General features: G+C 37.7%; 4 protein-coding genes and 2 non-coding genes across 7 annotated transcripts; 2 read left to right on the top strand and 4 right to left on the bottom strand.

The window, feature by feature from the left end:
- Positions 1 to 103,795: 103,795 nt before the first annotated feature.
- Positions 103,796 to 829,509, top strand: GPC6 (glypican 6). Its single transcript, XM_058018930.1, has 10 exons — positions 103,796 to 104,189; positions 326,772 to 326,930; positions 499,421 to 499,812; positions 628,815 to 628,980; positions 758,213 to 758,343; positions 766,310 to 766,453; positions 770,712 to 770,741; positions 815,317 to 815,453; positions 824,318 to 824,493; positions 824,927 to 829,509. The coding sequence occupies exons 1-10, from the start codon at positions 103,796 to 103,798 to the stop codon at positions 825,127 to 825,129; spliced, it is 1,932 nt and encodes a 643-aa protein (XP_057874913.1). The 3' UTR covers positions 825,130 to 829,509.
- Positions 616,693 to 616,881, bottom strand: LOC131080784 (U2 spliceosomal RNA). The gene has a single exon (XR_009114216.1). It is a non-coding gene; the product is annotated as a U2 spliceosomal RNA (small nuclear RNA).
- Positions 829,510 to 849,520: 20,011 nt separating the features above from the next.
- Positions 849,521 to 867,247, bottom strand: DCT (dopachrome tautomerase). Its single transcript, XM_058018315.1, has 8 exons — positions 866,947 to 867,247; positions 858,732 to 859,031; positions 857,241 to 857,341; positions 856,007 to 856,173; positions 854,183 to 854,362; positions 853,943 to 854,078; positions 852,286 to 852,487; positions 849,521 to 849,702 (listed from the first exon to the last, which is right to left on the bottom strand). The coding sequence occupies exons 1-8, from the start codon at positions 867,245 to 867,247 to the stop codon at positions 849,521 to 849,523; spliced, it is 1,569 nt and encodes a 522-aa protein (XP_057874298.1).
- A 10,886-nt stretch (positions 867,248 to 878,133) lies between these two features.
- Positions 878,134 to 878,206, bottom strand: TRNAF-GAA (transfer RNA phenylalanine (anticodon GAA)). Its single transcript has one exon. It is a non-coding gene; the product is annotated as a tRNA-Phe (tRNA).
- Positions 878,207 to 883,663: 5,457 nt separating this feature from the next.
- On the bottom strand, positions 883,664 to 896,422 carry TGDS (TDP-glucose 4,6-dehydratase). Of its 2 annotated transcripts, XM_058045453.1 has the most exons (12): positions 896,155 to 896,419; positions 894,690 to 894,756; positions 894,223 to 894,291; positions 892,552 to 892,642; positions 891,469 to 891,611; positions 889,877 to 889,975; positions 888,970 to 889,029; positions 887,342 to 887,385; positions 886,905 to 887,070; positions 886,288 to 886,346; positions 884,236 to 884,333; positions 883,664 to 883,865 (listed from the first exon to the last, which is right to left on the bottom strand). In XM_058045453.1, exons 1-12 carry the CDS (start codon positions 896,229 to 896,231, stop codon positions 883,765 to 883,767), a joined length of 1,074 nt encoding a protein of 357 aa, XP_057901436.1. In that variant the 5' UTR covers positions 896,232 to 896,419; the 3' UTR covers positions 883,664 to 883,764. The 2 variants fall into 2 exon arrangements, with proteins under 2 accessions (XP_057901436.1, XP_057901437.1); XM_058045454.1 differs by lacking the exons at positions 883,664 to 883,865; positions 884,236 to 884,333 and adding an exon at positions 884,343 to 885,490 and having other exon boundaries at positions 896,155 to 896,422.
- Positions 896,423 to 896,725: 303 nt separating this feature from the next.
- Positions 896,726 to 920,145, top strand: GPR180 (G protein-coupled receptor 180). Its single transcript, XM_058018674.1, has 9 exons — positions 896,726 to 896,873; positions 899,298 to 899,456; positions 902,431 to 902,625; positions 906,007 to 906,187; positions 906,397 to 906,446; positions 909,990 to 910,147; positions 916,372 to 916,563; positions 916,908 to 916,985; positions 918,643 to 920,145. The coding sequence occupies exons 1-9, from the start codon at positions 896,726 to 896,728 to the stop codon at positions 918,799 to 918,801; spliced, it is 1,320 nt and encodes a 439-aa protein (XP_057874657.1). The 3' UTR covers positions 918,802 to 920,145.
- Positions 920,146 to 936,263: the final 16,118 nt, after the last annotated feature.

Raw genomic sequence — 936,263 nt, 5'->3', positions numbered from 1 at the left:
TTTGGAAGAGAATCTTTCTGTTTTAGAAACAAAAGGCAACTTACAACTGATTGAACACTTAGGAAATAAAGGTGATAAAAAAATTTAACTATGCATTTTCATCTCAAAAGCAATAGCATACTTCATTGCTATTTGAGTCAAGAGCCCATGTACCAATCTTTAACAAAAAAGCATTGCTTATCAGTGCATGAAAACATCTGGTTTCAAAGGCCATCATTTGTCTCTGAAAAAGATCCAATGTTGTCAATATCCATTGCTCTTATTTTTCCCAGTAAAACTTAAACAACAGTGGGCAAAAGTAGTAATTAACATGCAAAACAATGTTACCCTAAATGTTTTTTAAATCCCTGCACAAATATGAACTCTATCTGTTCTCTGGAAAAACAGATGAAAGCACAGATGTATAACCACTAACTGGGATGTGTATAGTTCATGCCCACAACTGCATAAGCATTTTGTTTTCTCTCTCGCATTATACCCTATTGCTCTTTTTGCATGCTAATTTTATCTACTATTTTGTATAATTGTCAATTTTAGCACTTTTTTCTAATTCGACCACAGAATTGCAGAGATGTCCCTTTTTTGTAGGTTTGTTCGTGGCCGATTGAAAGGGTATCCCTATGTTATTAGGCTTGGAGAGTCTACTTCAAAAATGATTGCTTAGAAAATTACTATGATGAGTAAAAAATTACTGTCATGACATCAGGTATGGGATGCTATTGCTGGCATGCAAAAGTCGGCCTTTGCTTCCATACTGATACTTTATTTAACATCAATTTCTAATTTTAATTGACTTCAGGTGAGAAATTAATAGAATCATCTAAATTCAGAGAACTGAATTTATTCATCAGGTCTCCTGATGAGGCAAATGGGAAAAACATTAAAACCCCAAACCTAAACATCTTGTTTTTTATATAGACCTGGATATGCTTAGGGAAGTGATTATATTATTTGGATTGCCTCAGCTAGTGGGGAGCTACATGTCACGGATCAGAGGAACTGCTCAGTCACAAGAGTTCACAGCTGCTTTCCAGCTCCATGATCCAGCACCCAACTTACAATTTCTGATTCTCCAACAATGACTGTCAGAGGATATTTATTGCTCAAAACTGTCCAGAAAACCCATTGTTAAATAAGTATCAAACCCTTGAGGATAAGCCAAGTAATGTTGGGGAATTTCAAGTAGCTCAGACACAATTCAGTCTCAGAAGGAAAATAACACCTTTTCATCCATTGCTAAGTGGCTATGTAGGTTACACTCTCCATATGACCATCATACATATTTCTGCAGGCATTATTTTTTGGCATTTCTGTTTCTATAGACTATCTTCTTCATCACAGTGATCTTTTCCACTTTCACTCTACTTTCATTTATTAAGATGATACCAAAATCTTATCAGAGACCCTAGACTCTATCTTTTCAGAGACCCTAGAAAAGAAGGACAAATTTATTTCTGGCATAATAATATGCCAGCCTTTTTAACGGGATGTTGTCACAGGAGCCGAGGAACTGATAAGGTGATTAAGAGCTATTTCAGGTTTAGTACATTTAAACAAACAAGGAGCACCACCATTTGCTGTATTTGATAGTTTTTTGCTCGACCACATTGAAGATTTAGGCACTCTGTGACTAGTACACTATCTGATTAGCAGTTTCAGCAATGAGGCTGAGGTTTGAACAAGCAGCAGCTGAACTACACCAAAGTCACTCACTGATTCTGTCAGAATGGAGCTGAAGAAAAGTCTTTGACAGGGCAATGTCAGGAAGCCTGCAGTGCTGCTGTGGATTTTTGTTCAGTGTCTAGATAAAAGCTGTTGGATTCCTGCACTGCTGTTATGATCCAAATAGAAGAGACGCCCCTGCACAAACTAAAGGTGCAAACAAGAATATATGCCAAAGTCACCTGTACAAATTTTATTTAACAGTAAATGTGAGATAGAGACATAGAAAGAAATAGGAAGGGGGTGGGAGAGAGGTTAAGTAAATATATCACCACAACAAGTGGCATTCTGCTGATCCGTGAGTCATTCTTCTGTAAGTACTCTGTTTATCCAGTCCAGGTCCTGGATGTCCATGGGGTGAAAATGCCATTCCCATAACTACAGATGGCATGTGCATAAGCACTTTCTTCCTTTCCCAACAGCTTGCGACAGTGGGAAATTTTTATCTGGATGCTAACCAAACCTTTAACTCCATTAGGCCTGCCTTTAACACCATTAGGCCTGGAATTAACTCTTTCCTGCTGTGCATTATGCTCTTATTTCAAGTTCCATTGTGGTGGCTTCTACTATGGGAACAGCATTTTCAGACATGCAATTGCATTCTTTAAGTCCTCACAACTGTCAGTCTGACAGATTTCAGAAAAAATGGTTTGTTGAAAAGACCCATAAAGCTGTCAAATGCTAAGGCAAAATTAAATTTTCATTTCAGGAAGGTTAGTAATTATCATTTCTCAAACATTGCTACATGGTTTAAACAAAATGCTCTTGAGGATTTTTGATCTATGGCACATTGTATTGAAATGGCTTTGCAGCAAAGCCCAACACTGGCTTTTCACCAAATTATATCTTTGCTATATGATATATGTGCATGAAGACTCGCTCAGATTGTGAGGTTAAAAACAAACTTAGCTCTGCCCTTTATTTCTCTTCCCTTCAGGCTGTATCTCATTTTTTCAAAAAAGCTTCAAAACAGTGAGTCTCTGAATGGAATTGAATTTGTCAAATTCAAATATCCTTTTTAACGTTGCCCTACCCTTTATGACACAGTAAGTACATTGTGAGATCTTATATACCCTTTTTCATTAAAAAACTCAACTTGAAAAAGAAATTCCATAGTGCAGTGTAAGCAATAGCTAGTTTCTTGTGCTGACAACCTCGAGTAGATAAAAATTCCTACAAATTCCTCTTTTCACCTCTAAGAGAAGAAGCTATCTTCACTCCTTGATGCCATGCAGGCACATGGCCCAAGTTTAAATGATGAAAAGAGTCATGTATGAATTTACTCCAATCCAGCATCCAGGAGGCCACAAAGAATGTTGTAGCAATTTTTTTTCCATAGATTGAAAATTATTGTACCCATAACTTGCAATGTGTTCTATGAAGTCCTATTAATTTCAAGATGTGTGAAGTTACTAAAGTGTTATGTGTGGGGTCTGGGATTTTACTGAACTGATTAAGTCTTTACACACAAGTATGTAGCACTTGGCGGTTCCTCCCATGAAAAAACTGAAGTTATTTCTTGCTTGTCTGTGGTGGAGATTATATTTAATCCTTAACACTGTGTATTTAGTCAAACTCAGGATTTGTACAATACCTCCTGATCTGTTTTATATTTCATGTTTTAATTAAAACTTTGAAAACATGCTAAGGTTTCTCTCTACCTCTGAATGTCAATTTACATTTATGTTGGGGCATTGTGAATGAGTGAACGTTTTAGAATATCAGAATACTCCCCAACTTCCAACTACAACTAAAGGGTTTTTGAGAAATAAAAGTAAGTTTTAAGAAGCTTTATCCTCTACTTCTTTGAAAAAAACTTAGAATAACAGGATCAGTGTGAAAGGTTTCTGGCTCCCAAGCCTAGAAACCACTAGATCAAACACACTAAGTCTTTCTAGATACCATTAAACTGGATTTCCTCCAAGGCAAAAGGCTCAGCCAAACTCACACAGCCAGTCTGCTCTAAAACCAGGGAGTAATAGCTTAGCTAATAATGAAGTTAAAAAGACTTAATTTTGAGTCATTCAATGAATAAAAATTTGAGTTCTTGAACAAAGACTTTGAGAAATCAATTCTAAACGGAAAATTCATATTTCTTTTCCACCAAAGATCAAAATTACAGTGATTTGGACTGGTTTTTGTCTTGCTTAAAGGAAGCATACTATTCGCAGAAAACTACCTTAATAAAACTTGTATTTTTAAATCTTTGAATGAACACATTGTTGGGAATGTAAAATAAATTGAACTAGTTGGAGGAGATATAGGAGTCATCTCGCCTAAGTTCATTCTTCCAAAAATAAACTATTTTGTCCAAGCTTGTCCAAACATTCTCTTAGTCATCTGTGAAATATTTGTAGCACATTTTAATACCACCTTATATGACAGGAAAAATGAACTATCCCCTGGAGATTCGCATCTCCTTCAACTCTCTCTAGAAAGAATTTAGATGACTAAATTACATAAGTTACTGAAGCTTTTGGATAGTAAATAACAAGACTCATCCCTACCTCCAGTGTCCAGCAAGAATGAGATAAATGACACTGCCTTAATGACCACAAGGAATTCCAAATATAATTATAATTATTAAAATTGTTTTAGAAAGGTGGTTATTATTATTATTATTATTATGCAATGAAATTAAATTAATGATAAATGCAAAGGTTAAAAATGTTGCTGCCTTTCCAAAGAGCAAATAAAAATCATCAACCTAACTGCATCTATGAACACGGTTTTCTTCCAATCTGTTGATTACAGCCAGCCAACTCTGCAGCTATATCAACCCCACAGCAGTAATGACCTGGGAATAGGACTTTGGATTAGTTATATTCATGAGGCCATGATTGGAACAGGAAAATAAAAAAAAAAAATTCAGAAACCTGGCCTTCTAGCTTCCAACAATTAGCTTTGCTACAAACCCAATTTGACAGGAGCACACAAATTCTGTTTTCTGCTACTAACTGTAAACTTCAAAAAAACCCAAAGACATTTCCAAGGGATATTAATGGATATAGTCTGGATCTAAAAGGAAAGGTTCGTGCATTTTAGGTCTTTGCTAATGAAATTAATGAACAAAGACATAATGTGTAATGGATTAAATATTACATTAGCAGTCCATTTCCAAAGGATTGATGAGGTTCTTGCTTGTTTCAGACACTATTTACTGCTGACAAGTAAGACTGGCTAAGAATCTGAAGATCTGAACGTGTCTCATTTTGTTTTCCAAAATGTAATATAAAAAGCACCAAATCCACCACAACAAACACAAACAAAGCAGAAATATGAAAGGTTTTAGCTCGTAAACTTCTGCTTGAAGCAAGACTACAAAGTAAGGCTGCCCCAGGATATGATTCAGTTTCAGAGATGCTTTATACAAAGGCTAATGAGCCTGTACTGAAAACACTATTTGCCAGTGGCAAAACTAACAGTAATTCTATATTACTGCTAATTTACTGGCTATTTTTCTTCATTCAGTAGCTGATAAATTCCAACAGGAATTTCTAGGGAAATATCAATTGCTATGAAAATGGCATGTAAAAGTGTCATAACTCAGTGCTTTTATGACAGGATTATTAATATTTGCAATTCATATTTATCATTGAAGATAGGAAAGTTTAACTTTTCCAAAATATTGAGTCAAGGAAATCTGTTTGCTTGGACATGGAAATTAAGAATAAAGAAGACTACATGGCAATCCAAAACTGTTTTAATATTTTGAAGTGATTTTTAGTTTAATTCCTTGAGAGAAGGAAGAAGGCTAGTGCCTTGCCCACTTCAAGCACAAAAATGTTCCTGAATGTTCCACTGTTACAAATATCTTCTCAAAGGGTAAATAAAACTTTTGTTTCTGTAAGATGTATTTTTTTAACTATTGCTACCCTTACTGAAGGAAAATTCCCTTTAAAAGAATATTAAAGTTAGTGGCAGGAAGTGGTTTTTTATATTGAGTAACTGTTTTACTAGGACAGAGTAGAAAGGAGCAAAGAGAGTTGTTTGCATTACCCTGTGTTGTATCTCCCAAAAGCTCTCTCTGTTAAACAGTCAAGATCAGCTTGTATAACAAACATAATGTGACTTTAATGATACCTACTAAGCAATAGATTTTTTTATTGGAACAGCTTGTTTTAAGTCTAAATTTAGAGACCTGCCTCTGCCAAAAAGTACAGTGACAATATATTTTCTTCCTTCCCATAAAAGTTACCATATCTCCAGGGAAAATTTTTTTGTGACACGTATTAAGAGCTGTTGACAAATGAGAGAGGTGCAGGAGCAGGAAGGAGAGGGGTGGAAAGGAGAGGATAGAAGGGAGGGAGAGAAGGGGAGAGAGGAAAATTGAGAGGATGGATGGGACAGAGAACAAAGGAGGGAAAGGCAGAGATGGGTGAAAGCAAGGGAGGAGGAGAGGAGAGGAGAGGAGAGGAGAGGAGAGGAGAGGAGAGGAGAGGAGAGGAGAGGAGAGGAGAGGAGAGGAGAGGAGAGGAGAGGAGAGGAGAGGAGAGGAGAGGAGAGGAGAGGAGAGGAGAGGAGAGGAGAGGAGAGGAGAGGAGAGGAGAGGAGAGGAGAGGAGAGGAGAGGAGAGGAGAGGAGAGGAGAGGAGAGGAGAGGAGAGGAGAGGAGAGGAGAGGAGAGGAGAGGAGAGGAGAGGAGAGGAGAGGAGAGGAGAGGAGAGGAGAGGAGAGGAGATGTCTCTTGACCCTCTATGTCAGAATATTTTTCATAATTTCTCTTGACCATGTATATCAGAATATTTTTCATATAAACATCCCACTCTGGATTTTATTAAGATTTTGGCTCTGTGGTAATTTGAACAATTGGTGCTGTATTCGTTGATAGTGCATTTCTAAGAACTGCAGACTCATCAAGTTTAGAAGAGACCTTCTAAAGGTCATCTAGTCCAACCATCAACACCAGTATTCACCTCTAAACCCTATGCCCAAGTGACACATCCAGACACCTCTTGAACACTTCCAGAAAAAATGACTGGGTCATGTCCCCAGGCAATTTTTTACAATGCCTAACACTCTTTCAGTGATTTTTTTTCTAATATCTAATCTGAACCTCCCTTAGTGCTACATATGGCATTTTCTCTTGTCTTTTTACTTGAGACATGGTAGAGTAGATCAATCCCCACTTGATGAAAATAATAATTTCCTTGATTTTAAAGCTAATGACATTTTATAAGCAACAATAACATTTATTTTCTCTACACATTTACACTGTCAGAGAAGGGAGGCAACCTCCACTTTCCTTTTTCTGCCACCTTCAGAGGCAGGATAAGCCTATCAATAAGAATTCACTGACACCTTTTACGTTTTTCCCTTTAGGATCTACAGTGCATGGCTAATGTTGCAAGATATCAAGTAACAGGGGACTAAAAGAACCTATTGCATTAAAAGAGGCACTTAAATAATACAAAATAAGGTCTAACAGTTTTATAGAGCAGGTAAGACTATATTTAATACTTTGAGGATGAATTTAGCATGTGCGTTATAATTCATAATCCAAACTCCTTTAAAAAGCAACCACAAAATCCTATAGCTCCCTCATGAAAGGGAAACACAGAAAATGCTGCAACAAAAACATTTATCCTTGGATAATAGGTTAAAAGCCCCCTATATTATATTTTTCTCAAAATAAAATAAAGTAAAATAAAAATTTATGTTGAGTTGCCTAAAATATTAAGCAGTGCGTGTTTTGCCTATTTTCTGTTGACTTAATTAAAGGCTCTCAAAATGTTTGTGAATCCTTTTGTTTGTATTTCCTGCATAGAATGCATTTTTTTTAGTAGAAAATAAATTTTATCATTACAATATACAAAATTAATGTAATATGATTTTATTCTTTAATAGAAGACACAAATCAAGGAAAGTCCATCAAATAAAATTGATTTTCAATTTATAGTAAGACACAAGGGAATCAGGTAGTAACAGCTCATGGATCTGGTACAAATACTGGTATATCTTCATATTCGTGAATTCACCTACACTGTTTCTGAATGCCTCTGTTACATTGCAAAAGGAAATCTCTATTCTCTGCCTTTCCTTTTATTCACTTATCAGAATATAGCAAGATATGTATTACTGCAGATATGTCTTGATTCCTGATGTACAAACATAAAGAAAACAGATTTATTTTTTCCTTTTGTTCCTTTTTCTCTGCAAGGCTCCCTTACAGAAAGATTTCAAGTTGTGTCACATTATCTTTTGTGCTTGCCTACATTTGCAGCCATAACAGTTGCTCCTGGTAACTATCCACCTGTCATGAACGTGCTCCCTTATGTAGTTACTCTTCAATAAAGCATAACACAATTTTTTTTCTAAATACATTGTTCAAATACACCAACTTCTGGCATTTGCTTTGCTGTTTTGTTTCAGTTGTACTATTTACCACATTTGCTCTTTTTTCCCTTCTGTACTTGCTCAGTGTGATAAAGTGTGATCTGCTCTCCTCCTGTCCCCACTGGCAGCGCAGCTCCCTGAGTGGCTCAAGCCCATGTGGGACAGTGTCCTGCTGAAAGTGCCAACCTCCTCCATGTCTGCAACATCACATTCCCTCTGCTCCTGCATTTTGGCTAGGCAAGCAGTGAGGCACGTCAGTTTGTTGATTCCCTGGAAATTCAACCAGCTAAAGTCAACACTTGGTTTTGGTCTCAGTGCCACTTTCTCTGGCAGCAACTGCCTGCAGGAGCAGCGCTCAAGACCTAGAAATGCACAATATCCCCATCTTAGAATGGGGTGCGTTGTAGCTTGAGAAATTAGGTTAATGAGGGCACTCACAGATCCTAAAGGACATGAAATTGGACCCTCATGGTTTGTAGATGTAGGAGTCCTTCAGAGATCAGTCGTTCTACCTGCTTCATTGTCAAGTAAGAGTGAACACATCAGCTGTTATCACAGGCTCTTTAGTCGACGGGTACCCATGGCTCACTTACCATCACTGGCTCTTGAAGAGATAAAAATACACAGACAGAAACATGTACAGCCCTACAGGACACCTGGATTTCTGATATATCTCTGTCTTCACCCAAAAGGCAGTTTCTTGCACAATGTGTGGAATTTGAGGTCTTCATTTATATTACACAGGGAAATCAGCTACTCAATAAAATCTGCAGTCTTAAATATGCGGCATTATAGAAAATGTTTAAATCCCTATTTGAATATTTTCCTCCAAGAATCAAGAACTTGGTGTTATCTATAGCTTGTTTCATTTCTCATTCATCGTATCAGTTCCTTAGTAGAATGTAGTACAATTTTCTTTTAGAACTCCTTCAAAACCAGAGGGAGGAAAATTCATCCCACCTAAAGCTCTAAATGGTGTACCTATTTTCTGTCTTTAGAACTATGATCTTTCCATCAGCATCCATCTTTGGAAGTCTGGCATGTGACAGTAAAATGATCTTGTGTTTTGTCATTCATAACCTTTTTTTATCTTTCTGCAATATGGTCTCTGACTACCCTAATTTAATTTCCCATTCACCCTTTTTGAAGCACTCTGTATAACTCCACCTTCTCTGCCACCTCTGACTTTTATTTCTTTCTGTTAAAATCAGAGAATCTTTGTCCTGACACAATCCACCATTCATGTTCTATTCAATAACATTCTGTGTTGCTAGAGCAAGCTGATAATAATCTGCTACGTGACCTTCTCCTTTGTCAAATTGCTCCCCAACCCCTCTTACACTGTGAGAACTGTTCTCCCTGTTAAGTGCATTGTTATGCGCTTCCATTGTCCATTGCTTGCATTCATTGCAATGAATGTACCTTAATGTTCTATACAGCACTGTTGTAATTGATACATTTTTTTGCATGTCTTGGCTTTTTCCATGGTCACTGAAATCAGTAGTTTTTTAATTTTTTTTTCCTTTCCAGGGATTTCAATGTTTCAGTGAGTTTTGAATTACGATTTTATGTTTACTTTCCATGAGCATCAACTTTGTCTTTTGGACATGACATTTGCACTCAATGTACTGTTAGACACTGGGCACCATGGGGTAGGGTAGGCCATCTCAGCAGAGGAGAAGGAAAAAGAAGGGAACAATTCTCTCCATATTTTGAGTGAAACCCTGTTAAAGAAATGGATGTGCTTACAGGACATTTATAAATGTCTTAAAGAATATAAAAAAGGGCTGAATGCTTAGCAAACATGGCCACTGGAACTTTACCACAGTACTTTAGAACACTTTAGGAGAAAATCATTCTGCAAAAGGTGAGCATCTTATTGATATACCTGTCTGGTACCATTGGGTCTCTTCAGCTCTTCATTAAGTAATGCTGTTATTTAAAGTTCTGGTACTGGTAGTGTTGCTCTAAGTGCTCTTATTTATAATGTTTCCCCATAATAAAGAGAGGTTTATCATCAAGAAAAAGCTGAAAGGAAAAAGAAACAGGAAGGAGAAAGAATAGTTAATAAAAATTTTAATAAATAATAACTAAATATTACTTAAATGAGTAATTTAATCATCATCATGATTTTAGCTGAAACAATTCCCACTTACATCATCTAGACTTGTCAAAAAAGCATGCAGTTGTGCCATATCAATCCCTAACATATAATATTAATTTTTAATATTTATAAATGTTTTAAAGTGTATTTTGGGGAAAGGTAAATTTTATATTATGAGTTTGCTTGTTTTTCATACACATATTTTAACAAGGCTTGAGCTGGCATTTGGTAAACTTTGCCTCCTTGAAACATTTCTAACTAGAATACGTGATTTTGTTTGTGTTTTGTCAGAATACAATTTAAAGTAAGCCCCAAAGTGAACTCTATTTAAATTCAGAGCAATTTAAGATCAGGCTTATGCATTAGGTCAATATCATAGAACAGTTTCTTCCTCCTCTACGACAGCTATCATTTTTTTAAATTGTGTGTAAAGCAAAATTTATTACATCCTGTGTGCCTATAAGCAATCTCTAGTGAATATGATTGTTTATTCAAATAACTGTGTTTTCCATGTCCATTTTATTTTGCACTCTTTTGGAACATTATAGTGGAAAAATTTTCCTGGAGAGAGACCTAGTTAATGTTTTATGAGACAGACAACTTCCAGAATTCCTTTTGAGCTTTGCAACGGGAGAATAAAGTTGTCAGGTGTCAGAGCAGTGGAGCATTTTTTCCAGTCTGGTTTGGAGGATGAAGCCACATGGTGCTGTTCTGGGAAAACTGATTTTTGTCACTGTAAAGTGCATCATTATTATTCAGTGTGATTGATCAAGGTAAGTATATTCACTTCATTTACATCAAATAAAGTCACCACCAAATTATTCTGTACACAGTCAGGTGCATGCCATCTATCTAATCTAAAACATTTTTCTATTTTGTTACAAAAAAAGGCAGACTGGTTGCCACAACGCAGATGTAGTAAGTGAATGATAAATAACTCAATGACTTTCAGGCTGTATGAGAAGAAAAAATTAAATAATAGGAGAATAAAAAATAGACAAGTCTTAAATCTTGCAAATCACATGTAAGAAAGGAAACATTTCATATTTTATTTGAAATATTGTTAGTATTGGTAAATTAGATGTACCTTCTGCCAAACTGTTCACCAAGTTTTGAAAGCCGATGGAATATTTTGATATTATCAGAATGACTACGTGAGAAATAGTAAAATTGAGCTATTTGGAAACAACCCTAATTCATTCCATTATTTTATTAGACAACTTTCAAAGAGACTTGACACCTCACATGATTTGGCTTTGAATATGAAGAGAAAATTTCTGGGCTCCTGAAGCGCTGGATTGAAAGACAAGCCTGGCAGAGTCCAAGAAGTGTTTGGACAGTGGTCTGAGGCACATGGTGTGGTTCTTTGGGATGGTGCTGTGCAGGGCAAGAGTCGGACTCGGTGATCCCAGAGGGTCCCTTCCAACTCAGCACATTCTTTGTGATAATTTGATTCTGTGATTACAGCTATAACAGTTAAGAGGAAGTGCCAAGCATGGTGAAACTGCTGTAGTTGTTTATCCACAGTGATGAAATTGCTAACATAATAACATTATTTCATGCACTTATGTACACCTGTGGGAGTAAGCTTACGTTTTCTTATGGATATCTAGGGCAAGGAGGGCTTATTTATACTTCCTGGCTTGATCTGGTGTATTCAAGAAATAGTTCTGCTGTTTCCACTGTGAGGAAGATGGTGTGAGTTTGACAGGGCAGGGATGAAAAGGGGACAGGACCCAAACTTATAAATGATAGAAGGTGTGGCCGGTACACTTTTTAAAGAAAGTTAACCAGTTCAGAATAGTACCACCTCATTTATTCTTACCCAAAACATGAGAAAACAAAAAAGAACAGTCCTTGATACTTTATACCAGGTAAAAATACTTTATAAACACTTTATAAAGGTAAAAATTTAAAAATAAAAATCTTACTTGAACAACTATTTTATGATTAGTCTAGCTAAGTCAAGAATAACTGGATGACTGATTTTATTTAGCTGTGTGTCCTGGTGTCCGTATGGATACAGTTCATTTTCCTCCCAGTAATTTGTACAGTGCTGTGTTTATTAGGATGAGAACAATAACACACTGATATTTGAGTTATTACTAAGTAGTGCTTACTCTAAGACAAGGGCTCTTAAGCTTCTTATATTTCCCTGCCAGTGAGGAGGCTGCTGGGCACTAGTTGGGAGGACCCATAGCCAGAAAAACTGGCCCTAATGGGCAAAAGGAAATGACAGCATTTAAACCAGGGGAAAGTTGGCCAGAAGCTGCTGCTCAGGATAAGGATGGGCATTGTTCAGCAGGTGGTGAGAAATTCTGTTGCTCATCACTTCTTTTGTATAATTCTTTTGTTATTGTTCATTGTTAGTTGGAGCAGTAGTAGTAGTAGTCGTTATTTTCTGTTCTATTAAACTGTCGATCCCAACCCACAAATCTCACTTTTTTTTTTTCTGATTCTCTAGCTATCCCACTTTGAGGCCAGGATCCTAGAAAATTAATGTGTGGTATTTAGCTGCCTGCCAAGTTCATCATGACATAAGGATACAGATGTTTCCTTCCCCCAATATGATCATCTTGTTGTGATCTTTACACATAATTAATTTTGTAATCTATGGATGTCCTTCAGTATATCTCAGCCCTCATGCCATGCCACTTACCTTAAAATAGAAAAAAAATATTAAAAAACAATCAATCACAACCAAAAAAAGTCCCTCTCAAAAAATTTAGAGAAGCAAGTTTGTATAGCCTATGCGAAAATACGCAAAACAAGTAGCTTGCAAAAGCTGATCAATGATACACATGGCTTATGACAGATACTGTTTAAAGATTGACAGTATTTCTATATTTCGTATTTCACATAATCAAAATGAATACATAAATGATTTTTAATTATTTAATTATTTTTTATTTGGCATGACATGAATTGTTAGATGTAGAGCTCCTATTAAAGGACTTTTTCATCAGGTTTATCATTCTGAACTTGCTGCAGCAACCGCTAGCACTACCAGTGAACAGCAAAATTGAGGAGGATACAGCTGATAGGTTTTGCCCTTTATCAGCCTCATGCTAATTTAATGCAACACAGAATATTATTTGCATTACTTCAAAAGTAAAAAAGATGCTCCCCATGGGATTACATCACTATTAGACATTTCTTACTCTATTATGCATGAGTCAACACAGCATTAAAACAGGGATTGTACAAACTTCATTTGTGATAATGAACTTAATGAGCAGCACTAAGAAATGTCTCAAGAACTGAATTATGATGACATAGTATTTGCAAAATAGAGCTTTGTATTTTTTTGTATGTTGTTTCACTAAAGACACACCAGCTTTTTTGGCATGAAATGGAAAATAAGAATTCCAATGTGCATTTTAAACATCTGTCATGGTAGGCAATCACTGGAAGGGAAACATTCTCTAAAAACATGTAAGATGCAAAATTAGAACTCTCAAACTTGTTTCTTTTGAAATAAGATGGTTATAGTTTTGTAATATTTTCTGTTGCAATCAGTAAAATTCCTCAGTTTTACTGTGCATCAATAACAGGGAAAGGAAAAAGTAAAACAAATGCAGATTTATTTCATTAGGACATGTAATTATGATAGCCCGGTTAATCTAGTACCAGACAGAATGGCTGAAAACGCTGGTACACCAACCAAAGTGAATGATACCTAACTTGGTCATTATAGAAATAACCCCAGCAAAAGCCAAAGAAAAAGTCTTATAAGGCTTTATATGTACAGGCTGGATTTTGCCTGGTAACCCAAAATCCTTATGGATCCAGCCCTGACAGGGATCCTCTCACACTGAAACTACCTAAAGTTGAAAAGTTTAAAACAGTTTTGGTTTTATTTTTCAAAACTGTAACATATTTTAAAAAATAGATTAATGTTTTGCTTACAGCATGCTTTTTTTTTTTTTGTTTATAGTGTCTGACAGTCTTCCCTCAGTCATTTCATTTTCTATTTCGATATTTATAACCACGCTCTCACTGTCCTCATCCTTTTATTCCCATTTCTGTCAATCTGCTCTCTACACACATAAGCGCATCATCACCTATTTACACTGAGTGAAATAACCAGCATGGTGGGCCTTGGGCCTGTCAATAATTCATATTGCACAGCAAAAAGGATTTGATAAATACTTGTGATCTCTGTAAATCACCTTGAAAACTGATTATATCTAGGATGATAGAGACCAGAATGACCTGTGAAACTGCATTTGGGGACAGAAAGGGGGAAAGAGTTTTCCTAGTGTGAAGGACAAACCCATATTTTTAAAATTTCCTTTGTAGAAATGTTTGTGCAACTTCACCTGGTATGGCTTTTTTCCAATCACTTCCACTAACTAATATTTTATTACTTCTAAGTTATCTAGTAAAAAAAAATCCCAAAAACGAAAAAAAATCCAAACCAGCAAACAAACAAGCAAAACCCAACAATGCTATAATACAGAGAATAATTTCAGATGGTTTTGTTCACCTGTGATTTTGTTGCTGTATATGTTCATCCTAATTTTTTCTAGTTGTATTTGCTTTATTTCACAGAACTTTGACAAGGCTGTATGTAATGAATCCGTGTCTCCTGTTCAATACCGAATGCTTCTGAAAATTGCTTATTTGTTTTCCTTAATTTGTTGAATCCATTAGCTAATTTTCCTAACAGAAATTGATCAGTGTCATGTAGAATGTGCTGAAGACAAAGAATTCTTGAGTGGAATACATACAAGGTATTCCTTTTCCACTGAAGCATCAGAAGGTTGTAGCAGACATTCAATGGGGAAAACTCTAAAGAAGCAGAATTAATGGAGGTGTGATCTTTGTGATCTATTATGATTTTCTAAAAACCCAAAAAATTATGTGTTATAAAGTAACAAATGCAGTCAACACTATTGATGGTAATCACAAAAGTAAAGCTAAAAGCTAAACTGTGTGATGGGACATTTTTTAAAATTTGCTTCTCTGATTCAAGGTTGAGATAATTTGGCACATGACCCTTGTTATTCGTATCTTAATTACCTCTGCCCATGCTATAGTTATACAAGCTTTGTTCTACAAAATTTTCATTCAGTTCATCCCCAAATTCCATCTCTTTCAAGCTAACAGTAGCCACATCTACACTACTACAAAAGACATCTTTTCTCTGGTTCCTGAGTCTTGGTCAATGCCCAAGCCATACCCCAGACACACATTAGGACAAGTTATTAGAGTGTAAAACCCTTCTCCTGTACTCCCAGTTACACAAAAGTGGACCTTTGGAGCACAGGAGGCATCATCTGTTGAAAGAGTACAGTCCTTGTCTGGACACAAAGCTTGGGAATGCAACAACAGCAAGGCTGGTGACAGCCACAGAAAGCTAATGACAATGACCATCACTGAAAAAAGCCAAAGGTTTCTTTTTATCTCTGCGTACAAACTTTGAGTCTACTGTAAGAGAAAGTGAGAGCAGGAGCACTTCAGAACTCCAGATTTCATTACCTTTACTCTGAAAACAAGTAATGGATATAGGGTAGCAAAGAGCAGAAGTCAATCTGTGCTACAATGCAGTCAAGAATGGTAGTCCAAGGGCTGTCTTGGACAAATAATTTAGACTGCTTCAAAAATTTCTGTGGTGTTTCTGCAGTACAGATTTCCCTTGGGAAAGTCTTCCATATGCATAAAAGTGGAAAATATTCAGGTGCTTTTCATCAAGTAAGAAAACATTTAAAAGAGGACATGTTGTATCAATGTCATAACTATAGCCCTAACTTTGCTGTAATGAGATTAGTTGAAAAATAATTGTGTCCAGGCCTAAATTTGTCCTATTCAATGAAGCACAGCTATCATAAATTTTTTTCCTAATGTTTATCTGCTGTTTAACAAGACGCCAAAACTCTTCTGTTACTTTTTTGTTCTAATACTCTTTTGATTTAATGACATGGCATCCAAGGGTATGGATTATCCCTCAGGTCAGTTGGGGTCAGCTGTCCCAGCCGTTTTCCCATCCATTTTCTTGTGAGCCCCCAGCCTTCTCGCTGGCATGGCTGCATGGGAAGCAGAAAGGGCCATGACTGTATAAGCACTGCTCAGCAACAGCTGGAGCAGAACTGGCTTATCAACACTTTTTTCAACATAAATCCAAAGCAAAGCCCCACACAAGCTACTGTGAAGAAAACTGCCTCTTGCCAAACTAGAGCTTCGGAGCCAGCACCAGCACACCACTGCACCGCAGGGACAAATATAATGCTGCATTAGCAGAATACAATTTTTGAGTGTACACCACGCTTAGGGACGGTTGTCATAATCTACCATTAGCTAAGTATTTCAGATTTATTAACTTTGTTAATCTTCAAACCTGGTTAGGGAAACCTAACAAGAGCATCCTTTTTATCTGTTATAACTGATAATCTTGGAGAGTTTTTTATATGTCATTAACATATGTAGATATGTTAGAAAATCCTGACATGAATTTTACAGCAAAAACAATGAAACTAATTGTTTCATTCTTGCTTTTTTTTAAATAATAAAATTATAGCTGAGAATATTAATTCCCCAATTCATAAACTTTTGCTTTCCAACACACCAACCCATATTTTGGAACATGTAAGTATATAAAAACTGAGCTACACTGTCTCGGTATAATGCAATTCTGGGAAGTCATCCAGATTTGGGAATACTGTTTTACTACTAGCACATAAAAAATGGACAGATAACTCATCTCATAGTCAACTAAGAAAAGAATATAACCAAGTAGTTTGAAGATGAGATTTTGTGTTTTATATAAACATTGCAAGAGACTTTCCTATTTCCTTACTAATAGCACCAAAGTTTGTATTCTCTGAAAGACCCTTTTCCATTTACAGTTGATTTATTAATGGGCAATACAGTTCAAACAGCCTTTTATACAGCCAAGATTTCTTCTACACAGATATTAAAATTTGTGGACAGAAGAAGCACAAGACAGAGTGGTGCTGTCTACAGTTTCAGATTTGCCATAGCAAAGCTGCAATTAAACAATGTCTCATTACTTGCAAAATCTTTCCAGTCTAACAGTCTTTCTGCTTCGGTAGTTTACTGATTTCCTCTTCCAGGAATCCAAAGATTATTTGAAAAGAAGCAGACAGACAATTTGTCTTTGCAGGAGGAGTAGATTAGGGAAACAGTTTAGAAAGGATGAACTCTGGAAGTGGCCGATTTGAGCGTCTAAAATAATATTGAAAATTGCCTTCCAGTGATGTTTATGTTCTCTGGCTTCAAGAACATGCAGGGCAAGATGATGAGTGTCAGCAAATAAACATGACAACTCCAAGAGGGAGTCATGAAATGGCAGTAAAAACACCTGGCAACAGTAACCAGAAATCCCAGAACTTCCAAATCATAGATTTGTAACAACTGAGGAAGTAGCAAGATAACGAATGTGCAGCCATTGTTTCACACATCTGTAGCAGGTTACTTGGCATGGGAAATAAGCTGCAAGTGAGGTTATCTTGTTATTGGGCATTTTGCCTTTCAAATATTTGTGTTTGTATGATAGTCAGAACACAGACCTACTTTTCAGGTTGCGTTACCATTCATAGAGCTTTTATCAATTAATCACCTTAAATAATATTCTTAGCTTAAATACAATATACAGTGAATGAAAATGGTGCCCTTAAAATCTTCTGTTCAGCCCTTAAGCTATTTCTTGCAACTGAAAGGGTAATTTCAAGAGTAAGGTTCATTATTATACAGGAAGAAAATAACTTAATCTTCTCGAGTGCAATTTGCTCTGTGGAGATCACCCCTGTCAGGAGACGAAATGCACCATATGGTTTTTATTATTTTTGCTAGCAATTGAATGATAAAATCCAGACTTTAATCCAGAGAATAAAGTCCTCCAAACCCATTAAGGGACAAAAGTCACAAGCGGTCTATACCTAGGCATTTTGGAACAATATGCTGAACATAATACACACGTGCACACACAAAATTCAAAACTCAGTAACCTCCAATAAAGACAAAATCTAAAGTGTTTTTTGGAGAGTTTAATAGAATAGAAAAGAAAAAAAAGTTGGATGAACTTGATTCAAAACATCATTCATTTCTTGTCACGGAGTTTAAATTAAATTCAAATCAATTTCTGATCTCATCTTCCCATCACATTCTGTGAGGGCATTTTTAACCTGAGGCTAAAATTGATGGAACCAACAATTTGTAGAACAACTTGCGTTACCTTTAAGAAGGTTCATGCATATCAAATCAATCAAAAGATAAAGGTCTGGGGACAGACACACACAGGAGAAAATGGTAATAAGGCTGTGTATTGTCTATTCTTCAGTAATGTAGTTTTTATGAAACATTTCATCTCCCAGAAATAAATGTCATTTAAAATATTGAAATGAGGGACAAGTAATGAGGAACTGTGCCCTGGGAATATGACTAAAGCAAGAGGTGAGATGGGGCAAGACAAAGAGAGGAAGAAAAGAGAAGAGAGGGAGAGGGGAAAGGAAGCATGGGAAGGGAGGAGAGGAGAAGGAAGAAGGAGAAGAGTAAGAAAGGGAAGGATTCTTTCTAGTTCTGCTTTCTAATTCAGTTTCTAATTCTGCACACTACAGTGTGCATCTAATAATGTTGTTCCATGTATTGTTTGAGACTACAGAAGACACCGACCTCATTAGAGAGGAAAATCAGGAATAAGACATCTGTATGGTGCATTTCAAGGTTAAGAAATCTGCAGCAGATGCTATACAGGATAACATGGATGGAATATCATTTTAGCAATATAATTCAAACTGCAGGTATCATAGTCAAATGGGAAGTTAAGAATGCCTGTTACAATTTGAAAGGGACAGATAAAAGCTAAATCCAAAGACTTTATTTCCACATTAATTCCTGAGGAGTTATCTATATACTGCAGCAGCTGTGTATGAATACAGGATCCTGAATCCTGTGTTATGAATCATTGAATGTTCTGATAGGCAAGGTAGAGGGGTGACTAATTATATACAAATGCCTTTTTTTTATTACAAACTTAGAAAATGCATTTCTTAGTGAAAATAGATGTTGTCATGTGGAAGATATTTACATCACTAAAGACAATTTATAGTGAAAGCTACAGTACAGAAGGAAAGCATGACAAGGTATGTGTATCTCAGAAATGCACTGCAGAATGAAATAAAGAAGGTAGTAACTGAACTGAATTTGTTAGTGGTAAAGAATATAAGTGACATCCCAGGTGCTATTTTACATCAGGACTCTTCTTTCCTTCTCTCCTCTAAACTTTTCTTTAAAAACATTCATATTTCCATTTCAAGATGCCAAAAAAAGAGTTCCAAACTTTTCTTCTCAAAAGGACTTCAAGATGAAATTACAATAGTCAAGATTTTGAATTTGTGTAGACTAATCAATGCTTCTGAAATAAAGTGTTTGTGTACTGTGTACTTTCCTCTTCTTCAGGAATGTTGTTTTTGTTAAATAAAATGTTTTTATGTTAAATTTATCTTCCAGAAATGCCATTTACAGTAATAAAATGGTAAATGGGCAGAGAGAAACTGTTCTCTTTAAATGGGCAATATGGCAAATGCAAAAGGGAAAAGATCTCTTTTGAAAATTTGGTTGATTTACAGTGCTTGAGTATCTGACCCAATATAGAAATTTTTGTTTCTTTGATTTTGCATTTACTTTTGCCATGAATAAGAAAACATATGGGAAAAAAATTGGAAGTCACCCAGACTCTTGTTCTCTCCAGATGTTTCTCAGGAATGCAGAAGGAAAAGAGAAAGAAATGGTTTGCTAGAAATAAGGAAATAATTTACAAACAAAAGAGCCAAAACCACCATTCCCATGAAACCCTCCTGCAGAAGTTTGGCCTGGACACAAACTTCTGGGTAATTTGAGATTTAACAATAACTTCAGTAACACAGAAGTAAACATCAAAGTATACTTGAGGCTATAGTGTTAATCATGCTACCAATCTCATTTATATTTTTCTCTTGAAAAAGCTTTAATGGGAATGAAGTTGTTACATACTAAGAGACATTTTAGGCAAAAAGATTAAATTCAAAATCAGGTGAGCTTACTCAAAATCAGAAAAAATGCTTTTCTCTTTTCTGAAAGAAGATGGATTCAATGCATGTACTCTTCCCAAGTTTTGCAAAGTTTTGCAATAACCAGTGGTAGAGGACAGAAGACAATGTGGCTATGAGCAGAAAGGTCTTACACAGAAAAAACCCACAGTAGAAGCACTGTCCTGGCACAACCTGTAAAACCAAAATCTAAATCAAGTAGAGAGAACTATATTTTGAAAGTACTTAAAATGACCTAATAACTATGAAAAATATGAAAATGTATCTCATTCAGATTTTCAGATTTTACACAGGATTTACCTGAGCTAAATTTGGGGTTCAGCCTCAAAATCAAGACTTAAAGATATGATTTGCAACTGAGTTGCATATTTACTCTTTTCTGTCCAGTAGAACCAGTAGATTTCTTTTCAGGCCATTGGTAAAAATGCTCCTTATTGAATCATTCTTTTTCTGCTTATAAGAATGGGCCAAGGTGATGAAAACTTTATGCAGTCCATTTTATGTTCCTAAATTAGGTACTACCATATTCGAAGAGCAGTTGTTAATGTGAGCCATGGCTATTCTGATAATCTAACTCATCTGCCTAGGTTTTTCATCAAGTCAATATGGAGAAAAAGTAGCTTGGATGTTTGAATTTTTTGAGTAATCTAAATTAGATTGCTTAAATGTATCATCTGGGCAAACACCTCTAAGACATTAAAATTAAGAAATCCCAGAAGTTTTTAAATTGCAGACTGAAATAACTTTTTTTGGGGAAAAATGTTTGCTTCTTTATGATTGTAAAAGAGATTCTTTCATATTACTTAGGAGTTAAACCATCAGTGAGGGACAAGCTACTCCTTCATCAAGATCTGCATCACGGTTTCTTCTTGATACTGCAAGTCCTTTGTTGTGGGAAAGATAGTTATGCTGCTTCAGTGCATGGCATGTAAAGGATACTCCATTAATTCCATTGGTCTACAGACTGCTAGTTATGTCATCACCTAAAAAAAATCTATGCGTGAGTTTACTTGAGCACTTATAATGCCTGCAGCAATGCGAGAATTTTAAAGCAGACCAGGCTATGTCTCAGGGTAGACAGTCAGTGTTGTTACTTAGGGCAGAACCTTCAACCTTCGACTTCAACCTCTGACCTCAGTGCAGTCAGAACCATTTTGCCTGGATGTAGCCTACTGGAATTAATCCATTTGTTAGCAAAGCAACTGACAGTTCAGAATTCTTCTGCTAACCTGGAGTTGCTCTGAAACTTTTTTAAGATTTTCAGCAATTTGCATGAAATCTGATTTGTCTTATTTGCCTTTTGAGAGACTAGAGGCATAAGCCAAAGAGGAGTCAATGTCTCGTTTTGGCCTTATGCTTCCGCAGCTCTTTTCCTTACGTGCTGCAACATGAAAGGGAATAAAATTAAAATCTCCCATGTTTCTCAAAGATTCTTTTTACATGGAAGATGAAATCACACTCACAGAGGTCAGAAAAGATCTCCAGACATCATGTAGTCCAACCAGTTTCTCAGAGCGTATCCAGAAGGCCATGTCCAGTTGATTTTTAAATATATCTGAAGATGCAGGTTCCACAGTCTCTCTAGGAAGACTGGTACAGTGCTTTACCACCTTTATGGTGTTTTTTCTTACATAGAAAGATTTTATTTCATTTTCTTATCCTATTTTCCAGCTTGTGTATGTTTTCTCTTGCTTTCCATACGCACAGCTGAAAAGTTTGACTCTTGTCTTCTTTAGTTTCCTGCTGAGGCGCTTGTAGGTCTGCCCTGCCTTGTAGGTCTTCCCTAGTTTGTAGGTCTGCCTTCTCCAGGATCAACAATCCCCATTTTTTCTGCATTTCCCCTCATGGTGTATGGATCAACCTACTCAATAATCTTGGTATCTCCCTGACGATGTTACTCCAAAATGTCTTCACTTTATGTCTTGGTCTCTTCTGTGTATGTTCTTAATTCAAACAAAAAAATATTCAGTCTTTTAATCTAAGTCTTGGATTGTTTGCCAGGAAGACATTCTGCTCACCACTCCTTCTAACAGAAAATGGGTTAAGCATGCTTGATTATTATACAATGAGCACATGTCACAGAAACTCTTGAAGAAATTGTCCCACAAAGTATTTTGAAAAATTATGCTGAATTAGTAACTACTTGGAATATTGTATACTTTTATTCTTCTGGTTGTTACATAGATAGAGCAGAATTAATTATTCACTACAAACATACATATATAAACAACTTTAATTTGAATTTTCCTTTAATTTCATTTCAAGTAAGCTAGAATAGCCCAGACTCCTTGGAGCCAAAGTTTAATGAAGTGCTATAGCTTAAGCTAGTTTCATTATTTCTATATTTAGTTTCAGTATTAAACACTGAAGTAATGGTTTTTTTTAATAGCATCATATCTTAACTATTACTAAATAAATTATTTGTACTAGTCTATACAGAATGCAAAACAGAAAACAATTTTTAAAAGTTCCCTTTTACAAATCAGAATTTGTTTTAAGTGCCACATTTCTTAAAATCAAGAGTTCTCCCATTCTGTAAGATTTCTGGATTGTGGATGTTTGGTGTATTTAAGAAGGTATAAGACTTCATAAATTTTAGAATGGAATCATATAATCATAGAATGATTTGTGTTGGGAGAGAACTTAAATAATGTCTGCTTCAAACTCTCTACTATGAGCAGGGATGTCTTTGAGCAACGTGGTCTAGTGGAAGGTGTCCCTGACCATGGCAGAATGGCAAAAAGAATGTTAAGGCCACTTCTAATCCAGGCCATTCTGTGATCTCTTGTTCTTGTGATAATTTAAGTGAACCATATACTTACACAGTTAAAAAATCAGTCTGGTCATCTAGTCTTCCTGTAGGGTTTGCATAACTTTCCTGTGAACAAAATCACAGTTATCCATTACTCCAGAAAAATGTAGCAAGGAATCAAGGCACTTATAAAATAATTTATTCTTTGGGTTTTTTTAAAATCATATCTCAAAATCACAATAACTTGACTCAAAATCATAATAATTTACAGTTTCTGTTTTCGTATTTAACTGACTCTAAGTCTGTAACTGTTTCCTCCATTAAAGTAAAATTTAAAAATATAAAACCCCCAACATTTTGGTAAAATCTGCAAGCAGTTCTATATCCCAGGTGATACTGCAATTTGAACAGTGGTTATAATGCAAACCACTAAGTATTGACTCTGAATTAAGTATTGTACGGATAGTGCTAACTATATCATCTATCATATCAGAATATCTGCAAAGAGCTCAAACAACTGTAGAAAATGCAAAAGTTTGATTTAGATCTTAATATTAGCTGAGAGTACAAAGTTTTACTCTTCAGTAATAGGTAATCAAAATGTTGTATCAACAAAACAAAGTATGAAAAAGTTCAACAAAGCTAACAACATTTTTTGCATCTGATTTCTACCACAAACATTTGTATATTTGATTGAGGTTTGTGTAATCTGTAATGGCAAAATTTCTTTTTTCCTATGTTACATTCTTTACTGGACAGAAACTCAAGGCACTGCCAGGTGATAACTTAGTCATTTTGTGCAAAGGAAATGTCTGTCCAGTCATTTCAGATAGCTCAGCTGAGAAACATCCCGTCTAATTTTGGGCAGATACTCAAAATGCTCCTTCTTTAGCTTGATCATGATTCTTTCTAAGTCTATGCCTGAAGGGAACACAAACCTTATGCTAAGAGAAAATACTGCCTTTGCCTCTTCTGCAGCTCTCTGGACAGAAACAGGGGAGCCTAGAACACTAAATGCGCATTGGTATGATCTGTAGGCAAGACTTGGCCAAGACAGCTCAAGAGAGTTCAGTTTCTAGAAAATTAATTAGAAAACCAATATGAAATGAAAAAATAAAATATAATCTAAGTTTAGTGTTCTGGCACACAAGCTTGATGATCTTGAATATTAAAGGACAACTCAACTTTTTTTCAAAAAGTTTTTTCAAGAATGTAGTTCATATAGGAAAATAATGCATCTTCAAACGTTCTACTGGCTGATAAGGTCAAAATTAAAAAGCTCTAACTCAAAGACAAGTATTTTACAAGACCAAGAAGTTAAAGAAGGCATAATAAATAATGAAAACATTTAGTCACACAGAAGTTTCAGAGCAGTAATTCTCAGACATGAGTCAGAAATCCCCTGGAGAGAAGCAAACTTCATTTTTTAAGTCACCTGTTTCTTCATCTCAGACTTTGAGAGGACAGGTCATTAAGTGCAAAAGGAAGATGTTGCATTGCAGTTATTCCATAGGGATTATATTGCAGCTACTCCCACCAGAGAAACAGCTAAAACTAGTTGCACAGTGCTGAAGTTCAATATTTAAGTGTTGAAGACCTTAGTTAATTGAAGTCAATGAGGAAGGTGAATGCTAAATATTGAGTTAATGGTTCATGGTTGAATATATATATTTAATTTAATAAATATCATGCTCTATATATCGTACCTATTAAAACTATGATAACTGTTGCTATGAAGGTGCCTAAATAATTTATATTCATACTGAAATTATAATTTATATATCTAATTACTAATAAAGGATAGCCAAAAATCATTCAATTAATAAAACTGCTTTATTTATGAAAAAATTCTTGTGCCCTATTCTCTGCCACTCTGTTTCAGACATTTCATGGAATTTCAATGCTCTTTCTTTTATTGACAAGTGTATTTTGAGATGAAATAATAAAAAGTAAAGTAATGCATTTAAAATTGCTAGTATTCTATGGACTGTTTACTTGATTGTAATATATCTTTGCCAACTTTATTTAATATAATGTAAGATTACTTTTTTTATTCTGCAGAAACTGCCATCATATTATTTTCAGGGAAAATATAAGTCAAGAGAGATTAATACTAAGCAGGCAATTTGTAAAAAGTAATTAGACAAAAGAAGTAGTTGTTTGGGTTTTATTGCCATTTCTTTTTCCATAAATATCTGTGTTTTTCAGAGCATTCTATCTTATTACTCGATGTGTTTGCCCTTGCATTTCTCAGTCTTAGAGTGAAGCAAACAAATAGGACTGAAATCTTTTATTTGAGCTGCTGTCATGTGATAGTCTACTGTAGACTGCAAATAGCACTGGTTAAAATCCCACTTTTGTGGGTGGAACAAGAAGGCAGTTTGCAGAATTATCACAAAGACATACTCTCTTCCCCTTCCTGGGGTTTGCACAAGACTCTCCAAGCAAACGTCTCTCATTGGAATATTGAAAGCTTGCAAAATAAATCTCTCTGTAACTGAACATAAACTCAAAGTTCATGATTTCAAATTAAATTAATTCAGATTAGTTCTAGGCTAATTAATTCAAATAAATATTAGTGTCTATGGTTTCCAACTGAACAGGCCCTTTCAAGAATTTGAGCCTCAGTGGCTAGGTTTTGGCAGAAGAGTCAATAATAGAGGCTTGCTTTAATATAATGCAAGCAGTTCATATAACACTGCATCCTTTCATCCATTTTAATCACATACTAATCTCAGTTTTATGATTATATACAACTGTATGTGCTGAAACAAGTCCTATTGATTAAAACTTGTTCTATTTACATAAATTCAGTTTCAACTGTAATTCAGAAGTTTTCCTCCTGCAGCTGTTTTCAGAAAACATATATGAAGTTGTCTGACAAATAGCTGATAAGGAAATAGAAAGCCAATACAGAACTATCAATTTGATTGAAATATTAAAACCCATAAAAAATCATTATGGGTTCTTCATACATTTTCCCATTGTGAGTACTGTAAGCATCCAAGAAAACCTATCATTCAATCAAATATTTGAAGACTGTTATAGTTACCTTTCCTCTCCTGGTGTGTTTCCTTCTCTTCAAGTATTCACAGTTCTTCAATTATTGCAAACAGCGTTCATGGCAATGAGTGATCTGAACCTTTAATTGTAACTCTGACTGCCCTTCTTACAAGCTATCATTTTTACATCTACAGAAAAGGACTTGCAGTTTCATGCAGGATGAGTCTAAGACATTGATTTATCTTTTAAAAGCAAAACTCTAACAATCTAAGGCATTCAAAAGCAGAAACACAAGTGAAGTCTGCCTTTCCTGTCTGGGAAAACAAAAAAGGGAGACATCACTCACACTCCTTTTTAGGGCAGACAAGAAGGCAGACTCACTTGAACACCTGGAAAGGCTATGGGCTAAATTCTCCAGGAAACCTTGGTGAGGCACATGAAGAACAAGGTATCAGGAACAATGAGCAAACCATGCCTAAGTGTCTGTTTGTCAGGAGTGGGACCAGTAAAAACTCTGTACCTTGTACGACTCCCCTGCAAACAAGGTGAAAATGCCTGCTTCTGAGGGCTAAGGTGACAGCCAATTGCCTTTTATTATATGTAAAATAATTTAACTTTCGGTGAAATATCATATGTTGCCATAAGAAAGAGAGAAAACAGAAACCTGATTTGCATTTTTATTTTTCTGGTTTGTAAGACCAGTAACCACAGAGGTCGTACTTAAGCTGTTTGAGATTGCATATGGGAAGATCCCAATCCCTTATATTGATCACTGCACTGATACAATGAAGTTCTCCCTTTTAAAACCTGCTAAAAGTTCAGGAGTCTATTTCAGATTCAGGAACAAAGTCCTATAAAAAACGTTTCAAGCTAAAAAATGATAAAATATAAAAGCTTGATTTCCCTCTCTTCTTTCCTGAAGTAGATAATAAAGCTGAAAGAAAAGCCTATCTTTTTTCTGCTTCATGTTACAAAGTCCCCTACAATATGCTAGTCTTGATGAAAACCTCTTATGCAGAAACATTTTGTGGAAAAATGCAAAAGAAAGTCCTTTTCATCATCTTTCAAGATTAAGCATGAGTTTGAACTAGAATTAAAATGGAGAAAATTCTTATCAGTAGGCATCATTAACTTCTTGATTTCACCATTAGTCCCTGTACTTTATAGGTTTCAATACAGCAGGAATTCCTGACACATTTTGTCTGATCTTCAGAGCTACTGCAAAAGCAGAAGCAGTGTTTCAGAAAGTTCCACTTTGTTCTGTGAATGAGCCTTTTGAGATAACTTTGGAACAGGTGATCAGAACATGGGACAATAAAATTCTGTTCATTGTATGCCTTGGGTAATTAAAAAAAATTTCAAATATTAGTAAGGAAAGACAGTCTTACCTGAGAAGGTATTTTTCTAAAGGACTTTCGGAATAACATCAAATGGGACAATTGGACAATTTGGACATCTGAAGATGTGTCAATACCTCAGCTCATTTCAAAAACCTCCTCACCTCCAGAATTAAGCAATCTAGGAGAAATCTCTTTCATACTTTTGCTTTCTAAAGAGCTGTGCTAAAATGTGTATACTTTATGTAATAATTTATCAAATTCTATATAGAATCTGCATAATGCATTAAAGGAAAACACATTTTTAAAATCATATTTAACTCAGCAATGCACTCATGTATAGACCTAATTTTTAAAAAAAGTGGCATTACATATAGACATGATCTTCGACCCGTATATTTGATTTTTTGGCACTTTATTCATCTAAGTGCCAAAATATATTTAGTTTGATTATACATTTCAGTGTATTTCAGGTGTCAACAATGTCTTGTAGCAACTCCACTGGTAGGTTTTCCTTTCTGCACATTTTTAGGTTGGAAAATAAAGTTGAATTACTTCATGCAGACAGAACATCTCAAGTTAAACACTAGAGGCAAATTAATATCTGCAGGTTTCCTGTATCTCGTATCTTCCTATGAGGTGTTTCCTGCCTTCAGACTCTGCTTGGTATGTGGTGCTCTGAGCATCTGACACATCCTTCTATGGCATTTTCTGAGGTAGTTGAACATCAGCAGCACCTCTTATGGGGACTGCTACCATTCTCATCTCCCCAGGGCCAAGTCACGGGGAGTGCACGGGGAGTCACTGGGGTCCTTGGCCTGACATTGCTCCCATTGTTCCTCCACTCCTCACCAGGCCTTGGTGGCTGTGCTGATACAATTGTCCAAGCACAATTCAAATTCTAAAGCTTGGGAAATTATTTGGTCACATTGGAGGAAGAGGGCACTCAGGGTACTGAGGAATATTCTTGGGAGGCTTGGGAGCAGGAAGGGCTGGTGCTTCAGCCCTTCAGAGGTAGGAGCAACTCCCATGAAGAAATGTCTAGCTCAATTTAGAAAGGAACTAAAAGGGAAAGAACTGAGGTAAAGTTCTCTGAAGCAAGGGACTCAGGGAATGAGGATGGCTTCCCGGGGCACATGATGAAGGTGACAGACATTGCCACAGCTGGCCCAGCTGTCTGGAAGGAGCCACTTACCTCTTCTTGACCTCTGTCTGAAAAAGGGATACAATAATATTGCACTATAATATTTGAAAAACGTAAAATATTTGATAGATACTTGGAAATAATGCTGCTACTGTAACAAAATAAGAAAATGCTTCTAATGGTGAACAGTGTTCCCTTATCTAGGTTGTCAAACCTATTTAGGTCTCAGGCACACTAAGCCCTGTGTCTCCGTGTTTGGTTTCCATGTGAAAAACAGCATGAGGCAGTGGGGTTTTGGTTAATATATATGACCACTTAGAATGTCCGTGGATTTGGAACTGGGAAGAGGACTCCACAGAGAATTTGCAATGTTCTATTTAGGAGCTTAGAACAATATGGGTCAGCTTTGAGCTATTTTGGGGAGAAAGTTTCAGTCACAGTAAGGCTGAGTTCCACAATTTACTTTTTTCCCCCCAGATAGTGCAAAAGAAAGGATAAGAAGCAAGATAACACAAATCTTGAAACACCAAGACTTTCAAAGGAACTATGACAATTGTGATGTGTACTGAGAACACACAGATTTATTTCAATTACTCACTTCTGGTATGTTGAAAGAAAGTACTTCCTGTCAGGAAAGGTCAAACAACTTTTTATTGAGAACTACAGAAGGCAAATACAAAAAAACCCAAAAATTGCCTAGGAAAGTATTGTATCAGAGTGTTCCTCTACTCACAGTAATTAGAAAAGCAGTGCAGGAGCCAAGGAGAAAGCACCTGGTTTTAGGGGGAAAAACAAACAAACAAACAAACAAACAAACAAATGCTTTCTTTTCATAATTAAACAATTAAATAATAATAACTATTCCATTAAAAATATCATGTTACCAGTGGATATTTCCCACAAATTACACTGAGATTTATGAGAAGCAGCTGATGTCTATATTAATATAGCAAATACCAACTCAATGACAGAGAAATTCCTTCTTTGCATCTCGTAGTAGTACTGTATATTGTGACATCTGAAAGAAATATCATAAATGGAATTAGTCACAAACTTTCATGTGAAATTTTTCAATTTAGAAAGCCATGATTTATTGAAACAATCTCTTAGTAAAATTGTCTCTGAATTTTCTGGGTAAAAATAAATTTATGACTGTTAAAATTTTATTGCTTTTTAAAATCTATTTTCTGGTCTTCAGAAGAAAAATACTTTTAATGTTAAAACATAAATGAATTTATGAAATGAGAAATAAAAGCCAAAACTGAGAAGAAATGTTTTAGAAATAACTGAAGCAGAATGCTTTGATTAATATTTACAGATGTTTTTCTTTCTTGCACTTTCATTATGACATATTTCTCATATATTCAGCATTTATTTCCAACTCAGAAAAAAGCAGTTTGGTTCTTTAAAAGTGGGTAACTAATGTCACTATAGATGCTCTAATATTTTTCCGGATATTTACATGGGGCTAGAATCATTTAGGGAGAGGAGCAGCAGATGAGTACTTGAAAGAGCTCTGCAAGTCTACATTTATGAAACTGAATCCTGCTTTTTGAGACACTGTAAAACAAAATTACTTATGAACATATGTAAACACCTCTTCACATTCAGCTATGCTACTTCTCCTGACTTTTGTTTGCTTCTTCTCAGAAACCAAGTGTAAAGCTCCACTCTCCTTAAGTGTAATGCTAAATAAGCAAGGGAATTTGCATAAAGATTACCTACTTCTACTCTGATCAAGCTAAAAGAATGTTTCCACTGTTGACTGTTTTTAAATACTTCATAGTATTGACGCCAGGTTTTGATGGGTAGGACATGCAGATGGAAACTTTAACATCACAGTGTTATCCTTTACAAAGTAAGAGGAAAAATCATCAGGAATTAAGGAGAAAAGCTAAATGCTTCTGAAGAGTGTTGCTCTGAATTTAGAGGTCATATTTATCCATAATTTGATACTATTAAGTATAAAATTTGAATACAGAAGGAAATCAACTCGTGGACCTCTCTTTTTTGTTTGTAGGAAGAAAAAGCAGTAAAAATATTTGCACTAAATCAAGTAAAAAAGCCGCATAACCAAAAAAAACCTGGCATTTTTGTACTTAGTGGTGTGTGTTCTCATCCTCAGTCCATAAATGTTTTCCTTATGAGTATCTAAAATTAAAATTAGAACAGTTTAAAAAATATTTTATACTTACATCAATGCTTGCTACAAATCAAGACTGCGTGAGACCAATATTCATATTTCAGCCATAGCAAAGTAGAACAAAATAGAAATACTACATTAACTGTAGAAAATTTTTTTATTTTTAAACCTACTTTGTTTCCAGTAGCTTATCTTTTTAAGGATTTATCTAACCTCAATTTTAACTCTTTCTTGGATATATATGTGTCCCAAATACAGATATGAACGTGCATATTCTGAATCAGCAAAACATCTACTGCCAGTGCAATCACAAAGAGTTAGAAGACTATCCTCACACTAACTGGATCACTCAGGAGAATAATGTAATTGCAGAAACCAGCATTATAATTCCTCAGAGCTAGAGAAAATATGAAAATCATGAACAAAATTTGAAAACCATGAACAAAATATTTTTTTTCTTCCCATTCCTCAGAAAAAAAAAAATTATGCAACTTTATTTTTTCTCTTAAACAGTTTGTGAACATCCAGTGAATTATGCACTAAAAAATAAAGTGCATCCTCCACATTTATTTCACTCAAATTAATGATTGCTCGTAACCCAAATCCTGACCTTAATATATATTTATCTTCATTTTACATAGAAGAGCAGCTTGATGATGTAGTTTTTAATCTCTTTCATAGGCCAGCCCACAGTTCTGTCTCTCAGCTTTTAGCAGCTTTGGACAACTTTGTAGGGCTTATTTCTCTTGCAAGCTGTACAATGTTTATATATTCAGATACCTTCACTAGTTCAGAACTAATAACAAAATGAAACATGTATTTCCAAACAAATAAACTTTTTTTTTGTAAATGTAATGCCTTTTCAGTCAGAAAAGCAAAGTTCCAAACCTACTTGCATTTATGACGAGTTTGACAGAAATAAAAATAACAAAAAATCATGACTGTGTTTAATAAAAGGGTAAATGCTTGAGAATATGCACCAATATATAATATAATGACAAACAAATGCTTCTAAAAATTTACTGGAACTGAAATAACTTGTTGAAGAACTTGAAGGTCAGTTTGAGACAAGGGACTTAGTAAATGAAAGCAGTCACATCGCCCACAGAGTTGCCCTGTCATATGTGGTACGACGCTCCAGCACTCAAACCCTTCTTTTCTAACAGAATGCATCCTTGATTTGTCAGGAATGTGACACACTCTATTAGAAGAGGATACTGGTAAGTGTCTTCACAGAACAAGTTCTGCTGAGCAGCCTGCAGAAGTGTCACATTTTGTTAGAACGGCTGCCCTGTCCTTACATCTCATTATGTGTAGAACACTATACTGGAGGGTATCCCTTAATGAAATTAATGCTGAAAATGAAACCGAACCTGAGACGATTGCATGACAATGACACAATACATCTGCCCACTTTAGAACATGTTACAAGGTGAAGGTACATCTCTCATTATTTCAACTGGCTTCATTGTATTATAAGTGCGTTTGATGTACTTGCAAATCACTTGAAATGGCTGCAGAAGGAATATTTTACTTTTGTTGTTGAATTTTCATAAGCATGTTTGAATTTACTATTCTCCTTTCCCTCTCATTCCTCTGTCTTTTTAACCTTCTATTGTGATTTTTTAGACAAAGGCTTCTTGCCTATGCTGGCATGAATAACCTGAGTCTAAAATGAACTCACTGCTACCTCTCACAATATATTAAAAGGTAACAACAGAAAACAAAGGAAAATATAATGCAAAATATAGGAGGCTCCATAATACAGTTCTAGTCACACTAAAGTTGTTCTACCTGAATATTCTATGTGGCTGTTTCAGAGTTTTTAATTCTTGAAAGAAGGATCTGTCACAGAGATCCCTGCTAGATCATATCTGAGGCAATATTCAGGCTGGCTTTAGTAATGTCAGTGTGTTACTAGAGCTCTGGAACAAACCTACCCTCATCAACAACTGCTGCTCTTTGCAGCATTTAGGCAAGGAATTGTCCTCCAGCGCCTTTAATGCAACAGAGCGATCCTGGGGCAGTTCAAGGGAATCCATTAGTTACACGAAATGGGCTGATTTGTACAGTCTTCCTAAATGACAACTCCTAATGCCCTTGGATTAAAACACAGGGCAAAAAGAACCTTTGGTTTGTGTTGAGAGAGGATTTCTTGTGTTCCTGTGAAACCCAAATTCACCCAAATAATGTCCTCTTTCGTCTACCCCACACTCAAGTTGAAAGATTGTAAAGGAGGGGCAAGCATAGAGAAGACTTCCTGTAGAAAATGCAGCATTCAAATGCTAAGCAGAAGAGATTTGCAGCATAAAAGGGATCTTCAGTTCACAGTGTAGTGCTTAAAACATTTTGCCAGCCTGTGGACTCCTGGATTATGCTCCGTGTTTTGTGTTCTACATTTAAGAGTCATTGATTTTCAAACACCCATAGTAGTTTAAAGGAGTGTCTCCCATCTGGGTTTGCAGCCATTAGGATAGTTCATAACACTTTGGGGCCTTTAGTTATGAAGAAGGGGCAGTGAAGTATTCTGGCACTGTTGTTAAATAACAATATAGGTTCTTTAGGTTTTAAACTTGGATCCTACATGGCTCAGTCCTACTGAGATAATAATTTATGATAGTCATAATCTTTGTTATCATCATGAAATTCATTTCATTTTCCCCTTAGCTCAGCACTCATGATTATAACTTTTATAAAGTAATTTTAGTCAGTATTCTGCAGGACCTTGATTCACAAGGGCATACAGGGATGGGAAAAAGGATGTAATATAACACATAAAAATTCTAGCTATATTTTCCTTGGTTGTTTAGCTTACTTCCTTTTCTACTCAGTCAAGATATGTATTTTGCTGGATATTTTCTCTCTCTTTGTCTTACACAACATGGGAGGAAAGTAATTTCACAGTGTACAGCATATTTTCATCTGTTGTTTCTCAGGTAGTGAATGAAGTTATGCATACTTGCCTTGAATAATTCAGTATGCTCCTCACAGTCCTGTAGACAAATCAGAGGAGGTGAAGGAGTCTGCAGAGAGACGTGCAATTGTTGATGAGTTGCTATCATCTGAGCAGAGGTTATGAACAAAACAGAGCCTCTAGTAAACTAAACATGTAAAAATGGTGCAGAAATGCAAGATCTTTCCTATAAAAGCTATACATCAAGGGATTCACAATATGAAAATTTCATGATGCAATTCTCTCAACAGAAATGTCATAAGAGATTAGAAGATAGCACTACAGAAACACTACACTACAAATGTTAGACCAGTGCCCCTCAAGCACAGCCTTTCTTAATCAGAAAGTTAACTACTGTTCTAAAAATACAAAACATTATCTTGGGCAATGTTGGAAAAATGGTTTTTATCTACATGATATGAAAAAAGTAAAGTTAGCATGGGATGCTCAAATTCTGTTTTTGCATTTTTCCATTTCAATTGTTTCATTGCCTGTATGTGAACACAAACTGCTTAGTGAACCTCTTGCTTGGATCCTACAGATCACTGATAATACAGAGACTATGAGCTGAGAAATAGCCTTGGATCTGGCTACTCCTGCGCCTCCTTTGATTAGTCCTACTCAGATGAAGTCTCACAAGCAAACCTAGAGGAATTATTCTGGTTTTTGCTAGAAGCTGTCTAATGAAGCAAGGGACCGAGATCAGCATTCTGCTGAATTGTTATTGTATACTGCTCATCTTCACACAGATACACAAATACACATGCAGGTGTTTCACGATGTTTTCTCTGGAGGTTTGATGGAAGCTGATCAGTTAAGTAGGTGCTCTTTGTGACTTGGTGCTAGGACATTAATGGTCTCTTTGAAGGTACTAAGGGTTTCAAAGATGTAAAATACATCCATGTCATATCAAACCTGATCCCATGTTTAGAAGTGCATTTCTGCAACTATGAAATCCTTGATTTTTCTTACAGACTTCATGGAAACTGAACTGTATTCCTATATCAAAGTAAGGAGGATTAGCAAAAAGATTGACATTCATGTGAATTCATAAGTACTGGAAACTAATAATAATTTCATTCTACACTCACTATATTATGAGATGGACTTTTGTACTGTTTAAACCATTGTGCAAGAAATAGCTTGACATGAGGGAAATATTTCCTGTTAAAATCCCCATAGAGCTCATTATACAGATGAAGTGATTACAATTCTAAAAAAAGAATGAAAAATTAGTCTGAAAACAAACCTGAATATCACATGGGATTTGGCCTCATGTTTTAAGGCTTCTTTTTAATGTTTTTGTTTCATTGTATTTTGACATTTTTGTTAAGTGGGCATCACTAAAAGTTTATTTGTGGTGCCAGAGAAAACTTGGAAAACAGCAGAAGGGATGGGAGAAGTGTTGTAGAACTCAATAAGTTGAACTGATATTTTGGGGGAAAGTGGATTTTCATATTGCTCTTCGGTGAAACTTTAAATTGATAATTTTATAAAAAATGATCCTTACTGCAGTCACAATATCAAAATATGAGGGAAAAAAACAAAATAAATGTCCTACAGGACTTTCCAAACACAAAACTTGATCTCAGGTGGTAAGGGAAAATTATTTATAAGATTTTTATTTCTGTCTGTGACTTTGGTTATGAAGTCTTGGACAATTGGCTCTAGGTGACCCTGATTGAGCTCGGAGGTTACACAAGATCACCTTCAGAGGCCCCTTGCAACCTCAATATTTCTGTGATTCTGTGGTTGAGAACATTAACCACATTTGTGCTTGACACAAGTCAATGAAGTATAGATTTTTTTATTATTATCATTTCTCTTTAGTTAACTCTAAGGACAATTCAGAGGAAAGTCAAATTTGTGTCATTCACTCTTTTTGCTCTGAAAAATGCGAGTAGCAGGGACACGTAATGGGACTCGTTAGGAAGATGTCTTTCAATTCCATAAGAAATGGAGTTTGGTATGACACAAAAAATGTTTTCACCTCAGCAAAATAGTGAAGTATTGTTCAATGAAGTGAAATGACTATGAAGTCCAGAATTTCTGTCAAGTTCCCTTGCTTCAAACCCTCATAAGTACTTTTACATAAAGTGATTCCTGAACTGCTGCAATGTAGGAAAGAGGAAAAACAGTCTTACAGTCCCTTCATAAGATCTTGAGAAGGCAACCAAAACCTTCATTTGCCTTCATCTATATTAGTAGATTAGCAGGTCAAATGGATTCACATACTGTTATCATAATGATTTTTCAAGATTTTTTCATAGTGAATATATTTATATAAATACATGCACAAAGATAAATATATATAAGCATTTAATGACCATGTGAAAAAGGTAAAAACATTTTGACATAAATTATAAACTATGAGAATATTTTGTTCATTTTCAAATGCCTTTTATTCATTTAATTTGAAATTCTGTTCATTATACTGCATTACACTCACTTGTCTATGAATGAACATTTTATTATGCTTAGTCATATCTATATCCAAGTGTATTTTATTTCCTGTCAACATTAATTCTCTTTAATCAGTATGGAACATCATTACAAATAAAATCAATTTGTATTAACATATTAGGAATATATTCTGTGTAACGCAGTAGCATATTCATGCACAGCATCGCCAGCCTGTTGAAGGAGGTGATTGTCCCAATCTACTCTGCCCTGGTACAGCCTCACCTTGAATATTCTTTTGGGCACCGTTATGTTAAAAAGACATTTAGGTCTTGGATAGTGTCCAAAGGAGGGCCATGAGGATGAAGGGCCTGGAGGGGAAGCCACACGAGGAGCAGCTGAGGCCACTTGGTGTTTTCAGCCAGGAGGAGACTGAGGGGAGGCCCCATTGCAGTTACAGCTTCCTCATGAGGGGAAGAGAAGGAGCAGACACCGATCTCTTCTCTGTGGTGACCAGCGACAGGACTGAGGGAATGGCCGGGAGCTGTGTCAGGGGAGGTTTGGGTTGGATATTAGAAAAAGGTTCTGCCCCCAGAGGGTGTTTGGGCACTGGAACAGCTCCCCAGGGCAGTGCTCACAGCACCAGCCTGACAGAGCTCAAGAGGTGTTTGGAAAACTCTCTCAGGCACATGGTGTGATTCCTGGGATGCCCTGTGGAGGGCCAGGAGTTGGACTCAATGATACTTGTGGGTCCCTTAGAATTCAGGAGATTCTGTTAGTCTATGATATTAACTCCAAAATACAAATATTTAAAGATTTTTATGTAAATTCAAACCATATATTTTTAGGGTCGAATTCAGTTGACCAAACAGACTTCAAGTGCCATTTGAACTTCTTTGGGATAGTCCTCCTAGACACTTTAAAAGCACATGAGCTATCCATAGATCTCATATCAGCTGGCCCTGTGTAGATAGCTGAGAGGCATGTGAATACTCAAAATGGTACTTGGTGCCTGTGTACAGGCACTCAAATCTTAACCTAAAGTTATTGTTCACTCAAGCATCTGCCTTTCTATTACACAGGGAGATGGTATCACTTCATCAGTTGGATCATTCTGTAGACTAGTGGCTGTAAAGCAGTTGAAAAGACATTGATGACTGAAAACATTTGAAATACCATACTTTATTCTATTCATCCTTTATGGGACTTCTGTAGACCTTGTGTAAGGTTTGTCAGTGTGTCTGACATATCAAAAGGCACTGAGAGCCTTTGAATAGGCATCTGAATCAAAACTAAAATCTTCTAAAAATACAATGCTATCTTGGACACTAGCTTGCAAATGGACAACTAAATGCAGGTGTCTAAATCTTTGCAGCATGTCCACATTGAGGGTTGTCTTATTTTCTCCATAAAGGTGAACACAAACCAGCTGGTTTAAAATTCAACACATTACATTTAATGTCCCTACAGTGTACAATGCTTGTGTTACTGTTGTGCAGTCATTGGCTAGCAAGTCCATATGAACTGAAATCAGAGCATCAGCTCACACTACACAAAATCATCCTTAAGACAAAACTTATAGTAGAATGAAAAAATAAAACATAATCAAAACTGTTATTAAAACCACCTTTTTTGCAGAAAAAAAGCTTCATTTTAATGCAATCTAAATTGAGATACTGTTAATTACAGATCCAAGATTACAAGAACCATTAAACATGGAGACCTTCTCAATTACTTTACAATAAACTTCTCAATCACTTTGCCTAGAACTCCTTATTTGTATCTCATGGCATTTGTGCTTAACAACGTCTTGTATCTGTTGGATTAGAAGCAAAAATACTTCTTTCCTTTTTTATTTAAAATTATCAAAAAATGAAATTTATTTTATCAATTCATCTTTTTAATTTCTTGTTCAATTTGAAGTGGATAGGAAAGTGAATCTTTTATTCATTATGCTAGATAGTCACCACTTTATATGCACCACAACAACTAAAGTACAGTAAGTACCTGCAGCTGTTTTGTAGCAGATGGTTATAGTCAGCATCTGATTTTTTTTACTGCTAGCAAGTGCACAGCACTTGATTCAATGGCCCAATTAAAAAAAAAAAAAAAAAAAAAAAAAAAAAAAAAAAACACCAAAACCCCACAGACCATTCTAGAAGATACACTTTATCTTTTCTCTTCTTTCTCCTTATAATTGCCCTATAGTTTCATTATATTGCTTCCTCATCTTAGTTAAAATTTTTGGCATTGATATTTTTCAAGACTCTTGCTTGATAGTTTTTAAATTAGCATTGTATGTGCCTCCTGCAGACATCCTCTCCTCTGAAGGGAACTTATGCTGATATTCTTAAGACTTCATTTCACAGCTTGAAAAAACTTACAGATGTTTCAATCTTGTTTGGAGAAGAGCTGGGAATCTGGAAGAAAATAATTTTGTTAGATTTTTTTCCAAGAACATTAAAAATCTAAAAATTATCTCTTTTCACTGAAACACTGGGAGATTAGTCCTACCTTATTCAGCTTCAACCCCATTCCACTTGGAAGGAAGGTGAGACTCAGGTTATGAGAGGATGCTCTACAGCCTTCTTAAAAAATAGTCTGTAGTCAGCTGTAGATCAGTAATGAGAATTAAAGCTGATCAAAACTATATTGTCCTCATAACTGATTTAAAAAAAAAAATGTATACACAACTGCCTACAAAATTGTGTATCTTAATTTTATCTTAGTTTCAACAACATTTTTTATAATAATTTTAAAGATTTCTGAGTTATTCCTCCCTCTCCCATCTAGTAGCTGAACTAACCTAACACAGGGAGAAGTCAAAATAGGGATTCTATTATGGAAGCTGCCATAATAAATTCGAGCTACTTTAAAAAGTAGCATAATAAAAGTAGCTACTTTTAAAAAGAGTTATCTTACTATCACTTGGGAAAATGTGGTGCTTCTTTGTATTGGATTTCTGAGAAAATGTCTTCCAGAGGTCCTTTCCAAGTAAACAATCTTATGAATCTGTGATTCTAAATCCTGTTTTATCTTTCAAGGAGTTTGTGGCTTAATTGAACACAAATCACAAGGGCCCATCCAGGAAATAAAGTAAGGATCAGAGAAAAACAAGATGAATTACATCATGCAATGGTCCTCACATGCAAGTCAGGGAGAAGGATTACAAGGAAAGTGAGCTATAAGACTAATTTGTTCAGCTGGAAAATTGTATCAATAACTGTTTCCTGCTTAATTCAGGGCTTATGCACAGTTGAAAGGAGGCCACACTTGAGTGAAAAGTCTTGTGACAGGACTACTGAGAGCTGTCAGGCTTGTTGCTTCACTGAAAATCCACTGAAAGTCAAGCCTACTACTTCCAAATACGTAAGGACCCTGGCAGACACCACTGCATTGGCTGGCCTTAGTACAGGTTTTTAGCATCTTCTTTAGTGTTGTGTGGATTAGAAACTGGGCATAATAAAGGCAGGGTTTTTTTCCCTTTTCTTCATAGCATTCTTTTGTCTTTAATGAAAAGTGGACACTTCAAAAATCCTTCAGACCCAGAAAGTAAGACATAAGCTTAAGTTTAATCTGCCCTTGGAAATTCAAAATATGATGACTGTAATAGAAATATTCTTTTCCTTTAAAGCACCTATCATTTTTATGCTGTTCTAATGTACAGAACATAGTTTACTATCTTGCACAACAATAATAAACCCCATTGATCTGCTTGAGTTATATCTTCCCATCACTGTCTAGTTAAGAGTAAACTAAATAATTTCATTCAGTAGGAGCAGACTTACTTGAACATGGTTCTCTGAAATTGTTATGGGTGCTTGAGTCATAATGATTAGATGACCTACCTACACTCTAATAATGAACAGACTATGGAAAGTAGTACAGCATCTTAAATTGAGGATATAAATCTATTTCTATTACTACTGTCTTCCTCAACACTAATGGAAAGTTCAGGTTTTTATGGCAGCTTAAATAAGAACTGGAAAATGATGGAGCAGGCAGGATTAATTGAATGCCCAGGAGATATGGCTCTTGCTTGTCTACCTGCTCCTGTTGGTCTCCTGGACTCACCTTACAGTACATCTGTGCACTCACCCTGTATTTAAATTGCATATTTGTGGTAGATTTGGATTAAGGTTTTTATGCCTTTTTTGACAAGATTAATTTTCTACAAATATCAGGGCCCATTCTTTTGTTAACATTACATGCTTGTGTGTAAAACTCAAACTTGCCATAAAGAATACTTCCTCACTCTGTAACTGACAAATCTGCAGTCAGACCAAAAGTTTTGTTTCTGAAAAAAAACATTGTGGTGATTCTGTGTCCACTACAAAACTGCGTTTCAAACTTTTTCTTTAACCCCTCAGGTGCATAAAGTCTCATCAAAACTTAATTTTCCTATATGTATACTGAATAATATCCCATCTGATGTGCATATAAATTAACTCTGAAGGAAAAGTCCAATTTTTGAAGATTAAAAGAAACAACTATATTCAATGCTTCCAGTTTACTGTTTTATAGAAGCTTTTCTGACTTCCCCCCATCCTCCCCGGGTTAAATTGCCTTTGGTAATAATAAAGGTCTTTGTTGCCTTATTAAACTCTTTTGTTGTAGTATATTGACTTAAGGTTTCACACCAACGGTCAAGGTAAAAGTTAATTACTATTCAGAACCTTTAATTGCAAGCTACAGTTCAAATACTTCAGGACAAGGTAAAGCAAATAACACTTGTCACCTGTAATTACAGCCAGTTTTCACCACCCTGTCTTAAAGGCACTGAGCTGCTGCCTTCTTAAGAGGTCACTGTAGATAAATGACAGAAAAGATAAATGACCAAAAACATCACACTTCTCAAGCATTCAAATTATACTTCACTTTGACAAATCTTTACTTATCTGCAATTATGCTTGTGTTCACCATTAAAATTAAGACCAAAAAAATCTTTTCTATTTTTCTGTTGCTGTGCATTCCACAAAGTCCCAAAATAATTCATTTTTGCTTACTGTGTAATACTCATATACCTCACCAAGGTCTGAGTTTTGGAATAATTTGGTGGTTGTGATTTTGTTTTTAACAAACCGCCGTAAAGATCTAGTGGGTAAAGTACACACTTATAAGAAAAACACACAAGAGAAAAATAAACAGAAAGCTGTATAAAATGAAATGGTCAAAGGGAGACTGGCATAGTTTCTTGAATTCACAGATACTTCTTTTTCTCCTATGCAGCTAATGTGAAAAACATAAGCAAGTAAATGGAAGAAGAAAATTTACATCAAGCTGTTTCTTAATTGAGCTCTAATGGATCCCCTTTGAGACTCAACATAACAGAGAAATTCATATGCATTCTGATTTGCATCTGTGCATTGAATTGGCTCACAGGTGTTTACCTTTGCTGTCTAGCAAAAACAGTTTTTAGTACTGGCTTGCAATCTAAATCTTCCTCTCATCTCTTCTAAGCAACAGAGTCCAAAGCTTCAAAAATAAGTTTGTTGATTACTCTCAATGAAAAACATTTCATTTTAATATCTGCACCTAAGAACTACAGTTTTTAACTGTACTTTGTGAGTTTCCTCACAAAGTATCTATAATGTATAGGTAAGCTGGATAAGTTAAGAGTAGAAAACAGAAAACAAACAAAAAAAATCTCTGCTAAACAGTCTCTACCATTAACAACAAATTTACCTGCTTATTAGTGATTATAAAGTGTCTCTGGCAGAATTGAGTGTGTGGTTTCAAGGCCAGCGTCAAGTGAAATAGAGAACATTGTAAATTCACATTTGCAGTATATTTGTAACTTTGTTGCATGTGCGGGTGCATTTCCATTACACACACAGCAATATAAATGGTTCTTGAAATAGACTGATCTGAAAAATGTTCATCCTGCTGAGAGACGAAATACTGCAAAAGGGATAGGTAGAGCTGATATTGCCATTGAAACCACTCTGTGTCTGAAGAGAATACTTTTGTGTGCTGAACTTCCCTCACCTAATGACCACAAACTACACGAACTGGCTGCAGTAATTGGCACCTCCCTATGAGGCTCTGGGTTGGCTTTGTTCAGATCATTTAAGGTACGGTCTGCTAGGACAAGCTCTTAAATGCTGCTGTACATAAAAGGAAACCTACCCAGCTTTTGGACAGGTCAGTGCTTGTTTCCCTGGGTCATTTCCTTCCCTTGAACTTTCACTGGCCCCCACTGCTCAGCTGTCCCGAGAGAGGAGTTAGTTGTAAGCCAGTTTAAAAGGAGTAGCAGGACATACTGACAGCTTTAGAACCAAAATGTCCTCTTCTTATATGAGGTCTTTTGAGTGTCTTTCTTCAAACTTCATAATCTAACTTTATTTTGAGATGATTTATTTATCTGAGATATTCAAATCTATGGTTAATACTTTGTTTGAAAGGAACTAATTTCAGTCAATTAAATAATTCCTATGAAAGTCTTTTTGATGCAAATATAAATTGAATGTTCCAAAGAATTGTTATACCTAAATTCATTTCATAAATGTAGGACTAACAGTGATTTGGAGTTGTGAAGATCATCAAATTTTTCTATATATATATAATCTTAAATATGTCATATCTGTAGATTCCTTTGATTTTCTCAAAATTTTCCATTAAAAAAAAAAGGAATATTGTGCAAAATTGTATGTACTAAGATTCTTGGGAAAGAATGCATGTGAAAGTTTGGAGAGAAAGGGAATATCTATTTACCTAGCATTTCAACTGTATCTTTGTTAGAGATGCAGAAGATGCTTACATGTCAAGCAGGAAGTATTTAAGTTATTCAGTTTATTGAAAGAGTTTTATTCTAATGGATTGTCAAAAGCAAATAATAATGTGTTTTAACTGCAGTGGACAACTAGCATATTTTCCTTAGAGGTCTGGAGAGCCCAAGTATTGAATCCCATTAATAGTTTTCATTTAAGTAAAAAGAAAATCACAAAAAATGGAGATGAAAGCCAGAAGTTTGAAACTAAATTATGTGACTGCAAGAATTTTGAGTGCTTGTTTTTAACACAAATAAGTGAAGACGCTGAAGGTGTTACTCCCAAGTCCTGGCAGTAATCAAAGTAGAAAGTGTTTCAGGTGCTACTAAGAATGTATTATAATGCCTCTGCCAATTTAATCAGATAAAAGATATCAGATTCAGTGTTTTCTTCATGACTAAAGTACATAAAAAAGACAACTTTCACTTTCAGTAATGTGAGCAGCAAACATGTTTTTAGAGATCTGAAAGTATCTTGTTTCTCTTTCATCTTCCTCACTTTTTGTATAGAGACAATCATGCATAAATCATCCAAAGACTTGTACATAGATTAAGAGAATGAAGAGAAAATGCTTGAAAAATAACAGGATTTAGGATGGCAAACTAGTCTCAGACTATGTCTCAGTTTTTTCATCCTGTGAGTTTCTACGCTTCACCTTTGCTGTGTGAGACTCTTCAGCGCCCACAGCAGATTAAAGTTTATGCGGTGCTGATTGCACACCAAATGTGGGCAGAGGAGAGATATCCACAAATGTGAGCTGGTGCCTTCAGTGACTGGCTTGGTTACACCGAGTGCTTTGTCAGCAGAGCCCCCAGTGTGCACGCAGAGCATGGCAGCAGAAAGTGCTTTTCTGCCATCATGGGATCGCTAATCCTCTCAATGACATAAACTAAGTATGACAACGACTCTGTCAGCATAAATGTCTCTGCAAAAGGTATTTTTCTAACATAACAGTGTCAGTAAGGGGTGAGATTTTTTCACACCCTCAGCTATGAAAACTCCACTGATTAAAATTTTGAGCGTTATTTTGACAGAGGTGAAAGACTAAGAAATCAACCTTAAAATGTCTAAGAACTCTTTCCCCCTTCCATCTGCCCAGAGAAAAAGCTGAGATGGAATGAGCAGGATTTGTGAGCCACAGAAGGATCAAGATGAATTTTTTGTTGGGGCTATAAAATAATATGGTTGTGTCACCCTCATTTGAAGATGATGTCAAGGAGTTTGGGGAGAATTAAGTAATTTTTGGGGACTGTAGTGATGTTAATCTGTGATGTAATTATCAAGATACCCCTTTCTGTACCGTGATATACTGGAAAGATGGTTTTAGGGAATTGCCATATAATGTAAGCTCTTTTCCATTGCTTCCTATAGGACATTACTGGGCCTGTTGCCATTGCTCTGACTGTCTGTAACAGTAGTACAAACGGAATATATTATGAATAATAAGAATAAATTATTATAATGAATGATATAAGATATTATAATATTTCATATCTTTCCATTCTGAGTTACCAAAAGTGTGTACTTTATTTGCTACATGACAATATGGGCAAATATTGTGCATTAACCTGCATACAGGTACATAGAGACCTAGACACACTACACACTTCTATATTATATATAGTATATGTGAAGACATATATATATATATATATATGTGTACATATATATATGTCTACATCACACCTTGAGATGCTAAGATTTAGATGAATTTTTAGACTAATTTGGGTAAGCATAAAATGCAATTTTTCTGGAAAAACCCTGATGTTCTACTCCCTAATGTGACAGATTCTGATTCCATTAGAGATAGGAATCAGGTCTGATCCACAAAATTTGTGCATGTCAGTTAGTGAAGTGTTTATTTATAATTACCATTTTATTCAGATATACAGCCTTGTACCAATATATTCAAGAAAGTACAATTTCTTCACAAACAGCTTCTTCTTGTATGCTACATTCAATTTCAAACCTATAAAGTATCCTGATAAGATACAATGGAGAGATATCTCTGCCTAAATAAGGGGCAAACAAGTCCACATGCTGAAGCTAAAAGTATGGATTTTATTTAACATTAAATGTGAGGTGGAGAGATAGAAAGAAATATAAAAGTAGAAGGGGTAAGTGGGGAGAAAGGCAGAGAGACGGGGGAGTGAAAGAGAAGATGGTTAGCCATTCTTCATCCTGGGCTCCCTGGTAGCCGTGGTCCAAAGGTTGTTCAAAACTTTTCACTATTTATATATTTTTCAAAACAACAGAATTAATGGCCAAACATTTTTCTTACTCTATTGGCTGAATGATTCCCTCACTTTTATTTTTCATTCATCCCCATGCTCAATTTTTCTCTTCTTGTGAGTCAGTGGGTTTCTGAGTCTGTGCTTGGCAGTCGTGATCTACTCCTGGTGAATTACCTTTTACCCAGCCTGAGCTCTGTGTCTTTACATATCCCTGGAATAATTCTAGCTAAGTTCAAGCACTTTGCCCTCGTCTGCAATTACAGTTCACATTTAATGATTCTATTAAAAGGCATTGCTTTACTCATAGCATTCACCCAGATTTTCAATTTTCTGCCTGTTTGCCTTTGACTTTAGGTGCTTTGTATAAACTATTTGTATTTATTTAACTTGGCATGGCTGTTTTATCTGTAATACATATACACTTAATTACTGCAATTAGGTGACTGAACTTATGAACCTGAATGTATCACATAGGTAGTAAGTAATAGATTTTCTGGCTTGAGTGCTTCCTTCTTTGTGTATTTTCTTCCAGACTAGGCATATTTATTGCCTGAGTAGCTGTTATAGTCATTGTTATTCTCTTGAGAGTCTTCTGACACAACTGCCACAGGTTAACTCACATGCAGATCTGGTTTCTGATGCCTGTTCACTAAACACTCTTCATTTCAGACAGTGTCTAGTAGTATAGAAGTTGTTTTTACATTCAGACCATACAACCACCTGTCCTCTCCTTGCTGCTCCTCTCTGGGTCAATGTCTCTTATATTGCAGGTTACAGAGCTAAAGAGGTTTTCCAAAGTAGAACAGGAAAGCTTGGTCTTCAAAATACTCTAATTCTTAGGAAACTGCCTTAGGAGAGGAAAGAAGAGACTGAGACTCCTCCAGGGAAAGCTGATATACAAATGTGGAAACGTAGAATCTTCGTGAGTTATTTCAGACACTTAATCATTCTCTAGAGCATGAATAATAGAGAATAGACTAGACTAGACTAAGCTAGAATGGAAGTAGAACAGATTGGGTTGGAAGGAACCTTTAGATCCTCTAATTTAACACCCCTACCATGGTCAGGGACACCTTCCACTAGATTAAGTTGTTCAAAGCCCCATCCAAGCTGGCCTTGATCGCTGCCAGGGATGGGGCATCCACAGCTTCTCTGAGCAATCTGTTCCCGTGCTTCATCCCCCTTATACTTAACCTGGGATAAGCCAGTCCTTTCTGCTGGGTGTGGAAGGTCCTTCCTCAGCTGGAGGATTTGCAGCATTCTCCAGAGGAAGCTACCTGATCTCTCCCCAGCCTAAAGATGACAGTCTAAATACCAAACCTCTGAGGTCTAAATCATCACCTAGTGACAGATTCCTCATGAATGTGTCTAGTTAGATAAATGAATCTCACCTTTGGCTGATAGAATATACAGTAGACTGTCATTTAATGAGGCACTTAACTGTACTATCCATCCAGCTAAACTAATATATTGTTGTCAAGAAATTATTGCCTTTAACGAAAAAATGTGTGGTCTTGAATAAAATATGTAGAAGTCTTTAGTAGAGTTTTTATTTTACTGCTGCAAATATTCAATGTGCAGCTTCTCTTACAATTTTTTTCATGTTTTATTTCTAGATAAAAAATGAGGCTTTTTTAGTTCTCTATACTTAAATAGTGTATTAATTTAAATAATATTGCTTTTATTGTTAATATATATTATGGAGTGCTTATCAGCACTCTTAAATTAGCAAAGGCTTATTACTTACAAATTTCAAATCTTTCTTCAGGGATGTATAGGTGCTTTCTTTTCATTAGGTTTATCAACGATTTCAACATCAATAAAATCTCAAATGCACCAAGATGTACACTAAGTTGCTCTGGCCTGCATTTCAGGTCCACATTTGAAATTACAGAAAAAGACAACAGGGGCTGACTTAGATATTTTAGAACCTGGGGACAAAAGGAAAAGGGAGGGGCTGTCCTTAGGTCAGCTGCTCCTGTTGTTTGAAGTCTGAGGAAATTCCAGCTACAGCTTTAAAGCTCATGAGCACAAAGAGTATATACTGTGCATTATTCATCCTCAGAAACAGAGCTGAACAAAAGTGCCCTCCTGAAGAGCTCCTCACATGAGAATGCATAATTTATATTATCACAGCACAGTACAATGCCAGGCAGAGGCTGTGTCCCAGCTGGTTCTGGAATGGAGGCACCTTTGTGCTGTGCCTGTGCCTGCCAGGGGTTACCTTATTGTTCTTATGCAGCTTCCAAGGTCTAACGTAGCATAAATCTGCATTCAGAGTATGGCACTGCACTGTGCAGTCACATTGCATCATTTAGAGCTAGCTGAGGTGTTCATAACTCTGGGTATTACTTCTTCTAAGCTTGTCTTTAAGCCCTGGAAGCTTGGACTGAAGTCAATTCATCTGGGATACTTGACACCTCTATTGGCTGCAATGACAATGTTATGCCATAGTGTGAGAGTATTGCTGAATGCAATTTCTTCCTAGAAAGTAGAAATGTCAGTTCTGTGGATGGACATTGCTCTCGGTTCCCTAATGTGCCACTTTAAGGAGAACCTTGAAAATCAAGGACTGTTAGTGCAAGTGAGGTTTCCATACTGTGCAATAAGAATTTGAAAAGAAAACCTTATCTAATAGCTTCCCTATGAATACAATCAAGTAGATTTTTATTTATGCTTCAGTAATTTCACAAGAATATGTAGATTGTTTCTTTTTCATGTGCCTGTAGCTGTAAGATCACCATTCCATCAGCACATTTTTTATTATATTTAATAGACCTTATTAGACTCCATTATCTGTCTGTTCTGACCAGTTACAATGCCAGCCTTGCACAGATGTTTTGATTTGTATCTTCTAATCACGGTTGTCTAGGTAGTGTCCTTGTTGAAATTTCTGTATGTGAGATACTTTTGTCAGTATTTTCTTGAATTACAACAGTACAATTTCACAAATAACTTTCAATACTCTGTCTCTCATTTCTTATAACAATTACTTAAATAAATATTTCATTTCTCAAGTTAACTGCGGGATTAAGATGTATTTTCATCCTGACAGAGCATTGTTCTCATTCCACTAGTGTTGGAAACATTGTTCATAACTTTTTGCTCCAGCAACTGGAATTTCTATGCATAATCTAAAAATGTGGTACTGATAATCTATGTAATAGATTTTTGCATGCATTGTTTCAGGCAATAAATAGGTTTGGCAGCTATTGAAACCTTTATAAAAGTTTTCCAATTGTTTCTTGGAATGCCATGCAGTATCACTTTTAAATTACTGTATTTCAGGAACCTGAATCTCTTTCAATATGCCTAAACATCAACAACTACTATCACCTGAGATTATGTGAAACATGTGCACAGAGCTGACCGACAAATGTGAAGGTGGAGGATGTGTGCAGGCCTGTGCCTCTGGAGTGGCAACCACAGGCTGGGCATCATGATCCCTGATTAAAAAAATAACATGTCTCAAAGCAACTGAAGCAATCCCTAGCTGTTGCTTTACCATGCACTTAAAATATTTGAATAACTCTAGTTTCAAAACAAGATTTAAGAGCTAAAATCCTTTAAAATTATATAATATTTTTATAATCATATAAAATTATATAAAATTATCTAAATACATTTAAAAGCATTACCATTAAAGAAATTTTATGGCCATTTACCATTAAACACTTCTCTTTATTTTTTTTCCCTAGGGATTTCATTCAAATATGCAGGGCAATGTGTAGTAGGGTCTTGTGCAAGTATATTCATTGGCCACTTAATGGAAAAATATGCACAGATTATTTTTGCACTAAAAAATTTACACATCTGAAAAAAAAGTACATACCTTTGAAAATTAGCGATAAGAACTATGTATCAAACAATAACCAAATAAGCCCATGCAACTCTACTTGTTCAGGGACAACTAAGAACAAAATTTTTCATGTAAATGTTAGCTGCAAGTTGATGAGATGTGTTATGGATTAAGTAATTATAATTAACTTTTTCCAACAATTATAAGTCCTCAGAACAACAACAAAAAATTCTTTACTACAATAAATTCAGTATTTGATCTCGATGTCCTAATTCTGTACTGAATTAAATTTATCGCTCACTTAGCACTTCTGAAATGAACCCTTTATACCTGCAACAATGGTCTGTAATTAAACTGTTCCATGATCTCTATTATCTGCCTTACAGAAAGGTTCAGGAGAGTAATTAACACTCCTCACAACAGCAAAAACAGTTATTATTCAACAATAAAATAAGCACATGGAAACAATTGTAAATTAATAGGTTTAGAAATTAATAGGTGTGTAACATGAAGACCAGTAAAAATTAGCAGCTCTTTGAGAATTTACTGTAAAAACACTGCAGTATTTTTACATTTCTAATACCAAAGGTAGACTTAATTAGCAAAGGTGATCCTAATAGCAAATTCAGACCTAATAGAAAAGGGTCTTAAGTAGCTAGGCAAAAACTGCAGACTTAAAATTTAAACACAAAGCTGAATATCTGGTTTGATAGCATTATTCCAGCTGTTTTATTTGTTAATACAAATGAAAATTTTGAATGGCTTCTATTTATATACTGAGATGTATCTCAGTAGTTATGTCAGATTTATAATATTTTCCAACCAGCGTGTAAACAGAAGTGTAGGTAAAACAAATATATCAGAGAGCCCAAATTTTTACTTGACATCTCTAATTTCTATGATAAAATTTAATTTTTCTAGGTTTTTGCATAAGGTCATAGCATTTTTTTATCAAAATTGTTTGGGTGAGTTTTTTTTGTCTGAGTTCTTTGCTTGGCTTTTCTTAGAGATCTTGTCGAATGAGGGCAGAAGGTAAGCACTGCCTGTGACAGTGGTCACAAGGGTCTTCAGGGTGAAGAGAGAGGCGAGAATGTTGACTCCATCTTCAGAAGGCTTGATTTATTATTTTATTATATATATACTACATTTTAACTATACTAAAAAGAATAGAAGGAAAAGTTCTCAGAAGGCTAGCTAAGCTAAGAATAGAAAAGAATGAATAACAAAGATCTGGGTCCCAGCAGAGAGCGAGAGCAGGTCTGCCGTGAGTGGTCAGTAAACCCAAACATCCACAGGAGACCAATCACGGATCCACCTGTTGCATTCCACAGCAGCAGACAACCATTGTTTACACTTTGTTGCCGAAACTTCTCAGCTTCAGCAGGAAAAATCCTAAGAAAGGATTTTAATGAAAAGATGTCTGTGACAACTGCCTACTTACTGTAGTTAAGTGCCCTTCCTGTGCCTATGTGCTACCCTGAGCTCATTGCCCCTGACATGAACACAAGCCATCGTTTCATTAATGGCGTTATTGGGAAAAGGCCAAGGCTGGCTTCACAGGGATGAATCTGCACAGGGGCTCTAGAGCTCCCTTCCCTTCTAGAGGTCAGGGTGACTGTGCTCAAAACCAGTGCTGATGTGGCGCAGCTGCCTTATCTTTCTACAAATCACTGGGAGAGGACTTTGGGTGGCAGAAGGAGCTCACGGAGGCCCCGCTGGAGGGCTCTACCCCACGGAACCGAAGCTTCCCCTCTGCTCAGACCCACCTTATATGAAGATCTTCAAGCCACAAAAGTATAAGTAAAATAATAATCAGTTTGTCACAAAGTGAAAAAATAAATTTTTTGAAGTTTTTAAAATGAAAGTTCAAAAAGCAAGATAGAAGAATCTGTGTCCAGTCTTTCTCCTTCTTCTTCTTGGCCTCCATCTTCTGCTGTGATCTTAGCACTTTTAGATTAGTTTAGAATAAAAGCTCACTGTCTAACATAAGTGATAAGTATTAAAAAGTTATTGTAAATAATGTACATGTAGTTTTTAGTATAAAAGATAACACCGCCCTGAAAATGGCCAGAGTGCCTCTGTCTGACCTGCTGAGCAGACCTTAACCAGCCAAAAGAAAGAATTTTATAGATAAGAAATAATAAACAACCTTAAGAATGAAAACTGAAGAGTTCTGACTCCTTCTTCAACTGCCAAGCTAAGAAAAGAAACTTTCTGATGCATCTCAAAGTCACTCTAACCAGCTAAAGCCCCGAGACACAGTGACTGCAGGGCTAGTCTGACTGTGGGGACAATCAGTGGTCCTGCTCTGCTCTTTTTGCTCACATACTGCTGGGCACTCTCCCCCCCTAGCAATAGCCCATTGCTCTGTCCACCTCTTTTTGGATTTGGCACAAAATCAGGGAGTATCACACACAGAATCACACAGAATTTCTAGACTGGAAGAGACCTTTAAGATCATCGAGTCCAACCCACGTTCTAACACCTCAACTAGATCATGGCACCAAGAGTGGAGGCACTAACATTCAGAGCAGCCATTATTTCTGCTCTCACTACTCCTCTCCTGGGTTGGGAAGTTTTCCTTGCACAGGTGAAGAAGGGCAAGGGCTTAAATACAGGTCTTGAACAACAAAATGAGGAGTGCTCATTGGACTACCTGGCAGGTAGCTAAACCTCTTGTCCAAAACTGCAGACCACCATTTCTCTCCCTAATGATTTACCAGAACTACTACTTTTTCTTTTTACCCTTTATTAAAGATCTGTACTTGTTTTCACATCTCAGGATAAAACAATCTGTTACTGTTGTTGGTATGTTGTTGTCATCTTCTGGCATTCAAAAATCATTCTGAATCACAAGGTAAAAGCGGCTCTGTTAGTTCTGCTTTTGCCTTCAGTCCTCTTGATTTATGTATTAAAGCTTTCCTATCCAATAATATTTAATTTAACGTTTTCTTGCCTCTTTTTGGTTAGAAGCTCACATTCTTAGGTAATAATACAGAAGTGAGAACATAGGAAATGAAAATAATTGATTTTATGAAATCTGGTAAGTCTGAGTAATGCCTTCAAGGATTTTGTTGGTGACATTTTGGAAAAATCCTTTACCCAGAATTATACAATGCTTCCTCATCTCCTCTATGTCATATTGTGTACATTAATACAAAAATAAAAAAGGTTTTAGTTGAAGTACTTGTCTCTCCTACGCACTGGCATTCAGCTCACACAGGGGTTGATATTGTAAATCATCCCATATTTCTCTGAAATAGTTTGAAACCAAATCAGCTGAGCAGACAATATTTATGTAGACCAGCTGATGATGCTGGTACAAGGGAACTTATTTTTGCTTTCAACCTCACCTCAAGCATGAGTTAGCAGCAGCTTTGCCAGTCAAGGCAAATGTCTTAGAAAAAGGTGTAAAACTGGCAGTTTGTACAACAAAAGTTGCATTTTAAATGTCTATCTGTAAGCAAGAGAAGACACACATAGAAATTAGATGTTAGATAGGTTCCATTACATTTTTAAGCACACAATGTTTCAGTTTTATTTCCCTGGAGCAGTATAAAAAGAAAACATTAAATGGTTTTAAAACTTGGGCAAATATTCTAGATATAATTACTCAACTTTGTGAACACCATTATTATCCATTATGAACATGGTATCCTGAACAAAGCATTCAGTCTCTTTTTGTTGGTTTGGTTTGGATTATTTTTTTTTACAAGAAAGGCATACATTTAACACATAGGTTCATGTTGTTCTATTTGTGCTTTTATGAAGAAATAAATAGATAAAAAAATCAATCACAAAGAACTAGGAAAATTAATAGTGTCAACAGCATGTCTCCCACAACATCTAGAAACGTCTTCCTTCCTTAAATTTTATTTTAGCAGTAATTTTACTCAGTGTCCTGGGATGCTTTGAGAGATCTGTGTTTGAATGTTCAGGGCAAACAAGGGACTCAGAGGTCCACAACAAGTGCACACATAGTAGGGACAGGACTGAGAACAGAGGAATTCCCCATTATGATTCACAGGTGCACCCATTTCTGCAATGCCCCTGTTACCTATGGGGTGTTCTCCGTTGCATAATCCAAAGCATATGAATATCAGGGTTATATATAAAATGCTATTTTGTATTTTAAATTATAGAATTTTACTTTTTCCTATTCTGTATTTTAAACTCTATTTGGTTTAAAAGCAAGGTAATACTAATACAGAAGTGCAATTGGGAAATGATGGAATATTTATTTCATTTGATTAATACTTGAATGTTTTTTCTCCTTAATACAAGTACAGCCAATGATTAGGCTCTAATGAGTGCAATCTGATTTAAATATGAATGAGAAAATTTTTGGCACTGTAACTTTAAAAAATATAATCTGTGTGACCAATATTCCTAATTTTCTTTGATCTCTTTAATTTATTTTTATTACCAGAGAAGTTGCTTTGTTACAATAAAAGAAGTTTAGAGATAATTTAATCTCTTCTTTTACCTGAATATCTGTAATGATTTACTTCCTTGAAAAACAGTGGATGACAGTAGATACAAATGAAAGCCATTAATCTTTGTATAATGCATGCCAAGTTTGGACTGTATCCAGGACATATCTCACTTAATGTACTGGTCAAGACAAAAATCTTTGAAAATTACTTTTACTGACTTTTGAATACAATAAAACAAGAAGCAGCTGTCTCATTTCTACAAGTTACCAGAGAAGATGTGCCTTTCCAAAATCTTTATGCCTAAATTCAGGTTTAAGCTTTATATATCAATGTCTTTCCACTTTACCCTAATGATCTTGCTATCATAAAAAATGGATAGGTAAACAGTTAACATTAGTAGCAACCAAGATCAAAACATGTATGACAGATGCAGAAATGTTCATTGTTGCAAATAATCATCATCTGGATGATTTAATTGAGACTCCTCTATTTCCTGCATGCTACACAAGGCTATTGAATAGGCCTGCGCCTGGAGAGGGTGTTTGTGGGGAGTTTGGAATTGGGATTTTTGATTTGTCTTCTTGGTTGTTTTGTTTGTTTGCTTTTGACTGGGATGGGTAATTTTTTTTTTTTTTTTTAGATTAAAAAAAAAAATCACTAATTCCTCTTATAACTCTAGATCAATGTAAGTTATCTGTTGGCAAATATCTCACGTTTATCTTATAGATAACTGATTTTTGTTATCTAATAGATACCTGATTAATTATTAAGGTCCCATGACAAAAATGATCAAGTGTTTCTGACATTAGACATTGCATCTTTGCCTTTGACTTTGTGCATGGACACTCACACTTCCACGTGCTGTTCCACACATGTTTTGTGCTGTCTGCCTAAGAACAAATGTGGGAGGGCAATATACGGGTTTTGGTCAAGTGCAGTGCTAATGCAGTTGGACTTCTTTCTTCTGGTGTATGAGGTAGGTCTTTCAAGCTGGGTTAGGTCTGTTTTGTTGGGGTTTTTTTGGTTTTTTCCTTTTTTTTTTTTTGGTTTGGTGGGATTTTTTGATTCGTGTTTATTTATAAAACTAAAATGGCCTTGGGGTTTTGTTCTTATTCCATTTGAAGCAGTCCAACTTGGACTTACAGCAGAAAATTTATACCTACATGTACTACTTTTCTTTCCTACCTACTGTTTTTTTGCTTTCTCCTTTCAAGTGTACTCCTGACAGCCTTACAGCTGATTTTTCAGTGAGAAAAGGCCATAATGCCTTTCCACAAATTTTTTCCAGGACTCTGATCATTTTTTTGAATGTGAAGGAGTCCCAGAATTTCTGTGAATCAATATGCTTAGTTCCTCCATTAGCGTCACTTATTTCCTAAATTCACTGAAATCTGACCACTTCAAACCAAAAGCATTTGGCAACATTTACAGAACTCATTTTTTATTCATATAATTAATTTAAATTGAATTTTTAAGGTTATTCTCTATTAAATCCTTACAAGGATATCCAGATCAGTATAAACTTAGCACTGTTGATTTCTAATGACTTTGCAATGAAATCTGCCAGCTGTCAGAAATTTGAATAGCCAAGGCTATTCAATATTAACACCATTATCAGTTTCATTTGTTCTCCAACACTGTGTTTAGGAAGTTAAATTCCTCTGTAATGATACTGTTCCCAATTCACCATCTGTTGAATGATGATAGGTCTTTAAACACTCACAGCAAAAATTAATATTGAAGTCTTCTATGGTGATTAAAAAATTGCTGTTTTTTGAGACATCAGCCATACTGTTTCATAAACATGTCTTTAGAAAGATAAGAGTGAGAAAACAGCCTAAAACCTTTGAGAAGATTGTAAATAAATCAGACACTGCTGCAGAAAATGTAAATCAGGAAATGCTGGTTTAAAAAGCCAAAAGACACAGCCTAAAAATAAGGAAACTTATTAGGATTGTCCAAAATCCCAGTAACAGAAAAGTACGAATCAAATTCTTGTAACAGCAAGTTGGATACTTCAGCTTAAATATGTTGGAAAGAAAATGAGAGACAGCACAAATTCTTAAATTAGCTAAGAGACACTGAGGACCTTCAGGAAGTACTACAAGGATTATCTGTTTTTGCATTTTCTTGCCTTAGAGTTGCTTTGGTAATATTTTCTTTAACATAATGGTATTTTTTATTTTTAATCCCTGTCAGGCAAAGACCAATTTTTTTGCGATCTGACAACATCATATGGGTAAAGAAGAATGCTGGCTGGGTAAGCAGGGAACTCATTCTCCAGCTGAGGACTGATACACTGCTCAAGGGTCTTTGCCTAATTAATTTCTTTATGTGCTCTCAGGCTTATATGAGATAGGAGGGTTCTAGAGACCTGGCACATCAGCCTCCAGTTACTAAGGATCATTTTGGAATGGGACTTCCCGAATGTCCAAGATGTGGAGGGCTTTTAAATGTTGCTTTGACAGACAAAAGGAGTCTCAAAATGACTGGGATGTACAGAGTTCAATAGACATGAACAGACTCACAAACAAAACAGTAAAATTTCCTTCACTATTTTTTATTCTTTTGTCCTCAAAAGATTGTCCACTATTCTCATATTCTGTGTGCTGATGCTCCTAAGGCAAGTAGGATTCTTGCCTTAGAGGTGTTTCTGATAAAATGTTTAACCGAAGCATCAATTGGAATGAGTGATAAAGGAACATCTATATTTTCAAGAGCTAAATTTTTTGAGATCAAAATTCCTGAAACAAGCTAATTTGTCTTCAAAATATGCATAAAACATAAGCCTGTACTATTTTCAGGATTCAACCTCTGTGTCAGACAGATTTCCTAACCTGCTGTGATAAAGCAATTACCTCAGGCTTTGAAGTCAGCTATGAGCAACTTTTTAAGGATTCCATAGTCTGGTGGAGACATCTGGCTGGAAAACAGAAATTAGTGCAAATTTATTGCATTAACCTAAGAAATATTTGGACCAACAGTCTCAAAAGAACAACTGATATGCTTTGAGACTGAAAATATATTTCAGAAAATAGAATGTCTATAAATACAGTGGTTATTTAGACCCAAAAAATAAATGAAGTTATTTACTTCTTTTGAATTGTCTAAACCACCTTCTATTAGGCAATGATACCACCAAGAATAACTCTTCAGTAAAATGTAAATACTATTTTTTCAATTTGTCTTTTACCTGTTGCATTTGTTCTGACAGATGGAGTTAATTTTCCCCATGGCAGCCCACATCCTGCTGTGCTTTGGAGGGGTAGCTGGGAAGGTGTTGGCAACACACACCGGTGTTTTGGCTCTGGCTGAGCAGAGCTTGCACAGCATCAAGGCTGTACCTCCAACCTCACTCTCTCACTCCAGCAGCCTGGGAGTGGGCAAGATCTTAGGAGGGGACGCAGCCAGGATATCTGATCCCAGCTGGCCAAAGAGTTATTCTATACCATATGGTGTCTGCTCAGCAATAAAAACTAGGAGAAGAGAAATTGGGAAGCAAGGGAGCAGCATTTGCTATTATGACAATTGATTTACAGGAGAAATATTATGTGCACAGAAGTCCTACTTCCAGGGAAGTGCCTGGACATTATCTGCTGTTGGGAAGTATAGAATAAATAGTTTTGAGTTTTCTTTGCCTTCACACACAGCCTTTTTTTTTTCTTTATTTTTCTGCCTTTAACTTGAACCATGAGGTTTTTTTCCATGTTTTCTCCTCTCCTCTGCCCTGATGAGGAAGGCAATGACAGCACAAGTTAGTGGTCCAGCCAAAATCAACATATCACAGTCCTTTTTGGCTCACAAAGAGGGACATGAGGAATTTGAGATAAGGTAGAAGTAAAGGGTGGACTGTGGGTTTTGGAATGGAAGGGTTTTGTGGCAGGGTTTTGGTAGCAGGGTGGCTTCTGTGAGAAGCTGCTGAAGCTTCTCCTACGTTTAAAAGAACCAACATCAACCAGACAGACCCACTGCCGGCCAAGGCTGAGCCCATCAGAGATGCTGGGATGACAAATCAATGAAGGGGAAAAACCCCTGTGCAATTCAGCCAAAGGAGTGAGAACACGTAAGAGCAATGTTCTGCAGACACCAAGGTCAGAGAAAGAGGTTGGGCAGGAGGTGCTCCAGGTACCTGAGCCGATTCCCCCATAGCCCATGGTGAAGCAGCTGTGCCCCAGCAGCCCATTTCATTATCATACTCTGATTTAATTGACAGTAAATTAAACAAATTTCTCCAAGTAAAGTCTTCTTTGTCTGTGCCAGTAACTGGTGAGTGATCTCTCCCCGTCCTTATCTCAATCCATGGGCTCTGTGTTGTTTCCTTTCCCTTTTCCAGTTGAGAAGGGGAATGATAGAGCTGCTTTGGTGAGCGCCTGGCATCCAGACACCTGAAATTGTTCTTCCTTTGTATTTATTAAAAGTAGAACAAATATATTCATAACAGCATGAAAATCCCCCTGGTTCAATGATTTTCAGATACACTAGGTGGGATACATTGTAAACTTCATTTGGTTTTGTCTAGAAATTACCTAAAAGCAAGAAAACACTAATGTGGAAGTTTAATTAAATTACAAGATTTTTGGATGAACTCTCTGTGCTTCGCTTATGAAGTTAAGCTTTCATATAGAGCTTAAAATAAATAAACCTCCATTTTCAGAGGGTTAAAACTCACTGAGACAGATTTCACCTTTACTGATTAATTTGATATTTGTAAATTTTTCCAATTTTTATTTTACATTTCTATTAACATTTTGTCATAGTGCTTAAAACAACGTATCTTGATTTCTTTCTTTCAAAGAAAATTAAGAGTCAGATGATGCCATCTGTAGTAGGTAATTTTCATAATCTGTAACTAATTTCTTTTTTGCTAAAAAATATTACAACCTATGCAAAAGCATTAAAAAAACCCCCCACAATACCAAACTCCACATAAACCCAAAACAAAACAAAAATAAAACCCACAATTATTTTCTTAATATACTTTTATGAAAAATATACACTTTAATGGAAAGTATGTACAATATATTGTATAAGCAAATAGCAAATACACTTTTATGGAAAACTGAAAGATTTTCCCATCTTCACTAACTAAGAAATCAACCATTTTGTCTGAGCAAATGTATGGGAAAGATGAGATTGTATATGTAACCTGAAAGATTTCCTCTTTACCTTCAGATTTTAAAACTTCTTCAATCCTTGCTTAATACTAAAAATTTACCCTTTTAACAGTCATTTTCCATGTATTTTTAACTTGACCCATTTTTTTCCCACCATGAATGAATCCTAAAATAAATGTTACTATTTTTTCTTTTAAGTTATCTAACCTATTTCCCTTCTAAAGTTTCTACTGACACTCAGTGATTGTGACAGGACTATACTAGAGACTTCAAAGAGATTATTTCCTTTGGGTGGTTACCTCTTCAGAAGCAGAATAGCTTAATCTTTAATTTAGTGATTAACTAAAGGTTAAAGGTTGATTTAAAGTCTTGGAGTTGGTTCTATTTCCACCAAAAAAGTGTTCCAATGAACAATCATTATTAAATTACATGGTTTTCACAGTTTTGATGGAAAGTATTTTTTCTTAAGGCAAAAAATCTAGTAATTTAATTAAACTATAATATTCATAAGGTGCTTGTTAAAAATCTATATTTGGTGTGACATGCCAGTTATGTGATACTGCTATATTGTGTGTGCTTGTTTCTTTCAGATAAAAACTATTCAATGAACTTCTCTAGTGGAACTTTAGATAATCTATTTTTCCTTCAATTTCCATTTACACAGTCTCTGCTGGCAGAGAGAGGAGTTGATATGCAATTAGCTGCTCACTTAGAGCACCTTTGAACTTATCACCTTGCTATCTTAAGGAAAACAACATGATAATAAAAAAGTGTCATTTTCTTCATGCTGTGCATAACTGGTAGTTACAAGAGAGGTGCACAGGCTAACAACTCTGAAAGAATCCTTATTTTCTGAAGTGAATCTGTTGACCTTGAAATATGGTGAACTACTTCTAAAAAGCATTATGAACATTTAAAATAAATGTTAATCACTTCTGAAAAATCTGTGTCTTATTTTTAAGTGACTAATGAGTTTCCTTGAAATTAAAACTTTTAGCTCTCTGTATCTTTAATTTTTAACTGTGTATACTGCATCAGCTTTGGGTCTAAGTGATTCAAATGCTACTACCAGGCTGAAAAATACAATCTAATATAATTTGATCTTTTAAAAGCACTATTTATTTTTAGATTAAAAAGAGTTATGTATTTTCATCAATTGTAGAGGCAGAATATTATAAACTTCTGACATTTGTAAAGTATTGCATTCCTCTGATTATTGGGAAGACAAGAAATAAAAAAAAGTGACAAAGTACTTTGGGGCTAAAGAATTGACACCTGGCTTGAACTAAAACCATAGGTTCTGACTTAGCAGTAATTTTTAATGAGAAATTGTATCTAAGTACCCTGCTTTTAGACTTGACGAAAAAAAAAAAAAAAAAAAAAAGAAGATAACCTCGACAAGGAAATGGACTTAAGATGGTTTAGTAATACAAGCTTGCTTACATGGCTAGCATGAAAATCCTTTTGCTAACACAAGAGAGAAGGGAGTGGGCTAAGATTGTTGATAGTTTTCCAGTGTAAACTGATTCTTTTCCTCCCTTAAATGTTTTTTTCCCTTAATTTCCCTAAATTTGAATGATCCTCTCCAGTAAAAAGTTGGCACCTTTTTACACCAAAATAATGAAAATGTACAGTGATGATACAAGCAACTTTTACTGTCGGACCAGGAGGTAATATCTCACAGAACAAGAGGTGAAGAGAGAAAAGCTTGAAGTGCATGTAAAGACTGGAATCTGGGGAAGGTTTTTGACAAATCTTACATATTTTACTGTGTGCTCACTTTTGTTAAAAGGCAAGTCTTCAGGGAATGTCTCAATAGTGCTAACAAAGTCCTGTCCCTTGTATAATCGATTGAGAGAAAGGCAGGATCCTTCTTTGAACCATCCTCTGTAAGAACCCAACTTTATAGACTAAATTAGTAGCTGAGAAGCCTTTGACTCTCTTCATTGACTACTAAGGAAGAAATGAAGATCAGTGTCTCTAGGCACAAATTAATCCTTAAGAAGACCTTTCCCTTAATTGAGCCATGACTCTAGAGGATGTCACATCGTGGGATGGTTCTGTGTGACAGCTGGTTCTAGGGACAGAGCTGCAGAGGGAGGGGGCACAGGGAAAAGGTAGCAGGCTGTATCATGGACTGAAAGGAAATTTCAAAATTATGAGAACAGAGTGCTTTGGAACACGGGACTCATTCAAAAGCACAGGAGTTTTCTTGCTTCAAATTGTCAAGCCTTTCTGCTTGTTTATTCCAGTTGTGTAGAGAGAAACAGGACTGTGAGCATATTTTTTCTAAATAACCAGTATTGTACTGAAAAAATACACAGCTTCCACTTCCAGAGGATCCAATCAAATGTAAATTAATTGCATATGCTTATGGCAAATATTTTCAAGACAGCTGATAATCTAAATCTAATTTCTGTTCAACATGATTCTATGAACTTGGAACTGCATTGAGTGTTTTCCTTCACGATTGGAAAGATTGAAAAGCTCTGCTTTGGATGTTGTTTTCTTCTGAGGCAGTTGGAATAAGATGCATTTCTAGTCAGTGATACAGGTATTTGGAGCTGCACCGAATATGCATTCAATCGCATAGAGAAATGAAGGCTGCTTTCAGATGGAAGGGATTTTTCTCCAGTGTCACTCAATTCTGCATTTATATGAAAATGCAGGGGTGAATGTATGATGTCTATAAGCAGTCTTAATAATCATTGTCTCTGACACAAAGATTTTTATACATATTTTTTCCTGCTAGTATATCCTGTCAAGACACTCACTAATTACTTTGAGAAAATAAGCATTTCACTAACAGCAAGGTCACTTGCATAGAATTTTTCCCATTTGGTTATATCTATGCTCATGCAGGCAAGTTATAATACATGACAAATTCCCCAGGTCACTGTGTCCATGATTCACCAAAACAGCCGTCCTGTGGAACTCTAGCATTACTGGCAAAATTTGGGAAGTTTTGCTTGCCAGACAGACCCCCTAACCAGATAGGTTATATTCATGTGTCCCACTACATCGGGCTACGGCTTCCAGCCACCTGCTGTGGAAAGCAGAAGCAACATGTCAAGCCTGCAGCAGTCAAGCTTTAAGCTCTTGGTTCTGTATCAGCCAGGACTCCCTGCTGCCCAGAAGTGAGCTTCTCTTTCTGACTGGAAACAGGATTGCATTCCAACATCCTGAAGAGCTCCTATTGCACAGTTTTGCTCGGCTCTATTAGCAAGGTCATTTTGTGCCAACAGAATAAACTCTTGCAATATAAATACATTATATTCTATTGAGAACACATATATACCTATTTAAACTCTTAATTGCACAGGAAATAATATACTTTACAAAATTATGATCCTGTTGATATCATCTAATAAAATACCAAGTAAATCATACTTCAGTCTTAAGACATGTAAAGAATATAATTAATAGTGCTAAAAGTTAATTACAATTATTTCATTGGTGTAGGACCTCTTGTATTATGCAGCTCTTTATGTTCCTCAATTTGTTTATAATTGGATGTTTGCACCTTTACCAGTAGGAGAATATTATAGTAAGCAACAAAATCATGTTTTTAAAATGAAAATTTTTTGTCAGGAATACTAAGACAGGTATCATTCTGTTCTAACACAGTTCTTTAAATGATGTGTGTGTGTATTTTTGTGTGTGTATGTGGGTCTGTGTGTGTGATTGTGTTATTTAACCCAACAATAAACATATTCTTATAAAGAATCTCAAGGGACAACTTCAGTTATTAGTAATGCTTATATTATATGACAGTGTAGTGAACATTATTAATGTCTCAATTTGACTTGAGTTGATCTGTTAATCTGAGGGTGTAACCATGGATAATACTGGGAAGGCTTGCATGTCAAAAAATAGTCTTTCTCTAAAGAGATAATGCTCATGAGTAACTCACATCAATTAATTGAAATGAAACAATGACATTTTCTCTGTTTATTAATGAGCATTGATTTGTTTAGTGGCTTCAGACATCTAATGCCCAGTCAGTTTCTAAGTAATTAAACAGCATTTGAATAAAGGAAATAATTTTTAGACTATGAAAAGAAAAACAATGGACTAAATTCTCTGCATATATTTGCATGGCTGTAACTTGGAAAAAATAAGACAATATAGTTAGGAGTAATGTATACGGAAAGGAGGAATATAATGTGTTATATGATTCTTGGGTATTTTATCAGCTATTGCCCTAAGTCAAAACAAGAGCTGTGAAAATGAACATATTAAAAGTAAAAGTCTGTCCCATTTGTAAATTCCTATGTTAACATTTATGTTAGAGACAATCACTTTATTTCTCAATAATAAATTTTAACAAACTTTAAAAAGGCTATATATCAAAGCTCTTTCTGGACTATCTTTGCTTTTCACTGCAGCCATAAAGCGCACTTCTTAAGAATTTATCAGCAGAAAAGAAACTAAATATAATAAAACCTGAGCATGTCTCAGTGGAGATGAGTAAGTTAAGTTAATACAACAAACATTACACTGAACTAAGCACAAATTGAAGTCTTTGAATGCTGGAAACACTTGAAAATATGCATGAGGCACTTATGAGTCTCCACTGAACTACCTCCATATTTAAGTCTCTTTAAGTCCCCATGATAATGGTGGAGTCATGGTCTCCCAAATGCCGGCAGCACCAATTCACACACTAAGGAGAGGTATTTCTCTTTTTCATTCTAGTTGGCACAAAGCTGGGTGGTAACCAACAAATGGCTAACTTACCTAGCATCAAAACCTTACATTATTTTACACTTCAACAAACAAATTCATCAGCATTTATTGGTTGCAGGGTACGTAACTGAGTACTCAAACCCCTATTTGCCAGCTATATCTCTCATTCCTCATGCAAATTAGTCCTCACATGCAATTCTTTCTTCCATTTGAGTCTGGGGTCCATTTTGAGATGGCAGTCAATAAGTCAGTGGCTGCAAACCCACCCTTCCAAGTTTACCTTTTCCCCAGTTCTGCCCTACAGTGCCCCACACACTCCTGGTGTCTCACCCAGACATCTTGGGATTGCCTTCACTCTTCCTTAAAACCAAAGATTAGCCGAGCAGTTGTTTTATCATAATTGCTCATCTATAGCTACTGATTAACAACTAAAAACAACTTGCAAAGTTTGATCCAAATCTTAAGGGGCTCAAATCTTGGGGGCTTGGTATGAGAAATGCTCCCTTTGGTACTGCTGCTGGGTATCAATTCTCATACAATTGAAATCAAAACAATCAGGACTGTTGCTCACCTGAAGATAAGCCCCTTGCAAGCAACCATTGCAATGAACATTGAATAGGTCCTTATAAGTGAAGGCAATGAAATGGCACAAATCTCTCTGTTCTCATCTCTGTGATTCAACTCATCCCATATAAGTGTCAAAACCAGAATAATTCTTCCTAAAAATGTTCAGCTTGAACTTAGATATCCAAAATTAAAAAGTATATATCTTACCCTGTGTGAGTTTGAAACAAATTCTGTTTAGGCTGTTCCTTTTGCTGAGTATCCAACAGCAAGGAAGTTTTTTCAGTAGTGAAACATTTTGTCCTAGTGGGTAGGATACATCTCACTTAAGTTTAGACAACCTCAATTGAAGTAGTTTGCAATGCTTACTTAAGAGTTAATATAGATAAATAGGCATCTTGAATCAGACTCATTGCCTATGAAGACAGTCTGGACAAATAATCAAATGTAGACATCCTAATTCACTTATTTGGATTTGAAATGCATTCCTGATTGCAGATACAATGTTTGCAGCGGCAAACAAAGGCATCTCTCTTTTCTTTTTCTCTCTCCTCACAAATTCTTATTCCTCACTATATTATGAAGATACTTCGCAGTCCCATTAAGAGTGATTAAATACTTGCTTAAGTAGATAATCAATGTCTGCTGAGACAAATTACCTTATTAAAGAGAAACCTAATTTTAACCATCTCCAAAAATTGGGACATAGTATAGAATAAAAACCCAGGGCAGCCATCAAGGTCACGGTCAGAATGAAATGCATCAGTTCAAGCATAAGCAGAAATAACTACAAACAAACAGCCCAAGTAAAAGTAAAAAACACAGGCATGGGGGTAATTTATGCCTCAACACAGGCAGAGCAAGACTATGTTTTATGAATCTCTTGCTTAACTTTAAGTGACCTCTTTGCTCTGCAATTAAATTATCCAGAAAGGAAGAACATTTAATTCATTATAAGAGGGAATGAGGTTTTTTTGCTATGCTAATGACAAGGCTTGTACTGAGACATAATCAGTTACTTCAGTTGACTGCTTAAATTCCAAGTATTTTCTTTCTCTCTGACTAATGGAAGTTACATTTTTTTCTTTTTTTATGTCTTCATTCATCATCTGATATGTTTCTTTAATGATGCCAAATTCATATGGCATTTTGCTCCCTCTGGCATACAGGTGGCTCCCAAAGAAAACTTTTTAATGAACCCTATTTTGTGCTTAAAAAGCAAACACCAAATAATGGGTAAGAATTTGTGTACCATGAAACTGGACAAATCAAGACATTTTCTTTGTTCATAATCCTTTTGTGCATTAATAATACCTTGATAAAGGCTGGGTGTAGGGACTAACTTGAAAGTCACAGCTGCCCAGACAGTATCTTCCTTGATGCAGGTGGTGCAAAGGAAAGGAGTGGATCACAGAGGATGCACCAGAAATTCAACTCTCAGCTGATCAGCTGGGGGTCATTGGCAGGTCTGTGCCTCTTAGCCTGTCTGAGCCCCCTCAAAGGATGAGAACTTCTGCAGAGAGAAGATACAAGATCATAGAATTATATAGATTCATACAATCATAGAATCTTGAAAAAGACCTCCAAGAGTGAGTCCAACTGTTAACACTGCCAAGTTTACCCTGAAACACTGTCTCTAAATGCCACATCTCCACATATTTTAAATACCTCCAGGGATGGTGACTTCCCCGGGCAACCTGTTCCAATGCTTGACAAACCTTTCAGAGAAGAAGTTTCTCCTAATATCCAATGTACGTCAGTCCTGGTGCAACCTGGGGCTGTTTCCTCTCATTCTATCACTTGGGAATTGGGAGAAGAGACTGACACCCATATCACTATAACTTCCTTTCAGGCTGTTGTAAAGAGCAATAAGGTCTCTCCTGAGCCTCTTTTCTCCAGGGAGTTTTAGGAATTGATCACGACGCTGCGTTCAGTACCTTAAAATTTCCCTTCCCCAAATTCAGATCTCCTATGCACCTCACAGCCTTCTAACTTCTACATCTGCAAATAGGTGAGGCAGCAAATGAAGAAACAAAAATCAGGAAAGGTATTTGTGTTTTTCCACCCAAACACAACCTGTGATTCTCATGTCTTTAAAGCTTTCCATAGAGAGTGTTCAGATGCAGCTGGAGAAGGGAACACATCTCCCAGGACCAGATTACATCAGTGCTAAACAACTGGCTTCCATAGGCTACCTGCAAACTGATACTGCTTAAAATTTAGAAATAAGAAGGCTGTTTTTCTTAAGACAAGGGATGGCATTCAAGATCAAAAATTTTAGTCCACAGCTTCCTCACATATTTTGGCATAGATCCCCACAGCCTCTGACACTTTAAAGTGAACTAAGTAAGGCAATGTTACAAAAATACAGCTTCTCTCTCTGATCTTTGTATAATCGATGTCATTCTAGAACATAGGTAGAAACTTTTAAAGGCTGACAGATAGAATAGATACAATATTTTGCACCTGTCTGCTGCTTCTACAACTTACTCCTATAGGGAGATGTATCCTACCCATGCCTCCATCTGCAGAATTACCACTTTTACACTGACTTCTGTGATAGATGACTCTGATAAATGGCAGATCCATTTTCCTTCGATTGCATGTACAGGTGGGACAGAAACTTTTCTTTTGTAGGCTTAATGCTTGGAATAATAATCTTTTATTTTAAGTTTTACAGAATAATATGGCTAGATGTGCACTAGACTACTGATATCTTCTACTCCTTCTCTCTCACGCACAGTATCTCCCTAATGTATCTCTTTTTTTGTAGTATATTTCAGTTGTGTTGTTGAGAGGATGCATTCTGTGTCTGCTTTTATTAGGCAGAGGATGGGAGAGGAGGAAAAGACTCTATTTCTACAACAAACAGGCGCAGAGAATGATTTTTCACAAAGTTATCAAAAGGAAACCTTTGAACAGATTTTGGTATCATTTATGAGTAAAAGCATGTTGAGCAATAGACAGCTGTGATCTGTTGTCCAACAAGTGAACAAGACGGAGGCAGACGGCAGTGCATTAACTCCGACGCGTTTGTTCCAAGGCGCCCGGTGCCGGCGGCGCTCGCCAGAACCCCCCGGCGTCACCTTCCCTCTCCTTCATTGCCACATGCCACCTAGCGACTCATGGCCGAACCACAGCTCCAAAGCCATGGACAGAGAGGCACAGCGTGCCGCGGGGACACCTGCGTGTTTCTGAGCGCTTGAGGACGCGAAACTGGCCACGGAAACAGCGGAATGCAGAGCATGAGGCACAGCTTCACTCTGAGAGAATTCCACTCCCAGACTCCCAAGGACAAAGAAGCAAAACAAAAAATCCGGTGTACCTGAATGATGCAAGTTTTTGTCTTTCAGTACTTCTGGGTGTGGAGCATTAAAACAGAGATAAGGTGATTCAGCCATTAAAATAGCAACAACAAAAGCAAGACAGCATATCTGCTAAAACAACAAGGAATAAATTCAAACAATGTCTAAAACTAACGAACATTCTCTTCTGACTTAGACTTCTTAAACATTTTAGTTAACTTTCTTCTTAATCTCCATATACTTTAAACACTTAAAATTCATGGTTTTAGTCATATGATTTGTGGGGGTTTGTTTTATTTTTACATCCTCAGAGAACACAAAAAGTGGTGAAGAGCACCTCTTGCTGACTGCAATTTAAGGCCATGTTACAGACATGTTTCACTTTTTGAACTCTTTATCATATTTCTTACAAAGAATAGTGAGAATATGTTTTTTCTTGAGTAAAATTAGAGATGTTTAAATAGTTGTTTTAACAGCTTTACCAGTAACAGCAGCCCTGGAAACTCACTTAATGATTTCATTGTAACAGCTTTAAAATCAAAACTCTTGTGCTTGAGCAGGTAGTTCTGAGAAGAGATGCAATGATGTCTGGATTCTTCCTGCTTAGGAAATAAAAAAACCCAAACAAAATAACACTATAGGGTACTAGTGATGCTTATCAAAATACTGTGTCTTCTTTCTCTCAAGTGTATTTTGATTGAACACTGTCTGAGAGGTTCTTCATTACACAGGCAGTCCAGACATTAGAGATTCAGCATGACTTTATGTAATGCAGATCAGAAAGCATTTGATGGCAACTTAATATTTGAAATGCAATGAATAATTCACTATGTGGATCCAGAACACCATTTTCTAACTTGCTACATTAATAAGATTAAACTGCAAAGAATTATCATCTCAAGACAGAGCAGTATACCAGACCAAATCAAAATGACATTTATCATACACGACTGTTAAAAGATCTTGTAAATGAAAACTGCAATATATTCTCCTTTGAGGGCATGTTACTGTGTGACTGGTTACATAATATTATGCCATGTCTGTGTATAATATTTTTTTCATCTGAAAACTCCTGGCCTGCTACCCTAGAAGAAACTTCCCTAATCAGCATCAGGGAAGCTGAGGTCAAAAGAAACAAAGAATCTAAATTATTTCCCTCTTGCCTGATTCACCTGCAACTGTATAATATACTAACCAGCCTGTATTACAACAAGATTTAGAAATTCAAATCTGAAATATGTTTTCCTGCTCTGTGGATTTTTTTTAAGGTTCATACATACCATGACTCCACAGTTTTAATGATACAAGGTATTTCCTTGCAAAGCAGTTGAATGTTTACAAATGTTCCAGGCAGCATTCCACGAACAGCAGCATCCATAACCCTATGTCCTGTCAGGAGCAAGTGTAACTGCATTTTAGAATTTGACCACTTGGACTTATTTGCACTGGATAGGACCTACCAAAATTCCTTTTGTTACAGTATTTAAGCTCAAGTCTTCCTCATCTATGAAGTCTAAGGTTTACAAATGTACCTAACATGTTATTCTGTAAATAAAAATTTCTCAAATATCTGAAGAGAAAGCAAGTTTCTAATGCTGAAAACAAACCTGGACTGATGCTACAGACCTAGGCTGGTGCTTTATCAGTATTGACAAAAGAAAGAGTTGGGGAGAAAGAAGTTTTGCGAAAACTTAGGCACTGATGGCAAACATTCAAAATGTTTGTTTAATTCAGAGGCTAAATATTCTCCTACAACTGTTGGTTCTCCTTCAGTCTGTCATGGGTATCAGCCTTGATAAATGGGATGATAGGAGTGATTCATCCTTCCTAATGCTGTGCTCTACAGCTGACCTCAGCCTCTCCTGAGAGTTCCTAGAGTCTGCTGAATTTACTGGCATAACCTATGGTCCATAACTAAAATTTTGAAATAATTTTTTACTGCAACTTAAATATGTTATATATGTGTGTCTCAGTGACGTGGTATCAGAGAGGATAATGAGGGCAACAAACACAGCTTTGTGAAGGGAATCTGCCTTTGAAAGGCTGTTTGTTCATTTGGTGTTTAAAAACCATCTGTTTTACAGGAGAAGGCAGCAGCACACAGTGTAATACACCGCAGGCTGTCAGTTCTGTATTTACTAGACAAGGACAATGCCAGTCTAATTTTAATGATAAGCTATTCTTGTTGAAGCTAGACAGAATGGCTTCCTCCAGCTTCTTCGCAGGTGTGGCAGTTTGGAGAAAATCTCCCAGGGTCTGACAAGCTAAGAGAGTTGTTAATATCTTCCAGAAACCCCACAGAGAAAAAGAAGGAGAAAGAGGAGAAGGAGAGAGAGGAAGAGAGAGCCTTTCTGCTTTCATTACCAGCTGTGGCAGGAAAATAGGATCCTGAGCTCCTTGAAGCCTATTTACCTAAACATTGGAGAGTTTTTCCATAAACAAACTGTGGCAACTCTTTCTTGGGATCTGTTACTTTTTGGTTCGTGGCAGCAGCATTGTGTCTCACTTAGGCCCTCAGAGGGATGACAGGTAATAATCCCTGTAACAATGTGAAACTGCATGTCAAAGCTATCACTTTATTTGCCTAAAAGGCAAAGTTCAGACCTTTTTACAAATAGGTTAACTGCGTGATTCAGGCCACCAATTTTTCCTGAATCCTAAAGAAGATCTGCATATTGTCTACGTTAGAAAGCACAAGAGGCTGGGGACAAAACTCAAGCACTAGCTCACATAATCAAACCACTCTACTAGCTCATTATTCAACTTTCAAACTGTACCAACCAGCTTTTTTCCAAGATTAAACCTGAGCAGGAGGAGGGATGTAGTCAAGTCCCAAAAACATAAGGACAAATCTACACTAGGGTCACTTTCTTCCTCTCTTAAATCCTCCAACACAACCCAAGGACACCTTGCAGTCTCAAACATGCCTGAAAGCCCTTATCCCTTCCCCAAGGCATGCAACCAACACCTTTAGTTTCTCACTAGGACACCACTCTGCATCACAGAGCTGCATCACAGCCCTACATTAATTCAGACACTCCTGGTGGAAACAGAGGTGGGCAGTGCGGACTGTAGGTGTTGACCTCATGTAAACCCTGCCCCTATAGGGCAGTCCAGTCTTCCCTTTCATAACACTACCCATGTCCAGGACATTTAAAACAAATTAATCACGTTGTACTTAAGGAAAATTATCTTGCTTGAGCAACGTTGCAGTTCAGCGATGGAAGTGGAGGAGGCTAAATCGCTTTTCAGCTTCTGGTGTTTAGGGTAGAACTGGCAAGCTCAAAGCAAGTTCTCATGAAGTCTAACACAGCCTGGGAGCACAAAATACATGATTCATACTGAGTAAACAGCATCAGAGCAGTGTGGCAGTGTGGCAGTGTGAAGAAGGCACATCCTAAAGATCTAAACTTTGTTCAGGTAGCAAGCAGTCACGAGTTACATAAGACTTGTATGTGAAATTTTACCAGGCTGTGTGCTAAAGAAAGTATGAATTGAAAACGTGTGTTGTATACAATATAAAGAGTGTTAAATTAACTACTTCTAGGCTGACTATTATTATGAATACTCAATGTTATATCACTACTACATATCACTGTACATACACATTAATAATCTAACACTGAACAAAATAATATATGGCAGTTAAGAACTTTAAATGAAATCAACATAACTCAACGCCATGAATATGAGTGTTTTGTTTTTTAAATACAGTAGTTTAATGCAGTTCAGGCAGAGAAAATTGAACAGTAAAACATGGCAGGGAAATAGTGTATTAATTCTGCATTTACATCTATGATGCTTACTATATCAAAACAGTAGATTTCAAAGCACAGTAAAGGGCTGATATAAACGAACAAGTTGTGGTGCAACAGTTTCACCCATCTCACCTGATTTTTGGCAGTTGCTTGTATAGAGGCTCTTAGCTTATGCTGAAGTAACTCTAGCTAGCTTAGCCTTGTCTCATTAACTTTGTACACAGTAGGAATTTTTTCATGTATATGAACTTTCCTGTGGCACCTAACTTTCAGGTTAATGCCCAGCACTGAAACATCACAGCCAGATAGTTACAAAAGCTTACCCAGATTTGAAAACATGGACATTATTTTAACTTATACTGATGGAAAAGAGATGTTTAAGTAGAGGATATAATCAAACCATAAGACAAAGAAAGTGGAAAAAAAAAGAAGTGAAAACATGCTGCACATATTTTACTAAACCAAGGGATATCGTGGTAAGAGCAGTGCTCTCTAACACTGTTAAAATTCCTTCACCTTATGAAGCCGTCTTCAAGGAGACAACAGTCTCTTTTTCTATTTTTGGCCAAATTACTGCATGTGAATATTTCTAATATGTGGCACCTTCCTCTTAGTCCCTCAATCAAGATGCAAACCATCTTCAGATCATATTTTGAAAGGATATTTTCTCTGAAATAATCCTTAACTGGTATTTATTAACTACCCAGAGAAGTTTTGAATTTTTGCAACAAATCTAAACTATTAAAACAATGTCATTTAGAACTAAGCAAACTATATTTTAAATATGCAATATTTAAACTACTTCATGTTATGATATAAAAAAAAATTTAGAAGACAGCAGTACTTCAGTGTTACCTCTGTAGAACATTTCTGTAGCTGTTCCTTTAAGTAAAATGGACATGGACCAAATGAAAATATTTATGTCTAAGCAGAACCTCGCAAAAATATTTTATATATGACTAGGAAAGGAAAAATGAGCAGAGCTTGGAAGAATAACAGCAACAAGAGATATCACTATCAGAAATAAAATTAAATGTAGACAGGAACATCAAACAAGAATGTTGTATTATAAATAACCATGTCCCTAACTGAATTCATAAATCAGACTTTACTTATCTTTAATCTCTCTCTTGAGCATTGTAGATGTAGCATCAGCTGCCTAACTACAGCCCTGACTGGCATTTGATCCCTGGGACAGTCTGGTCAGCCTTGAAGCAGTGCATTCTTCCTCGCATTAATCCAGGCCCAGGACCAGACTGAGGCTTCATTTCTACTCTAAGCCATATCTCTTCCCAGGCTGCTTTCAAATGACTTTCCCAGTTCACCTCGAGAGAAATTTTGAGGCTGTGCATTGTGCAGGGTTCCTCGGCAATTGTCATGCAGCCAGCGCAGCCCACCCTGGCACCGGCCCATTAAGGCTCCAGTCGTGCCTCCAAGGTCTGCCCCTGTCGGCATTTCATCTTCAGCTCCCACTTCAGCCCAACTGCCTCTGCCAGTGCCATGAGCCTTGAAGGTCACTTGGTCAATAAAAAGATCAAAAGTGAATAATGAAGCCTAAATGCACAAAAAAAAAAAATGCAGCAGAAGAAAGCAATACAATTGTATGGCAGGAAATAACTGACACAACTTTTGCCAGAGAATCGGTTATAATGTCAGTTATTGCTAATAAATAGACAACTGCCTTTATTACTTACAGATTTCTTATGCATAATGTTTCTTAGCTGTGCTTTCCTTATCCATCGGCAAAAGAAAACAAGTAAACATCTTGATTTAATTTTTATCTCTCACTTCCATTAAGGATCTTTCTTTTTGCCTTGAAAATGGCAGTATTGGCCAAAAATATTCATTCTAAGTTCTCTTGCAAAATCCCTGCTTCTCTGAATTCCTTACATGACTGCCCATTCTTAGCCCAGATATGAACTATTTGTCTTTCAGAGAAACTATATATGTACATTGAATTTTATTTTGTGGTATCCTGAATACCTAGCCATCCATGCATTCAGGCAACCCCCATTAAACTGTACAAAACATCTCTGTTTCTTAACATTGTTAGGAATGTTTGTTTCAAGTTGCCTACAACTGTTAATTATTGCTGAAATACAACTAATTAAAAAATGAATGATAGAAATAAAGGAAAGCTGGTGCACAATAGAACTGAAGAAAAATCAAACCCAAAGATTTGTCTCCTATTGTGTATTACCTATTTTTAAAACGACACTGACATGCCTTCTTTATATTAAAAAAAGGATTTGGTGCAAAGTTATCTGAACTAATTGCACCACAACTTTAATAATACTACACCTATAAATAACCACATTAAAATTACATTAAATTAAATGCGAAAAAAAATTTCTGATTTATTTGGTCTCTAAGTGGTGAACTGCTATAAAGTCATAGAATAGAAACAATGATTAAGCTAATAAGTAAAAATGAAGTATGGAACGGAGAGAAATATAAGATGAGAGAAAGGATTAAATATCTACATGTAGTTCCTTAGTTCTTAATTTAAATTTATGTATGCACAGATTTATGACAATAATTGCCCCCAGTATAACAAAAAATCTGAGTGCAAAAGTTATGCACCTCTATCCTATTTTAAACACTCCTCTCTAGTCCTGCCCAATCTGCAAAGTCATTGGAATGAAAGCTGAAGAAATACAAGGAACTCCTGGAGCAGGAGGCCACAAAGGTGCTGAGAGGTCTGGAGCGTCTCTCCTATGGGGAGACACTGCTGAATCTGGGCCTGCTTAGTCTAGAGAAGAGAAGACTGAGAGGAAATCTCATCAATGCGCATGAATACCTCAAAGGTGTGCGCCAAGAGGAAGGTGCCAGACTCTTTACAGTGGTGCCCAGAGACAGGAAAAGGAGAAATGGCCATGAACTAAAACAGAGGAAGTTTCTCCTCAAATGAGGAAGAACTTCTTTACACTGAGGGTGGCAGAGCACTGGAACAGGCTGCCAAGGGGGGGTCACAGAGACCCTCTCTGAACACAGTCAAAACCCACCTGGATATGTCCCAGTGTATCCTGCTCTAGGTGACCCTGCCTTGGTAGGGGGACTGGTCTAGATGATCTCCAGAGGTCCCTCTCAACCCTAAAAATTCTGTGCTTTTGTGATTCTGTGAATGAGGCAACAGAAGGTAATAAATATTAAATCAAAGTGTCAGGTTTTGAGGAATGTTTTCAGCAGAAGTCATATAAAGAGCATGACGTCAATGGAAGAATTTCAGAAACAAATGTAAAGAAGAGTGGCAGTTTAGCCATCAAACCTTATAATGTTGTGGATTGAAGAAAAAGGGATATACATGAAGACTTAAAATCTCTTAGTTTTGTCAAACCAAGTGCAAATGAGAAAAAGACAAACAGTAGTAGACACGTACTTCAGCTACATGTATCAAGAAAGAAATCCAGCATCAGGATTCCCCAGTGGATTATCACATTTTATGACACTTGGAGATTATATGACTTTTGGGGATTCTATTTAATCTTATTCTGAAGTTAACTTAGCCATTTGCTTTCCTAAATGAAGTTGTACCTGCATTTTGTGTATCTTCCCCATAACAGAAGACAAAGATGCACTTTCCCGGTGCGTTTCATTATTATTAACAAATATATTTGTGATCAGTTTGTGGTTAACAAACATATTCAGTGATCAGTTTTCTGCATTTTTTCCTAAAGCAATGTAGTGAAAAAGGCTGCTGGCAATTAAAGTACTTCATCATTAGTAGCTGGTTTTAAATGAGCACAGGAATAAGCTCTTGATGCAACTGAATATTTAGGGATGGACAAACTCAAAGTGAAGTTGAAGAACTGTTTCACAAAGCTACGTGCCCATTAAGGACACTTTGACAGCAAGAATGTGGATATTTGCTAAATATGTAAAATGAATTTTCACTTGTGGCACATTCTGTGCAACAGGTGAGTTGGTCCTGAAAGACTGAGTATTATGTCAGTGAAAATAAAGCAGACTGTCTATCTGCAGCTATATTCCTATCTTGTTCAAAATATTTTTCTGCGTAAACAAAAGTAGAAATTTTTTACATTTTGCTTTATTAGTGGAAAGTCTTGAATTGCTATTTGAGACAACAAACATCAAGAATATTTGAGCCAAAGAAATTGCCATATCAGAGAACTGCAAGAGTTAATCTCATAATGAAAAAGTGTGTATAGGATTAAAGCAAGATTGCACCAAGTTATTTGACAAGTGAACAAGAGTCAACTCCTGAACTTGGAACTCGAGTAATGTATCTTCTGTCTGGGCCTTAACATCCATGACTGCTGAGTGCTCATTCAGAAAATTCATGACAAAAGACTAATTCAGTCCTCTTACAGTCACTTTTGATCGATGAATAGGTTTCATTCTGACACAGCCATTAAAATCAACTTGGAAAATTTAAAAAAAATAGTGCTTTTGACTGTCATATAGACAGTTCTCTGATAGCTCCAATTCCAATTTGCAAACATCTTTATTGCAGACCTTCAGTTTCCTTGCCATTTTATTTTCAAGATTAATTAACAAACAGACATAATGAATGCATAATTAACAGATGCATTTGCTTTTATGTTACTGTAGATATGAAACTTGAGGAGAAAACCATAAGCTTATTGTAAATGTTATGGAACAAAAGGGTAAGCACATACTTAAATGTCAAAAAATTATTCTCAGTGTGTCTCAAGGCAGTTTTAAATGCCTGGTTTTGTTAATGTGATTAATGTGCTACCTTTGAAAAGATATTCACAGACAAAAAGTCTGGCAATAAATTTGGTTACAAGTATCTAGAAATATTTCTGGTTCTGTTCTTGATTTCCATTAACTCTATCTATAGTCCCTGACAAAATTTTTGCCCTTTAGAAGTTCCAAAATGCAGATTCTGTGGTTTCCTCAGTGTTTAAATTGGGACATTTTCATATTGTAAAGTAAATCTCTTAAATTAAAATGAAACCCCACGCAGTCTGTGTGCTAAACAGATGGAAAATGTTTTCCTTCACATCTCGCACTCGCAATTGTACCTTAGCGTGCTTGTGCTGCGTTACGGGAGCATTTCACTGAGGGACCATTACAACTGCAGCCTTCTGGACTCTCTGCCTGGTGCTAATCTACCCTACAGTGCAGGTGAAAGCATTTCTGCCATGACCACACAGAAAGGAGCTCTAACAAAAAAGCAAAAAGGGGTACATCCTGTGGAGGGACAGTTTTCCTATTTTTATTTCCTGATAAAAAACGATAATTACATTTTTTTGCAATTGCATTGCATTAGTCACTGTTGTTAGGATCTTCGATCCTAACGCGTTTTTGCATAATGCTACCAAGGCTAGCATTCTTATTTTGGTGAAGTAATGCAAAATTTGGGGAACTGTTCCCTGTTTGAATTCAAGATCAGTTTCCAAATTATGCAGTTCATCAGGAAAATTACAGGTTTAAATCTTATCCAACAGTGTGCTTTGAGAAACTCCAAGGTGATAAAGATATATTCTCTTCTGTCATGAAGAGTTTCAAGACATTCAAATTTAAACGCTTAGCACCAAGAATTTATTTTTCCAAAATGAAATATTTAGACAGTATTCTAAATGAGGGAGATAGAAAATAACATTTCTGAAATAGCAAATTAATATGGTGATACATGACCAATGTCAGTGCTCAGTATTTAATTCGGCAAGGAGTGACACTTTGGAGTAGTCAAAATAATTCACTAATTTAGACTGATTTAAATAAAAAACATTAAAAGATCTATTTTCAGAATGAATTGTTCTGTCTTCAAACCAATATATGTCATATTTTAAATTAAGAGTTTTAAGATACTGTTTCCTTTGAATATTTATCTCCATTAAAACCAGAAAGAGCTCAATAATTTGAAAATTAAACTAATGTTCTCATATGACAAAAAGAAAGTGTAGATTAGTCAGATTATCATAATTATTAGTCAAATTAGCATAGTTAACATGTTTCAAAAAGAAAAGGGAGGAAACACAGCAGTTTGACACATGAGAAATGCATTTCCCACAGCTATTTGGAGAAAAATTTAGTATGAAACAAACATTTAAAAAATCCTGTCTTATTTATCTTAGATATTATATTTTCACTGTCACAGCACACTGTTGCAATCAGAAAATTTCCATTCACATTTTTTAAATACTGGTAATTGTAAAATTAGTATTTTTATAGTTATATACTTGGACACAAACCTGATATTTAAAATAATATTTTTAATAATACAGTCCAATTCTAGGATCGAAGATTAAGGCAGACATAACTAAAATAATCCCTCATTTTCTTATTCTTTGCTCTCCCAATAAATATTCTGCTACTGCTACCTCAGAATAAATGTTATTTGGTTACAGTGAAGAGAGGAGGACTGCAGGAGCACTAGTCACTAGTATATTATCTACAACTGAAATATTTACCACAACCGGTTGTGTTGAAAGAGCAGATATTTATCAGCATTTTAGGAGACAAATCCCAACATTAAACAAACTTGAGTACAGGTCTTCATTACAACAAGAAAGGCTTGGCCATGACCTGGGACTGTACATTTACTGTAGACAGGTAATTGGTTATTCCTGGGAGGTGTAATCTGGAAACTTAGAAACACACTGTACCTCTGTGTGGCAATTAATTCAGCTAGAGTCTTGTTAAATTGATGTGCTGCTCTTTCCTGAGTACTGCTGATACTGACTGCTTTGAATTTTTCTAAGGAAAAGACAAAGGACCATTTATAGTTAACCACCTATGGAAATGAACAGTGTGAAATCATGAAATTAATTGCTGAATTCCTACGTTTCACTTCTTAGATTTCAACAGCACCTTCCCTTGAAGATACCATGAGCTATGTAAGAATTTGTAGCTATCATCAACAGATCTTATTCCCATAAAAGCAGAGCTATTTCCCATTATGATTTCCTCCTGGAAATACTCCCTGCAGGAGGATAAACATATGGTAAATGTGAAAAAGTTAATTGCCTATATATTGGCTGTAAAAGTTAATTAGCTGCATAGTCTTCCATATATTGGTATTTTAACAATTTACCTTCAGATGTCAAAACTGATGCTTTCATTTTCCTGGGTCTGTTACCTCAAAATTAGCTTTCAAGAAAGTTCAATGCAATAAACAGATCTTTCTGTCCAGAGACTGCATGCACCTTACAGAGTAGTTATACTCTTTTTGTCAGTCATCCCAGTGAAAAGAAGTTCATCCTTAGGATTCTTGCCATGTGATTGTGAACAGTCACTCAAAAGCTAACATGAAAAAAATATTTTTTAAGCCAAGTCAGTTGCCTGAAGAAATTGCTTGTCTGGCCATATAACCATAATAGCTCAGGAAAAAAAGGGACAAAAATAGTGTCAGACATCATTTGTGTGGTCCTAATCCGCCAAGAAGCCACATCTTAGTTCTCATATTCTGTTGTTATGACTACCTGCACTCAAGTTTAAATTAGTCCTGTATCCAGGCTTTGAGCAAACACCAAAACATGGAGTGTGTGTGAGAGAGGAGAGTTTCATCTCCAAAGACCCCTTAGGACACTGCATCAAAGACCAAACTGAGATAGGCAGGCAACTGGTAAGGCCCATAGCCACATCCACTTTCCCCAGTTCTCATGCTATCTACAGATACAACACACAGCTAATATCAGGCAGAAAACTATCACTCTTCTTCATTAGAGGCCCAGTAGGGCAAACCAGATTTTTGAAATTCTGGGTGGCTGAACAGAAACTTTCTGTAGCTCCATGCCCTTTGGAGTCCTTTAGTTATGCTTCTGGGAAGGGTTGCTTATGCAGGAGGATGTGGATCCTACTGAATATGCCAGATACTTGAAAATGAGGTGCTAAATCATCCAACACTGTACCTTCTACCGGGTTTAGGCCCTACCATTGTCCAAGTTTTGATACAAAGTTGGTGCTTTTAAGTTTGGCACCATTCTGAATGTCACACTGATCAAAATTCTGGGCAATGCCAACAAACATTGTCAGGACAGAACTTATAACTTAGCCCTTCATCATCTGTGGCACCTATGTTTGAAACCATTCCTTCATGTCTTTTATGGGCTGCACCAGCTAGCTGTTTCCAAGACAAAACTGCTGTAGGGACAGATAGAATCAAGAGGTCTGGAAGCAAGACAGTCTGCATCACTTGGCTCTGATGTTCTCTTTAAATATTATAATAACTTATTATAACAGAATAATAATCAATTGTTTCTCTTTTACTTACTGGAGCCTCTGGAACTCTCAGTGAGACCCGTGAGATCTTTAATTAGCAAGAAATGGACAGCCTGGAGGAAGCCTGGTAAAATTAGGTCTATAGGAAGGTTCTTTATTTCTCTCTCTTTTGGGAAAAGCAAAGGTAGAAAGGGGACTGCAATGAAAAAAAAGAAATTATTTTTGGATTTAAAGCGTTTTTCATGTTAAAACCGTACATTAGTTATGAATTTCATGTACTCATGCAACTTACATGTGGAAGTTCACATTTCCTTTGTGGCTAAGGGCTTAGTCAATGTCAGAACATGCTCCATATCACCACTTACTCCTCTTGATGTCAGCTAACTAATTATTTCAGATGGAATAAAAACACTGTAAGGTACAAGTTCTTAATTTGGACTTGACCTCAACTTTAATCAAAGGTGAAACTTCATTTGTAATAAAATTCATTAGAGTTAGTAGGAATTTTCTTCATAATTTCTTCAACATCATATGTATTTTTTTATATTATTGATAAATGTTTCTGCAGTTCCTTTCCAAATGAAAATATCATCCCATCAGAATCTGAAAACTCAAAGACTGAACATCTTTTCCATTCCATTAGATGCCTTAGTTATCATGAAACTGAGAAAAATAAATGACTATCAGTAAATGACTATCACTGACTACCCATCTCTTAACACCACTGCCTCTAGTCTGACTTAACTGGCTAGCAATTGCATTATGAGTGCTTTCTGCAGATTTTAATTCCTTCTTTCTATGCAGATTATTCCCAAAGAAACAGTAAAATTTTCTAAAGCACGTTAACTGTTTATTTCTGCATATTTGAAACAATTCTCATTAGATCTTATACTCAATTCCAGTAAGCTTTTAAGGAATTTACATAGCCGAGAAAATTTTCCTTTTTTACTGCTCCATTGGCAAATCTGAAGTAGTGTAAAATGATCCTGTGATAGTCAAACAAAGCACTGAACTATTTGTTCCATATTTGCTTGTCCTTGACAAAGACGTGCTGGACTAAAAACAGGTGAGTCAGAAGACAAATCTGGACCAGCATCAACAAAGGCCTATTCTTCTTAAACCAGTATAAGGCAAATTTAATGCCCAGGTGCTGGGCACTACATTGTCTACATCTGAGGGTTTCACCATCAAGTTGGCTTTGCAGCAGCAGCACTTTAGATTCCTGCAAGAAGATGAAGATCCCTGCAAGCCCGATGAAGAAGCTGTGCTTGAAACATATCTTGTACCCAGACCTTACCAAAGGCAAATTATTTCCTTAAAAAAATTCTAAGGATGAATATACCCACTAGCTTAGCAAACTGATGTAGGTGATGTCCTCCTTGAAAATAAGGAGTGATAAATCCACATCTTAAAGCATCAAGAGAGAAACTATTTTCCATTCTATACAATGAGGCTATGGCAGTATAGAATATAAAGTTTAAGAGGCTGTGGCAGTTGAGGAATATTAAGTTGCAGGGGCCAGAAAGCAAGAGATGTTTCTTCACATCTTCACTGTGCGATGATGCTCTGATTTCATTTTATCTGAGCGGGGAATAGACTCCGGGTTTTTTTATTTTATGGTTAAATGGTTTAATTATTTTGTGAGTAAAAGTCTTGAAATTTGGAAAGTGTGTCACTGCTATATTCTCCTGATCCTTCATCAGCTCACTGGAGTGTTTCAGTCTTCCAACAAGAAGTCTAGCTAGGACCTTTACAAAAAACTGATTAAAAAACTAAACCAAAACAAAAAATCCAACCAACAACCAAAAATGCAAGTCCCTACACGCTGAGATGCTGTATGTAAACAGAAAGCCTCTACCTTTCAGTAAAAGCTACTTGTCCTACAGATGGGCTGAGGGAGCCTGTATGTCTTTCTCTTATTAATTGCTCCTCACAAACACACTTGGAGGAGCCTCCAAAACATGAAAAGCCACAGTGGTTAGATTATCCTGTATTTGTATGCATCAATGTTTTTTTTTAAGAAACAGGGGCTGGTTCTATTTTTCCCATGAGTGATATAAAAGATCTTGCAGGATTGCCAAGTCAATCTGGCAATCTCCAACATGAAGGAAAGCTCTCCTTCTACTGCCTGGATGAAGTCCTCAGGCACTGTCAGCAGCGATTTGTGACTGATGTCAGGATCTCCAGAGAAGATTTTTAGCACCTCACAGGAGAAGATCAATTTTATCAATCTATCCTCAGCTGGTACACATTTACAGAGGGCTACTGAGCCTCATTACCAAATCAGGCTGGAAAACAGGGCAGGAAGCCTCAAGATGATCTAAAAGCCCACTATCAAAAATCTTAGAGGACACTGGACTGGGCAGAATGGGAGAGAGATGCTGATCAGAAATGCTGCCTGAAGAAACCAGAAGCTGTGTTGTAAGGGAGTTGTTAGTAAGCATTTATACATTCTTTTGTTTTCCTGGAACATAACTGAAGTTAGTAACATTAGATACAGCTGGTCTAGTGCTTGGACACTTTGACAGTTTGAACTTCAGAAAGCTGCCACTGGGCTCTGGGTCTGGTATTTATTTCCATGCCTCTAGGTCCGAGTATAATGGAGCTATTAATTCCTGCTGGTTTTGCACATTATGGATAAACATGATCTTATTATAAACTGCAATTTTTTTTGGCTTAGCTGTCTTTCCAGAGTGGAGGCTAATCTTTGCTTTTGATAGGCTTTCCCTGTTTATACTTCTACATGCTTTGTGAGTTGGACAGTATGACTGTCGAGTACTTGAGTTATTGAAAGGCAGTCAAATACTCTCATCCCAAGTCATCCAGCTGTAAATCTGAAAATATAACTTGTATTTATGTTGAGAAACACTTGCATATTCTTACATCTGAGAGCTTTAATTGCTGTAGTATTATTACTTGCCATGTCGCCTTTTTGACTCCTATTTGTTGTTTTATTGGTAGACAGTAGTGAAATGGTTAGCAGCATTGAACAGAAGTTCCTAATGCTTGCATCCCATAATCACAAAAGGAAACCTATTTAGATCTAATTCTCTTCTTTATTCTCATTTTTCCTATTGTGTCTTTCAAAGCAGCCATGTTTTCCAAAGACATATGTAAATATAATGGTAGTAATATTGATCCCCTGTTCCAAATTCTTCAGTACCATAATCATCCTAAGAAATATGTTTAAGTAGCAAAAGATCTCTGCCGCCCCCAATTTGATTTGAGCAGGTAGTCTGGAATCCTTTTGCAGTCCAAGATGGAAAAATAATAACATCTGAAATAGCAACACTTCATGGATGTCTAAATAAAACACTCTTGTTCTATAAATAGAATGTGCACATGCAGACTTCACAAACAAATAAAGAAAAACATGATTTCAATTCTTGTTAGGTTGACAAACTAAAAATAAGTCACTCTCAAGCTAAAATTGCTTAAGTATTAGTTAGGGGTAAAATCAATGCTGGACTGAGAGTAGCAAAACCCCAGAAACTCAGAACAAATTTGTTTTCCAGAGTTTAGGAAAATGGAAAACTGGAATAAGGTACACCTTATCATTGGTACAAATTTGTTTTTAATTTTTTTATTATTTTCTTTTACTGAGATGTGCGACTTTTCCACTCTATATTAAACCTGCTAACTTTAGAAGCTTGCAGAATTATTACAGCATACTAAACTTTTAAAAAAAATTATTAATACTTTTTGAAGTAACTTTTTGGACAGGAAAGGACACTGATACCACTAGGGCTCTATTTGGAAATACAAAACTGTCAGATATAGGAAGGAACAACTTTCTTGCTGGTGTACTTGTTTATCATTCCTTCTATTTATAGCTTGGTGAAAAACTCATTCTATTTGCTCAGAGAAAAATGAAAATAAAATTCTTGAGTTAGATCTATGAGATTACACATTTGACATGAAGGCGGTCAAGCTGTGTTTTGCACTTTTCTCGTTGAAGAGTTTTGGCAGGTCTCACAGTTAGGATCAACAATTTTTCCAAAACCAGCTACTGGCGCTGAGACTGAATTTCACAATTCATTGTGGCCCACTGCTGATGCAAGTTCGTGTGGCTCATTGATTGTTCCCCGTGTTAAACATACTTGGTCACGCTGGTTTTTTCCCAGCCTTCAAATCATGATGGGATGTATTTCCTCCTGTATATTTAATCTTTTTTATTTCATGAGTTATGATGAGTAGGGAATTTGTAAAGCTAAAATAATAGACATAAGAAAGCAGGAAGATAATTTTGATTTGGAAGGTCAATTATATGGTCATTTCAACTTTCAATAATGTGTCTTAATTTTGAGGTTTTGATTCAAATCTTGAAAGGAATGAAGATTTTGTACTGGTTTTGTCATTTCAGAAGGAGATTCAGTTTATAAGAAGGTCAAGATTCAGCAGCCAAGACCATTACTCTTTACACAATTTAAAGCATATGCATAAAAATTCATAGTTGATTAAAATGTTATCTCCCGGTTTTTCTGCACTTCCTCCTAAAGGCAATGAATGAGAAAATAAGCTGACAAACTTTTGTGAATATTTCCTGATGAGTTTGTTTTGTTAAACCATAAAATTATTTAAATATAGATATTTTTTCGTGTTTTTCTTTGGAAAGGATGATGTTACTACATAGTGAACTCAGAATTCAGATGATTTCTAGCTGCTGCACAGATTTGGTTTATTTTATTTAAAGATCAAATTGTGCTTATCCTTTGGAAGATGGGTATTGTCAAAGAAATTCCAGTTATTCAAAATCAATTCCAAAGAGGAGAAAAAGAAAGATTTAAAATTAGGTTAAGATTACTTTTCTATGTGGTGTATGTACTATCACAGCATATTACTAGAAAAAAAGGATCTAATTTTTTAGTATAGAGTGAATGTTTTTAATGATGTTTTCTGCTTTCTAAAGATAGAATCAAGCTAATCATCTTGCTGAAGTTTAATTTATAATCTGGTGCTGTCCATTTTGCATATTTGGATACTATTTGCGTAAACAATGTAACTCCTATTATCAGCTTTTCCCAAAAGATTACAAAAATACTAATTAATCCAATTTACATGAGGATAGAGATAGTGACCTGAACATATTTTCTTTTTTTTTCTTTTTTTAACCAGAGTAAAAAGCATTTTTCTTTTTTTTTTCTTTTTTTAAGATTCACACTTTACCCTTACAGAATTGTGTTCTAATAAGCATTGTTGTTTGAAGTTTTCAAAGACAGGGCTCAATTCCCTCAAAATAGATTATTCTGTGATTATATTCCCTGGATATTGACTGATATGAGGCACCCATTCAGATGAAAATGAAATCTGGAGTCCTGAGCACTCTCAACACTATAAATAGCCTCCTTTTGGTCTTATATTCTCACATGCTCATAAATGAGAAATTTGTGGAACAGGTTAACCCCGCTGCTGTGTTTGCCTTTGAAAACTGAATATCTCTCTCTTTTTTTTTTTTTTTTTAATTTTTTTTTCTTCTGGATATCTCTATATTCATGTTTTTCAAAAAGGAAGTGCAAGGCTATATTAAAATTTGTGTGAGTGAAAAAGCAGGGTTTGATAGATTTAAATCCCTGGGTGATTGACAGGTACCATCTTTGCATTCAGCATCACTGCAGTCAGTGAGCGGGAGGGTTCCAGAGAGAGGGAAAACAAAGATCATACCCTAAGGATTGCTTCTCCCACTACTAGCAATAATAACCCTGAATTTTGTCCTCAGGCAGCACACACGAAAACAAAAACAAAAATAAAAAGAAGTACATAAATTATTTACAACTATTAAACATTAAAACAGCAAAGGTTTTTTTTTTCAGGGGATTTGATGTGTCAATAAAATAACAAAAAAAGGAATAACAGCCTACTCTTCTGTATTCTCCCATTGGCATCCAAATTGAAGGGAAAATGGCAAGGACAGAATTTCTATAGATTGTCTCTGTGAGGCTACTTGAGTTAAAAATGTGGGTGCAAATTAATATAACTCAATCCTTCTGTTACGTGTGGTGCAACCTTTTCCCATTGGTACACAGGTCACATTGTCTTGAGAGTTTATGGGATCTGTCTCTGCTTTCCCAGGTATAATAGAATGGCTATGTCTGAATAAATAACTTTTCCTGGTTCTTGGCGATGTCTGCATCTCACAGACATGAAGCAACTGGCAATTTTATCGTGCTGCAGAGATGGAACAGTTGTGCACAGGGCCAAGCTGCATCCAGCACTGTTTGCAGTGGCTCCAGGTATACATCCCTTAGTGTGAAGTCTCCTGGTTTTGCCTCTCTGGACAAGATCTCACAGTTCTGTTATTTTTGGGTCAGACCTTCTGTACTGTCTCTTGTACTGCACTGTACATCCTTGTGGTTACTGTGGTGGGCTGGGGCTGGCCCCTGAGATTCTGCAAGGATGCTGTAGCAGACTGATGGGACAACTTTCCTAAAGTCAGCAGAAACAAGATTTTCTAAGGATGTGAAAAGAAGGAAAACATGCATGTCTACCTTATCTTTCCTTAAAGGGAACTTATTTTTTAGACAATGTAATTTTTTTGCCCAGTCTAGTTCATATGGCATTCTGGACAATTAAGCATGAATCATCTCAGTCTTTGACTTTTTCCTTGCCTTTAAAAATATCAAAAGTGTTTTTCTGTACAGCTTTTTTCAACCTGCAGTTTAAAATTCCTGTTGCTTTTCTTGAAAACTCTGTGGGTTCTCTCCAACATCATGTACAGAACCATGGCATTTCAGTCTTGGTCCTTCAGAGGTGCTGCACTCTTCTACGTGTTTCTTCTCCCCTTGCTCCAAATTTTCCCAGACTGCTTGCTTTTGGTGGAATTTTTCAGAAGGAAAGTGAGGAGACAAGTTTTCAGCAGGAACAAGTTGCTGAATAAATAGGTATGCTGCATTGTTTCTGACGGACTAATACTCAGAGGGGTAGGACGTGATGGAAGAATGATCAGGTTTTGGCAATTATGTGGCAAATAAACTGATTTTCTAGTTAATAATTTTTCCATGTGGAATTGTGGAATAGCTCCATGTTTATAAAGAAACAATTATCTTGTCTTATTGGTGTAATTTACTAATGATTTTTCATTTAGTTTAATGTTGAATGAAAAAAGCTAAAATTGCTTTGGTTTAGAATAGAGATCATTTTATTGGAATAAAATTGCAGCATGGATTTGAAGATGTCCTAATATTGGCTTTATTAATAAGCAACGCCTTTTCATGCAGCAGATATATTTTACATTCATCTGTTGTTTAAAGACTTGTCTCTGGAGAATTGTCTCAGCTTGCTTATTGGTCTGCCACTTTTCTCGTGTCTGAAGTGGTGTCCTGATTTCAGCCAAGGACAGAGGGAATTTTTTGCAGTACCTGTGAGGGGGCAGAGGCTGGAGATGTGTGGGAATGACTGAGACCCTACTGTTATTTAGTATCTCCTCATGTCCTTGCCAGAGGCTGGGGAAAGGCACTTTCTCTCCCTTCCAAGAAGAAGAGCATTCCTTCCTGGTGAAGGAAGGGGGGTGAACAGTGGTGGGATAACACTGGTCCTGACTGGAGGGTGCTGTGGCTGTGGTAGGGTTGAGCTCCACACTCTCTCTTTTGCACACATTTGTTATCAATATTGCTGCTGTTACTGTTTGCTTTCCTATCTTATAGCTGTTCCCAGTAAACTCTTCTTATTTCAACCTGTGATCTTTGCATTTTGTGTTTCCAGCAGCAGAGGAAGCAAGTGGTGGCATGGGGAATTTTTTTAGCAGGACTACTAAATTGGAGAATGCCATTCCTAACCCACAAGTACCTCTGTGAAGCTTCAGCCTGGACTACAAGGACAAAAGACCAAAGCATTTGAAGCCAGAATAATGTTAATAGTATATTGTCAAATATGCTATTTGACAACAGGGCAGGGCAGAATAAGGGCAACAGGGCAGAATAAAATTCATCTTCAGTTAGATTAATCTTTTCCTGTTACCTTTTACTGTGGTTCTAGTCATGGCTAAGTTTATTAAAAATTTGATTTTTTGGCCCTTTTCTGCATTATATGCTAAAATAAAGCACCAAAAGGAAGAATCCTACATTTGTCATGACTTTTAAATAATATTATTTGAAAAAAGAAACAACCAACCAACCAAGGAAAAAAACCCAAAACAATGGAAATATCAAACCAAATCACAGTCCCATGACTCGCTTGAGGAACTACGAATGTATTAGTCCTGTAGTTTCAGGTTGGTTTTTCAAAAGCTAAATTATGATGCTTTTTGAGTTTTGTCCTGTTTTGAGCCTTAAGCTGCTGCAAGAGAGTACATAGCAGCCCAGTAACCAAAGCAGGTTAGACCTTCAGTCAGTTCTCTAAAAGTCTCCCTGACAATCCTGATGTTGCCAGACATTCCAGGGAATTTGTCATTACCCATGCTGGTTGGACTGCAAATGCCTCAAGAGCACAAACCCATCAAGCCAGCAAATAATGCTCTGCTTTTGAGTGTGGACAGTGGAGTCACGAGCATCCCTGAGCAGTGGTTGCAAGGAGAATTTCTAGAAGGCTTTGAGATACTGAAGCTCCAAGGATGAAACAGGAACTATGTGTCTGAAAGCCAGAAAAAGTTATTTGAATGAGAAGCATGGTCAAAACTAATAAAACAAGAACAACAGTGTTAATTTCATATTTTATACTGCCTTAATTTTTATTTCATTTGCTCAAAAGAAGAATAAAAGAACAAGTGAGAAAATTCAAATGAATTATATTAAACTTGAAGGCTGTTTAGACCATGAGAAATAATGTACATGTAAACTTTTCAAACACATCTACTAAGTATTTTTCAAGAGAAAAAGACAAAAGCAATACAAAATTAATTTTTTTAGCAGTCTTCTAGTCTAAAAAACATGAGGCACCCATAACTACCTTATTTCCTTATTTGTGTGATAATTTCATGCATGCGCTGTGTGGCTTGTACATATACATTTACTTGGAATTTAGGCAGAAATTGCGTTGTAAACTTGTTGACAAGTTATTTCCTTGGTGTGTGTTTATGACTTGGTGTGTTGGGGAGGCTGCAAGAGTGAACCTTAAGCTTTAAAAAAATCATTGGTATGTTTGATTTGCAAAGTTTGAGAGGCTTTATTTGGTGTAAAGAGATGATTTAATAATGTATGTTTGCAATTATAAGCATGAAAAACATAGCTTGGTGTTTCCAGGTTTCCTTTCTGTCTCAATGACAAATAAAGTCCTTGGTTTTACTCATTACAGATCCTGTATATTTTCACAGAATTTGCATTATGCAAGTAGGTCACCAACAACCTCAAAGTTACTGTGCTGTTTGAATCCTGTTGTGTGAACACAAAATGGAAATTCATTTGAAGAGATGTGATTTCCTAAAGGGATTTGGAAAAAATAATGAAATTATGCCAAAGTTTTGTGCTGTACTGCATCCTTTTTTGATTCTTTCTCTCCCTTACTGAAATAAGCTTGAATGGTCAACATGGTAAATTATCTGAATCAGCTAATATTAAATTTCTGTTAATTAATCTATTTCATAACTTTACCTACTGATTTTATTAAGCTCAGTTCATATTTTTCATTCTTGCTTGATTAACAATTCTATCTCCCCATTTACTAGATGAACTCTGAATCTTCAGTAAAAGGAAGTATTTCAAAGTATCCTGGTTTTATCTTTTAAATCCCCCCAGTCTATTTAACTGAACCCACAACGTATTTTATGTCAATAAGTGATAGTCTTTACAACCTCACAGTACAGTCAAGGATAAAAAGTTACATGGATATGAAATAAATTGATTTGAAATACTGTTCTGTTATGGCAAGAACGAGTTACTGGTGTTTCTCTCAAGGGTTTGCTTCTGTGTGTTTTCTTATGCTACCAATGTATTTTTAGATTATGTAGTGAGCCCAGTGAGTTGTTTTCTGTTATCTTCTTATTACTGACTGAAACACAACAAGTGCTGAGTTAAAATCTTATTATATCAGTCTGCATCAGATAAGTGAATAGTGTCTTTGTTGGTTTTTTTACTGACCACATATTTGAACCCAAAATTGTAAGAACAGGATAAAGAAATCCCAGCCTCAAAATGTATTGAATATTATCTGGAAAAACTGTTGTCTCAAAAATCAGAGAACCTGAGGCTGATCAGGTGGTTCAAGTCTGTCTCTTCTCAGCAGACAAAAGGGAAGTGTTGCTATTTAGGACAATAAGGAGTAGGCGTGGAAAGATGCATAACAAGTTTTCTGATTTGGGATTGCTGATCTCTCTAAAAAATCTTTCCTGTGCATTTTTAATGTACTGATTATCACACTCTTCTTCAGCTGCTGGATTGCGTTGCAAAACCATATTTCATAAACTGATCAATCTGATAAAATCTGTTTTGTAAAGCATAAGTATTCTATCTTTTGACCTATTTTAACTATTACCTTTAACTCTGGAAAGGTTAGTGTGTCAATATGTGACACATTCTAACAACCTGGCACTGCAGGCTGCAGCCTCTGAGGTTACAGCAGGGACAGATGGTAAATCATCTGAATCAGCTTGGGGGGGAAAGTTTAGGGAGGGAGTGGATCTGTGTCAAGAGGATGCTCCCTTTGCCAAACCACTGGGGGGAGGAGAAGAAAACGTGATACAGAGCTGGGTGGGAAGAGGAATTGTTCCCTCTCCCATTATAAAGGCCACTGGGTGTCATGTTTTGCTGCTGCTTGGCATTTGTTGACAGAAGAGGAGCTCAGACTTGCTGGCTGTGTGTGGAAATCCAGATTACTTTAATTAGGATACATTCCCTTCAGTGGGGCATATGCATGAGTCTGCATTTTCATTCAAGTTTTCCGGGGTAGGAAAATGTGATGCAGGGCCACCACCTGCTATCTTCATAGCCCTTTTCCTTGCTCTTACATTGTTGCATTTCCATCACTTCTGTTTTCCAAAGCATGACCAAAGTTTGTTTTGTGACATTATGGAACTGCAGAAAGACATCAGTTGGGAGAGCAACCTACGCTGGTGATCCACAGAGTGGGAAGAGCAGAAAAGTGAATGGGGTAGAAGTAATGAAAACACCTTTGATTAATCTTCACCTTGAAGCAGAGTGAGATATATGATTACATCCTCAGGAAAGATGAAAAAAAGGCATTTAAGAAAGATTTAAATATCTAAAAAGCCATACCTAGCAGAATACGTCCAAATTGTCTAAAATGTACACAGTATGAAGAAAATAAAAACCACCTCTTGTAGAAGCCTTTAAAAAGTGGGACATATCCCAGAACAACCATACTATGTCTGCCATATGAAAGTATGAGAAAGGAAAATGAACCCTTGTTCTGCATAACAATAATTTTGTCATTGAAGAGGCACAAAAACAATTCCAAGAGTTCTCTGCTGCTGGAGTAATGTTTTCAGTCACTGATGCTCTCACCTGCTTGCTGTGAGCATGTCAGAAGGCTTCACTGCATCAGGGAGCAAGAAGGGATGTACATCCACCCTGATAGAGCACGTGTATATGAGAAATTCTGTTTTCTATCTGTAAAGAGGACTACTATCACTGGCAGCTTCTGCCACAGCTCAGTTATCTGCAAATAAAGGCTTTAAAAAGGTGAAAGCAGGAAGAGTGTTGCCAATATAAAATTTACATTCTGTGTTTCCTGAATCACAGAGATGGGATGTAACCACTGACACTTGTTCCTGTGTTGGAGCTCTGAATGATTTTTAAGTTGGGATTTGGTGTACTAAACCACCTCAGATGAGTAATAAAATGGAGATGATTTAATACTATGTAATTTGTTGGCTGCTTTAAATAGGTAAATATTTGTCAGTAAAACTGTCCTTTTCCAGCATCTGCAGAAATATGCTGTGACTCAAATGGCATTATTCTACCACCCACAGAAGGTTTTTTCTCAGAGATCACAGAGATTAAGATGATAAAAACATTCTAGTAATAAATATGTCAGAGCATTATTTCTATTGCATGGATGCTAAAAGTTGAATCAAAAGAACATCTACTTTAAGCACTTCTTTTTTTTCTTTGTTTTTTTATGAAGGTCTGTAAAGAAAAGGATTGATTCATCCTGTATAGTATTACTTCTGAGGAATAAATATTTTTTCTCCATTTCCCTCCTGTAATCCGAGGTTTTGATCTCTTGCTGTGAATATTCATTTTATATATTTTCAATTGTAATAGTAAAATGAATATTGTTATTAGTCTCTCAACATTTCATTTCATCAGTTTACTCCTTAGTGAGAAGTAGCATCTTGGATGAATTTAAGACAGTTAGTTTTAAAAGGATTTTTTCTTCCTGAAAAGAAAAGCTATTTTTTTAAGCTGACGTTGATTAAATTCTCTACCTTATGTTTTGCGGCATTCACAGAATACCATCTATGAGAAAACCAGAAAAGGAGATAACTCTGATATGATGAAGGGTGGTCCCCCAGGAGGAATATTAGTTCCACATAGATTACATGCAGTCTTTTCCTTCAAAAGTACAAGATGGGAAAAAAGATACTGGGAGCTTTATACAATGAAAGACTTATCAGTTTGTATTTTGTGGGATGATTTAGGTGAAAATATCTGTCTTCACTCATCAGCTAAAATCACTAACATTCTGGATTTGACCAGTTGGAGATTAAGATGTATTTTGTGACTTAATAGATAAAGTGAAGTGGAAATGTGTGGGGTCACATTGTGGAGTTATAGATTATGTCACTAAATTTTGTAAGCAATCATTTAAACTGAGGTCTCTGTCTTCCTATTTAGATATTTTGTAAGCATCATCCTCTCCTATTGAGCCTAAACATCCTGGTTCCTTTGGAAAGTAACTATCCTATAAAATTCCCAGGTGTTAATTCTTTAGCCAAGATTTGCTAGCTGCAGAACATCTCAGCCACTGCTAAACTAATACCTTCATAAATATTTCCCTGGTACAGGGCCGACGGTTATTTTATACAGAGATTATTTTTGCAGTGATCTCTGTCAGGAGAGATAGGGTCTGATTAACACTGGTCACCTTTGCCAGCTGGATCTTTAATCACAGACTCTGCAATAAACAGAGAAATGTAATCAATAAAATTGCAGATACTATGAAGAAATATAGGTGGGGACTAAAAGTCTATTGATAAAATCTGGTGATTATTTCTCATCAAGACTTTAGGCTGTTATCTTCTTTGCCTGTAACACTACCTGGAAGAACTGAATAGGCAATTATTAATAAACATTGCACAGAAAAAAACCTAATAGATCCTCTAAGCTATGTTTTTCTAAAATTTACTTTTATTTGCTTGATTTATCTTTTTTCTGTATTTATTTCTTTTGCTTCTTACCATGGGTTCATTTGGTCGACAAATGAGTTATGCACACTAATTTGAAATTTGCACCATTCTTCACTATAACTTTATTGTAACTTAACATTTCAGGTAACCACATAACTTAAAGCCTTTCTAGAAAGTGATCAATTACTTTCATTTAACAAAGATATTGTATATTTGTTTTGCTTTCCAATTAATAAATAATAATTTTTATCCTGTTATTGTACATAAACCTTATATAAAACCACAATTTCCCACAATTTATCAAATCATCCAACTTCCCTATGTTTTCTTAAGCCTAAAATTTCTTTTTCTTCCGACATGTTTTTAAGTCTTTGAGAAAAGAAACACCAATCCCAAACAAGAACAACAACAAAATCAAATAAAACTCCTATGTACTAAATGTAGTAAATGAGATTTTGACTTACAACTCTTTTGTTTCTTTTCATAGAAGTTGCATGCAACTGTCAAGGATTTTCAGGGGAAGAAAAATGGATACATGCCTTAAGTTTGACTTCTTTATTAGCCAAAAATTTAGTAATAAATCTCTCTATGCAAAAAAATGCCCAAACTCAAATCATAATTCAAAGTTAATATTACAAATTTAATTTAATGCATCATGTATAGAATACATGTTTGAAAACTCTAAACCTAAAGGACAGTTTTAATGAAGTAATTTTATCATTCAAATCACCCTTGAAACCAAGGAATGGCACCATTTCTCTTGATGATTTTAAACATATTTTCTTCATTTCTTTATCAAATAGAACAAAAATATGATAATTATGTATATAATTTCATAAATTCATGGTAAACTGTCATTCTTTTCTGAAAACAATTTATCATTGATAATCTAAGCTAGTAATTTGAGCATGAACTTCTTAGGCCTGAGCATAGTTTCTAAAGGACCGTTACAGGCATATTTGCAGTATTCATGGCACTATTCAATACTTAGTCATTAATTATCTTTAAAACAATATCCTATATATGTCAATGTTCAGAAACCTGACACTATCTCTGCAGGTGAAAAGCAGAATTCTTTCTTGTGTTATCTGTGCTTGCTTCCACATATACTTTAAAAAATATGAAGTAAGTTGTGGTTTTCAAATTCAGATGATCTGCCACTTTTATGAGATCACATAAACATATTTCTAGAAGCTCTGCAAATGTATTTCAGGGATGAATTCAGGATAACAATGGAGTTAGTGAGTGAAATCTTTCTTACCCACCACAGCAGAAAATGTACACTGCATGGTATTCATCATGCTCATTTTCACTCCAGTAATCGCCCTGTATTTCAAAATGTCAGTGTAACTTTATTACCAATTGACAAAAAAAAAAAAAAAAAAAAAAAGAAAAGAGAAGATCTTGTGGTGGACAGATAGCATAAGGGTAAGGAAATGTGCTCTTCAGCTAAATACTTGCATGTGCCTTACACGTCCCCGGTGTTTTGACTTATGTTATTAAGTCTCTTGCTTAATCCCTGCATTTTTGCAAGATGCGCGTGGTTTGGTATTCAAGTGATGTTCAGACTTGTAGATTACAGATATAATGCAGCGAAGCTCTCCCCTAAGCTTCTCTGACAAGATGGTATGAAGCTTTTAGGTTGCATGCAGATGTAGTCCTTGAGTTGATGCACAGGGGGAAATTACCAGGACAGACAGGATACGGACAAACACAACTTCAGGGGCTCCTCAAAGTTGGTGGTTGCAGCCCTGGGGATTAGGGGCATGACACTTCTTCCCTACCAGAAACAAGGGCTGGACTGGTTTGGAACACTGGTTTCAAATAAACCCTACTTTGGAACACTAGTTTTTTCACTGAAAGAGTGCACAGACTCATTAGGAAGGGGAACGTGCAAATTCTACTGATAACAAGGAATCTTCTTGCATTTTCCTTCATTTTCATTTTTCACATATTTTGTGTGGTTAGATACAGAAGGTGCATTAGCCCATTCTATACATGTCAATTGTTCTAGTTGTTACTATCCATTGTTTGGCAATTTGTTTTTGCCTGTTATTACTTATCTGAGTTTTCCCTGGCTATTTATCTGGAATTTTTCAGCAGCTGGAGTCATAAGAGTTCAGTAAATCTAAACTGAAATCCACACAAAAGGACTCTGCATGTGGGTGGTATATGTACACCCAAATGCAATATACTGCACATGGCCAGGCTAACTATGCAACATTTAGCATATTCATTTAAACATATGCAATTTACATACATCTAGTAAATTACAAGCAGGGACAGTATCTGTGAGGAAATCAATTGCCATATTTCTACTGAGATTAGAGTATTTTGATTTTTTTTTTAAACTCATGATTTCTGGAAGAGTTTTGCTTGGTTTTTCAAGCTTTGCTTGTTTGGTTTTTTTAAACTTTGCATTTTAAAAAAAGATACATGATATAGGAAAAGCATCGTAAGATTATTCTGTAACACTTCTCTGGAAATAAAAAATTTACAAAAGGATCTGCATAGTGTACATGCCAAGATACCAAGGCTCACTTAAACTGACATTAAGATATCTGTCGTTTCTAGGGAGGTCTCCAAAGCCACTCTTCACAATTATGAGTTTTATCAGCTGTGTATTTTGCAAATATTTATGGTGGTAGGATTTATACTCATTTTAACTTGAAAGCAAGCAGCAGGAAGCCTTTTTAAGTAGACAGAAGAGAATACTTATTAAGGAAGCATAAGAAGGATATGAGCTAAAGCTTTTATATTGAATCAAGAAGAGTCAAATCACTACCTGTGCACTGAAAGAAAATAGGATCAAATAAAAAAGTCAGGAAAGGAAAAAAAATACAGAAGACTGGATTCTAGGTGTAGACATCACAGCACTGTTCTGCTCAACCTCAAAAACGTATGCACCAGTTTCAGTCGTTCCAAACCGGTTTCATTGTTCCAGTTTCACAAGCCACAAGAAGGGAGCCATTGCTGTTCATACTTGTGACTCCTATAGGCAACAGCTATCCTATGGAAGAACAAAGAAATATGGACCTGGGTGCCAAGCTCTTTTCAGAATATTTTTTCTTTGTACAACTTTATTTCTCACCCAGGAATTAGAATATCACATTGAGGACCTAGAGTTATAGAATATTATATGTTACGAGGGACTTCAAAAAGTCACCTGGTCCCACCCCTACTGAAAACACCAATACTGAAGGGTAAGAATCCCATTTTTTTTTCCTAACAATAATGGAAAACAATACAAACAGGCTTAATGACTTTCTGCATATTCATCCATCTTCACACACAAAACTCCCACTGGAATTACAGATAACACAGAAAAATATCTTCTACATTTTTTTTTTCTGTTTATTCTTAAGGAGTTGACACCTGACTTTCTGACTGCAGAGAAGCTTGTCTTCAAAGATTTGAGGCTGAAAGCAACTCCACAGCAGCAAATTTCCAGGCTCTCTCTTCAGCACCTTCTCTTTACTAGGGAACGAAGGATGCAACCCTCTTGTCCTCACAAATACACAACCCTAAGACTTTGTCAGATAATTGAAGTGTGTTAGTCAATTATCTGTGCCTTGTCAGGTTAGACAAATGGTCTTTCAAAAGTTACCTGGAGGCAACTGGCCACCTGTGCTGCTGCCTTAGTGCCCACAGGGTCTTTGTTCCCCCAGTGATGCTCCTTAGGCATTGCTGGGGAACAAGCCATAAGAAGTAGGTAGATTGATGGCTCCTATACAAATATTCCTCCCTTTATCTGCTGGGTTCCCACAATCTCTCTACTGTGTTTTATCTGCTTAGGAACGGATGTATTTTTAAGGGTCACAATTTTGTACTTGCTGCAGAGGAAACTGCAGTGGGAAATCAAAGTGTCCCTTTTATTTTTTCCTTCTTGCTTTCTGCAAATAAACTCTTGCCCTTCCCACTCTTAGCACTTTTTAGAAATCTTAACATTAAGACTCTGAGCTCTGGGAAAAAAAAAAAAAAGGTGGTGATATGGTTATACTAATGATAATTTTGCTGACAGAGGTGAAAATTATCAAAGGAAGATAAGCTGTAGCATTTTGATGAAGGGTTTGTGTGAGGATAATGAAAATAATCTCCAGAGAAAAAGGCATTCTCCTAAAACCTGTGAGTCTGGAAATAAAAATAAAGCATCTGAGTTCTTTAACAAATGCACATTTTATAATTACAGCCAGCTACTGTCTGAAGATTGGAGGGAGGATGAACACAATGTCTAAGTTTCACAGAAGAGTTAAAGGTAATGCTGGGAACTACAAAGCAGTGTTGAAGCAGTACAGGAAAAGCTAGCTGCCACTAAATTAACCAACAAAGAATTGAAGAAGGACAGATCAATAGCCATAACTGATTTTTCTGTATCAGAACTGTAAATCAACAGAACTCCCTGAACATGAGCATTGTTAAGAGAATACAAACCTTTTCTTTGTAATATCTGCAAAAATTCTCTGAAGAAAGTGGGGCAAACTTTGCATGATTTTTTTCTCTCTCTCTAAGATTGGATATGCAGCTTGCTGAACAGCAACATAAGGTTATTTTTCTGAACAAATAACCTTAGGAGAAGCGATTCTTTTATTTAATTACATATGTGGGATTTAGTGTCCTGAGGACAGAAAAAAACCCCAAAAAACTAAGACTTAGACACTGATATTATATAAAACCTTCTGAGTTTTGCCATTTAAAGGTCAAATAGACATGAGCTGTGTTGAATCAAGCTACAAAGTACTTCTGGGACTTAGGAAAGTTTCCCTTCCATGGAATACTACTCAGTAACAAGTCAGAGGGAGCTGAAAAGGAGGGATGATAGGAAAGAACTGTGCTTTCCCATGAAGCAAAACATACCTTCATAAGGAAGTGACTGTTGAGCTAGGGATCGTGTAGAATACGGTAATTCCTGCGAACTGCCCTGACTGTGGGAAGTGGAAAAAAGGATAGGTTTTGACAACCTCTGTAACACTTGCAGGGTGTAGCTGGTAAACTGGAGGTTTATGAGGGATTTACAAGGCAGGCACATTCAGTGGAGCTCTGCACTGCTTCCTGCTGGAGGTCTGAATTCATTGAAGGCAATTTATGAATTGGTAATTTCCCCAGATCCAAAGATATAAGTATTTACTTTATATTTAGATTATCTTCTGTTCTAAGTATCTAAGATCAAAACCAAATGAAGAATGTAATGTTTGAATGGTTGCATTGTCTCTGACCAGAGGGTAGAGCTAGCAGGCTGTTTCTTCTCCAACAGTGTCCCAAAGCACATGCCAATGGAAAGTACAGGAAAGGGAAAATTTCTACAGATAATCTCTCATCTTGGCCATTTGGTTGCTGAAGTTATTCCTGAGCCAGAAGTCAGCTGTGTATTTAGTAATTCTTAGGTAATTTCTTTTCCATTGCCTTGTCTAATCTCCCATGGACCCATGTAAATCTGTATGAAACATCCACAGGAGAGACCATAGTAGCAATTCTTGTACATGCTATACAATACTCTATTTTGATTATGGCATTTTGTGCCCACAGCATGACAACAAGGTGATGACATAATTCCATTTAGAGTACTAAGGAAAGTGAAATTATATTGCTGTGCCTGAGGTGTATCTTCCTTTAATCCTCAGGTTTCTTGCCTGTCTTTACCTAAGAATGTGGCTTTTCTTCTCTCATAGCTTTTCAGAACACGTGTGTGTACAGCAATGAATGCAACATTGCAACCTCCTCCCACCATTCATTTGCTTATATTCCTAAAATATATTTTGGTTTAGAAAACTGAAAAACCCAAGAAGACTGACAAGGTAAGCATGCCAAGAAATAAAAGAAAATTTACTCTCCAGTAAAACTGCAGCTATTATCAAAATGCATATTCCAAGTCAAGTCTAAGATGTCCCGTATTTTTGCTGAATGTATCAGCTTGTGTGACTCGTTAGGCTCCCATTCATTATGGAAATAGACCAGTAAATTACAGCTTTTGCAAATGCAATCATTATAGCTGTAACTTACAAAATATATTAAGCCCTTTGATCTTTGTCAGAGAACATATCATATACTTTTAAACACATTGCTCGGAAATGGTAATTCAGGAACTATAAACCTTACATTCACAGCTTTAATGCGTATATTATGCTGTACATTTATATCAGAAATAATGTCCATATTCTGTCTATTGCAAATTATCGCTTAAAATTTCAGCTGAGCTGCAAACTGATAAAATATGAAGGAAAATTGTCCCAAATGAATACCTATGGGTTTTTTGCATTACTCAAGACTGTGATCTAAATAAAGCTAAATTTTTTTCTAGTGATAAGGTGTTAGAAATTGAATATTTTGACTCTGTGATTTTTCTTCAGTGTGTTCTCTGTAGTTCAGTATTTTATACATCCAGGTTTAGGCAGATTAAATGACACTACCTTAAATAAGTAGATGGAAAAATTTAAGAAAATTATTACAATGAACAACAGCCCTGGATTGTTTGCTGTAATCCTCACCTGAAAGGAGCAATAGTTCTGCCCAGATATTTTGACTTACCCATTCAGTTTCTGTGCATGAACTTCTACTATTTGTTCACAAAAGGTTTCATAAAATGAGCAGCTAATATAAAAAGTGGCTATTTTCCCAAAATAGCATAGCCTGCAGATTTCAAGAGCAACCACTACTGCTTATTGCTTATAATTAATATGACATCACTGATTACCACTTATAAACCTTTTTTATGGGAGCCTAAGCCTCCTATATTATGCATAACTGAGCATATGGAATCTTAGATCATTTTTTGCCTTCTGTCTCTAAAAATTTTCAGAAGAAAGAAAGCTAATCATATTTCATTATTCTGTGTATGTAGCAGGTCTGTTTTCTTGGCCAGGAATCTGAAAACGTTTTCTAAGAGGACTTACCTAGCAGCTGTGTTGACAATTCAATTTTTTAGTGCAACTTCTAGAGAAAGATGAGTTTTTCACACCTGTGCCTCTGGAGCTCACTTTTTGGAAACAACTGGGCTTTGCATTAATTTTGCAGCAAATACCATTCACTACAAAGAAAAAACCTAAAGTTTCACCTTCTAGCACAGACTGCTAAGGAAGAGCAGTCTGTGCTATACGGAGATAGTTTTACTATGAAAGCTCTGGACAGAACATGAAAAATCAGTTAAAAGGCACCTTTTGATGGTGCAATGTATGCCTTCATTGAACCGCTCTTTGAAAAGTTTTATTGGGACAAACTCATAGCTCAGTTTCAATCAAAGTGTTACCTCATTGCAATTAACCATTTCTGGACCTTTAAAGAACAATATCCACCTAGTGTAGACACTGTAAACCTAAAAAAAAGAACAAGTGCCTTCATATCTGTGCTCATGGTTTTACAGTAAAAGGAGCATGTTCAGATTTCCCTCTGGGTGTACAAAGCCTGGAGTGTGAGTGACTCGGTCCTCAATATCAAGGATGTGTTCTATACTCTAAATACTGCGGCAACCTGTGTGTGGATGGAACTTCTCCTAAAGTTAAGGCAAGATCCTAAAATCCCTCCCACCCTCAGAGCAGCTGCAGTGGTGCAGGGGCTGGTGGTGTGAACAGAGGCCACCATCTGCCTGCAGAAATAGCTGGAAAGTCAGAGCCACTTCACCAACAGAAATTCTATCAGACATCTGAGAATCTTACTGATTATTTCCTCAACCACTGAAACATTCATGCTAGAAATCTATTATGTGAAAGCTGCAAATCTAGGGAGTGCATAGGTTCAATGGAGAATCGAGAAGTCAGCTTCTCTTTTTTGTGAAGCTGAGTTATGGAGCATTTTGACATTTGCCAAAGCTTTATTGTCAAGTCAGGTGAAAGATGCTTTTGTCTATGCAGTCCCCTTAATACCCACGACAACAAGAAGAGTTTTTTGATAACACCTGACAATAAATCAGTGTATCTTTCAAAGTAACATTATTTATCCTGTTTCTAAAGGGAAATAACTCAAAAACATGAAAAAAGGAGCAAAAATTCCTTGTACAATCTCAATCTCATGCCTATGTACCACGCACTATAATGTTTAAGATCTATAATCATGTTTTTCCACCATGTCCTTGAATTGTTCAGAGCTCAAGATGATAGCTGCTTTGCAAATGATGCAGCAATTCAATATTTATTTTTTTCCTTATTTTTTAGAGATTTCATAAGTCCTTTACATAAGTCCATGAAACTGTCTCAGCCACATGAGGTGGAGTATTTCAGTGGATGAAGGAAATAAAGCTGGCTGTTGCTCCCTTTTCAATTGATGTTTTTATGATAATTGGGGGTGAATGATCAGTTTTAATTCATTTTTTATGGAAGTGTTTGGAAACAAAGGTTAAAAATCATGTCTTCTATATTCTTTGCAGATCTTTAGGATAAACTTTGCAAAAAAATCAGTTGGTAGAACTTGAAATGAATGAACACCTATTTGGAAGAACTTGAGGAAAAAAAAAGCCCACTTGTGGTAACCATGGCCAGCAGATGCATTGCAAAGTCTTCATTCTAAGCAGTCATCTATGTTACCACATTGAATGTGTTTGATGAAGGGGGCTCTCCAAGACAGCAAGATTGATTTTCCATCTGACTGCCAAGTATAAAAACCATTAAAAATTTATTTTTAAGTGCTATTTTATCTTTCCAGAGAAATACAAAAGACACAGAAACTTTCCCTGGTGATCAAAATATTCCATATAACTAAAATAAAATGTTTCATTTTCATGCTTATGCAAATGAATTGAGTTGTTGAAAAGTATTCATACCCAAAATTGTTGAAAAGTATTCTTACCCGAAATGTAGGAAAAGCCAGCGTTTTACCCAACAACTCAGCATTCTAAGCTCCTTCACTGATGCACACCAACTCAGGATCAAGTCCATCTCTTCCAGAGAATGCTTTAAGTTGGAAGACACTAATCACCATGTTAAGGAGAAGGAAGGAAAGCTTTGAAACAAAGTTAGAGTTCTTGCCATGAGTTGTGAAACACACCAGTTTTATGGTTTTATTTCTATGGTTCAGCTGGAAAAGGATGGGTATGATGTGGCCACCTCAAACAGCCTCCTAGAGCGAGTCCAGAAATAGGAGAGCTTTTAGCTCATGCCTGTGATCTGCCTGGCAGAAGGTGTTATGTTTCTAAGCGATTGCTAAAGCCACTGGCTTAGAGTGCATTCCGACCTGGGCTTTCTTTGGAGCTCTTCCACTTGGTAGAAAATTAATTACATGCATACTGAGAACACACAATGATTCTCCCATGTGATGAGTAGGAGATTTGCTGAAGCCAAAGAAATACCTGTGTGTTTAAACGTGAGCTCCTGGGAGAGTCAGGCATTCCTTACACATTCAGGACTAACAACAACACCACTGGCTGCCTAGGCCACTTGCTTCTGAGGCAGGATTCAAAGGTGGAACTGAGCCTGACTTTCCCATAGCAAGTTTCCCATGTTATATAAAGGTTATATCATGCTGTCATTGTCTTATGTAAAAGTGCTAATTGTACTAACAATGGTATGAATTCAGCTGGTATTGGCAAAAAATGCATGGGTGAACATGCTCCATTTTTTCTTCTGGCAGATTAATATTTTTCTTACAAAACAATTACCTAGAGGCACCCCTAAATTAATCACAGGATCTCTTTTGCTCTTTTACAGTGATTCGTGCACGTCAGAACAGTTTGCCGATTTTCTTAGTTGCATATTTGAATCTGTGTCAACTAACTTCCTGTGGGTTGGAGAAATGCTGAAGATTGGATTGTGGGGGAGTGTGTCATGCTCAATATATGGTAAACTAATGCTTGGCTTTGACCACAGCATAGAAGACAGTTGGAGCAATCCTGAAGAACTGAGGTGTGTTTAACATTTGTAACACCCTTCTGATCCTCTCTTGGGGTGAACTGAGGCTATCTTCCATGTATCTTGCACACCCTGAGATCTTATAAACATATCTGTCAAAAATTTTCTGCACAGTAAATACACAAACCATGTCTAACTTTTCACTAATACGGGGCACTAACACGGGGCACTAACACGTACTAACAGCTTGTCATTTGTAGTGGGCAGGTTAAGACACTGAGCTCTCTATTTTGTAGGTTGTTATAGAGGAGTCCACTTGCATCCTGTCCTCTGGCAGAAGAGGCTGGGTGATAGCACTTGACACTGCTACAACACACCCAAACACTGCTTACCCACTGTGTGCACAAGCAGTGTCAGAGCAGCGTCATTCTGCTGGGGAATGGGAGGGAAAAGGAGAGAGAAGAAGAAGGAATGACAATGTGGGAGAGGTAAAACAGGAAGGGAGGCTGGATAAACACAGAACACCAGGTATGACCAGGCTGCGTACACTGGCCCAGACCCAGAACTTACACTGCAGCTAATGTGACACCACAGGAGTGCTGGCACCTAAAAATTTCTGTAAAAATGTGAATTATGTATCTTGAATTATGATATGTCATGATACTGCTCTGTAGCTCCTCACTGATAAGTCAGTCTGCAAGATCATAGTCTTTTATTTCTTCTGTTGGGCCTTCTTCACTTCATCCTGTGTCTGACATCTCTCTCTACACTTTGGACAAGCTATCACATTTCTCTCATAAAAAACCACTGTGATATCTTTTAAAACTGTAAGTTTGGATTTTGCTATCAAATACTTTACAGAATATTTTTCTCTTTCCTTAAACCAAGAACAATTCACCTTGCAGGAATTTTCTTCACTTCCCCCATTCAGTTTTTTGCAGATGCTCATTTGCAGAAAAGAAATTTATGGTTTTGTTCCCCTGCTCTCCTCTCCTAGGTTGGCAGGAATTATCCAGGTCAAGGACTATCATTCTTTTTTTCTCATTCTTTGTGTGATGCACAGAAACATCTTTCCTTTGCTCTTTCCTTTAGAAAATGGACTAATCCTCATTTTGGCTTGTCAGCTCAGTTATTTATGTGTGCAACAAATAATAATGGGGAAAAATTATTTAAGGGGCCCAGTCTAACCCTGGTACTACAGAGAGCAATCTTGCAGAGGAGTAGTACCTTTCTGACGTCTTGCTAGCAGGCAATTTGTAATTTTGGGTCTAGGAGCAGCTGGATTTGTGGTGAGGAGGAAGTTTTCGGGGCTGAGGGTGCTTTTCCTTCCTTCTGCCAACAAACAGCGATCCACGCCAGGATTTGCTTTCTGCTCCTGTATTCAGTATTTCGGCGATGCAATGTGCAGCACGTTTCTCTCTCTGTGTGTGTGTGTGTGTGTGTGCGTGCGTGTGTGTGTGTGTGTGCATGTGCGGCTCTCCCTCGCAGTGTCTTGTCTCCAGGATTTCTCCCTGCCTGGCTCCGGAGGCTGCTCCAGCGCTGCGCGGAGCAGAGGTTTCCCCGGCTCCCGTAAATACAGGCACACGCATCCAGTGCACCACACGCACGCACACCACACACACACACACACACACACACAGAGGCACACAGGCACGCTCCGAGCCGCTGTCCAGTCCATCCCCACGCCGGCTGCTTTCCCCACGTCTCCATCCAGCCCGGCAGAGGCGGCAGGCACAGCTCCGCGGCGGATCGCGCTGACGCTGCCCCGGGACTCCGCTCGCAGCAACGCGCCCGCGGTTTTAATCTCCATAAGCTACAGAAGCTACAGACAGATTTTTACCCTCTTTTTTACATTGCCTTTTTTCTTTTTTTTTCTTTTGGTTGTGGGGATCTGCTTCAGGTTCTGGTTTGGGTTTTTTTTCCTTTCTTTTTTTTTTTTTTTCTTTCGGCGTGGGGCGAGCGCTACGCGTTTGGAGAAGCAGCCGGAGGGACGAGGCTACCGCTCTGCTGCCCCCGCCGTGCGCGCATGTGTGCGTGTGCGCGCCCATCTCCCCCCCGCCTCGCAAAAGTTTGCCTGGGCGGCCGGGGGGCTCCCGGGCCGCCGCCCCCGCAGCCGGGGGGCGCGGCGGAGGCGCGGCGGAGCGGCGGCGGCGGCGGCGGCGCGGGACTTGCGCGCGGCGCGGGAGTTGCGCTCCGCGCCATGCCGGCGGCGCGGGGAGCTGCGCGGCGCTGCGCCCTGGCGGGGCCGCCGCTGCCGGTGCCGCCGCCGCCGCTCCTGCTGCTGCTGCTGCTGCTGCTGGTGCTGCCGGTGCTGCCGGCCGCGGGGACCGAGGGCAAGGCGCGGAGCTGCGGCGAGGTGCGGCAGGCGTACAGCGCCAAGGGCTTCAGCCTGGCCAGCGTGCCCTACCAGGAGATCGCAGGTAAGGACGGGGCCGGGCGCGGCGGGGAGCGGGCAGGGGCGGCGGAGCGGGGCCGGTGCTGCTGCCGCCGCCGCCGGGCTGCGCGCACGCCCCACGGAGCGCGGCCGGGATCGCGGCGCTGTGTGCGCGGAGCGGAGCGGAGCGGCTCTGCCCGCCCGGGTGCAGCCGGGGGCTTCCCGGAGGACCGGGTGTGTGCGTGTAGATAAAGATTAAATGCACAAACTAAGGGGGTGGGGGGTAAGTAAAAAGGGGTGAGAATGACTGGGACGCAGGCAGGCTCAGCCGCGTTTCTGTTCGCTGGCCGAAACTTCTTGAGAGTTGCAGCCGGGCGGCGAGAGGCAGCGGGCAGCTCCGCAGTGGCGGCTGTCCCCGCTGCCGCCCTGTGCCGGGAGAAAACTTTGCCCTCTGCCCGCGGGCACAGGGCGTGATGGAGGCGGCAGCGGAGGAGGAGGAGGAGGGCGAGGAAGGCAGTCCTGCTCCCCTGCGCACCCTCCGCGGCCCCGGCCGGCAGGGTCGCCCCTTGGAGGCGCCGCCGCCGCAGCGCGGATCGAGCAGAGGCACCGGCTGCCGGGGAGAGGCACCCACGCACCCGCACACACAGCCGCCCGGCAGCCTGCAACTTGGCTCTTCCGTCTGTTCAAACATGCCTACAACAGGTTACATCGCAATCCGCCTACGAAGGTGTTGGGAACAGTTTTTTGTTGTAATTCCATTTCCCTGCTTTTCCATACAACCGTATCAGTATTGCATCTTTAAGATTGAATGAATAAAAATACGTTTGGGGCTGGAATTCATTTAGCAATCGGAGAGCGCCACAAAAAGAGAGCTATTATACGTGAAGGTACGAGCCGGGGCTGCTTAAATCGGACTGCTTGAGCCCTCAAAAAAGGTTTATGCTTCGCCGCTGGCACTTAGCTGTTAGGTCCTGCTATTTGTAGAGTGAATTAGATGCTCCTCGGTTTGCTCGCTTCCTCTTGAAAGTTGGAAGCAGTAGATTTATCTTCTTGAGGTGAAAAAATGCCACAGTTATTCACTGTGTAACATTTAGCACTTTACATGAGGAGTGATGAATGTAGAAAATCTCAGGACAGCGAGGCTGTAGTTCAGAAAGATACAGGGAAGGTTGTTCCGTGTTGCACCTTCATCCCTCAGGCTTACTGATTCTCTGGTCTTTCTGTGCTTTTTCCTGTAATTTATATTCAGGTTGCTCATCAGTTATATGAAATCATGAAATCTCTCCTGTGAGCCACAGATCCTTTGAATATGCAGTCATGCTTTCCCTTTGCTCTCTGTTACACCAGCTGCTTTCAGACAGAATGGTAGGATATCCTCTGTTACATTAAAAAAAGAAATTCTAGTACATTTCAGACTTCTAATAACTTTGGGTAAACACTTGTTGCTTTCAGCTCACTGAGAAGTTTTATTGTTTCATATATTTTCTGAATGTACAGTGCAAAGTCGACAGCAAATTTTTAAGTAAGCCCAGCATTTACAAGTTTCTGTTGACATGTATCAGGGCAGAAAGACTCAGAGTAATTAAATATTTAATAGTAGTTCAATCCAAAATTACTCCACAGTTTCCCGCTAAGTTTTATAAGTAAATCTGCTTTTATGATTAAGTACATGATTTATGGGGGTGTGAGTTATTTTTTCTGAGCTTCCTGTTGAAGTAGTTTGATATTTTTGTGGTTTATATTCCTTTTTGCTCGTTGATGTATCAGCTTTTGAGCAGTTCTGTTTGTAGCTGTTCAAATGAGTTGTTGTAAGACTAGGGTTGCTTTAGTGTGTTTCTAAGTGTATTGTTCTTGTACAGTGCTGCAAGGTGGGGTAATAGCTGTTCATACAGCATGGGCTCTTGTTAATGTTACAGCTCTGTATTTGCTACCTGGTGTGGTGTTGGAAGTGTAGTTAAAGCAGTCCATTTACAGGTTTGAAAAGCTTTCTTCTTTTTTTTTTTTCTTTTTTTTTTTTCTCATTCTGTCTTTTTTCCATCATTCTGACTTGGTTAAGGAAGCAATTTGTTAGTGTTACAGAAGCGTAGTCTATCAAAGGCCTCATGTTTTAAGGAGTTCAAAGAACTTTATTACAGTGTTATTTCTGAACAAACATTGTGTTTTCAAAAGATTTTGCATCAATGTCTTGATAATATGATGATAAATAGTAATACACTGCGTGCTTTGATTTAACAGTAGTCATGTTTTTTGTTGTAATTTGTTCAAAAGCTATTTTCTAGCTACGACTGTTGAAATGATAAACTGAAGACAGTGTGTATGTACTAAGGCAAAGTGTTTATGTACTGATGTAAAGAGCTGTTTAAATTATAGAGGCTATGGACATAGAGGGATCTCTCTGTTGGATGGAACTCCAATGCAAGAGACTTGTTAGATAACTTCTGTAGCGTTATTTATACTGCCACTCACTTTTGAACAGAGATGGTAGAAATAACAGATGAAGAAAGTTGTCAGTTTTCGCTCTGTAAGGAAGAGTTTTCCTACGGTATTTTGTTGCATGTGAAATGTGTTGAAGTTGGCAGTAAAGTGCCTAGAGTTGTTCACTGTATTTTTACAACAATGCTAAATTGTTCTATGTGATTGTATAGAACATATCTGTTATCACCCTTCTGTTTCTGACGTCTTGTCTAATAACCACTTTCTGGTGCTGTGACCTTCACTGGAGTACAACACATAAAGTTGCTTTCTGACATAGCTTAGCAAAGTAAGTCCTCCATAAAGGAACTTTACCTCAGAATGGGGGGCAGAGGAAGAAAATTTGAAGTATACTTGGTATGCTGCTGTGGGCTTAATTCTGTGCATCAGTCACGGGCAGGGTGAGTAGCTGGAGCTCGCAGTGTGTGCTTGGCTGTCCTTGGCACGGGCTCCTCCCTGAGAGGAGCTGCTCTGGCTACTGTCTGAGTGGAGCATCCTGTGGGTTAGAGAGAGTTCTGCTGTGAGACTCAGGTTGCCATGACCCAGCATTCATGAGTGTTTGGAGGAAACTTTGCAGGAAATGTGTTGCTCTAGGAAAGTCTGTAATTTGAAAGTCAACACCCAAGAGAAAAGTCATAGAACATATCTTTTGGCAATACTTGTTTAACTCCAGCCATGCCTTCAGTAACTTACATTGTCTTAGAGGAAGTCATGAAAATGAAATGTCAAAGTTGAGGTTGGGTTGTGCCCTTCCCTCAGAATTTTCTGAATGAAGTGAATGTCTGTGTAAAGTAGTGGTTATGTCTGCTTTGTACCTTTCCACTTCCAAGGTGAAGGATGTGGGGTTTTATGTGTTGTGGTTTTGCTTGGGATTTGGGTTTTTGTTTCGTTTGGGGGCTTTTTCCTATTTGCTGAACAATAGTTTATTTAGATAAAAACTAGAACTGTTCTGATAAAGCATCCAGCAGTAAAGATGTTGAATTCTAAATGCTTTGTAAGAGGCATGTGAACTTTGTTCTCCTGCACAGATAGGTGATGGACGAGGTGAGATTCTGGCAGCACAGTCACCATAGTCAAAGTGACTGAAATGAAAGCAGAAGCAAACCCTTCATTTTGAAGGTCAGGAGTCACTTGAAATTGTGCTTTGATGAATAGGCTTTATACTGGCATAATACAGAGGCGTTGACTGAAGCCAGCAAGCATACATAATACAGTTGCTTGTAGCTCCTAAGTGGTAATAATAACAACGATGATAATAATAATAATAATAAATACCTCAGTAGTCATGCATGCAATGGAGCTATTAGTCCTTGTCAGATGTCCCCAAGATATTCTTTCTGAATGTTTTGCTTTCGTACTCTAAAATGCAGTAATAGATTGACAGAATAGGGAAAATCCTCCTGACTGAGTCTGTATCCAAGTACTTCTTCATTAATAACTTCTTTTACTGTTTCTCTGCTGCTCTCACTGAGAGCTGTGAGAAGAAAGTGCCTGTAGACCAGGAGGTAGAAATAGCCTTGCTAAAATAAATACCATATTCAGTGCAAATTTGTGAAATCTGTTTTGGGCCATTAGACATTAATTCACTCTTGATCTCCATGATGGCAGTGAAGATGGACATGGAATTTCATGTAAACTTTAAACTTCCTTCTTGTTTGAACATTGTTGTAGTTGTATCCTCCACATTGTGTGTGATCCCCTCTCACCTCTGTTTGCAGTTGCAGTGATTGCAGCATCAAGAGTCTCTCTGATCACCTCTCCTTGTGGCCTCCCTTATTTTCCAGTTGTGAGTGCATGGTGCATGCTAATAAATTGGCATGTGCATGTGGGTGTTTGGAAGTGCAGCCTTCCTAAGACCTTTCTTTACTGTCACTTCTGTACATATTTATTGGTTTGTATGTGACTGATGCCATTAAGGGGAATGCAACTTATGTATGCACATCTAAAACCTAAAGGTGATGCTTGTAAGATCGGGGCCTTTGCGAAGAAATAGCATGTTTTTAATGCTTATAAATAATTCAATTTTGAATGAGAATTTTATATCTCAGCATCTGGAGTTTCCCAGTGTGACTTTATGCTAGAGTAATTTGGAAAGAGGGACTTCAAAATAGAAAAGGCAATGCTTTAATAATGAATGTAATTATGAACTTCAGTGTATAGTCTCTAATCATCTCTTTTATTTCTATTGTCAGTCTGATTTATAATCAAAAACATGCCTAAAGTACAATATTTTCTACACTTCTAAGTGCTAATGTGTTAAACTGTTCTAAAGCTGTATTAGTACTTGTTTCATCATGTGCTGTTGTGAAATACTCCTGAGATTAGGTGGTGTTCAGACACCAGAGGTCAAGCACTATGTTAAAAGCTCAGGCCATTCTTTTTTATATTACTGCAATAAAGAATATATTCATTTCATTTATATTACCACTTGGCTCTCATAAAAGGTCAGTTTCAGCTGAATGTACAATTACTTGCAAATGGCAAATCTTATAACAAGCGATCAACAATAAAAGCTTTTCTGGGTAATTTGTCTTTAAAACTACTACCTGCCATTTCTTTTGAATGACTTGAGCATCTTGCAGTATCACTTGGAGATCTCTGCCTTATTCCCCACGATACATGTAAGAAAACTGTGCATACTAATCTTCCTTTCTGCTTAGTAAAGTAAAAATGCATAATTACATTAAAATTTCTAGTTGAAATAACAGGCTTGGTGCTTAAAACTCCATTATGGTATCAGAGTATCAGCACTCCCATTACTAGCAAAATGAAATTACTTTTCTAGTGAACTATGACTGTATGCCCCCTTTTGTACCTGGTTAATGGGTGCTCTCTCCCTGTGAAGGGAACCCGCATTCTGTGGTTTTGACTGTTCATGCTACCAGCCATAATTATTTTAGCAGTTTAAATATGTGTAAAAGAATTAACACTTCTTCAGAAATTCCTAAGAACAGCATATAAAGGTTGGTTTTTAAAGGCAGAGTTGTTATTATGCTAAAGAGAGAGAATACATTATAAGATGCAAAAGGAATTTAAAATGTGTTGCAGATGGCAAGAAAACATATGCTGGTAAAATTCATAGCACTTTATTCCTCTGTATATAAAAATGGCCTAAAAACCTACTGAAATCAGGATTTGCTTTCTTCACTACCTATTGCTCTAGAGCTCCAGCACACATACTGAAAAATGAGCTCCCGTTAATAAGAACATTTCTAGCTGTTGGTGTAGGAGGCTGTCACAAAGACCATCAGCGCTCTCCGACGAGTTTCTTTTGGCTAACGTGACCTTTTCCTTCCAGCAAAGTGGAACAGCAGCACTTTATTCTGTTGAGCAGTTGTGGAACACAGGAGGCACGTGGCATTTGGAGGCAGGTGCTGCCAAAGATGTGCTGGAAGAGGTTCCCTCTGACTGCACAGGTGACAGCAGTTTGTGTCCTAGTGTGACATCCACCCAGCAGAGCCAGTCTCTGTGGGCAGAGTCAGGGGTTGTGGCTTGTGCTGGGAGGGTTGCTGTCCCCTCCAGCCACTGTGAAACCTGAATGTGCAGGGAGAGGCTCTGCAGCACAACCCCAGCTCTGAGATGGGATGGAGACCTGCTGGCCACTCGTCCTGGTCCTGATTTTCAGGGTTGGGCACAGGAACTGCTTTCAGTGCACCAGAAAGAAGCAGCCAGGGCTGATACTCCTAATGCAAACAGTAAATTGCTCTCCAGCTCACCTGGCCTGTGAGGTCTTTCACCTTGTGCTTCTAATGGCCTTTTAACAGTGTCTCCAGCTGAGCAGCAGATGTAAAGGGTACTGAGCATCTCTAGCTGTTTTTTTTTCCTCCTGAAAGAAGCATTTCTACAGATGCTTGACAAACAGTGGAGCCTTGAACCTGCTCACTGACCTGTTGGGTTTAAAATACCAGGGCAAACCTCCCCAAAATAAGTGGAAGTGTCGACTGCTTTTAGCAGGTGCTGTGGAGTGGCATTAAATAAGTTTGCTTACAGAGGAACACATAGTATCTCTGTGTATGCATGTATGTGCATGCACAGGTAAAGTTACAGCTTTTATCTGGAGTGGCTTCAAAGTCCCATTTAAGGACTGAAAGAGCTTGATAAGTTGCACGTTACCAGTACAGGTGCTTGCAAACCAGGTTGAAACTTTGTTTTATGGGCCCATCTGACCAACACCTGAATGCAAACATTAGGCACAATAAAAAACTACACAGGACTCACTTCATATATGTCAGAAAGACCAAAGGCTAAGTCAACCATGCTAATCCTACTGCTTGGGAAGTCCAATTAGTTCAAGCTTGATGCTTGATTAAGTGCTAGGTCTTATAACCTGCCTTGTAAGTCAAAAGCTAGACTTCTCTGTTGCCAGAAACAGTTTCTTTGCCAGTCTGTGCAGCTCTTGATGTGTTTATAATGGTAGCAACATATTTATCTGATGTTTTTAGCCCTGTCCCCTGGCTCATGTGTTGAATTTCTAACATGCTAGGGACTGCAGGATCATCTTTTTGGCATTTGTATGAGTTGGCCTTGAAGAGAAATCAGTGCATGGGGTGAGGCTTTCGTATATCTTGGTATCAGATTGTGATGTGCTATAGTGGGAGAATGTATGTGGATACTGCTGTAGCTGGGGAACTGTGGAGGTGTGGGGAAGTACTCCAGACCTGGCAAAATACAGTCTGTAAATGCCTCACTGTGGTTCTCATGTCAAATGGCTGTGGATGGCCTTTGAGTTATTGTTGGTATCCCTTATGACCTTGGAGTTTGTCTTTGAGAACAGTAATTAATGCAGGCAACTAAAATGGCTTTCTTAAACAGGATTTATGTTTTGAGAAATGAAGCATAACAGTGGGGAATGGATCTTTATGTGCGGTATCCTACCAAAAGTACGACAGTGGTGCCTGATGGTCAGATGGCCAGGGAGGCTCTTGTCATACCCTGCGTACATTTCCTGTAAGTACTTTTCTGTTCAGGATTCAGGTTTCCCGTCTTCAGGAAATGTTTCTCTGAGATGCTGACCTGAACTGGAAAACTGATCTAATAGCAAATTCACCAAAAACCATCTTGAAGTTGCTCAAGATATTACGTGGAAATACCTGAAGTCATGATGAGAACATGGGGCTGACGATCTTTTGGTGTCCTTCAGGTGTCTTACAATTCTGTTGAAACTGCTAGGGAAAGTTTGTCCATCTTTTCGCATGTGTCACTGAAACACAGCGTGGCAGTAGTATAGTGCTCTTAGCAGTGTAGTTCAGAAGAAACTATTAGCAGCTGAACATTCTTGGCTGTTATCTCCACTTCTGTTCTTGCCTTTTTTTTTTAACTGCATCACCATCAACTTTACAAGCCATACTAGCAAAGTCATCTGTTTTCCAAAACTGATGGAGCTGAACACTTGCCTGGGATGAGGAAATGTACTTAGAGGATGTTACTGCCTTAGGGAAACTCTTGTTTGTTATCATGTCGGTGTGTAATAGTTAATGTGGTCAGTTTAGTGGGTGTCAGCTGATTTTATAGCATGTTGAATTTGGAGGTTAGGAGGCAAAGGGATTAGGTTGTTAGACTTCGTGTTTGTATACTGTTATTTATTGCTGTTTTCATGTTTCAAATCTTTTCTACACCTGAGGGTGACCATTCCCAACTCTGTGCACCTTTGACCTTACAGTTGTGCTCACAGTAGCACTGAAAGAGAGATGGTTAAAAGCAGTGGCAAAATGCTTCTTTGTATGTCCTAAGTATCCAATTGTCAGCTGTGAGACTTCAGATGTTGAACAATTTCTAAATGCCTTCCAGTTTCTAAGTAACCTTGTTTTTAAATGAGTGCTTGTGCTTAAGAAGCATAAACAATGCAGTGACAAATCAAAGGCAAGGGCTGATGAACATCAGTGTCCAGTGGCTCAACCTGATCTGTTTTCTGTCTGTTACAGAGGGAAAGGAGCTGTGAATACAAACAGCAACTTCATCTTCTTTAGTTACACAGAATTGATTCACAGAGTAAACACAAAATATGAATATTTAGTTCTCTGATACTAGCTTTTGGCTTTACAACTTTAACATATAAGTTAATACTGCATATAAGCAATTTAGGCTCCTTGGATGAGAATAGATATATATAATTTAATCTGTCAGCACTATCTTTGTTGTAGAGAAATATGAAAATACCTATTGAACAGTTTCTCAGTCAGGTAATTTTTCCTTTAACCAGTTAGAGTCATTTTAAGTTACAGTACTCATATCTGGTCCATTCTTTGCATAGCATGCGTGTATTTAAAACTGTTTCCAAAATTTGATGTCAGCTCACAGTAAAACCTTCCTTAATAAAACAGTTTTTATTTTGTGAAGTAGTCTATCCTTGCCTAACAGTCCTGTTGCAAAATAAAACAGGGAGGACAGGTAACACAAATCAAAATTGCAAAGTCATGTTGGCTTGACCTAGAGGTTTAGGTGGTTTTGAGCAGAAAATCAAAATCTAATTTAAAAATGAAAGTATTTAAAAGAATGGCACAGGGGATGTTTATTTATTGAATCAGTAACTAGCAGGAACAGTAGTCCTTGATCATTACTATTCCAAGAGATGTTTTTTGTGCTTACTGTGGCCTGGCAATAAGCACTGTTAATGGAATACCTGGAACATAGCTAATATTCACTGATTAAAGACAAACACCTGTCTTTGCCATGTAGCATGGCTGATGAAGTGGGAAGACTTCCAGAAAGGACTTCCTGAAACTGAATGCTGAAACAGTGATTAACTTGTTCTTAAAGCTGATCTTCAGAAGTCCTGTACTGTTCTTTAAATGAGAACTCCAAAGCCTCTTTCTTCTTTCCCTACTAAGAGAGCATACTAAAAGCTGTGTGTGAATTGATTGTAATCAGATTGGCTCTGAGGCACTTGCACGCTTCTGTTTTTAGTTTTGTGAGTTAAAGACCCCCCCCAAACCTTATTTTTGCCTATCTGCCTCCATTGAATGCAACTGGTGGAGGAATTTGATTGAGAATTAATTGGAGAGGGTTTTTTTACAAAAGTAAATAGAGCAGTAAATGATCAGAATTTAAAATTGCAATTTAATTGTGAGAAGCACTGAAGAAATGCAAGGAAGGAACAGTCCTATCTACAAAGAGGTTCCATTTTACATTTATGTCAGTATTTCTTCAGGAGACTTACAAAATCATAATGTCATAGTTATGTACATACTGTTTAAACCTTTCTCTGTTAAACAGACATCAAACATTAAATAAATCTGCTGCCTAATTTTTTAGATGTCCCTCTAAAAGATGCCAGCTTCATATCCTGGTGAGATTCAGCAGTAATTGATGGATCGTTTGTGGATGCAACTTTGTACCTTGTTAATTAGCAATTTAGAGTTTGAGTTTGCTTTTTAAAGCAACTCCAGCTGGACACTGTAAATCATTGTCTAAAGCATAGTCTATGCTCAGCACAGAAACTGGCCAAACCACAAACTCTTTCCACCTCGTATACCAAAAATCTGGTTGCTGGCGAATACTTAAACACATAAATACAGGTCTGTGCTGAAGTAAAGCTTTTTGTATCTGATGAACATATTTAAATTGCTCCTTTCACAACAGACTAATTCTGTCTCTTCAGCCTAGAGGAATACATGGAAGTATTATGTCCACAGTGTATATATATATATATATATATTTATAAACCCCTGTGTCCAAACAGCTCCTTACATTCAAAAAGTCTGCTGAGATTGTATCACATTTTGGGCTATATGTAACACTATGGATAACGAGTGGATTACAAATTTGGATTATAAGTGAGGTCCAGTTGTCTTTTTAATAGTTGCATCGTTTTCCCGTCATTGTTAGTTTTTTTTCTTCCTTCTAGTTAGTGTTCTAGAGTAATTTCCATTTTTCAGTGACAGGATGGTCACTGATGCCATTATCTCCATGCCTAATGGACTTCCGGCTAAATCTGATTTTCCTCCAAAGAGGAAATGCTACAGAAGTTCCCTGTCCTTTTCAACTGCAAGAAGAGCAAAAAGTCAACTTAAGATGAAGCAAATTCTACACTTAAGAATGGATTCATCCAGATTTTATTCTGTAATGCCAAACAAATCTGATATCAGTCCATAAACTTCAGCTGGGTTAAAGAATCATGTGTGTCATTTTGATATTGATTTATAAACTTTTAGGTTATTTTTATAGTCCTTTCACCATCATTATTACATTTATTGTACAGCACAGACAATAAACCTTTCTAGAAAGAGTAATGGCATTGGAAAATTAGGATCATCATCATTTTAATGGCTGTTACCTAAGTGCTTATCTTTTTGTTCCATTCTGTGGCTTGCCTGATGCTTGGAACTGATCAACTTGTTGCATCCAGTGACTATTCAGACAAGCCATAAGAAAAGGACTGATGTAGCAAAATAAAACTTCTCAAAATAGATATTAAGGTTTCTATATCTTTATGTAAATCCAATCTAGAGATATAGAGATACAGAGATACAAAATCTTAATCAGTTGAAATGGGCAAATATGACATGAGCCATTTAAAATTTTCAACAATAAACATTTTGGGAAGTTCGTACTAACAGCTAGCAGCCACGTTTTCTGATTAATACATATTTGTATTTTTATACACTCATATGAAAGGCAAATTTGTAAACATTACCAATATTTATTCCACAAATATTTGTGTCATTTTTATTTCACCCTGCTGCGATCTGCAAGTGCTAATCATTGGAACCCTTTGGAGCAAAGGAACTTATCAAGTTGCATTAGATATAACAGGAACAAAATATTCAAACAAATTTTTGTGGAAAAAGTGTCTTGGTTGATCTAATTTTACAAGTGAGCTGCAGGCATGTCTTTCAACAGTGAGGAGTTAATTTGCAAAGGCGAGTTATAGAATATATTCTGAACATTTTCGCTGTTCCCTTACAGGGAACTTCTCTCTTCTAAATCATTCTTTTCCATTCTGTCCACAACACTTCTTGTTTACGCTACACAGACACATACATACATCCCCATTTCAAAATAAGAAAAAAATAACAGATAATTCAGTTTCTAAAGTTTCTTGGCATTGCTGAAACACTTATTGCTTCCACAAAGAGTTAGGCCATCACGGTTTTTACTGATACAGTTCCTTATTTTAGGCAGCTGCCTGCCTTGCAAGATAATTCCTCATATGGGTGCTTAAGGCTACAGGATACAATGCATGAGGGAAGTTAGAATATTCACTGAATAATCAGCCAGTGAATGTGATGTAGGAGAAAAACCCTGTGTGTGCTGCTTGCTGATGAGTGAGAGAGTTGAGTCCTCCCTCCACCTTTTGAGACATCTTCAAGGCAGTTTTTTGGAAGGATGCATGTGATCCATTGCTTCTTTTTGAAGCAATTCCCCTGTGTATAAATAGTATCACATAATAACCAGAAATAACGTGAGAGTGGAGATGGATGTTTAACAATATGCAGGAAGTGATAGGACAAGGGGCAGTGGCTTTAAGGTCAAAGAGGATAGGTTTAGATTAGATGTTGGGGAGAAACTTCTTAGCGTGAGAATGGTGAGGCACTTAAAAATGTTGCCCAGGAGTGTTACGTATGCTCCATCCCTGGAAGTGTTCATGGCCAGGCTATATGGGACTTGGAAGAACCTGGTTTAGTGAAAAGTGCCCCGACCCATGGCAGGGGGTTGGAACTCGGTAATTTTCAAGGTCCCTTCCAACCCAAACAATTCCATGAATCTATGATTCTGTGTTCATTGAGACAGAGAGGATGTTTAGTTTTGTGCCTGTTTTTTATCACATCACTGTTAACTATTGGAAGGGCACATGATTATTGTTGAAGTTGAGTTTTGGGTAGGCTGTAGTTCCAAAAATGGTTTGATCATTCCTCAAACACGTGCATGAAAACAGAAAACATTATTGGAAGATGTTTTTATTTTCCTGTTCGTGGGAGTGGGTGGTGTTGCAGAACGGTTCCTTCTATACCCTGATGAGGGGTTCAACATTTTGTGTTCTATAAATATATATTTTTAAAGGAATATTTATATTTTAAGAGTAATGCTGTAAAAACAAACAAAAATGTCCCATGAAGGGTCAGCAGCAGAAATCTTGGTGTTATCTGCTAAAGATGAAGCTGTTCTCCTAAGGTGTTCCATAAAGGTTAAGGTACAGGAGAGAGGTCTTGAACATCCCATGGGTTCTCTCTGTTTCCAGTACAAGTTTTATTTTCTTTATGAGCCTCGATATAAACTTGGTACTGGGAAAAGCTTTAAAACTTTCTCCTGGGGAAATTGCTTGACTTTTGGAACACCTTAGAAGGTTGCAAAGGTATATTGCTGGGCAACAGGCACAAAATAATTTGATATAAAACTGAGCTCTAGGTTGCTGTTGGAAACCACCAAGATAATAAGTCAGTTTTAGGAAAAAACAGGTTCATTATTTTTTAATTGGGCTGCTCATCAAAAATGCAAGAGGTGTTCCAAATATCATGAAGTTTAAAGAAATTAAGTTCTGATGAATTCCACACACATAACATGATTAATCTATCAATTATACACTGCTGACCCTCACAAGCAAGTTCTTCCTCCTTTTCAAATATCTTCTCAGGTGAAAAACAACACAAACATCAATTTAAGCAGTATATAAAAATGAAATGGAGTAAGTACTTAAAATGAAACTTTAACAACACCAAAAGCATATTGGCAAGATTATTTCAGGGAACAGTTAAAATAAATGAGAACAGCTTTCCTTTGTGATTAACACCATTATATTCTCATTCATTTATGACATTATATTAATTCAGGATATTATATTCATTCAAGACTTACACAGCAATTTTCAGAGGAGCAGTGTAACAACAAAATGAGAAAAGCAATAAAAGACACAGAACTAATAATACATTTGATATTGAGAGAAAGGAGGATGCAGAGTGGGTTGGGAAAATTGGGGCATATCTACATTCAGCGTGCTTCAGAACTCTGATGTAGGAAGATGTAGGAACTAAAGAAGCATTTCTTGTGCAGTTACATAGACATAACTGTGACAGAGGAGGTGGATATTTGGTGGAATGCTGATGAGTGGACTTACAAGGCTTTCTGAGGTTGGTTTTTTACTTTCACTTTCAGTATAAATTCTCTCCTTGTCACCATCAATTCCAAAAATAAAACAAGGATAAAAACTCTCTTTCTAAGAATTTTGTAGTCATTTTGTAGGGACTTAGTGCTGAACTCAAAAGTGAGTGTGACACTTCTGTCACTTATCTGACTGTGAGAGTGACTAACAACTGCAGCAGTCTTGTGTGCTGTCTTTCTGAAAGTCCCTTCCCTTAGTGTCCTGTCTTTCACTTCCTTTGGTCCTTCCCTGAACATCCCCTACGTTTTCAGCATCACTGCATCCCCCCTTTAGCACATCTCAAAGAGCTTGATACAGTCTCAAAATGCTCTTGCCTCTGCAAACATCCTGTCAGCAGTCCTTCACCTCTGTACACAATTTCCATGTGCACAGCATGCTGGGGGAAGAGTTTCTTTCTTTGACTTCTTTTTTTGTTTCATATCAGATACAACAATCTCGTTAAGAAATCTTTCTTCTTGGGCACTCATGAGTAGCTGACTCAGTGTCCTCTAGTTTTCACTGACTAGGTTACTAGAATTCTTTTACCTTTATTGTTTCTTTGCTCCTTCTCAGGAGTTAGCATTTAATTTGTGTTGCCTTTATTATAAAGATAACTTGACAGTAGATTTCCAACAGTTTCACTCCATGTTACTTTTTCCCAGTTGCTTGATCATTTTGTTGGATTTTTTTTGGTGTATGTCCATGTCCTGGCCCTGCCTGCCCCCCCTCTCCCTTGCCCTCCTGCTTTTTTAAGATTGCTCTTACTATTGTGCTTCTGCAACTTCAGACTGTAATTTTTCCCACCAGTTACTGAAAAGAAGATATCATTTAGTGTGGTCTTCTTATATTTAGGATTTAGCCTCCTTTCAGTGAATTTTCTGTCAGCCTTTTCTTGGAGCACTTTCTGACTAAAGCCTGTCAAGACTGTTGGATTTTAGAAGGGCCAGGACTTCTTTATTTGCCCAGAATTCTATTTTCTATATTATTATTTTTGGAAAATCGTTTTTTTGAAAGTTAGGCCATATGTAAGAAACTCCTAGGGATATGGAGAGGAGTCCAGTGAGTTCAGTCTTTGAGATGGAACAAAGCAGTGGGGAGAAAAAGTACACAACTTTGCCTCTGCAGAGCTATGTAAAAGTAAAGAAACACAGGCTGAGTTTTGCATTATCTGCTGGAACAAAAGACATAATAACTAAAGTAATATTTTGTAATTTTTCTTGTTTACAAACTCTAATTTTACACTTCATCTGTAATTAGTATTTTATTCTTAGACCGTGGAAGTTAAACCCCATGGAATTCCTTTTTAAAAAAGGAAAACCAGTAGCTGTCCATCCATATTCCTGCCACAGCAGAGGTCCCAGGAGTTTTCTGCTAAAATTCTCATGTACTCACAAGAGCTGCAGAGGCATCCTTTGTGAGCCAGCTGATGGGGCATCTGTCTCTGTGAGAGCTTCAGGTAGGAGATAGCAACAGCTCTGCTGTGAGGTGAGTGATTAAAAAATCATGGAATGGTTTTCTGTTAAAAGGCATCACAAAAATCATCTACTTCCAGCCTGCCTTTTCTTGGACTGGGACACCTTCCAGTAGACCACATTGCTCAGAGCCCAAACTAAACTGGCCTTGAAGAGTTGGAGGGATGGGGCAGTCACAGCTTCTCTGGGTGACCTGTTCCAGTGTCTCACCACCCTCACAATGAAGAATGTCTTCCTAATGCTAGATTAGATATTTCAGTTTAAAGCCATTCCCCCCTTGTCCTGTTGCTGCATGTCCTTGTAAAAAGTTCCTCTCCAGCTCTTCAGTAGGCTCTCTTTAGGTGCTGGAAGTCTGCTATAGGTTTTCCATGAAGGCTTCTCTTCTTCAGACTGAACAACCCCAAGTCTCTCAGCCTGTCTCCACAGGAAGGTGCTCCAGCCCTGTGATTATTGCCATGGCTGTCCTCTGGATGTGCTCCAGCAAATCCATGCCCTTCAGATGAGTCATTTCTGTAATGAGCTTCCCCTGGCATCTCAGGTGGCTGCACTTCAGGCACCAGTGCCTTGCAGCCCTACAAATGATGTGGTGTGGCCCAGGGGGGGCAGGATGCCCTGCCTGACCTGACCTGCACTGAGGAACAGCACCCGTTGCCTTGTGGAGTAATTTAGTAGTGTGGAGTAGAAAAAGGTATTGGATTGGTTTGGGGTTTGGATGTAGGACATGACTTCAAATAAAGATGTTAGGAATGAGGAGGTTTATTGAACCTTTTCTTCCTCACTTCTGGAGGAGGGAGAAATATTAATAGCAAACAGCAGTAGAGATGTATTTTTGCTTCTCGATCATCAGCACTTTGGGAAGAATACAGGCAAAGGACAAAACAAGAAAAAGCAGACGCAAGATAGAAGCGGCGGGGTGTGCTGAAAAGCACTGCCTTTGCCCTTCTGCTGTAGTCAGACAAGTCAAAATCGGAATACAAGAATGAAAAATGCCAGTCCTCTAGACTGAAGCCTGAGAAAATTGCAGTGAATATAAGCTAACTCCAAGCAAAGCACTGCTTATCTACCATTTACCATGATGTTGACTCTTAAGATGAAAAGTGTGATAATGTATTTGGGGAGTGGAAAATTAATTATTTTTCATTAGCATGGCAATTTTTAATGTCATTATTTCATAATTACCCCACCAAGTTTAGAGTAGGGACATTTAGCATTGCCAGTAGCTTTTTCATCTTATCGAATAGCACTGAAAAGGAATCAACGTAATTAAATCCAAATACAAAATTAACATGAAATTGCCAAAGATTTGGCTTTTTTGTTTGTTATGTTTTGTTTTGATTTGGTTTATACAGATACACAGGCTTTGAGAAAAAGTTTTTTTTAATTAAAAAAAAAATTTTAAAAGGTACAGTTTCAGAGTAATGCATGGAATAAGTTGCTGCTCCCTAACAGTTTGGAACACCAGAGGTAAATGCAACTTTAGCCTGAATCAGGACTGAGGAGCACATAGTGTGTGGCGCCACAGGGCTCTCTGATATATTTAATGCTGCTCTAATCTCCTTTACTGGCCTGCACATGGCCAACAGGCACAAACTTGATTTGTTGATATTTTTTATGTTAACTGTGCTTTTAGTAGCAGTGAATAAATCCGAAATTAGGAAAGAAACACCAAAACAGGTTTTTTAACAGTGTAAATAAAATGTAATTTAACATAGTAGCATATTGTGACTGTAACCTGATGTAAAAAGTATTACATCAGCAAAATTTTTCATATGCTATATTCTTGGGTTAACATTACATGGTGGTAAGGACTCCAGGACTGAAATTGTGAAATATAAATTGTTCATGATCCTGTATGTAAATAGTGATGGTACTCCTTGCCACTGTTTTTACCCATGGCTAATTTGCATTTATAATCACTATATAAAAACCCCACATGGTCAAGATACAGCTAGTTTAGTAACTCAGGTAGGCAGAACAGCCTGGAGTTTTTTCTTTGGCATCATGCTGTAGAGCAAGAAAACAGTTTATTTAAAAATGAAAAATCCACTTACTTATTCTTTACAGAAAGTTGGTAGTTACCAGTGATGCAGATTCTGGACATAAATTAAACAAATGCACTTAATGAACCAGGTGTGGTGATGAGTGTTGCACAAAACTTATTTCTTACACTATGACTCATGAGAAGATACTGGTAGAAAAGGTTTGCTTTGAACAGAACCAGAGCTGGATGAAAAAACCAGGAGAGAGAAATCTGTGAATTGGGGCTGAGATGCTGGTTTGATAAAACCAGAGATACTTTGTATTTTTGTATGATGCTAGGGACAAGTCAAAGGGATGGATCAAAAAAAAAAGTGCTTGAAAGCCCATTGGCGATAGGATCAAAAGGAAAGTAAATGGGAAATAAAGAGGAGAGTGAAGGAGCAGAGGTGCTCCATAACAGCGTGCAGCAGCATGTGGAGGTGAAGGAAATGTCATGTGGCAGCTTCCCTTCAGATGTGAGTCTTTTATCTTTTTTTGCATTTTTTGCACATGAATTCTGTAGAATTTTATTTGCTTTCAAAATTTCACCAGGCGCAAGTGGTTGTTGGAGTATTTCTGACAGTATTCCTACTGTTTGAACTTCATAGTTGTCATTAGTTCCTTCAATAAATATTCCCTGCTGTTGCTTTGATTTTCATAATTAGTCATTCTCAATCAAGTACATTTCTCAAGGACTGAAATTGTGAAATATAAATTCTTCATGATCCCATAATGAAGAGACAATTTTAAAGGTTTTGATTCACAGTATATGTTTCAGCTAAGAAAAGAATGTGACTATGCGAGAAAGAACAAAGAGCCAGGCTCCAAGATACTTCCATTTTAGGATCATTCAGGGAATTTTTTTACACCTTCTTAAGACGTAAAGATATCCAAATACTTGAAAAACTTGGAATGGATTTATGAACGATAGAAATCTGTATCTTAGGTGCATGTTTTTATATATATGTCCCTCTATCTATCTAGAGATGGTTAAAGCAATGCTGTTAATTTGCTGTCGTTTGTGAAACAATATTTTTTTACTATATATGTGACATCAGAAAGTCTCAGCATATGAAGTGATGTGTGATTCTAGCAAACAAAAGGGCAAGTGAAATGAAAGGTGTTGTTCTACTCAGAAGTGAAGGCTACATTGCAAGCATTTTATTGCATGCAAATCCAGTAATACACTTACACAGAAATTATGAATATGCAGGCCTCCAAAAGGTGCTAGAAGGATTTTATGAAGGATTTAGATACTAAAATCTTAGAAAGCAGTTTGAGGCAGTGTCTTTTTAAGAACCCCAAGATCTCTGTAAAAACTCCATAAAAATCAGCTCCCCTGTCCCGGGCAGTTGTATTGGCTGTTTTCAGGCAGAAACTTCAGCGTGCTAGCCATGAGAGAGGAGTGCTGTTCTCCTGTGTACGTTCATTACCCAAAAAGAAGTGTTTGTCATTTTGAATCCAGCTGGATTTAGGCATCTGCTTAATCAGGTTTATGAGCCTGGTATTCTGGTGTGTGGATATCCTGCAGCTTCCCTTGGAAATATATAGATTTCTAGCTTCTTTATTTTTTCTTTTTTCTTGTTATAGTATATGACAAGGAAATAGATAATATGCGTCTATTTTTTTTTAAATTTTTTCTGTTGTAGTAAACTTGTATTAAATGGAGAAGGGAAGACTTCTAATTAAGATGTTCTACATCATTCCCTGGAAGCATTCAGGGAACATCCCTGCATTAGCATTTTTGTATGAATTAGGTATATGCTTTTGAAGTAAAGCTCCCCATTGTCTCTGCTTGCTGTGCTTGGATTCACATTATTAAGTGGTCTTGGAGAACACAAGATGGACTTTTTGGGGGGTGACCAGACAATGTGCTCCAACCATTTCCAGATAATCAAATTCCTAATCCCAGATCAAAATAAATCCAAACCCTTTAATAAGTATAGTGTGGATGTCAGCTTCTCATCAGCCATGCATTACCCTAAGGAGTTTCTTCCACTGAACTGCTCTGCTTGCTTCTGTGGGTGCAAGCAGGAATTTCTTCAAAGCTTTCTCTCTTTTAGCTACAGGGTGAGTCTGGGTCCTCAGCAGAGAAGTCAGAATCACTCTGCTGCAGGAAGATGCCTAAATTTGAGGCACTCAAAGCTCATATTAGCTGTCTAAAAGTAGGTGATATAGGTACTGTTCATAGTGATTGTATCATAAAATAGAGCAAGGCAGTGCAGGCAGCAGCTGTGCAGCACCTCTTACTTCAATCTCCTCTGGTGAGTTATCCTCCCTTGGGCAGGATGTGATGGGATAGCACCCCATCTGTGCTAATCCAGCTCTTGACTGTTGTCTTAGAGAGGTATGATAATATTACCAAAATGATGCACTAGAAAATAGGCAAAATCCTCCTTTTCCTTTTGGAACACACCCTTCCCCACACTTGTATTCAGCTGGTTGTAATCTCTGGGTTAGTGCAAAACAAATACTTTGATCTTGTAGTAGGACTACTAAGTAAACCTGCTAAATTATTACTAGCATCTAACTCCCATTTTCTAGCATGTTCTCTCAAAAGCTGTTTGGTAAATCTTGTCTCATTGTCAGTTAAGATATTGTTTCTCCCTCCCAGAAAACGGAGACATCTCAGTTCATTCAGAGAATACTTTATAAATACCTATTTCTTATGTCAAGACCATAGTAAATCAAGTATGGAATGGTGCAGACTTAAGTCATGTACTTTTTCCATTACTTTCTGATTCTCTCAGCATTTGTAGCACGTATTTCTACTTAAAACACCAAAAAATTCTAGCTTATATCTAAGATCAAGGAAAAAGCAAAAAGACAATATGCTAGCTTACTATTAGAAATTTAGAATTGTGCCATCAAACATTAAAAATCTAGATAATTACAATTGTTGCAGGAGCTTTGTTTGGCTACCTATGAGTAATAATAGTCCTAGAAGTATACTCATGCACAAATCCTCATACAGGATCACTTATTGTACTTAGACAATTAATTATTTTCTCTGTTGTATACTAGACCTCATTCAAATTCTGTTCTGAAGATAAGCTATAAATATTCTCATAGCCTCTTCTCTTACAGCTACTATATCTAGAAACTTAATTAAATCTTTTTATTTTCATAATCTGTCCTGAGCTATTATTTTCCTTTTACATGTGAGAAAGAAATGCATTTTTAAATATTCTAATGCTCAAATTGTATTGTAAAAGTACTTAGCACTTTGTATTTTCAGAATATCACCGACTGGCTTTAGCTGCAGTCTCCAAGCAGATCTTCTGCATAACAGGCTCTATTGTGTCTGGTTTTGGACACCAGGAAGTGATTAATGTAAATGGGGAATAATTTGTGAAAGTCTGGCTGAGATACAGGAACCTGTAGGAGGAAGAATGCTACTAAGCAGTTCTCCATGGAAATGCTCTTGCCATGATACTCATGAGATTCTCATTTTTGTAGCTGCAACTCTCATCTCTATTCACTAAACACTTTCCAAGTTTGGCCAAAAAAAAATTAAACAGCTTTTGTCCTACAGTGTGATCACTATCCACTCTTGCTCACACTAAACCTATTCCATCCACCATTGTGATGCAAATACATGCAGAACAGTAGGTATGGGTTTTTTTGTATGAATGTGTCCTTTCCTAACTTTCTTCATTATATTTAAACAAGACTCCTTAGATGCATATCAAAGTTACAGTGCAGGTGAATTTAGACTTTCTTATTGCCATGTCAGCTTTCTGTATAAAATTCACTCTGTATCTGTTTCCCTGTGGTCTTTGTTCTGCCCAAAATACATCTTGGTTCGTTTTAAAAAGTCCTTTATGTACCTTTTGTATTGTGATGAATTTTCCTGGTCTTCATACAGTAGCAGCTTTATGGTAGTAATATGGACAGGAAATATGATGGCATTAATTGAAAAATGTGAGATTAGATGCACACTGAAGTGTTCTGTGACTTGGTTGATAGGATTGGAGTTTCAAATAATACCCAAAACAGCACCACTGGATACAGTATGGCTCTCTGGCCCTAGCAAGGTTAGGAGGAACCCTAGAAGGACATTTACAGGGGGGGAAAAACCCCAAGCACCTGGTGTAGAGTTTGATTCTCTTGAGCATTGGACTTGGATTCAGGTCCATAAATTCATGAAGAGGATGGTTTGGGATTTGACTCACAGGTCCTCTTCTCCATGAAGCCTATTCTGCTGCAAGTGTTTGTCACTGAGGGCCCAAGAGACAACTGACAGTGTGAACACAGGGTTTGTATGTGGACTGAACTTGGCAGCAGAAAGACTGGGCAAGGCACGGTTGAAAAACGAATGTTTGGTTTATGTCTGAGCTCTTCTAGAGAGGGGAAAACCACAGTTTGTTCAGATCAAGTGGCAGCTGCTGAAGTACTGCTGTAAGTGTATTCAAGTGCCAGGTTCATATGGGACGCAGACTTATTTTAAACACTCCATGAAAATGAGAACAGTTCTTCAAAGTTGAAAGCTAAAGCGTTCATTTATTTTAAATGTTTCTCTTGGAAAGATTTAGTAGACTAGACTCTTGGTTTACTATTGAGTAGTTTATTATTATTTCTGTTTCCTTCTGAGGGTTGTTTTAGATATTGTACTGCAGAGTTCAGAACTTCCTTGAAAATTCCAAGAGAGGGAGAAGCCTGGCTTATCTCCTTCTCCTTGCTGTCTGGTGCTGTTACAGCTGTGATTGAATTACATGAGATGAGCAATTGGCAAGGTTTAGGAGACATACATACCATATTGTGATCCCCCTTCACCTAATACCTTTGATTTAGTACAAAACTCTCCTTTATTACTGATTACCACTTTTCCCATTTCAGATATCTGCTTAGGAAGCTTTTTTCCTATTGTTTTTTTCATTCTTGTTAAGTTTTTGTTTTCAGTGTTCTTGGGAACACTTTTCATTATAGTGAAGTTTGCAGCACGGAATGCAGCTTCTATCCATAGTACCGTGACCTTGCATGTACTGTCAGCAACAGGTGTCACTCACTGGCAACAGATGCTCCTCCTTCATAATTTTACCTATCTCCACAGAAACTGCTAGCTCAGATGGGTTTCCCAGAAGCAGAACTTTCGTGTTGAAGGCTTAATTTCAAATTATAATTCTAAAATGTGTGCGCTGCCCACATCTAATTCCATTTGTGCCTTCCCTGACTGCTGAAAAAATTTCATCTTCTCTCTTCTCCCTCCCCTGTCTTCTGACATAATTGTAGTAGCTGCTGCCCCAGTAGATTTCAAGGAGCATACTGGAGGCAAAAATGCAAACACACAAACAGAGCAAAACAAAATAAAAAACACCCTAATGTGTTTTTCCCTTTAGCTTCCATCCTTAATCTCCATAATCACATACAACTGAATATAGGTAGAGACATCCGGAAAAGGCAGAACTAAATCAGAACTAGATGGTTTACTCCAATACATACATACAGCAGACAGTATTGCTAAAATAAAATATAAAGCTATCTGTTTTTTTGTTTTATTATTTCAAGTTTCTTAACCTATTTAATGTTTTCAAAGATGAAGTTAACTCTTCGTGGTCTTCTCTATACCTTTGCCAGGTATACCATCCTGTTGAAATTGTGCAGATGTTTTGCATTGTAAGGTTACATAGTAAATAATTTTCTCTTTTGTTCATGTTTCTTTCTGCTTAATAATACCCAAAATTATTTATTTTTTAACAGCTATTGGCCATGAAGAGCAGTAATCAAAGGGTTTAGATTGACTGTTAATACTAATGAAAATCACAGCAGTCCATGACTGTCTGTGGTTAGGACTGTCCTTTCTTGCCCTTTCTTGCATATGCAGTACTTTGCAAGCAGCTACTTTGAATTTCATCTGTAATTTCTTTGCCAAGTGATTGAGTATTGTAAGATCCTCATACAGCTCTTCAAAGGCAGTTTTATTTATTCCTGTTCTGGTTAATTCTTTGCTATCAGACTTTCTCTTCACGTACCATTCTCATTCCTCACATGGTAAAAAGGAAAGTTCAGTGCCACGAGACCTGAGAGAAGTTCATGGGAATGCTTCCTTCTCTATTGTGAATAGTGACCATTTAATTCCTAACATGCTTCCTGTCTGCTAGCCAGTTACCAGGTCAGAAATAAATCTTGCCTCACCTCCCAAAATACTCAGGTCTAAGGCTCTTTTAAGTATGCCATCGGAAATAAGGTTTTTGGAAATTCAACTCCTTTTTGCAAATCAGTTGTGTCATATACAAACTTTATTTACTCTGCCAGAGAAGTAGTAACTTGTGAGACAGGACTTATCCTCATGTATTCAACAATTTTCTGTTCATTTGGTTCATTAGGTAAACTTTGTTGGTATATCTGATACAGAGGTTGGGATTGCTCTTTTAGTATTTATTAAATTCTGAGGGAGATTAAAAAGCTGCCTCTCCTGCATCTGCAGCCTTCCTTTGACACAGAGCTTGATTTTACTGACAAAACCAGTTGTGTTATGTGCTTTCACATGTTCTAGGCTAGTTTGGAGTGCAGTCCAAGTTATAGAAGGGAGAATCAGAGATGTCTGAAGAATTAGGAAACCATTGTTTTGTGGACTGAGCATTACCATAGGTCTCATTCTTCATTCAGAGGAAAGTTATGTCAAGCAGGAAGCTGAACTCATCTTAATCATGATTAGGCATAGGAAATGCAATTCTTTTTAGGAATGCCAAAACCATGCACTAATCACCATGACAAATAAAAAGAAACATAGTTTGTAGAAGACCAGTGGGAAGGACTTGTTGTAGATACATGGCTTAGCACAGGAGTAGGAGGTGAAATTGCCACCCTGTCTTCCAAGCATGTTCAAAGTAAAGCTTTTTTCCTTAGCATTGCCAATATTAAGTTTAGTCTTAGGGTTGCGTCTTTTATTTCAAACCAGAAAAGCTGAAAACTTGGAGCATTATTCTTATAGACCCATGAAGAGCAGAGTGAGCTTTCCACAGAAACCACTGTAAGGAGGTTTGTTTGTCTAGAGAAGTATGACCACAGTCTTCAAACATCTTTTTAGAAGCTAGAAGCTTTCACCAAAAAAAACATGGGTTCACATTATTAATTCAGATGAGTACTTGCTATAACTAATTCAAGATTAATTTTCAAAGTAAATCCAAATAGTTTTTTTCCTTTCAGGTAAGCATCAGAGCTTTTGTAACAGCACTATCAATCTGAGGCAGAGGAGTCATGACTTCTATTTGGAGATCAATGGGAGTGAATACACAGCTACCAGTACTGCAATTTACTGTTCTGCTATTGGTCATACCAGGTAGAGGAAAATAGAAATTGTATATTATATAGAAAGTTTGTTTCGAATTTTCATACTAGACTAGGAACTTGCTTTCCAAGCAAGATAAATCTTTCCAAGCTCATAACTGTGAAAAATTGCTCCACAGTTGATTTATGGACCACAGTGTGATGGAAGGTAGAAGTGTATAACTGTGCTTACTTGGAGATTTCCTTTCTTCAGCAACAAAAGTCCTCAGATAGAATATTCTAGAATTGCTGTGTAGAAATATAGAGATTTATGTTCTGAAGTAGTAGAAGTATTTTCCTTTTTCCTCAGTTCTTTTGTTATTTAGTAACATTGAATTAACTTTGCTGTGAAAGTGCTGATACAACACAAAACTTGAGGGAGTGAGACATGGTATCATTTGTTTGATTTTACCCTCTTCTTGTAGGGACCAATCTGTATCAGTCTTAAGAGGCTTGTGAATTTCTAAGAAAGGGAAATTTCATTATTTTTTTCTGACTTAAGGTTTCCATACTTTAACCAATTTATTAAAAAAACCTCAGAGGTATGTGAGGCCAATTCAATAACCCTAAATCACTCTAATTCTTTCTAAGTGTCTGAAATGATGTCACTAAAAGACATATGTAAGTTTCAAATGTATGCAATTTGTATATCTGCTTTCTCTGTTTCTGGGAGAATTTTACGACAGTATCCAACTGTTGTGTGTTTGCTTTGTTGAGGTTTATATTACATGATTGGCAGGTATGGTATTTTTTCCCCTGGATTCCACCTTCCATCCTTACTCAATAATGCAGTATGTTAAGCTGGGGATTTTGTTAGCCAGCATTAATGGTAATCTGCTTTCAGTGTGTTTTTATGTGGCCACATCTGAAGTGCTGATAAAAAGTTACGAGTTCCACAAGATGAGGACATAAAAGATGCAAAATTCAATCCTCTACCTCCTAGTCTTTTAACCACAATATTATCTGAATCAAGGACACTATCATTATGTGCCATAAGACCCAGTATTTTTAAAGAGTATTTCCCAAAGTAATTCTGACAGATTTGACAGATGTAATATTTTTACCTCGTCATCACCTACCTGGGGTTTTAAAATACTTATGTATGTCATAAGACATAGTAAAATAGCAAAAGGGAGACCCAGCACTGTAGGTACTACCACAACTACCATGCTGATCTGGACTCTAGGTGAGTGTTTCTCAGGACTACTGCAGAAAAAAACAGTTAAAAAGCCTACTAGAGATTACTGAGAAGCAATTGCTGTGCCTTAGTACAACAGGTATGTGTCCTAGCCTAACCCAGAGAGGTTTGTCATGAAGGAGTCCAGTTAAGGCAGCTTAAAATAGTCTTGGAGCAAGATGCTGTTTAAGTACTGTATAATTGGTACTTGACTTCACTACATAGTCCTCTATTTTATTTTGTAAATTATTTTACTTTGCTATAAATGCTAAATCCCAAATATACGGAGAACACTGCTAGGTGATTTTGTGGTCCTAAATCTTTTCCTCTAGCACCAACACTGAAATTCATCCTCCTTCCCCAACATTGTGATAGTGCTCCCCCTCTCCACTTTGACAGTCAGCTGAACGCTCCTTCCCTCTCTGGAGGAAATCTCTCTCCTTGTTTTGTTTTTTTTTGTTTGTTTGGTTTTTTTTTTCCTGTCAGTATTAACACTTCCCCTGCAGTCTCTCCTTTCTTGGGCATCTTTTCTGCCTTCCAGTAAATATAACCTTGATTAGCATCCAGTCAGTTCATTTCCATTTCTCTCAGCTTAGTCCTCAGCAGCTGCTTTAATACCAGCTCATGAAAACAGCTAATCGTGCCTTGTTCATAGTCTAAAATAATTCTAAAATCATTCTTCAGGCACTGTGGGACAGTTGCTCTCATATTCCCCATATTTGTGAGAGTAAAAGGGGTCATGGAGTGGGACCACATATCCCTAGTGGGTGGAATCTTCACACTCACCCCCAGTTTGTAGGGTCTTGGGACCACTAGACAGCCCTTGTATAAACACTTTGTATAAACCAAAATAACCTAGCCCTAGTCCTAGCAGCAGGACCACATAACTCTGTGATTAAAAATGCTCTGGACTGGTCACTGAAACTTAGGAATAGATATCTATAGGTTTGTATATGAATATATATATATATACACACATATATGTATATACGTGTGTGTGTGAGTGTGTGTATATATATGGATCTACATATACCTATATATCTAAGTGTGTGTAGAATCATAGCATCATACCTCTTCTATGAAGACAGGCTGAGCAAACTGGGGTTGTTTAACCTGAAGAGAAGGCTCTGGGAAGATCCTAAAGCAGTGTTCCATTACCTAAAATGGAGCCACAGGAAAGCTGGAAAGGGACTTTTTACATGTAGTGATAGGGCAAGGGCAGTGGCTTTAAGCTGAAAATAGGTATATTTAGATCATATATCAGAAAGAAATTAATTTCTCTGAAGGTAGTGAGACACTGGAAATGGTTGCCCAGAGAAACTGTGGATGTCTTGTTGCCACCAAAAACTGGAAAACAGACTCTCCAACCAGGCTGCTAGGTTAGAAAGCTGACATTACTTTATTCAGTACTGAGGTACATGGGGATCATTCCACCCAATGTGTACACCAGTTGTTAAAAGTTCTAATTACTTATGCATTTTAGCAAACAAAGGAATTTTTTTCCCACTGGAATTAGTATTCACTGCATAAAAATTACAAGTTCTCTTGGTACTTATTATTCTAGCTTCTATTGGTCAATAATTCTCTTAATTCTCACGCTAATTAGTTGGCAGGTTCAGTTTCTCTCTTCTTTTGGGTTGGTGGGTTTCTTGGATCGGTGGTCTGTGGGTTGGTGGTTGCAGATCCCCACTGCCAGAATTACCTTTTACCCACTTGGAGCTGATTTCAGACTAATTTCTTCCTTATTTTGGGATTCCTGCCAAATATCCTTGTTGCCCATAAATTCTCCATTCTTTGTGTCCATTATCAGAGTTGGATCCTTCTTCCTAAACTATCTTGCCCTCCTCCCCCAGCTCTCAGATCACTGGAGCATGTCAAGTCCTAAGCTCTAATTTGTAACACATGGGCATCACTTTGAGGTTGCTTTGTTAGCTGCCGTGGGTTTCATGGACTAAACCTTCTTGTTGCGTAGGTCCCAGCAGTTTCCCCCAGTTCTTTATGGGCTCTTTTTTAAAATAAATACAACTTGTTAGGCAGCACCATCCCTAGGGGTGTTCAAGACCACGCTGGATAGAGATTTGTAAAATCTGCTCTTGTGAAAGATGTCTCAGTCCATAGCAGGAGGGTCTTTAAGGTTCCATATAACCCAAACCATTCTTATGTTTCTGCCATATATACAACATCAAAAGGTAGTGTTTTCACCTGGGATGCCTCTGGCCACAGATCAGACACATTAGAAAGGACCTCACTCATCAGGCTGAGAAAATAAATGGCTAAAAACCCCCTTTTTAAGGTGGGAAACTTAAGAAACTAAGAAACTCCTCATCCTTTCCTTCTTTCTCCTAATGGAACTTTTTTTACAGAGCCGTCTTCTCTGCCTCTTTCTCTGATGCTGGTTCCTTGCAGTTTTCTTAGCAGGCAGTCAGAGTTCTTTGCTGATTCCTGAAAGCAGCAAAGGGTTTGCTGTGGGATCAAAGCTGGCTCTTTCCCAAATTTCTTTAAGGGATGCAGGTGCACTGCTTCACTGACCATTACTGAAACCAAGTTAACTGTGGAGGATGGATCTTCTTCAGTAATGAAATTACCAATTTTCAAGTACATAAATTCTTTGAGAAGAAATGGTTTTTTACCTGCAGTGAACTTGTGAGCAGCAAAGTGCATACCTGAGATAGGGGCTGTGCAGGCAGAGGGAGTGCAGTGATGTGCGGTGCTCTCAGTGCAATGGTGTTTCATACACTGGAGCAGCAGCTGCTGACTGCACAAGAGTGTGAGGTTAAAAACTGAGTGAAATGTATGAGGTCAGGTAATGGGATGGAGATCAGAAAAATTTAATCTAGTTAGACCAGTTTCTTGCTAAAAGGCTGGACAGGATTTCAAGTTCTTGAGGGGGTAGGGAGGGTGGTGGAAGTTGTACACATCTCAGAATTTTATTAGCTTGTTTTAAATCTTCTGTCTGTCACACACTGGCTCAGCTTTTAAGTATGTTCTATATTTCTGTGCAACGTGCTGGAGAGATTTTCCTCCCCATTGACAAGAAACTGTTGTAAAATGCTTCTTCTTTCTTTCCTGTTTTTTTGCTGTGCTGATTCTTAAAATATCCCATTCTAAAAAAATATATTTTTTATTCCCTGGATGCCCTTGAAGTAGTCCATTGTGGGGCTGGACCCTTTTAAGTGTTTCAGTATGTGTACTGTGTTCTTTCATCAGGAATTTCTTCTTGTTTGTCAGGTCACCCAGCCAGTGTTTCCACTTTAAGAACTAAATAAAATGTCTTTAAAATATAAATTTGCAGAAATGGGACCTAAATACAGAATGATTCATTAATTAAATACAGAATTAAGACTGTGCTTAAGAAGAGCAATCTTTCTTGCCTATTAAAGCCCCTCTAAAAATTTCATTGCTCTTGCTTTTTGTCAATGCAGACTCTCCCTCTCTGAATTGAAGCTTACCTGCAGATCCTTGATTTGAGTTTGATTACATGGAAGAAATTGTCTCCAAGTAAAAGCTACTGCTGTCCTGAGCTAGAAAGTTCTGTTTACTCACTGAAGAAGTGAAAGGATTACTTTACTTTCTCCATAACATTCTTGTAATGCTTCAGTGGCTGCTTACTTCAGAGTTGTGAACGAAGCAGTGCCTGATGGAGACATTGTGTGCTTAGTTCATAACAGAACCATTGCTAAGACAATTTGTGAGGATTTTCCTGGGATTAATGGACTTAATAATATGACTTTCATTCACAGAAAAGTGAATTTTGTGCCTTTTATTTGTATTAAAAATATGACTCAACAGAGGTTCTAAGCATTGGCATAATATGTGGGTTTGAGGTTTCTTTAGGTATTTAGGATTATATATCTTTAGCTTTTATGCACCTTAGGAAAAAAAATGTTAAAGCAAGTGCAAAATCTCAGACTGGAAAATTAAAAAAAAAATAATATAACTTCAAAACCAAGAAATTCTGAAGGTGTAAAAAATTATAAAATGTACATGAATGTATAAGAAAAAATAATCTTGATTAGCTATCAGTACTGCAGGTGTTGTATCTTTCCATATTTTATTTCTGAATATTGATAAGCCATTTAAGCAATTGGGAACCTTCACCTTCAGCCACTGTTTTGTTTCTGTATATTTCTTGGGAGTGGTTCAGTAAATTGGGCCATAAAAATTCACCCATTTTTGTCTGGCAACTCTTCAAAACCAGCAAGTCCACAATCACAAAAGACACGAGGAAGACCCTTGTCACTGAGTCCATCAAGTTGGTGTATGCCATAATAAGCTGCTGGGGAAACCCACCTTGCATCGCCTCTGGTTTTATTTCGGTTAGGGAGATGCTGGTGCCGTTCAGCTGATTGCAGCAGATGGAGGAGAATTGCATGGTATTGTAAAGGCTTCCATTTCAGCCCGAGGGTCTGTAAATGGCAACATCAACAGACAAGCAATAATAAAACAAGGCAGAACTAGGCAAACTTCCTTCTCCACCAACAAAAACCATATAGGAACACAGATTTCTCACAAAATTGAAGTGATGATCTAATGGCAGTTTTTGCAACAAGATGTGATAAAACATACCCTTGGTCTACCTTTGGATCCCTTTCAAAATCCTTAGAGAATAGATGGAATTTCAACAGCATTTTCTGTGATTGCTCGCTGTGAGTGGACTGCACTGCTTTTAAATGGGAAAAAAACTCTGTTGAAAGCGAAGGAAGCCAACCCACCTTGTCGTTGATCAGCATTGACTTCGATTTATTGATTAAATCAGCCACTTTATATAACAGTGTTAATTAACTTCATGCATATTGCAAAATTCGAGCTCACGATAGGTTACAGAGAAAACTCTAACCCCTCCTTTTGTTTTACAATACCCGTGGTTGTTTATTGAAAACAGGACCAGCGTTCTCACTGTGATATGAAAAGTTCTCAAAATCTTCATATCTGTTCCCAGAGAGCCCAAGGACAGAATGTTTTGCCTGTTATGGGAAGACTGTCTGAGAATCTTATTGTTTTTACAAAAGGTGTCTGAGAACCTAGTTATTTACAAAATCAAGCCTGGGAACTGAACCAAGCTCTCCACAAAACTCTGTCCCTTCATATACATGTGTAGTTCCTAAAAAAAGAGATGTCTCTATATAAAGAAGTTTCTTGAAAAGGTTTTCAGGTGTGGAGAGGCTTTGAAGGAATGGCTGATGAGCCATTATGGTGACCTAAAAGCTGTGCTTTCAGGATGGAGTTTTCAAAAACTCTTATTTGGAACCTCCATAAAATCTGTGGGAACAAAAGTAATTATCTTTTAAAAATCTGCCCTAAATATGTGAGGTTTCCATGTGCCATGGGAAAATGTGATTGGGCTGTCTTTTGCCCAAGAAAAGCCTGTGTGACCACTACTGATATGCCCTTATTCTTTCATGGGGCATTTCTGCATTCTGCAAGCAGTGCAGAAATGGAAATTGCCACAGCATCCGAGGACTGTCATAAAATTAAAAATTAGCAATTGAACTCATGTGGAATCAACTCAGTTTTCGGTTGTCTGCTTCTGTCTAACAAGCAAAGCGTGTTACTCCTTCATGAAAATGAATTTCTAATGTAATTGCTTTAATTAAATGGTACTAGATCACTAGCCATATAGAATAAAACCACTGCCATATTAGATATTCAGGGGCATACAGACATTCAGAAGAGCCCTGGGCAAAAGTTGAAGTTGTGGTCTTTTCTGAATTTGTATTTATTATTAGCATCATCACACAAAGCTCACTGTGCCTCCTCAAAATATTGCAAACTGTCATTCCTTCTTTCTGAGCCTCATCTCTTGGGGAGCCCTGAGCTGTATTTATGATTATTTTTTTCTGGTTTGGTTGTTTTTATTTGGGTTTTTTTTGCTCATTTGTGGTTTTTTTTTCCTTATTATTTAAATTTCTCAGTATCCTTTTTCTAACTTGAAGTGTTGTCATTGCTATAGAGACAGTGGAGTGCATAGTGGAACGGCCACTTTTGCTTGGATTTAATAATATCTGGAAGGACAGTGTGAGATCCATTTATAAATTATAGCAGCTTGAGAATCTTTGTGTATGATAGCTTGGGAAATAGAGCAGATGTATTGCCCAAGTTCAAGAGCACTTGATTAAAATACTATCAAGAGAAACATACTTACTAGAGTGCAGTAACTCTTCGTCAGTGCTTAAATTCCATTTTCCTGACTGCTGGATCCAACTGTTGTCTCTCATTTTCTATATGCATCATAAAAGCTTCATGGATGTGTTGCTGTTTCTCCCAGCTTGATAAAACCAGTGGTCAGTGACACCAGGTTTCATCAATTTCTAGATAATAAATGTATCACACAATGAGAGGAGCAGTCGGTACCTGTTACATAGATTTTGTAGTGGTGGCATCTTCCATCTTTACACTGTGCTTTCTGCTTATCTTTTAACTCCTCATGCTACCTGAGGTATTTTGTCTCCTGCATTACATATTGGGTTTAAAATACTATATTGATAAATATTTAAATATTTTATAAACACAGAAGGCTTTCTAGTTAATATTGTTCTTGCTCTTTCTGCTAGTTGACATAGATTATTTGCTCTTTCTAGACTGGAGAACACTCAGACTGAGGAGTAGACACATGGGCTCCAATCCTCAAGTGGGATCCACAAAGTGCAGAGGAGGTTCAGTGGATTTCAGTAAACCTGTTGTTCAATCATGGGGGAATGATGTTGGCTGTGGACTCCACATCAGCACCCATTTCTCACCTACCCTACCTTTCTAAGGTGAAATCAAGTACGCAGCAAGTTAACTACAGTATCCTACAGGCCTCAGTGCCTGTAAAAACCCTGCCTGCAGACCTCTCTTTCAAGTGCCACTGTCAGTGTCACTGCTTTTATTCCCAGCAAATATATATTTTATTCCAAGCCTCCTGTACTTTTCATGACTGCTAATTCTGTCTCTTTTATAATGTTGTTGCATCGTATATTTCTTTGCATAGCTTTTTTAAGGAGGCTGTAAATAAAGTTGCTTTTGCCACCATGAGAAGAATTTAAAAAACCCAAGAAACTGAAACACCCACAAATAAAAGGAAGATTTGGCTACTGAGTGCTGAGCATAGCCACTGATTAATATTTAAATGTCAAGATTACAAACTTTGTTAGCAGCTCTTTATCTTTTATTGGAGAAAAGTATATATGTATATATATGTTGCAAGGGTGAGAACTGCGTGCAAGACAGCAGAGTTGCTTGGGGCAAACAGGAGTGGAGGGCTTTAAACCTTCCTCTGGGATCTGTCTAGTTCCTTATGCTAACCAATTACTGAATACATTCCATAAACAGTTATTGCAGAAGGATCTGGTGCATACTTCTCTCTCACACAGCTGCTCTACCCTCGAAGCTACAGAATCATGCTCTTTTTTTCTTTCTCCTCTTGACTAAGGGAAGGCTGGAGGGAGCTCTTTCCCAGCCAGAATAATGTACAGCCCATTTGTGAAGACACTTTCTGGGGAAATTAGATGTTGCAGATAAAGCTTCAGCTCTCCCACCTCAAAGAAGCAGTGAATCCATTAGACAAGTGTATGTAGAGGACCTGAAAACATCAGATGGATTTTTACCAGTGCTGCCTGAAGGAAAAGAGTGATCCCAAGCACTTTTTTAAAAGGAGTTTCTGCATCTTAGGAAAGTTGCTTTCATATCTCTGTAGTGATCTAGAGAGAGATAGCACTTAAGATATGTATGGGTCTCCTTTGCTAATTGCTGGCTACTTTTGGGCTGCTTCAGCACAGTTCTCTGAGGTTAATTGGATCCTCCATCAGCCTGGATTGAGTATCTACTTCTGTCATAATACAGTGTACAGTGTAAGGAGCTGTGCATCCCATACCTGATTTCTCTCTCAGGTCACATAGCCTGATGCTTTGCATAACCTGCAGAGTAGTGGGAGACAGAGGCTTGAATTGCAGTTGCCAAAGAAAGGAGCTGAACTGTTATGTCTGAAAATATCCTGAGTATATCCTTGAATCAGAATATATCCACTGAATAAAGATTCTGAAATTTTTTTTCAAATGCTATTTTGGCTGAGATGTATATCCATCCATAGCAAACTTAAATCTTATTGATGATTGGGATACTCTTAGTTATTCTTTATGGATTACACCAAGACAGTCTGCTCTTGTATAATGCCTGCAGACTACAAATTGAAAATAGGCTCAGCTACATTCAGCTACTGAAAAAAATGGGGAACCAACACTTGTGTTAAATTTTAAAAGTGTTGGTTAACACTGTACTTCAGATGTGCTTGATCATGATCCAGTCGTAAAAATATCTAATGAATTCAGTTTTTCGTGGAAGGTAGGCAGGAGATTATGAACTTGATTTTTATGTTTCATTTTAGCTAAATGCTGGCTTCTTTGCATTCGCAAACCTGGAAAATATCTGTGGATGTATTAAAGGGACCTTTTAGGCACATAGGAACTTTCAGGTAGTAGAAGTAGATCGCTTGAGTAAACTTTCATCTGAGTTAAGGTCTTGTGGATTGCTTTCTTAACTAAAGGCAACTCTCTCTTTTACTGAGGCTGATTTAAGTGCTTGATATCCTTCTTCACGTCTTTTAGGTTTTTTTTTCCATTTGGAGTGACAGGAATTAACCTTAAAGCATGCCTACAAATGAGTGAATTAATACCCAGACTACGCTAATGGTGTAGCATTTACTGCTGAACTAGGAAGGAGAATTAGGTACCTCAGTGTCTGGCTGTCTGTGATCTGGCAGCAGGCTTAATTGGACAGCAGCAGCTCCTTGAATTAACAAGTCCTGCTGGCAGCATGCACCTGATTCCCAGCATGAGCAGAGGGGATGCAATGGAAATAGATCTGACCAACCCCCTCCCCCCCGCAAAAAAAAAAAAAAAAAAAAAAAGTTGCTGCAAAAATGAGAGAAAATTAAGGTAATTTTTTTTCCTTCTTTAATTTTTCCCCTTGATAATTATTAGGTAGTGATCAAACATGAACTATATTTCTGGAATTGCTAGCTGAGAAATACTTTCTAGATTTTGAATTTTTTTGGCAGAAAGCTTGGAATTTGTATTTTTATTGTGAAATCTTGGAACAGAACAGCCTTATTTATAGTAAACACTGACAGAACATTGGATATATAATGAACAATTATGCTACTTTGTGTAACAAATAACTTTCATACCACTTTTCTAGTCAATCTATGGATTTTGACAGAGACTCCATGAGTATTTGGTGGTGTTTTTTGGAGTATTTTTCACACAGGCAAAGAGAAATTATGGCATAGATAATTATGCTAGACCATGTCAAACTAATCACTCAAGAGCTGTAAAAATGGTTTTGGTGGGGGAGTCCCTGTTCTTTAACCATTCTGTGTTTCTTTGGCTGTGGAATATAGGAAATGAAAATGATTTTCAGCCTTATGTCATTTTTATCTGCATCAAAAGCTGAATCATTCAATATGTTAGTTAGTTGCAGCTAAATGTGATGCTCATAATCTCCTTCTGCATCTGTGTTTGTCTATGTGCGTGTGTATGTGTAGGACTTCTGAACCTGGTTAAATTGTAAATGTATTTAAATGTAGGACATAACCTTAAGAGTTGTCCATCCTTATAATATAGAAACTTAAAAAAATCTCTATTTCATCCATTTACTTTTCTCTTTTGTATTTTGGATTTTGTATGCTTTTGGTTTTCATTTAAACTGTTCCTTCTTTTTGTTTAATTTTTTGCCGTCATCAGCCTGGTATCTTGGCTGTCTAGTTAAAAGAGAAAAGGCTTAAAAAAACCAAAAATGGAGAGGACCAGTTTCTTACGGATTTATGTCCCTTGGTTAATAATTGAATTATAGAGGTCTACTTTTATCTCTGAGTATGCATATATTCTGGTGATGGTATGCTGGCTGCCACACTTGACAGCAGAAATGGGCTGATAAGATTGTTAGCGCCCTGCATGTTAATACAAGGATCCTGGTCTCTCTTCTCTCCAGCAGCTGCTGCTTTCAAAATTTATAAGAGTGTAACTATCTTTGAGATTTCTATCTCCTCAGTCACATTTAGTTGAAATCAGGCTACTTAGTTCAGAAATTACAAGGAGAGGACACACAGACTGTGTTATATTGTGGCTCAGTCTTGTTTCCATAGGAAACCAGGCTAAAAACAGCCTGAAAAAAGTCAGCTTTATCTTTTGCTAAAAAAAATCCCCTCCTAGTTTGAATGCTGTAGATCATAAGATAGTTGAGGATACTCAGGAGAAATTACTTTAAGGTAAATTAGTTTTATTGTATACTTAATCACACATCACCTTCTGTCAGAAAGAAGCTTTTCACCTGACCAGGAGTAGCTAAGAGGAATCCAGCTGTGGGGAGCCTTTCCTGCCCAAATCTTTCCATGCTGTCTCCCATGGATGAAGGCTGACATCTTGTTACATGCATCTATGAGGAGGAAAAGTAGATGAAGGAAGGGAGAAGAGGACTGCAGAAAGGTAAAACATTGTTTCTGCCCTACCTGCTGTTGAAGATAAGTCTTTCTTCTTCCTGCACTCTGCCTCTGTTCAAAGCTCCATTTCTCTTCAGGTGTGCAGGGAGTGTTATTAAACTAATTGGAAGTACATGATGAAAGAAATCAAAGGTACAACCTTCGAGTTTTATACTGCAGCAAGAAGAAACCTTGGTTGTAGTATTTGATATGATACATATGTCAAAATAAAAGAAGGAATATTTGCCTAATCCTAAAACCTATCAAAACCCAGCATCCTACAGACATGCATGATTCGGGAAACAGGAACTTATAAGAATAGTTTGACCTCAAAATACAATTACATACAAACCAGTGTTGAATTGTTTAGTAACATGACTTTGGACATCTCACATCATATTTCCAGGAGAAAAAGCTTACCACTGTTTTAATGGTAAAAATGAAACTGAATTAAAAAGCAGTCAAAGTCTATTTGCCAAATACAAATAAATCAATAAATTAGAATAGCTTAACCTGAACACTGCAGAATTTGAAGACTTTTGGCTTGGCAGGATTGTTGGAAACTTGTCTAAGCGCTAATTTCTTTTGGTTTTTTTCCTGGATACAACATCTTTTTCCTGGTCAGTGAATTATGGAGTCTTTGGGGTAAGTATTGGTCACTTAAGTCTCACAAAAATAACATACATTTTTTGTCCAGTACATGTAACAGGCAAGCTGTACATAGACCAGCTTACTACCCACAAATACATGCAAACTAAAGGCTTAGTAAACTGAAAGCATCCCTGCATCTTTAGAAATTCAAATAATGACTGTTTATATAGTAATGCATTCAGAAGTTCTGAAAATTACCTAGTACATTTAAGTGAAAACACTCTTAAATTGAATACAGCCACAGATAATCCACCTAATTGGCATTGGATGGACTGAGTGCAGTTGGGTGTTTGAGGGTTAAGCATCAAGCCTCAAGTGAGTTGCAGTTACCTCATCTCCTGTAGGCAGTGGAGAGAAAGGGGCATCTCCAGAGTGTGGCTCATCCTTTGCTGAGTGTGTGACTGGCATGAATGTAGGGAAAAGTGGAAAAGAGAGATAATTTTATACTGAAGGTAGCGAGAATTTTAGAAATTTGTCACTAGTCTTAAAGCAGATGTTTCACCTTCAGAGCTGGAATTCATACATGTGGTGAGTTTTGCTGCTATGTCTGCAGCGTGTCACATACAAGCACATTAAGATGTGTTTAGGCAGTGGCATAGGAACTGTGTCAGGTCAGGGTTTTCTTTTTTTCTGTAGTATTTTGCAAATGGACCAAGGTTATGATAAGATGCAGGTAGGATAGATCTTTCTCTCCAGGTTGCTCAGTGATGGTTTGATTTGCTTATTGAGTTCTAAAAAGCCTTTTTCTCTATTATTATTTAATCAAGCTTGGTACTAGCAAATATATTGAATAGCAGTTTTACCATCTGAGGAGCAGACTCTGACTGCTGATTCCCACAGTAACATATCGAAGAGATCAAGTTATGACAGACACCATTTTTATTTCATTGATTGAGGACAGTAATGAGGTCAAAATCATACATCTAAAACTGGTTCATTTAAGCCTCTAATGAGCTGTGTGATATGTAAGCTTTTTCCATGTCTTACAGTATAGACACTGTGCAGTAGGAAAAATGCAGATAAGCAAAACATCTGAAAGAAGTACATAATTTTTAAGGGCTATAGAAATTGTAATGTTTAGAATTTTTTAACCGTTCTAGTAAATCTGTGGTTGATGAAGGACTTGCAGTGCAGTGACACGAGGCTGCAATGTCACGCTGGCTTACAGCCAGAAATGATTTGCCACCATCACCCAAGGAAGGGAAGTGCACTTATGCAAGTGTTTATGGAGCTTGTTGGTGCCCACTGGTCACTCTGTATGGTCAGGGGTGTGCTGTTTGGAGACCTGGGAGGTGCTGATCAGGAAGCAATGCTGTTTAGATTGCAGTCTAATTTAAGATGTGATTAAAGAGGTAGGAGATGCTCCTAGGAGGACAGCTGAGGGCAGGAGGCTTCCAGCAAAACCAGGGAAACAAAGCTGTGAAAACAAACTCTGTGCAGAAGTATCACATGTGTGTTTTTATTCATTTACTTATCTGTGTGCCATTTTTAATTATTTTTTAAACTTTATTGTAAGATTACAGGCCCTTATTTATTTATCCATTAAGAGACAAGTGTATTCATTTACCAAATCAATATGTATATAATTTTTCAGGTATATCATTCAGCTTTTATGGGTTTGTATTCCTTTGGTGTGTAGTTTCTAATGGGTGTTATGCCAGTGATTGCTACTGAACTGAAATACATAAACTTTAGTATATTGCAGTAGAACTGCAGATATGTGTTCCTTCTTAAGAGCTTGTCTTGAAACAAAACCCTTCCCTTGGTTTGGTATCTTGTTTCTTGAATTTATGAGGTGTAAAACAGTCTGTGAAATTAATCACAGCTAAAAAAATTGCAGTTCATCTGTATTGTGTAGGCTAAAACCTGCATTTATCCATGCAATGTAACAGCTACCCAGGAAGTCTGGTCTGCTAGTCCCAACATACTAATGGGTTCATTCCAATGTTGCAAATCCCATGAAGAACAAGACCAGAATCAGTTTTGTTTAACTGATGGTGTTTTATCTTAAAAGTAAGAAGATACTGAAAAATCAGTATCTTTCCAGTCTTAATAGTTACAATTATTTTTTAAAAAACCCAAACCAAAGCAAAACCAACCACCAAACCCACAGGCTTGAAATTTCTCCAAGTAGTAACACTGTCTATGTCACATCTGCCACTATTTGTCTATAAAATTATTTCACCACAGTATTTTATTCTTTATTCTCTTCCCTTCCTGTCACTTTTTTTCCTGTCTTCTAAGGAGATCTCAATCTCCTTATCCAAACTTTTTTTCTATCAGTTTGACCTCGCATTTTTCTTTTTCTCGATAACTCAAATTTATACATTTCTTTAAAATGTGTTTCAGGTAGATATTCTTGACACATGTTGTTTTCCTCTCAATGACAGTTGTTGTATGGAGAACAAATTAAAAACCATTTAAATTCATGTTGATAAATGAAGGTCAAGAACTGTTTCCTTCACCTATTTCTGTCGGATGATGGATATTAACTGTTTCAGCACTGGGTATCAAAACAATTACATTATGTTGCAATCCTGAAACCTGCTTTTTGCATTTAAAAAAAATTCCATTGAATCAATGCCAAGTTGACTGTATTTAACTCTCTGGAGAGGTCTTCTGAAGGCCTGTCTTGCAGTGTAGAGCCAGGTTGTCACTGCTGTTTGTGTTATACGTGCCTCACTGATTTCTGTGGGACCACAAGGCACTGGAAGATTTCTGTCCTTAGGCAGCATACCAGCCATTATTGCAGGACCATTCTGTTTATTTAAGACTCTTCCTGTGCTTTCTGTGTCCAAGTTACCAGCCTGACCTGCCATAGAGGCCACGCAGAAGCCATCCCCTCTCCTCAGCAGAGCCTGGATACAGGGCAAAAGAAAAGGAAGCGGCCAGTACCATTGTGAGAGAAAGCTAAAACTTGTTAATGTTGTAAGTTCATTTGCCTCTTTATCCTTGGCTCTCCATGTCTGAATGAGGAGAGGAAAAATTATGGCCATTTTGAGCCAAGCTCTCTCCAGGCCTGAGGAGAGGTCCAGGATGATTATGGATGAAGCTGGATGTGTTGGGTATGGATGAAGATAGCCTGACTGTTCCCAGGTGTGGGGGATCCACCACTTCTCTGGGTAACATGTTTGAGACTTCACCACCTCATTATCAATATATTTTTTTATTTTCTTCCATCTAGTCTGAAGCAACCTCTTTTAATTTAAAACCTTTGCTCCTTGTCCTATTGTTGCAGGTCCTATTAATGTCCTGATTAACCACAGTGGCTTTGAACGAGGGCACATTCAGGCACTGAGGGACTTCTTGGAGCATCTAGTTGTCAAATCCATTTCCACAGTGTGTGTCAGGAGAGAAATCTTCCAGAATAGTTTGTGTTTTGTTCAGAGGCAGTAGTTTTTTTCCTAGGGACCACAAAAAGCAGCTTTATTGACACATTTTAGTTTGCTGCTTCTCCAGAGTGTGAAGTGACAAGTTATCTGATGAGACTGGAGAAGAAATTCGTAAAGCTATTGCATAGCAAATCTTTTCTGCCTTTTCTGATCTGATTTCAGTCTGGAATGGAATATTGGAAAAGTTGTTGCATACTTAAACAACAGACCTCAACCAGATATAAGTTTAAAGATTTTTTTTTTGTTGAAAATTTATTGCCAAAATTTGAAATTCCTGAAAATAAGGAATGCCATAGAAAATTTTGAGCAATACAAAGGCTGAAACTTCCCATCTCCATTAAATAGCTCCATGAATTTGCTTCTAGCAGTGTCTCTAGAAATAATGAGAAATAACACAGAAGATTAATGACAGTGCCATTATCATAGTGCTGATTATAATTGGATACACATTAGAATAGCTTCACATTGTGAATAGCTGTTCAGATTAGGATTATTATAGGTATAGAGTTTTTTGAATTTTAAAAATGTTAACCATGCTAGTTAGTTGCTTTGTGTGATATATTTATCATAGGTTTACCAAGACTTAACAGAGAGAAGTGAAACAAAACATGTTCTTCCTTTATTCAGACTGCTGTTATTTTGTTTTCTGTTTATACACTTATAAAAGTGTCAGAGTAGTATACCAATAAAAAAACCCTTTTGTATCATACATGTCAAAGACTGCATACATGTCAAAATCACTGCATGCCGAATCACACTTAGTAACAATATCTACCAGCTGTAGCCAGATTATTACAAGGCTTCTGTTAATGATTAGTTCACTTGCCAGCTCCTTTGAATTTGCTTTTAACATGTGGCTATGTACATGTAAATTTGTATTAGTAAAATCTTTCTTGGTTTCTAAGAATTGCTGGAGAGGGACAGAGTAAGAGAGACAGGTGCTCTAATCTTGCACAGTTTGTATTTGAGAGTCACATGTGTGATCCGGGATATAATTTTTTAATGTATTCAGCACAATACAGGGTAGGTGTTTTTTAATAAACATGGAAATGCTTTTCTCAGATGTTTCCTTGCAGAATTTTAATTTAGTTGTTAGTAATTCCCTGAATCCTTTAGAAACCAGTATTTTTAAGCTACCATTAATCTCTACCACTCTGTCTTCAAACTCCTGTTTTCCAAGGGGAGTTCAGAAACACGGCAGAAAGTTTTAACAGCTTTATTGGAAAACTAGTACTAAACAATACCATAAATTTTACCTATCCCCACCAAAGTGATGCTTCTTATGAAAAACTGTAATAAACTGGTAATTCTTTAGTGTAAAGACACAATTTTTCTCATGCAAACCTGCTTCTAAATGGAATTACAGTCCTTCAAAACATTTTTGTTAACAGTTTGTTACTGTTCAGAGAAATATAGGGAATGCATATAAAGAGAATTTTAGACATTGGTAAAACACTGTATTACTAGGTCTTACCTCCTGAGTAAGCATGTCCAGGATCTACCACAGTAGGAAGATTTTGAGGTCTCTTTTGTAAATATACTGCCATATTTTCAAAATAATAAGCACATTTTGCCCACTTAAATTTTTTTATCCTTCATGCTTACCCCATTGTCATGGCTTAGGAATGGCATTCCAAGACACAAGCTGCTCCTCCCCCACCCTCCTGTGGGAGACCAAAGGCAGAGATTATGGGCTGAGGTAAGAGAAATTTACTGGAAGCAGCAATGAGATAAGAAAAAGAACAGTAACTGCAACAATAATATTGGCAAAGTATACAAGGAGAGGTTGATTTACATGCAGAATTGCTCACCAAGCTGGGGACAATGAAAAATGGTGGACAGGCCCTACATGATCAATTGCAAGCCATGAAGATTCTTCCTTGAGGTGGAAGAGTGCTTTTCTCCTGCTCATGACACAGGATGCTGTCAGATATCACAGTATCTTGGCTGTGCCCAGAGTGCTCCGGGCTCCACCCCATCATGACCCCTCTCCCTGTCCTTGGCTGAAATGAAGACATCCATTCAACCCACGTGCTATCAGGCAAAAGTATTCCAAAAAGGATCCATTATGAAAGAGTACAGACTCTTCAATTTGATTTCTGGTCCAGGTACTCCTAGATTTTTTTTTTCTTTTTCTTCATGATCATGTTGCCATCTCCTAATCTTCTGGGCCGGATTTCATAATGAGCCACCTAAAAGGTGAGCATCCTCTCTAAAACAGTAGCTGAAGTGGAGAGGAAAAGATGGACATCTAGTGTGTGTGATTCATCCCACCTCAGATTTCAGTTTTAGTTCAGTATGAATCATGAGCTAAAGATACTCTCACTAAATGCAGAGAAACCCTTCATGACTGGCTGAGGTTAGACATCTTTTAGATGTCTGAGCTGGAGCAGTTATATATGATGGTCTGTGATCGCTTGAACACAAAGACTTTTTCTTGCTTCTCTTGGTCCCAAAGAGAGCTTGCTTGTGCAAGGCAATAAACCTGTGTAAAGTGTCCTGCCAAGCAAAGGAGTTATGCAAGAGCCAGAGCATCATAGCCTTTATTCTTGCATCTCTGTTCCCTCTTCACAAAGCCATGCGGTACCAGCAATGCTGGAATTAAGTGTCAGTCTACTGAAAACATGATTACTGTCGGATTTTGAAATAGCGCACCACACTTCTAATAAAATAAATTTTTCTGTATATAGAGTTTCTCTCCAAGATTAGTCTTGGGATAAAGTGGTGGATTTAACCTAACATGACAGCCTGCAAAGGGATACATGGGGAGATAGAATACTGCCATAATTCTGAATAACTGCATTTAATACAAAGAATCTGCATCTAGAACTCTCTCATGGTTTTCACAATTTTAGAAAATTTACAAAAATCAGCCTTACTGATGCCTCACATTGCAGAAACATTTATGAGTTTTCCCTAATGCTTTATATATTATTACCAGTTTTAACATCAGCAGATATCAAATAAGTTACTAATATTTTTTTTAAACTGTTGGAGAGCTCATTTTTGTCTTTATAAGCCTGGCAGCTTGTTTAAACAGTGCCAGATGATTAACTAACTTCCCAATTATAATCAGCACTCAATAGTTAAATGCTGATACTAAATTGATAACTAGTTTTGATGTGAAATGACCTTGCAGGTTCTATACATAGAACAGTCTTCTTTGTACTTGATGGTGACATTTTAAAGTATTGCTGTTTTAGAATTTGCTATATTAGAAGCAAGAATTTTTATTTCAATATTGAAGTGTTCATTAGATATAGGAAGAATTTCCTGCAGAAATATAATATTGCAGATAAGATAAGTACTGTTGGATCTGAATAAAGAATATTATTCTTTTGGGCAATATTATGTCTAGGTTATCTAAAAGTTGTACACATACAAAGGAGTACATCTTAAATATCAGTTAGCCTTACAGCAGCTCATGATAATATTACAGCGACCTGAGGAGGTCACTGGGGTGAGAGAAGGATGAGAATCTTGTTTGATGATCAGAAGGCTGGATTTATTGATATATGATATATAATACATTATGACTATACTAAAAAGAATAAGAAGAGAAGTTGCAGAGGCTTGCTAAGCTAAGAATAGAATCAACAAGAATCTATAACAAAGTTCTGTGTCCAGGGACTCTGTCCCCAGCTTGCTCCTGTGATTGGCTCTTAATTGTACACATGGAACATGAACCAATCACAGGTGCATCCTATTGCATGTCACAGCAGCTGATAACAATTGTTTACATTCTTCTTCTGGGGCCTTTGCTTCCCAGAAGATGCACAAATCCCAAAGAAAGGATTTCTGTGAAAAAATGTCTGCGACATGATAAGGTAACTTTAGAAATCAGCATTTACAAGAATGAACTTATTTCTTACATAGCAACCAAAAATAAGTCCTATCTAACTTGCAGTAAAAAGAAATAATGATATTCTTATGTTTCCCTTCAATCAGGCAAATGCTGTCATTCCCACCTTAAAATGGTCTCTTATCTATACTATTTTCATTTTCCACTAGTTTGGAAATACTTGAAGACAAGCATATAGTTAAAAATACCTTGAATCTTTTGTGCCTGGATGATGGCAGGGGATCAAGACACCAAAGCTTCATGACACTTGCCTTCAAAGCGAGCTGTAGGAAAGGATGATGTCTCTGTAGCCATAGTCATTTTACTTTACTTGTGAAGTAAAGCACACAACCTTAAACCAGGGGCACTCAACCTTTCTAATTAGGCAGACAGTGCTTATTATGGGGCCCTAGGGACTTTGTTAAGAGGCACCCATTAGGTAAACAACATTAGTAGGAACTAGGACAGAAGAAGGCTAAAGAGCTGGAGATGTTCTGATGGCCATAAAACATGGTAAATTTTTGATTCAGTGTTTGCTTAAAGCCCTTTGGAGTAGGTGGTGTCAATTTTAGCTTGAAGTGTGACACCTGAGTAAAGTACTTTTTCTTACTTTCCATCACTTTGCAGGTGCCAGCATCTGCTGCCAGGCATTTTTATGTTGTGTCTTGTACTGTTCACTCATAGAATATCCTGAGCTGGAAGAGACCCACAAGGATCATCACAGTCCAACTCATGGCCTTGCACAAGACCACCTGTAAATCAACAGTAAAAAAAATCATCAAACATTTTTATTATATGTTAAATGTGTTGGCATGAGATTCAGTGTGAGCTTTGTGAGGCTAATGGGATCTCTATCTTCTGGGCTTTCCTGGCTGTGCTGATCTCATGGTTATAATGTCTTCACTGCTATTGGTACAGGATCACCTGGAAGAAAGGTAATGTGAGCATTCCTGTCCTGATCGTAGGGAGAGCAGTGTACACTGTGTACAAATGCTCTGTTCCCAGCCGTGGCTTGTAGGGGGATAGAATATAAGAAAATAAAGATAGTGTAGAAAATAATCTTACCCTTAAAGAGTTGCAGCTGGGCCAGTTATCAAATATTAGGAGCGGGCCTGACTTTACCAGGGCACAGCTGTAACCAATGAGAACCATAGTGCTATAAAAGAGTGGGGTGGCTGGCTGAGGGGGGAACTGGAGTCAGTTGGCTGCTTTGTAAAGAAGTAAGAGTGTGTGATCTGAGGAGTAGCCTATGAGAAAACACCAAGAAGGTGTGAAACTTCTGAGATAAGGACACAACAGTGTGGAACCCCTGTGATATGATGACAGTGGGTCATCAACTTGTCTTTCACAGTAGTGGGGACTGTTGTTTTGGTTGGCAGAGAGGTGGTGTTCATAAGCGATGATCAAAAACTGTTCTGCGGTTTCTGTATGAGAAATTAGTTTTTTTTAAATTTTTACACAAGTTTAGAATTTTCTATTTTAACTGACCTTTGCTATGTGCAATTAAAAAGCAGTGCTTGTAGCAAGGTATGTTTTTTTAAATTTCTTTTACAAGTCCTAGTTCTTTTTATGGTTAGAAAAGAGAACTGGTATGTTCTATGTGCTGTTTATCTTTTCTAATTTTTATAATTTTCATCTTAGATCATGTTCATACCCATAATATATATTATTCTGTATTGATGTTTCATGGAAATATGGGAGTACTTGTACTAATCAGCGTCATCACTCATAATTATGCACAGTAAAATAACTTCATGCATTTGCTGCTGCTTTATTTTTTTTTTAAATCCATTTGAGCCCCGGGGTGAAGCCAGAGCCTCTGTAAAGGTATGTTGCATGTCTGTTTAGAAAGAAGAATATTAAGGTCTATTTGGTTTTGGGTGTTTGTTGTTTTTTTTTTTTTTTTTTTTTTTTTTTTTTTTTTTTTTAGAGAGAAAAGTGTAAATATAACTGCAGATAGAACCACAAATCTGTTTGCTTAAAAAAGCTGTAGTATTGCATGTTTTGGATAATCCAGAGTGGTAAGCACTGGACACCGACATTGGTGAAACTGCAGAGTGCTTGTTTGCACTTTGCTCTAAGTGGATAAGCAGCCAAGTTATTGGAAGTGTGATATGGAACTGAGAGATGTGGAGAAATATAAAACAGTAGGGGTTATTCAGCATTACTTTTGTGGAAGAACATTGCATCACTAAACTCCAGAAGTTTTTTGAAGGAATTAAAGGAGCATGCAGACAAGTTTTTTGCGTTATTAGTAATGGACAAAGAGAAGTGTTGTATCACCCACAGGCAGGCCCATGGACATTGCCATGAGCTCTTCCAGAGCTAAGTAACTGAATGATGAGCTTCACAGATGTGCTTTAAAAAAGGCAGTGTCTTTCACTACTCTGGGCATAGATAAACTGATTAAACAGGACTGTCATGGTACTGAGGTTTGCATCAACAATAACAAGAGAAATGCAGGAGTAGAGTGGTCTTCATGAAAAAAAAATATTTCAAAATAGTTTTTATTTCAAAAAGAATTATATACCAGTTACTTCTGGTAATATAATTCTCATTATTTGGAATGTAAAATGCTTGTATAAGTTGGTGGAGATAACTGTCCAAGGAACGTTCTCTTCTTTTTTCATATGGTAGTTTACTGGCCATCCATGGTTTCAGATTATTGTGAGATTTAAATATAGCAGGTATTTTTGGTCCTGTAGTCAAAACAGCAGTGGCTTCAGTGTAGCTGAAGAGATTGATGAAGGAGGTCAGAGTTCCTGTAGTACAGAGGTTTATGTGCAGGGCTCTTGTACCCTTCTTGTACTTGCGTGTGGGTGTCATGGAGAATGTTGCTGAGATGCCTTCTTCTTCAACTCATGGCAGAGAAGCTTGTTGAAACAAATCCTTGGTGCCCACAAATACTCTGTTTCTCAGTGTTATGCCCTATGTTATTGTCAAGGTTGGACTTGAAGATCTAGGAGGGCTTTCCCAACCTTAATAATTCTGCAATTATATGATTCTGTGATTATGTCTGTGGTGGTTTATAAAAATAATAAAGCTTCAAATAAGCTGTTCCCCTTCCCCTCAGCCTCTCTTGGGAGAGAGGGACAGAGGCAGAGACTATAGGCTGAGAACCTTTTTCTGAAAACAAACAGCAATGGGATGAGAAACACACAGTACCAGCAATAATATTAATAACAAAAATATGCAAGAGAAGGTGCTTTACACACAAAAGGTGTTCACCACCTCCACTTAGTTATGTATGGCCACCAAGACAAAGACAAGGTGGTGTGCGCTCTCCATGGCTTGTGTTCCTCATCCCTGAGCCTGAGACAATAAACAATAATGATGAACAAACCTCCCAAAGGCCAGTTTGTCTATGCTGCACCACCCAATCCTGCAGTATTTGTCTTTCCCCCTCTCCACTCGGCTTGGGCTCTGCCAGGCTTGGGCTTGTCTCCAGCTCTCTCTGTTCCCTGTGTCTGTTTCCTGCACTGATGCCCAGTGCTCCCCTGGGCTCAGCTGTGTTTGCCACTGAGCTGTGTTCTTCCTGAGGAAAGTGAGAGGGTGGGCAGCAGTGGGAGAAGGATGGAGTCTGCAGGGATGGTCCTGGCAACTCCTTGGAAGAGAATGGAATAAAATGGTGCTGGTTCCAGGGTGTGCTCACCTTTTCTTCCCTCTGAAGCTATACCTCAGGGATGAATGGGTGGTATAGAACAGCAATATAGCCACACTCACACCATTTTAGGCTGTGCCCCTTCTCGGCAGGTACAAGCAAAACTAGGGTAGGTCAAATATCATCCCTGATTTGAGATTAATCTTGGCAAACCCGAATGCTTGTCCTTGATTTCCAGTACTCACCTGTAAAGCCTATCTGCATTAACCTTTATTCAAAAGTAGTACTCTTTCCTCATGTGTTTGTTCCTTCAGAACAGTACCTATCAGGAAAAAAGTTGTGTTCTTTAAAGTGTCCTTTGCACTTCAAATCATTGTCTTCAAATTCATTACAAGATTTGTAAAATCTTTCATTCCAACCGCTTCATGGCTTCCTCTTTCTGATCTATTCTTTTTACATTTTTTGTATTTTCTTAGATTGTAGATTTTCAGAATGAAATAATATAAACAAAAGTTATAAATCAGAATATCCTAATAGTGAGATTTTGCTAAAACTTCTATTGCATATAAGGCATAATGGAGGAAAGACCGTATTTTCATCTGTTTAGGAAAGGGCTGTTGATTGATCTGTTGGCATCAAAGGCCAATATTTTCTTAAATATTCCTTTGTTTTATATGTGTACTTTTATAGTAATAAATAAATACATTCACTTTTGATAATATAAGAGAGAAAAAAGCCAAGGTAAAATTTTAAATTGGTTATTCTATGGTATACTGTCATGAATTAAGTTTCAACAAATCTCTGTGAGTGTTTTTACGTAGGCTTCCTGAAATGTACTCTAGTTATAGGCTGGTCTAGACTTTGCTGGGATTTTTTCTCATAAATACTGCTATTTATAGAAATTGTATTAGTGTATTGCTGTATTTTCATTTACATTTGCCTTACTGGATTTACTCAAACTGACTAGGTACTTTGAACAAGTAATTAAACAGAATCCTCTGCTGTGTGCAATTTAAACAAAAAAATGTGAATTATTTCCAATCTTCTTATGTAAATGTGCGCAAGTATTATTTGTCAAAGCATAAATTGCAACTGTGAAAAAATATTTTTTAAAAATATTTCAATCCTGATACTATGTAGTGTGGGGGAAGGGTATATATGGGAGAATATATGTCCATTTGTGTCAGGAACCCATGCATTACCGAGGAAATCATGGGCCGCTGTAACTACGTGCAGATATGGACAACACTGGACAAACCAGACCAGTGAAGAGCTTTTTTTATTTTTCTCAGCACATCAGTCTCAGGACATTGTTAGACAATGGAGACAGGATGTTAACAGCTTGCTGATCCACAGGGAATGCCAGGGAAGGTGGAGTAATACAGAATGACATAAAACCATCTCAGTCTAGATTTCAGCCAATCACACATAGAGCAACGCGTATCGACAAGCATTCTATCCAATCTTATAAAACACACGTAATGGTAATTAAAATAAAGACTGGTTCATTAAAGACAAAGAACAGAGCTCTATTCATGCTAACCTTCTAAAGATATACATTAAATAATGTTGTTGCCATCCATAAGCCAGTTCTACAGAGGCCTATTGTTATTTGTCACGTATGCTCTACTGCTTGGGAAACTTTTCTGCTGTATCTACAATGCTAACAAAACTTCAGTCTGAGGCCTATACTTTTTTAACCATTTCCTAAAAACCCTCTAACTTTATGGATTCCAACAATTCCCCCTCTCTATTTGACCCAGAAGCTTTCATTTTCCTGTCGCTTACTACTTGCGTTTCATAGCTCTATTGCAAAATTTCTGCTTATTATCTGTTGGAGACCTATTTGCACTAAACTGAGGCATTGCTATATTACAGCACAGCAACTTAATGCTGTGAAGGCCCAGTCCTTGAAAGAGATATGAATCACGTTTGGCAATAGTCACAAGTCATTGTTCAAAAAACTCTGGTGAATTTCCCAGGTCTTAATTCAAAACCTTCGTTAATGTCTATACCTTCGTCTACTGCTTTCGTGAGATTTCGTACACTCTCTGTGCTTCTACTTCCTAACTCCCCTGCTTGTATGACAAAAACTTCTCGGACTGTTTTATTCATCATTCGCCATACACAACAAAGTATACAAGGTACCACTATCAATATCAGTATTAGAACACCTAATACATAAAAACCTATCTTGCAAAGTTGCCTTAGCCAAGGTGCAAAACTCCATTTTTGAAACAAATCATCCAGCCAGGAACCTCCATCATCTTTAATTTGGGCTGTCAGATGTTTTAATTTTTGAATGCTTTTGTGAATGGATTCAGAATGATCAGACAAATTCATACAACACAATCCTTCAAATTCCTCACAACCATGCCCTTGTGCCAGTAAAAGAAAATCAATGGCTGCTCTGTTTTGAAGAGTAGCATGTCTAATATTATCAACATCGGTCAACATATCACTGATTGCAGAGGATATGGCATTAGCTTGTTTGCTCAGCCAACATCCAACTCAATCTAATTGTCTCAATGCCACTGCTGAAGCCAATTGGGGTAAAAATATACCTGCTGAAACCCTTCTGGCGGCATTCCAAGGCATAAAATCACTCTGACAGTTCTCCTCATAATGAGGGATAGCTCTCTTTCTCCTTTGTTTCTTTTTCATCACTGCTTTGGCAGTGGGGGCAATTATGGTGAGCATACCAATGCTACAAGGGCCACCTTCAAGGTGAGCTGGAATGCCTTGCCAAGCTCTGTCTCCGCAAATGAACCAATACCCTTTTGGCAATTGCCGTGGATATTGATCCGTCTCCAGAAACACATCCCAACTGTTTGAAACATTACACCAAAAACTCAAATTTTTATATGCAAAATAATGAGTAACACTGTACTTTGGGGGATCACCTGTTCGCCAGGCACGAGTCATGAAAGTAAAACAAAAATCCATGGTCAAAGAACCAAGGATTTCCAACTCTTGAGGTTCAGATGCTGCCCTGAGAAGTTTTTTGGACCAAACGTTCCAATTTAATGAGGGATTGTTTCCATTGTCAATTCCACCTGGCCTACCATTGGGTTGTTTTGTGACCAAAGGCAACTCTTTCACTGGCACACTAACCAGACAGGTTGAAAAAGGCTTTTCTGGTTCCGAATTAGACAGACATATAGTATCCGATCCGGCAGCCTTGGCTAAGGTTACCCAAACATTTGTTTTCGATTGTTCCACAGGCAAATCTGCACGACAAAAAACAATTAAAATCAAGCAAAACAAGTGTACCATTTGAACTTGCCCCATCTCTTTCGTGAACTAAGTTCTGGCAGAATTCTTTCTACACAAAAGCAACAACCTAAACTTTTGCCAAAAATTAACTCTGTTAAACAAACATTCAGCATTCAATTGGCATACTCATAAATAACATTGACACAAAATCAGAGTTCATGGGTTCCACCGATGCACAAAGAAGGTCAGGCACAAGAGATGTCAGGTGAGACCTGGGATCCTTCGATTCGGTCCACGTCTGCGTACTCGCTTCCTCGGTTCTGGGCTCGACAACAGGTTCTGAAGTGCGATACGGTTTGACGTTTTTGGCAGGAACCCACTTAATCCAGCACCTGTGGAGACAGAAGCATACCCTTTCCCCAAATTATTAATCGAAACGGACCTTCCATCTGTCCAGAGTCAGGGTTTCTAATTAGAACAGGAGGATTTTCTCTCAGTTTTGCCTGTGTGTTATTTGAAAAGTGCCTAAAAATTGGTGGATCTGGTTCTGTGCTTGAACTGTTTAGAAAATTAAAAACGTACAGAGCCTTATTCAGTCTCATCTGTGGGGTGATATCCATTCCCCCTCTCTGTTGATCTAATATGCGTTTTAGGGTTTGATGTGTTCTTTCAATGATTGCAAACCCTCTAACTTTATGGATTCCAACATGTAGGTGTTATTGGTTTAAATGATGTTATCTCTGGAAGGTGAATGAGTAGAATGCAGCAAATCTTGTTTCAAGACTGATGCCTTATATTTAAATTTTTGTGGTACTTTCTATTCAGTCATAGCAAACCCAGATTTTTCTTGGTGATTTTACTGATTTTCCAGGAATTTAAATTACATTCTTTGAGAACCAATTATTCTAAAAGTATTGACTCATTGTACTGACCAATCCCATGGTGACCCTTCTACTTATTTTTACCTCAGACTCAATTTGACCTGAACAACACAAAACAGATTTTATAACATGATTAAGAGGAAATTGCATTGGGGAGGGGGAGGATTGTATTATCTGAAGTGGTAACGGGGTAAATAAATACACTGCTGATACCTCTTGTTAACTTTAACTTCATGATTTGTGTGTTATGGCTTAAAAAAAAAATCACAAAAAATGCCCCTTAGCAGGGCCAGTTGAAAAAGCCTATAACTGCAAGTTCAGCTCAGTTACTTTCATTGTGAAGTACAGTAACAGTGGCTGTTGGTTGCAGTTAATGCTCTTAGGCAGCCAACACTGACCTGCCAGCATCTCTGTTGGTTTGATGTAAGGTTGAGAGCACAACTGTTATTTCCAGTAACTGGAGGGAAGTTAGAATTCATAATTTCAGTTCCTATGAACTATACAGAAGGACTTTAACCTCTCAAATCCCCCTTGTTTGGTTTGGTTGTATAAAAATAAGATAAACACTGATTTTCTTGAATTGCTTAGAGTTTTTGCAGGTTTTCCTTTTTCCCCAGCTGCAATGAAACACACTCGTTGGAATGGACATTTGACTTGTGCACGGGATTTCAAGCCATCATGCTTAGCAAAATGGTGCCCCAAAATGTAGGACCAGGATGATGTCTTGATGGCTGGTCCTTGAATTTGACGTGGCTTTGGCTTATAGAAGGTAGAGAAGCCCACTAGAGGGCTCACAGTGTGTGAAGACACCCAGCTTTCCTTTCAAGTCAGCAGCTTTCCTGTTCTTCCCCGCAGGATCTGACTGAGCTGGGAAGGAGCCCGCTAGCATCTGGAATATAGGCGTAGTGAGTACAAGTAGAGAGCTCTTAAAAATGTTTTAAAGAGTACTATTGACTACAAATCTCCAGTACTTTGGTGTGTGTGCCCAGCCTCTGCAGTACCCCTGTATGTTCTGCATGCACTGGTGCATTATGGCATTTTTCCCTTGCCAGCAGCAGTTCAGTTTTCTGCTCTGCCTCCTAGCACTGGATTGAAGGTTCAATAAAGACTTTATTCAGCTTCTGAACAGAAATCCGAGTGTGAACCAGAGGTCCTGTCTTCTTATATAGAAAACACACTTTTAGGCAAGCCAGTTAGCATGGCTGGGAGCACTAATTGTGCCGCAATAAAGTTAACACACTGAATATGATTCATTTGGCTTCCATTTGAGATGCCCAGATGCTGGTTTTAGCAGGTTATGTGTGTTCTACCTGTCTCAGCTGCACTGGAGTGGTTTGGATTGCTCTAAAACCTTACAACACAGCTCCAGAAGAGGCAGCTAAAGCATTTGCCTTTGGTCAGCTGGGTAACTCCTAGAGTTAGGTAACAAATTTCTAGACATTATGATTAGTAGAGTATCTATCGCAGTATGCAGACAGTTTTTAAGCAATGCTGAAGCAATTTCTTGTCATTTATTTCTACTCCTCTACTCCTGTCTGCCAGGAATAAATTATGCACATGCTTAATTCACAAGTATGTTTGGTATAATTCAGTCTTTGTTTATTATCAAAGCAAAAATTACTGCTTGTACAGTGAGAGGACTGGAGTTCTTTATCCCAGCTATGTGGGCTGTCTTCCCCAAAACCAGGATGAAGATAAGCAGTTCTTTGGAGAAGGCTTTCTATTTCATTCAGGATGGATAAATGCTAAAGAGGTGCCGTGGGTTCATCAGGACTGACAATACCTTAACATCTTTGTATGGTGTATCAACACATTTTGGCCTTCTTGACAAAGAAAGAGTATCTTTTGTAGCCAGAAAAGCCTTACATATCCTTTGAATAACATTATATTGAAGCCAGTATTTGTCATAAAAATTCCAAGTCCCTCTGCTTCCATCTGAAAATTGACATGCAAGTGTTTGGAAAATCTATAGATGTTGATAAGTATCTAAATATTGATATATATAGATATAATCTAATACAGAAAGGCACTTCGCATATCAAAGTAAGACACAAAGAGCCATGATTAGTTTGTTCTGATTTATACTAATGATACTATTTTAATTTTTAATGCTTTTTCTTTGCAAGTGGCTACTTTGTACTTAGAAGGGAGCAAAACTTAAGTATCTTCTAAACGATTTCCACTTGAGAAAGAAAATGATTTCTAAGCTCTGAAAAAAGCATTTGGAAGCATATGAATGAAGAACTAGAATAAAGTCAGGATAATCCTCTGTCCTTTATTATGCAGAAGGTCAGATTAGAGGATCACTGAGATCTTTGTGGCTTTATAATCTATGATTAACATATTAATTTTTAACTGTGTGCTTTGTATCAGTTCTTTGCAACAATGCCCTTTTAAAAAAACCCAACTATTCCACCTAAATTAAACTTATTTAATAAATTTCTTAATTCATTAAATTGTTTCTTTAAACACAGTAAAAGTACTAAAACCTTGACACTTTTACTTCTTTTTATTTTTCTAAATAAAGTGAAAGTCAAGAAGACCGCCATTTAAAGAAATATACTTGAGTAAAAACATTGTGAAAGACTAAGAGAGTTCAGGGTGTCAGGAGTCAAGCTCCAGTCTGCAAAGCACTTCAACATCTGCCTAATTTTAACCTCTTGCTTTGGCTCCACTTGCTCCAAATAAAAACATGTGGCACTTAGGGATAGGTTAGTGATAGGCTTAGCAGTACTGGGTTAACCTTTGGATTCAGTGATCTTAAAGGTGTTTTTCAACTGAAATGGTTCTATGACTGTATGACTAATTCTTCAGATGTGTGTTGGGGTTATTGCTTCCATTATGAAGTGCCTGTTCCACTTAAAATCAGTAAATTCATAGCAGTGTGGTGCACCTTGAAATGTATCAAGAAGAGAAATAACAAATACATAGGCCAATAGTAAAAGGACCTGCATCTTCCTATAGTAAGGATTCATCTCTCCATCTTTCATCCCTGCTCCCTTTGTTTCTGTAGTTTATGTGTCTCAGAATGTTTCTATTACAAGTAGAGATATAAATGTAATTCGTAGACAGTGATATGATCAACGAATTGCTTTGCATTTGCTAAGTTTCTGTCAAGATTTCTGGCACTGATTTGTCATTAGTACACCCAGTACTTCTGCATAACTTTTTTGTGTGCTGTTGTCATCTGTCTTCAAGAATCTCAGATGAGCTTGGTTTACTGGGTTCTCAGCTGTTTTTTAGCTGCTGCTCTAGCCACTGCCAGTGTTTTCAGTTACCCAGATGCTACAAGCAGGATAGCTGCATCTATTCTGGTGAAATACAGACATTCTGACAAACTTTGTCATATCTGCCATCACAGAATTCTCTCACAGTTTTGTTTCATTTCTATTGGTCTCTTTTCCTACCACATCTTATCTTTCTCCCAGTTCTCACAGTACTTCATCCCTTCTGTCTTCACTTCCACTTGCCATACCCTTTTTTCTGAAACTTCATTTTCCTGCTTGCTTGTGGGATAGTTCTGCATGTGTGTACCATTTTGCTCTCTGCAAGACCAGCTCTAAATGTTGACTGAAAACCTGTTGACTAAAAGCTAAACCACTGGATAATGAGCAATAGAGTGAGCAGAATTTATATAAAAATGTAGGTGATTCCAGATGGCTGGCTAATTTGAAAAACCATGCCGTGAGTGTCTTAAGACATTATGGTAATGAATAGTTTTTGAGTTTTTTGTGCAAACAAGTTCTGGGTTTTGAGCTGGTGAGCTGTATGGTTGTCACCTGAGATGCTGTTTCGGACTGTGCACAGACAGCAGTGGGGAGGGGGGAAGTGGCATAGAAACAGCGAGAGAGTTGGTCCTGCATGTCTCTACCTTTTGGCAAAATTGCACTTTTACAGTAGTGGTGTTGATTTGTGATTCTTAGCAAGTCTATGTTAGCAGTCCAAAAGTCTGTTCCGGACTTGCCAAGGGCACTTTCAGCTCCTGTGTTCAATTACTTTAAACTCTCATACAATATAGTAGTGTATTTTCTAACACCAGAAAATGATGTATTAAAGTAATGTTGACTTCAGCTTATGAAGAGCACTTGCAGGTATGCCCCAAAGTAATCTAAGGCTGCCCTCCTGAATAGACAGGTGGTTACTGGGAAAAGCAATAGTTGTACAATAGTACACCTAAACAGCAGTGGAATTACTTGTGTTGTGTGTCAAGTTTTTCAGTTCAGCATATGCATTGTTTGTTATCCAACTTCTATTCACAGCATTGAGTTCAAATGTACTGAAGAGTGGGGGATTGGTTGAAGGAGCTTTTCAGTGTTGTGAATGAATTTGGAAGCCTGAGGCTTCAAGTTATTGCCGCTTAAGTATGAGTGTCTGCAAGTGAACTCAGTGGGCAAGGGAGAATTGGACTTGGTTACCTCAGTTTAGGTGTTGAATACTATTTCAGCTGTCCTGCCATATCTGAAACAGAATGTAGGACTAGTGAATGTGACAAGGCCCAGAGGGATGTTGGAGCAGTGGGGCCATGCTTTCCCCTGTGTCTTCAAGAACATCTGGTGCATAATTTTTATCATAAGTTGTAGTTGAGGTAGCCCAGTTTATCCCAATGATGGGAATCTAATAAATACTAATGAAGCATACAGGTCTTTGCAGAGCCTGTGTTTATCATCTCCATGCATGTGTTAAGGGTGCCACACAGCTTCTCAAATTATTTTAGATGCTTGTATTGAAGTATTTAATTCTGTCCATAACTGCTTATAGTGGTGGGAACTTGTGCATATTTGGACACCTAAAGGTATATCTATGAAGAACTACGTATGTCTCACTGACATTACTAAGATTCCATATCACTGATAAAATGAGTGTGTCATGTATAAATTGGAATGGAAAACAAAGTAGTAACAGGAGTGACTGAGATCTCTGAAATAACATAGAAGGAGATAAAGAAAATATTCTTGAGCAAAGAAGTTTGCAAGGGCTGTTTGATGAGTGTTAGATTTACAGGGAAACCATACTTAAGGGAGTCACTTTCCTTTAGCTTATCCCTAATGCACTCCTCTTGATTTCACACAGTGATTTCTTTCCCCATGTTTTTTCTAAACTGTTCTTCAGCATCTGTAGTGGAATTGTCCTGACCCCATTATTAAAGAGGGCAGAATTGAGGTTAACATTGTTAAATATTCTTTCTTTGATTTTTCTAGAGGCTTCAGGATATTTTCGTTCAAATGTGACATTATCAGGTGACCCTGACTGTGCATGAGCTGGTGGGTTAACTTTAGCCAGAAGTCAGATGCCCACCCTGTTCTCTTGCCACAGAGTCCTTCTCCTGCAGCCTCTCACATCTACACAAGCCTTGGGATCTACACCCAGTATGGTCAGAAATAGTATATTCCTTTTTTGTGCTGATGCAGGGAATATCTGTTCTTCCTTTTGTTCCCTGTAGTTGTTTGAAAATGGTTCTGATGGACAGAATTAAACCTTTTTCTGCTTACGCTTTTATGTCTGCTTAGTTTTTCACCTTCCTCTTTTGAGGTGAGCAAGTGGTGTGAGTATGTAGTGTTTGATGAACTAAAGAAAAGAGACAAGGAAATTACTGAGGGAGATGAGGGGTGACATACTATGTGCAGGAATGGAAGGGAACGGGAAATTGTTGTGACAGGTACATCCCACATGTCCAGACTCACTCTCCTCTTCATCCTGTCCTGTGTTGTGCTGGCCATAACCATATCCCATGAAGCAATTGCTCTCTAGCAATTAGAATAAAAAGGGAAATTTGGGTTTCTTTGCTCTAATAACAGATCAACAAATGATTCTCACAAGAGATGCTGAAATGAAAAAAAGCAAAACAGACAAATAGTATTTCTAAATTTTATCCATTAACAGTGTTTTGTCTGTTTCTTAATATTTATAGTTGTTTTTCAGCTAGTATTACCAAAAAGCAAAGGCCAGTTTTGATGAGCCTTAGAGTATTTTTGAAATTCTACTTCTTCATCATGACAATAACCATATTGGATTTTAAGCCCTGCCTCACAACTTTGTGGGGAGTCCTAAGTCAGGTTCACATTGATAGAAGGGTGTGATGTTGCTTTATCAGTGTGGCAGTGGAAAATTATTATTAATGATCTCTTTTGAAAGTGCTTGTGTATAATTTAGGTGTGTTTCTTTAAAGCGTGTTCCTATATTTATGCAGTTTTTTTGTGGAAGGATTTTGTATTTATATGCAAAGTATCTTTTGAGAAAAAAATAAGACAAATCTTTAAAATTGTCTGTTTAAAACTTTAAATTTCAGATTCTTGAATATATATGCAATACTGAGTACTAGAATGGTTCGCTTAGTTTGTTTAATCATCTTCTTTATTGCGCTAAGTTGGCTTGCTAAGAACAATAGTTTATGTACATGGGGCAAAAGGGATAAAACCCTTCAATTTTAATCTGGAGGGGAAAAAACCCCAAACCAACCATGTGAATACACCTATAGTGTATTTTCTTGTTGTGCCTTAAAAGAAATATTTTCAATTACATCTTGAACTAGGGTGTTTCAGCATCAGTAATAGTTATTCATGCCAGGATACAGCCTATGGTCTCAAATGATAACTGGCATTTTCTCCATTCTCTCAAGACATAATACAGAGAACTTTGATCATTTACTTTTCACACAAGCAGGAATTTCCCATCAGTAGCTTTACAAGGTTACCTGTTTATAATCCCTCCTCACTTCTTGAACATAATTTTGCTCTTAATGATAATGCTGAATCTTCTTGTAAGGATTGTCTTCAGCTTTTGTTACAGGGGTTTTAAGTAGGGTAATAAAATCTGGTGATGTGGTCATTGTTGTATACTAAAAGCCTAGAGTACGATGACTTCTGCCAGAAGTAAAATTGGAAGCATTATCAATGATGATGTTTTGTAAGATAAGATGGGTTTAATTATGTTTTATAAGCACAGATGAGGAAAAAGTGTACTTGTTAACTACCATTTCATTCCATTAATTTGCTACACTTCCTCCAGTGTACTGTATATGTTTCACAGGAAACTCTCCAAAGACAATAGTTTGAAATTAATTATTGTTATGACTTAGGCTTTTTGCTTTTTAAGAAATAGCACTTCAGAGAATCCTTGGACTTTCCAAGGGCACTGCACTGTGAGGCCCTATGATGCAGGGAGGTTTGCAGACTAGTAAAAATGCAGATGGTGCTTTTCCCTGTTTACACACCCTTTAGAAAGAAAAGATCAGTGAAACTATTGCTTAGCATCTGGTTGCTGGTTGTGTCCCATAGGGGTAATTCCTATTACTCCTTGTCAGCAAAGAACTACTTTGTTAAATTTGAATTTTTCTGAATTGGAGATGCACTTTTTGGTTTACCTATTTTCCTTCCCCCTCCCTGAAAATGCTAGGTCCATTAGCTATTGTTCAGTGAATACCTTTGTTGCCTATTTCATATTCTACTTCGTAAATCTTGCAACAAAAGGTCTAAAATTTTCAGAAAACCTAAATATTTTTAGCAGGGATGAAAGTCTACTAGGAACTAACAGTAAGTTAAAGTCTTGATTTTTCTTCTTATAATTTGATATGTGGGTTAAATTTTGAACTCTGTCTTCACAAAATATTCCCAGTGTATTAGTTTATAGAGCTCTTCAGATGAACACTCTTTGCCAGAAGTTCAGCTTCTGCTGGCTAAGCAGTATTGGTGGCAAAATAGCAGGAAGCCAAGAAGAACTCTTCCCACTTTACTTTAGATGGCTACATCAGAGATGAAGTACCATTCACTGTTGCTCCAGTTGATCTCTGCTGATCTGGTCATCATTAGGATGGGATGCCTTTTTCCCTTCTGTGACAGGAAAAAGTGCCTGTGATTAATTCCTTAAAGGTAGATGTGTATGGCATAAATACTGGGACAGATAAATTCCCATTCCAGACTTCATGACACTTCATTATTGCTAAATTATATTTTGCATAAATAGAGGCAAATAGACATACCTAACCTATATCTTTGTGCAATTTAGGAAATATTTTTCTTCTTATTAAAAATTCTATTTAAAGATGAGTGCTTCTGAAAATCAGCTTTCATCTTGTTTATGGGAGCATTGATTGAGCTGAGCAGATTCTGCATTTAATGACAGAATAACAAAGATGTAATATTTTAATTCCAACCTAAGCCTACTTTGTAAAATACTTTAAATATGATTGGAATGCAAAAGTAAGTTATTATTAAGTGAAATGGAAGTGTTTTAGTGACACAGAAGCACTAGGTAGTAAGCAACAGAGTATGGATAGGAAACGAAATCAAGATTCACACTCTTTTCCAGAATACACAAAAGATTACAAGCTCCTGATTTTCAAGAATGCATATATCAAGGTAAATGCAGTATGAATGTAAAAAAATTAGCAAAGTTTATATTACGTGCATCTTCTGAAAACTTATGGCCATGTGTCAAATATATGTGGAGAAAATGACATGTTTAGCTTTGAATTTAAAAAAATTAATTTTTATTTTAAATCACTTTTCTTTTTCCATATTTTTTGAGATAAAGAAGAGGTTTTTATATGGAATATTTGAAATTAGAATGTTTGAATCAAATGTAACAAATTCTGTGATTGCAGAAGGTAGTAATGATACTCTTCAAACAGGGACTATGAAACCACAAACATGTTTTAAGAAAGCTCTTAAGCTTGTTGGCTTAGCCATTCATGTAGATACCAGAAAGATCATGTTTTTAAAGTAGGTTTAGTAGACATGTCTAACAATTTGAAATTTCTTCAAGTTGTTGAGTTTAATTTTGTTTTCCAAGTTGACAAATTCCAAGAGCAGCAATTTTCAAAATGTCTTCTGACTAAGTGTGAAGCTATGGTAAAGCCTCATATATCAATAATTAAGAGTTCTTTACAGAATATTTCTAATCTATTGAGAATCATCAGAAACCCTTCTATGGGGAAAAAAACCTCATAGCTTGTCGCTGATCTTCCTGGCTGTCCAGGATAAACAAGATATGAGCTGAAACCCATGGAAATTACCGGGATTCCCTTGTACCCCAACACCTTGGATTTGGCTTACTGCCTCTTGACTTATCAGAACTAGCTGCATGATTTAATTAAGGTTTATTCAATGGCTAGAGGCTTTTCTGTGCAATGAAGAGGAGGAAGTAGCAGCATTACTTCTTCAGCATGGTCTGCTTTCCTGTCCAAATCATACTGTGCTTTTCATCTTTCAGGAGGTATTTACAAGCAGTGCAAAATGGTTGTAGTGCTGACGGAGGCATTGCTTTGCTCATCAGACTGGGATGTGTCAGCTTTTGGAAAAAGGAACAGATGAATGTGGAGTCTTACTGACTTTTCTACTTCATTTGAACATTCCTTGGCCTTCTGGTTGCCACATGACAAGCTTCTGGGTTGGGAAGGAGCTTAGGTATCTAAATCAAACCTAACATTATTGGTTCATGTTTGATTATGTCTCTTTTAAATCGCATAATAATACAACAGCACAGGTTGGAAGGGACCTCAAAAGACCATTTGCTGCAATTTTTAGCAGGATCACAGATTGCTCCACTTGATCTCTGTAGACCTATAATACTGATCCTTATAATAAACACTCCTATTGACTGATTTTTAACTACCACTTGTTGAAAAGACTGAGACTGCTCTCTGGGGCAGCATCAAGGATCTTTTCACAGTCACAGAATCACAGAATAATGATTTTCCACATGAGCATGACCCAACACAAGTTGGTAGCATTGTACAAGATGGTGTAGTAGCATGTGGCCATGCCACCATCAGTCTGAAGCCTTCATTGGGTCAGTGTGGTGCCCCAGCTGATAAGCTTTAGTTCTGCATTGCTGTTCTCCCCAGGCAGATTGTTGCAGTTGCAGCACTGTGGTGGTAAAACCATTCACCTGGCTTGAACTGGGTATTGCATCTTCCTTGATGCTGGTACATTGTCTTTCTCTGTCTGTCCATCTGTCTATTTGCATGTTGTTCTTACTGCTGATGGATGTAATCATCTTCTAAGCCACTATTATTTTTATTAATATTTATGTACTATAAACTGGTAATTTGACATAAATTATAGCATATATAAATGACATACCTAAATTACATAAATTATGACACTCCAGGTCTTTGACAGACCTATATCTAGGATCCAGTTAACATGAGAAACATTTATATGCGTCCCAGAGAATTTTTCAGTTGATGTAAAAGACCAGAGAAATATTCATTGCAAACTGAAATTAAAAGACTGGTGCTCTCTGATGGAGAAAAAATTTATAGGGTATTAAATATATGTTTACTTGTAATTTTATTTCTTTATCATGTCATTAATGAGGATACAAATAAAATTTTCTTCACGCAGTCTGGGATACTGAATAAAAAATGTACCTGCTTAGGGATCATTCTTACCCCTTCTTCCAACATCAGTCAAAGGCTAAACATTTTTATAGAATCACATGTGCTTCCTAATAATAATTTGCATGTAACTGTTCACTTCTTCACTTGATTTGTGTGAAGATTCAAACATGGATCTTATTCATATATGCCCTGTTGATAAATTGGGTTAAGGATTGAAAGGAGCATCTGATCTCATTGATAAAAGCTTGTTGGTTTTATTAACAGCTGAATACTTCCGCTGCTTCAGATGAATGCTGCCTTAATTCTCAGGCCATTTTACTGAAATGAATAGGCTTTCTTCCTGAAAGAAGATGACAAATATGGTAAAAAGCAGATCTTAATTTTCCCTGATAAGATGAAAATATATCATTTATTTTATACTTATTACTCTAATTCTCCAAATGTTTTGGGAAATAGCAATAAGCCATACATCCTCTAACAGATTTTACTGGAGTGTATATATGCTTTGCATGTATATTTGTGCAATTAGCTGTTGGCAGTGGGCAGTAAAATGGCTATTGCATACTCTCCTTTCCATATGCGTATGAATTTCAGAATTAAATTTAGCTTATTGCAGAGGAAATGTGCTGATCCACTGGCAGAAGAGTGTCATCTATACCAATGACTGTCAGCTCCTCAGCAGAGAAGGGTCAATGGTAGTGCTGGCGTGGTGGCAAGCAGCACCACCTGAGAGGCACAGAAACACTGGCAGGAGAAGAGGAGAGGCCAGGCAACACAGAAATGGTATTTATTCCCAGAGAGAAAGATAATGGATTTTAGCATGGCTTTTTCATTATTATCTTTTCTTGTCTGAGGTCATGCATGAGAAGAAGAATTAAAACATACTCAACCTGAAGCAAAAGAAAAAGAGAGTCTACTTAGCTGGCACCAATCTGCAAAGGGACTAGAAAACATCCTAGGACAGAGAAGAGAACGTGCTGGCATGTATGCATCCAGCCTCTGGTAGAATGCAGGTCTCTAGCTCAGTGGCACATATGAGAAGAGATTCACTTTCCTTCATACTGATTTAGCCTATACTGTGTAAGTCTTGGCCTTCAAAAGCTTTTAATGCTTTTCTGAATCTACTCCATTCTGTCTTTTGTCAGAGAAAAGCATGCCAGTCAAAAGACACCTAATTTATGCAAGTAACTCCTGAAAAACTCTCCTCTCTTAGGAATTCTCAAGGCACTAACCTTAGCTGCTGCTCCCACTGAATTCATGGAACTGTAGTACTCTAAATCCCCCATCATCTTTCTCTCAGAGGAATAGGAAAATGTATCAGTTTTATTTGATGCTGTTCTAATATTTAAGATACTTCTGTGGAAATTCCACCTTGGATGAAAGCTTACTGCAGTGATAAACAAATGAAAGAAAGCACACCGGAAATGATGTGCATCTCCAGTGAAGGGATAATAGCTTATCCCCATCCACAGGGGAATAATAGTTTATAAAACTTCCATAATAAACTTCATAGTGATGTTACTTTTAAAATCATGAGTTGAACATTTGTGATGACAGTACTTGCAATATTTGTCAACAGAAATCCTGTTTTGATGCATCCAGACAGGCATGAGGTGGAATGGCTCATGGGATTAGAAATGGGATAAAGAACAGTAAGCTTTGCCTTTGTAATTCAGGAATGTTTTGTTATTAGTACTTCTTACTGGTATCATGTAATTTGGGGTTTCAGCTCATTTGCTGTGGAAGCTATTGTTTGTATCAAATGTTTATACTGCAGCTTGCAAGTTTCTCAGGCAGCTGAGATCATTAAATCACAGAAATCTAAAGCTCAAACTGTCTTGAAGAAATCACCTAATCACCCCTACTGAAAGCAGGATCAAGTACATCCATATGTGACAGATGCTGGTGTATATTCTGTTCCTAAAGTGAGAAAGCTTTTCCTGAGATATCAAACATAAATCTTCTTTGCTGCAATTTAAGATAATCTCTTGATATCTGCCATGGTCACAAGGAACAGATGATCATTTTGTTTTCTACTCCCCTCAAACACCTCTCCCTTTGCTCCTCCCTGCTGCCACTTCCTCTTGGCTGCACCCCATGGGCTTCATTTGGCTTTCCTTCATTAAAATTGCAGGCTTTGGTCTTTAAGTGTCTTCTTGTTTTCATTTGGGTTCTTCAATTTTTCTAGGCTAACTTGCCCCAAAACAGTGACAGTTCTCTGGAAAAGGTCCACCAGTGATAAGTAGAAGAAAGTCAATGTTTCCAGTGTGTCATATGAAACACTTGTTAGTTAACAAAGCCAAAGTGACCCTGCTTTTGTTCTGCAGCAGTGACACGTACAGCTAGTGATGACTCATACCTTTAGGGAGACATTTCAAATCCCCAGACCTTTCTTATCATTTGATCATTTGGTGTTATACTTGACACCTTGCCCCTAACCCCCCTTTTCTTTAGTATCACACTTGAGGCAGTGGCAGTAGGCTTCTCAGGCTCACCAGGTTCACGTGGCATTCTGGTTGTCTGGATGATTTTGCAGAGCCTTCCCCAGAGTCAGTGAGCCAAGTCTTTGCACCACTGCTGCATTGTCTTGGTTTGGAAAGAGAGGAGTCTGCTAAGGAAGGCAGGAGCCTCCCCTGAAATGGAGAATGTAAACCCTCCCCACGCCTCTGAATTGCTAAATTTTAAATTAAGAGGCTCTCAGGCAAAAATATGGGAGCAGGAAATAACAGTTCTTTAATAGGGAAAGGAAAAAAAGTATGAGGGTAAAATAAACAATGCACTACACTATAACAACACTGACAGAGTCAGGACCCAACCTGACACCCTGTGGGTCAAGGTGTTGGTGGCAGTCCAATTGGAAATGTGGCCGCAGTCCTCCTGAAGTAACAGGTGCGGTTCTGTAGGAGCAAGGAGGACCTGTAGAGAAGGATGTATTCTTCCTCTGAAGATCCAGTGGAAGAAGAGACAGCTGCTGTTCCTCTGGGGAATCCCGTGGAGAACGCCATGCTGGCGTCTCAAAAACTTCTGGATTTATCTGGGTAGCAGTGCTTGGCTCCTCCCTCTGGGCGGAGCATCTCACAATGGGATGTTATAGTTCTTATCAGTCATGCACTGACATTCAATAGCCTGTTACCAGCAATGTCCCCTCCTGAGGGAGGTGTGAATGTGGTCACTCAAAGAGAGAGATAAGGCAAACAGCCCACTTGGCAAAGGTAATCTGCCATACAGATGGTAATGGCAAACATCTTGCATTGCAATCTTCCAACATGCATGCAGCTGGGTCTAGGGCAGACTTGGGTCCTTATGGTTGCCCATTGTCCACAGCTCACTGAAGAAACACCAGCAACACTCTTTGTGTTGTTTTTCAACGTGTATTGAAACACGTTGTGGTCTGGGGCTACACTCACTTGTACCAGGTAAACACTAGATCTGTTTGAGAGGTCCTGTGTTTTCTCCCTGGCTTCCAAGTGCTAGATCTTCTGGCCCAGCAGGGTAGGCTGCTGCTAATGGGGTTGTGTCATATCTGTGAGCCTTTTCTGATCTCTGGAGACTTAACATGTTGGGATACCTGGCCCTATTTAAAATGAATAATATTTGCCATGAATGGACTTTTGTTTTCTCATGCTGTCAAAATTTACATGTGTATAATTAGAGACATTTGGCATGTTTTCTTATTTTCATCAAAAGTAGATAAGTCGCCTTCGGTCCAGATTTCTTTTCTTACATGTTTTGTTAAGATCAACTGGTAAAGATTTTTCATTATGCCATCAATTTCTTAGAGTCACATTATTTAAAAATAAGTATTATTTGGCCTAGATACTAGAAACACACTTTATGTTTTATCTCCTCATCACTATACAGAAATCATTGTGCACAAAACATTTAAGTACCTTAACTGAATTATTGCTAGACTGCAAGGTCTTATGTACAGAGCTGTCACACAGAAGCAAAAATTGAAATAATTATACAAGATAAATTTTTATTTTTCTGACTTTAACTTTTCTTTACCTTTAAAAAGGATTAAATGCTTTCAGAAGAGATCCTTTCAAACTATGTATAATCCTTGTGTTGTAAAGACAGTCAGCAAAGTTGATAAGGATAATTTTAGAAGTGAAGCTGAGTGGCTCAGTTTTTGCTGCAAAAGAGATGTAACTTCAATAAATGAGAAAATTTATATGTGGCTTGTGGGAAGAACCTTTTGATTTAGTTGAGGCAGTTGTTGCTGATCTTACAGTTTAATTTCTTAATATAAATTGAAACATTTCCAGTAATTACATGTATGTTGATATTAAACCTTTCACTGAAGATAGTAATCACATTGATATAAATACATTGCACAAGGATAGTAAAACTTGAAGTAGCTTATTTTATGTTAATCCAAAATGAATAGCTAGAAATAAGTTGAAAACCACTTATTTTTTCAATGTTATTTGAAATAAGAGGGATTGTTTGAACCTTTTTTATCAGTACGGCTCCAGAATACATGCATTAATTTTAAATCCCTTTGACGATGATTACCGCAGGAAATTAGCCTTTATTATTGCATTGGCCTTATGCAGCTGAATAAAGCTTGAAAAAACAAAGATCAAAAAAGAAAAAATGTACTTTTCCTACAACACTTTCACTGCCTTCTCCATTGTTTTTTGATGGAAGTCATTAGTTTACTTCTGGTGAAATTGCTTCCTTCTGACTGAGCTGTGTTGTTAAAGTGTGTTTGGGATTAAATGAGCTAGCTATACATTGGGTAGTTACTGCTGAGTCTTAGAAGTTGGATTCTTTTAAATATTTGAATGAGATCCTATTACTGAACGTGAGAAAGCTTTGTCAAATGTTAGGAGTTACCATCCATATCAAGACTTTTTTACCTTCCCAAATCACTTTTGCTTCCAAGAGTTGAAACTCCATGTAAACTAAGAAAAAAAAAATAGCAGAGGGACATCTGAAGGTAAATTCATACTGTGCTTCTTGGTATGTTCTAAAGTGTGGCTGAATTTTATTTGCAGTGTCTTTACTGTTTCTCCTGAGGAATTTATGTTTACAGACATTTTAAAGCACCTGTACAGCAGACACAAACCAAAATATACTGTTGTCATTTAGCAAATGCTGAGGACCTTTCTACAATGTACTGGGGAAGTATTCATGGAAAAAAAAGAGCGAGAGAGACCAAATGTAGTTCAGTGGACGTTTTCTGGCTGCCTTGGTGGGCTCCAGCCCTGATTTGTATTCTGTGAGCTGTAGTGGAAAAGTGGAACTTATGACTGATTAAGTGGATTAATGTTGCTGTATTCAGAAGTTTCAAAAAATCATTTTGTCTGTGGAGACACTGGATTGCGCAGTCTGGCAGGTGGTGGTGGTGGTAGGGCAGAGAGCCCTCTGGGATGCCCCATATTCAGACAGAGTGTTAAACAATATCACAGGCTGTCTTTGGGTTGCTGGGTCCCATCTCATCAGTCATTTGTTTTGACTTCTGTAATTTACTCATTTCCAGTGGTTGGCAAAATCCTTGCAAAATACTGAAAGTGGTACATGTGTGAGGAAAAATTAGCTTCATGTGATGCTTCTTAAAAAAACCTCAGTTATATCATGACCTTGAAGTCCTTTACATTGGTTGTAGTGCAGCAGTAGACATTCAGTTTTACAAAGAAAAAACCCATTTTTTTTATTGCAAAGATAGTTGTGCATTTTAGATGGGGGTGCCTCAGTGTTACTTCCTTCATTGTGGTATCATGCCATATAGGTTATGTTTTAACAGAAATATTTAAATAGTAAAGTTTTTTTTCTTTCTTACTTACTTTGCTTGTGGTTTAGGTAGAAAGTTAAGTTTCTCTTTGCCATAACAGGAACATTTTAATTATGGGCCCTAAACATATTAGCCCCTGGCAGGTATTGCAATTGGCTGGAGGGAATTTTTGAAGTGTTTAAAGTGAGGTGTTGTGAGTAGATGGATTTGCAGTAGTTTCACTTTTAAGCTTGACTCCGAAATATACAAGGTTCAGTGTTTGTGCACAAGGATAAATGTTAGTTTACCTGTTCACAACCATTTGGTGATCTCTGATTCTGGGAGTTTGCCCCTACCTGTAGGACATTCCAGAGAAAACAGCCTTTAACCAGTCTGCAACGGAAGGATCTGTCGTAAACTTCAATGCAAAATATTTCAGCTGAGTATAAGGAATAGCAATAATTTAGGGAAAAAGTGTTTTACAGTAAAGAAAAAACTGAACAGGGAGGTGGTGAAATCAACTTCAGTCTATTCCCTGGAGAATTTCAAGTCTGCTTCAAGTCTGCTGACTTGAAGCACTGAGCAATCTCATCCAGTTTTTCCATTAAGTGCTGTTTTGAGCAGGAGATTGGGACTAATCCCCTCCAGAGGTCCCTGCCAGGCTCTGTCTCTCTGAGGCTCTTTGAAGGCAGCTAGCAGGAAGCCTCTAGAAAATGTAGTTGAAAATATGAAGGGGGTTTGCTCTGACTTTCCTTAACCTGCTTAGGGAGGACATAAAATGATTTATTACATCAAAGAACAGAAAGTGCAGATCATAATAAAACCAATAAATTATAAGAGAACAAACTAGTAGGGCTGATGAGTCAGATCTCATTGCAAATAAATCTAAGAGAAAAACATGTACAAGCACTGGCAGTTCCCCCCAGAAATTGTATTTAAGGGAGAAGCACAAACCATTTCAATACTTGTGAAGCCTGGGAATCAGCTCCCATAAGCAAGCCGTGACTTCAGTGGCTTTTTTTTTCCTAAGGCCCAGGGGGAAAAAAAAAAAAAGAAAAAAAAACAAAAAACCTCTGAAAGTGGAAACTAGGTCAAATTACCAAATTATTGTAGATGAAATAGCCCTAATAGGAAGGCTGACAAAACTGGAAGGGGCAAGACACAAAATTATGCATGACATAAGAAAAAGGACATAAAAGGCCTATGCCATAAAAGGCATAAGTACTAAGAAATTTTATGAAACATTAATAATCAGAGCAAGGTAAATAAAAAAGTTGATATGCTATCAAACAGTGAAGGAAATATATTGAAAAATGGTATTAAGCCTGAAAAAATGTTTAATATCTTTCTCACTTTTCCTTAATTGGAGCTACTGTGCATTAATGCAACTACTAAGCCTATGAAAGGGCTAAGATGTGAGATTGGAATGCTAAAAGAGCTTCCTGAAGAATATATAGAACAATTACATATTTGAAAACAATCCAGGTTTAATGAAGTTTATTGTACAGTATTTAAGTAACTAGATGAAGCCTTCTCAAGATCCATTAGCAGTTCTCAGTTGTGAAGAATGGAGAAAGTTTCAGAAAATTCAAGAAGAGCTGACTCAGTGCCTGTATTTATAAAGGAGAGGAAGGAAGAGCTGTGGAATTACAGACCCATCAGCATAATTTAAATGTCATAAAAAAAACCTCCAAACAACTGGAACAAATAAATCAAATTAACTGTAAGCACCTGCAGAACAGGGGGGAGATGAGTTACAGCCAAAATGAATTTATCGAGGAGAAATTGTGTAATACCAGTCCCATGTCCTTTTGTGACAGAATAACAGTTCTTGGGAAGGTGATGAACCAGGAGATGTCATCTGTCTTGACAAATAAATCTTCTGACATTATTTCACATGACATTTTCATAAGAAGGTGTAAAAAAAAAAATTACATTATATTATGTGATCATATAATTAGTAAGGAAGCTGTGCAGAGTGTATTGTTCCCTGTCAAGCTGATGTGTGTCCTGTAGGAATATGCCCTCAGTCTTGTAGTAGTATTGCACATTTTTAGTAATGGTATGGACAGCGAAATAAAGACTAATCCAATGAAATTTCTGCTAAAATCAGTGAGAGAGAAGGATAAGCTGAATCAGCAACATGGATGAGAATTCCAAAATGTATAAATTAAAAAAAAAAAAAAATCCACTTAACACCACAATTCTATGATGATGAAGGCAAGTTCTTATTTTAAGTGAAAAAAAATATCCTGATAGAAATATAAATACAAACATGTTTAGAATTGAACTTTAAATGATCTGGGTTTCTCTCTTAATGTCATTAATGTTATCTCCATTATTGCAATGATAACTCTTAAATTCATTTTTTAAAGAAAAGTTTGAAGTAATTGAATACTTTTACAGTACATAATTGATTATGAAGGTAAATAGAGGGAAATTACATATAGGTCCTCCAATGGCCCTAATTTTAATTTATTAGAAGGTGTTGCTGTAAGAAAGGTGGAGTTTAAGCTTTTGAATTTTAGCAAAACATAATTTGCCTTTTGCAAAACTTAGAATCCAGTACATTTTCATCCTACCCTCATAAAATTTTGATTTTTAGGTTTTTATAATCTTTCCCTTGCTCGTCTTGAACAATTATGCCTGGTTTATAGTTGTCGAGTTCAGACTACAGCATCACAATGTTTTTAATAACTAACAAAAAAAGTTCAGCTGTCATAATTTTTTCAGTCAAGAGATTTCTAAAATATATTTCTGAGGACTGTTAAGGCCCCAGAAATTTTATCAAATCTTAATAGATACCCTAGAATATCTCTCTGGTGGATGCAAACCCAGATTTTTGGGCATAAATTTTCACCATTAGTAAAAGACTGTAATAATCTATACATCTTTACAGTCTTTTGCTAATTGAATAATTATTATTTCTGTTAAAATGATATTTCTGTTGGTGTGGTTATTATAGACTCTATGGTTTACATTTTCCTACTTCTACACATATACAATCATTGCATTTTTTGTCTTATGTTCATACTATAGCCAGCTTGAGCAAAGTGTATTTCCAAGAGATATATAAAATACAAAAAGGCAAAGTAAAAATTACATGTTAACCTTACCTGGACTGAAAAAGGTGCATCAAATAAAGTGATACAATTTGTTGGTGCTCTTAAATTTTATTGAGGCTTAGGTAACCTTACTCTAACATGAGTAAACTAAGAAAATTGTCAACCCAAGGATTCTGCAATCTCTGTCAAAATAAATGATAAATTTAGAAAAGAGGCATTCTCTCTGATTCATATTTGTTAGTTAACTACCATCATCTTCTTTAAGAGGAGACAAAGCATTCACTTCTAATTGCTCCATATTTGAAGCCAGGGCAGAGGAAAAAGGGTGAATCAAGGTGCTTCCCTCTTACTTCCTATTCCAGAATGTATGTACATGCAGACAGTTCAGCATTTTTAAAAATCTTTGAGCAGGATGTGCAGAGAACCAGGAAGGGAAACCAAAAGCTCACTGGTACAGTCAAGAAGAATTCTGTCAGGTTAGTGACATTCAGGTTAGATTCTGGAGCCTGGATTTACATCATCCAATTTTAGACATGAAGGTATCACACCTCATTTAAGTCAGGCTGGCCACTGTCTGTAAAAAATCTTTCAAAGGTGCAGTATAGAGACCAGTCACCTCCACACAAATACATAAAAATAATGCTGTTGCTCTACAATAAGAACTTAATCATTGACAGTTCCTTTGGAATTCATTTTAATAAAATTAATCATGAAGAACTCAGTTGGGATTAAAATGGATGAAGTACTTAAAGGATTTCAGTGTTAATTGACCGTTATATTGAAATGTCCCAACATGAATTTGGAGCATGGGAGCATCACAGTAAAGATGACCTAGTTGTAAGTTAGCTGTAGAGCTACAGAGGTGTGAGCATGTGATTTAGATCTGGGGACAGTTCCACATCCTTACTGCACAAACTGAAATCCGCGTGTAACGTCCTTTGTGTTTTGCTTTGGAACTTAATTGAAGTGGCTTGATCAATTAATGTAGATCTGTTGAAGTCACTGAGTGCCTGTGCATAAAGAGATGGTGAGTTTGACCAGCAGGAGTGAGACATTTACAGTTAAATTGCCTACATTTTACAGAAGTTATCAACCACGGGCTTTTGAATGTTGCTTTGCTTTGAATAACTTTGTCTTGGAACTAAGCCACATAGGGTCAATACAGATATTTGAACTGTGGAAATTGTCTTTTTGATTCAGGATCAGCTTCTTTCATACTGAGCACCTGTCGATGGGCAGTAGATTCAGATCATATGAAATCAAAAGGAACTGTGGTGGTAGTAGCTGCAAGTGGTTATCTTTAGGGTTGTAGATTGGTTTTATATCTACCTCCTTCTTTTGATTATCTCATTCTCATATCTTAGTGAAAATATCTCTTGGATTGTGCAAATTTAAGGTTTTGTGAATACGGTTTTTCAATTTCTGTTTTGGAAAATCTTCAGTGAAGTTTGAGGTCTTCCTATGAAGTGACACTTTTTACTCTAAGGTAATTCATCTTCTGTCTTTTATGATTTCTAGAAAATTGGGGAATGTATGCAATTGTCTGAATTCTATCTGTTTTTATAGACTAGACAAAGGTAGATATACTTTGTATACAGAATACAGAACAAAGATTACTTACCTTAATCTGACTTGCATCTACCACATGTCACAGTGCAGTGCTCTACAGAGGCACCAGCTGGTATCCCAAAATGCATATTAACTGCAACAGCTAAAATAGCCACCATTCCTAACAGAGGTATTAAAAGAGAAATGTGTTTTCCAGAACTGAGGTTGAAAATGGGGGCGGAGGGGGAAATATAAAAATAGTAAACTCCAAAATTCATGCTTGGCAAGTCATTAAGGGGATTTTTGGAGGGTACTAGAGAAGCTAAAAGAAGAGGTTATCAGCTGTTTTGCCCAGAAAACAGAGAGAGATTACAATTGTTTTCTCTCCAGTATTTGAAAGGAAGTCTACAGTTTGTGTGTGAGTAAGAATATATGTGGTGCTCTGTGTTTTGGGGCTGAAGTAATGGAATCTTTTGCAATTGACAAAGTTGGAAAGTAGACCATACCCATAAAGCATCAGTGTTGCTTTGTTTTAAAATATTTTGCCTTTAATTTTGCAATTGTCAATCTTATGTGATTGACAGCTGCGAAGAAACCCGAGCAAAATTCAGCACTTGCAATGTTGTGATTAAAAACAAAATCAGAAGCTTTAGATTGCGCTTTTTAAAAATTTTCTCAGTTATAAAAATCCACAGGCAGAGCAGACTGAGCTGTCCATTTCTTTAAGAGATTAAACAATAAATACAAGTCTAGTCCAGGGTGACTAACTTGAGTTTAGAAATTTTAGACAATTAATTCAGGTCAGGTTTGGCATTCTGTGAAATATTATTTAGGAAAGCAGAGAGCACTATTTATAGTTTTCCAGATTCCCTGCTTTACTCATTTTGCCAAACTCCTTCTCTACTGTAACATGGAGCAATAAATGTTTCAGGTTAGACTTTATGAAGAAATGAAGCGTTAAATTGCATTATGTTTTGTATTATCTCTGTCTGCCACTAAACAATGCAGCATCAAATTGAGCTCATATGTACAACAGCTTTTACTAGAAAAAAACATCAGTGCTGATAAATTCATTCTGTAAATGGCAGGTTTTCTGCCTCATGCAGTCTCAAGTTGTTTTTTGCTGAACTTTGTGAGCGTGTTGCATGGGATTGTGAGCCCAAATTCATTAGTTTTTGAGCTCTGTTAAGACACTTCATTTAGTGCATCAAGCCAGTCAGTACTCCAGTTCCTGAGAGCTGCCTGAGATGGGGAGGGAGGATGCTGTGGTCCAGGTGAATCGTGCTTGCTGTAGCATTCCATTGAATGTCCTCTTATATTATGGGCCCTCACTGCTCATTTGTGCTGTGCGTGGCAAATATATATATATATATATATATATATATATATATATATATATATATACACACACACACACATACACACACTCTCAGTGCAGGCATCAGTGCTGCAGTGCTGACAGCTCCAGTGCTGGATGGCTGGGTGTCTGCTGCAGCCTTCATCTTGGGTCAGTAAAAGGGCTACAACCCACCATATCCTAAGGTATAAGGATAAGGAGATATGTGATTCTGAAAGTCAAAGCAGCTGAGCCAAGAGCAGGAATTTAAAATGCATTAGTTGGGCAATGCCAAGTCCCTGTTTGTTAAATTAAGTGGTCTTTCTTCTGAAGAAACTGGTCTATATCTGTCTGGTTGCATGCACATATGTGTTCGAGATGTATTAAGGATACACTCAATTGGCTTCATGTCCCATCTGGAAAAAAAATATTTACTGTGGAAAAAAAAGGTGTAAGGACCAGGCTGTTCAGTGCTTCCACTAAGCCCCTGCAAATGTCAGAGCAGTCCTGCAGCTGTTGTCTGGAGTTGCTCCTTTCTCTGCCCCTAAGCAGGTCAGTCTCCCCAAACTGCAAGAAGAGCAGGATGTACTCTAGGCAAATAAATAAGAGGAGCTGGAATTAAACCCCTGACTGTGATGTACTGTTTAATACACACCCTGTCCATGGTGACTCACAAGTTAGAGGTGACCAATTCCAGTCATCGCCGAGTACATTACTCTTCATTACCACCCATGTAAAGATTATTACAGTGTAAGTAAAAAGGAATTCTGGAAAGAAAAAGATGACTGAAACTTAGAATGGTAAGCACAGAGGTTGTTATGTTTCCTTGCTCTGTGACACTTTTCAGTGGCCCTTAGGACACTTTTTCTTCCATTAAGTAAATCGCTTGCAAAAATTTGCTACATCTTTCACCTCTGAAAATGAAGATGCAGGGCTCTGTATCTCAGCTGACAAAAATAAGGACCTTGAAAGCCTTTTCTTGACAAAATCCTTTCAACCTGTGGGAGAGGAAGAGATGAAAATAAATTACATTGGTCTTCTAAGAATTTTCCTTTTCACATGTCGTTCTGCTGGGCATGTAACTTCTTTATACGTGTTCTAGAAACTTGTATTGTTTTCAGTTATTTCAGAAATTATTGGTAAAGAAGCCTATTAAGAGCAAAAATATTAGCCAGTCATTGTACAGATATTATTAGAAATTAAAAATTGGTTTTTATAAATAAAAACCCTGGAGCAAAATCATGCTCTAGAACCTGCAGTACTTGAGCAAAAACCTCTACTGATGGAAACAGTTTAACTATAAAACAGCTGTGTGCACTGATGGCTGAAGAAATTCCCATTTTAGTGTAATGGCTCACATTGTTGAAAAACTCCACTAAAGATGATGAAAAAAAGAACAGTAAATGTTTTTTTATTATAAAATATGATTAACTTTTCACATGATTGGGCCATATGAAAGAGATGGAAGAGGAAAAGGTAATTTAAAAAATAATTAAAATTGATATTTGCAGAAGGTTTATTACCTTGATTTTTAATAAGGTTTTCTACTAGCTGCTCTACCCCCTGCTGTTCCAGATTTTTCCGTTAGAAATCAGTCACAGATTTTAACAGTAATTCACCTGTCACCAGGAATTTTAATTGTCAGTATGATCATTTATTAAAAACCAGAGGTTGATCTGCCTTCTGCTATGCAGGGTGCATTTCCATAGATTCAAATTAAAGAGATTGTGCAAGCATGTCTTATAGACTAGAAATAATACAGCAGGAAGAAAAGCTGCTGTGTATAGATAATTGTCTAATGCAAGTAATGCTGAGGGTGGAGATACCAGTGAGGGGGTCTAGTACTATGGGCTATGGTATACACTGCCTTGGAGGAACTTCTTTTGTGCCACTGGGGATATCTGAAAAGTCTTTTCACTGGAGGAGGCTCTGCACTAAGGAAGAAAAGGGACTTTTAGAGAAACTGCCCTGTATCCCAGCTCTGCTCCAGGCAGAAATAGGGCAGGAGCTGGATGGGGACAGCTTCTGCTCTCCTGAAGTAGTTAATCTTTGGGTTTGGGATTTGAAATCCACAATCTGGTCTAAGAGACCACATGGTTAAATGTATATAGATTGTCACCGATAAAGGCTGGAACTGTTATTTTTTGCAGGGTTTGAAAATAAAAAGACCCATAATGAGTAGTAAATCAAGAAAATATGTTCTAGTAAATAAGAATTACTCTTTAATAGTTATAGTAGGTTAATATTTAGCAAATTCTGAATTAGTAAATTTAGTAGTAAATAGTAATTGAAGAGTAAATCAAGATCATTCATCTTTTAGTTTTGTTCTTTAATAATGGGAAAATACTGTTTCACCTTTTCCTATATGAATTCATATTTAAAATATAATTTTAGTATACCAAACTTGCATGTATAAAGGAACTTGAACTCTTAACTCTTGCTAACACAGGCCATTCTCATCCTTAACTTTACTTCAGGCACCTGCTTGGGTCACTGTCTCTAGAAGGGTACCTTGCTGTGAGCTCTCTGCCATTAGAGGAGAGAATCACAGCCTGAGATACTTTGAGAAAGACTTGCATATCCATCTTCACTGGCCCTAGAAGGAACTTCAGGTCTTTAATATTCAGACTTAGAGGGCTCAGATTTTGTAAATGTTGGTCATTGTAGCCGCATTTGGGACTCTGGACTCTGTGGCTCTGTATGGAAATTTTGTTCTCTACATTTTCCACCTCTTTCCTATAGGTTCTTCTCTGTCGTGACAGGAACCAAAGAAGAGAGAATACAAGAATATATAGGTGAAATCTTATTTTCAAAACTGTGATCTTTGTACACAATGATGACATAATGAAAGCTATGCAAGTATTCTTGAGGGCAGAGTATCTCTTTACTCACTAATGAATGGAGAAACCAGCATGCACATCCAGCCATACAAAGACTGAGGCTGACTCTGAAGCTGGTTAATTTTTGGAGATTGCTCATCCCGTTTTCATGTTCTCATTACAGCAGCCTTACACTGGTCTGATTCTGCAAAATCAAGTGGAATCACTGAAGTTAAACTGCATCAGCACAGGTGCAATCCAACACAGTCCTTTGAAATCATGCAAAGGTACTTAATTAAAAGAGATAATTTCATATTAAACATGAAAGTTATCAGGCATCATTATTTTGTGACCAAGAGTGCCTTATCTTTTAGCATAATTCTCTGTACCTGTGGTGTTATAACTTTCTGTAGAAAAGGCTTCCTTTCATTGTGGACTTGGTGGAGTCCTCTTTAGAACCAGAAGTCTGCACTGTAATAGAAGGGTGATATTGAATGCAAATGATTAAAGCACTCCTGGCAAGTTCTCAAGAAATGTGTATGCAAAGGACAAATAATAACCACCAGTTAGGAGAGCTGTTAAAAACATCTTCCAGCAGGAACCTCTTTTTTGAGGTTTTCTTTCACCAGAGATCCCCCACCTCTAGCAGAGGGGATTATTTAGGCACTAAAATACAACTGCCCTTTGAAATAGAGTAAAACTCATCTGATGTCCTGAATTTACCAAGTTTTGTCTAGCAGGATATTTAAACTGCAGAGTTTGAAACATCCTTTCAGCAGAAGTTTGTGTTAGACTGGCAACATTGATACCCACATAAAAAATGCTACCCTGCAGTGTGATGTCTGGAGCCTGAAGAATACAGAGTGAGTTCAAAAAGCCACTTCTCTCTTCACCTTTGGACACTAACCATGTTTTCCTCTCTGTTAGTGGTGTTAGTGGACATTCGTTTTTGTTGTTATTTTTTAATTATTTTATGCTTCAATATATTTGTGTTGCAGTGTACACTGAGGACAGGTTCACACACACACTTGGGTGACTTCCAGGAACTCAGAATTCACTTAAGCAACAAAATAATCTAGTTCTGATCAGGAAAACTATTTTATTCATGGAAGTGGTAGTTCGGTAAATTTTAAGAGGCAGCATTTATTAAATCTTCTCCCTTTCATACTCTGGGTTTAAATTAAAACCAAAGGATTCTATAATATGTTTTATTATTTGTATGGAGCATTGCTTCAGTTAAAATTAAAAGGAAATGCCATTAAATTAAGCAGCAGTCTAAGTCATTTTTATATGACTCCTAGCTCTTAATAAAAACATAACTGTTCGTGTAATTCACTATGATGTTGGATAGCAATAAAATGTCTTCCTCATTACAATCAATACCTATGAATAGCAAAGACCTGCAGCGTGCCATGGCCTTTCTCAACAGGCAGCCTCACTTGGTGGTAAGGAAAATTGCTATCGTCTCATGTGAAACCATTTCAACATCACCCTGAGCTTAATAGAGCAGTCTTTCATTGCCTGTTAACAAGCTGAGCTATTGCCAGGAAGTGTTTAAACTGACAAATGTTGTCAACGCTCTTCCCTTGCAAAGATTAATTTTTTTGGGGTGTGTAGTGTGTTAACATTAGTTTGATTTCTATCAAAACATATGTTGATTATTTTATCTGAGGAAGCAGTCTGTTAGTTCAGGAGGACACAGAATGTTTCTCAGTAACAACAGGCAGGTATGGGCACACCAGTGATAAGTGGAAGCCCCTGTGTTTGTGTTTAAATTCATCATAAATTCAGGTATAAATTCGGAGCAGATACAAACGTTAGGGGCTGCATTGTGCAGCCCAGCCCTGTGCTCAGTAGTCACAAGTTGTTCTTGCAGTTTACAAGACTTTGCTATTATAGTGGCAACCCACATATATCAAATGTGGTGGAGTGACAAGCGTCTCGTAAAGGCCAGACGTGCTGACATTATACAGGCATTTATAGCCCTGTATGTACTTGCAGCTGCACAGAATGCATACTGATAATTGCATACATAAAACAGGACAAATGAAGGTGCACAGTATTTATAGAGGTTTGGTGTAAGGTGAATGGTCACATAAAGAAATTCAAGAAAAGGATCGTTGCATTACTCTGTGTTCTGGAAAGGAAAAAAATCAATCAAAAACTTGCTAACAGGAGAAAAATGAAACGTAGGCTCTTTGGAAACATACATCAGTTTTATGATTTCAGAAACTGGGGTTATAATACGGATGTATTCTTTGTGCTGCAAAATCTACCAAATTCCAGAAATGGTCAAGCAGACTTTGCCCATCTGCCTCCCATTTTTGTGGATCTTTTACAGGCAGTTAGAGACAGTAAGAGGCAAAAAGAAATACTGAAGAAGGATGTAGGCTGGTGTGTGCTGCTGTAGGCACCTTCCTTACTGTTTTATTTTATTGCAACCATAATTTATCACAAGGTAACCCCTTTCAACCCTCATGGCACAAAGCTGTGCTGTGCTTATCCTGCTGCCTCTTTTGCTGAGTGCTCTTCAGGTAGACCCAGTGGATAATACCTATTATTTTTTGAGTGTCATAGAACTGGTTGTGATTTGGCTTCTAAGTCTTACAGTCAAGATTTTACTTCTAGGTAAATCAAATGGAGTTGGATGTGAAGGAGAGGGATGATGCAATTAATTGTCCAGACATTCTAATTTCAACTGGCTTTCATGAAATAATTAGCAATTTCACAATATCTCTTGATTTTAGCTGGAACAGTTATTAGGCTCTTCAGATAGAATCTTCTATTTTCATGAAATCCAGAAGAAACAAAAAAAACCCCTTGAAATAAAGTAAGGATCTGTCCTTGAGTGTTACTTTTTAATTCTGCTTTCCAATATAAACTTAAGTTGTAGCATTTCTGCAACATGTAGTTAGTGTGTGGGGAAAAGTTACTTTTAAAATATGATATATTTATGCTTTTCTTTATGTTTTTCTTCATGCTCTAAGGAATGGTTGGAATACTACAGTGACTAAAAAGGAAGAAAAATAATTAATTAATAATTTTCTTATGCCAGCTGTGGCTTCAAATCCATATTTCTTGCTACTTTTCTCAAGATACCCAGACCTAGAAATAAGATTTCAGAGTAAGAAAAAAAGCAAAAAGATAAAGAAATACAGAATCTCACAAAGGGGGGGATTGTCTCCTTTTTTTACTTGAAAAATCTCATGGAATCAAAAGGAGGACTAAGCAATGCTCTACAGTTCCCTGAAAAACAGTCCTCCTCTATATCCTGGAGAGGGAGGATTTTGCATCAAAATCAGGCTCATGCTACAGTAAGTCTCAATGCAAGCACTGTATTAGTTGAGACGTGGGGAAAATGAGAGGAGGGAGCAGTCAAAAGGGAAACATACAGGAAACTCCCACTTAATTTAAGACACTTCCAAATAACCAAGTTCCTGAAATAATGTTTGAGACAACTCTGAAATTTCATGCATTCTCATTACATACTGCAAAAAAAAAATAAAGGTTTTTCAAGAATCTGTTCCTGATTTTCCCTTTCCACGTCTGCGAAATGCGGCAATTGTGGAATGTACTGCCCTCTAGATCGGGAGACCAAGTTCAATCGAGTGCTGTCACTGCATAATAACAATGTTCTTCTTCATCAAGTGTTTGTTATTTTGTGGGCCAAAGGTTTTCTGTTTCCCCAAGCTGTGGGATTTAGCACAGTTCTGAGAATTTTATGCAAGAGCCAGTGGGTATGCTCCTGATACAGAGATATCAGAAGGTTTGACTAGCTATACTTTGTGCAGCTCGTGAGAAAAATTTGGCCATGCATAATTTAATTTCTAGCTCTTTACAGGCAGGGTTTGAAAGATACTTTCCAAAATGCCAGGCTGGTTTGGTTTTTGGAAATAAAATATATTTTTGCTAGTTTATAATTTTTTACCTGAAGGTGTAAATGAGAAATGGCCCAAACCAAATGATAAAAAATAATGCCTATGGGTGCACCATGCAGATAGAATGTACAAAGTTAGTATATTCTAAAAAGTTTGCATACCAGTTGGGATGAGACCAATGTTTTTGTCATCTGGTCCTCATGACTGTTTAAGAAAAAATGCAGAAGGCATTTCTATGCAATATACCACAAAACAGTTTGAAAGCAGAAATCTTTTTGTTCATAATTACATAATTGTACTTCTGTTCCAAAATCTGTTTATCCATACTCTGAAGTTTTGGAGTCTTGCTTGTTATAAGTTCTGGACTTCTGAACATTTACACTTACTTTGAGCAGATTTTAATTTTTGTAGAAGATTCTAAATGCTAAGCAAAAGCATTTTCACTGAGGATTGCATTTGCTGTAAAGGAACAGCAAATGGGTGTTAATATCAGTGAAAATATTTACACATGGAGAATTTTCTTGTGTTTTTTGTTAAGTTTGCATAATGTCTCTGGAACATTTCTCCCCTTATCTTCCTGCACCAATACTGCCAGAGCAGTAGGGATGCTGTATTAGCATTTGCATTGTGTTCATAAAATTATTGTCAGTTTCCTTTTGTTCAAGTAGATCTCATATGATCTTTCTGAATAGTCGAAGAAATGAAATCAGCTGGCTGGCTGCAAAAGGGAGGGATTTGCTGGGAATCAGAGGGTGGCCCTAGCAGAAGAGTAGTGCTAGGGAGTTTGAATGCAGATCAAATACCAATCTCAAAAGTGTGGGGAACATGGACACACACAGAACAGGAGCTTCTGTCTTCTGAGAACTGGACTGAATCTCCATATTGAAGTCTTCTCTGCAAATTGTTTAAGAAATCTGTTTTAGATTTTTTTTTTTACTGCATGCAGGTGAAGCTTCATTCATAAAAAAAAGCACCCATTGTAGTTTCAAGTACTTTGTGGTCAGTCTTTGGTTTTTGCTGCTTTATGCATTAATCTGTAAGCAATGTAGCTGTCTAAAAAAGGGATATGCAAAAACTCCTATGGTTTGGAAGCAGATAGCTGAAACAATATACATTTATTTTCCTGCTTCAGTCATTTAGTATTGTTTAGAGAAATAACTCAACAGTGTGATTAAAAGAAAATATATGCACAGTTTAATGTGCGTAACCAAGGTAATGCTGAGGTCTGCTAGGAAGGAAGAGGATTTATTTTGGAGCCTGTTTATAAAAATGTGTATTAATTGGTATCTCAGGATTGTGTCTGAAATTCAGTTTCCTGTTTTGACTTCCAGTTTCACAGAATCTGCCTGTGTGAGAGCTGAATCTCTCAAAAATGCTGACATTAATTTTTAGGCTTTGAATCCAATTTTGAAGGAAGCTTTTACTGCAGGGAGTTGAATTAGGGCCTATAAACTGTACAGTCTGTGATGACACATGGAAAAGGTGTGGTAACTTTTTATAATAAGGGCTTGTGTTTTCAAATACTTGACACTTTTTGAAACTTTATAACTGCAGTTTCTCTTTCAGTTGTCCTCTGAATTTTTGCTGCCCCATGCATACTTTGCCTGGTTACAAAGAATAATAATTCTGATCTTCTCTTTCCATCTGGAAATATTGAGTGGAAACATAAGGCCATTTTACTCATAGAAAAGTGTCCAGGCTTTCAGAACAGGTTTCAGGGAGAAGTTAAAGTTCCAGCCTTGCACTGACAGTTTGAATTTAGTGCTGTTAAAAGGCATACTGTCCTGTTGCAGTGCATTTAAGGATGGTTGCAGTAATAAGTTCCAAAATGTCTGCTACTTTTCTGCTCATTTTCATTTAAGGAGTGTTTATCATGACTGAATCAAAATCTTTAGCTCATGGATCTCAAGCAGACTTTTGCCCTTCCTATAATCTTCTGTTTAGCTCTGATAGTATATGTATTAGTTTAATAATTAGAATACAATCATGAGCAATAGTCATGCTGGAAATACTTGGTGGACTGTGCAACTACATGGCTTCTGAAATCGCTGTCTAAAATCAGAAATTCACATCTAGTGTTTTCAAGGTCAGCCATCTGAAGCAATTACATCATTTTGCATTGATGAAATACTGCATTAATAATATATATATGTTGATGAAGTGTTATTGACAGTCATTGGTAGCTTGCTTTTGCTGCTACTGCTAAAAACTTTGTATTTCTACAGACTTCTCATAGCACAGGTGAACAGTTTTACATAAAAATTCAGTGATCACATAGCTGCTTGAAAATATGTTAACTAATGATTCAGTTGTGTCTCATTTATAAAATATGTGAAGCCTTTTTTTTAAATGAGATTAAATTTTTTTGGGGGGGGGGATTTGTGGAAATGAATTCACAATACTCAGTTCACTAAACATACAGACACGTAAATATAATTTTATTTCAAGCACAGAATAAATTGTCCACTTGGATGGGTCTTTAAATGACCAGGTCTGGTGGGAGATGACCCTGCCTCTGTGAGGGTGGTTGGAACTGGATGATCTTTAAGGTCCCTTCTAACCCAAACCATTTTATGATTCTGTGATTATCAAACCTGTGATTATAGAAATGCAGCGAACAGATCTTAATCCATCTGTTAAGAAAGAGATCCAAAACCAGCTCCTTGGACTGCTTTGGATTCCCCAGTGTAAAGCTCTGTTTAATAGTCACTCAAAGACGCATCTTCATCCCTCAGCCCCATTGCTGGAAGCTCTGAAGCTGATCTAGGTATTTGCTAAGTAGAGACTTTTTTTGTTGTACTTTGGATATTCTGAAATTGTGTGGAAGAGATAAAGCATTTGTTAACATGTCACAATATCCACTTAGAAATCTGCTAAGCAGTCCTGGATGAAAAATCCTGGCAAGCATGCCTAGCTCAAATCTGTGTAAATTAAAAATGTTAAAAAAAAATTGGTTTCCATGCTGTCTATTTTGCATGTTGTAAATGTTTCTAAAAACTGATCAGTAAGTGAAAGAAAAAAAAAAGATTTGTTTTTTGATTTCAGCATTAAAACTGAAAGATGTCTCTACGTCTGTTTACATTACATAGTGGATTATACTTTCTATGTGCCATTGAGGTTCCTTTTGAGAGACAACTGCCTCCTAGTAGAAGTGTTAGTTTTATAGCTAATCTTTCTTGAATGTCACTAGGCATCTGGATAGATTTACTCGCTCTCCTTCAGTTCCTCCTGCCTTATTAACTTCTACTTTTGTTAGGACCTAGTTTTACTCTTCCTCCAACTGAAACAGACATTTCCTTAAGGGAGCAAAAATAACTGTGATGAGTGAGGTGGCAATTCCTGTGTTTGATGGTCACCTCTGAGGGAATGAGGTGGGCTCTTGCACTGCCCTCCTGTCTGGTGACCTGCTGAAAAGTGTCTCCAGCCAATGTCTTCTATGTCCAGTTATGTCATCTCTGAGTCTATGTACTAAGAATGTAATCGGTGCAAGCATGCATGGGAAATAATGTGTGTAGTCATTACTGTGTCATGATAGTTCCTAGACCAATGGTAGCTATCCACTTGAGAGGACAAGCAGTTTATATCCTTGTCTATCTCTGCCCTATCTTTTCTAAATATACCATTCTGAATCCCAAAACCCAGTAATGAATCTAAAATCTAAGAGATAGCTCTAAGGTTCATAACACTTGAATGTGTGTCAACACAAAGTGTTGCAGTATGAAAACTGCAATGTGAATATGTGAATTACCATAATTCAATCTTAAGGTGTCACAAATGTTTAGACATGAAGTGAAGCCATAGTTTAACATTAGTAAGAGAGTGAAGAAGAGGGTTACAGTTGTCTCAACAAGACCAATGAGGGAGAATAATGAGGAATGACAGCACTAAATGCAGTAAGATTCAGCTGGAAAGTGAAAGATTACACAATCTTTTGTTTCTACTGTGCCTGTGTGTCTTTTTGCCTTTTCTTCAGCCAGAGATGTAAAACATGAGGATCCATGTAGTGCACTGTGCAGCCCTGGGGCTCATCTCATGAAGCAGATTAAGAAACCCCATTAGTGCTTGTTTGTCACATCATCCCATTGCTCACCACTGGTGAGCCTGGTTTAGTCCCTTTCCTTCTTCTGAGCTAGTTTGCAGCTCTGTCAATGAGCTGCACCTAGCTCCTGTGCTAGAGGGCTTTCTCCCCTCTGAGATATGTGCATCACATCAGGTGTCCATAGGCCGGGTGTTGAGTAGGTCATCCCGTGGATATTTATCCAATTTAAAAGTTAGATTGTAAATGTAACTAATTTTTTTTTTTGAAGAATGCTCGTGTGAACCCATTCCTGAGTAGCAGATGAGATTTTAGTTTGGGTTTGCTGAGGACAATTTGGTTATTACCTGTGGGGATTGCAGTCAAAGATCATGTCTGAATACAAGTTTGGGAAGATTCTTTTTTGTTTTTGCTATGCCAGGAAAGCTGGAAAATGAATGAGCTATCCTAGAACTAGATGGAAACATGATTGCTTTATATTTATACATGAAGAGAGCAAGAAAGGAATACTTCTGGTGATCTGAGGGGGAAAAAGTTCACCAAATTCTTAAAGTTACTTGGAATTCTCATGAATGCCATCAGGTGCCCAAGTTTTTAAATTGCATACCTTAGGAATCCAATAAATCATATTCCAGTAGTGCTTTCCATCTGTACTTTTCACTTTATGCTCTAAATAGAGGAATGAATTTGCACTTAAAGGAAGACTATAAACATTCTGATTGCCTGTAACAGGAGTGATAGATTTTATGTTGTATATCTTGTCAGAGAATTTTCATGGGGACCCTTCCCCTCCACAGTATTTTAGGATTTTATGGATTGATTACTAAAGCTAAAAAAAAAAAAAAAATCTGTTTCATGACCATTTCTGCTGCATCTTGCCCCTCTGTCAAATTGATAAATGTACTTCAGGACTTCAGTGGAAGGAACTTGGAGATACATGAAAATGGACTGTTCAAACTCTTCCTTCCCTAGTGTAAAGTGTATGCAGTTATTTTAATAAATTTTTGTTTTTTACCGTGAAAAGAGTTATGTTATAGAAAGGTGAATAAGCAGATGAAGCAGCACTTAAAAGGGATAAAGAAAAAGAAGTTGCACCCCAGAAGGCACAGGGTCAGAATCTGAGGGATGCATAGATTGTGTGTTTGGATGGGAAGGGCTACATCTCTTAAAAAGTTTGATGAAATAATCAGCAAAGTGAAGATATATCCTGAGTATAGAGAACCAGACACATCACTTAAGATAAATCATAGGCTTTATATCTGAGGATGGAATTATTCACAGATATAGAGAAAAGAAATAAAGATGTCACAAGCCAGAAAGTAAGAGTTCTCTTTTGAGCCATTATTATATCAAGTCAGCAGTTAAGACCTTCTTGAAGTGTATTGGTGTTATGCTAAAGCAAAATTAGAGAAGAAGGAATAAAAGCTAAAAGGAGTGATCCCAAAAACTACAACATATAAAGAAAAAAACTTGTGCCAGAAGCATTTGAAGATTAGGAGGATGAAAATTAATAATTGATTTTGCTTTTGTCTAAGAAAAGCCATAAACATTCTTTCTGAGAAAGTTGTGTCCATGGAATATATGGACAGTAGTTATGCTGAAGTAGGGAATCTACAGACACTAAGAGTAATTAGAGAAAAATAAGAACTCAGAGATAACTGTATGAAAATATTTAAGGTGCTGGCATCAGCAAGTGTAGGTGGTTGATTATGACTTGTTTCTGTTGCAGTTTTTATCAAACTGAAATGACTGAGCATTTGGACAGATATGCTGTGCCTAAAGTTACCATGTTGGTCTTTTGTCTTCCAATGCTGTGAGGACCACTGGAAAACAGCCTATGCAAGTCACAGTTGCCTTCATATAGATATTGCAGCTCCAGGATCCAGAGCAGTATTAGCTACACTACCACTACTACTGTTATTAATAATAATAATAGTGATGATGATAGTAACAATAACAAGAACAACTTTGTCAGCAGTAAGAACATGTGAGTGATAGCACTGGATGAATCTGAAGAGACATTTTACTATAATCCTGCACATCTGAGAGCCACCACTGTCAGTTGCTGAAGGAGGGGTGGAAGTTCTAGGGAGCATACAATGATGTTTGTGTGCTTGCCCAGCCTCAAACAGTTTATATGTCTTGGGATTTTGTTTTAAGTGTTTTATTAAGATTTCTTAAATTAATTTCTTCTGTGATTTAGGCAGCATTGCATTTCACATTTCAGTGAATTTGATGATGGGCATTTGATGACTGGACAAAACCAGTCATTTTTCTATGGAAATGATAGCTAAAAGTAGAATTTGACATATATTTCACTTGTGGTCCTCCCTAACTTCTTCTTGCAGCAGAGAACTTTCTTTTAAAGATGTTGACCCAGTCCATTTGTCTTTGCAAAATTTCCTTGCATAAAGTATTGTTCTTTTCACTTACTATGATTTACCATGTTCAGAAAAGGCAGGAGAAACAACAGGATTTCAAAGGGTGACAAAAGATAAGGGTATTGTGGCTTTGTTTTGTGAAAGATGAGAAAGTAAGAGATAGTTCTTAGGGAAAAGATTGTGTCACTGCTTGTTCTTTTTTTATATCTTTGTAGCTTTGGACTTTAATAACTGTGGTTACATAGCTAAATACATGTCAGATTTCAAGGATTTGGTCTAAGAATCACTATTTTACTGTCAGACTTTAAAACCTGTTTAAAGCAGTTGAATGATGTAAGACACATCATACTGCTCTGGTCTGGAAATAGAGTGAATCTTTTTTTTTAAGAGGTATTTTGACTGTGTTATTTTAAGTAGCTTTAGTTTTAGTTAGTTACTTTTATTTTTTAAAAATCTGTTAACGCTTAAGCTGAGTCATTTCTCAGGAGTGACTTTTCAAGTGTTTTTTTGAAAGCAAGCTCATTACTTTTTCTTAAACCAACTAACTTTCAATTCCATTCTACTGCCTAACATTTGTGATGCATCTAATGTCATTTCTGAGCACATGGTGCTTGAATATTATATAACAGCAAACAGCAATTTTTTCCTTCTATCTCATTTTGGTGGAGTTGATATCTCTCTCTTTTTTTTTTTTTTTTTTTTTTTAAAGGGAAGTTTTATGTATTTCATTGGAAGTGTTATATGGTAAAGACTTGGAGAGGTGAAATAAGTGTGTCTTGTGCTTTTGGAACTCTGCTGGGCCATCTTTGCTGAATCATAACAAATATGTATCCAATGCTCCCCTAGTCAGGATATACTGGCAGTCCAAAATCATATCTTAAGAATTGCTTAGGATCTCCTGCACTTTGTCAGTTAATGTTGCAGTGAGCTAAATTTAAAGAAGCTAAGTCTATAAAACCAATCAATCCCTTTTGAGCAAGATGTGACAGAAGGAGCACTAATCCATGGCATTGATAGCAGATAGGCCTGTACTTGAGTGAAGTTACCAAATTCACTTCGGTATTGACAAATCTGGTCACGTTGATACTGAAATGTTTTTGAAGCCATACACTTCCAATTTTGACTTTGTTCCCACTACTTCAAAGGACTAATATTGCTAATGCAGTTGGAAGTCTGGTTTGGTTTGGTTCAGTTTGGTTTGGTTTGGTATGAACTGTCATAAATACTAATTTGATCGTGAAATAAGAGGGCTGACTTTAGCTGGGCTATATCCACATATACAACATTTGGCCTAAGTAAGCTGCTACAGGGAATCACTATGTTGAACAGTAAATGTGTTTGAAAAATACCTCTCTCCCACCAACGGTGAGACTGCCAGCTTTAATGTGTTACTGGGAATCAGAATGAGAGACAAAAATGTAGTTGGACACAAACAGCTTGAAATGCTATGGGATTCATTAGTTCTTAAAGAAACAAAACCCCTCTTTTTGTAATTTCAGTGTAGGAATCTTTATTTTTGATAAAGAGTAATTGTAGATGTAAGGAGAAAGTAAATATAGTGGGACTAAGAAAATATATAGGGACTAAAGATTAGTATATGAATAACATGACCTGCTTTATGCGATCATGAAAAATACAAGAGCCACATTCTTCACTCATTTGAATGCAAAACAAGCTATGTTGCTGGAAAAAATACATTGCCAATAGCAGAAATAAAAGTCAGCGCTACAATGTAGCAGGCGCTGCAAACTCCTGGAGCTGTCGCAAACAAAGGATGGATAGTTTCTACCACATGTATAAGTTACTTGTTACTTGTACATACAAGAAAAATGGTATTTGGTTGCATTTATTTCCATGTCTCTTAAGGTCATCCTTTGGAGACACTGAATCATTTTCATTGTGTTCAGTCTGTTTTAGGGTATTTTTATGTTAGCTGCCAGACAACACTTAAAATTAATTTAAGGAAGTTGATAACATTTGGTTGTATTTTATTCACAGAATATGCTTGATTTATAACTAGCTGTTTTATTAACACCATGGCAGTTATAGCCTGTTTGCTTGGAGGGCTTTTGAGTTATATAAAGCAAATTATTTTACTTTGCTATATACAGAATCTGTAAAACTACTAACCTACAATTTGAGGAAATCCTTAATCACTTGGAAACTCCTTATAGGCAGCAGAGAACCTGCCAAAGCCTGTGAAGATTCTTACCACACATGGAAGTTTTTTCCTCAAGGCAGGCAACTTCATAGTTTTGTGGAATGATCTGAAACTGTAATTCTGGTGGATTTTCTGTTTGCTTATGCCCTTTTTGCATTATTTTATAACCAGCAGGAGCCAAAGTGATGGTCTATAGGAGGGTATTGAGGCCCCTGGCTCATGTTCACAGATATTTTTCAAGATGACTAAAAATGCTTATTTTTTTCCCCTTTACTGCCATACCTAACACTCAGCTTTACTAATGTAAATTGCTGTTATTTCTAACTTAGAAAATACACAGGGCTGTGAAGACCAGTGGAGTGGGAAGGTTTCCCTTTCTGCTGTTCCCTTCCAGCTGTGAGAGGAGTGCACAGCCAGGATGGTCCCTGCTTCAGCCATTTCCACACATGCCATTTGGAAGCATTCCCCATGCAAGCCTGAGTCCTGGTTTTTAACCCCCTGAAACACTGCTTTTTGGTGCTAAATTCTCAGGCTTTCTCTACGCTACTACTCTGTAATCACGGCTATCATTTGCAGCTCTCTATTTCTTTCATTAAAGAAACTTAGCTTTTCAATACAAAAGAAATCTTCTAAGTGGTGAGTTTAGTTGCTTCTGCAGATTTTCTGAAAAGCATAAAATCACATTATTAAAGTCACCCAGGTGTGAAAGTACTACATATTGCTTGTATTTTTATATCTCCATATTAAAACAGAAGATGAGCTTTGAGAAAATTGTCTGCCACCTTATTGTTCCTGTTGGAAATTGTAGGATGTGGCCTAAATATATGGGTATATATGGATGAAGCACTTAAAACACTGCAAATGGATCTAGACAAGCCAAATTATTTTGTCTTGCAGTCGTAAAAACTATCAAGTGCTATTAAAACCAATGATCTGAAAAAAAACCCCAAAAACCCAGATATGGGTCACGAGATAAGGCAGTGAAATTGTCTTTTGAGGTAACTTAGTTGCATTGTAATTTCCATCAAGAAAATGGAATGATTATTTGATTTCTGCATATTCAGGAGTTGGTAAATAGTTTAACATTTCTTTTCCTAGTGCCATGAAAGAATGAATACCTTTTTCAAAAATACTTTATGCATAGCCTCTTGTATGATTTTTTAAGATTTCTTTTTTCTGTACTGATGCTTACTTAAAAATAAATCAGAGCTTCTAATGAAAAGTGAAGTAGTTCTGCAATGGATTGCATGATAAAATAGTTCTGCAATGGTTTAATAACAAGAATAGAAAAAGAAGTTATTTTATTCTACTCTGAATGTGCTAAGAGAAAAGTTTATTTTTACAATACTGCTTATGTTTTTACAATATCTGCATATATTCAGATTATCTAAATACCTAAAACACATATATTTCTGTGAATTGCTTTGTAGTTCAGTACAATTAGATGTTTCAAAATGAGAAGTACTGGTGTAAAATAATTACATAGACATGAGGATAAGCCAACCTCTAAAATTGCCTCAAACATTATGGTGCCTAAAATTTATTTTCATGTTTGTGGAGCTGTGAGAATCGCTGTAGGTTCATTGTTGGCCATGTGCTTAAATGTTGTTTCCAGTATTGCTGCTTTTTGATCTGACATATATAACACAATCTTAAAATCACTGTCAAGATGCATTTCTACATGAGGGCACATTTAATACTTTGTGCATACCTTGTGCAGGAGATGGTATTTTCAGTAAGGTATTCAAGAAGGACATGTTTTGCATTGTCACTTGAAATATTCAAGTATCTTGTTTGCTAGTCATATCCTGCTGGAATTGTTTTGCACCCTTTTGTTCTTGGCATCTCAACTATATGCATTATGCAGCTCAGAGACCATAATGCAGCTTTTTGGGTTTTTTAAGTAACTTTGATTTTTTTTCTTTATATACGCGTCATTTTGTGAGCATATCATAGTTGAATTCCTACAGGTTTTCTTCTCAAGTAATTTTAAAATTACTCAATCCTTTTTATGATCAAAAATATGAGAGACTATGAGAGATACTTGAAAATAATTTATTCCTTAGAAGAATTTTGAAGAAATACTATGAATTAATTTCACATCTGGTTAAACATATTGTTCAAATGAGTAGCATGATAAAATCAGATTCATTGCTGACCTTGATGTGTGACTTTTAGGTGAAAGGGCAGCAACCTGTCTCACGTGGAAAGCTAAAACAGGAAAGGCTATGCAATAGGGTGATTGAGAAAGGGGCACTATCTGCATGCTTTAGCCCAATGCAAACTTATTTCTGAAACTGGGAAAAAAAAAAAAAAAAGTCAAAAAATATAAGTTAGTGTCCTGGCCAGGTTGTGCTCTGGTTCTTCAGTCCATTAACTTGCCTCCCACTACATGAATGAACCCATGGGCAGGGTGGCTTGCCACCTGCAGATCTCTGCCAGAAATGGATCTCAGCCTGCAGGATCCATTTCCAGCAGCAGTAGCCTAGCACACTTGTTACTGCTTCCAACCAGAAGCTGTGTGCCCTTTCCAGCTGCTTTGTTTGGAATTACAGGTTTCAAGCTCAGTGCCATCCTCCCTAATTAGGAGGCCCTGAAGATCTTAGCCTGAGGGTTGTTCGAGCAAAAGCTATTCTCCAGCACAAACATATTTTTATCTCCAATACAAGTCTGCTTTCAGGGCCTAACTGCAGTTAGTTATTACAGTCATACACATTTAGCTTTGGGCAAACACTGTGAGCAGCATTTGTATTCAAGACAATAGGCACTCATCAGTGTAAATTCCTGCCTGCTATGCAAGGTGCATCTTTTTGATCTTTTAGAAAGAGCTGGAAAATGGGATGGTATTTGCAAGCGTCTTTCAGCAGAGCAATGTCAATAAAATAATCATGTTGAGGCCAGTGCGTGGAATCGACTTCTTGGAGGGGCCACAAGGATGGTTTTAGGTGCAGGAATGAGTTGTGCAGCTTTTGATTACATAGTCCAAAACTCATAGATGAGAAATTGTGCAAAGGCTCAACACCTCCAGGATGCATCAGCCTCTCATTTGACATGGCAGATTGAAGGTTTTCCCACTTTTTTTTTTCTGTTTTTTTTTTTTATTCAGTGTGTATGGAAACACTTTGTACATGCTTTGCCTTCAGCACACTAATAAATACATAAAGGCAAGAATGATATGCAATTGCACTGCTATGTTTGGTGCATGTTAACAAATGGGATGTGTAGTTTAATTTCTTACTAAAGCATTGTTTCACAGGCTGGCTCCCCACTAACACTTCCTGTGCAGAGTTCTGCAAATCTGCAGTATTTAATGTATCTCTTCTGGTCACTGCTCCCTAGGCACAGTACTTCCATAAATACATAGAATTCTTCTTATTATTAATCTATTGCATGTGTTTGTTGTTAACTTGAACACATTTTATTTGTGGTTTTTTGGTTTTGTTTGTTGTTTTTTTTTTAATACATCTGGAAAAAGCACTATAATGAGTATACATAAATCTTTTCTCCTTCCTAAACATTGCTACTTAGAATGCAGCCTTATTCAAAGTTTATTATTTTGAGAACCCTATAAAGGTGTCAGGATGTTTGTGAAGTACAAATGCAGGTGCTGTACTCAGAGGAATATTGCAGGATTGCCATGGTAAGCTGGTGGTTCATTTAAATCTGGTTTTAATATGAGAGAGAAGTAATCAAGAAGCAGAAATGACAAAGTAATCCAAATGAAAAAACAGGGCAAGGAAAAAAAGAAAAATACTTAATGGAATATATATTATCAGTGCTTCCTTTTTAGAAGGTGAGTGTGTCATATGTAGGAAGAAGAAAGCAGTAGATTGGTGAGTCCACTGCTAGAAATACAAAATACATGTTTTTCTGATATCAAATTAGGATCTTCAGTTTTAATGATAGGAATCTTCTTTGTTATACCTTATGTAGGAATTTAGCAGTGCTTACTTAAGCTGCAGGGAAGCTCTTAAAAATAAACCTTCTTTTATTTTCATGTTATTATATTTCTTGTAATTTTCAGTAAAGTATTTTTCAGGAAAAGGCTTCTGTTCAGTGACCATAGAGGAGAGAAGCTGGTGATGATACAACAGCTGCTGGATATAGATATTTAAAAAGATGACATCTGATGATTGAAACTGTTTTGTTTTGTTTGTTTGGTTGGTTGGTTTTTTCAGTACAGCATATCTGTTTAGCTATAGGATGTATCCATTTTCTCTTTGAAATTTTCACATGTGAATTCTGGAATAGAAAAGTTCATATTTTAATTTTGTTCCTATCTGTATTAGGCAAAGATAATGATTTAAAAATAGCAAAACCCAGGAGATATGTAGTTTTACAATGCTTGGAGATTTCAAAGCACAAGACAGTGGCATAAGAACATGTTAAGGTTCGTATCAGATTACACCTAATATTCAGCCAATTCATATATTGAATAAAGTGGATTAGTGATAGGGTATTGACAACCTAAGGAGGAGTCTAAGCTGGAAGTAACACTGCACAGAATTTTTTCCAGGGCTTCCTGAGCCATAATGGTAGTTTTGTATTGAATTATTCCAAACCAAGCTTTTTTCCCATTAATTTTTTCTGTCAATTTTAAAACATTGTAAGAATTTACAAGTACTTTCTCTCTTTAATTTGCTGTGTGATAAAAAATCATGTTTGTTTTCCTTCCTTGCTTTTTCTGGGGTTATTTTTTTTGGTGGTAGGTTGTTTTGGTAGTAAGTCATTCCCTTACTCCCTGTATGGGGAAAAAAGAATGAACAGTCTGTATGTACCTTCTTCAAACTGCTTTGATTTTAGGAGACCTCTATTTTATCTCTCTCCTCCGATTATCTCTCATCCAGCTTGAAGCATCCTTGACTCTTTGGTAGTTCTAGGTACAGAAATATGTTAGTTAAAATTTAATAATCCAGAAAAGCAAAGTTGCATATCTTAAGCAACTGAATTGAAGAGATGTGTTGGCTTTTAGAGTTCTCTCAAGTGTTATTACCTGGTATTGCTCATTGGAAGTTTACTTAATACTGCAGTGCTCATTTAAAAAGTGTGTACATCTGTGAGTCTGCTCTTTATAGTTCTTCCTAGAAATACAGGTTTGATAATAAGGCACAGCAGATCTCTATGATTCAAATGTGGTCTTTGTGATAATTCAAAATTTAAAAAATATCAAAGAGTCCCTTAACTTTTCTCTTTGACATGCACGTACCAAATAGAGCAGGATTACCTTACATACACTGAAGTTTATTAACTGACGTGGTGTGCTTTTAACAGTGACGCTTCCAAACTTGATGTTACTGACAGGGGCTTTATTACTTGATTCAATTGTTCAGACTTCATGTTTTGGAAACATTTGTCGGATGGTTCCTGTTAAAATGTAGATGGAAATTCACAATGGGAGTAGAAGGACTAAAAAAAAAAGAACTTTATTGGATTTTAAGGTTTGGGGGTTTTTAACAATACAGAGTAAAGCAGAATTAGGGAGATTATGTTTCTTGGCAGATGTCATGCAGGATTTGCCATTTCCCAGTTCCTAGCTTTGTGCTGAATCTTGTTAAACAAATACTACTAAGCTCTCAGTTTCCAAATTTGAGCAGGATTTTAAATACAATGTTTCCTACTCTTTCTGTATATAATCTTACAGTTTTATGGATTCTGTGGAAACAAACTATGGGAAGGTGAGAAACAGAGTTAGTCATTCCGCAGTTCCCGTCTTGCTGTGATTCCTTACCACAACACATCCTTCTTGGGTGTGCAGTGGGAGAAATGATGTTAGCACTTTCCTCCAGCTCTTTGGAGAATTTAGCAGGTTCCACACCTTCTCTGAATGACTGTGCTTTTATGCTAAGTATTGTGACATGTATAGTGGACAGACTATTTACTTAAAAAACAAAAAAAAACCAACCAAGCTTTGGACCATGGCATTCTGTAATACTTCTGTTTGGAATGAAATCACCCAAAAGAACTGGTCTGGGTGGAAATGGGAAACTCTCCTTATTGCAAAAGTCTTTGGTATGGTCATCTTGGACAAGACTCCCCAGACCACTCTTCTGCTGGCTCGTGGCACTACTTGGCAACCTCAGTGCATGCATGGTGCATTATCAGGGGCTATCTCAAATGGCAGAGAAAACATCTTCCAGCCATTGCAAAAGAATGTGCTAAAGACTGTCCTACCAGGACATTTCTGTGTCTGCAGCAGGTTCCTACAGGCTGTTTTCATGTGGCTTACCTACAGATGATTGGATTAATTCCCCAGTAGGATCCAACTGGGACACTATACTCAGGACATTAATCAAGACATTTAAGCTCACAAATTGAACAAAGCACCAAAGGAACTGCCTGGGGGAATCTCTACATCCCTTTAAAATTCCTCCATGGAGAGCTCACTTATCTGCAGTTCTTCAGTCACATAATTGATTGTGACAGAAGGTGGCTCGAAGATCAGTCAGTCTCTTAGCTTGAAGACAGTCCCTTGTCTCCAGCCAGTCCATTAGCTCACCTGTGTGCAAGACTGGTCTTGGAAATCCTGAGCTTCTCAGGGAATTCACTGCTGGGTGTGAATGAAGGCACAGCTGTGATATCCAGCTGCAACAGTGGACAAACTTGAACTTCGTACTTGGGATTTAACTTCCATTGCTCGTGGCCCTGAGGAACAGGGAAGGTGGCTCAGCAGGAAGGGACATGGAAATGCAGCAGTCAGGGCTTTCTGCTCCTTCAATCTCCTGCAAACTGTTTCCTAATAGCTGCAACCAAATGGTGTTTCCTTCTGCAAACCTAAAATACTTTCATTTCTTCTATTCTATTCACTAATGTGACAGTGTTTCTCTTTTTAGTAGCTGTAAGAAGACTCAATATCCCATCAAAGTCTTTCCTCAGGACTAGCTGGTTTAAGGGAAAATTCTGAATTGCTCTTTATTGTAGAATGGCCATGGTTGAAAGGAACCTTAAAGATCATCTAGTTCCAATCTCCCTGTCATGGAAAGGAACACCTTTCCTAATAGTTGCACTGGCATTATTGGAGGTCTATCTTCAGGTTTAGAGGATTAATTAGATAATATCTGGAAGTTCTTTTTGCTAAATTAAGTGAGTTTTGCCAGTTATCAGCCTAGTGGGTGAAGAAACCTGTGAGTATGAGAAACAGCAGTGAAGTCTTTTAGGGCTGTTACATCACTGAGAGCATGTCTCCTTGTTTATCTTGAAAATCAGCTTTGGAATAAAATGCCCATTCTTTATGCTGGTTTTGTCTGGGGTAGAATTATATTTCTTCACAGTAACACAGATATGGGTCTGTGTTTTGGTTTTGTTACTGAGACAGTGTAACAACGAAGTCAACAAAATAACAGTGGTGTATTTTATCTGTTGCTGAGCAGTGCTTACACAGAGCCAAAGCCTTTTCTGCGTCTCACCCCACCCTCACCAGTGAGCAGGCTCGGGGTGTGCGAGGAGCTGGGAAAGCTGACCCCAGCTGACACCGGGGATATTCCACACCATATGGCTCCCACCGTGCTCAGAATATGTAGTTGTGGGAAGAAGGAGGAAAAGGGGGACATTTGGAGTGATGGCCTTTTCTCATCCTTTTAATCTGCTCCTTGTGATAGAGCCTGGCTTTCCTGGAGATGGCCAAACACCTGCCTGCCCCTGGGAACGGGTGAATGAATTCCTTGGTTTACTTTGTTTCTCTGCATGACTTCTGCTTTACCTGTTAAACTGTCTTTTATCTTAACCCATGAGTTCTCTCAAATTTACCCTTCTAATTCTCTCTCCCATCCTGATATGATGGCAGCATGGGATTTAGTTGCTGCCTGGGGTTAAACCACAACATTATTTCAGGCAATTGCCTTCCTACTGAAATTTGACCCACGTTTTTTATGGGATTTTATGAAAACCTACAAATTCCCATTTGCTCAAGTTTGCTGCTTAAAATTATGGTTCTTTAACTGTTAGATTGGTGACAAGATGCTGTGCATGGAATATTTGTTATCTCAAAAAATATCTTGCAAGCCTTGTATTCTTCTGGGACTGTGAGCTCCTATTTACTACACTGAGCTTCAGAAACAGGCTTGTAACATGCCACAGCTGAATTATCATCAGACAGGAATGCTGGTTAAGTGCATGCCTTCCTGTCAACAATTTTAGTTGACACAATAGCTTTTTTAAAATCTGAACAAAATTTAAGTTTAACATAACCTGGAAAGTTGACCTCTTCCTAATTGGCTGATATGCCTGGGAAATGCTGTAGCTTGTATGCCAGAGAAAGAGCACAAAGTCTGCCAGTGAATAGAAGCTGATAGGAATTACCACATGTTTGCCTAGATTAAGAGTACGTCTCTGTAAGAGTGTGCCTGTGATATATTTAAGCAATTAGCTGTATTCCTAGTCCAAAGGCCTCTATAACTTTGTAATTTTTTTGTTTTGTTTTCCTTTGTGTTGTTTTGTGTGAGCAGTCTCCTTGTAATTTTTTTATTTTTATTTTTAAACAGATGATCCCAGTCTTACTGCTGTGTCACTAATTAGTTTTGTTGCTGAAGTAGCATGATCTAAGATAAAACATTCTGTACTTGAAACAAGGACCTCTCATATATGCTTCACTATTACTAGGGACTTACTCCTGTACATTTTTAAAACCTGTACAAACCCTTCCCTCAATTGCCAAAGCCTTTTGAATTAGGGCAGAATATATTTACTGGCCTGTGAGGCTTTTTTAATGATTGATTTTCTTGTACAGGCACTTCTAATGACTGGCTGTGTAGCAATATTAAATCTTGGTGGCCCAGTTATGCAACATTTTATACAAAATGCTTCCAGTGTCCTACATTTCCTGACTTGGATAATAACGTCTCATAAGCAGTTTCAAGTTCACAGCCTGCAGCCAGAACTCCTTGCATTCATTTTTTTCTCTCTCCCTCCCCTATTCCATATGGTTGGGGTCCTCATGTGTCAGCCCTCCAACTCGCCACCACGTTTTATCCTGCTGAGGTGCAGCATCTCCTGATTTCTCACCTCTCCTTCCTCCATTCCCACCTTTCTCCCTCTTGGTGTTCCACCACCAAGGTGAGGAGCTCCATGTAAGCATCCTTCCCCCCAGTGCTGTTTAAACCCCTCCCCACCTCTTTTCAGGGGTCTTCTTTTCTCCCCTGTTGGGATGTCCAAAAACTCAGATGTACTTCCATACAGCAGCTTTCCCTGATACAGATTCCTGAATTTGCCTCACTTGGGTCATGTGGAAGTCTCCCATTCCCCACGTCCTTAGTGATGGTGGCCATGCAGAGCAGTCTCTCAAGATTCATTCAACAAAAGGATAAAATGTTTCCTTTAGGCAACTCATTCTTTTCTGACACTCTTCCCCTCATTTTTCCACTGGGAAAGGGAGACCAAAGTCTGTGTTAGTGCCTTCTAGTTTTATCTAAGACAATTTTCCTTACTGAACAGAACTTTTTTCTCTAAACAACGATCATTAAAAATATTCCCATTATAGGCACAAAATTTGAGGTATAACATGAATCTGCAAAGTAAGTTCTTAAAAGTAATGAAAATTTTAGAAATATGAGCAAAAGTGAGGGTTTTATTTTCTGTCTGTGTATATGTTGGTTAAGCTGTTTTCACTGAATAAAATCATGAGAGTAATAATATTTGGATGAAATTGCAGTTGTTTTTTATAAAGAAATGGAGGAAATCTGGTCTGGATTGAACAGCCAGAAGAAGACACTGAGTAGATAAAACTGCATAAAGCAGAAATCCATATGGGGTGATAGAAATTGATCTGACACTTATTGCCAGAAACATAAACATGGAGATGCCTCCCACAAACACATCTATGCTCGCAAGTACACCAAAGCAAATATGTCAGCATATAGAACAGAAGAAACTTTGTTTTTTTAATTGATGATAAGGTAGTTGCTCAGAATACAGATTATCCTCAAGTGCAATAAAGACATTTTTTCAAGCCTAATCTAATCTTGCATTGATGGCACTGGACAACTGTACTGCCTAATGGCAGCCGCTGCAGAACTGCTGAAGCTGGCAACATCTCACACCAGCTCTGGAGTCATGGGATATGACATACAACTAAGTAATTTAAAAGCAATGCAGCTGAATTTGTATGATGCCACATCCAGACTGTTTTCCTGCTGAGAAATCTTCTATTTTAGGTGTAATGTTACATTTTTGTTAGAACACGTGCACCATGCTGAGCTGCCTTGTGCAGACACAGGAGCTTGGTCAGCATTAGCTTCAGGACCTCAGTGATTTGCAGCGTGGTGGAAGGATGCCCTGTGGAGTCCCTTGTTTATACATTAGAGTGCTTTCTCTGACTCTTCCAAAAAAGATGTGTTTATTGAGTGTGCCACTGAGAAGTCAGTGTGATAATACTTCCCTTTACTTTCGTGTTTATGATGAATTATAAGTTATCAATATTCTCAACAGTTAATTGCTGTTAAAAGTCTCTGAGTCATCTAAATCTGAAAAGAAACTTATTTCTATTCTCCAGCGGAACATTCATCTTTGCTGAACTGCATTTTGACAGGACCTCTGCAGTATTTTTCACTTTCACAGGACAGTGTCCCACTGGGAGACATCAGCAAGATAAATACTGTGCTGGGAAAAAAATAAAGCTAGATTGTTTCTCTTTATGCTTATATTAACCTTTGCATTTATCTTCTCCCTTCTAATTCTCTAATTCACATTTCTGTGCCTGTCATTAAGCATGCAGTGTACAGAAGCTTGCAACACAGAGAACTGGTATGTGAATTGAGTTGTGCAGAGAGCCAGGCTTTTGTGATGGGACACTGGTTCCTGAAGGACATAGTGATCTGTGCATTGTGTTTGTATGTAATTCTGCTGTGACTAGACAGATGGGTGGCTGTAAATGAAGTATCTTCCTATTCCCTCTGAGATGTATGTGGTAATGTCCTTCTTTAGATGTTCTGTCATGGCAGTGCACACAATTAGCTACAGAATATTAGTTACTCTGCAGGATGCAAATCAACATCTTTCTGTGAGTGTGGTAAAGGCACAAACCTATCCAGTGCTATCAAGCTTGTATTAGTGATTTGGTTGTTCATCAGCTGAGTCGGGGGAAGAGAGTATAACAAATGGACAGCCCTATGTTTGTTTGTAATGAACCACAATTTAATGTTTTCATCTCCTTGCCCATTTAAATGCAAAAGAGCACATTTCACTTCGCAATATACCACATACACTGATGTACAACTCCAGTGAAATATCAGTTTCTTCCAAAGCTTCTCATTGAGATGTAATAGCATCACAGCAGAGAATGACATTGTGGTTAAACACCAGTAAGGATCTAAGTCAGAAATAAACTCTTCTCTAATGTTCTTTATGTAAAGAGAAATACATTCTCCTGTTAACTTTAATATTTTTTCAATCAGGAAAATTTCTATGAAATTCTTTGTGACCTTAGCTGCACCAATAGGAGTTTGACTGTTAGGAGGTACCTAGGCAGATTGTTTTAATTGAAATATAGCTGAGTTCGATTAAACACCTTAATCTGTTATGTGCATATAAAGAATGACCTGACCTCTGCCAAAGATCATCAACAGACTATGGATCTGTTACTTTGTTAGAGAGGAAGTTTTAACTCATTTATGTTGTTAAATCTGAACCAGAATTCCAATTTGAATGCCCAGGTGCATTGCATTCCTGAGAATTACACTCAACTGGGACTTGGAACCCAGGATACGACCTAATTTTGAAAGCACAGAAGGCCTTTGATGGCCTCTGTAAAATTTCTACTTTCTCACTCATTGTGAAAATTTAGCAATTCTGTTCACACTTATTTTCATGTGAGCCGTGTTGTGGAAATATCTAGATCACTCTTCTTGCATCAGTTCTGTCTTAAACTGTTAAGTCATCTCACATTTCTCAGACAAAATAAAATTAATAACCCTCTGGAGGAGCTAATTCATCTCCTGTTTATTTTAAGGTAGCATAGGGATGACAAAAGTGTCTGAAAGCTTGTTGTATAAATTAGTGTTTATAATCCTTACCTTTGAATGCAGCAAAATCTTTAATGATAGCAGTCTTGTCTTCACACTCAACTTTCTGTTAGCATTTCATGCAACAGAAAAATGTGTTTATCCTTAAAGGCTTTTGGAAGGACTGTGTCACCTGCAATTTTTAAATCATAATACAAGTTTGTAACTTTCTTTGTTCAGACCCTTTTTTCACTGCATGTGGCAGCACCCATAAACAGACCTTCCTCTCACCCACTCCTAGATAAGACTTCAGAATATTTAGTTCTGCTTTAAGCTTTCTCCTGATGTATCATGAATCATGAAAATTTTGCATCCAAATATTGCAACTTATATTAAGCCCTAAAAAAAGACAATATTATGCTGTTAACAATCCACTTTTTTCTTGCTTCTACAAGAACTTGCTGATGAGTCTTGATGATGTTGTAAAAGTAGGAGACAGAAAATAAATTCAGAGTGTTTAAAATGAAAAGGCCTTTGCAAAATTGAATCTTCAGCATGTTATGCCAGGAAGGGTCTTGATCATTTACTCAATACTTCTGGAAAACCAGAAAACTGCTCTTCATAAGAAAATCAGATAGAGGCCTTTTACAGCAATGCAAGACAAATTTTAAGACACTTCAGGGAGTCTAAGAGTGGATTAAGCAGTTCATTTAAAGATCCCTAGTACACTCTCCTTTGTCTGTTGGAAATTTTGATTGAGTTACTCCTAGTAGATTAAAGTCACTATGTTTTCTAAGCTTTTCTCTATTTTTTTTATTTACATTTACTAACAAATCTATCAGAGTTTTGAGGTTTTGGTTGGTTGATTGGTTTGGTCTGTTTGTTTCTTGTATGCCTATTTTGCAGTATACTTGCATTTGTTTTGGAAGAAGATTCTGTTCTGTGATTGTGGCGACAAGTAACCACGTTTTCAGAGGCAAAAGTGTTCTTTGAAATGATGAATTATCTTTTCTTCTACTTATAGTAATATTTGTGGTAGTCCAGTGGGTAAAGAAAGTTTTAACCTTATCCTACTTAGTTACATTCGTGCAACACTGTAAAATTTCGTTTAAGTTCCTTCTAAGATTCTTCAGTCAACAGAGTTCTTGAAAGGGAATAGAGCTCACCCTGGCCCCAAGCTTCTCCCAACATAGGTAACACTGCAAGCAGTGAAGCAGTGTATTAACTTAAACTTTACCCATATTTTGTGTTGGATTTTCTTCTCAAAAAACCCAAAAAAATCCCCAAGCCAACAAAACAAAAACAACAAGAAAAAAACCCCAAAAAACAAAAAACAACAAAAAACCCCCAAAAAACAAAAAATGTACATTGAAATCTAAAAATTGCTTCCTTGTGCTATATTTTTTTTTTCCAGCTCTAGAAAGGTGTTTAAAGAAGAAATGCTGAAACAGAAGAACCTGCAAGAGTTCTCTTAAGGAATGAATTTTCTCTGCTCATAGCAGAAGTGGTTTCTCATGCAGTCTGTGCTGAAATTGATGCAAGTATGGCCAACTCAAATCTACACTAGTACAAGTAGAATATGTAAAGCTCTTGATTTCTGCAAGGATCCACTGAATCTAGTCATTTAGTAGCACCTGAGTGTTCATTTTGCATGGGTGAAATCAGTGTGAATCACTACTTTTAAACAAACTGGGTCTATTTCCATTCAGTTTGAAGATGGGTAAATTGCCTCATATAATTTTTAAATATGTTGCTTCTAGTATAGATAGTGTACAGAAGCTTTGTCTAGGCATTACTAACCAGGCTAAAAGTAGCAAGTCATCCAGTGATTCTTCATTTAATTCTTTGAATGCACATAGACTTGGTAGTGAGTGTACCCTGCTGAATTTGTCAGTACAGCCTTCTCATTCATTTCTCTTGCCTGACAGCAACTTTATTCTCTTGCTTGGTCTTTGGCCAACTCAAATTAAGACTGAGGCATCTATAACAAGGGTTGTGCCAGATCTGCATAGTATTGGCAAGTTTTTGGAGTCTGCCTTGTGCCCTAGAGGTCTAGCATGTTTAGCTGATTAGGAGTGACTGTTAGGAACCCCATTCCTGATCCCTACAACCATTTGTTCTGGCTGTATTTCAAAGAAAGCTCTTCTTCTGGCAAAAGAAAAGAAAAAAAGAAAAGAAAAAAAAGGTTTCAGTTGGAACAGCCACATGTCTCTTTCTTTGAGTGTCAGTATATTATGAATAGATGTCTTTTATAAATAAAAAATCTGTTAAAGAACTATGGCAAGCTCAATTTTGTATCCAGATGACTGACTTACACTGTAGTCATGAAACATGATTTCTGAGCTTTGAAGTTCAAGTTATAGGTCACTTCCATTAGCAAATTCAGAACAAAAGTTTGACTAGCATTGGTTACTTCACAGAAAACTTTTTTAGTTATGACAGGCAGTCTGCTGGTCACTTCATCAGCTCCTCTGATGCTTTTCTACTGATGCCTTTGATAACAGCTAATCCAACAAAGGTTTAAAGCTGTTTTTAAAGTCAGTTTCTCTTTTTCTCAGAAATCACCAGATGCTGCTTTGATCCCCTTTTGCACCTCTTGTCTTTTACTCTTATTTAAAATTACTGTGTCTGTTTTGGAGTTTTTTAAACACGCTGGCATCTGCTCTTTTGTGGTTCATCAGAAAAACCTGCTCACAGTTTTATCTTCTTAAAAATAAATTCCATGTCTCCTACCAGCATTTCCCTTTCTTGATGCGAGAAGCTAGCTAGTAATTAGAGTCCTGAGGATCCTTTGTGTTAGAGGAGAAAATGACAATGAGGTTGAATCTCTCTTTGTACTTCCTTTGTGAAATAAATAGGGTTGTGTCAAAGTGCTGTTCCTGAAGCACAGTATGTAAGATGTGCTTTTATTCACGGATTCCATTCTTCCCCCTGGCTGCTTTGTTGCCTGCTGCCTCTGCTTCACTCTGCATTTTTTTAAAATCATCCTGTCTCAGAGATGGGGCAGGCCTTCAAACCATACAGAAGAGCTGCTGAAGCACCGTGTCCATCTCTGCCAGGCACCTGCCTTTGCTCAGGGAAGTGGCCTGGGTTTGTCCTGCCCTGAATCTCCTGTTTCAGCATTCTCCTTCCAAGAACTGCTCAGGGCCTGTCCCAGCTGTCAGGGAAATGGAGCTTTGAGACCAGCTCTCCATTCCCAAATAATTTCACCAAAGCATAACCTACCTGAGAACCTATTTTGGGGTTGGGCAAGATGACCTGCAAAGGTCCCTTCCAACCTCAACTAATCTCTAACTAATTCTGGAATTGTGATCAAGCACTGTAGAGAAGTGGGAAATGTGGCCCTCAGCTATCCCATAAAAAGTGGAACCAGATACACATCTCCAGACAATGACCTACTGAAGATCCAATTGCTTTCAGCAAAACACTGCCTTCCTCCTTGTTGACAGCAGTGGAAGTGTCCCAGCTACTTCCCTGTCAGCACTTTGGGTTGTATGACTCTCCCTTGATCTCCAGGTATAGATGTAGGTATTGGAGCAGTGTATCTGCATGAATTTGGAGGGACATCTGATTTTAAGGGACATGCTTGAAGAATTCCAATTACATTATGAAGCAGTGGACCTAGGAACTGTCTATATTAATTTACATTCTCATCTGGTCCAATGACTAAATAAATAGATCTTCATTCCCTCCTTCATTCCTGAAGTTTTGTCTATTCATTTGATTTCTTCTTCTGGTATTCTGCACATCTTCTGATATTAAGAAATTGTCTTAGTTGGTCTGAGTATGGGAACAAAATAGAAAGCAAATACTAAGTAATCTGTAGAATGTTACAATAAAGAATGCTCTATCTTTGATGGACAGTTTAGAGTATAAAATTATATAGTTTAGATGAATATTTGTAGTATTAATTTTTTTTTTTTCATAAGACCCTATCTTGGTAATTTGAGAATAGAAAGCAGATTGTAAGTTATATAAACGTATTTTGAGGATTTTTCTGTATCTGTATGTAATATTTAAGTCTTGAAAGCAAAGCAAGGAAGAAAGAAATTTTGTTTTGCACTCCTAAGACACTTTTGCTATTTCAAAGCTTTTCCCAGTACTACAGCACTGGAGTATAACCAATATCTTTGTAGTGAAAGCTAGAATATAAAGATGAAGTTACATGTCTGAATCAGGGAGAACAGCAGAATCAACCTGTCTCAAACATCACACATGAGCTCTGTGACCAGCTGCTTGCTGGCCGTAGATCTGTGTGTTGCACCCTTTCACAGGCCATTGTAACTTTGCTAAAAGCAACACCTCATCCCTCTGGAAAGTTTTGGCTCTGCAAGCCAAATGAGAACTGAATTTTGATTGAAAATTCTAACTGCTTTCATCTGGAATATCTTCCTTTGAAATGCCAGCCTAATTTATCGTAGAAAAATGGACATCCATGCTTTTATCTTTTGTTGCTTTTAAATACATTTTAAGGACAACTTTCACATGCTACTACCTGAAAGAATGACAAAACCAAAAGCTGCTTCTTCAAATTCCCTTTTGTATCTTCTCCCCAGTCTTTAACTGGTTTTTGTCACTTGTTCTGTTTCCATGGAGCTGTATGAATTAGTAGATATCTGGGTAGGGAAACAAGAAAAGAGGTACAAAACCAGAGCACGAATCTTATCTGACATTTTCAGAAGAAAAACACTGTGTTTCCTTTCACTATCGGGAGTGTAAAAATGGGCACATCTTGAGTGTTTTGAAAGTTTCAGTTACTCTTCAGGCAGAAGGATCATTACCAGAGCACTTCAACACAGCTCTTTTCTCCCCATTGAATTGTAAGTGCTCAGCAGATTATGGCAGCTGAAACAGGGTCTAGATTTCATCCCTTTTGTTGAGAGCAAAATAGTTCCCTTTCAGGGAAAATAACTATACTTCTCTATATTTGTGATACTTTTATAATCTTTTTGTTGTTGAGGACACTGTGTGTCACACAAGTTTCCTTGTCATTCAGGTATGCTGTAGCATGATCACAGGGGAAGGATCCATCAATCAATCAGTCAATCAGTCAATCAATCAATGCATCAATCAATCATTATAAGCCTATGCAGTGACTCATCAGTTAATCACTGTGCTTATTTAATTGCTACCTGCCCCTTGGCAGGTTAGTAAAAATGCCATTGTGGGCCCCATAAATTAAAAATAGTATTGTTCTAATATAACAGCAGTTCTGATTAATCATTCATAAATTCTTATTTATGTGATTATTCTTCTGACTGTTATGTAAATTATATTTAAACCCTAGGATCTATTTTTGGGAAACTTAATGACAAAGAAAGAACTTCAGTTGAACCTGAGGTGAATTGAATTTCCAAAGAATAAAGAGACAAATATAAAAGGGACCATGATCCACATCCTATTCTTTTCTTCAAGTCCATGGACCATTACATAGTGAAAAGGTTAACAATTTACCTCTAGAATAGCAAGGTTCAGTTTTTTCTGCTTTAAAAATGCATTTGTTCTCTTCTCAAGTACTTGAAACTACACAAATGACTTTTATGTCCTTATAGCCCTCAAATAATACAGAAACCTACACAGAAAGCAAAAGGGTGGGAGTTGTACCCATTAAAAATAATTCAGGACAGAAATACCTAACTAGAGGTGACAAAGTAAGACTCTCTGTCTGTACATTTGTGCTTTTCAGTGATTTTCTGCTGATTCTAGTAGGAATTATCTCTTGTAGTAAGGTAGGGCTCTCCCTGCTACCCTGACACTTCCACCTATAGAGGATGCAAAGAAACCTAGAGGTATTTTGTTGCTGACACATGTATAAAGGAGGTATGCACAATCTCTCTGCATTTCTGGGATTTGGAATAATACCATCTGGAATGCTGGAAGGTACTAGATTTTATGCAGGGTGAAAACTGACCCAGGTCCTCTGTTCATGTGGACAGTGTGGATAATTTCTTCAGCAGTATTAAGGTGCCTTTCAGGCCAGGGCATGTCCCTTGACCCTGAATCCAGATCTGTAATATAACTTTGTCTTCCAATTCCATTCTCCTTTTCATTTATATTCCTCAAGGAAAAACGACCTAAGTTTTCCTAAAAAATGCATCAGCTGCTCAAAGTGGCATGTATTAGTTGCACTCCTTAGCTCTCATTAGTTCTGGAGAATTGTATCAGAAATCCAGGTTGGTGGAAAGCACAAAGTGCTTTGGAAAAAGTGTTGAAATGACACACACAGTAAAGAAAAATAGCTGCTGGATATAGTGGCCTAAAATGAGCTGAACAAAGGAAGATTTCCATCCATTACTCAAATTTAGTTTTGTCAGCTCTCTCAGAGTGACTATCCACAGTATTTTCACTACATAAAAGCAGTGAAGACCTGAACCCCAGGAATACACTTCTTCTAAGACCTGGCAAGTACTTTAAGTAATACAGTAGAATTAAATCTCTTCTGTGGAAATTACCGGACCTATAATGGGTACATGATTTTTATGAAGAGACTGCAAAATCTTAACTGCTGTTTCTGCTTTGCTATGATAAATGCATGCTGTTTTTCTTAAGTAAATGAGTAATATAACTGTGTTATAGGAAAAAGACCCCAGATTTTCTCTTCTTGATTAAAAGCAGCACCTCACACTTGTTCTGCACTGCTCAAAGTGCAATTGCAGGTCCTTCATACACTCTTCTTTTGAATTAGAATCACTACATCCTTTTCCATTAGCAGCATGAGGATAGTGGGGTATTGGTTTTTCTTTCTATCAGCATTAGAGATAATATGTTCTCTTTTTTCCCAGCTGCAATTTAAAGGAAAAAAAAATAGAGATATAATGTAATTACCAGCACTGGAGTCTTGCCAGGATACTGGGCCTTTATTTCCTTGAATTCTTCAAAAAAAGTGTTTTAGGACCACCTAATTGTAAGCAACCAAGACCACAGTTCCATATCTGACATGAAGGACTTTGCCTCTAGCAACACAGAACATCAGTATGGGCATTTCCTCAGAAATTACTCAAAATTTCCCCCTAATGACTAATTTTTTCTGTTGGTGTTGTTAGTTTGGAGGTTTTTTAATAGATTTTGTGATGTATGTAGAGCTTGTCAAAATATCTTAATAACCAACATATGTGCATTTTACAACACGCTGTTTTACAGTCAGGAAAACAAGATCAGCCAGTACACATAATCCAGTCTGTACTCCTTACCACCATTAAGGAGTGTACTTACTCCTGGAGTGTGGAAAATTTAGGGCAATATTAATTTCTTTGTTCATGTGAGTTCATGTGATAGAAAGTAGAATGAAAATGGTATTTTAATTGCAAAGAGTTTTAAAGACATTCATGTTCGATAAACAGTTACAAAGTCAACAGAAAAGAACTGTAAGTGAGAAACAAATGTCCTATCACATTATAAAATAAAATGTGTCAGAGACTCTGTTTTAAAGCATACTGAGAAAAGCTATATCCATGCTCCAATGGCAAAGCTGATCAGCATCTACTAATTAAAAAAAAAATCCTGTGAAATTTGAATTTCATTACAAGTTTGGTATAGCAAGCCCTGTTACTCTTGTGCAAAAAGGAGTATTTCAAAGAGTAAGACAATAAAAAAAACCCCAAAAACCACAACAATTACCAATTAAAAAAAAAAAAACAACAAAAAACCAATAAAAACCAAACAAACCAACCAAACAAAAAAACCCAGCAAAAAAACCCAAAAAAACCCCAAAGGAAGTGAAAAAGGAAATTGAGTGGGCTTGCGTTCAGAATTCTTTTTATAACGTACATCAAATAGTTGACAAAATAGAATAAATAAAACATGGTTCATGTGTCAGTTCAATGAAATACCTTTGTAAATCCCTGAGATGGGCTGTTTAGGTGGAAGGAAGCCTATATTGTTGTGAAAATCATATACGTGAAAATCTTCCCATTTTTAACTATAAAGAAGTCTCATTTTTACCCACAAAAGGGACCACCGCTAATAGAATATTAATTGCAAAAAACCTAAAAAATATGTTTATACACATACTAATTAATTAGAGGAAAACACAAAAGTTATTAGAAAGAACGTGTACTTACTTATAATTGATCTCATTGCCCTTAATATGCAGAGGATGTGGTGAAATCAATGATCTGCATGGGTAAATGAAACCAGCATCAACATGCTGACTTCATCAACCTGAGAACAAAATCAACATCAGCAAGTCTTAGTGAAAGTTGATTTCTCAGGTTGTTTGCCATTTTAGAAATCATGCAATGTAGGTTTTCCTTCTCTAAGTTTCCTGTCAAGCTGTTCACTGTATAAAATAGAAAATTCCCAGTTAGTGAATGCCTGGAGAGAAGGAGGTGGGCATCTCCATTATTTTCCTGTGTCAAAGACTGTGCGTGAGGAGGTTCCTTTCTTCGTACAAGTAATCCATAATGATTTTAATCCTCTATTTATTCTACTTCCCTAACTATTGACTTCAGCTTAAGTTGGGCTTGGTTTGAGTTTACAGTAAGTCAGCTTCTATACATGTAAGGAAATAATAGCATACTCCTGTGTAATAACCATTTAAAACAGGAGTTCCATCACTTCTGTGAAACTGGTTTAAGACAGCTGTGGTAGGAATATTGTGTCTAATGAGATTAGAGGCTATATGATTGCCTTCAATATCTCTTGAGTTTTTGGCTAGTGCTCAGTGCATTGAGAGCCTTTTTGAAGTGATGTTCAAGTGCAGTAGATATCAGTACCCTTAAAAAATGGTCACATCATCTTTGACTTCAGAATTTAGAAGGATCAGATCCCTAGTTTATACTCAAAGTCCTTTTAAGAAGCTTGCATATATGAAAATGGAACAGAATAAGATAGTATTTCATCTAAATTTAATAGCTATTTTTGGCAGAAAATCACTGCAGCAATATGGTTATCTGGGCAAATTCTTGTCTGTTTGTATAGAATAAATTTAGATTATATTCCTCTTTGTGGGAATGTCAGGCTGAAAGCAGGTCAGAGCATATATTCACCGATGTAATTCTCAAATTTTCAGGATGTATGTAGGTGGCCTCCTATGAGGGTGACCAAAATTTAACAAGCTAATAACAGATGAATAGGAAAAGTGGCATTCAGCAGAAATGCAATTATATGTTGTGTAAAAATTTTAATAATCTCAAAAAAGAAGGCTGACAGCATGATGTTTTAGGGATAGTAATACCAAGTGCCTCCATATGCTTAGTTGAAGTAAGGGTTGTTGTTATTACAACATTGCTGACTTTCAATCAAACCATAACCTAGTTTTGGAGCATTACCACAGTGATGCCCCACAGAGGGATTTAACTGAAATAAAGATATATTAGGCCATTAATTGTTAGTGATTTAGTTGTAGTTGTGAAATATTACTTCACTGGATGAACAAAAGGAAAGGGCAAGTAATGAAAGATGGGCTTTGATGAGAGGACCCACCTCCTCATTTAGTCAGCCAAGGGTTGTTATCCCTTTATTACCCTGTAACTTGAGGGCAAGTTCAGTGAACAACTGTGGAGACCATTAGGAGCTGTCATAGAGAATTTATTTGCCTCTGAATAGAAGGTGGGTGCAGTATGGTAGAGCCTGTGTGTTTCAAAGTGGGTAATTCTCCTTTTGCAAGCTTTATAATACTATGTTTATTGTTTCCTAGTACATCTCCCTAGACTGTTTTTTGTTGCCTTTGCTCCTCTTGTCAGGAATAAAATTTATAAAAGTGTGGCCCAGGAGAACCAATCTTATTTTGTGTAGTGACTATGCTAGCAGCCCACAGAGTCTTTCTGGAGACTTGCAGAAAACAGTAAAATCCACATCTCTTCAGAGGCTAAAGATCTGGTGACATTTTTTCCTTCATTGCTATAAAATACAGGTAGCTGTGGTAAAATAGACTCTTTCTTCCAGTGTTTTAACTCCAAAGCAAATCTCATAAAAGTTTGTAAAAGTCAATTAGTCAGCTGAGTTGTTACATCCCAGTTTGTCAGTGCAAGCTTCTGACTTTGTAGGAAGCAGTTATTGCTTGTGCATTTCCTGAAGTGTAATAGACATCTTGAACACAAGAGAAAAGCTTGCTCCTTGCTTTGAATAATGCATTAAATGAACTTAGGAGGCATGAGAAGTTAGAAAAGAGACTGACAGCAATACATCCATCCAGTTGTGAATGCAGGGGACATTAATCCTGAAAGAACCAGCGCTGCTCAAAAAAGAGGAAACAAGAATTTTGCTCAGTGTTTGAAGGTAGATATGGGAAGGAGACGACAGGGCTATCCTTTTTTAGGAGACAGTTTATATTGGATGTGAAAGATATCTCTAAGTAAAGACACAATTTCTGAAGCTCGTGTCACCAGTACTCTTATGTAATTCACATATCCTGTGGATGTGTTATGTTGCAAGAGTGTTTGTGAAATGTATTTTATTTATTCTAAGTGAAATTAATTCTTGAATTTTGATCTGCTTTATAGGCATGCAATTTCCTTACCAGGAAATGCAAATGCAAATGTCTCAGAGAAAGAAAATTAAAACTCATAGATGAATATGAAAGTATCTGAAAAAAAATAATAATATCCAGATACAAAGTCGGTGCGTTCAAATGGGCATCTAGGCCTAAGTCTGAGTTGTGTATTTCTCTTGATGCTACTTTGATTACCACTTAGTATTCTAAAAATATAGGATCTTACTGTGACATTGATACTATTTACTCAAATAAATATAAATTGACAGTTGCAGTACATTTGTGTGTATTTATACCATCTAACTCATTCTTCTTATTAATTTATGAGAAGGGGGTGTTTTAAATTAATATTTTTTTATTCACAATAAGGTTTACTCTCAGAATTCAAATACTGCTTTCTTTCCTAAAAGGTGTAGCATTGTTAAAATATTGCTGAATGACTCTCAATTCTCTAAAAACTCTAGCTGAGTAAGTCTCTGCTGGCATTCATCTGAAAAAAAAAGAAAAAAGTTTCCAGATACATGAAATGTTCTTCTTCATGGAAATATTTCCTGCCTAGCAATGCTCCATTGTTATGAGATGAACTCTTAATGAGCTTGGTATACCAAATCTTCTAGTCCAGTCAGAAATACACAGTCCCAAGTATTTTTTCATATGTTCAGCTGCATTCAATGAATTACAAAGATTCTGGCACTAATTTTTTTCTTATTTAATTTATTAAGAAGGAAGAATTAATGTGCACTTAATAATTTTATAAGTTCCAAGCCATTATCTCAAATATTTCTTTCAAACACTGGCTTTTAAGGCATACATTTCCATTCTGTTTTTCTTCTACCTTTCCTTTCTTCTTTCATCTTCATGGTTTTAAACCATTACTAGAGGCAGTGGCAGAGGTTTCTTGTGATGTTATTGATAGCCTTGAGGGCAGTGTATTGGAACAGCAATAGGAGTTATAGTCAAAGGCAGAATTATAACTATTTTAAAATTTAAATTACTTGATCCTCCAAAGGACAAGCAACAGTCATTTGCTAACCATGAGCTATTAGTGGAAAGGTTATTGTGGTGTTTTTTTAATCTATCCCAAACTCTCTGTGGCAAAGAGGTGCCTAAAGGTATCTATGAAGCTGTTATGCTCTGTGCTCAGTTCTGGTGAAGAAGAGCAATTCCTTAGTGAGCAGTGTGTTCACCTGTGGGAAATGATCAAATCAGTAATGGGAGAAGAAAAGAGAAACCCCTGCACGTATGATCAGGCATTATCTGACACTCCCAAGTCATCATGAGTCTGAGCTTACCTTTGCCATACTCATTTGTTCAGCTGTTGTTGTTTGTCGGCTACATCTGCAAGGGTAAATGCACATGTTCCTGAAGCATTCCCAACTCCTCAGAGGAGGGATGCAGGGTGGTCTGGGCTCCACTGAAGGCCAGTGATGATATTGTGTGAGACACTGCTTGGCTGTGGGGGCTGTCTGAGCCCCGCCTGGTGCCCCATGATCCTGATAGCATTACACTTACTCATGTGTTTATAAGTATGTGTGCACAGGGGAGGCAAAAGCTCTTTTCAGTTTAAAGTACTGTTTTGCATTACAGTGTTTTTATAGCAACATTTGGAAGGTACCATGCTAAAAGCCTGGCAGTCCTCTTGTTCCATATGTTGAGAGTAGAATCCAGTTGCTCATGTGCTACTCTGCACTGTGCATAACCCCTGCTGGAGGCACTGAGTTGCTTTTCTGGTACTTAAATGTTTTAAAGCAAACAGCAGTGGACTGCTGGCAGTCATGCTCATATTTCTCAGGTCAGCTTCTTCTTTACATACATTACCTACACTCACTCCCACAGGGTGTGATTAGGGGCAGCAGGAGATGACATTTCCCCAGTGTAAGCAGTGCTGGAGCTGTTGGTGAAACTCATTGCCATCAGAACCAGCTGTTGGGGAAGATGAAACAGGAAAGCCTTATAAATATGATTTTCTGGCAAAAGATTTTGAGAATATAGAAACTATAAGCGAGATTGAACTAAGCAACTGGAAAACAACGGTGTGGCCGGCTAAAGGTAATCCCCTTTTGATGAAAAAAGACCCTCTGCTTGCAGACCCTCTACTAGCCTGCCAGAAGGGTTCCAAAGAGTAGTTTTTAGGGTTTAAAATGTAACAGAGTATGGTAATGTAATGATTCTTATAGGCTGTATGTAAATGCTATAAGATTTGTATATTGTACTAGGTTGGTTAGTGACAATTAGAATATTCAACACAGAAGAAGATTTATTGTAACGGGAACCTCGCGCTCTCTTACCCCTTCTACTCTCTTATGCTTTTGCTCTTTTACCCTCTTACCCTCTTACCCTCTCATCCTCTCTACCCCTCTCTTCTCTCGGGCCTGCTCCGAGCTGTGGCTGGCAGCTCCCAGCAGGGCCCTGCACCCAGGCCCTTTGCAATAAACCACAAGTTCCACGATCTGGCTGCAGAGATCTCTGGTCTCCGTCTGTCCCGACCGTCCTACCCCCCGATGCTCCTACAACCAACAATCACAATTTTCCTACCACAGTGCTATTCCCCTGCTGCTGTCCCTGACCTTTGTTGTGAAACCCTCTGCTCCTGCCCTCACATCTTACGGAGCTGCTGGCACAACAGATGCATTACTTGCACAACTGGTTCCTGCAGCTTCGGTGGAAAAGGATGACTTGAATGTGTTGGCATTGTCAAACTAATCAAATGCTTCTTTGTGAAGTGATGACACGATACTTGACTCTTAGGCTCTCTGGTGAAGCAAATCAAAGTGTTTCCTCCCTCCAAGGTGAACCCAGGTGCAGTTCAGGAGATTCTTCTTCCTGAGGACAAATCATTCCTCAGCCAGGACCATGCTAGGTTTGGTTCCCTCTGCCCTACACAGTCCTCTACGCCATCCCAACGGGCTGTGTACTCTGAAACACGCCATATGTTCTGATGCCAAATTCTTCCTTCCCTCAGCAGCATGCTGTGTACACACCGTTCTGTGCTGACAGATTGCACGACAGCCTTCCTGTTATTTCAGGTATTCAAACTGAAACATCTTAAAGCCCCAACAATTATTTCTAAGAGGCAGAAAGATGGCATGAGCAAGTGGGACTGGGCTGCGGGCTGTCGTACTTCCAGCCCAACCAAGAAGTTTATACACTGCATGGCCTGGGGCACAGGGATGTTTAGCAGAATAGATGTAGTTTTGTTCCCATTTGGCAGATGCAATTAATCTATCTCCTGCAGGATATTTACTTGCACGGTGTAGCTCTGTTAGCAGCATGATGTGAAAAAGTGTATCAGAGGCGGAATAATAGCCTTACAGTGGCTCCTTTTTTTCAGCTGTCCACATTCCAGTGTAGGTGGCCAGTATGAGAAAGATCTTCTTAGACCTCCTCACCTCCCTTATATCAGTGGGAAGAAGTAGGGCTTGCAATCAAGACCTGAAAGAATAGCTGCTTTGAAGTCATGCTGCTCACACATTACACCTTTTAACTGCCTGATTTTCACAGAATGGGTTGCTCTTGCATGTCCACAGGGCATACAAGGTCACTTTATGGTGCATCATAGCCCCATAGTGCACTCAGAGGGAAAACCACTCATTAAAAGATGAACACTGCCTGCTTTTTGGCACCTATTACTATCAAGATGTCTGAAATATGCAACGCACATTCTTAATGGGTACCGACAAAGTACTTTAAAGCACATTGATGTTTTAAATGTATATTTAGACTAATGAACAAGATGTAGCTGAAGATTAACCTTTTGAGTCTATCAAATCACTGGTATAGCCCCACTGCTCCTGAATCCCAGAGTTTTCTTTCTTAATGTTTTATCCATACAGTGATACGTTAGGGAGATAGTGAGGGTACAGCTCTCTATGAAACATCCCAGATTATAGAGAGAAAGAAGGGTAATTTAGCTGGGTAAAAAAGAACTTTCATAGTAATGACATAAAGGACAGATAATTCAAATTACGATTTTGACCTCGGCAGTGACTTTGCAGGAATAGCATTGTAGGCCTCCATATTTCATGTGTCTTCCAAATTTTTCAGCTAAAACTTGCTTAGCTGGAGAATGAAGAAACCTTACTCTTCTAGACCTGCCAGCCGTACTGATGCTGACCCAGCTCTGGGGTTCCAGCTGAGCTCTCTCTGGCAGAAGCCCCCTTAGCAGTAAGAGCACTTTACCACTTACTGCATACCACCCAGCCACGTGCAGCCTCCACCTAAATAAGGGTTTATTTTCTGCAGTTCCAGTAAAAGCTCACTGCAGGATTATGCTCATGCTCTCACTGCACTTGACGGATGGGCATGAGAACAAGAGGTTTTAGTCATGCCTTGAGTAGGACTAGCTGGCTCTGGGAAGGTACAGATAGAAGGGGAGATGATATTGATGGCAAGGCATGATGTGAGCTATCTGTCTGTGATTTTTCTGTCTCTGTGGGAGAGCCTGAGGGCACAATTTGTCCTGGCATGCAACCCACATGCGCACATTTTGTTAGAACAGAGAAAACAGAACTTCGATTGCTTGACACTAAAAATGGAGAGATAGCCTGTTCAGTCTGAAGTACTGTTAGATGTATCATTCTAAAGTAAGAGCTCCATGTTAGACTCATTTTGTCTAAACATGGGTGGGGGAAGAATTAGCTCCCCTAATTTCTTTTCCTGGTTGTTGAATGTTCGATTGTTCTTGCAAATTTCTAGACCCTGCTTTATGATACAGTTCACACCTTCCTGTAATGCTATGTGTTTGTAAAACAGGCCATGTTGGAACTTCCAGGCAACAGGTTCTAAATCCTTGGATCACCTGTTGTAAATGCATGATCACCCACCAAGATAACAGTTCAGGTTACTTGGAGATAAGCCTCGAAAATATGTGACTTTATTTTTAGCTTTCTCCTCTATTTATTGTCTTATTAGAACTTTTCATCACACACACACACACACACACCTAGTTTTAGGAATATTTTTGATATTCTCAAATGAAATTATCTGCCCTAGGCCTGCTTAGTAATAGCTGACAGAGACAGGCATTTTTAACAGACAGACATTTTGTGCTTAAATGTAAACATTAAATTTTGTGTTTTCTTTATCACTGCAGAGGAAAAATAGCAGTGTTTTTAGAATAGGCATTATTAAAACATGTGCCCTGGGGACTCTCATGCTAAGGCTCGCTGAGGTGGATCATCTGTGCGTTTGAATTCTCAAAGATACAGAAGTAGGAGTCCTGTGACCTAGCTGGATCCCTCTGAACATTAGTAAAATAACTCACAATATATGAATAACTGTTTTAACTGCATGGGACTTTTACATTTTTTGTGATAGTAAAACATGAACATGTTAATTAAGTACCTAAACTCTCATATAAGTATATATGTGGTGTTCTTATCCATTTTTTTTTTTAAAGCAGGGAATGGGAAGGGCTTCAGCAGTATTGCATTCACTGGATATTTGGGAGTTACATTTACAATATTGATGTTTATTTCCAGTCTCTCACATGCTTAATGAATAGTTTTGCTTTTTGCAAATTTTTGTCCTAATCACTTTCCTAATAAAATGCAGAAGATATATGGGGTTTCTTTTCAATCCCATTTGTGGGATTTATCTTGCATCTTTATAAGAACCAAAACAAGCCAGAGAGAAAAGGGCCTCAGAGCATGCAAATTTCATTGCAAGTAAATCCTACTGCAAACAATGTCAGTGAAATTGAAACAAAAATCAATATGAAATCTGGATCTTCCAAGTTCTTCTCTTGCATTTTGAAAAATTGTGGAAATCTGAAATTGCACTGAAGTTTTGTAAAACAGTCTTACCAATACATCTAAATTCCACAAAATACATTTTTTTTTAAAACTTACACATGTTGTTTAGTGATAAGTTTAGTGTAATTTCTAGATAAATGTCCTGTTTCAAGCTAGAAGTATTAGGCATTTTGTTCCTGATACAAATGATCATTTACTTTGCCAGAAATTGGTGTTTCTCATTTAGTCTCCTATCTTGTGCAAATCTGTGTGAAGTTATTTACAATATTCCATACTTCATTAACTGAAATGATTACCTGCAAGCTTCAACTATTTAGTCAACTTTCTGTTGCAGTACACTAATGAATAGATCTACTTAGCACATTGACATTAACTGTCTCTTTCAGAACAGTCTTTATTAAATACCACAAGATTTTAATTTATCTTTATTTCCTTGATAAGTGACAGTCTCACAAGATTATGATTTTTAATACTCTTTTGCATGCTAGGCCACATTTTGTTTGCATCTTTTTCTAAAAAGAAGCAGGCACTCTACTGTTGACTCTGTAATCTACAGTACAGTATATATTCACTGCAGAGGAATAAGAATTTTTTTCTTTGTGCTGAATAGATAGACAAAAAGGACTTCCATTGAAATAGGGGCCTCAATCCATGATAGTTGCATGAGTCAAAAAATGTGCGTTTGGTTTGATTTTAGGTTTTTTGCAGCTGTGAGCACGAGGACTGCTCTAATTTGTTCCAATGGCCTGTCTCAGGAGCTATGGACACTTCTCCTTTGTAAGGATGTTGCCCTTATATTCCTTCCATTATTTGTGGCTTTATGGCATAACCAAATCTGTAGTGGATAATCTTTTTACAGAGCTATCTAAGTATCTGATCTGCACTCAGTGATTTGCTGCACTTAAGGTTTTCCCTAGGGATTTCTGTTTCTAAGGATCAGTTCCAGAAAAATGTCTTTAAGAGAGCATACAACTCCTCTCCCACTGTTGAAAACTGACAGGGAAAAAAAAGCCACTGTGCTTATTAACCATCTCTTTTAGATAAGTATTTCTTCATTTGAATGTCACTTACTGTATTTTCCCAGGTGTATTTAAAAAACTCTCAAACTTACTTTGCCATTAGTTTTATTGTTTGTCTTATTAAATGCAGTAATCTGTGACATCCATTTTCTGTGATCTTCACTGCTCTTGATAAATCCATATGTCTACACAGTTTTACTTTCTAATCCAGGGGTCATTAGGAATTTCAGTCTGCACAGTGATTTTAAGGTGAAGGAAATGGGAAGAGAGGTCAGTTGTTTCAGTGCTCAGCAGCAAAATCCTTGTTAAGGAAGGAACAGAGTAAGGTAAAAAAGCATGTGCAGTAGTTGCTGTCATCATACTTCCACCTTTCACTTTTTAAGTTAAGTGTTCATTTCAGATAAAATTTCCTCTCATTGGAACAGAACCTTCTCTTCCAATGGGAGCACCTCTGGATGTATATGCAGTTTGTTATCATTGACTTCTTAATGGTCACTCAAAAGCAGGCATCATCAGAAATCTTTAGATAGAAATTGCAAGCTTTTTACCCAAATGATATGAAACTAATGTGTGATTTATTTTACACAGAGCTCCGTTTTTTGGTTTACATTTTCTATTTAATGTGTCCTAACTGGGATGGATGAAGGGGGGGAACTGCATGAAAAATAACTGGACAGTTTAATATCTTGACCAGTTATTTCTTTCTTTACCTGATGCCACTATATGGCTGATCTGATCTGAGTCATGTGTTGAATTGATGGAAGGAGTTGCTCTAATATTTCTAAGGTGCAGCAGGAGAGGAACCTTAAAACCCACCTGGGATCCCACAGGGATGTATCATATATAGGAAGAGGCAGTAGGTTGAACCTTTCCTACTAACTCTGGTTCAATCTCATTTGGGGCCTGAATTAGTCAGTAATGGGGCTCCCGTGCCTACGCCTTGCACTTGCTCACTCTGAGAGAACTTCTGGCAGAGCTCCCGCTGACAGGGGCCTTTGTTCTGCTGTCACTGAGATTGAAACCTGCCTATAAACGTGACAAATGTCTCCCAGGCGTCATTCCCCTGGCTTCAATAGAGTTACACAAGGGATGGTTTTGGACATTTTCAGCAGTACTTTGTGATTTTAGTACCTGTACGCATACAGTTTGGAGCACGTATTTAATCTGCACAATCAATTTGATAGGTGTCCCAGAAAGTTAAGTCATCTTTTGTCAGAGTTATTGCTCTGTATATTCCACAGTTAAGAGACTGTTAAATCATTTTCTCTGAGAGCTTAACATTTTCCAAGTTTGAGACTTTGCTTCTTTCAAGGAAATATAATGTCTAGTCCAGTATTTGTAATTTTTTTTCCTTTTTTTAAGCAAATTCTTGAGTAACTAAATAATGTTGTAGTTGGTTTAGGACCTAAGGCAAACACAGTTTATTAGGCCAGAGACCAAAACTGTGAAAGTTCTTTTTTCCTTTGAGTGCTGTATGTCAGGGTATTTGTTAGACTGCTGTCTGATATCCACCAGTCTTGAGACTAAACCCAATTTCCATATCAAGTCCTCTGTATGCAGCAAGAGCCAGGAGAGAGCTAACAATTAAGCAATTAAATGGGTGTTGAAAGTTCCTGTGACTGAGCTTTCTCCTTGCCCTCTCGTAGTTTACAATATGAATATACTCAATTATTCAATCACAAAAGCTTTTAAGCTAACTGTGTCTGGATACAGTGGGCATTTTTAGGTCTATGAAGCCAAGTCTCCGGGTCAGAAATTCTTTCAGTGTCCCCTTCTATCACTGAACAGAGCACTTCCTCAGCTCTGAAAAATAATTTCTGATACTTCTTGGTCCTCCTAAGGGCTGCAGCCAGGCTTGTGACACTCTGGAAATTCAGCCTGATTTATTAATGTAAAGATAACAGTCAGTAAAACAAGGTTCAGCACAGGTTTATTCACTGGTACTTTGCCCTTAAAACATTTGGTAGTATCCTGTATCATTCTGTTGCTGGCCCTTCAGTGAGTGTGATGATTGCATTTTGGGCTTAGGAGACACCACCGAGTCCTTTCTTACCTGGAAGCTGTTGGGCAGCCAGGGCTGCTTGGATTTGCCTTTACAGAAGATATTTGTCTTTATTTCCATAAGCTTTCAATTTGGGAACACACCAAACAGTCCTAGTCTTAATATTCCCCACACAGCCATCTATATAGCAGATGCTTTTTTGTTGTGGTGTTTGTTTGTCTGGGTTTTTTTTAATCTTTTCCTTTTCCCCAGGAAGTTTAGTAGGGAAAGAGCAGTAGTAGCTTTTAGGCTATTTTGTAGCCTTTTCATAAACGACCAGTGTGATTTCCAGGGTAGAGAAGGTGCTTAATGTGTTTTCAAGGTTATATGGGCCTGTGGAGTCACAGTGTGCCAACACTGCCGAACTCAGACTCACAAGATACAACACATATGAGGGCAACCTGGGCTGTAACACTTGGTTCTCTTCCTATCAGTGTTACAGCCTCTAAATCATTCTGAGCTAGCTGAAAAGTGGATATACTTCATCCAGGTACAGGTTGTGACAAGTCAAAAAATTTATTGCTTTCAGTGATTTTTTGTTGGAAAACTGCTAAGGAATGGTCCTAGAAGCACGATAAGGCACTTAATGCACCATATGCTTAAGAAGGCAAAGTTGACGGAGCAGAAATAAAAGTTTTGTGACCATTATTAGCAGCAGCAACGCTGACTGTTCATTAGGATTCTCCAGCTCACTGGTACACTGCATGGGAACAGTTTATTTTGTATTCTGGGTTTAATTACCGCATTAGACCTTAGACCTCTCAGCAAATGAAAGCTTCCTGCCATTCTGACAGCTGATTTGATGGCAGTGATTGTTAACCTTGAAGGCACCTTAAATGACATTTGAATAGTGTTTATGGATTTATGCCGCTCATCGCGCTGTTATGCTCACTCTCCATTAAACCAAACGAGACACCTCCAGAAGCCTGTATTGATTCTTGACCACAGATCCTGGCTCTGCAGGATACCAGTCTATTCTTCAGAAAGGTCATGCTCTCTCAGAAGTCTTTTTTTGCAGAAAACACACATTGCACGGCAGCCAAGAGCTACGCAGATGACCACATAACCAAGTTTTAATGAAGGTTACTGTCCTTCTGCTCTTTCTACATCAATAGTGCAGCACCTTTTAAAAATGTATGCATACAGGATTTTTTTCAAATTCAGCTTTATTAGTCTAACAAATAGCAGACATATTAGTTGTCATTTTGTACATGCTTCAGTGAGTTCTACATGAATTTTAAGAATAGAAACCTCTCACTTGAATTGAAGCTTTTTTTTTTCTGTTGCCCTTTAGCTCTGCCAGGCAACACTTCCTCCTCTGTCTGTAATCTTTTCCTGTTTATGTTCTATTTCTTTGCCCTTGAAAGAAAATACTGGGAGAAGCCACTACTCTGATCACTTTTGACTCACCTTACAAAGGAGAAATGTACCTTTTTAGAATCTTCTGTGCTTTGGAGAGGTTTGAAGGCTTTTCTGCATTAAATGTGCCCTATAGACATTTACATCTAGACTTTCTTTACAATTAGGAGCTCCATGTTCAAATAAGTGGTTTGTGGAACATATTTTACCATACAGAAACACATAAAAGCAAACAAGCAGAAGAAAACAAGAAAACAGACAATCATATTAATGATTAATACCTTCCTGGATTTTTTTTTTTTATTTCTCTGTATTCAAACTACAGGCGTTTCGGCTTTGTAGCCTCAGCTTTTTCTTCCTGTAAGAGGCACTGCATCACCCATTCAGACAGCTCCTAATATATCCCATCCAGTATAAATTTAACCTCTCATTTTCACAGAAAGACATGACTTTGAATTCCACTGTAAACTATCCTGGCACTGCTGATGGACTTTTCAAAACACATTTTTGGTACATTTTTGGCTTTCTAGGCTATACATACCAGTCACAAAAAGAAACCCTTCACTTGTATGACAGATTCTGCTGCAGGTGTCTAGGTAGATGTCAAATTATGTGTCCAGTTCTGGGCCCCTCAAATCAGGAAGGACATTGAGGTGCTGGAGTGGGTCCAGAGAAGGGAAAAAAAACTGGTGAAGGGTCTAGAGGGTAAGTCCTGTGAGGAGTGGCTGAGGGAGCTGGGGTTGTTTAGCCTGGAGAAAAGGAGGCTCAGGGGAGACCTTATGACATTCTACAACTGCCTGGTTGTAGCCAGGTGATGTTCAGCCTCTTCTCTCAGGCAATCAGTGACAGGACAAGAGGACATAGATTCAAGCTGTGCTAGGGGAGGGTTATGTTGGACATTAGGAAAAATTTATTCACAGAAAGGGTGATTGGGCGCTGGAATGGGCTGCCCAGGGAACTGGTGGAGCCATTGTCCTTGAAAGTATTCAAGAAATGACTGGACATGGCACTTAATACCAAGATCTAGTTGACAAGGTGGTGTTCGATCATAGGTTGGACTCGATAATCTCAAAGTTCTTTTCCAGCCTAATTGATTCTGTGATTCTGTGGATATGTGATAATACCATTTGCTAAGTTATTTTATAATCCCTTTCCACTACACTAACATAATCTTTCAATATTCTGTCAAAACCAATTTAGTCTCCAAAAGAATATACTAGTCCTTAAATGACTTGTCCCAAATGACTATTGAAGTTGGTGATGCCGGTTTAACTATTTGCAGTTAATGGAATATTATCTAAGAGACTGGGAGTAGATGTTGTTACAGGAACATGGTAGACTGATAACTTCCAAAGACTGATGGAAATTGACTAATTTTTGGTTACAACTCCAAGGAGAAAAAAAAAAGTCACTGATTCTTAAAGCAGCAGCCACTGCTGCTTAAAATGGTATCAGAGAAGTAGCAGTTCTCAGGATGTTGAAGTTTGATATTCAGAATGACTGACTGCCAGCTCTTTACTTCTGTCAGTGCTTTTTACCATGCTTTATCAGTATTTTTAATCACTAGATTAATTATAATGCTAAGCAAATTTTGAACCACTATATTTTCTTATGGATGTACTAGTAGGTTTTATACAACTGCAGCAGTGGGCTGCAAGTTGGTCTGCTAAAATTTTCTTAAATCTACTTAAAATTGTTGCTGAAGCAGTATCTTGGAAAAGATCTTCTATTGATAGCAAGGCATGTTTAATGTAACATTTTAGAGTCACTGTAGGCATATTGCAGTTCCCTACTAGCAATCAGGGACCTCTGTGACCTTTTAGTAGTGTTTATCAAGCTTAGTCCTGAAGTTCTGGTGTAAAGCAGCCATCAAGAATGAAGGCAATGAACAGAAGTGTGAGATTGTTGATGCATAAAAAGAAAAATTTGTCTACTAGGCAAAAAAGAAACAGAAAAGCATTTTCTAGAACATGTTCAGGTTAGTTTTGTTATTTTGATGTTGTAGTCAAACAAAGGAACTTAAAAAAATAGATGCTTCTACTCTGATAACACAAGTTCATGCAGTTTGATGGAACACAAATCAAGAATCTAGAAAGTTTCTAAAGTTATTTTTTCTTTAAAAAGTTATTCCAAAAGAAATTATTTTTGAACTGCAGCCTTTATATTTTTCATCTGCTATCTGTATAAATATGTGTTCACTTGCTTTGAACCTAATGACATCATTTCCCTATTTATAATAATCTAATGTGATAAGTGTAGTGAATCATGAGTTTTATTTCCCAAGCTCTGGAGTCCTTTGTATGTAAACTGAAGCAGTTGCTGATATAAACAGAATAATCAAAGCTACTAATCTGAACATCAGGCCTGAATTAAGGCCATTAAGTAAAACAATAACATTAGAGAGCTGAACTATAATTTACTTTAAATTAAATTAAGTTGAAAATGTTGTTAGCATTATTATGATGTGAGAAATTAAATACTTCTACCTTCTAGATATACACAAATGCTGATGAATTTTCCTGACTGTTTTTTATTGTTACTGTTCTGGGGAAAAATGCAGTGCAACATGGGTTTCAAAAAGTATACATTATAAGTAATCCCTGCCTATTGAATAAAATGGTTATAGAAAGATATAAAAAATGGGGAATAGTTATAGATCACAAATTGCTTAAATCAAATATTTTTAGAGAAAAATGTGATTGTTTTCCTTTTCTACATAGTGCTACTAATTACAGTGTAAAGTTAACCAGATATGGTTAAAAAAGGTCCCAATTTTAAATTTTTTATAAAATTAGTTGATTAGAAAATTCTGAATTTACCTGTGAATGATAATTGAGAAAAAAAAATAAGTTGGTTATTCTTTCATACTTTGGTAAATTAAAATCTTCTTTCACTTTTAAACCGTAAAAATATAAATTAAGTAATTAAATAATTGTGAAATTTAGGAACATATTTCTCTTTTCTCTAGCAGTTATTATTCTAACCAAGAATTCCAAGCATTTTTCAACCACACTTTTTGGAGTTTTCAAGAAAATTTTTGAAAATCTTAAGATTTCTCAGATATTTGTGCATGTTCTTTTATACTTTGGGGTACAGGTAACCATCTAAATTTAACATTAGTGACTGGCTATTTGGAAAAAAACAAAGAAGAGAGAAAGAAATATGATTTATATGTAGAATTCAGAATCATCTGTTTTGCTTCTAATCTTTCCCAGGTTGTCCCCAGGGGTAATGCCAGTGTAGACAACCTTTTCCACCATCACTTCTGTGCTTAGAAAAAACAGCGAGACCCTTTTGTGAAGAGGATTGGTCCTTCTGCTCAGAATTTGGCCATGATGCAGGGAAAATGTTTATGTGAGCTGGGGACAGAAATCTGTGGAGATCATGTTGAGACAAAGGGACTGTTCAGCTGCAATCACAGCCTTCTTCTGCTTTTCCTGGTTGCGCAGTTGTTTGAGGCACCCCGTGGTTTATAAAATTCCTCTGGTGTCTCCTTGACTCTTCGTAATCCTTTCCAAAAACATGTGCAGACCCACTTACACTGGAGAGCTATTGAGAATTACAAAAATATCCTTACTCAAAAAAAGCCACCTCTGTCCGTGGCACCTATGATAACACATAGAGGCTTGCACGTGGCTTGGTTAAATGACAAGTTAGATTGACAACAAAGGCACAGATTATTCTTCTGTTGCTACCCCTACTGCAGTCTACATTGTGAATCTGCTCCCAGTGTTACAAATAAAGCTAACATCACCAGATTAAAAGGTACAGAAAATACTCAACTGGAAACACTGCACAAATATTCCTGGAAGTGCCAGGGTAGCAGTTAGACTTCATGATCTTGGAGGCCTTTTCCAACCTAAAATTATTGTATATTTCTGTGATTCTATAACATAAATGTGGTAATTATATCCTGCCAGCAGATAAAGGCAAATTTGCAGAGTTGGGACAATAGCTCAGTATTAATAAATGCTTTACTTGAATCTCAGTAGGCATGTTTGCTCCTTTGTATAAGGAAGGCAATTATAACCAGTGAAGGAAGCATTGACCTGCAATTATGAAACTACCATGCATTGTATGTAATTAGTAATAAATGTAATAGTTAAAAATATATACATAAGGAAGAAAAAAGAAGGAGTAAAATGGAATAAGTGATGAGAATAATTAATAAAAGTATCTTCTTCTAATAATTAAGTATTTATGTATTGGTTATTACGGTATGAGTTTCTCAGAAGAAACTGAATTTTTCTGGCCAAATAGAAGTTAGTCTTCTGATAAAAAACAAAAAACACCACACCTTATGTCCTTATCTCAAAGAATATTTCATCTATTTATTTATTCTTTGCACTTTTTATCAGTCATTCAGATGAGAGAGGCACACAGGGTCATGATGCTCTGTGCATGCTGTTTCTGTACACACCTTGCAGCCCAGAGGCACTGGAGTTTGTGTGCAGCACTTTGCAGTTCTGTAGGTTCAACTGGGGCATTTAGGAAAGTAGCTGGTGACATTTAGGAGGCAGAGTCTTTCTGGGACCAGCAGCTGGACGCCAGGAGGGTTTGCTTCCCTGGGACATGCATCAGACACACGTATGCAAGGAAGTGAACTGAACACTTGCTTAATACTGAAGAAAAAGAGTGACCCTTGAGGTCCAGGAGTGTTCAGCTTGTGGCTGACACTGCTTTGGGCAGGTGGTTGGGCAAATGTTTGATGTTCCCTTCCAAACTAAATTATCATGGGATTCCATGAAAGGAAGTTAAATTTTGCTTTTGCACTGGTTTCTGATTACAGAATATCTAGGGTGGAGATGTTCTTGAGATTTGGGTATTAACATAGAGTTTGAATTCCTAGGGGAGACTGTCCTTCAAGCCTGCTTGTCTTATTTTAGTACTCATGTTTATGCATAAGTGAAATTAGTGACTCTGAGATTATGCACGAATTCTACATCACTCTTTTCCCCTCTGCTGGGATACTGAAATGAATGGTTTGTGCTTTTCCACTGAGAGCAGAATTATATGTTACAGTCCTTCCAGTCTCTGTTGGCAAGCCCACCCAGGCACTGCAAGAAACACAAGCAAGACCTGCCACTGGTCAGCAGTAATGGTTTCCCCTCACTGCTGCAGAAAGTTATCTCAGATAAACAGCTTGCTAACTCTATTTCTTTTAAGTGCCTGGAGGAGGATTGCCGTCATGCAGCTGAGAAACTTCCTGGAAGGGAGCGACAATAAACTAAATTGAACTGTGCTCCTATCATGAAAATACAGCCAATATGAGCACTCAGATATGCTTAGTTAATTAATCACTGCTTGATGAATGGCATCCTTCTGTTCATTTCTTTTTAGCTGAGCAATAACTTGGTCAAGAGTGGATTGATATTTTCAAACACACACACCTGAATTTTCTAATATCTGTAATTGACTTGTGGCTGAAGTATAAACTTATTTCTGCTAAAAAAAAAAAAACAACACTTCATATCACTTCAAATAATTGAGCCAATAAAGGCAGCGAGAACGCTGCAACTGTGAAAAAATGAAACGAAGGATACTACATTGTGCAAGAGGGCAGTAAAATGTCAGCAGAAACAAATAGTTCATACTTAAGTATTTACAGAGCAGAGGTATTTCACACTCCTGGTCTTTTCTGATGTCAGCAAGTCTGCCAACATGTGCACAGAGGGGCTGGGTAGGGATTGCCATGCAGAGACCTCAGGAGGCCAAGAAGATAAGCTGGGTCATTTTAATGCCATGCCTGCTGTCTTCTGAGATTCTTTCTCACCTCTAGAGAATGGTGGGTTATGAAATAAGTAGTTTTCATCACTATTAAAAAAAACCAAATTTCTAAATGATGCTATGGAAATCTGTGTTTAGTAGTTAATTGATTGTATAGGGGGAATACCAAGGGAAAAAATCCCCTCTAAACAACTAGTTGTTATATTTGAGATTATAGACCTTAGTGAAATCTTTCTCATAACTCAAGAGAAGAACTTAAAATATTTATTTATTTAAATAGACCTCTGCTTTCAAATATTTTGGAGATTAAGATCCCTTTTTACTGAGAATTTTTATTTTCATAATGGTGCCAGAACTCTCTGTCCAGGCTTTACTTCTGTGGGGTAGAAGTTTAAGATACAAGTGCAATATGATTCTTTAATAATTTTATTTGCTGTTCTAGGAAATTTTATACAGGGATTTAAGACAGATATATTTATGAATTACATTGCTGTTTGAACACTCTTACAAAAGTGCAGAAAGTTACATGCCCATTTTAGCAAATGATGACAATTATTATAGACACCTTGTTATTTATCAGACACTTTTGAGCTTATTTTTTTTTATTCTAACAAGTAAGCATTCTCATAACTTTGGTGATAAAGAAATATCTTTTATTCATTTGAGAAAAAAAATATTAATTTGTTCTGGTGTGCTTCTGGGTTTTGCTATACCATAAAAACATATGGAAATAGAAAGCTATTTAATCACAGATAGTTTGGCCTTGTTACAGATATTATTAATTATCTTTTTGGGATGCTTAATTTAATTTTTTTTTAAATAAGCAGTTTGAGCTCAGTGAAAGAATTCATGAATATGGGTCAAACATGGTAAGCAGTTTTCCCCAAGACATAAAAAAAAAAATAAAACCCCCTCATTTTGTAAAGACATCTCAAAGGTCCATATCAAAGTATTTTAGCCACTAACAAACTAACTAGTTTGCTTCATTAAAAATCTTTACACAAAACTTTTTAGGGGAATCAGTTACACCAGATGTTGATTGGAAATGAAGAATGTAGAAAAGGATTTTAGCTGTGAAATTGAAGACAAAGCTATCATCATACTGCAATGAAAATTAAGCAGTGCTTGTTTTTTCCTAATTTTAGAATCACAATACTTAATACATTGGGCTCTTACTCAGAATGTTCAATTAGCAGATCTCAATGCATCTAGTGAGGATTTAATTGCAATTACATTATTCCATCAAAGACCTCTTAAAATAACCAAGTATTAAAAGCCTAAAAACACGAAAGAAATCAAGGAAATCTCTAATGAGACATTAGGTCTACATCCTGAAGGAATGTTCTGTCTTTTTAAAACCTCCTTTGTCAGTGTCTCCAGGCAAAGGCATGCACATCAAAAAAAAAAATCTGTGACCAGACATTCAGTCTTTAAGGCAGTAATCAGAAGTTACATATGTAAAAGTAACTGACGGCCCACATTGCACTGCTGAATATTCTCTCTGTACTAATTTCTAACACTGATTATTCATCTTATTTACCAGTTATGCTTGAAGCTTGCAAATAAAAGCTATTGTTTATCATACTGGTAATACAAGTATTATCCTTGACTGTGAGATCTCTCAGCACACCATGTTGGCAAAGGCATGAGAGCAGAGTGGGTCCAAGAGTACAACACATACAAAATATAGCTGCAGACTTACAGGAACTTGTAAATTATGGTCCACTGAAAGAAGAGTTTAGTTAAGCAAACCTTATTTCTGTGTATAAATGTTGTTTGTAGACATCTTTCTTCCAGCTGCCTTATGAGGGACAAAAAATAAAATCATGTCCACTGCTGTCATATTCTGGACTTTGGTAATGTTGAAGACTAGGGCAAATAAACTAATGGGAAAAAAATTATTTATGGCTTACATTTATTTTTCTTTTAAGCCACACAAAGGCTAATTTACCTTTGTTCTTAAAGCTTTTTCAGAGTCATATCTTTGAGTAATATCAACACTGCACTGTTTAGCTGTTCAGAATAACTCTCTGATGCAATTACACCTCAGTTAGCTAATATATTCTTTTGCTTCACTACAAATAACAAAAAAAAATTTCAAAACAATATCTAGGCAGGGAGTCTTTCACAATACTCTTGAGATACTAGTAGCAACAGTATTTTTTGTGCTTGTTAGAAGCTTCAGCCACCTTCAGAAATCTAACTTGATGATGCCTTTGTTGCTTCATTGTAGTAAAATCTTGGTGGGTTTAAGGTGATAACCTGATTGTAGAGAATTCTGAAAGAAGGTTTATGCAGTCATACAGTTTTCACACTTGTGTCTGAAGCCCAGTTGCTAACTTCCACAAATATAAAGTATAGCAGAAGTCTCACAGTCAAATTCACAAATATGGGAGGAAATTCAGTGGTAGACAATAAGGAGTAACCCAAAATTTATTACATTGGTGCAGTATTGAAGAGAATTCAGCTTGGCAGTGTCTGGCTGTGCAGTTTTGCCAGCTCCACAGCACACCAGTGGGCAGAGAGAAGGTGAAGCTTGCTGTGCTGAAGGAGAAAAATGTTGTATTCTTGTTGTATTTCATAATTCTCAAATCCCATATTGCACCAAGCTGTTCTTCTCTGCAGCACAGTCCTTCATGTGTCTTCTCAGAGGCTCCTCCTGGGCTCTCGACCCACCCCTATTTATTCCAGTTACCTTCACGAGCTACAGCTGCTGCCCAACTAAGGACTTCACAGCTGTAGCTTGTTTGGAGTAACTAGGACCCACACAGATCTTACAATACATAGATCTTAACAGGGACTCTCTCCATAACAATACATATATTCAGGCCCCCACAGAAAAAGACAGATATTCTGTAGTTCCTTCAGCATGCGAACAACATGTGACTCTTCAGTGCTGTTTTCCCAGAGGTACCACAGAGGTGCACCTGGCTCCAGTATTTATATGGAGTCTATCCATTGGAGTGTTAGCTATATCATGGGCATAGAACACTCCCATTGAAGAGTGAAGTGGCAGAAGTTTATTAATTCAGCTGTGGGCAATTCAGAGAGATCAATAGGTTCCTGACCACATAATTGATTGTGGGAGCACCAAAACACTCTGCTCAGATACTTTTTTTGTTACCATCTGCCAATTTTAACAGCTTCTCTGTTCTAACTTCTCTAGTCAACTGAAAGCCTCTTTAAAAATAATGTATAGGTTACAATCTGTAGGTCTTCCACAGGTGATCACCATTTGAAATCAAGAGTAAGGCCAGAAATAAATTTCTTCCAAGTAAAAAAACAAGACTAATGAAGAAATGAGCAAGAAAAGAAAATTCTTTATTTTCCACAATATTTTATATGCAATAAAAACTGTGGTGTGGTTAGGGATTAAACAACCTTCATACCCAAATATATCCACAATTGTTCTGATAGCTAGTTCATGTCATTCAACAGAAGTAAAAAGCCAGTGAAAAACTGCCTATGCCTCTGTCATTTATTGGAGATCTACCTATTGTGCTATTCATAAGGAAGCTTTATTATTGGTGAAAGAGGTAGTTCCATATTAGGGAGCTCATAGCCCGAAGACTTGGTGTAAAACTGTAATTAAAGTGAATTCTAAATGAAGTTCATTCAGCTTATTTCATACATTATGCCTATGATTGATTTTCACACTTGGGCTAATAGAACAGTTTTCATCAGTCCTGCTATTACATTACTGTTAGAGCATTCTTAGAGATTTTTTTTTTCTGATACTACGGATTTAATAGAATTTCTGAATCTCTTTTGTTGCTTGTAAATTTCACTTTAATTGGATCATGAGATCTCAATATTGAAAATTTAATCTTTTATTCTTTGGAATAGAACTGGTTTTTTTGTATTCCCACCTCCTCAGCTGACTGACCTCAAAAGGGTAATAAATGCTTTCATGATGGTAGATATTTCAAAAATTAAAAATGGCTTAAGTGCAGTCAGATGATTCACTTATGCTTTATGAAGATTAAAAAAATTCTGTCTTTTTAAGTGAATTTGGAAGTCTGCATGTTTGTATCACAATTTATAATGAGAAGATATTTTGTCATGTTATTTAAGTGAACCCCAGACATTGAACAAATAGTATGTGTTTTTAACAGTTCTCTTGAAAACATGCTTTTTATTCTTTTAATAGCACGGATGAAACTGGTCCATATCAGAGAGATACCAGTTGAAAGAAAAATAAATTATTTCAACTGATTAAAACATTAGCAATGGTACATGAGATGTTGTTGGCTCTGAAAAATCAACAGAGCTGACTGATCAATCATGTTTTATTGTCAGGTACATATGGAAGGGGAACCTGCATATTGGTTTACTGAAAAAATAGCAGGAAAAATCCTGCTGTTCCATTGCTGTGTTATACGTAGTGTTCTTGTTAGGTATCAGTCAGTGCTGATGTATTTTAATACAAACCATTAAAAGCAAGAGTTCTCAAAGAGTTGCACAGTAATTTATTCACTGAAATAATGTTGAAATACTATTTTGATTTTTTTCGAAGTATAGGCATCATGAAGCCAAGAGATTTAGAAGTGCTACCTGCAATGTCATCACAATCCAAAGCATAGCTGGAACATCCTGCATGGTGAAAAAACAGAGTGTCTCCTTTGGAATCACTTGATCTCTGTGGTTTATAAACCATGAAAGCTGAGAAATTGCTGAATGAGAGGGGAATGTGAGTAGGCATTGAAGATAAATTCTTCAAAGGGAATACAGACTATGGACTGGCTTGTCTAAAAAGTACAAATGATCACTGACAAAAAGATTTTCATATACTAAAGCAAAACATTTTTGTGTTTTGCTCTGATGACCCTGGCACAAATAAGAAGTTAAATACAAAACTAAAAAATATCACGGCTCATATGGTAATTTTTGCAAGACCTGAGGATAGGTTCTGGTTTTTTTTCAGATAAGTGGGGAGAAATGGTCTCAGTATGATTTTAAGATGAAGCTATGCAAATGCACTGGGAATATTTTGTATCATGTAAGTTATGTGCCTGGTGCAATAAACTAATAATCAGCTGTACATTTGCCAAAGGAAGTAGCATGACCTTTTCAAAAAGTATTAGGGTCTGCTCCCCAGCTTCTGAATCTCACAAGACCATCTTCATGTGTGTTTGTGAATGGTGTTAGAAGGTGTTTAAAATTACGAAGATGTCGTTTTGAAAAGTAAGGAAAGGAATTTAATCTTTTAATGTAAAAATTTACACCTACATGATGTAATGTGAAAGGAAATAGTGAAAGCAAAAAAGTCAATATATTTCTTTTTAGTGATTGTATGTCAAAACGAAATCATTTGGGTTCCTTGTCCAAGCTGTTACGTGATACAAGACAGCACAGCAGTTCAATGTGATCAGTAAAAGGGAGAACCTTTATCAGCCAGTTTTTATTTTCTCTGAGTTCCCCCATAGCCATCTCTCAATTTCCACAGCTGTCTGCATCAGGATGAGATCTTTGTTCTCTAGCCAAGGGATACAGGGAGCCTTTGTGTGCCCGCTGAGTTTGAGCAGGATGACTGTGTTGCTGGTGCAGAAGTGGCATCTGTGCCCTGTGTGCTTAGTTACAATGACTGCCTCGTGGATGGTTCTTGAAGTCCCTGAAATAAAGTGAATTCCTAATTGCAGCTCAGCAAAGTGCTGTTTTCTTATTGGAATGGTCAGTGCTGCATTGCCTGCCTTGAGATGTGTCCTGAGAAGGGCAGTGGCTCAAGGTCTGGTGGTAACCCATCAAAGTGCAGTGGATAGAGCAAAGGAGCCACATCTACAGACCCAGTCATTTGTCCTCCAGGACTGGAGAAAGGGAGATCCCATCGACTTCACTGACAAAAGAGGGTGTCAGTGAGAAAGTTAAAGATTAAAAAAATAAATAAATCAAAGAGAGCATCACCACAAACTTAGAAAGGGCTTGCTTTTTGTTGCTCTTATAAACTGTAAAACTGTTTGGTGTACGCCATTATGGATACCAAAACTGTGCAAGACTGCAAAGGCCAATTTCATTAAAAATCTAATTAGATGTATTCCATCAAGAGTTTCTAAATGCAGAGGTGTCATCCCAGAATTGGGAAACCTGTGTACTGCAGAAACATGAGGGCTGACTGTTACAGGTGGGTCTCTGTGTGCTTACCTGAGCCATATAGTTTGATTTTGGACATTGTTGGAAACAGTTTATAGGGCTAAAGAGAGTGGCTTGTGTTGCTATGCTCAACTGTGTCAAGGTTTTCTCCTGTGTCTTTTGGTTCTTCAGGTGGAAGTGACCTTTGTTACCTGTGTTTGCTTTTTGCTGAATTTAAGAGGGAGCTCCTTATCTACATGATCCAGAAGAAGATACCACAGTAATTATTTAGGAAGAAGGTCAGACCTGAGGGCTGTACTGAAAAGGCTACAGAATTTTGAAACTGTATTTCTTGGTTTTCTCTGGGAACAGAGGGCTGTTTAAATTAGTCAAACGAGATGTCCCTGTGGGTACTTAAATGAGGAGCAGACAGTGGGAAAGCAGCAATTGGTCAGTAACAACTCTAGTATGCCCTTGGGCAACAAAAGTGAAAAATCTGCTTTCTGGAAGATATAAAATGTGTTTTAAGAAGAGAAAAGGTAAAGGGACATGAATTTTATAGAACATGGAGCAACTAGCAATCTCTTTCTTGGGACTGAATTTTGGGAAAAGATCTCTCTATATGTCTTTGCTTTAAATCAAGTACCTCAGTTATAATGTAGAAAATACAGGACATCCTTTAACTCAAAATGTCTGTTAACAAACTTTTAAATACATTCATTGAGGTAGCAGTTGAAGATTTAAATAATACTTAAAATTTTATTTAATATTCAGTATTGATTAAAATATAAAAGTGAAATAAGATTAGAGGGAAGGCCAGCTTGCAGTCATAGACCTTTAAAAGTATTTTTTTTCAACCCATCCCAAAAGATGAAAAAAGAGTAAGGCAAAGTACCTTATATTCATGAATTCTGAAGTATTCTGAATAATTATTTGTCAGAACACTATGGGAATAATGTATATGTACCACACACATGAAAATGAAGTGTCTTATTGAGGACCTAATTGCTTTGTATTTTTTCAGTGGAGGACATGTGCAGCTAACTTCAGAAAGGTTGGTAAAAAATCGTTTTCAAAGTTTTCCTCAGTAGTTAGGCATCTAGGTATGTTTTTATAGTTGCTGCTGCAGGACCAAAAAATAATCATAATCCTTTTAAGGCTCTTAAGTATTAGAGTACTTAATCATAAGTACTGTAGAGTATTATTGAGAGTTAAAGAAAGCCTGATATATGTGGAGAGTGATGTGTCAAAAATGGACAAAAATGAGAAAAAGAAACTTTCAGCATAGAATTTTAAAAACATATTTCATGCAATGAGGGTTCCTGAGAAAGTTGGTTCACTAAAAGATGATTACATCAAGCAACAGGATGGATAGATGCAATTAGCCATGGATCAAGGAGACAGTAAGTGAAGGTATATGTGTATTTTCCAGACCACAACAGTAAACATGGAGTGGACCTGTCATGGAGGGTACCTACTCTAAAAATCATAAACTGAGTAGGGCTGAAACAACTTTAATTTGCTGCCTCATCAGATGAGCTGCTGCTTTGCTTTTAATATTAAGGGGACGTAGCTGTAGCTTGCTTCAGTTAATGCAGATGTTCAGATAAGTTAATATAAGTACAGTGAAGACTTAATGAAATAATAAATTAATGTGCTTTTGAAGTAGTCATATATTGTTGTATTTAAAAGGAAAACATGGATATATAAAGAACAAGAGATTATAATGTAATTTTTATATAATTATACATTTGTATTTGCAAAAAACCATTAAAAAAAAAAAAAAAGCGGGGAGGAAAACAGGTTTCTGAGAATACAAATATAAGCCAGAAAGGCTCTTTGGAAACAATGGTGCCAATCTAGGAGATTTTTAATTTTTTTTTTTTTTCCTTTAAAAGTCAAAAATGTACATTTGTAATTTAGAAAATAGAGAAAAAGAAAGATGCTCTCAGGCAATGGGTCATAGAACCAAATCCAGCTGTAAAGTACTTGCTATGCTGTCAAGCTTAACTGGTCATTGAAGCAATTTATCTAAGGTTGTTTTCGTGTTTCCATTTTACTTTACTTTGAGTAATACAATTTAAAATCCATCCAGATACTTTTTCCCTGACATCAGAGGAGGAAAGGCTAGGTAAACATTTCATATCCTAGAGGCTGGTATCATAAATTACAGGCTTTAGTAAGGCCCAATAAAACCCTTCATATTCAGACCCTGGTTCTGCATCTTCTTTCTAGCACTGCAATGTTGATGAGTTTGGAAAGTGCCTGCCTGAAAAAAGCATAGAAGTTAGGATATTTGTAATGTCCATTTGTTCTCATATCACATTAAATCCTCTCTTGATATCTCCCCAAACCATGATGTCCAAACTCTGTTTTATGAGGGCTCAGAAGGAGGAAGATGTGTGCTGGGATGCAGAAAATCTCACAGTGTCAATGCCTAAAGTGTAGGCATCATCTTTTGCCTTCTACCTTTGCTTTGGAGTTCTCATCTCTCTTAAATCCTGGCAGATTGGATAATTTAGGTCAAAATGCATTTAGTATTTCAAGGTAGTTAAGGAGGTTTCTTTCCTTGTTCAGCAAGTGTTTGTTCAAATGCTTGTTCAAAAATGTTGTTTTGTGGAAATTATTACCCACAGAACTCTCTTTTTTCCTTTTTAAAAACCCATTGGGAAACCTGACCTCATTCTCTTAGAGTATTTCATATACTAAATTTGTATCTATATTTTCAGAGTGTTTAATAGCATGAACTGAGCATCACGATCCAATTTTATTTGGTGCTGTAAAAACACAGATGGAAAAAGCAGGTCCCCAAAATCTGTAAAAGACAACTACCAGATGGACAAATTTCAGCTGTGGAATACAAGGAATGAATTAGCCAATGCAAGTTCATCTTGCTGTCAGAGGTTTCAGTGCAGTCTTGGGTTAGACAGTGACTTCAAATGGAAGGTTGTTTCTAATCTGAAAGTGCACTTGGTAGGGTGAGGCCACTGAATCTGGGTGCAGTTTCACTCTCAATGATTGTCCATCTGTGCAGTTTTAAGATTTCTTCTTTCTAAGTTTCTGTGGTCTTTCTAAATGTTTAAATGATTTCCCTGCTCAAGTTTTATATTCAGATTACAATGTGTCAAGAATTAGTAGCAAAAAGAAAGCTGCAGGTTGCCTGAGTATTCTGAAGGCAAAATGAGGTAGAAAATTAAAGATATTTATCTCCATTATTCTGTTTTAAACATATTATTAACAAATCCGAAGGTACAAAGAAATTGATAAGTTATTATTCAGACTGTGAGAGCAATATATATTTTAATAGGAAAGTAGCCTAGTGCTTGCATATTGTGATCCTCTCTGCTTTTTTTCTGGAATAAATGAGATTGTAACTGTTCTGTGCACATCCCTGCCCATTCCAAGCAGTTGCTAGATGCTGTGATGTGTTTTCATAGCAGACGGTACCAGTTGCTGCCAGGGGAGAGGTCACTAATAACCAAAGCAGATTTCCAGTGACAAGGAAACATGGATTGCCTCACAAGCTAAAACTATTAATGGCAGTAAGCCGTGAGTTTTTCAAATATCTGTAAATGATAGGTAAATTTTAAAGGAAAAAAGGAGAGATACAGTAAAAATTATATCTGTATATGTTATGTGTGGCATGACATTCTTGTATTCAATGCTGCTTCCCTTGCAAGCTTCCATCGGTGAAGATCTTGTTATAATTTGGTTGGCAGCTTTTTCTCTGCTTCAGAAGGAGAGCTGTAGACTGTTTCTCTGCTCTTGGAATCTCTCAGTCATGCTTGCTGGGTGGGTTTACAAACATACTTCAGCAGCCAGCACACCAGACTGTTTCCATGTGCTGACTCCTCTGCTCTTCTTGCGGGACCCCCAGAGCCCACAAATGCCTCTGGTCCTGCAGGGACGTCAGAGGGAGTTGGGTTTTACCAAGGAGTCTTGAGGACGTGAAACCAGGTCTCTCAAATCTGCTCTCTTTTGCTTGCTGATTCCTAGTATTAACTCAGTGACTGGTTCCTCAGTAAAAGAAGGATGCCAGTCATGCGGATTAGAAATGCTCTGAGCTCCCTGGGCTCAAAACCACCCACAACTTTTCTGTCTCTCTAAGCTGCATGCTGCCTATAAGGCAGAAACATAAACCATAGTAATAAATAACATGGAAAATATTTCCATGTTTTACCAAAGCATTAGTACTCATTTCTCTTCTTTCAGAGAATTAGTAGCAGTTGTGCTTAACCTACTTATTGTCAATTCCGCCATCTCAGCTGGCATCATCTTGTTAGTGTGCATTGACTGCCCAGCTGCAAACAAGCTTTTTTTTGGTCAAAACAGCTATGAGAATAACCCCTGAAAATTGTTTCGGCTCATATTGTACTGATTCAATTACTGCATATTGTGTTTTTAAATGTAATTTGTAAACCTCAGTTGTAATGTTCCATATTAATACTTTAAAAATACTCTAGATGAATTGTTTTTTGTCGAGGAACATTGGACTATCAGGTAATCCTGATGGATTAATGTGTTTGTTATAAGCGTAATGAGGCATATTTTACCTGAAAAGGTTTTAATTAGGAAAGCATCAGAGGTTTGTATAGCACAAAACCATTAATCTGAAAATGAAATCATAACAAAACCATATGAACACACCTCAGCAACTCAAATTTGCTGTAATTACAGAAAATTACATCGTCTGTTTAATACATAAATTGCAAGATAATGAAATTAGGGGTCATCTGTTTGAGTAACAGTGATTGCTTTTGGGAAAAAAAAGGACACTGGCACACACATAATGGAGTGGAAAAGGGGTTATGATAAAAGCTTATCAAAGAGTCTGCTGGTGCTTGTAAGCTGAAAAAGATAAACATGGTCTTGAAGAATATCTCTAGAAAGACATTAAATCAGAATAATTGTAGAATATACTGCGATGCTCACAGTACATTAGATTGAAGAAGTTTTGGCAATTCTAAGACAAAGATGTTTTATAAATGGTCTCAAAGCTCATATTCTGAAAATGATTTTGCTTTATTCTAACTTTTTTCAGTCATAAAACGTAGAAGAGAAAGGCAAAAATTTTGCTAATGGAAGGAGTGACTTAATGACAAAAGTAGCTCTACAAGTAACTGACTTTCAAAGAGAAAGGCTAAATGTGCTAATGATAACAGTTAAAAGTGTGTTTGTTCTGTAAACCCCATATTGTTTACTTATTTAATGAAAATCATGTCTTTGAATATCTAATTAGATTGCAAAATAATTACTGTTATGTATAACCAAGAGAGTTCAAAAGACCCGAGATGATTTGTAGCTTTTTTTTTTTTTAATTATCAGGGCTTGACTATTCATTAAATTTTTTTCTGTAGCTTCCACACATCTTGTAGAGGTTTTGGAAAAGTTGGTGCATTTTTCTGTGAAGCGTGGATCTTTGAAAAGTAATAAAATGTTTTGTCACTTTTGCCAGGTACAGTGACCTAGGTAAGACAAATGATGCAGCAGGGGACCTCATGCAAGGTTTTGGGGCTGACTGTGATTCTGCTGCAGGGCCAGATTCTGAGTCACTATTTCCTTTCTGCACTAGCCCAGTGGTCAGTGCCCAAGTCCAGATGTTTTACAGCTTTATCTTACTGCTAACCTAAGCAGGCTTGTATTTTATTTTGGAGGATAAGAGTAAAATATAGTATCTGTCCCAGTGGACTGGCTGTTATCAGCATTGTCTAAACTTGGCAGTTTATTGAAAAGCTTGGCATAAAGCAAAGACTTTTGATAAGTTTTGACCACATTCAAGACAAATTGTCACTGAAGCTGTGTCAGCAGCTGTAATTCAGCTACACAGTAAAGAAATGTGCTACATGTTTGAAATTACTAAATCTATAATACTGATTATCAGATTCCTTTTGTAAGTTGTAAAGGGACAGCATAACTAGATACACAGCAAGCAAATCCTTGAAAAGAATGAAAATGTCTTGAAAGGCCTGGGTTTCCTTTCGTGCTACAGCAGATTGGTGGATCGCTTTCTCAAAGTAAATTTTGTTCATCAGAAAGAAAAAGAAGCAATTTGGTATCAGAATTCAATCTTTAGACTTAATTTTCCCTACTTTTAAAATGTGTGCGTATAAATATACACACACATATAATATACATTTCTTGCCCACTACATATATATACTTAGACATACTTTCCTAAATCAGAAAGTAAAACCCATTAAGTGGAAGGTGACATGTTTTGAGATTACAAAGGATTGATCAGAAGAAATACAAGCATGATATCAAGAGACATTAAGAACTATTCTAAACTATACAGTCTTGTTCTGAAGACATCACAGCAGCTACACAAACATAATTGTATTAAAATGCCTTGGCACAAAAATGCTATCTCAGCATATTACTTTCTGAAGACCTCTTGCCTTGTAATATTGTTACAGAACTGCCAATGCAGTAAGTTCTTTGAAAAATCATCCTTCAATATTTGTATGCCTCAGTGGTTCATATGCCAAATGAAATTACCATACATGCTGTAACAGAGCAGCAAATATTTTATTCATTGAAATTTTTATGACAGTACTGAACAGTATTTATTTTCAACTGCTAATTTTTTTTGCTTTCCCTTATTCCATTCAAACCAATCACTCAAGCTTATTTAACTTAGATAAAATGACTAATGGAAAGGAAAGGTAAAATACTTAGGTATCTCTATAAAATTGTACATATGTTTAAAATGTATACATAAACATATGTATAAAATTACACAAATATACAATATATGTAAGATATCTCCACTAATATGTTGGTCAGCCATGCAAATATTCAATTTCCTGGAACATCATAGCTGCTCTCCAGCTGCCAGTCCAGAAAGCCTTGGTGCTCACGTTGCACCTCTATTGTATCTGTGGCTGGCTCAGGTGATACCCCAGGGCCTCTCAAGCACGACTACACGTCTGTATTTATATTATTTATAATCCAGCATTGGGGTTTGTAAGCTGGAGCTGAATTGCACCCAAGGTGGCAATATTTTGACACACATTATTAGTCTTTATCAGGAGCAGATCTGTGGTCAGGCTTTCTGCCTTGGTCACAGATAAATGTGGTTGATTTGGGGGTGCTCTGTGTTGTTTGTATTGGTTGTTTACATCACAGTTTTTCTCACAGTGATAGGCATGATGGAAGAATTTAAGCAGATAAGGAAAAGGAATACAGTTACATCATGCTTGGGAAAACTAAGAAAATTGTCAGGCTGCTAAATTACAGAAATATTGGATGGACACAACTGCTTGGAAAAGGACTGAGATTTCTTGTACATTTTTTCAGGTTGCCTATTTAGGTCTATAACATTTTTAACTGGTTTAGATTATTTCATCCTGATGAGCTTCAACTTTATATATAAGCAGTAAAATTGCTTCCATTTTTCTACAAACCACAGCACCTGAGAGACAGAGATATTCAGCCTCAATATCATGATTTGGGAGGAATTTTGATTCTTCCACTCATTAATGGAAATATTAAAGAATTACAAACAATGCTGACAATTGATCCAGAATGTACAATTGCTGCCGCTTTTTTTTTTGTCTGTTCAGGGAACTCATGGTGATTCATTTCTCCTGAGTACCAAAAAATGGGCCAGCTAAGGTCATACAGAAAAAGTTCAAACAGGTATTGATAAGGAAGAGAGATAGAAGTGATATTTAAATGAGGTGAGTTACTGTGTGAATGCAAATTATTACATTTTCTACAAATTTTTTTCCTTCCTTATAAGAAATTGTTTCAGTTTAGAGACAAGTTTAGGAGAAAAAGACTCTGGAATGAATGTTTCCTCTAAAAAAGGGTTCCAACAGTCCCTTTCCATTAGTAAGGAATGAATACTAGTGGATAAAAGTGAAAAAAAAAAACCCAATTGTTTATTGACAAATAGACTACCCACACAGCAGGGCAAAAAAGACAAAAAATGCTGTCTATTGAACTGTCAGAACCCTCACACACACATGCTAGAAAAAAACCCCAAAATGTCAGGGACAAATGGCTGCTGAAGAGCCCCGAAGCTCCCTCCACAACCACCTTAAAGATGCAGCCACCATTTTTGGGCATAAAGCAGACCATCAGGGCATACACTATCATTAAATTTCCCCAAGACAGACATGTCATAAGTATTATAAGAAATCTTAAGTGCAGAGAGCTGCTTTAGAACTTCATCACGTGTATGTTTGTCCCTGGTGTGCCTTCGGGACAAAGTGTTAATCAAATGTATTAATGTTTATTGCTGCTTTCATTTTTTTCCTTCCTTCTCTCATTTGCGTAAGAAGATGTCTACTGCACACTTGTTTAGTCTAGTTCCTCTAGGCTAGTGACACGTTAAAGTCACTACAGAAAGGTAATAAAACATATGGGTTGGCTCTGCATACTATTAAATAAATTGATTTTTTTTTTCTTTCAAATTAACCAGAGGATATTTATTTCATTATCTTCTGTTAAAAGTTACATAAACAGATAATCTCAGATCTACAAGATGGTCTGTCCCTTTTTTTCCTTAACTTTCTTTATTACAGTCTAGACTGAAATAAAGTAAGTTTATTTGGAAAAAATTCTGTCTTGCTAGATGGTATCTCTCTGTGCCTTGTCTTTAAATTAAAAATTTATTTTCTCTTCAGATTAAAAATTTATTTTCTATTCCAGTGTAATTCTAGTGTTAACTTTTCCATTAGAAGTAGGATTTTAGGTTAATGTTAAAGCAGACAATACATCATGAATAATTTTAAAGCTGTTGGGTTGTCTTAATCTTGTCCTTAGCAATGAAGGGCTTAGCACAGGTTGTAAAACTTGACTAAGAAGCAGATGGACTCTTCATAATGCACTGTGCATCATCTTGTGTCATCATGGCCTGAGCTGAATGAAATTGTGAACTACTTCATGGACTGCAAGCCATGCAGTTGTATTTTTATTCTTACTCTTCTTTTCAATTCTATTTTCAGCCATCTGGAACTGTGTATAAGTTCATATCCATTCTGAGTTAAAATCTGACAGAAAGCAAGACTCTCCTAGGAGGAAAGTTTTGTGTACAAGGAGCTGTTCCTCAATTAGCCTTCTGTACAGCAGTTTCCTCCGCTAATTCATTAAGGGTTTGCATATGCAAATGTCAGCCTCCTGTAATGTCTACAAAAAAAGCTGTGCACAGGTCAACCAGGGATGCATGCTTAGCCTTTCCTGTCAGTCAAACATGGATAACTGGAATGTCCAAGTGCTTCATGGACACCAGTATTGGTTCATAATCTTTTTACAATGATGTAAGTTTGCCTTCACAAAAGTAATTGAAAATATGTCCCAGGAACAATAGCTAAAAAAGAGCTGCATATAAAAATAGCAACATTTTGGAGTTTCCTCTCAAACCAAAATATTCTCATGTCTTTAATCTTCTTTAAATGCCCTCCCCACTTTCTTCCTTCATGACAGTTTATGAAAGAGAGTCAGACAAGAAAAAAAAAGTAAGGAATCAGAAAAAGTCTGTGTTAAATGCCTTCAAATTGAAACTATTTGTGAATCTACATACAGAAAACTTCATAGCAAACGTAAACACAGTCTAAAACACAGAACTGTATAATAGTTAATGTAACTGTAATAGATACTCAGGAGAAAGTCAGGAATTTATGGTCCATTTAAGGTCATTTTAGAGCACACCTTAATTAAAGGGAAAGCAGCCAATCAGCTAAACAGCACATTTCTCTGAGCACTCCAGATTTGCCCAGTACACACCAAAATGTGATACTCATCATTATTCAGATTGTTGTCTTTGTTTATATTGTTGTATTCATGGACATGGTATAACAAAAAACTAAGAAAGACATTCTACTGACAAACAAAATTATTTCTGGTTATTTCAGTGAGTAAAATATAATTAACAGGTCCAGCAATCTTTCTAAATGTAAGTATGTTCATATATGCAAAGACTATACATAGTGATTAAACTGCTTTATTTTATAGATAAAGATTATAGAGATTTTATACTAAATACACTAAGGTATTGCCATTAGAGGAATGTAATGTGTGGAAAAAATGTCACAGAATGGTTCTGTGTATTATTAATAGTGGAATAAAAATATTCAGAATGACAGGACAAGGGTGAAAGATGGGAAAGCTGTGTGCAGTGTAGTAGGCAAAAAATGTGAGCTTTCGTAAATTTGTTTTTATTTTTTCCCCTGATATTTTTCATTGAAGAGCAGTTCCAAAATGCCTGAAATATTGTCAAATGTAGCTCACAAGGTCTGAAAGGTTCACCACATGCTATATTTTTACATTATTTCTTGAAGCTTCAGAAAGCACTATGGATGCCTGTAGACAACCATCATTTAGCTCTCCTGGGAGAGTAGCAGGAGTAGATCACATGTAGTCATAATGATGCTTTGTTGCCAAAGGAAAGTACATAGACTTTACTGTTTCCTGGATCTCAGCAGAAAAAATATCTGTCATGATCTGTGTCAGGCCTTTCACACTATCCTGATTGTTCCAGATGAACTGAGAAGATATTTGGATTTCATACTTTAACCAGGAGAGGCATTTTCAACTTTTTTTGCTAGCATCTTACTGATGTTATTTGTCTGCTCACCTGGGGAAGTTCTCAAGCCTGTCACTCATGAGACTCTACTTGGAAGGCATGATTAGATAGCCCCTAGAAATGAAAGATGTAAACAGTGTCATAAATGATTACTGTCTCTTGAGACATCCTCATTTTGCCAGAAGAGCAGAATGTTGCAGCTGGACAAGTGCAGCCGCATTCTTGATTTCAGCTGTGATGACTTGCAAATATAAGAAATAGATAAACACGCTGTGTCCGGGGGGCACATAAATATGACCCAGTGATAATAAGCAGCAAATCTCATTCACTGTACCTCAGAAATAGTTCTTCTTTATAAAAATTCAAGGTGAGATAACAAGTGGCAAAATGCCTGTAGCATGCTTAAGGCTGGTACAGCTTTTTCTGTTTTTTCATTTGCTGGGTATCCTAACAGACACTCAGCAAATAAAAATTTACAGATTTGCTGTGCCTTCAGTCAAAGTTAGTGGTTATATGACCTGTTAGCTCTGATAGTTATTAATAGATACAATCTTTTTCTTTTTTCCCTTCACTTCTCAAAATTGTCACTTAAGTGGAGTACCGTTAGCTTTCTAAAATAATTGTAATTGTTAAAGATAAAGGATAAAGTCCTGGCCAAGAGAGTTATCTGTGTCTGCAGTGTACCTAGGATGTAAATTAGGTTGCTGAGTCTTCCTTTAAGGACAAAAGTACAGATTCTGAAGCAATTCATGGAGCAACACTAGGTATTAAAAAAAACATGTTACTTCTTTTTAGCAGCAAAGCTCAATGAAAAGTTATAGAATGCACCAAATGCACCAAAGAGAAAAATCATCCAAACTTTAGATTTCCTCAGCCTTATCACTCTAGGTGATTTGAAGTATGGAGTTCTTTTTATCTTAGAGTTTGGTTTTACCCTTGTAGCTCAATGTATTCAGCAGGTTTTCAAGATTTCAGTGTTTCTAGCCAGGCCAAAGATTGTGGTAAGTTCAGCTGTTGTATTCAGCAGCTGAAATGAAATTTTTTTCATACAATCACAGAATGGATTGGAAGGGACCTTGAAGATCCTGGAGTTCCAACCTCCTTGCTATGGGAAGTGACATCTACTAGATGCAAGGTTGCTCAAGACCCCATCCAAACTGGGTTGACTACTTCCAGAGTTCTGGCATCCACAGCTTCTCTGGGAAACCCGTTTCAGTGCCTCACCCACCCTTACAGTAAAGAATTTCTGCCTAATATTTAATCTAAATCTACCTCACTCACCCTACAGTAAAGCATTTCTGCCTGATATCTAATCTAAATCTACTCTCTTTCAGCCTAAAGCCATTTTTCCTTGTTCTTGTAAAAAGACCCTCTCCAGCTTTCCTGTAGGGGCCCTTTAGGAAGTGGAAGGCCACTAAAAGTCTCTGGGGAGGTTTATCTTCTCCTATGTGATCAGCACCAACTCTCCCAGCCTGTCTTCATAGGACAGGTACTCCAGCCCTCTGATCACCTTTGTGACCTTCTCTGGACTCATTCCAAGAAATCCATGTCTTTCTTGCGTTAGGCAAATTTTGATACAACCCAGATAAAAATGGCAATGCAAGCAAATTTACACTTCTCAATAATATTCCTAGAAAATCTGACATACCAAAATGTTGACCAGGACAGATTCTGAAAACCAGCAGGAAGGACAGTTTTAGAGATAACAGTTTTAGAGAAAGTGTCTTTTGACAAAATAGGAGTAAGAATCAACTCAGCCTTAAACATAATTAACTTAAAACTGTAGGGAAAAAAAGGGGGGGTTCTAGAATTTATTTTGCACTTTCATGATGCATTGAAAAGCTTCAACTTGCTTTCCTGTAGAAATATACCTGAAAAGATGAGCAATAGAATGACAGTGCTGTTCAGATTTTTATAATTTTGGCTTCATAATAAGAGGGAAGAGTGTGAGTGTGTGAATCAGCATATGGAGGTAGCCAAGGCAACCACCAAGCCAGAGCTAAAATGTGAGGAGCAGATTTATTTCATTACCTTGGTAGCAATGCTGGGCAGCAGAGACACATGGGGACACAGGCTCTGTTAGGCTTAGTTCATCCCAGCACCAAGCACTGGGGAGAGGGAGACCTCACTGCCTGCCCCAAGATCACAAAAGGCTTCCACATGTCTGTGAGAATGTGTCATTTCTCTACAAGAATTCTGCTCCTCAAAACAGGCAGAGGATATACCACATTAGCATAAAAAACTGAGTTTTCCCACACTGACGTTTTTATTTATAGCAATTGTTAGCATTCCCAGCTGCAAGGTTAGTTTCAGTGAGATTATTCCCTTCTCCTTAGCAGTTTTAAACCTTTCCTCTCAACAATGAGGTTGAGCATCACAAAAATTTTGGATTTTCTGGTTTTATGTTTAGAACTGTAGTTGGATTTAACACTTCTGAATTTGATAGATTAATAGATGACACGGTCTTGAGGTTTTTTTTCCAGATCTACCCACCAGTTTAGGAGAGTTCCCACTGCTACTGTTCTGAGCTGCTTTGGGCAAAGATTAGTGATTGGAGTGCTAGTTTGTGGTCTGTGAAACTTGAAGCAACCAGAACAATATCAAATTCACCTTTACTTTTTTCCTTAGGGCTTAAACTTCACATCCAGAAGTGGAAGTGGTATTGTCACTCTGCAAGCCTCAGTTATAATGTCACAAGGCCATTTAGTGGTGGGGACTCCATTTCCTAATATCTGGATCTTCTTATGGAAGCTAAAGCTTTATACTGGTTTTCACTCATTCACAGAAATAAATGGCCAAACTATTTTTTTGAGTTGAGGATAGATACAAAGAGATCTAAGATGTACACATTTATACTAGGCATATAAGTGATCTTGTCAAAGTTACAGATATCAAAAGGTTCCTGGAGTTATAATTTTTGTATGTATGAGGGGAAATCACAGTAAATCCCTTACAGTTGTGTATGGAGAGAGAGGTCAAAAAAGACAGCATTATATACAAGAGAACAATTATTCAGGACACCATCAGTGCACAAAAATGAGCAAGGTGAGGCTATTTACACTCTGAAATCAAGTGTAAGTTTTTTACTTGGTAGCTTCCAACCCATCTCTTGAACTGAAATACTCAACAATATTGTGGGTCGCCATTTATTCTGTCTTCCTTTTGTTTTTTATTCTCTACTGAGAACAGAAAAGGACTATGGAACAGTTACTTTCATGACATTGAACAGTTGATTTTTGTTCCTTTTTCTACTGTATTGACCACTATAGTGGTATAAATAAAAATACTCTCCTCTAGAAAAGCCAGAATTTAAGAAAAAAGTAAAGCCCCTTTGTTCAAATGAATGATGAAAATGTCCTTTTTGTCTGGAGATTTTAATGGTAAATCTTCTTTCTCTGTTCTTTGACATTTAGCTGGTAAATTCAATATCTTTCATTAGGAAGAAGGTACTATTTCTGAAGAAGAATGTGACTCTTACTTTCTTTTGCCTTAAGATTTGGCACTGGCATTATTTATACTTTTATCCAATAAAGAGAAGCTTTCTGGAAAGTGATTCATGTTCTGTCTGTTTAAAGAATGCAGTGGCATATACTCCCCTCAGAGGGAAAAAAAAGAAGGATTTTTAGGCTTTTTTCCTGCCATATCTCTCCTCTTTATATCATTTTAATGGTTTCTTCAGTTTTCATGAAACGGAGACTTTATTGACTAGTCAGCCTAAAACACAGTGCTAAATATTATATATGAGCTAAATAAGTTGATTGTTATTTTGCCAACTAGATGTCTGAAAAATATGAAACTCCCCATTGTGATCATCTAAGGAGAAATCTTATTTAGTCTCTGAACAATCTATTGCAATGCTACGTTTTGGTTTTGTTTGCATTTATTGCCAGAAGTGAACTGAAGAAGTACAAAAAATATTAGGGGAGAAAAGGCAATATTTTAGGAAAATTAATTTATTGCTTTAATTTAAATAATAGTTCATTACTTCAATTTTTGGGGTTTTTTTAGATGGACTTCCTCCTCCAAAACAGTGGGTTGCAGAGGCAAAATCCATTCTTCCTTTTTATATATGCTGATGGTATAGCAAGAGTTAATATTAGCTGTTTGCCTGCTGTTTTTCTTTTCCAAAAACACCCCTTGAACTTGCTAGTTCCTTGCAAATAGTAAGGAAATAACAGAAATCTCCAGACACACAAGCTAAGTCCAATGCTTGAATTACCATATTTTTAGAATAACTGTAGTAGTCCTTAGGACAGCAAAGCAAGGGAAAGATTTTCTAGCTAAGGAGCAAAAACTCATGCTAAAAGGCTAAAGGCTACTCCTCTAAATGAACTTACTTGCAAATGGAACTTAGGTGTTCCTTGTGTGCAGAAAAGTTTTTTAGGGTCTCCGTGGAAGAGTTACCAGCTGCAGGGTTCCAGTGTTGGTGAAGCTGGGCATTTAGTTTCTGTCTCCAGAATCAGACTACCATTCAACTGAAACAATTTTTTAAAACTTGAACCATTAAGAGAAATGTTTCCTTTTTAGGGAATTAAAATGCACAGTATCAAGTTTTGTATACAACTGAGTTGATTAATCTTTTCTTCAAAGAAAACTGCAAGGATTATATAATCACGTGACTGCAGATGCCAGTGGCTCTAAGGAAAACATTAAATACTATAAACCCACATGAATGACTGCCCTACAGCAGAGACTGTGAGGCCTGAGTTACTCCAACTCAAAGCAGGAAACATCAATTGAAATAATTTTCTGAGCCAGAACATGCCTTATTCTGCTGAAGAAGGAAAATTCACAACCTTTTTCATTAAAATGGAGGAAAAGAGAAAACTGTCACCTTATTGCAAAAGTTCCATACCTTCTCAATGATTTCTTGAGGGCAGCTTCTCACAGCACTAACTCCCTCTTCACAGTATAGCCAACAAACTGCAGCTCTCCCCTCCCACTCTTTTGTAGCACTCATCTTCGTTGGACACAGCTGTGGCCTGTTAAGGACAGGTTTGTTCCTAATCTTTGGTGATTAGTACAGCTGCAACTCCTCAGGTGTGAGATTGCCTTCTGCACTATCTTTATTTTCTTACATTCTGTCCCTCCACGAGAAAAGGCCAAAGTTCACATGAATCCTAGAAGGTTCTTTAGGAAATCACAGAATATTTGAGGTTCAAAGGTGCCACTGGAGACCAACTACAACAACTCCACTTCTCAAACTAAGGTCAGCTACAGTGCATAACTCATGTTGAATTCTGAGGATCTCTGAAAACAGAGACTCCACAAACTCACTGAGTAACATGTGCCAGTGCTTTGTCACCCTCACAGTGACAAAGGCATTCCTAATGTTCACAGAGAACTCCTATGTTTCACGTTTTGCCCATTGCCTCTTATCCCATCATTGAGCGCCGCTGAGCAAAACCCGGCTCTCTCCTCTTTACACACTCCCTTCAAGTATTTCCATTCATTGATGAGATCCTCCTGAGCCTTCTCTTCTTCAACAGTCCCATCTCTTGGAGCTTTTACTTACATGAGAGATGCTCCAAAACCTTGGTCATTTTTGTGGCCATTTTTTGGCCTGACAGCTTTCAAGCTGCTAGTTTTTTCCAAGGATGTATGTACAGATAATTGTCAAAGCCGCTCTATAAAGCATACCATAAGAGGAGTAAGGCAAACTAGAAATGCCTGCTTTTTCAAGAATCAAACTGTATCTTCATTAAGTTTTTATGTACAGATAGACTTTGCATGCTGTTAACCGGTCTTTTGTCACTTGGAAAGCCAAAAGAATTGCAAAGTGAAATTGGTGAGGGAATCTTTTTGTGTCTGAGAGGAAGCAAAGGAAGAGTTATTAATTCATAAAGAAGGCAGGGCCCAGACTTAGCATCTTTGAAGCTCTTTCAAACTATTTCTTAATTCCTTTTCAAGGAGTTTTGAGTTTTGAAATGAGCTGTGAAGGGTTCATGTATGGAGATGTCTAAGACTCATATAAAGAGTAATGTTCATAGCTTCTTGCATCTTTAAAGGGCCTTTTAAAGCCCTGGTTCTTGCTGAGTGTTTATTTAAAAAGGGCTTAAGATACTACTTTTTCCTGAAGTGACCACACAGGAGAAACACAGCAAAGGTCTCAAAAGGTTAAAAAACCAAACTTTACTGGCAAACTTTAGAAGGTCAGGAAGTTTAAAGCAAAATTTAAAGCAAACATTCAGTCAAAACAATGCACTTCACAAAACATTGACTTAGCAAACTCTAACCCATCCAACCTTAAGAAGAAATCAGGAGCAGAAAAGAACAGAAATAGAGAAAGAGAGAAAAGCAAGATACAGCAACTGCCTCTTAGATCCTAGCATGGATAATGGAATCAGTGCTTGATTGTGGAAAATGAAGGATTTTTGGATGAAGCTTAACCAGATGTCTTGATGTCTTTTTGCGAATCCTATGTGTGCCACAAGAATGAACTAGAATGAATGTGTAGTAAAAGCTTTTAAAAACTCAACAGAAAGTACTTTGCTGTTCAAAACACCTTGTTGCAGTGCACTGAATTACTAATGTAAAAAACAACCCACAATGCACTCGCACATGCACAGGAACTAATTTTCTTTGTCATTCACAGACCATTTGAACCACAGACAATTCCCCATCTTTTTAAAAGAGAAATAGACCAGGTGATGGATCATTTGTAGTAGCAGCTGCTTTGTAACTAAAACTGTACAAAGTGTTCAGATGGAGCTTGCAGGTTACAATTCAGTCAGTGCAAAAGCTGACTTCACAGCATCTGGGCCACTGGTTGATTTCCTTCAATAGTAGTGGTCTACGTTTGGGGATATGGTTTGTTTTCTTTGCAAATGTTGACACTGTTAAACTAATGATCTGAGCAAACTTAACACATTTATGTGTATGAGTAAATATGCACATGCACATGCACATGCATACAACAGATACGTGCAAATCAAACATGCTGTAGTGTTCATAAGGCACTCTAGTCTGCATTTCTTCAAGTGTTTTATCACAGAAATCTTGCTAAAGGAACTTTTGCTGGTGCATGTGAAAAAAAATCAATGTTTCCTCAAACAGCTGTTTCTATGTAAAATACATTAATGTAGTTAATTAGTATTGACCTTTTAGAATATTCATCATGCCACTGCTTTATTATCTTGAAAGTTCACTTTAAAGGAGGTATAGCTGGTCCTGCAGGGAGAGGCTGAAAGAAAACGCAGTTGAGTTTTAATTTTATGCTAAAGGAACTGGTTTCTGCTGGATAGCCTTAATTTGCATCACCATTATACATACCATATTTATTTCGTGCTGCTGTAAACTTTCTTAGACTTTATTATTCTTTAGGTGGTTACTGTAGTAGAACACGAAAGTTGCTTTTACTGAAATTGCTTAATAGTCATACTTCAGCATATTTTCATGCAAAACCAAATGTTTTCATCCAAATAAGCAAAACAATAAAGATTCCTCAAATACCATCACCTGTCCAGTGAAGAATAATCATCAGGGTTTTACTATTAAGGGTTTATTTAATACCTTAGGTGAATACTTTCTCAGGAGTGTTCAGTCACTTTGTATGAAGATGCATAAGGTTATTGTTGTTGCATACTTCAAGTTTCCCTGTTTTCTGTTAATATTTTTCTGGAGCTCTACTGCACAGGCTTCATCTGCTGTTTCAGAAAGAAACTCAAACATGATTATCTAATAGTAAGCCTATCAAAACAAGAGCTGATGCAGGTCATAGCCATGGATATTTTTGTTTTCCCCTAAAAAATCTGAAAAATCTTTGACAAACTGTTTCTATATCCAAGTTACAAACAAGAGGAGCAAACAAATGACTTAAAATCTACATGAATTCTTATATACATATTCTTCTTTTTCAGAGTTTTCAGAGTGCTTGCCACTGCATAGGAGGCTTGCATCTTACAAAATGCTAGTCTGGATTTCTGCAGTTTTAAAATTAGTACTGCTGTATTTGGGTTATTCTGGTGCATCTTGCCTAGCTAGCTGGTGGCACTACTAAATTCTCCAGTTTACCAGTTACTAACTACCAAAGATAGGTTTTAGGGACAGTCACTTCAAAACAGTGGCCATCTCAGCAGCATTAATTCAATAGTTTGATATTTATATATGGGGTCATGTAGTGAAATAAACACAGTTGTCTTGTTTTCATGTTAGTATCAAGTACATTTGATAATCTCCAAGCTACCATAAAAAATGCATCTGATTTTATGAATGCAAACAGAGCCAGTGAAATTTCTGCTCTGACATTTTTACACCGGCTGGAGAAGGAATTATTCATAAGTCAAAAGGCTTGTAGTGGGTACGCAAGTGCAGGAAGCGACAGTGCTCTGCTGCACCAGTGTTCCCATCTCCACGGCAGCAGCAGGACAAACTTCCTTTGGATGGGAGGGCTGTCTTAATCATCTCTGCCATAAGTCAAAGAGGTAAATAAATGTGGGAATTGGGAAGAAGTGAATGTGTATATAACTCCAGGAGAGCACACAGAGAAGTAGTCTATAAACCCAGTGTGTTTAAGTAGGAACAGATGCTCATTAAGGACATAGAGTGGGAAGGGAGGACAGCAGGATTCCTGAGGCTGCATCTGGGAGCTGGATATACAGAGAAATCTGTTAGATTGGGTGTTCATTCACTCATATAGCTTAAATATAGATTACTGTAAACACTTGCAACTGTTTTGTATTTTACATTTGCTTTTAAGTTGATTTTTTATTCTACCCTAACTGAGTTAAAGAAAATATTCAGGTGTGTCAAAATGCTTCTGACTAATTTTAAGGGAGAAGGAAGTCTTGAACACAAAGCCTGGACTGCTGGAGACACATTTTATGATAACCTACCTTCGTAACAAGTTATTTTCAGGCTTGACACATAGGCATAACTTGTCCCAATCTGTAAATTAACATCTCAGAAGCCAGGAAAGGGACTTTCTCTCTCGGAGATAGGTGACATTTGGGAAGGTTCTTCTAATGTGAAATTAATAGAAAGGTCACATGAATGTCCCTAACCGCAAAGGTCCTTACAGTTGTTCACACTTGAAAATAGAAATGCAGCCCTTTACAAAATGTGTTTTCAAAACTTACCACAGAGGGGCCACACTTTGCCCCAAGCCTCTGCACGTTGCTGCTCTGCTTTACAAAACCATTTCAGCTGAATCACATGAGAGTAGAAGTGGGCAATTTGGCAGGTAAATGCAAGCATGCATGGAGATACCCATTCCCCTGAACTAGTTTGTTCTGCAGTGTGTGGTTTAGGATCCAGCATCAGGCATCAAATAAAGCAATATAAAAACTCCTAACCTGATTTTGCCACTGCTGTTTTGCTGTTTCTGCTGCTGCCATTCATACTGTCCAAGGATAATTAATCTCTTTGACGAAATGGAAGTGCTTTTTAGGGGGATGCAAATTCAATACATCTTACTCAGCATTTGTTCTGTCATAAAGGTAAGCAATCTCTGACTGTATGTGAAGACTTTGCACTTCCCATGGGCAGTAAAGAAGTGAATTTTTAGCTAGTGTCGTGCTTCTTTCTGCACCTGATGATTAATGTGCTGGTAAAAACTTCATGCACACTTAATCATTCATAACCAAATATAACTGATTCTGTGCTGCTAAAAGCTTCAGCATTTATAATTAAATGACAACAGTGGAGAGAAACCAGCAAAATCTGGAACTAGACAGTTTGAAAGCTTAATAATAATGTTTAAATCTTTCTCCATATCACACAGTGGTATTTAAGGGCATTTCTTGGTGGGTTTTATAATGAGGGAGGGACAGCTCCTTCACAGTGTTTTCTTGGGTACACTCTGTTTCCTTGACTAGGGATTAGAAAATGGGGCAGTGCAGGAGCTGCCTAAACATCTTTACAGAAATATATATTTCAAAGTTTGTTTGAAGCCATGGGTATGAATTTTCAGCATGTGAGTTTGAAGAAAATGCTCAGTAAGACAGCTTCTAGGCTGTGAAGATTGTAATGGGGAGGGGAGGGGCAGTCTTGAGATTCTACCTTCTCATCTAGGAACTGTATTTTACTGAATTATGATGTTTGTTCATCAGAAATAAATTATTGCCAGCATTACAGGATAGTCCTATCAGTTCTTCCTTCACCTGCCTCGCCATAAAAGAGAGGGAAATTTAATATCCCAGCATGGGAGAGGGGCCTTCAGACTCTGAAGGACTGGATAGAAGTATGTGCATGTTCTCAGGTCACAGCCTGAGTGCGAGCTCAGCTTAGAAAAAAGACAGTTCATGAGTTTTGGCTAAATTTAGATTGACTTTCCCTTTCTCATAAATTCAAGAATATAGATTCATTATTTTTCAAACTGTTCCTTCCTGTAACTTTTATGATTTAACATAACTCATCAAAAGTTGTTTATCTTAGATAAAAACTGAATATTATCTAAAACATATATATGTATTTAAGGTAATTTGCCTATGGATATAAACTGTTTCCTGAGAATGTTTGGCATTATACTTTTAGTATTTTCATATAATCCAATAAAAGAAATGAATAAACCCACTTCTAAATTCGTGTATTTAAACAAGCTTTTTACTGTTTCACTCAGTTGGGAAGATGTCAAGCAGTCACAGAAGGGAATAAATTGCAAGATGTTTCCACCTTGTGGGGATATTTTTTTCCATTTTTTTGTGTTCCCCCAAAACAGGTGTAAGAGATGGATCAGTGATCTAATTCATTAATTCCCTGAAGCTTGAAAGAGATATCTTAGGGCAAAAGAATGTGGAAGCTATCCAAAGCAATGCAGTATTCAATTATTTATTTGCCTCTGTCCTTAAAAACTGTTCCAGTTCCAGATCTTCCCATTTCTCTTACATAATTAATGGGGGTATAAAATACAGCTCGGAGGAACTTGGCTGAATTTGAAAGCATGTGTACTTTTTGTTCACCGTAGAAAGTACATAGGTATATACACACCAGCTTCTGCCTGTTTGGTCAGCAAATACTTGACCTATGTCATGTGTTTCACTGTGTCCTGGAAGTGAAGACACCTGTTTCACCAAACACATTTGTTGTAATTGCAATTTGCAGGAAAACATCTGCAGAGATGTATAAAATATATGTATAAATTTGCAACAGAGTGTATTTATAACTTATTTTTTCAGGCCTAAAGTGCTATTTTGACTTAGTCATACTGAGATAGACTTCAGAAGGTGACGTATTCCTATCAGTTTAGTCACCATAGGGAATGTTTTGCAAAAGGAACAGAAATCTTCACTCCAAAACACAGAATGGATGATGGCATGTTCTTGGAAAGTAAAAGGTTTATGTATATTCTGTCTAAAGAGGTGTTGAACCTAAATCTTCCATTTAAGGGGTAGATTCTAAGGTGAGAACCACCACTGCATTCATCAGGTGCTTCTTGTCTTCTCTTTCTTGAAAGAAAAAATAAATTAAGAAATCAACTAATTGCCTCTAATGAGATGTGTAAAATCACTGTGTGTGATTGCAGAAATCCCAAGTTGTTCTTCCCACCAGTTCAAAAATTCACAATAGATTCTAGATCCCATCTCTCTTTTGCTTTTGTTTTTGTTTTTTTTTTTTAAACTTGTCATAATCAACGATCAATAGATGCCTTATTCCTAGACACTCTCTTTGTCCTTACCAATGGGAAAGCCCAGATCAGAATAGGGTAGCTACAAACTCATACCAGCCGTGCTCTGAACCAACTTGGCATCAGACTTGTACAATTAAAACACTCAAAATTCAGTGGCTAGACTTCTGAAAGCATGTATGTGCCAAAGATGATTTTAAATATCAGGTTTTGTATAGCTGAGGATGCAAATATAACAAATGTCAACTGAGGATATCACTGTTTGATACCTGTAGAATTTAGGCTCCTAAAGACACAGGGGACTTTAAAGGCATTGACTTGTGTATCCATTTAGGGCAGGTAATTGTAGATATTTGTTATATTATAATAAAAATAAGCCTGATGTCAAGTAAGATTTTAAAAAGTATATCAAGGTTTTGAGGGCTTTGGTTTTTAGTTTTTCTGGGCTTTTTTAAAGTTGATGTTGGAGACAGATAAATGTGATAAAGAATATTTAGAACATTGTTACTATATTAGTCATGGATGTCACATATATTATTACACATACTGAGAAAAAATGTGTGTGTTTATGAAATTAATTAACTGATTTGTAGACTAAGACTTCTCCAAGAAATATAAAAATCTAAGTTATATGGTTGGACACAGAATGCACTTTGTATTTGGATTCCCTGTGTAGTTTTAAGGCAGGTAAAATGCAATAAATATAGCATTTCACTACTGATGAAGTCTTCAGTTTCTGGAAATCACCCATCTCCAGTAGCTGAATACTGACCAGTGCAGCTGGGGACACTTGCATACACTGTTTGCCCCTACAAATATTTTAAAATGCAGTGCTTTTTTTTTTATTTCCATCTAGAACCCTGTGATATAAGAAAATGTGCCCATGGATAAATCCATTCTGTTTCAAAGCATCCCTCTCCCAGGCTTGCTAGACTGATCTGCATAACTCACAAGATTCTCTGCAAGGAGACAAATGCTCTATTGAGGTCACAAGGACTACTGTTTCCTTAAAATTCAGGTCCTGTTTTGCACTCTTGATTTACTAATCTGAGCCTTTCAACAGGAGAAAATGGATGCAGAAATCATACTATTAAGTATGGTAAATATAGTAATTTATAGGACTCACGCCTTGCAAGTTTCCTATACAGAGGTTAACAAAATTACTTATTTCTCTGTGTCTGGGGCTGATTTAGTGCTAGAAACACCAAAGCAAATACAGTTTGCCCTTGAAAAGTGCCATGGTTAGGAATGTAAGGCAGTATCTTTATTTTGAAAACTGCGTGAGCTCTGTGGATAACAGGTTTCTCAATTTGCACACATTAAGTAGACCTTTCATGTTGTTTTGAATGTTTAGTTTACAGTAACCCAGGTCATGACGTGTGACTCCGGGAGCAGAGTAAATGAAAGCACAACTTTTCCTTCCCGTTTGTGAGAAAAGAAAGAGTGGGGAGGAGGGTGCCTTAGCAGCTGTCATTGCCAAAGATTATTTAAAAGCTGTAAAAGCCTTCATTTGCCTTCAGGAGTTGTGACATATGGTCAGAAATGGTTTGAAGATTTATTGTCATCTTTGTTGGATGAGATTCAAAGTGTTCTTTAACAAGGATCTTGTCCCTCATCATCCTTGGAAAAATCCTTCAGAAATTGTAAAGCATATAGAAAGCAGACAGAGCATCAGAGGTTTTAATGATTTTTTTGTTGTTTTTCTTTCAGAAAAGGGATTAAGCAGGGTTTCCAGATGAAAGAAAGGGATTATTCATGGTAAAAATGAACCTTATTTTTGACTTGCAATCTATTTTCTTAAGTGAGACCATTTCATCACATGCATTTATGACAGATTGTTCCCTACACAGTTAATTAAAATTTCAGGTGCAAACTGTGCACGCTACATGTCACAAAGCCATCTAGTTGTGATTTGAAAGCATAAAGCTTCTCCATGCAATTACAGCTGTCTATTTTGTCTGGACCTCCCTCCCCCAATAGTTAGCAGATGTGGATTTCACATTTTGAAGGCATGATGAGACCTTTCTGCCCATAAAAGCCTATCAAAACTTGTGAGGCCAAGAAAGCAACAGGAAGGTACCAAATGACAGGCTGCATGATCAAGCAGAGTAAAGGCTAATAGCAAAGGGAAGACAATTGCCTGAGCACAGAAATACTTAGAACCAAAAATAGCCCCAATTGCAGGTCTGCAAATGGTAATGGACAAATCATCTCTAACCTAATTTTCCAGGCTGAAGGTACGTGGAACAGTACTGTGCCTGCTCTCACTCCCACTGCCTGCTGCACCTGTGGGGATTTAGAATAAAGCCTGACACAATGAATATTGAAAGGCACATTGATCTCAAGGTATATGAGGTACCAGTGAGATATGGCAAAGGGCACCTTTCTCATCCCTCTCAAATTTTGCATAAGTCAGACTGATTTAAGCTTTAGCTGAATAAAATCCTCCAATCTTAGCAGGCTTGACAAGAATTTATTGTGTTCCGGCAAGAGAATAACATGGAAACATAATACTCCAATCATATTTTTAAAGGTAACTTCACAGTATAAAGTTATGGTGCTTGCATGGTAGAATTATAGTTACTTTCAGATTCAGTGTCCTTGGCTGTTTTCTGAATAACAATAATATATCACATAAGTGGGAAGTGACTGTTTACATATGTAAAACTTCTCACTGTCTCCTAAATCCAGGATGCTGCCACGTTTTTGCTCACAGTGGGAGGAGGTGAAAGGCATTGTGCAAGCCTTTTACACTTTCATCATGTGTGAGGACCATGAGGAAAGTGATCTGGTAGTAGTGGCAGGCAGAGAAGCCGAGTAAATTCATTTTCACTGGGGCTTCTTGGAACCTTGGAAAAATGAAGATCAGTAAGGGGAAGACAGACTCGATCTGACTCTTGGACAGGGAGTTTTATCACTCCTTTGATTGTGTTGCTGTTGTCACTCATCCTTTTCGTAGGAGGGAAGGTGTGACTAACTACTTGTCAGGCTCTTTGCTGTGTTTCCAGGTAGAGTGAAATCTCAGTCAGAATCACATAAAAATAAAACCACTAGTTTCATTTGCAATCCAGGACAAAAGAAAAAAAAAGTTTGAACAAAAAATATTTCATCTAATCTTTTAGGTTTTGGCTACAAAAGTGATGACAAATTAGGTCTATCCAGAGCTGTCCTGTAGCAGGGGGCCATCACATCTCTATATTCAGTTCTCTACCTCAAGGTGTTGCTTCATGCAACATGCCCATGGGAACAAAGGTTGCCCTGTGCCGCTCCTAACTCCATTTTTTCCATAGGTGCCTCTGCAGAAAGGAAAATGGTCCATAATTGTCCTGCTTTGGGGTCCTTCTGTGCTTTTACCTGTTTTAGTTTTTCTTCAAGTGCCCCAAACTTTCTAAAGAGCTTCATTCTTCCTGGCAGAAGCTATATTTTCCTGGCAGCAAGACCTTCCTAACCCTGAGACTGTATTTTTTTTAGTATTGATTTGCATAAAGTTGCAGAAATCTATACCAATATAGGGCTTCCCATCTGCTTGCACTATTATCAGGGAGTGGTAGGAATAACACAAATGTTCGAAACAGAGCTGCCAGACCTGCCTGAGATGCTCTCCTCTCTCACACTGGGGCTGCTGCAGTGCAGCAGGTTGAAACCAGGCTCCCAGGCATGGATGCCCCTGTGAAAAACACCCCATCCAAGGGTTCAGACTGACAGATGTGTTACTAGAGGAGCACAAATGCCGTGGGAGTGCCACCATTGAGGAGAATTCAAGCAGTCAAGTAGTATGGGTCCTGTTGTTGTGCTCTTGATTGTGCTGGCAGGGAATTCCCTGCTGTCAGAGGCATGGCTATGCCAAATACCCGAGTGGCAAGGCCACTGGAGAGGGCTGTGTTCTAGCGCCCATCTCCACGTCAGAACCATGGGATGGAATTCAGGAAGGAGTACATAGTGACAGAGACGTTTGCTGCAGAGTGGGAGGGGAACCAGCCTTGATAAGGAGCAGTAGAAATCCTTTTCTTTCCACACCTACATCTTGAATAACTAGGATGAGTTATCCTAGGTGGTAGTGAAGCAGCCTTCACTGCTGCTTTTCTTTGACATCAGAAAGATGAATCAATGCAGGCCCATGTATGGTGCCTCAGAAATTGCTCCAACAGGATATGCCTCACGGTTTCTGAGATGCAGAACTAAGCCCTAACAGCTTTCTGAATCACTTGAGATTTGTTCCTTATTAGTGCTAATTTAAATTTTCGCGAGAACGTTGGTAGCGAGTCTGTCACAGGCAGAAAGTCATCCTTTTTATTTTTAAGGATGGGAGGATTAGACTTGGAAGGAAATCTTAGTCCTTTACATTTGATTTTTACATGAATCACTCAGGTACCACTCCATTATTTAAATTAACCTTGTTGCTACAGTTACACAGATATTCATGCTCTCTGATGGCTTTTAATTCCTAGTCTATCTTCAAACACCTATTTTTGAACACAGAGCCAAGGCATATATATGACCTATACCAGCTCAAATGTATTACTGGGAACTTCTAATAACCTGTCCCATGGATACTTATTGTCTCATTAAATAACTTATGAAAAGGAGTTTGAATTATCCACATTAAATGATAGCTAGGAGACCTGCATAATGAATTTATAAGTTTATCCTAATCAATGCTGTTTTCCAGATATAATTTCTTGACTGAGCCTTGGGCTAAGGACAGCTCAGTAGGGGTCTAATTATAGTGATGCTTCTAGTATGAGAAATAGTTGCTTTCCCTTATGGGAAAGTTTCTGTAGACTACTAGGTCAAGATAATGAAGCACTGTTTGTAAGTCTGGAAAACTGCAAGTAATAGCTGCTTTTCTTAGAAGCTGATGTAGATGGTTTTGAGGAAGTTTGTGAAATACTGTGAAATGCTTGTCATTGCTTCCAGAAAGTAATTCCAGTGAGTAGGATGTACTTTATTTAATATACTGCATTAGAAATGTCAGCATGCATGAGAATAACAGATCATGTGGGTGAAGGAACTTATTGCTTCTAGGAGAAAATCAATATATAACCATTAAAATAAAGCCTCTTTTCAGTATAATGGGGGACAACATTTTCAAAGAACTGATAATAGGCCTACAAAGAATATTCACTCCAAGAATAGGTGCTATAACTGATCTTGCCATTTATGCACCATAAAACCCTTTTGTCTCTTACATTTTGGGTTTACACAGTGAGCTGCAGGTCTGTAAATACAAATGAAAATGGAAAATTCATTGTACCTGTACAAAAATGCTCATTAATTCTATCGTTGTGCATACATTTTAAGAATACTAGAGTTAGACTCTCTGAATCTGTGGCATTAGGCATTTTGAAGAAAGCTGCATTATGTGGGCTACAGAACATTGGAACAATCACGCTTTTGACTGAGGCCTTAACTCCTGCACAGCTATTAGCACCTTGCACACCAAGGTCAGGGAAGATTCCCTCTTCTTTCTCTGCTGTGAAGACATGTGGTCTCAGAAGAGGAAAAGGCGAGCAGATCTGTGTTGGAATCCTTAGGTATTGATTTGAGGCAGGGTTCTGCAAATATTTTGCATAGTTTTTGTTGCCACTGCATCTGTTCTGTTTTCAGTTCTAGTTTAGGGAATAGCTTAATATAGTGGTATCAGTGGAGCATTTCTTTCCCATTAAACACTGCCATAATTTGCAGAACAGAATGAAGAGTTGATGAGAAAATACTGGTATGTGGTTTTCTAACATCAGCTATAGTTGATTATAGGTTTCTTAAGAAAATTAGGAAGTCAGTCAGAAATTTTGAAACAACAGCATGATCTTCCCAATATGTAAAAAAAGTGTCAGGGAATTTCTTTCCTTACTATTGATTTGGCTCTGATAGTGTCTCCCATATTTTTTCTCACATTCCTTGTCATTGAGAACTATTTCTTACAATAGCTTTTAGATAAGATGTCTGACTCAATCCCTCTAATTGTTAGAGAATGCTGGAGTAATGTTGACCTTTGTCTAACAAAACACTGCAAAATTGGACATTTGAGATATATAGGCTTCAGTTTCTTTTGCCTTCTTACCAGTAAGAACTGGAGGGTGTAAAGATAAAAAGGCTGATAGGACACAGGGCCGTTAGCAGCTTGGAATGAAGGCTGTTTTCAGATCTCAATATATAACCTGAAGTGAATATGAGGAGAAGAAATGTAAAAATAGGAAACCACATAAATACACTACAAAATATTTTATTATACTTCCAGGATTCCTGTTTTACCGTAGGAGTTCTATGAATGGTCATTTTTGTTTCTGTTTGATATCAATAAAAAATGTACTTGTAAGAGGCAGACAAAAACCTCGGGAAAAGGAAGGTGGAAACATGGAAAGTGAAGTCACTTATGTTATAGATGAGGATAAAATAAAGAGACACTTGATCTTTGTTTTGGTGTTTTTGATAGTTTTCCTAGGACTTCACTGCGCAACTCTGAGGGTTTCTTTGCTGCAAGGTTTAGACCACATGCAATTTTGAAGAATTGATACAGCTCACTCCTCACTGGATTTGAATGCCAGCAAGAGCAGTGGTGACTTATCATTTGACATTTGAGTTTAAAGAAATTTGAAGGTAATTAGTGTATGTTTTTCTCCTTGGTGCCCAGGCATTTCTATGATGAGCTTTGGAGATGCTGAGTTTTGAAGCAAACCCATTTTCCTTCAACAGTATGAAAAACAAACTGATGTGTAGGTCTCTACAGTACAGGCAAGGTATGAGTAACCCTGTCAGATTTACTCTTGCAGCATTCAGCAGACTACTTAAGGAAAGATATTAATTCATTTTTAATGTTAGGAAAATACAGTCATTAAAAAGTAGATAACATAAAATGCCAGAAATGCTTTTAACATTACACGAAGTGCTCTACTTGCCTAAATAGCTTTCTACTTTTGGAGATCTAGATATGCTGTGGTATTAAATATTAAAATAGAGGTTGCTTTTTAAAATGCAGTGTTTCTTATCAGAAAAACAGTTTGAACAAGCAGTGCTGTTGTATAATGCATGATGTTGCTAATAAGAGAGTCTTGGAAAATAATTTTTCATGCTGTAAGACTGACTAGTGTTCTGAATAAGAAAGATTCTTTCTCTGTTCATGTTCCCTTAACATATATATGTAACAGTGCTGTCAAGCTGCTGCAATTATAAATTTACAACACAGTCTGAGTCGCATGAGGTCCATTCTGGGCTTTGATCCTATTTTTGTTTATTTACTACTTATCAGCTCTGTTATCCAGCTATACATAACCTTGATTGGAAAGTCATTCTCAATGAGTTGTTATCAGCACTTCAGTGGTGGTTTGTATGAATGTGTTGGAAGGGCTCTGCAGTGTCTGTACTATGTCTGGTGTTATTTAATATTCATGGTATTGATTTGAATGAGACAATAGGAGTAATACTTATTCAGCTTTCCAGTGATACTAACCTGTACACAGTGGAACCTTCAACATGAAAGGAAAAGACTCTGAAATGTGAAAAGAAATGATTGGGGAGAAAATAGGGGGAATATAAATGAGAAAAGGAAATGTGGGAGAAAGAGCAGTGTAAGTATGGGCTAGGGAAAGGTTGATTATGTACCATTTTAAAGATTTTTTTTATATAATAAAAGTAGCAAAAGTCAAAACGGCATGATATTGGCAAAAAGAATCTCAAATTATATAGTGAGATGGATGCACAGAAGTACTTTTGGAAAGATACATATACATATACATATGCATATACATATACATATACATATACATATACATATACATATACATATACATATACATATACATATACATATATATATTTCCCTTGTGCTGCGAGGCTGGGAAATTTTGTCCAGACTTGAATACAAGAAAGAGCAATTGGAGATAGACCATACAGAGCAAAAAGAATTATGACACCTCTGATAAAAGGTGAGAGAAACTTATGTTTCTCAGTTAAGAGAATAGTCTTCAAATATATAAAAAAGTATTTAATAAATTCAAATGAGTTCTCAAAGTTTACAAGAGGGAAATCAAATAGGCATTCAGAATCCCAAATTTTCTAATACTAGGGCAATTGAAACATTGGAATAAGAATTCATGAGCAGATTAGACAAGAATCTTTCAATGAAGGCACAAACTCTGAGAAATGGGAGACAGATGAGAGTGATGTGTTTGGTTCTCAGAGAGAATTCAGTCACAAAGAGCACTTTTTGTCTCCCCCAGATACCATTCTTCTTCTTGCAAAAGACAGTAAGACACAGTCTCACCTCAGGATGGACTTGGGATGGATTAGAGTGCCCAAACCTTTGACCTCATAAATCAGTGATATTTAAACTTTACTGTGATTGTTTCATGGTAGAAGTATGTGTTAATTAGAACTAAGTAGTGTAGCCATGTAGGCTTTTTGGGTGGGACTGGGAATTTGTATCCAAATGGAGAGACTAACACACTTTTTAGCTATTCACTAATCTTTTAAGCAAATTCCCAAGGCACTGTAAAATTTTCAGACCACATAATAAGGCATGTGAAGCAGATGGGAATAATGCATTTGTTACTGTGAAAGTCTATGTGAATTTTTTTTTTTTATTTGTGTGGTTTGGTTTGTCTTAGTGACAGCACAGTAAGATGTTTGGAGAACAAGTACAGTAACATTTTCACTCCACATTAACCAATAAAGGACCACTATTATAGAAAACTGAGAGGCTTCAAATAGCCATATGATAACATGGAGCTAAATTACTTGGGAGGAAGGGACATTAGACTGAAAGGATCTGCTTTTTTCTTTTTTTTTTTTTTTTTTTTTTTTTTTTGCCCTTGACTTGTCACTGACTGAGAGTAAATTTTTTTGCCTAGGCTAATTCTTTAGAAAGTAGTGCAAGGAGTGCATCTCACTGCATGTTTAGCAACATGACCACCCTTGTTCCACTGAATACTTTAGGGAACTATTATTATTTAATAACAAAAACAATGTAAGGCAGAAAAGAAAAGGCTGTAAGGTACAGTACACATGTAGTCTGGTTAAACATGAGGTCTTGCAGTGAAAGACTAGTACTATTCATCCAGAATCTGGTTTTTGCTTATTCCCTTTAAAATATTAATATTCTTCACTTGCAGTGGTATTCACAGCAACAACAATAAAAAGGAACTGAATAAGAATTTTTTATAATACTGACTCTAGTAGTGTGCCTCTATTTCTTGTGCAATCCAAGTGCTGTTATCTTTCATCTCTTCTAGCATTATAAAAGCATTATAAAACTCTTTTTCTATATCTATTTCAATTGACATGCAAACTTAATGCTTTAACTGCTAACACTGGATATTGTGTGATAGCTCAAAGAAGCCAGACATATTATCCCCAGACCATTTTATACATACAGGTTTGTATTAACGTTTTGCATGCATTTGTGTTCTGAATCAGAAACGTTGATGCGGTAGTTTTATAATGTATTGGTTTTAAAGTTTGTAATTCATAGTAAATATAAACTTTGCAGTGATCCATTACTTGCAGGCATTGTGAGGAAAGAATTGCCTGCACATGAAAGGGATGAAAGCCCATGAGACAATTTTTAGTTAACAAAATTCCCTCAGTAGAATATTCAGGTAGAGTAGCTTTTCTGAATTATTTCAGTAGACTAAGGCTTCCAACCTAATCAGTTTTGCTGATTTAAGTGGCCCTCTTGGGAGCCTATTGTGAGTCAGTCAGGATTTCCAGATAGGACAACATGTAGGAATCAGAAATATTCTGGATTCTGGTGCGTTCTTGACCAGTACCTTAACTGTAAAGCATTAACTAAGGAATTAACTATTCCAGCAGAATATTAAAGTGTATAAGTTTGTATTAACCTTCTGTCAAAAGAATTCTAATTGGATCTGAACTGTAATAAAAATAATCATATAAATAACTTGGCTTTTGTATAGCACACAGCATTTGGAGGAGAGAGAAGGAATTCCAGAAGAAAAAATTGCAGTTACTCAGTCTGTTTTCTTCTTTTTTTTTCCAAAAATTAGTAATATTGGTACATGGGATGTGGATGAATGGAAAGCCTGAGATCTTTACTAATGCTCGACTGAATATTTACTACTACTAGTACATCAGCACAGGGAGAGCTAATATCCTACCTAGTCCAGTTTTCTGTGGCACCTTCAGGCTGCTCATGATTTTTCATGAAGAAGACAGGGGCTGACCTGCAAGTTCAATTTCAGCCTTTGATTAACCTTTCTGAGCTGAATGAAAACAAAATGGCTGAGGAGCCGTGTGTTCTCTAAGTAGGTGCATTAACACTGCATTCAATGCAACTGGTAATGAAACAATAAGGTTTTCAGATCACATTCTTACTAAAGTCTTCAAAAACTGACAGATTTCTTAAGGGAAAATATATATATTTTCTAACATTTTGATACTGCTTTTAAAATTTGGATGGTACTGATACAAGGTTTTTGTACAAAAGGCTCACTGTTTCAGCCATTCATAATTCAAATTGCTCTCAAACTTTTTAATATATAATAAAATTTGTCTCAAGATTAATGTTTACATTCTGTGATGACCACATACTATAGACTGTTTCAGCACAGTGCTTTTGCATTCACATCAAGTGCCAGTTGTTTAAGCAGTCTTGTATCTTGCAGTCACCATGAATAACTTTGCACCTTAATTTGAGCAACTATATTTTTAATGTCCCAGCTTCAACTCCCAGCTTCCCTTTAAAGTCAAGGAAGAGGTATTTCCAGAGAGCAGTTAATCTCATCCTGAGATAGGTATCTGTGGGAGTCAAACAAATTTTCGTTCTGGAGAAGTCTAGTTTTCTTCATTGTTGTATGTATCCAAACACCAAATGTGGATATTTAATGCCTAGATGTCCAAAATTAGAGAAGATAAAACTTAGCCCTTTAGACAATCTCTACTGCACTACTGCACAGAGAAAAGTATTTATTTATTTATTTAACAGAAAAAGCCTTACCTGGAATTTCAACAGTTTTTCTTGTGGCTTCATTACTCATTGGTTTAATTTCTCATGAAATCATACCATTTTCTGAGAAGAACCTGCGGTATTCAACAGCTGAGAAACATGCTGATTTTCTGCTCTGAATTATTGGAAGTCGCTTGTTCCCAAGATGATACTGTGTGCCTGTGTTGCTGAAAATTGTTCAGACATTTTTCATGGCCAATTTCCAAAGATGAGAAAGTCATATTTTTGTTTTGTATCAACAAAGGAAGTAGGATTTGATTTTCTGCTCTTTCAATTGGTAGTCATTTACATATGTGCCAAGAACAGAACTTTAGCAAGTCAAAATAGTTGGCTTTATGCTGCTCAGATCTGTCAAATCTCATGCACTGAACATGAGAGTCCTGCCCTTCTGTTTTGATTATTTTATTGTGCTTCTTTGCCACTACACCTGTACTTTTGCCATGTGGTGCCATGGTCTCTCTCCTACTCCACAAGTCCCTGCACAAATGCTGCACTTCCTGGTCAGGGATCTATTGAACAGCTGCAGATACAAAATGAGTCAATAGAGAAATAAATTAGTATAGAGTACCATACTGCTGCCAGAGCATTTCATGTCGCCTAGTTTTGCTTTAAGGGACTGACAAAAAGGCATTTTCCCTTTTTAGAGCCCTGTGTGCAATAGTGTAGATGTTGTGATAACATAGAACATGAATAATTTGCTATAATATTGTAGGAGAAAGCTAAGAAAAATGTACATTTGTCTTTACTGCACAGATGAAAATGGCAACTAAAGGTAGAACAAAGGCTCTAGTGACTCAGATCCAAACAATTTTCTGAGATTTTATGGCAATACAGATATAAAAAAAAATGAAACAAAAGTCTTTGATTCTCTGTGAAACAGCACATTCACAATGTTTTCTGATATCTAGGTAGCAGTATGTGGCTGAAAGAGGCAATGAGATGTATAAAAATACAGCAAAAAGAAATCGGTTAAGGAAAGAGAAACTGAGAGAAGCCCCTCAATCCAAAGCAAAACTACTGCTTAATCACCCAAGACCCAAAAGCAAAACTGTTCAAAAGAGAAATCAGGGAAGCCACTGCCTATCCCTTTCAAAGGGTGAGATCTACCCACAAGAAACATTTCTTTTCTTCTGTGCATGAAAAAGAAATAAATGGGATGTTCAAATAATGGAAGAATCTGCATATTCATCACTTATATGGAAATGAAATTTGCTATGCAGTCATGATAAGACCTGCATTTCAGTAGCATTGATAAGCGAATGTCAAAGCATACATTTTTAGGAGACAATCTGGTTACTTTGGCAACTCAAGCAGTATTAGTCACTTCTGATAAAGCATCCTTCTTTCATTACCACCTGTGGCCTTTGTCACTCTGTTTCCTAGTAACATCAACTTGTTTTGATAAAAAGTAATTAACATATTCAGTTGTAACAAGACTGTACATAAATTTGATCGTTCTTTATTTTTTCTTTTCAAGACAGCATAATGAAATTGAAAAGTAAGCTTTGTTTCTTTCTCTTTTTTCCTAATCAAGCTGAGCAAATTGCACTAAATTACTGAAGCATCTATATATCCAATGCCATTAAAATAATATAATTAGGTTTAAAAGTGCTAGTTAGTATTGCTCCTTTAGAGCAGGGCATATTTGATTAACAAGGAGAAAAAATTGCCTTGAGTTATAATGAAATAAGAAATTATTATTATGTGTCTTTGAAAAAATTGCAACAATTCAGAGATTCAGAAAATATTTTAAAGTCTGTTCAAAATGAAATTTTGAGTGATTTCTGTTGAAAATTACTGTGATTTTGTTAACCACTTTTTAAAGTCCTGATAGTCCTAGGTCATGAAAAACACTAACTTTTAGAAACTTTTATACAAAAAAATATTGTTAGATTTGATTCAGATGATGGCTCATGTTGACACACAGAAAAAAAAAATAAATACACATTACTGTGCATATAAGCATGCGCTAGGGATTCTGTTTTAAGATGTGAGGATTTTTCTTGCTGATGAAAAAGTCAAGCCAGAGAAACTATACCTCTGGTGGCAGCAGCAATTCCCTGCATTAAATTAAAGAAGGCTTCAATATATTACAGAATTTTAGAATGGCTGAGGTTGGAACAAGGTCCCCAAGGACCATCTAGTCCAACGTGTCTGCTTCGAAACAGTCAACAAGAACAAGTTGCCATGGATGGAGTCCAGCTGGGCTTTGGATAACGTCAAGGTTGGAGTCTCCACAACCTCTATGGGCGACTTCTTCCAATCACCCTTTTAGTAAAAGATTTTTTTACAATTTAAATAAAATGTATCAGTTTTCTTTGCCTCTTGTTCTACAATTGGACACTACTGAAAAGTGTTTGGCTCAGTCTTCTTTACTCCTGTCAAATCCACACAGAGAGGATCACCCTGAACCTTCCTTCTGCCATTAAACAGTGGCTCTCTCAGCCTCTCCTCATATGACAGATGCTCCAATCCCTTAGTCATCTTTGTGGGTGTTTGCTGTACTCCCTCTTGTGTTTCCATGTTCCTTTTGTACTGGATAACCAGAACTCAACACAGCACACCAGGTGTGGACTCACCAAAGCTCAGCAGAGGGCAAGGTAATTTTCCCTCAACTTGCTGGCAACACTCATAATAATGCTCTGGGAAGCTGTTGGGATTTTTTTTCCTGCAGTGGCACACTACTGGTTCTTATTCAACTTCTTTTCTGTCAAGTCCTTGTCTGAAAAGCTTCTGGCCAGTCAGCCCCAGTCCATGCTGGTGTGTGGGGTTATTCTTCCCCATATACAGGACTTTTATTTCCCTTTGATGAACTTCATGAGGTTTCTGTTAGTCCATTTCTTCATTCTTTTGAAGTCTCTCTGGATGGCAGCACAACCATCTGGTCTACCAGATAATCATCTTTGCTTCGTGTAATCTGCAAATTTCCAAAGGGTGCAGTCTGTCCCATCATCCAGGTCATGTCTTTGCTGAAGTCAAGATAAAATGCTTCCCTGTTCTTCCTTCATCCAGAGTTCTAGTACTTTCACTGTAGAAAGTTATTGGTTTGATCAAGCATGCTTTCCCCTCCATAAATCTATGCTGACTATACCCAGTCACCTTCTTGGTCTTCCTGTGTTTAGAAATGGCTTTCAAGATGATTTGCTTTATCACCTGCCCAGATATTCTGGTGAGACTGGAAGTTCCCTGGGTCCTCCATCTTCTTCTTCCTGAAGATAAAAATGACATTTGCTTTCTTCCACACCTCAGAAACCCCCCTGTATTGCCCTAACCTTAAAAAGATATTTGAGAGAGTTTTTGAATGGCAGCAGCTATCTCCCTCTGCACTCATGGCTGCATCCCATCCATATAGAAATGGTCTCTGTCCATTCATTTTAAATGTTCCCTGGGTTGATCCTCCTCCACCAACCTTTCATCTTCCTTGTTCCAGTAGGTCTCAGGGTGGGGAATAATGAAGACTGGTCTTGCCAAGATCACCTTGTCAGGGTTAGGAAGGTGTTGAACACCTCAGCCTTTGCCATGTCCTGTGTCATGAGGTGCCCATTCCCATTTGACAGCAGGCCCACACTTTTTCATTTGCTGTTGATAGACCTCTAGAAGTCCTTGTGGCCTTTCCTGCTCCTTTTCAGATTTGGCTTCAGATGGGGTCTTGACTTTCCCAGAAAAATGTGCCTTTACTTGAAAACAGCTAAAATCTTTAAAAGAAAAAATTATACAAAATATGTTAGTGTATACGTGGGTGTATATTTATGAGTATTGATGTATGTATATGCCTAGGAACCTGTATATATGTACGTTGGTAAATTCTAGTGACTATTCAAATATTAAAATAAATGTTATCCAATTCCATATATATCACAGATTTCAGAGGGCTAAAAGAGACCCTAAAAATTATTGCAGATAAAAGAACTGAGTTTTGACTGGCCACCACATTTCTGGTGTAGCAAGTACTACTCCATGTCCTTGAAAGGTGACCTTTTTGCCCTAGAAAAATATAGGTGTCGTGGAGGGATTTACCCATGGAATTGGTTTGAAATTTAGATAGGCATAATTCAATTTGTAATGTGGAAACAGCGACTCAACGACTAATTAGTCAACACCTTATACATTTAGGTACTATAGTTATGGAACATGCGAAATAGAAGGTTTGTGTCCCTACATGAGTGTTATTTTGTACTCTAGAGTGCATAAGAATGTTGCTAGTCATTGATTATAATTATGCCATTGATTATAATCCAATACCACAGGCAAATAGTGCAGAGAGTTGAGAGGTTTCTTTTTTTGTTTTGTATTTTCAGATATATTGAAGGTTTTCAGTTTACCAGTGTTTCATTTTGAGAAAAGTGAGAAAACTTGAATATGTTTATTCATAAAATAAAGCACTCTATTAAAACACTGTCAAAATATTTGCCATTTTATGGTATTGCATAATTACTTTTGAAAGCTGTCATACACATTTGTTTTGCTTTTCCTTTTTTTTTTTTTTTTTTAGACATATTAGCTGCAGTCCTGCACATTGTGATCATGGCATCTTCTGACTGGTGTCTTTTATGAATACTCAATAATTTTATTTGACTGTCCAGAAATTTGTCAGTACATTCCCACTGAGATTCAGCACTTGCTGAATATCAATACTGATTGAGCTGGCATTTTTTGGTCTGTAACTGAATTACCAAAGACTGAAAATATTAAAAAAAAAAGAAACCTGTGAATAGTCTACATGAAATTTAGCCTTCTGCTAAGTTCTCTGTACTTGGAATGGGGTAGAATAAGAGTTCTTTTTGATACTGCCACTGAATACTGCTCGTTTTTTAAATACAGTTTATTGCTACACTTCCATGATAAAATAGTTTTCAGAGGTCTGATTGTGAATTTTTGTGTCTTTGTTCTACTTTTTCTAATTACCCTGGGGAAAAAAAGTCTCTGTATTCTTTGGAAGAATGAAAGGAAACAGGTCATTTTATGTTATAAGAGCAAGGTAATTGCTTGCCATTATCACGTTTATTTCATATTGTTAATAATTGGAAACATAATGGTATTTGTAGTAACTATTAAGTTTCTCACAGAAGAAGACAAAGCCAGAAATATTTTTTCTAACTAGATATTTCTCACTTTGAACTATTGCTACAACTGAACTGCAAAGAAGTGTAATGCAATTTCTGAATTGTGTACAAATGTTACACATTATTTCCATAAAAGGCAACACTGCAATTTTAATTTTTCACAAGCTATTTCCTTCACTCATAAAATATAATGTAAATTTCTAGTCAAAATTTGTTAAAAACAGAAATACTGAAATAGCAAATCAGTTACAAATCTTTCATAACAATACAAAAAATGTATTATGAACTTTTTGTAGCTGAGACTTGATTGTTGTAGCTAGACTTTGAGAAGAGTATGAAGCCTTCATGACTCGAGAAAAGGATTCATTTAATCAAATAAATTGTTCATTAAAAGTTATTGCTAAACACTAGTGACACAATGAAGAATAATTCTTTTTATTCTTCAGGGCAAACTAAATTCAGTGTATTAATATTTGAATTTGAGATTCTGAATTAATTGAGTCATCTTTAGGAAGGTTAATGAGAAAAACAATCTAAGACCTTGATCCTGAATAGGTTCTTGAATTGTTTAAACTAGATTCTTCCCAGTCTAAGTCACTACAGGAGAGGTTTGTGAAAATTCAGAGTAATGTTTCAGCAGTGATAAACATGGGAACAACTTATACAGAGCAATTGAATCCAGAATTTTTATGTTGTGGTTCAAGTATGACTGAGATCAGCAGAGATCCATACTGCCTGTGGAAGTGTTGACTTTGGGCCTGAAACAGTTAGGAATGATTCCAATGCGCACTAGCATGTGTTCAAAAATAATATTTTTCTACTCTTTTCTATAACTGAGAGCTATGCTTCAGTTCATCTAATCTCTAATCCATTTAAATTACTAATTTTGTTTAAGTTATCAGCTCTGTTTAGGTAGGTACGAGAGACAGTCAGGAACTTCTAAAAGCAAATAAGTCATCCCCATTAACTGCAGAGAAACAACAGTGATGGATGCACATATATATATAAATTGGGTAGAAGAGAAGCAAAAGATGCTGTATTGGGTTTGTATGGCCAGTTTTTGGTGGGGGGGGGCTACAAGGATGGGTTCTGTGAGAAGCTTCCTCTGTGTCTGGCAGAGCCAATGCCAGCCAGACATATAAAATGGTTACTATATAACATATAATTATCGTTCAGGACTTATAATTGGAAGCAAAAATCAAACAAACTTGTCAACCTCAAGGAAGCCAATCTCAGGATTGAAAAGACTTTTCCTATTCCTTTAGACTGAGAGATGTTTGGGAAATATTTTTCCAACAGCCAGTGTTTTGTGGCAATAAATTCAGGTACACTTTTAATTCAGAAAATAAGTTACTTGGATAAGGTAGCAACTGCAGCCGTACTTCCCTTTCCAAAGAGTAAGAGGATGGGGGAAGAATTGAATATTTATGTATTTGAGGGGGAATGTTATTATTTTCCATAATTTAATATGTCAAAGTTACTAATTCCTATGTTTATCCATTTGAAAATGATCATTTCTACGTGTGTTCCTATAGAGGGCTGATTAACTAAACTCATATGTTTCTAAGTCTTATTTCATTAAAAGGAATCCATTCAAATATCACTCTGTGTTGAAGCAGAGATTTGATTTAAAAGCTATGTGTGCTAACAGTGTTCAGGTTTTCAGCAGTAAAAATACCTGTTATCAAAAAAAAAATCTTCTTTGAAATGTTTTCCTTTCTCAGTAACAAGATTATTTTTTGTTTGAATTTTTTTTAAATAAGTGAAAGTATCTCATGGACAATATTTACATAAGGAGAGCTGAAGTCAGGGATGACATCAAAATCACAAGAAAACAGCTGAATATAGTTAATGCAGCAACATTGCCTTGAGATTGGGAGGCTGTATTCAGAGGCAGCAGGGCATTAGGAAATCTGAACTATAAGTCGTTGTTTAGAAAGAATGAGGAGTCTGGTAGGTAAACAGATACTCAGCTTTATTCTCCTGTGTTCCTGGGAGTTGATGTAGGGGAGCAGAGTACTCTGCTGGGATCAAGGAGAGATGACATGGCCACCATCAGTAAGATGAGATGCAGCTGACTTAAGAAATTTCCTTTGTAAATAAATCAGTCTTCCAGGCTAAGAAAATAATTTTGCAAATACTCTGTCACTGCAAGAACACAATGCTCCCGGCTCATCTGTGGGTATGGTCAAACTCTTTGATGGGCAATAAGCTCATTTATCTCTACTGACTGATAAACGGGGAGCACCAGCTTCAGGAGGCCCAAGTGATGAAAAAGAGCAAAGAATGATTTTGGATGCCCCATCCCTGGCAGTGTTCAAGGCAGATCGGAAGGGGCTTGGAGCAACCTGGTCTAGTGGACAGTGTCCCTGCCTATGGCTAGGAGTTTGGAACAGGACGATCTTTAAGGTCTCTCCCAACCCAAACCACTCAATGATTCTATGAAGGAAACAGGAAATAAAAGATGAATAAGTTTTTGTTTAGAATTAGGTATATTATTGTTTTGCTACTTCTGGGTTAGGTTCTGCTTTGGAATATTTCTCTACACACTTTTGAAAAACATGCCTAAGGAAAATACAACCACAAGCGAGAAAATTTGAATTGCAGTTGAGTGGTGCCAGAACACTGGTTCATGGCTAAATTACTTTCCTTTTTATATAATTTTACTGTTTTTCTTTTCTAGCGATGGCGGTAGAAGGAACTGCCTTAACTTTACATGCTAGCAGAAAGTACTGCTAAAAACCAATAGAAAATGTATACTCTCCTGCTTATATTTCCACAGTTACAGAGTAATGGGAGATGGCAACTGGAAAATTACTGTTTAGACGTGACCTTAAAAGGCTGAAACTTATGAAACTTGTGCTCTTTAGCCTCACTATGATTGACCAAAATAAATAAAAAAAAAGTTAGAAAAAGGCAGATAAAACTAAAGTGATTTATCAGTCCTTTCAATGAAGGGTGATGAAATTAAAATAAACCTAATTAATCTGCATTTTCCTTATAGCATTATGTAGCAATAAGAATGCACACAATGATGATCTATAGATGAGATATTACTTTTCAGGAAAGAGTTTCTTAGAGGACAGTTATTAAATCTCTCTTCTCAACAGCTGTTAAAAAGACAAAACCTATGGGATTTTTAAGAATGCCCAGTCAAAAAGAAACATCACTATGCTAGTATCGAAACAAATCTTTTGCCTTCATCTTGAACATTTCATTCAATTCTGCTCATAAACTAAGTGAAAAAAAACCAAAAAAACAAGCCACATTAAAAAAAACCCTAAAAAACCCAAAAAACAAACCACCCCAACACCACCAAAAAAACTCAAAACCAAAACAACAAGAAAAATCCACCAAAAAACATCCCTAAAGATCTCGTAAGTGTGCAAAGGTTCTTGGAAAAAGATCATTAGAAATACAGACTTACATGCAACCAGAATTATTAAATAGTGTAAGAGTATTCAACACTGAAAGGAAATGATTGTTTCAGGTCAAAGGAGATGCTGGAGATCTCTGTAACAGATGGAGAAAATAGCCAGGTCATTGTGGGTCATCATGTTTTATTGTACAAGGAAAAGTTACTGACATTCAATTAAATTGTTGGGTATAAAGTTGGAGAGAGACACAAGTACATTTCTCACAGCTGGAAAAGTGTTGAAGAAAAGTATCGCTGCACATTTTCCCTGCTCTTATACTTCTCTAGGTAATCTGCTGTTTACTCCAATGGCCTAAGGCTCTGAAGGCTAGGTATCTCATAGTAGCTCATAGACAGGCTCCTGTCCATTTTTGTACTAGTCCTTCCAGGGCAGATTGGCTAAGTCTCTTCCCAGCCCTGTGTCGTGCTCCTGTGGCCCTAGCACACAATTCTTATTTTATGTCTGTGTGCATGCACGTTTTTTTAAAATAAGATTGTCTGAAATATCACAAAGACTGTTTTGTAACCTGCCAGAGCAGGCTCTTCAGGTACTAAGAGAGAATAAGGAGAATATGGGTTGCATGGCATCAGGTATGGACCATACCATAAGGAACACTGTGTCCACTTTTGGGATCCCCAGTGCAAAATAGACATTGTCACGTTGACATGTCATCTACCAGGACCCTGAAGCCATCTTCAGAATTGCTGCAGTCGCATGTTGGTGTTGCAGCCCAAGATGCACGAGCTTGTTATTTGTCTTTGCTGAATTTCATGGAGTTTATGATGGCCCTTTCTCCATCTCTCTTTCTGACTAGTACCTCTGACCTCAAGCAATCACAGGTTTCCCCCACATGCCTTTTGTTAATGTACTGGAGGTTTGTCCTGAGCAATCACTCACATCACTGACAAAGATTCATTGATTCATTCAGCTGAGTCATTAGCCTCAGAATCAACTCTTGAGAAACAATACCCAAAATTGGTTGCCTGCTAGACTTTGAACTATTAGCTTTGATTCTAATTTGCACAGGCAGTTTTTCATCCACTTGCAGTTTATACTTGCAGCCCATCTTTACCTAGTTTGGCTACTAGGAGACTTTGTCAAAAGCTCTACTGAAATAAAAAAAACTTCTTCCAGTGCTTCCTCCTGAGCAGCTCCAGGATCTGCAGAGACTGTTAACTCCTCACAAAAAGCAATCAGGTTGGTCAAGTGCAGTTTGCTCTTTGTAGATCTGTGAGGGCTGCTCACAGTCACGTGTTGTCCTTAATGTGCTTGGAAATGGATCCACTGGGACTTGTTCCATAAACTTCACAAGGCTTTCATATTTTCAGATTAAATGTAAATGAAAGTAAAAATTCTCTTCTGAAAACTCTTCTTTCATCCAGGTAGCACTGCTTCAGACTTATTCTAGCTTGTATTCATCTTTTTCTTTTTGTAAATAATGAATTATGCATAGAGTATTCCAGATAAGGTTAAATATTCTTCTTTACAAAGTTGCAGTAATACTTTTCCTCAATTCTGCAAATACCTAGTGTGACAAGTTATATATGCATGCTGTAGCCTTCATTATGCATTTTTCAGTTATCCTCTCTTCCACGAGTAAACCTATTTTGGTCATGTATTTTGCTATTCCTCTCAGTAACATTATTTCCTAATTGTGTTACCTTTCTTCCTAATTCTGTTATTCCTGAAGATTTACATCTCACTCTATAGTGTTCATATATTGCTGTCTTGTTTCTGGAAAAACATTCTTTAGTGTATTTCTGCTCTTATTGCCAAAATCACTATTTAAAATATTCTTAAGGAACTTATGAGTAACTTCCTTCTGGCAAAATATGTAGCTTTCCTCCCTTTAACTAAATTTGTCTCCATCTAAATTATTGTAGTAATAAATGTTAAACATCTTTATATAAACTAACAATTTTTAAAGTGTTACCATATCTAATGCTTAGGGAAGTCAGAAAAAAAATACATCTATATTTTCCACAATGTATTAGTATTTTCTACATAATTTATTTTCTAGATACAAACCCAGTCTGGCATCTATTCTTAGCCCATAAATTTTATCATATTTTTACTTGGAAGCATTCTTTAAAATATTATTTATTTCAAAAATCACTCTAAAACATACTTTTTTGATATTCATCCTCAAGGCATATACATTCTTATAAGGCTTTTTTCCTCTTCCTCATAGGTTTTATGATGTTTAGTCCTATGAGACGCTGTGCAAGATACTGATATTTCTTGCTAGATAAGTGAGAACATAACAAAGAAGCAAGATAGAGAATTACAAAGTTTCTTCCTGAAAAAAAACCTGGGATTGGATAGGAGAAGTCACTGGGATTGCTTGTCCTGGTGAACATCAGCAAGGGGAGGCAAATCTGCTCACAGTCTACAGACAAGTCAGATCTGTTGGGGAACTTGGCTTGTTTTCACTTACCTTGAAAGGCTGAGAGAACTACTCTAACTTCTTTGAACCTGCCTGATGGATGCCCCTATTTGTCAGAGCCCAGAGGAGGTTTAGGGGATGGAGAGAGTGTGTGAATGTTGAGCTTTTCTTACTGATGCCTGCAGGTGTAGCACAGTCGTGTGCTGTACTTGTAGCTACACAGATGCTGGGTACAAACTGTCACAGATGCTGTGGCTCTACCCAGTACCAAGATAGGACTGGTTTAACTGCCCTCACAGGTGGGATCACAGGGGTGAAGAGAGGTGCTATATTGCAGATCTCAGGTCTGTAGGCATGCCTGGCATACCTCACTGAAGATCAACACCTGAAACTTAACAGGATCTTGAGCCTCACTTACCAAACTACCTGCATTACCTGGCATCCCATGGCTGTGGTAGCAAAAAGACAATGGTGCAGGTATACAAGCAATAGCATTTTGTCCTTAATTAATTCTGGATGAGTTTCACCATTTAGTTCAAAAGCTAAGACGCATCATTTTGAAGATTTTGATTCTGAAGAACTCACCTGGCATTAAAATATTTACACTTTTATTTTCTGGAATTATTAATCAAGAATAACATGTAAGTGATAATAAACAGAAAATATGTTTGAGAATTGCCTTGACTTCACTTCCCAGATGCCATTTTTACATATAAAGAAATCCTGAAAAAAGATCAAAACATTTCCTTTAGGCTAAAACATTATTATCTTGCTAGCTTTTCTGACAAAATACTAGCTTATCAAATTTGCATTCAGTGTTCAGATCAGTGAAGTGGAAGTAAAAGTAACAGGGTTATTGGGTTCTTTTATAATTGTGTGAAAGGAGCAATCACGTCACTTTATGAACAGCAAGTTCTTAGGTCAGGGAGCATTCGGAGACAAGCCATAAAATAAAGAACAATATAGTGAGAATTTCAGTAAAATAGTAGAATCAGCACTTCTTACTCTGTTTAACTGGAAAAGGATGAGGCCTGCCTTGGGAGCTAATGCTTCTTAACAGTATTTGGGCAGAGAGCCAAGAGGAAAATGCATTTCAGAAAGAAAAAGACAGACCAGTAGCTGGCAGGATAGGTAATCATGGCAAGCGACCCTAAAGCACCTAAATCCAGGATTTTAAATTGAGCATGAATGAGACTTTCAAGTCCTTGTGGCTGAAACTGGAAAGCAGTAGTGTATTTATCAGATTATTAGTGAAACAGAAGCTTGAATTTTAGAGATTCACTTACTCTGCAATGAAAAATTGAATTTATGTAAGTAACCTAACTGGTTAAATAGAAGTGTTTTTATAAAAACGCTGGCCTTGATATCCAGTTAGATTTGCATGGGCTTTGCAAGATGTGACAGGAAGATATTTTGCTTCAAAGATATGTCCATCCCTGTACAAAGTACAATGCATGAAGGATTCAGAAAATCTAATTTGTCAGCGTGTTCCTGCTTCATTTCATTGTGTAGTTTCTTTATTTGAAATGTATTATAAAGAGCAATCCATTAAAATAGCCTAAGTGTAAATGCAGATTAATAGCCCTTCGTCATTTTTTTCCTCAAGTTGTTTTCAACTTTAATCCAAGATTATGAGTGCTTTCATAAAAAGCAGCAAACATAACTCTAGGCATACTTTAGAGATTTTTTTTTTTCTCAAATGTAACCTAATTTTCCAGTTCAAACACATGTGAAGAGCTGTTGGAACAGAAATCTGTGTTCATGCTGCTACTGTAGTAGCAGTAAGTGCTCTTACGATGCATAAATAGCAAAGGTAACACCTGAAAACTGCTGGTATCATGAAGAGTGATAATTGAGGAACAAGATAATATTAGAATATTTATTTCCTTTTAAGACATATTTTCCATTGCTTTTGGCTCCCTAATAGTGTTGGACATTTACTGACTTTGACATCGAGACTAATTTTGGTTCTTTACATTTTGGTCTTTTCAAATAGATTATGTTTTGTTTGCCTTTATTCATATGCCCATAAGCAGCATATGCAAGAAGAAATCTAAGAATTTCCAGTCTAAATCCATCCTTGGATGCTTTGGATGTTGAAAAGCATTTTAACTTTCATACTTTTCTGTCAACTAACAAGTCCTCCTCATTCGTTGCCCTTTTTAGAAAGAGAGTCTAACATGATTATAGAAGTACACGTTTTTACTGTTTTGATACAGAATATTTACCCCACCTTTCAAAAACAATGCATTTTTAAGATAAGACTTTTTAGGCATTTAGTTTGTATTAGTTTAGCTTAAAACCACGTTATTTTCTTCTACAGCAAAGTCGTAACAGTCCTTCAGTCTGCTACCAACAGTTCTGTTTTCAGGGAGAGATTCAGAAAAATCCTGAATGCCACATATCCTCCAAAGCACCATGTTACCTCCTTAATACCTCAAACTGCATTGTATCTTATGCACACTCTCCCTGGAGGAACAGTATCTGGATTTTACCGACTGTGATGTAATTTCTCATTTGGAGAGAGGAAAAGAAAAATCAGCAGCCAACATTGAAAATTTCACAGCATCTATAATTTTCTTCTGCATGAAGGTGGAGTTTTCCTTGTCATTGAAAGTGATCATGCAACCATAGCTGCCACAAAAAAATAGAAATAAATAGGCATATCTGTCATCAGTTGGTCTTCAGAGTTGAAAGATTCACAATACCCTAAATTACTAATGATGTTTTTAAATGTTATTATCGAGTTCTGATTTTAGAACTTGTCCTCTGTTTATTTAAATTCACATCCAAAGATAATGAAAAGTAATGCAAGCAGTGTTTCCTTATTAAATAACTTATTGTGGTTTATTTTATTCTCTTATGATAGTGATTTTCCTACTAAAGTGTATAATCTATTTTCATTTTTTTGCAACTTAGTATCCACCTTACTCAAATCTAAACGCAGGTCCTTTGATTTCGCTCATTTGGGTAAATCTGCACCAGCACAGGCAGAAGCTAACACTCAGCTGTATCAAATACATGGAGTAGATAATCGGGAAAGCAATAAATTTCTTATGGTTTCTCTCAGGAATGGTGCAGGCATTGCACTCTTTGTTTCTTCTACAAGTACCCAGACAAAAAGACTGAGCAAGTACCTAGAAATTTTCAAGTCAGGTACTGACTCTAATGTTAAAATAGATAATTATCCCAGGATTTTTGTCCTTCTGCCCTCACTAAAAACATACTGTGTATTTTCTAGAGAAATATTCTGAAGGATTGACATGATTTTTAAGCATGTTATCCTCATATTCACTTTTATTTGTCTCATGGCTTATAAAGACTAGCAAAGATTTGGACTGTTCTTCATTTTGGGAAAAGTATCAAAAGCTACTAATCCAGATCTTAGTAGAGGTCTTAAGGGATAAATGTACTTATCTCTCCTGATTTGTATCATAAGTATGCTATGGCCTTTCTGCTGAGATCAGCTACTTTACAGGTTCATCTTTCATTATCTTCCTAAGTAAACCATTAGTGAAGCAATTGATTATGAGATTGTATAAACAGCTAAATTTTGAACTTTTTTTGCTGCCACTTCAGATGAGCTGTATTATGCTGCTAGAACAATTGTGAAAAAGAGCAGTTTAAACAGGGCTTAACTTTTTACCCACATTATTCAAAAGCAATATCAAAATGAGTTATGTGGCTTTATTGTTAATGTTTCTTTTGCTTTACAATTATTTTAAAGGATATTCAGTAGGCACAGAAATAGCATGCAAAAATATTCATGTATAAACAGTAGAAATTATTTTCACAGCAGTCTTTTGTATGCACCTGTAGGAGAAATAAAACAATACTTTCAGCATGAGAGAAAATTACAAGTATTGCCCATAAACACTTATTTTAACAAAAACTCTCATTTTATAAAATTGTCTCAATATTTTCTAATCATTAGCTTTTCTCCATAGGATTTCCTGTGTATTATAAACTCTGGTGCAGCATAAATGCTTGAATGCTGTCATTATCTGTCTTACATAAGATATTTTATATATCTTACATGTCTTACATATGTCAAGCTATTCCACAGAACATAGTTTTAGGAGGAGAGAATGATAGAGAATCAACTTTTGGCATTAAATATCCTGTCTGGAATTCAACTCTCAAAACTTTGGGCAATAAACAGACATTAATGATTTCAGCAGTAATTTAGGTAATAGAAGGAGTTAGCTGATGGCAAAGAAATAAAATAGCCTAAGTTAAAGGACTCCAACCTAAAGTGATCATCAAGAATAGATTGCTGATGTAGGTCTTGGCATTGACAATTAACAATATTTGTACCACTGAATATAGGCGAGATGTATCCAGAATGAGTAATATGAGCACCAGAAGAATTTGGATGGGGTTCCCTCAGGCAGAGGTGGAGAACCAAACTTCTCTTTCATCTGGAGTAACTATCCAGTTAAATACTGACAAAGAAGCATCTTTTAAAGCACATATTCACTTTAGTCATTTAAGGGATGTTAGGGCAGGAATACTGAGCTTGTGAGCCCAGCAGTGGCTATCCCTGTGCCAGAAACCTGCCTGCCTGCTTTGCTCAGAGCCTGCAGTCCCAGTGTGCTCAGAATGGGAGGATGGAAACACACCTGTGGGACTTCAGAGCCCTGGGGAAGGCGTGTACTGCTGGTGTTAGGCAGCACTGCTCTCTGGGTTTTGAGGAGCTTAGTTTTCAATCTAGGTATTTCAGAAAGTGGCACCTGAATGCTTATGTCCATTTGGAACACTTATGTCCCCCTGAACTAAATCTGTTCTGGCTCTTTCCTAAATCAAGTGAGCACAAAAAGTCTTTGTTTGACATATTACTTGGGGTGGGATTTTTGCCATACCTTATTGCGTTCCAAAAAGATGATCATAAGAAACTATATTCTTTAGTCCCTATTAAAAAAGAACTGCTTTTATTTTGGTTTGCATTTTTTGTGTGTTTGTTTGTTTGGGCTTTTTTGAGGGGGGGGAGGGAGGTTGGTGGTATTTTGGTTGTTGTTTCTTTGTTTGCTTCCTGTTGGTTTTTTGTTATTTTGGGCTTTGGGGTTTTTTTTTTTTTTTTGGGGGGGGTGGTGTTGTTTTGTTGGATTTTTTGGTGGTTTTTGGGTTTGTTTTGGTTTGGTTTTGCTTTGGGGTTTTTTTTGTTTGTTTTTTTGTTTGTTTTTTTTTAAGGAAGTCTATCCAGAGATTGTGAGTGTATTTGAATATGTCTTTAACAAAGAAATATTCAACAGGACAGCTCTTTGCTTTGGTCACTAAAATCAACAATTGCAGTTTAGTCATTGAAATTGTGTTAATATACTTCCTATACTGTAGACTTCTGTGTACTTTATGCAGTCACCTTTACGCTCTGAGTTCAGCAAACCTGGATACAAATGGGCTAATTTTGGATGGTGCACTTGAATTAGCCACTTGAAAGTAGGAACACATCAGCTTAATGCTTCTGATTGCACCTCTTATTCTTCAGTCCTCAGTGATGGTTTTGGAGAGGGTCTTGGGAGGCCGGGAGCTGTCACTTAACATTGGTCCCCTGTCTTGACATTTGCAGAATATTGTAACAGCCTCATTTCTTCCCTCAAATCATTTCATACTGAGTATTAAGAAGGATAGCAATTCTCCAGCTAATCCTGATCTCTGACATTAATTTTGTTCTCAGTTGCCAAGCCAAGGACTATTTTCCTTGGCTACATTTTCTTTAGTCCTAGACCCTAGTAACCAATTACAATAAAAAAATAAGTAGGGGAAGGTGAATGATAAAGAACAAAATAGCACACAGAAAACTAATATCTAGTGAAGCAGTTCAGATGTCAATATTTGGTGCCATTATCTCCTCTCTCAGATCATTAAACAGCTGATGATACTGAAATGGAGCAAAGAACTGCTTTGACAGTATTTTGTCTGCAACTATTATGTTTCCCTTCCTAGACCATTTGCAGGAGCATTGGGTGGATTTCTTTCTTGCCCCAAGGAAAACTTCCTTTACAATTTAATAAACAGCTATTAAATGTTCAATGATTTTCAAACTTTCTGGATATTTATGGGCTGAGTCACTCTACTCAAAGCTTTACAAATGCACAGACATTTGGATGAAAGACAGCTAGCTTTTTTTTCCATTTTCCAGAGGAGACAGTATATAAGAAACAACAAATAAATATTGAATGAAGCATGTGAATTATAACATTAAACTGGGAAATGAGAAAACACAGAAGTAAAATGGTAACAAAGTAACAAGAAAGGTAACCCTCTGCCTATTAACTGCAATAGTACCATAACTAATGGAAACTCAGTCTGTAAAGCTGTGATCTGGTAAATAGAGTAACAACTTACTTTAATATGGGCTTTCAAAAGAAACCTGAGAGATGCAAGAAAAAGATATTTGTTAAAGAAGGACGAAGCACCTGGAAAGAACAATTATGCTAGGAATTTCAGTAAAATGCCAGTACCATTTCAGGCTGGATTTAAAACCAGTGCTGGAGTGCATTTTAGGTATGAAGCAAAGTTTTAGAATATAAGTTTGTACAGTGAAAAAATTATAGGATTCCTGACATGTAAATATGGTGTTGTCATCTAAATTTCTCAAACTGTCAGTGGGACTGCAGTGTTTGTGTCCTTCTCATTCTCATGTGTCCTTCCCGTTTTCAGTGAATGAGTACAACTCCATCAAATTCTGCTCATCTCTTCTCTCTGTCCCATGTATCAGAAAATACTAGCTGGTTTGTTTCTAACAGGTCTTTTAGTTTAATGCAAGCTACAGGTGATGCACTAAACATTCTTCTAAGGCTTTGTGAATGTACCGAAATTATGAAATAAGCAAGAAATGAAATAATAATAAACTGACCAACTAGATAAAATTTGGAATAGACAAAATTCCTCCCTAAATTCAAAATAACTAAATTAGATGATAAAAGGGCAGTTCCTTGCTTTAGAGCTGATGAGCTGAAGAGACAAATATCAAGAGTCCCCCCCTCCATAAACCCCAGCTTCCTAGAAGGAACTTCAAAGGTTCATGTTCCCCATTTTCATCCTACAGAGTCCTATACTTATAAAACTCCACATCTAACCTTTTATGATTTCACAATTTGCACAGACAATCTATTCCTGTATTCAAATAGCTTTACTCTTAGAGAATGTTCATATTTCCTAACTAAGTTTTACTTGCTGAAGTGTAGTACCGTTATTTCTTTTCTTATCCACTGAGGACATGGAAAGTAGCTTATTTCCTTTTTCTTTATAACTGCTTCCTAATATTGGAGATCATTCTTATATTCCAGCTTCAGTAATTTTTCTTCTATGAACAATAAATCTAGTTGTTTCTGTAGTTTATGATTATTAGACATCTGGGAGCTGCCCTGTAGGATCTCTCAAAGTGGTCAATTTTTTTTTTTTAAATGCAAGGCCCAAAACTAGACTCAGTAGAGATAACAGGCTTTGCCAATCCAAAAGACTTATTCCATGTGGCTTGCAAAAATATTTCTCTTTATATGTCTCAGTATGATAGCCTTTTACCACTCAGCTGGCATTGACAGCTTACTGTCACCTGAGAATTCATTATATGCCTTAGATTTTTCCTTTTACAGCTGCCTCCCTGACACTTGTTTCCCATCTAGGGTTTTTGCAATGTTTTGTTCTTTTTGCCTCACTGGAGAACATTGCATAGGCATTTTTTTTTCATAATGAATGCCATCCTGTTTCATTCAGACCACTTTGTCAATCCTTTGGTTTTGTTTTCTAAAACATTTTTTCATTTTGATACCTGTGAATTCAATAGTTATATTCTCTGCTCTGTCACTATGTTGTCAATTAAGTATGAGGCTATTGATGCAGTGCTGTATCTGTATCTGTTGACTGTCATATACCTTCCAGTCATACAATGAACTATTGATAACTGCTCCCTGAGTGCTGTTCTGAAAGTGATGTTGCAGGGGTCTCAGAATAGCTTTGTCTGGAACATTATTTGCTTATCAAAATGTCTCTTGGAGCAATGTCAGAAATATTTTTTAAGGTAATGTATTTTCTGCTTTTTTATAAGGCCTTGTTCTTAGAAGGAAAATTGAATTGGATTTGTTCTTGATAAATATATCTTGGCTGCTGTTCATCTTTGAGTTATCTTTCAATTTTATAAAATTTTTAATTTCTTCCAGTATTCTTTCTGGTACTGAACATAAGTTGAGTAGTTAGTTATAACTCCTTGTGTCTTCCTTTTGCCACTTTCTAGAGATTAAGCTTGTGCTTGACCTTTTTAAATCTTCTGAAATGTCCTTGTCCTCTCAAAATTCTGCAAGATAACTACAAATGCTTCTGACATTGTTGTAGTCAGTGTTTCATGTTCTCTGAGGCAAAGTTCCTGAGATCCAGTCAATTTGGCAACATCTAATTAAGCCAGAGATTCCCTCCTCAGTTCTTTCTCTGTTCTCACCTGATTACTTGTCCCTCTGTTAAAAATGTTTACTGCCTGCTACATGCCTGGTAAATGCAGGAACCCCTTCTGATTTCTGCAGTGCCGATGAGACAGGCTGGCACTCAGGAAATCAATACAGACTGATCTTCAGTGTTCTTGTATCTCCTTAATCCAAATCTGAGCCCCATGCTTCTCATGCTCATATTTGATATGCCAGATATTCAGATATGGCAGGCACAACAAAATGTCTCAGATGAAGCCTGGCACCTACATTTAGGGAGCTGATTTCCCCCCATACACACACACACACATCCACACACACCCCCCCCCATAGCCTGTAAATTGGGTATCTGATGTATAACTTAAATCCCACTCTAGACTTCATAATAATATAATTATTAGTGGTTGGAAATAATCCTACTTCTCATGAAAAGTTGCTTGCATGCCTTTTCTTCAGAAACTGTTCTGTGATTGTATGTGTTTGATTATTTTCCTGTATTCCTTAGTACTATGGAAATTAAGTAAAACCACCCTGCCCCCAAGCTGTTTCTAAAACTTAATCTTCTTGCTGCTCTTTTGTACACTTAAGTCATAATCCTCTATTTGTGGTGCCTGAACTGGTTGCTGTGGAAATAATTACACTGTTACAAACCTGATTAAGAGTTCAGGTACAGATGCAGGTGGAGAAACAAACAAATTCTTGGAAATAAATATTCTAACTTAACATTAACATCCTTGGTAAGGATTACAATAGTAAAACAAAATGTTTTTAAAAAGGATATCTTTTTCAAATTTCTCCAAGACTTGGGACATTTTTTGCCCCCCCTCCACTCATAATTTCATATAAGTATCTTTAATAAGATAAAAAGAAACAAAACAGAGAATATTTTTAATACAATGAAAAAAAATGTTTCTAATATATATTCTGAAGAGGTAGAAAAAAAATCCCTGAGCTACGGTTGCTGCTGGCATGAATTATTTCTCTCCTCTTGCTGCAGATTAAAACATCCAAAAGTATTTTTCTCTTAATCCCTTTTTTCAGGTTAGTGGCTTTTTCTTTTTCTTTTTTGAGAAACCATATGGTTTTCTTCATGTGTGATAAGCCTAAAATTAATATGAAAAAATTAAAAAAAAAGAAAGTACAACTAGAACACTTGAATAGAAAACTGCAATAGGAGAAAAAAAATTCTTAATTAGCATCCCCAAAGCACTTTTTACTTTAGGTTAAAATGAATAATGTTGCTCATTCATCATCATATGTAAATAATATTGGCAGGCCTATCTCTTGTATGCTGAGAGCACCACTGGATATTCAGTCACAGAGGTTTACACTAAAACACTTTGACAGCTTGCAGACATTTTAACCCAGAGACAAGTATCTCTGTGTGACCACTAATGATTCTGATGCATGGAAAAGCAGCAATTGAGCTGAAGCAGTAAGAGAAGTAGATAAAGCTACTAAATTAGAGCTAGCAATCAGATTCTGGAGAGCATTGCTTACAGTTTCTCTGTAGTAGGTACTCACTAATTGTGAAGCCTGAGATCCAGACTCCCAAGAGCATATGATGTATTTGTACTTAAAAAGTAAATCATGTTGATGTCCTCTGCATTACTTTGACTAAATGGGTAAGTCAAGAGGAGATGGAGTCTGAGGTTTTGTTTGATCAGGTGAGCTTAGCAAACAAATGTTGGAGAATTAAAGCTTTCAGTAACAGTCTTTAACACTTAACTGAACTGGCTGATCAAGTGTAATTAACCTATCTTGTGTCATGGGTGGAATTCAGCTTTAAATACACTGCATCCTCCAGCTGTAAAGGAATGTTACATTTGCTGTTTGAGAAGGAACCGTATTCAGCACACCATTGACCAGTGAAGGAGCCCTTTCCCGACATGGAGGAATTTACATTGCAGTCGGGTTAACTTGTTCCTGTTCCTTTGCTCCTTCCAGTTGTCAGTGTCTTTGCTCCTCTGTACCTCTGTTAGTCTCCTGCTTCTGTGTCAGTACAGCTTCAGCTCCAGCTGTAGGAGATGTTTTGCAGACATGCACAAAGAATGACTCCCAGGGATCCGAGAATACAAAGTGGAACATGAAGGCTGGAAAGAGACAGAATCTAAAAAATGTGGGAGAAAGGGGCTGTTGTGAATCATCTGTGTTTCATCTGTGCAAATTTATATTCTGGACCAGGCATTAAAGACAAACTTCTGAAAATCATAGCAGTTTAAGCTGTGCTAGGCTCCCTCCCCTGTTGCTGGTCACAGCACAAGGCTGTATTTCTAGTCTTAGAGTTTATGTAGCAGCACCTAATCACTATAAATCTGCATCTTTCAGACTAAGCTGGCTTTAAAAATTTCTCCAAGTTTCTTTGTAAATTACAAGACTGGAAGATTTATTTAAGAGGAACAAACTTTAGCTTTCCTACCAGTGCATATAGCCAATGTAAAATTTCTAATACTCATGGAGCAATAGTGACCAATCTTCTTTCCTCAAATTTCAACAGATTTCTTTCATGAAGTCTGTGTGTAATTGACCAAGGAAGCCAAAATGTGGAACAAATTTCAGCTTATTGACTGCATTGGCAGTCAAGTAATATTGCCACACCTTTATTAGGAGCATGTTTGGCTGTGGAGCACTTACAGAGAAGTAATAATCTGAAGCTCCTTTTAATTTGGAAAGTGTAAAATACTGAATAAGTAGTAGATCTTGATTTCTCAGTTCCTGGTGCAACAACATGAAAAGATGAGGCCAAACCATCACATAGAAATAAATATACATATACATATACATATACATATACATATACATATACATATGCATATACATATACATATACATATACATATACATATACATATACATATACATATACATATGCATAGAATTAGTGTGGATAAAATATATTCTTTCTTAAGCTGTATACCAAATTTTCATTCAAGTTTAGGAAATGTTTGGTCGTTGCAACCAGCTTGTTCACATGCCTTAATTGCTCCCTCGGGATCTTGTCTGTAATTTGTAATTGCTGGCCCTGGTTGTCAGTGGTGCCTTTTAAATTTGTGATTTCTAACATAGCCAAGAGAAGATTCATCATTAACTTTCCCATCACTGCTTTCATTTTGATCCTTCTGGGTTTTTTTTCTTTTTTCTTTCATTTAATTTTATCAAAGTCAAAATGAAACAAAACAGCTCATTATTGGTTAGCAAGAAGTGCAGTCCAGTAAGAGTGGATCTGTAGAGTGCAATAACTGCTGCTGAGGATCTGATATGCATTTTCAGGGTGTTTATTTCACTTGGGCTGTAATAGTTCTGTGGACTGTATTTGTCTTAGATACTTAAGGTAAGGTCATGAAGTGCATCTTTTCACTTGCTGCAGTTATTTGGAAGGAAATGCAAATTTTGCCTGCTGTCTGATATATGAAATAAACCAAAGCATCACATGTGCAGAGACTGCAATATTTTCTTCAAAATTCTCCTTCCTGGTCCAAATGAAAATGCTAAAGTAGCACACCCAAGGATTAAACATGTATAGAACATCAACAAGGCAAAAATACCTGAGGGGAAAATGTTCTTTTTCTCAGAAGAAAAAAGGTGCCCTGATTGTTGATAAAAGCATAGCAACTCCAAAATGTGTTCAAGGTGCTGTTAAGCTCTGTGTAGAGTCATGCAACAGCACTGAAAAACTTGTTTAGCTCTGTACTTGGTGCAGGGTGTTTTGCTCCTCCTTGAGGATGCTAGGGAATATTTGCTAGGCACCACTGGAAAGCCATCTTTCAAGTTATGGTCATTAAGCAAATCACGTAGCTAGGGAACTCTGAATCTCCCAGATCTATTGAAACTGAATTCAGAGTACTCAGCTTGAAAGAGAAAAGGAGTTTGTGATGTGCTTGACAAAAATGGTACAGTAATGTGACAAGCATGGAATGACCTGTCCACTGGTTTGATTTGCTGATAGTCTGCAATCTGGGTGCTTTCTGAGCAGGAAATTGCATCTGTGTCAATATGTTCTGCAGACATCTTATTTGTCCAATAACTCCTGAACCCTTATAGAATTTTTCCACTCAAATGAAACATACCAATGAGCCAAATACAGAATATCTGCTTTTTAAAGTCACTGCTTGATTTGATGCTTTCTGCTTTTTACAGCATAGGATATGCCTTCTCTAGCAAGTAGTACAGTGGGATGAAAGTGAATATGTAGAATGAAATTATTCATGCTGATGACCTGATAGCCTACAATATGCATTTGAAGGGATTTTACATCAAGCTAACTGCAGTCTAGTTATATGCACACCTGTTAGTGTTTGACTCATTTTAGGTGAGTATATGGAGTGCATCTTTCAGTTTATTTTCCTTTTGAAGGAATCTATTTAATGTGCATTGAAGCTCTTCTGTAGTGTGAACCAAAGAGGATATTTGGTTCAAGTGCTCTCCAGATCAAAACAAAACACTGATGTGGATTCACATTGCAAGAAGAGTTCCCTGCTCTTCTCTCTGCTATTCCTCGTCTTCCAGATCTGCCTTACAATTTCCTCAGTAATCTCTTTTCCTAGCTGAAGAGCCTTAGTTTTATCAATTTCCTCCTTGTATGAAAATATTCCATTCCTTTTAACATTTTTGTCACCTTCTTAAGTTTATTGTCTCTTTGGGAGCTGAACTGCAAAAGTCAAATCCTTCACCGCTACAAGACCTCTCTGACTGCAGCAGGGTTGAACAAGTGAATTTCTCTGCCCCACTTGTGGGACCCTGGAGTCAGTCCCTGGAAATGAAGGTTTATCCTGTTCTTGTTCCTTAGCTTGGTACCTGATCAGTGTGCAGTAGGAACATCATTCAAATAGGGGGACAAAGTGGAGGAGAAGTGGAAGGATGCAATCAGGTTCCTGGCAATTTGCAGGACTACAGAAGTAGCAAAATGACAAGGGGAAATTCAAGTACGTTAAAGGTAAGGGAAATGGAAAGCAGAGAGCAGGGAGGTCTAAAGATATTTCCTTCAGAATGTTGTAGACAAAAACAATATTCCTCTGAAAAATATCTGTCAGGTTTAAAAAATAGCATCCTGCTTGCACAGTTGATTCTGTTAGGTTTCGCCTATGTTCACTGCTTGCTTTGAGGCAGAGCTGAAATTGTGGGCAGAGCTCACAGGTCATCCCCACGTGTTGCACATCAGAGAGCTGAGTCACAGAGCTATTTGTATTTTCAGAGAAAAGCAATAAAATCTTCAAACCATACCCCCTTAATAAAAGCCTGACTCGGGTGCAAGCCAAATAGAGTCTGCCCCTTTTTGGAGAGCAAGGGCTGTTCCCCATACCAGTCCTTTGGATCACTCAGTTTCCGTGTCCTTGGTGCGAGCACTTAGTCCAGGGTACTGGATTTATCTCATCTGAGGTAAAACTCCTGTACCAGATACATCATTGCAGGGGCTGCAGTGCCATCTGTTTTGATTAGCTGATCCTGTTCTGTTGCTCCAGTTTACTTGTCAGCATATATGTACCCTGCAAAAGCAACTGAGAATTAGCTTGAACGTCCAGTGCATCTAACATTTAGTGCAGAGCTCATTATGGTTTCACAAAGCATATGTGACATTTACTTTCCTTTGTTTGTATACAGCAGAAAAAGTGACTTTTAAAAGAGCATTAGACTCCTGTAAACAGGGTCTGGAAAGGCTCAAAAGCCACATCCTCAAATGTTAGGAAATGTCAGCATTATGGCTGCAGGAGTGCCCAGCAGTCACAGCTGCAAGTCAAGTCGATTAGAGTAATATGACAGATATGAAGTGTTAATGCTCTTAAAACTCAGGTGCTGCATAGCTTTAAGAAAAAATGTAGTGTATAGTCTGGATGGTTTTCCTTTCTCTTTAGCAAAGTGCTAATTGCTGTTAGTTCTCTAGCACTTTCAGAGCAAGTCTGGTGTCAGGGAAGTGAGTATGTACTGTGGCATAGGCATAAACAGATAGCTCTGTGAGTTTTATCTTCTTGGTCATGGGGTAATCTATACCAAACTGCAATCAGAGAATTTTTGAATTACAGCCAAACTATTGCAGGAGTGAGAATAGCCCTAAATAAAAACCAAGTTGTGCTGCTGTGATCCTGTCTGCCCTCCTGATGGAATGGTGCACTAATGCTGTGAGGGCACTGCTGCTTGGTCATGGTTTGATGTTCTTCTGCCCCACCAGACACAGACGCCACTGGCACTTCCCATCCTGAGCCTGTCATTTCTTTTACAGTGGAAAACCGCCTTTTATCATGACTCCCAAAGTTTGCCCTTTGTGCCCATGTTTAAACATGTGATCTTCCTGTGATATTTATATTCTAGCTAAGATGACGGGAAGAGAAGAGAGAAACAGGCAAGGAGCTGATGTTCTCAGATTCTCTATTATGTCCTGATATTTTTTCCAGCACTGATATTATCTGAATTAACAGTATCATCATGTCACTTTTTCAGCCTTTTTACAGATAGGCCGCAGATAGTGTGGAATTCTTAATTTTGCCTAGCAGTGAGATTAAGCACAGCAAAGTGAGCCAAGAGTGTTGGCTTGTAATTCTCCTGTTGTCTGTAATTTGCAATTTGTATTAATGTTCCCAAGATGGACTTGCTGTAGTGGACATAAATTAAAAATATGCACGCACAAATTTATCTAAGTGTTATTTGGGTCTAATGGGATTTTTGGGGGTAGTAAAATGCAGTGTATGTCAGGTGATGAAGGGGCCTTCAATGAGAATTTTTAAACAGGAAAGAGAAACATAATGTGCTTTTTCAGAGACACTTCTAAAAAAGATGTTTAAATTAATCTTTTGTTTATGCAGTTTCAGAACAGAATTACAAATCAAATTGTTCTGAATACTTTTGTAAGTCAATTAGGAGACATCTAAATATTTTTTTGTGTGGAGATGGAATTTCTGTGATCTCATTTTAATTTGCCATAGTAAATTGACTCTTTTTATTTGCTTCTGGTTTGCATAATAGTTACTTTTGCTCAAACTGTTATCATGCTCTAAAGGAGGGTTTGCAGATGGTATAAGCACTTTGATTTTTTTCATGACATATTGACTGAAATGCTTTCATAAGGTAGCTTAAAGATAACATTTTGGTAAGCACACTCATGCCAAAGTATCAGGGTGTTTTTTTAAGATGTAAAAATCTTAACTGCTCCTTCACTGTGAATGTTCAGCTATAATAATTTAAAAGAACCCCATATTTTGATTTTGTGTGATTCTTCCCATTTTAATCCCCTATGTGAACAAATTCAACAATCCATATTGAAAGGAAATCAACTTTGTGGGAAAATATATTCTATACCCATTCATCTAACAATACATAATCCAAGTGCCAGACAGTATTGTAGCAAGATGCTACAAGAAATTAACAAGAAATGCTTGGTATGTCAAGAATCATGCACATTTTCTTGTACAACTCTTTTCTATCTTTTGTTTTTTTTCTTGATGTGTTTCCTTATTTGTTAAAAAAAATCTGATTAAAAAAACCTCCTGTAACGTGAAATTCCCATTTAAATCTGCTTTGTTAAAGCGCATGCTTTTTTAATTACATGCCTCTGTTCTTCACAGTCTCCTGACAGTTTGACTTTCACATAAATCTCAAGCCATGCCACCCCAGTTTCGTCAGTGATGTCAGTCTTAAAGCCCAGCTGCTCTTCTGTCACTTTTGTTGAGTCTTTGCATGCCTCTGCAATGCACTGATTATGTTCCCACTGAAACACATCAAGAACAGCCATCTGCTTATGCAAACACAACAGGAAAACCTCTCTCATCTTCTTGTCGCTTGAAGCAATTCTACTACCACGTCTCTGCTTCCTTGTTTGTGCAAAAAAGTGAGTTTAAAAGGAACAAAATATCCCCAAGTTGTTTCCTCAAAGTGTTTTCAAAGCTTGTCCATTCTTGATGCAAACTTTTCATGCTCTGAGTGTGGCCAGTCTGCCTCTCACCAGGGACTGTGCTGGCACTTGAACAGCAATTTATTATTCCCTATACAGTCCCAGAGTGACTCTGTAATTTGTGTGAACTAAATCAATCTCTTCATCTTCACAACAACTGTATATGCAAAAGTTTACCAACACACCCTGGTAGAGGTGATTTTGGCTTGCATCGTTTTTTCTGATACATGCCAATAAAATAAGTCATGTGTTTTATTCTGTAGACAGAATCACCTGTATCTATGTTTAAAAGATTCTGTATCTCTCTGGTCAGTTTGGTCAAGAATTGTTATTGTCTGAGACTGGAAACCATCCCTAAAGCAGAAAATCAGAAGGTCAAGTTAGGCCCAAATACATTGCTATTCTGGAAAAGAGTGGTACCCCATATGTCAGGAGGTAGACCTCATTGTTTTCAGAAAAGTGACTATGGAACTTCTAAAAAAAGTGTGCGCAGGAAGAAAGAAGTGAGAAAATTTAGATTTGAGGGAGCAGTAGGAGTAGATAGATGTCTTAGAGAAGATCCACAGAGGCTCCAGCCATCCTGCTGCCATAGAGACATCCACAGCTGTCACCACTTCAGGATACAGAATAGTGCATCCTTAGGGGCAGAGCCCCTCCTTAATGGACACGTGCTCACTGTCCAAAAGTGGCACACAGAGGAGCAGCATTTGCTGTCACAGCACAAAAAAGTCCATGCAAGAGAGTTATGTGAAGATCAGAAATCCCTGTCTCAAGGGGGCCTGTGGGCAACAGCTGCCTTTTTTTCCCCAACACTTAAAATGGAAAAAATGTACTTGGAATAGTCAGGCTATCATCTTAGATAGACAGCTCAGGTATTTTGTGGGATAGGGCATGGCAAAAGAGAAGAGGGTGAGTGAGGGTATATCCCAATTTCACCTGCTAATAAGAACAAAAGTTCATATGTGATGAAGGAATTATCTCACTGTACAAAAAAATACTTTAAAAACAAAATTCAGCATGTAATCAGTGCAAATCTTAGAGTACCCACTGAAATTATTCTTTTAAAAAAACCAGTGTCGTTTCAAATACATATTTTTATTTTATCTACTTCTCAACATTATTCTTTCTTTCAGTTTCTGTTATTTTATGTAATCAATTATATTACATCTAATTATGTGTCAAGTGTAAGTGCAAGTCATCAGAGGAGTAGACCTTTTAATTACAAAATAATTATGAAGTTATTGTGGTGTAAAATTACATTCATCCTCATTAAGAATACCACACAGGGTGTGCATAAGCAAAATTTCTTTTGAATTTCAGTATTTTCATAATTTCAAAATGTCAAGAATAATTAGCCTAAATTATATTTTTCATTTCCTTACATATACAGAATGCTTAAAAAATCTCAACATGACACTGTATAGCAGAGTTTCATTTTGATTTCCTACCAAGCAAAAAAATCCGCATGACACAAGAATCAGAATTTTTTGCTTTTTCAAACTCTTGGGTTTATATAATTTTTTTTTTAAATGGCTTTCAGGAGAGTCAAGTTTGCAGCAAAATTGAAGTATAGCTAGCACTCAAGATAATGAAATAGTGCCTGGCAGTTATAGCATTTTATTTAGAAAACCAGTGGCCCAGAGCTGCAGTACCCAGTGGAGAGCTGTGTGTCTGTTCTCTCAGCCCTGCTTTGAAATGCAGCCATTGCAGCCACGCTCTGCAATTCTCAGAGCAGCTACAACCAGGGATGTCCTCAGCAGCTTCAAAGAGCAGTTCCAAACCAGCCCACCAGCAGATGGGCTAGCTGACTTGATCTGCAGAGCATCCCAAACCCCTGCACTCACCATTTGTTTTGTTCCTACTGACTCCTGTATTTCAGACCATGCTCACAGTTGACAAGAAATTTACAGGAAATGATTTGTGTTGATGAATGTTTCCTACTCTTAATACTTTTTTGCACATCCTTATTACATCTCCATTGTGGTGATTCAAGCAAACTTTTTTTAGTTAAAGATTTGAAAGCAAATTATTTGGGTGGAAATCCCCATTTTGTAATACGTATGAATTTTGAAACATTCAGGGTTGTAGCTTTGTTCTAAATGTGGGAGCAGCAGGACTTGAAAGTTTAATGGTGATTACTGCCTTAAAAATCTATAATCTAAGTAATAACTTGAAGGGTTTCAAACTGAAATACAAATGGCCAAAAAAATAGCTGGAATAGTAATATTTTAATTGTTACACTAATTTAGCTGTGATGAAAATCTCAGTTTTTATTGATAGCGATTTTCAGAATAGTAGCCTTCAGCTATCATTTTGAAAGAACATTTTAGTACAAACTTCAAGGAGTAATCTCAGTCTCTGACTCTTTCAGAGGGAGTTAACTTGTTTGGCATATTGTGCAAAGAAATAAAGCCCCTCATTAAGGAAAATAAACCAAATTACCATATTGCTATTTCTCTGTAACCCATACAAACCTTTCATATAGGACCTAGGGCAGATTACATTACCATTTGCTGATATGAAGAGTTGCTAACAAATTTTTGATCATTGGAAATTAGGAGATTTTTGGTTTTTTAATGCATGTTTATGCGAATAAGATGCCTAAAAATGATCGCAATATTACTGTGGCTGAACAACTGTATTTCCAGTTTTTTGTGGCAAAGAATGAGAAATTAAATGTTCAAAAATGCCAAAGGTTCACTGAAAGAAACTGGGTAACAATTTGTCCAACACCTGAATGATGATTTCATGTATGATTATGATTATAATTGTTGTTGTCAAATATTTACTTCGGTAAAAGTAGGTATGTAGGTCAGTGAAAACTGCATGACAGATTTGATCTAACCTGGGAATCACTCATGCTGTGCAAAAAAGCCCACCAGAGAAATAAAATGAATGAATGAATGAATGAAGAAAAACTATTTTTTCTCTTGCTTGGCAGCCAAATAAAGAAGTACAGTGTTTCTGCATTAAAGTATTGTCTTTGATATATTTCATATTCTGTAGACACTCTACAGTAAAAAATGTACCCTCTCAACAAATGGGTTTTTTCCATTTAAATGGAATCTAGACTAGTTGGGAACCTGCCCTGAAGGTTGCTGGTTAACATAGTGCTAATAAGAAGGGAACAATTTTGAATAACATGTTTTTCTCTTGAGAGAAAAGCTGTTTTTTTCAGTGATCTCATAAGGGAAGTTTAAAGAACTATGAAAGAGAGAAAAAGTGAAATCAAATTCTTTAAATGAAAAAAAAAAAACCAAAACAAAAAGCCTTTAACAAAAGTCTTCACAGTAGTTTGCTGGAGCTGTCAGTTGAGAACAGTAAAAGAAACCAATCATCTGCACTAATTGTTTTGCACTGCTTGAAAAATATATTATTTGGAGGAAAAAAGCCAAAACACACAAAATCAAAATAGTGAAAGATACATCTGGTACCTTGGGAAATTCTTTTTTCTGTAAAAAAAGTTGAAGATGAAGGATGTATTTTTTAATTAGCAAACACTTTTCTTGTTCTATTTTATCTGGGCTCCTTTTTAAATTTAAGGTAATTGAATCTTTCTGAAAAGAACCCAAACCTGAAAGCTTTAATCAGTCTGTTCAAAGGTAAGCCCAATGTCAGTAATGTGAAGCCTGGGTTTTGCTTACTTTAACCTGGCCTTCTGGCAGCTACAGCTGGTGAGTTAAAGTGCTTATATAATTCAAATTCTGCAATTTAAGCTGAGTACTAAAATGCTACCAGTAGAATTTTCTTTTGGGTACAGAAAAATGTTCCTGGTAATGAGCAACCAAGACTTTTAAGATATAAATATACTTAATATAATTCAGTTTGTCTCTTGAGTACTTTTGAGTCTATAATACTATTACTCGATCTTTTTGATAGTCAAAATTCTGTTACTTGACCTCTGACAGTATCAGTATAGAAAAATGATTGGCAATGACCTTAAATCTGTCATGGAATTACAATATTTTCTTTTAGTAATGAATGAAAAGCAAATAAAAGCAAGTATGTTTCAGTGTGCTTATTATTCCCCTGATTAGACCTAAAAATTTTTAATAGTTATAATGAGAAATTGATGATTTGGTGAACTGATTACCTTCTGCAAACAGTGCTTAATGGACCAGTTTTGCTTCAGTTTTCTGGCTCCTTCTACTAGGAAACTTACAGCTTTCAGGCTGCTTTGAAAACCTGGATGGTAGAATGATAGAATGACCAAAAACTTACATATGAAACTCTACTTTATTTAGAGAATTAGAGAATAGACACATATACATGGTCAAAGACACACCAACACGCTGGCTCACACATATATGTATACATCCATGCTCCCTCCCCTCAAGAAAACACCTATTTCTGTGATCAAAGAGGAATTTAGCTTAAATCTATGATATCATCATCATGTTGAAAACTATAATAAAGGACTGCATGCAAAGGAAATAGTACTTGTAATATCCAGACTGGTTTGGATATTGATGGAAGCAAAATCCCCATTGTGCAGAAGAGCACTTATTGATGGGAAGAGTTAAATGACCGTGCAAATCTATTTCGTTTAGTTCAGCATCCCCAAAGCAGGAAGATGCATGTAGAGAAACTCTTGGAAAAATTAGAAATAAAGGAAAATCATTACCATTACAATATCTTAAATCCCTGAAATCCATCTGAGGCACTGAGAATTGAGATGTACTGTACAGTTCAAAGATGCTATAAAGTTTGAACACCATTAGCTCAACTTCTGCCAAACACCCCCAAAGCCTAAAATTCCTCCTCTGTTTGTAACTATTAGCGTGGCAGACAATAATGTTCCATAAATAAGGACTGTTCTTTTGCAATGGGGAATTAGTTGCATAGTACAATATCTTTATTAACTATATTTTTTAAAAGCTGAAAACACTGTGCAGGATCTCTTCATAAACCAGTCCAGGTTATGTATGGAGCTCAGGATGAAAACTAGATGAGAATTTCCTGACTATAAATCAAAACAATAAATCAAGTTGAAGTCTGCTATGTTTGTGTCAGTGGAGAATATACACATCAGAGGTAGAGAACCACCCGTGTCAAAATGCCTTTAAGACTGCCTGCACATTTCTTTGACTTCTCCTTGACCTCTTCATCCCACAAGTGACGTGAGTGTTAAAACAACAATAATTTGATGTTTAATTAACAACAGCAAATATGCAACTTTGTGGAATTCTGAAGAGTGGAGATCAGAGTCGAAAGCTTGCAACTAAACTTCAGTTCTCCAATTCCTGGACCAATGTCCTTTGTTCAAAGCATGAATGAAGCATATTGGAGAAGCATTAGCTGTCTACAGGTCTAACCAACAAATAGGGAGAGTCCTCAGTACAGATAGTGATGTTTTTGACAATGCTGCTTCTTCACTGTTTTAACTGCTGCTCCTGGCTATTTCACTGCCATTCATAAAAGGCTATGTTTATTTTCTTTATTTGTAACTGCTTCTCTGCTGTGATTAAAAAAAAAATATCTCTGAGTTAATAACTTACACCCTTCAATACCCTGGAAGCAAGAAAGAGAAAGTTGTAGATACCTGATGCTTATAGGCAAGTAGAAGGTACTTCTTGGATTTAGGGAGATGTACTGGTTTTGGCTGGAGTAGAGTTAATTTTCATCACCATGGCTGGTATAGGATTTATTTTTGCTGAACAGTGTTGGTAATGTAGAGATGTTTTTGTTATTGCTGAGCAGGGGTTACACAGCCAGGACAGGTGACTCAAACTGACCAAAGGGATATTCCAGACCATAGGACATCATGATCAGTACATAAAGTAGGGGGAAGAACAATTAATGGGAAGCATTTGGAGTGATGGAATTTTGTCTTCCAATGTTACAGGTGATGACACCCTGCTTTTTTTGGAACAAATAAATTCCTTGTTTTTCTTTGCTTGCCTTCGTGGCTTTTGTTTTCCTATTTAACTGTCTTTATCGCAACCCGTGAGTTCTCTTGCTTTTACCTTCCTCTTGTCTCCCTGGTCCCACTGGTAGTGGAGCAAACAAGCAGCTGTGTGGGGCTTGGATGCTGCCCAGGGTTAAACCGTGACAAGAGGTTATTAAAGTATTTCTCTTGATTAAAAAAATGAGAATTTTGATGGACTAATCTCAACTGGCATGGCCATTATGATCTTCTGGAGAAGAGTATATATCTCATTTTATTCTGGAAAATATATTTGCTGATTTATAATCAAATAGAAAAGAATCTGAGGGATCTGTTAGAAGTGTAGAAGAAGATCAATATGGTAATCATACATGTATATTCTGCAACCTTAGGAGAGACCAGGAAGGAAAGCATTGTTCAGATGTAGATCTGAGAGGCGAATTTTCAGTTTGTCGTTTGTTTTTTTCCTGCATGTACTTAGAACTGGGTCAGGAAAAGAAAACAGTATTTTACAATTTTTAATAGTTTTTGTTTCTAATGCCTTCATATGAACCTAATGGCACTGTTTACTGGTGAATTCTATATGCAATACAAAGTGCCAGATAGATGATTCAACTTCTAAGCCTGTGGAACATTCTCTTTTACCTGAATAATTAAAGCACAAACCTGAGAGATGTAAAAATGTGCTTTCTATATTTATGCCACATAAAAGGTCACTTTTTTCTTAGTTAACTTTTTTAAGACAATGTAGAAGTGTGCTTTATAAAGAGAAAATACCATATTGCAAAAAATAGTATTGAATATGTAGGTTCCCAGAGACTGTTTTCACAGTTAAATAAATATTTTATTCTGTAGTAACCAGTGCCACTTCACAACTTATGTACTAAAATGTGTAAAATCACAGTTTACTTTATTATCCAAAGAATGTTTTTCCCTCATCCAGTGGAGAGTGTTCAAAACTCTTTTATCAGATATGTCATGATTTCTTTGTAACTAATAATCAATTATCAGGAACAACACTGTTACACAATACCTTTGGCTAGCATGGATGATGTTTTATTTCTTGGCAAAAATAGAGGAAAAGATTTTAGAACATAACTGATAGCTATATAGAAGTAGTTTTAGAATCTGTATATGGGTTTTAATTTTAAAATAATGTTGCAGTAATCTTAATATTTGAGAACTTTTTAATGAAAAATCCTAAATATTTGGAAGTTATTTATACAATTAGTCATAAATTTTCAGAATATTCTGTAAAAAAAAAGTCCCTCTGTTACTTTGTTTTGTGGCTGTAAAGCTCCATCATCAACCCTCAAATCAAAGTCCTGATCTCTGACACCAGAGGGCCATTGGCTTTTGTTGGGATAGTACAAATTTGTGGATAAGAGCATTTAATCTTCAATCAAGAGCTATGTGCAGACTGCTCTGCACTGATCTCCCATAAGATAGGTTAATATAAAAAAATACAGTTTTATTTCTATATTTAAACAATATTAACAGTGAGATGTACTTAAAAGCAATGAGGTAGACTTTTAATATATCATCATAGATATTATTTCAAAACAGGCCTTAAATTTAAGTGTTCATGGGGCTGTCTTTTTGTGTAATACTCTCAGTGAACATCTGTAATTTAACATATTTTGCATAAAGTAAGATGAAATTTTTAAGCTTTTTAAAATAAAATAAAATGTTCAATGGAAAAGAAATGGCCATGTACTAATAAATTACAAAATATAAATAATTTCAAATTGTTCACAAAAGTTGCTGTAAGTTACACTGCAACTCTTATTTTTGATGTTGGGAGTTAGTGCCAAAGTACCATTGACTTTAATGGAAGCAAAGTTGGCATCACATCTGTTAAGGAAATGCAAGCTAAAATAAATTAAACAATATCAGGAGATCTGACTTGGGAGTAGTGTTGCACCAAGCAGAAGAACTTTTCCTATTAAAAAAAAAAATCAAATCAAGGCAAACGCAAAAATTTTGGGGTTGTGTAACATCAGAGAGGCAGCCTGTAAAACTGTCTTAACTGACTTATTTTAAATTTAAATTTAACAAAATTACTTTTAAAAATTTATTTGTAGTGAACTGTATAGCAGATGAGTCAAGACAAAATATTACTCTCAATTTTTTGACTATCCAAATATAATTTCACATACGTCTCAAGAAAGTTTTTTTATGTTTCCATTGGATTAGCACAGAGTAAATAGCATTTACCTTAAATTTATTTATTTAGGAGGAATGACTTCTTTAGCATTTTCCCACGTGTCTTGCTTTCTTTTCAGCATAGTCATTTATACAATTTATCCTATATTGTCAAAACAGTGAGCACATCCTTCAAGACCAAAACTTAAACATGTCAGAAGAGTGCTCTTTATTGCCACAAAGACATTTGCCTTATGGTGGTGTCTCTTTTCTTTTTTGTCATCTACTGAATAACCAGGTTTTTGGTCTTCACTGTTTCTTTCTGCAGTGTTAGATGATGAGCCAGCTATGCACCACTGTGTCTAGGAAATGCCAGCAATTTACCCCTGATAGAACTTTCTGTTCTTCTGAGAATATCCAGGTTTGCATGTAAACACTTATGAACTGAAAGCAGAACATCTGTAGGTTTCTCTAAGCTGCCAGTACTTTGCATTTGTAGTGCAAATTTGCTCACATTTGATTTTCGACATTTGTGATTCTATATTCTTATCATGCCAAAATAAATAAATACATGAACAATCACCTAATTCCTGAGAAAGAGCAAATTCTCAGGAAAAAAATTCCTCATTCCTGTGTAACTCTGAAAACAAGTCCTGACTTTTCTGCTAAGCTTCATATCAAGGTTAACACAAATGAAAAATGTTGCCTACCTTCAAGATTTTTACAGAGCTGGTTGTCAAAATGACAACACCAACGTATTTTTTTCTCTGTAGTGACTGAGACATAATTTAGTAGTTAGACAGTAACTGGTGATCTAGCATGATTCCCAATCCAGGAAAGGAATGTCAAGGAGGCTTTGGGAACTTCCTAAACTTTGTGGGGCTCCCCACAGTACTCTTGCACTACACCTGGGGAGATGCTTTCTCCTAACAGGCAGCACTTTAATGAGTTGGAGTATTTGTTGATTGAGAGTGTTCAAATAGCAAAAATGTAATCGAGTACCTCACAAATTGTATGGGCTCACAAACCATCATGAAATGAATTCATAACCTTCTCAAGTGCTGCATATTCAAGCTGGACAATGTAGGCTTCTTTTTAGATATGTTTTAAAAGAATATAGTCTCACATTAGCTTCCTTGTTGATAGCATGTTTTTTGTTTTAAAATTTTTATTTTAGTGTATTTAAATGCTCCGTTTTTTCCCCCTACCAATTTTTTCTGTCTGAATGCTTAGAAAAGTCCTCCTTCCAGTGAAGGAATTTGCAGTAAATACAAAGTAAATAGACTTTATTGTAATGCATTTAAGTGCCCAAAGGAAGTTATATTGAACAATTATGTGGTTTTTTATTTTTTATTTTAAAATTAAATATAATTTAAATACATATTTCAATACACTACAAACAGAAAATATCTTCAACTTTCTTATTTTTTTAAATAACTTTGGACCAGTATTAGCTGGTACTTTCTTGCACTTGTATTCTTTGCAAAAATGCTTTGATATGAATCTTTGCACTTTGCTCTTGGAAGATGCAAGTCCTCATACATATAAGTTTATTGTTTAAGACACTATTTCCAAAAAAGGCCAACTAATCTTTTACCTAAACACTTCTGAGAATTACCTGTCAATTAAATTGAAATCATCCAGGTCCTCTAATGTGTAGCGGATATGAAACTTTAGGTAGACAATATATGAAAACTTCTTTGCCAGTATGATGCACTCTTTTGTTTCAAGGACAGTGAGATAAAACAAAAACAATACAATAATTTTCAACATCAAAACAAGTTTCTGAATATTTATGAGACACATAACATGGATAGAGGTGAGCCCAGTAGACTACCACTTTAATAGACAGCTCATTTTAGTCAGATGTAAAAAAGTTAAAAAAGAATTTAAAATGTTCAGATCTCCCTTTTATTTAAATGTATTGCTTAGAATGAATTGCAGACCAGTCCCAAGTGGATATACAAACTGTTGGCTGTTTTCTGAAAGAAAAATGGAAACAGTACTATGAGCCAGAAAGGCAGTTTTTCCAAGGTGGCATAAGGAGAAAAATGCATGTGGAAAATATTTGTGCAGAAGGGGTTTCATAAAGTTGCAGATCCTGAAAACTGGTAAGAGAAAAAGGTTTTCAATCTTGCAGGTCTTTCAAGTTTTCCATGAGTCCTGCCAATCATTGTATCTGAAGTCTGTTCTAAAGAATTGAACTGAAGAAACAGACTCGAAAACTCTTTTCTTTCTACTTTCATTAAATATTACTCAGTAAAAAAAAAACTTAGTGCACTGAGAAGGAAAATACCTCTTTATTTTTCACCCATCAGTTCTTGGTTAAACTTAAAAGCATTTTAATTTAGTTTGTGAGTGAGGCATCCTAGGCAGCATTGTCCCCTGAAGGTTTCTGCAGCAACGTAGTACCGGAACCAGGACGACAGCTTGTAAATCTTTGCATCTTGTTAAGACACTGTCCTTACCATGGATTGACAATGAAAATTCCTGTCTTTATTTTAAATTCTTAGAAGCATAAGATTATGATTAAGGAAAAGCAATTTTAGTTTGCAGCAGTACTTAATTGTATTATTTTCAAATACTGTGTGTTGAACTGTAGTGTTTATACCCACAGCTTTTATGAAGACCTAGTTGCTTCAACTGTAATTTAACAGCTCAGTTGCTTGGGGAGTGTGTGGAGATACATTTGAGGTTTTTTGAGTATCTGCCTAAAATTGAGTTTTAATTCATATTTTTAAAATTTCAGCTTGCTACCATTAGGTAACTTAAAATTTCAAAACACTAATTATCCTTGAACTTAGCCCATGTGGCAGATTTCAGTGAAACTGAATAGTCAGTTTTGAAGATTGAAGGCATATGTATGTAGGACAATATGATTAAGGAAGACTGGATATGAAGATTTTATTGTATTTTTGAAGTTCTGTGCATTTGGTTCTGTTATTGTGGTACAGATCAGATCTAAGTGCAACTGAAGGCACAAGCATCAGTCAGTAACGTCAAAATATCTGAATGAGATTGTTTAAATGAATTCTAAAAATGTGGGATGCTACAGATTACGTCTAGAAAAATATCTCCACATTTTTTACTTTTCATTGTTTCAAAAAAGGCTTAATTTTGTATGAAGCGTTATCTGCTAGCTCTTCTTCAATGATTTCACTTCTCTTTTTCACATTCCATATGTCTGGTTTTTCACTCATATGCAGCTATACAAGCTTGCTGTTACCCTCTTTTGGCTGTGTTTTGGCATGGAAAAGAATGCTAATTGACAAAACCTCTTAAAAGTTGCTGTAGAAGCAAGGGTTCTGTGGAAAAATACCAATGTATTGCATTCACAGCAAAGCTGCGCAACATTGAGCAAAATCTTGAAAGCATAACTACCAGCTACAGCGTGTTTGTGGATGTGGGTGTTGCACAGTGAACGTGCAGGAAGGACAACTGTCTTTTTCTGGAGATCTCCAACTCTGAAAAAGCTTCTTTAAGATGCAAACCCTTCATTCTGACACTGGATTGTGTTTCTTAAGAACCGTGTCTGAATCAGGAAGTTGTAGAAGACCAGGATATGTCTGCTTGCCTGCCTGGCTTAACCAGAAAACTGCTAGCCAAATATACAGTCCCAAAGCATGTGGCATGGTCGAGCTCATACTCACATTACTCTACCTCTTTTGGAGCAGAAGCTGCCTACTTATCCCACACTTCATATTCCTTAACCTTCATTCTTCTGTGCTCCCATAAAAGGGTAATGCTGTGGCATTATTGGTGCATCTATTCAGGTGATATTGTTTCAGTTCAAAGTATCTGAAATAATGTGAGGTTTTGTTCTGTCTAAATAATTAGTGTGATTTGCTTTTATATTCTACTTTAGTTGAGAGCTTATGAAAATTAAAATAGCAATGATATGGTTCTTTCTGGACAAATGTTACATTATTTATACCCTCATTATTAATACACTTTGACTGTCTCTCTCTTTTCATTTCCCTTTCTTTCAGTCCTCATTTCCTTCTCATATTTCAAAAGCACTAGACCATTTTTTTGACAATTTAATTACACTATCGAAAATCAAACTGAGACAATCTAAGGCTTGCAGTCCAATCCTGGGTGAGCCTCATAGTTATGCAAACTTATGCATTAAGTGGGTAAGTAAAGAAAATTTTACAAGTTTGACTGCATTTTTTTAGAAGATTGTGGAAACATTCAGACTTGCAGAATGGCAATTTAGGCAGATCAGAACTGAAGATTATATTAGCTTGACTCTGTGAAACAAAATGGGTGAACTTTGTTCATTTCTGTGCTGCAGAAATAAAGCACAAAAACGATCATGCCATGCTACGGGAACATTTAATAAAGTAAGATGTAGTCACCTGGGGAACATCATGATACCATTGTATTCCTTTGATCCATCCCACTTTCACCGGTGTGGATGTCGTTCCCTGTAGTACTTCTACTTTTCATCTAATTAATCTGTTCTGATGATGCAGCCCCTTGTAAAGGATATTCTGCAACATTCAGAGACCTAAATTTGCTCATAAAATAACTGACACAATTTCAGTTTGATCATTTTGTATTTTGAGTGTGTCTTGTCAAACAAGTCTTAGATGCTATCTCAACTCTGAATGATGTTTCAAATTAGCATTAAATCACTGCTTGCTGCTTCTCTTTGCAGTCTGTACTCACTGATCTGCAGCTTGACATGAAGTATGCAGCATCTACCTTTAAAAATGCAGGGAGCTCAGTTCTTATCTTCACTCTAGAATTCTTTCCTGAAGGAGACAGATTGGTTAAAGCTTTGAACTGTTTTTTATTACTTATTTCGTCTTCATAGATCTACTATATTGCAAATCAACTTAGAATTATTGTGGGACCTTACAAGATTCTGTCTCTAGCATATGTGCCTTCATTAAGTCTTTATTATTATATGGCTACCATTTCTTAATCTCTTAAACAGAATTTTATGTTAGTGGTAATAGTAATCATAGTTTCAGATTGTTATAGGGAGTTCAGCAGGAAGTCGGTCACACAGGATTTCTAGTTTCTTTCTCTGGAAGCTCTTGAGTATCGCTTGAATGAAGAAGACAGTGAAGGTGCTTAATTTGCTCTTTTCTTACATATCTTAGATATCAATACATTAAGGTTGTCTTGACTGAATTCATCATCTGATTATGAGTAAGTAGTCACACATTTATATGTTGTAATAGGCAAAGGTTGCATCAAGGACTATAATCATTTGATACATGAATCATACTACTTCATTGTATACCAAGTACAACTTTAACTATAACTAAGCAAGCACGTTTGATTCATTTTAGATCAACTGTGGCCAAATCATGAGTGTGGAGCTCATGATCATACCCAAATTGTCCTGTGTTTTTGTAGCTGTATAAAAGGAAAATCAATAATTAGATAATCAATAAATGATGAGTAATAATGCAATTATAAATTTAAACTCCAAATATCAATAAAAAAAATTTTTTCAGCAGCTTGTCCTAATGAATTTTTATGCTGGCAGGTTTTATGGATGAAGGACTTCAGATGTGTAAGTTATCACATAGAGTTTAGTGATACTTTCAGATGCAAAAATTATTGCAGAATTTATTACTGTCATCATCATCATCCTCATTTAAGAGTTTATGTTGGACGTTGTGGGTAGCTTTCATTTTTTAGGAAGTAATGTTATCTTGTGGTAGTTACTTTAAGAGTTGTCAGATACTAGTGAATTATTAAATGACAGCAAGGAGTAGCCTAGATAGCTGTTTTGTGACTTGCTTTTAATTAGTTTTTGTGTAGTTTTAGAACTCTGTCAGAGACTATGCAGCACTAATTTTGTATGACAACTCCATTAAGACAGAATTTAACTTTTGTGTTGGGCTTGCGTGGCCAGGTTTTGGCAGCGGGGGTGCTCCAGGGGTGGTTTCTGTGAGAAGCTCCAGCAGCTTCCCCCATGTCCGACAGAGCCAATGGCAGCCGGCTCCAGGACAGCTCTGCAGGCCAAGGGGCAAGTCAGTCAGGAATGGTGGAGGCACCTCTGTGCTACCATTAAACAATGGGGGATAAAAGTTGTTGTGCAGTTGTAATGCCAGAGAATAGCAGAGTGAGAACATGTGCTGGGAAGAACTCTGCAGACACCAAGGTCAGTGCAGATGAGGGGCAGGAGCTGCTGCAGGTGCCAGAGCTGAGATTCCCCTGTAGTCTGTGGTGCAGCCAGCCCGTGGTGAGGCAGCTGGGACCCTGCAGCCCCTGAATGTACATGGGAGTACAGAGATGCACCCTCGGTTCATGGAGGAGACCCATGTGGAAGGCCCAAAAGATGCCCATGGCTGCCCAAAAGAAGGCTGTGAGCCCATGGGAGGTCCATGATGGAGCAGGGTCCTGGCAGGGATATCTGGACCCATCTCCTTGCACTTCTGGGGTGAGGAGGTAGAGCTGGGAAAGAGGGAGAGGAAGGTGTTTTTAAGATATATTTTATTTCTCATTAGCCTGCTCTGATTTTGTTAGCAATAAATTCAGTTAATAGCCCCAAACTGAGTCTGTTTTGCCCATATTGGCAATCAGTGAGTCCTGTCCTTATCTCAACTCATAAACTCTTCCTTGTCCACTTGCAGAGAGGAGTGATAGAGCAGCTTTGGTGGGTGTCTGGCATCCAGCCAGGGTAAATCAACCACAGCTCTAGATACTTTGTAACCATATTGTGAGGAAGGCTAAATCTATTTAAATGTGCTATATAGATTTTAAGAAGCACTCTGTTCTGTGAAAGGGGATTTAGAGTGTTCCTAAAGTGATGTTAAAAGAATGCTAGTAGTAATCTGATTCTCCCTTTAGGACATTAATCTTTTAACAGTAGTATCATCTAAGATTGGCATTGATAATTCAATCACTCAAGTAGTTGAATTTGTGTTTGGCAGAAAATGGTTGGAAACATCTGCAACAAGTGCTCAAAACTACTGTTGCAGTTGAGCAACTGCTGTCGCTGAATGGATGTAGAAAATAGCCAGAAACTTTAAAAGAATATTCATTAAACACAGTACTCATTAGGCAATTTGTGAGCTGCACCACATTAATTACACTGCTTAGAAATTGCCTTGAAATAGGGACATTTTTCCTTAGAAAACAGTAGACAATAAAAAAAAATTAGAAAAGCTTTGGTATTTTCTGTTTAATCAAGATGTAAAGGATTTCCTTTTCCTTTTTTGCACATGGCTTTTAGTGAAGTTAATAGCACCTGCATTATATTATTTCTCATTATAAACCTATAAATCTCCTTCAGAAACATAAAATGCTGTGAAACCTGTCAACTGGTAGTATATTGTATTTATTAGGATCATGAATCCCTAATTTGTAATTTAGAAAAGTGCCAGCTCAGTGAAGAGGTTATTTACTGGCAGATGTGTATATTTTGTATATGACTTTTTCATAAACCATTCTGGCTTATTTGCTGATGACTTTTTTTGCAGAATGTGATTTGTTGCCTTATCTCATAAGCCCTCTATGAGCAGACTGATCTTGATATGCTTTTTGTCACAGAAGCAGGCAAACCACTCCAGTTTTTCAGAGAATGGCTTTCAACAGTTTAACAAGAAGAAAAAAATCTTTTTGTCACTCTGTGCTTTTAATTGCATGTATAGTGTTGTGCAAATGTTCATAACTTGTCCATACTATTTCTAGTTTGATTGTGTAAATCACCACTTCAGAGGAAAGTTCCATCTCCTGGGTCTCCTTATTGCCCATGAATCAAACCATGAAGGAGAAACTTTGCAGGTTGATGTTCAATTGTGACACAGTTCTGCAGTAACTTAAGGCACATGTACAAATCACAGTGAGTGGAGATATTTTAGATGGTTTGCGCATTTTACCACATAACTGGTTTTTTTTTCTCCTTGGTAATTGCAGACATTACTTGCTGACATTTACTCTGTGAAGGCTGGGAAAGACAGTTTGATGTTTTTTCATCTATAGTTTACTAGATGTATTCTTAAACTGAAACTTGTCAGTCATCTTTAATAACTCTATTTGCGATATACAAGGAAAATACAGTATATATTACTTACTTTTGATAATCAATGCAGACAGTGATAAGGAAAAGGATAATGTGAGTTTTATCAGGGCATTTTCTATTTTAAATAATTGTAAGGACAGTAAAAGTCAATACTGTTGCTGAAAATGTAAACTTTATAGACTTTAGAAATTATTAATAACTAATATTTAAAGAATAATATATTGCCTAGAACTATTTTCTTCTTTACAATTTTTTTGCCAGGGTGAAAAAACCTGAAATATTCCAGGCCCAAGATTTTAAGTATATATTAGTCCAACAGAGCGCCAAAAATTGCTGTAATATATTTACTACTGCTGCTGCTGAGCCCAGGGTTGAAATATAGTTCATAGTTTATAAAAAAAAATCCCAAAATATTGTTCTTTCCTAAATATACATGATTCATATTGGAATAATGTGCGTGTTGACCTTTTATTTTGGAGATTTATTCTTGCTGTTTGTGGGGATTTCTATAGATAATCACAGTCACTCCCTATTAGGGGTGTAAATAGGCACCACTTTTGCCCAGATGGCACAATCACAGAGCCCCTTGGCAGGGACACAGGACTCTATCCAAAGAGGAGGAGAAGGGAAGAAGAGTGTAAAGAAAGGCAAATTCAAATGGTTTAATCCAAGGCACCCAGGGAAGGCAATGGACCCTTCCACAGGGAATGAGAAATCCTTACATCTACAACTTCAGAGATAATAACAAAACCTGGAATCATCATATCTACATCTGAAATGCTGGCTTGCATGGGTTTATGAATTTTTAGAGCTGCTTTAAACAATTTTTTGGGATAAGTTGGGCAGTCATTTGACGTTCATACAGACATCCTCAGAGACTTCCTTATGTTTTTGCCTGTCATTACTGTTATACCTTAATTTGGCTCCATCCATGCAGCAGAGGACAGGGAATACTTTATTCTGAGTAGCTTCTGAGAGAAGGAGCTAAGACAGGAATGTACTCAAGGTGATCTGAATTCAGACAGATGCCTCAGAGTCTTATTTGTACTAAAGGCAAAAAGCACAAAGCACTTTGACATAGTGTTTGCCAACTTTCTTTCTGGCTCAATCTGCAATAAATCTGCAAAGAGTTTTCTCCAAGAGAGACAAGTACTCACTTTGGATATTATCTGTCCATGTTATGTCAGCCAAAGTATACAGAGTAAATAGTAACAAAGAGTGCCAAATATTCTTTATAGGAAATATCCCATTTAATCATAATGAAGAAGAAGTATTAAGGTTCTTCAAGGCAAATATGATGCCTGTCATATCCTGAAGATGATGTTCTTTCAATAAATATTTTTTTTTTAAGTTTGGTTGTTATTTCAGGAGTTTTGGGTTTCTTAAAGTGTGGCTTATAAAATAACCACAAAGTAACGGGAGGCTGGTCACTGCTGTAAGGTGCCAGTCAAAAGCTGTGATTGTACTAAAGAAATAAGCCCCCAAAAAAGGTACATTAAGAAGGTAAAAGGAATTCTCTAAAGAACTGATAGAAAAAGTCTAGCTTATTACTTTATACTTCTATATTTAAATGCTTTGATTAAATCTGTAAAAGCGCACTGAAGACTTTTAATTTACACAGTCAAAAATGTCCATTCAAAAATGTGATTACATGAGAGAAGACTTCAGACACCTAAAGGGATTTCCTTTCAAGCTGAGCTTTAATCATAAAGGTCAAACCTTTAACATTAAAACACTTGAAGAGCAAGAAACATTCAGTTATTGATTTTGAAGACCCTGACCCTTACCAAGTATCACAGTCCATAGAGGGTATTGATAGAAGTACAATAAAAAAGAAGCTAAAAAGAAATTGCTCTGACTGCTTTTGTGTCTAAATGCAGGGGGGAAAAAACAAAACAAAATCAAACCAAAACAATAACTCCCACATGAACAAAAAAACAAAATGCCCACTCTGTAGGGCTAACAATAGATTAGATCTCAAACACTATTGGGAATAGTGGGAAAGGGAAATTGTTGTGGCTAGCTGCTATCCTCTAAAAAGCTTTCTTTTTCCTTTTGGCAGTGATTACTGTGGCTGGATGATATTATGAAAACATAGTTTCTGTTAATTAGGATGAGCTTAAATTTTTTTCAGAGCAAACTGTTCTGCTGGAAAATATTGATTGAAAAAACACTATGATGTAGCAAACAGGTTTTTCTATTGCACTGCATTCATTATACTGCCTACATTCTCAAGCTTGCAGCCTCAGCAGTGCAGGATGCACCTGCCCTGTATCCTCCTTCAAGCTGGGAAACCACTTAAAGTCAAGGACAGTGTCATGCCTGCTCTGCCAGCACCTCTGAAGCACCCCTCTCTAATTCATTGTTAGAATTACAGAATCATTATGTTGGAAAAGACCATGAAGAGAGACCAATTAAAAACTCAGAACTGCCAAGGCCACCAAAATCCATGTCCCTAAGAGCCACACCTGCACACCTTGTAAATATCTCCAGGAATGGCAATTCAAGCATTTCCAGGGACAGCCTGTTACAGGGCTTGACAACACTTTCCATGAAGAAATTTTTCCTAATATCCATCTAAACCTACCCTGACACAACTTAAGGCCATTTCCTCTTGTCCTGATACTTGTTACCTAGGAGAAGGTACCAACCTCCACTTTGTTATACCCTCCTTTCAGGCAGTTGTAGAGACTCTATCCTGAGCCTCCTTTTCTGCAGTCTAAACATCCCCAGCTCCCTCAGCCCCTCGTAGGACTTGTGCTTTAGACCTTTCACCAGTTCCATTGCCCTTCTCTGGACATGCTCCAGGATCTCAAAGTCTTTCTTGCAGTGAGGGGCCCAGGACTGGACACAGAACTCAAGGTGTGGCCCCACCAGGGCTGACTACAAGTGGACTATCCATGCCCTGGTCCTGATGGCCGCACTATTGCTGATACAGGCCAGGATGCCATTGGCCTTTTTGGCCATCTGGGCACTCGCTGGCTCATGTTCATCTGACTGTTGACCAGCACCCCCAGGTCCTTTTCCAATGGGCAGCTCTTTGGCCCCAGTCTGTAGCAGGGAGTGGGGCTGCTGGGACCCAGGTGCAGGACCTTTGCCTTGTTGGGCCTCATACCGTTGGCCTTTCCCATCCATCCAGCCTGTCCAGATCCCACTCCAGAGCAGAAGGATCCTAAAATCAAGCAAAGCAACAGTCCTTTCTGTTGGGATCTTTGTATGAAAATGGGCTAAGAAATTAGCTCAAGCCCTCACCCAAAATTTTTAGGTGCATAAAAGGGGATTTTCCCTTTATGGCTGCAAGCTCATCTAACCATATGTATCAGTGGCCAGGTTCTTTTTATTGAGGGATATAGCTATGGCCCTTGGATACACATGGAGAGAGACAGAAACTTGAGAACTTGACCTGAACCAGCAGCTAAGAGAATTTCTATCTCCTGTAATGTGGAAACCTCAGAGGTTATGAAAATTGGCAAGCTCTAAGACAGTACTGGGCCTGTAACAGGAAAGAAACCATGTAGTCCATGCTCAGGAATCCTTCAAAACTTTCCAAATTCTGCTGAAGAGTGACAATGCTATTTTCTGAACCACCTTCAGTCCAAACCAATCCCAGGAAACTTTAGCTGCACACATACCAGCTGCCTCCCTCTTCAGAGGATCCCCATGAGTCCAGCTTGTCTGAAAGAAGGGAGGACTTGGACACCCCCACCCAGGCTCTACAAGGTGTGATAGCAAGTTATTGAAACTGAGAATCTGAAAGCAGCAATGAGCAGGATTTCTAGAATGTCAGGCTTCTCTGCTGAACCCTGAGATTCCTAAGGAAATATAATTTATTGAAAATGTTTCAGAATTTCTTGCATAGTCATAAAACATTTGCCTATCCATGGTTTTAATAATATAGAATTTCTGTTTGCATGATACAGTTGACAATATTCAGTGAGAAACCTTTGTTTCATATTGATAATTAGAATCTTTGCAATTCAGAGTATTTTTATGCATGCTTTAACACATGGTTATTTTCAGTTCCATGAAATTAAATTTGTCACATAAGTGAATCAAAACAGTCTGAAAGTAGTTACTCAATAGGGAATAAAAAAATCTTTCATGAGAGGACTTCCCTCTGGCACAATCTCAGTGAATATCTGTACTGTATTTCTTCCTCCTGTGTCAGCTGGTATCCTCTGTTATTGAAGGAAAGTCATTTCAGCAGTGTTGATTTTCATCGGAGTGGGCAGAAATGGTCTGAATTCCTTACTTGCATAGGATTTACTGTGGGAAGTCATAGGACATCCTTTTCTGCACCTTTAGGAAAGACCTGAATACTTATTTCTGTAGTTCTGAGACTCTCCCACCTGGAGGAGAGGCCACATGCAGAAAAAGGCACCCACATACTGTGGTATCTTCTTCTACTTGTCTGATCAGGAGGGGCATCTGGGGGAGTTTTTCCATGATCCCTGGGAGTCAAGGCTCCCAAAGTCGCTGCAGAGCATGTTCAACTAGAGCCAATGAGCTATGAGGCCAAGCAGTAGATGGTTACCATCATCAGTGATAAATCACCTGATAACTCTCAGGTATTCATGCAGTCATCATTTGGGTCAGGAATTAGCTGATTTTCCTTGTTTCTTCATTGCCACCCTCCAGTTTGTCACGTTTTTCCTGTAGGGGTTTACACCTTCCCATATCAGTAGTTTTCTTCTTGAATCTCCCACAATTCTGTCTGTGCTTTGCTTCCAGAACCTTATTTGGCTTTAGCAGGGACTCTCTCACGTTGTAACAGCAATTGGATCTGCAGAACCAAGCTGGGGACAAGCAAACTTGCACCAAGTTTGGCTCACAGACCACAGAACTCCTGCAAGGGGGTAACAGGACATTAATTTTTGCAGCATTTGACCTCTCTTGTATTGAGTGATTTCTCTGGCCATTATACCTGTTTATGTATTCTTAGCATGTTTCTCTGGGGGAAAACAAAAAAGGAAAAAAATATTTCCCCCCCTCCTTTATTAAGTCACAGATACACAAACTTGGAGAAAGTTTTGCTTCTTGCCTTACGACTTTGGTCACAGTAAGGTTAATACTTAGGAACTGGTAGAGGCATTTTGCTTTTCACAGTGGTTGGCTCCAAACAGAAATTAAAGGACAAATGCCAGCATTTCTGGCCCTAAATTTCATGGGTAGACCTTGAGTCAGTATGATAACAGGACTCTCAGATCTTTACAAATTGTAGCCTCCCTTTTTGTACTGTCTTTTTCCTGAAGTAACTAAGAAAGAGATTAGGCTGAGAAATATTTCAATAAAGAGTTTATGGCAGAGGCACCAAAGTCTTAACCACTGGTTTATCCATTACAGCCTATAACTTATGACCAACTCAACATTATCATGTTTGTCTTCCTGAGCTGTTTCTGTGACTGGCATTGCAGGAAAGCATGTCATTATTAATCAGAAGACAAAAACGTAGATTAATCTGCTTAATGGTAGCACAAAAAGGTTTCACTGGGCTGATTGAAGGCATCAATATAAGAGAATAACAGGAGAGCACTTTGATTAATGACTCTTAAACAGTTGTCATTAAGTTTAGTATTTTAGAAACATGGATTTTATGCATTACAATGTAGTGATTAGCAAGGGATCTGCACGGCTTTAAAATACACTTGACAATTCAATCAAATGGCATGACTGTATCCCATTCAGCTTTAACCTTTGATGTATGTATATTAGTAATGGTATTTTAAGGACTGGTTTGGGCAGTACAGCATACTCACTTAGTCCCAGGAAGTTAATCCAGCATGGTCTTCTACTGCAACAGTATTTCAGGGGGTATATGGCCTAAGTGGTGTAAATCTGTCTCTGATACACCATGTGCTACAGTCACATCTTTGGATTTCAGTTTTACATGAAGAATGCTGATTAAAATCTTTATAAATAAATGAATGTGTACAATCTCATCCTGCTATCTTAATCATTAAATTGTTCTGAGGGCTGATTAAATTTAAAGCCTGCCTTGCGTTGTGTTTTATGGTCATGGTAAAGAAATGTGCCGCTTGTATTCTACTTCTCACTGTAATGCTATATAAGATATTTCTGCTGTTATAGTAGGGAACATAATAAACAGCAAAAATCAATTCAGGGGGAGGGGGAGTTGGCTGCTGTTCCCAGGTGGGAGCATGCTTTGAAATCAGAAAATTGCAGCCATGTAGCCAGTGAGATGATGAAACTGTTGGTGCTGAATCACAGCCTTGCTGTTTGCTTTCCACAAGGCACTGAGCACAAAGCCAGTAATACACTCTCCAAGAGGTAACTAGACATTCCTCTCACAAACTGTGTTATCAAAAAACAATTTGTCTGACTGTGTATGCTTGGAAAATAAAATGATCCTGAGCATTGGAGCAGTGGTACTGCTTCTAGTAGTTTAGTTGGGAATGCTCGAGGGACTTCAGTTCTTTCCTTAGCATCTGTATAGTCTTAGTCTGAACAAGTTTGCCTTGGCCTCGGCTTCGGTAACTTATTACTGAAATCTTCCCAAGGACAACAGGGTCAGGGCTTCTTGTAAATGAATGTTCCCAGTGGGACCTGTAATGAAGAGACTGTTAACTAATTATCAGTCTGTTTGGAAGGCATTCATTTTTTAATTGACCTCAAAGAAATCAAGGAACAAAAGGAATCTGAGCAAAGATGGTTTGAGTTCCGAGGCAAACAATGAGTCAGTTTTATTCTTGGGGTAGTTGTACGGGTTTATTGGAGTCCACCAGACATAAAAGGTTTTCAAGTTCAATATTCCTTTGATTAAAATTAGGAGAGCTGTGTCTGATGGCGCGATCTGTGTGTTACAGACAGGTTTCCCTCCCTTCCTCCAACTGTCATTTTCTGTGCAAATATTGCTCCTGTCATCACTTGTCAGGCCAATATTACAATGGAATTAATTTAAAACATAATCTGTTTCCTTTTAGTTTGAGTAGGAAAGTTCAATCTGTGACTTGAAATGAATGTCAGGTGCAGTTTTACGGAGGCTGCTTGCAGGGCTGTTATACCCCACAGAGAAGATAATTACAAAGTCAGAAGGAGCCTTAGGACTTTTTGGTTAGAGAACAGGGTTTTGTCCAACAAAGTTATATTTTAATTTGTGCTGTTTGAATTTGAATTTGGGCTGCCTGAAATGCAAAATTATATTTAAATTTTTGCTGCCTGAAATGCTAAAATTCATGTTTATAATTAATTTTTAACTGCTAAAAAAGTTTATGCCAAAAACATGATAGTGCTGTTTGGTTGTTTTTTTGTTTTTTTGTTTTTTTTTTAATTAAAGACGATTATCAGTCAAATTCTTCTACAGCACTGTTTCCTCTTAGCAGATGTGTGACAGAATGGTGTAAGTGTATTGGAGAAGTATATCTTTCACTAATAGAAAATTTATAATGTGATCATTAAGAGTTTACTATGATCCTTGAAAACTTCAAAAAGTAGGCATTCAAAAACATCATCACCCATACTGAAAATGATCCAAATCTCAAAATAGTGGGCAAGGGTTAAAGTTGAATGAGGTTTTTCTTTTAACTCTATTTACCATCGGTTTAAAATAATCTGTTACAATAATAAAAAATACAGAAAATTGGGTGGAAAATGTTAACTTAGAAACAAAGTCAAGTTGTTCCAGTCCCTTATAATTTTGAGAGGTAGGAAGATATGAAGTAACTAATCACAGAACCACAGAAGAGCCCACTTTGAAAGGAATGCTGTCAGATCATCTGGTCTCAGGTACTGAGGGAAAGGGAGCCCCGATGGGGTTAACTCACACCCTGTCCAATCAAATCTTGGAAACCTCCAGCAATGAGGCATCCACCATGTCCCTGGGGAGGTTGTCCCAGTGACTAGACAGTCAGTTCTCACTTTAAGAAATTTCTTTCTTATGCCAAGATGAAACTTCTCCTGGTACAATTTGTATCTTTTGCCGCTTGTCTTCTCCATGTGGGTCCTTGTGAAGAAAGATGCTGCATCCTCTTTGTACCTTCCCTTTAACAACTATAGTACCTTGATTGGATCCCACCTGAGCCTTCTGTTTCTCCAGGGAAAAAAAAACCTGACTCTTTTGTCTTTCCTTACACTCCAGTCTTTTGATAATCTTCCTGATGTTCCTTTGGACCCTCTCCAGTCTGCATCTTTCTTGTCTTGTGGGGGCCAGAATGGGGCATGGTTCTCCAGGTGCAGCATGACGAGCACTGAGTATAGTGGGATGATCATGTCTATGCCTCTGCTAGAAGTGCCCCTGGGGATGCAGCCCAGTATCAGATTTACATCTGCTGCTGCAGGGCATTGTTGTCTCATGTTGGCTGGGTGTCCCCTAGGAGCCCCCATCCTTTTCAGCAAGGCAGCTCCCCAGCCACACAGGTGTCAGCATGTGCTGGGCTCTGTGGCTATTCTGTTCCAGCTGCACTACTTGAATTGTCTTTGTTAAAGCTCATACTGTTAATTAAATTCCACTGCTTTCTCCACAAGTGGCTGAATATGAGCAGGTCTGAAGCGAGTATTTCAAGTGTCAAGAGCACAGCTAATGATAAGGCCAAATCACATCAATGTAACCTGCAAGATAAAGAATGTATAGCTACCTTTTCTTCTTTTAGACTCTGTTGATGCATACAAAGTGATCAAGTTTGAAAGCACACCTTTAATTTACCCCTTTTATTTAATAATTTTTATTCATTTCTGGATTTATGAAGCAGGGTAGTGACTCTGCTTCTATTCTCCCCATCATACAGTTAGCCCTACCATTCTGTGAATAGACCACTATCAGGGCTTTAAATTTATGATTAGAATAAGAACTATAAAATTTTGACTGCCTGAGAAAAAATTGCTTCCAAAATTGCTAAACTTGCTACATGACCCATAAAAAGTTCTGCCTGATAATAAATATGTTATTTGATAATACTTCCATTTCTAATAATATAACCAAGGTGTTAAGGAAATCTGGTGGTTAAATTGTTGAGGGTAATGTTATATTCCATAGGGTTTACTGATCCTTCAGACTGTATCTTCCGCAAGTATTTACCACTCTCAGATCAGTTCTGGCATTTTGATACGCAGTAAAAGCATTTATTCAGCTTGAGAGCTGTAAGTTGCGATTTTTTAAAGACTTCTGAGTTTTGTAGCACATTTTAAGGACACCAAACAGTAATATATCTGAATATAAAACAAGTGCTTTATAAATTGCTTTATCACACTTCAAAGCAGCATTGCTAGCAGGATTGCCAAATTCAACTGCAAAACTTGCCAATTTGGATCATGTGAAGGCAGGTGTGAGATTACAGCTGTAATAAAACTGAAATTGAATACTGGTAGCTGAATTTGTAGTAGGCAATTGATTTGATTTATATAACATAAGCCACATGAGGAGAGATATGTAGGTCAGCATCTTCAGCTGGAAACAGTGGTTAGAAGAATTGTGGTAGGTGGCTGGAAATATTGAGTTAGTAGCTGTTCAGCCTGGTGCAGTGTAACTACAGTCGTGTCAAACTTGTTTGGGGAGACACCATTTGCAACAAGGAAAAGCTAGGCAGTTATAACCAATGCCACTTGTGCCACAAAAATTGGTGCTAAAATTAGCATAAGAACCTAGACCATATGGAGTTTCCCAAGGCAAGAACTGGTACATTAGTTATGAGCGCATTTTCAGCCTGCAAAATACTTGAGGTGTGTAAATACACAAATTAGTGATTAAACACTTCCTATGGTAATAGAACAATGTTTTACAAAATGCAAATAGTAAATGATCCAATTCAAAAAATCAGAGGAAGCACAACCAAATTAGCCTGCAGAGTTATTTTCAATCCAAACAGCCTCTTAGGTCACAAAAGAAGAAAAAAAAATCCAAAATAAAGCACACACCTCTTAATTAAAAATATCCAAACTAGCAACAACAACAAAATGAAAAACCAATCAAAAAACCAACCAAACAAAAAACCCCAAAAACACAACCCCTCCCAGCAAAACACAACATAAAAACCCAACAAACAAACCCCCTACTTTAATGCTAAGAAAAGTGTGTCCATTTTTTAATTTTTTTTTTTACAAGGAGTGAACTAATGACCTGGCAATTCTAACATTCATTGGAGGTTTGATAATAGCAAGCACAAAATAAGAATCATGCTTTTAAAAAGTAAAAAAAAAGATTAAGCATACAGAAATTACTTTGTCAGAGAGTTTCCCTTTGCCATTCCCAGGAAAGCACATTAGCTTTTGTCCAAGTTATGAACTTCTGGAAGCTGCAAACAGTCTTGGCCAGTATAAACATTGCAGGGCTTATGAGCAAAAATTTCTAAAAGCTTTATTTTTACAAAATTAGCTTGAACATCTTAGGCATACAAAGACTCTGCTGGTGTGAACCAATGAAAAATGCTTTTTCTTTTACTTTATCTGTAGTCTGACCTGATCCTCCAGTGCAGGAAAGAGAAGGAAGCAAAAATCCTGAAACAGAATATGAAAAGTAGCACAATATTTCCATTAATATTTATTTCTACAGTAATGCAATTCTACGAACAGGGAGAAGAGAATTAGAAATGTGTTTTGAAATAAAGTTCATTATTGGACAGCAAAGTTTTGTTACGAGGGTGGGTGGCTAGTATAGATGATTTAGAAGAAGACATTTTGTTGGGAGAAAAAGTCAATGAGGTAAGGTAGGAGTTGTGTTGCTGATAAATGTGAGTTTCTACAGTCAAGAGCCTCATGAATGAAAGAATAACCAGTGAACTAAAAGGAGGAAACTTAATGCAAATACATGTAAAAGAAAACAGTGCACTAGGAATCTGAATGAGTTTGTAGTGGGCAAAGTGAGAAATAATTTTTGTAGCAAAGCAAAACTAAGACTCTAAATAAATCAGAGAAAGAAAAAATTACTATTTCTCCAAAAATGACCATTCAATAGAATTTATTTTGTCATAATACTCAGCCTAATATAATGTCTTAAAAGATTTAGACTCATGGGTGTTACTTACTAAGCACATGATGATTACCATTAGGCCAGCTTGTAGCCTGACAATTCTGAAAAACAAACAGAGCCAGACCAAAAAGAATAAGAACTTCAGTTGAAGAGAGGAAAGAAAAGTGCATTTTATAAAAATTTTAGGTTGCAATCACACCAGAGGATATTATCATAATAAAAAGCATAAACTACCACTTTGACTGGAACTGGGAAAGTAGGTGTTTTTAATAAGGAAAAAAAAAAATAGATTTATTGAGGAAAGGGGGTTGCAGACATTATGGATGGGGTATTTTTTTATTTCATCAAGCACACAGCACTGCTTCTAATGATACAATATTTCAACTTTACTTGTCTTTCTGGCATCTAATAAAAACTCACATTACTGTTACTGAAATAACCTTTATTGTTTCTTATTATGGCACCTTCCTTACCTGTTGAATAGTTGCAGTTTAATGTGACAGAGATGTAGAGGGTAAGGCACACATTAGTCTGCCACTATCTTTTATGTTTGACAGCAGCTGGCTCACCAGTCCCTGTATGTGTTGTTTATGGCTTAGATGTGTGACTTTGAGGATGGAGAGGAATTAATTTCTTGTGGTGGGAGGGTGTAGCAGACTTGGGAAGCAATCCTTACAATATTTTGATGGTCATGGGATATAATTTTTTCCCAGTTTTACACAAAGTTTTATATCATGGTTCATTTGGACATGACTGGGACATGTAGGTAGTACTGCCAAACAGTAACTGATAATAATAAAATGATCCTTTCTGAAGATGTATAGCTGTGAGCTTTTAAAAAGTCCTGAGACTGCTAAAAGAAACCTCATGGCATTATAATTCATATATTACAAACTCTTGCAGAAAAAACAAATTAAGATGGGGTGAGGAGTCAGGGTTGAGAAATGACTAAATTTCAAGTTAAAAGACTTCATTCGAGAACCAAAACATAAATTCGAATAAGGTGAGGGCAAACTCAAGACAGTGTTTATTCTAAGCATGTGCAAACCTCTTTTTGATGCTGTCTTCAGAATGATGCAGCAGCTAAATGTATTACACCCCTGGGAAGCATAAAACTTAGGGCCTGGTTCTCCTCACTACATAATAAGAATGGTGAAAAGCAGCCTTAAAGTAGGTATAAATTGCATTTTAGTCTTCTTTATGGCTCAGCAGTAGTAGAAAGGAGCCTCAATAGAAATGAGAATCAGGTCCCCAGTATTTATTTAACCCTTGGGCTTTGTATATCATTTTATTTGCACCTTTAAGAGATTTGCAGCGGGATTTTTAATCAGGATTCGGTGTACAGAAAGCTAAATGTTTTCATTGCCTTACAAGTAACTTTAATCATACAGGCAGATCATTCTCTTTATTTCTCAAGAGGAAATGGTAGAATTTTCTGCCTTTGTACAAACCAAGCTAAATGTTTCTGACACCCTTAGTACAGTGTCAATTGGAAATTCACATTTCATGTAATAACAGACCATTTTAATTTCATGAGCTGAAGAATTGGTTTCCACGTGCAAATTGTACTGAAGAAAGCAATATTGTCAGAAGAACTGGCAGAGTGCTTCAAGAGATAAATCTATTGAATTAAATAAGAGACTTTCATTACCTTTTACATTGCATTTCCATATAACATAAGCATTAATTAAACTATTCACTGCTTTCTCCTATTCAGCAGAGCACTTGCTCAGTCTGACAAGAAATGCTGCCCAAGAAAACCCAAACACAATCATTAAAATACACTTAAGAAGAGGGGAAGGAAGGGGAGAAGGGAACAATGTTTTGGTGCACTTGGGCAAGTGGGACTTGTCTACAAAAATGTATAATTTCTGTTATTCAGGTTTTGACAACATAGTTTTTGTTTTGCAATTTTTGACAGATCCAGCGGCTTGTAATAGGTCATCTCACTAGATATTTCTCCAGGCGATTTGAATACAAACACAACACAAGCAATTGTTTTTTTTTTAATTTTAAGTGTGCCTCAGTAAATGTGGAAGGCTTCTTCAGCATGGGAGAACACTTTTGGTGTGAGGCAATTTTACTTTTTGAAGTATAAAAGCAACTCTGCAAAGTGTGTCTTCTCTCCCCTGCGAGGAATACCCAGCCATAGCAAAGTTGTTGATACAAATTCAAGATGTTTCCTGTCAAGCTCTTTAGGTCAAGCCTTAAAGAGCTCCCTGGGCAGCCCACCAAAACTGAAAACCCTTTTTGTTTGTTTTTTTTTTTTTTTTTTTTTTTTTTTGGTTCTGGCACATTTCTATCAGCTTTCAAATATTTCTAATTTCTTCTTTTATTGTGATTTCAGGGGAACATTTGAGAATCTGCCCTCAGGAATATACATGCTGCACCTCAGAAATGGAGGACAAGTTAAGCCAACAGAGCAAACTGGAGTTTGAAAACTTAGTGGAGGAGACAAGTCACTTTGTACGCACGACTTTCGTATCCCGGCACAAGAAGTTTGATGGTAGGCTGGATATAATTTACTTATTTTCAAGGTTATAGGATTTAAAAGCCATAATATCCGTAATAAATTCCAATGCTCTATTCTTTACAATTAGATACCACATTTGCAATTTTCAGTTTTGCTAAGATAAGGGTTAATATACAGCTGGTATGCTTATCAGCCTTGTGAGTATTGCCTTTAATTACAAGAATCAGACTGTTAAGTGCCTGCAGGCTTGGCTAATGTTGAAAAAAGAGATTAGATGTGCATAGAGAGGTTTATGATTTTTGTCTCCTAGTTTCAAATGCAAAATATAGGTTTGTAATTATGTTCACTGTTGTAAGATGAACAGTGGATCTCCCATGATTTTTGTTATTGTGGAGCAGGATTTGTGTACTCTGCCTTTTTTTAGCCTTAAGGTTGTTGTTTTTTTCCTGCATGATTTTCTTGTGATGTACAGTCTCAAAGAGGGCTTCTGGCTTCCAAAAACTGAGGCTTCGAGATGTGTTTGAGAGAGATTATCATGCAAACCACTTAAGCAGTTGATTGAACACATCTTTTCTACCTAGAAAGAACAGAAAAGAACAGTTTGAGGGCTTAATTTCCTTTTGATCAGCCTTTATAAGATCTTTTCAAGATCAAGATTATGGTGTGACAATTTGCTAAGTGTTTGTCTGAACATTAAGCTGTTTTTATGGTTGTGTCCAAGTTTTCAAATCATGGTTTTATCTAAATATGAAATCTGTATTTGTATTGAAAGTGTCACCCTGAGCATTTCTGCATCTGTGTAAGTTCAAAAGAGTCTGGCATTAAGAGGTGTAAATCAGCATTGCAAAGAGAATTGCAGAGCTGCATGTAGGTGGAAATCCTGCAAATAGGCGGATGAAGCTGGCTAACCTCAGGTAATGGATCATATGCACACATTTAGGAGAATTGTGGAAGTGTTATCTCTGAACTTGGAAGCTTGCTTCAAAACTCTTTGGTCCCATTCAGAAAGAAGTGAAGATGTCTCTAACTCCTTAGGTTAATTCTGTATTATTATCCAATTAAAGATTTTTTTTCCTAATATCGATTCTCTCAATGTGACACAGAAGAAAAAATGAATTATAAAAAAAGCAATGGAAAAAGTGTAATAAGAAGATGAGCTGGTGGAAAATCTCTAGCAGATCAGATGCTAATGTAATTTAGAGAATGTCCTTGGAAGGTGGGGATGACTGTGCACTGCTCTGAATTATGATGGCTTCCCTTTTTAGTGTAAAAGCATAATTTTTTAAAGTAGTGGATTTAAAAAAAATTAGTTGTTTTCAAAGGATCTTAAAAAAAAATAAATCTAGAATTTTTGTGTATTATTACAAGATGAGTGTGCAAGCAGAAAAGACATTTCAAACCATCTAGAGCATGCACAGGGCTTTTTATTCCTGGAAGGAAACTGGGGTGATCACTGATGTTCAGTGACCATGCAACACACTGAAAATGCTGGACTCATTGACCACAGAGCTCCGACAGCACTTTGCTAAATCTTTGTCAACTTCAGGCCTTTCTGTATTGCATTGAGTTTAAAGACATTACAGCTATTTCAGTAATCTGAAGTTCTGTGTCTTAATACTGATGGTGAGGTATGGCTTAAAGTTCCTGATTGGGCGTAAATACTCCCATCTGGGATCTGCTCCACAGAAAATTGGAATAAAAGACTAAGTTGTTTCTTCTATCTTATTATTGATGTTTTAAAGGGAATTTGCAATGTGATGTCTTATCAGAGAGCATTTGAACTTTGTGTATGCTTTCAGAATTTCAATGCTATTTTAAAGCTGTTCAAAATTTGTTCACTTGTATGGAAAAATTGCTTCTTTCCAGAAGGGCAAAGACATTAATGGAAAAATATATTCATCTAATAGATTTCCAGTGGAAAATCAGCTAGATTTCTTGCAGTTTAAAATGCTATGATGCTTTTCAGTATAAAGAAATAGCTAAGGTCCATGTTTTAACTGTTCGAGCATAACCCATTTTTTTGTTGGTTTTTAATTTGAAACTGTGATTGCACAAAGGAATTCTGGTACATGATTCTGCCATTTAATGCTAGTACACCACAAATAGCAAAACAGATACAGCCAATTGTGATGATTTTGTGGAAGTTTTGTGCAGTACCTGTATTTGTCAAGAGCAGCATATGTAAGCACTAAAAGAATATATGAATATCCAAGTAACGCTGAGATAGATATCAGTGTTGGTCCCTTGAGGAGTTAATTTCAACTATAGTTGCTGCCAAGCCCTTTTTTTGTTCAGACATTCATACAATTTTGAGAAATTTTGAAAGGACATCAAAGCAATATCTTGTAGATTTTACTGGGTTTTTTTAATGCTGTACTAGGCGTCTTAGGGTAATACTAAGTTTTGCAACATAAGATTTTTCAGAGGTATGTGAGCTCATTAGAATTTTCATCTGACCTTCATAAGACTTATTTTTCTTAATTTTTTCTGCCCCACAACCATAGAGCTTAGATATGATAACTTAGCATAGATATGATGTTATGATTTCCATTTTGAGAGGCAATTTGAGATCTCTTTTCCTTTTCAGGATTTTTTCTCAGATTCCTATTCATGATCTAATCTAAAAGGCAATTCAATCTGCTGTAACTTGAACGTTGTCTCTTTAGCCTCTGATGAGACAAACATTTTTACACAGAATCACAGAATCTGAGCATGGCTGAGATGTGATGAGGGTGGCTTTATCAACCCTCCTGCTCCAAGCAGGTTCAGCTATCACAGGTAGCAGTATGTGCAGCTGTAGTTTTAATATCTCTGTGGACAGAGACTGCACAGCATCTTCGAGCAACTTGTACCAGTGTTTGACCATCTTCACAATAAAGTGTTTTCTTGTGTTTACATGGAATCTCCTGTTTTGTTTTGTTTTGTTTTTCTTAGTTTTTACCTACTGCCATCGCTGGGCTATATATCCCCCCACTAGATATTTATGCACATTGATGAGATCCTCTATGCCTTCTCCTCTCTGGGATGAAGAGTCCCAACTCTCTCTGCCTCTGCTTTTAGATCAGGTAGTCCAGTCTCCTCCTCATCTTACTGCCCCTTGCTTGGATTGCACCACTGTGTCCATATCTCTCTTGCACTGGGGAGTGCAGACCTGGATGTAAATCTCCATGTGTGGCCTTATCAGCACTGAGCTAAGATGACAATTCCCTTCCCTCTGCTTATTGGCTACCTATATAATTTCTCTGTCAGTTTTATATTTTGTTTCACCTGAAGTGTGGTACTTCCAAATCTATACAAGAAATAAATGTCTGTAATGGTTAAAAGCAGTGGCAGCTAAAGATTAAATTTGTAACAGAGAACTTTGGAAATTACTAAACTGTTTGGAACCATCTATGATCAGAAAAATTATACCTTTCTTTTAATTGCCTAACAGTTCTTGCATCCTTAAGCCCTTTATAATCTTTCATTTCTTATTCATTTGTACTCCACATTTCTAAAGAGTTGTCACTGTATTGGGACTTTTGACTGCTCCATTCTTCTAGACTCATTTATTCCTCACAGTATATGAAGTTCAAAGATGTCTCAGAATCAAAGATCTGACAATACAATTCTTCCTTCAGTTTCCATGTTCTAGACAAGTGGTGTGCATTAGCATAAGTCACTACACAACATAATGCCAGCTGCTAGTTGTTTCTTGGCTGAGCTTTATGTGCAGATGTTTACATCTGTACTGCTATCATCTGCATATTTGTCATTGCATTGACATACTGGATGGTCATTTCAAGGAAAATCAGTATCTGGGATTTCACTAATACATGTGTGAGGATCCACAGAAACTTCTCCTAAGAATCTTACCAAATACATTAAGCCTTGAAATAAAAAAAGTTCTTATGAAACAACAAGTGCTTGATGGTCCTGGCAGAGAGTGTTTCAGCAGTGGGACACACATACCCTTCCAAACACTAGGAGGAGAAACAAAAAGCCTTTCCAACAGATAGGAAAAACACAGGAAGTGAAGAATCCTAGCAGATACATTTTTTTTCTTACCTCAAGGCTTTGTGTAAGACTAACCCATATGAGTAGACATTTAATGATCAGCTGTTTCCTATTCCTAACAACAGACAAGTAATCGTGCTCCACTTCTTGGACCTCCACTGTATACCTCAAAGCAGCTTAAAATATATTATGCTCCCAGTTAGCTGTAATAGTATCATCTTATTATCACCAATTCCCTTGCATAGTGACATTGCTGAGCAGCTGTTTCACACACAAGCCAATTTCTTTTAAGTATTGCTCCATCAGCAATTGAAACCAGCCTGGCCGGAAGGTTTTGTCATGAATGTTAATGAGGACACAAGTAGCGGTTCTGTGACATTTTCTCACTAATCCTTTGAATAAGCATAGGGAAAAATATAACAAAGAGTTTTAATTTAAGCTAAATAGATCAGAACTTGATAAAAGACACACTGTCTCCTCATTCTCATTAAAAATTACACTAGCAGTCTTAGCAGTGGTGTTAAAAATGAAGGAATGTCTAAGAATAGCTGTCATGGACTTGAATGGATATGGATAGCCTTCAGCAGAATGTGTGAGGCATGATGCCTTTTAAGGAAAATAACCTGAATAGCCTGAGGACCAATCTGCAGCTGCATTGATCTATCATACAGTGTCATCATTCCCTGTGCTCCTTTTATTTGCAGTCTAGGAGAACAGTGATCCATACCCATTAGTGCCGCTCATATATATCTTACAGTCATTACCAGCAGTAGTGGTGTAAATTACAGGGCAGCAAAGAAAGTTTCACAGATGATCTCCCATAATAATACCTAAAAGAATAGGTAACATCCCAGACACTCTGTATTCCCTTTTCTTGCACACCTTATGAAAGAACTTGGAGAAAAATAGCAGTTTTGAATCCTTCCTTGATACTAGAGCTGAAAAAAGTATGTTTTTTGAAGTCGGTTTCCAACAATGTTACAACTTTTCAAAGGGATTAACTATTATAGTCAGGTATAGCTGTCTCTAATTAAACCTGGCAAAAAAAAAAAAAATAGTGTGAGAAGTGAAATAAAGGAGATTCTTGAAGTTGGAATACACTGAAGTTCAGTTTCATGGCCAGTGTAAGTCTCCTGCCCTTTGCTCTCTCCTCCTCCTACTCTTGCTGCCCAGTCTGCCAGCCTACCTTGAGCTATAGCTCATGCCTACAGGCTCACTCACCTCTGTGGATTTCTGCAGAGGACGGGGAATACAGCAACACAGAAGGACACTTGTACACTGATGCTGTTGTGGTCAGCAGATAAAGGATGGGATTCCAGCAGGATATTTTTTAATACTCTGCTTTCCATGCATCCAAAGCGAAAGGGCAGTGTTTCCGCATGAAGATTTTTGGCTTGGTTGTGTGGTTTCTGGAAGCAGGAAGTCATAAAGGACTGCCTTTTCAACAGACCTGTTTGGGAGCCAGGAGGCTTCTCTGGGGTGTGGGAAAGTCAAATAAATAAATACTTACATTATTCTAGTGCTGCCATGCCCAAGGCAGCATGCAGGCTACACCATACCAAATCTGGATTACCAGATATTTTGGGACTTCCTTCTGGGCAAGATGGTTCTGGTTTGTTTGTTGGTTGGTTTTACTTTGTTTCTTTTACAATATTTCAGTGTTGCTTTGCAACATGTTTCACATCAAATGCAAAATCCACTGCAGGACAGGTGGATTTTTAAAATCCACAACTACTTGGCTTTAAGAGTGCTAGCAGGGCTACAGTTTACATATAATTCATCTAGTGGTTTAACACACTGCCTAACTTCTGTGTTTGCCAAAATACATACCTTCGAGCAAATAGAAAGCTTAAATAAATGCAACATCTGTTGACTTGTAGTATGTAATGGCTTGCAAGTCTTCATTGGACATCTGGTACAAGTTTCTAAGCAGCAAAGAGGTTCTTAATAAGAGATGCCATACCTTAAATTCGACAGAAAACACAAATTTGGAAATAAAATATTCTACCCCTGATCCAAATCCTATCAGAGCTGATGATAGCCTAAGAGAAACCTCTATTGCCTGCAAACAATTTTAGTCTCTAATCCTGTAAAATTCACCCTGAGATTACTGTTTATCAATTTCACATATTATGTCAAAATTAGTGAACTACATTAAAGCAATTTTTTCATTCTTTTAATTAACCAAAAGAGGAGAAGTGATAAGCCTACAAAACTTGGATAAGAATGATTTGCCTAGTTATAAGAACAGTTTCCAGTCAGGGATGCTAATTCCTGTCTCCTGGCTAAGTCCAGTGCTGAAAGTCAACATTCTGATATTGTGTGTCTTCCACACACTCCCTGCAGTTGGAAATGCACTTTGAGCATTTGGATGGGCTCTGGTCTTCCTGAGTTTCATTTTCTAAATGCAGCTGGTCAGAGGAACAGTACTATTCTAATCAGCTGCATCAAATTTATGAACCTGCAAAGCAAAGAACAAGCTCTACCCTGAGCTGAAGTAGGTGGATTTCACCCACTCTCAAATAGATCTTGTTAGAAAGCATGTTGTGTAGCCAAATCCAAACAGGCTTTTGGGTTTGGAGGGCAGATATATGGTGTTTTTGCCATGCAACAGAAAGCAGAATTTGCCTTGCTGATGGTTAGGTATCCATGATATAAATTGTTCCTGTAGGTTCCCTCAGTAGTCAGCAGGGAATGAGGGGTGCAAGTCACATTAGTGTAAAGTCTACACTTCAAATAGGTCTGGAAAAATCTTTCCCTGGAGTACATATTTCTCTATATGGATTAGAAAGGGTATTTAGTTATGACATAGATGCCTATACTTTGGACTTACTTATACAATTGTTCAGATAAATTCCACCCCAAGGAACAGAATAAAGGAGTGAAACTTCTGAAATACTTCAGAGGCTCTCTTCGTGGTTTTTCTTTGCCTCTTTTGCAGAAGCCATCCTCTCTTTTTGTTTTGTTTTTGTTTTGGATTCTGTAGGGGAAAAAAACATTTAAAATACTGAGACAGGTAGGCACTATTGAGGTCAGTCATTGTCTTATGCTGGTTGAAAAAAAATACTATCCTGTTGAATTCAAATGACATTTAATCTTCAGCAAAGCTCTGAACAGTGTATGGTTTTTAATATTTTATGATGAAAATTGTTCTCTAAGTGTCCAATCCTTTAAAATATCAACCCATAAGTGAAATTACTGATTTACAAATACTAAACCCCCTGTGATTAAAGATGCTTCAGATGCATGTGGACCCAGAATAGAATAGTGGACTCAGCCTCAAGTCCATAATACTGATGTCTTCTTGCAATTGTCCAACAGAGACTCTCTTACCCCTGTTTGATTCTTACTCTGATGGTAGCTGCTTACCTGACACACAGCAAGGACAAAACCATGCTGTGAGAATCAAAAATAGCCACTGTTCATAAAACCCAAGCTATGAAAAAATGCTATACATACATGTTGTCAGCACTTTGGATAATAGGAGCTGAAGCCTTATAATTTCTCATTTGTTGTCCTCAACCCTCATTAAATGCAGAAATACTATTTTTTAGATTAATCTCATGGCTGTTATAAACAGCCATTGTTATCTTTTTGCTGACCTTCTTTTCCTAATTCTTTTGCCTGTGCATCCAAACAACTGGGAAATTAAAAGGAAACTCAGTGTAACATGAAAAGGTTCCTGTAATACTGAAAAATGATTTAATGACTCTCTGTCCCTGTTTCTCTGCTTACCTAAAAGACTTTCTAGAGTTTATTTTAAATTGTTTCCTTTTTTTTCCTTTTACTTTTGTTTTATGTTTTATAAGAAAAAGATGGAGGTGGATCTTTTTCTGGGGGCAGTATCTGTGAGGACTGCCATTTTTTCTGGGAGGACAGTCACTTTCAGCAGTGGAATGGGGACAGAAGTGAGCTATATGCCTAAATGCCTGTGTGCCATAGGAATACTTCTAGAGATAACTTAAAAGCAGGCATATGAATGTCCACTTGTGCTGTACTTAGTGGCAACTATGAAAATTTCATATATAAATCAGAGCTACCAGAATTCAGGAAGGAGACAGGGAAGATGTGGCAAAGAGGTATTGCTTCTTAGGTCTTCCTTGCTTGCTTTTCATTAACTCTCATTCTATACCAATGGCTGAGAGGTAAAAATAAACATTTGCTGCCTAGACTCCCAGAGTGCCGTCTTGTCTGTGAGGGTGCTGCTGGAAAGTAGCAGCCCTTGTTCTCTGCATGGACAGCCCTGCTGGGTGCTGCTGAGGGCTGACAGAGCTGGTTAGTGCCACACCATAGTCACCACCGAGCTGCTGTTAAATGTGACATCGCTGTAAGGAGTGTAGTTTCTGCTGGCCAGGCTACCACAGGTAAAATAAACACAGATCACAAAGGCACAAACCCCATTAGGTAATCCATACTGCAGTGTTTCTTGCTTCTTTTACTGTGCATGAATGTTCAGGATTTGTTTCTGAAGACTTCGAATTTAAAACAATGCATGGCATCTATGTTGTTGAAATATTCCAGTTTTCCTAAATACCTTCAAACTCTAAATTTCACTGATTCTCCACCTTGGAGAATTAGTCTTCAGAAAGAATATTTTTCTGAATATTTCTGATATAATTCCCACTCATTCACTTCTTAAGATTTTTACATGAACAGGAATCTTCATTTTCAACTTTCCCATCTTTTCAAAGTTATGCTGAAATGCTTTTGCTTAATGTGTTTATTGTCTATACATCACATGTTTACTCTGGGATACATATATATTGGTTTTTAAGCTTTATCAGAAATAAAGCCTTTAATTTTTTTTCTAGTTTTAACCCATGTGCTTCATGCATTCAGAAGGACACAGCAGTAAAATGTCCAGTGTTTCAGTAGTAGCAGGAGATGAACTGGCACAGGCTGGTGGGGAGGGGGACAGAGAGAGAGGACCAAAAATACTGTGTCATGAGCTATCTGTTAAGCTGTGATCATGTAAAGGACAGTATAAGGCTTATAGGAACAGTCTGAGAGGAGTAACAATGCAGCTTCTGTGGAAGAGTCTTCACACTGGTGGAGAGACAGATGGTGGACACCATTGCTGCTTGAAGTCTGCTTTGAATCTCCCCCAAGACTCTTAATAAAAAGAAAACCAAACCTTAAGGCCGGTAATATATCTTCTTTAATATATGGCAGGCTCTTAATTTAACATACCTAGGTGAAATTATTTACTGTAAATTGATACTTCTTTTGTGTTATTATAGGAACATCTAGAAGCCATTCACCATTCCTGAGTTAGGAAATCCATCAACTCGCAGCTAAAAGGCTGTCCTTACTCTTGAAGAGTACTCATAGTGAAAACATTAGACATATGTAAAGCAGGAAGGAGGGGAAAACAACTCATTCCAGAAATGTAGGACTCCTTCAGTCAATGAAATCTCATCAAGATCATGTCCAGGAAAAGGCAGCAGCAGGTACTTGTTGAATGCTAACATCAGCGAGTGGGCACAAAGTATGTGAATTAATTTTTACCCTGATAAGAGCAACTGGTTTGCACAGGTGCTAAAACTGTGCTGAGGAAATCAATTCTGCTGTTATCTCCTTTTTCCTTTTTCTGACATTGAAGCAGTTTCACAGGGATATGCGGCTTAAGGAAGGCATCAATTTATACAAGCTTGTTGTGTAAAAGTTGAAACAAAGTTTGGTAGGTGGAAGACAAGGTGATTTCTGTGTGATGTGAACTAGTTTTTGGAGCATGTAAAATCTCTTAAGGGGAAAAAGACAGCAAGCTTTCAAAGCATAACAAGAAAAGAATGCATGTGAATGTATGCAGACTAGGAAATCACTGTAGCTACTAAGACTAAGCAAATATAGACAATCTGAGTTGTTTAATTTTCAAAGGCTGGAAATAATTTTTGGAGAAAACACCGTGTTTCAAGCACCACAAAGCAAGAAGCAATAATTGGAGCTGAAATATGTATTTCATGTCCACAAAATACTATACAGATTTACTTTGGAATTTCAGTAAAATCAAGTATTTTGAAAGATTTCAAATGAATGCTAAAGGTTATTTTCAGCTGAAAAACCTAATATGTTGCAATTAAAAATTAAGAAAAAAATTATTATCAAATATTTTCCAATAGTATATTTTGTGGTACAGTGAAGTTCTGTGAGTTTGTGGAAGAACATCAGCACTGCATTTTTTAATATTTACAAGTTTCTGATGTTAACACTTGGTCAGCTTTACAAGCAAATCTGAAATACTTCCAAGAAAGCAGTGCTTTTTTCAGTGTCTACTGTTGTATGCATCTCCATAACTTTCCTACAAGTAAATAAGAAATTAATTTAATATCTCATTAAATAACTTACAGGGGGAATCTTGGCCCACCTTCTAGAGTGCATAAGGAAGTTTCAGTACAGGCCATGAGCTGAAGATGCAGAGCCTCAGAAATCTCAGGATCATTTTTGGGTTCTACCCAAACACAGCTAGGTGGGATCTGCTGCCTAGTGAGCTACAGCTAATGGGGAGCTACGGCTTTGAAATTACTCTGCTTCTTACTTCAGTGCCAAATGACATCCTTTTCCTACATGTAGTCAATATTTGGAATTCAGCTACCTCTTTTCATACCAAAGAATACATGATATGTCATTTTAAAAGGCCACTGTGTACTCGTAAGCATATTGGTATTCAGCTTCTAAAAGTTGTGATTTATTTATTCACACATTGAATTTTAAGTCTAAATAAAGGCATAGAGGCTGAACCATTCTAATTGTAAGTCTAATTGTATATCAATGAGAAGTTAAATATGAAGTGAACATTAAAGAAATTTAAATTAAGGATTTATACAGCTTAAATTAGAAATTACCCTACAAGAGACTTTTCTACCCCCACATTAGTAGCATCACACTCCTTGAGTAAATATGGGCATATCTTTAATATTTTTATCCGTTTCAGTGTCATGTAATCTCCATACAGATGGGATCACTGGATCAGGACCTGTCTGCATATCCTTGTACAGCAACTTCTTTTTATGCCAAAACAAAATATGATGAGAACAAGAAATTTTAGAAAATGAAAGAGATGTAGAAAGAAGTTTCCAAATGGCTCATCAGCAATTCTCCTTGTAGCTGGAGGGAAGGTATTACTGGTCTCAGGAATCTGAGTGTACCTGAATTCTCTTTTTCTTTAATTTTACATAATTCTTTGAAAATAAAGAAATGTTACTGTTTGTTCAAAGTAATAATAACCAGTTCTAACAACAGAGCCAGAGAGAAAGTACTATACATGCCAGGATAATATCGTGCTCAACTGTTCAAAGGAACACTAAAAGCACAGTGATTTATTTGGATTTTCTGGCATCTTATATTCCCACATTCTCTTCCTTAATGTGACTGGCTTTTTGAACTGCTTTCTTTCACATGCATGGAAATCCACAGCTACATAAAACTAGAGAAATCCTTGTTCTGTTCTTAGCCCAAGGATAAGCCTGTGCTGGGCCTAAGTATACGCAGGCTTAATGCCAGGACTTTGCATGGGGATCAACTGCATTTTCAGCTAATGCTTGAAATAAAATGCAACAAGCCAAAGCAATGTTGTGCCCACCATTTACAAAAAAAAAAAAGCCCTTTGAAATGAAAGTCCTTATCCTCACCTTCACCTGGGCTGTGCTTGTGATTTATGTAGCTGTGTTGCTGAGAGATGCATTTCTCAAGCGTGATCTGGTTTTCTACTTGCGCATCACTAAGTTGCTTGCTGAAACTTTATCACTGTTGCAGTGCTGTGCCTAGGAGGAAATGGTTTTGTTCATCTGCTGCATGGAAGAAGAGCAATGCAGAGGAGGAAGGGAAGTTCAGAGGTGAGAAAAGGACAGATGAGACCTGACTATACTTTTATGGTGGCCTTAGTCCCATGAAGGGATGGGTGAATGTTGAAACCCAAAGGCCACCTCAGCAAAGGTCTCTCACTGAGCAATTCACAGGGCTTTACTGCTCTTGCAGCCTGGGGATTTATTTGTTTAAATTGTCAGGATCTGGTGAATTGTGTAAAGGTATGAGCAGGAGTAGGCGGCTGTTGCCTGAGGATTGTTTACCAGCAGGAGTTGTGGTTGTTATGGAATATTATCTAGGACATAAATCTGCCCCCCTCCTGGCACCTGCTTTTCCTCTTCAGCTCGGAAGAGACTGCAGAATGCAAGTATCTGTAATTAGGCCTTCAAATGCACAGCTTGAAAGGAAACAATCTTAGCACAGCATAAAGACAATAGCACTTCCCTGGTTTGACTAAAATTTCTGAATGTCTTAATCTCCTTAATTTGCATCTCTAATGATGCTTTTTGCAAATTCCCTAAATAGAAACTGTGTTAATATGCAGATTGACAATGCCCTTATTGATACTCTGTATTGTATTTATATATTTTTTTCTATTTTAAGAATAGCCAGGAAAGCTATAATCCATATTTAATTTTGGAACAGCAGTGATGTGAGAGGCTTTTAGGTAATCTCTGGAATAAAAACATATACAACATTAGAGGGGGAAAGGACAGAAGCAGTGACCATTTACAGGGATGATCTGTGCATCCCAAGTGCAGAGGTGTAGTTGTGCAAAACAAGGTATCCCTGGACAGAGGATTTGCAGTTCTCAATCAGGTGATAATATTGCTTGTGAGTTTGTGCAGTGCTTTTAATTTTACATAAGGAGATAAATATTGATCTTTCATTTTAATTGTTGCATCATTACTAGACCTACAGGTGGTAAGATAATTTTCTGATGGCTAAAGGCTGCACAGATAAAGGGGAAAACTAGTAATCTTGTAACAAGTACATTTTTAGGTCAAAATATTAGAATGAATTTAAAATAAAAAAACTTCCAATGAAAAATTAAAATTACTTTTGCTTTCAAAGATTTATAAGTTACTGCCTGAAGATACTCTTCTTTGAGCTAATGACCTTTGTTTTCCTTGCTTAAAACTTGTGTAGAGTTTCTGAAAATTCTATTTAACATCTCCTTTTGCTACTTAGACCTGATATTGTCCCTACTCAAAATTTTGTTCATTAATATGATAAGCATGTGTAGTCTGGTTATAGTTAAACTCCTGTTGTTCAAGACTTGCAGATGCTGAAGCTTAGGGTCAACCACAAGACCACCTTAGTTTTGTGATGTTCGTGCATACCACCAGTCAACTTTAAACCAACTAAGCTGGCTTAGCTTGTAAAATCAGCAAAAATGTGCTGTGGCTCCTTCAGATAAAAGAAAGGGGCAGAAGAGATAAAAAAAACAGTGGCAAAATTTGAGGGATCTGTCCATTAGTATGGCAAGTAACTCTTGGAGGTGAGAACAAAACACTGTCAAGGGAGTAACAAAACTAGGAGGTCAAAATTTTGAGAAGGAGGTAATCAATAGGTAGGTGGTTATGTGACATAGAAACAGCAGATTTCAAGCACCTAGGAGAGGGCCAGACACTACTCCCACAATGCCTTAGCACTTAGTCTGTTTAAAAGACTTCATTAGACTACCCAGAAAAACAGCACACTATCAAATTCTCTAATAGACCATCTGTGAACAAGTGCAGCAAGTTCTGCAACAGCTAAAAGGTTTCTTCTCAGCTTCTGTTTGCAAAACATGTGTGAGTTAATGGAGTATCACATTCACATGGTGCATTGACCTGGAGTCTCTTCAGGAAATAGATCTAGGTTTTATGTAGATGCACTGTGCTTTACAATGGGAACAGCCGCATTTTCTAATAAGGCAATAGTGTTATTTGTTATATTTATCATATTTGGTGTGCTATTACTATGCTGTTCCTTCTTGGAGGGCAGTTATCTTTCAAGTAAGTGTCATTTCTCTGTGTTTGCCAGCTTAAGTATCAAGTAAACCAGGGCCAGGGCAGCTCAAAGCTTGGAGTAATGATGCCAGTTTGTGTGACTAGGGGAAAGAAAATATTCTGATTTGTTTCCAAAGAGTTCAGTGTCATTTGGGGAGGAATTTAGAGATCAGTTTAGAAATGTCTAAACTTCCAAAGCCACATTCCTTGTGAAAGCATGCTTCTGAGATTATTCACACAGATAGTGAAGAAACAGAGCTATTTCTGATGCTGCTGTAACTCTATCTGTAATATTTTAACTGTTGAGTATAGAACATGCTTGTGGATTTTCAGGATTTCCTGTCAATGCCTTCATGTCTTCTTTGGTGAGATATGAAGAAAGGATGAAAACAGGTCTAGCAATTATAATTCAGTAGCTAAATAAATGTGGTCTGAAAATTGCTATCCCCTACCTATCCACTATCAAAGAAGACCATTATGATTTTTATATCCATTCTCTGAACAACAGGTTTTCCTTTCAACTCTGCATCCGCTTCAACCTTTCTGAAATTAGACTCAAAACACTTTGCTGAAAAGAAAACTTATAGTCAGATTTTACAGAGCTGTACTGCATTGTCATATTTTAACCAAATACATAATTTTCTTTAGTCACATAAGAAGACTTCATACAGATTATTCACAGAAGGATGAATATGCAAAAGATCATTTTCTCAGAATGACGGAGATGGAACTCATAGGTGTTAAATGAGAGCATAAATCACAGATCTCTAAATCTTTGAATGATGTGGATGCTAACTTTCAAACAGTGAAACCTACCCAGATCTTGAAAGATCTTTTGTATTTAAAAGTATCTCAGCCATATTTTTTCACTCCATTTATTTTCATTCTACTATTTATATTTTCTCTTACATTTTCAAAATAATCTAAATCAAGTTTAGTTAATTAAAGTCTTCTAACTTCTCTGTGAAATGAAAAAAATTCTTACAATATATATTCTAACAATATATATTGTATATATATATTAATATAATTGGAGAGGTGATGAAGAAACTGAGGCACCTAGAGGCAATCTGACTTGCCTGATGTCACAAAATTTGGTAGTGACAAAATTGCAAATGGAACAGTCTGTTTTTCATCTGCATTTTCTCAGGCCTTATACATACCCCACCCCAACCTTCTTGATGTTAATGGCATGAACTTTTTAGAGAAAGATATAGTTTCTCTTAGTTTTCATTGATCCAAGCTTTTGCTGTAAGCAACCACTTTTTTTTCTCTCATAAGTTCGAATTTCTTTCATAGGCACTTTTAATTACTTTTTAGTAAATTCCTTTCAGGTCAGATTTTTGCTGTAGAAATGTCCAGACCTATACACAATATTCAGTGAGTGCACCATGTTGCAATAAAATAGGTTTCTTGTGTACAATATCTTTTACTTTATGAAATGAAACTGATTTTTCTCCATGCTGCAACAGAGTTACACCTTCACATTACATTTAGGTAATTGTCCCAAAGGTATTCCTCTTGAATTTTTTCTCATTAGTCTTTAATGCATTCACTTGCATTTTTTCCAGGTAGAACTACTTCACTAGTGACTGCCAGCTTTGATTTTCAGTCATTACAGGCTTTTTGTTTCCCCTCTATATAAGTTGTTGTAACACCTCCCATTCTGAAATAATCTTTACAAATTTAATTACTGTGCTGCTTAGTCCCTCATCCAGGTGATTATTAGATGATTCATTTGCAGAAAAACCCTGTATTCTTTATCTGACACAAGCTCTTTGGGATATACTACTAACATCTCTAATTAGGTTGCTGAAATTCTGCCATAACATCTTCTCATCATTGATCTTTCAAAACAATACTGCTCTCATATCAAATTTCTGCTCCTCAACTTCATGACAGCTTCCCACAGCTGAAGTGGATCATTGAACCCCAGTTATTTATCAAACAAATCAGGCTTTTTTTTTTCAGATCTGTTACCAAATTGCAGTAGACTTGCAGCCTTTTTTAGATTCAGTTCTCATGAAAACATTTAAGGTTGTCTGTCATTAAAAATGTTTCCATGAGTACCATTACTGCATTGACCACTCTGTTTTCTGGTTATTGAAGTGCCTAGTATATATATCTAAAACAGTAGAAGGCTACTCATGCTTGATTTCTTCTAACTTTCTCCAAAATGAATAAATAAATGCATTATTTCACTAGGAGTGGCTGGGTTTTGATTTTAGCCAGTGAATTCTGCCCCAGGCATCCAGACACAATTCTGTAGTGAGCTAACTGTAAATTAGGAATATTGAAGTAAGGCATATTTTTCAGCACTTCTTATCTGCCAGGCAGAACCTCCTGACTAGAAGTTCTGTAGGTAAGGACTTCAAATACAGTTTATCTTTTAGAAAATTTGCTCAGTTGACAAATTATATTTACCATATATAGAAGTGGAAAACCAATTTTATATTTAAGAACAGTGAAAAGTTCAGATCAGTGATACATAATTATTACTCCTCTTAAGATTGTCTTTTTCATAAAGTCAAGAGAGAGCTGCCTTTTAAGCTGGAGAGAGATTTATGCTTCTATCTTCTGGTAGGTGCATGATTTCCAAGATCCAGCTTTGCCCATAAATTTCAGAGGTGGAAGAAGGGTATTGCTTATCAACACATGCACTTAGTAAAGAGATGATTCTGGCATTTATTCTTTCTCCCTCCTCTCCACCTATGACATGTTATTTGTCCTCTAGGAATGTGTTCCCATACCACAAGTACAGAAAAGTGGCAGCAGTTGCTTAATAATATTTTTGGAATGATAAGGACACTATCTGAGAGAACTAACTATTACATTAATTGTTTCATTAATTTGATATAAACACTTGTGATTACATACTCAGAATGTCCACATACCTATATAAGACAAACAGACAAAGCAGCAAACAAAAATATTTACAGAAAGAATAGAAGAGCAAAAACCAACCATTTCATCTCCTTAGTGAGTCCAGAGGCAAAAGCACAGGTGTACCTAGCAAAGCACAGGTAACCTAGTCTTCTGGTCAGAAATGTTTAAGGAAAATACATACAAACAGAAATATGGGAAAATGCATGTGTTCTATGTCTTCAACAGATGAAGATGATAGGAAATTTGTTTGCAGATACTAAAAAGACACCTAAACATCCATTTCCTCGCTGACACATAAAATACACATTATTAGTTTGCTGGCTGGCCTAGCACCTGCCTGTTACAGCACTTAGCTCTGTTCTCTGAAGACTGATGGGAATCAGGTGTCATTTTCAGCCTTTTCTCTTTAAATGTCTGTGCAGAGAATACAAGGCTAAATGTTTTTCCATTCCTTGTACAGCTTGAAGATGGCTTATTAGTGAAATGATTGATTTATGCTTTGACCTTTAATGTTCGGTTACTGATCTGTTTCTCTTTGCTCTGAAAGACAGAAATGCATGTCTTATAAAGTAGCCCTGACACAATTTCAAAACACGCTATTTTAAATGGAAACAATGATACCTGGTATTTGAAAAGGCTCCATGAAGGATATCTTAATAAAAGTGATGGCATTAACAAAAATACAGCAGTAATTACTTGGGTATACCTTTATGTGACCTGGAAAACTGTCCCAGATGTAAATGTATTGTGTACAGCTCTGCAGTCTTGTAAGCATGAACAGTTGTTATCATTCATAGAAAATTGCTGTAAGCAATTATTTTAATCAGATGTCTTATAACAAATATTTAGAATGTCTGAATTACTCTAAAAACACTTTCTGTCCTTATTACTGAGTAGTTTCAAGTTAGTTTTATTTAGTTTTAAGGCTTGATTTTAGAAGTAAAAAGACACTCCCAAAAAATGAGATGTGGAGATATTAAAGAATTTAGTATTTCTGTTGCTGCTTATTAATTTGCAAGTATGATCTTTAGAGTCTTTTGCTGTCCCTAGAAACAGCACTCTGAAAAAAAAAGAAAAAGAATAAAAATCTAGGATGTCCTGAAGTGTAGCAGGTGTTGGCTGTGTCATTTCAACATCAGTTTGGGGTTCAACAGCCTTGCAGGACCGAGATTGTCAGTTTGCAGGTGTTAAATTTAAAAGACTGTGAGGCCAGCTGCATTCAGGCACCACAAGTGCTCACGGCAGGCATTCGAGGGCAAATCATGCTTGAGCAACCTGATTGCCTCTACAGCTAAATGACTGGCTCTGCAGATGAGAAAAGAGCCGTGGAGGTAATATACCTTGACTTTGGTAAGGTTTTTGACACCATCTCCCACAGTGTTCTCATTTGATAGCTGAGGAGACCCTGGCTGCCTAATCTGATTGCTCTGTGAGTAGCAAATCGTCCGGGCTATCAGGCTCAAAGGGCAGTGATCAGTGCCACGGTGGCCAGCAGGCAGCTCCTGAAGAGAGGGTACCCAGCGCACCAGGGGACCAGTGCTGGGGTCTTTACTGTTCATTTGCAGCCTAGGTGGTGACACAGAACAAACTTTACATGGCACAAAGTTAAGGGAAGTGGCTATCCTTAAGAATTTGTATCCTTTGGTCCAAAGGTTTATTATGGCAAACCTGTCCGTACTTTTCCCAGAAGTTCAAACACTGGCCTATCACTTTCTATTAATTAAGGTATTTATATTGGTTGCTTTTGTTCTTCTTTCCTGATGATTCTCTTTCTTCTTTACATGGGACTTAAATGTTAAAGGTTAGTGTTAAGACACAGTTATTAAAATTATTAGAGAGAAGTCTCTGCCCAAATTAAGGTACAGAAAAGACCATATGCCAAAGTCAATAGTACAGGGTTTTTTAAACTGTAAATATGAGGTAGAGAGACAGATGGGGAAAAGGAAGATGAGACCTGAGAAAAATAAAAAGAGCAATAGAGAAACAGATCAAGTAGAAAAGTAAAATCACCACTCCATAAATTCTGACAACATCCCATTGGTCCTTTTCTAGTCTTCTCAGTGGTTGCAGAATGGGCATGAAGTGGTAGAAGGACCGTCCACCCCAGACCAGGTCCATAGGGTTTATATTATGCTGAGGGAAGGTGGAAAATGTCCCCATGAGTCTTTGAGCCGTGCTAGATGTTGCAGCCATGTCTTATGTTATTGCAGAGTCCATCATGGCCCATAATACCCCATCAGCTGAGATGAATACCCTCATCCTATATCTGAATGCCCCTTTACTTGGGAGGGGAGGAACCTGGGTCATTACTACAAGCAGTCAAATGTTTGAGTCATTAATCACTAGCAGTCCAGTCTCTCACAGTCACCCTTCTCACTTTTTCCATTTAGCTTAGTTCCTTGGCCTCTGTACCTTTCGTTCCTCTCCTTCTCTCTCCCTTTCTCCCACTCTTTCTCTCTCCCTCTCTCTCTTTTTTTTTTTTTTTTCTGAATGGGGATCTCAGCCAGTGTGAGGACGGCTTCATCTGAGCAAATTGTCTCAACTCCCTTGATAGTCAGTGGAGAGAAATAGGAACTCTCGGGGTACAGCATATTTCTTAATTTAGAACAAGTTAGATTAATACATCTTACAGTGGTCTCTTTTCCTCCACTAACTGTGCAAGAAATGAAGATTAAGCCTATCAGATGCATGTCACAGGTATCTAAAGTTAGGTACAGTGATATCACAATATATCAGAGTGATCACAACCAGAAAGAATGATGTTGCCACTATCCCATGATAATAGAAGCTATTTCTTCTTCATGTTTTAAGGACATGTCATTCCTTCCATGTTCAGAGTCCTCTACGTAAATTTCTGCGCAGGCTTATGTTTTTTCACGTTTTTGTTTTGTTGTGGTTTTTTTTTCTTTAACTTATGGATACAGAGGATTACTCTGCTTCTATTTATGCATATATCAGGAGATTTCAGGCCCTAAAATTGCTTCTCATAGTAAAAAAAATTGTTGAAGGATGACAGTACTGGGTATCTCACTGTTGGATTTCCAGATGCAGATTTCACTTAACAGAAAGAGAATAGATTAAATACTAATTTTCTGGTTATTTTCCTACAGTCTTTTATATTCCAGTTAACACATTAGCCTCTGTTATGTTGAATACTATCAATGCTCCCCAGTCTGAGAGATATTTTAATGCATCTGGCTGGTACAAAATGCTTCTGCTGTGTTTTAAGTATAACATTATGCAGCCAATGAGATTTTAATGGCTCTTTATCGCAGCTGGACTCCAGTAATAAGTGCATCAAGACTTCAGACACATTCTCCTTATATGTGACTGAGGACAGTGAAGGAACCCAAATACATGGGACATATAATGAGATTATTTTGATCTACTATAGAATAGCCAATGCCATAGCACTATTTTCAAACTCCTCAGATTTAAACTTGGTTCACTTCAGATTTTCATGCAGCAGAAAATTGATATTAGGCTAATTTTATAGATATAGCAACAAACCTTCAAATTTTTTCTCTCCAAATATTAATGAAATCCCTGATCACTGAGCTTTTTCAATCACAAATGATAATGAAGCCATCTGCTTTAGAGAGGTAAGAGATCATCAGGTATCAGGTTTCCTATTCTTTCAGATTTCATTAGAACTATGATTTAAGAGGAGAAGTTGACCTAGACTTTGTTTATTAATTTGGTGACTGACTGGTTTTTGTCTTTTTTTTTTTTTTTTTTTTTTTTTTTGTAGACATGTTTTCACCCTTTTAAAATCATCCTTACTGCACAAAATACAGCCCAGATGATTTGCATGCATGTGTGAGCACAAACTTAGGTCTGTTGTGAAATAACATTCTACAAATATGAACACATTTGTCTTTCACTTTCCTTGAAGAGTATGGAATTGAAAAAGTAAACCTAGAGCAATACTTGGCCAGCAAGTTATTGCATGTTTTAGATCATTGAAATAAAAGCCATTTTCAGTGACAGTGTAAACAAAGTTAAATGTGAAAGAGCAACTCTTAGCTCTTTTCACATCATATTTTACACAACAACCTGATAAAAGCAGTTTTGTTCTACCTTTTATGAATTTCATGTAAGCAAAACATTCAGAGATGATTGCAAGTCACAGAAAATACAGGAAAATCTCTCAAAAAGGAAAATTTCTCATCTCTTTGGGTAAGCAGTAATAACTTTACTTCTAAGACAACACTCTTCTCAATGGCACATTCCCATTTAACTCATTGAGATATAGAACTAAAGGCTACAAGGCTCTCTATTTTGCATTTGGCTTCTTGGTAAAAAGTTTGAGTGTGAAAGTAGAAGGAATTTGATGTTGCTGTATGCTGGATGCTATACTGGAGGTACTTGATATTTCTCTTTCTCAGAAACAAAGATGCAGGAGTGTATTTGGGATAGCCCCATGTTTTGGATGCTCAGGAAGTGTCTACATTCATATTCATATGACTTAGATTTTCACTAGAAAGAAAAATATCTCTTCACTTGATCCTTTTTGCAGCATGCGTATATGAATTTGTGTTTATATCTTCTGCATAGCAGTGTTGTCTGGAAGAATATTTTCTGGATTTTGTAGCTTGTGTTTTATTTTGTTTCTTTTCCCATGTACAAATGCTTCTGTAAAATGCACAGAATAAGTCTCTTCAATGATATTTTAATGTTTCTACTTTCAGTCAAATGTGATGCCCCCAAGCAATGCTGGTGGCAAGTATTGCAGAGCTTAAACATTACTGTTGTGGCTTCTCCAGCCCATTCTGTCAGGAACATTCCACTCTTCCTGAACAAGGAAGGACCCTTATTCATTGTAAGGGTGGTCTGCCCTGTGGGAATGGCAGAACAATCCTGCACAAGCCTTGTGCTCCACAAGAGACACTGAATATTTTAAGTCCATACTATAACTGATGATAACTGAGTATTTCATGAGAGGCAAGGTGGTCAGTCAATGTTTAAAACACTGCCTTTATGACTTAAGTTTACCAAACTTCTGCTTCCTTACCACTTTTAAAATAGCTGGGGTGCTTTCTGTGAATAACACCCCAGTCTGAAGCCTTTTCCCTTCCTTTCTGACTGTTATATATTGCTGTAGGTAGTTTGACTGGAAGTTAATGCTTAGCCACAGTAAGGTGCTCCTCTGCAGTACACAAAAACAGGAGGGTTAGCATATTTTTGAAAATGGTACTTTAATCTCTTACCCCTGGAAAGCATAATGTAAAAAACATGCTCTGTCCTGGCTGGAGCTATCCATGATCATTGTCCATAGTATGTATGGCATACAGTAGCAGTGTCATTCAGCAACCAATATTATGAAATCTCACAAAAAGTCAAATTCCCTTGAGGTGCCTGCACATCATATTTCCCCATTGTCGCTGCCATCTTTTCTGGAAAAATCCCTTCACTGGGATTTCTTCTCCTGGGAAGATGAGACGCCTCAGAAAAAAATGAAAACAACATTGTCTCATTTGCTTCTCCTGTGTTTTGCTGCTTTGGAATGTGGTTTGGACGTTGTTTACCAACTGGTCATTGTTTGATTGTTTTCATGTGAATTGTTTTAACTTAATGACCAATCATGGTCAAGCTGTGTCAGACTCTGAGTAGAGAGTTTTTCATTAATATCTTGTTAAGACTTCTGTAACTATCCTTTCTCTATTCTTAGTATAGTTTAGTATAGCATTCTTTAATATAATACAATAACATAAAATAATAAATTAGCCTTCAAAGAACGTGGAGATTCATCTTTCCTTCCTGCCATGGGGGGCCCAGGAAATACCACACCCCATCCCTCTACATTACTCATAATCACTAGTGGCATGGAATGTGGGGGAAAATGAGCCAGTTTTTTTGGGAAATCCTTACTTCATTGATTTGGGAGTTCACTCCTGAACAACTGCAAGATTCTGTTAAAGTGACAGAATATTTGCAAGGTTATTTGCATTTAGACCCTAAAGTAAAATTCTGTTTTGTTTTTTTAAACGAAAATTTGGATTTAGGAAAATACACTGTAATTAAATTGTCTTGTTATCTGCTGTTTGCTGTTATGCTAAATGGTAATCAAAGTTAATCAAATATGTTTAAACTATTTTATTGAGAAAAATGTTCCCACGGTTAGCTTTTATTCTTTCAGATTCTCAGGATGTTATTTTCCCTCCAGACAGCACGCACTGAATTACAAGGGGGAAATTCACTCACCTTACAATAGACATGGGTGCCATTTGAGATGTTTCAGCATTCCCAAGACACATGCAGAGGTTAGGCAAATATGATACAGTCGGAAGGAACAATCTCACATCGTTGAAAACAATAGCATACCTTTATATTTCAGCAACTGATTCATATGCTGAATGTCTGCTTAGGAGCAGCATTTTTTGATAAATATTCTTCATGCCATATGAAATGCCACCAGTTATTCCTCCTGGCCTTCAGATACCTCTTCCAAAGGACATGGTTGAGACAGAGGTCCCATGTAAGCCGCATTAACTCTGTGGGGACAACTTAAATGTGCTAAAAGACTTCAAATGGCACCAGAATCCTCTACATCAATAACTGAAGTGAGGATCAGCTTTTTCAAGTGCAGAGTAAGAGATATGGACTGAAAAACTAGGAATGATGGTTATCTTCAGCACAAATGGAAAAGGCAGTTTCTCTGTGCTCAAATGGCAAAAGAAAGGACGCATCAGCTCAAAACACAGCAGACAGGGTTTTGAGTGTCCATGGAGTAGTCAGGTGTGCCACGTGGATTTACCAGCACATGGCACACAGCACAGCAGGAATGGATTGGTGTATGGAAGGTGTTTTGGATTGGTGAGTATGGAAGGTGTAAAAGTTTCAGCTGATGGCTGCAGAATAATTATACAAATACCAAGGAGTCCGTGCTGAGGATGCAGCAGTGAATCCGAACTGGAGCTGTCTGAGCTGCATTCAAGAGCTGCAGCATCCAGGGACACTTGTCTGCATGCCTTTCTTCATGTCGTGGAAGATGGAGAGGTGGAAGTTAAATACTACTTTTAAACCTAGAGAGAGTAAAGTATGATCTCAGAGTCCAGAGCTGTGGAGGTCAGGAGGATTAATAACTTAGAGCAATAAGCAGTAGGGATAAGGTGGAGGGAAAGTAATGAGAAGAAGACAAATTGGATGTTTTGAAATTTTTTTTCAGTAAATAAAATGGCAATAAAATAAATCTTCTTGAGAAGTTGGGGTTTCTCATCAGTAGGAAGCTAATTCATGCTTGATTATACCTGACATTTTTTCTTCCTGAGTTTTTTGGGGGGAATTTTTGTTTTTTTTAAGCAGTGTTTATTTTCCTGCTCAGATTGGAAATAATGCATTTTCACTGCTGTAAAAGCCAGAATCTGCACATAAATGGCAGTCTTTCAACATCACCACAGGAAAATTTCATTTTCTCAGTGAGGGATGATATTATTACATACACTTAATACTGAATGAAGTATAAACCAGAATATTTTATTTAAATGCAAATTTTGAAAAATGACTGGAAGAGTATCTCTGAGTTCATTTAGTATCACAATGTTGTTATTGGATAAAATGGATAAACACTTCACCAAACAATAATTCAGCTTCTCTCTACATCTATCTTTTAACATAAATTTTTTGAACTAGTCTAAAAGCTAAGCTGCTCAAAACATCTTTATTTATGAGAAGCAATTTTTAAACAGAACATAATTCTGTAAGTTCTTAATTTCATTTTGGATTCTCCTTGAGAAATAAAAGTATGAATCTTTGGTGTCCTTGTTATATGAGATATTTATCAAGGAAATTGCCATTGGTATGTCTGCCAGTGTGGTGCAAGGACATTGCTTGTCTTAATCTCAATTTCCCTCTAATTGATTATTACTACACATTTTCCTTGTTCTTGGTGCCTGATATTGTTTACTTTATGTGGGAGTTAATACACTGAGCCAGAAAAGCTTTTTTGTTTGTTTGTTGTTTGATTTTGTGGGTTTTTTCATGCATTTTTATTTAAACAAAGAATAATTTTGACTTGTTGAACCCAAAAGAGGACTCATCCAAAAGCAATAAAACGGTAGTGCTCCACTCTCTTTCTAATTTTCTTTTACTTAAAAAAAAAAAAAAAAAAAGATGCATCAGCAATAGCTTCTGGTACAGTAAAATTAAAGTAATGTACCGCTTTCAGTACTCTTTTTTTCTTTCAGTACTTTTTTCAGTACTCACAAAGCTGGTGAAGGGTCTGGAGCATAAGTCTTATGAGGATTGGCTGAGGGAGCTGGGGGTGTTTAGCCTGGAGAGAAGGGGGCTGGGGAAGAGTCCCTCCCAACCTCTACAACTACCTGAAGAAAGGCTGTAACAAGGTGGGGTGGTCTCTTCTCCCAGGTAACAAGTGACAGGACAGGAAGAAATTACTTCAAGTTGTGCCAGGTAGGTTTACATCAGATATTAGAAAACATTTCTTCATGAAAAGGATTGTCATGCCACGTGTCCAGTCTGCCCAGGGAAACACTGGAGTCACTGTCCCTGGAGATATTTATAAGATGTGCAGATGTGGCACTTAGGGACATGGCTTACTGGTGAGCTTGGCAGTGCTGGGTTGATGGCTGGTCTCTGTTAAGGATCTTTTCCAAGCTAAATGATTCGGTGGTTCTGTTCTTAATTATGACACATATTCAGTGTGCTGCTCACAGTCATACCTAGTGTTTTCTATGTGTCACTTTTAAATTGGGATCATATTTAGTAACTTTATTAAACCCATGGCACACCTGGGCTGAAAGAGACTGTTAAGTACTGTCAATGTTTTTTTTTTTGCTGTCTTTAATGATTCAAGAACCACTTTTTGGTACTAAAAAGAGTCAAGTTGCTAAAATTTGATGCTTTACATCTGTAAACAGTAATTAAACATCTGTGAATAAGTGCACATTAACAGACTAGCATCAAATTGAAAAAAAATAGAACAACGTCATTAAAACACAAAGTGTAGCGATGCACAACTGTAAAATTCTTCATTGTTGTAAAATAACAATAACAAAAACCAGCTGCCTTTCAGAGGGATTAGTGTTTGTTGATGTCATTATAGCTTTCTCACTTTCTCTGTTTTGCAGAGGAATATGATGGTCTCCTCCCTTTAAGTCTTCATCTGGCACCAGTACAGGATCTATCATATGCCAAGTCTCATAAATGCGCATCCTTTTAATGTAAAATCAATAAATCACTGGGTCTGCCACCCATTCCTGTGAGCAGAGACACAGTTTGTTTAGAAAACAAAGCCTTCAGTAGATGGCTTTGAGAACCTTTGTAATCCTCCATTTCTTTTGAGCTCTTCAAGGATGGGTGGATCAGCGTCTGGCTCCATTAGATATATGAGAGGGTCCATTCCTTATGCAAGTAAGGTAAATAAATATCTCTATCTAAATATTGGACCATGAAGGAAGTTCTACAAAACAAAATAAACCAACCAAACAAAAATATAAAGCTAGACCAACAGTGTCTGTCATAATGAATATTGTATGATTATCTTCTGTTTGTATGTAATTTTTTCCTTTATTCCTTTAGAAAATCTAAATCAGTGGTTGGATCAAATAAAGAATGAATATGTTTAAATAGCAATATTTGCCTGACTATAGTTTTCAAGTGTCAGATAATCCTGACACATTACATTTCTCAGAAACCTATTGCAACACAAGGAGCAAGGAGAAGCAAAAGGAAATAACAATTATGCTGTGAAAAGTTATAAAAATTGTCATTAATGCATCTCTTTGGCCTAAACAGTCTTTTTCCTGAGAATTTGAGCCCAATCTTTTTACAGTAAATAGGAGTCTATGCTTACATCTTTGAATTATTTCTTGCTATGCAGGTATGGAGAGACAATATTAAGGATACCTGTGCTTAGAAAGGGACCTTTCAAATGCATGGGTTTTGCCTTCAGTTTATTAGGATACCACAGATTAATGTTTGAGCCAACTGTAAGCTGCTAACAGCATCCGTATTATAGAAAGTTCTGCAACTTATCGAAAAACTTCAAGCTTCATAAGCTCTACTTAGTGAGCTCCTGTTCTGTTATAAATTACCAACTCCAGTATTATTGCAAATCCACATAAACTCCCTGGTGATTACAGATTACAGTCACAAATCCAAAAGGTACAGCACAATATACTTTTCTTAGCTAAATTAATTATTTCAGTTCTGGGCAACTCAATACTGAGAACTGAACCACCAGCTGGCTAATATGTACAGTCAAAACATTTAGCAGCAGGTTTTTACATTAGTAACAGCAAGAATCCATTTCACAGAAGACAACAGAGAATAAATGATTCTCATTTTAAGAGTCCTTAAGGCTATAGTGCTTTATCCTCCTTAAATGTTCTGACTAACTAGCACCACATGATGTCATCAAGATTAATTTTATGTAGGTAGTTTCTTCTGCAGAAATACTGTAGAAATGTGTGCAAGACTATGGGAAGTAAGAAAGACGGAGGAGAGCAATTCATGCAAAATAAAATTTTCCAGCTTCATAACCAAGCCTTACGAGTCTTTGTTCTCTTTGGAGTGTGAAGAAATCTCCTTTTTCTAGTTGCTGATGTTGTGATTGTGAGCTGAGAGATGGAAGAAAGTAAATGCTTTCCTGTTCTCAGAAGTTTTCCATAACTTCAGCATAAAGGCTAGACTTTTTTAGAGAGGAATTTGCAAAGAAATTATGCAACTTTTTTTTCGGATGCATACAAGAACCAGTATGTTTAGGAATGTGCAGACTTCGTTTTCTATTTAACTGGGCCATTAAAATATTTAGTAGGTTGAGTTATGGTGGAACTTTTTGATTTTGTCCCATCCTCACCTCCCTGGAAAAAGCTTTTATCACATGATTTGAGGAAACTACATTAATTTTTAAAAAACCTTCTTTTTTAATGGCACCACCAGTAGTACTTTAGCTACCTGAACTTCCAATTAAGTCAAAGGAGGCACAAATTTATTATATAAGCATCAGTGTCCATTTTCATTGGAAAAGAAACCCTCCAGAGTAATCAAAACTTATCAGAATAGTAGGTATGACACAGGAACTTGTCAGAGACATTGATGAGTCTGATTTGTTTCGTGTTGGTCTGGTTCATGAGGTCACCAATCCAGGCTTGTTGCAATTGACAGGAATTGGTCCATTAATTGCAGTGGAAAGATAAGACACAGGACATTTTGGAGACCCACATTCTTCTGCTGTGACAGTTTGAGGCTAGGAAGATTACAGTAATGCATTTCAAATGACAGTAGTTGCCTGTGATAAAGAAATTGAACTGAGTACTTGCAATTTAGCCAAAATCATCAGTGGATGCTGTCATTTCTTCAGCTATACAGTGAGATAAACTAAGTAGCTCTCTGGATCCACTGCTTTGCTTGCCTGACCATAACTTACCTAAACACACATAGAAATATTGGACAGTCATCCACCTGCCTGTGTCAAATTCTGTCTGAGATGGCCTGTGTGTTCCAGGATACATTCTCCGTTATCTCAATGCTTTTAGCAACTGGTTTTCAGCAGCTAAATTGAGACCCATAAACTTCCCAGATCTTCATTTAATATAACAGGAGGCTTCCACATTCCCAGAAAATGTCACAGATGAGTTGGGGGTGTTTTGAATTAGACCTTTTATTAGACACTTGCTTTGGTGGCATCTACATGTATATTTTTCCTGTCTAAGGCTAATCTTCGTGTGGCTACCAAGAGATGTATTTAGTGATTTAATTTAATATATTCAGGACTCGATGTTCCCTAAAATTCAGTATAGTCAATGAGGAAAGTAAGATCTTCCAAAGAGAATGAATTTCCGACTAGAAAAATTAAATACATAGATTTTGCATGTTATGCAGGTAACCTGGAGCTAAGATGGGCAGAGTCAGTTGTCCAGTTGGAGTATTTGAAATTCCCTAGATTATCTGCCACATCATCATGGGACTGACAGATACACTGTACAGGTACACTGGAAATCTACAGTATTCTGACATGGTAGCTGGAAGCCAGGCATATCATCTTGAGGGATGTCAAGACATGAGATACACTAGATAGACTATGTGCAGGCATTCTTTCCTCTTGCAGGGACAAATTTCCCCTTCCAACCCAAGCCTTTCCATCTGTAAAATTTTGTTGTACCCAGAGAGACACACCAAAGAATAATACACATTAATTATGAGTGTGAAGCAGTTATTTGCTGACTGACACACACAACATATAACTGAGACTAATGAGCTACTAGGCTAGACATTAACACGATCCTGCAGTGAGATACCCCAGGCTGGATATCCCAGCTGGGTGAACACTCAGCCTTTACATATGGGACAGGCTGATGCTAAGCATTGCTGAGTTACCATTTCTGCTTTTTGCCTTCATGATTTTGATTTGTTGTCCTCTTATTGCAAAAACTCCATACCTTCTTGGTGATTTCTCATGGCCCTCTCCTCACAGCACTGACAACTTCTTCTTCTTCACAGCACAGCCAACAAACAGCAGCTCACTTCTCAACCAGCTAACCCACTCTTTCATGGTACTCATCTTCATTGGACACAGCTGTGGCCTGTTAAGGACAGGTTTGTTCCTAATCTTTGGTGATTAGTACAGCTGCAACTCCTCAGGGGTGAGACTGCCTTCTGCACTATCTTTATTTTCTTACATTCTATCCCCCCCACACTGATTTATACCTTCTTATGTCAGATTTTATTGTTCTCAAGTCCTTCATCAGCTAAACAATTGTTTAGCGATTGGTCAGCTATCCCTAGTTTTGCTTTCCTTCTATTGCATGTTGTAGCTAATGAACCATCAGGCTCCATCAGACTGGGACAAACCAGTCCTGTCTCATAGAGGGCAGACTGCCTGGGCTCAGGGTCACAGAAGTGAGTACAAGGTCTCCAGGAGAGTTGCCTTTTCCTAGGAAGCTAGCTGGAAGCTAGAAAGAATACCTCACTGCCTGAAATAATGCTGAGTTTTGGCAGCTAGGTCCTCTACAGGTCAATATTCCTACGTCTGCTAGTTCTTTGATTAGTGCAGTCCCAGACAAAGTTTTAGAACTTTGTCCAGCCTAAAACTGAAATTCTGAAATATTATGTTTGGAAGTCCTAATTTTGGAACAACATTGATAAATTAATTGTACAGTTATGCTTATTGAAAATAGTTGCAGGAATGAATAAAGAAAAAATGTCCTCTTTTATTTTCTTGAAGAACACTGTATGTATTTTAAAACGAAAACATGTCACAGTGAGAAACACTGACAAAGAAGAAGATGAAAATATTTCTGCGTGACAAAAATGCACAGGCAAATCTAAAAAAAAATGTTCAAAGCAATATTTTCAGAATGTAACTTGTACTTGACATGGCCAACAATCCTCTAACTATCCATGAAATATCTCTATAGATGTTTTTTTCTGCTTCGTCTGTTGAAAGAAGGGTCTGGGAATAGGTACCAAGTCCCAGTGATTATGATTACATTTTCACTGGGAGTAGCAATAATTAATATCTTATCGGTTTATTATTTTATAAACTTTACTGTACAATACCCAAATATATGCATATTAAAATACTAACAAATTAATTTTTTTCCACAATTAACCCACTAGCTATGAAATTGTGGTACATGGATGTATTAAATAAGTGTTTCACAGAAAATTAGAAGAGTCAGAATCTGATGGAAGCATTTTTTAAAATATTTTTCTGGCCTGCTGTTTGAATACACTGATGGCCTGGTTTTTATTTTCTTCACTGGGAGAGGATGTTCTTTAATTCTATGAAGAGCAGAATGGAAATTCATGGAAGTTTTGTATTTTGTCATGGTATTTTTGCCAGGATTATTTTTAATGTCATAATGATGTGGATAATATTATGATCTTTTTATTTATATTTTGTTCACCTCCATAGATGCAGAATATGTCATATAGACATCCAGATAGCTTTCAGAGTTGGGGAAATGACAATGCTTGAAGATGTTTTGATTTGTGCAGGGACAGAAACATCGAGGACAGGATGCTGTATTTCTTAAGCATGCACTTTTATCTCACAGGAATCAGTGGGCATTGGAAAGATGATTAAAGTATTGCTTGCATGCATTCCTTGAAGATGAAAGGTGTAGTTCTGGCCTAGTCTGTCCTGTACTAGTCTAATCACATTTATAGTTTTCCCTCTATTTGGAAGCTGATTAGAAAAATATGTGCGGGGAGGATGTATCAGCTGAACAGTGTATTTTTTTCTGTAAATTTTTAATGAATTTGAAAATTAATAGCTTTTAAATGAAAATTTTGAATTAAATATCCTGAGAAGAATTTGGTTATTTTAAAATGCTTAAAATATTTTTTCTGAGAAATTACAAAGCACAAAATAATCTCAACTTAAAAGAAAAATATATCACTTTATTTTGGTTTATTTTTCTTTTTTTTCTGAGTCAAGTAATTTGCTTTGCCTTAAATTCAAAGAATGTTTTTCTTTAGGCAAACCCTATATTTCTCACAAAATAAAGCTGAATCCAGTGCTTACATTTTGCCACTTTTAGCATGCTGAACTAGTTTGCCAATTTGATGGGTCAGTGTTCCAAATATGTCAGGGATTGAATCCCAAAGTCAATTTTCCAGATATTTGGGCAATAAGACATTGGAAGGAAATTCAGAGCTTCTCTGGGAATGGTACAATAGTCTGAAAATTAGTGTTGCCATTGAATGTAAAATATTTTCGGATATTGAAATGGAAGACGAAGGTGAACACCAAGTGCAGAAAATCATAGTAGATGTTTAGAGCAAGAAAATATGTGAAAGAGTTGGAAAGAGACTGTGAAAGGATACTCTGTCTACCTCAAAACCCACATGGCCAACATTATTCTTACAGCCTTTCAAAGAAAGGAAGCTCAGAGCATTTACTCTCCTTAAACAGATTTGGTGTTTCATGCAAAATTTTTTTATGGGCAAAACCAGACCTTTCATACCAAGCCAAAAATAAATTGTGAGTATGGTGCAAAGGTTACCAGTTAACCAAATAATAGTTGCTCTTCCAGGTACAGCAAAGAATACAATCGTGAAAAAATGACCCGATACTAATACAATTTAAAATGCTACACTCCCAGTATGAGTTCATGTGTAAATGTGCCTCTTTTCCCTGGGGTTATTCCCTTCCTCTGCTCCTCTGGTTCTGAGGGCAGTCAGCACTCATCTTCCTCAGGAGTGATATCAGCATTGCAGCTTTGTACTGCAGAAGGCCACTGCTGGTGCTGGGCAATGCTTCCTCCGTGCTCCTGCTTTTTCTTGGGAGGATATTTGCTTGCAAGTTTTCCTAAATCTTCTGTTGAGTTTGCTTGCTTTTTCTTCCTTCACTAGGTCCCAAGACAAATGCATAAGTACTCCCGACCTTTGCTTGTTGTTGCCTTGAACTGAAGTCAGCTTTACCCAGCTCCTGAGACTGAACCCCTGTAGTGACCAGTGACCAAACCATTTTTGATTTATTTGTAAGTCTAGGGCCTCTCTTGTCCTCCTCCTGTATCAGCACCTTCACAGTCTGTGCCACCATCCTGGTCTTGCACCACTCTACATAATGCTTTATTCTAGAGTCAAAGATACTTTTTTTCTGTGCCATTTACATGTTAAAACCATGGATAATGTTAATTCAGTACAGAATTTACTGCTTGCTGTTACTATCCTTTAATCACAGGTCTGTGTGTGTGTGTGTGTGTGTGTGTGTGTGTGTATGAGTCAACATTATGATAAATATTTCTGTGCCACCACAGATCTAAAGCTAGCTAGAGATAAACCAAAGCAAGGTCAAGGCTGGAAAGGTAATCCCCTATCAAATAGAATAATGTCACAATCACTTTGCTAAATGAAGAAATTAAAATGTTAATTGTAATCTAATCCCGGGCTTCTCAAAAAACAAGATAAGAGACTGTTGTCCAGTTTTGACTCCTCTAAAGAAGAATTTATCTCATTCTGGTATTTTTGATCTCAGGACAGAGATGGGAAAAGATTTTTAAAAATTGCACTAATAAATGTGAAATTAGCAGATGCTCAATGGACAGCTAACAGCAAATGTTGGAAAATGCTTTCAGAGATGCAGAGGTCTATAGATCAAGGCAGTGAAGTCAGATCATGTAGTTAGATTGTTCTAAGGAAGATTTGAAGGAATATAACAATTTAGCACACCACTTATGTAAATATTGAAGATTTGTAGTGTGTCTTCTTTCTCCTTTATATGATTGGATGCAAGTCTGTTACATTATGAATATTCCATATTTTTATTGTCACATGTGATTATATGACATAATAAAATGATGGCCACTTGGCCTCATACAGAAAGCAAAAAACAAAATTGAAAATCTACAGATGTGGAGTGATTTTAAACATATCACATTGGTTTATAGAGAAAAGTTTTTTTCTTTAAAAAAAGGTATAAGTCAAAATGAAAAAAGCAAAGATTTATGCTATTGCACATATGGAATTTTTGTTCCTTTTCCATTGCTTAACTCAAGTTTTTCATTATATAGGTTCATATTTAGACAGTCTCACCTTTGGATAAGAGGAAGAAGAAGGCATGGATTTGATATTGAAGGAAGAAATTTCACAAACATAGAAAGTTTACAAAGTAAAATCCCTTAAGCCATTTCAAAAGGGCCATAGTACCTTAAACTCCAAGAAGTTAAATCTTTCTGATAGTTTTGACCTTTTGGTTGTATTTCTCCAGAGTGTTGTCCCACGGTAATTTGTTTTAAGAAGGATAAAGAAAAACAGGAATCTCATGCAGTTCAATAAACACAGGTGTAAAGCCATGTGCCTGGGGAATAACAACACCATGGGCAGGTACAGCTGAGGAGGGACTGGATGGAAACCAACTTTGCAGAAAAGCACCTGGAACCGTAAGACATGAGCACACTGGAGCAAGTCCAGTGAATAGTTACTAAAATGATTTAAAGGCTGGTGCATTCGAGATATGTGAAGAAGCTGAGAGTGCTGGGACAGTTTTGGCATGGAGCAGAGAAGGTTGGGTCCAGGGTGAGGATTGTATCAACTTGTACAAAGCTGAAGGGACGGTGCAAAGAGGATGTAGCCAAGTGTGATGGTGTGTTCACAGGAGTCTTGTGTTGAAGGAAGAGGTGAGGATCTGACTCCATGTTTCAGAAGGTTTGATTTATTATTTTATGATATATATTACATTAAAACTATACTAAAAGAATAGAAGAAAACGTTACCTCAGAAGACTAGCTAAGCTAAGAATAGAAAGAAAAGAATGATAAAAAAGGCAGCTGTCTCGGACTCTGTCTGAGCCAGTTGGGCTGTGATTGGCCATTAATTAGAAACATCCAAGATGAGCCAATCACAGATCCACCTGTTGCATTCCACAGCAGCAGATAATCAATGTTTACGTTTTGTTCCTGAAGCCTCTCAGCTTCTCAGGAGGAAAAATCCTAAGGAAAGGATTTTCATGAAAAGATGTCTGCGACAGCCAAGTTCCTCTTAGCAGCAGGACTAGAGGCAATGGGCACAAACTCAAAGAGAAGATGTTCCCTCTGGGTGTCAGGAAACACTTTTTGCCTGTGAAGGTAACCAAGCACTGTCACTGGGTGCCCATGGATGTGGTAGAGTGTCCATGCCTGGAGACACTTAAAATTTGTCTGGACACAATCATGGGCAACCTGCTCTAGATGGCCTCACTTGAATAGGGAGGTTGGTCTAGCTGAGCTCGAGCAGTCCATTTAAACCTCAGCTATTCTCTGATGCTGTGATCATAGTGCCTTAATGTTGGTGATTTGTACAATTGTCTCTTGTGTCATGAGAGAAAATGGAGTAAAATTTCTGAAGAGTTTTAAAAAGGCTTTTTATTGGAAGTCTTTGCCAACTGTAGACACTTGAATAAAATTTCCACATCACAGCAAGAAACTGGAAAGTATTTTATTATGAAGGAACTTAAAATGTAAAGTACTATTATCTCCACCAATACTTTTTTTTTTGGTTGCTGCTTGCTAAAATGTTCTGTGATAGCAAAGGTACAGAATGAAGTTGCTGTAAGAGATCCAGAATTCCAGGTACAGCTGCACGTAGATGGAAGTGTGTAGTCATGTGGTGATCTTTCAGTAGTTGGAAGACTGAGCACAACTTCCATCAGCACTTTCAATCTGGACAAATGGCTTCAGAAAATGCAGTTGTATGGACAGTAATGAAGATTTCTCAGCAGTATTTTGCACTACAATTGTAATTTTGTGCTGTTGTTTTCTATATAGCTGAGATTTTTGTCTGATTAATTTGAATGAAACAGCTGTTGCTGGGTCAGAACAAGCAAAGTCAGAAATTGAACCAGGTCCCTTCCATCACACTGTGAAATACAAGTATTCTCTTTCATCTTATAATTTAAATTCTTGTGAGAAAAGTTCCAGGCAAGCAAGGAATAGATGTACTTCCATAGAAGTACAAAGTAGGTACATTTAACTTTGAATGTCATGCAGCAAAAATGCTTTTCAGTGTGTCTTTCAATTCATGCCAATTTGCATTAGAAAAGTGTCTAAGTAGTTAACTTATTTAAATAAGAGCTTTGAAGAGAGGCTCAAAATTCTGCATAAAAGATAGGTATTCAGTAGTGTTTACTGAATTAAAGAAAGTATCTTTCAAGAAGAAAATCTATTTCTTCACATATATGCCTGAAGATTTATTATGGAGACACTATGCTGAATGGTTGAATTTGAGTTGATAATTTACAAAGACAAACAGTATAAAAGTAATTTTTAAAAAGGCTGTATAACTAAGCATGTCAAAAGCAGCCCCAGAAGTATTTGGCTTTATATTTGTACCTGTGTTTATTCATGGAAATGAAGGTTGCTGAGAAAGCACAAGATTTTAAATTTAGATTTTTAAATATTTTTTTAAAATTATTTTTAAGTTTATTTATTATTTATATGACCACTGTTGAAAGTGTCTCTTTGACACACCAACTTGTATTTCAAAAAGATAACTAGCAGAGCCCCATCGCTGTATATTAGATATTTGTGTTAGTGCATCCACTTCAAATCTAAATACTATTTTGAAGTAAAGCTTGCACACTGTGAGTAGTTGATATACACGTTTGATTGTATCCTGTTGACCCCATTTTGACGGGACATTAACTTCCATTATGCAGTTCACTTGTGTTTCACCTGATATGTCAGCTGCAGTCTATAGTAAAGAGTCAAAGCTTCACAGAGTATTCAGATAATATAGCCAAGATTTGCTGGGAGATCAAGAAGAAGTATTTTCTCTGAACCACAAAACAGAATGGTTTTAGTGTAAATAAAGTTGTGCACAGAAGCATGAAATTGAGAAAGTTCTTGAAGCCTCTGGGAATGGAGGGAGCTAGTGCTTCTGCCACATTTGACACCCTTGGTTGGGTGATTTCTCTTCAAAATAGGGTGAAATAGGATAAGAAATCAAGAAGTGTCCATTATGCAGACCCTTTAATTTCTTAGAAGGTTGTAACATTGAGAGCCAGTAAAATGCATGACCCAAGGAAAAACTATTCTCTCAGTAAAATGTTACAGTGATATGAAGTGAGTGTATCAAGAACTTCACTGCAGTTTCATTTTAGCTGGTAGATGTTTCATTATTTGTTTGGGGTTTTTTTAACAGAATATATTTTATTACTAGCAAAATTCTACATTATTATTAGTGCTCTTCTGCTTTAATTCTCTAAGGCAGTGCAAAAGTAGTACTTATAAATTGTTTCACAGAGCTTTGAATGGATTCCTTGTTGACTAGGCATGTCACTGCAGCTCAGCTAGAGCATGCAAGAAACTAATTAACCTATGTTTTCCAAAAGAGGCAATTTTAGACTGTCTGAACAAAATGTGTCTATTTAAAGTGATACAAGTTAGCAAAGGGGTGGGGTGTTAGTTGGAGAGAGCTCATTCAATTGTAGATTTAATCTCAAGAGATGTTTGAGGTCCTAACTTGTCATTCAGAATGGATAACCAAGAATTCTAGATTAATTAATTCATAATAAATGGGAAACTTTGAGATTCTGTTTCTTGTATTTTAATAAATTGAACTTATGTTCTTAATAGTTTTGTTTGGAAGTCAGGATAAATGTAAATTTATTTGCTGGCCTTCTCTAGATGCTTTCTGCCTTTGTTTTGGAACATTTCACTTTTTGGCATCTAGCCATGCATGATTTTTGGGGCTTCTAAACTAAAAATTCTGTGATCATGTTGAAAATAAAAATGTAGATGGCTTAATTAAATAACCTATATGTAGTCACCTAGTACCTAGGATACCTTTTAAAAGCTTCCAGCTGTTACTTCAGAAAAGCATAGTCCCTGGTATAACCCATGACATCTCATGTCTTGACTGTCACAGAATATGCCAAATAACACTAGACATCTTTATTTAGACACCTGAATTGACACCAAAGTTGTATTAGACTCGTGGAGAAGGATAGAGTTGCTTATGTACAGGGAATGATATTCTTTGGGTGAGACTTAGTTGCTAACTAGAATGCTCAAATTTAGTTGTGTACTGCGCAGGTGCTTGCAAGCAAGCCAAGTTCTGACTTCTCATCCTAATCAGGAAACATCTTGCAAATATAGACCATAAATTTCAACAACCTATTTATTAGTATCAAATCAGTGTCCCTACTTGACATCCCAGAAGGTAGCAGACACTGCTTTGGTAGCTGAACCAGCCCCAGGAATTAGCTCTCAAGGCCCTGACTGAGTTGGCTAAGGACACCTTCTGGTTCCCGCACAGAGGTATTGGGTGTTGCTTAAGCCACTGTAGGCTTTCTGGGACATTCTGCCAGATAAAAGACAGCATTCATGTCGCTTCTGGAGTAGCTGCTGAAGGGCAGGTGGGATATGTAACTAAATTTCAAATGGTGCTGAATGTTTAGGTTCAGGCAACTTTATTAAAATTTTCATCCCTGTTGATGATAGTAGGAGCCAGGGTATGTAAGTAAGTGTGGGTACCTTTATGCGAGAGTTGGATTTCATCCTTCATGTCTGGGTTATTTTGCCCTATGAGACTGCCTATCCTTTAGCTTCCAGCCCAAAAGGACATGAATCTCTCAGAGATCTTGCATTGCTTCAATCAGGATCATGCTAATATCTCAGATAAAGGGACATATTGAAGGGCCTTAGACACTTTAGGCAACTGTGAGAAATTTTTAAATATATATGTCAATGAAGTGATAACATTTCAAGAGCTTCACAATCTGAAAGTGACCCTGAATTGAGGTGTAAAGGCAAGTAGTTTGTAAGTAGTAGTAAGTTTGTTAAGACCTCAGGGTATTTAAAAGCAGGAGGAGAAAAAAAAAATAAAATCAGTGTTACATACCTACACTTTAAAAATACCAATTACAGTTCTTAAAAGTGTTATCTTTTCAATAAATTAGATAGATCAGGCATCCCTTAAGTAGAATTTACTAAGATTTTCACAACAAAAATAGGCAAAACATCATACACAATTTATGTGAAATTCACATATTTGTTTACTGTGTAAACAAACCAAGATTCTATTATCCAAGCAATAATCAAATCAAAACACTAAAGACCCAAAAGGAAAGAGACTACTGTTCATTACAGAAATGTTACTATTTTAAAAGTTTAGTGATAATCCGGAGTACTTAAAGAGCACAAGCTGAGGAGTGGAAGGACAGGTAATTGTTTTCCCACCAAATGAGGGGTTCAATGCTGCCAGCTTCACTCTTGGCTGTATTTGCCGTAGCATTCTCTGTCACAGTACTTAAGGAAAGACTTCAGTCTTCTCTGGGAACATATGAGAAATGAACTGTGGCTTTCTTAGAAGGTGTTGGAAAGAAAGACACCAGTGGAAGGTATTGGAAAGCCCTGACACCAGTGATTTTTACAGAGAGAAGAATTTTTGTTTGAACAAAATGTTGATACCTGGGTATACTATTTAGTGCACACGCTGTTTTTTCATGTTTCCTGATAGAATTGGGCGTTTATAGTAGCATTGTCAGAGGCATGGTGTCGACTACCTGAGAATAATGTTTTTTCCTAGTCAGAGACTTTAAGAGTTGAAATAGAGTATTTGTGAAAGGAGAAAAAGAAAATCAGATGTTGATATGCGTAAAAATAGATTTGAGTATAAGGACATTTCTTTTTTTTGGGGTCAGAGGTCTATGTCTTTTACCTCACAAATACTTGCTGCCTGTAAGTATTTGTACCTGTCAAGATTCCAAGTCAGCATGAATTCTAACCTCAGATGTTGTTTTCCTTTTACTGCTACTTGGAAGAGTCTATGGTTTCATTACATTCCAGCACAGAGCTATTGGAATGTGTTTATAATCCATCCATTACTCCTAATTTTAAATTGCTGCCTAGTTCTCTGCAGTTAACCTGGCACAAAGTGCCTTAAGTTCTCAATAGTCCCTTGCCTTTGCCATATTTGTGGGCTTTGATTGACTGGCTAGGTGTTTTCCATGCTTCCATGTCCTGTTGGTTTTGTTCCTTTGAGTCTGTCATGATCTCACAGATGGACTCTGTAGTAATGATTTGGACTTGACATCTTTCCCATGTGTCCTGAGGTTTCTGGCACTCAACATTTGGCTTGGTGCAAAAGCTCCAAAAGTTCCCAGCAGCAGCTCCTTCCATTGTATAGACAGGATTCAGCTATACTTAGCTCCTTATCTGTAGGTGACTTTAGACCCTGAGTGGCATTTGCAATAAACTGCCTGATTGACAAGCTGTGCATCTGTCTTTAGACAAAAAGTATCGCTTTTATAATTAGACTACAACTTATTTTCGTTACTTATAGCAAAGTTTTAATTGTAAAAATGAGGAAAAATAAATCCTCTGTTTGACTACGGAGGGACTAAAATAAATCCACAGTGTTTGGCTCTGATCTGATAATTTTCCATTTGTGTTTTGTTTTCATTCCCTTAAATTGGCTCCTTTTAATACTGAATTAATGGGCTGTCTCTCCCTTGGTCCTAATTTCTGCATCAGAAATTCTGTTTCTAATGCCACACATTGTTGTATTTCCAAACTCCTGCTATTCTGGCAGATGTGATTTGATACCATGTGTGAAGGACTTGGATCAAAGTAGACTTTTATTTATAGAAGGCGGGGAGACTATATCCAGTGAGGCACAGAGGCTTATCCTTATTCATTTAGTTTTAGTTAAATAATTATGCTTTGATACACAGTCTTTAAGACTCTTTATTCTTAAGTGGGAATTTAAAAATCATGCCTAAGCTAATTAAATGTACATTTTCTGCTTTTTCTTTGCCTGTTCTGCTTAGGAAGAACCTATAGCCACAGGAAGAACCTGTGGCTGGAGTCTCATTGTTTGGAGACTTCTTGCTATAGAAAGCCTGACTCCTCTGTCAGCTCACTTTCCACTACAGGGATTCTGAGGAAATAGCAGCATTGATTATACTAAGACTTCTCAATCTCTTTCATAGCAGGGGATGACTAAATAAAAGGGTATGTGAGCACCATGAGATGTCAAAAATGTGTAAGCCCTTCCAGAAGGTTTAACTCTGTGGTGGTGCAAGAGAGCTGCTGCTGAAAAGAGACTGGGGTGTCCTCTGCAAGCTCTGCACTGAGTGCCTTACATTTGTAGATGCATGGAGATATCTATTGTTGGCTGTAAGGAACTTCAAAATGTCATCTCTAATCTTGCATGATTGTTTTGTTCTGCTCTGTGTTGCTTTGCTTGGAATGGTATTTTTTAAAGCAGTGCCTTAATCTGAATTGCTTTCAAGGTAGAGAGACACAGATGGCTGTGAACTGATCTTGTTAGACTTTGTTAAAATAAAATGACAGATGTACTTTAGAAATTGAATACAGGTGCTGCAAAGAGAAAGTTATTACTTTGTATCTGACTTTGTCTGGAGACAGCTGGTGCTACAACTTTTTGGGTTTTTTGATAATGGGAATTCAGACATTTTATTTCTTTTCATCTGATATGTCACTTTTAAAACATAGTTAAATGACTCTGAAGATGTTATCAACTGTAATAAATAAGAAAGCACTTGATTCTCAGAGTTGCCGACTATTGTAGATTCACAGAATCATAGAACGTTTTAGGTTGGAAGGAACCTGAAATACCATCTAGTTCTACTCACCCTGCCATGGATAGAGACACATTCCATTAGACCAGGTGGTTCAATGCTTCATCCAACTTGACCTTGAAAACTTCCACAACTCCCAGTGATTTCAGTATGTGTTTTGTTGGGTTTTTTAAATTTTTTTTTAATTGAGTACCTCAAACAAATAAAAAATAAAGTGTAAGCATTTTGTTCCAAGTATTTTTCTATATTTGCACCTGAATCCAAACATAGTTAGGCATAATGCCTATATATCTTTTGCAAAGGAGATTTTTTTTGAATATTGAAATACTGAAAATTAAATCCATCTGTACATCCTTCATGGTACTTCATATCATATCTTCAACTCCCATTTAACTTCTTACCCTGTATGGAGATAACTGCAAATAAATGCCTTTTATTAAATCAATTCAGGAAGATTTTGTGGAACTGTGTGCCCATATATCATCACAATTTAATAAGAAAAAAAAGAAGAAGAAAATAGATGTCTTTTGTTAGATTGACTGACTTAGCTGAAATGGGGCACTCAAACATGTTTATGTGGGAATAAGAGAAAAGTGAAAAATTAGCTACCAGTTAGAAGCAGTTGTGTTTGGTTGTGTCATTCTGCTAATCAGTAAAGGAATTTGAGAGAAAAGGGTGTATGGCAGTTGATGAAAAAAGGGGAGGTTAATAAAGCAGAGGTGGGAAGATCATTATTCTGCATGGAGCTGACAGAAGCAGGTGGTGAATGCCTGTGTAACATTCAGGGCTAGTTGGCAGGGTGTCACTGGGAAAAATGGAATGTGCAATATCTTTATTCAGTCTATAACTTTTACTGTCCAGTATAAAAATGGGTTTTAGCTTCCAGGCTCATATGTTAAAGGTATTTTATAGATCTCACTTAAGAGAAAGAGAGAACAGTGATAGACTGTTTCATGAAAAAATGGTTTCTGATGACAACTGGATGTTTCCATCCTCTACCAGTTGGCTTTTCTCTTTGAGATGTAGCGCTCATTTGGTTTCAGCTGTGTGGCTTCTACGATGACATTCTGTGCAGTGACTGAATGTGTTACAATCTGGGATGAATGGCTCTAGGGCAGGTAGCTTTTGATAATTCAAGTGTCCAACTAAGTGTTAGCTTAGAATGTAAGTTGAAAACTTTTACTCCATAGTGGTCTCATGTCATTGATATTTGTTAGTTTTGTGCAATTATCCCTCTGATCCTGTTGCGTAAAGTTAAAAGATGCTTTCTAGTCCAGGAAAGGGAAGAGTGTAGGAAATTTTCTTGCAATGCATGAATCTCTTTTCTGGATCAGTTGGTACAGCTTAATTACTTTTTTAAAAATAGATTTCAGAGAAGAGTGATAGGTAACACTAAAAATGCTCAGTTAAATTTGGTAGGGATTTTTTTTTTCCTGGGAGATGGTAGTAGTATGAGGCTGTATAGAATTAATGTATAACTTAGGTCTGTTCCAAGATACAAACCTGTTTTGCCAGGGAGTACTGGCTGAAGGTCATCTTGTAGTTATTAGAATCATGGAATCATAGAATGGCTTGAGTAAGAAAGGACCTTAAAGATGATCTAGTTCTAATTGCCCTGCCATGATCAAGGATGCTAAATGAGCATCAAAGCCCCATCCAACCTGGCCTTGAACGCTGTCAGGGATGGGGCATCCACAGTTTCTCTGGACAACGTGTTCCAGCTCCTCACCACCCTCACAGGAAAGAATAGCTTCCTGAAACATAATCTCAACCTACAAATAAAGCCCTTTGCCTTTGGCCTGTCAGTACATGCCCTTGAAAAAAGTGTCTCTCCATCTGTAGACTCCCTTCAGGTACTGGAAGGCCACCTCAAAGTCTTCTCTTCACCAGGCTGAACAGTCAGCCTTTCCTCATAGGAGAGGTACTCCATCCCTCTGATTAACTTGATGGCCTCCCCTGGACTTGCTCCAACAGTTCCATGTCCTTCTTGTGCTGGCAGCCCAGAGCTGGATGCAGCCCTGCAGGTGGAGTCTCAGCAGAGCAGAGCAGAGCAGAGGGGCAGAATCCCTTTCCTGGCCCTGCAGCCCACACTGCTTTGGATAAAGCCCAGGACATGTTTGGCTCTCTGGGCTGTGAGTGCCCATGGCTGGCTCTTGTCCAGCCTCTCAGCCACCAGCACCCCCAAGTCCTTCTTGGCAGGGCTGCTCTGGATCCATTTGCCCCCAGCCTGTGCTGATAGCAGAGGTTGTCCCAATCCAGGTGCAGCACCTTGCCCTTGATCTTGTTAAACCTCCTGAGATTCCCATGGGCCCATTTCTTGACCTTGTCCAAGTCCCACTGGATGGCATCCAGTCCCTAAGGTATGGCAACTGCATTGATCAGTTCAGTGTCCTCTGCAACCTTGCTGAGGTTGCACTTGATCCCTTTGCCTTTGTCATTAATGATTAAATAACGCTGGTGTCAGCATGGACCCTGAGAGACGCCACTTGTCACCAATGTTCATCGAGACTCTGAGCCGTGGACCCCCTGCCCTCTGAATGTGACTGTCCAACCAATTCCTTACCTAACTGCCCACCAATCAAAGCCACCTCTCTCCAGTTTAGAGGGAAGGATGCTGTGGGGAGCTGTGTCAAAGGCTTCACAGAAATCCAGGTAAATTACTTCTGTAGCGCTTCCCTTGTCCACTGATGCGATCACTCGATTATAGAAGGTCACTGGCTGGGTTAAGCAGGACTTGCCCTTGGAGAAGCCATGCTGCTGTCTCAAATCACCTCCCTGTCCCTCCATAGCTCCTAGCACAACTTCTGGGAGGATCTGTTTCATGACCTTCTCAAGCACAGAGGTGAGGCTGACAGGTCAATAATTCCCCAAATCCTCCTCTGAGTTCTAATGTTCTAATAAGGCAGTGTTTTCATAAAATCAAATGCTATTACATTTGAGGACCTAATTGTATGTCACTTTTTCTTGGTTTTGTTGATGTGGTTACTGGTACTGTAACTCTCTACTCCAAGAGAGGCTTACAGGTGTTCAGCTGTGCACTGAAATTTAAGAAATATCCTATTAATGTTGCAGAAAGACCTCAGGGCATATACTTCACTAGTTAAAATGAAGGCATCTGAAATGATCAGTCCTCTTTTAAGCATAGCAGCTTAGTAATCATTAATGCACTAAAGTTTATTTAGAAGTTAGTATACAGAAATTGTAAAATTCTTATTTTGTGTTCTAAATTTTCTTGCATTTTTAAATTTGATTGAAATCAACATCAACTTAAATTTAAAAATTAAATACTCTTTGTGTGAAATGCTGAAAGCTTTGAAATAGTAGTAAAAAATATATTCTGGTTACCGAACTGTCTCTGATAATGATGCTGGCAGCTCTGGGTAAAATAATACTTTTGGGGTAGTGCTATGTCTCACTGGGTGTTTTAATTAACCACTAGAATTAGCAGAGCTCTTTGAAGCGCTGGTAATGCAATGCCTGTGTTCATACAGCACAGTAGATAAAAAGATCCCAGAAGTTATCTTCAGTTATCTTCAGTTTTCCACCTAGTAAGTGCTACAGATCAGGAAATACTATAATGGAACGAAGCTTATCAAAAGCTTGCTATTTTTTTCCTTTTTTTTTAAACTCATGATGATGCATTGGTAGTACCCAAAATCTGTTATTGCTAGACAGAAATAAATGGGTTGTACCTTGCTATTTAGTTTAACTGTACTTTTCAATCCTGATTCATAGCTTTTATGCTGGGAAGAATATTTCCAACTAGAATGAGGCAAAAGTTTGCTTTTAAGCCTGTTCATTAGTCACTTTGAATATTCTTTGTTCCAGTTTCTAAAATGATAGCATAAAATCTGTTTCCTGTAAGGTTTGCAAATATAAAAAACTAAATTTTTAATAATCTCACGCTGTTCTTAGTATGTGTCTTGATTGCGCTGTGCCCAGCAGCTGATGACTTGTTCTTCTTTACGGTTGTTACCTTTCCCATTGCCCACAATTGCTTTGAAGAATTTAAGGGAATGAATATTAGTAACAAAAACATGAGAAGTAGTTTACTTGTTAAAAGTGACAGTTGAAAAACCCACCATTCATCTGAATTCGAAAATTACCAAAATTAATATTTCAATATGACAAATCTACTGTGGTGAAGGTTCTGGAAATTAAGAGAGGCAATGCAGTACTCAAAATTTATCAAATGAATGAAGAGTTTCAAGGCAAGCTCAAGGAGGTTACAGAGAGATGCCTGTTCAGTAACTACATCTAGTACACTTCAAACTCTGGATCTCTGTAAATGATGAAAGTGGTGATAAAGGCCTGATATAGACCTTTGAAGTGATAATGATAATAACCTTTAAAATGTCATAGATAAACGGATAGGAAAAAGGCAGGAAAAAAATACCTTGTATTTTTGAGTTTCTTCACTGCATTCTTATATATATATATATATATGTAAGATGATGGCTGGGAAAAATTTTCAGCAGTTGAACTGAAGGTCAACAGCACTGATTCATTCATTCTTGTCCCAGAAAAGCTTAGCCAACTGGACAGGATTCACACCTTCCCTTCCTCCTTATCTGTTATAGTATGAGTTTAACACTGCATTCTTGCCTCAATAATTTCATTAAAAAACAAGAGATTCTGAAACCAGAGTAGTGTTGCCCATAGCATTGAGATTATGCCAATATCATTATAAAAGTTTATATTGGTGTCTTCATTTGTATAAACACAACTTTTCTTGCTGGGAAGGTTCCTTAAATTCCTTAATAATGAAGGTCTCCTGAACCTGTGGTTTCAGGACTCACAAGGATACTCCTTCATACGCTTTGATCTGAAGTCCTCTGGAGTTACTGGAAGCCTTTAGTGTAATTTCCATTTGCCTCATATGCTGTTATGAGCTCTTGTTTAAAAAATTAGAGCAAACAGTTATTTTTCATTTTTTCAAGTGTGATGACTGTTGGCAAATTCAGTTTCAATAAAAAGGAAGACTGCTTTAGGAGAAAGATTTGGGAAAGCTGGGTGGACTTAAGTACTGGCAAGGAGAAGTGGGCTTGAACCTTATTATTTTCCTTCTTTAACTCTGCCAGGATCATTTACCCTCTACTGCTCTTGCCTTTCTAGAATATGATACCGTGACCAAAATGCCAAAAGGCTGTATGCATACTGTTCTAGACCATGACTGTTGGCAAATCTCTTTTGCTTTTGTGGAATTTGAAGATTGCTTTGGAGGCAAATGTGTCCTCAGTCATATTTTTCAAAGGGTTTTTCTATTTCTTTTTTACTTTGCCTTTTCCATTTACCTTTTTCTTCCTCAGCTCTGTTATGCAGAGCCAGGAAATTTTCTTTGGTCCCTTCATATTTCATTAATTGTGACAGTGTGCCTCAGGAGACTGCATCACTCCAGGTAATTTCATCAGTGTCAAAATGGATGTTAGCCAGTGGCCTTGACACTGCAAGTTAATCTTTTATGAAAGATTTAAACAGACAACAATAAGGTGTGGGGTGGTACCTTTATACTTGACTGAGCAGAATTCAAATGTCAAAAGTATACAGCAGTCTCTATAGTGGTTTTCAAATTTTATTGAATTTCATTCACAACAAGAAACGTACTTTGAAAAATCAAAGCTGTACTGGTAATTTTCAATGAGTTGTCAAATTTACATTTGAGAATCTCTCTTTCTCTCCTCTTGCATGGATGTAATGAAATGCCATAAAGTCTGACAGTCACCCATACATACCAATATATTAAGTGCCTGAAAAGTAAACCCACAAACTATAAAAGTGCTGACTTTTATTTCTGAAAATGCTGTGTAGTAAGCACACAAATGCAGTATTTTATTTATAGAGTAAAAAAGCTTAACTTAATATTTGAAATGTGACAATACTGAAAACAATTCTGAGTCTTTACAGTATTTAGAATGAAATGTCATAAAATATTACTTGGCTTATGTCATTAATACAAAAGACAAAAAGACTTTTACAACTGAGATGCCTTGAGGTATATTGCTGGAATTTTGTATGTTATTTTCTCCATTTTGTAATAAAAATGCATCCAAAATGTGCCTTACTATGTAGCATTTCAGAATATTTTCAGTAATCTGATTTTTTTGCATATCCTGATAATTCTTTGGAAAAACAGAGACAAGTGATCTCAAGTTGCATAAAAATATCTGAGGTTTTTTGCTACACTTAGGTAATTTTGTTTCTTTTATTAAGTTTGTTTTCTGTAATAATTTCCACAAAGTCCATTTATGATAAATGATCTGGGTGTGCAAATTAGGACTTACACAAGTTTATCTCATTACAGAACGAAACTACAATAATTTTTTTAAGAAACTCACTATACAATAGTTTGCTTCTTTGTAGGCATCAGTAAATGCTGGATGCGCAGCCCTACCCGATTAGGGCTGCAGATGCAAAAAAAAATGTTAATGTAGGTTCAAGATAAGATTTTGTTTAAGAAACAGATGTGGGTTTTCAGTCTCCTAACTAGGTTCTGTTCGTGTAACTTAACATTATATCAAGAACTGTCTAAGATTTAAAATAATAAACTATCAAATCATAGAAAAGCAGTCCAGATAAACATTAGCTATGTTATTTAGACAATTGGCTTCCAGGGGAATCTCAGAAAATGAGACAGAATGGTGACTGGAGGAGCACTTCATCCAAAGTATCATCTTTTGTATCTGCTGTCTTACTTTATGTTTTGCCAACTTGATTTACATACTTAAAAAGAATTTTTCTTTTCATCAGATTTGATTGTGAGACTAACTTTAATACAGGGGTCCCTGTTTTTGATGAGTTAATAAGCCTCCATCTGTTACAACTACTACTGTTACATTAGTTGGTTGCCATGGAAAAATTGTTCACAGTCTGTCTAGGCCTAAAGAGTGATATGTACCCATTGTTCATCTAACAGATCCCTTCTTTTAATCATTACCCATAGCACTCAATAATAAGAGCACTGGCATCTTGTGTTTGAATCTCAGTTTTAGTTATTTACACAGTAATTCTGTAGTCCCCTATTACTCCTTCAAGTACAGTTATGCTACACTTATGTCTTTACTTTCATTACTGTAATGTAATCTTTAGATAATTATATCAGTGTTAAGGGGGTCAATGTACAGTAATGGCCGTCTCTTGTAAAAGAAGGGAGTTTTTCTTTTGATGGTCACAAAACCAGCAAGAGAGCTTTAACGTATGCCATATCTATTGTGAAAAGCAGTATGTATTTGTAGTTAGTCCTTCCACCAAAGTGACATGTACCAGAAGTGTGCAAGGATACAGAATGTGACAATTCAGACAATTCAGAAACCCATGTCCAGCTCACCCACTGAGCTGTAGAGCCTGTTGACTGACAAATGAGTGACAGCAGTGAACAGAGAGCTTCTGTGTAATCAGGCCGTTGCTGGGGCATTCTTTTCCCTTGTAAGTCTGTTTTACTACTAGATTTGCAAAAGACTGGACAAAAGAAGATGCTATCACAAATCTTTCTTCCTTAGAATTATTTACTTCCAGATGTAGGCAGATGAACATTACTTGTTTGTGTGTGAAATGTGTGCATTTGCAGGCTGTTAGGTCATTTTCTGGGTGAAAGACATCCCAGTTAAACTTTTATCTGTTTAAGTTATATAAAGATGTATTAAAAATTACTTACAAATCATTGAAAACAAGAAAAAAAAATCATTTCAAATGGTATGGCTATAACCTCTCACTATGAAGCTTCTGAGTCAGGTATTGCTGACGCCATGCAAATCACATTCTGCCTTCCCATGATGAGTTCCAGGCTCATCACAAGACAGCTGTAAAATGAGTTTTGTCTCTCCAATCCTCTCCTTTTGCACATTTCCTATATTGAGCTCTTAAATTTTCATTGTTGTGGTTTTTCCTTTTGACAAATTTATGTGTGAAAATAACACTTTATTCTCTCAGCTACTGCAATTATATTTACAATTTCTATGTATTTTAATGATGGAAAGAAAGACACAGCAAAACAGTGATTTTTCAAAGAATGGGAAAAATGAATGGGTGTTTCACTTGTTTCTAAGGGTGTAGAGAATTTAGTAGCAAGAATGGATATACTTTCACATGTGTTAAACACAAAGTCAGGGGAAGAAAAACCCAAAAACAAGAAAACAAAAAACTTAGAAAGAGAAATTTATCTGCCCAGGCTTGACAACATCCAAAGCATAGGTGTGTAAATATCAGCCAGTTCCCATGGTTTCTTTTAAAGTCAGCAGAGATAAACATTGCAGAGAGTAATTTATTTTACTCTTCTTAGATGCCTTTATTAGCATGAGATTAATTTCCCATTGTTGTCGATTGTAAAGTGAGACTAGAATGACTTGTTGAGACTTAAAAGCCCAATGTAGAGATGTCTAAACTAGGGCTAACTAATCTGTCTCATAATTTAAAGCAGGAGGTAGTTTTAGACAGTTTAGTCTGAATTTCTACATATTGCATTTCACTCAGTAACTGAAACCACCAACTTCAGCTAAAGCTGACACAAAGCTGAGCCAATATTAAGGCCAGCTTTAGCTCATTTATTGCAAAGGGTCTTGTCATCATGTGCCAATCTGAATTCTAAAACCTGTATTATAATGTGTGCTTCCACAGGAAAAGCATGAGTGAACTCAGCCTTCTATTTTTCTGTCTCAAATCCTGAACTATGGTATAACCTGTCCCCTGTGCAAGTGATCCAGGTTTTTGATTGCAAGTGATGAATGCAGCCACTAACACCCTCTTTAATTCTAGTTGTTTGTCTTGCCTACCTGTCACCTGGTTCTAGATTTGAAATATTTGTTTGAAATCACTGTTCTGCTTCAAACAGCTTTTTGTCCATTGCATATGCAGCAGCTTTGTTCACTCCCAGCCAATACCTTTCAATATCCTCTCAATATAACATTTCCAGGTATTAGGTGTGAAAAAATCCCTCTGAAAGCTATGGGTTTTAATCTGTCTTTGAGAATCTGGTGCTTGGTGTATCTTAAGTCTCATTTTCTCACCTTCAAAATATTGCAGTATTGAGAATCAGTTGATAACAAATGCAGCAGCTTAAATCCTGTCTTATTCATCTGTCTCATTACATTACACCTGTTAAAAATCTCTGCATTAACTTTCTGTAAAATTTCTTACAGACATAAAAGTGGCTCTATTTTTCTCCATTACAAATGCTTCCACAATAGTGCTCCGGGTAGGCTGTGGCTCTCTGACCACTTTTTACCACATGGAATACTTTCCATACAGGCATGTATGCATCAGACTGTTCTTTTAAATGTCCTCATTATCAGCTGGATTTAGCTTTTTGCAGCTGTAACTTTGACTGTAAAGTTAGCCTATGATCCAAATTTAGCAAATTGACAATATCCTGTCTTTCCAGTCATACATTTATGGAAGGTATGCTGGAGGTATGCTGGAGATTTGTAATGAGTTTTCAGCTGTCCAAGTACAAAGTGTCTGCTGTGAAGAAAGCCCTTGAAGTCTGTGATTTTAGTACTGAGAACACCTAAGATTTAATTTATGATGTAATAGTAAGCATTAATCAGACAAAATCACATGCCCTGTTTTGGGTTGGTTCTTAAAACACTTACAGTCTCAGTAAATCATGGGCTTTTTCTGATATCTGAGACAAGAAATTGAAAAGTATTAGTCTGTAGTATTATTGTCTCAAAATATAGAATAATTTAAAACATGCAACAGTTGCAATCTGAAGGTGTTTCCCAGCTGGACAGCTGATGAGCTTCCTATGTCTTTGGTTTTTGGTTTTGTTTTGTTTGTTTTTTTGTTTTTTTGTTTTTGTTTTTAATTTTTTAATTTCCTCTCATTGTCTGTCTTGGTTTTGTACTGGATTGCAAGTATGGCAACATATTTTTTTTCCTATCAAACAAGTTCAGTCAGTTTCTGACTCCTCCTCCAGAGTTTCACCTCCAGATTGGGCACAAGCTGTCTGCAGGCATCTATGCAAATCTCAAAGGCATTCTGGCTTTGCCTAACTAGGATTTCATGAACTAGATTACTTGCTCTTGTTCAGCCTCCTCTTCATCCTCTTGCTCAGCTTTCACAGAGCAGCATGGTCTTTCCCAGCCTCATCAGCCCTCACTGCCACATGTAGACAAAGGAATGCAGTGGTATTTACAGCCCTTTCACCCCTGGTTGCTATCCCACTTGATAAATATCAACAACTATACACACTTGGAGTCATGGAGTTCACCAGGGCTCAGATTTCTGCCAGACTTGAGCCCTGCAGATGGTATTTATGTGAGTATTTCAGGACACAGAGGGAAACATTTCATGAAAAACATTTCCTCCTCTTTAACCTTTACAGTATTTTAGTTACTGTTTTCCCTTCTTTCCTTTTACTCAAGCTCTGATCTATTTATTCTGAGGTAAGATAAGAATTACATCTGTCAAAAAGCAATCACATTAGCAGCCTGTGACATGGAAGGAGAGGGGATTTCCTGTGGCACCTGTGGTTGTAGAAAGCTCTCACTTTGAAGACAGCAGCTTTTCCTTCCCCCCGGCAGTGGCTGGGGCACTGGTGGGAAAAGTAGATGAATAGCTATGGAGAAAAAACAGGGATCTACATATGACTAAATCAGAAATACAGATGTTTGAATCTACCAGGTCTGTTTACCTTCAGAAGTCTAAGAAATCCAGACAGGCGCATATAAAGTGTCACAAAATCACAAATGTTGAGGGTAAGATGATGGTGGTCAATAACAGGTGGTGGGTAGCAAACAGCATAAATTCAGGAGATAGTTAACAGGAGGTTGGCTGTCTGCTGGTCTGGTTAGTTCTTATTTAGCTGAAATACAAGCAACTGCTACATGTAGGCAGTTATGTTTTCTTTGACACAGCAGTTCCCTTTCTACGTATCAGTGTATTCTGACTTCCTTTTTAACTTAATTCATTTGCTATTTATTTATTAATTCAAAAGTCATTGTGTTTCATGCTAACCAATAAGAATGGTAATACCAAAATATCCATGCAAATATACTTCCAGGTGATTCAGGGAGATTTGCTTATGTTTACAGCTAATCAATATAAAAATACAAATGAGAGTGTAGGTCTGTTTTTAGTTTGTGATATGAATGTTTTACATGTAAATGTGAAAACGCTTTAATAAAACTATAGCTGTGGACATTACTGGATTTTTATTTGGAATTAGGTTTTAGAATACCTAGCATTGGGGAGTGCTAAAGTTAAGGTCTACACACATGAATGATAATATAGCCTTTGCTTTTATGATCATATACATTTTTAACAGAAGCCTTCATTGAATGCCTTGTTCTCTCAGGCTGCATTGAAAAAAATGCTCTCTGTAGGATGTCTGATTCATTTCTTTCTGGTTAGAAGATGTGTAACACTAGAGATAGAACTGATGACTGTGAAACTGGATGATACCATTATTAATGCAGCTATGTTAAAAGTAGTATCTCTATAAGTGGAAAAATTAGACAAGCTTTCAGGAAGATATGCCATTTTCCATTCTTAAATTGAAGCAGAAGATTTTAAAGTTGAATACTCCTGTTGAATTTATACCATTTGTACAACTTCTGAGAATATACAATTTCTCAGATATCTCTCAGACCATCTCTGTAGGAAGAGGAGGCCTGCAGGGCAGAGAGCCACAAGAGGTGGTAAACTAGCTGTCTCTTTGGGGAAAGAGAGAAAGAAAGATGAAAGAATGGCAGAGTCTGGAGGGAAGCAAAAGGAAATTCCTGGAACCTACTCCTAAATTTCAAAAAGATACCTTTCATCTAAAGTGTGATGTTTCCATCTTTCTGGACACACCATGAAAAATATGGGATCAAATTTGAAGAACTGTTGTGTTTCCAGTTGTAAAGAAACACAATTAGAACTTCTCTCAATGATGACAATGTTATAAATTACTGTATGAACAAGTCAGGTCTCAAGTGACCAAAACTATATACCCAAACCTAGTAGGCATCTTATTAAAACTTAATTTTCAAGCTGAAAAATGGCTGTAACTAATTGAATCTTATGAATTTCTAGTTATGGAATTTTCATTCACCATATATTCACTATAGCTAACCCACCATGAAAACAGTCTTGAAGAAAATAATTTTACTTTCAATTCAAGCTTTGAATAATGTGTGTTAAATAAGGTATGGGGTCAAACAAACATGAAATAAAGAAAAGAACAAAAAATACTACCTTGAATAGCAATAAATACAACTAAAGATTTAGAGGAAGAAATGTAATGAGTCAAGTAACTAAAATATTCTGATGGATGTTTCAAAGAGGCTATAAAGTTGCATATGCATAGGCAATTTTTCTGACAAACTTCTGAGTGCTTCAATACATAACTATGACATTTTGCTCACAAAGGGGTGTGCATACTGCAGATTAATAGAATCCTGCATATTTCTAACTTCTTAGAAAACAATCTGCCATCTGATCAGCTATAACTGTGTTGGTAATGAATTAGGATCATCAGCATTTTTCCAACCAGTGCCACAAACTGCTTCAGCTTCAGGCAGTAGAGTAAGAAGTAGAGTTAGTAGACTATGCCTCATCTATGTACCAGCTGTATGGATAATGTGACATAAGGAATCCAAAGTATAAAGATAATAATGATATTTGAAGTTCAGTTACAATTTCCTTAAGGAAATGTACCTTACTGATTAGGGGCCCTTCTCCCCATATAATGTTTTTATGCATTTCACAACTCTTGTCAATCAAAATCAGATACTTCATTGTGTTTATCCTGTGTCCTGCGATGAACCTTCCTTGTGTTTAAAACCTGGTAGACTGAAAATCTCAGTCTAAAACTCTAATCTTTGACTCCTGATTACAAGTTGTATTAGAATGTTTCTTTCAAAAGTCTTGGAAAACTGGAAATTATTTTACATTATGTTTGGTACTGGCCAATTGTTCTGGGAAATCTCTTCTTCCCTCTTTAATTATATAATCCATCTCTCTCGCCCCTCTTAGTGGGTGAGATAAATGTAGATTCATCAGTATTTTATTTAGGATATTTTATGGAAGGAGAGAAGTCTCTTCCCACTCCCTTTAAATCCAATTTGTATTTCTTTTACATTGCTATATGTAAACAGGAAATTTGTTAATCCATTTATTATTTTGTGTGCTATGTACCCTGTATGTTGAAATGTAAGTCTCAATGCAATGAGAAAGAAACAGAGTTAGTTCAGAGAATTATTAAATATATCAATTGCTTAAAGTAATGTTCAAATCTTTGTCATGTATGAGTTTCATCTCCTTCAGTGATCCAGTCTTGATTCAAACAATATTATAAAAAGGGGAAGTAACCAACAGGAACATTGTATTGAAACTTAATAAAAAAATAAATAAAGTGACCGTTATGTTGCAAATCCACTCTTAAATATATTGTTATTTATTTCCTTAAGGCGATATAAAGATACTATTTTAAGACTGCTTAACGGACTCCTGAATCAGTCTGTTTCCATCAGCTCAGCAAAGTGCCACAAATCTCTAAAGTTTCTGAACCATGTCACAAGAGAGTTATCTCTGTTCTGGAATAGAGATGTGCTGCTAGCATCAGATGTGTAAGTTTTGGTAGAAAGAGCAGGGGTAACTATTACCTGTTACAGCACAGTGTATCTACTAAAGTACCACAGAGCTTAAGCCCACAAAATTCAGTTAAATATCCAATCTGGCATTTAGGTCTCTCTCTTGGCAATATCTGAGCCTTCAGTAGACCCCCAAGACGGCAAATGCAGCACAAATATTTGTCTAAAAAGCTGGATGTGACACTGTAAGTCTTGTGCAAGACATTAGTTGGATAGAAACACTTGGGAGACTAGGCAGCATGCCAAGGGAAGGAAACTGTGCAATCAGAACTGCATCAAAGGAAGATTTGGATGATATGTGGAAGATTTCATTGTAGCAAATATTGCCTTTTGAAGAAAAGCAGGGGGAAAAAAAAAATCAGGTTCTTTGCCTAGAGAGGGGAAGAGATTCCTTTCAGATCCCAAATTAGCAACCAGTATGATCTTGAATTTTTGGGGTGCATTTATGTGAAGTGTCAAGCATCCTAGTTATGATAAGCCAACAATACTATATGGAAAAACTCTTCTCCTGGCAGTTGGTGGTAACAGCCACGTAATATTTCCCAAAAGAAGCTGAGGTGGTTTCATGATTCCCTCTGTGTAGCAAGATTCTGCAAATATAAATAAAAAAGGAATATAAGTTGCAGACATGCTAAATCTGCATGCTCTTTCCTGTCCTCCATGTTGCACTCATTTTCACATACCGTGATGTTCTGCTGGATGAAATTAGTCTTGTTGGGGATCATAGTTACTCAATAAGAGAGGGAATTTTAAAAATGCTGCTCCAAATATGAAAGTAGCTCTTCAGGGAACTTGTGTGTGATGGACAATTAAGCAAAGAAGGTTACAAATGTGATTTAACACTGCTCTTCAGTACCCTTATGAACCATTCATGTTTTCATTTCATTTCAGAACTGTAAAGTTGGGTAAGCCTGATGAGGTTTCAGGAAGATTACCAAAACCTTGATATTTATTGCTATAGTCTCTGAATCTAGGTGTAAATGCGCTAGTGTATGTTGGCTCATCCAGACTTTTGACAGTGTCTGGGATTAGTTCAGTTCCTCCTCCTGTGTGTATTCTGGCAATGCCAGCGGGCTGGGCAGCCATATGCTCCTATATTAATTTTGGCAAGGCTAGCATTGCTTCAGTGCAAATTCCACAACACATTCATAACAGAGACCCCACTGATGTCCCAGTGGTGCTGCTGGTGACATTACTGTAAAATCCTAGAGGTAAGACAATAGGGATTTTTTAAATGTTCTTGGAAGGGTGAGTATGGTTTGTTTTGTTTTGTTTTTTGCTAGTTATTTCTTCAGAAAACGAAAACTCAAAATCTTAGTTTTGCCTTTGGATATGAATCATATGACAAGTCAGTGCAGCTGAAGTTATACCTTGGCTGTCTGAGCCAGTATATGTTAGTAAATTTCCTGGGGTTTAAGATAGAAAAGGCTTAAAGTTTTGCTGCTCATCCTTGTTCCTATTAAAGCTAAACCTCTTCTTTTCCTTAAATACCCTTTCACACAAAATAGGCTTCTGTCCATATGACTTTGCTAGTTGAACTGCGTTAACTGTTCACATAAAATGATACAAATAAATCTGGAAAAATAATTATTTTAACAGTATTTCACAGCTGTCTAAAGAGGTCAGATGGATCAAAATAAAATTTTGATTGATGAAAAACCACTATGTCTGATTCAGAAAGATTCCTTATCAAATAATTATGAAAATTTATACTTTTTGTAAAATAATAATGATTTCTGAAAGCAAGTTATACAGCAGAGTGGGGAAAAAGATAATGGATTAAACTGTTCTTGCAGATTTCTACTTTTACTGAACAATGCTGAACATAAAAACAAATTCAGATTGACTGTGGGAACTGTGGTTTATTACTTGGTCTCTAGGTGTTCATAGAAAGTGTTTAAGGGAGCACTTTGTTTTAAAGGTATTTCATTCTTAGCATAGCTCCTTGCAAGGTAGTTTTTATTTAAATAAGAACTGTCCATTTTATTTTATTGTACATGTAGTTAAGAAAAAGTAGCATTTTAATGCCGTATGAAAAATAATGCTACTGAGAAGCTGAACATATACTTGAAGAAACTAGAAAAATCTAGTTACTGAAGCATAACAATTTTACTTCTTGGCTTAGCTTTTACTGGAATGTGGAGAAACCAGCAGCGTGTCTTAAAACGCTGTGGAGCAGTAAGAGATATCTTGGAAGTTACTCTTCTCTGCAGAATGCCACTCTTTGCCAGACTCTTATAACGCTAATGTAAACATTTTCCTGGCTACCTGACTCACTTCCTTCTCAGCAATTGAAGGTACAGACTGTAGCAATCAACTTGGTCAGAACGACCACTGTGGAGAAGAGTAGACCATACTCTTTCTGTTGGAAGAAAGATATTCAATTGCATGGTTTTGTATCCATGGAAATGAATATTTAAAGAATCTTTCTGAAGTTTCAGGAAGAAAAGAAATCCACACTGTATTTTTAATATGCTCGTAGTTTATTTCTTCAACACAAAACATTTGCTTTTAACTTATGCATAATACCATGCATGGAAATTCACTCATCCGTCCTCTATTGAAGTTGATCCAAATTGCTTAATTTGTAGAACAGCTCGGAGAGGAAAATCTACCTGACATTTGTCTCTGCAAATTAATGCAAGTTTTAGTGTAGTTAGATTAAATCCAGTTTCCATATATGCCTTAGAAACTAAGAGGAACTGTAGAACTGTATTTCCACAAGTGTAAAAATGTCAAAGCAAAAGTGTGCAATCATTCAGAGGAGAAGAATATATTGGTCTGCCACCCATGAGAAATATCTGGGGTAAGAATATTCTATTGGCCTTCCTTTTCTGTTAGGATTTAGCACCACAGACTTCCAGCTGACATTTTCTTGTATTTCTTGTATTTTAAGCTCTTGCTGTTAAATGGGTATTGGCTCAAAACCTCTTAGGAGTAAAGCTGTGAGAGTCATTGAATCTTCCATTTTGAGCACAACAGCTAGGGAAGTATGTTGAGTCTTCCTATCTTCCTCTATTGCATAACTCCACATTGAGTCATTTTTATTTTCCAGCAAGCAGCAATGACAAGGACTAATGAGAAATTCACCCAGAGATGTGTGCTACGCTGGGTGAATATTTGAAAGAAGAGGCTTTGGAACCAAAACTGCAATGGTCATTTCCTATTAAGCTTGAATTTTGATTTGTATTATGAAGTAAATCTTACCACTGAGCATTGAAAATGAGGTTGCGCAGGAAAATATTTGCTAAGATATATGTCTGTTTTCACTAGTACTGAGAGAAAAATGAAGGTAAAACCCATTCTCTGTGGCTGGGTAGCCCTGTCCAATATAAATGAGTCTGCAATTTGCAAAGCCATGACACTGAGGAATAAGGAACTATAAAATGCCTTATCACAAACCAAATGGAGTTCATCTAAGAGAGGACAGACTCCACAGTATTTTGTGACTTTACAGGGTGAAAAGGCAATGGCTAGGTGACAGTTTCTTATCTGTGAGGTTATAGATTCAGAACAGAACAGTACACTCCAAATTGTGCTGAATATCTAGCGTGTAGTTTATGAAGAGTACAATTCCCCGCAGTCAGGTTTCTTGCAAGTCATTTAAGGTTATTGTTCAATTGCCTAATTTCTAGTAGTGAAGCAATTTAAAAGGGAGTATATTAGGTGCAACATTCCCTTGACATTTTCTTTCTCCTTGATTCTGTCCTTATAATGCTACTGTTGATTGTTCCTTATCTGACATTTATTTTATTCCCTTTGATAGTTTTATAATTCTGTGAAGAAATTAACAGGTTAACAGGTTACCCCTCTTAGTTTCATGCAGTATTATGTCTTATTAGCAGCACTGCTTATTATTTGGATGAAAGATGTTTATCTTGATTCCTGCCCAGAAAATAAGTGTTAGTTAAATGATGGAAACCCAGTGGGGGAAGCTAGTCTAATTCTCAAATGTTTATATTAATCCAAACAGGTAAATTTGCTTTACCACAGTGATGCATCCACAGCCTCAAGTCAGGAAGATATGAGACCTTTCTCTAATTAACAATGACCTTAAAAGTCTTTATGTTTAAAAATGGATTAAAGATAATGCACTGCTACACTCAGTAAGACAGATTCCGTTCACGGCAACTCAGAATAAAAATGGGGGTGATACATAATACATTTTTCTTTAGTTGTTTTAATAACAACGAACATACAGCCTTCAAAACTTAATTGGGAGATCTAGAGGAGCACAAGCACATATTTATTTCCAGCAGCTTGACTAAATTGGATTACTTTTTTTTTTCTTGCTTTAAATGATCTATATGATTCCACATAGACTACCCTGTGAGCTTTCAATTTCAAACAAAAAACCAAAGAAAACTAAAAACCAAAACCAAACAAAAAAACCCAAAAAAAACAAAACCAAAAAACCCCACAACCACTGGTTTTCTCTATTTAATTTTCCTATGGTTTAATCTTAATGCTGACTTTTGGAAGTCATAATTTATATATAACTTCCAAACTTCAGAAGGCATAATTGTCTGTTGAAATACTATATTTTCCCAAGCATCTTATGTAGTTTGATTTCTCAAACCTTTCTAAGTCCCTGGAGGTCTTTTTGCTTGTGAGAGCAGTGAAATATCTGTTTTCTTCTATGCACAATAAGGAAGGGGAAGGGGAAAAGGAAGACAAAAGAAATGGAATAGAAGGGGGAAAGGGAATTTTCAAATAAATATATCCCACTATTTTATGTGTTTGGCATCTCATTTCTTTTCCCAAAACTATAAAATATTTGGAAACTCTCCATTCCTTCCATAAAAACTACCAGAGGTATCTCTATGTATTGTATTTTGCAATTAAATGGCATCTTGACTCTTAAAATAAAGATTCTAAATATAATTTTGAGGAATGAATGATCAGTATCTGCATCCTTCCGATCTATATATTTTTTATCTATTTAAAAGGATAGGCATTAGCAGTCTCTTTATTGAAAATTTTATTTACTCTCCCTTAATGTATAGAACCCATTGCTTAACTGCACCATAGATGTATTTGAAATTAGCTTTTGAAATGAGCTGCTGTGCTTATTGACTGTAACATACAGATATTCTAGCACTTGAAACCAAGTTCAATAAAATATTTTTTATTTATGTTCTGTTTTCTCTTTTTCTTAATACATAAATACATCACTGAAAAGAGTTGTTTTTCTCCAGTCACCCTAAAAGTATAGAAAGTTATGCTTCTTGTGTTTTCAAAAAGGAAGATGAGTTTTTGGAAGATTTATCGAGCAATTTTCTGAGCTCCAACTTCCTGAGAGGTTCAGTTGCTTTTGGTATTTTAGACACGTGGGAGAGCTACCAAGCACATACAGCAGCTTGAAGGAATCTCAGAGTGTCAGAGAGCAGAGAGCCTTCTTTCAACTGGCTCTCTAGTCTGAAACTGTTCAGTCTGCTTTAGTTTCTTACAGCCTGTGCAGAGCAGGATTTTACAGGCACGTATCTCCTCCATATCTACACTGCATAAATATACCTCGATGTCTGATGGAGAAACAAAATGTTTTCCAGAGACTCTATACTCCTTCTACCTTTAGAAATTCTCAGAATATGTTTCAAACACAGAAAGGTATGATTGGTGATGCATAAATGTGTGGCAGCACCTTTTATACAGCAGTGAAGCTTAGCAGGAGTGAGGGTGTCGGAAGAGGGAACAAAAGCTGGCTGGGATGTAGGCAGGGTGTGGAAAATTTTCACACCTTCTCTTAGAGAAATTTCATTGTTAGAAAAATTTCTTCAAGTGCTGTTAAGCTAAAGAAAGAGTATAAAAGGAAACATGAAGCTGTTACACAGTAATTAAGGAAAGAATCTATAATAAAGGACTTTTAGTGGTGCTTGATGCAAGAATTAACTTTTGTATATTACATAAAAGAGTAGTGGCAGAAAATATAAAAGTCAATAACTAATTCTAACCAGTTTAAAAGAAAAATAAGTTCCCTGAAAGGTTTGCCAAGGATATATGTATATACTGGTGGAAGGAAATGAACAAAGAGTTTTTCTCGAAGTCCAGAGTACAGTATCCATGCAAATTCCATGCAAGAAAGGATAAGAAGGTACTGCAGAGGTACCCACTGCACAGTGTTTCCCACAACCTGGCTCAGACTGATCTTCAGCATGCTGGTTGGCCTGGATCTCCTTGTCTTTTAATGTTCTAATAACATCAATGAAAGCTCATAAAATTGTCCTTAGGAAATAATAAATAATAGCATCTAATGTATAGGTACCAAAATCCTCTCTTAAGCTGTCATTTTACCATTGTTTTACAGGTAACATTTCCTGGAGCAGTTGACATATCTAAAAACCTATACCTAGAAACATGATTGCTTCTTTTATTTCCTTTTGTGGAAAGGTCTTCAAAAATGTTGAGATCAGGGGATTAAAAAGATAAACAACAACAAGAAAATATAAAAAGTAATTAAGAAATAGTGGAGTTGGACCATAATCCGGCAGTCAGATTTCCATAGCTACATAGATGTCCCTATAGAGATGCTGCTGTACAAATGGCAATTTGTCATGATACAACTGAAAAAGGCATCAGGGTATTTTTTAAATAAAATAAGTTTCTCCCTAATTAGACAAAGTGATTGAATGTAACAAAATGGGTCTTAATGCTATTGAGATGACCATTACCAAAATTGAACGGAAATAATAAATGAAGATAATTCTATAAAACCTGAAATGTTGCCCCATTCTTTAAATAACTGAAGTCAGTCATACTGTGTATGGGAACAGGCTTAGTTCCTGTAAGAAGAAATTACTGATATTTAAACCAGATTAATTGCAGACTGGTGTACGTAGTAAATTACATTCATTTTGAATCTTATTGTCATCTTTATCTGGTCCCTCAAAGTACCTCTCAATCCACCATGTAGGAAAAAGATATTTTTCCACTGAATTTTGGGGCAAGGGATGTGCTTCTAAACTCCCCTTGCTCAGACAGTAGAGGGGGTTGAGGTCACTGTGGCTTGTGACTTATCTCCAGGGGAGAAAAAGGTATTGCAATAGCAGGAGGGTTTCAGCATGAAGGTTGCTTTGACATGGAAAAAGCATAGATGGAGAGTTCTCTCAAATTCTTTCCAAGGAGTGGACAAGCAGAAGGGCTATGGTGGGCATCCTAAAAACACAGTTTATTTTTTTTAAAAACATCTTTTTTTTTTGTACTAATAAATTCTGAAATAGCATTTGGATGACTTAGGTGTGACAAGAGTAGTGTATTATAAAATGGGGTGTGTGATTCTGCATTACCCAGTACCTTTTCCTAACCTGGGAGAAAATGAAACAGGAAAAAAAGAAAGGGGAAAAAAAAAGAGAAATACAAAATAAAGAGAAGAAATAACCATGGAATGATCAGCTATCTTTGATCTTAGAACTGCAGTTTTACTTGAGGAGTATCTGCTATACTGCAGTTAAATATATTTTTACATTTGCTTAAAATAAACACTAAATGTTGTTCCTGCTAGATGCATCCTTATGTGTAATGACACTGACAAGGATCTTGAGGTCAGCCTTGAAAATTAGTTACCAATGTAGGACTACAGAAGGAGTATTACTCGGTATTCAGCATCAGTGACATTGTGGGCAAAGTATTACATTCAGTTGTGGTGATGATGCTGTAAAAGCTGTTGATGGAGGTGAATTATGATAGGATTTAAAAGAATGGTTAAATTCAGATTTATCTCTCATATTATGAATTTAAAATAGCTCTCTGGTTTAACAAATAGAAAGTGAAGGGTGTCTCATTTTAAGGCTCCAAAAGAATTTGATCCAAATTATTTTGGGCAATAAACAGCTCTGTAATGTAGCAGAAGTAAAAATAGCATGTACATGGAAACTGAAACTTTGATAAAAACTCAGTCTAGATAAAGGCAATATATTTTTACATGAAGTCTCTGGGAAAATGTGTTCACTGATATTGTAGTTACACCATGACTTCAAATTCCAGCCACGACATTTCTCTCAGACACATACAATAACCCTAAGGAATGAAGCCCTTAATTCCTGAATTACTGTATGACTTTTTTATAGCCTGTGTTATGAAAAGACCAGATGACTGTAAGAGTTCCTCCTGGCCTTAAACCTCTGTGAAAGAGGACCTGCTGAAACCTCACTGAAAGGAGAGTTCACAGATTTTGGAACTAACATGGGAATCTAAACCCCATGAGAAAGACAAAAATTCACTTGTATTCACTTATTTCATCCCACATGCCTAAGCTTTTTAATTATAGCCCAAATACATACCAAAAATGACTACCTTTTGCTGATAAGCAGAGCTCAGCAGCTTGTAGTCATCTAATTAAATTTGCTTCTAGATCTGCCTTTATTACTTCTGCTAGCAAAAAAACAAAAAAAAATATTCATATTAGTGAGAAAATATCACAATTATCAGATGTCAGATGGATTTGTGGGGTTTTTTTGGTTGAATTAAATAATTTCCTGTTGAAAAATTCCTAGAAAGATGAGCTATTTGAAGGTTTTGTCAGGAAGCTGAAGTTGTCCGGTCAAACTTGCACTTTTCAGAATGTGTTGCTGCTGTGTCTAGCCACAGTTTATATAGGAACAATTATTAATTTTTATTGTGTTGCTCATGATCCATCCAGCATGAATTTAAATACTGTAAATTAGTATTTCTTACATAAAAAGAGACAAATTCAGTAGTTTATTTTCCTAATTTCTATATTTGAATAAACTAAGTAAATACTTAAAGCATTAAGTGAGCCATATGAAGATGAGCTGTAGTTTCTCCAGTAGCAGCAGAAGTGCTGATGTAAACCAGGAAAGAGACTCCCATTTTATGCTAATGAAAATCACCTTGACAACTGAAGATATCCTTTTATAAACATAGAATTCATTTACATGTAATTAATCAAAATGTTATTTGAGAAGACCTAAATTCATTTCAAGGAAACATACAAGTGTTATTTCCTCTTTTAAAAGTATGTTTGAAACATTGTATGAAATGCAAATTTTTTGCTAGTGACGCAGGTTTCAAAACTTCTTTTTTTGTAAGGAAATGAAAAGGCAGTGGGTCTTTTTTGCCAATGATATTTTTAAAATCTTGTTAATTAATAGTTATTTGCTCTCTTATGAAATACTTATAGCATATTTAATGACAGAACCAGATACACAGGATCTTTCTAAAGATCGTGCTATTCGGGTGAGCATATCTTAAAAAAGAATTAAAATTGCTATTTATCTCCTACAACAGGAATTGCAACCTGTGCCACTTATTTACTTTCTGCAAGCCCACAGTCCACAAGATTGAAAAATCTATTGAAAGTCACATGTGAGTGAACCCACTAGCCTTTAATGTGCAAGAATACTCATCAATTATTTCTTTATCCCTTCTTTGTTCTAGTTTTACCAACTAGGAGTGAGTGCTGTGTGAGAATTGTTATACACAGGATTACCTGTGTCAGTGGCTGAGCCCCTCAGAGTTTGTACTGCTATGTGACAGCCATGCAATGCACAGCCTTCTGTAGTTTTGCAGCTTTGCATGTTCAAAGTAATGTCTGCCCATCCCAGCTTAATTATTTGTGTGATAATCCAAGAATTTTTCATAAAGTCTAATTAATTTTATGGTTGGATATAGAGCTAGTTGTTTTGTTGTTCGGTAGAAACAAGGCAGGCTTCACAGTGTCAGAAACAGTCTGAGAGTCTAAATCAGGTGTAATATAAACAAATAAGATGAGTCAAGAAAGTGGAACTAAAGCTTATTGGAGAGAATATAATTTCACATTCTCTTTAATGTGTCAAAAGCTTTGTTGTGTCAAAAGAAAGAGCTACATTGCCATCATAAATTGGGCATTCATGGAAGAATAGAAGTTGTTTTATACTCTTTTAGATCAAGCTTCTGCAGTACTTCACACTGTTTCCCAACAACCCTCTGATCCATAATCAGGTGCTACATAAGAAGAAGATATTGTCTTTGCATTAAGTCACTTAGTAGATTTTTATTTCCACCCATAGAGGTTTTTTTTTATGATAGGGTCAACAGGTTCTAAAGAGGTGCAAATGAAGGAAAGGGGCCTCCCAAGTATAGGAAGCAGAATTTAGGGAAACTGTTTTAAAAGTTTTCCCTTTGTCCCTACACAACACTAATGAGCTTTCAACAAAACTAAACATATAAATATGAAAACTAAATGTAATCATCCATTGCACCTTCACTGAAATGTGGCTATTCCAGCAGCTTCTGTCGTCAGTATGAAAAGATTGGCAGGAAATTAGCTGGATACCTCTTTGAGCTCCAACCAAGTATATTTGCAGTTACCAAAGGCTAAATTCCTATATTTGTCTATGATATAAAAGCTGATGCCTTTATATGAAAATGAAAATATGTAGTGCAGTTTTATTTAGGCAAGCTTGGCCAGATCTGGGATTGTATTTCACACCTGAAATGAGACGTCCCCCACATCACAATCCTGGTGCTGCTTTCTGCATCTGACAGGTGTTTTATCACAACAGAGGAGCAGCCATACGGCTGAGCACAGAGGTCTGTCTAGCCCAGAATTTGTCTTGACAGTTGCCAGTAATGGATGATTACAAGTGTGGGACAAACAGTGATCACTCACCACCTTGTTTAGGTTTTAGCCCACCACAGAAAATAGCTGTACTGCAGACTAACATACTGCATTTTGACATATTTTAAAGCTAGTTCTTTAGAAACCACAGGTACCACTTCAGCTGTTCTCTTGAGCAGTAGGAATGCTGACAGCAGCTGTACACTGAAACCTGATCTAACCACTGTACATTCCCCTTATTTGGCAAAGTGTTAGCTGCTGGCATTTAGGGACTCCTCATTTCTATTTATTTTTTATATGGTCTTCTTTTGTAAGTGGGACTGAGTAATTTTCCCCCCACAGCTTCTAATGATAAACACCAGCTGTCAACATTGAATGCAGTGACATGAGAAGCATACAATGATTTTCAAGACAAGGTCAAATGACAGGTAGTTAAATAATGTAGAAAGGATAATCTTCTGAACAAGCAAAAATCTGAGGCTAGGGCAGGTTTTTTTGCAAAATTTGCAATCACCAGATGGCAATGCAGAGGTCAAGCTCCCAGACAGAGTGTATCATGTAGCTGAATAAATAATTTGTGAATTAATGATACTCTATGAAAACTAATTTTTTCTATTGAGATACCTACCTGACCTTGTAATGTTGCTGTTAACACTCTTTAAATTGTTGCCTGAGTTGCTTTATAAGGTACTACTTGAAATCATATGCTGCTACTAAAGTAAAAAATTATATTGTTATACATGTATAAAAGTCAGATTTTGAAACCCAAGGCTTTGTTTTCTGTGCTGGTGTGTGTGCTTAAAAGTGTCTTGTGATGGGAACATGACAGAAAGCATATTCTTAAGAATTTAAGCAAAACTTAGCTGCTTCTGGGATTTTATCTGGCCAGCCTAGAGTTTTTCCTTGCATATTCCTTTTTCACTTATGCCTGGCTTCCTGTGTTTCATAGTGTCTCTTGAGAGGTATTCCTTTACATTGTCCAAAAGCCTACATTTAACTAGCTAATAAAATTAGCAAAAAGGTTTTATACTTTAGAGCCTAATTTCAATTTTCCCTTAAGCATGAGGTTCTTTAAATTTCTTTAAATTAAAAGCACCACACTTATAATGCAAAAGTTTAATTGAATTCAGTAAATACATTTTCATTATCCCTTTAGAGCAAAAACAAATTAATGTTTCTCTAAAGTGAACCTCTTATGTATGTTAAAAGACATGCAGAAAAGTGATAATCTAAAATCAGTATGTAACCATAGAACCCACAGCGAGTTGTCACAGACATAATAATATAACACTAGAAGATTTTTTAATGGAAATGTCAAATACAATTGTAATAATAGGAAGTTAGCTCCCTATGACAATGTAGATATAATTTCATTTTTTGGTTGGGAGCTTAAAAGATTCCTTTCCATTTATATATTATATTTTAATAAAGGAAATTAAAGCATCAATCAAAATCTCTGCTGAAATCATGTTGAAGGTTTTGAGGACCTAGGCAATGTAGGAAAATTCACAGATAAGGCTGCCACAATATCCAGAGATTAAAAGCAGTGAAACAACCCCCAGGAATTGCTTGCCTTCCATGAATTGTCAGTTGATGATGAGAGATGAGGTGATAGGAAAGTGAAATATTTCTTCCCAGTGAGCTGAAGGTGTGATATTGACTTTGAAGGTGCGAAGATAACTTGATTAGACTGAATTTATTCTGAATTTGCTTTCTAGTTTTAAAGAGACAATCTCCCTTTGAGTTAATGGAATACTAGTAAGCAGAACCTCATACATTATATTGTTTTCAACATCCAGATCATTCTTCAAAAGTAAGGAAGGATTTACAAATTAGTGCCACTACGCTGATTTCAAAGAATACAAAAATTTCTTTGACCACCTTGACAGAGAAGATAGTTTTGAAGATGGGCTTCATAGCTGTCTTACTGTTCAGATAATAATCTTATGACCTTGCTTTTGAAAAGAAAGTGTGACAAAGCGGTGGAATTACTCTCAGTAGCCAAAGAATAAATGATGCTGCATTCTTTCTCTGCAGTCTCTTTGTACTAGCCATATTCCTTCTTTTAGACAGAAAGTGTAGATAAACCATAGGATTCGCATCCAGAAAAACAGGCAAAAAATGAAATTATTGAAATTTTCAAATTATTGAAATCTTGGAACATATAAAAATTGCTGGCTATGAAAGTCAAGTAGTTAGGTAATTTAGAGGAAACTTGTTGCAAAAAGGACATTTTACTCCAATTCTAAAACAAGTCTTTTGCAATACCAATGTTAGCAGCCACAACTTGTTCAAATGAAATTCATTATTATTTTCCTTTTTGTAACGTTCAAATAGGAAGAGCAAGATCCATCTCACTGAAATAACAAGTATGAATTATATTGCAATGTTATATATACCAAGAGAAGCATAGAGGGTGTCATCAGAGTCTAATATTACGATTTCTGGCATTTGAAAATGACCTCTAGTAGTTTAGCATGTGGTATTTTTACGAGATTGCTAGCTGGAAGCAGATAAAATTTTTAATATATGTCTCTCTCTGCTGAAAAGGTTTGAGACTTTGAATGGGTTTTTATTTTATAATACGTACTTTTTTGTCATTGAACTTGTTCCACAATTCTTTTCAGCTGAAATTTCAAATAACCTGACAGTATAATAATATAGACATACATTCCCATTGCTACTATCAACACTTTTAAACGATCTGCTTATTAGCATAGATTGGAAGTTATTGAAAATCATGTAGTAATGAGAAGGGCGTTTTGTAAGCAATACTTCTCTTGGAATACTTTCCCTTTTATGGTCTTAGCTGCTGGCTGACACAGCTTGTCTGTTGCTGACAATCCTGAGATGGTAAAAAGCAACTGGGACAGGAACAAAGGGGTTCAACTTGTGAATTCTGTATCTTGATTTTCTGATTAGAAGACAGTTTTAAAAAACTATATTTCCTCCACTGTTACATCAAATACATGCAGATCACATTTTAAGATCTAATAGAGGAATCATTATCTAATTATCTAATAAGAAATCATTATCTTCTCATCTATTTATTTATTTTAATTCTATGTCTTCATATCTATTTTCCAACTGAAATTGGCAATGATTATTGAAAAAGGATGAACAGGATACAATTGTGGCCTCATTAGAAGTAAAATTCATAGTGAATTGAATTACTCTGTGCTTTTCCCCCAGTTACACATTTTGATGAACTTTATGGTCCTGAGACCTCAAATGATAGTCCCAAAGAATGAAGTCTTCTATTTAACTACAAAATGCTTATAGTACAGAAGAAAAAAACCACATGTAAAGCACAGTGATTGAAATTACTTTCTCTCCTTTGCAGTACCTGCTAAGAGCAGTGAGACGAAGCAAAGGAAGGAAGGTTTAACCCAACATTGCATGGTGCTTAGTGTGGCTGTGGATAGTCAGAGCCTGATGGAATGCTTGCTTTCAGGAGCTGTTAGCTTCTGCAAACCTTCCTTGTATAGAATTGTGGTGAGGGGGACATTTACCTTCAAATTTGCAAATTAAGATTAATGCAAGAAACATTTTAGCATTAGATTGCCATAGACATCTAATCAAGTAAGTCAGTGGGAAATGATCAAGAAAACATTTTGATCTGAGATGTCAGGAAATTCTTTCTATCTACTGCCTTAAAACTAAACACTGAATATTGTTATAGCCTTTCTGTTGCTCCAAAGCAGACTCTCTAATGCTGCCAATAGTGTCAGTCTTTCTCTCTTGACTCACTATCGAGCGTATGTGATCAGTTTTGAGTGACTACCATCAGTTATAGGAAAAGATTAATCTAAATCTCTGTTGTTCATCAATGTGCACCAATGCATTCTTTTGAATCTTGAATCTTGAAACATAGGAATGGTGTTTTCAAAAGAGTGATTTATATTCATGTATGACACTTTTACTTAAGATACTATTAAAATACTTTATGGCACTGTTTTTAATTATAGAGATTTTTCTCCCAACATTTTTAATAATTTCCCATTTTTAATTTATGATAATGTTCTCATTTGGCTTTCACTAAGATTCTTTCCAGATATATTTTTCTCAAGATTTGTTTTTCCTTTCATGGACCCACACATTAACTTTAGATTTAACAGTTCATTATCATGCTGGAAATTAAAGCAGTAGCCTTCCAATATGGTAGTAGAGGTTTTGCATCTTGTAAAAGAAAAACATGAGAGCAAGAAAATGTATTTACTGTTAGATGATGAGTTAAATAGCTATATGAATTCCTGAATGTTTAAAGAATACAGAAAATTAAAGTCCCACTTGCAATACAAAAGATGAATCTACAAAGAGATAATTATCAGTTCAGAAAGACAAAAGAACAAACAGTTGTGAAATCAGCCTGATTAAAAAGGCTAAGAATAATTAAAATAAAAATAGTAGTTTCCTATGAAAAATGTCACATGAATAGTGAGTAGGTAGGCAAAAGTGTTCATTTCTAGATTTGCTTATTAAATAAAAATACTTTGCAAAATGAAATTTAGGAAGAGAAACATTTTTATGGCTTTTGTTTCTTTTAACTACTCCTTATGCAAATGAAACTGAATAAAAATTTACTTGAAAGCAACAGAAAACAAAAACAAAGAAACATAAACAAACAAATGAAAACTTTAAAAAATCTAACAATCAAACAGTTTGTAAACAAAATCACAACACCATTTTGTAATCCTGTAATAAAGCAAAGATGAACAAACCTCGTGGCATTGTACTGAAGTTTCAGAGGAATTTTTAGTCCAGGCTAGAATACAGTTAAATATATTCTGGGAATTATGAGGAAAAGCCATTCTTTTACCATTTTCAGAATATGTCTCATAAATGCTCCATTTATGCTGATTTACAGGGTAGGATGTTTCAGGAGCAGCAGTCCTGTCCCACTGACATTTCATCTATCAGAAATGTTTGCACTATGTGGTGGAAGGGATGTGGTTTAGGCTGGATAAAAAATCACACTTTTTCCTATTTCCCACAGAGGAAACTGTACAGTCGATAGTTTCCATCTTCATTTTCTTCTGTGGTAAAATCCTGACTAAAACGTGGCTAGTATTTTACTTTATCTTTCACTCTGGGACTATCTGGAGTGTAGGAGATAGCAAGGGAGGAGAAGTATGTAATTTTGTGGTAGTTATGATTCTGTATTTCAAGGTAGTCTATAAGGAGACATGAAAGGATACAAGGAGGAAGTCTCAACTCATTTCATACACTGAACCCTGTATTCACAATTCTTCAGAAGCAAAACTTTCTACTGCTTCTCTACCTTTAGCACCAAGTAGCTAAACTGGCTAAAATTTTAACTCACCTCTAACTGAATACAGTTTGGCAAGCTGCCTTTACCTCCTGTGCAGCCACATTTTTTTCTATGGTTTAAGTGTTTTTAGTTGTGCAGAGAGAACATTTATGCACAAAAATATCCTTGTAAAACAGGTAGTGTTCTCTTCTATTTTTATTCCTTTAAGACATTCTAAATATAAATGCACAAAAAAAATGGAAGTAAAAAGGCACAAGGAAATAGAAAGCAAGTTAAAAATAATTTATCAGCAAAGAAGATACTGAGACAGAAAAGGGGAAATTATACTTCTTGTCATATGTCACTCTGAATCTTTGGAGAACACTTAGGTAATATTTGGATGGGCACTAGCCTAAGAATACAAATATAATTGCTATTAAAATCCATCAGTGTGGGAAGGACTCCACTTCCTTTATATAAGAAATTCTGGTTTAATTTAATAGTTTCTGGGGTAATAAGGAAGTAAGAGAAAAGATAATGCTTTTTTTCTTCAGTCAGCATTGTAGTTGAGGAATAGAGCAAACAGAGCAACGCACTTTGTTCCTATTGTCATTTGTAAACATGTCATTACTAAGTCTTATACTGTAGTTATTGGTATATCCAAGTAATTAGTGTTAGTATCTCAGAAAATCAGAGCATCCAAGGGTGTTCTAATTAAACAGTTCAAAGATCTGAGGGCACAGATCTAGGACACGGTACAGGTAAAATTTATAATGGAAGCATGTAATCATATGCTTGGGATCCAAAACAAAGTCATCACCATCATGTACATAGATTTCTTTGTCTGATTTTTTTATACGTTCATGCAACTGGTGAGAGCTACATACCTTCCTTGTTGGTTTGAAACAATGAGTTAGTCTGAAAATCAGTCACCACACCTGGTGCATTTATACTGCCCAAAGCAGCATTTACAGTAAGAACTGCAAACTTTATCTAGGCCACTGTCAGAAAGTGATAAATGAGGTCAGTGGTGATGTAACCCCAGTTCTTTTCCCATGGGTGCAACTGGCTCCCTTGGAAATATTTGCTAGCTGGTTTCAGAATATGCAAGGGTTCCTACCAAATATCTGTAGACTAATAGCTTTTGCAGGGCTTCTGAAATGTTGTATTGTCAACATTGAATTGGGAATATTTGGAACATTGAAGGCAGCAGTGTACTGTTTTCAAGATGCTATATAGTACTCTATGTCATTAATAAATGTAGGAAGTATTGCTTGCTAATGTATGCACATGTCAAAATTCCCTCTCCTACCACCTTTTAAAACTATCATCTGCAATACAGTAAATCAGAAATTTGATATTTGAATAATTTTAAAGCAGTCTGCTAGCTGCTTCTCATGACTTTTTGAAATACCAACTTTATGCTATAATCAACGGAGGTGTGATAAAAATTGCAAAGAGTAACTGATATAGAAAATTTCCCATAACATTAACTAATGTACATTTTTCTGAGCTGTGAAAAGTAGCAATTAACTAGCCAATCTTATATATGATTTGTGGGTTCCCTTTGGGTAGCTAAAGGCTGTATTTGTGCAGTAGCATAAATGAAGTACAGGCTAATACAAAATGAAGGTTTAGTTTGCATTTTGCCTATAGTCAGACCAGAGTTTAAAAGGGCTTAAAAGTTCAAAAGATTTTAGCACCTTAGGACTTTATTATAATGCTCCTTTGTTGTGTTGATTTCAGATCAGTGTAATTCTCTCAGTCAAATGGGTGTTCATCTGCAGAACAAAAGAAGATAAAATAATGTTTTCTCTGAGAAGTCCTATGCTGGAATAATATATTTTATGTTCATACAATTTAGTTCCACATAAGGTGTCTAAAAAGCATTAGTAGTGTAAATAAACATATGGAAAATAAGTTATGTTGATCTATGTTTATGTGTATCAAACACATCTAAATTCTTGTGATAATCAACCTTGTATTTACCCATGAATAGCAATGCTCCCTAACTGTGCTCTACTGCTAGGAATGTTTTTATCATTGCCAAAACCATAGCTTTACAAGAAGAAAACAAATCAGATGATAAAAAATTAATGCATTCATATAGTGGCCCTTTTTCTCCCTACCAAAGAAATCAAGCACCTGTTAATAGTACTTAGACAAAGAGGAAGAGGGAGAGAAAATGTAATTTCACTGCACTATCCATTAGCAGGAGTTTTTAAATCATCAACAGAAAGATGACAGTATCCTTTGATTTCTTCCATGCCTATGGAGGAAACAAGAGAAATTTAAAGTGAAATCAATATCTCTGTTTATATGGTAGTAGTATAGTTTTTTTAAAGGATATACCCTTATCATCTTCATTCAAAATTTAAAAAAAATCAATGCCAACAAAACCCAATGAAACAAAATAGAGAAATCAAAATAAAAAAACAAGTACTGATTTTTAACAGGTCGATGAAGGCAAGAATAAGTTGCTTTAAACTTATCTCAAAAGGCACATGACATTTTAGCTCCTACCCTCTTCTTTGTAAGATTTTTGATATTTAGAAAAGAATTAATCAAGAAGGAAGAGAAGAAAGAAGGCAGACATGACTGAATGGAGGTCTGGGCTAGCTCTGTACTGTGTTTCCAAAGCCCTTCTGGCTGGTTCTGCCAATTAGTGATGTGCACTCTATATCCAGGTAACAGTTGATCTGCAGCAGTCACCAAAAGCCCAAACTCTGGTACTGTTGTGCTCTGTAATGCATAAGGACAAGTATGATTATGTTGTTACCAGTATCAGCAAATTTAGATGTTAACTAAAAAAAAATACAGTGAAATGTTACTTTGAACGGCAAAATAACAACAGGTAAAAGCATCCTTTAGTGAAAATTGCATCTTCCCACTAACTTTTAATAAATTCGGGACCATTGGCACCTTTTTGTTGCTGAACTTGCCTTCTGTTGGTCTTATTTTCTTCTGTGAAAATGTAATAACACGCCTCACACTCTTTTTACAGGGCATTTGTGTGTTCTGGCAATGTAAAAACCCTTCCCAGCCCCACACCCAGTAGCATAGGGCTTCACTTCATTGTCCCAACTCTTCAAAATACGGTCCCTGGGAAATGCTTGGCTTAGTTTTCAGCCTCCTCACTTTTTACACAGTTCTGAGTAGTAGTAAATATTGATGGCAAATAGATTCTCTGTTTACTCTGTAAAAAAAAAATAAAGTTCATATTCTCAGTTTATGTTCTATTTCACCTAAGAGATTGCTCACACCTTTGTGCTGTTTGTATAGGCATATACATATATGCAGTGTACAGTCAGATGGAAAGTACAGAACTGAGAGTCCTTGTTCAGTCAAATGATGCTGAAGAGTAGTGGAGAGTCCACTGTTCATGTTCATTTGTATTATAAAAGATCTTAAAATTACATATTCTGGCATCTAGAAAGATTTTTAGTTCAATTTTTTTATTGAAGATGAGACCTCATAATTTCATAATAATTCTTAACATTTTTCCTTCTATTTTAATTTGCCCTTTTGAATGCGTTTCTTTCTTTCTGTACTCAGCCCTTTTGTAGCAATAGTCCCTCGAGTCAGAAAGAACCAGCATGACCTTGAACACATATCAAAGCAGATGTAGTAAATTTACATAGCATCATGCAGTTTTTGTTGAAAATATATCACCTAGTGGAAAATGGGGAGATACTTATGCCCAGACAACATGAAATGAAGGATAGCTTTGGCCAGAGGTCTTTGACATATTAAACTGTTCTTCATGAGAAATTACAACTTTTGTGCAGCTTTTTTTCCCTCTGAAACTAAAATCAGTGGGTTGGTGTACCGAAAATGTGGTGCTGAGTGAGATTTATTCACACAAGGAGGAACCATGCAGTTTTTGTAAATCTGTGTGCCATCTGACCTCAGATTTAAAAATCAAGCGATTTAAAGAAGTCCCTTTTCCCAATCACTGCCCCTTTGCCCTTAGTGCAACATGCACACAACAGTATCCAAAATTGTTTTTTGCATTTATTTTCATGTTCTCCTTAATTAAATGCAACTGTGAGCTTGTATTTATTTCCTGCTGAGTGAGGACAGCAGCAGCAGACTGACATCATGATGTGTGCTGGTACATACCAGCTGGGTGATTACAAGCCTTGTGAAATGAGTTGGGATAAACCCTACATATTTTCTGTGTTAACCCCACTACACCACATGTCCTATATACTGTAGTCAGCATCTGGAATCCTTCTGGTGTCAGAAAAATAGGAAGAAAGTCTCTTGTGGCTATGCATGGTATCCCAGAAGTACCTCTAAAATCCAGGTGTGTTTTGAAGGTTCAGGTAGGTTGAGCTGGCTCAAGTCTGTCTGTTATTAGTATTATTAGTAGAAAGTGATCTCCCACTTGGTATGATCCCAATAGTTCCTCTGATGTTTGGAGAGAAGGAGAAAATCTGAAGATCTCACAGGTGGGTGAACAGGATTAGATACAGTTAAATCAATTCAATGAAGAATGCTAGCTTTGACAGAGTGCAGTTGTGTTACATCACTGTAATGCCTCAGCCAGTCAAAAGCACAGTTGACAGAAGATAGCAGAATTACATATCTACACCAGGTTTTTTTTTTTTTTATTATTTATTTGCTTTGGCTATAGTGATGAGAAAACAGAAACAGGCAATATTTAGTAGCTGAATTGTGTGCATGCAAAGCTATGGAGTTAAGCGCTGACCTTCATTTTGGGTAGCTGTCATTTTTTCCCCTGTGGGCTGACTAGAACTTATCTTTTTGCAAAAGGGAGTGTGGAAACTGCTCTTTACACTTCTGGTCTTAAAAAGTGAAAAGCTGATATATTAATGTTATAGGTCAGTGGAAGCTGTCAAGATTTGTGACAGCCACTACCATTTACAGATGTCTTGCTTCTGTCTTGCTGTTGTTTTATACTCTATTCCTGAAATAGAAGGCAGCCAAACATAGTAGAGAGCTCAGACTTTCAGTCAGCAGAGTTTTATTTGTTTAGCAAGTACACTGAGCTGTAGCCAGTTATTCCTGAAGGATGTAAAGGAGATAAAATTAGTGTTCTTCTTGAAATAGATTGGTACAGATGTTTCTGTGTTATAGCTACTTTAAAACAGCAAATGCCAAACTCCTTTGACACCAACAATACTTGTTCTTGAAATTCTACATCAAGAAAATTGTGTACTGATGATAAGAACATGACAAGAGTCTGAGGATTATTAGCATATTTGAACAAATAACTTCTTGTTTGAACATATTTGACTATGATGTGGTGTTTGCCTGGACAGTTTCTGAAGTAGATTAACACAGATAGGGACTTGAAAAATGCGTTTAAAATTTTATGCAGATTAACATTAACAGGCAATTCATAACAGAGAATAAGTTGGTGCTGATTAATCAGGTATGGTCTATATATCAGGCATATGTTTCTTTTAAACATGTAACCCTGCATTCTTTTTTAATCCTGTACTTTAAATGGTTAGTTCTAGCAACAGTATTGGATTGTCTCTATTCTTTAAGGATCTGATCCAATACCCAGTAAAGACTAGGCTGAGACACTAGCAGAAAACTGGCTACCCCCAAGATTCCATTTTTGTAAGTAGCATCTGAAGAAATGAACCTGAGTTTATACTCATGGTTTTGAGTATAAAAAATAAATAAAAAAAAAAAAAAATTAAGTGCTTGGGAATTAAAAAAAAAAAAAAAAAAAAAAAAAAAGAGGAAAAAGAAAGAAAAGGTAATTTGTGTTCTATTTGAATTTTCTTACAGAAGAAACTTAGAAATTCCTACCAATTACAGATTTGGTAACTTCACAGAGATATTGGAAACTACTGCTGTTCAGCAGAGTCGCAAACTCTTCATGCTAATTAGTTCCTGGGACAGATCCCTTTTCATGAGTTACTCTTCACATAACAATTTTTCTGGTTTATTTATCTGCCAGCTGCTATTTTTATGATGGTCACAGGCTTCCAAGGAGCTGAACTTCTATGGTAAACTAAGCTGTCATAGAGGCAATATACTTTTATATCTATCTTTTATTTCATCTATGTAATGCAACTTTACCCCTAGCATAAGGATCCTCCACTCTTAACTCCAGAAACATCTAAGACAGATTGTGCTGGCCAGAGAGCTGTTACTGGTTTTGACTTAAAAGAGGATGGGTCATTTAGACCAAAATCCTTAGGAGAGACATGAAAAAGGAGCTGATACTTTTCTTATTGCAGGGAATGAATGTGTGAAAAACTCTGAACTTCATTGCTGCTAGTGGGGGAGAGGAGGAGGAGGAGGAGGAATTTCAGCATCTTTGTTCATTGATTTCCAGCTGTCAATCATGTGTTCCCTCTTTAGAAACTTAAGTAATCATGGACTGGTATCTTCTTAAAACTGTGAAATGACAACCCCATGAGCACTTGGTCAACTGCTCCAAAGAGAATGGAATTTAGTCAAATTCTGTCAGACTGAGACCCTTCTTTATCAGGTTTGTGGGCAGAACAACATCAAGGCCAGAGCTTGATGAGTGGTGGACTGGTGAGAAATGGAGGGGATTGGCCATCCTGTGCCACCCTGGCCTGGGAGAGAGCAAGGTTGGGCCTTACAGACAGACCGGGACAGCTGAATCAAAGAGAAGCGCTTCTTGTCCCTGAGAACGAGTGACATGGACTGCCTCACAGCTATGCTGCCTATGACTTCTCTACCTCCCACACCATGCCCTTCTTGCAAATAAGAGTCCAAAATGGAACCAGAAAGTAGACTAATAACAAAAAGACAATCTGCGTGTCTGATGGCTTGAGTTCCTTCACCTTTTATTTATGCCCTTATGCTGGCCTCAGAGGGACCTTAATGTTTATATGAGCAGCTGCAGCTGGCTCATCTATTCAGGCCTTCTCAGAAGCTCCTCTTCTTCCTAGGTAGTCTCTTTGCCAGTCTCATCACTGGACAGTCATATCCCTACCTCAAGTACTTGGACACATATCAACAGAGAAAGTTTGGCTGTTGCTACCATGACAACTTGACTCCATACCAATTGTGATTTCATTTTGTGAGTCTCCATAGTATCTGGATGTATTTCACCCCTTGTGCTTCTGTGCATACCCATGCTGGTGTGCATTTCCATCTTACATGCACACTTTTGGGTATGGTGTCTTAAGGACTCTCTTTATAGAACCAGAAGTGTACTTCATCCCATAAGAAAACTGGCTAGATTTGGTAACCTACTAAACCTTTCCCATCTCTCTAACTAAAAAGCAAATCACCATTTTCAGAAGCTACAAGTCTATGTTCACTTCTCTTGAGAGTGGAGACCATGAGCACCCTTCCTTGTCTTGTAAGGGTTTCTCTATCATCAAAGACAAAATTATTGTAATAAAAGGTCAGGGCAGAACCAGGTGTTACCATTTGGAAGAAATCTTGTTATGTAGCTCTGCCTGCAAAAGGACCTTCTACATCTTCAGTAGCAGCACTAGCGTCATAACCTGCAGCTACACTAATGTAAAGAAAAATTCCTTCCTCTACTACAGCTCTTCTTTTGCTACAGGAAATTAACTTTTAAGCTTTAAACATTGACATTGCACTTTAGTCTTTCGTGTTGCTAACGCACTCACCATATCAAGTGCCATGGAACAACACATACCCATATTTTCTTCCAGATAGCATCATTGTTCCTGATCTCTCCTCTGTAGCCCAGGACAAAAAGGTTACAGTGCAGTGGATTAATCTGCAGGGTTTAGAGCATCTCTTATTTGCACAGCTTTGTAGCCCTGAATGACAGTAAGACCCGCAAGATGTGGCCAAGGTAGAGCTTTTATGGGAAATGACAGCTGCACCCAGAAAACTGGCCAGCACTCTTCCTGCCCGTGGGGTAGTGGTGACATGTAGAGCATTTGGTATAACCAAAGACAGCTGAGTTTCAGAATCTTCCCCCAAAGAGTCATCAGTTTTATGGGGATTTCTGCAACTCAGGGGCTTAAGGAACACTGTATTACTTTATGGGTATTGTAGCCAATTTGTGCTGGCCAGTAAATCAAAAAACCCAGCAGTTCTCTCCTACTTCCAGCCATACTATTTTCCAGCACTGAGTTCTTGTACCAGGAAAATCTATTGCTCACCAAACATGAACAAGTACAGTTTGCTTGTTTTTTGTTTTTTGTTTTTTGTTTTTTTTCTTGAGAGAACTCATTGAAAATGTACTGAATGTTTTTAGACACACATAATAATGAGTATATGTAGAAATTAATTAAATTATCTTTCTGAATAGGATACTAGCAGATTAAAATATAATTATGAAGTCAAATATAATGTTCAGTATATAGATTAATTTTTAATTGCTAGACTAATTAGAGAAAGACAAGAGACCTTTGAAATCATTTGACTGAACAATTAATCAAATGCAGGGTTTGCATTTTTCCACTCTGGTCCCTGTTCCTTTGCAATTAATACCAGTCTTCCCATAGTCATATAATAGAAGCTTTTGATTTAGTCATTTAGAAGTTTAACTTCTTGAATAAGACCAATGAACCATTGCATTAATATGCTAATTGAAACTGTAAGGGGTCTGGAAATTATGAAAGTCTTAAAATATTTATTGCTGTTTTGCTTTCAGCCAATGCAGGAAGTGAGCACAGAGTCTAAGTTTAAAGATTTGTTTGTGAAAAGATTTTAAAATGGGAAGAACTTTTAACAGTATTACAAAAAACATTTCTGATTTGGATATGTAAGCTGCTTGAATATTTTTGACTGAAATAAGGCATTCCCAGTTGGGTATAATTTCATTCCTTTGGGATGTTTTTGCTAGTTAAGTCAGCTGAAATGTGAGACAGTGTCATGCAGCAACTCAGACTTTTTTGTCTAACTATGAAAAATAACACAGAATGTTGAGGAATTACATGATCTATTGTAGTGACAGACTTTTCCATCAGTCCATAAATGAAATGCCATGCCTCATGAACGTCACAGGGTACCAACATTATACAGAAGGAGTTATAATTAGTTCACAGAGATAAGTTTGAACATATTTTACAGATATGGGAAGAATAGCTTCCTTATGAAAATCAGGATTAGATTGAGTTTTGAATTTCTTTTAAAAAGTGAAAATCAGATTCTATTTTCTGATAATAGATTTTCTTTAATCTGTGACTTAACAGTAAGTTCTCTTAAATAGCAAATAAATACTTTAAATAGGCACTGTTGGATTCATTTTCATTAAAAAGTACTATTTAAGGTCCCTTAATCTGGTTGCATAATACCATCCCTACAGAACTGTTTCCTGTCTAAACCTGTTTGAAATTGTATATTTAATATACAAGGAGCATGCTTCAGCTTTTGCTGGTTTGTGGGAGGTGGTGCTTTTTTTCAGAGGGAGATACAGGTGTGCTGGTTTTCAGATTATGGAGGGGAAAATACAAGAGACAGATGTTGACTTTGATAAGGAGATGATGATGTATATATGATTAATATATCACTAAGTATGTTTTGGGACAGTTTGTATGACCTCTTTATTCAGATTAAAATCATGTGCTCTAAATAACAGTAGGCTTTTAATTTAATCAGTGTTTGTCTTTATACTGCCAGAACTCAAATGAAAATGTCATGGGCATTTAGTTTGATGGGACCTTGCAGCTACTACATCATTCTTATTACGAACAGTAAATGACTCCATATTTGACCTTTCCAGCTATATCCAGTTACACTGTAGACAGAAAAATTATAGGAGTGTAAATGTGGTCATTATGTGCTTTGATAATACAAATCAAATGCTAGTTTGTGGATATCAATTTCATTGTTATCCTTAAATGCTGTCATTTGTTGTTCACATGAAATTATAGCCCACCCTGATTTCATGAGACTAAATTTAAATGTATATGAAGAATATACTGTTTAACATAAATGTTGCGTGTCAATTATGAGTGAAGCCAGGTATCAGAATTTGATATCCCAATACAGATCTCTCATAAACCCAGCAGAAATTCCATGCCTTGGAAATTAATTTCCATGTCTACAAATTAAAGTCTTGACTTTTATTGAAACCCAACCTAAAAATAGATTACAAATATAAGGCTTCATCTTACTTCAAAGCACATATAAAATCATGTTGTACATGACAAAATTTTTGGATTTGTGGTTTTTATTCCAAGATCATTCAAAATCTATCTTGACAGGGAAACTGCAGTCAGCTTTTTTTACATTCTGAGAGTTTTATCATGATATATACATAATGCAAGCAAACCCCCTATTTTTAGGGCCTAAACATACTGATAGAGCTCTGATGCTCTAGTAGAAGTCATCTAAGTGTGTCCCTCTGTGACAATGCAGCCTGCTTCTAAAAACCTAAGTGACAGCTTCTGCAGTCTCGTAATGCATCACTACCTTGGATAAATGGAGGTGTCTAAAGGTAAATGCACACTTTTCAATTAAGTCAAATCTAAATTATCTCATAGTTAATCAAAATCCAGGAACATTTCAGTTACCTAACCACAAGATCAAATGCCACATGGGCTGTTCTTTGATACTTGCTCCCACACCAGATATTTCTCCAGGGTGTTTTTATAGATCTTGAACCAAAGTCTCATGTGACTATTCAGGATATAGCAGGGTTTCTCAAATGGCATTGGAAGCTGGCCTTTATAATGAAGAGAGTGACTCATCTACTTGACTGTGGGAGAAAGAATCCCCAGAAATGCTTTCAAAGCCAATTGCAGGAAAGGATAACATACATGACAAAACTACCCAGGGACCTATGTTCTGGACAAAATTTCAGGAGATATAAACTATGTCTTTCGCTTTTTTATCACTGCTTCTAATAGAAAACAAGGTGCCACTGATGTAATACTTTGTTTTGCTACCCAAGTTACAGAAAACATGATTCTTAAAAGAATTTACTTCATACCGAGTAGGGTTTTTGCACAATGGAATTTTTCTTTTTCACCATCAAATTTCTTAAAAAAAAAAAGCGTATGCAAATCACTTTTACTTTATATCTGCTTTCATCTGCATGGCTCTCTTTTGAAACTCTAATGCAGATGAAGAAATATTTCAATCATAGTGCACTGTGTGAAATTTCAATAAGAAAAAGAAGTCAAAGGGAATTTAAAATTGGACCACCAATCGTAAGACATTAGCTACTGAGAATACAAACACAGTGATCACAGAGAGGGAGAATGGGACAAATCACTTTTCTGAGCAAAGAGTTCTCAGAGGTAAAAACAGTAAGGAGGTTTTCTCTGGCCTTTCTGCAGATAAAGATTTTTCTTTTATATATAAAACATGCAATTTTAACACACAATCCATTTTTCAAAAATAGGGTCTTCTGAAATACATCTGGGTTTCCTTTTATCTTGAGATGATGCACAAAGTCACTGTGGGTAAAGGGACTGTCATGACACTGTTTATGCCAGAAGTATAGGAAAAGAGACTAGATCATGAAATGTCTGAATATATTTATAAAGTTTTCAAGAGACCAGAAAATAATAAAGTTCAGGCAGGCTTTAATTATACAATCCTTCTGTGAGCATTGTCAGACTAAATACTACAGTAGGAGGTGGATTTGGGTTTTGGGTTGTTTTTTTGGGGTTTTTTTTTTTTTTTTTTACTGTAATTTAAAAAGAAAAATATATTTAAGAAAATATAAAAGCATGAGTTTATGAATTTCAATTCATTTCTACTTGACAAGATTGTTTTATGTTATTTATTCAGAGAAAATAGTCTTCCTAATTGCTTCTAAGTTAATAGTAAGTTTGAAGAGTATAGACCCTTCTAAATCTGCTTATATGGATTTCTCTCTTCAAATTAAATTTGGACTTGTATAATTTTGAGAAAACTTCTGAGGTCTTGTCAAAATACAATGGAACAGATGAAATTTAGATACAGATCTACTAAAAATCATGAATATACTCTCTAAAAAGACAAATACCATATGTTTGTATCAACAGTTTGACCTGAAGCTCTTCCTTTTAAAAGTTCTCATTATAACAACATCTTTTATTTTATTACTTTTTACAAAGTTTAGTTTTTCATTTACTGAGGGAAATCTCATAATTTCTTTCCTCCCATGCTTTTCAGTTGTGATAAAAATGAGCATAACTATCTGTCTGTGTTAGTTTAAGAAAATTTAAAGGGATAGACACTCTAAAAGGAGTTACCTCTCTTTAGTTTCAGCCAATCCCTTTTCACCAATAAGGAATGAATACAAGTAGATATAAGTGAAAATATAATAGTTTCCTGTTGGAACCCTAGATGCTGAGAATTTTAGACTTTCTGTGCTGTCAGACACTGACTCCCAAACATTTGACTTGAAACCATAGGGAAAACTTCCAAAATCAAATGATAGAGCTGAGATTATGGGTGTGTAGTTTGAAGATGCAAAACAGCAATAGGCAAATAAAAAGCAGCAAATAATTGTTAGATATAAAACTGCTCAATCCCACGAAGTCCATGGGAACAAAGAGACACAAAATGGCAGAAATTCCCTTTCCAAAAAGGCATCCCCCACTGCTGACTGTGTGTAGGGAGACAAAGAGAAAATGGCATCAGAATGAGGGTTAGGTCAGACTTAGCAGAGTCAGGTCTGGCTTTTGCATCCTGCACCCATATAAATGCAGAGTGCATATCTACCTTCATGATGAAGAGCAGATCAGAGTAGCTACTTCCTTTCCTGCTGCTCAAACCATTCCCTTTCCCTCTTCTTTGGCATCATCCTATCTGACCCTGTATCCTCCATCAATCCTCCTGCAACAGCTAAGCTTTCTAGAGCTATACTAAGGTTATACCAATTGATGGCCTCATATGTTTCTCTCCCTTTTGGTTAACTTTCTTCAGGCAGATCTTGACTCACAGCAATATGAATTTTCCAGCTAAAGAACTTACAGTTGAAATTGCATTCTGTGTTTTCCAAGATGAAATAAATATTGGAAAAATAAAAGTAGAGGTCTAGAATGTGCTAGTTTTTAGTTTAGGAGTGTAGAAAGATTTGATGTATACAGACTGAATAATCTGAAATATCTCTCTCTTGTAGGTTTTGGTGCAGTGGACTGTTTTGCTGTGCTTATCATTAATCTGTCTTCTGCCATATAATTAATTTTGGAGCAGGGAACTTCAATGTAGAACTGACCTAACTTGTTCCACAACTGGGAGCTATACAGTTGTGCTGGTATAGAACTGAATCCAAACTCATTAAAACTCTTTCTAGACAGCAAAGTTAACTAGGACCATGCTAATGAATTTAGAGTGCTTTTGGAACTTCAGGTGTTGGGATTTTTTTTTCTTTTTGAGCTGGTGCTGCACCAACTCCGTGTAATATGTTTCCTTTAAGGATGGTTTATATGCTTCTGTACCATTTAAAAATACAGATATGCTAAAGGAAATGGGATTAATTAAGTGCTCACAAATATGTTTGTCATAGATTAGAATATGAATGCATGATGAAATACAGCTTTAAGAAAAATAAACAGGGTTCCTCTGTTCATTAATTAAGAGGTGCAATGATTTTGGCAGATTTATGAAGCTCTGGAATAACACCCAGATGTGAGAATGTGTATGTGCACCTCTTGTGGGTGAATTCATACAATTGAACAGAGATATCTAAAGTATAGATAAAAGAGATATCTAAAGTATGGATCTGTGTTAATCATGCTTACTTCCTCTCAGAATCTATGCAGAACAACAGAACTTCTCGAGTGTGATTCACTGCATCCTAAAATAATCTTCTAAATCTGACTATAGGATTACACTGCCTGTTTCTCCCCATAAAGCATGCAAGAATCCTACAGTGACTAGCACAGATATAAATTACATTGCACATATCTTAGGTCAGAAATCCCATCCTAAGGCACCAAAATAGATTCTCTCTTAGCACATATTATAAGGATCTGAGTTTGCCTGGAAATAATGTGATAATGAATAATCAGTGTGGGCATCAAAACAGCTAATTAACTCTATAATGATAACATGCCTGCTGTGGGTTTGCCAAAGTGCTTATAAAAATGATAAATTCTTTTAACATTTTCTTAAAATGTATGTTAGGTTCTCTTCAAATTGTAATAAAAAGTTTTCAAAGCAAAATAAATGTACCATGCTGTGTCACTGTGGTACTGCTTTCAAACAATTCAGGTGGGTCGGCTTGAGTGAATCTGAGTGCCTGCAATCATAATAGAATTAATAATAACATAAAAAACTCATTAAAAGGTAGGAAAATTAGAGGAATTGGTTTAAACATGTTATAAAGCACTGTGTGATTTTTCTATTCCCTGCTATCTGGACTAAAGGATGACTTCTCTGTTAACAAAGATTTCTGGCCATGCTAAGGTAACCTAGGACTAAACCATTTCCTTTTTTCTCCTCACACATACCTTCCCAGTGTTTAAGTACTTGATTCAGGGATGGGACCATATTTATGAAGAGCAGAATGTTTTATCAGAAGAGACTGAGAAAGATTGTTTCCAGATCACCTAATAGTGTTTATGAGTGTATTGATAATTTATTTCCAGTATACAGGATTATCTGATTTGGAGGTATTATTCCAAATTTATGGAATTCAGGTTACAAATTTAAGTTTAATATGGGTATGTCTAAAAGCCTTTCCCTACTTGCACCCTTATTTTAGAATAAATTGATTTCCTTTTAGATCAATCTATTTGTCTGCAGAGAGTATGAGAAGAGTTTAAGTTACTAGTTTGAAGTGGGTAGCATAAATATCCCTGTTCACTGGAAATAGCATGCCCAAGGCATAATTTAGGTGCCTTAAGGCATTCAAATGAGTAGGAGTCAGCTCCACATTCATTTCCATATGTATTATCACTTTCCTCTCCAAACCTGAGTTGGGAAACCTTGAAAATTATGCCAAGAGCAAAGTGATCAGACTTACAGAATTTAGGGTTATAAATTATCCAGAATGGGAGGTGGAGGGGGGGGGCATGAAATACCCTTTCAGGCAATTGTTTATATTGGAGAGTTTCTTGTGGTTCTCTATTATAGGACGGAGGCTTTATTCTTTCTTTTTCCAGTACTGTGTTCTTTTCAAGCTTATCTACCTACGTTTCAGTGTGGGCTGCTTTCCTTTTCTTTTGCTCAGTGTAGTTAACATGATTTCCTGGGATCCTTCTCTATACAGGAAAACATTGCTGTTCTATATACAGTCCAGCAGTGATTATGTGCACTTGAATTCAAATATCTCAACATCTTATATCAGTGTCTGTCATGAGATTCTTTTGGGGTTTTTCTTTTTTTGTTTTTTTTGGGGGGGGTTTTGTGGGGTTTTTGGTTTGTTTGTTTGTTTTACAAAAAGCATAACTTGCTGTTTTAGACATTGCTTGTCATACTGGAGAAACTAACTCTGAAAATACAGACAAGCTGTCTTCTGGTGATTGTAAATCTCAGGGGCTTGAACTAAAACTATGATGTGTTTTCATGAACATTGCATAAAGATAATAATGATGACAATGATGATAAAAGATGATAAAAGAGGAGAACGATGATAATGATGATGAAAGAAGCCTTGGGAATAAATGATAGCTAAAAAGATTTTATTCTCTGATGTTAAGTATTCTCTCAACACCTCCTTTTAACATTCTTTCTCATAAATCCTACACACCAGTGTGGGGCAGTGAGGTAAGAGCATTTTTAAAAGGAAAAAGTCTTTGGCTGTAAGTAATAATGTAATAAACAATGACAGAGATTGTGTCTTGTCCAGTCTTAAGATCTAATATTTATATTGCTTAGTGCCCAGGCAGGGAGCGTGTCAGCTGAGTGAATCTTCAGCAGAAATCAATAGCTGCTTTGTATACAGAAGTAAATATAGAAAGGGATACAAATAAATGAAGTGAGTACTAGAACTTATATGGTTTCTGGATGAATTTGCTGTAGTCAGAGCTGACAGTGATGCTAAAGTTTCCTATTACAATCAATGTTTTCAGTAAGTTGGGTCGTTATGAGACAGATAAGGCAGATATTGGCCTTTAAAAAGTTTTATCAAGCTTTTTTATAGCCCTTTCCATGCCTTAAATTCTTGAATTTGAAGTATTACTCTCCTCATGAGAAGAATGAAGATTTTCTTATTTTCTTGTTTTAATAGCAGCAAAATTCAGTAAGTGGGAAAATACCTTATTATAGATAACAATCAAAATATGTGCAGTGTTTCCTATGCACTTTCCTACTGAAATACCTAAAAAACCATGAACATTTGATTTCAAAAGAAAAAAAGTTAAAATATTGTTATGAAGAAATTTACAGTGCCAGAATATTTTGCTAGATTCTTTCCTGAAGACATGAAACATAACTTACACACTGAACCAAATTTTCACTTTTTTTATTGAAACCACTTAATATACTTTGCCCCTCTCTTGCACTCTCTCTTTAAATGCCAATCTTCAGTAGATAGATTCTGTAGGTTTATTTAGTTTTGCCTCCATTTCTTCAGGTTCTATCCTTGCAGCTTGAAAGGATGACTTTACGAGTACCATTGTGCATTCCTTCTGCTACTCACACCTTTAGAAACCTTCTCTAATAAAAAGTTTTCATTATTTATTGTAGCTAATATTTCACTGCATAATATCACACTAATAGAAAAGAACAAATAGGAAGATCTCTCTTTCCATTTGTAGATGGAAATATGAAAATTAAGGCTTGCCTTTTGTGTTAAAATAAAGCACCTTACTGCTTCACACAAGCTCCTTTAATTGTAATGTGTGGTAACGTTTGAAGGATGAGAAAACATTTCATCTGGATATGCTATCAAAGGGACTTCACTGATACTGCAAGTGGAAAGGGAAAAATACAGTGAAGTATTAAGAATGCTAAATGTCTTCTGAAAAATCAGCTTACTCATCTAATGATACTTGTGGTTAACTTTGGAAAGAGAAATTAACAAATACCAAATTATTCTGTAAACTGAAGTGGCCCAGAAATAAATACTTTCTTGTGGATAAATATCATTCTTTTAATAGGAAGGGAAAACCAGCTCTGCTCATTCTGTGGTGTAGAGATGCCTTTTCTGCCCAGAGTGTTGTGTTTCTCTCATTAACTCTTGTCACTCTTTAGGTATGCACTCTTTAGGTATGCACTAATATCTGCACAAGGGACAGAACATCAGGTCACCTGTTTTCCAAATCTGATTTGTTCTTCTGTTGCTGTTGTGATATCCTGCCTGATTTTGGTGGTCATGGTAAATACTGATTTTTGTTAAGAAATGAAGGAAAAATTCAACAAACAGATTATCTTCTTATACCAGCCACAGGCAAGCCAGACTAAAATATGAAGTGTTTTATGGAGCACTAAATTGAAACTGTCTTCACTAAAATACAGTCAAATGACAGTGCACAGGCATGTTTTATTTTTGTTCATTTCCAGTCTGTCAGAAAAAATTGGGGATATCAGTCCTCTTCTCCTTTTGATTATTCCATTATCAAAAGAATGGGGAGTGCCAGAAACATACATGTTGATTTAGTGTTGCACTGATGAAACCATTCTCTGTGTGTGATGTGTCATTTTTCATTGCTTTCTTATCAAGGTGTTTCAGCTGCACCCATCCCAGGTCTGGTAATTGCTTCAGTTGCTTGTGGCAAAGTTATGTCAATGTCAATTGCTAAATAACTTTTGGCTGCTCCATGTTGGATCTGTTAAAAGAGAAAGACAGTGCAGGATGGACTTTTAAATGCTGATTGTGTCATTCTGGATTGCAAATAAAGGCTTTCTTCCAAAGGATGTGACTGCTAGTAAACATATTAAATGTAAAGTGTTAAACATGAAGCCCTGGTAGAATGCTTATTTAGAGTGAAATAATACCTTTATGTTAAAAAGAGCTAAAAAGTCATGTGGGAGTCAGATGACACATCCCTAGAATACCCAGTAGAAATCTGAAGGCAAACCCTGTTGCCCATACTAGGTAGAACTCCTGAATTTCAGTGAAAAGTATGTCCCCAGTTAGGACTCAGTGGACCCACAGTGGTCTCCCAAAGGCAGAGATAACACCCATTTGGGTCCTGCCACAGCCATTCCTGCACTGCTTTGAAATGAGGTGGCCATGCCATAGGATAGGGCTGTGCATCAGTGGTAATTAGCAGTTACTGGAATGTGGAAGCTTGTTCCTCCTGCTGTGTAGACAGCTGCTGAAACAGATTTAGGAAGACACCACAATTTTTCCTGAAGTCCATTAGGTACAGATTTCAGATTCTTGTATAAGCCATACATTATTTTAAAATCATATATCCAAATTAAAATTTAGAAAGTCTAAAAGCTTAATGTGTCATGTGTCAGGCAAATTAACACAATATGGTATTTCTCACTTAAAATAGTCATGTTAGTTAAGTATTTAACATACCAAAATACAAAGTCTTATGTGTACTTATATAAGAAAGAGAGAAGCACAACTAACTGGTTTGCTGTGTGACAAGTTTAGAACTAACAAATTTACCATCAATTCTCAACTTACATTTTTCAGTGACTTTATGTCAGAAAACAAACTGAAACATGTTACCAAAAATACCGTTTTTGTACTGCTCTGAATTTTTTCATCCTTTTGTCATTTACAAACTGCTACATCTCAGGTAAGACCAAGCTCTGCTCAACATGATTATGTTTAGGAGCCAAGAAGCTCTGACATGCCAAAAAGTGGGGTCCCAAGCTGTTGTGAAAACATGGCAGCAGAGGCAGGTATGGGAAAATCTGTGGGAGAAAAGGCAGAGAAAAAAAAATTAAGGGGCAATATGAAACCAATTTTCAATATCTGGTTTTGCTTGCAAGGTGTGCTTTGGAAATATATTGAGTGCTCTGAAGTCAGAAAGAGTAACAGATTTATGGACATCACCACCACTGGTGTGATCATCTAGCACCATTCGGTGAGCTTTCCCGCTAACTGTTCAGATTTTTTCTATGTTCTGGGTTTGGCATAGCTTAGGACTGAAAGCTGCTCTGATTTTGCTTCAGAGACCCTGACGACCATGAAAGATGAACCACTGAGTGTCCAGGCTGATTGCAAAATAAAAATAATAAACATATAATCCTGCAGAGTGAGCTCCTGTGTGATGAAACCTACAGGGCTTGCTCAATGCCACTCTTCCCTGTTTTTTTCACATCCATTGGGAGACACTACATTTACAAAGCAGCTCTGGTGTCCTTACACTTACTATGAAATTTGGGATTGGTTAACAATTATGCCCTCCGGCCATCCAGGGTCGGTATGACAACATTGCCTTCTGTGTTTGTGCTTAGCAACCCACTGCTGCTGCACAAAGTGCACACAAATGATCTGATCTCAATTTCCTGGTGACACCAGAAACATATTCTTCCTAATTTCTCCAAAACAGCTAAGTGTCTTCTAGGATCCACTAGTTTTTATGTAAGCCACCTGGAGACCCATTTGGGTTTTTGCTGTTGTTGTAAATTATTATTGCATAAATGTGGAGCATATGTTATCCCCTAAAGTAAAATCCGTAGGGCCAGTGAAGATACTGATGTAAAGACATGGGCTGTGTTCAAGAGCCCTGAGTAAGGATTCTTGTTTGTGCCCTGTTGACACAAAAAGGAACTGTTCCAACTTTTCCACCCTGGAACAACATTCAGTATCCAGTTGCTGTAAGAAATAGTGCTATTTCCTACTTAGATGATTTATGTATCCAAAATTACTATGAAAAAGGCCAATAGTTTCTGTTGCCAACTTGGCAAAAAGTTAATTTAAACTTTAATTACAGGAAGACATTTTAAAATTCCTTTAAAACTTTTTTTTAAATCGTTCTGAATTATAGGCTTGTCATATTCATTCCAGACATGTGGTTTTAAAAAGGATATTCTTCAGTTTTTAACCGAGTAGAAAATAAGTATTTCAGTCTGTCATCTTTGGCAGGATTTCATTTTTGATTGTTCATTTAGCATTTCTTCTTAAGTCTTCAAAAGTTCCTCATTTCTGATCCATTAGATGCCTACACAAACAAAGCGAGCTATGTCAGTTGGATTAATGCAATACAATATTTCTTTATTATTGTGTTAGTTGCTTTCAATTTTTCTTAAATAACTATATTCTTTTAGTACCAGAGTCCATGAAACTGTACTTTTCAAGTTTAGAGCACTTAATTTTCCCATACATTGACAGTCTATTTGTGTGCTTCAGTGACTTAAAGACTAATTTTGTGTGCTCCATTTTCTTTTGATTGTTTTGATACCTTTTTGTTCACTTAAATCCAGCTAATAGTATTGATTTTTTTTAAAAATCAATACTTTTAGAAGGACGCATTTTTAGTTCTTTGCTTGAATAAACTTTTTTTTTCCTGGTAATTTTTTAATGCCACCTTTACTTCGATGTGCAAAAATTTTTACATGCTCCAAGATGTCTATAAAGATGTTGGATACCAAGAGAAAATGAGATGTAAGTATCTCTTTCTAATCTGCATTTGCTTTTAAGCTAAAGAAGCTGTCAGGACATAATCATATGTTTTGTTTCTTAGACACATTTCAGTCTGCCTTATCAATAGTTTTCCTACAAGCAATGAAAACATTTCAAAATTCAAAAAATGTTTAAAATATTTCACTTTACTTGCTTGTCTTTTACTTAATATGGACTCCTCAGCTCTTCAGAGTGGTTGGTAGCTATTTCTACAGCAGAGGACTGAATTTCCCTTTCCTTTTATTGGTTACCCCCACAGGTCCAATTTGCCATTATCCTGCTTCTGAGAGGGAAGCATTAAAAAAGTGTAAAATGCTGACAGATGTGGACATTGATGTGCTTTCAATAACCATAACAATGAATAAAACTTTGCTCTAAATTAAATACAACCTTCATGTGTACAATTAATAAATATGATATATTGTTATAACTTTAACACCCTATTTTTAAAAGAGGAGTAGCAAATTTTTAGATATTGTGTAAATTGCACAGGAGTAGACCTTGTAATTGTTCCAAACAGCAAGAAAATTATAGAGAAAAACATATTTTATTGCATATTCTAATGAAGTCTTGAGGATGACTTCCTAGGATTTTAATTATGATTGGAGTCACACATTTCAGCCTTCCTTCAGGATCAGGCAGGAGGGATGTGTGATGAGAGGAATCAATTATGCCAGCGCTGTGGATTTATGCTGCTGTCACAGAAGCCGCATCTACACTGTCAGTTTGAATCATTCAATTTTTCAATCCAGAAACCTGTTCTTCCTGGTTGTTCACACTTCATGCATGCAGAATCGCTCCTGGAATCCCTTTTGGAGAGGACCAGCCCTGTCTGTCTGCAGATAAGCATCAGCAAGGTCTCTCCGCAGGCTGGCCCAGGGAAGGTTCCAGCAGGCCAGGAGGGTTGCCATGCTTTTGGTATACAGCAGTGACTTTCAGCTTCCAGACAACAAATCAAAACCTTGACAAGTACCAAGGAAGCCATTTAGCATGTCCCTTCCATATAGAAATATTAATTTTTAAAGAATTGTAAAAGTACTGCTACAAAGTTTCATACCCTAAAATTAAATTGACCTCAGATAAGTCCTTTATGACAGCTGGTGTCACGCAGTGAGAGAAATGCTATTCATGGTGTGCTGAGTATCCTGAAAAGGCTTCTGAAATACCTATTACAGCCAAATTATATATAGCCTGGAGATGCATGCAGACTAATTCAGAAAGAGCAGGATGGGCTTGAATCATTCAGGACTCATTTGGTTGGGGGAAGGGTCACTCCCTGGAGCATATCGCAGGAATGACCTGGCCCAAATGTGTACATATATCTATATATATGTTTATGCTTATAGACAGAAGGGCAGAGCTTGGTTTTAAAATTCTAGAAATGTGGCAGGCATGAAGAACTGAATGGTTCTTTTTCTTGCAGTAAGACTGAAATATCAGTTTCATGAGCATCTAAAAAATTCATAATAATGTAAATATGACTTATAATTTTAGAGAACTTTTAGATGTTTTCCCTTCCACCTGTGATTTTGCTGTTAGTAATGTTCATTTGCTTATCAAAGTTAACAATGAAAGTTTCACAGGTTCATTAATTTGATGATAAACTCATTTTATCTATGAAAGCTGGACCAGAATCCACCCTTAGACAACTAGAGAGAAAATAGCTTCTCTGGAAGTAAGAACATTGGTCTCTCACTGGATCAAGAATGGCAGGTTTTTGGCAAAACCTTCAAAATTCATGTATAAATATATACTTCTTTTAAACTATGCAGGGCTAACATTAGCCAGTTAATCTTAGCAGACTATTAATAGTGCTCCTTAAATACAGTGCTAAGCAACAGCACTATATATCACCACTGATTACCATAAAACTCCTTTAAAATTCTGTACTAACAATTTAAAAAATATTGAATAGAAAAGATTTTGATTAGAAGGCAAACAATGAGGGGAAGGTTGCACAGGCCCTTCCTTGGAACATGTCTAGGACAGTGGCTGCCTTGTTCTTATTGTTGAGGTGATATAATTTTCAAGTGTCACTCTTTTGCTTTATAACTTTGTTTCTCCACATGTATTTATGCATAGTTTAGTGCCTTGACTTATTTATCTTTAAATCTCACTAGACAGAGCATGAATTCACAAAATAAACAACTTCCTGAGCCAACTAACTATAACATATATACTTATACTAATATAAGTTTTTTGGGGTTTTTTCAGTTTTGCATGTATATGGATGTTTTCTATAGCAAAAAAGATTTAATATATTAAAGTAGTGGATGAGGAGAAACTTGATGTCATAATCCATTTTCACTTTGAAAGAGACTCCAATGAGATCCTACATAAGTGGCTGTTAGCAGTAGGATGTCAAGCATAAGATTCAGAAATAACTTCAGTGATGTCTGACTAGTAATTTAGAAGAAAGATTTCCATACTTGAAGGTGATAAAAAATTATTCAGGCTATGTAAAAAAAAAAATAAAAAGGATAGAAACTCTAAGACTGCTGGAAAGATTAAGGAAATGGGATCATGGTTTTGGATAAGTTCACTGCTGAGGAATGCTAGGGAATCTGCTTAAAGAATATGTGAGGTGTTTAACTGGTTCAAACTTAATTGCTCTAGAATTAGGAAAAAGAGGGGACCAAAAGACCTAATAACTTCTATTGAAGAAATCAGAGAGAATAATGGAATGGGCTACAGCTGATAAAGCTATTAAAATTAAAAATTAAAAAAAAAAAGAGCTACTCCCTTGAAACATACAAATGAAAGGATTAAAACTTTGCAAAGGGAAGGGAAGAAGTGATAAAGACAGGTAGAATACAGGAATACAGAAATTTCCAGAAACCGTGGATAAGACACAATTATCTGTTCTCTACTTTAGAAGTCGCAAGCTTAAAGAATAGTAACATTTGGTTGAAGCAAAAAATAAAGATTCTCTCAACATAGAAACTATATAGATACATTTTCTTTCAAGTTGTCCCTGGGCAATTGAATTTAGAACTGCAAGAAATGTGTGTATATGCTTGCAGAAATCTTCACACTAGCAGTGGTTTATCCAAATTATTCTCTCTCTCTTTTATTTACCAGCCTGGGAACTGTAGCAAAGTCTTGTGGTATTCATCATCTTACAAGTAGAAAGAACAGCACAGTTTGGTTGCATGCCACAGAATAAAGGTCATAATCTAATAGGCAGAGATATTTTTTTCCATAAGTGTCCACACAAAAACTTATGTCAGCTTAAAACAATGAACTTTATTTGCAGATAAATGAAAAGTGAAAGAGAACTTAAATTTATCCGACAAATTGTTCATTTTAAATGAGAATGCTTTAACAGTAGATCACCTTTATTCACTGAAATTGCATATGAACTGAAAATATTTTATATGAGTGGGAAACTGATAAAATTTCCTGCTTCATAGTTACAGTTTTTATGTCTGTGGATTTATATATTATTTTCCCCTTCTCTTTCTTTCTTCCCATGTTCACAAAGGAAAAATGCTTGGGCCCACCATCTGTAGATGTGGAATGTTGCAATATTTTCAATCCTTATTTCAATAACTCTTTTTCTCTTAAAAAAATAAATAAATAAAAATAAAGAAAGAAAGAAATAAAAAACAAACCCAAACCCAAATCATGCTTGCTGGTTCCTTGAATAGTCCTTGGGTTTTTAAATCTTAAGAGAAAACCTTAAATATGTACAAGAGCACAGTGTATTAAAAATATATAAAAGAATAAAAGAGGCATTTGCATAAATCTGTATATCAGTTGATATTGATTTTTCTTTATGTTTTCAGAGGGGCTTTAACAGCAATCAGAATTATAAAGAATAAAAGTCAATAGATAAGTCCCCAGCTTTGCTTTCTGCTGCCTACTTCAATCATGCCTGAGTTGAATTGGTTTCTTATTTCTGTTTAAGGAAAAATTTGCTGGCCTCTGTGTGTTTGGTACAGGAATAAAAGACCTTATTTTGAAAAATTTGAGTTAGGAGTTACTTTACAATTAGGTTATTCTGTCCATGAACCCTAAAATATTTATCGCTATAAATACCTTCATCAGGTTATGTTGTAAGTTATTTGCTCCTGTTTTTTTTACACATAAACATGAAAACTGTTGCCATGATTCAATCATTCTTCCTGATGTCATCATTGGGAATCACTATGGATCATGTATGACAATGTACTCATGGAGAAATATGCTCTCCATCATTTATTATTTTTATGGAAGCGTGGACTCACTTTTCTATTAAACACCTTGGAGCCTGAAGGGAAGACCTGGGATTCAGTTTGTCCTGGTAGGGTCAGGACTGTGTATCCTCATCTTTGCTTTCAAAGGTGGCATTTGCCCTCTTTGCTGCTCCTAGACACACACCTGGCACCAGCACAGAGCCCCCCTGCCAGGGCACCCTGCAGCTGGGTCTCACAGGGCCTCAGCCTGCATTTTCACCACCAGGGTGAAATTCTTCACTTGAAAAAATCATTTTTGTGTGCAGGAATGGACTGCAAGGCTGTAGACCACCTGTAGACGCATTGGAAATTTTTTACCAGGAAGGAGCCTTTTGTGTGCCTTCTTTCTTATCTCTAAAAATGCAACTCTGGGAGCAGAGTCCTCTAGATATTCCATCTAACAATCTTTCTTTCTTTAATTTACTGGATCAGTCATCTGTATGCACACTACAATACAGTTAAGGTTCTTTATATACTCATTGCACAATTAGTTTTCTTTATATTGTAGGTATTGATGGGTTGGGTACTTTTTGTACTAAAAAGGGCTAGTTTAAGAAAAAAGCCTAATTATTAAAATTTATATTAAAAATGTTAAGCTTATGCTGTTAATATTCTAATAGCTGAGGCTGAGGTATTTTTGTCTATGAGAATGTATTCAAAAGCATGCAGTAGTTTGCTGCTAGGCTTAAGGTACAAGAGTTTCTGAACAATCTGTAATGAGCATGTAATCCAGGAAAATTACTCATTCTTAAGCATAGGTTCTTTAATACAGTTTTGTAACCTCCTGAATATAGTGAGTATACTTAAAAGGACAGAAATCATTATTTCCCAGAGACGTAAATGTTTCTCTTGCTGAGACTTTGAAAATTTTAGATAATTGGGGATTAAAGGAATAGATAGGAAAGTCATAAACTCTTCTTTTACACACAGCTTAACTCAATGAACATGTTTATTAACTACCTGGGATGACTTTGTGGAAAGGACACAGTTTTATAAGTTTAAATTAAGATGACCATTTACCATATGTGTTTGAAAGACAGTATTTATAAATACCTTGATTTAGAAAGATATTTCCTCTGAAGAAAACATATGCAAAGGTGCTTAAAGTAAAACTGACTTGAAGTTCAGTTAGAAGTAACTTAAGTGAAAGCATGCCAGTAAATTCCTCTCTGGTTTAGGGAAGTTTGTACACCTCTGCTTTACATTCAAGTATACATGAAGTTTTTTCCTAAAATATGATATGTGAACCATCACATGCCTAAAGCAGGGCCTGCTGTCCATGCCATACAATTTTTTTATGGCCTTATACGTATAAATGAACTATATTTATTGTGCTTTTTTTAGGGACCATACTTTTTTTTTTTTTCACCATACATGAAAAGGAACTAACTTTCCAAAAAGTGTAAAGCTCTCAGATGAAACTTTCAACAGGGTAACACTAAACTCAGTTCCAAATCATAATGTGCCATCAGAGGATATTTCATGATTTAAGAAGAGTTTTTCTTTTCCTGACAAAACTTGTTCCATTTCCCTTTCCCATCCTGATGCTTGACAAATGCTTCATGTTCTATTAGGCAATCGTACAGGAAAGATGTTATTACCTTATGAATTCTGTAGGGTCACTTGATTTTCTTGAATTTTTATACCTGCAAATGTTACTCCCAATATTAGCTGTCCTGAGAGTCATGAAAAAATTTTGATATATATGATGGGACAAGTTAAAGAACTATTTTTTTTTTCATAGATCAGGTTACTAAATAAACAGGCTTTTGAGAAGTGAAAGCTGTACTGATCAAGACAGCATGTTCAGAATGTGAAATTTTATGGAGCTGGTACCACATACACTGCCTTTGACTGTGCTCATCAGATGTCTTACCCCTTGGCTGCTGCATCGGTACAGAGTAGAATTTGGGAGGCTTCTGGATCCATTTCTCTTTTGTCATTTCAAACTTGAATTGAATTTAACTATGAATTGTTTTGAAAATAGCAATCAAGACTTCAAGTATGAGGCCGTTATAAAAGGGGGTTGTTAACATTTAGCAGAGAGCATTTAAGGTTTCTCAAGTGCCACTACAAAGTCTTCTAGAAATTGATCTACCCAGTATGGTACCAGCACTATAAAACTAATATATTAAAAAAAAAAAATTAGGACATGATTGGGAAGAGTTGAGCAAGTCTGGTGATGGATAGAAGACAGACAGACTGGTAGAGAGAGGTGTACACATATGCATACACATGTGAGCACATGAATTCTGCTAGATGTCCAGTTATGCTTTTCATTGTAGCACTTTGTGCACATCTCTCACCCCTTCTCTTTCTGACAGCAGCTTTTGAAGATATTAACTGCATGGAGACTACAGAAGCATCAATATTTCCTGTTAAAAAAAAAAAAACAACAAGCAAACCACCAATTTTTTAAGCTGCTCTTGTCTTGATAATTTGCACTTTATAATTTTTATTGGTACTTAAATTCAAAGGGGACTGTAAAACTGCTCTGTGCAGGTCTATGAAAAATAAAAATTATCCATAATTTTTTATTTACTTTCATATTTTGGATCATGTCTTGTTTCTTCATATTTGAAAACGTGCAACCAGTTGTGTTCCAACTAAAAGATTCTCATTACTATTTGAACCAGAAAAAAATCAAATAAAACCAAATTAAAAAAAAAAAAAAAAGAAGAATGTTCTCTTTAGGAAGATTTCATTTTAATCAAAAAAGAGCAATAGACAAAAGACATATATACTGTCTTATCAGTTTCAAAAATTTTACAGGGAGTAGAGCAGGAAAACAATTATATCAGCCTTAACTAGTTTCTTCAAAAAACTGAGAATAGAGGAGACAAAGTATGTATAAAAAATAACAAGGTCTGATCCAAACAATTGCTGCATTTCTAAACATTACAAATGCTAGTGATGGTGCACATGTGGACATTGTATCATTTTCAAGTAAAGGGCGTAGTTGCACCCCTCTTTATTATGTGTTGCACATGTGAGACTTTCATAGAAGACATAAATTGATTTGGAGAGTTTGATTAATGTTGGGAGTTGATTCATTGGCTTTACATATGTTTTCCTAAGTATCTGTGTCTTTTTATTACACTCTATTTCTTCAAGCATCCCATATCTACTTCTTTCTTTAAAAAGTTCTAACTTCTTCCTGCCTCTGTTTTTGATTTACCCACCGGATTTACCCAAGTCTCTGCTTTTGACTAGTAGCTGTGTCTGTATTGTACAAAGCATGGCCTTAGGGTGGATGTGAGAACTGGAGTGCTGCTCATTCCTGGCATGGTTCATGCCCCACCACCCAGTGCTTTCTTTGCAAGACAGTGCCCCAGAGCTGTTTGTGGAGGATGCCTGGAGGGCAGTTCCCAGTGCATGGTATGAGAAGGATTGCACCAGTCCTGGCTTTCTGCAGCCTACACAGTCCCACAGCAACACCAGTGGTGTCCCACCTGTCCTCATGCTGCCCTCTGGCACTTGGAAAACAAATCAGAAACATGGCATGGTTGAGTTAGAAGGGACACTAGAGGTCATCTGGTTCCAACCCACCTGATGTGGACCAGGACACCTTCCACTTGACAGTCCTCAGATTCATTCTTTGCTATAAAAATGTCACTCTGGATGATGGAACATCAGTGCTTTATCATGTAGTTTGAAATGATAATCCCCACCCCTGCAAATGGCAGTGTAATGTCAAAGGAACAGCAGCAGCCAGATAACAACCAGTAGATGGGTTTATGCAATATGTCAGTTCATGCCATTTGTCTTTAAGGGCAGAGGGCTCTCTGTGACCTTGTTTTATTCAGCAGTGTAGGTATGGCCTCTCTGCGCTCAGTGAAATTAATCCTATTGTGCTGTAACAGCCTAATTTGGATTAGCTGAATTCTGCTGCAGGGGAGGCTATTAGCTGAGTTTAGTTGGGGTCAGTCCCACTCCAGGTGCTCTGGTTCTCTTGCTATATGTTTTTGTGTGGCTTTTGTTTTGTATGGAGGTGGGATTCCTGAGGGCTTTTACACAGTCCTTTACAATAGCTATTTGGATTTCTCCTGTTGGGAGAACTGTGCTGTTTCAGAAGTGTTCCTTTGGAAGGTACATTATATACTGAGAGTCTGCTAGTAACTGCTGTATTTCTCTCTTTGTAGAGAAGTTTGCCCTTGCTTGAGAATGGGAAATTCAAAAAGCAAATTTCCAATTGCTCAGTCTCAGGTGTTGAATCTTATCTTATTGGAACAATTGTACAGATAAACCCCTATGGTGTGGTCCCAGGTTCAGCAAACAGCTTAGTTATTAAGGTGAAGCAGTGCTCCTGAGAGATATGCTAATGTCCACCTCATTTTTAACAAACAAAGTTTGAACGGTTTTGCAGTCTGAAGACACACTGGATTAGACTGGCTCACACAGGGATGATTAACAGTTGGATCTAGCACTTCAAAGTACAAGGGTCTTTTGAAAAATAATTTAAAATATGATGTTTATGTAGCAGATATAAGCCGAAATGCTAAACATCTTCAGGTTTTGCTATATATCTTTACATACATGTAATATTTTTAACTATATTTTTCTTATTGTACTTTACTTTTGTATATTATGTATATTTTTAAGTATATGACTTAGTAACTAAAATATCCTGTGTTCTTTTCTTAGTCTGAATATTTCAGAATAAATACTGAAAAATATACAGCTTCATGTGAAATTTAAATTATGCAGCAATTTAAAAATTGAAAAGATTTCAATACTGAATCTGGTGCAAAAAGTAAAAGATTTTCTAATACTTGTGCTGTGTCAGTGGTGGTATATAAATCCAGACCAAAACTATTGTAGCAGCTAAAAGACAAATTTTAAAACTTTTAACATAATGTTATTGTGTGCCTTATTACAGAAAACATAGCTACACTCTAACAAATATTTATAACCAATTCTTAAATAGCATTCTTTTGAGTGGTAAATCTTTAAATATTTTAAAATATTCTTGGCTAAAGGGAATTATGTGACAAATTTCTAATGTCTAATAAAGTAAGACATCCTTCTAGCCTGGAGAAATGACAGCATAAATTGCTGAAGAGAAGCCAAATCTTCAGTTTTATAAAGAGTGGATATAGACTGAACAGTAGTTTCCTAAAATTGCATAAGGGAATTGATCAGTTTTCGCGTCTGTTTGGTTCTTTTAGACAAGTTGGTCTTTTTCATAAAAAAGAAGTGATGTTTTAATTGTCAAAGCTGCGGAATAACGTCAGTCAAAATAAATTGTCTTCCTGCCATGCTCCTGTTTCCAGAAGGCAGCTGAGGAGTTGCACAAGTTTTGTTTTCAACTTCTGCAACTGTTGTACATCAGGTTTATATATCAGTAATGTACATTATCATTTCGGTGTAACAGAGCAACACAAATTTTGTAGGCATGACCTACCATTTCTTCATTCTTTATGGATTTGCTTTAGTGACAGAGGCTTGTCTACAGAAATGTTGCTTTATTGCAGTGGAGAGATAATTTTAAAACTAGCAGATGATGTCAGATCATTGTCTACCAAGAACAGAATACATTCTTCTCATCAATGCAGGTGATGTTTTCATTCATTTATAAATTTTTTTTGCCAATGAGCAGACTGAGATTTCCTAAACTGTGGATCAAACTAACCAGTTTTGGACATGCGCTTTAAAAGAAAGGCAATCTCTGCATCTAATTTTTCCCTATATCTTTCCTTAGCACATTCCTCACTGTGTGTATACCATTCTTTTCATGCTAATATGATCTTTTCCTGGGCATTTCTTATTTCTTTATTTTGGTTCCATATGAAAGGGGGCTTGTGGAAAAAGACTTTAAACCATAAGTGCATTTTCTTCTTCCCTGAAGAAGTATACTACTCCTTAATTTTGTAAATTATTTATCTATGTGCTTAGCTGTGCACTGAACAAACCATCCATTTTATTGATGCACCTTTTAAGAATGTTTAAGAACAGCTCCAATATATTTGCAGAAGGAGTACACAAGTTTCAGAACAATATCTTAATATTGCATGCCTTGGGATGCTGAAAAGGACACCTGAGAGGGGAAAGCAGTTGGCTCCTCCAAGGCGGCAGCCATGTTTTCTCCACGTTTATTTTATCAAAGGAGAACACTCATGCAGGCAAAGCTTAGAAGAAGCATTTGTAGAAGATCAGTCAATAGCACTAATTGGAATTTAAAAGAATGAACAGATGGTCTTTATGTGACTGGAGGTAGCAGGATAAAAATTAGCTCTTGTTTGCGAAGACAGCTCAGAGTCAAGAAAACACACCTGTTTATTTTTCTGATAACAAAAATATTGTTCATACAATTTTTATTTACAATTATCTTTGCAGTTAAATTACTCTGCAGTGTTTTAGTCCCTTTTGTAATCAGACAGATAATCAGCTTTAAACTACTTAATATTATTCATATAAGTGTTTTTCCCCATGGGTCCAATAACATTATTCATAACATCAGAATAGCAAGGTGATCTTTCCAGTTTCCTTAATCCTATTTACACCATATGGCAAACACAATCTGACTAGAAAGACAACAAATGCTATATCTTTGCAACTGGAAAAGAGTTTTCCAAGCAATAGCAAATGAAATTCCAGTTTTCTCTAGAAGGTATTGATGGTAGATCCTCATATTGCTTAACTTCCTAATGAAAATTCCCCAAAAACAAAAGAATAGGCATTAAATATCTTTCCTCACCTAAGCCAGTACACAAGTGGCGCTCTGACAAAAAGGTTCACCATGTATCACCCTCTAATTGCCCCTTCCTAAAGGCGTCTGTCGTCAAGGGGTTTGCTGTGGCAAGGCCTCAAACCAGTCTTTGGAATTTGGTGGAAAGCAAGACCCAGTTCCAGGGATTTCTAAGCTCATTTTGAGTTTCATAAACCTGAGAAGTGTGGCTGCAGCATGGCTTTATTTGGAAACAGATTGCTTTGTATGTTCAAATGGCCTTGTGTGCTAAAGTGAGAGAAAACAACTTGACTATACAACAAATACCATAATATTTAACTTCTGACTTTGAAACACAATTTCAAGGAGGAAGATAAAATACCATGAATTTCTGTGTGCCTTGTTGAACTCACTGAAGGTTTTCCTTTGTTGCTTTCACACTTCCAGAAATTTTGAGCAAATTGGAATTGTTACTACAGAGTTTTCTGAAACTGCACTTTCTTACTGAAATTGTTGAGGATATAAAACTCCTCAGCTACCTTACTCATGGCTTTTAAGAAATTTCTTCTAGTTCATATTTATTCTATAATTCAATCAGAATTTAACTAAACCATACTGTTTAAATAGATGCAAATCAAAGTTTTCCTGAGCTCTGCATTCTTCTGGCATTGATCTATAAGAGGAAAAATGCACATGTATTGTCCCTCTTTGACTAGGGAACTTCCTTGAATATATTTTTAATCATATTTCCTCGTTAGCCTTTGCATACTTAACTTTGTTCATACTACTCAAGGCATTTTCAAATTTAATAAGCAGCAAGTAATAGTAAGTACTATGTAAAAATAATATAAATTCATAAATAAATTGTATCTTTTCATGGGAGTTGTCTGCTATACTTGATAATAAAATAACATTCTAGTCATTAATGACTAGAATTATATAAGATGACCTCACTTAGCCATATAATTAACAAATTAGGCATTAGAGCATGATTTTCCTTTAACTGATTTCCTACATATCTTTTACCAGTGTCATGGTCTAACTCCAGCTGTCTAAATTCTGGGGTCTGATTTACATTTCACTGAATGAAAAAAACCTTGATTCTTAATACAAGTATTATTTCTAAAACACGGCATATTTTTTAAAAAATTATGAAAACCAAGTACTTTCCAGCTCATTAAGTAAACACTTAAAGCTAATTTATAATTATATCAGTGTCAGTTAACATGGCAAAACTTCATGGTTCTTTGAATCATTGGTCCCATTTCAAGCTAACAGTTCAGAAATCAGTCAGGATCAAGTCAGAAATTCATATCATGCCTTCAAGCCAGGAAATATGTTTGTCACATTATTTATTAAACTTCACTATGTAACTTATGAGCTTGGGTAGGAAGTTGTAAAAAAAAAAAAAAGTATACAAAAAACCCCAAAAAGCCAAAAAAAAGAAAAAAAAAAAAAAAACAAACCCCAAAAACCTAGAATTGAACAAAAGTAATTAGAAGACACTTTAGCCCCGCACATGTCCCACAGAGCTTAGCAGTCGGAGAGCGGATCACACTGTGAGCGAATCTCATTTAAGCTTCCTTATCTTGTTTTGGAAATTAGAGAGTGAAAAAATATACCTTGTTAATAGATATCAGACTACATTTCACCCCACTGAAAATTTTCCTTATCATATGCTAAATCTTATTATCCATATGGTTGTCATTTAGGCCGTAGCTAACCCATTTATCGTTTATTGTTCTTTAATTTCATCCATACATAACAGAATTTCAGAAAACTTAATTCTTGTCATCTATCACTACAAGTAACAAGCATAAAATTAACTAAAGAGAACCATAGCTCTGCACAGATGGCCAAGTGCTGTCGGATAATGGTTCACATGTTGGCTTTCATCACCACCTCAATATATATTGCCTCTTCAGTAAAATATAAATACATATGTATAAATACATAAATACTGAAATGCTCTCATCTGCCTGGCATGAAACCTGATTGTACTATCCAGATCAGCTTATTTTTTTTATCCACCATATTTCTACAGCTCTACAAAGCGCTTAAGTCAGGGATAAAGTTAAGAATGACTCTATGGAATTACACATAGGATAGAGGCAAAATGTACTCAAAAGTGGAAGCTTTCCTTTGAAAGTGTTTGGATCTTAATGTTAAAAATGCCTTAAGTGTTTTATTGAATCAGAACTGCTAGGGGGAAGTTCAGAGAGCAAAGTGATTAGCTCCTTCTTCTAAATTTGATACTGTACCATTTGGCTCTACACAGCAATCGTGATGGCTTGCAGGAATTCTTGACAGATAGATAACCCATCCAGTCAATTTATTAATTATCATCTCATCCCTCTTTGTTTCACTTATAGCTCATTTTCGAAAATAAGTTTATATTTTCAGTCTCTTTAAATGCTTTTAGCAGTGCTCAAAAGATGTTCTTCAGCAATTGCCCATGGGATTAATATATTCTTTATGTATTATTGCCATGGTAACTTAAGATAACAGGAACAGGGTTTTGTGCCATGTTACATCCATCTTAATTTAGTTTAGGACATGTTGTTTTTAGGGTTTTTTATTTCCTAGGGTCAGTTTTCATTTAACAAAATATTAAACAGTCTGTTAAATGAAGATTGAAAAGGCAAATGTCCTTTAATATAATACTGTACTGAAGTCCTTTTCACAGTACATTTGCTTTGATCTTACAGTAAAATAAAAGGAATCATTTTATTATTATTCCTATTTTTAGCAAAAACTGATATCTCTTGTAAGTGTTCTGTGATTATTTTAAATTTATCCTGAATATCTTGGAAACTTGCTCCTTGACCTTTTTCCTGTGCTATTCATAGTTAATGAAAGTACTAGTCGTGGACAGAGGACTTTTTCTAAGTGAATCCAAACAGCTGAATAGATTGATAGATTTTCAGGAGACATCTTCAGGAGCATCTTTCTTTGCTTCTTTTGAAATTACATTGTTGAAGCAGTTTTCTCTTTCTTATCTGTCTATATTTTGGTTCCCAATTCTACATAGAATTACTTTTTTTTTTTTTTGGTGTGTATCTGTGTATCTAAATGAGACTCCCTATTCAACTACTGTTGTTATATAGTATTTTTGCACAGGTAATGCAATATTCTCCAGAGTCAGGCTTTTTATTGGTTGCTTCATATTTATATCCTTTGGTCAAATATGTATTCACTTCTAAGTAGATTCTACATGAAGTATTGAGAGAATTAATAAGCCTTAATAATTGAAGCTAAAAGAAATGAAACCAGCAAGTACTACTGTTGGAGACAGTGGCATGCTAGCAAGAGACATTCATTAAAAGATTAGGTTTCATTTTGCTGTTTGCATGTGTTGCCTCGTAAACATTAAGAAATAATATGTCAGACACCATACAGCTTCATCATGAAGCTGTCAGGTGAAAAAGCACGCTTTGCAGTTCCAGGGGTATGCTGGATGGAAGGCATTTTTACAAAATATCAATAGAATATATACTGCAGGGAACAGTTGGGCTGTGTAGAGTCAGAATTACATTATAGTCGTCTCCATTAAGTTGTCAGCAGTCACCGATTGATTCCATGAAGTCATTTCCTGTTTGCAAAGGGAGGAATAGCAATCAGCTGCATGATGGAAACAACTGAATTTAGTTACACATAAAGTTAACTTATCAGCAGTTAAATGCCAATCGCCATATCTCAAGTACAATTTTAGAATATTTGCATATTTACTTCACAGTGGGGCCAGCTTTCACTGGAAAGCCTTGTCAGGTATAAAATAAAAAACACTTCATTTTGAAATTCTAAGTAATTTAGAATTTAGGCTGGAATTTTTCAAGAAAGCTAAATGAGTTAAAATTGAAACAATGTTTTAACAAACTGTTTCAAACCTGAGCATTTCTATTTCACTTCTCTTATTGTTCTTATTTCTGTAGGGGGAATACACTTGTGTAATTCTTTTTTTTTCCATCTTTGAAATGTTCCTATATGTTTCTTACTCACTACTGTTGTAGAATGCATTGATTTTGGCACATAGTTTCAGGCCTGGGAAAAATAAATGTGGTTTTGGTTGAAGCAGGGAAACATGCAGATAGCACTTTGTAGGAAGTGTTTTCTGTAGCAAGTGATACCTTCATCCATAAAGATACTTCTGGCTTTCCTCATATCCCTTCTCTTACTACTTACATCCTCTTTTCAATTCTTGGTTTCACTGTTTCCTCATCTTGGTGCCTGAAGGGGGCAATGGAAAGGCTTGAATATATTTCTTCTCATTATATACCCTTTATTTTGTGTTTCCTTCTCATGCTGTATTTGGGGTTAAATGAGGGGCAAAGGAACAGAGCTGATATACAGGCTCACTTTCCTATGGAAAAATGATATCTCACGAGTAGCATTCAAAGCAGGCAAAGGCAGAAGATGAACCTCAATGATCCTTAAGGGTCCCTTCCCACTCAGGACATTCCAGCGCATTGAGAGCACGGTAATTACCTGTCCGTGATTGTGGTTTTGGAAAAGTAGAGGAAGGAATTAAGATAATCAAGATAGCTATCAGTGGAGGCACTACATTCACATATTGCATATCTCACAGGTTTGTATATCATGGCAAAGCAAAAATACTAGTACCAAACAGTGGAACAGAATATCAGATATTTTTATTTTCTTTCCAAGTCATTGCAGTTAGGTCTACTGCCTATGCAGAAAAAAAATATCTTCATTAAACAAAATAATACTTCAACATGGGACTGAAATTGTCAGAAACATAATATTTTGTCCCTTTACTTATAATATTAGATTTAGCTATTTCTTGGAAATTCATGTTTTCTTGCTCATGTGCAGGCAGACTGAAAATCTATGTTAACCTTCCTCAGTTTTGTGAAATGTAATTTCTATTTGTCCTGAGTTTTTTGTAAAATCATAGTTAGATGATAATTATTAACTTTTAACCAAGGTGGCATTAAAACATGTGGGTTTACATTTTCTTTGAAGTGCATGCAAACTGACTACACATGTCTTCCAAAGATCACAGGCTTGAAATCATTTGATTTGACATAATCTATGCCTTTCAAAATGACTGCCTAACTCTTTTCTTTGAAAAAGCCATTATGCCAGAGAAGGCATCTGATGTCTTTTATCATAGAATCTTAGGAGTAATTAGGTTGGAATAAATCCTTAAGATCATTAAGTCCAAAAATCCAGCATTTAGGGTGTGTGATGAAAAGTGGCGGACCTGGATCCTCTTGCCTTCATATTCTATGAGAATTTAATTTCATATTTCCCAGGTCTGGAGTAAATTCTTCTTGAATCTGATTCTTGTGTTATCAGAAATGTAACCCATATGGGGCCATGAAGTCAGGTCTCTGGAAGCCTGACTTGGTAGCACTGAATGCAGATAGCAAGGTTGACTTTCAGTTCCTGAACCCTCAGAGCAAAGAGCAATGGATGTGTGCAGTGCAGCTCATAATACAGCATGGCATTTCTCCATGGGATCCTTTCACTCTCATAGCTTGTCCTTTTTGGTGCAAGGATTGTGTGAAATACAGTGTTCTTGCACATTTATTGATTATTGTACCATGCAAAGAGACAAAACCAACTTGCTACTGGAGAGCATTACAAAGGAGACCTCCAAACTCACCCCCACCTACCCACAGCACCCCCAAACTTTGGCTGGAAGTTGAAGATAAAGAATTCCTGAGGAACTATACGTTGTGCCATGCTCATATAGATTAAATCACCTGAGAATTTTGAAGTTAAGAATCTAAGCATCTACTAAATGTACAAAAAACCCCAAAAACTTCAGAACCCTGTGATTTTGACTGAATGTGGGCAGATCTATGTTAGCAGTAACAGAAATTCCTCACTGGCGCAGAGACTATACAGATTCCACTCCATGTCCCTGCACTAGGCTGGAAGTGGCATCTGTGTTTCCAGTTTCAATTTTTCTTCCAGCTTCTGAAATTATTTCTGCTCTCTATATTTTATCTTCTATATCATCTTTTGGGGCCATCCTTACCTGCAGTGCCAACTCTCATTAAGATATATTTACTATCATTTGCAGAAGTAAAACTGTGCCATTAATCCTCCCTAAGAGTGTGACCTCATTTGTATATTGAGGTGCTGCTGCTGGCAGTACCAGTGCTTTCCTCCTGAAGGTGGCAAAATGCCCTCAAGATGCTAATGGAGTACAAGTCCCTACACCCCTGCATGATAATGAGATAACTTAATTCTGCAGTATTGATGAAAGAATTTCAGGTGCAGAGGGGCCTGATGATTCTCTCCAAAGGGCATAATATTTTGAGATGTTGAAACTTATAGGGCAAGATTTGAATGAAGGCTTCTATGTAGCACTGATTATTCCTGTCATAAAAAGTTACTACTGTGGCACATATTAGATGTGAGAATGTTTGTTTTCTGCTTTTCCAATCATCTCCTGCAAATTCAAATGTATATCAATATGCTTTGAATTGCCGAAAAATTAATTTCTATAATTCTTCTTCAGTCTAACTTAAACAAAATTACATAAATCTTGGTGGCATCTGCATGTGTGGAGATTTGCAAAACCTGGATAAACACTGGATAAAGCCCAGAGCCCTGAACTTTACTGACCTCATGGATCACCTTACTTTGAGTAGGAAATTGGGCTAGACACCACCTGAATCTCCCTGTGTAACAATGTTTTTGTGCTGCTTGCTACTAGAATTTGTATGCATATGACAATTACATACATGTATTACTAGCATAATATTGTGTGTAGGAAATGAATATTTAAAATAGGATTAATAGAGAATGAATTCTATTTATTGTTATATCACCATAATAATAGAACTTCTTTGCCTTATTGTAGAACCTCTCCTGCATTAAATAAGCATATGATTTAAATATAACTAAAATGTTTCCTAATGAAAACATAAAATTGTTATGAAAGCTGAAACTAGAACATGGCTCAGAAACTATTCAGGGTACCTGTAGTGCATACTTTCAAGTTGATTTAAAAAAGATTAGGAAATGAAAATCAAATTATAATTAATGGATTGCTTCCATAATAGTGGTAAAATATGTTTTATCGGTGAAGTCTCAAGAAGTTATGCATAACATTTTTATAATGAGTGTAGATGAGTTTACATTGGGTATAAATTTATCATTAGCTTGCATCATCCAAACCCTAGAAGCCTAGAGACTGCAGCCTAAATACCATATCCTTTCTGCAGATTAATGCATTAATTGGCACACTGTGTACGTAAGCTGATTTATTTAATGAAGTCTGTGATGTCTCTGTGGATGAGTGCACACATTAAAATATTGCACAACACGCCTAATACTTTTTCTTTCTTTAATTCATAGAACTTTTTTGTGTTAATTCCTGATTATTTTCTGAACTCTTCAAGCTTAAGACAGAGCTAATCCATTAGAAGGGAAATCCAGGGACCCTCTGGAGTCAAGGCTGTGCTCTCTGTTTCTCAGCCTGACTTGCTCTGTGTCAATAGGGAACTGAGAAGAAACTCTCATGACACTCTGTGAAGTTTCAGCAGATGAGGATGCTGCCCTTTGTATTTAAAAGATTATTTCACCTCCTGCCTGTATAAGAAAGCTAGCTTAAAAGCTGGCTGTCTGAGGGTGAATAACCAGATCCAGGCTCTTTTTCAAGGTCTTTTCACAGACAGGAAGACAAAGAAAAAGACCTAGTGCCCCCATTTGAATGTATAGTTCACAGTGCAAAACTGCAGCCTGTCAATCTAGTATGAAAATTCTGCGCGTGAAAGTTGCTACAGAAATCAGTACAAAGAGTCTGCCAGTACAGTAGCTCACTCCAGAAAGTAAAATAAAGGAGAAGTTAAAGGAACAAAAATGTTGCACCAGGACAAGCATGTGTTGCCAGTTGCTGTGGCTCGTTACTTGCAAAACTTTATCCAGAATTCAAACTCATTGAGGGATGAATACTTGTATGTAATATCAGCACCTGTTTGTTCTTCAGTGAAGGACTGTAAAGCACAGCATCTAAGAAGATACCAGGGAAAAAAATAGGCTGACTCTGATATATCTCAACTTTATCATCCATCCTCAGTTGTCCAAGTAAAAGCAGAGAGCAGTATCTGATTCTGTTTATACCAAAGAGAGTATATTTAGAAGAGCTAAAAGAGAAAAATAGAATGCAGCACGACTGCCTCCTTTGATTTTACTTACATGAAATATTTATAACTTGCATTCACTTTGTGATTTCCACTCATGTTGAAAGCGTACAACTTAGTACTGTTGTGAAATGCATAGATGTTAGCATTTGTCATCTTGTGAATGGACACAGTAACTATCTGAAATCTGACCTGCCGTCTGTTGTCTGCTTACTTAAGTGGAACTGTTGTGGGACAACCCTGCATACAGAAAAATCATTGAAATACTCTAATTTTTAGCGAGTCTTATGTATATTTGATATTTCAATATTACTGAAAGGATTGTAAATACAGTGGATAAGCACGGTCCAGATCATGGCCATAAAGCTGAGGCCAGCTGGAAGCTTCTTTTTCCTAAAGGGAGAGGTTTGGATGCTGTAGCTCCCCCAGACAGAGTGTGCCATTCTCAGGCAATATACTGACTGCCCAGCTTGGGTACCCTATCCTTTCATTAGATATTCTATGAGTACATCAGGACAATATGGATATTAGTCTGCAAAGAACACGTGCCTGTTTAACACTTAACAGACTTGCAGGGTCAGCTCCAATTAACTTAAACCCTGGTGGCAGCTAGCAAGAAACCTGTGTTGGGGCATTGACCTTGAAGAGGTTGGCTTCACAGCAAGATTTAACAATTTTTTTTTTCCTCAATGAAGAGCAAGAAAACAGGAGGTGAATACAATTAATGACAAAATTAATCTTCAGCACAGATTCTCTTTAATGTTTCTTCTGGCACACCTGCACCAGCCCAACCAAGGTTTTCTCCTACCACCTCTAGTTTTCCTCATTTTCCACATACAGCTCTGGCAACTGTGTCCTTCTGCCTTACCCAGTTTCTCTCTCTTGCCTTCCCCTGCACGTGGAGAGGAGGCACAGTGACTTTCACTGGAAGCCCTCTGGATTTGGAATATGCAGCCTGAGCAGCCTCCTAACTCCTGGTTGTTTGGTAGCTCTTCAGAGAGCAGACCAAGAAAGAGCAACAGGCAACAGAAACCAATGGTCTCCACGCTCCCTCCAGGCAAGGTATTTGGTCTCCCACCTCATACCTGGGGATTAGAGGGTTTTATTGGGATAGAGATGACTTGAAAAAGTCCCTTCATGGATCTGATGTGAAGACTGTGCAACCACACATAAGGATCCTGTGGTGGTGCATGAATCTCTCTTACTTTTTTTTCTGTAGCAGCCGGCACTTACAGTACAGATCAATAAATTTCAATTAGCTACAGGGGCTTAAAATAACCAGGCTTAAAATCTGTAGAGCAGCTTTCAGCACTTCCCTTTGTAATTTTTTATCTTTAAAAAAAAGCTTTTTTTATCTTAAAATTGAAAGTGAAGTAGAAAGTATTAGTGTAATGCGGTTAGACGAAAAAAATTTTCATTTGGTTTCTTTCAATCTTTTTTACTAGTACAATTTTGGTTTAACAAGACACCACTGTGCTCCTGTAGAAAACCAGCATGCAACAAGCAAACTGTTCTTTGCCACCAGCTGGGCTTGGTGGGTGCATTTCTGTTTTCTAATGGGATTAAACTGGAGATCAGACTACACATGGGCTAGGGTGAGGCTTTATGCACAATACTGTTGGGCTTTCTGCTATATCAAATAAAGCTGATGTGAAAGGCATAGCAGTGACATTGCATCTGTGTTTCTGTGAGAAGAGATTATTAGAGGAATAGGAGAAATGATCAAAATCCAGCATTTACTGAGATGGTGGGCGACGTAAACTCAAATCTTTGTTTTCTTGGCTACTGGGATCTTGCATTTATATCCTAGTCATACCACTAACTTTATGGAAATTCTTATGAAAAATTTTAGAATTTAACTTTTGATAATTGATATTCATTTTGTTCTATTTTCTAGAGCACCAACTTTATAGCTGGGCATCCTGCTCTTCATGAGGTTTCCATAGTTTCATGTGTCTGGCCATCTAGAAACTTTCTAAGGAAATAGGTTTCAGCACAGTGGAGAACTGGTGGGGTGGGGGTTGTGTTTTTTGGGGGTTTTTTTCAGAACAGGAAACATTTCCTCCTCAGGATTTATCTTCTGGGGGATCTTTCTCATTGCTGGATATCCCCCTTGAGTTAGAAAGGCAGAAGCTTAAATAAAGTATAGTAACAACACTGTACTACTTAATGTTTTTTTCCGTTCTTTCCACTTGAAATTATTTCAAAGTTCATGTAAGTTTACCATATGTCTAAGTAAACTGGCATATAGAACAGTGGATCAGATCCTAATCCTTCTGAGTTCTCATCATGATCCTGTAAATTTCAAATAATCCTTTGTTCTTAATGGGTTTTTTTTGAAAACAGAACATAGGCAATAATTTGTTGACATGGAAGGAGTACATTATATTGAGGAAATATCCATATTAGCTGGCAAAACTGACACCAGCAAGTCACATCTCCATTCTAATCTCAGGTGGTGGAGGGAATAAGAGTGATATGGTGTCCTTTCCTATCCTTACCCAAAACCCATTCCTCACATATTTTCAAAGACTGTGTCTATTGATATTTACTGTTGTTGCACAGTTTCCAAAACACTGGTCTCAGTACACTGCTTTTCGTTTTTAATAACCCACAGCTAACTGAATCATCAATCATCAATCAATAATGTTCCCTTATCTTTGCTAAAAACATGCACATTAATGTGTTATTTGTAGTATGGCAAATATGCTATTTCTGAGATGCTTTGATTTGCCATGCTGGGTGAAGCCCCAGTTGTTTAGAAAACAGTCTCTGCCTCCTATTGCAAAAAAGCCAGTTACACAAAGAACTGCCTGCAATGTGTGGATAGAGGGTCAGTGATCAAGCCAAACTATACTTCAAATTTATGTCTCAGAAACTTTACTATTAATAATTTTTACTGTCAGCTTTTAATATCAAAGAAGAAAGTACAGCACAGTGTTTTAACACACTCCAGAACACTTTATTAAATAGCATGGCAGTATGCTGTTGTAAATTGAGGTCAGGAGGAAGGGTAGCAGTACTTTACAGGCTTAGGAACACAGTATTTTGGTATACTGCTGGGATAAGAGTCTCTTTTCCAAGAGTGTTTGCAGCTGGTAGTGTGCTGTGGCTTAACCCCAGCCTGCACTAAGCCCCTGAGAGCCTCTCGCTCACTCCCCCACCAGTGGGATGGGGGAGACAATCAGAGGGGTCAAAGTGATAAAACTCATGGGGTGAGATAAATACAGTTTAATAGGTAAAGCAAAAGCTGTGCACAAGCAAAGAAAAACAATTAATTCTTTCACCACTTCGCCTGGACAGGCAGGTGATTGGCCATGTCTAGGAAAGCAGAGTTCCAGCACAGCTCATGGTGAACTGGGAAGGCAAACTCCATACTCCAAACATCCCCCATTTCTTTATTCTTCCCCCAGCTTTATATGCTGAACATGATGTTATATGGTGTGGGATATCCCTTTGGTCATTTGGGGTCAGTTCTCCCAGCTGTGTTACCTCCTAAATCCTTATGCACCCTCAGCCTCCTCAAGGGTGGGGTGAGGCGAGAAAAGGCCTTGAATTTGTGCAAACCTTGCTGAGTAATAGCTAAAGCAACCCCTCATTACCAACAGTTTCCGGCACAAATCCAAAACACAGCCCCATACTAGCAACTATGCAGAAAATACACCCTGTCCCAGTCAAAACCAGTTCACACTGCAATCAACTACTCCAGCTCATTATGACAGCGATAATAAGAATAATAAAAAGAAACCCAAACAAGTAATTATCAGAGATATAGGTAAAAACAATGATTTTGTTTATCTCAAGCAATAAAGGCAGCCAAAAGGGAACCCTGGGACACCTGAGGGAAGAAGCACTAATGCTAATTGGCATGATTTAAAAAGATGACTCTGTTATTGCCAACAGTCTAATTAAGTCATTATCTCCCCAATGTTGAGGCAATCACACCAGTTATAATTTTAATAGATGGTTAACAAGGTATGCCTCAGTGTACAGACATATACACAAGAAGATAGGCTAGAAGAAAGTCAAAACAGCTTTCTAATAAATACATTATATCTACATGTCCATCTTTTTATGAAACACCACTTCTTAATGTTGTCTGGTGAATGAGCTTCATTCTATTTTATGCAAATATGTAGTAGCAATTTGTCATGAGGCCACAGAAAACCAGCAAGAGAAAACAAAACTCTACTTATCCTTAATTTCACCATTTCTCAAATTAAAAGGTTATTTTTTTGAGGAAAAAAAGTAGTTGTTAAAGGGAAATAGTTTTGTTACTTTTTTCCTCCCTATACTGTATGTTTGCTTTTCAGCAAATGCTGCTATATTAAAGATCTCTTTCTGGTGTTCACCTAGAAATTGTCAAGGCTGTAAGAATTAAAAAGAAGATGTATTTACTCAAAGGTTTGCTGCAATGCTTTCCTCACATTTGTTCTGAGTACACTTCCCACTCTGAAAATGTCCTATCAATAGGACAAATAGCATTTTTACTAAGCTGTTTAAGTGTCCTGTAATGTGTTACCCCTGCTCTCACCAGCCTTTCTGCTAAATCATATGTGTTTCAAATGAAGAGTGAAGGAATGGAAAAAAGACTATATATAAAAAATATTTACTGCAACTCAAAATACCCATTGCCATAAGGATAGGTTTCTGGAGAAGAGAGAGCCTTTAACTTTGGTAAGTCTTTGGACTGCACTCTGCTCATACAACACTGTGGTGCTGAAAGTAGCAGTAACTTTATTCCCATTAAAGAAGAGAGTTCTGACCTTGAAACAGGATTTTCTTCTTCTTTGCAAGGGTTGTTCTCATCCTGTGTGGCCCTTCTGCTGCATACTTTGCTTGACATTTGTCAGGTAGGGGACAAATACAGCCTCAATACCACTGATATTCTGCCACCCAAAAAAGAGAGCATTTCATCACGGTTTGTTTGTTTCTTTCCCAAAAATATTGATGCTTTGAAATCAGACTGTCTCTTTGTGTCACTCAAGGAACAAATATCTGAATGACAAGAGGAGTAGCCAAAAGCTCCAATGACAAATGTTCTTACTCCATGTAGAGATCAGAGGCTCAGTCTTTATTTTGACTCAAGCAAGGTACAAACCAAAATTTATACCAATCTGTTTCCAGATTTTTAGATGTAAAATTCTGAGAGGTCAATTTCAAAAATTCTAAATGGTCTTATTAAACTAGAGAAAAAAAAAAAAAAAAGTGGTGCCCTCAAAAAGACTGAAGTTTGAAATTACATGTTTAATTCTAATACCCAGTTATTTTTGTTTACCCTTTATTTTGAGCAGAACAACATAAAAATACTAGAGATGAGCTTTTGAAAGACATCTGTTGTTTGCTTAACTGTTAGCTGCCAAGAGATCTAGCAAATTTGATAGAATTAATTCACTTCCATGACATTCTACAATTTATCTCTGGATGGGATAAATGGGCTTTGGAAAATGACACTGCCAGGATTGGATTAGGACAATTAACTTGCATAAGGAGTCAAATCACTCACCTCTACTTTGCTTCACCTCTGCTGATTGCCACAATCCACTGGTAGAAAGATGGAAGTGAGAGCCTTTCCAGAGCAGAGCAGATGAGTGCTCTTGTAGAGAGAACAGCTTTTGAGGAGTTGGATTTCATGTGGGTCACTCCAGTCACAATTTACTGCTGTCTACTGCTACAGCAATTTGCATAGGGGAGATTTTTATGCAGCTTGTTAAAACAAGTGTAAGGGAATCACTGTCAGACAGGAGACTACACAATGGGAATGTTAACAAGCCAGCAATCTGTCAGTTGCTCTCTTATAAATTTTCCTAGTAATCTTAAAGCATAAACTAGTCATAATGTACTATGTAGAGAATAAACAAATACTGTTCTATCCTTTATTCCACACAAATGCCTCCAGCTCTGGAAGAGTAGCACTACTGTAAAAAGGAAGCAGTAAGGCAGAAGCCATGCCCATGCAGTGATTCTCCAGGTCATTGAAAAATTTGCCAGTGTGCTTTGTGGTCCCTTCAAAAGGAGAAGTAGTAAGGACAGGAGGAGAGTTCTGCAGAGTTCTGCGACTGCAAACACTGTCATAAGTCAGGGTTGGATTTCCATGAGGCTCCCAGCTCTAGAAGTGTAAAAAGATGTGGATGAAATAATAGTCATTTTAGCAGGAGTTTTAGAAAAATCCTTATATCCTACATGATTATTTTGAAGGACAAAATTTCCACAAAATTGCACTTCAGAAAACAGTTTTTTCTGGACTCTTATTAAACAATAAAAATACATATTTCCTGGTTTTGATAAGGGGACATACTTTAGCCACTACCTAAAAGATATTAGCATAATACCTTCAAAATATATGGAGGGTTGTATAGGCATGCAATAATTATGCTGCCTTGGAAACTTAGAAATCTGCCTGGCTGCCAACAAATAAGGGTCAGAACAACACACTGTGCTCAAGGATATGTATTTATATATACACATTTGCATTTTAAAGTTGCAAAAATTTTCATACACTTCAAATATCCATAATACACACTTAAAATTGTATTTTTTACCGTATATAAGGTAATGCAATTTAATTGCTACAGTTAAAATACAGGATTCTTTCTGAAAAAAATCTAGTTATGACAATGACCTACTCCTTAATTTCTTTCTTCTCAGCTGTTGACATCAAGTTGCATAAGGGAAGGTTTGGACTGGATGTTAGGAAAAAATTCTTCAAGAGTTGTCAAGCTAGAACAGACTGCCCAGGGAAGTGGTTGAGTCACCATTTCTGGAGGTGTTTAAAGGATATTTGGATGTGGCACTTGCAGACATGGTTTAGTGCTGGACTTGTCAGTCCCTGGTTAACAGCTGGACTAAATGAACCCAAATTATTTTACTGATATTTCAGTTGTCACCATTTGTACAGTCCCTATAACAGTCAGGGCCCCTATTCTGGAGATGTTTAAGCACCAGGAGAATTTATATCGTTATTCATGGTGATTACAGAAGGTGTGTGCTTAAGAAAGCGCAGTGCAACCATTGCACAACACGCGACCAGGGCACTGCCAGTGGTGAAACAGCAACAAACAAATGGGGCAACAGCCTTGTTTTAATGTACTACATTATGAGATGGGGAAGATAAGCCTGAGTGCAAGTAGATAAACAATCCAATACTCCGCTGGGATGTTGTGCATCAGAGACAGACTGCAGAGCAGATCCTTCGAGATAAGAGTCATCTCATCATATTTCTTGAGTCTCAGCAGAAAATGAAGAGCAGTACATTTAAGCATGCAGATAGATAAGCTGAATTTAGAAGCTGTGTTGAATGTCAGCAAGAAGTGGATAAGGTAGAAATATGAAAGTAGGGAGAACATGATTTTCTGATGTTCTCCATGCACTGAGGCAAAAGAAAATCTTACCCTATGGCTATGTTCACCTGGGAAATGATATTTATTATGATCAAATGCAGTGCGAAAGCCTGAAAATATCACAGACAAACTGCACCATTTTGGTGTATGGTAGATTAAACCATATATTTAGTAATAAAAATTATTAAACATTTTATTTATACAATTAATTACATCACCATTTATGTGATATGTTTGGGGAAAAAAACCCCTACGAGTTATACTTTGAATTTTCACCCTTTGAATTTTTAGCTGATATTTGTGATAATACAATAGAACTTCAGAATATTTTAATGGTTTCATGAAATGCAGGGAAAAATGAAATAAGAAAGTAATGACACTTCTTCACATTTTCCGTGTCATTTCCTCCATAAGAAGAAATTTGAGACCATTAGCTGTTAAAGTGACCTGCATATGATAGAATCATTGAATGGTTTGGATTAGGAGGGACCTTAAAGATCTTTTTAGACCATATCCTAGGACCTGATACTTATTTCCAGTAAGACAATGCAGATTATTCTCACATAAAAGGTTAAACATGTGCATAAGTGTTTGCAGTAAAAAAGTATTAAAATGTGCACTTCTTTCACCCTCGTAGCAAACCTTGAAGAAAAATGAGACAGAAAAATTCCATTCTTTAGACCTTGCTGCTTATCTGGCAATTTTTAGCTGTCAGCTCATACAGCCAGTCTGGAGAAACACCATCAAACAAAAGGAGAGAAATCAGCATTATAATTATTTGGAGTATTTCTTATCAAAACTTATAAAATTGCAAAGAAACAATGAGGACCGGTGTCTCACTGCTAATACAGGAGTCTGCTCTTCAAGGTTGAATGCACTTTACTCTCAATGATACCAGAAAAAGGATTCTAAATTACTGCCTTTTGCCATAGGTTTGGAGAACAGTTGCTGGGCATCAGCTAACACACTGTTGACATTTCTGCATGCTAAAGCCTGCAGATAGTGTTTTCAACACCCTGCCCAACAGAAGTGATCACACAGTCCATTCTCACCTGTAACTAGTTTCCTCATCTTAATTTCCCTCTAAAAATTTTTGGAATCCCTAAATCCACTAAGCAAAATATCTTTAATTTTTTATTTCAAAAATAAGTAAATTGATTCAAAAGCATGTGTAGAAACATGAGCTGCAAAATTTCAGTGCAGATGGCCTCTGATTCTAGTAGGTATGATAGGACTTTGTGTAAGTATAAATATTTGCACTGCTTTTGTTATAATCAGATCAGAAATGGAAGATGGATCCTACCTCCTACATTTCTGCCTTTGGAGTTCTCATCTGAAGAATGCCACAACAAAACACAGTCATGTATGTCAGGCTAAAATGTTTGATTTCTTATTTGCTGTGAAGGACCCATCTCTCTTGGTACATTGTTCAGAAAGCATTCCAGCCTTCAAGTGTTTTCCAGATACCTCAGTGTCCTAGTTTTATTGCTTTGTCTGGTCTGGTTTGGCTTTGAAACCAGTCTTATGAAATATTCCTTTTTTCAAATTAAGTTATGACTTTCTCTTTCCACATCTACTTGACAAAAGAAGTTGCGAACATTGGTTGATTTGTCTAATGAAATATCTAGGTAACACTGTGCTGATCTTTCAAAACACATCTTGTGAATCTGCATTGCCTGATGAGGTTTGCTTTTTCTTTAGGTGCACTACCTGAGCCACCACAAATACAGGGGCATAATTCGACTGCAGGCACATAGCAGTCTGTGTAAGGCTGTAGGGTCTTAACATAAAAAGACTAAAGCCAGTGCAGCTGGTGGGGATTTTCCTCAGGCATTTACAGCCCTCATCATGCTAATATATTGCAGAACACTTAACAGCTTTATAGGCAGCATACTTGTTAGACACAGAGCAGAAGTCCCCAGTATATGAGAGGATGCCATATAGTTTGTGATAGCAGGAATGGGCTCAGCATCTCACCACTTTTCACACAGCTGTGCCCGCACAAATGAGCAGATACAGCCACTTCAGATTCAAACACCAAGACCCAAGTCTCTTGTGATAAGCTGCCATGACAGAAGCCACCTTTCCTTTTAATTAAACACGAAAAAAGAAAAAAAATCTCAACTCTTGCAATTCTGGTATCCTACAGATTTTCTAGAATAAAAAATCCTTTCTACTCCACATTTTTAGGTAGTAATGCTGATAATCATTACTGTAAAAGGTTAGCTGAGAAGGACAGCAGCATTCACTACTCCAGTTCTGTCTAGTTTCCTAGAAGACTAAATAAATCAAACAGATGCAGAAGTGAGAGAAACAGAGCAGAAAATGCAGCATCAGTGGTGAGGGCTGAATTGTGCATCATCGCTTTTGAAAGAAAGACAGGTATTACACACAATCTAGTCAGCTACTCTGACACTTGACAAACTTGTGGTAGTGTCAAACTCTTTGAGATGTTATCATTAGCTGCCTTTCTAGTAGTGATAAGCTTATTGCAACTGAACAAAAATAGAACATTTTGAGAGGCTAAGGCTGGCAGACTTGCAATGAAATGGATTAGAACTCATAATCTGCTATACACGTCTGTTTTGACATTGCTTGTTAACAAAGTGTGACCACTCAGCATGCAGCTGTGGTAGCTGAAAAAGAGATATTTCAGCCATTAGCAAGAAAAAAACCCCACTATGATGAGTGTTTCTAGCCCCCAATTCTATGAAGACAATCCCTACTCCTTTATTATTGTATTGTTTGTCACATCAGTAAGTGACTGAGTTGGTGAACGCAGTTGTACAGAGCTCTGGTCAACTCTTTCTCCCTTCTTGTTTTATTTGCATAGAATTTTACATTGTTTTCCACTGCAGTGTTTTTCATGCTGATGGAATACATATTCAGGGTTGCTGGTGTGGAAAGCTTTGAAGATGAGAAATATGAAGTAAATATGAAAAGGATTCAGGAAAGCAAGTGAAGTTAGGAACCTAAGTGTCACATTTCAAATAAAGTGGGAGATCTGACTGAGGCAGGGAAAGAGATGCAATCCTCTATGTGCTTTTTTGATTATGATCTGATCAGGTAATTTTTAAGTGTGAGGATGAAGAAGAGTAGTGTTAGGTTGGGTAGGAGAAAAGAGAGGAGAAGAAACTTCAGCAGGTGGCAGGATCTCGGGGCAATTCTCATTCCTTTACTGTCAGATTATAAAACCTGATGACTAGTGCACTCCCTCCTCCTTTGTTCACTTGTTAGACCCTATATTTTATATCAATTTAAAGTAACTAATTTCATAACTATTTGGTGATAGATGTTAAAAATTTAGCTTGGGTTTCATATTGTAATTGCTAACTGACTTTATAAATTACTTCATGCGAGTAGATGAGTTGAGGATTTTTGTTATTTTGGACAACTAAAATAATAGTTTTTCAAAAACGTGGTCTCCTTTACTTCTCTGCTGTGAATTTCTCTACAGCTTCATTTGAATAAAGTTAGAGTAGACAACATTTCCTCTGTAGTCTCTCTGAAAGACTGGGAAATAATCCAACCACATGCAAGATAAAACTACTTAACAAAAAAATAAGCCCAAATTTAGCATTATAATTAGGTCAATGTAAAATTGACATAAACCCAGCATAATGACAGCCCCCAGGTATTGGATTCAAGACAGAAAAGTATGCCAACAGAAGAACGCTTGGTAAAACTGAGAGGGGAGAAGACACCTGGAAGAATATTCTGCCTGTACTCCGAAGCACCGAGCCGTCAAATCCTGCAAGAGGTCTTGCTGCCCTGACAGGTGAAAAGTCCAGGAAAAATTATTGCCATTATAATCCCTCTGCTGAAAGTAGCAGGGAATTCTCATCAAATAATGTGAGAGAAGTCCCTTTGATAACTGGAGAGAGGTAGACTGATGGAAAATTTTTAGTTACTTTATATGTTATATATGGAGTTATATGTTACTTTATAACCCACAGGTCCCCAGAGAGGTTATTTGCAAGCAAGTCCAGAGTGCTTGCTAAAATGCAGAGAAGGGATAGACTACTATTTGCAGAGAAGAAAAAAGCTATTAGAAACCTGAAAGAGTTATAAAGAAACTATCAGAGGGAGGATTGAAATTGCAGTGTAGAAGAAATCTTTTGTTATTCCACTCCAACTAATAGTGAGAGAGTCTGAAATTGAACATCAACATTCTTTATTTATTTTTTTAATTATTTGGGCATTTTGAATTCTTGTTTCTATTGCTTGTAAACATTTTATGCAATGGGTCTTGGGTATATATAATACTCCTTGTCATTGGGTTAGTACATATAAAATTATTTTTAAAAAAAAGTCAATTATTTCTGGACAGAATGTTTCATGACCATTTTAAGAACCTCTTAAGACTAAGAGTCTGCTGGGATTAAATGCAGCTTTTAGCTTTTCCCCAAACACACCCTAGGCCTGTCGTGTTTGAAACCCCAATTGATCAAATTCCTCTCTACCTAAGCCTGAGACTTGCTTAGGAATGCACTTGATCTTTATGCTCTCCTTAATATTATGTCTCCAGCTGCAAGCAGTATTAAATTCCCTTTGTAAAATCAATAATGATAAAGGAAGCATGCAAAGATGCATCATCCATGTTTCACTCCAATGAAGCACCCTGTCCTTCTGTATTTCTGTGCATCACTGCCTTAAATCTCAACAACTTGAAATGCCATGTCATTAAGGTATCAATCTGACTCCTTCTGTTTTATGGAGGCATGTAAGATTTGTGGACAATAAAGAGAAATCTATAAGCAGAGATTCACGGTGAAGTCCAAGGATAAATAAGGATTTCTAAATGTTTTTTTTTAAAGGATTGACTTTGAGGGAGGAAAAATATATCTATTAAAAAAAATAAAAATTGAGAAGGCCAAGAGTGAAATATTAAAGAGACATAAGTCAGGCCATAGAGAAAAAGGTTTATTCTTACAGTAAATAGTAACTCCAAATTTTCTGCTTTTTGAGAAATGAATGAAATAAATGAAATAATTGAATCTCTGGCTCACTACAAGGTTTATTACCCCAGTGAACATATAGAAACAGATGTTGGGGAAAAAAGTAAAAATCAGAAATAGCTGATTCATATTTCTCTAAGAGCCACTAGAAAAGCTGTTTATTCTGTGTCCATTAGTGAATAAAATTATAATTATTTTAGCTGTTTTAGTTTGGAAGAGATCACCTCTTTCTGTGACAGTTTTGATTGGAACAAACCATCACACCAAACAACCTTCTGCTGGAAGATTTATACACTCAGAATTATAACAAAGCAAAGAAAGAGAAAACAAATATGTTTTTCATAGCTTTAGCTTAGCATTGTAGCCTCTGCTTATATCTTTCTTCATAGCAAGGCTGTATTTTTGTACTGGTAAATGCCTCACAATTTTGACAGAATCCTAATGACCATAATGCATAATTTACTTTTCATTAAAGCTTACATTTCATAAAAACTTTCCAAAGGTGTCAAAAATTTTATTGGATGCTTTTTCAGTGTTATAAATAGATAGCAAACCTCAATATTTTTAATACTTCTGTTATTTCTTTGAGACAATTGCATTGTGCGTGACTGGTGTAGGTCAATATCTTTTCACACATTTCAGTATAAATGCATGCCAGTTGTATTAATGTGTAGTTGCTCACATCTATAATTATATTTCTTTGCTTTTTTCATTGATTTGGTTTGGTTTTGGTGAAGAATGGTATGTTGGTGCTGACTTCATATCATGTGTACCACAACATGCTAGAGACAGAAATAATGTAAAAAATCCTCCAGTATAAAACTATTGTCTCTGTTCAAAACACTGAAAAAATAATCTTTCAAATAGTGCATTTTAGTAGTGTTATGTAATTAATATGTTATGTGTTAATAATTTATGAACACTTACATATTTGTGAAATATGAAATTATTTTCAGCTGGGCGTTGGAAACATCAGAACTGTGTTATCCTGCATCACTTTAGCGTCTAAACCAGTATGACAATTTTTAAAAACCAAATAAATATTTTGTGGCATTAAAAATTGCACAGATTTTGTCACTAAGATAAACTAAGACAAATTAAGAGGATCTGACTCCCAATGTAATCTGTCCATATTGTTCCATTAATTGAATAAAGTATTAAGCCTTGCAAATTGTGGTGGATTTTAAAAGCTACTCTAAAAAAGCAGTATTATATTGCAAATGGTGACATCTGTCCTTCAGACTTCAATGTGTGTAATCTCTAGTGCCCAAAAACATTTAATTGCATTCAGCTCAGGAAGCCACACATACAAATTCTGTATTGGCTGAAGTGCTTGCTGGATCAAGCCATTGTTTGGCTTGAATTACACATCCAAATATTTGTCATTTTATTTCCAGTTTCTACTAAGATATACCCCAGAAATACTGACGTTATTTACAGGCCACTTGCCATTTTGTCCATTTCACATCAAATCAAGTGTCATTTATGTAAGTTTAAAATATTTTCACTTCTTGAAATTGGATTTTACTTTATGATGTGACTCTGTAGAACCTTATGCAGTGAATAAAATTGTGATATTCAAAGTTAAGATGGCATACATGAGTTTAGTCATAGCATCAGGCTTGGTGTTTGTTCTTGTGAAGGAATAATAGCAATTCTGTTTTCTGACTTGTGTTTGAGTCACTGCTGTGCCTATCAATAGGGAGCTTGTCTAATTATTCTCTGAATTGACACGAGGCTTGGGTTTCCATTATGCAGCTGATAGAAATTCACCACAGTAATATTGTAAAATAGAAGCACTATTTCTAGTAATTAGTTCCAATCAAAGGGTTGTTCCCTAAACTGCATATACCTGCTTCTCACAATCTAGCAGTCCAGTTGCCAAAGGACATAATTCTGTTTGCTTTTTATTTGTTTACCTGGTCCCATCACACTGATACTTGTAAATATTTGTTAATCAATGGATTCCTTGTTTACAAGGTCTTCCACAGGGCTTGAGTGTAAATCTTATGTGATTCTTGGGCAAATTACTGCACGTTATGATAAGCATAAAGAATGAGTATTGTTAATTTACACTGCAATCATCTTACATTCTATTAGACATTTATTAAAAATCTCACTTGGGCGGGCTTTGAGAAAGTCAAGGTTGTAAGGTCACAGATTTCATGTTCAACAAACCCCACATTAGTTACAAAAGAGAGAGTCTGCAGCTGTGCAAGATCTTGTGATTGGGTTTTTTTGAGGAGATAAGCCATTACAATACAGCATTTGCATTTTGAAACTACATTTTAGCAGTGGTATCTTAAGGTTAATCTGTACAGAAACTGAGTTGTCTTCAGCTAATTTTCATTCAGTGAATGGTCTGACTTGCACTGCTGAAGAATCCTTAATCAAGTATGCGGGGGTCAGGTATATATGGGAAATATATGTCTAATTGTGTCAGGAACCCACGCATTACTGAGGAAACCATGGGCCGCTGTAACTACGTCCAGATATGGACAACACTGGACAAACCAGACCAGTGAAGAGCTTTTTTTGTTTTTCTCAGCACATCAGTCTCAGGACATTGTTAGACAATGGAGACAGGATGTTAACAGCTCGCTGATCCACAGGGAATGCCAGGGAAGGTGGAGTAATACAGAATGACATAAAACCATCTCAGTCTAGATTTCAGCCAATCATACATAGAACAACACATATTGACAAGCATTCTATCCAATCTTATAAAACACACGTAATGGTAGTTAAAACAAAGACTGGTTCATAAGAGACAAAGAACAGAGCTCTGTTCATGCTAACCTTCTAAAGATATACATTAAATAACCTTGTTGCCATCCATAAGCCAGTTCTACAGAGGCCTATGGTTATTTGTCATGTATGCTCTACTGCTTAGGAAACTTTTGGGCTGTATTTGCAATGCTAACAAAGCTTCAGTCTGAGGCCTATACTTTTTTAACCATTTCCTAAAACCCCTCTAACTTTATGGATTCCAACAAAGTAGGTTTTGCATTCCAAGTCTTGATGTGAAAAAGAACTGGTCAGGTTTGAAAAGGAATTTTAGATGATTCTCTTCTCCGGACCCAAAATAGGAAGATAAATTATTCCCAGTCTCATCAAGGACTGTGACAATCATTGCTAAGACAGAGACTTGCAGTGACACAGTTATTAGGAAATGTTACAGCATGACTGGGCAATGTACCTTTCAAACCTACTACAGAAATTTGTGAATTAATGCTCAAATCAATACAGTAAACTATAATACATTAACTTGTATCTAGTCTTAGTATTTGAGATAGAATTGATCCAGAAATTGTTTTGTGCACATTAGAAGGATATTTATGACGAAGTTTTGTTTGTTTATTTTAGCTGGAAAATTCAATTAATCGAAACAGAAACTCGTTGTTCGTTTGTGCCATTATAAAAAGGCTTTTGCTGGCAAAGCCTTCTCTCTCCACAGTGGTCAAAACCAGTAGTGAGAGAGAAACCATATTTCAGTCTCAAGGTGTGTCAAGGGAAATATAGGCTGGATATTAGGAAGAAGTTTTTTACAGAAATGGTGATAAAGTTCTGGAATGGTCTGCCTGGGGAGGTGGTGGAGTCACCATCCCTGGATGTGCTTAAAAATAGACTGGATGTGGCACTCAGTGCCGTGGTTTAGTTGAGGTGTTGGGGTGTGGGTTGGACTCTATGATCTTGAAGGTCTCTTCCAACCTTGTGATTCTGTGAATTCTATGTGGAGGATTGTGGTCTCCAACATGAGAAGAAAATGCTATGATGAATTTGGATTTGTTTTTCTAGGTTTTCCTGCTGGAACTGTTCCAGTTCATGTGCCTCATCAGGTATTATTTTTTGAGTCAGAATCATCAATGTCCCAAATAACTCCCCTGTCTTTTGAATTTATCCTTAATAATTTTATCCAGTGTAGAAGTTCTTAAAAAATGAATAGACATAATAAATAAGACAGATCCAAATCCAGTAACTTCATCAAATTGAACATCTCTGAATGGGAAAACAAAACTGGACTTGAGCCAGCCAGAGGCAACAGGAAGCATTGGTATTACTCAGATTGTATTGATGGCTGGAAATGACACATCCTGCAGTCATCAAAGCAGTGATGGCAGTAGGACTGAAGCAGAGAAGTTAACTCATGTGGGGATAATACTGTATGAAACCTGAGATAGCAAAAAATTAAACTCAATTTGACACTGTTCAAAATTAGTTCGCTTAATCAGGATTCCTACGCAATGCCTTTCCAGCCTTCAGCAGAGACTGCTCTAATAAGGATTGCTGGCTCGCATGTATTATGCCCCCAACTTTATTTCTCCTCCTTCCTTTCTTAACAGATTGAGGCATTTTTGCTGACACCCATTGATCAAGATTTTTGCTCTGCTCTCACGCAACAAAATATGAAAGAACTTGAATTTTGGAAATTAAAGCTCGAGGTAATCCACTAAGTGGGTTTAGCAGACTGACTGCTGGATCCTGGCTGAGCTTCTTCCCCAAATAATGACTATAGATTAAATGCCATAATAACAGCTGTCAACAAGCAGTGTGCAAAAGAGGGTTTTTTTGAAGTCACAATTAGTCAACAACCTCTGCTCGCGTCGCGTACCAGAGCCACGTTTGATGTGCCGTCTGCTGCCCTCCCACCCAGCAGTGCCACTGCTCTGGGCACCACACATTTCAAGATGAGTCATGCAGCTCAGCAAAGCATATTCTTCAGCTCTGGAAATGAATAAAAGAAATACCAGCACGCTGGCTACATGGGATGTACTAAAACTAGAGCTTAGTTCAGCAGGAAGCTGATTTCCTTTGCATTTGGGATTGGTGTTGGCAGGAGTTTGGAAGTGACCACTCCATGATAGCTTTGGTCTGTAATTGGCCTTTGATATCCTGACATAGTTGATCTCAGTGGGAATAATTAATCTTTCACCCACTTAGGACATTGACTGGGTAGTTGAGCTTAGAAACATCATCTGGAATTGCTCTGAGTCACAAAAAAATTGGCACAGGGAGAGGTGAAATGAGAAAGGATAGAAGTCTTCTACAGTCATCAATGCAAGACCATGCAGGGAAAGAAAACAGTGCATTCCTCTGCTTTCCTTACAGAGTAGCTGAAAAGTGTTTTCTAAATAAAAGTCTAAAATATTGGGTTGAATAAGATCTAATATATGGAGAAAAAAAAATTTATTTGCTCTGTTTAGAATGCAGATGTCTACTACTGAAAAGAGAAACATGATTTTCCTGGCTTAAAAAATGTTAAGAGAGTTGCCTAAAAATAGATTGCCTGGAAGAAGGTTTTAAAAGAAAAACATACAAAACTTGTTACAGCTCCAGTAATGTATTTTCTTGCTGTTGAGTCTCTCTGCATTTAAATACCATCATTTCAAGTTTCTTAAATGACATATAAATCAAGAAATCCAGTATTCTGAGAATGTCTAGTGTGCATGAGGATACACATTTTGACAGTGCAGTAAGCAATATTGATTCAGCCAATTCTCAAGAAGCAAATGCAATAGGAAAAGTCTCCCAAGTGTTGTTTCTTGTGCTCCCCATGTTCCAGTCCTATATAAGAAAATCCATTTGCGGGTGTGGGCGCTACTGTTTGGGCCCCTGTTACATTTCCTCAGGTGCTGTAAGCAGCCAGAGGTGACTAAGAAGGGAAAAGATGTGTTTTTAACATTTAGTTATTGCCAAATCCCAAGGATGAGGCTGCCCACCACCACAGGGAGTGCCAGATCCTTTCTTCTGTCTGAAAATCCTAGCGAAGCTGTGGAAATCAGAGCCACTGTCCTTCAGCCTGGGCAGACCAGGACACACTGTATTGATTGCCTTATGTTAAAATTCTTTTTAACTCTTCACAAGCTAGTGGGACTTCCTCACAGATCTGAAAGCAAGAAGAAAAATGGGGGAGGTTGAATAAAGAAAGAGGTCAAATACGTTCTACTCATCTAAAATTTGAATGCATCCAGAAGTCCTCCTTGTACCTATGGGAATTTGGATGGAAATGTAGTCAAAAGTTTTCTAAACCAACCTTCCTGTTGGAGTAAATAGCATTTTCTGTACACAGTTTCAGGAAAAGTATTTTAACAAAGAAAATAAAACTAAATAAAACTAATTTTTTAAAATTAATTATCATTCATCTTAAGCATGAATGACAGAATGGATTTGACTTAGTTCTGTTCTTTATAGATAATACACCATTAAATTGACTTAGAATTGCAGGCTGGTCCTGAACTGAACATTTTTGTTTTGAATTATTTTCAATCTTTGTTCCAAGATAATTTTTCATTTAAATTCCTTTCATTTTTATTAACTGAAATTTAGAGTTATTTTTTAAATTAGATATTATTTTCACCATGAAGTATATTTTTCCTTGATCAAAAATGTATTAAATACTCAGTACAAGTAGATTTTTCATTTTTTGATGTGATTTGCCAGCTAAGCACAAAGGTATTTTTTGCTAAGCTCTAGTCACAAAATATTTAGTGCATCCTACAGTAATAGTAAACAAGATTTTTTTTACTTTTTGTACGTTTGGATTCTGAATGCATTAATCTTTATATTTCCAGGAAACTTCCAAGAGCTTAAATGCATGTAAAATACTGTTACAAGAAATAGATATTTTTGTCTTTGGTTTCCCTCATTTAAACATCATGGTCCTTCTAGCTGTACTAGTGCTAACAAATTAACACACACTGAGAGGTTTGCTTTGGGGAGGGTTGTGAGAAGGAGGAAAGGTTTTAGTCTCAGAACTTACACCCACATTTGATTTTTTCAAGTTATTTTAAACAATTAAAAGATTTCTTTCAGGGAAATGTTGAAATGGTTAAACCTTCTTCTAGATTAACTCTTTCAATTTTGCAAGTATGCATAACATATAGGGGTAGTTGCATGGTGGATTTGTGTATCTTGTATGTGAAAGCCTTACAGTCTTCATAAAGTAATAGATAATCATAGCAGGAACAACAGATAACTGAAAAGGTCAACTACTGCAGTAACAATAAAAGAACATACAGAGCTGTACAGAATTCATTTATTTCAATTTATATCATGTTCTGTTCTACTTCTGCTTTTCTAAGTTCTGATTAATAGAATGTTTAAGAAACAGTCTTTTTAAACCCATCCAATTAAAGAAAGTATTTTGTTGAGAACTCAAGAATCTGGCCAGGTTATCCAGGGTTCAGATGTAGCTCATAAAAATGAAACTCTACCTCTGATTTTTTTTTTAAGTCTTAGCAACATTGATTCTTACCTTTTTGTCTAAGCTTCCTTGGAGATCTTGTTAAAGTTTCACAACTTGTTCCTTCCTCCCTGCTGAGGTTTGTTGTTTCTTTGTGCTTTTAACAAATAAGGTCTTCAAACGTTGAGGTTTGGGATTTCTCTAGGGTATGAATTAAGGAATTCATGCTTCCTTCCAAAATCTTCTCCATGGACTTCTAGCAACTCATTCCTATTGCAGCTTCACATCTTCCATTACTTTAAAAAGCAAAAATTTACTTTTATAGTTGCCCACTATTAAGGTAAAAAATAAAAAGCATGCTAGAAGATGAAAGTAAGAAACCTGGTATGCCCTCTGGCCATGTCAAATCTATTAAGTCTCCATCATAAAACTAATCTTTTGTTATTTTTCTCCTGAAGCAATAGACTGTGATCTCATTGTGTTCTATAAACTAAGAAAGGCCAGGCCAGCCTCCCCAGTTTTTGGATGAATGAAATCCTAAGAACTCATCTATGCTTAGGATGATGCTGATTAAGTTAGTGCAGAAACAAACAAGATCTAGCTAGAACAGTTTGAATTTACTTTTCACAGCTGTTTATTGCTGCTTCTCTAGGTAATCATTACAGCCCCCGCAGCTGAGGCCCAATAACAGCTTGTGGGAGTCCTCCCACTCTGTTTCAGGGCAAACCAGCTGTATTAACCTGAGCCACTGTGGGAGATGGCTCAGGCTAGCCCAAACGGTGACTCATTAGTGCAGCTCAGTATGGGGATAATGAGGAGCAACTGTTAGTCCTGAGAGCTAAAGCTCCTACTGCTGCCTTCAAGGAGGGCAATTCATGGTTCTGGAAGCGACACTGCTACCAAAAAAGTAAGGGCTGGAAGCAGTCCTTGAACATCTCAGGTTGTACTGGGAGATGTGATTCTTATTCTTAAGAGCTTTGGCCCTATAAACAGGAAAATTAAGACTTCTGTGTAGTTAATAGTGTTAGATGTCATAGTCAGTCATATAGTATAATGCTTTTCTTTTGGTTAAGAGTGGACCCTCTCTCTCAACTTCAAAGAAATTAATTGAAAGAGAAAATATTTTTAAGTAAAATTAAAATTTCTTAATTGTTATTACTTTGGTTTTATAAGTGTTTCTCTCCATGTAAATCAAAATTAATGCTGTTTAACAAAAAGAATAAATTGAGCCCCTTTCCTTAAAAACAATTAAAAATAAAAACAATCTGTGGCTAATGCTAATTTTTTGATCGAATGTGGACTGAAAAATAGTTAATTTTTTTTTTGTTGGGAATATGCAACTTTACATAAATGGAAAAATAAATGTTCTTTTTCACAGTACTGCATTCTGCTGTTCAATGCTAGACATAGCATTCACTATCAAAAACATCTACATTGCTAAATAAAAGAGACCCAGGAAATCTTCTTGAGTATTCAACTGCTGTTGATCCCTACTGTTTATTTTTTAGGGTAATCTTCTGATCTCTTTAGGACCTTTTTAATTTGCTCTCTCTGGTAATCTTAGGTGTTATGACCACAAAACTTAAGAACAGCAACTCTTTATTTTTTTTCTTCCCTCATTAAATGCTGATATTTTAGTATAAGTAACTAACAGAAGCTATGCAGTTTATTAGACTACTTGTGCATCTGTTTGCTAAAGTTCAGCTATGCCCTGTCGCACAGTGTCTAATCATCTTTTTTTATTGAAGTTTCCTGAAAATCATCTCTTTCTTGTGACATCCATTGCCTCTCTACGTATGAAATTATTACTTACAGAGAACAAGAAGGTGGAGGTGAAGCTCTTCCTTAGATCATTTGTGTGGAGCCAGGGACAGATGATAGCTCTTTTGACTCTCACAAATGAAGCAGTATATGCAATCTTTGCAGTAATATCATTACTTATTATTTATTATGTGAGGGAGGCCCCACGCCTCTGGCAAGTGACAGATTGAGTTGCTGCCAGTACCGTCTTTCCTCTGGACATTGCTGAAGGGCACATACTTATTTCCTCCCAGGCTATTTTTGTCACTGCTTCCTATGCAAGGAAAGTAGAAAAAGATATCTGATAAGTCTTTCCCATGTGATCTCAAAGAACACTACAAGGAGGATTTTTTAATTCCATTTATAATGACTGAATTTAGATTTCTTAATTGCTAATTGGTTAATTACTAAACGGCCGTTTAGTAATTAAGAAATTGCAATTTGTATGCAATGTGTATGCATCTATATCTGCACACAATTATGTACATATGTACATTTAGTATATATGTACATATTTGTGTGCAGATATAGATGCATACACATATCAATATCCATGCATTTCTCTGAGAAGTTACATTGACATCAGGGAAATAAATGTTTGATAATAGGTACTGTCCCTTTCCTCCTAAACAATTTTTTAAAAATTTGACAGTAACATGTGGCTAAAGCTAATACTCAATTAATGATGTAGTTTAGTAAAATTCTGCTAATTTATTTTTGTTTCTCTCAGACTGGGGAGAGGGCCTGTGATACTCTGTGGATCATTTTGTTCCTTTATTTTGTGGCACTGATGAACAGCAGCTCCATGATCCACCTGTGTGGAAGGGTTCATACTAATTGTGATTCATAAATGTTATCCTCCGTTGTGCTATTTTAGAGCAATACTCAATCCAGGTAATTACGCTCTGCTGCCTCTGCTGCAAGCAGACACTCCATAAATCCTTCAGCCAAGGTGGGCTTGTCAGGCTGAGAATAATGTGCAGGTCCTCAGAAAGGATTTATATTCAAGGTCCATGTGATAGGTGTGTTTTCCAGTTTTTCATTTCTCAGAACTGATGACAAGCCGAACTATTTGGTTATTCCCTACTGATGCTGCTCCAGTGATGGGATGATCGAAAATCTGTGATTAATTTAGAGTCACTTGTGTGCTAGTACTAGGCAATTTTGACAGCCTTACTTTCAGTATCGATTTCGTGTATAATTTACAAAAGAGAGGCGTACCAGGGACGATGATGCTTTGAAAATTGTTTGCATTCTTCTTGTAGACACACACCTCCCCACCACATCAGAAAAATCCCAGTGATATAAAACACATTTGAATCAAATAGTCTTACGCCTGCTCCCCTGTCTTTCACTGATGACAGATTTAAGTTTAAAAATAAATTAAAACAATCTTTCAGCAGTGTATTAACGAGAGTCTATCCCAAGAAGTTAACATACTAGAGGTATTATGATTTTATAAGACCTCACTGTCTCAAAGCCTGAGAGATCAAGGGACGTTTTTTTATACATTCAAACAAAAGAATTTTTTGCTCAGCATAACTATGGAAGAACATAATGCCATTTAACAAATAGAACACATTATGGTCGTGTTTTAGAAATAGCAATTTTAGCAATCTTTTCTTTCCTAGAAAAAATGTAGTGTTTAATTCAGTTTTCTGCTTTAAAAGGTGCAGTTTCTTTTGAAATCCATGGCATTACTATGTGGGAAAAAGATAAATTAGTATTATATGAGGGTGTATTGTTGGAGCACGTGAAAATTCATCTGGTGGGAATGGAGGATTTTAAAAATTGTAGTAGAGAACACAGGATATAATTTAGATTACACCTTCTATTTGAAAGTACCAGAAAAACAGTGTGAAAGGTTTAGTGAGGCCTGAGGAGAACAGCTTTCAGTAGATGAAAAAAATAGTCAGTTATAGCAAGGAAATGTTCCTCTCTGGTAATTGTGATAAATGGGATGGGTTAATCTTCCCTGACATTTTCAAAACTGTGAATTTTTTTAAGCAAATAGTAGAGATTAGTGCTGAAAATGAAACCTATTCACTTCTCTTTCTTATTACTGAAATCATCAGGATATGTAATGTATGATAGGTAAGATATGTTAATCACTTTGCAAAATAATTCCCTTTTGGGAAATTTGCTAAAATGTTTTTATTTGTTTGTTTTAATTTTAATAATAAAATTATTTACATTAATCTAGGTAATAATAAAAACAAGAACACCTGGAACATTATGTGAAAAAATGGATGTTGTTTTAATTGAAAATGAAATAAATGTGCTGCTGCTAGTATTAAAAACAATTAGCTCATTTTCTGTTCTGATTTGTTCATTTTTTGGATTCTGAAACTGCCCTGTGGGACATGAAAAGAATAAGCTAGTTTGGAGTTCTCTGATTGATTGTTTGTTTCTTTGATTTTTAATTTTTTTTTGTCATCAGATATTAAGCCAAATATATTAGTACCTATATCCTGCTGTTTTGCTAGTATGCATCAAACAGTATTCTGTGTAGTAAAATACACAGTGTCACATGAACAGCAGGTAAATATGCTGCTGAATATACAAAATGAAATCAGAATGCAATCTGCAATTTTGGATGGCTTGATCTGCAATTTTGGATGGCTTGATCTGCAATCAAGCTACCCAAACCCATTGCAATAGAGATATATTTAATGTGATCTGTAAAGCTGACATTTTCAGCAAGATAAATGGTACATTTTCAGCGAAGGCGTAATATATTCAAAATATCCATCTCATGGTGGGCTTTTCTTGTGACTGGTTGTGGTGAAATTTTCTTTTACCCATTCTTGACCAAGCTGAGGGCATCAGCCAGTTGGCTGATGAGGACTCTCCTTGGTGAGAAGGACTGCTGCCTGCTGCAAAGGCTAAGTTCAAAATATATTGCTGGGGGTAAGGGAAGGTCCCAGATCAGGAGCTAGTGGCTCAGGTGGTAACAGAGGGTTGTGATCATGGCTTTCACTGGTACAACACTTTCTTAACGTCTTTCCTAAGTGTGAATTTCTCTGCTGCTTTCACAAACAATGCAGATCTCTGCACGTACTGCTCTACTCCGTGGTCATGCACACTCACCTCAAGTCCTCTGTGCAGTTTTGGACACCACAATATAAAAAAATATATAAAGTTATTAGAAGAGCATCCAAAGGAGGGTCTATGAAGATGGTGAACAAAGGAAGCCTTATGAGGAATGTCTATCCCTTGGCTCATTACACCTGGAGAAAGTACAGACTGAGGGAAAACCATGTTGTGATCCTCACTGTCCTCACAAGGGGAAGCAGAGGGACAGGAATGAATTGATCTCTTCCCCCTGGTGACCAGTGGTAGAGGACCCAAGGGAATATCATGAAGCTGTGTCAAGGAAGATCTAGGTTAGATATTAAGAAATGTTTGTGCACTGGAGCAGTGGAAATCAGTTCTGGCATCAAGTCTGACAAAGTTCAAGAATTGTTTGGATAACTCACATGATATGATTCTTGGTGTTGTCTTGTGCAGGGCCAGGAGCTGGCCTTTGATGATTCTAGTGTCTTTTTCCAATTCAGGATATTTTGTGACTCTATGATCTCAAGTGACCAAGGCTGCGTAGTTTGTCTGTGTGGCACAAAGTGAGCATGGACTCAAATATTGCTCACTTTATTTGAAAATATTATAACAAAAATTCTTGTATTATAGTGGTAAAGAAGGTCCTACTTTATCCTCATTTTGTTGTTCATTATTATGATATCAACTCTGATTCTCTGATCACACCACTATTTGTGGTCTGGCATGGTCACAAAGAAAACACAATATCTCTGCACAATATTGTAAATACTGTGGAAACTTTTCAAAGTGCAGATTTATGTTATATTTAGAAGGACTTGACTCTTAGGAATCCTTATTATCTTCATTGATGCACTGGAGCCAAGGATAATTCTAAGTAATCTAGGCATCTTTCCAGAACATGGAAGTCAGAAAACCTTTTCCCTAGACCCCCACAAAGTCAATGAGGAGAAAGAGATGCACTTCTAGAGATTCAGATTTTATATTTTAGCAGATTGCAGAAACTCCATATTGTACAAGAGCTCTACAGATGTTCTTCCTTTAAACTCCTGTAATGTGGGTGCCACTGGTAAATCTGATGCCACTATATAATAATGTATTTTGAACACCCATACTTGTATAATTATGGTAATTGAAATAATTTTTAGGTCTTAACTGAAGGTACTCTCAGTCACACTGAGCATAAGATTTGTTTCAAAATTCTGAAGCAGACATATCTTTATGCCTCACAAATTATACTGGAGAAATGTATATGTGTATCCAGTCAACTAACATATGGTGGCCTTGAAAGTATCACAACTGAGTAGATCACTATCAGAAAGGTCTGTTTAAAAATGTGTACATCAAACTTTTCAGAGTGACTTAAGCTATCAATGGAATTGTACTTTGTGTTCTAGGAGGGTTCACAGAATTAATGAAGAAATCAGCAACCTGGTTGCTGATTTTCAAGAAAGAGCTTATATTTTTCTAGTTCTATCTAGCAGCTGCCTTTCTTTTTTGTCACAGCATACTTTTGAGTGCTGGGCAGCTGGGTAAGGGATTTGCACAGACATAGGAAAAGGAACCTAAGGGTTATGACAGCAGTGACCACAACAGCATGAGCAACCCAGGCAGGGAATTTCATTACAATGTAAGTTCATATTTAGTGCTGTTCCAAAATGTTTTTATTTTAGTTATCCTGACACTTTTTTGATATTAAAGCAAGGAAAGCATGTGGTTTTGCATTTTGTTTCTATATTTCTTTCCAAGTGTAACAAAAAAAGAAAAAAAAAGGGAAATGGGAAGGACAACATTTAAAGGGAGATAGGACTGACAGGAAGGTTAAGGAGGCTTTTATCTTCAACACGGGTGCAGCAGCCAAAGTATTTAACACATTTACCAGGGTATGCAAGTAGAAGTCCATCTGATGGCCCAATAATGAAATGACATGCAATATTCTGTGATTGCCCTCAATTACCCTATGCAAAGCAAGAATTAATTACTAGCATTGAAAAAATTCACCTTTGTCCCTCATTTCAGGTTCTCATTTATAGTGAGTATTTCTCAGATGGTATTAATAGAGGTCCAAGTACTTGATAGCTGTGGGTTTTTTCCTTCTTCTTCCTTGTAATGGAGTCAATCCACTTACATGATAACTATAGTCTAATCAATCAGTGGCTGAAGTAAGCATTAAGGTATATACAAAACATTTTAAAAGTGCTGAACCCACCCATGTACTGTTTGGCACTTTGTTGTCCAGAGCTGTAATACACATGATAGTTAATTTGATCCATTTGTTTTGCAGCAAAGACTGCCACCACCAAGTTATGTGAATGTAATGTTATAAATCAACTTGAAGGCTGCATAAAAAAATAAATAAGGCAAATAAAACCAACATAGAGATTTATCACGTTTTGTCTGTTTTCCCTCATTGAATCAAGAGATGAATTTCTAAACGAAAAGCAATGCTAAATGATCATTACCCAAGATTCCCTTTGATTCCCAAGTTGCCAATATAATATAATATTGGTGGAAGGAACTGTCTGCTTGCATGTGATTTTAAACTACATTCTGTCTCTACATATTTAGTAAAAGTCTAGTCATAAATGCAGAGCCAGAACCAGAAATTTAAAGAGAAATTACTCAAAAAATTTTTATGAGAATAACGTTTCTCCATTTCATATTTATTTTATAATTAGTACTCTTTATTCAGGTCTAATTTAACAGGTAAAAGTGATGCTGTAGTAATAAAAGAGAATGTAATGATACAGAAGAATGGACACTGGCATCTTTATTTAGTTCGTTTATTTGGAAGAGGTTTTCTTCCAAATAAAAAAATTTTAGGAGATTTGTATCCATACAATTGCAGATGTTTCTGAGTTACACTAAGAATTTTTTTATGTTCTCTGTTAAAACAGTGAAGTGCATACTAATACTGTAGACAAGAGCACAAAGAGGAAAGGTAGAAGATGAGAAATCAGTTCCAGAGAGTTGGTAACAGAAATTTCCAGTCCTCAGTGTCAGCTGGAGAGTGCTAGTAGTGAACTGCTGGTGAAGTGAGAACATCTTCTGAAATCAGTTGTTCAAATTAACCTGCTTGACTTTACTGTGAAAGGTACTGTAAATACTCATTCACTCAGGAAAGCGTAGGAGGAAATTTCAAAAGCTCTCTTTCCCCTTTCACAAAAATCCATGGGAAGAGATCTCTCATCCATGTAGACACTTCTAATGTGTTGGCAGTATCTGAAGTAGTCATTCAAGGTTCCTTTATAGAAAAAGAATAGGCACTTCTAGAGTGCCATTCTCCTCCTTTCTTATGTAGACAGCTGGCACAAAGTACTTTAATAGCTCTATAAAAGTTCCTACTTCTCACTAACACCAAAAAAAAAATAGTCCTGGAAAACCAAATTTGTTGTCAATGTCTACATTGATCTATAGGTAGATGAGATAAATCCCATCTCCATGACTTAAGAGTGCTTCGATCCCATTTGGTGCAAAGTCAAACCAGATATTTTGAGTTATAAGTGGAGATTTAGGAGGCTGATCCTAGCCGTTTGTAACAGTTGGAAGATTTCAGCTGAAAAGAATTTAAAATAAGCTGTTTGCCTTTGCACTGGAGGAGAATGAGATCTGTCACACACCAGCTGCATCTCCCATCAAGAAAGCTGTGTTTTACTGTAACAGGCTGGGTGGGCATCCATGTCAATTTGGCATATTAACCCAACATGAGTGAATGAGTTCAGGACAGACAGCCAACTCACCTAATCCTGTAAGTGTATTTTTAATTACTTTCTAAATAAATGGTCACAACAAAGGTGCTTCAGCAACACAAAAACAGAATCAGACACCGTCGCAATGAAGACTCCCTAACTGAAGGCTCCCTTCATTTTATCTATATACTGCATTTTGTCTCTTCTTTAGCATTTTTTAGATTAATTTTAGTGAAAGATACCATAAAAGTTTGGATTTTTTCTTTTTCTAAAACCTCTGTATTTTCTTCAAATTCTATCACCACACTTTCTTACATTTCAAGTTAAGGAATTTTTTCAGGATTTTTTTTTCCACTGAAAGGAAATATTATTTTCTTTTCAGAAAAGTAGAAGTATATAAACCCAAAGGATTATAGAAGTCAGCCCACAACTCTGGAGTTGAGGTTCCATTTTCACAGAAAGGAGGATTACAATCCTTCTTTTTCACACATTATGAATTGAAGTTTCTAACCTAAACTGCAGCCGTCACAGAAAGAGGGTATAGCTGTGGAAAAGGACAAACTCAGTAGCTGTGCATGGGGGTTTTCTTGTCTCCCCTTGTTTTCTATCTATATTATTATTAAGCTGGTTGGAGACAATATATGACTGTAATTTGTTTTAATGAGTTATGAAATCTGCAGGAGCTGCACTGACCAGCTTCACACTAAAAGCTTTACTGATCTGAGGCATTTTTAACAGGAACACTGACCCAGAAAAGTAAAAAAATAAACAGAAAGAACCTATACCCTTAGATTTTGTATGCCTGTGGCTGAATATCCCCAACACAGTAAATTGTTATTCTACACAAGAAATCATGGTTCTAAGATTTTTTCCTGACTTGACTTAATAAAGAAAAGCACTGGGCTTGGTGAGTGAGCCAGGCTGGCACACTGGTTGATGTCAGGTTATGTGCAGGAGTAGAGCTAACACAGAGAGAGGAGGTGCAGTGGGTATCTGCAGAGGATCGTGTAAGAACACTGAATGAGCCAAAACCACAGTGCTTTCTCCCTGGGCAATTTGTGGTGTTAAAAGCTTCTCTTTAAAGGAGAAAGAGTGAAAGGGGAGAAGGGGGAGAAAAGAGTGAAAGGGGAGCAGCTGCCTATATTCACAAAAGCACGTGGCTTAGTGTGGTAGTCAGTGGAAGCGTTTCAGTTGCGCTCACCCTAGGAATACAGAAATGCTGAGGTGAGTAGAGACCCTCACTGAAAATCTGGTTATCTTAGAGTCTGAATTACTCCTTTTTTAAAGACAATGTATGCTGGTAAAAGCTAGAGGCTTTGTAGGTTTAGATGATAATTAAGTGTTTGTGAATTGTTGGTTATGACATCATTATGGTTCACAGGATAAAGAACAAATTTGAAGTGTGGTCCTGAAAAAGCAGTAAGTATTTATCTGCCCTTCAGGATGAGGCTAAGGTGAAACTGTAAGGAGAAATTAAATGTATTATTACAACACTGTTAATATCTGACCTGTAAATGAATAGGCTTCTACATAGACAACTAGTAAGAATATAAATTGCTGAAAGAATAGATTTGTTTTCCATTGGTTTACAGGAATCTTTATATTCACTGACCCATCCCTAATGACTGTTCAATCTGAACACAAACAGTTAAATGAGTGAAAGTTAACACCAGTAAATTGTGGCCTACATTGATTTTGTGACCTGCATACACAGTAAATTTTTCATATTGAGGCTACCCACAAAGTCTTTTGTTTTCCACTTCTCAGATTTCAGTTTGAAAAAACCGAGAGAAAGCTTTCAGAATCTCCTTTCAGAGTCATCTTTTGGAGGTGACCTTTTACTTGAAAGAGACAGTTTAAACAGGACTTCAAATATCAGAAAATTACATCATTTTTAGGGATCTTTTACTGTTGGGCCTAGTAGCTGAGATGGTGAAAATATAGTATTAAAATGAAAATTGCCTGGGAAATCAGTAATTACTTGGTTTTAAGATCTCTTGGACAATGATTGAGAAAGAAATTAAAAATGCCTTCTCACTAAAAAGTCAGGAACCCTCCAGTTATTTTGCTTTCATAGTCTGTGTGTCATTGACACAAGGGTCCTGTACATAAAGTAAAGGTTTTGATCAGGATGTAGAGAAGAATGAAACAAAAATAGATGTCAAGGCAGAAAGCAAAATTTTGCATAAATGCTTAATTTGTCAAGAGAGGCATTCCATCCAAAATATCAGTCTTTTAGTTTTGTAGTTTGTGAATAGTTTCATCTCCAAGGAATTCCATACAAAGCTTATAGGAAGGCAGGAAGCTTTTTGGTCTTCATATTGCGAATAACCAATTTTAACGCAACTGTTCCGATCCAGCTCTTTTCCTGTTTAAGTTTTAGGAAAACAGCCTGTCATTTTCATTACTGATTTAAGATGAGAGTTTTGACAAAATTACATATTTTCAATATTTTTCAGTCTTCACTTTTCATCATAGAAAACTAGACTTCAAGAATTTGTGCAAAACTAGCAAGAAGGAAAAAATAGGACTGAAACTGAATATTGAGTGCATTACCTTTGTGAGAAAACTTTCCCGTTCTGTAAAAACAGGTGATTATTGAGAGAGCACATTTTCATGCACATACACTCTGTTTTGGTGGAAGAGGACAATTGTAGGGCTAGTGTATTAATTAGTTTCTCTTTAGAAGAGGTTGTATAATATAATTTATGGCTTCACTCTCAAAAGTTGGGTTGCTGTCATGAGGTAACTATCACATATCAGATGCAAAATATAATAATAAGGTGAAAACAAGCCAGTGTCATTTAGTTCAGAACTAAACTAAGTGAGTACTTTAAATGACTAATAATTGAAAAGAACAGGAAATTTATTCTATGAGGAAGTTAAAGTCAGCTAGTGAGGAGTAGTATGTGAGCAATCCCAAGGTAAGGAAAAACAAAATTATTTTATCTAGAACACAGGACATTAAAATTTATTTCAGTGTTGGGTTGTTTTTTTTTTCTTAAATCATGCTGCACCTATACTGACGTTCTTAGCAAAGTTCAAGTTTTGGTTAGTTCCTCAAAATACTTTCCATTCTGTGAGGGAAATTTTCCACTGAATTAAAGGGAAGAGGCTGCTTGCAGGTATGCAAGTGTTGCATTTGGACTAGATTATCATTTTAGGTCCCTTCCAATTGAAATAGTCTAATCTATTTACTAGAGAATTAATCTTTTTTCTCATGGCCGCATTCCAAGATGCTTGAAACCTGTGACCTGAAATACAGTCTCCATTCCCCAGGAATCAGCTGCTAGCAGGATAATCCCTTCCCTTTACCACTCCCAGTTCTGATGGAAGACTCTTACAGAGCCTTCTCCTTGGCTGCATTTACTGCTTTTTCATTTCCAGATCTATTTATGTCCAGTTGCCACTCTTCCATATTGCACCATCATGGAATTTCAAATTAAATAATTCTTTTCCATCCCTCTCTTAAAGTATACAGCCATATAATGTAAATATACTACTTTCTGCATATATAGTATTTATGTGTAGCATAAAGAACAAAAGTACAGAACTATTTCTTGGTAGTGGGTTTAAAGATTGTATAGTATTTGCATTTTTTCGACTCTGAATCATAGCTAGGAATTAGTTTGCAGCTACCAATCAACTGTTAGCTGGTGAAAGAGTTTGTGGAGCAGGGAATCTCACATGTACTTGTTGTTCATGAATGGCACTTTAAAACTAGCTATTGTGCAGCAACATAGTGTTGCTTTCGTCCTGGTTAACTTCTGAAATGTGTGTCTTCTCTGGCTCTGATATGCCTCTGAGCCATTTGGACTAAGTCCAGGTAAAATATTTTCAATTCAAAAAACCAGCTTCCTGCTCTTGTACACTGCTAGGAAGTACTGAAAGGTGCTCTCATACATGTAAATAACAACAGATCACATGAAAATTACTAACCTGAAATAAAAGATTTCATGTAAACCAAAGTATTAATTTCAATCTTTGCATACAAATGGTGAGAATTCCAGCATTTAGACAGATCTGGTAATAGAGGTATGAAATTCTATAGATTATATCTTTAAATGTAAAAATCACTAGGTTTTAATTTTATACTAAAAAATTGTCTGAACTTCCATGATGAAAGTGATATTTTAGGAATACAAAGAAGCAAGCAAAATGTATCTAGAGCCATTCCAAAAGACAACCAGGAAAAGATGCTGGAGTTTGGTAGCAAACTTTTGAAATACAAAACTGTACTCTTCTGCTGACATTTCCAGTGACTGTACTGCAGGTCAAGAGGGTCTCAGAGGCCTAAGCTCCAAAATGTTGATAAAAATCTTTATACTTAGGAAGAACATTTTATGGCTTTTGAATTTTCACAGTATTCTTTTAAACTAGTCCTTTTCTACATGATTTCTTTTTTAAATTGTTGGTAACATATAAAATAAGGAGAGCAAAACAAAGTGATTTTCCCTTGAAGATACCAATCCACTGGTGGAAGTGCATTATGGCATCCTATGCCCATTTATAAAAGATATGAATACTCACAGTCCCCAGATGCAGCATCTTGCAAGGTGGTTTGGGTTGTTTTTTTTTTTAATGAAGATCCAGTGAACAGATTTGAGAGCATTTAAGTGTGTGCATTTGAAATTGTGATTCTGAGGTTTTATATGATTTTGCTGCCCTGTTCTTGGAGAAATAGAGCTTCCATCACTTGCACCTTACTTGCTGACCTTCAACTCTTGCACTTCCACACCCCTGAAAACAGCACAGACCAAATCAGAATCACAAAACATAGGTACTCCTCCAGATCACCAAAAGTTGCAGATAATGGTTAATTGTGGAGCATCCCTAGTGCAACCTATAGGATGTGTTCCTCCAAAAGGCTATGGTGGTTTCTGCTTCACATCACAGTGCTTCTGCTGTTACTGTTGATAGCTGCAGCCCTTCCCTAGAAAAACCTACCTTCTCCATCACTTTCCTAGAAAAACCCACCTTCCGCACCTTTTTTGGCATGCATAGGTAGAGCTCTGTGTAGCTCAGGTCCTGAGGATGTTGGTGCTTCAATACCAGTGGACTGGTGTTTTTTCTCTGGTTGTACAGAAAAATCACAGAGGGAACCTATGTGTAGGAAGGATGAGGTATAAGAAAGGATTGACATTTCATCTTCCTTTCATTCTTCAACATCATTACTGTGGGAAACATCTTCCTAACTATGGGGTTCTCATGTAATCTTTAATGGTGTCAGAAATCCCTCTTCAACTCCAAATTTCTTGTACTCAGTCTTCTGGCCTTGGCTCAGTTGTCTCAAAAGACAGATGAATGCTGCCCATTGGGCTTGCCATTGATTAACCTGCTGCTGAGTAAGGTAATTGGGATATGTGTTTTGCATATAATTTACCAGAGGTGTCACTTCTCCCACTGTGAGTAGCTGGATTTTGAATCTCCCCACAAGCCTTCACAAATCCAGGCCTTTAAAAGCTTCTATTCAGTACAGTCTCTATTGCATAGAGCTGAAGAACAGAAGTGCCCACTATTTTGGCAATTTGCCTGCATTTTGAATTTTCTTTAAGGGCTCAGATTTTTTGGGTTGTTTATGAGAAAGTGTAGCTGCTCATACTTGATAGGTGCATTTTAAAGGTAATTATGTTTTAGCCCGAATAACTGATATTATTTTGAAATAAAATGCTAGGAATAAACTTAGTTTTTGTTGAGAGGAACCTGACCACACTGTAACCAAAAATTAGTACTTAGCACCCTTTCTTATCTTTCAAAAATGCTTTGCCATGATAAGCATTCAACAGGTATTCTTTAATGTGGATCTTCTTCCTGAGTAAATCAGTCAGTTGTGACTTTGCAGCGTATATTTATTAAGACATGGAAACATTACTAAAATTAATTTTTTCCTCTCTTGCCCACTTTACTGATGAGAATACGAAAATCTCTGTTCACTTGGAGCCATTCTGCTGATTGCTTAGGTATTGCAATGTAGAGGTCATTCAATGTTACTTTTGAAGGTAGATCAAACTAGCTTTGGTGCTAGTGGTGGTGACAGTGAAGAGCCACTTGTAAGGAAGACAGTACAAAGAAATGCTTCCAGGTAAAACAAATTCCTTTTGTTTTTAAGTAGGTTACCTCTTCAAAGTTCATTTCACTGCTCTTCTTACCCCCTTAAATGTATTTTAAGGAAATTAATATAAAATGAAGAGGCAGACTGAAAAAGGTCACTGCCAAGCACTTTCTGTTATCATGTTCTTTCAGAAGACTTGGTTTGAACCTTGAAAAGAAGAAATACTGCTCTATGCCTTTAACTTTTGATGCTATAGCTGTTTTATAATATTGCCAGCCACATATCAAGAAGGAATATTTAAGTTATTTGAATATTGAATACTCTAGGGCAGACAAACATATTGACAACCAGGGCTGAACCCGTTAGATTAATGTACTTAAAATGCTATATCACATAACAGTAATGTAATAGAAATGGTTGTTACTCACGCAGCTCATATCAGTTCTTGTCTGTATCAATCATCAAGACTGGATGGGGGTCTGAGCAACCTGGCCCAGTGGAAGGTGTCCCTGAGCACAGGGGAGGGGTTGGACTAGATGATTTTTAAGGTTCCTTCCAATCCAGGCCATTCTATGAATCTGTGATTTAATTATTCTTTGATTCTATTACATTTCTTGAAATGTACTTCATTATTTTGTAATTTTGTACATGTTGTACTGTATTGAAAATTATATTTTTAAGAAAACATATAATTCTAACCTTATATCTTATCTTGAAGTAGAATCCGAGTGATCTACCACAACTCAAAATTCTATCCCTGTAAGTTCTCAAATCCTTAGAAAGTAGAGTCTGAACAGTTGCAATCAAAGAAATCAGCACTTTTTTTCACAGTAGAGAAGACAGCATCTCTGAATGTGCTGCCATGGAGCTCATTTCAGGGGTACTTTGTTAGATGGTTTGCTATCAAGTTTGATTGTCATTCAGCATTTCATGTGGGATATGGTGTGCAACTAGGAATCCTTTTTTGCTTCCTATTTCATAGGATTCCAGTATTAATAGCTACTTTGGGGGCTTAGTACCATTTCACTTCTTTCTGTACATATATTTCAGCAGTACTTAGATTAAAGAAAAAAAAGAGTGTTTTATTGAGGTTTTTTTTTTTTTGCCTTAGTATTTTTTCTGGTTTCCCTCACTCAGGAAGTCTTGGTGAAAGGAAGAAACCTGGGATTATCAAAACCAATGCACTCTCAGTGGGCTTAGTTGTACTGAGCATCTGTGCTGTAAAGGTTTGCATGGAGAAATATTTAGGGCTATAGAAAGATGTGTGATAATTTACATATAAATTGATTTTTTTAAAGGAAAAAGTTAGCTTTCAGGAATTCGAAAGAAGAGTCATAATGCAAATCATGTTTTGTTGACTGCTGAAAAAGCTCAAAAATTAAATTGTAAAATATGAAATTAAAAAAAACCTGAAGACATTTGGGAAAACGTGTTTACTCAAAATATGCAGAAATTAATTGTTAAAACAATAAGCCTTAAGTTTCAGAGCTTTGACAAAAGAGAAGTTCAGTCTTTCGTGCCTGTAAGGTTTCAAAAAATGCGAGGAAAGTGTTCTAATACTGGTGAAATGTGCAGTGGATAGCATTTTATTTTCTGTGAAATGTTAGGTTTCTTTTTAATAATATATGAAAATGTTTAATACAAGTGTTCTGGATATGGACCCAACTCTAACACAAAGCTTTCTGACCACTTATGGGGATTTGGGGTTTTTTTGGTTTTGAGTTTGGTTTGGCTTTTAAATTTGGTTTTGGTTAGGTTTGTTTTGGGTTCTTTTCGGATGGTTTTGTTTTTTTGTTTGGTTGAGGCTTTTTGTTGTTGTGTTATTATGGTTTGGGGGTGTGTTATTATGGTTTGTTGGTGTTTTTCATCACATATCTTTATATAAGGATGTTGATTATGTTTCTGTAAAATAACATCTTGTGGAGTACAGAAGATTGTTTAGAGGTTATGGTATAGAAAAGTGATATCTCAGCAGCAGATCTATTTTCTTTGAGAAATTAAATAAAGAAGTAATATCCAACAGACTAGCAACCCCTTTATTTCCCCTACTGGAGGACCCAATCTTTTCCTAGTCTCACTTTAAGAATCTGTGCCAAATCACATTATCTCTTCCTGAACCACACTGTAGATTTACTATGATTAAAAGAGCTAAGAAATTTTGTCTTCCTAAAAAAATCCAGCTAGTCAGGGCTTTAGTGCATATTTTGAAAGATGTTTTAGTATTTTGCAGGTCTTTGTTTCTAGGTTTTAAATTTCCTGTAACTCTTGTTTCTTTTTGTTGGTTTGTTCTTACGTGCCACACTGCACTTCCAGTTCTCTCCAGTCTTTTCTCCCACTGTCTGCCTCTCTTCCTCCTTTCTTTTTCTTATCCTTCACACAAAGCCTTCAGGGTAAGGCTTGATGTCTCTGCATTGTAACTGGAGAACTTGAACAAGCAGCCAAAGGCAGATACTGAAATGGGAGAGTGACTAGGCACATTTTCCTAGGCAATGTCCATGTGAAAAGCCAGCCCTTGCTGCCTTCTGCCACCCACCACCATGTCCTGAGAGGGAGCTCACTGCTCTTTGCTGCTGCTAGCCTGGTTGGAAAATCTGGTTTTTCACATCAATTGCTGGCCAGCAGGTCCCAGAGAAGCACTTCTCTTTTCTATGACAAACCTGATGCTCACTGAAAGCCGTGCAAGTGTTGCTAAGGATTGATAAAAATAACAACAACCCCCTTCAGGGTTTTTTTGTGATAGCTCTGGAGATGCACTCCCTAGCTGACCCCTTAAAACTTCACAAGTTCTGTTAAGAATATTTTACTAAAAATCTGGGATAGGTCCTCATCCAATGTGTATACTCCTAAGTCATAAGGGGGGGTTGATATTATGCCAAGAGTTAGTGTTGGAGTTGTACATAACAGGGAATTTGCCGAGGATTAGCTACCAGCTCAAACTTTGTAGTGGAAATAGGAAAGCTCATTTTATGCCTACCAGAGCTGCTTGCAATGTGATGCTTTTCAGAGGGTTTGGGAAATCCTTACAGGACAGTGCTGCTAACTTGGGGAAAATTACCTATTTTGAAAGAGATTCACTTAGGAAACATGGCACTAGAAGTTGCAGAAAAGCATCTCTAACACAGTCCAAATTAAAAACTGAAAAAGAAGTTTTCTGGTGGAGATGATGACTGGATAAAGACAGCCAGCTTGTAAGCAAAGTGATTGTTGGTGCTTTCTGAGCCCTGCGGTTCTTAGAAAAGCTCCCACTTTTTGATAAATAAAAGGGCTTTTGAAAGAAACCTATGTCATTGTAGTTTTTTGTTGCTAAGGCTAACAATTCACCCCCCCGCCCCGCCTTGGAGTACAGTTTACCCCTTTTAATAAGAAGAAGAATCCTAAATATTTACGTTTAGCTTCTGGTTACTGAGTAGGAGAAAAATGGAAAAGAATATTACTATCAGGGCAGGGATGTTATTTCCCCACAGTAGTTTTAAGCATCATTTCAGAAAAATACTGGGCTAAGTATTCTGTCATACTTTCTGTTTTCTAATCTGAACCTGAGATCTGTGTGTTATTATTGTTGTACACATCTAATTTCAAGCAGGACAGCCAGAGTTCCTAGCTACCTGTTCAATTCTCAGTTTTCAATTACACAAGCAGCATGTCATGTTTCCCAGCGTGTAGCCATATAGGTCTTTCTGAACATGACAGGAATGAATACTCACTGAGAATTCTAATCTCAACCACTATGCAGCAGATCTTATTTTCTCTTCCTCCTTCAAAGCTTTGAAGTTTAGAATTGCTATTAAGGATAACAGGTTTGAGTTTTAAATCCTTTAAAATCAGGTCAAGGAACCAACACCTTGTAAAACCAAGATTAAAGAGCAAGTGATAATGTTTAATCCAATTCTGTTAGATTTTACAACAGAAGAAACACATAAGCAGTGGTGCTACATTTTACTCTGAGGCCCAAATTTGTTTGCTGTTCCTTCCTCGAGCTATATTAAAAGTATTAAAGCTTGGCTGCAGTAAATGTTTGTATAGTGCTTAACTTTTAACTTCCTGGAGTATGCTTTATGATTTCTGACTCTGTAATACATAAGTACTTCATAGACTGGTTGGCTACGTTGTTAGAGCCCTCAAATCCTCTCTGAGGCACGCACAGTCTGGTTAGCCCCATTACACTGATGAGGAAATGAGCATAAAATTATGTATAGATCTTTTGCAAGCAGACACCTCACTCTGCTGGGCCAACAAACAGCCTCCTCAGCTGGATCTTTAGGGAAAGTCAATGTACTGCAGCACCTTGGCAGCTGCTGAAGCAGAATGCAGACAGACACTGCTTGTCTCTGCTTGCGGGGGGTTGTGCGCTAAGCTGCAGAAAAAATCAAACTAAGAGCTGGGATTTCAGCACTGGGCACCTACATCTGAGGCTACATGAGTGCCTGATAATCTTTTTCTCTGGTGTTCCGTAAAATGAGACAGGGGTACTTGCTTGCCACGGGCAGCAATACAAATAGCCATAGAGTACTCAAGGGCAGCAATATGGAGTGCTGCATATAATGGGATTTCCATACCTACATGCATTAAAGGGATGAGTTGTCACCTTTTATGGCCAATACATGCTCTGGAAGTGTACAGAAACATCCTTTTCCTCTCTGGTTACTGTGATTTCACTCACATTTTATTATGTATGGTAGCAAGTCGCTACCTTCTCCAAAGATAGTGTCCCAATAGTAATTGAAATAACATATACAATCTCATCATAAAAGGCCTTTCCATAGTTACAGCTTATTTCTGAGACAAAATCACTACTCATCACCATTTCCTTAAATTTTAAGCCACCATTGCTTACATGAGTTGCCTTAGTGCTTCTGGTTTTAACCACCCAGTCAGAGATCTGGGCTTTTTGTTTTCTCATTACAGTACATCAGAGACACTTAGTAATGATAAATAGGTACCTGTACCATGCATCAACAAGCTGAAAAAATATTTAAAGCAGAACATTTGCAAAGGATAAAGCATTTCCTATGCTAAGTTTTTACTTTGTGCTATAGAAAAAAAAAGCCCCAACCAAGCCCAAAACCAACCAAACAAACAAATAGGTGTAGAATTCAGGAACTAATAATTCAGGAGTTCTTTTCCTTTTTGTGCATTGGTATTCTGTCTACATTTTAGTTCTTAGTAGCTTTTGTTTCGGGATGTATGTCTTTGGAAGGACCAGATGTTGCATCACAATTGCTGTTGATTTCTCATGGGGTATCACACTGTTGTAAAATACTAATTACACATGTTTTTCACAGTTCCTGAAGCTAAATGATGATTTTTGCTACTGCGACTTCTTTGTTTCTTTCTTTCTTGCATACTGTGGGAACTTCACATTTTCCAGCAAAAACGTACTTGAAATACACAAATTCAGTCACATAGCTGAAAAAAAAGTAAAAGGCTGTTTTCTTGGCTGAGATCCAGTTACCAGCTGGAGCAGGTTAGTTATGCTCACAGAGAACATCTTCTGGTTTGGTCTTATTTCAAAAGACTCTAGTTGCACAGTCAGGCAAGACTGTCCTGCCATGTGAAAGAAGGTGTGGGTATGTGTATTGAAAGAGTATGCCTGATCCAAAATAAAACATCTAAGGTAGATCCCCCTACCCCCACCCAAAATGTAGATAATAATGTCCCCAGACAGACACAAGCTTCCTTCTTCTGGAATCTACTGGTTTATCACAAGTATTAACTCTTAAAAGTAGTGGTGTCTTGGGATGGCTGGGAAAGTGAGATCCCAGCCTTACCTGTGAGATATAGAAGAGACCTCTTGAGCATGCTATTAACATGCTGAGGTTTGTCAGAAAGTGTCTTAAGTAAATACTGTATTGCAGGAAAGCTTGAATCTCATATGCAAAGGAGATTACAAAAAGATGGCAGTGCTCAATGCAACCCGACTGAAAAACTAATCAGTGCTTGGGCGGAATATTTTATGAAATGGTGAATTTTCTAAAATATACTTTGCCTCAGTTACACCTACAAAAATGTGGAGGTTTTTCTTGTATTTTTTTTTTTTTGTTGTCTGTGAACCAAATATGTGAAATGTGTTACGTAAAATAACCACAATTACCAGTGTAAACAAAGTCTGTGTTAACATCATAAGTAATAGGTTAGAAAACTGTCTCTGTTTTAGTTAGAAAACTGGCTTAATTTTATTCTATGAATGTTTCTTGTTGTCATAGGCAAATAATTTATCTTGAAAATAGTTAAAAATATTTACAAGGATAGGCAAAATATTTCATCTTTTACAATTTAATGAGTAAAATAACCTGCTTTTGTCTACTAAGGGATCACTGTCTTCTCCTAACTCAAGGAAAGGAAACTAGACAGAAAAACAGTCTTTCTTTTATGTGTGCAATATGGTGTTGCCAGTGTTTTCCAACTGTCACAATATTAGTGGGTAAAGATAATTTTTTTTAGCCCTTTGTAATGGAATATTATGTATAGATAATACTCATCAGTTTTCAGTGTAAATCCAAATACCATAAGTCTTCCATATCTACAGGACAAACTCCCCTTCTTCCTCAGCTTTATTGCCCAGTTGCTTTTATTGGAAATTTTGTGCAGAAACTCTCTACTCTATTTGTTAGAAATAATCTAATTCATAGACAAGTTGAATTAATGGCCTTTTGTTATTATGCCTGTTTTATCCATTATCTTAAATACCTCTATTTTCTCCGTGGTGTTTAACACTCATATGTACTAGAGAGTAATCATATCTGGCCCTGACCCAACCTTCATAATGTTAGGTTAAGCATGACATGCTCTTCCAAAGTCCCTGTGCTTTGACAGGTTCTCTCTTCTTTTGCTTATCCCAATGATCACATGAAAATGACCAATGAATCCCTTGCTGATAATTTTAATTTGTTGTTATATTTCTTCCCGAAGTGTTGAGAAGACAACCATAGATAAATTAAACCCATTCATTGCACATTCCTTTCAATTGACCTTTCTGCCTGTCCTTATTTTAATAGAAAACCGGATTCCCTAACTAGCAAATAACCCCTGCACAATTATGACATTCATAAGCTGTGGTTGTAATCAAATGAACATCAGGAGGCAGCTGTGATTCACCAGCTTGTTGCTGCCTACTGGGACCCTTTTCTCTTTATCAGCCGTCAAACCAGCTACTGCTAGAGCCTTTCACACAAATGTAACTCCAGTACAACAAGTTTCACCTTTTTTTAATCCAGCTCCAGCACAAGGATTCCTTGACAGTTTGTCTCCCAAACTGCTATCACCTACTATATTTCCCAGCTACAGGTCAACAAGGTCTGTTTCATGGAAAATCCCAAAACTAATAGTTAGCCTGAAGTTAGAAACAGTGTTTCTGTCCCTTGCAGGGAATGGCTCGTGTCACAAAAGCAGAGTTGCTGGTTCATCAAACAAATTAGCACATGCCTACATGCCTTTCCTATCCCCCAGGATTTGCAAAGTGTCCTGTCATCCTGACACATATTTCCAAGACTGTGATTGTCATTTTTTAGAAACATTGACCAGAAGTATGAGTGCCAGAATCAAAGTCTCAATGGTAATGCCATAAAAAGTGCAAACAACTGCCAGAGCTAACATTTTGGTTTGGCTTGAGATTTTGTATTGGTTTGGGGTTTTGGGTCTTTTTCCTTTATAGAAAGGCTTCAGAAGCTTCCATAGTTGAAAACAGCCTCTAATATGCTTGAATGCCCTTGGAAGGGAAAATTTGGGAACACAACTTTGACTCTTAACATCAGACCAAGTTTTATCTGAGCATTCTGGATAGATCAAGTAAATAAAAGGGCTGAAGTCTGACAGGCAATCACAACCTTTGCTTTCAAATAGGAAGAGCAAACACTGAGTGGGATCCACACGGCCATGTACATTGTGGACATCTGCACTGCTCACTCTTGGCATTTTTACAGTCAATTAAGACAAATAGGCACTTCAGGGTGCCATTTCTGTGTCTTTAGATTACAATCCACATCTGCATTCTAAGAAGCACTAACTAAATTCACTAACTAAATAAGGTCTCTACTGTGACCAATTTGGATACAGGTATCGGCGCTAACAGCGTATTAAGCTAGGTGATGTGAAACCAATCTTTTAAACAATTAAGTCACAAATCAAACCTTTTCTCAAGCTCACTTTTTACCTTGCATTATAAACACGGACTTGTTTAAATGAATACTACATTATCTGTGCTCCTGTGTCATGAATTGTGACAAAATAATGGAAATAGGAATTTCATATCAGACAGCAAGCATGTCTTTACTGAACCATGCAGAATTAACACAAGCTTCACCCATCTTTATACCTTGGCCACACAAACACATTTCTTTCCTGTGTGACAGTTTACTGTTGGCTAAATACAAAATCATGGAACAGTTAGGGTTGAAAGGGACCCTAAAGATCATCTGATTCCAACCCCCTTGCCATGGGCAGGGACAGTTTCCACTAAAACAGGTTGTTCTGAGCCCATCCAACCTGCCCTTGAACATTTCCAGGCATGGGGCATCCACAGCTTCTCTGAGCAACATATTCACCACCTTACCGTGAAGAATTTCTTCCTAATATCTTGCCTAAATCTACCTTCTTTATGGGTAAATTCTAACATGAAAGGAAGAGGTAAAGAAAAGTTTGGGCTTTTTTTTTCTAGTTTTAAAAGTAACTAAATATATTTTTACTAGCTTTTACTTCTACTAATTTTATCAGTGTTTTCTTTCTTGTTTACAAGCTGATAATTTTAACCTGGATTTTTTGCAGCTATAATAGATAAGCATATGGGGAAATGCTATTCTCTATCACTCTCCTTAGGTATTTCACCAGACATAGTTTAGAAGTCCTGCATTTGGGAAATAAACACTCAGAACAAAAAAATAAAGGGGAGTCATAAGAGGTTAGGAACTCAGTGAAAATTTAACATTCAGTCACTGACTATAAAGATGTAAAGTACTATTGATGATGATGAATGAAAAAATAAAAGCCAATCTGGAAATAACAAATCAGTCAGAAAATTCTGATGTATTTGTAAAAATAAATATTTTCTTGCCATTTAGACACTTTTGTGGAAAGGAATTAATTTTAAAATTTTGTAGTCTAAACAGTTAGAAGAGGCCTAGAATGCATGTTACTCTATGGTGGTCAGTTTAAGATTTTTACCTCTACTTTTATTTTTTCATGAACAGATATGCACTTACAGTTTACAAGTGTGGATTTCAAGGAACAGTAATCTTAAAATATGTTGATGAGTTGTAAATCATTTCTATTTTTACCAATCATAGGTTTATTAATTTCTGAGGTTTCATTAAAAATATCAATAAATATTCTGACTGATGCACAGTTCTGTATTTTTATGCTCAGTTACTAAAGATTACCATGGTTAAGTACATTAGTTTATAAAAATGTATAATACTAATTTTAAAAGTTATGTCTCTAACATACACATAAATATCCACACATGTGAGCTTAGCATTGAAGATATACAATAATATTAGGGAGATCAGTAGGATATTATCTGTTTTCCCCAGAGTTTCAGAATCACATAATCTTGTACCACTGACTTTACTGGGGTAGGTTTTATGTTACGAGCCATACTGAGTGGAAAATGAGAAAGAATCAATGCTTTGATTCTGTGATTCTTCACAGTTCATGTTGATTGGCGCCTCTTCCTCAGTTCCTGGGTTCCTGGTTTTTATTTATTTGTTTGTAGCACAGGTTTTTGTAGAGGTTATTTTTCCTGTGTGGAAAGGATCAGTCACATGCTTAATAAAAGAACTAATCATAATTCTTCCCAACTGATGGTGGTTTTCACTGGTGGGATAGTGCTGAGTATAATCTTTCCTTCAAGGTTCCAGAATTACAGCTCCAAAAGAACTGTGTGAATGATATTATTACTATAATTTAGTATAAACATTGCATTTTATTTTCTAAATGCTTTTCATTTCCCTTTTATTTATGTGCATCTTGAATTATGAACATTTTTAGCAAACTTTCATGGGGAAAAGTGTGCTTTACTCAAAATTAACACTATATGATCCCCCATGGCAGGGGGATTGGAACTAGATGATCTCTAAGGTCTCTTCCAACCGAACCATTCTATGATTCTGTGATTCTCTGTGTGTATGTGAGTTACTATGCTGAGGTGCCCTTTAAACTGAAAAACACACATAATAATTCCATCATTTCATTAAGAGACACAGTGAAGTGAAAGTCTGTCTTGGTAGTTATGTGGAGAATAAATCTTGCCAGGGGTCTGCAATGGTTGCTTTGCGTCCACATGGTGAATTGAAGAGACCATGGGAGCTTTGGCTCATACTGCTGACCTTGTAGCGCATCTATTAAAGATAACCAAATTCAGGTTGCAGGACTTGATGTGCAAATGAGAAGCAGAATGGAACAGCAAATCAGTAAAAGACCTGACAGCTTTGAAAGGTAGGAAACAGCTCTGGCACTTCAGAGCACCAGCATCTTCCTTTTTCCCTTCTCTGATCTTCCTTTTCCCCCCAAGCCAATCCCCAAGGTGCATAAGAGACAGTCTCCCACATCACATCATTAAAACACACTCAGGAATTTAAAAGCATGTCATTAGCAGTTTCCTGAAATAGTGGATAAAAAATAAAATAAAAATCAATATAAACACCAAGATCAATATGTTTTTAGACAAGGTAGGAAAGAAAAAGGAATGGTTTTCAGGATGGTTTTTGATTTCCTTCAGAAATGGTAGGATAACTTACAACAGTGAAAGTACAGACACAGTTTGTTTCCTGAGCATTTTAAACCTGTGTTTAAAACCCTCTTCAATAATTACTACTTTGTAGCAGTTACTTGTTATTGTAATGAATTTTTGTCATTTTGTAGTTCAGTCTAGGATAAATGTATCATTTGAGGGGCATAAGTTTATCATCAAGTCCCTACTTGTTCATTTGTTTGTTTATTTTCAGAAATTATGAGGTTATTAGTTTAAGAAAGATGGTTAGGGTTCTTTGGTTTGGGTTGGGTTTTTTTCTGTTGTTGATAGTATTTGACCGAAGTTTTACCATGTGAGCCTAAGATGATATATTCCTGAAGCAAAAGTTTACCAGCAATGAGCATTTTGGCTCTGCATAACTTTTCCAGCATTTTCTCCAATGCCTGTGGCCAAACAAAAAATTGATCTCAGAATATTGTGCTAACAAGAGGCATTGCCAAATGATAAAATATTAATTCTTTTATTTTACATGCAGATATGAGAGAAGCAGCAATTACCTCTACTTTAATTGTTTCATAGATTAGTACAATTATTATGTTATTCATTCCATTTGCAGACTGAATGTAAAAAGTAACATCCACATCATATAGTCAGACAGTTCATTCTAAAGCAAACCTTACCAATGTTAGATATATTAAAGCAATAAACCGAGATTAAACTTTCATAAACTGTAAGAGCTCATTGTTTTGTAAATGGATGTATAACGTGCTTGTAGCTCAAATGAAACTGTAAAACTGACTGGATGCTTTAGTCATTCTGCAAACTTTTGATTTATCTTTTTAATCACTTGTTAGGGTTTTTTTAATGGCAATTAAACATTGGAAATGGCTTCAGCCTTCTTGCTGCATTACTCTTCTCTCATTGAACTGCTGTCATTTCTTTATGATGACAAGCAATTTAAAGGTGCAAAACCCGTTAAAGTGTGTGTGGCTCCTGCTGCTACAGGTGTTTGTTACTAATGAATGAAGTGATAGCTGTTGTTGGAATGTGAGATTTATCTTCCTTTGTCACTTGTGCAGCAGAGAGGAGGTGAGTTACATTGGAAAAGCTGGTAGGAACAGCTCACAAGCACAGAAAGGCTGTAGCTAGACTTTATATCTCTAATACCAGAGTTAATGTTAGGGAATGTTAAATAAAATTTGTTAGCTAGATTGCAATTTTGAACCTTACTGCAGCTACAAATAAAAGAATGCAATACAACAAGTGGTAAGGTACGATTACAGAGATCTGCTAACATTCCAAACAGGAGTTTTAAAAACCCACCAAATACTTAGATATACAACATTAGGAAAATTAAATATGATGAATGATAAAGACCATAACTGTTCTAAAATAATTGAACATGCTATAAAACTGCTTGCACAGGTACAGTGTCCTAATTGCACAGGTATTGTTATACACATTGCTAGCAGTAGCTATACCTAGAACTGGGAAGCAGTTCCTGGGAATCTCCACTATTTTCTAGTGCAATCATCCTTTTTTTTTTTTTTTTTTTTTTTTTTTAAGGAGGGAAGAAACTGTTCATGCCTAACAAAAGTTACTAGTACATTCTTTGTCCCCTCTGTCATGTTATTGCTTCAGGGCTTAGAGGACTAAAGAGTGCTAAGAACGTATTTTGTCATTGAACAAATCTGTTGACTCAAACTGCCATTTTTGTGGTGACTTCTAAGAGTCAAACAGCACCCTAGAGAAAACTACTCTCTGGAAGAAGAAAAGTAACAACAGCAGCAGAATTTCTCTTCTCATTTCCCACTGCCATCCAGCTACATAAAAATAGTGTCTGTCTCTCTACCCAGTCCACACTGAGGAGAGAATTTTAAGCTGGGAATATTTCACTGCTGATAGGAGTGAGTCTTAGATATTTTCACATGCTAAATGCCCACAGTTACTTTTTGTTTCTCCATTTGCTGTTTATGTCAAGTATCTTGTTTCCATTTTTTTTTTTATTGAAGCACTTGTTGAATTTCACGTTCATGTATTTCAAAAGCATTATTTTAATCTATCACGTCGATTACTGTCTGTATCCATTAATGATTTTTTCTGACAAATATAATCTGCCTGGCTCTGCAAAGAAGCATGACCTAAAAATAAACCAGAGAATTTACATCTAGATACCATGGAAGAAGGTAGTAAATCCTGAAAGAACATCAGGTTCAAATTTTGCTTCTTTAGATGACTTTCCATCCACACTTTGCAGCAGTCAGTCTGTGTGTTACTAGGACTGGTATTAATTTTAATAATTTTAGTGTGTGCTGTTTATATAAAATAGAGTGAACAAAGGGCAATTTCAGGGATGAGTCTGAGATTTTGGCTTTCATTTGTTTTTAGCTGCAGACCCTATTTGCATGCAGCTTTTGTGGTATAATTGTTTTTAGTTCTGCTGACATTGTGGCAGGATAGCAGCACAGATAATAACAGATGATGTTTCCTTTTGTGGAAGTTAAGAACTAGCTGATTAATTGTTATTATGTTACACTCTAGAGGAAACATTGTAATTAAACCACAAAAAGCTACATTAACATAATGGTAGGGGTCTGACTTAATCCCACGAAAGCAAGAAAATTCGAAGTTAACGATGGAGAGGGTAATGTTATGTGTTTTAGGCCAAGTGCTGCTCTTTGGAAAAGAGCTTAGTCTGGCTATTTCTGACTCTCGTGGTTGTTTCTCTGTGATTAGGGCAGCTGCATTTAAATCAAATTAAGTCCTTTGACTTTTCATTGTGTGTGCTTGCAGATCAGGCTTTATAAAAAAAGATTATTGAGTAGTCAGCTCAGCAGTTATCTTTGGAACTAGGTCTGATGCTAGATTTCATGCTTCCAGGCAGCTGGTCCTACTTTGAACCAGAGGATGAGCTCCTCAGAAATTTTTTTATTAGCAGGTATACTGTATTTCCTGACAGCTTGCCAGACTAGTCTTGGTGGTATATTTTATGTGGTATATTTTGATTTGTAGTAAAATTCTATTTCTTTATTTGTAAAAATTGGAAGAAGAAACACCTGGTTTATTTGAATGACTGTTTTTCTGAAAGCTAAAATCTTCCAAGTTTCTGTATGCACTCTATTCAAGACGTAATTTAAAATTATTTCCACAGTCACACTTCCCTGTCCTGCTCTATGCATCTTCAGCTTTTTTATCTCTCCCACATAGACTGTCTGAAGATTTCAAAGCCTGTAGCATGCAGACATGCTATCAGGATGAAACACACCAGTAAAAATCCCACAATTAAAAGTTTGAGGCAAGTCAGGGATTAGTCTGGCAGGCTGATCACAGTGACAGCTTCCTCCACCCTGGCCCCTCAGTGATGGAGAGTTACAGCCTGTGCCTGCAGCCTGGGTTCTTGGTTGTCACACTCATCTCCATGGCAGCTGATTGGGAGCCTTGATACTCCTGAAAGGTCTTGATTGGATGCAGTCCCCTTTTGTGTGAGCAATTCAGGTAACACAGAACCTAATTCTCTGTTCTCTAGTCTGTATGATCCTGTGGGAATTTAATAGCCCATTTTGCATCTATTATGGGTAGAAAATTGCATGCAGGTTGATAGAGTTGGTAGTGAAGTGGCAAAGACAGATGATTACCTGAAAAATTCATATCCTCTAACTAAAAGGCTTCAGTCCTCAAGTATGGATTCCACCTTGCATGTCTAAAGATTACTTTTGCATATATTTCCTGAAAATTAATGCCTAACTCCTAGCACTGTGGTAAGAGAAAGAAACACATAAATGCATAAGTTCCTGGATCAATCAGAGGGTTCATATGTAGCTGGTTATTTCTGAAATTTTTTAAAACATGTACTATAAAATTAGTTTCAAGAGCTTCTTACTAGAAAGGACAACAATGACAAGTGAACTGTCTCTATGAAAACTTAATGAAAACAGAAACAGTTTTGAAATATTAAGAACTCACTCAATTATGAAATTTAAACATTGTAAATGGACTCCAGAGATATGATTGCAGTTCTAGGAATAGACTTGTTTATGAGCTGTCACAGTTAAAGCATCCAAAATGAGAATACATTTTTCATGTAGTTCTAAGGCTTTAAAAGCAGTAAAAAAAAAATCCTGAACTGTATTTTCCAATTTCCAGATTTCAGAGTTAGTCCAGTACACATTTTAGATGCATATGCCATGAAATCTGTCCTACTTAGTTATCATGCAAACTCATCAGCCACTGCATTTTAAATACAGTGTAGTCATCCTTGTTTTGGGAAACTAAAAGCACACAATCTTACCTCTGAAGGGTTTGTTGTTCTAAACTCTCACCCCTATAACAAATATGCAAGAAGCAAGTTCTGTAGGGAAAAAAACCCAGGGTTTAATATTTCTGAGCAATTTTTTTTTTTAATTCCTAGATCATACTCTTTTCTCTGACTTTCTGTGAGCTTTCCCTGGTTCTCTTCCATGTGTGCTTATGATGCTTTTTCTCTCCTCTCTCTCTCTCCTCTCTCTCTCTCTCTCTCCTGGAGAGAAGTCCAGCTGCTAGCATCTGTGCACACAAACCATCCTCCAAATCCCTGGCTAACTCACTGATGTGCTGTAGTTTGTGTGCAATTTATGCACCTGCAGCTTTAGCTGTCTGGTTTATATGGGCCTTTTAATTATTTTTATCCTTCTCCTAAATGAAGGCCAGACATTATGCTCACTGACTTCAACAATATTTGTTCTCTAAGCAGTCTAGGTCTAATCATTTAATTTTGCTCTATTAAACAACAGTCAATTGGTGTATTTAATAGCAGCAAGTTACAACCATAAAAGTTGCAGGAAATTTCACTTATTTTGCCTTTAGGGGATTCTAATTCCCGTATGTAACACCACAGCTGTCATCTGGAGGAATCTTTTTTTAGCACCTGTAAGAGCCTTATCTTCATTGCCTGTAGATACCTGACTTAAATATTTGATTTGTAAACACTTTTGCATGGTAGGGTTTGACAAGCACATTAAAAATGGTTGCTCACAAGCTACAAATCTCTTAAGTTACAGCTACTGCATATATTGCACAGCTGGCTGTCGTGATGCTAGCAAGATTTTTGCTCTTTGATCTAAAAGGAGTTTAAAATTCAAAGTGTTCAAGATGTTTATCAAGATTGTCATTTCTGAAAATGCTAAGAAAAGCTTTCCCACCATGCAAGCACTGCCCTCAGAAGATGAACTTTTAGTAAAGTTGCCAGCTCCATGCTGAATGGGTTCCTTGCTATTTTTGCTTAAGCCAGACCCTTGCCGAACTCTGCCTGTTGGTGCCCACTTAATATGAAATAGCTGGAGCACTGCACAGAAGCCAGATGCAGAAGGACACAAAAACTGCATTGGCAAATGATCTGTCGAGTGACCCATGAACAAAATCGAGATTGAGTTGCCCTTTGAAATAAACCTATTTGAATTTTATTATCTCTAGAGCACCTTGTGTCTCTAATCTTGTGAAAGGTTAGTATTCCATCCATCAGAGCAAGATTAGAGCTCTGGTTGATGCCTGTGCTTGATGATAACTGAATGCAGCAGTTGGGGCTGCAGGAAGGAGATCCATTACCATCAGCAGTTCAAGGAAAGATTGGGTAAACTTGCTTCATGGTATAGACCATGTACAGTCCAGATCAGGGTAGCAGAAATGAAAGGAGCAGAATATCAGCAAATATTTAAACCTATTAACAATAATCTAAATGAAACAATATTATCTTATTCCCATCCTTTTTTTTTTTTTCATGTCACAGATTAGCTGACCCAAATGGATGCTGCCTAGTAGGCTACAATGTTCGTCACTTTCTCAATGCATGTCTCAAGAAAAAGCTAAGACTAAAGGAGTAAATGAGACAATAATAAAATAGAAAGTTCCAGGGCCCATAACCCTCATATGCATAGATAGAAGTGAAGGATTCAGATTCTGTGATGTAAAAAAGAAAAAAAAATCTGTCTTTTATTAATTTAGAAGCTTTTCCTCTCCTACATCTGTTGAAAAAATGATTTCTCTACTTTTATGTCTTTTTAAAGCTCACCTGACATTTTGGAAAAAGGTTTAGTGAGCAGGCATCTTTTTTCCATGTCCTTGTTTGCCTGAACTTTCTAAATTTTATATTATGCTCTGAATTATATATGTGATTAAATTAATAACATTGATGACCTTACTTCTTGCATTAAAAAAAGAAATATTATTAAATTCTTCATTTTCCTGTGTCAAGACTATGCCTATATATTGCTTCCAGAATATAGAAGTAATTCAAAGGATTAAAATGTGTATATTTTTCTAATCCTTTAGTTCCTCTTGGTGGGTCTGGATTTGTGCCTCTGGCTTTTCTATCCGTGCAGAGCAGACCATGTATTTATGTTCTCACATTTGGCTTTGAAGGATAACAAGGAGCCCTTTGGACCCGATGCCAATGTATCAGCCAGCAGCAAAACAACATGAGACTGAATTTTTTATTTCCTGTCAAACTTCTTAACTTCACAAAGGAAAAAGAAATAGAGGGTAGCTCTGAGATTTTTCAGAGATAGAGGTATGTTAAAGCAGTAGAAATAGTTTCTCTGCAAAGTAGGAACCCATTTACTTCTTAGGTAGTACCCACAGTGTAAGAAATTAAAAACCAAATAAACAAACAAACACCCCCCAAAAAAAAACCAAAGCAAAGTAAAATAATGCAAAAAAAAATTACATTTTTAATAAGTTATGTTGATGTTCAGAAATCACTATGAAAATTACTTTCAGCTAGATTAGGATTACTCAGAGCCTGTGACAGGTATACAAATTTTGATGGCTCCTCAGAATAAATAAAAATATTTAGAGGAGACCAACTTTAAAAACAAAACCAGGTAGTAGAAACAAGAAAAAAAATGCAGATTATTCATGGTATTATGAAATATTTCAGTATGTCTTGATTCCAGAGACAAAAGCTGCTGTTTCTGTGTAATCAATAAAAATATTTTTCAGTATCCTCTACAATTACATTTTCAGCTACTTAATTTAGTTTTACTGTATTAGATGACTTACAGTATAAACTATATCTAATACATGATACTAATTAATGTTCTTAATGAATAAATATGTTTTAGGCAGTATGACACCTATTGCAGTTAGTGTGACATTAAAACACAAAAAAAAATCAATTAAAATGTATTATATATGCACATATTATGGACAAGTCTGAGTGAACATATGGTCTTTGCAAGAGAGAGATGTATGACTGAAAAAATAATGCTTCTTCAGTGAAAATGGAGAATATTTTCTAGATAATGGGTATACAATTTAAGGCTGAACCCTAATATAAAAGTCACCTATTGGAAACACATTTCTAATTACATGGTTTGTAAATGTGGAAGCACTTAAAATCTAAGGCCATCCAGGCTACATAAAATTATAATGTACTTATGAAGTTTATTATTATGGCAGAGAAGCAGGGTAATTAGACTCACCTAACATGTAACATCCCTAACATTTACATTTTTCAGAAGTTATCAGTGTTTTATTATGAGTTTGAAAGTCCTTCCACAATTATTAATGTCCTCATTAAAGAATGTTGAATGGTGTCTCAATTAGAAAACAGGAAGCGTGTTCTCTCTTATGTCCTTTTCAAAGGAATCCTTATTTCTGTTTGAAATATACTGTTTGACCCTTATCCTGTGCAATGGTTGAATGTTTCTCCCAAATGACTAAGCATATATACATTAGGGAAACAAAGAAAGAAGTTATTGGATAAAATGTTTTACAACAATGTCTTAAAATAAGCATTCATTTTGCTTCTGTATTTCAACAGACCACTAAAAACTTTAGTATTTCAGATAATGCAGTAATGGAAGATGTAAAATCACATTATCAAGCAATATCACATATTTGTACGTGCATTAAATGAAAATGCTAGCCCTAATCCAGTGGGGTTGATATAAAGGACAGGTTTCTGCAGGATGTAAAGGGGAGCCCCCAGTTTAAAGCCCAAGCCAGACTTCTGATCTAAATCCTTCTTTCTCTCCCCATGGTGAACATAAAGGCAGAGCTGGAGCAAGGCTTCATGCCAAGGTTCCTTGGTTGGATATCTGAAGAGAATCAATGTGGGGCCTGAACACTCAATTTTTGGGACCCTCGTTGTAGCTGTGTGTTCAAGGGTAATGATTTTGGCAATATTGATAGACTCTGATAAATATTTGGAAAACTTAAGTTGAGCTCTCTTCTTATCACTTTGTCTGTTTCCCTCAGTTGCCATTTCTCTGTTTCTCTGGCTTCTCTCCAACTATTATTCTTCTCTCTAATTTTGCTTTCCTGTTTCACCTGTACTGCCTCATTTGTGCTTATCCTTGCTTATTTTAAGATTTCTGCAGTAGTGTAGTGCAGGAAAACAAGTACAGTGCCTTTAGTCACTGCAGGTCTCCCTAGCCCATTCACTGCCTGCTGCCCAGTAGGACTGATCAGCTTTTCAACTTGTTCTTCAAATCTCATCTCAGAGGGCTGTAATTCTCAGCTGGCAATATTTATATGAGAAAAGTAGTTAGTGGGGATTTATTCCCAAATGTTCACACCACAGCGTTACTGTTGTGGCCCAACAAGCTGGAGTAACACCCAAAAATTACACAGGGAACTTGTGTCCAGCAACTGTTCTAGGAACTGGATGAAAAGCCCTTGCCACCAGAAGTGACACAGAGTGTCCACTTCACTTCCAGCTCAGGAGGAAGCATTGGGCAATAATGTGGAAATCATGGCCTATGACTTCACTTCCCCATCACGCTCTCAGGTAAAATCCATGTAATGTGAGGACTGAGAGAGAGAGATGAGGACTGTATGGCAAAGAAGGCAGACAATAGGGCCTCAAGACTGCAGAGAAGATGGAAGAAGCAGTAAACAGCAGAGGGCCTGGAATTCCAGTGACTTCTGCACAAAAAACACCTACCAACAGAAAAATAAAGACCCTACACAAAAATCCAGAAATATTTTCTAAAGCTCCTGCTTCCCACTGAGCCACCCTATTTCTCACAAAACCACAGGAAGCAGTAAACTTTGCTTAAGCAGTAATTTGTTTGCTTAGAGACTCAACAACTTGTGGATTCATTGAAATATTCTTGTCAATATGTTCAACAACTTACCAGCACACCAGCAGCAGAAGCGTGAAACTTTGGTGTCACTACATGGACATAGCCATTTAGGGGGATACATCATATGCAGCACAGCACCTAATAAATGGAAACAATCCCTCAAGTAAACTTGGCCTAGGAGTTTTAAGGCCACTCTTGTGTAGTTCAATCAAATAAAAATTAAGTTATATTGTCTGAAATCGAACATAACCCCAAATATATACCAGTCTTGTAAAGCTGATTTTTCAGTTCATTGTGCTGTATCTTAGATATCAGTTTTCTTCTGACTGGAAAGCTTTCCCACTAGACAGCCTTGCAAGAGAAAAAAAAAAACATTCTGTTGAGAAGGCAGGTCAGATAAAAATCAATCATGCAGCATCTTGATCCAGTGAACTGATGTCTGTAGATGAAGATTTGTGTTGGCTTTAAAGCTATTCAAATACTGACTTCATTTTTTAATCCCTGATCTTTGAAACATCCAGGTAGGAAATTTTATTGACTTCACAAACCTCCTTAGGGGACCCAAGGTCTTTCTACCAGCACATGAATGCAGATCCAGAATCTGAAAGACTGTTTTCTTCCAAAAGTAATATGTCTTTTCTTTTAACATGTGTAGCTTATTTGAGGCCAAGTCCGTTATCCTTAACCTTATCCACAATCTAGGATTTTATGCATTGCCTTGTTTTAAGTCACTGATTACCCAAATCCGAGCTCTAGGACCATTGCTGGTCCTTAACTTGACTTTCATACCGTTGCCTTGGGAAAAAAAGTAAGATCATCCCTCTAATAAACTGAGAACATTTAAGTTAGCTTAATTTGCTGTCATAAAACTAAGTTTGTTGCTTCACTGAAGTTTGATCATGTAGCACAATTTACAAGCAAGAAATTCAATCACATTGGCTTTATGTCAGTAACAAATAGTAATGTGTTCAGTGTCCAAATAGTCAAGAAATAACTGGGAAACCAGCTGGGATTTAATACTGCTTGACCTAAATGGTACCTAGGGTTCCTTTGAGTGTAGGTGCAGAAAAATTGGATAAACTCAAAAACTGGTAAATTTTCTTGGAGGTAGTTTTATATTTTTTGTTAGTACTGCTAAACCATAACAGAACTTATTAGCTGCATTCAGAGGTGTCTGGAAAAACCATCAACATGACTTCATTACCTCTTAAGCTTCAGACTTTTATACAAAATTGATTTTTATGTACATAATAATTACCATAGGAAGTCAAACTCCAATCTGCTTTATAGTAGGCTTCTGCTGGTTAGCTCAAATAGAATTCTTTGCAGCTATTTCAGTAGTATCTGTCTCAGGTCAAACACCTAAAGACTTTGGTGGTTTTTATAGAATAAACTAATTTTTTTCTAAATTCTAAAATGAGCCTTCTTCAAAAAGGGGAAAAGGTGAAATGAGATTGAAAGGCAAACAGCAACGGATTTACTGCAGTTACATTATATAAATACAACTGTGCAAATATGCTTTAGCTCTCTGCACTTGCAACTGTGACATGAAAGTAGCTGCAGTTCTAATTTTAAACACATTGTGATGCAGGCAGTTTGACCTGTTTAAACCCCACCTTTATACACTGGGATTCACACCTGCACTTCCTACTGGGTGCTTCACTGGATCCGTCTAATCCACTAGATGTTTCAGAAAACACCTCTTTCTTGAAGCTGAGTGAGGCTCAAGACATTGTTTTCGAATACCTCAATGAAGGTTCTGCACAGTAGACTGTTTTATTTAAAGTGGGAGGAAGAAAACAAAGACACTATGCTACATGAGGTGAGCAAGCCCTCTTCAATCCCACCCACGCCTCAACCCAGGCTGAGATTTCTGCCTCCAAAGCCCAGTGTCACTGCTGTCAAATTGTGGCTGATCATCCCAGTATAAATAAAATTCTGTGAAGGTTTCAGTGTTTTCCTCTGGCCAGCCAGAGGCTCCTTGCTCATGCGTGGCTCCTTCCTGCAGTCAGTTCAAGTTGTCTACTCTGAGAACAGATGTGAAGGCACACAGTGACTTCAGGGCCGCATTCCTCCCCAGCACAACTCCTGTGACCTCTGAGCAGCACAGGAGTGAGTCTGGAGATAGCAAATGCTGCCTCTGGTTCCAGACCTGCTTGTCAAAATGTTGCCTCCTTTTTTAAAAAAAAAAAAAAATTGACTTTTTGACAGAATACATAAATTATCCTGAATTAAATTTTATCCAGACTGTAACAAGGCAATTTGTTGTTAATTTTCCCCTATGTCTTCTGGCCCACCTTACGCTTCTTTGTATTAAGAGTCAACAAACTTTTAATATGTTTAGAAGACGGTAGTAGATTATAGGCAAGGAAGTTTCATGCAAAATTTTAGATGGTAAATCTCTTTAACTGTTGAACTAGGTGTTTAATAGCCTCTAGTGATACATAGAGAAAAATGGTACAGTCTCTATATTTTAAAACAATTGTTGCACTGAGTCCCATAGTTTATATATTGTTAATATTTTCATGAAAGCTTTAAATGTTTTTCAGAAGAAACTGTGGTGACTCATGAATCTTTCATGAGGTGTTATGCATTTTTATGAACATACGATGTAAAATTCATCATTCTGAAATTCACAGATATCCATGAAGTGCTACACGTCTCTCTTTGGTCATGGATATTCATGACAATACCACTTCTGTAAGCATTTAAATGCCCTTTCATAAATATTCTAGAATGTAATCTTCTGATGCCATGTAACATTTTGCTTACGTTTTATGAGTACTTCATTTGGACATTTTCCACTTGATAATGAAAGCAGAACCTTCAGGGACAGTTATTGGTGTATCTATAAATTACGTGTAAAACTATCTCATTTCTTTGTTTTTATTCCTCACATTTTCTTTTTTTGTTATTGTTCCAAGTTCAATGAGTTCTTTGAGGGCATCTTGGGAATTTCAGGTTTCATATTTATAGCCAAGGATATATTATCAGTGTAAAGTACCACATGCAACAGTATCTAGATTCTAGAGTGCTGTAAAGACTTCAAAAAGTATATGTAGTGTCTAATATTCCCTGTGTGAAACTTATGTGTTTCAGCTAGTTGCAGGAGTGTCTGTATAGAATCAATGGCGGGATGAAATCTCCCTTTCCTGCGTACTCAAATGACCTTTTGCAGTGAAAGAACAGTAGATTTATCATTTGAAGGTTGCACCTGCATCCCCTGAAGTTGTTGATAATCTTCTTATTGATTTTGGTGTTGCAGAATAAAGTCTTATAAGCCTTTATCAATGCATGTAATCAGCTTTGAGTAGATGACAGATCCTTTAACTCTGTATTAATGTTCATTTGTACTACAGATCCTTTGTGCTTTGGCATTAAATAATGCCTTAAATTCTTTGTCAAACTAGATTCCTTTTCTGATAATGGCATTTGATGTATAAAAAGCAGCATAGCTTTTTTTCCTTTTTCCTGCACTGGATCCACCCTGTGCAACCCAGCCCATCATAGATGTGTTTGTGTTTCTTTCCCATCCTCACGTCTCTCATTTTAGCTTAGGACAGTCCTGTTTGCATTGTCTCTGTGCTCCGCAGTGGGGAGTGGTTAAGGATGAAGCCTCAGTGCTTTCCCTTCCCCATGTCTCATTTTTTTCCCACAATATCCTGACCCATAAGGGAGAAGAAGTCACAAACTCTTGATGGGAGTCAGGGAGAAGACCACAGTGAATTCTGCTGCTAACAGGACTTGCAGCAATCTGAGAAATGGAGGGAATAAAGAGGGAAGAGACTCTCATCTTCATTCACAACATTTGAGACTGCACTTCTAAAAAATTTAGGCATCCAAAATATCATGATATTTACAGGTCTGGGACAGTCTAGAAAGCAATCCATTGATAGCTAGATAATTTCACACATACCCAAAGCATAACTCAAGTATATAAATGACCTATTCTGAAATTTGCAATTATAAGGCACATTTAATCATTGGATTTGTATTTCTTGGCTTTAAATGCAATGTATATATATTCAAAATGAGTTTAAAAAGGAGAGCAGTTTTCAAAAAATCTCATCACATTGCAGATTTTTATTTTTTCTAATGGAAGATGAATTTTTTTTTCCGAATTGTGACTGTTGAGTGTTTTTAAAGGTCAAAGCTATAAGGGAATTTCAAAATTAGTTATTCAGGCTGAATAAAAAGCAATACCAGTGCACTGTTAGCCTTATGCAAGCAATTTCTTTGCTCTTGAATATAAAACAAATGTAATGTCAAAACTGAGGAAGAAAAATCATCTGCTGTAAATATTCTCCTATAGCAATTTTTTTCTCAATCAGGAAGTTAAATTGAGTTCTTGTTGCTGTGTAAGGTTAGTTATTGTTTAAAGAAAGTCTCCAGAAACCTAAAGCAGTTGGAAAATGAAAAGGCATAAAACCCACAGAGGTTAATTTCACTTGAATTTCCTTGAGATAAATCACAACTTTCACTAATTGATGCCATTGTGGAATATCTTAAAAAAAAAAAAGAGAAAAGAAAACAATAAAGCCTTTGCAACAAAAAATATGAAGATTTCACCAAAACATTTTTGTTTCATTAATGACTTCCTGAAGAATAAAAGACAGACAGAAGCAGGATGCCGGAAAAGGCTGACATTGATATTTATAATATGTATGTATGAATGCAAGTATCTGTAGGTAAAGAACCCCCAAAGACTCTTTCTCTCAAAAAGCATAGTCTGTTTACAGGAATTCTTATATTCCCTTGCCATCAACCTTATAAGGACTGGAAGTTCAAACATTTGCAATAAAGTTAGGTACACCAAGCCTGCATAGGGTGTAAATACATGCACATCTTCACAGTAAATGGTGGATCGTGGTAGCATGGTAAAGACTGGTAGAATTTACATATCTAGGTCCTTAGAGCTCTTGGAAAAGCAAGGCCCCCACAAGAAGGAGAACAAGGCTATGATGGGGAGCTGTCAGTAGGGCTTGGGTCTTGTTGGTCTATGATGGATGAAATCAGGATGTCACCCTGAGCAGTGTTTTATGTAAAGAGCAATGTAAAATCAGGCATATATCACTGTCCAGAGCTCTGTGCAGCTGGGCTGGTTTTTTCTCAGCTAACAGTGTATCAGGTGCACCATAGTATCTCTTCAGGTCTCAAGTTCTGCTAAAAAGGAAAGCTGCGCAGAATATATGATAATTAAATGAAATTATCTTTTTGGTTTTTTGGTCTTAGAGCTCATGGATATATTTTTGGTTTTAGGAATCAGAAAACAAACTGTTTCTAGCTTTGCACCTTGTCCCACAGTCAGACATTGCTTTTGCTTATTACAGAGGAAAAGAAAATGCAAGGGAACTTATCAGGCTGGGAATGATCATAGAATATCCACTCAAACATAATACAAATTTTTGTCTGTAAAAATTGCCTCTAGGTATTTATCCATAGATTTTGTTAAAAGCAATTATTACATCATTCATGCTGCAATATTATCCCTAATGTTGATCCACTGACATGCAGTGACAACTAGTTATCACTTTGGAAATAGACCAGCTCCCATTTTGAATTGCATTATGACACTAGTTTGCCTATGTCAAAATAGCGTGAGAATGTCAGCTTGCAGTTGGCAAAGTACTGTGAGGACTAACAAGACATTATTTTTAATTTGTGAGCTGTTCCTACCTTTCAGTAATGGACTCTAGCAATTCTGCCATTTCAGTTTGTGACTGAATTGTCTTATCATAGCCAAAATATTTTAAAACAATTCAGACTTCATTTGCAGACTGTTACTATCTGTCTTGCATCCTAAGTTTAAAAATGAAAACTAGTTGAAGTGTGATCCATGGACTAGAAACCCACCATTTGAGTGTATAGAGAGAATGTCATAGCTTGCAATAGCAATCTTCTCTCCATCTTTTCAGTATCTCAGTGTGCCTTAGACCTTATTTGTTTCAACTACCTCATAGAAGTGATCAGGCTTCCTGAGACCCTCTGGTTAATAAATTAAATGTGTATGAAAACATGCTGGCAACAAAAGACATACATAGGACATATACTGTCATATGAATGAATCATCACTTCAAAATAGGAAAAATTATTTCCAGCATTAACACTGCTCATGACAACCTATTTTGGCAGCAAAAAAAAAAATAAAAAAAAAATCACAAGATATATATTTTAAAACACTGCGCAGCTCTGTCTCATATGGATTCTTCTCTCCCACCCTAGTACTTGAGTGCCTTCCAGAAGCACATTAAGCAACATGACTAATGTCTGTCTCATCTTCATTCTTTTACTTGAAGCTGAAAAATTACATTATTTTTCAAAAACTACCTGCAAGTTGATGAAATATCATCTTTGCAATGAACGTAAAATTTTTACATTACTGTGAAGACCATGGCAAAATTCAACCTTTGCAGAAGCACACACTGTTTCTACTGAGGTGAGTGAACAAGTGCTCAGTTATGCCAGGACACAGTTTATATACATAAGCACTGCAAAGCAGACTACCTTCTTGATAAATGGGAGATTTGCAGACTAAAACAGCAAGCAGTTCTTCAAAGCAGCATTCATTTTGCTGGATGGGAGTTGATTGAGAAATTAGCACGACATGGGTGATCTCTTTCTGTCTGGAACTAAAAAGGTATCCAATTTTGCAGTTGCTGTTGATTTATTATTCTGGTCCTGCATGGGGTTACTGATGCAGATAGCTCTCTTAAATGTCTTTTGTGTCAAAGTGTACAAAAGACTAACACTCCAAATTTATAATGGCATAATTTACCTTTAGCAGTAGCTCTCAAAGACTGGAGACCTGTAAGAAGACTAAAAATTAAATAACTGTGCTGCTTAAAGGACATTAGCTTTCCTACACAATAAATATGTATGGCTTCACATTTGGGACTAGCATGAAATTTAAGCTTGTAGAGTTATTGGAAATGTTTATACCACAGTATAAATAAAGATTGTGACCAGCATGGGCCACATTGTGCTGGATGCTGTACAAGCAGAGAATAAATATCTACTCCTCCCTGGAAAGTTTGGTTGGCTTCCAACAAGCTGACTGTGAGACTGCTAAATAATACACCCATACAAAGAAAGAATAAGCTAATAATCTCAGACAAGATGAGCTGTCAGCAAACCCAGTTAAGCTTTGCTGTGACTGACTTATGCAGTGGCATTATCCTTTAAAATAAAGAGTGGGATTCCCAGTATAGCTATGGATTGTGAGGAGCCAGCATGTGAGTTGTTTATAGCAGCCTCCCAGCATATATAGGCTGTTGTCATTCAATTGCACTGGTGGGAAAGCCTGTCTCCAGCCTTAAAACAAACTTTAATTTGAGCCCCAGGTTCTCTGCCATGTTTTTGCTTTCTGGGTTGTGTGACTAGAGAATTAGATTTATTCAGCAGTGCAGTCAGTGTGCATTATTTCTAGAAGAAGTGCTGAATGTACAAAATAGTAATCATGGTGATTTAGATGTCAAAGACACCACTAGATCAGGGCTAACACTGAAAAACAGCTTTGTTTCACTTTTCTCTTAAACAGAAGCCTATATGTTGTAGACATCAAATTATTACATTTGGCAACAAAATTTTTATTGTGGGGGGTTTTTTTCTACTTTTTTTTTTCCTTTTCCCTACATAAACTATTTGGCAAAAGCATATCCTTTTCTGAATGTAATTTATTTCTTATGAAGAGCTTCAGTTTTAATGAAAATTTAGACATTGATATATTTATTAGACTATATTTCCCTTTAATAAATGCTTTGATGTAGCATGTTCTCAATGTTCTGTGTATACATTTCCATAATAACCCCTTTGCAGTTATCTGGGAGATCAAAGGCTGCAGCTCTGCACAACTTCTGCCAGAAATAAGAGATTCTTTTCTTACTGAGTCTTTGCAGACTGGTCCACAGTGTTTGGTGGCTTCTGTTTTCATCTGATTACAGTTGCAAACCCTCAAATTTAGTGTACATTTTTTCTTACTTAGTCTTAATTTGTGTCCTGTCTTTAGCATTGCAGTGGTTCTACATTTTTATAAGTCACTGTAGCCATAGCAGGCCCTGTGTTAAAGGAGTATTCACATGATGGCATTAGCCAAGAGTGTGAGAAGTCAGCACATCCCTGCAGTTAGCACACACAGATGTGTCTGTGGGCAGTGTCCACAAATTAAGAATCTGGTATCCCAGACCTGGTGTGTGTTGAATCCTGCTTTGCTGCAAATCACTTAATTGCAGCCATTACACATTTTGCCAAAGGTACTGCCATCTCTGCCTCGCTGTCTGCAATGCCTCATTTACAAACCACAGGACTCTTTTCCAAAGTGGTTTAAGAAGGTTGACAGCAAGCCCTGTAAAAAGATGGGATCTTCTGAAAGCCAGGAGATACTATTTTTCCTTTGGTCAGCTGGGTTTAAAGAACTGTTGTACATGCTCAGCGAATTTTTTGGGGAAATCCTAAGTACCATATTGCAATTTAAAAATTTGAATAGAGGAGATTATTAAATATTTCTACTTTATCCCATGGGCCCAATTTCCAGTAAGAATAATTTTCACAAGCCAAAATTTAGAAATTGTTTATGGTTTAGGCCTCAGTAGATAAAATCACAGAAGAAATTGTCTGAAAACCTTTCAAGAAAACCTTAATTCCTGCATCTCCAAAATGAACAACTAACACAGACTGGAATTAGTAGGATGGTTGTAACGTGACTGATGAAGGGTTCTAGCACTGCTCTTCAGTTGAGTAAAAACTTATTGAAGATACTTACATACTGTTACCATTACCTAGACATGTGACACTTTTAAGAAGGATCCTTCTCATTTCCACTCAAGTCTCTTTCAAGTTCTCTTCAAGAATATATGCAAATAAGTATTCAGATTTATTTCCATGGTTTGCTTCTACATTGTAAAGGCTTGATCAAAATGGAATCTTAAATTCTAAAATAATTACATTTTCAGTTAAATCATCATATTAGTGTCTTTGCTTTTAGCTTAGAAGTTTTAGTGTAAGGGCTGTGGAGGGAAGGGATTACTATGTTAAAATAGTACACGAAGAAGTGGAAAAACCAGCAGTGTTCTTATAAATGGGTTTTTCTGCTCAGTGTTACAGGTTTTGCATCTTTCGACCTTGATAGGGAATTCAGTTTATACTCTATTTTTCTTTATTTCTAAATGATGAATTTCACTAGTAAAGTGCTGGGACATCAACCTATTACCACAAATTATGATGAGTTAGGAGTGCAATAAGAAGACCCTTCGTACCTTGCCGTTATGGCCACTAACACCTGCTTGTTTTGCCTGCAGAGTTTTTCCGAGAACTCCTGGAGAACGCGGAGCGATCCTTGAACGACATGTTTGTCCGGACGTACGGCATGCTGTACATGCAGAACTCAGAGGTGTTCCAGGACCTCTTCGCCGAGCTGAAGCGTTATTACACGGGAGGCAACGTCAACCTGGAGGAGATGCTCAACGACTTCTGGGCTCGGCTGCTGGAGCGGATGTTCCAGCTCATAAACCCCCAGTACCATTTCAGTGAGGACTACCTGGAGTGTGTGAGCAAGTACACGGACCAGCTGAAGCCCTTTGGAGACGTGCCCAGGAAGCTGAAGGTTCAAGTGACTCGAGCGTTCATTGCTGCCCGCACCTTTGTTCAGGGGCTGACAGTAGGAAGAGAGGTTGCAAACAGAGTATCCAAGGTAATCTGAAAGCGGAATGGGGGTTTTTTTTAGCTTGAATTTCTTCTCAACTTGCCAGAGAATCCAGAGAATTGAAACCTGTCTTTGTGCTTTTCTTTTTTTTTTTTTTTTTTTATTAGTAAAGGAGGTGTGTTTTGTTGGTTTTTATGCCTACCAATACACCCACCTTAAGTTCATAAATAGGGGCAGTGGTTGCTTTCAGTTCCTTCTGGGCATATTAAGGCACTACTGACTGGAAAGCATTTCTCTATGCTTAGGACCCAGTGAAATACCAATATACATCAATGTTATAACATGGTAATGATTTTCATTTGTAATTCAAAGCTGGCTACATATATAAAAGATGGGGATTAGATCAGAATTTAAGTGTTTCAAGCAAATTTATTCTGCTGTTCATTAGCAAAGTACAGCCCTCACAGCATTCATTCATCATGCAGCGGGGTGATGGATTTTTTAAAGAAATGTCTAGTCATGTTTCTGATGAGAAAATAGACAAACAGTGACACCTCTGAAGCTTGAGCTTTCCCAAAGGATGGTTTGACTCACATTTATTTTAGGTTTAATTATTTATCTATGCAAATATTTATGACAATTATAATCCTTGAGGGCTTTGCATAATTAAAGAAAAAACCATGCAAAAATAACCCATCTGGGCACCAAAAATGTGCCTCAATGACTTTCTCTCATACAGTATTTCAAAATCAGGTGTAATTTTCCTGAATTGGTGTTCCAGCTAGATAGTTGCTCTGTGATCTCACCGTTTCACAGTCCTCATCATGTATTTGAACCTTGAATTCTAAAATGCTTTCATGAGATCCACTGTGAAATGTTCAAATACTCACTTCTGAACAATAAGTGCATGAGTGATTTGGATGCTTGGCCCATACTTGCCCACGTTTACAAGCCTAAGCCACTCCTCCACCTCAAGAGGACTGTCTCATTTGATTCATTTAATCCACAGTCAGAAGGTGAGGTAGAACCTATACATTGTACAGCAGACTGCAACTCAGGCACTCAACAAGATGGGGCTTTTAAACTTTTCTTCACCTGTATTATGTGATATTTTACAATTGAAAGTTGAGAAGCCATGGAGCTAAAATTGTAGTCAGGAAGGGAGAGCCTGATTTTATGTCTAGGAGACTGAATGGGAGAAAAAGGGTAATTTTGCACTTAAAATTCAGTAGATGAGATATGTGATCCTTGCTGGTCAGCTAGAACCAAAGTCTCTTCCTCCAAGTGTCTTCCTGAGCTTCAGGGTTGCCTTTCTGTGATTTCTGGCACTGTCAGTTCTTGCAGGCTTTCTGAATGGTGGCAGGGTGCCACGGTGAAACCCCAGGCTGCCTAGTCTAGCTGGGGCAGCTTTTTAGCCTCCAAATGTGCAGAATGCATAAATCTACAGCCCCAGATTTCCTCTGAAGAGAGATGATGTCCTCGTGCGTCAGGTTCTAAGTGAAAGTACGGAGCTCTGATGTCACTGTTGTCTGCAGGCATTAGGTCTTGCTGGATCAGACTGTGGAGAGTAAGCTTTGTAATTCATGTAATAGATGCATAATTTGTGAATCCCTCACAGATTAAGGTCTGATTGGTCTGCTGAGATGTCACTTTCCCTGTGTACGTACATGACTGTGCAGACTGTGCAGGTGTCTCCTCTGTCACATATCCAGGAAATGTTTTCCTCTCAGCCTCTGGGCTTTGGGTGTATAAGCCGTCTCAAGAAAAGGGTTTATAACAAGATCACTAAATGATCCTATGATCCTATAATGAGAGCTGCTAACTCTGCAATGATACAGTGGGTCTTTTCCTAGTGTCAGTTGAAGATGACAACAGTAGCTCAATAGTGCTTCTGTTGGTTTTTTTTTTCTTTTAACATGAAGGAAACATTTGAAATCATCGTTAAAAGGGTTCAGTGGTGGTGCAAGACACAATAATGTCTTTATAGTGATACTCCATTAGACTACATCTAGAACACTGTGTGCAGGTTTTGGCCCTTCTTGTACAGAAAAGACGCTGATAAACTGAAGCAAGTCCAGTAGAGGCTGCCCTCAGGATCTGGACTGGATTACTTGTCCTTGAGCCTGTGGGACTGGGGCTCCTTCATTCTGGAGAAGAGGCCACTTCAAGGGCAAGTAGCAGTTGCTCCTGGTGCCTCTAGGGAGGTCATTAAAGAAATGCAGCAAAGCTCTTTGCAGTGGGGCATAGTGTGATATGATGGGCATGAGTTGATGCATTTTCTCTTCTCCTATCACAGCAGGCCCTAATAAAAATCCCACCCCCATCTTTCTTATAAATGCCCTTTAAGTGCTAGAAGGTTGCTAATCAAATCTGCCTGGAGCTTCTCTTCTACAGGCTGAGCAACCCCAAATCCCTCATGTCTTCACGGGAGAGGTGCTCCAGCCCTCTGACAATTTTTGTGGCCCTCCTCTGGACCCAGTACCACAGGTCCATGTCTTTCCTGTGATGCTGAGGATTCCAGAGCTGGATTTATTAATCCAGGTGGGGGTCTTCTGAGAGCAGAGTACAGGTCATATTTCTTTAGGATCATTATCCTGTGATCCTATTAAAAAATAAATAAAATCAATATTTTGCTGAAGTGAAGAATATACTTGATTGCAGAACTATATTTGGAATTAAAATCTTAGTGGATTTATTCATACCCACAGCATATGCAAAACAATTTCTGGCCTTAGGGATTTTGTGTTACATGCAGCCTGGTGAGGCAGATATGAAGAGCCCCAAGTGGCACCAAATATTCAAGATTAATAATTGTCCTGTGGATAAGATGTGATTACTCTGAGAATGAATAGTTCATTGCCATTTCATAACTGTAGACTTTTATACTGGTTTATCTACTGTAGAAAATGACAAATCCTTTTCTTTAAACATAATTTTAAAAGACTACAACCATTTATTAGACTTAGCACATAACTGCAGCCAAAAATGAGACAGGTAAACATCTTTTGTTGCTATTTTGAAAGTCATCCAAATTCAGCACAGATTTCTTTCTCATTGTACTCTAATATTGAGAGATTCTGTGATAAGGATGCCACACCTGGATAAGTCAGGAGAAATTAATAAAGACAGAAAATGAAAGGAAGAACTGTTGCAGTTCTATAAAATCCTTTGTCCATTTTCTGCACTGGCTGGGAACAGAGGGGAATCTTCTACCTGCAACATCACAAGCTTAAAAGATTTTTTGCTTTCTATTTGTGGACCCATTATTTCACCGAACTGCCACTGACATAGAGAAATGTTGAGCCTACACCTTAAACACCATGAGAAAGAGAGTGACTAATGAGAAAGTTGTAACATCTCCTTTGGGCCTTTATTGTCTCATCATCTTCTGGACCATTTCTGTAGAGGGTTGGTGGGTCAGGCACGAAGGATTTGTTCCCTCTCTAATGTCAGGGACATATCGTTTCTAATTTTTCCTCAGAGAGATTGTAATGTCTGAAAACAATGTAGTTGGTGTATTCCTTGCAAAGGAGCTACACTTCCTTTATTTTAATGGGGTGTGCACTCAAGCGCACTCCAAGGAGGCAACACATATCACAAATATTTTCCACTTACAATAGGATTTTGCAGTTTAGCAATTTGCTTGTCAGTGAGATTATAATTTAGTAAGTCACACTTAGATAAATGGGGAAGGAAGGTGGTTAGGATGTCTTATTTTTGTAATTTTTTCTAATACTATATTTCAGTTGCAAGCAGACACAGTTGCTTCCACGTGCCTGAAGTTTTATTACACTGTTTTAGTTGAACAGTATTTTCATGATCCCTAAGTCTAATTACAATTTTTAATCTTCAGAGATTTTTAAATCTTTTCATTTCTCATTCTAATGCATTAAATTTCTCAGTGCTATGTTCCTATGCTGCTTAAATCTCCACTCAGTACAGTATATTTCCACAGGCTTGAATTGACCAGCTTACTAAATTATATACATATATTCTAGAAAGTTGTATAAGCATATGGGCAAAAAGTAATTATTTCTTAAATTGAGAATATTAACTCTTAATTTAAATCAATTTATTCATTAATATAGAAGAATTCCTAAAATATCTCAAGTTTAAAGGTCCCTGTAAAGATCACTGAGTCCAACTCCCTGCTGCTTGCAGGACTAACTAGAAATAAACCATATGACTAAAGGCTTTATCCAGATGCCCCTTGAGCTCTGACAGTTTTGGTTCCATGACCTCTTTCCTGGGGAGACTGTTCCAGTTGCCAGCCATCCTCTGAGTGAAGAACCTTTTCCTGATGTCCAATCTGAACTTGCCCTGATGCAGGTTCAATATATAATATTCAATATGCAACATCAGAGCTGCCACTTTCGCTAAGTCAGAGGTCTGTTTAGTTGATTTTACATCAGTGGCAGTAGTTTAAAGGTCAGTATAGGAGCAGAGCTTCTCAGCTGCTATACTTTCTTAAGCTGTGGGTAGTAGATGTTTGTGGATGTTTTGAACAACTGTTTCAGAAATAATTAGTTAAATTTTCTACTACCTGTTTTTTTCAGTACTTTTTTAGGTTCTAAAAAACAGGCTTTTCTATTTTGATACCATTTGGTAAAAAAAATAGTTCTGTTCCTCCCTGTTCCGGTGTAAAAATATAGCATATTAGCCTGTTATCATTATTAAATTTGCTTGTTATCAACTATTTTCTTAGATAAAATAAATAAATAAACTAAACTAAACTAAACTAAAAAATCCCAAGCTTTTCTGACAAACTGTGGTTTAGTATCTAATGTTAAGCTGGATAAGCTGCTGAAAATATTTCTGTAGTTACTCTTAGCTGTGATTACCAATAATGTGATAGAAAAGACATATGCATACTTTTCATGTTCATCTTTTACTGTGTCTGAGCTCTGGACACTTTGTGAGAAAATAATGCTGAGATATTCTCTCTGATTCCAAACAAAGCATTTTCAGCTATCACAATAATCCCTTTGAACTGTCACTGAGTGGTTGGGGATGTAAGCAGAAAAACACATGGGGAATTAAAAATTTTTAACAGGAGGGTCCAGGATTTCCAGGCACATGTGATTCCTGAAATAATTTTCCCATATATATGAACAGCTGAACTACAACAATTATCACTCTATCTGTCCTTGGGAACTGGTTCTGTTTTACACATGCTCTGTTTGGTTCAGAACTCTTCCTTATTTAATGAAAAAAAAATCTTCATTGGCTCTTGCACTAAACCTGCCTCACAAGGCCCAGCAAGTAAGTGCAGATTTCTTTTATTTACAGAGATCCAGGGGTTTAGTTATTGTTTCCTAGTTTTGCTTTTCTCTAAGTTTGGCCTTTTTGTGGTTTGTTTTTTTGCCTGAATTTGAGCACTTTCTTCCCATTGTACATTGGGATAAGGACAAGAAGAATTGTTCTGAGTTTGGCTTTGACTTTCACACTTGAAAATTCATGCTACCAGCAACCAAAGTAGTTTTTATACCAGGAGTAAAGTGAAGCTTAGCTCAGGGGCATCATTAAGAGCAGTTAGTGATTTTGTTAGTGGCATAAACATCAAAGATTTGTGACCCAGCCACTAAGAACTTATTTCATTAATGCATTTAAATATTAATTATCATTTATTACAAAATAAAAAGAGGCTGCTACAATACTTTTCTAATTGTATGGCATAGGCTATATATCTCCTTCTTTTTAAACCAATTAAAACCATTCATCCCCTGAATATTATTAAATTATGTTAATATCAGACTTCTTATTAGGAAACTGGTGATATATGAGCAAAGTGAAATAAATTCAGTAATACAATTATATGGTTAAACCCAAGATTAGTAGTGAAAAGCAGTCTCTAGTAATTGCCTGTGATTACTTTACTTGCAGAATGCCAGGCCACTGCTTTTCTAATGTGCTGAATCAATATTCTTACAAACTCTGCTTTTCATGGTTTATAAATAAACATTCAACATTTTGTGAGAGGCATAAATAAAGGCCAATATTGAATGACTCAGTGATTCAGAATGTAATTATTGCAGGGGGGAGGGAATATGACATGGTGATAAGTCAGGTAATTAAAAGCCAAAACAAATTGTACTTTAAGCTTGGAAAATGTGATTTGCAGGGTGTGACAGATAAAGAGCTATGTGTCCTGTATATTTTAGCTTCATTGGCTGAAGAGATTTGGCTTGTTAAAGCCACAGAAGGAAAGGAAATCTAAAAAGACAATGGTATTCAGCAAACTTTAATCCTCAGTTCAAACTGTTGGTTTAGGAACAGCCCAGCTGAGCAAGCAGAGCTTTTATGATTGTATCACTATCTGTTGTTTTAAGGGTTCTTTCAGTCATTAATTATTTGAATTTTCATTGAGATAACATAGATTTACAAGAACTGGATCACCCTCTGACATGAATGGGGCCACATTATTTTTTTCCTCTTTCTTTCCCTTGGTGCTCCTCAGGCAGGGAGCCCAAGGATTATCCAGCCAGGGGAGTTTAAGAGCTGTGATGTTTCTGTGGCACAAAAGCAGGAGTGAATTGTATCCACACTTGAGTTCTTTCTTGGAAGTATCCTTTGAGTTGAGGTTCTTCAGCTGTGCTGAATATCTTTCCTTCTTTTTTGGAAAGAAAAGGCACATAAACTGATCTAGTTAATTGCACACATTTCATGGAGAAATAAAACAGATGCCTTCCAGATATCCCAGACATACTGCAGGTGCACTGCTCTATTTTCCACTTTGTGTGCACTGGAATCATCAGATGTTCCAGAAGAGCAGTTCAGGAGAAAAGGCCTAAAACGAAACAGCAGCTTCAACAAAAGGAGAAAGGCAGTAGGAGGTGTACAAAAGCTGTGGTCTATGTCCTACCTGTGAGAATTGTCAGATATAATCCAGCCTGGCCTCTCCATTTCACAGGTCTTTAAATATCATTCAGCTACCTTGGTATTGAACTTAATAACCCAAGTTTAACTGAGCCATGTTGCTCAGTAGGACAGCCAGCCTTGCTGAGAATCCCTCTCAGTAGCTCTGCTGTTTGGGTTTATTCCTGCCGTGTGCCACATCACAGCTCAGAATCCAAAGCAGTCCTGTCCTTTTGGATATTTTTGTATCATTCATAAACAGAGATTTTCTGATTGCAGTTCTTTTGCTCAGTTTGTGGTTTGGGTTTTGCTCAATGCCTACTGCCCAGCAAATACCCTTTAGTTCAGCTTTGCATGAAACTTCTAACTATAAATTAAGAACTGTAATGAGACTATTTTAGTTTAACAACATTATTAAACACTGTCATGACCCATTAGAAAATTAACTGTTTTAATCAAGGTTTTGTGCAGGATTGCTGAAATGCACATTTTACAGATAATCCTTCAAAATTCTCACATCAGATGATTTACCACCTACAAAAGATGTTCATATGGCACCTGAAGAAAATATATTAAAAAAAAAAGTTAGAACTTTTTCAGAGGCATTCCTGGAAAAAAGGATGTATCCTAATGCATATCATGATATATGGTCAAGTCATGATAAAAATAATGGTGAAGAAACAAATCTCATCTAGGAGCTTGCTGATACCACTATATTTAGAAATTCTGTAATTTATCTTAAAGCAGGTTTTACATTTTTGCTGTTTTAGCACAGGGAAGTGAAAGAAAATTCAGAGGAATCAAATGGAAATAAGGAAAATAAAAAGTCTGTATGTTAACCAATGCAAGGAGATCTAGATCATCTTACAACTTGCTGACCTTTTAGAATGACTCCTTTTATAGATTGTCTTAATTCTGTTTCAAAGACAACCTATGGAAGCACTGGTTTTCAATCATGATTTGAGAAGAGCAATTAATTTTATTTCTTCTGTGAGCCTGAAGCAGAAAACAAATCCTAATAGCTTATTTGGCCTTCAGGTTTCTATGGAAAACATTAGCCAAGAAACTATCTGATTTACCTAAAATGCATCAGGAATACTAACTGGAATTTAAATTCTTATCTGTTAAGTGTTGCCGTCAACAAAGTCATCAGCAAAATAGTAAAGAAATAAAATTTCTTTGAGACTTTCAGATAATTAAGTCTGAAATCAACAATGTGGATCTAAGTTCAATTCTCAGTTATTCAGGGGTCAGTTACAATTCACTTCATTTTCTGATTAAGCTTTGTGTCTCAAAATATATCTCAGACCAAAAAAAAATGATGGTGTGAACATAGAAATACAAAATAAAGAACTTAATTGTCAGGAAAATAATTCTGGTCATCTGAAATTTTAAACTTATCCACATACTCCAGTGTGTGCTTTTTATGGGAGATTTTGTGATGCAAGCTTGCTGAGTTTTTTCCATAATCTTTTCTGTAAAAGATAAAATGTCACTTTAATTTGGTTCATATGTTAAAGAACACCTTTGCTCTTGCTTCTTGTTCTCTTTTCCTGCTTCTCTTTTGTTTTATTTTTAAGCCCTTAAAAAGAATTGAGTTCTTGAGAAAAAATTACCAGACCAAACTGGGGAAAAAAAGAGATTTGAAGATTGGAAGATTTAGCTGACCTCAGATGAACACCTGCCACCTTTAAGTTTCCAAGAGCAGAAATTAAGAATATGAGAGTGAGGATTGTAATGCAACGTGCCTGCTTGTCCCTCATAATGCATTGGCATTCTCTGGCCACTGGTGTAAAAGACTTTGCAGTGGTCCAACACTTCAGTGCAGTTTTAGCCTGCAAACAACTTCCTCATTCTTGAAAGTCTTTTTTTCTTTTAAAACTAGCAGAAATGTTTTGATATTATGGACTGTCCCAATACTGTGCAAATCTGACTTCTGGCCTTTGATTTTAGAAGGTTTAGCAATTTTCTATGAATACCGCAGCAAATAAATTGCTGGATTTCGTTGGGAAGCACATACAGGCTCTCCACTTTAACCCCCACTTATGTGATCTTCGGTATCAATCAGCAGCAGAATTGCATCTACACTTGGCTATTGTGTTCTTCATCCCACAGTCCTTCCATTCATGTTCATGTGTTGGCATTGTCTGTGGATCCAGAAGCGAGTGTGTTTAAGACAAGTGCTGGCAAGCTGACAAAGCTGAGCAGGACTAGTGCACCCTAATTTGCAGTTCCTGAGTCAGCTCTCTGCACACTGAGTAGTTATGCAGAACCATCAGCAGCTCTCTCCACAGAGAAGACACCAACCTCATTGTCCTAGTTCAAATGGAGGTTTTATGCATCTAATTGGTAGAGAGAAGCCTGAGCAGACAAAGATACTCTCTGAATTTCACAAAAGTAGCCTTAAGTGTTTAAGTACCAGAAAGCGAGAAATCACAAACTGTGTTCTTCTTCCCTCCAGCAATTTGCTGATTCAGGACTACCACCACTCTCTGTAGATGTGATAGAACGGCAAGTCAGCTGTTATCAAACCTTTTTTTCAGACATGTCCCAAAACAAGTGAATGTATAGGGATCTAAGTGCTCAGTCCTCTCTCTCTGGGGAATGCAATAATTGACTTATTTCAGTGTGCAGCATCCAAGCTGCATTGACTCCCACCAGCTCAGGCCTAGGAGCCATGGAAAATTGTATGGAAAACCTGCTCAGTTCAACTGCAATCTTCTTCTAGGTGTAAGGTCTTCTGTGGGAATTAGATTGGATCTGGCCACAATGCCTTTTATACCTGCCTATTTCCTAGTCAATGAAAGAACTATTAGAGGTATTTACTTGTCTGATTTCTTCAGGCTAAATCTATATTTTGTTGTTGCTGGCTTTACCTGACTATATTAATATTAGAGTCCATTCAATCCATTGTTTATTTGAAACAACAATTTAATTTTATATGTTAGTTTGCAAAGAATAGCATGAATGGGAAAAAAAAACAGTTTTCCTCCAAAGGGAGTGTTAGTTTTGAATTTGCACTGACATTTTCTTTGAATAACTGATGGCTACTTTAACACTTAGCTTGAAATGCAGCAGAGAGACAGCTCACAGCACACTGCTGCCTTTGGTACTCAAGATCTTAAGGTAAACTACAAGACAAACTGACACCACATAGGGTATAGGAAGACAGAACCAAAACATGTTGAGAAAGCACCTGGAAACCTACCCATCATGCGTTAGGTGTACTTTTATAGGAAAAATAAGCCATTGTGTATCTTTCATCATTGCACATCTGTTTGTAAGTAACAGTGAACATCTGCTTTTCAAGGACATCGTATAGAAACCAAAACACAAGAAAAACTGCCCTCAGAAACCTTCACAAGGGTCCTCAAAACTGAATTTTTTTGCGAGCCCTCTGAATGTTTCCTGGCCATAAGTGCAAGGTTAAAGAAATCTCTTAATACAACATTTTTATTGTTATAGAATTTTTTGTATATCAACATATAAAGCTATGATATAATATGCCAAGTGGAAAATAATGCAATTCAGTTTTTCACTTAAATCAGAGTTAAAAATTTTATTGGAGAATTTTTGCAGATTTATTTATACCCTGCAGTCTCCAAAGTTAACAGAGGAAGCTGGCTGCCATTCTCTACCACTATGCAAATACTTATTCTTCCATATGGTTGCAGAAATATATTAAAAAAAAATTAGGGGTATTAAATAATAATTCATACAATAAATTTTATTCAAAATAAGAAAAGAGGGAGAGGAGTAGGGACCCAGCCAGTGAAATATTAATAACAAAATGGCTCAACTGTCTTACTGTTATCCTGACCCCAAAGAAAGTATCCTATGATCATATCATATTTTCTGTCTGATTCCCTAAAACTGCTTTTGAGAGAAATGTCTTCTACACTTAGACTAGTACTGAAGAACTATGAATATACATTTATTCCTACAAATGCATATTTTATATGTAAAAGTCTATTCTCTATTTAAGATTCAGTGTGTGCCTCCTGCTCTTCCTCCCACTGTCACTCCTTTTGACTGAATCAGTAAAAAGTACCTTAGCCATTGACTTCAATGTGAACTTGATTAGGGTCTGATTGTTCAGATTTATATAAAATCAGGTTGAAAACAAAGGTTTTAAGGCAAAGGTCTTTACAGGGAGATTAAAGAACTTACCGATGGAAACATTGCTGAGGAAATTTGGGTAGAATAAGAGATTTTCAGTCAGGAAGTGACCATTTAAAGGCACAAGAACAGTACTACATGTAAACATAGATAAAATGTTTCTAAACTGTCTGTATGTAATACAATTTGCATAAAGACATCATGAGTGGAATTCCAGACACATGATATTTTAGTTTAGTATACTGTAGAAGTTTAATGCATTTCTGAAGCTTATAACCTTACCTGCCACCAGGAGCATGCCCCAAACAGGGGAGCACAGTGTTTACAAATTCTATTTCAATTCCTGTGGCTGCCAGTGAACTGAAAGTATGCTCAGGCGGCCAAGAGGGCCAGTGGCATCCTGGCTTGTATCAGCAATAGTGTGGCCAGCAGGAGCAGGGCTGTGTTTGTCCCCCTGTTCTTGGCACTACTGAGGCCGCACCTCAGGTACTGTGTCCAGTTTGGGTTCCTCACTACAAACAGACGCTGAGGAGCTGGAGCATGTCCAGAGAAGGGCAATGGAACTGGTGAAGCCTCTGGAGCACAAGTCCTGTGAGGAGCAGCTGAGAAAACTGGGGTTCTTTAGCTGGAGAAAAGGAGGTTCAGGGGAGATCTTACCACTCTCTGCAAAGGAGGCTGTAGCCAGGAGGGGATCAGTCTCTTCTTCCAAGTAAGAAGCAATAGGATGAGAGGAAGTGTCCTCCAGTTGCACAAGGGAAAGTTTAGATTGGACATTAGGAAAAAACTTCTTCTTAATGGAGAGGGTTGTCAAGCATTGAGACAGGCTGCCTAGGGAAGTGGTTCAGTCACCATATGTAGATGTGAACCTCAGGCACATGGTTTACTGGTGGATTTGGCAGTGTTAATTTAATGGCTGGAGTCAATGATCTTAAAGATCTTTTCCACCCTAAACTAATTCTATGATTCTATACACACACATACATACATACAGAAAAATAATAAGCTTGACAGATATATTGTATTAATAGTGCTGATGTTGTGAGGTAGACCTTTATTTTGTCTTTTTGGATCAAAGTTGTAGCATTGTTCACAGCCACACTTTCTTGCTCATTTTTATCAGTGACTAAGGACTCAATTATACTTCACTGTCAGGTTGACGTTTTATAAAAACAATGAGAATAAACAAATGCATTAAAACGGAACCATTTTCCACTATTATCTTTTAATCTAAATGTATCTGCAGCATGATGGAAAAAGCCCCAGAAGTAAAATGATTCATAAATGCTTTGAGATACACAAATATAATGCTATGTTTAAAGTTAAAATGGCAAAAGGACAGGGGTTGAGAAGAATGGAAGTTTTGGCAGATGAAAATGCTTATAAATGAGTTTATTAGCAAGAAAAGCTAAGGGCTTATAATTCAGAGAGTATTATAAGAGTTGAGAAGTTGCTAAGAAACATAAAGCTTCATGGAGTAGAGGAAAGATGTTCTTGGAAGCTAAGATCAAGCATAATATTTAATAGCCAGAAATTCATATCACCTACGGTCTGTCGGCACTTACCTGCGGTAACTAAGCTAAAACTAGAGTGACCTGATACTGTTTCTATGATCTCTGCAGAAAATCAGGCAACTCCAGGGGAAAATCACATCTTGTGCAGCTTCAATCATGTTCTAGAGTGGATGTTCTCTCACCAGCAAAGGAGAGGGAACAGAGAGCCACTAAAGGACATTTAATGCATGGACCAGCCTTTAACTAGCCCAAGGTAAAACTGCCCAATAATGTGAACATCCCATGAAATTAACAAAACTTCCTCTAAATGCAAAGATGGGAGTTGCCTAAGGTGTTTTCTTTCTGTCACAGAAGTCCTAAATTCTTTCCTTGCTTTTTTGCACAAATGTAGAAAACACACTTGTGCATTTTACTTGTGATTTTTTTTTAATGGACTTCTATTACATGGCTTTGAATTACTCTGTAAGTTGGTATTTATTTATCATTATTAGGATTTCATTACAGAAGTCAAGAATAGTGTTCACACACTTCTTAAAAGCCCAGAAGGTTAGTTTCTGCCTGACACATAGATCCATAGTAGCTTTTCTTACCAAAAAAATATATGATTAAACTCAAAATTATACTTTCTTTTTTAATAAACCCTATTCATCCAAGTATTCACTGTCTCAGTGATCAGAAGTTAACTTTGCAGATGATGGATAAAGATTGAATAAGGCAGAATCAACCCTAATTTTTTTACATGTAAAATGTGGTGTTTCATAATTAACTTAGAAAATGGGACTGCTGTTGAAATGAAATAGAAAATGTCCTCTTTAATCTGTTGCTCCAGGTGTATGTAGATTATTCATTACTGGAATAAGGAGACTTTGTAACTTAAAGAATAGGTGACACAACAAAAGAGGAGAGGAAGTATATGGTTTACAGAGTTCAGCTGCTATGCATACTTGTGACAGAATTGAAATTTGATTTTCTTAGTAATCATTATAGAAAAGAACTTCTAAACTGGTGACATTAAAACATAACTAGAAATGTAGTAGGCAAAAAACCTACAGCTGTTGGTTTGTACCTTTGGAGACAAGCAATGCCCTATTATGGAACCTTTTTCAGCATTATTATTGACTTACTCTTTTCCAAAGATGGGAATCTATGTCCTAGGACATGAGTAATTTTGTTCTAATTTCTGTCAAAAATATTTCCTGATTTTTTGGCATGAGGTAAAGGGAGGCTATTTGAGCTGTCCCCTCAACTGAAATGGTGGTCAGAGAGCAATAACAGCAGGAAAAAGTGAAAATCTCACTTCCCCATCTCTTAATTGTGAATGGAGTGGGTCAGAAATAGACTCTGGCATGTATCAGCCATAAAGCAGCCAAGAACTGCCCTTATAAATATTCAAATGGGAGTGTTTGCTGCTGGTAGGATCTGAAAACAGGTGTTATTTTAACTATTTGTAAGAGCAATTTTTTTCTAAATATAAGATTCTTTAAAATAAATACATACACACACGAAAAAAAATCTGTGCTGATAAATTGCGCAGATAAATTAGTTACTTCAATATCAGTACATTTCTGCCTTGGTGTTTTGTCTTTTCCAAATACTTATGCTCTATTTAGCCCGGGAGATTTGCCTTTGAATATTAATCACTTTGAGGAGAGTGGTTGTTTTTCATCCTGGGACCATAATTTCCTTTTGGCGTTACTTTTGCTTGTTTGTTTACTTTGGTTTTGGATTGGGTTTTTTGTTAATTTATTAGGTTTTTTGTTTGTTTTTATAAGAGTTGATAGATCACAGGGTTTTCCTTTTTTACAGAACATGAAATGAACCTGGCAAAGGAGTTACTGCCTCAGTAAACGTGAGCAGTCATTTTTGGGATCTGCTTGGAAATTTGAATGGGTCTCATCTCAAAGCATGCGGTTCAGCTAAGGAGAGAATTGACTTCAGATTGTTCCATAAATTGTATTCTGGCTTAATCAGAAAGGTGTAAACTGATTTAGTATGACAGAAATCTCTTTTGCCTCAGGTAGACTGTGGAAGATCGGCCACCGTTTCATGGTGTTCAAAAGGGAGCTGTAGTTGGAGGTAACAGCCTACATTAGCTTGGCCTTGCTGTGAGAGGGAAGAATCTGTTTGATCATGTAGTCTCATCTCCACACCTTATCAGTTATCCTGCTTTATAAGGCGGTGGACTAAAAAGCACTCAGAAAATTTTTCATTGGTCTGATAATATTGTATATGTCTGATAATATAGCTTGAGTCATTTATTCAAGGGACTAAAACTTTACATTGCACCAAAACTTACCTTCTGAGCTAGAGATTAATTACACAAATTGAAAGATTTCTTACCTCTTTGTTTGTAGAACCTGTAAAAAAATGCATTCCTGTTTCTCTTATACAGATTTTGTACGCTTTATTCTAGTTTTTGTGCACATTTTTCATCAGAAGAATAAAAAATCTCAGTGATCTTACTAAGCTAAGAAACAAAGACTTGTATTTGAAAGCCAATCTTGTTGGCTTATTTATTTTTGTCGAGATTTATTTAGAATCACATTTCTTCAAACCTGGAGGCACTTGGGTTGGCCCAGCCAGTCGGGTTCATTAAGCCAAAGTGTATTACCTTATATAACAGAATTTCAGAAGATCCTTGCTTTTGGTGAACCAAGGTACCTTATGTTTGGAGTATGTTTGTCATAGGCTTCTTCAAATGAGCAGTGAGAAGAGTTGAGCATCTCCAAGAAGCAGTTCTCATCTCCAGACACATGGATTAACTTTAGGACATTGCTCTCTTTCTTCACCAACTCTAGCGAAGAGAATAACTCTTCTTTACATTCTTTATCTATACGCATGGCATTAGAAGAGAGAAAATCCAGTCTACTGATATTAATGTGCAATATAGTATTTTGTAGTTTTTCAATTAGAGATTGTTAGGGTTTTTAAATTAGAGATTGTTAGGATTTTATCTTAGGTACTTAGACTAAAGCTGCTCCTTCTTAAATGACATAAATACAATTTTTAACGACATTTTAGTAAGCATTTATTGGTCAGTCTTTGTGGAAATTATTCTGAAAGGAGGGCAGACAAAGGTAATGATTTTCTGCAGAAATTGCTTTAAAGGCAACAAGTGTACAGTTTTAATGCAGTTTAGTGTTCTGGTGTATTAATGGAGTTGACTGAATAATAAAAAATAGATTGTTGAATATTTTTGAAGAAAAGTAGACCAATTTTCCTTTATGTAAATTAGTATTTCTGAAAATGCCCAGTTTTGGAAATTGTAAATGAGTTAATCACCGTATTTATGTGAGTCACCTGCTGTTAGTTGGTCAGCAGCTGAAGAATTTTGCTTTTACATGAGATCTAAATACATGGCTACCTAGTCAGGCATAAAATTATCTAATTAAAATACACAGTCTGTAAATAAGTAAATTGTAAACATAATTTCCTAAATTCTGGTTGCAAATACTACTGAATGATGAGGATATCAACACAAATAGAAAATTATCAGCATTAGAAAAACCTCCTGAATCCTATAACCGGTAAAACAGGCAATGGTATTTCATCATATATCCTGATTAGGGTTATGACATAGTTTGTATGTGGTTCTAGCCGTGAAAGTTGTTTAGTAATATATTCTGTGTTTTCATCACAGTCTGTAACTCACATTCTCCCTGTTGCTTCTCCACATACTAGATGACTCAAACAGTAATTAAGTTGCATTTTTAGGTTGTTTTTTTTTTTGGGGGGGGGGGTTCATTTTGTTTTGGTTTTTGTAGGTTTTTTGTTTTGGTGGGGTTTTTTTGTTTGTTTGTGGTTTTTTTTGTTTGGTTGGTTTTATTAAAGAAAGAACCTGATAACTGAATTAAGTTTAGATGGCTTATTGACTGGAAACTCAGTTACTCAATCAGCAGTATGGATATAAATCATGTGTAGCAATGCTGCAGGTACATCGTGAAATAGATCAAGACCAGGACATGAGTTCATACAGTACTACTGCAGTACCTCACTTGTTGATCACATTGGATGTGCTTAGTTTTTATTCATCTTTTTACTGCTGGCTTTTGCTGTGTTTGTGGTGAACACTGCAATTAGCACAGAGGTCTTTGAGCACTTACATAAAAAGCATAACATTAGCATGAGTGTTGAGTGTCCTGGGAATATAGTTCGTGTCTGTAAACTTAAGAATTTATATTGCTGGGAAGGTTTTTAAAACCCAACTTTAAAGAGTTGTGTAAAAAGTTATATAAGTAAAAAGTTATGTAAGTACATAAAAGGATACATAACTTTGGTTGGCAGAAAAACTCATGACCAATAGGAACTGGAATCATGACTAAGGTGCAAATATTGTATCTACTGAAGCCTTTTTCTGATATAATCAGTCACAGCATAGAAATTTTTCCCAAGCAAATATGTTCTGTGAATCCTGTGTTCTTTTCCTATAGCACATCAGTGCTTGAGAGAGTTTTCTCCCATAAATATACACGTGTGAGCACTTGAAGATTGTGCCTTTCGCTGGATATGCTGGACACCAGTGTTCCTCATGGGCTGCTCAGGATGCCTACAGTATTTCACCCTCTGGCAGAGTGAAGTGCCTGAACCCAGCACATCATCCTCTCTTCTATTGTTCCTGTGTCTCGTTTTGGCTCGGGCGCCTGGCACTGTCGTGCCCATCTCTGAGGAAACAATGTTCCTCCTGCAGATGGGGTGGCCTTGGCAGGGCAGTGAGCTCTCACCACCTCAGCCCGCAGTTGGCTGGCAGCTGTGTCCTGGAAAACTGGCATGGTACCTTGCAAGGGGCACGTTGCCATCCGTAGACAATCAGGCACCTCGGCAGCAGAATGATCACAAATGAATATCAGCTGTTAACGTTCAAGGACTGATTCCAAGTCATTTGGGTTGGCTAGAAGCATGAAGTCTTTATTCTCTTTATTGCTAAATGCAGAAGTCTCTACTGCATACTGCCTGCTGTCTTACCCATAAATAAGTCTAAATTGAAGAGTAATTCTCCATACAGTATTTACAGCACAGATATCTGTGCTCTTTCATAAATACATAGTGATAGGCACTTTTCAGGAATATTTTAAATTGAAAAATCAGAAAATATATTGAACGTTTTTGGCTTTGTATTGTATCTTACCGTTATTCTGAGAAGCAGTCTGTGGTCAGTAATGAATTAGAGTGTTCTCAAAGTTAATAAACAAATGTTGCATACCACTGCCTTTACAGAAATAAAGATGGAAGAGAAATGAATGATCTGACTCTTGCCCATAGTCATGAGTGCAGACCATACCTTTCTTAACCAGGAAATCAGATAATGCAATGAAATAATGCAATGAAAAGCATATATAAGGAAAACTTATCTACCATTTAAAATGTGATTTTGATCTGAAAAATGTGTCAGGAGACATTTTGAATTAATTTTTCTTCATAGATTATTTATCATATTTTAACAGATTTCCTAAAATAAAATAGAAAGAGCTTTGAATTAGCAAACCTGAATGTTAAAATAAGTTCAGCTTGGCTCATTTGAAGATTTACTGAGCCAAGGTCCCTACGTAATTCTGTCTTGTCTCCAGCTGAATGGGATATTTTTAAAAAAGATTAGGATGCTACACTGAACAGTTATGGACACCTAAAAGCAAGAATAAAATTGAATTCATTCTCTTTATTTCTGTGCAGTTTGTAGGGCTAAGAAGAGTGAAAAAGACTGCGTTTTGATTTTTCTTTCCAGACACTGAATGCATATAGCTGGCTGGAATGCTAATACCATGATGACATTTTTGCATACTGTATTCTAGACTAGAAATGAATTCTGATTTATCACACAGCTTTTAGGGCAATTTTATTTGACCTTTTCTAAATACTACATCCATTTATCTCTGGGCAGCTGACAAAGTCTCTTTTCCCTGTGACATGGTATTATTTAGAAAATATGAAAGTTGAGGTTGGTTTTAAATTACTGGCTTCACATAGTTTTATTATGAAAAAGGCTAATGAAGTGCCCTCCTCACCTCAATTGTACAATATTGTTGGACCATTTTAATTGTGGGGTTTTTTTCATTGTCTCATTTTTCCCAGGTACTTTTAGCCAAGGTACGTGGATAAATAAAAAGGGATGGGGGAGTGTACCCTGCTTTCAAAGTGGCACAAATTAATTCACATTAACAGGCCTGTCACCATGTGGAATGAATGATGTCTCTACACATTTATCCATGAACTAAATTTCTTTAATTTAACAGGGGCAAGTAACCTTGGATCCTGGTGGGGGAAGAAAGGTGGAGGAGGGAATGGTACGTGCCAGTTTTCAGCACCTCTGTGTCCTTGCACAGCAAAATGTTATCAGGATCATCATGTTGAATTTCAGCTGGGCTTTGTGCTGTAACTGCCAGCAGAGCAGCGATACACAATAATCTGGCTGCCAGCTGGGCTGAGAAGACTCACAGCAGGGTGGGCAAGCACAGCAGAGCCCCGTGTGGAAGGACACATCCGAAATGCGGCTCTCATCCAGCCACCCTCAGGATCTCTGGAGTGCAGTCTCTCCAGCTGCAGGCTTCTCACAAACACGGAGCAAGCAGTATGAAATCTTTGGGCCGTCCAGAAAGCAACATATTTACAAAGGGGAAGGAATATGCCGTCAGCACTTTGCTCACAGTGCATTGTAAGGTTAGGAGAAATCAGGCTTAAAAACCATAGGATTGTAATTTTTTTAAAATAACTGGAATCTCAGTAGGTGGAGGTGTTCAAGTTTATGCCCCTTTGTTTTATAAAGCCAGCCCACATTACTAAGCTCACAAGGTGAACTCGCTGTGAGAATTAGCATTCACTGTTTGCCAAGTTTTCTAGGCCTTTATTTCAGGGAGCAGAGATGGTGCTAATTGCAGGGAGTGGGGCCGTGCATTCAAGGAGATATGGGAGTGATATTGTGTGAAGGTACCTATTCCACATTCTAATGGGAAGGTTAAACATTCTCTGCTCCCATCATGATAAATCCTTGTCTGTCTGAACCACTGAGCTGCTCTTCCAGGAGAGACATCATGCCTATGAATAATTCTGGCAGCATTTTAAAGCAAATTAGAGTATGGCTTTATGGCATTTTCCACACTATCCTCACACAGAAAGGATTATAGATGTCAATTATTTTATCTTTTAAAGATAGAGATGAGATTCTCTGTATATTTCTTGATCCACTGCATAGATGAAAATGGTGTTATGATGAGTTTACAAGACCTCTAAGGCTGATTAATTGCACATAAAATAGTAGTATGAGAGAATCCTGTTAAGAACAAAGAAACTATAAAATTATCTAGATGCAGCTGCATCTCAGCATTACTTCATATTCTGGCTGTTAAACATCTTGCAAATGCTCTTGACTCCTCTTGAATGCAGTTCTTGTTAACTGTATACTAATCCTATTTGTATTCAGTGGATATGTAAATTTCTTTTTCTAGTTTTTGTTTTTTTTTTTTTTTTTTTTTTTTTTTATTTCCCTGGAAAATTTCGCTTGTATACAAGAGATCCTTATGTTATCCGTATAAGGAATATTACACACCGAGAGGCAGGACAATCAATGCAAAACAGTATTATGATTCTCAGGCGAAAGTCTGAGACGATGTTATAGCTTAAAAGGAATAGAATAATCTCTTAATAAACTTATTCTCTGAATATAAGATTCAAGACATATTTTGTTTCTCTAGCCAATGAGCATTCTCTGTTATTTTGTACTTGCTGTTCTGTTACTGTTTGTGACATGTGTCAGTATGTTGACTTTGTACATAAATTCTGACCTGGCAAAAGACCTAAAAACATACTCATCTTTAAATCTGAGATACTAATTCAAAACTAAGAGCATCATTTAAATACTTTTCTAAATCAGGGCCAGACTCTCCACAAATAAAATGCAATATGAATATTGAATTTGCAGAAATAGATTTTTCCTTTTAAAAGTGAATGAGATTTATTACTTTTACACAGTGTTTTTTAAGTGTCATTTAATAGTCACTACTATTTAGCAAAAAACCTCATAGAAAGAATAAGTATTTTTTCCCACAACCAGTGGTTCATGGCTTTTAGCATGCCAGTGCAAGATGGCATTGTTATCAGAAGAAATGTTAAATAATTAGTGCTCAGAGAGTGCTGTCATGCTCATTGTTGCAGCAGATTAGTAAGGATTAGAGATAAAATGAATTTATTTTTTATTATATAGATAAAAAGAAAAAATATTACCAAGTCTAAATCCCTCCTATTTTAAACTACAACATTTTTTGGAGGCTAGTGTGCTCAAGAATTGGGACTACTTTAATACTTAGAATAAAATGATTGAAAATATACATGATTGAATTATGTAACCTGATGTTTTGTTAAAAATGAGATTTTTCTAGAGTTTAAGAGAAGCCTGCATCTCTCAAATACAAGGTTTTGCTCTTCGATTGAGGCATGGTTTAGAAATGGTATTCTCCAATTTATTGCTCCCATGAAAAGCATGGTGCTGCTTTCTCCCTCTCCTTGTCTCCTCTTCCCACTGTGGGCGGCTGGAGAAGAGAATTGGAGGCACAAAAGGTAAATATTATGGGCTGAGATAAGAACAATTTACTGGAGATAGCAATGAGGTGGGAAAACCCCATAACATATAGCTATATAATAGTAACAGCAACAATGCTAATAACAGAAGTGCACAAAAGACTGATTTGGTTGACATGCAAAATGCTTCTTGGAGCCCAACCCAGCCTCACTACCCTGACGGGAGAGGCCCCTTCTCCTGGGAAGAGGCTCCCTTCACCCCAGCCCTGTCAATAACATAAGGTGGCGTAGAATAACCTGTGCCATAGCCATGCCCCCTCCTGGCTACTGCAAACAACTAACCCTGTCCTGGTTGGAACCAGGACACATTGCAGTCACAAAAGTAAGGTTCACTTTTGGATATTACACAGATGCCATTAATCCTAAGAGTATTAAAACAGGTAGAGATTTGGATGGTTTGGTTTGAGACACCACTGAAGTGGATTTCACTGCATACTGAAACTACCTAGGTTCTGAAAATTAGGAAAGTGAAGGGCTCATTCTCTGGACATCTGGATCTTCTAATTTCACTGAATTACTGTCTGGTGACAAAGGTGATTTTTTTTTCCCCAAGACTATGTAAACCTTATTTCAGGAAATTCGAAACTATCTAGAGTACAGCCATGCCTATACTTCTGATCTATTTTTATTTCACTAGGGCTTGCAAGCTGACCTGATACTTTGGGAAGTTCTCTTTCTCCTTGTTTTGAAATTATATGTGTATTTACACCTGACAGTCTCATTGCATTCTTCTCCCAGAACAGTAAGGTAACAGGAGCACCACACTGGTGTGTTTTGAGAACCAGTAGCCTGGTGATTAGAGGGGGAGGTTCTTAGAATAAAGCTAGTTTTGACTGATATGTCCACTCTAACTTCTTCTTTGTTTTGTTTCCCCTACATCAAGCCAAGCTAAAAGCATAGAATTCTTATTGATTAATTATGAATTGTTCTAGCTATAAAAATCAGTCTGCTGCCCTTAGAAGAACAGAGTTGGACCTCTATAGAGAGAAAACTTATGGCAGCATGGCGATAGTGAAAGAAGCCCAGCTTTTCAAATGATTGTTTGTAAAATACAGAGAAAAATTGAGAAGGAGCATAGGGCACTCCCTTCCTATGTGGAAAGCGCAGAAATTAGAATTCTATTTCTGAAGAATAGCTGTGAGAAACTTTCTGACTCAGAAAGGTTGCTCTAGATGAAAAAGGATTGAGTACAAACAAACATTAATTGATCATAAAATGAAAGGATAAAAATGCTTAGATATTAATTGGTGTAACTGGGTTGTATTTAGTCCAGTCTGAAAAAGGTTTGAGCACATCCTAGATTGATTTGAAAAAGTGTTCCCAGTTTCCATGTGTCCACAACCCAAGAAAGATACTGAGAGAGGGAAGAAGAATGTCATAATAATATTTAGAAGTAATTAAAATATGTCCCATAGGAAGAGAGTGAAGAGTGAAGTCTATTTCTTTGGGGGGGGAAAAAAGCATAAAAGGTGGTTTAATCATGGATTTTACACGCACAAGTGTGGAACTGCATTTTGATGATTTCTCTTAATTGACTAAGACACATAAAGATCCTCTGGCTGGAATCTGAAACTACACAAATTCAGGCTCTATTCACTACACACATTTTTAATTGCAAGGGTAATTATCCATAGAAACAGCTATTCAAAGGCTATGATGGCCTCCCTAGCACTTGAAGTTTTGAATATTAAATTGGATATTTTTTGAAATAGCTTTCTCAAAAAGCTCTGCTGTGTTTTTAACCTAGTTATTTTTTGGCTGTGTTTTGCTAGTCGTGACATCAGATGGCTGCAATGACCCCTTCTGGGTTTAAAATTCTACCAATATAAAGGGAAAGTGAACTTTAATAAGTGAAAACTTAGTCTGATCAAACTAATTTGCTAAATAGCATGGCCCCACTTGGAGCACCTAGATAAGACAGCACAGAATAGGTGCAGTGAGGGAGATTTGTCTTGAAGTAATTTTTGTAGCATTTTGATCCTATACTCAAGGGAACAGAAAGACCCTCAGAGAATAATTTAACATGTAATACAGTAGAAGGCATGTAAGCTGTCTAGACTGCCTGATATTATTATTAATCATAGAACCACATAATGAAAGGGACCTTAAAGATGATGTAGTTTCAACACCCCTGGCATAGGCAAGGACACCTTCTATTAGACCAAGCTGGTCAAAGCTCCCTCCAGCCTGGCCTTGAACATTTCCAGGCATTGGGCATCCTCTGAGCAACCAGTACCTCATCACCCTCACAATAAAGAATTTTTTCCTAATATCTAATATAGCCCTAATTTAAAGCCTTTCCCCCTTGTCCCACCACCACTTGCCTGTATGAAAAACGCCTCTTCATATTTGTTTTAAGCCCCATTTAGATACTGGAAAGGCTGCCCTAAGATCTTCCCAGAGTGTTTTCTTCTCCTGTCTGAACAATCCCAACTCTCTCAACTCCATTAATGCTGATAGTCTGTAATTTTATAACATGTTTGTAATTTTGAGCACCTCAGTCCTAGACTACAGACCTCATGTATTTGGTACTATACAAATATGGATTTTTGCTTCACAAACTCTGTGTGTGGAGGTAAAAATCTCCATCTTGCTTTGTCTGCATACCTGTATCAGGACAAACCATGTCTCTTCAAACCAAAGCCTATGCCTCATGTTGTTTTTAATTCAGGGATATTGTTTTCCATCCAGGCTAAGTGGATGGAAACAGCTGTGCCCATGACCCATGAAATAAAAAATCCCTTCCTATTGCTTTTAATTTCATAATGTAAAATAGTTCTTTAGCTCATGGAGAACATAATCTCCAAGACCTCATCTCCAGAGTAAGCCTGGTCATAAGATGTAGGGCCTTCCTGTTTACTGAACTGGAGCTGTGGAGCTGTAGCACAGAGTATAACCTACATTTATGCAGCAGAATACCCTGCTGGGAGTTTCAAAGCATACACAGGTTTGGAAAATGTACTGTATTCTCAAAGAAATCATTAGAACAATAAAAACTTTTTGATTTTGATATAACCTTTGCTTGAATGAAAGGAAAGAACAATAACTCCTCTTACAGTACAGTTAAATCTTTCCAACAGTTCAGCCAAGTGGGAAATATCTTTATCCAAATTCTTCCCTCCTTCAAGGGGGCTGGTTAAAACCCATTTTGTTGGAAAAATCACCTTGATACTTGAGAAACCCCTGTGATATCTGAAGTATACACATTTCTTTTTCAGTGACTCAGTTCTTGCAGTGTTAGGTGCACAAGCTGCGTGCTGGAGTTAAAGAGTAGGATGATTATGGAGTCAACTGATCTAGAAAGATGTCTCCAAGGAAGGCAGATAAGTTTAAAAGATACTTTGAATATGCATTTAGCATTGGTGACTAGTCAAACATAGATATTTGAATCAGACAAACATTATTTATGAATGTCAGATTACAAAAATAATTTGAATTTATGACACTAAGGTTTAAACAAACATCAACCTAAATGTATGTAAGCCTGAAAGTCCTTACGAGCATTTCAATAAATGGTGCCATCCTTGGTACTTCAAAAAACCAGGTCACTTATTTTTGCACCAGTAATGATATAGGAGATTTGAATGAGGCATTTTTTTTAAAATGCATGCATAGGGTATTAAAAAGACTTATGTAAATGGAATTTGCAAATACACAGAACGGTTTCAGTTGGAAGAGACATTAAAGATCATCTAGTTTATTAAAAGTAAATTTAATCCATACTGCAATGTGTGATGCTGTATCAAGTTGTACATCTTGTTGCACTTGCCTGAGAAGCAAACATGTAAAACTTTGTGTCTTTGCTTATCTTTTTCAGCAAAATGTACATCATAAAAAAAGATAATATTTGTATTTTTTGTTGAGAAACAGCAGGAATTTTTTTTAAGTTGAAAGCAAGACAGCGTCAGGGCTCTGTGGGAGACTGTAGACACTGAATTATCATGTATTTGGAAGTACTCAATAATTAGTTATGTGCAGACTAAAGCGATGACTAAAGCTTTCTTGAATGCTCTAGGTGCAACACCAAGCATAATTTTCAGTCCTCTGCTCATTATAAAAGAGAATAAAGGGTTGAATTATTGAAAAACATGCAGTTGGCTTCAAAACAGTAACTCTTCAATGTATTTAAAATACAAGTATTTGAAATGTCATTAAATATTAGTGAAGTAAAAGACCAGTTGTTCCTTATAGGATGTTTCTTAAGCAATCCACACAGAAAAAGAAGGTAGGAAGAAAGACAAATAGGTAAATATATTAAAGTGCTCAGATAATGTAATTTCAGAAAAATTTATGATCATTATACGTTTGTTTATTTTCTTCTGCATTTGTAAGTTTGAAAAGTAGTTCTTCTGAAATAAATGTTGATGTAGGGAAGAGATATTGGCTGCTTTGATGTAAATCTCACCCTGTACTAGTCACAGGGCTTGTGGGGGCTTATTTTAAACACTAGCACCTTAAAAAGCAGAATTCCCCTGTGCTGTCACCTTGTCCACTGCAGGACATGGAATCAGTCCCAGGTAACCTTTAATACTGGAAGATGTGATTGCAGGGGTCCTTAATGAGGTTCAGGCTGAACTTTCTCATATAACCTTGGGACCCTTCATTCCCAAGCTGTCTCTGGACAGGAGCACCAATTTTGTTTCATTATCCTAATATGTGGCTCTGTTTACATCCTGCTTTTCAGCAAAGGTTCAGCTGTGGGCTCTGGCCCTACCAGGTGGAAATGCATGCAGAGCCAGCAGGGAGGCAGATGGCAGCAGATTCTCTGGGCTGTGGCAAACATTAGTAACTGTCACTTTTCAGCTCAGACCTGCACAGTTTCCTGTTTCCAGATGCCTCTGTTAAAGCATTTGGGCTTGTTGCTGGTTAGTTCTCAGGAGCAGTGTGGGAACAAAACCTTTGCACAGTGAGGCTGAGGTATCAGCCTGGGTGCTGTAAAATTAGCTCCTTTCCAGGGCAGGAGCCTGATGGCGCTCTTCCACTCTTCCTCTGCTCTGTGCCTGAGACCTTTCTCTTTAAGCAGTAGTCTCAGATTAAAGAGGCAGATAGCAATTGTCTGCTATGAATGGAAATGCTCCTGTAGCCACGTCCTCTTCTCTGTTGGGAAAAGACAGATAAGAGCTGAGGTCAGAGGAGAGCTGAGACTTGGCATCTACTCTGTGTATTAGAGCTTGACTGGGTGGCAGGTTTGCCTTTGTTGTCTTGTGCCTTGTGCCTTGACATTACAACAGGGATTGCTTAAGTGCCCAGCAATCAAATGATGTGCAGTCTTAACAAATTAAGATCTAAGCCCAAACTGTGCCCACTGTAAATATACTATACTGTGGTAAATATTATAAAATTATAAATATATGTTAATAATTTTCTTAATTATAATACTGCAACAGTCAGATAACCTTTAGTTCTCAACCAGGGCATTTCTCCCTTCTAACATATTTTTTTCTTGTAACCACCACCCCCTTCCCCTTTTGCATGCTTGCATCCTGTCATGGGAATCTTCTTGGACATGAATCATCTGAGAATATCCTTTTCCTTACCCATTTCATTAGCTGCAGCCCCAGCCTTATCTCCAGCCTGTGTTATTTTATCTGTCACTGTATTGCCTCTTGTCCTTGACTGCAAAAAATTGAAGATTATTTTGGAAAATCTCTTTCACACTGTGAATAAGCTGTAATAAAAGCATTGTTTTTCCAACATAATGTCCCTTGACACAGAACAATTTATGTTCCTGGAGTGCTTTCTTGCCCTTCCTTCTGTTTCCTTTCTGCCATCCCTCTTTAATTAAAAGACATTTTGCCCTCTGTCCTGTTTGTTTCTTTCCATCTAGCAATTGGTCATTAATACATTTATCCAATTAAATAACAGAGTGGCTTTTATGTCAAGTGGGACATCCTAAAGTCAGCAACAGATTTGCTGACTTCTGTTCTTCCAGTGTCTATACTATTAACATCATCTTTAAGTCAATGTTTCCCTAATCACTTTTTGAATTATGAACATTATTATTTTCCTGTTTTCTACATATATTTTCACTTAGAAAAGTTTGATGTTTTAAGTTCCTTTCTTTTGGACTTCTCAAAAATTAACCTCACTCTGAAGTGCTGGATTCTGCACTTAGTTTCGAACATCAGATATCACTTCAGAGTTTAAATCAGTATCACTACTCTGTGCTACAGATGCACTCTCCTCATGCTCTATAGGTTGTCAAGCTTGGTTGAGAAATTAGAAGGAATTGCTATTATCCATAGATAAACTGTGGACTTTGCTTCTCTGAATTTCATCTGGTCAATTGGCAATAGATCCTCTTTCCAGAAAACTAATCCTACTGTCCTCACTGATCATTTTGTGCAAGTGTTTTGAGAGGGACTATTCTTCGTGGTTATCCTGAGTTGAAAACCACTGTGCTATTTACTGGTTCCTGTCTGATGCTTTTTTTTTAAGGTTAACAAAATTGAAGCTACTTCATTTCAGTCAGAAGAATAGTGAAGATAATCTTTCTTAACTTCAAGATAAAACAATTTTTACAGTATCAGTGTGAAACGTTTTTGGTCTCACTTTATCATTTTTTGCCTTTCTGCGCAAGGAGAAAGGGCAGCTAATGCAGTATTGCTATCCTGTTATTCCTTCCTCCTACAAAACATCTATTTCTACTGGAGGTGGCAGTTAACATTGTTTGTCCCACTTTACCTCGATTAAAGTAGCGGTAGGAAATCATGTGTCCTGGGGAGCTGCTCTTTCTCTATTAAGCGAGTGAGTGGGCTGCACCTGGAGTTATAACATGCTCTCTTTCTTCTGCTTCAAGGTCAGTGGGACTGCCTGATTGATAAATAATGTCTTTGTCCACTGCTGTCATGCAGTTCAAAACACAACTTCTCCGAAGGGATGAAAATCAGGAGCAAATTGAGTCTGCTTTTTTTTTTTCATGAAGAACAGTAAATTATTATAGTAACATTATATGACCATTTGTTATATTAGAGCTACTTGCAAAGCCGATTGCCTCAACAGGAATGGCAGAATTTGATATATTACTTGTGGAATGGGAAATACATCATGGTCATTACGACTCTGTTGAAACCAACCTCCTAGTAAGTAATAAAAGATACACAATGAAATTATGAAAGGAACATACTCAGGCAAATAATCAGAGAGATAGAGCACCTGTCCTATCAGGAAAGGCTGAGGGAGTTGTGTTTTTTTCAGCCTGGAGATGACAAAGCTCTGAACAGACTTTATTGAGGCTTTTAGGTATTAAAGAGGACTTCTAAGAAAGATAGGGTCAAACATTTCAGTTGGGGCAGTAGAGATAGCATAGGAGGTGATGGTTCTAAAATAAAACTGGTTAGATTCAGAGGAGACAGAAGGAAGTAATTTTTTCTTATGAGGGTGGTGACATGCTGAAACAGGTTTCCCTGCCACCTGGAGGTGATAGATGCCTCATCTCTGAAAACATTCAAGTTCAGGTTGGATGAGGCTCTGAGCAGCCTGTTTTACTTAAAGGTGCCTCTCCTCATTACAGGACAGTTGGACTAGATGACACCTTCCACTAGACCAGGTTGCTTAAAACCCTATCCAACCTGGCCTTGAACACTTCCAGGCATTGGGCATCCTGAGCTTCTTTGGGCAACCATGTCCATGTCACCTACAATGTTCAACAGACCTATTCCCAGTACTGACCCCTGTCCTCACTGGTCTCCACCTGGGTATCAAGTCATCCATTAAATCCTTGTCTCTCCATTTTAAAGGATGTCGTGCAGAGAAATATCAAATGCTTTACACAAGTCCAGGTAGAAGGCGTCAGTCACTCTTCCATTATCCACTAGTGCTGTAACACTATCCTTGAAATTTGCCATAGAATTTGTCAAACACCATTTGCCCTTGGAGAGGCCATGTTGGTTGTCACCAACCTGTCACCTCTGTTTTCGTTGTGCCTTACCATCATTCCAGGGGGTTCTGCTCCTTGAATTTGCCAGGCACAGAATTGAGACTGATTGGCCTGTACTTTTTTCCTTTATAAAAATGGGGTTACGTTTCCTCCTTTCCTGTCAGGGGAACTTCACCAGCACACCATGACTTCTCAAACATGGCTACTGGCTTAGCACCTTCATTACAAGTTCCCTCCAGATCTTTGGATGCATCTCATGAGATCCCATTGACTTGCACACATTCAGGTTCCTTAGATGATCTCAGCTTGATCTTCTCCTGTGGTGGGCAGTAAATTCTGCCAGTCCCAGCCTGTCAGTTCTCTGAATTGGGTGACATGGTGAGGGCACATGCCAGTAAAAGAGTAAAGGAAAAATAATTTTTGTGTCTTCAAGGTTTATGTCCACAATGGACAATAAACAACTCCAGTGATGGTTTCTTTTAACATATGTGTATGTCTTTGTCTACTCACTGGATGTCAGACTTCTGCAGTCTGGAGGGGGATCTCACCTACTCAGAAGTAATTTTTTGCAAACTTTATCTATTTTACTTGTTGATTGGATCCTGTGCTATGACATCTGGAACACTAACCCCTGCTATCTTTGGAGTCAGTGCCCATGTGGCATCAAAATTAAGGAAAACAAGCTTATTCATTTACATACTTTGCATATTTATAAACCCACCATTTTTCTGTATCAGTAAAAACTGTGTGCAGAGACAAATGAGCCTGGCTCCATTGATTTTAAAGAACCTGACATGACTGACATTAGCAGAGGTTTTGGCCTGCTGTGTTTAGCTCTGGTTTACACTGAGTCACATAAAGCCAGGAAACATGATGTTGCAAGTGCTTAGAAGTGTTTTAAATCTTCTCTTGAGAAGCTTCTGCACAACAGTGCTAATTTCAAGTCTGTGAAACTTTACAAGCAAAAGAACTGGGATCAAGCAAAAGCAGCACTGGAACTATGAAATAAGCCTGAAAATTATTTCTAGCAGAGAGTATTGGGATGTAGCTAGTAAAAATTGCCACAGGATCTGAAGTTACACTGCTGTGGCCACTGCATAGGTGGAATGGGACCTCCAAGATACATTTCTGCTGGAATATTATTTCTTGATTTATTTTTCGTCTTCCCCTGCAGCTGGAGACTCTCCCTCAGTTTTAATGAAAATAAAAACACAGCTGGGTAGGAACATGATCTCCTGGAAAACAATGAATTCTTCACACTTCATGGAATAGCATAAAAAAAGAGAACCCACAGTAGGGTATCAAAGATTACACAGAGGAGTCAGTGACTGACAGAAATAAAGTAAGGAGCGCTGGCTGAAAACACAAGCTTGGGGAAACACAGTCTCACAGGAGGATTTTCTGGGGAATAATGAGGGTGGCTCCAAACACATTTTCCTGGGGAAGGGATGAGGTGAAATGTGTAACTGCAAGCGCACTGATGTGCAGGCTCACGTTGTTCTGGTCACCTGCTGAACCAGGACACCCCTGAAGCCTGTGGTAAGGGATTCAGGAATGGGAGCTGTTGGCAACCAAATAACTGATCCTCATGGACTTTTCTACAGATGTTTCCCTGTGCATGCATGTGAATGCACGTGTTCATTATATACAAACATGCACACATGGGTCTATTGCTTGTGTGACTGTCAAAGGTTTAACAGTGCTATTAAATAGGTGGAAGTACTCTGTTACTGACATGAGTGATTGATATTAATAGGTTTGAGCATTGTTTTTGAGGACATTATCAACTTGAAATCTCACCTGCATCTCAAAGTATTTTTATTGTTTAAAGGAATATGTTAAGATATGATAACTAAAAGGTAATAGAGCTTGAAATATTTCACCTGTTGTTATGTTTATTTAGCATGTGTGACAGCATTTCATATATAGTGGGTTTCCCCAGCTACCCAGTGTCACCTTTAGTTGTAGACATCTTGTTCAAAACAAAGAGGAAAATCATTTTCAAGGGGAAAATTTTTGTGTCTTTCTCTCCTTACTACCTGTCCTTGATCAGATTTATTTTAATACCTGGCTCTAAATGTAAGCATAAAAAAGCTGAAGAAAATTATATTTTTTGCATGCTTCAAAAAATAACATTTCTGTATAAAGTTCTTCTGTATAAAGATCAGGCCCATTGCCAGAGAAATTAATGGACAGATGCAGTCTTTGGAACTACTTTTAACTCATCTCTTGAAACTGATTCAATTTTAATTTGATGATCTCCCTTTAATGGTTCTTACTGTACCGTCAGTGCTAGTTAATATGAATATTCCCTTCTTGGCCAGGAAGTGGTTTCATATAAGGTATTTAGGGGTATCTCAGACCTCATGTCAGATATTATGATACCTGAGAATTTATTATTGCCTTCTTAAATGCAGTAGTCCCTTGAATAAAATCATTGAAGTTTGGAAAAAAAATTTTGTATTATTTTTCAAATATGTGGCGATATCACAGAAGGAAATAGCACTGTCATTACACATTTAACAATGCAGCTCACATTTCTTTCATTTTTACAGCTGAAAATGAGCCTTTTTCTATGATTATGATATCTTCTGGTACTTTTTATGTGACAAAAGGGCATATTTAAATTTTATCCATCATGATTAACTAAAGCCAAGCCTCGGGAAACGCTTGCGTTTGCTAGAGGTGACCTTTAGTTTACACCAGGAGGAAACTGCAGCTTTGGTTCTCTAAGGGTGGATTGCCTTTTGGAAGCAGAGCTGGCTCCATACAGCTGTGTTTAAGATCTGGCTATGGTAATGGTTCAAAAATGTAGAGGAAAGGAGGCAAGTGATTCTGAGAAGGAAATGGACTGAAGTTTATTTTTTCTTGAAATAGTGTCAGATTTGGCTCTGGTCTGTACCCTCACAACAGAATCCTTATTATACTCTCAGGAATGGTGGTTTTGCTGTCAACTTCCCAGACAGTTTTTCAGCAACATCTCTGGTTAGTTTTTCCTCTTCTTTTTCATTTTTAATGACTCTTTAAAAGAAAAATACTAACATTCCTAGCCGTGTTTAAAATTCTCAGGTCAAAGAATTAGAAGAAATTATTTATTTTATTTTTCCCATAATTATATCCTTTATATTGAATATTTTGGGTCAGTTTAAGCAAAGTCTTCCCCAAATTATGGAATATTACAGTGTTATTTGTAAATGGAGCAATTGAAGTTTGTCAACCAATTTGTTTCAAGTGATTGGTTCAAGACTGTGGGAGGAATGACTGTGGAGTAAATGATCTGCATGGAAGAAAGTAATGGGAACAGACTATGAATTACTTTGCCATAAACAGAAAAGCTTTTGTTAATCTCTTCAGAAAACAAACAAAAAAAGCAGTCTGTCTACTTTCTATATGGTGTATGTCCTTTTTATTTTGAGATGTAGTTCTCATCTATGAGACTATTTGCCCTCTTGGCATTAGTTAATGTCTCCATTTTGTCTCTGTATTTAAATAATTGACAAATCTCCAGAGATCAGGGTAATTGCAAGTTGAACTTGAACTGCTGCTTCAGCCTGGCTTCAAAATAATATTAGAAAAGTGCAGTGTTTCATTATGTAGCAGTCAAACTACTCAGACAAAATATGAATTTTGTGTTCCAGGTTAAGTTTATACAATAAAGAAGTAGAAAACAGAAAATATTTTTAATTGTATTTTTATGTAAATGGCACATCTTAAAAGGCTGTTTGCTTCAGCAGATTCAAAATGTAATTTATACATTATGTTTGTTTTATAGTATTACGCTGACCACAGCAATAACAGCCCACAGCTGAAGTAAAATGTGTTGTCAAGCAAATAGGGAAAGAGGGAATTAAAGGGAACACCTGTGTCTTGTTGTTAGAAATCATATCCATGCTGAACTTGTAATATCCTAAATAATACAAATTTAGCTAGAAGTAACAAAGCAGATGGAAACATCTGTATATTGTATGGTGTGACAGTTATTGGTAGAGTATCTGGCCCTTGTTTTCCTCTCAGTAAACATTATTTGCATAGTAGTTTTCATCCTTTGCATCCTTAACTCGTGAAAAAAAAAGACGTCTGATGAAGACAGAATAGTTTCTATTAGAACATTAGCACAGGAAGACAATCTGGTTCTGATACAAATACACAGGTACAGATGTAAGTCATGTTCATGCCTAGCATGGACCTACAGTGAACATTCTAGTGGGCATAAATGGAAAATATTCGGACTTTCTTCAATCTACCACCTTCTCACTAAGGGAAAAGCTATGAGAAAGTGTTGCAATGCCAGGGATTGCTGAGATGTCAAACAGCACATCAAATGCAGCCAGGCTGCCACATCCCCATAAGTGAAAGTCAGAGTAATTTAGTTCTCCCTAACATCAAGTGTCGATATGGGAGGCACAGACCATGCAAGCAAGGTGTCCCTTTCTACTCTGCAGGCAAAGGAAGGGGCAGCCATTCAGCTGGGCAGGTATCAGTGTCTGCTTTTTGTGTGTTTTTGTGTGACCTCAACATGTCTGCATCCTCCCTCAATTGCAGTATTGACTAGGCTCCTCTGGCTGCTACAGGAGCTTGGACAGATTTCCCTTACAGACACATAGACATTGCAGCTAAATGTCTGAACCCCCAAGCTGAATCTTACTTTTGTAGCTCCTTTACACACAGATTCAGTTCCTAATATGACAACATTTGCAGTATAACACCACCATACCTCTATCTTAACTTTTAAGAGAACCCAGATGTCACCTGGCTATGGTTGGAAAAAATTTTTCTTCTGCTAGTCATTTTTGTACCTACACATTTTTTACATTCTTTTTTAATTTCCCCCAACAAGTTTCCTTGGAGAATATAAAGAAACTCAAAAGCAAAAGTAAAAATAGATGATATGCAAAGGGACAAGTCTACAGGACCTTTAAATTAAATTTATGGCTCTTTGTAAAATCAATTTGAATGAAAATTCTGCAAAGGAGAATTCTTTAAAAGCTTCCTCTCTTTATAAAATACTAAAATAAATCCAGTGCAATAAATCTCTTAGATTTTCTTTTTCATCCTTCTAAGATGTATCATAAATATGAATTCTTTTTTTCAGTTGGAAGGTGTTCTGTCAGCAGGCTGAGGTGGTTGGACACTGGGTACATTGGGCCTGCATATCTCTGAGATGCTACAATGGCAGATGATACACCAACTTTGAGACAGATGAAGTTAACAATATATGGAATTATGATAAAATACTTTTCTGCAAGCGCTTGATGACAGCTATTGTGCTTTTTGGGACAAAACTTTTCCAAGATTATGTGTTTGGAGTGTGAGTCAGTACTGACTTCTTGCCTATATGAACAAGTGAAGCTTTTTAATTGCCCTTCTCCTTCACTCTAGGTGGTTTACACCTTATGCTTCCAAAGAAAATGTTGCCTAATCCAGCTATCCAATTGCAGAACTTCTGACAAAATTTCTTCCTCAGATCATCCATGCAATCCATTATTGCTTCAGCTTTCTGAACTAATTTCTGTAGCTTTTTTGAGTAAGTGTAATGTTTTCACAACTTACTGCTGTTCCTGTAGATACTATATCCTTTTTAAATTGTCCCAGTGTAGTTTTCCCAATGACTTCTTACAGATGAACTACAAAAACTCTCATTCACTTAATTTGATGCTTCCAGTTGCTAGCTGGGGATATCTTTGGCTAAGCACTCTCACTGTTAAGAGATTCTTGTGATGCAAGTAGAACAATCATTGAAATTGCAGAAACAGTAATTTATTTTTCTGTAGCTTTTCCCTTAATTCTGCTCAGTATATTAGTAGGAAAGTCACACACTCCTCTATTCTTCATCCAGTTATTGAGCATGTTATATAATAAAAAAGGAAGCATTCTAATAATGAAATTACATTTCTTAATGCATTATTCACCAATCTCCAGAGTTTTAATGCTATTTTGTATTGCTAAACACTTACTATATTCATTATTTAACACGCAACCAAAATGCAGATAAACCAGGCCATTTTGGTGGTCAATCAGAAGGCAGACAATATGAATCAGCCAAGGAATGTCTTTTCATATAAAATCTTACTATGCTCTCTCCCCAAATTTTAAGAAACTCTGCAAGGACAAAATCTCTGTTTAGAATAAAACAAAAAAGTCTTGCATCTGTTGTATTCTCTCCCATTTAGCTTCTTCCTCATTTGCAGGGTAGCCATGGCTCTCTCCCATCATTAGGTTCTTCATCCTCTGCATTTCCAGGACACCAAGCACTTTCATAGATAGATCTCTTATTTTCTGCATATTTGTTGCTCATACATATCGACAACAGTTGTCAACAGATTCTGCCTGTAAGTCTCTGAATATGTTCTTTAAATCCTTGGTAACAACCAAACTGGTAAAACAATTAAGCAGGAAATCTATAGAAAAGGAAGAAGAATTAAGAGAAAAAATAGTAGTGCTTTCTCTAATCCAGGGAAGGTTACTGTTGGAAAGGGGAAATTTTATGTCTCCAGTGTTTTGTATCACTTGTGTATTGTACAGTCTGTGATTCATACATCACACGGTGCCTAAATAATGACACTATCTGGTAACATTTTTATGCAAACTTAGGGTTTCATCCAGACCCTGTCATGGATGGGCTATGCTCACTTACAGCTTGAATAACCAGTCTTTGTGTTTCAATTAGGGTATAACACTCCTCTAACGAATTCAGTCTTTTAAAGCTTAAATATTTTGAGATGGCCCATGTCCTAGACACTGTGTGGTTTTTTATTTAGTTAAGAACCAAACTTCCAAGATATTTCTTTATTAAATCACTATAAAGCCTAAAATTATTTATACTTGAAAACTGTTTCCATGTGAGATGATATGTTTGAGGCTGTCATGTTCCTTTGTCTTCAGAAAATCTCAGGGCAGAGCGCCATGGCATTCCTGTACCCAGGTCCTTTCTGCCTTAGCTTGTTCCAGCATTATTTCACAGAATCATGAAATATGCTGATTTGGAAGGGATCCATCGGATCATTAAGTCCAATTCCTGGTGCTGCACAGGTCACCCCAGGAATCATACCATGTGCTTGAGAGTATCATCCAAATGCTTCTTGAACTCACATAGGCTTGGTGCTCTGAACATTTCTTTGGGGAGCATGTTACAGTGCTCAGCCGCCTCTTTTCCTGACATCCAGCCTACACCCACCCCAATACTTCATGCCATTTCCTTGAATCTTGTCACTGGTGACAAGACTGAAGAGATCAGGGTCAGCCCTTCCACTTCACTTGATGAGGATGTTGAAGACCACAATGAGTCCTTCTGTCAGTCTCCTCCAGGCTGAGCAGACCAAGTGACCTCAGCTACTCCTCAAATGGCTTCCCCTCCAGACCCTTCGCTGTACTTGCTGCCCTCCTTTGGACACTCTCTAATAGCTTAATGTCATTTTTATATTGTGACACCCAAAACTGCCCCCAGCACTTGAGGTGAGACCACCCCCCAGTGCAGAGCAGAGCAGGACAATCCCCTCCCTTGCCCAGCTGTGATGCTGTCCCTGATGCCCCCCAGGGCAGGGCTGTCCCTCCTGGCTGCCAGGGCACTGCTGACTCACATTTGTCTTGACATCAACCAGGACCCCCAGGTCCCTTTCCACAGTGCTGCTCCCCAGCTCTGTTTCTCTGGTCTATACACAAAACCAGGGGTTGCCCCAGCCCAGGTGCAGAACCCAGCACTTGCCCTTGTTAAGTTTCATGCAGTTGGTCACTGCCCAGCTCTCTCATTTGTTGAGGTCTCTCTGCAGGGCCTCTCTGTCCTTGAAGGAGTCAACAGCTCCTCCTAGTACTGCTGTCAGAAAACGCTACTACTTGTTTAGTATCCCTTTGAGTCCTGCACCCGGGTCATTACTAAATATTTTGAAGAGCACAAATATAGGAACCCCACTAGTGACTGAGTAGTGACAAGTCATCTGTCTGATGTCACCCCATTCACTGTAACCCTTTGTGCCTGACCCCTGAGCCAGCTGTTCCTCACCCATCTCATGGTGTGTTTATCCAGCTGTGTGCTGGACACTCTCCAGAAGGAACCTATGAGACATAAAAAGCTTTGCTGAAGCTTAATCGAAAAAGATTCTATTTACTGGCTTCCCTTGATCATTTGAGTGGGTTATCCTGTCATAGAAGGAAGTTGGGTTCAACAAGCAGGAAGCTGTGCCAGGTGTGACCAATGACTGCGTTGCCCTCCAGGTGTTTTTCAACACCTCCCAGAATAACCTTTTCTATGATTTTACTGGGCACTGAAGTGTGACTCATGGGTCTGTAATTTTCAGGGTCCTCCTTCTTCCCCTTCTTGAAAACTGGGACAGCATTCACCAGCTTCCAGACAGCTGAGACCTCTCTGGATTCCAAAGACTGCTCAAAAATCATCGAGAAAGGCTTGGCAGTGTCAGCCATCTCTTTTAGAGTTCTCCAGTGAATCCCATCAGACCCCATAGATTTCTAGGGAGATCCAGCTGGGGCAGTAAATCCCACATCAGTTACATCAGATAAACAGTTGAAGAGTTTTATCTTTCTTACAGTCATGATCATGCATCCCAGAGCACTTAGACCTGCCTCTGTCATTGGTGTTGAGGGTGGAGGCAAAGAATGCACTTAACACCTCTGTCTTGTCTCTGTCCCTGTTTGCAAGGACACCTCATCCTGCATTGGCCTAATGTTATTTCCACACTGCCTTTCAACATTAATGAATTTGAAAAAAACATTTTTTTGATATTTTTGTGCCTGTGGTGCTCTGAATTATATTTTATTCCTCTGTGAGTCCTTTTCTGATCTTGGTGAGTTTTCTAAAATTTCGCTGTTTGTTGATCTATGTGTCAGAACGTTGGCTTTCACCTGAAAATATTTTTTAACCTTCGTAATTTATGGGGGAAAATATGTTTTTAACCTTTTTAATTAATTTAACCACAAACTGTGGCTGCTGTAAGACCCAGAGATTCTAAAACTCAAAGAGGAAGACCCCAAAACCCTCTATGTTTTACATTACCCAAATGTAAAACATAGAAAGCTCTTGAACAAAAATGAGCCTGATTTTGGAGGATCCGACCCACAATTGCTGAAGGCTCCTGGTTTTCCAGGCATCAGTGGGAGCCCCTGCTGTGCAATTAGCCTACTGCCACTTTTTTTCCCTGTGTGGTGGTACCAGCAGAACCTGCAAATGCTCCACAGGGATTCCTGTTAGGTAAGTGTCAATGTATTTCATTTTGCAGGTGAGCTCCAGAGCAAATTGTATTAACAAGGACTCCCAAAATGGATATTTGGGAAGGACAGCATTACAGCATAAAGATGGATATTGCAATGGATATGCTAATGCCTAATTAGATAGTCTACTTATAGACATCTCTATAGCACTCATTACCAGAGCAGCTGTGATATGATTTTATCAGCAATCTGAACTTTATCAAATCATTAACTTATGGTATTAGTAATTCCAGAAGAGAACCACAAAATAAATGGCATTGCTGTTATTGTAATGCATGACATAGCACAGTTGCAACTGATAATTAACCATGTGATCAATCCTCATTAAGACTGACACCTGAGTGATTGTCAGCTATGGAGTATTGCAGTTTTAAATAACTCAACACTTAGGACTTCATACTCTGGCTGAAATATAATCTCTTGGGAAGAAGCTTTTTAACTGTGAATAACACTCTCTGGGAGGCAAAGTGCACTGCATGGTTACCATGTACCTTGTGATATAGCTGCAGGTGGGGCATGAAATAAGAGGGCCCCTGTTTGGCAATGTCACCTGGAGTAGGTGCCAGAAAAAACGTGTGCTTAGCTGTCTGAAAGAACTCACACAAACCTGGCGGGACTCGTGTTCCAGAAAACATCTAAAATGTGCCTGACATTGCTATAATTTAGGAAATCTGGAAGGATGTGGATTGGAAAGCACACTTCTTTTCACTTTCTGTCAGCTGCAGTGAAGTTGTGCTTGGCTGTGCTGATGGACTGTGCACTGGACTGGCACTTTAGAAATTCTTGTTAGTACCTACTGGCATCAGGTCTGGAGGGCAGCACTCAGGTAAGGCTGCAATCTGGTGTTTGTTTCTCCAAATCCATCGTGTTGCTATTCAAGAACATGCTTTTCTCCCTCACTGGAGCTGAATTGCATCATTTAAGGTTACAGATTGATCCAGCTTTCGGCTAACATTCCCTGAGTGAAATGTACCACTTCTGAAAGAGTGTTACACTCACAGCAGTAGAAGATGAAACCATTTGCTTATCCACAAAAGTTTCTGTAGAATCACTGTCACCACATTTGCTTGCACATGTATCTAGTCATGGTTTGATGTTTCTTTTTTACACTTGCAAAACAATGTCTAAAGTGCAGCTTAATGACCCATGACTTGCTGGTCATTCAACTACAGCAATCTGCACCTGTTTTGTTTTTTTTTTGTGAAACAAAAGAAGCTGATTTATTGAACTGAGACCATCAAATAATTTTATTTCTGTTCCCAAACATGCCTTGCCAAATATCAGGAAAGAACTAACCTTGTGAAAGATAAGTTGCCACATTATTTACTGCCTTACTTCAGCAGATCAAATATTTTTCGTGTTGTCCTCTTTGTAGCCTTTCTAAAAAAAGAATCTAAAAAGGACAGCACGATTGTTAGCATATTCATAATCTACCTCCTCCATCAGCTTTTCTTCACTTCATCTTTAATATCTATTCTTTTAATCCAGAAAAAGACTTTCTTTCCTCTCTGCACTCCCTGAAAGATATTAATTCAAAATCACATTAAGGCAAAAGCCCAGGTCACTCAACAGGAATAAAGATATGAATTTCCACTAATCACATTCTCTCTTCCCAGCACTGTTGTTCCCCAGTGAAATGGAAAGAACCAGACATCCCACTGGGTCTTTTATAAAACTGTGCTAACATAACATAATCCCAAAGGCACGGGAAAATGTGATAAAACTTTAAGAAAAAGCCAATGTTTTATCTGTTCATGAGAAACCCATATGTGCCTGTGACACTCATGCTTGAAAATCCTCCTGTCCTTGGAATTTAGCAGAAAAATTCTGACTATCATTTTATCCTCGGTGTCCAACTGAAAAGATTACTTTCTTACACATATGAGGCTGGCAGAGCTTGTTTTTTTGGTTGACTTTGCAAAAGTGCTGTCATTTGTGAATCTCCTATCTTGTGCAACAAATGGGGGTCTCGCAAGTCTCTTATTTTTAGTGAGTATTTTGTGAAGGTTCATCAGTTTTAATGAACCAAAGGCAGTCACTGCTCAGTGGATGTTGTGGTTCTTGCAATGATGCTGGCAGGTTTTTGTGATTGGGTGGCATAAACATTCATATTAAAGAAACTCTTAATGGCCCTGAGCCAATAAAATGTTAATAGGAGTTTAGTAGTAAGAGCCAACATTATCTTAGTGATTTGAATAAGCTAATGCAACAATTAATTGTTTTATGAACACAGACTTGAGTAGATTGCTGCATATAGATTGGACTGAAATGCATTCTTCATAGTTAATGTGTTTTGGTTTTTTTTAATTATCAAATTTTTGTGTACATTTTGTGGGAGTGGAGAACATTTCTAGATGCCTATGCAATTTTCTTTTTTTTTTTTTTTTGCCTAATATATTTTCAAAGAAAGATCAAAACTACCACATCCCAAATTAAATTTGCAATTACTATTAAAAAACATAAAAGGATGATTTTTATGCTTTTATCACTCAACTAAAAGCTGATCCCTCTTCTGCCCTATGAACACCTATTATCTTTTCAGGTGGAGTAGGTGACTTAAACCATGAAATTTGAAGGAAACAACTTTGAAAAAGAATGAGGATGGTAGGTTGCCTGAGTGCCAGATTCTTAGTTCCATTCAGATGCCATAAACAAAAAGAAAGAATATTTATGCTCAGGCAGAATACTTCTCACTTTACACTCCTAAAACTAAGACCAGGTTCTGTTGTCATCTTATTTCAAAAGTTCCATACCTTCTCAGTGATTTCTCATGTGCATCTCCTCACAGCACTGACTCCACCATCTTCACCACCAACAAACTCTATCTCTGCCCTCACCCAGCTAACCCACTCTTTTTTTTTACTACTCTTCTTCTTATAGCTGTGGCCTATTAAGGGCAGGCCTGTTCCTAATCTTTGGTGATTAGCACAGCTGCAACTCTTCAGGTGTGAGATTGCCTTCTGCACTATCTTTATTTTCATACATTCTATCCCTCCACAAGGTTCCTCTTCACATTTCGTTTAAAAAACAAAACAAAAAAAAAATAGAAAAACAAAACAGTGAAACTCATCCATTAGCATCACTAGGGACAGAGTATTTTGTTTTTGCAATGAAGTCCAACTCCAAGAAGGCTCATTCCAGGGAGTACCTTGTGATACCGTTATTCCCATTGGCAGAATTAAACAAGGCCCTTAAGGTCACTGGTCTAACACTGTGCTAAATAGTTTATTACTTTGAGTCAAAATTGAGAATGTTTGAGAAACTCTTGAACAGAATACGGGAAAGAAAGTTCTAAAGTTACCTTGCATCCCATGAATGTTCCTCTAAAGATGACTCCAGGATCACTAAGGAGCACTCTAGAAAAAGTAAGCATCCTAGGTGTATTTGAGTAGTGATGTGAGGGACGTGCATGGATTCTCAGAACCCTCCACACTGATCAGCTTCAAATTCCCTCCACTTTACAGTTATAATAGGAAATAAGTTCACCATGTAAAGCCACACCTACTGATTGGCCTGTTTCATAGTCTTCACTCTAAACAGGAAAAATGAATCATCTTGGAGTAAAAATGACAGTTGAGGGTGTGAGTTCTCTTTAAAAATGTCGAGACGCAAGAAATGCTGTGCACCATTACTTTGTAACAGGCTTCGTGGGTTTTTTCTCTTTTAGCATTTGTATTTCTCTTGTTAGTCTGCCATCCATCCCAGGTGCCACTGCAGAAATGAGCAGTTTATGAGTGAGGAAAAAAGAGAAGTTATCATCAGAGAGATAGAACAGAAATCCAAAAATGTGGAATGGAATAAATGGCAAAATCTTCTCTTTGTTTACAAGCCAAATTCTAACTTAGGAAATCAACTGCAGCTTGAAAAGATTCCTGCCAGAAATTTTCTGCAATCAAATAAAAATTCAAACCTTGTCTTGGACACCCTGTGATTTTATTGCCACTCATGTGCATCTCAAGTAAGCCACCAGTGTCTAAACATTTCATCCATCAGGCAATTTGTCAGATTCTGAAGATGACGCCATAATTCCAATAGCATATTTTCTGCACTGAGTAATGTTTTCTGCACCTCATTCAGTACTGTGTGTTCTGCATACAAGTAAGCTCTAACATTAGGTGCTTTGGTGAAGTGCTTTTCACCTTATTTGTAAGCAACTTCAGAACAATGGGAGCAGATGGGGGTGAGTAAGGGAAGGAACTTTTGTTTCTAGTAAATAACAGATGAAAAATGCAATCATCCCCTGGCTTTCTGCAGACAAACAAATTTCCTTTCATGTTCTCTGAATACCACCTTGGAGCAATACTGGTACTGGACAGGCAAGGCAGACCGGAAGAGCCCAAACAGAAGATAGGAGGGGACAGCCCCTCAAAACTCCATGAAAAGTGTTTTTCCATATGGAGGAGGAATAGATGCATGTTGAACATCATAGAAGTGCTATGTGTTCATTCCTTTAACTGATTCTCATGTTTTCAGTCAGTTAAAATATGGTCTTAAGAGCCATATTTCACAGCTCAATATTCATGTGAAAGCAACATCATTACAGCATATTTTGTAGTATGTTGCAGATATCTTTGGTTTTGGGGGGGGCTATATTGCTCAAATTCGGAACCAAGTTTTAGAAATGCAAGGAGAGTTGTATTAACATGCCTAGTTTTGTAATGAGTTTCTTCCAATACCCCTTTCAAAAGATGCCATCAATCTGAATTACCTCTGTTAAAATGTAAAAATGAAATTATTTAGCCTCACGACTGACCCACAAGATGTGTCTTTGCATTTTATCACGTTTCCAGCAATTTATCCTTCCACCTTGCTGTGAGGCAGTTGTAGGACAGGGCACATCTTCTTCTTTATTCCTTTAAGAAGAGTAAAATTCACAATTGTTTCAGGTTATAGAAGTAAATCAACAAATTTTTCTTTCAGCTGTGGGAATGTTTACTTGCAAGACTGCCGTAAAAGGAAGTATGTAGTCTTCTAAGTTTACAAAACTGCTTACTGTAATTGAATCTGCCCAGATTATCCTAAGCAAAATTGTTTTCCTATATTCTAATATCAGGAACAATAATGAACTGTGGTTGCTAGGACCATACATATATAAATATATCTATTTATATATTATCTATATCTATATTTATAATGTTCTAGTGTTATTTAGTTGTTTTAAGATTTAGAACATCCAAATGGTTAGGTATTTCATATGGCACCAGTGGCAGCCATCTAAAAATCTTTTCATTCCTTCAAAAAGTTATGGTAGGTTTTGAAACAAGTCTACTCAAAACTTTACACACATAAGTAGAAATTAAAATCAAAGTGCTTACAGTAAAGTACACTGTGCAGAGCTGAAAAACAAAAGGTTAATCTTGTTTGTGTAATAGAGATTTAAAAAACCTGATGTTCAGTTGACCAAAAATGTTCCAGTTTTGTAAACCTGTATATTTTAACAAAAAACTCCTCTAAGGAATGCACTTTTGTAAATTGTAAATAAAATTATTCATAATGAGAATTAATGTAGTATATGTTACTATGGAGACCATTTGAGAATAGAGGCATTAAATTGTAGTTTTCTTTTTTCCAGGAATTGAAACAAATGCTTATGAAAACCTCAAAAGGGATTAGTTCATCTGTAGTACTAGAAATAATTATGTAGTAAAAAACATATATTTACAAATTCACAGAATTCACAAAGTAAGAAAATCTTGGTGACAGAATTATGTTTTTGGTGGTGGGGAAAGTAGCTATCTTTTATTTGTCTAGCTAAAACTGATGGATGACATTGTTAATCTACAGAAGTGGAATATTCGAAAACAATTCATAGGGAGAGGTTTGACAATCCAAATAATGCTTATAGGAAATAGTACCCGGGACTATTTTCAAAGCTCATTTATTTGCTGGATATGTATGACTGCTATAAGTACTCCGAGAAATTTCTCTAAATGGATAAAACCTGACAGTTTGGAAGAAAAAAGTAGATATGCAATTTTTAAGGGCTTTCTAAGAAAATAATTTGCATACTTAGCCTGTCCTTATTCAGTGGCGTAAGAGGTCACAAGTAGCACATTATGTTATTTTACATTTTTGTTTTCTCATTAAGCTTGATAGAGAAATATCCCACTGTTCACTGGGGGAACCAGTAAGTAGTGTAGGGAAGGAATACATACTTGAAACCAGCACATGCTGCTATGAAATGCAAGGGTGTGAGAAGGGAATTTGGAGAAAATAAAAAAAGTAAAAAAAGGAAAGAGAAAGTTATAAAAAATGCAAGAGTGAAAGTAAAAGAAAACAAGGAAAAGGAAGATAAAGATGAAGTTTTATTGAAAGCTATTTCAAATCTTCACTTCTGCAATGGTAATTTCTAGTCTTCATTTGATTTTGATTCTTTTTTCAATGGACTTTCTCTGTGCCATTTCTCTTTCCTGCTGTTCAAATAGCTCAGAGATGCCTCTCTCAATTTTTCTTATTATGTTTTCTTTAAATTTGTCATTTCTTCTCTGAAGGAAGATGTGGCTCCTGAGGGTATTTCTTCACTTGTTTTTCAGGATTCTGCTAATGAAAGGGTGGTTTCTTAGGAGCTCTGATAACCAAACCCAACTGTTCCCCTGCCCAATTTTCTACCCGATTTTAAACACTTTAAACTTTCATTCTGGAGGTTTTTCAGGATCTATGTTTCTGTTATTGAGGGTGTGGGACTGTATTTTCTGTTCAGGCCTGTTTAGCATCTTTCCAGTCTTAGTAATTTTGAAGAGGACCTGGGTAAGAGTGCCAACCTTCCTTATTTGAAAGCCACATACTAAAAATTTTAAGCCTGTCTTCTTGTTCAGATATAAAGGCCATGGGCACAGCCCACATGGGGCAGGGAAAACAAATCTCCACAAGGATTTCCAAACTAGAGAGAGGAGTGGTTCTTATCTTGTCCTACCAGAACACTACAATAGGAGCTGAGCATAAGGCAGGGGTTATTTGGGTCCCAGGATGGCTGACCTGAAACACCATCCGCACTTTCTACAGGTGGGCATGACTTTATGCAGAAGCACATTGCATAAAAGAAGTATGGGAAAGCATCTTTGTGAGAAGTGGAGAAAACCACATACAAAGGCTTTATATTTTGGCTGAAGGTTCACCATTTAAGACACTCTTTGCCCATTTGGGCTAAAAGTATCAGCTGAGATGAATTGACCTTCAGTCAAACCAAGTCATATATTTTTGTATATGCTGGAGATCAAGAGTGTGCACTTGTTCACATGGAGTGATAATGACAGCTGAAACTGCAATATAGTTTTTCTTAGATTAAATGTAATTTATTTTGCATTAATTTCAACATTTCCCATGTCATAAATGGAAGCAAATTCATTTTAAGCCAAAAGACACCACTTTAGTTATTTGGGTCATTAAATTTAGTCCTGCAGGTTCTTTGTTTTTAATCTTAAACCAGATGCCTCAGCATTCTTTTGAGAACAAAATGGTAGTCAAGAAGAGAATGAATTGTGAGGTACTTGAGAGGGAAATAACTGAAACTATCTACTGAAAGCATAGAAAAGGAAATGCAGCACAGTTGACTGCGAGGTACTTTACATTCAAAGCAGAGATGAAAGCATTGTGAATTTAAATTAGCGTAATGACCTACAGAAACTACGTCAAGGTCTCTGGAATTATTCAGCCCTGGCAACCAGAAGGTGAATGCTAGATTTTATTTTTTCTAGAGTTCAAATGAAGCCCAAGCACTGGTAGCAGTTATTTCATACTTTGTATGGAGGGAGCATTGTGGAGAACTTTATATATCTGAGTACAGCCTGTTGCAGTATTCCACTTTGTGCTATTGGAAAAATGTGTTGCTCTTCCCTCCTTGTTTTTTGTTCTTTTTTCTTTTTTCCTCTGTAGTTTTCTCTCTTTTCCATTACTCTTTCCTAGAATCATGGAATCAGTCACAGAAAAGCCCACGTTGAAAGGGCCCCCAGCAGATCATTTGGTCCAGAAATCTGTGGGAAAGAGAGCCTAGATGGGATTAATTAGCACCTGGTGCAATCAGATTTTGATTTAACAATGGTTAAATGTGCCTCCAGCACATCCCTGGTGAGGTTTTCCATTGACTGACTCTTCTCAATGTAAAAATTTCTTTATGTGAAAGAAAAATTTCTTTCTTCAGCGTGAAACCTCCTTTTGCAACCTCATGCCTTTTGTCCCATGTCTTCGCCAGGTGGCTCTTTGTGGAGAGAGAGCTTCTGCCCTCTTTGCCCTTTAATGCTAGAAGATTGTGATGAGGTCCTGACTTACATTTCTGTTCTCCATGGAGGAAAGGCCTAATTCGATCAGTCTTTTTTCACAGGGAAGGTTCTGCAGTGCTTTGATGATCTTCATGGCCCTTCTTTGGACCCTCTCCAGTCTCTACACATCTTGAATTGTGGGGATCGGTGTTCCAGGGGTACTCCTCTTTCTTCTTTCCCTTCACTTTTTTTTCTTTTTACTGAAATAAAGAGCTGTACTTGACTATTTTTGTTTAGTTTTATCTTTTCAGAGGGATAACTCGGACTTTTAAATATCTGAAGATGGATAAATAAGCCATCCCCTCATTATTTCAGCAGTCCACTGAACACTTGTTAAAAAAAAAAACAACTTGGGTTTTTTCATGTGGGTTCCGAGTCTCTGGAGCCTAGTTCAAAAAGTTTAAATAGATAAGGTTTGCAATGCAGGGAATCAATCTTTTGAAATGTTTTAAAGAGGATGATTTGTCATTTCTTATGGTTTATCACTGAAGAAATATGAGAGATGTTCTTCTTTAAAATAAAGCAAAATATATCAGGCTGTTATGATAAAATAATTATAATTTCCTGTAAGGCTAAAAAGTGCAAGTTTTGCATTGAAATAAAAAAAAGACGTCTTGATTGGGAGAAAGTTTAGAGCTTAAATTTGCTTCTTTGACAAGAAGATGTCTGCCTGCACAGCCAGCTTGTAATTAGCAGCATTAAGGGGCACAGTACCCAGACCAGTACATATGAGCTGTTTGGGAATGACATCTACACTATTTGTACATGTGATTAACTTCTGAATTAGCTGTAATCTCTCAGAGAAAGAAAACCCTAAAATGTCACCATGGACAGTTCAATGAAGACATCTGTTCAATGCACACCTGCAGCCAAAGGAGAAATGTGCTGTGCCTTTTATTTCAGTGGAAGCCTTGCAGATGAGATAATGACAGGAGCAGGCTCGGGGTGCTGAACACCTGCTTGAGAGGTCTTGTCTTTGCTCTGGTAGGAGAGAGGATAGGAGACTATGTGACCCATTGTTTTGTCCCAGGATGGCAATTTCTGTGTTCCCATAATGAAAGGAACAAAACCTTCTGTGAAAGAAAAAGCAAAGAGATCTGCAGATAATAGCCAATTAGTGGTTCAAAGGCTAATTAGCTAAGTTCTCAAATAAAGTTTTGAAGGTGATACAGTCAGCTAAGCTGGGAATTGTAATCAGAGAGTATAATGATGCTCTCTGAACAGCTCAGGAAAGGACAATCAAATAACCTCAGTGATGCTTGAAATGATAAGATAAAGAAATATGCTTAAATAAACATACCAAAAAAATTCCTTAAATCAGTGCTTCTAGGAGTCACTGGTGGAATTTGGACCAAATGAAGGATGTCACTTATTTATTTGACTTAAAAATAACTCATATTCTGTTGCTTATTTCTTAATTGATTAGTTGAGAGAGAATAATCAGCAAACATGGAACATGAGCTATTTTTAATGTAAATATATACAGAGACAGACATGCATGCGCACACACTCACATACATAGTTTGCCTGTAGTTATTCTGAAGTTTATTATTTGAGACTGAAGTCTTAAGGCTCAGTTCACCCCTGCATTAACAGCTAGATGATTGGGTAAGATTTAGAGAAATGCTCCACTCAGACAGGAAGGTAACTTGCAGATTGATTTATTGAACTTTTACAGAATCTTACTATTTTAATGACAATATATCTTCTGGAAGGTGTGAATTTGAATGGACAGAGGGTTATTCTGTTTGCAACTGCAAGCATTGAACATCCAGGCAGTTGTTAGAGAAAAGTAGTTATCAATAACTTTGTGTTCTTCCTTCTTTAGCCTCCCAAATTTACAAACTTTTGTCTTTTGCATACTCTGATTTCTTTCCCTTACATGCAGCCAATAATCCCCTTTATAAGAAGCAAATAGTGGTATATATAATATTTATGAGGTTTTATAGTCTGGCTCCAAAGTCACCATGTGAATTAATATCCTCTGTGGTTCAGTGCTACAGCATGAACTACCAAATTGTTAAGATGCTAGCATTCATCAGCTTCCATCAAGCTAATAACCAGAGATAACAAAGAGCTAAATTGCACTCAAACATGCTGAGTGTTTCACTGAATGGGATTTTTAAAAACTAAGTAATTTCAGAACTTTAGCCACTTTAAAACTTTGCAAAGTTGGGTTTGTGAATTTTGTCTTTGTTGCTGTGTTTTGTTATTCACATCATTACTAAGTTCATTCCTTATTAAAGAGTGTGTTATACTGCAGAGTGTGTGGAATCACTATTCCTTCTAACTAAGGAAAAGACTTAGTAACACAGTTACTAAGGACAGAAAAGTCCACCAAGGACAGAAAGTGCTTTTAAGAGGTCCTGCATCTTGCCTACACGTCTTTGTGACTGTCAAGAGTAACTCCTAGACTGAGTGTTTTCTTCATGGGTTTTTTATTTATGTATTGGTTTTGGGATTTTGGGGTTTTTGGAGCGTTTTTTGGGTTGTTTTTTTTTTTTTTTGTTTGGTTTTTTTTTTGTTTTGTTTTGTTTTGTTTTTTTTTTGCTGTTGTTTTTTGTCACATTCATTCAAAGATAAGAAAATATTTGGCATTAGAGAAAACTTACTGCCTGAGCTCTGTGCTTGCAAACTTGACATGCTCAGAAATATATCTATCACTCACAATATGTTCATTTTTTATTTAAAATACATAGTATGTCTGTTTTGGGATTACTTTCTTGAAATCTGGATTGCCAAAAGTGAAGTTTAGGAAAAAATTAAGGGCTGAATGTCATATCAATGCAGAAATTCTTTCCATAAAATTTTATCCTAGAAATTCCTTGTGAACATAGTAAGTGCATATTTAGAAGGCATATTGCAATGTGCATGAGCAAAGTTATTCATGTAAGAGAAAGCCTAAGTGCATGTAATGCTTTGCATTCTTTATATGCTGAGAAACCCCCTAACATCTGGTCTGAGCTTTTTAATGCAAATTTTAACACCTGCATAAGTTAAGATGGTTCTAGCCTCATCCAGTAATACTGTAAATTATTTGTTCACTCCTCTTAGAATTACAACAGGTTCACTGAATGTGTAATCTAATTTTCAAGGCCCTGCACAAACTTTTAAAAGTGAATTTGTGCACTCTTGAAGGTGATGCAACTGTGTGCACGAAGGATGTGCTGTAAAAGGTGCCATTATCCTTCAAAGTTAGATGTATTTTCTTGTCATAAGAAAAAGAGATACGTGGCATTTTTAATATGTTGCTCAATTCCAGCGATTTTATGGAGCATTGCAACTGTTTCAGTGTAGTGCTATTTCATTCTGAAATACTGTTTTCTTCTTTATAAATACCCCACTAATAGCCTTTCCACTGCCACCCTCTTTTCTGGACCAGTCATAATTACACCTCTCCTACATGGAAGGATTGCACCTATTATTGAGCTATTTATGTCTTTCAAAGCTGTTTCTCTTTCTCTTAGCCAAACATTTAAAACTTCCTACTTTTACACGCATATTTGAGCAAAAATAGGGGAGTAACAACTTTATTTTAAAAGTTTTCTTTTAAAAGGTGTTCTTTTCCCGAGTTTGAACTTAAGCAACTTCACCTGAAAAGCAGACCAGAAACATAAACCCTGAAATGAAAGTCATTATTTAAGCAGCTCAGAGTACAAGGCAAAACTGAAGAATAAAAGACATTGTTTCTGTTTTGATCACTGGACACTGTCTTAAATTTTAGAGACATAGTGTAATACTATCCTAAGTTTATGGAGCAAAAAATTGCTCGTAATTTAGTTGATGGGATCATGTGTTTTTCAATTTCTATTTAAAAGAAAAAGTAAAAGTAGGATCAAAAATATAACTGCTTTTGATTTTTATTTCAAATAAGACTATAAAGCCTATTGTAAATCACTATTTGTGCAAAGGAAAATCAAAAAATAAAGATAATAAATTGTTTCTTAAGACAGAAGGATATTTGAGTGAAAGGAGGGAGAACAAGACAATTTTTGAATCTTGGTTTTGGAGAAAAATCAATGAGTTGGCTTAGGTCGGGGCCGCATTACATATAGGCCAATGATCTGCATGAGAGAGTATGCAATGAGTTGGATACTTGCTAATAACAGTCTTTAAGGGTTTTTTACTTAATTTGCATGATTTGGCAATTAAAATCCAGAGTTATGCAGATGCAGACACCCTGCCCCTGAGCAGCATGATGCCTATGAAATTTGACCAAGTATGATGTTCATGTGTGAAAATAACTGAAAATAACTGATCTTTTGTGGGTTTGTTATGTAGGGGTTTTGTGGGTTTTTTTTTTTTTTTTGGTTTTTTTTTTTTTTTTTAATCTGAAAGAAGAGAAACCATGAAAGGATAGAGAGAATGGCTTTTCTAGGGAAAAAGCTTTCTTGTGTGAATTTTCTGCTTGATGTTACTTGTGCTGTTTGTGACAGTTTAGCTAAAAAAAGGCCACAGAGGATTTTCTCGAACAGGAGAATAAATTTTTTAAAAAGACAGAAAGTGAGAAAGTCATAACAATGACATTTTGATTGAAATAATATTACTCTCTTGCTTCATTATGTCTTATAACTTTGATCCTGTGTCTTTAAGGCAAATGGTGCTGTGACTGAAACAATTTTCTTGCAAAGATGTATATAAAATAAATTATATCACCCAGGAATGCCTTAGTCTAAGGAAGAGTTACTATATGCCTAAACAAAAACACAAGGAAACAAACAAACAAAAAAAACCAACCCCCTCCCCCCCCCCCCAAAAAAAAAACCCAAAAAACCAAAAACAACCAAAAAAAAAGGACAGAAAACCAAACCAAGACTCACTTCACATTATTAAAGCAGTCATAGCTATGGAAAATGACAGGGAGAAAAATGAATCATTTATATCCTTGAGTGGGCAGTGGGGCTGTTACCCTACCAGAAGAACAAGAAACCCTTTGGTAAACTTGATGAGGCCATGGTGAAGTCTACAGAAGAAGGCACAGATGACAGTTTGCCACAGACTGTCCTCAGAATCTGCACTCACTGATTTGAGTGGTTTTGATTTCTGTGAATTTATGCTTGACCCATTTCCCAACACTTGTTTCCACATTGGGAAAGAAGAATCAGGTTGAAGAAAGAGCATGTGCCTGGTTTTACATATAAGGATTTCTGACTTGATATCTATTACCTCTTTAGTTAAAGAAGCCAAAGCAAAGTTGTAATAAAATCCTAAGCTTCAGGGAAATAATCCATCACCTACAGAGGCCAGGAAGGAATTTTCCCTTTGCTATGAAGAATATTGCCTTGGGTACACCAGGCATTCTTCGTCTTGCTCAAGAGCACGAAGCATTTCATCATTGCCCGTGGCAGGCAGGGCACTGTGATAGACCAGTTGTCTGATCCAGTCTGACAAATGCTGTGTTCTAGGTTTAATTTATTCAGGTTTAAAGTTTGCTTGTGAAGCTGATAGAGGCATAGCAACTAGAGAGACAATATTGTTCAACTTGTCCTGGAGAAACAGTTACAGTTTCAGAACACACAGACTCTAATTAGAGTAAATTACTCCTGATGGAATAAGCAATCTGAGAAAAGGAGGAAGAAAAAGTGAGTGTAATTTCTAATGCCACAGGGAGGTCTTGACTGTACAAAAGCTGTCTTTAAATCTTAGGAGCTTTGCTTTGAAGCAATATCTATAGTGCAGGGCAAGAAATAAGCCTGATTAACATTTTATTAGTAACTTTAACCACAAAAAATTGCCTTTCAACAATAGCCAAGACTTATCATCTTCAACTGAATTTGACATTTATTTAAGAAAAAAAGTAAATTGAAGCCAATAAAGTGACATTAAATAAATTAGGATGTTCATTCTGTACATTGCTTATCATTTTCTCATTTAAAATATTATGTTTGGAGATTGCCAGATCTAATTAAAGGGGAGGGGTATCCAGTGGCTTAAACAGATTGTGACACATTTATGTTATTCACCAGTTAATATTAATTCATATCACAACAATCTCTGCTGCACTTGAATACAGCAAATCAATCAGCAATATCTACAATGAAGTCTGGGAGAGATCTATTAGGTCTATTGTAAACAATTTACATCTGTAACCCTAAGGCCTTTTTCCAAAGGATTGATTTGAAGTCATTGCACTGGATGAGGCAATAATTAAGATTTTATTTTTCTGCCCTACAGAATAATTCAATGTAAAGTTTTGATGGGCCACATCTTTTTCTGTTTGGCTTCTCACGGTACCACTACAGCACATAATTGTGAATGGGTTTTTGAAGGGAACAAGGCTTTCTTGTTGTAGTTGATTTAGACTTTGGTTTTCATATTTTTAATATGAAACTGCTCTGCTGTTTGGAATTTTTGTTGTTGTTCAATATCTTTTAGCTCAATTTTGTGGGGAACACAGAAGACAATAAGGCAAGGTACACAACAGTGAAGAGAAACAATAACTGTAAGTGGAAGAGAATAATCCCCTCTAAACCTGTAATCAGTATATATCCAAAGGCATAAACTTCATGTGAGCATACTGCTTAGTCTTCGACATGGGCTTTCAGACATTTGAGAAAAAAGAATATAAGAACTTTAAGAATATATTTTGTAGACTTTTGTGCACAACTCACTGTCCTGTAATGGAAATTTTAAAAAGCTGAAAAAGTATAGGAGATTGAAATAGGTGGAAAGGAATGGAAATAAAAACTGTGGAGGAGGGTGAGCACTAAGGTATTCATCAATGTGAGGTTTTCTTCCTGGAGGTTGTGTTTTTTCCTTACTGTTTTACAGTTTTCTGGTAATTTTGCTGTCACATGGGGTTTGCTCTCTGTTTTTTTCAGTAGGCTGGACATGAGTAGCTGATTCCCCTCAGTATTCTCAATTGCCGTGGCTGCCCATGGACATCCATTTCTGTCTGGAGGAGGTGTCTGAAGGCTGAGTGGCAGGAGCAAGAAATCTGGTTTTGCACTCAGTAACAGGCAGCTAGGTACTGATAATAATAGATATGCTTTCTTCTTTAATGTAAATTTCAGGCTTTATGTTTTATTTTCAGCTTTACATATGCATATTAGCATATGAACTTCTCCAGAAACTTCTTTCCTAGGACTCTCTGTGTTTCAGGTGTGCAGTATGCTGACTCTGTTCAAGTCCCCAGAGACTGGTTTGTTTAACCTAATCCTCCCATGCTCAGATATGAACTCTTCTAGCCAGATGTTTAAATCTGTGGCTTGAAACATTTAATAGGACCTTAGAAACTTTTTTTGCCCCAAGTATTAGCATTCCTTTTATTTAAAATTGGTGCCAGGGGGTTTGTTAAAACACTGACTACTTCTGTTTCAAGTCATTAATTATTCAAGTTTCCTCCATCTACTTTATATTTCAGTCTGAAGGAATTCTGACCTATCAATGAATAAAGAGATCACAAAACCCCCCCAAACTGTTGGGATAAACCCAGTACATTTCAGTACTCAGGATTGCAATCCCTTCGGAGAAGTGGGTGCAACCATTCCACCTTCCTCCTCCTAAAAAAATTGACAAAGCATACAGCCAGTTAACTGCTGAAATTTGACTTTTTGTTGATAGTGTTTTTCAGCTCTGAATAAATGATGTTTAGAAAGTGCATATGGGAATATGATCATTAGCTTGCATGTGCACAGTATGTGTATGCTGCCCTAGGGCTGGTGAAACTTCGGTCTGAGTCCCACAACGACACTTTTAAACAAACTTTCCAACAGGTCTCTAGTCTCAATCAACATCCATTTTACTCTTATATCAAGAATTACCAGAATAAATAAGAGTTTGCTCTATTTTCATATATCTTTATTTAAAAGATTTATATGGAGCTGGAAAGCCAATAAAATTGAGTCATTTTGACTTGGTCACGCATTACAGGATTATACCTGCAGACACAGACCAAAGCTGTTTTCTCTAGTTTTAGATTTAACCTGACATATCACTGCCTTGTCAAAAATAGCATCCTAATTTGTCAATATGTGAACTTTCATGCAGTGCTACATGCAAGTGTCTCTGGGCAGACTCTGAGGGTTCAAAGGTTGTATTAATTTCTTAAGGGGAAACAAGTCATATTCAAATGCTTATCCTCAAGTAGTGTGTTTTGCATTGTGAAACAAGGCAGTAATTCTGTATTCTGTCCTTGTCTGTCTCAGCTTGAAGGGAATAAGATTTCTCCTTCTGACACTGCTTCTCTTATCTGCAGATTTTGTAAAACATTTTTTCCTCAGTACATTTTGCCTTTTGCTGCCTGCTCAGTTAAAAAAAGTCAGGCTATGACTGCAAACAGGCAAACCTGACCCAAAATCTTCAAGAATACTGTAAGTGTTATATTGCAGAATACCTCTAGCCTAACTTGAGGCTAAAACCTGGATAAGATGATAGGCACTAACTGTACCAGGGAGAAGGGAGGATACAGAATCTGCAGATAATGGCCCCTGCTTTGACAGTGTTCAGTGCAAAGATTCTTTTTCTCTACCCCTAGTCCATAGACTGTAGATCTCAATGCAGGCTAATTCACACATTTCCTTCCTGGATCTCTGTACCTTAGGGCATGGAAATATATATCCATTGCAAGCAAAATATATGACATTTGCACTATCCTACCCATAAAGGAAGAGAGAGCATACAGAGCAAGTTCAGCTTTAAACCGCAGCATTTAAATGAACACCTGGTGTTATCACTGAATCAGTGATTCTCTCAAGAATTTTAAATGCTCAGACAAGAGGGCTCCTATTTGGGGCTATTTGTAGAACCCTTGAATCATGTATGCTGGAAGTCTCTTACACCAGTCCTCACTTGCAGTTATTCTCTCCAGATCAGATGAGCCCTGGGGTCGAAGTCGAGTGAAAGGAATGTTTTATTCCAACATTTCAGAAAACTAGGAGTTGGATTTTTTTTCTGAGTTTGACCTTTCAGAAAAAGGAATTGGCTGTCCTCATTACTGACTGTAGGATTCTCTTAACAGCATGGATGGTTGGGTCAAAAGGTGAGAGATACCGAGGCATACAGAACATAGATGAGAATCAAATATCATCATTGGCTGCTTCTTTCTGTTCTATTGCCTTGAAAAAAGAAATCAGTCATCAGAAAGTCTATACAGTGCACAGAGCTAAAAAATTCTGGAGCTATGCTCTTTGTATTAAACTGAGTGTGGGAAATATGTGAGAACAGGGTATCCAGAATCCCTTCATTTGCCATCTTGGACATGGTAGTGTCACCTACTCTATGCTTTAAATAGTTAAGCCATTGCGTTGTAGCTGTTAGGGAGGTCCATCACATTCCCAGATGAGTTGAGATTATTTTTTCAATATTTTAAAGTCAAAATATCTTTTCTTTTCTATTACAAATGCAATCTGGGATTGGGATTACCGTGCAAACTGTCTGGATTGGTTCTTTGAGTAAGGCAAGAAACCCTAAAGGCCGGTGTTAAGCTTGCATTGCATGATGAATCCTGGAGCAGCACGGGTGTAGCTGCATCACACTCTGAGGCAGTTTACCTATGGAAAGGAGAACTTTCAAAGGAAGGCATAATAACATCAATCAGAGAAACACTACTGGGTTTGTTTGTTTTGTTGTCTCTTTTACATATAACTATATATATATAAAATATTGAATGTTATTTAACTTGGGCAGACACTACCTTAGCTATGCTTAGCTATAGTTAGTGCTTAGCTATGCTGTTCCACAAGGGCTGGAGTTGATTCCCCATTGTATTCTCTATATCATAACTCTGATAAAAGGTTTGGAAAAGCTTTTCCATTGTGTTTCCCTCTCTTGGTGTTAGTAGGATTGATCTTTTCCTTGCTGTCATTGCATTTCAGACATTCAATGAGCAGCACTAAAAGCAGGGAGAGAAAGAGGACAGTGTCAAAGACAGGAATCATTTCCTTCCTATGCCTATGGACAGACAAGGATTCTCCCGATGAGCTGGAAGGTCTAATTACACTGGAGTACAGTGAAAAATATACTCCACTGAGGATACTAGTCCTCTTTGAAATTAAACAATAGAATTTAAGAATTGTCCTTAACACTCTCACACAGAAAAAAATAAATCTTATCATTTAAAACAAGTGGGATTTCATATATTAAAATGTCCCTTCTCTTTCCAATCACAAAGTAACAACTGACACATTTTTCAGTGGAAGTGGAGAGTTGACAAATCCAGACTGTGGAAGGGACAAGCAGATTTCAAAAAAATCCAGCAGAAATCCTTCTATAACTCCTGTCAGTGAACTATTACTTTACGTTTGTAAGAATCTGTTTATGAAACAACTTATTCTTGTGAACATCTGCACAAGCTTATGTGATAGTGAATGTACAAAATAGCAAAAAGATTAAATAATGATAATACTAGTTCTATATGACTGAAAATCAAGGAACCTTCCATAAAGGCTGCTATTATTTGCAAATTTTCACTTGCAAAGCTTAACTCATAGATAACAAAATGAATTGTGCAATACCTAATAGATTTTCAATTTTTAGTTTAGAATTCTCCACTTAAATTGCTGAACAATTTTTTTTCTAGATTTGTGTTTTTCCTGTGTTCACCTATGTCTCTGTGCTTTTCAGTCAATCAGATATTTTATTTCTGTCTTAATCATGTTTCCTATAATCTCTGTATCTTATTTTTCTTTCTCACAGTTTCTCCCAAAAGGAAGTCTTTGCACTGCAGTGTAGTTTGGATGGTCAGTTGTCTTCTCCTGTTGACAAATGTTATTTCTCTGCTCCTGTTGAGGAGATGCTATTTATGCTAAGGATCACTTATCCCCATAACCAGATATTACACAAATCCTAGAGAGATACCAAAGTTTCATTTCCTTCATGAAAGAGCACATGGGAGGATATCAGAATTATTTCTGGTATTAGTCCTAGCCTGTGTATGGTGCTCCTATGGGAAGCTTCTAACAGGCCATCAGTCCATCTATTAAGCCTCATATTTGGTCATGTCAGTGGTGACTTATATGTGTCCAGTAAAGGCTGCCAACCAGAACAGGTTGCCCTGGCTAGAAAAAAAAAAAGCAAACAAGCAAACAAATAAAGAAAAATATTTTTAAAAATTACATTATCTCCTTTGAACCCGCACTGGTATGATCAGTGACTAGACTTAGGAGTTTAAAAAAAATATATTTTACAGCACCTTTAAACTACTCAAAAATGTTTCAGAGTGAAAATTTTAATTTTTTTTTTTTTACTATTGCTCTTTGTCCTAAAAAAGCATAACCTATGAGAAAGAGTAAAGTGACTTAATCTACAAGCAGTATTAGGTTTACAAGATCAGTTGACAGTAAAGAATTTCCACTTATTTTTTGAAGTTTCTTTTTGACTATTAAAAATTGAAATGCATTTTGCTTAGAAAACAAACTTGATTCTGAAAATGTGCAGGGTCATTTATTTTCTGGGCACAGTCATTTATTCACTGGGAGCAGTAGTTTTCCAGGTGGTCACTTTTTAATCCAAAAGTGCAAAAGTAAATAAATATTTTATTAGCTTTTTATTTGTCTATTTCACCTACTATGTTTGTGGATATGAGGTGGAGAGTGTTGTTTGTTCAATCTTGAGATGATGGGGCTTTGCAGGGCTCTCTTGTTGGCTGCTAATACTCAATAGTTTGTTGCAGGAGGGACCTAAACTCTTCTTAAAGGTGCACGGCAGAGCAAAAGGCAACAAACCCAGTTGCAACACTGTGCATTTTACTTATGCATTAGAAAATTTTTCCCCATGATGGAGGTCAGCCCCAGAAAAGGTTTTCTTGGGAGGCTATGGAATCTCTGTCCTTAGAAATGTTCAAAAGAACTAAATATTTTTAAAATTATCTCGATTGTGTAATAACATGTCACCTTTAGTGACCTACCACCTGTATCTTCAGTTCTACAGGCAATATTTTTAGGAGTTTGTTCTACAAGATAGTTAGAGCAGCTGGATTTCAGAGATATAATTTTATTAGTAGAAGTGAGCTAGCAGGTTTTGTTTAGAGGTCCTTGGGAAATTAAATAGTTCATTGATTGCTGACTATCTCCAGGTCACTGTAACTAAACAAGCTGTACAATGTGATTAAATCATACTTTCTATGCATTATTGCCTTTCCGCTTTAAGTACTTAGTTTATAGAAAAGGCAGGGTTTGTAACTTGCCAGCAAAATCAGGAGTCCCAGAGCATGCTGAGCACCTTTGCACATGAGTAGCAGAAGATCTATTGCAGCACAAGGCAGTCGCCTTGTGAGATTTCTCTGGAGCCATCATGGCGATTCTAAGGAATTCCCTGACTCCCTAATTTCATATACAAAAGGAAGAGAGTGCCAGTGGCAACTCTGCTCTTCATGTGAAACTGAACTGAGTTTAAGAATTGAGATTATTTCTTTTTGTAACTTTGACTGTTGTCATTTTTAAACTGTGCTTGAAGTAACCAAGAAGGGTTGGTTTTGTTGTTTTTTTCTGTAATGTCTATAATCCTTATCTCAATCTCCGAGACTCCACACCTGCTTGCACTGGTCAAGCCTTGATGTGAGCTGGCCTCAGTGTGTTTATGCTTGTCCTGTGCAGGTTGCACTGATTCTGCATCAGAACTGAGCACAGGGTGGGGCCATGGCTGTAAAGAAGTCTTGCAAATCCTTCCTCTTCTTTCCCAGGCTGTCTGTAAAATCCTGATGTAAGTGGCTCAAACAGAAAATTATGAGATGCTGCAGAGGTGCCTTGGACTTTCCATTGACCAGACCAGATACAGGCATCTACACTGGAGACATCAGAAATGAGGAACAATAAACTGGCACTCTTGGGAAATAAATAGATAAAAGTTTAATCAACCCTAGAAGCAGCAAGCAAATATCACTGTGTCAAGCAGCCTGTTTTGCTCCATAAAGCAAAACTAAAAACAGGTTGGAGGGAGAGGACAGAAGCAGGGAAGAATGGAATTAAAACTATGGGAACAAACAGTACAAAGTAATATCTATCACAAGCTCCACAAAAGAATAAAATGAATAAAAAATAAGCTGGAAGAGGACTCAGATTTATATTTTACAGTGCAAGGAAATATAAGCAGACTGTGGAGCTGTTCTGTACAAAGCTCCACAGCTGTCTCATATATTTTAATCATGCCTCATTTTGGAAAATATTATGTCTTATATCCAAATAAAACGAACATGTTTTTTTAATTAGCTACAATGACTTTAATTGAATGAGAACAGAAAGAACACAAGATGACTGCTGAAATGAATCTGTCAAGTCAAATTTCACTGGTACATTGCCACCAGTGCACTTGAGTTGAAAGGAAGTCTGTAGCTAGGCAGGGGCTGCCCCGAATAACATGGTTTTCACTACCAGGGCAGAAAGCCCTGCAAGAGTCACCACATGTCAGGCAGCTGTGGAGGGGAAAGAGAGCATCACAAGAATTGGTACAAATTGATATGCTCATGTAAAGCAGGAAGAAGCAAAAGTGGCCTTTCAGCTGCACTTTGGTTGTGATCCTGGGAGACTGAGGTCCTGAGTGCCTGTGCCCTGAAGTGAAACTGTAAAAGGCATCCTTGAACATTTAGTCCTTAAGTGTCCTTTCATTTCACTGAGACTCCTTTTCTTGAAATGCTCTTTTTGCATTATACATCATCGGTACTATTTTTGTTTAGACACATCAGGAATCATCCCACAGTGATTAAAAATCATTATTCCATTAAGTTTCCTGCACAGAAAAGAATTAATGACTCCATGAATCATAATTAAAGCTTCCACTTCTTTCAGCAAGCAGAAAGCCAGACACTCAACAGACCTTCTTGCTATCTATTTTGGCTGTTCTAATGCTTCATTTATCATCTTGCTTTCATGCTAACTGAGATCTCCATGCTTTCCCTTCATGTTTGTTTCCCTTACATGGCTGTGAAGGTTCTTGAGCTGCAGAGTACAACTAGTGAAGGAAAATATGGTTGTATGGATAGGCAAAGTACTTTGGGTATTTTTCTAGTATTTTGCTGAGTGCAAGAGGAGGGGTTTTTGGCAGTTTTGGTTTTTATTATTATTATTTCATTTTATTAAATATTTAAATGTTAATTTGGAAGATTTTTGAGATTTTTGCTGTATTTTGCCAGATGAATGGGCTGATAATTCTTCTTACTCTTGTCCTGCTGCTTTTCCCCAGCAGCCAGTGTTTTATCAAATACATTTGTCAGCAAGGTCATAGTTATATCTAATGAAAGCATGTGCTACCACCACTTGTGTATGAGCAGGTAACCAGCAGCCTTAAAAAAGTATTCAAGGTTACTGATTTAAAATATTTGCAAGTATTTGTAAATATATCTAAATGAATTAGGAGAAGCATCAACTAAATATTAATCAAAAATTTCTTGAAAATATTTTGAGAAAAATTAGCTGTTGTCCAATGCAGTGGCATGCTTTGAAGTTCAGAGGGAAAAGCATGTTTATTCAATTTTAAAAAAAGCAAAGTCTTTATCATACCAGTCTAAGGCAAAGCATAATAAATACTAATCTGTATAATCACTTGATTTTCCACAAATCAGATGTTCTTGAGAAACAAACTCTTGTAAATTGCTGGCCCTCAGCTATAACCTGTGCAATGATCCTTTCCTCTTACAACCTTCTTTCCTCTCCACTTACTCCTCTGTGTACCTTCTGCATCATTCCACCATTTCCTGGTAGCCCTGTGAGTCCAGCTGCCTCAGCCTTCCTTGGGGGAGGCACTGGTGAAATTCAAGCTCTAGTAATGTGACACCCAGCATGATGAAGGCTGTGACCTGCAGTTGCTTGTAAGTAATAGTGCTGTATTTCTGAAATAATAGTAAAATCCCTGGTGCCTGGAACTGATGGACCTGCCCTGCTGAGGAGGCATCAGGATGTTACCTGCTAAAGGTCAACTTGCAATTGATATGATTGTGTTTTTCAGTTGCAGTGTAGGGATTTTTTTTCCCCTCAAGCATTATTTACAATGCATGTGTTTATATAATTCGAATTATTATTATGGAGTTTTACACAAAATAATTAGCTATAATAAGATTTTGGTGATACTGGCAGAGATGGGGTCTCTTTCTTGAAATGTTTCACTCATTTATCTCAATTACCACCTTCTTAGAGCATTTTTTCTCCAGTGTGGCAGATCAAGCCTAGCAGCATTACCCCCTGCTAATTATCTACTTCTTTCTCTTTTTCTTCATATATAAGACATTTGTGGAGTTTTTTCAAACTAGCAACTGAAAGCATTCTGTGAAGATACTTCCCTCTACTGAAGAGGAGAACCTCCCTCATATGCTCTGCTGCTACAAATCCTTTTTCCACATTAATAGCAAAGAAGGAGACTGCTGAAGATCTGTGTTTTAAAGAGTGGTTCTTTCTCACCATTGTTTTAGTTGGTGGTGATGCAGGCTTTTTTCCTGCAGTGCTCTAAGATGTGAATACAAATTATGTGTGGTCTTTTTCCCAGATGCCCAGTGAATCCAGAGTAACAAACTCACTTTGTCTAGTCAAGCAGGAATTTACAGACCTGCCTTTGTAACACCATAGTGAGGGCTGTCTGCGTCCCTCGTGATGTCCATAATTCTTCTCTGGTTGAGGAGTTTTACAGAGACATTCAACACACCATCCATAAGTCTTAGCTCCTGAGTGACAAAGCACAAAGACGGGTTTGATTCACTCACCGTCTGACAATACTTTTTATTGACAAGCTAAACAAGTGTTGCCAATGCAGAGAAGAGATCAAACCACTCCAGTGTCTCAGTGAAGGTACAGTCTGGTCACAATACAGTTTCCTGGGATGTCTGGAATTTTCCCATTTCCATTGGCATCTATTACCATTTTGGTGGAAACCTGACACAAGGTTTGGCCTCTTCATCCACCTTCCTGTTCTCTTCAGAGTTACTAACACTGTTTAGAGTGATATTCAGTGAAAATCTAGTCTCAGCATATTCTATATGTTTAAAAAAGAGAAATCTAAATTTATCAGAGATAAAACGCAGTATTTTATTATGTCAAGTGTGGAAGTTAGCTGCTAGTCAAATATCTTTTCTATCATCTAGAGTTACCTCTCAAAGAACTTTCTTCAGCAATAACTTGAATAAATATTATGAGCTGCCAGTTACAGTTTCTTTTCCTTCAGGACACAAAAATCTAGTAAAGAACTTACCATACATATTCCTATAAGCTGCTATTCTAAAGGGAACAATATACTCTAAATTCTTTGGAAGATACAACAATGGCACAAAATAAAAATTAATAGGAGGACATTGAAAGATTCCCCATCCCCTGCTTTTTCTCCCTCCCCCAGTAAAACTGAACATTTTCTAAGTTTCATCACAGCAGCTTTCAGCAGAGATGATTTCTTGCCCAAAGGCACAGGAAGATTAACCAGCTATATCCAACTGCTCAACCAATAACTCATCAGAAAAGGAATCTAAAGAGCATATTGTAAGCTTCACAAATGCAATCAGTTTATCAAGGTCAGATAAGGACAAGAGCCTGAAAAGATATGATTCAGGATAAAAACTGAACAGATACTGATACTCTGCAATTAGAAACCAAATGAGGCTACCTGCTGAATCACAGAGGTGAAATACCACATTCTGCAAAAATTCACTGTCAATAGAACATACACAGCCTGAAATCCCTGCTGATGAGGAGAAATTAACTTTGTAGTCAAAAAATGTATTGATGCTTTCCTTTTACAACTATACAGTGGAATTGGAGAGATTAGGAGGGAATTTGCAATGCCTAAATGAAGAGCTTTTATGCACATTTTTTATCACATCAGTGAAATGAAACAGTATGTCTCTGACAATGACCTCTGGTATAATCATCATTAGTGATGGAACAAGATGGCATCTGCTGAGAGGCTGACACCTGACAGGTGAAATATATGTATTTTTTATGAAATTGAGGGCAACATTTTAATGGCAAAAATTCTGCATAGATAAAGTCAGAAAATTAAATTGTTGTACAATCTTGAATATATAAAACTGAGAAAGAAGTAACCTATTGTTCAGAAGATATGAGGCAAGAAGGAAGGACAGGAGAGAAGAAAACATAGAAACAAAAAAATGTGTCATGGTCAATGTGCCATTCAACAACTGTAGAAAACAACAAACATGCAAAAGAAAGTTAAAAATATTTCAGATCTTTGCAAATCTTGTTTGTAAAAATCAAGTGCTTTATTTTTGTTATCCCTTTTGAATTTGTAATTCACAAGAACAGATGGCTTGATATGTCCTAAATAAAGGTCCTTATCCTTAGATAATATTTTTGCTGTAGCATTGACTGTCCCTTGGAATAGTTGCAAATGAACATGCAAGCTGTCAATTGCTGTAGTGCTGTGCTCATATATCTGATTCACTAGGATTTCAGGGTTCAAACTGCACTTTGCTTACCATCACAAAAAAAATTAAAATATCCCAAGGAATCTTTCCCTGAGGTTTTTTGCCTTTTTGAGCACATGGGTGTATTGTAGATATGCACGAGAGAAGCTGACTCAACATTTGAATCAACATTGTCTTTCTTCCACCCAGCTGTGTGGGTGCATAACCACCTGTATTCCCCAAAGCATCTCATGATTTGGCAGAAAAACACACCTACAGTCACCTTTATGTGGTGTCATGAAGGTCTGTTCTTTGGAGATGTGCAACTCTGACACCATCCAGATTGCTGTGAAAGAAACTCCTCTTCAGTCCAGTTAAAATTTGGTTAAAGCTTGTAGGGTTTTAGAAAGGAAAGATGAAGTAACTGCTTGCCAGTGCCTCTTACTGTTTCACATTAGAATTGTGTCATAAAAATGTATATATGGATAAAAACTTACCATCTAAAGACTGGTTTAAAATAGTGTCATTTGTTCTTACTAATTAATCTTGTAGGCCAGCCATCAGTGAGTAGGCATTGAGCATAATCACCACCTTTTTTATTGCTTACCTACTGAGTTTCCTTAGTTTTTTGGGAGCACTGATAGTGACCCTGTGGTTTTCTGTTACAAGCTTGGTCTTTGCATGACACGTTTTCAGTCTCTCAAAGAGAAACTTGCTTCATGAAGCTGTTCTTGAGTGGTCTTCATCCAGATTGGTGTGTGCATACATTGTGTGTGCAGTACAGTGAGGCTGAGATTAGTCAGAGATTAGTTTGGCAAGTGGTTCTTGAAATCAGAGGCATAGAAGGAAAGTGTTTCCTTTCCTCTGTTGTTTGGTTCAGATGCTCAATTTCCTTTCTCTGTCAGTAAAACCTAGGCTATTACAACATTTTCGAAAATAATGCTGTTTTCATTTATATATCAGCTGCAGAAAATTGGATAGTTCTTCATTCAAAAGGAAGTTCTTACAAATACAACATAAAACCATGTGAAATATGTTGTTATTCTGTCATTGAAAATGTATTTGTAGACACAGAAGACAAAATCTGAAATTTGGTTTATACTGCTGAAAGAAAATATTGCCTTAGAAAGAGATCTGCATATGGAAGTTAAAAGCCAAAAATTGAGATTCTCTACATCTTTACCAAAAGGTACAGTCATAATGAGAAAGACATTCTTAACTGTAAAGGCTGCATAATTCAGTCAGAGGTTTGAAGATGTACGTCAGCTACATTTTTAAAACCTTCACGCTTCAAAGTACTGGAGCTCTGAAATTTTTCATAGAAGCAAGATTGTTTCAAATACTTGATAACATAAAGTGGTATCAATGAGTAGGTAGATCAGTGAAAATTACCACTGCTGTTAAGTTTTATAGATTCCCATTATTCACTTTCTGACTAAACTTGTTGATTTCTGGAAAAATTCCAATGCAATGGTTTCTTGCTCACTGGATTCAAGTAATTGCAAACATGTATGGAAGCTGTTGTAACCTTAGGTAAATTTTTTTTTGTTTTATTTAGTTTTGAAAATTCTAGATTTTCTAAGACAAACAAAAATAAAAGTTTGGTTGAATGAAGATCTGGTGCCATGAACAAAATAATAGGAATGTATTAGACCATAAACACCAAAAAATTTTGGAGTAAACACATACTGGTAAGAAATAGCCTAGCTTTAAAAAAGCTGCAAATCTTTGAATGTTTTCTCACTGTCATGTGGACCAACTCTTCAGCAGAACTGTGAGAGGAACACTGAAGTTTAGCCCTTCATTTGCAACAGGGGCAAAGTTCAGAGTATTTTTCTTTCTTTTAGTATAGGTGCAGTTCAGGCAGGGATAAAAGCAAAACAGACATGACAGTTTCAGATAATAATAGAAGTTGATGCTTTGTGCAGTGGACCAATGCTGATATGATGGTACTCAGGTGTCAGACTTGTGCTGTGCTAGGAAAATCACTGCTTCGCAGTTAAAATCATTGCAGTTCTGAGCAAAAACGGGATATAATGAAAAAATAATGTAGGAAACAGCCCCTTAAGTGCTCATAAAATTTGCAGGCACTGCAACAGCTACTGTTCAGTGTGCTGTACACAGCAAGGGTGATTTGGTGTCTGAAATGAATCAGTTCAGGGCAGCCGAAGCAGACCTGGGTGAATTTTGCAGCAGCAGGTGGTCAGATAGTTTTTAAAATAAAATATAGTAATAGCTTAATATAGATATTGTTACATATTCTCTTTCATTGTTACCACTATTTTTGGTAATTAAAGATTTTTTATTGTGCACAACAAGTATTTCATCCCTCTGCCCTATAGCCACTCCTTATATGAAGAGGCAAGGCAGGTAAAAAATATTAGGAGAGGCAGACCAAGGGCATAGAAACAAATAGTGTAGCAATTGAAACCTGTGCTTAAGTTAGTAAAAAAAACGTTGTAATACTGGAAAAATTCAGACTCCTTACTCCACTTCCCAGAGACATTATAGTCAAAGCCAACTCATGGAATAACATGGAAAAGGAGAGAAAAATAACCTGAAGCCAGATTTACAGAGATCTTTGTGGTAGGATTTCTGCCTTAATTTGTGCATATAATTGCTCTTTGTCTATGTTCCACTTCAAGTCAATTGAAGCTCCTTCCAGAGTGTGATTCATTATCTCTTAAAATAGATCTGATAAATTATCTAGAAAGAGAGCCTAAGGTAAGTCGCTCACAATTAGATGTCTAATTTTGAGCAGCTGAATCTCACTTAATGCTGACAGTAAAGTAAGATCAGAGAGTACATGCATGGCAATTGCCTTGTTCTTTCCTGTAACCTCTATCCCACTCTAATGAAACAGCCCTCATGAGAATGATTTTTCCAAGCTGAATTATTCTATAAGGATTAGTTTTAACTTCCTATCTTTTCCTCACTCTTAGCACTTCTATCATCTTCTTCTTGAAATCTTTTCAATCTCTACTCCCAGGTCTATGTTCTTTTCTTATTCTTTTCTTCTTTATTTCCCTTCCAATATAGTAGTTTTAGCTGAAGGTCCTCTAGGGTCTGTAGAGCCTGTCCATTCCCTCCTTCCACTGTGCCATACCTCAGGGTAATCTCATCTAACAGCAATCTAATGTACCATTTCTTTTTCTACTGGGAAGGCGTGTAATTTACTATCAATACCAGTCCTGTTTCCTTCCACTCGAGCTAAAACCTTGTTTCTCTGATACCTCCAGGTAAGGACATGATCTGCTCTAAAGTTTACCTGCGTTACCCATCTCTGCAGCAGCATCTCTCCTTTTAGAAGGTGCTGTATGAACTGCAGATACCAGTCTCTGTTTGCAATTTCTTCCAGAAAAGACTACAGACTACATCCAAATATTTTAGACTAATTGTACCTTATACCAAATAAACCTCTTTTTCTTGCATTGACATACTTTTATCCAGGCTCCAAGTGTCATGTGTCATCCTTTTTCTGGCCTTGACCAATGCAGTCTTGCTAATATTTTCAGAATGCTGTAAGGATTGGTTTTCCTTTGTTTTTGATGTTTTTTATATTTCCCTTTGCGGCTGACCATTGGATCTCCCTTTTTATTAAATTAAAATAAGCTTTCTGTTGACTTCATAGCTTGTCCCCTCTTCTCATCTTTTCAAACAGACAATTGTCTCACAACCAGCATCCATCATTGTTCTTGATCTCGAGTCTTATTAGGAGCATCCTAAAGCAAACCACTTTCATCATTTTACTGAAATGACATCCATAAAGAAACATCAAAATTGTCATCATCTGTGCTATTCATGTGCTACATATTTCTATTGTCAATTATTCTTCCCAATTTTAGTTTCTCCTCTTTTGAATAACAGCTTGTCTCCATTTTCCTATATCATTCAATCTGTATAATTTATTTTCTCCTGGTTTTTTCTCCCAGTCTCTTTTTATTTTTTTTCAGCAGAGTCTTGATTTATAGTTAGAATTCGTGGTAGTAATATTAATTCAAAGAAGAAAAATAGAGAACAACTGTAGGATTTGGTGTGATATAAATTGATACACTGTTAACAAGGTGGGACTAGAAACTAATTGTAGTTATTTTACATAAAAACTTACAATTACTTACTTTTGATGGCCAAGGAATATTTAAATGATGTTACAATGCTGTAGTTTCATTTTTCTCAATGAAAAATTCTGTTGAAAAATTTTACCGTCAGGAAAAATATAATAATGAAGAAAGGAGTGTATTCAGATTCATAATCTTGAAAATGAACACACAAGGTTAATAGTGATCATATGTTCCTTTCAACATCACAAATTTGTCCCAACCCTCATAGCTCCTGAAGTGGCAGCATCCAGTCTGCCTGGTTGATAGTGGATTCAGAATATTATTCTATACAGCTCAGCTGTGTAGTGTTGTGCTATTACAACTTCAATTTTTTCAATTTCTGTGTGCAGTGCTATATAGTGCAGCAAGAACTCCTCCAGTCAAAAAAAAGAGTTATTTCTGAATTACCATTCTTCAATAACAGAATTCAGCAACCATGCTTATTAAATCAAAACTTTGGAAAAGGAAGCATAAACCCAATAGTCCATATAGATGAGAAATATGTTTCTCAATATCTGAATTGCTCAGATGTGAAAATCAGTGCAAGCTATACAATCACTCTTATAATGTGCTTATAAAGGGATTTTCATAACAATGTGATCTTACCAATTGCATGGTTTATTTCTCCAGGATAACAGCACTGACTAATTTCAAATTATTTTTATAGAGTGAAGATATAAATCAGAAAATCTTACATCCTGTGAAGCACAGGGAAGGCTTCCATAATTGAAGTTTCTTTACAGCAATGGGCTACTCCATCAAATTAGAGAGGTTTTTTCACTCCCAAAATTTGTAAGGAAGCTGTGAAACTAATTTGAAGTTCTGGCACACAAACCTTTGAGAGCTAGAGACTCTGATCATAGTTTGATTCTTTCTTGGAATGGACAAACTCTTTTTCTCTACATCTGATTTAAAAGCATAATTCAACTTCCATTTTTCTTTCTTTTTTCCTACTTTTAAACATCTAGATTTCTACAGACAAGACCTTCTCACTGTATAATCTTTTTGTTAGAATTCCTTTGCCCTCCTATTTTTTTTTTCACCAGAAATTTTTAGTACCCATGAAAAGCCACTTAGAATTGGAGTCAAGTTGTTGAACAGCAGAATTCAGGGGGCCTTGGAAGAAGGCAAAACAAGCTAATTAATTTCTTTGATAAACTGCCTATGAACAATAATTCCAGCACATGCTGACTGAACACAGGCAATTCTCCCAATCTAGGCAAAAAGTAACTGATTTAGTCATGGTCTAAATTAAATTTTATAAACTATTTTAGCTCTTTTTTATATATACTACATTTATTCTGTAGGCTTTTTTACATAAACTCATATCTCACAATTAGAATATTGCAATGCCTAATTTAGTATTTTAGAAAAAGGTGTCATTTAAATAACTCTTGTCATCTCTCTACTGCACTGTTTGGTTAGTTAAATTCCCTGCTATAACCATTTTGCTTGCCCATCTAAAGATTTCTTTGCACTCACCCCTCTCTTAAATCTGAGGATTCCATCAAAAAAAACAAACCAGAACCAATCTCCCCCAAAAAAGAAAACAAACCAACAAACAAGCAAACAAAAAACCCAAACAAACTAGCAACAACAAAACCACATGTGTGGCTACATAGGAGGAAAATTGAGTTTAAAATTCATGTGCAAAATTAAAGGTTCTCATTGGCGGTCTATGCCCAATGCATGACTCTGGATAACCGTTTTCTAACATACCAATTGCCTTGTAGCAATTGCAGCTGCTCAACCACCTAAATGTTCACAATGAGCTCGCACCAACATGCAAAGAACAGTGGGTGTGATAAAGGTCATATTCCTGCAGACACCCTATTCCAGTATTTCCCTCCTGACTTCCCTAGCTCCATTCCTTTAGTTTCCCAGCTGCAGGCTGCTCTGGAAAAGGTACTTGTTGTCCTGAGTATAGTTCTTGTCAATGAGCTGGGAAGATAGCTGAAGCCACAAGCCTTGTGGAACATCAATCCCTAGCAGTAATAGCAGCCTCCTCCAGCCAGGTCTCATAAGCTCTTGGAGGTCTATTACTCACCCAAGCTAGCTCAGCTACCTTTGAAGAAATAAAATCAGCAGGATGGCTTCTGTTGCAGTGTTGGAAACAAAAAGGTTTAATAAAAGACAAAATAACAAATAGAGAAAAACCGAGCCAGATGCAAGAGGTTCTTGCTCCTGGTAAAACACTTCACAAAAGTGATTAGTTTCTTTGTTCTCTTCTTTTTCTAGTCAATTGCCTAGGTGGGACTTTTTGGCCTCTGTCCAATTAGCTATCCTTAAGTTTGAGGTGAAGTCTCCCAGGCCTATAAGATTCATTTTTCACCTAATCGAGGAGAGAAACTTCTGGGCTCCTTTCCTTTTTAAAGGGGACAAAGGATGGTTTTGTCACTCCATCAACAGGGGGCACATTTCTATACCCAGCCCTCTTTTACTTCACACACCAGAGAGCTCAGGTCTCTGCCTTTCTGCCCTTGCTGCACAGCTGACCAGCTTTGCAGGAACAGGGGAATATTTTCAGGGAGTGTCGTGGTGTCAGGTGGAAATGGGGATAGCAAATGGAGTGTGAAGAACTGCAGGGATAGCAGTTTTGCACTTTTGATGCATAAACAATTTAGGAGGCTTCCCATATACTTTGTGTTTTCCTGCTGCTCTGGGCCTGTGGAACACCAGGAGTGTGACCTGTCTTCTGACTGACAGGTTAGCTCATTGCAAACATAACAAGCAAATGTGTTGGGAGGACTATTCCAAGCAAATACAAAAATAGAGTACTTAACTTTGGGGTAGGATGATCACTTCAGAGAAGCTTCAGGTTTAATTAATTCCAATACCCTGAAAGCAAGCAAGAAATCACGAAACATCGACTTTGGTATGTTTTGTGTGTTTAGTTTGCCTGAGTCTTATGCCTGGGGTTTTTAAAGATGCATGGAAATGTTAAACCACAAACCAGGAAAAGCAGTGAAAAAGTAATTCTGAGCAATGGATGTGCTCTGTCCTTTTCTTTCCAAAGAGTTTTATATTGAGAGACCCATACTTGAGTTCTGCAATTTGTATTATAATAGCTAACTACTGCTAGCAACACCAAATATTCAAGGACATTTCTCTGTTTTGTGGACTGGGTTGAGTAGTTTTAAGCTTATATTGTTCATAATTATAGACCAAATGTTGTAGGGAAAAAAAATTAATCAACCGAGCCAAAAGAAAAAACACCCAGTTTTAATTCACACTGATTATTCTTATGAATTCCTATCAGAGTAAATTTTTTTTTCTTTATAACAAAAATGTATTCAAAGTATTTATTTTTTCAATTAATTTAAAATTAAAAAAAACTGTGCTAAGATGCAGAAGCAACCACAAAATTTAGAATTTTCTAAAGCCTTTTCATAATATACTTAGACTATTGGTACTATTTGCTAAGTAACATGCATAGAAATTAGAAACCTATTGAAAATTATTCACAAACATATCTGCTAATGCAAAAGTAACTTCTGGAATTTGCTACAAGCATATAGGAGGCTAATGTAATGTTTCTGCCAGCTATCTTGCCCAGGGATCAAGCAATCACGGGAAGTGAAACCATTTTAAGGAGGAATTATCACAGTTGCTGTACCTTCCATAAGAATAAGGACAACTGTCCCTTTCTGACATTACCCTGCTGGGTGACAGAGTATTATGTGGTCCTGATATGCTGTGACTATTAAACTCTACAATCCTATTCTTACAGGTCACTGAAAACACTTTGAAATGCTTTTTTATAGCTCAGCTACAGATAAATGAAGCAGAAAATGTCTGTGTTAGAGACTTGTCAATTAAAGAAGAAAAAACAATCTTTGCTTTTTCTGTCCTTGTTTTGACAGATTTATTCTTATTTCTCTAGTAGAGGATTTTTAATTTTTTTTTAGAATGTAAAAGACTGAATATGTGGAAATGAATCCTTCAGTTTTGAACAAGGGAATAGAATTTCTGCATTGTACAAGCATGTGAGATTTGCTAAAATATTTTGTAGTCCTCTCAGTGGTACTGTTTTACCTCTAAATTTTGTTTTCTGATGCATTAAGAAGTAAGGTACATGTGTTCTGTGCAGTTGCTTTGAATCTTTGACATACAAGTAATTTTAAAAATGTACCTTGGGCCAATGTCTATTGGGACGTGCACAGGACTAAACTACAATCCACACATGAACTGCAAAGAAAGAATGCTTGTACGGATAAGACAACCTTCTCCTCTCCTCTCCTCTCCTCTCCTCTCCTCTCCTCTCCTCTCCTCTCCTCTCCTCTCCTCTCCTCTCCTCTCCTCTCCTCTCCTCTCCTCTCCTCTCCTCTCCTCTCCTCTCCTCTCCTCTCCTCTCCTCTCCTCTCCTCTCCTCTCCTCTCCTCTCCTCTCCTCTCCTCTCCTCATTTTTTGTTTCACTAATCCATAGGACATTATAAATTAACTTTAGCAAAGACACTAACAAAACAGGTATTGCTAGTGTAAATCATTCCCATGAACCATACAAGTAGTTCACAGCTCATGTTTTATAATCTCTTATCAGTATGGAAAATCCCTACACTTTCCAGCTTGAGTGCATGGACGTGGACCTTAGGACCTTATGATTGAGGTTGGGGTACAGCTTCCTTCCTGATTTTGAGAATGAATTGAAAATGTTCTGCATGATATGATCTTTACACCAAGTTGACTGGTGTATCAGTTCCCTTTACAGTGAAGAGGATTTTTAGGTCCAAGTTCACTGTTATTGGCCATGTCTAAAAAAGAATATTATTGGAAAGTCTATTCTATTACTTCTAAGTCATATTCTGCTAGATAACACTGCAGTCAGAAGTGCACATGTGAGAAATTTCTTTTCCAAATTAAGGCTTGAGGGACGCTAGATACAGTTGGTGCAAGGGCAAGTTTCTGTAGTTTCCTATCTCCTCTCCCTTCTACTGGTTCCTTTGCACCAGTGTAGTAAAACTGTCTAAAAGGAGACTGTAGACAGAGTCTACAGTCTAAAGAAGAAAAATTATTCCTTGCCATATCTGATCATGTGTATTTTCTCATATATGTTTGAAGATCCTGTGATACTTGGCAGGATTTAGAGATTAAAATCTCACTAGAGAAGTCTCACTGAAAACATGAAGGACAAGTGACAGATTTTAGTCTGTTTTCAAAAAAACAGAAGCTAACTATAGACAGGATTTACACACACAGTTTCCTCTGTTTTCTTTCAAAACTGGAATGACAGACAGAAACCAAGTTTCTTGCAACAGACAACTATCTGTTTCTCCTCACTGCAGCCCGTGTCTCTCCCACTGAGGTTATGTGGGTGCATTATCTATACGTATTCTGTATTAAGATATCTGTGTTCTGCATGCTTCTCTATCAAAGAGTGAGGAAATCATTTAATAATATTGCCTAGAGCTTTCCATTTAAATTTTCATTGCATCTGGTAAAGCTGCTAAGTGAACGAGCATTGACTTTCTGAGATAAAAATAAACCCATCGTGCTTTAATTTTTTTTGGCAAAGAACCAGCATTTCATAATTTCATCCTTTTGGTTTGTTATGAGCTATAACTCAACTTTAATGATCTGATTCAGTGAAGTAATAAAATCCCAGCTTCACTTCAGCTTTTTTCTTTATAATAGCCAGATTTATTGGTTCATGCATGGTTTTTAACATCTGCAGGTCAGAAACTGTCAAATTGCTTAGACCAAGGTATGTATTTGTTACTTGGGCACCAGTGAACACATAGATTTCTGCTTTAGAATTATCAAAAGACTGATGATTGTATCACTAGTGATGAATGACTCCGTGGTTCTCTGTCAGAACCATGTTTTATTTACTTCTTAGGTACTGTCACCCTTATTTTAGCACAGAAGGAAACAGTTTAATCAGAACCAAAAGGACGAAGAAGTGTTTGAGGAACTGACAGACATTTATACATATGTGAGGAAGGTAAAGGATATAATACATTGAAAATTATAGCTCAATTGCTATAATTTTCCTAAATTATCCTAAACTGCTTGTTTAGGAAATATTATAGAAATAAGAAAAATGTCTAATATTTCTGTTAGATTTAAAAAATACATAAGAAGAAGGCACAGAATAAACTGATTTACAATCAAAAACGAGAGGGAAAGTGTAGTTGCCAATATTTACTTCCCCTGACTAATTTTTTTTTCCATCAAATTAGGGGTAGACAGGTAGAAGGAAAGGATCATGTCTCTTGTCCTGCTGGCAGTGATTTTCCTAATGAAGCCCAGAAGTCTGCTGGCCATCTTTTCCCTGGGAGCACATTAGTGTTTCATATCCAGCTTGGCCCACAGGACCTTCTTTGCAAAGCTGCTTTCCATCTTTTAGTCCCCAGTGTAACCTGTATGAGGTTATTGCTTCTTACAGGCAGGACTTTGCATGTACCAAGAGGGTGCTCAAACCTGGAACCAGGGAGGCTTCCTAGAGAGCAGGTCAATGCCCCAAAGCTGTCAATGGTTGTGAGACATTTGGACAAAGCCCTTAGTAATACACTTTAACTTTTAGTCAGCCTGAGGTGGTCAGGCAGTTGGACTAGGTGATTGTCTCTTCCAGCTGAGATGGGGAAACATAGTGGCAGAGGATGAGGAAAAGGCTGGGGTACCTAATGCCTTCTTTGCTTCAGTCTTCAATAGTAAGATGAGTTGTTCTCAGGGTACCCAGCCCCCTGAGCTGGGAGACAGGGGTGAGGCACAGAACGATGCCCCCCTAATGCAAGGGAAAATGGTCAGCAACCTGTTACACCACTCTGACACACAAAAATCTAAGGGGCTGGATGGAATCTGCCCAAGTGCACTGAGGGAGCTGGCAGGAGGATTCACTGGGCTAATTTTCGTCATTTACTGGCAATCCTGACTAATCAGGGAGGCCCCAGTTGACTGGAGGTTACCATGTTAATGTAACACCCATCTACAAGAAAGGCTGTAAGGAGGATCTGGGGATATACTGATTTCCTCTCCAGCAGGAAAAACAGCTTTCCTGGAGCTCTAGAGGCTAAAATTATTTGCTCCTGAACATTTGAAAGTACTATCCAGGGAAGTGGTGGACTCACTGTCCCTGGAAGTATTCAAGAAATGACCAGAAGTGTCACTTAGTGCACTGGTCTAGTTGATATGGTGGCATTCAGTCAAGGGTTGGACTCAATGGTATTCTAAATATTTTCTAACCAAAATTATTCTGTGATTCCATGATCATATGTCAACAGATGAGATCATACTTACATTCCCAAGGAAGAAAATTATGAAAGGAAAAGCTTAATGAAACACATCATAATCATATAGTCAATATAAAGAGGGGCTATGTTGTTTCTGTTCTTCTAATGAAGCAACTCCTGTAATTTCTGCTTCACAATATCCAGTTACTAAAAACATAATAAACATGGGCTGGGTGTTTTTACTTTGACTTGTAAATAACATTTTACCAATGTGGTTGTATGCAGGAGCAAGTACTGGGCACCAGTGATTGCATTTGATCTTCACATGGTAGAATTAAATACTAAAATCCATTTTCCTGTAGCCAGTGAAAATCATGTATTCAACTCCTACAGTCAGCACCTGCATTTCCAAAATTAGCAAACATTTTGAGATAGCTACACAGATATCAACAAATCATGTGTCTGTCTTTCATTGAGCAGTATTTTATTTTTAGCATGCTATTCTTTTCTCTTTTCAGAAACAGAATTTCAAGACATAAGTCATAAAGACTCCCCATGTGCTGGGTGCAGACACCTGTGCACTTAGGCAGGCATGCATATATGCATTTAACACGCACCACGCACTCTGCATACAAATTTTTTTGTCATTCAAATAAGAAACAGAAAAGAACATCAGGAGGGATGTGGTTCAATAATTACCTCTTTTTTTAACACAGCATTAGGCTTTCCCAGAATTTGCTCATGGATAATTCTTATCTACTCTGCAAGTGCATGAGTTCTCCAGTAACTTCCTTCTATGTTTTTGTGCACATAATTCTTTAAATCAGGCAAGAAACAGGCATTTTGGGAGTCCATTTTGGGGTCCATTTAACAGATTCATATTTGAGGAATCAAAGGTTTGTAAGGTTCAATTTCCATTTAAAATTCAAAGTCAGTTTCATTCTTATGAAATAAGTATTGATTTTCTGTGAAGAAATGCTAATCAGAATGCTGCTGAAAAAGAAAAGGAAATTGAGTGTAGAAGAAAGGCACTCTGAAAGAAGATAGGAAATTTAGTGCCTCCTTGTTTTCTGAAGGGAATATTTTTTTTGGAGCTTTAAGCTTGATGTCCAAGATACAAAGCAAAGTCCATGAAAATAAATACTGACTTTTCAGATACTTTTCTTGATATGATGCTTTTTTCATAGCGACATATTTCAAACTACAGGGATTATTACAACTGTTGACATTATGAATGCTTTTATGAGGTTTAAGACCAATCCTTAAATCTAGTCTCCTTTCTCCAGGAGCTTTGCATAAAACCTGGAAAATATCAGGAATTCTTGTTTACTAATTCAAGAAGATATAGGCAATTCACAGAGGTCAGAATGAGAAGAAAGCACTGAGGTCAATGGACACTGGTCCTGGAGTCAAGCTTCCACAGAACTTACATCTTGTGATAGATAAATTCTTGTTCAGCCTCTCCCTTGTAGATAGAGCAGAGCAGAACATTTTTTTTTCAGATTACCTTCCAGAGGTGCCTCCAAATTTCATTTTTTCCTTGACGCTATGGTAATCAATGAAAATATAACTAGAAGATAGAACCCAGCAGCTTCCAACTCTGCACACCTAGTCTGCATCCCAGCTCCAGGTCAAGTTAAATTTTGGACAATTTTCACTTCTTCCTCCATTTCGTAACTTTCCAGTTTCCATTTGTAAAGACCTGGTGAAAGCAACAGTGTGATCCAACAAGTTCCAGCTTGACAGGACCGGGTTTTCTTTAGCAGAGCTAGGTTTGTCTGTTTACTGTTGCCTTAATGTAATGTATTTGAGCTTCTCTAACTAAAAAATATGACTTTCCCAGTGGCTGTAGCTACACAGAGTTTGTAATCACGGTCAGCAGCAAGGAAGTTAAAAGACCAGAAAAATGCAAACTGTCACTCCACCTCCCCCGCCACCAGCAGGCTTTATGAATGGTCTTTTATGAATGTTGTTAGCTTTCCAGCTACAAGACATTTTAAATGATGGATGAACAAAGGCATCATCTGTGCAAACACTGGGAAGTTTGAACCCAGAGGAAGGTTCAATAATTAGTCATGCAGAATATTAGTAATGCCCTTTGGTCATATTCCAAGTTCCTCCTGGATTACAGCGCAATGTCACAAATCATCAGCTGCTGCAACTGGTATTTTCACAAAGGAAAAGCTTCCTGGTGGTAATACTGAACTGAGGAATAATATTTGATGGTTATCTTTCCTAAAAACTGGTAGTGTACAGGGACCCTTTCACTCTACAAGCAGCTTTTTCTAGTTATACTTCTGAAAAATGGACTATTTTTTTAATCATTTTTCCTTTCCAATCCTGTCATCCTTACAGAACTGAATGTGTTCAGCAGTAGAAAAGTGAGACATTTTTCTACTGTTTATGTCATCAGCATAACTATGAACAGTTAAATATGCAGTGTCCTCTCTGTTATAGCTTCAAGCAAGTACTAAGAAGTTCCTTTCCAAACCCACTGTGGGCCCTAGGCTACATGGAGGGAGGTAAATGAGGGCAGGATTTGAAAGCAATGCTTTGTCTTTCACAGTTGTACCAGAAGGAAGCATTTGCCCAGCAGAAGGGTTTTCAGATTGTATTGTGCATATATGAAACAACACAGTTTACTTTCCAGACTCCTGGAAGGCTTGCAGAACAGATGCATAGAAAAAAATGACATTTTAGTCAGCAAGCTAAGAAATTTGATCTGGAAATCATTGGGGTATAACAGATAACTTTATGCTACCATTTTTTGCAAAAGCACTTTTAAAGTAGGACTGCACTTTAAATCGTTCAGTGTCAAAAAGAACTAGACTGTAGGGACAATATGGAGATAGAGCTTATGTAAAGAGCAATAAAAAAAGTTAAAATGCCTTTCTCTTCTGCTTTAAGGTTCTCCAGCAGATATCACAGTCACTGTTATTGGCAGCAAAGGCCCATATGGTGTTAAAGATACCCATACAGTGCTGCACATTGCTCAAAAAAAAAAAAAAATCCTATTCACATAATATTCTACCTTTATACTGGATCATTGTGCACTTAGTATCACTTCAAGATAAAAAAATGCAGTTTGGGCAGACAGTTTTTAAGTGGAACTCAGTCATGCATCTTTCCTGGATGAATCAAGCTAACTTCAATGTGCACACAGCTGAAACCTCCTGTGATTAAATACTGGGTATGTACAGCAAGGCATTCTGGCTGTGACTTCAATTGTCTGTTTTAAAACACAAGCCTCCTCCAGAAAAAAAAATATTTAGTTAGCTAAATAAAGTGCTTGTTGAAAATCCAAAGAAATCATTTGTTGATAAATAAGGTTGCTTATTACCAAGCTAAGATGATTATAGCTATTTTATGAAATTTTAATTACATTATGTGGCTGCTCAAATATTGGTTTTGAACATTAATCAAGTTACTTGGGAAGCATTTCACAGAAGGGAAAATAAAAATGAAATGGCTTATTTACTAATCCCAATGTATTAAGAAAAAAATTCAGTGGGGAAATCATGAAAAAGCCATCAGGGAGAAAGCACTGCCTAAGAGTGTTCACAGTCAATAGAAGTCTGAAACAAATTTTCACTTGAATGCTCCTCCAGTGCTGTCTCAGTAGTATCTCTATGCTCCTGACAACATGGTGTACTTTAAAAGCCACTATAGGTAACTTTGTAGTCTAAAGCATTAAGATTTTTTTACATATTTAGGAAACAATAAGATATTCTCTTGTTACTAGATAAACAAGATATCTACCAATTTTGTTATTCAAAATATAAAGTTTTTTATGGGCTCTGAAAAATCCATAAAAATTCTTCAACAGAAAGAAAGTTTGCAGTGAAGAAAAGCGAATATAAGCCTGAATTAATTAGACAGATATGGATTGATGCTGAACTGATGTGACAAGTGCCCATGTTTTGCCACTGCATATGTTTTCTGTCTCAGTGATTTATTTCCTGTGGTAAATTGCACAGGACAGAGATGTCACCTGAAGTCTGCTGAATTATTTCATTTTACATTTTTATTACCCTTTAGAAACATTCCAGATTTGTATTAACATTGGCATCTTGAATAGCAATTCAAGGGCATTATCTGTGCATGCAGTTTTACTAAGTACATATCAGCACTGAGGGTAGCAAAAACCTCCTGGTGATGCTTCATCATAGACATCCACAAACTCACAGCTGTATCCAACAGAGCCCTTTACAGAGAGATTCAGGGGAGCATCTCTTCTGTCATGCATGACCTAACTCTGCTTTTCCCTCATCCACAATTAGAGCGATGTGGAAAAAAAGAAGCCTTTTCCCTTCATTTTCTCCCTTGCAGAAGCTGAATAAAGACCCAGCATATTTCTGCCCTGTCAGCCCAGGAACTGCAGTTCATTGTTTCCTCAGGTCCAGAAGGAAGAGGGAAAGGACAGAAACAAGGCAGCAGATGCTGTTTTGCATTTCTGTCCGGGTGTATGAATAAAACATGCCTTGGGTCTTGAAGCTGGTGCTACAGTGCACATGCTCTTTACTCATCAGGAGCCCCAAAAGCTGTTGCTTCATTCAGTTACCTTCGCATCAGACCCTTGGACATCCTTTTCCAGCCAAGGGCTCATTTAGAACCTCTACAGTAGGATACTGTTTGAGCTAAAGGGATGGGATAACATGCAGTCAGAAACACAGCTAGTTACTTTACAGTACTTTGATTTCAGCTTAAAAGAGCAGTGTTTACCTTTCCTGTGTAAATAGCTCTGCAAAGGTGGTTGTGGGTCAGCAAAAGTGATGAGAAAATAACCTCAAGGAAAGTATCATAAATTTCTCACTTGGTAAAATCTAAACTGTACCAAAGTTATTTCCTAATCTCTGTAATTTTATTTCAAACTAGTTGATATTTTAACATAAATCATATGTTTTAATGAAGAAATTATAGGCCTACATTTGACTTTTTGGCAATGAGAATTTCCCATTGTTACAAGCCTTGTTCTCAGGCCCTTTAAATATAATTCAATGATCTTCCCAAAGTATTTCACTTGTATTGTGCAACCCATACCTTATCAAGATACAATATTTCTATGTATTGCTAATAACTTCAATACTAATATCTGATATAATTTGTAGAATTTCTTTTCTCTTTGGACAAGACAGAATTCCTAAGAGAAAAAAACAAAATGGAACAATCTGGGGTCTAGATAATGACATAAACTTTGAGTCTGAATATTTTCATTGCAGCAAAGGTTGAGACAAGGCTGAACATGCAAACTTAAGAGACAACCTGGGTATTCTCAGTATGTTTTATATAAATATTAAACCCAGAAATCTCTGACTATTTAATCTCTATCCAAGGGCTGACTGTGAGCTGCTTGTTTATGTAGATCAAAATACTACCCAGATAACTTCTAAATTGATGCCTGTGTCATGTTGCATTTTCATTAAATACCAGCTCAGATTTTTTTTCTACTAATAAAAGTGATGGTATTCAGGATTGAACTTGTGTATCACCAAAGCAAGGTTATGGCCTAAGTGGGGATAGTGTATCTATGAATCTCCAAAGACACACATTCATTTTACTTCTAATTTATACAGTTTGCGTTAAACAGACTTAGTAATCGATGATTCTTTTAGATCCCATCCAGCTCAGCATATTCTGTGATTCTGTGAAATATTAATCTTTCTTAAGACTTACCTATATTTAATCATACACAAAAATTTTTGTACCCATATGTGTAAGCTTGTCTCCTCCTTGGTGGAGTTATAATTCCCAATATAAAAGTTTTGATTCTGTGAGATCCAGTAAAAAATGTCTCACTTTTGTTGATTTATTTTTAGTCTAAATTGTTTACTTGGATATGTCAAGCAAACTCCACATACTTGCCTGGTTTATTACCATTGAACATTTTGATTGCAGGAGTGCAAAAGTTTTGAGCACTTCTGTGTATGTGTGTTCCAGCTCTTCATATACCTATTTAGACAAAGTGAAGCATGATAAATATTACAAGGAACAGTAAAATAGATTTACTGAAGACTGCTGAGGGCTATGCAGCATTTCATAACTTTCAAAGACACCATTAGAGATAGTCCTTTTACCATTGCATTTCAGTAGGGTATGTCTTAAATTAACTTTGAATAGATGGACATTGAGGGAAAAGAAAGACCTTCAAAGAAAATTAAATTTTCAATGCAAGGACCATCCAGGTCCAAGGACATTCACATTTTTGTCCTTTGCACTTTTCAAAATTCAATTGAATAAGAATTGAGTAAGAGTATTTTATGTTCAGATAATTATGTAATTATTTTGTTTTATAATACCTTTCATTCGAAAGAATCCCATGAAGCTTCAATATCCTTATAAAGGAACTGGGAGATATTTTGCTGAAGGAGAACTGAATATAGCTGGAGAACAAATAGCTTTCTGCCAAGTCAAAGTTTCAAGATGTAAAACACTTTCTCCAGTCTTATCCTCTCACTAGATTAGTGACCAGCAAATTTATATAAATGAGAAAGAATGATTTGTAATCCATGTACTTTAGCCTACACCTTTATCATTCCAAATGAAATCCATAATCAGGGAGGAAAGGAAATTGCAACCTCTCCCATTGGAACTATTCCACCTTGGATAAGTAATGAACCCTTTCCTTGAAAAGGCATTTGAGCCTTTACTTTCACAATTCAAGATAACTCTAGGTTCTGAGAGTTAGAATTAATTTATCCTATGTTTTCTCTCCACTAATGAGTGTTTAGCTGAACATATTAACTAGAAAAAGCACCAGCAAGAGAGAGATTGTCAGAGCTGACTGGAAAAGGAATAATCCCTTGCTTTTATTTTACTACAAAACCTCATCTTTGCTCTCAAAATGTCCTTGCTATAATCATTTTATCAGTGTGGTGGGTTAACCCTGGCCCTTAACTCACCACCGACTCCGTCACTCATCCACTAGTCCTCAATCAGAATGGGGACAACAGTTTGAAAGGCAAAAGCAAGAATGCTTTTGGGTCAAGATAAAGACAATTTAATAAGTGATGGAAATATTAAAAAAATACCCAACCAAACATAGAGATTGAAAAGACAATCAATTCCCATGCCACAGGCAAACTGAGGCATAGCCAATATCTCTGAGGTCAGCGGTCCTGGCTGTGCTCTCTCCCAGCCTCCTGCCTACACCTGGGCTATTTTACGGTGAGGCAACATGAGAAACAAAAAAAGTCTCAATGCTGTGCAGCCACTGCTCAGCTATAGCAGAAACTGGTGTATTATCAACACAGTCTCAAAACCAAAATACAGCACTACATGGGCCACTGTGAAGAATTTTGGCTTCATCCCAGCTGGACCCAGTATAATCACATAAGGCAAGAGGTCTCAATTTTGATAACTCAGCGTTTCCCAATGGCAAGGTTAGTTTACTGGAAAAAATCCCAAATTTGAGTAAGATCCCCACACATTCTCCAGCAACTTGGTATGGTCTCAGTCCAATTGAAATTCAGTAGAAAGTAAGCACTTCTGTATTGAAGATACTTCTCCATCTAAAGGTATTTTTAAGTGGTATTCCTTTTTAAGCTATTTTCCAAAATAGTGTGGTGCCTCTGAGATGAAAGAGCTGTGATCCATGGTGACTTCCTTCCCAGGCTAGATTTTCATCATTAGGCTAATTAAATACTAACACAACAATAAAAACTAAGATATGTTTTCAAATACTTTTAAATCCTAAAACATAGAGCCAAACAAATTGCTAATCTGAAATAGTGATTAGCCTGGAAAAGATTCTTGAGATTTTCTCTCAGTTGATTTAGACGTCCTAATACCTGACTGATATATCAAACCTGGACATGTCCATCTCTCTCATTTGGCATTTAGACAGTTTCAGGTGCCTGAATTAAGACTTCGAATTATGATGCAGTATCAGCAAACTGATTTTGCAAAGTGAAATTCAAATTGCTTCCACTTTGTTGTTCCATGGAGTAGCCTCATTTCCATTTAAGCTGTCTACCCTGAAATACTATTATCTATTTCAACATCTCCTCCAACTTGTTTACTGAGAACAGTCATTGTATTTTCTTGAACTAAATGTCAACAGGAAATGCTTTAAATTGTTTTTGATTAATGTGTGAAACTTTGTTGGCAAAAAGAAACATTGGTACAGTGTGCCTAAAACACTCCATGCTGAGAATATTTTAGCTGAAAATGGAGAAATGCAAAGAGTGAAAGAGATAATATCTGAGAAAAGGGAGACCTGCAAGGACAGAGAGGATTAATCAAAATTCAGATTAAAGACCGTGTTGTCCAATTTACTAATTCCATTCCAAATAGTGTTTCTTGGAAAATGACATTTTTCATCTCTCCATGTATTTTCTCCAATTCTCTGAACAAGACAGTGGAAGGAAAATAAGATTGTAGCTTATGATAAAGCAGAAAAAAATCCAAGACTGTTGTGCCTATTCACATGTTAATGATTCATATCTGATCCTGCAATTTAGGTGGAATGTGACAGTTATTAGACACCTTATTTCAAAAAAATTGGGGAAAAAAGTTGAACAAAATGGTCCTAATAGCTTTTTATGCTACCCTAAGCTTCTAAACCTCTTCCAAATATCCTGTCGTGGTGACATCTTATGCCTTCAAATTTGAAGGGGCTGCACTTGCTGCCTTTTGAATTTCCTTGCATGACCTAATGAAAGATAAGGCAGCTACTAGCCCAAAACATTGTAATTATTGGAGTAACAGACACATTTCCAACAGCACTGCTTTATTTGGTCTCTAGAGCAGTAGTCATTCTCCTTGTAGAAAAGAAAGAGAAAATGCTGTTCTTGCTCACTCAGATGGAAAGGGAACTTCTTAATTTAATTTCTTTAGGGAAATGGGATGGATACACACATTATAGCTAAAAAAGAGTAAGCAGCATCAGTGATTCAGTATATGCTTCTGTAATTTATTCCCCTTGTAGTATTTACATTTTAAAGCACCTTCACTTGATGATCCTCAAGGACAGTATGAAGTCTTATCCCTTTAGATATATCTCTTATATTATATTCCTTTGTTGAAAGGACACCAATTTTCTGTGTGAGAATGATTTTTTTTCAAAATCATAACAGTTTACAGGTTGAGCTCCTTTACTACACATTTGCATTTGCTTTTGCTATATAGTCATGTGGTGTATATCTTCTGAGAGCAACTGATCTAAGCAACTTGCTTTTATTTTCTGAAGAAAGCATCTTATCAAACCAGGGAAAGCAAAGCCTTTGAAAGAGTTGCTTAGTTTTCTGTAGCATGAAGGAGAATGCCAGGCTATCTGTCACTTCTACCAACTCAAGTGGATCAAACCATTGTGGGCAAGGATTCAATACTTAGCAGGATCACCTTGGCAGGTACTGGTTGGAGCTGTTAATACTCCTTTTGCTGAGAAAATCAGTATGAACACATAGAACACATAGTATAGGGAGGTAGAAGTTCAAATCGATTGCATGTGGCTGTCTCTACCATTTCAAATGGTTTTATTGCAATTTTAAATAGCAATCAATTTTTTCCACACTCCTTGCTATTTCAGTTTTTATTGTGCTCTTTGTTGTAACTTGTAAGGTGTTTTACATACATTAAAGACCCATTTCCTATAGATCTAATTCATGAATCAATTCGGTGTTATGTAGTCAGTTACCAGTGAAACAAGAATTAAAGGGAACCTTGGCCTATACAATAACAACTTGCTTATACTTTTTCCAAAGTAAGATTTACTATGAAGGTAAAGGATGGTATTTTATTACACTAAAATTTTTATAGAAACAGTGTTTCAGCAGATTTTCCACACAGTAAGGGTTTTCTTTTTTTCCCTACACTCCCATTTTTTCTCTTACAGGCTCTTTAATTTTTCTTATATCACAACTTCACTCATTCTTACAGCTCAGCTCAGGGTTGTCTTCAGTATTTATTGCTATATTTCATATTGTGTGTTAAATATAAATGTATTTTCTATAAATTCCCAAACCCTGCAAGGGTTTGTTCCAATTATTTATATTCTTGCCTGGACAGTCTTCTTATTTTTTGCAGGACTTACATTTAAATGAGTGATAAAATTATATGAACAGGCTTTCAAAGATGCTAGGCAGACAAAGTTTCTATTGCCTTCAGCAGCAGCTTTGTGCAGGTTCTTCAAAAAATCTGTCAGTTGGGTCCAACAAGTTTTACTACAAGTTATTAAAAATGTCAGGGCCGCATAGATGTGGTATTTGAATGTTAAGATACTCAAATAGGTGATTCTTGTAGTTTGAGGAGGAGGATGAAGCAGTACATGTCTTCAGCAGCTACAGTGACCACCAGAAATGAAATGGTGTTTTATTTATGTGAAATTGGAAGCTGGATGGGGGTTTACTGTGTATGTGTAAAATAAGTTAGTGTTATTGATAGACCTATTTTTGACATCTTTTTGTTGTTCATCTTGTTTCTTTCCATTTTGTGGCAACGCTTGACAACCAAAATTGGTTTTACTTCATCCATCCTTCATATCAGAGAAATGAAACAGCAAGTACTGACATGTCCGAGACAAGTTTATCTATGTGATATCACTTCTCTTTCATTTTGATCTGAAGCTTTGTTTTCATTCCACACTCATCTTCACCCTCAATGAAGAGACAGACATAATGCCATAGTTCTGATGACTGCATACAGAAAACTAAGTTCTGTCATCAGTTATGCCTCATCTAGCTCCAATGATGAAACACATTTGAAAACATGATTTGTGTTCCATTTTAAAATATGTTTTTTCCAAATGTGTTTCATTTCCAGTGTGCTTACCTAAAGACTACATTTTGATGGGTTTTTTGCTTTGATGTTGGTCTGTTTGTGACAGGTGAATGTTAAAGTTGTAGACTATTGTTGAAGTCACTGTATATATGTGAAGGAATTGTTATATATTTCCTCATATCTATGACTATTTCCTTTTTATACCTAGACTCTATAGGGCTGAAATTTCAAAACAGAACATGTTTGTGTAGCTGCATGTTTGTGTGCATGTGGCAGAGAGCAAGAGACAGAAACTGACCTACTGTACACTATCTGACTGATGATAAATACTGCTAAATTTCTCATCAGTGAAGATAATTTCGCTTTAGGACACTAACATTACCACAGTCATAAATATTTTCTGTAGCAACCTTTGCAGAGAATTCAGCAAGAAGAACTGGGGCTTAAGTACCGTTAGGTACCTTAACCAGGCTTAAATTTTGGTATGTGTTCATTGTACATAGATCACAGTATGTGCCTTCCGAGTCAGACTTAAAGGGATGGTTCTTTTTTTTTTTTTTAATAATGTGGGGAAAATATTTTAATCTTAATAAAATCATCAGGTGTAGTCCCGAAATTTAAATCACATTGTTATCAATCAATATCAGTAGGAAAATGCCTTTGCAATAAGTTAAGGTCTTGGGTGGTTTTGGTTTGTTTTTTGGGTTTTTGGGGGGGTTGGGGGGTGAGGGTTCAATAAAGTTCAGCTGCATGCTATATGCCCATGTGAGCACATATCTTTATATTTCAATTTATATCCAAGTGAAGGCAAGTACAATTTTTCCACTCCTGTGCCACAGATCACTTGAATACTAGATGAAAGACAGATGGAAAACCTGGCTTATATTTTAGACAATTTTAGCAGAAAACAGTAGCATTTATTTCCTGCTCTATTAGACAAACACCAGGGAAACACAGTAAATATTTAGGCAAAAAAAATTGTTAGCCTTGGTCTTGTTCATATCTAAGCCTTTTGTTTAAATCTAAATACAAAGCACAGACATTAAATAGATAAAATATTTACGATTATTGTTTTGTCATTAAACCACTCCTCCTGGGATTTTTGCTTGTGGAAGAACTCCTTTTGGCTCTACAGGTACATTTCCCAAGTCACTTAAACTATATTTTACCTTCTAAAGGAGGGCAAAAGAATAGATATGAAAGATATACTTTAGTCAGAGAAGGCAGATTCCTGCAGTGCTTCTGGAATTACTTCAAGAGGTGCATTGTGCTAATTTATTATGGATAGTAGGTTGAGTATGTGCTAGAAACAATGCACTATTTTTCACCTAATGACCATTATTTTTTATTATGCTATTTTTAAAAGATCTGGATTGTAAAAATGAAAGAAAAATAATTTTAAGTTTCTATCTAAACATGTATTGCTATTCATTCATTACACAATTAAATTTGTTTTAAACAAGACTGATGGAGCTATATTGGTAATCTATATTTCTGCCTCTTCAGTAATAACCTTTTCCTTGTCAATATTTTCATGAATTGCAGTGCAAATGTTTCCTTGAGCTTTACTTTACATGTTTCGAAACTATCATTGACTTTTTTTCCTAATTTATTCCTTGTCATTTTTAATTTAGAAAATGCTTCAGAAATGTTTGTCTATCACTCTAGAAACACACTGATCAAAATTTTACATTTTTGGACATTATCTATTGCTTCCAGGATTGGCAAGGAGAAGTAGATTTTCTTAACAGTTTACTTTAAAGGCAGCAAGAGCTTCCAGTAGCAGAGTAAGGGAAAAGGTAAAAAAAAAAAATAAAGGTCATCTAGATAAGAACTAGTGCACTAATCATCCTGTAGTCTGTTAGCTCTCTGGAGGACTCCTTGGCAAGGCAGAACTTCTTGTTAAAAATTCTTTGAAAAAAATGGAAGCATTCTAATTATTGAAGCCTAATTTCTGCAAGCACCAGGTGTGACAGGCACCATGTGATGAATACCACATCCCATATTTCCAAATGTCATGAGCTCTCATCATACAAAGTTCAAGTAATATCATCTGTGGCTTTAGCTGGTGATAGAAATCCATAAGGGAAATTTTGTAATTGCTACTATCTTGGTGTTTTGATAGCATTGCAAGAATTGCTGTGATAAATAGAGATAGGTAATGGATGGATGGATGGATGGATGGATGGATGGATGGATGGATGGATGGATGGATGGATGGATAGATAGATAGATAGATAGATAGATAGATAGATAGATAGATAGATAGATAGATAGATAGATAGATAGATAGATAGGTAGGTAGGTAGGTAGGTAGGTAGGTAGGTAGATAGATAGATAGATAGATAGATAGATAGATAGATAAATAGATAGATAGATAGATAGATAGATAGATAGATAGATAGATAGATGATAGATGGATGATAGATGGATGATAGATGATAGATGATAGATAGATAGATAGATAGATAGATAGATAGATAGATAGATAGATAGATGCAAAGCCACACACGTGTGGAGCATGTATGTATTTACATTTTTTTATGCTGATGAATTTTATGTTTGTGGAGATGCCTGTTTGCTCTTGGACCATCTCCCTTAACCAGATGGTATCGTTGTGATTGTTGTGACACTTCATTGTTGCTGCCGGCTGATGACTCACCGAAGGAAAATCCCAGCACACCCAGTAGAAGAAAATAAGGCTGCTTGGTGTTCTTTGCTACATCTAATTTTCTAACGGAATTTCGACAGATGTGACAATTTTGCTGAAATGTTGTCAAAATAATAGCAACAAGTTGACAAATCAAATCTGGCTCATGTTCAGTCCCCTGGTATTATACTGGTTCATCTGCAATAACAAGGGAATTTATATCAGTGTCATCCTTGACAACTTGATCATTTTAGATGGCACATTATCAATTTTTCATCCTTCTCTATGCCTTGCATTTTTATTTTTTTATTTTTGCTGTATGCTACTCTCTCTGGTATTTTTTGCAAATAATTATTACTAAGCAATTCCTGATCCCCAACTGGAAATAAATAAATACAATAAACAAATCTTAAGCTTAGGAACTTCAAATCTAACATTGAAATGTGAAGGAAACTAAGCTTTAGGAGAGAATTTTCCTATGTTGTGCTGTTAACAAAAGTAAAACTGGGAACAGTAAGACTAAATATACCCAACACATGTACTATTCCATGTTTGAAAAATGCCAAGGAGAGATCTATAGGAATGCAGTCTGGTTATGGCATCTAAAGAAATACAGTAAATAGGCTTTGTGAGAGAAACTGTTTTGCTCACTCCACGAATTATTTCTATGTAAAGGTATTTTTGTGTCTCAATTATAAGAATGTTTTTTTGTGAAACTTTGTCCTCTTTTCCCCTAACGGAACTGATTTTAACAAAGATCTTGCTGAAAATCTTTAACAAGGTAAGGCACAGAAACCAAAAGGAAGGATGACTTCTTTGAAGAATAACTGTAACTTTGAAGAATAATGCAGATTCCTACTGTGTCTGAATTGGAACTCAGAGGCACCAAAATTTCACTGTCCACTGCCTGAAAAAGAGATTTACAATACATTCGCTGCTTCTTAGCTTTTTAGCTGTTCTATTTTATAAGGAAGATTAAAAAGTCATTAGGCAGATGCAAAAACACCCTTACTTCATAAAAGTGGTGGTCATGTGGGATTTGAACCTTAGCCTTTCAGCTCTGAAACTGCTCTTCAGTTTCTTCCAATCTCAGCTACTCTGCGTTGTGTTGTACAACTGCTGAATTCTCCAGGTCTTTTTCAGGGTGAAATCAGGAGTCATCAATGCTCTGTGTGAATGTGCAAATTCACAACAGCATCTTTAAATGACTGGAAGTCAATCAAAATCCCCCACATAAAGTACTACTAATTAATCTGTAAGGCATTCCAAAGGATGAAGTGGAATCCAAATATTGGAGATAGAACAGAGCTTTTCTGTCTTTTTTTTTTTTCTCCACCTATGTATTAAGATTTCAGGGTAGTGGGTAAAATAATCCAAACACCCCTGAAGTGTTGCTTGAATTCCTTGCCCAATGCAATTTACTTTTGAAAAGAGACCCCTGTATTTACAAATTTTTTTTGTTATTATTTATTTAGTAAAGTCAGTAAGTATTTCTATGTATCCATTCCAGTAAACTATAACAATTCTGCTGTCCATCCAGGTCTCAGTGCAAAAGCATCAAGACCAGAAGTTACACTGGAGGTACCTTTGTTGTCACATTCTACAGTCAGGTTCAGGGCTGAATAGCCATTTCTATTTCACAACCATACCAGCAGCCTGTTCTTCAAGGTAATTTGACTGATACAGCTTTTTGCAGCCGTGAAAACTGAATGCAAGCCTTTAGAGAAAACAAAAAGTGATGTTGACAAATTTGACTGAGGCAAAAAGTAGGCAAAAAGTTAGTGGATTTTAATGCCAGTATTCTGCAGTCAGATGATGTACGGGAATCTGAAAAAAAAAATTGTAGGTGTGTAGAGAAACTGACATTAGGAGTAAAAATGAGTATGAACTTGTTAATTATGTGGTATAATTTCTGTAAACAAATAAAAAAGCTAGTCCTCTCAGCTGACAATTTATCACTACGTAAAATAACCATTTTATACATAAAATGTAAATGGACATTTAAAACGGATCTGGTACTTGCCTTTCTACAGCGCAAGGGATACATCAAAAATATCCTTTACAGTGGTCTGGCGTCTCTAAATATATCTTTAAATTACAGTGTACTGTTTTCTGTACAACAGCTTCTGATCAACTGAAGTAAATGTGATCATGAATAGATCATGTGATGGCAGTCAGTTAGGAGGCAGCATACTAACAAAATTCAGAGGGGAAAGAAAAGATTAAATTTGGAAAAATTAATCTGAAATACTTATTGTGACCCAAAAAAAGGGTCTTAACTCTTAACATATACAATATGTTCCCTCTTTTTATGGTATTAATTAGAAAATGGAATTTGAAACATGTCAGACATACTGATTAAAATGTTTGAAATTAAATATTATTATATTTTTTTTAAATGCATAAGAACAGGTTTGGGTTAAAATTAGTCTTGAATTTCAGTCAGATCAGACTTTTAGCACAGTCTCATATGGCACTGTGTGCAACATTATTATGACAGTCTCTAAGAACTTCCAAAAGCCAAAGGAAGGGCAGGCTCAGCACTGGAGTTTCATGTTCCAGTGTTGTTGCTCACAGTTTGTGCTGTGTTTCACCACTAGCTCTGTGGAGAATCCAGCAATAGCCTGGTGAATTTGGGCATTGAATAAAATTTTCAAAAGTGTTCCACTGACTTGAAGCCTAATCTCTGAAAATTGGATGGGTTTTAGATTCCCAAATGACTTTAATTTACAATCTTCTGAATGGTTTTGTAGAATTATTCATTGGATATTTTCAAACACTTTTTCCCTTTTTTATTTCTTGTGCATCACCCTCTTGGTCTGTGTAGACAAACATCACAGACAGGCCATTAATAGCAATTTAATAACAATTGCAGTGTGGGTGAAGCCTTGCAGGAGCTCAAAGACTAGAACTACAATTTTGTGGCATTTTGAAAGCTTTAACCAGTATCAGAAACAGAGAAAGATTTATGTGACTCACTGTGACTCACAGAACCTGCTGTTCTGGTCTCATGAAGCACGGAGAAAAGTCTGTGGTTTTTTCATCTATGATAAAATAAATATTTTTAACATCATTATTTTAAAATCTGCAGGAAATCATCAGGCTTCATTTATAAATTTTCTTTCGTTATTCTCTTCAGCAGAAAAGAACAGTTGTTGACTACATTTATAGCTTTTGACTTTTTTTAACTTTGTAATCTTGTATCTTCGTCATGATCATAGCCATTTAATTGCAAGGCAATGCAAATATGGCAGGAGATAATAGAAAAATAAAGAGTTAATGCAAACATCATGCTTGGTCTCTTCAATTTCATTTATGTTGGAAGGGAAATCTTCATAACAGAGGTGGTAGTCTGAGACCAGCTGAGGATGCTTTTTCCCCACATGGTAGAGCTGGGAGGAGGAAAGTGACTGGATCATGACCTCTCCTCCTCGGGGTGCTGACTGTGTGAAATTAGAAGTCTCCCCTTGTTGGTTAATCCTTGAAGTAACTGTCATTGCTAAGAACAAAGTGAAACAGGTCAAAGCATTGGTGACATGGAGGGGAGAACTTTCACTGACTCCTGATTGACCTCTGGGCCTCACCACAGACAGAGGCTCAAGTCTGACCTGTAGGATTTCCATCTTTTGCTGTGCCTATAACACAAGTTTGCTTTGTAAAGATAACATTTCCCTTAATGGATGCAGCAAAGGGACATATTTGCCAATGCCAGGGGCAGTGAACTTATCTGCCTTTTTCTAGTTCTTTACTAATATGTATTTATGTAGTCAGGGCAGGCAAATCTTTTGAGACTTGCAGACTCATTTGAAGGATAACCATGTCAGCAGCATCATTGCATCTCAAATTTGAAAATTTGGAAGAAATGCAGATAGAAATGTGTTAAAAGCAAATATGCAAAATGCGGTTTTGCATGAGAACCTGAAATAAAACACTGAGAAATTTGAAAATTTGGAAGAAATGCAGATAGAAATGTGTTAAAAGCAAATATGCAAAATGCGGTTTTGCATGAGAACCTGAAATAATGCACTGAGAACCTGAAATAAAACAAGACTTTAACACAGAATGTTAGTTTTTACAGTTATTACTATTTTTGCTGCACATGAGATATGCCAGACTTCACTGTCCTCATGATTACAATTCCTGGTCCTGTAAAACAGTGAAACAAATTTCAGCTGTTACTCAGTAAAAAAAATGAAATAAATGAAGTAAAAATAAGTAGGCAGAAGTGTAACAGTAGGGGACATAAAGGAAACAAGGATGCATCGAAATACAGATTAGTCTGTATTTTTTCAAAAGCCTTAACTTCATATTAGAACTCTTAAAAAAAAGCAGGAAGTCCTAAAAAAAGCATGACTTATTTAAAAATAGCTGCCTTGGTGGCTTAATATTTCTGTGCAAAAGCTCACTCATAAAGCAAAATATCTAAAAAGAGGGGCATCCCAGTTCTACACTTCTTGCATTGGAGGTGTGTGTAAATATGGTGCAGAGAGCTCCGTCATATATTACATTTTCCTTGGTGTTTGTCCTCAAGTGGGAATGTAAGTGCTACCATGGGAGGGCTGCATGATCTCTTTCTTCTGGTTTGGTGTCACCTGAAGCTGTCTGGTACACTTATAACAAAAGGTTATTTAGCTGAGCTGACAGCATTATGCTCTGAGTTCCGGAGTTTATCTTCTAGCTGAAGAGTCCCTGTGGTCAATGGCAAGCTGAATATGAGTCAGCAGTGCCCTGGTAGCCAGGAGGGCCTGAAAAAATCCTGGTGTATCTCACCAGAATGATTTCACTAAAGCCATGAACCTTTCCATGCTGTCCAGAACATGCTGTGGGTTTCAATGGGTTTCAAACATCATCTTTCTCCTCTTCTGTTATTTCTTTTGCTGCCAAAATGTATTTACTTTTCAGCTGTGTATTAAGGTGACTTGTGTTTGATCTTAAACTGTAATAAAAGCATACGAGAAATTTGTCAGGATGGGACATCAGGTAGAGTTGAGCATGCCAATATTCTGATTTGTTTAAATATATAAATATACATGTGACTGGAAAGAGCAAGAGCTATCATTTTAAGTCAATAATGACCTTGTTTGAGTGATCTTTAAGGCAAACCTGGTGCATTTGTGAAAGCACCATTTCCATCTCTCTGCTTCTTCTTCTTTTTTTTTTTTTTCCTTTTCTTTCTAGTTTTTAATTGACATCTCACAGCAAAAAGTGACTGAGGACTGCTCAGAAACTTCCCAGTGCAAGAGATCCATAAAATCCAGACAGCTGCAGGTGACACCAAATCAGAGGGAACAGCTCATGCAGCACTTGCCTGGTAGCACCTGTGCTCCCTCAAGAGAACAGACACCAGTATTTCCCCAAAACCCCCAGGAAAGGTGCATGATGTGAAACCACGCGCCGCTGGCAATCGCCTGCTGGTGCCCAGAGTCAGGACCTGCCACAGATATTCCCCTTTTGCCCTCCCACTGCACGAGCACCACTGTGGGGATGAGTTGTGGCTACGAGGAGCTGCCTCAGGCAGCCCAAACCCGCTCCCTACAGCCAGGGCTGCGCTACTGGGCGTCAGGTTTTGCAAAGACACAGCTGTTTCCCTTTCCATGCTTGAGCTCGGTCCAGCAGGTAGAGTTAAGCTCCTTGATTTAAGTGTGCGGTGCTGCAAAATTTCCCTCTCTTCTTGGGGGTCATTAGGGGGATAGAATATAAGAAAATAAAGATAGTGTAGAAAGTAATCTTACCCCTAAGGAGTTGCAGCTGGGCCAATTATCAAAGATTAGGAGCAGGCCTGACTTTACCAGGCCACAGCTGTAACCAATGAGAAGCATAGTGCTATAAAAGAGTGGGGTGGCTGGTTGAAAATGGACCTGCAGTCAGTTGGCTATTTGGTGAAGAAGAAAGAGTCAGTGTTCTGAGGTGGTACCCACAAGAAAACACCAAGAACGTATGAAACTTTTGTGCTAAGGAGACAACAGTATGGACTCCCTGTGATAAGATGACAACAGGGATCAGGCCATTCAGGTGGTTTGCAAAGGTCTGGAAATGCCCCTTTTTCCCTTGCAATTTTTTGGGGGAGGTTATAAACTCAGGAAGTAGACTAAGGAAGTTGATTATGATAAAACATTGTTTCAGTGAGACTGACTGCACAAATAGGCTCAGAAAAAGGGAGCCAGGATGTGGCCATCTGGTGTTATGGCTGGTGAAACGTGCTCATGCTGTTGGAGAGGTGTAAACAGCTTGAACAAGTGTCATGTTTTGAAAGTAGCATTTCAAAAGGTTTGTAAAGTGGAGGGAACAAATTTGGATTTCATTTGACATTAATATAGAGGTAACAAAGATCTGGAAAAAGAATAAGCTGCATACTTCAGGATAAAAGTTCTGACCTTTCACATCTGGAACCTCTTTAAAGGGGACACAGTCTGCTGTCACACGAAGTTAGGTAAGACAGTGGACAAAAATGCTTTGAAAGTTTTTCATCAAAATGCCTCATCCATATACAAGTAATATGCTATGTGAGACAGTGTCACCTGACCTTGTTATATCTTATTCATTCCTAATTAGAAATGAGGCATCCAGATGTGAAAGGTCATTATACTAGTTTCTATGGCACCTATCATGGCATATTTCTGTCACCTAGATTTTTATTAGTAGTGCACTGAACAAGCCAAGAACTTTCTGCCATATGTTTATTGCCATGTTCAAAGACCCGCAGGTAAAAAGAATATTTTGTCTACCCAGATGGTTATTGCTACATTTGGTTTTAAACTTCCACAGCATCTCATAGTGCTAATTGGTTCACACTCTGATGCCAGTTTACAGAGATGTTATTTTTGGTAATAACACCATTGACAGCAATTCCTCTGCAAGAAACATCTCTTTAAGGAATAAAAGAAAAAAAAATAGGGAATTTCCCAGCCAAAAGCAAAGCTTTTTTTTTAAATACTGATTCATAGGAAGTGCATTTTAAGTGTACCCTCATTTAAGACTATGAATTTTAGGGTTTGGCTTTTCCTTTTTATTCCCCTTTGTAGCTTTATGAAAAGTCATTTTATCCATGCTTATTGAAGTGCTCAAAAGACATAAAGAAATAAAATTACTAAATGACTACTTTTTAAAAAGTCTTTGTCTTTACACAAGAGCATTTATGTTTTTTTTTTTTAAACTTTCATTTTGTATTTCAGCATATATGGAATGTCTGGCAGTCATTAATTTTTTTTTTGTTTTGTTTTCAGTTAGGGAAGGTGACTTCTGATATCCCATTTAGCCTGAAGAGGCACTTATTTGGCAACTAATACTATTAAAATCAATTGCACCACTTGCTAAAAAAGGCACCATTCCACCTGAATCCAGGGTAACAGAATCTGGCTCAGAACTGATATTGTCAAAATTGATTGATTTTTCTTTTGTCTCAAACCCACTTGAACACCAAAAAAAAAAAAAAAAAGGCTTTTCAAAGTTGAGCATCAATACACATTAGCAAGTCAGCAGATTACTTATCCAATGTTAATATTTAGGGTGTTTTATTATGTTCTCCCTTTTCCTCAAAGGAAAGATAGACTCTGTTTTCTGCAGGATTAGCATATATCCATCTATTTTTTTTTCCAAAGTAACATAATATGATTGGTGACCAAATTTTCAGGTAATTTTCAAATATGTCTGCTTCATTTTCTCAGGGTTTCAGTATGCAATAAAATTACGGTGCATATCAATCCTTATTACAGTACAGCAGAGAGCTTTGGCTCAGACATCCAGGCTCTTGCTGTGATAAAGCTTATATGTTACATGAATCATGTATGGCAACAGAAGCCTAAATGAGACTGAAACACATTTCATTCAGACAGAATGTTCACAGTGTCTACCCCAGTGGTTTAGCAAGTCCACTGCTGAGTAGTATAAATGACAACATTGCCCTTTTTGCAGCTCAGTCAAATCCAAACAGATTTTCCCAAAGATAGCCACAGAAATTTTTCAAATCTCTTCCAGATTTCAGATACCATATGCAAGCAGTAGAAGTATATAAAAGACTGCTTTTGAGGGTCTTTAAATCCCAAAATATGTTTACAGTGCCAAGGGTTGTCTAACCTCACCAGGAAGTCATTTCACTGAATCAGTGATAGGGATGTCATCAACAGATATTTGTGATATTAAGAGTCAAAGAATGTATCAAAGAAAAATTTCTTCTAGATTTTTCTTTCCAAACCAACATACAGCACAATAAGTTGAGAGCACTTGATGGGTGTGTAATTCAATGAACCCATATACATGAAAACCAAGGGGAAAAGGTGATAAAATCTTAAGGTTATAATTTAAAAATAAAACCAGATGTGATGATAAGGTAGTAACTCTCCAGCATTGGAAATGTCACACAACCTTAGCTTGATGACTGTCATATGGAAAATCACCAATTTATTACCCATATGAATTGAAATTTCAAAATATAAAAACTTCAGCATATATTGTGTTGTTAGCTACAAGAGTTGCTAAGCTGTAGGTGAAACCTTGTGGTTTTTCAGTATTTGCTGTCTTCAGGACTGCCTTTCAAGAGAAACTGAACACTGAACATAAATTTTACTTACCACAGATAAAGTATGATCTGAATGAGTGATTTAACTGAACAGAAGTTTTATTAGCTCTTCAAATAATGAAAATTTTCATGAACATTATGCTATGTAGATAGTCTGAGAGAAATCACATTTTACTACAAACGTGAAAGGTAGTTATTTCTCTGAGCACACACCATTTGCATTAGTGTAATTTCCAAATTTGAGGATTTTTCAAATTTCTTGGTGTTTATTTTAAACTACTCATGTATTTTTCATAAAACCTGTTTAAGAAATCTCTCAGATGTCTGAAGAACTCCTGTAAAAATTTTGAGTTATTGACTACAGCAGCTTCAGGGTTTTTTTTCAAATTTATTTTCAAACATCGGTTGGGTTTTCTAAGGACATCAGAACGTTGATCATTCTGACTGAAGTTTTCTTTTGCATTTCCTATTTCCCTTGGTTTTAGGGAGAAAAAAAACATAAAAGGAAATGTGGCTTGAATTTTTACATTACACAGTGGCGCCATAAGTATCGCAATTTGTGGAGACTGACACAGTACTTCTGAGTAGCCAACGGGTTATCATCACAGGTCAATTTTTTTGTGGGTAGGATGTGGGTCAGAAGGTTATTATTAAATATTAAAAATGTAAAGGGGAGAGGAATTACTGTCTCATTTATTTGCTTGGAGATTGTGAAACAAATTATGAAGGAAAAAAAAGGCTTTTTTTTTTTGCTGTTAGTAAGTGCATCGTCTATATAGCCGGTATTTTCTGTGTTGTGGATCAGTTTGGTCTAAGATCAGACGCACACGACAGAATGAAGTCAGAATTTTTTTTTCAAGATATATGGCAGCCTGGATTCACTTAAAAAGGAAAATTTTAGTTCGCCTTCTCTTCTAGCTCCATTCATCTTCACTTAAAAGAATGTTCTGTTAGTATTGGACCTGGAACACAGTCAAAATACTGGATTTAGAGGTAAACAGGAGTGCTAGATCTCCATGTCAGCAAATATGTGACTTGAGCCAGGAGAAAATATTTGCTTTAAAACAAGTTTAGCAGCCTCTAAATTATCATGTTTTGTATAAAACATACACATATATGTTTTTTTCTCCCACATTTGAAAGCTGAGACTTAAGAAATAACTTGCTGGCTTTCTTATCACACACCTCCTCAGCAGCATTATAACAATCAGGGTGAGACTGGTTATGTCAAATGGCACAAGGCTCACCATCAGCTAATTCTGCAAAGTTTCTTAGGCTGTATATGGAGACCATTTCCAGAAACTGGCACTGTAAATTTCACTCCTTCCTTTTTTAGGCTCCTTGCTATTAGAAAATAATTAATTTGCTTGGGTTTTCCATGAAGAGTGAGCAGTTCTCAATACCCTAGAAAAATGGGAAGCTGCAGAGCATGTGCAAGACTATCTGCCTCAGTCTAGATGAATTAATTTTTTTGTTTCCATATATTCTGCTTTGAGATTCTTGAAGTAACTCTTGTAAAGCTCTGCCCAGAAATTGTATATAATGCCATTTTTGTGGTATTTTTCCAGAAACAAGCTCTACCGTGGTAGAAATGCTAAAACTAAAGGCAATTAAAATCCTTTCAGTCTTCCATAAATGGGACTAGTACTACAAAATATTTGGTGGAGGTGTACAAGAAGGCATTTAATGTTGAGAAATATATCAGTGTCTCTGGGCTTTTCATGATTAATTATTGTTAAGTTGTGTTATACATGATCATATTTTAAGTCCAACTCAAAAATGAGACTGCTTTCCTGTCTTGCTCCATAACTCCCAGTCAGCTAACCTAAAAGTGCTGGTTTAGTGTTTCTAAATCACTTCCCATCAAATCCCTACCAGCCTGAAAAAAAAATTGATTGAATACATTATAGGAAATTTAGTATGTTCAACAGGTCTGCAGCTGCTCTCTTTGAAAACATTAGCATATGAAATAATCCACCTACTTTCACTCAAGATTTAGCCAAGTTCTGGTTAAAGGTGGTGTCAGGTGGCATAACTGCAGGTATAGGATATTGGATAGCCACTGATATCACCTGCGGTGGCGTAATTGCAGGTATAGGATTTTGGAGTCTGGCAAACAGATGAGAAAAGAGAATACAGAAATTGTTACAGGAGTGGAAGGGGAACATATCTTGTAAAATCTTGGCAAATATTTTATCTCATTTTCTTTTCTGGTTGCAAACCGTGCAGTAGTTACAGCAGCCATAGTTTTTTGTCCAGGTTTAATGCTGAGAGGTAAGATGGGGTGGGAAGGAAGGGTTTCTCTCCTCTCATTTCACAAATGATATTTCATCTCTCTTTGTAAATAAAGTTACCAAGTATTTCAGATCATTTTAGAAGTGGATCAATGGAACTGATTGGCATTTGTTTCATTAGCTCTTGATTATCATTACTAATTGGAAGTCAGGTAAAGAAATTATATTTTAGTGGCAACCACTCATGTTGTCATCATATTGCAGGGGTTCCATACTGTTATCTCCTTATCACAAAAGTTTCATACCTTCTTGGTGTTTTCTCATGGGCAGCTCCCACAAACACTGACTCTTTCTTCTTCTCACAGCAGCCAACGGACTCCAGGTCCCTCCTCCACCAGCCACCCCACTCTTTTATAGCACTTTTCCTCTCACTGGTTACAGCTGTGGCCTGGTAAAGTCAGGCCTGCTCCTAATCTTTGACAATTGGCCCAGCTGCAGCTCCTTAGGGGTAAGATTACTTTCTACACTATCTTTATTTTCTTATATTCTATCCCCCTACACACTCACACTAGTTCATGTTTGTGAAATTTATCTACTGATTCACAAAAATTTACCAGTGTAGGTTCATTTTCCTCTGTTCCTAAGTACAATAACTTTATTACCCTGTTGGAAGTTGGAAATGCTTGAGGAAGCAAGGAACAGGCCCATTTTTAACCATGGACCAAAACTTCCTGTTGTTCATCTTCACAGGGTAGAAACAGTGTGACTGGCTAAAGTTAGAAGGGTTAAATATACAAAGAAATACCATACGGTTAATGTTCAGCAGTTTTCCCATGGTATACCCTTCTCCTTTTTGCATTTGAAACTGTATGTCACTATCCATTGTTTAATGGATTTGTCTCCTATCCCCCAAATTTGAAATGTTGAACTTTTGAGCTGATGCACAGCAAACTTGAAGGTTTGCAGTATTTATCTAACACTTGGTAATTTCTTTGAGTTTCATTTCAAATATTTGACAAGTACTTCTGTACAATGGTAGATGCTGTGGAACTGGGGCCAAGACTTTAAGGAAAAACAATCTTTGACACATTTTATGGGTTATTATTCCTAGTTATATTCCTATCCCATCAGTTTTGATTTAGGACTTCATTAAATATTAAACTGAATGAATTTGCTTTTAAGTTTCTACCCAGTTTAAGTAATAACTGGACCTCATTTTTCTTTCTGTGTTTAAAGTAGCTGATATACATTTGTATATGCAAATAAATGTCTTTGCAAATGAATGTTTTCTGAAATCCTATGAGCAAGTATTAAAACAGGCATTAGGATCCTAAAGAGGCTGTGGCAATCTTAATTAGTTTTATGGACTGAATCCAATTATTCTTTATTGGAAACCATGCTGCGTAATTCCAGTGCTTGCTCTTGGTAAAGAATTTACTTCAACTATTAAAAAAAAAGTAAGTACTTGCAAGAGATTATCAAAATATTCGTATTCGTTCTACAACTGGAGACCTGCTTGCATGAATGTGATGTCTGTCATTTTGACAGAATGCCAGGGACCTCCAGGTCTGAAAACCATGAGCTGTCACAGTTTGAGAGGAAGAGCCAGGGTTATAACACTGGGGACAGTCATGCCCTGTGTGTCATGCAGACCAACCTGCCGTGGAAGTGCACACTGTGCAGTGGGTCACCTTTTTTGGCTACTCAAGAAGTGTTTTCTCAGCATTTAGGACCTACTGCTCATGTAATTCCAGGTGATACCTCAGTCAAGAGGCCTCCTGATGGCCAGCACTGGGGGCTGAGGCATCAGGAGATCTCCAAAATTGGTAGCACAGGTCACTCACTGCTCTTGGGTGTAAAACATGCTGAGGGTAGGAAGGGGTGAGGTCTGTATGAACTCCTGCCATCTGTTGTGTAGCAAAACCAGTGGTTTATATTGAAGTTTTCAGTTGTAATGAAGAAGGTATGTTTGCCTGCAATTTAGCAGAGACCTGATCAGCTTTGTTGTCCCTGAGTAGTGAGAATTCAATCTTTTGCTATTCAAATACTAATTTAAAAAAGTTTTCCACTGATTCTAGTGATAATAAATTCACTATATCTCTTTTCTTTATGGGGCTGAATGTCTTAACATTTAATTACTGTTAACAAGACCTTTATGGGAAGAATAGAAAATTTCATGCACTGTAATAGCATTAGCATATTAAATGTAACCATCAGGTGGCCCTCTTAGGATTACTGCTTCTGATTGAAGCCTATTCAGCTTTGTCTTCATTGTCATTTAAACTTCATTAAGTATAAAAATTCTTTTTTTTTACTCCTTTCCATGGCAGCCTTGCAGTCAAAGTTGTGTAAGCTGACAATTCCTTTGGTTTCATCAGCAGAAATTTAATCTGATTACATTCTGATTTGGAATGGTCTGAAGGGTGAGTTGGATTTTTCAAAAACAAAATATGAATAGAAATGGTTGTTCTATGTGGAAACTAACAAATTAGAAAGTAATAGATTTTTTTGTTTCAATATATTCGTAGAATTTATTTATAGAAGTTTGCCCTTAAAAGTACCTAGTTTAATATTGCTTAACTTTTCTTATAATCTGATTCTGTTTTGGAAGGGTAACCCTGATTAGGAAAAGGAAGAAAAATTTTTAAAAGTCATTCTAAAGGTCATAAAGCATGACCATAGTTGAGGTCCTACAGAATCAAAGTTTCTGTTACTAAGTAAACATACTTCAACCTTCCAGATACAGTGTAGTAGTGAATTCCATTGCTTCTGTGGTTAAAATAGAAAAAATAGGATGAGAAGTTGTTTCCTTAAGAGCAACATGTAATATTCTCCATGCTGCACTACTGTCAAGAATCTTCTGACCCTTGGAAGAAGAGAACAAAATATCAATAACACTGACCTTTATAACGAGAGGTTACTTTTCAGTTCTTCTGCCACTAATTAGTATCAACATCTAAACATTAATTTGAATTGTTTTAATTGGCAGTTCTAGAATGATTAGCACAAAAAACAGGTGATATTGTCATGCCTAGCTGCTTTGCTATTATTTCTGCCAGTCTCTGATTTGCTTTGCCAAACAACATGCAGGTTTCCTCACCCTGCAATGCAAGCGCAGAAACTCACATTTCAGGTGGCAGAACACATTCCAGTTTAGAGCAGTGAAAAATATACACTTTTTTTTTTAATGTCTGATTTGATTTTCACAGCTCCTGATGTTCCTTTAGGAAGCAGTGAATGATTTGCTTTCAGGAGATGGCAGCTTTGGAGCACAAGGCCGTGTTTGTACCAGGGAAGTGTTCATATGGGCCAGTGATGGTGTACCAGCCTGCAGAAGTGTTGTGTGCACAGGCAAAAGGTCTTGGTTTCAGTGTCACAAAAAGAAAGCCCAGGCTGCTGCAACAAGTGTTATTGTTTGATAAAAATAAAGCTTCCTTTTCTTGCCTTCAGTTTTAAATATTTGCTATTTAACTTGGTTCAGTTAGGGTTTGGTTTGGAGTTTTTTTTGCAAAGAAGCCTTTTCTTTCTGGAGTTCAATCTGACTTTGCCATTTATAGCTTTGCACTGTAGGAAAGAAACATTTTTTTTATCCAAATGTATATATTTTATTTTGCAGAGAGCAGCAGCTGATTATTTTTTTTCTTGTGATTCTTATTTAAACTTTTCAGTTGTGTCAGTTTTAGTAAAAAGGACAAAGACTTTGATGGATAAAACAAGTTACGTTAATTACATAGCTGGTGTTCTATTCCAATAAAATATGGCTAAATAAGAGGGAAACAAAGATTGCCACGAAAACACTGATTTCTTTGATGTGGAAAAGGTAGTGATTGTTATTATATAGTGATTTTACATGACATGCCATCAAAACATCTCAGTTATTTCCCTCTGTGCATACTGGCGCCTGTGGCTTCCTGGGCATTCATGAACATCAAACAGACCTTTTCCAATATTCCAGACTTGTCCCCACGGACTTGGCATGGGCACCATGGTGGATGTGGCATTTCACATTTTCATCATCATCACTTAACTTGGTGAAAGTGAAATTATTTACCTAAAACTAGCAACTAGGATTCTTTTTGCCTAAGCTAAGGGCATTAATCAAAACAGTGATATGATACCCTGGCCCGTGGTCCAACAGCCTGTGTCTTGGTAATACCCAAAGTAACTGGGGATTCATTTTGTCCCTTTTTTCATAGGTAGTCAGTAAAATGCAGTGAGGTGCTTTTGTCTGCAAACAAATGCACACAAATAGCCTCACAATGACAGCAAAGAGAAAAATGTCCCAAAATGCTGCTGTCTGCTTGAAAAAACAGTGAAATTTGCTTACCCTCTTTAGGGTAAAAGAGGAAGGAAAGGAGGAATTTGACTATAGAGATCGTTCTGGAAACTTCTTTATCTCTGAGCTCCTAAAATGAGGTTTCCAATAAATTTTGTTAGTAGGAACTATATATAATGTGTGGTTAATAGTTCAAGGGACATGAAAACCACCATCATAATATCGTCTTCTGAAAGAGCACAGGAAAAAGGTGGAGCAAATTCAGGTAAAATCATTCATGTGTCAGAGGACACTATTATGATAATCAAGTTAATTCTATTACAAAAGTTTCTCAGGGACAGAGTTAAGACTTAGTGAAATGTGTAGGTGGCTTAGCCTGGGAGAAAGCCTGAGAAATAATTAGAGCTAATAGAAAGAAATTGAAAACATAGTCAAAAATTGTTTTCTAAATGTTCATAAGGAAAATGAGCAATCACACAAATAAATTCCCTGGCAAAAATGTTGACATTAAAGCTATTTCATGAACAGTAAAATTATATAAAATATTAATTGTTAAAAAATGAACAAGCTAAATGAACATGAGTTTGCTTGCTATGTTAGACAGAAATGTCTAGTGTAAAGAGCTAAATTTCAAGCAGAAAGATGAGTTATTTCATAATTGTCAAAAGGGTATAAAAACTAGGCAAGAAACATAACTGAGAAAAGGTAACTTTGCTCCACACCTTAACTAAAACTTCCTATCTAGCTTTGCACTAACCTTCCAAACATGGTGAAGAATTAACTTCTTCCTGCAGGAGAGTCATGAAGTGGATTGGGACTGAGGAAGAAAAAACATGGATTCTCAAGAACATGGGCTAGATGGTCAATGATTTTTGGTTTTTAACTTTAAAAGTTTTCTTGAAAGAATATATTTTCAATAAATTATCCTATATATATACTGCATAATTTGTAAATAGTAGAAAATAGTAGTACATTTATCTGTGAATCTCTACGAAGAAGGTTGATCTGTTGTTTCTTTTATTCAATTTTATGGTTATTGCAAAAACCTATGCAGAAACCTCAAAGCAGGAAAGATTCATTTCACCATCCCAGAATTCTTTGCCATTTTATCCCAACAAATTGTGTTGTAAGTCATTTTCAGGTGGTTTCTCCAATAATCTTAGCAAGTGTAATTTCATGCAGTGCAATTCAGACTCACATTCCTATTGTGGAAGAGAGCTCATCAGTCTGTCTTCTTGGACAGAAAGGCAAAACCCTTTAGAATTACTTAGTGTCGGGTATCTTTTCTTTGCAGTGCAACATAACTCTTCCCCAGGAATGGAACATACCTTGTGTTTGTTTCCATTTTTGGCTAAGATCAACCAATGCAATTTTAACTAAGCTTTTGTAAGCATTTAGAGAACTACATAGTTACAAATAGTGCCAATGTTAATATCACAGCGAAGTAAATGCTCTGTTTAGCCAGAGAATGAAGGCAGCAGTGAAAGTTTTTATATCTGGGGTATTTTTTCTGGATATTGGCATGGGGAACAGACAGATTCAGCATCCACAATAGGACTTTTCGGGTTGGTTTGCCAGCCAGAACACCACTTAGTGCAAAACGTGGTGGTGGTGAGAGGGACAGAACTCACTAACCTGTCTGCTTGTCTCACACTGGCCACCAAACAGCCATCAGAAGGTGTGAGCGCCAGCCAGGATCCTGCAGTGGTGTCTGCATGGGGAAAAGGCTTTGCAGAACCAGGACCATAATATGCCCATTATTAGCCTGCCTTCCCACTGGAGACTGAAAATGAGATAGTATTCGTTTTCTTACCCAAGCCCAAGATGTCAGGGCTGCTTGTAGGAAGATTTTGTTTGCTTCTTGTAGATCAAACAAAAATGAGAAAAAAAGAGGTTGATCACTGGATTAGTCTTTAAAATGGTCAATCTTTGGAGAATTTTGTCAAGCTGATACTTCTCATTTGTTAAGGAGAAGTATCAGCTAAGACATATGTAACTCATAAAAAAGGGAAAGAGAGAGTTCATTCCATATTATTTTCACACTGTTAGCTTATTTTTATTTGCTATAATATTCCTAATTTCATTTAATTACTTCATCTTTTATTCTAAAATCTTCACTTTTAGAGGAAGGATAATAAAATTGTCAAACTTCAGGGTAGAGGACAAGAATAAGAAATTATAGTAGAGGATTTTCATTTTACGTTTCAATATTATTTTTTATTATCATGTGACAGGTATGAAGTTATATGCATTTATTTGAAGATCAATTGCTTTTCATCCAATAGCCTTGTAAAGACACAGCGGGGAAAAAATGAGGTTATGGATCAACCATTCTGCTTTTCTCTTCAAACTAATAATAACATCATGTTATGATGTATGTTGAGTGACTTATCACAGTTATTTCCAGTATTGAATTAAAAAATTAAATTAAAGTTTATGAAAACTGCATTAATATAAGCGAAATGCATGTAAAAAAATTGAATTCTTTGAAGTTAAGAAAGTTGATTAAGCGGCTTATTTACATAAGGCATTGGCAGGAATGAGGAAATTCTAAAAGGAGTAGGAAAATCATGTAACAAAAGCAAAGACACAAGGTAACATCTCTTTAAGAGAAGCTTGGTAGGAGATATTGTGGCATCAGGGATGGATTCAAAATATGAAGAAAGCTGTTCACAATAATTTTGTCATGTGGGTTTAATTTCATTGTGCTCAGGAAAAGAGTTTTCATACACTTGTTTTAGCCATTTGAAAATAATTCTAAAAATGTTTGTAGATTAAGGCCTGGTGCCTAAAGGGTTCACTGCCACCTTAAAACATAAAGACCACTAATTTTTCTATGTCTCACCCCAAAAGCTCCTTATGTGTGTAACAGATGTGTGCAAACAGCAAGGAAAGAGTAGTCAAAAAGAGCATTTGGAAGTTTTGGTTCCACTGGAGAACCTGAGGAGGGCTTTCCACAGGAGTGCCCTTGGTTTCAGGGACTTGGGTGGGTGAGGGGCGTGGGGTTCTTTAATTTGGACAAAAAGAGAAGAAAGAGGTTCTAGACAAAAACAGTCAACTCCATAGGCCTGCACACACTGCAGCTGTACTACTCATCCCTACAACTCTGGAACAATTTTGCTTCTCTGAAACTACTTATTTCCTTCTTGTGGCATAACCATACTACTGTCACTGATCACTTACCCCCTATATATGTAATCACTTCTTCTACTGCTCTATTTCTCTCATTTTTCAGGGAATTTTTATGAAATTTGTGGCACCATAAATGGTTGTATGACTCAAAAACATTTTATCCATGTGCATTATAGTAGCCTGTTTTATATTACAGCTCATTGCACTCTAAAAGCATAAAAGCTTTCAAGGCTGTTGATTCTGTTAAAGCTGCATTTGCCTATTGCATTGGACACTGTACACTTAAAGGATAAAACAGCAGAGAATCATTTACACTAAAGCAGTCCTTCTCTAACTTTGTGATACTTCTATGAAGTCTTTTCTTAGCTGTCTAGGGGGGTTTCTATATGTCATTCTTTGTTTTGATTTCCTCACACTTTTAAATGATAGTCCTGTTTTTAATTCTATAGATCAGTCAATGTCTTTTCTAATGGATAAAAACTGCTTACTGGAAAATGTTGGGGTTGTTTGTGTGTTTCCTTTTTTATTATATGAGACTGATGGTCTTAAACACAAATTTGGATTCCTAAGTTTAACTACCTAGATTTCACAGAGATTAAGCAGTCTGTTTCATGCTACTTAGTAGGATTTTTTTTAGATGCCTGGTCAGTTTGAAATTAGTAAAAGACTCAACTTTGTTCCAAGTTCAGTTATTTTGTTGGTTGTTTTTTAAACCTTGGTCTACATTCCCATCTCAATTTTCACATAAATTAGGAGTTGCAATTTTATGGATAGCTTGTAATTTTTCATCTGTTCCTCTTAACACCCACCTTGTCCTCATCATTTACAAATGATAATCAGAAAAGCACAGAACTTGGCATCAAGTGTAAAGAAAATCAAATTTAAATTAAATAACACTAGAGGGGAATTGTTATCATGCCAGAACGAAGAAAAACTGGGCCTGTAAAATGAGATGAGCTAAATATATACAGTAGCACCCTCCAGACAAAGTGCAAAATTTGCAAATCCTTTTTCTCCTCTTTGAAATGTAAGTGTATTTCACCTCAACATAGAGATGTGCCTTTTTATCTTCTTTATTAGGTGTCATATGCATTGTCTAATGTAAATGAAAAATTGTACCATGTGGGCTCAAAATTCCTTTTTCTTTCATGCACATGACATCTCTGCTTCTGAAATCTAATGCAAATAAATCATCATGTCAATGAAAATCAGTAATCTGCACCAAAAAAAAAAGAGAAGTGGTGGGGGTGGTGTAGGTGGTTAGAATGTGCATCTTCGTGAGTTTAAGAAATAAGAGCACTGCTTATTTCAGTACTCAGGATCTATTCCCATTTGCCTCAAGAGGAACTTCTGCTTCAATTATTTTACTGCGGAGATCTTTTTTAACAGCCTAGGTGAATTTCCAAATGGACCTGGCAGTCTGGCCCTTGAGGCCAGATGATGCCTTCTCTCAAATTCACATGGGTCAGGAATTCATTCTTAGAACCTCTTTGCTGCTTCTGGTGGTTTACATCTTGTGTGAGTGTGAGGACTCCCTGTTACACCTGTAGCATGCAAGTGTTACCAGCAGGGTTGCAGCTCTTTTTCAAAACCTGCATCCCCATCCATTACAGCTGGTTTTGTTCTGCACAGGATGCTTATGAAGATGCAATTTTTGGTATGTGTGTATAGCATAACTGTTATGTTTAATGGCTTGGAAGATATTGTCACTTGGGATTCTAGTACTTACAGTCCTCAGGACTTCTGGGTGGATCAACTCTCAAGTATTTTTCTAATTCTCCTCTTAGCATTTCTCAATTACTTTTTGCATTTGCTTCCAGATTTCTTATCTCTGAATCAATAAATATTACTGGATGCTGAAGGTGTGATTTCAATCACATCTGTTTTATTTTCCTGACCCAATGAAGACTGTTGCATCACCACTCTTGCCATTAACTTCTATGTATGTTCAACCTCAAGCTTTCAGCAATAGGTCATGTTAATCCTAGGGACAGGCCTCCCTCAGTACCCTAGTCCATTGACACCAGAGCAAACTTCTGACAATTCCACAGTGAGATCTCAGTCAGGGCAGATTGTTCTGAGCACAATCTGTCTGTCTGAACAATCTGTCTGTCTGGGATCTCCCTAAGCACAAATGAAATATTGACTTGTATTAAGAGCTAGCCCTTATGTTTCTTTTTGTTTCTTTCTTTTTTTTTTTTTTTTTTCTTCAGGTGTGAAAAGTCCAGGCTTATTGCTGATCTTATTTGAGCATGGCCATAAAATTCACGCCATAAACCAGACACTGGTTGCTGCATACAAAGTGAGCCAGCTGTGCATTTGGGACACTTCATTGTCTGGCAGTGTTTGCCTTAGGTTTTCTGTCATGGGTTTGCAGCTTTTTTTAATCTGCTGTTGTGATGGGTTAGCCTGCTTATACAGCTACTGTGTTTGCTTCAGAGGGAAACCTCTCCCTAAATAGCTTCCAGGCACTGGAAACTGGATGTCAGCTTGCAGGAGGGCTCTTGCTCTCATAAGGGACCCCTTATGAGGTCTGTAAGCCTCATGAAGAAGCCAGTACAACTATTTCAGAACCTGATCTTCAGACCACAAGCAAAAAGGCATTGCAGGAATGAGAGCTTATGAGACAGTGGAAATTAGGCCCTTCCTTAATGTTACCTGAAAAAGGGCCGATTTCCACCATACTCTCTTCAGTGAGTGGTTCAGTTTTGTATCTGCAGAATAAGGATAATGGAGATAAGATATGAATTTTAAAATAGAGTTTATGAGGCATAAGTTTTTATGCTCAATTTCACATATAAGCTCAGATTTAAAATAAAAGCATGTTGCAAAAACTTTTAACTTCCACATATGACAATCAGAAGATTATTGTAGTGAGGTGTCTGTTGTTCATCTTTTTAAAAATATTTTGTTAACTGAAAGTTTATAGCAGAAGAATTATTATATATTTAGAAAAGGTTGTTTGACATGAAATCTTTATTGTGAGCATAAATCTTCTCTATAAAACAAAAGTCAAACATCACTGCAGTTTCACAGGTTTTCCTATTATAATTACCTTTTTCTGCTTTTCATGGAGTTAGTGTATACATAACAATGGGGAAATAGGCTCTGGCACCTATCAGAGGTAGAAGAAATGCATTTGAAGGGCAAAATAGCAAGGATTCCTAAGAAACTTTGGTTCAAATGGCCTTTCCACAAGTTTGTTGCTTCTTGCTGAATAGCAGCCACCAGCTGCCACACATGGCTGACTTCATGAAAAGTTCTAGGAAGGTTTGATTCATTGTTGTGACTTTATTAATACAAAATCATGAACCTGAATTAACCAACCAATTTAGATAAGACCATCTGTTGTCTAATAAGATGTGACTGTAATTTGAATAGTGGTTTTATAATAAGTGTATTACGGGATGAAGGACAAGCAGATATTAGCTCTGTCTCATTAGCTTACAGGAAAAAAAAAAAAGCAGTTAGTTTGCCACTGTGGAACAGGGAATATTTTCCTTTGTCTTAGGGCAGTTCTGTGTACAAGTGCACCCCCCTCTCTGTATCTTCTCTACCATACAATAACATCAAAAACTAATAAGAAAATGGGATTCAATGCACCTCCTGGAACGCTCTTGTGATACTTCTTTAGTGGCAACAAATCCATTTGGTTCTTGCTTGGTTCTTCATGGTGCTACTGGATACCCTGACTGCTGTGAAGATTAAAATGCTGCTAGATTGCTTTCCAGTTTATTAACATAATGTCAATGTCATCTGGTTTTGCTTTATTTAGTTGCCCTGTCTGGTCTATTACAAGAACGAAATGTCAGCCGAGTACTGAGAAAGCCTGTCCTTTCCTGGATGTCTGGCAATGAGAAAAGGGACAAAGCACATTGTAAGGCTGACTTGTCAACTAAAACTCTCCCTAAAGCTTTCTTATGTTTTTATATGGAGGTTAGATAATGCTGTAGAGTAGATTAAGCTTTACTACTCACCATTATGCTTTTATTGAACCTCTAAAACAATATTATAGAACCATTGTCCAGTTAAGTAACAAGGATAAACCTTTTCTTTGGTCATAAAAACCCAAGCATTAATCCATATGAATGAAGATTAAGACAGAAATAAGTGCAGATTTGTCTGTCACTGATTTTCTAAAAAAAAAAGAATGTTGTGTATTTGTATAGTTTCTGGTTGAGCTGTTGCTTCCTCTCATATCTGAATGATCTTGAATCCAGGAAAGCAAAACATATAATTAACAAGGAACATAGTAGTATGGATTAGAAGGTTGTATTAAAACACCAGACTGAGTGGTGCAGTCAGCATGCTGGTCCACTCAGATGGACCTTGACAGGCTTGAGAAGTGGGCTTGTGTGAACTTCATGAAGTTTAATATGGCCAGCTCAAAGGTCCTACACCTGGTCTGGGGCACTCCCAAGCACAAATACAGGCTAGGCAGAGAATGGATCAAGAGCAGCCCTGCTGAGTACAGCACAGAGTGTTTGTGGATAAGAAGATCAACATGAGCCAGCCATGTGCATTCACAGCCCAGAAAGCTGAGCACACTCTGGGCTGTATCACAAGAATAAAATGAAAAATCTTTTCCTAATATCCAACCTAAACCTCCCCTAACAGAGTTTAATGCCATTTCCTGAGGTTCTGTCACTTCTCACCACAGACAAGAGATCAGCAGATAAAGGGAGGTAATTTTCCCCCTCTACTCTGCTCCTGTGAGGCCCCACCTGGAGTACTGTGTCCAGTTTTGGGGGGTCCTAACGCAGGAAGGATGTGGATCTGCTCAAGCAAGTCCAGAGGAGGGCCAGGTAGATGATCACAGGGCTGGAGCACCTCCCATATGAGAGCAGGCTGAGAGAGTTGAGGTTGCTTACTCCAGAGGAGAGAAGGCTCCAAGAGAACTTAGGGCTGCCTTCCAGAACTGAAAAGGGACTCACAGAAAAGCTGGAAAGGGCCTTTATCCAAGGGTCTGTTATAGCAGAAGGGAATTGGCTTTAAACTGAAAAAGGGTAGGTTTAGATTGCACCTAAGGAAGAACTGTAGGGGTGGTGAGTCACTGGAACAGAGAGTTTGCCAGAGAACTTCTGGGTGAAGCATCACTGAAAATGTTCAAGGCAAGCCTGGATGGGGCTTTAAACAACCCGGTGTAGTGGAAGGTGTCCTGCCCATGGCAGGGACTTTGCAAACAGATGATCCCATCCAAACCAAGCCATTGAAAAAACTCATGAGTTCCTTGAGATGGATATTATGATGTGAAAAATTACATCAACAGGTTTTGCACTTCCATGTTTCACAACATGTAGATACAGGATCATAAAAGAGCAATTAGTACAAAGGTCTCCAATTTCTTTTTGTCTCTATTCTGTTGCTACTGCCTTCAGAGTCTGAATGCTGAGCTTCAGGGACAAAGTTGAGTCTGAACACTAAGGCACCTTTTTGGTAGTCAGCTGGCTATGCCATTGCTTACTCAAAGGCAGAAAACAATCCAGTATCTGAGAGAACAGTTCTGGCATCAGGCTACAGGTGAGCATGAAAAGACCTGCAGGATAAGACCTTCCTTGGATATCGGAACAAGGGCATACTGAGCTTCAAAAGCCAGAGTGCTTTTAAGCCTCCGGAGAGCAAAGAATCTGAAACTGATTCTTTCTATGAAAAGATCCAGTTATTGTATTGACTTTTTCAGAGAGGGCGGACAATGAGTTTTCTGTACAATTTAATGAAGTATCACCAGAGAAGAAATTACATAATATGAAATCTTTAGACAAGATTGAAAGAGCACATTTTTTATTTCCAGAATGGTAAGGATTCATTGCAGATTCACATTTCCTAACAAACTCTGAAGTGAAAATGATGTCTCTCCTTAAATCCTACTGTATCATTTGAACAGGGAGCTGCTTTATGCTTGCATTCATATGGTCTTTAAAGCTATAAAATAGTATTCACAAAATTTTCTGAAGCATTTCATTTTTTAGAAAATCTGTAAAGAGTTGTAAGGAGTAGGAAGCCTTTTGTATTTGCAAGAGCAGAAAGTCTCAGGCAGCAAATACAAGCTAAGCAAAAGAAATTGTATTACAGGTGCTGTTCGTTGACTGGGAGAAGATCAGAAGGTTCTTTGCACATTAAAAAAATACACATCACCAGCAGGGCCACAAGTTTGAAAGTAATATTGCAGCATGTTAGTCGTGTTCTGTTTATTTTCTCTGTGTCTCTGTATGTTTTTTTCCTAATAGTACTTTTTTGGATTTATGACTGCAATCAAAATGCAGTATTTACTTCCAAGGAATATACAAGGCTTAAAGTAAAAGGAAATTGTTTTTCAGCAAAGGCTGAAAGTTAAATATGTAAGAGTTTCAATTAAAGGTTTTGTGTGGAAGATACTTTTGGGCAACGCTTGTTACATCTGTTACACCTTTTAAAATGGAATATCATGTTTTGTATATGTGAATTCTGTTGAATACCATTAATCCCAGGAAGCAGCCATTGAAGTCTTTGGAAAGGGGAGGGTAAAAAACCCTTCTATTTTAAAGGGAAGGTTATAGTCGAGGTTAATTCAGAGTGCCATGAAAGTGTGGCTGTGACAAGATTTAGTGACAATGTAAGGCCAAATTAATGCAAGATCAGTGGCCTGACTATTGATTCTTATCATGGGATCCTGCTGAAATGAAGTCATTATTTAATTATACTTTTACTTACACTATAAATGGTTCCTAGAATAGACTGCACTTGATTTTGATGTCTGCAGCTCCATCTTCACTTTTCTTTTGTGCCCATAAATAAGTAGAGAATGAATATAAGCACTCCACAAAATTTTCATTTATTGTACTTCACATGCTGTCATTTTCCCAATGTTTCAATTCTTCTGTTCAGAACAGTTTCTGATATTAAATAAATCTGGCTACAGAGGCCTCTGAAAACTGTGAAAGCAAAATTTCTCTAAATTCGTTTTTAAAAAGTCAGTGTTTGAATGGTTTCCCTTTTCTTCTTGAGTATTTTAAAATATTTTCTTTCACTATCTCTTGAAGACAACTAAACTTACTGTTCATACTGAAAGAAGTAACTTAACTGGGACCTAGAAGAACCTAGTAATTGCTTTATTGGGACTTAAGATACAACAGCAAGGCTTTGCTATAGAAATCTATATGGGAAAGCTCAAGCATTCACAGAATAGCAGCAACATTCACTGAACAGTCAAAATTGCACTGTTTTCCTATTTTATATTATTAATTATCAATATCAAATATTTATATTTGATTCTCTTGATTCTGAATCAGATCTATTTGGAAAATGTGTGGTAATAAAACTTGTAATTAATTCAGGTTTAATTTGTCTTTTGGACTAAGCCCCACATTTTTATCAAATTACACAGATTTGAAAACCCAGCAATTGAGAAAAATAATTGCAATGGTTCTATGTTAATAGTTGGACTCTTAGACATTTTTTCCAACCTTATGATGCCATGAAAATGTAACTGGTTGTCATTGTAATGCTATTGTTTGAAAAGCAGCATGTAAAAATGGGAAGAATTCACAGGATTATGTTTGTCATTTTTAGAACAGGGAAGTATTTACTTCTGTGCTTGTATAATACAGTGAAAACGCAGTCCTGCTCAGAACAAGAATCTTAAATAAATAGTCTTTTTGAGGAAACAAATCTCAGCTCAGTGGAATAAAGTTTCATAAAAAGTTGGTGAGAGATTTAGAATCATAGAATATTGAGTTGAAAGTGACCCACAAGGACACAGCTTGTGGTCTCATATAGGACCACTTCAGGAATCACACCATGTGCCTGAGAGAGTTTTCCAAACACCTCTTGAGCTCTGTCAGGCTGGTGCTGTGATCACTGCCCTGGGGAGCTGTTCCAGTGCCCAAACACCCTCTGGGGGCAGAACCTTTTTCTAATACCCAACCCAAACCTCCCCTGACACAGCTCCCGGCCATTCCCTCAGTCCTGTCACTGGTCACCACAGAGAAGAGATCAGTGTCTGCCCCTTCTCTTCCCCTCATGAGGAAGCTGTAACTGCAATGGGGTCTCCCCTCAGTCTCCTCCTGGCTGAAAACACCAAGTGGCCTCAGCTGCTCCGCATATGGCTTCCCCTCCAGGCCCTTCACCATCTTTGTGACACCTCCTGTGGACACCCTCTAATAACTCTATATATTTCTTTTATTCTGGTGCCCAAAACTCAGGATTTTCACGAGAGGCTGCACCAACTAAGACTATAGCAGAACAATCTCTTCCCTTGACCAACTGGTAATTACAATTAATCAGATAAAGTGAGCAAAATTAACTTTTTTAGTTTCAATCAAGCAATGAGTAAAATCAATCTTCAGAATTTAATTTGCTTTTCATTGTATCCCACCATATTTAAAAAAGCTTCATATCCACAACTCCTTTTTTCTTTTATACACTGTATTTTTTTCTTTTAAAATAAAATAATATAAACCTAGATCTTTTATAGATCACAAAAGATAAACATGTAATGAAACAACTCCAGTCTCTGCAAGACTGTGCTGTACTCCAAGTCAGATATCTAACTCTTACTTAGCTTATATTGTAGACTTTTCTCTTTGGAACATTTTTCTCATTTTTAAACTTCTCTTATGAGAGAGAAAGAGAAAAATCAACTTCTTAGATGAGTAATTAATGAAATAGCTTCCTTTAATAACCATCTCAAGTTGTCACTTGGTATTTAGGCATTCAGAAAATAGACAAATAAAATGCAGTGCATAAGGGGTTTGTTTGCTCGTTCAGTAGCATGTGATTAGCCATTAAATGATAATATAGCAAGATCATTATGTTAAAATCCATAATAGTGAAGAAATTTATTTTGTCTCTTGTGCACCTATGTTCATAAGTCATGGTGTTAAAATTTTCACATTTTCAACTACTACAGAGGGAATATATAAATTTTAATTGGAATGATAACAGGTAAAGCCTTTTGTTAGCGCTTTTCCTCTGAATGAAGAAATCCAGCTATAGTCAAATTTTTCTGGTTCAGCTTGTCTTTCAGTGGCCTTGACAACTGTAGGGTGAGAGAGAGGAGTGGGAAGAGAGGCTGATTCCTGTGCTTCAGATTTCAGTCTTGGCTAAGTGTGTTTTCTTTTGTCTTTTTTTTTTTTCATTTCTTGAACTCTTTCTCATTGTAATAGGTGCCCAGCAGTATTTTTGTTCCATCTCTAGCAGCAGCAATGTCACTGATCTCACCATTTTGTGTGTCCGCACAGCCAGACAAGAGTATAATAGGTAGAACAAGATATAGGAATGGGAATGAGATATAGGAATGAGATATATGGGTGTAAAGGGCTCATTATAGTAAGAATCCACTTCCTGGAGTCATCTTGTACAAGGGAACATTTTTGCAACATTGTTTTGTACATTTTTGTTCCAACATTATTTGCCAAAGCTGTCTTTAAAACAGTGCTGATTTCACAGTGGTATTCCTGTTGTCTTCTTCACTGAAGGTGAATAATGTTGCTGCACTGAATAATATTGCATCTCTCCCATCTTGTGAAATACCTTTGTGTTTTGGACACGACAGACTTTCCTTCCTTTTAAAAGGTTTGGAAAGGGGTTGTGGTAGAGTAGCTGACAGTTCATCCATACCGGAGATGATAAGGATGAGACATCATTCTGCAGGCATTATAAATGGATATCTGGCACTGAGAGTGCCTTTATGGTTTGAGAGTGTTTATCCCTGTGGTTCTGGAAACCAGACCACTAGGTGGATTATATTGCTGCACATAAATTGTATTCCAGCATGTTTAATAAATCAGGTGGCTTAATCAAATAAAGACAAATGGCAATGGAACAGCTTAAATACAAATTTACTGCCAGGTAGCCATTAAAAAGCATTAGATATATTTTCCTTTTACTGGGTTTTCTGACTTAGCCAGCAATAAATTCAGTCATTTTTCACTTAGAGACATGGGTCAAATTGTTATTCAGTCCAATCTGAGTGGTCTTTTGAGGCTCAAGATGAATGGGTTTTTTTCATCCAGCAAGGACTGACATCTTATTTTACAAGCTGTAGAGCTTCTTTCACTTTCTTAAAGGAGAACTTGGTTTGCTGAGGGAGAATTACACAAATCCTTTCCTTTGTCTAGTTGCAGGTATGTTAAGGGTCAATGCAGTCAACAGTACAATCAAGACTGCCCTAATTTTTTTTTTTTTTAGAAAGACTGTGATAGTCAGCTGGGAAGAATGACACCAGCAGGGGCAAGGGTAGTTCCAGGTACAAGCCTTCCCCCTTTTGCACTGTCTCTCAGGCTGAAATTTCTATAGCTCTCCATGGAGAGCATCACTGCAGTGGCTGCATCAGGCCCTCAGTCGAGGGCTGGTATTGTGGCCACTGGCTGCATTACCAGATGATCTGTGAAATCATGACAGATCTAGGGTCCACCTAAAAAAAGATGAAAGCCCACAGGGTGGTTTTATGCACAGATATCCCATCCTTACACGCAGTCACACTGTGACCACAAAAGCTGGAAGCATTGCACTTTTGGGCTGATGCATGGAGTGGATGGAGGAAATGATTGCTCCTTCCCATGTCTTCCAAATCCATTTAATATAAAATCTGTAAGCTGGGGATGTATCAGATAATAAAGTGATAAGAAAAGATGATGCACTTGATCTTAGCCAACAGCTGGGAAGTGTGCATCTGGGACAGGGCTTCGGTGCATTCTGCAGAGCACTTCTGCCCACTGAGGATGATATAGGATCAGCACTTCCAAAGGCTGTTGACAGATCTAAAAGATGACACATAAAAGAATGATTTCTTCACCTGAGAAAGTAAGAACTGTAAATCAATACAATTACAGTAGTTCATAGAGATAACTGAAATTGCTGGGGTTTAAATTACTCTGGCAAAATTTCTGAGCAAAAGAAAGTAATTTTAGGCTATATTGTTTACCTTCTTAATATCTTCTTTTATTTTTCTAATTTATAGATCTGCTGCCTCTTAGACACTAGTCAGCCCTACACAAAATGACTTTTCTTGCTCAGTTTTGGGTAAAGGAGAAAGTAATCTAAATAACATCTTACCTGCTGAGAAAATACGAGGAACAGGATATTAAAAATATTTCCATATGGTTGTAGACACTCTTTCTGGTTTGTACATCAACCTAAAATTCAGGGTAAGTTAAATGAAGATTTAATAGCAAATTTCACATACATTCCATCTCTAAATAAAAGAAAAAGTAAATCTGATTGTCAGATATATTTTAATACATTAGGTTTTGATCTACTTCCTGCAGGCATAATGCAAACATTAGGTTTTGATCTACTTCCTGCATAAATAGCAGCTTAAACTTGAAAAATTGTCTTTTATTTGGTACTTGCTTCATTCAAACCGATGCCACAATGTCCTTACTTTCCATTGGAGTTATTTCCCAAAAATTACAGCACCCGAAGTATATTATTATAATACGAGGTATCACAAAAGCAATTTGCTGCTGCAGTTCACCCTTCTTCTATCAGGGAAAAGATAATGTGTCTAATTTTAGTTTTTTCATACATGATTTCAGGTTTTCTTATGTTTGTGTGGATCTGAGCATGAACAAAGAGGAAAGCTGAATCTTTTACACACAAATAGTTTGTTTTAATATGTAGAACATTCTCTGGGAAATTATATACTTAACTTCCTATCATGTAGTCATCCAGTACTAGTACTTTGGACCATGTTTTTCTCTAGTGTGCAACTCAGATACAAAATTCTGAGAAGAATCCTTGTTCATAGGAACAAGGATTTATTCTCCTAACTACTCTTGTTTTAATCACCTCCCTGTGTTTCTGTTGTAGTGTCTTGGAAGTAGGACACACAGACACAAGGGAGGATCCCTCTGTATTTATGTTTTGTGTCTATGGGTAAGGAGTTATGAGGAAGGGATTAAAAGGGAAATAAAAGAAAATAAAATTATGAGATGAAGATTTACTCTCAGCTATGCAGTTCTAAAAACTGCAAGTGTGATACTCAGCAGAAATGGGAGCGCACATCCCATACACAGGTCATTCCAGACCATAGTCATCATCCCAAGGTGCACTTGAGCATCTGCTAAATATTTGTATGGTACTTATATTTACAAGAAGCTCTCTGAAAACCTAACAAGAATATTAGAAAGACCATAAGGAGGAAATGTTAACATGGAGCTGTAGGGTGATCTCACATGACTTGGGCCCACGTAATGAAGTGGGCATTTATGGATCCTATAAATAGGTTGTGAACTATTTTTAAAGTATTGCTCTGCCTCTGTGCTACACTGAATATATTACCAAGACTTTGTGATTGATTATTGGTAGCTAGCAAGGTAACTGACTAGATCCTTGCTGGGATACCTTCAAGATCTGACATCCTTCTTCCCTTTAGAACGCAAAAAAATCATTAAATATTTCTGCATATCTGTAAATATTTCTGTACTTGCATATGATTTGCACAGAATTTGTTATACTGTCCTGTCTGTTGTGGTCCATCTTGTGCTTAATTCACATCATGACATTAAAAAGGAGAATAAGGAAAATATTATATTCTATTCGGTCCCAGAAAATTATCATCTTGCTTTATACTGGGCTGCAGGGTCTTTGGAAAACAGTCCCTCTTTAAAGCAGGCTTCCCATTCCTTAGTGCCTTGGTGTCTGTGCTGTACGTAACCTGTCTCTGACACAGTGTGACCAGCCTACTGGGAATAATCAGAGTGAATGTTTGCTTTCAAAACCCAGCAGTCTTTATTTGATCTTTTGATTTTCATGGAGAAGGACCAAGAACATGAGCAACTTGAAAAATCTTGTTCGATTTCTATGGATATTCCTTAGACTCTTTTCTCCAGGCTAGTAATGAAATTTTACCATTTGAATTTACCTGAAAAATGTTCAATGTAGGAATATGATGAGGCTTAACAAGTAGGCAAAGCCATCAAACTTGGACTTTCCTGCTTCATTACTCCTACAATTTTATTTTTTTCTCTTGTAAAAATACCCTCCTTTTAGTACTGATCTACCCAGTTCCTACCTTTTGTCACTGTGAATATGCAGCCCAGACAATTCACCAATTACACAGGAAAACAGCTGGAAGGAATCTACAAATCCTTACTTGCTGTTTCTAGGAGATTGCCATTTTCAACTAATTCCAATAGTGATCACATTATTATTTAGTGACCACCTTAATATAAACTTTAAAGTGTCTTTTCCATCTTGACTCCATGTTTCTTAGAGCAGGAAGGAGCAGGAACAAGTTGGGTCAGTCTGTTGTCGCTTGTCACCTCGAATTATTGCATAACTTGTCATCAACCAAGACTGCCAATATTATGTATGCATTTATTTCTTTCTCATGAGTGTGTTGTTGCTGACACCGCACAAATAAGACATCCCACAGCCCTTTCCCCCACTCTGATTCATGCCCTTTTTATGTCAGTGAAAGAATTCACACATCAGTAGACAGTGAAGGAGAGGTGCTTGTGAGTGCTTGCGAGTGATCAGAGCAGTTTTGCCTTACTTTCTCTCTCTATGAGAGAACTGCTTTTCTTTGCAGGTGCTTTTTTGGTTGGCATGGTGAATCATAGGCAATCAGCAAGAATGCTCTCAGGTACATAGTCTGCATTTCAAACTTCGTGGGTGTTGCAAGTAGGATGACTTTGACCATTCTTCACATCACTTTCTTATCCAGATACTGCTGCACAAAACGTCTAAGTGCACGATTTGATCATTATCTCCTGCCGTGACAGTTCTCTTTCTTTCAGAGCTTTTCCTTCTGCTTATCTGGGGGTTTGATTTCCAGATTATCAAGGACTTCCCTTTCTATTTATGATTTGTACCTGGGTAATACTTAACCTACTTCTCTACAGCAGGTTTTTTTTTTCCTCACAGGGAGCACGAATCAGAAAGAAATGAGCCCACTCTCTTTTAAGTGAGAGGCAGTTTAGATTTTTTTGCTCTGAGAAGAAAGCAGAATAGCTACTTTTTATTAAGAGAGTGTCTTAAAGTTTATGTTCCAGAAGAAATTATGGGGTTTGAAAGCCTAACAGCTGTGAGATTCCTTCTTTGTTTCTGTGTACTGGAAAACTTTTCATCCTCTGGGAGTGGATGGAAGAAATTTTTTCAGATATTTTTCACTTTAGTGTTTTCCTCAAAATTGTAGGAAAGTAACAGATGGAATCTGCACCTCAAATTCTGTTTAATGTGGGATTACTCTAAAAACAGATGAGAAAGATAAATATTCTTCCACAAAAATTGCAGGGCAGATTTTTCAGCTCAGTGATATCTCATGGGATGTAAATCCTTGTATCCTGGAGTATTTTCTCAGCTTGCATGTTTGTAAGTCAAATAAATTTTCACTCCCACCAAGTTTGTTTGAATTTAATTATGTTTCTGACAGGTAAAACAGGATTTAAGAACACTTTAATATTTATACCTGAATGTTCAAACATTTTATTTTGTAAAAAAATTCTTTAAAGTGTCATTCAGAAGTGAATCAAGAGATTAAAAAATAAGCTTTACACAAAATATCTTGTGACTGCTGCTTTTCAAGTGGCTTTCTAAATTTAGATTCTCTGTATTCAGATCATCTGATAAGTAATTTTCCTAGTTTCCTAAAAATAGGGGAGACTATTCTTTTTCTCTGTAAATAGAGCTTCAGTCTCACCCAAGTAAACATCTGAACATTTTGTCCTTGCCTTTTTTTTGCTCTTGACTTCTGTAGGGAAATTGTGAAATCCCACAACTCACCTCTCCAACAGTTACTGATTATTTGATGTTCAACCTCCTGCTGCAATCTCTTCCAACCACTATTTTCATATGGTCACTTTCACAATTACATGTTGTGATAACCTAGACAAATTATAGATAAGAGTGATGCCCATAAGCAGTGCTCAAAAATTCTGATGCATAACTTTTAGGGGTTTATATACTTAAAATCCTTTATAAAGGAATTTCTTTATTCTTTGTAATATTGTATGGTTTCTCATCTGCTAAATTTGTGCACCTTCCAGAATTATGCAGGTACTGGAACACAACTGAGAGGACAAAATAAGTAAGAAAAATGCCTCAAATTTTAATAGGTACATTAATATTTTTCTTAGAAAGAAAAATAGTTGCCATGTTTTTCATTATTTCAAAGTCATGAATACTGGCAAAGGACATCTCAGTTGGACAAAAACAATGGCTAAAATCTCCTCTTCTTTATTAGCACTGCATGGTTTGTTATCAGGTAGTAAATGTTTCATTTTTTTATTGTTACATTATAAAACTTATCTAGGGTTCAACTATATTGACCTATTTTTTTTCTAATTATTTAATGAACATCTTGTACTATGCATTATACATTTGCTATAAAATGTATAATGTATAGTACCAGATGTACTATATGTACATTATGCATTTGCTAGAAAAATATTTTGTGGGATATTAATATATTAAAATTAAAATGACCATGTTTTGTATCATCATATTAATAAGATGCACTACACCAGGATTTTGGGGATTTTGCAGCTGCTTAAAGGGCTGCAGTTTGTTATTTTCAGTTTGATATAATTCAAGCACAATGTCATAGGTACTAGTACAAAGCTGCAGTACTTAAACCAGCTCTTGTAGCTTTCAGTCAACTGGGATGAAATTGTTAAAAGGATAGCTATTTTTGTCTTTAGGAGGTTAGTATTAGACTAGACTTAGCAAATATTCTCAAATTTACCTTCTACAACATAAATTCCTAACTAGGTATGGCTGATGTAATACTTCTATTTTTATATCAGATTATGCTATCTGTGAAAGCAGTGAACTGAGCTTAGCTTCTATGAGCCAGTCTGAAGCAATGAGAAGTACTTCAATAGAGCATTCAAAATCTTATTAATATTTCTATGTAGTTATAATTGGATACATACAGACATAATTTCAGCTGAAATCCACTGAAAAGAACTTTCTTGATACTTTGACTGTTAAATTAAATCAGAAATAACACAGTGTTCATGAAAACAGACAAAATATGGACAAAAAGAAAATTTAATTACTTGGATCCAACAGTGAGCAGGTCTTCTCTGAAGAAAAGAAAGAGTAAAAGGAACAAAACCATCATTACCAGCTAAGCTTTACCTACTTTTCCCAGTAATAAAAACAACAACAAAAAATCAATAGGGAGTAATTGTAACATGTGGAGAAGAAAATGTCAAAGATATATGGGGAAAAAATAGTCACTGATTGCGCTGAAGTTTAGTCATTGTCCTGAAGTTAATTAAAGATGAAATTAAAGAAAAAGCTCTTAGGATTTGTGATCCAAAGTATTCTAATAATCTTGTGTGCCCTGTAACGTGTGCTTTGTGATATATCTCGGTCTGATCCTGGTTACATCATTGTTATAATGGGTGGTCAGAAATTACAGGTTTTGTGCTTAGGAGAAATTTCCTCAGTACTAGCACATTGAATGCAATTCTTAATTAAAGGTTTTTTCTTTTTCCTTTTCTTCTGAAATCACAAGCATGAACAACTAATCCTTATGTCCCCTTTGATCTTTAAATAGAATATTTGATAGTAATGCTAGAATTAAACTGTGGAGAATTTTGGGACAGGAATCCCTAGAATTGTACCATGGAGTTCTCTACAGATTAACTTTCTGGTAAAAGAATGTAAGGAGACTTCTTGAAGTTAGTCAAGACATTCTAATATTTGTAAGTTAAAACTCTGGCCTGGCCTCGTACATAAGCATTTCATTGTGCAGGGATAGTGAAGGGCTTGGAGGGGAAGCCACATGAGGAGCAGCTGAGGCCACTTGGTGTTTTCAGCCAGGAGGAGACTGAGGGGAGACCCCATTGCAGTTACAGCTTCCTCATGAGGGGAAGAGAAGGAGCAGACACTGATCTCTTCTCTGTGGTGACCACTGACAGGACTGAGGGAATGGCCTGGAGCTGTGTCAGGGGAGGTTTGGGTTGGGTATTAGAAAAAGGTTCTGCCCCCAGAGGGTGTTTGGGCACTGGAACAGCTCCCCAGGGCAGTGCTCACAGCACCAGCCTGACAGAGCTCAAGAAGCTTTTGGACAATGCTCTCATTGGGGATGGTGCTGTGCAGGGCCAGGAGTTGGACTCAATGATCCTGACAGGCCCTTTCCAACTCAACATATTCTATAATTCTGTGACTCTAGTCTTATATAAACCCTTGAGATAATTAGGCCATGAATAAAATAATGCTTGGGAAAATTATTCATTTTTCTGTCATTAAGTGGATGGACTATACAGAGATTCAAAAATAATTTAAGGATGCCAGTACCTCAGTTTCTCAGACAGTGAGCACCATTCCTTTTCTGGACATACATCAGCTTGCTGAGAGGAAAGCTGGGTGATTTAGCCAACACTTAGGTGTTAGACAATGATTCCTTTCAAAATTCTCTCCACTTACAGACCGTTTACATGGGATTGCAGGAATATACCTCACCCTCATCTTGAACACCAAATGGGAAAGAAGTAGAAATTTCCAGTTTTAATCCAGCAGCTTGAATGTAAATGCATTTGTAAAGATTGTGAAGAATAAAATCTAATCGTCTTCTCCTTTAAAAAGGCATTTTTAGAGAGTATCTATTTTCATGGCCAATTGGCTAGATTGGCTGGTCCATCCCAGCAGTTTCCCCCACAAGGTCTTCGTGTTAAGGAGTGACTCCGTGGTTTCAAATGGGAGGAGTTCCTTTGGGTGCACAGGAGACGTAGGAAGTATGTGTGTTCCCTGATGTGATCTCAGCAGTGATTCCTTTTGCTCATATTTGACACATTTTATTTTATCCCAAGAAATGACAGAGTTTGGACCTAAGTATTGTGTATGGACCTACTCTGTGAGTTTAGGTACATTCAGCATAACTTTGGAAGAACACCCCTACCTTATTACCAGACAACATATACCAACTACTCTGGTAAGAAATCTCCTACAAATAAAAGAGAAACCATGTATCAACATATTTGATCCTTCTAAAGATGACCAGTTGTTTAATAAGTTTCTCTGATTTTTTGTATCAGAAAAAAAGATTTATATTTGTATACTTGACAAAGCCAAGGATTTTGATTATAAAAACAGGTCAAATACATTACAAAGCAGTCTGCAAATGCAGTGTTACAAGAGAGTAAAATTTCCTGCCTTTTACCCAAATAAGTTCTCTCCTCAATTATTTATATTTGCAAGTTCACCATTGCAAAATCTGTCTTCCAGATGAAATAATATTCCTCCTAGACTTTCTGAAGGGGGAAAACAAGTGTTCAGTAATGAAGCCCTTAAGAATATTGCTTTTGGGGGGTTTTGCATGTATGCAAAAACATGCATTTAGGTAAAGCTGAAGCTGTCAGAAAATGTTACAAAATGCAGTAATGTAACATGTCCTGAAGCTACTAGGCTCAATCAAAGCTCAGAAAGGCACTTTTCTGATGTGATGCATTCCACGTACACTTATGCTAAAATGAAGCTGTCCTACTCAGTCAGGGAGACAGCCTGCAGTAGTGAATGACTCCTCTACAGCAGTTTCCCCAGTTATGTCATTCAGTGTGATCCAGCTGATTTATATGATTTACGTATGAACCAGTTATTTCTAGACTTTGAAGTCTATGCAAATTTCTCTGCTGCGATTATTGTAGAGCCAATTGCAGTGTGTTTGAAAAGACAGAAAAAGAAAAAAACACCAAAGTTGTACCCATGCAAAAATGTTACCTACAGAAAAGAAATATTGAAACTCCTGAGTTGAGAAACACCTCTTCTCAGGAAATGCAGGTTTTGAGGTTTTGAATACCTCTGAATGTAATTAATATCTGCTTTTTGGCTGGTCTGCAGAAAAGTGCTTAAGTGTGAGAGGCTCTGAATATTATTTTCTTTTAAGATGGAAATGAGAAATGGGCTTTCAAAATGCATTTCATAGCATTTTCCAGCAGCAAGAAGGTGGTTCAAAATCAACTTTGTGATAATCTCCAGATTTCAGGAGTTCATAGCTTTCTGAAATACTGACCCTCTAAGTTGGATTCTTTTTATATTTTGGTTCTTACCAAGATATCAGAAACTTAGACCAAAATGTGACTATTTTTTGCACGAGAGATAAGTTATCTTTTTTGAGGGAAGAAAAAGATCTAACTGTATTCTTTGAAAACAAAGATACAGAAAAAACAACTGAATCTCAGAGCTGAAATCTGGTTGCTCACTGAAGACTAGGTTCAGAAAAGCACTTTACTGCTGTAATACAGCATTTAACTTTTAGCCTTCAGACTTCTGAAGTAGCTGTGCTGTTGGTAATATTTCTCTGAGCCACAGTTTGGATACCTAAAGCCACACCAGTACTGCTAAGTGACAAGTGAATACGGAGCAGGATTGAGAAGGGGACTCATCCCATGCCTCAGTCACAGCTTAATTGTTAGCCCTCTACACAGATGTGTTTTGGACCTCTCCACCTTTCTCCCCCTGCAATGCACTTTAGGCAGGATAGACACTGTCTCCAGAAACCTGCATGAACCTGTCCTGTTGTGGCCCCCTCCCTTCTGTCAACACTGAGCAGAGCATGGTCTAAGCCCTATGAAACCTCCTGTTTCACTTCAAAACACACAACATTATATTTAGCTTCCTCTTACTCCCACTGCCTGCACTACTGACTCCTATTATTCAGAACACTTTGAGCTGAAAAATAACCACCCAAAATAATAATTGTGTATTTTAGTCACTCAGGCACTAAGTGGAACCCAGGGGAGGTGTAGTGCCAATATGATGTGGTAGTATGGGATGTGGCCAGCTTGGAGCAGAAGGTGTGAGCAGTAAGGGAAGTGAATGCAGGCCAGCAGGCACAGCAATTCATCTGTGCTTGTCTTTTATGTCACCAGTGTAGCACACTTGGAAACCAAGTTCTGCAACATCCAGCTTGATCAGCAAGGATTTGCTTGTGCTAGTCTTTGTCAGAGGATGACGAAGATAAGTCAGATGCAGATATAAATAACATGACAGAGGCTTCTTTAGAAACCTTCTCCATCTGCTCTTTGCTTTGACCCACCTCTTGGCTGCTTCTCTTAAAAAAGGTATTACTTCACTCCTAGTGTAAGCAGAGCACCTTGCTTTCTTGTAAAATGCTGTTAATGATGCCACCATTTTGTCTGATATATTAAGATACTCAGGCAAGATATGATACACCTGGGTCCTGCTCATTCTTTTTGAGTGGTTGGAAGTTATCCTGACTTCTTCACAGGGGAGCATGACCAGAAGTACTCTGTTAAAGGACTTGTGTAATGTGACAAGAATTTAAGATTCACAGGGCCTGTGCAAATAGATACTCTAACTGGCCTTTAGGGTCCTGTCCCAGCAGATCTGGGACATGATCTGGATCTCTGGCAGAGTAAAGCACAATCACTAGTTTCCTCTCAGATTGCTCTTGTTATAAAATAAGGCTCACATAAATATTGATAGTATCTGCTCTCTATAAAGACAAAATAAGAAAGTTAATATGTACTATAAAGACAGGGACTGTCTTCTCTCTTTTAGACCTGTTTTTCAAGAATTAGATTGACAGGAAATTTTTTTATAAGATGAAGATCTTATAGATATATGTCAGCACAAGTACCAAAGTGGATTTGAGAAGGTATGGATGGGAAAATATGTGGATTCCAGCTGAATTTAGGGGTCAACTAGGTGCTGATAACTTGGCATTGACAAGACTACTAGGACAGGGAAGAAGCATAACTTTAGGCATGAAAAGAACCTAACTGATAAAACTCTCAGTACTCACAAATGAAAATATCTCTGACTTTAAGCAGCAATTTCAATGCAAATTTGAAGATTCTGTTTTTGACTGTAAATATAAGTATTCTGCTTTCTTCCTTCTATGGTTCTAATCTTTTTATAAAAACTGGCCTGTTCTAGGTTTAGAGGTATATAGCACGTTGGATAAGTGTCTCTAAAAAGTAGTTCTGAGCAGTGAAAATAATAAAGTCCACCTTTTTTTGAATTTGGATTTTCTGCTGTTCAATGAGGTGTTCAATGAGGAAGTTTCCCCTTGTGCTTTTTCTAACCAATGGGTCATTCATAACATCATTTTCAATGTGGATTCTTTGATATCTATGAGGAGCTGACCTCATGTTTCACCCTTTTCCTCAATAAAGGCAATAATAGAACCTCTCTCCTCTTTTCCTCTCAACTGTCTGTTTAAAAGAAAAAAACATGTAGGATCTTAATGTTCTGAGACTTGAAGTGCTCTGTTAAATTTGATTGAAACTGGCTGATGGTTCAAAAGCTATTAGAAAAATTATGGATAAATATACCTTCACACATACCATCAGTGTTCTGCTAGTAAAGTGCAGAAGTTAGTCCCTAGGAAAGCAAAGCAAAAATCCCTTCCGAGCATATTCAGAAGCATGTGCTACATCTCAGAACCATTTTAATTTAAAAATGTCCTGTGTAAAGACTATGTTCCGTATAGTTCTCTAAAAATCAATGATTTAACATCAAAAAGGGAGAAACAAATTCCAAAGAAAAAGAAAAGAAACACAATTTTAGTACAATCCTGATAATACGAGCGACATCAATCAGCTCAGTCTGTACCACTGCAGTGCAAAGTTAGATTCATGCTTTCAGCACAAGTTACCATAATTTGGAAAGATTTAATCCCTTCAAATTCATATCAGTAGAGATGTATTTATTCATAAACCAACAGGCTGAGTGAAAGGAGTGGCATTGCTTTGCAATGTCCTGTCCAGGAATTTTGAAATCGCCGAGGAACCTGCAGCTCTTTGTCATTGCTCTAGATTGTCAGTCCAGCATGAGATACTTGTGCTCCACTGCACCGTGACAAAATGCTCATGTGAGCAGTACCTAGTGTGAAATTTTAATCCATGTTACAAACTCTGGCCTGAAAATGAATATTTCACTAGTACATATGACTTTTAAAGTCTGAGATTAGAAAATTAAAGACAGAAGAGAAGTTCACATGTGCTGATATGTGCCATGAAATGCATTAGATTGAAATGCATTAGATTGTCTATAATGCTTTTTGTCACTTGAGATGTCAAAAGCATACCAAAGAAAAGAAAAACCCCAAACAAACCCGTCTGATCTCTTTATGAATTTGTCTGAGAAGAAAGAAGGTTATTTTTGTCTGAAAATTGAATTATATCCCTTTGTCATCGTGTAGTTCAGAATAAATTTATTCTGAAACCGTCAAAATTATCCTGGATTTACTGTGCTTTAATAAAGAGGAGATTTTAATCCAGTGCTGGTGTGACTGACAGTTCTAGCTTACATAGGAAGAGTGAGAAGCCTCCTCAGGATCCTCCATGCTAGGATCAGTCAGTAACTACCCAGCTGATTCCCTGGATGTTTTTCCTTCGCCTTTCCAGGAGATTTTGTGTGGGAGGGCTGGGGAGGCAAGCACTGCTGTCAGTAGGGGAGTGTTGATTTTTGCATTCCTGAAAGTCGCTGCTGTGCTAAATGAAGATAATTGGCAGGGATCGATTAGCTTTATAGGAGGGTGTTATTAAGGGTTGAGCTCTTTTCACAAAATGCCCCCTCTGCATTTACTGCTTGTGAGGCATAATCTCAGCCACCCCGAGATTCACAGAACAGGAGATTGATTTCCTCCTTTTTCTTTTTCTTTCCCTGCCTTAAACTCTGCAGGTCAGTCCCACCCCAGGGTGCATCCGGGCGTTAATGAAGATGTTGTACTGCCCTTACTGCAGAGGACTTCCCACTGTGAAACCTTGCAACAACTATTGCCTCAATGTAATGAAGGGCTGCCTAGCAAATCAGGCTGATTTGGATACTGAGTGGAATCTGTTCATAGGTAAGAAGAGTTTCAATATTAGTGCAAGGAAACTCTGGTAATATCAAATTTCTGCAGGGTTCTGTGAGGTTAGAAGACGCTGCTGGTCAATATTCAGAATGAAGCAACTGCAGATGCAGCTTGCTTTCTAATTGAACTTCATGGCTTGCAGTAAGGAATGACTGCTCACCATGCCCTAAGCCAGACACGTTTCACAATTCATATTTCCAAAGGAATGGTGTGGTGTTACAGCTCCTGAGCTGAATTATTACATGCTGTTTGAAATGTTGAGAAAGATTTGGTTGAGGATTTGATAACAAGCTTAACCTGGCAGAAATAGTATGTATTACAACTGAAAACCAGGCTCTTGCAAGCTGAGAACATAATAACATTGTATAACATCCAGTCAACATAAATCACAACAGCTGCAGTTCTTAATTCTGGTAGTACATGGTCAAAAAGCTATAAAAGTTACATATATGAGAAACTACTAATTGCTCATTCTTGCTTAAAATATGCTAATGTCTCCCTTCCAGTGTACTGAACAGAATGTCCCAAACATGCAACCTCATGTTAGAATGGAGCATAGAATATATATTTAAGAAAAACTGCTCCCACAATTTATTCACATAATTCTTCTTTCAAATAGACAAAGAATTAGAAAGAATTGTCCCTTAAAGAGCCATTTATCTGTCCTGTAGCAAAACAAAAAACCAACCAACAAAAAAAAGCCCAAACCCTACAACCAGAACAAAACCTCCCAGAAGAATAACATATAACAAGAAATATTACTTTTAAGTTGCTTTTGGTGATGGAATAGGATGGCAATTAGACAAGGCTGATGATAATATGGAAGGAATGGAACAGCTAGTTAGCTTGGACACTAATGAGTGTCGTAGTCTAGACTGGATTTCAGAAAAATAAATGCAGCTGGAAAAAAATGTGAGAACACTTTCTTTATTGCAGTCGAAGAAAGGAAATTTATTTTCTATTTTTGGAAAGATAAAACATAAGCAATCTCATTCTGCTTAATTTCAAACCCCACTGACCAATGTGACTTTGAAAATTTGACTCTGACTCATTCATGGATTTTTGCTTTACTCAGCAGTGCAAGATGGATAGGGAGAAGAAAACAGGATGAAAAATGAATCAGGGTATGAAAAGTGAAAACGAGCATTGAGCGTGCTATAAAAATAGCATGCAAACAACAATATTAAACAAATGATGCTGATACATTTGCCTTCCCAGTCTCTCATGCTGGTTAAAGGAGTTGACATCACAAACAGTACTGTATGGAGGGATACCACTGGGATTACTGGAGTAAAAAAGATAATCTAAACATCATTTAGAAGCTAAGTAGAAGCTAATGAGAAAACAATTCTAACCTGTTAAGGACATTGCAAGCTACTTCCCTTGTCACTGAATGATAAGCAAGTGCTGAAATGTCACTAATTCTGACTTTAAAAAATTAATAATTGGCTTAGGCTTTTGAGAAAAGAAACCCAAAACATTTGAACTAAAATAAACAGCTGAGTTTTTATTAAGACAAGCACCAGTTTAAATCAAAAGCTGGAAGTTAAGGTTTGAGCTGTGAAGAGAAGATTTCCTTTTCTGGTGCTTTAAATTCAGTGAGAGTCCTGGGCATGGTGAGACCTGTTGGAAAGTGTGGAAATGCTTACAGATGCAGACTTTCAGAATCTTTGCTGCAAAACCCTTGTCTGCATCAATGTCTCTTTGGTTTTGATTGTTCTTGCTCTCAGAAAATAAAAACTGCGTGAAAGCTTGTATGTTATGTTAAAACATAGTGCTAATTTATTAAATACCATGTCAGGCAGGCTACATGCAATTATCCCTGCAGGTCAGTGATGACAAGGCAGGATACAGTACAAAAACATCAAATCATATTTCCTCTTCCTTCTAACTAAACAACTTTCCCTCTGTAACTTTATGGGGAAGAAAACAGAGGAGATACAAAGATTTTCATGTGTTTGGAAAAGGTATTCTGCTTTATCCCATTTTTCAGGCCTCTGACAGCTTTGCTGAAGATGAGGGTCCTTCCTTTATGAAAGACTGAAATGAGGCAAGTTGTCTCTGCCTCTGACAGCTGTCAGAGGCTTTCTAATAACACATGCAATTCCCTTAGTGGTAAACACAACAAAACTTCTACTCACTGAATTAAAACGAACAGCAGCATTTTACAGCACCGCTGAGCTATGAAAGATTGGAAATAACGCATGAGCAGTTTTTATCCCTGTTCCAATACTAGGAACCATGCACTAGTAAAAAAAAGATAATTTTGTGCATTAACAGTCTCTGCCTAGGCAGGAATCCCAAATGTTAGTGCATATTCATACACAACGCAGTTTTGCTTAGCTCATAATCTGTGCACTGCAAAAGAGTTTTGCTTAGTTCATAATCTGTGCATTGCAAGGTTGTTTTGATAGAAGTTGGTACTAGGAGAAAACTCTCAGATATGTTTGCCAGTAACTAAGTAAATCCTGTAGTTTGGACTGCATGTCCTGATATTATTCTGTAGTTACAGCAATGGTCCAGCAACAGGCAAGATCTGCACGTGAGGAGGAGCAGAGGAGAGTAAATGAGCTGTTTGACAACAGGATGTGTTGCATGTTTCACCTAGTTTATAAATATAGAAGTCAGGACTGAAATCACATATATATAGCACTAATAAATCTTGCCTCTACTTTCAAAGCTAGGGAGAGTAGGACAACTTCCCCTAAACATCTGGTGCTTTCCAAGATTTTATAGACTGTGAAAATTGGTAGGAGGTGAAACAGCTGCAGCAGCATGAAACATGGCTTATTATACATTTCCTGGTTTGTCACCTTAAAGTGTGTGTCCTTTTTGTGTAACATTTCATTATAGGCTCCTTGTATTTTGTTGTCTATATTACTGCATGATAAACTCCAAATGTTGCATATCTCATTCCAGCAGATCATCTGCAACTCAGAATTTTGCCTGAGAAAGGAAGACAGTGTTTAATATCATATTGTAATTGTAACACTGTAATGAAAAAATGCACCTTCCAGGTATTTATATAAAATATTTAAGAGGTATTTAAAAGCAAACCCGCCACACTGACTTTAAAAATGTGTATTTTGCAAAGCTTGCTTCTGATGTTTTGCCTGTCAGTTACCCATCATAATCTCCTTTGCACCAGTCTCAAGTAAAGTTGGCAAATGCAAGATAAAAAGCGTGAGCAGAGGAACTGTACTGCTGAGGAAGGAGATTGCCGCAGGGAGGAGTTGACTGATTCTGTGGAGTGGGGAAAAGGGGATTTTCTCTCTCATGGCCCAACAGATATAGTCAAAATTATTCTTCTCTCCATGGAGCTATACCAATTAACAGCAATAAGAATCAGGCATCCCACTGTTCATTCTGTCACAGAAACAGACGAGATGGAAAAAATTATTCCCACTTACAAAAATTTAAAGCCCCTGTATCTTAGGGAATGGCATCCAATTTTAGCAATACTGTTGTTACTCCTCTTTCTCTTACTAACCTGTATTTAAGTCCCTGTTCCTATCTTGAGATTCTTTGACTTTCCTTAACCTTAGCTTTCCCTATAATTGGTCATTTATTTCCCTTCAAGTGCTCTTTTTCTTGAGCAAAAATATCAGCTGAGGAATGAGCCCACATCAGTGGACACCACACTTTCTCTTGGTATCCTCATTCAGCTTCAGAATCAACTGCTGTAAAAAGATTATTTCTATGGAAGCAAGTGCATCTCATTCTGACAGCTGCCTTAATTACAGGTTCAGGATGGCAAAGTGGCATTACCCATTTGTTTTTTGGAGGATTTCTTTCACAATTAGCCTTAGAGTTAAGTTTCTTCTGTCTTGAGACAAAAACATAGATGATACTAAATCTGAAAATCTAGCAAGATTGTGGGCCAATATGGCAATCCTTATAGAAGTAATTCAGCACAACAGAAGAATAAAAATCCAGGTAATTGTTTTAATGATAGTAATTGCTGTATCTGAGCTTTTTTTGTGGAAATCCCAAGTAATTGATAAATGCTTTGCTGCTATAGTTAGTGATGCAGTGTAATGCCTGTGTAGCAGTGTATCAGATGCAATCCATGAAGGTTTGACACTGCATGGCTCTTTTTCTTTTTTTTCCCTACAAATTATTCAATGATAAATCAGACTCACCTCAACCATACCCCCATGTTTTATTAGGCAGGAGATTGTGGAAAACACTTCAGAAGTTGTGCAGTAGCAGAGGCTGCCTCCCTGCCTGTGAAAAGGAGCCAAGAGTTTCTGTCCACAGCCACCCCTCTGCTTAGAGCGGGGAACAAGTGGCTTTGCTCTGAGTGTGTTCCATATTTGATAAGCTCTGCTGTGTAGCAAGGCAGATCAGCATGCAGGATGTTCATACTGCAGGATTCAAGGCCCTCCTACTGCCTCCATCCTGCCAGTCTTCACCAAAGGAGAAAATCATATCTGCAAGGCTTTGGCAAAAGATTCTCCTGACCGTGTTAAAATTATTTCTCTTATTGTCCTTACAATGTCTCTGCATTACTAATTAGCATTCTTCTTGTTGTGCTTTAAGAATCCCTTTTTTCTTCCCATCAGTATGACTCAGACACTTACCTTAGGAGTTCTCCGGAGGAAGAGTATATCATGCACTTAGAGCAGCTTGGTTGTTTTCAGAAAAAGTATGCAACAAAACCTTTACTACTTACTCCTAGTGAAAGTTTTAGTGATGAAAATATGCAATCAACTTCATTTACTGCTTACAAAAGTCCTGGTGTCTCTGTGCTTTCTCTATTCCATGTGAAGGATAAACATTTTCTTTTAATGCTTCAAGAGGCTACCCTGATTTGAGTTTTTTAATGGCTTATTACAGGATTAACTGTCTTCAAGATTCACTTTGATTCAGAGAAAAATCAGTGTAATAGTAATCCTTTACTATTTTCTTGTGATTTTTATGAGGTCTCAAAGCAACCTTCTCTTGTCCAGGCTGAACAGCCCCAGCTTACTCAGCCTGTTCTTTTAGGGAAGGTGCTCCAATCTTCTTATGAACTTCATGGTCCTCTGAATTTGCTCCAGTCATTCCATGTTCTCATGCTGGGGACACCAGAGCTGGAGGCAGCACTCCAGGTAGGGTCTCAGAAGAGCAGAGTGCAGGGGCAGAATCCCTTCCCTCACCCTGCCGGCCACGCTGCTTCTCATGCAGCCCAGGGTTCCACTGGCTCACGTTGAGGTTTTCATCAACCAGCACCCCCAAGTCCCTCCCTGCAGGGCTGCTGTCAGTCACCTCTCCAGCCAGCCTGTAGGTGTGTCTGGCACTGCCACCATCCAGGTGCAGAACCTGGTGCTTGGCCTTGCTGAATTTCATTGAGTTCACGCAGACTTGCTTGTCAAGCTTGTCAAGGCCTCTCTGAGCCCCTGGATGGCACAGCCCTTTCGTCCAGCACGCTGACCACACCACACTGCTGCCAGCTTGGCATTGTCACACACACAAGCTTGGTGTCATCGGCAAACTTGCTGGGCATGCACTCAATCCCACTGTCCCTGTCACCAGCAAAGAAATTGAACAGAATTAGCCCCAGTACTGACCCCTGAGGGACACCACTCATCACTGGGCTCCACGTGAACAATGAGGCATTGACCACAACTCTGTGTGTGGCCATCCAGCCAGTTATTTTTGCACTGAATGGTCCATCCATCTCTCAGATTTGGAGACAAGGAGGTCATGCAGAACAGTGTCAAACCCTTTCCATGAGTCCATGCAGATGCTGACAGCTGCTCTGCTCTACCCCCAGTGCTGTAGCCTCGTCATAGACGTTTGCCAATTTGTCAAGCATGGTTTCCCCTTCATAAGGGAACACTGGTTCTCACCAATTACCTCTTTGTTCTCCATGTGATTCAACATCATTTCCAGGAGAATCTGCTCCATCTTTCCGTTTTATTTATCTTTGCATAGCACAGAGCAAAGGCTGTCAGTCTGCTGTAACACTCAGAAGGCAAAAGTCTTGTTCTGGCTTAATCATGGTAAGTAAGAGCTAAATCAGAGGTTTTATCAAATTTAGTTACCCAGAACTTTAATATCTTTTCTCTACCACCTTCCTCCTTAATCATTATATGAAAGTATACTGTACTGTTTTTTATATGTTAGCCTTTCACAAAGACTCTGGGAGAAAAAAAAAAGTTCTATTGTTTCCTCCATGGAGAGGCACTGCAAAAGATTCCTTCAGCCTTGGGGTGCCATTATGCCAAATTCAGAATTTCTGGTAGAAATTCATCAATTTTGGTTTGATGAGCACAGAATGGACACTTGAATACAAACACTAAAAGTTTGTAATTTGCATCTTGTGCTGATATAAAACCTGATAGAATTCATGGTCAAGACAGCCTAAAATTCAAACCAGAATATAAAACCTTATTTTCAGTTATTATATGATTTAAGAGTATTTAAAAATTTTGGACTAAAACTGTCTTTCCTTGCTTTCTTTCTGAGCCAAAGTTATCATGATGCCTCAAGTGAAACCACCTTTGCCAACTATCAGAATGAAAGTAGGGGAAATTATCTTTACCTAAGATAAAGGTAAAGATAATTTCTGCTTACTTCTTAAAACAACTTGAGCGCCTCCAGAGTTTGCAGAGTTTCTCTAAGTCTCCTCTCTGTACAGACTGTAGAAGCTGTTATACACCAATATCTATTCCCTTAGTTGAAGTGTCAGGGTTTGGTGGATGGCTCAAAGGGTGTGAAGCCACATTGTGATTATATATTAAAACAATGACACCCCTAGTTCACAATTATTTTTCCCTACTTTAGTTTATTTTTACAAAAACAAGGGACAAGGAGTGGAGTATGATATGTTATACAACTGCAATCTGGTTGATCAGAGGTTAAGAACAAGATTTGCAGATGTAAATCTAATCTTTTTTATGAGAAAAACTTTTCATGTGCTTCAGGCCAATTAGTCTCCATAATGCATAGGTAGCAGCATGAAGGAATTTGTAGTGCTATTAAAAACACAGGCTTAACACCTGCTAACAATTATGTCAGCTCAGGTTAAAGATATGTAATTGTACAAATGAAAAGTGAATTCATCTTGACAATACCTAATTAAAAGTGTTTTACTTTTTAAATTCTCTTGTAAGCAGTAACCTCCATGATCCCATCTTTTCCTCTTGTTTTCCAAAAATAGTATAATCAGTGCCTACAATTTAAATACAATACCAAGATCTGATGGTTTAGAGTACACAGGAGCACCCCTAAAATAAAGGGGACAACACCATTCAGTGTGGTAAATAATGTGCAGAAGAAGAGAACAGTATTTGTTATTTCCCACTGCTTTTCTTACCTCAGAAATGTAAAGGATAGGCAACCTGGGTGTGTAATTCCTCGGATGGGAATGAATTCAGCCTGAGAGAAGCTCTCTGATGTTGTGGGACTGCCAGCAGAATGCAAAAAGCACCAGCACTTGCCTGCTGCTTAAACTCTACTTACCCTGCCAAATGTCTGTGCTCCCCCTAGGGCAATGTAAATTCTTACAAGCAACTCACAGCATCCATTGCCCTGTGTGTTTGCTTTAGAGTGTGTCACTGAAGAAAGAGATTCCCTCCTGTAGGACGATGGGGAATGTGCTCCTGTTACTGGACCAAAAGAGCTGGGAGTCATCTGGCCTGTTCTTAGCAGTGACAGCTTGTTACTTGGAGGTGCATCCTGGAAGGGGGCTAAGGGGGCTTCACTCAGAGTGACTCCTGAGGACTGCATCTCCTAAAGAGGGACTGTGGATTTCTGAGAATGCAAATGTTTAGTTGAATGACAGCAGCAAATCTCTTGGGACCGTGAGCTTTGACAGGTCTTGTGGAAATCACATATGGAGATTAACTGTGCCGTCCTCTTTAAGGCACAAAAGATATTAGCGCCCATCACACATCATCATGTCATACATCAGCTACAAATACAGGAACAAATTCAGCCATTCTAGAATTATGGCATGCAAACACAATTCTCTTAAACTGTATGATTTCTGCACATGCAGGAAAAAGCTTCTCAAAACTTGAAGTGATATGGAGTCACATATTCAGCATTTTCAGCAGGCCCCATGTTGACTGCAGCACTTAGATGCTACAGCTTCTTTTGAAAATAGCAAGACTGATCAGCATTGTCAAAAAGTTTAAAAGATTTTATAATGAAACCATTGGACTCAAATGATGACTCTTTAGTTCCATTTTCATTCCTCATCTCCAACTCCTTCCTATTATTTCACATCAAAGGGAAATGTCTGTCTAGTACACATGAGCACAGTTTGGAAGTTGCAGAGAACAGCAAATTTCTCTCTGTTTAGATTCAGGGGAAGTGCTGGGGAAGCTGTTTTGCCACTGCCATTAAAATGCTATGAATTAACCAAGGGATGTTGCATAAGATATATCTAGAAACAGGAAATATGTTCATTATTTATTGCTCAAATACTCTGTGGTTCTGGGACTATTATTTTGTACTTTTCCAAGTCCATAGCTATGCCTTCCCAAAGGGCACCTTACTTCCAGGAGAGCAGTAAGCAGTGCTGCTATTTCTGTCCCAGGTCACCATGCATATTAGCACCTCAAAGAGTTTTCTCTTCAGTGGAGGATTTGATGTCTCAATTAATTGCATTTATGTAGGGCTGAATCCCTGTTCACCTGTTGGGATATCCCTCAGGCACTTCACTGTGCTGATCTCCCTGTTTCACAGGCAAGGGACCAGCTGGGGAATATTGTGCCTCTTACCTGATCAGGTTTCCTTTCTGGTTTGGGGGATTTGGGCCAGCAGGCCTCTCTGGCATGTGACTGTGAATGAAGCAAATGAAGCACACACCCAGACTACAGAACTTGGCTGTACTTTTATAGCTCAGTTACCTGAAAGAGCTACCTCCATGCGGTTGTGCTTTTTTTTTTTTTTTTTTTTTTTTAAGGATTACAAATCCAAATGAAGAATATGTGTTTCATTTTACCCAAAGCAGGTGGGACTAAATATCCTTTCAATTGGTTTCAACTTGCTATTTTGGCTGTGCTTACTTGAGGCAATGCTGCATTACACTAGCAAGGGTGAAAATTATGTTATTTCTAAAAACATGTCTTTGGTTAAGTCACTATTTGACTTGGTCAGTATTGATGAACTTGAGATATTCTGAATTCTACTTTTTCAAATACTCCTATTTTTAAGGGAAAAAATAATTGTGCAATAATTAGAATTTTGCCCAAAGGAATACTGATGGCTTTATTTCAGCTTTAGTGGAAATAAAATTTATCTCTCTGTCCATATTTTTGCATTTTTTTCTGTTTGTATTTAGCTCCACTTAAAACCTTAAAATCTGAGGAATGTATTGGTTGCACCACGACCCAATTTTATACATTTAAAGTATTTTATCCTGGAATCTGCATCCATTTTAGAAAACTGCATAAATAAGAAGAAGTTTTCATATGCTGAAAATAAACTTGAAACTATGTAATATCTTGTATTATATGTCTTTTCTGATAAATTGATTTACTAACTATTTCAGATTCTCTAAACTTCATCTTAGAAACAAATGTCAAATTATTCAAATCTCCATTATTCAGGCAAATGTAATTGAGAGATAAATGTAACTCAGAGCAAATTTCTTCTTCAAGTAACTATCAAAATACTTGGTTATATCTGAAAATACTTTGCTGAGTTTATTATACAGTATCACAATGATGTCAAAGCAAAACTGACATTGATTTGCTTTGTATTATAATTTTGAACCATTGCTTTATGAGGGCTAATCTGTTTATGTTAATGTCTTAGGTAGCATATTATCCATTTAGAATCACAGATTTCTTTTTGGAATACAGAAATAAAGTAGTGTTGGCAACCAGCCTTAATTTCTCCTTACAAATAAACCCTAATGCTGCAAATGAACAATACACACACAGATAAACACACACACACAAAAAGTGCTCTTTGATTATAATCATTCTGTCAGATTCCATTGATGAGAAGTCTGGGGGTTTCTTAGTATCAGTTTCTTATGCTTTTTTAGTTCTCGAATTTCAGAGAAAGTTTCAATTTTTCTTGAAAATGAAAAATTAACCCAAAACTCATCTCATTAAAATAATTCAAATGTGTCGACACTCTCAGTCTAAATAATTTAATTTTCTTTACTTTTTGACTGCTTATTCAGGTCTTTTTTGAGCTATGCAAATATTATCCTAAGCTGCCAAAAGCTCTAAACATTATTAACATTGTGCAAAACCTGCTCAACAATCTTGTAATAATATTACATATTATATATATATATATATATATATGTATAATATATATCATACATATGCATATATAATACGTAATACTAATACAAGATTAATGTTCTTAATGTAAGCAAAATGTTCTTGTTCCTTAATGTCAACAAAATGTTTTCTTTTTTTCTAATGAAGCCACACAGATATACAAGGGTATTGTTTAGACTCAGTCACTTTACTTGTTTTGGAAAAGCTTTTTAAAGATAAGCTAATAGAAGAAGGTGAAGAGTGTTTGGCTGTGCTATAAATTTCTCATAACCTGGCAAAGAGACTGTGATAAATATCCCTAGGTAGTAGCCCATATCAGTGCCAAATTTAGTGGAGCAAAAACTTGAAATCATTGGAGAGATTAGAATTTTAGTAAAACAAAAGATTCAGGAAGTAATTATTTCTTTCTGATAAGTGTCCTATGGATTCCCTTCTTGTAATAGGTTAACCCTCAATATTTATTTCTTTGTAAAGAATGTTTTATGAGAAGCAGGAAATACTAGGAGAAACATAGATTTTTTTTTTTCCCTTATCAACAGAAAATATTACCATTTTTAAAGTCAAGAGAAGTAGTTTGGTGCAGAGTGCTATGCCAGAGCTGGTATGGCCAAAATTCATTGAGCATTTTTGCAAGAGTGGAATCTAAAAGTGTTCTGATGCATTTGGGAAATTTCAATGTGTTTAGAAAGTAATGTGAAAAACTCTGCTCTTATATTTCTTATTTCTCTGTGTTACTCAGTGTCACCTGCCCTGTAATATAACATTCAACATTCCTTAATGTCATTTATATTGCAAGTTAACCTATGGGAGTTTAAACTCCCATAACATGTATTTTTCATTTAGCAACCAGAACTTTCCATGTCAGTAGGAACTCACCTTCATAATATCAGACTTCAATTTGCAGCAGCAAAGAGCCTTTTTATCTGTCTTGCCTTGTTAACTCTTAAAATACATTTATGAAGGAGAAACTAACAGCTTGAAAAATAAAGAATTTTGGTTCTGCTGGATATTTGTTGCTTACCTCAGAAGAGAGTCCAATTTTTCAACTAAATGGTGCATCTCACTGAAATGCTAGAAAATGAGATGAAGGTCAGTCTTCACTCTCAGTGTATAGGTTACAACACCATCTTGCACTTAATTCAACTGTGGAATAAGATGAAAATCATCACTAAAACAAATGATGGACCATGGAGAATGGACAATGCCGAAAAGGCAAGAAATTATCCTGAGCATGAGACAATAAAACATAGAGCGCTCACAGGATTCTAGCTTGGATTTCACAAATGAAATCATACAAAAGGTCTTCCAGTGCATTTACCTCTTTTAATAAAACATTTAGAAGCAGATCCACTGGCCTTTAACTATACTTCAGCTTCCTTATTTTGGTGTATTGATGAAAATAAGAGGATATAGACTCTCTACTACAGGAACAAAAGTGACAGTTCTGGTCACACACAGCTACATTTTGGGATTTATGTTTCATTTGTACACTCAAAATACGGGGTTTATGTATTTCTTATGACAAACTAAAAATTAATCCATCATAAATTTTGTCAGTTGAAATTCTGCTAGCATCTGCAGTGCTGAAAGCATACCTTAAATCAGGTTCTCCTCTTTGAACTGAATTTACTACTTGGTTAGCTTTCCATAAAAATTAGAAAATAAAATATTTGTGTTTTCTTTCTAATTTTTCCTGGGAGACTTTCTGTCAGGAAGATATTTCCATGTAATAAATAAGAGATGGCTGCTTCAAGTTACACTGATGGCTAAAAAGACATTTCAGTAATACAGAAATCTTCTATTCTAGATATTAATGACTGATATTCTCATTTTAGTATGTTGACTGCACCCAGATAAATCACTTTCAAATTATTAGACAGTTTTGAGGCATCTCATAATATTTAGTTTGCTTTTCCTCTCCATATACTATTAATATATTCTTACAGTATCTTTTAATCTTTCATTGATACAAGTGTATATTTGGTGGCTTGGTTTTTTTCAAATGCAACTGCTAGAAAAATACATACAGAGCCCAGTTGTCCAACTGATGTGTGCTTTGAAGAGTGCAAATATAAATTAATATTTTAAAAATTAAAGAGGCAAAATTATGGTAATATGCAAGTCATTTTAGGAAGCCTCTGAAATTTCCATTCTAATCAAATTTTCTATAAAAGCATAATAAAAAGATTATAAATCACTCCAGTCAAAATCCAGAAGGACAGTGTGGCAGAACTTTAACTGATGCAAATAATTTGCTAATGGAAGTATGTCAGTGAAAACTACATGAAGATCTAATTCCACTTATGCTGAATGTATCAATAAGGAAATAATTCTGAAATTACTTCATTTTGTCAAGCTACTTGTTACTGAGAGATGAGAAAAGCAAGTAGTTCTTTTTCTTTCTGTAAAGCACCTCCAAGCTCCTCATCAAGTCTGTCAGTTTCAAGACATAGAAGAATTCTCTCTCCTTACAAAACAAAATTTGTTAGTTGGAATATCTGGTTACGTAGGCCATGAATTCTAACGCAGAATTACTGAATAAAGTCCAATGTATAGGGTAAGGGCAGTCTTGTATAATAAGTGAATTCACATTTGTTTGAAACCTGGTGATGTTAAACCCAAGCATGAGTGCAGTCAGAGCTGATGTGGAGATCCCACAGATTCTCTCCCAGTCTGCCTTGTCCAGGCAGAACAGGCTACAGGGCCCAACCAATAGAGAGCTACTCTTTACAGGGAGAGAAACCATCAAATCCATGTAACTTGCACTCTCTGGAGAATAAACATCTCAGAGGGAAGCAACAGGTTACAAATAGCTTTTTCCAAAGTATTTGACACTGAATTTTCTTTTCATTTCATCTTCTTGTTTGGTCCAAATGGTCCAAATTGTTTCATCTTGTGGCTTTATAGAGCTCTGTAAGTGACAAGAATGCAGTCCTTTCCAGCTGTGCAGTTTCATTGGTGGTGTTTGTGGGCTTTTTTACCAGTTTTTTTTACCTCTTACTTTTTTTAGCGTTCTAAATAAATATGCAAAGCATGTTGCACACAGGATTCATGTAGTATAACTTAATCAGCATTGTAGGAAATGTGTTTCTACTTGCCACAATTCATGCCTTATTTTTCTAAAAGCATTCTATTTTATTGTCACTTTCACCTCTGCGGACTTCTGAAACAAATGTTTAAACTGAATAACATTGCATTTGTTATGCAGGAAAATAATAAGCATTTATGAGGAAGAGTAATACATCTTTCAGCTTTTAAGTTGGTCACAAAACCTCTGTGTTACCAGAAGTCTTTCTTGTTCAAATTTTTGAGTGCCTCTCCATAAATCTACATCCAAGTCTGAGAGATCTGGGAATACCATACAAAATAAATAGTTCCATCTAAAATGAGTCTTCATTTATCTCATGTGTTATTTTGGTATTCTGGTTCACTTTATTTGCTGACATCTTTTTCTTGGAAACTGACTCTCAATATATCCCCCACACAAATGTGCTGAGCTGTTACAAAAGAGACAAAAGAAAGTCAGATCTCTGACTCACTGTGTTTCAGGAGAGGATGTTTTGTGGGTGAGAGAGTAGATTTTCTGAAAAGTTTCCCTCAAGTTCAGAATATTTCTCAAGGTAGACTGCAAGACCTTCAGGCATAAAAGTATTATTCCAAGCATTGAAGATCCCTAATATGAATATGAAAAAACTAATTATCTTTTCCTGTAGACCAAATTGCTTTTCAATCCTTGTAAAAATATAAAGTGCAAAAGAAAAGTAAAAATGGTACTGAATTAGTAGGTACTGGATGTGTGGTTTCTGCTTTTCATTACTTCATACTGAAATTCTATTGAAATTAATAGAATAAATAACTATTATATTGCCATAGAACACCTTGCAGAACAGGATTAGGATTCAAGGCAAATAGGTTAGTTAAGAAATATCAATATTTTCAATGGAAAGTGGGTAGCTATTGAAATTCCTTTGAGTCTGAATTCCATAGTTACTCAAAGCTTTGGTTATCTGTCAGACTTCTCTAATTTAAACAGATACAGACAAGAGAAATATTATTTTGTTTGATTTCAATTGGATGACTGAATATTTCTCTAAAGCATTTAAACAAGCTCACCAAATTAAAAAAATTATAGGTGATCTCATTCAAGAATGAGAATCTCATTCAAAATAGGAGAATTTATGTATTTTTTTATGAAAAGTAAGAGAAAAGGGGCAGAATTGAGCTATTCCACATTATATATACACGGATGTATTTAATTTATACTTCTTATTTGGTGAATTAAAGGGTTTGAGAGCTGAATGAGCTCCCAGAAGTGCACTACACAACATTTCAAGTAACAAAATTTTAAAATGTTAAAATGTTCTTACGTTAAAAAACTGTATTTCAGCGGAGGCAGCAAGCTGATGCTTGAAGAATAGCAGCAGTAGTTTGTTTATTTGGGGGAAATGGAGCAACTGCCTTCATACACTTTAGAGAAGTGCCAAGCATATGAATGGGCACCATCCCAACCTAAACATCTTTGTACAAAAGTATTGTTTGAAAGAAAGAATGAATTGACACCACAAGTGCTATGTGTCATCTTTTAGTGAAGAGGAAAGAAATGGAAATGGATGAAAAAAAGGCCATCGTAGTTCACAGGATTAACAGGAATCACAATTTTTTCTTTAATTGATCATTGGCCAGTAGAACAGGTTTTATCCCGTTTTTCTAATGTGTAAACTAGATAATTTTCACGGAGTCACCTGGATGATCAGACTGACTGCTTGGATTTTCACAATATATTTTCTAACTATTGCAGCAAATTGTGGGGTGAATTGCTGTCATTTGGGAATATCATGATGAGCCACACATCCCTTCCTACTATTTGAACCTAAAGTGTAAGATTGTTTGCCTAGTGGGAATAGCACCTTGTTTTATCAACACATGTCAATTCCCAAAAAAGCTTGCTGAAAAAGACAAGTTTGCATGGGTTGAAAATTCAGGCCACATCAAAAAAAGCTTTAATGCTAAAAAACAGTAAACACAGATATCAATAGGATGCTTTGCCACATGTTTTTACTGCAATTAAGGTGCAACTTGAGTTTTATTTAGTTTAGGTACTGAAATCTGGTTTACGTCCAAAATACAATATAAAATAGTAGCACAGATTTGAACCTAAGCTTGCTCTCTGTATTTCCCTGAGCTCCCAAGTGGGTTCCTGTAACCTGAGTTCACTGAAGGTCCAGCCACATCTATTATCTATAAAGCTGGAATGGATATTTCCAAGCAGAATACCATCTTTCCTCTTGCTACAGAGACTGACTTTTTAAAGGAAGGAAACACACAGCAAGAAGAGATGTTGAATAACAATCTTAATCAATTTGATTTCCAATATGTACAATTCCTGCAAATTTAAACTTGAAAAGAGATTAAGTATCACAGTTTGCAGTTTATGTTCTCATAAGCTGCTACTAAGGAATCTCAAAATTCCCAGAATGGTTCAGACTCTGTCTCTATGTCTATGACATTCAATCTGAAAAGGCTTATTCAATTCATACTTTTAAGGCCATAATTTTCCATGTGCACCCAAGAGAAATTATCATGACTATCTGAACTTTCTAATCACTGTAGGTAATTTTGTCTTTAGGAAGCTCTCACCTAAGACAGCTGAATTACTTTTCTTCTCTGCAGAAACTCACTGTGTACGTGATATCTGTAGCAGTGATCCAAAAGAGCATAGGAAGCAAACAATGCAGATCTCATGGAGTCTGAACAGCTGCTGACCAATGAAGATTGCACCCAAGCACTGGAGTAGATGTGCATTTTTACATGCTCTTTATGCAAAATTCTGATTGTTGCCTGAAGTGTGGCTTCATTATTAGGGGACCTAGTGATGCTGCTTCAGAAAACAGTGATGACAGTCTTCCTTGCACTTTCCTGTGTTCCAGTCCCTGCACTGAAGGCCAGAAAGCTGATGTCCATAAAACGACTTATACTTTCTTTTCTACTTTTTCAACAAGTGTGCTTAGCTGAGTTTGTTCTCTGGTTTGTCTCACCCTGTGACCCAGTAGGTACTGGCGCCATGGCAAGGGAGGGGATGTGTGGTGAGCTAGGAGACATCAAAAAATAATAAAACCACACCCCTAAAATGCTCTGTGTTCTCAGTGCTTCGTATTAGTTATCCTAATTTCACAGTATTCACAGAAGAAGAGACCTTCAAGATCATAGAGTCCAATCCATGCCCTAACACCTCAACTAAACCATGGCACCAAGTGCCACATCCAGTCTTTTCTTAAACACATCCAGGGATGGTGACTCCACCACCTCCCCTGGCAGTTCATTCCAGAACTTTGTCATTCTTTCCATGAAAAACTTTTTTCCTAATATCCAACCTATATTTCCCTTGACACAGCTTGAGACTGTGTCCTCTGGTTCTGTCATTTGCTGCCTGGTGAAAGAGACCAACCCCCAGCTGACTACAGCCACCTTTCAGGGAGTTGTAGACAGTGATAAGGTTATCTCTCAGTCTCCTTTTCTCCAGGCTAGACAATCCCAGTTCCCTCAGCCGTTCTTTACAGGACTTGTGTTCCAAGCCGCTCACCAGCCTTGCTGCTCTCCTCTGGATGCAAGCCAAAACTCGCCTAGATTTTTACTTTAAAACTTTTAATCCTTTTTCCTCACAACAGTCAGACCCTCCTCAGGGATTCACTAGGATGAGGTGTAGTCATAGTCCAGTTACCTTTTGATAGTCAGGAATCAACACAGTACCTGAAAAGTAACAACTGAGCTCCCTGAGAGGAGACAAGGAGAGCCTGAAAGCCTCCATCTGTGGTTCCTGCTGGGTGAAGGAGCAGGGAGCTGCCATTGCTGTTCCTACTCTCTTGTATGGGAGGGCGACTGGGGCTGGTGCCTTGTTTTCTGCTGAGCATATGGTCTGGCACAGAGTGGGAAAGTGTGACAGAAAACACTTCTAGTCCTGTGAAGGCAGCGTGTGAGCAAGCTACATTTGGGAATCGCTCTCTGGTCACACTTTCACACTTGGCACCCATCCTGCTTAAGCCAGCCCAGGCAATCCCCGTGTGGCAGCCAGCTGTGTTTGTACCACTGTGCCCTGACCGTGGGATCCTCCACGGAAACAAACAGGGACAGCCAGCATGGTGGGAATGAGCTGGTGGGAGGAGAGTGTCAGGGAGAGAAAAAGAGCTCCCTAGGGCCAATGATGTCTATGGAAATATCAGCCAGGTTGTGATTTAAGAGATTAGTTTGATGCTACAGAGATATGAAACTATGGGCAGCTGCCAAGAGCAGGTCAGTCACATTTCTGTCCCTGCCACAGGTTTGTGCCATGCCTTTTCCAGCAGCAGAGGGGCAGCCAGCCTGGGGAGAGCTGACTGGGACCAGGACCAGCAGGAAGCTAACCCAGACACAAAACTAGGATAGGCTTTCTACTGGGATAGGCCTCAGCTACCTGATGTAACTCACATGCCACTATATCAACTTACAGCAGAAAGAAATCATTCAGGACAAGACGTGGAATGCTAATTTCAACTTCATCAGCAGATCTTTAGGTGCATTTTGAAGTAACATCCTTAAGGTGAAGAGTCCTCTTCCAGTCTAAAAGCTGGAAGCTGTCAAAATCAGAGAACTCGTTCCCAGCCACGTGTTCCTTCTCCTTCCAATCTGCTGACCTGCTTCCTAAGCTTTCTTCAGCCTACTAACCTGGTAGAAAATGAACCATGAGGGGAGAGGTTGTTTGAAATTCGCAGCCAGAGCAGCATCCATTCAAGAAGTGGACAACTCAAGCAGAAATGCAAATCCTAACTTTATATGAGATGACTATAATCACCATTGCTGGAAAGGTGTCTTGTAATTTATTTCTTCTGCATCCCTTTGACCCCATATGGCTGCATATTTGCACTGATTCCTTTGCACTCATTTGAATGCTGATAAGGTGTTTTTCTGAACAGAACCAGTGCCCAAGCATAAAATAATTATGCCTGTCACTTTTTTTTCTGATTGTTTTTTTGTTGTTGTTGTTGTTGTTTTAAATCAGTTTTGTTCTCAGTGTGTTCATTGAGTTATCTTGCTTATTTCCCCCTTTGATCACCATCCAAGGTATGGTAGGGCCAAAGTAAAAGCTGTGGGTGCTCATAACAGGGAAGCCAGATGAGGTGTGGGGTAGGAGAGTAAGATATCCTTCTAGCCTTTTACTACCAGGTAGTAAAAGCTCCTACCTGTTGCTCCATCTAAAGAATTTGCTTTTAGTCCTTCATTAGATTATATGCAGCACAATAGTGAAAAACATGCATCTCCTTGGAGAAAATAAACTATCAAATACTTTAAATGTTCACTATATAGACCACTTCATTATTCTGGTTTTAATAATTTTTAGATAACTAGTTCACAACTTCCTTTTAAAAAGGAGAAAATTAGTTTTGCATAAATTTCTGCTTTTGCATTTCTGTCATTTGTATTGCTTCATGCTCTAGTGTGAAGAAATTGTGAATTTGTTTCATTTTAATTTTCAACTTATCTCATTAAAGACTTCTCACTATACTGAAAGATGCCAATATGATGTATACTACATCCTCATACATGTTATGGACAAAATATTTTAAAGTCTTTCATCAAAATGTCTTAAAGGCCTAACTATGTTTATGAACTGGAAATTGTTAATAAATAGGTAAGAAAAAGAGCAATTAAAATAATGGAAAATGATAACATAAAAAGTTTTCTTCTGTAATATAGAACAGTGGGCTGCTAAGCAGGGATATGTGGGAAAGCTGATAGAGATGGCAAAATCTCTCTTTAAGAAAGCTCCTGCATGAATAACAGTAACAAAATGAAAAGGGGAAAAAAAATCAGATAGTAAAAAGGTATTAGACCATGGTGAAATGTGATGCACAATCAAAGTCTGTGTGGTTCCTTGCAGTAAATGTGTCACTTATTACACAAGGTCAGCTTTAATTGGGATACTGAAATTAATGCCATTTTTAATATATTTTCATTTCATTGTATCAATGAAAAAATAGCAAAGCAGTTGTGAATACAGGTCAACAGTGCAGAAAGCTCTGTGAAATGCAGCTTCAGTCCATCTCAGAACTACAGACAAACCTTTTTCCTTGTGTTTTCGAGGTGTTTTAGCAAGGAATTCAGAACCCTAATAGCAGGTTTGTATGATTGGTGCTGACAGCAAAACTGAGCGAAGGCATTGCTAAAGGAGCTGAAAATGAAAACTATAATTAAATGCACAAGAAAAAAAGTTATAACTTAGAAAGAAGAAGTCCTCTCCATCTTCCATATTATTACTATTTTGGGTAATTAAATGTTATTTCCTCACAGGTATGCTTTAAACAACTGAGTTGCTGTTTGGATAGATATTAGGGAGGACTAGAACACAATGACAAGAGCCTGTACACATGAGGAACTACCATTTTCAATGAAACTTACCCAAGAAAGATAACACACAATTTCTTGTCAAAGCAGACCATGTGCACTCCTGAGTAGTTACATTAACAATCTCTCCACAGATGCTTAAGCAGGAAAAGGGGATTTCCCATGTTCTGTAGGAATGACCTAGACTAGATGCCTTTTTCCCCATACTATTAGCATATTTTCTCTTCACTTTTTAAAGCCAATATTTCAGCCTGATTTTTAATAGGAAAAAATTTTAATATCAAGGTTTCATTGAGCCATACCCTGTATTTAAGAGTTTTCTGTACAACTGAAATGATGCTAGAGCCTTTTAAATTGCAGTAATATTACATTTCATTAATTACAGAGAGCTTCCCAATTAGATATTTTAGTTTACAGTGTTCTATGTTACCTCCTAAATAAACATGAGGTCTTCTGTTACCAGAATGTTGAACTGTAGCAGAGTTCTGAGAGAAGAGTGAGCACAAGGAGGATTGTAATTACAGCAGTTATGGAAAAGTAATTTACTAGTTGTGCAAACTGAACAGCTTTGAAAGAGAGTGGATCGACCATAAAAAAAAAGTTCAATATTGAAAATAAATATTTTGGGATCTCTGAAATGGTTGTTATGTGGATAAGCAAACTGTAAACATTTTGTCTAAAGTGATATATTTTCATTTTAAAGGCCTTTATAAATATAACTTTGTGATTTTATAAGAAGACTTAAAGATGTCAGAATTATGCATAGATATGCAGATCTGTCATTTCCCATCTGGTATATACTCAGAGCTTACTAAAAAAACAAATAAATACAGCTGAATTGACATGTCTTTGGGAAAAAAGAATGAAACCCAAACTTTTACATTTTGAAACAGGTGAAATGATAAATCATTTAAAAGGAAATAGGTTAATGCCAAAAGATGCAGTAATTAATCAAATTATCTAGAGAGAAATTTGATCAAAATGTCTCCCAAAATGTAGATGGTTCAGAAGCCAAATTACCGCGTAAACAGTTATCTTTTAGACCAAGAATATTCATACTTAGTTTTTCAATGCTTGGTCAAGAGAACAACAGGGCTTTGTCAGCTGTTTCTGAAGACTCCACAAAATGGGTTTAAGGAAAGCCAGACCATGTATCCCACATGAAATTTCTAAACAGTTTTGCCCCTTCACCAAATATCTTACTCAAATTTTAAAGAGTATGTAAACAGGAGGAAAACAATATGCAACTTAAGTGTTTTTATCAAATCATGCCCATTTTTGCAGTGGCAAAAGCCAGGGCCATGCTGTGGGTAGCTGTGCTCTGTCGCACACCTCTGTGCATTCTGCCTCCTGCCAAGGTGCCAGAATACATCTTTGTGCCTTCATCCTTCCTAAGAAAGTCAGAAGTTAGGGAAAAGACCTTTATATCTGCAGTCCATCCCAGATGGAGATGTTGCATAGGCTGGCAGCATCCCCACGGCCTCAGGGACTCTCCAGCATCTCAGGTTTAAGCAATATGCTTGCACTTAAAATGGCAGCATTTAGATCTCCCTTGCCTGTCAAGACAGAGCAGCTCAAAACCTAATGTAATTGAGTGGATAATAATAGCAATATTTCTCTGATCTGATTCCTGAGAATGGATGTTCTGACTATCAGTTATTACCCTCACTTTGTGATTTTACATCCACGTTTGTCTCTGAATAATAGCATCCATTACAGGCGCTGGCCGTATTCCGCAGTCAAATTAAGCCACATGGCAATTGTGTGTTCCATTACTTTGTAGTAAGTCACAGCACTTAATTGCATTTTCACAATACTAAGTCATTACAAGCAAGTCAGAAGCAAATAACAAGGCCTGAATAAGTATTTATAGTCATTCAAGCTTTGAGGACTGTTACGTGAGAAACTGTCACTTATGCTTTGCAGGGAGAAAGTTAAGACTTCTGTCTCTGAGTTAAATGCTTGAAAACTAAAGGGCTGGGCCAAAGCCATTATAGAGAATAAACTGCTTCTGTAACAACCCTGCTGCTGTAAATGCTTCTTTTTATATGAAGCATTTGACTTAAATGGATTGCAGTTACTCTTGACAGTATGAAAGAAGGTACCCTAAAACATTTTAAAAAGCTCTTGTATTCCACCTTTAAAGCTTTGGTGTATTAACTTGGCAGAAAATGGCTTATAAGAAAACCTTACTTATATGAATGACAAAGCTGAAGAGGTCTATATGCTGGGGAAAGAATACATCACTTTGCCAGTGGGAAAGAGCACAGGTACCAGCTGGGGCTCATAAAATAAAGACAGAGGATGCAAAAGGATAAAATACCATAACCCTTGGTCTTTTATTTTGTTACAGGTCCAGAAATCTTTCACTCCTGTTTGTAACACATGCTTTTCTGTGGGAAAAAAAAAAAAAAGGAAAATAAGTAAAAAGCTTACCTATTTCTACCTTGCTAAAAATTCTCATTCAATACATCTGATTTCTTAATTGCTTCTTTCTGTAGCAGTAGGTGTGGAAGTACCAAGCAAGGCTCTGCAGAAATCTATCAGGTATTTGTATGCAGTACTGAGATCCTGCTTAATGAGATCTGCAATACAATGTTGCTGGGTTTAACTGGAGTTAGATTCTATACCATAGAAGGTAAAAAGCAGTTCCAAAATGTATAGGATGACTCAAAGAATTTATGATTATCTCAGAGTGGAAATTCTTGTCTTGTCTTTAAGGTATATGTGTCTTATTTAGTTTATTTGCTTTGAACTAACTTCATTCAAATAAAAAACTACTCTACTACAAGAATAGTTTTCTAATTAAACAAATTAAAATATACACCAGGAAGACAAGCCCAGCTCTATAGTAGAAATAAACTTAAGCTATTATGAAAACACATAAGCATAGACAAATATCCTTTCATATCCCAAAATTTTACCGTTATGTTCAGAATACCCTCCCGAAGTACTATTTACTTAGGGAGTAAGTAAATATTCCAATTTTTTCCAGGTATCCGGGGCTCAACAGGCCAAAGGTATCCATAATAAAGCAGAATTTGAATTTCTCTTGAAGAACCTGAGAAACAATCCCATTATTGGCAGCCTCTTCTAATGTTTAAAGAGTTTTTTATTGATGTGTTTCTGTGATGGAAGCAAGTGAAAAGGATTGCTACATGTTGCTTTTGTAGACAATGTTTTTGCATAAAATTCTGATGTGTTTTAAGTCAACTGAAAAGTAAGACAGTGGAGAATTAGAAGATATTTTCATTTTCTATTTCTTCTTTAAGCGGGAGATTTATTCTGTAAAATCTTATTAGAAGAACCACTAAAATAAAGATAATTTTCATGTTTAATTTGCTGTAGAAAGCACAAACAGTAATATGCCTTTGTATCGTTTTACATTCAACTTTTTCCAAAACATTTATTTTCTTAACAATGCTGAATTGTGTGTACCAAAAATTGCAGGAAGCTGCTGGAAGGTTAGTTTGAGGGTGACTAAACAAACATTCATTTGTTGGATAAATTATAAGGAATAAATTGAGTCAGGTTATTAGGAGACATATATGAAGGTGAAAAAATTCTGATGAGGTTTAGAGAGGTATAAAGTTGATGAGATGGAAAAATGCAGAATACTCTGGTAAATGCTGGCAGAAAGGGATGAGGACAGACTGTGAATGTTAGTGTAAACTGAAAGAAATACAGTCTGATTCGGATAATAGGAGAAAAACAGAAATCAAATGCAAACAACTTAGCTCAGTGTTGAATAACTTGTCATCATGATGAAGACATTTTTACAAGAGTAGCTGTGACTCTGAAGGTCACAGTTCATCTGGGATAAAGGAGCCCACTGCTTTGTTCAGAGTTAACTCTGATTATTTCCATCTTTTGGAGGCTGGACAGGTTACTTCTGCTCCTTCTCCCAGACAGAATTTTTTGAAAAGCAAAAAGTCTGCTGCTGTCTTTTCACATAGGAAATGGCAACCTCCCAGAGCCTGGCAGGCAGGTCAGAGCTCTGCATGGCTCTGAGGGTGAGGAGGGGCAAGGCTGCAAGCCCAGGCTGCCTCCCATCCCAGTCTGGCAAGTCGGTCACACACCTGCAGATGGAAAGGATTTCCAGTCCAGCAACATAGACCATACAGGGTAGAACATGTGAAAAACTCAAAATGTGGATGAAATTAAGGCTTTTACAGAATTTGTGGATGACCTAAGTAAAAAAGTCCATCTGTATACTGAAAACACAATCAGATTAAGAAGCATGAGGGAGATGATACCCAGGTGATGCAGTAAAGAGGCAAATTGGAGGCAGAATAATATTTCTAAGCTATTTATACAGTAAATGTGTGGGGGAAAGATTCTGCTTTCTAATGCAATTATGAGTTATCTTCCTTGACATCGAATTATCTGCTTGTGGAATAAAATTTTTACTCAAAAAATGAGTAATAAGAACAGCAGCATTTACAAGATGATTAGAGCACTCCAGAGGCATATAAACAATCAGCCAAAAGCTTTTCTTTCTATAGAGTCAAGGAAGAAGATTTGAGTATAGGAAACTCACACTGGCTGAAAAGAGATTTCTTATACATTTCAGACTTGGTCAAGTTCATAAGAGTCACAAGCAGTTTCCTCAGGGGCTTATTCTCTCTAATGGAATTTTACTGAAGATTGATTACACTACCTTAATAATTAGAAGGTCTTAATAAGCGGTTTACCTTTGATAAATAGAATTGTTAGAAACTACCGTACTCTTGTAGTAAGCTAATAAGGTTGAAGTGTCAAGTTTTAGAATGCATTTTAATCTTGGTGTTACATGGTAATTAAAGGTAATTAATAATCCAGAAATAATCACCAGCAAAAACTCCAATCCCTTTTCCTTCTTTAAGAAATTCTTTACAGAGGCTAGATGAGGAAACGACAGTTTCCCTCATTTTTAATCAGCCACTGGGAGGAGGGAAATGAGCAATAAGACCATGATCAAGGGCTCAACACTGAAAGCTCTCTGGAGGAGCAGGGAGTGCAGGGAGACCCAGAGGCATCAGGGCCATGGGCTGGATCCACACCCTCCCACATTACAGAGCTGTGGTGCCGTGAACCACCTCCACTTCCACAAGGTAGCTGAGCTGCTGCCAGGATGAAAAACCATAGCTGATGTGCAGACTGTGCCACAGACTCTCAGCTTCTTCTCAAGGTGATATGGTGATATATCTGCCTTTCTAATTTTGAAGTGGAAGAAAATGTACATCATCCTGTAGCTGTCTGAAATAAAAGTAGTCCCCTTCCTCACAGCCACACCAGGTCTCTTGTGCAGTTCATAAAGCAGGTGGTCACCTTTTGCAGTAATACAATATGTCTTAAATATTGAGTGAAGAAAGAATCCATTGCAGGGCAGTTAAATATGCTAATTCCCCTCGGTGTCCCAAAGGGATTGATTATGACTCTTAAGTGGGCAAATTTCATTTGCTTTATTTAAAAGCAGATGCAGGACAATCAATGCTAAATTTCCTGATTAACCATAAAAGCCCTGTTTGAATAAGTGATCCTTGGCATTTTAATAGGTTCTGGTATAACTACAGTGTGTAAGCAGGGTTTATTAATACCGTAGGACTGGAAGCATAGTGTGATATGGGTAGAAATGATTCCTGTTTTGTAAAAATGTTAATATCCTGTGTAGATGACTTGCACCTCTTTTCACATATATTTTAGCTCAAGGCACCAAGTGAAATTTAAAGCCTGACTGCAAATAACAGTGTGGCAGAAAAAGTAATTTTGATTTGTGAGGAATCAAAGTGGGATTTTATGTCATTATGAACATGGATATATAATTACATGTCTTAAAAGCTAAACCCTGCAACAAAGATAAGGTAGCAAACATAAAAAGAAGTAGACAGCTTTACAGTTACACTAAATACGTACACTAAATATGTGCATAGCGTAACCCAGGCAGAGAGTTCCCTAAATCTTTGGGATTTGTGGGCAAGCAAGGCAACACACTTTGCAGGTGGAGGGTCACATAAAAACAGTTTCAATAACAACATTTTATTTTAAAAGCTTGCTAAATTTTTTCCCTTCAACGTTGCAGAGATATACTCTGGGTGGCATGACTGAAATACAGCAGCGCACGTTGCTGTAAAAGTTGTTTTGCCACTTGTTTGGGGTGACCTGCATAACTCACAGGTGACGTAGTGGCAGTAAAGCCTTTATGGCTCTCTGCTCCATTACTGATTCCAGCCCTATGCTGATACTTGCACTTGTGTGCTCTGTAAAGCACAGGCCTGGCGTGACCTTAACGAGACAAATGCCAGCGGAACTTGACAATGGCGACAAACTTTGAAACAGAAAATCTGCGAACTTCTGTTTCACACTGTAAAGTCAGCTGGAAGAGGAGCTGAGTACAAATAGCTAAGATTAGTCTGGCTCTTGCATGGAGTGAAATGTTTAGGTAGAGTGTCTTAAGTATTTTATCTTCTCTTGCTTCTCCTGCAAACCCTTATGGCATTGCAGATAGAGTACATATGTTAAAAGAAAATATTTCAAATGTTAGCAGTCCTGTTTCCATTCTCACAGCAAAACTGATCCTGGGAAGATGAGGCATTAGAAGTGCTGATCTAAAGCTTGGCTTATGGAAATACTGAGGAGCAAGGATCTTTGATTCTCCATCCCTGCCACAGAAGCAGCTGCAGGACAAAACTTGCCTTCCCTAGGAAGTGAATCTGTGGTGTGGCAGAGCACATGCAGCCCCATTCTGTCCTTCATAGCACTCCACAGCCTCATTTGAGAACTGGATGGAATTTTTTTTGCTTGTTTTTCTAATCAACCTATGTCAGTTCATTACAACTGAAACGTTTTCTGGGAAGATGCAACTTTGCTTTAAACTTCACCAGCCTGTGTTCTCTCGGGAGCACTGCATCAGATATGAGGGACTGCAGTCCATCATTTGTAGAGGCACTTAATAACACTGTGGTTTTGTTCTTTTTCTTTCTTGGTGAAAAGTGACGTGAAGTTTCAGGACAAAACCAATATGTAGTGATGAAATTTTTGAAATAATTAAATTTTACACATTATGAGAAATTGATTTTCTATGCATTTCTAGTTACCTCTCCTCAAATTGTACCAGGAGGAACTGATTAGTAAGGATAGAGTTTTCGCAATGAAGTATTTCCTTGCCAATAGCATGATGATGAATGTCCTTCTAAGTGGATGCATCTTTAATTAAAAGTGAATACGTGAAGAAAATAACCATTTCTGGAGCACTTAAAATGGCTTGTTTCAATATTTGTGTGTTTATACCATAAAGCACCTTAGCTAGTGCTGTCACTTGTTACTCAGTACATACTTAACAAGACAGGCAATCAGAGGAATGGAGCAGCAGCAATATGTTTCATCAAGGCTATCAAGAAAAGTTAAGGAAAAGAAACCTGACTAAAGTAATTGTGCATCTGTCAACACACCACAGTTCCAAAGACTCTGTGCCTTTTATCTTGTACAAATATTGGTAGAATAGCATTTATCATTACTAAAGGGAAAAGAAACACAGCTGATTTGGAAACCTGGAGACCAACAGTGACATAGACTGTAGTAGGGTCTTGTTTTGGCCTTTTCATACTTTCATTTAAGTGTGTGGCTACATTAGGGATCCTTGCTGTCCTACTGGCTCAGTCTTAGTTATTTAGACCATCAGATTTCAATGCCAGCATGTAATCTAAGTAGAATGTGCTCAACCATGCCACAAAGTCATTTATTTCTTCTTCTGCTAGCATGTGTATGTACTAGTTGTCAGAATCATGTTTTTTCAAGAAAATTAAAACAGTAAGGAACTGATAAAGGTAGTCTTCTAGCTTTATGATTTTGTGCATGCCCATATTGCATCTTTGAACTGTGGCATATCTCATGTTCAGTGGGATGTCACATTAGTAGGATTAATGGAAAATAATGCCTTAGCAGAAGTAAAGAATTGCTGTATTTCCTAATTGTCGTTGAATCAGAAATAATAGTGAAATGATTAAGGGCATGCCTTCATCTTAGGAACAGAGTTTTCTTTTCAGAAAAATTATGCAAACATTTTTCATAAAATGGATGCTGGCATGCCTCCTCTTCCCTGTTTACTACTTGATGTAATTCCTTTTAAGGTTAGGGACTGTGGTGGGTTAACCTCAGCCAGCAACCAGATCCCCACTCAAACTCTTTCTCACTGGCCCTCCTTTTCAGAACACAGGATAAGCAAAAGTTTGAGGGTCAAGATACAGGCAGGGATATTGCTTATCAATTACTATCATGGGCAAAACTCAAATGTGGAAAATTGATTTAGGTTACTGACAATTAAAATAGGTTTGAAAAGAATCAAAGAGAACATTTAAACAACACATTTCTTCCCCACTTTCCCACATTCAGCTCTACTCCCAAACTCTTCTACTCTCCCCATCCCAGAGGAGCATAGGAGGACTGGTGAGGGGCTATATTCCATGTAAAAGTTTTGATATCTGTCCATACCTCCCTTTCAAGTGGTTTACCTGCTCCAGTGAGGAATCCTCACGAGCTACAGCCCTTTGAGACAAAGCCTTCTCCAGTGTGGATGTCCCCCATGGGCTGCAGGGAACTTTGCCCCAGTGCTCAGAGCACATTCTTCCCAGTCTCCTTTTCTGGCCTTGACCTCTGCAGAGCAGTTTTTCCCTTTGCCTAACTGGCACTTTTAGCCCTCCTTAAATCTGCCTTACCCGAGGTTTCAGCAATCACAGCTGAGGGGTTCAGCTGTGCTCAGCAGTGGGTTGGTTGAAGACAGCTGTGTCTGGCATGGGGAAGCGCCTGGACACTTCCCACAGGAGCCACCACTGTCACCACCAGCAGCACAACCTCAGCACCTACAGCCAATGAAGGTATAAACCTGATGAGTCTGCTTTAGCATGTAGTTTCCCTCAATGTTCTGTATAATCAATGGAGACAGATGGGCATCTCTGAGGAGTAATTCAAGTCTTGGGGAATCACACACCAGTGGTGTGCATGTTTCTCCTTTTTTTCTATAATACTGCAATCATTCCTTTTAAATTGAACAAAGTAGATCTCCAGAGCAGAGTACACAACACCTTCCGAGATCTATTTATCCCTTGTACATATTCAATGAAACCAAAAGAACAAAGAATTATAGACACTGAACTAGTTGACACAAATATACCACCGAGCTACCTTAATCAAACAGAATTATATCTTTTTATTTGCTTTAAATTTGCCTAAAGGTGCAATAAAATAAAAACACGTATGCAGTGGGGGGTATTTGTAATACTAGCAGAGATGGCAAGCAGGCTGTAACAAAACCATGTAAGAGTTTTCAAAGCACTGAGCCAGATTAGCATGGATTACCACATTCGTCTGAAAAGCCATGGCAGGAACCATTGTGTTTGGTACATCACCCCTTATTACATTGCTTATTTTTTCAGCAAAGTAAGCATTGCACAAAAATAAAAACACTTTGTTGCATATTGCAGTTTCCCACAAAAGGAAACTGTTAAACAAAATGAGGAGGTCATTGTGTGCAATACTGAAAATACAATAGTGGCATGTTCATATTTTACAGTCCAGGTGCTTTTTAATGAGCACACTATGGAGTGCTGTTGTGGTTGAACAGAAGTTTGTATTCACATTTTTTTCTTCTTATTTGAAGAAGAAGCAGCTAAATATAAAAACATAAAGGATGTTTAGAAAATTGCAAAATGAGAAGTGTCAAGCCACTTGTCATCAGAATGTAAGTTATTCATACCATCTGATTTTTCCCACAATTTTTCATCACAAACTTCTTTCCAGAGGAGAGTCTCATGTTGTTCAGAGTGTGGGAGACAATATGACCAGGGACAGCCTGTAGCAGCCCTGCTTCATTTGCTTTAGCAGTTAAAGAAGGTTCAAAATAAATCTTAGCAACTAATTTAAAGGAAAGAAGCATTTTTAATAGGTGTGCTGAGGATGTTAATGTTGCAATAATTGCACTAATTCATAAATTTTGGTGCATCAGAGCTGTTCTGGTAGGATTTAACCAGCCAAGTTCAAATGCAGTAGCTGTGTGTTCGTGTAACAGCAGTAATTTGCATTCAGTAAAGTTGTGTCCAGGCTAATAATCCCAACAAAAAGCATGGTGTGATGCTGAATGAATATTAATATCTAGCATTCAGACTCAAAGTGACCTTAGGGTCCCAGATAAAGAGGCACCAAATGGCAGAAAGCAGTGACAGCAAATAAAAAATTAAGGGTATGTTCTAGGTTGATCCCCTTTTAAGTGTTTCTTTCTATCCCAGTAACTTTATCTGTCTTTTCCCTGTGCAAGGTGCCAGAACAGTGAATCAAGTTCCTGATTTAAAAAAGATTCAGCACCCATGGTTTTGTGGTGAATACAGATTTTAATCTCAGTTTCGCCAAGGTCTTTTTCGCATTCAGCTCTAGAAGCTCACTGAAAAATTTCATTTATCTGCAGGTGGCAATTACCCCATCATCCTGTCCAGACATTCTGTAAACCAGCATTTTTTCAGGTTTCTACATTGTGTCTTCAGATCCCAAGTACTTATTTTGATATCTCTACAACAGAAATAAAGAGCATACACAAATTCATCTCACTTTACTAGGACATGAGATATTGTATGTTATCAAAAAACACACAGGATCAATTCATAGAAGAAAACTGGTGGCCATTAAGTAAAAAAATCCCATCACTCCTGTATCAGGAAGTCTCAGAATCAGACATCATTCAAGACTGAAATACTGTCCAGAAAATATTATGATATTTACAGAGACTGTGTATTTATATCACCACAGGCTTTGCCTGTCCTCACAGACTGTCCTGTTGGCTCCCCAAGGTCAGAGACGGGATGCAAGCTTACAGTCTGATCTGAACATCCTTCTGTTCATCACATTTGAAAGAAATGTATCATGTCAGAACACATGCCTGGCAGTCAGGTGGTCCTAAATTATAACCCTTCATTTACTGCTGAGCCCATATGTTGCCCACAAAGACTTTGTCTCTGTTCCTCCAGCTGTGAAATACATAATGTCATATTGGAGATGAAATGATTGGTCACAGTCCTCCAGGTTCTTGAGTGATGGGCTGAAAAGCTTGTAAAGGCTGACTTATAATTCACAAAAAATATTAAACCACTTCCTGAGTATCTTGAGCAATATCCACTGTGCACATTAGATGAAGTAGGCCTGCTTTGGGAAATGAATGTGTGGGTATGGCATTAAAAATGGTCATACCACATGTGCACAGAGGGCAGCAATAGATTTAAAGTTTTATATGTTATTCTAATTATAAAATTTCCTGGTTTTCAAGGTTTTGCCTTTGCAGCTTTAATACTTTATAGCATATTCTTACAAAAGCAGAAAATTAACATGGAATCATGCCTTTAGAGTGTTGCAGAGAGATTTTTGAATCAACACATGTAAATGCAAGGAGAACAACCATTTTTTCCAAGTGTGTAGCATGGGTCAGTACATCACACTTAGGCCAATGGGGTACTTTCATTTATCCTTTTCAGCCATTTGTGTGATAGCTACAAATATGTCTTATATACTGCAGATGCTTGATAATACCTTCTGAATAAGGAAGGAAATGTAAAATTAAATTATGGTATAAGCAAAACTTACACCAGTTTTTTAACCTGAGCAGTAAACAAATATCTTTCTAGCAAGGTCACAAAGCTGGCCTGTATGTTTAAAACTAAGGAAATGTTTTGTTAGATAAGTCTGCTCTTTTCTTTAAACAGAGCCTCTCCAACTAATTTGTCTTCATTCCTTTGGAAGGCTGTAAAGCCTGCTTTCCAGGGCTGCCCATGTTGCAAACCTCCTTTGTATCACTACTAGTGCTCCACTTGCTATCCTATCCAGAATGGTTGCTTTCTCTCTCTTTTTTTTTTCCTTTCTTGACCTTGCTTACAGGTGTTCTACAACAGTCTCCATGTGCACCTTTCATATCTGTAAAATGTGTAAAATAAATTTCAAATACAATTCCAGAAAGGACCACTGGGTTTTGGAACCACTGTCCTACAATCCCTGGCAAACATTTCCTGTCATAGACAGGGAAATTAAGAGCACTGTCCAAGATAAATTCTTGCACTCACTCATATGGAAAAACTGAAGAAAGAAAACCTTTTTGGTGGAAAATTCCCCATCCTTACTCTGTCTGTAAAACACTCATGGTTTCCCAAGTGACCTGGGAATAGGTTTCTAATATTTAGTTACTTATATGCGACTATTGTGATAGACCTGTATCTTAATCAAGGTGTGTCCAAAGAATGTTTTCTTCAGTTGCAAATGTCTGTCTAATGACATCACAGATTAAAATGGGTGTTAAAATGCATTAATCCACTTCCAACTGGAAACAAAGTTTTACTATTGGAGGAAGGATCCCTGACACTTCTAGATTTTCTGAAAGCAAACCATGTTTCTTAACTTAGAAAAGGGGCTGGCAGCCAAGCACTACTTTCCTTAAACCTTAGTTGTGACCAGTCACATTATTTTGAAGTGTCAGTGGTCACAAATGGTTTTGTATCGCTGGGAAAAGCAGGAGTACTGGCAACAACAAAAGTGTATTTTGACAAACTGTTGAAATCAAAATCAAAGCTCGGGTAACATTGGTGCTTCACTACTGTAAACTGGGACTTGCTCAAGGCCTCCTACCAACATGGAGAACCTTCTTTAAAAGCACAGGCCAAAATTTTAAAAAGTGCTGCAATGTTTATAGAGTTCCTAGTAACATGAGACCAGCTCATAACGTTGGAAAGTGGAGTATTTATTTTTCCAGTAATAATGAACTAACTCTAGCACCAAGAATTGGACTAAAGGGAACTGAGCTCTTAGGTTACTATAATTGCAACACAGTGTAGCTTTGGCAACACTTCTCTTTCCATCCCTGATCCCCTTTCTTTAGTTCTAATACATATTTATCCTTTCACCTGTAAATTAATCCTTTTCAAAGGCATACTGTTAGCGCTTCATGAATTCTTCCCAGTAGAGCTTTTATTTAATGTAGAAATGCTCATTTTAATTTTTAAAAAGTGAGTTCAGAGATCCAGTATTGCAAGTTGTAAATGGTTTGTCAAACTGAACCCAAACTTATAATTTCCTTTACTGTTCTCAAGATGAAGGAGTTTTAACTGAATTTATTTTACTGCTAGAGTCCTAAAATTTACAGATCAAATACATTAAAAAAAAAAAAAAGAGAGAGATGCCTTAAGAAATTTTGTGATTCCATTTAGAATGGTGATTTTCATTTATTGGATCCCTAGTTTAATATTAATTTATGTTGTCATTTGATCCCAGCCAGCAGCTAAGCATCCACGTAGCAGCTCATTCCCTTTCCAACAGTGAGACAGGAGAGACAATCAGAAGAGAAAAAGGGAGAAAATTTTGGGGTCAAATTAAAGACAAGTAAAGGAAAGAGGAAAAAATCCACCACAATTGTTGCAATGACAATCAGTCGCCACTCCCCACGGGGAGCCTGGTGCCATCCAGTCTCCAAGCTGTGGCCACCACGGCAGACAAGCACACTCAGTTTTATTGCCAGGCACAGTTAACATGGAAATGGATATCCCACTGGCCAGCTCAGATCAGCTGTCCTGGCTGTGTTGCCTCCTGGCCCCTTACCCACCCCAGCCTCCTCAGTGAGGGGCAGACTGAGCACTGGAGAAAGCCTCACATTCTGCACTGTTCAGGCACGGCCACAACTGTGGTTTGTGGTCAGCACTGTTTCAGTCCCGAATCTGGAATGCAGCATCATAAGGACTGCTACCAAGAAAGTTAACTCCATCCAAGCTAGACCTGGAATATTTATTTACCTAAATAAATTAGAGATATATTTATTACTATTTCCTGATAGCACTTCAGCATTTTAACTCCTACATTGTTTTTTTTTTTTCTTTGAAAAGCTCTCTTTTTCTGAGTCTAATTGTAGCAGATTATATTACTAATTTGCTTTAAGAGTCACCACAGACTGTACCTGCAGTCCCATCTGCAGCTTCAGCAATGGAATGGAAATCTGTATGCAGCAATATAAATATTATATTGAATATGCTTTGATTGTATATGATTTCATGTCCATGCATTACTGGCAGAAGTAAAACACACATCTTTAAGAAATTTGGAAAATCATACAATACTTTAAAGGAACGAGACAGCCAAACAACTGGAGGTGGCATTTTTTTCTAGCATGGGTGCTGTTTAAATTTTTTTACAATTTTGCATTAATTGAGGAAAAGGTGGATACTGGAGCCCTCATGTAAAAATGAAAATTTTTCATATATTTGATGCTGTTCTGGTATGGCAGGTAGAAATGAAAGGAGACCCCAGAAGCATAACAGCAAAAGAGCAAATGCTCAGACAAAGCAGAGCACCAGGAAAGCACAAAGCACTTGAGGGTTTTTAAAGTAACTGAGCAATCCAAACCTGAGGTAGTACAAGATTTTGCAGATGAATGACTGAAGACAAAATTCCATCACAAAGTTTGCTTCTATTACTAGTTGTGATCACTTGCCTTTTTCATTTTTTCTTCTAAATTGTGGCAATATTCTCAGCAATAATAAAGAATTCAAGAGGACAAATAGCACTGAATTTTACAAAAGTTGAACCAGTTCATATACAATAAGCTACCCTAGCAGATTTCCAGATGAAGCATTTGAATGGATTTTACTTCATTTGAGAAGGCCTTAGGGAACTGAGAAAACAAGTTAAGGCATTCATTCTCTGAGAACTCAGGAAATCTAGTATAATTTTCTTGCTTCAGGGTTAGTGAAATCATCTAAATCCATCCTTCATAGTGCTTTCAACAGTGCTGTGGCAGATGCCACTTGTCCTTGTCCTTGCAATCAAAGCAAACTCCCATCACATCCATTTGCAATGAATCATGGCATCATAGAACCAGAGACACAGAACATCCTGAACTGAAAGGGACCCACAAGGATCAACAAAGTCCAACTCCTGACCCAGCACAGGTCAGGATCACACCCTAGAATCACACAATGTGCCTGAAAGCATTGTCCAAGTGCTTTTTGAACAGGATTGTTGCTGTGACCACTTCCCTGGGGAGCCTTTTCCAGTGCCCAAAGATGAAAAGCCTTTTCCTGATATCCAACCTAAACATCTCCTGGCACAATTTCAGTCCATTCCCTCAGTCCTGTCACTGGTCATCACAGAGGCAAGGTCAGTGCCTGCCCCTCCACTCCCCTTGTGAGGAAGATGTAAAGGGCTATGAGGTCTCCCCTTGGTCTTCCAGAAGATCTCTTGATGGGAATGGGATGTTACCCCTGAGCCCAGGAAGTGCATTTGCTTGGCTACAGCATTGAGGGTTAACTGTATTGGCTGTGACACTTGCACAGCACTCCCAGGTTTCACTTGTGTCAGGTTGGCAGGTTGTCTCTCTGCATTCTGAATTACCTACTCACTTTTGCACGAGTCTTAACATTTTGGAAGCTGTGCAGAGTGAACAGAACAAATGCCCTGCACATGTCAAAGAGAGTTAGAAAAGTGTTTCATGTTAAGTATTTTGATGAAATATTAGACACATGTCTGCATTTTTCTTCTTGGTGGAAAACTTCTTTGTAAGTTATAAAAAAAATGGAAGGAAAGGATATGGAAAATTTTTATTGCATGCAAAAGTACCTCTGAATTATAAGCAATAAGAAAATAACACCTTTTCATGCATAACTCCACAAATATTGTCTGGACTAATGGTGTCTAAAATTGCATTGAATACATTGTAACTTTTAATTCATTTTTAAATCACTGTTACTATAAAAACTTCTTGGACCGTGGCAATTATCCTAAAATGGACACTTTTTTTCTCTAGTGTTTTCCCAGAGGGATTTTGCCATCAAACAGCATGGAGGTACTATAAATTCTTACACGTTCTCCCTGGTTTTTAATGGCATTTTAAGCTTTACATAACATAACAGTTTGAATCACAAAGCAAATATAAAGAGGTAAAGAGGTATTTAGAACAGTCTCAGCCTTGCTAAAATATACAAAGAAATGGCCAGATTTTCAACAATACTCTGAAAGCAATTTTTAGTAGTCTTTTTAGGATTTGTTGGACATGGGAAATTAAAAGACAGGAATTCTAGAGGTGATGAGTTCATGGATGGATGGAAGGGCTGGGCAAATTTTGGTGCTTGCTTAGCTACCAAAGCTTGCATCCAGTACCTATATGGGCAGCCTGATTTTCCAGAAAGACAATCAATATTCAAGGCATCTGTCAGGTCCCTCTGACAGCTTTCAGACAGCTCAGCACTTCGGTGCATCGCAGCTGTGGCATTGGGCAGAGGGGTCCTTCTCTTGTTAGCATCTGTAAATGGCATGTGTTTATCCATTCAAGCTTTTCCATTTTCCTGCCCTCCCCTCCAAATTAAGCAATCATTTTCAACTCAGGCTAATAGGATTTTATCTGGGATATAGCACTTAATCAATGTGTAGAATCTGTGTCTCACACCAGACAGCAAAGGAGGTATCCACTCATTCTTAATCCAAACTCCAGCCTGATGAATGAGCATTTTATAGTGTATTTTATTCTTCTCAGTACCAAGTATCAGTGCAGGATGATCATCATGTAACAGAAGAACAGGAGGAACAAAAGGATATGACTGTTGGAAAAAAGGTTTTTTTAGAATAGACTTTCTTATAGTGTGGCATGCTTTTGCTATTTAAAACACTATACCAAATTTCTACTTATTAGATAATCATGCAGAATCTCCACTACTTTTTCTTAAAAATGAAATATTAAAAAAAATATTTTCTTTTCATGCTAGAAGCTGCTCCTGTAAATGGAACTACATCTCATTGGTATATGCATACTACTGCTAAGCTGTGTTTAAAACCAAAGAGGGCTCTGCATACAAGCCTAATTATACCAAGAGCAGTGTCAATGACACCAGAGTAATCTTGAACAGAACACTCACAAAAACCTGGAGGTGTTCTTCTGGGACCTTGGATGGTATTAATAAGGGCTTCATCAAATCAAGAGATCTTATTAAAGAGATGTGCTGTGTATATCTTAATGACAGACTATTTAGGAGCCTATCAGGATCCCAAATGAGAACAGTAATTGCCTTAATGGGATGCTGGCTCTTTCCAGACACAGGACAGTAGCTGTTGGAAGTAATGTCTTTCTCTCTTAGGTTTTTTTACTTTCTGTAATAAAATAAGAAATGCAATTCCTGTTACTATAAAAATAAAAATAATTGATCCTTTAAAGTTTAATCATTACAGGGCTCCATTAAAATATCTGACCTAAACTACTATTTACCTTTGTTATTTAGTCTGAGTTGAGTTTAAATAGAATTTATTGGAGGGTATATACTACCAAATTGGTAGGGGCCAAGGCTATTGCTTCTATTCTGTTTTTAATCATCTTGATTCTCTTAGAAGGACTATCTTCTGCAGTAAAGAAAATTCCAGTTTTATCCCAGGAGTATAATTTTTTTCCAATTATGTATAGTGTCTGTAGTGAAATTTAGATTATTTCAGGAAATGTCAAACAAACCTGTGCAAGAGAGATACTATATGGATATTTGCAGAAAAGGATCTACAAAGAAGAGAAAGATAATGCTTTTTGAAGTCCAGTTCACTAGTGCAATCTTTTCCTCTGATTTATCATTTGCTGAAGTTATTACAGTTTTCCCAGCATTCAATGAGCTTTAAAAGAAATCCTGTATAATACTATAACTGTGCTTGGGACAGAGGAGGAAAATATCAAAATTACTGTTGTAACAATAAACAAACACTAACTCTTTTAAGGCCATGTGTATATAAAATATCTTCACATCTAACCTTTAATTCTGAAAATGTACTGATTTTCCCAATCTTCTTCATTATTTCTGAAGGCCTGAAAATGAGGGAAAAGGGTAGTAGTAGATGAGAACTTGCACTGTTAAGCTGTGTTTTGCTCTAAAGGATCTTCATCAGCTGCTGACAGATGAGAAGACCAAAAAAGTTTCCTTTATATAACCCTTCATATCAGTATAGTATCTGAGATGGAAAAAAAGAGCTGGTCTCAAAATACTTGTGCTAAAGGCTATGTAACTACTAATTCAAAAATGCATGAGGTGAAGATGCAGCATCATTTTAACTGACCTCAGAAATGCCCTCATTTAGTTTAAGCCAAATATTAGAAGTCAAGTAATTCGTTATTTTTCCCCATGTCCATGAAGCTATTGACCTGTGACATGGTTTTTATTAGAACATCGTTTACATTTCATCCTCAAAATTTCATGTAGTCATTACTCATTAAAATATGAAAGAAAAAATGATGATCAGAAGAGTATGTTTTTACTCCAGGTATTGACAAGATGAGGTGAGCTGAGATCCTTTTCTCCTAATCCCAGTGCTGCCAGATTCTGCAAGGAGTCACTGAATTTCTAAGTTCATGAAACAAAGCACTATTCATTTCAAAATAACTTTGGCAGAGGAATGTTCAAAGCCGCAAAGAAAAGTGCCATTTGCTCAAAGTGGTATTACCTCTGCACCGCTGTCCTTGTGGGGCATTCTTGGGCTTACTTCTCACTCCAAGTTGTCACTCAGTCCCAGGAAATAAAAACTGAGACAATAAAACTGTGTGAGATCCCCAGCTTCTTCAGCTTCCTCCTTTACACTGCTAGAGCTCTGCTTCCCTCTTCCCTCATCATTTTTCTCAAGATGCTTTATGGACCGTGTACTTTTTTATCAGCTTCTTACTTGATTTCATCAGCTTTACTGTTTTGTTGTGCGGTGTGATGATTTTCTTTTTCTGAAGTCACTGTGCATTTATTTTGAAGCAATGCAGAAAATTGGTGTGAATGATTTTCCTTCGCTTTCTCTCAGTTAAGGCATGTGTATATTGATAATGATGGAAAAAGTGGTGGTTGTCTGAGTTGTGGGGTTGGTTGGTTGGTTTGTTCATGGATCTGTTTTTTGGATGCAACAGGTATCTGTGTATTGATGTTGCCACAGCTTTGCTCAAGCCTTGTACAGTCAGTAGTGCAGGCAAGGTTACAGGGGGGTGTTTGCATTCAGATAACCTATTGAGCTAAGCACATATTACTTATCTGCAGGCTAACTATGTGTCAGGAGTGCTGACTTGCTTAATCTAAAGACTGTTCTGGAATTTTGTGCTCCTTTGTTTGCTGCACACTCACTGATGGACAGAATGGCACTGATGGCTATTTACATCTATTTAACTGGTGCTGCTAACCTCACCCTATAAATCTCATGCATCCTTTCACAATCATTAGATACCATACCTAGTTACAATCTCTTGCTAAATCCAGAATTTTCTCATATCAGTCCCTTCCATGGTGAACAGACAGAAGTTATATTCTGGAAGTTACTTTATTATTATTATTATTATTATTATTATTATTATTATTATTATTATTATTATTATTATTATTATTTTATTACGGTTTTCAACCATTGAGTAAATAATTGGATAGATAATTACCAGTAAAATATCCCCAGCTTCTTTCCCTCATCTGACAACAAGGATACAAGAATCAATCATTCTGACACTGAGCAATGATTAATCAAGTCAAAAGAGGAGTCTACCACAGACAAGTCAACAACACACCAAAAATCTGGCTGGAATAGGTTACTAGTACCAGGACAGGTCTATGTTCAGTGCTTCATCAGGCAGAAATGCACAATTCCTTGCCAGAATTACTGTTTCTCCATCTTCCACACTTTGGGGTTTTATGCATTATTTTTACCTGTAGTTTTGGGTGGGGTTATTTTGTTTGAAGGCCACTTTGATTTCACACGACTCACACAGTATCAACAACCATCATTTTTCTCAACAAAAAGCTACCATTAAGAGATTCTGAAAGATGGAAAGGAAAACTTGGTTATATTAATCTGCAAGGTGTTTGGTTCTTCATCTTTATTTTGACCCTCTTAAAAACCACTAGGGCTTTCCTGAAGTACATTTTTGCTTATTTGCAGTGGAGGATACAATTACAGAGCAATTTAGATCTTAGGCAGCAGAAAGATATTGTGTAAGCAGAAGGCAACGACAGCTGAAGGTTTTTATGCGGTTCTGTAATTCACTAATTAAAAAAGATCATTCTAGCAAACAGAACTGCCTCTTGAGATAATGCTTAATGATCATTTCAGTGACTGGATACCTTTAAACTCCGGTCAAGATTGCTACGGCTCGTAAGATTGCATTCAAGAAGACTGAATGATATAGCACACAAATTAGTTTTAGCTTTCATCAAAGAATTTTGAACTGCTTAGCATATTTATATCTCTTGTATTTACATTTGCAGAAAAAAGTGAATTTATAAGCACTGAAAGCCCAGGCAGCTCTCCTTAACGGTGTATATTGATTTTTACACAACATCAGCTTTACCTCATTAATAATAGAGTCTTTTGACATAATGACTCCTTATAGATACTGTCTGTCATTCTTGTGGGAATCTGCTGTTTTGGAAGATATACCCAGGACTTCTTACAGTGTGACATGTACAATGCCAATGATTGAATCTTATTAAAATCAGCTTTCTAGGGGAGCAACCAGCAAGTTTGGGAAGACTCCTTGTAGTAAATGCCTGGTAGGGTTTGATGAGGTGAAAAAAAGCCTTCTCACAAGCACTCATGAGCATGACTGAACTTTCTTGATGGTTTTTGTAGATTCCTCTGTCTCTTGGAGGGGAATTAAGAACAATATGCTGCCTAAATTAAAAACAGAACAATATAATGCCGGTGGCCCTTAATGTACCAAAGCAGCTGTTCTTCTCATCTTCTGGGATACAGTCTGGGGCTCAGCAGCTAATTGCTGATACTGCACCACTACCAGAAGGAGCAGGGGACTTCTGTTTGCTCAGATTATAGAATTGCTGTTTAGGACACAATGAACTTTAGCATTGAGGAGCTGAGGATTTCAATGCATCACGGACTGGTAGCTGCTGCCCCAGTGGAGCCTCACCACATGCTCTGTCTCAGCAACAGGCCGTGTAGGATGATGCATATAGCAAGCCTCCAGTGAAACAATTGTGGTGTGATTTACACTTCATCAAGGGGGCTGCAAAAAAACAAAACAAGCTTATTAGGCACAATATATGTAGAAATTTGTCAGATCAGAAGTGACTGAAGATAGCTGTTATGGAAATAATATGATACTAATGTAGTTGTTCTTTCTTTTACTGTCAGGATAATTGGAATACTTTAAAGAAAAAGCAATCTCATGGGTATGAAAGCAATGCTCCAATTTTAACACTCTATTATGCCTCATCTATTTTTTTTTCTTTTTCCAGAGCTCCTTATGTGTATGCCTAGAAGGATTGATACAAACTTGGTATTCAGTAAGGAAAGTAGCACATTTGAGATAATTTCCTTTCTAATTAATATTTATTAATTTTCATCATAAAGGTTGCCTTACTCCTGCAGTTTTTAAATAAGGGTTCTTCCCATTCATGGAAAAATAATCTTCATCTTTTGCAAACCTAGCAGCGAGCCTTACCAAAGCACACAGGTTAGGATTCCCAGTGTTTTTCACTCAACCATATGAAATTTAAGTTGCACAAATAACTTCAGTGCAGGGAATATCATTATATCTGATTTTCAGGTGTCTGGCCCCCAGGATGCCACTACCTATACAGAGAATACAGGAAAAGATACATGGAAAAATACTCCTCATCAGCCAATGTGCTAAATGTCTGAATGGCCTGAGATGCCTCTCATTATGGATAGTGCTTCAACATTGCATCAGGTGTGAGATTTCTCCTCCCTCCAATTTACATGGACCATTAATTTCAACAAGATATAAACATCTCAGTATCATTTTTGGATTCAGGCCTAAGTGGAAGAGTGGTTTTTTGTACTGCATGTTTTGCTAGATGTAAAGCAATGGCAGCAGAAAAACTATTTGCCTTTGCGGTTTGGCTTTGGTGGTAATATGGAACTAACATTTGGGTTTGAAGCTCCCATTTGTTCTGGCAGCGCTTTTTTGTTTTTCTTTCCTGTCATATAACTTTAAATCACACTCACATAGCTTATTCTGCTTTTCTCTTTTCCTTATCCATGTATTCTCCACACAACTATCTAATAAAAAATGCTAATTCCAGGCTTAAGAAAACCAAATTTTGAGTAAAACTTCAGACCTCCTTACTTTCACACAGGCTTTTAATTCATAATTGTTTTACCATTAATAATTTCAACAGAGCTGGAGATTAAATAGAAAAATTATTAATTAAAATGGTATCAAGTATAAATGCATAATGTGCCTTTATAAAATAAAAAGTATGAAATAGGAATGAAATATAATAATTGGAAATTATTCTTGTGTCTGTCATATGAAATTAGTCCATTTTAATAAAGCCAGGACAGAAACAGCAGGAAACATATGTGAAGCAATAAGCAACAGTAGGAACTTCTACAAAAGTGTAGAAGCACTGTTGGTGCTGCTTTTTGTTTCTCACCTTGCAGATTGCATGTTCTCTGGGGCTGTGATTTCTTAATTGGGTGGGTTATTCTGCTTTTCACCCAAAGATGGAGATGGCTTATTTAAACTGGAGGCTGAAATGAAAAGGGACAGGAGTCACCCTTATGGCTGCATTTTAGGAGTGTGCAGAGCCTGATTTTCTGTCCTTGTTTTCAGACTGACACTTGACATGTGGGCAAAGCACACTGAAATCCAGTGTGCATGATTTTGTACATCTGTGCCTCTTGCTCTGCACAGCTGACCACTCATAGATCAGTGGGCATTCAGATCTGGTTTTTGCATGACAGGGTGAGTGATAAAGAGCCCAGATGAAGTAAGAAACCTTGCTTGTGTTCTGCTGCTGGGCTCAGGTACTGTGTTCCCTGCGCTGCCCCAGGGCCTCTCTCCCAGGGCCTCCACAGGCCAGAGGCTTTCCAAGGCTGAGGCTTGTGGTTGATGAAGCACAGATTCTCCACTCCTGGCAGAAGCCTCCTTTGTTTTTCCTTCCATGAATAATTCCTAATTCCCTACTTTGTTGCTCTATCTTGCTGCCCCAAAAAGAAGGTTTGGTGTTGCTTTGTCTTGCTGCCCCAAAAAGAAAATTTTGGTTTTTATCTTTTGTTCCCTTTTATAGAAAATGGGAAGGGGGAAAAATACTTTTCTACTTTTAAATTCCCTTCTTGTCTTCCGTGTAGACTGGGTGATCATTAAGGTTAATGACTCATCATTGTGCATAATCTGGTGAGTGATAAAGAACTTTTCAGAAAATGACAAAATTCCACATTCCCAGATTGTAATAAAAAAACCACAGAGTTTTTACAGTAGTATTAAACAAATTACTAGATCTCATAACTTGTACATTGGCAGAATCCCAAATCATCAAAGCAAAGAAATTGGAAAGCATTTATCCAAGATAAAAGGATGCAAGTGCTTTCTGCACTTCAGCTCTCCAGGGTATTTTGGGTCACTGGCCATTTCCAGTGTTTCCTGCTGCTTTTTCTAGATGTTCCATCTGTAAAATACCACAAAACATATTTTTTGTGTTGAGCATAAAGCAGTGTAAGTTAACAGAGTATGGCTGGGTGGATTCCCTTTTGTGGCAGGGTGCTGAATATAATTATGTACAGTGAACTTGAACTCAGCATATGTATAAATTAGGAGACTGAAAATTACCTCTGAGATTCAGTTTAAACCTACAGAGTCTTGAGGGACTATACTGAGAAGCACTTGTCAGTCCCAAAACATCTGTAGCAAGGATGCCTGAGCAGAAGGGCAAATTACCATATCTTCTGAGAGTGTGTCTGAGTAGCTGAAGAAGGATAGTGTTAAGAAATGCCTCATAAAACTCAAACTAAACTTGTGTAATCTGTTAATCCTCAGAATTTGCCTTACTTAGGTCACGATGAGCCCTCAATGTGCTGAACAAAAGTTTAGTGATTTTGACTTGAAATTATGTGCCAGTGACCCAAGTCAAACACATGAAGAAAGGCCTTAGTGAGCAATGTCTGAAGATAAGTAGTTTGGATTCTGCTTAGGATTTGGCAGCTTTCAAAGTTCAGATCCTTTGCTGTTTGGAATAAAATAGAAGGGCTGCCATTTGAGCTTAAAAGAAAAATCTCATAAGAGAGAACTGCAGGCCCTGCAAGACGGTCAGATTGATTGCTTGCACTCATCAGAGACAGGGTGTGGGATCTTTGCCCTGGCTGCTGCTCCAGGGAAATAAGCCAGGAGAAGGGATTGGTGTAACACCCTCACCAGGGGCTGTCAGTGAGGCAGCTCCTGGTGGGTCTGTGCTGGTCCATGTGTGGGTCAGCCCCACCTGATGCTTCTCTTCACTGGGACTGCCACGTGGAGTACAGGAGACATGGACAAACTGGAGCAAAGGGATGCTGAGATGGTTAAGTGTCTGGAGCAAATCATATGAGGAAAGACTGAGAGAACTCAGACCGTGCAACCTGTAGAAGAGAAAGCTCAGAGGAGAAGTCATGTACATAAACCCCTAAAGTGAGGGAAGTTAAGAAATTGGAGCCAGGCTCTTCCCTCTGGTGCCCAGTCATTTTGGAATAGGAAGAAAATCATTTACTATGACACTAGTACTGGTTGTCCAGAGAGGCAGTCTCTATCTATGGAGATCCACTCAAAACTCATCAGAACAAGGTGCTGGTCAGCCTGTTGCAGCTGACCCTGCTCTGAGCCGGTGTGGGACAAGGGCATGTCCAGAGGTGCTTGCCCATCTCAGCAATCCCCTGGGATCCACCTGAGCAATTCCATAGGGAAGCACCGTGACTTCAAACACGGGTCCTCTGCAGGAGGGTGAGCAGCCTGACCCTCTGCAGTGTTATGGACAGGCTTCTGTCAAAGGGCAGAGTAAACATCAGCAGCAAGGAAAGAAAGGTGCACAGGCACATATCCCCCAGGTGCTGCAAGTGCAGCAGTTTCAGGTAAAAAACATGACCTGTGGAGAGATTTTGAGAAAGCACCTGAAAACAGCCCTTCTGTTTCCTAGAGAAAGGCTGTTGCTCTTCACAGAACCAGTCTGTAAATATGTCATGCTAGGAAGAAAGCTGTGAGTTCCTTCTCTCTGCTTCAAATCTCTGCCCCAGAAGAAAAACACTACATGTGTAGGTGTTCTGCACATACACACATTTTTCAAGTTGTAAAAAGTAAACACACTTTTGTTACAGAAAGAAGGTAATGGTGAAATCTTTAAGAAATTGCTTCTTAGAGAGAGAAATGGCACAGCAGGATCCAGCAAAATCCTAAAAGGATAATTCAGCAATAAACATTCTGGGCATGAGAGTTATTTAATTTTTAAATTGCTATCACAACTTCTTTGAACAAAAAAAAGCTTTCATATTTTCAATCATGTTAAATAAATCTTTCCTGTCTCTCAGTTATATGTGCTGGAAGTGCCTGGGAGGTTTTTCAAAGATTCCTTATAGATTTACCTGTTCCCTGATAGAAATTTCAGTGATGGGATGCTGAAACCCTTGCCCACACAAGCTGTCACATTGCTAGCCGCAGAGCTATCTGTGTGTCAAAGGCATTGTGCTGAGGTAAAGCTTTGCAGAACAGGGCCTCCTGAGACCCATGAAAAGTGATCCCCTCCAAATGATCTACAGAAAACTCCTTGACAGGTGTGGGGAATGCAGGTTGAGATCAATTCATCACCCATTGTCTCTGCCACAGGGGGAGGACTCCTTACACTTTTTCCCTGCTCCAGCACAAGGTCCCTCCCACAGGAGACAATCCTGCCCAAACCACTCCAACTCATTCATTTGCTCCCCAAATGAGCCTTTGTCCTTCCCCTCTCCTGCATCTGCTTTCTTCATGATTTATCTCTTGCTTCTTGCTGCAAAGGAAATTCTTCTCCCCCCCACTCATTGTGCCCCAGAGCAGGAGCACCCATAACAGCACATTAAAAAGCATTAATAGATGTGTGGCAGTGTCATAAAATAATCCAAACATCATTTGCCTAAAAACTATGAGTAAAATCCTAAAACTACTGGGTGAAAGGAACTTTTCCCTTTGACTTCACCTGAGCCAAAACTGTGGACCAGGTGCTCCCATATCCATTGGTTAGATTCATTACTTGCAGAGAGCCACAACCATTTAAATCCATTAAAAAAAAAATGAGGGATTGACTATTTTGCAAAAAAAGAATATGGAATACAAAGCTATGACATAATAGAAAGTTTTGATGGAATTGCTGTACTTTTAATTGCTCAAGAGGGTTGTTAAACCATTTTGTTTTTATGTGTATTAGTTTTGGAAGTAAGTGTTAAAATAGTCCAGCTTGTGGCACTCTAATTTCTTTATGCTTTTGGTTATGCAGGCCTACATACACAATGCTATTAGGCAATAGATCTCAAGGTGCAACAAAACAACACCAGGACCTATTTGCACAGGATGCTTTTGCATATAAAAATGCAACGCTGTAAAAGGAAAGCAAAAGGATACATTATTTTTGTAAAGTATGTTAAAGCATTTTAGTTTTCTTATAATGAATCATATTTCACTTTGGTTTGTGGATTCTGACTATCATTACTGAATACAGAAATCTTGGAGGTCTATGATTAATATTGACTATTCAAAGCAAAAACAGTCCTGCCTAGAAATAACACAAATTTAACAAGCAGAAGTTTCTTCCCCATGCTCTCCAGCTGAAGGGTGAAGTATACTTATATATATACAGGAGTGTACTACAATCTAGCTTTAGTATAAGTAATAATGAAAATGCATACATAGCTAATTACTGTTCTCAGTCTTTGGTTTTGAAGGTTTTTTTCCCTATCAGATAGTGTATCCGCATGGAAAACCTTAACCTCCTTTGTACTCAGAAATGATGTTTCATATACTGCTTTTCTACTTACAATAAGTAGACCATTGCAGTGATCTGGCATTTGAATTTGGACGAATGAGGCTAAATAAAAAATATAGCAATTAATCAGAGACTTCCTTAGGAAGCAAAAATTGAGGATAATCAATCTTCAAACATTCTACCTTAGCTTGCAGTTTTCCAGTTTTGTTTAGCGAATGCACTGCAAACCCCTGTTGTGCCTAGCAAATCTGTATTTCCAAAGCTATCTAGCAGAAATCAGACAAAATTTCAAAGATACATGTTTATTTATGCATAATTCAACACCTGTTGAGGGTTCTGAACAGACAGAGGAGTTTTTTTTAGATGTGAGTCACTTCTAGAGAGAGATGTGTTTCTAGGCTGTATTCCTGAATTCAGTAGGTTCCTACAAATTTGGTACAATTCACTCCATAAATTTCGTTGCAATAAACTTGGGACCATCTTAAATTACATTTGCAAATCCCAACTAGTCTCTGAGTTTCAGAAAGTCACCTTAAAACTAAAAAAGCCTGGGGACTGACCTGGCTGTAGAGATATCTTTATTAAACTTTGGACTAGCTTTCTTAAATGAGACTCAAGCATCCAGAATTGCCACAGCTGGCACTTCTGTTCTGCATTGTAGCTTTTACTTAGAAATTGTGTAAACTGAAGCACATATGCAAGAAGAAAACTTCATCATGATGTAAAAATTCATCCAAAGAACGACTTGTGAGACAGAATTTTATGGAAGTGGCTCCAGTGAGAGGAATGGAGGAAATGGCCTTAAGCTGAGACAGTGGGCATTCCAATTAGATATTTGGAAAATATTTTCACTGTTATGGTGGTCAGGCATTGGAATATGTTGCCCAGGGAGGATGTGGAATCACCATCCCTGGAGGTGTTTAAGAGGTGTCTGGGTCCAGCACTGAGTGTTAGATGTTACAGAGGTAGGGCTGGGTAATGGTTGGCCTTGATGGTCTTGATCTCTCCCAACCTTGGTGATCCTATGATTCTGCAAAATGTTTATGAAATAACTAATTTATATATACCCAGTTACTCAAATATGATTCAGGCTTTACATTTTTGAATTTGCATATTACCCTGTTTCAAACCAGATTTACATTCTAGGACTTGCATCAGATTCCAGAAGAAAAGTGAAATTACTAATGCAGTATTTAACAACCTTAGCCATTCTTTCCTTTAATTAAAGTATCAAGATAATAATGATTCCCTTTTGAGGCAGCTGTGACCTCAGGTTTTGTTAGCAGTATGTGATTTTGCTGAAATTGAATTGAACCTTTGACAGTAAATAATGACCTTCAGTCAAGAACATTGCAAAGTCTTTGCTAATGACGACCTACGACTTATTCTTCATGTTAATTGTTCAATTTAACGCCTTTATTTTCTATGCTCCACAGTTGTCTTTCTTAACTTGTGAGCTATTGTGGTTTTTTTGTGTCAAATATTTTGTGTTGGTTTCTACCACTAGCTTTTACTCTGATATCTGTGAGATGTAGAGTATCAAAAGATATTTAAAGTAAAAGGCACAAAGCAGCAGCACTTCTGTTTTTCTGCTTGGAAAAAAATATATCCAAAAGTTGTCTTCACTCATTGTTCATGCCATGCAGTTTAATGTTATAATTCACAGTTATGCATCTAACTGAGAGTGGGGACCCACTGAGTATATATTTATACTTTTGTTTAATGCAAGATATGTCATTGCCACTAAAGCTATTAGTATTTGTCAATGCACAAAGTCATGATTATTCATACTTTTAATGATTTATTCTTCTGTTTTCAATATTTCAATTACTTAGACAATATTCCTCCTATGCAAGTAAATTGTATAAAAAATTCTAAAAATATTTCATATTTTTCTAAAATGCTTCTGAATTTACAGTACAATTAAGTTAGGGGTTTGTACACCACAGGTGATGTAATAAGGAATATAAGGAGTTGTGACAGAGAGCAGGGCAAGGGAGCAGAACTCAAAATAACCACATAGGTCAGGGAGCTAAACCTATCAGAGCCTGAAGACATTAGTTCTCTTTTCCTCTGCTGTTGTAGACAAAAAAAAAAAAAAAAAATTGCCCGTGACCTAAGAAATCACTGGAATGAATTTGCTCAAACTGATTCTTCACAAGAATTTTTTTGGGGGAATCACATGTTCTGATGAAGAAAAACAGTAAAAAAACCCCAGAGTATTCCACATGGGGTATAAAAGAGATGAGTAAAGGAGGAAAATCACCTTCCTTAGCCTGCTAGCCCCACTTTTTATGCAACAGTTTTTTCTGGGCTGCAGGTGGATATTGTGACTCATCCCAATTTTTCACCCACCAGTATGCACAATTCCTTCTCCAGAGGGCTACTTCTTACACTTTAGTTTGACTCAGAGATCCTTTGTCAGCCCTGCTGATCTTCTGCCTTCCTTTCCTGATTTCCTCCATTTGGGAATTGAGAGTCTGAGAAAAATGTCCTTAAAGAGCTGACAGCTCTGCTCATCTCCTTTATTCTGCAGGCAAATTCCCAGGACAGTTCATCCACTAATTACTTTAACAACTTAAAGCTCAGTCTCCTAAACATCAGAGTTCTAACTCTACACCTGGCCCATATCCTTCAGGACTGGGATCCCTCAAGGCCAGGCTGCCACCTACCTTAACATTTCTAATTAGCTCAAGCATGGTTTTTTTTGTTTCCTTCCTCTCCAGTGAAGACTTTATGGGGAAAAAAAAAATCCAGGGACTGAGAACTGAACCCAAAAAAGCTTATTAAGACATCTGGAAATACTTTCCTGCTTGTATTTTCAACATCTGCCCTGGGCTGTGTTACAATGCACACTGGAAAAGCCTCAGAGCTGTGGCACTGCACCCTCCACCACTGGGAGAAGATAGGAGCTGTCCCATGTACCAGGCAGAGAAAAGTGGCACACAGAATGTGTGATTGCATGTTGGATGTTTGCTGCTGAGAGGTGTTTCATAGTCAACCTCCTGCATTGTGTGTTTATCTCAATTTCTCTTCAGCTTTTTCTCATTGGATTACTTTATTATTTTAATACTTCATACCCTCTCTGTATCTGAAGTCCACTTGTATATATTGTCCTCATTGAAAAATGTTTTTAAAAGAAATTAATAACATCAATATTTCTTTCAAAACACTACATATAGTTAGACTGCATGATTTGTCTCTTCCTAATTTCACCAACATTTTCATTATCCTATCCCTTTAGAGAAGGTGGCCAAGAAGCCCATGTTGACTTCTTCCCCTATTTCTTTGCACTCTGTAATGTTGAAGCTATTACCATTATTAATTTATTGCATAGTTTTAATTTTTTTTGCAGTTACTGGCATTCAAATTAGTGCCATGATAAAATTATTAAAAATAAAAGCTTTTTTTGTTATTCACTGGAATTCAATTATTTTTCCTTTCTTTGGATTACTCATAGTCCTTTAAATTTTCACTTCTGTTTCCATTCAATTGTGGTTTTGCTTTCTGTCATTCAACTTGCAAATCAAATTATGCTTGTGCAAGGACTGGATGGCCAAAAGCCTGATACTTGGACAGGTTCAAAACTGAGAGAACCAGTTCATAGTCCTGTGCTACTGAATATAAATAGAAGAGGCATGCTGACCTTTAAAAAAAAGAATACATTAAGGAATATTTGAGGATATCTTGAAAATTATGAGATGGCCCAAAAAAATTAATCTTCAGAATAAAAGAAATAATAGAATGAGGAATTGATATGTCAGCCTGTACACCAAGATTTGGGCAAGACAAGAGGTAGCAGGCATGGAAAAAATGGACAGTTTTATCACATGAGGAATTAGAGGCCTCTCTTGTTTCACTGACCATGCACATTTTAATTGTATCTCAAAGAACTAACAGAAAATCAGGATATAGCATCTCTAACTCACTCATTTAGATAAATGTCTGACAGAAATCTGCTCTAAAGGGAGTTTTTCCCTCAACTTGCAAACAAAATAAAAACTATGCAATAAATTAATAATAATGACTGCAAACATTTAAAAGTAACCTTAAACTAAAATCTTCCCCTAAAGAGGACAGATGCTTTCCTTTCATGAGTAGTCACAGTGAGAGGACAAGTGGGTACAAGTTGCACTAGAAGGGGTTTTATCTTCATGTAAGAACAAAATTTTTATACCAAGAACAATCAGTGATTGGAATAACCTTATCAGGGAGATTTTCAAGGCATTTTTGAAGATGGTGCTAGATAATCTCATCTAGGCTCCCCTTCCCATGAAAGGCTGGGCCAGAGGATCTTTTGAGATCCCTTTCAGCCTGGACTATTCTGCAGTTCTGTCGTTTGATTCTTGCTTTCTACTTTGTATCTTTCCTTACATAATTAAAACTTTTAAAAACCCACAAATTTTGGCTCACCTTAATGATGTCTTATTCCCTTAAGGGCTCTTCCTGGGATATTGTCAGGTCAGAGTCAGCCCTCAGCAGTATCTGGATGGGATATCCATTGACCATTTCAATGCCATTCAGTAGATAGGTGGTGAAGGGAAAAGAGAACCAGGGACTGAGGGTGTGGAACACAGCACGGGGCACACTGGTGTGTAGAGAAATGCCAGAAAGTGACTGACAGACACACTGACATCATTAGTTCTGCTGCTCATGAAACAACTGTTGGTAGCTGATGTTTCATAGCAACGTATTGCTGTTGAGTTAAAGAGCTACACAAGAATCTCCTTGTTTGCTTCAAATTATATACCGAATTAATGAGTTGCAAATTGTAAAACAATCCAGCTTCAATAAATACCACCAGCAGCACTAGGTTTACCTACAGAAATGTTCAAAGCAAAATTACTCTGTGAATACAATAAGATTTAGAGCAGTTACGCTCCCTAAAATACAAGTACTTAAGGAGAAGCTTACCATGTGTTTAGAATTATCTGTAGTTGCATTTGAGATCAGCGATAAAGTGCATATATTTTCTGGATTGTAGCACTTTAGAGGTTTTCCATTTTATTTTTATAGTGTTAGTGTAAAATTCACCTCTAGCAATTTATAGTAAGGCTCTAAAAATTCAAATAATAGAGTTTCTTTCTATGGCTCTGAGTAGTAATTTAACTATACATTAAAATGTTCACCACAAAGAAGCCAAACATAGCTATTGCTGATGAGTTTAGTAAATTGTATTTGTGCTTCAATGCAATGCTAAATTCCAACTAGTGCATCCTGTTCTAGGATTATCAGTGGTGTTATTTTTAAAAATGGTGCATTTATGCTAACATGTCTACTCATGCACAATATAGGACTTTTTTTCTTCTCTGAAATCCATGGAGAAATGTAATGTTCTGGTAATCTGCAGGTTCTAACTTCTCTGAGCAACCTGGGCCTTTCATAATCTGGTAAGATTCTCCTTCTCTTTCCTCTGGTAACTCTGCACAGAAGCAGAGGTCAGCAAACATTTCCACATGAACGAAATTACTTGCAAGTACCTCTACTTCACAGAAAGACAGCTATTGCCAGAGAGAAAAACCATCCATCTATCCAGATTTAGCAAGGCAATGGGCAATTTACATCAATGCTCCTTGACTCAGTCCACAAGCCGTCCATCTCATAAAGCTGAGAGGCAAGCAGGCAGTTCCTTGACCTGACTCCATCAGCATTTGCCACGCTCAGTGAGCTGCTCACTGCAGCACCGCCGGAGCCTTGATGCCAGAGAGCCTCTCAGTGAGAGAACACAACACAGGAAAGTAAACTGTGCTGGCCAAAGATCATTTGCTTTGCAAAAATGAGCTACAGAATTGCTACTCTTTTTTTTTTTCTTTTTTTTTAATAGCATCATAGCATCCTTTAAGTGCCAGTCTACATTGTAAACAAGTACTTCTCTTTAAATTCCACCCAATGTGCCTGAATGGTACAGACCAAGAGTGTGAGGAAAGATATTGTCAGTGTGAGATCTGCCGTGCTTGACAGCCTGGTTTCCACACTGCCTACTTCAGGTGTACTCAGTTTGAAACCATTCAAGAAAGATGATAATTTAAAAATAGGAATATGAAATATTTGGGAATTGTGAAACCATAGATTTGCTACTTTTTCACTTACAAAAATTACCTCTTTTGTTTGCATTGATAAAAGCGTGATTTTTTTTTTAAATAATGTATTCTTTTCTGCTATTGGTTCATAAGCCACTGGGCTGAAAATGGCACTCTATCTTCTGACTGAAAAGTGAGAAAGAATATTTCTCATAAAGCATGAAAGCATGAATTCTCTTTAAAATACTCAGTTTCCTTCTGTGAAATTTCCAACCATGTGTGATGAACTGATGTGGAAAGAAACTTTTATACTTACTCGTTTGAGGTGATGGGTTTTCAATGCTTTTCTGAATTTCTCCTGAAGAACCCATTGATCAGGTCGTTATAATTGAACAGATTATGTCTATATTCTATGCTATATCTTTTAGTGTATTATTACTGAGCAAAGAGGCATGCAGATTAGAAATGTATTTATAGGCACACCTTTATGTCCAGGGGAAAATACTTTTTAATTCTTGTGCAGGCACACAGGGGTTCTTTCTTCTGTAGTTAAATAACTCTATATAAACTACAGGTGAATTATTTTGTCATTACTAATGAATAAGGTTATAAAGACCTCACTGTCCACCTATGGAACAGTCTGTCTTCTATGCTTTTCATCATCCCTGAAATTCAGTTCAGCTTCTACCTGGGAATTTTTCCCTGCAGTATATGATTAGAAAGAACAGTATTCTGTCAAACTGTTACATAAATTCTCTGTTTCAACTTTATTGGGTGATACCAAACAAGTTCAGAAATATTTAACATCCAGTTTAAACCTTTAAAATTGTTCTCTATGAGTTTGTGTAGTTCTGTAGTTCTCTCCACAGGAATTCTTCAGACATCCCAAGGGCCAGATTAACCCATGTATTGATAGAAGTCTTCACCTGCCATAGTGTTTAATAGTGCCTCATCAAAATCAGAATGTGTAGTGGGATATTTAGGAGACTATAAAACTTTATGCCCTTAGGATAAAACACTCAATCTATCTTTGACTATACATATTGTGTCCCTTCCTCATCTCAGCTGCCTGATTCCTCCCTGTGAGCAATGTTTTTCTGGTGTTTTTCTTGGAACCATGCTAAGTACAAAATCTAGATTTGAAAAATGCTTTAATTGTACTTCAAATCTAACATCAGTGTTTTTTCCTTTTGTTTATTTTTATTTCACCTCTCCCACATACACTTTATTCTTCATTTCAGAGACTCTCACATATAAGAAACTATGCTGGTTCCTAAAATGCTAGATTCAGTGAAGTGATTTTCACTGAAGTGCTTGTGCCTTCCAGCCCCTACAATAAACGCAAAGTATAGAGAGGTATGTTCATTTTCTGATGAACAAATACTTCTTAATATAAAATAAAATCGCAGAGTGATAAAAAAATGTAAGCTTCATTCTCAATCCTTGGTGAATCAAAGTAGATGTAACTCTTTAACTGTTCTGTAAACAGGGTCTTAGTCTTGAGTTAGAACAAATTCCTGTGGCTTTAGTGGATTAAGATCTATGTTAAGGGAGATATTTATGCCAGCATAGTTCTGTGGGTGTGTGTAACTACTGTATACATCAGGGTCCTGAGCTGGCTGACTAAATAGACATGGTTTTAAAATCAGGTCCAAAGTGACTTATTCCCTAACTTAAGTGTTAATATCAGAAGGATCTCCCAGGAGCCCTACCTAAACACCCTCTGTAAAGTTTCTGCTATTGTTTTCCAGGATCTAAGTAACAGATTTGATTTGTCACATTTTGTAGCATTCTGCACTCTTTTTCCCTGAAGAATTTGAAGGGTCAGATGTATATCCACATTCCTCATTGCCTGAAATTAAAAGAAGGTTTTCTCTTAGCATCACTGGGACTCAGCCTTTGCTTTAGGCACCCAGATTTAGGAAAATCATTGAAAAATTATTCTGTTTTTCTGCATTGTTGATCCTCTTTTTCACCAGTACTGATTGCAGGCTATTTTAGTGGCATTTCATTACACAGTCAGAAGGACTTTTTATCTAAGAGGCTTTTTTTGTGTATCTTTTTGTTCCAGAGCAGACAGTGGGAAGATAAAGAGGCTGAATGCTAGCTTGATGTGAATACTCCTGGAAGTCACAACCACCCTTGCCCAAACTGAGACAATGTCCTGGTTTCAGCTGCAATGGAGCTAATTTTCTTCCTAGCAGTCAGTATAGTGCTGTGTTTTCGATTTAGGATTTAAATAATGTTGATAACACAGGGATGTTCTATCTGTTGCTGAGCAGTGCTTATACAGAGTGTAGGATTTGAAAGTTTCCCACCCCACCAGGGAGCAGGCTGGGGGTGCACAGGAAGCTGGGAAGGGTCACAGCCAGGACAGCTGACCCAAACTGGCCAAAGAGATATCCCATATCACTGTCAGCACATAACCTTGGGGAAAGCAGGCCAGTGGAGGGATAGAAGGTAAGAGAATAGTGCAGAAGGCAATCTCATCCCTGAGGAGATGCAGCAGCACTAATCACCAAAGATTAGAACAGGCCTGCCCTTAACAGGCCACATCTGTGTCCTATAAGAAGACAAGTGCTATAAAAGAGTGGGTTAGCTGGGTGAGTTGGAGTTTGTTGGCAGTACTGGTGAGCAAGAAGGGGTCAGTGCTCCAAGGAGCTGTCTAGGAGAATTTGCTAAGAAGGTATGGAACTTTTGCAATAAGATAACAATGTAGGCCAGTGGCAGCTGCTCAGGAACAGGCTGGGCATCAGTCAGCAGATGGTGAGTTCTCTTAACAGGAATTCTTCTGACAATGCACTTGCATTGTACATCACTTATTTTGCAGTGTTAGCGTTCATATTATTGTCCCTCATGTTTCTGTCCTATTGAACTGTCATTATCTCAGCCTACAGATTTTACTTTTTGTTGTTGTTGTCCCTGTACTCTGCCCTGTCCTACTTGGGGGCGGAAGTGATTGAGTGGCTGTATGGTGTTTAACCACCCACCCAGTTAAACCAAGATACACAAGCAGCTTTTTTCCAAGAAAAAAATGCTCTTAGAATTTTAGACTGGTATTGATAATGAAGGGGGAAAAAATCCTGAAGGAAAAGTGAATGCATTAACAGAAGAATATATGGAAGGAAGGCTGCAGACTGGAGCTAGACAATACTCTCAAGTGCAAGCTAAAGTGTTTGGACAGTTACAGCAGGTAAGAAGCCTGGTGAAGAAGTTGCTATTATGGTTCCTACTAGTTTTTCTTTGTGAAATCATTACGTAGGACTTGCTTCATACTTTTTTTTGCTCCTTTTCCAACTGAAATGTTGGGCTGACATCTTTTCTATTTATACTTTTTTATTTATTTATTTACAAGTGGATGAGCAGCTCTTCTTTTTTTTAAATTCATTTTCCCAGTTACGTGAATATCTGGACAGAATGCAAGGGACAAGGTTTAATTGGATCACATCATTGCTATTTAATTAATTTGCAGTCTGTCAAGCAATGAATTTTCCAGCGCACTTCCTTTCTGACTGGCCTCCAGCTGGTGGAGCTCATCTGTCTGCTCACAGCCCACTGCCCTGTGTCCTTTCACAGCTAGCCTGCTCTGAAGCCACCTTGCCTTATTTCCAATTTTAAGGTTAACAGACTGAGGAAAGAAGATTATATCAGACAATGAGAACTCATCTCCTTTCTTGCCGTCTTTAGGGGATGTGTTATCCCAAATCCACTGCTGTCAGCTCACAAAGTGTCTCATACTGAAGGCCTCTCAGACTTGGGTGATGACCTTGAGCTCCCCTATGGCTCATTATAGCTTGTGGCTTCTGCTGTCTCGTACTGTATAGATTTAGAGATTTATAATAGGGTGTTTGGAAGGGTTGTGATGTTGTGGTTTGGAAGGTAAATGGAGTTGATGTTATATTACAGCATTATCTTAATCAGGGCTGGGGGAGCACAGGACAACAGGAAAGGATTCAGTGGCCCGAGAAATGCTTTTCCAGCTGAACACACCTCTATCAGATAAATGCCTATCATGAGCAATAATACAGCCAGGACAACAGGGATCTCAATTTAAGTTACCACAGTTTAGCTGCTCTTCAGAGCTTATTATAGAGTGATGTAATGGAAAAATCTATTTTTTATTATAAAAAACTGTTGCAACCACTAAAACGCACTGTGACCAGTAATATTCCTTAGGATAATAAATACATCATTGTACAGAATAATGAGAGACTCGTTAGAGTGTTTCTTCTGCTTTGATATTCTCATGCTTTTTTAAGTGTAATTTATAAAATGCAGAGGTTTGCACAGGGAAGGTCCTATCACTCAACATAAAAGATGCCTTAATTCAGTCAAATGTCTCTATGTCAGCTCAGAGCTTCTGGTCTTCTATAGCTGAATCACAAGAACACAGAATCATAAAATAATATCCATACATAAATTGGTACAAATAGTAGTTGCAATGGTTGGAGTGTTTTCTACTGACTTTGGTAATTATGCTCAAAAAAATAGAACATTGGACTTAATGATTAGTTAATACTAAATATCATTCCTAGTTTTCACCTTTGGAAAGCAGAAATTATTCACTTTGTCAGATACAAAACTATGCTATCTCAGAAATCCCTTGGCTGATATGTTCCTAGCAAAATCTGCATTATTCCAGATGTTACAGAACATATGTGTATATGCACAGTGCAGCAGAGAAGATTTGTACAATATGCCACAAATTACCAGTGAAGACTTAAAATGCTATTGCAGGATATCCTTTGAACTTTCTGATTTCATCATTAAATTGTTTTAAGTGTCTTCCAGGAGGTTTTTTTTAATACAAAATCAACCCAGATTATTTTTTGGGGTTTATGTATGTACCTCAATGCTTGACAAATAGCTCTTTTTTTTTAAATTTATAAATGCCACTAGAAATGTTAAGACTCAACTGTATTGTAACAGGCTTTTGCAAGTGAACACAGAAACAATAAACAGGGCTCTGTTTCTTGTCTCTATGTGTTCATGGCAGCACTTAGATTAATGTTTTTGGAGGTGGTGATTTGGCACAAGAATTTTGGGGTATTTGATTACCTACAAGCCTACATATGTGTAACTCTGCAGTCCTGACATTTTTGACATTTTTTGCTAGATTTCCATGCCATTCACTGTCTGTTTTTAGCACAACTCTGCAGACACCTATATATCAAGGGAACTTCCCACTCTGACCATTCAGGGGCTCCCCACCAGTCACACTCCCCAGGGCCAGACTTCCACAGCTGGGACTGAAGCCCCTTCCCAGCAGGCAGCTCCAGTGACCTGATGGGAGCCCAGCTTGGCTCCCTGCTCACCCCACTCACACAGTCAGACCAGGCTTCCATGTTGTCTCAGATGTCTCATTCCATTTATTCCTGATACAATACCACAGACACCGCCCAAGCTGGTGGCTCCAAGGAGGAACCTTGAACAAAGGACCCCCGGTGGTCTTTTATCCCCTCCAAGTCGAAGCACACACAACTCTCGTTCATCTTCCCGAGTTTTTGGCTCCTGCTGTGTCTCTCAGTGTCCATTCACCTGGCTGGCAGCATCCATCTTCCTGCCCTTTGTTATCCCAAAGGTTGGCAGCTCCCAGCTTCTTGTCTCAGGCTCCCACCCAGAACTCAACCTGCATCTCAGTGTGCAGCTTGCAAGCCCAGCTACCTGCACCCGATAAATTCCTCAACATATAAGCCCTTTTCCCTAGGGATCAACAAGTAATTAAAATAGTGCCTGAAAGCTGCATCTTCAAACAAGGCAGTAGATGATTCTGAAAGGAAATTTTTCATACACCAGTCAGTCACCCTTTCCCCACACCCAGCCATAACAGATGTATTTCTAATCTGGAAAAGCCCAATTTCCTCTAGCATCTTCTCATTTTCTCTGTCCTTGCCAATCAACTCCCAATGACAACAACTGCCTTGTTCCCAAGTCACAGTAGGAAGTTCAGGTTTAAGATCTCTTACCTGCTCCCAAGAGTGAACTAGATGAAAATAGTTTCCTAAACTTACAAAAGCTTTATCATTTCTTAAAAAAAAGAACTCCTTTTTTTCTTACTTGTTCTTTCAGGAAACAGGCATTCATCCTATAAGATGCAGCATAGACAAATTGGAATATATATGAAAATGTTTTTAAAAACCATAACCCTATTCCATGTGTTTATGTAGATGAGGGAAAAAAAATCCATATGTCTAAGTGTAAATGTTTTCTACTTTTCTTATTATGTAGGTTATTTAAATAGTTTGTGAGCCTATTCTTGAAAATTAGCAAATGAAATACAGACTGTATTTCTGAATCTGATTTTGATCCGGTATTTACAGTCAAGAAGTGAATCTACTGAAGTCAGTGAAGAGCCACAAGAAGTGTAGATGAAATCAATTCCATTTTGGTCACCAGTTCTCTACATTCACTTTATAATTAGTTAATGCTAAAATGCATCAGTTTATCTGCACAAGAAAAACTTTTAATTTGATAAAAGCTGTTGTCGCCTTATTGTAGGGATTCCATACTATTGTCTCCTTATCACAAAAGTTTCATACCTTCTTGGTGTTTTCTCATGGCCTTCTCCTCAGAGCACTCTTTCTTCTTCACAAAACAGCCACCCCACTCTTTTATAGCACTCTTCTTCTCATTGGTTACAGCTGTGGCCTGGTAAAGTCAGGCCTGCTCCTAATCTTTGATAATTGGCCCAGCTGCAGCTCCTTAGGGGTAAGATTACTTTCTATACTACCTTTATTTTCATATATTCTATCCCCCCCACAAAAGGGACTCTTCATGAATTATATCTGGAAATGTTTAATATCTCTTTTTGTCTGAATGTAGAAGTAAATCTTCATATAAAGTTTAGCCCATCTGAGTTGAATTGCTGCTTAAAGTCCCGGAGTGAAACATGTTATTCTATGAACATGAACTTGAAAGTTTTCCCTGACTACAGCATATATTGACAGCTACTGTGCATTGTATTGGCCACTATTCAAACATTTTAATGCATACATTTAAGGCTTTTTTTCTGTCTAACAGTATAAAAATTTCTCTAACTTAATTTTTGTGGACCAGAGTCTACATTATGTTACATATAGAATCTGACTTTCTTAAAGCAGCTACTTTTACTGACATATGAGAGAAATAGGCTTAATTTAGATAATTAAATAAGTCATATTTCAAATATGTTTACTGGCCATTAGGACAAATTTCCTTGGACTGGGTACATTTACAAAATAGAGATTTTTTTGCCAGGCGAATCCAAGAAACATCTCGTTTACTGGTCTAGGAAAAACCAGCATCAAAATTATTTGTATTAAATATAGAACAAGTAAGATCCAGTTAATATGACTTGGTGACCATTCTCTGATGACCAAAAAAACAGTATTTTGTGTGTGTGTGGTGTTACTCGGGACTGTTGAGTGCAGGGCCATGAGTTGGATTTCAGTGGTTCTTGTGGATTCATTCCAACTCAGGATATTTTGTGAGTGTAATTCTAATAGAGTAGTAACATGCAAACAAGTCACAATTCTAGTCTGAACCCAGTTGTTGCAGAAAGCTGAGTTCAAATCATGCAAGATGATTTGAAAATTGTCCACTGAAGCTGAAGAGGTCAATAAGAAATGCTCTGAAATTTGATTCTTAGCAGATTGCTCTAGATTTAGATCTGCTGTGCAAATATAATTTAAAGACTGTTGTGTTATTAATCTTCAAGTAAAGCTAACTTTCTACAGGTTTTAAGAAATCTTCTTAGTAATGACAGAATTTTGGAGTACTAAACATAAGGCAGATAAAAAAGGTGTGAATTTACAAACAGGCTTTTCAAATGATGCCAAACAAAATGCCCTAATAAATGATACAAACCATGGAACTGCTCCAGCATCAGCCAGAGCCACTGGGAACATTTCCATTCAATTTAGGGGGTGTTGGAATCGAGCTCATTTGCAATTTAGGAGCAGTATTAGACAGTAGCAATGTTAAATGAGTCAAGGCAGTTAACCAAATTCAACTAAACAAGTCAGACCCATTGGATGATAAAAAAATTCAGCAGCAAGCAAACAAAGAAACCATTGAAATAGATGTGATTGCTGACCTCACTGTGCCTTTCTTTTTATGTGAAACTTTTATTTCATTCACATCTCAAAATCCTTTAAAAGTCACATTTTATTTGGGAAACTAATTGGACTAGCTAATTCTTCCTTACAGATACTTTTCAGGGTTTCTTTCACTTTCTAATTCTGATGAAAACATGCAGTATGAAATGCTTGGCCTGACCTGCTCTTTCCTTGTCTAGAACATTATATGTTATATGGCATTGTCTTTCTTCCTACATGATTAAGTAGCATAATTTGAGATACTTAGAGGTCATGACACATTACTGGAAAGATTAACATGTAATATTATTCATTAATATAAAAGCTATAAAAATTAGCTTAGTTTTACTCTTGTTTTTGACCAAAACTATAAATCATAATATTTTGGCAGAGCTAGCATAGCTATACTAATTTAATTATTAATCACTTTGTTTCAATTATCCTTGTGAAGAGTGATATGTAACAAAAAAGTGTTTCCTTTCCATGAAGGACAGAATGGTGTTAGAGCATAACAACCTCATTCTTGTGACTAATCAATTCTATGAAAATTTATAGACCTAATGTAATAAAAGATCAAAGGTAAGAAAAAAGATCATAAACTAATGAAACTAATAATATTACCAAAGTATTAAGGCAATCAATTACTAAAGAGACATAAAGGTTAACTGCCCGTGAAATGAACATACTAATTCAGTATTATTATATGATGTACTCACAATTTGTTTCTAAATTTACTTCAGTAGCTCAGGAGAAAATTTACTTACTCTTACTTGTGTCACATTAGAAACATTCACCTTCAGTTCAGATCTATGGTAAGCAGATACACTGGTGATTGTGACAGCACCTTCTGTCAGGATACAATTTTGTCCATATTGCTACCTCAAGCTGAGCTGCTTCCCAATCCCTTTGATATCCAGGCAGCCAAACTCAATTTTCTTTTAATTAGGTACCTAACTTTGTGTGAGGTGGACACAGGCCCAAGCTCTAAAAGCTTCCAACACCTCCTCCTATGAGCCACGTTCCCAGATATTTGATCACCTTCCACACAGCAGCAAACAGACTGAGATAGTTGTAAATAAAAAAAAAAAAAAAGTGTCCTTAAGTAAACTTATCCTCCTGCATGAAAACTGAAATCACTTACAGTACTATTCTCCCACGTTAATTTTTTTCCTGCTTGGGACAAGAACAATGACACATTTGAGTGCCCAAGTCTAGTTTTGTTCATTTTCACTGGAGATGCTGTGTCACCAACATCTTTTCATAGAAGTCCTTTCTTTGGGATTTTTCCTTCTGGGAAGCTGAGGCCCCAGAAAAAGAATGTAAACAATGCTGCTGTAGAATGCAACAGGTGCACCTGTGATTGGCCCATATTAGATGTGTACAATTAAGGGCCAATCAAAGACCGAGCTCTCTCTGGGACAGAATCAGAGAGAGTTCCTTTGTTATTTCTTCCTTTTCTACTCTTAGCTTAGCTAGCCTTCTGAGAACTTTCTCTCTATTCCTTTTAGTATAGTCATAATGTAATATATATCATAAAATAATTAATCAAGCCTTCTGAACATGAAGTCAACATTCTCTGTCTCTCTCTTCACCCTGCAACCCTTGCGAGCCCTGTAACAATGCTGTTATCTCAGGTTTCTGAAGATTGATTCAAAGACAGGCAACGACCACATATAGTAAAACTGAAAAGCAGAAATTATAATCTATCCCTGACAAATTAATGAGGTATTGAAAGAAAGATAAGAACTGTGTCTGGCTGCCTTCCTAGCATTACCCAGACAAGGACCTCAAGAGGTCTTGCCCAGCCTCCTGATCTAAGCATGGCCAGATTGACTTGGGCTGTAAAGGGCTCTCATATGTGTGCAATATTCCAAACATTTCTGTCTGTTGAATACACTTTAGCTGTGAATCCTTTCCTTAAAAAAGAAATGTGTCATAAAATTAGTATGTTCTGGATCCATAAAGAAAATAAGTGGTGTGCATTATTATGTAGGTACATGGATAGATAAATACATACATGCATGCTAAATCAATGCAGCAGATTTTAAATCTGATCCATAGTCCAGTGCTCTTATCCTGCAGCCTGGCACTGCACAAGTTTCTCTGCTGAGGATGATATATGGCTGTCAGTGCTGCTTGAAGGAAAAGAGTCTGTGCAGGGCAGGTGGATACACATTTAATGGACCATGGCAGATGAAAGGATGCAAAAAGGTAGGAACAGTTGCTAAGTTCAGTGTGAAAGGCAAGACTGTTATCCCTGACCAAGGAAAATGTTCAGCCGCCGCACCTTCTCTGTTATCTGAGGGTCATTTAGCTGGGCACTTAAGAAAATTAAGGCTTCCTGCATCTGTTTTCCCCAAAGATCTATGGTGCTACATTTTTTTATAGCTTGGATCCAATCTTTTTTATCTCAAATACATCTCAAAAATGAGATAAATACTGCCAAGGATGGTGATTAGAGAGGACCCAAGTGACTAGTGTACCTTTGCCATATAATAAACTAAATTATTGCTTTGGCTTGCCTGTGTTTTTTTAGGTACTTGAGAAATAGAAAACCAATGAGTGCTTGTGTCTTGGGGCTGAGCAGAGCAAAAATAGTACAGATTAGTGACAACTCTGGGAAGCCCATAATTGCAAGTGGACTCAGTTTTTGAGTACCACCCATTAACAGCAGCGCACATAGGTACTGCTGGTTTCATTTGCTATTTCATTACAAGCAGGGGCCAAGAGATGCATCTCCCAATGGCCACAGGTCTGGCAGCACCACCATTTTGATTGTTTTTCTCTCACTCTACATCTCACATATTACTACCAATTTCCAGCCTGCACTAGCTTTCCTGTTTCCATTCTTTGTCTGACCCCTGTCCCTCCAAAGCAAATGGAGCTAATTCCTATCTCCCTCAGGTGATGTTTGTTCAGCATTTCTTCTTTTCCTTCTCTCTCTTCTTATTGAGAAGAATTGGAAACTAGCTCATGTGTTGGTTCATCCACCACTTTGCTTCCTGATGTGGGAGTATTTTCTCACTCAGGTGAGAACATTTGCTCAGCTGAGAGGAGAGGCTCAGCACATCCCTGCACTGTTCCTGCAGTTTAATGGCAGGGCACTTGCCCCAGAGGGAAGTTACACCTCACCAGCTCCCTGCTGTCAAAAATCACTCAATTTAAATCCTGTCATGAGATAGCTCCACTGCTACAAGCTATTTATCACCCCTTCAGTGTCATTTTGTTTCCTGTGGCGATTGCCACAGAAGGTGTTTCTGCCTTCACTTCTCTCCCTCCCCAGCTCTCATTATTCATTTGGTCGAAACCACATTCCTGCATTGCCCTACTTGATCAGGAAAAGAAAAAAAGGCCAAAAAGATGTGGTTTGTGAAGAGGAGTATGTAAAATAAGGACAATCTAGTTTCTGGCAGGAGCCAGCATCTTTTCAGCCTGCATCTCTCACGCTGCTGCCTGAGCTGCACTAATGCCTGCATAACTCCCTTCCTACTAAGTGTACAAATAACAGGTCTTTGAAAGCTGATATAGCACGATTTGCTAGATATCATGTTCACCCATTTGCCTCCCTACAGGTCATTATTTGAAAATAGATATGCAAATCTGACAATTATACCATTTCCCAGTTACAATAGGAGGAGATCAGAACTGGGTCTTTGCTCTCTACACCTTTTACATTCTCACCTACCACAGAACTTTGCAGAGGATTCTCTCCTGCAAGTACACAGAGGACAGTGGGGATGCTTTTCCTCAAAATCTCTTGCAAATTTATTTTTCATGACTGAACTATATAATTTTTACCGTACCAGTAGACCTGCTAGAGCCAAAGTCAACTCAATTAGTACATTTCATCAGAGACTGTTTCCAATGCAACAGCTCCTAGGTCTGGTAGTTTTTCCCATTATCCTTGTTCCTGCAGCAGAGACAGGTGGATTGCACAGGCACAGATGTCTGGCATCTGGCTTTAAATGTGCTCGTCTATTCACTTCTGAGCAAGCAATGCATCCCAATGAATTGGCTTCAAAAAGAGCAACTCTAAACAGAAAGATTGACATTTCCTCCCATTTCATACTGCCACTGCCTACTGCAGAGCTCGCTGATCTGTGCCTAACACCAAGGAGTTGGCACTGGCAGGTTCAAACTGGTGGAGTTTGGAGCTACAGCCTACTGAGACAGAAAAGCAGGGAGTCTCTTCAAGTTCCACAATTCAGCAAAAATAGAATAAGTTAATGCCAGAAGAATAGATCCTTTGAAAAGAAGCATCTTGTCAGCCCTCACCTAATAAATCTCTGATATAATCTGGCATTTGGCCTCTGAAAGATTGTCAGCAGTCTTCTTGGGTTAGCTGTGAAAATTGCATATTTTTTCCAGTAACTTAGGGGGTTGGTTGTTTGGGCAGTTTTATGTATTGCCTTTTCATTTGAATTCAGTTGGTTCTATAAAAAGCCTGAAATCATTTTTTTTCAACAGGCTTTTGACCTGTTCAATCAAAAAGACCTTGAATGACAAGAGAAAGCTTGCTCAAAATGAAGGTATTTCTACTGTCATTGAAGTGTCTCAGAGGGAGAAAAATAAAACTTACCCATATCTTTTCTGTTTGTTTACTCCACACAGTGTTTAAACTGTCCAGTGGGGCTTTTCTCTAAGAAGGTATGGCATAGGCCTTTTGTAGACATTTAAGAAAAAATGCACAAAGGGGTCTAGTCTACTTAATTTCTATCTGACAAAAAAGGCCTAGTTGCTTTAATAGTGAAGAACAAGTGCAAAACCAGAAGTGATAGCTCATTCATGATGGTCAGCAGGTATTAGTTTACACTTTATAGCAGGATTTTTTTAATCAAACAAGTGAGGACAATGTCTAATGCAGTTCCTTCTGAAGAGCAAACTAATACAAGATGGTAGTTTCAGGAATCACTGGCAAAGTTAATTAACTTCACGGGTCAGTCACTGTATATTTCCCACATACCTTGTAAGAAGCAACTCAGACTAATTATGTGAAAAAGAGCATAGGCACGGGCACTGCAGTTGCACAGTGTTTATGTAAGAGAACCTTATCTTAGAGGTGGTGCCTAGCACCTTTGACAGCAACTGCAGAGCCAGCCAATGGTCTGACTTCTGCTCTAGTGCAGGAACTTTTGGGGACAACAAATATCCCAAAGGGAAAAGCTCTGACCTTTAATTAACCCACTGTTTGACTGGCAGACTCTAGTTTCTTCATCCTATGCCTCAGAGCTGAAGAAAGGCTATGACCACCTAGGGGAGGATTCATCTACTTCAATTTCTTCAGCCATCCAAAACTTGGATATTTAATCCAAGGTGTCCACCTGGGATGCCTTCACAGTAAATGGAGATAGATGGGTGAGTGAGACTACTGAGATGGATCTGCCCCTGGAACTGCTTGCTCCTCTGCTCCATTCTTCATGTTTTTGTAGATGATGGTGTTTTCATACCAGACACAATTTCAGACTATTAACGTTAATCTTTCCAGAAAGAGTAAACAGTTTAATATGCACAACACCAAATGGACAGTTGTTATGACCAAGATTCTTTTTTTAGTATTACAATATACAATTGCCCTAAAAAAATCTTCCTCAATATTCTTTGCTGTTGGAGCCAGGGAAGCTTTATGTGACAGCTATGTTCTGTATTTTCCCATAATAAGAACAGTTTACGCATGCCAACATTCTAATGAAGAAAATGGTAGGAATCCAAAGTGTCCATAAAACCATCTGTGCATGTGCTGTCAATCTGGACTATACTGTATGTGCACAGATCTGCTCATGCCTGAAAGTCCCAAATGAAACCAGTCTCTATGTGGGCTGCTATGAGATATCTGCACTGAATTCAAAGTGTCCAGGTTGTGTTTGATTTGGTACACAGAGAACATGGATATAGTTTGGGTGAATAGAGTGATTACTAATTTTAAATTCCTGACACCCAGTGCGCTGCACAGTCACAAGCCTGGTAGTTTGTTGCTAACAATCATCAGGTGGTACATTATTTCTAAGTGTAGTAAAACTGACTGTAAACATGAAAGATAAATTTCTATCATCAAATGATAAGATTGTTTGAGTACAAAAAACTGTGAAGAGCCAGCACTTTGCTGAAAAAAATATGGTCCTGCAAAAAAAAGATTCAGCTGTATACTGAAAGTGTGTCTGGTCTGTGAAGGGCTGCAAGGAATGATTTGAAGGATAGACACACTGAACCTTGGTGGACTTTTATGAATCCAAGTGGAATAAATTCACAACATGATCCACGAGGAATAAAAATCTGAGTGAAGTTTAGGTGCCAACTAGGCACAGAAAATGAAATCTACATATATGCTGACATTTTGCAAAAAAAAAAATTACTTCCTGTTAGGTCAGTTCAAATCCAGCATATCAAAACCAAAGGCCACTTCTTAACCCTGCATGAAATACACAGTGCCCAAGTCAGTACATGACCTTCTTTACCAAATAAACCAATTTTAGTAAGTAACACCTCTTCAATTCATAGAAGTGATGACTTGTCCTAAAACAATTACTCCAAATTTCTCAGTGGTCACTGCTGGGATTCACCAGTTGACTGCAGCCACCTGAGACAATTTGTGTTGCTGAGATGGGAAAGCATATTGAAAAGGGAAGCTAAGGATACTCATGCAGTGCAGTTCAGCGTGCCAGCCTGCTGTCTGCCCAACATGTCACATGGAGCAGGTCAGGAGTGCAAAGCAGATGGCATGGGCAGCTACAATGGACTGCGCCTCTGCACTCAACAGATGGCATCAACAGTATACAAGAAAATCATTGGTGTCCTTGTGGACCTGGGAGCACATCAGGACTGGTTTCAAGTGAAACACCAGTTAAACTTTTCTGAAAATTCATTCTGAGATCATCTCATTGTGATTTGTGGGAGGGAGTGAAAATAGAGATAATAAATAGAGTAATGAGAAATTAAATAAATGCAAATTATTTTATAAAAGCATGGTGTTCTAATTACAAAGATTTTAATTGCAAGTGTTGGTAATAAGAAAAATAATTAGTGGTGGAATTATGCCTGAGGATAGCAGTCAGAAGTTATCTCATGATGCTATCTGTTCACAAGACAAGACTTAGGATAAGTGTTGGATGCTCAGTGCTTTTCTGCTTTCCATGCTTTGTGAGGTGTTAAAACAGCCATATTTGCAGTCAGACCATCTAGCATCTACAGATGCAATTTCATATGCAGATCAAGATGATAAAGATACAATCCCTGCCTCAATAAATATAAGATCTACATTCCAGTTAAGTAGGAAGTAGAAGGGTGTGATGCTTTGTGTGCTTGGTAAATACCTTGAAATTACTTTTTGGGCACACTATTATCTGCACAACAAATTCCTGAAATACATTCTCATAGAGATATGCTCACAGCTCCTCCCATCTAAAAGAAGTTTGGTAGGATGTGTGGGTGGTCTTGGTAAAGGAAATTTGGATGCTTGCATTGTAAACTCTGTACAGATATTTTATTTAGGTTTTTAAGTTCTTGTGGCAGTTTTTCTTGATGACAAAGTGCTCTCAAGTCACTTAACAAAGTGACAACGTAGACTCACATTGAACCAATGTATATCAGGAAAAATTTATCAGCAGAGAGTCAAATATCTGCTGTTCACTAAAAATTTTTAGGGGTGAATTCACCACAAGACTGATGGCCTTTGGTTCTCACTGCAGCAAAGCCAGTGAGAGCAGCTGCACACATGAGCCTTACAGGGAACCTTGGAGTCATGACTCTGTTCTTGGAAGTCTCTGTTGTTCTCTCACTCTGGGACCACTTTCAGGTGGATAATATCAGTGTGGGATAGCAGCAGAGCGGGGTTTTTATAAATACTAAGAGTAGGAAATAAGTAATAAGAGTAAAAACAAATATATCTTTCCTACAGCCTGGAAAAATTTTGCAGTACTCTAATCAAGGATCCAAAAGAAAAATATAGATTTTTGTGCTTGATGCAGACATCTGTGAATATGGGGTATCCTCAGTCCTTCCATGACATTGGGACATGTCACACCAGTCACTACAATAACACTTTTAACACTGAAGCAGTTAAAACTTGCAAGTGAGGTTGTTACCAGTGGCCTAGTGTTCAAAGGGGAAAGCAGAGTGGTCATCTGCTGGTTTTATTACCCCCTGGTCTTGTTTTTCTCTGAAGTTCATTCTGAAATGCAAGGCACATCACCAGGTTTATGATTTTTACAACATCTGCCTTGACAAAAATATGACTGAAATGAGAATAATATGGACGTGGTGCCAGAACAGTAAGAACAGTAATAATAATGGCCTCTCTGTTCATTATGATCATCATTTTATTCTCACTATTACACCAAACAGTATAATTTATTGCAGTAATATGGCCTGGCTATGAGTGATTATATAAATACATATGTTATCTTTTTCAGGGGTTTTACATATTCATGCTTTCCTGATGAAAATATATTATTTACCAACAAGGAGAAGGTCTTAGATGAGAATAAAAGCAAATTTATTCTCTTTGGCAGCTATCCATTTCAGATCCAAGCAGGGGATGAGAAATGCATGCAAATGTGACAGCTGCCTGTTGATACTAGAATTCCTATGGATCATCTATTAAAGCAGCACTTTGTTATCATCTTCTGCATTCTGATCCTGAACTGTGTGAATTTACACTTCATAACAGATGAATATAACTTTAAAATATATCCAGCTGCTAAAGACAGAAAATAATCCCTCAGGTAATGCATCTCAAATATTCAGAGCAGAAAGAACCAAGGTTGATTTACCATCTAAATAGACTTTAAAACACTGAATTCTTAATGTTATTTCTTAGAGTTTGGGGACATTTCTTTCTATAAAGAAAGTCAGCAGTTGAAAAAAAAATTAAATATGTAACTGGAATATATCTTCATGTAGCAATTTCTGCTTGGTCTCCATTTCACAAGAGATGGACCCAATCTTGAGGATATTTGAGCATCCAAGTTATTCTATTCAATGTCAAATTCTCTGCAGTACTCAGTGATTTTACTCATATATGTCAGAAGCAAGAATTTTCACTTGATCAAGAACTTTAGGATCAAAGTATCTAAATTGCAAAATACCTTATTGTAGTAACTAGAGATTTTTACTTTGTCTTTTGGAAGAAGTCAGTTCTGCTATTGCTTTTTAGACCATAATTTTGCAAATTCATTTTCCATCTAAGAAAATAAATTTAAATTTTAGCTTTGCAGAGCCTTTATTTATCGTGTGATCATTGTCATGAAAAATTGGTACATGGTGACTTCAGTAAAAATTCATGTTAATGCAGTATGTATTCTAGGCTCTTCAATTATATGAAGCATTAAATTTCTTGGGCACATAGTGTCTGGCATCCAAAAGGCAGATTCTAAATATTTTGAAAGCTATTTAGAATCTAGTTCCACCTGACACAAATGTATCAATTTATTATAAGTAATATTTGGAAGGCTTCTGTAACACAGTTCTAAATTAAAAGAAAACTACCAATGATAAAAGTATTCAGCAAGCTTATAAGTAAATATTGAGCTTAAACCGAAACTAATATTTTATATAAATGTGACTGCTGAATTTTGCTTTTTGCTTGATAAATTTCACACTTACATCTGTCACTCTAGCAAAGCATGAGTGACATGCTGTATTGTTCCTAAAAGAAAATTGTTAGACAAAGTTTTTTTTGTTTTGTTTGTTTGTTTGTTTGTTTGTTTTAATTGTTAATCCTGAGGATAAAATTGTGAACTTCTTGCAAATCATACAGCTTTGCTGCACTCATAATTTTTAGGCATACTCATCCAACTTTAACCTGACCAAGCTCTCATTGTTGGGAATTGTAAAGTGCTCACTGCAGCAGAGCTGTGCTGGCCCTGTGAACAATTGAGGTATCACCCGAGAGCTGTTCTCCACTGAAAAAGAGCAGTGTCCAAGTGATGAAAAGAAAAGAAATCAGCTGGTTTAATAGTTGACCTGAAGCATTTATTGAGGGCCTGGTAATAAGAGAAGAAAGGGATGTGGCCCATATGTTAATCAGCTAATACCTTTCTGTTAGTTCCGCTGATTGCACAGGATCCCAGAGTGATCAGAGGGGGGTGAGTGACAGTGCTGCTCCCTGGGCACCTGATCCTTGCAGAGCATCCAGAGGCAGGCAGCGTGGCTGGGACAGCCAGTTTGGCTTTCCAGGGAGATCAGAATCCTTCTTGGCTCCCACAGGCACTGAGGGAAGGTTTAACACATTTTTTTATGCTATTGTAAAGTTGAACCGAAGTGTTTACAGTGACAGTCATGTTTCCAGTAGTGCTCCCTGCTCTGTTTTCAGTTACAAACCCTCTCTCTTACAGTATTCCTGACAAATTGTTTGTTGGTGATAAATATGTTCCCTAACGACTTCCTAAACACTGGAAAGGGAACAGTGACAGTAGCAATTTGCAAGGAAAAAAGAATGTCATAGACATTAATTGATATCTCTTTTGTTTTGAGCACTCAAAGGTACTTCCAACTGCAGCTTTCATCAGCCCTCCTTTTTGGTCTGTAATTTCCCATAATTTATTGACTTAGTTTAAAATAATAAAAAAATCTCATAAGATATAAGAACATTAGAACATTATTGATTGTGTTGAGATTAAATGGAATTTAGCAAATACAAGAATCTGAAAAAATGGCACTCTACAATGCTTTCTCATTAAAGATGCCATGGAGTTTTTTGAGAACCTTGCATAATGCTGAAAAAATAAAACTATGACGTGCTGAACACTAGTTTTAAATATTGATATTCACATAAACTGAACTTTGCTGATTTATAGTCATAGCATTAGGATTTTTTTTATGTAATTACGCAACTGCAAATATTAGAAAATTAAAAAACACAGAAAAAATGTTCTGCCATAAATGCTTATATAGGCCATTATACTATTTAAAATACATCTGCATTTGAAATGAAGTAGACTGCTCCCAAAAGAGAAAAGCTATATATCCTTTCCCTTCTATTTTAGGCCAGTGCTGCTGTTCATTCTAAGACTTCTTCTATAGGGGACAGATGTTGGGAAAGGAAAAATAATATTCTCGCCTACAGAGAAATGTGGAGAAAACACAAACACATTTCGTCTAAACCGTGTCTTTTAGGACCTTTTCCCTGATTCTAGCTGTGTATTTACACCCTAACTGTGCAGATCAGGAGGAAAAATAATATTTCCTTTCTGCTGCTTTGTTCTTAGCGAAGGAGAAGTCTCTCCAGGTGACAGAGCAGGTCCTTAGCCTTGGGTGATCACGACTGTGGGATGTACCATAGCATGTCCTGCCCTGTGGCTCTTGCTTGAGTGACAAGCCCCAGCTTGCTTCATCTGGAAGTTAGCCTTCTCCCTTTTTATCATTCACCCTGGCTCTGGTCTTCCTCCCACAGTATCAGTAATAATTTTAAAGCTTCTTAGAGATCTTCGATAAATACATGATGCATCCAAGTGCCAAGAAACTGTCCCTAAGTGAGTTCAGTGAAAGGATTTGATGATGAATAAGAACACTTTCAATTTACATTGACATTTTGAGGCGTATCATTTAGCCATCTTTAATAATTTTAAAATAGCCCTTGCAGAGCTTTGAAATAATTTTTTAATTAAAGTGTCATGTTACATCAAGTCAAATGCCTCCATAAGTTTAATTCCAGTTTACCATCTTCACTGATCTTATGATTCGTGAAGAAAATATTTAAATTTCATCTCCATAAATGTACTGACTGAAAAACTATAGTTCCATCTTTTAGTTCTTTATTTACTAGGTCTACAGCAGCCACAATTATTTTCTCTGAAGCATTTCTCAAACTACCTTTCTTTGTATGTTTCATCTTACTTAAAAACGCCTTAAATTTATATAGAAGTGTCCGTTTCTGAATTACTTCTCTACTTCTTTCCCCTTTTCCTTTATTATCCTTTTTATAGCCTTATTTATTTTATATTTCTAGTTAAAATGTTTTTAATTTCTCAATAAAATTTTAATTTGAAGTATCTATAAAATTAGGCAAAATGTGCTGTAGCATTGTGATTATTAAACATCAATTGTGAAAACTGCAAATATTTTCTAGTTAGAAGTTGGAAAAGCAAAATTTCAACTTTTCAGATTGGTTGTGACCCTTTAATCAGTATACACAAGCAATTGTAGAGATATAATTGCTCTGAAGAATATTAAAACAAGTCTTTACCAGAACAGAAAATAAATTATGTGTGCACTGTATACTTTTGCACAGGAGGAAGCTGAGTTATATGGACTCTTACTAGTGCAACAAAACCTTTTCATTGCCAAAAATGCACAGTCTTGAAAGACATATCTGGATTTACATTTGGCATCAAGTTTGAAAGATTGCAGCTCTTCAAGTAAATTATCGCCAGCTTTGTAATCTATGATGTGCTGCTTTTTACCTTCTTGGACAGAGATCATAACTGAAGTTATGCCTTGAGGCACCTGAATTTTAAATCTAGAGATTAATATACTGCAGCAAGGACTATTTTTTTTAAATGTAATATCATCTATGTTTAAGTTATAGCTGTCATTAGCTGCACTAGGAGCTTGATTTTCACACTGAAAATAGAAGAAATCATGTGGTTTTGGTTCTGACTGTGTGCAAATAGAAAAGGCTAAATTATTAGTAGGTAATGAATGTCACTAGGAAGAGAAAAAACCCCAAAACTTTCTTGCATCCTAATTAATTTTGCACTTAAACCAGTGTATTGATTTCCCTACTGTTTTGGTGTTTCATTTTAGTGCTACAAAACCTTGACTTAAAACGTCTCGTGTACAACAACATAAACCTTTAAACTTTAGAGCTGTCTGTGGGCATGCTGAAGCAATGCGAGAATCTGTACTGTCCAGCCACCTGAACACTGTCAGGTGAATTAAAATTTCAAAGCAGGACTAAGTTTCAGCATTTCATTAAATGAATTCCCTATCACTATCATTTCCAGGTGACTTACCTGCACCAACTTTGGCATTCCACATTTTGCAAAGATGTCAGGTCAGGATTTGTCATAGCACTTCCAAGGAAGAAAAAGATGTTATTTGAGACGTGGCATATGAAATTTCAGGGGACATTACAATCAAATACACAAGTCAAATCAGCTTAGCATAGGAAAGCAGCTCTGTTAGTATTTGTAAAGTGGTTGCCTATCATTCAGAGCAGATTTTTAGAAGGTATCTTAGAAGATAGGACTACAGACAGAGTGAAGAAATGCTCTTTCAAATTCACTGTTTAAACTGCAGATAAAAGATCACCTGCCAATGCCAGCTCAAAAAAAATTCTTAATATATGCTTAGGTATTCCAGTAATAAGAAGAAAATTTTGAAGATTGTGTTCCCTTCTACTAAAGCATAAGGAAATTACTTTTCGGACATGAAGCACACAGAAATAAAAACAATATTAAGAGGCAAAATTAATCTTAGTTTTACCAATATGCCTCTTAACATACAAAGGCTAGGCAAATATGTTTCTCTCCCCTTCACATAAATTGTGAATTTTCTTTACCTAAGTCTTAAAAGGCACATTTATAGACCAGATTTAGTGCCCATATTCTGAAATTGCTATGTCCCCCTACTGTATGTTGTATTGCAGACCCCTAAGGGGAAAATCTAACAATTCAAGGCATACTGTGGGTGCTTCCAGTGGGCAGTCCAGACCTTGGCTTTGTTGAATGGTTTTCCAGAGTGCCTGTTTCTCTGACAAGATAACTTCTATTCCCTCCATTGACTGCTCCTCCAGCTTACAAAAATGCTCCATCACTGGAAGTGTTCAAGGCCAGGTTGGATGGGGCTCTGAGCAAGCTGGTCTAGTCGAAAATGTCCCTGCCCATGGCAGGGAGGTTGGAACTAGATGATTTTTGAGGTTTCTTCCAACACAAACTGTTCAATGATTCTACAATTCTAAAATCAATGTAAAGGCCGGGGAGGGCTTGTATTTTCAAACATTTTTATCTGCAAATTATTTCCTGACAACTGATTCTGCTCAGAGTGGGGAACAGATGACAGACTGCAGAGATGCTCTTCAGACACCCTGGGGCTTCTCCCTAAGGAATCTAACTGACACTCCAATGTTGAAAGATAATTTAAAAACATGTTGGGAGATGAGAAGAGGGGATACAAGCTAAGAAATGGGTGGGAAAGAGAATATTGATGATTTTCCTTGATCTGAGTTGCATAACTATCACTGCCCAGCATGAGCTGATTGCTTTAGTGGAATTTGGGCATCTTTGCTTGTGTACAGGTACTGTGGTAGCTTATTGCATAGACACAAGTTTAGTGCTGGCTGCAGACTTTCCTAAAGCAGGGATTTTAGAGGCACAGGCCTAATAGCATTGAGAAAAGAGAGTTCTTTGGCTAATCAGCAGATATCCTCTTGTGGACACCTTGCTACCACTGGGTTAATTAGAAAACAGCTGGCACTGACTGGGGAGAAGAGGGAGGTACTGGGTGGTAGAGTTTGCTGAATCCCTATAATGCCTTATTATCTTTCTCTAACCTTTTAGCCTTAATTGCCATTTTAGGAACTTAATGAGATGCATGTTTTCAGAGCTATACCCCTCAAGTGGTAGGAAATGGGTTTGCTTGGGTAAGTGTGTTTAATCCTCTGGGGTTTCCTTTGAACTATTCAATTTAATTGGATTACACCAGGGGTCTGACTGGGTGTGAAGAGGGCCCTTTTCACAAGGCCTTGATTGCTTCATATTGTGTTCATCCTCTTTTGCTTCAACCCAGTGAGTTGTAAAATGTGACAAACTGTGTATCTTTGGACTTAGCAAAATGTAAAGTTTGCAACTAGGGCAGGTTATGCTGATTTCTAAAGGAAGACACTTAAAGAGAAATATGGATACACAGAGTATCTACATTAACTGAAGTATCTGACAGGAGTATAGTTTTTGAGCTTGTGAACTGAGTTATCACATTCCCTGGTGCCTAGAACAACCATTTCATAGCAAGGATATGTGGAAAAAATGAGCAGAGTAAGAATAAGATCAAGAGTTCCTGGCTTTAGAGCTAGAAAGGACTAGAGCAGCAGAAAAAGGGGGAAGATGCTGAGGAAAGATCTTAATAGATACCAAGCCATGCAGAAACTTGCAACTCCCTGTCAGTGTGATGGTCAAAGCCAGAAGAAACATTATGTGGACCACAAATTCACGCCAAAAATTCCTGCAGGTTACATGGCCATTAGTCTAACTCACTTGCAATTATAGGAGATATAAATGCTTTAGAACATGGCACAGAAACAGCTGCACTGAGAACAAATGGAATGAGCTAATGTGGTGTGGACAGACAATACATCCAAATTTTGTGAGCAGGATTTCAAGGAGGATGTCACACATGTGTATACTGCTTTCTTCCCTCTTCTCCTCCCAGAGTTACCCCACTTTCCTGGGGGAGGTCACTGCATGAATAGCCATAGTTGCACACATGCAGGCCCAGTCCTACTGCAGAAATTACTAAAGGGAAATAAAGACAACAAGGCTGTCACTGAAAAGCACAAATAGTAATATTTTACTACAGGAATGGATTGGGTCTTGTAATGAAGAGACTACAAGATTTCAAATCGTTCTTAATATTTTCTGAAATTCAGTTCAATGCTGTTGCAAAGTAAAGTTGGCAATGAAGTTTCAGGTGAACTGTTTTGAAGTTACTGCATCATTAACTGTGAGGTTAAAACTGATGTCTGTGGGAATAAGGCAATCCAATTTATCTCAGAATCTGTAGGTATTGGTGGCTAAAAAGTAATCTGAAGAAAAATGCAATAGGATAATTTTTCAATAAACAGAACCATTTTCTGGACACACAGTCATAAGTATGATTGAGGTATGAAATTAGAAAATTGTCAGTCTCTTTAAATCTTTTCCAGTCTTCGAAGATGTAATGGGTGAAAGAACTGACAACTGGGTGGTTGAAGTGCATTAGCCTGAAATAACAGCAGGAAGGAGCTGAACAGCAAGAACAGTATGCTTGTGGAACCCATCTGCTTTGAGCAAGGGAAAGTTGCTTAAATGAGGAGGCAGAAACAAATATGAAGGCAGAAGACTGTGGGGTTTTGTTGGTTTATTTGCTCTACCTGTGCATAACTAGATGATCTCTGAGGTCCCTTCCAGCCCAAATCATTCCATGCTTCTATGATAAATTTGCACAGAAGCATCAAATGTTTGGATTTACCTACTGATATGGTGGTATAAGTGACTGCAGTTTAAACATTCATTATTTTAAAGCCCTACAATACCCCAGAATATTCCTGAAATTTTTTAATTTTGCCTGTACATGGCAATAACAATGACATTGTCACCATGGCAAAGACTTTTGGGTTCATGCAAATAAACAAGGCATGTGATAAAATTAGTTAAAGATTGATCAGATGAATGATGGGAAAGTCTACAAAGGATTGGTATAAAAAAACTGAGATAAATTAGGAAGTCAAAGGAGGATGAGAGAAGAAAAATTTCATGCAAGTGTCATTTGGAACAAAGAGCAGATTTTGAATAACCATGTAAGACAAATTTTAAAAATCTCCAACAACTAGAAATATTTTAAGGGAGATGTGGTTGTAATATTTTTGTTAATAAATTGCAAACATACTTTATGTTTGAAAATGTCACAGTAAAAGTAATTTATTAGATTTTCAAAAGAAACCAAAAGGGAAAAAAAAATAAAAGCTAGACAAATTCATAGTTGTCATTTGAAAAAACCTATAGCAATATATAGGACTTGTAAACACTACATTATCTAAAGCAAATTGTAAAAGTTATGAATTAGTACATTCAGGCTCATTGCATAAGATAAATAAATCAAGAGATGTTTAATTCTGTGGTTAAAGCACAGCACTATACTGTATATGCAGTAGGGAAAAAGGAAGAATTTAGAAGAAAAAAATCAATCTTTGGCTAGGTCTGTGTGTGGTAAATATAAAAGGATTGCAGAAGTGCAAGGACTCTTTGCCATTGTGTTCATAACCTAATTAGGGTGGTAATTAGGACACAGGTAAAACCACAAAAGGAAAAAAAAAGAAGGATGTTACATTTCAAAGAGTGAGTTTCAGAAGAATGTAAAAGCACAGGATGAAATCAAGCAGGATAAATCAATAGAGATAAAGGACACAGAGGGAAATGGAAAACATTCAAAGATAAATTAATGTATGCCCAAGGGTTGTGCATGTAATCTAGCTAAAAATACACCAGAAATAAAGAAGGCTAATGTTGATGAGCAAAGAAGCCCAAACCTGAAAATATACACTCTGGCAATAGCCAAGGGACTCTATGAAATGAATATAGCTGAAAAACAAAAGGTCAGAGATGAAGCTAATAGCACACTCAACAAATTTTAAGAGTTCATTTTCCATTAAAAATTTTAAGAGTTCATTTTTTTCAGGGAAAAAAAAAAAACCTCTGAAATTTGGAATTAATGAGAAGATAAAGAACAAATTAATCACTGGGAGAGATATATTAAGTGCAAGAAGCTGAAAGAAGGAACAAAAACTGCCAAATATGTTTTGGGTTCAAAGCAGAAATTTCCATGCTAGAGGACTGCAACTCTGATATTTGCTGTTTACAATACTTTGTCAGCATACTGCCAGGGATTCTATGAATCCTAAAATTAGTTCTAAATTTCTCTTTTAAATTTAAGCCATTTAAGCAGCCAGTTTGTGGGTAGATTAATAGGTAGCAGGTACATTATTAGGAGATTGACCTCCTGCAATTATTGATTTCTATCCTGGTTTTTGGCCCAACATCCTCATAAAAATAACAGTGGAAAATCACAGTTAACACAAAGCCTCAGAGTTTCGCTGCATATATGTTTTCTATGTAACTTTTACTAACATCAGAAGCTGTGAAAGCTCAAAGTCTTCCAAAGTTTCAACCTAGAAAAATGAGTAAAACTAAAGGAGGAAAATTTAAAATAAATTTCAAGAAGTGCCAGATTTTCCAGAACTGGAATTCAGAACAGGGTATAGTTATGTCTCTCTGTGGTAATGACCATGGCCAAAACCAAACCTGTCTGGTTTAAGTTTTTCATGGAGGCCTCCTAATGTCCAAATTTCCCTGACAACTCCATTTCTTCTTCCCCCAAGTGTAAAGGGAACATCTGTACTGAGAAGACCAAATAGGATCACAGCTTACACACTTACTGAGATGCCTAAAGGAGTGGGAGGTTAAATCAGATCTAAAGATAGTTTTATTACCATAATTACAAAAAACAATTGCTCTCTATACAGAATAATGAAATGAGAAAATCAAATGACTAACTGCCTGAATTACGTTGATAAATGCACTACAATATAGTGGGTGGAATGGATCCAGTGAGATAGCTGGTTGAAAATGAGTAATTGATAATCATTTTACACCAGTAGTTCTCACTTGCTACAGCCCATAAACTGTCTTTCTATAATTTTCCCAGGTATATGACCTTCTTTTTTTTTTTTATCTTTTTTTAAACCAAGTAAGAAAATATCTTGGCTTGACAGAAATTCTGTTCATCCCTGATAAAAAGTAATTAAAAAGCTAAAGTACAGGGCAAGAAAAATTTATGTTCCAGGAAGGAAGAGCTCAGAAATCTCCCTAGCAGCAGGAAGAGGAAGAGGGAATCAAGTTTATGTTTTCATTTTGAGTGTGTTACTCTTGGTCCTTTCTTTACCATTTCGTGTTAATGCATCCAAAAAATCAGATTTATTCTCACATCTGAAAAACACCCCAAATTAAACCTACTAAACTATCTAATAAAAACTAGAAAAAAAACAAGGTAGAAATAAAGGCTCTTTAGAAAACGCTTCCCAAGTGGCAAAATAATCCAAAAGAACTATTTATACCAACTTAAATTAAGAGCTCCAGATTCAGACAACCTAAATGTCTAGGATGTAAGTGTCTGCATGTATATATGTCTGAATTTTGAGATGAATCGAGGTTTTATCATGGGATTGAACTAACCCTGTATCCTTAAAAAGAAAAAGAGACTACTTTAATCACTTACATTAGGTGAGATGAACTCTTCTTTAGCAGTGCCTGTCTTTCTCTATGGACTAAGAAAGGGGAAAGGATGGGGAAAGGATGACAAAAAAATATCGATTTTGTCAGAGGTATCTCAGCTGTACATTTTTTGAGACAACATACTGAGGTCAAATTCTTCGTGACAAGCAAGTGTCCAGGCCCACTGACTAAGCAACCATGGTTCATTTTGGAGTTTGTAATGGTTCCTAGTAGCCACACAACACTTCTCCCTTCACCATAAGATTTGTGTTATCCCCTCTAAGCTTAACATTTCTCACAAAATCTGACAGGTAAAAACCTGAAGCACATAGTTGAGGAGTTCACGCTTGGCTCTCTCCCAAGTACCACTGATGTGTCAGAGATTTGAATCCTGACCTCACTGTTCAGTTCTTTCAAAATGTGTCATCAAGCACCAATGTTTCCTTTAAAGTGTATGCTGGTATAAAACAAAACAGTAGTAAATTATTTGACTTTTAGTAGAGTCAACACACCTCTGATGACATAAACAATCAATGTTTTCCCTTTCTTTGAGCTGTGCTGCCCAGAGAAGAAATAGCATTATTCACAGTCACAAGAAGTAGCAATCAGAAACCGAGTGGGATTCATATAGTGCAATGAAAAATAAAACTGTACCCTGGGGTGTACAAGTGGAAATATTTTCACTAGGAAAAATTAAATAAAATAAAGAAAGAAATGCAGTTTGTCATCAGGACAAAAGGTCCAAAATGGAATATGTAGAGAATGGCTGAATATGTTCCAGCTCTAAGAATTAGAGTTACAAAAATCAGGCCTGGAAGAGAGTAAGAAAATGCTTTTGTTGTCAGTCTTAGTACTTGGATGACATTGGCCAACAGCTGAGCACCCACCCAGTCACTCATGGAAAGAGAATTGGAAGGAAAGCTGAAAAACTGGGGGGGGGCTACAAACAGTTTAATAGGGGAAGCAAAGCTGCATGTGAAGCAATGCAAATTAAGTTAGTCATTCCCTGCTTCCCACCAGGAGAAAGACGATTGGTCATTTCCAGGAAAGCCAACCCTCAGCACAGGTAGTGGTTACTTGTGAAGACAAAAGCCAACTCTGTGAATGTCTCTTTCCTCCCATTTCCTTGAGCTTTTATTGCTGAGTGTTACCTTACAGGGCCTGAAATGCCTTTCTGGTCAGATGGGGTTTGATGTCCCAGCTGTGTCCCATCCCAGCCCTTGCCCACTCCAGCCCCCTCGCTGAGGAGGCAGCACGAGAAACTGGGAAAGACCAAATGCCATGCAGGCACTGTTCAGCAATAGCCTAACACTGGTGTGTTATCAGCACTGTTTCACTCTCAAATCCAAACAAATCACCATATGGGCCACTCCAAGGAACATTAACTCCATCCCAGCCGGAACCAACCAGTACATTATCTCAGAAACAAGAATAAGGAAAGAAAATAGAAATTTAAGTTGGAGGATAATGGCGCAACATTTCTTTCTGGGACTTAAAGAAAGACTTTGCAAAATTAGAGCAATGAGATTCTGGAATTCCACTTCATTCAAATAGGGAGGAAAAAATTAATTGCTTTTAAAATTATGCAGCCTCATAATTTTATTAAAAGCTTTATATCGTAAGAGACTTGCAATACCAATTCTCAGTGACCCACATCTCTTCCAGTCTATTGTTGCTTGTTGTTTGAAGAAGTTTTTAAGAAAATATATTTACATTAATAAGCTGCTTTTACTCCCTTTTAATTCCCAATTACCTGCGCAGTCTGCAGGTAATTTGGAATTAACTAAGCTATTTTATATCTATTTTCTCTGACAATGATAGCTGTTTAGCTGAGGTAGCACAGATAGGAATGGCCTGGGAAGAGCCACCCATCAAGAAAAGTAAAATATTCTATCAGCATGTGCTGGGCTCCCTGCTGCTGAAGACTGCCTCTAATTTAAAATATTTTAAGTGTATGTGCAATGACTGCAGGTCAGATATAACCAAAGGCAAAAGAGCAAAGGAACTTCCTTCCCAGCCATAGTGTGACCAAAGCCCTCTTCCAGGAGCTGAGGATAAGCAGCATGCAGCAAGAAGCTCCTTGAGATTGCACACCCTGGCACATCTCCCCACTGACCCCAAAGTGGAGATGGAAACACTTCTTTAATCTTCTGAAATGTGCAATTTGTCTCCAGTCATTCTACACAACTTCATTCTATGCACTCAGTCTATTTACAGTAGTTCAAATAGGCTAAAGCAATTTAGAGTCTCTGTGGAAGATGGAAATTCCTATTCCTTATTGCAGAGAGAAACACTTCTAAACTACCCCCCAAGCTCTCTCAGAGCCTTCTCACTCCTCCCCATTTTTTCAATGGGAGGTAGTTAAGGACATAATTTATAAGTTGTTCCAATGGGGTATCACGCTGTTTTTAAGAGGATATTTGGAGAAAGAGAAATCTGTAGGGCAGCCTTGTGATTGAAACCTGATAGCCAAACTGAACAAACTACACACATGGAAGAGGGTTTTTTTCATATTTGTCATGCTCTTATATTTTTAGAAAGCAAAATTCAACAATAAAACTTTACAAAGTAAAAAAGGTTATATAGCTCTTCATCCTCTTGTTTTTGAGAGCTGAATTCAGGTGAGGTGGGAATTTCCTATGAAGTCTGTCTTCTGTTGAAGGACTGCATTAACATGCCTCAGATAAAGTTTACCACTGCTTTCTTAGAAAAGATCACTGTAATGACAGGAGAAAATATATTACTACCACATTCACAAACAGAAAAGAAGATTGTCAGTCTGATTGAAAATGAATACAACAATCTTTTCCCTGGGATTCTCTTCTGGATGATAAACACTCACAAAAAATATCTGGGGAAAAACCAAAAAGCTCTCTGAATTAATTGGAATTATTTTCCCCTAGCAGCTTTCCCTGTATAAATACTCTTCTCCTCTAAAGTGCTACACATCTTCATAGCTTTCGAAAACCTTTGCTGAAAGAATAAAAGGTTCTGGAATTTATGGCCTGGCACTCTTCTAGAGATGTTGGTACTCCCTTTGCAGTGCAGAAAGGCTGGCCAGCGCTTCAGACAAACAAATCCTTCTCTTCACTAGGAGTACCTTTAGCAGATATTCACTTTGATGTTCCTAGTTCTTCACAGTCAGCATGAGGATTATGTGCTGAGAAGGGATAAATCAGTTTTTGTTGATAGCTGGAAGAAAAAGACTGAAAAATCAGTCATAAATCAGTTTCTCATAAGGAAACCCCCTTAATTTGATTTTGGGTTTTCCCTGAATTTCCTTTAATCTAGAACAGATAATTCCATAAACCTGAATTCATCAGGTGTGGATAATGCTTCTGGAAGTCTCTTCTTTGCAGTAGGATGCGTCAGTTTCAAGGGGTATAAGTTTTACTCCATGAGAAAGTAAAGATATACCCACAAGAAGGACAAAGGAAAAAGCCTTCTATATATATAATGAACAAATGCACAAGAAAGTTTTCCAAAAAATTTTTTGAAAAATAAGGGATCATCTTAGAGAGGAATTTTCTAAGGTCACCTATGTCATACAAAGAGAATGAATGTCATGCAGCACATTTGAGATCTCAGATCTCTCAAGATATATGTAGAGAGATCAATGTTGCAGAAATACCTAAAATTCAACATTACAGTTTAATTCAAGATTCCCAAAGCTTCTTGTTTCTCTGGATGCATAGGATAGATACTCCAGCCTCTGTTACAGTAAACTAACATTTAAATTAATGTCAGACTTTGTTTCACATAAACTTTCTCCTTCACATATGTCATTTACCTTTTTCAGCACTCATGTAGGACCCATCATTCAGTGACTGAATTTTGCAAACCTAGTTTTGAATAAACTGGTGTTTTTTAATGCTTTCTCAACATTTCAGTGCACCCAAGATTCTATCAGAAAACTGACAACATTAGAAAAATGAGGTATGAGAAGTCTCCCAGCACAAATGTTCAAGAATTAACATACAGCTGTTGATGTGGAGTTTGATAAAAGAGTTTCATGCAGTAAGGTGTAACCTTTAAGATTCTTTTCAAGTAGATGCATTTAATAATTTAGTTTGTCTTTTGTTCTTGTACTCCTAAATGGGCAGTAATGCTCATTGGCAGTCAGCAAGCAGCAGGTTGTATTCCACTTTCTCTGGGTCTGCTCTGGCATGACCCATTTATCTCCAGAAACACTATAAATTAAAGACCCCCTGTCAATGCTTCTCTTCAAAAACATTTCAAACTTATTTTCAAAAACTAACAGTATAATTTAGAGATATTTTAATGTCTCTTGAGCAGCCCTCAAATACATAATGGGGGTAGAGGAATGCAGACTGCCCTCTGTGGAGCCAGGGATGAGGCAGCTCCCTTTGTAGACTCCAGACCAGTAATGGCTAGTTCCCCTGAAGCCAGATAATTTATGCAATCATCCTCAAGTTACCCCTGTGCTAGACAGCTATTCCTAGGCAAGAAATATCACTGCCCATTGCACTAAGTCTGGATGCCTTTGGTCTGTGGTAACAAGCAGCCTCCCATTAAATTCCTTGGCGCAATTTGTCTGACAGGGTCCGCAGATTTTTTCCCAATTTGCAGGAAAGCATAAAGGAAACCTTTGAGGTAGCCCTTACTGTGCTGGCTGGTCCCACTCACTGCTATTTCAATGTCCCAGAAACTGGAAAATTGGAGTTTTTACTCAGAAAAAGCATTTCTTCCCCAAACATTAGTTGATAAGTTTCCCCAAAACTCAGCTTTATTTCAGAAAGGAATTTATCAGCTGACCACAAGTCAGGGGGATGAGGATACCTGAGATATACAAAATAATTGAACAATAAAAGAGAGTCAGTATCATGTCTGGTGTAGCCAACAAGGCAGGTCGGCCACAGCTGACTTTAGCAGAGCCCTTCGGGTGTCTCTGTCCCAGATTCCCACTCCAGCAGTGTGTACCAACCAGTTCAGCCATGGCACTGGATCCATACTGGCTCTGTACAACAGTTCCACTTCTCCATTTTAGCAATAATCCCTTGGACCAGGAGCACTGCTGGAAAGCAGCACAGAGGCATGGATAAATAAAACTCTATGAGCTATAATGCAGTGCCCATCAAACTCTATCTCCTCTCCAAGTCAGCCGTGCCAGGCTTGGACCAGCTCCATGCAGAGATGTTTGGTTGACTTTGCATGGTGCAGGGAGGCCAAGTGGTTTTAGTTTAGGCTCTGTAAACTGGTTCTGGGCCAACTTGACCCTGCAAACTGTAAAGCCACCATCCCACAGCACTCTATAGTAGTATATAATTCTTGCCAGAGCAGAGTTGTCTCTACAAGGAGCCAGCTCAGTGTCCCTGCATCTGCAGTTCAGCTAACCCACAACTTGCAAACCACTCACAAATAGCTGAGAGTTGATGGAGTAGAATTCATTTCACCCATGTAAATTCTCATTAATCTGCAATTTCTAAGAAGGAAACTGGGGGAAGGGAGGATAAAGGACATTTTACTGAAGTGAATCCAAGTGAGACATTAAGAAAGTCATTACATTAAATTGCAGGAATAATACATGAAGCAGGATGGTTTTGGAAATTAAACAAGTCTCTGCTCTCATAGGCTATGGTATGAATTATATCTGGTCATTTTCTGTGTGGCTTCTTGGGTTGGGATAAGTGGAAGAAACTTGCTACAAGAACTGGAACAAAATGGATTCTTTATCACAACTGTCAAACCAAAAACAATCTGGCCAAATGCTGCCGCTTATTTGACAACCGAAGTTCTGAAAATAATTCTAGGATTTATTATTGAACAGCCTTCTCTGCTCAGCAGAGCTGCTTTACACAATCACTCACTTATGCAATTTCTGTGTGTGTATGAAAACAACCATTCACTCCTCAGTGGTCCCATTTATTCTCAACAGTGTATTTAAGTGCTTTGCAATGTCCTTCATCTCAGAGCAGGGAACTCACAGTACCCACTGGCAATCCCTACTTGGTGTGGCATAACTAGCCAGCTGCTTTTTAAGAGGTGGTGGTTGGGCAGCTGTTCTCAAAAACAGCCAATAAATGACAGTATAATTCCTGTTTCTGTGGGAATATAGCACCAGAATTTTAAAAATTATCTCATATGTGTCAAACAAAAGACAATAGAAAACAGAAGAGAACGAACTCCTGTGATGTTAACATGTAGAATAGGGTTGACTGGAAAGGCAAAGCTGTTAATTATAAATAAGAAAAAAAATGCTTAGGTTCCCTGATCCTTTATGAGAAATGGCTCAGTTGCTAAGAATATATCTGACATTTCATAGGACCTTGGTCTGTTTATTCAGCATAAAAGGCAACAAATGTGTTATTTATACATAAAAGCATCCAAATGGCAGCACCTTTGTGCCCTAAATAAATTTTGGAGAAAATAAAGAAAACAAATATATTCCTCTACTCATTTTTTCATGCTAGTTAAAAATTTCAGTGCTAAAAAGAAGTGATGAAGTTGCAACATTCAACTGCACTAAATTCCTGGACAGTATCCATTCAACCAACAAGCCAGTCTTACCAAGGGGGAGAGGAATTGCATGTATTCTTATGTGAAGGTGTTGTCCTGTGAAAATGCCAATAAAAAGGAAAAAACAAAAGTAGAGCTTTGCCAATACATATGGTGTGACTTTGAAGAGCAGCCTTCAAAGTTTATTTTTGATGTGTCTGCAGTACAGATTACTCATGTTAAAGTAAATCAAATCCTTAAGAGATCCCCTAAAAATAAATTACTGATTTATGTTCCAATATTTCTATTCCCAATGAAGTCAATGATCAGACTTGTTTGTTGGCAGAAGATAATCTAAGCATATTTATGAAGAAAAAAACATGGGTATTTTAGAAATAGCTACAGAACTACAGATACCTGTCTTGGTACCTTTGAAGGGATGAAACCTCTTGCTGTGGATTATTTGTGGGGCACTCATTTTCCTCTCTTTCCCGGAGGAAGTCTGCTGACATAGGGCTTGAGTGCTAATGAGTTCCTGCAATTCCCATCACTGGTATAACAGATGCAAAATCCCACCCGAGTCAAACGTTTGCCTACAGCAGGAGCAGGAAGAAGCATCTGGGTTTTGGCAAATGAAGCACTGCTCAGCATTTCAGTGCAGGGGGTGAAAAAAACCCCAGTGAAACCTTAGCCCAAGGTACACTTTCATATTCAGCATTAATGTACAAAAGATGCAGTTATTTTAAAGCAATAATGAGCAAAGGCACGTACCTTAAGAAATATCACTCAATGCAATGAAAATCCTCTTTTTTATGCATGCTGACACTAAAAGCAAAACCTTTGGATTCAATGTACAAGACACAAGCATGATGCATCCTTGTGTCTAGACAATACTGCTACTGACTGGGAATATTTCTGTGAAAACAAACAAAATTAGATGAAGGGGTGATAAGAAAAAGCCATCTTGACTCATCAGACAATTATTTTTCGGAAAGAGTGTGACAACCAGGAAAGGACCGTTTTTAACCTAGCAGTTCTTCTAGCAAAGGTGTCGTGACATTCATATGAGCTCTGGGAAATGTATCATTTATATATAGCTCTTAGCACTTTTTCACTCACTGGCAATACTGTTACTGATATCCTGGTGATCTGGAAGAACAGAACACCATGCCACCTTGAATTACTATAAATTCAGCTCTGATGAATTGCTTTACTACCATAGGACACCTTACCACACAGTGCTTGTGTTGGAGTTTTACTTGATCAGAAAAAGAACTTGAAAGGAGACATATGAAGGCAAGTGTCTTTAAAAGAGTTCTTTGGCTTGCATTACAGGAAAGGATTTAAAAAATAAATCTGTGGTTGTAGCCTTAATATTTGATTTGTAAGAACTTCTGCTGAGTTCTTGACTAGTTTTGCTAAACCTCTGTTGAGTTCAGTTGCTGCAACTTTTTTCCAAATTCCTTTGGGATTTTGAGTTCCTACTGGTTCAAACAGAAACTTGTATGATTCTCAGCTCAGACTGGATATTCATTTTGTAATTTACTCTCCACTTGCTGGTGATCCTGTGCAGCCCAGAATGCTTTGTAAGATTCACAGCACTCATGTTCCTGTGTAATGGGGGTCACAGGCTCAGGCATAGGCAGGACTGCTCTGCTCTGCCTCATCACCATAAAGCTGTAACCACTCAAACTGCTTCCTGTGAGCTGAAAGGAGAGGGGGATGATGCACATGGACACCCACCACTAATTGGTGTCCTTATTTAACTCTTCTGAAGGGGGCAGTTACAAGGTTCAGTTGTCTTAATGAGGGCCAGATCCTTTTGGTTTGATTTGTTTCCTGGTGACATTACCCACCCTAGAACACCCATGCCTAACTGCCCTAACTTTCCCTTCCAAATATATGGTAGAAGGCAATGAACCATTCTAGCACAGAGGATGAAGATATAACTGTATCTGTACCCACTAGCTTGGCTACGGCTCTGATGATATTGCAAAAACATTTTCTGCTACTGAATTATATATATATATATATATATATTGCTTTTGCAGCATTTTCCCAACGCTATTCTGACTATTTGGCATCATTTGGAATCCCCCATAACATATATAATAGAAAGTGCATGATTGTGTGTCTCATCCTTTTATTTTTCCAGCAATAAAGACTTGTGAGTGAGTACAGGTGGCAGTTCAAGGGCATGCAGTATTACAATGCAAAAGGGGGGGAATGAGAAATGAAATTTCATTAGTTAATTAATTCAGTCAGTGGTTTTATGTTTGCAGTGTCTGTAATTTCTTTGAAGCTGTTCCAGATATGCAGCTATACCGCAATTCCTCATTCTTTCCTGTTCTTTCACTTGCAATGCATTCTTCTGTGAAATAAAGATCAAATATAGCTACAGCAGTAGGTTTAGAACTGAGCTGGGGACATCAGGCTCTCTCTGCCTGAACTCCTAGCTATCACTAGCTACTTATCAATTAGGCATAATTGAGTACCCATAACACCCATTATTTTAGCAAAATGATCTAAAAAAGAACTGTAGCATCTCTTGCCCTCGGGTTTCTTTAAGGGAATTTTTTGTCTTTTTTGTCTCTTTTTCCTTTAATGAGTAGAACTGAAAAAAGCTAATTCTATTATCACATTGAATCAAATTAAGTAACTTAATAAACTATGCCAAGGAAGTACTAACAGATTGTTGGGGTTTTGTAGATTCTTTTGTATATTTTGTGTTGGAGTTTTATATTTTCTTTCTCATGTTGAATGCTGCCTATCAAATGAAGGTCTGCAGAGTATTGTTGCTAACAGAAGTCTTATCGCTGTTTCACCATATTTTGCAATGTTTGCAGCTGCAGCAGACTTTTCACTTGAACAGATGTCCCAGACAGGCTATTCAGGACTCAGTTGGACTTGGCCCATAAGCAACCTGAGCTACTTTTGAAGTAGTATCTGTTGTATCTCAAATTAGCCCTAATGACCTCTAGATGCCCCTTCAACTCCAACCAATATGAGGACTAACATCCCAGTAACTCGTGAATTAATAAATTTCTTCTGGAATTTTGGTTCATTAAATCTCTTAGATTTGAGGAAAAGACAGGTTATTCAGGATGTTTCTGAGACATCCCATGGTTGGGTGTGTTTCAGTTTTATGGTTTTGTACAATGTGATCTGTGGGCTGTAGCTTTTAGTGCTTCAAGGCAAGATGCTGTCAAGAGAGACTTGGAAATCTCTCTATCTTACCTGTTCCTTTGTGTAGCTCTTTCAAATATGTAACTTGTGGCCTTTTCTACTCCTTAAACTTTGTTTTAAGAAGAGGAATTAATCAAATTAAATGTAGATTACTACATCTCTGAACTGGGCACATTAGGCTTATTTTTAATATTTATATTATAATATAGATCATTCTGGTAAAGATGGCAAATGAATAAGTCAAATGAATTGTGCTTGTTTTTCTCAAATGACAGCAGACACTGCCTAGATTAAGAGTTTAGCCCACCTGTAAACATCTATATTACAGGTTCCTGAAGGTGAGACAGATTCCATCTAAGATTCTGGTTAATGGTTAGAATCATGCACCTTGAGAGAATATGTATTCTGTGGGCATTTCTAAGCCCTATTGCTTAGGTTTTTTGTAACTGTCAGGGTGATTCATTTTTAGTTCAGGAAGTCTTTGGTCAGAGGCCATAGCAAACCATGTCCAGGAGTAATTTTGCTAGAAAATTCTATTTTCCATTCCCTCCACTGCTGCATATGGACTGTTGTATTTTTTGGGGAAAGGACTTGATTTAGAGGTACTGAAAACTGCATTCACTACTGAGGAAAGAATTATATGTTTGGTAGTGGTCATTTAAAGGAAAAAGTATTCTGCATTCCAGGCTTCTGATGAAGTTTTCAACTGGAATTCAGGAAAATATTCTCTTTTGACCACTTTATTGGTTACATCTGCTATGTAGAAAAGTTGTCAAGGTATGGATTGTCTCATCACCATACACATAATCACAAGATTTCTTATGAGAATCTTAATGTGGTAGAGAAGGACTTAGAAACTGGCTGTCTCCCAAAATGCTACTGTCTCTGGCTTGGTTTTGATCACACATTCAGATCCACAGTCTTTTCCACTATCAGCCTTAGACAGTAGTTGTAATTTCTATAAATGTGAATCCAGTCAAACTCCTGAAAGCAGGAAAGCTGAGAGTGTAGCTCAAGTCTTGCTGTCTTTTGGGGAGATGGAAGGAATACTTAGCTCATCTGGATAGAGTTGTTCCTTCATTTTAGCTTTGCTCCCCTTTTGGATTTCATTATGTCCCTCTTCTATTTCTTTGCTTCTTACATGGAGCCAGAACTGAAGCTGTGTAAATTCTTCACTGTAAAATTGAATAAATGAAAATTTCCTTGCTTCAAATTTTCTTATATTACTGAAAATTGAACCCAGATAAATCAAAATAAATTTATCTCCTGTCTCAGTAAGGGTTTAGTTTGAAAATCAGTGCAACAGTACACAGATGGAAGAAGAAAACAAACTTACTCCTTTCACTCATCTCAATATTAAAAAGAAAAATTTGTGTGATGCCTCTGTTTAGGAATGCAGAATGAAACAAAACAGCTGTCTGCCTTACTGGAAACTGAATCCACTGAGTGTTAGAATGCTCTAATGTTTGTCTCCCTTCCTTTCAGTTGCTCACCAATTTTATGTTTGTCACCAAGAAACATGTAAACAGCAGAAAAGAAACATTTCTTTTAGAATTTTCAATGCTAGATAAATTTGCATTTACTTCACTTCTTAACTTTTTGTCTCGCTTCAGTTTTCTCTGTTGTGACAGTAACAGCAGTAACATTAATACATAATTAGATGGGTAGGAATGTGCTCAAAGTCAATAGCTTGTAATAGCTCCTTTGGAGCCATAGTAAAGTATCTCCTATAGCAAATACATGGTTATGGACTTGTTAAAACAGACATTAGTTATCCAGTAGTCCATTATGGCTCCTTGTAGTCTACCATTTGAGTAGCTCTATATTTAGAGTCATATTGATCAGTAATTAAGAGATAGCATGGTGGCAAAATAGAAATATATAGTACATAATCTTAAAGAAATAATTTATAAAAATGGTAGAATCATCAGGAACTGGCAAACATCTTTTGTACTATGTTAGTTTTCATATAGAATCCAATGTACTCAATAAAATTATAACTGATTTTGTGAGATTCCCTTGCGTAGGCTAAGAATCTTACTTCATCCAGAATTAATTTTTAAAACAGATCTATCAAAACTAGGAAGGAGTCAGGCAGGTCACCATCATGTATGCAGTCTTCATCTCATTGTAAAAATTAACAGTAGTGAATATAAGCACTGGTAAAGGGAATTCAGCCGCTTTTAATTTTATTCATCTGGATCTTTCCCGTCTCACATTAGTCTGTAATACCATACAGGTGAGTTTATCCAGTTTTCTATTTTACAACTATACTTGCTGAAATACAATTATAATAATCAACTAGTTACAAATGGTTAAGTCTCTATTAGAATGTGCCTTGAAAAGATGTTCAGGCATGATAATCCTTTAGACTATTTGAAATGCCACAGTAGTACTAATCCCTTAAGGTTTTCCCGTGATACTCAGGATATTGGGACACAATTACATATAAACGCAGAAAGAACAGCTATTCCTTACTTGTTTTACATTTCCCTGCACAAGGGGACTGCAATATTATTACTTGTGTTGTATGTAATGAAATTGTTTAATTCACAATAGCTCTTGCAAATGTGAAGATCTAGTTACCATGCTTGTACTAACTGAGCAAAAGAGAGATGTTCTGCTATGAACCTGTTCTTCTAATTGTTCCAATCCCTGCATTAACATTAATTAGCAAATTTGTCTTTAAGTCTCTCCCACATGAGGCGTGTTCACTCAGGGCTGGGTCAGTAGGGAATTTAATTAATTTATCAGCAAATTGGATTTTTTCACCTGGTGTCCTTGCTTTGGCTTTCTTTTGGTTGTTCTTTTTTTTTTTTTTTTTTTGGTGGGGGTATTTTTACCCAGAAACTTTTGATGGTTTATAAAACTATAGGGTTTTTTTCATGTGCAATTCTCTGATACAGAGGTTGTTAATGGAATGATATTGAATAGAAATGCTCCATTTGTCAAGAGTACCAAACGAGAGGCACTGTCTGCCTCACTGGTAATTTGTAAGCAGGTAGTTCTGCTATAGTAAACTTTTTCCCGTGTAGACTTTCAGTCCAGTGGGAATATTACTTTACAGTAAACCTGCCAATAGCTGGATGTAGAAATGCCTGATATTTATGGCTAAAGCAGAAAGGGTATCAGTGTGTGAGAATTCAATTCAGCAAGGCTAATCTCAAATGCAATTAATGTTCACGTTCTTTATGTGCCCCTATGGTAGACCATTTGCCCAAGGAATTTATTGGAAGTGATACATTTAATTAAACTTCTTGAAACACTTGGGCAATGATATCATTTATGTGATAAGGCACCGCTTTTGGAAAATGGAAAGAGGAACAGAACAATTGTTATATACAATCTATACTGCTTTACATTTAACACAGGGTGGGTGGGCTCATGGACACTGCATGACAAGTGCTGCTCAGAAAAGGTGATTCCCTCATGTTCTACCAAATTCTAAATAAAAGTCAGCAATGTTTTGATCTTGTGTCCATTTTGATTTAGCTTTATGTACTGTGTGAAAGAAAAGGAAATTTGCTGAACTGCTTGTAGGAAAAAAATGTGGCTTTCTGTATTTCATTGTAATTATAACTTTACTAGTATGAAAGTAAATTTTCTGCCTACCTATCATCTATTCTTTAACTTGTTAAGCACAAAGTTGTAGCCATAACATAACCAGTGCCAGGGATGATCATGGAGCAGATTGTCCTAAATGCTGTCACACAGCACATGCAGAATGACCAGGGGGTCAGGCCCAGCCAGCATGGATATACAGGCAGGTCCTGCTTAACCAACCTGATCACCTTCTGTGGCAAGGTGAGCCACTGAGTGGATGAGGGAAAAGCTGTGCGTGTCATCTACCCAAACTTTGGTAGAGCCTTTGACACAGTCTCCCACAGCATTCTCCTGGGGAAACTGGCTGTTCATGGCTTGAAAGGGTGCACTGTTCACTGGGCTGAAAAATGGCTGTGCGACCAGGCCCAAAGAGTGGTGGTGACTGGAGTGACATCCAGCTGGTGGCCAGAGGTGTTCCCTGGGGCTCAGTATTGGGGCCAGCCCTGTTTAATACCCTTGGTGATTATCTGGATTAGGGGATCAATGGCACCTTCAGTCAATTTGGTGATGGCCCCAGGTGGGAGTGCCCAGCTTCTAGAGGGCAGGCAGGCTCTGCAGAGGGATCTGGACACACAGGATCAATGACCCAAGCCAATTGTATGAGGTTCACTGCCCTTGAATCACAACAACTCCATGTTGCCCTATAGGCTTGGGGAAGAGTGGCTGGGAAGCTGCCTGGTAGAAAATGACCTCAAGTGTTGGTCAACAGTGGCCAACCATGAGCCAGCGTGTGCCCTGGAGGCCAAGAAGGCCAATGGCATCCTGGCCTGTACCAGCAACCGTGTGGCCAGTGGGACCAGGGCAGTGATTCTCCCTCTATACTCAGCACTGGTGAGGTCACATCCCTGAGTCCTGTGTCCAGTTTTGGATCACTCGCTGGAAGGACATGGAGGTGCCTGGAGGATGCCCTGAGAAGGCAATGAAGCTGCTGAAGTGTCTGAAGCACAAGTCCTGTGAGGAGTGGCTGAGGGATCTGGAGGTGTTTAAGATCAAGAAAAGAAGGCTGAAGGAGAACCTTGTCACCCTCTACAACTACCTGAAAGGAGGGTGCAGTGAGGTGAGGGTCAGACTCTTCTGCCAGGTTACAAGTGACAGGAGAGAGAAAACGGCCTTAAGATATTAGGAAAAAATTCTTCACTGAAAGGGTTGTCAGGCATGGAGACAGGCAGCTGTGGGAACTGGTAGAGTCACCATCCCCGGCAAAAATTCAGTATTTAAAGTACATGTAGATGTGGCACTCAGGGACATGGTTTAGTGGTGGACTTGCCAGTGCTGAGTATACAGTTTAATTTGAGCTCTTGGAGAGATTTTCAGATCTAAATGATTCCACAGAACTTCAATTAAAGAGAGACTCTGTCTTGCTACCAAGCCATTTGATGTTAAAATATGTGCGGTTGCACAAATAAATACTCATAGAAAGTATAAATACAAATAAATACTCATAGAAAGTATAAATACTCATAGAAAGAATTCTCATAGAAATTTTATTTTGTGTAGTTTTCTTGTGCTTTTTTTTGGATAAATTTAGTCCGTACTAGCTTACTCTATGCTGATTCTGCTCAAGTCTGATATTCTAAGGTAAATTATACAATGCAATAAATTATTGTCAGTGTTTGTCTTTAATGTATCTGTTTTCACAGGGTTCTAAGAACTCAGCACTACAATGAAATTTGTGAAGGCTGATGGGAAATTCACAAAATTTCATTTACAAACTGTATATCTAAGGAATTCAGGGGATTTTTAACCCACATGGCCTGAGTTTTGGCTCCCACTGTTTGAAAATTACTCTTTACAGAAGAGATGATAAAAATAGATATGTAGGTGCACCTCTGAAGGGAAAGAGAGGAAAGAGGAATTTTGATTAATTGTTTGCATGGACCTTATAGATCATTAATTATTTCAGAATTTTTCTACAATGACCCACGTATATGAGGTGGAAAATCTCTGTTGAGATGGCTAGGAAATTTTGCTCTGAGCCTATATATATAGGCTAACCCCTAATATCAATTCAATTCATATTTCAATATACTATCTTCACAATTAAAATTTCTTCTGAATTCCCTTAAATTAAAAAAAAAAAACTGAAAACATAAAATTACAAACAAAACCATTATTGATGACATTCATGAGCAGATTTCCAATTGAGGCAGTGAATTCTGCAGTGACATCAGTGTTCCAGACATATCTCTTCAGGACATATCCTTTCAGGGAATGAAAGCATAAGAATTGCGATATGTTGGTCTTTTTTTTTTTTAATAGAAGCATTTAATTAGATTTTTCAAATGCAGATGAAGATATAGTCCTAAAATATTAATTGTGAGAACTATAAAAAAGCTTAATCTCCTGCATAAATGTAATTATTGCCCCCCATCTTGTATGCATTTGTTTGTATTTCATTCAAAGATGTATAAAATGTTAAATATTTGCATTAAGAACATTGCTGATTTTTCACATATAGGCATTCATATGTATCAGAAAAAAATATATATGGAATATTTAATGCTTTTAAATCAGAGTAGGCAATGCTTTTTCTAGGGTGCTCTAAAGTGAAATTTTATACTAAGCATGGGAAACCCTTCAAATGTCAACTGCTGAACATGCACTGTCTCTTCAAGTCTGTCCAGGCTCAGTTGGAGAAGAAGGTAGATGGTCCTTGAATAATATGAAAGCATTCTCTTCTTTTGCCCATGTACTTTCACTGTTTCCATCATACAAAATACCGTGGAGATCTTACTTGTGTTTTAGAAATGCCATATTTCTCCTGAAACTAAACACAGGTTACAGTTGGGGTTACTCTTGTCTGTAGGGAAATAAGCATAGAGAAAATTTTCATCTTTGAGAAAATCTCCTAATACTTGATTGAAAAAAAAAACAATAAGGGATGAGATTAAAGAGACAATAACAAATGAGAATATGTGTGCTAATTGCATCCCAGCATGAGTCCATGCATTTTACCAGGTGTGAGCGTGCCAGTCAGAATTCAATCTGCAGGGCTTCACTGACAATAAGTTTGTAAGGTAACCTTCTGTCTGGTTAGCTAGACTGTCTGTTCATCATGGAGAAATGATGAATGATAAATTCAAATGGAAGATTTCAGACACGCAGATAGGGCCTGCTGAAATTACTTTAACAGGATTTGTTCTTCAGTATTACTTAAATTTATACAAAATCCTGAAAATTTTCAAAGTATAACATTCAATCAGCCAAATTTACAATTCCTTCTTTTTGCTGGAAACAGATCATAGGCTGGACCTCTTCTACTAGGACCACCCTTGGACCTTTTTTGTTGCATTTCTAGCCCAAGTGTGACTCAGAGATATTTAAGACCCCCAAACATTTCACAAATTCTCTGTGATTTATGCAAACATAGGACACAAAAAAATTATCTTTCACTGACTTGATGAAGACTTTTCATTTAATATAGGGCCTTGGAAGGACAAGGATAATTACAGTCTTCTACTATGGTACTCTGGGAGGGCTGTTTAAAGTTACTTGTTCAATTTGTATAGTCAGTGAAATGATAAAAGAGTGCTTTATTACACAAAAGAGACAAGTCTGAAAAGTTTTATTGTCTTTTCTTTTTTTCTTAGATAAATACAGATACATCTCACTGCCTCTTAAAAATTCATGCAAAGACAATAACCCTAACTTACTGGAGACTTTTAATGAAGCTTAGCATTTTGCTTCTGTGTTGAAACGTAGAAGCACAATTATCCTGCCATTGTAGAAAGAGTATAACTCACCAAGTGGGAGAAATTCAGATATTACCCAGAAATAAGAGCATCCACGAAAGGAAAAGTATTGGTAAAATTATCCTAGTAAAGATCACCAGAATGACAAGACATCCTGCCATGGAAGCAGGAGACAGGAGTCTCATTTTCAAGGGAGTAACCTGATAATATGGAGATAAGTCTGATTCAAGCCTTGACTCAAGTACTCCTGAGCACAGTCCAGCTGAGACCAGCATCCAAACACTGCCCTTGGGGATGGCCTCTGCTTGGAGGGTGGAACATCACATACAAGACTAATGACTAGTTCTTCAAACCAGAATGAGAAACAGCTATTGTGAGAATTAAATTGTACTGATAGATAAACTCAAGGAACATAATTTTATATTCTGACTTTTCTGCAGCTGAATGCTAAGAACAAGTAGATAAATGCTCAATTTAAGTAAATAAATATGGTAATGTGAACCATTAGAGTCTGAGGAGCTTGGGTGGTAAATCATTCTCAGTTAATCATAATTGTGTCTGTTACCACTGAGCATCATTTAATGGTATTTTAAGGTTTCATTTTATATGAATAATAAATAGAAATTTAGGATGCACGCGCGTCTTGAAACAAATTGAACTTTGAAATCTCTTTGCCACTTTTTTATTACATGGCAATTTTGGAGTAGAATCTCTAAAGCAGACCTAAACTTTTTTTTTTTTTTAAGCAGATATAAGTATCAAAGGTGCTCATCACTGCTATTGTTTGTCCAATTTCAGGCAATCAAAATAGTTGCTACCTGTTCCTCCAGTCAGATCAAGGGCTGGGACGCTGGTCACCTTGGCTGTGTCATGCATCCCCCTTGTTCCTCCTCCCCATGTAAGCAGGCTGAACCTCTTTTGTGTTTAATCATTGCTGCACTCTCCCGTGCTCTCAGATCAGCCGAGAGCTGGCAGTGTGCTGAGCACTGACACCTGAAAATCAAGGGGTTTCCAGCCTAAATGGCCTGGCTGTTCTCATGGCTGTACTGTCCCTAGGAGGCAGAGGGCACACATGGTGTGAATGAGTGGCACTGAAATCAAAATCTGTTTGAACTGAAGACTCCTGTAACTGGAGAGAAAGCGGTGTATCTCACTCCTGCTGAATATCACTCCTGCAGAATGGATGATCACTTAAATTTACATGGAAGAGGTGAGCCTGCATACGCTCTTTTTATCAGACCCAAACAATTTGGTGGTTTGTTCTTCTCCAGTGCAGTCTCAAGTTGGTGTTGCAGGAGTGGTGAGACAAGCACTGGACAAAGGAAATCTTAAGGTGTAATATAAGGTAGCATATCACTTGCAAAGCAATCTCTCAGCATCTAATTGAGGAGAATATGATTTCATATGCCATGAGAAGTTATTTATTCAAATTGATGGTATTCTTGCTGTGACTGGGATTATTTAGAGCACTCAGGCTAACTGTCCCTAGATTTACATACCAAAGAGAACCAAATATAGTTGTGTTTTTGTCACCTTTTCATGTTCAAGAATGACCCCAAAAAATGAGATGTGTTTTCCAATATCATCTGAAAATAAATCCCGAGTGACAGCCATACATTTCCTGAACAAGTCTGTCACCTCCCTGCTCTGAACTCAGATAACACCACCTTTTCAGAGTATAAACAGACAGTGCTAAGAGTTCTTCCACACAGGAAAAAGTCTTTGGGATAATATGTAGTTAAATAAAACATCAACAGTATAAAATATGAAACCACATTGAAAATGTGATGTGTTTTATGAAACATATCATTCACCACACAGGCAGCAAAATGCTTTAGCTACAAACTGCTCACATAAATTGGCCCTGGGGTCTATAATGCTGGCAAAATACAAAAAAAAAAATTAATAATTGCACTGTGTCTCTGCACACTTTATTCTAAAGAAGATATTTATTCAGAAGCCTGGAAGTTATCACTCAGCTTTGCATCTAAGCTGAAATACTACCTTAGTTAAATACTCTGTAAAGCTTGGGCTTCCCAATCTTGAAAAAGCTTCAGTAAAACTAAATATGATACAGGACAGAGCAAAGAGAAAAAAGAATTCTTCAATGCTAGGGATCACTCTGTGAACCAACACATTTCATCTTGGAATAGAAACATCTCCAGGGAGATACTGCAGTGACCTATAAAACCCCAAGAAGCAAGGGGAACGTGCACAGAGAAATTATTTCTGTCTCTCATAGTACAAGAGGTGATAAATATCTGATTAAATCAACAGATAGCAGATTGCAAATCAGCAGAAGTGTGCTTGTCCACACGTGTCATGGCTGAGCCCCAGACCTCAGTGCCAGATGGTGGTGTGGTTCCCAGAGTTTATATGAGTTTAGAAAAGAGGTTAAGCAGACACATTAAAGTAAAATCAGATAAGGGCTTTGAAATAAAAAGATGCTCCTCACTATGTGCCTGACCTGCTCTTCCATGCTTTCCTTGCCATCTGCTGCTCCTCACTGTCAGAGCTTATTAAATTATGTAAACCTTTGTCTGACCTGATGGAGCCATTTACAGCTCCTAAAACTATATTAGCATCCACAAAACTTAAACCACCTGCTTATTGTATTTAGTGCTACGTAAATCAGTGTAGCAATTATGTATGTGTCATATACAGTGCAAAGCAATATTTTTGTATCAGCTTTCATTTGCATGAAACTTGGTAACTCTCCTCCATTATATCCCATCCCATTTTCTATATTGATATTATTTCAATAAAAGTGATTTCTTCCACTGATAATAGTGGGAGACAACAATGTAAATCATTGTGTCCAGGTATAGAATAGGCCCACACAGCCTATTCCTTTGAAGAATAATATGGCACTACCAAACTGTGAAGTAAACCTATAAAATATTAATTATGGATTGATTTAGTCCAGCTGGAATTCAGCATTAAGGGTTTCACTTAGTGTTGCTTAGATTTTCTAAATGATGTCAGAAAGGCAGTGTAGGAAGTCACAAATAGAGCTGAGGAATGTGTTTTAACTCTTCATCTCTAGAAATCTGAGGTCAAAATCCCATTTTCCCATGCAGACATGAGAGTGGTGTCAGCCTGTGCTCTTGTGAATGTTGGTGTGGAGCATAAAACCACTGCACAGCAGGGGTAGAAGTGAAGAGTGAAGTCTGCTGTGGGTCAAGAGTGCAGGGCACTGAGGAGAGCTTTTAAATTATCTGTTTTATGAGTTGTTCTCAAATTAGTCTGAAAACTGAGAGGTCTCCTAAGTGACGAAAAGTGAAGCAAAATACCAGCTTTGTCAGCATCCCCTGTTGTTATACTGGACAATTTCCAAAGCTATTAAGCAGTACAGAACTTCATATATTTCTGTTTCTTGTTTCTTTCCAGTACTTTGTGTCATGAAATGGACATCCACGTCAGTATAACATCATAGTTCCATTAGCAACTGTTGAAATAAATTAAAGCCCCAAGTCCTGTTTTTTAGGTATTTGGCTGAAATACGTCTTGGAGAATAGACGTCCTCCCTTGTTCTCTCTAAGGACTTTCTCAGTGGTAGTTTCAGTGGCACACAGACACACTGGGCAGCTGCACAGCAGCTTCACCTCGTGGATCAGCCCTTCAACAAATCCAGACCACGCTATTGCAAACAGATGGCTCAGACCTTTTCTCATCCAGACTGGGGACCTGTGGCAATGCACCAGGACCCTCATTTGACCACATCTTTGATTTCCTTTCCACGTAAACCAGGGAATAGAAGGGGGACAAATGCAATCCTGAGGTTTGTCCTGGTGTGCAGACATGGGATGCAATCCCAAACTTACAGAAGCCAGATACAAAACCTGGGAAACATTTTAATTTCATGTCAAGCTTATTCTTCAGTCATAAAAATTAGAAGTCTGAGGAGTTTTGAATGGCATGTCTCTGAAAAGGAGCCAGGAGGCACAAGCATACATGACCTTCATTTTCATGGGCACCAGGAATGACAGACCTGTTATTTTTTCATACTATTATGCAAGTTAAACAGGATTGTTTGTTTGTTTGTTTTGTTTGGGGTTGTCTGTTTTGTTTTGTTTTATTTATTTGGCAATGTCTTTATACCCATGTAAGGACCACATCATTCTTGTCAGTATAAATTTAATCACATTGGATAGGATTTAGGCTAAGTAAGGAAAGACACTAAATCTCACATTATGAATTTTTTATGTTCATTTTGCATATTTTGTTCTTTGTTAGTTTATAATTTTACTGCATATCTAAAACATTTGGGTTTCTAATATCGACAATATTTTCTAAATGTGGGTTTGTTGGGGTTTTTTTGTACGGAAGAAAAAAGCTCTAAAATATAGATCAGATTTACAGCCAGTGGATGAAAGATTAGTACCTCTGTCCATTCCTCAGCTAAATTTCCTGTATTGTCTTTAAAACCTTGCCACAGTCAAAAAGACCAGATTTATAAAACAATTAAGGCATTTGCTTTTAAAAAGGAAAGATTTGGTGAGGAGTTTGTGGAACCAAGTTGTCTCAAGTGTTCCTGTAGGAAAGCAAGCTCTGTAACAACAAAGAATATACCTGAGTCTGCAATTTTTAAGATGACCATATTTCATCTGCCTTTTAACATGACCTCTGCAAACAAAATATGAAAGAGGAGGTGTCCCAGCTGGCCAAGCATGTTGACATTGAAATGTGAATTATTTCCTCAAAGAAAACATACTTATGTAAAAGTTTTGTTTTGCCAGGCTATTGATGACATTTATTGGGCATTTAACTTTCAATTACCTAGATGCTATTAAAATCAAATTTGTTTTCTTCTCTTCTCCTATAATTAATATGAGTGTCCTCTGAATGTAACAGCTACCTTCCAGTCAAATGTGAAGAAGGCAATAATTGAGAGAGGTAGCTTCAATAGTAGTAGTCTAAGACTTTTTAAATGTTTATGATTTAGTTGACAGTTTAAGAGACAGGGAAACAAGATTTAAAAAGAAAAAAACCTAACAATTTTTCAAGTTCTAATGTACAAATACTCTGCTTCAGTTTTGCCATTTAAAAAAAGAATATTTGAAAAAGCTTTTAAGCACATGTCAATTAAGAAATATCTGATTGTGTTGTTATTATTATTTTAATATATTTGAGTCTATAGAGTTTGTCCTGCAACCTAGGATGTTGTTGGGTTTTTTAAATCATAGAAAAAATAATGTGGAAGGAAGCTATAGGAGCAATACGTTTTAAATGTATTATATGCAATGAATTTTTTAATCTTGGTTTTTGATTTGTTTTTGTTATGAACTTCCCATTAAAAGAAACAAAGGACAGCTTAAAAGACATTTGGTAATTAAAAAGCTGTACTCAGTGTCATCATTTATCTTTTGGTTTTGCTTATCTTGCTCTTATAAAATGCATACTGTTATGTTACTTAACATTTGTAGTGGAAGGATTTTTAAATAGCTTTTGATAATTAAGCTGCAAGATAAACAAAACATATTATTTTAGGTAATAGTTTCTAATCTCATAAAACAAGCAGGGGCTGCAGGATAAAGAACATTCTCGTTTACTTTTGAGTTTTTTTAATATATTTTATGAGTCATCTTTGATTGTCTGGCATACAACCCAGAATCACAAAATAAATAAAAATAGTCCTGTGTGGTTAATTGTGATCTATGGATAACAATCTCTTTACTTTTATTGCACACGTATATTATCCAGAAATGAAACACCAGCTTTCTGGAAAACAACAGAAGTTTAGCTATTTGTTTCAACAGAGGCAGATTTAATTCTGGAGGTATATCTACAGTTGCAGCTGCTTTGTTTGTGATATAAGTGTATACACGTTAGAGCACTTGCCCTGAAATTGTTTTCTGTTCTTGCTTCACTACTTGTCACAGTCAGAAGTGACTCCCACCAAATCTCTCCTTAGAATTGTTTCCTTGTTTTCACACCCTAGGACACCCCATCCAAGCTATCTTAACTACTCATTAGATCCATAACCAATATTAATGGTCTCTTTTCACATAGCCTGCCTGGAACTGTCGTAAGAACTTTCTACTTTTCAGCCATGCAGAACAGCCCTTTGCTTCACCTCCTTTTACCATGTTTCTGATATTAGTTCAAAACTTGTCTCTTCTCCTGTGCTCTTGGTGTTATCCCATTGTGTTCTTGACATTCTGACATTTTATAAGCGATCATTGATGCCAAAGAAAGTGCCCCTATTTACTATTGTAAATTCACCATTATTTTTTCAAGTAAAGTTGGCCTATCCTTTTCACAAAGTGCTGGTTCTAACAAGAAGTCCTTGCAAGCTTCTTTTCAATAAGAAAGAACTTTTTAAAGTGTATTTCAAAGTGAAAGAGTCAAAACCATTCACATGCAAATATTTCAGTAGAAAAATGTGATTACATGCATATAAAAATTTCTATTTTTGCTTAGGAGTGAGTACACAGAGAGGAACTAGAGCCAAGCAGTTCAAATAAGTTTGTGCAGAAGGACTTCAAACAGCATCATTTTAGAGACAGAAAAATATCTCTAGTGCAGGCAGATTCCTTTGGATGGATAGACCAGCTTTATTTCAAATTAGTCTCTTTTTTTATAGAGGACTGACTACTCCATTTATCCTTCAAAAACCTCTTTCATAAGAAAATGTTTAGTTTAGACCTCGATTTAAATTATAACAGGAACCAGCAAAATTTCTCCCTTTTTATTTGGTTGCATTCCAACTAAAATAAAATAAGTTTCCAACCTAGGTGTTGTACATGCACACAAACATGTCACTGATTCCCATCACATCATCCAATATAAATCTGCATTTACAATCTCCATCCTAGAAGTCAGTGCTGTGAGTCTCTAAATATGTTGTCATTGGCATTAAGATTAACAACAGGATTTCTTCCAGCAGTGGTAGCCCCAGAGAGCTTGTAAAGCATTTTTTAATGACACAAAAATCCATATTTTGCAGAAAAATAGCCCTGTTTTTAAAAATTTTATACACTTCCAGCTTATAAGAGTCTGAGAACCACTAGTGCAATGTATTCAAACAACCAGCATGAAATTAATCAGATTCAAACATTGCAAACACTACTTTTTTTCTCTCTTAAAAAGCAAATTTAAAGTGCTTGCAGATTACTTTTTCATCAGAAAGACTTTAATTACAAAATAAAAAAAAGAAAATAATAGCATATAACCACCTATTTTAAAGATTAAAATTTTAAGTTGAAAAACTACATCTGCTGAAGACTCCAAAAGAAAGCTTGCAGCGAGATTAAAGTGTGATCTCAGCTGTTTGACAGGTGTATGGCCAGTACTGTTATAAATTGTTAAGAGCTCATGTGAATCAAATTCTGAAATTGCATCATATATATTTTCAAAATCTGAACTGAGTCTTGATACATATTGAACAAAGGGTTTTGGCAATGTACACTTTGCCAGCTCAATAAATAGCTCCAAAAACAAACAAATAACATTAGTTCCCTCATTTTAGGAGAAGTTACAGTGATAGGATCCCATACATATTTCCCCATGAAAGGAAAAACCAGTGTCAGCATGAAAAGCCCCCCAAGAGTTCAGAAACTATTCCATCCAAAATTTTAAAAGGATAAAAATGATTTTATTCAGCTCCTAATGCTATGCTCAAAGCAGTCCTTTGAAAAGGTTGTTTGCATTTGTCTCTTTGCTGAAATAAGGGCTTGCTGAGAAGCTATTTGTGGAAAATAATAATCATCCTTTCCCTTAATCAGTGCATGTCGTTGATGAACTTCTACGTAGGCAGTTGATGGAAAATTCAAATTTAAGTAACATGTGAGTTGACCATGAAATAAATACTGACTTAATTTATTATATCCATGATTTCTTGTTACTTGCCCTATGTTCAGAGGGCACTGATGTTCACTGTCTCACAGCGAATTGTTCAAATTCTCCAGGTTTTTAAGAGAATATCCAGCTGGTATCGTACAGAAATTAGAGAGACTAAGGTACCTTCAGGGTAGCTCCTCAGACTAGAACCAACAAACTGATACACTTACTGTTTATGAGGAAAAGAAACAGGTCTTTGATCATTTTTTATTTAAATGCCAGGAGTTTAAAAGTTGCCTTCCAAGCCTCCCTCATTCTTTGACAGAAGATCAACAGATCTGCACTCCAAAGATTCACCAATTTGAAAGACCTTTAAATATGCAGAATAAAAGGTCACCATCTCTTGATGAACAGGCTGAAGAAGAGAGAGTGTCCGTTTCAGCCAATATTTATTTTCTTAGATCATGTATAAACACCATTTGGCTTCACATTGTTTTCTTACTGCAAGGTTTCCCTGGTTAACTACAGTTGTCATCCTAGAACAATAATTATGATTTAGGCTTTGTGTAGGTAGCTCACTTCAGTACGTGGAGGTAAATCCTACAGCTTTGAGTGCCTTCTTTGATGTTAATAGAATTATTTTATGAGCATAAGTTAGGGAATAATATGATCCATTCTGTTTCATCTTCTGCCTTTTTAAGTGGATAGCAACTTTACCAGACCATCTGTTTTCCATAAAATATTTATATGTACATAAGAGAGGGAGAGAGAGGAAGAGAGAGAAGGAGAGGGAGAGGGAGAGAGAGGGAAATAGGACACCACAGAAACAGAAGACTATATGAGGACAGCTTTAAAAATGCAGTACGTGTAAAACTTTTTTGATAAAACATAAGTATGAATTAAAAGTAAGATGTGAAACCCTCTGAAAAGGGTTTTATGATCATCAATATGTGCTAAAGGGAGTTATAGTTCATGAGATTTTTCTTTTGAAAGGAGAAGAATCTCACTAGTAATATTGATCTGTTGTGCCCAAAAGAAAAGTTGGTAAGCAAATCAAACATATTCTTTTTTTTTAAATTATCATGTCTGCTCAAAATAATTAATTGATTAAAGGGAGTTCAAAAGCAAATCTTCCACCAGTCACTAAGGAAGTTGAACTCCATTGCAACTTGCACCCAAACTTTAGGTATTGATTTAGCTCCAGGCATAAACATTTATATTCCTGATCTAGATGGTGAAAAATGTGATTCTGAAAACATCCCAGGAGAAATCTTGCCAGACTGGTTATGGTATCTGGGTTTAGGCAGGCAGAGATCTCCTTCCAGAGGCCTCTGCTGACACACCTCACCTTTGACTGAAGATCAAAGCCTGTGCATGGAATGTTCATTCTGTGTCAGCCAGGAGTGTGGACCAATAGAAGGAGCTTTGCAAAGCAAACCAGCTGGTGCCGAGGGCCTGACATTCGCATTCAGAGCATGCACATTTCAAAGTTGCGTCCTCAGCACCAGTGTCCAGTGATGCTGGGAATGCAGGGAATGTCATCCTGAAGTACATCTTCCCCTACTGCTGCCTCTCAGAGGGATCCAGTTTGTGTATCCCTGAGCCCACCCTGCAAAGTGAACCAAACTGAGGACAGGCAGGAATGTTCTTAAATGGAGTCATCTTGATCTGCACCAAAATGCCAGAATAAATGTACCCACTGAATTTGAACTGTTTCACTGGACAGCAACATTTTCTGTTCAAACTGGATACCTAACTTAGGATGGCATTTCATGTATGTATTTAAAACTGAAATTGTTGCAGTTTAATGTTCAAATACTAAAAAGAGCTAAAGAGGTTTGGCTTCTTACTTTTTTTTTTTCCTAGAATATAATCTTATGTATTTTTGTAGCATTTTTCATATACCTTTATTTCATTGCCTAAGAGTATGAAAATTGCATGTAGTAAGTATGATCAAACAAAATTGCCTTCAGTCAGCAATGGAACAATTTCCATGCCCATTTTACAGCAACTGAAAAGAATAACAAAGTTTGCTGCTGCACATTCTAGAGCTTTGTTCTTGGGTACCTTGGATATAGCCCTTACAGCCCTTACCAGCTATCTCTCCTCTATATTTCAGTATGGAGCAAATTTAAGATTCTTCAAAGGACTACTGGAGCGAGTTTATGTATTTTTTTAGAAATTGTCTCCTACAATTTGCACCCATTTTGAAAAGAAGCCTCCTTGTACTATATTCTCTTGCAATCCTTCAATTTTTCTAGTCAAAGCCTCTGCTTCTTACATCCTCCTTCAAAACCAATCACTCTAATAACATATCCAAGCAAGGCCAATTTTACTCTTACAAGGTACTCATATGTCATATTTGTTCTCATGATGGGGACAACAACAAAAAAAACAGAGGCTTCATCTCTTTCAAAGAGTTTTGGGAAGCAGCTGAATCTGTAGCAGAAAAGCAAGGTAGGACATAAAGAATTAGTTTGCGACATTTTTTTCTTTATTCTCATACCGGCCCATGTTTAAGTAACAGATCATAGAAGCAGAGAAAAAGGAAGGGAGTTAAAACTGAAGTTATTGGGAACCCAGTGTCTTCAGCTCTTCCACAAAAACAGCTGTTTCTTAAAAAAAAAAAAAAAAAAAAAAAAAAGTTTAAGAGGGAACTAGCCTGATGAAAGGAGAATCAAACTCGGGTTTCACTTGACAATTTGCTCAAGAGATTAGCCTAAAGAGATCATTTGACAGAGGAAAATCAAGAAGGCAGAAGAATTACTGCTTGCCACTGCCTTGCTGAGCAGCCCATTCTCACAGCAATCTCACTGCACTTCTAATTAGCTTACTTAGCTTCAGTAGGCATAGCACTTGGTTTATCTGTACAGCCAAGCATAGGTGCAGAATGATGGCCCTAAAACAAAAGGAAAACAACCCCACAAAGTCATTGGTGTCAGTGACTTTTTAATACACATACTGATTTAGTCCTGTTTTAAACCCATGTACTTCAGTTCAGTGCCTAAGTTTGAGCAGGATAAATCAAAGCAGAAGAGAAAGGCAGAGATAAAACGGGAGGAGGAAGAGGTGTAACAGGGATGTGCAGGGAGGCACTGCATGTCAGCCATCCTGGAATGGGGACCTGCAGAGTCTGCCCACAACCTCTCCATGCTGGGTGGTGGGTGATGGCCCCAGGGCCACTCTGAGCTACAGCTTCACACAATAAAGGGTCACTCCAGTCTTGTGGGAACCTGGGCTTGAGGAGCATGAGGAGCACTAAGAAATTCCTGAGCACTTGCTGGGGAAGGGCTGGGCTCTCACTGCACCTGGTGAGTCACTCAGGAGAGTCACAGTTACAGCTCACAGCCCTCATGCACATGGGAAGAGCAGTGAGGGAGAGGAGGCCACAAAGAGATGTCCGACTTTATGCACAACATTTCCCACTGCCAACAGAAAGCCAATTGCTTTTCCAGTCAGTGGGTGTCAACAGTCAGAGGTAGCTAATGCCCAGGGCTCCTGCCTTTTGCATGCCCCTCTGGAGCTTGGCTCCTAGGGTGATGCATCAAAGAGAAACATCCAGCAGCAGCTTTACTGTCCTAAGACTCTAATTCTCATTTCACGGCTAAAGAAACCAACTTACTCTGTGCCTACACCAACACAGCCTTGGAGGAAAATTGATATTTATATATTGCTAGTGACTTTAAAGTGCAAATAGAATAAATCTCCTATTGTCGATGAACCAGTTTGACATTTGTGTTGGTTACACAGTTTTACTTTGGACTTCACAGAACAGAATCATTTAGGTTGGAAAATATAATTATCAAGTTCAACTCTTGATTCCCATTGTACATGGATCACAATTCCAGTTCCTGCATGCATTGTCTTCTCCCTGCAGTTGGGAAAGTGTTGCAGAGTAAGCATTTAATTCATTTTGATCAAAGTCTGCACTTTGTATCTTCAATCAAAGTGAAAGTACTTATCCAGATGCAGTGTTCAGTAATCAGTAGGGATAATGCACAAGCAATCCATCAGCGCTTGAAGCTGCTCTCTATGAGCCCTCTCATGGCCCTAAATTGTTTTTCATGGGCAGAATTGATGCATTACACTTTGTCCCCAACTTTTCTAAAAAATAATGAAGTAATTTCTGGAATTATTCCAATATACCAGACCTGTACCTCATTTTGAATCAAGGTTGTAGTGTATATTTAGGGTTCTAATATTCTATCACATAAAACAACCTCTGCACCCCCTCTGCAGCCTTGGTGGGAGACAAATGCACACCCATCTGTCCAAGGTTCTGCATGCCCTGACTCACATCAGAGCTCAGCCATAAAGGCTGTCATTTCTCAGATCACCCCTTATATTGCAGTGGGTTTTTTTTACACTGAAAATGCACTGAAGGGGAAAAAATGCAGAACTCTACATTCTGTAAACCTCTGTGAGCAGGAGAAGATGGGTGAGGACTTCTCCCTTTCCTGCCAGTATGGCTATTAATTAATATCCATAATGACTTAAAGGCTTCATTTTTACACACACTTGGACATGGTCTCTTGAGAGCTATACATTGGGCAGGAGAGTGTTATTCAGCTCCCAGCTGGACTCAATAACAAAATGGTTGGCAAAAATAGCCCTTATGGCAAATCAGTTTGTTAAAAAAAAAAAAATTAACCAGATGCATCACATATAGGAAGCCTGCTTTATTAGAAAAGCCTTAGAGAGCTGGATTTGCTCAGCCTTAAGAAAAGAAGGTAGAGGAGGCCTTGTCACCACGTTCCAATATTTATGGCATGGTTACTCCCATTTTACAAAAAGATGTGTGGAAAGGACCAGGAATAATGGGTACAAATTTCTCCTGGGGAAATTCTAAGTGAACACAAGAGTAGAATTTTTCACAATGAGAACAATCAGCTGTAGGAAAAATGTCCCCAGGGAAGTGGTGGATTTCCCAACACTGGACATTTTTAAGATTCACCTGGATAGGATGCTGGGCCATCTGGTTTAGATTGTGCTACTGCTGAGAAAGGTTAGACCTGACCATTCTTGAGGTCTCTGTCATTTGATTCTATGATTTCATCTCCATTTTACAGCTTTACAACAATTTGGATGTGGATGTGCTTCATTCTGTGGGACTCTGCTTTATGCGTGCAGGACTGGGTTCATTAATACACAAAAACATGCAGATATATGCACGTTTGCTAGGATGCACATTAATCTCACATGGATTATTTGGCTCAGCCCTGGCCTGCAAGACTACCCACATGGAGATTTTAATGCGAGTGCAGCTTTTGCTTGTTCTCAGGATCAGGAAACTCATGATCTCCCAGCTCTAGGCAGGGGGTTGACAAGATATGGCTTCTCCATTATGAGAAAGGGAGTATTCTGCCATGCAGCTGGAGAGATTTCCCACTGCCTCATCCTGTAATGTGTGGAACTAGAGCAAATTATTGCTCCATTTTGCAAATTATGAAGCTGAAATCATTAAATAATTCATCTCGTTATTTTCTGTAGTGTTTTCCCTTTTCTGTGGGTAGTAGTTGTAAATCATAATAATGTACAAGCCAAAAGCACATTTGCAAAATTTTTGAATTATCCAGGGATGAAAACCCATCTCTCTGCTCTGTTTCTTTGCTGGACTCATGTGCTGGTCAGTTTTAAGCAGCATAAATAATCAGATCCTGTAAACACACAAAATATGCCAATTACATTTAAGGTGGATAAATCCGTCTCATCCTGTCCATCATCTCTTATAAATTTAACAAAATAATGGAATATAATATTTTCTCCATTAAATAAATCCCAGCCAAACTGCGAACAGCAAAAAAAAAAAGTCACTAAGTGGCTTTTCAAACCTGTATTTTTACAGAGCTGGAAGTTTCTGTGAAAATTCATAAAATGTACTGTAGCTTTTGAGTTTATTTGCTGTAGCTTAGTACTAGAAATTAGCAAACAATTCCTGGGTTTTGCAGCCAAATATTCATTTGTGTGTCTAAAGGGTTTATTTACTTGCACTTTCAATTCTAAAATTTCTATGCACGTGTTGGCAGATGTACGTGTGTGTGCACACAAGTATGTAAATAGTTGTACCCATATAAAGCACAGGCCTACAAAATACAGGTGTATCTACATCCAACTGGGTAAAACTCCAATCTTCTTTACAGAATTACTGTAAACAGTCAAATCCTGAGTTATCTAAATGATGAAAATATATCTCACCAAAGTCAATATAAAGAAGAAATTATTTTATCAACGTTCACTGTGCATTTTAAGTAACAGATGAATCAAAGCAGATTTTGCAATTTAATTCTTTGATCTTTTTCTTTAAAACAAATTATGACAGCTGAAGACAGGATCTCATACATGTGCCATTAATAGTGCATTATGGACAGCATGAAACATGAAATAAGAAAATCATTAAAACAAAGGTGTTAAGTTTTTAAAACTGTTACAAGGCAGATGGATCATTACTTGGGGAAAGCCCTCTGTTCTGCAGTTCTGTGCTGCAGGATTCATCAGCTCTGGCTAGAGAGATGCTTCACTTAGCAGCTGCAAGACATTTATCCCCATAACACAGCCCTAATCCATGTCCTCTGCAGTTCTCTGCAGTAGAGAGAACTCATTTTGCAGTAGATCCTTGGCTCCTTTGCTGATATTACTAGCAAGAATGGAATAACTTTTCTGGGAGATGAAGCTGATAGCTGGTTCTCTGTGCAGCCCTCCCTCCCTCTCCTGGATGAACTTTTCTCTTGGTTTATGTGCAACAGACAAAGATTTGCTATCCACATGCCTTGTGGTGCCCTGTAGAGAGGTATTTTATAGAAAACTTAAGGACTGAAAGACACCTGTCTTTTGCTGTGAAAACAAACACTTTCACCCAGTAATTCAGTAGCCTCGGATATGTGGACTCATAGGCCTCTTTCCCATCTGGAAAAAAAAAGGCGTCTATTTATTCTCTTGCCTCAGATAACCTCTTGTTAAGCAAAATGTCTTTCTGATTACCTCATCCAATTTGCACATAATATCTGGTGGGAAATGGGATGTGAAGGAAATTGCTGTTAATTTTGAAACAAAATTAAATGCACTGTAAACCTTTCAGCAATACATAGGAGTTTTTTCATTGCTTGACCCAAGAGCTGAAAATGCAATTGCCATCAGACACTTTTCTCTTCCCTAAACAAGTGTGCACTGCTTGCTGCAGGAAACCAGTAGGAAGAGACAAGGTGCTGTATACTTCAGACTGGGCTATGATTATCTTATTTCCCATGCCATCAAGCAGTACTTTGGGTAAGATAGAATTGGAGATTTACACTGTGGACTTTTGAGAGAAAGGAAAAAAAAGCAAAGCACACAAAGACCCATGTTTTCAGGTTTTTTTATTAATTACTTATCTAAGAGTTCAGGGACAATGTGAGGAAGTGATTTGTATAAACTGGAGAGCTGAGTGTAAAATAATGAAGCTGAATGTGAGCAAGGGTATTTTATCTGATTCTCAAGAACATGCACAACACAGTGCAATCTCTTTGGTAAGCAAATCATGAAACTACTAATCAAGGAGTATGCCCTAATGGCAAAGGGATAAATAACTGCATAATGGCAGTATTTATCTAAGAAATTAGATTCTTTCAAACAGCATGAAGCTCTACAAAGCAATCACACATCAGAAACCCTTAGATGTATCATTAGTGACAATAAAGATAAAAAATCCATCTTTAACTGAACAACAACACCAAAAAAAGTTCAGAATAAATACGTCTTTAATGGCCTGTGTCTCCATGAATAAATAATTGTTTTGTTCTTTAATGTGGACAGGACAGAGATTCCTCCAGTCATCCCCATGGTGCAGAATATCTTTTTTTTAGTTATCTAGAAGAAACCATCAATCTACTATCACAACCTGCTCACCATTTTCTCAAGCAAATGAAGTTAGGGAGCTGAAAAGAACATAAGTTAGTACATAACTCGTTTTGCCCTTTCTAATCAGCATTTATTGTTATATTTTCCTGCTTCTTCAGAAAATAAAAAGAACTAAAAATCATTGACTGTTTAAACCACGAAAGATTTATGGGCACATTTTTGCTTTAAAAACAAATAATTTTTACATTCAGCATTCACTGAAAGGCATATATTTTTCTTAACATAACAAGATGTAATTTTACTGATATTTTCTTTTTAAATTGTCCTGTGGTGGCCTTCAAAACTTCCTAAACATTTTCAAAGCACACAGTGGTTACTGTAGAAAAACAGAAGTCTGAGAATAGCAGATGAGCAGAAGGGCCCAGCTGAGGAGAAACAGGCTAGAACTTTTTCTTGGAACTGTTTTCAGAGTGTCCTCGTGCCATTCTGTCAACCCTTTGCTGTGGCTCCTGTTTTGCAGCTGGTTCACATTGCCATAACAGTTCTGGCTTTGGCTGCTCTTTCCAGCCCCATGCAATGCTCTGTGTTGGAGCTTCAGCCCAGCATCCTCTCTCCAGCATGCTGTTCCCACTACATCCTTCTGGAAATGTTTCTCCTCACAGCATACACATCCTTTTCCAGGGCTGTGCTTGGTGCTACAGAGGAATTCAGTAGCACCCACATGGTCAGAGCCTTCCAACCCACGGCTGCTGGGTGCTCCTGGGGCCCAGGCCTGCAGGCACCTCTTCCTGCAAACCCTGGGCTGGTGGGAGCCCCCTGAGGACCTGACAGAGATGGCAACACCACTCTGAACAGAGTAAAAGCCACTCTAATGCAAGCTGCCTTTCGTAAGGCAAGCTTCTTCCCATTCCCATCATCTTTTTGTCTGCTCTGCAGCAGATCACATCATGCTAAAAAAGAATCTGAGATTGTTTCCAACCACCTCTGTCCCTCCCTGAATCTGTCCCTCTACTCCATGGGGACCAGGGCTGGCACAGAGCAGAATAAAGTTTTGTCCTCAGTGGTGTAGAGGGGAGTAAGCCCTTTTTTCAGTTGACTTAAATGGGTTTTATGCCTGTATCCTGAGCTGAGCAGCACAGTTGGCTTGTATTCTGACACTGCTTTCTCATTTTTGAACTCTCTTGGAAGTTATCCTCCTCCATGCATATCCAAGTCTTCTTTTTCACTACACAATGTAGATATCCAGACTGCTTCATGCATCCAGGATAAAGAAGCACAGGAGAAAGTGCCTGAGGAGGCACAAGAACACTCCTGTGTTCCTCGTAGTTCCTTCAGGCAGCTATCCAGAAGTATAGGATCGCGTTGTGACTGCAATCTTTATCCACATTTCAAAGAACAGCTTTTATTAACATAAGAGAATTTTCAGTTCTACTGAACCATTTACACTAAAAGGAAACCACAAGTATGAGTTATAGGCATCTGGCATGGCTCTTTTTTTTTTTTTTTTTTTTTTAGTAACTGGCCACTTAGCTCACAGCAAATGTATTTCCAGCCCTTGAATAGATATTCCAGCATTCCAAAACAAATGAAGGAAGGAAAAGATTTGTAGTAAGAGGCATAGTAGAGGTATGGAAATGTTACATATTCTTTCTTTGCCAGACCCTTTTCCATTTTAAATTAGTGAGATTCATTCTTATCAAACAAAAAAGGGCTGTCTTTTCATATATTGTCTTTTTTACATCTAAGTTACTGATGTTTTTAGTAAATTTTTTCTGTCTCACTTCTGTCAAGAAACTGTGGTGTTGGACATGTGACAAGGCTGAACAAACTCATCTGAACCACAGACACAATAATTTGTTCATTAATGGGAACTCCTCTACAGATATTTGTGTAAACAACATTAAGCACACAAATATTTGCAGAAAAAATAAACAAATTTAAAAAGTTGAGCAATAAAGTTAGGGCAAGGGGTAAGTTGAATTTATTGTCTATTATGTTTCCATAGAGAGAGAGAGAGAAATGTTTGAAATAATCAAAGTAAATATTTCTATTCCATGGTTTGAGTAAATATCACCAAAAGGACAGGTTTTTCTAGCTGCATTTGTGCAACTCACTTTTGAAATGGGAAGTTGTCTAACTTGCTTTTCCAAAAGAAAATATAATAGAATAATAGAATGGTTTGTTTTGGAAGAGACCTTAAAGACCACTTAGTTCCACCTCCCACTTAACCAGAGTGCTCAGGGCCCCATCCAACCTGCTCATGAACACTTCCAGGAATGGAACATCCACAGCTCCTCTGACCAACATGTTCCAGTGCCTCACTACCCTTGTTTCCTAATAGGGAAAATTCCTTCCTAATTTCTGTTCTAAACCAACATTTGTTCAGTTCAAAGCCATAACCCCTTGTCCAGTCATGACATCCTCTTGTGAACATTTCCTCTCCAGCTTTCTTGCAGGCCCCTTTGGATACTGGAAAGCTGTTCTAAGGTCCAACTGTAAACTTCTTTTCTCCAAGATGAACCTCAGCTTCACAGTGTGGTGGTGTTCACAGGGGTCCCAGGATGAGGGAAGAGACGAGAATGTTGACTCCATGTCTCAGAAGGCTGATTTATTATTTTATGATTTTATTATATGAAAAGAAAATGATCTTTTAAAACTACACTAAAGAATAGAAGAAAGGATTTCATCAGAAGGCCAGCAAGGAATAGAAAGGAATGATAATAAAATCTTGTGTCTTACCAGAGAGTTCAAGACAGCTGGACTGTGATTGGCCATTAATTAAAAACAACCACATGAGACCAATCAAAGATGCACCTGTTGCATTCCACAGCAGCAGATAATCATTGTTTACATTTTGTTTCTGAGGCCTCTCAGCTTCTCAGGAGAAAAGATCCTAGTAAAAGGATTTTTCATAAAATATGTCTGTGACATCACAGCTCCTATCTGGACCCACCCCACCAGGCCCAGGCCTTCCTTATGCTGGGAGCCCCAGATTTGGATGCAGAGCTCCAGGCTGGGTCTCACGAGTGCAGAGACCCCACCTGAGGCTGGGATATGTAAATGGTGTCTGCCTGCTTTGGGTGAAAAGATGTTTCTAGGCTGATGTAAGTATTATAAAAGCTTTTTGGTTTTCCTTCCTGATTGGTAGACAGACATAAAACTACCAAGTTAATCATCATTATTTATATTGTCAGCTCTCATCTTTCTGTATAGAGCATGTGGGAAATGGTGAGGACAAAAAATACATCTTAAATTTTCCTTTAACTGAAGCAGAACACACTTGACTTTGAAGGCCTTTTTTAGCTACTGAATATCAGCAATGTTAAGTGTCTGTGAAAAGATTTCCCTGGAGAGCAGATAGAATCCAGTGTACAGTGCAGCATATATCACTGTCAGATGATGTCATTTTTCCATTTTTTTCTTGAAAAATATGACACATTTAAACAGGATTTTAAGTAAGCAGTCATTTCTGTATCAACTTTTAGAAGAGTGTTTGCTGTTCTTTTTTTTCTGTCTTCTCACATTTTTTTCTCTTCTGAGACCATAGAAAACAATTTGCTCCATATATACTGTCCAATTCCATTTGACAAACATAAAAACATTACCTTTTTTTAACCCATATTTTGAACAGAGCCAAAACTGGCATGGCTTATTTTGTTTAATAGGAACAAAATCATCAACTTCATTACCATCTAGTCCTTTCATGCCAAAACATGCTCATTTCTGTACAGTAATGTCCACAGACAACAGTACAGAAATGGGAATAATAGTTATTTCCTTCCATACACTCAGCCAACTGGAAAAAACTGAATATTTTCATAAAAATATGAGAACAGGAATGAAGAGTCTTCTCCAAAACAAATTGTTGAAAAGATGCTTTTTGACTTTATCAGGCCTTGGGTCATGTCCTATTTTCAGCAAATACAAGTATTAGTAATAAACTTAATGTCTTCTTTAAAATGTATAGCATTGAGAGGTTACGTATTTGGGTTTACACTGTCACATTCAGAAAATCTGAAGTCAATGATATTTCTTTACAACAATAAACTGTGGGTATAGCAGCATAGGACACAGCCTAACATTTCTTCCTTAATATGCTACTGGATCTGCATCCTGTTCTTGCTTATGTCTGGTAGGACCAAGAAGAAATGCAATGAAATCAGTGTTCATGTCCCAGGGCTAGAGCTGGGTTAGTGATAGCAGAATTTCATCAGCATTTGTTATTCTAGTAAGAAGAGGAGCTGGGTTCAGTGGATGCACACAAAGATTGGGAATTTCATGAAGGCTGGTCTCCAGCACAGACCAGTGGCAGAGGAGGAGCTCCGCTGGAAAAGGAGGGTGAGGCAGAGCAGTGCAGAGGCTGGAATGCACAAAGTTGCTTTAGCCAGGCAGCTCCCAAAGAGCGGATGCATTATGAAAAAGTTCACAGCAAACTTAACCACTAAATAAACTGGGAGGATGGAATATCTCTCCAGAGGTCTCCAGTGCTGACTACATCTTCACATTTGGTGTTCAGGGAGCCAGGGAGGACTGTTCTACTAAGTGCTTAGAATGGAAAGAACAGGTTAAAACTCAAAGTTATAGAAAGTCCATCCCAAAACATCCCTATACCTTCCTAGATTTCGTAGTCCATTTTTATGGCATACAGCAGTCTTATGGGGAAATAGAGTTAATTCATATCCATAAATCCCCATTGGATGAAACTGGAACTGTTGGAGGAATTTTTTGTTCCTGATTTTTTCTTTTGGGAAATACTCATTTTAGATAATCAAAAATTTTAGAGGGACAATTAATACAATGGTTCCCTGGCTACTGGCCTGGAAGCCTCAGTAGTGTACAGCCAGACAGCAATCTTTCTGTGGAAAATGTTCAATTTTTTAATTTTTCACCCTCTATATTAAAAGCTTTTTTTTTCCCTGCTGTGAAAGTTTTAGTGGGAACAGACATTTTATTTTCTGCAAAACACCGTTGTGCATTATTATTAATATTTATGTTGATTACAGCACATCAGACAAGTTGCCTCGCGATGAACATTAACTTTTTATAGTATTTTGACCTTCCCTAGACTGGACAAAAATTTTTACTCTTGATCTCCCAATCATCTAAAAGATCAGGACACAGATAACTTGGAAGAATTAAGAAGCTCGAGTGTAGGATTTTTACAATGTTTCCCCTATTCTATTGATTAGTTCTGTTTCATCCCAATATTATAGTTAGTGCAGCTAGGCAAACATAGAGAAATTGCTCTTTCCTTTCAAGAGGAATGTCAAAACAATAAATAGATAAGTCATGCCAACAGCATTGATTTGTGACAGCCTTGATGTATGCAATCATTTGGGATTCAAACATTTATCAGTGGGGGAAAAAAACCCACTGTTTTCACTTGCTGCCTTGAGACTTGCTGGGAGAAAATGCTATTAGGCATCTCAAAATTCTCTGTATAGTGGCAGGCTTTTAAATGCAATGAGATATCCGCAGTACATTTCCATATTAATCAATAAAATGAAAGGCAAAAATCAATTTTGTCTGTGCAACTGTGTGTGACACCTCCCTGAGAGCTGCTCCATTGGGATGGATTCATGCCAGCAAAGATGGTCATAGGCTGATTGTTTATTTATGGCAAGGAAAGGCATAAAGTCATCTTACTGACAAAGTAGCAGGAAAGATGTTACCCGTAGGATGTCTATTCAAAAGCCTGGCACTGGTACCTGGGAAGTATGTACTTCAGACTTTAATAGCAACTGTGGCTTCCCACATGAAACACAGGCAATGATTTTCTTTGATTCAGAGGAAATAAAGGTTGAATTTACCAAAGAAACTGAGGATCATCCAGTTATGCTCTGAAAAGATGACAACACAGAGGAATTTGCCGTATATACTTAGAATTAACAAATTATCATTATTGTAACGTCAAGAAACTAATAAAATGTGATCCACTAGTTTTGTATTCCACATCTCTTTTCCTGTACTGGAATAAACACTGACCCTCAAGAAACCCCATGCCACCCACAATTTGGCTTGCCACTGTTGCATCCTCTGGTAATTCTTCTGATTCAGGACTGTGTGATGTTATATTATGGTTTGTGTCACATTTTAAAGCTTTCATTTACCACTTCTGCAATGCACTATCTATGATGTTATTTTATTGTAGATTTATTTGTAACTATAAACCTATTTTATTTGATGGTCTCTTCCTTCTCTAGATATTCTCCAAATATTCAGTGTGAGGTTTTCTGATGATTACTAAGACAATGTTATGGTAGCATAAACTGAAAAGCTTGGTTATGAGTGACAATGATCATCTCAAAACCCTTCATTGCCCAAAAGATATTAGGAATTTTTTTTTTTTCTTATAATCATCAGTTGATTCTATTTTATTGCTCAGTCATTCAGTATCATGAGGTCCTTCTCTGATTTTCTAGGTCAGTCTTCATATTTACTCTCCTGAACAGTAACACTAGTGTCCATTTTCACCTTACTGTTTACCCCCAATCCCATTTTATTAAAAAGATAACAACAAGAAAGTCTTGGGTTGGGGTCCTGCGCAGTCTGTTAAAAATGTCTCTGGAGAAAAAGTTATCTCCAAAATTTTGAACATCTAGCTGGTCATCCACTGCACCCTTTTAACTCAAAAAATGGCTAAAAATTCATTGATAATGCAGCACTGAAGATGCATTACATCTAGTGCCATACAGACACAGTGAAGCAGAAAAAATTATTCAGAGAAAAGAAAAGAACAGAACAATGACCAATGTCCTTCCATAAGGCAGTAAAGTACCAATAGAACATCAGTCTGATAGGTTTAAACTGGATTTTTGCAGAAGACATTAAAGTCATAGATACCACCACACTAAGTAATAGAAAGATTATGAAAGGTGGAGAAAAACTTTTTGCAAGATCATTAAGTGTCAGGACAAGGGGAAGTGGCTTCAAACTGAGAGAAAGTAGGTTTAGATTAGATATTAGGAAAAAAATTCTTTACTGTGAGGGTGGTGAGGCACTGGAACAGTTTGCCCAAAGAAATGGTTGATGTTCCCTGTCTGGCAGTGTTCAAGGCCAGGCTGGATTGGGCTCTGAGCAACCTGGTCAAGTGAAAGATGTCCCTGCCCATGTCAAGGGGTTGGAATTTCATTATTTTTAAGGTCATTTCCAATCCAATCCATGCTATGATAAGATGCTAAGGCAAGATACTGTTAAAGGGTGAAGTTATTCTTGCAATAACTAAAAGTTTTTTTAAACAAACTTTTTATAAAAGTAAAATATGTGTCAATTCTCCAGAAGAGATAATGGACAGATCATTAATTATGTGTTAAAAAAGGTACCATAAATTCTGCCAAAGGTTGGAAAAATCTCTACTGCACAAAATTTAGAATTAAAAGTGGGAAAGAAAATAAAAAAAGAGTGTAGAAATTATATTCACTGTAAATTCTGAATATAAGGAGACATTTGAAAAATGTGTCAAGACTGACATGGGAAATATGAATTATAAATCAGTTGTGATGAAGGGGATAAGGAAATCAGATACATCAAGGGAATCAAGGAAGTTTTCTGAGTCAGAAATATGGAACAAAAAGGACCTCTGCAAAACAACATTAATGAGATCCAACTCTAAAAGTTTAATTAGTTCTAGGCACCACAATATTAGAGAATTCTTTTAAAGGAAATAAAGAAAACAGGAAAAGACCTGAGGAAATCACTTGTGAAAACAGAATAAGAAAATTAACATGGAAAATATGACCAAGCACAAACTAAAAGATATGATAAATATCTACATATATCTGAGGGATTTAACAAAGAAGAAATAAGCAAACGTTGTATAGGAAGCAGCTTATTAGAAACAGTTGAGTTAAATTAAGCAGCAAAAAAAAATACACCACATAGCTGGACAAATACTCTGATAGTGATGTACGGCAGACAGTGAAATAGCTTTCATAAAAAAAGTCAGAAGAATATAGCAAAGCTATTTTAAATTTTTTTTGCACAGAGCTCTAGGGATTTTATACCTAGGAATTTATATCTAGGGTTGTAACTCTGCATGGGCTTTGGAATGGTTGACAAGATCTTTGAGGTTCTAATGTCTTTGACTGTATAAAGATAATGCAAACTATATACCCAGGAGATTTTCACTAACAAGGATACTTTTAAATGTAGTAGGAAATTTCAGGCTATGATTTGTTCATTTCAACCATTTCAGCCTAGCTCATCAAGAAAGAGTCAGAAAGGTGGACTTTTTTCAGTGGTTCAAACTCCACCTATCTTAAAAGAATTATGCACACTAGTCAATGTTAATACAAATTTAAATTAACTATGGAAGGTAGCATACAGGCATCAATGGGGGTTCTCTTATTTACTAACATTTCCTCTGACAGACCATTTAAACCTCTCTTGGCATATGGAAAAAGCAACAAGACAAAGGTTTTAGAAATGTATTTTTTTTTATTAATTGATGCGTGTCAAACATTTAGACATAATGTTAGCTAAAATTCCAGTTCAGAAGAATGTCTCACATTCAGCTACGAAAGACAGTGGAAGAATAAGAGTAGTAGACAAAGACGACCATTTTGCCTAGTCTGCCATTTTATTTTTGCATACATGACCAAAAATAAGACATCATGTAGTAACAGTGTATAAACTTTTTAGAATTCCTCAAAGTTATAGAAAGACATAGAAGAAGAATAATTTTATATAGCCATTTTTTTTCAATACAAGGAAGAAAAACATATGGTATGTGAAATACTCAAAAACATCAGTTCACCCAACAAAACTCATTTTGTTTCTATCAGATGCAAAAGGATGACAATTGTGTGTCAATAACTCTTCATACATCTATTGCAATTTCTTCAGCTGCTCTACCTAAGAGACAGTTAGATCCAATCCCAACAGGAATAATAAAGTATCCTTTTTGTTTATTCATACTGATGACAATTCTTTTTTTCCTTTTATTTTGAAGGAAGAGTAAGTGATCTTACCATGAACCGACATGGCTACATAGCTGATCAGAAATATCAAAACCCACATTTTAATTCTTAAATCTGTATATTCTGGTAATTAAAACACAGATAATCAATAACTAGATCTGATACTTTACACTCATTTATAAAGTTTGCCTTTTAATCAGCTGGTAATTAACCTGGCAGGGACAATTCTGGATTCCAGTCCCTCCTGAAAGAACTTAGGACATAATTTCATTACATCATCCTTCAGACATTAACCCTTCAAGCATAAGCCAGAAAACTGCATTCACCCTATGTGCCTTAAATACCAATCTTTCTGTCCAGAATACCTAAGTATTCCACAGAAACAGCTTTAAAAGGAGAGCTATTGGGCACTTTAGAATAGCAGAGGTGGTTAAGGTGTTTTTCCAGCAGGTGAAATTTTGAGGCTACTCACAGCAGAAAAATAAATTGAAATGGAGTTTTCCATGTCTTGGTTGTACTGTGTACAGTTAGACACCTTCAGGAGTGCATCCTTCTGCACTACTCCTTTGAAGAACTCCAGGTTCAAGGATGATGTGCAGAAATTATAGGCTCAGAAGGGATAAGAGGGTGAATGAATCTCTGTCAGACTGCCCCTGCGGCAGTTCATTTGGGAGCTGCATGCAGCCCCCTTTGCTCACACACACACACACAAACACACACACACACACACACACATCTTGAACCAACTCCCCAGAACCATAGCCCATAGCCTGGACCTCAGGACTGTCCAGACTCTGCACCCAGACTAAACCAAGTGTCCAGCAGAAACCTCAGGTCTTACCTGCTGCTGGTCTCCTACTCACAGGAACATTGGCTTGAACCTTGCTAGCTGCATTTTACACACACACACACACACACACACACACACACACACACAAAATATTCTGCACAACCATGCTGTTCTTCTCAACCAGAAAATGGTTAAGAGTTTAATAGAGGAATAGAGTTTAATAAAGATATAGAGCAGACTGCAGTGATCAAGCCTCTGACAAGTTTGCTGACCAGCAGTTTTTCCAGATGGCCTCTTTCATATGCCCTCTTCCACCTGTTTTCCCATGTTTGTTCCTTAGCTCACTTTAATCCATCTTTCTTTGCCCTTGTTTTCTCCCTGTAAACAACCCACCCCAGACATGTTTTCCCCATTGCTCCCTGTTTTGTTCAGCGTCAGATTTGTAAGCTGAGAATTTTCACCTACAGAAAAATCTTACCCACATCCAGCAGCTTCTCATGCAAGGACTGACAAGTCATTTGCCTGCATTTCTCCAGAGAGAAGCTTAACTGGTTATTGTTAACTGAATAGCCAAATAAAAATATTGAATTCCCTCTCCACAAGCGCAGCATGAATTTTAAGAGAAGCGCCTTCTCCATGAAACAAAAGAAAACAAAAAACAAAAATGAACAAAAAACAACAACAACAACAAAAAAAAAACACCACAAAACCACTAAAAATAAAATTAAGCTGAATGTAGAAAATTACAATGTTATTATTCCATAGTATGGAGTGTATGTGGAGCTTAATGATATTCAGACAGGGAATCTGTAATGTCTCAGTTTAGCCTCATCAGGATAGAACCATATAGAATTCTAATATGAATAATAATTTGAAAAAGGGACTGTGGACCCTAAGGGAAACAGCAGTTTTGGCATCTATGTCATGCCTTATTCTGTTTTCCTGAGAAGAGTTCTTATCACCTCCCTTAAATGTGAGGTAGAGATTTATTTTCCACTTCTTGAATTTTTTTAGTAAATCATAATCTAGCAGTAAAAGTTTTGGCAGATTATTACAGGGATCTATTTCCACTGATATTATATTTGTAAAAAGTCAATATGTACCCATATTTCACTTTTCAATTTTTAGTTTTTAATTTGTTTCATTAGTTTACCATCTAATGCTCTAAAGATTTTATGACCACTATTTATATTTAGTGTCATGATGGAAAACTCACCGAGTTTTACCTACACAATACAATAAATAGCAAATATAATCCAGACTCCTGCCTCCCCTTGCCCTTGGTCAGAAGGTTGGGAAGCTACCAAATGATCCCTGTCTTGCAGCCCAGCATATCAACAATTATATCCTATCCCAAAAGTCATTGCCACTCTCAAGGTCACAGTCAACTGCAACAGGTTTCTCACTCTGCTTACGACTATTTCATCTGCAATCCATGCTCTTGTCCTTAGACAAATCCTTTCAAGTTTCATAAATAAAAACCTACTTTTGTTCACCAGCAGCTTTGGGAACAAGCACTATGCAGTTCTCCATAACTAAGTGTAAGACCACATACCTAGAAGAAAAATAGAGAACTCTAAATGGTGAATTTAAAATAAGATCTTCCTCCTTTTTTTCCCCAAAATAAAATATACCTTTCAGTTTTGTGAAGGACATGCAATTTAGTATTTTACCATTCTTTGTTTCCATGAAGAAACAACATTTATAGACTTCATCCATAGATTCTCTCTTGGATTCCCCTGGGGGAAGCTCAGCCACTGCTGGAATCTCACTGATAATTTTGAAGTAGAAGAGCAACAATGTGCATGAAAGGAAAAACTGATGTCACAGCCAAATTAACAGAGACCCTAAAAATGCCTTTCCTTATCAGCCTCCCAAATTATCCCTATCAGAGCCTCTTTGCATTTTCTGGATGCTAGAAAGAGGGCAAGAAAAAGGAGGCACTGATGGTTCTTGCCAGAACTTTGTATTTCAGCCTAGTTTAGAGGGGGTTATAACTTGTCAGAAGTCTCATACATCAGTTTCATTTTCCCCGCTCCTTTCATTTCAATCTGGAGTTCACTAGGAAGTTTTCTGGGAAACTGCCCTGAAAGAAATATAACCCAAACAGGAACACATCAGTTTTGGTATCAGGATTATAGGAGGGTGGCTTGATGCTTTTATAAGGAAACAGAAGCAGATTCTTGTCTATTTGTATTGTTAGTCTATCCATTATTTTGCCTGTAGATTCCTAGGGCTCATAAATATTTCCATATCTTGAAATTCACACCTGGTCTTCTGAATGTTTAAGTTATACAGTAAATTACTTAGCATGATGACCAGTTATCTCCTGTGTTTCTCATTAAAATTGCACCTATAAAACCTAAAAAAACAACCCTATAAAGCAAACCAAAAATTTCTTCAGGATCTCTTTCTTAAGTACTGCTTAAAATGAAACAAGGTCCTTCTAAAAGCCACTGACAAATACCTGTGCTTTGTGTTGATATGGAAAAGAGAATATAAAGAAGTTAGGGAGCTGCTGTGCTCAGCTGGCAGAGACATGTTGGGGGTCCTTGGAGCACACCCTAGGCCTTCAGTAGCCTTTGGGGGGTTACTGCATCAGGAGGGTCCCCACTCCTGTTTTCAGCATGCAGGAGAGGCTGAGAGCAGCAGCACTGGTGGTGATCCAGGGGTGCCGTATGCTCTGCACTTTCTCTGGGCCATTGGTGAGCCTGTGTCCTCCAGTGAGCAGTTAGTCACATCTATTGTTTCCAAGTCCCTGACAAACCCACAGCACAGGAATGACTTATCTAAACCGAGCTCCTGATCCACTCACCCCAGCTGGCAGCCAGATGCCAGCTTTTTACCAGATGCTATAGTACCTAAAGAACACATACTGAACCTAAGAAGGCAGATTTGGAAAAATACAAAACAGGAAAAATCAAGAACATACAATACAGTCCAAGTATATTAACAACATAAAAAATAGGTGAGTCAATCACCCAGTTTTCATATTTTTTATAGCACAAACAATAATTAAGTTCCCAATATCTACTATTTGAGGTGACTGAGAAATTACTTAGCCCACTCAGATTTACACTGAACTCAGCTAGGCTTTTGTCCAGTTCAAGGGTCTGTTCTTGAGAATTAGGATTTCAAGACTAATTCAAAGCATCTAGATTTTCTCAACTTCATATTGAAATCTTTCCAGTTTCTCAGGTAATAATATTCACAACATTTTTAGAAGGAAAAAAAAAGGTTTGGGACAGCAGTGTTGTGTTTGGAGATACATGATTAGAGATTTGAAGAGCTGCAGTCAGGTGAGGACCATTACAATGTTTTGACTGTCCTGTCATAAATCTCAGCTTATTACATTTCATCTGATTTTCACTGTATTCAACCTAACAGCTTCCTTTTCACTCAATTGCACAGGATAGCTGGTATGTATGTGCTCATATGGAACTGCACAAGTGAATAATAAAGTTTATCACTCTAGTGAGAGTTAGGATTGGCAAAAAAGAGAACTCAACCTAATGATCTGAGGAGAGAGCAATTCACCTTAAACACTGTACAGCGATTCTTCCTAGAAATCAAAGTTATAGATGAAAAATTCAGTTTTAATTTAAATCTGAGGCCTACCTCAAAAAATTTATAGTATCAAGCTAGTTAGATACAGAAGTGAGTTTGTTTCCAAGGAGCCTGAACATTCACTAATAACATTCAAAACTAAAACTACCTTGTTCTTCCTGGCTTCTCTCAGTCTGTGGCTGTGAGGTATCATCTGGATATGTTTGATTTAGTCAGGAACAGCATGGTGGTTAGAAAAAGGGTAGAAGGAAGAGGCCAGTCAAACAGAGGGTAAGAAAATAATTTTGGCATTCATAGAAATTCCACTTGTTCATCCTCTTTTGCTAGACTGAGCTTGTAGTACTCCTACCAAAAGGAGACAAGAATAACCCGGCAGCCCGGTCACTGCTAAGTCAGCCATTGCCCCACAAAGCTGCTGGAACTGAAATAAAAATGAGTCCTCAAACATTAATTAAATTTCCATTTCTGCAAGAACTCATCTGAACTGTGCAATTGTCCAAGACTTCTAGTCTGAGCCGATCCCTAAACTGAGCATTAACTGGAAGCACAACTTGTGTCAGTCTCAGAAATAATGTTGAAGGAGGAACATGTTTTACTTCAGCCCTTCAAGCAACTCTTTTCAGAGAATTTACTCCATTTCTCAGACTCTTCCTCTTCAAATATATCCCTGTATAGGCCTCTACTTCAGCATTAGTCCTATCTCATATCCTAACCCCCAAACAAAAATACAAACTGTTGATATAAATGTGTACCTGTCATCAATAAACGCATGGATATTTCAAATTCTATTTTTCCCTTAGCCCTTTGCTCCCCAGGCATATCTTTAAGATATAATTAAATAAAAGATCACAAGGCTCTAATATCAAGTGTCACTGTTGGCTCATAGTCTCTCACTGCTCCACAGACTTAAGTTAGGAATAACTACCTGGAGTGGTCCAGATCCATTCCAAGCCAGAGAAGGAGACAGAAATTAAAGAATATGGACACACAGGGATTTACTGTTTTATTATTCTCTCGCCTTTTGTTTTCTTTCATTTTCTCTTACTTTCTTCCTTTCCTTTATGTAGAGCAATAGCTTAAATCTATAGCCCATGTGACTGAAACATAAACTTTACTCTAACCTAACTTGAACCCTGGCTCTTGAAAGTATCATCAGACCTATAACATACCATATCAAAGAAAGAACTCAACATAACAAAAAGCTCACCTTTGGCAGCCAGGAATTACCCATATTCCTCAGCCTTTGCCCTCTTCCTCAACAATGACTAATAGATAGATGATATCGGTTATATATATAGATAAAGATTAGATATAGGTATATAGATATAGATATAGATATAGATATAGATATAGATGATGCAGATATATATAGATATATATATGGATATAGATTAGATATATATAGATATGGATATATTAGATATGGATAGATTATATAGATAGATATAGATTATATAGATACAGATATAAATATATACATATATGTATATATAAAGACTAAGTCTATGAATAGGCTAAAGGTTCAGAAAATAGAAGTTGATTACCTAAAGGTTATCTTTCCATAGATACAAAATGTTTAAGCCAGGAACAGATTTTCAGTTTGCATCTCCTAGAGCTATTCATTTTGGAGTTGAAGGCACTTTCTTTGAGGAAAGGCTGTTCTTAAATTAAAACTGTGGTTCTTGTTTAGTTAAAGGTGATGGACTTTTCTGCCACATAGCTGAGATTTCACTTCAAGGTTTAATTCAGAACTCTTGTCCCATGCCATCAGAAGAAGCAGCAGGTAGGCTGGAGCCACCGCCCATTCCCACAAGAGATCTCCAGCAATTATGTATTTACAGAACTCTGCTTCAGCACAGTCCCTGAACACATACTAGGGCTTAGCACTAGACTTTTCCAACCTTCCAGTTGCCAAAAAAAAGTACATTCATATAAAGAGGCACCTGTCCTTAGCTTAAAATGTAGTCTCCTCCTACCAAAAAAAACCCAAACCAAACCAAACCAAACCAAAAAAAAAAAACCCCACACAAAAAAAAAAAAAAAAAAAAAAAAAAAAAAAAAAAAAAAAAAACAAAGAAACACAAATACTTTTGACTGTTTTACACAGTAACCCTAATCTTAACCTTATTCCTGAAGTAAACTACCAAAATTCAGCCACCAAGACCTGTGCCCTAACAAGGCCTGGTACTCATTGTGGCACCTAGGATTTAAGCTGATCACATTGCTCACAAAGTACTAAATCATAAATGTTTTATTCAAGTCATTCTGAACATGAGGAAGAAAATACTTCATAGGAGTCCGCATTTACAAATTCTCTTTGTTTTGTTTTGGTGTTTTTGCATTTGAAAAACTGCAAACTTATTGCTGTAATCTGTAAGTGTGTGTGCGTGTGTGTATGGATGTGTGTGTCTTTGTGTGCATGAAAACTGTTTTCTCTATCAGAGGTAGTTGCTATTTTCATCACTTCCCACTGGAAAGGCTATAAACTACAGAATTTTAAAATAAGGTGCAGGCAAAATAACACCTCTGCTTGAAACCAATTTCCTATCATCTGTGCATTTCTCACAGTTAGCAACAAGTGCTATACACCTCACTCCAAATAACTGGCATTACACTCTTTCCAGCCTAAAAGTACTGTGAATTATTAGATGCAAATTTGCAGAAGTGTTTTGGTGCTACATGCCAAGCAATTCCAGTTTCAGTGGGATTTCTGGGTATGCACTGACAGCATATAAACAACTTTATGTAGTCCTTGGGTGAGGCTGCGCATGGAGGTGTTTGTCTAAACTGCTGGAGTGAGACACCAGCCCCTTTTTCCCATACCTCCACACACTTGTGCTTTTATGGGGAAGGAGAGGATGTCCACATCTTGGAACAAACCTCTGTGATTTGCAGCCAAGTGTAAAGCTAACAAGCACTGCAGTCAGATCTGTGCCTTCTCCACACAGCTGCTGTGGGACTGGTGCTTAAAACAGCAAAGCAGGCATGGGTTTGTTTCAGAAGGAAGTCTGCTTGGTACTTTCTGGAGCTTAAGTCTGGCATATAAAGAAGAGAGCGTGTGAAGGTTTTTGTTTATTGTGTTAAGGTTACAAGCTAATTAGTTGCTGAAAACTTTAAATCAAACATGGGAGACAAGGATCCTGATCAGATGCTGTTCAAAGGATGTACTCTAAATCCAGTTTATCACATGGCTATTGCCACATAAATTATGATAAATTTGTGTCTGTGTATAGACAAATATATGTGATTCATGGCAAAACCATTTTATTGCCACGAATTTCTCTTCAATTGCTTTTTTTTCACTTGTTAATGAACATCAAAAGATTAAATTATTTTGTAGAGAGGCTGTAACAGAAGTTAGGCAAACTTTTTTGTTTTAATACAAAACATGCAAACAATATATTGTTCAGTTCAATGCCATGAACTTTTGTCCAGTCATTATATCCTCTTACATACAACTTACAGCCATGTTTTGAAAATGTAGCAAGGCAAACATGGTTTATACCTATATACTATGGCAGAAATCCAATATTCATCTGCTGTTCATATTGCAAGAAAATGAGATCATTAAAGTCAGAAAGAACAGCTGCTTTAATTATAACACCCCAATAGATCATATCAAAATTTTCATCATCTCACACAAATTCTAAGAACATACCCCAAGGATTCATCCTGCTTTTTCTTGGGAAGGAGATTTCATAAGTACACTCCAAAGCACTGGCTGCTTCAAGAAGCTGTGTAAAATAATTTTACCCCAAGCTTGATTATGCTATGGCAACTAATATTTATCTAACTTTTAAAGTCTTTATTCCTCTTTCTGTGGTGGCAGCAGTAGGGGAAGATATTTTTGAGAGCTGGGAAGCTGCCCTGCAGGCTTCACAGTGCTGCTGCCACCCATGCCCCCAGACTCCTGCTGAGGAGAGCTCAGTGTCCACACCTACAGCTGGCAGTGCTGCTCTGCCTGAGGACCCCAAAGGTATCCCTTCTTTAAGGGAATGGCTGCTTTGTGTTTTAACAGATGCTATGCTTCTGGTAGCGGAGAGATTAGAGGGACCATTCAACATTGAATCAGTCATGGATCCTATTGATGTCAAGATTTCTGAAGCCATCATGAACATGCAAGAGAACAGCATGCAGGTGTCAGCAAAGGTACTGTGTCAGTCGTGCCTTCTCTGTTATTGAATGTCACAAGTGGGGGGAAAAACATCTCCACCATTTTTTCTGTCTAGACTTTAAGAAGAATTGTCCAGACCACCAGAAGTTACTTTTGCTTGTTCAACAGTTCACCAGACTGGCTTTGAATTCCTTGTTAAACTAGTTAAACAAGCTTGAATTTTTCAAAACGAAGTGGAAGGGAGAAAGCTACCATTTATTAAACTTCAAAGTAATAGCTGTAAGAGATTTAAGGAAAATAGAGTGTTCTGAAAGCCAGTTGTAACTCTGTAAGCATTATCCTGCAGAGTATACTTGGTAACTTCCACTCGTGTCTCATCTGTGATTCTCCATATTAACTTCCAAACACATTTTGATTTATCTAGGTCAGACTGAGCACAATGTGTTTGAGGTGAATACACAAAATGTTCCATTTGACCTCCTTTAATAGCCACTCTAGGGAAATACTGCATTGGCTGGTCTCTGATTACCAGACCTCAGTTTGATAGAGTTTTGTCTGGATTCTGACACAAAGATAAACAGAGCTAATGATACCGGCTGCCTCCTTTCCATTTTTAATGTGTGTGTGTACACACAGGTCACCACCACCTCTGAACCCCCTGTTAATAAGATCCTTCAAATTCAGTAGCAGGTGCTGTTGAGCCAATAGTCAACAATTAATGGCTTTGACTTAATATTCATCATTGCACTGTGGCTGAAATTCTGAAGTCAACAGTTCGCCAAGCTTTCTGCATTAGGAGCTTCTACCTCCCATTTAACTCCCAGCAGTCAGTCAGGTGCTGGCCAGACTGCCATCTAAGTCAGTGATTTTCCATTGCTTGGAAGGAAGCTGCTGTAGCTGGGAAAAAAAAAAAAAAAAAGAAGTGGGGACAAAAAGCAGGAGCCTGAGGTTTACATTCTTCCTGTCAACCCAAAATTAGATGTTTTTTATGGCCCCAGTGCTGCAGGTTGCTAAGAGTTTCCTTCAATATGCCTTTTGCTTTCAACCTACATGAAGTTCCTCGGATTTTAAAAGCAGTCTACATCCTGCAGGATGAGACTTTATTCTGGCACCAGTCATCAAGGTGTTTAACAGCCAAATTCTCTCAAATATTTTGGGAATTAAAGGTCAGCTTCAGCAAACTCAGCTCTTACCTCAAAAAAGAAACAAAAAATATTTTCACTTAAAACTCACCCCAGGCCCAGGTGTATTTTGTTTTCCTTTTTACTTTTGACTTTTTCCTTTTTACTTTTGACGTTTTCCTTTTTACTGTTTTCACAGTTTTTCCAATTCACATTATTTTCCATTAGCTGGAAAGCTGCATCCCCTGCCAGAGTCCAATGATGTTTTGGCATGAGCTCGTCTCACTATTTGTTCATAGCACAGCAGACTGTTTCTCCTGTCCCTCACAAATATTTTATTTGCTCTAAAGATTAATAGCAATTTCATTTACAATGCAATAGTTTTTCCTCTAAGAGAAACCTTAGATAATATTTTTTTTTTAATCTTGTAGAACAGAAAAGAAATTATATCAGCAAAATTTATTTCATTATCTTTTCATAGATAACAGAGCTGTTTATCCTTGAGGGACCTTTGTATGTTCTCTATAGACCATTATTCTTGTGAAATGTGATTTCCTTGATCTCCTGGGTTACAGCCATCTTTTTTCATGTAGCATGGAAATGCTTTACCCTTTTATAAAAAGGCAAAGGCTTTGGGTATAGTGCTGTCCTCTTCTATGCCAGGTGAGACTTGCAAAGATGATATACAAGCAGACTTTGATCCATCTTCTGTCATCTAATTTTTCCCCCTTATACCAATTGACCACTTAGAGCTCCAGGGGAAATGACAGACACCTCACCAGATGTACTGGGGTGCATAGAATGCAACTGCAGAGCTAATGTGGGAGAAAAGCCACTCTCGTCAATTAATCTGAGGTACCACTCAGAAAGCTTCAAGCAGGGTGTTGGAATCATGATCTTTTCTATTTTCTCATTCTTCAGACAATTTTGTACCTTTTATTCGACTGTACTTACTGAAAAATGTGGTGACTAGGAATCATAGCTATTTTCCCCCAAGCCAGCCAGTGCCTTTTTACAGTGGAAAAATGATGATGCACTAATAATGTTATGCCTGCAACACCCACATACACAAAGACTGTTTTTCACCACTGACATGCAGCCTTTTCTATCTAAAAACCTGGTTGGGTCTGGGAGAAGACTCTATGCTGTATTCAGTAGATATTTCTGCCATGTTATATAATGCTGTTTTTTCTTTTAAAAGCAGTGGAAAATATGAAAACAAAAGATTTCTTCCTCAAGGAGCTCTCACTTACTTCATCCTCTTTGTAGGCAGAAGACCCATTTATTTAATCCAAAATCCAGCGCTCCTGTGTCATATAGTGATATAAAATTGCCCTATTCAAGATGCCCAAAAAAAAGCCAATGACTTAACAATTAATCAGTGCAGAAAGTCAAGGCTTATTGCTTGAGTTCACTCTTTGTCTTTCATTCCCTTAAAAGACACAAACCCTCTGTCTTCCTCTTTTGATAGCTGCACGTCAATAGTGAGACAGAGAATTAAAGAGATACCACATGTACCTCTTCTATCTTTGTCCTGCTGACCAAGGACATTCAGACTCAACACATTCCAGTACCTCTCACTGCATAAAATGGAGCATCTCTGTTCCTAGGCCATTAACTTTGCTTGTTTGTGTGATGATTATAGTCAATTCTTCTAGCCCAGTTCACATTAAACATGTGCTAGTATTACGTTAAAGTCCTCCAATTCAGGCTGAGGCTGCAATCTTTCTCTGTTTTCTTGGTATTTCTCAGCAGTTTATATTCAGCACTGGCTGTCCAGGAAGTCTGACCACAAACCTCTAGGCTTCCTGGCTGCTCACCTTGCACACCTGTCATGTCCCTTAATGACAGCCACACAAGGTCCTTATTTTGCCTCAGGGAAAGTCCCATTCCTGACAGCTGTGACAACTGGAGATGCTTGTCAAAAAAAGAGCAATGGTATAGAAAGTCACACCCCAAGGCCCAAGGCCTTTCTCCTGGAAGGATCAATGTGCTCTGAATATGCCCGAACTTTCCCTACTCCAAGAGAAGACAAGGACTGCTGATCATCAAAACCAGTTTCCATAGATTCATCATCTAACACCTGCAGCCATTCTTACAGAGCTCCTTCCACAAACCACAGCACAGAGAGTGCAAAACAATCAGCCTGGGCTGCCTGAGATGCTTCCCAAGACATCAGCACCTTTTAGGAATAGGCCTTGCAGGCTGGGTCTGCCCAGATTAATGTTCCCTGAAGGTTGCCTCTGGCAGAAGTCATGGTGCAGTAGATTTACCTTGGATTTCTGCTTATAATAGCTGAGACAGGATGTCCTCTTTATTGAAATCTCTTTGTAATTCTCCAGTGACACCTTTTTGGTATTTGAACAACATAGTGCCAAATTCAGCACTCAGCAACATGTTGATTATTTCTCAGGCAAAATTTTTACATTTTGTGCATTGCTTCCCAAGGTTCAGCTCACATACAAGACATAGTCATAGCATACATTTACCTTATTGTCATTCTCATTCACCCTGAGGTAATTCAGGTAGTCATATTCAGAGTCATAACATATAAATACTCATTTCAATCTTGGCCAAAACAAGCATGTTTTGAGAGCCTTCACAATCTTCCCACAAGGCTGTCAGTACCAACACCTTCAGTTCCTGCTTCAAGTCAAAAAGTAAATGCTACATCTGCTCCATTTTAAAAACATGAATGTTTACTAGTTGATACCTGCAGAGATTGCTCATTCCCAAGCGGAGGAAAACTCAAAAAACAGCACAAAAGATGTTATAACATCCAATTTTTTTCACAATGGAGAAATTTCCTAATCTGGTTGCATCAGCATAATCATGTCTCTATTGCTGCTCAAAACACAACATACTGAACTATTTTCTGCAACAGTCTAGTCCTATACAAGTATGTTAGACTGCTGGAAGAGTAATTTGGCTGCCATGACAATATTTTTCCACTTTCATATAGTCTATCCCATAACTGAGTTTCTCCTTAGTAAGTCTTAAATCTGCTTTTATCTGAGTTGATGGATGTGCCATTTTAACCTATAAATATATGTTCCTTCTCAGCAATTACTTCAGCTAAATGGATGAATGAGCTCCATGACATAGCAGACTACCTATGCATTATTTATAAGGAGGATATCTTCACAGAACTACATCCAAGGTTCTTCTTAAAATAGTCCACAAGTTTCATACTAAGAAAACCTCTTCATTTATCTGTGTTCTTTCCAGAGCTTTGTGCAGGAAAAATATAATGGCATTTCAGGTAAAAAAATCAATGCTATTCTATTTGAAGAGTCAATGGAGCAGAATCATATAGAGACACTCAACTGGAAACACTGAGCACTACCACATGGCTAAATAACAGTATGACCCAAGGCTTCACAGAGAACAAAATCCATCTTCTGCAAAAATTCAAAACTTCAAATTCTCCTGGGAAAAGGGCTTTTTTTTCTCCAGTATCTACATCCTAGTCCTGAAGTAGATACTTCCATCTAGCCAGCTCAAGAGATGTAATTCTTCAGTGGCTCTGTTGACTTGCTCTCACGGCTTGGTTCATATCCCTGACCATAGAGATTTGGTCCATTTGAGCTTTAACAGCAGTTCAGTGGGGAATGGTTTCGTGTTATAAAATCTTAACAGGTCTCTCAGATACCCCAGAACATCCCAAATGACTGTAGGTGCTGATGAGAGAGAAACAAAAGGAAGCTTTTGATCTCCCCTATCTTAGACGTATAGCTTAAATGTAGACACATATATGATGACAACTAAAGTTAGCTTTCTTAATTTCAAATGGAATCTATTCTCTAAATTCAAATGAAATGGACTGCACTAATTTTTTTAGAGAGTGTGTTTATGCTACCAATTCACATCACGTGTAATGAAACACCTGAATATATTCCCAGAAATTGTTCAATACCTCTCAGTAGCATTGTAAAGAAAGTATTTCATGTGCTTCTTCTTAGGAAGCATTTGTTAATATTAGTTATAATCTTTACATTTTGTGTTCTGTCAATACCAGGATGCAAATTTTAAAATGTCTCTTTTGCACTCAAAATTCAGTTACTGAATATTGTATCCTTACTGCATTTCTGTTAGGTCATTTAGAAAGCAAGATATTTCTTTTTCTGTCATGTAAATATTACTGTCTAGTTTCCATCTCTTTTATTGTCTGACTGTATGTAAATTTGTTTGTATAAAACCACTTGCTGAAACTATTTGTATGAAGATAAATGCCACAAAGTCTCTGCTGGGTTCTTTTCAGTACATCATAAGAAACATGTTATATAAATTATGTAGACTTGCAGTTGCACCACATGGCCATACAAGTAGCTTAACAATCACACACTGGGACTTTTAAGGAGACATTCCCTCACTTTCCTTTCTCCTGAGAATCTGGTTGTATGTTTTGTATAATTGTCACTTGCTTCGTAGGCAAATACTCAGTTGCTTAATTGAGTAAATGGGATTTTATAGATATATAAATAATTACGTTTTCAGTGCTGAAAGAAACTTAACCAAACTTTTGTAAGTATAATTCATGCTCTTAACGTATAGATTTCACTCTTTAAATTGTCATACACAATCATGTACAAATCTTGAATATTAATCTTAGTTGAATTTTCTTCACAGAAGAAAAATAAGATTCTTTCCTGATGAAAAGTTTAGAGCTTTACAAGCTAAAATCTTTTTTCTTGGTTGATTAAATTAATTTACTGTCCAATAGCCCTCAGGACTAGGGAGGCTTGAAACTCTTAAAACAGATATTTTCAAACCAGACCAAACAGTATTCCGCTCATAAATTAAAAATCTCAATGGCCATACAACAGCTGACTTGCTGGACTTTAAGCCAAAGCAGACCTGATGACTGGACATACATTTAGTATTAATCAGCTTCTTTCAGCAAACTTTGAATCATTTGGGGCCTCTAAATTAACACCAGGAAGCCTATCTGAGAGCCAATTTAATGTATCCTGATAGAAACAGAAATTGCACCAAGGACTTGGGTCCCTCTTTCATGGGGTGCAGTCCTTCAGGCACAGCCTGCTCCATGTGGGTCCTTCACAGGCTCCCAAGTCCTGCCAGCAAACCTGCTCCAGGGTGGGCTCCTCTCTGCACAGGTCTGCAGGACCTGCCCCAGCACAGGCCCCAGCACAGGCCCCAGCACAGGCCCCAGCACAGGCCCAGCACCGGCCCCAGCACAGGCCTCCCACGGGGCCACAGCCTCCTCCCAGGCACCCCCTGCCCTGGTGTGGGCGTCCTCCATGGGCTGGGGGTGCATCTCTGTGTCCCCAGGGCCCTCCATGGGCTGGGGGTGGATCTCTGTATCCCCAGGGACCTCCATGGGCTGGGGGTGGATCTCTGTATCCCCAGGGCCCTCCATGGGCTGGGGGTGGATCTCTGTGTCCCCAGGGACCTCCATGGGCTGGGGGTGGATCTCTGTATCCCCAGGGCCCTCCATGGGCTGCAGGGTCCCAGCTGCCTCACCATGGGCTGGCTGCACCAGGTGCTGCAGGGGAATCTCAGCTCTGGCCCCTGCAGCATCTCCTGCCCCTCATCTGCACTGACCTTGGTATCTGCAGGGCTTCTCCTCTCATGTGTTCTCACCCTGCTCTTCCCTGGCCACAATTTCATCTTCACAATGACTTTCTTTTCCTTCTTAACAATGTTATCACAGAGACTTCACTGTCATTTCTGACCGGCCCAGCCTTGGCCTGCAGAGCTGTCCTGGAGCCAGCTGCCATTGGCTCTGTCGGACATGGGGGAATCTGCTGGAGCTTCTCACAGAAACCACCCCTGGAGACTCCTCACTACCAAAATCTGGCCACAGGAACCAACATAGCCACAGAAAAAGGAGTAATTTGGTCCTACAACCAAAACACAGCATTTGCACAGTTTTCACCCCCACAAAGCTCATTCAAACAGTCTGTGTATGGCATTAGAGTTTTGTACAACATATCGTAGGAGAAATTCTGGCATTCAATTCTTTTTCTTTTGAATGGAGGCAAAATGTTGAAATAGTCACAAAACCAGAAGGGTGACTCTAAAACTGAAAAAGTTGGTGTAAAGGCAAACACTAGGATTCTACTTCATGAGAGCACTTGATAATTTTTAGTCAGTGGATTTTCTACCTTTTTTCGGATGTGCAGCTTGTGTGAAAATGCCTCTGGGAAATATGCTTGATATCCAGTAGCCTTCTGTGTCCTTTAGTACCTACGAGATACACAACATTGAAACTTCTTTCCAGATGGAAGTATATGAAAAATTTCATAACTGCGAACATTATTTTCTATACCCAGAAAACAAACACACTAGCACAAAATAATTATCCCTGTTGCCCACTCAGTCTGCCTCACCCTTCTAGGGAGAGATTGGGAGGGAATAGGAAAGTTATCCAAGTTACAAAACTATTTTATCATTGACCTTTTCTTTAAGACTACAAATAAGATTGCAAGGTACAAAGAGCTGTAGGTGGGGATTATGGATGACCTGTGATTCTGGGTAAATACTGCATTTTAACAAAACTGAAAAGAGTTATCAACTATGTCCTGCCACAAAGGACAACCTTTTGTCTATTTTTCTTCCTGGAAAGACAGCAATTAAGATGCTTTCAGATGTTAATTTCTCATAATAATCACCTTCTTAAATTAATGGGGTTTTAAGGTCCCTATATGTTTCCATACCTTCACCAAGTGATTAATAATGCTAAATTATTAACCTGAGTTTTAATGCAGGCCAAGCACTCAATTCAGTAGTATAAAAATGTCAATCAAATCTTGTTTTGAGTATACAAAAAAATAATAAAGAGGCTACAAAATACCAGCGTTCCTTTCTTTTATGATTCTCATTTAGCTAACATATAACAAAGAATGTCTTTTTTCAGGTTTTCCAAGGATGTGGCCAACCAAAACCAGCACCTGCCCTGAGATCTTCCCGTTCTGTCCCTGAAAACTTCAATACCCGATTTAGACCATATATCCCAGAGGAGAGACCTACAACTGCTGCTGGCACAAGCTTGGATAGGCTGGTAAGGCAAAATACATTCAATTTTCAGATTAGTACAAAAGGCTTGGCTATATACTAGAAGGTGGTCATCTCTTGATTTAATAATTTTATAATCACTCTTTATAGTTTCTTTGCCAGCTGTTCCAGCATTCAGTAAAGCTTTTTTTCCTCCACTGGAAATGGTATAAAATTTCATTGTAGGAGAGCAGTATGGCTCAGGTTTTATGTATTAGACTTGTTAGAAGAGAATAAATTCTTTCCTACAGGCCAGAAACCACATAAGCCTTTGCAGGTACTTTGCAGTATAAATTATGTATCAAAAGTGATCTACAACAATATTTTATAATTTTTTATCTTATAAAAAAAAGTTATGTATTAAGGCCATTTTTATCACCTAGTTCTTTAACTTACACCCTTCCAAAGGCACCTCAATTTGTTTCACTTCTTTACTTAATTGTAAAATTACCACTGCTTTATTTCCATCCATCTCAACAATTGACTTGAATCAGCTAAAACTTCAGTGATCATTAATCTTGCTTTACTTATTCAATCATTTTGGGAAAACAATACTTCAACATAAAATTATTTTCTTTACTACCAATCATCAGATTCACATTTGAGACTTCAATGTTCCTGCTATTTATACATCTATAGATTTATAGAGGGATAATTAGTACAGCTGTTAGTACCATCCCAGCAATCATCTGTAGGTAAAACTGATGAGCAAAACTGGAGAGCTTCTGATTTAACAAAGGCTGTATCACATGTCCTCAGCTAATTTCTGCACACTTGCAGAGCACTGGTCTGTCTTGCTAAAGAGAGTACCCAAATTTACCAATGCAGATGAGGACCCAGGTATCTTGATGCCATCATTCATCAAATTCATGGGCTGTCACAGGGGTTTTTCACAGTGCCAAGTCCTTCCAATCACTTCTGTCTGTGTTGTACTCTATGTACTCTATACTGTCAATTTTCATGGCAACCCAATAGGAAAATAACATGGCATTTCTAATCAAGACTTGGGACTATCCTGCAGAAAAAAGCAACATTTGTTAGTTCTCTGCACTTCTGGAAATACTGTAGCCTGGTTATTCTAAAAGGAGAAGCAGAGAGAGAAGATGGTTACATCCATTGTAGATCCAACCACAGCAGGATCATAGTGCAGTGCAACATCTCAGGCTAAAAATCTGACTAGCAATACTCAATCTATATTAGATGGGATCTTAATTTTACCCTTTCACTTTAGATTCAGAGAACTAGTCCTTCTGCACTGCTTGGAGCAGAGGCCTGGATCTTAATGTAGAATTGGCCAAGGTGAAGTGAAGGGTCAACAAAGCCTTTAGGTTTCAATCATGCTTTGTCCAATCTAAAGGTTGCAAACAGCTGAAATGGGAGGAGGAGCATAAAGAGGAAGAGGCTGGAAGCCCAGCTCAGCTTGGATTAGTCTGATGATGTAAAAATAGTTCAAGCATTTTTGTAATGAAAAAGGAAGGTTAAAGATGTATTACAGATTGACATAAGAAGGATACTTCTGAACACATTAATATCCTTTTTAAAATACTAACTTGCAAAATACTGAACAGCACACTGAATAAAGCAGAGATGTGTCCTATGCTGCCAACCTTTAAAGGCTGAAACTAATGAAAGTTACCAATACAGATAATTCTTTATGACTTCCAGACTTTGAAAGGGGGACTTATGTCCATATGATTTAACTAGTCTTGTTCATGCATTATTTCAGGAAAAAAAACAAGGAGTTTAGTTTTACTGCCGTTCATTTAAAAAATGTTCAAATCAAATTTCTATTTCCCGTTCTTGCTGATAGTATCCAAAATAATTACTATTTATGGTCTGTTAATGATGAGATTTGGTATCAAATCCATCTTCAAATGGCAGTGATGAATGTGCTGTCTCCTTCTGGGCCGGGACCAACCATCTCTCAGTTCAGAGATGGCTGCTGATCTCAGTGGAGCTAGGAAAGGTAGTTTATGTGGATTAGAGCAGACGGCCTTATTTCAGAGCTGTAATCCCTTAGCAGCTCTCAGGAAAGGTCACTGCCTGCTTCTCACACCATCTTGGGTAATTTTATCCAGAAGGATATAAATGCTAAACTCCTGCCTCACAGAAACACCATTTAACCTGTGTTGGACCCTCAGCTTTCCATGTGCTGAATCATTCCCTGAATGACGTATCTGTCTTCATTAACTGTAGCCAGGGCTTGGAGGACCAGCTTCATTTGGATACTCCTATTCCTTGCACTGACAACAGGGTGTAAGGAGGATCCCATGCACAGCAGTTTTCTCCTCTACCCACTGATCATTTTCTGTTGCTTACTTCATATAAATACACTGCAATATTAGTATTTTCTTGGTATTTTCAAACACTTAAAGACCATTTTGATTGTTATAGGTATAAGAAACAAGTCTTTTCTTGTGATTCAGAAGACTGTTCAGTGTTACATTAATGCTTTTAGAAGTCTGTTCTGGAGTGTGTATTCATGAAACACTGTCAGACCACTTGACTTTAAACTGTCAACATAAAGTCCAAACATACAGTTACAAAAACCTCAAAAGAAGTGGCAAACCATTCTGCTTTCATCTGTCTTTGACAGCAGAAGAAACCAAGTTTAGAAAATATTTCCTCTGCACCTCAATGTTATACAAACATGCAGCATATCTGAACTGAATTCTGTTTTAGTCCTGCTCTTATCCCCACTTATAAGCTTAATCCAGTTGAGCATATTTTATCAGGTAGGTTGCACAAAGCAGCCCTCATAAGAAGCCTACACTGAAACCACCAGGTCCTCAGCCCATCTGAGAAAGTGCTCCTTCATCCTTCCCTGAGCTCATGCTATTAACCCAGCTATTCCATTTCAAAAGGAGGGAAAGTGATTTCTCTGTGTTATTGTCACAGCTGTAACAAGTATTAACAAATAAGAAATAGATCAAAATTAATTTTAAGAAATGTGAAAAAATTGAAATATCCCCCAAAAGCTGTGATATATGTGGTTTTAAAGCATCTGATGTATTTAGGAAACAATGTAGAGCTTGAGAGACTTTTCTAAGCATGGATGAAAAGCACCATCTGAGACATCCTAGAGTATCTGAAATATGGGACCAGCAGGAGACTCAAGGAGACCAGTACATTTCTGGAGCAGCAGAGGGGAGCTGGCTTGAATATACTACAAAACCTCAAGCAGTTCAAGACATGCTCAGACAATTCAATGACATCTTCACGGCACTGGGCCTAAAAGTCAGGCTCTTTCAGAAGCCAATGGAGAGAGACACACATCTTTGGAGAGTGATTCACACCATCTGTCACAGACCTCTCTCAAAGACTGAGAAATAAAAGACTCAGTTGGAATATACACATGTAGATAGACAAGACTGAAATACCTTGAAGTATTTAAGTCATCTAACTGAGCTGGAAGATAGAACAGTAATTCAAGATGCTTATGCTCCCCTGGATTGGCATCTGAAGTCTGGACAGAACAGCCTAGAGAATGTTCACTATGAGGCATCCAAGTGGGAGAGCAGAACTGAGCCCCAGCTGTTCTCTGCAGGTTGCACCCTGTGAAATTCAGCTACATAAATATAGTTACCTAATGCTCTTTGAGATGCCTGTGCTCTCCAAGATGTCCAAAGGTGAAAGCAAGGTTACAGGAGACCAGGTTGGAAGTTAAATGGAATATCTCAGAGGTGCTAAATTGACTTGCTCTGCCTACATTTCAATAACTGTATTCCACCTTATACTGGCTGTAAGAGAAGCAAAAATGAGGACTTTTCTGATTCAGTATAAAAATCCATAGAGCAGATACTTAGAACCAACTACCTTAATTTGAGTCCAGATGACTGTCATTTTGACTGTTAACAGAGAGAAATAAAGGCCTTAGTTCAGTTATCTAAGCATGGGTTTAGGCAACTGATCTGAGATCATGTATTTCTAAAGCACAATTCATCTCCTCCTAAAGTATACATTTAAACAGCTCAGAGAAATCTTTCCTTATCCCTCTACTAAAAAGTGCCAGAAAGTGACGATCTTAGTCCAGGCATCTAGCAAGTACACCTGAAGATCAGTAAATTTTTTTAATTGCCAAAAATTACATAATTTTAATGCCTGATTCTGTAGAGCATGATATCAAGTTTCTCGTTTAAAATCAACTGCTTATAGAGACTCATTATCTTCTCTGTGGTTTCCTGTTTGGTATAACCTGTGGTTTATTTTGTTTTGTTCTGTTTTGTTTTTCTGTTCCCTGAATCTGTTTCCCTCTTGCTTCCCAGAGGACTATCTGGAGGACAATGCAACATGGTGTAAGCTTTGGTATTCTTATTCTTCACTTCATTCCCATTTGTCTTTGTACAGTGATGGACAAAACACTTGTTTAAGTTTCATCTTCACCATCTTTACTTTGTGTGTGTGTCTTGTAGGCTCAAGTACTAGCAGTTCTTTCTGTAATTTTGCATTCTAATTTCATTTTGCCTAGTGCCCAGAGCTGCTGCTGCCTTCCAATATTTTTCTCTCACCTCAAGGATGATGCCTTATCCCCAGAAAGGAGCGATGTATTCCTCCAGTGAACTAAAAACTGGTGTAAGCATCCCCATAGTCTCAAACCCCACAAGGGCATGTAGAGCAATGCAGACACTGCAGTAGCATTCAGCTCTGAGTCCTGTGCTTGGAGCAATGGAAATGAGCTCCCAGGCCTTCCTGGGCTCTCCCTGAAAATGCCCCTGTCTTGCTGGCCAATCTCCTTATGCTTTACAGCTTCATAAGGTTTTGTGGCTGTTAGAGCTCCCTGGTTCCAAACAGAAAAGCCTTCCTCGGCAGAGCTCATTCAGCACAGCCCAAGGGGAAGGCACAGATTTGCATTTAGCATGGACTTAATAGTCCAGCTTCTTAGCAGGACTAATTAGTCTACAGAGAGCACCATACTGATACAGCCATGCTGCTTCCTGTGTTTGAGCTGCCCCCAGTCCCTCTGTATCCACCACATCCCTGTACAGCAGTGCTGTCTTAATTCAGCTGGTATTTCTCCCGAGAACATACTGCAGCCTGACCTGGCTGGACGTGTATAAAATATTTCTGCATTTTCTTTCAGGAGGACACGGAAGTTTTCTTGATTTTTCACCAGGGAGCTGATGCACTCTTAAACATATAATGCATAATGCACATGCATACTGTGGAGACAGGCAACTGAGAAATTGGCCGTGGCATTCATGGGTGATTTGCATTCACACACAGTACAGTGGCTGCATAGATTAGTGGATGAGCATGCACCTCATCTGAGAAAGAACACCTTCTATGCTCTTTACCCTGGGGAGGGGAATATACTGTGTCACACTTTGTGAGAAAATGTCCTTTTAGAGTCCCTTCTGATTTCCTTAAATTAAAAGCAGATAAAGTCTCAATTTCCATGAGGAAGATACCCTGAACTACCCTTTTTAGGAATAAATTCCAATGTACTTTAAGTCTCTTTTTAACTTTTTTATTCCACTGTGCTATAATTTTTGTTACAGTGAAAAAATATGATGGTAATCTAACAAATCAGTTGTGAGCAACCTTTTGCCACTGCTCCAAAACTACATGAAATAGAAAATACTACTTAAAAATATATCATCTGCTTTGCATTTTAACTATAAAAGACTGAAAGTAACAAGACTGTAGACAAATCAGACAATGATCTGAATTCGCCAAGGAATCCTCCAGGGCATTCCTAAAAGTGAAGATTTCATTTCAGTTTTGTTAGACTCTGTTTGGTCCACAGTCTTGAACTGTTAAATATAGTTATATATTATAAATATAATTAAATATGCCATGATAGCACAATTTTCCTGGGATAGGATGTTTAGCCTCAAGAGTTTCTTTCCTCAAAAGACAATAGAATAAAATCCAGAAGGTATGAATCTTAAAGGGTTTAAAGTTCTGAGATTAATTTTCCATGTATCTTCTGCATACTGAAGCCATGAGATACAAACAGTGAGCCTGTACAATACATCATAACTCTGGAGTTTTGGGTCACACTCTTAAGGCTGAAGATGACAGGCTTGCACAAGTGTTTTGGAAGCCTACTGACTTCTCACAGGCTACTACCCCAAAACCCTTATATGCTGTGCTGTCGGATTTGATAACCATGTGTGATGTTAATCAGCAGATGATTCCTGAAGTGTACAGCTCCTCCAGTTTTACATTTTGCATGTTTAGACAGAGTCCTGTTTCTTTTTAGCTGTTTGGATGCAATATGCAAAATGAATAAATGTGTTTTACCACATTCATTGTGGTCATTTGCTGTTAGATTTAGGCTTTGATTCGTTCTCCAAAATAAGTGTTTGCTTAGTATCAAGTTTTGCCTCGTCTCAGTTTCTGTCTCGCACCAATATCTAAGTTTAAGTCTGTGCGATCATTTTTTCCCTCATGGTTAATACCAGTTCCAGGTGGCAAAGGTGGATGAATGATGGTGGCTGTCAGAACCCTCCTGGGAGACCTGACAGAGTCCTGTTTTTAAAAATGGTGATATTATTCCGTCCCCCAGGTGAATGGCTGTGCGTGCTGCTGGATCCGACACATTGCATTCCCAACATGCGTGAGGTGGTTGCTGAGATAGAGCTTTGTTACAGTGGTTGCCTCTGTCTTCAGGTGGAATGGGTCTGCCTGCTGCTCAGACCCTGACCAGCATGGGCAAGGAAAGGCCATCCCCAACAGTGGCAGGAACCACAAATGTCTACATTAATTAGTTATCAAAGAAAATGCACTAATCTTGACTGCTGTGCAGTTTCTACCTTGCCTGAAGAGTGATGTCTCATGGAACATGGTGCTTGCATTGTCATCTTCTAAAATGGACTTTTTAGTACTAGTTAAAATTCTCTTACCTGATGGGTGTGAGCACTCTTTGGGGGTCATCATCTCATTTCCAGGAAAGTCATAGGGCTGTGAATGGTACTATGGAACACTGTTAGAGAGGTGGGCAATAAAAAATCAGCAGATAGAATCTACTCCTAATCACCAGACTTTCATCAAACAGTAAGATGAAGATAATGGCACAGTTATGGATCTTCACTTGGTGTACATTGAAAAACTATGTGATTGCTGAACTTGGTGTTAGGGTAAAGAAAAGTAAGCTATCTAGGCTAAAGTTTGCACATCTCTACCATACCAAACCAGATTAACATGAAGTGGGATTTATTTGTCCTAGCTTTTCATGTTTCTAGTGTTACAATTGAAGTCTGAGCTATTGCTTCATTCCTTTACTAATGGTAGAGATAGTACCTCCAGAGCTTGCTACAAATACTCATTTGAAGACAAGAATCTGAATTACCTCCTTCTCCTCACTGAGGATGAATAAAATCTGGATGATTAATTCAGAGATCCAGTTTGTAGATGTCTAAATGTGACCGTAAATCTTGGGGTTGGAGCTAGGCTCTATGAATCAGATGTGCACAAAGGAAATTTTGGGCTATAAGATATATTGATACATAGTTCTTATCATACTGCTTATCATACTCATTGCCATGGTATCATCAGGTACCTAGAAGGATACCTAGACTCAAATGAAAATTGTCAATTTAAAGGCTACACAACTTCTATTCAATTTCACCTTGTAAATCTGAATTGAAATCTACTTCCTTCCATTTGATGTTTTAGCTTCTACTCAAAAAAGACATGGGATTTTTTCCAATATACAGAAAGTTTTTTATATTACCAGCCTCTGGAAGAATAATCTGAGCAGGAAATACATTTGCACTGCTCTTTCAGCTGGAAGACAGATCACATTTCATTTCACGTGTCTGTGCATGAATCTGTGCAGAAGGAAAAGTCAATTCTTAATGTTCTTGCTCATGATAAAGAAAGATAGTAACTTTATATATATCTTCTGCATTTCATGTTTCAATATCATATTAGGAAAAAAAATATGGTTTAAAAATTAGTGGCAGGGCTTGTGTCCCCACTTGCAGTGCATAAACCATGCTTATTTAGATGCTTCCAAGAAATATCACTGTAGCAGCAACAACTGCCTGCCTCCCTGGAAGGTGCTACACTGCACTGAATTCTTGCATTGCTAAGATGAGTGCAGCCAACCAGTTCTAAGTTTTCATAAAAAATGGATTTGTGTATCATCTGTTCATCTCCCACTAGAGAATTAGAGGGTCCTTTTTTGAGCAAGCAACTACAGAACATAAAATGTCTTTCCGCAACAAAGTCAGTTGTGTACAAATGTAGATACCAATAGAGGAATTAAAACTTTGGTAATTTCTAAATTAGTTTCAAATAGTGAATCTCATCTCCAAAAAAAAACATATTTTATGCGTTGCTGGCAATGAGTGTTCTCCAGCCTTTGCAGATTATTTTATTTCGTTAGACTGCAGCACTTGGAAATCTTGTGAACTCATAACAGGAGTGTGCAGTGCTGGACTCCATTCAGAACAAATAGGTTACAGCAGACTGAAACTGATTTCCCAAAGTAAACATCTCATATGTTCTTCTTTGATGGCAATAGACAGAAAATGGCACTTAATGGACTTTTACGTGTATTACAGTGACTAAAGAGAGGTAAAATACAAGAAATAAGAAGGTTTATCTTCATTACAAGTGATGACCCTTTTGTGACCCTTCTTTAGTCAAACCTGAATCTTTTACATTAGGAAAGACTGCCTGTATTTTTTTTTTCTGCTCTTATCATCCTTCAATATTTGCCATCCCTCAATCATATCAATGTATCAGTTTAGCTTGTTGGGATAGCAATACAGAATGCTTCTATAATGCAGAGCTGCGCGTAAACAGTAAATCTTGAGTGGGTAGTTACAGATGTTTGATGGGAAAGCCAAGATGACTAATAATTCTGGGGAAGGGAAAAGCGTGGATTCATCGCATAAAATTGTATCCATCATTAATAGAGGACAAGCCTAACACTGTTTCTCTCTGAGCAAACCCAACAGCATTTTCTGGATCCTAGGTCTGGGTGTAGACCCTAGCAACCTCACAGGTCCACATGAGGGCAAAATGAGTAGCTAGATATTATTAATTCACATACTTAGTCACCATGGAAAATGGGAGAATAACTGCAAAACACTTCAAAAGATCCTGTTCTGGATGCTGCCAAGTACTGAGGTACACAATAACAAAAAACTCCTCCTACGGGATTAGGTTTGAATAGTATGGACTCCTTGCACAGCTGGTTAAGAAAACCAGAGGGTATTTTCAGAGGGTAACCAGGTATTTTCAGAGGGTAACTCCCAGCCTAATGTAGATATCTGCCAAAAATTGCATGCATAGCTCTGTGGAAGTGCCATGTTCCTCCATCAGCTATGAAGAACTTCAGGCTTGACAAGATATTTAGGTTGTAGAGGGCTAAAACTGAGATAATCTAACTCCTTCTGAGCAGTCAATACCTGACTTCTCCCCAAACAGGCCTACCAAAGTGAAAGTCACTAAAACTATCAGAATTAAGGACTTAGATGTGGTCAACTGGGGACTCAGTAGAAGCTCACAATTTCACCCTGTTCCAGTGGCTTTGTGATCTGGTGGCAGCAATCATAAATTACCATCGTGTACATGTCTTTTTGATTTTCTTGAGTCTTGCTGCTTCTGTACTGAATGTATGTCATGTAAATGTTATTTCTGGTACAAAGAAATGGAATTCACTCTGTCTGATTCTGTGTCTCTAATACAAGGGCTCTGTGGAGCTGGATTTGTTAATCTTCCGTGGTAGCAGTGGAGAGCTAGTCGAGGGGTTCAGTAACAGGCAGAAACCATTGGCTGAAACACAAGTGTCATGATAAGTGACATGCCCTGAACTATCTAGGCATCTGCAAAGAGCTAAGAGATGTGATAAAGGCCGTACAGAAGTTCTTCCATCTTCTAGATGCTCCAGAGGATTACAACATGGCGTTAAATTCATTTGTATCTAGATTAAATGAGGGAGCTGGGAGCTGCTCATAAGATCTTAAATCAGAACAAAATGAGACAGCTGGAAACTTGAATCACTGTCTAGATGCCACTGCCTGAGAAGTCACAGCCTTTCCAGGGAGAAACTTCACGTGAGGGTCTCAGGTATGGTGCAGGACCTATTTGACATCAGCTCTGGAAGAGAGGGGAGGTTTCCAAAGCAGTGGATATTGTTCTGCAGGCAGCTGAACCTCACTCCAGGTCTCCACCATCTGTGGTGTGTTCTTAGACACCCAGCTGACCTGTCAACACCCATACTGATGGATTTCAATTCAGGCAAGACTAAAGCACTGCCAGATCCTGATGGACAGCTGACATTACTGTTCATTTGTATGGAAGCAAACCACACTGCTGATACTCAACCAGCTCTTAGCAGTCTCTGGGATAATTGCCTTTGCTTTAAAGTGCTGAGACTTTTCCTCTCTTATTATATATTTGGACAGCATAAATACTAAGTAGGAACGCAAATGAAAACAGACCAGAATGAAAGTTGTTTTTCTCTTAAAGCATTCAAGGCCATAAAAATATCCAGTACATAATAATAACTATGTTACCTAAGTAACTGCAAAAGAAAGTAAAGTAAAAAGCTAATTGCTTAAAGTGCATTGTGTTTTTAATATAACGTACCTACAGTGCTCCTATATTAAAGTGTGATATATATGGAGAAATAACAGGAATTTGAGTAATGTATTTCTTCTGCTGAAAAAAGCATCAGTCATTTAGAGGAAAAAAGTCACTGCATAATAAATGAACCTGTGAAAAACTTCCTTTTCTGTGATCTCACAATGAATGCTAATGGGCTTAAAAAATCAGAGAACTAATAGTATTAGAAATAATTTTTACATTTACAAATCAGGGAACATTTGTAATATTAGAAATAATTTGTACATTAAAATCTTTTCAACTCTTATTCCCTCATCCAGACAAAATCCAGTTGACAAAATGGGGGTATCTAACCCCAGAGCAGACAGATATTGTATCCTTTGGTGTCAACTGAGAGAAATAGGCACTTTCAGGGCACAGTTGATCTGAGCTACTTTAAAAATCTTTGTTGGATTAAGTAACACTTGTACTCTTCAGTTCCTGCCTCCCACCATTGTCTGCAGAAGAAGAGTTTGTAGCTCAGACAGGAACAATGACATCATGTTAGATGAATTTCATTCACAGATTCTTCTTTCTGGAGCTCATGGTCTGGATAGACTAGGAAATTACTATGATACACGTTGGTAGTATTTCTACTTGATTTGGTTTGGCAACAAGGGGTCACACTGTGCTCAGCGTTGAACACATACTAAAACTCAGTTCCTGTCTTGACCACCTTAATGAGCTCTATCTTCAAAACTTTTCTTTTGAAGTCAAAAATGCAGGATTCCCAGGCATTGCTCATTGCCTCTGTATGTTTTTTTTAACCATTCACTTGCACCATGGGAATGGAGTGATCCAGAAAAAAAATCAGCTGTTTCTGTAAAGTGTGATATTCCTAATACCCAAGTTAACAAAATCTGAACTGTAACCTGTTTGCCTCACAAGAGGGGAAAGTGTACATAGTCTTCCCCTTGTCACTTATGCTCAGGCAATCTCCAGGTGCAGAGCAGTAGAGATGGAATACAGTCCAGGGTGAAGACTCCCAGAGACTGGGAATATCCTCCTATTTGTCAGGTACAGAGCATTTTCACACGTAGTGATGGGACTGGAAAACCATGGCTGTTTTTAACTGCAACCCAACCCATGTGTCCCAGAATATAATGCTTACATAGCTGGGAAAGAAAAGAGGACAGCGCCTGTCTCAATCCCATCCAGATTCTTATTCTCAGTCCAGCTTTAGTTCTCCTAGGTAAAAACTTTCATTGTTAAATGGAAAATGGATAACTCAGCTCTTTTCTGTCTGCAGAGAGAGGCCTAGATTCATCATACTTTTATCAAGTCACCCCTTGCTTGATAAAAATCAATGTGGCAAAACCGGATCCCTTAAAAGTCTCTTTTATCATGAAATCAGCCGGATATAGACATACAGGGGAAAGATGGATTGGAGAAAAAGTACTGCCTATAAAACATGCAGCTCACTTGGGAATGTCACTAGCTGAAAATTGACTTGGTAATGTTCTGGGACAAAACCTCTGGAATTCTCAAGCTAGTTGTGGAAGTACTTTTAAGAAATCCTATTTTCCACAGGTTGTAATGTTGATTTATTTCTGTGCTAAAATGTGAAATAATATGGCTGGCAAACACGCTTTCAGAAATCTAGAAAATAGTTAGTGATATATAGGGACATATTCTTCAATGTCATTTGTTCCTTAATGTGTCCCCATGGCAAAGGCACCATAATCACTTCAAGGCCACTCATTCTCATGCTATAACACTCTCTCTACTCTCAGCCATTCACTTAATCAGAGACAAAACAGAGATTAGAAGAGCATCATTGTAAAAGGAAGATCTGAGCAAGACATTTATGTCTTATAACCACGCAAAATTTAACTCTGGCCTCCTAGACTAGGGTGACCAAAGCCAGACTCTCACTACAGGATATGAGCCACCCTCTAGAGGTACTCAGGGGATGCTAAGGACACAAGCCTGTTGCTGAATTTTGCATCCAGGAAAGAGCCCACACTCACTCTGGAAGCTCTTCAAAAAATGCAAGTGAACTTATCAGGCTTTCAGGAAGGGCTTTGATGCTGCATGGTGATCACACAGCTGACTTTACATGCACACCTCAATTTTTTTTTCCCCCATTTGGAACACTAGAGTGTCTGCTGCTTAGAACCTCTGAATTTTTGTACTTATTCAGGTAGCCATTCCCTAAAGGAATTGGAAACTGGGAATCCTTTTACACTATTAGTAGTGACACATAGCAAGATTAACATTAAGGTTCTCTTTAGGATTTATTGCACTTCTGGATGCAATGTTTTCTGATTTTTATACCTTACTTCTCTAGCTGTTGGCTTGCTGAAGTGTGTTCTAACAAAGAAAGCAATATTCACACTATGATCCAGACAAATGACTAATTTCCAGCAAGGAGTCCAAGGCTCCAACTTTATTTGCACCATTTAATTTTAATGGATTAAAATGCATAGTTGGGGTAAAAGAGCAATGATAAGAACATACCTGTTAATTCTTGCTGCAGTGGTGGAAGTTGCCATAGTAACTTATCAGGATTAGTTAATCAAGCTTTGCCTGTTATCAGAAACCAGGTGGAGCAAAGACTCCAAACTGTGGATCTTTAGGCAGCTATTAAAAGTCAGATTGATGTTCAGCTAGAGGTAAATAGGGCAAGGGTGCAAGGGTCTCTCAGATAGAAATTGTAGGCATAATATGTTGCTATAAAGGAATTACAGAGAAAAATGGAGTTATGAGGCACAGCAAGATGTGTCTTAAATTTCTATTCATAATATTCAAATATTATTCTGGTTCAGAAAGTATGTTCATTTAAATAAGGTTCTGATATTCCATATGGTTTGCTCCATCCCTTATATGACTACTGTCATATTTACTTAGTCACAGCTATTTGTCTTCTCCACTCAGTCTTCCAGGGGGAGCCCAGCAAAAGAAAATCAAATTGTCCTAGTCATCTTTCATATGTCATCATTTATAACCTGAAGGAACCTACCTGTTTTTCTTTTACAGTACCTTCCTATGCCTGGGGTGTCATTTGTGAAGGAGAAAAGCAGTATGATTTTCATGGGCCAGTGTGGGGAGCAAAACTTGTTTCATGGACTATGACAACAGAGAAAGATGCTGCATTTTCCACCAAGGGTGCACTGGAGAGAGGAGGGGGATACTAGGGAGAAGCCTGTTTCTCCATGTGTGAACGTGCAGGCTGAGAGGTTCAAGATAGCCAGGAATTTGGCTGCATGCTCAGGTACATGAGCACTAAAACTCTCGAGACTTTTGCTTGGAAACACAAAGTGTGCTCTCCTCTCCTGTTCCCAGCAGCCAAAGAGGGCACACAGTAAAGTTTTTACTTTTTCCCTGTACGTATAATTTTTAATTTGCCTGTAGGCTTCACATATGAAAGGCCATCACATGGGCAGCACAAGACAGTGTTTAGTGCCCTGCACCTGCTGGTCTGTACCATAAGGGATGGCAGCAGAAGCACTGCAGCCTGGTAAACATATCCCACAATTTTAAGTGTGGAGCATGCTATGCTGGCTGCTAGCAGGGCAGCAAGCTGTTAACCTGCACTGCAAATTCAGGGGAGGGAGGCCAAAATCATGAGCCTTGTGTAGGCTTATCAGTAGAGAAGAAAAGCCAAGAGGTGCTTTTCACCAACACAGTCACCAGCTTTTAGCCTTTGGGGTGCATAGTAAGACAGCTTGAGATAACTTCACTCTTCATCAGAAGAGGTACTAGTCCTGAAAGGATCCACAGGCATCAGATGAATTTGAATTTCAACAAGCTAATCAGAAAACCCAAGGTTAGCCTTGCTTGGGAACCTTGGGAACCTTGGGAACCTGCTGTTTTATCCCTGTGAGTCCACTTGTTACTAAGCATCCATCTAGTTTCCATGAAGAGCACTCATCTGCACATTTTCCTTTTGATAGTTTGCCAGGTTTTTCTAAGTAGGTAAATAAATGAGATAAAAATTGCTAAAACCACCTTGAAAGGAAGTGTAAACACCACAGAGATTTGCATAGTACATTTCTTAAAGGGCTGGAAGCCATCTGTGGGATGATGTGAGGCAAGTTATATCTTCTAAAAATAATTGAACCCAAGAAGCATAAGAGCAAAAAAGGGGGATGGGTAATCCTGTTCAGATAAAATGAAAAGTAATTTTACCTTTTCTCCCATACCTCATTGAATTAAACCATTTTGCACATTGAAAAAATCATGCTGCTTTTTTCTTATTCATTTTTATGGATACAATTGTTTTTAGGATTCCTGACAAGAGGAGTCTATTATCTAAGAGTTGTACAAACATACAGCTTTGGCACCAAGAACTTGAGTCAGAAATTAATTCAGATGCCAACCACCCCAACCCTTGGCTATCAAACCACATTTCCTTTGAAAACAGGCAGGGGATATGAGTAAGGCAGACAGTTCTTTTTTGTTTCCTGTTTATCTGGGGTTGGTCAGGACTAGAAACAAATAAGCAAATAAAGGAAGTAAAGCAAGCTCCTGACGTAGTCTGCTATCTGAGGTTGAAGTAGAATTGCAGCTATATTTTACAGCTTTCAAAGGTTCAGAAACATGAAATACTCTGGTTTTGGGGTGGTTCTTTAAAGTTCAGCTTTAAAAAATTATTATCACTTGGTATCTCCTTGCTTTGGTGCATAGCACTGCAGAAGCTGGAACACATCTGTAGGTCCGCATAGTCCAAGCTAGAATCCTGGAGAATGTCACTGGCATTTAGAGACCAGCTGCAGGATTGCTCTGAGAGCAGTCCACTGATTGCTCTGTTACTTTTCACCTTTCCGGTTCTTCTTGATTTCTGCTGTTTTTCAGATTGCCTTCTTGCATATTGTAATTCTTAAAAAAATTGTTGTCAGAATGGTAAAGTTCCCCTGGATTTAATGATTTAAGGCTCCTTCAGGGAATTTATTAGTGGCTTGGGGTTTGGGTTTGTTTTATTTTTGGTAACTCTTGTGACAGAGATTTCTTTTCCTCTGTAACCTACAGTGGAGTTCTAACCCTTTGGCTTTTCCATCACAGGATGCAGTCATGCATACAGTAGCTGAGTTATAAATTCAGCTTCACAAGCTGTTGTACTGTAGAATAAAATAAGACAGGCAAAGCACCTGTAAGAAGCAAAACTTGTTTAGATGTAGGTGGCTTTGATCAGCAAATATGGCAAGGGCATGAGGAAAATAAATAGGTTTGTCTTAAAATAGGACATAGTTTAAAGTCATTCCCAGTGTGAAAGTATTCTCTTTGCGCAGCTGAAACATAAATAATGTAAGATCAATGTTAGATGTTGGCTGGTCTATTCTGAAAACGAGACTGTAGAAAATGTGCAAAATAACCACCACCAATAAGTTTGCTTTGCTGTATGCCTCAAGACAGAGAAATTGAAAGAACATGTAGAACTAGGCATGAGTTGATGGAGAAATTAAACCACAAAATGACAGGAAGACAGAAGATGTAATGACCAGCATAGGCTGGTTTGACTGGTTGTTTGAATTAAAATGATTACATATGCAGCCTCAGGAAATAAAAGCTCTCATTCCATTCAACACAGTTTATAAAGTTTTGCTCCAGTAATGAAAAATGGAAATTAGCCTCTCTAATGAATTATAGCAATTATCTCTCTGCTGGGGCATGGCAACTCAGAATCCACTTGTATTCCCCCAAGAAAAGAAGCACTGTGTGCTGTTATTCACCACACACCTTGAGAAATTCAACAACATTTTCTTGTTATTGTTTTTCTGAAGCACAAGGCTTCTCAGCTGCCAGTTTATGGTGCTTCTGGGTTTCACACTATGAGTAGCCTTCACTTACACAGGCACTCTCTGTGTATGAGCAGCAGGCTGGCAGAGAATTAGGTTGATTTCTTACACTGCTACATGGCAGTAACTTTTCCATGAGTTGTGAATCTGGTTAAAATAAAATCCAAGTTGTTTCTCGTTTATGGACCTTAGCTGATTTATGCAAAAGGAAAATGGTGCAAATCATATTTTAAATAAATGAATTTATTTTCTGTGCCACCTGTCATGGAAGAAAATCAATGCTGGTATTTCTATGTTAGTAGAACTTTAGCTAGATTTCCTGATTGGCATAAGTGATGCACTAAAAGTACTATGATTAAATCCAAATGCGCTTTATTTTACCATACATGTAGATTTTCTCACACACAAAATGTTTACATTCAGGCTAGCTCAAATACATTTTTGTCCAAAACCATTGTCTAAAAATTGGGGATTTTTCCCAGGAAATTATATTGAATTGAGCAAAAAAGTGAACTATTATGGATAAATAACATTTATTCCAAGTTAGAAAGTGTGTCATCTTTTGGACATTTTTTTTCAAAGCAAAAGCATATTCAATGTGTCCTCTCCTATAGAATTAAGTTGATGTCTACTTAAATCAATAAAAACTGAAATATTTTTTACTGTGAGATCACTATTGAGAGATTTATACAAGCTGTTCATTGGCAATGTATCACAGCTAGGCTGGAGCATTATTTTTAGGAAAGATATTAGGTTAAATCCAAGGCATTGGGAGCATCTGGAAAGTCTTTATCTGAATGTTTTCATGTGATAAAAGCACAGATATATTTGTATCATGTAAGGACAACATATGTTCATATAACTGAGTTTTTCAGAACTTGCAGACCAAAAACTTCACAGTCTAAACAGAGATGTTTTGACCACCCAGAAAAGAAATTTTTTAACATCCAGTGCCTGTACCTCTATTCAAGTGAGAACAACCTCTGCAATTAATTGCTTAAAATGAACGGAGCCTGTTTTCTCTCTTTCTTTTGACAGTGACAGATTCTTTGCATCATGAACAGCCCTAGCTATAAATCTCACTTAAGGCCAAAGCTGTGCATCATCTCATTGTCAGTGCTCAGCCACCACACGCCGCACTCGCAGGCTGCGAGCTCGAGTCTCAGAATTCACAGTCTTTGATAAAAACTGCACCAGGAGCTGCTGCCTCGACACACCAGGATAACCCTGGGTTCTGGAGGCAGCAGGTGCCATCCTTCAGGGTGAGTGTTCCCAGGGTGGATGGGAGAGCCTGTGGCCACCAGCTAAGCAAGAAGCTTACAAATGCTGGGGAGCAAAACAGAACAAGCAGGAGAGTTTTGTGCCTCAGGAGTTTGCACAGCACTTTGTGCTGTAAAACAGGGAGCGCTGGGAACAGTGAGACTGGCTAATTTCCAGTACACTTCCATGATACTTTATTGCAATGAAAATAGACCAGAACAGTGTAGGAGAGGGGAAGAAGCCTGAGGTTTCATCTGAGGAAAGCAGAGTCTTTTTGTGACAAGACTTCATCCTGTGGCTGCTGTTTTAGCCCTGTGGGTCCACTTGTTATTACTGTCCATGAGTAACCTATTGGCAAATTGCCATCTCTTTCAGGTCTTTCTTTTTTTTTCTCCTCTCTTTATGCAAAATCTTTAATGGTTTCTGATCTCTCAGTGAGATATCACTGCTCTTTTCCCTCCCGTTTTGAACTTTACAAGTAAAAATGTGTTACAGGTCAGCTCTGTGCTCGGCAGTAACACAGCCTAAAAAGTCAGAAGCCAGCTCTGGGTGAGCTGGTGTAACCCTGCCACTCACCATGCCACAGCATGGGAAGCTGCCAGCTCACTGGAAGCAATAAAGATATTTTAGCACCATTCTGCAGCTCTTGACCTGCCTCTCCACAGGACTAATTCATTCAATTGACATGTAGCCTGCCATCCATCCACCAGGTCTATAACCAGCCTGGCTGGGGTGACCTCAAGGATCTCTGACTGGTACGATGTAGCTGTGCTCCTTGTCCATCCTTTTTCCCATCCAATCCCCTCCAAATAAGGGCTTTCTGTGTAATTTTTTTCTCATTTATAGCTTTTCTGTCTCCTAGGGGAGCATACTTGATGCTGTTGATGTTTTCTGTTAGACAGCACTGCTGTAGCCAAGCGTGTATTGTGCAGGGCCTGGTTTTGGTGTGTCCAGCTTGATGTGTGAATTGTAAATTACCTTAGCTAACTTGTCCATGGTATGGATATCACCAACAGGGCGGCTCTTTCTATAGACTGAGATGGAATAACAGAGCTCCTGACTCAGAAAGATCCCAGTAGAAATGTAATGAGCCAAGAATGTGGAAAATCATGGTGTTAAATCTGGCCAAGCTTGGTGGCCTCATGAAAACTGTTTCTCAGCATGATACCCAGCCTACAGCAATTCCCAAACCATTTCAAAAAGTTGGTCTGGAGAGCTGGCCCATGCCAAAACTGTTCCTGTGATTGATCTCACACTCTATCTGTATGGACATTCAATCTTCAGTGTCTCCAGGGATGTTCCTGGCACTCTTAACTTACTGAAGAAAAAGCTACCAGGCTCGGCCCCAGAATGTAGCAGTGGTAAAGAGTTTTATTTGAACCCTCAAAGAACCAGTGATTCTTTCTCTGTTCTGTAATTCTTTTCCTTAATAAAATAAAAACAAAAACAAACAAGCAAGTAAAAAATATCCAACCAAACAACCATCTGTACATGAAGGCAGTGACCAGAGACCTCAGTCCACAGATGCAGTGAAATGGGGAGAGGGCAGAAATGAACTCTCTAGTGGAGATAGTGTAGGATTCAGTAGAAAATAAAATTGCTGAGGGACAAAAATGCAGATATCTGGTGATTTGAAAAATCATATTTAGCCCAGTTATACAAAAGGACTGAAGAGCATGCAGTAGGTCATCAGACAATGAGTGAGAAAAGTAAATGTGAGCTTGTGAAAGTATGGAAAAATTTTCCCCCAAGGTAAGGTAGACAACTAAGAGCTTTGACTGCTAAAATAATAAATAAAATTAAATTATTTCTGAAAAGATAGCTCAATTATGTAAATCAAAATACCATTGACATGGAAGAGAGAATAAAATTACAATATTAAGCATATAAAATTAGCAACACAAAAGGGTTATTGACAGAGGCTGATTTGACTTTAAAATATATACTAGAAATTACTGTTCTACTAAAAATTACTTCAGGAAAAGAAGTATGGCAACAGTTTGACACCATATCTTTTAAGCATAGAGCTGCTTAGTCAGAATTCCTATATAGAACTTATGGTTCAAGATCAGTCTTGTGGAAAATGCAAAAATCTTGTTCAGCTGCCTATAAAAAAACCCAAAACATGAGAACAATGCTGTGAAGACAATAGTTTGCAGATGACAGCTCAGAACATCTCTGTCTGCTCTTGTTTTTCACAAAGATCAGCTCTGTAATCTAGCTTAGTAATGCATCCCTGTTATTTTAAGTGACAACATACAGCGTCCCAATTTAAATTCTTCCTTTCAAAACATGGAGAAAACATATATTAAAAACCTCTAGAATGGAGATAGATTTTTCAAGATGTATAAGCACTTCCTGTAATTTCAAAAAGAAGTATCTGGACTGACTAGCTGGTTTATTGATGTCAGCAAATAGAGGGAATCACCATTTTTCCAAGCAACTGTGTTCCTCTATGTAACCATGTGTTCCTGTGCAACTCTGTGAAAACCAGTTATAGATCTTGTAGAATTCAGTGTTTATGTTGGTCAAATTCAATATGAGCTTTGCAGGTAGCACAGATTGGTCCCATAATATATATTTGACAGCATAGGACAGCCCAAGAGAGTGAGCTAAATCACCTATGATTTTAGTCCATTTAGATAAAACATATTTTGATAGAGCCAGATACAAGGTCATGTGTATGGGAGCAATGACTACCTGCCAGACCTAAAAAATGTGAGACTATCTTGCAAAAGAAAGGCTTAAGAAGCCTAAGGAGATAGCAGGAAAAAGCAAGAAATGTCCAGCTGCTGTTGCAAGAAAGGTTAGCCATCACACACCAATCATGAGGTGTAACTGAGGATTTATGTCTTTTTCTGAATATGGAACTGATCACTGAACAAAAAAACGCTGGGTGTGATCAAGGGCGACCAAAGGTCACTCATTCTGATGGCTGATTCATCAGCTGATGGTGGCTGATTCATTCCCCATCACAGTTTTGGCCCTCACCAATAAATATCCTCCAAGACATGGACGTAGCTTGAAGGATATCGGGAACCACTCCCCAAAGCCAGCAGATGAGGCACAAAGTCCAACTGCCTTTGGCCCCCCAATCCAGCATATTTTTCCTACTCCATTTTATCATCTGCTATCCCAGTATTACCCTCAGAATACTTTCCCCAGATCCTTGGCACTCCTCAGGCATTGGGAAACCCGGCCCCCAGTGCTGTGTAAAACAGATGCTGGCATTCTGCCACATGCATCAGGGCCAAACTCTTGAGATCTTTTCTAGAAAGAGTCATATTCTCCCTCTGACATTTTCTAGCCTTTTTTCATCTCTAGAAAAATCCAGGGCAAAGAAAGTTCTTTTGCAAGAGGTTAAGACTGTGTTCTTTCTGTAACATCAACAAATCCAGGGTGTTAATTCAGAAAAGAAGAAATACTCCTTACAGCAGATTGGATAAAATTTGGAATAGATCTTGATAAAAGGCTCACTGCTAGAATAATAGTACAGCAAACCCCAAAGCAACATGTAATGCATTCTTGGCATAGCATTCAGCTTAGTAAGCAGTGAGGCTGTGGTTATATTCCATGCTTACTCTATTTTTCAAGTGAATTCTATATTTCACTCTAAATAGAGTACACTACAATAATCCAAATCTTGAGCTGACAAAAAGGTATGTGACAAGTTTTTTTAAGGTGGAGAGGTTGTTTGCCTTTACAGGCAAAGATGGCTATATTATTTGGGGCTGTAATTTCAAGCTAGGTATGCAAGAGATTCTTAAGGTCTTAACTCACACCCGAATGGCCACCTGCCACCTCCCAGAGCACAGTCACACTCCTTCAGTTTTGATGCTGATCTAATATTTGATCAGCATCTCACCTGAACTTTGCAGTTCGCCCAAGTTGTCTCAGGTGATGTGTAACACATCTGCAGGCAGCTAATCGTCTTCAGCAGCCCTGCCCATGGGGGTGCTCTGTTAGTGAGCTCGTTGCGCCAGCTGGAGCCAATGGGACAGATATGGAAAGTTTCATCAACATGCTGTGTGCAGCCACCAACTCCCCCAGTCCCGTTTTGAGCTAGCTCAGTTGTTTCTTTATTGTGCCTGTAATGCAATTCATTCAGAGCAGGAAATAATCCCCAAGTTAGAAATAAAGTGCTTGACTTTCACGTTTCAAGGGAGGGCTGCTAATTAGCTAAAAATCTCACACCATTTTATTTATATAGAAAGCAAATTTGATTTTGAAACCACTGAGAAGCAATAACCACAGAACTTTATGATGTCACTACTAAAGAGATGTTTTTTCTGGCTTTATTTATGACCTAATTTTATACAAAGCGCCTGCAGTGTTGTGGGCATATAGGAATACCAACTAAGTGCAGGGAAATCAGAGGCCATTTGAAAAAGTCATTTGCTCAGTGATCCCCATGGGCTGATTCCAGTAGAGGATTCAGGTACTTGTAAATTATGTCACAGAAACACCAAACTTTCAAGCCTTCAAGCAGCTGGATCCTGGTGATGAGTCAAGGAGGAGAAAAAAATAGGAGGCAAAGCCAAAGAAACCTAGAATTATGATTTAAAATATGTGCACTGAGTAAGTGGTGAAAGTGCATTGACAGGTGACCTGATCTGGCCAAAGGACTATTCTGTACCACAGAACATCATGTTCAGTATGTAGAACGGGGGGAGTTGGCTGGAAGGGGCTGATCCCTGCTCAGGGATGAGGTGGGCATGGGTCAGTGGGTGATGCACAATTGCACTGTGCATCACCCATTTCTCTTGAGTTTTATTTCTCTCTTTCCTTGTCCTTTTCATCATCATCATTTTTTAAATTACTATTGTTATTGTTGTTCACATATTAAACTGTTCTTATTTCAAACCATGGGCTTTACCTTTTTCCAATTTTCTCTCCCATCCTACCAGGAGAAGGGCAGAGGGGAGGTGAGCAAGCAGCTGCATGGTACCTCATTGCCAGCTGGGATTAAATCATGGCAGTAGCCAAATTGCCTTCAGAGGGGAGAAATATACATTTGAGTCCACTTGTTTCCATTTGAAAACAAGTGCCACCTTGCCATAGGAACTCCACAGCTCAGTATATAATAAATACTAACAATGGCTATAAATATATCAGCTTTGCAGAGTGGGGTACATACCCACTGTGCCCACATTTCTAGCTGGCTAGGTTCAGGGGCCCCACCTTCCACAGTGTGGATTTTAGGGTGGCCTTTGAGACACACCTGGCTTTGCTGAGCTGTGTACTCCAACCAGTCCATCTCTCTCTTGCTTTCTGGAGTGCTACACTTTGTAATGCTACACTAGAAACAGCCACACCAGCTCTCACCCAGATGCCTATAAAAGCTCTTCTGGGGTGACTATGCCTCTTTTCAAGCAGGTCTTGAATTATTTCTTAATTTAGAAAAAGAGGGAGAGCAATTCTTTAAGTGGGCAGATTTTGATAGGACAAGAGAGAACAGGGTTTAATTAAAAGAGGAAAAATTTAGATTGGATATTAAGAAGTAGTTCTTCACTGTGAGGGTGATGAAAAGCTGGAAGATGTTGCCCAGAGAAGCTGTTGACATCCCATCCCCGGAAGTGTCCAAGGCCAGGGTGGATGGGGCTTTGTGCAACCTGGTCTTGTGGAAGGTGTCCCTGCCAAGAGCTGGTTGGAACAAAATGATCTTTAAGGTCCCTGTCAACCCAAACCACTCCGTGATTCTCTGATTCCATTATTCCTGAATAGCTGTACTAAGTAATAGAAGAGAAATTAGTATCTTGGTGAAGATTACTCTCCCTCACACCATAACTCCAAGCCCAGGACCCCCTTTCCATTCAGCTATTAGCAGCAGAAGGGATGTAAATGCAAAACATACAGCTCTGCAGGGTGGTGGTACCATATCTCACAGCTTATTTTGGCTATCAGCCAAATGATAATGACAGGTTATCAGCCTGTAGGTCACACAGGCTCCATGGAATCAGCTTTCCTCTGTGTAAAAGTCTAAAACAGAGAACAGAGAACCTCTGGAAAGAGAGATAAATTTCTCAAAAGTAAATTTCCCTTACAAGAGATGTAAATTTCTCTTCCAAGTACAGCATGCTTGGAACCACACAAAACTGTCTCTTGATTTTTTTAAGGGTTTACTGCTTAAACCATTTTGGTCATTTGAAGCCTAAAAAGTAAACACTGTCTCCAAACACTTCTCTTCTGGAAAGATGTAAAATCGCTTGTCTCAGGAGGGAGAACAAGTCATCACCTTATATCCACTCAAGGCAATGTTCAAAAGTTTTATTCATATATACATCAGCTTAAATCTCAGCTTCAAGTGGTATGACCCAGCTGCAAAAGCTGCCAACTCCCAGATGTTTTTTGTCTCCAGCTGTATACTTATCTCTCAGAAGACTACCCTGGGTCAGGGGATGGCAGAGATTATCCATATTTCTTTCCTACATCCAAAGCAATAATTTTTAAGCTGCACAGTCTTTCGCACAAGCCCTTGTCTGGGTCTTGTCTAGGTCATATATTACTACTCCCTATGAAAACTGCAGAGTCTTACTAGATTGACTATAAAATATCTTCAGGTTGCTGCAGGTTTTTGATTTGTTGCACAGTACTAGATGAAAATCCTCTCAGCTAAATATGAATGAAGACTCCAGGTTTATATAGCAGCCTTGCAAGAAGAGAAGGTCATCATAACTCTGTCTTCTGAAAAGAAAATGAGGGCTAAAGGAGTGTAATTAAGAATTTTTTCTCCAAGTAGAAAGTAATCTCTGTATTCAAAGTGTTTGAGGGAGTGATGGGAACCACTGACACTTACCACACATTCTGTCTTGACAGGTATTTGGGGTGGTGCCAGCAGTAATTTTTAAACTTTAAAAATATATTTGACACCAGCTGATAGAAAAGGTGCATTATTAGTGCTTTAAGAGAAAAGGAATGGACTGCAAATCATTTATCATTGTAAACCTGACAGAGGCTCTGTGGTCTTCATTTTGAGGATTTGTCATCAGAACCAAGCACGATGCTTAATGCTGTGAAAAACACCAAGCAACGTGTGGAGATCCATCATGCCAGTAACATACACAGGTAACTGGGCCAAAGTTACTCCTTCCCAGGCAGGCTGGCAGCACGTTTCAGGAGAGGCAGGAGGACTCCCATCAGCTGCAGTGCAACCACCCCCTTGCAGAGGGCAGAGTGTTTCTGCCTGAGCTGCTCCTCAGGACACATGGCATCAAGGCTTCTGCATGGCATGACCGACTTCTTCTGCCAGAGATATTTTTGTTCCCAGTTCTTTAGCCCCTCCTTGTTCTAACACTGCACTTACACAGACAGACAATCTCAGATACATCACAGAAGAATAAATATTGCCGATTTGAGCTGGATTTATTTTTTATAGCTGCTGTCACCAGCTGTGTTTGCTATACAATCTGCTGGCCACGACCACTGCCCTGCTGAGCTAGCTCTGCTCACCAACCTCCCCACAGGGCTTCAGTTCTTCTAGAATGGAACAATTTGCAACAGGATTTTCATATAAGCTTTGCAACAAAAGAGAAATTTCCCTTGCCCCTCTTAGCAAAAATAAAAAAGCAGCAAACTGTGCACACTTCTAGCAAGGACAGTCTCATCCTACTGATTAATGCAGGGTATGGCAGATATTAGGGTGCATTTTTCTTGGCCTGACTGCCAATGTTTCTAGATGCATGGGCTGTGGCTGTCTTTCATCCCCTAAATACCTCAATTGTCACAAAAGTACTAACACACCTTATCTTGTCCAGTTAGAAGCCCACAGACCCATTAACACTGCTCAGAGAACTCTCTCCAATCCCTGCAAGAAATGCTGCCCACTCGTTCTCTTCACTCTTCCCAGGCCTCCAAGAAGTAGCTTACACGGAGAATAGAAAATTGTCAACTTTTCATGTCTGTAAAGCACCTGGCTATAGAATTTTCCAGAAAATGTTACTGACACACATGAAATTTATTTCATTCACATATGGAGTTAAAACATAGAGAATAAATAATTTTTTTGTTTCTTTTCAAATTTAATTTCTAGTTACAGAAGACAACATGATGATTATTACAGTATTATTATTCCCATGTCAAAGAAGATTAAAGCATGATATGACTCCAGCAGCACCTATAAACACAGTGCACTCCTTCCATACCATATTTTTTATCATCACCATGGCTACATAGAGTCTTTAATGGTTATTCAGCTTTTTTTGTGTACTGAACCTCCTTTTTCTCAGAATTCCTTCAGAATTTTGCCCAAAAAAAATTGTCAAAACATTTCTGAGATATACTTTTCACTCCCTGTGTTTTCATTCCGTAGTAAGTATGCTTGCATCAAATTTTAGAAAGAAATATCAGGTAATATCTATTCTTTTAATTTTTGAATGGCCATTTTAGGTTTCCACACAGGGAGAGTGTGGTCTTTCCTCTAAAAGAATATAAGGGAACTATATCCTTCACATCTGGTCCTGTGATCAATTCTATCCAATATTCTTCTCCACAGAAACAAAGAGAGGAGTCTATTTTATATTTCAGACACTAAGTACTTTAACTGTTTGAGATTATGACTCAGCACTAAGTAATTCTTCTGTTAGGTTAGGAAGTTTAGTTTGGAGCTCTTGTCCTCAAAGGTACATATTTTTAGATAGATATAAATTTGTGTAACATATACACATGTATCGGCTGGTGCTTGTGGCCCGCCTGTATTCCTAAGACTTGGAATTGGTTTAATATCTAAAAGAGTCGTTGTAAGGACCATGAGCAATCAACAAACAGATTATTTCAAACTTTTCCCTCATGGTAAGTGAAAAGTGTGCAAAACTCTAAAATGTATTGGAGAAAAGCTTAATCCTTGGACACTATGCATATATTAACCTCTACAAAGACTTTGATCAAACCCTTAAATGTCATCAGCCCACTTTCTGTTTCTTCCAGGCCATATAACATCACACACATCAAGAAAATTGACCTTTATTGTTTGTAGGCATGCCCGAGGATATTTACATCATCCCCACACAGCCCAGAAATACCAGTCTCTGTTCCTCACAAGATCTAAATAACTCACAGTGCATGGAAAGCAGAATTGCACACCCATACAATAATCTAGATCAAAAGGGACTCCTGGAGGTCATCTGGTTCACCCCTACCACCTCCTCATCACATCCTCATTTGGTTCAAAGCAGAGAGAACTTCAAAGATGGTTCTATCTCCAAGTCAGATCAGGTTGCTCAGGGCCTTGCCTGCATCAGGTGAATAAATCTATTGCTACCAGGATAGAGAACCCAATTGGTTGGACATGTGAAAGAGCACAAATTCCCCACAGCAGCATTTCAATATCTAGCACAAGCAGCTTTCCCAACTCGTCCATCTGAGAAAACATAGTCACGGACAAAAGCAAAACCAATACACCCCCTTCAGTTTCACGCTGAAGCCAGTGCTTTGATATCAGTACATGCTCTAGAAACACCCCTCAGTGATGCCCATGCCTGCAGAGAACAGCAGCTGGAAATCTCCAAAGGCATTTTCTCCACAGGGTATGAGTGGAAGCTCTGAATTTTGATTATTCTGTTCCTTTTTTCAGAGGTAGGAGTGTCTACCCATGAACCCCTCAGTAGACAGCACAAGCAAGATGTGTCAGATTTTGCTCAGGGGGCATCAGACACAGAACACCTTTGTAATGATGGCCAGGTCAATAAATATCTGCATCCTCAGGGGTTTCCATACTGCTGAGGGCTCTGAGAAAAAATAATGGAAGAAAACAGCTATTTCCTCCATTGTGTAGCTCTAAACCATCTTGCCTACAAAGTGCCTGACCCTTCAGTGGGTTCTCTGGGATCCCAAAATACACCTTCTCTGCTTCCAAACAGAAATGCAAGGGAGCCAATTCTCATTCACATTGTTTTGTCTTAAAACAAAAGGAACAAGAAACATGCTTCACTCACTGCTCTCAGGAGATGATGCTGCTGTCACTCTCCCCTGCCCAGCAGGCACTGCTGGGACACATCTCCCATGGGCAAGCACATTTGCACCCCTTTGTGCTGAGCAAAATGCACACAGAGGTAACACATGTCAAAGACCTTCAATTACTGAACGCCTAACTTTCCTCTCAGTGCACCACATGATTGAGTCCTAATTGAGCATCACATTCCTCCTGGATGCAAAAGCAAACCATTATGGACAAATGAGTCAAAAAGCCAAAATAAAAATCAGTCAGATAGCTCAAGCACGCCTGACAGAGCTATTTAAAGGATTCTGACCATTAGCTATCACTTCGATTATATCACTTTTCATGCTGACATGAAAGGTGGCAGAGGAGCTATTTTCTCAGTCTCTTGCTTCTTCACAAAAGGAGACAAGCATCAGGCAAAAAATATTCAGAAAAAAATGTTAGCTGTCTTTGTTACCATTTCATCTTCACCTGACTCTTATGTTATTGTCTGGGGTGGGGATAACAGCCAAATACTATTTTTAGGGCTTTCAAATAGTCTGAATATGAAAAAGATATGCCTACATATGGATGACTACACTGGTTTTTAATACTTGATCCCCATATATATTTTGCTGGTGCAACAAAAAGACCCAGGTATTTATATATATATGTATTTATATATACATATATATATATGGCATCTTTTCAATATTTATGTTTCATGGGTTTATGTACAGTTGTCTGTACATAAGACACACAAGACTGTGAGCATCATAAGTTTACTTCCTCTCCTGTTTTCCAAAAAAATTGCTGTGTTTTAAACCAATGATTACCTGTGTAGTTCAAAGCCTAGTTTTATGAAAAGTTAGGGAATGCAATTTGAGGCTGGCTTTGCTTGAAATTAAACCATTCCTCAGAGTATCTTGTTATCTGTCTTTCTTCACATACATACACACACACAAAATTTCTCACAGCAATGCCTTTCCTTATAATTAAAAGGAGGGCAAATACAAATAATAAGTCTCTCACATGTCCAACCAAATGGGTTCTCTATCCAATGAGCAATCCATTCAATGACTGCTGGTTTCACTGCCATAGGAAAGAGGGGAGTTGCCATACAAACCTCCAACTAATTTTAACTGCAAGGTAATCAGGGGGCTGGAGCACATGGCACACAAGGAAAGGAGAGAAGCATTGTTCAGGCTGAAGAAGTGGAAGCAAAGACAGAATCTTATTGCTGCCTTCAACTACCTCATGAAAGGTTAGTAAGCATATGGAGCTATATCCTCATTGCAGTTACATGGCCAAAGAATGAGAAGCAGTGGACACAAGCAACAGTACAGGAAAATTCAATTAGACTTTACGATTTTCTTTTTTTTTTTTGGTGTAGTGAAGGTGACTGAGTATCAGAACAGACTGTTGAGAAACTTGTGATACCTCCCTCTTTGGAGATATTCAAAACCTGTTGTAGGCAAGGCCCTGAGCACCTTGATCTGACTGGGAGATAGAACCATCTTTGAAGTTCTTCCTGCTTGGACCAAAGGAGGGTGTGAAGAGGAGGTGGTAGGGGTGAACCAGATGACCTCCAGGAGTCCCTTTTGATCTAGATTATTGTATGGGTGTGCAATTCTGCTTTCCATGCACTGTGAGTTATTTAGATCTTGTGAGGAACAGAGACTGGTATTTCTGGGCTGTGTGGGGATGATGTAAATATCCTCGGGCATGCCTGCAAACAATAAAGGTCAATTCTTGTGATGTGTGTGATGTTATATGGCCCGGAAGAAACAGAAAGGGGGTTGATGACATTTAAGGGTTTGATCAAAGTCTTTGTAGAGGTTAATATATGCATAGTGTCCAAGGATTAAGCTTTGCTCCAATGCCTTTTAGAGATTTTAAAACCAAATCACTTCCCTCTTTTGACTCTTGGCTGAACCTCCTCTTTTACTGAGGTTATGTCCTTTTTCTCTCTCAATTTATATTCTTTCTTTTCTTCTCAAAAAATGAGATATTAAAGTCTTCATTTTCTAAAATTAAATGTTTACCCTTTTTCTAATTTACCTCATCAGTACTGCTCAATGTAAACACCAGCAATACAACTTGAATGACAGTTTTGGGGCTCTGTGTATCTATCTGTTCATTAGGACATGGCCCAGTGCCAATAGCAATCCGTCAGTGAATTTTGAATCAGATCTTGTAGAGCTAGATGCAAAAAGAGTGGACACACTGAGTGAGCCCAGAGCTGAATCCAAATCTTTGAGTCAGGCATTAGCATTACTTATGTCTGGGGACAGATTTGTACCTCACTGTGAGATGTGACACAAGTTCCAGAACTTATTCTAAGAGTCTGAAAGCTTGGTCTCAGAAACATATAAAAACATTCCATTTAGAATTGTTTCAGTAATTTGTTTCTAAGGAAGAAAAATTACCCATGGGAAAGCAAACTTTAGCAGTGATTTGTTGACTGAAAATATCTGGGAGCCACTAGCTAGAAATAGCCAGTCATTGCTTAGGGCAGGTGAATATTTTAGATCTTGACTTCCTTGATATATTTGGTGTTTTACCCATCAGCACCAGGAAGCCCCTCTACATATAACCTGGATCAACATACATAAGTATGTTCACCATAGCATCACCTTGAACAACTAGCAGAGGTTGTCTTCCAAAATGGACCTCAAGCGTGCCAAAGCTCATTATGACAGCATTCACCGGCACATGGAAAGCCCAGGTTTAGTTACTTTCCCTGGCTGATGAGATTGCAACCTCCCATCTTCCTAGAAAGGGGCTTATCCATCACCTGTCATCCATCCTAATACAAGAACATCCTCCTTGATGAACTCTCTAGCACAAGGAAATGCGTTGAGATGCCTTGGGATAAAATGTGGGAGTGTGAATGAGCCTGGCTGTGAAATTCAGTGATTAGGAATCTCCCATACCTCCCAGTTAGTTAGCATTTAAGGTGACTTATCCTCCTTTCAGTTTCCAGCTGTTCTTTGGTTGTTAGTCTCTGTGCCGACAGCTTGGTTTGCACTTGATGTAAGAGTTTGAGCACTTGAACGATCCTTGGAAGCCGATTTCATATACTTTACTGTCACCTCTTTACATGAAGTATGGACAAATACAGCACAGCAAGAGTGAGGAGTGACGAATTCAAGTTTCTTTTGCTGTTTATCAGTGGAACACTGATTGTTTCAGTGTTGTAATTAAAGAATATTAAACCTTGCCAATAAAGTTTCTTATTTGTTAGGGTTTGGAAGGCGGATGAAATACATTACTAAAGTGTGAATGCATCATCGGTGTTGTCTATTCTATTAGAACTAATGATAGGCAGAAAAGATACAAAAATGCAGCATAAAAATTATATTGCCAGTTTTTGACAAACTGTAGCTTTATGGTACCTGTCATTTTGGAATGCCTTCAGTTCTGAGGAACACTAAGATGAGGTCATTTAGATATTATTGGCTCTGCCATTATGGCATCAGTCATCAGTATTTAAAGCATTTAGCCCTCCGTGAGGAGCTTTGAACTATAAATGGCATTCTGTAATAAGGACAGCCTGCTGTTTTATAACAGTGACACCAGATGTGTGGTCCCTTCCTGTGGCTGCCTGTACTGCCACAGGAACTTCTGTGGGTCTCATGGTGCTTGGAACAGCACTTTCATTGAAGACAATGAAACTATACCCATATTAGAATATAGCAAGCATCTTTATATTTGCCTATATATTTGAACTCATTCTAGCTAGATTGGGCTGTCTTTTCTGGAGTGATTTTAATGGAGTTCGGAATCAGTGAGCAAACGAACAAACTCTTGTTCCAGGTAAACAGGAGGTGCAGAATACATATTATTGCAAGACACCACATTCCTTTACCAGAGCCCACAATTAGGCTAATAACACTACACTCAGCTTTTTCTGCAAATGGCCTTGTTTTTCAGCAGGGCTGAGCACTGACTGTTTCAATGATTTTGCAGGAAGCCTCTGCTCATTCATCCCAAGCGTGAAAATGTGGACATAGCGCATTAACTCAGACACCCTTTTAAAACAAACCTGGGCATAATGTTCACAAATCAAACTGTACATAGAAAAAGAAATCTAGAGCCTAACATTAAGTTCAGTGAGGTCAATATAAAAATTTCCATTCATTTTCTTAGTCTTTGGTTGAGTCACAATGAAGATTCAGTAGGTGTTCAGAGCATGAAGTCACAGTTTTGAATTTCTTGTGGTCTAAGTGTAAACCCTGAAGTACAAATAAAAATGCTAAATACATTCAGTTCACAGAGATAGCCTTTCCACTAGCCACTCACCACTAGCCTTTCCAACTTAAAACATACCAGCAATTAAGTTTTCATCCCAATTTGCCTTAAATAAGCATGATATTGTTACCATTTACAATTTCCAACTCTCTGTGAACTTCATAGTTCCAGCTTTCCTACTTGCGTCCATCCATAGTCTGTACCCAGCCTGCAGACCATGTCTTCTGAGTTACTGGCAAAGAAGCACTTCCCAGATGCTCATCAGTGTCAGGCAAGCATGAGATACATAGGTATCAAATATTTGAGCATTTAGAATGCAGCTAACTTTTTCACTGTGAGAGCTCAATGCATTTGCTTACATGTGGTACCTACTGCCATTTGAAATTATGTAGATCATGTGAGACACCTGCATGTGGCACAAGGTAGGTGTCACAGCAGGGCTTCTGTGTGATAGCAATCATGCACCCTTCTGAAACCACAGCTGACATCCAGGTGGTGTTCTCTGGGGCATCTCCAACAGCAATGGCAACATTTGGGCAACTGGATCACATCCACCAAGATAGGCAAAGGAGTTTCCATATGTATTGCAAATATCAACCTGGGCTGCCTATGAGGGTACATTGATGCCACTAGAGAACAGGCTAGGATATGATCCTGGCATTTTGAGGCTCTGCAGTGTAAACTGTGCCTTGATTACACTGATGAGGACTCATTTCCACAGAAGCAAACTGCCTGCACCCACAGACCAAACCTCTTGGTCCTGGACCTCCTGTGGGTCACGCATTGTGTTGCTGTAGTCTAAGAAAATACTGATTGTGTGTATGTGTCTTCAAACAATCTGAAATAACGAGAGAGCTGTGTGTGATCCATCCATGTGGCAGCACTGAACTGAGCATATGTGTCACTGCATCCTTGAACGTGGCAGGAAAGATGCATGGCTGTGCAAGAGAAGGCAAAGCCTGCCAGGATAGCATTAGAGAGCTGTACAGAGCACAGGGCATCATAAATATGCAGTCTCATGTGCAACTGCCTGCTGGGAGCCATCTCTGGAATGAAGTCTCCACCAAGCCATGGCAGGACATTGCAATGGAGAAAGCATTTGGGGTGATGGAGCACAGTTCCAGGGAACACGTTAACCATTTAGCACCATGAACTGCCTGAGGTCTCATGTTTGAGCCATTTCTTATTTTTATGAAGTAATGTAGATCTATCTTCAGTGGCTACTGGTTAGTATTATTGATACTAGGGTTAAAAATGTATGCTTACACAAACATACGTACATTTGTAACTTTTTAACTATAAGAGAAATATCAATTAGAGTGTGCTTGAAATTTTGGTATAATTTTATCCTGGACTGTGTCCAAGTTCAATAGAAGGACTGAGGTGAGCAATTCTGCTCAGTCTTCCTGAAACTTAGCATGCCAACTCCCTTAGCACACCATAGAAAGCACCATGTTCAACAGCACTCCTCCCTAAGGTGTGTGAGACTGGTGTACTCATTGATGTAACCTACATCTCATGGAGAGTAGATGGTCTGTGGATAATGTGTATGCCCCTCAAAAACTAGAGCCAGTGAGAATTAAGCACTTAATACTGGTTAAAATCTGTTCCTGGCTCCAATAAAGCTAATCTAAATGAGCATTATGATGCACTACTACTTTAATTTTCAGCAGCCTTCCTGTTGTGGGAGTGAGAGTGCTCTGGGGAAGCAAATCATCAGGACATTGATTTAATATCAGTTTTGATTTAAGTTTCTTGCAACTCAGTGGGTTATGCTGATTCTCAACATGCCTGTGTTGTTATTTGGATTCTGGATAAACAAAGCAGTGTTCATTAGAAAGACATTAGTACTTTTGCTTTGACTTCTCAGGGGAGGAGAAAGGAAGAATATGCCTTACATTTGCTGTCATTTTTAAAATTTTAAACACTGAAAATCGTAGGTAATTTATATCTAATATATTTCCATATCAGCTCAAAATACACTTCATGAATATCACTGCTGGTAGGGGAACCAGGCTTTCATATGGCTTTGCTGCTCATAAACAAGTTTTCTTTTCACAAGTGAATACACAGATCATTTTGTGACTACTGTACTGCAAGCTTCCCACAAACCTGAGTATTTGTGCCTTTCACAGTACCATTACTTTTCTATGTGAGGCATCTCATCCACATATGTCTGCAGGATGTCAGTATCCATTGTGAATATTTTGGTTGTTATGAGGAAATATCTCTTGGGTTTTCCAGGAAGCTTTAATCCCCAAGTATGGATTACTACTATTTTTTTGAAAAGTACTTTTTCATTTCTGAGGTAAACACCTAGGAATCATCTGTCTGCTGAGAAAAAGCAGCTTAGCTTGTCGTCCCTAAGGACAACCAGAGCTATCTGCTCCCAGTATTGTATTGGGAAAATTATGTTTATGGTGCAAATAACATTGGTCTGAGCTGTAATGCAAGCTACCACTCATCATATTCAAGCTAGACCAGGTCTTGGTGTTTGGAGTCAAATTAATTTAAGGAGGAATGATTTTAGCATGCTGTGAATTTAGTCTGCACAAAATAATTTTGTTCTCCATTGCATAGTATTACACATATCCACTGTACATTTATCAAAATGAATTTTTAATTCTACTCCTAGAGTTATCAGGCACATCTTTCTTTCTTTATTTGAATTTATTTACAGTTTGCCTCCTGGACTCACTTGAGCTGGTCCTGTGCATTATTTGCCCCATCCCTAGTATTGTAACACCTTGTTTCTCTTTTTGGTAAGAATACTCTGTGGATTTTTTTATAAATCTGTGCTATCCTTATGGGAGGTTGTTCAATCTGGTTTTTTCTGGATTTTTTCTTAATGTTTTCTACTTACTGCATTGCTTTTGAATTTCAGAGAAAAATAAAGATCCTAGCACTGATACCTGACTGTTGTCTGATTCAGAAGGAAAAATTAAATCATCTACAAAGCGTCCCAAGAATCTGAATCCAACCTAGGCAGCATCTAGCTTGTCAAGCCTTTAAAAAATATTGAAGCATTGAACTTTCATTGGACTTTGTTTTGCAGTGAAGATATTTCTCAGAAATTCATTCAGATGTAGCAACTGTGACCAACAAAGTATTTTGGAAAAGCAGTTAACAGAAAAATCACCAAGATTATGCTACTCTGAAATTCTTGTTCAATCATTTTTTCATTATTACAGCATGATCATCCAATGGATTGGTATGAAAAGAGACAGAAAATGTATCTTGTGCACTAAGGTTTGTGTTGCTCCTGGAAGAGTTTAAAAGTAGGATTTTCAGTGCCTGTAGCTTCCAGCCATATTCAAGGGCACCTTGATTTAACTGTAAGCAGTGCCCCAGTGTATAGTCATAGGGTTATTTCTGTTCTTTGGGGAGAAAATCAGGCTGCAAATGCACACATCCTTCATGGCAGAATATCTGTCTAGAGAGAGGAAAGCAGATATATGTATAAGGGTAAAAATCCCAAATATAGCCTCTAATAGGTGTGATAATTATTTTCAGGAAAAAGTGATAAGATGCAGTTTAAATCCATTGGGCACATTGTTCCAATGAATGTGCAGTGTATTTATTAGGGTACTCAAAGGATTTATAGCTGCTCCAAAGACGTACATCTGCTCTATGACTACAGGCAACTTCAGTTTCTAGGGAAAGTTTCTTGAAACTTTTTTTAATATGCTTTAACCTCTTGCATGCTGACTTAACATACCTAAAAGTGGGTTGCCTCACACAGCCTTCACAGGACAAGGCTAAATAATAGCATCCATCTGCTCTGATGCTCACACCGGGCATCTAACACCTCTGCCTTGGCACCATCTCCAAATATACACCTCCCAAAACTTTTGTAATTCCTGGTTTCTGGGAGAGGAAATCGAGGAATGAAGACTGGATGGAAGGATAGTTTTTCCTGTAGTATCTGATTTAGATTACTTCAGCATGGAGTAGCAGTTAAGTACAGGGGAGTATATGAATATGTACACATATGGAATGATCTGCTGCTCCTAAAAAACGGGTATGCTTGGCAAAACAGCCCAACAGAAGCCCATGTGTACATTGCACAGCCCTACATGCTTTAACCCAGCACATCTCCTGCCCTTTAGCTGTGCTCACACTGGCAGGTCTGTAGTGTGGGGCCAAGGAAGAGTCTCTTAAGCCACCTCTCATGCCTGCAGGGGTTCACTCATGTCTCCTCTCAGGTGTTCACAGACCAAAGCTGGAGCTATCACATCCCTGGGAGCTGGTCACCAGATCACAACCTCCTGGTTACCCCAACCACACAGGACAGGCGGAGTCAACTGAGACAGCAGAAGAAGGAGATACTGTGCTGCACAAAGGAAGAAGAAAATTAGATAGAGATAAAATTGAAAAATTGAAAGGGAAAAATTATCCCAGTAAAATAAGAAGTAATGAATTTTTCATTATATTCCAGTGCAAGTCATTACCACTGTGACAAAAAAAAATTTTGAACCTCATCGCCCCTTCTCATAGCTGCTGAATAACTTACCCTCCTCATATGTGCCCATTTGTGGCTCAGGATGTGAACCAGAGAGAATGAAATTGCTTGCTTGATATTTAGAGCAGGGCAGTCAACAACTGTTTGCTCTGCTGGCACATGACCCATAGGTCAGGCACAGATGGATGTTGCCATCCAGAGTGCTGACTCAGGGAGAGCAGGAATGCCAAATGAATGAGCAGTCATTGTGGTATTTTGTTTAGCATAGAAAACTCAATTAGAATTCTGTACTTCTCCTGCTTCTTGTTCTTCCTTGTGGCAATCTTTTTACACAACAGCAAGATGTTAACAGTGCAGAATAAAAGGCATGCTAATAAGTATAATTTCCCTTTTATTTTTTCCCCTGAACACCGCATTTGCTTCATGTTCTTTATTCCGTTGTACATAGCAATTAAATAAAGAAAAACTGGTGCTGGGCTGTTTCTTTCTACAGGGATTTTAAATTTTTCAAGCCACTCCTCTCTGAGCATTTGTACATTTGAAAGCAATTGTACATTTGCTCCCTTTCCTCCACAAACACCAGGTCCCCTCAAGGAAATTGCTGTTCTTGTATGCAGAGATGTAAGAGCAGTGAATAGCAGTGGAACAGTCTGTCTAAAACCCATTTTCATCTGTTTCTTTCCTTTTTTATCCCAAGTGTTATCTTATTCATTATAAAATATTTCTGTTCCTGTATTATATTTTCTCCTTTTCTTATTTTTTTTTCAAATTCCCTGTGTCTACACAGGGTAGACGTGGCTTTGATGGACAGATGATATATGATAGTTTGAGACACATTTGACAGAACATGACTTTGGCCTGCATAAATTACTGTCAGGAAATTTTCAAGGAAGTACTGAAATAAATTTGCAGTGACTCAAAAATGTGTTATAAATTATAAGATAATCCTCACCACGGAATGATTTGATGCCTTAAAACAATTAAGTGAGTTTTTTACTTTAGGTGAATCCTCATAATTTTTCCTTATAGTTTAACTTCTCAAACTGCTCTGAACCCTTTGAGGAAAATATTTTAGAAGGGAAATTTCCCCTCTCCCTTGCCAAAAATCATATTTCTTTTCTGTCAAGCTTGTGTCTCTGCTCTCACAGGTAGTTCAGAGATGGCAAGGTTTGGCCTTTCCTCACATACTTGTATCAACTCCTACAGAGGGTAACTAGGATCCTTCTACATTGTGTCACTATCTTCCTGACCCTTTTCTACTCCAAGTCACCAAATCCCAGTTTTTCAAATGACATTCTTGAAATACTACAATTAAGAGGATAAGAAGTGAGAGTTTGTGAAGCTCAAAATCCTTATGGGATCTTGAAAATCTTCTTCAGGCAGTGGCCTATATTTTATGCATTCGGTATCAATGGTAGCTTTGACTCAGTGAGAGTAATCTCTTCTGTCTGCTGAAGAGCTCCTGACTGGAAAATAACTAAAATAGATAGAAAATGTGAATGTTTCTATTATTATCTTTAGCTCCCTTTTGACACTACACTTTGTGAGGGTGTATATTCTTTTTTTCTATTTTGAGTTTTTTCTACACTGTGAAGAACTCCGGAGTTATTTTTATAGACAAAATTGCAAATTTTCTAGATTTTTAACTCTCAATCTTCTGAAACTGCTTTTCTTAAAATCTGCAGTCTTCACTCTTGTAGTAAAACAAATCCAATTTTCCAGTTTTTGTCACTATTACTAAACTTCCCAAAACATGGATTTCAAAGCTTCTAGATTTTGGAGGCAAATAAACTGCAGCACTTGTTACTTTTATAATGTCATTATTTTTATGATAGACACAGACCACGATCCCCAAATACCTGGTGTGGCTGAAAAGCACCAGCAGACAAAGGTGGGGTAGTTACTTTGAAAAAAAAGCCAAAGAAATAACCAGTGCACGGCTGCCTCCACCATGAGGGGGCTGGCACAGGAGCTGGGCTGCTTTTAAGCTCCTGTGTGCGAGGAGCAAGCATCGATCTTCTGTCCAACTCCTTGCTTCCATCAGGAGCAGAAACTGGCAGGAGGCTGCCTGCCAGCTCCAGGCAGCTCTGCAGCTCAGCTGTACCTGTTTGTTCTCAGAGACAGCGGGAAAAGCAGGCAGGATTGCCTGGGTTTCCAGGGAAGAATGAGACGAGAATATTTTACTGCTCCTTGTGAAGTGACTCACTAGATATCCATTGCAAATTGATTGCTTTGAGTCCTGTAGCTTTCCTTTCACCACCCACCCTGCCCTCACAGCCCACAGCAGAAGATGCAGAACAGATGCATTCCCATTTTCCATTTGTATTTGGAAATATCCCAGTGACAGCATCCTTGTCCTGGCAGAACCACACAGCTTGACTTCCCCCTACAGCCTCTGTGATGCTGGGGCCTCTTGTATATGCACTAAAGGGAGGGGAAGGTATAGGCACAGAAAGAAGGTCTGTACATGTGGAAAGGAGGAAAAAACCTACCAAAATCAAGTTTACATACACAGATGCACATCTTCTTCTTGACTCGGGCCTCCTCCCTTGGCAGCATCCAGTAAGTGTGTCCCCCTCAGCAGTGTGGTGACAGAGTTCCCAGATGCCAGCAGCATGCTCGTGGTGGCAGGGAAGCCTGCCCAAGAGCCACAACAGGTACTCAAGCAGTAGCACCAAGCCTAGTTGCATGCTGTGTTTACCTGATTGATTTAAATATAGCTTGAATTGTGCTATATTATCACTGCTGTTAGGTAGATGTGTTGGGAGAAGTGGAGAGACTTTTTACCGGATGCGGAATTCAAGAAAGGAAAATAGAGTTTTCATTGTAAGGAAGGTACTTGGAGATGTAGGGGAATGTTTTGCTTATCCAGTGACTCTCTGATTTCAAGTAATTTGCTTGGTATATGATTATTTTTCATCTATATGGGGTCTTCCTTTTCTTCTCTTCATTTTTCTATTTGGAATAAAACCTCTTTTGGACAGAGAGCTCATTCAAATTCACACAGTATGCCTCAAATGCTGGAAACTGTGCTCGTTCTTATCCATCAGTGTTTGCTCTTTAAATTGTCCAGATTAGATTTCACAAATGGTTTTTGCAGTGTATTGAATTTATGGCAGAGGTGAGCTGTGCACCTTGAATTCGTACTGCTCACCAAGTCACAGGGCTCAGACTGAGGACTCCAGAAATACATATCTGCTTCAAAGAGAACCAAAGAAGGGGTCCATTTCCTGATTCAGAATTAGACTGAGCACCAATTTTGAAAGAGTATCTAAATTCATGACTTTGCACCCAGCCGTGGCAGAAAACCGGGAATTGATTAGTCTCATAAGAGTTTTGCTGCTTTAGGATAAAATCTTATGAGGACAGCCCATTACTTTGCTATACTTCAATCTGGACTTAAATTTTGTCCCTCTTTTGGAGTGATTCTTGAACACCAGCAGCAGCTGGACCCACACCCAACCTCTCCATCTCCTGTCTGCATCTGCCTGGCTCCCTGGCAGCCCTGAGGAGCTGTGTGCAGTCGGATCCACTAATTGGGGTACTTAACCCTATCCTGAAAGGACAAGGGCGTGCAAGGCCACCTCAGCTCCCCTGCTCAGTGGGAAGGCAGTGACAGCCATTAGTGCATTGACACAGCAGATTGACACTACCAGGCTCTCTCTGACTCCGATTGTTTTCCCGATAAGCACTTTCCCTGCTGAGCCCACTCGCCCTGCTAGAAATGTCTTTTTACATAACTTTGTGTCTCTGAAAACATTACCTTTTTCATTCTCAATATTTTGTGATTTTCACTTAGATGTTTTAACAATTTATATTGCATGTGACTTAAAACCAATTTGTTGATATCTTTCTCATCCCTAAAACAACTCTGAAAATGAAATTGTGGCATTTTCCTTGGAGAGTCTAGAAAGAAAATTTGGCAGAAAAATACAAAACTACAATGAGCAATTGCAATATCACAAAGCCTCTATGCTGACTTTTATTTTTTTCCTATCTGTATATATTCACCACTTGTAATAACGTGGATTTGTATGTATTTGGATTAAAATAATCCAGAAGGAATATATCCAGGCCTTTGAAAGCAAGCTCCAGCTTGCTGGTTGCCAGCAAGAGAATGACTGGCAACCAGAAGTGTTAGGGGAGGGAAATCTAGGAGGCATTAATTTTGGATGAAATAAATTGTGATGTTGGAACAAACAGGAGTTTGCATTATACGGCTGGCTGTAAGTTTGGGGTGTTCCCACAGAACAATAATAATGGGAATATTATTAATCTAGATTATGATGTGGAGAAGAGCACTCTACTGTTCTAATGCCTTGCTCTCTTCAGCTGCTCTCCCTCAGGCTGGGTCTGTGGGACCTGGGGATAAGAGGGCCTGAAAAGTTTGGCTTTGAATCACTGAGAGTCCTCTGAGAACTTCTTCGGTTTGGAAAGCAAAGGAGCTATGTCAAGAAGTAACTACTAGAAGAAGTGAAGTTAAATGTAAGGCTACTTCAAGTATGAAGTACAATTATCCTTGCTCTGTTATGAAAGGATATATCCCAGCTCTGGCTGCCCTTTGAAATCGCACACTTCTCACGGCTCTTAGGAGGCTTCAACTATTTTTCTGCTGTGACACATGCAGTTCCTTTTAAACTCTTGAATTTTAAGAGAAGAAACAGACACTTCAGGTACCAGATGAACATTTCCAGTACAAACGAAAGTCTATGTAAGCTTGAAATACTCTATTAGTAATTGTTTACATTAGTTATTAACATTTTTGCTTGGAGAGATGAAGGACTGTTCAGAAAGAATCAGTGCTTAACGGCTTAGCCTTGCCACAGAAAAGCTTCTGGCATTTTATCTTTAAGATTCCAACATATTTCTGTTGCTACTTTAATACTTATCTGCAATAAAAAGCTGATTCCTCCGAGTGCTTTGGATTTGCTCGAATCAGATTTATAGACCAGCTTTTTAGTGCTGCTCCTAGGTATTGCAGGGAAGAAGAAAGCTGCTTCAGGTCCTACAGATTTCCATTTCAGGGTACTGATGCTTCCAGTACCTTCTACCTTCCAAAAGCAATATTTTTATTTACTATGAATCAAAGTGTAGAGTTTAAATGGAAATTATGGAAAGGAATTTAAGTGGAATTTATGGAAAGGAGAACACATTTATGAAAAGGACATTTGGGCCAGGTTGCTTCACCATTGGACAGACTTCTGCCCTTCACCTCTCCCCAGCCAAAATGAATGTTGAATGTGGCAAGAGTTTTGTGTCAGACTCTACCTGCCTGTAAGCAAAAATGTCAGTGCTTTATTAAAATAGAAAGGTCCATTTGATGACGTGAGACAACGTTGCTGTCTCTGCAGGCTGAAGGTAGGATCCCCAGGTGAGGGTTAAGACACAGAAAGGCAGCAATGCCAAAGGCACATGCCTGTTTGCTTGTACTCTTTTGGAGCACCAGGCTGTCAGCTCTGAGCAGTGACTGTCCAGCCCCTGCATGAGCAATGGCACCTGGAGCCAGCGAACCTGAGATGTGACACCAGCATTTCTGGGCCACAGATGGCAAGGAGGCCTCCGTGAGATAATGTCGGCTCTCATGCAGACCTGCAAATTATTTTCCTGAAAAACATGCAGTAGGCAACCTGGATTGTTTTAAAATGCCTGTTTCAGGTCAAAGCTCAATGAAATAAAATTCAGCTAGGTCGTCCACGACAGCACCCTGGGCGGTCACATATAAATCACAAGTTGCAGGAGACTTGCCCAGATCACTGCAGGTGTCTCAAATGGCACTAGAAACTTGAGTGAGTCTGTGTTTGGTTTCTGGGGATTGTGACATGAATGTAGATACATAAGTGTAGGAGTATTAGTGTGGAAGCTGAATGCACCCTAACTCTCTGAACTTATATGTGTGTTATTTCTGAGAATTCGGTAAGGTTAATAGCCTTTCTTTACTGTTATTAAAGGCCTTAACTTTTGTTTTTTTGTCAGAGAGGTGATAGTTCTCAGAGAACATGACAGCAAAAACTCCTTTCATTTTACTTTTAAATGCTCTGATGAGAAAAGTCTTGCTTTGTAAAGTCACCTGGCTCATTTGTTTTATTTCACAAATTACCCAGGCGCCCATTTGTGCTTCATAACTGGGATTCTGCATTAGTTCTTGATTAGAAGAGCTGTCATCTGCTTTTCTGCAGATTCAGAAGCATGAATCATGAGCAGGCAGTTATTGGTAAAGCTCCGGACCATTTCAAGTCACAAAGTCAGGAGGGAAAAAAAATGATGGAAAACAAAAAGCATTTGTTGAGCAAGAAGACCTGGGTGAAATTTTCAGAACTTCTCTGCCCTGAGAAAGTATCAATAACCATGAAATTTCACAGCCCCCTTTTTAGAACCGCAGCCTTAATGTTTTGTAGGGAAAATAAAGCTTTGGTTAACCTTGGCAGTGGCAGACCTCATTAAAATAACAGCCTGTCACTTTCGAGTTTAAAATAACAGGGTTGTCAGTTTTATATTCAGCGGAACAATCTACGGTCTTATTCTCTGGGAAACACAGCGGGTGTGCTGAGGGGGGCTGGCAGCAGCATCAACACTGAGCAACACTGCCATCTCGAGGGCCCCCCAAACCCAGGGTGCTGCCTGGCAGCTGGGGCTGCGCGATGCTCAGGTCCTGCTGAGTCCATGTGGCACACATGCCTCACTTGTTAAAAAGCTGGAAATGATCCGCTGTCAAGTGCATGGTGGTTTGGCAACTGCTTGGCATTTAAGTTTATTTTGTGTGAGAAAGTATGGAAATGTATAATGTATGAAAAGAAAAATTTCCATATAGAGCAAATAAAGTTCTGCCTTGCTTGTTTTATAATCGAAGCAAGTTACCCTCACTGAGGTACCTAGTGTGCATTGAAATTTGGGGCACCTAATGAGCCATTCTAAACAAAACTATGTGCCTAAGCTCTCTATATCTAATCAGTGGAGAAATGAAGGTTCCTTTAATAAAATATCTGAGAGAGATCCTCTTTAGCTAAATAGCTGGGTGAGATAGAGGGAGCCCAGTTCAGTTGCTTATACATAAATGGCTAGTGCCTCCAAGATATCTATAGGAAGATGAGAGAAATAACAAAAGACACACAGGGGACACATCTTTCTTGGGGGATAGTCCTTAAATCTTAGTTAACTGCTTTTCATTAAGCCCATTTTTCAATGAAAATTGTGTCAGTTAAAATACCCAGCTGTCCTATACTATACTGCTTATGACATGTGATCCTTGCCCTGACTGTGGGACACAGGTGCAGCAGACATATAAACATAACAACTTGGTTAGAAACAGTATATAATATGTGCTTGCTGGCCTAGTCCTTTTAAACAAACTGTTGGCTGTTAGTCAAAATGCTTTCAGGTTAAATCCCTAATGGGCATAAATCGATGTATGAAAGTCTGGCGCAGTTTTCTGCTGGATGGCAGAACACAAATCAAATGGTGGTGAGCTGTTTGTTCTTCCTACCTGGCCATGCCCATGATGAAGGGCATGCCTCTCACAATTCCACATGCAGCTCAGGTACTCAAGCACCATATCCACAAATCCATTATCCAGCTGCCCACCATTATACAAGCTCTACATTATTTTTAATAAAGACTGCAAGGGTGCTGAGTGTGTGGCTGGGTGTCTTAGACACTTCTAGGGCAAAGCAAGCAGCAGGCAAACAAAAAGCTTGTCTGGTTTTTCACTGGAAAATAATGCAGAATGAAGAAGTGGCATTAGTTAAATGCTGCCTGTGAATGAAAGGGCAAAGGAGTCTGACTAAAGAGACTGAACAGACACAAACATGGCTCATGATGGCTGCTTTCATGTCTGTTCTCTGAAACAAAATGTCAGACCTCTTTCCACTTGCTGTCTGTAGCTGTTCTGTCAGTGTGACACGCTGTTAGAATATACTTTACATACACGGCCTGAAGCCCCTGAAATTTCAGCACCTCATCCCAAGCAGCCACTCCAAACATCTGCCAAGTGTCTTTGCTGCCACATACAACCCACAGACAACATCTGGGGTGGCACTCTGGTACTCCAGAGAGGCAACTTCCAGGGAACAACCAGAAACATTTGTACATTTTTCCAGGTCATAAAGATTTAATTCACAATGGATGTTGCATCAAGATGTCTCTGAGCATCCACAGGCAGAGGGTGTTGACAGAAAGGCAAGCTGAATATTCTGCTTTCTCTTCAAAAGGAAAATCTTTCCGAATTGCAGAATAAACAAGGAAAAAATGCAATTCAAAAACATCAGGAAGAAGAAAGAGAGGTTAATGGGAAACATTTCTTCTTAACATAAAGGCTCCATATTATTTTATTTCATTTATTGCATTAAACCTACATCAGGTTTGTGTGCATTTCACCATCTTTGAACATGATTTTAGCATCTTCTGATAGTCCTTTATCTTTGAAAGTAGGAATTATATGGGTGGGAATGATAAATCTGGAAGGAATATGAGATGGTCTTGACAGGGGAAGATTTGGCAGAGCAGGATGAAAAGAAAAAAAAAAAAGGAATTTACTTTTTAAAAATTATTTTTGGGACTCCACATTTAAAATTTGTTTTTTGTCCCAAATTGCTTTTGAGCATAGTTTATCACACTGCCAAACAAGCATTCTTCCATCAGAAATTAAGTCAAAATGATTCCATTGGCAATTGTATGCCTCATTCACAAGCAAGGGTCTTTCTGCAATCTTTCATGCCTTATGAAACTGATATTCAGCATATTTTTATTTTTACATGGTATATTCAAAACTTTGAATTTTCATTTTATCCAAATGCCCTGAAATAAAGCAGGGAATGTAGGGTCTGATTCCTACTAAAGTGATGGGCTTGCTTTTAGCTCACTTCATGACTTTGGCATGCAAGGTGAGTAAAGACAGAAACATGAGTCAGCTTTATTTACCTTATAGCTGAGCCCATGCTGATAGGCCTGGAACTGAGCTCATGGGTGCCTTTCCAAGCTCTGCTGAGGAATTACATGACATACGTGACTGACTTGGTTGCATAAGTCAGTGGCAGAAATATGAAATAAACTGCATTTCTCAGTGTAGCTAGACCATTCCTGTAACTCTGGATATTAGTTTCTCCTTGAAAATTATGCAAATACTTAACTTTTCTCACTTACACATTAATGCCTTTCTTCTGTTAGCAATTATAGATCAAGACAAAGCTATTTTAATATCCATTTTTTTATGCTCTGAATAAATTAAAATTTTAACTTTTTGCGTGTTTCTTGCTGTATCTTTTTTTCTTATGAGGAAGTATTGTGATTCAGAACAAGTTTCATACCTCCAAAGTAGCTGAAAAAAGGGTATTTCAATATAATATCAGGGCTATGTCAGGAAGATAACTAGGGAAAATCAGGCTAGCTACAGCCAAAGATATCCAGCTGTCTTAATCCCTATAAATCTCTGCTAGAGCAAGTGGAAAGAAAATATGTAAAATATTAAAACTGCATATGTCTCATATTTAAATGTTTCCACAGAAGTCTAACCAAGCTTGAAAGGTAATCTTTAATTCAAAGAATAAGAAATACCAAGGAATCATTTACAAGGCCACAGGTCACCAGGGAATACAGTAGTCTGACTTCATAAATCACAAGCAAGCAATGCTAACTGAGTCTTTAGTGGGTTCTATCTCATTTTCAAGGGTCTGTACATCTGTTGCATAGTTTTTAAATGTTGGTGGCGATCAAAACAATGTACAGAGGAACATGTGTAACCATGGGGACTAATAAGAGAATTTCTGTGGTCATGCTTGACAAGATCCCAGAACTGAAACCTCTGAAATCCACAGGCAAAAGTTTAACATGTCATGGGCAGCATTGCATCTCTTAATTCTATTCTGCATTTAAAGTTACATTATGGTAATCCAAGGTCATTGCCTGCCCAAATATTCATCTCACAGATTAATACCAGGCCATCAGGCTGCTCCCTAAAAGAGGAGGTGAATCAATCACTGTTCAGAATTCCTCTAGCAAAGCCATCAGACACCACACTGCACTTCCAGAAAGTTTCAGGATGAGGTTTGAGGAACCAGTTAGACAGATGTGCAAACTCCAGTGCTAAAAACTGAGGATTAACAGAGGTCTGGTCAGATAGCAGGAGAGGACAAGACTCCAGAGACTGAGTCCACACAAGCTGTGTAAAGCTGCATGGTGAAATAAAGCAATATGAAAGTATGAGGTGGGAGATAGCTGTGAAGAGAAACATCTGAAGGACATAAAAAATTTTAAAATGCACCTGAATCGAAGGCATCTTGAGAGGCTGTAAATGGTAACATTTCCCTAAGCTGTAGTAATTTTTACTATTGCTGCCTTTTGTGAGTCATGTAAATGTCTGCTTCCCCCCAGGCTCTAAAATGGGAATAACACCTCAGAAGGATGCCTCTGAGATTTAATTAGTTGTCACTTACCAATGATCCTGAGTAAAGTAAGACCATCTTGCTTTATCAGGTTACCTCCTTAATACAAATTAAAAAGAAAATCCATTAGGAAGTTTAGTGATTTGTTATCTAATATAGAGTATGCAGACACCATTTAATATCTTCAGAAGAGACTGGGGAATGGGAGTCCTCATTTTGATTTTCAGGGAATATCTGGAGAGCATGTGCAGCATGTGAGCTGTGAGACTCTCTCTCCATCCTTTTACTGGTTCCATGAAGAGCTTCTGCTCCGAATTACGGCCCTTACAAGGGTCAGGGGGAAAATCACTTTCCAATAGGTGTTGAATCACTTGTTGAAAGCAGAAGTCTGCAAGTCCTAGAGCCCCAGCTCTAATTGAATATGGGCAAAATATGGATGTAACTCCAAGCACATGAGTTTTGAATAGCTTTACATAACTTCCAGCAAGCAATGAAGTTACTTCTCTGAAAGGTAATTACTCACAACCAATATCAATCAGATTACTCATGTAAATAGTCAGCCAGGCACAAGCAATAATAAGAAAATCTATTCCTTTGACTTTCATGTTTAGCAAATTCATATTAATGGATCCTCCACACTTTAATCTTTATTCCTTACGCTTCCTATAAAATTCCTCTATTCTCACTGTGTCCTAGCAGGAATTTACACACCATGAACAATGGGCAGTTTAACTGAGTTGATTGTGCTGGTTAACTGTCCCAGTAGGGACCTTGGGGCTTTTACCCTCAGCATGGGCAGAAAGGGAAGAAGAGAGATTGCTATCTCCCCAAAAACCCTGGTCCTATGGACCAAAGATATCAGAAAGGGCAGGCACCCTGAGACCATCTCCACTTCTGCCAAAGCCTTGCTCATAGCCTGTAAACTGGAATTTATTTTTTGGCTTGACAGGGCTCCCCTATTGAGACTTTAAAGGCTTGCAAATGCCACTAGTATCTCATGTGAAAACAAAGCAACTAGGGCTTGGCAAGGGTTGTGGAGGAGATTTATAAGGTGTCTATCATGGCAAGAAACACTGTCAACAACCCATAGAGAAAAATACTGTCCTACTTATCTTTTGTGGATGAAAATTCAAACAGTGCTTCTGAAATAACATCCTCAGCTGTTTCTATCTCCTGACTTATAAAGTGACATTCTGCAGAGTTTAAGCATGGCACAGCAGCATAGGCCATTTGTGAGGAGAGCTATCATGTCCTGAGAAAAAAAGATAAAAGAGATAAATAGCCGAGTACAATATTGTACCTCAACAAGCTAAAAGACAATCTCAAAACTGAATGGAGGAATGGAGAGCTTTTATTTCTTGGTTTTTTAAAGAACAAAGCTTAGTGATTTCCTTTAAAAGCTATTCTACAAGCTCCCCTAAATCCTATTACAACTTAATGTGAAATGCATCTGTTTCCATAAGACCCACAGTGGCGGCATTCATCCTTTGTAGTCTGTCCTTTGTTGTTTTTGCTATCTATTCTTGTCGATTTCCCCACTCTAGTATACCATACACAAAACAAGAACGGATAAAATTTTAGTCAGAGCATTTATTTATTAAGTTGATGCTGGAAAATCAGTTTGTTCCTGCTTGCCACCTGAATCATGCCAAATTAAATTATTGTTCAAGGAATTCATAAGGTAAAGAAACTGTTTCAATACTGTCCCAACATTTCTTGCATGTGGATTCTGTATTCAGCTACAGATATTTAGCTACACATAATAGCAGGGATGAATACAGCCTCTGCATGACTTCTCACTGTAACTGAGATCTAAATGTACTGCAATGTATTCAGCCCGTGTATCTTAAATCAGTTCAACATCAGCTCAGCACTGCACCATTTTTTAGAACCTGCACATGTAGCTGCCTATATAATATTTTTCTAAGACATGACCAAGCTGGTGGGTTTATCTGATGTACACTATTGAACTGAATTCACATTCAGCAGACTGTGAGGCATATTAATTCTTAAAAAGGTGTATGTTTAGAAAATCTTAGATAAATGGAAACTAGGAAGCACAAGATGTAATATGCTTTTATTAATGTCTTGCCTGTGAAAAAAGGTGACTTTGATTATTTGTATGTTCTGAACTCAAATGCTGGGTGTCTTGTTTTTAAACACGAGGACATTAAGTTTTAGCACCTTTAGCTTTTTTAACCTTCACCATCATCACCATTACAAATTTATACAATGTATTGTTTAACATTATAATTAGCGTGGCTGATGTTTTTTAATCTGTTTTCCCTCTCGTTGTCTCTTAATCAGGTAACAGACATTAAAGAAAAGCTAAAGCTCTCTAAAAAGTTCTGGTCAGCCCTGCCCTACACAATCTGCAAGGATGAGCGGGTGACAGCGGGTCCGTCCGTCGAGGAGGACTGCTGGAATGGCCACACCAAGGCGAGGTGAGGGGGACCCCTCTCCACCCCACCCGGCCCAGATCCCCACCTGGCCTGAAGCATTCATGAAACTGGGGTCTTTCACAAAACTGCTTATGAGGGTGAAACAGAAATGGGGAGAATAAGTCACTGTCCACACGCTCCTTGTAGCCAAGATTACTTATTGTCAAAATGCCATTAAAGCCAGAGTGTGAGTCTGGGTAAATGCGCACAGAGGGTCAGCATGTGAAGGCAGAAAATGTGCATTGGTTCAGCTCCAGAAGGATAATTTATACTGAGATTTCAAAGAGCTCTTTAGGTCCATTTAGCATCCCTGTGTTGGGACTGACAGCTTGTGAAGAAATTGCACTCTTGGGATACCATACTGGGATGAAATGGAAATTGGAATTTCAGCTCTGCTTGCTATTGGCTGGCAAAGCTTAGGGCTATTTACTGGGGGGGAGGCAAAAAATGAAAAATCACCTCCAGAGAATAAATGTAGCACTCCTACTTATCTTGTGTAGAAGATTTGACCTTATGTTACTTCTTCAAAGGTAACTGTGATCATCTGCCCATGTTTGTGATGAGTATTCTGTGAGTTTTAATTTTGAAGTTTACTTGGCCCTGGTTGCAGCAGAGCAGGAGCCAGCAGATGAGCAGGTGTCTCCAAAAGTCCCAGTGTGGATTCATCAGCTGACAGAGAAGAGGATGTGATTATCCCTGCTGAGAGGGGGAGGAATTGGCTCGGGGACCATGCCAGGGGCATGGTTTCAGGTGTGCAGCAGTATCCTGTGCTTCTGGGTAAACATGGGGAGTGGAGAGGTTTGAGTGTCTGGTGACAGCTGAAACTCGAGAGAAGTGACACATTCTGGCACTCAGGGACTGGAATCTTTATTTTCCTTTTGCCTGAAGATACATATGAAGACAGAATATAAAAATTAGGCAAAAAGAAAAAACAACCTACCAATTAAACAAACAATATAGAAAATGAGACAAGCATGTAAAATATAAAAATGGTGAAAGTAAGACAACATAGAAAAAAAACTTAGAAAAGTGCTCAGTGTCATTTTAGACAGATGTATGAATGGATAGATGCATAAATAGATTGCACCCACCTCACCATCTCATCTTCTGATCATTTTGACAAGGAGCACAGTTTACAGGAAGATGTTTCACACTGAATGCACACCATTTTTTCCTTGCCTTACTACATAGCCTTCAAAGGAATTCATTTTGCAGACAGGAGGAGGGGGCTGTTTGGGGTACTGCTAGCCCTTTGAAACTGCTTATGGATGCATGTGAACAAATCTGTCCAAAAGCATGAGCCATTGCTTAGTTGCTAAGTCCCAGATCCAGAGAAAGACCCTGGGGATTCAGAGAAGTACTAGGAGGAGTGTCTGGCTATTACAGGACTCATCATAAAGGAACAGTGTGAAAAGAGAAACAAAAATGCCTGGATTCTCTTTTTCTATTTTATCCTTTCTTTATGAGCTTTGAAAGACGTGAGCTCAGGCCTGTGCACTGCCAGCAGTTAAGCAGAGTTTCAAGGCGTGCCAGCTAAATTCCATGAGCCACATCAGGGTGCATGCATCAGTAAGAGATATATGCTACTCTTTCTACAAAAGAGCAGCCAAATCCCTTAATATCTATCTATTCCTCCTGGTTTCCATGCTTAACCTAGTGTCTGCACCACATCTGGCAAATACTTGGCAGCTCTCTTCTGCTCCTGCACTGAAGGGTTTGGCACAGCTTCCACGTTTGTTGGGAGTTAAGGAGGCACATTTTATGCATGCAGTTTTTCACCCTTCTTTTGCAGAATTTATCTTATGAGAAGCCTGGGTTTCTTCAATATGTCTTCTGAGATTAATGTTCTGGAGAGAGAAGAGCAGTCCTCTGTTAATAATCTCCTTGGTAATTGAACACAGATGTTTCACTGGATGTAGAGTGACAGCTTCAAAATATCACCTGAAGATACCATTTCAGCAAGTCCAGCCACTGCTCTCCTGCCCAGTTTCTGTTTAATATCCATTCTCAAAGAAAATGCATAGTCATAGTCTTAGTAAATGTTTCAGGTGGAGGCAATAGTAATAAATCAGAGAAACACCACAGAATGCCATGGCTGGATATGAAATAGTATTAAAAACAATATTGAAAATAAATAGCTCTAAATGCAAAATCACCTCTTGGCCAGTGGACAAATACTTTTACTGCAGCAGAAAAAAAAAAAGTTTCCTTGATCAGACTGATTAGTATCTGATATCAAATACTAGCTCACAAGAACAAGCATAGCAAAATCTGGCCAGTATTCATATATATATATATATATATATATATATATATCTGTGTTCACAGTGTCAGCTGTCACAAGCACCCCTGTGCTATATGACGAGCTGCATGTTGAATTCCAGAGAATATGACAAAAACCTGTGAATAAAAAGGAAACTTAGCCACCTCCTGTCTTCCTAGACATTAAGGCAGTAAGTAAGAAGACAACATGGTGTTGGCTACCATTGGGAAAGGAAATTATTGCTGGGGTTTTAATCGAATCCTGTTTTAGAATGAAGAATTAGAAACTTTGAATTGCCAGATAGACATTATGCCTTATGCTTCACTTTACACATCACCTTTTGATGCTGCTTTTACAGGGGAAAAGAGTTACAAACCTGAGATCACAGAGAATGAGAGCTTGGCTTTCTCCTCAGAGAGGCATTACACCAAGGTCATTTGTGGTTATTACACTCCCTAAATATCACTTTGCTGCCATGATTAATTTACAGTGACACCAGGTCACCAGCTGAAGGTCGCCAATTCACAAGTAATCATGGAGTAACAGAGCCATCCATTTGGTGTTCTGGAAGGGTACACTTGGCTCATTGCTGATCCTGTACAAATAATGGTTTTAATCAGGTCACATCACGTAGAAACTAGTGCTGTGGAAATGGGAAAATATTTATTAGATGGATGAATCTCTTTTTTTTTGAAAAATCCATATTAAAGGCAATAATAATAGCTACTTCAGACAGAGTGCCTTTTAGAGAGATGCCCAGCAGGATTTCTCCATCGTATTTGTATTCACAAAAGAACATGAACATAATTTTTTGTTTAAAGAATTAACATCTTCTACCAGATGTGCAGAGACAGATTTCTGAAAGCTATTTAGGATCTAAAAAACAACATTAAGCTCAAACTTTGAAAATTTACCTCCCTCCCTACATGCAATTAAACTCTTAACAACAGCTGATGGCAACTTCACTAATAGGTATTCTTCAGAATCAATATATTTTCCCAAGAATTATGGAAAATCAGGCTTTAGGACTTAAACCAAGTCCAAGGTATTAATCTTTGAATATATGACTTTTACTGAAGTAAGAACAGCAACCAAATCCAGAACCCTCTGATGCTCAGGAGAATAACCTTGAATTGCTTCAGCCAACTCAGCCAGCTCATTCCAATCAAAGCATCTGAGAGATTGTGCTCATGCACTATCGTCCTGGTGCTCATGCTCACCAGGGCTGTAGAATTATTAATATGTCTCAGCTCTGAAAAGCTGTAATCCATGGAATAGATGAGACCTGCATTCCTTTCCACAAAGAAGCTATCACTCCTCCAAACAGAAGAAGAAATAGAATTATATATGAGACAGAAAAATAAAACAAACAGAAAAACATAGAGAAAGGTAAGGGATAAAAGGGAAAATGAACACTATAATTTTCAATATCTAGCTCAAAACTTCGAGGTATGTCACCAAAGCAAACAAAGGATAGAGTCTCAGCTGTCCTGACATTCTTTACTTCTCCTGCCGCACATGTGGAAGTGTCTACTTCTGTTGCAGAGAGCTTTTAATTTCTGGTGAAATTCAGTGGGAAGACTCACCAGATCAGTGTTTGCCCTGAGGAAGTTGCTCACTGCTGTCCAGCAAAGCTTGCAGTGACAATGAGTTGAGTGTCCTTTAGCTGGATGGAGGCACAGATGACTGTTTAGCACCACTAGTGAAAGGGGGAATAAACTACTTCTCACCAAGTGTGAAAACTGCTTATTCTTAATTGATGCTCTAATTTATTTTTGTATCCTAAAAAACTAGCAGTGAGGATTTTCTCCCTCTCCTTGTGTCTGCTCAAGCTTTTCTCCAAGATGGAGGGGAAAAACCAAACTGAAAATATCCTTTGGGGATTACCTCCTGAGCAAACAGAATCAGATGAGGTGAACTAGTTAGCCAAACAAGCCAATTTTCCACTGCACTTATCTTTCTGGACCAGATGTGACTGACTAAACCCAGCCCAGCCTGAGTAAGCCTGTGCTGTATTTTGTATTCTATTGCCTACAATTCTGTGCAGCTGGAATAACTCCAGCACTGCCTAGGTGGCATGCCCCAGTTGTACTGCAAGCAGCTGCTGTGGCAGCAAAGTATGGAGAATGTTGCCCTTAAAGACAGATTCTTTTTAATAATCAGAGGAGTCCTCCTTTCTTTTTTTTCTTTTATTTTGTTTGGGGGGTGGGGTGTCAACTCTACATGCTTTATATATGTGATTGATTCATCAATAATTTTTAGACTTGAAAAGGAAGGAGACACCATGGAACATTAACAGGTTATTAAAAAAATAAAAGAGGGGGGAAAGAGAAGTGGTTTTAAATAGGCTTTGTGGTACTTGGCCATGATGTGCCAAAAGACATCTCTGCTGCGTCTGCTGAGACAAGCAAGAACTGTGGAACGGCTAAGAGAAACAGAAAGCATTAATATTTTAGAAAACAACATAAATTACACTAAAATCCTGACATAGCTGAGCAAGGAGCAAACACCACAAAACAAACGGTATTGTTCAGCTTCTCTATACTCAGAGGGCTAAGAAACCTTGCTTCTCTTTTTTTTTTCTTTTTTTTTGCTTTGCAAGGAGGATGGAAAGAACAGACACTGATTCAGGTTGGCACTTCTCTTCATTTATAATGGGCATACAGTTCCTGTAATGGCCAAGCCTACAAAGAGATCATTAAGGAGAGCAGAAGCAGCAGCAAAGCTTAAAATTCACAAGGGTGTCTCAACTTACGGAACTGCAGCAAAAGCAGCTGTGTTCAACAACTTTGCCCAGCCAGCAACAAATCTTCTGTCAAATCATGGTCCCAAGACATGGCTTCCTATTCGGTGTGACTTAACCCTACCCCACACACATCAAAATGTTTTTGTCAGAACATGTGTTGGGCTGCCTCTCCGAGGCTGCCACTCAGCCCACTCACCTTGGGCTGCCTGTTCTCATATCTGCATCAGTCCTTTAAAGAAAGGAAAGCTATTTGAAGCTATTTCATTCAATAGAGGCTTTTCTGTCTTTCCTCTCCCCCTGCAAAGAAGCAGGTGAACTAGTTGAGTGATGAGGGCAGAATCCAGCTACACATTCAAACGTGTAAATTCAGATACTTCAATATGGGTGACACAATAAGGGATATGCTGCCCAAGCAGTTGTAGTATCACTGGAGATTCTTTGGGCTGTCTGGGATGAGTGTGACACAGCACACTGCCTCCCCTCTGGACCAGAGCCCGGGCTAAAACTGCTTGAACATTTCTAAAAGCACCAATGTTAACATGCCTGAAAAGACCCCCAGAATCCTGTCAGTGTACTCAAAGAGGCAATTTTCCACTGCCTGAACACACTTACCTACTGCTATGTAAGATGGTCTAAGTAGTCATGGCACCTTCATGGAACTGGGAAATTAGACCCTGGACCTAGTGGATATTCAAACCCTACTGGAGTGGCAGCATGACACCAAGCAGCCCACATCCTAGTGACTAAAGTGGAATTCAAGACTCCATCCAGCTGCCTTAAGAAAAGCACACACTATTAGATGCCCCAGATGTCCAGGACCTCCCCCTAAAGCCTGCAGATATGATCCAGAAAGCCTCACCTTTCAGAGCTCACCTTTCAGAGCTAGTGACAAGAAGAGGAGGAATAACTAAGAGCATTCAAATGGCACCAGCTGTCTATGTTTATGCAAGGAAATCCCAGCAGATGAAACATAATGAACTAGTCATTTGGCCAAAGGCTCATGGGACTCCAACAGCTGTCCCTGCTCCACTGATGAATAAACTCCTGACTAGCTGTGACTGGATGTGGTGGTGGCTAGATCTTGTGAGAGTGGGACTCTGCTTACGCCCAGACACTTGCATTTGAATACACAAGATTTGTGTAAACCTAAAGAATAATTTTCAGCCTTTCTAACTCTTTTGCTATTATGTCCTAAATGCCAAGGGAATTTAAGCATCCAGCTAACTCTTAGGCAGTGTTAAGACCATGGATTTCTTGTGACCTACACCAAGTATGTGTCCCTTACACACCTAAGTGAGGTACACTTGCCAGGAATGCTTTGGGGGTCACCAGATCCTGGGCAGATAAAGCACGGTGTGTAGCAGTTTGACAAAATCATTGAATGGGCTGCCCCATGTAAAGTTAGACAATCCTGAGAAGGACATGAGATGCACACTAGTCACAGTGCAAAATACAAACCTCCATGAAATGCACACACCAGAGCACTCTCTAATTGCTTTAAGTCAGCACATTCTTCCTTTATTATTGATGGTAAGACAAAATGAAATCAGAAAGAAATCAGTCAAAGAAAGCCTGTGAGCTGCCCTTCAGAGCTATCCTTAGGTTCTCATGGACAGCTTGCAATAAAGGGCTGCTAACCTTTCATAAACAAGGAAATCAATCCACATGAATATTTAGCAATTTCAGATCACTTGTAGCTGCTAACAGCTATGGCCATTGTCATGGACAGGATACAGAGCAAGGCAATCATCCTGTCTGAGCCAGTAGTTCAATCCTTACATTCTTGCTTTTTTAATCAACTGCACCTTGAAATTGCTGATTTACTACTAGGCTGAGTAATTTATCTACAGCAGCCCTTTCATTGGTAGAGACGTGTGACAGATGGAGATGCTGTTCCTTTGCAGTCCAAAGCATCCCTGCCTGCCAAGGTCTCCATCCTACTGCCTCCAGGCAGCTCTGCAGAATTATTTCCTATTCTGTCTTTAGTGATTCATAACACCATGGCCTGCAGTCTTCCATACTGGGGGAGGTAGCTCTGTGTTCTCACCACAGTAAATCTGACTGCAGGAGTCTGGATGGAATCCCCACAGCAATGTTATTTCTCATCATGGTGCCAGTGAAACAGCAGGATATGCAGCTTGAGGCTGGGTATTTTGGCAGTCATATTTGGTTCTTTGATTTCACACATTCCCAGGATTATTCTCATGTATGCCTTCAAAGGCCACTGGTGGCGAGTGAGTCTCATCTTGCAGAGTGAGGACCCATCACACTGAGACTGAGCCCTTCCTTGGTGCAGCACAGTGTGGTTGTTGAGTGAGGCTCCAGAAGCAATGCAGAGCTTATTTTCCTTTCACCATGACTTCAACAAAGTCCTTTCATCTCCCTTACTTTCACCTTTTTTTTCCAGAGATATTTGTTTTTCCAGACCAATATGAGCAATGCCGTCATCAACGCCAGACTTCAGTGCTGGTAGAGAATTGGGCATGCACAAGTGAGAGTGATGTGAAATTCTCTCAAACTATATTTGGTACCAAGCATCACAAAAGTTTGTCTTTAGTAGGCTAGACTGTGCTATCATTACTTATTGTCTGAGCACACAAGGACTCCCACAAACATCAGTAGGACAGGCTGGTATGCAAACTAATTACAAAATAGATCATATCCTTATAAAGAACGTAAACAAAGGATAGATCTGCCCCAAATCCCTTACAGCCTAAATATGAGACAAAGATAGTAGGAAAGACAGACAAGAGAGGAGGGAAGCTGTGATGCACTATTTTCTCAGGGTGCCATGCCAGCATAGAGAAATAATGTCAACCTTTTTTCAGCCTGGCAGCTGTAAAATGCACTGATAATTTTTGACAGAAATTCGAAGCAGGAAAAAATGTAGCTTTGCAAAAGCCTACAAGGAGAGCTTCCTGAGGACAAAGAACAGCAGGGGACAAGGAGTGCATCTTAAAAAAAGGGTAATGGAGATTTTTACTGTAGGATGATTGGAGGCACGGGCTGCTTTTTGTAGGGGAAAGATGTGCAAAAGCACACTTGCTGCTTGCAAGCAGCCTAAGACTGTATTATTCAAGGTCAGAGAAAGGAATGCTGCAGTAATCAAGAAATTCTAAGGTAAGAGCCTGAATAAAAGATTCAGATTTGTGGATGGATAGGAAATGCCATACCCTAAATGTTATGCACGAAGTACATGAGACATGAAAGCATAGCCTGGTTTAAAGGAATAATGACCAAATCAAAGAGAATACTGGAGTTTGGTAAAATTATAATGCTTTTTATGGGCCTGGATGTCATGTAGGCTGGAGATGTTGTTCATGGTGGTCTGCAAAAGAGATGCAAAGAAGAATTGGAGAAGAAAATTAAGTGCTCTTTTAAACTAGAGCCATAATACCTCAAGATAGGCTTCTAAACTGTCTCAGAACAACAAATATGCTATATACAACAAAGGACTTCATATTTTTTAAGCAGAAAGAAATAAAAACAGAAGAATGCACTGTTAGATGCTTAATTTAGTGTGCAGCCATTCATGTCAGCAGAGGATATGAATATGTGGTGACTTACTGCTGGCTTATGAACCTTTTCCATAGTTCGCACAGTCATTGCTCTTGCTGGGGAGTATATGGAGAGTTAGGAGGTTGAAAAACCTAAATCCTTTCTCCACATGCTCCCCATGCAGCTGTGCTACTAAACAGATCCTTTGGAGTCAGTAAAATTAAAAACTATATTTTTAAAGCAGTTTTAATGGATCTGTTTAAGAACAGCACATTGAATTTCTTAGCACATCATTTACTGCACAGTGTTTTATTTCTGGAATTACTGTGCCTCACACTAATCTTTCATTCTGCTGCCTAGATACTTGCCTGAGATTATGAACGATGGCTTGACCAACCAGATCAACAACCCAGAAGTAGATGTGGACATCACGAGGCCAGACACCTTCATTCGACAGCAAATCATGGCCTTGCGTGTCATGACTAACAAACTGAAGAACGCGTACAATGGGAATGATGTCAACTTCCAGGACACGAGTAAGAAACCATTAGCTGTCATTACATAGCTGTAATTTTGGAACCCATTTATAAATTGGCTCCGCTGCAATGACTTTGTGGTCTTTGTGCTCTGCGCTGCTGACAACATAAAAAGTCTTTTTCTGTTCCATGAAATTCCAGTTATATAATTGTTTCTTTTGCTTCTCTTGCTTATCTCCATGTTTAATACATCCAGACACTGAAGGCTTTCCATAATGCCAGCAGTCTGATCCTTTTTCAGAAGAGCACTTAATCACCTAATTAAGTCACAGTGGGTTTCATTTGGAAGCTTTACTGAGTGAAATTTAGCACCACCAACACTTCCTCATTCCCGATGTGTTCATCCCCACTGGGGTGCCAAGTGGAAGGGAGCAAAGGGATGAAAGCTGTAAGCTGTATCACTCACGCTGATTCCCTCCCTCGTTTGTGCCAGGTGACGAAAGCAGCGGCTCAGGCAGCGGGAGCGGCTGCACAGATGACATCTGCCCCACCGAGTTTGACTTTGTCACCACCGAAGCGCCGCCTGTCGACTCGGACAGGAGGGAGGTGGAGGCTTCAGCCACACAGCCTGGCTGCTCACTGCAGACATTGCTCCTCATCTTCCTCAGCCTCCTACTGCAGAGACAGTGGAGATAATCCTGGATCTAGTCAGAGAAACTGTGTTTTAGCTACAGAAACAGCCTACTTTCTTCTTTTCTTATACTCTTGGACAATGGACCATGCCACAAACACTTGCAGTTTTCTACAAGATGGCAGTTATTGCAACCTGCTTCCCATTTTAGTTTTCCCAAAGAGTACCAGGTGCCAGACTGAACTGCTTCCTGCTTTTTTCAGATATCTCTGAAGACAATATCCACTCTTGAGAGAATTCTTTCTCAATTCTTTATTACAGGAGACTTTCTGAGCTTCATTTCCTTTTATGCTGCAAAAGGGAAAAAAGATCTTACAGTATGTGTTTTTCCCCAGTGAGAAAAAAGACGGGGGAAGAAACCAAGAAAGTTTTCTTTCTGAATCAAGCCTGACTCAAGGCTGCTGCATTTCAACAGAATATCCACAAAACAAAAAAAAAAAAAAAAAAGACAAGAAAGGAACAAAAAAAAATGCAACCGTTCTTCACTGACAGCCAGGTTTCCTAGAGGAACTTCTGTAGGATGATTCAGGTCATCAGAATGATCACTGTTATAGGGAGGAAGGCTGGATTTTTTTTTTCCCCAACACTAAAAAAGTATGTCTCAGCAGTGAATGTCTTGCACTCCATCTTCCAACCACATCAGATTGGTATGAAGGTAGAGAAGCTGAAAAATAAGTTTATCTTTTAGTATGGTAGTAGCTCCACTAGCTTCAGAATGTCATGTTACAGTTGCTTAGGATTTGAATCTTAATGCCCAGTAAAAATAGGAGTAGTAGCACGATTTCACCTAGTTTCTTTTAGGATTTATCCATGTTATAGAATTGTCACAGTTTTCCACTTAGCTCACTCCTGTGAGCTCACCAGCCATGATGGTAATGTTAAACAACTCTCTTGACCCCTCACGGGTTCAGACAGAAAATAATCTCTTGTGATGTAATCTTTTTCCTTTTGTTGCTGTTCTGACATCGATTAGAACTTTTTGCTACTATGTCCATTACCCTACCAAGACAGCAATTCTCTAACAGACTAACAGCAACCGGATCAATAGCGTGTTTCACACCTAACTACATCCTTCATATCAGTTAATTTCAGTGTCACAAGAATTTCTTCTACAAAATTTCAGATCAAGCAAGTATATAGTACTGACATGGAGATTTCTTTCACTTTTTTAGTCTTAGTATGATCATCTATTTTTATATATATAAATATATATAAATCACAGATTTTAACTTCTTAATTACGAGCTCAGGGTTGACACTTCTTTATAAGGAAAAAAAAATGTTGGTCAACCAACTCTTCTTTTTTTGCTGCTCTGAAAAGTAACCCTTTAATGACTGGTGAGCATGAAAATCAAAGAAGAGAATTTTTTACATATCCAGTTGTCCATTTCCTAACAAGTTTGCAGGTTGGTGAAGAAAACCTCTCTCATATGTGTGTGGAGAGGGCAGGGGGGAGCATGTGAGTTTGTATGATAAGGCTAGAGAAGGACATGGATGTTAATTGTGATGGTAATTGTACTTCAGATTCTTCAAGGATACATTGCTTTAATAATCATTGTCTAAATGGTTATGGTCTGGGATAGAGTTTGCCTGATTTGCATCTGGTCATAAAACCCAAGATGGAAGCTGTTTAAATCCCGGACAAATGTGTGTCAACAATTAGACATCAAAATCTTCCTTGTTTTATCAACCACAGACAAAGGATTTTTGGGGCAATTCTGCATGGTGTTGAAATGATGGTGTTTGCCATAAATTTATTTCCTGATTCTTACGTTGACTTTGGAAGTGGTGTACACAAATTGTGGTAACACTGTAAAGCCAGCCAACCACATTCCAATTTAGCAGCAGAGCAGGTAGATCATATCCATTGCAATAGCTTTTTCTTGTCAAATTATAATTAGCTATCGATTTAGGCATGAAATTAAAATAGAAAACACACAGCACGTTAGAATAAAGTATACTTAAGCACTTTTACCAAAAAAAGTATTTACAATCTATTTATATAGTATGTCTAATAGCAAAAAGCATAAGTTTTGAGCCACTTGTATTCAATTCCTTTTTTTCCCCATTTATTTACTTTGAAACATAATGATAGATAGCATCATAGAATCATGGAATCATGGAATGGTCTGAGTTGGAAGGGACCTTAAAGATCATCTAGTTCCATCCCCCCCTGCCATGGCAGGGATGCCATTCACCAGATAAAGTTGCTCAGGGCCCCATCCAGCCTGGCCCTGACAGGTGGTCTGTGTGCCCAGATTAGTATGTCACTGTCTAAGGGTGCAGATCACACAGGTCTTACATGGCCATAGCAATGCTTCCCACTTCTCCAAATGTTCCCCTGGAGCAGGTCTTCTGATAGAGCGTTTACTGTGTCCAGGAAGTTTAAGCCAATTCTCATAGGCTTTTTCTTTTGCCCTGGTACAGCTGGTATCAAGCAGAAGGTATTTGCTTTTAATTTTTTTCCTGAACTTGCACATGCAGTTTTCTACAAGGAGAACCCTTTAAACATCTCCCCTGATCTATCTCTTTCTACCAATCTCCACATCCTCTCTACATCCTCAGCAACTTTGTTTCAGGAGAAGTTTGATTTTGGTTTCTCTGGTTGTGTGTTTATTCAGTGGTAACTGATTCTATATCCATCTGATTATTCTGGATCTGAAAGCTTATTGACAGGCAAAAGTCTCCAAGCTGTCTGATGCAAGTGCTCTGCTGTACTTGCTCCGCTCTGCTAGTGAAGGAGCTGATGGACTCATCAGGTTTTTGTGTTGGCCTTGGCACACATGTAGGTGATCTGCTGATGCCGCCAAGGTATGTGTCCAGGGTGCTCTCATCTATTTGCAGACTTCCATGGATTTTGGACAAGGAGTAAGTTGAATGCTTTTGGACAAGCAGTAAGAAAGAACTCCCTTCAGGGCTTCACTGAAGGTGCTCATCACTGGAGGAGCTTGCCCTGCTCCTATTGAACTGGATGTTATAAACTGCCACTCAAACAACACACTAGCCTAATCTTTGCCAAAATGTGATTCTTGCCAGAGTTCTGCCAGAAATTTTTGTCTTCCGTATTATTTCTCCTCTTATTTTGCTACTATGCATGATGACATTTTGTCAGGAGATGGAGATGCCTTTGCGTTAAGTTACAGTGTATACATTTCTTTAATAGTCCCTAAAGGTTGAATACACTCTTCATACATTGCATTTTTCTGAGATTAAGAGAGCCATTAAATCTCCAGAGAAAATTAAATTGGGAATGAAGGAGAGAAAAGAAAAAGCATTCATGTTCACAAATGTGAGAATCTACATAATTTCCAATTATTCTGTTTGGACATCCTTTGCATCCAATAGCTCTTCTTCTGAGGTAATTTTTTGGTGTGCCACAATTTAAATATTTCTCTTCTGTTAGCAGCAGATAAAATAAGAAATTATAAAGAAGACAATTACATATTCAAGAAAAAGGAGCTAAGTCCAAAGGAAATGTCCTTTGATTGTGTAAGCCCTCTATGCTGCACAGTCCAGAAGTTCTTCATATGTAATGGTCTTTTAAAGTGGAGGCTAATAAAAAATTAAATGCAATTAATCACATAACCATTGCTGTAGACCCCTATGAGGTTTTATCTTTTCAATATTAACTGAATTGTTTTTGCATCATACCCAAATTTTTCATGTTCATTGTACTGCAGATTTTTCTATTGATGACTCAGTACATAGTACTGTAAATGCAGTGCAGACTACCTGGACTCTGGCCAAATTTAGGCATTTCAAAAAAAGACAATCAGAAAAAATTGAAAAAAGAGAATAGAGATTTCCTGCAAAAGAGGAAGAGGAAAGGAAACTGTGCCTCCGTGTTCTGGTAAGGGTTGATCTATCCCAGTTCCCTTAGAGGCATCATAGACCTCTGTCCATGGAAAGCTCTGAAAATCTGAGTCTTAGATGCACAAATCATCCCAGTTCTGTGGAACTTTTAGTAAGAATGATCCCCACAGATGTGTGAACCAGTTTGAGCTGCTTCCATGCAAAATGGCTTTACAGTGCATGTGACTGAGTGCTGGCACAGATTGCTCAGAGAGGCTGTGGAGTCTCCCTCAAGGGAGATATTCAGGAACCATCTGGACACAATCCTGTGCCATGTGCTCTAGGGTGACCCTGCTTGAGAAGGGAGGTTGGACCAGATGACCCCCTGTGGTCTCTTCCAACCTGACCCATTCTGAGATTCTGTGATTCTATGAGCTGGAGCTGTTCTTGGGAGGTGGACTCTGTGCAGTGTCTCAGCAGGCAGCAGTTGCCTTCAGTTTACTAACTGATTCTGAAACATTATCAAATGTAACTATACTTATTCACTGAAACTTTTATTATTTCAACATAAAAATAAATTACAGCACTGATGCATGTTGTGTTTTTTGTTTTTAATTTGCTTCCAAAAATAACCCATTAGAACCGGATACAGAAAATTTTAGAACAATTATGCAGGTTTCTATATATTTCATTATGGGTATTTAGAAGAAATCCACATTTCAAAGACCACAAAACTATATTTACTATATTAACCCACAAACGTTCAAACCTGCTAGAGGAGAATGGATAGAGTTAACAACAGTGGAATGTTACATAAAATTGAAAAAAACATAATTTTAAAGGGCAATTCAGCAGTCAAAGGCTAAGTCTTAGTGTCAGTACTGACATTATGTTGTCAAAACATAATAGACTCAGCAATGCCTACTTTCAAGAAAAATAGGGCAGGTGATGCACTGAACATGCAATGTTTTCATTACAACTATTCAGAGGGACTGTGAGGATCATATTAATATGTGTAATTATGACCCTTTTTGGATAAGATAATGATAAAGACCAGAGAACCATGGTAACAGGGTGTGTGAAACATAAATGTTATGATAGTAACAATTTCCTCCTCTGTTAAACAGTGTAGGAGATACAATGGAGAATGAAAAGCTTTGATTTTTAAAATAAAGTTCCAACATCAGACAAGAGTGATGGTCTCAAATTAATTTAGTCTGAACATTTTGCAACAATCTGTCCAATTCAAATCTGCTGACCAAACAACCAATCACCTGAGGGTAATTTGCCAATGTAACATGAAGTGCTCACTTACAGGATCTACTTCATTTTTCTACTAAGCTGAGTATATAGTTGATTCTGATTGTGCATCATATGAGGTCATAACCAGACTTGTGCATTGCACCTGTGTGAAATCCTGGTGCCATGACAAAGCAAATGGGAGCTTTGTCATTAACAAGAATTTTGACTACAATCAGGGAGAAAAAAATTTGTCCCTTTTTTTCTGGAAGCTGTTCATATGTGGTTTATTTCTGACTCTTAATAAAGCAACAACACAGTCCATAAAAGAAGTGATGTTAGCATTGTTACCTGCAAGTTTTCAAACTTTACTCCAAAGCAGTTACAGTCATTCTGCCTGGTTCCCCCACAGTCAAAGGTCTCTGGACTTTCCGGGAGTTCAAGAAAGTCTCATGTGTTTGTCCATAGCTTAAAGTCTACACAGTTAAATCAAATAATTTCAAGAAGCTGAGTCAGTATTTCAGCCAGCTCTTATTTCACCTCCATATATAATTATATAGCATTGATCATTAACAATATAGCACACATGAAAGGCTTTTGTCTCACACTGATGAAAAAAACCTTCTTCCTTTTCCTGCTTTATTCTGCCACCAAGAAATCTGTGTGCTTTAATACTTAAAGCAGTTGGCAGCATCTGGTGTGTAGTTTGTTTATTAAATTCAGAACAGCTGTATTACTAAGAGGAGTTGTCTTTTTCCTAAGAGGGAATAGGGAAAGAGTGTGTCCATTTATCATTAGCAAAAAAGATGTAAAGAATGTTGACTATTTATCTTAGATATATCGGAGGTCCATCTGTCAGCATTTCTGAAGATGTTTTAAAGTCAAATTTGCAGGGAAGACAAATCTACTCCCACTAAAACATAAATCAGTATGATTTTCTTCCATTAAAATAATGCAGAATATGTGGCTTTCAGTTCCAAGCATTGAGGAAGTTAGAAAGAAATCTGATTTCTCCAAAGTGGGAGGCTACAACTCTCCTTCTCTCACCTCCTGCAGCTCTTTTGTAGCTCTCCAGGGATCTCCTGAGCCTCCACACAGATTGTCTGAGGCAGGGAGCCTCCTGGGCAAGCAAGTTGTCCCTGCCAACAATGGAGTTTGTTTTTCCAAGACGAATAGAAAGACACCTGAGGAATGAGTCAGGGCAGAGTGACTTCAACAGTGAGACCCAACAGATATATATGACTGTGGGGCATTAACAATAAAACCAGGTGAGGGACGGCTGGAGCTGCTCACATCTGTCCGGCTCTTCTTTTCAACCTACTGCCTGTGAATTTTCAGTGTAGACTGATTATAGCTATCTACTCATGGACATAGCAAAGGCATAAATATTGCTTCTCAAGTCATCAGTGCTTTGGTAGTCTGCTGCAAAGTTTCTCTCTTCTCATTGTCCTGGTAGACTGTCTAATTCTGTATCTTTCAGAGTCTGAGGAAGAGCCTACTACCTAAAACAGATTTCTGTGTGTCAATAGTCCAGTCTTCATTTGTAAAAAGTTTTATTTAGGCACAAAAGTTGTTCACATGTCTCATAAAAATTACTCAGTTTCACTGTGCATCTAATGAGTTTTCTTGTCCAGCCTGAAAATGTCACTCAGAGGAGGCTTTGGAGTAAGTCCAAACTCCATTAATCCTCTACATTTCTTAGAGGTCTCCCAAGTTCCACTAAATACCCCAAATACCAGGTTACACGTGGACAGTGCTCCTTTTCATCCCTCCTCTCCTCACTCCTCACCTCAAAGTATCATCCTGACCTTGAAAACCTTTCAAAATAAATACTTCATCATTTCAGCTAGTACATTAAAAAAAAAAAAAAAAACTTTTGCTTTCATGTTTCCTGATGATAAATAATTCTAACTAATGCTTCCTGTATGCCACATGTCCTATCTGTCTCCAGTGTTAGCTATGACAATTTTCTTCTCCAGGCTGAACTGTCTTTTCTGTCATTTTTAGCTCACTGGATTTTCTATCTCACTTCACCAGATTTCTGTGCCTTTGGTAGCAACTACAGCTTCTATTTTCAGACAGAGGAAGTAGCAGGGGAGATTTGGTTAACTTATTTGGGAGGTTTCTATTGGGCTTTAACAAACCCCACCCTTAGCTTTTATTCTCTATACTAAGCATGATTGTGTGGATGTATGTTCTGGATTATCTGACATAAATCCTGTTGACTCTTTTTTCCATCTATAATTAGAGATTATAGATTATATTTTTGGTTATTCATTCAGCTGTGGCAAAATTCCACTTCCTTCTTATAACTATAGCCTGAAATTTCTGTTTTGTTATTATCTGGTATGCTGATGAGCTAGGAGGCCAATGCCAAAGAACTTGTGGATTTTCTATGGCAAGGTAAACTGAATGGGCAACAGCTTCTGCAAACAATTCATATTGCTTCTGTAATTGATTCTTTGGTATTTTTTATTTCATTTTATTTTATTTTAATGTTGTGGGGTTGATTTCATTTACTTCACACATTGACTACATATACATTGTACACATGTAGTGTTACTACAGATAAATTTTTCAGTCCTTAGATCACAGAGAAGATTTTTAAGCAGTTGGTTGATCTTAGGGGTTTTTTTAAGAGCTACAGAGTGATGATCAGTCTCAAAAATTTGGCCAAAGAGTAGTCAGAGGTCTTCAGATTTCAGCTTCATGCTATTAGTTGAGTTTGAGGCTTCAATAATATTTTGTAAATAATTTGTGAATATGTGAGTGTACTTGAGGGGGGAGAAGGGAGCATTTGCATCTCTGAAATATTCTGATGCATCTTTTCAACTTCTGCCTAATCTGAACACAAATCTGCAAATGAGGAATTCGCATTCAGATGTTCAGGGAAGTCAAACTAAATCAATTGATGGACATTTATATAGTGACTCCCCCCAGGTTACTTTTTCTTGCTGATGAGCAACATCATTTAATTTCCACTAGCAATTTTGTTACATTTCTCAAATTCAAAGAAAGGGTATTGTTTATGTAGCTCAGATTTCTTGGTTTGGGTATCAATTGACATTTATACGTTTGTTAAACTTTTATGACTCCAGACATATGAACATTGCTTGAAAGCATGCAAATTATTAGCTCTGGTTTTTATGCTATATTTCTAGACTAGTATTTAACATAGCTAAATGAGAATTTATAGGGATGATATATGAATGCAAATCAAGTTTAGAATAAAATTAGTTTTAGAAATGAGGTTGGGTTGAAAAGATGTTATTAAACTTGAAACCTGCTTTTCTACTGATCTGGTTCTAACATTTCAACTTAATCTGGCACAACAAAAACCCAAAACTAGTTTATAGCTCATACCTAAAACTAAATAGTAGCTTCAAATTTGGGGGTTTCCAATCAAAATGAAAGTTAAAGAAAAATCCCAATTTCTCCCATCTCCAAGCACTACTTACAAAGACAGAATATTTAGCAGCATATGGCAGTGTATGTGTGTATATATAGCAGTATATCAAGGCACGGTTTGAACTTTTAAGGGGAAGATTCTTTATGGCTTTGTAACTTCAGAGAACTATTGTACCACAGAAATAGAAATAGAAAAATATATACAATTGTTTTGATACATTTGTGAAATAGGTTTCACAGAACCTGATATTTTTGGTGCAAAATGCCTTAAATCACTTTATGTAGGGCTAACACAATTTATTTCTGTATATAGCCTTTTATAGTAAACACTTTGGATGCAACACTAGACTTTTCTTTCCACTGCAATGATAAACAGCCTTATGATTACTAACTATAACAGAGAGACAATGAAAGCTCTGCTTTACTAGCTGTGAATGCCCTTTCAGTCCACTTGTAGACTGAGAGCTTGGAAGCAAGAAGTGGTGACAGTGCCAAGAGCACCAAAACGTTCTTGGTGGGCAATGCCTACCTTCTCTCAGTCCTTCACAACTGACTCTTTTATCTCTCATGCCACCTGTCCTCATGAAAATCAGCTGTGACTTAGAGCCTCAGACCATCCCACCAAGCACTTCAGGGAGCACCTTGTCTTTGTAGATCTCTAGTCAGTCAGCAGAGATGGGCACCTCCGCACCTGGGAAAGGGCTTACCTCCCTTCCCAGCACAGGCTGCCTGGGATGACAAGGTTTGTCATGGAGAAATCTCACTTAAGTGCCTGGAGGTAGATGCCACTAGTGAGACAAGAGGTCCAAACTTCACCCAGACCTTCTCTGTGCTTCTTTTTTTTTTTTTTTTGTTGGCCCAACAATGCCTCTTCTTCACACCAGGGCTGGAGGGAGTTGCCTGGAGAGGAATTCCACCTGGGGAAGTCACAGTACAATGACTTTGTTTCTGGGCCAAACCAACCCTGGTGTAACCAGACATACAACCAACACGCATTTGTTGTTCTGAATGCTGCCTGATACTGCTGTGTTTGTATTCTTACTTATAAGACATTGGAACCAGTCAAATATCCTAGATTCAAACAGGAAAGGAGACTACCTTCAATGCACATATGCAAAAGGAATGGAACTCAAACAGGTCTTTTCTGAAATACCAGATGTCTTTGCAAGGCTGGTAAAGGCAGTGCACAGGGCTAAAGGCAGCTCAGACAGTTAGCAAAGATTATGATGCACATAGCCAAAGGACAGGAAGAAAATTAATGCAGTGCCTCAAAGAGTGGGGAACTGAGATAAAAACACCCTTTGGGTTGAATCATTAATGCACTTAGTTGTTTGTCAGTCTCAGCCCTTACTGCATCAGTGAAAGGAAAACACACATCTAAGAGGTCAGTAGAGAAAGCAAGGTTAATACCCACAGGTTAATGCTGACAAACCACTAACACACCTCTTAAAAAATAGCTGAGTGGTATGACAGAAATAACTCATTAAAAGCTGAACAATAATTAAGCACACTTCATCTGTATCCCACTCCATCTCTTGAGAATCCAAATGAGGAAATTATTTTTCCTTCCCCAGAATACTTCTTGGGTATTTGGTACTTGAAATGTGGCAGAAACCAAAATCCCTAGCTGTGAATCACCCATTTCAGTCCAATATTCTAGGCCTCCTGCTCTTGTTTTCCTTTTGCATTTCTGAGAAAGGCATATGCACATAGTGCATATGAGGATGCACATTTATGTATGCATATACACACATATATGTATCTCTACAAATACAACCACAGACCAATACATTTCAAGCACATATGGTATAAGAGAGTATTCGAAAGGCTCCTTTTACCACAATACTTCACAAAAACTTAATGAGAAGAATCCCAGACAGGGAGCTGTGCTTTAAATATGTTTGTACCTTGTGTCTCTATAAGTGTTGATGAAATTTGCTGAAATAACTGGAAAAGAGTGAGCCTGCAGAACTTAATTTGGCAACATCTGCTGCTACTAGTAAGGAAGAGATAAAACCCAGAATTTTCCGGATAAAAACAGCAACCTAGATGGTATTTGGGGGCTTTACTGATACAAATTTCATTATTCCTTGGTTTCTATTTGTGCACACAAAAACACCCTGTAGAAGTTTACCAAGCTTTTCAGAACCCCTACTTCCTTCCTTTCAGGCTTCAATAATTGTTAAACTATGACTTTTCTATATTTATGGAAGTATGTTCTTTAAAAATTAGTTGGATAAAATACTGGTGATCAAAATGATCATCCTAGTTGGTGGGGTTTTTTTAAAAAGTGAATTCATAATGCATGGAAAGTGGCTCTTACTTCTAATGATATCATCTGCCCCCCCTTAACTGAATTACAGCTTTATAATCATATTGCCACTGTCCATCACCCAAGAATGACATGACACAATACCCAACGGATTACCCCTACAGCAATTGGGTCTTTTTCATTTCTTTCTTCTCCACATACTTTCCTCCAGGAAGTTTTGATTAGTAGAAATGCATTCAGATTTCCCTGTGGATAAAGAGAAGGGAAGTGTTTGACATTTTCCAGGCAATCTCAGACGGTGCTGCTCAGCCCATTGCTTTTCCATTTCCCCTCGAGTCTTTACTAAGTCCAGTGCACAACAGCTAATGTGCTTTTCACAAAACAATGATCAGTAATGTAAATACCATTTCTTCCCTCAAGATTTATAATGAATTCTGTGTTTCTTAAGTTGTTTCTCTCATAGTTTTTCATGTCAAAGATGATATTTGGAAATCACAGAACAGTTAAAACATAAACCGCTGTGTTTCTGTTCATTAGTGAGCAAAGTTTGACTGCAGGGATATTTTCTTGGCAGGGTTGTATTAACAGTCACTTACATGCATATATACTTATATATGTAGAGCTGCACCTGCTTTTTTCATATACCTTTAAATTACTACCAGATAATGAATGTCCTTCTATTAAACTCATTTTCTGTATTGCATCTTCCTGAAATATAGAAGACCTTTCTGCTCAGCCAAGGCAATTTTGCCTGGTGCAATATTATGTTAGTAGACAAAGGCATTTGAAAAAGTCATACAATTTATTTTCTGAATCAATACTTCTTTTGCTGCCTACTGAAAAGTCCTTTTTTCGTGTTTATAACACACCTGAGAGCTGGAATAGGATTGTAATATTCAGTAACAGACTGAAACAATACTTAGCATTCTTAATGATTAATTTTATTTGCCCTGCTTTTTGCCTGCAAACATTATCCACATAATGCTTTTCAGACAGATTTTACCTTGTTAGTTTCCCTGCTTCATAGTATACATATATTAATGAATATGTATTTCCATTGGTGACAATGTAAGGCAAGTTATTTCTCTCATAGTGTTATTCTATTGTTTATTCATGTGCATATTTTAAATTTGCAATGGCTTGTTGGAAAGTCTAATTGATTGTCACTGACTACCAGCCAGAGTTTTCTTTTATTAAGACACCATTACATAAAATTCTGATCATTACATGAGAATTCACTTCTGATTGTTAGATCTAAATTATATTCTTTTCAAAATCACAGCAAACTCCTTATCAATGAATCTCCACTAAAACATTTTGTTAAAAATGTCAGAAGACACAGTTTTTCCAATTGTCTTCATAATAAGAAATAAATAGATTTTCCGAGTTAAACAAGAAGATATATTGACCTTTATATGAATCTTGCCATAATTGGCAAAGCATTAAAATATAGAACTCACAATTCACTAACTGTGTGCAGAGAGAGGAGTAGCTCAGCTAGAAAATACCAGATTGCTCATGAGGGAAGTCTTATTGATGCAACACACAAAGTCACTTGCAGACCATCGACTATAGGTATCCTATAGGTACTATAACTATAGGTATCTATAGTTTCCTATAGGTACTATAACTACTGTGAGATGTAGTAGAGGGAGTCAAACTCTCTGCTTCCCAGTGCCATGAGCTTTCAACTGTCAACACAATCAACAAACAGAAACAGGGAAACACGTTCTTTCCACCTGCTGTAACTACATATACTGTAAGTTGCTCTGACTTTTCTCTGTTGATGATGAAGGGTATTCTTGATCTGGCATCAGAGCATAACAAGCTCTGTGACTGATTCATTGCCATCTTCAGCTTAGAAAGCTTTCAATACATGCACAATGCCATAGGAGGTGGTTAGCACTCAGCCCATTAATCCAAGTATTAAGATATAGGTGACCAGAAGTAGTTATTTTTGGTGAGGTAACTAAGTGTATGGATTAAGACTTCCCAATGTAAGTCATTTAAATTCAAAGTTTAGAAGTGTTCCAGCAACCTGGACAATGTAATTTATGCTGTGTGAGGACTATGCAATGGAGGATCAGAAACACCTTCCCCAGCCTCTCTGGTCCTCCTCCCAGTGAAGCTAGTGAGAGTTTGCCATTGGCTCCAGTACCAGGAAAAGCACATCTAACCAGTTTGATACTAACCATTTACATCTGTGTTTATATCCTCAGCATCTATCTCTCAGACAACACTGGTGACACTTACTAGTGTCATAATTACAACAGAAATAAAGTGTGGGACTATCTTTTACACTGTTACTTAATATTCAGTACTGTATGTATGTATCTACTTGACACCTCAGTGAAGACTTTGACATGCCTTATTCATTCTAGTTATTTTTATGGTATTGGTTTTGTTAGATTGCTTTCCCATATAAAGAATAAAACTATAACTGTTCTGACTTAAAATTGTCCAATTCATTTTTATCCAAGTTTTGTTAAATCTAAATCATGTTCATCAGTTCTTCTCATTCCCATCACCCTTCACTCACACTAGGGAGGCAATGTATATTGGTGGTTTAAAAACAGGTATTTGATATTCTCTGATGGACTACAATAAATATCTGAAGTAAAATCCTGTCTCATGTCTTGTGGTTTCTTGTCTGCAAAATGAAAAGTGCTCTCTGCTGACCAGCAGTGTTAATCCTATGATTGTCAGCTTTTGGAGAATCATGAGGTTAAATGAATATTTAAAATAACTTATGAGGACTTCATTCTACAGCATTCTTTTTTCAGCTGCATTTATGTTCCAGTCTTATTCCCCTAAAATCTGCCATAAAAGTGAGAAATATCATGGAAGTGTCCAAAGTCATGACATCTAAGGATAAATTTCAGGCAGGAGTCCTTTATTTACTCTTTTGCAAAAGGTAAGATCTTTATATATCTACACATAAAATACTTCTAAAAATTATACTTGATTATTATTTTTACTTACTGATTAGTTGTAGTTCTAAGTCAATTATATTAGGAGTTAATGTAATGGCATTATTTTATTGAAATAGTTCAATAGTTGAACACCTTTTTTTTTTTTTTTTTGGTATTAGACTGCCCATGATCCAAGAGTCTTAAAATTTAAATCAGTCTTGGTGTCTAAGAAATGTGAGATCTGGAAAGTTAAAAGTCTCTTTCTCCTTTTTAGTTTGGCTTGTTCTAATTCATTCAGTGGAGTCTAAGATTTCATACTAGGTTTTCAAACTGTCAGTACAGCCTCTTTAAAATTCTTCGGTTGATCAGGTTTCCAGTTTAAGGGGTTTGTTCAGATGCCTACATATTGCTTGAAACAGTATTAAACTTACATATTAAACCTACATATTAAACTTGAAACAGTTTAAGTTAGCCAAGGCATCTGCCCAGACCCAGCAGACATGACAGGACCTGCAGAGCCCCGCATCCTTCCAGGCTGGCAATTAGTTGTCCAGATGGGATGGTCTCATGAACCTTGAATGAAACTAAAGGCCTGTGTTTAAGCAAGAGAACCAATTTCCTAAATTCAGATGAGCTGAATCCCACTCTAACCTGATAAAAACCTAGACTTGGGCAAACTAAATCTCACCCTAAGAAAGGGTTTAGTTGCTTAAATAGAGGCAATGTTGCCATTCTGGGTACGGCAGGGTTTGGTTCAGCTGCCTGTGTTTACATCTTCTAGTCCCACTGCCTTGGAATTTCTAGGATCTATTGAAGAGCACTGGACACTTTTGTGAGGTTCATTGAGCCATAGCTTGCATTCAGGATATGTGTGTAGCTGGCAAATGCACAGAGCAGCAGGAAATCCGTGGCTGCCTGGGATAGCAGCTGGAGCCAGTGCAGGGCACGCCGAGCATCTCCAGTGGCACTGCGGTGCCTGCCTCTGGTACCCACACCAGCTCTCCAAGACAGGGGAAGCCTGACACCTTCTGGGCGTGTCTATTATTGAACTGAGAGAAACCAGCTCATTTCAAAAATGATTCTGTGAAGAAATTGTTTGGGTAAGTTTGGGAAATGTACTCCTTTCTTTAGAGTGGACCGCTGTGTTTCCCATCCTAAACCAAAAACTTGCAATTTCAGGAAGGAAAAAAAAATGCTTTATGGTGTTCAGCCTCTAAAGAAGGCTGAAGAGTGGTTTCCAGCTTCTAATAATTTTGTAGCATTCTTTAGCTTATTAACACAAAACAAACCTTACTGTGCATGTTTCCTGACAAGGTTAAAACAATCGCTTGTCATAGAAGAGTTTAGTGACATCAACAATTTAAAATTCTAGTACTTTGAAGAGACATTACCTGAAGCAGTGCATAGAGTCTTCTGTGAATCATGGAAAATCTATCTGACAACTAATAACTTCTTTTAATTATTATTCCTTTCCTGTGCACGTATGAGAAGATTCTGTTAATTAATAGTGCTTTGCTTTAAATCCTGCTGGAACAGAATGAAAATGTGAATTGCCAGGGATTTGATTCTGTTAAGTGTCAAAAATTTACCTGCCTATTCAAACAGCAGTGAATCCTTTAGTCTAGAAATGCTATCACAACTATTTTCTCTGCCAAACTTCTGATACTTGTTTCATGACTGTATGAAATATTGCAAGTCTATTTTGATTCTTTTGTCTCATCAGAATGCAAATAAAATTCAAAGAGAATGGAATGCGAGAAAGTATTTTTAAAAGTGAAAATACAACCATCAAACTGTTTGAAAACAACAGATGCTTTTATTTGAATGTCAAGTAAAGGTTCTTGTTTGGTTCTATTACAATTTAGAGATTATATTTGAACACCAGCCTTAGCACTGAAATTATAGTGATATATTAAATTCTGAGGCTTTGCTGAATTTATTAGCAAATTTATCTCCTGGTGTAATACACTATTGAACCTAATATTACATTTGGATCTTTGGAATGCATATACATTTACCTGGATGTCTGGGTAGTGTTTATGGCAAACATTCATAAATCCAAACTGTTGAAGTTAATCCAGGGAAAACTGTGGCCTATGGAAATGTTTTCTGATGCATTGTTAAGCTCAGGCATACTAGAGAGGCATCAGATAGAGATTCACAGCCAATATAAAGAATGTGCAGGTGTTGAGTTCCTGCAATATAAGGTAAATGCAAAATACCTCCCCTGGGATTTGGATCTGCAAGAAGAATGAAGCTGTCTTATAAAGAGAGGGATGATGGCCATTTTTGAGCAGCTTGTGTGATGGAGGATGCTCACTTCTGCCATCAGCTTCACCTGTCCCAGCCCAGCCCATGGAAGGGAGCAGAGGGCAGGGCAGCCCAAGCAGGCGGGAGCTCTGGGGACAGGGCAGTGAGGGAGCATGAGGGAGCAGAGGGGCTTGGAGAAGAGACCAGCCTACTGCAAGGAGACATCTTTGATACTTAGAGTTACTTCAAATAAATTATTTTATGAGATAAGGAGTGTGGGAGAAAGAGGAGAGTAAAATTAAAGACGTCTGAGAGCTACCGAATAATGGAATTAAGAGGAAAGATTTGAGGTGAGTATCAGTAAAAATATCCTTAAAGTGAAACAGATAAAAATGCCTAGTCTGGCTCCTGATTTTAATTTTTGTGATGAAGTTTCTCTTTTTTCTGGTTAATGATTTTCTTCAATAATGCATTTATTTAGTTTTGATAGAGATATTAATTAATTCAAAACAATCAATAAAATTATAAATAGAGGAACTTTTCACACACTCTTTATTAGACATTTAAAACTTTTGTCTTTCAATGGTAGCCCTGACTATACTTAAAACAGCAGAGTATACACAATACAAATGGTTGTTACATGGGACAACTATTTGTGCTACCCAATTTATGAGGCTTCTTTAAAATACAGCCTAGGTTTAAGCATCATTCTACTTTCCCCCACTGGAATGAATATTAATGGATAAGTTAGAGGAAGGTGAAATAGATATTTCTGACAAGCGAGGCAGAAAGAGCCAAAAGGACCAGGCAAGCAATGGTGAAGAGAGGAGGGAGACTGGAGAAGCCTCTAGAGGAACAAACAGAAGTGAAATCTCTGGGCACCTCTCAGCAGAAAACAGAACTGGGGCAATCCTGCACTGCAATGCAAATATGCTGGAAATTCAGATTGGATTTTTTCTTTCCCCAGCTGTTGTTTCCTGAAATATTTGAGGGACTCCTCCCTGAAACAATTGCAAAGATTCCAAACCATGCCACAGGCACAACTGAAAACTAAGGCATTCTGTTCCAGGGCAAGCAGCTCCACTACACAGTCCATGAAATGTGGAAGGAAAAAAGTTTGACATTCCCTGGCTGCAAATTGAATTTACTGACACTTTTCAGGCAAAGGCAATATTCCAAGTAGTCATTTTGTTGCTCAATAAATTCCCATTGCCATTCACTTTGCTGTGTAAACCCTGCCCCTTCCTTGTGTCCAAATGAAATAAATCATGGGATATTAGAGAAAAGAAGAGAAAGCAATTTTGTGAAGTGCTACTAGAGATGTGTTTTCCAGATAAAAACCATACCAATATTGAGAGACTGACAGCAACTAAAGCAAAAATGAGCATGAGATAGGCTGTTGTGATGAGCTGACACAAATTCATCTGTCTGAATAACACAATTAAGTATACATCACAAAAACACAACTAGCAATCCCCAGACCAAGCTAAAAAATTTAGATATAGGTAAGACTGAAACAAAAAGTACCATTTTTTTCCCTCCCTTCTCAATTTTAAGTAGAAATATACCTTTTATCTTTATGTTTGTCTGTCCTAGCACAGCCACCAGGGTATACTTTTTTCTTACCAGCAGATACACATAGTGTAAATGAGCCCTGAGCTCTGTAATCTCTCTCTATATGTGTCATGTCCCTGATCAAATATTTTTATTTGGGGGGTTGACTTAAAAACAAAAAATTCCATATTAAAACAAATGCTTTTTTTTTTTCCATATTAAAACAAATACTTTTGCAAAATCAACTTATCCTAAAATTACATGTGGAAAATGTTGGAGGAAAACAAGGGCTTTTCCTCCTGTTAAAAAATCCAGCTTCTTCTTTCCTCAGGAAGGATTGTGCTTTGCCTTCACACATGGTATTTTTCAAAGCCCTGAGCTGAATTCTAAATCCGTGGGGTTTGGCAGGTGCACACACATCTGCAGGGGCAGCAGCCTTGCTGCAGCTCACCCGGGCTCTGTCCCCAGCCTTGGGGAGCACGTGTGGCCGCCTTGGGATGTGACACGCATCCCAACAGCCCTGGAGCTGCTCTCAGTGCAGCTGTTGGTTCACAGCTGTATTTGTTTTGGTTCAGGGCAAATTTTGGAGTGAACTTTTAAAGGGGCTTTTTTAGGAAAGCAGATTCAATTGGTCCCTCCCCTTAACTGGTCTGGGAGAAAATACTTCTTTGGAGAAAAGTGGAAAAAAATTGTTTATTAAACAATATAATCTGAACAAACAATAAAACCCTTTGCTGCTCTAAAAGAGATGACAAACTCAAAAAATCTCTTGTTTGAGTTGCAGTTCAGCTCACTCAGTCTCTGATCAGTCCCTCTGGTGCTGGAAATGTCACAGGCCAGGCCTGGCCCGGTGGGCCACAGGTGCAGCTGCCGGTGCTCTACTGGCGTTCAGTCCAGAGCAGGTTTGAACAGGTCCAAAGAAAAGGAGAAAAAACCAATACCACAGTCCAGGGAACTTTGCCTCAGTTAGCTAAAACTAACCAAAAGCAAAGGAGAGCTCTGTCCCACTGTCCATCCACAGGCAGCACAGTCCAGGACCAGGAGTGTGGAGGAGTGAGAGCAGTGTCTGAAAACAAACTGTGCACTTCTCTCCCCCCTTCACTCTCTGGAACACGTCTTAAAGGTGCAAAACTTATTATTCAGCATAAACAGAACAAGACAATTGGGGATAAAAGCATCATATAGTCAACCTAGGACTACAGCTCTGCCAGACAGCTCTGCCAAGGGCACCAGTGAGAGCACAACGTGCTGGCAGGAGAGCGCCTGCCAACCATGAACCCAGCTGTTGAAGTCAGTCCCAAGTAGATTTGATATGCCTCTGCAAGGGCTGAGCACAGCGGCTCTCCTGGCAATGCTCTGGCTGTCTTGGCAGTGCCCTGGCTCTCCTGGAATGCCCTGACCCTGCATAGCCCACTTCAGCACCACGGGAAGAAGCAACTCTCTGGCAACGTCCCTCCATCCTCAGCAGCTACTGACCACAGGATGGCAGCATGAAAGAGAGTGAAAAAAGTTGCCCATACAAACTGGGCTGGAGTTTGGAAGTCTCTGGTAAAAATGAAAAATAAACCCAGTGAAGAAGGTTTAATAAGCACTTCAGGATCTATTTGGAATTGGTGGCACCTAGACCCAACAAAGCCAGTCACCAGCCTCATTGCTGACAAGAACAGCTTCTGAGCATTTAACATGTTTAGCAGCTTTTCGTTTCACTCAAGCAGAGGAGGCAACTGTGAAACTCTTACAAATACTTGAACAATAATGCCTCCACATAAATATGAAGCCACTGAAAGATGCTTTCAAGCAGAAGGCATGCAAGGGGGAAAAAATGAAAGAAATCTCAGGAGACCTTCTTCTAAGTCAGAAATTTTTAAAAAATCTGGTAAGAGACAGAATAGACCAAACGGATGACAGGGAAACAGGCCTGGAAGCAGCCTGGATGCAGCAATGAAATTGCCAGTGAAGGAAGCTGCAAGGGAGAATTTGTTGCTTTACCACTGAACATTTAAGCATTTGTCTCCCAGTCATAAATCCACATAACACAACTCACCATTTTCAGAACAGACAGCTGAGCTCTCTGCTACACAGTCGCAGAAAATCAGAAGCCACAGAAGGAGATCCATGACAGGCAAAACAATGGTGCTGGAAAGAATCTTTTTAATCTAATCTGTGAGAAAGCCTGAGGACAGAGATAAGGATAGAGACTCCATGACTGCTTCCTTTCTTCAGGCACTTGGAAGTGCTGCCAAGGGCAATAGCTGCAGTCCACCCATACTTTCTTTCCCACCTGCTTGTTGAAGATGCTCCAGCAAGAGGCTAGAGAGAACAAGGCAGTGAGGGAGGAGATACAAACAGGGATGGATTATGTGATGTGGAAGAGACCTCACTGCTTATTTGGTCTCTACTGAAAAGCTTGGTGTGTTGAGGTTTCTCACTCTCGCAGTCAGATTTACCAACTTTGTCACTATCCTTCAAAACCTATCTGTCCTGGCCCAAGGAAAAATGAGACCTTTGAAGTGGGAACACGTGGCAATGGTAACATCATCACAAGTACAGACAGGATTTGTGAAGAAGATCAGGACCTGCTGATTCTGCAGTTTGGTGAATACCTGGAGCTTTCTTTTCATATTTCATCCTGTTGGTCATGGAGCATGGTTTTGGATTCATACAGTGAAATGGTTTATATGTTATCCTAATTTGTGCAGAGGTACTTTTGTTATCCATGGAAGAGAAGATGAATGCCCCTTCACAAGAAGAAGCTGGTGTGTAAAAAATATGCACAGTACTGGTACCACTTTGTCTGGCCAGCCAGGTCTTGGAAAGCCTAATTTCAGTAAAAAGCCCTGGATAATGAATATCTGCTGTCTCTCAGCTGCAGGAGCACTGAAGCAGAGCAGGATCATAGACACAGCTTTGTTCATAACCTGACTCAGTGCAGGCACCTGTGTGCAGGGTACATCACTGGCTGCATGCACTGCACAACAGGGCACAGCCAGTATTTCAGGAAAAAAATTTCCTTCCTGGTAGCTATCAGCCTACATGCCTAGTTCTGTAAGTGTGTACTTTCCCTACTAAATTTAACTGATAGTCTTTCAATCTGCTTCTTTTCCTTCTCTTTTCTGCCATCACAAGCATAGGCATGTTGAAAAATTAAAATTAAAATTTTACAGTAATAGTCATGAGACATGGTAGCTTTACATCACTTCTTTCCTAAATCAGGACAAAATTGGAACAAATTCCATTTCAAGCATTTAGTTAAACAGACAGGAATGAGATTTAGTTTCATTCAGAAAACAGGGTCTCACTAATTCCTTAAGAATATTTCCATGAAAATAATTTTCACAAAAGCACAAGCCACGACTGACAGAGATGATGTGGCTTTCATCAGTTCACTGCAGTGTCAAAATTGTGGCACCTGATCTACTGAGTGGCTCAGAAAGAGGCATTAGCTGCCCACAGATCCAGTTCACCCAGATGAGAGAGCAATTAACTAGTGACCAGAGAGCATTCAACTCCTCAGAAAGATGATCCACTCAAAAGCCCTACATACAAAGCTGAAAGCTGCATGGGTCTAGCTAACAAAAAAGGCTAAGGGATGGTTTTGAGTACTTCTCCAGAGCTCAAACATCTCATTTATAGCTCCTGTGTGCATTTTCTCAGAAGAAAGCAGCAATTCAGAAGGAATTATTTTAGAGGGGGCAGGGGTGGTGATAATTACACCCATCTCAGCTTGAAGCCATTCAGCAGTGCACCTCCCATCTGTTAGCGAAGTGCCTTGAGTAAAAAGCACACAAAGACAGATGTGCTGATCCTTCATCTTTGCTCCCTGGGCTGGACTGGGTGGCTGTGTAATCAGGAATGTGAAGGGGAAATGTGAAGGGCAGAGGTGGTCCATGGGCACCAGCTGAGGTTATGCTTTGCACTGATTTGTAGGATGAAAATCCCAGGGTGTACTGGGCTCTGTGGAGATTTGGGATACTATGTTTTCAGCATTCTTCCCATCAGTTTAGGCATCTGTGGGAGCTTTTGAGCATCCGTCTTCATCCCAACCCAGCAGCCTCAGGACAACCTAGAGACGGTAGATATTTAGTAACACCTGCATAAAACACCAACAAAAAATGCATACTGTGTTGTTTGGGATGAATGGAATATCAAAACATGTGAAACCAACCTTTACAGTCAGACTTGTTGCAGGATTTCCTCCATCTGTTCTTTAAAGTGCCCATACTTTGTTTCCTTTCTTTTTAAGCATTTCATACAAAGATGGCCTGTGTGTCTTTCCTTCACCAAAGACGCAACTTTTCTTGGTTGCTAGCACAATACTGTACATTTTTAAAAGGGAGGAAAAGAGCTTTCGGGTGTCACCAGTAATATTCCAGTAAGCCACGAGAGGGCAGGTTGTGCTCTCGATACAGCTGCAGATTTTTATACGCAGCTGTAAAGTCCCCTCACATTTTTAAAGCCCTAATTACCAAACTAAGCTCCAGCCAGTGAAAGGAGGAATGTATGGATCTTTGATCCTAGGAATTGTTATGTGCATAGCATCACAATGGTTTGTTATGTGCATAGCATCACAATCTAATGGTTTCATTGCTCTTCTTCTGGAAAGGAAAACACCTTTCCACTCAGTTTACTTGTGAGACAGGAACAACTCTCCTTTGCTTTACCCACAGGCTCTTAGGCAAAATGTGTTTTAACAAGTTAGGTGCTGTGCTACATTTTTTACATTTCTCCCTCTTTCTTTCCTTCCTCTACCCCACTGCCACTGTCACATGCCCATTACCAGGGCAGTTTGCAAAGCAAATCCTTGGGGCAACAGCATCCAAACTTCCAAGGTGATGAAGCTAGCTGGGCACCCTGTGAGCCCAAGGAAAATTCTCACCCACCCTTGGAAACAGAAGTCTAGAGTGCCTCGTAAATTTTGGCATCCAGATCCCACAAAGGACAAAAATGTGTCCATCTCCATCCAACAGTCATCTCTCTAACTTAGAGTTTAGCATGAACTGGTGCATTTCTAGGTTGTCCAGCCTGGAGAAGAGAAGGCTCCAGGGAGACCTTGCTGCAGCCTTTCAATACTCAAATGGGGCTTATAAGAAAAATGGATACAAAATTTTTTAATGGGACTTTTTGCAATAGGTCAAGGGGTAATGGTTTCAAACTAAAAGAGGGTCGATTTGGACTGGACACAAGGAATAAATTTATTACAATGAGGATGGTGAAACACTCTCAGAGTTTGCCCAGAGAGGTGCTGGATGCCCCATCCCTGCGAACATTCAAGATCAGGTTAAATAGGACTCTGAGCATACTAAAGATGTTCCTGCTCACTGCAGAGGAGCTGGACTAGAGGATCTGGACCCAAAGTGTTCTGGGATTCTGTATGAACACCCTTGTAGTGCTGGAAAACAGCTGACAGCTCCCTGAGAAAGGCACAGGGAGATCTCAGACCTAGTTACCTTCTGACACACATCAGGGTCAGCTAATGCAACTTGTGTGTAAGCTAGATCTCCGGAGACCTCATCTGCTGTCTTCAGCATCAGATAACACCAGTCTCTAAATAATAAAACTCCCAAAAGACAGCCTGAGTTGGGAAACAATGTACTGAGCTGTGCTGCTGTACAAAAAGTGACATCTTGGACATAATCAAGGAACAAGTGCACTGGGATACAAAACAGCAGAAATGGCAGCAGACTGCTGTCCATCTCATGGAGCAAAGGCTATCTGACCCTGTGATCAGCAAATCACAACTTTGTCTGACCCAAAAGTCTGCATTTTAAAGGTAAGTTTTGTGAGTTACACATATTCAAAGCTAAGTATATGTGAAAACCATCTTCTTTCTAGCCCACATAGGTAGTATTTAGCAGGCCTAAAAGGAATGCCAGGAAATGTTACTAACTGAATTTTTATTAAAGGCTAAAAAAGCAAAGGTTCTATAAGACTCATGACTCCACAATACACGAAGTCTGAATACTCCATTAATGAATATATCAAGCACCAAAGCTGACAGGATCTGTTCAAGATGTCATTTCTATGTAAAAAGACCTGTTCCAAGATAAAACTGGAGAACTACACAAATGGGCTTCAAATCTCTGTCTAAACAAAGAAGTATAAAGGGAATGTATAAAGGAATAGGATGTGATCTAGCAACTGCCACATCCAAACCTGATTCCCCATCTGCACACCTGAGTAATGCAAGCCATCTTAGTCTTGTTACCTTGAGTCCTGCATCCTAGACTTTGGAAATTTGGAAGTTTATGTCTAGATTCATAGAACAGTGCATCAGAGACAAAAAAGTTAAGCCCCACTATCAACTTCTGTCCAAGGTCCCTAAGACAGAGGTAAAACACAAGTGTATATCTAGGTGTCAGGGAACTCCTGATCTTAAATGTTAGGAGTTGGAGTTTTGGAGTTTACCTATTGCTGTCATCAACTTTATTGGAAATAACATACAGAATTTATCATGTTTCTGAAGTAAACTGTAACCAGGGAGTTACTATAGTATTTTGTCAAATGAAACATTTTGAACCTTAAAACAAGACTATGTTATTCAGAATATTTATTGATAACTGTAAAATAATGTATTATTCAAATATAAATGTAGAATTATTAACTTTCAGCACATCCTAATGCTGCTAAATGAAATCAAGGACATGTTGAGGTGAAAAATTATCTTGGTTATTCAAGTCAGTTTTCTCCTATTTGGATTCTCAACTGTCTTGATCTAAATCTCTAGAGGATGATTTACAAGTGTCACACACTCCAGATAACATTTAGTAATGAGAAAAAATCCAGCCTGACTTGGGCCTTTCTCATATGTACCCAGAGACTTCACGCATTACAATTCACAAGATAACGGGAAAAACCTGAATGAGAACAATTTAGTCAGCTGCCAGAGGAGTGTGCGATAAAGTCTCAGCTAAGATACCAGTAAGGCAATCAAGGTCGCTTCCTACAAGAGCAAGCAAAGAAAGAGAGGGCACTAGGCTTCTCCCATGTACTTCTTGGGGCTGAAGCTCACATTCATCAGGGGTTCAAAACCTCTTCTGTGCCTTCGGTGCTGGAAAAGCACAAGCAGCAAAACAAGCACAGCCAGAGCTACAAGTGCTCCTCCAATTGTGGATCCAACCATGACAGCCCATGCTTGGGTTTCGTCAAGGGAACCTGGAAATATGAAACAACTGAAGTGAGGACTGCACATAATTCAATTTTGCAAATTACACAGAAGACATAATAATTCCTACATGCTGATAATTACAATTACTTGTGCAGCTTAGTGACCTACTGGCCACAGGCAAAATTCAAAGCACACCACATAACTGAGACACATACCAGAGCTGGAGATGCTTCCTGCCAGAGAAGTCTACAGCTGAATTTAAACTTCAACAGTTTGTACAAAATTAACTGTTGGGAATGGAAAAGATTAACACTGACAAGACAAAAAGACCGTTCTTTCATCTAATTTGGCCAAAATTATGAATGAACTAAGAAATTCTTTCTATTGTGACATTTCAAGACAGCTGCTTCCAAGCTATTTTGGTCAACAGAAAGCCCTCAAATTTTCCTGAAGACCACAAAGCAGCCTACTGTCAAACTTTTAACTGAAACCACTACTTAGTGTGCTTCTGCTGACCAGCTCCAGATCGCATCTGCTGATTTTGAACCACTTCTGAAGAACCATTATCTCCAAAGATAATATTGCTTATTCCTATAATAACATTGCTCCACTTGACTAAATGTTTGTGTTTTCATCTGTGCTTTCAGAAGTAAAAATTGTCTTCCCTCCTTTTCTGAAGAATGCTACATATACTGAGATGGCAATAGTCACATTTGATGAAACAATCACAAAAAAAAAAAAAAACTCTGAAGAGGACTGCACATACTTAAAAGTTGTCTAGTTAAAAGTTGTCTAGATATATGGGTTAGAGGAGACAGATGGCTAAGGGAGATGTCACACTGACTATAAAAGCAACTAAAAGCTAAAAGTCTTGTGCCCCAATCTGCAGTCTTCAAAAAAGCTGAGTGCAATCATTCCAAAAATTAGTAAAGTCCCAAAATGAATTGGTTACTGCTTTATCACCTTTCAAATAAGAACCAGCAATGTATAAATATATGTTTATTTCCAATGTGATTACCTGAAGTACAATTAACAAGTCATTCTTTTAGCTGAAAGAGAAGGATTTGGATGTAAAAGCTGTATTGTCTGAACATAGGCCTTGCAGACAGGGATAGAGCTAAAAATTTATTTAGGTGTGAGTCAGAAGCCACAGAGTCACAAGCTACTCTTTTTCCTCTCTGGGTGCCTCATGCCAAAGGGGCATCCACATTTGCAAAGCAGGAGAGGGGGACAGTAATACAAAGGGAGGAAAACTTTAACTCCATAAGAGGGAAAGTTTGAATTTTCAGGTAAAATCCTGGGGACGCCCCTGAGAAAAGCATCGCAGAAGCAGCTAGCTTGCCTCCACAAATCAGGGCTCCACTGCATGAATGCAGCCTGAGGGCAAGGGTTTCAATCTTTTGCAGTCTATAGACCTTTAAGCAGTCTCCACAGATTATAAACAGAGATGTATGGTAAGCATTTAGAAGAAATTCCTGCCCGCACAGGTTAGATAAGCACCTTATGCCCCTCAAAGTAATACTGAAATGGAGAAAGAAATTACTCTGATTTAATCTTTGGAAAAGCAGCTGAAGCATGATTTTCATGCATATCGTACTCTTCTGCCTTTTACAAATATTTTAATATCTTGTTGCAAAATTTGGATTTTCTGCATAAATACTTTGCTTTCTTGCTATTTTGTCTCTGTCTCTGCTGATTTATGTCAAGGGTAATTACATATGAATAGACAAATACTAAGGAAGATCCCAGCTATGGACATGGAAAATCTTTAAAATTGGAGGTTTACAAAAAAAACCAAAAAGCACCCAGGTACGTCTCTCCAGGTAGCCAAATATTAATGTTAGGAAGTGAGCAGGTGAATAGACTAGTGTGTTTTGTGAAAAGTTCTGTCCTAGGGTGACGTTATGATGCTTGTATCCCCATACATGTGTTCTGTTTGTGCTGGATATTACGTTCTGTGCCTTCAAGACTGGCTCTGAAGAGTGAGAGTTCTGTTTTGGTTTTGTTATCAGCCACTCTCCCACGGTTGGTGGGACACACAGACGGGGCAGTACATAATGTGGCTTTTCTTGGCTTTTCGCTTTGCTCTTGTTCTTGCTTCTGCTTTGCTCCTGCTTTGCTCTTGCTCTTTGCTTCTGCTCATTAGTTAGTTTAGCTAAGCAGTCCGAATTTTCCCCTGGACTGTTTTTTCCTTTCCCTTTTTGGAACCACTCGAACCTGCTCGGGACTGGGACCTGGGAAACACCGAGAGTTTGCACCTTGTGGCTGCAGCAGCTGCCCCAGGACCGGAGGGATTGATAAGAGAGCGACCACCCCCAAGAGAGACTTTCTGAATCTGTCATCTCCTCCAGAGCGGTGAAAGAGTGGTGTCATCCGGTGTTGTTCATTTTGTGTGCTGGGGCTGCTGTGCCTGTTAAACAAACGGGTTCTTTCCACTTCTCTCCGAGGAATCTTTCCCGAACCGGTTGGGGGAGGAGCTGTGTGAGTTTGCTTTCTGGAGGGGCCCCCTTTGGAAATTCTCTACCAAATTTGCCCTAAACCAGGACAGGTTCCTCATTTGATATATGCCTGTGCCATGGCAAATGTGAGCTGCCTCATCACTTGGTCAGGAGCAGCATCCTGGGACATACCTGGCAGGTCGATAGCGTAGGTGTAGCCAAGCTGCTCCGCAGTTTGGAAGAGCTCGTCGTTGGTCACCGGAGGGAAAAACGGGACCATGTTATACAGCCGGTTGTGCCCGATGGGGGCCAGCTCCTCGGGCCAAGCGTTGTCAGGGGGCTTGAAACGCTTCATCCACTCATCAAAGATGGCATCAGTAAAGGAGTGCAGAACCTGCAAATCCAGGCGTGGGCACACACATTTATTAAGCTCTTTTGGAAATCAACCACCTTTAAAACACGCAACAAACACACGAGGTGGCTGGAGCTCTTGAAAGAGAGAGAAGAGGGTAATCTAGTTTATGGGATTCACAGAATGGGAAATCAGGAAAGCTCATGAGAACACTAAACTGATCTTCTGCATGGGACCTTTTGCTTTATACACACTTGGTGCTGCTTGTTCACAGTAAGACCTCTCACCAGACAGTTTAACACCAGCTGACAGCAAATGGGCAGGTTAATCACCACAGGTGAGGAGCCACTGAGCTCATTCAGGTGAATGTGCCTTTCAAAATTATTTTAATCCTTCTCATCTCTGAACAAGTATGGAAAGTTGCAGGAAATTTGACTCCATCATGCTCATTTTAGAGCATGTGCCACCAACTCCACAGCTCCAGGGGCCCATGACTTTGATCAGGGGAGTTTATAGATCTAAAACTAACTAAGACAGGAAAGTTGTTTCAGACAACTATTACAAATGTCTGAATCTAATTTCTGATGTGCTCATGTTGTTTAATTACAATCCTGGAAAGAAGTTGGAAAATATCCTATAGAAAATCTATAGAAAATAATCTTTTGTACAAAATTACAGCATAGTGAAATGAATTTCACTGAGTAAGAAAAAATCTAATGCAGGAATTAAAGAATTATTAAGGAAAAAATCTGAAGGACCACTATAAAAGTATGTGGACTAATTTCTCAAAAAAAAAAGTTGAGAACTTAAAATAAAGGTAAGAAAGAAATGTATCTACATAATATTTAGATATAATATATAAAGAATTTATATATGTAATGTAAACACTGTGGTTTAATCTAACAAAGAGGAGAATAAATTTGCATGAATTTTCCATGGGAGAAAGATGTATAAACAGAGTTAACTACTGGCTTTTGCACAATGGTGTTTATGCTGCTCATGGCAGTGCAGCACTATTTCAATGCACCACTGAAATAATATTCTATTTCCCAAGATACCCTGACATTAGATGGACTTCCTTTTAGCTTGTAAATTTTAAAACAAAGAAACATACCGTCAATCTACTGCTTTAAAATAACTATCCCCACTTTCACCTTACCCTGTTGCTGTAAAATAAGGTTTTATTGTTGTGTGATATAAGCCATTAGATTTAGATACTACCTAATGAAATTATTCAAGGCAGCATGACTTGGAATAGCAGCTCTTCTTCCTAGAATATTATTTTATATTTTACAAATTTACCCTGAGATCTTTTTTCTTTTTAATTCAACATTTATGCAGGTGTGGCAGTGTTCAATAAAAGATAAAGGATTCCTCTTTTTCTATTTAAAGAACTATTTCTTAGGGACTTCATTTTATTCGTTCCGCAAATCTCTTGTGAGAGAGGTGCCTTTGAGCCTCAGCCATTGTCAATCACTCTGGGGGTAAAAGACATACCACAAAGATGGGATCATTGGCAGCTGCGTGAGGGAGAGCACTGGTCCCATTCAGGAAAGAGTGAACCAAGTTATGAAGGCTCAGCATCGGCGAGTCGAGGGCTCCATCTGGTTTATCAAAGCCCTCCAGCGCATTCCTGTGGATGGGTAAAAGCACCATCAATAACCACGTTTTGCTGACAAATGTGCTCATAAAGAGCGCCAATGACCCAGCCAGCTCTAGAGGAGCCGAAGGACAAACCTGAAACTGAAACTGGAATTGCGGAAAAAGGGGGGTCTGTCGAACTCCTGCAGGGAAAGGCACCTCCTGACATCTTCCGCGGTGGGCAGCTGCTCGCTGGAGCCGCGGGGCGGCCTCCGCCGCAGGGGCCCCTCATCAGTGCCATTGCACAGCGTGACCAGGCGGTTGTAGTCGTCCAAACTGAGCGTGGAACGGGCAGAAGCACAAGGCAGGAGAAGGTGAGCCTGTTTGTTGGCTTTTTCTCATGCAGTACAAAGAGCTCTCAGCTATACATGAGGGAGCAGAGGTTTGGGATGGACACCTCCTGGGGCAGCTCAGTTCACCTCCCACAGCCTGGGAGATGAATTTATAGCAGGACTGTCACCATTGCAGGCTTTCTGTGGCCCTGCATCCTCTGTGGACCATCAGTCATTTAGACCAAGATTTACCAGGTTCATTGTCCACAGAGGATGCTTTAGAAAAAGCATTAGAAAAGCTTTAGAAAAAGAAAGCACAACTCCCGTCATGCCTTGTCCCCCCCGCCAAGGGCTTTGGAAGAATTTTTTGTCAGGCAATGTAAAACAGAGTTTTCAATTTTGAATTGACAAACTTTCACTCCTGATTATAAACTATTTTTTTTAACTCTTAACAAAAAGGAAAAAATGAAAGGAAATGTGAGGTCAGAAAATGCAAGAAATGACAGAAAACAGATTTTTTACTTGCCATCCCTCATCCACTTTAGAAGAAAAGCAAGAGCAATGCATTGCATCCTCTTTTTTCAGGGCCTTCAACAACAACCTGCTGATGCAGAGGCTATCCAGTAACTAATGGGGAGTAAACCCTTTAAACCAGGGACAGAAAGAAGGAAGAAGGAAAACAGTATAACACTGGTGAAACAAAAACATAGGTCTATTCAGTGTGAAATGAAACAGCATTTTCAGAAAGTTTTGAAGTAAACAAAAGCTCTTCTCAGTTTAACCTTGGTGAGACAAAAGTTTAGTCACTTCAAGTTTTCAAGGAAAAATCCAAAGCCCTATTTATCTTTGAGGAAAAAGTAGGGGAAAGACTTAAAGCCAGCTGGTACCTAAAGCTGGAATTTCAAATAGCTCTTTAGGTATCCAGAAAAAGAGACTATTTTGAAAAATCCTGAGCTTTTGGTACCTCTGTCTGACTAACTGCACACTGCCCCTGAGCTGAGAGAAGAATGATGTATGGGTATTGTAACCAACAGCATTTCATGTCACAGCACCCTGATCCTGCATCTGAATCCCCTGTCAAAGCCCTGCTCTCACACGAGTCAGCACATTCCCACGGGGAGCTGGCAGCAAGCTCTGGCTGGCTCTGTGCTGTTTTTCATGTGAAATCTCAGATATTTCAAAGTCAATCCGCAAACTGCATTAAATATATCAGGGTTAAAGCCTCATCCAAAACAAGGTAGCAGACTTTGCAGCTATCTCTAGCTTCCTGTATGCTAAAACAATTTTGTTTTTCTGCTGCTGAGATCAGGTGGGTGTACGTTATAGAGAAACTACACACAGGCATTTCTTTTTTAGAAAGATACTTGCCAATTGGGAAACTCTTCAGACTTTGGCAGCCATAAATTGGCTAAATCAACTAAAATTCTGTACTAGAAGAGTCATCTTTAAAAAACACACTTCCACAATATGAGAAAGTTTACACAGAACTATCTACACAAAAACTGATGGCAATTTCCAGTTTTAAAGAAGATGATCTTGGCTCCTTTCCCATCACTCACTCAAACAGAGAGAGAGCAGCCCATGCTGTCGATGCTGAATGACAGCAAGGTTTTGTCCACATGTGAGCTTGCCCTGGGTGCCCTCCTACCTGTTACAAACTACTTGCCACCGGGAGAACCTGGAGCTCAGGTTGATCAAGCCCGGGTCGTCGGGCCGCGGTGCCCCGAAGAGCTGGTCCGTGCAGATGTCACACTCATTCCTGCCGGTGGCGAAATTCCAGTAGGGCAGCGCAAAGGACTCGTTGCCCATCAGGCGCTGCAATGGACAGAAATGCATTAGGTTGGAATCAGCTCCAAAGGGAAGAGAAAGGAAGGGACTCCTTCAAGCTCTTTGACTGGACATTTCACTGAATATTCAGCTTTTCGTTCTGCATTGCAACTACCTGCTTTTCACAGTGCCGCTCCAACTCCTTCCAAAAGATTGTGGCATTAAATCAGTCTAAGCAGAGACACTGTCACTAGTTTCCCTACTGTGAGACTGCACTTCTTTTGGCCATGTTAGGCTTTCTGCCAACTCAGAGACCAAGCAGGAGAGCAGGAGCAGAAATGAATTGAGCCTTGAGCAAGTAAGAGGCTTTGAGTGATGTAAGTGGGTAATGGGTAAAATTGTGCGTGTGGTTGGCTTTCGTTCCAGAAAACTGGCCCTGGGGAGGAATCTGAACTCGTGTTAATAGGGGAGTACAGTGCATTTGATTGTGCTTGCTTGCCAGATACAATTTCACACAAGCAAGATCCTGCAGCTATTTTGATAAGCAACCATTTTCATTAGAGATCTGTAAGGCTGAAACACAGCAACACTGCCAATATAGAAGTCATGCAAATGGAAATGAGTCTGTGGTTCTGCAACTGACTCTCAGGCGCGTTAATATATATTTGTTTAAAAGGCATATTGCTAAATATATACATGTATTAAATGTATGTTATGTCACATTTAAAGGAAGTAATATTTAGAGCTGGTTTCAAAGAAATGGCATCTTCAACATTAACAATATTTGCTACCAAGTTTTACATGAAGGTGTTTCTTCAATTTTATTAATAAATCCTGTTACTTCACATCTTCTATCCTCTCTTGTGGAGATGAAGGGAAAAAAAATCTCCAATATAACACATCACTGTTTGTGGTGAGAAACCATTCAGCCCTCAGCACTCAGAAAGCACTAATTTCACTTAAAACAAAACAAAACAAATTATCAATGAGCAAATACTCCTGGGAGTTTGGGTGAGAAACTATCCTAGGAGGTAGCTTACCCTTGGCTGGCTCAACAAAGTGACAGAGCAAAAGGGAGAAGCTGTGCAAGGAAAAGAAAAGGCTGTTCAACTAACCTGCAGTTCCCTCTCCAGCCACAGCAAGTGGTACCTATGCCAAGTAACAAAGGCAGGTCCTTGGTGGGAGAAATCAATACCTTTGAAGGGGCGGCCAGGACCTACAAAGGGAAGATAAAAATAGCATTTAGGCATCAAACAAGGCTGGAGAGAAAGACAGCACTTCCTTCCAGCCTGGAGTGGAGTTAAACAAGAACCTTCAGCTCTGCATCTTTAAAAAGAGTGAACACATCAGAAGCTACATCACATAAGCTTACTTGGGACAAGTGAAACAAACTCCTCTGTGGATATTTGCTTCAATGCTTATCAAAACTTCACATTCCCTAAAAAGCTGGATATTGTGAAGATTTCTTCTCACTTTGGTGGATTTTGATTTTTAAAAGCTATTTTACTTTCTAAAACCCTATTTCCTGGCTAATATGTGCATTACCTCATTCTCTTGCTCAGCTGCAAGACTTACACCATACATCTATCAAGAGAACCTCAGCATTTTCCATGCCAATAGTAATCCTGAATCCTTTGCCAAATTTCTTCAAATTCTGCTTGTTATTTCTTGCATAGTGCTTTTGCTGGGTGAGAAGTGAGAGGCTTCAAACCACGTATGGATTTGTTTATCACTGTAGAAACCTTCAACCCATATATGCATTTATATGCACCATTGCAGCAGCACTAGAAGTTTCCCCTTTCCCTTTCCACATCTCTGTCCTGTCCCCTGAAGAGCCTTTGCTCCTGCTAGGCCAGAGGCTGCCTCCTTCAGCCCTGTAAAAGTGAGCTGTGTCAGAGGGGCAAACTGGATGATTCCCACTGCAGTCACCCTTCAGCAAGGAGATAGATATGGGCTGCTCAGCTTGCACATGGGACTGCCAGGTAGAAAAGCCATACTGGTTGGTGCACCTCCTACAAGTAGGCTTTGTGAAATGGGGCTGGTATAGGTACTTCTGTCTAGAAAAGCAGTGAGGCCTAGGAATCTGAATTTGGGAGCAAGCATGGGGTTAGATACCCAAACCTCTAAGCTAAGTTTTGAAAGGTTACTGTGGTTAGTCAGGGAAATCCCACCCTTGGTGGGGACTTGGTGACTTGCTGAAAGCCACAGAAAGCATTAGCCCTCTGGTCCTAAAAATCTCTGCATGGCCTGTGCCTTCACCACTGCAGACCCCCTTTCCTACCTTGTCCTATGGATTGGGAACATCTTTTTGAAGTCAGTCGCTGCCTGACCACACTTCAGTTCACTCAGGTAAAGATTCTGCAGTGCTCCCTGTCAGACTGAAGATGCACCAGGAGTGCAACTTGTGTGCTCCAGCTGCCAGGGGGTGTGGGGACCAGACCATGGCAGGTCCAAAGGACACCTCCCTTGAGTACTGATGGCCACCAGCTTCTCACCACCAAATTTCACTCCACAGCTCACTGCCTGCTACTGGAACCCTTGTTCAGCAGTGGCATTTTCACCCTTTTCTTTACCTGCAGAGCCCATTGGAAAAGAAAAGCACTCACCCAAGAGCGTGTCTCTGACTGAGTAGTAATGAAGCCAGACAAAGTAGTTATAGATACTGCAGTTGGCAATCTGTGGTTCATCTCCACTTGGACCAAGCAGACTTCTCCAGTGCTGAGTCGCAATGACATAGTCCGGGTGAATGGTTGTCTTGGCACGGTCTAGAGCATCAAAGAACTGCTCTCTCTCCTCTGCTGTCAGGGAGTGGATGTCCTTCCTGACAACTGCTGGCTTCCTCCTGTTGCATTCGGGGCCGGTCCAGCCAAACTTGCATTCACCACAGTTGTACCCACCAAAGTTTCCTGGATCGAGAGGGAACAATCAGTCATGACATTATGAATCAGGGAAAACTAGCAGTGCAATGCAGAAGAATGACGAATTAGTGCTCTTCTTCCCCAGAGATGCCAGTTCCTGGAAAGGACAGCAGCCGAGCAGACTTGTGGCTTTGCCAATTGACTAACCAGAATGATGACTGGCTCGATTCCCAGAGCCACAGCAGAGCCAAGAATCACAGTCAGCCAGCTGGGGAAGTGCTGGGTAATGGGCTTGACGCCCTGAGGTGCTCAGAGCTCTGCAAAGCCCTCAGGCACGTGAGGACTCTGGCTGAACAGAGAGCTGAGCAATTGAGGTTAAGCTGGTGATGAAGTGCTTTGCTCGACTGGCTTTCAAGCACTCCTCTACTTCCAGGATCAAACCCAAAACAGGGTCAGTTCACATGGATCCTTAAGCACAGAAAAAAAAAATCCCTAAACAAAACAGTTCTATTAAGAACAGAACTTATGTGAAACTAGTGCCTCTTAACAGTGTATCTGGGGCCCAGCACAAACCAAGAAAAGCACCAGGGTTGCTGCTGGTCACGCTTTAAGCATTATTAAATAGTGCTGCAATAACAGCCTGTGAAGCACTGCAGTAGTGTCATTCCCTGCTGGCATCACTCCTAAGGCAAGTAATCAGGCCTGCTCTAGGATATTAGCTCAGACTCTCTGATGAGATGGGAGAGCCCAGGAAAGCAGAGCTTGCTTTAAGTGTGGCCTCTTGCAAGCTGTGGCAGACAGCTGGCAGCAGCAGGAAGGCCCTACTGGATCTTGCTCCCCCGTTTCTGGGGGAGCCAGGGAACAACCAGCCATTCCTGCAGTACACACCTGCCCCCTGCCTGTGCGCTGGCAGGCTGCAGCACTGTGGGACACGGGGCACTCCTGCCAGGGACAGAGGGAGCAGATGGCAACAGGGCTCTCCACACTGCTATCAAAAATCTGCACTGACTCTTTAACCTGTTCTCAACCTCCCCCCGCAACTCCCCACACACCCATTCCACAACAACCATGACAACTGTTTTCCAAAATGCCACAGAATCTCACTGCTCACCACACATATTGGTGCTGAACTAACATGGGGATGAGGAAGTGACTTATGAAATGTTCCCAGATGGGCAGATGTCTTCAGGCTGTAGGCATTAGCCTATGACCAGAAGAGCAATTAACATTAAAGCAAGATTTCAGATTGTTGGGGGTTACAGGGCTTATTATCAAATTCAAGATTACAAGGGCTGTTACCAACAGGGCTCTGAAGCTTATGTCTGACTTTTAGGGTAAGAGCTGCTGAAATGTAAACATCTGTGGCAGACTCCTGTGAGACCTGCCAAGAATATGTGGGGGTTCTTACTGCAGAGTTTGGACCAAATGTAAGTTGGTTATGGTTGCTTCAGAGCCCCTGAGATCTCTAAGTTTACATGAAGCTGAGGATCAGTGCTCAGTTTGGGGACCACAAGCATGAAGGCTCCAATGAGATTTTGGATCATGCACATCCCAATGGCGTCCCATGAGGGCATTCTCCAGATATATGGCTTACATTTTGTCATGAAGCAAGCAGAAGCAGCTGGATTCAGCTGCCATATTCCAACTGTGAGGGAAGGCACCCAAAGCCAGGGGTCTGCACTGGCTAAAGGGGATGAAGATGTACACCAGATAAAGCAAGTAGGTTACAGTTATGTGAAACAAAGCAGATTGTGTGGATCATATGGATATGGGCGGGTGAGCAACATGGAAGATTTATTTGATCACAGTATCCTCAGGGTCCCATCAGAACAGCACAATTACTGCTATCAACTCAGTGTACTCCGCTATCTGTGCCTTGTTCATTCTTCATGACTCAGCCTAACTACTACATAGCTAGTCCCATCACATACTCCAGCCTGAACTGGCCAGATGACAAATATCAAGAATATCTTGCAACATTGCCGAATTAGGCCATGTGTACTGCTCAAGTTCCAATCATGGACCACGAACTTTTGGAAAGTACCTGTTGGCCCCCTCACACTCAGGTACAATTCAATCCTTAAAAGGAGGAAAAAGCAGGAATTAACCATGAAAAGATCTGTCAATAACCCCTTTTGAGACTTGCAGTTATTCCTCCAGTCATTTAAGGGACGCCTGTACTCACAATGCTGGATAAGCAACATATTGAAATACATCACTAACAGAACCAGAGGCAGTGCAGGACCAGGTTTGTGCTGTCTGGGTTGGTACCAGAACAAGACACTCGCAGTGACTTGTTGAGGCTCTGATGGTGCCTATTCCTCTCTCAGGAAGGGCCCTTTGAATCTGCAGGTCTTGATGCCTAAAATAATTTTATCAGACAATATCTGTATTTTAGGTATACTCTATGAACCTCCTCAGGCTCTGACAAGAAATTTGCAAAAGCTTGTAATGATGAATTATCTTCATGGGAAGATAATTTTTTCCAAAGCTTTTTTCCAACTGTATCTGGAGCCAGGTGGGCCAATGACTTGTCACCTGTTTCCCTTGGGCAGGTGCTAATTATACCCAATTGATGCTCTGCAGGATTTTCTCCCTTAACCATCCTATCTATGAAGGAATCCAAGGGTTCCATTCTTTCCATCACTTCCTCAGTCACTTTTCAATGGGACATGAGCTTTTACTAAGTGAGGATAACTGCAGTGGAGATTTGCAAACAGGAGACAATTTCCAGGCAAAGTGGTATTTCACACTGCAATATTTATGCCAATTGTGTTGAACAATTTTGTCACGTCCTCAGGTCTATTTGGCAATGTTCCATTGTCAGAAACACACAAAACCACAAAACTTAATTATATCAAAACTTGCTTTTTGTCATTTTCTTTCAACATGCTCCATGCATCACAGGACTGTCGCTATGCGGCAGCTGAAATGGCAAGAAAATGATGGAGGTCTGTGGGATTTCCCATAATTCAAAGAGAAATTACTGCAGTAATCAGACCCAGCTTTTTTATGACCCACCCAAACCATTTTTTCAACATTTATTTCTAAAGCTCTCCCAGGCCACTGAACTGGAAATTATGCATTACTGTTTCCAGAAAGTTCACTCACTGCCATGTGCACTTCCCACATGACAGCATTGTGAAATGCTGGTCTCTTACAATTTAACTTCCCTGTCTGCTATGCTAGTGATGGTGGACTCCAATGGTACAGCTCTACAAGAGCAGGGAAAATAGCCTCCTGATAGCAGGATATAGTGCTCAGTAGATATTTTCAGTAAGGCAGTGAGACCCTTTCAAGATCCTTTTGCACACAGGAACTCTAGGAACATGCAAGGATTCATGCCTTAGCATCTTTTCACCTTCGGTGATTAACACATAGGAACTCAGTGCACAACCCTCCTGAAGCTCTGCCAGGGACAAAGGGACAACAGAGATTCTTATCATCTCTTGTGGTTTCCAGAGAATATAGCCTGGGAGGTCATTCTGGTACACAGGAAGGAGATCTTATCACTGTTGGATGCTCCCAGCTTGTTCCACTGTTTCCAGGAATGTCCACTGTCAAAATATCATCTGTGTGTTCTCCATTAACCCTTATGTCTGGAGATAGGATCACATGCCTGGAGAGCTGCCTTCTTCTGTACCCAATCTCAGCAACACTTAAAGTGCACTTACTCAGTCAAGACTGTTTCTGTAGGCACTATGGCCATGCTGCTTCTCCCACTGGGTCAATCCATGGGCATGGCACTGACAAAAATACACTTCTTATGACCTGACATACACATACACATCACTGTTGTATGCTAACACCAGTCACGACACACCACTGTTGCTGTATCTCAAGCCTGGGGGTTGCCTGAGCTCATGGATTTTCTGCTTCATAACATATGGCTGGCCTTAAGTCACCAAGCATAACACAAATTAATAACTCCATCAACTCAGTGTAATTTTTTTCAGTAAAAATGCACCCACTCAACACTTACCATCTTCTGCCTTGTTTTAGTGCACCAAGATGACACCCAGGCAGCTGCCATGCCTCTTCCTTCTCTAGAGACCAGTTTTAATGCCCATCATTTATGGGATGGGGAGAAAGGACTCCCTTTCAGACTTCTTTAGCTATTGCACTGAAACAGGAGTAACATTAAATTTGAAACACCTGCATACTGCAATTTCTCAAGGCTGGGATCAGGACTGCTACCATGTGGGACAAATGGTTAGCTCTTCTCTCCTTTCTAGCTCTTCATTTGGGCACTCTCACAGGCTGCATGATGTGGAAGATCTGTACCTACACTGGATTTAATAGGGTCATCAAGGCATGGCTATAATTTAGTACTACCCCACAGGCACATTACTCTACAACAAATAAATTAAATGTATTTTATAACTACTTCAAAAGCCCAATTTTTACCTCATGGGTTAGCCATCATATCAGCTACACCGCTTAACTGATAATTTGATTACAGCTAAAGAATAGATGTAAATCATCTGTCCCCAGCTTGAATGTATTGCACAGGAATTCAAAAGGATTTTTTTTTTTCTCAAAAAGTTTCTATTAAAAATAGAGTAATGTTCAGCACATGCCCATATGTAAACCTTAGAAAGTGGAAGCAGAAAAAAAAAATTATAATTATGTTTAATTCCTCAGTGAACTCAAACTACGTCATTGTTTAATCACAGTCACAATCTGTACTAGCCACCACATGACTGCAGTGGTTTTTCACAATAGTCTTCTGTACTGAGTTTTTAAAATGCTATACCAGATCTGTATATCTATCTACTGCTATCCCAGCAGTACAATGTTATCGTTTAGAACTCAAAATAGCATTTAATTCCCAAGTCTTCTAAAATAGTTTTCTTCTAAACTAAATTTAACTATCTCACTGAAACACTGCTTTGTAGTGTTAACACTTACAAGTCCCAAAATTCAAGGTTGGACTCACGTATCCATCCCTTGGTCTAATTGAACACATACACCTTCTTGAAAACAAATGAGCACGTTCCCCTTCACACGTACTGCACACTGTCAGGATCTGTCAGGTCATTTCAGTTTAAGAATTTATATAGATTGAATAATATGAGGGGCACCCAAACCAATTGTAGAACACATTCAATGTATTCAAAACTGAAATTAGTCAAGAACTAAAAATTCTTTGCTACCTTCCAACTACATTCATGCCATAACCCCATATCTTTTTACAGAGATTATATTTTTGCTGCAAACAACACATGGAAGGAAACGTGCAGCATCCTGATGACAAACCTGCAATTGCTTGTTGACCATGGCCCAGGGCACAAAAAGTGGGAAGCAAAGCTGGAGCTTTCTTTTGTTCTAATCCTGTTCTATTTGTCCTCAATTAAAGAAAAACTCATGCATATTATCTGGTGAAGCCTAAAAATGGGGGGGAAAAATCTGATCCCATTATAGCCATTCGTCTACATTTGTGTTTGGGATCTTCTTTTTTCTTTTTGGTTTGTTAGGCTGTTTGGGAGGAAGGGGGGTCCATAAATATTCAGTACCCAGACCTGGATAAATTTGATGCTAATGTATTTTTCCTCAGTGAACAGCTTCAACAAATGGAAAAATTTTCTGTTTCTTTTCTCCTTAGATACTAAGATTTTAGCAAAAAGCAAAATTTATTGTGAAAACTCCAGAATCCCACCATTGGAAAATCTCAGCCCCTGTTCCTTACCATTCCTCCAGTTTCCTTACCATATAGCCATCAGCTATGTGACAAGTTCAGTTGGCACTGTTTAACCAAATAATCAGCTACATGGTTGTAGGATTTCCCATAGCTGATCATTCTAAACTATAAAGATGGAACACAGCAGTTTAATTTGTTAAAGTGCTAGAAAGAGCCTTGGTGGGGTTGGAGTTTGCACAATCCAGGAACCATTCCAGGCAGGCAGTTTGCAGCTTGGAAGATAAGACACCGTATTAGCAGAAATATGTGCTGTTCCATGCCCCTTTGAATGGGCATATTTAATTCCTGTTACCCCGTGTTACCCAGCATTATGTTACACAGGCAGCATAGCTCTGGATGCCTAATAAATACCACATCATGCCACTTACAGCTGGTGTGCAGACAACCAACCAGTTTATTAAACTAAGTGGAAAAAAACCACAAAAACCCCCTAATAGACTAGGAGACATGATCACCAGCATTGTAAAAGCATCAGACCTAATTCAAATCCCACACAGCTGTGAACTTCTTAGCATTCCCCCAGAAATGTTTTGTGTACAGCATCAAGCAGAGTACAGCCTAGGAAAACTTTCTGAAAATCACGCTTAAGGATGCATTTCACTTGCTGTTTTATCACTGGTATATTTAGATTTTTTTAAAAACTGCAAGGAGAAAGAGGAATCCAAGGGATTTAAGGAGCCAAGGGGAGCAGCCAGCTCAGAAGAAGCAAAGCTGAAGGAAAGGACACTACATTCTGCTCACATAACTTGGAATCCAGTCCTGCAAATATCAAATACCAGTGCTTATCTCTACCTGGACAAGCAAATTAATGTCTGCCTGTGCAGAGCATGTCTGCCTCCAATGCTCTTCAATTTACTCCCAGATTTTGATGCTTTAATGAATTTAACTGAATAAATATTGATGTATGCCAATGTGCTCCAGTGTTCTTGAGACCCAGGATCTGTGTCTGTATGTGACACCTGACTTAAGTTTTGGAGGTATATAAGAACCTTTAAAAAAAAAACGTGCCTCCAATTTCTTTTTGTTTGCAAACCATCTTGAAAAGTCCTTTTGCACAAGCATTTGAAATCCAGTCAAAGAAAGAGATAAAAATTGATGTATACTATTAAGTCTGTTGTTATTTTTTTGAGGAGTTTTGGTAACACCATGAATCCATTTAAGTCATCTGCCACTACCTTTCTGTTTCCAGTTGATAACTGCACTGGAAAATTTAACCTCTTTGGCTGAAATTCTCTGCAGTGCTGCCTTCCCAGATTGATCTGGGCTTTCTTGGTGGTGTGAGCTGAGCTATACATTTCAGATAAAACAATTCAGCTCGGTCTAAGAATCAGGCTGATGCAGAGCAGTTTATTCTTCTCATGTTAGAAAATTCAAACAACTTGATGTTTTCAACAAGAAATCCCAAGTTTCATTTGAAATGTGCCTAGAAAGAGATTTCAGTGCCTGGGATGTGCCTTTTGTCCTACTAGTGGTGCCATCTCCTGCCCGCCCTGCACAGAAGTCTGGGCTGAGGTGCAGTTCCTGCTCATTTTAACCCCTCTTCAGCCAGGGCTGCTGCTGAGAAAAGGTCCTGTCACCTTATTGTGCCCTGAGCTCGCCTTCCTGCTCACTGCCTCCTGCCAGCATTAGGGAAGTGGTTTCATTAGAATCTTATCCCTTTGGCCAGGGTGGCCTTCAAGCACATCTCCTCCCAGATCCATTTCACCTCAAGCATTCAGTGAGAAGTAGCAGCTGGAGATGAGGAGGAAAAGGATGGTATGGCCTCTTTGGTGGTTGCACAGACACATTTTGGATCAGTGGAAGACATAAATTTAGTTAACAAACCTGGAAATACCCTAGCCTGACATGGAGAGACTTTTAGAGCACAGGGCTATGTCATGCTGCAAAGTACTTGTCCACGTGAAATAAAGCTTCACACAATGCACGGTGATCCAGGTTCAGTGCACTGTGAGCAGCAGTGATAGAGGTTTGAAAGCAGCACTGAAGGGTCCAAAACCCTGTGGAGAAAGGGGACTGCTGGCTACAGGGACAGCTCCATGGGCAAAGAGGAAAACACAAAATGTTCACATGAGAGAAAATACTTCTTTGACCCTGATGCTCTGAAGAAGTACTAACAGTATCATGAATATGGAAGAACTTTTCAGATAATAGTAATATTTGAAGCCTTCTTGATGCCTTATACCACCAGGAATGTCTCTGGCCTTTGGAGCAAGGTTAGCAGACCCCTCCATCCCCACCCCCTCCCCCCAGCACCCATCTCACCTGTGCAGTGACAGCTGCGGTTGAAGAACTTGAGGGGCCACCGTTCACGGTCATCCACATTTTGGAGAGTGTAGGGGCCACTCCAGGGCTGAGTGTCTGCCTGCACCCCCTCACACTGTCCCCTGCCCTGCAGGGACCCGCAGATATTGCCTGGCTCTGTCCCCAGGGGCGGGCAGCAGCGTTTCAGGCGAAGGGCTTCCACCGTCATGCAGGCACGGGGAAACTGTGCCTGTGCCTGTGGGGGACAGCAGCAGCTCAGGTAGCCCAGCCCAGCCCAGAAAAGCAACCTCAGGGCTCCCATTACTGCTGCCTGAAGGCTGTGCCTCCCTGCTGGACCTGGCTGCAAAGAGCAGGGAGATGTGGGACAACTGTGGGACAACCTGGCCTCACCACAGCTCCATGCCCCAGCCAACCAGGATAATAACCCTTGATGCTGAGGATGCTGGTGCTGGGTGTTTGTTTAATCCCAGCCTCTAATTGCCTCAAATGCAGCTCAAAAATGGGTGCTTTGACTCTGTGGTGCCTGCCCAGCAGCCACAGCTTTGAGCAGGGTTTATATAGAGGTTGGGAGAAGCCCTCATTAGAGGGATTAGCACGGCACAAATCCTCGTGTTTTGCACATGACATCAAGGGCAGAAAAAATGCCAGTGTGAAAGCAAGGTTCTGGCAGCTTGTCAGGAGAGTGAATGCCTCAGATTTATTTCTCCAAGTCTTTTATGAGCTTTGAGAAATTGATGGTGTTGTTTTAGCTGAGGTGGCTGGAGAAACACATTTATTCTTTTAATCAAAACCCTGTAAACAGATGATAAATAAAAGAGGAAACCTCTTCTCTTTTATTTAATTCACTGCAAGATAATACTTTCCATTAAAGCAGTAGCAGTGGAAAACTAACTGGAAGCACAGAGGACAGAGATGTACCATTAACAAAAATTAATAAATGTGGTAATTTGTGGTAAATTTGGGGTGGAGATTCCACCTGCCAACTGCTGAACTTCAGCGCTTGCACTAAAAACATCTGAGTGGCAAGTGGGGAAGGGTTTGCTTCCTAATAGCCTTTTTGCATGCAAAATTAATTATTTAATTGTTTTAAAGAGTGAATGGTCCTTATTTGCTCTCTAATCCTTTCCCCATCATTACACCAGAGGTGGTTGTAGAGGTGGTCTGGCTGTTAGACTTTCAACACTGTCACAGCTGAGCATTTATTACCCACCTGGCAGGAGCCAGTCTCTGAGATCAATACACTCACCAGACATGCACTTAAGAGGTTCTGTCCAGTACACTGACAAAAATATCCTTAAAAAGCTCCTAGTGTGCAGCAGTTCTTGCTCTCAATGCAACTCCTACAGCAATAAAATTAATAAACAAAAATAAAGTAGTGATAAGTGATTCTGTGGGTCTGAAGCAATAGCTATTAGTTCAGGTACACCATAGTAAATGAAAACTGGCAACTCCCCCTGCTTCACTGAAAGCTTTCACTACCTTCCCCCTCCACCTTCCCCAGCTCTGTTGTTTAGGCATTTTTAGAAGCATATATAATGAAAAAAGCCATGGTTGTTGTGTCCATGGTGCTCAATACTTCCATGGATGTTCAACCATTCTGCCACAAGAAGTTTTTCATCAATGCAGCAAATTATTGTAGCTAAAGAGTTCATCCACACCATGAATACTGTCATCAGCACTTTTAGGTTCTCAGATCTTTTTGTATCAAAAACTTATTGTTTGACAGACAAACTGAAATATAATTCTACCTCATTTATGGAGGCATAAAGCATATTAGCAATACCATGTATTCTGAAATGGGTTTCAACTCCTCACTTTGGATTCAATTTACCTGGAATTGGCTTTTGTCTGCTGCTCCTGACACAACATGTGAAAAAGACAGAAAGTGTGAATAGTTGCTGAAAAAATATGTTGAAGAAGCCCAGGAGTTATAAATGGAAGAACTGGCTCAAAAACCCTCTGAAAAACACTCCTCCCCATCCTACTCAGCACCCAAATGCATCTCTCTGCTGTGTGAAGGATGTCTTTGAATCTTTCAGATAATGTATTGTACCAAAGTTACCCACATAATATCTGAAAGCAATTAAAGTGAACGCTCACTTATCAGCATCACCAAAACAAACTCAAAATATACAGATAACATTCAGCTAACCAATCCAATCCCTGAGCTGGTGGGTCTGTATGCAAAATATGTGTCCAAGCAGACATTTAATCAAAGCTGGCTCAATTCAGACACTAATAGGAATGTTTCTACAGCTATTTGAAACTCTATATGAGACAGAAAGAGTAAGCGCAGAGAAAGGTGAGGTACTGAGGCAGGCAACATAACGTAAGGCAAGAAATGGGTTTCTAATGCAGTACATGAGGAAGGAGAAATCTGCTGTTTTCAGAGAAGTTGTAGTGTGAAAAAGGAACAGCAGGTAGAGGATGACATGGAAATTACTTCGTGTGCAGGGAAAATAAAACTGAGAGTAGAAGAGTGGCACATGTGCAGATTTTATTATGATTACTTTCCTCCATCACAACCACCTAATTTTTCAACACTGGAAGCACACTACAGCATGCAGTCCTGGCATAGATGTAGCAGTAGTCTCTTGCCCTCAGTAATGCATTAGCATTTTAGGAGTGCCTTCCCTGGCTGAGGGGGAACACCCAGACAAACAGAGGAGGAAGCACAGATCCACATCCTGGCGTCACTGCGTCGCCAGCAATGGTGGTTTTCTACTGCTGCATGACACGCCATGAGGAACACACTGAACAAAATTACAAAAAGACATTTGTATTTCTATTAATCACTGGAAAACAGCAGGCACTGTCCATTCTTTAGTGTGTCACTACTGAGAAGTTCCTCTGTTTTTGCCACGCAATCACACTTAAATAAAGGAGCTGTTGTTGGGGCTGCACAGAATCAGCACTATACCAGTTTACAAATTAGTAACCTGAATGACTTTCTATTTACTACAGAGTTTCACTATGTCTTGAAAAATGGGTCGTGCTGTGTGTTGGTACTACTGCCCTGAACCATCAAAGGACTTTTCAGGCCACAAATCTGAGCATATGAACCATGCCAATTATCCAAGCTGTGATTGCGCTGCCTCATCCACAAGCACTGGCCTTGACAGTTTGGCAGATAGGGAGCTACAGGAGTGGTTTCTGTGAGAAGCTTCTAGAAATTTCCCCCATGTCCAAGAGAGCCAAAGCCAGCTGGCTCCAAGATGGGCCCACCACTGGCCAAGGCTGAGCCCATCAGTGAAGGTGGCAGCACTTTCGGGATAGCAGATTTAAAAGGGGGAAAGAAATAACTGCATAATGGCAACTGCAGACAGAGACAGAAGAGAAAATATGTGAGAGGGACAGCCCTGCAAACACCAAGGTCAGTGCAGAAGGAGGGGAAGGAGGTGCTGCAGGTGCAAGAGCAGATACTCCCCTGCAGCCCCTGGTGCAGCCCATGGTGAGGCAGCTGGGACCCTGCAGCCCATGGAGGTCTACAGGGGACCAGAGACCCACCAGCAGCCGGGGAGAGCTCCACACCAGAGCAGGTGGATGCCTGAAGGAGGCTGTGATCCTTTGGGAAGTAGGCTCCTGGTGGGATCTGTGCAGAGAGGAGGCTGTGCTGTAGCAGGGCTCTTGGTGGGACCTGTGCAGAGAGGAGGCTGTGCTGTAGCAGGGCTGCTGACAGGACCTGTGAGCCCGCAGGGACCCACACTGGAGCAGTCTGTTCCTGCATGGCTGCACCTGTGGGAAGGACTCATACAGGAGAAATTCATGGAGGACTGTCTCCTGTGGGAGCACCCCGGACAGAAGCAGGGGTACACTGTGAAAAGTCCTCCTGCTGAGGAGGAAGGAACAGAGGAGACATGATAGAGTAACCACAGCTCCCATTCATTGTTTCCCTGCCCTGCTGGTGGAGAGAAGGTAGAGAAATTGGAGTGATGTCAAGCCCAGGAAGGGGGAGATAAGAGGGGAAGGTGTTTTCAAGATTTTTTTTATTTCTCATTGCTCCAATCTGATTTGACTGGTAATAAATTATACTAATTTCCCTGAGTCTGTTGTGCCCATGATAGTAATTGCTGAATGATCCCTCCCTGCCCTTATCTCAACCACAAGCCTTTCTCTATCCAGCTGAGGAGGGCAGTGACAGAGTGGCTTTGGAGGGTGTCTGGCATCCAGCGAGGGTCAACCCAGCACATCACACACCTGAGCTACTGGATAAGGCTGGCACACCTGAAACTGTGTTCAATTTTTAATTACATTATTTAGGATTTACTCTGAAAGTACAGGAAAGCAGTATTTCAGCTACCTTGTAGTTTGGATTCGTGCATAGGGTGACCCCTCACAGAAAACTTCTCAGCCTGTCATCAAAGAAGTATATCCATATGCCAACACCTTTCTGGGACAAATACTGTCCATATTTTTGTGGCAAGAGAGGGAATAAAGAAAAAGAATACTCAAAACTATATGCAAAGAAATCACTAAACACAATTCACACAAGTAATACAGAATTCCTGAGTAGTAAGTAGGCAGCAAGTTCACTTTTTTTTTTTTTTTCCTCAATGACACTATTGTTTCTCAGGCTCCTTCTACTGTACTCAAGCACAGATTAGTATCAAGCCAGAAAAGTATTTGGCCTTTGGAATTTTGGAAAGAATTTTGGTCAAAATAAAACATTCTACATGTAAACTGACGTGGAAACCAGTATATCAACAGAAGAATAAATAAATTACAAAATAATTCATAATGACTCTAGAGATAACAAGAAGAAAGCTCTAGAGATAACAAGAAGAAAGATCATTTTATAAGGAAAACTGTAGAAGAGGTTTTCAGACACCTGTTCATGTTCTAGGTTTCCCCAGTCTCCTAGCAAATTGATGTCTTTGGGATCTCTCAACAAAAGCTACTGCCCTGTCACCACCTCATCCTTTGTCTCCCTGCCCAGTATGTAAGAGAATGAGGCCAAAGTCTGGGAATGTCAGAGCAGCTCTGAAGATCTCATGATCCTGCCATTGCCCAGAAAGCCTCTTCACATGAACAGTCTCATCATCTCCTAGATTCTCATATTTAAGATATTTATCCAGTCATTTTCTAATGCATGGAATTATTTTCCTGAAAACCAATTTATATGCTACAACATGTTCACATGTTAGAAGAGAAGAGCAACTCAAAGAACAATATGCATGAGAGGTCTACGTTTAGACAGAGGAATTCCCCCCAGATTCTTCACGGATTCCTCACCAGGCCTTGTGGTCCAGCTGAACTTGCCTCCCAGAAGTCTGGAGCTGACTGCAGTGGGAATTCCTCATTATTTAAAGACACACACTGTTCCAAAGCTCTGAATTTGCTGGCACTTTGCTTCTCCTCTCTCCAAGGACACACAGCTGAAGCACGTACCCTGCACAACTTGCATAGGAAAGCCCTACACTCATAAACTGCTTTGGTACAACACATGCCTGTGTCAACTCTGCCAGATCTCTCCACAGATTTAAATAAACATTATTTGCAGACACATTTTTACACTTTTAAGTCAGGTGTTGCCTCACTGTGGTTTTATTCATTTCTCTCTGAGATAATGATTGAGCACACTTCCATTTCTTTTGTAAGGTCTTTCTTTCATCTTACTCCCTCATTCAAGATCTGAGAAACTTCTTCAGTGATCATGACTATCATCATTTGGTTTATGGGACTCAGTACTCTGTCACTTCCTAACTAAACAAGCACACTTTTTCCAGTGCCCATATTATGGATATGAGCTTAAGCCATTTATAATTTAGATAAACACAATGCTGACTGGCAGACCAAATTGCTGCTGTGGTGACCAGCTACCCAAAGGCAGTTTTATCTTCAGAATTATTGCATCAGAGTCTACCCTGGGCTTACTATAAAGGCAGTCATAGAATATAAAGTACGATTCACTTAAGAAAGCCAGAATCTGGAAGTTAAGAGAACTAAATCTCAGTTACCCTGATGTTCACCAGTACTCTATGAAGGAAAGAAGCACCTCCAGGGAACAGCACACCCCATTCTCAGACAGGCATCTTGGCAAGGTCTTCTGTGCTAATTTCTCTACCTTGGTCTTAAAAGGAGGTGAGCGTGACTAGTTTGACTTCAGAGAGACACTGAAATTCTAAATGTCACCGATAACAAATGAATGTCACTAAATGGCTGTGGTAGGGGAGGGCCTGATCTACATAGAGCAGATTTACACCAGTTTACAAAAAGTGAAGTGAAATAGGTAGGAGAGACAATTGTCTCAACAATTCAGCTATGCAACAAATTGTCCCTGTCACAGGGGAAGAAATATGAAGAAAGAAATCCAGATCTGACTGTGTACCACAATTTTAAAAGCTAAAAGATAGGACAAGTATTTGAAATAATATCTGAAATTATATTGTGACAGTGTAGTTTGGTTTGGAACCTTACATTCAACTTTCCAGAGCCTGACTCAGAAGACATTCTTCTCTCACAATTTTTATTCAAAATACTAATGCTACTACTTAACCCAAGAGAGAATATAAAATGGAATAAAATATATTCATCCCTCATGTCATGTGGTCTAAATTCCAAGAACATTGTGAACAAAGTAATGAATGCTCCCTTGCTTTAAGCAAGAGGATGTATACACATTTAAACAAAAAAAAATATAATGGACCCATGGGGTCCTCTGAGACATAAAGACAGCATTGATGATCATAGCAAGACTGAAGGCTAAGTTTTAGGTGTCCCAAATTTGCCTTGGTAACTGTACCATAAATTCAACAGTTCTACATATAATGGAATAAGAGTCCTGTATTACTAGAAAAACATAAAACAGGAACTCTGGAATGAATCACTGAGAAAAAAAAATTAAAAAGGAGGAGGGAAAAACAAAACCAATCACAGCCCAAAACTCCCAAGGAATGGGATCAAATGAGGTTCCTGAGCAGAACTCAAACAAGATAAAGCTCTCCTAAACTGCTCACTCACAGGGGGACAGGGGAAATAAAGACTTGAATGCAAACTATTGGATTCTAGAAATGCATCATCAGCTGAAAATTTTTGTTGCCTTTTTAACTGCATTTATTTCCCAGAAAATTGAAAAGCACCATTCTAGCTCTTCTACAGGATCAGAAACCAAATAGACTACAACTAAGATTTGTCATTAAAAATATAGAAAGCTAAATGTGGCTCCTGACTCATGTTTTCTAAACCCCTTGTACCTGTCACACTACGTAACTAAATAAGATTTACCAGATGTCTGTAAAGCATGAAGAAGACAAAGTCAGAATTCTTTCAGTCAAGAGACAGAAACAAACCTTTTCTAGCAAATAAACCAAATTTTTAATCCAAAGAGAAGGAAATTTTACTGCTGATAGGTAGACAAGACAGTAACAAATATCAAGAGCAGAAATTCCTTCAGGGACAAGGAGGAGACTTTTCAATTATATAGATGTGCAGCTCTACAGGAGGACATGGAGGAAAAGGAGGAGCATTTCACACAAGAACACCTGAACTTGAGCCTATGGACAACACCAGGCACAGCAACTTTGTCCCACCTCTGTCAGAAATTCCAAACAGAGGTATTTCACAGTAAAGCTTTGAGCTTCTCCATTATTTGTCATGTTCCATGACTGCAGCAGAGCCAGGAGGTGGGGTGTGCCTCTCTCTGATCCTCTCCTTCTGCCCCAGTTTTCATTCACTTGAAGCAGGAGCCAAGGATGCCCACAGAAAAAGCACATAAACCAAATCCACCAGATTTTGAATCTTTGCCTAAGGCTGAAAACACATGAAAAGGTTTTTTTCCTCTGAATCCCTGCCAGGTATTAACTTCAGTATTAGGTGGACATTTAAAAAAGCAAATGGGAGTATATCTGTAGAAGAAGAGACGCTCCCCAGTTGCAGAGAAGGAACTTTTTGAGCTAAATCATAAAGGCCTAGTTAGACAGCCTGTATTTGTGTCCTAGCAGGGGGTTCATCTTGAGGGAAGAAGCTGATAGAAAAATAAATGGAAATGTTTGCTGGCAAGAAGAGGCCTACAGTGCAGCAAAAAAAGATTGTGTAAAGAAGGTACAGCTGAATGAAAAAATGCCTGAATATTCTGTGACAAGCAACAAAGCAGCAACACTTGAGGTTATTTTCACAGAACCTGCCAAATCACATTGGAAATCTGCATCCAGCCCGCAAAATCAAATAGACAGGAGTTTAAAAGTTACAGAATTGAGGTTATCTCTTAATTTTATCCTCTTCTTTCACGTAAGACTTCAGGCCTTATTCAGTGTGTGCAACCTAAATCCCACACCAAACAAAAAATGAGATTTTCTTCTCACTCTCCCCATGGCTACCACCATTAGTATTTCAGTGCTCCACAAAATTTCTGTTTAACATCACAAAAGCTCTGAGATTGGAGTTGCCATTACAAGTAATATTATCTTTATCAATAAAATAGAATTTTCAGATACTAACATACACATATTTGCCATAGATCCTTGTGCCTGGGTATTCCTGCTAAAAATCAGACCCTTTGAGGGGTGAGGTGAGACCCAATCCCTTCCTGGCCCTTGAGGAACTCAGAAGCAGAGGGAACCAAACCTCTAGAGCAGCATTGGGGGTTATAGCCAGACCACATCTGCAGGAAATTAATACCTCCCTATCTCTTCCCCAAAACACTATAAAAGTCTTTGATGAATAATTGAACACTTTTGGCCAAAAAAAAAAAGCTACTTAACATTTCCTTCCATCCCTGAGTACTCAAGTGTGCAGTCTTAATGTTATTTCAAAACCTTAAAAAACCTTTAGGAAAAATACTAATATAAGCAGTTATATTACCCCTTGTCTGTCTTATCATAAGGATCTAAGTAACACTACCCTTGCTTTGCACTAATTAGATATTAATCTGCAGTGAGTATTCCTTGTATTGGACAAGTAATTCAACACCAGTGCTTGCTGTGATGCTGTGATTAGAAAAGGACCAGTGACACCTTCTCATGAAGAGATGAGAGATGCTGAACAGAGAAGTAAGGGAGATGCTTTGCTGCTGTGTTTTGCACTGGTGACATCAATATTGAAAGCCTTTTTTCTGTGTATTGTTCTGGTGTCAGTGTATTAAAAAGGTCACAAAAAATTACCTGAAAGCAGGAGAAAATGTCTTAAAGACAGAAAGAATTTAATTTCTTTAGCTTACCCATACAAAGGTGGGTGCTGACTTGACAGTTTTGTAATGACCAAATGCCAGGTACCAAGAAAGATCTCTGATTTAGCAGAGAAAAGGTTTAACAAAGGGCAGGTCCAGATTAAAGGTATATATTTGAAAAAATTGCAACAAATTACCAAAGACAACCAATGAAATGTCCACTTCTTCATGTCTTCAAATCAAAACCAGACACTCTCCTTAAAAATATGCTTCAGAAAATCCAAATTCTTTCTTCTCAATTTACATGGAAAGAAAGAATCAGGAAGAAACAGGTGAACAGTACAGACTAGGTGACATTAATCACCAGCTTTCCTGACCTCGAAGCTATTCCATTGGCTTTGTGAAAAATGCCAATCCCTTGTTTTTAAAAATTTAAAAGTTTAATAGTAATAAAATGGTTATAAAAATATTAGCATAATTAGAGTTATAAAAATTAGGACAATTAGGATTTAGGACAATAGGAGACAATAAGAACAAAGAGTTATGGACAGTCTGGGTACCTCTTTCTGGGCAAAATATGCTCGAAAAAGGACACACGTTAACAGAGGATTAACCCTTAAAAACAACAGCCTGTTGCCTATTCATACACTTCATACATGATGCATAAATTCCGTTCAAAGGATTCTGTCCTGTCAGTGTCAACTTTTTCCTCTTAATCCTAACGGCATCTCAGGGCTGAGCGAGGCAGGAAGAATTTTGTTTCTTCTGATAAGGGAGCAATAAATTCTTTTTTTCCGAAAGATTTAGGTGTCCTGTGGCTGCTATCTGGTGCGAGTACCTCACTCCTCTCTTTACAAAAATATCCCACATCCATAGTTTCTGTTTTTACTACACAAGTTACATTTTAACTGCAAAATTACATTTACCATACTATTAAAATGTTAATACAGCACTACTAATCAATACAACATAATACATATTGTGAAAAACGCCAATCCCTTGTTTTTAACATTTTAAAAGTTTAATAGTAATAAAAATGGTTATAAAAATAGTAATACAATTAGAGTAATAATAATTTGGACAATTTGAATTAGGACAATATGAGACAATAGAAACAAAGAGTTACGGATGTCCGGGCAGCATAAGCCCGAAAAAGGACACACGAAAAAGGACACACGTTAACAGAGGATTAACCCTTAAAGTCAATAGTCTGTTGCATATTCATACATCTCATACATGATGCATAAATTCCGTTCAAACACAGGATTCTGTCCTGTCAGTGTCACCTTCCTCTTAATCCTAACGGCGTCTTCAGGGCTGAGCCAGGTGGGAAGAAGTTCGTTTCTTCTGATAATGAAGCAATAAATTATTCTTCTCCGAAAGATTTAGGTGTCCTGCGGCCGCTATCTGGTGCGAGTAACTCATTCCTTTCTTTACAAAAATATCCCACATCCATAGTTTCTATTTTAACTACACAAGTTACATTTTAACTGCAAAACTACATTTACCGTACTATTAAAATGTTAATACAGCACTACTAATCAATACAACATAACACATATAGTAAATATCTGCGTAGAGGCGTATATTATGCACTTTTCACACTTTTTGTGAAGTAAAATAGTTTCAGCCATCTATTGAGAGTAGAGGAGCAGCGAGGTCCGGGAAGTTTTGAGCTGCGCTACGGATTTTGGCAAGAAGCAACCTCAGATCGTTCTGTCTCTGCCCCCTCGAGCCGCCCTTTCCCCCTCGGTCCCTTCCCTCCCGCTCGCCCCGCTCCTCACGCACAGTTTCACTTTCTCTTCTCTCGTCCCTGCCGCCCTGAGAAGGGCAGAGAGGGAGAGGGAATGAAGCTCGCTGCTTTCATTTCTTCCACCCTAAATAAAAAGCTTAAACTAAGAGGAGCTGAAAAGGGACACGGGAAGGCAGGGCACTGCCTTCCGGCGCTGTAGGAGCGATCCCGCAGGGCAATTCCCAGGCGCTGCCCAAGCCCCGGGGCGCTCGGAGCCCGCGGGCCGGGCCGGCAGCAGGATCCGCCCGCCCGCCGCCCCCCGGGAGGGCGAGGGAAAGGAGGAAAAAAGTTCTGCCGAAACCCGGGATCGAACCAGGGACCTTTAGATCTTCAGTCTAACGCTCTCCCAACTGAGCTATTTCGGCCGCCGTGTTCCCCCTTCTGCGGTGAGACACCACTAATCTGTCCCTCCACACCCGTCGCCCGCTGGCTCTCAGTTTATAGTCTAAATCGAGTGGTTGTTATTAGCCACAAACGAGTCAATGACGGGTCCCCGCAAACAAAATTATGCCACCAGCTAAAGACAAATCAGTAGCAACACAAAATTATGCAAATACAGACATCTATGCACAACACATGTACAGACATCTATGCACAACACACACATTAGAATGAAGGTGTTTTGGCAGCGGCTCCATGGATTGTTGCGGCAGGTAACAGGAACTAGAACATTATGTAGGACTCAGGAGCATTAAATTGGCAGCATTTTACTTTCAGTTTTCAGGGATTTTATTTTAAAGCCTGACAAAATGTGTGCAGAGATGATGATGTCACAAAAAGACGTGAACAGGAAGGGCACCTGCACCTTCTTGTGTCCACTGGAGAAGCTCCCTGTGTCCGCATAAATCACAAATCCTGACTAAGTAGTGTAAGAAGAAAAAATAGTTCGCATTCACATTGTTGATTAGGCATTGATTTCAACAGGCAACTGGTAGCACACTCCTGTGGCTACAGGGAAAAGGTGGAGGATGCATCAGAGTGCCCATGTTAGTGCCTGTGGTGGGCACTGACATCTTAAATTTGAGCTGATTTGCACAGCCCATGGTTTAGGAAAAGCCACCTGTGAGGGCATATCCTACTCACACTTCCTGCACACTGTGAGGGGAGAGAGGCTGCCTTGCAAAATTGTCCACTGCTGCTCCCTCTTGTTAGTAAAAACACCAAGACTCTCTTCCATAGTACTAGAGGAATTTAACAAATCCCTCCTTTTTCAAGGGGGGAAGAAGCAGCCTCAGCCCAAGCCAGCCATGTGAACATTTGGTAACATAAATCCCCCTGTTTCCTTTTATTTTCAGAGTGTATTTTTCCTTAGATTGTCCCACATTTGTGGGTTCTTCAGGAGCTGATACGTTTCCAGGAGTCAAATACCTGTTTTCAGAAGTACAAAGGCTGAGGACTGAGCCAGCAGTCTAGTGACTGAAAACAAAAACTCTTCACAAATAAATTCAGTTAGGGAGAGGTTAAAAAAATCCACCCACACTTGTGCTTAAGAGGTGTGTGAACAACATACTGATACAAAATCTCATCTTCTCATGATTTCCCATTGCCACTGGCAATGATTGTTTTGCAGAGAAATGATGAACATAATCCCTTAACAAGACTGTCTCCTACTGATGCAGCTAACACAATCTGTGATCTCTGGTGCAGATAAACTCCAAATGTGTCACGGCATGCACAGAAGTCAAAGCACTATTGACTTAAGAGTTTTCATACATTACCACAACAATCAGAGCTACTAGGGAGTAATGGGTTATTCTGATTCTTATTTTTAGAAATCTCTGTTTTGCCAGGTGAAATGGAAGTGACAATGGGAATAGAACCAAAAACTAAAGGTAATGCAAAACAAAATTAAATAAAAGAGAAGGACAATTCAGTCTCAGACATAGCATATTTAATACAAGAGTCAGCTTTTCCCCTAACAGAATTTGGTGAGGGGTTTTGTATTAAAAGTTCCTCCTTGTGTAGAAAGATATTTGCAGTTTGTGCCTGTCTAATGGGCGTAACAACACACTTTCAGCAAAATGGAGCATTCTGAGTCAAAAAACCCCCACAAACCAACAAAAAAAAACCCCCACATTTTTCACCCACAGTCTTTCTCTACATCAAAGAAAGTAGAGGGTGGACAACAAAAGGTATTTACTAGTCCATCATTTTAGGAAAGTGCAAACAAGCCTAAACCACAGCTGACACCCCCTAATGCAAGCAGCACACAAATTTAAGCAAGTGCTGAGGTCAGACCAGAGAAAGCCTTGGAGAAAGAGCTCTCTTTGTTGCATAAAGTGGAGCTGATACACACACACCACAAATGCCCCACAGGCCACAGCTGGCAGGGTGAGCTGTGGCTGCCCCATCCCTGGCAGTGCTCAAGGCCAGGTTGGACAGGGCTCTGTGTCCCTGCACATGGCAGGGGGCTTGAACTAGGTGATCTTCAAGGTGCTTTCCTGGCTGAATCACTCTGATTCTGTGAGTGCAGACGGCCCTGCCTCAGCTGCCCACTTCAGTGTCTTCCTGTTGTATTTTCTGAGACCCCCGTGGCAGGAAGAAATGATGAATCTGATTCCATGTTCTGAGAAGGCTAATTTATTTTTTTATGATACTATATTACATTAAAGAATACTATACTACACTATACTAAAGAATACAGAAAGGATGCAGACAGAAGGCTAGAAAGATACTAATGAATCTCCTGACTCTCTCTCGAGTCTGACTCAGCTTGGCCCCAGTTGGCCAATGGGTGAAAACACTCACACCAGAAACCAATGAAACAACCACCTGCTGGTAAGCAATCTCCAAACACATTCCAAAGCAGCAAAACACAGCAGAAGCAAATCAGATAATTATTATAATAATTGTTTTCATTTTTCTCTGAGGCTTCTTACCTTCCCAGGAGCAAGATCCTGGGCAAAGAGATTTTTCCAGAAAATATGACAGTGATATCTTCCAAATCCTTTCACTTGCTGCTGGCAGGGGATGCACTGAATGGCAGCTGTGGCACACCAAGACAGTGAGGTGCAATCTTGGTTTTCCCCAATGCACAAGGGATTTCAGGAGCTGCTTCCCAAAGATCTGATCCAATTCAGAACAGTAATCCCAAAAAGAGATGCAAACCACCCAAGTTCCTGATAGAATCTGAATCCAAACCTCTGCCCAAGTCCAGCCCTTCTCCCTTAGAAAGTTTTAGCAGTTAAGTGACATACACATTTACTCCATTTTTCTTACTGGTGTGGCCTCACTTTGCTCTGACACAAGCTTGAAAGAGTAGACTGAAAGGTTACAGTGTTCATAGTATTTTACATCACTACCTCTGCCTTCTGCAGAAATGCTTCCCTGCAAAATCAGTGAGAAACAAAACCTGAAAGCATCACACTTCTCCACACTGACAGTTCACTAGTTGATCCTCTGTCCTTTTCTTCCTACAGAAGCCAGAAGGCTAATGGCAAGATAAGCTGTTTTCTACAACAGAAAATACTTTTCCTTGTGAAAGAAATGCTCCTACCAGATCACTCAGCTGCAAAGAAAATCTGCTGTACATCAAAGTAGCTCAAAGCAAAAGCCTCCTACATTTCTTAAATACATACATTTCAATATTTTAAAATGTGCATTTATTTATATGTATACAAGTAATAACACTAAGACAAAAATCTCAAACACTTGGATGAATTAAATCTTCAAAAACATTTAAATAAACTAGAACAGCTGTCACTAAAAAATTAATAGATCCTATTGAAAATCCACCCCAGGTAATGCAACTTTTTTGGATAGTCATACAAATATCAATGCTTGCATCTTCAGCATCTATACATTAAGAACAACTTTAAAAAGTTCTGTTCAATAAACTAATCACTCCCTACTGCTTCCTTCTGTGTATTTCTGATAGCACCGTTTTTAGTGTTCCAAGATACTGTAGCTATTTTCAAAGGTTTAAAATATTTTTAAACTAAGGTTTATACATGTTTAAAATAGTAAGATTTTAGTTATCTGTAATCTCTATCCTTAATAATAGAGTACTGGCAACACAGCCAGTATTCCAGTATAAGGAGATGTGAAAGACTCATATTTTCATACAACCCACTCAAAGCAGCTGTCACAGCAATGACAAATACAGCTAAGACAGATCTTTCCAGCACTTTCTCTATTTCTGGTACTGACTTGCACAAAATACAGAACAGTAAGATGGATATTGTAAGGAAGGATGCACTTTGTAAGGAATCAAGAAAAGTACAAAAATTAAGGAAGTCTTTGAATTTAGTCAGCAGTGTGCATTTTGACAATGACATTTCAGTGATTCATCCATAGAAGCACATCTGGTAAGCCAAGTATGCAACAGATCATTACATATGAAATCCTGTAACTTCTGTCGCAAATGGAGGCTTTTACTTCCAAATCAAGCATCAGCAACTGCCACACAATTCTACTATCATTATCCCACCGTGTCACAGTAAACTCACCTCCAATAACAGGCCCCTAGACCCTAAAACCCATACTTGGCACTGCAGTAAGCCTAGAAACTTCCTGGTTAGCCTTCTTTTAGAGTGACTCTTGCCAGCCACAAGTGGCACTTTACCAACAGCACCGTGCAGCACAGACGTGTGATGAAGTTGGGAACACTTGTGTTTCAGGAGCTATCTCCCAGTTTCTGAGGCCCTTTAGGAGTCACAGCTTTTTCTGAGTACCCACAGCATCCCAGTCCTGTGCCACCTGCAGCTCTGCCCAGGGGCCACACATGATCAGGGACTGGCCAATTACAGAAGCTGAAGTGACAAAACCGAGAACAGGGGTCCTTTTTATGTTTGCCAGATCACCCCAAAGACAAAAAAGTGAAGGTAATTTTTTCAGGATAGAGGAAGAGCTAAGAAATTTATATTTATTTTTTAAACCCACCATGTACTTTTTCAGCATGTTCTTCTTAATTAAGAGAAACCAGTCACACCGTAATATTTATTATTAAATCAACTGTGAACAAGATTCATTGACAGATTTCTAGAATTACAGAGTTTTTTTCCAACTTTTATATTAAAACTCAAATACTGTTTTATCTTTAAAATTTTTATTATAGAAAAAATGCTGATACACTGCATTGATTAAGGTCTGCCAACCCACAATTCACAGAAAAAGAAGAGTTTTAAAAAATTTCCTCCATAAGCAGCCTTCATATCACAGGAAGTAAGATCATTGGAATGTTAACTATGTTCCAGTATTTCAAGTTTGTAACAATTACAGCTAAGAAAAAGGAGTTAACATGTAATAGACAGTAATACAGTCAAAGGAGTACAAAGTTTAAGGAAATACTTCTGGAAATCTCAGCAAGAGCACCTACTACTTCTTGACATCATTCCCCCCCTTAAAGGGGCATTTAAAGTTATAGTGTAGGTAAGTGTAATCAGTCAACTACAAAAGCTACAAGTGCACCAGCAGAGAAATGGACGGAACCATACAGGTGCTGTGTCCAGCTTTTGTCAATTTATAGTCTCAAAAAAAATAGGCAATTTCTCCCCTTGATTAAAAATAAAACCCAATTCTTCAAAGTGACAAAAATTATATATATTACACTGTAAAAACAAACTAATACAGATGAATAATTCCAGTACTAAAACAAATTTAACTCCAAGTCTCAAAAGCTGCAATCACCGTTAATTATTCTTAATAAGGCAGATTTTACTTCAGTACATTAATTTATAACATTATAAATATTCTTCACTCCATACAGTTTTTTAAAATCAATACTTAGTGAGGATAGAGTATTGCACCGAAAGCTGAAACTAAGAGGTTCAACCTATAAAGTGCTGAAACCATTCCAAAGCTGTGCCACACTTATGGTTCATGTATCTTGAATACATGAAGAGTCCAGTGTGGCCACTTGATTGCAGGCTTTGAAGAAAAGACCATATGAGGTAGAAGAAACTCCTTCAGGTTCTGTGCCAGGCTATGGACCACTGAGCTGGGCAAATGGGTCTGTCACAGGAAAGGGCTCCAAAGCTTTCTCTGAGTTTTTCCAGTTGTGGAAATTGTCTCTGTACCATTCAACTAATATGGGAAGAATGTTGATGAGTCAAGCTGACCACAGATAACAGGGAAATCCAAATATTCCACAGATATACGACTAACAACATGCTAATTGTTCTTTATGGAAGACTTTAGCCCATAACATTACAAAAAAATCTAGTTTAAACTTTGTACGTTCTTTATGCAAGACTTATTCTAGCACTAAAATGTGATTATCTTTTTTCTTTTATGTCATGCAAATTCACTATTTAGAAAGCAGCCAATTTTATGTAAAATTCAAGTGTTACATTCAATCTCTTGAGCTTCTCATTAATTAAGCTATATATCCATTTCCCCCTTTTCCCTCTCCCTCCTCCCATCACTCCTACATCAGTGTAAAAGTCAGTCTTACTTGTTTTCATTATTCCTTCTTTCCAAGGCACTTTGGGTCTCCAGCCTAAGTTGTGCATTTTTTCTGAACTCATTGGATATCTGAGGTCATTTGTAGGCCTGATGAAATATAAAATGCACACAGAAAACAATCTGATTATATTGCTTCCTTAATTAGACATGCAGTACCTCACACTGTCTTCCAAGGAATATTAGATATGCTTCAATTTTGAAAATTCCCACCAACATAAACAGGTTGCATTGCCTTCAAATAATACGTGGCAGCTGAGTGCAGCTACAACAACACAATTCAGTTTGTACAGTCAACAACTCGAAATTGACTAGAATAAATATTAATTAGTATTTTACTGGCACAAAAACGAACACAAAAATCACTGCCAACGCATTTGTGCAAATCAGTGCATTTGCAACACAGAGCCAGCATTTTCTAATATTAGCATTCACGTTTTTTATCCTGAAAACCCAGAAATTTACACATACTTCAGATTTAAAACACACAGGCTTCCAAAGGGGCATCATTACAGTGGCTCATTAACTACATCAACTTAGTAATACTGAATATGTAGAGTCCCAAGCTGCAAGATTCAACACAGAAAGATACATCTGATAATTAAGCATGGCAGAACTTTTCACTTCCATAGTCTGGCAGATAGGTAGCCCAGTCTAGCATCCTGCACTATTGGCACTGGCATATTGAATAGTCAAGGTACATGTGCAGGCACAAACCAAGCACTTATCACTGTTACTGTAACATGCTAATCTGAAGCAGAAGCAGAATTAATTTTTCCATAGCAAGTAACCCCCATGACCTTTAAGTCACTCATTATAGAATTATATAGTAATATATTTGGTATATTAACAATTTTTGATAAGATCTCAACACTACTGAAACACATACTCCTACGTGGTTAGTTTTCCCAAGCCCATTTATGTTTAAACAGGACATGGTTCATACACACAAAAAAATATCTCAAAGTGAAATACACTGAGAACTCCTAAACACTCACATCATGTGAGCCAAAGGCAATTTGATCAAAGTCCTCTAATACATTGAGATAGGATTCTGAAGAACATTTTCTTTTAAAAACAAAAGCTAGCACATTTTTAAAGACACTTCAGTTGCCATGATAACAACCTAAATGAGATCAGAAAGTGAGAATTCTAAAGGCCATAATACTTAACTGCTATCAGTAGACACATCATTTCTAATCACTCTGGAGAGAGTGTTATCTAAAGTAAGCAGAGATTCATTGTTGCTGCAGAAAAGAAATGGATATAAAAGAGCAGAGACAAACCAAGCCTGAAATTAAGGATGGAAACACACAGCAAAAGCATATCCATAAAAGCTACCCATTTTTCCACTGCCCTAACTTTGGTACCTTAGAGCTTTACATCTACTTTTGAGATAGCAGCTTCAGCTTAAGATAGAAATCTAAAGTTAACAACACTCCACAGGCACATATTTCTGCCTGTGGAGACTGAGTCTTACTACAAAGTACATCTAAGTCTGAATTAGTCACATTCATGCCAAAATACTAAAGCTAGGCAACAGACGATGGTATTGATCTCAGTGATGCTGAATAAAAAGTACACTGAATAAACTGTCCAAGCTACAGTGAAGGAAAGATTTAGTTGTTCTATAAAACTTTTCCTCTTCCCAGACCAGACTTCAGTAATGACAAGTATGAGAATGTCTGAAGACAGAGATTAGCATTACATGTTCCCCTTCAAGACATTCATTCTGACCTACAGATCCAAACAATAAATGAAAGTCCTGTTTTCTATAGAGAACCCTGATCATAGATATCAAATCCACTAGCAAAAAAAAAAAAAAAAAAAAAAAAAAAAAAAAAAAAAAAAAAAAAAAAAAAAAAAAAAAAAAAAGAGAAAAAAACTTAAGGAAGCAAAACAGCTCTTACTCCCTCAAAAGTGTTCCCTCCTTTAAAGCAGAAACACTTCCACAAAAAAAATTTTGGTTAAGGGTCTCAGAAAACCTGCAGGACAAAACTACCCTGCATGTGCAGCCCATCCGCACATCCTCCACATTTCTCACCTGTCTTTGACATAATCCATCCAGTGTTCCATTTCAGACTCTGAACTGGTCTTCTTTATCTGTCAAGAAGAAAAACAAGTATCACTCCCATACATCTTGGGCTATCTAAACATATATTTAAAAATCAAGTTTTTTTCTTAACAAACTTAAATCTTATTTAAAACCTCCACCAAACAAAAAAATATAAACCACAAACAGAAATGGACTTTTGTATACTGAGTCTTCAAACCACCAAAATTATCAAAATTATCTAGAACTTCTCCAACCTATCTCCTTCATCCAGAGCACTGCCAGACCATCATAATCAAACTGTTAGATTTTAATAGTGCCACATTCTCAGACTAAAATTAAAGCAGTCAGCATGGAAAAAATGGTAATCATGATGCCAGCCAGGATATGTCCCAGTCAGGGTAACTGACACAGCAGCCCAGCACGGGATAGCCCATACTGCAAACTTACACAGTCCAGCTGCCACAGAAAAGGTAGCACATCATTCTGCTGCAAGGATCTGCCAACAGCCACAAGTCTAAGCTCCTTCAGAGCTACAGAAGGTCTGTGTAATTACTTATATGTGCAATGAAAACCAGTAAAGAAAAGCATCAGAATTCTTTACTCACTAAATGAATTAGCTCCTTAGCAAGCTGGGCAATGGACATCTCAAAGTTAGTTCCAATGTTATAAATTTCACCTGGTTTCCCCTCCTTCAGGACAGTAAGGAATGCTTCTACTACATCAGTTGCATAAAGGAAATTCCTTCTCTGAAGTCCAGAACCATGAATACAGCTTAAGACAAGAAAAAGACAAAAAAAGTATTTTAGTTCTCAAATAGACACATTCCATTTACTGGACTGTTTTTAGCAGTTTTGCTGTTAGATGGGTGCCTGAAGGTACCTTAAGTAGCTGACACGCAAATAATCCTTTACTTTAAGGAAATTCTGCTATTAAGTGATTCAGAACTTTGTTATGTAATTATCATTTTACAAACAAGCACATATTCATAACCGCAATTACAGTTTTATAGCAGAAATGCTACCAAAAAATGTGAGTTACCTACCATTTTCTGTTCTGTTGCAACAAAGATATAAACTTTGGAATAACCTAAGGAATTAAACAACAACAACAAAATAATTACTCCACTATATTAGAAGCTGTTATTCTACAAAGAATAAGGAACTTCAATGGTTATGAAGCATTAAGTATTTTAATAAGATCCTTTAAATACTTCTAAGTTTTATTAAATTTAATGAAAGAATATATCAAGCCTAGAAACTGCAAGGATTTTGGTTTGTAAGAGTACATGTCTTTACTGTATTATAAGCCTTATCTTTCTGGTTATTACAAATGTAACAATTTTTCAAAAATAAAAGAAGTTTCCATTACTTTTGCACATGGCAGTGAATCACAATCTAACTAGAAATAATATTATCAACAATTCAGAACAAGGTTTAAACATCCAATAAATTTCAGTAATTCTAGAAACAAAAAGTTGTAAAAGTAGTTAAATTTGGAAGAGAATCAACAGAGAATTTTAAGATTACACAGATAAACACGGATCCAGTGACAGTGTGCTCACTGCACAAAGATTTACATTATGTTCATCTAAAAGCTTAGATCCATTCATAATGCCCCAGATACTTCAGAACAGTTACCCCCACTATTAAAGTCCTTAAACTGAAAACTACTCAAATTACTTAAATTTAACTTCCTGCTCTAAAGACAGGAGCAAAATACTAGATAAAAGGTTCATGTAGCCTAGTGCTGTGTTTTTAGCAGTAACTACAATTTGATATGCAAAGAAGAATAAATGTAAGTCAAAAGCCAGCAAATACATCCCCTAATATACCCCCAACAATCATGCAACCTGTAGCAAGACACAGATCAATGAAAAATGTACTGTAAAAGCCATTCTTATCCACCTGCAATAATGTATGTGAAAATAAATGTATTTGCAAAAAAAAAAAAAAACCACAAAAGGTAAAAAGCAATTTATAAACAGCTCCATAGAACTGTAAAACATAGCTACATTTTCCACCAGTTCCAAACTCCAAAGAGTACTTGTGATGATTGCTTTCATTTCAACAGTGTATTTCCATTCACTAACCAAGCAGATTCAGGTACTGACTTAAAAAGGCAACTTTTTCTCACAAATAACTGTTTTAAATAGTCACCTTGCAAGGTCTGTATGAACACAGGCAAAAACAAGTCACTTCACACTACTTCTCACTTTATATATGAATGCTATAGCTCCATCTTACTTATTTTCTGTGCAGGCTGGAACATCCCTTTCTATACCAGACATTGAATTCTCAGTTTACTTTTTGAAATGTTTCCCTTAGTTCTTGAACACTCACAATTACAAAACATGATGTGAGTTAATGTAATTTGTAGGGGAACTCTGTCAAAATATCCTTTGAAAAATAGAAAAATTACAAAACAAAGTTGCTGTCATAAAATTCATTTAAACTATAAGTCTCTAATTGAAGTTAGACCAAAAAATATGTGTTCAGGGTAAGACACATTAGTGCACGCTCAAAATATATAATCACATTAATTGCAAGAGTGCTTTTTTCAAAGCACTCTTCCACACACTTTTTCATCCCATGCACATGAGAAAAAAGTAACATCACTGCAACCCTGATTTCTGGTCCAGTGAAGCTCAGAGTAAAGCACAGTTTAACTTACCTTTTCTGGATACTGATGTGGTCCATAAACATTACTGCTCCGTGTGATGACAACTGGGAACTGGAGAGCATTAAACATACAGGTGATTACATAAGAAAGCATACACCAGTACAAATCTGTACCTTCCTGCTGATCAACAAACAAACCAACAGACGCACACAAAAATCTGCATGCCCTTACAAATGTTACTGAATTAAGCTCTCGGTATTTCTGTCAAAGAGGCAAAGGCCTCCAGCCTTCTCAGCCTGTCAGGAGCACCACCAGTGACAAATGTTTGAAATCTCTCTAGCTCTGGAAGCACTGCAGGACATTGCACATGTGCTTCTGATTGACTGAAGACTGGCTTACTCCTACTTATGCCAATATGTTTCACAGGTCATTAACATCCTGTTCTTGTTAACTTTATAGCAAAAACATCATATATCAAGAACAGAAGTCTAAAGTATCCAAAATGTGGATAAATGTGTTTGCTTAAACAAATCTGACTAGCAGGGATTTTTCCTGTTTTTTTTTTTTTTTTTTTGCTTTAACCATAAGCCTAGTCTTGATGCAATTTGAATTACGCATGTTCTACTTCTATGTAATACTTTTGTATCCTGCAAGCTTAGCACGGATTCTTTAAATTCCTAATGTTCTCTTCGACCATTTTATCAAAGCACATTTTTAGATATTACAGTTCAGATTTAAAAAACAAAACTTAAAAACATTTGATTTGTCCCCACTGTCTTGCAGTGTATCTTCATAACTTATTGAGGGAGATTCTCTAACACATCCAAACTACAAGACTAACAATGAGGAAAGAGGTGGCACTGTGAGGGCTGTACTGATTTTTCTTTTATACTCTTACATACAAAATACAGACACTAAATTACAGGCTTCAATGTTTTTGAAGCTTCCATGGACTTACTTGGTACCTTTCCCAGTAAGACTGAACAAAACACTCTGCAGCTGCTTTAGAGGAGGCATAGGGATTGGTTGGACGTTTTGGTGAGGATTCATCAAATTCCTACAATGAAAAGAAAAATTTGCATTGCTCAATTTCTTTTGCCCAGATAAGCCTTAAAGTTACAAAAGAAATAAAAATCCATAAATATCCAAGCATATCAGCCTAACAAAGTCCCCTTACAACAGAAGATCATAACAAAAGACAGTCTATTTACTGAACACAGGAGACAGACAGAGTACCAGCAGTAATATTTTTATACTTGTAACAGAGTTACCTCACAGCAGCAGGTACTCAGATTTTTATCTTATTAAATAATTACTGTTGCTAGAGAGGCTTAATATTTTTCAGGTTCATATTGCCTCAGAGAGCAATTAGGCCCCCATTAGCAAATTCACCATTCAGCCCTAAATAAAAGAGGTCTTTTCTTAAATTTTTGTGTAACTTCATTTCTGTAAAAAATGTAGAATTGCAACCCAAAAGCTTCCAAAGCAAGGCTTCAACAATTCTGACCAGTTCCAGAACAGGTATCTTCCAGACTATCCTGACACTTTAATCTACTTCTCACTTGAAGAGAGAAAAAAACAAACCCAAAGAAGGAGGATACTAGCCAAGTGTGATTGGTAACAATCACCTTAACGTGATTAAAACACTCACTGTTCTTGTCTGACCTTTGCCTCTGAAATTAAATGGCCTTCCTCCCCTCAAAAAAAAACTCCACAAGAACTTCTAGTGTGACTCACAAAGAGAAGAAAAAAAGAGATTAAAGTTCTCTTTTCAACGCCCAGAGACAGAAAAATTTCACTTGAAGATATCAGCCAAGCCACGGGTCTACACACAAGAAAATATCATCCTTAGGTATCACAAAAGCCTACAGATGGAAGCTGTGTTGAAGGAAATTATAAAGATACTGTGTTAATGAGAAAGTGCATAGAACTCTTCTGATGTACATTAATATTTCCAGGGACTATGGCAAAAGGCTCCTTGACTTTATTTATGCCTTTAAAAAGATGAACATGCATAATTTGTCATTTTACTGAGCTAAATTATATTTCCTGAATTAAGGTCAGGTATAAATTCTCAAAAATCAAAGATGTGCACACAACAAGAAGAAACATCTGAATATTTATTACAGTAATAGGGGAATTGTTTTCTATTTGAACTGTCACTGCCTACACCTCTGTTAATATCTTAGCTAGAATATAAAGCAGTTCCCCACCTGTTAAGCTGTGCACATTACTGAAGTCTCATGAATGCTCCAGGACAAAACCTGTACAATACACTCCTCTGATACTATCTCTGAGTAGTGACACCATTCATGACCCAAATCTCACAATAAACACTCAACATAAAACAAGCTATGAAAAAAACAAAAAAACCAAAACCACCAAAAAAACCAAACAAAACAGGACAATTTTGATACCCAGCTTTCTAGAAGCTACCAGTGCTTACTTAAAGTCAAACATTTCCAGAGGCCAAGGAAAGTTAGATTCAACTTTGTTTTCACTATTAAAAGCAGGTAAACTAGAAAAATCCTCATGTATTTTCAAACTCACCTCATCAGTGCTACCTCCATATACTTCATCTGTACTAACATAGACAAATTTCTCCACATTGGCTTCATGTGCAGCAGCAACCAGCACGTTGGTGCCATAAACATTCACGTAGGTGAATTCCAGGGCATGCCAAAATGAAAGATCTACATTAAAAAATACAGACAATTCTGATTAAATTTACCAGACAAGGGCTATAAATTAAATTTAGCAAGACAGGGCTATAGGTTCCACTTGAAGGCTGCAATATAGACCTGTCAGACAGCAAGGTCCTTATTAAATGAAGGCACCTCCTGCACTTACTTGAAGACAAAAATCCTTGTTCTCAACAAGAGGCTGGAATCGTGGATTTTTTTAATCTAAAATAGCATTGGCTAAGTACAGTAAGAAAAGTGTCATTCAAAGACAGATGCAGTAATATGATCAATGACTAATAACTCATCAGCAGCTGCTTTGATTCTCCCAACTGTTCCCTGACCTAATGACTTTGTGCCTAACAAATCTGACAATTTCAAGAAGTATTTTCCTGGAGAATTCTTTGAGGATTTCTTCTCATGATGGATGGAGTATGGTGGGGATTGTTCTTACTAACAGTGATACTGAAAAGCAGCCATCTGAAATATGCACTTTATAATTCATTCTCTCTTTTTAGCATGGAGACAAGATTCCAGTGGGATTTATACCTAATCCTTCAGCTTTCACACTGTTTCTTCATGTGACATAGGAGCCAATTAAGTAAAAACTTCAAACTATGTACAAAGCCCCTCTCCACTGTCTTTATGACTCCCTCAGTACACTGTCAGCAACATGTCAGTCTAGACAGAATTTAAAAAGGTAATGCAGACAAAAAGGTACATTACCATTGATGTGCAATGAAAACAAGACAACAGTTAGATTAAGAACTTTTTGAATCAAGGCTGTGAATCCCTCTGAGTTAAAAAGGACATCAGATGTTCAGTCATGTGATTTGTAGACACAAACTGGATCCTTGATTTATATGAAGGGAAAAGACAAAAGGTATACTGGCATATATTTGGAGCAGGTATAGCCATGGAAAACAATACCAAAACATGCAGCAATGCTCACCTACATGTGTTTGGGCTGCAAAATGAAGCACTATATCTATTTTCTCAGTTTCAAAGAGCTGCTTTATAAAATCAGGTTCACAAATATCCCCCTAAACAGGAACGAAAAAAAAAGGCAAATTAATTTGATAGAAAATAGTCAGCTTCCCTTTATACCAAGTGTCACATAAGAAACCATTACAAAGGGAACACGGGATACAAACAGCACCATCAACTGAGCTCTGGGCCACTTACCAATGCCATGTCTAAAATAAGACCACACATAAAATTTCACCCATTTTTTTAAAAATCCTAAATTAAACTTATTTCAGAATTTATATTACTATTAACATTAGAAACAGCCATGTGTCAAAAATACACACAACAAAAGTACAAAAGCGTGGAGCTCCAACACTGAGGCTGAAATTCCAAGTTCCCAGAGCAAGTAAGAGTTCCCAGTCTGGCAAGCTGGCAGGGACATCTAGTGGTACTGCAAAAGGAGAAGCAGATTTCCACTAAGGGGGATTAGATTATGTCTTGTAAGGGCTTTGCTGTTTGCTGTTTATTTGGGTGATTGATTTTTTAATTGCGATATTTTTTAAGAGACATTATTTTGAACTAAATGGCTAGTTACTGAATTCTTTTTAAATTAAATTCAAGCTTAGTACATGTATGCTGAACAGCAACAGAAATTGTGATTAAAACATATCTTTTATACAGTCTCTGAGGCAAATTTTCTAAACTTACTGTTCTACTTTCCAAAACAGACTTCCTTTCTACAGTACCACTAGAGAATACATCCTTCCTTCTGTCTCCTAAGGTCAGGATCAATGTTACAGTTCTAATTATAAGGGTTGCACATTACAAATTATCTTTTCCAGCACATTTTCTCCTGTCAGTGTAAACTGCTTGGTTGCATACTGGATGTTAACCTGTGATCAACTGTCCCTAAAAGCCAAAACCAGAAACAAACAACCCAAACCACAAAAAAAAAAAAAAGCAACACAGTGAAAAGTTGGAATTATTTATATTGATGTAAGTTTTGTGACAAGAGATTCCTACAGTTGTTCAAAAGTAGTATAGCCACATCATTCCTAGTTACTGCCCCCCTGCTTCACACAGGGATCTGCTGTTTAAAGGACATCTTGTAGAACTCCATGCTCTCCCCAGCAATTAAATGTTAATATCTACTCAGGTAACAAGGCTTTTATGCTGCATTCATACATTTCATATTGCTGGAAACAATCAAAGACCTTAGGAAAATAACCAAAAAGCCACTTTGGTCATGTTGAAACTGCTCAGATATAATCCCATCCTGAAACAAAGAGGTGGTGCACAAAAACATAAACAGCCACGGGCGTCACCAACAGGTCAGGGCAAGTTCAGCCTCACCTGAATCTAAGGAAAAAGGCAAGTTGACATCTACTACATCTGAGAAAGGTGCTGTTTCAGCAAACTGAGCTATAAGCATTTCTCAGAAGTCCTGCAACCTTGGGCAGACCCCAAGACAGAGAGATGAGCATCAGCACTGCCTGTTGTAGGCAGGAGGAACCTCAGCACACAAGCCCAGCAAACCCAAATATTGATCTGAACAATAAATCAAAATCCATCTCCTGTCTGAGACAAAACTGCGGAAGCAGTACACCAGAAATCTGTAAAAAGTCACTTTTTGTGGAAGGGAAGGCTCTATCACCTGGATAAACTTGTAGTTTTCCTTCCCCGAGACAGTTTCAAGATTCTTCAAGCTTGCACAGTAGTCGAGCTAAAGAGAAATACCACACAACATCAGTGAGTGGACTTCATGGAAGCAAAAAGGCTACTCAAACCTAACCTAACCACTGGAAAGTCTAAGAATAAAGTAAAAACTTATTTTAAAAAAAATCTACTTCACAAGCAGATGTGAAGCTTTAAAAGCACAAATCTCCAAAAGATACCCTAACTGCAAAAATTCTTAAACAGATGCTTAGAGCTTGAAAAGTTTTGCTCTTTGTCTGAACACTAGTTGACTTTTTTTTTTTTTTTTTGCACAGGAACAAATGGAAAATCAAACAAAAATTAGTAACTAACAATAAGCCATATACATTTCAACATATTATAAACTGCATTATAAATCACTTAAAACAGTTATCCATATCAAGAAAGAAAACAAGATATTATTACCTTATCCAGATTTATAATCAGATAGTTTGGATAGTTTTTCACAAGAGAGACGACTACATGTGAAGCACTGCAGGACAGAAGAAAAACATATTTTACAATTATATACTTGGCTTTAAGGTAATGAAGAGATGACAAATTCCAAATAAATTCAGCAATATCAAAAGTTTTGGGGGAAGAAGAGGATATATTCAAGACAAATGGAAGAAAAATTCAAAGATATTTTAACACATCAATATTATTCTAATATATATTCTATACATTATCCTAATTTTCTATATGTAAGGTTAAGAAACTAAAAATCAGAACAAAAGTTCGTCCTATAATGAAAGAAATCAGCACTGCCCACAGTCACATAAAACCCAAAAAAACCTGTTATAGGCTATATTCAGTTGCCACTGTAAAATATTTTTGCAATCTAAAGCTAATATATTGGATATCAGGGAGAACCAAGCAGTCAGCACTCCTAACCCACGACAGTGACTGCCATCACTCACGTCTCTGACACTGCTGCTAGGTGCGACAACCAGGTGGCACTGCCCCTTTGGCACGGTCTTGTGCACATGAAACCCATTCTCAGAGTTCAGGTTAGTTCAGCGTTATTCACACACAGAAATTTAACCCTCTCACAGCTTCCACACACGGAGGGGCTCAAGCTTAATTCGGGCCAGAGCCTTCTCTGACTCGAACTGAGCCCACAGCACTGGGGGTTGATACGGGAAACAGCAGCTGGCTCGAAGCCCTGCCGCCTTTAACCCAAAGAATCCATTGGGATGGAAAAGACCCGAGATCACCGAGTCCAACTTACGACCAAACACAAGGGTTAACCCCTTGTTAACCAGACCACGGCATTAAGGCCCATGTCCAATCGTTTCCTGAACACCTGCAGGGACAGTGACTCCTGACCTCCCTGGGCAGCCCATCCCAATATCTAATCATCTTTTCTATGAATAAATTCTTTCTGGCGTCCACCCTAAATCTCCGCAGGCGCAGCTCAGACTGTGTACTCTCGTCCTGTCATTTGCTGCCTAGGACATGAGGGTCAACCCCACCTCGCTACCACCTTCTTTCAGGGAGCTGAAGAGACGATGAGGTTGTTTCGCCTGAGGCTCCAGGCAGAACAAGCCCAGCTCCCTCAGCCGCTCCTCACAAGTTTGTGCTCCAGGCCCTTCTCCGGCAGCTCCGCTGCCTTCCTTTGGGCAGCCGAGGCCGAGCACGCACTGCCAGCGCCGGGCGGTCCCTCCATCTCCTGGCCGGCCGCAGGGAAGGCGGACGGGGCTCCCAGCTCGCCCCCCGGCATTCACCACCTCCGAACCCAGACACGGGCGAGCCACCAGCGGCCCCTGAGTGAGCGCGGCCCGAGCCAGCGGCGCCGAGGAACGGGCCCGGGATGGACAAAGGGCGGCAGCACCCCGGCCCGCCAGGTCTCGCCGGCGGCCCCCCGCTCCGGCCCCGCGGGCTCACTCACATGAAGCCGGCGCCGCCCGTCACCAGGACCCGCTTCTCGAACGGCGGCGGCGCCGCGGGGCCCGCCCGCCCCGACATCCTCCGCGCTTTACGGCACCGGCCCCGCGCTCCCTGTCCCCCACGGCTGCGCGTCAGCGGCACGGGCCCGGGGGCTTCACGGGCAGAGCCGCAGCGCCTGCAAGAGGCTCACTGAATGATCGCCTTCCTCGCTCCCCGCGCGGCCCCAAGAGCGGAGCTGTCACCGTCTCGGAGGCCACCGATAGCAGGGGCGGCGCGGCGTGTGAAAAGGGCCAATATCCGCATTCATATATAAAAGTGCCACCTCCGCATTCAGCGGCAACCGGTGGCCGTCTCTTTTACGACTCTGGCTCTTTCAACTTACGGCCGGACCTGGCAACGGGACACGTTGCCGCAGGGGCGGGGCCTGGCGCTCAGTCTCGCCCCCAGGGGCGGGCGCGCTCCCTCATTGGCTCTCTGGCCGCTCGCGCCTAAGGCGGCGGGGGGCGTCACGTGACGCGGCGGGGCCGCGCGGGAGGGGGGCCGGAGGATCCCGGCGTCCGGCGGCTCCGGGGATGCGGTGGCGGCTGCTGTGGCTGCTCAGCGCCGCCGCCGCCGGCTGCTGCTGGGGCCTCGCCGCGGGCAAGACTCTGCGGGGCGGCTTCACCAGCTCCGCCGCCCGCCGGGAGCCGTGGCGGCCCGTGGCGCACTTCCAGTTCCACGGTGGGTGCCCCGAGGGCGCGAGAGCGGGGCAGCGGCGGCTGTGTCGCCCTGGAGCGGCGCCGCGGGGAGCGGGGCGGCTCTCAGGAGCCGTTGGGGCGCGGGGGGACCGGGGGAGGCCGGAGGGGCCGCGGGGTGCGGAGCGGGGTCAGCCCTGCAGCTCTCCGTCCTTCCCTGCTTCTCGCACTCTCCCTCCCTCTTTTCCCCCTGCTCTCTCCGCCCCTACGGGACGTGCAGCAGGTCCGATCCGCTGCCCGGGCAGCGCCGCAGCGGGGCCGGGGGTCCCGGCCGGCAGCAGGACGTGGCCGGAGGCGGCGGGGCGGCCCCGGGCGCAGCAGCTGGCAGCGACCCCTCCGCGCTGTGGCTCTCGGAGCGGAGCAGAGCAGCGCCGTGCCTCCCTTCGGGTCCCCGGGCCGTGCGGACACTCCCGGCCGGCTGTCCCGGAGAGCAGGGTGCTCTCGCTGCCACACGCATCGCTCCTTCCCCCTGGGAACTGCCCCAAATGGCCGCGGTGCTTCACCCTGTCGCTGTGTGGTCTTGGTGACACCGCGCATCAGGATGTCAAATTCTCACCTGGTTGTTCCCAATGGCTTTTCTTTCCCGTGTTAAAAACTCCTTATTAGTAATAATTTCTGGCTGTTAGTCGGTAATTACTTAGTAATAATTCCTGACCGCTATCCTGCTGAAAGAACCCTAGCAGTGGCCCGCTGTGCTTGCTAGAGAAGTTTTACTTTACAGATAGAGATGTGTGCAGCCATGACAAGTGCCATGTCCAGCCGGGCTGTGCTGGTCAGCCTGCTTTTCCTTTGTGCTCAGCACTTCAGTCGCTTAGGCTGTGTTTTTCTTTCCCATTGAGCTTCGTGGCAGAGCAGTTCTGCACATGCTTCAAAATCTAACGGGAAACAGGAGAACGTGACATAAGCAAAACAGAGTTGGAGCATGACCTTCCAGTGAATGAGGAATGATGGATAGGGTGGAGGTAGCTTATGAAGTGACTTGAAAGCAGTTAATTAGCGCTGTCCAAAAGTTAACTGTACAAGTGCTCTAAATAGATCTGAAGGGAAAAAGTGCACTGTTTAAATCTGAGAAAAGACTGTCAAAATTGAAGATGAGTGGTGTAGGTGATCATGTGTAATTGTATAAATTGATGTTGCATATTTGCATAGAAATTCTTCTCTTCCTGTGTGAATACCAGCAACTGTTTTGGGTTTTAGTGAAGCCTTCTTTAGAACCTTCTGTTAATATTTCAAAATGTTAGCTAAACTGTAGTTCATATAACATTTATTGACTTTTCTTCACTAAATTCTACCTTTTAATTTAGGAGACTCCTAGGTTAAAAAAGTCTATGACTCTAGTCTTCTTGACTAGAAGACTAGTCTTCTTTCATATTTTAGTATATGAAAGAAAATATGAAAACAAGTTTGAGGGTTGTGGAATTACTCAGGCAAGATAAATTTTGTCAAATGAACTAGTTCTAAAAGGACTAAAATATTTCTGTGTCTCAAGATGCAGCCTGCAGTGTCAGGACAAGGGGGAATGGTTTCAGACTGAAAAAACAAGTAGGTTTAGATTAGATATTAGGAAAAAATATTAACAGTGAGGGTGGTGGGGCACTGGAACAGGTTGCCTAGGGATGTTGTGGATGCCCCATCCCTGGAAGTTTTTAAAGACAGGCTGGATGGGGCTTTGTGCAACCTGATCTAGTGGAAAGTGTCCCTGTCCACAGCAGGGAGGCTGGAAACTAAGTAGTCTTTAAAGTCCCTTCCAACCCAAGCCATTCTGCCATTCTCTAATTCTACAGGTAGACTGACGTATTAGACAACATTTGAAGTTTGATTTTCTTTGCATCAATTTGACATCGATCTTTCATCTATAATTAAGTATTTTAGCTCTAATCCATCCATAACGTGAATCCATCCATAACGTGAATCCATCCATAACATTCACATAAGTTCTTCCAGTGTTGGACTTAAGAGCTACCCTGTGATGCTCATAGTCATGCCACAGAGATCATAAAATACTAGACTTTGAACAAGGTATTGAGACTATTGAGGCACTGTCTTTAACTTGAAAATAATAAAATTTGGGGTGGGAGGGAGGAAGGGAAAAAACATTATCTGGAAGTCTGTTTTTAAAAAGAGGGGGGAGTGAAGGCTGTTTGCAGTAGTGAAGGTTAATGACACTTATGCTGTAGTTAAGGTTTGTTTAAGGACCATCACAGACAATTGTATGTTCACTGGTTTCTTAATGAGAGACATAGAAATTGTTTCTGAAAGACCATAAATACTTCTAGCAGGAAGTAGAGGTAAAAAATTAAGGATAATATGAAGGTGTGTTGCAGCTAAGTACAAGGCAAATCTGTGCCACACTGTTTGCTTGTAACTGACATCAAGACAGAATAGTTGATTTTGTTTTTTAAATATTAAGGTGACCATGCTGTTCTGTGTGTCAGAATCAAGAACGTAGCAGTAGCCGTGGCAAAAGCAGCTAGACTTCTCCTCTTTCAAGCACAGGAATGGCAGAAGCTGGAGAACAGTGCCCCAGACCACAGCTGTACAGAGAAGTTCTCTAAAGCTCAGCTGACAAGTGAGTTACTGAGGGTTTTTTTCTCCTTACAGCGTTACTGTGTGTTTAGAACTCTGTTATCTGTGTGTTTAGAATATTCATTTCAGTGAATTTGGACTTTGCATCAACTAGGACTTTGGTCTTTTACAATTAAAAATACAACAAGGAAATAAAATTTCTTTCTTTGTATCACTTCAGAAGAATTTGTTTGCAAGTTATGATTTAATGTGCTGCTGGAAAATGAAATCCATGACAAACAATGACTTTAGTGGAAACAGCCAAACTTTATGACCAGTTCCAGTTCATGCTTTCACATGTTCACAACTCGGAAAGGGTACATACTTGGCTGAAGTTTTCATTTAGTCATTCAGTACAGAGAATTTTTGTTAGCTCTGCTTGGAGTAAATGTCTTTCTTTTTGTTTGTTTTTTATTTTAATATCAATTTTTCTGTAAAATAGATTATTTTGGGTATGAGAGAGAATTTACAAAGAATAGCCTTGTACTAAGAAACTGAAGAACTAAAGAAGCTGAATGTTTGGGACAGTCAGTTGTGTGACTTGTTTGAGTTTGAATTGTGACTTTCATTGCAGTGGAATGAAAAACAAACTAGAGGCAAAGTGATGGAACCTGCTGCAGTTGCCTCTAAACTTCTGAAGCAAATGCTTGTAAGGTGGGAGCGTGTAGGCCAAGTACAAAGTAAAAGGGTAATTTTGTACCTGTCAACCTTCTCTTTCACTACCTCATGATAAATCTTTTTTCTCTACAAAAATTAATCTGCATCATGCCACCTTACTTTATAACTTTCCTCTATTATAGCTTAATGCTATTTCACCCTTTACTTTTATAACTTATTTGTTACTGAATCTCACATTCAACAGTTTTTAATGTTTGAGCTAAGAGTTATACCAGTATAGAATACGTAGATTGTCTTTTTGCCTCTTGTTTACAAAGGAACGTTTCCCACTTGTCAGGAGGCTCCCATTCTCCAGTTCCATGGAAATGGCATTTTTCAAAGCGGAGAAAACAAAAATAAAATTATATTCTTATGATAGCACAAATTTGTCATGCTTCAGTGTATAAAACATGCTAGAAAAATTTTAATACAGTATTAAAAATGAACTAATCAGGATAAAGCTTAACTTGAGTATCCGTCTAAATGTGAAAGAGCAGTAAAACACTGAAGCATTGAGTTATGTAACTGGAAGACAGACTAAAATAATTTTTGCACCATTTTTTTATCATAATGGTATTTAAAGCATAAATTTTCCTCTAAGAAGTTAAATTAGTATTAGATGCTTCATTCAAATGTATTTAAAAGAGAAGCTGTAGTCACTTAAAATACATTTCCTTTGTGTAGTTAGAATCCCAAGAGTAACAGATTGATCATTTGTCTTAATGAAACCTTACACAGAGGTCACTTGTAGGGATGTGTTTTCCTTACCCTTCATCAGAGCTGCACAAGAGTGCTGCTGGAATAACTGGCAGTTGATCTGTCATTCCTGACTTGTCCCAGCAGTGTACTCAGTGTTTTCTGCTCCGTTAGGAGTTGTGTGACCACAGTGTGAGTTGGATTTTTTTGCTGATCTTGGGCAAAATCAGTTGCTTTTCTGCCTCTGAGTCTGCTTACAGATTTGAGAGGGAACTGATTAAACACACTCTGTGTGATCCCTTACTCTTGGTACAAATAACATTGTGAGAACTCAGCTGAGAGGTGACATGGGGAGTAAAGCCACTCCTGTCAGCCCCAGTTTGCCTCTCATTTGGATTAAGCACCATATGCAATACTGGTTTGTATGTCATCCAAATCTATACCTCATGACAGTTGCTGCAAGGACACATACACTGCAATTCTTCCTGGATTCTGATGTTGCTTAGTTCATACCTTAAGAGAACAGAAAATTACTTCTTGCAGTTGAAACACGTTTATTGGAATGACATTGAAGTTTTTCACAGGTGGGCTTCAAGTTAGAAACTTGTTCTAAATTTTGTCTACAAAATATTTAAGGAAAATGAGGTTGTATGTTTGCAGCTCTTATTTAAAAAGGCCTTTCACAAAAGAAAACATGTTTTGTGGATTTTTTATTAAATTTTTCTTCATCCTTAGCCATTGTCATCTTTATCTATTAAGGTGAATTTTTCTGTTATTGTTATTTCTCCTGCAGAGAAATGATTGCACTGATTAGCACTCAGGTTCAGTAGCCAATATGACAGTGCTTTTGTTTCTTGCAATTTCAGCCAAACATAGGGAGCCGCAGATTTCATTTGCATCAAGAGTTTCTTTTGAAGAGACTCTACTTGGTTAACTGTTGTTTTTAGGCAATAATAGTGATGAGATAGCAAGAAGATGAAACATGAGTATCTTATGTAGTCATTTTTAAATGTAATCTGATTTGAAATATGCAGTTTAATTACACAATGGTTTCACATCTCAACTGTCAATTGAAATTCAGTATATTACAGTTTGGGTAAGATACTGTGAAATAATACTGATTTGCACCTTTAAAGCATGCATGGTGTTGTTTACTGAGCTCACATGCAGTTGTTCCTGTTTGGTGCTCTAAATCTCTTCGAAAGCAAAGTCAAATAAATTTCACAAAGGTATTTTTCATGCTGCAGAAGTACCTGGTGGGTAGTACAGAACAGCTAATCCTGTCAATACAGAACTAGAGGATGGAAATGTGCTAAGCAAAGGACATAGTTTGCACTTTCTGGCTTTTAGAAGGAGGGAGCCCTCCCAGCAGAGCTGAAAGTTGGGGTGCAATGTCCTCCCCAACTCTTGCCCACACCTACTTGAAACAAAAGCTGAAGTTGGAGGTCTGATCTCTGGTGTTATGGATAGCTTTCAAAACTCAGTATGTCTTCTACTCTGTGTAGTTTATAACCTGTATATGATGCTGTGGATTGAAGTTTTCTCATCATTCAAACACGTGTTTTCTAAAACCAAACTAATCAAGTATTTACTCCTATTTTTGTTTTTTGTGCTTTCTTCCAAAGTGACTGTGAACCACACAGAGCAAAATCTGACAGTGTCCCAGATTCCTTATCCGGAAACATGGTATGTGTTTTATGTAGACAAGTTTACCTGCGAAGAGAATTATTCTGAATCCGAGGATATTCAGTTTGAAATGATCTTACTAAACCCAGATGCAGAAGGGAATCCATTAGATCACTTTAGCGCAGGGGAATCTGGTAAGATTTTTTTTCTTAAAATTAGATTTGTAAGTTAAGGATCTGATAATTCAAATCAGTGCTTACTGTGCTTGGAAGAGTATGGGGAATGGATAGCAGAGCCTCTTATATTTCATATTCTGGTTTTGTACAAAGAGTAAACTTGAGTTCATTTTCTGTCATCACAGAAAAATCCTTTTCTTTCCCTGGGCTGACTTTCCAAAGCTTGCCTAACTAGAAGTGTAGATGCACAAGGAAAGTCAGTGTTAAAATCCTTGCTGACAGGTATTTTGAACATGTTGAAATTGTAATCTTCCACTTGAATGTAAACTTAATGCCTGATTTTAATTAATTAGTGGAATTCTTTAAATGTGTGAAACTTGATTCTGTGCAAGAGGAGTACATGTATGATAAAACATTTTGCCAGTACAATTTCAGTTCAGTGTTTAGATCTTTATAAGTATCTTAGTCACAGGCTGTATATTAGCTTTGTCAGGCCTGATTTTGTTATAATTAAGAAATGTAATTTTAAATCTTTAAGCTTCCAAAGAAAAACTCAAGAGAGCAGCTAAAGAAATGCCTGTATAAAATTGTATGCTTTGGACAATCCAGCTTAATGTATTCTTGGTTGCAGTGAGTAGCATCACTGCTCTCTGAGGTGCTGAGGCCTCATCAACATGTCACTCACCGGGGTCTGTTGTGAGGAAAGGGCTCTGAAGGCTTAGTCTGCCTTCCTATACTGAGTGAGCCTGAGTATACCAAGGATGAGCCTAACACCTGAATATACCAAGGATGAGCCTAATTTCTGTGCTGGAATCAAATGTCCTGCTGTCACTCATGACCACAAGAGAATATAGAGGCAACAAAGGCAGCTCCAGTTTTGAAAGAAAAAATACTCACTGGAATATTTAGCAGAATCTGCAAGAAAGTAGCACATTAATAATCTGGATTTCAAGGCTCATAATCAGACTTAACCTCTCTATTTAACTTCTTAAGTTCTATAAACTTGCTAGTTTTTTTTGGTGAATTTGGCTTTCAGAAGTGAATTCTAGGGTAATTTACTTAGTCTCAAAGAGGAATGATAGCTAAAGGAGTAATTGCTAAATCAAGGGGCAAAGCAGCTACATGGCATCATATGGCCCAATAAAGGGATGTTGAGACCTCCTACATCACAGAGGCACCTCAGCTCTGTATTAATTTTATAGGAACACTGAGCACTGGGAAGCAGAACTCTAAACAGCTTATGTGCTGAGTAAGGTGTGTAAATGTGCTGGATGTATGTATTTAGGTCTTACAAGAAGGAAGCAAGTTGAGCTGTACATGCCATGTCTTTCAGAGTTAGTTGCAGAAGAACACTTCTGTTAATTTAGAATTAAAACCTGCATTGTTGCCATGAATCCTGAAGCTATGTGCACTGGTCTACTTTCAAAGAGCTGAGGAGCATTTAATCTGTCTTTGTCTTTTTTAATTTAATTTAATGCATCTCTGGGAAATAGTCTTTGCCATTTTTCCATAGAAACTTAGAATGAGATGCTATCAGAGAGAAGATCCAACTTCGTTTCTTGCATATTTCATGCAGGCAACTAAAAATTACGTCGCTGCAGAAGGTTTTAGTTAGGTCTTCCTTCATTTGAATTACTTTAGGCTGTGGCCTGGCACAGAACATCTCAAAAATTAAATTAATAATAAGGAAAGCATGAGAGAGAACTTAAGGCTTGTGATTAAGACATTTGCCTTCAGAGATGAGGGGGCCTGACTTCTGATCCCTGGCAAATAGTCTTATTTTATATGGTAGGGTCTTCTACATAAGACATTGTGTCAGTGGAATCCAGGGTTTCTAAAGGCAGATGAACAGGTAGCATTTTGAAGAGCTTTGAAGTAAGATATTTCATGTAATATTTTACTTTATCTGTCAGCTAGGTTCCTCAAAAGTCAGGAAACTTAGAAGAGATAGGTTGAAAATTGTATTTTTTATTGTGGATTTTTAGTGCAGCTTTCTCCTAACCCCTTCTGGTCTCAAACCAATAATCTACACTCTGTCTATGGTTGGAAGGAGTGTTCTATCATAAATGCTTAGTCTTTGTTAAAAGCTAGTTGATTTTCCTTAAGGGTTTTCCAAGGGCTCTCACTCATGGTGAGAAATAACTTTTACTTATGCAGTTGTTGCCAACTTCAGTGGGTATCTTTTGAAGCAGAAAGAAAGATTTGATCTATACCACATACTTTTGTCATTGATAAATCATGCTAATGTATTGGTGTACAAAAGAAGCAGTGGCCTGGAATTTTTAATCCTCTTCATTACCTTATGCTCTTTTTCTCCCATTTTCCTGTGTCTATGTCCGAAATGCTTTGTTTCAGTCACAGAAGCTATAATGCTAGCTACTATTCAGAACTCATCCAGTTCTAATGTTTTTCACCTCAGATATTGAAATTTGTATACTTGCTCTTCCCAGTCTCTGGAAGGAGCTGGCTGGGAGCATTTACCAGTTATTTTGCTGCTGGAGAAAAAGCTTTTTTTGGAATCTGATTCTATGGGCTCCACTAAATTTCATGGAAGGTTGGAGAATAAAAGCAAGTTTTCTATGAGAAGTGTTTGTTTACCTGTTTTTGCTTGTTTCTCACTGGCTGTGACCCTTTGGGAGCTCCCAATTGGGTTGCAAAGCTTACTGACAATAGAAAAGGTTTCCAGGATCCAGGTCTTAAAGGAAGTATTTTACCAGACTACTGCCAGACTGAAAATTAGGGGACTTCTGTTTTATAAATAATCTAAAAAAAATTGGGGTTTGTTTTTTTTTTTTTAGACAAGTGCAAAAAATGTATGCTAGGAACGAATTACTGTTTTCTGTGCTACTTTTCTTTATCTCTAAGTTTTCAGTCATGATCAGCTGTGCTTCTTAAGCTGCTTTATGTGGAGGAAGGGTGACACCCAGTGGTTAAAAAGATTTAATAGAAGTCTGTTTGGGGTTTCTCTCACCTCAGATTGTGCCTTTAGAGAATCAAACAAACAAGCAAAACGAGCTAAAAATGAGTCCTTTAATAAATATGTTACGTACTGATTAAATGAACTACAGTTGTTTTGTGTGTATCAAGAAACTGTGCACTTTATACAAGTCTGGTAATTGCTGCAAACCTCTCTGCTCAGAAAAGGTATTGTTGGTTAAAAACACTTTGTCAGATCAAATAATAATCAGTTCTTTGATAACATTCACTGTTTTTCTTGTATAAAATCGACTAGGATTTAGACCTTTTATGTGTACTATCATTTTTGGGTAACAGTTGTTAAGTATTTCCCAATGATTGTATTAAAGGAAACCCGCTATATTGGGTTTTTTTTAGTTATTTATTCCTAGTAGCAATGTTTCTTTGTAAAACTAAGCTGTATTTCTTTTTTTTTCCCCACAGGATTACATGAATTCTTTTTCCTGCTTGTCCTTGCATACTTCATAACTGCATGCATATATGCACAATCCCTGTGGCAAACAATTAGGAAGCGTGGACCTATGCATGGTGTATTAAAGGTGTTGACAATTGCATTACTGTTGCAGGCTGGTTCAGCATTTGCCAACTACCTGCATTTCTCAAGGTACCTTTGATCCTTTTCTGATTTCAGTCTTTAGACTTTAAGAACAATGTGTTGTAAAGATCAGTACGTGATTTGCTTGGGAGGAGGGATTGTGGCAAAATAAAGGACTGACTTTTTGAACTGTATCATTGTCTAAATGTACTTGTGAGAGAGAACACCCATTTAAGACACACCCACTTAAAAATGCAATCTTTCTGTTCTTGTTTCAGTTATTCTAGAGATGGGATAGGAGCTCCTTTTATGGGAAGTCTGGCAGAATGTGAGTCTGTCCTCTGTTTCTTACATATTCCTACCCATGAATCTGTATAATACATAGCAAATGCTGTGCTGGACTATACTATGATATTGGATCACATAGTTTGATTTTCAATATAAAATACTAAAAATTGCTCCTTCAGAAAAAAACATGTTTTATGTGTTTACAATAACTGTATTTGAAGTTGCACATCTGTGATATTGTTTAGGATTTTTCAAAGGGTTTTTTTGTCTCTAGTTTCCTTGCTATGAACACTTAAAAGACATGAATATCACCTGAACAGGTTTTTCAATACATTGAAGAGTTTGGAGAGTTAGATCTAGAAAGCCAAGCTTTTTAGGAAACTTAATCATATTTTATAGAATTTATCATTTCACTGACAAATTTAACAATTATTAAATGGAAAAGTATTTTACAGCACAAATTTTGTGATTAGCATGATGCAAAAAATGCTTATGTGAAGGTTTGATGCTAACAAAGCATTTTTCTCCACTTTGTATAGATATTCCAAGTTCTTACTGGAACTAAATTCCTGTAGCATACCTTTCCAAAATGCACTAACTTAATCTTGTTCCATTCTTCATTCTCCATTGTTGTTGGATAGTTTGGGGTTTTTTTCCTGCAGTTCATCTTTGAAGAACTGGGGGTTCATTCCAAGCAAATACATTTCCTTTTGACTGGCTTGAAGCACCCCAAGAAAGCAGTACTGCAGTGGTGTGATAGTGTTGGGTAGTAACAGCCTATAGAGATAAATATTCCCCTTTGTAGAGTTCATTTAGAAGGCTGCAGTTGGAATTATCAGCCTCTTGATGGCACCTGGCACCACAATAATTGCCTCTTTCTTGTTTTAACCATTTGAGCTGGCAGCTCCTTGCAGCCACTCCAGCAGCTGTGTAATTAAACATTCCTTCTCATCTCATGAAATGAAATAAAATGGAGAATATGGAGGTAGTCATAACTCCACCCCATTGTTAACTATCCAGCCAGAGCTTGAGAGAGAATAGCTTCATGTTAGATTTCTTTTTTCTTTTTGTATATGTGTTGTAGTCAAAAAGCCCACTTACTGAGATTATAATGAATATTATTTTTTAATCAGTAGCTGAATTTCTTAAATTCAGCTAGGGAAGTTTTTACTTTCTTACTGTCTCTGAAGTTGGTGGTTTCCAAAAGAGTAAGAGAGCAAAAGTAATAGAAATGTGGAAAGCTTCAGTGGCAATTACAGTTCTGAAGAATGACTGATGGCAAGTAGTATAGTTTGAAGGGGAAAGATGATACCATTTTTCCTATATGGCAGAAAAATTTGAGTTAAAAATAAATGTTAAAATTTCTATTAATTGCAGTGTGGCCAGAATATCTTTCTAAAAACCTGTTTAGATACCATGTCAGGCGATTATTCTTTTCCTAGTATGATGTAGTTTTTGCCTTGTATAAAGAGCTGATCCTCTGTCTAATTAACCATCTAACCCAATCTCATAAATCACACAAATAATGCTGGCACTCAGAAGCATTGCAAGTGCTGTCCTTTTAACTTTTGGTAAAAATAAAATGTGAAGAGTCAAAGACCATTTTTGTGTCTGTTGAAGAGTCAAAAAAGGTGAACTGTGATGAAATCAGACAATTGGTATCAGCTCAGTAACGTGACTTTACACTAACATTGAATATTGTGAGTTCATTCTCATCTTTAAAATTTTTCTCACCCTTTTTCTTTCTAGCAAAATGTATAGGATGTCAAAGATTAAAGCTGGTTGTGGCTTTTTGCCTTACACAAATTTCTGTGGGAATCCACTTGAATTGTTACCACACTGAAGCAGAGCAGTAGCTATATCCATGATATGATGGAGAGATGATGTCTGGCTATAATAGGGCAGCTTATCTTAAGGAATGACAGAAAAGAAAATGCTCCCTAGAACACACAGAATTATTCAGTCCTTTTTCTAGTTTAGATTTGTGACATTGATTTGGCATGCCTTTGGTTCATGTAACAATTCTTTTTCTAGTGAGTACTGTCTCTCAATTACATAGCATTGGAAAATAACTCCATGATCATTTTTTTTTTTGCCCAAAATCAGTGCTGGTTGATTTTATTAAAGAATTTCCAATTTTGTATTTACTAAAAGCTCTTGACATATCTTAAATAGCAAAGGTGTCTTAAAACATTAAGAAGCATTTAAGCATGTAAACTCTGAGAATGCCAAGCATATCCCAGGAATTACATTCTGAAGTCTGATTTATACTCTTTATTTTGCTAGTATTGCTGGATGTCAGGGAAATATTGTAGATTATCTTCTTTTGATACGCTTCCCTTGTATCCATACTAATTTCTGTACAGTGGCAACATTTCCTGTGCCAATATTTTTAGTGAATATTTATCTTTTTTAATACAGTCCAGTTGTATAAAAGTAGAGCTTTGCTTTTTATGTGACAGAAATATTATTCTTGTACCTGATAGTGTAAGTGAAAATTACAAATAAGGAACAAATTTAATTGAACTAAAATATTAATGAAGCAAAAAAGAAAGCATTGCTGTGTGTAGTGCCCCATTTCTAGTTTCTGAACCAAATTTACAGTATACATAGTGTAAGAATCTATTTTTCTTCTACGTCTCTGCTATGCCAGTACAATGAGTCAGATCCCAACACCATCTTTAAAATTGTTCATTAAGTCAAAAACTTACTAGGTCTAAGGCTAACAATTACCCAGAAAGAAATCTTCAGGTTTTTCTACTGTCAGTAGTGCTCAGCAAGCCTACAAATAAAGGCTTTAATATATCCTAGCTTAAAGTTTTCTTTATTCTGATGCAGCTTTAAACACAAGTTTGAGACACTGATTAAGAGTGTAACTTTATGGAGTATGTGTTAATTGTTCCCAAACACAGGTAAAAATGGACATAGCAAAATGAGGCAAAGGTACTTTGCATTTAATAAAATGAAATACAGACAAGCTGTTGATCTAAATGAAGTTTGTGTTAAGGTTATTCATTATATTTTCCCCTTTAAGTATCTCAGAGTGGAATTTGTCCTAAATATTTGGGCTTTCTTCTGGAAGGTACTACATCCTCAAGACAAAGTGCAATTAATTCAAAGTACAATGTAACTATCTGATTTTTGAACAAAAGTTCTTCAGAGTGAAGAAAGGAGTTCATTTAATCATGTTGCATATTTGCACTATGATTAACATACATATGATTTTAGTTCTTTAGCATTTATAAGTCTATTTATGCAGATGGACTCCTGAGCCCAGACTGCTCTGACACAAGAGTGGGATTTGGAAAGACATGGCACTGTGCCCATGTTCTTGCAGATCTGCAGCATAACTGCAGGAAAGCTGATAGTAATCTGTTTGGTCACTGAAAACTCCACAAAATAGCCACATCTTGTGGCAAAGCAACCCCATCTAATCTAACTCATCAAAATTAAAAGATGATACAGAGGCATAAGCATCCATCATTCGTTCGTGGGTATATAAAACATTTCTCTTTGATATAGGAAAAAAACCAAAACTTTATTTTTGTTGTAATTTTATTCATTTTCCTTTTGTTTTCAATAGTGTGTGACATAATCTCACAGATACAGATGCTGTACTTATTGTTGAGTCTGTGCATGGGTTGGACAATGGGCAGAATGAAGAAATCTCATGGCAGACCTCTTCAGTGGGATTCCAGTCCAGCGTCTACCGGCATTGCTGTAGTAGTTGTTGTTACACAGGTTTGCATTTCATATTCATTCTTACACTGAAGTATACAGCTGCTATTAAGTATGACAGAACTGTGAACCAAATAATTTCAATATTTTAATTTTATGAGGGAAGGAGGGAGTATCAAGACTGGAAAAAAGCCCACAGCATAATGTGCACCCAGTATGTCTAATAGGTAACACCACCTTCTCTTTACTTTAACAATTTAAGATGTAGCTCCACAGTATGTTTTTGTCTAGCAGTAAAACCACTTAAGAAGTTCCCACAGTTTCCCAAACTCCTGATTGTGCCAATTGTTTGGCAGTAGCATTGTACTGTGAACCAGATTAGTGGAATAACCTAAGCTGAAAAAAAAAGTAAAAAAAAAAAAAAAATTTGCACAGTCATTTTATTGATCTGATTTATAATGTGGTCTTTTAAATAGTTGTAATCAGTACAGCTGGAGCATTGTGAACTACATTATGCAGGTTGACAACCAGCAGCATGGGAGGAAGGACAAGAAAAGCTGCTGTGACAAAGTCTTTGTCATGAAAACATGGAAATCATCAGTGCCCTCCTTTTGGAAGCACTCAAATAGAACGTCTAATGGTCCTTTCAATCAATATAAGGAAGGGAATTCTTGAAAGGTTCATGTGCAGGATTGGTCTTGCAAATATACAAATGGTCTGACACATAATTTCATTCAAATATTTTCCATTAGTATAAATTAGAAAGTTAAGTAAACCAGTAACTTAAAAGTAAATTGTAATGGAAATCATTCAACCCTGGTGGTGCCTTTTGTAAACAAATTTTTTTAAATCACATCATAAAGACGAGAATCTGAAAACCATTGAGAAAGAGAAGAGAAGGGAGAAACTGGAGACAGTAATGAGGAAGAGATTATACTGAAGATTTTTGTGCCATTTGGGTAGTATCTGTAATTAGTGCTGCTTCTAAACTGAATAAGTGGACTTCTAGAACATTAGGAATAGCTGGGAGCTGGCGTTTCTTGCTAATTAAGAACATAAACCAAAGGCTGTTAAGGTCAGTGGGACTGTTGAAATTTAAAGATGGGTGTCAAAGTAAGGTGGAATGAACCTATCCAGCACCAGAAATTTTACATGCTGGTAGTAAAGAAGACTTCTAAAGTATTTAATTTCATTCATGCCTCTGCACTTGTGCATATGTATGGGTATGTTAGTACTCTGCTGTTTGAGACTGGAAACTTTTTTATTGTTGTTTCCCTTTACTATACCTAGAAAAGACAGTATAATCAGCTTGATCTAATTTTGGTTGTTACTTATGGTAAAAGTGGGGCAGGCATCTTACATGTGAGCTGCTTCCCCAAAGACTGGTCCATTAGACATCTTTTGGTTCTTGGAGCAGCACTGGAACTGCATTAGCACACAGTCGTCTGTCTTACTTTTCACAAGTAAGGCACAGCTCCACCACATCTCCTTCTGTACCATTGGGAGAGTCAGGTTTGGCAGGAGTCTTGTAGGAACATAATCTGGATATTGGAATATGTCATTGCCTAAGTGGTTTTGCACCTCCATATCAGTGTCTACTGTCTCCAGCAAAATTTCCCTCACACCAAGAGTATCCCTTCTGGAGAGGATATTTTCCATCTCATTGTTCAGTACATACAAAATACACCTTCTGTCAGATTTGTTCTCCTAATTACAGAGTGCAGCTATTGGGCTCAGGGAAACAGGATTTAGACAGTTTTTCACTGGTCTGTCTAGATTGACATGGATGTTTGACCTGCTATAAACACTCAATTGGCCCTTTTAATGGCTAAAACCTTGGAATAACCTTCTTCCTGTTCTGATCTTTCCCAGAGATTCTTATGGGAGAACCAGCTTCCTCTTATGCCAGAGATTGGACAAACTTCATGTGGATAATCAGAGATGTTCTGAGGGCTTGCTGTCGAAGCTGCTGGAAACTATGTGCATTAACCTAATGCAGCAGATAGAGATTGCACTGTGTTAGTTTTACAGACATTCTCCCATACCTGTCCTCATCTTATCTTCAGGAAAGTCGAGAAAGTGGACAGCCTGAGAAAGCATGTTGTTCTTCAACTTAAATGCAGTTTTGACTAGCAAGCTATCTAAGCCTGTTTGCCTACTACTAGTTCAAATTGCTCAGCAGATTTTCAGGGTTTTTTCTCCTCTTGGTACGGATGCTATGGATGTTTTTCTTATTGTTCTCTCAGAAGCACTAGCAATTTCCTGGGCTATGTTCATGGGTTGCCTTCAATGTCAGGTGGACACAGCCTCCTAATCAGCAAATGTCTTGTGGTCTTTGCAGCTGCAAAGAGGTAACATCTCAAAGGAGGGACAAGTCTGCCATTTAGCATCTCCCTTTGCCTTAACTTGTTCTTTATTTCAGCCACAGAATAAAAGATTCCCAGGCTGCTGTGCATTCATTAAAAATTCCACTTTCGGCTGCTGAATCACAGACCTTGTACAGAACTTTATTGATGGCAGGCCCTTGCCATCACATAGACCTGAGCAGTTTCAACTTTCAAGGCTGATCAGACTGTAGGCAGTGATTCTGGAAAGATAGCTGATTGCTCTGAACCTGATCAAAATGGCATAGAATCTTACTGCATTAGACATCACCCTACACAGGGGTTCTTAGGTGTGCTCAGAATGAGCTCTGCCTCTGACCTTAGATCTAAACCATTTTTTGCTGTACTGCATTGCATGACATCAGATAACTCAGTACTAGATATGGTTGGGAACAGCTAGTTTGCCTTGCTGCTCCTTCTAATTTCCCTTTTGCTTCCCCCTTCCCCTTGCCTCTCAGGGGTGATCTGTCCCATGAGAACCTGGAGATTGATACCTTATCTTGGCTTGTCATAAAGTCAGTGTTGGCATCGTGGAGGGAAGGAGGAGTTCTACCATTATAGTTTTCTCATGACATGAAGGAAGAGTTCTTCTTCATATGGATGTGGAGGTTCTGCTTGTATATCTGGAACATCAGGATGATATCCATGGCCACCATTCCTCTAGTATTTGAAGAGAAGGCCAGTACTGGACAGTGGTTGGTGTCCCCTGTGAGCCAGGATAGGTCAGGATTATATAGAGGTAAAGTCAGGCATTTTGGACAGTGTGTTATGTAAACAAGGAGATGGTCATTCTGTTCCATCTTATGAAGAAGCAGTGACTTTAATGTTGGACATAGCATAGTGTGAATCAGCTCTTTAGCTTCCTCTCTGATCCAGTTCTTTTGTCTACAGCCTAAGCACAGTTGTTCTTCTGGATAACAATTAGAATTGCCCCCCCTGATTTCTTCTCAGAGCTCAAACGTAATTCTGCTCACTACCAACAAAAGATGTCTCTGATATCTACTTCAGCTGGTTGATGTCTGGAGCTTTTAAGTTTGTTCCTGATATTGCAGCTAAGTGAGCTGATACTTGCCTTTCTGTGGTCAAGGTAAGGGACCTTAGGATTCCTTGACCTTGATTTCTCAATTTTGTATTTTTTTTTTTTTAATTTCACAACCAAAGAGATTTTAACTTCAACATCATACTTGTCTATGAAGGTTTTTCTTCATTGAAAACAGATTGTGTAGTCCGTTTTTACCTAGAAACACTTGAAAGCACAGTTTTCTATAGGATCCTGCTTTTCCCAGGTGAGTGAGAACAGCCCCAGCTCATAGAAAAGGCAATGATACATTTACTTTGTCCAAGTTTACACTGTGTTGCACTGACAGTTCCACCTCTGCCTCTAACACCTCTGCCTTCTGCTTATTTTGGAATAATCTAATGAAGCTGAAGGAAACTGGACTTCTGTGATCTCACATTCCTGTCACCATACACAGCCTTTGATCAACTGATGTTGTGTTGTTTACACTCTTTAAAGGGCTGGTCCAGAACACACTCTGCTCTCAGACACTATTATCCTATGAGGACTTGGGCTTTGTTCTCATGATGCCTTTACTCCAGCTCTTTGTCATCTTCCCATGAAGGTGCCTTTTTTCTTTGCTGTTACCCTTGGTGTAGACTAAGGAAAATTCAGGCCTTCATGAGCTCTGGCTTTTAAGGTAAGGTAGGTTCTAGTGATATTTTCTTAGAGCAGTATCACATTTCTGTCTCTCATCAGCCTGTATGGCTTCCCCCCAGATGCCTGAGTCAGGAAGATTCTACACATAAGTTCAGGGAGCCTTTTATTTTCTCAAGCAGAATATGTACAGTCCAGGGAAGTTAAATATTTTGGCTGTTCCCAAATATAAATATCAAAAGGGAAAATGTTCACAAAACTGCGGTGGTTCTGTAACTGGTAGAACCGTTGTTCGTTGTCTAAGCATGTTCTAACTGGACTGAAATAACTTCTGTGATAGGAATTCATCAATTTCATGCCAAAACTAGTGCTGCAGACACAACGTTACCAAACACTGTGCTGTATCTCAGGGATTCAGGAGCAGTTTAGTCTTACTTCAGTCTTACTCTTTGACAGAATTCTCAGTCAAGTAACGTGATCATTTAAATATGTTTGCTTGAAATCACACTTTTTCTGATCATTATGGTGAGAACATTTAAAGCCTGTTGGTCAGATTGTGTGCCAGTAGTCAGTGATGTTGAAAACATGCATGCTTTATGTCTCTCCCTCTCCCATCCTTCTATTTTCCATCCAGTTGGTTGAGGAGTGACTGAAGTGAGAGCAGCTGTGAAATTACAGGGCTGTGTCCCCCTTAGGTAAGGGAGGGGGAAAGGAGGAGAGTACTCTGAGGATATTCCAAGCACAAATTATTCTAATACTCAGCTGATGAGAATCAAGGCCACCCACCTTTGGAAGGCTCAGGTGGATTACACATTTTTTGAAAAGTTAATATTAGGAACCTTTTTGTCTTTATGTAGTGAGAAAGCCTTTAAATGTGTTCAGAAAGGAATTTGACTAATTTATATTTCTAAATTGAGCTATACAATGTCTGCTTCTGAAGACCTTCAGAGCTACTTCACTCATCAAATTTGCCTACCTTTCTTTAAAAAACCTGCTTTATTAGGCACCTGAAGCCTCAGTGCAAGTTAGATATGTGCAGTAGGTGGACTGGATTCCAGTGTATATTCAAGTTTTAAAATGTCATTCAGCTGCTACATGATGCTCCAGGAGTCTAAACTTTATACATTAATTAGCAATTCACAATGTTAACACAATGTTAGCATTCCCAAAGTCCTGAAAAGGTGTTCTTCAGCAAGACACATTTTTTTAATGCATCTGTTTGGGGTCTTCTTCACAACTAAGATCCAGAAACTGGGTGCTTGTTACTCTGTTTTTCCTTGGAGAATATCAATATTGTTTCTCACAGTCCTCCCAGAAAACTGGATTCCCCAGCAGATGGATACAATGCTGGGAGTTAAGAAGGAGGTAGGTTACTATCTTTTATGTAGTTATCTGTTGGCTGGAGTGCTCGGCCAGATGTTGGAATGGCATTTGGAGCCTGTGACACTCCCTTTCCTGGACCCTAGGAGGTTTCTGAGCCAGGTGTTTGCAGAGTCAGGCTCACTCACAGTTTCTGACCTAGCTGCTGCTGAATTCTTTTCTCCACAATGGCACGGCTTCAATAGAAGGGGTGGAGAGTGGCCCACCCAAGAACACCCTATAGCCTGGCAGTTGCAGCACTCTCCAAGGAGGTGGGAGATGTGAATTGGATATCCTTTAGGCAAAGAAGGGAATTGTGGGAGATCCAAGTTCAACCTGGGTGAATGCTTGAGCCTTAAGGCTATTGTATAAAAGGGGCAGCAGCACCACCCTCTTACTTCCCCATCTTTGAAAAGAAAAGTGAATCCTGTTAGGATTTTGAAAGAAAAGGCGTAGTCGCCTGCCTTTGAAACAAGCTTTACAGGTTGTGGATCACAAGTGAAAGGAGACACCTCCCTGTAGCTCTGTGAAATCATTTCAGTGGTCTTCCTGCAGAGTAGGACGAGTGTGCAGGTGATTATTTCACGTTTTTTTTCTAAGGTGCTACATTCCCTCTATTCACATTAGAGGAAACTTTAACTTGTCCAGCTTTCTAAAAGTTACAGAATACGAGAAGTGAGACTCTGTTCCTGCCAGTTGCAGTTGGAGTAATAGGTCACAGCAAAAAGCATTTCAGACTAGGGTTTGTTGGATTTTTTTTGCTTAGGATGGCAGTCCCTAACAAGTAGACTGGAGCATTAGCAGATAACTTAATGTGTGATGGGAAGGTTAGTTGAGAGTTAATGTAAGCTGGCTTACTCTAAGTGCACTTTGCTGTTGTTCTTTTTCAGAGCTTCTTGTTAATTTGGGAGCAGTTTGAAGATACAAATCACCACAGCTACCATTCACACCATGGCTTGGCGAGCGGGCTGCTCATTGGCCTCAGAGTCTGCCTAGCTCTGTCCCTGGCTGCTGGGCTGTACCAGATTATCACAGTGGAGAGAAGCACACTGAAAAGGGAGTTCTACATCACCTTTGCCAAAGTATGGCTTACATCAAGCAAACTGATCCCTTTGTCTGTAAATACAAGTGGCATGCAGTTGACTGAAGCACTAAACTCTTTCCCTCCATAAGAAAGTGTCTGACTTGATTATATTGCACCCTGTCATCATACTCTGAAGCAGGCATTTTAATTTGACAAGGAGTATAGAGCTTTTTAAAACAGAAATCCCACCTTTCATTGTGTGGTTTTCGTTATGTTGATTGAAAATTAAACAATGGGTTCATAAAATAGACAGAAATGTAAATGTAGTTCCTGTAACTGTCATCTCTTTCTTCTAAGCTGGCATGTAGTCATTTTACAGCTTACACTCATCTTCTTTTTTAGGCCTGCATTCTCTGGTTTCTGTGCCACCCATGTCTTGCAACCATTGCTGTAATATTCAGAGAATATCAAAGAGAAAAGGTATGTACAGGCAAGATAAAAGAGATGAAATTTGAATAGTAGTTGTTCCTCATGTTTAATGTTTGTTAGCAAACTCATGCTCTTAGGCTGTTAATCCTGTGACCCCAAAGCAACTTGAAAAGTCTTAGTCACACAGCTCTCATTGATGCTAATGTGAGTCATATTTTACAAAGGCATACAGGGCTCAAATCATCTAAGGGTAATCATTTCTGGGTTAAGGGAGGGAGAGGGGGAGATTGTTAAGTCAAAGGAAAATGTGGAGGGGGTGTTTTGTTTTATTGTTTGCTTGTTTGCTTTTAATTAAAAACACCTTGGAGATTCTTTTAACAAAGGGAGTAGAAAGATAAATCAGTGGATTTTTTTTGTTGTTTGCTCTTTAGTCTTCATCCTTTAAAAGATTTATGTGGCTAAATAGGTCAGGGAACCTGTAGCTGAACTGTATTCTTTAGATCAAGAAGTCTGTCCAAATATGTTGTTTGGTTTGTAAGCTCTAAGCAGTTAAAAACAAAGGTGGACTCGCTCAGTTTCTTGGTTGCTTAAATGTGTTGGGAAGTGGGGAATTCTGTGTGTGCAGCCTGCCATGTTCAGATGAAGTGCACCACTGTTCTCAGGTGATTGACTACCTCCTTCCAGCATAGGGTTTGCTTCTTTTCTTTATGCTTATAACCATCTGTGCGTTTGTATGCAAATATAAAATGAGCTTTTATTTGTGTAGAGGATATGTAAGGGAAAGAAAAAGGTTTTATTAAATATAAATGATAAATTAAATTTGGTGTTTGATTTACAAAAAAAAAAAAAAATCTAGGCAGAAAAAAATTGATTCCTCTTGATTGCTCTAGAGTTACTAATGAAGAGACTTTTTGTTTTCCTTGATGAACATCCTCAGGGCAGGAGGACAGTCTCCAGAGGTACCAGTAAAGTGGTATTTTTGCAGTATTTTGAGCTTACTAAAGGAAGACTACAATTGCTCTGCTCTTGTGTTTGAGCAACTTTAACCATTATGTGCAGCTGCAGTTCCTACACTGTGATAATTCAGCTGTGTTCTTCAAATGCACCTCAATACAATAAAATGCACAGTCAATAAATACCATACTTATTTAAGAAAAACATGCATTTTAAAGGATTGCCTGCACATAAACTGAAGACTTGTGCCTTCCCAGAAACAAGTTACACCTTTAGGCATTTGATAAATACAGCCTTACACTGCTTTTGCAGATGAAGAGACTTGAACTGAAAGAGATCTGGCTAAGTGAGACTGACAAATCACTATCCTCAGCTCCATGATTTTGCTAGTGCAAAGTGTTTCCAAGCTTTCTCCCCCCCCCCCCCCAGCCTGTTTGTTGTAAGAATAGAATATCTAAACATCACCTCTGCTTGTGAAACTGCATGGGTGGTGAATTGCAAGTCTGAAATTCCCCAGAACAGAGACTGCCAGAAGGGTTATGTGACTTGCCCAGGGCTATCTACTGATTTAAAAACACCCAGGTGTGAGAGTCTGATTCCTGGACTTAAAATGCATGTTTAAATCTTTTGTAACTGCAGCAGTGTTAAAGGGTTTAAAGTTAAACCTCGAGCACTCATGCTGATAGAAATTTATTGTGGCTTGCCTAGTGAGAGTTTTTTTCACTTACTATTTCTTTCTCTTTTTTGTCTCTAGATTATTACCATAGGAGTTATCCTCTGTCAGTGCATCTCCATGGTTATCCTCTACAGACTTTTTCTATCTCATAGTCTATATTGGGAAGTATCTTCACTGTCATCAGTGACATTGCCACTAACAATATCCTCTGGACATAAAAATCGACATCACTTCTGAGATGTTTAGAAAGAATATATTACGTAATAAATGTGCAATAATGACTTGAATATGCAGGTATTTTTGTCACAAGTGCATGATACATTGGTTTCACTGGAAAACTGAGTGATAATGTCAAAGCATTTCACAGACCTTTGGTCTGACAAGATTCCTAGATTAATGTGTTTAAAAATATTGTGGAGTTGAATACTGAAGAGTATTGAAAAATATTGAAGAGTTTTATAGATAATGTTTAACAAGGGGTGCTGAGTTGTATCACAGAAGAGTACAATGAATCTTTTCTCTCCCATTCATGGACACCAAAAATGCCATTACTTTGTGTCAGTACTAGGTTTGAAGGTCTTATAAAATGGAGTTCCTAAAACATCTACGTGCTCAAACAAGTTTAAAATAGGCCAGTTGTGAAATTGGTGTGATGCATAACGATGAGTAAAAGGGTTTTTTTTTGTTTTCATGCTTTAGAGAAAATGCATTTTATGTATCAGTGTAAAAGACAGGGAAAGAAAGGAGGGAGAATCATCTAGAAAACATATGTAAAATGTTCACAACTGACTGCAAGAAACCTTCCTTTATCATAGGTGTAAAAGAAAAGCCTTTTTTTGCATCTAATGTTCATACTGGTTAAAATCCTAATGGGAATGTAAATAGGGTTTATGTCTTCCCTTTTTTTAAAAAAAAAGTAAATGTAACTAAAAATTCCTTCCAGTAATCAAGGTCTGAACAGTTTTTGAGGCTTGGAATACATAGCAACATAAAGGTAATTAAAACAGCAGCCTTGCATCTTTTAAAGCAGAAAAAAAAGGCAAAGAAAATGGAATGGGTGATGTGGTACTAGAATTTTAATCCTGATATAATTCATTTCTGTTACATTGAGGATTCAATCATAATTAAGCCATATACACAGATTAAATTAACAGAAGCATTTCAAATAAATGTTGGTTTCAGTCATCAACTACCCATGAATTCCTGCCCAAGGATACTTAATCAGGATTAAATTTTCTATGAATAATTGAAAAACAAAATACTCACTGGATTTGTTATAATCCATGTTGGCACTGGGTTCTAAGTAGTTGCCATCTTCCATCCATTGTAATAAAGCCATTCTACTTTGTGATGCCCTAGCATCCAGAAAGCCAGTGTAAATATATACTTTATTGAAGTGCCTATTTATAGAGTATGATTAAATCATGCTGACACTTTTTTCTTTCATAATAAGAACATACCTATTGCCATTGTGAGTGAAATTTTTCATTTTGGATTTAGCTTAGTTTAAACTTCATACATGTGTGTTTCTTCACAAAATGGATTTTATTTTCTAGTAAATCAATGTTTGCTTCTTCTTAACAGTGTGCATTTGATTATGTCTCTGTCTCTGTGAAAATGTGAAGACACTGGTTCTATCTTTAAAATAGCCCTAAGTTTTCCATTTATCTTTGCCTCATTTGTGAGCATAGTTGAAACATAAGTCTGTTCCATTTTAGTTTGGAGGCAAAACTAGATATTTGCCTTTGACTAAGGCAAAATGGCAACATGACAAAGTTGCTCATTAAATCATCTCCTTTCTTATTGTTTGTAATTCAGATCAAGAATGGCAGGTTGAGGCTGGAAAAGATGAGATATTATGATTTCACACCATCTTTAGAATGATTAAAAGATTAATTATTACATTCCTCTGATAACCACACAAAAATATTATTGGTTAAAACTTCAGTCTTTATTTCCTTGCTTATCTCTGTACTTTTCATCTTCTCAAGAAAAAAGCATCCTGGTTTTGATAAGTCTCCAATAATGTAGTAAAAGAGTTCTATCTGTCCTCATGTATAAGACTTCAAATTCACACATAAAATAGAATTTTCCGATAGACGCAAGTACTGCTTTACAGTTTATGATCCGTCATGATAAAAGTTTTAATCTATGCAAAAAAACCTCTATGTGACTTTCAGAAGAGGCACTCCATTTGTTTTGTTTTCCAGAAGTACTGTCTTACTTCCTGTAGTTCTTCTGACTTGGCTTGGTCAGTATTATGATGCCATTTACCTTATTTTCACTTTATAGATACACCCCACTACAAATCATGGTTCATTAGTGTAGGCATGAAACATAAGGTGGTGTCTTTTGCATCTTTCCCACACTGGCCCATAGGTCAACAGTTTCTTAGTTTGGCATTGGTTCCAGTTACTTGGAAATAAATTTTAATTTTGCTATTAATGTACTGTAGCAATGAAGTATCACTTTCTCAGGGGAAGTGACACAAAGGGTCTCTTTAAATAATATTAAATTTATTATTAAATAATAAATGCACGCTGTAGCAGTGTGTCACTATGACTGCAGTAATATTCAGTTAATTTGGTGCAGGGTATCTTGGGGAAGTAGGAAATCTTCAAGTATGACTAATGGACAAAGCTTTATACTTAACCTGTGGTCTGTGTTGTAGTTTACTGCCTCTTATCATGCCTGAGGAGTGGTTCAAGTATGTAAAAGTCTCTCTCTTCTTTCTAACTTACATCTCCTGGGAGAATAGCTGATAAAACCTTGCTTTTTTCATGCTTATCCACCCTGTTACCCATTCTATCAATTTGATTTCATAACTTCATCTTGAAAAAATAGCTTCCAGCCTTCTTTCAGTTGTCCTCAATCTGAGCATCCCAGCTTGAAAACTGTATTTCTAAAGTGTGCTTTCTGTCACCGAAAAGAACCCCCTCATTTTCTGTCACACTCTGAGGCTTTTGTGTGCATCAGCTGGTGCTGTGCCCTACATCAGGACTGCACTAGGTAATAGCAGGGGACAGAAGCACTCCTCCAGTGCCCCCATAGCCCCAGCGTGTACGAGGTGTGGGTTTGTGCCTGCTGAAAGCTGCCACACACCTGGGGAATGTTCGGGAAGGGCTTCAGCAGTTCCAGGCTCCCTGACACCTCACTGCTGCATAGGGCTGAAGCAGGGTCCCCCTGAGGGCAGCACTGCCCCTGCTGACCATGGTGAGCAGCGCTCTTGAGGTCAGAGCACAGCATCTCACCTGAGAGATTCCGTGCAGTTCTGCTTTAAATAAAGCTGGGGTTTCTGTGTCTGCTCATTCTATGGCCTGTGTGTTTCAGTGCTTGCACAATAGGAGGGTGTATTGACAAGACTGCAAACTGAAGTTGGTTGTGCTCTGAAGAAATCCACTTCTCTGTGTGAGAGGGCATCACTTGGCCAGCCATCACCATTTCTGCAGATGCCAGTTTGTGTCAGCTGTGATTTACTGGCTGGGAGGGAGGATCTCAGTGCAGTAGACAAAAGGGTGAGATCACCAACTCGATCTACAAGCCCCCCACAAGCTCTCAGGAGGGATCTTCCTGCATTGCTTCTCACCAGCCGTGGAGACTGGAGCAGTTCTGGGGCTCATCACAAGTCTCCTCAGCTATTTACTCCCCTTCCACACAGACTGTGTTTATTGTATATTTATTTAAAGTGCTTCAGGTAGGAAAATGAATATTTACAATTAAGTATATGTAAATGGAAGTGGAAAGACTTGATTGGAAAAATACCAAGTTTCTAATACATATTACAATACTAAGACCTCCCACACAAGATAAACGTTTATAGCCAGATCTAAATGAATATTTCTTTCTGATTCCTGTGCCAGTGGAAAGCCATGGAAGTATCAAGATCTTTTTGTTTGCATCTCAGTCCTCTACAGAACTGGAAGAATGCTTTATTTGATTTGGTTTTAGTTTATTCTGTGCAATGTCCTGCCTCTAATTGATAGAATAAAGGTATGGGGCTGGCTAACAGTGCTATTAGGCTGTACCTTTTAACTCTTTGTGTGACTATGCAATGTACAAAGAGGAGATTCTCTTTGCGGATGTCAAACATTAAAAAAACTATTGAGTTGGTTTTCAAAGGATCCTTCTTCTCTAACTGCACTGATCTGACCAGGCTGTGGTTTTCCACTCAATGCTAAGTTCTGATTCCAGTTTTCCTTAAACCATTATTTTCTGCAAATATATTTCCTGCCTTGTGAATTCTCTCTCCCACTGTGCTCTCGCTGCCCTCCCCTCTCCCCCTCTCTCATACATATGATTTTGAGTGTAATGGGTGTCATTTCTCTCTCTATCTCTCCATCTGTTCCCACGATCAACGCTCACAGTCCAGCCCCTGCTTTGCATGTAGTGTGTGTGTGTATCCTCTTTATCCCTGGCCTGTTTTGATTTCGCGCTTTTCCTGTCTCTCCTTTGCCCTCTGTGCCATCTTTCTAGTCTCCATTGCCATCAGAGACCTCAGGGTGTGGTTTGACATTGCAGCTAATTTGGGCTGTTAGCTGTTAAAAATAGTGTCCCTGTTCCCCTGGCTGCACACTGCTCTCGCTTCCCTTGAACTGACACCGGCTGTCACCTCGCAGTTTGAGTGAGGAATCGAGGAGTTAAACTGGTTAACAATTCAGCCTTTAGCAGCAGCCAAAGAAAAAACAATTTGGTTCTCAGTGGTTTTAGCTCAGCAAACCAGATTCAACAAACTTTGTTGAGTGCTGGTGACACTGTTGGAGATGGGGTCAGAAAGGCACATTGAAGAGAGGCCAGAAGCTCTTTAGAAGTCTGGCTGCAAGGTTGGTCAGTCTTTCACAAGCTGTCAGCCTTTTAATTCCTCCATCTCTCTTCTCTAGGTCTCCCGCTGCATTTTGCATGCTGAGGGTTGGACTGTCCCTGCCCTTGACTGCTGTCTTCAACAGGAGTGTGTCATTAGGGCAGAGGGGTTCCAGCAAAAAGAAAACTGTTCAGCTGCTTTAAAGTATTTTAATTTGAATTGAAGTGTGCCTTTGCAGCCTTAAAAAGGAGCTGTGATAACAGACACGACTGGAGTGGGTGCCATTTTTTTCAGCAGATGGTAACACTGTGGAAGAAGGCAACCCAGGATGTCACATGGCTTTTCACAAGGTCTGCCTGTGGGTAAGGAGAGACTCAATCTAAACATCTGCAACCCAAAGAGCAAAGGTTTCCAGCAGCGGGTGCTCTGGAAGGTTGTCTTTATTTTCAGCTGGGATGTGTGATTTCAGAAGGCTCTGGTGGGATGGGGAGGATCTGTCTTACCCTGTGGTCAAGTGCTCCTGAGTTTGTCTAGCTTGGTGAACAAGTTTGGCTTCTAATGCTCCTGCAGCAACCCCCTCCCAAAAAATGAATGACTGGAATCTGAAAACAAGGTATCTCAGTAATCTCTCCTTCTTTAATACAGTAGCCACAACTGGAAGAGTGTATGTGCACCTTGTTAGTGTATACTTTTTTTTGCTTAGTTTCTCACCCTTCCAGCCTCTTAAAACAATGGCATTATTTTCAAATCAAATTTTATAAAATGAACATTGGAGTTGTTAAGAAGAGATCAAAATTTACATAAGACTTCTATGTAACCTATTACCTATGAAAATTTACTTCAGGCTGAAACATGTTTTCCAAAGCTTACAGCATACAAAACAAATGGGGTTTTAAAATTTCTTTACTTATGATTACCTTAAATTGTGTTTTCTAAAAGGGAAGGGGGAAAAAAACCTTGGAACCTTACCAGTTTAATTTGCATTTTGGCTCTGATGTAACTCAAAATAGATTAGATTAAAAAAGGAAATTTGGCAAGTGATTACTCAATTACATGATTTTACTGCTTTGGTATTTTGAAAATAAAAATGAACAGATCTGTTTTACTTTGAAAAGCGCCTGGTGCACGTGTGCTGTAACCACTTTTCAGAAACCATATGGAAGGTTCCCTACGCTGCATATGGCAATGCAATACCAGAGCTCAGATATGTATTCCTGTGATAGACTACACAGGATTCAGTTGCATCAGGGATATTAATGTCTACATTCAGATAGTGCTGTATGGAAGCTCAGCAGGGTAAATGACTTTGGTGTAAAACATGGCAAGTTCCCAGTGACAGGGCTGCATTGCTCCTTTTCCAATAGAAAGGAACTAAAATTGCTCGGGGCTAGTGCCAGGCCAGGAAGTTCGAAGGAATTTCGGGAAGGGTTACAATTACTATATTGCAAGATAGGAAAGGTGAGCAGCATCAATAGATACTTCAAAACATTTCATCATCTAGAGCTATGGTAGCTGCTCATCTCTAGCCTTCATGCCAAGGGTAGGAAGCCTCTGCTGACCCCTAGAAGACCAAGCAAGTGGTGACAAACTCCCTGGAGTAACAAAGCATTGATCCTCCACATGGTGTGGGATGGGGTAGTACTGTGCCTTAAACTGGCTATCATCAGGATTATCTGTAATTCCCATCACCCTCTTTTCATTAGCAAACTGGTAGGAGAAGATGGACCATCTGTCACTCCATCACTGATGTGTCCCCTTGGAGTCCCTAGGGCTGTTTGTGGCTTTTCAGGTCTCTGAGAAATACAACACTTTTGCCAATGTTTGTTTGGTGCCATGATCTGATCACTTGCCTGTCCTGTCTGTAGAGCTGCTTGGGTCCCTGAAAGCTCCTCCACATGCATGTGTGCAGCTGTCCCCTCAGTGCAAACATTACTGTGTGTCTGTTCCTTCACACAAAAGGCAGCATCCCTGGTGAGGGATTCCGCCAAAATAACCACAACTTCAAATGACAGAAACCTTACTTAGTGCCGTCACTGCCCTGACAAACTGTGGCTCTTCCACTTGATTTCAGTGAGGATTAAGACCTTCAGAACACTAATCTTGATGTAGAATTGATGATACAGACCCAAAATCCTGACACACGAAGAGCAGAATATGCTGGGAAGTTAGAAATTAATAAATTTCTTATGAAAGTGTGGTTTGGAATGGAGGTGGTGGGCTACAGGATTTCACTGGACTATTGAGCCTGTGAACCTTCAGCAAAGCAGCCCTGTCTGAAGAGGGGTCACTACCTAGATGCCCCTCACACAAAGAGCTGTTGCAGAAGGACAAGCAGGGATACCCACCTCAATGTATTTAAAGAGTTACATGGCATGTGAGACTTGGTTGTCCTCTACATCTTGGTTTCATCTTTCTGCCTCTCACAAGTAACTAGATTTGAGTACCATATACGTGATATTTAACAGACCTGTTTCTGAGAAATCTGTGAGATGGATCTTTGCTGTCTGAAATAAAGCACTTCTCAAGACCCTGGATTTTCCTCATATCTTCACTTTTCTCCTGTTTAAATGTGAAGCAATGGCCTTCATGATCCTTCACGGCTGTGCAATTGCCACCAATGGCATTGCTACAGGAGGCTTGTTGCTGCTTCTCAAGAATTGAATAAGGTTGGTTTTTCCCTGCTTCCTACCTTTGTGGGGGCAAGTGATGAGCTCAAACCTGGTCTCCAATCCCTCCAGGTCAGCAACCTGTGCTGGCACTGTCAATAGCCTGAGTCATCCCAGCCCTGACAGTGGACAAAGCACAAAGCCTTTACTCAAGGGCAGGAGAGGAGCTGAGAGCTGCCATCAGCCCCAAGTATTTCCAAGGGCGGAACGGCCATGCACTTAGCAGAAGGGTTGATAACCTTCAAAGAAGAAGAAAAGCAAGGTTTTTCTGCTACTGAGCTTGAGATATGTAGACAGTGAGTTTCAGTTTCTTATCTCTGAGGTCAGTTACAGACCAGAATGTGCAGCGGTGTGCATGTGAGCAGATGTCACTGTTGTGACTGTGACAGCACTGTTCTGTGCTGGGGGAAGCAGCAAACCTAGGGCTTCTGTTCTGGAGATGAAAATAGGATGATAGAACCAGGGCAGGAAGAAACTGCTTCCCGGTCACCATATCCTGGTGGAATTGTTGCAATTCATGTATTATTCAAAGTCTAGATTTCCTGGCCAAGTCTTAAATTAACCTTGGAGTTATCTGGAAAGTCTCTTCTTTCCTGTCAAGTACGAGGCTTTCCCAAGCAAACGCCCTCACTCCTCACACACCTCATCCCCAGTCACGGCTGTTGCTGTTCCAGAGGGAAAGAAATGCGAGCTGAAAAGCCGCCTTAGAAGTCTCTCCAGGTTCATTCCACAGAGCACGGCTGTGGTCGTGCAGGGCCCGTGAGCACCCACACCTCTCCTCAGCGCCGGCTCTGCAGCTACGGCTTCCCTCGGTGAGGCAGAAAGCCCCCGCCAAAGGAAGCCTCTCTGCCGGCTGCGGGCGCAGGCCCCGGGGCAAGGCGGGAGCGCGGCAGGCCGGGCTGTGCCATGCCGTGCCGGGTGGTGCCGGGCCATGCCGGGCCAGACCGTGCCATGCCGGGCCGAGCCGAGCCGTGCCGTGCTGTGCCGTGCCATGCCGTGCAGAGCCGTGCCGGGCCGTACCATGCCGAGTCATGCCGAGCCGAGCCGAGTCATGCCGAGCCGAACCGAGCCATGCCGAACCGAGCCGGGCCGAGCCGAGCCGAGCCGAGCCGAGCCGAGCCGAGCCGAGCCGAGCCGAGCCGGGCCGCGCCGCCAGGGGGGGCCCTTGGTCCGCGGCCGCAGCCCCGGGGAAGCGGCATCGAGCGGCCCCGGCGGGACACGGCACGGCACGGCACGGCACGGCCGGGCTGGGCGAGCAGCCGGCCCGGCGTCCGCTCCTCCGCTTCGGGGGCCAGGGATGATTTATGATTCATCTCTCTTCTTATTCTCCTTTTTTTTTTTTTTCTTTTTTCTCTTTTTTTTCCCCAGCCTACGATTATTTCTGTGCACCTGACCCGCTATTTCACAACTCGGGAAACCCCAGAGCGCGGCTGCTGACACCGAGTGAGGGGGAGAGGATGTGAGCAGAGAAGTTTAGGGAGATAAGTGTGAAATAGGGAAAAATAAAACACCACCAACAAAAACAACAAACAAAACGAGTCTTTAGAAAAATCCTGAATGTCTGAACGTGTGTGTGTGTGCGTGTGTGTGTATGTGTGGTGTGTGTTTTCCTTCCTGCCAAAGCAGGATGTCAAATACTGTCCTTTTCCCCTCTTTTTTAAAGCAGGCTGAAAGGAAAATTCTTCACAGAATCTTAAAGAACTTTTTGACACAACAGCTGCAAAATCTATTTTCTAAACAAAGATTTATACATATTTATACGAGCTTAATCCAGATTTTTTTTTTAATAAATCATTCTCAGAACTGCAGAGGTAAACTATATGTAAATACCTCAAGTAATAGGCTTGTAGTGCAAATCACATCATTTTATCTTCAATTTTGCATTCGTTTTTCTGGCTTAAAGGTGCATCAGAGATATGCATTTTAGCATATTCAGAACACGGGGCGTGAAATTAAATGTTTGACAGAGTGAGAAAAATATACAGACTTTGGAGATGCCTTAAAAATAGTAATTTATGCAGATCTAGAGGAGTGAAATCATTTGCAATGGAGTGACCCTCTCTCCAGGAATTTTTTGCTCAGTGTTCTTCTCTAATCTCCTGCTGTATCTTCATTTTTCATTGAACTAGCCAGTTTTCTGCGAAGCAGTCTTGTAGATAAGGGAAGTGCTAAAAGAAGAAGAAAGAAGAAGCTCAGTGGGTCCGTTTCCATTGCACTTTTACCCAAGGCAATGGGCAGAATTTAACGGATTCCTTCCAACATATGTTTTTGCCAGATAAGTAAACAGTGTGTGTCGGAAATGAAAAAGCATTTGCAATTTAATGACATTACAGCTCTCAGCTTAGGCTGGCGTGCTGCGAGGCGAAAAGCAGAAAGAGAGAGGAGAGTAGAAAGAGAAAAAGAACAAAGTTCATCTTCCCTTTTGTGCATTTTTATCAAGGAAAATATTACTTCTTTCCCCCTCTTGTTCTCTTTTCTTTTTCTCTTTGCTTTTTTGTCTCACTCATCTACATTTTTTCTTTTCTCTCCTTTTGTCTCCTCTGTTCACTTTTACCTTTTTCTTCCACTGCCACCGACTCGTTTCCTTTCACCACCCCCCCCTTTCCATTGTGTCGCCTTATTCATCTATTTGGCCCATTCAGTTTTTACCTATAAGGAGCTGTTTATCCAACAATGTATCTTTTTCTTTTTTTTTTTTTTTTTTTTTTTTCCCTTCCGCCGTGTCGTACTCCCGGCGCTACAGCTCACAGTCAACAGGATTGTTGGAGGGATTATAACGTTTCATTTCAAAGCGCGACAAATCTGCTCGCCTTCCCTCTGTCCCCGCTCTCCCCTCTCCCGCCGGTGCCCTCGGGGCCGGGATGGCAGAGCCGCGGTGGGCAGCCCCGGGAGGGGCAGCGGGGCCGGGCCGGGCCGGGCAGGGCCGGGCAGGGCCGGGCAGGGCAGGGAGAGCCCCCGCTCCGCTCCCGCTCCGCTCCCGCTCCCGCTCCGCTCCCGCTCCCGCTCCGCTCCCGCTCCGTCGGACGCGGCCGCGCCTCATCCCCCGCTCTGCCCAGCCATGAGGGCGCTGAGCGCTGCAAAGCCAGGGCATCCCAGCCCAGGCTTCCCCTGCAGCTCGGGTGTAATTGAAAAATACCTCCAGTCAGTGGCAAGTCCTGTCTTATAGCACGTATCAGAAACGATGTAAAAAAAAAAAAAAAAAAAAAAAAAAAAAAAAAAAAAAAAAAGAGGAAAAAAGAAAAAGAAAAAAAACCACCAAAACAACCAAATCCAAAAACTGCCTGTCTAAAGATCCATGCATGGGTTGGTTTGGGGTTGTGTTAGGTTCGTTGGGTTTTTTTTTTTTTTTTCCATTTTCCTTTTTTTTTTTTTTTTTTTTTTTTTTACCATGAAATTACATCTTCCACATCTCCCAGATCCGGTACTTGGTGAGTAAAAAGGGAAATCTGTTTGGACATAAGGAGGTAAAGTAGCTAGAGGTGGTAATTTAATCATCCGAGGATATATTTCAATGTTTTTTCTGGTCTTCTAGGCATTAGCACTTTAAATTCATTATGTCTGTTTGACAGATATATGCAGCCTTAAGGATCTAAAAATGAAATCCAAGAAGTATAGCCTGCTAGAGGACATATATTGAAGTTAAGAGATTAAAACGGTCTAACCATTGCAAACAGAATGGAACATCTCGCATTTCTCATTCCTTATAAGCATGACTATTTTGCAGATGTTAAATACGGTCTGCTCTAATTATGAAGGAGGGGAGGGGGGGGACCCGCTCAAGAGCCGAGGCTTTCTAACTTTTACATTGATGAAGTGGATATTAGAAAGACAATATTAGCTCCTGTGCTGTGTCTCGGGCTCGGGAAGTTTTACATGGGGGATTTTCTCTATCAATAATTTAATAAGGAGGGTGCAGCAGCAGGAGCAGCAGCCTCTCCTACATGCTTTAAAGACTCAAGAATCGTGCATGAATTTCCTATAAGGCAAATAACAAAAGAGCCAAATGAGAAGAGCGGGTCTTTTTTCTGTCTAACTGGGACACTGAGGACTCTGTGTCATTACAGTAATTTAGCAATGTTAATGATCTGTAATATTAATACATCATACTTGAAAATGGGGAAGAGTTGTCATAATTAAATGCATTAAGCCACAATTAAAAAGTCATCTAAGCAGTTGTAAAGATACCAGCGACGATAAAGCTGTTCATTACGCTGTGAACCTCTCTGCCCATGGAAGCTCTCCGTGGCAGGGCTGGCGCAGCAGCCGCGCAGGAAGGAAGGAAGGCGGTGGGGCGCGCAGCCCCATCAGCGCACGGCCCACGGAGGCGGGGGGCGAGGGGGCTGGACCAGCGAACCCTTCCCCGGCCCTGCCTCGGTTTGCGGGAGCGGGGGAAGGGAGGGGGGGAGCGCAGGAGCCTCATCCCAGACATTCGTGTCCACACACACCCCTTTTGGAAGCGTGTCCCCAGACGCACTGAATCGCACATTCCGGCCGCGAAGCCGGTGTGAGGCTCAGGATAAGCCCGGAGCAGGCGGCCCCTGCCGCGGACACGGGCGCTGTACCCGGGCCCTCCGCCGCCACCCTCGGCATCTCCCGGCTGCGCTGAGCTCCGGAGCCCCGGCACCGAGCTCCGAACGGCGCGGCTGAGCGCTCCACCTGCGGGGCTCTCCCGTGCCTTGCCCTGCCAGCCGCCCGGGAATCGGCGCTCCCTGCTGCGGGGAGCCGGGCCGACACTTGGGGCTGGGGATGAGCAGACACACGATGATTCTGTGCGCTGGGAAACCTGGCTCTTGTGCTGCCCAGGTGCTGCCAGCCATCCCACGGGGGCAACACCCCCTCGCATTTATTTCCTCGTATAACTCATGAGAGCATCATCCCCAAACTAGTTTGTGTGAAAATCTCATCCCCAGCTTCTTCTGTCAGAATGATCCAACTCTAAAACAATCCATTTTTTAAAAAATCACATTCTACCAGATCACTGCTGGTAGTCAGAGTGTTTCTTCTTCCATCTCTGTCAGATTTTCCATCTCATGGATACCTCTTGATTTTCAGGCTGGTTTTGTAATGGAGAAGAGGTTGCACTCTCTGACTAGGGCTCTCCGGTGGTCCCCTCCTGAAAACGGCTCATCTCTTTGGACAAATTCAGGAAAATCTGGCTGAGGGAAGATGGTCTCACAGCCCTTTATTATGGAAATGGGTAGTTGGGTAAAGAAGGAAAACCCAGTCTGGCGATTCCAGAGGGAAAGACTAACACCAGCTCAATCCTACGAATCAGACATAGAGTGAATCTTCCAGTTCAAGGAAAAGTTTTGGACAGATCTTGAACATAGTTCCAAAAATCAGGCCTATTTCCAGCCGTAATCCACAACTCCATGCAAATGTAGGCTTGCCCAGGGGAGATACAGCACATGGACACTGGCATCTCCATGGAGTCCTGAGAGAGTGCTGCATATTGCAACTGCTTAACCTTTCCCTCCTCTGTTGATATCAGTGATGAATACGATCACCAAAAATAAGAGGGAATATAATTAATGCCAAATAAACAGGTAGGAGTAAAGACTATTAAGTAAAAGCAACACAATTTACTCAATCTTCAGATATGGCATTTTGGTAACGTCAACAATTTTTAATTTTGTTCTGTATTACTGTTAATTCAAACACCCTACAAATGCACAAGATCAAGATCTTGGTTTGATATTTACATTTACATCGATATATTAATGAAAATAATTTACATACATAGCAATTTACATATATATGTCCAACTTTCATATATGATGGAGTGTAATTCCTTGGAAGCCTTTTACTTTCATGGGAATGTTGTTTCTTTGAATGACAGAATGATGATGAGAAAGTCTTCATTTGGATTTGTAAAAAATCTTCAGGTAAGAAATAGATTTATCTTGAAGATTAAATGTAGGTGAAATGACAATGTCAAAGTGATGGAACTTCAGCTTTTGTGAGTATGGATTTGTTAAAGGGCTGAAGGGAGCTTTATCTCCTCTTCCTCTCCTGCATCCATTGATACTGTACATCCAAACTCTGTGGGAGGGTCACAGCTGTCATGGTTTCCTATTCAGTGGATCAATTTCTCTTCTGTGTTGGTCCATCAGAAGAATGTCATGCAACCTCATCTTCCTCAAAGTCTCGTGGCTTTCCTAAGTTTGCTTAAAGCCCATGCTTGACCCCAGCCAGAGGCAAGATAACCTTGGACTTGAGCTCGCACTTATGTCTATTGTTAGAATTCCTTCAAAACACTCAAAATAATCTTAAGTCAGGAAGGAGCTGTTACCTTTGAAAATGGGAATGGACCTTCAGTGGTCTGAGGCCAACACTGTGTCTCAGATCCCTATTTGTGGTCTGTTTGTCTAAACATGACATGAGCATGTTTCATAATGTATCTCAATGCAGAAGAATAGTGTCCCACAAAGCTTTTGTCATGTCCTGGAGAAGACTTTTTCCACAGTGAAATCCTGGAAAATACCTTCCCTGGCATTCAGCCCTGAAAATGTTAATCTGAACCCAGGCTCCCTAACTTTATGATCATCCCACTGTCTGTTGCAGGGCTGGGACTCTGAGCCCAAGCTCTAGGGCCATGCCTTGGGGTCCATGGTCCTGGGCTTGTGTGGGTGGAGAAAATGTCTCACAGCCACCTGTTCTGGGAGCTTCCATGGATGCCTGGGGACAGTGCCTTGAAGAAGCCATTAAAGAATAGCATTTACCTCATCAACTACAAGATGCAAGGAGCGTTTTTTTATTTGGAAACATTACATTTTGGTGTTCGAAAAGGAATTTATTTCTCTAAAAATGTCCAGGATGACGAAAAATATTTTTTACTGAGATGAAAGTTATGTATAAATATATATAAAATAAATTGTGTTCATGCTTGAATCTATGTTTATTTTAAGTCTTGACAAATGAAAACTGTGCTCTTCAGCTGGCTCTGCTGGGCATGCAACCTGAGGTACTTTCCTGGCTCTGGAGAGTGAACAAGCCTGGTGAGTGATACAAGGCCCATGCAAAGAGGATGAGGAAATAATCACTTGTATCACAATGAGCAGCCACCCAACCCATCCACTGCCTTGTTTCTGTTATGTTTTGCTGGTGCAATTGGAGGAGTCAATTTTCAGGAGAGAATAGGAGGAGCACACTGTACAGCTGACCTCAGAGGATGCTCCTTACCTGAGAACTGGGCAAAGCTTGAGAGGGAAGCTGAATCAATGAGCCATAAGGATGTTACCAAAAGTACTGGAAAGGCAGAAGCTCCTATAGCAACACTGTAGTTAAAGATGCTGCAAGATACACAATTGTCAAAGCTACCAAAACAGCTGTGTTTGAACTGTTGAGAGTTGTGTGGAGCAAAGGGGTGCAGAGAAGGAAAGCACAGAGTAGGTGAGCACATGGGTCAAGGAGACCTCTGCACTGTTACACAGTGGTAGAGGGAAAATAGATAAATTATATTTAGGAAGGAAGCTACATTAATCTGAATTATATAGAACTTAAAACTGGTTTGAAGGACAGTAAGGGAAGGCCAAGATTCAGAGATGTTGGTAGGAATATTAATCAACGGAGGACAGTAGAAGAAAACCCTCAGAGCCTGAGAAAGCAGGAGCTTGCTCTGAGCTAGGCTGAAATAATGCTGGTATGTTAAAAACAGCATAAGACATTTTGAAAACAAGTACAAAGACAGAATCTGAGTGAAGAGTGATATTCCATGCTGTCACAGTGAAGGTGATAGATGAAGCCATCTTCTCTGGAGTCACCAGGGAAGGGATAGGTAAAGGAAAGAGGGTAAAAGAGGCCAGTCTAAAAAGCCTGAAAGAAGCAAAGCCTGGAGAGTGTGGCTGCAGGTGTCAGAGGCAGCTGAGACACTGGAAAGGATGAGAAAAAGCCGTGGGCCATAAATTGAACGGGCTGGATGTAAAACCTTCAGAGAGCAGGCGCAGGTGGCGTGTCCCAGGGAGGAGGTTGGTTGGAATATCTGCTGCCATCAACAGGAGGGATTCAGCAAGGTGGGATATTATCTCATGTAGCAGCTGTAACTAGCACTAGTTTGGTACTAGATGTTCAGCTCTGTCAGAGCTTTGTGGTCTGTTCCCAGGGGACAGGCATGTTTGTAGGAAGTATAATAACAGTTGACTAAGGCAGACTTGCTCTGAGGTTATCATTACTTCTCCATAGCTGATCATAAATAAATATTTCAGCAGAAGCCTTAACTCCCCTTCTAGAAAAGTAGCACAAAAGAAATGAATGTTTTCTTTGAAGTGTGAGTTTTGGAAACTGACCACAATTTCATCAGTCATCATTTGGAAGCAATACTTTCAAAAAGAGTGCCTCATAAAAAGTAAGCTTTCCCTAAAATCTCACAATCTTATACCTGAGCCCTTCAAAAATGAGAGATCTTTTTCTTCCTCAAAGGCTGAAGGTAGGAATATTCTGCTCATTTACAAATAACTTGCCTTGGGTACATCTTATTTGGTGTCATATAATTGTTAGTCAGGATTCCAGAGAAAATAAATGGGGGGGGGGGGGGGGGGGGGGGGGGGGGGGGGGGGGGGGGGGGGGGGGGGGGGTGGGGGCGGGGGGAAGGAAATTTTTCTCCAGCAATTGTTTCTAGTAGTAATCTTTAAATAATTTGTCCTAGTTGGTCATCCAGGAGCCAAATTTGTCATTAGTCCAGGTCAGAAAAAGACCATTCTCAAGAATACTTATGAGATGCAAATGAAAGACTAAATTTTCATTTAATCCAGTACCCTATCAACTTTTCACTTTATTAATCAGTAAGGAACTTCTACATGAACTTAAAAAAATGTTCCTAAAAGTGATCCAGGTGCAACTTCAAGAAGGAGCATGTTTTCATCAGGATTTATGACACTCTGAAGAGTTTGGAGCCCAGAAATAAATTAATTTATCTCAAGGCATCAACAGAAAGAAAAAAAAAAAAAAAAGAAGAAGAAGAAGGAGAAGTTGGGTAAAAGCCTGGTCTTGGTAAAATCTCTGGTAGAGATGTCATTTTCCTTAGTGTAGTCTGGATTTGCCCCATTCTCTTTTATCTGTGACCATTATAAACCTGATGCAGTTGCTTTCTGACTACTTTTACAATTGGAAATTTTCAAGTGTATTTAAATTGGTGAGGTTATGTTCAAAATACAGTAAAATATTGAAATTAACATTGCCCTTTTTTAGTCATTTTTTTCTGGATGTGACAATAGATTTTGATTTGTGCAAATATGCGTGAATAGGCATTGTTTACATAAATGTTTTGGTCAATATTGGCCAGCAATACTGGTTCCTGGACTATTCAAATGCTGGCTTGCTAATTGTTAAATTATGCTGATGATGAGATGCAGGAGCAAGTATAATTTATCCTGTATGCAGAATATTCAGGCCATAAAAACAAATTTCAAACATACCTTTATTCTTCGGTAATTACAGTAACAAGGTCAAGAAAGGCCCGTGAAGGAATGACCATAGCCAAACCACCAGCCAGACTTGGGCAATTAACAGCAGGTGTTAATGAAACCTTCTTGCCCAGCGATACTCCAGAACGTGCATTCAAGAAAGTGGCTCACAGGAGGAAAGGCGGGGGCCAAAACTGCTGATGGAGTCCACAGCGGGATGTGCAAAGGAGGCTCCTGAGAAGCAGATGCCTCTAATGCCCATTTCCTGCAGCTAGGTTGTAGCTAGGCGTCTTTTGGAGGCTGAGCATCAGAGCCTGAAATCACTCGTTTGACCCAGATCTGAAGTATCCCCCGGAGTTCTGCACTCTGAACAATACCTGTGTTTTAACCCATAACTAACTAATAAGAGAAATGGAAACAAAGCAGCCGCGGAGAGAACCCCAGAACTGCTGCAGCAGGGATGCCTTAAATTCACTTTTCTCCATCTCTGATCTTTTCCATCTCCTGTCGCTAGATCTCACCCTCCAGCCCAAGTGTTCCGGTGAGAGGAAGACCCTCACCTCCACTGCCCCACGGCCAGGTGGAGCAGAGGGCAGGCAGTAGCTGGAAATCCTCCCTACTATGGCATGGCCAGGAGCTGGACACCCGTCTCCTGGGTGAAAGCTACTCTGCCAAGCAGGAGAGAAGTTGGGAAACATACGGGGCAGGGGGAACACTGGGACTTGCCTAATTTAGCGTCCTAGGCGCTTGTAGGCAGGCTGGAGGTTGGCAGTGCAGAGATCAGGTCCGTGAGGAGCCCCAAGGAGCCACGACCAGGGTGCCATAGCAGAGACT

This window comes from Melospiza georgiana, chromosome 2 (genome assembly GCF_028018845.1).
Source record: "Melospiza georgiana isolate bMelGeo1 chromosome 2, bMelGeo1.pri, whole genome shotgun sequence".
NCBI lineage: Eukaryota > Metazoa > Chordata > Aves > Passeriformes > Passerellidae > Melospiza > Melospiza georgiana.
This window is presented reverse-complemented; position numbering and strand designations above follow the sequence as displayed.

Bases quoted from the DNA above. Each gene is read 5' to 3' on its own strand.
- GPC6 (XM_058018930.1), top strand. From the start codon at position 103,796: ATGTGTGCGTGTGCGCGCCCATCTCCCCCCCGCCTCGCAAAAGTTTGC. The intron at 628,981-758,212 runs GTAAGAAGAGTT...GTGTTTTAACAG, and splicing joins TGAGTGGAATCTGTTCATAG to ATGCTATGCTTCTGGTAGCG. The intron at 770,742-815,316 runs GTAAGCTTTGGT...TCTCTTAATCAG, and splicing joins GGAGGACAATGCAACATGGT to GTAACAGACATTAAAGAAAA.
- DCT (XM_058018315.1), bottom strand. From the start codon at position 867,247: ATGGGAGCCCTGAGGTTGCTTTTCTGGGCTGGGCTGGGCTACCTGAGC. The intron at 854,079-854,182 runs GTTTGTCCTTCG...ACCCATCCACAG, and splicing joins AATTCCAGTTTCAGTTTCAG to GAATGCGCTGGAGGGCTTTG. The intron at 849,703-852,285 runs GTATGTCCCAGG...TCATATTTCCAG, and splicing joins CTACGCTATCGACCTGCCAG to GTTCCCTTGACGAAACCCAA.
- TGDS (XM_058045453.1), bottom strand. From the start codon at position 896,231: ATGTCGGGGCGGGCGGGCCCCGCGGCGCCGCCGCCGTTCGAGAAGCGG. The intron at 891,612-892,551 runs GTGAGCATTGCT...TTTTTAATGTAG, and splicing joins TGCAGCCCAAACACATGTAG to ATCTTTCATTTTGGCATGCC. The intron at 884,334-886,287 runs GTGAGAAATGTG...ATATTTCATCAG, and splicing joins ATGGATTATGTCAAAGACAG to GCCTACAAATGACCTCAGAT.
- GPR180 (XM_058018674.1), top strand. From the start codon at position 896,726: ATGCGGTGGCGGCTGCTGTGGCTGCTCAGCGCCGCCGCCGCCGGCTGC. The intron at 910,148-916,371 runs GTTTGCATTTCA...GTTCTTTTTCAG, and splicing joins TAGTAGTTGTTGTTACACAG to AGCTTCTTGTTAATTTGGGA. The intron at 916,564-916,907 runs GTATGGCTTACA...CTTCTTTTTTAG, and splicing joins TCTACATCACCTTTGCCAAA to GCCTGCATTCTCTGGTTTCT.